The sequence below is a fragment of the Solenopsis invicta genome, chromosome 6, assembly GCF_016802725.1.
Source record: "Solenopsis invicta isolate M01_SB chromosome 6, UNIL_Sinv_3.0, whole genome shotgun sequence".
Classification (NCBI taxonomy): Eukaryota; Metazoa; Arthropoda; class Insecta; order Hymenoptera; family Formicidae; genus Solenopsis; species Solenopsis invicta.
This window is the reverse complement of record NC_052669.1, coordinates 14,196,044-15,239,481: the sequence shown is the minus strand read 5'-3', so window position 1 is coordinate 15,239,481 and position 1,043,438 is coordinate 14,196,044. Positions and strand designations below refer to the sequence as shown.

At 37.8% G+C, this 1,043,438-nt stretch overlaps 22 protein-coding genes, 1 long non-coding RNA gene and 1 pseudogene across 52 annotated transcripts; 8 read left to right on the top strand and 16 right to left on the bottom strand.

Moving 5' to 3' along the window:
- The first annotated feature begins 10,211 nt into the window (after positions 1-10,211).
- LOC105201048 lies at positions 10,212-20,507 on the top strand. 2 transcript variants are annotated; one of them, XM_011168899.3, is made up of 8 exons: positions 10,212-10,492; positions 10,646-10,729; positions 10,816-11,048; positions 11,339-11,580; positions 18,688-19,502; positions 19,690-19,834; positions 19,929-20,088; positions 20,197-20,507. In XM_011168899.3, exons 5-8 carry the CDS (start codon positions 19,063-19,065, stop codon positions 20,478-20,480), a joined length of 1,029 nt encoding a protein of 342 aa, XP_011167201.1. In that variant the 5' UTR covers positions 10,212-10,492; positions 10,646-10,729; positions 10,816-11,048; positions 11,339-11,580; positions 18,688-19,062; the 3' UTR covers positions 20,481-20,507. The 2 variants fall into 2 exon arrangements, with proteins under 2 accessions (XP_011167201.1, XP_025996882.1); XM_026141097.2 differs by adding an exon at positions 15,668-18,110 and having other exon boundaries at positions 10,646-11,048.
- Positions 20,508-30,280: 9,773 nt separating this feature from the next.
- LOC120358100 (zinc finger MYM-type protein 1-like) lies at positions 30,281-32,494 on the bottom strand. The gene has a single exon (XM_039450818.1). It carries the CDS (start codon positions 32,492-32,494, stop codon positions 30,281-30,283), a length of 2,214 nt encoding a protein of 737 aa, XP_039306752.1.
- A 29,227-nt stretch (positions 32,495-61,721) lies between these two features.
- On the bottom strand, positions 61,722-68,743 carry LOC113005636 (39S ribosomal protein L54, mitochondrial). Its single transcript, XM_039450532.1, has 2 exons — positions 68,481-68,743; positions 61,722-62,363 (listed from the first exon to the last, which is right to left on the bottom strand). Exons 1-2 carry the CDS (start codon positions 68,587-68,589, stop codon positions 62,059-62,061), a joined length of 414 nt encoding a protein of 137 aa, XP_039306466.1. The 5' UTR covers positions 68,590-68,743; the 3' UTR covers positions 61,722-62,058.
- Positions 68,744-73,398: 4,655 nt separating this feature from the next.
- On the bottom strand, positions 73,399-91,775 carry LOC120358069. Of its 3 annotated transcripts, XM_039450756.1 has the most exons (3): positions 91,150-91,760; positions 85,968-86,691; positions 73,399-73,445 (listed from the first exon to the last, which is right to left on the bottom strand). In XM_039450756.1, the coding sequence occupies exons 2-3, from the start codon at positions 86,177-86,179 to the stop codon at positions 73,430-73,432; spliced, it is 228 nt and encodes a 75-aa protein (XP_039306690.1). In that variant the 5' UTR covers positions 86,180-86,691; positions 91,150-91,760; the 3' UTR covers positions 73,399-73,429. The 3 variants fall into 3 exon arrangements, 2 of the variants coding, with proteins under 2 accessions (XP_039306690.1, XP_039306689.1); XR_005575043.1 differs by lacking the exon at positions 91,150-91,760 and having other exon boundaries at positions 85,968-87,101; XM_039450755.1 differs by lacking the exon at positions 73,399-73,445 and having other exon boundaries at positions 82,255-86,691; positions 91,150-91,775.
- A 4,801-nt stretch (positions 91,776-96,576) lies between these two features.
- LOC120358099 lies at positions 96,577-99,225 on the top strand. Its single transcript, XM_039450817.1, has 3 exons — positions 96,577-96,955; positions 97,063-98,336; positions 98,862-99,225. The coding sequence occupies exons 1-3, from the start codon at positions 96,577-96,579 to the stop codon at positions 99,189-99,191; spliced, it is 1,983 nt and encodes a 660-aa protein (XP_039306751.1). The 3' UTR covers positions 99,192-99,225.
- Positions 99,226-122,803: 23,578 nt separating this feature from the next.
- Positions 122,804-124,703, top strand: LOC113005171. The gene is made up of 4 exons (XM_039450761.1): positions 122,804-122,896; positions 123,046-123,092; positions 123,745-123,816; positions 124,083-124,703. Exons 1-4 carry the CDS (start codon positions 122,894-122,896, stop codon positions 124,564-124,566), a joined length of 606 nt encoding a protein of 201 aa, XP_039306695.1. The 5' UTR covers positions 122,804-122,893; the 3' UTR covers positions 124,567-124,703.
- A 6,227-nt stretch (positions 124,704-130,930) lies between these two features.
- LOC105206000 lies at positions 130,931-131,953 on the bottom strand. The gene has a single exon (XM_011175530.2). It carries the CDS (start codon positions 131,951-131,953, stop codon positions 130,931-130,933), a length of 1,023 nt encoding a protein of 340 aa, XP_011173832.1.
- Positions 131,954-147,391: 15,438 nt separating this feature from the next.
- Positions 147,392-148,312, bottom strand: LOC120358098. Its single transcript, XM_039450816.1, has one exon. The coding sequence runs from the start codon at positions 148,310-148,312 to the stop codon at positions 147,392-147,394; it is 921 nt and encodes a 306-aa protein (XP_039306750.1).
- A 19,920-nt stretch (positions 148,313-168,232) lies between these two features.
- Positions 168,233-227,480, bottom strand: LOC105203211 (angiogenic factor with G patch and FHA domains 1). Its single transcript, XM_026140869.2, has 8 exons — positions 227,104-227,480; positions 226,708-226,941; positions 226,303-226,461; positions 225,927-226,083; positions 196,091-196,251; positions 193,971-194,413; positions 193,774-193,873; positions 168,233-168,769 (listed from the first exon to the last, which is right to left on the bottom strand). The coding sequence occupies exons 1-8, from the start codon at positions 227,266-227,268 to the stop codon at positions 168,626-168,628; spliced, it is 1,563 nt and encodes a 520-aa protein (XP_025996654.1). The 5' UTR covers positions 227,269-227,480; the 3' UTR covers positions 168,233-168,625.
- A 14,652-nt stretch (positions 227,481-242,132) lies between these two features.
- On the top strand, positions 242,133-243,368 carry LOC120358041. The gene is made up of 2 exons (XR_005575004.1): positions 242,133-242,671; positions 243,332-243,368. It is a non-coding gene; the product is annotated as an uncharacterized LOC120358041 (long non-coding RNA).
- A 4,157-nt stretch (positions 243,369-247,525) lies between these two features.
- Positions 247,526-254,093, bottom strand: LOC113004589. 6 transcript variants are annotated; one of them, XM_039450523.1, is made up of 10 exons: positions 253,668-254,093; positions 253,020-253,238; positions 252,498-252,531; positions 252,353-252,428; positions 251,934-252,172; positions 251,696-251,865; positions 250,873-251,035; positions 250,614-250,780; positions 250,378-250,524; positions 247,526-248,332 (listed from the first exon to the last, which is right to left on the bottom strand). In XM_039450523.1, the coding sequence occupies exons 1-10, from the start codon at positions 253,695-253,697 to the stop codon at positions 247,733-247,735; spliced, it is 1,845 nt and encodes a 614-aa protein (XP_039306457.1). In that variant the 5' UTR covers positions 253,698-254,093; the 3' UTR covers positions 247,526-247,732. The 6 variants fall into 6 exon arrangements, with proteins under 6 accessions (XP_039306457.1, XP_039306458.1, XP_039306455.1 ...); XM_039450524.1 differs by having other exon boundaries at positions 253,044-253,238; XM_039450521.1 differs by having other exon boundaries at positions 252,353-252,531.
- Positions 254,094-271,710: 17,617 nt separating this feature from the next.
- LOC113004316 lies at positions 271,711-275,703 on the bottom strand. Its single transcript, XM_039450815.1, has 4 exons — positions 275,694-275,703; positions 275,518-275,601; positions 273,361-273,662; positions 271,711-272,084 (listed from the first exon to the last, which is right to left on the bottom strand). Exons 1-4 carry the CDS (start codon positions 275,701-275,703, stop codon positions 271,728-271,730), a joined length of 753 nt encoding a protein of 250 aa, XP_039306749.1. The 3' UTR covers positions 271,711-271,727.
- Positions 274,174-288,674, bottom strand: LOC105203604 (probable ATP-dependent RNA helicase ddx42). 14 transcript variants are annotated; one of them, XM_039450391.1, is made up of 13 exons: positions 288,223-288,647; positions 287,795-288,000; positions 287,003-287,050; positions 284,824-284,858; positions 284,517-284,732; positions 284,174-284,330; positions 283,751-283,861; positions 283,296-283,655; positions 281,596-281,652; positions 278,103-278,171; positions 277,783-278,015; positions 275,694-275,858; positions 274,961-275,601 (listed from the first exon to the last, which is right to left on the bottom strand). In XM_039450391.1, exons 6-12 carry the CDS (start codon positions 284,241-284,243, stop codon positions 275,793-275,795), a joined length of 966 nt encoding a protein of 321 aa, XP_039306325.1. In that variant the 5' UTR covers positions 284,244-284,330; positions 284,517-284,732; positions 284,824-284,858; positions 287,003-287,050; positions 287,795-288,000; positions 288,223-288,647; the 3' UTR covers positions 274,961-275,601; positions 275,694-275,792. The 14 variants fall into 14 exon arrangements, with proteins under 14 accessions (XP_039306323.1, XP_039306324.1, XP_039306325.1 ...); XM_039450389.1 differs by lacking the exon at positions 287,003-287,050 and having other exon boundaries at positions 274,174-275,601; positions 275,681-275,858; XM_039450390.1 differs by lacking the exon at positions 287,003-287,050 and having other exon boundaries at positions 274,174-275,601; positions 275,690-275,858.
- LOC120358014 (DNA endonuclease RBBP8-like) lies at positions 281,696-282,874 on the bottom strand. Of its 2 annotated transcripts, XM_039450399.1 has the most exons (4): positions 282,440-282,870; positions 282,276-282,372; positions 282,030-282,129; positions 281,696-281,953 (listed from the first exon to the last, which is right to left on the bottom strand). In XM_039450399.1, the coding sequence occupies exons 1-4, from the start codon at positions 282,493-282,495 to the stop codon at positions 281,910-281,912; spliced, it is 297 nt and encodes a 98-aa protein (XP_039306333.1). In that variant the 5' UTR covers positions 282,496-282,870; the 3' UTR covers positions 281,696-281,909. The 2 variants fall into 2 exon arrangements, with proteins under 2 accessions (XP_039306333.1, XP_039306332.1); XM_039450398.1 differs by lacking the exon at positions 281,696-281,953 and having other exon boundaries at positions 281,960-282,129; positions 282,440-282,874.
- Positions 288,675-293,081: 4,407 nt separating the features above from the next.
- LOC120358013 lies at positions 293,082-307,049 on the top strand. The gene is made up of 8 exons (XM_039450397.1): positions 293,082-293,841; positions 294,056-294,193; positions 297,854-298,002; positions 298,663-298,746; positions 298,850-298,933; positions 299,129-299,230; positions 306,468-306,705; positions 306,849-307,049. Exons 2-8 carry the CDS (start codon positions 294,130-294,132, stop codon positions 306,959-306,961), a joined length of 834 nt encoding a protein of 277 aa, XP_039306331.1. The 5' UTR covers positions 293,082-293,841; positions 294,056-294,129; the 3' UTR covers positions 306,962-307,049.
- Positions 307,050-348,253: 41,204 nt separating this feature from the next.
- LOC113005149 lies at positions 348,254-349,225 on the bottom strand. Its single transcript, XM_026140292.2, has 2 exons — positions 349,094-349,225; positions 348,254-348,853 (listed from the first exon to the last, which is right to left on the bottom strand). Exons 1-2 carry the CDS (start codon positions 349,223-349,225, stop codon positions 348,254-348,256), a joined length of 732 nt encoding a protein of 243 aa, XP_025996077.2.
- A 37,711-nt stretch (positions 349,226-386,936) lies between these two features.
- LOC105198089 (follistatin) lies at positions 386,937-1,008,217 on the top strand. Of its 8 annotated transcripts, XM_039451097.1 has the most exons (10): positions 386,937-387,387; positions 517,982-518,170; positions 519,105-519,326; positions 595,177-595,413; positions 693,790-693,949; positions 701,890-702,035; positions 702,208-702,414; positions 825,745-826,053; positions 909,097-909,247; positions 1,007,929-1,008,217. In XM_039451097.1, exons 1-5 carry the CDS (start codon positions 387,159-387,161, stop codon positions 693,819-693,821), a joined length of 909 nt encoding a protein of 302 aa, XP_039307031.1. In that variant the 5' UTR covers positions 386,937-387,158; the 3' UTR covers positions 693,822-693,949; positions 701,890-702,035; positions 702,208-702,414; positions 825,745-826,053; positions 909,097-909,247; positions 1,007,929-1,008,217. The 8 variants fall into 8 exon arrangements, with proteins under 8 accessions (XP_039307031.1, XP_039307032.1, XP_039307033.1 ...); XM_039451098.1 differs by lacking the exon at positions 909,097-909,247; XM_039451099.1 differs by lacking the exons at positions 909,097-909,247; positions 1,007,929-1,008,217 and adding an exon at positions 852,428-852,580.
- Positions 400,382-401,088, top strand: LOC113005152. Its single transcript, XM_026140293.2, has 3 exons — positions 400,382-400,636; positions 400,730-400,852; positions 400,941-401,088. The coding sequence occupies exons 1-3, from the start codon at positions 400,414-400,416 to the stop codon at positions 401,006-401,008; spliced, it is 414 nt and encodes a 137-aa protein (XP_025996078.1). The 5' UTR covers positions 400,382-400,413; the 3' UTR covers positions 401,009-401,088.
- Positions 485,616-489,003, bottom strand: LOC120358159. Its single transcript, XM_039451094.1, has 3 exons — positions 488,454-489,003; positions 488,064-488,381; positions 485,616-486,657 (listed from the first exon to the last, which is right to left on the bottom strand). The coding sequence occupies exons 1-3, from the start codon at positions 488,986-488,988 to the stop codon at positions 486,395-486,397; spliced, it is 1,116 nt and encodes a 371-aa protein (XP_039307028.1). The 5' UTR covers positions 488,989-489,003; the 3' UTR covers positions 485,616-486,394.
- Positions 489,490-492,677, bottom strand: LOC120358160. Its single transcript, XM_039451103.1, has 4 exons — positions 492,232-492,677; positions 491,742-491,874; positions 491,158-491,666; positions 489,490-490,119 (listed from the first exon to the last, which is right to left on the bottom strand). Exons 2-4 carry the CDS (start codon positions 491,863-491,865, stop codon positions 489,835-489,837), a joined length of 918 nt encoding a protein of 305 aa, XP_039307037.1. The 5' UTR covers positions 491,866-491,874; positions 492,232-492,677; the 3' UTR covers positions 489,490-489,834.
- LOC120358097 lies at positions 719,276-726,594 on the bottom strand. Its single transcript, XM_039450814.1, has 3 exons — positions 724,999-726,594; positions 720,176-724,927; positions 719,276-720,055 (listed from the first exon to the last, which is right to left on the bottom strand). The coding sequence occupies exons 1-3, from the start codon at positions 726,592-726,594 to the stop codon at positions 719,276-719,278; spliced, it is 7,128 nt and encodes a 2,375-aa protein (XP_039306748.1).
- On the bottom strand, positions 803,671-805,887 carry LOC120358096 (annotated as a pseudogene).
- LOC120358095 lies at positions 915,349-916,473 on the bottom strand. The gene has a single exon (XM_039450813.1). It carries the CDS (start codon positions 916,471-916,473, stop codon positions 915,349-915,351), a length of 1,125 nt encoding a protein of 374 aa, XP_039306747.1.
- Positions 1,008,218-1,023,117: 14,900 nt separating the features above from the next.
- Positions 1,023,118-1,024,681, top strand: LOC120358120. The gene is made up of 2 exons (XM_039450856.1): positions 1,023,118-1,023,421; positions 1,023,530-1,024,681. Exons 1-2 carry the CDS (start codon positions 1,023,282-1,023,284, stop codon positions 1,024,029-1,024,031), a joined length of 642 nt encoding a protein of 213 aa, XP_039306790.1. The 5' UTR covers positions 1,023,118-1,023,281; the 3' UTR covers positions 1,024,032-1,024,681.
- The last annotated feature ends 18,757 nt before the right edge of the window (positions 1,024,682-1,043,438 follow it).

Sequence of the window (1,043,438 nt, the reverse complement as noted above, 5' to 3'; positions counted from 1 at the left end):
TTATAGGCTTGTTTTCTATTCCTGCACTAGACTGCACTGGAACGTTCCTTCTTGCTTTCACTAACTTTGAAACATCTATCTATTTCATTTTAAGTGTACACTTATTTAGAGAGTTCAGGAACAGAAAACAAACGGTATGTATGAATAATGCGCGGAAATTTAGTTTGAGTTCCGAAATTCACCATTAGAGGCTCTGTCATTGCAACTATCAAGCGATCGTGAAAAAGGTTTCTATCTGCTTTTACAGTATAACTTTTACTGTAAAAATTTTGTTATATAAAAAAAAATTGTAAAAAAAATATTCATAAATAAATAGCAATATTTCTTATATTGCATAAACTTAATTTACAAATATAATATATATTACATTTATTTTTAATGATCTGTATATTGTAACAACTATTTTATTATGTAGTAATCTAATACTCAAAATTACATTGTAATTTAATTCAAACATTGTTTTTCAAAATTAATTTTAATTAGTTTTTTATGTGTGCAAATTTTAAAGTAAATTAATTTCATTAGTCATTAAATTTAACTTTGTTTAATTAAAAAATATTGAATAATTTAGAATATGGACCTTGATCAAAACTGAATTCTCCGCTCACACATATATTTTCCAAATTTATAAGTTATAAACACTTACATGATAGATTAATATTCTATTTCACAAGACGCACCTTTCTTATATCATTGAATATCAAAACGCGTTTAAAGTATATTTTTATCTAAATTTGCATTTGATGAAACCACATTCTATATAATTATCAAAATATCAATTTGTCAAATATAAATATCAAACTTAATTACATCACAAAAGCATTATTTTTATTTATGTATGTATTACTTTATCCTATCAACGCAATGCAATACCAAAAAGGTTAACCTCTTCAATAATACCTCTTCAAATTGTTACCACACTGTTACCACACTTTCATTCTTATTTCAAAATACATACAATTTATTAATTCCCTAAATTTTCACCTTTTCGCCATCACGGCTGATGGCGAAAAAGTTCACGTGAAAAAGTTCATATTTCCGCTCATGATCGTGCAGTTCACGTGAAACTTTTCACTTTTCACGTTTCCGCCCTAGGGGAAATGTTACATGGGCTGCGTTCCGAAATTCACTGCCAGTACTGAAAATCTATAGTATACGTAACATGAACTATAGATTTTCAGTACTTGCAGTGTATATCGGAACGCAGCCATGATAGACCCCCAGGGCTGCGTTCAGATTCCCCACCCGAGTGCACCCAGGCACCTAAAGAGCGTTCAGATTCCTTTAGAGTGCCCCTACTGGACATTAGGTGGGTCGTTCACTTTATCACTCTGTCTATCCCGAGAGAGTGGAAAAACCACATGGGTCCTTGAGCCGGGTGAAACGGGTAGGTGACGTAAAGGTGCGTTCCAAAATGTATCGCTATAAAAATTTCTATATATTTGTGATAAAGCTCGTATATTTAAAACAAATTTAAAATAAAAAAATAAATTTAATTTAAAATATTATAGTAAATAAAAATTAAAATGTATAAATATAATAAAGAAAAACGTTAATAACCAAGTAAAGTTTAAACGTTTTGTTTATTATTCTGTTTATGTAATTACAGATTAATAAATATTAATCTTTTATTCTATTAACGTAAGGTTTCTTGGTCTACAGTCTCACAAAACTGTTATATAAATATTTATATTTGAGATTAGTATGTTAAAGATTTTTAGTATTATTAAATATTTTCTGATACTAATAAAATATACTGTTTGTTTTCTGTTCCTGAACTCCCTGAATTAGTGTGCACTTAAAGTGAAATAGATATATATTTGAAAGTTAGTGAAAACAAGAAGGAACGTTCCAGTGCAGTCTAGTGCAGGAATAGAAAACAAGCCTATACATATAATAGATGATATGCGCAATATATATCTTCATCTAATTTGTTAAAATAAAAATTTATTTTCATTGTTTAAATTGATTCGTCCTATTCTACTAACATTTAATTTTCATCTACTTTAGTTATATTGATAAAAATATTCATAGTAAAATATTTATGTATTATCTTTATCGTTTATCTTAATTTATTATGTAATTTATTCTGAATCTGATATTTATGTTACTATTTCTCAGCGTTATTTGCTAAACACACCCAATGTTTGAGAGTGCGTTCAGATTCCATAAACCACTAGGGAGCTTTTCATTAGCTCCGCCCATTTACCCAGTCACCCAGAGATCACTCACCGGGTGGAGAATTTGAACCCAGGGGGTCGATTGCGTATTCCAAAACCTAGTGAAAATGGTAAAAGTGAGCTCTCACTCGATTGGCTACTTTTCACCATAGTGGAAATGCGACATTTCTCACGTGACATTGCTCGGTAAGTATTTTGATGTCGAGTTCAATCAAACTGTGTCGAATTTGGTCGAGTTTGCGGAGTCTTGTATCGTTTCAAAATGGAGTACCTTTTACTTTTTATCGATCAAGAGGAAAATGCGAATTAGAAAAAGAATTAGAAAAAGAAATTTAAATTTATTAAGAAAGAGACTGAGAGATACTAAGGATACATTCGATATTCTAGATAATATATTCTAGATAATACATTGTAAAATTGTATAAAGTATATAAATAAATTAATAATTATATAAGTATATAAATAATAAATAACAATAAATAAATAATAAGATATAAATAATATAAGTATATATTGTAAATCAATTATGCAATATTTACGCACCGTTTTTTTTAAATTGATATCTTACTCGGAACACGCGTCGTCAGTCGTCAACAGGAGGGACTTTGAGATTATTGGAGATTAACTCAGAGGCGATGCACCGTTTTTTAAAGGTTATGTGAAGTTTTCTACCATTTCTCGCACTCGCATTTGTGATTTTCACTCACGTGAGCATAGGGATATCGCATTTTCACTATGCTCATAGCCAATCGCGCGTATTTTTTCATGTGAGATGAAAATACGAGAAGTGAGAAAAGTCGACAAAGTTACACAATCGACCCCCTGAACGCTCTTTAGGTGCCTGGGTGCACTCGGGTGGGGAATCTGAACGCAGCCCTGAAACGATACAAGACTCCGCAAACTCGACCAAATTCGACACAGTTTGATTGAACTCGACATCAAAATACTTGCCGAGCAATGTCACATGAGAAATGTCGCATTTCCACTATGATGAAAAGTAGCCAATCGAGTGAGAGCTCACTTTTACCATTTTCACTAGGCTTTGGAATACGCAATCGACCCCCTGAAGGCAAAAAAATTAAAACAAGTGAAAAAAATAAAAACGATGGAAACCAAAAAGCGTGTAAGTTGGGAAACCGAGGAAACTTGATATTTTCTTCAATTAATGAGAGAACGGAAAGTTATAAAAAGTTTGTAAATAATTTGTAAATTATCACATCTCACTCGACGAATAAATATTTAATGATTTTTTAATTTATATTGTAACCTAAAAATTTACTTCGTTAATTTCAGACTATATTTCTACCACAAGCTTCTAATTTTTTGTTATTTTATGTTGGTATTAATGGAAATCTTTGGCTCACTTCACTCGAAAGTTCTTAAGCTGCTTCAGCATGGTGGGAATAAGATAAGCCTGAACGTATAAACGCACCTCACTTTAAGTAGGAATTATAACATTAACGTTACTAAATCAAAGTTAGAAGCCGTGTAAACGTAGTCACTGTGTTTCACAGTGTTACCAGTGTCTCTTGTTGGAAAGCACCCCAAGAGTGTATTCCAAAAGTTCTATTAAAGTCTTTTTAATCATAAAGTTGGTAGCACTATAACTTAGGTTGTGTTCCGATATTAAAGGGCCTCGCACATGAAATGCATAACGTAACATAAGCACAACATAAGAGCGACGGACCAATGAAAATGCTATGTAAATCAATATGGCGACTTTATGTTAGATGCTCATTGGCCCATCGGTCTTATGTTGTGCATATGTTATGTTATGCATTTCATGTGCGAGGCCCTTAACTGCCAGTACTGAAAATGTATAGTATATGTGACGTGAACTATAAATTTTCAGTACTGCCAGTAAAAACGGAACACAGCTTTACTACGCTGTGTTCTTGTAATGTAAAGCATGATGTAAGAAGAAAGGTGAAACAAGTAACCAGATGCGCAGTAGACCATACTGTAGACTGTAGACCAATCAGAACTAGGTCCAAATTTTGAGATTCAATATGGCTACGGCTCCGATACTGGGACATATTTATATTTGTATTTATACGTGAATCGAAGATAATCGGTGAATTGGAGAAATTCAAAGCTACTTAAAAAAAGAAGAACGTAAAGGTAAGGTTGAGACTTTGTACATTAATAAAAATTGTGATAATTATTATTTCAAATTTTTTAAACTTGGATTAGAAGAAATTTGGAAAGTTATAAAAATGAGCTTATGTGTATGGCTAAATTGTTGTATTTTATGTTTATAACAACAGTGTTTATTGCAACAGTGATTTGTGTTAAAGATAATAAATTTCAAGTATTTTTACATTTTTATATTTATTTTTGTTAACAACTACATTTTAAATACGTGTGATTACATATGATTGTTTTGTATTTAAATTGCGCGGATATATTTGGACCCAAATTTCATTGGCTCATCACATCGAGCCACGGTCGGACATCACCAATCACGTAATCTAATCTAATCCAACCAACAGAAATACTCTAGGCATCGGCTGCTATAATTGGTGGTGTCCAATTGGGTCTGTGCGCATCTGGGACCCTCCCGTATCAAACTACGCATTGGAGATTGAGATTAAGGATTGAAGAATGTTCAATCACATTACGATATTACAATTAATAATATGACTACGTTCAGAAAATAATTCAGTTCAGTGAGATCTTAAGGTGCCTTTACAACGCTGAAACGCTCAACGCTTGTTTTGTTTATGTTCACTCTATGTAATTTTATCTATGGTTGACGCTAAAATGTTCGTTCCTAACCAACTTTCCAGCGTCCAGCGTCGGCAGTAGTTGACGGAGTTATTGGAGATCCCTCGATTGATATAAATTCAATTTGATATAAATTCATTTGTGCAATTTTTTAGATGAAAATTTTTGTTTGCTCCGGTTTCATCGTGCACAGCAAAGAAAGGGAGGTAAATTATTAAACATGAAGTAATACTTTGAATATCTGTTTAATACAATATGAGAATGCATGTAAAATTTTTGAGGTTGTACATGATTGAATTAATAATTTTAGAATTTTCTCGTAAAATGTGGATATTGTAAGAAAACATGTATAAATAATGAAGCTGCTCTTATGTATCTTGTAAATATGAGGACCAATAATATTCAAAAGTTCTTTGAATTGAGTTGAAGACATTCTAAAATAATTTTTAAAATCGTAAATCTTCAAGTTGTAACACAGTAAATATCTTATTATAAAATCCATGTAAATTTTTTTCTCTAAAAATAAGGTTCAATCCAGTATCGTTTTGGAGTATACGATCTCTTTTTCTTTTTTTTCATTAGTGCTACTATTACTGATAAAATAACTGCATGAGTTACGTTCCTTTCCCGATTTCCTTTTCGAATTAAATTTGCACATTCTGTCAACCATGCATGATATTTATAATTATACATGATGAACTTTAGTGATACACAGTGATACACAGCAAAGATATATCTAATATTGTTTCCTCGCACGGACTAAGTTAGGTTATTTCTTGACGCTGGAAAATGAGCGTTTCAGCGTCGCATGAAAAGGAACCTTTAGTGATTCTTAGCATGATTGGTTCTTTTCTGGATCTAAGTTTAAAAACCAATCATAATAAAGAATAATGAAGGGGAGGGTCCCAGTTGCGTACAGACCCAATTGGACACCACCAATTATAGCGGCCGATGCCTAGAGTATTTCCATTGGTTGGGTTAGATTAGATTACGTGATTGGTGGTGTCCGATCGGGTCTGTGCGCATCTGGGACCCTCCCTAATGGAGCTGTTTTGCTGAACACATCAAAATATCAAGAAATAACTATAATCTGCCATACTTAAGTCCGTATCAGACTACACATTGAAAATTGAAGATTGAAGATTAAAGATTGAGCTTTGGCCAATCAAAATAAAAGGAGTTAAAATTTCCTTGTTTTGATTGATCAATTTCAATTTTTAATCTTCAATCTCCCACTTAACCTTTTTTCTGCATGTCTCTTGCTGTCACATTGTATCACATGACCAAAGAATCGTCAAGTTATTGGCTAACATTGCGATTAAAGATTGAGAAAATAGACTGAGCTCTATTTCCAATTTGTAATCTCAATCTTTACTTTCTGTATTCTGATTGGTCGAAATCCAATCTCCAATACCCAATCTCAATGCAATCCCAATCTCCAATACGTAGTCTGATACGGGCTTAATGCGGGGTCTACAATGCAATCGTTAAGAGCAGGTTTCACAACCATCGGTTAATTTAATCGGCTGATTATTCTATCGGAATTGACCAATTGTATTTGTCGTTAAGTAGAATTGACCAGAAATAACCAATCACGGTTGACACTTAACCAGTCAGTTAAGTTAATCGGTAGTTGTGAAACTGGCCCTAAGATGTTACGACTCTGCGACTGACCAATCACAGAAGAAAAAATGATATATTTTCTTCTTTGATTGGTCCGTCGCAACATCGTAACATCGTAACGACTGTATTGTAGACGACACATAAGTTGAATTTGTGATTATCGTTGGCTTGCAAATATCAGCAGAAAGATTGGTTTAATTTTTTGTATTTTAATTATTTATAAAATAAGACAATCGTCTGTTCTAATTGAACGATTCCGGCAAATGATAAATCTGGGTTAAAGCCACTCCAGTCGAAAACACTATTAGTTTAATTTCCTTTACTCCAATTTTAATAAATTTAAGTTTAATCGACGCGTTTTTGCACAAAACGAACAAATCTGGCAAAAAAGTGTCGCTCTACTTTGCGAATGTCAAACCAAAATGTCAAACGTTAAAGTGGATGACTATTGAGGTTAAGTACCTGTCATACCAACGAGATGTAACAACATAGGCTGTATACCGCTTTTACTGGCAATGCAGTAAATGTGACGTCATAAGTTGGCTATCGAACTAATACCCATACAGCACAGAGAGATTGCAGAAACATTGCAGAATGATTTCATTGAAACATTGTATAATTGCATTTTGATTGCGAAACATTGCTGCAACATTGCTGGAAGATTGCAGCAACATTAAGATGTCCGCTTTTTGAAATATTGCATTGAAACATCCCATTTTTCCAAAATATTCACAAATATTATTACATCACATAACTTCAATAAACAAAACAATATTTGTATAACATTTTAAAAAACATTTTCTGCAAAAAAAATCTTGGGAATATTTTTTCGGAAATTTCCAAGCGGTCACTTATCCAAGTCGCAACTCCGGTGAACGTTGCTTGACTTCCGTGATCGCTGCGAACTGATTTCTGACCTGTGATGACCTGTGAACACTTTGTGCTCATACGTGTATATAACTGGTAGATCAAGTAAATATACGTTATCGAAAAAATGGAATATGTATAATTAAAGCACATTATTTATATAAACAAATATAAAATTATAAGTTTTTTACTAATTTCACAAATGCGGAATAGTATCTGGAATAACTTTTCTGTTATTTGTTTAAGTAAGAATGAAATTAAAAAATATATGTCAATATAATACAAATTAAATATAAAAAATTTTTGTAAAAAATTTTTATAAAAAAAAATTTTTTTAAACAATTGAAAAATATTGTTTGCTTATTGGAATGTAGATTGAGGTTTTTTCATTTATGGACCTATTTCGTTTATTGATAATATTTACAATACAATTATTGACTCGTAACATTGGTAGCACATTAATATTTCTTTTATAACCAATATTTGCTTTAGATTTGGAAATCTTGATCAATAATGCGCTTCCAATATAAATGCAATATTGTACAATTGTTAACTCGTAACATTGGCAGCACATTACCGTTTTTTTAAAAAACAATATTCGTTTTTGATTGGCAAATATTGGCCAATGCACTTCTAATGTAAGTGCAATATTGTACAATTGTTGACTCGTAATATTGGCAGTACATTACCGTTTCTTCAATAAACAATATTTGCTTTACATTGGCAAATCTTGGCCAATGCACCTCCAATGTAAGTGTAATATTGTACAATTGTTGACTCGTAATATTGGCAGTACGTTACCGTTTCTTCAATAAACAATATTCGCTTTACATTGGCAAATCTTGGCTAATGCACCTTCAATGTAAGAGCAATATTGTAAAATTGTTGACTCGTAATATTGGCAGTACATTACCATTTCTTTAATAACAATATTCGCTTTACATTGGCAAATCTTGGCCAATGCACCTCCAATATAAATGCAATATTGTTTATTAATTGGCGAGCAATATTACAAGTACACCCAAGGACTTTGATTCTGTCCATGGGGAAATTTTCCAAACTAAGAAGTCGCTATCTTTCTACATATTTACAGTTTATGATTAACGTAACGACCAATAAGCTTTAGTTGTTTCATTAATCATGAACTGCAAATATGTAGAAAGTGGTGACTTCTCAGTTTGAAAAATTTCCCCATGGACAGAATCAAAGCCCTTGGGTGTACATGCGCAATTGATTCTATGACCAATATTGGCTCTTTATTGGGAAATATTGGCCAATGTACTCTCAACATAACCAATGTTTCGCCAATGTTAACCAATGTAAAGCCAATGTACTGTGCTACTAGGGGGATTAGTGAGTGTCCGCGCGATACTCAATACATAAGTTTCTTTCTGTTTAAATCAGCTTTAATTCAAATATAACTTTTTATTAACGATATCACAAGTGTGATTAGCTCAGTGTTAGCGTATTAGATTATTGTCCTGAAATCTTAGGTTCGAATCCCGCCGACGCCAATATGCGTTTTTAAAAATTGTAAAATAATGCGTAATCGTAATTAGTAAAATAAAATATATGCGAATTAGATTAACCTATAATAACAATAAGAATAATAAGATTTGCAAGAAAAAAAAATCTTTTTTATAATAAAAATCTTTTGTATACGCGTTTGCATATAGAAACGGACAGGATGCGTATACGTACCCAGATAGCAATGCATTCTTAGCACAAAAAGAGAAATACTTGCTTCTCACAAGTTTCCCTTCGGTTGCAATCACTTTGTTATATCGTAGACGCTAATCCCTTTGTATAAGACTATTTGAAAGCAACTGGAAAGAAACTGTTTCTCAGGCAACTGTAGGACAATAGTTTGCGGAACTTATTAGTATAAAATTTCCAATAACTTTTTATAAGTTGTTTTCGACAATTCTTTATTTTAATTTTTCCTCCAAATATAAGGAAATGTGTGTTAACATCATAATTGATTGAAATTATACTTTTAATTCATTCTCTTTTGATAATGTGATTTCCATATGTTGATAACGACCAAGTAAACCCGAAACGTACATGTAAAAACTCTTCGTTACAATTACATCTCTACATCAACATTTGTAAATTATCGCTCTTTTCTAATCTCTTAACAAATTGACATTAAATATTTAAGTTGTTTAATATTAAATGAATAAAAAGTAAGTCATTTTTAAATTAGTTTTTAAATAAATAAATATAACAAAGATATTTTGAATGAATGTTACTTAAATGTGTTTTTTAAAATAAATTTTAAAATAAATTTTAAAATAAATAATATATTAAAAAATAAATAGTTTAAATGTGAAATAAACACTAAATAAATACAATTTACAGATAAATAATAAGTCATACAAAAATTAACATTAAATAAATTTAAAAAATGTTTACTGAGAAAATTTTCTCACATGCAAAATTTTTCACAAAAAATAAATACTTAAAAAATATTAAATAAATCTTAAAAAGATATTAAGTATACGTTATATAAACGTTTACCGAAATTATTTTTTCAATTGAATATTTAATAGCAAATAAATATTTACATCATGTTAAATAAACGTTAAAAAAATGTTTTCTATAGTTATTTTCTCAAATTAATAATTAATGACAAGTAAATATTTACAAAATGATAAATTAATGTTTAAAAAATGTTTACTTAAATCATTTGATTAATTAAATGATTTATGAAAAATAAATATTTAAATAATATTAAATTAACATTTAACAAACATTTTTAAGAAATCATTATTTTAAATAAACGTTTAATAAAAAAAATAAATGTTAAATAAATATATTTTCCTAGGTTAACGAAATAAATAAAAAATAAACATTTAAAAAACATTTTAGTTTCATATGGCGTCACGCTTATCGCTATTTTTGCGAACTCCACGCATGCATGTGTGAGACCAGTGAGACAAATCAGACAAATTTGCATGGCAACACTTAAGTTGTCTTTTGTTCTTTCGTTGTATGATCGCATACGCCGGTCGCGGAATACGCAGTTCAGTTCGTGATGCAGTGTGGGGTCGTCTTGTGTTCGAACGTTTTCTGAAAAAAAAAGGATCTACTTGGTAAGTACAGTTAAATATCTACTTTCGAAACTTGCCTTCCTTGAACTTTTTACAAAATATTCTCTCCTTTTTGTAAAAAATGACTTTGATATAGTCTATAGTGCCTATATACTCAGCAATCTTTTACAATTTGTACACATTCTTCTGTTCTAGATTTTCATCATTGGACATATCACGTTGCATATCGCTTCGTGTCAGTAGACCTATTCTCTAACTCGCTAGCGACAATCCGGTATTGTTAGTGTCGTTGCGCATTTTTTTTTACTATGGCATGTATAATATCTGCGCAACGACGCTGTAACGATATTGAATTGTCGCTAAAGAGTTACAGAATAGGCCTACAAGAGCCACTGCCGGGACTCTTATGGACTGCAAAGGCCAGTAATAAAATAATCATTGCAAAAACACACACTAATAAAGTATTCAGATACCACGAGCGGCTGTGTATGTGTGTCTATGTGTGCGTGTACAAAAAGGAGACGGGGGATTGACCCTTGAAACTGACAAAGAGGAAGGGCATGTCAGAGCATTACGTCGCGTGCGAGAAGGAGAGAAGGTATATATGTATATATAACTCATTATGTATGTATATTTAATATTAGTAGTATTGGGGATTTTCTTTCTTTATTGTATTAATAAAACGGGATTTATTTCATTAATAAAACGTTTTTTAAAGGTTTTTTAAAGATTTTTATTGCAATGAAAGAAAAACGTTTAATAAATTTTTATAAAACGTTAGTCTGTTTCAGATCATGTACTATTTTGTGATAGCTATATATAGTCTAAGGGGGCCGTCTAGCCAGCAATTTTTTACAATTTCTATACATTCTTCTTTTCTACTTCCAGATTTTTGTCATTGGATATATCATTGCATGTCGCTTCGTGTCCCATCACGCTAGTGTGCAGGAGCCATTGGATTCTTACAGACTGCAAGGGCTAGTGATAAAGTAATCACACACACTATTAAAGTATTCGGATTTCACGAGCGGCTGTGTGTATGCGTGTACGAAAAGGAGTCGAGGGATCGACCCTCGAAATAACCAATTTTTCTAAGGAAAAATTTTTTATTGCACCATGTCATCGCATCAGTAAGTATATCGTATATGTTGTGTTCGTACCTTATATTATGATTAAAATTTGGAATGCAATTATAGATTATAATACGTTAGATATTATTTTAAATTAGGTGGTCCATTCAGAATTGTTGCGAATTGCGCATCTAATGTTTCAAAGTTATGTTTTTTTGAATCTAACAAATGCAATGATGCACCAATCGCTTCATACGCACAATTTGTGACTCATTCATTTATTATATTTTTCTGCCAACATATTTTATTCTTTATCGAAAATGTTATGTAATGTTGAATCTTTCAATACAAACAATTATTAATGAAATGTGTCATTAATCAGTAAGGCAATTTATTTGTAAGATGTCGTATAATTTTCTACTTTTGAAGATATATAGGAAAATTTAAAACGAAATCAGAGTTTTGAGACAATATGCTCTAAAAATTATTTCAAAAATTATAAGTAATAAATTCGCAGATTCAAATAATTCATAAATTTGTAGTCATTTTCATATAAATTCCGAGATTGTCATAAGATTTCTCTAAACTTCTTAGTATTTTCTTGCATGTTTCAGAATTTTTCACTTTCGAAATATTTCAGAGAAATCATTTAAACAGAAATTTCAAAATAAAAATTTTTTTGCCGTTTCAATATTTGTACATTAAAAATTATGTCATAATAATTACGATTAAACTTTTGTAATTATTATTAAAAATATTGTATATTCCTTTTTTTTGTTGGGACTATATTCGTATAGTATTTCCGAAACAGCAATGTTAAAAATTCCACAGTGACGACGCATACTTTCAATTGCTATTTTAGAAACGTTGTACAAGTGCATTTCCAAGGTAAAACGCTAATTCAATGTTCCCTGGAAAGTTAAATGATTTTATTTGTCCAGAGACTTTCACACTTCATAATCAAAATTCTGAAAATCTATGAATGTCTTAGAAATTTTTGAAATACATATAAACATGAAAGAATCTGTCGAAATAATCATTGATTAGAGCAATACAAATTAATTAAATGAAACAAATCCATAAATAATAATAATAAATAATTTTATGAATGTTCGGACAATAATATTTGGTGTCTAATTTAATTTAATTAATTCAGAATATTATTGAATTGTTTAAAGAAATTAAATGAGTACCTTAATTATTATAAGATTTATTTTATTATTAATTGAATATTACAACACATGTCTCGAATTTCAATATAATTTTTTATCAATTACATATTTTTTACATAATAAAGTTTATTTTATGTATTATATATTACAATATTTTAGAAATTAATATTATACAAAAAATAGCTTGGTGTATACAATATACATATATTTTATGATAATGCACGTATTGCATTATATAATGAAAAGTGACAACTGCAAATTTAGATAGAAAATGTAAGTTTTAACGTTATACACTAGAAAAGAAAGAGATAAAAGAAATAACGATAATAAAAAAAATTGATTTGCGGATAATTTTTATCTATTGATTTTTCACTTATCAATCGCTATGTGTTCAATGCATTTAAATTAAATTTTTTATAACATTTATTATTCATTCTATAAAATAGTTCTTTTATCATCCGCATTATTATTATTAATATCATTTATTTTGGTAATTCACTAAACGGAAACCAGTTTCAATCACCTTGACCCTGAGATACGTTGTCAGCCATTCTTGACCTTGAAAAGGTTTTAGCTGTTGCTCGTTATTTATTAAAGTGTTTAACAAAAAAATTTATGGCATAAACAGTTAATGTATAGTTTTATTCAGCCAATCCCAGCTTATGACTGATGTTGAGTAACATCAATCTTTAAGGAGTTCAAGGTCACTAAATTTTATCTACTGTTCTATATGGAATATGATTTTCTACACGAAGCGACACCATCCCACAATTCCTTCTGTCTACAGGGCAAAATGAGATCTTTAATACTGTACCACATAAATTTTAAACTTTCCATGCGAAATGTGAGGTCATTTTACTGATCAGGAAAGGTTTAGTCATTATCATCACATCTCGCGTGAAAAATTGAAAACTCATGTAAAAAAGTACATTATAAACGTCGTTGCACCTATAAGGAGCCTACAGGCAGAGAAAGGTTTGCAATGGACCTCGTTTCGCATGGAAAGTTGAAATTTTTGGAAATATTGCCAACGTTCTATTGTTATTTTAATAATAATGTTATAAGAAATAGTGATAATTAATAAAATTATAGACATACATTTATAATATCACTTTATTTGTTAATTTTTTAACAAACAATGAGCTTTAATTAAAACTTGACTTGCAGATCACTCAAAGTTATGATCTTAACGATATATGTCAAGGTCAAAGTGATCGAGCTTATTTGTTATAGTGCATAATTACTTATAGTGAATACTTTATTTCTATTATTTAATTCGCAGTTCATTTACAAATGTAATTATTCAACAATGATGCGATTTCAAATATACACTGAAAAATCGCGCTTATACAAGCCTCTTCATGCGGTATCAAAAGGCAACAGAGTTCGTGAATAGCACGTCAGAAACAAGCATTAAAGAAAGCAGTTACTGTTACACAATCACTTTCGATAGATGTTAATTTGGTTACACATGTGAACACTTTACAAGAAAGCGAATCAACCAATACTATCGTCCCTGACAATTTTATTGTTTCAAATGTAAATTACTTCAAAGAAGAGAGACTAAAATCAGTTGTACAGGCTTCATCTAATAGTCAAACTCCTCATTTATTTGATAGTGGATTAAAATTTTGTAATAAATGTGATGAAGTCACTTTTCAAAGAAACTTAGCATCGGTTCTGGTTGACGCAAATCACGTTCTTGGTAATCGCATTTTAAATGTTTTAAGAACTTATCATTGTCTGACATTTTTGCCTAAAGATATTCGAACGTTGCTTTCTACACCACTCTGTTCCCCAGTTTTATATAAAATAGAACCGGGTGAATATTTGCACATTGGGATACAAACATGTTTAGTCCAAAGCCTTAAAAAAGTAGTTTTTTTTACAATTCCTGAAGTTCTCGAAATTGATTTTAGCACGGATGGCGCTCAATTATATCGAAGTGGTCGACACGATATTTGGCCAATTCAGTGTAAAATTGCTAATATTGATACATCTACTCCAGAAATTGTAGGATTGTATAAAGGTCCAAAAAAACCGCACGGAAAAGTTTTTTAAGTATGTTGTTTCCGATTTTCATGAAATTTTTAACAAGAGCGGTATCATCTATAAAAATAAAAAATTTTCAGTACGCTTGCGATGCTTTATAGCAGATGCGCCAGCAAGAGCTTTCATTTTAGGGCATAAGAGTCACCGTTCTTTTTCTCCATGTTCTAAATGTAAAGTAACTGGATCAACTGTAACAACGCATGCAGATAGCATACGTTATTCCCGGTGAACACCAGCCGGAGGCCGCTGGCTTTAAAAAACAGAAGGCGCTCGTGCCTACCTAAACGCTGCCACAGTAAAGGTGCGAATTCATACAGCGATAAATCGCTGGCGACTTTCCCCTTCTACCTCGATTTTCCCCTTCTACACATACTTGTGCCGAATCCGTCGACAAATCGTCAGAAGTTCAACTTGGTTGAACTTCAGCGACAAGTCGACACAATCGTGAGCAGTATGGAATCTTCAAATACTAGTTTAGGAACGGACACGTGAAAAAAGCTATGATCCTGACGGTCTTTTAAGTATGGAGCTACCTAATACTGCTTCTTTTTGTAATGCCGTTTCTTTTGTGTTTTTTGCAATTCCAACATTATAGCAGTTGTAATCACTATTCGTCGCTTTTTAATTGCTCTTGCTACTGCTGTTCCCAAAATATTTACGCATTCAGCAGAATACACCTTATTTGAACGTATTGTCACTTTCATTTTTTTTCACTTTTCAATTCCTATTAAAAATAATACTTATTACTCTGTAATTATTAACTAATAATTTACTGAGTTGATTGCGCCTATTGACACTAAAACGCCTATTGCGCTTTTTGCAGTTAATAATTACAGATTAATAAGTATTATTTTTAATAAAAATAATACTTATTTTATTTTATACTTTTTTAATACTTTTTTTTATATTTATTGTATTTTTAGTCGCTAGCGATTTGTCGCCACATGAATATATACTGGGAGAAAAGCGACAGATACTTGACGCTGGCGTTACTTTTCCCCCACTTCTTCCAAGTCGCCAGCGATTTATCGCTGCATGAATTCGCAGCTTGAGGCAGACCCGTGCACAATACAAGATCACGCGCACGCGTAACACCGACCAGCCGCAGGAAGAAATTCCCGCGGGAAGCGCGTCTGTACTAGCAGCCGCGGAGGAATAAACTCCCGAGATAAAATCTTGAAGAAGAGCGAACGCACACGGAAACGGCCAAGCGCGCGAGCCAGGAGGTATAAAAGGCCTCCGCTCGCGTACTCAGCATCCATTCCGCCACCTCGATTCCGATCCGAAACTCCTCTGGCCGAACAAGCGGTAAAGGTTCTTTGCCGCTGTCGAGATACTCGACAGAGCCGACGTTCGAAAGAACGTAGTTTCCGTCTGCAAACCACCCCGGAGACCAAACGGCGGTAAAGGTTCTTTGCCGCCACCAAGGTACTTCGTGCTCCGGGCGATCCCAACCAGAACAAGTCCCGCGACTTCGCGCCGGCCATTAAGCCGAGAAACGAAAGACCGCACTCCGAGCACGAATTGCCAGGCATTTAAAAGCGCCGTACTAAGCTAGCTCACGCGTTCGCGCCGTCGGCGCGCCTCGCGCCCCGCCGCATACCAGCGCAACTGCGCTTCGAAGCTCGATCAACCGAAGTTCGCGGTAAGCCGACCCCGCTTCTAAGAATCACAAGATTCCCGCTTGGCTCCACGGCCAAGGCCGTTTGTAAATCGACTGTAATCCGCCGTTCCAAGCTATTGTACTCTTTTCCGCACGTCGTTTCAATAATACCGCAATCTCTATCTGTACCTAAACGTAAATGTGCCGTGTCACACTGTCATTGTATTATCGCGAATTACACTTGTACCGAAGTATAAATCCATCGATCCGCGCTCGTCGTCGTTTCTCTCGATCACGGCAGCGCAGCTCAAATTGTATCGCGTACACGACTTCGCAATAAACTCACACGCAGACTGACAAACCAACGTTTATTTTCTCTCTTTCGCCTCGAACCTATTGCATTAGCCGAACTGCGAGCTAAACCCGCGCACAGCAAAAACGGAATAACGGTTGTTTCACAACAATTGGAAAGTACATGGTTCTTAAAGGAATTATTCATGTTCCTCGAAAAAATGAAGATTATATACGACAAACTGACGATGAGCATCATGTTTGTTCTAGTTCTTTATCTCAATTACCGTTTAATTTGGTTACTAATGTTATTTTCGGTTCTATGCATATGTGTTACCTGGAAATAATGAAAAAATTACTTTTGACGTGGTTACGTGGTTCTTATACAAAAAACACAAAACTATCAGGTGTTGAAATGAATGTAATTTCAACTAGATTAAAGGTTTTCTTGAAGTACTGTCCACGCGAATTTGCACGACGCATCGAATCGCTTGATGGCTGTGATCAATTCAAAGCTACTCAATGGCGTCAAATATTGTTATATGTTGGAATAGTTTGTTTCAAAGACGTTGTAAAAGATTATATTTATTATCATTTTTTTACTTTTTCATGTTTCTATGCGTATTTTAGTATCTAGTGTTTATAACTCTAATAATAATCTTATTTTTTGCGAAATGAGTATAAAACAATTTGTCTTACTTTCTGAAGACATTTATGGATCAACTTTTTTTATCGTATAATATACATGGCATTCTTCATTTAATTGAAGATGTATACCGATTTGGCCCTTGCGATAGTTATTATTTCCACACGAAAACAACATGATAGCTTTTAGAAAAATGTGTCGAAAACCACACCTTTCCTTGCAGCAAGTCGCTGCAAGGCGTGCAGAAGAAGAATATTGCAGACAACAAAATAAATTACCCAATGATTATATCAAAGTATGGAAAAAACATGAACAAGGGCCATCATTAAATGCTGACAATGCTTTTGAAACTGTACTCAATATAAGTTTTTACAAATTTCACGTATAACCATTGGTTGTTGTTTGCGTGACGACTGCTGTATTTTGTCTGATTGAACTATATGTTGTGTACAGAATATTTTACGTAGAGGAAATAATTATTATATTATTGTAAAAAAATTTCTTCAAGTAGAAGATTTGTATTCTATTGGAATTTGTTCATCATTAGTTGATATTTACAAGTGTTCTGAGTTATCTAATGATTGTTCCTTTGAAAAGTATAAAATCTAAATGTTATAAAATGCCTTATTGGACTTGTCTCTCTAACGATGAAGTAATGCAATATGATTTAATCAAAGATAAGTGTGTCGTTGCAATTATGGAATAATATATTTTTAAAAATAAAGTGTAACTGAATTGCTGTCAAAAGTGTTTCTATTGATGATTATATCAATTTCTATCACCAAAACTTATACGGATAACATATTTTCACATCAAACAATAAACGGTTAGTAACTGTAAGAAACATAATTTTACACTGCATGCAAAAGAAATATGTGTGTATTATGCAAATGTGGAACGCATATTAGAATTGAAAGTAATGGAAATATGCTTTTTACTCCAAAATATTATTTTAAATTTTAAATTTAAATTTTAAGCATGATTTCTTGCTCTTTTATTATTTTTGTGTGACAAGTATCTCTTTCTTTATTCACTCTGCATGTTGTTTACTATTAGTAAAAACTTACATTTCGAAAATATGGCAATGCTGTGCTTAAATAAAATCGAGACATACAATATTGCATTATTGAACCTTTGTGAGAATTGAGATTTGAGTGAAGATCTCTTTGTAACTTTACAATAAAAATAGAATATATGGAGCATTGAACAAAAAAAGCTTTTTTTGAATCTTTCTCCGTTTTCTTTGCAACCTCATAAAATTATTTTTTGATGGAGTAATGGGTTTTCATATTTGGAAAATATTTGTACTACAACATGAGTGATTTAATTACTTTTTAACTGGATTAACTATAAATATATTTATTTATCTTTTTGATTTTTTAAGTGTTTTCAATTATTTTTAGATCCACGGACAGGCCAAAAAGATTAGCGAATAAGCCACGTAGATATAAAACTACTTCAAGTGAAGACAAAATAAAAAAGAAAAAACCTAAACCTCTTGATGAATTGAAGACTAAAAAGAAAGTGTTTTAAAGTATACAAAATATTTCTGATAATTTGAAGTTACACAATACGACATGTGCGTCAATTTGTGTTAATGGAAATGCTACCATTACAAAACCACGTATAATTGAGGTACTTACAGTTCTGGAGATGCTCTACAAATTACATACAATCAGGAAAAGAATAAATCATCATATACTCCAATACCACTTAATGGACCAAAATTTTACAATTAAGATATATATAATATACAAAATAAGCAAAATTATGAAAAAATGCAACCAAAAAGTGTTACGATCGATAATTCATGCCATATACAGAAGGAAAATATGCAACAATTATTGAACCCTTACGAAAATAATTTGGAACGTATATTCATACGTGAAGCTTGTAAAACTGCATCCGAAACTCACATTACACACACAAGTAGAGAAAATTTAGAACCACATAATGAAATGTATACATTTACAAATGATCAATTTCTTCAACGTAATAACTCAAATGATATTCAAGAATTAGTTATTCCATCATCATTTCCACCATCAGTTATTCCACGGCCAATTGATCCGCCTCAAATACAATCTTCAAATACTGCAGAGCTATCAATTAATCCACGACCGATTGAATCAGTCCAAATACTTCCAAATATAGCATCAGCAATAGAACAAAATGTCCAGTTATATGATTTACTCAACAAAGTAAAACATGAAATACAGTAAGTAATCAAAATATTAAATAACAAATAAAAACATGTATATTGCATATTCAAATTCATTCTCTTTAACGCAATGAATGATTTCATAATGTAAAAGACATATGATATTGGCACACACACGCATACACACACACATGAAGATTTGAAATATATATATTAACGATAATGTTGAATTAATTAATTTCAGATCAATAAATGAACGATTGAATACTATTGAACATAAAATAGAGTTAAACGTTTTAAATGCAATGCCAATAAAACCGCTACTTCTTCCTTTTTCTACAATAGAAGCAATACAAATGTTTCAGAAAGATACCGTCTATCAGGATGTCGTAAGTATTTTGTCAAATTATTTTGGTACAAACAATGAAGGATTAATACTTTTACAGATTATATATTATATTACGATTTTTATTTTTCTGGTAGGTTCATTATTTCAAGTTTTTAAATTGTATTACACTGAAAGACAGTTTTCATCAGTGTATAAAAGATGCGTTAACAACTGAATTGGCGGACTTTACATGGTGGGAAAAAAAGGATAAAAAATTTCCCTTTTACAATACAGTTTTATCCCAAGCAATTTATCGTAAGTATACATTTCTTATTCCATTCTCAACATTATACAATATTAATTGTTTAACTAATTGCAAATTTGTTACCGTTTTGTGCATTTATTTTCTTTTTGTTTTTAAAGAAGCTGTAGCGACAAATCGATATTATCCAAAGCCAACAAGAGAAAAATTTCAAAGAGAGGTTGTCGGGTCGTTAAAAATAGCCAAACAACGAATTATAAATTCCAGGAGTAGACATCCAGGATTACCAGGAAAGTTAGAAGAAGCTGCAAATGCATTGTACAATGAAGGTGCTAATCATGATTTGCAAGCCAATAGGTTACTACAAAACAATAATAAACGCGAAATGAAGGACTCAAGCGATGACAGCGATAATTCTTCATCGTCAAATCTTGTTAAAGAATAATAATTCTCTCCTCTCCTCATCACTGTATCTTTCTCCACTTCTCATCTATCCTCTGAAAGTCATTTTTTTCATATATTTATAGAGATAGACTTTATATCACTGTTTTAGTTTATACGTTTACGTACTTCTACGTTTTTATGGTCCTTAATTCCACTAACGATAAACATTTGATACTCTAATAAGTTAAATTAATAAGTTTGCGCTCAATGACAAAAGTTTAACACAGTATTCCTGTAAAGCTGAATTTTTATTGAATGTTTTATTCATTAAATAGATTATGCAATAAATTATATTTCAGATATGTAGATTGATATATATATATATATATATATATATATATATATAGTATATATATATATATATATATATATATATGGGGCATTCTCCGTCAAAAAGGCCACCCCTGCTGCCCATTTCAATTTTTGAGATAAAATGTTCGAAAAGGGCTTAAAATTTTCGTTGAAATGTCTATTTTTCGATGCCGTTTGGCCTTTTGGAAAATTCAAAATGGCGGACCTAATATCACGGCTAGAATGAAAAAAGCCTTTGAAAAAATACATAACGTGAATAAATGTGCAAGATATGACGTAGCAGAGGTCTAATCCTTATGTGTAAGTGTGTGAGTGTGTGTGAGTGTGTGTGTGTGTGGGGGGGAGGTGGGGGGAGGGGGGATACGCGCGCTCATACGCGTGCGTGTATAAATGAATCACGTAAAAATCCTTGCTCAACATGGTCTGGCTATCAAGACATTTGCATACAAAATTTCGAATCATTTCATTATCCTTGTTCTGAAAAAGTACGTCACAAAAAACCTACGGTACAGAAAATATTGTTCTTTAAAAAACATTTTCTCCACAGAATAATAGTAAGATTACTTAAAATTACTTTGAAACTTATACTATACTTATATTCCTTTTTTTGAGATAGTTGATCTATATTAGTCATTTTAACTCTTATGTTTGAAATGCTTGATTTACGCGAATCCCTTAGCCTCTCACATTCGGGATGCTTGATTTACGTGAGTCCCCTTGGCTCTCACATTCGAGGTGCTTGATTTAAGTGAGTCCCCTTGCCTCTCACATTTGGGGTGCTTGATTTACGTGAGTCCCCTTGCCTCTCACATTCGAGGTGCTTGATTTACGTGAGTCCCCTTGCCTCTCACATTTGGGGTGCTTGATTTACGTGAGTTCCCTTGCCTCTCACGTGTGTACGTGTGTGCGTGTATGTGTATGTGTGTCTGTATATGTAGATAGATGTTTCATGAAATATTTTTTTATTTTTATCCTATATTTCTTACTTTTGTTCTCATAACTGCCATAGTATTCCATTTGTATCATTGGAATACCTTTTGATTAGTACTTTATTCTCGTCCACAACTATAAACCCATGATTTTTAAGAATTTGCGGTACAGGCGGTGCAGTTTCAAATCTCTTCTTAAGTTTTCTTTTTACCTTCTCATGATCAGTTTTTTTTAAATAAAAAATCTTTATGTTCTTGAAATGTTTTTTAGCCCAATTAAAAAGAACTTGAGATGTTAGTATTGCATCCTGTGGTTTAGCAACAAGACTTGCTTTATATGCCTCTCTTTTGAAAGTAGCACCAATGCCATCATAAGCACTTTTACCGTGAGCAGTCGCACTGTAATGCCATTCTGCTTGAATATTGAAATCATGTTTATGATGCACTAAGTTAGTAATCTGAAATTTATTTTTAAAATGCTGTTTCGCCCCATCCGTCATGTATAATACTCTTTTAAGATTTTTGACATTTTTTAAAATCTCTGGAATTAATAATGTTTGTACAGTGTAAACGGCAGCGGTATCGTGTTTCAAACTCTTTAATAAAAATACATTACTCTTGTGCTTCAATTCAGAATTTTCTTTATAATAGTAAATAACAGGAAACACAGTACACTGATCATTGTTGAAGTGAAATGCTTGTGAGGCATTTTGACAAACATATGAATAGTTTTCAGAAAAATCAAACATGACAATTACTTCATCTTCACAAAAATTCTCTTTTTTTTCTGAAATGAAAAGCATTTGTTGTTTGGCGATAAATGAATGAGATTTCAGAATTTGTAATTTGTTGCATAACTCGTTTATGAACTCATCAACTTTTAACTGTTGCGTTAATAGAGTTGATCGATCAGTTCCGGTCCATAAAGAACATTGAACATGGGAAATGCATGAATCGTCCAATAGTTTAGAAAGCTTTGTAGAAAGCTCGGTAGTACCTGGGCATTGATCACATTTATCAAGATAGCAATCAGGATTCGATTCCTTACATATAATTTCATTCAAACAATCTTTATAATTGGAAAGTGGCTTGTCTATATTTTCTATTAGTTTCCGTACATCAATTGCATCAATCATTAACTTGACATTTTCATGAATTGTGCAAACACAAACGGAATGTGTTCCAGAAGCCCCAGGGAGTATGCAATTTCTAGGTCTAAGTTTAGCAAATGTACTAAAGCTAACATCATATTTTGGGTTGGATTCTTTAAATAAGGCATGCAGTTCTTTTAAATTTAATAGTAAAAAACGTTTTTGCACTATTATCCGTTTATTATTATTTATTAAGGAAATGACATTCTTCATTCCAGGCATTATCCTGCTGTTTATATCACTATTATAAAACTCAATTACTTTTTCAACAGTAGTTTGCGGTAAAACTTTCCCAACTCTTTTAGTAGTATCAGCTAATACGCCATGGTTAAATTTCAATTCCTTAGATTTTTTTGCTAAATATCGTGATGCACCAAATTCTTTTACTATTTTTCTCACACTCCAAGACGACGGAGCTATAGTGAGAATTCGCACCCTTAAAGGATCATTGTGTTTCAAGGTGGAAAATTTTTGTTTAAGACCATCAAGCATTTCTTCCAGTTCAATTTCTCTAGGTGATCGAATGTTATCTTCATTATAAGAAATTTCTGAGTTATCAATATCCATTGTTAATGAGCTTCCATCACATTCCATATTTGTGACACAATCATTAGATTCGTCTAAAGACATATCAACATATTCAGTCCTACTTTTTTTCCTACATGCACAACAAATTTTAGAATTAGTCGGTATCTCAGGAAATTTGTCCCGAATGAATTTTGGTATCACTCGTAAATCTTTACCACAATGTCCTTTTTCACCAAGTTTCTTGAACGGATTCATATATCTATCTGTACGAGATTTAGCCGACATTTTTTATTTTGGATGTGGTACAGGTAAGAGATAATTGGAATAATTGTAGAAAAAGTAAAAGTCGATAAAGAAGAGACAAAAACGTGAGTTGAATATTCTATTTAACATAAAAAAACTTATTGATTGACTGAATTGCAAACTATAATTAATTAACTCGATAAATTCTGTGACTAATAAATGTATTATGATGAGGTTCTCTAATCCAAAACAAGACGAGAAAATTTGAAAAATGAAAAAATATTGCTGTGCCTTTTATTCCATATGTGTAGTTTTTTATGTACGAGATATAAGCACTGCCACATCCATCTAGCGGCGAGACCGCGTACTACTCGCAGATGTACGACTTTAAAGATAGATCTTTTGGGTTCATGCAGTGAATATGTCGTCAATATATTCGATTGACTTGTTCGCTATCGACTGTCAATCTTATGTATTTTGATCAACAGATGCTGCTGCATTTTTACGTGATGTTTGCTAACACTATTTGCAATAAAAAAACTGCTTGGCGTTTGTTAACAGTCTGTCATCAATATGTTCGACATTTGCTTACTGTTAACCACTCTGTCATATATTTTACCAAGATTATTGCATATTAACAAAAGTGTGCTACCATAATTGACTATAACAAAGTATGTTTTCTGTTGACGGTTTTTCTACTAACTAATCTGTTGCCAACATTTGCAATTGTAAAAAATGTTATGAGGGATAATATAGTAAGTTTCAAAGTAATTTTAAGTAATCTTACTATTATTCTGTGGAGAAAATGTTTTTTAAAGAACAGCAATATTTTCTGTACCGTAGGTTTTTTGTGACGTACTTTTTCAGGACAAGGATCATGAAATGATTCGAAATTTTGTATGCAAATGTCTTAATAGCCAGACCATGTTGAGCAAGGATTTTTACGTGATTCATTTATACACGCACGCGTATGAGCGCGCGTATCCCCCCTCCCCCCACTTCCCCCCACACACACACACTCACACACTTACACATAAGGATTAGACCTCTGCTACGTCATATCTTGCACATTTATTCACGTTATTATGTATTTTTTCAAAGGCTTTTTTCATTCTAGCCGTGATATTAGGTCCGCCATTTTGAATTTTCCAAAAGGCCAAACGGCATCGAAAAATAGACATTTCAACGAAAATTTTAAGCCCTTTTCGAACATTTTATCTCAAAAATTGAAATGGGCAGCAGGGGTGGCCTTTTTGACGGAGAATGCCCCATATATATATATATATATATATATATATATATATATACAGGGTGTCCCAGAAAGCTCGCATCCTATTTTAATAGCGGATTTTTTAGAAAATTCTAAGAAAAAAATCCTAATACAAAAATGTCGAGGGTATAATGGTTTTTAACTTATTCGCGATTAAAATTTACGAATCACTGAGCTGACATTTCGCGCGCTCAGGCATGGTGACATGACAAAGGTACCACAAGGGTACCTCTTGACATTGAGGTTGTCATATAAATACGCAATGACATTTATATTAAGAAATTACTACTATAGGAAACATATTTGTACATTACATATGCACAATTAATGTTTTCAACAAAATATCAATTTAATAACAAGATGTTACGATAGCCGTTGGGTCAGCTGTTAAAATAAGTTCATGTTCATATGATAAGAACTTTTATAGTAACATATCGATAATGGTAACATATCGATAATTTATTTACATTTTTAACTATTAAAAATGTAAATCGATAATTTAATTGATATAAACGCGATAATGTCAAATAGACATAATTTGATATGTCTGAATTCTACTTTATCAACATATTCAATCTTTTTCATATTATCACATAAATTATCGATATTATCGATATGTTACCATAAAAGTTCTTATCACATGAACATGGTAATGAATTATTTTGACAGCTGACCCAACGGCTATCGTAACATCTTGTTATTAAATTGATATTTTGTTGAAAACATTAATTGTGCATATGTAATGTACACCCAAGGACTTTGATTCTGTCCATGGGGAAATTTTCCAAACTGAGAAGTCGCTATCTTTCTACATACTTAAGTTCATAATTAACGTAACGACCAATAAGCTCTAGTCGTTTTATTAATCATGAACTGCGAGTATGTAGAAAGTGGTGACTTCTCAGTTTGAAAAATTTCCCCATGGACCGAATCAAAGTCCTTGGGTGTACAAATATGTTTCCTATAGTAGTAATTTCTTAATATAAATGTCATTGCGTATTTATATGACAACCTCAATGTCAAGAGGTACCCTTGTGGTACCTTTGTCATGTCACCATGCCTGAGCGCGCGAAATGTCAGCTCAGTGATTCGTAAATTTTAATCGCGAATAATTTAAAAACCGTTATACCCTCGACACTTTTGTATTAGGATTTTTTTCTTAGAATTTTCTAAAGAATCCGTTATCAAAATGGGATGCGAGCTTTCTGGGACACTCTGTATATACAGGGTGATTCAGAATAACCCGTTGTCTTTTAAGGGACGTAATCCTGGTCGAATTCTAAGACGATTTTTCCTTTGCCAAAAATTTGTCAGACGCTTAGATTTTGAAATATCACCCGATTAAGTTAGCGTATCACGGGTCGAATACAGATGGTACGCAGGGGCGGCACATTCACCGTTACGTGCGAGTGTGTCGTGAGGTGCCTGCTGCGCTCAGCTAATACAACACACAAGTCTTTCTCCCCTCTCACTCTCTCTCTCTCTCTGTCTCTCTCTCTCTCTCTCTCTCTCTCTCTCTCTCTCTCTCTCTCTGTCACATCACAATGCTAGCTTTAACTTAAAAATGTAATTAATTTTCTACTTAATTTTAATGATTTTAATAAGAGAAGTGCCAGGAAATTCTTTATACAGTCGAAGAATCGAACAAAGAATTGCACGAAATCTAGATATTTAATTACATTTAATAAATTTATGTCATTGCAAGTATTCAAACAAATATTTAGTAAAATTTAATAACTTTTTTTCTCAGTGTAGAATCTCTTGATATAAAAAAATAATTTTAATAAAATAAATAGAAAAATATTTTTCAATAAATTTTATTGTTAAAAACAATATTAATCACTACTTTACTTTTAAATTGCCGCATTTTAACTTCTGTTCGACCAATCATGCATTCATATTCGATCATAACGTATCCCATAAAATCAGTCGGCTCTTTCCTGTTGTCGAGTAAACACGTGTTGTCTGTCGCGCGTAAACACGGGTTTTATCGAGCTACATATTTTCGCACGTCGAATAACTAATAATTATTTACAGTGATCGTTACTCGAAGTGATTGTTAATTAGTTACTCAAGTTTTATTGATCAAGTGAATAAATTATGTATTATGATATTAAAGTGATAATTTACGAGAGGATCAAGGAAACTTTGGTCTGTCTTATTGTGGAGACAACTAATTGATCGCTGTACAGAATAATACGTAAGTAAATGCATGTCCAAACTTGTTCACGCAAGCACGCGCGCACGTGCGCGCGTGCGTTTGCTTTCTCTCTCTTTCTCCCTCCCCCCCTCTCTCTATAACAAAAAAAGTACTACTGTTTCTAAAAACTCGAGATGTAAATACTTTTGTAGATTTCGTGCAATTCTTTGTTCAATTCTTTGACTGTACAAAGAATTTCCTGGCACTTCTCTTATTAAAATCATTAAAATTAAGATAAAAATTAATTACATTTTTAAGTTAAAGCTAGCATTATGATGTGATAGAGAGAGAGAGAGAGAGAGAGAGAAAGTGAGAAAGGAGAAATACTTGTGTTATATCAGTTGAGCGCAGCAGGCACCTCACGACACACTCGCACGTAACGGTGAATGTACCGCCCCTGCGTACCATCTGTATTCGACCCTTGATACGCTAACTTAATCGGCTGATATTTTAAAATCTAAGCGTCTGACAAATTTTTGGCAAAGGAAAAATCGTTTTAGAATTCGACCAGGAATACGTCCCTTAAAAGACAACGGGTTATTCTGAATCACCCTGTATATATATATATATATATACAGGGTGATTCAGAACGACCCATGTGTCCCTGTAAAGACGTGTTCTTGGATAAATTCTGAGACGATTTTTCCTGTACTAAAATTTTGTCCGACGCTTACTTTTTGAATAATAAGAGGATAAAGTTAGCAAATCACGAGCCGTGTACACATGGTAGACAAAGGCGGCGGAACTCACCATCCGATATGGGTAAGCGCCCGCGTCGGACGGTGAGTTGCGCCGCCTTTGTCTACCATGTGTACACGGCCCGTGATTTGCTAACTTTATCCTCTTATTATTCAAAAAGTAAGCGTCGGACAAAATTTTCGTACAGGAAAAATCGTCTCAGAATTTATCCAAGAACACGTCTTTACAGGGACACATGGGTCGTTCTGAATCACCCTGTATATTGTATATGCATACAATATATATATATATATATATATATATATTGTACATATTTTGTAAAAAATATTGCACACATCCAGGAGTGAACCCGGATCTTACGATTGTGAAGCAAGCACCTAACGCACGGAGCCGACTGCACTGATTGGGAAAACACTTACCGGGAAGGCTCATATGGCGCGCCGCGATATGGCCAATTTTCACAAATTTATTATTTCGAAACTAAGGCCTATTCGATCAAACGCCGGGAGACGTAAACTTTTTTTTTCGTCTCCAGAGTAACTAAAAAAATTGGGATCAAAATCCCAGGGTGATTTACCTGATCCTCCCCTTGTAAGATTAGAGGTTAACTCTTTTTACTGATAGTTTCTTTTATATTGCTATCAGATTGCTAGCAAATTTGGTTTTATGTGGAAAGTGTTTCTATCATATTGCCGTATGATTGTCTTAAGTTATAAAACAGAAGAAGGAAATTGTTTCCCTCCGGTTGCGCACAGTCGTTTCTGGCATACATTGCCGGCAAAATCATAAGCAAAAGCGGAAGCCGCTTTCCTCAATAAAGACGGAAACTTAGGCAATGAAATTTTTAGCAAATTGATCGCAACATGAAGGAAACTTGCTATCTGGGTATTTACAGACAAAAACGGACAGGGTGCGTGTGTGTTCAATTGCAGATAGAAATGGATAGGATGCATATACGCATTTGCAGACAGAAACGGATAAAATTTGGAGTTGTCTATCCGTTTTTACAGACAGAAACCGATAAATTGCGAAACACATTCTATTGGTTTCTGTCTGTAATTACGGATTAAGAAACGCATAGTAAAGCAGACAAATACGGATAGGATACGTTTCCTGTCCGTTTCTATCCGTAATTTTTACCAGGGATTATACATACGAAATCAAAGACTGGATTTTTAGGCTTTATTATAAATATGGAAAATGTGAAAGTATATACAGCGTATGTTACCACTAATAAATTGAATTATATTCTATCATACAAATTCTCACAGGATTATTTGGAATTATTTTTCTCATATATTAGATCTATGAGCGGATTTAATAATAATCCAATAGCCGATCAATTTTCAACAGCATATAAAAAATTATTGCATCATAACAAAGTAAAATCAACTGCCGAAGCAAACTGTTTGAAATTGGAAAGGGTTAATATATTAACTGTATCTTCAAGACGCAAAAATAAAGAAAAAGATGATAAAGAAGATGAAAGACCTTTAAATATTGATGATATTAATACAGATAATGACATTCCGTTAAACTATGTTGATTCAATAGCTGATCATGTCATAAAATATATAGCCGGATTTGTCAAAAGAAGTGTATATAAAAAATTGAAGAGTGAAGAATGCATAAGGATTTTTTTACAATTACCAAAAGAAGAAGCTTCTTTTATTGCACGCAAATCGAAAGAATTTTTAATACACCCTAATCAAGACACATAAAATAACGGCGGGTTCCGATAGCGCACATCCCGATAGCACACAAACCACTCACAATGGCAGATGCCTAGAGATTTTCCGTAGGTTGGGTTAGGTAAGTCAAGATGATTGGTTGGTGGGCTATCGGGATATGCGCTATCGGAACCCTTCCATAAAATAATATGCACAGCCAGGGACGGATTTCAGTTTCTGCCGCCTCTAGGCTGAATCAAATTTGCCGCCCCTTAATGACAGTGGAGCAAGGGGGAATTTTTTTATTATTTAAAGACAAATAGATAATAAAATAGGAAACAAGTATCTTATATATAGGATTTTTTGAATAATAATAAATAACACACTACATTGATTTTTAAAATTCTTTTTTGGAATATAAAATAATCAGCTTAAATCTTAAACTTAACTTAAACTAATCTTGAACTAATCTTTGGAAATCAGGAACTATATTAACAAAACAATTTTCTTGTTAAAAAAAGTATATCAAAGTTTAAACAAAATGTCGCCTCGCTTTTATTTTAGCAAACGAATGAATAATGTCATCAAAAGATATTCTTGACATTATTTCGGACTCAATTGACAGAAGTGCCAACGCGTTTAATCTATCTTCTGACATTGCAGATCGCAAATAATTTTTTATTCGTCGCAAGCACGAAAATGAACGTTCAGCCGTACAGTTTGAGGATGCTTTAGTTCTAAATATTCTTGCTGCAATATTCACATTCGGATACATATCGCATAAATCATGTTTACTCATCTATGTGCATATATCTTGCACTGACACGGATATATTTTCTGGCAAGAGTAATTGTTCACGCAAATGTAACAATTCTTCAACAATACTGAGTTCAATATCATCGGGAAAGCCTTCACAGACGCGGATAGCATGTTCTCTTATTTCTACTGAACTCAACTCTCTTAATTTGATGAGCACAATGAATCTATCATGTATAAGTTCATACCCAGAACACCGTTTTTCTAATTCAGTTCGTAAACTATCTAAAATTACAAGAAATGTTTCAATTCGAAAACGATCTCTGCTGCAGAACGTTTCATCAGCATCGCCATCTCGTGATTCGTCAAGTTGCAATTTTCTTTTCTTTATTCGGGATTTACATCTTTCGTATTTCTGCTCATTTGACAATAATTTCGCTTTGTTCTCAAATTCATCAAAGTCGTTTCTAATCCTTTGGACGAAATTAATAAGAGACTTATACAATTCTAAAACAATGGAGATATCAATATCTATACTTTGTAGTTTCTTACTTGATGCGTTTAATCTTGAAAGCAAAGTACCCCAAAATATAGCCATAAACGCGGTTTCTAATCGTTCTAAACGAATTCGCAATCCCTTTGCTTCACTTCTGGTTATATTTTTTTCTGCTGCGTTATTTTCAATGAAGGACAAAGCTTCAATAATCTCCAACCAAGATTCATTCAAACTTCGGCAAGCGTCATCTCTAGCAGACCACCGTGTTGTTGATAGTCGCTTCAGTGTTAGTTTGGCTTTCATATATGATTGTAATATTTCCCACCGGTGTGTGGATGCCGAGAAAAAATTAAAAAGTTCCTGGAGGACACCGAAAAAATTTGTTGCTTCAGTACAACAACTTGCGGCACAGGTTCCTACGAGATTTAACGAATGGGCAGCACATGGCACATACTCAGCTAAAGGATTTAGTTCTTTGATTCTCATCTGAAGTCCCGAATAAGCACCAGACATATTAGCAGCATTATCATAAGATTGGCCTCTACAACTAGATATGTCAATATCCAAATCAATAAGTGTTTTGCTGACGGTTTCTGCTAATTCCTGTGATTTATGTCCTGTATTTGGAAGAAATGTAATAAAACGTTCTACTGGTGAACCACATTCTTGAACATATCTTATAATAAAAGACAACTGATCGATATGAGATATATCGGGTGTCGAGTCTATTATCACAGAATAATATTTCGCTTTTTTAATTTCCGCAAGAATAGTCTCTTGTGTCTGCTTGGCCATTAGCTGAATTAATTCTTCATAAATCGTTGCAGATAAATAATTAGTGTGCCCACTACCTGGATTACCATATCTTTTAATATGTTCGGCCAAAAAAGGGTCAAATTGTGAGATTAATTCTAGTGCCATAAGAAAGTTTCCATTTTTGGGTGATCCAAACTTTTCTTCGTGACCTCTCAATGGAAGTGCACGGGAAGAAAGTGACCTCACAACAGCTACTACTCTTTCTAACACTTTTCTCCAATAAGATATTTCTTCATCTAATTGCTTTATCAACGTTTTATCAACTTGTCCTATTTTATTTCCTCTTATTTTTAAAGTTAATATAGATGATTTATGAAAATTGGAATTTTCGTGACATTCTATAGATTTGATCATATTTTTCCAGTCATTGAAACCTTCTTTTGCAAAATAATTATCCACATTTAATAATCGACATGGTCCACAAAATACACGATTTGTACTTTCAGAATATATAAGCCATGTTCTTGAACATTTTTCACCATTTAATAATTTACGTTGAAATAAACTCGATGAAAAATAGCGTGCTTGATCAGAATATTCTCGTTTCGATAATTTAAAATCAGCATCTTTATTTTGTATAAATCTGTTGACAGCAAAATAATCGCGAGTTGATTCATTTAATATCCATTTAGCCGGGTCTTTATCGCATGTACTGACGATCTCGTTTATTGTTGTTGTCTCTTTTTCTACGTCTTTTATTATTATGTCATTTTCTTCCTTGCAAACTGCAGTCGTGGACTGATTTAAGATACTATCACGTTTAACTGCTTCTGTTTCACTATTATTATTTCTTGTACTAGCACAAGCAACACTAGTACTGTTAGACTTTGAAAAAAATAATTCTAGTGTAGCAGTTTGTTTTAATACTTTTTCTTCTTTCTCCCTTTTTTCTTTAGCATTTTTTCTGAATTGATAACCGCTTAATCGTTTTCTTCCGTCACTCATCGTTGAACTTTGTAAAAAATAGTTCTATAAAAATTTATAAATATATATCACTTTCTAATAATCGCACAAAAAATACTTTAAAAAAATTAACTTTTTCAGATTAAAAAAAATGTTCTAAATTTTTTCTGATTTATTATACATACCTAAAACACTTCTGGAACTATTTACTTGAACGTAATTTGCACAATAATACCATACATTTATGCTATTGAATGTACTGAGGAAATAAGGCACAGAAATAAGGTTGATTCTTAAAAATGTATTTCGTCGCTGAATATTCACTGTTTGCAATGACAATCGAGTCACGAGTCGCTCGCTCCTTCTGTACATTAATGCGCCAGCATCTCGTCTATCCCTATTCTTTGATTTTCTACTGTTTTTCGAGTTCGAGCAACGGCGCCAACAAATGAAACTCACATGCATATGCACATTCTCTCTCGCGCGCGCACGTTTCCAGCTTTTCTTCTCCACTTCTCAACCGATTTTGTTGACATTTTTTTCTATGATATTTAATGTTACTCCGAACATATAAACCCAGAAATGTAAAGAATGTAAAATTAATTTTACTATTAAAAAAACTCAAAGAAAAAATTTCAGCAAAATCGGTTGAGAATTGGAGGAGAAAAACGGGAAATAATTTTTGCCGAAAACGCCGGAAAAAATAGCACTTTATACGATCTTTAACAATAATGATCACGAACATATTTATATTATGATATAAATCTATCAATATCTTTTGATGAAAATCAGAATGTATTTCAAATATAAATCGAGTGTTAATAAATTTTTTTTAATTCAAAAGTTGAAAATTTGCCGCCCCTAAAATTTGCCGCCCTAGGCTATAGCCTATCCAGCCTAGTGGGAAATCCGCCCCTGTGCACAGCAGAGAAAGTTTTTAATTTTAATAGACTAAACAATACATTACATAAAAAACCTATTTTGACCCTTAATTTTGCAAACTATTAAAAATCTTGATACATCTAATATTTTTCTTCAATTTGAAGAACATACGAAAGCATGCAAAATTATGGAAAATCATATTTATTTTTTAATCAAATTAATCATTGAGATATTTTTAATAGTTAAACTTCATTATTATAGTAAAACGTTTAATCTAAACTTACATTCATCGTTTGTAAGACATACACTAACAAAAACTGTTCATTTCAAAGGTCAATAAAACAATATACATATAATTACACTGTCCAAAATTTAACCTTTTTTGCAACTAAATGTAAATAGTCATTTCTAACGTATTTTTACTTGTTGACCATAACCGTTATCAAAATTTGATTATTGTCACAATTTTTACTGATGTTAAAAGAGCTAAAAATAAATATGTGACGATGCACCCTGTACCAAGCATCGTCCCGGCGAACATCAGCCGGAAAGGCCGCCGGGCCATAACCGGGGGTACCTCAGGTACCCATTTTTAAGACTCAAAACACCGAAATACTGCCTGACGGCAAGCGCCGAGTGATCGCACGCGCTGAGTCGGCGCGCACACGCACTCGGAAGACACGCGGTCTTCCCTACCCCGACGACTCCGCCGTCGAGCGCCGAAAAGATAACGAAGGCGAGCGGAGTTGCTCGGTATAAATAGGGAGGGTTCCGATAGCGCACATCCCGATAGCCCACCAACTAATCATCTTGACTTATCTAACCCAGGGTGTCCACTCAAAATTTACAAATCAATTCCATGAAAATCCAGGATTTTCCAGGAGTTTTTATCAAAATTCCAGGTAAGATTAGAGAATTTTTGAATATAACTTTGAAATAAATTGATTTTTATTTCACACTTTTTAACATACTTTTTAACATACTTTAAATATGTATTATATAATTACAAAAAATATGTAACATAAATCTCTTTCAGACAAAAATAGTTCAAAAACTATATAAACATAAACTTATTAAAAATTGTAATAACAAACGTAATATATCTAATAAAAAAAAATAATATTTGTATATAATTAAATAATTGAATATTTAGTAAGCACAAAATAGATACATACATATATACATATATTTATGTTTTTAAAGTTTCAATTTGTTCTTTAAGTGCATTTGCTTCTTTCTGAGCATTTTCTAGAATTTTTAAACGTTTGTTCTCCAATTCTGTTACTTTTAAAGTTTTTTTCCTTTTCATAGACGCTTCTTGTTCTACAACAGAGGCTTGCTGTCGACGTCGATTAAGATCTTCTATGTAACGGAAATGAGCATTTCGAACAATAAGCAAAAGAGCTTTAGGTATTTGTAAAACATCAATACCTTCATGTAATACGGCATCATATATTTGACGACGCACTATAGATTCTTCCCGCATATTTTTAAAGACATTCAGCATTTACTGAAAAACCTTGTTCTACATTTGCATTGCCATGTGAAAAGCAACAAATCATTTTTATTACATTCATGAATTCCTTAAAATCTTGGCCTACAATATTTTGCCAAAATTGATCTAAGCGTTTTTCATTACGATTATAAGATTTTATGGTATCCATGATGTACGGTCGCGATGTAAGGTCTCGAAACTGTCGAATTACGATATCAGCTATTGATCCAGCTAAACGATTGTTTTCATTAATACTACATAAATTGTGTAAACGTCTCTTGGCTAAATTTAAATTTAAAGTTATAAGACTTGGATCTAAGCAAGTAACAGCTTTTGTCAAAGTATATGTTAACGGAGATCGTGTCATTAATTTGGAAACAAATTTCTGGAGACACTTCTTACAATCTTGTCAAAATTGAAGAAAATCTACATTCTTAATGTCGACTTTTTTTATTGCTTTTAGAGTATCAAATCCTAATATAATATTTTTTGCTAAAAGTAGATTTTCCTGTGTCTGAACATCTTTTAATGAGATTGATGACATATTGTCTATTATTTCGGGTTTCATAAAACGTTCTAATACGTTTTTCAACATTAAACAAAGAGCACTATGTAAAAAAGGAACCAAAGGTGCGTTTGACTGGAATTCTCTTAAAAAAGGTTCTGTATCGGAAGCAAGAGATTTGGAGAAAACAAGCTTTGCACATAATAAAGAATCTTGAATGCATTTTAGAATTATCTTATAACTTTCACACGTTGGTTCAATTTTGTCTCGTTGTAAACCTTCTACAAATTTTTTAATGCATTGTGTGACATCAATTGCTTTTTGAGCTACTGCACAATTTTTCAACCATCTTATGGAGCAAAATTTAAGTGGAAAATTATCAGAACCAGAATAATGAATGTATAAAGCTCTACGAGTTGGCACATCTTTAAAGAGATTATACAATGCTCTCAAGTATGAGATAATGTTTCAATCTGTAGCACATACGAGGTGTGTTCAAAAAGTATCGCGAATTTTGTGTTTTTTCAAAAATTATTTATTTATTCATGAATATCTATTTTGTCCCCTTCAAAGTAATCCCCATGAGATATTATACACTTGTGCCAACGGTTTTTCCAATCTTCGAAGCACTTCAAAAAATCATTTTTTTTTATCTTGTTCAGCTCCTCCTTCGATGCCGTCTTTATCTCGTCAAGCGTAGCGTAACGTCGTCCTTTCATGGGCCTCTTCAGTTTAGGGAACAAGAAAAAGTCACAGGGGGCCAGATCTGGGGAATACGGTGGCTGCGGCATCATTAGTGTGTTGTTTTTGGCCAAAAAGTCGCGCACAAGCAACGATGTGTGAGCAGGGGCATTATCGTGGTGCAAAAGCCAATTTTTGTTCTTCCACAAATCCGGGCGTTTCTGGCGGATTGCTTCGCGCAAATTGCGCATAACTTGCAGGTAATATTCCTTATTGACCGTTCTACCCTGTGGCAAGAACTCATGATGCACCACGCCCCTGCAATCGAAGAAAACTGTCAGCAAAACTTTCACATTCGACCGAACTTGGCGCGCTTTTTTCGGTCTTGGTTCGTGCGGCAGCTTCCATTGAGATGATTGAGCTTTGGTTTCCACGTCATAACCATAAACCCACGATTCGTCACCAGTTATGACCCTCTGGAGCAAATTTGGGTCGTCGCGGACAGAGTCCAACATCTCATTAGCAATGTTCATGCGATGCTGTTTTTGGTCGCAATTGAGCAATTTTGGTACGAATTTCGCGGCGACCCGTCTCATGCCCAAATCATTGATAAAAATCGAATGGCACGAGCCAATCGATATGTTTAGGTCCTCAGCAACTTCTCTAACGGTGATTCGACGATTGGCCAATACCATTTTCTCCACTTCATTAATTTTTTCGTCTGTTGTTGAAGTGCTCGGGCGTCCGGCACGCTCTTCGTCGTTCACATCTTCTCGGCCTTCTGAGAACATTTTGTACCACCGATAAACGTTGCTTCGGTCCAAGGTAGCTTCTCCGTATGCCACAGTCAACATTCGGAATGCATCCGCGCACTTAATTTCGTTTTTCACACAAAATTTGATACAGGTTCTTTGATCCATTTTTTTGAATAGGTAAAAATCGAAGACGATCCAAAACACGTGCAAGCAAAGCAGCTGTCAACAATTAAGTGAACATTCAAAATGGCCGAGCTTGTCGGCATAAGTGAGAGACATGAGTACCAACATAACGCCACAAAAAGATCGAAATTCGAATATACGTAACCCGCGAAAATTCAAAATTCGCGATACTTTTTGAACACACCTCGTATACCGGATTTGAATGCACAATGCAAAGAATGGAGACCGCAACTTCCAATATCAAGTAATTTGTTGTTTGAGAATTCCAATTTATATTATTTTAAGAAAGCCTAATTTACGTTTGGTCCATCCATAGATACTTGCAGCAATTTTTTTGTCAAATTTCCAATATCTTCTTTAAATGCTTCAAGAAGATCCGTTGCTCTTGCGTCAAAGAAAACGTTATCGTGTTCCTACTTCTTCTTTTTTTTCATCTTACCAAAATCTTACATTTATATCAATTTGTTGACGTTTTATAACTTTGTTGAGAGATTCGTGAAAGCCAACAGCAATAAAAGTTGCACGGTTTACATTTTCTATTAATTTCTTATTAAAGAAAGGAGCGATGCCGTACATAATAATATATCCAACTTTGGTTCTCATCAGTTGCATTTTTTGAGCAATGTAATTATCCGTAAACACTTTCTTAAGGACACGTGCGTCTTTTTCTGAATCACGCAATGATTTGTGAGTCATTACAGTTTCTATGCACCATAGTACTTCAGCTTTTATAATATCATCTTTCAACAAAAATGTTTCAATACCATGTTGCATCGATTGATTAGGTAAAAATTGATTAGTATAGAAACACGTACACAAAGATTCAGCAATAAGATCAGGAAGATTCAGGATTTACTTGAGCTGATTCAGAGGAAGAAATAGAAGAAACAGCTGAAACAGAATCGTGAGCTGTAGCTAAAAAATGTCTTAATGATATGGAATTACATTAAGTGTCAATGTGTTTCTTGCTCTTCATGTGACTTACAAAAGCTGACTTTCCCATATTACTCAAAAAAATATTGCAATAACATAAAATGCAATGAGCATAATTTGGCTTCTCAGTTATAGACTGTAGCCAGTTTTGAAATTTAGAATTTTTAAACCAGATTTCTTGAAATTTTATTAATTTTGACATCATAAAAGCCGTCAATCTGTACATAATAATCAAATAATATTAGGAGTATAAATAAGTTTCCGTCGTTTCACAAAAAATGGCGCCACTGGTATGTTATGGTTGAAATTGTCTGTTGTAAAACGTTATATCGTAAGGTTGGACAACTGGCAACAACATAACCTTAAAATATTAGCGATTTTGTATCAGCATCATATATCTTTTTCCGTGCGAAAATGTCGAGTTTTGAGCCAAATAAGCGTTATTTGCGGAAGCTTTTGATTTACTTCTTTAATTTGAAGAAATCTGCAGCCGAGGCGCATCGATTGCTTGTAGAAGCATATGGTGAGGCTGCCTTAAGTGAGAGAAGTTGCCGTGAGTGGTTTCACAAGTTTAAGAACGGTGAATTTGACGTCGAAGACAAAGAACGTAGCGGAAGGCCGAAAGTGTACGAAGACGCGGAATTGGAAACATTAATAGATGAAGATTCGTGCCAAACGCAAGAAGCACTTGCATTTACATTAGGAATGACTCAACCAGCAATTTCACATCGCTTAAAATCATTGGGAATGATTCAAAAACAAGGAAACTGGGTTCTATATGAACTGAAGCCGAGAAACGTTGAACGCCGATTTTTCACATGTGAAATGCTGCTTGCCAAGCATAAACGAAAGGGTTTTTTGCATCGTATAGTCACTGGTGATGAAAAATGGATCCACTACGATAACCTAAAGAAGAAGAAATCATGGGGACCACCTGGCCATGCTTCAACATCGACAGCCAAGCCGAACATTCATGGAAAAAAGCTCATGTTGTGTATTTGGTGGGATCAGCTTGGTGTCGTGTATTATGAGTTGCTCAAACCGAATGAAACCATGACTGGGGCTCTGTACCGAACACAATTGATGAGATTGAGCCGAGTACTCAAGGTAAAACGTGCCCACTACTACTCCAGACACGACAAAGTTATTCTTCTGCATGATAATGCTCGTCCACATGTTGCGGCGCCGGTCAAAACCTACCTGGAAACACTTAATTGGGAAGTTTTACCCCACCCGCCGTATTCACCAGACATTGCTCCTTCTGATTACTACCTGTTTCGATCGATGGCGCATGGCCTGTCTGAGCAACACTTCACATCATATGAAGATACAAAAAATTGGGTCGATTTGTAGATAGCTTCAAAAGATGAAGCATTCTTCCGACGCGGTAACCGTATGCTGCCAGAAAGATGGGAAAAAGTAGTGGCTAGCGATGGACAATACTTCGAATAAAACATTAGGTACCGTTCTTTCACAATAAATGCCCAATTGTTGATAAAAAACGGTGGAAACTTATTTATACTCCTAATAACTTTATTATTGAATAAAAATTAACAATGTAGAAGTTTTGATTCTATAATTTGGATCATCTTCAGTACAAAAGTTAAAGTGATAGTATTAATAATTACGGTGACTATTACAATTCCTATGACGGGCGCATTCGAGGAAATTATAATAGTCACCGTAATTGTTAATACTGTTACTTTAATTTTTGTATTTTTGTTACTGAAAATAATCCAAACCATAGGAACGAAATTTCTACATTGAATAATTATACGGGCCTTACCTCTAACTACGATAAAATTAAACTTTTTGCTCAAAATGAAAGAAGATGACAGAAATAATTGCTCTGCCCCCCCCCGAAGTGAAATATAAATTGTTAAAGAATTGACGAATTTAGATTAGGAAACCTGTCAGTTATATACCTATAGCGCGATATAAAGATGCGCCATGACAACATGCGCATGCTCTATGAGTAGTAGAGAGAGGCGGTTTCTGGACCACTTAGTGGTGGGGGAAAGGGGAGGTGTGTGACGTCACGGGGGGGGTGTCCCCCCCTCTTTAATTAATTTAATTGATATCAAGCAATTAATTAAAATAATTTTTATATCAAGCAATTAATTAAAATAATAATTTTTATATCAAACAATTAATTAAAATAATTTTTATATCAAGATATTAATTAAAATAATAATTTTTATACCAAGCAATTAATTAAAATTATTTTTATATCAAGGTATTAATTAAAATAATAATTTTTATATCAGACTATTAATTAAAATAATAATTATTATTTTTTTTTTATTTTTTTTTTATCACGCTGTTAATATAATTTATATATTATATTATTAATTAAAATAAGTTTTATATTAATTTTATATCAATTTATTAAAAATTTTAAATAGGAAAATAAAATAACAATTGTTGGAGAAATCCCCACCACCGTAACCATAAGTCCCCCGAATAATTCTCTCTCTCTCTCTCTCTCTCTCTCTCTCTCTCTCTCTCTCTCCACAATAACGTATATTCCTAAATAATTGTTATTAAAAATTAATTTAACAAATATCAATTATTTAGGAATAAACGTATTGCTTTCTCTCTCTTTCTCTCTGTCTCCCTCCCTCCTGCGCGCTGTCGCTCGCACACGTTAAGGCTATTGTACATGGTTTTCTCTTTCTTGTCCACACACATTATGTTCTCGGTCGCATAGAATGACTAACGCTTTATTTTTTAAGGGAACAGTGGTTAAGAGTAGGAAAAGATAATATTGAAGACATTGTTTTAAAATTGCATTTTTCTTATTTATTTGTCATGTAATGCGTCATGTACAATGCTATCTAAAGCGTAAGCTAACATTTCACAATCTAAAAGCGAGGTTTTATCATATTTTTCTCCCAAGAGTTTTGCTGCATCACATTTATTATTAACATAATTTTGGCGTAAAAGGGTTACAAAATGTTTATATTTTTCGCTCACTGTATATGTATATTGATATAAAGAAAAATATATATGCTCAACACAATGTTCAAGCTCAAAAAGAAAAAGTACAGTTTTTGGTTTCAAATACATGCAAGTATCGCGTAATGTTAGTTTAACAATATTTTCATTACGCAGTTTAATGAGTTCTACAATGAGATCTTGAATTTGTAATGCTGAGGAAGGCGAAGTCGACTGCACGAGTCGCTCAATGTCCATACGTTTCTGGAACAGTGCTGTCCACGTTGCATGAGGCAAGATTATTTGATTGCCTCGGTTGTCACCAATAAGTATCTCCACAAACGATGTAGGTCCCACACTAATTCCAATGTCGAGATATTTATACGCGGTGAATGTCAATGCCAATCTCCTTCCCAAAATGCGAGGTGTATACCGTGGTGATGTTCAGGGGAAAAAAAAATAAAAAAATAAAAAAAAAAGAAAAAAAAGTAAGTTAGTTGTAAAAAAAAAATTAATTAATTAATAAAAAATAAAAAAAAATTTATAAAAATTATAGATACTTACAGTTTTTCACACGTTTCATCTTGTTGAAGCGGAACATAGTACTCCATTTTTTTTTCTCGTATATATATATTTTTTCTTTCTGAGTTTTCGACTGTTCACTGATCGACTGATGCGACAGCGTTTTCTGGCCTCCTTTTTATTATGTAATCCCCTCCTTTATTTAGTAATCTCCCTCCCATATATCCAATGAAATAAATTTTCTACATCACTTGTTCGTATTTAATACAGATTATAACTTAACGGAGGTCCACTCGTGAAATTTCATTATATCAGAAAGCTTATCACGAATCACATGGTTTCATGTAAAAAGCTTTGAGATCGTCTCGTGATCACAGTTACCGTTATAATTTGATACATCTGTAAATGTATAATAATGATATCTACCATGTAGGGAACAGTGAAACAATCTGTTCTCATAATCGTTGTAGTCTCAGTGTTCCTAATTTATAGAGCTAGCAGTATCATATCGTACATTCTGGAAAATTCTTAGAGTGATATCATTCAAATCTAGAAATTTCTCATAGATATTACGTATTGAAAAGAAAATCTTCAAAAGAAGTTTTATTCAACTTAATCATAGGAAGAAAAAATAATGGAAAATCTATTGTAATGTTTTATCTTGACATAGAAAATCCGCTTTTTTAAAAATTGATATGATTTATCTTTATGGGGTGCTTTATATTAATTTATCAAAAAATTAGTTTAGCAAATAACAATTATTTAGGAATAAACGTATTGCTTTCTCTCTTTTTCTCTCTGTCTCCCTCCCTCCTGCGCGCTCTCGCTCGCACACGTTAAGGCTATTGTGGTTTTTTCTCTCTTGCCCACACACATTAAGTTCTCGGTCGCATAGTATGACTAACGCTTTATCTTCTATGACAATTATATATACTCAAACATTAATTGAACATCAATTGAACCACGTTGTTCTATGATCGAACGTCTATTGAACCACATTGATCAATAATTGAACATCAATTGAACGTCTATCGAACCACATTGTTCCATGATCGAACGTCTATCGAACCGCGTTGTTCTATGATCGAACGTCTATCGAACCACATTGTTCCATGATCGAACGTCTATCGAACCGCGTTGTTCTATAATCGAACGTCTATTGAACCACATTGATCAATAATTGAACATCAATTGAACGTCTATCGAATCATATTGTTCCATGATCGAAGGTCTATTGAACCGCGTTGTTCCATAATCGAACGTCTATCGAACCACATTGTTCCATGATCGAACATCAATTGAACCACGTTGTTCTATGATCAAACGTCTATTGAACCACATTGATCAATAATTGAACATCAATTGAACGTCTATCGAACCACATTGTTTCATGATCGAACGTCTATCGAACCGCGTTGTTTCATAATCGTACTACTATTGAATCATTATTATACCACTATTGATTCTTAACTATCGGGATAGGGAAAGAAAAAAATATATATATTTATGTATTTTATATTTTCATTTTTTTAAATAATACAATTTTTCTTTTGGCGTTGTGACCACCAATTATACATTTTAAATACATTTTGTTATGAGCAATTCTTAACATGTTTTCCACATTGTATAGTGTTAGTAGCATCTAATTTATTCAAAGATTCCATGTCTTCATAATCAGCATCTATGGTCTTGATGACTACATTATCTCTCGCATCAGCATCCAGCATATCCTTCAACCACTCTTGTTTCTCATGCCCCTTAACATATACAAGATCTTCATCGTCATTACCACCGATGTCATCATTCTTTATGCAATGTTTCATCACCCCAATGGCTATAGAGGAGAAGAGAGTATTGCGTAATATTAATTTTTGTAAGAATAATGTTTCTGTAAACATTTATTATATCATCATTTATTCTGGTACATGCTATGTATTGCAAAATATGCAAAATTAGAGGCTTCCTACAGCAGCTTGTAAATTTATAATTGGTTTTAAACGTCAAAATCTGCAAAGATATAAAATATGCAAAGTGTGGACGACACTATTGAATGAGGTTATTACACAAGTTGTTCCATCATACAATGTTTCATCACCCCAATGGCTATAGAGGAAGAGAGGGTAATACAACATCTATTTAGATTTTATCGAATAACTTTGTTTATTGTAATTAATATTTTCTATTGAAACTTGAACGCTTACATTCATCAAAGTATTGTTTGACAGATTCAAAACTAAAAATAATGAAATACTTATTATTTGGGACGTGATTTATAAAAATCTAATGCACTGTATAATTGCTGGAAGAAGAAAAGTGGTTATAAAATGGCTATTCGTAAAAAATAATTTTTAAAAATTAGTTTAGTTTAAAAAAAAACGCAGTACTTTGTTACCAAATTATATATTTTTTACTTTCCATTGTTCAGAATTTTCCTGATTTAGAATTTTTCTGTGTTCAGAAACTTTAGAAATACCATTAAAAAGTTCATTAGAAATATTACTTTATCCCTGTTTAACATTAAGAGGATGCTATAGTGACCGAAGAACTTCTTCGACGTTAGCACTGCAGATTATTTTTCGAGAGAGGCCAGGCTATCGCTCTTTGTCCAACGCATAGTTCTGTCTTTGTTTTTCGATTATTTTGTCATCTGCAAAAAGACCTATCAACTACAGTCACTCCTCTGCTTGTCATCGTTTACGTGCGCTAAACAAAATTTGTACACGTACAGCTGTTTACATGTTAAATCTTTTTGTTAGGCTTTTGACTGGAATGACACATAGTCAGTGTTGTTTGTTAGAGTTTTCTGAAGTCTGGGCTGGTCTCATTTCATACATACGAGCTACAGAACATCAGTAAATGACAAAAGTTAATCTCAGTTGACAAATTCACGAGCCAAAAATAAATAAATTTTTAACTTTTTGTTCTACTTTCTCGTAAAATTTACCACCCCAGACTTTGTTTTGGTGCGTACTCTTATTCTGCAAAAGGATTTTGTGATCTGTAGAGCCAATTCAAAAATTAATAAACACTGTAATTCCCATCAGTATATCATTTCTTAAACAACAAACATAAAATGATGTCTCTAATGTTTCTAAACACCGCCCTGTAGAATGATAATCAATTTATCGAAGAAATATTTCAATATAAAAATTTTGCTTAAAAATCCATATTAACAAATTTCCATGTTATTGTTTTAACTTTTTATAACTCAAAATGTATACGGCTGAATAAAAGTTAAATAATAAATAAACATTCAAGTGTATGTACCTTCGTGTGATAATACACCCAAGTTCAACAATAATGAGGAAATGTACATAATTAAACGTTAAAAGTGTATCTTGAAAAAAGTTTAAAAATGCTCAAATGTCAAAATGCCTTATAACAATTGTAAGTCATTATGTATTGAAATATTAGCTTCACTAAAAAATGGCGAGCTACTAAACGAATAACTCCATAAGCAATTGTTAGAATACGTCACCTAATAACGGAAATAATAAGAATAGCCATATTACCGACAGTAGCCATAATACCCTCTTCTGCTCTCCTAAAGTATTTTTGAAAAATGTTCTTATTTCTCTATAAAACAACTGAATTTCCGCGTATGCCAGAGCTGTTATCATTGAGCTGTATTACACGAGATGTTAACGTACAGCTATTGTTAATACAAAAATCTGTAGCGTTTCGAACGGCTCGACTAACTCTCGCAAATCTATATCTATATTGAAAATCATATATTATACATATCAATAAGACAGTCACGCACGCACAGGCACACGCACACGCACAAGCACGCACGCACACGCACAAGCACGCACGCACACGCACAAGCACACACACACACAAGCGCGCGCGCGCGGGCGCTCACTTGCACGCACAAAGTCTGAAAGCACTTTATCCAACTACATTAGAGGATTCAAACCTTCTAAAGATTATCGTACAGTGCTTGATATCTCTCGATGGTGAGCGTTAAATCATGCAAAAAACAGTGGTTTTCTCATAATATTAAATGTTATGGTTTTCTCGCTTTATTTTGATCGTGCAGACTACATTATACCATGATAGAACATTTCCTATATCACGATCTCTTGTACTATCTACGTATCATTTAACAAGCATTTATTATACGTCTATCGAACCGCAATGTATCATAGTTGAACGTCTAGCGTACGTTCGTCGAACCGCTATGAGTTCATTATCAAACCACACTGTACCGTTATTGAATCGCTATCAGTTTACTATTGAAGTGTTTGTTAAAGACAGAGAAAATAACCAGAGGTTTAATTTTAATTTATGCACATTTTATTATTTTATAGCTTTTATATTACATAATTATAATATTTTATAACTTTTTACATTTATTTACAATGTAATGCATCACAATATACAAGCCTTGGTTAAAACACTTTACAATACGTAAAGCGGACTGATTTATTAAAAATTTTAATTTTTGTAATCAATTTTCTCGTGAATAGTTTCACCAATGGGAACCAAGTGCTATTACAAACACGGCGCAAGTACAGTGAGCGTGGTATATCATAACACAGCTGTACTTTAAATATGATTTCTTGGAGGTTCATTTTTAATACTATTCTTTGCATCATGTACTACAGCTCTCACTGTACTAAATATATATTGCAAAAAAATATTCTTAACTGAATTATATGATTTCATTACCATCATCTAATTTAGCGGATTTCTAGTCGTCAGTTTTTGATGACACGACGTCACAGACATCTCCGGAACTATTAATATAAAGTTTCATACATTTTTCATACAACTAAATTAACACTATTAATATCTGATATTAGAAATATGTAATTTTAAATATATAATTATAAATATTATACATATTACATACTTTTTTATGTATTTGTTTACGTTTATTTTATAAAGTTGTTGTGGATAAGTAAATCAGTATTATTGTCACGTAATATTATTATTGCAGATTTTAATAACTTCCGATAATAAATTCTAAGCCTATACTAGTTTATTTTAAAATTAGAGTAAAGCATTTTTTATCTTTAGATGTATTTGCGGTAACAAAGGAATTCACATTTTATCATGTACCAACCGCTAAATCTTAGTTGAATCATTTATGTATCTCTATATACAATAATCATACATCTATCAAACTAGGGTTGAACGTGTATCGTACTGATATTGACTTGCTAACTAACCCGTTAACGGACATCTATCGAACCATGAATCATTTATCGTACCACAAAACAGCAAAGAAGACATACATGTACCATAATCAAACATCATAATCAAACCACTTGCGTACTACGATCGAACATGTATAGTATATCTATCGTACTGCATTATATCACTATTGAACGTCTTCTGTACCATAATCAAATATTTCTTGTACCATTTACATACCACCATCGAACATCCATCATACATCTATCACACTACTCTCGAACAATGAATGATCATTTATCGTACCACAAAACAACAAAAAAAAAAAACATACATGTACCATAATCAAACAGCATAATCGAACCACTTGCGTACTACAATCGAACATGTATAGTACATCTATCGTACTGTATTGTACTATTATCAAACGTTTCCAGTACTATGACTAAACATCTTTTGTACCATCTACATACTACTATTGAACATCCATCGCACGTCTATCAAACCACTTTCGAACCATGCATGATCATTTATCATACCACAAAACAAGAAGAAAAAACATACATGTACGTCTTTTTACGTTGTTTTGTGGTATGATAAATGATCATGCATGGTTCGAAAGTGGTTTGATAGACGTGCGATGGATGTTCAATAGTAGTATGTAGATGGTACAAAAGATGTTTAGTCATAGTACAGGAAACGTTTGATAATAGTACAATACAGTACGATAGATGTACTATACATGTTCGATTGTAGTACGCAAGTGGTTCGATTATGCTGTTTGATTATGGTACATGTATGTTTTTTTTTTTTTTGTTGTTTTGTGGTACGATAAATGATCATTCATTGTTCGAGAGTAGTGTGATAGATGTATGATGGATGTTCGATGGTGGTATGTAAATGGTACAAGAAATATTTGATTATGGTACAGAAGACGTTCAATAGTGGTATAATGCAGTACGATAGATATACTATACATGTTCGATCGTAGTACGCAAGTGGTTTGCTTATGATGTTTGATTATGGTACATGTATGTCTTCTTTGCTGTTTTGTGGTACGATAAACGATTCATGGTTCGATAGATGTCCGTTAACGGGTTGGTTAGCAAGTCAATATCAGTACGATACACGTTCAACCCCAAAGTTTGATAGATGTATGATTATTGTATATAGAGATACATAAATGATTCAACTAAGATTTAGCGGTTGGTACATGATAAAATGTGAATTCCTTTGTTACCGGAAATACATCTAAAGATAAAAAATGCTTTACTCTAATTTTAAAATAAACTAGTATAGGCTTGGAATTTATTATCGGAAGTTATTAAAATCTGCAATAATAATATTACGTGACAATAATACTGATTTACTTATCCACAACAACTTTATAAAATAAACGTAAACAAATACATAAAAAAGTATGTAATATGTATAATATTTATAATTATATATTTAAAATTACACATTTCTAATATCAGATATTAATAGTGTTAATTTAGTTGTATGAAAAATGTATGAAACTTTATATTAATAGTTCCGGAGATGTCTGTGACGTCGTGTCATCAAAAACTGACGAGTAGAAATCCGCTAAATTAGATGATGGTAATGTAATCATATAATTCAGTTAAGAATATTTTTTTGCAATATATATTTAGTACAGTGAGAGCTGTAGTACATGATGCAAAGAATAGTATTAAAAATGAACCTCCAAGAAATCATATTTAAAGTACAGCTGTGTTATGATATACCACGCTCACTGTACTTGCGCCGTGTTTGTAATAGCACTTGGTTCCCATTGGTGAAACTATTCACGAGAAATTTGATTACAAAAATTAAAATTTTTAATAAATCAGTCCGCTTTACGTATTGTAAAGTGTTTTAACCAAGGCTTGTATATTGTGATGCATTACATTGTAAATAAATGTAAAAAGTTATAAAATATTATAATTACGTAATATAAAAGCTATAAAATAATAAAATGTGTATAAATTAAAATTAAACCTCTGGTTATTTTTTCTGTCTTTAACAAACACTTCAATAGTAAACTGATAGCGATTCAATAACGGTACAGTGTGGTTTGATAATGAACTCATAGCGGTTCGACGAACGTACGCTAGACGTTCAACTATGATACAATGCGGTTCGAAAGACGTATAATAAATGCTTGTTAAATGATACGTAGACAGTACAAGAGATCGTGATATAGGAAATGTTCTATCATGGTATAATGTAGGCTGCACGATCAAAATAAAGCGAGAAAACCATAACATTTAATATTATGAGAAAACCACTGTTTTTTGCATGATTTAACGCTCACCATCGAGAGATATCAAGCACTGTACGATAATCTTTAGAAGGTTTGAATCCTCTAATGTAGTTGGATAAAGTGCTTTCAGACTTTGTGCGTGCGAGTGAGCGCCCGCGCGCGCGCGCTTGTGTGTGTGTGTGTGTGTGCTTGTGCGTGTGCGTGCGTGCTTGTGCGTGTGCGTGTGCGTGTGCGTGCGTGACTGTCTTATTGATATGTATAATATATGATTTTCAATATAGATATAGATTTGCGAGAGTTAGTCGAGCCGTTCGAAACGCTACAGATTTTTGTATTAACAATAGCTGTACGTTAACATCTCGTGTAATACAGCTCAATGATAACAGCTCTGGCATACGCGGAAATTCAGTTGTTTTATAGAGAAATAAGAACATTTTTCAAAAATACTTTAGGAGAGCAGAAGAGGGTATTATGGCTACTGTCGGTAATATGGCTATTCTTATTATTTCCGTTATTAGGTGACGTATTCTAACAATTGCTTATGGAGTTATTCGTTTAGTAGCTCGCCATTTTTTAGTGAAGCTAATATTTCAATACATAATGACTTACAATTGTTATAAGGCATTTTGACATTTGAGCATTTTTAAACTTTTTTCAAGATACACTTTTAACGTTTAATTATGTACATTTCCTCATTATTGTTGAACTTGGGTGTATTATCACACGAAGGTACATACACTTGAATGTTTATTTATTATTTAACTTTTATTCAGCCGTATACATTTTGAGTTATAAAAAGTTAAAACAGTAACATGGAAATTTGTTAATATGGATTTTTAAGCAAAATTTTTATATTGAAATATTTCTTCGATAAATTGATTATCATTCTACAGGGCGGTGTTTAGAAACATTAGAGACATCATTTTATGTTTGTTGTTTAAGAAATGATATACTGATGGGAATTACAGTGTTTATTAATTTTTGAATTGGCTCTACAGATCACAAAATCCTTTTGCAGAATAAGAGTACGCACCAAAACAAAGTCTGGGGTGGTAAATTTTACGAGAAAGTAGAACAAAAAGTTAAAAATTTATTTATTTTTGGCTCGTGAATTTGTCAACTGAGATTAACTTTTGTCATTTACTGATGTTCTGTAGCTCGTATGTATGAAATGAGACCAGCCCAGACTTCAGAAAACTCTAACAAACAACACTGACTATGTGTCATTCCAGTCAAAAGCCTAACAAAAAGATTTAACATGTAAACAGCTGTACGTGTACAAATTTTGTTTAGCGCACGTAAACGATGACAAGCAGAGGAGTGACTGTAGTTGATAGGTCTTTTTGCAGATGACAAAATAATCGAAAAACAAAGACAGAACTATGCGTTGGACAAAGAGCGATAGCCTGGCCTCTCTCGAAAAATAATCTGCAGTGCTAACGTCGAAGAAGTTCTTCGGTCACTATAGCATCCTCTTAATGTTAAACAGGGATAAAGTAATATTTCTAATGAACTTTTTAATGGTATTTCTAAAGTTTCTGAACACAGAAAAATTCTAAATCAGGAAAATTCTGAACAATGGAAAGTAAAAAATATATAATTTGGTAACAAAGTACTGCGTTTTTTTTTAAACTAAACTAATTTTTAAAAATTATTTTTTACGAATAGCCATTTTATAACCACTTTTCTTCTTCCAGCAATTATACAGTGCATTAGATTTTTATAAATCACGTCCCAAATAATAAGTATTTCATTATTTTTAGTTTTGAATCTGTCAAACAATACTTTGATGAATGTAAGCGTTCAAGTTTCAATAGAAAATATTAATTACAATAAACAAAGTTATTCGATAAAATCTAAATAGATGTTGTATTACCCTCTCTTCCTCTATAGCCATTGGGGTGATGAAACATTGTATGATGGAACAACTTGTGTAATAACCTCATTCAATAGTGTCGTCCACACTTTGCATATTTTATATCTTTGCAGATTTTGACGTTTAAAACCAATTATAAATTTACAAGCTGCTGTAGGAAGCTTCTAATTTTGCATATTTTGCAATACATAGCATGTACCAGAATAAATGATGATATAATAAATGTTTACAGAAACGTTATTCTTACAAAAATTAATATTACGCAATACTCTCTTCTCCTCTATAGCCATTGGGGTGATGAAACATTGCATAAAGAATGATGACATCGGTGGTGACGACGATGAAGATCTTGTATATGTTAAGGGGCATGAGAAACAAGAGTGGTTGAAGGATATGCTGGATGCTGATGCGAGAGATAATGTAGTCATCAAGACTATAGATGCTGATTATGAAGACATGGAATCTTTGAATAAATTAGATGCTACTAACACTATACAATGTGGAAAACATGTTAAGAATTGTTCATAACAAAATGTATTTAAAATGTATAATTGGTGGTCACAACGCCAAAAGAAAAATTGTATTATTTGAAAAAATGAAAATATAAAATACATAATTATATATATTTTTTTCTTTCCCTATCCCGATAGTTAAGAATCAATAGTGGTATAATAATGATTCAATAGTAGTACGATTATGAAACAACGCGGTTCGATAGACGTTCGATCATGAAACAATGTGGTTCGATAGACGTTCAATTGATGTTCAATTATTGATCAATGTGGTTCAATAGACGTTTGATCATAGAACAACGTGGTTCAATTGATGTTCGATCATGGAACAATGTGGTTCGATAGACGTTCGATTATGGAACAACGCGGTTCAATAGACCTTCGATCATGGAACAATATGATTCGATAGACGTTCAATTGATGTTCAATTATTGATCAATGTGGTTCAATAGACGTTCGATCATAGAACAACGCGGTTCGATAGACGTTCGATCATGGAACAATGTGGTTCGATAGACGTTCGATCATAGAACAACGCGGTTCGATAGACGTTCGATCATGGAACAATGTGGTTCGATAGACGTTCAATTGATGTTCAATTATTGATCAATGTGGTTCAATAGACGTTCGATCATAGAACAACGTGGTTCAATTGATGTTCAATTAATGTTTGAGTATATATAATTGTCATAGAAGATAAAGCGTTAGTCATACTATGCGACCGAGAACTTAATGTGTGTGGGCAAGAGAGAGAAAACCACAATAGCCTTAACGTGTGCGAGCGAGAGCGCGCAGGAGGAAGGGAGACAGAGAGAAAAAGAGAGAAAGGAATACGTTTATTCCTAAATAATTGTTATTTGCTAAACTAATTTTTTAATAAATTAATATAAAGCACTCCATAAAGATAAATCATATCAATTTTTAAAAAAGCGGATTTTCTATGTCAAGATAAAACATTACAATAGATTTTCCATTATTTTTTCTTCCTATGATTAAGTTGAATAAAACTTCTTTTGAAGATTTTCTTTTCAATACGTAATATCTATGAGAAATTTCTAGATTTGAATGATATCACTCTAAGAATTTTCCAGAATGTACGATATGATACTGCTAGCTCTATAAATTAGGAACACTGAGACTACAACGATTATGAGAACAGATTGTTTCACTGTTCCCTACATGGTAGATATCATTATTATACATTTACAGATGTATCAAATTATAACGGTAACTGTGATCACGAGACGATCTCAAAGCTTTTTACATGAAACCATGTGATTCGTGATAAGCTTTCTGACATAATGAAATTTCACGAGTGGACCTCCGTTAAGTTATAATCTGTATTAAATACGTGATTAAACAAGTGATGTAGAAAATTTATTTTATTGGATATATGGGAGGGAGATTACAAAATATAGGAGGGGATTACATAATAAAAAGGAGACCAGAAAACGCTGTCGCATCAGTCGATCAGTGAACAGTCGAAAACTCAGAAAGAAAAAATATATATATACGAGAAAAAAAAATGGAGTACTATGTTCCGCTTCAACAAGATGAAACGTGTGAAAAACTGTAAGTATCTATAATTTTTATAAATTTTTTTTTATTTTTTATTAATTAATTTTTTTTTTTTACAACTTACTTTTTTTTCTTTTTTTTTATTTCTTTATTTTTTTTTCCCCTGAACATCACCACGGTATACACCTCGCATTTTGGGAAGGAGATTGGCATTGACATTCACCGCGTATAAATATCTCGACATTGGAATTAGTGTGGGACCTACATCGTTTGTGGAGATACTTATTGGTGACAACCGAGGCAATCAAATAATCTTGCCTCATGCAACGTGGACAGCACTGTTCCAGAAACGTATGGACATTGAGCGACTCGTGCAGTCGACTTCGCCTTCCTCAGCATTACAAATTCAAGATCTCATTGTAGAACTCATTAAACTGCGTAATGAAAATATTGTTAAACTAACATTACGCGATACTTGCATGTATTTGAAACCAAAAACTGTACTTTTTCTTTTTGAGCTTGAACATTGTGTTGAGCATATATATTTTTCTTTATATCAATATACATATACAGTGAGCGAAAAATATAAACATTTTGTAACCCTTTTACGCCAAAATTATGTTAATAATAAATGTGATGCAGCAAAACTCTTGCGAGAAAAATATGATAAAACCTCGCTTTTAGATTGTGAAATGTTAGCTTACGCTTTAGATAGCATTGTACATGACGCATTACATGACAAATAAATAAGAAAAATGCAATTTTAAAACAATGTCTTCAATATTATCTTTTCCTACTCTTAACCATTGTTCCCTTAAAAGATAAAGCGTTAGTCATACTATGCGACCGAGAACATAATGTGTGTGGACAAGAGAGAGAAAACCATGTACAATAGCCTTAACGTGTGCGAGCGAGAGCGCGCAGGAAGGAGGGAGACAGAGAGAAAGAGAGAGAAAGCAATACGTTTATTCCTAAATAATTGATATTTGTTAAATTAATTTTTAATAACAATTATTTAGGAATATACGTTATTGTGGAGAGAGAGAGAGAGAGAGAGAGAGAGAGAGAGAGAGAGAGAGAGAGAATTATTCGGGGGACTTATGGTTACGGTGGTGGGGATTTCTCCAACAATTGTTATTTTATTTTCCTATTTAAAATTTTTAATAAATTGATATAAAATTAATATAAAAATTATTTTAATTAATAATATAATATATAAATTATATTAACAGCGTGATAAAAAAAAAAAAAAATAATTATTATTTTAATTAATAGTCTGATATAAAAATTATTATTTTAATTAATACCTTGATATAAAAATAATTTTAATTAATTGCTTGGTATAAAAATTATTATTTTAATTAATATCTTGATATAAAAATTATTTTAATTAATTGTTTGATATAGAAATTATTATTTTAATTAATTGCTTGATATAAAAATTATTTTAATTAATTGCTTGATATCAATTAAATTAATTAAAGAGGGGGGAACACCCCCCCCCCGTGACGTCACACACCTCCCCTTTCCCCCACCACTAAGTGTTCCAGAAACCGCCTCTCTCTACTACTTCTATGGTATATGAAAAGTGCGCAAATTTGAAAGATATAATGTAATATTTGTAATTTCAATGAACTAAATTTAAAAAATGTAAGAAATTATTTTGTCAAAAAGATATAAAATTTTAGAAATAAAACTTCAAAAAATTCCAGGACTAATGATCAAATTGATCAAATTTCCAGGAAAATCCAGGATTCCAAGCATAATGTGAAATCCATGACTTTCCATGACTTTACAGGTTTTTCCAGGTAGTGGACACCCTGTAACCCAACCTACGGAAAATCAATAGGCATCTGCCATTGTGAGTGGTTTGTGTGCTATCGGGATGTGCGCTATCGGGACCCGCCGGTATAGGCTTTGTTTATACCGAATGCTTGATACGCGTAATATTTAGTAACTTTCTATTCAATTATCTTAATTTTGGTAATAAATTTAATGAATAGTATATTAAGCTGGTACAATATGAATCAAGATAATTAATTAAATATACATAGATATCACGTATACATTTACACGTATTGTCGAAATTAAAATAATTTAATAGAAAGTTACTTGTTAGTATGCGTGTCAAGTGTTCGGTGTAAACTAAGTCATAAATAGGACCGTCACGCCGAGAAACAACGACTCCGTCACCGACTAGCTTTCCGACAACGATTCGCTGCGTCTGTGACATCCCGCTCCCGAAGTCGGAACCCCGGTCGAAGAGTGCTTGGCCTCGGCGAGAGGGTACTCCGCCTCCGACGCCGATCCTTCCTGAGCACACAGTCCTCCGAAGGCTGAGACCTGCTGAGAACCAAGAGTCTTGGTCAGCGAGCCGGTCCCCGGCGACCCGGAGGCTGCCCTCCTCGCCTCGCGACACCTACCAAAACCGCGACCGCCGTGTTCGGGGTCCCGGGTTAAGTTACTTGGGATGCCGCGCGTCTAGCCCACCTGCGACGATCCCGTCGCGACCGCCATATCGCGCGAGAATTCGACCTGCCCGCGAGAACCGCGACACGACGGCTAGCCCGCGGATCGTACCGTGAGACCACGCCTACCGCGTCACAAAACACGGCATGCGCCCGCGCAAAACCACGCCGGTATACCATTGTACGATCTAGCGTCGAAGCGCATCGATACGTGTATATATATATATATATATATATATATATATATATATACAGGGTGTCAGGTAACTACCGCCCGTGGTTTCGTGGATTGATAGATCAAGTGAAACTGAGCAGAAAAGTCCTTTACCATTTTCTAATATTTGCCACAGTTAACAAAAAAAAAAAATTAATAAAGTCTGCGAATAAGCGCGTATCACCGCGAGCAAGGACCGCCCACCGGTCGCCGAGACGTAGGCAGCCGCGGCTGTAGGCGCGGTGCTGTGCAGTGAGGAGGGAAAAGCAGCAGTAGCTGCGGCCTGCGAGCGGAGCGGCAAGGAGGGAAAAGTAGCAATGGGTACTCGCGAGCGGCAAGTGGTGCTAGATCGTCGTATACACACATACATGCATGAACAACGCGTGACAGATACGCGCAATTTAAGAAGTAATGAAAAAAGATACATTTCCATATTTAAATATTGTATTAAAAAATTTCATTTTTATAAGAAAACGAGGGAACGAGCAGCTCAGAGCGACGATTTAGCACCGCTCGCCGCTCGCGGGTACCCATTGCTACTATCTATATATATATGTATTGTGACGTGGCAGTTTTATCTGCCTCGCCACTTCGTCCTCCGCCTAAGCGTAGCGCGAGGAGGCGCGAACGACCGGGCCGGGCACTCAACGAGAGAGCGAAATCTCCGGCGGGACTGCGTTGCGTGTTATTTTATTTATTCATTCGCGGCTTATTACATGTAACCGCGGGCACCTCGACAAACGCCGCCGAAGGACCAGCAGCGGCGAGGGAGACGGACCGCGACAGGAAAGGGAGAGGGCGATCGTCCAGGGCCGGCGCACAGGAGAACACCGACGGAGAGGAGGACGAGACTAGACGTGGCGACAGATAAGCGCCACGCAAAGGAGGCTCGCGAGTGTCACAGCTGATGGACAGGCTGGGGCGGACGAACGGCCAGGACGAGGGCCGTCGAATGCCGGCTGTCCATCGAGGAGGGTAGCGGCGAGGAGTCGCCGCTGGAAAAATTCTGCTGCTGTTGTCGTCCGCGAGGACGACGAGAACGACAAGGATGTTGGATGCTAACGGGGACCGCACGACACCTGCGGAGACCCGACACTGCGCTGCCGTGACGTCACGGCTAGATAAGGGCGGCCGCTGATAGGCCGCGCTGCTAGGCGCAAGGATATCGCGCACCCTGTGGGAGGGGTAGCGCTCATCGATCGCGATCCTCTCGGCTTTTGCGTGCGACCCGGCGATCCCTGCGGTGCGAAGCGTGAGCGAGCGTGCGAGATATCGGCTGGAGATATCGGGAGCGGCTATCGTCGAGGGTGCCAGGCCTGGACAAGCCCCGCGGATCGAGGAGCGGAGGAAGAACCGTGCGGAAGTCGAGGTGACCCGTCTAACCGCTGTGTGAAGCCACGAGCTGTCGGTGTCGACCGGCTCGCGTTCTGAGGTGGAGCCATTAGGTTAGTGTGCGATTGCGTCCGCCGTGTGGCGATTGAACGCACCTTGCTTCTTAGTGTTTGGCTGGCTCTCCACCTCAAGCCCGAGACCTCGTCGAGGCACCCAGCTGTCGGCTGCCGCGTGTGTTTGAGCCGTCCCGCCGTAAAAGCTCGCGAACGACCGGCTTCTCGGGAAGCCGCAAAGCCCTCGCGCACGTGCGTGAGTCGTGTTACGGCCGTCCGAGATATCGGTGACTTGGTGTATCGTGCGTGGTCTATTAATTTTGTAATGCGGTTCCGGCGACTGCGTTGTCGTCGGCGCGAATCTTTTACTGTACGCACTTCCGTCTCAGAATTGCGTTGCTCGCCTTAGCGGAGGCTCTGCATTCGTGTTCTTCCCGCGCCGGTCAGAGCGCGCGTGACTGGCTGCCGCGCTTCGCGCGGGACCAGTCGTCGTGATCGGCGCGTGTAGCGTAATTACGGTCTGAGTTGAAATAGTTCCCGCGTCTGGATTATTAATTCCTTTGGTCAACGCCTTATCGCTGTGTCTTTCTTTCGTACGTTAACCGCTTTTCTTTTTTTTTCTCTTATTTTATTGTATGCTGTTTCTATTATCTGCAATATATGTGATCTCTGTTACATCGGCCTGACGTTATTTAGTTTCTCGCCTACCCGTCGTCTTCCGTAAGAGAGCCGCTTCGTCCCTGTCTCCGCTACCCCGCCCCTCTTCCGGTTAGAGGAGCTAGCTGGCCGCGTGCGAGCGACGATTTCGCGTTTCGGCATGACGCATTCTCGCGTGTTGTGAATCCGTGTTTAGAGTGGAAAAGTGAACCCGGAGACGCGACCGGTATCATCGCGTCTGGCGCCCAATCTCGCAATTTGGTGCGAGCATTTGGTGTTTCTCAGTTAGTTCGTCGCTCCCGCGCGTGTTTCGCGAGTCATTCCATTGTTTGATCGCGTATTTCGCCGTTGCTCTCCGGCGTCAGGAAAAGTACATGACAATATATATATATATATATATATATATATATATATATATAGGGGAGACCGGGGCAAATCGTTAGACCTTTTTTTCTTTTGTGTCTCCTGAGTCCTATATTAATTAAAAAAAAAACATGAGCCGGTTTAAAAGGTTGAACCTTTCCCTTCACAATGCCGATATAAATAGAACATGCAAATGTACTTGCTTTAAAGTACATATAAAAATGTCGACCAATGTCAAGAATTAAGAATAGCCCCAAGCTCGGGGTAATTCGTAACTGGTCCGGGAATATTCTGAAATTTGTATTTTAAGTTGAAAGTCTGTAAAAAAACTGTTGTTAAGACTTTCTTTTATTTAAAAAAAGATGTAGGTATACAAAAAACAACGCGCCGACCGCACCAACACTGACGCTCCTCCGACCGCCACGACTCCCCTTACAACGCGCGACCCCCACTGACTCTAGCGGATCTCCAGATGGACCCACCCCCGCAAAAATCATGAACCAAATGCGGAAATGGGGGGTGCAGTTCGACGGAAAGGACCCGTGGGGTTTTCTGGAGCGGGTCGAGGAACTGCGTGTCGGCTACGACTTTACGGACCATCAGATCATGCTGGGATTACCGGAATTATTAAGAAGGAACGCACTCCTGTGGTACAGGAACTCGCGGGACGCGTGGGACGAATGGCGCGATTTCGTCAGAGATTTCAAAGCGACCTACTTGCCACCGCGCTACCGAAGCCATCTACTACGCGAAATACGCGACCGCGTTCACAAGCCGGGCGAACCATACCCCAAGTACGCGACAGCGATTCTATCCTTGATGCGACGAGCGGAGAACTCCTCTGCCGACGATAAAGTCGACCAGTTGTACGACAATATGCGTCCCGAATTCCAGTTACACGTGCAACGAGCCGACATCCGCACCCCCACCGAGCTGTTCCAGCGCGTCGTCGAGATCGAGCGGGTCCAGGAGCGCTGCCGAGCACTTCCCTCCAACCAAGCGCGGGAACGCGAGACCCCCACCGTCGCCGCAATGTACGACCGGAGCGAGTGCTGCTGGTGATGTAAGCGGGGACACACACGTTTTGAATGCCGCCGGTTGCCGCGCAAATTTTGCTCGCAGTGCGGCAAAGACGGCGTGCTGACCCGCGACTGCCATCCGCCCGCGGGAAACGACGCCAGGACCGGCGACACCTCGGCCAACCCTCGGTCCTCCGATATAGTATATATATTAGAATAAAGTTCACACCCCGGCTGCATCTAACCGTGCGTTTACGCGACCCAGGACGTCACGGCGCTTCTCGATACCGGGTCCGAGATGTCGTTCATTAATCTCGCCACCGCCCGCCGCGCCGAAGCATGCGGCTTTAAAGTTCGGCGCGAGAATAGTATCGTACAGCTGGCCGACGGACAGTCGGTGGAATTGCCCGGCCATGTACAGTCGTGAGCTTAAAGGTTGCAACACATTTTCTTCGATGGTTTTTGGAATGTAGACTTGCTCATTGATCAGTGAACGTAATTGGTTGGATCCACAGGTAAGAATCAATTATGTTCGCCGTTTGATGAGCAAGTCTACATTTCAAAAACAATCGAAGAAAATGTGTTGCAATCTTTTAGCTCACGACTATACACCCATGGAATTTGATTCTGTCCATGGGGAAATTTTCTAAACTGAGAAGTCAACACTTTCTACATACTTGCAGTTTATGATTAATGGCCTAGTTTACACCGAGCACTTGATACGCGTACTAACTCGTAACTTTTTATTAAATTATCTTACTTTAGAATGCGTGTATACATGATACATATATTTAATTACCTCGATTCATATTGTACCAGCTTAATATAGTATTCTTTAAATTTATTGTCGAAATTAATAAATTACTAGTAGATAATTTAATAAAAAATTACTAGTTAGTTCGTATATCAAGTATTCGGTGTAAACTAGGCCTATGAAACGATGTAGAAAGTGGCGACTTCTCAATTTAGAAAATTTCTTCAGGGACAAAATTAAATTCATTGAATGTACTGCTCTACATTTAAGGTTGGTTTATGCAAGCCGTAACCGCTAACTTATGCCGGAATCTGTAAGAAATTGACCAATCATAACGCTCGCACGCACGCACAAGCGCGCATACACACACGCACGCACACACACACACACACACACACGCGAGATACAAGGGGGTTGACCGTAGGTAGCGGACCTCGCTTTACAACTATTATATTTACAGATCCTTGCATCCCTCTCCCCTTTGCGCCGCATGTACTAATCATGATGTAAAAAACAAGGTGAAACAACGTGCATCGTCGGCGGCTCGATGCGCGGTAAAAGGCGTAGCTCGATGTGATGAGTCAATAAAATTTGGATCTAAATATATCCGGGGAATTCAAATACTAAACAATCATATGTAATCACACGTACTTAAAATGTAGATTTTGTTTAAAAAAATAAATATAAAAATGTAAAAATACTTGAAATTTATTATCTTTAACACAAATCACTGTTGCAATAAACACTGTTGTTATAAACATAAAATACAACAATTTAGCCATACACATAAGCTCATTCTTATAACTTTCCAAATTTTTTCTAATCCAAGTTTAAAAAATTTGAAATAACAATTATCACAATTTTCATTAATGTACAGTTTGTGCCAGGTATGCCTGGGGTCCTATTCTAGGGTCCATGTTTTGTTCTTAGTTGTTTTTACGTTTATGACTATTATAAGCGAATGCTGCGTCAACGATCATGAATGTATTGTAGTGTTAGTAAATTATGTTTTGACAGCCGGCCGATGTAACCTCAGTTTTGATCGGTGAAATCTCCCAAATATTCCAAAGCTTAATTGAAAAGAAACGGATCGAAGCCTTTGATATATCAGATAAGTTGTAGTTTTGAAAATAAAAAATGTTATTATTTGACAATAAGAAAATATACTTTGTGAGCTGTTTTTCTGACGATTACAGGTAATAATAAAACTTGGTGCGAGACATTACCGTATTCTTTAATAAATGTAAGGATAGTCAACAGTGTTTGTAACGATAATTATCAAAGGCTTTGATCCGCTTCTTTTTAATTAAGCTTTGGAATATTTCTGAGATTTCACCAATCAAAACTGAGATTACATCGGCCGGCTGTCAAAACATAATTTACTAACATTACGATACATTCATGATCGCTAACGCAGCATCCGCTTATAATAGTCATAAACGTAAAAACAACTAAGAACAAAACGTGGACCCTAGAATCTGATCCCAGGCATACCTGGCACAAACTGTACAAAGTCTCAACCTTATCTTCACGTTCTTCTTTTTTTTTAAGTAGCTTTGAATTTCTCCGATTCACCGATTATCTCCGATTCACGTATAAATACAAGTATAAATACCCACTCCGTCCCAGTATCGGAGCCGTAGCCATATTAAATCTCAAAATTTGGATCTAGTTCTGATTGGTCTAGAGTATGGTTTACTGCGCACCTGGTTACTTGTTTCACCTTTCTTTTTACATCATGGTGTTAACGTGACTACAGCGCATGCTCAGTTCGTTACATTTCATCGGTATGATAAATATCTTAGGGCCTGTGCACAATAAAAGAATATTAGATATTAAGAATAGGAATTAAAATTTTAAGATCAGTTTCCTCAATAAATACTACAGATAAATAATAAGTTATGTTGTATCTTGTACGGCCAATTTGTCTTACGTTTTATTCGTATCCATTGTACGTTATATTTAATATTCATTGAGAAAATTAATACTTAACCTATAATTTTTATTTCTAATATCTTTATATTTCTATATTGTGCGCAGGCCCTTAATCTCAATAGTCGTCCAATTTAACATTCGATATTTCGATTCGTGGGGCAGCGCGACTTTTTTCTGCCAGATTCGTTCGTTTCGTGCAAAAACGTGTCGATAAGCCTAAATTTATCAAAATCAGAGTGGAGTCTAAACTAAATAATTACCAAAACATTTGTAGCTTTAATCATTTTTCAAATATATTATTTTAAATCTTATTTCTTACAATTAGTCTTTGCTCACTATGGTGATAAGTAATGCTTAATGTAATAATGTTTACGATTAGTCGAAAATATTATTTCTCAAAATAAGTATATATATATAAGTACGAATAACGACGGCGTACTATCTCATCTATTTTATTTTTTATTTTCATTAATTTTTATATAAATCTATAAAGTACAAATAATTTTTAACACTTTACAAAAATTTCAAATACGTTAAACCTACGCCTACGCGATGCTACATGTGTACAGGTGTGATTTTATGCAAATATTATTATAAGAGTAAATTAAAACTTTCTAGTTGCTCTTTCTTTTTTAGTTTTTCTTAGTCCGAGCAACCGTAATCTTCTCCAATACTGTTTCGTATTTGGATCCATCTCTTCCAAAGGTGGCGGAGGACCAGTTCTAATGTTCCACAACCAATTAGGATATTCGGAATCTGGCTTTAACTCAATATCTTCTCCTCCCTCTTTATAGATATTTGTACCGCATACATGAGTCAACAATTTGTTAACATTCGTTTCAACAGGTAATACTTTTTTTTCCACAGCGACTAACGTTTTCTTTGATTTCTTCACTCCTGATCGAATCGCTACAAAAAAAAATATTATTACATTAAATATTTAGCTTATTGTAAGTAGTTGACACCATTTTGGACACAGCACGATTGGACATCAACCAATCATCTTGACTTATCTAATCCAATCAACAGAAAAAACTCTAGGCATCAGCCGCTATAAGTGATGTCCAATCGTGCGCACCCCATTGTAAGTTACGTGTAAGTTATATGTAAATTTTTTATTTCGATGTGTTTTAATATGATTAACAACATAGGCGGATCCCGATAACACACCACCATTCACAGCGGCAGATGCCTAGAGTTTTTCCATTGGTTGGGTTAAAGTCAAGATGATTAGTTAATAGGCTATCGCACCGTGCGCTATCGGATCCCGTCCAACCCAATAAAGAGGTCAACTTAATAATGATCCTATAAAATATCAATTTTTTTTTAAAATTAATAAACGTTTTTGGTGAAATTCGGCCAGAAAAATACTATTTTGGGTTATAGTTTAATTTACGTACTACTTTACTCTTTCAATAATTATAAAATATCCATCAAGGTCTGAGCAAGCCTTAACTTTCTTATTATGCATCGTTTTCGTAAATATGCTATCACACCATATACTGAGATAATTTACTTGAGTAAATTTATTTACCTTTATAAAACTTTTTACTCTTTTTTTATATTACTAAGATATTAATAAATCCAATAATTTTATCTTAGTAATATGAATCACACTCTTCGTGGTGATAATATCAATCTCTATTTCTACACATTATAATAATTTATTAACAAGTGGGACGGGATCCAATAGCGCACGGTGTGATAACCCACCAACCAATCATCTTGACTTATCTAACCCAAATAATGGAAAAACTCATCGGCCGCTGTGAGTGGTGTGCTATCTGTCTTGTGTGCTATCGGAATCCGCCCGTCCAAATTAAATGTTTACGTAAAAAGAATCACAAAATTGTCATAATAAAAAGGGGCGGATCCCGATAGCACACCTCCACTCACAGCGGCCGATGTCTAGAGTTTTTCCGTTGGTTGGATTAGATAAGTCAAGATGATTGGTTGGTGGGCTATCGCACCGTGCGCTATTGGATCCCGACCAACAAAAAAAGCAAAATTTATTAAAAAGTTAATTGCGAATGTATGAATGATAATTATTTTGTCACATTGCTTAAATTTCTAAATCGATTATTTTTTTCTACGAGACATAGATAATCAGACTATGTAATAAATATGTTCATTAAGAATGCTGTGATTGCGTTTTTAATTTTCTGCATTTAGTAAATAGAATAATGCATTTAATAATTAAAACAAAATAAAAATGCAATCAAAGCTAAAAAAAATGTTTCAAATATATAGTATATAAAATATTCAGTATTATCACATTTTGATAAACAATATAATATTAACAATTATTTTACCTATATAATCATAAAAACAATAAAGTTTTGTTTTCAATGCTGAAATCATTATCACGAGCTTGCTAATTCATAAAATAACGAATCAATTCTATGATAATTATAAAGTATAATTAAAAAAAATTATATATATTTTTCCCCAAAAATGTATGAAATCTTTAATTATGCCAATTATAAACAGAATATGTATATGAATAAATTCTTTAAAATAACTGCGGTACTACTTTTTACAAGTAAAATACAAGTTATAGTATTTTTATTTTTTAAATAAAATCCAAGTGGCGGTATCTTTAATTTCTTTTTAAATAAAATTCAAGTGATATTATCCATGTAAATTTATTAAAAAATTTTTCTGTTCTAACTTAAGTGGATGTACTTAATTTAAAAAAGTTTCAATGGAATATATAACAATTAATCTTGGAGAATTAAAGAAGAAACAGAAATGAAAAAGTTTTATTAAAATAAAAAATTTTTAAACTACAAAAACTTGGTGCTGTTATAATGCTGTAAATGAAAACCATATACATTGTAAATAAAAACCATATGTTTGTTTGAGAGAAAAATACACAAGTTTTGGACATCGAAAAAATTTTTTACAAAAGACTCATTTCTGAAACAATACATATAAAACAACAAAAAAAAAAAACAGCATAAATTTAATAAGACCAAATTGTTTAACGGCGCTTATTTTGATATCTTAAAAGAACTGTCCGTTTAACTCCTTCTCATAATATTTACTTTACTTGGTACTTCCATTTTTAACATTATATCGTCGAGCCTAGTGTTGGAGAGCACATCAGTCTTACGCCAGAGCTCACACAGTTAAGTTGTATATTAGAACAAGTAGACCAAAATTTTAACACATTCACGAAGTATTTAAACGAGGTAATTTACTTATCAGATTTGACTGTTAATTTGTTAAACCGATATAGACGAATACACTGTGTATGAATATAGATATCAATCGCTTTAAAACATTTGTGGTAAAACTCTCATATATGCCTCTTGAATACATTCTCGCTTCCAAACGAATAATCTAAAGACGTAGTACAACGGCCATGTTCCTCTATCTGACGGATTGCAAAAAATCGATTCATCACTACGAATTAGAAACAGATCGAATTATTGTATTAATTGACTAAAATGTATTAATTGATGTGATGTATTAATTGATATGTAAAACGCGGTCATCATTTATTATTATACAATTAAAAAAAGCTAAGTATAGCCGAAACGTTTCATAAAAACATAAGACTTGTTCGAGGACTTGTTCTATGTAAGAATAGTTATAATACATACATTCCCAATTTGCTCGGCTTTTGACCTTATTACTATTATAATTTGCGTTGAGTACATATGAGCCTATTTCATTATATTGATTACAATAAATATGGCATAAAAGCAGCTGTCAAACAAGCATTTGGAATATAGGATAAAACCCGTAGGTGGAAACTTTGGCGTAATGAAATCGAATATGTAAAAAAAATGACTTATCAAGAATGGATGAACACGAAAGACAGGAAGAAATATTTACAAGGTAACTGTCACGGGTGTCCAGCGCCGATTTGATTCTCCTTGAAATATGTTGTTAAACACGAAAATCTAAGAGACCTGTATTTTTTATATTGGCGGAATCTCATGTTTAGGGGATGAAACACTCTTTGAAAGAAAACGGTTTCTCTTTCGGGATGAATATCGTCGAAAGTAGGAGACAAAAAAAATTTTTTTAAGAATAATTATACGTTTAAAGAGTACTTTAAAGTTGTAGAGAAAATTTTTTTGTTTTGTTTAACAAAATACCTCCACCATCCAAAGTTTTTTTTTCAAATTTTTACAACTTTAAAGTACTCTTTACCTCGAAAGAGAAATACCGTTTTCTTTCAAAAGGCGTTTTACTCCCTAAATATGAGATTCCGCCGATATAAAAAAATACGTGTCTCTTAGATTTTCTTGTTTAACAACATATTTCAAGGAGAATCAAATCGGCGCCGGATACCCGTGACAGTTTCCTTGTTAGAAATAAAGAGGAAAATAAGGCAAATAACAACAAGAGTTAAAAGAAATGTAAGATAAAAAGTGCCAAAAAATAAACATATATTTAGGTGGAAGAAAGTGATCAAAAACATAGAAATTCTTAAAAAAAGTAAGGACAGTTGAAAAAGGAAGCGCAAACATAAAATTGATAACAACAGAAAAATGGATAAACTATGAAAAGTTACTAACAGAAGACAGGGAACATAAAACAGATACAACAGAAATATCAATTCAAGGTGAGTTGATTGGCATCGATGAGGAAATGGTTAGAGCAGGTACAGCAACTCAAAAGTAGACAAGCTGCAGTACCAAAAGAAATTTCAGTAAAATTAATTAAATGCGAAACAAGTGAACTGTATGAAAGAGTTGCTTGGTGTATGAATATTTAAATAATGTCTTAGTACCAAAAAATTAGAAGACGGCACATTCATATATCAATATACATATAAAAAAAGAAACAAATTAGATTGCTCAAATTACAGAAGAATATCAGTAACCAACATGCTAAGTTGCTTATATACCCCCCTCCTAAAAAAATCTTTGTATTAGCTAAATCCTCTAAATATTAAAGGATTTTATTCTTATATATGGCTTTAAGAGGAATACTTTAAAACTAAAAGAAAAATAGTCTAAGCACAATACTTTTATAGTTAGAGTAATTTCATCTTGCATCTGCAATTGCAAATCTTATTCTTAATATCAATTACAATTGTTCTTAATATTAATTACAACTTGTAATGTTGTAAGATATAATCAGTCACCATTATTAATTTAAAGTATGTTTCACCATTTGTACAATTTCTGTTTTATTAGATAATTCTAAAATCTAAAAATTTTTAATTAAATACTTTTACAGTTAGAGTAATTTCATTTTGCATCTGCAGTTGCAAAGCTTAATGTTCTTAATATTAATTACAATTTAATATTGTAAGATATAATCAGTCACCATTATTAATTTAAAGAGTGATTCACCATTTGAACAACTTCTACCTGTTTTATTAAATAATTCTAAGATCTAAAAATTTTTAATTCTGTCTTCAACCTAATAGCAAAACCTAATAAGACTAGCAAGTTTAATATATGCATATCTTTGATATGCATATAGACTCAAATGTCTATATGCATATCAAAGATTCAAGCACACTGTAAATTGGTCTTATAATTATCTAGTTTACACCAAGTACTTCCATATGTGTACTAAGACTAAGTTTCAAAATTCATTCCCAACACTGAGAATTTATAGTGTAAGTTGTAAGACATTGATAAGCAAGGAAAAAATAGGCTGGGTAGGATTTGAACTTGTGGATTCTGAAATCTTCTGTTCCATTTGTTAGCACTCTCACTGTTATTCCAAATGCCCCATTGCTCTCTAAATGTTTCCTGTTTATTTATCAAACAACTTTTCACTTCAGAGTTCTTACAATAGTACATGTAACGTAATCTGCAGATTTTTAGTTCTGACAATGAATTTTGAAACATAGCCTAAATACTATACCAAACATACCAAATCGCTTACTATCCTCGTTTACAAACATATCAGCAATTTGATACTGATATAGATCTAGTTTATACTTTACACTTGATACGCGTACTAACTTGTAACTTTTTATTAAATTATCTTACTTTTGACAATGCGTGTATGCATGATACATATATTTAATTATCTTGATTCATATTGTACCAACTTAATATACTATTCTTTACATTGCCGAAATTAAGCCGTTTGTTTTGTTCCTGAACTCCCTGAATGAGTGTACACTTAAAATGAAATAAATGTTTGAAAGTTAGCAAAAGCAAAAAGGAACGTTCCAGTACAATCTAGTGCAGGAATAGAAAATAAGTCTAAGATAATTTAATAGAAAATTACTAGTTAGTACGCATGTCAAGTGCTTGGTGTAAACTAGGCCATAGTACTTAGTACATGTATGGCTTTATTTACACCGAATATTTGATACGCGTAATATTTAGTAACTTTCTATTCAATTATCTTAATTTCGGTAATAAATTTAATGAATAGTATATTAAGCTGGTACAATATGAATCAAGATAATTAATTAAATATAGATATCATATATACATTTACACGTGTTGTCGAAATTAAAACAATTTAATAGAAAGTTACTTGTTAGTAGCCTAGTTTACACCAAGCACTTGATACGCGTACTAACTCGTAACTTTCTATTAATTTATTTTACTTTTGACAATGCGTGTATACATAATACATATATTTAATTATCTCGATTCATATCATACCAACTTAATATACTATTTTTTAAATTTATTTCCAAAATTAAGATAATTTAATAGAAAATTACTAGTTAGTACGCGTATCAAGTGCTCGGTGTAAACTAGCCGAGTATGCGTGTCAAGTGTTCGGTGTAAACTAGGTCTATCACAGTACTTGCTATAGACTATTACATCATTTGTACAATGGCCTAGGTTACACCAAGTACTTGATACACGTACTAACTAGTAATTTTCTATTAAATTATCTCTATTACAGCAATAAATTTAAAGAATGGTATACTAAGCTGGTACAATATGAATCAAGATAATTAAATATATGTATTATGTATACACGCATTGTCGACAGTAAGATAAATTAATAGAAAGTTACGAGTTAGTACGCGTATTAAGTGCTCGGTATAAAATAGGCCGATGATAACTTTTCAGATCCTCTTACCTGCTCCAGCATATTCTTTCATATGTATCGTGTATCGAGTCGGTATTAAAAAGTTTCTTGGAAAATGAGAAAGGCGATAAACAAAAGCGAGACTCATTGTGCGTAACATAACCAATGTATACAGAAACCAATTACTAGCAATGTTTTGGATGTCAACCAGATTTTACCCACTTTACCGATGCGAAAATATACGAAAATACTATAGGCTGTGTTCCGATATTAACTGCCAGTACTGAAAATGTATAGTATATGTGACGTGAACTATAAATTTTCAGTACTGCCAGTAAAAACGGAACACAGCCATAGTATGTATGTACATACATACAACGTTACAAATATATAGTTCCCTAGTATTTTTGTATGTGATATTTTTCGAGAATAGGCCCCCAGACGGCACAGACTAAAGGGCCTCGCACATGAAATGCATAACATAACATAAGCATAACATAAGACTGACGGACCAATGAAAATGTTATGTAAATCAATATGGCCACTTTATGCTGGATGCTCATTGGCCCATCGGTCTTATGTTGTGCTTGTGTTACTCCCCTTAAGCCTGTTCTACAAAAGCAGTAAACACAAGGCATAAGGGTGTAACGTAAGAAATGAAAATTTTTCATTCGCTTACGAGCTCTTAAAACCACGCCTTACAACCTTACGGTCTTGTGTTTATGCTATTGTAGAACAGGCTTTAAGGACCTCGCACATGAAATGCATAACATAACATAAGCACAACATAAGACCGATGGACCAATGAGCATCCAGCATAAAGTTGCCATATTGATTTATATAAAATTCCCATTGGTCCAGAGACCTTACGCTACGCTTATGCTCTGTTATGCATTTCATGTATGTACACCCAAGTACTTTGATTTTGTCCATGGGGAAATTTTCCAAACTGAGAAGTCGCTATCTTTCTAAATACTTACAGTTTATGATTAACGTAACGACCAATAAGCTCTAGTCGTTTTATTAATCATGAACTGCAAGTATGTAGAAAGTGGTGACTTCTCAGTTTGGAAAATTTCCCCATGGACAGAATCAAAGTCCTTGGGTGTAAAGTCGTGAGCTAAAAGATTGCAACACATTTTCTTCGATGGTTTTTGGAATGTAGACTTGCTTATCGATCGGCAAACGTAATTGGTTGGATCCATAGGTAAGATCCAATTATGTTCGCCGTTCGATGAACAAGTCTACATTCCAAAAACCATCGAAGAAAATGTGTTGCAACCTTTAAGCTCACGGCTGTACGAGGGCCTCGCACATGAAATGCATAACATAACATAAGACCTCTGGACCAATGGGAATCTTATGTAAATCAATATGGTGACTTTGTGCTAGATGCTCATTGGTCCATCGGTCTTATGTTGTGCTTATGTTATGTTATGCATTTCATGTGCGAGGCCCTTTAAGCCTGTTCTACAATAGCATAAACACAAGACCGTAAGGTTGTAAGGCATGGTTTTAAGAGCTCGTAAGCGAATGAAAAATTTTCATTTCTTACGTTACAACCTTACGGTCTTGTGTTTACTGCTATTGTAGAACAGGCTTTAAAGGCCGCGACATAGGCTTCTGCATAGCTGCATAACCGTATGCATAAAGAAATTGATTAGACCATTTCTTTATGCATGTGCGAACGGACCAATCAACTTCCTTATGCATAGGGTTATGCAGCTATACAAAAGTCTGTGCTGCGGCCTTGAGAGCCTTGCACATGAAATGCGTAACACAACATAAACACAACATTAGATTATGTAGTGGGGACACCCCCACTACATGATTTTAGCACAGACTTAAAACATTTTTATTGACAGTGTCGCAAAATGGATGTGATTATTAGTTCATATTCCGGCTTAAATCCCATACAGCACAGAAAATTCCAGCAACATTGCAGCAACGTTGCAATGTTGCAGATTGCAATGCAATATTACGGAGACATTGCAGAAACATAAATTAACAATATGCCTGCAACATCGCATGGCATATGCCAGTAATATTCCAGAAACATTGCAATATCATAATTTTTTTAATAAAGTAGTGGCAATAAAGAGCCAAAGCAAAATATTTGCTTATAATAATATATTAATTTAACTCATCCATAATTATTCATCCGCATTTAGCAAACTAAGGTCGGGCGACGTTACTAAATTTTCTGCTGAATCTCTACATTTCCTAAAAATACAACCGTCCATATATCGACTGTAAGTCAACTCATCCAAGTCAGGCTTTCAAAGTTGACTGCAAATCGACTTTGTATAGACGTCTGCAGACATCCTTCAAATGTTGACTCTAAGACGTCTAGAAAAAGGCATGCGATTTCGTGGTGCTGTGTGCATCATAGTATTGTTAAGAAACATAAATATTTATATCAATAGATGAAGTAGGTCCATATATGAAGTAACCTCAATCTACAGCCCAATAAACAAACAATATTTTTTAATTGTTTTTTTAATAAAAATTTTTTTATATTTAATTTAATTTTTGTATTATATTGATATATATTTTCTAATTGCATCTTATTTAAACAAATAACAAAAAGTTATTCCAGATGCTATTCTGCATTTGCAAAATTAGTAAAAAAACTATAATTTTATATTTGTTTATATAAATATTGTGCTTTAATTATACATATTTCATTTTTTTGATAATGTATATTGACCTGATCTACCAGTTATATACACATATCAGCATAAAGTGTTCACAGGTCATCATGAGGAATCAGTTCGCAGCGATCACGGAGGTCAAGCAACCCTGCCTGCACCAAACGTAACAAGCACGTCGCTGTGACGTGCTAACTCGTCGCATGTTACGTCTCAGCGACGTCTCAACTGGTGTTCGAAACGTAATTGAGACGTCGCTGAGACGTAACTAACATCCCCATTTCTGGTGACAGCGACGTTGTAATGACGTGTATTTTGTGATTTATGCACTAATTGTGACCTGAAAATTATCGACCAATTTTGAAAAATTAAGATTGGATTTTACTGCATTATGTACGTAAAATACTTGCTAGATAAAATGTATAATAGTTTTACACTGAGAGAAGAGAATGATTGCAATTACCATAATTCAACTGTAATTTATAGTGGTTTTTGGTGCGATCTATAAATTATAGTAATTCTGAATTATAATATTCTACTTTTTATGTATAGTTACATTTATTATGTTTATATGGTTCCAAATATTGGAAGTTTAAAAAGGTTAGTTTTAATCATATAGTAAATTAAAACATCTTCCACTTGATTTCATTTTCAAGGAAATTCATCACAAAAATTATTCTACTCTAATAGAACATCGGTAAAAAATCTTATAATGCTCCGCCTTTTATACCATTTACGTGTTTTCTTTCTTACGAGAAAACGCCATAACAGCCATCTAGTGACGGTTTCGTGTACTACTATACGCAGAGAAAAAAGTATTTGTGACTACAATTGCATGGTTAAGGAAATTATTATGAGAGATGCATCGGATAGTGATTTTTACCGGATAGCCGGATACCGCGATAGTATTTTCCAACTGTACATTACTCTACATAACGTTTTCACAATTACGTGTTAAATTTAATTACATTAAATGAAAAACTGAAATTTCATTTTTAAAAAGTGAAATGTTATTTATCTTTAAAATATAAGTCATAATACAAAAGAAAATTCAACAAACAGCTAACTAATTAAAACATTCAAATTATTTAGTTACGTCGCAGCGACGTGCACAAGACGTATCATATTTTCTGCGACTTTGTGATCAAAACAGCACGTCTCTGTTACGTCCGGTGCAGGCAGGGAATGTTCACCGGAGTCGCGACTTGGATAGGTGACCGTTTGGAAATTTCTGAAAAAATATTCCCGAGATTTCTTTTTGCGGAAAATGTTTTTAAAATGTTACACAAATATTGTTTTGTTTATTGGAATTATGTGATGTAATAATATTTATGTGAATATTTTGGAAAAATGGAATGTTTCAATGCAATATTTCAAAAAGCGGACATCTTAATGTTGCTGCAATCTTCCAACAATGTTTCGCAATCAAAAGGCAATATTACAATGTTTCAATGAAATCATTCTGCAATGTTCCTGCAATCTCTCTGTGCTGTATGGGATGAATGTGCGTCGCGATCGTTAGTAGTTTAGTGCGCCGAAAATTTTAGCGTTATAAAAAAAGGGCCGCCGTTGCACCTCTTAGGTTCTTCTGCCGGTGTAGAACCAAATTGACCTGAAAAAATTTTGCGGATAAACGTCCAGCAAATCACACCAAAAGGGATTCCTACAATGCAAGCAAAACCTTATCCAACTGCGTCGTCATAGTGCTAGCAAAACACTGGCACACTTTGTGCGCAATTTCAATGAACGATATGCACGCAAAACGCTAGCACACTTTGCGTGCGATCTCAACAAGCAATATGCACGCAAAATGCTAATACACTTTGCGCGCGATCTCAATAAGCGATACCCTGCTATTAAAACCGATTTAAAAATAGGTAATCCGATCGGGATTTCTGCACCGAAAATACGGTATTAAGACCGATTGAAAAATAAGATCCGAATCCAAATAGATTTATTAAAACAGAATACATGTAAACGTAATAAATGTTTAGTTTATAAAAAAAATATTTCTTGTATTCTTTTTGTTAAAAAAAATTTAAAAAGAGATTAAATTTAAATTAAATATTTAATTTATGTACAAGATTAAATAACAATACAAATTGTTATTTACATGTAAAAATATAAAATTTTATGTGGAACAGCGTTTCACACACACGCCATGTTTCAAAAAAATGAGAGCGAGTATTTGTCTCGAGGTTACAAAAAGCAGCTCCTAAAAGTGTCACTAAAGTATGAGCTGACGAGTCCGCGGCGGTGGCGCCTAGATATAACGCCTGTGGCCGCACTCAACTCACGAGAAAATCTCCTGCGGCGTGGCCGCCTAGCGGTGGCGTTAGCACTCACTTGTTAAATCCATTTTAATCTGAAATTACAGAATTTCAACTTGCGGGCAAAACTCACGCAAACCGCGCACACAGTTTACATGCATAAGACGCGCAAACTTTGCGCGCAAAAAATGTTATCTGGGGAGCAAACGACTAGCAACATGTTAGCCATCTGCATGTAATTTGCCAGTACATGGGACAATACATGAGCTAGCCACTTGTAAGCAATATACACGATGTAACACGTTCTACGAACAAAACGCATGCAAATCTGTTACAAAGTTCGCATGCACATCGCGCGCAAAACTTGCCAGCAAGAAATGTTATCTGGGTGAAGTCGATGGAAACATGTCGGATTGAGCTCAGGGGCCTTATTCTTGAAACTATGCGATATATATCCTGGACGATAATTTTTGCATGATAAATATCATATAGTACCGCTGATTTCTATTCTTGAAATTTATGAATCGATAATTTTCGTATGCGATTCTCTGGCCTAATTTAAACCGAATACTTGATACGCGCACTAACTAGTAATTTCCTATTAAATTAAGAAACGCGGTAACGTCTCGCGTTAAGTATATATTAAAAAAAAATTTTTTTTTAACCAAGTAAATAAAAGACGCTACCGTGTATCATTTATAGTAAGGAACTCAGTTTTTCACAAATCCCATACAGCACAGAGAGATTGCAGGAACATTGCAGAATAATTTCATTGAAACATTGTAATATTGCATTTTGATTGCGAAACATTGCTGCAACATTGCTGGAAGATTGCAGCAACATTAAGATGACCACTTTTTGAAATATTGCATTAAAACATCCCATTTTTTAAAAATATTTACATAAATATTATTACACCACATAATTCCAATGAACAAAACAATATTTGTGTAACATTTTAAAAAACATTTTTTGCAAAAAAAAATTTTGGGAATATTTTTTCGGAAATTTCCAAGCGGTCACCCATCCAAGTTGCGACTCCGGTGAACGTTGCTTAACCTCCGTGATCGCTGCAAACTGATCCCTCATGATGACCTGTGCACCCTTTATGCTGATATATGTATATAACTTGTAGATCAGGTCAATATACGTTATCAAAAAAATGAAATATGTATAATTAAAGCACAATATTTATATAAATAAATATAAAATTATAATTTTTTTACTAATTTTGCAAATGCAGAATAGCATCTGGAATAACTTTTTTGTTATTTGTTTAAATGAGATGCAATTAAAAAATATATATCAATATAATACAATAATTAAATTAAATATGAAAAAATTTTTATTAAAAAAACAATTAAAAAATATTGTTTGTTTATTGGGCTGTAGATCGAGGTTTCTTCATATATGGACTTATTTCGTCTATTGATATAAATATTTATGTTTCTTACCAATACTATGATGCACACAGCACCACGGGACCATTCCTTTTTCTAGACATGTTAGAGTCAACATTTGAAGGATGTCTGTAGACGTCTATGCAAGGTCGATTTGCAGTCAACTTTGAAAGCTTGACTTGGATGAGTCGACTTACAGTCGATATACAGTTGTCGATATACAGTCGATGGACGGTTGTACTGTTAGGGAATGTAGAGATTCAGCGGAAAATTTAGTAATGTCGCCCGATCTTTGCTAAATGCGGATGAATAATTATGGATGAATTAAATTAATATATTATTATACGCGAATATTTTGTTTTGGCTTTTTATTGCTACTACTTTATTAAAAAATTATGATATTGCAATGTTTCCGGAATATTACTGGCATATGCAATGCAATGTTGCAGGCATATTATTAATTTATATTTCTGCAATGTTTCCGTAATATTGCATTGCAATCTGCAACATTGCAACATTGCTGCAATATTGCTGGAATTTTCTGTGCTGTGTGGGATAAATGGTTGTCCTTTTTAAACAAATTAATGTTATTAAATAATAACATTATTTAATAAGTATCGATGGGTAAGTATCGATTTTTCCGAGCATAATAACACAAGAATGATGTCCGTACGTGCATTTGATTCTGAGATATGAATTATGCATGTATTTTTTAGCCCGATTTATGTCATTCAGATACATCGTCGTCGTCGTCTTCCTCTTCTCAAAATTTCAGAATTGTCCCCTTTGGCGGTAATTTTGAAAGGAGGATCCCAGTTGCGCACAGACCCAATTGGACACCACCAATTATAGCGGCCGATGCTTAAAATATTTCCGTTGGTTAAGTTAGATTAGATTACGTGATTGGTGGTATCCAATCAGGTCTGTGCGCATCTGGGACCCTCCCATTTTGAAAAGCTATATAAATATATATAAAAAATATTTCAAAAACTTGGACTCTCTCTCTGTTTCCCACTTTCTCATTTGCTTGCTCTAGTTCTTCGTCTCTCTCTCTCTCTCTCTCTCTCCCACCCTCTCTCTCTCTCTCTTCCATTCTCTCGATCTGTACCGTTCTTCTTTGCTCTCTACCGTTCTTCTACGCTTTTTCTCTCGCTCTCCCATACTTTCTCTCGTTGTCTATCCTTTTATCTTACTCTCTCTCGCTCTTCTTCGTTCGTTTTTACCATTCTTTCTCTCATTCTCTACCGCTCTCCCTTGTTCTCTACTAGAGTCCCTAGAAGTAGAGAGTCTGGACGTCTCGGGGTTCCACGTGATTGGATGCACGTAATTGTGCACCTAAAATGGCAGCACCAATTCGGATCCCTATTTAATCCTCTTTAGCTAATGCAATAACAGCATACAACACGTTCAAGTGCACACAATGATAAACATACACACACACAAAGCTCACGTACATACGAGGGACTCTATTCTCTACCGTTCTTCTTCGCCATCTACCGCTCTCTCTCGCCTTCTATTGCTCTCCCTCGCTTTCCTCCGTTTACATTTGCTTTCTTTTGCTCTCCCCCGTCCTCTCGCGTTTTCTACCGCTCTCCTTCGCCCTCCCTCACTCTTCCTCCCTCTCTATCGCTTTCCTACGCTCTCTACCGCTGTCCTTCGACCTCTACCGCTCTCTCTCTCCCCTTCTACTGCTCTCCCTCACTTTCTACCGGTCGCCTTTGCTTTCTTTCGCTTTCCCCCACTCTCTCTCGTTTTCTACCACTCTTCTTCGCCCTCCCTCGCTCTCCTTCACTCTCCCTCTAACTCTATCGTTTTCCTATGCTCTCCTACGTTTTTTACCGCTCTTCCTCGCTCTCTGCCGCTCTCCTTCGCCTTTAACCGCTCTCTCTCGCCCTCTACTGCTCTTCCTCGCTTTCGACCGTTCGCCCTTGCTTTCTTTTGCTCTTCCCCGCTCTTTTTCGTTCTCTACCGTTTTCCTTCGCAGTCTCTCACTTTTCCTCCCTCTCTATCGTTTTCCTACGCTCTCTATCACTGTTCTTCGCCATCTATTGCTCTCTTTTTCGCCCTCTACTGCTCTCTTTCGCTTTCTACCGTTCATCTTTGCTTTCTTTCGCTCTCCCCCGCTCTCTCTCGTTCTCTATCGTTCTCCTTCGCCCTCCTCCGCTCTCCTTCACTTTCCGTCCTTCTCTATCGCTTTCCTACGCTCTCTACCGCTCTTCCTCGCTCTCTACCGCTCTTCTTCGCCCTCTAACGCTCTTTTTCGCCCTCTACTGCTTTCCCTCGCTTTCTACCGTTCGCTTTTATTTTTTTTCGTCTTCCCCCGTTCTCTCTCGTTTTCTACCACTTTTTCTTGCCCTCCCTCGCTTTCCTTCACTCTCCCTTTCTCACTATCGTTTTCTTACGCTCTTCTACGCTTTCTACCGCTTTTCCTCACTCTCTACCGCTTTCCTTCGCTCTCTCTCTCTCTCGCCCTCTACTGCTTTCCCTCGCTTTCTACCGTTCGCCCTTGCTTTCTTTTGCTCTCCCTCGCTCTTTCTTGTTCTTTGCCGTTTTTCTTCCCCCACCCTCGCTCTCCTTTACTCTCCCTCCCTGTTTATCGCTTTCCTACGCTCTCTACTGCTTTTCTTCGCTCTTTCTCGTTCTTCATCGCTCTCCGCTCTTCCACGCCCTCATCCCTTGCACTTTATCACTCTCCCTTGCTTTCTTTTTCGCTGTCTACTTTTCTTTGCTCTCTATTACTCTCCCTCGCTTTCTACCGCACTCTTTTGTTTTTTCTTTTTCCTTGTGTTCAGATAATTACTTTTGCGACTGTTTACAAAACATATACATTTTCTTTTGTGTCTATATAACCTTACTATGATATATTATTACTGTAACAAAATATTTATCAAAAATTCGTGAAATATCACATACCGTTTTATGATTATTTTATGATTTCTTAAAATAGACCAATAGAGGTATCTCTACTACATGATTTTAGCATAGACTTCCAAGCATGTAAGATTATTAGATTTCAATAACAACTAAACCGATCAAGTTTAAGTAATCTGAAACAATAACTTGGATAAAATGGCATTATAAAAGTGTTCTTAATTTTTCTTTTTGTACCGTACGTGTAGTTTTTATTTATACAGATAGAAAAACTCACTTAAAAAAATATTAAAAATGTAAAAGACCCCTAAGTATGTTTTTTTGTAATATTATTAATGTAACAAAATTCTTGGCAAAAATTTGTGAAATCCACCTAAAAAAACATTAAAAATTAAAAAAAAGCGTTAAGTATATTTTTTTGCAATATATTATTGAAGTAACAAAGTTTTTTCCAAAAATTCGTGAAATCCGCCTAAAAAAGACAATAAAAATGTAAGAAAAGCATTAAGTATATTTTTTTGCAATATATTATTAAGGTAACAAAATTCTTTGCAAAAATTCGCGAAATCCGCTTAAAAAAAAACATTAAAAATGTAAAAAAAGCGTCAAGTATATTTTTTTTAAATAAAAAACCAAACTTAACCAAACCAAAATTGCAATGAATGAAATCAAATATAATACCATCAAAAAGAAGTGAAATCAAAAATATTGAAAGTATATTTATTACCGATGGGGTGGGAATCGTTTGACCACGTTGCGATTGACCACCAGCCACTTACAGTGTTAAACAGTGGAAAAACTCTAGGCTCCGGTCGCTCTAAATGACTGTAATCAATCGCAACGTGGTCTAACGGGACACTCAGGTACCAATGAGCAGGAAATTATGTGACAGATAAAATTAAAGATGGGCAAAATCTCTAGCAGTAGCATACTTAACGCGCCCGTTTTTTTTATATAACTATAATACCGTTAAAGTTATCTTTTATAACGATTTAGTAATAACGTTATAATTTTTTATAACAATAATAATTATTTAGCACTTAACAAGTACAGTTTTATTATTTTTTGTAATGCTCTAGTAAATCACGAGAATTTTAAATTACATTATTTGACGATTAATATTAAATGTAATGATAAATATTGTAAAAATTTAAACTAAACTATTCTGTACATTTAATAAGCTTATCTTTATGTTAAACTTACCTAATAATTTTTCTAATAATTTTTTAGCATACTGCATTTTATAACGTCATTTTTACCAGAATTTGGATTAATTTTGTTAAATATAAATGTTATTATTAGAACTATGTTCCAATCAATGCCAGTACTGAAAATTGATTTAATCATTATTTAACAAGTCTTGTAAATAATGATTAAAGAGTAGGTTATATTTTAAATTAATATGTATATATGTATGTGCACATGCGTGTGATGTAAGTCAACATACACGCACACATACACAAACAGCTCATTTTACTATTGTTACTCCTTAAATAACAAGGAAAATAAAATGACCATCATTTTATGTCTAAATTGAAAACATATTCTTAAACTTTATTATGATAACAATAGAAATTATTATTTGACATAACATTTCTATTTTTTAAGTGGATTATATTGTTTTATACAAAATACAAAATTTCGTATTGAATACAAAGTTTAAATAATATAAATTTTACTGAATAAAGCATGAAGAAGCAATGTGTAAACAATTTGCTTATTATAAAATTTCTTCTTTTATAAAATAAATTTTATTACAAGTATAAACATAATATTTCAAAAAGATTTTGTTAAATAAATTTTAGGTTTACAATGAATCTTAATTTGAATAAATATTTAATAAGTTTGCTAGTGTATTTAAATGAACTTTATATGACATTTTCTGCACTAATAATCTTAGTAAAGATTATCGTTATTTTATAATTATTATTATTGTAATGAAAAATTATTATTTGTCGTAAAACGTTATTACTAAATCGTTATAAAAGATAATTTTAACGGTATTAATTATATAAAAAGAAAACGGGCGCGTTAAGTATGCTGCTGCTAGAGATTTTGCCCATCTTTGATTTTATCTGTTACATAATTTGCTGCTCATTGGTACGTGCCCCGTTAGACCACGTTGCAATTGATCACAGTCATTTAGAGCGACCGATGCCTAGAGTTTTTCCACTGTTTAACACTGTAAGTGGCTGGTGGTCAATCGCAACGTGGTCAAAAGATTCCCACCCCATCGGTAATAAATATACTTTCAATATTTTTGATTTCACTTCTTTTTGATGATATTATATTTGATTTCATTCATTGCAATTTTGGTTTGGTTTAGTTTGATTTTTTATTAAAAAAAATATACTTAACGCTTTTTTTACATTTTTAATGTTTTTTTAGGCGGATTATCTTAATTTCGGCAATAAATTTAAAAAATAGTATATTAAGTTGGTACAATATGAATCAAGATAATTAAATATATGAATCATGTATACACGCATTGTCAAAAGTAAAATAATTTAATAGAAAGTTACGACACAGTATATACAGTAGCGACAGTGCGAGAAAAGTATGGGTCAAATTTCTTCTGCGCATGCGTTGGCTATACAATCAAGAATATGGCGGAGTGTAATAACAATCCGTTTGTTTTCTGTTCCTGAACTCCCTGAATTAGTGTGCACTTAAAATAAAATAGATATATATTTGAAATTTAGTAAAAGCAAGAAGGAACGTTCCATTGCAGTCTAGTGCAGGAATAGGAAACAAGCCTAATAATATCATATGATATCACATATGTAGTCAAGCTGCACTAAACTGCGACGATATACCGGCAAATAAAATAAGTGTAAAAATTAGTAAAGCTGAAAAAAATTTTATATTATAATTATAATTTTATTATTATTATTTAAAATGAATGCAAGAGAAGGCTATTCTTGTGTTTTTGCTACATGCAAAAATATTTTTGGACGGACAGAAAATAATTCATAATCTTACTACAATTTCTATTGTACTTTACTTCTTATTTTTTCATTTATTCTGCTTTCAAATTTCTATTAATTAATTAATTTATTTCTGGGTTTTAACTGATATACGAGGTGTGTTCAAAAAGTATCGCGAATTTTGTGTTTTTTCAAAAATTATTTATTTATTCATGAATATCTATTTTGTCCCCTTCAAAGTAATCCCCATGAGATATTATACACTTGTGCCAACGGTTTTTCCAATCTTCGAAGCACTTCAAAAAATCATTTTTTTTTATCTTGTTCAGCTCCTCCTTCGATGCCGTCTTTATCTCGTCAAGCGTAGCGTAACGTCGTCCTTTCATGGGCCTCTTCAGTTTAGGGAACAAGAAAAAGTCACAGGGGGCCAGATCTGGGGAATACGGTGGCTGCGGCATCATTAGTGTGTTGTTTTTGGCCAAAAAGTCGCGCACAAGCAACGATGTGTGAGCAGGGGCATTATCGTGGTGCAAAAGCCAATTTTTGTTCTTCCACAAATCCGGGCGTTTCTGGCGGATTGCTTCGCGCAAATTGCGCATAACTTGCAGGTAATATTCCTTATTGACCGTTCTACCCTGTGGCAAGAACTCATGATGCACCACGCCCCTGCAATCGAAGAAAACTGTCAGCAAAACTTTCACATTCGACCGAACTTGGCGCGCTTTTTTCGGTCTTGGTTCGTGCGGCAGCTTCCATTGAGATGATTGAGCTTTGGTTTCCACGTCATAACCATAAACCCACGATTCGTCACCAGTTATGACCCTCTGGAGCAAATTTGGGTCGTCGCGGACAGAGTCCAACATCTCATTAGCAATGTTCATGCGATGCTGTTTTTGGTCGCAATTGAGCAATTTTGGTACGAATTTCGCGGCGACCCGTCTCATGCCCAAATCATTGATAAAAATCGAATGGCACGAGCCAATCGATATGTTTAGGTCCTCAGCAACTTCTCTAACGGTGATTCGACGATTGGCCAATACCATTTTCTCCACTTCATTAATTTTTTCGTCTGTTGTTGAAGTGCTCGGGCGTCCGGCACGCTCTTCGTCGTTCACATCTTCTCGGCCTTCTGAGAACATTTTGTACCACCGATAAACGTTGCTTCGGTCCAAGGTAGCTTCTCCGTATGCCACAGTCAACATTCGGAATGCATCCGCGCACTTAATTTCGTTTTTCACACAAAATTTGATACAGGTTCTTTGATCCATTTTTTTGAATAGGTAAAAATCGAAGACGATCCAAAACACGTGCAAGCAAAGCAGCTGTCAACAATTAAGTGAACATTCAAAATGGCCGAGCTTGTCGGCATAAGTGAGAGACATGAGTACCAACATAACGCCACAAAAAGATCGAAATTCGAATATACGTAACCCGCGAAAATTCAAAATTCGCGATACTTTTTGAACACACCTCGTATGTCAACTGCTAACCCCATTTGCAACATCCTACGCTTCCGTGCAATGGGAACTAAATGTTTATTATCAACAATTATTAATTATGATTAATTTATTTAATATTTTTTTAAAATAACACCAAATATCTTGGAATCTTTCAAGATACGTAGAATCTTTCAAGATACGTATTATCTATTGCGATGAAAATGCTGCTACATACTGCAAGAGTCAATTTGTAAATAATTTCATACAAAAAAATGTGAAAAATATAATATTGGATTTTTTATTACTTTGTAAGTGGGAATTATTTAGACTTTAGGATATTAATGATAATTAAACAATTTTTATCGTTATTTTATTATTTTCCCTGTTCTTATTCTAATACCAAATAGCATAAATTTGTATACACATCTAAAATTGAGATATAAAACATCTTACAGACTACTTAAGTTATGATGTTTTAAAAATGCCTTATATTTCGATTTTAAACTTGTATTGCCTGAGATTGCCATTAAATTGCTAACTTACAATTATCACACTTCATATACTGTGTTATAATGTTATTAATTTATTCCAGAAATACATTGACATTAAAAAAATAAATCTATTTTAGTATATATAGTTGTATATTGAAAATCATATATAGGATTTATCTGAATTGTAAAAGTAGTTTGCAAAATATTGTAACGTCTTTTGTTGTCGTTTAAATTCAGCCCTCCTATACAATCCTCAAAATGGCTGACAGTCACGTGATCGAGGACCATTGACATCAAAGAAGCCGACAGCTACTGTCGCTACTGTATATACTGTGGTTACGATTATCGAGTTAGTACGCGTATCAAGTGATCGGTGTAAACTAGGCCTCTTTCAGTGGGTGTATTCCACGGACTTAGGAATAGAGGGACGGTGCATAACCTACAGGGGCGCGGCACTTTCGCAGCGGGGGGGGGGGCATATTGGTTTCAAAGATCGCACACATTAAAACATGTACAGTGTATGTGTGAAATAAACATTATAATTACAGAATAATAAAATTTAAAATTTTGTTAATCTTTTACATTAAATTTTTCTTTAATTATTTAATAACATATAATACATTTAACAATGTAATAAGCTAGTATAACAAACATATTAAATAATATTTTGCATATAAAAACAAACTAAAAAATAAACTATGATAAAATAAGAAATAATTTAAAATAATTTTTTTCTTTTTTCCTTTAAATAAATAAAGTATCAACAAGCACATACATCAATTGTATCAACAAAGAAAATATTTTTTTATATTAATAAAAATAAAATATTAGGTACGTATTAATAAGATTATAATTTTTTACCTGTGGAAACAAATTTTTATTTGTTCCAATACTTTCTGAAATTTATTTTTATATCTGTCTAAAGAATTTGTCGTGAAACATCCTGGTACTATGCATTTTACCATTTTTATTTTTAAAGAGTGAATTAACGTTGATGAATAAGACGAATGAGTTCGAGTATCTAACCTAACTTTATAGCTGTAACACAGTGCTGTCACACTAACACAGCGCAAACAGGATGTCACTGACACATATCTATGTATAAGTTTTTTGAAACCAAGGTGGCGGAGAACGGTTCCCCCTGCATGCCTGAGAGAACACCCCCTCTTGCCTAAAGTAAGACTTTATGCTCCGTCCCTCTATTCCTAAGTTACTGTTGCCAAGTTTAAGATGAACACTTGCACAAATCAGAATTCTGGAAATATAACTTTAATTATGTTATTGTTAATGTAACATAAATTAGTTGTTGACCCAGCAAACGAAAAATAATTGAAAAATATTTAGGATTATTAAATGGAACGAAATTAAATCTAGTTTTTGGATTTTTTGAATTGATTTTCTATCCGTAATCCATTTGAATCAATAATTACGGATTGGCTATTTGCTTTCTGTATCTTATTCAATATACATAAAAGTAAAACGTGCGACCTATTCATTTGAATCCGTAATTGTGGATTAGTTATTTGTTTTTGATATTCAATATTTAATGCAATGAACGTGAGTCTATTCGTTTGAATCCGTAATTGTGGATTGGCCATTTGCTTTTGGTATCATATTCAATGTACAATGCAATGAATTATATTTAACTACCCTAACATACCCTATACTGTAAATCGACTTTTCTAAGTCAGGCTTTCGGAGTTGACTACAAGTTGACTTAAAAATGTTCGTAAGTTGCTCAACGTAGCTTATCGGCAGAGCTTTAAGGATACGATAATCTATTTGATCAATTTCCGGAGCGGACTTTGTTTTCATAGATTTTAAGGCCAAGCTGACCTCCTGAAGAGTGATATGGTGATCCAGCAAAGGTTTGTGGACTGCATGTCCTCTTAAATCATAGTCGAGAGCGATAAGTTGCCATTCGAGGTGCAGGCAGGAAGACATAATTTGCTGACAACAACTTCCTGTGAGGAAACAGTAGCCGCAGAATCGAGCGTAGAGGTTTGCGTGCAAAGGTTACTTTTTTTGAAAAGTTTGCGAGTGCTCACACCCTAGGAGTGGGCGTCTTGTCATTGAATGAGTTGCACAAAAACTTCCAGCCCTTTCTTTTTTCCTTCTTGAGTAAAGTGGAGCAACTTTTCTTAGCTTTTCGGTATTTCCGAAGGTTCTCAACTGTGGAAGAGCGGCGAAAAACAGCGAGAGCCTCTCTTCTGTGACTAATCGCGTTTTGACAGTTAACATTCCACCACGGTGGGGCGGCTTTATGATTACGAGATTTGATAGTCCTGGGGACGCTTTTGTCATGCGGGATAAATTCATCAATGACCTTTTTGATGTGCAAAAAGAACTGATGATACGCCGACACCGGGTCCAAGTGAGAAGAAGAATCCTCGAAGCCGTGGGCGAGCTGCTCCGAAGAGCTGCAGAACGCACTAAAGGCCCTAAGTTGCTTAAGTAGGAGCTTGTATATAAATCTGCCTGCTGATTCAGCCTCCCAGTCAACCTGCATGAAAACTGAGAAGTGATCGCTGCCCCAGCAGTCGTCATCAACACACAAAGAGCACAGGAGAGATAGAGGCCGGGATGCAAGGCTGAGGTCGATAACGTTCACACCCCGAGAAAGATAGTGTTCGGAGGAAGTGAGAAAAGTGGAATTGGTCTCGTTCAGCAATGTAAAGTCGGCGTTCTCGATAGCAAATGCTAGGTATTCTGCCTGCGCTATCCTCAAAGTCGCAGTGCTAGTAGCCATGATAGGCGTTAACGGTCCCGAGTACAAGCATGTACGGAAACTTTTGCCGTAAGCTGAAGATTCTCGACCAAGCGCAGAGAGGTGTTATTTGAGAGGGATGCTTATAAATGTTAACAATGAAAACTTCTTTATGTTGAAATTTAATAGTAACTCTGATTAATTCCAAAGAGGAGTGAGAGAAGCTCGTGAGATCTATAAGTGAGCAAAATATGTAGTTGCGTTTTAGAGTACAGACACCACTGTCGCCGTGGGCAAAAATGTCCTTTCTGAAGATTTGAAAGTCTTTACACCAAAATTTGGTGTGTTCTCTGAGGAGAGATTCCTGAATGCACAGGAGGTCAACCTTTCCAAGATGCGGAAGTATGACCGGTAATTTGTCCCTGATACCTCGACCGTTCCAGTAAATGATCCCAAAGCCCATAATAAACTATAAGATTAAAATAAAATGTGAATTAAGATAACTTGAGCTATATGACAAAAATGCAGTAACGAAAGAGAAAAGAAATGGGAGATAATTAGATAAGAATGGGGCGATAGAGAGCCATTTATTCAAAGTTATGTGTGTTAAATTGGCTGACAAGATTTGTAAAATTGGCAGAGTCAAGATTTTTGATGTTAATGGAAAATAAGTTTTGGCACACAAATATTAAAAGGGATTTAAGAGCGCCCGCTAGGTCACCCCCAAGCAGCATGAGTAAGGTGTCAGATGCAACGTAATAAGATTCTTGATGAACACTGACGTGCTGTCTTGAGTATGATCGTGAGTTTTCTTGTCTGTGTAGTCACGCTCTGGTATACTGTGTAGAGCCGCGCCGTTTTTGGAGATGCTGGGTGTGCGCCCGTTGGGGGACGTTAAGGCCTCGGCATGAGCAAGGTGGAGTTGATGTCCAGATTTAAAAGCTACGGAGACGTCTTTGTGTTCCTTGTGTTGGCCCTGGCGCGGGCTCTCCATATCCTGTATGTGACGGTCCACCAAGCGCACGCTTCGAGTGTGCAGAGAGCTCCGCACAGAAGCACTTTCTTGGCCAAGAGCTTAGGCGTAGGCTCGTGTTGAGTGGGGAGTCAGAATCTCCATAGCCTAAAACGTTATATAGATTATGGCTGTGAAAGTTATTTAAAATGTTGTGAGACAAGGAGCTAGAGTCAGAGCAAGACAGTATTGGAAAATCTTTGTAGCTAAGATCCTCGCGAGTGGAGAATTTGGAGAGTGATGAAGAGGCGTTGGCCTTCAGCTTGTCCCGGGCTTCGACCATAGAGATATTTTCTGTAGCTGCAAGCGCAGTAACTCTTCTCTGAAAGTTCACCACAGGACATTTGGGTGAAGTAGCCAAGTGGGCACCCCCGCAGTTGATGCAGCGAGCTAGACAATTACTTTTCCCGCATTGTTCTGCTTCGTTGTGTTTGTTCTCACCGCACTGCAGACAGCGAGCCAAGCCTTTACAAGCCTTACTGACATGTCCGACTCTAAAACAATTATAGCAAATGTTAGTACAAGGTATAAAGGGCGTGACCTTGAATCTAACATAAAATAAAGCGATGCAGTTTGGAAGAGTCTTTCGTTCAAAGACAATTCGTATGGCATTTAAAGACCTATGTGAACCTGGCATCTGACTTAAAAAAAAAATTTTTTTAAAATATGCATTTAATTAAGATTGTATCCGTTTGTACCACATTTCTTTCCGTTTGCACCTCAAAAGGTTAAAAAATATAGAAAGTTCAAAAAATGCTAGCACCCCACATTATGATATTTGAAATCCGCAAGGAAAGGCTGTTTTAGAATCGTTTGTACCTAAGTGTACCACCGCACGTTTCGTTTGTATCCTTAAGAGAGTGATTATACTACAATTTCAAAATAAGGGTAAAAGCAAACTTCGCCATTTTTTAAAATATTCGAAATCCGCAAGCGGGTGCTGTTTCAAAATCGTTTGTACCCAATTGTACCACCGCGTGTTTCGATTGTACCCCTAAGGGGGTGATTGTATCGCAATTTCAAAATAGAGGTTAGAGCAAACTTTGCCATTTTTCAAGATATTCGAAATCCGCAAGTGGGTGCTGTTTCGAAATCGTTTGTACTCAATTGTACCACTGCGCGTTTTGTTTGTACCCTTAAGGGGGTGATTGTATCGCAATTTCAAAATAGGTGTAATAGCAAATTTTGCCATTTTTCAAGATATTCAAAGTCTGCAAGCGGGTACTGTTTTAAAATTGTTTGTACCCGATTGTATCACTGCGCGTTTTGTTTGTATCCCTAAAGGGATGATTGTACCGCAATTTCAAAATAGGTGTAAGAGCAAACTTTGCCATTTTTCAAAATATTCGAAATTTGCAAGCTGGTGCTGTATCGGAATCGTTTATACCCAATAGTACTACTGCGCGTTTTGTTTGTACTCCTAAGGGGGTGATTGTATCGCAATTTCAAAAAAGCGGTAAGAACAAATAATTAAAATACTACTTTCAATTTACACAAAATTAAAAAAAAAATTTATAATAAAAAAACGTAAATAAAAACACAAATTAAAAAAAAATTTAAATAATAACAAAAATAACACAATAAAAAATAAGTATGATAATATGCACGAACTACAAAACTCGATGCAACTTCCTCATATAATACATTTAAATATTAGTTTTATCAACATAATAAAATATTTCTTTAAACTTTAGTACAATCACCCCCTTGAAAGTACAAACAAAACGGGTGGTGATACTATCAAGTATAAACGATTTTGAATCAGCACCCGCTTGGGGATTTTAAATATCTTAAAAAATGGCGAAGTTTGCTCTTACTCTTATTTTGAAACTGCGGTACAATCACCCCCTTAGAAGTACAAACAAAACACGCGGTGGTATAATCAAGTACAAACGATTGCAAAACAGCATCCGCTTGCGGATTTCGAATATCTTAAAAAATGGCGAAGTCTGCTCTTACCCCTGTTTTGAAATTGCGGTACAATCACCTCCTTAGGGGTACAAACAAAACGCACGGTGGTACAATCGAGTACAAACAATCTCAAAACAGCATCCGCTTGCGGATTTCAAATATCTTAAAAAATGGAGAAGTTGGTTCTTACCCCTATTTTGAAATTGCGGTACAATCACTCCCTTAGAGGTACAAACAAAACGCGGGGTGGTACGATTAAGTAAAAACAATTCTGAAACAGCATCCGCTTGCGGATTTCAAATATCTTCAAAAATGGCAAAGTTTTCTCTTACCCCTATTTTGAAATTGCGGTACGATTACCTCTTTAGAGGTACAAACAAAACGCACGGTGGTACAATCGGGTACAAACGATTCTGAAACAGCTCCCGCTTGCGGATTTTAAATATCATAATATGGGGCGCTAACATTTTTTGAACCCTCTATATTTTTCAACCCTTTGTGGTACAAATAAAAAGAAATGTGGTACAAACGGGTACAATCCAAGCTTAATTAAATGCAAATTAAAAAAAATTTTTTTCTTAAAGTCGGGTGCCAGGTTCACATGAGTGATTAAGTGGCATGATTAATTTGCTAATAGCCGATGATAGAACAAAAATTAATAAATAGAACGTGCAGTTTCTAGAGTTGTGTGGAGTGAAGCAGTTGACGTAACTCAATGAGGTAAAAAGCGCGTAAAAGTTCGAATTTTTTAAAATGCAATTTTGCGGAACTTGATACGATAATTTTTCGCTAAGTTATCCTAATTTGAAGAAAAGTTGTTTTTTTATGAAATAATAATGAATTATGAATTGTAATGTCGCCGTTATCAATGCAAATTATTACAATTCTGTCCAAGACATGTTGTTGGTTTAAAAACATATCTGTGTGTGTGTGTGTGTGTGTGTGTTTGTATATCACAAGGATAAGGACCCCGTGGTTTGTCAATTCCACAGTATTTAAAGACTCCAAACCCTCCTTGTGGAGTGTGTGTGTGTGTATTTGCGTACCACAAGGATAAGAACCCGTGGTTCATTAACTCTTCTGTCGTCGGTGTCCCGAATTCGTATTAAATTGTGTTCAGATACTGTCTCAAGCGGTTGTTCGGGACACCGCCGACAGAGGGCCGAGCAAAGGAGCTCTCTCGTAAAAAAAACATACAATGCAATAAATGTAATTAAGGCATCCGCGAAAAGTCTAGCAGATTTTTGACTGTGCCAAAATCTTTAAAGGAAATCTTTATAAACTTGTGCTGTCTCGGGAAATTTTTTTGCTTGATTTTTTCCTTTCAAGACGTTTAGTGCGACTTTAATTCAAATTATAATTAATTTTTTCGCTTTCAAATTACTGATTAATTATGACGACGATAAATCCTGAAAAAGCTGCCCAAGTTGTTGCTTTAATTGAAGATGGCATAAATCGAAAATATGTTGCTGAAGCACTTGATTTGTCAGTGTCAACTGTGCAACCTGCTTAAGCTAGGTACTTAGACACCAATTCTTTCCAGAGAAGGTCTGGTTTGGGACGACCTCGAGACAATGATAATCGATTCAGTGTTTTAAATTCATTAAGAGATAGACATCAAACAGCTGTCCAAATTCGAAATAATTTAAGGGATGTCCGCAACACAAATGTATCCGTTAACACTGTTCGGAGAAAATTAACGGAACAAAATCTGTTTTCGCGTAAGCCAGCGACTGTACCTTTGCTTACACGTCGTCATTCTGTAGCTCGACTCAATTTTGCACATAAGCATAGAGACTGGACTTACACAGACTGGAGCAAAGTACTCTTTAGCGATGAAAGTCGTTTTTGTCTTTATTCTCCAGATGGACGAAAACAAATTTATCGTCGCAGTAAAGAACGTATTGCAGATTGCACTGTAAGTTAGAGGCGTAGCTACAATGGAGGCGGTGTAATGATTTGGGCAGGAATTTCAGCAAATGCTCATACAGATCTGCATTTCTTTGACAGGAACGCAGGTGTATACGTGGAAAAAGTACTCATTTCATACGTTGTTCCCTACGCACCCTTCATTGGAGATAATTTCTTGTTTATGCAAGACAATGATCGACCTTGCGAGAAGAGTGCTTGATTTCTTGGATGAAGTTGGCATAAACCGACTCGATTGGCCAGCAAATAGTCCAGATTTAAATCCCATAGAACACTTATGAGACAACCTTGGTAGGAAAGTACAAAATCACGTATCTACTCTTCAAATACTGCGAGAATTTTAAAGAGTTCTTAAAAACGTGTGGAATACAATAACGCAGGATAAAATTAAAAGACTAATAAGAAGTATGCCTCATTGTATGAATGAAGTAATACGCGCACAAGGAAGTCATACTCATTATTAGTGCACATATGCGCGCACGCACACACACACATGCCACAAAAAGGGTTTGGAGTCTTTACATACTGTGCAGTTGACGAACCATAGGGTCCTTATCCTTGTGGTATGCAAACACACACACACACACACACACACACGCGCGCGCGCGCGCGCGCGCAAGCACGCACCCACGCACGCACGCACGCACGCACACACACTGATATGTTTTTAAACCAACATGTCTTGGACAAAATTGTAGTGATTTGCATTGATAAAGGCGACATTGCAATTCATAATTCATTATTATCTCATAAAAAACAACTTTTCTTCAAATTGTTATAACTTAGCGAAAAATTATCGTATCAAGTTCCGCAAAATCGCATTTTGAAGGAAAAAATTCAAACTTTTACACGCTTTTTACCTCATTGAGTTACGTCAACTGCTTCACTCCACACAACTCCAGAGACTGCACGTTCTATTTATCAATTCTGCAAGTTTTCGTTCTATCATCAGCTATTAGCAAATTAATCATGCCATTTAATTGGCATTAAAAGTTTCTCAAAGTACTGGTTTCAAACTTTAATTCCTTTTTTCAAACACCCCTGTATCACAAATATTTCCTGTTTTACAAGCGTTTAAAGTTTGGTAAATTTTTCTTAAATTTTTAGTGTACCTCTTTTTTTGGTGGGCAGTGTATATTTATTTCACACATTCAAAAAATAACATAAAGTATATAATTTTCCTCGATCGTCACAATAATAAATCACGTTCGCGTTAGATTTATTAATCCCGCACGTAATTTAATGTATTTACCGCGTCGCGCAATGTTACACGGGCTGATGCAATTGTTGCATCATCTAACCTATGTCCGCTGACATAGGTCTTTCTTCTAGCTCGGTCTGTAACCGACTGACTCTATAGGAGCTTTGCTTCCTATTCTCACATGCATACGCATGCGTACACCCACACAACACATGGACGTCCTTCGGACATCCTATTTATGTCCTCAAATGTCCTGTTTATGTCGCTGTATTTCGGACATCCGCAGGATGTCCGAAGAACGTATTCTGGACGTCCCGTTATATATGACTGCGATCTTTTAATTGCAGACTCAATAAAGAGAATAATACAATAATACATTAATGCATTTATCATAATTGCATTCGGGGACATATCCAGAAATTATGTTGATTTAATTTCTGCATGTGTCTCTTTATGTCCAGAGGACGTCCGTTGTATATCCAGAGGACATTTTTTCTATATGTCCCGATTTTATTATTTCATGTGTAATTGTTTTCCCAGATGGCATAAAATATTTATAAAATATGTACTAAATATTTATAATATTTATTTTTATATTTTATAAACATTTATCATAACATTTAATAAATGTTTTTATGGTTTTAGATTTGATAGATCATAAATATTTATCATAAACATTTTTCATAAATATTATAGAAATATTTCCTACGTATTTTATATACATGATGGAGAAAGATTATAAAACTCTTTATTCAAAATATTGTTAAAATATTTATTACATATTTTTTAAAATATTTATTAAATATTTTTTAAAATATTTATGATAAATATTTATTAATATTTATTATAAATATTGTGTGCTATCTTGGGATATTATATATATATATATATATATATATATATATATATGTATATATATACGAGGTGTGTTCAAAAAGTATCGCGAATTTTGTGTTTTTTCAAAAATTATTTATTTATTCATGAATATCTATTTTGTCCCCTTCAAAGTAATCCCCATGAGATATTATACACTTGTGCCAACGGTTTTTCCAATCTTCGAAGCACTTCAAAAAATCATTTTTTTTTATCTTGTTCAGCTCCTCCTTCGATGCCGTCTTTATCTCGTCAAGCGTAGCGTAACGTCGTCCTTTCATGGGCCTCTTCAGTTTAGGGAACAAGAAAAAGTCACAGGGGGCCAGATCTGGGGAATACGGTGGCTGCGGCATCATTAGTGTGTTGTTTTTGGCCAAAAAGTCGCGCACAAGCAACGATGTGTGAGCAGGGGCGTTTGGTACGAATTTCGCGGCGACCCGTCTCATGCCCAAATCATTGATAAAAATCGAATGGCACGAGCCAATCGATATGTTTAGGTCCTCAGCAACTTCTCTAACGGTGATTCGACGATTGGCCAATACCATTTTCTCCACTTTATTAATTTTTTCGTCTGTTGTTGAAGTGCTCGGGCGTCCGGCACGCTCTTCGTCGTTCACATCTTCTCGGCCTTCTGAGAACATTTTGTACCACCGATAAACGTTGCTTCGGTCCAAGGTAGCTTCTCCGTATGCCACAGTCAACATTCGGAATGCATCCGCGCACTTAATTTCGTTTTTCACACAAAATTTGATCCATTTTTTTGAATAGGTAAAAATCGAAGACGATCCAAAACACGTGCAAGCAAAGCAGCTGTCAACAATTAAGTGAACATTCAAAATGGCCGAGCTTGTCGGCATAAGTGAGAGACATGAGTACCAACATAACGCCACAAAAAGATCGAAATTCGAATATACGTAACCCGCGAAAATTCAAAATTCGCGATACTTTTTGAACACACCTCGTATATATATATATATATTTATTATATATTTTTATATTACAATAATTTTTTTATATATTCTTTAAATAATCATTATAATAAATAATAAATTCAATTTTGTCCACATTGCGTTATAATTGTGTGAATATTATTACAATGTTGAGCGAGACCGTACTATACTTTAATTCTAAGGTCGCTATTATAGAGAGTATAGATTGTGCGCCGGGGGAACGACAATGACGCAACGATGCGCTCGAGTTCCCCCACGTGATCACTATAAGCTACACGAAGCATGGTCGTTTCTCCGTGAACACTGTATGTTTACTCGTTTACCTCTGCAACGTTCTTGCGGCGCGTGGCTTATTTTAGGCCTTTATTCGATCGTTATTGAGTGTGTTGAGTATTAAATTTGTGTTCGGTACGGCTTCTATACAGTGGCTTTCCTTATTTTTCTTGACTTGTCCTGTCGTATATATGCTGTGCCAGTTTTATAAACAGAGAAACGAGGATATTAACCTCTCGCAGCAAAGAATATATCGTACCCAGATAACATTTTTTGCTAGCAAGTTTTGCGCGCGATGTGCATGCGAACTTTGTAACAGATTTGCATGCGTTTTGTTCGTAGAACGTGTTACATCGTGTATATTGCTTACAAGTGGCTAGCTCATGTATTGTCCGATACACCAGCATATCACATGCAAATGGATACCATTTTGCATGTGATTTGCTGGTGTATTGGATAATTATATTTGCTCGTAAGTTGCTTGCACCCAGATAACATCTTTTGCGCGCAAAGTTTGCGCGTCTTATGCATGTAAACTGTGTACGCGATTTGCGTGAGTTTTGCCAGCAAGTTGAAATTCTGTAATTTCAGATTGAAATGGGTTTAACAAGTGAGTGCTAACGCCACCGCTAGGCGGCCACGCCGCAGGAGATTTTCTCGTGAGTTGAGTGCGGCCACAGGCATTATATCTAGGCGCCACCGCCGCTAACTCGTCAGCTCATATACTTTAGTGACACTTTGAGGAGCTGCTTTTTGTAACCTCGAGACGAACATTCGCTCTCATTCTTTTCAAACATAGCGTATGTGTGAAAACGCTGTTCCACATAAAATTTTATATTTTTACAAGTAAATAACAATTTGTATTGTTATTTAATCTTGTACATAAATTAAATGTTTAATTCAAATTTAATCTTTTTTTAAATCTTTTTTAACAAAAAGAATACAAGAAATATTTTTTTTGTAAACTAAACATTTATTACGTTTACATTAATGTATTCTGTTTTAATAAATCTATCTGGGTTTGCATCTTATTTTTCAATCGGTCTTAATACTATATTTTTGATGCGGAAATTCCGATCAATTCAGATTAACTTTTTTTAAATTGGTTTTAATAGCACATTTTCGTCAGGGTATAGCTTATTGAGATCGCGCGCAAAATGTGCTAGCGTTTTGCGTGCATATCGCTTATTGAGATCGCGCGCAAAGTGTGCTAGCGTTTTGCGTGCATATCGCTTATTGAAATTGCGCACAAAGTGTGCTAGTGTTTTGCTAGCGCTATGACAACGCAGTTGGATAAGGTTTTGCTTGCGTTGTAGGAATCCCTTTTGCGCGTGATTTGCTGAACGTTTACCCGCAAAATGTTTTCTGGGTAGGTAAGACAAAAAATCGTAATTGTAAATCGCATCCCATAGCACAGACCTCCTAAGAATGTTCGTAGAACATCCTTTGGATAAAGTGTGCTGTTTGGAATGTACATAATACAACCTAACCTATATTGAACCCACGTTAATTTTCACGTGCATATGTTGGCGATGGCAATTTACTGTACACATGTTATTATGGTGTTTGGAAAAATGACCTTTTTACTAAAGAAAAGTTGAGTTTAATCAAAAGGATAGAAATTATTTATTTTTAAACTAAACAGAATTAGCTGTTTAAACCAAAATGTGTGAATGTAGTGCAGGGAAAGTAATCACCTGTAAAAGTTTAATAATAAATTATTGTTACCTTTTTGTTTAAATTCAACCACTATTACGTAAATAACTCAGTTATACAAATTATGTTTGAAAACTATCCTTATAATTATTAATGCTTAGGAGTGAAAAATTTTCATATCAACTGCTTGCGATTAAAAATGTATTTTCTGTCTTAATTTCTTATTCTTCTCTTTTGTTAAGCCTCGACACAAATTTCTATTTCTTTTTACACTTCCCAGGTAGCACAGAGAATTCAAAAAGAATTTTTAAGAAATTCAGGTTTATGTCATCAATTCTGAGTTTATTTTGAGATGCAAAAAGAATTCTTTCTCTGAAAAGTCAGAAAAATAATTCTTTTTGCATCTTAAAACAAATTCATAATTGATGACATAAATCTGAATTCTTTTTCAATTCTGTATGCTATTAGGGTTAACTTTTATTGTTACATATTGAATATTATTATGCTTGCATCCATAATTGTATTTATAATGTTACAATTGTAAATTGGAAAAAAATTAAAGTTTATGCATATTATACACTCGGTGATTCAGATCATCTGTATGAGCCAGCATATGCAAATAATCATAAACCTTTAAGACAATTTGTCTTTTACGATAAATAAAGTACACTATATATTGGATGACCTGAACAAATTATGAGTAGTTCCTATAATTATCTAAAAAAATTTGTCCTATACGAAAATGAACTTTAAAGCATCATTGTCATGAAAGAAAAAGAAATTAAAATAAACTTATAATGGATTTTCATTATCAATTAATTCGAGTCAGTAAACTTTAATATATTGAAAATATTTATGATTCGAATTGACCAATACTGAAATTCAACAATAATTTTCCTCTACACGAATTAAAACCAAACTGTTCATTTCTTAAAGTTTTAAATTATAGTATTCTTAGTAGTTTTTTAATTACAGCATATGCATTTATTTCTCTAAAATTATATCTTGAAGCATATTTTTATAACTTATTCTGATCAAAAGTTATTTCAATGAAGTAAATATTTTTTAACAGAATTGCATTCGATATTTTAATTGAAATAATTTTGTCATCCATCAAAGAAATATAGATTTATTTGAAGTAATAATTTATTTAATGTTAATTTATTTAATGTAAATTTTTTATTCTTAAATATTTAGATTTAAATAAATGTTTAGAAGATACTATTGGAATAAATTATTTACATTATTTAAATATATTCAAATATATATTCCTAAGTAATTTTTTCTCAATTATATTATGAAATCAAATTAAATATATACGAAACGTTTAACTTAAAGATTTATTAATATACAATTACTTTTACGATTAAAAAATATACTTCAATTTTTAAATTGGCAGGTTTTACAGACGGCAAGTTCTTCATACGCAAACGTTATATTGACTGTCACGTTCACAAAAACGTTATTTGAATTGAAATAGATTTTGTCACCAATTATTTTCTTCTGAAGTAAAATACGGAATCATGCCTAAATTAAAGAAACAAAAATTTTATAGTCGTCGGCACCGAGGCCGACTTATAAAAGAAATGTTACAGGACATTGAACTTGGTGGTAACTATAAAGAATCAGAAAATTTATCTGAAACGAGAATGTCAGAGTGTGACAATAATAGTAATGATAGACAGTTGCAAATAAACGAAGACATTCCGTTCAATTACAATAAAGCTTGTAACCGGTCAATACAAGAGGAAGTAGAACAAGAAATAGAAGAAGAGCAACAAGAAGTAAAAGAAGAGCAACAAGAAGTAGAAGAAGAGCAGGATATGAAACAAGAAGAAGAAACAATCTTACCGAACGAATACGATAGCGAAGATTCAATGGAATCGGAACGCGATGTTGATAACAAAATAAATATTGGTAGATTGCAGACAAATCTAGTGCAATGGAGTCATGCAAACAATATATGTATATCTGCCGTAACTAATCTTTTACACGTATTAAGAACCGAAAATTGTATGAAGAGCCTTCCACAAAATGGTCGAACACTTTTAAAAACACCTAAAAAACGGGAGTTATTCAAATGGAACATGGACTGTACTGTCATTTTGGAATAGAAAAGGGCTTGCAGCATATAATTGAACTCAATGATGGCCTCAGGTGTCTACCAGAAGAAGTACATTTATCTGTTAATATAGATGGACTACCTCTTGCTAAAAGTTCCAAGAGCCAACTATGGCCTATTCTTGGGAGTTTTAGAAATTTTATAAATAAGAGACCATTTTTAATTGGAGCCTTTCACGGGTATGGGAAACCACCAGGCATTGAATTATATTTACGAATGTTTATCGAAGAAGCTGAAAACCTAATTCAAAATGGCTTTACTTATGCTGGCAAGAACATTCCATTCATAATTGATTGCTTCATATGTGACGCTCCTGCGAGAGCTTATGTTTGCTCTATAAAAAGTCATAGCGGATTTTATGGGTGTCCAAAATGTGAGACTAAAGGTATCTATCAAGGAAAAGTAGTATTTCCAGAAATGAATGCTTCGTTGCGTACCAAAGAATCATTTATCAATCAAACCCAAATTGAACACCATACTGGAGTAAGTCCCTTGTTAAAACTTAACATAGATTTCCCAATTCCCCCACGATTATATGCATTTGGTACTACTGGGACAAGTGAAAAAATGCTGAAATTAATGACCGGAAAATTAAATCCAATGAAACTGGGAACACAACAAGTTCTCGAGATTTCACGTAGACAACTTGCATTAAGAACACACATTCCATTAGAATTTGCTCGAAAACCCAGAGCATTAGATGAGCTTGATCGAATGAAGGCAACCGAATATAGAGAATTTCTCTTGTATACTGGACTAATAGTTCTTCGTAAAGTCGTAAGACAGGACATATATGAGCATTTTCTTAAATTATCAATAGCTATACGTATCTTAGCAACTCCTGAAATAGATGTAGAACAAAACAGGTACGCAAAAAATTTATTACAAGAGTATTTTACCGACTTTTTATTATTGTATGGAATAAACAATGCTACATATAATACACATGGATTGTTACATCTGGCTGATGATGCTTTACAATGGGGAGCATTAGACAAATTTTCCGCATTTATTTTCGAAAACTACTTGCAAGAAATCAAGAAAATTGTGAGAAAAAGTGATAAACCTCTTCAGCAAATAAGTAACAGAGTTTCTGAATTAAGAAGAAATTGTGTTACCGTTGAAATTATCGATCGCATTAATACCTATAAATTAAGGAGAGAATGTTACAATGGACTCTTGATAAATGATTGCAGACCGCCGATGTACTACTGTGTCCAAAAAGTAAGGTGACATTGCATTTATTTCGAAAATTCTTTATTTATTCTTGCAAATCAATTTCGTCCCCTTCAAAGTAATCCCCCCCTGATATAATACACTTATTCCAACGGATTTTCCAATCTTCGAAACAGTTGTAATAATCGATTTCAGGAATGGCCTTTAGCTCCTTCTTCGCAGCGAAACGGTGTCCCCGGAGCGGCCGCTTGAGTTTGCTGAATAGCCAGAAGTCGCATGGAGCCAAATCAGGTGAATACGGTGGTTGTGGAACGATATTAGTCGAGTTTTTGGTTAAAAAATCACGAATCACCGTTTCGAGTCGATAGAAGAGATTCAAGCCGCTGCGAAGAAGGAGCTAAAGGCCATTCCTGAAATCGATTATTACAACTGTTTCGAAGATTGGAAAATCCGTTGGAATAAATGTATTATATCAGGGGGGGATTACTTTGAAGGGGACGAAATTGATTTGCAAGAATAAATAAAGAATTTTCGAAATAAATGCAATGTCACCTTACTTTTTGGACACAGTAGTATACAAAGATTCAATTCCAACATTTTACAATTACTACAAAAGCTCCTAATAACTGCTGCATAATGAAAGATGATAGTATTGTTATGGTAGAAAATATTTGCCATCGTAATAATAGTATTGTCATTATTGGCAAACTTGCGAAAAATGGAAAATCGTTTTTTAATTCTCCAGCACCATCGACTTGCTTCGGAATAGTACAATTTCCTGGCGAATACAGTTCTTTGAGATCGTTTCCAATTGAAAATATAAAAAATAAAGGCGTCGTTCTTCCTATTTTTGAACATCGCCACAACAATATCGTAATATTTCCATTGATACACAGTCAGTAATTATCTATTAATTATTTAAATATTTCACTATATACATAGATGTCTTCACGATTTTGCATTGTCCATTTTATGGAAGAAAACACTGTAGAAGTTGTGCCAGATTTTTGGATTTGTACATCAATGATACATGTTGCTGGCCCAATACTACTTTCCCCAAGAAAAATGTTGTTCGTAGAACACTTCCCAATAAACATTGGAAGATCTACAAGTGCAGAGTCCTCAGCACGTTTGGTACGCAATACAAAATATAACGAAGAATATTTTAAATTAAGTATATAATTAATAAAATTAAATGATAAGTTTGAAATATATTACATATTCATTAAAGATTCTATTTCAATTTATATTAAATCATGACTTTAAAAAGCCGATAATTGACTGGATTTTAACATAAAACCAATTTTTTAGACGATTTCGATACAGCTCAGTCAAATTTGAAAGACGCCGAAATTTCATCGGATTTTCAATCAAAAAATGTAAAAGCTTTGGGAAAACGATTATCTAAACGTAATCGCAAATATTATAGTAACAGCAATTCATCAGATGAAACAGAGAGCTGTACAAAGAAAAAGGCAACATTCCTGCACAATGCATCGAAGCCAAACTTCACAAGTACAAGTGCTACAAGTAATTCGTCAAACGATGAAGAAGAAAAGGAAAATACGCTTCCGAAAAAACCAAACGTACAGTTACCTAAAGCCTTCGCAGTTACCAACGAAAAAGTTGTAAATGCAAATTGTGAGGCTCCTAGAAAAAAGATTACTTTTTCAGCCACGAAGTCACCACAAAACTACCGCAATAGCGTTACAGGTAAACATATTAATTTATTACTAAAATTATCAGTTAAAGTAATATTTTAACTTAAATATAAATAATAAAAAATTGTATAAGAACAAAAAATAATAAAAAATTGAAAATTGCTATAAAAATCAGATAATTATTTATAAAATATTTACGTTTTATAAAATGTACAATCGAGCAAAAATTCTAGGATAGTAAATATCTTTAAAATAGGCTTTACAAAAAAATTGAAAAAAAATTGTTTAAGACATTAAAAAAATGTATTGACTGGTGATGAGATTGAACTTGGAATTCATGTAAATAGACACGTTATGATTAGCTTTCTTTCTAATCTTAAGTGAAAAGGAATAAAACATGAGAAAAGTGTTTAACATTTTCAAGTATTTTAAAACTCACAGTTTAATATTTTCAAGTATTTTAAAACAACTCGAAATGTGTTATCAACTGACATGATGAGTTAATACATTTTGTAATGTCCAATAACGTTTATTTGAATCTTTTTTAAATATTTTTGAGATATTTTCCCGTCTCAAATTCTAATCTTTCGAACTGTTAAAGCGCAGATAATTACTTAATATATGTTTCCTCGTTAGATGATGCACAACCAGGATGCAGCAAGAATATGTATCAAGAAGAACAAAGAATAATATCCTCAATTCCTCGCAAAGAAACATTACTAACAACATCAAACTATATCGGTGAAAGTGGTAAACTATTTAATTATTCTGATCCTACATAGAGAACATACTTATTATGAGTTTATAATTAATTTACAATTTCTTACAGAATTCGAAAAACTAGTAATACGTGACTTAATCAAAATAAAATTTGATGTTAAAGAAATACGGGACGTTTTAGTGCCAATAGTACAAGATATTTTAAATAATCCTCAAGAAAACTTTCGCGAAAGGAACATCAGGCACGCAAGACAGGAAGAAGAATTGGAAAATATTCTGCCTACATTTCCATTCACAATTATGCAGGATTGGTATGATCTAGAAACGTTGTTGTCTAATAACACGGTCGCGTGTGAACAACTTGTAAGTGTTCATAAAAAAAAATAAAAATCATAAAAGTATACACAAATGTTAAATTTTAATTATATTTTTCTTGATTCTTTAAGGAAAAAATGTTTTCCACTCGAGGTGGAAAAGATGGCAACGATATGATAAGACGAATACTTGGAGCTGTGTTTTCTCCACAACTTTCAGCGATAATTTCCTGGCAAGGAAGAAAAAATAATATAAAACTGCAAGGAACTATTGTTGCACGTACGATATTTGGTAAATATCCATATTTTTAATAGTTGATAACAAAAGTCGACGATTAATATTATAGAAAACTTACCTTTTCATTTACAGTTATCGTGAAAAAGAAGTTTAAAATGGATGACCGACAGATAGAGCTTACTGTGATAAATTGGTTCCGCCGTTCATCGAAAGGATTAAAAAAAATCCAGAAATTAATAATGCTGATTAAAAGTTTCCTCTTCTGGACTAATATTTTATGAGTCTGTTACATGTCAACAGCCATCCGGATGGTCTGATATATATAAAAGTAGTACCGAATTAAAAAAAAAACAAGTTTTAGTTTGACCGAAGAAAACTAGATTTGAAAATGAAATTTGGAAATTCCTTCCAAATCTTGTTTTCTTCGGTCAAACTAAAACTTGTTATTAATTGGTATTAAGATGAAAAGTTTAAGACTCTGTCTTATTCGCAATATTTGATTGGGCTTACTTTTTTTTTAGAATAAGAATTTTTTTTAGATAAAAATGTGATTTATTAAGTATGTATTAAGATGAAAAGTTTAAGACTCTGTCTTATTCGCAATATTTGATTGGACTGTTTTACTTTTTTTTTAGAATAAGATTTTTTTTTAGATAAAAATGTGATTTATTAAGTATGTATTAAGATGAAAAGTTTAAGACTCTGTCTTATTCACAATATTTGATTGGACTGTTTTACTTTTTTTTTAGAATAAGATTTTTTTTTTAGATAAAAATGTGATTTATTAAGTATGTATTAAGATGAAAAGTTTAAGACTCTGTCTTATTCGCAATATTTGATTGGACTGTTTTACTTTTTTTTTAGAATAAGATTTTTTTTTAGATAAAAATGTGATTTATTAAGTATGTATTAAGATGAAAAGTTTAAGACTCTGTCTTATTCGCAATATTTGATTGGACTGTTTTAATTTTTTTTTAGAATAAGATTTTTTTTAGATAAGAATGTGATTTAACTAAGTGAACGTGAAAAATAGCACGTCGATAATAAGTAAAATGTTACTATTGTTAATTTATTGCTTTGCAATAAAAAAATTAAGATTTTTGAACAAGAACAAATAATATGTTAAATATTGCAGTATTAAGAGTGTATCGGACGTACAGTGCAAAGTTAATTAAATTTCAAAATGTATTTAAATATTTACACTTTAAATAAACTATATACATATAAAAGTTAAATAGATAAGATTATATTTTTATTTAATAACACATTTTTATAATTATATTTATTCTATTTGTTATTAAAAACACAACTATTTGTTACAATATTAGAGAAATCTAATTTTTTGTACAAGTACTTTAAGTATTCAAGATGATTTTATACAAAGTTTTGTTGTCTGTTTAGTTTTCTGTAAATAAATTTTGTTTATTTACAGAATTGATCCCCCATAGCAAAAACTTGTCACTGTGATATTACATAGACGTTGCTATGTGACAAGCAATTAGTCACAATGATATTACAGTGATGTCATAGTGACATATATGCGATTGTCCGCACAATTTACTTGTGACTTTGTGAGCCTATTGTGATAGGTCACTATATTTTTTGCTATGGGGGATCTATGCATTGTAATAAAGCTTTACATAAATTATCTTTAATATTTAAAATACTTAAATACAAAAAATTTATATTTTTCCATTATTTTTTAATTATGTCCTAACTGTGTCCGTGTTATGTCCGGTGTGAACATTTTAAGTACGTCCTTAGAACGTACTTAAGGTGGGACATGGGACATCCCTAGTACATCCATCGGATGTACACAGGACATCCGATAGTCGTTCTCAGAACGTCCTCAAGTCTTGTACCGGACGTTTGATTTGCGTCCTTCTTACGTACATGTGTTGTGTGGGCAGCTCCTTCCATGTATCCCTACGCGGTGGAATCCACAAAATACTGTAATAATCTATAATTCCATAACGTGGGAAATTGTGGTATCCACAATTAATAAGCGCGGGAATCTAATACCGCTGTGGACATCCACAAATCCGTAGCGCGAAAACTTGTGGACATTGTGATACCCACATTACGTATTTGTAGTCTATCACCCTTTGTGGTGACAGTGTTAAACTTTGTGGGTCGCTATATTAAGTTAATACTAGTTATTTTAATTATAATAAAATATATAAAAGATATTAAACCTATGATTCTCACGGTTTTTAAGTTAAATTGTAAGACTGTTTTTCTTGTTAATTGTAAATAAAATATCTTTGTTATGTTTGTAACGATAGCAGGTAAATTATATCTCTTTCTTGCTCGCACGCCAGATTATAACATATTGTTCCGTCTCTTTTACTTGCACACCCGATCACGTGACGTCAGTACTCTCCGTCTCGCTCACTCGCACACGCGGCCACTTGACGTCGGTTTTGTTCTCCATCTCGCTCGCTCTTGCGCCCGGTCGCGTGACGTCACGAGTAGCATCGCGCGGGCACGTGCGCGTATGTGCACGCCGAAAAGTGGGGAAAATACGTGGTTCCGACTGCGTGGGCGGCTGGAGGGTATAAATACGGAGCCACACCAGGAAGGAGAACCAGTCGGTTCCAAATCACCGGTACCGACACTCCGGGAGTACTCGGAGTTCCTTGGCTGGGTGTTCTCGGCTTCCTTATACCGGGTGTACTCGGTTTCCTGAAAGCCCTTGACACCGGGTGTTTTCGGTTATCCGCTTTCCTGACACCGGGCGTTCTCGGTTATCCGCACTCCTGTGCCGAGCGTTCTCGGCTTCCTGACACAGGCCGTTTACGGCCTCCGTGATACCGGGCGTACTCGGTTATTCCGTACCGCACTCCTGCGTCGGGTGCTCTCGACTTTCTGATATCGGGCGTACTCGGTTACCCGTTTCTTTATCTGTTACCTGTCCTGTAATTTCAATTCTTAATTTTCGTTTTATTTTCAGAGCAAATTTAGAATAATTTCACTCGGTCGGCGACGACGCGTTTACCCGGAGTTACAACTTCCTCGCCGGATTTTCCTTGGATATCCTCCGTCCCGAGCGTTCCGTCCGAACAAGCGCCCTCCTAGCAAAGCGAGCATATCTTGACCCTTTCCTCAGGCGAGCGTTAGTTAATAAGTTGCGTTAGCATTAAGTCCGCGTTTCTTGTAATATTTTCCGAGCGTTAGTTTGTAAGATCCGCGTTTCGTATTTAGACTTAAGATTTCAATCAACACCGCGAGCGTTATAATTTAGTTTAAGTTTTTTATGTGTTCTCTATGCGTGTACGTTATAATTAGTTTTAAGTTCTTTCTGCGTGTGAACGAACGTTCCGGGGAACACGAGTTCCGAAGGTGTTAACTTCCTCTCTTCCTAATAAATTTTTATTTTTTTGTATCACGGAGTGTGAGAAGATTCTGATTTAAAGTAAATATTTTGTTAACTTTTTTTTTCAAATCGGAGTTCTTTTCTCGACCCTGGCACCGGCGAGCTAATCCGCGACCGCGAGAAAAGTCGTACTGTTACATGTTTAATAGTAAAATTAATATTTCTTTGATTAATCTAACTCTTTTCATTATTGCCCGGATGCCATCACAGTCTTGTGACTTATACAATATGTTGAAACAAAATAATAAAATAAAAGATTAATGGAAAATAGCTTAAATATTACTTAATTTACTCATTGAACTCCGCAGTTTTTTGGCTGATCCTCGGCTTTGTCTGAAGCATCAATATCAAGTTGTGGATCTACCTGGTGTTTCTCGGTGCTGAATACGTCCTGCTGCTGCGAGCTAGTCGTCTGATTGTTGATCCCAATGTAAAGCTACGGTTCATCCGCTATTTCCTCCGTTTTCACCATTAAGACGTCTTCCGGAGCTTTTAACGGATTTGAATCACCGTCTTCTCGGTGCGTCATGATCGTAACCTCGCTTTTTATAGAAGGCTTGATTCCTCTCAGCCGCCTTTGTAGCGTAACTACGGTAATATTTTCCCGCGATTGCAGGGAGACTTTTCTCTCAGCGAGCCAAGGGACGAGCCGGCGTCTCTTGGAGCCGTGGCTCCGGCCTCGCCTGCTGGGAGAGATTCAATTTTGCTCCCTGTCGATCTTTGCAGAGAGGGAGATAGTCTAGCGGATGGAGGTGCGGCCGGGTCTCCGTTGCCCCGTATTTCAATTTATTTGCGGAGAATACTCCGACCCGTCCCCGAGGGAGACTTACGAGGTGTGTTCAAAAAGTATCGCGAATTTTGTGTTTTTTCAAAAATTATTTATTTATTCATGAATATCTATTTTGTCCCCTTCAAAGTAATCCCCATGAGATATTATACACTTGTGCCAACGGTTTTTCCAATCTTCGAAGCACTTCAAAAAATCATTTTTTTTTATCTTGTTCAGCTCCTCCTTCGATGCCGTCTTTATCTCGTCAAGCGTAGCGTAACGTCGTCCTTTCATGGGCCTCTTCAGTTTAGGGAACAAGAAAAAGTCACAGGGGGCCAGATCTGGGGAATACGGTGGCTGCGGCATCATTAGTGTGTTGTTTTTGGCCAAAAAGTCGCGCACAAGCAACGATGTGTGAGCAGGGGCGTTATCGTGGTGCAAAAGCCAATTTTTGTTCTTCCACAAATCCGGGCGTTTCTGGCGGATTGCTTCGCGCAAATTGCGCATAACTTGCAGGTAATATTCCTTATTGACCGTTCTACCCTGTGGCAAGAACTCATGATGCACCACGCCCCTGCAATCGAAGAAAACTGTCAGCAAAACTTTCACATTCGACCAAACTTGGCGCGCTTTTTTCGGTCTTGGTTCGTGCGGCAGCTTCCATTGAGATGATTGAGCTTTGGTTTCCACGTCATAACCATAAACCCACGATTCGTCACCAGTTATGACCCTCTGGAGCAAATTTGGGTCGTCGCGGACAGAGTCCAACATCTCATTAGCAATGTTCATGCGATGCTGTTTTTGGTCGCAATTGAGCAATTTTGGTACGAATTTCGCGGCGACCCGTCTCATGCCCAAATCATTGATAAAAATCGAATGGCACGAGCCAATCGATATGTTTAGGTCCTCAGCAACTTCTCTAACGGTGATTCGACGATTGGCCAATACCATTTTCTCCACTTCATTAATTTTTTCGTCTGTTGTTGAAGTGCTCGGGCGTCCGGCACGCTCTTCGTCGTTCACATCTTCTCGGCCTTCTGAGAACATTTTGTACCACCGATAAACGTTGCTTCGGTCCAAGGTAGCTTCTCCGTATGCCACAGTCAACATTCGGAATGCATCCGCGCACTTAATTTCGTTTTTCACACAAAATTTGATACAGGTTCTTTGATCCATTTTTTTGAATAGGTAAAAATCGAAGACGATCCAAAACACGTGCAAGCAAAGCAGCTGTCAACAATTAAGTGAACATTCAAAATGGCCGAGCTTGTCGGCATAAGTGAGAGACATGAGTACCAACATAACGCCACAAAAAGATCGAAATTCGAATATACGTAACCCGCGAAAATTCAAAATTCGCGATACTTTTTGAACACACCTCGTAGATGAGAAGGATTTGAACGATCTGGTCCCCCGACCAAAGCGTCTCGGCCTTTCCCATTACCGGACCGAGCCCATGGAGACAGATCAGGATGAGGGGTATTAGGAGAGGACCAGAAGTCCTTCAGGGCAACCGATCGTCAGTTCAACTGGAGCGAGGGATCGAGCATCGGGCCCAGCACATCAGTACTGAGTGCGTCGTTTGGTCGCTCGTCCCAGGGAGGAAGGGGGCGAAGTCGCGGCTGTCCCCGTCTGTGTGGGAGTAGACTCTTCAGGTTCCCTTCCCCTCTCTCGGGCGGGGCGGACGTGATTGACAGACTTCAGGGGGCGCCATTGGAAAGATTTAGAGCCCGCCGGCTCAGAGCTAATGTTATCTGGAGCTCTAGATCAGAAGCAAAATTAAAGGATAAAAAGAGGGTCAAGTGTGGAGAAGGTCCTGACGCGGAGCCTAGGCGTTGCGTTAGGATCTTCCCTTCTTCTTTACATCTGCCCAGCGCCAAAAAGTAGACCGGCAGCTGGGCATCATTTCCCGCAGTACAACAGCGGACCTCGCGGTCTCTTTGATGGTTGGCTGAAAGAGATAGAGAATGCGAGAAAAGCGGCCAGCAACTCCCTGATGGGAGAGGTGTCTGGCCGCATAAAGCGATGCAGCCACCTCGCCCGGGAGGCCCTCATGGCGCTGAGGTGTCGCGCCATGGGGCGTCTTGAGCGAGTGGACGAGGGAGCGGGTATTGGGGCCGCCACCTTGGCCTCAGCACTAGGGTTACTGATTTGCTTCAAAGGCTTCAACATTCATACTTCAAAGCTTCGAAGATTCGAAACTTCGGTATAAAAATCTTCGAAGTTCGAAGTTAACATACATTTGTGCCCCGCGAATTGAGATATTACTGTTGACGAATATTCATTACCGTAAACACGAGTTCTCAACTGCGGGTAACATTGTTTCGCCACAATGGAACTGTTTTGTTTTTAAAAATGTTTCGACAAATGTTTTTATTTTTCAAAATAAGTTTTTATTAGAGTAAAAGCATGTATATTCATTAAATATAGTTTCAATAAATAAATATTTTTGCTTACAAATATGTTATTGGACCGATAGTATAACAACACAATGATAGTAAAAAAGCCTTGTTCGGTCGTAGCTAGGTCTTAGTGATTATATTTATTTATGTGATTTTATTTACTTTTCTAAATTCAACCAAATATTTTTGCGTTTATTTTATTTCTGGAAAAATATTTTTTCACCATTCCCGAATCTTTTTTCAATGTTACAATGCAATTGAAAACAAGATAAAAGATATTTTTTTAAAGAATATACGTTATAATGCAACTTTTTAAAACATGCTATAATATATTGTAATTGTACTAATCTTTTAATTTGCACAAACGTATTTTTTGAAACTTTGAAGCTTCGAAAACGCCTTAAATTTGAAAAGATCAAAGTTAACTTTGAAGTAAGTCAAAAGTAACAGCTCTCAGCACGGGAGGAGGAAATTGCTTTTCTCCGCGCAAAAATAGAGCAGCTGCGTAAGCAACTGGGCCAGACGGGCTCTCCAGCAGCAGAATGGGCCCTCGTCGGCTGTGCAGCCGGCGGGGGAGAACCTACCCACATCCCGTAATCGGCGTCAGACGTTTGCTCCTGCTCTCACGCCCTCCTTTTAAGGAGAGGGTGCTGGAGCGGTGTCGGGCTCCGTCGAGGCAATGAAAAGGCGCCTGGCGCGTGTGGAGGCTGTTTCGGCTGCTGCCTCCGCCGGCGCCGGGGGCAAAAGAGGAAAGAGGGGGAAGCGAGGAGCGGAGGCTCCGCAGGAGGTGCCTCCTGCTTCTCTTCCCAAGCCGGTAGCCACGCCCGGCCCCGGTACGTCCACGGACGATCAAAGTTGGGTCGAGGTTGTCGACAGTAAGAAAAATAAACGGGCTGGGGAAAATCGGAAGTCGGCTCCTTTCCAGCTTCTTACGGGGGGTGCTCCCCCCATCAAATAAAGAAAAGAGGGCTGGACCATCGGGGGTAGCTGCTTTTAGTGGCCCTCCGGTGGCCAAGCCTAAAAAGAAAAAGAGGAAGAAAAAGAAGATGCCGCCGCAAAGCAAGACCTTCGCGGCGAGAAAAGTTAAAAGGCGGGTCCCCAATTTATCCGCGGTATTGGTGACGATGACCGGGGAATGACGCCTCGTACGTGAGTGTCATGAAGCGGACAAAAAATTAGTCCTGGGGGACATAGTGCCACAGGGAGGTCTCGGATTTCGCGTCCACCGCGCCCAGACTGGGAGGCTCCTGTTGGAGATCCCTGGAGAAAATAGCAGGCCGGTCGCCAAACGACCGGCCGGGTTTGATGAATCTATTACCCTGGAGAAGGTGGCGACGGCTGTCGCCGACTCCGGGGGCTGTTTCGTGGCGGACCTCAAGGTTGGTCTGGTGGCACGTAGCAGGCGGAGATTGGGCTAATAGTGCAGTGCCCGGTCACTGCGACTGCAAAAATTGTTCGACAGAGGAGTTTGGCCCTGGGCTAGGCGGCGGCCCGTGTGGAAGTGCTCAAGGAGCCTCCTCAGCGGTGTTTCCGGTGCCTGGCCCAGGGCTATACGCAGCACCAATACCCTGGAATGGACAGAGCTCGGTGCTGCTACAACTGTGGGGGTGAAAGGTACACTCAGGGTTATTTTGCATAAAGCGCGGAAACGCGGAAATAACTAGATTCCGCGTGTTTAAACAGAAAAGCGGAATCCAACGGAATCGTACTGGTGTGTGTGCTGATGTGCACGTGTAAAATAATTCGAGTTTCTAATGGACGGCCCTCTAAGTATAATTTCAATAATTATTAATACTCAATAAACATAATAGTTCTATTATTTTGACAGAAAAATTTTTGTAATTTCTTACTTCTTTCGACATAGATATAATTAACACGTAGAACATAACCTAAAATCTTAGATTTTGTACACGAATTAAATATGTAAATTTTTGTAAAAAGAATTGTTGTGCTGATATTAATTATACAAATACACGTCAATTTACATAAACAAAGTTTGATTATATATTCGACATACGTTTTCGACTTCCAAGTTGATCATCTATAGTAAACATAACAAAAATTATTATAAAGTCGAACAGCACAAATGTTTAAAATTAACGATTGGTACTCAATGTCTTAACTAAAAAAATAATTGTATTTTTCTTCACAGGCAACAAAATGTGGCTACTGCGATTTAATTCTACGGGGATCATGTGGAACAATTCTAGATCACCACTGTTTCTCTGCATAAAAAGAAATTTTGACATCATAAATGTTGATGAAAATGCCGTGGTCACTATGAGTATGTTCTTTTGAATAATCATAGTTGCATAAAAAGCTATTATATTTATTTATTTACTTATGTAATGTAATTCTTGGGAATTTATCCGTTATAAATTTGTTTCGTTAAATTCCTGATAAACAATTTAACCATTATGTCATCGCCAAGACGTTATGCTAACAACATTTCAGCGACATAATGGTTAAAATATTGATCAGGTTTGTTCATGATCAATATAAATGGCCACGTAGGCAGATCCAAATAATATATTTTTACAACATTTTGATGCTTAGTGCACATTTTTATCAGTGTATACACACACAAACACACGCACACGCACGCGCACGCGCACGCGCACACCCACACGTACACGCACACGCACGCACGCACGCACGCACGCACGCACGCACGCACGCACGCACGCACACATATATTGTGACGGTGCAACTCGTTTCTGTTGTCCCGTCACAAGGGCCGTAGGGCCTGACCGCAAAGCGCGACACGGATGCTGCCTCCTTCCGGCTCGGGAGCGGGCGCGATTCCGTTGGCGCGATCGTATAAGTATGTGTGTACGTCTCGCCCACCCAGAAGCACCGGGACGGAAGCAAGGATCTAGGAACATCACCGAACGATTTACGCAGCACCCCGAGACGCGGGGGCTCGCAGGTTGTACCGCTCACACTGTCTCTCCCGGTTACCGCCGAACAAGAGACCCTGTCTGTCAGGAGTTAATTTTTCAGGAACGGCAGAAGTTACGATTTTACAGGCGGGAGTTGCACGAAGCTAACAGGCAAAAACGAAAACGAGGCGAAATCGAGAGCCGAGCAGAGGAGGCATCACGGGCCTGAGACGGCGGCCAGCCGCCTCCGGAGACGAGACCGGCCGATATTAGTTCCCGGGAAAGCCGAGAATTGCCTGTCGAATTTGGGCCTCGCGCGCTATCGACGTCAGAAGGCCAGAACGATAGAATAATGCGCGCACCGCCAGGATCTAGCCGTCTGATAACAGTCAATGCGGAAGTGGCAGCGGCGATAAGTGGGGCGCGACAGCGCGAGCCTCCCGCAGGATCGAGGATCGATGCTCACTTGTGCTGTGAGCGTGCCCCGAGCCGGAAACTGGTGCCGAAGACTCTAAGGTCAACTTCCGGAGAAGACGCAGAGAGAGGTTCCGTGCCGCGCCAAAGGATGAGACGAGCGTCACAAACGATTGTAAAGTCACCGATTTCGCGATCGAAGGTGGGTGACGTCGCGACTGACAGAATTAAGTGGAGTTCGATCCGTAACTGTCTCGTATTCGCGTGCGATGTTGTAACGCCGTTAACGCACTCGTTGTTACAGCCGCGACGTCGCTCGCCCGATCGCGCCGCATTAACGCAGTTTCTTTAGTTCCGGTATTCGCGCTTGTATCGCCAAGCCGTCGTTGTATCGTAAGTAATTGTGCGTGTGTGAGTTTGTCTGATTTTGCGGGTTGAACGTAGCTTAGTTATGATAGTAGCGGTGAGAGAAATCACGAGATCCTTCGACTAGCGTGTGCACCTTCTCCCGCGACAATCGCCTCGCCGAGGCGATTACATCGTTACGCTGACGACCGTCGTATGATACTGTCCGTTTACCGAGCCGCGTCAAGTAACCTTCCGCGAATTTGTAACGCATTCCGCACGCTGGTAAACCGCGTGCAAAGTTTTGTATTCCACTAACCCGAGGATTCTAAATATACGTTGTTATTCCTTCTGTTAATTCTCGTCTCATTATTCGGCGATTCTCCGTCGCTCTCTCAATCACCACCTGCCCGCACCGACACCCCCCCGCGACTCTACCGACTTAGCGAGAAGCTGTCGGACGGTCGTATCGTCCCCGCTCATGGCAATTAGCGTTAACCTAACTTTGAGAAATTAGTAAACCAAAAGAGAAGCACGCTCTCTCGTGCCTGGCGCCCAATTCCGTACGCTAAGAATTATTTGAGGGAAATAAAGATCGCGGTCCTGAGATTCGCCGCGAGTGGTCGACTGAGTCTTGTGTCAAGTGCGTAAAACACCGTCACAATATATATATATATATATATATATATATATATATATATATATATTGTCACGTGTTTTATTTTATGTCGGAGAGCAATGGCGAAACACGCGATCAAACAAGATAGCAAAGACTATACATGAAGCGCGAGCGAGAGAGACGAAAGTACTGATGACAGCGTGCACACCAAATCACGAAATTAGGCGCCAGACGCGATTATACCGGTCACGTCGCCGGGTACACTCTCTAACACCAAACGCGGATTTACACCACGTGATAGCTCGTCATAGCGCGAAATCGTCGCTCGCACGCAACTCCTCTAACCGGTAGAGGGGCGGGGTAGCGGAGACAGGGACGAAGTGGCTCTCTTACGGGAGGAGACGGGTAGGCGAGAAATTAAGCGAAGCTAGGCCGTAATAGATGGAGATCACATATATTATAGTGCATAATAGAGACGGCATACAGCAGAATAAGGAAAAATTATAAGCCAACGTAAAGAAGAAAAACAAAAGAGATAAGGCGTTGGTCATAAAGAATAATGAGCAGGACGCGGGAATTATCTTAACTCGTACGACAATTATGCTAAACGCGCTGACGACAACGCAGTCATTAAAACCGTATTACAAAATTCTTCCAATGCGCACGAGACGACAACGCACCGATAGCTCGGGCGGCCGTGCGATTACGGCCGTAACACAGCTCGCGCTCGTGCGCGAGGGCTTCGCAGCTTTCAGGGAAGCCGGTCGTCCGCGAGTTTCTACGGCGGGACAGCGACAGCACACGCGGCAGCCGACAGCTAGGTGCCTCGACAAGGTTTCACGCTTGAAGTGGAGAACCAGCCAAACACAAAAAAGGTGCGTTCAATCGCTACGCGGCGGACGCACACGCACACTAACCTAATGGCTTCACCTCAGAGCGCGAGCGAATCGGCACCGGCAACTCGTGGCTTCACAAAATGTTTAGAGGGTTACTCGACGACGTCGCAGTCCTCCTCCTCGTCCCGGGACCCACGGGTAGAGATCGCCAGGCCGGGCACCATCGATAACCGCTCGCCGATATCAGGACGATAGCTCTCTCGCCCGCTTCCGATAACACGCGCTCTCGTCACCGGGTCGCACGCAAAAGCCTAGAGGATCGCGCTCAATGCGCGATTGATGGGCGCTACCCCTCCCACAGGGTGCGCGATATCCTTGCGCCTAGCGGCGCCCTTATCTAGCCGTGACGTCACGGCAGCGCAGTGTCGGGTCTCCGCAGGTGTCGTGCGGTCCCCATCGGTATCCGCTATTCTTGTCTCTCTCGCCGTCTTCGCGGACAATAGCAGCTTTTCTTCAAAGTGACGTTCCTTCGTCGCTCTTATTCCGGATGGACAGTCGGCATCCAACGGCCCTTGGCATGGCCTTCGGCCGCTCTAGCCTGTCCATCCCTCGAGCCCTCCGCGCGTGGCGCTCACTCGTCGTCGCGTCGTCTCGTCCTCCTCTCCGTCGGCGGTTTCCCGTGCACCGGCCCTAAACGATCGTCCTCTCCCTTTCTGGCCGCCGTCAGCATCCCTCGTCGCTGTTGCTCCTTCGGCGACGTTTGTCAAGGCGCCCAAGTTTACATAGAAATTAAGCCGCGAATAAATAAAAGAAATTAATAACGCAGTCCCGCCGGAGATTTCGCTCTTTTGCTCAGTGCCCGGCCCGGTCATATGCCCCTCCGCGCTTTGCTTTGGCGGAGAGGAAAGTGGCGAGGCAGGTAAAACTGCCACGTCACTATATATATACCCTATGATCAGAAAGTACCGGGAATTTTTTATTTAAAAGTACCGCGCATGCGGGAACCGGTTTATTTTTTTTTCTTATGTTGGTACGACCTTAAGACGCACATCTGTCAGGTTTTAGTGCCATCCGATTATTAGTGTCTGCCTGGCGTTTGTTTACATCAGTCAACTTTTTTCATTTTGCCGCATTTTACCATGAATAATTTTGTTGAACAAAGAGTTTGTTTGAAATTTTGTGTTGCGAACGAAATTTCGTGTGCCGATGCACTGAAAATGTTGCAAAAAGCATTTTGCGAATCTGCTCTATCAAAAACAAGAGCATACGAGTGGTATAAAGACTTTAAAAGTGGTCGTACAGTGGTGGAAGATTTCCCTCGTTCCGGACGTCCATCGACGTCGAACACCGATGAAAACGTGAAGAAAGTGAAAGAAATGGTGCTTGAAAATCGTCATACCAGCTTAAGAGAGATGTCTAGTGAACTTGGCATTGCATATGGAACGGCACTGCATATTGTGGTTGATGTTTTGGGTATGAGACGCGTGGCAGCCAGGCTCGTTCCGAAGGATCTGAATTTCTTGCAAAAACACCACCGAAAGACAGTTGCTGAAGAGATGATTTCTGAAGCCCAAAGTGATCCAACCTTCATGAAACGGATAATTACGGGCAACGAGACATGGGTCTATGAATTTGACATGGAAACAAAGCAACAATCGTCCGAGTGGCGCTTCGAAGACGAGCCGAAACCGAAAAAACCGCGTCAAAGCCGCTCAAAAGTGAAGGTGATGTTGACTGTTTACTTTGATTGCCAAGGCGTTGTGCACTATGAGTACCTTCCACCGGGCCAGACAGTCAACAAAGAATATTATTTATCCGTTTTGAAGCGTTTGAGAGATGCTGTACGTCGCAAACGGCCGGAAATGTGGGCCGACAATTCTTGGATTTTGCACGATGATAACGCACCATCGCACCGAGCCCGAATTGTACTGAATTATTTGACCAAACATCAAGTAAATACTATCAAGCAAGCACCGTATTCACCTGATATGGCCCCGTGCAACTTTTTTTTGTTCCCCAAGTTGAAGTTGCCACTTCGTGGAAAGAGATTTCAGTCGATCGAGGAGATCAAAGAGAATGCGACGAAGGAACTAAAGGCCATCCCTTCGTCGGCCTACCAGGGATGCATGGAGGACTGGGTCAAGCGTTGGCACATGTGTGTTGCTTCAGATGGATCATATTTTGAAGGAGATAAAATAAATTTGCCTGAAATTTAACTCTATTTCGTTTTATTTAAAAATTCCCGGTATTTTCTGATCATAGGGTATATATATATATATGCACTAATATTACATGTTAAGATCTTCAAATGAGACATAATAACTTTGCAAAATGATATAATTAGTCAAATGTATTATTATTAATCACAAGTACACAATAATATGTAGTTTTAAGAATGTATATTTTGTACATGAAGTTGTACGACTTATATATTACTGATTTATCAAAACGATCAGTTGAGTTATTTCGCGGTAATTTAAGTAATTGTTTATTTATTTATTTTAAAGAAAAAAATACATAAAACTGAAGATATGCAACATCAGGAGAAAGGAACTGTATTGTCAGCACAATCTACACTCACACAAGATGAGTTACTAATTGAATTAATTCAAACGCGAAAGGCTTTGTGGGACCATTCCATTCCGCTCAAAGATAGAACAAGAATGAAAAAAAATAGTTTATAGCAAGAGATTTTAAACGTAATTGATGATATAATCGTTTTTTAATTACTTATATAAAGTATATCATCGGCCTGTAAAAATAAATAAAGAATTCTGTTTACAATCATAGGATCCTTGTCTATGGAAGCAGTAAAGCAGAAATGGAAACACTTTCAAGATTCATATATAAAAGCTCGGAAAAAATGCGAGGATACGTACGAAGTAGATCGGGAGCGGAATCTAGTCATCCATTGAAAAGTTCGTTTGCTCATTACGAGCAAATAAGATATCTCGACGATACCGAAAAGACAACACCGTAAGTATTTATCCTGTTTTTTAAGAGATTTTACAAACATTCAAATTGTATGCAATTGAATTTAATCATTTGTAAAATTGTTTTTATTTCAGAAGTGTCAGCTCTATCCAATCCCTTTTCGAACCAAATTTATCTCACACTGACGTGGATGACATGCAAGTAGACATGACTGCAGACAACTTCACCGATGATGATTCCGTATTGGATTCTGCATCCAAAATTCATCCAGAATCATAAAAAAAAAATCGTCCTGTTTGTCACAAGGCTAAAAAAGCAAAAAATCGATAAAAGTAAGAAGCAACTTGTGACGATGCACTCCGTATAAAGCATCGTCCCGGCGAACATCGGCCGGAAAGGCCGCCGGGCCATAATCGGGGGTACTTCGGGTATCCGTTTTTAAGACTCCGAATACCGCGATACCGCCTGGCGACAAACACCGCCAGAGGAGACGCGCCGAGCCATCGCACGCGCTGAGTCGGCGCGCACGCGCACTCGGAGGACACGCGGTCCTCTCTACCCCGACGACTCCGCCGTCAAGCGCCGGAAAGATAACGGAGGCGAGCGAAGTCGCTCGGTATAAATAGGGCCGTCACGACGTGAAACGGCGACTCCGTCACCGACCAGCTTTCCGATCACAATCCGCTGCGTCTGTGATATCCCGCTCCCGAAGTCGGAACCCCGGTCGAAGAGTGCTTGGCCGCGGCGAGAGGGTATTCCGCCTCCGACGACAAGTCATTCCAAATACACCAGCCTCCAAGAGCCAAGACTCGCTCAAGTACCAAGAGTCTTGGTCAGCGAGCCGGTCCCCGGCGACCCGGAGGGGTTCCGCGTCAAGATACTTGACAGGGTGCCGCGCGTCCAGCCTACCTGCGACGATCCCGTTGCGACCGCCATATCGCGCGAAAAGTCGACCCGCCCACGAGAACCGCGACACGACGGCTAGCCCGCGGACCGTACCGCAAAACCACGCCTACCGCGTCACGAAACACGGCACGCCGGCCGTAGACCGCGCCCGCGCAAAGATTCCGCCGGTATACTAATGTACGATCTGGCGACAAAGCACATCGACTCTTGTATATATGTAGATATATTACCGTGTATATATTTTCCGTCCCACTAGCCAAATATACGTCAATTTAAACCATATCTCGCGTGTAGTGTCTTAAACCGCCCCGCCGGCCTTCTTTTCTGCCGCGTTGAACCATTTTCGTGGTCTAGCACCGAAAACTCGACGAGCTGATCCGTGTGCGGAAAGTCGGTAAATTACATGGCGCCCGAATAGGGACAAGACCGGAAGAAAGGAAGGGCCGCCGGCCTAAAAAGCTAGATCTACGATCTACATAAAGACGTTCTACTCGAGGAGATGGGTACTCGGGCTAGATGCAGAGGGAAACCTCGATACCTTGCGGCAACGCATGAGCCAGTATGTAGAGAAAAATCCGGACCTGTTCCGCGCAATCACACTCCCTCCTCCGACCAAACCAGCGACAACTCGACCAATGACGCTAACGTCAACCTCCGCCGCACCGACCGCACCGATGCTGACGCTCCTCCGACCGCCGCGACTCACCTTACACCGCGCAACCCCCACCGACGCTAGCGGACCCCCGGACGGGTCCATCCCCACTAAAGTCATGAATCAAATGCGGAAATGGGGGGTACATTTCGACGGGAAAGACCCGTGGGGTTTCCTGGAGCGGGTCGAGGAACCGCCGGCTACAATTTTTCGGATCACCAGATCTTGCTGGGGTTACCGGAATTATTGAAAGGGGATGCCCTCTTGTGGTACAGAAACTCGCGGGACGCATGGGACTAATGGCGCGACTTTGATAACGACTTCAAGGCGACCTATCTGCCGCCGCGTTACCGAAGCTATCTACTACGCGAGATATGCGACCGCGTTCAAAAACCAGGCGAGCCGTATCTCAAGTACGCGATGACGGTTCTCTCCTTAATGCGAAGGGCAGAGAATTTCTCCACCGAAGAAAAAGTCGACCAGCTGTACGATAATATGCGCCCCGAATTCTAACTGCACGTACGACAAGTCGACATCCGCACCCCCACCGAGCTGTTCCAACGCGTCGTCGAGATCAAACGAGTCCAGGAGCGTTGCCGAGCGCTCCCCTCCAACCAGGCGCAGGAACGCAAAAACCTCACCGTCGTTGCGACGTACGATCGGAGCAAATGTTGCTGGCGATGTAAGCAGCGGGGGCACACACGCTTTGAATGCTGCCGGTTGCCGCGCTAATTCTGCTTGCAATGCGGCAAAGACGTCGTGCTGACCCGCGACTGCCATTCGCCTGCGGGAAACGACGCCAGGACCGACGACACTTCGGCCGATCCCCGGTTCTCCGAATAAAATTCACGCCCCGGTAGCATCTAACCGTGCGTTTGCGCGACCAGGACATCACGGCACTTCTCGATACCGGGGCAGAGGTGTCGTTTATTAACCTCGCCACCGCCCGCCGCGCCGAGGCAAGCGGCTTTAAAATCCAGCGCGAGGGTAATACCGTACTGCTGGCCGACGGTCAGTCGGTGGAATTGCCCGGCCACGTACGCCTGACCGTGACAATCGGACGCCAACGCATTCGGCACAAATTCCGCATAATGCCAAGCATGAAAACCGCCATGCTCCTCGGTATAGACGCATGGGCAAAAGTAGGCGCGCCCATACCTATTCCCCCCGCCGGACTACGGGGCTGCGAGGAAAATCCCGCCGTGACCAACATATTCAAACTGCTCACGCCCATCAAATCAGCCAAGCTGAACCGCTTCCTCGCAATTGAACTCGCACGGTTCGAGAGCGTAACCGGCCCGACGACAGCAACGCAGCACGTCATCCGGTTGAAACCCGGCCGCGAACCAATAAAACAGCGATATCGACCGCGAAATCTCGCTATGCAGGCCGTCATCGACGCCGAAGTCACAGCGATGCTCAACGACGACGTCATAGAACGGTCGCGAAGCCCGTGGAGCTCCCCCGTCGTAATAGTACGAAAAAAAGACGGCAAATTCCGATTTTGCATCGATTTCCGTCGCGTTAACGATGCGACTGAACCGGACGCATACCCGCTCCCCTAGATACCCGCCACGCTCGACAAGCTACGCGGCGCTAGGTTCCTGTCCACTTAAAAAGCGGCTACTGGCAAGTGCCGCTATCCCCCGCGAGCCGACCAATCACCGCGTTCACAGTACCCGGCAAGGGTCTGTTTCAGTTTAACGTCAAGCCGTTCGGCCTACACTCCGCGCCCGCCACCTTTCAGCGTCTGCTCAATTCCGTAGGACCCGATCTCGAATCACGCGTGCTGGTCTACCTCGACGACATCATCATCGTCAGCTCCACGTTCGAGGAACATCTGCAGACGCTACGCGAAGTCTTTCACCAGCTTCGCAAGGCCAAGTTATGAATCAACCCGGAAAAATGCCGGTTCTGTGTGGAACGACTCAAGTACCTCGGCCACATCGTCGACCGAGACGGTATCCGCACCGACCCCGACAAAGTCAAAGCCGTCACCGACTGGCCGACGCCCGCTACCGTTAAGCAGGTCCGACAGTTCCTCGGCGTCGCCTCGTGGTACCGCTGTTTCATTCAGGACTTCGCCACCGTGGCCGCGCCGCTAACCGCGCTAACAAGAAAACACGCAAGATGAAGATGGGAGGCCGAGGAACAAGCCGCGTTTCAAGCACTAAAGCATATCCTCACCTCTGCCCCCGTGCTGACATGCCCCGACTTCTCCAGGCGATTCGTACTGCAAACCGACGCGAGCAACACCGGTCTCGGAGTCGTGTTGACGCAATTCTTTCCCGAAGGTGAGCGCGTGATCGCATACGCGAGCCGGACGCTAAATCAGGCCGAACGGAATTACAGCACCACCAAGCTCGAGTGCTTGGCCGTGATCTGGAGGATACGCCGAATGCACGAATACCTCGAGGGGTACCCCTTCACCGTCGTCACGGACCACTAGTCGTTACGGTGGCTACAGAAACTCGACACGCCCACTGGGCGACTGGGACAATGGGCGAGCTACAGCAGTACGATGTCGAAGTCAAGTATCGAAAAGGAGCGTTGAACCGCGTCGCAGACGCCTTGTCACGGCAACCAGCGAGCGCCGCGGCAAATCTCATCCCACCGGACAGTTGGTACAGGCGCGCGCTACGCGCTGCACGTGAAACTCCCGTGCAACCCGACTTCGCGATCCGCGAGGGGAGATTGTACCGCCACGTCCTGCATAGCCTGGACTTTAACGAGTCACCGGCCAAGAAACAATGGAAGCGTTGCGTACCGCGCGACGAGCGACCGGAAATCCTCCGCCAGAATCACGACGACGCTGCCGCGGGCCACCTCGGCGTGGCCAAGATAATCGCACGAATCGCTCAGGCGTACTATTGGCCGGGCATGTTCCGAGAAATCACCGCGTACGTTCGAAAATGCGAAAACTGCCTACAACACAAAGTAGAGCAGCGCAGACCGGCCGGCAACATGCACGCGACGAATGTCACGTGGCTCTGGCAGCAGGTCACTCTGGACCTCGTAGGACCTCTCGCCCGCTCCAGGAAAGGCCACACGTGGCTGCTGGTCATGCAAAACCGATTCTCGAAATGGACGGAACTATGACCCCTCCGACAAGCGACAGCTCCCACCGTAACACGCAGCATCGCGGAACAGGTGCTACGTCACGGATGCCCGGAGAGCATAATCTCCGACAACGGGACGCAGCTAAAATCGAGGCATTTAAGAGAACTCCTACACGCTTATCGCATCCGACATGTGTGCACGCCGACACACGCGCCGCATTGCAACCCAGTAGAACGAACGAACCGCGTGATCAAGACGATGACTTGATCAAGACGATGACGCAATACGTGGACCGCGATCACCGCAACTGGGACGAAAGAATCCCCGAACTACAACTGGCTTACAATACGGCGCGACACGAGGCAACCGGTTACACACCGGCGTTCCTGAATCTCGGGCGGGAGATATTCACCACTGCGCGTATCGGCGAGGCAACGCCCCCTCCCTCCCCGCCGCCAGACAACACGCGACGCTACCTCGAGGCCTATGAACTAGTACGCATATACCTCGCACGCGCATTTCAACGGCAACAAAAATATTACAACCTCCGCCGTCGCCCATAGCAATCGGAAATAGGCGATTGGATGTGGAAACGAGAACACTCTTTGTCCAATAAAGCCGCCGCGTTCAACGCCAAACTGGCACCGAAGTTCCGAGGACCCCTCGAGGTACGCAACAAAATCTCGCCCGTGATTTTCGACCTACGTGACAGGTGCGGACGATGGACTTGGCACGTACACGTACAAGATTTAAATCCGGCGCCGCGCGAGACCGACGAGAGGGAAGACACCGATAACGAAGTATCCGATTCCGGAAAGGAGACCGAGAACGAGCAACCAAACAATAATAACGAAGATGACTCGAGTGAAGAGGCATAAACAAAGGTTAACCGTGACGACAGGCAAAGTCAAAATTACACAGTAACCGTCACTTGCGAGAGGATCGCTCGACGAGATGGATCGCACCGAGCAAGAGATCATTGTCGAGATCAATCAACTCCTAGCGGAATACGAAGAGTACGACCCGGCGAACCCAGGGATCGATCCGGCCTGGAGCCAGCTAAGGCTTCGTCAACCGACTCCGCCACCGCAAGCAGCAGCAGCGGAAATTCCGCGCAGCATCGCGATCGCCGGCCAGAAGGAAGGACGTCTCGTCTAGCCCTCCGATCGACGAAACGGGGCAAAGATGGAGTGGCTGCTCAATCCACCCACCGCACGACCAAAATCCCGTTGACAGCCTGCGGCAACACCACCACCGCACCCATCGAACCAGCGTGAGTGATGGGACCACTACCGCCTCCACCGATTGAAGTAGAGGTCGAGCCAGGGCACAGAATCAGCGTGCCACACTTCGCTGCCCACCGTGCACGAGAATGGAAGACTCGCTCGGGAGGAAAGCGGTGGCACGTACGCGACGGAAGCGTGCGCCGCATACGAGAAAATCCGCCAAAATAACAAAAAAAAAAAAAATAAATGGATGTCTTGTGCCTCAAATTCAGGTACTTTCTGAGGGGGGAGAGGGGGGGGGGTGATGTGACAATGTACCCCGTATAAAGCATCGTCCCGGCGAACATCGGTCGGAAAGGCCGCCGGGCCATAATCGGGGGTACCTCGGGTACCCGTTTTTAAGACTCCGAATACCGCAATATCGCCTGGCGACAAACACCGTCAGAGGAGATGCACCGAGCCATCGCACGCGCTGAGTCGGCGCGCACGCGCACTCGGAGGACACGCGGTCCTCCCTACCCCGACGACTCCGCCGTCAAGCGGCGAAAAGATAACGGAGGCGAGCAAAGTCGCTCGGTATAAATAGGGCCGTCACGACGAGAAACGGCGACTCCGTCACCGACCAGCTTTCCGATCACGATCCGTTGCGTCTGTGATATCTCGCTCCCGAAGTCGGAACCCCGGTCGAAGAGTGCTTGGCCGTGGCGAGAGGGTACTCCGCCTCCGACGCCAAGTCATCCCAAACATGGTGGAAATAACAAGGTGAAGCGTTGCGGTGGATGCGCTGTCGTTCATGTCACGTGATGTCACGAACCAATCAGCTTGTGGTATAAAATATGAGTCTATCCTTGTCTATCACGTAGTTTCATATCATATGTTCTGTGAGAGTGAAACAGTTTCACTGAAACTGCGTACCTGTGCGTATCGTATGTTACACGTGGTTACGTATACACTATGCTATACAGTTTGCTTTTTATCGAAGAAGTTCATTTTATTGCAGCACTTACGGTAAGCAATAAATACTAAATAAAAATATAGAACTTAAAAATTGGCAATTAAATCAAATTTTATATTATAACTACAGAAACTAAAGCATCATGCGGCAGTGCTGTGTGCATCATTGCAGAGTAAGATCGAGTGGAGTATCAAAAGCTAAAAATACAAAATTTTTTTTGTTTTCGAAGGAAGAAACTTTAAAAAAAGCATGGCTGCAAGCTATCAATCGAAAAGAAGAGGAGTTGAATATGAAATATGGTAAATTTCTTTAAAAAAAATGTATAATGTTTAGTTTAGAAAACTATTATAAAATATAAATCAGAGATCATTTGCAAATGAAATCGAATTCTTATAAGGGTAATAGTTGTTTATAACAGTTTTTATATGTATGGAACTTGTATTTTTAGCAAAAGTATGTCAACATCATTTTTCACCCGACTGTATGGAGGAAAGGTGGACGAAACCTCAAAACAAAAATGTTGAACCAAGAATTATTGTTCGATTGAAGGCTGGTTCAATTCCAACACTTTTATTAGATGTACAAAGTCCACCACGAAATCAGAGAAATACAGTCAAAAGGTGTTGTCATGAAACAAAAAGGTCGAACAAGAAATGTTGGTAAGTTTTAATGCAATAGTATTTTCTAAAAAGAATATATTTATGGTATTGTAATCAAATCTCCACATAACAAATCTTACGACTATGTTCAAAAGAAATTGTTTATGCACATACAAGAAATACCGATTATATACATTTATTTCATAATGAAATATTAAAAAAGAAGTTTCTTTGGATAGTTAACTTTGGATAAGGCACTTAAGAGGATTCTTAACCTGAAAATAATATATTGTTACAAATATGTTAAGAAGAGATTAAGAAAAATGTTCTTAAGAATAGGTTTTTTTTTGTAGTCGGATGAGCTTTTTATCTTTTTTTACCATTTACTTTATATATTACAGTTACATTGTCCCAACGTACGAAGAACTCGTTGCTTACTCAAAAAATGTTCCTACCACTTCTAATGAGCAGAATATATCTTCTGATAATCTGACTACTATGAAATGTGCAATAGAAGAATCACAGTCTAATGTGCAGAATATATCTTCTGATAATCTGACCACTATGGAATGTGCAATAGATGAATCACAGTCGGAACAACACCAAATACTAACACCAACATAAGTACCTTTTATAAATGCAAACATATTTACGAAATTATCATTGCATTGAGAATGCTAGTGCTTTAATACATTTTTATTGTTTCATTAAAATAGATTTTTTATTACAATTGTACGCATAAAATAAATTAATAAGTAAAATATATTAAAAAATTGATCAAAATAAATAAATTCATTGAAAAATTCAACGAATTAAATGAAATTCTTAAAAATGAATAAATCTGAAAAAGTAAAGTGTTGTTCTAATGCAATTTTATATATTACAGAAATGAACCAGAAACAGAAATCGAAAAATTGAAGCGCCTGCTGAACGAATCACAGGAAAAAGTGAAACAAATGGAATCGAAATGTGGGCAGCTGGAGCAATTATTAAAAGTAAAAACCAATGATTTAGACGTAAAAACCAAGGATTTAGAAGCTATGAAAAAGATAAATAAAGCAAATTTAGAAGATATAGACAAGAATAGAAGAGCAGAACAAAGAACTGCAACAATATTAAATTCAATCTTTACACCAGGGCAAATAACAAAGCTGTTTGCAGAAAATAGAAAAAGAATTACTTGGTCAGCCGAGGATATATCTTCTGCAATTGCTCTCCGATCATTGAGTGGTAGAACGTATAAATACTTGCGAGAAGTAAAACAAATGCCATTGCCTTGCGAATCCACACTACGAAATTGGGCTGCATGGGCTGTTGAAGGATGTTTTAAAGATAATGCACTCAAAGGGAGAAAACTTAACCGCTGTTGATAAGATTGCCGTTCTATGCTTCGATGAAATATATGTGTCGAATTTATTAGATATCGAACGAAGAGAGCAACGAGTTTATGGATCGCATAAAACTTGCCAAGTTGTCATGGGCCTTTTCTCTAAGTGGAAGCAGCCTATCTACTACAAATTTTCGCAGCCAATGACTAAATAAATATTATTTCAAATAATATCAGCGCTGTATAAAATAAATTATACAGTAGTCGCGATAACCAGCGATTTAGGACCGCAAAACATGGGACTGTGGTCAGAATTAAATATCGATTGCCGATCCGACAAAGTAGAATCGACATGTTTCTTTCAACATCCACAAAATCACGCCTTAAAGATTTTTGTTTTCGCAGATGTGCCACATTTAATTAAGTTATTGCGAAACCATTTTTTTGATTCGGGCTTTGAAATCAATGGCCAATTATACACAAAGCGATTGCTGGAGGAACTTTTGGCTCTCAATTCTCGCGATTTAAAAATTGCATTTAATTTGACGCAAAAACATCTTGATGTTCGAAATCAGCAGCAGCAATCAGTGAAATTGGCAGCCCAAATTTTCTCACGTCGGAATGCATTAGCAATTAAATATTGTGGCGAACATGGTTTCTTCAGTGAAGATCAAACATGGGATGAACTGTCAAAAATGCTATTATTAATAAATGATTGGTTTGATGTGTGTAATAGCCAAGGAAAATATGGTCAACACGGTACTGAAGCTTATGGAGTCGACTTAAAGAACCAAGATGAAATTTTTGATAAAATGAGTCGATTCGTTTTGAACTTAAGAGTAAAACGAAAAAGTCATCTGCTTCCTTTTCAAAAGGGTATATTGCTGATGAATGCTTCTTTAAAGGGATTGTTGCAATATTTAAAAGAAACATATTCTTTCGATATCTTCAAGCCTGAATATATTATCACTAGACGACTGTGCCAAGATGTACTCGAGAATTTCTTTTCGTACATTAGAGCAATGGGAGCCGGCTATGATCATCCAACACCTGTCGGAATTCAATACAGATTGAAATCCTTCATCCTCGTGAAACATTCAGATGTGGGATTATCCATTGCACAAAATACCGAAGATGATCCAGATACGCATTCTTTCATGGATTTAAATGACGTGCATGCGGACGAATTATTGTGCACAAGCGAATGTTTCGAAGACGATAATATAGATGAAGATGATCTGGAAACTGCATTGTCACATAACATCGAAAAATTACATTCGTCTGAAATAGCAGAAATAAATAATCACGTAAATGAAGAAAGTGATGATCCAGGTGATTTAATTGATTTGAAGTTACTACTTTTAAATGCTTACCGATATTAAAGCGGCTGAATTGTACAGTATATCTAAAATTGTAGATTATTATAATTAAAAAAGTTGTATAACTGATAAAATTATTGCATATTGTATATAGTTATATATACTATATGCAATATTGTATAGATATTAGTTAGATATACTATATACTAATATTGTATATATTAGTTATATATAAGCATTGTATGCATATAAGTATATGAATAAAGTATGCGTATAAGTAAGTATATGAATAAAGTATGCATATAAGTATATAAATATTGTAAAGCCGAAGTGACTAATAATAATAAATTATAATGTGTACATTTTTTAGAATTTTTTTGCTTTTTTTACAACAGTTCTGCAAAACTACCTGGCGACGAATGACGAGCTGCAGTTGCTGGAGAATTTTGAACAAGAAATGTTCAAAGATATTGTGGAAAACGAGGGCCTAATTTATATAGTCGGTTATGTCGCGCATAGATTTCGACATACGCACCCAAATCTTGGGGATCCAACAAGATCGGTTCAAATCAGAAACGATTGGCTGTCGCTTATATCTAAAGGAGGATGTATATATCGTACAAACGAATTTATTGAAATTGGAAAAAAAATGAACATTGCGTTTACTAAGTTTCATGGCAATGACTTGTCGAGGGAACCATATATTTTTGACAAACTCACAGACATAGTCCTCGATGAAATAAAAAGTGATTTTCCAAGAAAAGTCATAGCATGTCTCGTTCGAACACGAACGTATATAAGACTGAAAAGTTTAAATATTAGAATTAAAAATAATAATACGGTTCATAAGAAATCTAAAAAAACTTATCATTTAAGTAGTAAAATTTATGTTTAAATTTGTTTTTAACACTTTTACTTATATTATGTGGAGCATAAAATTCGTGTTCGAACAAGGCATGCTATGACTTTTATTTCCTAGTTGAAGATCAGTAAACGCAACGTTCACTTATTCGTTACTTTTTAGTCACAATGTAAAGACTGAAAGAAAATATATTTTTATTGATAAAATATGATTTATAATTTTGATTTGTGATTTATGATTTTTTATTTATGATTTTTAATTTTGATTTGTGATTTATGATTTTTTATTTATGATTTATAATTTTTGACATATTGATAATATATTTTTATTGATAAATATATATATTTATTGATTTTTACATTTTTTGTACAACTTTTTTCATCATGCTTTCTCCTAAGTCCATTATTACATATTTAAAAAAGTTATTTTTATTCGCAATTCGCAATGTTAAAAAAGATGTTGTCGGTATGATACGATTTTCTAACCTGAATAGTCGTCAACTTTAACGATTAATATATAACTCGATTCGCGGGGAAAAGCGATACTTTTTTCTGCCAGATTCCTTTGTTTTATGTAAAAACGCGTCGAATAAGCCTAATTTCATTGATTTTCAAGGCGGCATACCTATTTTGTATTATTATCTTATTTTCTATAACCAATTCAGATTTTAAATGTGCGCCTATAAATTGTACCACGCTCTGATTGGTTTACCACTTCACGCTGTCGCCATTATGCGCAATGCTTCACCTTGTTATTTCCACCATGATCCCAAATACACCAGCCTCCAAGAGCCAAGACCCGCTCAAGCACCAAGAGTCTTGGTCAGCGAGCCGGTCCCCGACGACCCGGAGGCTACCCTCCTCACCTCGCGACACCCACCAAAACCGTGACCGCCGTGTTCGGGGTCCCGGGTCAAGTTACTTGATAGGGTGCCGCGCGACCAGCCTACCTGCGACAATACCGTTGCGACCGCCATACTGCGCGTGAAGTTGACCCGCCCGCGAGAACCACGACACGACGGCTAGCCCGCGGACCGTACCGCGAAACCACGCCTACTGCGTCACGAAACACGGCACGCTGTAGACCGTGCCCGCGCAAAGATTCCGCCGGTATACCATTGTACGATCTCGCGACAAAGCACATCGACTCTTGTATATATGTAGATATATTACCGTGTATATATTGTCCGTCCCACTAGCCAAATATACGTCAATTTAAACCATATCTCGCGTGTAGTGTCTTAAACCGCCCCGCCGGTCTTCCTTTCTCCCGCGTTGAACCATTTTCGCGGTCTAGCATCGAAAACTCGACGAGCTGATCTTTTTTTTTTTGTTTACGGAGAGGAAATGCGTTAGCGCATACCCCAGGCCTCAGGGGAGGCCTGGCGGTTATGTGGGGCTCTTTCCCGCCGACGACGTGTCGATGAGGACATACCCACTAAAACTTCTCCGGGTGTCCTGCCCTGGTCTATAACTGGGGGGCTTCGGGAACGCGTGCAGCATACTTCCGGAGCCCCCCGGACCCAGTCGGCCAGTTGCGGCCGACTCCTCTCGTCAGGGGCGCCTCAGCGGTAGGCACCCCTGGCAGGGCTTTAGGGCCTAGTCTGCCCTAGGTCGGGGGAAAGGGACACCGTCCCTCCCCCGCCTCTTACCCTGTTGGTGTTGGGGGTACAGGCCCAGGGGTCCGGCCCCCGCCGGATGGTTCGCGGGCCTAGCTGCGCCATTTGGCGCGAGCTCCCTGACGCTCGTGGGGGGAGGGAGCACTTGCCCCGCTCCCCTCACCCCGGCGAGGCTGGGAGGGAGGGTTATCTCCCCTGTCTAGGAAGGGACCCACCCCTCAATGTCACTGGGAGTTAGCCTCGCCGGGAGCCGTAATTGATGTGAGCTGCCTCGCCCTGCTTCGGGTCCCGTATGCTGGGCCTTCGGCAGAGGAGGCAGAAGGGTCGTCTTCCCCGTTGTTGTTGGGGGAATCGCCGTCGCTCTCCCCCTCTTCCTCGATGGTTTGGAGGGAGGGGGGTTGTGCGCCGGTGATTCTTCTCCGCTTCCTGCGGGGACCCCCGCCATCGGGAGGGCCCGGTCGGTCTCTCGGAGGGCGGGGATCCCAGCTTCCACCATTTCCCCGGGGATTGGGTCGGCGACGTCGTCGCCTTCCGCCCCCACCGGGTCTTCCTCCCCTAAGCCTTTCTCTGGCCGTCTCGGCCGCCTCCTTCTGCGACATAACCTGTTCGCAGAAGGAGGCGACTGCCTTCCAGCAACTCTCCCTGAGGACCATCTCGGCAACGACAGTCCTCAGGGAGAGGTCTTCCCCGACTTCGTCGATGAGGACTCTGCGCAGCTCGTCTCACGCTGGACAATGCTCCAGCGTGTGCTGCGCAGAGTTCACCTCCGCCTCACAGTGGTGGCAACGCGCGGTCGGCTCTTTTTGGATTCAACACAGATACTCCCCGAAACAACCATGTCCGGTGAGCACCTGCGTCATCCTGTATGATAGATCGCCCCATGGGCGGTCTACCCACTCCTCCAGGTGGGGGAGGACGGCCTCCAGTACCCGGGTGCCCACTGTCGGCGGGTTTTCGACGAGGTGGTTGCGCCATTCCTCGATCGTCCGTCAACGGGCTCTCTCTCTCCACGACGCCATGGTCCCTCGAGGCAATGTCGTTGCCCCGTAGGCGGGAGGCCTTGACCCGAGCATAGAGGGTTGCTCGGGCCGTTGCCAGGAACTTCGCTGGCGGCACTCCCGCCAGGACCATTAAGGCGTCGTTTGGAGAGGCGCGCATGCGCGCGCAATGCGTAGGGCCAGCAGCCTTTGCACATCGTGCAAGTGTTTTCTAATCTTGCTGCTGGCCCCCATCGCCCCGCACCAGACCGGAGCGCCGTATAGCGCCCCGGACATGACAGCGTGCATGTACGCGCATCTCGCACCTATACCCGAGCCCCGGAGGTTGGGCATAAGACCTCTGAGAGTATTGGCCCTCTTGCCCAACCGTGGGGCTAGGTCGTCGAAGTGCTCGACGAAGTCCCACCGGCCGTCCAGGGTCAACCCCAGGTATTTAAGGGTTGTCCCCACCTGGATTTGTGTCCGTCCCACGAGGACCGAGGCCTGTGGGGGTGGCCTCCGGGAGCCATCGTGAAAGAAGATGGCTTCCGTTTTATGTGGAGCCACCCTCAGCCCCAGGTCCTCGATTGCGCCGACCGCGCATGCCACCGCCCAATTGGCTCTCGCGACCGCTTGCTCTCAGGAGGTTCCCCCGGCTACCACTAACGTGTCATCGGCGTAGCACACCGTGTGGCAGCCGAGGGGAAGGCCCGTGCGGAGGACGACGTCGTAAGCGGCGTTCCATAGCAGGGGACCGAGGACCGACCCCTGCGGAACGCCGCACGTCATGTCCCTCTGCTGCTGGAGTCCATCCTTGTCAATGTACACCAGCGTTCTATCCCGGAAATAGTCCCTCACCGTCTCGACAAGGTAGGGCGGCAGGCCGTAGTGTTCGATCAGGGCCGCCACTACCCTGCTCCACGGGACGGTGTTGAAGGCGTTGGCGATGTCCAACGACACCGCCAACGCCACTCTTCCCTCCCCCGTCATGGACTTCACGAGGGCGCGAAAGTGCTGGATAGCGTCTATCGTTGAGCGCCCCTCGCGGAATCCGAACTGACCGGGGGATAGATCGGGACCTATCCGGTACATATGCCGGATGATGCGGTTGGCAATTACACGTTCGTGGATCTTGCCCGCATCATCCGGCATGCAGAGAGGCCTGTACGCGGAGGGATCCTCCGCTGGCTTGCCCACTTTCCTCAGTAGGACAAGCCGGGCCCTCTTCCACCTCCTGGGAAAAACACCTTCCTTGAAACATTGGATGAGGACCCTTTTGAGGTCTTCACCCATCACCGGCGCGGCCCGGACCCAGACTTTGCCAAAGACTCTGGGCCGGGCGCGCGGGCTCTGCCCTTGTTTCTAATTCGGGCGAAGGCCTCCTTGAGCTCGTGGCTTTTGACCCCCAGTTCCTCCGACCAGCCCGGGGGGGGGGGACCCGACCTGGCCGGTATATCCTTCTCGCGGGTGGGGAACAACTGGTCCACCACCCGCTTCAGGAACCGGGGGTCCAACGACTCTGTGAGGGGGGGAGCCCATGGGCGAAGTTTACCGACGGCCATTTTATATGGCCTTCCCCATGGGTCCCTCGTGAGGCCCGAGATGAACTCATCCCAGGCCTCAGCCTTCGCCTAGCGAATAGCGACCCTCAACGCCTTCCTGGCGTCTTTGAGGGCCGCCCTCGTTTCTTCTATTTCTGCCTCCCCGCCCCGGCGCTGGGCGCGCGTAAATGCCCTCCAGGTGGTCACCGTCGCCCGCCTTAGCTGGGCGAGCTCCTCGGACCACCAGTAGGTAGCGCGCTGCGCCCTTGGGCGGCTGCGGGGCATGGAGGCATCGCACGCACGCGACATGGCGTCGCAGAGCCACTCGGCTTCTGTATCGGCCCCGCCATCTTGCCCCCGGTCAGCCCATGTTGAAGCGGTGAGGCTGACCTCGACGGCGTCCTGGTCGAGTTTTCTGAGGACCCATCTCCTCTCCGCCCTTTGGCGGCGGGTTCCCGCTCGCATCTCCGCGGGTGTGGAGGCCACCTCCATCTCGATCAGTCTGTGATCCGTTAGCTCCCCGAGGGGAGCGGCCTCCACTCTCCAGGCACTGACCCTATCGAGGGCGCCTGGAGAGGCCCAAGTGAGATCCACGATGGATTCACCGCGGCCACCCACGAAGGTGCTGACCCGACCTCGATTTAGCAACGCGAGGTCGAGTCCCGCCGCCCACTCTAGGGTGAGACGACCTCTGAAGTTCGTGGTCGGGGACCCCCACGCGACTGCATGGGCGTTGAAATCTCCTCCCACAATGATTGGCCTGGGAGAGCGCCTGAAAATGGCTTCTCCCGCCCGCTCCAGGGCCGCCTCGTACTCCCCCCGACTGAGACTCGGGGGGAAGTAAACCCCGAGGACGTCGATGGGTCCCCACTCGACCAGGAAGAAGCCCTCGCCTGACTCCACCGGGAGCATCGGCGGGGCGTCGCGTGCGTGCTGGCTGACTATCGCTACCCTGCCCAAGGTATCCTCGGCCCAATGAGGGTGATCGTCGGGAATCCTATATGGGTCGGCAGCGATAGCCAGCCCTCCTCCTCTCTCCGCCAGGCACTGCATCAGGATATCCTGAGCAGCCCTGGCGTGATTGAGGTTCGTCTGGAGGAGCTTATGGGTCATTGCTCGTTGACGGCCGAGGCTCCTCCACCTCCATCGCTGTATTGGGTGTCGGCAACACCATCATTTCTTGGCACTCTTTCTCGGCTGGGAAGGGGCCCCCAGGGGCGGTCGAGGTTTGGTTCGTGACCATTACCCTGGGCTCGCCCACCCCACTAAGAGTGGGGAGGTCCTTAGGAGGGGGGCTAGTTTTTGCCGCCCCCTCTTCTCCTTCTTAGAGGACGAGACCGTTGTCGCGGTGGGAGGGGGCGGAGAGCTGGAGGGGGGCTGTCTGCCCGTACCCTCCTTTCCCCCTTCCTTTACTGCCACTTTTTGCTGTGGGCTTTTGTCCGCAGGTTGCGGCACTTTAGCCCGTGGCGCTCCTCCTCCTTTCTTGCCAGTGGTGTGGCAGGAGTTGCTGCCCACCCGGTGATCCGCCGGTTTGCCCCTTTCGAGGCATACCGGGCAATACGCTTTGTTCGCGCAGGTGCTGGCCTGGTGACCTATGCAACCACACCTGTAGCAGCAGCCGGTTCTGTCGACCTGGCTGCTGCAATTCGCTTGCGTGTGCCCGGCGGCCAGGCACCTAAAGCATTGCAGCCCCCGCGGAGGGAGGAGTGCGGCCCTGCAGCTTGACCATCCCACTCTAAAGCGTGGGGCGGCCCGAACCGCTTTGCCGGCTCCCGCGGGGCACCGCAACCAACATGTGCCGACGCCGTTAAAGGCCCGGCGGATCTCACCTACCTTTTTTTCTTTGTTGTCGGAGGAGAAATGCGTTACCGCATACCCCAGGCCCCGGGGGAGGCCTGGCGGTTATGTGGGGCTCTCCCCCGCCGTCAACGTGACGACGGGGGCATACCCACTAAAACCCCTCCGGGTGTCCGGCTCTGGTCCTTGACTGGGGGACTCCGGGAACGCGTGCAGCATGCTTCCGTAGCACCCCGGACCGGTCGGCCGAGGCCGACTCAGCACGCCGGGGGCACCCTGGTACGGGTCCCCCGGCAGGGCCGTGAGGCCAAGCCGGACTCAGGTCGGGGGAGAGGGACACCAGCCCTCCCCCGCCTCTTCCCCTTCAGGTGTTTACGGGGGTAAAGCCAGGGAGTCCGGCCCCCCGGCCGGATGTCCCGGGCCCCTACGCGCCGGACAAGTCCGGCGCGGCGGCTTCTCCTTCTCAGTGTTGGGGGAGAGGAGGTAGGAAGAAGTTCCTTCCACTCCCCCACCAGCACCCCGGCGAGGTGCTAGAGGGGGAGCGATGGCGCGTAGTAGCGCGCGCGATCGCTCCCCCGGACCGTTAGGTCAGATCTGCCTCGCCGGGCTCACTAGCGCGGGGGGCCCTCCTCCCGCGGCTGCGCGTCACGAAAGCTGGGCCGGCAGCCGTAGGGGAGGAGGGTCGCTCCCTTTCTTCATTCCCGTGGCGGTTGCCGTCGTCCCTCTTCTCCACGATAGTGGGGAGGGAGGGGGCGATCGCCACGGCTCTTCTGCCCCGTCGCCGCCCGGTGGAACTCTGGGGACGGGGGGGGGACACTTCTTCTCCGAAGAATTGTGACCCCCGTCTCCGCCGCCCCTTCTGTTCCTCGCATCGCCTGGGGGCATAAGACCCCCAGGCTGACGCTCCCGCACCTTTTCGGCCTCCTCCTTCTGCAGCATGACTCGCTCGCAAAAGGAGGAGACCGCCTTCCAGGCGCTCTCCTTGCCGACCATCTGACTAATGATGGCCGGCAGGGAGAGGTCATTTCCAACTTCAGCCCTCAGGACTCCGCGCAGCTCTTCCCACGCTGGACACTCTTCCAGCGTGTGCCGCGCGGAGTCCCGGGCGGCGCCACAGTGATGGCACATTGTCGTCGGCTCCTTCCTTATTCTGCACAGGTACTCACCGAAGCAGCCATGCCGGTGAGCACCTGTGTCGTCCTGTAGGACAAGCCGCCGAACGGGCGGCCCACCCACTCGTCCAGGTGTGGTAGGACGGCCTCCAAGATCTGAGATCCGGCCGCCGGCGGGTTTTCGATGAGGTTCCTCTTCCATGACCTCATCACCCGCCGACGGGCCCTCTCCCGTAGCAACGCGGCGGCTCTGGGGGTAACTACCCCCCCCTCAAGGCGGATGGTTTTTGCCCTGGCGTAAGTCCACGCCAGGGCATCGGCCGTGTACTCCGCCGGGGGGAGCCCCGCCAGGGCCATGATTGCCGCGTTGGGAGCGGTGCTAAATGCGCGCGTTATACTTCGCGCCAGCCGACGCTGCACGTCGTGCAGCACCTTCTTGATGCGGCGGCTGGCCAACGCCTCGCGGAACCACACCGGGGCTCCGTACAGAGCCCCGGACATGACCGCGAGGGCGTACGCGCGTCTAGCACCCACCCTCGGATCCCGGAGGTTGGGCATCAACCCATTGAGGGCATTCACCCTCCTGCCCAACCGCTGGGCCAGCTGGTCAAAGTGATCAGCGAAGGCCCAGCGACCGTCCAGGTGCAACCCAAGGTACTTCAGGGTTGCACCCACCTGAACACGGGTGTTGTCCACCAGGACAAAGGCCTGGGGCGGTACCCCGGAGGAGCCATCGTGAAGGAAGATGGCTTCTGTCTTCTCCGGGGCCACCCTCAGGCCCAGGCCTTTGATGACGCCGACGACACAGGCTACGGCCCAGTCGCCATTTGCGACTGCTCTACCCCAGGAGGTCCCCCCCGCTACTATGAACGTGTCGTCGGCGTAGCCGACTACGTAGCAGCGGGGGGGTGGGCCGTACGGAGCACTTTGTCATATGCGGCGTTCCATAGCAGGGCGCCCAAAACAGACCCCTACGGAACGCCGCATGACACGTCCCTCCGCTGCTGGAGTCCGTCTTTGTCGCGGAACTCCAGCTCCCTCTCCCGGAAATAGTCCTGAACAATGGCGACGACGTAGGGCGGCAGGCGAAAGTGCTCGCTCAGCGCCGCCACCACCTCGCCCCAGGGGAGACTATTAAGGATATCGCCAACGCCACCATCCCGTCCCCCGTTAGGGACTCCGAGAGGGACTGAACCTGGCGTATCGCGTCAATTGTCGATCGCGCTTCTCGGAACCCGCACTGTTCGGGGGACAGTTCAGGACCGTTTCGGGCCATATGCCGGATGATGCGGTTAGCGATTATTCGCTCAAAAATCTTGCCCGCATCATCCAGCATACAGAGGGGCCTGTACGCGGAGGGACTCTCCGCGGGCTTGCCCTCCTTTTTAAAGAGGACAAGCCGGGCCCTCTTCCACCTCCTGGGGAAGGTACCTTCTCGGAGGCACTTCGTGTACATGGCACGAAGTGCCTCCCCTACGATAGGCGATGCCCGGGCCCAGATCTTGGCATGGATGCCGTCTGGCCCAGGCGCCTTCGCCTTCTTGCCTCTAATGCGGGCGAAGGCCGCGACCATTTCGTGCCTGGACACCTCCAGTTCCTCCGCCCATCCTGGGGGAGGGCCGGACTTTTCCGGGATATCCCTCCCCTAGGTGGGGAACAGTGTGTTCACCACCCTTTGGAGGAACTGGTGGTCCAGCGTCTCCGAGACTGGAGGCGCCCATGGGCGAAGCCTTTTCATCACTATGCGGTATGGCTTGCCCCATGTGTCGCGATCCAGCTCGGAGAGCATATCTTCCCAGGCCGCGGCCTTCGCCCGGGCTATGGCGGTCCTCAGGGCCTTTCTGACGTCCCTGAGGACCGCTGTGGCGTTTATCAACGCTTCCTCCATGCCCCGCCGCCTGGCACGCGTGTGCGCCCGCCTGGCGGCCACGGTGGCTCGCCTGAGTTCAGCAAGCTCCGCGGACCACCAATAGGCGGCGCGACGCGCCATCGGTCGGCTGCGGGGCATGGAGGCGTCGCAAGCGCGCGACATTATCTCGCATAAGCGCTCCGCCTCCTCCTCGGCTCCGAGGTCAGCCTCTCCTCCCGGTCAGGTAGATGCCAGAAGGCTGACCTCGAGGGCTTTCGGGTCGAGCTTCCTCAAGACCCATCGACGTCCATCACGTTTGCGGCGGCGTAACTCGCGCACCTCCGCGGGGGGGGAGACGAGCTCCATGGAGATCAGTCTATGGTCAAACAATTCTCCCAAGGAGCCCGCCTCCACACGCCATCCCTTCACCCTGTTAAGGGCGTTGGGGGAAGCCCACGTTATGTCAACGATGGACTCCCCCCCGGCCCCCACGTAGGTGCTGACCTGGCCCCTGTTCAACAGGACCAGGCCGAGCCCCGCCGCAAAATCCATGGCGAGGCGGCCCCTAAGGTCTGTGCGGGGGGAACCCCAAAGCCACACCGTGGGCATTGAGGTCTTCCCCCACGACGACCGGCCTAGGAGAGCGAGCAATAATCTCGATCTCCATGGCATCTAGGGCCGCCTCGTACTCCCCCCATTAAGGCTAGGGGGGAAGTAACACCCCACGACGTCGATAGGTCCATATTCGACCATCACGAAGCCCTCTCCGGCCGATATCGGGATCATCGTCGGAGCGCTCGGCACATGATGGCTGACCATCGCCACCTTCCCCGAGGGATCTCCAACCCAGTTGGGGTTGCCCTCAGGGATCCTATACGGATCGGCGACGATGGCCAGCCCGCCACCCCCTTCCGCCAGGCACTGCGCAAGTATATCTTGCGCAGCCCTGGCGTGGTTGAGGTTGGCCTGGAGGAGCCTAAGGGGCATTTTCGGTTGTCTCCTGAGGCTCCTCCACCTCCATCTCGGTTTCGCGGGTTTCCGCATTCACCGTTCTTATGCTCCTCTCCCTTTGCGGGAGAGGAGCTTCCTCCTCAACTACTACCATGGTGACCGGAGCAGGGGGCGGGGTTGGGACTGGAATTGTAGATGGCCCCGCCTCCCACCGGCCCTCGGTGCTCAGGGGTGCCCGTTGCGGCTTGTTCGCCAGGCACCCCTTTGCGCCAATCCTATGCTCGGCGGGCTTGCCCGCGTCTCGGTAGACCGGGCAGCCCGCCTTTGCTGTGCATGCCTTGGCCAGATGGCCAAGGCCTCCACACCTGTAGCAGCAGCCGGATCTGTCGATCCGGCTGCTGCATCTGGTCTGGACGTGGCCTTGGGCCAGACACTTGTGGCACTACAACCCCCGAGGGGGAAGCAGCACCACTCGGCAGCTCGATCAGCCCCCCCTGACGCAGGGGGCGGCCAGAGCTGCCTTACCGGCCTTGGCTGGGATTCGGACCCAGCAAGTGCCTAGCCCGTTGGGAGCCATTCGAATCTCCCCCACCTTGATATCGTGGGGGGAGCATCCTCCTATGGCTCCCAAGGCCTCGGCCACCTCACTCGAGGTGATCGAATCGTCCAGGCCACTCAACCGTAGCTTGACCGTCTTGCACGGTCGAGCTACTTTCACATCGTCTCTAACTCCGAGGGCCTCCCTGATCCCTTCGGCCAGGGCGTCGGCCTTGGTGCCGTTTTCTACGCCCCTGATCTCTAGGATCAGGGCCCCCATGACGCCTTGTCTTGGGCGCAGGTCCTCAATCCCGAGGGAGGAGAGATTTACCTTCTCCCTCGCGGTCTTGAGGACCTGCGCGCATGCTGCTGGGTCCGCGCAGGTCACCGTCACTGCCGCCGTTGTCGGCAGCCTAATTTTGGTTGCCCTGGCTGGACCCAGGGAGCTGGCGCCACCCGGGGTTTGCCCACCTGGACCCCCTGGCCGCCTCCACGTCCACCCCTCTTCTTTTTCTCCTTCTTCGAAGAAGGTTGTTGGGGGGGGTTTTTCGGGGGCGGGATCGGGAGGACCCTTGTCGACCTCGCCACCGGGGGTGGGGCCGTCTTCGTCGCCCTCTCGGCGGCTTTGGCGGTCTTCTTCTTAGTCTTTTTGGAGACCACCTCCGTCCATAGCTCTAGTATGGACGGGGTGGTCTCCTTCTGCGTCGGAGCGGGCCTCGCGGCCGCTGCGACCGCGTTGCCCGCTCCTTTCTGGGGGGCAGCCCCGGGCTGACTGGCAATCTTGCCCGCAGTCGGGGGTGCCCTGGGCCTCTCCGCCACCCTGGGGGCGGGGAGAAGCCCCATCTCGGCGAGGACGGCCGGGAGGACTCTGGCAAGGGCCTCCTTAAGGCCGTCCTCAGTCAGGGCTTTCGCCCTCTTCTTCTCCTTCCTCCCGTTCTCCCCGATGTCTCCAGAGGACTGGAGGGAGGGGGAAGGGCAGGGAAGGAGGATATGGAGGCGGTAGCCACTCTAATGTCCGCCGCGTTTAACAGGGGGTTTATCTGCTTGCGAACCCCCTTTAGCGGCGGAAGTATGGTTCTTTAAGTACTTCCGTGGAGACCACTACCGGCAACTTCCTGTGCCGGGTGGTCTCTGTGTGGGCAGGGGGCTCCTCAACGGGGGGCTCCTCCCTGTCCATGTCTTCCGGCGGTCCCTGTGGACGGGTTCCTCCGGTCAGGGCATCTAGTACCGTGTCGTCGAGGTCCAGGTCTGTCTGGACCTCGACATCGGTGCCACACTCCCTGGGGGCTTGGATCGAGGAGGCTTTCTCGATTAGGGCAATGCGGACCCGCATTTGCCCCATCTCGGCTTTGAGCCTCCTCTTTTCCGCAACCCACTTGGCCTTGGCCTTGGCCATGGCCCCTCTTTCTTCTCTGTGCGCCAGTTCTGCGGGGGTCTCCTCCTGCCTTGCCAGGATGGTGGTCAAGCCCGCCGTGAGGTCCGAATATGCATTCCAGAGGTCCTTCCTAATGGGACCCTGGATGTTTGTGGACCTCTCTACGGATTTGGCCAGCATCCCGAGACTTTTCGTCATTATTGCAGCTACCGCCTGTATCGGCTGTTGCTCCAATTCCTCGACTCTTTCTAGAGCCATTTCCTGTGCCTTGGCCGCTCTGGCTGAGGAAGGTTGGACGTCAGGGTTGATGATGTCCCTGTAGTCCTTTTTTATCTTCCTTGCCTTGTCGGCTTCGGCCTTCCTGGCGAGGGCCTCCGCAGTGAATTGTCCGGCGTGGGAGGGGTCCTTGGCCGGCCTTCCTCGTCCCTTCTTCGTCGGCCCTTCGACTCCGAAGAGGACGATATGTAGTAGGAGGGCGATCTCCTACTATAGGCCCTCTTTTTCCCCCGGCTCACCGACTCTACGTCGGAGTCCACGTCCATACCTGTGGACCCCACGGCAGGGATCGGGGAGGGTGGCAGGGAGGGTCTTGCCTTATTTCCCAGGCCGGATGGTCCGGGAATTCTACTCGGCTCGGGGCGGGATTCGTCCGACCCGCAGCCATCAGGTTTAACGCCCTTGCTGCAAGCCGGACCCGGCCTCGAGCCAACGGGACGTATTTTCCCCCCCTTGGGAAGGAAGTCATCCAATGTGACTTGGAGTCTCCTCGTCTCTTTTTTAAGGGGGTTCCCTGGTGAGCTGGACGGGCTGAAAAGCTCCAGCCTGCCAGCCCCCACGGGTCGTCTTACGTGCTTGGTGGCATCCCTACCTTCTGCGGGAGAGATGTCCCCTTTCGTTAGATTGGGAGAGGACAAGGATCTTGTTCCTCCCAATCCATCACCCGAGCGGGCGCCCTTAGGCGTGCCGCTTTTTCCAGTCCCGTTATTGTTAGATATACTCGTTTTTTGTTAAATCCCACTCCCCGTGTCAACTGGACCGACCGGCGTATCTCCCACCCCGCCGAAACATGACCGGTACGGGTGCCCCCGGTACTCCGGGGGGGTCGGCTTATGGCGCAGGCCCTGGGGATGTGACATCCAGGGCACGGGCCTCCAGCCCCCTACACACCCATACGGAGGAGCCATCAAGGACTCGTCCCGTATGGGCTTTCAGGGGTCCCCCGCCTCCGACAGCGGGGGCACCGTCACGGGTGGCGCCACCCGGGGGGCCCCACGGACGGGTCGGGCAACGGAAGCGACGCCCCTTCCGCACCCTAGCCGCCGTGGCGACCAGCACGTCCACCCAGGGGGGTGACAACTCCCCTGGGGGGACAAGACTCCGGCCCGGCACCCGCTTCGGAAGGGACGCCGTCGCGGAATGCCGGGCCAGCCAACACCGCCCCGGGCCCCGCCTCGGAATATTTCCGAGCGGCCCCAGGGGCCAGTCCAGCCCGTAACCTCGGGGAGAGTTTCCCGCGAGGAACGCGCTGGATTGTCCTCCACCGCTCCGACCCTGCCCCGGAATATTTCCGGGCGGCCCGGAGACGGCCCAGCCCGCTGGGTCCGGTAAAACCGGGGTCCCAGCGGCCCGTCTCGTCCGATTGGGAGCGTCGAGGAGCTCCGTTCCAGGACGAATCCTTTCACGGAAACCCCTCTCCGCCATCCGCACGCGCCCTCGGCCCTGCCTCGGAAAAATCCGAGCGCCCCGAGGGCCGCCCCGACCCGATGCATCGGGGAGAGTTTCCCACGATGCACGCGCCGGGACACCCTCGCCGCTCCGACCCTGCCCTGGGATAAGTCCAGGCGGCCCGGAGCGGCCCAGCCCGACGGGATTGGCAGCGCCAAACCCGCCGGCCCGTCCTTCCCGGAGGGGCTGCTTTTCCCCGTGCCAGGACGCGAGCCGTGAAAACGGCACCGTCCCCAGACACAGGGATCGCCAGCCCCTCTTCTCCTCGTGCCCGCCGCGCCCGGAGGCGCCTTAGGCAAGGCATTCGCCTTCGGTCTGAAGACAATGCCTTGCAGGTGACCTCTTGGCCCCCATCCCCGAAAACATTCGGGGATGGAGTTCACCCTCTCACCACGATGAGGTGGGTCACATCGAGAGGGTGAGTCATCGAGACCTGATAGTCTCAGTTCAACCGTCTTGGAGGGGCGAGCAATTCTGACGTCATCCCTATGGGCTAGGACTTCTCTGAGCTCATTTGTCAGAGCGTCGGCCTTCTCCGCGTTTCCGCTGCCACAAATCTCTAGGATCATGGCGCCAGTTACTGCCTTCCTGGGCCGAAGGTCGCCTATTCCGAGGGATTCCAGACTTATCTCGTCCCGCGCCATTTTCATAACCTCGCTATAGGCGCCCTTTTCGGTGCAGGTTATTGATACAGCCGCCGTATTTGGCTGCTTTATCTTTTTTAACCCTGATTTTTGTTGGGTGGGCTCCGTCCTTTTTTGAGGTGGGGCGTCAGCCTTCTTCTTCCCCCCTTTGCTTTGGGGGTTTCCAGCTTTCTGAGACGCCGGGTTTGTTTTGAGAGGGAGTACCTTTCCCGAGGAGGCTTTTCCCTCGTTATTTCCCGCGTCCTTTTTGGCCGCCTTTCTCTTCTTTGACTTGGCTACGACCTGAGTCCAAGGTTGCTCCCCATATTTTGCCCTTCGCAATGAGAGTTCTGCACTCTTTTCTACGGCATCGGCCGTCTGTCTCACCTGTAGGGCCTCGGGTTAGGGGATTGTTCTCTCGAGAGAGGCCGTCGCGAGGAGTCAACCTCTATAAAAATCAAGGTGGCGGCGTCTGAGATGTCGCGTTTCGCGCCTCAGACGCCATGGTGGTGAGTTCTTTGTTCAGTGTACGGTGTTCGTCGCGGCGGGGGGTCGGGTCGTCTTCTCCTTGCAGAATCCTGGAGCGATCTTCTGGTCGATGGTTAAATCCCGCGCGTTGACGCTGGTTGTCGATGTCTCCGGCTAGCCTGGGTGCATCGGCGCCGGGACCCTTGGACCTAGGATTAGCCCGTATACCGGTGCGACTGGTGCTTCCTCTCGGGGATGTTCCTCGTTAGCACGGGGGCATCGTCGTGGGGGTGTTAGTTCTTGCCGAGGCCTCAAGTCGGGGGATCGCTCTGGGTGCCTGTCGGGATTGGGGGTCCCGACTGCCCGCCGCAGTCCATTGTCTGGCGCGCGTCGATCGTGGGTCATCCCGGGTGTGCGCTTAACCGCGTGCACTTAGGTTTTGTTCTATGTTCTTCCCTGGTCGATGGGTGTGATGTGTGTGCCGTGTATTAGAGTCGCCTTAGGCCGGTGGTCCCCGGACTCCGGCCTGTAATATCCCTCGGGGCGTGGGTGGGGTTCCCCTCGTAAAATAATACCCCATTTATGAATCACATGGTTAACGATAGGGATACACTACCGCGCAGGGGGGGTCGGATACCCCAGGGCCGGCAAGGGGGGACTAGTGTCCCGGGTGCCCCCTCGTCGTTATCTTTCGACGGGCGGCCGCGCGGAGTGCCCACACGCTCCGCCGGCTATCGGGCTAGTTTGGTGATTAATGTTCGTGTTCGTCCCTGCGCTAGGCGGATAGGCCAAAGGTCTTGTCCAGTTCACTGGAGGGACTCGAGGTCTGAAGCCTACCAGTGCTTCCTGTGGCGCCGACGTATGGATAGGGCTTCGACATCCTATTGTAGCTTTACGAGCTTATCCTCGTGGAGCCTCGTCGGCGTGGAGTCTGTGGAGGAGGCTTCCTCCTCCTCGAGTGACGGGGGGGTTGCCTCCCTTGACGGGAGGGGTGGAGTCGAGTCGTCCCCAGTGGACGAGGCCTCTGCCCTGACCGGCGAGGGGGACACGATCCTGCTGGTCGGCGACTGCCGTAAGGCAGTCTCCGACCGGCAGGATGACAACGCGACCGGGTCAATGAAGACCCGATTTTTTGATATGGTGGGACACCCAACACCACTGCAAGGCGACGGAGGTAGAACGCCGATCCGCGTCCGTGGGGGAGGCTCGAGCGGGGAGGACCTCGCCGACCCGCCTCGTAGGAGGCGGCAGGGGCTCTCTCAGCTCGCGCATACGCCTACGCGGCCATGGCCGGGGCCCTGTACGGGGCCCCGGTCTGGTTTCGCGAGGCGTTGGCCAGCCGCCGCATAAGGGATGTGCTGCACGTCGTGCAGCGGCGGCTGGCGCGGAGAATCGTGCGCGCCTATCGCACCGCCCCTAGCGCGGCGACCTTAGTACTGGCGGGACTCCCCCGCGGGAATTCACGGCCGACGCCCTGGCATGGTCATATGCCAGGGCGAAGGCCGTCCGCCTGCAGGGGGGAGTGGTTACCTCCAGGGCCGCCGCGCTACTGCGAGAAAGGGCTCGCCGGCGGGCCATGAGGTCTTGGCGGGAGAGTCTCGCCAATGACCTGCCGGCGGCGGGATCTCGGATCTTGGAGGCCGTCCTACCCCACTTGGACGAATGGATGGGCCGCCCCTGGGGCGGCTTGTCCTACCGGACGACACAGGTGCTCACCGGGCATGGCTGCTTCGGTGAGTACCTGTGCAGGATAAGGAAGGAGGCGACGCCGCAGTGCCACCACTGCGAGGCCGACAGAGACTCCGCGCAGCACACGCTGGAACACTGTCCAGCGTGGGATGAGCTGCGCGGAGTCCTTAGAAGAGAAGTTGGAGACGACCTCTCCCTGCGGGCCATCATTAGCCAGATGGTCCACAGGGAGAGCGCCTGGGTCGCGGTCTCCTCCTTCTGCGAGCAAGTTATGCGGCAGAAGGAGGAGGCCGAGACCATCAGAGAGAGGAGGCCGGGGGGACGCATGCCCCCCGGCGACAACAACGACGACAGGGATGGCGGGGACGGGGGCCATGACCCACCTTGGCTCCCCTCCCCCGGTCGCTTCGAAGAAGAAGAAGGCCCGCCCTTCGGGCCGCAGTGGCCCGTCAGCCAAAAGGCGGCGGGGGTGCGGGCGATCAGCTGCCGTCGCCCCCTCCCTTCCCACAATTAGGGAGGAGGAAGAGAGCGACGGCGCAAACACTGTGAGGGGGCGAACCTCCTCCCCTGCGGTTGCTGGCCCCGCTTTCGGGACGCGCAGCCGGGCGTGGAGGGGGGCCCCTCGATACAATGGAGAACCCGGCGAGGCAGACCCGACCTGACGGTCCGGGGGGGACGACTCTGCGATGTAACGCGGAGCCGTACCCCCCTTCTGCCTCGCCGGGGAAGGGGGCGAGGGAAGTTTCTCTCTCCCTCCCCCCCAGTGCAGTTAGGTGGACCGCACCGCCGCCAGCGCGGCGCGCGAAGAGGCCCGGGGCTACGGCGAGGGCCGGATACCCCGGGCTTTACCCCTAAACGATCAGGGGAAGAGGCGGGGGGGCTGGTGTCCCCCTCCCCCGACCTAGGGCAGATCAGGCCCAGCCCTGCCGGGTGTGCCCACGTTAGGGTGCACTCGGCGTGACGAATCGGCCTATGGCCGACTGGGTCCGGGGGGCTCCGTAAGTATGCTGCACGCGTTCCCGGAGCCCCCCAGTCATGGACCAGGGCAGGACACCCGGAGAGGTTTTAGTGGGTATGTGTAGCGACTTAATGTATAAATCACTAGATTTATTCGAGATTGAAAGATATTTATTATAAACGTGTTCATTCCTTGACAGACAATATATTAATAATGAAGTAAATGTTTTTAACAAAAGATGTTTAGTGTGTTGCTAAGTAACAAGTGTAGAAAGTGTAAGTGTAAGAATAAATAGTGTAAGTGAAAGAGTGTAAGAACGCCACAGTACTCCCCCCTAAGCGACGACTACGTTGCGAAATGAACTTTCTTCTTAGCCGGGTAAGTTCTTAAAGGTCTTGAAACAGGAACAGAAATAGAAGCGGGAACATCCAAACTGGTTACAGGTTCCGTAGAAGAAGAGCAAGGTAAGGAAGTAGAAACTGCAGAAAAATCTTCTCTAGGAAGAAAAGCTGGTTTAAGCCGTTCCGTAGAAACATTAACAATATTACCTGAAACGTTTATAGAGAACAAATAATCAGAAATACGTTTGACAACAAGAAAAGGCCCAGAATAAGGAGGTTGAAGAGATTTCTTGACAGCATCATCACGAATCCAAACGTGAGTACAATCACAAAGATTTTTATGTACAAAAGGAGATTTCTTGATGTGATGACTGGTTGGTGAAGATCTAACATTCCTCATATGAATTCTGTGTTTTTCTAAAAAGATTTCAGGATCCGCAGGAAAATCCTCTTCAATAAAAAATTCTCCAGGAATCCGAAGAGTGGTTCCATAGAGTAGTTCCGCAGGTGAAGCTTTTAAATCTTCTTTAAAACATGAACGAAGACCCAGAAGAACTGAAGGAAGAGACTCTAGCCAATTCTTCGTCTGATGACACATAATGGCAGTCTTGACAGTCCTATGCCACCTTTCCAAAATGCCATTTGAAGCAGGATGATAAGCCGAAGTTCTTTTCCTGTCACAACCAATCAAATTGGTTAAAGCCTTGAAAAGAGATGCTTCAAACTGCGATCCTTGATCCGTGGTGATGGTTAAGGGAGAACCGTATCTAGCTACCCAATGAGTATAAAAAGCTGTAGAAACAGTGTCAGCAGAGATTTCCTTAAGAGGGATAGCTTCAGGCCAACGTGAAAAACGATCAATAATCGTGAGGCAATAACGAAAATCTTGACAAGATGGAAGAGGACCAATCAAGTCTAAGTGGACATGTTGAAAACGTTGATCCGGAATCGCGATTCTAACAGGAACATTCTTCGTGTGTCTTGAAATCTTGGAACGTTGGCAAGGCAGACACGTACGAGTCCATTCTTTAACATCCTTTTTTAAAGATGGCCAAATAAATTTATGCAAAAGTTGTTTAGCTGTTGATCTACCACTGGGATGAGCAAGACCATGAACAACATCGAAAATCCTCTTGCGAAGAGATTTAGGCACATAAGGACGAATTAGTTCAGAGGAACAATCACAATAAATAGGAGAAGTTGAACCAGAAAGAATAAGTTTCCTTAACTGAAGAGAAGAGTTCGAAGAAAGTAAGTCTTGAAGTTCTTCATCTTCTTTTTGATAATCAGCTAACTCATCAAGAGAAACTATAATTGGCATTGAAACTGATTCAATTCTTGAAAGAGCATCGGCTACAGAATTTAACTTGCCTGAAATATAAACAATATCAGTAGAAAATTGGGCTATAAAATCCAATTGTCTGATCTGTCTAGGAGATGCTTTATCAAGTTTCTGCCGAAAAGCATAAATCAAAGGCTTGTGATCTGTTCTAATAATCAGTTGACGTCCTTCAAGTAAATATTTAAAGTGCTTAATAGCTAAATAAATACTAAGTAGTTCTCGATCATAGGTGCTATAATTCTTCTGAGTTTGATCAAGTTTTTTAGAAAAGAATGCAATAGGTTTACTAACATTATCAATGGTTTGTTCTAGAGACGCTCCAACAGCAAAATTAGAAGCATCACAAGTTAAAATCAAAGGAACATGTGGAGCAGGATGAGAAAGAGTAGTAACTCGGAGAAGTTCTTCTTTACAATTTTGAAAGGCTGTTTCAGTTTCATTATTCCAAGGGATAACTCTTCTATCTCTCTTGCGACTATCCTTTAAAAATTCAGTAAGTAAAGCTTGATGTTCGGCTGCATTTTTAAGACAGCGACGATAATAATTGATAATGCCAATAAATCTGCGCATATCATGAATTGTCTTAGGTTTAGGAAAATCAATAATAGATTTTACTTTTTCTGTTGTAGGTTTAATACCTTGATCTGAAACTAGGTATCCAAGGAAAGAAAGTTCTTTTTGTCCAAAAAGACATTTGGATACATTAATTGACATTCCGGCTTGTAATAAACGATTAAAAATAATGCGCAAATGGGCAATATGTTCTTGTTCATTTTTGGAAGCTATAAGAATGTCGTCAAGATAGCAAAAAACAAAATCTAAATCACTGAGCAGTGAGTTCATTAATCTTTGAAAAGTTTGAGCTGCGTTACGAAGACCAAAAGGCATGACTAAAAATTCAAAAAGTCCAAAAGGTGTGGTAACGGCGGTCTTGTGAATATCCTCTTTGGCGACGGGTACTTGATAGTACGCTTTTACTAAGTCAATCTTGGAGAAGATATTCTTACCATAAAGCCCAGAAGTAAAATCTTGAATATGAGGCAGTGGGTAACGATCAGGAATGGTAGCCGAATTTAATGCACGATAATCACCACAAAGTCTCCAAACATTTTCCGATTTGGGAACCATATGTAAAGGGGCTGCCCAAGTACTACTCGAAGGTCTACAAATTCCTTGTTCCATCATAAACTTGAATTCCTCCTTGGCAAACTTGAGTTTTTCCGGAGAAAGTCTTCTGGGAACTGAAAATTTAGGAGATCCTTCCGTGATGATACGATGTTCAATTCCATAAGACTTCACCGAAGAAAGAGGAGCAAATCGAGTAAGTCCAGGAAATTCCGCTAAAATCCTGTGATAAGGAGAGTCAGGAGACATGGTACATATGGATAATTGTGAAACTTCTTGGATCTTTCCAAAATGTTTAAGGCCAGTAACAGAGTCGACCAAGCGTTTGTTTTTAATGTCAACTAGGAGATTAAAATATCCAAGGAAATCTGCACCTAAAATGGGACGTTGAATATCCGCGATGCAAAATTTCCAACGGAAATTTCTCCTGAGGCCAAGATCCAAAGAAAGAGTTTTAGAACCATAAGTATGAATTTGAGTACCATTGGCAGCAAAAAGTTTAAAATTAGCTGGTAATGGTTTAAACAAAACTCTCTTAGGTATTAAGGAAATATCAGCACCAGTATCAACAAGAAAATGTAAATTAGTTGATTTGTCAAAAATTACGAGGCGATGGCAAGGTAAACCGTTGTAAGCAGCCTCAATCTTCAACGGCGCTTCTAGTTTTCCTGAGAGTCGGTAAGAGTTTTTGACATCAAGCAAGGAATGGTACATCTCTTTGCCTTATTACCAAATTTTTTGTGATAAAAACAAATTGACTGATCTTTAGAATTAGATCTTTTATTTCGTGAATTTGATCTGAATTTTGATCTGCTTCTAGATCGGCTAAAAGATCTGCCACGACGATGAGATACTTCAAGCGCAGCGATTCTTTGTTCCAAATCAGCAAAATCAGATTGTTTAGAGGTTGATTGCGTATTAACTTCCGCGACTTGAAAACCAGTATCACGTTCAACTATTTTATCCGCGAGTTCCGAGAGCTTGACTAAAGGTACGTTTTCAACCACTGCAAGAGTCGCTTGAACTTTATATGGTAAACGTTGTAGCCAAATCGAATGTAAAATGTTATCTGCTAAAGAACCACCGGATAATTGACGGATTTCACGTAAAAGTTCTGAAGGCTTCTTGTCATTTAACTCAATACCAGCTAATAATTGTCTCAAACGTTTTTCTTCAGAATCCGTGAAACGATGAATGAGTGCTTTCTTTAACTGATTATATTTATCAATTTCAGGCGGATTTTCAACAATCTCCGAAATCGCGACTAACGCTTGTTCATCAAGATGACGAATAACTGAACTATATTTAATATCCTCAGAACGGATACGGTATACAGTAAATTCACTCTCAATCTGAGCAAACCACAGCTTAGGTTGTTTATGCCAAAAGGTTGGAAGTTTCAAAAGGCGAAATTCATTTGAATGGATCTGAGTGGACTCACCCGATGACTGATGTTCAAAACCAGAAGATAAATTTAAAATCTCTGTTCCGACCTGTTCTTGTAGGCTTACGGTTGACGCTGAAGTAGTAGAAGTTGACGGAGTTGACTCAGATTTAACAGGAGTTCTGTCCACAGGCATTTTATTAAACTGATGCTTCCAGAGAAGAACCAAGACGATCCAGAAATCAAAATTCGAAGATTCTTGTAGACACCAAATGGCACTTCGGAAATCAAACTTCCCGCGTCAAGAGATATTTCAGCTCACACCGTGATCACGTCGGGGTCACCAAAAATGTAGCGACTTAATGTATAAATCACTAGATTTATTCGAGATTGAAAGATATTTATTATAAACGTGTTCATTCCTTGACAGACAATATATTAATAAAGAAGTAAATGTTTTTAACAAAAGATGTTTAGTGTGTTGCTAAGTAACAAGTGTAGAAAGTGTAAGTGTAAGAATAAATAGTGTAAGTGAAAGAGTGTAAGAACGCCACATATGTCCCCGCCGACACGTCGTCGGCGGGGAAGAGCCCCACATAACCACCAGGCCTCCCCCGGGGCCTGGGGTATGCGGTAACGCATTTCCTCTCCGCAAACAAAAAAAAAAAAGGGGGCTCTCTCAGCTCAGTGCTGAGCCCATGGATGTCGATCGACGTGACGAGGAGGAGGAAGCGGTGGCGGGAACCCTTTGGAGCCGGTCATCGATTTGGACGAGTCGGAGGGCCGTGTCCGAATCCCGGATGTTCCGGGAGACGAAACCGACCTTCCGACTCACGTTAGAAGCAGGCGCGCTCGCGGCCGACCCCGTTTGGACGGGAGTGGACCCTTCTGGTCCCCTTCCCCATTGTCCGACGGGGCGGACACGGAGGACCGGCTCCACGGGGTTCCCCTGGAGCAATTTCGGGCCCGCCGACTCCGAGCTAACGTCATACGTAGCTCGGGGTCGGAGGAGGAGAGAACGGGGGCGAATGATGCGCGGCCTCGGCAGCGCATCAAAATCCCCCCGACCCTGTTCACGCCAGACCAGCGGCGTTATGTGGAGCGCCAACTGGGAGTGATCTCCCGGAGTTCGACCACCGATCTGGCCGGATTGGCAGATGGGTGGCTCCGGGAGGTCGAGGGGGCGAGAAATAAGGCCTCCACAGGTTGCCCACTGTCGGGTAACCTGTCGGAGAGGATGAAACTGAACACCCATCTCGCCCGGGAGGCGCTCATGACGCTGGCATACCGCGCCATGGGCCGTCTCGGGCGAGAGGATGGGCAGGAGGAGGTGACGACCGCGGCCCGGGAGGAGAAGGTTCGCTCCCTCCGGGCCGAGGTCGCCGAGTTGAGGGGGCAGTTGGGGGTCGCGAAGAGGGTCCTCATGCTGCAAAGCGGTCCCTCCTCGTCCACGGCTGCCTCACAGCCAACGAGGAGAAGATCTCCTTTCCCTCCGCCGCCCCCGTCGGCCGCTTCTGCCCCCGACTCTTCTCCTTTCGAGGAGCGAGTGCTGGGGACGTTGCAGCGACTGACGGCGACAGTGGAGGGCCTGGAGAGGCGCCTGGCGCGGGTGGAAACGGGGGCTGTTCCGGCCGCCGTCCCCACCGACGCCAGGGGCAAGAAGAAGACGAAGGGGAAGGGGGAAAAGGGGAGTGCGGGAGCTCCGCGGGAGGAGCCTCCCGTGCCCCCCGTCGTGCCAGCGGCAGCGCCCGGCCCTGCCGGCGATATGCCTGCGAGCGATCGGAGCTGGATCGAGGTCGTCGGCACCCGGAAAAGGAGGAGGGTGGGCAAAGGGGGCCATAGAGTCCCCCCCACTCGCCCCACGGGGGTCAGTGGTTGGGGGGTGTTCCCCCCGGAGTTTGGTGAAGCTTCGGGTCGGCCATCGGGTGTAGCGGCATCTGCCGCCCCCCTCCCGGCGGCCGAGCCGGGGAAGAAAAAGAAACAGGGTGGAGGTCCGCCGCGAAGCGAAGCGCTCGCGGCGAAGAGGATTGGGAGGCGCGTCCCCAAGTCATCGGCGATTCTGGTGACGTTGACTGGGGACGATGCCTCCTACGCAGGGGTGATGCGGAGGGCCCGTGAGGCTATTGTCCTCGGGGACATCCTGCCGGGGGGACGCAGTGGGCTGCGGGTTCGCCGAGCCCAAACCGGGGGTCTCCTCCTGGAGATCCCCGGTGAAGACAACAGGCCAGCTGCGGAAAGGCTGGCCTCGGAGATACGCCGCGTCGCGGGGGGCCCGGACGTGCGGATCTCCTGCCCTCTGCGGAGGGTGGGGATCCGCATCTCCGGGTTTGACGAATCTGTGACTCCGGAGGAGGTGGCCACGGCGGTCGCCGACTCCGGGTCATGCTTCGTGGCGGACGTAAGAGTGGGTCGGGTGGCGCGCGGTCGGCGGGGGCTGGGCTCTGTGATAGTGCAGTGCCCGTTCGCCGCTGCTGCCGCGAAGATCGCCCGGGCGGGGTGGCGGCTCGCGTGGAGGTGCTCACGGCACCTTCGCAGCGATGCTTCCGGTGCTTGGCCCAGGGACATACGCAGCACCGGTGTCCTGGCGGTGTCGACAGGGCCCGGTGCTGCTTCAACTGCGGGGGGGAGGGGCACACCCAGGCAGAATGTGCGAACAGGCCATTCTGCCCGGAGTGTGCCTCCAAAGGCAAACCGCACAATCACCGCCCCGGCGGTGAGAGGTGCGCGCGAGTTCCCCCGGCGGTGCGACCGGGAAAGAAGGCTCCCTCTCCTCCACGGCGGGAGGAGGGCGGAGACTCCGATGAGGATCGGCCGCCGACCCCTCCGCCTCCCACCCCGCCCGGCGCTCAGGCCGTGGATGGTGGTGTGTCGGAGGGGCCAATGGCCGATATTGACATGGAGGAGACCCCTCCTCTGATGGAGGCCTCTGTCGGTGAGGCCGTCATCACGGGGGTAATAGAGATATCGTCGGAGTCGTCCGGAGCATCTGGGCTCCGGACGAGTCCGCCGACTAAAAAGAGGTGCGAGGCACTCGATAGTCCGAGTGCCGCGCACCTCCCCCAGGGGAAAGTAGTGCTCGAGCCCCTCCCTCTCCCGCAAAAGGAGAAGCGAGTGGGACGATAAAAAAAAATAAAAAAACTCGAGCACCCCTCTCAAGAAGGCGTTGAGACCCCGGGCGGAGAAGGCGTTGACGCCTTCTCCCCCGGGGTCGCCTATCCTCGGAGGAGATAGGGCCGCGGAGTGACTCCCCTGGGGGGGGGGGGGTCATTACGTGACCTTGGGCCTCGTTTCCGGCTGCCCCTGCGCTCGGGGATGCCCAGGAGACGAGGACCCTGGCTGTTGGGCCGCCCGATGAGTAGAGGTCTCCGCTCATCCGGTGCGCCGGCCACGCGAGGATAGGAGGTAGGCCCGGTCGGTTCCTCGGGACCACTGGACCTTGGGTAGGGGGTTGGCGCGGAACGGGTAAGTTCGGCGCTCGCCTCCTGCCCTAAAGGAGCGCGGGGGGGCGTGTGGTGTTTTTTACGGCGCTACCCCGGGGTGGACAAGGCGACAGCTGACGTATCTCGGCTGCCGCCCTGGCACGTCCTCTCCCAACCTGACGAACTGGCGCGTCGGGGGGCTCACGCTCCGCCCCCGGGGGGAAGGCTACCGAAGGAATGACGTATTGTCAGCCGGGGCCTTCCTTTATCCGGGGCGAGGTGGCTCGGTGAAGTTTTTAGTTGGTAGGCGGGTTAGGGCGAGCCTGGTCGCTGAAATTACGTGGCCGGGTTAGTACCGCCTTGACTCTAGTCCAACACTACCATGGTTTAGCCAACCTGGTGTGCCATGAGCATTTCCCTCATCGTACCAAAAAAAAAGAAGAGGAGGATGCCACGTTTCTGGAAAAGCAAAACGCACAATAGAAATACTTTTTTTATATAAATTTCTTATTTTATATATATCATAGTGTCACAAAAAGTGATATTTTATTTATTATATTATATTTTATACAAAATTTTAATTATAATTACAATGTATTAAATTGAAAATATATAATGTTTAAAAATTGTCAGTTAAAACTTTTTCCCACTGTAAAGGATTGACATGCTCGAAATGATGAGCCAAGTTGTCTCGAATTTTTACTGCTGCAGATCTTCGCGAAGAGTTTCTATTATTTAAAACTATAAGTCCATTACTTGTAACCAGAAGCTTGCGTTTCTTTTCTTGTATAATACAGTATTTTTTTTCTGCAAGTCCACTTCTGTAAGTCCACTTCTTTATTTATAATAAAATTATGCAAGATAACCGTTGCCTGTACAGCTTTTATGGCAGTAGATATGCCTACAATAATAGGTTGACGATATATTCTCCATCTTGCAATCAAAATCCCGAAAGTACATTCAACTGTTCTTCTTGCTCGACTCAGACAACAGTTGAAAATTTTTTTGTTGATATTTAGCTGTCGACTTCGAAGGTATGGTCGCATCATAAAAGTGCTCAGAGGAAAGGTCTCATCTCCTACTAAATCGTATGGAAAATCCAAATCCAAATAAGTGAAGGAACATGAAGAGCATTTGTCTCAAGTAAATGCGGTAATCCGCTGTTTTCAAAAACACCTCCGTCGCTTTGTCTTCCTTCAGCTCCAATATCGAAAATAATGAAGTGGTTCTTAGCATCACTTACGGTAAGTAGGTTTATGCTAAAGTTTCTTTTATAGTTGTGGTAGCGCAAACCACTACAAGGCGGTGCCTGCAATTGAAAGCCATCATTGTGATAAACACATTCCAAACTTTACTCAAAAAATATTCATACCAAACATCATTGAATTATAAATATGTAATATATTGAATCTGAATTAATATTAATAAATTGTTAATATCCAAACCTGAATTATAACATGCTTTCCATCAATAGCGCCTATGCAGTTTGGAAATTGGCATATTGTCTCTAAGTCTTTTGCAATCGTACTCTAATTTTCTTCAGTTAGATCAATTATAACTTTATCCTTTAGAGAGATCCAAATTGCTTCACAAGTTTCCGGAATAATTTGCGATAGATACATTAGGCAATGCGATAAGCATGTGATAGCGATGTCATGCTGTCATCAGATGCTAACCATCGTACAGTGGGAAGGTCCCGTTAGCGCACAGTGCGATAGTGCACATCCCGATAGCACACCTAAAATTTAAAGTAATTCCTGATAGCGCACAACACAGAAAGGCGCGTTGTCCCGATAACGCACAACATAAAAGGCGCATTGTCCCAATAGCACACAATGCTAAAAGCGCATTATTCTGATAGCGCACATTCCAGTAGTTCACATCCCGTTTGCACGTGACTATGTGCGTTATCGGGAAAAAGATGTTTTAATTCCCGATAGCGCACATCCCGGTAGCACGCGACTATGTGCGCTATCAGAAAAAAGATGTTTTAATTCCCGATATCGCACATCGCGGTAGCACGCGACTATGTGCTCTATCAGGAAAAAGACGCGTGTGTTTCCCTTAGAACACATATAATACTATGTGACGTATACCGTATACAACGTGATTCAGTATAATGTAGCCTACAAAAACATTAAAAATGTAAAAAAAAGCGCCAAGTATATTTTTTTAAATGAAAAACCAAACTAAACCAAACCAAAATTGCAATGAATGAAATCAAATATAATAGCATCAGAAAAAAGTGAAATTAAAAATATTGAAAATATATTTATTACCGATGGGGTGGGAATCTTTTGACCACGTTGCGATTGACAGAAAAAAGATGTTTTAATTCCCGATATCGCACATCCCAGTAGCACGCAACTATGTGCGTTATTGGGAAAAAGATGTTTTAACTTCCGATAGCGCACATCCAGGCAGTAGGCGACAATGTGCGCTATCGGGAAAAAGATATTTTAATTCCCGTTAGCATACATCTCGGTAGCATGTAACTATGTGTGCTATAAGGACAAAGATGCCTGTGTTTTTGTTACACATATAATATTGTTTCTGGTACACATATAATACTATGTGACGTGTACCATGTACAATGTGATTCATCATAATTTATTAGTCGGGCGGGTTCCGATAGCGCACAGGATCGATAGCACACAAGATCGATAGCACACAGGATCGATAGCAAACAACCACTCACAGCGTCAGATGCCTAATGTTTTTCTCCGTAGGTTAAGTTAGATAAGTCAAGATGATTGGTTGGTGGGTTATCACACCGTGCGTTATCGGAACCCGTACGGAGATATCGCTGACTTGTATGGTTCAAAGTCCTCGAAGTAACTTACAGTTACTGAGTTTTTCGCTCTCGTATGGCACATTTCTTTAAATATATAAATTTTTAACTTGAGAAAAATGGTAATAAATAAAAGTATAAAAATAATTGTTTGAAGTTAAAAATAAAGGTAATTATTCACTTCAGAGAATCTAATCCCGATGACTTCAGCCTTGACATATGTTGTCATAAGCATGGCCTTTTTTTTACATGGGAAAATTCTCATAGGATACCCCTCCCTTCCGGGGGGAAGAGAGGCGGTTATGCCGGACTTTTACCGGCTAAAACCCCATGGCGGTCCACCTTTACATGAGACGTGGGGGGGGGCGGGCTTGCGAAGGCATTCTCCAACGGGCACCCCCCGAGCCCCTTCCCCTCTCCTATTAAGCCTGGGAGAGGGCCGTCCTAACTGGAGACCGTTGCGGGACCATCACGCAACGGTCTCCTCTGCCGTGGAGCTGCGTGCAATGGGACAGGGTGCCCCCGCACCCGATCCCTGCAGCTCCCAGCAGTCTTGGGCTGGAGGGCCAGGCACATCTCGCCCGTTCCTCCCTCCAGCCCGTGACTGTTTTTGGAGATTCAGGAGACCCGGGCGTATGCCCGGGCCCTTCTCCCCGGTCTCTTTTTTTGGCAGGAAGCGGCGTTCGAGAACAACTCCCTCCTTCTCTCGTCGCTCTTCTTCTGTGAGATGACACTCACAGAAGGAGAGTGCGGCTGCCCAATTCTCCTCCCCTTCGAGCATGGCCCTTACCATATTCTCCAGGGAGACGTCTGCCTGGGTAATGTCCAGGGCCCGGAGTAAGACCCGACGATCATCATCCCATGTTGGACAATCCAGTAGGGTGTGATCCGCCGAGTCCACCCCGAGCCCTGGAGTGGTAGCACATCCTGGTGGGTTCTCTACCTATTCGGTGTAGGTACTCACCAAAGCAACCATGCCCGGTGAACACCTGCCCCAACCTGTAAGTAAAGGGTCCGAAACGCCGCCGGCCCATCCATTCCATCAGAACAGGCCCGATGGCACCGAGGGCACGCGAGCCCGGCCCATCTAGGGACAGACTCTCGTCCCAATCCTCGACAGCACGCCTCGCTTGGAGGCGCCACACTTCCTGCTCTTTGAGTGTCCAGGGAGCCCCGGGAACGCAAAGGCGCGCGCGCTTCTCTGCATACGCATTTGCGTACACTCGCGCCTCGAGCACCCACGAGTGTGCCCCCCCCCCCACTAGCATCGCCGCCACAGTAACGATGGTCCGGTAACCCCGTGCGGCACGGACGACCAGCCCCCGCTGGGCGCTCTGCAAAAGCGTTCTTAAGCGACGGCTGGCCACCACATCGGGTCATAAGCATGGCCCTTTTTTTTTTATTTTAACATGGGGAAATCCTCATGGATACCTCTCCCTTCCGGGGGGAAGGGAGGCGGTTATGCCGGACTCTTACCGGCTAAAACCCCATGGTGGTCCACGTTCACATGGGACATGGGGGGGGGCGCCCCGGGATAGCTGAGGCATACTCCAACGGGCGCCCCCCCCCGAGCCCCTTCCCTCTCCCACTAGGGAGAGGATCGTCCTAACTGGAGACCGTTGCGGGATCACCACGCAACGGTCTCCCCTACCGAGGAGCTGCGTGCAATGGGATAGGGTGCCCCCGCACCCCATCCCTGCAGCTCCCAGCAGCCACGGGCTGGAGGGCCAGGCTGATTCGCCCGTGCCTCCCTCCAGCCCGTGATTGTTAGTGGGGGAGAGGGTTATAAAACCCGGCAAAGGCCCGAGCCCTTCTCCCCGGTCTTTTCCTTCTGCAGGGGTCGGCGTTCGGGGCCGACTCCCTCCGTCGTTCTTCGGTCTCCTTCTGCGAGATTACGGACTCGCAGAAGGAGAGCGCGGCTGCCCAGGTCTCCTCCCCTTTGAGCATGGCACTCACCATGCTCTCCAGGGAGAAGTCAGCCTGGTTGATGTTTAGGGCCCGTAGTAAAACCCGTCGGTCACCGTCCTATGCCGGACATTCCAGCAGGGTGTGATCCGCCGAGTCCACCCGAGCCCCGCAGTGGTGGCACATACTGGTGGGTTCACGGCCTATGCGGTGCAGGAACTCACCGAAGCAACCATGCCCGGTGAGCACCTGCCCCAGCCTGCAAGTAAGCAATCCGAAGCGTCGCCGGCCCATCCATTCCATCAGAACGGGTCCAATGGCGCCGACGACGCGAGAGCCCGGCCCATCTAAGGGCAGGCTTTCGTCCCAGTCCTTGACAGCGCGCCTCCTCGCTTGGAGGCGCCACACTTCCTGCTCTTGCGGTGTCCAGGGAACCCCGGGGGCCCGAAGACGCGCACGCTTTTCCTCGTAGGCAAGAGCGTATATGCGCGCCTCGAGCGCCCACGGGAGCTCTCCGGCCACCAGCATCGCCGCCCTGTTGGCGATGGTCCGGTAACCCCGTGCGGCATGGACAACCAATCCACGCTGGGATCTCTGTAGGAGATCCCTCGAGCGATGGTTGGCCACCATATCTGTGTACCACACGGGGGCGCCATATAGCGCCATGGACCGGACCACGCCAAGGTACAGGCGGCGAGCTCCTCCTCCAGGTCCCCCGAGATTGGGCATTAGTCTGCCAAGGCTGGCAGACACTACCCTCACCCGGGGGACCAATCGCAGGAAGTGCGGCACGAAACTCCATCTGCTGTCGAGGATGAGACCCAGATACTTCATCTGGGTCCCAATTGGGACTCGAACCCCCTCTACGGTAAGCTGGGCCCCGCGCATTGGTCCCCTCACCCGAGGTCCGGCGAACCAGACGACCTCGGTCTTTTGGGGAGCCACGCGTAGGCCCAGCCTCCGTATTCGACCCACCAGTTGTGCCACGCCAACCTCGGAGAGGCGAATAGTGATCCTCCAATCTTTCCCCCAGACCAGGAGTAGTGTGTCATCGGCGTAACACACCACCCCCAGCCCACGAAGGAGGGCGCCCCGGAGGACCCAGTTGTATCCGAGGGCTCACAGGAGTGGTCCAAGGACCGATCCCTGCGGGACACCCCGGTGGATTCCCCGTTTGTAACGTCGCCCGTACCGCCCCACGTAGCATATGCCCCTGTCCCGAAGGTAATCCCCGATTACCTTCTGCATATACGCCGGCACCCGATGGAATCGGAGTGCCTGACGTATACACTCCCACGGGAGAGTATTGAAGGCGTTGGCTATGTCTAATGAGACCGCCAACACCTTCTTCCCGCGAGAGACAGCCTCATCCGAGAGGGCACGGACCCGTCGAACAGCATCGACGGTTGATCTGCCCTTTCGGAATCCGAACTGGCAGTCGGCCAGATCGGGGCCCTCCCGGGACAGGTGCTCTCGGAGGCGAGCAGCCAGAACGCGTTCCAGCATCTTGCTCGCCTCAGGCAAATGGGGCAGTAAGCCGAGGGCGATCCCTCGGGCTTGCCCTCCTTCCGGAGGAGCACCAATTTCGCCTCCTTCCACGCGGTGGGGAACCGCCCAGCCTCCAGACACTTCCCGAACAAGTGCTGGAGGCCGTCCATCAACTTTCCTGACACCAAGGCCAGGACCTTAGCGGGGATGCCGTCCGGGCCCGGGGCTGTCTTTTTCGCCCTGAGCCGTTTGGCAACCCCCATTATCTCGTCCCTCGAGACCTCGCGCGCTTCCCCCCACCGGTCAGGCACCGGCGGAGGGGGCACGCCAAGATGAGTCACCTCCCCTGGCCCCTCAGGGAACAGGGTGGTGACCACGGTCTCGAGGAACTGCTGGTCGAGACTCTCCGTTAGGGGTGCGCCCGCCGCCCTGAATTTGTTACGAACAAGTTTATATGGGCGCCCCCACGGGTCACGGTCGACCGTCTCGACCAGCTCTTCCCAGGCCCTGGCCTTGGATTCTCCGATGGCTCGCTGGAGGGACCTTTTGGCATCGCGCCGCTGGTCCCTCAGCGAGACCATCACCTTCGGGTCCTTTACGCGCTTGCGCGCATAATGGGTGCACCGGTGGATCGCCCGATTGCACTCGCGCCTGAGCTGCGCGATCTCGGGCGTCCACCAGTACACCCACTTCTTGCGGGGGGGGGGGCTTTCGGATGCGGGGCATTGCGGCATCACAGATGTCTGTGAGCGCACCCCGCAGCCGTGCCGCATCATAAGCATGGCCTTGAATAACCTCCAACAAGTTTTAGCCGTCGCTAAAACCCTTCATTAAAAAATTATAATCATAAAAAGAATGGATAATTATTTACTATTTTTCTTAATTATTTCAGAAAATGTTTATTTTACAAAAAAAGTGTCAAACAGAAAATGAAGTTTGTAATAATCTCTATAAAGGTCATATACACGTTTCCCCCAAAGTGAATAATTACCAAAATTAATTCATTTAAATTTAAATTAAACATTAACTTTTTTTTAATTGTTAAGTTTTCAACTGGTTACTACTCAACCCTAATAATGGTGTATATTTATTTGAATAAGGAAAAACAATAGACATCACATATTCATTATTTCAAAATTTATTTATAAAAGTAAATCAAAAAAGCTTAATTAATAATAACTTTTATTTAGTTACTACATAATATTATTCTTTAAATTGCTACGTAAGTAACATTCTTTAACATTTTTTATATATCACAAGCATTAATATCTTCGTAAATTTTTTGGAATTAGTATTTAAAGTACATTAAAAAAGTATTTAAAATAAAGTACAATATAAAAATGTATTTGTATTAGGCTGTATAAGTACTTCTATCTATAAATGAATTTTATATCAGTACTAATCATGACTCGTCTAAAGTTTATTCTTTTTATAAACTTTTTTAAAAGAGAAATAAAAAAATAAATTCAATTTATTTCAAATTTTACATTTTGAAACAATAAAAAATAAATTTAATTAAAAACTTAAATTTTTAAATAGATTTTTAAAATCAGAAAAATTCTATTTAATGAAGGTTTTTACAGGTCTTCTTAAAATTATATTTTTCATGTTTTTTATGGAATTATAACTTTTAGAAATAAGATACATTATAATCAATGTTATAAACAGGATCTCTTTTTGATTGCAATTTCAAAAGCAATCCATATAGCAACATAACTGACTTAAAAGATAAATCATCTGCTTTTACTATTAAGTAAATAAATTTTAGTCGTTACATTAATTATGAACTGGAAGTATGTAGAAAGAAGGTAATTCCTCTGTTTAGAAAATTTTCCGATGTAAAGAATCAATGACGCTAGGTGTACATTCATTTTACAATAATGTTGCGCATATATGTGGAACCTATGTGCGTGCACTTGAAGATCTCACGGTCATCCTGGTATTTGACGACTGGATGACAGAGATTGATATTAGACAAGTTAAATAGAGCATAATTAAAGTGGAAGAGAGAAAACAAAAGTTTAAATGTGAAAGTGTTGTCCGTGTTCTGTTGTGTCATCTGAGTGCAACAGGCGCCTCACGGAAATACCCGCATGTAACAATGAGTTGCGCCTCACCTGTATACCACTACTATCCGACTCGTCATACGCTAACTATTTCTTTTTACAACTTAACAACTAAGCTCGGAACAGATATTTTTCTAAAAGAAAAATCGTCTCAGAGTTCAATTACAAATATGTAAATAAAATGACCAATACATTATACTGAACCACATTGTATACGGTACACGTCACATAGTATTATATGTGTTCTAAGGAGAACACACTCGTCTTTTCCCAATAGCGCACATAATCGCGTGCTACCGGGATGTGCGATAACGCACCGTGCGCTAACGGCACCCACTCCGTACAGTTACCTCTAATCTTGTTCTGGCTGGTATTAGATTTCGAACAACATTTTGTTTCTCGATCAGTGGTTCAACAATATTGAATAACTCGTTGAAGATTGTTGGTGACATTCAAAGGTAGTTGAAATATTTTTGCGAATCTGCTAATCGCATTTCCACAAGTAAATTGTCGCTATCATCTTGCAGAAGTCTTCTTCTCTCAGTAAAAATAGGCCATACCCATATACTACGGTCCTTTCTGGTTTTTTTGCAATTTTTTGTAATGCAAGTACAAATAAAACGTTGAAATAACTTTTTTCTTAGTTATCTCTGCATATCTTATCGGTTCATCTAGTGCTTGCATGAGATACTTCATAATAATCATCAACATGAAGTTTGGATCTGTATTATATACACTATTAAAACATTAAAATAATTGGAGTATGTAGAAATATACTTTGTTCTTCAATCGGCTCCGGATGAAATACTACAGCCGTTGGAGTCGCATTGACAACGGATTTTGGTGTTCGTTTTACAAATTTTTCCTCCTTGTATTATATAGAGTACGATTTGTGCGGAAAAGCGAAACGGAATGGTGAAAACTAGACATTTGTATTCGTTTCTTAAAATAATATTCACTTAATTCATTACAATTTTTATTAATATACTTACCTTTTCAGCTTATTTATTGAATACAATCATATAAATTAATTAACACTGTTAAAAATTAATATTTTATAATTCCCCGTTCCGCTTTTCAAAATATGCTCCCCCGCTCCCCTCAAAATATGCTTCATGTAATACAAGGCATCCAAAACAGACGAAACAGAACGCGCGAAAATGCGGGAATCTTAATAAGTCTAGTTATTTTTGTCTTCCGCGTTTCCGCGCTTCATGTAAAATCACCCTCAGGCTATTTGCGCGAATAGACCAAATTGTTTTAAATATGCCAACAAAGAGAAGGCACACAATTACCGCTCCGGCGGTGAGAAGTGCGCCAAAGTTCCCACGGCACTAAAGTCGGCGAAGAGGGCTCCCCCTCCTCCGCAACAAGAGGGAAGAGACCTGAAGGAAGAAAATCGACCTCTTTCCCCGCCACCTCCCACCTCGACCGGCGCTTAGGCCGGAGGTGATGAAATACTGGCGGGGTCGGAGGCCGACATGGACATGGAGAAAACCCTTCTCGTGACAAAGGCCTCCATGGGAAAAATCTTTGTCACGGGTGTAATTAAGTTGTTGGACTCGTCGAAGGCGTCAGAGCCCCGGGTGAGTCCGCCAACTAAGAAAAGATGTGGGAGCCTGGGAAGCCTCGCGAGCGTAGCGAGTTTCCCTGAAGCTCGGGTAATACTGGAAACCGTCCCTCTCCCGCAGCGGGTGAGGAAAATTGGGATTAACTCCAGTACCCCAGCAAAGATGGAAGAGAGGCCTCGGAAGGAGAGGACGCTGTCATCTTCCTCGCCAAGGTCGCTTATACTTAGAGGAGACAGGTCCGAGGGGTGATTTGGTTCACCTCTTATTCCCAAGCTTCGCCTCTGGTTGCCTGCGCTCGGGAATGCTTCGTGGGGCGAGAACTCCCTGGTTACGGGCCGCCTGATAAGAGGAAATCTTCGCTCATCTGGTGGAGCGGTCACTCAAGGATAGGAGGTAGGCCCGGGCGGTCTCCGTGTCGTTAGACCTTGGGCAGAGGATTGGCGCGGAACGGGTAAGTTCGGCGTTCGGTCTGGCCTTAAAGAGCGCAAGGGGCGTGTCGGTGTTTGCACGGCTCCACCCAGGAGATCCGTTTCCCTTGCGCGCCCACTCCCAACCTGACAAACTGGCACGTCGGGGAGCTCAATCTCCGACCCTGGGGGAAGGCTACTGAAAAAATGACGTATTGTCGGCCGGGGCTTTCCTTCGCTGGGTTGAGATAGCTCGGTGAGGTTTTTAGTTGGTAGGCGGGGGAAGAAGAACCCGGTCGCTGAAACTATGTAGCCGGAATTGCAACGTTCTGATTCGAATTCAACACTACCATGGTCTAGACAGCCTAGTGTGCCATGAGCATTTTCCTCATCGTATCCAAAAAAAAGGACCATAAAAGCTATTTACTGATCTTATCAATTTGACCTTGGATGGCGTCGCCAAGATCACATTAAAATTACATTAACTTTAACATTCCATTGTTTATTCCAAAATCTAGTAGCTGATGTCGAGAGCTTTCCAAAACCATGTAAGAAAGTTTATTTTCGTTGAGTACTTTCCGAGTTGTTGTTACAGCGTACTGTAACTTATAAACGTCACAACTCAGAAAGTATTTAACGAAAATAAACTTTCTTGTAGGGTTTTGGAAAGCTCTCGAAATCGACTACAAAAAAATGCAAAAAAAATTAGAATGTTAAATCAATAGTTCCCTAATTAAAAGGTATCGGTACTTCCTTAACATTCTATATTTTTTATTGCACTTTTCTTGTAGTCGATTTCGAGAGCTTTCCAAAACCCTACAAGAAAGTTTATTTTTGTTAAGTACTTTCCGAGTTATGACGCTTGAAGATTACAGTACACTGTAGCTTTCAAGCCTCACAACTCGGGAAGTACTCAACGAAAATAAACTTTCTTGAAAGGCTTTGGAAAGTTCTTGATACCAACTATTAAATTTTTTAATCAAAAATAGGGTATTTTATTTAAAAAAGTTAATGTGATTTTGATGTGACCTTGGCGACGCCATCCAAGGTTAAACCTATAAAATCAGTAAATAGCTTTCATGATCCTATATAACCTCTCCAAATTTCAACTTGCTATCTAGATTCGTTCAAAAATTATTTAATGTCCTTGAACTTTTAACGGACACTGTATGGCACGTCCCACGTCAAGTGGGACAAGCGTTTAACCCTTAAACACGTAAGTGGGTCTAAGAGACCCCATATGAAGTTTCGAACGCTTGCTGTGTGAAGACGGAATGAGATAGGAGGTTCGGACCAAGACGTAAAAAAAGTTTGAAATCTCCTCTTTCGATTGATATGGTTGATCAACTTTTTGGTCAACTAAAACTCAAACGGCACCACAGCAAAGTTTTGTTAGGGTGCGACCCATATAGTGTGTAAGTAAAATTTTTTTTGTGAGTATTTTACATAAAAAAGCTGGACAAAATACGTTCAAACAGGTCGGTTTGCGGATGTTACTCAAATATACTCTGTCTAAAGTTGGAATATTATAAAATGTTGTAGAAAAAAAAGTTTTTCCAAAATATATCATGAAACACATCAATTTTCAATTTTAGACAGGATTTAATCAAAAATACCTCATATTCGCTTTGTTACATAAGTACATTTTTTAATAGAAATGACAATGATATAATTTTTTTTGAAAGTATAAAGCTTTAGCTTTAAAACGGCGTATTGTAAAGTTCTTTAAAGTTTTTTGTTGCAAAGATACGATTTTTTTTTTAACTGGATTTTTAGATGCCCAAAAATACCTCATATTCTCTATGTTACATATACTTTTTAAAAAGAATGATTTTGCCAAATTTTATTTTGAAAGTGTGACTCTTTAGCTTTATAACGTCGTATTTGAAAGTCCTTAAACGTTTTTTGTTGCGAAGATATGATTTTTTGAAGGAAAAGTGGATTTTTGACCAATTTCTCGTTTTTGCTTAATGGTTTTTCTTTTATAACTTCACAATAAATTATTTTTCGGCAATGTGCAGTCACACTCCTAAGATTCTGAACTTTCGATAAAAAAAAAAAAAAAAAATCGTAGAAAAATATTGATTGTAATCAAAGTTATAGCTTCTCAAAGTTGAAAAAGTCTCCCAGACCCAAAAATGTGTTTTCGTATTTTACAGGATCGGTGTGTTTAAGGGTTAAGAAAAATCCATGAAGTCAAAATAAGGTGTTTGTGAGCTTGTAATTTTCTTTCTTATATGTTTAAGAAAAGAACGTAACCTTTTGAAATGTTTGAAATGGCTGCTCTAATATGGCGCCTGAAGTGTATGAAGTACTTATTAAAAACATTTAATTCATGGATAAGATAGTCTAAAATTCATTCGAATCGGTATCTGGGGACTTTTTGGCTCACTCATGAACAATCCATAATCAATAAAATTTCTAAGATTAGAAATAACGAATCCAATATGGCGGCTGTATTGAATGAAAAACTGACGGAAACACTTCTTAATTGTGTGAGTCAAAATTCTATTTTTTCCCATAAAAATAGATATGTGAGAGCTTTCTAGAATGTATTTTTCAAGATTTATGGATAATGAAAAAGAAATTTAGAAACAATCGGAAAATACATTTTCTCCAAGATCATAAACTTTCACAAATCTTTATTCCAAAAATTAGTTTTCAGGAAAATAATGATAACAGAACAGTCTGCGATACTGTCGAAAAATCACTTAACACATACTTTTTGGCTCCATTTGCGAATTAATATTCTTGTTGTGCTTGACTCCCTGTTCTTACAATATCGTTTAACGTAATTCATCATTTGCAAAAATATGAATACCGTGTTGTAGCCTAAGCTACCACCCGAGCGTATAGCAACAAGAAGCAATTTCGTTGCTATGTGTTTAGGCAAACACTCGCGCTTCAGAATTTACCAAACGCGAGAGCAATGGAAGACGCAGATAATCTTTCAAAACTGTCGGATAAAACGCGAAATAACGGAAGACGCGGATAGTCTTTCAAACGTCCGTTCAAAAGACCATCGCAAAAGCTGAACCGCCACTGAATTCAGATTGCAATCGATTTGCAAACTTGCATATGTAAGCATTAGAAGCCTTCAAATCGGGAAACGACGGAGACTAACTTAGACAGCCGTCAGAGCACAATCACGAGTCGTGCGTGTATTACACGTCAAGCTGTGACGTGACACAAGAGGTAAAGCGTACCGCAGCTCAATTTAACGGAGCACTTAATTATAAATACTACGTGTACGAGGCAATACCAATAAAATTCAACATTATAAGTTGTGATAAAAGTATTTATCTCTAACTCGTTAAAGCGACCGTCCCGCGAGTCCCTACTCTTTGGGCGAGCAAATCTCAAAACATATACACGGTTGTTGTGCTAAAGGGCATAACAACCGTGCATTTGATAAAAACATGATTTTTAAAGTTATTAGGAGTATAAATAAGTTTCCGCCGTTTCACAAAAAATGGCGCCACTAGTATGTTATGGTTGAAATTGTCTGTTGTAAAACGTTATATCGTAAGGTTGGACATCTGGCAACAATATAACCTTAAAATATTAGCAATTTTGTATCAGCATCATATATCTTTTTTCGTGCGAAAATGTCGAGTTTTGAGCCGAATAAGCGTCATTTGCGGGAGCTTTTGATTTACTTCTTTAATTTGAAGAAATCTGCAGCCGAAGCGCATCAATTGCTTGTAGAAGCATATGGTGAGGCTGCCTTAAGTGAAAGAAGTTGCCGTGAGTAGTTTCACAAGTTTAAGAACGGTGAATTTGACGTCGAAGGCAAAGAACGTAGCGGAAGGCCGAAAGTGTACGAAGACGTGGAATTGGAAACATTATTAGATGAAGATTCGTGCCAAACGCAAGAAGCACTTGCACTTACATTAGGAGTGACTCAACCAGCCATTTCACATCGCTTAAAATCATTGAGAATGATTCAAAAATAAGGAAACTGGGTTCCATATAAACTGAAGCCGAGAAACGTTGAACGCCGATTTTTCACATGTGAAATGCTGCTTGCCAGACATAAACAAAAGGATTTTTTGCATCGTATAGTCACTGGTGATGAAAAATGGATCCACTACAATAACCCAAAGAAGAAGAAATCATGGGGACCACCTGGCCATGCTTCAACATTGACAGCCAAGTCGAACATTCATGGAAAAAAGCTCATGTTGTGTATTTGGTGGGATCAGCTTGGTATCGTGTATTATGAGTTGTTCAAACCGAATGAAACCATGACTGGGGCTCTGTACCGAACACAATTGATGAGATTGAGCCGAGTACTCAAGGAAAAACGTGCCCACTACTACTCCAGACACGACAAAGTTATTCTTCTGCATGATAATGCTTGTCCACATGTTGCGGCGCCGGTCAAAACCTACCTGGAAATACTCAATTGGGAAGTTTTACCCCACCCGCCGTATTCACCAGACATTGCTCCTTCTGATTACTACCTGTTTCGATTGATGGCGCATGGCCTGTCTGAGCAACACTTCACATCATATGAAGATACAAAAAATTGGGTCGATTTGTAGATAGCTTCAAAAGATGAAGCATTCTTCCGACGCGGTATCCGTATGCTGCCAGAAAGATGGGAAAAAGTAGTGGCTAGCGATGGACAATACTTCGAATAAAACATTAGGTACCGTTCTTTCACAATAAATGCCCAATTTTTGATAAAAAACGGCGGAAACTTATTTATACTCCTAATATTAATAATTCTTAATTTAATAATTTTATGACTATTAATAATACTTTAATACTTTTATATGCAAAATAATTACAATTGTGTGTACGTCATAGCCCTGTTAAAAAGGTCTTATTTATTTACATTAAGTTATATAATTTCATTGCCAAAACATATTTCATTAATTTTTATCTTAAAATCCAATTATGCAAACCTAAATTTCGAAAACTTGACTTCAAGGAATCCTTTCATGAAATAGAATCCTCTTGTTTCAAAACATATTTGTGTCAAAATAAGAATAAAAATGTTACATTTTTTATGCCTTAATGTATGGTTTTTATTTACAAAAAACTTCGTTCTGCCGCGTCCATTTGTTGATGGTATCGCATACTGTTCGCGGGTAATAATTTCCTATTGTCAATACTTTGTTAGCAACAAGCTATAATTAAAAAACTTCAAAAATTTTCAGCAAGTATTTTACAACCTGTGTACAACATTAAATATTATATCGTACGTGTCATCAATTTGCTATTACGTTGCAGGCACGATATTATAAATAAAATGCAAGCTCTTCGCGTGTTGTTACGTAACTTCACAACAACTCGTGCAGTTCATTAGTTTACTTAATGTGGTAAATCACGCTTGGCTAGTTGGGGAAGTTTTAATCAGTTTTTCATGCAGTGCAGCCATATTGCATCTGCCGATTCGAATTTTGGAAATCTAACTATAGATTGTTTATGAATAAGCAGAAAAATCGCCAACCGATTTTCATGGAAATCGAATGAATTTTGGCTTACCTGTTCCATGAAAAAAACATTTTCTATCAGTTTTTCATCTACTCCAAGTGGCATATTGGAGCTGCCATTTCTACTTTTTTAACGGGGGAACCTCATGTAAACGGCCGTTTTTTCTCAATTTAAAAGAAAAAAATGACAAAATTTATTAAATCTAAACAAAATACATGATAATATTCACTATTTAAGTTAATTAAAAACTTTTTGGTGTTAAAAAATTTCAAAATAGTAGCACAGCAGCTGCTTAAAGTTGGCTCCTCAAATTTGCGCCGTGCAACGGCACAAAATTAATGTGACCTTGGTGACAACAATTTCAAGAAAATTTGGTTAGTTTATGTAAAAACGCACAGCATATACTTAAATAATTAATAAAGTTCCTAAAATTGCAAAAATGGCAACATAAACAAAAAAACATCACTTTTTTTTAAACAATTATTATTTAAAGCAAAATATTAATGATCGGATAAGTATATGCTGAGGTCAGATAGTTGAAGAATAAGCATGTAAAATTTGAAGATGATTGCTCAAGTAGTTTTTGAGTTACATTGCACAGCGCACAAAATTTAGTTTTGAGAAAAAAAAAACGTTTAAAATTTTTGTAAAAAAAAAAATCGTGAAAAATTGTAATAGATTTAAAACGTCGATTTTTGATCAATCAGCAATTCCAGGGCCGTATAGCAGGTCTTCCTCTTCCTGAAATTCCTGGAAATGCGCTATTTTTTTTCCTTTACGAGCAGTACAAGTTTCTTTTGTCGGCAGATATTTGTATACCTACGCGCTTCGGCCGCTGAGGCCTTTCTTTGAAATTAACATAAAAGGAAGTTTCTTATAACTTTCTAATGTTCTTTTCCATATTTTTGAGATGATTTCCTAATTTAAACAAGAAATAGAAAACGTACAAAAAATCGATTTTACACAAGGTTCCCTCCTTTAAAAGCCACGTTTTTTCTCAAACTTAATACATAGAAAACAAAAATTTCTAACTCAAATATTTTATTTCAACTTTATAAATTTTGACCAGACATTTGTCCACTTAAAGTGGAAAATTGTGCGTGTGCGTGTGTATGCGCGCGTGTGCGTGTACAAAATAAGATTATTACAATAATCAATCAAAAACTTTCTTCGATTTAAACGTGCACATTTAATTGTATATTTATTATAAAGTCCTTTATATAAATTTTCAAATTACTATCGTGTTCTGAAAAGTGACTGTCGTTTTCGACATTTACCATTTAACATAAAACAATAAACAAAAAATGTTTGTTTAATTAAAAAAGTTAACCTCATTATTTCAAAAATCTACTATGATATGCGACTAGGTTGCATTAAACTAATTCTATTACCTTAAATTAATTAATTCATTAAAAAATTAATCTATTATTTCTTTATAACGGTTTTGTGTTTTCCGCCAAACTGCTTGCTTCTTTTCCACGTTGGAATCTAACTCAATGTTAAGGGCATCCGTTCTCATTGATCCAAGACCAACTTTATTGTGATTGCACGCAATAGGTAACTGTAACAGAAATAATTTTTTATTACAAAATATAATCTATTTATTAAAATATTTATAGTCTTTAACTTGTACAAATAATTGTCATAAATTTGTACAAATAAATTTGTACAAATAAATTCCGAAAAAAAGTAATATGTAAATGTACCGAAATTTTTTGAAAAAATTTCCTAAAAATACCAGGATTTTCTAAAAATTTTACTCAAAAGATCAGATAAAATTAGAGAATCTTTTATTGCAGATTGAAGATTCATTTCATTATATGCGCATTTTAATGTTCCTTAAAGGGATCTTAAAACAAAAATCGAACTTCTTCGATGATGGCAATACAAACATTTCGAGCAAAAGTCGAGCGGCACGTGGTAGCGCGCGGGTGAATAATAAGGGCAACAACACTAAGAGCAGGCGAGCAGGCTAGCGTTCTTTGTCCAGCGTATTTATAAATACATCTGTTCTTGCTTTTCGATTTCAGCAATAACACACAAAATCCGGCACTTATTACAAAACGCAATAGATAAAGACGAGGCAAGACGGGATAGTTAAGGTTTAATGATAAATAAAAGCTAGGTTTTAATTAATAAATTATCTTTATTTGTTAAATATTCTTTGGATCTTAATCTTTGAATCTTTTTTCTCTTCTATATAACTATCGTTAAATAAAATCTTCGAATTATAAACTTTATAAACAAAATGCTTTATAACTAGACTTTAACACTGATATTTAATGTGTGATTTTACATATACAACCTTCTCAAGGTCTTGAAACTGCGCGTCAAATAAATTTTTCAGTTTTCAAACACAGTTCTAAATTAAACAAGAAATAGTAATGTTAAAAATAATATCACAGTAGCAGCATCTCATCATATTACTATTTCTTGTTCAATTTAGAACTGTGTTTTTAAGACCAATTGTGTAATCACACAATAAATATAAGCACTGAGATGTAACTATAATCTTTAAGGCATTTCGTTCATATTGTATTTTCACATTTCAGTCAAAGTAAATTAGTTCTCTAATTATAGTTAACCGAGAGGGTTTCCGGATAGATGTCACGTGCGTGTTGGGCACTTTGCCGACGTTTCGCAAACATTGCAGCTTGCATCATCAGGGCCGAGAGCTCCGATATTGAGCTCCCTTGGGTTGTGGTAGTCTTTATACAGGGTGTTCAAAAGTCAAGTAAATCCTATTTGGCATACCGTTTCCCCGGGTTTTTTAATTGACCGGCCGGTCAATCAAAACGCTCCGTTTGGCTGACCAAGTCAAACTCCCCACCCCAACCCCCACCGGGCACAACGGGGATATACAGGGTGTTCAAAAAGTCCCGGACCGGCGAAATATCTCAAAAACTAAGCATTTTAGAAAAAAATGTTTCAGATAAAAATTGTAGGGTTTCAAAAGATCTATTTACTGATCTTATTAGTTTGACCTTGGATGGCGTCGCAAAGGTCAGATCGAAATCACATTAACTTTTCTAAATGGAACTGCCTACTTTTTATTGCATATTCTTGTAGCTTATCTCAAGACCTTTCCAAAACACTATAAACAAATGTATTTTCGTTAAGTATTTTTCGAGTTGTGAAGCTTGAAAGTTACAGTACATTACAGCTTTCAAGCCTCACAACTCGGAAAATACTCAACGAAAATAAACTTTCTTGTAGTATTTTAGAAAAGTCTCGAAATCGATTACAAGAAAATGCAATAAAAAATATGCAGGGTGTTCAAAAAGTCCGGGACATTCAACCGGTCCGGAACTTGTTGAACACCTTGTATATTTTTTATTGAATTTTCTTGTAGTCGATTTCGAGACCTTTATAAAACACTACAAGAAAGTTTATTTTCGTTGAGTATTTTCCAAGTTGTGAGGCTTGAAAGCTGTAATGTACTGTAACTTTCAAGCTTCACAACTCAAAAAATACTTAACGAAAATACATTTGTTTATAGTGTTTTAGAAAGGTCTTGAGATAAGCTACAAGAATATGCAATAAAAAGTAGGCAGTTCCATTTAGAAAAGTTAATGTGATTTCGATCTGACCTTTGCGACGCCATCCAAGGTCAAACTAATAAGATCAGTAAATAGATCTTTTGAAACCCTACAATTTTTATCTGAAACATTTTTTTCTAAAATGCTTAGTTTTTGAGATATTTCGCCGGTCCGGGACTTTTTGAACACCCTGTATATCCCCGTTGTGCCCGGTGGGGGTTGGGGTGGGGAGTTTGACTTGGTCAGCCAAACGGAGCGTTTTGATTGACCGGCCGGTCAATTAAAAAACCCGGGGAAACGGTATGCCAAATAGGATTTACTTGAAGGCCTTTGTCGCGGTTGAGGTTGTCAGGATGTTTTAAGATTTCCAGACCTTCCCGATATTTTTTGGCGAAGTAGCCTTGTGACGGGGCTAACATAGTAGACTTATCATACTGTACGGCATGTCCAGTCTCCAGCCAATGTTCCGCCAAGGCTGATTGTGAAAAGTGGGTATTTGGCACACCTCTGGTGTTCCTTGATCCGTGTACTGATCTTTCTCCCGGTTTCTCCTATGTACACTTTTCTGCAGACGCAAGGTATCTTGTACACACCTGGGGTTTCCAGGCTTGGTCTTTGATCCTTGGGGTTAGGGAGTAATTGAGCAATTTTCTTCTGGGGTTTGAAGATTACTCTGATGTTGTGCTTACTCAAAAGTCTGCCTATGCGATCTGTTGTACCTTGAAGATACGGAAAGACAGCCGTCATTTTCTTTTCTCTTTCTTCATCCAGATTTTCGGTGTCGTTGGGACTGGAGATCTTGTTCTTCAATCTCTTAGTTATCTGATTAATATTCTTGCTGTTGTACCCATTCCTAGTCAAGGTCTGATTAAGATGCTGTAACTCTTCATCCAGGAACGTTGGTTCAGAAACTGTGAGGGCTCTGTATACCAATGAGCTGATAACTGAATTCTTTTGTAAAGGATGGTGAAGGGAGGTTGCGTGAAGATATCGGTCAGTGTGGGTTGGTTTTCGGTAAACCCGATGGCCTAAGGTACCATCTCTGTTTCTTCGAACCAACACGTCTAGGAAGGGAATTTGGTTTTCCTGTTCTACCTCCATTGTAAACTTAATGTTTGGGTGTTGGGCGTTGAGAAAAGCGAGGAAAGGAGGGAGAGTTTCTTTGCCGTGGCTCCATATAACAAATGTGTCATCTACGTATCGGAACCATGTGGAAGGTTTGAGGGGTGCGTTTTTCAGAATTTTGCCTTCGAGATGTTCCATGAAAATGTTCGCAATAATGAGTGAAACAGGGGATCCCATTGCTGCTCCAGATGTTTGTTCAAAGAACTCTCCTTGAAATTGGAAATAGGTCGAGGTTAGGCAATGTTCTATTAGTGAGACGAAGTTGGCCGGCAGTTTGTCAGACTTTTTGATAATGTCCAACGTATCCTGGACCGGGACATTTGTGAACAATGAAACCACATCAAAACTTACCAGTATGTCATTGGGTTTTGTTTTGATCTTTGTAATTTTGTTCACAAAATCAATAGAATTCTTGATGTAAAATCCATTGTGACCAGAAAATTTTTGAAGTGGTTTGGCGAGGTAGCGGGCCAACTAGTAGGAGGGTCCCCCGATATTGCTAACGATAGGGCGAAGGGAGACCGATTCCTTGTGAATCTTGGGGAGGCCGTAGAATCTGGGAGCCGACAATTCCCGGGGGGTGAGGTATTTGATAATTTCAGGAGGAAAGCCTGAATTCTTGAGCAAAACGGATGATTTTTTCTCTATAGTGGATGTTGGGTTCCGTTTCAGTTTTTTATAAACGCTGCAATCCGAGAGCATAACATTGATCTTATTACAGTAATCTTCTTTGTCCATTACTACTGTGGCATTTCCTTTATCCGCCGGTAGAATTAGAATGTTGTTGTTCTGTCTTAAATTCTGGAGTGCCAAGCGTTCTTCTCTGCTGATGTTTTGGTTGGGTGGTTTAGCCTTGCGGAGGATGTTGACTGCTCGTTGTCTAATGTCGTTGCTTGCCTCGGGTGGGAGGCGGAAGATAGCTGTCTCAACTTGGCTGATAATTTCTTCCGTAAGAATGCTTGTGGGGGTGACAACAAAATTGTGTCCTTTTGAAAGTACAGACACTTCGGATGGGGACAGGACGTGACTGCTGAGGTTCTTCACTGTGTGTGTTGGAAGTGGGGATCCAGCCTGTGGAGAGATCTTCTTGTATTTCTCCTCCTGTTTTTGTTTTCTCACCTCGGCAGAACGGACGGCCTGTTCGTATGTAATACGGTCCAGTGTTTGCGACAGCTCTGGCTTTAGTGAGTCAGCAAGCAAGAGATGTAATCCAAGAAGCTTTTGGGAGGTGCTGGCTATACTTCTTTTGGTTGCCGAGATCCTTTCCTTGACTAACTGTAGAGATGCTTGTCGAAGGATAACTTTTGCCTGGATGGAGATAGGCAAAGGGTTTTTTAATTGAAAGCATTTAGGTACCACTCAATGGTCACGGCTTCTCTAATTATAAATTTTATTTTAAAAAAATTGGAAAAGAACATTTATCTCCATTTTGCCTCACGGGTGATGTGAGACGGGGTATCCCTGGGTAAAATAAGATATACTTTAATACCAAAACAAGTATAAAGTAGAAAGGGTCTTCTATCAGGTAATATAGCAGTTTTTATAACATTGTTACTTATTTTATAATAATTAATGTTTTTGCAACATACCCTAAAAAACTATTACATTGGATACCTTCCAAATTTGCGTATCAAACGCACAGATCATTTATCCATGTTTAACGTTTGTTGAGCAACAAAGACATATTATTCCTATTAAATTTTGTCTCATAAACACATCTATTTACAAGAAAACTATTAGGGTCAGTCAAATGAAAACGAGACAGACTGTATAACAAACATGGCGCGGACGTTGGTAACCCTTCTCTGTGTGTTTATGGACATGACCTCTATTGGGAAAGAACGATGCGAATGTTTACCGCTGTGTTATTTACAATATTTGTTAGATGTACTCGAAGTGAGGTCAGCGCGTCGTGTGTATGCCCGATATCACTATGGAGGCCGGGAAAAAAGAACGCGGTGTAGTGCGGTTTTTGACTGCGGTAGGGGTGTCAGGAAGTGCAATTCATGCCCAAATGTCTGTTGTGTATGACGAATACAGTATGTCACGTGCGCATGTGTTGCGTGAAATAACCAAATTCGAGAAAATCGTTTATTCCACGCAAATACACACGCACGTGACATACTGTGTTCGCCATACACAGTAGACATTTGGACATGAATTGTACTTCCTGACACTCTTTCCGCAGTTAAAAACCGCACTATACCTCGCTGTTCTTCTTTTCCGGCCTCCATAGTGATGTCGGATGTACACACAACGCGCTGACCTCACTTCAAATACGTCTAACAAATATTGTAAATAACACAGCGGTAAACATTCGCATCGTTCTTCCCCAATAGAGGTCATGTCCATAAACACATAGAAAAAGGTTACCAACGTTCGAGCCATGCTCGTTATACAGTCTGTCTCGTTTTCATTTAACTAACCCTAATATTATAATTTAATACTAATGTCACAAATAAATAAATAAGATAAATTCATAATAAAATCGCAAAAAATGAGTTATGGCTAAACTCAATAAGGCAGCTTTGCTGAGTTGTAAATTGTTTTTAAAAACTGAGGCGTCATATCTAATGTGTATGCTCGATTGTGATTCCTGCATTCGCGTGATACAGAGGATACCTCGTCTCGTACTGCCATCTTTTCTTGTCTCATCTTCCCCTATTGCTCCTTTTTATCATTCTGCATCTCAACTTTATAAACTTCATTTAAGCTATTCTTTATTTTACACTCCTAATCTTACAAGGAAAGCCCTCAACAAACCATTTACCGATTAAAAATTTTATGGGTGTGTAGTATTCATTCACACTGTACTAAAGTAATTCGTTGCAGATATTAAACATTTTCGAGAAAATAACGATTAAATATTTCCAACACCTATAGTACCGTTACAGAAAAGTATTTGTCGAGTTTGTAGCGTAATGTGGGGTGTTAGGACATATACTGCTTCGCTAAAACTCCCAGGTTTAATTCCCGAAAATAAGACCATTTTTTATTTAAATCTTATATTTTTAAATTGTTATATACAAATTTTAAACCGTTTTTAATTATTTAATGTAAAATGTCATTTTTTTTTAAATCAAGGAACTTAGAAATGCTCTTCTATTATTATTAATTAAATCAAAATTTCTCATGAACACAAACAGTATATAACACAAAAATAAAAGGCTTAAAAAATAAAAACAAAAAATATACTTCCAATAAAAATTTACAATAACTGTATTATAATAAGTTTACAGCTTTTACTTATCATAAAAACAATTAAAACATAATGGTTTATTGCACCATGCACACCATAAAATCATTGACATTTCATGTGCATTTCCAGTCTGGAGACACCTGTAACTCCCATCGTGCGCGTCCTTAGGTGGCGGATTAGTAAACGTTCGTCATAGCTTGCTATGAAGAGCAGGAGGAAAATAAAATAACTTCCACGGACCAACGAGGTTGTACCTCCTAACTCCCAAGGTGTATGTTTAATGCCAAAGTGTGAATGGCTGCGGGAGTATAAACAGTGCAGTTTTAAACAATCCTTAAGGGAGAAGATGCGCCTTTTTTAGTATCACCCGGCAGCACCTTCCGAAGCTTCGCGAGGACATAAGTGCACTGCCCGGAGCAACAGTATAGACCTACTATACTCGGGAGATTAACATAAATAAATACTTAAACAATTTTACACAGTAGCTCTAATAATGACAACAGGTAAGTAAATAAAGAACTCGATTCATATGTAACGCAAAATAGAAAAGACCGGAGCTATTCGTAAAACTTTTTTTTCTTTTGCGTCTTCTGAGTTCTATATTCATTAAAAAAAAATATGAGACGGCTTAAAAAGTTGAACCTTTCCCTTCACAGTGCCGGTATAGATAGAACATGGACATGTACTGTGCTTTGAAGTACATATAAAAATGTCGACCAATGCAAAATATTTCAAATAGCCCCAAGCCCGGGGTAATTCGAAAATAGTCTGGGAATATTCTAAAATTTGTTTTAAAATTTAAAAAAAATGTAAAAAAACTGTTGTGAAGATTTTCTTTTATTAAGAAAAGGATACATAGTGTTATAAAGAAATGTTATATACAACAACAAAAATACAAACATACAATAGAGAAATTTATTACTTTAACGTTTTCGAAACAAGTCAGAGACTATTCGTATTTTGTGTAATTACATTCATTAAGTATTAAATTGTGTATTTTGGTACATAAAACGCAAACATGAAAAAAAAATCATCCAAACGACGATTCAACATTTGGTTTTTTGAATTGCCCCGACGTCAACTGTGCGCATTACGTATGATCTACAAAAATAGACACAGCAATAAGTAAACACGAAATGTTTCAAATACATTTAACACAATATATTCAAAGTTTTCAAAAAGAATCTTATTTATCTTACTTAAAATTTGAAGAAATGCTGGTTATCAAAAATTACTTTGACTGTTGCAAAACACATTTTTCACTACTACGACTTCAATATGACGCCATTGCCAACAAAACTTTGTTAGCAACATCGTTATATTAGGTTTATAGTATTCAAAATAAATTTTTAATATGTACCCATGAAAAGATATTTCCATTTTTCGAATTACCCTGGTCTCCCCTATTGTAAAGCAATCACCTAGGAACAGGCTCAGATCACACTCCGTGATTGGAATCGTAAATGTATCTAAAGCTAGCAATCCTATTCCAGCAAACAACACACCAACTTCTGTAAGAGTTCCTCTACAAAGAATTAAGGAGCAAGGCTGAACAACTATTAGCGCGTAATTGCACTCGAACGCAGAGACACGCAAGGTAAATGATTAAAAAAAGTCATAATTACTCGTATAGTTGTACAAAAAAATGTTTAATAAAGAAAATTTATACTACACTATATACAAGAAAGTTTGACTTAATAAAAAATTATACTTTATCTCGGCAAGAAATTTGGCGCAAACTTGAAGCGATACTAAATGTCGTATGATTCAAATTAGCGGTAGATTTTAAAACTCTGGCCAAAAGCGCGGAAAAGAGCGCTTATATCAGTTAGGTTGGCCACTAGAAAAAAAGCGCGCCAATTCTCCGGATAATAACATTACGCCTCCCTTGTTTGGCAGTGTTGCTAGGCGGCAATTATATCTACATCAACATCAAATAGGTTTGATATACTAAACCAAGATATAAAAGATAATGTAAATAAATCTGCTCAAATAAGATAATGACAACCTAAACCTTCGCCAATCTTCATAACTGGCATAGATAATATTCAACCTTTTGTCCAAGTATTAGAAAATATAACTAAACATGAATATGATCTTAAAAAGCTAAAAAACAAACAGGTTAAAATTCAACCGAAAATTTCTAACAATTACACAACCATAGTTAAGGCACTACATGTTAGAAAAACAGAATTCTATACATATAAATTAAAAGAAACTTTAAGGTTGTTCTAAAAAATATGGACACATCAACTAATGTAAAGAAATTAAAAAATAAATTAAAGGAACTTGGCCATTAAGCAACAAACATATGAAACATAAAACAAAGAATTATTAAAAGTTCCTATGTTTTTGTAGAGCTCAAGATAAATGAAGAAATAAAGAACATAAAATGTTTTCTTTATTGTAAAATACAATTTGAGCTATCACAGCTAAGACGCAAAATCCTGCAGTGCGCTAATTGCCAAAGATATGGTCATACAAAAAAATTTTGTCACCAAACGGTTAGATGTGTCAAATGTGTAGGTGCCATCCTATAGCAAATTGCCTCAGAAAAGAAAGATCCAATCATGTAAAAAACGTTTTTGCAAAGAAAATCATCCGGTAAATTATAAAAGTATGCATGGTAAATGTAAAGAATTACAAAAAGAATATATTTGCCAAAGATAAAAAAAAAGAACACACAAGATATTTGTTCAGAAATCAATAATAAAAGCCCTACTTATTCATCTTCAACTCACTTCACAAACCCTAATATCACATTCGCTTAAAGAGTACAAGAATTTATAAACATCTATATGAGAACTATACTAAGGATCTTCCCGACATCAACATACAAAAATCTGAAGCAAATCAAAATAGCGACATCCATGATCTAAAAATTATGATGAAGGAACTCGTGGACAAGATTTTATGTTAAATATACCAACGACACTCATCACCAAATTAAAATAATGATATTCATATATAAAACTACTATTTGGAATGCTAATGGGCTAACACACCACATTCAGGACTTAAAAATTTTCTTGACTATAAACAATATAGATATAATAACTATCTCAGAAAACCATTTCATTCACAGAAGTTATTTTAATATTCCCATGTATGTACTTATTTTACCATACAATGCACCCAGATGGCTCTACTCATGATGGATCGACAATTATTATAAAAAATAATATTAGGCATCACGTCGTAGAGGAATTTAGAGAAAACTATCTACAGGTCACAAACGTTGTCATAGAAGATTAGATTGGAACAGTTACAATCTCCGCCATATACTATAGTCCACCAAAACATGTCATTAAAATGGAGTAATGTACCCATTTCTTCAGCACGCTTGGAAGCAGATTTATTGTCACCAATGACTTCAATGCAAAACACCACTATTGGGGCTTAAGGATAATCCAAATAAAAAATAGAGAACTATATAACTACCTCGTTGAATCTAGGGATAGTAGATCGAGCCCACTTAATGGCCCACCGACACAAATAAAATTCCCGATCTATTAAACTTTGGCATTTTCAAGGGAATACTCAACTTTAATCTTACCATATCATGTCCGGATTTATCTTCGGACCACTCCCCAGTTATTCTAGACTTATGTAGTCACATAATTAACAAGGATAAACCATGTACACTACACAACTCAAAAATGGACTGGGAATATTTTAGGACCGACATTATAAACAATCTAGAAACATCGAAACCTCTTAAAACCGAAGATTTATTTAACCCTTAAACACGTAAGTGGGTCTGAGAGACTCCATATAAAGTTTCGAATGCTTCCTGTGTGAAGACGGAATGAGATAGGAGGTTCGGACCAAAACGTAATAAAAATTTGTAATCTCCTCTTTCGATTGATATGGTTTATCAACATTTTTGGTCAATTAAAATTCGAACGGCACGGCAGCAAAGTTTTGTTAGGATCAATGCGCCCCATATAGTGTGTAAGTGAAACTTTTTATGTGAATATTTTACATAAAAAAGCTGGACAAAATACGTTCAAACAGGTCGGTTCGCGGATGTTACTCGCATATACTCTGTCTAAAGTTGGAATACTATAAAATGTTATAGAAAAGGGAGTTTTTCCAAAATATATTATGAAACACAACAATTTTCAATTTTAGACACAATTTAATCAAAAATACCTCATATTCGCCTTGTTACATAAGTACATTTTTTAATAGAATCGACAATGATATTATTTTTTTTTGAAAGTATGAATCTTTAGCTTTAAAACGCCGTATTGTAAAGTCTGTAAAAGTTATTTGTTGCAGAAATATGACTAAAAAAAAAGTAGATTTTTAGATGCCCAAAAATACTTCATATTCTCCATGTTACATAATTATACTTTTTAAAAAGAATGACTTTGCCAAATTTTATTTTGAAAATGTGACTCTTTAGCTGTAAAACGCCGTATATGAAAATCCTTAAAAGTTTTTTGTTGCAAAGATATAATTTTTTTAAGGAAAAGTGGATTTTTGACCAATTTCTCATTTTTGGTTAATGGTTTTTCCTATATAACGTCACAATAAATTATTTTTTGGCAATGCCGATTGTGCAGTCACCCTCCTGAGATTCTACACTTTCATTAACAAAAAAAACTGTAGAAAAACATTATAATCAAAGTTATAGCTTCTCAAAGTTGAAAAAGTCTCCCAGACCAGAAAATGTGTTTCCGTATTTTACAAGATCGGTGTGTTTAATGATTAACGCTGTAGAGCACGTTAATCATTGTATACAGCAAGCTATCTAGAACACCACTTCTACGGCTAAGGTATCTCTTAATGTCAATATATATAACCTATCAATAAGAAAAAAGTTAGCCAAATTACAAAAAATCTTTGCATAAAAATTAAACTCAATAGATCCATTAAAAAATTAATAGAACACTGCTGCAAACTAAGAAACAACGGTATATAGAAGTATCTGCGTAACTTCGATGCTACTAAAGCGTTTGGATACTCACACTGGAAAGCAACGAGAAAATTGAAACAGCCGCAAAGATGCCTCCTTCCACTACGCAAAACGGACGGAAATTGGGCTAGAAATATGGAAAAAGCAAACAAAGCTACTCTTTTGATTAAGGTTTTTACCTCTAACCCAGACTCAACTAAAGCAAATATAGAAAACGAGATAAATCCAATATTCAGCATAAAATCCTGCAACTCATCACCAAATATTTCCATAAACAAAAAAAAGTAGCAACAATCAAAAAACTAAACCAGAAAAAGGCACTTGGTTTTCGACCTTATTACGGCTCATACACTTCATGAAATTCCAGACAAGGAAATAACATACGGAACACCGGGTTATATACTCAGTCATATAGTCACTCTCAATTCATCTTGTTTGTTTCAGAAGCATTATTTTAAGGTTACTTAAATTAAATTCATAGAGTTTAAGTTTTTTTTCTAAAATATGCCACGAGGAAAGCCAATCGGTATTGAAACACGATCCAGGATTGTTACCCTTCACGAAGAAGGCTATTCTATCCGGCAAATCAGTCAAAAAGTTAGAATTCCAAAGTCAACGGTTACAGATACTATTCATCATTTTGAATATACAGGAAGTTTAGAGGATCGCAATCGCCCAGGACCATCGAGAAGCACTTCTCATGCTGAAGATTAACATATTAAGTTAATAAGCAAACGTAATCGCAAGTTAACAGCACCAGAAATAGCTGCTGAATTCAATCGCGGACATGATAAAGGACTTTCTGTAAGCACTGTAAAACGCCGATTACAAGAAGCTGGCTTACACGGGCGCGTTGCTGTGCGAAAACCCCTTTTGCGAAGAGGTAATAGACTAAAGCGTCTCGTCTGGGCATGAACGCATCGAGAATGGACGGTGGAAAACTGGAAGAAAGTGCTTTGGACAGATGAATCCAAATTTGAAATATTTGGACAGAAGAGACGAATTTTCGTAAGAAGATCCAAAGACGAAAAATTCATGCGGGATTGTGTTTTACCAACTGTGAAGCATGGTGGCGGTTCTGTTCAAGTTTGGGGATGTTTTTCTTACGCAGGCACAGGAGATTTAGTTAAAATCGATGGAATTATGAGAAAAGAGCAGTATCGTAATATTCTTGAGCAACATGCAGTTCCATCAGGAGTAAAGTTAATTGATAACAATTTCATTTTTATGCACGACAATGACCCAAAGCATATATCAGGATTGTGCACAAATTATCTAGAAGGTCTTCAACGAGATAACATTTTGACGTTAATGTCATGGCCTCCTCAAAGTCCTGATCTAAACCCTATAGAACTTTTGTGGGACGAACTTGATCGGCGAGTAAGAAGAGAAGCTCCAACATCTCAACAACATCTCTGGGACATCTTACAGAGAGAATGGAACAATCTTGAACGCGAAACGCTTATAAAATTAATTGAAAGAATGCCACGCATTGTCCGTGCAGTATTAAGTGCTAAAGGGGGATATTTTGATGAAAAGAAAGTTTAACTGTTATTTCGTATAATGTTTATTTATCCATTACTAGTTTATTTATTCATGTTTCCAAAATAATAAATATTATAATGCATTCTGATTTGCTTGTATTTTCTTTTATTTTACAGTATTTTCAGCCTTTTTTCGAAAATAAAAGAGGTGTCCGAACTTCCATGAGCGGCAGTGTATATGTTAAGAAAAGAACAGCAAAGGGACAAGCTTAGGACTAGGGTAGAAAAGAGGACAATGGGTTTTAAAAGGTTAGCGGAAGGAAAGGGAAGTGAAATTACAAGAAAGTGTTGGAGAAAGATGAAAGAAAGGAAGGGAAAATGTAAGGTCAAATCGCAATGGGAAACAGATGCAGTTATTTCAAGGAAAGAGGATTAAAAATAGGAAGGATTGAGAAAAATATGAAGAGAGAGGGAGTGGATCAGAAAGAGATAGAAAGAATAAGCAGAAGAAAGCAAAGGGAAAAAAGCTGGGAAAGGATCAGCAACTCGAGATACAACAATTGCTACAAGCAAGTCAAAGGGTCAAGTATCCGGGTTATTTAAAAAAAAAGGTGGTCGAAAAAGAGATAGTCGAGGTTCGCAAAGTTTAGACTAGGAAAGTGTGAGAACGGGGTGGTACTGAAAAGAGGAAGAAAAGAGGAAATGCAAAATGTATGGAAACAAGCTCTTGGCAACATGCATGGGAGGAGTGCGGGAGGTGGAGGATAGAGGGATGCTGGCAAGATAGGATAAGGGAAGTGCTGGGAGAAGAGGTGGAGGGGGAGAAATGGTAAGTTAGAAGAATTTAGGAAGGTGGAATGGAAGGCTCATAGAGAGAAGAGAGGAGGAGAAAAAATTGAAGGAGAAATTGGAGGAGCATAATTGAGGGAGTTTGAAAGACGGAGAATATGTGAGTATGCGTGGGGAGTGAGGAAGAGTATGAAAAGAGTATGAAAATAAGAGGGAAAAAAAGATGCTACCATAAAGGGTTGTGGGCGCATACGAGGTGTGTTCAAAAAGTATCGCGAATTTTGAATTTTCGCGGGTTACGTATATTCGAATTTCGATCTTTTTGTGGCGTTATGTTGACTCATGTCTCTCACTTATGCCGACAAGCTCGGCCATTTTGAATGTTCACTTAATTGTTGACAGCTGCTTTGCTTGCACGTGTTTTGGATCGTCTACGATTTTTACCTATTCAAAAAAATGGATCAAAGAACCTGTATCAAATTTTGTGTGAAAAACGAAATTAAGTGCGCGGATGCATTCCGAATGTTGACTGTGGCATACGGAGAAGCTACCTTGGACCGAAGCAACGTTTATCGGTGGTACAAAATGTTCTCAGAAGGCCGAGAAGATGTGAACGACGAAGAGCGTGCCGGACGCCCGAGCACTTCAACAACAGACGAAAAAATTAATGAAGTGGAGAAAATGGTATTGGCCAATCGTCGAATCACCGTTAGAGAAGTTGCTGAGGACCTAAACATATCGATTGGCTCGTGCCATTCGATTTTTATCAATGATTTGGGCATGAGACGGGTCGCCGCGAAATTCGTACCAAAATTGCTCAATTGCGACCAAAAACAGCATCGCATGAACATTGCTAATGAGATGTTGGACTCTGTCCGCGACGACCCAAATTTGCTCCAGAGGGTCATAACTGGGTTATGATCGACGAATCGTGGGTTTATGGTTATGACGTGGAAACCAAAGCTCAATCATCTCAATGGAAGCTGCCGCACGAACCAAGACCGAAAAAAGCGCGCCAAGTTCGGTCGAATGTGAAAGTTTTGCTGACAGTTTTCTTCGATTGCAGGGGCGTGGTGCATCATGAGTTCTTGCCACAGGGTAGAACGGTCAATAAGGAATATTACCTGCAAGTTATGCGCAATTTGCGCGAAGCAATCCGCCAGAAACGCCCGGATTTGTGGAAGAACAAAAATTGGCTTTTGCACCACGATAACGCCCCTGCTCACACATCGTTGCTTGTGCGCGACTTTTTGGCCAAAAACAACACACTAATGATGCCGCAGCCACCGTATTCCCCAGATCTGGCCCCCTGTGACTTTTTCTTGTTCCCTAAACTGAAGAGGCCCATGAAAGGACGACGTTACGCTACGCTTGACGAGATAAAGACGGCATCGAAGGAGGAGCTGAACAAGATAAAAAAAAATGATTTTTTGAAGTGCTTCGAAGATTGGAAAAACCGTTGGCACAAGTGTATAATATCTCATGGGGATTACTTTGAAGGGGACAAAATAGATATTCATGAATAAATAAATAATTTTTGAAAAAACACAAAATTCGCGATACTTTTTGAACACACCTCGTATATGTGATGGGAGCGAGGTTCGGCACGGCAGAGAGAGGGAAAAGGAGGAGGAGAAGGAAAGAGGAAGAGAGGGAGGAAGGAAGGGAGGAAAGAAGGGAGAAAGGAAGGGAGGGAAGAAGGGAGAGAGAGAGGGAGGGGAAAGAGGAGGAAGAAAGGGAGGGGAAAGAAGAGGGAGAAAGGAGGAGAGAGAGGTGAGAGAGAGAGGAGGGCGGATAAGTAGATTTAAGATTGCGTAATGGCTTGCGAAGTGGAAGTTAAGCCTATACGGAGACGAGATTGTTGCGTGGTTCTTGGCGGTATATAATTTTGATCTTAATGTAAAGTTTATTTGTAAATCTTACAAATAAACTTTACATTAAGCGTAATTTACTTTTGTTATTATTGCTTTGTTTTGTTTTTATATAACGTTAGTTAAATGTATGGTTATGAGACTTGTAAAATTGTAACCCTACGGGGAACAATAAAGTTTATTATTATTACTACTACCACTACCATTACTACTACTATTACGTTTTAATAAATCCTGAAAGAAGAACAATATTTGAATTTCTGTATAAACTATCATCTGTGTGCGTACGTGCGTGTGTGTGCGTGTGTGTGCGTGTGTAAGTGTATTAGTATGTCACAACTGTGATTGTTAAATATTGTTTTTTTTTTGAGGATTTATTGAAATGTATTTGTTAAACCTGCCGCAATTTAAATCAAGCGGGCTGGCAAAATGTGAACTTGGCGCACTTCACGTAAAATGCGTATGCCAGACAAGGAGCGCTTAGTAAGTTCTAGTAATGATTACAATCTGTATCCGTGTATATATTGCAAAATATATTTTTTTGTTGCAAAAATAGACAATGACGCGTAAAGTAAAAGGCTTAAATCCTTAAATAAAATTCAGATTCGATATACACGTACCAACATTTTCTGTATTATTCTGTATAACCGCCACCGCTCCTGCCATTATTATGGTTTGAACAATCGTTCAAGTTAGTTTGACTTATTAGTTATTAATACTGTTTGAATTCTAACATGTAAGAGAGTCAGTATCAAATGCAAAAAAAAATTGAGCAAATTCTGTTATTCCAGAATAATTTAGATCATTTTCCAATACAATTGCCATGATTTTTGGGGAGATTTTCTGATGTAACATCAGATATTCATAATATTGATTTTTTAAATAAAACAGCAACACCACCACATTAAACAAATCCATTTGAGCTAAAATTATTTAAATTGAATATAATTTATCTCAAGATATAGTTTTTCATAAGCTTAAACAAAATTTAAAGGGGGATAAAAGCGATCCAAATTGCAACTCCTTTATCTTACGATTTGGTTTCACCGAGTTATTTCAATTTCAAATAAACCATGCATTTTCGACACTTTCTATAACAAATTTATTTATTTTAAACATTAAATGATTAAATTATTTGAAAGTCGTACTGCAAATAGGTGGACTTACATCATAATCATTTGCGCGTGTGCAACGGATCAAGACACGCACGCACGCACGCGCGCACACACACACACACACTCACACGTGTAACTGAAAGAATTTAGAATCAGAGAATATTGGTGGCATGATGAAGACCAAAATTCAGATCTTCGTTGCACACATACACGCAGGCACGTACGCATGGGATCAGATTCCTGCTACGCTGTTGATCCTGGATAATGATGAGAGCAGGATCCACGCGCTTGTATGTACGCACATAAGCAAACGCACACAAGAAGTGTGAGTTGTAAATTCTATAGTGTAACACATTTGTACTACATCCCTCGAATAACTTAATCAATTAATGCCTAAGGTATATAAATTTTTCAGAGAAAGTGATGAAAATATATGATTCACTGAAAAATAGAATAACTTGGTGAAAACAAATCGTAGGCTAAATTTCTATATACAAATTTGAAAGAGAGACTTTAAATGTTAAGATAATTGTAATGAATGTTTTTTACAACATTGTGTTACGTCCATGCTCGAGTTCTAAATTCAGTGACTTTTTAAATTTTTCCACGTTTATGTGTAAAGCGCCATCTATTAAAGAGGTATATACATCTAGGAGGCAAAAAAATGGCAATTTTCTGGAATTATTTTTATTTTGGAAACTGTTGGAGTTATCGAAATGGGGTTTCTTTTTGGATAAAAATATACATTTTGAAGAAACTTCATGATTTTTTTTATTAAGAAATTGCGCAAAATGACAGAGATATGGTGTCGTGAAAAGATAGTCCTAAAAAAATCGCCCAAAACGGTACCAAGTGTACCTTTGCCAAAAATCAACTGAAACAAAAAATGTTTATAGAATCTTAAAATATGTAATATCTTTAGCGTATTAAAGCTGATTTCAAAAATATCAATTTTTGACAAACTGGCGGGCGTTTAAACTTAAAGTTTCAATTTTTAAAACAAAATTCGTTTGTTTTCTCGGTCCCTTAAAAAAACTATGAGGTCTAAAAAAACCAATACGTGATAATGTGTAGAATAGTCAGTATAAATTTCAAGCAAATCGGTTCAGTGGTGATGATGGTTGTTGAAGATATTTCTGGTACCAATGTGAAAAATGTCATTTCGAGAAAAACCCGTTGAATATTCAAAAAATGTTTTTGTTATTAAAACATAAAATTTTTATAACTTACACAAAATCGTCAATTCCAGGGCCATAATACAAGTCTTCTGCAACAGATACGATGCACATATCGTCTAAATTTTGTTGTCGGTATTCGCGCTTCTTTCGTCTGTTTCTGCACGCGTACTTCGGCTTGCGCGCGTACTCCGGCTATGCAGCGATTATCTTCGCGCGCAGCATATTAGTGTGCATTCGGTCCAAGAGAAATGCCCATAATGCTCATTATTCGTAATATTGAAATTATACCATCGTTGAATATGCAAACAGTTATGTCTGCAGCCATTTCTACTGTAATAGCATCGCTGTGCATTGTTTTTGAGGCTATTTTCCGAATTATAGTGTTAACTTACTTTTATTGCTATTCTGAGTATAGCCACTAACACAGCACTCCAATAATGCGTTTTTACTGAGGTATTAGACACAAAATCAAAGGGACGGGCCAACTAGGATATCTTAGCGGCGCGCGGTGCGGTGCGGAGCGGCGCGCCAATGTGCTATCAAGACTATAACTCCGTCATTTTTCCAAATTTTGACTTGAAATTTTCACCAGACATTCTCGAAATATTAAACATTATAAATATGTAATAATAAAAAAATCGATTTTTTTGCCTTCCTAGGTGTAGATGCCCCTTTAAAGAAAAATGGTTTGCAGCTCAAACGGTTCAATGTATCTTATAGCTAAGGTTTTGCCTTCCAAAATGTTTTTTTAAAAAACAAAATTACTTTCTGACCAGCCCAATATGATTGGAAAACATCTAATTATATAAATTGTCATTAATTTTTTTCTTTTTAATAAAATTTTTATTTTATACTATCGCATTGCTTGTTTTTCTCAATATACTAAAAAAAAATACAATAAAGTTTTTTAAAATTCTATTTAAAAGTCAATAAAATTATAAGTGTCCGATTTAGATCAGTGGGTCCGATTTCGAACCAGTGGTTTCAAATCGAACTGGAAAAAGCGTTTTTACATTTTCCATTATCGTTCAACACAGATAACAAAATAGTTTAAAGCAAAAATGAAAGGAATTAAATCATCTTTCCACCTTCGGTTTTACAATCGAACTTTATTTACGACTTATAGAAAGCAAAAACTGCAAATAGGTTCGCTTTACCCCTAAACACATTGGTGCCCATTTTTTAGCGGTGCTGGCCGAGTTTGAGAACAACTAGCTGCGGAAAAAACAAATTATCAATTTTTGAACAGAAGGAGCGCATTCTCGCTCGACGTTCTGTCTTAGGACGAGGAATTGTCAAGTTTGATGTTACGTCCGTTACATTTGTGATTTTGCTGTAATTTGGAGTTCTATCACTAAAGTTAGAGTTCTTTCTTAAGAAATGTTGGGTTGTTTTTTTCGTTCGCGTCGCGAAAACGAGTTTTCTTACACGGGCGTTCTTCGTACTTTTCTAACGAGTGCATTTTTGAAAATTCGTCCGGGATCAAAAATAGATTTTTCTCACAATTTGACAGCGGCGACTTGTTCGAATACAGAGGGACGTGCTCTGAGAAAGAGAATGCAAATTAAGATGTCTAATAGATTTTTTCAATTCTTTCCCTAGGCAGATTCTCTTCGGACAGTCGCCGTTGAGCTATATTACCTACGTGCAGAAAAGCAGAGACAGCGACAACGAAAAAAAAAAACGATGCGAGCGCTGCTGTAGGAACGTGAGGAGAAGCTGCAACATCTGAAAGAACGACTGTATTTTACAAGTAGTCATTTCCAATTATTTCTTCTAATGCTCCGTCCGTGAAAGTTCTCTCCCGGGAACGCAAAACTCGGCGTTAAAGACCGATTCGTACAACAGGAGTATTCCGCTTCAAGAGTATTTAACGCAATTCGAATTAATCACGCGGGCGTGTAATTGGAAAAATGTAATGGGAAAAATATGACGAAGGCGGTTGTGTTAACAGCGAGGAAAAGCTCGTTCAATTTTGGACGGAGTTACAAAATTAGAAAATTTAAATTGTGAAGAAATTAAATCTAAGCTTAAGCTGCACTTTGGAGAAAGACACGATTTTTCAAACTTTTCACGCGCTATTTTCTAACTAAAAACAGAAATTCGAAGAAGATTTAGCTTCATTAAAGATTGAATTAGAACAACTTACACGTTTAGCATATCTGGAGTGTTCTCATGAGGTACGTATTAAAATTGTTCGCACCCAGTTTATCGTCGTAATCTCTAACAGATTTCTGAGACGCACTTTTTAACTTGGAGGAATCATTTTCCTGCGTTCCGCAGTGGAGAGGGCAAAGGCCATTAGGGCAATTATACAGGAAAGTATTCTTCGCGCTTCGTTGAATCAAAAAGAAAAAGGAAAAAATAAATTTTATTCAAAAGAAAAGAAGTTCTTAATTAAAAAAAAGGGGAAAAGAAGAGGAAACTTCCTCGAAAAATGCTGAAGAAATAGATTTAAATAAGTGGTGGTAGTGTGGCACAAAATGGCACTTCAGATCAAAGTATTTTGTGGTTTCCTCTAAAGCAAAGGAAAACTAGGATCAAGCTTAACGGGATCGGTTCAACTTTTCATAATAAGACCCAGACGTTTTCAGAAATTAAGAATTGTAGAAAAATTAAGTTTAACAACTATTTTTGTTATCCTGGTACTTATTGCAGAGCTTTTATTGGAGTTTTAAAGCATTTTCTCGGGAGAGATTGTCGCTGGAAATTGTGGAATCATTATATATTGTATTCAAACAGAAAATTGTTCTTTTAGTAAGCAAATTCCTCATTGAGTTTTGTTTTGGATAAACAAAAAAGTTGATAATATCATTGAGAAGATGGATGCAGTAGGGTGTAATTTAATAATAGAGCAGTTCGTGAATCGCTCCTACGGTATTAGTCAAGACAAAGGCCGGTTCAATTAGACTTTGTGTAGATTACAGGAAATTAAATAATGTCACTCTCAAAGACTCCTACCCCTAGGATTGATGACTTGTTAGACCATTTGTCAGAATACTCCTAGTTCTTCACCCTTGATCTTAAGAGTGGTTATTATTAAGTTAGGATTCGTTCTGAAGATAGAGAAAAAAACTGCTTTTTCAATTAGAAAAAAATTAAAAGTTTTCGGTAAAGTTTTCTGGAATATGTAACGTACCTACTATTTTCGAACATTTTACGAAAAATACACTACTCAAAAAAAAATAGGGAACACTTTCCAGACACCAAAAATTAGGCTATTTTCAAATGACTGTAACTCGGTGAAAAATCATCGTAGATAAAAAATAAAAAAAGCATTTTGAAGCTTGAAGATCGAGCTTTAACGTTCTGTCAGCAGATTTTCAAAATTCTTTTAACTTCCTTGTCTTATGCAGTAAAAAAGCACACCTTGTTTTGTTCGTTAAAATTTCGTATTTTTGACACTTTGCAGATCGACCAACAAATGTTTTTCGAATAATTCAAGTAAAATTTCATAAACTACAACATTTTACCTACAAAATGCTTTTTTAAAAATTTCTTTACGATTTTTTTTAACCGAGTTACGCAACTTTGAAGCTAAACCTGCATTTTTTACAAATGATATCCGTACTCCGTGAAAAATAATTGTAGACAAAAAATCAAAAAACCATTCTAGAGCTCGAAGTTTCAGCTTTAACATGCTATTAACGGTTTTCAAAAATTTTCTCAATTTCTTAGTTCTATGCCCCAAAAAGGATACACTGTTTTTTCCTTAAAATAACGTATTTTTAACAGCCTGTAACTCAATAAAAAATTTTTTCTCGACAAATCCAATGCAACTGCCACAAAGTATAAAATTTTTTCTACAAAATGCTTTTTTTAAAATTTTTTCTACGATTTTTTTTGATCGAGTTACAAGACTTTGAAGATATACATTTTTTACAGTACATTTTTCCGAAAAATGACGTCTACCGCCGACATTAGCATTACCCAATGTGCACCACGTGGAGGTTGCCGGTCGGATTTTTGCACATCGTGTGTGTGTATGTGTGTGTGTGTGTGTGTGGGTGCGCGCGCGCTCGCGCGCGCGTGCGTGTGTGCGTTTGTGCGCGTGCGTGAGTGCGTGCGTGCGTGTGTGTGTGTGTGTGTGTGTGTGTGTGTATGTATCACAGCAGAGATAAGGAGCCCGCAGTTCGTCACTTCTGCAGTATTTAACGACTCCAAATCTTCTTTACTGTGTATGTGTGTGTGTGTGTGTGTGTGTGTGTGTATCACAGCAGAGATAAGAACCCCGCAGTTTGTCACTTCTGCAGTATTTAATGACTCCAAACCCTCTCTGCTGTGTGTGTATGCGCTCGCGCGCATGAGAGTTCAATAGTGTGTATTTCCTCCTCTCTGATCAATTACTGCTTGCAAGCGTTCTCGCATATTTATACATCTTGCAATACAATCTTGCGGAAAGTTGTGCCAAATTTCCGTTAAAATTTCTCCCAATTTTTCTAAATTTCGCGGCTGTTCCTTGCGACGCCTTAATCGTCGTTCCATTTCATCCCAAATGTGCTCGATTGGATTTAAGTCCGGGCTATTGGTGGGATGATTTAACAGTCTAATTGCGTGTCGTTGAAAAAAAAACGTCGCGTTATATTCGCCGTATGAGGTCGAGCGTTGTCCTGCATGAAAATAAAGTTCCGACAGGTTCGATTTAATAGCAAAATGTGTGGTCGTAGAATATCGTTGATATAACGAACACACACGAAATACACGCCATTGAACACTCATGCGCGCGCGCGCGCATACACACACACGGCAGAGAGGGTTTGGAGTCATTAAATACTGCAAAAGTGACAAACTGCGGGGTCCTTATCTCTGCTGTGATACACACACACACACACACACGCACACACACATACACACAGGAAAGAAAGTTTGGAGTCGTTAAATAGTGCAGAAGTGACGAACTGTGGGCTCCTTATCTCTGCTGTGACACATACACACACTCACACACACACACACACACACACGCACACGCACACACACACGCACACACACACACACACACACACACGATGTGCAAAAATCCGACTGGCAACCTCCACGTGGTGCACATTGGGTAATGCTAAATTCGGCGGTAGACGTCATTTTTCGGAAAAATGTACTGTAAAATGTATATCTTCGAAGTCTTGTAACTCGATCAAAAAAAATCGTAGAAAAAATTTTAAAAAAAGCATTTTGTAGAGAAAATGTCATACTTTATGGCACTTGTATTGGATTTGTCGAGAAAAATTTTGTTATTGAGCTACAGGCTGTTAAAAATACGTTATTTTAAGGAAAAAACAGTGTATCTTTTTTGGGGCATAGTACTAAGAAATTGAAAAAATTTTTGAAAACCATTAATAGCATGTTAAAGCTGAAACTTCGAGCTTTAAAATGGTTTTTAGATTTTTTGTCTACGATGATTTTTCACGGAGTACGGATATCATTTGTAAAAAATGCAGGTTTAGCTTCAAAGTTGCGTAACTCGGTCAAAAAAAATCGTAGAGAAATTTTTAAAAAAGGATTTTGTAGGTAAAATGTTGTAGTTTATGAAATTTTACTTGAATTATTCGAAAAAAATTTGTTGGTCGATCTGCAAAGTGTCAAAAATACAAAATTTTAACGAACAAAACAAGGTGTGCCTTTTTACTGCGTAAGACAAGGAAGTTAAAAGAATTTTGAAAATCTGCTAGTAGAACGTTAAAGCTCGATCTTCAAGCTTCAAAATGCTTTTTTTATTTTTTACCTACGATGATTTTTCACCGAGTTACAGTCATTTGAAAATAGCCTAATTTTTGGTGTCTGGAAAGTGTTCCCTATTTTTTTTTGAGTAGTGTATTTCAGCAGTTACTTTTTAAGATTGGTATGGTTTATCTTGACGATGTGATTATTTTTAGAAAATTGTTTAAAAAAGCTATTAACTAACACAGTTTTCTTGTCTTTACGAGTGGCAAATCTTAAACTTAATACAAAAAAAAAAGTACTTTCTTTGGAAAGGATTTAGATCACGTCGTTTCAAAGAAGAAAATCATCATAGACCTTGAAAAGATTACTGTAGTTAGAAATTGACAGATTCCTCAAAATGTGAAGCAAGTTCGAAGTTTCTTGAGCTCTTGCTCAAATTATCAAAATTTCGTTAAAGCATTTTCTCTTATTGCTAAACCTTTATTCATGTTAGCTAAAAATTTAATTAAATTCAGATGGAATAATGCTTGTCAAAAGATTTTTAAGTTGTTAAAGCAGTTTTACTTACTTCGTTAATTTTATCATTCCCTACGGAAGAACGGGAATTTATTCTAGACAAAGATTTTCACATCATAATATAGGAACGGTCTTATCTCAAATTCAGAAAGATGTGGAGAGGATGATTACTTACTATAAATAAGTTTGAAAGAAATTATTGTGATTCGACGTTAATTGTTAGCAATTATAGAGAGTTATTGACATCTTTCCATCATTATTTGTATAGACAAAGTTATAAATAAAGTAAAAACAAATTATACTTTTTTTAAGTTTGTTGCTTTTGTTTAAGGATGTTAAGGGACAGTTGACCCATTGGTTAGAGCGTCTGCAACAGTCTAATTTTGTAATAAAACATCAAGAAGGAACATTATATGGAAACAAAACTAATTTTGAAAATTGGAGAAGCTTTCAGAATAAAGATTCTTCTTTGTCTATTTTCCTAAAAAAAGGAGCTTGGAAAACGACCGAGTTGGCAGGACATTGTCTTTGAAGATAAGTCTACTAAAGTTTATTATTGATCTATGTGGGATTCTGTCATTATGAGGAATGGAATGATGCTTAGGAGATAGGAATTCCCAGATTCAAAATGTCACATTTTTCAAATGATTGTTCCATAAAGTCAGGTTCAAGAATACAGTTCGGTCTTTCGACCTAACAGGTCATTGCGCAAAAGTATTGTATAATCGTTATAAGTCAAGTAATTCGTGTAATTCAAGTGGACTAAATGTGACGGCTTTTTGTCAATTTGCGGACTCCTCTGTAGCCGGAAATTAATCATCCCATGAAAATTGTTTGTGGGTCCTAACCGGTAAATTGCCCAGCCGAGAAATATCTCGCAATAGTAAACGTATGTAACTGCGTTCAAGAGAAAAGAAAATGTAGCTGAAGATGCCTCAAAACAGAGTCGAAACGTCCGTTTTTAAATTAATAAAATTGTTAATTCTATGCATCAATAACCGCGGTTACTCTTATTGTCCTATTAATACTTGATTATTCTGTTTTATCTTTAAGAACGCGCGCAAAGAGATTTAAATTTTTTATAATTATTGCACATTTACATATTGCAATAATTGGATTAAATCTAATATACATATAACAATTAAAAAAAAAAAAAAAAAAACTTACGGGTTCCGTCCTTCCATTTCCATTCTTGCCCAAAGAACGACCTTCAGACCAACCCATTTTCGAAAGCAATTTAAACCCTTTATTGTCCTTTGTTATTGATCTATAATTAAATAAATAATCTTATTAAGACTTAATTTATCGAATTGTAATACGTGCGTGCACCGTCTTTTACATTTAGTAGAACGAGCGATACTTACGTGTGAACAGAACTCTGTTGCGTCTTAGCATGTGGATCCGAGGAACCTACATATTGTCGTCTGGCTTGTGCTCTATCTTGATAACCTGAGGCTAATTGACTACCAGATACAATATTATCTTTTTCAATTCCAAATTTATGTTTCAGACGTCGCAACTCCTCCTTATGAAGTTTCATCTTTGAAGTTTTATTTTCATTGAGATTGACGTTTTGTTGAATGAGACCTGGTTCGCAATGACCACATGTTTCACTTCCATGATGAATATGGCACAGTAATTTTGTCCCGCCAATTTTTATAACTGACCCATGCGTTATTTCATGAGGCTCAGATTCTTGCTTAGCTACTGATAATCTTTTGCCATTTAGAAATGTACCATTTCTTGAACCAGAATCTATCACTTGATACTGCTTCTTAATTTCGTCGTATACAAAACGTGCATGATACTGTAAGTACATACTATAAATACAATATGAATAACGTAAGTGTAGGAATGACGCCACTGTATAAATATAAATTAATTTCTGCAAAGTTAATTAAAGAAATACTTGTACTTTAAAAAAATAAAATAATATTAGATAAAACTATAAAATATAATTAATCTATACACATGCTTACAAAATTTTATCCTTCAATTATAATGTAAAAATATTGAAATATAGAATACATTGACATAATTATAAATAAGACAAATATACTTTAATAAGACTCTCAAGATTTAAACAAATAAAAAATGATGTAAAGGCTAATGAAAGCGCTGTTGACAATGCACATAAAGATTAAATTTTACAATAATTTTGTTTATTCTATACAAGTTTGTTATACAAGTTTGAACGTTTCGACTCTCTTTAGAGTCATTCTCAACAAAAAACAAATTTCAAGTAGCATAGTATGTACAGTAAGAGCAAATAATTGGCCATCATCAATTCGATATTTGGCTAAATCTTAGCAAATTTAATCTTTGTACGCATTGTAAACAGCACTGACTCTCATTACCCTTTGCATCATTTTTTATTTGTTTAAACCATAAATAGTCAAATAGTTGAAATAGAGAAAATAGAGTGGTCATGAGATATGTGTGGGAGTGTGGTATGAGATACTATGATATCTCGTATAATTCGCGTTGAATTCTAAGAGCAATCATTAAAAATACTTTGTTAGTCTATTTTGACATTGTAAGATAGTTACTGATCATTAATCATTAAAGTTCATAGTGTTTTTATAAAAGCTAAATTCCAGTTTTCCAGATAGCAGCAAAATTGACTATTCTTTATATACTTTTGAGAAATATGTCAGATATTAATTTTTTACTTTTATCTAACTTGAAGGCCTTGAATGTGACTTTCAAATAATGCGAATGAATTTAATGTATACCGCAATGTGTATTTGGTATATAAAGTTATATCACGTAGTGAAAGAGGCCGTGAACCATTTGCATTATACACGTAAGATCGCTCTTGCGATTTTATAATATAGCATGGATTTCGCATAATACTTACTAGCACCAAAGAAATTATTAAAAAACTTTTTTCAAATAAAATATATTTTGTAAAATGTAAATAAAATCTTGTTTGAAAGTTAATAGTAAGATCAAAAAGAATCATTTTGACTTGTTATAATTAAAAATGCTTTTGGTAACATTAATTGTTAGTATTCCACGACCTCCCTGCTATTTCACAAATGCATCATTACAAAAATAAACTAGTGGAAAGTCAAAAATCACTCTTAGTATCTATTACTATCAAAAATCACATCGTAATTACATTCCATTTAAGTCATATAACGTCATTTTCACTAAAATCACGTCTTCTTTACGTCATTTCAATGTTGTTTTGTTAGCTGGGTTAAGAAGCTTAGTTGCGAATAGTCAAAAGTAACAGATTGTCGATATAGGTTTTAAAACTACTTTCATGAAAAATCATATTATATTTTCGTATATTTACTTATATATTGGTGAAGCCATTTATACAACTGCCTGTCGCTAATTTTTAGATACTCAATCAGCTCTATTTTTTAATATTATGCGCTTTATTATACGTTTTATTATTAAAACAAATTAAGGTGACGTCATTCCGTACATTTATCTTACTTTGAAAAAAGACGGATTTTTCTCATTGATATACCTTGCTAATATTTATGTCTGGTATTAACACTGAATGATCTCCCTCTCGACCTAGCGAACCTCCTGTACATGTTACGAGAAAAAGGGAACCCAATTTCAATTTTGCTAAATCTGTTTCCTTAACAATAATTCTCATACATGGTGGATAACTTTTCGCTAACTCTGAAATCAAAACAATATATAAGAATCATCTTATGTTAAGGAAGAGACAGAAAACAATTGAAGAGATTTCTACAAAAATCAAATCCATTTTCTGGCATCAAATTATTCTCAATTAATCTAATTATTCACTAATATCAAATCGTAAACCATTGTTTTCAAAGAATCAAATAGAAATGAAAAATATAAATATAAATAGCAAATATTAAATTTTCGCAAGAACCAAATCAAAAAATTTTTTATTTTTCTTTTAAATGATACTCAAAATAATTTTAAATGTTCCTTCTTTGAAAGAATACTCAAAATATTAATCAAAACCTAAAAAATTTGTTTTTTTTACCTATTATATGTTTAAAGAGAAATTATTATATTATACATATATTTATGGAAAGACAAATACAAAGAAATTGATATGATAAAAGTTTATGATAAGGGGGGGGGGAAGAGTTAATATAGATGCTAGTAAGCATCAAGTATTATTAAATTAATTTTAATTTAATAAAGGTGATATTACTAACTCTTATTCGATCATAACTGTGTTATATGACCGAAAGTAACGGCGCGCAGTTTGGTTGAGTCTGAGAAAGTATATAAAATCACACGTATATATAAAAGCACTAAGATCTAGCTATGACCGAATAGGCCTTCTTATTTGAAATTTTATGATAAGAATAATTTGAAAACTTTAAAAATAAAAAATAAAAAATATTATTACTTTATATTTCTACTAAATATTTCCTTCTTTACTTTCATCATTATTAATGTTATAAAAAAAGTAGATGTAAATATTATAGAATAAATAATAAATATGTAAAATTTAAATAAATATAAATACATAATAAATATTTTAAATTTAAAATTTAATCTATTTATTATATATTTATATTTACTTAAATTTTTATTTCCTCCTTTACTTTTATCATTACACAGGTCTACAAAATTGGGAGAGGGGTGTGTTTTAAACTTTGAATGACGTTTCTATAAGATTTTGATGCGGTGAAAACGACTACGTTGTCCGTTTTTTCCATCACCTTTCATTTTTTAAATAATCGCAAAAACAGCTTTTCTCAAACTTGACTTTTTTATGAATTTTTTCTGATTAAAAAAAAATGATAGTGAGGTTAGCTCACAACATTTTACGCAAAAATGTTCCCACAATAGAGAAATTATTTTTTCGCAACTTATAAAAATGTTTTATGCAAACCATAAACAAAAATCTTTAAAAAAATCGTGAAAAAACGTAAAAAAATGATAAATTTTGAAATACTCATGTACTTGAAAGATACATCTATTGCCAACAAAAAAAGGTACACGTCATTTGTCTGCAGTGTAAACAACTATTATTTTTATTGCATTGAAAATGTTGAATTTTGTAACGGAAAAACGCCATTTGCGGGAAGTTTTACTTCATTATTTTTTTCTAAAGAAAAGTGCAACTGAAAGTCATCGTTTACTTGAGGAAACTTACAAAGAACATGCTCCATCAGTAAGCATGTGTGAAAAATGGTTTAAACGATTCAGAAGCAATAATTTTGATTTGGATGATAAAGAGCATGGAAAGCCACCTAAAAAATTTGAAGATGCACAATTAGAAGCCTTACTTGACGAAGATGCATGTCAAACAGAAAAAGAATTGGCAACCTCATTAAATGTTACCCAATGCATTTCCTTACGTCTGCATGCATTAGGAATGGTGCAAAAGCAAGGAAGTGCCACACCAATTAAAGGAAAGAGACATTGAAAAAAGAAAAACCATATGCAAATTGTTGCTGCAACGACAAAAAAGAAAGGGTTTTTTACATAGAATTATTACTAGCAATAAAAAATGGATCTACTATGACAATTCTAAACGCAAACCAGCATAGGTTAAGCCCAGTGAACCAGGTCCACTAATGCCAAAGCGAGACATTCATGGCAGCAAGGTTATGCTGTGTATCTGGTGGGACATAAAGGGTGTAGTGTAATATGAGCTATTGCAACCATCTGAAACTATTACTGGTGAACGGCACCGACTACAATACGTTTGAACCGAGCTCTAAAGGAAAAACGATCGGAATGGGCGAATAGACATGACAAGATAATTTTATAGCATGACAACGCTAGATCACATGTTCATGGATCCGTCAAGAATTATCTAGGAGTGAATTGGGAGATTCTACCTCATCCGCCGTATTCACCGGACATTGCTCCCTCAGATTACCATTTGTTCCGGTCAATGGCGTCGGCCCTTTCTGGAGAGCGATTCAGTTCTTATAAAGAAATTAAAAATTGGCTTGATAACTTGATCGCTTTAAAACAACCAGACTTCTATCAGCGTAGAATCAAGTTATTGCTTGAAAAATGGGCCAAGGTTCTAGCTTCCGATAAAGCATATTTGGAATAAAGTAATAATTATTTTTATGTTTCAAATCAATGCGTTTTTTTAATCAAATAATCCGTAAAGTCATACTTGTACACCCATAAGCTCAAATAATTAAAAAACAAAAAATCTTTGACTTTTTGAGCAAACCAGCTCTATGTTTCTAGTTTAATTCTTTTTTTGAAAAATTAATTTCCGACTATTTGTTAAAAAGTTATTAAATTTAAACCATAAATGCATCCCGCGAGCATTACCTACAGTGTGCAACATTCTCTCGCGTCTGACGGACTGCCATCAAATAAAGTTCAAAAAATTATAAAATTATACGAGATCATGTTGTGTATAGTTTTTTTAGTAACTAATTTCAAAAATAAACAAATCAAAATAGCGGATTCAATAAGAATTTAAAAATAACACGACAAGAATAAATAACACAAACATCAATATTTAATGGTTTTGTAAGTCTCTAATTACTGCTGTATAATTACAATTGTTTAATTAAAATGATGGATGTAATATGGCGACACATAAGTTTCAAAAATTAATCGCAATAACTTAAAATTGTATTATTTATACTGTATGACAAAGCAAAGAAAAACATATTATTCTTCCTTTAATAATTTTATTGTAATTTTCTTGTTTCACAAAGAATAAATCTTTATTTACTTTTTGTGACAATAGAAAATGTATATACAGAAAGGCGATTTTGCGTTATCCATCTTGTAGAGGTATCATCTTATTACAAGACATGGCCCCCTATGTCAGGAACATATTTACACTATGTACAATCCTTTTTCTTCACTATTTATAACATTACTATTTACATTATTATAATATTTACATTATACTACATAACAATTGATCTTAATACTAAATTTACGTTTAATTGCATATTTAAATGTGGAATATAATTTTCTAATTTAATAAATATCCTCCACGTGGTACAGGATAAGTAATGCAAAATCGCCTTTCTGTATACACATTTTCTATTGTCACAAAAAGTAAGTAAAGATTTTGAAACAGTAAAACTACACTAAAATCATTAAAGGAAGCATATGTTTTTCTTTGTTTTGTCATACAGTATAAAGAATACAATTTTGAGTTATTACAACGAATTTTTGAAACTTATGTATCGCCATATTAGATCCGTCATTTTCAATTAAACAATTGTAATTATACAGCAGTAATTAAAGACTTACAAAACCATTAGATATTGATGTACGTGTTATTCATTTATACGCATTTTTTAAATTCTTGTTTTCCATATTGAATCCGCCATTTTAATTTGTTTATTTTTGAAATTAGTCATCAAAAAAACTATACACAACATAATCTCGTATAATTTTATAACTTCTTGAACTTTATTCGATGGCTGTCCGTCAGAAGCGAGAGAATGTCGCGCACTGTAAGTAACGCTCGCAAGATGCATTTACGGTTTAAATTCAATAACTTTTTAACAAATGGTCAAAAATTAATTTTTCAAAAAAAAAAAAAAATTATAACTAGAAACATAGAGTTGATTTGCTTAAAAAGTCAAAGAATTTTTGTTTTTTAATTATTTGATCTTATATTTCAAAATTTATCATTTTTTTACGTTTTTTCACAATTTTTTTAAAGTTTTTTGTTTACAGTGTTATGTCTGGTGCCCAAAATTTTTCTTTAACTTTACACACCATCTGTATGTATTCATTAACGTAAATTTTAATCTTCTGAAAAAACCTACAGAAACAAATTTTGACATAATATAACATAAACAACCACTTCAAATCTAATTGTAAAATTATAATAGCTACGCATAACCACCCAAATTTTGTAACACTTTTCAGTAAAAATAATAATAAAATAATAAACCTGTGATCGCGTGATGATTGCGTGTACTGGGTGCCATCGCACCGTACATGCAAACCTAAGATCACTATTTAAAATATAAATTGTATTAAATTAAGAATAATGCGCGGAATGTGATTTACAACGCTCGCGCGCGGTTTTCCCGTGCCTCGCGGCTCTCGCCTGCGTCTCCAAGCTCGCGCGGCCCAATCTTAACTATTCTCCCAAACGCGAAGGAAAATAGTTTTGCCCAGAAGCAACTACAAATTCGAAAATTTTCAACCTAGTAACATGTTGTGTGTACTTAGCTATTATACTGCGTTTATCGCATTTAAATATCTTAAAAACTTCAACGGGTAAAAAATCAAAGATCAACGCGTCACGCAGCACTCGCTCGCGTGACTGCCCCGCACCTCTCGACTTCCGCGAATGTCGCCAAACGCCCGCACGCGCCAAGTCTTAAGATTTATTCAGGCACAAAAAAAATAGTTTCCTCATAGTAGAAATAATAAAATTGCAAACTTCAACATGCACTTTTGTAGAACGCCTACTCTATTATCCTACTGTGCATGCGGAATTAGAAAAACAAGAAAACTGAGAGCGTTATAGACGTTCCAAGTATAAAAATCGCTTTCACCCAGAAGCAATGTTAAAATTCAAACTTTTCGGTGACATAATGATGCGGAAAAATCGACACTACCATCCTATCAAATCAGAGTTAAGATAACTCAAGAATTATAACCTACATAAATATTTAAAAGATCTCAGAATAAACTTTGTCGCGGCACCGGTGCTTCTCGCGACTCTCGTGATAATTCCGTCTATCTTCACGGGATAATTAAAAATAGTAGCATTAGTAAACTTATGGGTTTCAATCTAAAAATCTATTACACTCGCTCTCAGCTTGCGCTCTGTGCTCACCTTATTAAAATCCCATAAAAATTAAAACCGCTAAGGTCTTCCAAGGATTCAGGACCGATAAAAAAATAGTTTGCACTAAAAAATTCTAACTTTTTCGCTATGTATCAATTCAGAAAAATCAGCACTGCAGTTCTGCGCAATCAAATTAAAAATCCTTTAAAAATTACATTTTGTATTAAATTTAAAGTATCAAAATTAATTCTCGATCTCATACGCGATTCCCCCTTAACTCGCGAGCCGCGCGGCACGCGGAAGGCGCGTGATCGTTAAAAGGCTTACCTATATTGGAAATCTAACAGAAATTGGGAACCTCTCCTCCCTGGTACCCCTCGTCTACAACCAGATGATATTGAAAGTCTGTTCTTTCGAATTTCGATTTCGCGCCCGGATCGCTCCCTTCTATACGAGACGACCGCGCTACTCACGACGACGACGACACGGCGGCGGACACCCCGCACTCGCGCTACTCCGGTTCGCGAGCGAGACCGCGTGCTCCACTGCCAAGATGGCAAGCCGGCTCCCTCCCGTTATCGGATGCTCGGGAAAAGGGACAGGCAACTGAACGACACACATTTCGGAATCACTCCCGTTTATTCGGACGAGATCTTACAAACGTTACGCTTACAGACTTAATATCACGACCCTCGACTCGACAGGACTCTCGCGAAAGGAGCGTGTTGCTCCAACGCCGACGGAACTAAGAGTGCTCGCCGCTGTTCGTTGCTCCGGGATTTCGGAGCAAGGTGGTCGACCAATCAATCAGATTGGTCGATATACGCGGTGACGAAGACATGACGTATTGAGCGGCGTACGCACATCGCAATCGCGCGGGAACCTCGCGATCGTCTCCGCGAACTGGCGCCATCGGGCGACCGTCATGTTTCGCCGCTTACAGCTCGGCCATCCTGCACACGCTTGGTCCTCCAAGTCTTCACTCCCCGATCCGTCTCGGCGCCATTACTACACGGACACTGAAAACTTATTCCACGTTCACACTTTTGACAGATCTACAACTAATTTACCTTAACCTAACTTAAACTATGACTCTCGAACAACTTATATTCTATGAAAAGTTTACATTTTTAAGCGCTTAGGTTTTCTCTCTTCCCATCGGAGGTGGCGTCCTGATCCACGGTTTAAGACGGTCCGATGAGAGGATCGTATCTAATGCACGAGGAGCGAGATTGAATCCAGGGATGTCAGTGATAACGTAACGGTTGTTACCTAGATCTTTTGTCACTCGATATGGACCTTTATAGCTCGGTTTAATTTTGCCGCTGGTCCCTGGCTTCACCCTCGTGTCTCGTATGGAGACTAAATCTCCGACTTGGTATACCGATGGTCGTCGCCGACGGCGATCTCGGTATGTCTTATTGTAGTTTCTTAATTTTTCAGTTGCCTGAAGGGCAACGGCGGCTTTGGTTCGGTCGTTTGCTATATCGTCGTCGACGGACGCCCATATCCGGGTAAACTGCGCGAGCGGATAATCGAGATGATTCCGCTGATCGTACCCGAGAACTAACTTTGCTGGCGTCGTTCCGATACCGGAATGTCGGGTATTGTTAATTATGTACTGTAAGTCGACGATCTTATTATGCCAGTCGTTCGGCTCGCTTAGGATTTTGGTCAGAGTGCTTTTAATAAACCGATTGACCCTCTCGGCTAACCCGTTAGCCCACGGTGCCGCGACGGCAACTTTTCGATGCTTGATTCGACCACGCTCGACGAACTCAGCAAACTCGCGGGACGTAAAAGCAGTCCCCCTGTCCGATACAATTTCGCTCGGGTTACCAAACGTTGAAAAGATATGGCGTAAAATTTTCACCGTTTCACTCGTGGCAGTCGTCTTGGTCGGCGTCACCCACGTGAAACGCGAAAAGGAGTCGATTACAACGAGGATATGTTTGCTGCCATCCGCCGCTTCCGTGAGTGACCCGAAATGATCTCAATCTCAAGTAATCAATATTTGTTTCGCGAACGATCGACTCTGCCGTCTCTGTCGTGACCTCGGGCTCTATTTGACAAAGTTCGGCTATAATGTTTGCTGAATCTGTTTTCGCCGTTCAGTATTTCAATGACAAGCTTTCTCCGGCGACGAAGTCACGACCGAGAAGCATGCTAGGCAAACACGCGCTATCGTCGACGACAAAGAAATCCACGGTGAAGCTCTTGTCCCCCAGTGTTTCTAGCATGATCGGCGCGCTTGTTTTCCCAAGGACCGTGAGGCGGTCATTGGTAATACCACGCAGCCGTTTCCCGGTGGGCAAAAGCTTCACATTTCCCGGTAACAAAAATTCTTTATATATTTCGAATCTCATGATCGACACCGGGCTACCCGTGTCGATCAGGGCCGGTAAATCACAACTTAGCTGGTTGACGGACGTGACCGTCGCGCAGGGCCCGCTCAGCTCCAACCGTTTGCCGCTCGTCACGTTAACGGCTGCGACCACGTCGTCCTCCTCCGTCTCCTCCTCGACCGCTGCCGCTGTGAGTGCCCGGTGCTTCGGCTGCGCCGGGTTGGATGATGTCTTCTTTTTCAGCACTGGGCAGTCGAACTGCCGATGCCCCCGCTCCTTGCAGTAAAAGCAGCTGGGCTCGGCTCTGCAGTCTTTATGACTGTGGCCCTTCTTGCCGCAATTCCGACAATGTCTTTCTTTCGAGATCTGAGCGCTGGCGGGAGCGCTCGGTTTCTTGTCTATCTCCACTGCGCCCTCCACCAGGCAGCGCATTTTCACCAAGAATCGACTCACCGAGTCGTCAGGCAGGGTCAACGCTGCCGATTTCACTGAGCCGATGCCGATTCCCCCGATGAGGTGAATCTTCTCTTTGGTGGATAAGTCGAGGCGGTTCATCAAGGCCAGTTTGGCTATTGCGTAGTCGTGAAATGACTCTTTCGCGTGTTGCCACTTCTTCCCCTGGACTGTTTGGAGTTGCTTATAGGCAAATTCGTTGCTCTCGAACATGAGCAACAATTCGTTTTTCAGAGCGTGCCATGACTCTAGCGCCTCTCCTTCCACAGAGTCGTACCAATTCTTGACCCCGCTTCTAAACCGGCTGGAGGCTGCTAACAGCAGGACTCCGTCCGTGGCTCCGTGGATTCGTCCGACGTGATCCACGCGCCTGATCCAGGCGGCGAAGTTTTCTTCCCGGGAGCCGGCGAACTCCGGTATTTGAGTCGCCAGGCACTGGACCACGTTGCCTCGGGGGAGGCGGTCCAAGCGATCGCCCTCTTCTCTTCTTGGGGTCTCCGTGGAGGACCCGAACGACGACTGCTCGCGCTCCGGCGGCAGTACGGACCACACGCCGCTGGGCGCAGCAGTATACTGACCCGGCCCTTCTGCTGGGCTCAGGCGCTACAGCACGAGCGCCATGAATTGCTGCTGCTGCTGCAGCATGTCGCGGTGCTGCTGTTTCATAGTTTCGGCCAGCAGCTCGACCGATTGGCGCAGCTGCTCCGTTATTGCCATCTCCCTCGACTACTGCTCCGCGGCTCGTTTCTCCTCCGTTAGCGGCGGAGCCGTGCCTCTCCCTGTGAGAGAGTATTGCCTCGATCAAAGCCGCGCGGTCCGGCGTGAAGGGGATGCCCGCGGCTATGGCCTCCTTCTGTAGCGCCTCCATTGGCGCTATTTCCAGCTGGTCCCGATTCATTGTAGCACTGCCCGAAAGTCTCCGCCACCGACACTATCGACACGACGAAATAAGCGTTGGTCACGGGTAACCGCGACCGGCCGACACACTCTTCGACTCGACTTCTGTAGTCCGCCGTGCCGGCGATCACGCAGCGCACACGTGTCGCCCCGGCAAAAAATGCGCGCGCGCTCGCGAAACGTGCTCCTCTCGGCCACTTTTCCGGAGCGCCGCGCTTGAACGACTCGACGACGGCTTACTGACCGACCTCCGTCTGCTCCAAAGAACGTCTAGGTCGCTTTTCCCGCCACCGGTATCAATTCCTTCTCGGAGCAGCACCTCGCGAAATGTCTTCACTCGACTCCGACACGCGGGCGTTATCCCACTTCTGAGGCTGAAAGTCTGTTCTTTCGAATTTCGATTTCGCGCCCGGATCGCTCCCCTCTATACGAGACGACCGCGCTACTCACGACGACGACGACACGGCGGCGGACACCCCGCACTCGCGCTACTCTGGTTCGCGAGCGAGACCGCGTGCTCCACTGCCAAGATGGCAAGCCGGCTCCCTCCTGTTATCGGATGCTCGGGAAAAGGGACAGGCAACTGAACGACACACACTTCGGAATCATTCCGTTTATTCGGACGAGATCTTACAAACGTTACGCTTACAGACTTAATATCACGACCCTCGACTCGACAGGACTCTCGCGAAAGGAGCGTGTTGCTCCAACACCGACGGAACTAAGAGTGCTCGCCGCTGTTCATTGCTCCGGGATTTCGGAGCAAGGTGGTCGACCAATCAATCAGATTGGTCGATATGCGAGGTGACGAAGACATGACGTATTGAGCGGCGTACGCACATCGCAATCGCGCGGGAACCTCGCGATCGTCTCCGCGAACTGGCGCCATCGGGCGGCCGTCATGTTTCGCCGCTTACAATATAAATACGACGCAAAATCGGAAATCAGATCACTTATATCAAGTTAACGATCGGTGAATGCGCAAACCAGGGCAGCCTCCCAAACTGCAGATCGCTGACAAGATAACGGGTGGGTCAATAATTAACTATAAACTTCCATTGAGAATTACTCAGATGTCTCTCCTCTTGTCTCCACCTTTCCGCAAAACACTTAAAAATCCTCTCAGCATCAATGTCATATACAGCGGCCATTGTGCGCTGAATGAACCATCATTCAAATAACGCCTCCTTAAGCCCTGTTCAAGACAGAAACAAAATTCTATCATAAGAAACCTAACAAGACACGAATGCGCGCTCCTGAGCCACCGCTCAAATAGCGCCTTCACCGCCTCGATCCTATGAATTCACATTCCTCCCAAAAATATTAATTTTCTCAAAAATAAAAGACAGAGGCTGAGCGTCTCCGGTTTTCAATGGAACTAACATAAAGAAATCTTTCCTTATAAAACCCTTTTTTTTCTTTTCTTTTTTAATTACCCCCCTTTTTTTTTCTTTCTAGAAAAATCATATTACATCTGGTCTCTACCTCCAATTACGAGTACGCATACACCCACACGCTCTCTCGCTCTCTCTCTTTTCCTCTCTAACGCAGGAAAAAAAAGGGAACGGTAAAAAGTACAAATCTTAAAATTACTATTGGCAAGTCTTCAAACCTAACAAAAAAATTATGTTGCTCAACAAGGAATTATGGGACGAAAAACCCACAAGGAAAAAAGAGCTGGCCAATGCGCTTTCCTAAAGGAGTTAAAAAATGAATTAACTTCTTTCGGGACTATCGATCCCTTCCCTATTTTCATCGAGAGAACAAGAGCAGCAGTCAAACTCCCTTGTAGAAATACCGACTACTCCTCGGCAAGGACGCCAGGAACCAGAATCCCACCCCTGCTTCCTCCTAGAACGCGCAGCGTAAACGATACAAAGCATAGCAAACTTTCAAAAAAGAGCAGCCAAGCAAGCCCCTCTCAAATTTTGTGCCGCTAAGAAAGTCTACGAGACCCCTCCCCCTCAAACTTCTTGCAAAAAACGACATTTGCCCATAGACAGCTCCCCAACTAACCAGGGAAAATCACTTATAAGAAAGATAGAAAAAGTGGTTTGCTCTTTGAAAGTTCTGCCGTCCGGCATGGCGATCTTAAAATCACCTCAGGATTATTTAAAATCATCAAAAAACCTGAAGAACCGTAACAATTACTTATTCAAGTCCACTTTTCTCTTTTTATTTACTTTTTTTTCCTCTTTTCCTATTTTTCCGACTAAGTTTCTTTTCCTTCTTTCGCGATTATCCCATTTATTTCTTTTTGTAACGCGTACATTAGTGCTAAAGCAAATTATGTATTAGAAACAACACGGATTTATAACTAATAAAAAGTTGTAAATTAAAATAAATTCAAACACTTTCTTCTTCACCTCCTGTTCCACGCACCCTCTTCCACGTAACGTAAAAATGCCACTTTTAAATTAAACACCCCTTCAAACAAAATTCTTTTATAAGAAAAAATAATTTAACAATAAAATAATTGTTGTCATGAGAATGGGCATATCATCCATAATCATAACAACTGGTGACAGCGGCCGAAATTAATTCAATTACGACACCAGTTTACAAACCGGCGGACGTGACAACGGTTTGCATAAAATATTTTTATAAGTTACAAAAAAATAATTTCTCTATTGTGGGAACATTTTTGCGTAAAATGTCGTAAAACTGACTTCACTATCATTTTTTCTTTAAGCAGAAAAAATTCATAAAAAAGTCAAGTTCGAAAAAAGCTGTTTTTGCGATTATTTAAAAAATGAAGAGTGATGGAAAAAAATGGACCACGTAGTCGCTTCAATACATTAAAATCCTATAGAAACGTCATTCAAAGTTCAATGCACAAAACTCCCCCCCCCCAATTTTGTAGACCTGTGTATTAATGCTACAAAAAGTAAATGTAAAATATTGAAATAGAACGAAATAAAATAGAATATAAAAATAAAATGAATTAATAATAAATAGATAGCAAATATATAAAATTGAAATAAATATTAATAGATAATATTTATAAATAAATAATAAATAGTAAATATGTAAAATCATAAGAATCAAACAAATTTAGAGGTTTCTTTTATGGGTTCTAAAAATATTAATCAAAGCTTACAACTTTGTTATGTGTACGTAAAAAAATTACTATATTTATATAATAAAAAGAAAAAATTTCATGTTTTTTAAACATTTAACTTTTTAAACTTATAAAAATGGTATTGTAAAAATTAAAAATTATTATTCGCGATTAACAAAGAACGTTTGGCAACCCGCATATTCAAAAAATTCTGAAACTTCATGTACAAATAGAGGAGTTCTTCCGTAACACACAAAACATTTTTTTAAAGTAGCAGAAAGATGTTGTATTTTGACCGTTACTGTATCAATACAAATTGAAAAAAAATGCCTTCTATGGTCGCAGCTAGGTCTTCGTCCTTGTATTGTTTGTGTGATTTTATATACTTTCCTCAATTTCAATAAACTGCGTGCCGAATTATTGGGTGTACAACTTAATTCGGTCCGTTCTCCAAAGATGGCTCTAGGTGCTATAAATGGTTGACGACAATAACTGATTTTTGTTGTACGAGGTGTGTTCAAAAAGTATCGCGAATTTTGTGTTTTTTCAAAAATTATTTATTTATTCATGAATATCTATTTTGTCCCCTTCAAAGTAATCCCCATGAGATATTATACACTTGTGCCAACGGTTTTTCCAATCTTTGAAGCACTTCAAAAAATCATTTTTTTTTATCTTGTTCAGCTCCTCCTTCGATGCCGTCTTTATCTCGTCAAGCGTAGCGTAACGTCGTCCTTTCATGGGCCTCTTCAGTTTAAGGAACAAGAAAAAGTCACAGGGGGCCAGATCTGGGGAATACGGTGGCTGCGGCATCATTAGTGTGTTGTTTTTGGCCAAAAAGTCGCGCACAAGCAACGATGTGTGAGCAAGGGCGTTATCGTGGTGCAAAAGCCAATTTTTGTTCTTCCACAAATCCGGGCGTTTCTGGCGGATTGCTTCGCGCAAATTGCGCATAACTTGCAGGTAATATTCCTTATTGACCGTTCTACCCTGTGGCAAGAACTCATGATGCACCACGCCCCTGCAATCGAAGAAAACTGTCAGCAAAACTTTCACATTCGACCGAACTTGGCGCGCTTTTTTCGGTCTTGGTTCGTGCGGCAGCTTCCATTGAGATGATTGAGCTTTGGTTTCCACGTCATAACCATAAACCCACGATTCGTCACCAGTTATGACCCTCTGGAGCAAATTTGGGTCGTCGCGGACAGAGTCCAACATCTCATTAGCAATGTTCATGCGATGCTGTTTTTGGTCGCAATTGAGCAATTTTGGTACGAATTTCGCGGCGACCCGTCTCATGCCCAAATCATTGATAAAAATCGAATGGCACGAGCCAATCGATATGTTTAGGTCCTCAGCAACTTCTCTAACGGTGATTCGACGATTGGCCAATACCATTTTCTCCACTTCATTAATTTTTTCGTCTGTTGTTGAAGTGCTCGGGCGTCCGGCACGCTCTTCGTCGTTCACATCTTCTCGGCCTTCTGAGAACATTTTGTACCACCGATAAACGTTGCTTCGGTCCAAGGTAGCTTCTCCGTATGCCACAGTCAACATTCGGAATGCATCCGCGCACTTAATTTCGTTTTTCACACAAAATTTGATACAGGTTCTTTGATCCATTTTTTTGAATAGGTAAAAATCGAAGACGATCCAAAACACGTGCAAGCAAAGCAGCTGTCAACAATTAAGTGAACATTCAAAATGGCCGAGCTTGTCGGCATAAGTGAGAGACATGAGTACCAACATAACGCCACAAAAAGATCGAAATTCGAATATACGTAACCCGCGAAAATTCAAAATTCGCGATACTTTTTGAACACACCTCGTATTATTAAATAATTCGTCCTCAAAATGCGAATCAAACTTTTCTATTTCTGCTAAAATTCGTAAAATATTCTTATTTTTCGCCGCATGTAACAAATTTAAAAAATCCTCTTTAATAGCAGTACCCTATACATGGTCAAGTGGAATTTATAATATATCAAAAGAATAAATAGTATACAGGAAAATTGCGACAAATATTTTGGGATGTCATTTGGGACCCCCAAAAAAGGAAAAAAAGCTATATAAACATAAGTCCAAAAATAAGTCGTTTCCGAGTTATAGCCACTTTTATATTTAAAAAAAATCGTATTTAGTCGTATTTAGCCACTTTTATATTTAAAAAAAATCGTAAATAGTCCACGTGGCATCTCTTCTTACATTTTCTTATTAAATTCCTGGGGCAGGCCTTCGAGCTTGGATTCAAGCTATTATTTACAAACATGCGCCCAATAATATTGCTGACTTAAGACAAAGAATAATTCGTGGATTCCAAAAAATAAGGATGGATCCAAATGTTTTTCACAGAGTTCAAAATTCCTTTGATAGGAGAATAAAGGCCTGCATTCATGCTAAAGATGGTCATTTTGAAAACCTTATTTAATTCAATTTAAAAATAATGTATTAAAAATAATATGTTAAAAAATAATGTATTTACAAATATCAAAAATTTAAAAAGTAAAAAATAAAATTATTAATTAAAAAAATAAAAAATAAAATAAAAAAATTAAAAATTTAATAAAAAAAATTTAAGAAGGAATGCCACGCGGACTATAAAATACGATTCTTTTTAACATAAAAGTGGTTATAATTCGGAAACGACTTATTTTCAGATCTATGTTTACACAGCTTTTTTCCTTCTTTTAGGGTCCCAAAATAACGTCCCAAAATATTCGTCGCAATTTTCCAGATACCCTGTATATTATGCGACCGCACTCACGAGCTCGCAGACATTGTTCGACTCTAAAGCACAATAATTAAACAGCACATTGGGCGCCAGACACAAGTAAGCGTGCCGCTCTTATATGACAAGGTTACCTGAAATTCCTCACTAAACGCGGAAATATTTTATTGCGTCACGGACAATGACAGACTCTCTTAACCGGTAGCTTAGCCACGAAATTGACAGAGGGGGTGGTTTGTTGCGGGCGGGAAGATAGAAAAGAGCAAGGGAGCTTAAAGAGAACACATCAAGTATTTGAACATTAACAAATATATTTCTGCCGATTTCGGACATTAAATCACAGGGCTCTGTAACAATTTCTCGCAACCCGGTGCAGCCGGAAAATACTACGCGGTCGTCGGTACGAGCTTACCGAACGGAGAGTCAGGATTCAATCCTAATTACGGCGGACAATATACGCCGTGCACACTCACAACTCTCTACACGCACACTCTCATTCCGCACAAGATTACATTCGGCTCGAAATACGCAATCGAAACTACGCGATCGCCAAACAGAGACACGTCTAAACGCGACTGCAAACAACACACAAGACTATTACAATTAACGTGGCGTTTTAATCTCAACTTGGTTGTGGCGTCGGCGACGCTCTCAGTAAACGGAATCAACGAAAATTAAAGCGCGACTTGATCGGATGAGGCGCACGACGGTAGAGCACGCGGACAGCACGCGATTACCTGCTCCACTTTCAGCAAAAAATCTTACAGTAACGCGGACTCTAATTACGACTACCGCGCGCACGACCCATCCGCTAGGCGAAACCGATGGCTTTACAATAGTCTCGTTCGTCTCACCACGACGTTAGCCTTGCTCAAAAGATCGTCTTCACAGGAAAAGCGCTCAGGTCGTCCCGGCTCGTGATGGCACTCGCAACGATCCACAGCAAAGTGATCAATAGCGCGAAGAAATTCGGCAGGCGGCACGCAGGATCTCTCGCCCCACGCATGGGGCTTATTGCGCTGCGCTATTGGTTCTGCCTTATTACGTGGTCCTCGTGACCCTCAAATCAGGCTGCGGCGCGCAATTCGAGGTAAGTCAATGTCTTCGGGCAGCTCGCAACTCTTTCCGTGGTTTTTCCCAGACTGGACGGCTATCCCTATGTACTTTTCAATATCCGCTACCTCCACGCTCAGGACTAAATCAGGAACATCTTCTCACAGCTCCTCGCTCGGGGTCTCCCACGCAATGATCTGTGTGGAGTGTCAACGTCCCCTTCGTCTGACTTTCCCTCTTTGCATCCTGCAATATACAGCGGCCTTACTGTTGCATACGAGCGACGATAAAAAATAACGTAATTAATTAAATTGAGATCAACTGTCGTGCGCGCTACTGCAATCTTGCGCACGATCCGTAAAGTTCCGGGTGACGGTACGTCCTCCTTCTTGAAGTCTTCTTGGCGGGTGAGACCCCGTCGGCACAAAATTGATATTTGCTAGCCGCGAAACGTCGCTAAAATTGAACGACGAACACACGCACACAAAACAAAGCAAAATTATTAGCGCGCGCGCCGACACGTCTGTCTCCGAGCCGAGAGGACGTAGAGCCACAGTGCGCACTCCCCGGTCGGATCTTACGATCCCTATGACGGACAGCCGAACAGGATGTCACGTCACAATTATTAGTAATACTTGAATATTGCGTCGTGCCATTTATTCATGAATTAGTGGAGAATAAATATTAATATAATTAATATAAATATAATATTAAAGTTAAGAAAAATTAGCAAATATTTTATTCTCCTTTTGTGAGTAAAAGAACGTATAAATAACGTATTGTCACTCATCAACTAAAAAATGAGTATTAAAAACGGACAATCCACTTAGTCTTCCCTCTTGTAAGTAAAAGTGAAACGTATTAACGTATTGTCACTTATCAAGTAAAAAATGAATATTGAAAACGGATAATCCACTCAAAAATACTCGTAAGCATATTCGTGTATACTCGTCATCTTCCTTCGCAATAAACTACGAGTTCCTAAAAATGATAAAACCGGCTAAAAACGACCTAAAAACGGTCCATATGAGGTGTAAAAACGGTAAATTATTTTTGTAAGAGAGAGTATCAAAAATTGATTCGATTCATTCTTGGTTTCAAAAGATGAACGCTTCTTCGGCGACAAAATCCATAAATTGCCAAAAAGATAAGAAAAAGGTAGCGGCTAGCGATGGACAATACTTTAAATAAGGTATTAATTCATTTTATCGTTCAAATGCGTTTTGCAAGCAAAAAAAAAAAACGGATCAAATTAATTAATACACCCAATAATTTTCAGTCATAACACAGTTCTAAATTGAACAAGATTAAGTAATATCACGTATTATTAAAATTGAAATTAATATTAACTCTTTTCCCCCCTGACAAAACTGGAAAGAAATTATTATGAAAAATATCACCTCAGCCAGGGACTCACTCAAACCTGGGACCTGCCAAATCTCTGGTACGGGTGTCTTAGCCAAATCGATCACTGAGGCTGTAATATTTCTCGCAATATTCGACTATGAGTTAAAATGCTTTCACAAGGCAGCGTAACTTTTAAAGTAGCAGAGAAATATTTTGACCGTTACTGTATCAATACAAATTGAACAAGAATGCCTTTTACGGTCGCAGCTAAGTTTTCGTGCTTGTATTGTTTGTGTGATTTTATATACTTTTCTCAATTTTTAGGGGAGAAAAGGGTTAATATTTAATCATACGTAATATTACTTAATCTTGTTCAATTTAGAACTGTGTTATGACTGAAAATTAATTCAGCACGAAGTTCATTAAAATTGAGAAAAGTATATAAAATCACACAAACAATACAGGCACGAAGACCTAGCTGCGATCGTAGAAGGTATTCTTATTCAAACATTTTTTGTTCATGCTCGTTTTCAGTTTTAGCGGGTAAAACACCTTTTAAAAAAAATCAGTTTTTTCTTTCTAAGAAAACATTGTCGAAACTATAAGAGATAGAAAAAAAATGTTCTGAATAAAAATTGAATGGTTCAAAGAGCTTTATAACAATAATTAAAAAAGTTTTTAAAATAATAATTAATAATAAAAAATTGATCCCCGGATTTTAACACGTAGTGTATCTTTTGCAATTTTATAAAATAATAAAATCTTACTTTTTATTTCAAATGTATTTATAACAGTTGCTTCTATAATAGATTACAATAATTATAATTTTTGTCAAGTAAAAAAAACTTTATATGTAATAGTACTTGCATAAATTCCGATGTTGTATGATATTATTAAAGCGATTCTGGAGTCGTCCATATACGCGAATATTTTTGGATCAGCTGTTTTTATTGAAAACACGGTTTGAAAAATTTGTTTACAAAATTAAAGTAGAAACAATAAGAAAGGGTGCAGGCTACAATTTGATATAAAAAACAAAAAAAAAATTATGAAAATATAGTTTTGTTAATCAATATTTGCTACGCATAAAAATTTGAGACTTTGTACACATAAAATAAGCATAGTACACCCTTAGAAATACAACAAAAAACAATACTGTTCTTCTAGAAATTTTAGTATAAGAAAAAATCTGTTTTGAAAATTTTGTGTGTTGACGTGCGGAAAGTTTAAAAAGTAACAGAACAGTAATTGTGTAGCGTGGTAGTTGAGAAATCTTGCATCAGATGGTACTGAAGTCGAAAACAAGAACAGATAATGGTTCACAAGTACGTTTGACAAAGAGCGTTAGCCTGTTCGCATGGCCTTAGCATTATTCCCCTTACTCTTTGCTCTGCGTGTAATCGCGAGTCGCTCAACTTTCCCTCAAAAAAATTTGCAATACTGACGTCGAGTGAGTTCCATCGTTATTCCAGCATCGCGTTAAAGTGAATTACTGTGCCATATTTCCTATAAATGCATAAGTATATTTATGATAAATATATTTTTTATAGCAATATACTCGTACTTATTATAAGTATTTAAAACTAAAACTGTAAATCTCACTATTAATACTAACACCATTTCTATTAAAAAATATTCACAATTATAAAATCCTTCAATACAATAATCTCGATATTATAAAAAAAATATATGTAAACCATCTTGATATCATATAAGAATTCAGGAAAATGCTGTCACATGTAAAGACTTTCTTATTTAAGAAAAAATTATAATTATTATAAACTGTAGAAACATTATAAATACATTTAAAAAAAAAAGATTTCATTATTTTATATTTTATAATATTGCGAAAGATATTTGTTTCTATAAAAAAAAATAAATAAATTTTAATCTACAAATAAATTTTCTAAATATATTATTTTAATATAAATATCTTAATATATACGCGTCGGCTCAAATTAATCCTTAAGTAAGTGGGTCTGAGAGACCCCACATGAAGTTTTGAACGTTTGCTATGTGAAAACGGAATGAGATAGGAAGTTCGGACCAAGTATGTAAAAAAAGTATGAAATCTCTTCTTTCGATTGATATAGTTGAACTTTTTTGGTCGATTAATATAGTTCAACTTTTTTGGTCAACTAAAATTTGAACGGCACTGCAGCAAAGTTTTGTCAATGCGACCCATACAGTGTGTTCGTGAAACTTTTTTTGTATTTTACATAAAAAAATTGGACAAAATACATTCAAACAGGTCGGTTTGCAGATGTTACTCGCACATACTCTGTCTAAAGTAGGAATACTATAAAATGTTGTAAAAAAAAAGTTTTTCCGAAATATATTATGAAACAATTTTCAATTTTAGACACGATTTAATCAAAAATATCTCATATTCACCTTGTTACATGAGTACATTTTTTAATAGAAATGACAATAATATAATTCTTTTTTGAAAGTATGAATCTTTAACTTTAAAACGCCGTATTGTAAAGTTCTTCAAAATTTTTTGTTGCAAAGATAAGATTTTTTTTGAAAAGTAAATTTTTAGATGCGCAAAAATACCTCATATTCTCCATGTTACATAATTATATTTTTTAAAAGAAATGACTTTCCTAAATTTTATTTTGAAAATGTGACTCTTTAGCTTTAAAACGCCGTATTTGAAAGTCCTTAAACGTTTTTTGTTGCAAAAATATTAGGAGTATAAATTGAAAACCGCCGTTTTCCAGTAGATGGCGCCAGCGGTAAATGCTGGCGCCAAACGTTAAATCAAAAATTTTAAATGTAAGGTTGGGCATCTGGCAACAATTCCTTATCATTGCAGTTGTGAATTTTTATCGGCGTTCTATATTTTTTTGTGATCGAAAATGTCGAAATTTGTGCCCAATAAGCGTCATTTGCGGGAAGTTTTGCTTTTTGCCTTCAATTCGAAAAAATCTGCGGCTGAGGCGCGTCAAATGATTGTAAAAACTTATGGTGAGGCTTCCATTAGTGAAAGAACGTGTCGAGAATGGTTCCAACGCTTCAAAAGTAGTGATTTCGGCGTAGAAGACAAGGAGCGTCCCGGACAAGTGAAAAAGTTTGAAGACGCACAATTGGAAACATTACTGAATGAAGATTCATCTCAAACGCAACAGGAGCTTGCAGATTCATTGGGCGTGACTCAACAAGCTATTTCACATCGTTTGAAAACCATGGGAATGATCCAAAAGCATGGACACTGGGTGCCATACGAATTAAAGCCGAGAGACGTCGAACGGCGTTTTTTCGCGTGCGAACAGCTGCTCCAACGGCAAAAACGGAAGGGTTTTCTGCATCGTATTGTAACCGGCGATGAAAAGTGGATCCATTATGATAATCCAAAGCGAAAAAAATCGTGGGGCTACCGCGGCTATGCATCAACATCGACGGCCAAGCCAAACATCCATGGCTCGAAGCTCATGCTGTGTATTTGGTGGGACCAGCTCGGCGTGATTTATTATGAGCTGTTGCAATCGGGTGAAACCATCACAGGAGCTCGCTACCGAACACAACTAATGCGTTTGAGCCGAGCATTGCAAGAAAAACGGCCACAATACGAGCAAAGACACGAAAAAGTGATGTTGCTGCACGACAACGCTCGGCCACATGTTGCTCAGGTCGTTAAAACCTATCTGGAAACATTGAAATGGGACGTCTTACCTCATCCGTCGTATTCTCCTGACATCGCCCCTTCAGATTACCACTTGTTCCGATCAATGGCGCATGGCCTGGCTGAGCAGCACTTCCATTATTACGAAGAGGCCAAAAACTGGGTCGATTCGTGGATCGCCGCAAAAGACGAGCAGTTTTTTCGACGCGGGATTCGTATGCTGCCCGAAAGGTGGGAGAAAGTAGTGGCCAGCGATGGACAATACTTTCAAGAATAAGTATGTAACCATTTTTCAACAATCAATCCTCAAATTTTGACAAAAAACGGCGGTTTTCAATTTGTACTCCTAATATGATTTTTTGAAGGAAAAGTGGATTTTTAACCAATTTCTCATTTTTGCTTAATGGTTTTGCTTTTATAACTTCACAATAAATTATTTTTCGCCAATGCCGATTGTGCAGACACACTTCTGATATTTTGAACTTTTGTTTTTTTAAAAAAAATCGTAAAAAAATATTGATTGTAATCAAAGTTATATTTTCTCAAATTTGAAAGTCTCACAGACCCAAAAATGTGTTTCCGTATTTTATAGGATCGATGTGTTTAAGGGTTAACGCTCATTTAACATACTCAAACATTGCATTTATATTGTCAAGAGCCTGGAAGATCAAACTGACTAAGACACTTGGAATGTAGGGGATCCAGGATCCAGTTAAAAATTCGTTAATTTTGAGGATAAGAGAGGATAATAGAAATGCTTGTAAGCATCAAAATTATTAAATTGATTAGCAATTTAATTTATAATATTACACTTCTGGGTTTTATTTAAAAGCTGTGTTTTAAGTTCAGCAAGTATGCGGTGCGCATTTCAAGAGTTTTTATAAATGTCTGTAAATTCATCACAAAATTATTATTAACCACTATGATTTGCTTACAACCGGTATAGCAAAATTCTTGTAATTTGAAATATTATTTTACATATTATATTTTCAATTAAAAAAAAAAGAAATCAGCATTTCAAACAATACATACGTACATTAAAAAATAAGATATTAAGCTAATTGGAAAAATTACTATTAAAAAAACATTATGCTATCTATCATTAGATTGTATAGAAATTATAACATTTTGTCATCTTCGTGAAAAGATGAAAAAAAATATTAATGTAAATATTAACAGATATGTGCATATACAACAAAGAGTAAGACCAAAAAGACCCGTTTTTTAGCCCATTTCTTGGACCTCAAATTTCAAACTTTTTTTTATGTCAAATAGTACTCTATAATAAAACATTAATCTCAGAGAAATTTTAAGATGACCATAAGCGCGTTTCCGGAGATGTAAAGGGTTGAAAGTGATGGTTTTTCATAACACTGGGCGCCGTTTTTAGACTACTCTTCTGTTTGAATAAAAGTTATCATTTCCCATGTATTTTTGCGCGCTGAACACAAATCTGGTAAGCAAATTGCTCTATCACGTAAGATTTTTTAAAAGTGTCAAAAATGACCATTTTTACTTTATCATGGCGTTAAAAAAATCTATTTCTATCTATCTAAAAATCCATCACTTACATTAAAAAAGCACCCTAATCTGTGAGAGGCAAGGAAACTCTTACAAGAAAAGGATCAGGCGAGTCACCCTGGGATTTCGATCCTAATTTTTTTAGTTATTATGGAGACAAAAAAAGAGTTTACGGTTCCCAGTGCTTGATCAAATAGTTTCAAAATAATAAATTTAGAAAAATTGCCTATACCGCGGCACGCCCTATGAGCCTTCCTAGTAACTGCTGTCCCAATCAGTGCAGTTGGCTCCGTGCGTTAGATGCTTGCTTCACAATTGTAAGATCCGGGTTCGCTCCTGGAGATGAGCAATAATTTTTTTTTTAATAAGTGTGTATTTTGATGATAATGATATAGTATGCAAATTTCTAAAATGGAAAATTTTATTTAATATCACATTCTAAACATTAATTTAAATTTAATTTAAAGGGAATTTTAATTTTAATAATATTTAAAATAATAAATAAGTAATAATAATAATAATAATAATAATAATATATGTCATTTGAAATGGATAACATATAAAGACAACGTATCTAAATTTTTAAATTGTTTAAATTTAAAATTTAATTGAAAATAGTATCAACAAAATTTTAAAATTCTAGTTTTCAAAATAATTAATCGTAGAAAAAGAAGAATAAATAAACATCTGATTGTGAATGTGAATACTTTTATCACAAAATTCGGTTATTCAAGCATTGCGGATTTATTACAAAATTAAATTATTTCAATGCAGAACAATTACTTGGATGATAAACAACATAAAAACATTTAAAGCATATAAATTTTCTACAGTTTGCTCAATGAATAAATGAAGAAGTATTACATATACATTTATTTTTTTGTCAACAAAATATGTTTCCGGCGGGAAACATATTTCGTTGACGTTTCGAAACACATTCCTTTCAGAAATTAATTTTGATGCAAACCAAGCGTACTTTATCATATCTGTAAAAGCTCTCGCTGATAATTGTGAATAAATTAAAAAATAAATCTTAAATAAAAATTTCATTCAAATTAAATTTAAATTAATGTTTAGAATGTTATATTAAATTAAATTTTCTATTTAAGAAATTTGCCTACTATATCAATATTATCAAAATAAATACACTTATTAAAACAAAAAAAATTATTGTTTACCTCCGGAAGCAAACCCGGATCTTTCGATTGTGAAGCAAGCACCTAACGCATAGAGCCAACTGCACTGGTTGCGACAGCAGTTACCGGGCGCGCCGCGGTATAGCCAATTTTCACAAATTTATTACTATGAAACTAAAGTCTATTCAATTAAACGCCGGGAGACGTAAACTTTTTCTTCGTCTTCAGAATAACTAAAAAAATTGGGATTAAAATCCCAGAGTAACTCACCCAATCCTCCTCTTGTTAGTAGAAAAGCATCTCGATCCGAAAGGCGGTGTCACGTGTTACTTCAACTTCATCTATCTCGCTAAGTCATACTAGACAAAAACTAAGATCATATTTTAATCCGGGATAAAAATCCATAAGAAATAATGTTTCACTTCGTTATATATTTACAGGGTGTCCCATTTTAAATAATCCAGCCAAATATCTCGAAAACTAAACCCAGTAGACAAAAATGTTTCAGACAAAAGTTGTATGATTTCGAGAGGGACATAAGATGGTGTCATTAATTTGACCTTGAATAGTTGCTTGAAGGTCACGTAAAGGTCACCTTCAATTTTTTTATTAGAATTGCCTATTTTTTATTGCATATTCTTGTAGCTTATCTCGAGATCTTTCCAAAACACTATTTTTTTTTTTATCGTTAAGTATTTTTCGAGTTAGAAGACTTGAAAGTCATAATACCGCCGGCATTAGCGTTATTCGAGATGTACCACATGGAGGTTGCCACGGTCAGATGTACATCCCGTGTGTGTGTGTGTGTGTGTGTGTGTGTGTCGCGATTGATCCGGCCGATTAAAGCAAGATCCGGACTGATCCGGCCGATTAAAGCAAGATCGGGACTGATCCGACCAATTAAAGCAAGATCGAAACTGATCCAGCCGATTAAAGCAAGATCGTGACTGATCCGGCCGATTAAAGCAAGATTAGGACTGATCCGGCCAATTCATATCAGAATCTAGTTTTCATGGAAAAGAATTATGATCTTAATAAATGCTCGAGTATCTGTCCATTATTATCCACACATAATTGGACTCGACGTTCAAAACTGTCAACTGTCAATAAAAGTATATTTCTTGGAATGCTACGGCAGGCAAGAGTTATACGCTCCATCATATTTTCTCTTGTTGTGGGTGTTTTTGAATATATTACGTTTTTCAAGTATCCTCATAAAAACAAATCTAGACTTGACAAGAATGGAAATCTAGGACACCATGACACTGGTCTACCGCGTCCTATCCATCTATCCGGAAATGTGAGATTTAAATGGTTTCTAACTCTTCTATTCCAGTGCGCAGGCGCACCATCCTGTTGAAAGAACATACGTTGTCTTGTAGTCCGGGAGGTAATGACACAAATTTTCGACTAATATCGACAAAGCTGATTTTCATTTATACAGTTATTTTCTTGTTACAAATAAATATAATAAAATAACCGTCAGTCCGCGATCCCGGGACAGGGGGCTTTCACAGTGTCTTAACATTGTAAAAAAAAAGAAAGTGTTAATATTAACAAAAAGTTAATATCGACAAAGCTGAAAATTCTTATACTTATTATTGACAACATAAAATGTCAAAAAGATACCGTCAGCCGCGGCAACTGCGGAACATCGCGCGTCAGTCATTCATACTAATATGAGAAAAAAAAAACAGGATAATTATGCAGTATAGACTCAGTTCCAATCATGTTGACCTTGATACATGTTATAAAGACAAGGATACTAAACAACTTTTCCTTATAAATTAATTGACGCTCTCGTACAGTTTTCAAGATATACTTAGAGAAAACAAAAACAGTTTTTTTTAATTATTTCCAAAAATATTCATTTTACAAAAAAAAGAGTCAAACAAACAATAAAGCTCGTGATAAGTTCTACAATAAAGATTATAAACATATTTTACCTAACTTCAATACTTTAGTCGTTATAATAAAAAAATTATTTGAAGACACTGTGGGAGCCCCCCGTCCCGCGGAATCGTGAGCTGACAATCATTTTATTCATTTGTAACACAAAAACAACTGTACAAATGAAAATCAGCTTTGTCAATATTGGTCAAAAATTTGTGTCATTACCTCCCGGACTATTGTATCCAGATCGCTATCTTCAAGCAATGCCCACAATCTTTGTTGTAGAAAGTGTAAATATTTATTACCATTAACATTTTCGTCAAAGAAATAAGGGCCGATAAGATTTCCATTTAATATGCCACATCATACAATGAGGCTCTAGCGATATTGATGATTAACTTCTCTATAACAACGTAGATTTTCAACAGACCAATAATGAGAATTATGTCGATTTAATTGTTCAGTGTTGTGAAAAATTGCTTCGTCACTAAATAAAATAAATCCAAAAAACATTCACGATTTAACATTATTTGTGCCCATTTACAAAATTTTAGTCTTTGTTGAAAATCATTGAGTGTTAATTGTTGTGTAAGAGTGATATGGTAAGGATGAAAGTTATAAGTGGTCAAGATCCTGTGACTTATTGATTTCGGGATACCTAATTCTTTCGCCTCGGGAAACCCAATTTCATTTGCCTCGTTGACACGCGTAGATTAATAGCTAGCATTCCAATTACGATGTGGCAATATGTAGAGTATACGACGCAAAAGAGATCAAGTAGCAATATCTGTAGAAAACAAGAATAGTAAAATTCAAATAAACAAAAAAAGAAAAAGGAAGATAGAGAAGAAATAAGGAGTAGAGAGCGCGCCGAATACGAGAAGGAAAGGCGCAAGAAGGCAAAAGAAAGTAAGCAGCAAGAAGGGAGACAAGTAAAATGGCCGTGGTGGCCTCTGCATAAGATATCGGACTCGTGGCACCGGAGAGAGGAACTTGTGATCGGCGTCCAGGTGTGGGCCTGAGGGCAAATCGCAGAACGGTAAGGATTGTGACTATCCAACTCCAACAGGGAGTGATGCCGAAAAGGTGCGCCGTGGCTGCGGAGCACGCTGCCACCACGACGTCTGTCGTATCGCGCCGGAGCAATTAGGTGCCGCAACGCTGACGAACACCCGGAAAGACCAGAGTGCCCAAACTGTCTCTATCTCCCTCGCACCACCAAAAGAAACGGTTTGCAACTTACAGGTCGTATCTCATCTTCGAAGTATTGCGCGGAACGACTCCTTATCCGCATCGCCTGTGATGCTGCGCATTCGTTAATCGTGTATCTTATTTGTATAGAATAATGTCGCTATATATTTCATTGAATCGAGAAGCTTTGCCTGTCTCTCTTTCTCTCTCTCTCTCTCTCTAAAGTCCGTAATATTTTGTGAGATAATGTAGTTTCCGCTTAATTGTTGCTGGAATATTTTAATAATAATCGGATTTGGAATTTATATATTGAATGTCGTTGCTTGGTCCAACATTCCGGGATACACGTTACAACGACAAGTACTGTTAGATCATCCCTTTCTGGTACGTTAATACGACATCTTTGTCGTTTTTGATGTTGATGTTGACGTTGATGCAATATAAATCTAGAAATCGTACAATAATTTGGATGTCGCCCTATAAGGAAATCGATTACGGTACAATACCGCTGCTTGTCAATAATTATTATGGCATTCTCCAAGTACCAGAACAATATCAATAATTTTTTTCAAAATATAATCCGGCATTTTGCGTACATTAAGTTACAAAATAAAGTAAGAGACAATAGATTTATTATCCTGGTTAATATTGGACGACTAAGGCAAACTTACGCATTTACTGATCAAATTTTGCCATCAGCCAATATAGATCAATCCCGGTTGGATGAATTAAAATACGGTATCTTAGACTGCGTTCAAAAACACATACTAGTGTGCCACTAATGCACACTAGCCATTCGGAAACACCTGTGAGTACTCGGTGTGCGTTCCGGCAAACTCATTCAAAAACGCATAGTGTCACACCGTGTGCCACCAAAACATTCAACGAAAAAACAGAAGTCCGTGTAAATCGGTGGCGCATGCACAAAACGCGGAAACAAGCAGTGTCAGCGTCTGGATCAGTCCCGATCTTGCTTTAATCGGCCGGATCAGTCACCACGCGCGCGCGCGCGCACAAAGTGTTCATTAATGGTTGTTTCTACGGTTTACCATAGCACGCATTTGTGATTTCTAATATTATAATATGTTAGAAATACATATCTGTCAGTAAATCATGCTCCTGTAATAAAAAATGGGTACAACCATTAATGAACACCCTGTATACACATATACAAGGTGTGCAAAAAGTGGAAACCCCTAAAGATTTTCATTTCCTTGCATTTTACAAGAAAATGTTTCAAACAAAAGTTGTAGTGTTTCAAAAGATCTATTTATTAATCTTATCAATTTGACCTTGGATAGCGTCGCCAAAGTCAGATCAAAATTACATTACCTTTTTTAAATAGCACATCCTATTTTTGATTCTAGAATCTAATAGCTGGTGTCAAGACCTTTCCAAAACACATCAAGAAAGTTTATTTTCGTTGAGTACTTTCCAAGTTGTGAGGCTTGAAAGCTACGGTGTACTACTGTAACTTTCAAGCGTCACAACTCGGAAAGTACTTAACAAAAATAAACTTTCTTGTAATGTTTTGGAAAAGTCTCGAAATAAGCTACAAGAATATGCAATAACCGATACAATATTAGAGTATCGGTAGTTTCCTAATTAAAGGGTATCGGTACTTTCCTAACATTCTATATTCTTTATTGCATTTTCTTGTAGTCGTTCAAGAGCTTTTCAAAACAATATAAATAAGTTTATTTTCGTTAAGGGAAAAACTTCCTTTATCGGGTCAAAAAAATCGATATTTTGGAAATAGTTTTAATCAATTGTTAAAATATTCAAGATATTCCCTGAAAATTTCAAGTCAATATCTGCAGTATTTACAAAGTTATGAACTGTAAATGGCGCAAGGCTGAGGCAGCAAGTTGTGCAGCGTCATTTAAACATCCCCCTCCTCTTCACCCAAATGTTGAGAAACATTTGCAACCGATCTTCGACAATCTTTCGAATGACAGTCTTTTAGGCGGTTACACACAGAATGCAAATGAAAGTTTCAATTCTACCGTTTGGCGTTTATCGCCTAAACACATTCACACTAGAGCAAAAATCGTCTGTATTGCTGCGTATATTGCTGCATCGATATTTAACGAAGGCTACAATGCAGTGTTAATAATAATGAACAAATTGGATATCAAAATTGGGATCCAGGCACACAATTTTGCCATAACAAAGGACGAGAAGCGAATAAACAGACAAAACCGCCAAAGCTATAGCAGCTCAAAAGAGGCAAGAACGGCTCGTAGGATGGAGATGATGGCTCAAAACAATTTCTACGAAGAAGCGGAGAGGCTACTTTATGCAGCTGGAATCGCTGATTAGCGTGAGACTGCCGTAAGTTGTGAATATGTAGTATTTTTATGCATCTAAAACTTTAAACGCGTTTTTCTCGAAACACGTTTTTTTGATTTTGTGTACACGATTAAGAGAAATCTACTAAATCGATTTGGCTTTATGACCTCTTATTTTAAAGATAATTAAATTCTCTTCGATGTGACATTGTTTTTTGAAAAAAAATTTTTTTCGTATTTTAAAGTCGATTTTTTAACGAAAAACGCACTTTCAATTTTAAACTGTGTAAAAACATGCAACTTCGACTTTTTCTTTAAAAAATCAAAATGTCACATAGAAGCTAGTATCATAAACATTACAAAAAATTTTGGTTTTTTTGTTTTAGATCAAAATTAAGGACGCTGCAGTGTACACAGCGGAGACGCTCCATAAGCAAAGCAATATTAATATGGCATCCGTTTTTATAGTAGACATCTTTCTTTTTATTGAAAAATTTCTGTGTACTCTTCGATTATGTATTAAATTGTCATTAAAATTTCAAAACGTTTCAAGTTATTATACCCGAGAAAAAAATTTGTGAAAATCATGTATTTTTCGACCGAGTAAAAAAGGTTTCCCCCTTAAGGACTTTCTGAGTTATAACGCTTGAAAGTTACAGTACACCGTAGCTTACAAGCCTCACAACTCGAAAAGTACTCAATGAAAATAAACTTTCTTGTAATGTTTTAGACAAGGTTTTGATACCAGCTATTAGAGTCTGGAATTAAAAATAGGGTATTTCCTTTAAAAAAGTTAATGTGATTTCGATTTGATCTTGGCACGCCATCCAAGGTCAAATAGATAAGCTCAGTAAATAAATTTTTTTAAACACTACAACTTTTGTCTGAAACATTTTCTTGTGAAATGCAAGGAAACGGAAATATTTAGATTTCCACACTTTTTGCACACCTTGTATATAGACATGCTCCTTTTTGCAAAAAAAAAAAAAAAAATTAAGAAACCTTACAATCTCAATATCTCACATTTAAAATACATAAATATATTAAGAAAAAATTCAATATAAGAAAAACCAACCTTGTTCTTCATCATCACTGTCGCTATTTGTAGATACATCAAGAATAATTTCATCAGAAATGCCCTCATTTTCACTTCCTGAGCATTCACCCTCTTCTGGTACTTTATCTTCTGAATTTTCTTCTTCACTTATAAATTTTCTCTTTTTTACATCATCCTACAAGCGAGACATATATATATATATATATATATATATATACTAAAAGCATGAGATAGTCACCATCATTAGATAGATATTTGTCACCTAAAGTTTATTGCATGTATTTTTTATTATATTTAAAATCAGTAATTTGAGATAAAATATTTCAAAAATATTTCTTGACTAAGTTAAATACACAGATGTATATATAATTATTTTGTAAATTATAATTGGCACCTTATACATTTTCCCAGTTCCTTCTTCTTTCTTTTGTAAAGTTGCAAGGTGTGTAGTAGTTTCATTTATATGGACTTGACTGTGAAATTGGTAGGTTTTACTAATCTCATCATAGTAGTAATATGTTCCAGTGTTTCCATCATAATATAAACCTTGATTCTAAAACAATAATAAAACTGCATATACTTATAAGTTTTTTAAATTCATTGACTGATCAATCACATTATACACAAATACAGCCTTTACAGGCCAAAGTTGCATTTATGTATAATGCAATTGATCAATCAATTAATTAAAACTCATCTGTATTCATATAAAAAATATATATATGTTATAAAGCAATATTCATCAATCTATATATATATATATATATATATATATATATATGCATACATATACACATACTGTATCATAATAATATCCAGTTTTATAATCATAATACATTCCTGATGTCTGTTCATAAACAAAACCAGTCTGTAATAAAGCTGATTCTGCTACTTGCTTTACTTGATCTACTATACTCAGTGATTTAACATTATGAACATCCCAACCCTGTGATAATGGTTCATTAAAATCTAAAGAATTCGTCTGAGTTCCACAATGAACATATGTTTTGGTACATAGTAAATTTTGCTGTTTCTGTAAAAAACAAAATGTCTCAATTAATAAAACTTAAAAAAGAAAACAAAGATGAACAAGAGAAAAAATTACACAGATACATAAATACAGAATTAACTAAGAGATGCAAGAAACATATGGAAATTTTACTGAAAAGATATAGGAAAATGTATATAGAAATACCTTCTGATTAAATTTCTTTTGTAATTTATCAATTTTCTTTCGTTGTTTTGTTATATGATCATGTAGTTTATGTATGAATTTTAAAACATGAGGTAAACTACGTAATTCCTCTTCAAAATCTTCAAAGTCTGATACAATTTCTCCTTCTTCACTTTCACTGTACATTTCGTGATTTAATTATCACAATATAAAATAAAATTAAATCATATAACAAATATTTAGTCTAATTTGCTCATTTCGAATTTTGATAAAAGTACAGAAATTTTATGTTCTTTACGAAAAAATAATATAAAAGGTTAATGTAAACTGATATAAACTACGGCGATGCTGGGTTGGGAGACGGATCACTTTTTTGCGCGTGCGCAACATTTTGGTAACGAATCCAACGGCACATAAGGCCGAAATCACATGATGCGTAAAGCTTGTTTTACAATGACTGCGTTCAGCAGACTCAACATGTTGAGATATTCTTCTAGATCATCCAATCAAACTTTTAGATTTAGAAGAATATACCAATAACAGCAAGCGCTCACTAAACTGTTGAGTCTGCTGAACGCAGCCAATAATCGTTAACACGTTAACAGGGCCTCGCACATGAAATGCATAACGTAACATAAACATAACATAAGACCAATGGGCCAATGAGCATCCAGCATAAAGTCGCCATATTAATTTACATAAGATTCCCATTGGTCCAGAAACCTTATGCTACGCTTATGCTCTGTTATGCATTTCATGTGCGAGGCTTTTTAGTTTGGCTTATTTTTTTTTCTAAAAATTGGTAACCATGTAACGAAACGGAGAAGTGTTTTGCACTCATTAGGCTGAAATCACACGATGCGTAATAGAGCTGCGGAATAGAGAATGCGTCATTGAAGCGACCAATCAGCGTTATTCCGCTCTTTGAGCTTGCGTGATAGAAAAGAGCGGAATAGAGTGTGCGTTGATGCACGTCATAGCGGTTATAGCGTTCTATTACGTCCTAACCCGTCGTATTTCAAGGTTAGATTATTGTTAATTAAATAATGGATATGACAGAGACGAATAAAGAATATGTTGAGACGAATAAAACAGATTCTAATGTAAGTACTTCCTTTCGATACTTCATCATTGAAGTTTTCAAGTATATTTGCAATAAATGTGTAATAGATTCAGTCACCATTTTTAACTTTTTATCCATAATAAAAATTAATTATAAACTTGTGGATACTAACTAATAATTAAATAAAAATGTGCGAGTACAGCTGTCAAGATAAAGTTTTGAAGTAATGACGCAATACGCATTATTTCAGTGTGCACTGTTCACATGATGCGGAAAAATGACCATAAATGCGTGAAAGCAGTCAAAAAATCATTTTTAATTTATAAGTATTTATTACAAAATATTAAACCCTGCCTGCACCGGACGTAACAGAGACGTGCTGTTTTGATCACGAAGTCGCAGAAAATATGATACGTCTTGTGCACGTCGCTGCGACGTAACTAAATAATTTGAATGTTTTAATTAATTAGCTGTTTGTTGAATTTTCTTTTGTATTATAACTTATATTTTAAAGATAAATAACATTTCATTTTTTTTAAATGATGTTTTTTATTTAATGTAATTAAATTTACGTAATTGTGAAAACGTTACGTTGAGTAATGTACAGTTGGGAAATACTATCGCGGTATCCGGCTATCCGGTAAAAATCACTATCCAATGCATCTCTCATAATAATTTCCTTAACCATGCAATTATAGTCACAAATACTTTTTTCTCTGCGTATAGTAGTACACGAAACCGTCACTAGATGGTTGTTATGGCGTTTTCTCCTAAAGTCACTAGATTAATAAAGTACCGCAATTCATAAGACTCAATGTATAAGGATTTGGAGCCAAAATGGCGTCGGAAAGTGTAAAGAGTGCACACTTTCATAATGTACGTATCTACACATTAAGTGCAATTATTCACCGTGAGATGCGTTAGATCTGTTGTGTTATTGTTGTACTCTGAGAAATTAAACGTTTAAAAACATGCCTAATTTTAAATAAATTAAAACCTTTAGACTTTATTGAAGTGTTTTTAAATAATTGTTGTACAGACTTTGTGCCATCATGCCACAATATTGTTGTTAAACTTATCAAAACATTTATTATAGGACGCATCCATTTTACCTTAAAAAAGATACCTTAATATTAACACATATAGAATACGCATATATAATATTAACGTATATTGAACACATATAGTAGTAAAAGCGTTGCATTAATGTCATATGTGAATAAGAACCATTGTAAATAAAATTAATTTATATAGTTTATGATTTTCTTTCTTATTTAAATACATTTATACTCATATGCACGTTTTAAATGTGCCGCATGTTGGAGCCAAAATGGCGGAAAGATTGCGGTACTTTATAAATCTAGTGACTTTATTTTCTCCTAAGAAAGAAAACACGTAAATAAAAGGCGGAGCATTATGAGATTTTTCACCAATGTTCTATTATAGTAGAATAATTTTTCTGATGAATTCCCTTAAAAATGAAATCAAGTGGAAGACGTTTTAATTTAATTACTATATGATTAAAACTAACTTTTTTAAACTTCTAATATTTGGAACCATATAAACATAATAGATGTAACTATACATAAAAAGTAGAATATTATAATTCAGAATTACTATAATTTATAGATCGCACAAAAAACCACTATAAATTACAGTTGAATTATGGTAATTGCAATCATTTTCTTCTCTCAGTGTAAAACTATTATACATCTTATCTACCAAGTATTTTACGTACATAATGCAGTAAAAACCAATCTTAATTTTTCAAAATTGGTCGATAATTTTCACAATTAGTGCATAAATCACAATTAGTGCATAAATCACAAAATACGTCATTACAACGTCGCTGTCACTAGAAATGTGGATATTAGTTACGTTTAGCGACGTCTCAATTATGTTTCGAACACCAGTTGAGCTGTCGCTGAGATGTAACATGCGGCGAGTTAGCACGTCACAGCGACGTGCTTGTTACGTTTGGTGCAGGCAGGGTATCATATACTAATTAAACGTTTCTTAAATATATGTTTATGATTTGTAAAAGTTGTCCTTTTAAATAACGTATCAAAAATAGGATTATCCAGGTATACTTCAAAAGGATTAAATAAAGATTATGATATACTTTTTAAATATGTTAATAAAAGTTTAAGCGTAAATTATATTTATACGTTTTTATTGCAGCAATATTTAAACGAATAATAAACGTATTTTATACATATTTGGTAGCTAATTAAAAGTATAGCTAATTAAAGGTTTATTGAAAACGTATATTATTTATGAAATAAAAAACATTTATAAATCATTTCAGAAATACCGAATACGGTTAAAATCCAAGACATTCAATTATTAATAGTTATTTTACACGTAAAAACATATTACGGTGCTTTCAAAAATCGAGCGATTTGCTTTGGTTTTGAGTCTCAAACATAGACTTTGTACTATGTTTATGGTCTCAAAGCTTTTTCGCAACGCCAGTCTTCGCGCCTTCGCGGCTTGCGCGGCTTCCACTAGGTGGCCATGCCGCGGGAGATTTTCTCGTGAGTCGAGTGCGGCCACAGGCATTATATCTAGGCGCCACGGTGACTATCATTCTAAATCGCACTTCAGTGAAACTTTTGGGAACTAGTTGTTGTAACCTCGAGACAAATTTCGCTCTCGTTTTTTTCAAATGTGATGTATATGTGGTTTGCTGTTCCACATAAAATTTTATATTTTTATATGTAAAAAAAACAATTTGTATTGTTATTAGATCTTGTACATAAATGTTCAATTCAAATTTAATCTTTATTTAATCCTTTTGAACGAAAAAGAAATATTTTTTTTTGGAAACTATAATTTATTACGTTTAATTTATTGATTTATCAATACATATTTTATATGACTATATAAATTGTAGTAACTAATTAGGCTCAAATAATTTTTTAATAGTTCTGTGTAATAATAGTTCGTCCCAATAATCCGCGAAAAAACTATGATGAATAATCCAATAATTTTATTAATAGCTTTACTAATAGTTACAATAGTCCATTTCTGTAAGGAATGTGCTCGATTTCTGCTGAAATTAAATGCCAACAGTTTCTGTCCAATTTCTGACAGCAGTTCCCATACAGCACAGAAAATTCCAGCAACATTGCAGCAACGTTGCAATGTTGCAGATTGCAATGCAATATTATGAAGACATTGCAAAAACATAAATTAACAATATGCCTGTGTTACGTCCAGGGTTGAGGGTAGGTAAGATATGGAGGGAGAAAGGAGGGACGTAACAACTTGAGAACGTGCACACAAGACACAAACAGACCGCGTTGATAACCCAGAATATATGGGTCAATGGGACCACAGCGGGGACTCAATGACAAATATCCGGGAGTTCCGCGTCCCTCGGTCCTGTTTTGAGGCAACAAATCTAATTGTTTTACCTCGGGATCGGACCAAGTGCTTATCTTAAGAGTGAGGAATGGTGGTCGTGGTTGAGAAATCAGGACAAATTAATTGTTATACATGGTTTTATACATTTTAATTAATAATAATAAAGAATACAATGTCGTTTGACTTACTGAATAATTTAACATTTTATTCTCATAATTACTTATTTAAACAAACAGATTCGATTAACGTTGGTTTCCCCCTTTTTTTTATTATATCGTTTAAATTAAAAGGTAAACCTAAATTGGATTCAAATTGTTTAATACAGAGTAGATTTGTGATGTAATTATATTGTTTAAACTAAGAGTTGAATGTTATATCGATTAAATAAGAGGAATTTAAACTATATTATTTAAATTAACAATTACAATGTGAGATACAATTAGTTTGGACTTATAACGGATAATACAATAATACTATTTCCTTATAATAGTTACAATTTACAATTTTTCCTAAAAATATACATATATGTATAGGTGTACTCGTATGTATGTGTGGCTATGTTGGGACTTCATTTAACAGTAAGTGGGGCGAAAGTGGTTTAGAAATATTAATTTGGGGGATCAAATAGTATTTCGGGTATATATGGGGGTGATACGCGGGGACAGGTGCATCGGGGGGAGACCGAGAAAGGAAGGCACGGACCGCTTCAAGGTTGAATTCTTCGGGCCCAATCGAGAGGGGAAACTCTCCAGGAGGGAGTGGGACAGAGGACGTCGGAAGTACTGATAGAATTGACTCTAGTGATTGAAGAGGACCAGGAGCAAAATAACAACGCGGGGGAAGTGGAGGTAGCTCCTCTACAAATTCTATGCTAAGCGCGGGGCTAGGGGAACGATTCACGTCCTCGAGATCATGCGATCCGAGGATCGGAGGGGTTGAGCAAGGTTCCTCCTCCTCTTCGTGGGCCCCTACGTTGGGAGAATCCGCAGGAGGTTGCTTTTCCTCCAAATCATGAATTTGAGAGATCGGAGATCCCGGAGAAGAGAGTGAAACGGGAGAGTCCGGGAAGATTCTATAGGTTATTTGAGAATCGGGAAAATCGGCGCGAGGAGAATTATCTACGGGGGAATCGGGGGGAAATGCGAACGGGGGAAGTCGCTCTTCTTTCAGTGCGACAGGGGAGTACGAAACAGGGGGGCAAATTTGATTAACTTGGGCGGCGATCCTGTTTATTTTCTTTTTAATAGCTTTGAGGCGGCGGGTTCGGCGATTGCGGCGATTCCGGCGGAGCTTCGCGGCTGCTTCGAACTGGTTTTTGTGAACTTTGGGGACTTTATTCACTAAAATAAAAAAACTCCGTTTCTCTCCGTTTGGCGAAAGGTTAGAATTTAGACACTCTCTCGAGTTAACTCGAACAGGGTTTGAGTGAAACCGAAGAAAGAGATCGGAAGTTTAAGAAGTTTGACAGAATCTAAGGGGAGAGAAGGAAACAAAAAATTCTTTCGAGTGAATCCCAAGAAAAAGAAGAAATTCTTTCGGATTAACTCTTCCAGGAAAGAGAAGAAATAAAGAAATTCTTTCGAGTGAATCCCAAGAAAGAAAAGAATTTAAAATAAAGAGATTCTTTCGGATTAACTCTTACGAGTGAATCCCAAGAAAGAAAAGAATTAAAAATAAAGAGATTCTTTCGGATTAACTCTTGCGAGTGAATCCCAAGAAAGAAAAGAATTAAAAATAAAGAGATTCTTTTGGATTAATTGTTACGAGTGATTCCCAAGAAAGAAAAGAATGTTGTAGAGAGAGAGGGCCGGAGAGGGGGAGAAGGAGAGAAAGGGGGAGGGAGAGGGGTGGAGATAGGGAGGGGAGAGGGGGAGGGGGGTGGAGAAGGGCGTGATGGGGGTAGGGAGGGGGGAGAGTGGGAGGGAGCGAGGGTGTGTGTGGGAGGCAGCGAGGGGGAGGGAGGGAGGGAGGGAGGGAGAGGGAGGGAGAGGAGAGGGGAGAGAGAGAGAGAGAGAGAGAGAGAGAGAGAGAGAGAGAGAGAGAGAGAGAGAGAGAGAGAGTATGGAGAGGAGTATGGGAAAGGACGAGTAATAAACTTAATAAATATGTTACGTTTATATTAAAGTCTTTTGCACTAGAGAAAGGGTGCTCGAAAAACAAGAGCGAAACAAAACGATTGATTCAGGACTTACTGCTTGCAGATTGTAGTGTGAGCGTTGATGTAGGTGAATGTAATTCTCTCGGAGCTGCAGGCCTTCAAACGGGTCGCACTCGGCGGGAGATGATAGGTCCGGTCGGAGGTGTTCCGGGTGCGATGCACAATGGTCTGCAAATCCCAATCAGGGACGTTTCAACTGACACTTTTTCCTCTCAACCGAGACTTGCGCTCCGTACAAGTTTAAAGACCGCGATACGAGAGTCATAGAACTCGGACATACAAGATGTCACCGAACTGTGATTCGGATGGACCAAACATCAAGACTAGACTACTGGCTCCGCTAGGAGACGCACCTATTTATACTATTTTTCATCTATGATTTCCTTTGTCCCATCGAGGGCCGTGTGCACCACTTTATTCATTAATACACCCACGTGCAATATTTGTTTTTACGACTTTTTTAAATTTCTTGGTAATTGTTATCCGAGAAAGCGGCAGGTTTGACAATTGAACTCCCGGAAGCATTAAATATTAAAATTCTTCGATTTATTGCTATGCGGGTGTCGGACATTCAGAACTCGAAGGGGTGCACACGTGCGTCTTCCAGTTCCCTGATTTTACTATCTTTGGTGTTTCCGGCGTCGAGTAACGGTGTCACCTCAGATTTCCATAATTGTTGAATTTATAACTACTTAATTCGTGACATCTGATTATTGCCGTGAGAGTCACCGTATTCTTGGAATCGTGGTGAGATCACCGCCGCTTGGCCCGGTAATTAGAATATCCGCTGGTTGCAAAGAAAAGAATCGTTACTCCGCAGGACGTAACACCTGCAACATCGCATGGCATATGCCAGTAATATTCCGGAAACATTGCATTATCATAATTTTTTAATAAAGTAGTGGCAATATAGAGCCAAAGCAGAATATTCGCGTATAATAATACATTAATTTAACTCATCCATAATTATTCATCCGCATTTAGCAAACTAAGGTCGGACGACGTTACTAAATTTTCCGCTGAATCTCTACATTCCCTAACAGTACAACCGTCCATATATCGACTGTAAGTCGACTCATCCAAGTTAGGCTTTCAAAGTTGACTGCAAATCGACTTTGCATAAACATCTGCAGACATCCTTCAAATGTTGACTCTAACATGTCTAGAAAAAGGAATGCGATTCCGTGGTGCTGTGTGCATCATAGTATTGTTAAGAAACATAAATATTTATATCAATAGATGAAATAGGTCCACATATGAAGAAACCTCGATCTACAGCCCAATGAACAAACAATATTTTTTAATTGTTTTTTTAATAAAAATTTTTTTATATTTAATTTAATTATTGTATTATATTGATATATATTTTCTAATTGCATCTTATTTAAATAAATAACAGAAAAGTTATTTCAGATGTTATTCTGCATTTGCAAAAAAAATTATAATTTTATATTTGTTTATATAAATATTGTGCTTTAATTATACATATTTCATTTTTTCGATAACGTATATTGACCTGATCTATCAGTTATACGAGTATACACATATCAGCATAAAGTGTTTACAGGTCATCATGAGGAATCAGTTCGCAGCGATCACGGAGGTCAAGCAACGTTCACCGGAGTTGCGACTTGGATGGGTGATCGCTTGGAAATTTCCAAAAAAATATTCCCGAGATTTTTTTTGCGAAAAATGTTTTTTTAAATGTTATACAAATATTGTTTTGTTTATTGGAATTACGTGGTGCAATAATATTTATGTAAATATTAAAAAAAAATGGGATGTTTCAATGAAATATTTCAAAAAGCGGACATCTTAATGTTTCTACAATCTTCCAGTAATGTTGCAGCAATGTTTTGCAATCAAAATGCAATATTACAATGTTTTAATGAAATCATTCTGCAATGTTCCCTCTGTGTGCTGTATGGGGTATAATCCTTTTACAGATAAACAATTTTTATTAAATTTATTGAACAAGCAATCTATGCGTTCTATTAATGTAGACATTCTGAATAATATTGTTATGTTGCTCCTGACTGCTTTTTCAGAAGATATTCACCTTTTTTCCGATCCACGACCTTTCGATCCCGACCAGAAAAATGTTAAATTATGACATTCTCAAAGTTTGGAGAAATGAGATTAAAGAACAGAAGTTGACAGCTGTATATAAATATATTCTGGATGTCCTTAATTTTCATAACTTTTCAAAAAATATTTAAAAAGCATTTTGAAATCTGCAAGATTGCTTTGCCTTGAAATTTAAAGAAAATGGGATAAATGCAATAGATCCTATAACAAATTTTTAGAAAAGCACAAAGCTTGGCTTAATAAAAGTAACAAATTAGACACAAACTGTTTTAAAGATTTTCAAAATAATCAAGCGGAGTCTAGCAAAAAGCAACGTGGAAGACCCCAGAAATCTTTTGAGGAAGCAATTGTAATAACAAAAAAGCAAAAGGTAGCAGATTTAATTACAATAAGAACATGCAAGGAATTAGCATTTGCTGCTTAATTGTCTTTTAAACAAAGTAAAAGAGATTTATGCAAAGATAAAAAATCTGTATCAGAATTACGCGCTTCAACATTATATTTAGATTTAGGTCTTACTTTTAGAAAATCCTATCTAAAAAAGTCCATGTTAAATTGATAGTCGCATCTCTCGAAGTTTATTGTTGACGCTTTTCCGTAATGCTGATTGGTTCTTCCGCTGCACTTACTGTATGTGCTACTGTCATTGCGGAGATTTTGACAATTATATGTATAAAGGGTTAATGTGTGTATCGAGTAAAGTAATTTGTAAATTATAAATCACAAATACTTTTTGCTCTGCGTATAGTAGTACACAAAACCGTCACTAGATGGCTGTTATGGCGTTTTCTCATAAGAAAGGAAACACGTACATGGTATAAAAGGCGGAGCATTATGAGATTTTTCACCAATGTTCTATTATAGTAGAATAATTTTTCTGATGAATTCCCTTAAAAATGAAATCAAGTGGAAGACGTTTTAATTTAATTACTATATGATTAAAACTTTTTTAAACTTCTAATATTTGGAACCATATAAACATAATAGATGTAACTATACATAAAATGCAGAATATTATAATTCAGAATTACTATAATTTATAGTTTGCACCGAAAACCACTATAAATTAAAGTTGAATTATGGTAATTGCAATCATTCTCTTCTCTCAGTGTAAAACTATTATACATTTTATCTAGCAAGTATTTCACGTACATAATGCAGTAAAAACCAATCTTAATTTTTCAAAATTGGTCGATAATTTTTACAATTAGTGCATAAGTCACAAAATACACGTCATTACAACGTCGCTGTCACCAGAAATGGGGATGTTAGTTACGTCTCAGCGACGTCTCAATTACGTTTCGAACACTAGTTGAGACGTCGCTGAGACGTAACATGCGACGAGTTAGCACGTCACAGCGACGTGCTTGTTACGTTTGGTGCAGGCAGGGTACCTTTTTATTTATCACCATCATATACATTAACAGATGCATAAATTAACATAAACTTATGTAACAACATAAACTTGAGTAACAACATAAACTTAAAAAACATAGAACATTTTCACAAATTATTATTCCATGTTACTTACAGTAAAAGCTGTAAAAAGATTTTTTTTGCCAAAGTACCACTTTTTCCACCTTTCGTGGTACGATCCTCGAATCCAACACGCTATTTCTACATTTGGTTTACAAATAAATAAATATTTAAATATTCGGGTAAAAACACCGAACTCTACGAAAATACATGAAAAGTCAGGTTAGGCTAACTATTACAAATGGCGCTCATCCGTAAGAAGTCATCATGGTGGCAAACACGGAGCGAGCGGCGATGTTATCTCTACGGATACCTTCCTCTCCACTCCCCTCTCGCCAATCTCGTTTTCCGCGCTACGTTTTGGCCGTAAAATTCAGAGAGAGGATTTCGGACGATTTCTGGACAGGGACGTAGAGAGGCCAGAAAGCGCCCACTTTTTATACATGTCTTATATTTTGTTATAATGGCATATGCGTACAATTCTTACACAAAATAATTGTAATCATAATGAATCAAACAAGTTTATACATTATATATGTACATATATATATATATATATTTTTTTTTTTTTCATTTAAAAAAACTTATACATTTTCCTTTAGGTATCCATTGCTTTAAAAATTCATTTTCTGTGAATTGCTGTCTATTTAAGATAAAACTATGTAAAAATGTATACATCTAGAAACGTAAGAATATCACGAATAATTTCACTTTGAACAAATTATTCATAAGTCTTACATTTTCACATATGTAAAAATATTTAATTTTATTTATATGATATACGCAGTAATTTTTTGGAAATGTTTTTTTAAGGCAAATGATAACAAATATATATAAACCCGTGTGATTTTTACAATTATTTTATGTAAAGTTGCACATTTTGATTTGAAAAAAAAGAATTCATTGACTTCGTCGTCCAAGTGATGACGTATTTTGTCTATCTTTTCGTACGACGACAGGTGAAAAATCATCAGCTTTGATCACCGCGTGGTCTCTCCTTGTCAGTACTCGCAGTGTACAATATGTAATGTAATTAAAAAATTATTTTTATTATAATCATATGTATACACACGCGCGCGCGCGCGCGCGTGTGTGTGTGTGTGTGTCTATGTGGCCAGAATCCAGTGTCATCTCTTCATAATCACGATACAGCAAGACAGAGAGTAAACGAAAAAGGATAGACGCTAACGTGCCTGAATTGGAAGCTCTATGCTTTTTTGTTTACTTTCCGTCACGCTACCGCGGCGACGGACAAGTGCTTTGACTCGCGAGCATTATACACGTACAAGTTTGCCAGGTTTTCGGCAAGCTTTTGTGTGTATAATGTTTGCGGTTGTTCCTGTAATTTAAAAATCTGAATTGTTATACTAATCTACTTAGAAAACAATAAAAAATTTATTTTAAAAATATAATATTTATTTTATTACGTTGTACTTTACATAAAATTATAGAATAAAAGATAGGATGTAAGGTGTAGGTTGTACATAAGCGTATAGAATAAAATAGAATATAGAATACAGAATACAGAATACAGAATAGATATAAGTACAAATAGATATCTAAGTATAGAGCTAAAAGTGTTAGAAATAAAAATAAATAAATAAGTTCCTTTCTACATATATTTATTTTTTATTGTAACGTTTATTTTTACATAATTTTAATCTCTTTCTCTTCAAAAATGTTTCTTTTTTTCTTTTTAAAAGTAAAGTTACAATTCATCTTGAATTTGCAATTATAAATATTCATGTTTTTATTTATACTCGCTCATTATCATTAGTATACACACCATTAGTATACGCACCTTGTATACAAAGTATAAAGTACATATTAACATGCAATAAAATATATATAGAAAATATTCTTTTACATTCATCTTTAAAAAAAAAATTCTTTGTGTCACACACAGCACACACACATACACACAAACACACGGCACGTGTATGATGCACAAATTGAAATTAATATAGTTACGATTTAATTGTAATAATATTCATTTAATTGTAATAATTTACATAATTCGTCATAAAACTGATATACACACATGCGAATTAAATTATGTTTGCATCATACTCGTACATGAGAATCTTAGCAGCTTAAATAGCTGAACCCCTTCACCACGTCAAGGTGATTCTCATGAAGGGGAAAAAATGGGAAGCAACATCAGCTAGAAATTAAATTTGTATTTTCTTTAAAATATAAAAATAGAGAAAAAAGACGTAAGAAGTTAGAAAGAGCGTACCCCTCTCTTGGTTTGTCAAATATAACCTATATATCTATTTTCAACGTAGAACGCATGTTTACAGAAATACGAATTTCTTTAAAATCATAAAATTCTACTTAATATTGGTATTTTTGTTATTAAGCATGTTATAAAGATCGCAATCACAATTGAAATAATTGCATAAATCTTAGATTAGCAGATGTTATCACAGGACAAATAAAAGATTAATGTGATCATGCTACGAAATTGTAAAATCATACATTTACTTATTACTAATGATGTAATGCAAGACGCAAAGTAAAAAAGAATGAAAGGAAATACATTAAATACATTCTATGTTGGTAATAAATTATACATACAAGTACATACATATGTTAATATGTTGATATGTATGTATTACGTATATACATATATTATATACCGTGATTTTTACAAATCACAGTATTTAATAATAAGATACAAAAATATTTTAATACACATGTGTATTAAATATACAAAATATTTCAGAAAAACAAACACAAAAAACTGATATATTTATCAGTTATTTCAAAGAAGTTTACATAGTAAACTTCTCTGTGATAACATCTGCTAATCTAAGATTTATGCAATTATTTCAATTGTGATTGCGATCTTTATAACATGCTTAATAACAAAAATACCAACATTAAGTAGAATTTTATGATTTTAAAGAAATTCGTATTTCTGTAAACATGCGTTCTACGTTGAAAATAGATATATAGGTTATATTTGACAAACCAAGAGAGGGGTACGCTCTTTCTAACTTCTTACGTCTTTTTTCTCTATTTTTATATTTTAAAGAAAATACAAATTTAATTTCTAGCTGATGTTGCTTCCCATTTTTTCCCCTTCATGAGAATCACCTTGACGTGGTGAAGGGGCTCAGCTATTTAAGCTGCTAAGATTCTCATGTACGAGTATGATGCAAACATAATTTAATTCGCATGTGTGTATATCAGTTTTATGACGAATTATGTAAATTATTACAATTAAATGAATATTATTACAATTAAATCGTAACTATATTAATTTCAATTTGTGCATCATACACGTGCCGTGTGTTTGTGTGTATGTGTGTGTGCTGTGTGTGACACAAAGAATTTTTTTTTTAAAGATGAATGTAAAAGAATATTTTCTATATATATTTTATTGCATGTTAATATGTACTTTATACTTTGTATACAAGGTGCGTATACTAATGGTGTGTATACTATGGTATACTAATGATAATGAGCGAGTATAAATAAAAACATGAATATTTATAATTGCAAATTCAAGATGAATTGTAACTTTACTTTTAAAAAGAAAAAAAGAAACATTTTTGAAGAGAAAGAGATTAAAATTATGTAAAAATAAACGTTACAATAAAAAATAAATATATGTAGAAAGGAACTTATTTATTTATTTTTATTTCTAACACTTTTAGCTCTATACTTAGATATCTATTTGTACTTATATCTATTCTGTATTCTGTATTCTGTATTCTATATTCTATTTTATTCTATACGCTTATGTACAACCTACACCTTACATCCTATCTTTTATTCTATAATTTTATGTAAAGTACAACGTAATAAAATAAATATTATATTTTTAAAATAAATTTTTTATTGTTTTCTAAGTAGATTAGTATAACAATTCAGATTTTTAAATTACAGGAACAACCGCAAACATTATACACACAAAAGCTTGCCGAAAACCTGGCAAACTTGTACGTGTATAATGCTCGCGAGTCAAAGCACTTGTCCGTCGCCGCGGTAGCGTGACGGAAAGTAAACAAAAAAGCATAGAGCTTCCAATTCAGGCACGTTAGCGTCTATCCTTTTTCGTTTACTCTCTGTCTTGCTGTATCGTGATTATGAAGAGATGACACTGGATTCTGGCCACATACACACACACACACACACACACACGCGCGCGCGCGCGCGTGTGTATACATATGATTATAATAAAAATAATTTTTTAATTACATTACATATTGTACACTGCGGGTACTGACAAGGAGAGACCACGCGGTGATCAAAGCTGATGATTTTTCACCTGTCGTCGTACGAAAAGATAGACAAAATACGTCATCACTTGGACGACGAAGTCAATGAATTTTTTTTTTTCAAATCAAAATGTGCAACTTTACATAAAATAATTGTAAAAATCACACGGGTTTATATATATTTGTTATCATTTGCCTTAAAAAAACATTTCCAAAAAATTACTGCGTATATCATATAAATAAAATTAAATATTTTTACATATGTGAAAATGTAAGACTTATGAATAATTTGTTCAAAGTGAAATTATTCGTGATATTCTTACGTTTCTAGATGTATACATTTTTACATAGTTTTATCTTAAATAGACAGCAATTCACAGAAAATGAATTTTTAAAGCAATGGATACCTAAAGGAAAATGTATAAGTTTTTTTAAATGAAAAAAAAAAAAAAATATATATATATATATGTACATATATAATGTATAAACTTGTTTGATTCATTATGATTACAATTATTTTGTGTAAGAATTGTACGCATATGCCATTATAACAAAATATAAGACATGTATAAAAAGTGGGCGCTTTCTGGCCTCTCTACGTCCCTGTCCAGAAATCGTCCGAAATCCTCTCTCTGAATTTTACGGCCAAAACGTAGCGCGGAAAACGAGATTGGCGAGAGGGGAGTGGAGAGGAAGGTATCCGTAGAGATAACATCGCCGCTCGCTCCGTGTTTGCCACCATGATGCTTTCTCTCTCGAACCGATGGTCTAAACAGACGACGGACAGAGACCGATTGTCCGTCTTTATCTAACTAACGCATCTCTCACTCCTGCACATAGCACGGAGGGGAACCGTAATATCGACATAGCGCTGCTGAGAACCACGAAAACGTAGACATTACCGACGTGGAAAATGGACCTTGGCTACTTAGTTCAAGGTCCATTTTTCGTGAATCACAGAGGCCCTCTCAAAATAAAGTCGCACCTAAAATCGAAGCATGACCGCTCTCAGGTTCCTCTCTGTCCTTGTGTTGCGTGAGAAGCCGGAAGAAAAACAAAAGTGTGCATAAACATAAACTATAAAATAGACTCGACAGGGTCCGGCGTGGCGTACGCACGTACTACAGTCATAGAACAAAAGATAAAAGAAATACGTAGACACGCAGATAACATTAAAAGAAACATTAACAGAATGATAAATTAAAAGTAACATTTGTAACAATATTCACATAAATATTATTACACTACATAATTCCAATGAACAAAACAATATTTGTGTAACATTTTAAAAGACATTTTTTGCAAAAAAAATCTCGGGAATATTTTTTTGAAAATTTCCAAGCGGGCACCCATCCAAGTCGCGACTCCGGTGAACGTTGTTTGACCTCCGTGATTGCTGCGAACTGATTCCTCATGATGACCTGTAAACATCTTATGCTGATATGTATATATTACTGGTAGATCAGGTCAATATACGTTATTGAAAAAATGAAATATGTATAATTAAAGCACAGTATTTATATAAACAAATATAAAATTATAGTTTTTTTTACTAATTTTGCAAATGCAGAATAGCATCTAGAATTACTTTTCTGTTATTTGTTTACATAAAATGCAATTAGAAAATATATATCAATATAATACAATAATTAAATTAAATATGAAAAAATTTTTATTAAGAAAACAATTAAAGACTATTGTTTGTTCATTGGGATGTAGATCGAATTTTTTTCATATATGGACTTATTTCGTCTATTAATATGAATATTCATGTTTCTCAATAATACTACAACTACCCAGATAAACAAACTAAATTCAACACATCGGGCAAATTAATACATTGCATGTATTATTGTAAATTTGCAGGCAATTTGTTGGCTACAGAATTTAACGTAAAACTGAGTCAGCAACAGGAGAGAAAAAACCTAACACCAGTTAATGAAATGTTAAGAGCAAACGTTTATTAATAATAATATATCATGTTGACAGCAAACTGTCGGCTCGTCATGAGTTTGCATTCGTATATGTCATAATAACAGCAATATGTCAACAAAATGATGGCACGTATATCAAAAGTTTGGTAATTGTGCATAATAGGGGACCCATCTCCAATCATGTTGACATTGATATATGTTATAGAGGCAAGGATACGGAACAACTTTTTTAATAAACTAATTGGCGCCTTCGTCTAGTTTTCGAGATATACTTAAAGAAAGAAAAAACAGTTTTTCTTAATTACTTCAGAAAATATTCATTTTATAAAAAAACGTGATAAACAAAGAATTAATCTTGTGATAAGCTTTATAAATAAGGTTTTATACATATTTTACTTAACTCCAATACTTTGGGAGTTATAATCAAAGAAGCATTTTAAAAAAACTCTGACAAATTCAAATTTTTACATGTCGTACAGAGAACGCGTGGGCTCCGCCCCTCCCCCTGCCACCCCTCCTCGTATTTTTTCTAACCTAACTCACCCCGTGGGACCGTCTCAGTCGGTCTACTAATGACGTGGTGGGTGCGGGAGAGGGTGAGCTATAATTTCAAATCTAATATCGCAGCATGATCAATTAGATATCCTTGGCCAAATTACAACTAAAATAGTATTAGGTTAGGCTAGGTTAGAAAAAATACGGGGAAGGGGTGCGGGGGAGGGGCGGAGACCCTCCCCTGCCCAAACATTTACATTTTACGCAAAACTACTCAAAATAAAAAAAAATTATTTTAAAACAGTTTTTCTACTATAACAACTACAGTATTAAAGTTAGGTAAAATATGTATATAACCTTTTTTATGGAACTTATTACAAGCTTCATTTTTTGTTTGACACATATTTTTGTAAAATAAATATTTTCTAAAATAATTAAGAAAAACTGTTTTTTCTTTCTCTAAGTATATCGAAGAAAACTAGACAAGAGCGCCAATTAGTTTACAAGGAAAAGTTGTTCAGTATCCTTGCCTCTATAACATATGTCAAGGTCAATATGATTGGAGGTGGGTCCCTTATTGTGCACAATTACCAAAAGTTTAATATAAAAAGTAGAATATTTGATAAATATTGTTAAAAATTTTAAATTGCAGCTTATTATCGACAATTTGGTGACATGACAGTGTGTAAGACCCCACGCGAACAAGTGAGTGCTGGAGCCACTGCTAGGAGGCCTCGCCGCGGAGATCTTCTCGTGAGTCAAGTGCGGCCACAGGCATTATATTTAGGCGCCACCGCGGCCGACTCCCCGATTCATACCAAGGTTCATACTTTAGTGAGTCTTTAAGAGCTACATGTTGTAACATCGAGGAAAATACTCTCTTTTTTTCTTTTAAAACATGACGTGTGTATGGAACACTGTTCCACATAAAATTTTATATTTTTGGTGCAGAAATTCTGATTGATTTGGATTACTTTTCTTTTAATCGGTTTTAATCGCCTATTTTCGACAGGAAAGCATCTTAAGACTATATTAATATTCTAGTGAAAGAATTTTGCAAATATTGCAACAGATATATACAAATTTCTTGCAAGAATTTAACTGCAAAATAATCTTTCAGAAGAATTGAGTATAATGAGAAAGCAGATCATAACGTTCTGTTGGCAGAATCTTTCAAGAATCTGCTGCAAGATTTACTGCAGTCTTGCAGAAAATTAGTGAAAACCTACTAAGGTAGTAATCAAATTGCCGACAACAAAGCTTCACGTGTAGATATCATGTATGATGATGACTTGCTGACATTTTGATATCAAATACATCAGTTGAATGTAGTGCACGCATGATAACAATTTGCTGGTAATTTGTTGAATTTAAATAAAGATTTTAATGACGTCAGAACAATAGACAGTTTGTAGAAACACCTTGGTTCTAATGTGATGAAATTGAATGCGGAATAAGTGACAGCAAAATGTCATCTAATTACGGTCATTTGTCTATCAGGGTGTACTTAATTCTTGCCGCTTGCATTGGATTCTAAATAACTGGTATTAATGTATTAATATAAAAATCATATTAATTTTTATATTAGTATTATATTTATGTTATGTTTATGATTAAAAAATTAAAATATTATATATTCATGTTAAAATAATGATATATAAGAATACAATTCAATAACTTGTCCTATTTACAAGAATATTTTATTTTTTAATGTTATATAATTATGTTTAGTATGTCTATTAAAATAAAATTAAGTAATGTATATATAAATATGTTGTTATAGCCTAGCAATAACGTAAGGCATGGCAACCGAATAAGGTTACCAGGCCACATAAATGTTAAAATTAAGAAATACGCAAAGCATGACAACCAAATGAGGTTATCAGGCCACGAATGTAAAGCATTTTCGCAACACGGAGCCCAAAATCCCGAAAACCCGTGGACTACTTGGACTAACCGTCACGAAAATGTTGACGAACGATTGCGCCAAGCAACGGCTTAACGCAATCATCCTTGTACAAAAGGAGCGCGCAAACGACCAAACGACGGAGAATAATCTGTGAAGTCGTGCGAGCAACCGGGTGTCGCGTCGTATCCGCAACTACATTAAGTGTACCTACGTTGTGATCGACTGTGAGTGCAAATACATCTATTATCTGAAGCCAAGTAGACTCTATCATTCTGAACTTCTTCCACCGGACTTCGAATTTCCTGGTGTCCGCGAGCTTAGGCTCGCCTCGTATGTTAGCCGTACAACAATGTAGTATTTAAGTTAATATATTAAATAAAAAAGTAAAATAAACTTTTGTTGCATTACATTTCAAGTTTAATTTTTGAATGCCTGTTTTTCGAGATAATTTCGTGTAACAACGTGGCTAAATCATAAAGAGGGCTGTCGATAGATGAGATTATTCTATGTGGCACACCAGGTTTGTGAACTTTCAAGAGACCATACGCCCTCGGGAGATTGCCATCGCTGCAAAACACCTTTTTATAAGTAGACTCTGTGATGTATTTTTTGTTCTTGAAAAATTGAAAACAAGAATCATTGAACATCGTAACCATATTAAGTGGAATACCAACAGTCACTACGTAATCAGCGAACACAGACTGAATTTTAACCATGACTTTGATTAGGAGAACATAAAAATCTTAGATGAGCGTTTTTTGGACAGGCGACTAACATCAGAAATGTTACACATATAATCACAAAATAACAGCCTTAATTTGCAAACAGATACTGATTGTTTACATCATGCATATCTCTCATTACTTAACAAATTGTAACAGAATTAATAATTTATAATATTAGACTCTTCCCTGCTTAAAATGTCAGATAGAAAACGAAAGAAAAATTTCTTTTCCTTTTTAATCGTGTTTCTGATTCCTGATTTTCATAAGTGGCTTAATATTTTAACGGTAGAAATTCAATGTAATATTGCTAGAATATTTCACATATCGTACAAATAAAAATCTATGAGACTGTTACAAATAATTGTGCATTATGTTTTATGAGAACTTTATTAATAATAGGATTTCATATCTTATAATAATGTTTCAACAAGACTCTATGGAAAACTATCCGAAATTAAAGAATTAAAAAGCTCTTGTATTTAAAAAGATTCTTATCCATTTCAATCGTTTTTTTGATTCCTGATTTTCATAAGTGGCTTAATGTTTCAACGGTAGAAATTCAATGTAATATTGCTAGAATATTTCACATATCGTAGAAATAAAAATCTATAAGACTGTTACAAATAATTGTGAATTACACGCAGAAAATTTTTCTCGAAAATACAAGCATACACGAAGAAAGTAAATACCATACTAATCTTGCACGGCTAGGATATAGTCATAATATGCAAAAGATTTCAAGAAAGTATAGGAAATTTAGAGAGCAAAGAATAAAACTATACGCAGAAATATATATTTCTATCAAGTATGGGACTTTTTCGAGAGCGCGTTTTACCATACGTAGAATGCACGTAAAAGAAAAATTACCATACTAAATATGTCTTCTCTCCATACTATGTTGCAATATGTATAATTGCCTTAATGGCAATAAAAATACTGAGGATAATTAAATTATATATATATAAATACTTATATATATATAAATATAAATACACACTTTTCAATGATAATTTCATTTATTTGGTATTTCTTTAAAACCATTTTTTAACAATATAAATTTCGCTTTCACTAAGCCTAACGCAATGTGTTACAACAGAATTAAATAAATTCTTCTTAGTTAAATAAACCCACTCAAAACAAGTATTATCATAAATTTTGTAGGATTGTACATGTTCATCTAGATAGCACTGTAACATTCTTTTAGTTAAAATAACAAATTTTGTTCTTTATTAATAATAATAGTGTGCACAAAATAAAAATCTACTCCTTCTTCGTTGAATGTAACGATAATGGCTCTTTTGTTAATAATATTATTGTTGTAACATATCCACTTAGCAATTAATATGTTAAATTCTACTTGAAAAGGTGTAATACGAGTACAATTATTAACAAAAGGTATTTCGCGTACATTCTTTTGGGCAACTGGTCCAAGAGTTAACAAATGGCAGGATGAAATATTATATTGCAACCTGTAGTTTAAAAGCAGTTGGTGTTTTATAGCTATTGTTGAAATATTTGCTCGACTATTTGTAGCTTGGGATGTTTTTTTTCCTTCTTTATGTTTACCTTCGTATCGCATACAATTAGTTTTCCATAATACACCGACAAGCTTCATTATTCGAGCATAATGAATTAAAAAGTGATGTTTCGGTTTTATCTTGCCTGGGAATTGGTTATTTAATAAAGTTAAATATTCATTAATAATAGTGTCTAATAAATGATACGTTTCACAATGAACTCTTGAACTAGTTGTAATGTCGATTATTTGCTTTAAAAGAATAACAAGCTGCCAACATTCGTCTTCCTGTGGAATAAAAGAGCCGATAATTAAACAAAAATGCCTTACTAATAACAACATTTCGGCAGAACTCATTATGATTGCTTTATTTTTTAAGTTTTGTTCTGTGATTTCCACAGGTTTATTAATATTATGTTTGTGACTGTATCGAAATGATCTTATTCTAGTATTAACATCTATTAAAGTTAAGTATTTCTTAGCAATAAAATAATTTAGAAATAACGCCAAATCGTATCTGCATACACCTTCTAAAATGTCATGCATAACATCTACACCTAAATTTTTTGTAACGTGAAAATAATCTAAATCATTGAACACACACTGACTAACTATACCAGATTTACTCACATCCTTTAATGCCAAAAGTGAAGTATAATTATCTACATTACAGAGAATGCACATACGTTCATTTAAGAAATCACAAATACATTTTCTATTAATTAGACAGAATCGACAAAAAAATGTAGCATTGAAACTTTCCACGAAACCAAAAATAGAATGAACACCCAAATTGTCTCCCACGACTAAAGAAAAAACAAAATATACTTGCTTGTTTCCATCTTTATGTTTAATTGTTATACCTTCTGTTTGTAGGTAATGCAACTCGTCAATTGCTTTTTGAAAAACACTTCTATTGCCAAACATTTGTCAATCAAGTGAGTTAAATAAAAGGAACAGAAAGATATTCTCTAACTTTGATTGCATGTAAGGAGGTAAACATGGTATAGTTACATAAACTGCGCCACACTTAGATAAGCCTCTATGAGAGCCTAACACATTATTATTCTCATAATCATCAAAAAATAAAAAAATAGGATAAACAATCTTTCCTATGAAATGCGAACTTATCTTTTCCCAAAGAGATCCCTGAACAAAATTTTCTATAATATTGTTATTTGATCTCAGCGATTGGTAATATCTTAATGTTTCGTCAAAAAGATTTGGGATTTCAAATATTTTTTGAAAAACTTTGCGAAGAGGAATAAACTGTGCATACACTGAAATACTTTGAATAATATTTACGCCATTCTTTTCTCAGAATTCTTCTCTTTCTCCGATTAAATATTGTTCAGGAAGTATAAATGTATCATAGCATTTTAACAATTTAAAAAAACGCCATTCGCTTTTACAATCCGTGAAAGGATCACTAAAATCTGCGAATACTTCTTTAATAGCAGATATTGAATCTAAACTTAAATTAAAAGTTTCAAGTCGATTTAATAAATGTTTTTCTAGTAAAAGTAAATAATTGTCGATGAGATTTCCTGTACTTCTCACAATATCATTTATCCTAACACGAGGTACGTCTAAATAAGTGTATAATTTACTTGTGAAATTAATAATTTCTTTATGTTCCTCAAATTTTACGTTTGTCGCTTCACTAGTGTGGCCATCGTTTTGTGGAATGTCGAAAAATAAATCGTCTTCTAAATCAGTTTCAATATCAGAATCAGACTTAATTTGTATGGGATCTATTATATACTCCACATTTTCACATTTTTTATCTTCATAATGTTGTATACGTTGATTTGTTCCCACCGTTAAGACTTTATCTATTGCATCTATAAAATCCGCGTTTTGATCATATTGTTTTATAGTTTGGTTATTATATGTAATATTAGTCTCTGATAAATGTTTGTTATATCTATGTTTCTTAAAAGAATCAAATATAGCAAAAGATCTGCTGCAATTATTATCGTTACATCTATATATTTTTAATAAAGGATGGAATTCTTTGTAATGATTTAGAAGCGACTTATTATCGAAACATAAAAATGTACTACAAATATAGCACCGAAACATCTTATTAACGATTGCACATGAAATGATATTTATGTTCGGAAAAATTATGTTGCAACTAAACGCTCCATTTCTGCGTTAACGCGACCTAACAAAACGTTTAATGAGTTGTTACATTTCTCTTGTAAGTGAATATCGAAACCAGATTTTTGTAAAAATATCCAAAACGTTTCTGCATATGTTGGATACTTGCAATCAACAGCAAAGAATATCTTGAAAGTTAATTCAATAGCTTGCAAACATGAATCCACCTTAAACTTTTGGTCGTTTACAATCACGTATGATGATTCGATGTTTACTAAAGGTCCAACTATAAGAGGTGTCGGTTGAAAAGTATCTTTGTTTCTTTGCAGTCTTCTCTTCAAATCATATAAAGCACGATCCAAATCAGCAACAGTCTATATAAAGTAGTAATTCGAACTAAAATACTATTCATACTCATAAAAGATTTAATATTTATATATATTTTATTTTTTTATTTAAATACCTGCACATGTAACATAAACGCATCTCTACATTCTTGTAACGTTAACTTTCTGATGCTGTTTTCACTATCCTGCTCACAGTTCGTATTTCTTTTCCTTTTATAACCTCCTGCTCTACGAGATTCGATAAGAATCGGAAGTAAATAAAAAATTACCGCATCTTGTTTATCTATTAAAAAAAGAAAAATTTATAACTAATCCACTAATTAAACACGAACATTTTAATAATACAATTTTAATGCAATGGTAAAATGTCTATACTAGAAGATATTGCTGGTAAAATAGATATAAGAGCTGTATCTGAAACACTGAGGCGTTTATTCAATTGCTGTAGTTGGTCAATAATAACTTTTTTAATAATATTCCACCTTTTAGGAAATATCGATTCTTTTTCGGGATACTGTCTGTTAAAGTCTTCTACGAGCTAGAAATTTTGTAATAAGGTTATTAGCGCGTATGTATGTGCGTGCGTGCGTGCGTGTGCGTGCGTGCGTGCGTGCAAATGTAACAGATAGAAAGAAAGAGAGTCAAGTAACAAATATACGTGTCTCAAAATGAAGTTAATTATAATAATATAATCGCAAAAAAATAATTTTACAGAATTATATAACAAAAATAGTTTTATAGATAACGTTTTGCTCTATATCGATACTTTAACGTAGGCCTATGGCCGAGTTGCTCATTTTTGTCCATTTCAGCGACGACCATCCCCATTCCTTTCATTTCTCCTCATTTTGTAGCATCTAGACTCCTCTCGGAGACATACGCGTGATATGAGGGATGTTAAAGTCACAAATTGCATGTCAATTTGGCGCATGTCGCCACGTGTGCTGCTCACTGTTAGAAATGTTTTATTATTAATAATATTGATAATAATGATGACAATAATACATTTCTAACACTGAACAGTATGCGTGGTGACATTGGCATGCAATTTGTAACTTTAACATCCCTCATATCACGCGTATGTCTCCGAGAGAAGTCTAGATGCTACAAAATGAGGAAAAATTAAAGAAGTGGTTATAACCGTCGCAAAACTGGACGAAAATGGGCAACTCGGCCATAACCCTGTTTTAACTCTTACCAGATGTTGTCCTTTGCTTAATTGAAGACAAGGAAACTTATTAAAATATTCAAGTACATTTAGTTTGTCTTGCATTAATAACTTGTTCCTAGCCCTATATGTATTATTCCAATATTCACACACTTGCTCCCACGGTTCTGTGTGGTGGAATAACCATTGCAGTTTGTCTTCTGTAGTATAAAAATTATATACAGTCACGTGTAAAATGGTCAATGTCATATTAATATTAGGATAGTACCATCTATTTCAGTCTGTGCATATGTCTCTTGTATGGATTTGGAAATTGATCGCTGAAGGAGTATTCCTTGTTTTCTTAAATCTCCTTTTATATAATTATAATGTTCCCAGAGCTTACCACTTGCCTGTATACGAACACCATTCTTACATGTAAACGGCGTATAATATGTGTAACAAGACTCTCCTTTAAATATTTTAACAATGTCTCCTGCTAATTTTTGAAACCGAGAAGTTGTTATACTGCAAGTAAAAAAATAATTGTGAAATAGCTCAGGGAAACTTTGTTTTGAAGAAACAAAATATATTTAACACATATATACATACATACATATATATATATATATATATATATATATATATGTATATATATATATATCATATAATATTATTGTATAAGAAGTATTAATATAAGATACTAACACAAAATTAGTTAATTTGTCTGCTACTGAGATTTTTGATAATATTCTGTCTTTCTCTCCTTTGATAATGAGTCGTACTAATCGAGAACGCAGTACAGAATTAAGGGTTTTATTGTTATTATAGTATGCAGATAATATAATTTTACCTTCGCTGGTTTCTTGCAAGTACCTTTTCAAATTCTGTAATTAATATAAATTAATATTATTACAATATAACATTATATAGTAATTGTGCATATATACAGAAAAATATCCATTGTAAAGCCAAGAAAAACAAATTACTTGGTTTGTTTATTTGTTTTAAGCAATAGTTTTAGAATTGTTTATTAATTTGAATATAACAACAGCTTTTGTGATATACGAAAAAATTCGCAAGTATATAATATGGTCATCGTAAGTATCACATTTATTTAAAATAAAGTCTACTACGTATATCAAGGTATTGTTCTAAACATGTATAGCTAATGTTATATATATTTGAATGTATGTTGAAATTAAGAAAATATTCTTCGTTGAACAAGACTATTACTTAAAACAAATATATGAATCATGTTCTTTGTTTTTCTTTGCTGCACGATGGATATTTTTCTGTGTGTACATATATATTAATGTGTGTGTGTGTGCATGCGTGCGTGCGTGCGTGCGTGTGTGTGTGTAAATATACGTACCGATTCACTGTTCTCATTACTAACTTGTACATTTTTTTCGGTCAACTCACTACTATCACTACTTGAGATACTTGCATCCTCTAATAGTATGCATGTTGTGGGTTGGGGTCGTTGGAGTTGACTATCATTGCAAAGGTATGAAGATGAAAGCTTCGATGGAAAAATAAAGCCTTGTGCATTACTACAAGATGCAGTATCTAAATTGACTACTTCTGGTAGCTATAAATAAAAATTATATGTATTTTACTTATTTCAAAATAACAAAAAACTATACATAAATAGTAGAAAAAATATATATTAAGATACACGGTAGTTGCTCGCGCCAAGTGTAAGTGCAACGCGATATTCTTACACAGCACTAACCTCCAAAGAACGTTTACGTCATAAGGGTATTCCAAGAGCGTTTGGAAGTTAGTGCTATGTGAATTCTTGTAACATATAATCTTCTTAAAAATAATTTTAATTATACAGCGTTCGGCAATGCAAATCCGAGGCGTCGAAAGTGCTTTTAACCTCGAAAATCGTTCGGCAATTCACATCTCGGTTCTTTGATTGGTTAAGGATTACGTGATTCAAGCTCTCTCTGCTAGCTCGCATCTAAGATTTGCAATGCCGAACGCAACAAATATTGGATGAGACTTTTCTTACCTCGTACTTATCGCTGGTATCGTTATACATTGCGCTCCTCACTTCACACTTCACATACACGAGATTAACGATCGTGCGCAGTCCGCGTGTCCGCGGTTACTATCGCATTTCTATGAAGAACATAGATTATTGCCAGATACACAACGAATATTTCTATACAGCTCACAGTAGGTACCACTCTAGATTATTTTTTTTTCTTATACTGTCTTAAGAAACAACGCGCAATTCAAGCTACAACGTCGAATATACACATATTAGTATGGGACTTTTTTACTTTCTTCATATTTCCTTGTTAGTATGGCAAATTTATTTACCTTTAGGTTACAAGATGTATCTAACCAAACTATTACTTTTCTATTGTCATATATTAATTTCCGGTTGAATACGCGTATATCCTACCGGTGCGATGCAAATCTAGTAAATTTTATTATGAGCATTGTACATTATTCGAGAAAAATTTTCTGCGTGTATGTTTTATGAGAACTTTACTAAGATTTCATAAGATTTCATATCTTATAATAATGTTTCAACAAGACTTTATGCAATGCTATCTTAAATTAAAGAATTAAAAAGCGCTTATAGTAAAAAATATTCTTTTACATTTTTATCGTGTTTCTGATTGTTCATTTTCGTAGATGAGTTAATATATTAACGATAAAAATGTAATGTAACGTCACTAAAAGATTTCACATACGAAACAAATAAAAAACTGTAAGATTATTACGAATAATTATATATCATATTTTATGAGAATTTTACGAATAAGATTGCGTATCTTATAATAAATGTTTAAAGAAAACTTTATGCAATGCTATCTAAAATTTCTTTTGTTTTTAATATAATCACTAATTGAATGAAAAATTGTATATTATTCTATCAAGTTCTATCTGCTCGTCCAATATACCTATCGTTTTCTATACAAACTTTCTTATTTTTTTCAATATAATCTTGTTCTGAATAAAAAAGAGTAAGTGATCCTATCATATGTTTATCGTATTCTATCTGTCCGTTCAAAATGTATACCTATCGTTTTCTATCCAAAATTTCTAATTTTTTCAATGTAATCCTTTTTTAACTGAAAAAGAGTAAACGCTCCTATCATATTTGTTGAGAATAGGCGGGGGACCAGGCAACTGAGACGACGAGATACAGATCTTAGGACGTTAGCTTTATTATCGTGTGCGCGTACAAGTACGTGTAGCGAGAGTAGCAGAGTGTGGTTTATGTATATAAGAGAGCGTAAGGCTTAGAGGGCGAACAGCATGGTTCGCCGTTCAGGTGCTACGGTCGCCTGGTGATAAAAACGCGGGATGAAATCCTAACACTCCCCCTCGAATGTAGCGCCGTTCTTATCTTTCGCCATCCTCCTCATTCCGATCAGTTTCAAGCACCGGTAATGTTTGTCTCCGGGTAGCCCCTTAGTGAGGAAGTCTGCCGGCATCTTATCTGTGGGTAGGTGCTCGATCTGCAATTGGCCTTCACGAACTGCGTCCCTTACAAAGTGGTGCCTGACATCGATGTGTTTTGATCTGGCATGGAAGGTATGACTTCGTGCCAAGAGTTGCGCACCTCGATTGTCGTTCATTACTCGGATCGTTTCAGAGTTGAGTAGTCAAAGTTCCAATACAAATCTTTGCAGATATAAAGCCTCCCTTGTAGCCTTAGTTAACGCCATATACTCCGCTTCTGTAGATGAGAGAGCAACGGTACGTTGTTTTCTGGACTCCCAGCTCACTGCAGCGTTGTTTAGAGTAAATACGAATCCGGTGTAGGATTTACGATCTACTGGACACCCGGCCCAGTCTGCGTCCACGAATCCCTCCAGAGTTCCTATGCCTTTAGTGTAGGTGATTGTGAAGTCCATGGTCCCCTTTAGATAGCGTAGGACGCGTTTCGCTGCCCTCCAGTGCTGTTCAGTGTGGCATTGAATTGGCCGAGACTGTTGACGACGTGGGATATGTCCGGTCTCGTTGCGATAGCCAGGTAGTTTAAAGCACCAATAAGTTCCTGGTAAGGCCTCGCTTCCGGGGTCTCGTTTGGGGACTCGCCAGCGGATTTGTCGAGTTTTACGCCTATTTCGATAGGAGTCTGGACGGGGTTGCAGTTCTTCATTCCGAAGCGTGAGAGAAGTTCTCGGATGTAACCTGACTGGGAAATTGCGATGTAGTCGTCACCTCTGGTAATCTCGATTCCCAGACAACAGCGTGCATTCCCCAGATCTCTAACCTTGAAATCCTGTAACAAACCTTTTTGAACAATGTTAAAGTCCTTATCTTTACGATAGAATATCAAAATGTCGTCTACATAGACTAAGACCAACACAGGGTTTCCCCCTCGTTTGAGGTAATAGACGCACGGATCTGCGTTCGTTGGCGTAAAGCCTAGAGAGTTAAGTTTTTTGTCTAATTTCTTGTGCCACTGACGACCGGCCTGCTTCAAACTGTAGAGGGCTCTTTGCAGTCGACAAATTTTGTCTCCTCCTTTGATTTGATCCAGCATCTTCTTCGCTCTATTTCCTGTGGTGTTTTTGCTTCCCCTGCGAAGAACGATCTCCTTCAGACTTTCTGTAAGTCGGTTGGGCAGCTCCATATAAATTTCCTCATCGATGGTGCCGTTTAAGTAGGTAGTCGTGATGTCAAGCTGATGTACTTTCAGGTTGTGCCTGATTGCAAGAGCGAGCAATAGGCGCATGGATCCCAGACGAGCGACAGGAGCGAAAGTGTCTTGATAATCAAATCCGGGTCGCCGCGTAAATCCTTTTGCGACGAGCCGTGCTTTCCTCCTTTCGATACATCCGTCTGTACCGTACTTGTTTCTTAGAACCATTCTACATCCGATGATGTGATGATTCTTGGGTTGTTCGACTATTCGCCATGTGTCGTTTTTTATTAAGCTTTCAGTTTCGTTGATGATGGCGTTCTCCAATTCTTCCTTGTTTGGTCCACTCATCGCCTGCTGATAGAGAATTTCTGATGATATGCTTGTCAAGTTTGCCTCCGGTATGTCTGTGTCGACTATTTCCTCAGAATCCGAAGCGCAATTGGTGTCTCCCTCTCCGCTAGTTCCTGGTTGGTTTTCTTCCTGTAGGAGTTGATAAAGCTTTCGCGGGCGACCTGGTCTTTCTGTAAGAAGCTTTTTGGGTCTTCCCGGGCCTCTCTGAAGTGTACTCGTGGGAGTTCCATAATTTTCGTTGTTTTCCTCAGCCGTGGCGAGTTCTTGTTGTCCGTCTCCTGACTCTTCATCACTTTCAGGATCTATGTGAAATTCACAGTGTACGGGTGTCTTCTTCGGAGTATCAACTGTTTCTCGGTCATGGTCTGATAATTCCGTGGGGTTTCCGGATTCTTTTACAGTTTGATTTTCATCAAGGAACTTCACTTCGCGCGTTATGACCACTTCTGTTTATTTGGGATCCACACTCGATAGCTCCTGGATAGTTCGTCGTATCCGAGAAAGTTGCACCTTACTCCTCGCATGTCGAGTTTTCCTTTCCCGGGAACCTTGTCGAGTGCGTAGCCTATTTCCCCGAAAGTCCGTCTGCTTTACGTTTGGACGTTTTCCGCGCCATAGTTCAAAAGGCGTTTTTCCATCTATCGCCTTCGTGATGCATCTATTTCTAATGTAGCACGCCGTGGCTACGGCCTCGGCCCAAAAAGATATGGGGAATTCTGATTGCGTCATTAAGCAGCGCGCCATTTCCATGAGAGTGCGGTTTTTTTTTTCGGCCACCCCGTTTAATTGGGGCGTGTATGGCGTTGTGAGTCTTCGCGCGATCCCCTCCTTCTTTAAAAATTTATCAAAGTTCTCGTTACAGAATTCACGTCCGTTGTCTGATTGGAGACTTTTTATCTTTTGTCCGGTCTGTTTTTCAACAAGGGCCTTAAATTCTCTGAAAGCTTGTAATGCTTCGCTCTTCTTGTGTAAAAAACGTATTTCTGTCCAACGGGAATAATCATCAATAATAAAGGTGAGAACGTATTTGGCTCTTTCCCTGGATTCGTTTCGCATCGGTCCGCATAAGTTGGCATGAACAATGTCCAACATTTAACTGCTTCTCTGCGATTGTTTACCGAATGACGTCGCTGTTAACTTGGCCTCTGCACAGATTTCGCAAGTAGTTACTATCTTGTTATTTCCCAGGCAGATTCCGGATACCAGTCCTCTTCTGTTCATTTCCAGGATATCAATCCAGTTGAGGTGACCTAGTCTCTCATGCCATATAGTCATCTGTAATTTATGTGCATTGGTCGAAGCGTAGGTCGACTGCTTTTCAGATTCGCGAAGGAAGTATAGGTCTCCTTTCCGATCTGCAATAAGGATCGTCGTTCCCTTTCCATTCTTTATTGTAGCTGCCTCTTTCGTGAATATTACGCGATTTCCGGCATCTGTAATCTTTGCCACTGAAATGAGATTGTTCCTTAAATCTGGCACATGCAGTGTGTTTTCAAGATGCACGGCCCTAGTCGTATTTCCATCTGTGGCAGCGACCTTCACGGTGCCTTTCGCCTTTATATCAGTGGAGCCGTGATTCGCTAGATTGAGCTTCGTGTCTTCGGAGATTGATATCTCTTCAAACTTCTCTTCGTCACGGCACAGATGAGACGTGCATCCGCTATCGATGCACCAAGCATCGTCCTTCCACGTATTTCCTGTTGAACATGAAGTGACATTCGCTACAGAGGTTAGGAAAGAAACGTCCTCGCCGACGGCGGCTTTCTCCTTGTTTTCACGGCGTTTCATATGCTGTTCGTCTTTCTCGGGACAATCGATGGCTTTGTGACCAATTTTGCGACATCGGTGGCATCTAAATTTAAATGTAGTATCAGGATCTTCCGTTTTATCGACCGATTTATTTGTTGCTCTACGAGTGTTCCTTTTTACGTTTGACTTTCCTTTTCGGACGAACATGGCGTGATCATCGGCTTGACCTCGCTGTCTTCTCGTAGTATTTTCATCGAGGATTTTGATTTTCCGGAGTGGGTAGCTCGTCCCTCGATTCGATTGCGCATCTAAAATTCTCAAAGCTTTTGGGTAGGCTATGTAACAACATAATAGATTGTAATTCGGCACTAACCTGAACAGACAATACCGATAACTTGTCAACTATGTCGAAGAATTCGTCGACGTGCTGTTGTACGTCGCCGTTTTCGCTGAGTCGGTGACCTGTCAATCGTTTCCATAACGATACTTTCTTCGCGGGTCGTTTTGACTCGAAGATCGCTTCCAGCTTTAGCCAAATTTCCCGGGCCGTTGTGCAATACCTGATCTGCTTGACCTCAGTGTCACCGACTGCAAGATACAAATCGGCTTTAGCTTTTTCGTCCTCTTCTTTCCACGCTTGCAGTGCTTCGGCTGCTTGCGGTGCGGGTTTTCCTCCACTTGCATAGGCCCACGTTTTGTTTTTTGTCATCAAAGCCTGAATTCTTAGCTTCCAAGTATCGTAGTTATCTCTAGATAACAATGGTATGCGTGTTATATTCGCTCCTTGTCCGTCCATGATTGTCGCGTGGTGAGGTTATATTTTCACGTGTATTCCGCGACGATTTCTCGTCTCGTCGTTATTCCTATAGACTGCTTAGCACTTAACTGACTGAGTGATTTGAGCGATCGATTAAGACTGGGCCCATAACCTGTTGAGAATAGGCGGGGGACGAGGCAACTGAGACGACGAGATACAGATCTTAGGACGTTAGCTTTATTATCGTGTGCGCGTACAAGTAAGTGTAGCGAGAGTAGCAGAGCGTGGTTCATGTATATAAGAGAGCGTAAGGCTTAGAGGGCGAACAGCATGGTTCGCCGTTCAGGCGCTACGGTCGCCTGGTGATAAAAACGCGGGATGAAATCCTAACAATATTTCATCGTATTCTGTCTGCCCAAAATATGCACTTATCGTTTTCTATCCGAATTTTATTTTTTCAATGCAAGATTCTTTTCTGAATGAAAAACAGCAAGTGATCTTATCATGTGCTTACCATATTCTATCTGTCTGTCTAAAATGTACCCCTATCGTTTTTTATCCAAAAATTTTTATTTTTTCAATGTAAACTTTTTTTGAATAAGAAAGAGTAAATAATCCTATCATATTCCATCGTATTCTATGTGTCCATCCAAAATGTGCACCTATCGTTTTCTATCCAAATTTTATTTTTTCAATGTATGATCTTTATCTGAATGACAAATAGCAAGCGATCCTATCATGTGTCTATCATATTCTATCTGTTGGTCCAAAATGTACACCTATCGTTTTCTATCAAATTTTGTTTTTTTTCAATGTAATTCTTTTCTGAACGACAAAAAGTTAGCGATCCTACCATATGTCTATCATATTCGATCCGAAATTTCGTTATTTTCCAGTATTATTGCTGATCTATAAAGATCCAGAGTAATTATTATACATATATAATTATATACAATTATGTATGGTTGTATAAAATTAAATATATTTATATATAGAAATCATGCATAATAAAAACCTTTTTAAAAAAAAAAAATATAGTAAGAAAAGTAAAAATCCAAATCTATTTTATTATTTTTTCAAATAATTTAAAATTTCATAAAACAAACTTAAAATGACTAAAATGACCGAGATCATATTATTTGATAAAATGTATAAAACGTAATATTTAAAGCAATCCGGTAAAATACGTCAAGTTTTTTATGATCCTGTTGGTTATTTTAGACACTTCAAGATTATTTTATGAAGTTTAATTATTTGAAAAGATACAATTACGTAATTTGGCATCTAAGGTAATCTAATGATTAATTTACATCGTAACTCTTTTTATAGGACCAATCAAAGAAGCTTTAAGGATAATATCGAATTAAAATTGATTACAACAGTAAAAAATGGACTTTATTTTTTACATGAAACAATATCATAAAATACACTACTCAAAAGAAAATAGGGAACACTTTCCAGACAACAAAAATTAGGCTATTTTCAAATGACTGTAACTCGGTGAAAAATCATCGTAGATAAAAAATAAAAAAAGCATTTTGAAGCTTGAAGATCGAGCTTTAACGTTCTACCAGCAGATTTTCAAAATTCTTTTAACTTCCTTGTCTTATGCAGTAAAAAAGTACACCTTGTTCGTTAAAATTTCGTATTTTTGACACTTTGCAGATCGACCAACAAATTTTTTTCAAATAATTCAAGTAAAATTTCATAAACTACAACATTTTGCCTACAAAATGCTTTTTTTAAAATTTCTCTACGATTTTTTTTGACCGAGTTACGCTACTTTGAAGCTAAACCTGCATTTTTTACAAATGATATCCGTACTCCGTGAAAAATCATCGTAGACAAAAAATCGAAAAACCATTTTAAAGCTCGAAGTTCCAGCTTTAACATGCTGTTAATGGTTTTCAAAAATTTTCTCAATTTCTTAGTACTATGCCCCAAAAAAGATACACTGTTTTTTCCTTAAAATAACGTATCTTTAACAGCCTGTAGCTCAATAAAAAAATTTTTCTCGACAAATCCAATGCAAGTGCCATAAAGTATGACATTTTCTCTACAAAATGCTTTTTTTAAAGTTTTCTCTACGATTTTTTTTGACCGAGTTACAAGACTTTGAAGATATACATTTTTTACAGTACATTTTTCCGAAAAATGACGTCTACCGCCGACATTAGCATTACCCAATGTGCACCACGTGGAGGTTGTCGGTCGGATTTTTGCACATCGTGTGTGTGTGTGTGTGAGGTGTGTGTGTGTGTGTGTGTGTGTGTGTGTGTGTGTGTGTGTGTGTGTGTGTGTATGTATCACAGCAGAGATAAGGACCCCGCAGTTCGTCACTTCTGCAGTATTTAATGACTCCAAACCCTCTCTGCTGTGTGTGTATGCGCTCGCGCGTATGAGAGTTCAATAGTGTGTATTTCCTCCTCTCTGATCAATTACTGCTTGCAAGCGTTCTCGCATATTTATACATCTTGCAATACGATCTTGCGGAATGTTGTGCCAAATTTCCGTTAAAATTTCTCCCAATTCTTCTAAATTTCGCGGCTGTTCCTCGCGACGCCTTAATCGTCGTTCCATTTCATCCCAAATGTGCTCGATTGGATTTAAGTCCGGGCTATTGGCGGGATGATTTAACAGTCTAATTGCGTGTCGTTGAAAAAAACGTCGCGTTATATTCGCCGTATGAGGTCGAGCGTTGTCCTGCATAAAAATAAAGTTCCGACAGGTTCGATTTAATAGCAAAACGTGTGGTCGTAGAATATCGTTGATATAACGAACACCCGTCATTGCCGGAGGTGGCAGGATCACTAGATCACTTCGTCTTGTAAGTGATATACACCCCCACACCATCACGGAACCGCCGTTGTAGGATCGTATTGGCATAACGCAACGTCGATCATAGCGTTCATTTCGTCGATGCCAAGTACGTATACGAGCATCATTGCCATAAAGGCAAAAACGTGATTCGTCGGAGAAATATACATTTCTCCAATCCCTAGCGGTCCAATTTATGTGATCGCGCGCAAATTGATAACGTACTTGGCGATGTACGAGTGTGAGTCTTGGTACTTGTGCACGAACACGAGAACGAAGACCGGCTTCTCTCAAACGGTTGCGAATTGTTTGTTCGCACACATGGCGCAAATGAATGTCATTACGAATGTTTCTTGCGGTAATTATTCGTCTTTCTAATGCATAACGAACAATGGCTCGATCTTGTCTATTTGTCGTTAATCGAGAACGACCACTACCTTCACGTCTCGTGTAATTTCCCGTGTCTTGATATCGTAACCAAGCTCTACTCACTACGGACACAGATGCACCAATATCTTGCGCCACATAACGCATACTATAACCTTGTTGCAAAAGCGCAATTATGCGTGCAACTTCTACGGCCGATAAATGTCTACGCGGCATTTTGAAAATTCCGTGTCGCTTATCACACTGCGAGAATCGCCGGCGTACTAAACAAAATTTTATTGTATTGAGCATGCAATGTTTACATATGGTCATCTTTGTCTAAAAAGAAATTTTTTTTAGACTAAGACGGCTATATGTTTACAGTTCACAGGATTGGAGAAATGTATATTTCTCCGACGAATCATGGTTTTGCCTTTATGGCAATGATGCTCGTATACGTACTTGGCATCGACGAAATGAACGCTATGATCGACGTTGCGTTATGCCAATACGATCCTACAACGGCGGTTCCGTGATGGTGTGGGGATGTATATCACTTACAAGACGAAGTGATCTAGTGATCCTGCCACCTCCGGCAATGACGGGTGTTCGTTATATCAACGATATTCTACGACCACACGTTTTGCTATTAAATCGAACCTGTCGGAACTTTATTTTTATGCAGGACAACGCTCGACCTCATACGGCGAATATAACGCGACGTTTTTTTCAACGACACGCAATTAGACTGTTAAATCATCCCGCCAATAGCCCGGACTTAAATCCAATCGAGCACATTTGGGATGAAATGGAACGACGATTAAGGCGTCGCGAGGAACAGCCGCGAAATTTAGAAGAATTGGGAGAAATTTTAACGGAAATTTGGCACAACATTCCGCAAGATCGTATTGCAAGATGTATAAATATGCGAGAACGCTTGCAAGCAGTAATTGATCAGAGAGGAGGAAATACACACTATTGAACTCTCATGCGCGCGAGCGCATACACACACAGCAGAGAGGGTTTGGAGTCATTAAATACTGCAGAAGTGACGAACTGCGGGGTCCTTATCTCTGCTGTGATACACAACACACACACACACACACACACACACACACACACACACACACACACACACACACACACACTCACACACACACACACACGATGTGCAAAAATCCGACCGACAACCTCCACGTGGTGCACATTGGGTAATGCTAATGTCGGCGGTAGACGTCATTTTTCGGAAAAATGTACTGTAAAAAATGTATATCTTCAAAGTCTTGTAACTCGGTCAAAAAAAATCGTAGAGAAAACTTTAAAAAAAGCATTTTGTAGAGAAAATGTCATACTTTATGGCACTTGCATTGGATTTGTCGAGAAAAATTTTTTTATTGAGCTACAGGCTGTTAAAAATACGTTATTTTAAGGAAAAAACAGTGTATCTTTTTTGGGGCATAGTACTAAGAAATTGAGAAAATTTTTGAAAACCATTAACAGCATGTTAAAGCTGGAACTTCGAGCTTTAAAATGGTTTTTTGATTTTTGTCTACGATGATTTTTCACGGAGTACGGATATCATTTGTAAAAAATGCAGGTTTAGCTTCAAAGTAGCGTAACTCGGTCAAAAAAAATCGTAGAGAAATTTTAAAAAAAGCATTTTGTAGGCAAAATGTTGTAGTTTATGAAGCTTTACTTGAATTGTTCGAAAAAAATTTGTTGGTCGAGCTGCAAAGTGTCAAAAATACGAAATTTTAAGGAACAAAACAGGGTGTGCTTTTTTACTGCATAAGACAAGGAAGTTAAAAGAATTTTGAAAATCTGCTGATAGAGCGTTAAAGTTGGATCTTCAAGCTTCAAAATGCTTTTTTTGTTTTTTATCTACGATGATTTTTCACCGAGTTACAGTCATTTGAAAATAGCCTAATTTTTGGTGTCTGGAAAGTGTTCCCTATTTTCTTTTGAGTAGTGTATATTAATATATTTTCTTAACTTAATATTATACATGTTAGCATACAGAAAGTACTTACGTAATATGGATATTTTAAATGGAAAATACTACTTTTATATGACACAGCGGATATAGCCTATACATAACGGACCACTCATCTAAATACTGAATTGCATGTGATAATCAATGAATACTGAAAGTCATGGTTTTACAAAATAAAATGTCAGTATCTTCAACAAAACGTCTTAAACTTATTTCACCGTGTTTTAAATCATAACAGACATTGCGAAAGATAAATAAATATTGAATACTGCAGTGTAAATGAAGCTACATTATCATTAAAAATGCTTGAGATGTGGCGTATTATCACAATCATGAATATGCTATTTGCATACCGTCAAGTATGCACAAAATAACTGTTAATTCATACCAACTTAACGGCTATGTTGGATGTTGCTTGTGCTATACAAATGGTGAGTACGTTTATGGTTCTATGCTATATCCTTTCACAGAAAATGACTTAGAACGGGACCATGTAAAATATTTAAAAGACGTTCAAGAAGTTAAACGCACGCAAAGACCAATTAATGGTATTAAAGGTTCTTCAATTTTAACAGAATTGAAATATTTTGATTGCGTATGGGGATTCCCCGTTGAATACATGCACGGTGTATTGTTGGGCGTTGTACGCCAAATGTGGGCTGAGTGGAACTCTTCTAGTTCTCCATTTTATTTATCGCGAAAACAAAGAGATACCATTGAGAAGAGATTATATAATATTAAGCCTCCAAAAGAAATACATCGTTTACCGCGCTCGATTAGAGATGGAAAACTTAAGGCGAGTGAATGGCGGTCATGGACATTATTTTATAGTGTGCCATGTCTCTCAGGTATTTTAGATGATAATGCATTAAATTCGTTTAAACTTTTAGTCCGAAGTATTAATCTCCTTCTTTCTCAAACTATTCCAGAACAAGATTTAAAACAATGTGAAATTGACTTATTGCGTTTTGTTGGTGAAACTGAAATGTTATATGGTAAAAGCGCTATGACTTTCAATATTCACTCATTCCTACATGTAACTCAAAGTGTTCGCATGAGTGGTCCACTATGGGCTACTTCTGCATTTCCGTATGAAAATGGTATTTTCCATTTAAAACAAAATATATCCATGGACTATAGTTTCAAATTGCTACAAAAACACTTTGCAAAGAAGTAAATTTCAAAATATAACGGTACATAATGATAATAATGATACGTGTGAAGTTTATTGTAAAGACGTATATTAGTCCACAAAAATTAGTAGTGCAACATAATTCTACTGAATGCGGTGCTGTCTTAATAGGGGAAAATGTCGTTTTAGAAGATTTAAAGATTTTGTTAAAAAATCTCTTAGTTTTGAAAATGATCAAGATATCGTTCAAGTATTTGATAGATGTTTATATAAAAATATGATTTTGCACAGCACTTTATATAAACAAGCAAAAAGAAGTAATAATACCGTATTCAATTGCAATTAAATCATATAGTTCATATATCTAGTTTTATTTAATTCAAAAATAAATGTTATATTATAGTCACGGAATATGAAATAGAGTCGATTTTTAATGTTACTTATATTATGCGTATACGGAATACATTACGAAATGTGAAGAAAATTGTGCCTTTGGATACAATTAAATGTAAAGTATTAGGAGTACAAATTGAAAACCGCCGTTTTTTGTCAAAATTTGAGGATTGATTGTTGAAAAATGGTTACATACTTATTCTTGAAAGTATTGTCCATCGCTGGCCACTACTTTCTTCCACCTTTCGGGCAGCATACGAATCCAGCGTCGAAAAAACTGCTCGTCTTTTGCGGCGATCCACGAATCGACCCAGTTTTTGGCCTCTTCGTAATAATGGAAGTGCTGCTCAGCCAGGCCATGCGCCATTGATCGGAACAAGTGGTAATCTGAAGGGGCGATGTCAGGAGAATACAGCGGATGAGGTAAGACGTTCCATTTCAATGTTTCCAGATAGGTTTTAACGACCTGAGCAACATGTGGCCGAGCGTTGTCGCAGCAAAATTACTTTTTCGTGTATTTGCTCGTATTGTGACCGTTTTTCCTGCAATGCTCGGCTCAAACGCATTAGTTGTGTTCGGTAGCGAGCTCCTGTGATGGTTTCACCCGGTTGCAACAGCTCATAATAAATCACGCCGAGCTGGTCCCACCAAATACACAGCATGAGCTTCGAGCCATGGATGTTTGGCTTGACCGTCGATGTTGATGCATGGCCGCGGTAGCCCCACGATTTTTTTCGCTTTGGATTATCATAATGGATCCACTTTTCATCGCCGGTTACAATACGATGCAGAAAACCCTTCCGTTTTTGCCGTTGGAGCAGCTGTTCGCACGCGAAAAAACGCCGTTCGACGTCTCTCGGCTTTAATTCGTATGGCACCCAGTGTCCATGCTTTTGGATCCCCATGGTTTTCAAACGATGTGAAATAGCTTGTTGAGTCACGCCCAATGAATCTGCAAGCTCCTGTTGCGTTTGAGATGAATCTTCATTCAGTAATGTTTCTAATTGTGCGTCTTCAAACTTTTTCACTTGTCCGGGACGCTCCTTGTCTTCTACGCCGAAATCACCACTTTTGAAGCGTTGGAACCATTCTCGACACGTTCTTTCACTAATGGAACTCACCATAAGTTTTTACAATCATTCGACGCGCCTCAGCCGCAGATTTTTTCGAATTGAAGGCAAAAAGCAAAACTTCCCGCAAATGACGGTTATTGGGCACAAATTTCGACATTTTCGATCACAAAAAAATATATAACACCGATAAAAATTCACAACTGCAATGATAAGGAATTGTTGCCAGATGCCCAACCTTACATTTAAAATTTTTGATCTAACGTTTGGCGCCAGCATTTACCGCTGGCGTCATCTACTGGAAAACGGCAGTTTTCAATTTGTACTCCTAATAGTTTACATCAATGTAAAAGATAACATTTACGTGTGGATACCCTCCAAATATAATTGAAATTCAATAAACTTTATTTTCTCCTTTCCTCTTTCTTCCCTTTCCTCTTGTTTCTTTGTGGATTAAATAAAAATAATAATTAATACTTCTTATTGATGTACTCAACAACAGTGTCGACTTCGTACTTTCTGCATAAGAAACGATAGCATTTCTGTTCATCAGTGTACATAGACTCTGATTGAGCCAGGTACGCAGGTTTCCTATTCAGACGTTCGACATGTGTATGGTAAATCTCACATAAGATGTGATAGGTTCTATCGTGAAATGTCGAATGAAATACATAGATGTCAATGTTCGGCTAAAGTCTGATAAAATATTATACATACTCTTTCTATAGTCTATTAACAGATTCTACTTCGCATTTTTTGGACAGATAAAGATAAAGCCCCATGGTACTATAAAACTTAATATTATAAGTATTGAAATTTAGTATATAGAATTATAGGTTTTCTATTATTTTATTTACATTAAAAAATTTTATTATAAGATTACATTTGTTACTATAAAGTTTCTTTAACGGAAAAAATGGTCTCACATAGGCCTAGTTTACACCGAGCACTTGATACGCGTACTAACTCGTAACTTTCTATTAAATTATCTTACTTTCGACGATGCAAGTATACATGATACATATATTTAATTATCTCGATTTATATTGTATCAGCTTAGTATATTATTCTTTAAATTTATTGCCGAAATTAAGATAATTTAATAGAAAATTACTAGTTAGTATGTGTATCAAGTACTCGGTGTAAACTAGGCTATAGACCGCATAGAAATCCATACAATTTTTCCAAAATCTCTATGAATTTTATTCGTTTTCTATCTAACTTTTTAAGCAGGGTTGTTATTTATTTATTTTTATGCATTATGACAAGCTGTGAACTCTTTTATTTTCTTATATTATCTTATAGACCGTATTTATGTATTTATTTTGATCTGTATATCCCTGACTGCTTGTCTTTGCGCGCGAAGTTGACAAGACTTTGGAAACCGAACACACAGTCAGTATACATTCTGACTTGTGATAGTGAGCATGTTCCGTCGTTGAGTGTATACTGTGACAAGAGAATCGTAATTATTCTTACAAAACTAAATCTTATCCGAGGCTTCAGTTGTCCTCATCAGTCAAGAATGAGTGAGTCAAGCAAATATAACCAATTTAAATATTATCTTTGTAAAAAAACGTTTGATTATTAGATAGAGAAGTGTCATTTTTTTCGACACAATCACGGAGAAAATGCCATTGCGGATTTGGCAAACCGCCAGTGACGCGACGTCCTCCCGTTTTTTGTTAACTGATGAGGATGAGATTCTGTATATATTGCGCTGAAGATGACTTAAAATGAGTCGAAACGTCCGTAGTTATTGTAATTCGATATGAAAGTAACATGTTGAAATTGTTTGTTGACAAGAAATAAACATTTGCGCACTTATACCCGCGCTGACCCTTACGGAAATGAACTATTGGAAAGCCAATAATCACTATTGGCTTACAATAGTGATTATTCATTCTCTAATAGTGATTATGTACCATCCAATAATTGGATTATTCACAGTAATCATTCCCTAATAGTTTTTAAATGAGTGATTATTGGTTACATATTGAGATTATTTGCAATAATCATCCCCCAATAGTTCTTTCATGGAATGATTATTGATTTCATAATCAGGTTATTTGCAATAATCACTGCTCAATAGTTTTTAACTGTAGTGATTATTAATTCCAAATCAGATTGTTTGCAATAATCATTCCCCAATAGTTCTCTTATAAAATGATTATTGATTCCATTAATCAAATTATTTTCAATAATCACTACAGCACACTACTTTTAATAGTTATATAAATGATTATTAGTCGACTATCCACAATAAAGGATAGTACTGAATATTCCACATATCATTGCTGATTTTGGTATGACAAAGGAAATATATAGACAATATAAGTATAAATGTGATCAATAAAAATATGTGGTCATAAAAAAAAATTTATTAACAAATTATTAGGAACTTTTTAACATTGCAAAGTAATTAACACCAAATTTCTAATTTCTTTTTATTTGAATCTCGTGTCAGCCAAGTGGGACGGACGCTGTGAGCGCATTAATTTTCAGTATTTTGTCTACTTGTATTATCACTCTTCACAAAATTATATATTAATACAAAATACATTATATATTAATACAAAATACAATATTTTTCGTTATCATTCTTATAGATTAACAAATATTAAATCCATAATTCTTTTGAACTCGCCAATAATCCCAAGAATTAATGAAATTAATCGGGGGTTATATACTTAATTTTTAAAATATGCACAATATACAATTTCTTTGCAGTAAAAGTATATAATGACTATAATATAGTACTTGCTTCCTGACTAGCATGTGTTTAAGTGACTTTCTATTTTACATATTTGATTCTTAAGACGAAATATTAAAATTAATTATCAATTCAAAATATAAATTTAACATTATTTCATGTATATGTATATTAATGACCCACAAATGCAATCGTGTACAAAATCTGTAAAAAAAGAAAGGAAAATAGAAACTCACTCACGCAACAGATAAATTTATATATGATAAAAATATATATTTTAATCAGTCTCTATACAATTTACTAAAGGTATAATACATCTACGATCTCCGGCATAAGGTAAATTTACACATTTTTTAAGAATCATTTCAGGTAAACAACGAATTATATCACTTGTAGGAATAACTATATAAAAATAATTAGAAGAAGAAAAGTTACCGACCTTGCACAATGTCTCATTAATTTTGTCTAGACGAAGACCGAAAATGACGCATTTTTGTTCAGCCAATCTAACAGTTTTTACAATGGCAATACTTATGATTAATAATAAAGATCCATCGATCATTTGTATTGTACAGTTATTTCGTTTTACTAATCTCTTGTATGTTGAAGTATGATATAAAACATTTTTAAAGATGAAACGTTTATATGTAGTAACTGTAGGTACTACTTCTTCGTGTAAATTTTCTTCAATTAATACTTTTTCAGTTATTGTTAATGTCACAACTTCTGATGTACCAAAAAGTCTTAAAAACTCACTAAGTTCTACACATTTTTTAACATTACATTTATTAAAAAAACTTTGCATTATTTCTCGTCCTTGAATGCTACAATTCCGTTTTTTAAATACACTATTAGTTGAATTTTGGATAGATTTAAATCTTAAATAAGATTTACAAATTTGTTGTGGAACACTTTGTGAATTTTTAAACATGTTTCTTAGGATACCATTATAGTGTTCGTAAGGAAAGGCAGACCATGCCTATAAAGCTCCAAATTTCTTTACAAACTGTGGTACATGAAGTAATATATGAACATTATAAGTCATAAATTCTTGACCATATAAACTTTCGACATTGAGGACAAATTTTTGTAAGGCATATTGTGCTGCGTCGAATTCCTGTTGACTTATTTTTTTTTTTAAGGAATACATATGTGCTAAAAACTAATAGAAACCAATGTTTTACATAATTCTTCCTTAGAAAGCCGGTTATGCAGATCATTGAATAATATAACAAAAAATTTTTCCATTCGGATGCTTTCCAATGTTTTATATCATGAATGGATCGCGGAGTTCTAGAAATTTCTGTAGGAGGTTGAATGATATTAAGTGTTCGATCAATTTCAATACTGTGTCTACGTAGACACCACACTTTTGCATTGTATATTGGATTAAACCATGCACTAACATTCGTGTAACGCCTAACATTATATTATGCATATACTCAGGTGGAAATGAAGACACAATACTGAAAACTGGTAGTATCATCAATATACTAGGACGTTTCACTCCTCGAACTGGTTTCATAACGTTTACTGCTTCTTCAGCATCCATTCTATGCTGTCTTTTACTTCTAGTTAGTCCTTGTTCCCCAGGGTAAATTCGCGCGTGTCCCCTTCCAACGGAAATACGTTTACCTTCATGCAGGCAATATGTACAGCCAAACTTTCCATTGAATTGAGTTAATTCCTGAAGAGCTGATCTAGCTGGTGCATCGACAGAAGCAAGAAGAGTATGAACTTTTATAGTTACACATTGTAGGTTTTCTATTGATCCTCTATAAAGTATTCCTTCTTCATGTAGATTTCGCAACTCGTCAACAAATGGTTTCAGGAAGATGTTCATTATGGGTTTTTTTGTACCATACCACAAACCACATAATAGCATGTTCTCTTTTCTCAAACGATAAGGTAATTCATTGACACACGCTTGAATCGGCCACATAGAAATTTTCGACGACTTAAAGACTTGAACACCATCAGTATTCCATTGAATCGTGATGTCATTTTCATTGATAACTCCTTTTTGCCGTAATTTAGAATACACGTCTGAACTGACAACATCGCTTTCAGTATCGGTCGTTCTTCGTATTTGATGAAAATGTTTATTAATCACATCTATCAGTTGTTTTTTGATTGGAAAATGAAAAAAAAGTTACCCTTTTGTTTCAATTCGGATTTCTCGAATAGAGTTTCACAATCATTACATTGTACTTCTAATTCATATTCATTATGTCGTAGAAGTTCATTACAATTTGGACAATAGTAATAAATCGTGCCATTTCCAGTAGACACCGAGAGACGATTTAATATACGAAATTTCGATATATGTACTGGACGTGGAAGGTGACAATCAATCACTTGAATTATATCTTCTAATGTGGCATCTGTGATGTGATGCCTTATAGACAATCCGAGAATCAATAGTTCACTCTCTTCTCTTGTTAAAGGACAATCTTCGTAAAGAGGATCCCTTACCTATATTTACAAAAAAAGTAATAATCAAAAATAGCTTTAACTTATAAGGAGAGACCGCACCTTTAACATCACAGATTTTGCTAAACTTGAAATATGTTGTAGTATATCCCTCACACCATTACACAATATAACTCTTCCTAATGCGCAATAGTTTACAAGAAATTATTGTTTCAAGTGCCTATTATATAAATAGAGATCATTATCTCTTAATAGAGATGTGTTTTACATGTTTTATGTATTTTAGATGATTTACGATGAATGTCATTCAAAAATATATAAAAATGCAGAACTAATTACTTCCGAGTAATTTAATACTTTTTTGTTAATTTTGTATAATTTATTTTTAGTATTTATTTTTATTTTCTTGTATTAAATATAAATATTTTATTAATGAATTTTATTATGTGTTTTATAAATAATTGTTTTATTTTTTACTTACATCTCCAGTAAAAATCTAAATGTTTTTAATACGTATTGGTTGAAAATAAAAAAATGTTATTTAAGAAATAATATTTTTTGTCGAATAATTTTTTTTATATTTTAAATAACGATTTATTTGATTTGATTGCATATTAAAAAAATTGCGAAAAAATAGTTTATACACAAAATCTAAACTGGAAACTTCTAGTATCGTACGTAAAAAAAGTAAATTTCTTCTGATAATCGATTCTAGTATTGTACACCTTAGTCGCTCGGCTCTGAAATTTATTGCCAATACTAAAAATATATAGCATACGTAACGTAGATTATAGATTTTTAGTACTAACAGTGAATTTCGGAACGTATACTATGTTTAATGTACGATAATGACCTCGAACGGCTCGGTATAATAAGCACACGGTAAACTTTAAATGATAATTTCTTGTAAACTGTTGCGCATTGGCAAGAGTTATTATAATGTGTAACAGTGTGAGGGGGATTTTTACAACATATTTGAAATTTGGCATAATGTGTGATGTCAAAAGATCTCCCCCTAGGTTTATACTTTCTTTAACATATAATTGTATGAATTAACATTAAACTGTATTAAACAAACACATTTGCAATTAAAAAATTTATTTTTTTGTACTATCCTATCCTAACTGTTCAGCACCTACAAAAAGTATAACTTTTGTATAATGTAATATTATTTTTAATTTATTTGTATATTGACCATTTTCCACTGGTCTTAGAATTAATGTTTTCTTAGATATTACCAAAAGTCACACCTGTCTCATAATTGATCTGTTACAATATCTATAGTGTATGTATAGATATATAAAGTATACAAATTTACCTCCATTTGTGGTTGCTGGATAATGTGTCTATTATCTAGATTCAATTCTAATGCTTCGTCGACTTCCATATTATTTTCATTATCGATATCTTCTAGCGATGAATTATTTTCGTTTTCATTGGATTCTGATGCATCACAGTTGTGTTCGACGTCTCCAGTGTTTTCTTGTACAGCATCGTAATCATCTGTGTTGTCTAATTCGGAGTTACTATAATGAGTATTTTGTTCAGCATCGTAATCATTTGTGTTGTCTAATTCGGAGTTATCATAATGGGTCTTTTGTTCAGCATCGTAATCATTTCCTAGCAAACACAGATATATAACGATTATACTGCCACTATATAACGAAATGTAACACGCAATATAACAATTATGTACACGTTAGTTGTAATTTCGCATTCATGGATTATTGCAGTTATATAACATAGATATAAGCGATGTTATATAACATTTATATAGAAGTAATATAATTTAAAGCATTATTGTAATATAACTGCAGTGTAATCGTTATCGTATATTTTATTGTATATTAATTAATTTATAATTTGCCTTTTGTACATACTAATTTCAGAAAAGGTTTTTAAATTAATTTTAAGCAAAAACAAACTGTTTTATTTGCTTTTGCTCGAAATTAATTTGAAAACCTTTTCTGGAATTAATATGTGCAAAAGACATATGTTTTTGCGTAGGAAAGGGACAAATATAAATATTGAGTAATCATATTTTATTAGATATATTTTGCACTCAAAACATGTAGAAAATATATATTATATTTTTATACATATATTATATTAATATATAACATTTTTCTTATTTGGTTAATGAACATTTTTGGTTAATCATAGCTTTTTATCACAATACATATTGATCCAGTCAAGGATCATTCAAGGATTCCTCACATATAAAATCTTTGGTATATATCGCATATATTCCAAAATCTAAATTTCATATTGGCTGGTGGCTTCCACATTCTTCAATTTAAACAGATCTATTGTTGTTGTATAATTAAATATAGGCTGTAATTGCACATATGTATATGCTATTATAAGCATCAGACATGAATCTGTTTTTGTTGCGGAGTCCACCAGCCAATTCTCTATAAAAAGTAAAACTAGTCAATTGTACAATCTTTGATTTTCAATCACAACTTTGTAAAAAGAAAATCAAATTGCGTTCGTAAGAAAAGAAAAAATTTTACTAGCGGTTTAATGAACATAAGACATTTTGAATACCGACAATGTGATTCAAATTTCAGAATTGTATGACAAATAATATTGATACTTATAATTAACTTATATAACTTATACTATCCCTCACTTTATCATAACGCGTAAAACTAGTCAATTGTACAATCTCTGATTTTCAATCACAACTTTGTAAAAAGAAAATCAAATTGCGTTCGTAAAAAAAGAAAAAGTTTTACCCTCGGTTTAATGAACATAAGATATTTTGAACACCGACAATGTGATTCAAATTTCAGAATTGTATGACAAGTAATATTGATACTTATAATTAACTTATAATATATAACTTATACTATCCCTCACTTTATCAAAACGCGTTTATCGGATTTATACCTGTAGTTTAATAATCTCTTCTGAATCATTTTACGAGCATGCTTGTCTAGTGGACATCAAAAGGAGATGTATTCGTGTTCCTCTAGAAGATTTATAGGCTAGGCTATTCCTAAAAGGAACAGTTCCAGCACCCACTGGTCAAAGCTGGATCAAGGACATCGACCAATGCGGACTTTGTCCTCGACAGAGGACAGTCCCAGCATCCATTGGTCCAAACGAGGAGTGCTGGCACTATCTCCTTGTAGAAATATTCCGCACAACAAACAAACAAACAATGCCGATTGTTCAATCATTTCAAAAACAAAAAAAGATCGAAACGCCGTGCGCTCGGAGTGAAAATCGAGTTTCAAATGCATTTCAGTGATACAAGCGAAAACGCGATACGACGCGAGTCAGCTATTCGAATTTCTCTTTAAAATATCAGACATTGTTTATGAATTAAACACGTTGACTATCAATGATAGTCGATGATCGGCTTACTCTCCGAGCATGGATTGACGCTACCGCACCACTTGGTCTCCTTCAACGGCTCCTTAAGTTTTGTTCTCCTTATCCTTCTCTTTTTCTTTTCTTATCTTACGCTGTTTTGCGAAGCGGATCCATTCAGCCGCGATGTTTTCAAATTCGGACTCTGTGAGCGTCATATGGTGCGAAGTAATATGTCCTAAAAACAAAAATAAAAATATGAGCAATATAAATAGATATTACAAAAAATATATTTTTAATGTATAGGATTTACCAACATTTTTTACATACGTCTTATCATTTTTATGAAATGTAAATTGTCCAGCCGGAAATTTTTTCGTACACCCTTCCAAGAGCAGTTTACAGCACACTCGTTGGTAAATATCTTTTTTAGAATACGATGTATATTATTTCCTCCCTCGGATTATTTCCTCCAATTTTTAATAAAAATTGTTTCTGTAAAAAATAGAATTCCAAATTTGGCGTATTAATAATAATATATAAAGATTTAAAATAAATAATAGTAACTTCACAATATGAAGTAGTTACAAATCTATCAGTGTAACAATACGCCCCTCCACCGTGCCGCCACTCCAGACCGACCAACCGTCGAACGCACCGTGGCCGAGCACGTGTGTCTTGCGTAAGACCACGCGCGTGCAATCGGCTTACGTAAGACCACCGCATGCTACCGCGCGCGACCGACGCGCTACGCGCCGCGTTCCGAAAGCGCTCCCACTCTAGCCGGCCCGTCCGCGCGCGCTGATTGGTCCGTTCAGCCGCGCGGAACGATATATAAGCCGGCAGCGGGCAGCGTAAAGAGAGATCCGTCCGAACATCCGATCTCATCGGATCCTTTCCAGCGCTGGGCATACTCGGCGCCTCCTAGCTCGGGGATTCTCGAGCACCTCCTCGGGAACGGGCATTCTCGTTCCAACCTTCCCGCGACGGGTAAAACCGTCGTCCCCGAGGCCGGGTATGCTCGGCCAATCCGATCCGCTCAGCCGCGCGACGGGCATTCTCGTCGCGCAGGCCATCCAATCCGAAAGCCGTGTGACGGGCATCCTCGTCACGCGGCCAATCCGGACCGTCCGGCCGGACAACGGGCATTCCCGTACGTTCGGCTAAATCCGATCCGAATCCGTTGCGCCGTGCGGCGGGTATTATACCCGCACGGCAATTCCGGTTCCGTTCGGCTGGACGACGGGCATTCTCGTCGTCCGGCCACTCCGACCAGACCGTTCCGAGTGTCCCCGGGAATTCTCGGGGACCGTCCGCGCCGACACCGATCCAGTGTCCGCCACCGTACCTCCCGGGCTAACCCCGCGAGATGAGGCCGAACCGGCCGCCCCCGTCGACAGCCCGCGCACAGCGCGAGGGCGTCGAAACCGAGACCGTAACCGGTCAACCGCACGGGCCAATCGGGCCCCGAGCACGGCATTAGAGTGGACCGCCGCGCGGCCACTCTAACAAACGGATCCCGTACGCATAAAGCGTAGACCGAAGCCGTCCGTAGATCACACGACTCATCCGAGCCGTTACACTGCGATAACCGCGAATCCGTTCCGACAATCGCACGTTCCGCCGCGAACGATGTAAATAGATATATGTTTAAAACCGAGCAACCCCGTTTGCTACTGCCGCGCGCAAAGCGCCTAGTCACCGTCCGTCCGTTTCCGAATTGTTCAAGTCCTTCCGTTTAGATATTAAATACCGCGCAAATACGTTGCGACTGTTCTCTTAAATTCACGCGGGCCGACGGCCGCGCAGTTAAGTGCCGCGACGCTATTCGAATATCACGTGATCGTTCTCTTGATTTCCCGCGGGCCGACGACCGCGCAATTAAGGGCCGTAATGTTGTACAAGGAGCTCAGTATTATCCGATAACGATATCGGAACTGTATAATTTCATTTTTGTACTAAAGTATCGCTAAATATATTTAACCTCTTTCATTTTCACTACCAAAATACGGCGTTATCATTTCGACACGAACCCGGACATCCGGCGAGCACATCCGAGCATCCTGTCCTGAATCCAAAATCCCGTAACCGACACCGAGAAAGTACCAGCGTTACATCAGTATTGTGGAAAAGTAGCAACAATTAAAAGTTATAATATATTATATATATATTCTTTAATTAATAAGAAAAATATTGCGTATCTGTATTATGTTTGGATCGCAGAATAACATATAAAATAATAGATAGAATCAACTCATTTTTATCTTTTTATTAATTTATAAAAGAGTCAGAAATGTTTTAGAAAAAAGAAAGCATCACACTTTTGCAGTTGTAATAATATAATAATTGCATCTATAAATTTAGTGGAAGTTTTAATAAAACGCATTTATAAAATAAAGAAATAAATGTATAAACTTACAAATTGCGTCACTGCTTCGTTTGAAGTTTTTAATAAAAAATCAAATTCTTTCATATTATTTATTGTGGCCAACGGTAATAATTCCACAATCAAACTGTCATCACTATCCAATGGTTTTAATCCAATGGGTGTAATGCTTTTGATAACATTTTCTAGTTTTATTTGTCGTTGTTTTATGTCCTTGAGAGTTAAATTTGATGCTGCTTGCATTTGTAAGAGTTGCTGTAGGCAGCCTGCAACATCATCAACAATATTCCATTTATATAAAAGTACTTAAAATGAGTGCTACATAAAATATAAATAGTGCAAGAATTATTTACGTTTTATATGAGAAATATCGTCATTCTTCTGCTGTAGAGCTTGTTGAGCACGCAATGGAGACACAAAATCTGAAATATTTCAATAAATTTATTATATCCAGTAATTATATACATTTACAAGTAATTAATCTTTCTTATAAATACACTACTCAAAAGAAAATAGGGAACACTTTCCAGACACCAAAAATTAGGCTATTTTCAAATGACTGTAACTCGGTAAAAAATCATCGTAGATAAAAAATAAAAAAAGCATTTTGAAGCTTGAAGATCCAACTTTAACGCTCTATCAGCAGATTTTCAAAATTCTTTTAACTTCCTTGTCTTATGCAGTAAAAAAGCACACCCTGTTTTGTTCCTTAAAATTTCGTATATTTGACACTTTGCAGCTCGACCAACAAATTTTTTTCGAACAATTCAAGTAAAGCTTCATAAACTACAACATTTTGCCTACAAAATGCTTTTTTTAAAATTTCTCTACGATTTTTTTTGACCGAGTTACGCTACTTTGAAGCTAAACCTGCATTTTTTACAAATGATATCCGTACTCCGTGAAAAATCATCGTAGACAAAAAATCAAAAAACCATTTTAAAGCTCGAAGTTCCAGCTTTAACATGCTGTTAATGGTTTTCAAAAATTTTCTCAATTTCTTAGTACTATGCCCCAAAAAAGATACACTGTTTTTTCCTTAAAATAACGTATTTTTAACAGCTTGTAGCTCAATAAAAAAATTTTTCTCGACAAATCCAATGCAAGTGCCATAAAGTATGACATTTTCTCTACAAAATGCTTTTTTTAAAGTTTTCTCTACGATTTTTTTGACCGAGTTACAAGACTTTGAAGATATACATTTTTTACAGTACATTTTTCCGAAAAATGACGTCTACCGCCGACATTAGCATTACCCAATGTGCACCACGTGGAGGTTGTCGGTCGGATTTTTGCACATCGTGTGTGTGTGTGTGTGTGTGTGTGTGTGTGTGTGTGTGTGTGTGTGTGTGTGTGTGTGTGTGTGTGTGATGTATGTATCACAGCAGAGATAAGGATCCCGCAGTTCGTCACTTCTGCATTATTTAATGACTCCAAACCCTCTTTGCTGTGTGTGTATGCGCTCGCGCGCATGAGAGTTCAATAGTGTGTATTTCCTCCTCTCTGATCAATTACTGCTTGCAAGCGTTCTCGCATATTTATACATCTTGCAATACGATCTTGCGGAATGTTGTGCCAAATTTCCGTTAAAATTTCTCCCAATTCTTCTAAATTTCGCGGCTGTTCCTCGCGACGCCTTAATCGTCGTTCCATTTCATCCCAAATGTGCTCGATTGGATTTAAGTCCGGGCTATTGGCGGGATGATTTAACAGTCTAATTGCGTGTCGTTGAAAAAAACGTCGCGTTATATTCGCCGTATGAGGTCGAGCGTTGTCCTGCATAAAAATAAAGTTCCGACAGGTTCGATTTAATAGCAAAACGTGTGGTCGTAGAATATCGTTGATATAACGAACACCCGTCATTGCCGGAGGTGGCAGGATCACTAGATCACTTCGTCTTGTAAGTGATATACACCCCCACACCATCACGGAACCGCCGTTGTAGGATCGTATTGGCATAACGCAACGTCGATCATAGCGTTCATTTCGTCGACGCCAAGTACGTATACGAGCATCATTGCCATAAAGGCAAAAACGTGATTCGTCGGAGAAATATACATTTCTCCAATCCCTAGCGGTCCAATTTATGTGATCGCGCGCAAATTGATAACGTACTTGGCGATGTACGAGTGTGAGTCTTGGTACTTGTGCACGAACACGAGAACGAAGACCGGCTTCTCTCAAACGGTTGCGAATTGTTTGTTCGCTCACATGGCGCAAATGAATGTCATTACGAATGTTTCTTGCGGTAATAATATTTCTCCGACGAATCACGTTTTTGCCTTTATGGCAATGATGCTCGTATACGTACTTGGCGTCGACGAAATGAACGCTATGATCGACGTTGCGTTATGCCAATACGATCCTACAACGGCGGTTCCGTGATGGTGTGGGGGTGTATATCACTTACAAGACGAAGTGATCTAGTGATCCTGCCACCTCCGGCAATGACGGGTGTTCGTTATATCAACGATATTCTACGACCACACGTTTTGCTATTAAATCGAACCTGTCGGAACTTTATTTTTATGCAGGACAACGCTCGACCTCATACGGCGAATATAACGCGACGTTTTTTTCAACGACACGCAATTAGACTGTTAAATCATCCCGCCAATAGCCCGGACTTAAATCCAATCGAGCACATTTGGGATGAAATGGAACGACGATTAAGGCGTCGCGAGGAACAGCCGCGAAATTTAGAAGAATTGGGAGAAATTTTAACGGAAATTTGGCACAACATTCCGCAAGATCGTATTGCAAGATGTATAAATATGCGAGAACGCTTGCAAGCAGTAATTGATCAGAGAGGAGGAAATACACACTATTGAACTCTCATGCGCGCGAGCGCATACACACACAGCAGAGAGGGTTTGGAGTCATTAAATACTGCAGAAGTGACGAACTGCGGGGTCCTTATCTCTGCTGTGATACATACACACACACACACACACACACACACACACACACACACACACACACACACACACACACACACACACACACACACACACCACACACACACACACGATGTGCAAAAATCCGACCGACAACCTCCACGTGGTGCACATTGGGTAATGCTAATGTCGGCGGTAGACGTCATTTTTCGGAAAAATGTACTGTAAAAAATGTATATCTTCAAAGTCTTGTAACTCGGTCAAAAAAATCGTAGAGAAAACTTTAAAAAAAGCATTTTGTAGAGAAAATGTCATACTTTATGGCACTTGCATTGGATTTGTCGAGAAAAATTTTTTTATTGAGCTACAGGCTGTTAAAAATACGTTATTTTAAGGAAAAAACAGTGTATCTTTTTTGGGGCATAGTACTAAGAAATTGAGAAAATTTTTGAAAACCATTAACAGCATGTTAAAGCTGGAACTTCGAGCTTTAAAATGGTTTTTTGATTTTTTGTCTACGATGATTTTTCACGGAGTACGGATATCATTTGTAAAAAATGCAGGTTTAGCTTCAAAGTAGCGTAACTCGGTCAAAAAAAATCGTAGAGAAATTTTAAGAAAAGCATTTTGTAGGCAAAATGTTGTAGTTTATGAAGCTTTACTTGAATTGTTCGAAAAAAATTTGTTGGTCGAGCTGCAAAGTGTCAAAAATACGAAATTTTAAGGAACAAAACAGGGTGTGCTTTTTTACTGCATAAGACAAGGAAGTTAAAAGAATTTTGAAAATCTGCTAATAGAGCGTTAAAGTTGGATCTTCAAGCTTCAAAATGCTTTTTTTATTTTTTATCTACGATGATTTTTCACCGAGTTACAGTCATTTGAAAATAGCCTAATTTTTGGTGTCTGGAAAGTGTTCCCTATTTTCTTTTGAGTAGTGTATATGTCGTACTTATTACGGGTACATCTTGCCAAGTTTCCTTAAATCCTGAAGATTGATTGTCTTGTTCTGAAAATGTATACATCAATATCTTATTTTTAGTTTTTTAATACATATATTGCTTGTAAATAGTAAGAAATAAAAAGTTTTAATTATGCATGTGTACATGAACGCATCCCAGTGAAAACAACGTGGTAAAAATAATGTCAAAGTGACATGAAATTGATGAGGAGTATGATGTGAAAATGAGTTATCAAAATGAAGACATGCTTCTGTACCACGTGTCACAATTTCGAATCACGAAACATTTCACCTTTTATTAGCTATCAATAAGTGCCAAATGTCTCAGAAAATTCCGGATCCCGAAAACCTTTAAAAAGATTATATTTATTGCACATATGTATATGTATGACCTAAAAGAATGATAATAAAATAAACTATTACACCTTCTGGTGTCTTTGGTCGCTCAAATCTGTCCCGATGTCGCGAGCATTGATTCTTCCGCTTTTGCAATTCTTCTTTAGACAATTTCAAAATCTGATAATACTAAAAATCAAATGTCATGAATTACTTTTTTATGAAAATATTTATATTTATTTATTTATATTTATTTTTTGATTTATATTTATAATCATTTATATTTATTTATTTATTCATATCTCATAACTATATTGTTATTAATATTGCATTACTTCTCTGCATTCCCAGCAATCCGAGCCTTTTAATTTTGCTCTATCAGCTTTACATCGCATGTTAAGCTGCTTTGAAACGTCCTTTCTGTTTGACCTTCTGTAAATAACGTTTTTATTAAATATAAAAGCAACTTACATTAACACAATTATTAAATGATATTTACACATTAAACTTTTCCAATATCGTTTTTTTTTTCTTGTGGCTTGTTTTCTGTGTCATCCAAATTGAAATTATTTATTTTATTCGTTAATGGTTGATCTTCATTTTGGACTTTAATAAATTTTTTAATTTGAATATCGGTCTTCTTATGCACTTTTATTGGTGAAAGATAACTTATGTTAACTTTATCTTTTAATGTATTAACATTTTCCATTTGCGTAGAAATATATTTAGGCGAAGGATATAATGAAAAATCTAAACGTTTTACAGGAATTTTCCTCTTCAATTTCAAACACTGTTTGACTTTAGATGCAACACTTCTTTGCATAGGACTGGCTTCTATCACTTCATCTTCATCGGTTTCAGTAATGTTGTTGACTAGTGTTGTATCACTATTTTTAGCAACAGTTGCATTTGCATTATTCTTGACTGAATGAAATGCAAGTCGAGATCTCTTCCTTAAATATCGTCTACAGTCTAGCATTGATGGACTTTTATTTTCGTCAGTATTTTTGTACAAAGATTCGCATCTGATGCAATTTCCGTATCGGAAGCAAATTCTAATAATGGGCTACTATTGCTTTCTTGTATATTACCGTTATTTAACTGTGATATCGTTTCATCCTTTGTTTTTTTACAAGGTGTATTAACTATAATTTAGAGTAAAAAATTGCTACGAAATCACATATACATATATATAATGATTAAGAGATAAATTAAAATATTTTCAACGTAGATTAGTATTAATGAATTTACACATAAAACGGTTAAATGACGGTTTTGACATCATTTTGAGTACGCTGTTTTCATTGGGATATACGCATAACACACACAAAATGTACGTAATATTGTTAATATACCTTGTGACGTTGGAATTTCATCGTTATTATGTTCCTCGTTAGTAGATTCATCGTTATTATAGTCGTCGCTATTATATTCATCGTTATTATGTTCATCGTTATTAGATTCATCGTTATTGTATTCATCGTTATTATAGTCGTCGCTATTATATTCATCGTTATATTCTACATCAGAAGGTTCGCGGTCATCAAACAACAATGGTGACTTATTCCTACAGACAATAGTGCTCGTATTGGCGTTTCTATCCCCTTGTGACATTTTATTACGTTCATCGTTTGATCCTTTATTAAATGATTTCGAGCTCTCAGGATGTGATAGTGGTTTAGCAACACCAGTGTTGTTCGTTTTCAGTTGTTTTGCTACAAAAAATTAAAACATAAATTATATGTATAAATTATATGACACACATGTATATAATTTATTACATATAATTAATGTTATATTGATAACATACCTTGTTGTGACGTTGTAACTTGTCTATATTCGCGGTTTGCTCCTTTTTCAGATAAGCCAAAATTTTCAGGACACGATGGTGGCCTAGAAGTAACAATGTCGACTTGTTTTTCTGCAAAAATTAATACATTTCATATAGGTAACTGCGTTACAAATAAAAATAAAAACATAATGAGTACTACTAACAATTTAAATTAATATTTTTAGTTACAATAAGTTATTATTCAGCACAAATGGTATACATATTTAGCTTAGCATAAATGGTATACAAATACACGAATCGCGAAAACGCACATAATGTAGCGACAGCCTAACGAGATCAGGACATTGACAAATACTTGTGCAGTATTTAAAACAAAGACAAAAACATTTATAATGTAAACGTGATATGTAGTAAAGATATATTATTGATACAAATACGTACTTTTTACATACTTTCGGTTTGTTTGTTGAGCACTCTTCTGCGTCACTACTGAAACGATTATATGGAACATGTGGCCTTTGTCCTCTTCCTAACCGGTCTTCATCGGTCGTCTGATATTGTGAATCTGCTGCATGTTTTCGTGCTGATTCAAGAGATGCTAAAGAATAAAAGAAAAAGTCTGTATAATGACACACATATAAAATCGAGAGACACAATATGATAAATATAGCGCGAGACAACCCCGTATATCTATACGCGAACCGGCCACTCACGAGTATCTAAAGAACTTATTAATAACGACTGAACCGATCAAGTTCTAAGTATTAGGCTCCACTATACTTACTGCACAATTTTACGACGTTTATTTTATAAGTGGCCCATGTTTTATAATCCGGACTTTCACAGTTTGCAATCATCTGCGGACAGTTTGATGTTCTAGGCGGCCACCAGCACTGCGAGTCATCTTCTTTAAGCCATGTTATTGGTATTTCTGAATATGTTTGGTCTGCGGGGAACTGTACAACCGCATAATTGTAATTCGACATTCTTGCCTTGCGATCTGTAAAAAGGATTATAATGTTTACATTAATATACATAACATCCTCCCAAAATTAAGGTTTTACTAAACACTTTTACACCGAAATACCAACCTTTTGATAACCTTCAGAATCCAAGATATCAAAATCTGCACGGTATTTAACATAGAAAACGAAAGTTCAAATTAAAGTACAAAATTGTTACGAAGTTATAACATTAAAACATATTACAATAAACTTGTACTGCACCTAATCATTAGTAAGAGGAAGCGGTATTGTAACATAAGAATCAACTTCATCAAGATATTTCACTTTAAAACATTTCATTTGTATTCGTGTTACTGGAATTGTTATAATGTCAAATGTAGTAGTGTTTGATAATAGAAATATGCCAAGCTTTCTCGAATCGCACGGTGCAGTAAAAAACGATTTTGGATTTATAAAACGTTTTACACGGGTACATAACACCCGATTTTGTTGAAATATATCAAAAATAAAAACCACCGAGTTATCATCGAGAAAAGCACAATTGTCACTTTTATTTATTCCAATCTTGAAACATTTAAATTGTAAATAAGAAATGTCCTTATTATCTGATTGATGTTTATAAACTACAATTGGATATTGCATCGTGTGATTGAGCGGCTGGATTGGTACTTGTAATTCTTCAAAGATTCGATTTGATAATTCTTGTAATGGTTTTCCAGATTGCTGTAACTTCTTTTTAATTTTTTGCATACGATTTTCAAATTTAAAGCAGCTAAAATTGTCTAAACAACCAAAAGTTTTTACATCGTTGGCAAGATGAACGAGATTATGAACATTGTATGACAAATATTCATTACCATGAATATTTCCATAATTGGAAACAAACCATACTAATAGAGAATTTGCATAAGCATTAAATGATATACATAATTGCGGATCGCTTAATATCCTTATAGCAACACTAAGAGAGACAAAATGATCGTAAAGTATCGGTCGCATTATTGATTTCATAATAACAATTCCAGTATACATTAAGAATTGACGAAACTCTGTAGCTTTCCATCTGTCCAGATCATGTAAACTTCTTGGTTTTCTGGCAAATTCAGATGGAATACAGGACTTAATCGCAATTAGATAATTCGAAACTGAATTTACACCTTCTGCTGACAATCTAATATTTTTGTTGCCTTTAACCCATAATTGCAGCAATCTTTTCATGACACCTAAACAAACTAAATGCATATAATCCAGTGGAATTTGTAAAACCATATCAATTAATAATTTTTCTAATATAGAATTACCTATGTGATGTTCAATGTGAATTCGATTTCTAAATGTTTCGTTTGTACGTAAAGTACAATCAATTTCAGGAAAAATGACTCTATTGTTGAAAAAATCGCCTTCTTGTACACATCTAGAACATGAAAAATATCCAGTATGACTTTTGGTATATTTAATAAATGATCTAGCCGGAGCGTCACATACTATTGCATTAATAACAACCGTATATGTTTCATTGCAAACAGTTATACCACGTTGAGAAAGTTCAATAAATTCATTTACAAAATCAGAAAGAAATTCATTAGCATCACTAGGCTTGCGCATACCATGATATACTCCAATTATGAAAGGCACTGTATAAACATCAATTTCCTCAATGGATGCCATAATAGGCCAAAATTGGCTGCCAGAACTCTTGGACATTGGCAAACCGTCTACATTTACATTTAATTTTATTTCTTTTGCTTTCAAAAATTTGTGACATATTTTTATGGATCGCTCCAGAGCAAAATAAAGGCCAAAGTGTATATAGTGACCATTATCTATAACTTTAAAATTTACAGACGCATTTCGTGGGGTTTGAAGTAAAAGTCTAACATCACTAGGTAATTCTACATGACCGTGTTTTCTTAGAATCAGAAATAATTTGTTAGCACTGTTATGTGAAATATTATCTTCTATTATTAATCTGTGTAAATCTGTTCGTAAAGTCGTTTCATCCATACAATCTGTGACATCTTCCAATGTCACAGGAGTGTCATTTTGTGATTCAATATGTTCTTCATATTCGCTTTCTACATGAGACTGTGATTCTAATGCATCTAATCCGTTTTGATCTGTCGGCAATGTATCATTTCTATAAGATATACAACCAATATTTACTGCTTCATCTACCGATTCATCTACCGCTTCATCTACTGCTTCAAGTGCTATGTTCCGAATAATTGATTGCAACAAAGGAGGATCTTCATGACAATGTAATTGATAATTTATTAACTGCTCCTTTCGTCGCCTAGATAAATACCGTATATCCTTTGGCATGATGCAGTTGGGGTCACTCACAGATAAAATGCTAAACAAATATTACATTACGTTCAAAAAAAAGAAAAAAACAGTTTAAAATAATTATAATGTTTAAATTCATAATTTTTCAATTTAAGATTAAAGAATCACACAATTACTATCAATTTCATAGTATAATAAAATTATTTAAAAATTACTTTTAACAAGTTATATTGTATAGACAGCATTAATCATACAAAAATTATAAGAATCATATATAATAATACATGTCGCTCGTATTTTCATAAACGTTAGTAACAAGAGAACGGGCCAATAACGAGCAATAAATAAGGTTGTTTAAATTACATCTATTTTCATATTACAAGTAATGATTATAAAAACTATACGAATTTTGACGCAGATATACGATGGATAGGCAAATACAATACAAAGATCTTCGTCACGAACAACGGATACTAGCATACATTTATGAGATAAGGAAATAATAGTTGCGACAATATTATAAAAACGCTTTTTCGACTCGATGTAAAACTTTAACTCCGTAGTTAATTTATGTATTTATAATTAGAGCGGCAGAAGAAGGCCTATAGTGAAGCAGAAACTAGTTCCGCGTTACTTATTTACTTGTAATATGAAAATAGATGTAATTTGAACAACCTTATTTATTGCTCGTTATTGGCCCGTTCTCTTGTTACTAACGTTTATAAGAATCATATTTCATATTATTTTTAAGTATTTTTTACTGTTTATACATGTATAAATTTTATATTTATACATGTATAAATAATCTTACCTTTAAGTTATCTAGCTCTCGTACGAGAGCGAATCAAAGCCACGTCCTCGACTCTCTTGCCGGCGTCGCGTCCTTTCACGAGCGACGAGACGTTGCGCGCACGAGACACCCGCGAACGTGATACACACGATCTTTCACGGACGGGCGCGGTCTTCTAAACGTCGCGATCACGTCGCACGATCGTGACACGATGTCACTAGCGGGAGCTGCGAAAGCAGAAAGAGATTTAGGACCGGTCTACAATCAGTCGGAGGATATTTTCCGTTTCAGGCATGATGCGCATAATGCATCGTTTATCCTTGTTTATTAACACTCGATGAATAACAAGGATAAACGATGCATTATGCGCATCGTGCGTGAAACGGAAAGTACTTCTGTATTATAAATATGTGCACAACGTGTTCTAACCTATAATAGCGAATACATACCTTTAAGTTATCTAGCTCTCGTACGAGAGCGAATCAAAGCCACGTCCTCGACTCTCTTGCCGGCGTCGCGTCCTTTCACGAGCGACGGGACGTTGCGCGCACGAGACACCCGCGAACACGGTTCACGATCACGATCTCCCACGGACGAGCGCGGGTCTTCAATCAGTAATCGTGGCACGAATATAATAGCACTAGCGGAAGCGGAAATAAGAAACCGCGAACTTGCGCGCGCCGCTATGACGCATGCTATCGAAGTTATATAATTCCGGCGGTAATTGAAATTATGTTATATAATATTTATATAATATCAACGCAACCGTTGTTGTATAACACGCATATATAACAGTTGTATTAATGTGCATTTATTATAACATATAAATAACGGAGCAACATAATAGTTTTATAACCTAGTTATATTATAATAATAAAGTAAAGTTATATAATTGTTATACTCTAGTATAACACCTGTTATATTATCTGTTACTCCCAGGTTATATAACAATTATATTTGGTGTTTGCTGGGTTGTGTTATCTAATTCGGAGTTACTATAATGAGTATTTTGTTTATCTTGATTTTCAACAGCATTTGCATCAATCTATAATATAAATTGTGTATTTAAAATAATATAAACAACATACACTAGCTTAACTGGTTTTGTATAACTGCAATTGATTTGTAACTCTAAAACCATATTATTTCATGTTAACATTACCAATAATGTCACTTATAACGTTCTTTACGTAGTCATAATTTACAGAGACTGTTAAATACGCACTAGATATATTGTATCTTTAATTGAGCAAACTATGTTTACTTGACATATGAAATCTTAGAACTAACCTCAATATGCTCTGGAGCAGCCGGATGATCAAATGCACTATCATTTTGAAATAACCGGGCAACACGACTTCTTTTCGTAGATTCGGGAACATTAATATCGTGCTCTTCGAGCCACTTTTTATAATATCCTCTTCTCAAACTTTACGCTGGAAACTTCCGTGTTTTTGAACGCGCTTTCTTTTTCTCTCTCTGTTCTTCTTCTTCGTCTTCGACCACTATTTGTTTTTTATCCAACGCTTGTTCTATGTAACGACGCGATACACTTTTCATGGTGCCCAAAAGAGACATCGCCGATGCTCTCACACGAGGTGATAAATCGCCCATAAGACTGCAAATTTGTGAAAAAGCACAGTCCACCATATGTACATCCTCTTCATCAGACTCAATAACAATGCTGTAATAAGTGTAATATATACAAGGAAAATTGCCGCCATGCGCGCGGCCAACCGGCAACCGGCAAATACCTTCTCTCTCTCTCTCTCTCTCTCTCTAGGACGTAGCTAGGAGAGCCTTCCTCCGCCTCCCCTCTCCCTCGAGGAGGGAAACTTTTCGAGTGCTCCGCAACCAAGCCAAGGCCTCTATTAAGTCCGCCAAAAATACCTACTTGACCAAAAGGCTTGGCTCGACCTCCAGCGCAGCACGATTATGGTCCGACTTGCGCTCTCTGGGCCTCGCTAGCGCTGGGACCCAGTGTCCGCATCTAAATGTCTCCCTAGAAATCCTGAACTCCTTCTTCTCCTTAGCTCACCTCGCCTCACCCGACCCCCCTATCCCGCCGCCTGGCTTTCTTCAAATCTCTCCCTCTAGCCCACCTTACTCCCTCTCTCCCCTTCCTTGCTTCTCTGTCTCTTCCTCGCCTCTGGCTGACCCTTCCACCTTTTACTTCCTTCATATTACACCCGACGCTCTGTTGCGTGCTCTGCGCCACAGCACCTCCAACTCTTCCGGACCCGACGACATCAATCGTCGCCTCATCTTAATGTGTCTTCCGTGCATCCTTACCTTCATCCTTGATATCTTTAACCGATCCTTCACCACTTCCTCCTTTCCCTCCTCCTGGAAACTCTCTCACATTATTCCACTTCCCAAATCCAAGCATCCCTCCGAACCTTCCCATTTCCGCCCTATATCCTTGCTTTGCTTCCTGTCCAAAGTGCTCGAACGCGTTGCCTTCGAGCAACTTTCCTCCCACCTATTGACCTACAACCTTCTTGATCCTCTCCAAACCGGCTTCCGTAGGGGGCATAGCACACAAACGGCTCTACTGAAGCTGCTCGACGATGTGAGACTGGCCGTCGACAAAAGGAAGGTCACTTTGCTCGTTCTGTTCGACTTTACAAAGGCCTTCGACACGGTCTCTCACGAGCTCCTTCTTCGTAAGCTGTGCTCTTTCCACCTGTCTCCCTCCGCCTGCCAATGGGTGCGGTCCTATCTTACGGGGCGTCACCAGCGCGTGCGTGGCCCGGACGGCTCCTTTTCGTCTTGGATGCCTGTTCTCGCCGGGGTCCCCCAGGGCTCGGTTCTCGGCCCCCTGCTCTTTTCACTCTTCATTAACGATCTCAGATCCGTCCTAAAACATTGCAACCACATCCTGTACGCGGACGACCTTCAAATTTACATTCACTTTCCACCTGCTGAAATTGACACCGCTCTCGCTAAGGTCAGAGCGGACATTGCCGCAATCGAGTCCTGGGCCCTGACCAACTTTCTCACTCTTAACGCTCGCAAAACCAAATCCATGCTCCTGGGGTCCTCCAAATTCATCAATAGCATCCCCTCCTCTCGTATCCAACTTCACCTCAACGGTGCACCAATTGAAACAACCGACAAGGTCACTAATCTCGGCATCTGTCTATCCAGCTCTCTCAGCTGGTCGGAACAAGTTCGCGGCACCTCGAGCCGCGTCAACGGCATCCTTTGGCGGCTAAAAGCTTTCTCCGGCTGCCTCTCCTTGCGCCTCCGTACTCAGCTCGTCACGGCTCTCATCTTCCCCGTCTTTGACTACTGCGCGGCCCTCTTTACAGATTTAACAGGGCAACAAAAATTAAAGCTAAGACGCCTAATGAATTCATGCGTTCGGTTCATTTTCAATCTTCGCAAGGATGAGCACATTTCGGGGTACTACGAGAGGCTGGGGTGGCTCAGCTCTGACGACAGGAGGGAGTATCTCACATGTTGCCTCCTATTTTCAATCATCCTTAATTCGTCTCCCTCCTATCTCTCAGAAAATTTCCGTCCTCTTCACCGCCCTCTCTCACACTTGCGCTCCTCCCCCTCCTCATCCCTCGATCTCGCCATCCCCTTCTGCCGCACCTCCACCTACCAACGTTCCTTTCATTCGACCGCATGCTCTCTTTGGAACAATCTCCCTCCTGCCGTCAGGGAGACTGCCTCAGCTAGCGCCTTTAAGCGCTCGCTCTTCGGCTATTTATTGAGCCGCGGTCGCGCTATAATCCCTCCCCCCCTCCCCCGCCTGGCACATAGCGCTCCTCAGCTTCACTCACTACAAACAATACAATCACCGTTATGTTATCTCATTTGTTTTGTTTGTTATTATAGAATTATTATATAGTTTAGTTATCTCAGTTATATCTACTTCTTCTTTGCAGCTTAGTTTTCTCCTGCAATTTCGTTTGTTCTTAGTTCGTAAGTGATATTATTGTTACTCTCTACGTTTCTCTGTACTTCTGTGCGTCCTTAGAGGGCTTGCCCTAGGACAGAATAAATGCTTATTCATTCATTCATTCATTCTCTCTCTCTCTCTCTCTCTACGGCTACGCAGCCGCTTTCTTCTATTTTACAGGAACACGCATGCGTAGTTTTCACGACAACGTTGATGGCTAGCAAGATCACGAGAAACACGCGTGTAGGAAAATAAAAGCGCGTATTTCTAATAATGGAGTCTGCATCGCTAATAAGTGATTCTCAGTGCATATTGGTCGCATTTGTAAACGAAAGCAATAAAATTGCTGTCGGATTTCGACCATGGTGCACCTATCACGAGTTTTTAAGCAACGATGAAGTCGTGAATCGTGTTATTGAAAATCGCGAAAAAGTATCGGTGAAATGGCCAAATCGTGATGTTCAGCCCGCTGCTATAATGAGAAGAAAATTGAGCTCTTTCAAAACACATGTAGTAAGAGTCTGTGCTCATGGCGGTAAGTATATATATATATCTACAAATTTTGGCAATAACTTCTTGTGTAAAAGGTTATAATAAGCTAAAGAACAAATCTTCTTGACACGCACACACATACGCCGATACACACACACACACACACACACACACACACACACACGCGCGCGCGCGCGCGCGCGCCAACACACACACACACACACACAAAATATCACTGCAGATTACATCCCAGATAGCCAAATGATTGTCGCCAATTTGTCATAAATATAATAGCGGTATATAAGTTTCCAACAACATATCGGCAATTAATATACTCGTGAATGAGAATCGTTGCTCACATGAATTAATTGCTACCAGATTGCCATAAATATTGGTTGCAACAATTGGAACCATCGTTGCTTGATAACAGAACTTAGCATATTGATACTAAATTAATAAAAATTTTTGTTGCGTTAAATTAAAAGCAATGTAACAGTAATTTACGAACAACTTAATTTCTGCAGTTATTTGTTTTAGATTGCATTTTCACGTTTGACTATCTGGGATGTACAATATATATATATATATATATATATATATATATATATATATATATATATTTATTATATATATATATATATATATTTATATATATATATATATATATCATATACATATATGCATACTAAAATTATTTTTGAAATCGTATGATAAATATAATTATAGAATGGACAAAAATGTGCGAGCTGCGGGCAAATTTGGAAAATTATAATCTTACATCCTGAGAAAAAAGAAAGAAAAATTCTAAAAAAGAAATGCCCTTCCAGTGATAGTGATACCAAAGATGAAAACAAGAGAAAGCAGAATACAACACGAACATTAAAAAAGGTAAATGAACAAATATTATTGAAAATTCTATAAGAAATAAAGTAAAATTTGATTTATATTCATTTTATCATCTATCAAGTTATCGAAACTAATTCTTTTCATAATTTAAAAAATAAATAAATTTGTATTTTGTTAATAAACTCACTATTTATTTTCGTACAGCATATAACATATTGCAATATTATTGCGATATTGTAATATTGGTGCAATATTGTTGCAATATTACATACTGTGTGGGTCATGTGTGTAAACAAGAACAATTCGCAAAAAATTAGCCTTATTCATAAATAAAATATAAAAAAATGTAAACGTTTGACTATTTTTTATTAGTCAATAGCCAAAATTTTCTACGATGAAGTTTTTATTAAAGAAATGTAAAATTTGAATTACACGTGACTTAATAACTGCAAAATTTTGTGGGAACCTATTAGACTATAATAACGATAAATAAATAGTTAAATGTTAACATACCTTGACGTTCTACTTATGAAACAAGTCAATTCTCTGAATTACTTCTTTTACACATAATTATATGAGTTAATGTCATACAGTTTTTATTTTAATTTTTTCATACTATTCTGCCTAATGTCATTAATTATTTAAAATGTTACTATTTTGTTATTGCTGTATGCGAAGGTGTGAAATACACTGTATTCGTGGTATAAATACACTGAAATTTCACATATCATTATAGAATGATAGTAAAGCTCAAAAGAAAGAAGACGCAATGAGCAAGAAAATATTATCAGCTGTTAAAAAATCAAAAGATTATGAAGTAAATATTTAATTTCTCTTCTAAAATTCTTCCTGGGAAACATTTTTTTATATACAACTATAGATAATTAAATCTCAAATATGTCCGTATACTGAAATATATCTGTATATTTTAAAGTTTTTGTAATTACATATATCTTATATATAATTATATATAAAAAATATTTTCCCGGGTTATGCAAAATGATAAATATAAATACATTAAATTTTTATAGATTGACAGTAGTGATTCAAGCTTAAATGCTCTAAATCTAAGAGTGACTTACTTACAAAAATATCCATTTTAGAAATGGATGTGAAAAAGTTACGGCTAGACAATGCACGTTTGCGAGTATTGCGAAGCGTAAGCGAAGGTACTACAGTTATTCTTTTATTCTTTTATATTGCGATATGAAACAGTATTGTTATGTGTTAAATATTAAAATTATATTTTTTTCTAAATTTGTGGTACACTCAGCAAAATTAAAACATTATCTTTATTTTGTAGCCCAAAAATAGGTAAAGTTCAAGAAAGTATAACTTCGCCAAGACTGATGGTGACAAAATTTTTTTAAAAACATCTTATGCGAGGTTTACAATGCAGTCGTTAAGGGGGTTTCCCCGTTTGAACACCGACTTTTAACGCGATTTTTACGAATTTAAATAGAGGTAACTAGAAGCTTGACACATGTGGCGTTTTACATATGTGTTGAAGTATATTTAAAGTAATAAAAAAAATTTTTTGTAGACGTTTTTATTAATAATAAATCCCAGTTAAAGCTGACGATGCAAGCCTTCTTTGAAAAATTTTGTTTAGTCGGGCGCACCTGTAGCGGCTGTCTCCGTCGTCTGAAATTAAAAAACCAAAGATCATTTTCATTGTTAAATGTGTGGCTATGATCGGTGCCACGATCATCAAAAAAACACTGAAATTTACAAAATGGCGGCACTTGAAACAAAAATTCCGGTTTTTTCAGAAAAATTTTAGCCTTTTCTGGTCCGAAAAAATTATTTTTTTGCAGCGTAAAACAAAGTTAGAGGCACCGATCATAGCCAGTCATATACTGAACAAGTGTGCAAAACTTGTGCCCGATTAGCCTAGTAGTTTCCGAGAAATTACTGCGCCCGTCTTAAAAAATGTCATTTCGAGAAAAACGCTTTTAAAGTTTACGATTAGATAATGATTGATTTTTCATTGTTACTTACTAATCAGCTATGCCAGTACCATACAATATGCCTTCCTCAGCTTCGAAATAATCGTTTTGAGCAGCTTGTTCTTGTCTGCGAGCAATTCTAGCCTCTTTAGACTCCTGCCACGCCTTCTTCTCGGAATGGTATATGCGGCAGTTGTCTCTCATTGCAGCGAATGTTTTTGAAACGTTTCCAATTTTAATTCCCATCATATTCAGCATGTGTAATATGCTATTAAAACCTTCATTAAAGATGCACACAGCTAAATAAGTGGCGATTTCTACAGTTTTTTTGCCGCTGTGCATATGCTTTGGAGCGAATGTTCAAATTAGCGAATTCAGACTCTCGTTGTTGTTTTGTGTAAAACATCCAACGCATCGCTCTAATAAATTATCTGCTGTTAGATCTTCGTAAATAGGCTTAATAACTTTTAGCACTTCATCGCTTAATGGTGGTTTAGTATGCTTGAATGTACTAAGTTGTCCTTCAGCTTCCGCTTTACGCCAAGCGCACCAGCTAGTAGCGCCTTCGGGGCAGCGCGTGTGGTGTGGATTTGCATCGGTCGATCTGTTATGATCATAGGTGGCCCATATAGCTTCTTTCATTTTTTCCAATGAATCCGGGTTTCTCCTTATTGCCAAGCCATAATAAGTAGTTAGTTCATTTATTACTTTATCTGTCAATTTCCCTGATCCTTTTCCGCCGATGCCTTTATACTTTTTCTTCGCATTGCGTAAACGTGTACCCATACGTTTTTGCACATGACCGACGCATTCCTTTTTTTTTACCGGATGATCTTCACCGTACACCATTGCTTCTGACACAGTTTTGAAAGTCTTGCTGTCGCCATCTCCAACATAAGTAATATATTTAACATTATACTGGGCCTCCGATCGTGAAAACATTTCTTTTACTGCATCAACCTCCATCTTGCCTGCCGAACCATTATGATTAGATGTGCATTCTTCCTCATGAATACTTTTCCAATTGTCGTACTCCGGAGTGCCGATCTTTTTTTCCCACGTAGAGCATGCCTTACAAAAACTCGATTTTATAATTACATCTATGACTTTGTTGCTGTAAATGTCAATGAGCGTCATGACACCAAACAACGAGCTAAAGCCACGTTTTTTCCATGTACCATCGCCAGATACAATTAATTCTGAAGGTGGATTTCCTTTATTTATATTCTTTGTATTTTCTTCCTCAACAGCTGTTTTCGTCACGATATTAAAAACTGCTTGACTCGCATGATAAATATTCTCAAGACAACAATAATATGTATTCCAAGCGAGTCCTTGTCCAATATCCATGATTCCACAAAATAAATTAAGTCCATTTTTGCCAATGCCTAAAAGTCGCATGGCAAATACTATTCTGCGATTAATTTCAAACGCATGCTGAATTTGAGGGCAGGAATCAATATATGTAGTACCACAACTGCACTGAACGGCTATTTTAAAGCCTAAACCACGACTGTTTGTTTCCAAAAACGATATATCTTTTCCACATTTTTTACAAACAACAAGAGCACTTATAGCAGAAAAAACAGTAAAGAAATTTAAAATGCAGTAACCGTGTTCTTTGTGAATAGGAATTTCTGCATTCCCTGATTTCTTCAATTTTTCTGCAGATGTACTTGCAAAGCTTGTCTCCTGTTCAGCAGTATGTTGATTGTAAAAAAATTTCCGTTTTTTTGCCACTAATCTGCGCCCGTGACCACCACGTTGTCCTTTTTTATCCATATTCACTCCGAAAATACACGTGTTTCGCTTCGATGTCGAGAGCAGAATGAGAGATCCTAACGGTCGTTTGCCTCAAATTTTCAATATGGACGCTTTTCAATATGGACAAAGACTTCCTCCAAGGCAGATACAAGACCTTCAGACGGTAATGTACGGCCTTACCTGACTAGAATCTCATCCGTCTCCTGCGCGGCAATCTGAGCCGGCGAGCCGCACGGGAGGCGGGACTTTTGAACCTCTATATCTTTGGCAATTTTGCGAATTTCGTAAAATGGCTTTGCACACATATTTTTAGGATCATAAACTATAAAAAAATGCAAAAAAAAATTCGATTTTTTCAAACCGTCAAACGGGGAAACCCCCTTAAGATGTTATGACTCTGCGACGAACCAATCAAAGAAGAAAAAAAATCATATATTCTCTTCTTTGATTGGTCCGTCGCAACGTCGTAACATTGTAACGACTCGTATTGTAGACGACGCTTTAAAAGACTTACTTTTTAGACCAATACTTTAGAAAATGATTTATTGATTGTTACAAAGCTGTACTGATATAAATGAAGACGCCTCAATCTTAAAATTTTTTGTCAAATTTGCAAAGTTCCATAGTGTGAGTTAGAAATCATACGCAAATGTGCAGGTTTACAGATTTCGAAAGCGTGAATCTTGAAACAAAAAAGACCAATGCTTCAATGTTGAATAACGGTGAAAAAATATCAAACAATGCTCTATGCTAATTAAAGTTAAAAAGTCACGCTTTCAAAAAACCGCATTTGTCTACGATTTTTAATTAACGCCATAAAACCTCGCAAACTTCGTAAAAATTTTGTGATTTGACGCATCTCCATTTATATCTTTGCAGTTTTGTAAACAATTAGTGAATTGTTTTTTAACGTACTGATAACTAAAAAGTACAAACTTCGAGGTGTATATGCTTTATGAAAAAGTTCATTATCATTATTTTTTGCGAAATACACTTTTTTGAAATTTTCTTATTTTTGGTTTGTAGAATATACACACGTGATGCTTTAATTTTCTTGTTGAATTACAATAATAATACTATAGTATAATGCTAATTATATAATATAACTTATTATAGAACTTCCGAAAGTGACAGAAAAAATGCGAAGTTTAGAAAAGACTGCAGAGCGAATTCAGAAAATATTATCTGAACAATTAAAGCAACTTAGTGTGTTACATGTCCATGAGCAAGAGAAAACTGACGATTATACTAAGACTATTACGAAGATTTGTAGTGTAGCACCGCGTAAATATGTAATATTCAGGTATAGGAAGTAAGTTGCAATAAGTAACGCTGTTATTCGTTACTTTTTTATAATTTGGTTATGTTATAATCTTCAATAATAGTAATAGTAAGGCTATGTCACACGGAAAAACTTTAGACGTAAGACTTAAGCAGTAAGCGAATTAGCCAGTGACAGTCCAGAATATATACCAGTAGCAAATCCAACGCGTTGATTTTCTTACTACATACGTTTTACTGCTTAAGTTTTTCTGTCGGGTCCTTTAGAATAGTCACTTTTGACAAACAGCTCATTATCATTATGCATAACTCATTGAAAAATATCTACTTGTAACTTTACTCGTTATGTAACAAGTCAAAATAACGCGTTATTTTTGCATTACTTTTGTTCGTTACATGAGTGAACTAACTTTTTTCAATGAATAATGCATGACAACAAATTGCTTTTGTTAAAATTGATTGTCTCCAAGCATCCTAGCGTTATTATTACCATTATGAAAATTTATAACGTTATTCCTAAATTGTTATAAAAAAATAAAAGTAATGATAAAATAACGACTCCCTATCCCTTGTAATATTTCTAAAATATTTAATATTTTAAAAGTTATCAATTTAATAAAATCACTTTAATCAAATATTTACAGAATAGCAATCCACTTGATGATAATGATACATCAACAGAATGCTCTGCGATGATAACTGATACAAAAAGTTTAAGCGTATTAAAGGTAAACATGATTACTTATTTGTTATTTCTGTGTTGTAATAAATCATTACATTGAAATGCTCATTACTTAATAATCAATATATCATTAGAAAATTTATTTTTAGAACAATAGTGAGAACAAAAAAGTTGAACAAAAATCGTATGCATCATTCATTCAGGGTGCAACTGATGAATGTATGATATTACAGGTAAATGTGTTGTAGTGCGTACGTACATATAATATGTATTTTATTTCATTAGAATAGAATATAATATAGAATTGAATATAATCTCTAAAACAAAATATAATTTATTATAAAATACAACAGAATATAGTATAGAATATTCAGATATATTGATTGTCGATGCATTACACATATTTGTCTCTGTTCATGCATTTACAGATTAAATCTGAAAGACGAGAGTCAAATGATAATGATAATAAAGAGAGCATATTCACGCCTAATAATTGCAGCGTCAACTGTACTCAAAGTACAAATTCAAAGGTAATAGACTGATGTACATTTATTATTATTATTTGTATTATATTATATGCAAAAATAATTAACAATATATTAAATTATACAAATAACTAATGCAGAGTCAAATAAAATTGCGCGTCGAGCATAGTCGGACTTGAAATGCAAACAAACTTAATCTAAATAAATATAAAAAAGTGTTTATTGATCGTCAATTTAATGATAATGCTACAAGTATCTTTAGAAACTATGTAAAAATTGATGAGTCGCATTGCGACCCAGGCACGGCAAGTTTTTGCTTCATTATGATCTTGTTGGTTATTTCACTCACTTTATATCTGTTTTGTGCAATTTAGAATTTTAATGGACAATAAATGTGTTAAACTTTTGCTACACATATTTTTAGTTGTTAAACTTTTTACTGTATGTATCTTTAAATGCATTATTTATTGTGTATAATTTTTTTATAATTGCCTTACTTATCCATTTTATCCAAATAATTTCTGGTTAAGTTCTTATGTCTTTTCGAAGTCTTCTTTGTTAGATAATTTGACTAATTGTATTGACCTTATATTCTTAATAATTTTTTTTTTATTTTAGAAAGTAGATTTGTTTTGTAAAGAAATCTTTTTTGTAAGAATATACTTGGCTAATATTATTGATCTTATATCTTTTTTGAACAGTTAAATTTGAATAACATTTTTTTTATTAGATACACTTTATACACTTTTTGGTTTTTTTGATAGGATTTTATCCCTTTCTATTTTCTTGGTTTCATTAAAGTTTAATTTACAAACGTTTACATATGTTTGTGAATGGATACTTGAACTCGTTACAAATATAAATGCTTTATTAAGAATTAGTATAATATTACACGCGCACTAGCGGAGCGCTCCGTCGTCCAAAAAACGTACGACCACTACTTTCGAGTTCCGGTCTCGCCGAAATCACCAAAGAACTCAGAGTATATAAAGTCAAGAAAGGAGCCCTTATAGAGTCCTTGAGACATAAATTAAAAGACGCATGCGCATGAACGCGATATGATAAGCGAGACACTATGGATACAGACGCAACATACCGCCCACCAAGATTAATCATAATCTTCCTCCTTATCTTTAATAGGCAATTTACATAGTTTATTAATTGCACGCTTGGTTAAACCGCTCGCAGTTCGAATAGTCACGACACGGACACAATTATCTTGACCGCGATGCAATTCGGTAACTCTACCTAATTTCCATTGGTAAGAAGGAGTATGGTCTTCTCTTATAATAACTAAGTCGCCGATTTGAAGATCTTGTTGCGTTTTTTGCCATTTGAAACGGCCTTGTAAAGAACTAACGTATTCTGCCGCCCACCGTTTCCAAAAATCTTGACAAGATCTTTGTACTAACTGCCATCGATTAAGACGATGGATATTTATATCCTGAAGGTTAATTTCGGGCAAAGAAGTAAGTGGACCTCCTACGAGGAAATGCCCTGGAGTAAGGGGTTCTAGATCAGAGGGATCGTTAGATAAAGCGTATAAAGGACGTGAGTTTAAACAGCTCTCCACCTGTATGAGGGCAGTGCACAACTCTTCAAAGGTGAAATTAGAATTTCCCAATACAGTTCTTAGAAGATTTTTGCAGGACTTCACACCTGCTTCCCAAAGTCCGCCCCAATGAGGAGAATACGGCGGAATAAAGATCCATTGAAGACCTTCTTCGAGTAGCTTCTTATGTAATGATCCCTTTACTTGCTGCTGAAGAAACGTGTACATTTCACTGATTTCACGCTGTGCACCTTTAAAATTAGTAGCGTTGTCGCTATATATTTTCTGCGGACAGCCTCGACGTCCTATGAAGCGTTTTAATGTAGCTAAGAAGGCTTCTGTGCTTAGATCACTGACGGCTTCCAGATGAATAGCCTTTGTAGCGAAACATACGAATAGAGCGAGGTAGCTTTTCGTAGTTTTTCGACCTCGTCCCTTGCTTAATAGAGTGATAAAAGGACCTGCAAAATCCACACCGCAATTATAAAATGGTCTGCTAGGTGTAACACGGTCAGCTGGCAAGTTACCCATCAGTTGTGAAGAGGCGTGAGGTTGGCGACGTGAACACCAGACACACGAATGATAAACCTTACGAACAATATCTCTTCCACGTAGGGGCCAATATTTTCGTCGAATAGCAGCCAATAAAGCTTGAGGACCAGCATGTAGAAGTCGCTTGTGTTCGCGCTCAATGACAATTCTGGTTAATTTGTGATTAGCGGGCAATAAAATAGGATGCTTTTGCGAAAAGGACAAGGGTGCGTTTCGTAAACGACCCCCCACTCTAAGTAATCCTTGATCATCCAGGAAAGGATGTAATGATAGCAATTTACTGGAGTGCTTTATTTGTTTTGCTTGTCGAAGAACTAATATTTCCTCTTGAAAACCTTCTGCTTGCGCGTTCTTGACGAGGTGAGATCTAGCTGTCTCAATTTCCGCTATAGTCAATTGTTCGCTTGATTCCTTGGAACCTGCCTTGCAACGTGAAATAAATCGCAGGCAATATGCTAGAACTCGTTCCAATTTATTTAGATCTGAAATGCGCGAATATAAATGTTGAAAAATAGCGTCTTGCATCCTGGTATGATGACTAACTACTTTAGATCGTCTCTCTTCGGACTTGATTTCCTCCGTTTCGACAGCCTGTGCTTCAGACGTATATCCTTGAGACTGAAAATCGTCTGAGTTACTCGATATCCAGGGAGGGCCTTCCCACCATAGATTACAGGTTTGAAGTATTGTAGGATATGCTCCTCTAGATAACACATCCGCAGGGTTATCTTCACTTCGCACGTGAGCCCATATTTCTACTGGTAATAGATCTGTTAGCTCAGAGATCCTATTTGCAACAAATGGCTTCCATCGTGACAAGTCGCCTCGTATCCAATATAATGTAACTAACGAATCCGTGAAAGCGAATACTCTTGAAAACTCAAACTTGCAAGCTTGCTTGATTTGATTGATCAGACGTGCCAGTAGCATTGCGCTGCATAACTCCAAACGTGGAATTGATATAGTTTTAAGTGGAGCAACACGCGACTTTGAGCACAATAACTGGGCTACATGTTCGTCCTTGCCGCAATTTTTAACGTAAACGCATGCCCCATACGCGTCCTGAGAGGCATCGCAGAATCCGTATAAAATTAAATTTTGTGATATATGCTGGCTAGAAATCCTGCGTGGAATCCGAAGAATAGGTGAATTTGATAATTCGCTTTGAAGCTTCTCCCATTTGCTAAGTGTGCTAGCTGGTAGCTCGGAGTCCCAATTGATTTCTATCTTCCAGGTCTCTTGCATTAATAACTTCGCTAGAGTTATAACGGGACCTAACAATCCTAGTGGATCAAATAATTTACTGATCTCAGAAAGTAATTCTCTTTTAGAGCGAACTTGTTTGTTAAAACTGATTGTAAATAAGAAAACATCAGTACTTGGTTCCCAAACCAAACCTAGAGTCCTGACGACGTCGTTGAGTTTCAAATCTACCGTTGCTTGATTCTCGTTCTTGCTTAGATTGTGCACTGCTCCCGTAACATTGGAGTGCCACTTGTGGACCTTGAAACAGCCCTTACTCATTAACTCGATTAATTGCCTTTGCAATTCCTTGGCTTCGTCTATAGTTTGAGCTCCGCCGATAATATCGTCAACATACATGTCATTTAACACGCATTTAGCAGCTAAAGGAAAAGAGCCTTCATATTCCTCAGCTAATTGGCGCACGCTTCTGATAGCCAAATATGAGGCGCTAGCCTGACCATAGGTAACAGTATTTAGTCTGTACTCCTTGATTGGCTCGTCCATGGAAAAACGCCACAAGATCCTCTGATAATCTCTATCACAATCTCGCACTGAGACTTGCCTGTACATTTTTTCCAAATCTCCTGTAACAGCTATATTATAAAACCTAAAACGTAATAATATCGGTATTAAATTATCTTGCAAAATCGGACCAGTCATTAAGATATCGTTAAGCGAACGACCAGTGCTACCTTTACTGGAAGCATCAAATACTACACGCAATTTTGTTGTAGAACTCGTTTCCTTCACCACGCCATGGTGAGGCAAATAAACAACACGCTTGTTGTCATTGACGTTGAAAGATTCGACTAGAGACATATGCTGTAACTCGTAATATTCACGCATAAATTGTAAATATCGCTCGTAATATAATTTATCGTTTTTGAACCGTCGCTCGATCTGATTTAAACGTTTGAGTGCTGTATTTCTAGTTTCTCCAATTGTTGTATCCTCGGATTTAAATGGTAAGCTTACCACGAACCGACCGTGATCATCTCGCGTAGTAGTGTCCTTATATATTTGCTCGCATCTCGTTTCTTCGTTAGACCATTTAGATTTAGTACAGTTAGCATAGTTTTCTATTTCCCAAAACTGTTTAATAGTTTTATCTAAGTTCTCATCTTCGGCTAAGGAACAATGAAAAATATTTATCATTTGCACGTTATTAGTATCTTTGCGCTCGTTACTGGGCATGGTACCTGCTATCACCCAACCTAGCTTTGTATTTTGTAAGAAAAGCTTACTTTGGCATAACTCGATTTTCCCGTTTTCTAGTAAGTCAAAGAAAAATTCTGCTCCAATGAGCAAATCTATGGAATGACGCTTACTGAATTCTGAATCAGCCAATCTTAAATTACACGGAATATTCAATGCGTTTTTGTCTATTTTCTTAGAAGGTAAAGCGCTAGATATTTTTGGAACAATAAAACATTGCGCGTTGACTTGAAAATTGGAATGTTTCGATTTTATAGTAACATTAGTGACTTGACGTACTTGACATGTAGCATCATTTATACCCGACACGATTTCTGACGTTGCGTTTCGTTTTAAATTTAATCGATTACATATATTGTGCGTTATGAAATTCGCTTCGCTACCACTGTCCAATAACACGCGAACCGGTATACGATACCCTTCCGAATTTGATGCGTCGACTATTGCTGTAGCCATGAATACGTTTTTCCTCGTTGCGCCCATAGAGTGACAAGCTGTCTTAGCGCTGTTGTCAGCATTGGAAGTATCAGCCGCCTCAATAGTATTCTGCTGCTTTGCTGTCGTAGATCTATGTAACAGGGTATTATGCCTGCCCGAACACTCTCGACAAGATCCGTGCTTGCAGCTTCTTGTAAAGTGATCGTTTCTCAGGCAATTGATGCATAACCTGAGACGTCGAGCTTCTCGTTCACGTTCCTCCGGAATCATGGTGAGAAACTTGTCGCAATTGTACAATAGATGTGCCTCTTGACATAGAAAACATGCCCCTGCTGTTATCGAACTAGCCAGCGATGTAACCTTGTCTGTCACGTTGCTCTTAGGTTGATAACTCTTCGCAGGGCCCTTGAATTGCGCTTGTTTCTTGAAATTTCCCTTGTCACCGCTGGAGATCTCCTTAACCTTGCTGCTCTCGATGCGCTCTAATGCATGACATCGTTGAATAAGAAAGTCTATTAACGCATTGAAATTGGATTCACCGTTGACGACCTCGTCATCGTGTGACGTGACGTTGTGAATACTAGCCCTTTCTTCCCATGCTCGTAGAGTTACTCGATCTAACTTGCTTTCGACCAGGTGCAATAGTAGATCGCCCCATGAATCGGTCGGCGCACCTAACCTCTTTAGAACTCTTGTGTGTTTGTTAACGTGGTCCACTAAATGCATAATGGCACTGGCTGACTCTTTCTCGACTAGCGGCATTTCGAACAAACATTGAACATGCCTTCGTTTAATAACGCCTGAATCCTCGAATCGCTTCTTTAGTTGTTCCCAGGCCACCGTATAATTGTCATCGGACAGCTCGATATCTTCGATTGCCCTTGCGGCCGCACCTGAGACGCACGATCGCAAATAGATAAATTTCTGAATGTTAGGCAATATTTGGTTGCTATGTATTGTCTTTATGAACGCGTCATAGAATTTTGTCCATTCTTCGATCTTTCCATCGAACGATGGTAGTTTGATCGTTGGTAACTTGACTCGACTGCCTCTGACAACGCCATCTGTCGCGCCATCTGAGAGACGCTGTAGTATCTCGGTTTGCGCTCGTAGCAAATTCCCTAGATGACCGTCGTCTTCCGACCCTTGTGTCGTTGGTGATCGTGAAGCGCCACCTGTCTCGTATCTCTCCATCATCGTCATTTGCCGTTGTAATAATTGCGTGAGCACGGTGTCGTGTTCCGTTGTACTTGCGTTTGCATTCCTAGCGCCATTGATAATGCGTCGTAATGTTGCTTGTACGGCTAGGCTTCTTTCCTCGAATTCCGCCTCTGCCTCGACGTCCGCTTGTGTTGGCTCGCCGATTTCCTCGATGATCTGCCGTTGAACCTCTTGAAACTCGTTAATCACTTGATCGAGTCGCTCTAGTCGAACCTCTGCGTCCTCCTTGTCGAGCGTAGCCGCTTGGTTCTGCACTTGTGCTAGAGCGTTTTCTAGTCTCGTTAGCTTGCCCTTGACATAGCCCCTTTGCTTCCTCAATTTGTCGAGATCGGCCATGTTGTCCTCGTGCGTTGCACACGAACCTCGTTTTCCGTTGATTCTTGTTTCGATATGTCTAATTCATTCACAGATGTGCTCTGTGAATCCGGCTCGAAGGACCAATTTGTTTGTGAATGGATACTTGAACTCGTTACAAATATAAATGCTTTATTAAGAATTAGTATAATATTACACGCGCACTAGCGGAGCGCTCCGTCGTCCAAAAAACGTACGACCACTACTTTCGAGTTCCGGTCTCGCCGAAATCACCAAAGAACTCAGAGTATATAAAGTCAAGAAAGGAGCCCTTATAGAGTCCTTGAGACATAAATTAAAAGACGCATGCGCATGAACGCGATATGATAAGCGAGACACTATGGATACAGACGCAACAACATACATCTTCCATGTGGGTGCGTGCGTGCGTGTGTGTGCGTGTGCGTGCGCGCGCGCGCGCGCGCGTGTGTGTGTGTGTGTGTGTGTATAAGCTTTTCTGCGAATACAACAAGATATAAATTTGCATTTTGCTCTGTCATATTGAATTAGATATATTTTAATATTAGATTAAAAATTTGTTAATATTGGAATTGTGACTGTAGATTCGTCATCAGCGATCAAAAAGCTTATATAGTCATACGGCCTTTATTCATGCGTGGCTCATCAATTTTTTTTATGTACTTGGCGTTGCGACAATATCGCGATACTTAACGTAACTAATTTATGTTATGTATTGTTGATTAGGTTAATGATGACATAAGCATCGACATTGGAGGAGTGCTCGTAGATTTTACACGCTACAGCAGATGCAGTAGAGAAAACTTCAGAAAGTTTACTAGCGACTTACTTGGCGCGGTATTTTCAAGAGAAATCTTGGCGACTTCCAGTTTAACTGGAAAAATCTCGAATATTCAAAAGGCCGCTGATCCAAATTATAAAAGAAAAGCCAAATTAGATACGAAAAAGTTAGAAGCAATAAAAGGTGAATTATATATATATTATATATTATATATATATTATATTTTTATTTTATATGTATTACTTTTATCTGTATTTAAAAAATTTAATTTATTAATATAAATGAAATAATTATTAAAGTATATATGTTTTCTATTTTATTTTTAGCTCATGCAATATCAATTTTTGGATATTTAAATGATGTGGATAAAATTTTCGAGAAAATAGTCCGTGCCAAGTGCAACAATGCTTCTCGTGATAACAAGAACCAACTAAAATAAATAAAATATTAAAATTAATAAGACGTTCCTAAACAAAATATTCAGAATAATAAGATGTTTTTAAATAAAATATTTCTATAAATAAGTATATTTGCGGTATATTCCTATGATGTATTAACTCTTATATATATAAAGGTACTTTATTCCTTGCGGAGTACACTGCGGACCTCCGCTCCGCTTACAAAATTTAAACTTCGCAATTTTATTCCTCGCATCCCATCCAACACCTGAGAGAGAGAGAAAGATCATTCATCCATCCATACATCCACACTCATTCTCCGGACCTCCGTTTCCGCCGCATTTTCCTCTCTTCCTTCCACACTCTCATTCACACCCAACCACCCTCCTCCCTCCCTCATCTCCTCTAATCTCCTCATCCAAATCTCTCCCTCCCCATCTTCTCCCAAAACTTCATCCACCATCTCCTGCCATCCTTTTTCAACCCCCCAATTCGTGCATTCCTCCCATACGTGCTCCCAAGTTTCCATTCCCCCTCCACATATCCTACACTTCCTTTCTTCATCCCCTTCCCAATATCTATTCCCCATCATCCCGTCTCCTAACCTAAACTTCGCCACTCTCTGCCATCTTTGTTCCTTCCATCCCTTCTTTAGGTACTCTGGCACCCCCTTACCTTTCACCCTACCATACCATAAGTTATATCTCGAGCCCCTAATTTTCTCCCATCTTTCCTCCTCCTGCCACCTTCTCTCTCTTGCCACTACCTCTTCCCCCCTCAGCTCTCCCCCCTCTCTCATCTTTTCTATCTCAGTTAGGTTCCAGCTCTTCTCCTCGTAAAAGTCTCTCCTTTCCTCTTCCCATTTACCCACTACTTTTCCTACCTTCGCCCTGTCTCTCATTTCCTCCAAACACAACCTCGCCAGCTCTCCTCCTCCTCCTTCTCCCAGTTTCTTTTCATAGCTCCATGCCCTCAACCCTGCCCTCCCCCTTAACTTTTCCCTCTGCATTTCCTCCCTCACCATGTACCCCGGCGTGTACCTCCCAACCCCCACAATCCACTTCAAGAACCTGTCCTGTATCCTCTCTACCTTTTCCCTTTCTTTCCACCCCCAAATTTCTGCCCCATAGCTAACCACCGTCCATACCAACCTATCAAATAACCACATCCTTCTAGCCCAGTTCTTTCCAAATATCCTCTTTCCTATTCCCCATACTTCTCTCATCACCACTGCTCCCTTGTTAACTCTCTCCTCTATATGTTCTTTCTGACCCCCATTTGCCATCATTACATACCCTAGGTATTTGTATTTTCTCACCTCTTCTATCTCTCTTCCTTTCCATTTCCACACCATCTTTTTCTGTCTTCCGCTTCCCCTTCTACACCTCATTATTTTCGTCTTTTCTACATTGACCTCTAGTCCCTTCCGTTCTATGTATCTTTCTAATGCCTTAATCATCCCTTTCATCCCTGTCTCCTCCTCTGCAACCACTGCCACATCATCTGCATACGCTAGCGAGTATATTTTCCTTCCCTTTACCCTTACTCCTCCCCATCCCTCCCTCTCTAACTCCTCATCCAAATCCGCCAGCAGTATCGTGAATAAGCATGGGCTCAGAGGGCACCCCTGTCTCACCCCTTTCCCCGTCCAAAAGTTTTCCCCTACCTTTTCCCCCACCCTCACTCTACTTAGGGTCTCCTCCAGTACCTCCTCGCACCTCACGACCAAGCTTTCTCTAACTCCCCTGTCCCTCATCATCTGTATGAGGATTTCCCTATCCACCGAGTCAAACGCGGCTTTCAGGTCTATATATAGCACTACCATCTTGCCTTTCCTTACTGCCACCCTCTTGTTTATCATATAATTCAGCACGTAGATCTGATCAATTGTGCCTACCCCTCTCCTAAACCCCGTTTGACTCGGTGGGAGTATCTCTTTCCTCTCCACCTCCTCCCTCAATCTCTCCGCAAGTACCGCTGCGTACACCTTGTATGCCGTCTGCGTTAGCGTGATCCCTCTATATTCTTCAACCCTCTCCCCTTCCCCCTTTTTCACTATCGGCACTACCACCCCCTCCCTCCACTCCTCCGGCAACCCCTCTCCTCTCCACACTCTGTCACATATTTCCCATAGCCATTCCTTTATTTCTTTTCCCCCATATTTCCATACTTCATTTACAATACCATCCCCTCCCGCCGCTTTTCCCTCCTTCAGTTTACTTACAGCCCTTGCTATTTCTTCCCTACTGATATCATCTTCCACTCCTTCTCTTCCCCTCACCTCCCCTCTCACCCTCCACTCTACTCCCCCCAACACCTTTCTAAAATGTCCCTCCCATTCCCTCATTTCGATCCCTTCCGTGACTCTCTCTTTCTCCTCCCCCTATTTACTACCCTCCAAACATCCCCTTCCGTTTTTACACTTTCCAATTCTTTCTCCCATCTTTCTCTTTCCCTTCTTTTCCTTTCCTTACAATGTTCTCTATATCCCTTCCTCATCTCCTTATATTTCTCCCCATTCCCTCCTCTTTTCTTCCACTTTTTAAACTCTTCCCTTACTTCTCTTTTCATATTCCTACATTCTATATCCCACCATCCTCTCCGCACCTTTTTCTCTTCTCTCTCTACTCTTTCCAATGCTCCTTCCACTCTCTTTTTCAATTTCCTCCAATCCTCCTCAATCACCTCCGAAACATTATCCCTCTTGCCCATGTATTCCTCAAATTTCTTCCTTCCCTCTTCCGTCCACACCCCTCTTCTTTCTCTTCCTTTTCTTTTCCCAATCCTTTCTTCCCCCCTTCCTCCCCTCTTCACGTACACCGTTAATGGCTGATGATCCGAGTCCACCCAGTCTTCCACCTTCATCTTTACCACTTTACCTCTCGTATCCTCATTTCCGATTACATAGTCAATTACAGTCCCCCCTTCCCTCCAGTATATGTCCATTCTCCCTCCTCATCTCCCTTTATACATCCGTTCAGAATTGACCATCCTAATTCCTTTAGAAAACCACACAATTTCTTTCCCTCTCCATTCATCTTCCCATCTTTTGAATTTCTCTCTCTTTCCCCTACCCCTCCTTCTTCCTCCTCTCCTATACCTCCCCCCTCTCTACCCGTTCTCGCATTAAAATCCCCCCCTATTAATATACTTACCCCCTCTTCTCTCTCCTCCATCCACTCTCTTAATTGTCTCGTTTTTTCCTCTAAATCCCCATTCACGTATACACCCACTAGTTTCCACCATTCTCCCCCTAATTTGACTTTACTCACCTGTAAACCCACCTCTCTCCTTTTCCTATTCTCTTTTCCTCTTTCTATCCCATCCCTAATCCCTACAATCATCCCCCCCATTGCCCTCCCTTTTTTGCTCTTTCTTCCCGCTTCTTGCACCTCCCAAATGTATCCCTTCGGTAACCATCTTTTCACCCTCTCCCATCCTTTCTTCTGTAACCATGTCTCACTCAAAAACATCACATCCCATTTCTTCAATTTCTCCCTAAAGTCCTCCTCTTTATTTTCCATGCCTGCTACATTCCAAAATCCTATTTTATATTCTTTACTGTCCCTCCTTTTTCTATTCCTCTTTTTATCATATTTTCCATTTCCCTCATTCCCATCCTTCCCCCTCTCTCCCACCCCACCCCCCCTTTTAAAAAACCTCTTTCCCTTTCTCCTCCTTTCCCCCTCTCTCCACCACTCTTGCATCTCTTCCCCTCCATTCCCTTAATTGATCTTTGATCTCATCCCATATCCACAATTTATCCTCAATCCACATTTTCATATATCCTACTCTTACCTTCTTTCCTTTTCTTCTATTCCTTTCTGCTTCCCTCTTTATCCACCACTCTACCCTTCTCTCTTTTTCCGTCAGGTCGTCCACGATCCACTCCTTCCTATCCCTCAGCTTCATCTTTCCCTTCATCACATCAATTTTCTCCCTCACACTCGCTAATCTCACCCATACCATGATCCCTCCCCCCTTATCTTTATCTTTATCTTTATCCCTATCCTCCTCACCCCTTCCACTCTCGCTACCACCCCCGTTGCCTCTACTATCTTTTCAATCTCTCTTTTTAATTCCTCCTTTCCCTCCTCCTTTACTCTTACCCCCTTTATAATTATATTCCTTTTCCTCTTCTCCCTTTCCCCCTTTTCCCTTTCTAATTCTAGTCTCCTCATCCTTTCTTCTAGTTCCTTCGTTTCACTCTTTCCTCTTATCTGCATCTGCTCTATCTCTTCTACTTTATCCTTCTCCCTTCCTCCCGTCACCTTCTCCGCCCTTCCCCTACCTTTCTCTATATCCTCCACTCTTCTCTCCAAATTGTCTACTCTTTTCCTCATTTCCTCCATCCATTCCCTCATCTCCTCTCTACCGTCCCTCAATTCTCTCAATTCACTTTTCATTTCTTTAAAACCTTCCCTCACCTCCCGTAACATCTCCCTTAGCCCTCCTTCTTCTTGTCTTACCGGCGATCTCTTTACCATATTGCTCCTCTTAAAGATTTCTCCCTCCTCTACTCTAGTCTCCTCCCCCTGTTCACCCTTCCTTTTCTCTCCTCTCTTCAACAATTCTAGCAATGGCACTATTTGATCTTTCCCTCATAAGACTTTCTGCCTTGCTCGGCCTTCCTACTCTTCTCTTTTCCTCTCCGTTCCCCTCTACTTCCTTTTCCCTCTCTTTCCCTCCCTTCTTTCCTTCCTCCATCTCGTCTTTCTTCTAACCTGCCAATTTTCCTATTTAAAATATTTACTAGAATGACTTTTTTATATTTAAGATTATCACTTTTAATCTAAGAAAACAAATCAATTAAGTTTAGGAAGTGTAAAAATACCAAATTATATGTTAAGATATTATATTGGATACTCAGTAGATTACACCAATTCAAAATTTCCCGCGACTGCACTAACTCTCTCCTGCTATGCTTCTCACTTCTACCGCCCGATGTCGCTACCCTCCCTCTTTTCTGCTTCCTCTCTTTTCTCTATACCTACTATCCCTTCTAACCTCTAAATCCCGTCCCAACCCTACTATCACTCCTGTATCCCTATTCCTTTACCGCTGTCCTATCCCTTATTCTCCCAACTCCACCTGCTACTTCTCCGTCCTCTCACCCCCTCACACTCCAATCCTGCCCTTCTTCTTCTCAAAAACACACTCTCACCAAACACTCTTACAAACACACGACTGTCACTCTCGCTACCGGAAACGGAAGTCTATTAACTCTTATATATAGTCCATTGTATGTATACTTTACTATATATTTCTATGTATCACATAAAATAAAAATAAAAGTAAAGTTTGTTAGGCAAAATAACATATTCATGTAATAATATGTATTATTTATAATTTTGGGTTCAATAATATCACGATTACAAAGTGATTATTGATTTTCAATAATCACTACACCATTACAAAAATAATAGTGCAGTCGTAATCGTAGTGACTATTGGGCTCAAATAATCTTTCAATAGTTCTGTGCAATAGTTCGTCCCAATAATCCGCGAAGAAACTATGACGAATAATCCAATAGTTTTATTAATAGCTTTACTAATAATTACAATAGTTCATTTCCGTAAGGGGACTCTCATTGGCCTTTTTGACAAGATTTAATTATTTGAAATTTCGAGAGTCCTTCATTAACTCCAATTTTTATTAACGATATTACAAGTATACGATATTACAAGTACGATTCGTTCAGTGTTAGCGTATTAGGTTATTGTCCCAAAGATCGTAGGTTCGAATCCCACCGACGCCGATGCGTTTTCAAAAATTATAAAATAATGCGTAATTGTAATTAGCGAAATTAGGAATCTTATATGCAAAACAATAACAGATTAAGCTATAATATTTGTTAAAAAACTAAAAAAATTTTTATATTACACTTTATTTGTATATTAAGTAACACATATCCAGTAGATATGTCATGGATGTCTGATGGATATTCAACAGATATCTAGTACATATGTTATGAATGTTTAGTGGATATTGCGTTAGATATCCAGTAGATATTCAACAGTTCTCTTTTAGCAGATATTTGAATATCCAAAGCATGTCTAGTGGCTGTCATTTTGTTATTCATGGATTCTTTAATATCCAGCAAGAACATCCAGTAAATCTAATAGATATTATGTTCTGTGTGGGATGGAATTTTGAATAAAGGGAAAAGGTGAAAAAGATACAAGAAAAATACAAACAGTTGGATATTAGGGCTGGATTAGAGAACACCAGAGTATATGCTAAAAGAGAAAGTTAATTCGAATGAACTAGTGAGAAGATGTCTACTGAAGAAAAGGAAAGAAAGGGGAAAAATCAAAGTGGGAAAGAAAAAGAAAAAGATTTTGAGGAAATAGGATTTGTGGCATAAAAGGTAGAGATAAAAAGAGAAAGAGGGGCAGAGGTAACGGAAGAATTAGGGGAAAGAGATAAAGCAATATAGATGCAAGAAAGAGCGAGTCAAAAATAAGAGAATTCAATTCAATAGGATATATGTATAAAAAAATAAATGTGGAAAATAGCAAGATATTTGAAGAAAAAAGGAAAAAAAGCAAAAATGGTAAGAATAGCAATATTTAAGATGGGGAACAATAATAAGAGAAGGAAGATACTGAGAAAGAGAAAAAAAATACAGAGGATGCGGAGAACTCGAATCGTAGAAGTATTTATTGCAAGTAGTACCATTTTGTACTTTGTATGTGGTACTATCTTTGTATTTTTACAAAAAATTTTTCTATGCTAACCCATGTAGTAATTACTTATAAGTTTAATTCTATAAAACCCAAGTAGTACCACTTCCCATACAACATAGAAATATTGCAGGAACATTGCAAAATGATTTCATTGAAACATTTTAATATTGCATTTTAATTGCGAAACATTGCTGCAACATTGCTGAAAGATTGCAGCAACATTAAGATATCCGCTTTTTGAAATATTGCATTGAAACATTCCGTTTTTCCAAAATATTTACATAAATATTATTACATCACATAATTTCAATGAACAAAATAATATTTGTGTAACATTTTAAAAAACATTTTTTGCAAAAAAAAATCTCGGAAATATTTTTTCGGAAATTTCCAAGCGGTCACCCATCCAAGTCGCAACTCTGGTGAACGTTGCTTGACCTTAGTGATCGCTGCAAATTGATCTCTCATGATGACCTGTGAACACTTTATGCTGATATGTGTATATAACTGATAGATCAGGTCAATGTACGTTATCGAAAAAATGAAATATGTATAATTAAAGCACAGTATTTATATAAACATATATAAAATTATAGTTTTTTTTACTAGTTTTGCAAATGCAGAACAGCATTTAGAATAACTTTTTTATTATTTGTTTAAATAAGAATGTAATTAAAAAATATATATCAATATAATATAATAATTAAATTAAATATGAAAAAATTTTTATTAAAAGACAATTAAAAAATATTGTTCGTTTATTAGGCTGTAGATCGAGGTTTCTTCATATATGGATCTATTTTGTCTATTGATATGAATATTCATGTTTCTCAACAATACTATGATGGTACAGCACCACGGGACCGCATGCTTTTTTCTAGACGTATTAAAGTCAACATTTGGAGGATGTCTGCAGACGTCTATGTAAAGTTGATTTGCAGTCAACTTTGAAAGCTTGACTTGGATGAGTCGACTTACAGTCGGTATATGGACGGTTGTAACGTTAGGGAATGTAGAGATTCAGCGGAAAATTTAGTAATTTCGCCCAACATTAGTTTGCTAAATGCGGATGAATAATTATGGATGAGTTAAATTAATATATTATTATACGCGAATATTCTGCTTTGGCTCTTTATTGCTACTACTTTATTAAAAAATTATGATATTGCAATGTTTCCGGAATATTACTGTCATATGCCATGCGATGTTGCAGGCATATTGTTAATTTATGTTTCTGCAATGTCTCCGTAATATTGTATTGCAATCTGCAACATTGCAACGTTGCTGTAATGTTGCTGGAATTTTCTGTGCTGTATGGGTTTGTACTTTGTATGTTCATTAAAAAATTTTCTTATTCTAACCCAATTGACCTGTATTTGATTCCATAAAACTTAAGTGATAGTGTATCTTTAATTTTCTGTCAAACTTAAACGATACTATTTCTGTACTGTTATTGAAAAATCTTATTTCAACCCAAATGATATGTATTAGAATTTTCTACAAAATCTCTTATTCTAATCTAAGTGGTAATTACTTAAAATAATTCTCTTGAAATTGTGTAATCTAATAAAAATGATATGCGTTTGTTCAAGAAAATGTATGAAATCTTTAAAGTACGCCTGTTATAAAAAAAAATATACTTTTCCTACAAAACTCAAGTGATAGTATTTGTATTCCGCAAAATCTCTTATTTCAAACTAAGTGGTATTTATTTAAAATAAATATCTTGAAATTGTGTAATCTAATAAAAATGATACGCATTTATTAAAAAAAAATCAAAGTGTACTATCTTTGAATTTCCATTGAAAAATCTTTTAGTTTTAACCCAAGTTGTTGTATTTAATTTCAATAAGTTTCAATGGAATATATTACATTTAATTTAAGGAGGAAATAGTACAAAATGAGAACATTTTATTAAAATAAACAAGTTATAATGTACAAATGGCGTTGCTAAATAGGAAAAGCAGAAAAAACATAAGAAAGAATAAAATAAATGTAACACTTGTAAAGTATGTGTTATAAAAGCAATTTGCGAAATAAGCTTTAGTTTTTTTAACATTTAAGTAACATCGTAAGTTAAACTTAAGATATCACTACTTGGATTTTATTAAAAAAGTAAAGATTTGTAACAAATCGCCTTTCCGCGCCCCCCTCGGACCATCCACCGTTCCAGGCTGTCCGGCCGAACAACCGCCGGACAGCGGGAAACTAGAGTCTCTAGAAGTAGAGAGTCTGGACATCTCGGGGTTCCACGTGATTGGATGCACGTGATTGTGCACCTAAAATGGCAGCACCAATACGGATCCCTGTTTAGTCCTCTTTAGCCAATGCGATAACAGCATACAACACGTTCAAGTGCACACAATGATAAACATACACACACATAAAGCTCACGTACACCTATGGAATTTGATTCTGTTCATGGGGATTCTGTTCTGAAATTTTTTAAATTGAGAAGTCACCACTTTCTACATACTTGCAGTTTATGATTAATGTAACGACCAGATTTTATTAATCGTTACGTTAATCATGAACTGTAAGTATGTAGAAAGATAGCGATTTCTCAGTTTGGAAAATTTCCCCATGGACAGAATCAAAATCCTTGGGTGTACAGTCGTGTTCATTATATTTGCGACACTTTTTCTTCGATGGTTTTTGGAATGTAGCCTTTCTCATCGAACGGCGAACGTAATTGGTTAGATCCACAAGTAAGAACCAATCACGCAACTATAACGCAGGCAACTGTACAGTCGTGTTCATTATAGTTGCGACACTTTTTCTTCGATGCGTTTCTGAACGCGCAACTATAACGAGAGCTGAGAACATGATTGGTTCTTACTTATGGATCCAACCAATTACGTTTGCCGCTCGATGAGCAAGGCTACATTCCAAAAACCATCAAAGAAAAAGTGTCGCAACTATAATGAACATGACTGTACATACGAGGTGTGATCAAAAAGTAAGGTGACTTTTCATTTTTATAAAAAAAATATTCATTTATTCATCCAAAATTATGTTATTCCCTTCAAAATAATCCCTCTCTGATACAATGCATTTGTGCCAGTGCTTTTTCCAGTCGTCAAAACATTTCTGAAATGCACTTTTGGGTATTGCCTTGAGCTCCTTCAGCGATGCAGCCTTAAGCTGCGAATTCATGCAGCGATAAATCGCTGGCGACTTGGAAGAAGTGGGGGAAAAGTAACGCCAGCGTCAAGTATTTGTCGCTTTTCTCCCAGTACATATTCATGTGGCGACAAATCGCTAGCGACTAAAAATACAATAAATATAAAAAAAAGTATTAAAAAAGTATAAAATAAAATAAGTATTATTTTTATTAAAAATAATACTTATTAATCTGTAATTATTAACTAATAATTTACTGAGTTGATTGCAAAAGGCGCAATAGGCGTTTAGTGTCAATAGGCGCAATCAACTCAGTAAATTATTAGTTAATAATTACAGAGTAATAAGTATTATTTTTAATAGAAATTGAAAAGTGAAGAAAAATAAAAGTGACAATACGTTCAAATAAGGTATATTCTGCTGAATGCACAAATATTTTAGGAACAGCAGTAGCAAGAGCAATTAAAAAGCGACGAATAGTGATTACAACTGCTATAATGTTGGAATTGCAAAAAACACAAGAGAAACGGCATTACAAAAAGAAGCAATATTGGGTAGCTCCATACTTAAAAGACCGTCAGGATCACAGCTTTTTTCACGTATCCGTTTTTAAACTAGTATTTGAAGATTCCATACTGCTCACGATTGTGTCTACTTGTCGCTGAAGTTCAACCAAGTTGAACTTCTGACGATTTGTCGAGGGATTCGGCACAAGTATGTGTAGAAGGGGAAAATCGAGGTAGAAGGGAAAAGTCGCCAGCGATTTATCGCTGTATGAATTCGCACCTTTAATCTCCTCAATCGTTGCAAATCTTCGTCCTTTCATAGGCCTTTTCAATTTTGGGAAGAGGAAAAAGCATGGTGGAAGGATAACATGGTGTGTGCAGTTCGCGCGTGTCTCTCTCTAAAAATTTGCCCTCTTTGTCTATCGGTGGGTTATAGTTGACCAGACAGCCAACTGTGAAAAGCAAAATTATTTAGCGTCAGCCTATTGGTATGCCGAGTCATCTGTCTTTGTTTCATGCACTTATTCAAGTATCTGCTTCTCTTTCTATCAGGAACAGTGATGCACATGAAGTGTTACACTAATTTTTGACCGAAGATTCGGTTCATTCGGTTAGTTTCCTCCATTTCCTCTTCATCGCGAGAACACGTGTGAAAGAAATAGGAAACAGCGTAAGAGTGTGCAAGAAATTGACAAGCCTTTAATATGTTGTAAGATAAAAATATGGGACACGTATTTTTATATGTTTAACAGCCCATATGATTGTCAAGAGGATGAAACACGCTCTTGAAATAAATTGATTTTTTAATTTCTGAAGTAATACCGGCAAAATGGTAAAAAATATAAAAAAAAGTTTCAAATAAAAGTTTTATATATTTCTACGTATTTTATAACACTTTGTTTAGATTTTTTTTAATGTCATTTTTTCGAAATTCTCCTTCTCTTCTAAATTTCTGAAAAATTAAAAATTTACTTTATATCAAAACTTATAGCATATTTAACAACAAATTCAAACATGTATGATAAAGTTATAGTTCAAAGACACATTTTTCAGAAATAAACTAAAAATATCTATATCGCTATACACGCGCCTCATCCATATCTACTTTATGGCGTCTATTGTTAATATATATTTAATTTTTTAATGACTACAAGACTTTTTGTATTATTATATTTTTATGTTTTTTAGGTTTAATTTTATTGTCTTTTTATTTGTTTATTTATTTACTAATTTATTTTTTATTGCTAAAAATCTATACAATAATGAGGACGCTCAGAATTTAATTGAGCAAAAATAACTGTATTTGCTTGTCTTATTGTTAAGCCTTTCCAATTTAATATTTAATTTTGATATAACAACAAACTTGTTTAATTGTAAAATATTAAAAAATATCACTTACATGCAAATCACACCTTCCTTCTGACGTATGTAAATCAAGCCATGGAAATATACATACAAGGATAGAAAGAGAAACTAACATGTGTGAAACAAAGAAGGTAGATCCAGCATACCAACAGGCTGACACTAAATAATTTTACTTTTCACAGTTGGCTGTCTGGTCAACTGTAGCCCTTGCAGAGCAAAAGTGGGCGTGGTTTAGCCGAACTGCACACACCATGCTATCCCTTCCACCATGGGAAAAAGTCGCAGGGAGCCAAGTCTGGTGAATACGGTGGCTGAGGCATGATGATAGTATTGTTTTTGGCAAAAAAAGTACTCACTAGTAACGACGAATTTCGCTGACACACGTGTCATACCCAAAACTTCCGTTAAAATTGATTGGCATGAGCCAAACGATATGTTAAGATCATTAGCTATTTCTCTAATCGCGATTCGACGATTTTTCAACACAATTTCTTTCACTTCCTGAACGTTTTCGTCGGTTTTTGACGTGCTGGAGCGTCCAGAGCGAGGTTCATCGTTAACATTTTCTCGGCCCTCTTGGAATAACTTATACCATTTATAAACATTTTTTTTGCTCAAAGTTGACTCACCGTACGCCACTGTCAACATTTCAAGAGTTTTTGAACACTTAATACCATTTTTTACACAAAAATTAATACAAACTCTCTGCTCCATTATTTTCAATAGCAAAAAATCGCCGAGTACGGAAACACGAGTCTAACCTTTATGCCTCTCACATAAAAACAACACATGCTGTATAGTTAAAACTGTGAACATATGATCGTGACGAGTGTACCAACACACAAAAAAAAATTTTGAAATTAGAGTGTACAGAGCGCGCGAAATTCAAAAAGTCACCTTACTTTTTGATCACATCTCGTACACTGACATATTCATCACCGACATTTTAGGGGCAGATATCCAGACTCTCTACTTTTAAGGACTCTACGAGAAACCGGCGCACAGCGCCAACAAAACTTTCAAAACCGGCGTAGCGCGCGTATACGCATCCGCGCGTCGAGAGATTTCCGCGCGCACGCGCTCCGTATAGCGAAGTGGCGGTCGCTGCCGATCTCGAGCGGGGATTCCCCTTCCGTAACCGCACCGTTCCGTACCCTCGTACCGTCCCTGCCCTCGAGATTCGGCTATATAAGCGGCGCCGCTTCGATAGCAGAGTTGCCGCTGATGCGCCGATTTGCAGCACACCGCTGCCAGAAAGAACAGCACTCGCTAGCACCCGTTAGCACTTTCTCCCCACTCATCGGCCTGCGTCGAGCAGCCGAGGCGCCGAGTGGGGACTCCTTCTGTCTCTCTCTCTCTCTCGAGCGGTCTCTCTCCTTCTCGACCTAGCGGTCTCTCTCCTTCTCGACCTAGCAAGAGCTGTGCCTGTAATATAAGAGAAAGAGAACGTTCGAGTCAGAAGAGGATAGGTCGAGAAGAAGAGAGACCGCTCGAGAGAGAGAAAGAGACAGAAGAAATCCCCACTCGGCGCACAGTGGATCGAAGTATAGCGAAACCCGGACATAGAACTCTAATTGTTGTAAAACTATTTTTTTTGCCCAATGAAAATGCAAAAAACTGTGAATCTTATAGATTTTGATCTGCTGAACACGATAGTGCTTTAGTTTTCATTAAAAATGTGGGGAACATTGTTATTTTTTAGGTTTGAATCCTATTTTTTACCCTCTCCGTAATATATGATTTATTACTTAATACAAATGAGTTATTTTATGTGAATTTAATATGCGCAGGTTTCTAATATTGTTGAACAAAAATTTGATAGATAAGATAAATTTAAAATAAAAGATACAAAATGGCGGACATTATTTGGCCATTTTTTGTCACCAACTTTTTATAAACCACTCTCTGCCGAACTCAGGGACAACAAACATGAACGTGGTGGTTTTCTATCCCCTTTTTTATTTTTTTGTGTTTTATATATTTTTTAATTTTTTTGTTTTATGTATTTTTAATTTTTTTTGTTTTATGTTTTTAATTTTTTATTTTTAAATGTTTATGTATGTTTGGTATTTTTGTCCAACCTTTTAGTATTTTCATAATTTATAATTCATTTATAATTTATTTAATTTTTTTTTCAATATTTTTTACATTTTTTATTTTATTATCAGTCTTCTATTGTAAGTCATTTTCAGCATTAAGTTCTGTGGAAACATCGTTATCTGTCGGTAGTATGGAAGATACTAATAAATCATCTACTTCAGGGAAAAAAGTTTTTTTATAAGATTTTGACAATTTTGGTCTCAATGATGTTATGTAAGGATCTGAAGTTATAAGTAAATATTGTAAAATATCTTCATTCGTCATTTGACGATTTGATTTTCTCGTATGTTGTTCACGGGTTTTTCTGAATTCCTTGTTACGCGCTTCTGCAGCTTCTTCTGATAACTGGCCAATAGGCAATACAGCATTTTCAATAATAGCAGAACCATGTAAAAGAATTTTATGGATTGATACTGGCATGTAGTACCAGCCATATAACTCAACAAATAACGAAGCCGTTTCTTTAGCAAAATTATCAAATTTTTTAGGTTCAATCTGTTCACCTGATGCAATAGCTTGTAAAATTATGGCAAATCTCCTGATTAAGGAACCATTTAACCCAATAATTTCCGCTGTTTTAACTGGATTTTCAAAAAATTTCCTAGCCGTATTGCCATCATTGATATTTCCCGATCCTTCTTTAACAACATCTACTAATATTCCCAATTCTCTTCGTAATTGTTCTTGTATTTTTCTTTTTCTTGTTAATTTGCTTGCTTTATCTTCAGGTGTTCGCGCTGACCATTTCTTAAAATCTAAATTATATGCTACATGCAATAAAAATTCTAAAGAACGTATCCATGCATGGAGACTCGACAATCCATATTTTAAATGTTCTTCTATAACAATTTTATTCGCTACTTTTTACAAATCGTTCATCTCAGAACATTTAGCTCCACAAATATAGCACACTGTAGAAGATGTATCAGAAAGAGTTGAACAGATTTTTCCATCAATCATAGTGAACAGTAATTGATGCTCAACCGTCATGTTTTGAATTTTTGTTGGTATTAATTTATCAATTTCGTTTTGCATCCTATTTTTTTCAATATTTATTATTTTCGCTGTTTCTTTTGTAAATTCGAATCTAATCGGCCGACAGTAGCGAGTTGACGATGGTTGTTTGTTTTGCCAAATGATTGTTGAGTCATTAAATAATTTTAGTGGCACAATACTGGTCATAAAAATACTAGAATCGGATTTTTCCTGAAAGTCGCTATTTCCAAAAGTTTGTTTGTATAAACTTTGATTGGATGCACCATCAAAACCCCATTTATATATAAATTGTAAAGTTTGTGGTTCATCATAATTTTTACAAGTTTTAAGTATCCTCTGAACAGTTAAGTCTAAGAGAGATTGTAATTGTATACACGCTGAAACATCTGTGATTGTAATACAAAATTTTGGGGGATAACATTCTTCTTTTGCTAATTTTAGTTGATAATAGGAAGGATAAATATTCATATCCTCTTCAGCGGAAATTTCTCGTAATGAAATATACTTTGATTTTGATAAATTTAAATTAACAAAGAGAGACAAAGCCTTATCTCTACACATTTGTTTTGGTGAAACTGTGCAGTTGTTTTCACAAAACTCCCTCACTTTTTTAATGCTAGTAGGACTTTTTTCTAAAAAATCTAAAACTTTAACTAAATCTATATTTCCTTCAGTATAAGCCTTTGCTTTTAAAGCATACAACAATTCATCACTTCCTGTTTCTCTCAAGGTTTCTGTTCTTCTTCTTTTTTGCCTATCAGAGAGTTCAATCCATTCTTTGCGAGATGTTTTGAAAGAAGGTGAAATTGATGTTGAAGAAGTAGATGTTAAAAGAAATTCATTATTTAACCAACTATCATAGTTTTTAAGAAAACGATCAATAGTACGATTAGATTTCTCCCATCTGTCAGATAAATGTTTACAAAATATTTGTAATTTAGATTTTAGATCTTTTTCTTTATTTTCGTAAAAATTGGATATATTAAATAGATTTTTTGTTAGAACCAATTCCCATACCTTATTGAAATCCCTGAAGTTTATTTTAGAATCTCTCAAAATAGAGAATAAATCGCGATTTGTTAACGTATTCATTATGATGTAAATAAATTAAATGAGAAAGAAGTAAATAAAATAGATTTTTGAATAAAGGTATGCGATTCAAACTTCGGATCTTATTGACAGCCTTCTCAGCTACCTATATATTCTTTAGAATTCTTTAACAGCCGAATGTGAAACATCGGGCATCGAGTACCGGGCAGTCATCAACTCACAGCCACAGTACTATCCCCTCCACGACTAGACGCCGCACGGCGGCTAGGCGCCGCGCAGCGCAAGCGCCATGGGTAGGCGCCATTAGTGGAGGGGATGTTGCTGTGGCAACTGAAATAAATATCAAGAAGAAAATTGACTTCTCGAGTAAATACATTTTCTTAAAATATAATTTATAAATTTAAAGAAGTAATTACTTTGTGTGTGTGCGTGCGTGTGTGCGTGAATGTACGTGTGTGTATTACAATTAAATTATATTGCAAGAAAATGTATACACTAAAGACAAGTAATTTTTTTTGTGTAGATATTTGCGTTTTTATTTTATATTTTCTTTGCATTTATTATGTTAATTATTAGTAACTTTTAATTTGAAAATTTTTGAGAAATACTATTTTCAATTAGCAATCAAGTAAGAATCACGTCCTGAATGCGGTTTCTTTCACGATTCATCTAAATATTTTTTAAATTTGTTCATCCATTATTATAAATTCAGTTTTCCGGCATTTTAAATTCGAAATTGTTAGAGGATCTTATATTTAAGGATTAGTAACTCTAAAAATTTTCAGTTTCCGCTTTTAAGTGAGAAAAACATAGTTTTAAAATTATTAAACTCCTATATCCGGGCTTTGGTCAACTGCGCAAAATCAAGTTACGCAATTTTCACAAACAAAAATACATTTTTTAAAAAAAAGGGCAAAAGGGGGCAAAAAAATAATGAACAGATAATTTTCTGTAAAGTTCCTCTACATTCTGAAACAAGAAATTTCTTGGAATTTTTTGGAACTTTTTTTATATACCTCATTTTTGGTTGGATTTTATGCTTCAAAAATGCATTAAAATGCATTAAGTTTTTTTAATTTTAATGAAACAAATTTTGAATGTTAATAATTGTTTCTAATAGTTTTATTTAAGGACAAATGCAATAAAAAAGAAACATTGCTAATAATAAAAGCATTTATATATAGCAATGCTTTGAGTAGATGATATGAATATATTTCAATTCTCAGAAAATTCCAAGTCTATACATTTTTAATGTTTATAACAACAATAAACATTCTTTGTTTCCTTTATACTTCAAATTAAGTTGAAATAATCTTTGAACAATAATTAGAGATAGGTTTTAAGTCTTTTGCCGTGAAAAAAAAATTTTACTCTATGTCCGGGTTTTGATAGGTTTCGGCCCACTGTGCGGCGCCTCGGCTGCTCGACGCAGGCCGATAAGTGGGGAGAAAGTGCCAACGGGTGCTAGGCTAGCGAGTGCTGTTCTTTCTAGGGATGTTCGATCTTGTCAAAAGAATCGATTTTTTGAATCGAACTGAATCGTAACTAAAAGTATCGATCCGTCTAAAAATCGAATGTCAAAGAATCGATTTCGCAAAAATCGATCTTTTTTTATTCTTTTAATTTTATACAAAATTATGCCGTACAATTCAAGATTACATCTGTACTTATTATTTACGTATTGTTTAAATTTAAATAATTTTTGATTAAATTTTTTTTATATAGACAATACAAACAATGTAAATTATTGGATAATATAATACTAAAAAATTAAAAAAGATAAATAAATAATTAAATTGTTAATATATCTGATTTTAATATTGACAAAATAAAATTATTAAAAATTCAAAAATAAAATATAATTTACGTTATTTCTGTATATTGGTAAAAATAAAAGCAGTACGCCTTAAATAAAATATTTTATATTTCTTTTATATTTATCATTATACATACTATTTACATAATTATATACGCGTTAAGGATTTTTGTAAGATAATTGTGTCTTACAGCGTGAGTATTAGTATTTGAGTGGAAGTTCATACACGGGAAGACTCATTTCAGTGTCCGGATAATTACGGAAAGTGGAAAATTATTGTCTCTCTCATTAATTTGTATGTATAACAAAATATTTATTATTTGTTCTCGATTTTAATAATAACGTAGTTTTTCTATTTACATTATAAGCTTTTCTTACTTTCTAATTAGTAATGCATATAAAAAATTAATTTGTACTTTAATAACTTATACATACACTCATGTGCTCGTATTGATTAGCAATTATCAGATAACACTTGTAGCACTACTCGCATTTGTTATCCTATTCTTTTAATGTATTTATTAACACCAACGCTAATTTCTTTTAGCAACTTTTAATCGATTTACAGAAGAATAATCGACTATGATTGGTCACTTTCTTACAGATTCCGACATAAGTTAGCAGTTATGACCTGCATAAACCAACCTTTATAGGCTTTCTACAATAAAGGCGCAAGTTCACGCAGCGAATAAAAGCTGGCGTTTTACCCCCTCTCCATCAATTTGGCAAATCCAGCAAATAAACGCTCAAAGTTCGACACAGTTCAACTTTTAGCGACTAAACGCTGGCGTTTACCCATTCTCTATCAATTTTCATCAATTTAGCAAATTCAGAGGATAAACGCTCAAAGTTCGATACAGTCCAACTTTTAGCAAAACGACGCTGAAATTTAAATATTACATTCCAAATTAATTACCTTCCAAAAGTAAATATATAAGAAAAAAATTATGACTGAAAGGTTAAATCAATCGACATCATCTGAAAATACAAACAAATTTAATATACACTACTCAAAAAAAAATAAGGAACACTTTCCAGACACCAAAAATTAGGCTATATTCAAATGACTTTAACTCGGTGAAAAATTATCGTAGGTAAAAAATAAAAAAAGCATTTTAAAGCTTGAAGATCGAGCTTTAATGTTCTACCAGCAGATTTTCAAAATTCTTTTAACTTCCTTGTCTTATGTAATAAAAAAGCACATCTTGTTTTGTTCGTTAAAATTTGATATTTTTGACACTTTGCAGATCGACCAACAAATTTTTTTCGAACAACTCAAGTAAAATTTCATAAACTACAACATTTTACCTACAAAATGCTTTTTTAAAAATTTCTCAACGATTTTTTTTGACCGAGTTACGCAACTTTGAAGCTAAACCTGCATTTTTTACAAATGATATCCGTACTCCGTGAAAAATCATCGTAGACAAAAAATCAAAAAACCATTTTAAAGCTCGAAGTTTCAGCTTTAGCATGCTATTAATGGTTTTCAAAAATTTTCTCAATTTCTTAGTACTATGCCCCAAAAAATATACACTGTTTTTTTCTTAAAATAACGTATTTTTAACAGCCTGTAGCTCAATAAAAAAATTTTTCTCGACAAATCCAATGCAAGTGCCATAAAGTATGACATTTTCTCTACAAAATGGTTTTTTTTTTAATTTTTTCTACAATTTTTTTTGACCGAGTTACAAGACTTCGAAGATGTACATTTTTTACAGTACATTTTTCCGAAAAATGACGTCTACCGCCGACATTAGCATTATCCAATGTGCACCACGTGGAGGTTGCCGGTCGGATTTTTGCACATCGTGTGTGTGTGTGTGTGTGTCACAGCAGAGATAAGGAGCCCACAGTTCGTTACTTCTGCACTATTTAACGACTCCAAACCCTCTTTACTGTGTATATGTGTGTGTGTGTGTGTGTGTGTATCACAGCAGAGATAAGGACCCCGCAGTTTGTCACTTTCGCAGTATTTAATGACTCCAAACCCTCTCTGCTGTGTGTGTGTATGCGCGCGCGCGCATGAGTGTTCAATGGTGTGTATTTCGTGTGTTTTCGTTATATCAACGATATTCTACGACCACATGTTTTGCTATTAAATTGAACCAGAACTTTATTTTCATGCAGGACAACGCTCGACCTCATATGGCAAATATAACGCGACATTTTTTTCAACGACACGCAATTAGACTGTTAAATCCCACCAATAGCCCGGACTTAAATCCAATCGAGCACATTTGGGATGAAATGGAACGACGATTAAGGCGTCGCAAGGAACAGCCGCGAAATTTAGAAAAATTGGAAGAAATTTTAACGGAAATTTGGCACAACATTCCGCAAGATTGTATTGCAAGATGTATAAATATGCAAGAACGCTTGCAAGCAGTAATTGATCAGTGAAGAGGAAATACACACTATTGAACTCTTATGCGCGCGAGTGCATACACACACAGCAGAGAGGGTTTGGAGTCATTAAATACTGCAGAAGTGACAAACTTCGGGGTTCTTATCTGTGCTGTGATACACACACACACACACACACACACACATACACAGTAAAGAAGGTTTGGAGTCGTTAAATACTGTAGAAGTGACCAACTGTGGGCTCCTTATCTCTGCTGTGACACACACACACACATACACAGTAAAGAAGGTTTGGAGTCGTTAAATACTGCAGAAGTGACGAACTGTGGGCTCTTTATCTCTGCTGTGACACACACACACACACACACACACACACACACACACACACACACACACATACACAGTAAAGAAGGTTTGGAGTCGTTAAATACTGCAGAAGCGACGAACTGTGGGCTCCTTATCTCTGCTGTGACACATACACACCCACACACCCACACACACACACACACACACACACACACACACACACACACACACACACACACACACACACACACACACACGATGTGCAAAAATTCGACCGGCAACCTCCACGTGGTGCACATTGGATAATGCTAATGTCGGCGGTAGACGTCGTTTTTCGGAAAAATGTACTGTAAAAAATGTATATCTTCGAAGTCTTGTAACTCGGTCAAAAAAAATCGTAGAAAAAATTTAAAAAAAGCCATTTTGTAGAGAAAATGTCATACTTTATGGCACTTGCATTGGATTTGTCGAGAAAAATTTTTTTATTGAGCTACAGGCTGTTAAAAATACGTTATTTTAAGAAAAAGACAGTGTATCTTTTTTGGGGCATAGTACTAAAAAATTGAGAAAATTTTTGAAAACCATTAATAGCATGTTAAAGCTGAAACTTCGAGCTTTAAAATGGTTTTTTGATTTTTTGTCTACGATGATTTTTCACGGAGTACGGATATCATTTGTAAAAAATACAGGTTTAGCTTCAAAGTTGCGTAACTCGGTCAAAAAAAATCGTAGAGAAATTTTTAGAAAAGCATTTAGTAGGTAAAATGTTGTAGTTTATGAAATTTTACTTGAATTATTTGAAAAAAATTTGTTGGTCGATCTACAAAGTGTCAAAAATACAAAATTTTAACGAACAAAACAAGGTGTGCTTTTTTACTGCATAAGACAAGGAAGTTAAAAGAATTTTGAAAATCTGCTGGTAGATCGTTAAAGCTCGATCTTCAAGCTTCAAAATGCTTTTTTTATTTTTTATCTACGATGATTTTTCACCGAATTACAGTCATTTGAAAATAGCCTAATTTTTGGTGTCTGGAAAGTGTTCCCTATTTTTTTGAGTAGTGTATATTATACGAGATACATATAGTAAGCATACTTTCAGGCAAGGTTGCTTTTTGTTTTTTATTTATGTTAGATAGCTTTATTTGTTATATTGTGTTAATAACTGTGTTTTTTTATATTGTAGGAAATTCTGTTATACCCTCATATACTTGTGGTGTGTGCAAAACAATTGTTTGTACCATACAAGAAAGTGAAGAAATATATCGGCACTCTTGTATGGAGGGATATAATGAATGTTACATAGATAAAAATTCATATTATTTTTATCCTAAAAGCGGTAAATACATTAGTAACAATTTTGGCCAGATGCAAAAAAGAAACTGTGCTCATTACGATTTACAAAAATCGGAGCTACCAAAAACTTTTCTTTTATCTATTTCTTTTTCTTTTTTTAACAAATACATTGCAGCAATTGCAGCAGCTATACGTCGTCTTCTAATTTCAGCTATAACCGCCACTGTATGTTTTTAATATTTTACAAACTCGATATATTGATTATAATATTCCAACTCTATTTTTGTGGTTATGTCAGATTATGTACTGAGCAATTGCCGCTTTTAACGCTGCTTTGCGATGCGGTAGAGTTGGATGGAGTAAGAGTAAAACGCCAGCTTTTATTCGCTACATGAAAAGGATAGAGGCGATAGCGTTTAGCTTTTTAACGCTGCTTTGCGTTGCGATTGAGTGGGGGTAAAACGCCAGCTTTTACTCGCTGCGTGAAATTGCACCTTAAGCTATTATGGCTCTGGCAGACCAGCGCGATTTGCGACACGCGACGCGCGATTATCCAATAGGCGTTTACAATTTTTTGAAAAGACGTATTATGTACGCCTATTGGATAATCGCGCGTCGCGTGTCGCAAATCGTGCTGGTCTGCCAGAGCCATTAGTCGGTATCATAAATCATAAGCCATAAAAATTGATCACAGTCAAATGTGAAAAGAATATTCGATGTGATTGATCAATGCTTATGGCTTATGACTTATGATATCGACTAAAGGGCCTCGCACATGAAATGCATAACGGAGCATAAACATAGCATAAGATCTCTGGACCAATGAGAATGTTATGTAAATCAATATGGCGACTTTATGCTGGATGCTCATTGGTCCATCGGTCTTATGTTGTGCTTATGTTATGTTATGCATTTCATGTGCGAGGTCCTTAATAGCTTATTGTAGAAAGCCTATAAAGGCTATAACACACACCTTCCATAACCGTAACCATAAGACGTACCGTAAGAATTAGCCAATCACAGTCGAGAATTCAGAAATAAGAATTTGAATTCTCGACTGTGATTGGCTAATTCTTACGGTACGGAAAGTGTGTGTTATAGCCTTTATGGGTGCGAATCCATGCAACGGAATAGCGTAATGGAACGAGAGCGAAACCAATCACGAGCGTTCAACAGTTTTCGGAAACTGTTTAAAAAACTAAGAAACGCTCGTGATTGGTTCGCACCCTGAGAATCGAGACCCCGATCTTGGGCCTTGAGAATCGATTCGTCCATTAAATCGGAACTAAAGAATCGATCTAAAAAATCGAGAATTGATAGAAAAAGAATCGATTTTCTAAAAGATCGATTCAAGATCGAACATCCCTAGTTCTTTCTGGCAGCGGTGTGCTGCAAATCGGCGCATCAGCGGCAACTCTGTAATCGATAGTCAGGGCTTCTTTTCCGTCCGCCTTCCGTCCGAGAAAGAAGTACATCTTGAGCGCTAGGAGTTAAGAGAACTTAGCTTCCGTCAAGTGATCTTGACAACTAGCCATCCGCTTCCCAGACCGCCGGTTCACGGACTCAAGTTTATCTTGGGCTCCACCAGGAGATCCTGGTAGTCGGCACTTTCCCGATCCACTGCCCTGCCACGGCATCGACTCACGACTCGGGGTGTGGAGTTCCGCGCCTCCACCAAGTGATCTTGGCGTGAGTCGATTGTCACCGCCGTATAACATCGCGGTACTAACCGCAACGCGTCGCGATTCGAGGCCAAGTACAGCTGTACCGCCTTCGGCAAGGCCACGGCACCAGCGCGTCAACAGGGATTCCGAATCCCGAGAAACTCGGCTCGGAGTCCCTCACTTGTAAATAAACACCGCCTGTAAATAACGCGTTTAAATCCGACCGTTCCGATCACCGCGTTCAACTTTCCGTCTTTGTTCGTCCGCGCGTACTGATTTTCCGTTTGTCCGTCCGCGCGTAAATATAAGCCTTCGTTACGTCCGTCCGAGCATCATCGTCATTCGTCCGTCCACGCGCCGCGTCCAGAACGCTACTATCTTGTACCGCACCGTCTACGCAAAATAAAGTGTATTTTATCTACCATCCACGACGTCTAGTTCTCTTGGTGACCTCATCCGCGTCCTCGTCCGCCGTACTCACGCCGCCCCGTGCGCGGAAAAATCAGGTAGTTACAGATTATTAAAAATTATTTATTTCAATATAATTTTCTCATTTCTGTTAAAATATAAATTATTTAGGTTAAATTATATTACGAAATTTTAATATATTATTTATTTTCAATTAAATATCACTTGGGTTGGAAGATTTTTAATGACAATAAAGAAATAGTAGCAATTAGGTTTTGTATAGAAATTATTCAATTTTTCTTATTGCTTTTCCTATCTAGCAACGCCACGTTTTTGTACATTAAAATTTTTTTATTTTACTAAAATTTTCTCATTTTATACTGCTTCCTCTTTAATTCTTTTAAATTAAATATTATATATTTCATTAAAACTTATTGAAATTAAATACAACCGCTTGGGTTAAAACTGAAAGATTTTCCAATGGAAATACAAAAATAGTACACTTTGATTTTTTTTTTAACAAACGCATATCATTTTTATTAGATTACACAATTCAAGATATTTATTTTAAGTAAATATCACTTAGGTTGAAATAAAAGATTTTGTAGAATACAAATACTATCACTTGGGTTTTGTAGAAAAAGTATATTTTCTTTATAATAGGCGTACTTTAAAGATTTCATACATTTTTTTGAACAAACGCAAATCATTTTTATTAGATTATACAATTTCAAGATATTTATTTTAAGTAAATACCATTTGGGTTTGAATAAGAGATTTTGTAAAAAATAAATTAATATCAGTCTGACTAAAAAAAATAAAAATTTTTAGGCGCGCATGCACACATAGACACTTTTTTTACCTTTTTTTGAAAAGGTAATTTTGTAACTAAAACCCGTCCCTGTTCATAGCCAGACCAGTAAAAATAGTAAAAAAATAACAATTGAAAATAGGACTGGAGCATGAAAAAATATTGACGTAAAAGCACGTTGTAAAAATTAATTTCACAACTAATTGTTATAAGCAATTTATTAAAAATTGACTATAGAGAAAAACTGAGCGCAAATTGATTCTATGGAAAAAATTATTATAGAAAAGTATATGATTTTTATACATTATTCATATTTTATGCAAAAAAATAATAAAACCCGTTCCTGTCCATGACCAGGCCATTAAAGATAGTTAAAAAAGAAAATATTTATTGATATAAATATCACGTTACAAAAATCAATTTTGCAACTAATTATTTTAAAAGATTTTATTAAAAATTGACTGTAGAGGAAAACTGATTGTACTAATCGATTCTATGAAGAAACATATATGATTCTTTCTTAAATATTATAATTGTTATAATTATTATAAACAAATTGGTCTGACCATGGGAAGAAACAAGATTTATAATTATTTATATTGTTTTTTATTTTTTTGCGTAAAATATAAATAAAGAAAATGTAAGAAAAAATTATATTTGTTTCTTGAGTAATTTTTTCCGTAGAATCAATTAATGCTATCAGTTTTTCTCTACATTAAATTTTTAATAATTTGTTTATAAAAATTAGTTATAAAATTAAGTTTAAAAAAATACATTTTATACCAATAATGTTTTTTCATGCTCTAGTCCTATTTCCAATTGTTATTATTTTGCTATTTTTACTGGTGTGGCAATGAGCTTTAATGGGTTAATTGGTTTCAAATAAACATTTTGTTATGGATATAGAAATAAATCATTTTTTTTTTAATCCGGTAGAATCTTTTTATCATAAATATTTTTTTGTTGTAGCTGTAATGTCCATAGTAGCCATAATAATCCCTTCTTCTCTATATTGTACTTAAACAGAACTAAGTCGAGAAATACAAAATATCTACCTTAACATAGTAAGTATTCAGTTTAAGAGCCTCACCTTTAATATTGATGAATTTATGATCAATCGACGTGTTTTTGCACGCATCCGATAGAAAAGTGTTGCCTGCCTTACAAACCGAGATATTAATCCTTAAAGTTGATGACCATAGTTTAATATACTCATGTTGCTGCATCTCGTCAATATGACGGTTTTCTAACCTGTATAGTCCTCAACTTGCAAAAACGCGTCGATTAAGCTAAATACATTAATATTGAAGGTGAACCCCTAAACTGAATAATTACCTTTTCGCTTGTTTGCATTTACACATTGAAAAAGAATATCCCAAATTTAAAAAAAATTATTTTATTTAAAAACATAATTTCATTAAATACTTGCAAAGAGATTTTTTATTTAAGTCAAATATCAAATATATTTAAATTAAAAAAATATACCGTAAAAGTAGAGACGTGATTTTGTTTGCAAATAATAAATTATATTTAATTAAAACAAATGTTTTTTTAATTGAACATCCTTTATAATTACTAAGAAACAAACAGATTTTTTGAAAAGATACATTATATTTATAAAAAAATAATTATTTTTTAAGTAAAAAAATAACTTTCTACACAGAAAGAACGATTTCTTCAAACTTAATAAATTTCATTATATCCAAACAAATCATTTGTTTAAAAATAACAAAATATGTACTTGAATTTAATTAAACATTAAATATTTTAAAAAATTTTTTAACTGATTTTATTATTTATATAGCTTAATCTGTATTCACTGTTTTGCATATAAGATTCTATTTTACTAATTACAATTACGCATTATTTCACAATTTTTGAAAACGCATCGGCGTAATTTGAATCTAAAATCTTCGGAACAATAACCTAATACGCTAACACTGAGCTAATCGTACACTTGTGATACCGTTTATAAAAAGTTATATTTAAAGTAAAACTGATTTCAACAGGAAGGAACAGGACTTGCGTCTTGAGTACTGCACAAACACTCTCACTATCCCTTTGATTATTTGTACAGCTTTAGATATTTGTATCATATTTTATATAAAAAGATAAACTATAAATAATTTAAAATTTTTAATGAAATATTTATTACATGTAATTCATGCAATTTTTACAAAATAGTATAATATTTTTAAATAAATTAAAAAATTGATTAAATAAATTAAAAAATATTTAGAAAAAACTTTCTTTAGAAAAAACTATTTATTAATTTTATAACTTTGAAAAACTAAATTTAACCAAATATTTATTAAAACGTTACTTTCAAAATCAAAAAAATCTGGATTTAATATATTAAAAATTTATTTACTAGATTTCAACAAATATTTTATCGTAATTTATTATTATTAATTATTTTTCAGGTTTAAATAAATAATTATTTAAAATCAATCTTGTTTCAATTTTTGATTGTTAGAAGGAAACAGGTTTCTTTCACTTCAATACATCGTATTTTAATTTTAAATATACAAATATTTAATATCAAATGTTTTCTGAATTTTTGTCTGTTTGCTTTAAGAAAACTGATTTCTTTTATTTTAATAAATTATTTTTCAATTGTCAAAAAATTATTCATTAATATTACGTTTTTCTTTTAACTTTCGATTGCTCGTTTAAAAGAAACAGTTTTTTTTTATTATATTAAATTATTTTTTTTCTTTGAACAAATAATTTAATTACAAACCTATTTTTTCAATTTTGGGTTGCTTGTTTTATGGAAACTGTTTCTTTTATTTTAATAAAAGATTTTTTATCATAAATTAAACAATTATTTAATATCAACCTTTATTTATTTTTGTTTGCTTGTTTTAAGAAAATAGGTTTCTTTTATTTTATTAAATAATTTCCGACGATTAAATAAACTGTTATTTAATATCAATATATACAGTAATTAAATTTAAAAATGATAACTTTGTTACATGCAAAAAATTGTTTATTTAAGATAACAAAATGTTTTTGGAAACAAGGTAAACATTTAATAAAATTTGAAAAATCAAATTTAAAAAAATCGTTTTATTACATTAAACAAAATTTTTTTTTCAGTGTATACTTTTCAAAGCAATTATTGATCGAGTTTTATTATGTCGCTCATTTTTGCACATACAAACGCAACGATCTTTTATATTAATCTCAGAAACTCACAGGCTCGTATAATACATCGGTTCGCGCAAGTTTCTTAAATAAAAACAACCGTGAACTTTATTGCTGCCACCGCCCGCTGGGTCACCTGACATCGTGACACGTGCAAATTATATGCTGTCACGTTGCATTGTTTCGCTACACGCGGTACGGTTAATGATACGATTGTATTCTAGCGTCACTCTATATCGAAAAAGTAAACTGGACAAATTTTTTTAAACAATGACGACGATGATAACGTATCTTACATAAAATAAAAATTTCAAGGTTTGGACTTTGCGATATCTCCGCTTGTTTAGGGCACGGAGAGAAGAATAGAAATGTTTTTATTATACAGGTACAATTTGTACTCAAGCTATCGTTTGAATTGAAACTACTCAGAACTTAATTGGTTCAACTGTTACTAAAATCCGATAATCTCAGGTGCTCGGAAGTCGTTGGCTTCCGTAAAGAGATGCGGTTTCTCTTGCTGCGCGTTCACTGGATGCGAGACACTACCATGTCTCTTGATTTTATGAATTCTATTTTATGTATAAAACCTATAAAAGAGCTTTTTCTTTTTATTTAAAGGGATTTTTCTTATGTATCTTTATTTTGTAATAACTTATTTGTATATTATTTCCGAAGACTGCAGACTATAGTTAGTTGCTTAAATTCTACTTTGGTGATGATCGTTAGATGTGTATGATCGTTGTATTATATTATTCATCACTGACAACGATACTTATATAAGCTATGGGTTCTTGATCGAAGAGGGCGAGAAAGATGAATGGAGAAATGCGTCCTCTCAACTTGGAGATCCTGAATAGTAATGATTATAGCAAATTGCTCCTGCTTGCCTAATTGCCACTCAGTGGAGTTGTTGAAACCACTCGTTCCTTCATTCAATCTTTAATACCTCTACCTCCTGAATCAGCCCTTTAAAACTTGATTGTTTCTACCCTACTCTGCAACGCGGGTAGATCTCTGAAGTTCGTTTTTCTTGATTGTTCTTGATATAACTTATCAATATATACATTTCTTTTCTCACAATGTATTAAATAATAAGTCTTGTATGTCGATTATTTTAAAAAAATTTTTATTTTCTTTTATATTATTTTCATATTTAAATGCGTTGTATTATAAATATAAAATTATAAATATAAAATCTGTTATGTTTAATTATGTAGTATTAAGGAATATTTATATTCAGTTTTAACATTTACTAGCCAATATAATTTTTTGTTCCTCATTAGCCAACGTAAGGCCACTCGCGTTTTACGCTTCTATTAAAGGATACACCATAATGAGATGGTTTTCAACTGTAATTTTACTTAGTTTTAATCTTTTAGTATACAATTAAAAAATGAAATAGAAATAACAATTGATGAAACTATATAATTTTGGCAAATATGTTTACAAAGTTACAATAAATGTAGAGTAATCTTTGAAAAATCATAACTTTCTTAAAAATGATCTTAGAGAATTAATTCAAAAAAGGAATTAAAGCTAAAGGAACATATTTTTATAGCAAAAATGTTTTATTGGTTTGGATCTCTAATTTAATATTATTTTGCAACATGAAGAATGTTTATTTTTATGTTATAAAATTAGCTAATAATATGGGATTTTCAATAAATGTAGCTTTAGTTCTGTGAGTTTAATGAATTTTAATATAAATTTAGTATGAAAAGTAAAAATTACATTTTTATATTTATATATTTCTTAAAACTATATACAGGGTGATTCAGAACGATCCATGTGTCTCTGTAAAGACGTGTTCTTGGATAAATTCTGAGACGGGTAAGCGCCCGCGTCGGACGGTGAGTTGCGCCGCTTTTGTCTACCATGTGTATACGGCCCGTGATTCGCTAATTTTATTCTCTTATAATTTAAAAAGTAAGCGTCGGACAAAATTTTCATACAGAAAAAATCGTCTTAGAATTTATTCAAGAACACATCTTTACACAGATACATGGGTCGTTCTGATCACCCTGTATATACATATTGTTGCACTCGGCAAAACAAATACGCGACACTCGCACGAGAAGGATCAGACGCGCGACAAATCAACACTCTCTTTTAAAAAGAAAACACTGACTTTAATGTTAACACTCGGTACAATTAATTTGTAACGACCTGACTTTTCCGCGCACGGGGCGGCGTGATTTCGTGCGGACGAGGACGAGGATAGGTCGCCAAGAGAACTAGACGCAAGTTTGGTGGTGAACAAAAGCGTGTTTTTATTGATAGTTTGGCGAGTACAGGAAATAGCGGTTCTGGAACGCGGCGCGCGGACGGACAAATGGCGGTGACGCTCGGACGGACGTGACGATGACTTACTTCTACGCGCGGACGGACTAATGAACGGATAATGCGCGGACGGACGAAACAGAGATAGAACGCGCAGACGGACGAAGACGAAAATTATCGTGCTCGGACGGACGGTATTTACAAGTCGCTTTTATATACACGCGAGGGATCCCGAGCCGAGTTTCTCAGAATTCGGAATTCCTGTTTACGTATCAGTGCCGTGGCCTTGCCGAAGGCCGCGGTCACAGCCACAGGCGCGTGGGCCTAGTAACAAAGACGTCGCGCGCGCGGTACAGGTGTACTCTCAGATCGGATGGTTGCGACGCGCTGCGCTTAATACCGCGAAGTTGTGCGGCGGTGGCAATCGACTCACGCTAAGATCACTTGGTGGAGGAACTCCACACCCCGAGTCCGTGAGTCGATGCCGAGACGGGAAAGCGGATCAGGAATGCTCCGACTATCAGGATCTCCTCGTGGAGCCCAAGATTCACTTGAGCCCGTGAATCGGCGGTCTAGAAGGCGGACGGCTAGTCGCCAAAATCTCTTGGCAAAAGCTAAGATCGCTTAACTTCAGGCTAGCGCTAGGAGACACTTCTTATGCGGACGGAAATTGGACGGAAAAGAAGCCCTGACTGTAGAACCGGCGATGCTTATATAGTCGAGTCTCGAGGGCAGGGACGGTGTGGGGGTACGGAACAGTGCGGTAACGGAGGGGAAATCCCTGCCGCTCGAGATCGGCAGCGATCGCCACTTTGGTCGCTTTGCAATCGCGTGCGCGCGGAGATCTCCTCGACGCGCGGATGCGTATTCGTGCGCTACGCCGATTCGAAACGTCTTATAGGCGCTGTGTGCCGGTTTTCTGCTATCCGGTGGTTGTTCGGCCGAACAGCCTGGAACGGTGGACGGTCCGAGGAGGGAGCGGAAAGGCGGTTTGTTACAAATTCGTTCATAGAGATACCACAGTCTCAACTGGCGGCTTCGCCACAGTACTCGTATATACAGTAGTGCAACTTTCCTAATTTTATGTTGGCCAAAATAAATAGCGTTTCTTATTTTGTTGTATTCATTCGCGGCTTGGTTTTATGTAAAATCGAGCGCCTCGACTAACGTCATCGAAGGAGCAGCGGCGACGAAAGATGTCGACACCAGCTAGACGAGAACGATCGTTCAGGGCCGGCGCACGGAAAACTGGCGACGGAGAAGAGGACGGGGCGAGACGCGGCGACGACTAAGCGCCGCGCGGGAGAGGCTCGCGCAAGGCGCTAAGGATGGACAGGCTAGAGAGGACGAACGGCCAGGACAAGGGCCGTCGGATGCTGGCTGTCCATCCAAAATGATAGCGACGGAGGAACGTCGCCTCGAGAGAAAACAGCTGTCATCCGCGAGGACGGTGAGAACGACGAGGACATCGAATGCCGACGGGGACCGCACGACACTGGCGGAGACTCGGCACTGCGCTACCGTGACGACTAGATAAGGGCGGCCGCTGAGAGGCCGCGCCGCTAGGCGCAAGGATACCGCGCACCCTGTGGGAGGGATAGCGCCCATCGATCGCGCATGGAGCGCGATCCTCGCGGCTTTTTGCTTGCGACCTGTGGAACCGCGTGCGTGCAACGAAAACTCGAGCAAGCGATATCGGCTGTCTGGTTATCGGCCTTTGACTGTTGGCGTGCTATCGGGAGGAGTGCCCGGCCTTGACGTGCCTTGCCTGGACGAGGACAAGCCCTGAGGAACTGCGAGGCAGAGGAGGATCAGAGTCGTCGTCGAGATGACCCTCCTAAGTGCTGTGCGAAGCCACGAGCTGCCAGCTCCGGAAGCATGCTGCACGCATTCCCGGAGCCCCCCAGTCATGGACCAGGGCAGGACACCCGGAGAGGCTTTAGTGGGTATGTCCCCGTCGACATGTCGTCGGCGGGGAAGAGCCCCACATAACTACCAGGCCTCCCCCGGGGCCTGGGGTATGCGGTAACGCATTTCCTCTTCGTTAAAAAAAAAAAAAAACCACAAGCTGCCCTCACCGATTCGCTCGTGTTCTGGGGTGGAGCCATTAGTGTGAGTGCGTCCGCCGCGGGGCAATTGACGGCACTCTTTTGGGTAATTAGCGGGCCATCTACCTCAAGCGCGGGACGCTGTCGTGTTACTCAGCTGTCGGTTGCCGCGTGTTACATTAGCCGTTCCGCCGTAAAAGCTCGCGGACGACCGGCTTCCCGGGAAGCCACAAAGCACTCGCGCACGTGCGCAAGTCGTGTCACGGCCGTGATCGCACGGCCACTCGGTACTTCGATGCGTCGTTGCATAGTGTTGCGTTCATTGACGTGTGTAATAATTTTGGATCTTGGTGGCGGCGACTGTGTTGTCGTTGGTGCACGTATTTTCTAGCGTTTATTGTAAATTGGACCAATTTCTCTCGCGGAAGTGATTATTGTGTCCATGCCGCGCCACTCAAAACGCGTGCGATTGGCTGTTGTATCCCGCGCGTGAGTAGCCGCTGTAGTTTTCGTTTTTGCGTAGCTGTTGTAGCCGTTAGGCTAATTATCACGTTCGTTATTTTTCCGCCAACTTCTTAGCTATTTCGGTTGCTTTTTTTCTTTGCTTTTGCCTAATTTTTTTTGTGCTGTATGTTATTTCTATCTTTTCTCACAATATATTATATTCTACTTGTTACATTGGTCCGACTACGCTTAATCTCTCGCCTACCCGTTTCCTCCCGCAGAAGAGTCGCCCGTCCCTGTCTCCGCTGCCCGCCCCTCTACCGTTTAGAGGAGCTATCTGACCGCGTGCGAGTGACGATTTCGCGTTCTTGTCTGACTGCCTATTGTGTGGTACGTCTTAGCGCTTAGTGTTAAAAATTAATTCCGGCGACGCGACCGGCATAATCGCATCTGGCGTCTAACTTTGTGATCTAGCGAAACTTTGAATGTTGTAGCTCTCCCTTGCTCCCGCGCGTGTTTGCTTTAAACATCTTCCGTCTTTTTTAATCGCGTATTTCGCCGCAGCTCTCCGGCAACTTAAAGAAAATACGTAGTAAAATTTGGCGTCCAACGTGAGGCGCGCCAGTACAAAGTTCTTTTCTATGGCCTTCGTGAGACACAGGCGTGACAAATGAAATTTTTTTTTGCGCGTGTTATCGGAGGAATTTCGGGCCGGCGAAAGATTCTATGTTGAGTGTGAGTTAATGTTTTTTGTCTTTCCTGAGCAAATGTTGTGTGTGTCCTGAGTTTGTGTAATTTTCTGTTTTCGCTGAAATTTTGATAACCTCTTGCAAGCGACTTTTAAATTTCAATTATTCCGCATTGCTAACATTTTAAAAATAGTACCAAGTTTTCTCGAGACCCTCTTAATCGTCTTTTATTACTAATATTATTACGCTTTTGGTACCATCTTGATTCTTGTGTGTGAATATTATTTTTCAGATTGTGAGTTGCGATTTTGTGAATTTACGATTGAAGTTATTATTTAAGATTTTGTGACTTGATATTGGCAAACAGTGCCGCGAACATCTCGTTGTGTTTAATCTTTGAATATTTGTGAATATTATTTCGCGACGGCAGAATTTGCCGCTCAGTGCCGATTATAGTGCTTGTCGTAAAAGTAAATACGCCGAGGAATTTAGGGAGAAGGCGCGCTGCCGGAGTGTCGTGCCGTGTTTACGCGTTCGGGTATCACGAATATTTTGAATCTTAGAATACGCTTTGAGTGACCGTTTATTTTCGCTTTTGCTATCGTTATCGTTTTTGTGAAATTTCGCCGTGCAATTACGCGCGTAGAAATTGGTTGGTCGCGCGAGGGAATAACATCGCTTAAAAATGAGTTCGACTAAGTACATCGATGAATGGATTTTTACCGCCACCCTCGAGCAATTAATTGCCACGCTTGAAGAGCAGGGGCTCTCAACCGAGGGTTCTCAATACGCGCTCGCGTTAAGATTATTGTGCCACATGCGAACGACGCATGTAGGCAAATCGTTTGGTGGCGCGGACAGCGCGCAAGGGTTGTCGGACTCCGGACATTTAGATCTCCCCGAGGAGAAGGTACCGCGACCGGACAGTCCTTTCAAGGCTGCGATGAGGCCGGTGGCGAGCGTACACGCGTCCGGGGGAGGCAAAGGACGTCGACCACTGGAGACGAAAGACGCGGCCGCCGCTTACAACATCATGCGGTATTAGAACTTAAAGTTTTCCGGTGCGCGAGGAGAGGCCGCAAAGATCTTTTTATTACGAATCGAGGAGAGCCATGAGTTGATACCGGTCGACAACGCGGACATGTTGCGATGCCTACCGTTTTTCCTATTGAGTGTCGCGCTTCATTGGTTCTGCGTTAAGCGCGCAAAATTAACGACCTGGGTTACGTTTAAAGCGGCGTAGCGTGCGCGATTCGGAGATCCCGATTTCCAATTCGCCTTGCGCGATGAAATAGTGCGGCGCACACAGGAGGAACGCAAGACGGTGGTACACTATTTGACATGTTTGAATGCGCTCTTTGACCATCTCTTACCCCCGTGGAGCGAGGAAGAGAAAATCTGTTACGCGCACCGCCACATGTTACCGCACTTGCAAACAATGGTGCCGCGCAATTCGGTCACCGATTTAGAGTCGCTCGAATTATTGGCAGCGCGCGCGGAAAGTTGTTGTCGGGCAGTCTTAAGTTATCGAGCGCCTGCACCGCCAAAATGCTCGCTATTCCCCGATCTGGCATATCATCCTTCAAAGGAGGGGAGGCGCGGCAAAAAATTGAATGATACTCTCGCTGCATTAGAGATATCGGGTACAAGCGAGAATGAGGAAACGGTGCGCGCAGGGAAAGGGAAAAAGACGAAGGTTCACGGTGACGGCTCCAGCAGCGTTCGCGTCGATCACCGCCGTGGCTAGTACCTCGACTGCCATCCCGGCTACAAGCGTGCCCCGTAGCAATCCCGGCAAGTGCTGGAATTGTGATCAGACTGGCCACTTTGCGCGGGACTGTAAATCCGCTCCGCGCACTCACTGCTATCGGTGCGGCAAGACGGGAGTGACGTTGCGTACCTGCCCCGATTGTGCGGGAAACGTCTAAAAGAGTCGGGGAAAGGGGAAAACACGATTACTACCAATGCATTCCCCGATAATTTAATAATGTCGGTACGCGCAGATTTCGTTTGTAAGTCGTTCGGGGCGAGAGAATCGAGCCTCTCCTTCATTCGCGTTAAGATATCGGGTAATTAGGTTCGCTCTTTGTTAGATTCCGAGTCGAGTCGTATGTTTTAAGGTCCGGCCGCTTTTGAGTTAGTGCAATCGTTAGGATATCGGTTTCGTCGGGTTAGGGACCGCCGCGTGATGACTGCGACCAGTCAGATGACGCGGATGAGGGGGGAGGCGATGTTTAAATAATTCTGCTACGAATTAATTGTACACAGTCATTTAATTAAAGTCAGTGTTTCTTTTTATAAAAGAGTGTTTAATCATTTCGTGTTGTGCGTTCGTTCTTCCCTTCGCGAGTGTTTTGTGTGCTCGTCTCGTCGAGTACAATAATATATATTACTTTGTCACTGATGTATTGTAGATAGCTGCAATGGAAACGAGCATGTGGAAGGTTGGATTTAAAACCTAAAGAATACGCTCATCAAAATTGTCGTTTGTGCTACCCAGCCAAACGTGAACAAACAGATTATTCGGAGAGTCTGCTATTAATTTCTGTTGTTAGAAAGGTAACAGATTTCACACAGACTTTGCAATATCTGCAGTGTCAGCAAACTGCTGTCAGAAATAAGACAGAAACTGTTGGCGTTTAATTTCAGCAGAAATTGAGCACGGAGTGTTGACAGGACTGTTGTCAGATTGGGGGCAGAAATCAAGCATAATTTGCGCAACACAATCTGACGCCAGACTAGCAGTAGAAATCGAGCATCGTGTGCTGACAAGACCTGACGTCAGATTGGCGGCAAAAAACGAGCAGGATCTACGCGACAATCTGACAGCAGACTGGCAGCACTACGCGAACACGCGTGCTGCCAGCATCTAATCTCAGATAGGCGACAAAAATAGAGCAAAACCTGCACAACACAATCTAACAGCAGATTGTTAGCACAAATTGAGCACCCCCGTGCTAACAGGATCTGACGTCACGCTGGCAGCAGAAATCAAGCAAACCGTGCTGTTTTGCATATTTTTAAATTGTGGCTTCACTTTTCATGAATTTATTAAGGGTCTATTCAGACAAACTTGCATAATTGCATGCATAAATAGCATTTGCATCAAGAAAGTGATTGATCCATTTTCTTATGCATTTGCTTAATTATTGGATCAATCAATTTCTTTATGCATATCTTTATGCATATGTCTGTTTCTGTTTGCATTCTATACGCCGCAATTTCTGTCTGCACCTGTTCGTGATTGCGTATAGAAATCCTATTCGTATCTATCCGCATGTATTTGTCCAGATTTCTATCTGCATCTGCCCGCATATATAAATAATTAAAACCCGTTCCTGGCCATGGTCTGACTAACAAAAATATTAAAAAAAATTAGAATCGGAAATAGGACTAAAGTATGAAAAAACATTACTGATGTAAAAAAAACTTTTCAAAACTCAATTTTGCAACTAATTGGTATAAACAAATTATTAAAAATTTACGTTAAAAGAGAACTGATTGCGCCAATCGATTCTACGGGAAAAATTACTAAAGAAACGTTGCAAAAATAAATTTTGCAATTAATTTGTTTATAACAATTAAAAAAGTGTTATACATGTTTCTTGAGTCATTTTTCCCGGAGAATCGATTGGAGTAATTAATTTTTTTCTACAGTCAATTTTTAGTAATTTGTTTATAACAATTAGTAGCAAAATTGATTTTTGCCAGCATGCTTTTTACGTCAATAATATTTTTTCATGCTCCGGTACTATTTTCAATTGTTGTTTTCTTGACTATATTAGTCTGGAATGGGTTTTAATTATTTATATAGTTTATATTTTTAAAATATTTAAGGTTAAATAATCAAAGGGCTAGTGAAAATGTTTGCGCGATACTCAACACGTAACTGTAAGTTTTTTCCTGTTCAAATCAGCTTTACTTCAAATATAACTTTTTATTAATAATATCATAAGTGTACGATTAGCTCAGTGTTAGCGTATTATGTTATTGTCCCAAAATCTTAGGTTGGAATCCCGCCGGCGCCAATGCGTTTTTAAAAATTGTAAAATAATGTGTAACCGTAATTAGTAAAATAAAGTATCTGCAAATTAGATTAACCTTTAATAAAAATAAGAATAAAATCTGCAAGAAAACTACAACAAATTTTTTTATAATAAAAATTTTTGAAATTTTTAAATAAAGATGCTTGATTTTTGCTGCCAGCGTGACGTTAGAACTTGTCAGCACGGCGTGCTTGATTTGTGCTAGCAGTCTGCCGTCAGATTGTGTTGCGCATGTCATGTTTAAATTCTGCCGCCTATCTGGCGTCATGTGCTGGCAGCACGGCGTGCTCGCCTGGTGCTGTCATTCTGCTGACATAAAATATCAACAGGTTCTGTCAACAGAACGTAAGAATTTGTGATCAGTTGAGTTCAGCCTGTCAACACGTCTTGATCGAATCTGCCGCCAGCCTGCCGACACAGTGCTAACATTTTGCTGACTGGGATCTTGTATCTTTAAGGGTTGGTTTATAATAGCCGTTGCCGTAAGAAATTGGCCAATCAGTGTCGTTTTATAAAAGAATAGTTGACTATGATTGGTGAGTTTCTTACCGTAACGGCCTAACCAACCCTAAGACTGGATCTTCATACAGACACTGGCGCTTTGACACCAAGTGCTGATTGGTGAAAAACTAATAAAGCTAGTGCTATTTATCCTCAACACCTATTTTTCACCAATCAACGCTCGGTGTCAAAGCGCCGATGTCTGCATGAGGATCCAGGCTAAGGCTGGATACTTATACATACACTTATACATTTCCATTTGTGTCTTTGTTGCAATTGCGTTACATATTCTTTTGACCACCTGATCCAAAAATGCTGTCCTATTTGTTCAAGAAGCTGATAACGTATTAATCGTATGATGGGTAGTTCCTTAAGATCTTGTTATGGAATTGTGTTTATAGCTTCTCCTATGATAAAATGTCCAGGGATTAATGATTGTAAATCAGTCGGGTCGTTAGATAATTGTGTAAATGGTCGCGAGTTTAAAACTGCTTCGATTTGTGTAAATATTGTATATAACTTCTCAAAGCTTAACGCAGTAGTTCCTACAATTTTCCGCAAATGAGTTTTTGCCGACTTGACCGCCGCTTCCCATATCCCTCCCATATGGGGAGAATATGGAGGTATAAATTTCTAATCAATAAATTGCTCCGTACAATATTCTTTAATTTGATTCTGTGTTTCTTGTTTTGTTAAATATTGCTTCAGATTTGAGAGTTGATTGTTTGCACCCACGAAAGTGGGTTCCGTTATCAGAATACAAGGTCACACATTTACCTCTGCGAGCAATAAATCTTTTTAATACGTTAAGAAATGACGTTGCGTTCAAGTCTGACATTAACTCTGGGTGTACTGCTTTACTTACTAAACAGATGAAAATGCACAAATAACATTTACTTGTTTTATTGCGCGATATTTTAATAGAAAACGGACCCGCATAATCCAGTCCTGTATGTACAAAAGTTCGCGCTTGCGTCACTCTCACAGCCGGTAAATCATCCATTAACTGCTTTGTGCTCATAAATTTTGTGCGAAAGCATGTTATGCAGTGTCTTAACACGCTGCGAATTGCATTCTTTACTGCAATCGGCCAATAATTATTACGCATTATATTCAAAATCGCTTGCGGTCCGGCATGTAAATTTTTATGATGAATATCTCAAATAACTTAGTGAATTGATGTTTACTCGGTAGGATCACTGGAAATTTTTGTGAGTATTCTAAAGAAGCGTTACGCAACCTTTCCCCCACACGAATGACGCCCTTTTCATCTAAAAATGGATGCAAACTTATTAACTTACTTTTGGAGTGCAATCCTATTTTATTTTTTAAATTGTGTAGTTCTTGAGGAAAACTGTTTGCTTGGCGACCCTTGATGAAGATTTTTAAAGCCTGCTCTATTTCCTGAACAGTCAGAGATTCCGTTTTTCGATCCATACGCTTTAAGCTTGTAACGACCTGACTTTTTCCGCGCACGGGGCGGCGTGAATTCGGCGGACTAGGACGCGGATTGAGGTCGCCAAAAGAACTAGACTTGCAGTTTGTTGGATGGTGTGAAAGCAGCGAATTGTATTTCGTGTAATGTAGCGTACACTGGAATAGCGTGGCGTTTTAGCCACGACGCGCGGACGGACGGATGGTGGTGACGCTCGGACGTAACATAACTTAGATATTACGCGCGGACGGACAGACGGAAATCGGAGCGCACGGACGGACGAACGGTATTTACACGCGAGTTTCTTGACGCGGTATTGTACACGAATCTATTTACAATGCTTCGCGGGATTTCCGAGCCGAGATTTCTTGGAACTCGGAATCTTTGTTGACGCGCGGGTACCGTGCCCTTGCCGAAGGCCGCGGCCACGGCCGTAGACGACGCGCGCGCGGTACAGCTGTACTGGGTCCCGATTCCGGCGCGAGGCAGTTAATACCGCGATGTTCGGCGGTGGTGATCGACTCACGCCAAGAGCTCTTGGTAGAGGCGCGGAACTCCACACCCCAGGTCGTGAGTCGATACCTAAATGGGACGGCGGATCGGGAAGTGCCGACTACCAGGATCTCCTGGTGGAGCCCAAGATGGACTTGAGCCCGTGAACCGGCGGTCTAGGAAGGCGGATGGCTCTTGTCAAGATTACTTGACGGAAACTAAGGCGCTTAACTCTGTGTGAGCACTCGGGAGGCTTTCTTCTGCGGATGGGAGATCGGACGGAGAAGAAGAGAGCCTCGACTCTCGGAGCGGCGGCGCTTATATACCCGAATCTCGAGGGCAGGGATGGTGCGGGGGTACGGAACGGTACGGAATCGGTGGGGGTCTCCCCGCCGCTCGAGATCGGTCCAGCGGTCGCCACTCCGGTCGAGCGCGTGCGCGCGGAGGTCTGTCACGAAGATCTCACGTGCCGATGCGTCAACGCGCGCTACGCCGGTGTTATGTGTCTTATTGGCGCTTCGCGCCGTGTTTTCGCTGTCCGGCGGTTGTTCGGCCGGACAGCCCGGAACGGTGGACGGTCCGAGGGGGGAGCGGAAAGGCGGTTTGTTACAAGTTATTATTCTTGAAACGTAAACAATATGCAATCCCATGAGTTAATCGCAATAGTAACGAAAATTTTTTTATTAAGTCTGAATGAAATTTATTATCTTCTTCATATATCATTAAGCATGTCGTCCGTTGTTTTGGCACGTCTTCGTTAGTATTCTTGATGCTGAACGGTACCGGAGTCGTGTTCTCATGTAAGAATTGAGGACTTTTCCACCAAATTTTATGAGTCTTTAATTTATTGGTGTTTATTCCTCTCGATAACATATCCGCTGGGTTTTCTTGTGACTTAACATGATGCCACTGTATGTTTTCGGCTTCATGATGTATAGTGGCTACTCTATTAGCCACAAAACTTTTCCAACGGCTCGGATCTCCTGCAATCCACGATAACACTATTATTGAATCGCACCAGTAGTACATTTTAATTTGAATCGTCAGCGATTGCAATACAATTTTACCCAATTTAGCCAATAACACGGCTCTACACAGTTCCAATTTGGGAAGTGACAGTGTTGTTATGGGGGCCATTCGAAACTTAGCACGTACTAGTCTTACCGTATATTGTTTACGTGATGTAATACTTCGGACGTATAAGCAGGCGCCGTATGCTTGTTCCGACGCGTCGCAAAATCCATGTATTTCTATCCTTTCAGGTGCATCACTCAGAAATCTTCTTGGGATTTGTAACTGTTTGACACTATTTATGTTTGATTCCCATTAGACCCATCGATTTTTAATTTCAGTAATGATGTTTTCGTCCCAATTTGTCTTTAATTTCCATAATTGTTGAAGTATCATTTTTGCTTCAACAACTATGGGTCCTAGCAATCCGAGCGGATCGTAGACCTGTGCTACACTGGCTAAAATATTGCGTTTTGTTATTTTATTTTTCTTGTCTGATAACTTTACCTTGTATTGTAGCCCGTCTTCCATATGTTCTATCAGAGTCCTAGAATTTTTGTGGATTCACTTAATTGAACTGTTTTTTTGTTTTTATTTCCTTTGCAGATCTGAAGCGCGTTTGAGACCCATTTTCCTAATTCGAATTTAGCAGACGAGAGTATTTGACTAACTTTATTTTTGAGCTATATGAGCTTTTCTGCGAAGTCAGCTCCTGTTAATAAATCGTCGATGTAGAAGTCGCGTCATATAATTTCGCTTGTTTGATGGTATTTGTCATTATTTTGTTGAGCTATTTTCTTCAAGCATCTAATTTCTAGAAATGGCAAGCACGACATTCCATATGTCACGGTATTAAGTTCAAATACTCGAATGGGCTCTTCTTTATTCCACCGCCATAATATCCTTTGTATCTTGAGATCCACTGTTCTCACCTTGATTTGACAGTACATTTGAATTATGTCTCCGCTCATTGCGTATTTATACTGCCTCAACCGAACAATTTCAAAGAGACTTTCTTGAATGATGGGTCCAACTATGAGCAAATCATTGAATGACTTTCCAGTGGCCGTTTTGCACAACGCGTCGAATACAACTCTTAATTTTGACGCTCCTCTGTCTTCCTTTACTACAGCATGATGAGGGATGTAGTATGCTGTATCACTCGATTCGTTTTTTAGTTGAATTTTACTCATATGACCCAATGTACAATATTTCTTTAGGAACTCGTGATACCATGTCTTCAACTCTGGTTGTTTTTCTAATTTACGTTCTAACGCTTTTAATCGTTTTGTCGCTATTTGAAATGAGTCTCCTAACTCTTCAATTTTTTCTTTTAACGGCAACTGTATCACGAAGTGGCCTTCGTAATCTCTTTTTTATGTAGATTGAAATTGATTTTCACATAGTATCTCTTCTTCCAAACAATGCCTCGGTTGATCTATTTCCTCAACCTTCCAGAAATTTTCCAATTGCTTGTTAAAAAGCACGTTAGTGGACATCCTGCAATATGTGTTGCTGCACTGTCTTTTCTGACTTAATAAGGTGCCTGAGATAATCTATCCCAACAATATTTCTTGGCGTACAGGTCCATGCTTGTTATGTCGGATCCTCTTGGTACCCATGATATCCCAGAAAATGGAAGCTCCCAACAACACATCAATGTTACTTGGTATAAAGTAATTGGGGTCTGCCAGCTGTAAATTAGCTGGCACCATTAGATTATTTTTATCTATTAAATTTATTGGCAAACGTTCTGTTATTTTTTCAATTATCAAAAAGGGACTCAAAAGAAGTGATTCTAGATTTAATTATTGTGCGAGTCTTTTGAAGTGCGCTTACAGGAGCATGATTTATGCCCATAATCGTAGTATTAATAGACTCTTGTTTTAAATTTAATCGTTTATTTAAATTCTTTGTAATAAAGTTGGATTGCGATCTACTGCCAAGTAACGCGCGACATTCGTGTGCAATTTCGTTGTGATCACAAATATAGATAATAGCAGTTGCTAGGAGTACTTGCGGGTCTCCTTTTATACCGCAGTGATTGAGTACTGTAGTTGTGTTGTCACTGTTCAAAGCAATGGGTTGCTGAGGCGACTGTTTGTTGTTCACAGAATTCTGATCCTCTCTTTTATTTTATTTCTCATTACTAGCGGAGTCGGTTCTATGTACTAGCGTATTATGATAACCTTTACAAATTTTGCAATTTAACGCTTTACAATTTCGTTCGTAAAAACCTTTAAGACATTTTATGCACAAAGGTTTACCTTTTACTTCTGCTGTCCTATCTGATATTGACATTTCCAGAAAGCGTTTACACTCGTGCAATTTATGATCGCCAGAGCATGTCACACATGGACTATTTGCCGCGACATAAGCTTGAGTTACATTTTTTTGATGGCCTGTGTTCAGCTTCCCATTGTTTCGAGTTTAACTCCCAGAAACGCTTTGTGAATTCTGGTTTGCTCTATTCACTGCTTCTAAAAACGCACTACGATTAAAAATGAAATCTATAAATTCAGCTAATGTAGGAAACTCTTTTATTTCCCCTCGCTTTGATTCTCACTCCCTTTTTTTTTTTTTTTTTTTTTAACGGGGGGAAAATACTCATGTACCCCGGGTTGGCTAAACCACGGGAGTGTGGGACTCGGGACGCGGTACCCCTCGCCGGCACAGACCGCTTGCGCGGCAGAAAGTTGGCGAGGCCCGGCCCGCCTACCCACTAAAAACCCACCGAGCCCATCTCGCCCCGTTGCGTGGAGGGACCGGGATTGATGAAACACACGCCAACGTCCCTCCACTGGGGATCGGAGCATGAAGCTCCCCGACGCGCCAGTTCGTCGGGTTGGGAGTCGGGCTTTGCTGGCCCAGCCGAGATACGTCAGCCAGTAGGGCCTAGCCCGACCCCGGGGATGCGGAGCGAGGCATCACGCACCCCCGCGCCCATTTAGGGCCATGGAGCCGCTCCCGACATAACGCCGGTGCGAGCCCCACGCCCAGGGACGAGCGGTCGCCGCCGCCCGCCCCACCACCTCCCGTCCACGGCGCTCGCGTGGCCGGGCCGGACACCAGGGGAGATCCCGCCTAGTGTCGGGCCCCATCGGCCTGGGCCCCGTCCCGTCGCATCCCCCGAGCGCTAGGGGCAGCTAGGGACGGGCACCCGAGGAGCGGCACTATCGCCGCTTCCCCTTGCCGAGGACGGGCGGCCCCGGGGAGGGCGCACTGGGCGCGCCTCCCTTGGGCCTCGCCTCCCTCGTGGCCTTACTCCCCCTCCGCTCCCTCTGCGGGAGGATTCTCACTCCCTCTGAGAACCTTTGTTGAGCTTGGGTAAAATAATGTGAATAATTATAGTATTCCAGGTTTTTATTGGTTGGCCGAGTTTTAACAACGATTGTGTGTATTGCGAAACATTGTCTACCAATTGTCTAAGTTCTATACTATATATGATTCTATGGGAATGGCTGGCAAGTCAATCAACAGTTGAATAAGATACTGCACAGTCAGTCTTTTATTTTCATACCTTTTTTTTAATAAGTTCTATGCTACTATATAGTTATCATTAGTAATTTCTAATGAACTGATTATTTTGGCCGCCTCCCCTGATAACGCGGAGCGTAAATAATGTAATTTTTATACATTAGGTAAGTTATTATTAGATGCAATCAATGACTCAAACAAATCTCGAAAAGGTATCTATTGTTTATAATTTCCCTCAAATTTTGGCAGATCAGTGTTTGGCAATTTCACATTCAACCGTACTACAACTTGCCTTTGTTGAAACACAAGTTGTGCATTTAAGGTTGCATTTTGAGAGTTAAGTGATTGACTTGTTATACATGCTCTACGAGCCTTAGTAATTATTGCGTGAAATGTATCTTCAAAATTAACTTTTTATAGTTGTTGCTCTACTGAGTCTTCAATATCATCAATTTTATTTTGTATTAAGTCAAATTCTGTCCATAATTGTTCAGCTTTCTCTAATTTACTGGGAAGTTCTGCTAGGTTTTCAGGTTTCTCCTTAGCTCTCAAAAGGAAATTATTGAAAATAGTGAGTTTGGCCTTGACTCGACCTCTCTGTTTGACTAATTGCGCGACGTAGTTTCTCTATTTTACAGAACGTAGAATGTTATTCAAATGACTCGATTGATTTACTCTAACTTAACCTAATTTCCACTTATCTGTATACGACAGATTTTCGATGCGTCTACGTTGTATAATTTCTTGTCCTACTCAAGATTCGGCAATGGAACATCCTCGGATAGTCGTTGGAATTCTGCCTCAGTCAGCTTATAGATACTACGTTGATCACTGCTTGGCGCTGCGTAGCCTCGTTGTCAGTAAAATATCACGTCTTGTGCCAATTGAAAAGAGTTGTTCATAGACAAAATCCGACGATGTCTCTCGTGATACGAGAGAGAAGGGGAGAAAGGCTGCGTGTGTTCTTCGTCCAGGACAATAATGCTTCTCGTGTTGCTAACGGTGAGCTCGCGGAGTGCGAAAGAGAAGTCGCACGACGATCCTCTGGTGGCCCGCCGTGCCTCGCGTCGTGCGAGAGAGAGGGCACACGACAATCCTTAAACAGACGCCGCTGTGCCTCGCGGAGTGCAAGAGAAAAGTCGCACGACAATTCTCTGGTGGCCCGCCGTGTCTCGCGTCGTGCGAGAGAGAAGGCGCACTACGATCCTTTGGTGGCCCGCCGTGCCTCGCGTCGTGCGAGAGAGATGCCACACGACGATCTTTACGCAGAAACAATTGATCTTGCGCCGTGCAAAAGAGATGCCACACGACGATCTTTCTAGTGCCTCTCGTCATGCGAGAGAGAAAGAGATACTGTTCTGAGATTTTAAGATCGAAACAGTGATATTCCGCAACGTGCAAAAAAGACTGCCTCAATTTCTTAACAGTAGGCCGGTTGTGTCTCGCATATTGTGCGAGGGGGGGCTATACCCGTCTCACTGAGCAAATGGCAATGAGTTACCTGTAGATTCTTTGTAATGGCGTTCCGGCAGTGTCTGTCGGCAATGGCCGATTTTTTTTATTTCGGCACCTTACGTGTTTGCCTTATTCAGTTCAAAGGACCAATGTGCGTGCCATAATGGACGTTCCTGCGTGCATCGTCGGTTTGGGTCTTAATATAAATAACGAGGATTCTTTGACGGAACACAATATATATTTTCTCGGAGATTACAATGTTTGGCTACGTTTGCTTTTCAAAGCTAGTTTTTCAGTCGCTAATGGCGGCAATAATGGTCTTCTTCTTTTTTCTCACTGTTGCCAACTCAACCCTTTTTACTAGATTAAGATCGATAAAGCCAACCGTATGTAGATTAACGCACGCAAGGAACTAGCGCTAAGCGCCATTTATGGAATTGTACAGTGAGACTGTACACATACGTATATATATATATACACGCACGCACGCACGCACGCACGCACGCACGCACGCACGCACGCACGCACGCACGCACGCACGCACGCACGCACGCACGCACGCACGCACGCACGCACGCACGCACGCACGCACGCACGCACGCACGCACGCACGCACGCACGCACGCACGCACGCACGCACGCACGCACGCACGCACGCACGCACGCACGCACGCACGCACGCACGCACGCACGCACGCACGCACGCACGCACGCACGCACGCACGCACGCACGCACGCACGCACGCACGCACGCACGCACGCACGCACGCACGCACGCACGCACGCACGCACGCACGCACGCACGCACGCACGCACGCACGCACGCACGCACGCACGCACGCACGCACGCACGCACGCACGCACGCACGCACGCACGTACAGCACAAAAATATTGCTGTAACATTGCAGAAATATTTTATTGCAAGATTGTAATATTGCAGAAATGTTGCAAAATATTGCTGCAATGTTTCAACAATATTGCAGCAACGGTAAAATGTCCGCTTTAACAATATTGCTGAAACATTGCACGTAATGTTGCAGCAACATTGTAACATAACGTTTATGCAATATTATGCTCTGCGTACAATGGAGGAGTACTTGCAACAATATTGCAGCAAAACGTTACACAGTGTACAGCAATGGAGGAATACCTGCAGCAATATTGCAACAACATTGCTGTAACGTTGGAATGCTAATTACTGCAAACTTATGTATTGTATGGATTAAATATTAGACATATATAAAATTAGAAATAAATATTAAACAAAACGCACAATAGATACAAATAAGGCATAAAATATTATATTCACTGTGCGTTTTACATTTAAGAAAGGAAAGTCATGTAATCGGCGGAAAAAAGTTGACTTTCATAAATTTTTTTGCGGCACAAGAATTTTAATAAACTGTCCATAACTTTCTCACATATTTCTTATAATTCTACACCTACGAATTATAAGAAAAAATATGGACAATTCATTAAAAATCTTATGTCGCAAAAAAATTTATAAAAATCAACTTCTTTTTTACTTTTTCTTGATCTTCCCTCGTTAATGCAAGACCTTACTCATGAATTATATAGAACTTGACATAATATTCTTAAATAATAAAAATCTTAGGAAAACGCTAGGATTTTGAATAAACACAGAGTATAATATTAGAACGGTCAAATTAACGAGCACAATTAAATAAGCAATTTGATTACAATTTGAGTTACAATAATATAATTAATTAAGTAATATAATTAATTAGGGACGACGTTTCGGCTTTACTTAGCCTTCATCAGCCTATAAAGTACATATATGTAGTAATTAAAAGTTCATTTTGTTTCAATTATCTGAAGATGACAGTTTTCCCTAAATTCTCCTTTTTATATATATATAAAAAAAAAAAAAAACATATCGTGTGTCGCATACCGTCTGTGATTCTTTAGATGGCGAACGAGCAATCGTGCATCCGATGTTGTGTGTGTGTGTGTGTGTGCGCGCGCGCGCGCGCGTGTGTCTTTCCAAGTGTTGAATCCTCTCAGCAGTACTGACTTTTTCTCCTCCCTTTGCATGATGGGAACTCACAACATGATAAACATTCACTCGCGGCTCCATATGCAAGTTATTTTTCACGTAGTATTTGCCGCGTTTGTTCTCTATATGACGATGGAGTTTATTGTTTTATATGAATCGAAAATTTTTTTCCGTAGGTAAATTAAAGCAAACTTACTTGGAAAAGTATTTGGACGGTAATTGTATAAACGTTCGCCATCGTCGACGGTCTTGTTGTTGAGACAGACGGAGCACAAGTGAGGCAGAATCGTTAAAGCAGGAGTCAGTAACGTTTCTTCGTATTATCTTTAAGCAAGTCGAATAAACAAAAATAGGAATCATGAAGAAGATCTGTGTCATTCTGTGAGTTTAGGTCGTTTGTTTGTTGTTTTATATGTATCATTTCGGAAATTAATCTTTTTTGGTAATTTTCTTCGGTGTCAAGAATTTTTATTTCCTTCCAATTGAAGGAATGGTCAAAAAATATTCTATGGTTTGTTATGACTGAGTGTTTTGAAGGATCAAGTTTTATATTATTAATATGCTCTTTTGTTCTAGTCCTCAATTGTCTCTTCGTCTGTCCCACATATGTGGCATTGCAGTCATTACAAAAAATCTTATAAACGACATTGCTACTGCAGTCCCCCTCCATTTTGTCTTTACGTATTTTTATGAAATTGTTGATTTTATTTATGCATCTGTAGCCAACTGTAAATGTATTTTTGTCTAACAGAGATGTTGTTTTTTCAGAAATATTTCGAATGTAAGGGACGACAATAGATTTTTTTGTGTTCTCATCTTTTTTTGTTTGGTCTTGATCATTTGTGTCTTTGATGATGGTGGGTGCCAGTTTTGTATTGAATAAATTTTTTATTCTTGTTCTAATGTATTTGAAAATGAATTCCAGAGGGTATTCGTTTTTTTATAAAAGTAAGTAATCCAAAAAGAAGTAATCCAATAATTAGTTCCAAGTTTTTTTGTTGGAAAATGGAGTGAGAAAGCATTAGCGCTCTGTCCACCATACTATAAATTGTTCCAATTTTGTGGCATATAGGGTGGTGAGTAAAAAACGATAAATAGCGACCAGACAAAGTTTTTTTATGGAACCAATCAATAATGATTGTATTGTCAAGTATTTTTAATGAAAGGTCCAAAAAACTTAGGCTACGGTCCTGTTCTAACTCAATGCAATCTGTTATGAAAACTGTTGAACGTCTTAAGAATAAAATTAAGTGAGTTCGTAGGTGCTGCCATAACAATGTCGTCGACGTAACGATAGTAGAACGGTGTTTCTAAATTTATTGACTTTAACGCTTTTTTTTCTAAATCCAGCAACACAATATTCGCTATAATATGGTGATAGGGGTGATCCCATTGGTGTGCCAAAAGTCTGTTTGTAAAAAACTGTATTAAAAGTAAGAGTAGAAAAACGTAGAAGACAGTATAAATTTTAAGGCAAATACGAATTCATCTAATGGAATCTTTGTATTATTCTCTATTAACGACCATCTCTTGCGAATACCGTCTATTGCCAAATCCAAAGGAATATTTGTAAACAGGGATTTCGCATCTAAAGATATTAAACAATATTCTTCACTAATTTTCATTCCCGATAGAGACCTCGCGATATCGAAACTGTTATAGACTTGTCTCGAATCAATAGGTAAACTAATATTGATGATCTTATGTAAGAATTTTGCAATCGGATAAAGAGCCGTGTTTACCGAGGAGACGATAATTCTGAAGGAAAAATTCTCTTTGTGTACCTTAGGAAGGCAATAAGCTTTTGGAATTGTGGAATCACTTGAGTGGAGAGAGAAATATGATTGTTTAGAGATAAATTCTTTGTCATACCACCTTTTTAATGTAGTATTTAGATCTTCTTTTACTTTTTTTATGAGATTATTTTTGATTATCGAATATGTTTCTTTGTCATGGAGAAGTTGTTCCATATTGTTAATGTAATCTAGTCTGTCCATTGCTACCGTGATATTACCTTTACACCTTTGTCTGCACGTGTAAATATAACATTCGGATTCAATTTACAAAATTCTCATGTGGCTCTTTTCATGCGTAGTAGTTCCTTTTCTACCTCATCTAAACTGGAATTGTTGTGTAGAAAATTATGTAGCAACAGAATGACTGAGTTGCGAATTTCTCTTCTTTCTTTCTGAATGCATCTATTGCTCTCAATGTCTTTTATGAACTCAGTTATGCTTGTTTTTTTGTTGGGAGGAAGGCAAAAATTACCGCCAAGTTGTAACAGGTTCAAGACACTCGGGGGAATTTCCGTCTTTGAAATATCCGTCTTCGAGACACACGCACGCACGCACGCACGCACGCACGCACGCACGCACACATATAGATATATCTTTAAATACAGTAGTTAAATTTTATGTAAAGTAACTGTTTTTATTTTACAAAATGCCAAGACGAAAGATAGAACGTACTTTAGAAGAAGAACAACAATTTCGACAACGACGTCTTGAAAGAAATGCAGAAAATCGACGTCATCGTCGTAAGAATGCGAATACAATAGTTACTAACAACAATTTGTCAGAAACACTTAATGAAACATGTTACAACAGCATTGGTACAATAATTGGTGATCAAATAATAAATATGAGTAATGTTGGAGAAAATTTTAAACCATCATACCATCAACGTACAGAATATTAGACTTATTACAGATCACAAAGGATAAATCATCTTTATTTAAATATTAATAGTGCAACATTAATTAATGAAGTAAATGAATATTATATTGGCCCTATGAATATATCTTGCGTTCATCGTAATGCAAAACATTTTGCGGCTGAAAAAATATCTAATAAAGGAAATTCATTTCATGATTATTGTAATCATGGTGCAATTTATTTAGATTCATTACCTCAACCCCCACAATTTCTTTGTAATTTATTTGATGGTAGTCATATAAAATCTAATAACTTTTTTAAACATATTTATAGTTATGATAGTTCATTTTCATTTGCATCATTTAATGTTAACTTAATTAATTTTCCAAATAGGCCATCTGGTCCATATTGTTTCAAAATACAAAGACAAATTTATTACCAAATAAATGCACCACTGTATGTTCAAAATGAAAGTCCAACTTACGGCCAGCTTTTTATTACAGATTCTAATGAAGCGATAAATTATCGTCTTACTGTAAGTTCAGAGTTAGATTTAGAAATCACACAAAATCTTGAATATATAATGCGAGAATCTAATGTATTTGCTCAATCTTTTTAATTAATGGGTGAAGAATTAAAAAATCTACGACAATTAGAAATAGAATCTGGAGAATTGTTTCCAGAATTGCAATTATTATTTACGTTAAGACCAGGTATGGATTAACGGTGATATAATGCTCAAAGAACTAATGAAGTTGCAGCTGTTTTTCGAACCACTGCTGATGAAGGAATTCCAGAATCATATGTAACAATATGTAATAAAAATACCAAAACTTTGCAAAATGTTAGTAGCTTTGTAACAAACCGCTTTTCCACTCCTCCCTCGGACCGTCCACCGTTCCAGACTGTCCGGCCGAACAACCGCCTGACAGCGAAAAACTAGAGTCCCTAGAAGTAGAGAGTCTGGACATCTCGGGGTTCCACGTAATTGGATGCACGTGATTGTGCACCTAAAATGGCAGCATCAATACGGATCCCTGTTTAATTTTCTTTAGCCAATGCGATAACAGCATACAACACGTTCAAGTGCACACAATGATAAACATACACACACATAAAGCTCACGTACGTACACTGACATATTCATCACCGACATTTTAGGGGCAGATGTCCAGACCCAGACTCTCTACTTCTAGGGACTCTACGAAAATACGGCGCACAGCGCCTATAAGACTTTCAAACCGGCGTAGCGCGCAAACACGCATCTGCGCGTCGAGGAGATCTCCGCGCGCACGCGCTCGAGAAGCGACCGAAGTGGCTTTCGCTGCCGATCTCGAGCGGCAGGGATTCCCCCTCCGTTCCGTACCCCCGCACTGTCCCTGCCCTCGAGACTCGACTATATAAGCGCCGCCGTTTCTACAGTTGAGGCTTCTTTCCGTCCAAATTTCCGTCCGCAAAGAAGTGCCTCCTAGAGCTAGCCTGAAGTTAAGCGATCTTAGTTTCTGCCAAGAGATCTTGACGACTAGCCGTCCGCTTCCTAGACCGCCGACTTACATACGGGTTCAAGTAAATCTTGGGCTCCACCGGGAGATCCTGGTAGTCGGAGCATTCCCGATCCGCTCTTCCTGCTCGGCATCGACTCACGCCTCGGGGTGTGGAGTTCCGCGCCTCTACTAAGTGATCTTGGCGTGAGTGCCACCGCCGCACAACATCGCGGTATTAACCGCAGCGCGTCGCGACCGTTTTTGAGTTAGAGTGCAGCTGTACCTCGCGCGCGACATCTTCTGCCGTGACCGCGGCCTTCAGCAAGGCCACGACACCGACGCGTAAACAGGGATTCCGAATTCCGAGAAACTCGGCTCGGAATCCCTCGCTTGTACATAACGCCGCAACTTGTAAATACCGCGTTCAATAATTTCCGTTTTCGGCATCCGGGTTCTATTTTCCGTTTCCGTCCGTCCGCACGTTCTGTTTCCGCTCGTCCGTCCGCGCGTTATAATTTCGTTGTCCGTCTGCGCGTAGAAATAAGTTCTCGTTGCGTCCGTCCGAGCGTCACCGCTATTTGTCCGTTCGCGCGTCGCGTCCAGAACGCTACTGCTTTGTGTTATACCAAACTCGAAATAAATCACGCTTTGTTCACCATCAACAAACGTCTAGGCGACCTCTCCGTGTCCTCATCCGCCGAAGTCACGCCGTGCGCGGAAAAGTCAGGTCGTTACAGCATGATCTAAATGTTGAACCATGGATATATTTATTATTTTATCCATATGGCACTCAAGGATGGCATTGTAATTTAACAAAGTTAAATAGTAATAAACGAATAACTAGAGGTTAATATATTAAATATTGTATAGCCATTCGTGATGAATTTAATGTTTTTATTTTAGGACATCGTTTATTTCAACAGTGACTTGTAGACAGTTATGTAAAAATTGAAAAAGACAGAATAAATTATTGTAGAAAGAATTACGCACTGAAACTTATAAAGTTTAAGAGATTATATACGAAATATGGCGAACAATTTAAATGGACGTATCGAAAAAATGGTTATACTTCCTTCTACGTTTGTTGGATCACCGCGTAATATGTTATAAAATTACCAAGATGCAATGGAAATTGTTGGTGAATTTGGTAAACCGGACCTCTTTATAACTATGACTTGTAATCCAAAATGGCGTAAAATCGAAGTAAACCTTTTACATGGTCAACAAGCCTCTGATAGACCTGATATTTGTGCACAATATTAAAAAAGATTATTTAATTAATTTGATTGTAAAACAAAAATTTTTTAAAGAAGTAACAGCCTATGTGTATGTAATTGAATTTTGAAAACGCGGTTTACCACATATACGTATGTTAGTTACTATAAAATATAATTTTAAAATAACAACACCACATATTGTTAATAAGTTTATTTCTGTTGAAATTCCTGATCCAAGTGAAAATAATGTTTTACAAAATGTAGTTATGAAATACATGATTCATAGACCTTGTGGCGATTGGTGTTTGATAAATGGAAAATATTCAAAACATTATCCTAAACCATATCAAGAAGAAACCAGAATGGATAAAGATACTTATCCTTATTATTGTCGAAGAAACAATGGCAAGAGTTTTAAACGCCCTGGTGGATATGTAGTAGATAATTGTTATGTAGTTCCGTATTGTCCTATTTTATCGATTATTTTCAATTGCCATATAATTGTTGAAGTAGTTTTAAGTATCAAATCGGTTAAGTATATTTATAAGTATATTTACAAAGGACACGATGCCGCTGCTATAACAATTGAGCCTGAAACAAATAATGTAATTATTGATCATGATGAAATACGTAATTTTATTGAAACTCGTTATGTTGAACCGGTAGAAGCCTGTTAGCGTATTCTTGAAAAAAATCTACAAGATAAAAGTCATGCTATATTTCGTTTGCTAGTTTATCTTCCTAATGAACAAAATGTTATAATTGAAAATAAAGCCATTGAAGAAGCAATGACTTCTGCTTTAAATCAAGTTACTATGTCAATTTATTATTTCTCCTTAAATTATCGCAATGAAGAAGCAAGACAATACTTGTATGTAAAAATTCTACGCTATTATAAAAAAGAGAAAATTAATGGAAGAAATGTATCATATTGGGTCAAACGCAAAAGTCATTATAATTGTATAGAATGAATGTATTCCGTTAGTCCAACACAAACAGAATTATTTCAGTTACGACTATTACTATTTACTGTAAAGGGAGCTACAAGTTTTGATAATTTAAGAACTGTAAATGGAGAAATATGTCAATAGTTTACAATGGCATGTTTAGGTTTAATTGAAGATGATGATGAGTGGAAACGAGCTATGAACGAAGCTGTTGGATAGATGATGCCCCAACAACTACGTAAATTATTTGTACGTATATTATTACATTGTCTACCAATACATCCTGAAGAACTTTGGGAAAATTTTAAATTAGCTCTGTCAGAAGATTATATTCGATACTTTGGATTATTACAAGGACAAAGGAAAGCATATAACCAAATTAATATTATGCTCTGTGCTGAAGGTAAAAGTTTTGCCGATTTTCCACAAATGGAACAATTAACAGAAAACGATATAGAGAATGATTATATGACACTTGAAGAAGCTATGGAAGTTGGTAACAGACAATATGAATAGTTAAATGATAAGCAACAAGATATAGTAGATCTTGTATTAAACAAATTAGATGTTAATAATCGTGATAATAATTGTATTTATATCGATGGTCCAGATGGTTTAGGTAAAACATTTATATATACAACTATATATTATTTAGTCAAAATTCGAAATAAACATATATGAACAATGGCTTTTACAGGCATTGTAGCGACGTTATTACCAGTAGAAAAAAACAGTTTATAAAACGTTTGAATTACCGGTTCCATTATTTGCCGATTCATCATCCAACATTAAAATTCAATGTAAGGAAGTTCATTATTTGAAAGAAATAGATTTTTATTTGGGATAAAGCACCAATGGCCCCACGGTATGCTCTAGAGATTATGGATCGAACGTTACGTGATATCATGAATAATGATCTACTTTTTGGTGGAAAAATTTTGTGTTAGGTGGTGATTTCATATAACTTCTTCGTATTAAAGTATGGTACTCGAAATGAAATCGTGAATTTTTCAATCAAATTTAGTTCTATTTGGAAACAGTTTATAAATTTTTCTTTAACGAAGGGTTCTTCCCGAGGAAATTGGATTTGCAAAGTTTGGATATGGGAGATGGCATTGTAACGCTAGTGGATTTCGTGCGGTTCTGGTAGGTGTCAGGATACGGTTGCGGATAAGCTCGCCAGATTGGTCGGGTTCGGTATAATAATCGCACTCGGTATTTAGCTGATAAACATATTAGATCTTTATTTGGATGTGATATTTACAAGTAGCCTCATAGCTGATTGCGTCTAACGCCTCGTGACAAGTGGACCCAGCCTTAGCGGGGACGCGATTGGCTCGCGGCGGTCGCGACGACCAATTGCCGCTGAGCGGTCGGATTTGCGAGCGGTGGTAACGATAAGCGCACGGTGACGCGTGGACTAACGAGCACGCTAGGCGAGGGCCAAGACTGAAGTTCAAAACAAGAATTTTAATAACCGCGAGAGTACAGATGAATCGGTAAAGTGACAAAAGATAATTCTAACTTATAATGAGACATAATAAGAACTGAAGTACTAGAACTACGAAATCATAAGAATACAAATAACTCTAACTTAAATTAAATCGCGTGGTTTAAAACGGACTCGGTGTCCGGGGTGGTCGGGGAGCCGCGGAACGCGGGATCGGAGCGACGGCGACGATTCCGCATCTCGCCCGAGCCGCTTCGTGCAAAAAGAGGCGAAGTTCTCGTCAGGACGCGGATGCCCTGACGAGGCTTTAGGTTACAAGAGACTCTTCTCTGAGGGAGAGGACGGATGGGATTGGCTAGGGATACCCAGCCTGCGGACTCGACGAGGATGCTCGTCGTGGGCGGTGATTCGCCGAGGATACTCGGCTACGGAGCACGGCGAGGATGCTCGCCGTGATTGGCTGTGTACGGTATTCGGTATGACAGGATTAGCCGAGGATACTCGGCTAGCCGAAACAACGAGGATGCTCGTCGAGGGTAGTCAGGATGAGGCGAGTATTCTCGTCCTCTTGGGAGTCGGAGTGCGGTCGAGGATTCTCGACCTGTCGGATTCGGCGGACCGGGAAGATCTGTCTCGGCGTTCTCACTGCTGGCTTATATATCCGAACGCACGGTTGGGCGGACCAATCCGTGCGTTCGGTCGGCTGGCCCGGAGTGGGAGCGTTGCCGAACGCCACGGGCGGCGCGCGTGCTGCCGCGTGATCGCGACGGCAGGTTGGCTCGGTGCGTGCACGTGGCGTTCTGCCGGTGTATTGCTCGGGTGGACGGAGCGGAGTGGCAGTGCGCGCGAGGTGGAGGGACGTTTTGTTACAGCATATTAAATGATTCTAACGATAATATACAACTTTCTGATTGTTGTATTGTAATGCAATAAAAGATATCCATTAATGCCGTTTGTACAATATGTATATTGTGATTTGATACAAAATAAAGAATTTAATAAAATGGACATGTGTGCAATACTTTCTGTGAGAAACGCCGATGTTGATAAAATTAATAAACAAGTTGTCGAATTATTACATACAGTCGAAGAACGAATTTACACAAGTAAGATAGTATAGACAGTACTGAAAACTGCGATAATAATGGTGGCATTAGTGAAATTTTGTTACCAGAATATTTAAATACTTTATTTCCATCATCTCTTTCACCTTATGCATTACGTTTAAAACCGAATTGTATCGTTATGTTGATTAGGAATCTCAGTATCAATGAAGGTCTTTGTAACAAAACTAGATTAATAATTATTGAACTGATCATTTACTAAAATGCAAAAACCTTAACAGGTGATAAAGTAAGAGATATTGTTTTTCTGAATTGTATAACATTGTATTGCAAAAATGTATATCTTTTTACTTTTAAAAGAAGACAATTTCCAATAAAATTAGCTTTTGCTATGACAATTAATAAATCACAAGGACAAACATTTGACAGTGTTGGAATAGACCTTCGTAAAGATGTATTTAATCATAAGCAACTTTATGTTGCTTTTTCAAGAGTACATTCTTGGCAAGCATTAAAAGTTTATCTTGGTAACCAGCGCGATAATAAACAAGTTAAAAATTATGTTTACAAAGAAATTTATATTTGATTGCTTTTTTTTTAAATTTATAAAAATATTTTTTAACAAATTATGTAACATATTATTTACAGAGTGTAGATATTTTACATTTACTTATTCTGTTCTAAGTTACTTTCTCTCTAAATTTTTGAAAACAAATTTTCACATAATATACTACTGTGTCCAAAAAGTAAGGTGACATTGCATTTATTTCGAAAATTCTTTATTTATTCTTGCAAATCAATTTCGTCCCCTTCAAAGTAATCCCCCCCCTGATATAATACACTTATTTCAACGGATTTTCCAATCTTCGAAACAGTTGTAATAATCGATTTCAGGAATGGCCTTTAGCTCCTTCTTCGCAGCGGCTTGAATCTCTTCTATCGACTCGAAACGGTGATTCGTGATTTTTTAACCAAAAACTCGACTAATATCGTTCCACAACCACCGTATTCACCTGATTTGGCTCCATGCGACTTCTGGCTATTCAGCAAACTCAAGCGGCCGCTCCGGGGACACCGTTTCGCTGCGAAGAAGGAGCTAAAGGCCATTCCTGAAATCGATTATTACAACTGTTCCGAAGATTGGAAAATCCGTTGGAATAAGTGTATTATATCAGGGGGGGATTACTTTGAAGGGGACGAAATTGATTTGCAAGAATAAATAAAGAATTTTCGAAATAAATGCAATGTCACCTTACTTTTTGGACACAGTAGTATATATACATAATTATAAAATATTTAACTTATTCATAGTGTTTTGGAAAACTTTCAAAATCGACTACAAGAAAATACAATAAAAGATATAATGTTAGAGTATCGGTAGTTTCCTAATTAAAGGGTATCGGTACTTCTTTAATATTCTATATTTTTTGTTGCATTTTCTATATTTTTTGTAGTCGACTTCAAAAGCTTTCCAAAACACTATAAGAAAGTTTATTTTTGTTAAGTACTTTCCGAGTTATGAGGCTTGAAAGTTACAGCACTGTAGCTGGAAAATTCTTGACACAAGTTATTAGATTTTAGAATCAAAAGTAGGGTGTTTCATTTAAAAAAATTAATGTGATTTTGATATGATCTTGGCGACGCCATCCAAGGTCAAACTGATAAGATCAGTAAATAGATCTTTTGAAACCCTACAATGCTTTTATCTGAAACTCTTTTGTAAAATGCTTTTCAGCAAACACAAAATATAGCTGCAACATTGCATTGGATTAACACGTGAGGTAACAGATGTTATTTCACAATCATGTAAAAGCAATATAAAATATTATTGGAGTACAATATAACTATTTCATGCAACTGTTACATTTTTTTGTTATTTTCTTGTAATACTAAAATAACAGCAACATAACAAAACTTATACAGGGTGTCCCAGACCACCTGTCTCACCCGATTTTTTCGTAAACGCGACATTTTAAAGAAAAATGTTTCAGACAAAAGTTTTGTGACTTCGAGGGGGACATAAGATGGTGTCATTGGTTTGACCTTGGATAGTCGTTTAAATATCACTTGAAAATCACCTTTAATTTGTTAAATGGAAACCCCCATTTTTCAATGCATATTTTTGTAGCTTACCTCGAGAGCTTTCAAAAACGCTACTAACTATAATAAAACGTTTTTTTAATCAGTACTTTTTGAGTTATGAAGGTTGAAAGTTACGGTACTGCCGGCATTAGCATTACCCAAGGTGTACCGCGTGGAGGTTGCACGGTCGGATTTACACCTCTGGTGTGTGTGTGTGTGTTTATGTTTGTTTGTGTGTGTGTGTTTTTGTGTGTGAATATATGTGTGTCAACAGAGATAAGGACCCCAGGTTCGTCACTCCCGTAGTATTTATCGACTCCAAACCGTCTCTGCTGTACGCGTGCGCGCGCGCGCGCGTGTGTGTGTGTGTGTACATGTGGCTAATTATTAGGCCTGGTGTTCTAAATGTCCACCGTCTGCTTCAATGCAAGCAAGTACTTTTTTCTCGAAATTATTTGTTGCATGAAGAATTTCATCAACATGTAGAGAACAAATAGCGAGACGTATTCTACGAATCATATCATCTTTTGTCGTAGGGCGTTCGCGGTATACTAGATCTTTTAGTTTTCTCCACAAATAGTAATCGAGAACAGTGAGGTCCGGTGATCGTGGTGGCCAATGATGTGGCCCATATTTGCCTATCCATTTATCTGGAAACATTTCGTTCAACCGTTCATGGGCAACTCTAGATGTATGCACTGGACATCCATCTTCCTGGAAAAACATGTTTAGGCGCAATTGTAGATTAATATTTTCAAGCAAGGGCGGAAGATCATTTTCAAGGAAATTGACGTACCGAATACCGTTTAGATTCATTTCAAAGATATGCGGTCCACATGTTTTTCAATAATTCCGCACCAAATATTGATTTTCCAAACATGTTGATAGTCAATTTCTCGGAACCAATAAGGATTTTCTTGTGCCCAATATCGACAGTTCCATGTATTTATAGAGCCGTCACTTAAAAATGTACATTCATCAGAAAATAATATTTTCTGATGAAAGTTGCGCTATTGTTGACGAATCCAATTGCAAAATTCGAATCTGTATCTAAAATCGTCAATCGTCAATGCTTGGTGAAGAGACATTTTGTACGGACATTCTGCAGCTTGTTTTCATGGAAAATTCACCAGATCGTGCTGCAACTAATTCCAGAATCTCTTTCTGTACGTCTTAATGAATGGCAGGAATGCAATTAAGCAGATGCAAGAATCTCCGGCATCCTTTCATCTCTAACTTGTCGTCAAATTCGTCTACCTTTATTGTGATCCGGTTGAATAATACCTTTATTGGTAATTCGGTTAGCTAAGCGAGAAAAAACTTTGTACGAATGAGGAGCGCGATCTGGGTATCGTTCTCGCCACAATCTTGCGGCTGTTCTAAATTGACCATCACATTCACCTAAAATAAGCATCATATTACAAGCTTCCACGTTTGAATACGACATGGCTGGTAAATGAGAATTTTGTTACACCTTACGTGACAGTATCAGACATGAAAAACGTATATAACAAGACAAGACGTTTTTAATCGATTCAAGGCTGATGTTGTTTGGAATGAATTTTTGCGGTTGTTCGTACGTAAGAAATGCTCGTGGATAGTTTTTTCGTTACTACTGACGAAATTACTGAACTAAAAGAAACAAAAGAAAGAAAATGTGCATGTGTACGTGTTTTAGACTAAAGACTAAACTAAACGGGAGACAAATATTTGGTCCTCGGTTTAATTAACGCAGTGCGTAAAATCGGACATTTCCGACAAAATTTACTTTCTTTCCGCCATTGCTTGAAAATATTCTTCTACAATTGCGCATAAACATGTTTTTCCAGCAAGATGGATGTCCAGCGCATACATCTAGAGTTGCCTGTGAACGGGCAAACACAAACACACAAAACACACACAAATACCAGAGGTGTAAATCCGACCATGCAACCTTCACGCGGTACATCTTGGGTAATGCTAATGCCGGCGGTACTGTAAATTTCAACCCTCATAACTCGAAAAGTACTGATTAAAAAAACGTTTTATTATAGCATTTTGGAAAGCTCTCGAGGTAAGCTACACGAATATGCATTGAAAAATGGGGGTTTCTATTTAAGAAATTAAAGGTGACCTTCACGTGATCTTCAAACGACTATCCAAAGTCAAACCAATGACACCATCTTATGTCCCCCTCGAAGTCACAAAACTTTTGTCTAAAACATTTTTCTTTAGAATGTCGCGTTTACGAAAAAATCGAGTGAGACTGGTGGTCTGGGACACCCTGTATACGAGGTGTGATCAAAAAGTAAGGTGACTTTTTGAATTTCGCGCGCTCTGTACACTCTAATTTCAAAATTTTTTTTTTGTGTTGGTACACTCGTCACGATCATATGTTCACAGTTTTGACTATATAGCATGTGTTGTTTTTATGTGAAAGGCATAAAGGTTAGACTCGTGTTTGCGTGCTCGGCAATTTTTTGCTGTTGAAAATAATGGAGCAGAGAGTTTGTATTAATTTTTGTGTAAAAAATGGTATTAAGTGTTCAAAAACTCTTGAAATGTTGACAGTGGCGTACGGTGAGTCAACTTTGAGCAAAAAATATTTATAAATGGTATAAGTTATTCCAAGAGGGCCGAGAAAATGTTAACGATGAACCTCGCTCTGGACACCCCAGCACGTCAAAAACCGACAAAAATGTTCAAGAAGTGAAAGAAATTGTGTTGAAAAATCGTCGAATCACGATTAGAGAAATAGCTGATAATCTTAACATATCGTTTGGCTCATGCCAATCAATTTTAACGGATGTTTTGGGTATGACACGTGTGTTAGCGAAATTCGTTCCAAAACTGCTTAATTTTGATCAGAAGCAGCGTCGCATGTACATCGCCCAAGACATGTTGAACGACGTCAATGATGATCCTGATCTGCTCAAAAGGGTTATAACTGGTGACGAAACATGGGTATATAGTTATGACGTCGAAACCAAAGCCCAATCATCCCAGTGGAAGAGCCCAGGAGAGCTAAGACCGAAAAAGGCACGCCAAGTTCGTTCGAATGTGAAGGTTTTGCTCACAGTTTTCTTTGATTACCATGGCGTTGTGCATCAAGAATTCCTACCACAAGGTCGTACGGTAAACAAGGAGTATTACCTTGAGGTTATGCGGCGTTTGCGTGAATCAATAAGAAAAAAACGTCCGGAAGTGTGGAAAGAAAATTCATGGATTCTGCACCATGATAATGCACCTGCGCACACATCGTTACTAGTGAGTACTTTTTTGGCCAAAAACAATACTATCATCATGCCTCAGCCACCGTATTCACCAGACTTGGCTCCCTGCAACTTTTTCCTCTTCCCAAAATTGAAAAGGCCTATGAAAGGACGAAGATTTGCGACGATTGAGGAGATTAAGGCTGCATCGCTGGAGGAGCTCAAGGCAATACCCAAAAGTGCATTTCAGAAATGTTTTGACGACTGGAAAAAGCGCTGGTACAAATGCATTGTATCAGAGGGGAATTATTTTGAAGGGGATAACATAATTTTGGATGAATAAATGAATATTTTTTTATAAAAATGAAAAGTTACCTTACTTTTTGATTACACCTCGTATACTACTGTGTCCAAAAAGTAAGGTGACATTGCATTTATTTCGAAAATTCTTTATTTATTCTTGCAAATCAATTTCGTCCCCTTCAAAGTAATCCCCCCCTGATATAATACACTTATTCCAACGGATTTTCCAATCTTCGAAACAGTTGTAATAATCGATTTCAGGAATGGCCTTTAGCTCCTTCTTCGCAGCGGCTTGAATCTCTTCTATCGACTCGAAACGGTGATTCGTGATTTTTTAACCAAAAACTCGACTAATATCGTTCCACAACCACCGTATTCACCTGATTTGGCTCCATGCGACTTCTGGCTATTCAGCAAACTCAAGCGGCCGCTCCGGGGACACCGTTTCGCTGCGAAGAAGGAGCTAAAGGCCATTCCTGAAATCGATTATTACAACTGTTTCGAAGATTGGAAAATCCGTTGGAATAAGTGTATTATATCAGGGGGGGATTACTTTGAAGGGGACGAAATTGATTTGCAAGAATAAATAAAGAATTTTCGAAATAAATGCAATGTCACCTTACTTTTTGGACACAGTAGTATGTATGTATAGTTACCTCCGCCGGTTTAGAAACTGACAATGTAATTAGTTTATTTATATTTTTTGGCCGCCGTCACTAGTTGTCACTTAAATAGAAGATCTCCCTCATTTTATTAAGAACAAATTTCAAGAGAAATGTGAATTGGAATTATTTTTAAGCGAAGGTTGAATTTGAGGAGTTTTCTTTTTTTTTATATTTATTTTCGTGTGGAAGGATGCGTGTATAAGAGCGTTGCGAGGGTGTGTTTGTTTGTGTGCATGGGTGCGTGGGTGCGTGCGTGCGCGCGTGCGTGCGTGTGTGTGTAATGAAAGTGCTCGTATTTAATGCCTTTAACTCATTAATATATTTACTAGATACCAAAAATACATGAGATCTCTTACATTTACATTATGAAGTTATAAAGTGCCCGGCAGCCGTTTTACTGATTTTAAAATGCACCGTTATATCGTGTTTAATCGTTAATTTTGCGGGAAGTGTCTGTGTGGGCTTCCGCGTTTCCTCTTTTCTTTGTAGTTCATTTTATAAAAAAAGTGATTAATAGGCTTGTCACGAGAATATTAGAACAGTTGCCTAATTTTGCCTAATGTGCTTACTGATTTCTTAGTACAGAACCTAATGCTCAAAATGAAAAGTAGGAGGCAATAGTAATAAGTTTTTTTGGTGATAGAAATAAAATTGCAGAGAGAGAGAGAGAGAGAGAGAGAGAGAGAGAGAGAGAGAGAAACAAGAAATTTTTAATATAAGCAAGCTGATAAGTTATATATTTTTGAATGTACTTATATAAGTGTGATTTTAATGGATCTTTGTCGAGACCAATGTAAGCAAGTTAGACTGGAATAGTGAGCTAGGCTTGTAATATTCAAAGTTTTACATTAAACGAGATTTTATCCTTCAGAAATAAATTCGAATTTTGGAAGAAAGATGCTCAGGGTTTCGCCACCTAGCGACAGCCAGGAAGCATTTGTTCTGATTTTACGTTTTTGGAAGGAAGAGTAGAAATTGGAGTAGAGATTTTAATTATCTCAAAAAAATAAATCTCGATCAATTAAGGTTTCTTGAATTTAGAAAGAAGGTAATTTCTAAAGAAGCCAGATTCAAAAATAGAAAATAATTTTAAGCCGAAACTGAATTTTTAAGAAAATAAATTTATCATAACATAAATTTTTTAAAATAGAAAAATAACTTCCGGCAAGCCAATCGGTCTCGGAAAAGCTCCATAGTCTTTAAACTAGATATCCCGCCCGTAATCTGGCAAGATGATCTTGCATTTGAAAATTGCCCTGGGTACGCGACTTACTAATCATCTACCAGATCTATAATGACGCAAAAATCCAAGTTCGTCCCGAATTTATACCTCAGGTTATGGGTGAGGTGTATTGAAAGGAAGGGGTTTCACACGTTCTGCCTATTTCTCTATATGGTTTAGGCCCTTTAACTACCACGCGCTTTCCGCGTGCCGCGCGGCTCGCCGAAGCGTGAAGGCATGAAAATTGAGGGAAGCGGTGAGACGCGTGCGGTCTCAAAGTTACATTTTGATACTTTTAAACCTTTATATAAAATACAATTTTTAAGAGATTTTAATTTTGAGTATGCAAAACTGTAATATTAATTTTTCTGAATTGCTACGTAGAAAAAGGGTTAGAATTTTTCAATGCAAACTATTTTTTTATCAGTCCTGAATCTTCAGACGACTTTAGCGGCTCTAATTTTTATGGGATATTAATGCGGTAAGCATAGCACGACAGCTAAGTGCATGGGCAATAAGGTATCAGGTTGAAACTCGTGATTTTGTCATCGCAACTATTTTTAATTGTCCTGTGAAGGTCGACGGAATTATCATACGAGAGTTACGAGGAGCGCGCGCACACACAGGTGCCGCGACAAAGTTTATTCCCGAGATCTTTAAATATTTTTATAGGCTCCAATTTTCAAGTTATTTTAATCAGTACAAAATTACCTTTTCAAAAAAAAGGTAAAAAAAAGCGCCAAGTTGCGTGTGTGCGCGCGCCTCAAATCTTTATTTTTTCTACAAAACCCAAGTGGTATTATTTTTGTATTGTCATTGAAAAATCTTATTCTAACTCATATGATACGTATTAATATTTTCTATAAAATCTCTTATTCCAACCTAAGTGATAATTACTTAAAATAAATGTCTTAAAATTGTATAATTTAATTCAATATAAATGATATGCATTTTTTCAAAAAAATGTATGAAATCTTTAAATTGCGCCAATTATAAAGAGAATATACTTTTTCTACAAAACCCAAGTAGTACTATATCTGTTTTGACATTGAAAGATCTTCCTATTTTAATCAAAACCCAAATTGTAGTATATTTAATTCTCATAATCTTATTCCAACCCAGTTATTTATTTAAATAAATAATAGTGGTATTAATACCAGTGGTATTTATTTAAATAAATGATATTTTAAAATTATGTTATCTAATTCAACCTAAATGCATTTAAAAAAAAAAGGTATAAAATCTTTAAATTGCGCTAATTGTAAAGAGAATGTTTTGCTCTTTGAAATAACTTTATTATTTTGACAAATAAAAAAGTTCTAATTTGTTTTAATCAAAGTGAGTATATTTCATAAAAAAGTTTTTAATGAAATATAACATTTCATTACAAAGAGTTAAAGAAGAAATAGTACAAAATCAGAAAACTTTATGAAAACATTTTTTCATAAAATCCAAGTAATAAAACCGAGATATTTTTTTTAACAAATTTCAAGTAGTACTATCTTTGTATTTCTATTGAAAAATCTTTCTGATTTTACCAAGTAGATGTATTTAATATTAAAGTTTTAATGGAATATGTAAAATTAATTCTCAAGGAATTAAAGATGAAGCAGTACAAAATGAGAAAATTTTATTGAAATAAAAAATTTTTTGTATACAAAAATTTGGCGCTGCTAGATGTTTAAATATAATAAAATTGTAAAAGGCAATAGTGGTATAATTTATAAAATTATGACTTACAGTGTTACTTAAATATAGAATAATCTCATAGCTACTTCGTATAATCGTTTTTACATATCTTATAATTCCAAACTTATCCTACTCTTAATTCTAATCGCAATTACAACATTTTTAACGCAACATAAATATAAACTTATCTTATATTTATTATTAATCCGCATATCTATCCTAATCATTCACGTACGCACACGTTACATTTATGTAAACCTGTCAAATACTTAATACTGAGCCGCATATACCTTTACCCGAATTGCATAAGCTGTTTGTAACATTTAGAACATTTACGCACTTTTTCTTATTTCAATTCTTTTTGTTGCTTTCCTTATCTAGCAGCGTCAAGTTTTTGTACATAAAAAATTTATTATTTCAATAAAATTTTCTCATTTTGTACTGCTTTCTCTTTAATTTCTTGAGATTTAACTTTACATATTCCGTTAAAACTTTAATATTAAATACATCCACTTGGTAAATACAGAAAGATTTTTCAATGGAAATACAAAGATAGTACTACTTGGAATTTGTTAAAAAAAATATTTTGTATACTATGTGTCGCTCGTGTATTCATAAACTTAAGTATAAAAAAACAGGCCAATGACGAGCAGTAATTTTAGTTGTTAAAAATTAAATTACCTATATTTTCTCAATTAACATTCGAAATAAATAACGCGAGACTAGTTTCTGCCTTACTAAGGCCTTCTTCAACCGTTATATACAACATATTCTGATGTTGACAAGTGAATTACATATTAATTCAAATATTACATAAGTTAACTGAATATTCTAAATTTTGGAGTCAAAGTTTATACATAAAACCGCATTTCACGTCCTGTGTTGTTTTTTTGTGTTATTACTACGTATTTGGTTCCATTATTCGTGGAGATCTTTATTTATTGTATCTAGCTGTCATCATGTAAGTGTGTCTATGTCGAATTTGTACAATTTTTCTTAGTGTATATTGTTACTCTTGATTGTTATTCTAATTAAAGACGAGCTACATACCAATTTGAGATTTTGGCGAAATTGACGTACATTTTCTTGGCGAGAGGAAAGACACAGGTGTGCTTGTCGACAGATTGTGATCGACTGAACTTCGAGATTCCGCTAACGATTTTTCGCAAGGTCGTATCGGTGTTGATCATAACATCATTTATTCATCGTGTATCTCGAAAGTTACTGTTTTCGATTCTGTCTAATAAATCAAAATAAGATACATCGAGATACTCAGTATCACTGTTCAAATTGATGCTGTTCTTTTGAGCTTTTATGTGAATCATTTCAGAGATTAATCTTTTGTAATAATTTTGTTCATAATCTAAAATTTCCGGATTGTCCCAATCGAAACTATGATTGTATTCTATTCTATGTTCTGTGATTACTGAGTATCCCGATGCATCCCTATTAATGTTCTTTCTGTGTTCGTTCACTCTCGTTCTTAGTTTTCTTTTGGTTTGGCCTACGTAAGTTGCATCACAATCTTTGCAGTTAATTTTATATTTAACATTATTATAGTCATCTATTGGGTCCCTGTCCTTGTGTCTTTTTATAATACTGTTAAGTCTGTTAAGGCATTTATAGCCTATGGTAAACTGATTTTTGTCTATTGCCGATGCTACCGTTTCAGAAACATTTTTTATGTACGGTAATATAATGATTTTTTTCGTTATTTCTTCTGAGACAGGCCTCTCACCTCCTTTAATTTCGTAGAACAATTTTTTCAGTCTCAATCGCATCTTGTTAAAAATTAGATCAATGGGATAACCGTTGGTTACAAGTATGTCAATTATAAATTCTAAGTTCTTTTGGTAGAACGAAGGATGAGATAATAATATAGCTCTATCAATTAGACCATATATTGTACCGATTTTGTGGTGTATTGAGTGGCCCGAAAGGAAGGACAAATATCTTCTCGAGTATGTTGGTTTTTGATACCAATTTAAAATTAAAATATCATTGTGTACACTGATTGAATATCTCGAAAGCTAATGTTGCGATCTTTTTCTGTCTCTATGGTAAATTGTAATCTCTTATTTATGTTATTAAAGGTATCTAAAATTATGTTTGCTCAATTTTTCGGTAAGGCTAACAAAATGTCGTCTACATAATGGAAATAGAATTTTAAGTCAATTCCGATATTATTCAGAGCAATGCTCTCTAAGTCCTGTATGACGATATCTGTTATAATTGGTGAGAGTGGCGATCCCATCGGTGTGCCATAAGTTTGCTGATAAATTATGTTGTTAAATGTGAAATAAGTGGAGGACAGTACAAATTGTACAACCAAGATAAATTCATCCTCTGGTAAGCTAGTGTTGTTTTTAATTAATTTTCATCTCTTTTTAATGCCTTCTATTGCAAGGTCCCGAGGAACATTCGTGAATAACGAAACGACATCTAATGAGATTAAAATCTCATCACTAAATAATCTTTTGTTAGCCAATTGTTCATAAAAATCAAAGCTGTTTTTTACATAACTCTTAGAATTTGATAAATTGTCATTTAATATAGTATGTAAATAAGATGCAAAAGAGTATAGAGTAGTGTTTCTCGAAAAAACTATTATTCTGAGAGGCGTGTCTTTTTTATGTAATAACACAAGAAAACACAGGACGTGGAATGCGGTTTTATGTATAAACTTTGACTCCGAAATTTAGAATATTTAGTTAACTTATGTAATATTTGAATTAATATGTAATTAACTTGTCAACATCAGAATATGTTGTATATAGCGGTTGAAGAAGGCCTTAGTAAGGCAGAAAAGTCCCGCGTTATTTATTTCGAATGTTAATTGAGAAAATATATGTAATTTAATTTTTAACAACTAAAATTACTGCTCGTCATTGATCTGTTTTTTCACACTTAAAAAAAATATTTTGGTTTTATTACTTGGATTTTATGAAAAAATGTTTTCATAAAGCTTTCTGATTTTGTACTATTTCTTCTTTAACTCTTTGTAATGAAATGTTATATTTTATTGAAAATTTTTTTATGAAATATATTCACTTTAATTAAAACAAATTAGAACTTTTTTATTTGTTAAAATAATAAAGTTATTTCAAAGAGCAAAACATTCTCTTTATAATTGGCGCAATTTAAAGATTTTATACATTTTTTTGAAATTAAATATACTACAACTTAGGTTTTGATTAAAATAGAAAGATCTTTCAATGTCAATACAGAGATAGTAATACTTGGGTTTTGTAGAAAAAGTATATTCTCTTTATAATTGGCGCAATTTAAAGATTTCATACATTAAAAAAAGAAATGCATATCATTTATATTAAATTAAATTACACAATTTTAAGACATTTATTTTAAGTAATTATCATTTAGGTTGGAATAAGAGATTTTGTAGGAAATATTAATACATATCATATGAGTTAGAATAAGATTTTTCAATGACAATACAAAGATAATACCACTTTGATTTTGTAGAAAAAATAAAGATTTAAGGCGCACACACACACGCAACTTGGCGCCTTTTCTTACCTTTTTTTGAAAGGTAATTTTGTACTAATATCACACGTTTTGTAGTGTTAAGCATTTTTTAATATTTAATAAAAAACATGATTTCAACTTAGTAAGATTATGAAGAAGGGATGAACAGATTAACATGTTATGTATAAAAATAATGAAAAATTTTATTAAAAATGTATTTATTATATATATATGTGTGTGCGCGCGCGCGCGCGCGTGTGTGTGTGTGTGTGTGTGTGTGTGTGTATACAGGGTGTAACAAAATAAAGGGACTTGGAGTATACCATGAGTTAGAAGACACGAATCCAAGTCGAAAAGTCCTGAGTCATTTTTTTATTTGAGTCTTCTGTTCCATGCTATATTATGTTAAGGGGGTTTCCCCGTTTGAACACCGACTTTTAACGCGATTTTTACGAATTTAAATAGAGGTAACTAGAAGCTTGACACATGTGGCGTTTTACATATGTGTTGAAGTATATTTAAAGTAATAAAAAAAATTTTTTGTAGACGTTTTTATTAATAATAAATCCCAGTTAAAGCTGACGATGCAAGCCTTCTTTGAAAAATTTTGTTTAGTCGGGCGCACCTGTAGCGGCTGTCTCCGTCGTCTGAAATTAAAAAACCAAAGATCATTTTCATTGTTAAATGTGTGGCTATGATCGGTGCCACGGTCATCAAAAAAACACTGAAATTTACAAAATGGCGGCACTTGAAACAAAAATTCCGGTTTTTTCAGAAAAATTTTAGCCTTTTCTGGTCCGAAAAAATTATTTTTTTGTAGCGTAAAACAAAGTTAGAGGCACCGATCATAGCCAGTCATATACTGAACAAGTGTGCAAAACTTGTGCCCGATTAGCCTAGTAGTTTCCGAGAAATTACTGCGCCCGTCTTAAAAAATGTCATTTCGAGAAAAACGCTTTTAAAGTTTACGATTAGATAATGATTGATTTTTCATTGTTACTTACTAATCAGCTATGCCAGTACCATACAATATGCCTTCCTTAGCTTCAAAATAATCGTTTTGAGCAGCTTGTTCTTGTCTGCGAGCAATTCTAGCCTCTTTAGACTCCTGCCACGCCTTCTTCTCGGAATGGTATATGCGGCAGTTGTCTCTCATTGCAGCGAATGTTTTTGAAACGTTTCCAATTTTAATTCCCATCACATTCAGCATGTGTAATATGCTATTAAAACCTTCATTAAAGATGCACACAGCTAAATAAGTGGCGATTTCTACAGTTTTTTTGCCGCTGTGCATATGCTTTGGAGCGAATGTTCAAATTAGCGAATTCAGACTCTCGTTGTTGTTTTGTGTAAAACATCCAACGCATCGCTCTAATAAATTATCTGCTGTTAGATCTTCGTAAATAGGCTTAATAACTTTTAGCACTTCATCGCTTAATGGTGGTTTAGTATGCTTGAATGTACTAAGTTGTCCTTCAGCTTCCGCTTTACGCCAAGCGCACCAGCTAGTAGCGCCTTCGGGGCAGCGCGTGTGGTGTGGATTTGCATCGGTCGATCTGTTATGATCATAGGTGGCCCATATAGCTTCTTTCATTTTTTCCAATGAATCCGGGTTTCTCCTTATTGCCAAGCCATAATAAGTAGTTAGTTCATTTATTACTTTATCTGTCAATTTCCCTGATCCTTTTCCGCCGATGCCTTTATACTTTTTCTTCGCATTGCGTAAACGTGTACCCACACGTTTTTGCACATGACCGACGCATTCCTTTTTTTTTACCGGATGATCTTCACCGTACAGACGGTAATGTACGGCCTTACCTGACTAGAATCTCATCCGTCTCCTGCGCGACAATCTGAGCCGGCGAGCCGCACGGGAGGCGGGACTTTTGAACCTCTATATTTTTGGCAATTTTGCGAATTTCGTAAAATGGCTTTGCACACATATTTTTAGGATCATAAACTATAAAAAAATGCAAAAAAAAAAATTCGATTTTTTCAAACCGTCAAACGGGGAAACCCCCTTAAAGTTAGCGAATGAGCGCCCGTCTATAAAAAGAAAGCAGTGACGGACAATAGATGGGCGGAGCGGAGCTGACAAACTACGCGGCGGGAGAACAACGATGAGCAGCGAAACGGCTGTAATCAAACACACACACACACACACACACACACACACACACACACACACACACACACACACACACACGCACACGCACACGCACACGCGCGCGCGCGCGCACACACACACACACACACACACACACACACACACAATCTCTCTCTCTCTCTCTCTCTCTCTCTCTCTCTCCCCCTCTCTTTACTTTGTTTAAAAAAAACCTTAAAGATCCTAAGGTGCATAACTAAAATAAACATTTCGGTGTTATTGTAATTTATCAATTCAACGTAAATTAATTATTTATTTTTTTATAATTATAATAAATAACTCGATAACTCCGTGGCCTGCTCGATCTCCGGATTACAATCCGTCTAAATTTTTTCTTTAGGAAGCAATAAAAAAAAAATATTTATACACACCAACATCGAGACAGCTGACGAGATGACGAAATTAGTATTCCGCACTATTGAAGGCGGAATTAGTAATATTTAAGTTTGAATAGCTACGCAAAATGTACAGAAAAAAGTAAGAACGTGTATCGAAATAAGAGGAGCACACTTCGAACATTTATTATAATTATAAGAAAATAAATAATTAATTTACGTTGAATTGATAAATTACAATAACACCGAAACGTTTATTTTACTTATGCACCTTAGGATCTTTAAGGTTTTTTTTAAACAAGGTGGAGAGAGGAGGAGAGAGAGAGAGAGAGAGAGAGAGAGAGAGAGAGAGAGAGAGAGAAAGAGAGAGAAAGTGTGTGCGTGCGTGCGTGCGTGCGTGTGTGTGTGTGTGTTTTTGATTACAGCCGTTTCGCTGCTCATCGTTGTTCTCCCGCCGCGTAGTTTGTCAGCTCCGCTCCGCCCGTCTATTGTCCGTTACTGCTTTCTTTCTATAGACGGCGCTCATTCGCTAACTTTAACATCATATAGCATGGGATAGAAGGCTCAAATCAAAAAATGACTTAGAACTTTTCGACTTGGATTCGTGTCTTCTAACTCATGGTATACTCCAGGTCCCTTTGTTTTGTTACACCCTGTATATATGTTACTGTAAAAGCCCGAACTACGGTAAATCCTAAGATTTTCCAGTAAAACCTAAGATCTACCAACTCTCAATGGTAAAAGTCCGAACAGTTCTATGATCATCGTTGATTTCGAACTTTTACCACCATTCACTTGGTAAATCTTAGGATTTACCTCAAAGGCACGGTAAATGTTGAAAAAGACATGTCATAACGTGTTCGGAGCATCGTCTCGTACTCGTGGGCAGTCTGCAAGCGTTATGTTTGTAAGAAGATAATTTTATTTGTGTTATTTTTCACTATTCTAGAAGTATTTTAAAAATGTTTTAAAATGACTAGTTACTAAAAATTAATAAATAAAAATACCAAATGAAGATAATTTAAAATAGGTAAGGATTTGACTGATTAGTAATATAAATGATTAATAATTACTCTCATATCATACTCTCATATGATAAAAATGTGTAAGATTTTGACTGATAGTTAATTGAAATAAATAATTAAGATAATACTCATTGTTTTATTCCAAAAACCAACATTTACCAGCCATCACTGGTAAAACCTAGCATGTACTAAATTCTAATAATAAAACCCAAAAAAATCGTCCCTTTTTTATAAATCCTTATATTTACCAACTCATATTGGTAAATCCTAAGATTTACCAAGTGAATGGTAGTAAAAGTTCGAAATGAACAATGATCACAGAACTGTTCGGACTTTTACCATTAAGAGTTGGTAAATCTTAGGTTTTACTGGAAAATCTTAGGATTTACCGTAGTTCGGGCTTTTACAGTAACATTATATAAACAGTAAAAGTATATTTTATTGGGAAATATTGATACATTTGAAAATGTTTAAAATAATAATCATGATAGATGAAAATTATGCATTAATTTTAATTAAATCTTGAAATTTTACAAATTACAACATCTTTACAATATATGATTTGCACGTTTTAATCGAAAAGATTACCTTATGTCGATGAAAGAATTATTTCCTCTGTATATATTATTGAATTGTATTAAAATCAAGTACCTAATCGACTATAAAAAAGTGCTATGGCAGCATTTCCGCATTCAGAAATGTAATATATCTAAAAACTTATCGAAAAATTGCAACAATTGGGATCTCCGAATATTTTCCAAATACATAATCTGTTCTAATTGTGAATTATAATTTCCGTCGAAATAGGCAAAACGACACAGTCTGTCAAGTAATTTCTTACTTATTTTAAAAATATTAAATATAATATTAAATATAATTGAAATAAAAATAAAAACATTTTATGTATTCATATTCATATTTTACATTTTTATTGCGAAATGTTTCTAAAGATTATAAAAAAATATACAAATGATTAATATTAAAGACTTCTTTTTCTAAAATTAATATATTAAAGAGACTTCACACATGTATAAAACATCTAGATGTGAAACTCAATTAGCAAAACAAAATTATTTTATTTATCATTTTTACAACACAAAAAAATAATAAGAATCTTGTTATTAAAATAAGTGATTAATTTAAAAAACAGATCAAATTTGTATGTTCAATTTAATACATAGAAAATTATAAATAATTTTATTTACATTATATGTATCCTTCGTGTATTACTTATATATAAAACTACGGCTGTGTTCCATTTAATGCTATAAATATTTCGAAGCATCTGTAGCGTTATTAAGTAAAAATCATGGCCTTTGTTAAGAAAAATTGAATTTTTCTATGTACCTACCATAAAGATTAGCTTTGACGTAGAATACAAATTAGATTACCTTTGAATATAGAATACAAATCCTTTGAAAAATGCGTTGATTGCAGCCATAAAAGATCTTTGATAAACTTCTTTATTCTCGTGATGTTGAAACGTTTTTTTTTTATCTTAGCCTCCATTTATAATTTCTTCTTTAGAAAGAGCAGAAGTAAATAAAATTACAACTTCATCCGATAAACTAAACATTCTTGCTCGCTGTTGAGATTACATTGTTTTGACAATTGATCATCTCTTTTGGCTTTACGTAGCTCTACTGATAATGCATTCCTTCTCAATTGTGCCTGCTAACATACCTATTTACCAAATACACAAAATACATGCACATTTTAAGAAAAGTTACAAAATTAACACACAAAAGCATATACAAGGTGTTTTTATACAGAAAAGCTGCCTGCACCGGACGTAACAGAGACGTGCTGTTTTGATCACAAAGTCGCAGAAAATATGATACGTCTTGTGCACGTCGCTGCGACGTAACTAAATAATTTGAATGTTTTAATTAATTAGCTGTTTGTTGAATTTTCTTTTGTATTATGACTTATATTTTAAAGATAAATAACATTTCACTTTTTAAAAATAATGTTTTTCATTTAATGTAATTAAATTTAATACGTAATTGTGAAAACGTTACGTAGAGTAATATACAGTTAGGAAATACTATCGCGGTATCCGGCTATCCGGTAAAAATCACTATCCGATGCATCTCTCATAATAATTTACTTAACCATGCAATTAAAGTCACAAATACTTTTTTCTCTGCTTATAGTAGTACACGAAACCGTCACTAGATGGGCGTTTTCTCGTAAGAAAGAAAACACGTAAATGGTATAAAAGGCGGAGCATTATAAGATTTTTCACCGATGTTCTATTAGAGTAGAATAATTTTTCTGATGAATTCCCTTGAAAATGAAATCAAGTGGAAGATGTTTTAATTTACTATGTAATTAAAAGTAACCTTTTTAAACTTCCAATATTTGGAACCATATAAACATAATAGATGTAACTATACATAAAAAGTAGAATATTATAATTCAGAATTACTATAATTTATAGATCGCACCAAAAACCACTATAAATTAAAGTTGAATTATGGTAATTGCAATCATTTTCTTCTCTCAGTGTAAAACTATTATACATTTTATCTAGCAAGTATTTTACGTACATAATGCAGTAAAAACCAATCTTAATTTTTCAAAATTGGTCGATAATTTTCAGGTCACAATTAGTGCATAAGTCACAAAATACACGTCATTATAACGTCGCTGTCACCAGAAATGGGGATGTTAGTTACGTCTCAGCGACGTCTCAATTACGTTTCGAACACCAGTTGAAACGTCGCTGAGACGTAACATGCGACGAGTTAGCACGTCACAGCGACGTGCTTGTTACGTTTGGTGCAGGCAGGGAAAGTAACATTTTAAAATAGAATTCAAATAAAAATAATTGCAAACTTCATAAAATGTAATGTTTAATGTTTAATGAAGGCAATTGTAGCGTAATCTTTAAATGATGAGTAGTGAGTAATTTCATTATTTTATTAAATTTAACTCTCTCTTTCTCTCTCACACACAAAATTTCTTACAACATATTATACGAGAAATAAAGTAAGCAATGTGTAGTTTTATTATAAACAATTGTTGATGTGTAATTCGATATTGATGAATTTAAGCTGATTTTTATAAAATCAACCAAATCTGGCACCCATGTGTCGCTATTTTGACGAGTCACGAGGACGATGTCCTCTTCGAGGACGCAGAACAACTTTTCGAGGATGCAGGACAATGACGCCGTCGTCGTCGTCGTTGCCACGCGTCGTTTCCATCGTCGATCACTACTCGCACCACTGACACACCACGTGTGCTATCCTCGAAAGCGTCGTAGTGAGATCGGGAGAACGTCCCGTCAACCGACACTAACTCATGCACCGCGCTTTTTGCGAAAATAGTAAATCGAAACGAGAGAGAGAGAGACACGAGCGTGCACGGTTGTCTACGCAAGTCACGCGACGTACTTCTGCTTCGCGAACTTCGTGAAAACCCAAATATATTATTTTATTGTTGATAAAACTTAAACCTGTCACCTTAACCTAACCTAACCTGCACTACATAGTAGACACATAATAATACTCCATGATGCTCGTGGGAACGGCATGATGCTGCATAATGATGCATCACATGCACAGATATCTATCTAACAACGATATCTGTGATCACATGACACACAGAACGGCTCATGTGCGCCACTTTCACTCTGTGTTGAAAATGTATTGGACAAGATTTGCTTGATGATGATAATGACTTATTTTTAAAAAATGCCAAGATTTAGATTTTGCGTCGCGATATCTCCGCACTTAGAGCACGGAGAGAAAAAATAAAAACACTTTTATTATGCCATTTTATCTAAGCTATCGTTTGAGACTAATCGATAAAATAAAAACACTTTTATCATGCCATTTTATCCAAGCCATCGTTTGAGAACTTGATCGGTTCATCCGTTATTACTGTAGAATAATCTCGCAAGCTTGGAAGTCGCCTACTCGCGTAAAAGAGGGTCGGTCGGTCTCGTTAAAGCGTGGACTTGGCGCGAAACGCGACCGCGCCTCTTGATTCTGATTGGATAGGATGGTGTTGATTTTTCCAAATCATTACATCGTCGAAAAGTTTGAATTTTAATATTGCTTCTAAGTGAAAACAATTTTTATACTTTGAACGTCTTTAGCGCTCTCAATTTTCTTGTTATTTTAATTCCGTGTACACAGTAAGATAGTGGAGTAGGCGCTCTACAAGATTGCATGTTGTAATTTGCAATTTTATTATTTCTACTAGGAAAAAACTATTTTTCTTTGTGCCTGAATAAACTTTAAGAATCGGTGCGTGCCGGCGCCTCGAGGCTCTGGAAGTTGAGAGGCGCGTCGTGCAAGCGATTGCCGCGAGACGAATTGATCTTCTGCGATTTTTATCAGCTATAGTTTTTAAGATATTTAAATGGGGCAAGCGCAATATGATAGCTGAATGTACGCGCAACATGTTTCTAGGTTGAAAATTATGAATTTATAGTTGCTACTGGGTAAAAACTATTTTTCTTCGCGTCTGAGAAAATAGTTAAGATCGGACCGCGTGAGCTTCAAGGTGCAGGCGGAAACTGCGAGGCACAGGGCGCGTGCAAGCGCTGTAAGTCGCATTCTTTAGATTCCGCGTGTAATATTTGATTCAAAATAACTTATATTTTAAATAGTAATTTCAGGTTTACGTGTACGGTGCGATAGCACTCCGTACACTTAATCATCATGCAATCACGGGTCTATTATTTTATTATTATTTATATTTTTAAATATAGTAAAAATTATCATACAAAAATGAATGGGTACGCGTAGCTATAATTCTGATTTGAAGTAGTTGTTTATGTTATATTATTTTTATATGTCAAATTTCTTGTTATAATTCGTTTCTGTCGTGTTTTAGAAAATTCAACTGTAAATTGAGAAATATATTAATAAATGTATGCGGATGGCGCAAAAAATTAAAAAAAAATTTTGGCGTCAGACGTAACAATATATACATACCTACACACACACACACACACACACATACACGCGCGCGCACGCGCGCGCTCGCGCACACACAGCATGTAAGATATGTAAGCTTCACGATCAAACCACTTTTTTCGCACATACAGTCAGTGAAATCTTTGCTATAAGTTTTCACGTAAAGAATAAAAGAAAATACACAAAAAAATTAGTATGAAATTAATAATTTATTAAATAAAATAAAGTTAACAGGACTCACGAACGTTTCAACCCGATTTTGGGTTATCTTTAGCAAAATTACAAATTTAACCGAGAAAGCTCAACCTTATCACAATGTAATAGAATAGAGTTATTGCATTCGTCACGTGATAAGGTTGAGCTTTCTCCGTTAATTTTGCTGAAGATGACCCAAAATCGGGTTGAAATCGGGTTCGTTTCTTTCTAAACTAGATATTAATGTTAGAATAAATTAGTTCTATATATACGCACCAACAACCGGATAGACTCTCATTGCATATTTTTATTTCGAGTTTAACAATTTATTGTTTCATATATAAGCAAGAATATAAACTCTTGGAAGAATTTATAATTTCAAACAGACATAATTTGCTAACATGGAGAAAAAAATGTTCTTCAGTAAGTAAATTATGTCTGTTTAAGATTGTAAATTTTTCCAAGAAAATTTTATATTCTTGCTTATATAAAAAACAATGAATTCTTGAATTAGTACTAATTTTTGTGATGTAAGAGCAGCTATAAAAAGATGTAGATAGATTTTGTATCGCACAGGTAAAATGGAAGAATAAAAAATACATAGATGCAAAAAGAGAAATGTAAATATTATGGTATACGACAGAAGTAGAATGAGATAAAAAATAAGAGAAGGATGAGAAGGCAGAAGAAGAGAAGAAAAAAAAATAACAGAAAGAGGAGCTGTAGTAAAAGAAGGAAATAAACAGGTATGCATGCAGAAAGGCAGGAGTATAGGCATACAGACAGATAGTCGCCGTCGTGATCGCCATCGCCGCCATCGTTGCTGGTTTTACCTCCGCTATCACTTCCACCACCACCTCCATCACCACCACTACCGCCACCCCCACCGCCATTGCCACCGCTGCCGCTGCAATCGCGCGTTCGAAAAAAGGAAGTGGGGACGATACAAGTACGGTATAGCGCGGCTGCGTGTAAGGACGACTTTGGCAGAGCTCCGCTCAGCACACTGTGAAACGTATCGTCTTGTGCTGCTGCTATTGCTACTGCTGTTGCTTCTGCTAGTTGTCGACTATCAACTGTCGACTGCTTTTTTTAGTCTGTTTGGTGGTTTTTTGCACGTATAGTTTCGACTGACAAATTTGTGCGTCGCGCCACGAAGTAAAACTTTATCGTGAATCTGATGTACATCTCATAAAAAATTATAGATAGTTAAGAAAGAATTTATCACCGCTGAGGATACTGAGATAAATCATACGAAATCGAGCTGTGTACTCTCGGAAAATTTACGGAAATTGTCTGCAAAGAAAAACACAGACGAGGAAAGTGCACCGATGATTAAATCATGTTTATCAAAAACACGAGGATTCTTCGGAAAATCGCTGCTTGTGCAATGTGCATTTTGTTTCGTATTTGTAAGGCGCGCGTACACCACGTGCCGCGATAATTCGCAACTGGTGACTTCAAGTTTCGTGCTTCGATCAATGAATAAAACAGAAAAATAAATGTTTGTAGAAAAATTAAAGAGTTACTGTAATACGCAAACGACATTATGTTTAACGGAAAACTCACCCATCCATAGGTGTTTTAATCGATCCATTATCACGTGTCTTCGTGTGGACATTACGATAGGTAGTGATCACAATCCAAGAATTGCGTGGAATTTTACATAAATCAATGAGATTTGATATGTAAAGAAAAATAATTAAATCGCCTGAATGATCTCATTATTTGTACATGTATAAGTAACGACATGTCAATCTTGAAATAATAAAAAAGATTTGCACGAGATTATAAACAGGAATCATAAAGTTTATGTGACGTTTTTATCACATTTTATAATAAATAAAAAAGGAAAGTTGCGCATATTAATCACAGGCAAAAATATTAAATTTAAATATTCAAATAAAATATCGTGATATTTTAATAATATTATTGACAAACGCGTATTTTACAGTAATTAATATAAATTCATTTTTGTTACACAATTAATTCCTGGTCAAAAAACATTAAAACAGAATACTGTTAATATTAATTTAGGAAGTATGCAAACGTATGTACAACTTATTAAAACATAAGTCGCGATATAAATTGATACATATTGTAATTTATTTTAATTTTTGTAATTATTTTATTTTAAATAAATATTTGGATTAAAAAAATAAATTTTATGTTTAAAATGATAAAGTTTGTTTGATAGAGCATGTGCAGCTATATAAAATGACAACATAACAACGTGACAAAATTCAAACTTTTATATATATATATATATATATATATATATATATCAAGAGAGAGAGAGAGAGAGAGAGAGAGAGAGAGAGAGAGAGAGAGAGAGAGAGAGAGAGAGAGAGGGGGGAGAGGGAGGGAGGGAGAACTTGACTTAAAAACATAATTTCCAATGTTAAACATTGAATGCAAATATGTTCTGATAAAGATATATGCATGATATAAAAAATAAAATGTATAACTTGAATCTGGTAAATAACCAAAGAAAACAGTGAGTGAATATTAACACGTATAATCCACGATTTTCTACTACTTTTACGTGATAAAGATCAAGATTTGAAGTGAATAAGAATTAGCATAAGCAGATGAAATGTAAAGAACAAAGTCGGTACGTTACAGACTTGACGAGAACGAAGGCGGAAGTTAAGAAAGCTGAGGTGGGATTCACCGCAGGGATAGCGGCTCGTCGGAAGAGCACCTGGCGCGGGCCGTCTGAGATGACGACCTTGCGAAAGGATATCACGGTGTCTCCGTATAAAACTTTCTTCTTGGTATCATTAATCGGACTACTGCTCCAAATCCATTCAACAACGGGTAAGTGTTTTTATTGATAATATTTTTACACTTTATATTTTGCCTTCTAGTGAATTAATGAGAAAAAGTTTTTAATCTAATTACATTTTGTTGTAAGAAATGATGATATAAGACATTGTTATTTGTTGCTTTGCGATTTATCATTGCTTATAAATCTCCAAATAACTTTCTTTTCATCCGTCATGTTTTTCCAGTAATCAAATACACGAGTTGCTCTCTCTCTCTCTTTCTCTGTATACACACACACACACACACACACACACACACGCGCGCGCGCGCGCGCGCGCAGCGCGCACACGCACGCACGCACGCACGCACGCACGCACGCACGCACGCACGCGCACACGCACACGCACACGCACACGCACACGCACACGCACACGCACACGCACGCACACGCACACGCACGCACACGCACACACACACACACACACACACACACACACACACACACACACACACACACATATATATATAAACTATTGTTTCTTAATAAATTAATAATTAAACTATGCTTTTAATTAATAATAAAACAAATTTTTCCCGGCTTAAAAGTTTGACACAATTAAGTAAATAAATTTGTATATTATGTGGTTTGAATTTATTTTTGTTTTTATATTTTTACTGATATATATGTATATATAGTGGAAGTCATGATTACAGAGCCATTAACAATTAATCAAAGGAAACAATTAGTGATAAAAAGTAAATATAGTTTAAATTTATACTAAATTTATTTTATCATGTTATTTATTTCAAACATAAGGAACTAAAAACTAATTTTATTTTATTGCAATTTATATTAAAAAAAAAAGAAACTATATAAATACATCAAATATAAATGCATCAAATATGTTAGTCATAAAAATAGAGCCATGATAACAAAATAATACTGAAACATTTAAAACTAAAAGTTGATACAGAATTTCGGTATTAAATCAGTTCTGTATATTTAATATTTTGTGTACCACGATTTTTAATTACTGCCTCACAGCGCCTTGACTTATACTTAACAAGATTGCGACATCGTTCATCGGGTATAGACATTCATTCTCTTTGTACTTTTTCCCACAGTTTATTTTGATTTCAAATTTTGTATTTAGAAATAATCTTTGAGCCTCTACATAAAATTATCAATCGGATTGAGATTCGGTGATTGAGAAGGACATAGTATCACAAATACATTATGATGCTTAAAAAATTTGTTTGCCTTTTTAGAAGTGTGTTTTGGGATTGTTGTTATTTTGAAATTTCCATATAAGTGGCATGTCCTCCTTAGCAAAAGGTAGTATATTTTCAAGAATATATACATATTTATTTTGATTCATAGTATTTTAATCCGATTGATAATTTTGGTATTATGATAAATTGGACCAACTCCGTACCATGAAAATGTTCTCCACAACTTTATATTGCCACCGCCATATTTTACAGTTTTTATAGTATATTTTAGCAATTCTTGATTTGGTGGCCTTCTTACATAATATCTTCAGATCCCATCAGATTTATTTTAGATATTTCTCTAGTTTTTAATTCCTTCTGGACTATTTTATTCCATATAACCTTTTGCAAATTGTAATCTGCATTTCACATTCTTCGAACTTAAATATGGAACTTTCCTAGCAGCTCTACCATTTAAATAACATTCTTGGAGTCTTCGTCAAATTGTACATGCACTTATAGAAAGATTCAATTTATTTTTAATTTCATTTGATGACTTGAATGGATATATCTTAGAAGCATATACAATTTTACGATCAATTCTAAGTGTAGTTTTTTGTTTTACATCTCGAGTTTCTTTGTTATTTTTCTGTCTTAATACTTTTTCTATCATTTTTCTAGAGCGACCAAAATATAAGTATTGAAGAAAAATATAAGTATTGCAAAAAAGTTTTTTTTTTAGTGTTTATTTATTAATTCTTTAACAATTTTTTAAACAATCGGGAAGAGAATGAAAAAATCTGGAAAAATAATTTTTACACATTTTAAGTTCTTCTACAACTTAGAAAAAAACTTCAAAAGAGTATTTTGCCTCGTTTTCGAGAAAAAAATTTTTTAAGTTATTGATGCGAGGAAATCTCGATTCTCAGCACGGCGGACGCGCGCGGCGTGGTATTGTGTTGTTACCGGATACAAATAGAGTGTAGAATTTAACAAAGTTTTTCATTTGCTATTAACAGTTATTATTAATAACTTGCAAATTTTGCATTATTTAATATATATTATATATACCTCAATTATTAATTAACGAAAAATAGTACGTATAAATATTAAGTATCAAGTATTACAAATATAATAATATAAAATCATTTATAACATTAAAAATATTATTTTGTTGCAAAAGATTATCACATAATTCTGTGTGTAACACATTGATTTGAGAATGAAACAATTTTGTATTCTATCATGTTTTTTGAAATAAGTAAGATAGAGAGAAAACATTAAATTGTCAAGTACCTTTATTCGCCACGACTTTTTGAAAACGACATTCTAATTCCTTATATTCCTTTTCATATTTTTTTATAGAACAATAGTTAAAAATCATAGTCTTTAACGAACTAATAGCTTATTCATATAATTGTACTGCAGTTTGAATATGGTCTGTTGGTTGTTGAAGGCTTGCACGTGCCGCAAATTTTTTTATTGTGCCATCAATACTGTCGCATGAACTTTTACCATGGAAGTTCGCAAAAAAATGTTATTCTACCTCAATATTGAAATCTTCATAGTAACTTGTAATATTTATAAAATTATTTCTATAATTATATTGTACAGAGGTACCATCTGTAAAATAAATTAATCTTTTTACTTTGTTGTTAATTTTTTCTTTTAATCGTATTATAATTTTTTTTTATGAAGGTGAACTTCAACTGCATTATGATGTAAATCTTCTGATATGATGTAAATCTTCTGTTGGTAGCACAGTGAAAAGATTTGCGGCACGTGCAAACCTTCAGCGACCAATTGGAAACCACATTCTAATTGCAATACAATTATATAAGTGGGCCGTTAGTTCGTTAAAAATTATGATTTTTGATTATTGTTCTACAGAAGAATATGAGAAGGAAAATGTCGTTTTCGAAAAGCCATGACGATTGATGGTAATCGACAATTTCATACCTTCTCTCTCTTACCCGTTTCAAAAAACACGATAAAAAATAGCCCACTTATATAATTGTATTGCAGTTAGAATATGGTCTCCAGTTGGTTGCTGAAGGTTTGCACGTGCCACAAATCCCTTCACTGTGCCACCAGCACCATATCAGAAAATTTACATCATAATACAGTTGCAGTTCATCTTTTTTTTAAAGAAAACTTATAATACGGTTAAAAGAAAAATTTGGCGACAAAATAAAAAAATTAATTTATTTTACAGATGGTGCCGCTATAAAGTTGTTTCATTTTTGGATCCATCGTCCTTGTAGAAAAATACTATTGAGCACTACTAGTGCACAATAGTATTTTTCTACAAGGGCAATGTGTTACACGCAAAATTATTCGATAATCTTTTATATATATTATATACAGGCTGATTATTAATGACTGTTTTCGTGTTTTACCAAAGGAGCATGATTTACCGACGGATACGTATTTCTAACATATTATTATATTAGATATTACAAATGCGTGCTCCTATGGTAAAAAGTGGGAACAGTCATTAATCATCATCCTGTATATAATATATATTATATATATAATATATATAATATATATTAACTAATGGAAAATTTGCAAGTTATTATTAATAACTATTAACAGAATTTAGCAAAAGAAAAATTTTGCTAAATTCTACACGCTGTCGTTTGTTTTGTGTCTGGTAACAACGCTACGTCGCGCGCGTCCGTCGTACTGAAACTCGAAATTTACACGCGCATCGATAAAAAAATTTTTTCTCATAAACGAGGCAAAACACTCCTTTGAAACTTTTTTAAGCTGTAGGAAAACTTAAGGTATATAAAAATTATTTTTTCAGATTTTTTTATTCTCTCACCGATTGTTTAAAAAATTGTTAAAAGGTTTATTGTTAAATAAACAATAAAAAAAATTTTTTTTAAATATTTGTTGTATACTTTTTTCATAAACTGGAACATTTTCGGCGGAAATTTAAAAAAAAAACTTAGCTATTGTTATTTATTATATTTATAACAACAGAGTTATAAATTTTTAAACAAAATGCTAATCAAATTTATAATTTCTTATATCTTGATTAATTTTGCAATTAACAAAAAAATCTTTAGCATAAAATTTTATCTCCCGGAGTACTACAAATGTGCAAAATTTAAAAAATTTCTGAGAAATAACTGATACATTTCATGTGGAATAGCCCATATGCATGGTTATAAAAATTTAAATTAAGATACATTAAAACATTGTAAAAATTTCTTCTTACTTATTGTCTGCGTTATATCAAGATTTTTATTCCAAGGAAAATTCACTTCATTATTAACTAAAAACACAACCCAATTTAATTAAAAATTGACAGAAAAGATATTAAAAATAAATGAAAGGAGATTGTCAAAATAAACATAAACAGCGGCTGAGAGTAAGGCGTAGTTGTTTTGGCGCAGATTTGGTTAATATAATTTAAAAATCTTTCTTCCTTTGAATCTTTATTTCTTATTAATTGAACATTTCGGCACCATTTTATACTATCTACTGCATAGATAAAAATACAAAACGTGGATCTTAGTCTTTATCGCGAAGAGCAGTCAAAATATCTGATAAATATCCGCCTTGTTACATTGATACTTGATTTGACATTTGTTGTCACTAGAATGTTACGCTTTGTATTTTTATCTATACTGAGGATGGCATAAAATGGTGCTGAAACGTTCAATCAATAAAAAATAAAAATTCAAAGGAAGGAAGAAAGATTTTTAACCTTATAACTATACTCGGGTGTTCTTCGACCCAAACGCTTTTTAAACATTTTCGTAGTATAAGAGTATTATTAATAAATGGTTAAACCTTTGCGATTTTTCTTTATATCTACAATATTTTGACACATTTTAGTGAATAGAGTAATTATTACAATAAGCAAAAATGTAACGATATTTTAATATTATGAAAATTTTCCAAAAATGTTTAGTTCCCGAAAAAAACCGAACACGGATAGAAGATTAAATTATGTTAACAAAATCTGCGCCCTAATAATTGTGTCTTACTCTCATTAGCCGCTAATTGGTTATTTTTATTTTGAAATATTATTTTACGATGACATTAAACTGAAAAAGCTTCTCTTGATCTCAAACTGCGTATGTCATTGGGTACAGCATTTTTTTGCGGTCTGAAGGTTGTTTTTACCATGAGTAATTTACAACATTGTGATATCTTAGTATACAATTTGTAATTTGGGATATCACAGAACGATAATTTTTAAGGTCGCAATTTGCTGTTGCGGGCATCGCGGCTTAGCTGTTACATATTCGTTGATTTAGCGCTTTGTTAATAGTGAACAATTCATAAATCGAGCAAAACAAAACACGACTTTGTTTAAATATTTGTATATATACTTACATATCGTAATTTTCCATTAGTACTTAATATTTTTAACACATCTATTTTTATACATTTTTTTTATTTTGCTTTTAGTAATCAATGGAAAAAATGAGATGCTGGATAAAGACACAGCGACAATATTTAATTTTCTACAGTAATAACTTCTGTTATTTTTTTCGCTTTTTTGCGTTTTAATATGAACCTATTATTGTGAAATGCATTCCCTGTACATCCTGAGCAAATATATTACATTCTGATTTAATATACTTTATGTATTTACTCTTTGTTGAATTAAATTTGTGTCTGTATCAATATCGACAACGAATATCTCGATAATAACAGCTAATTATATACTAAGCAAATTTAATTGTCTTATCGATATTGTTGATTATTTTGATGGAGAAATGTACAAAACAATGGACCGATGACAAAATGCAAATTAATTCAGCATTAATTCAACATTTGTACGACAGCGACATTTATTAACTGCACAAACAACCGACCGAGTTTAATAAAACTTTGAAATTTTAATGGCATTTAAACTGATAATTTTACAAAAGTGTTTACCGATTATAAATTAGGAGATAAAAATAAATCTAAGCAATGTTTCTTTCAGAAAGAGGAATACATACATTGACTAAGTTATATGTAGTTCAGTTTAATGTAAATTATAGCTCATTCTTCATTTCTATTAATTAAAGTACTTTGCAAATTAATCTTAACAGTACAATAAATCGTGTAAAGTAATTTTACAAGCAATTTAAAAAAAGTCATCAAAATAATAAATTATAATAGATTGATTAAAAATATGTTTTAAAAACTACAGATAATACAGCAATGCCTGCTATAATCTTCTCTTGCCGAATCTTTGACTCTTGAAGGTCGATCATTTTACACAGGAGGGGAAGAGGCTTTACCGAGTCTGATATAGATGAGACGAAATTAAGTAAAAGGGACACGTTGATCTATAAAGAAAGAGAGAAAGAGGAAGAAATACACGCACACACGCACGCCTTCAATCACGCCCGCACGCACGCCCGTATGCACGCACGCACGCACGCACGCACGCACGCACGCCCGCACTCATGTGCCGCACGCACTCATGCGCATGCACGCACGCACATAGAGACACATATGCCAACAGGAAATAGAAAAGAAAGAGGAATAAAGATGGAAAAGGAAGGCATATACGAAGTGGGGAGACAAAGAGAAAGAAGAAAAGATGAAGTGAGAGAAAAGGGAGAGAGGGAAGAAAGCCTGGTGTAATGGAGGAACCAGTTTGCGGGTCAGTGCTCCGCATCAACGAGAGGCGCTTCAGCCTCTAGACACGCGGACGATGCCATCGAGTGAAAGAAGGATGCGAAGACAAGAGACTCTATAGGTCCCGTCCCGTGAAGGATGTGAAAAAGGAAGAGCACGCTTGTGATACAAAAATTGAAAAATGCTGCGACTTTGATCAAATTAGTCTTCGTTCATACTGCGCTAACACTTCTTCATAACAAAAAATAATAAGAAACGTTTTAATTTGGAAAGAAATTACACACACACACACACACACACACACACACACACACACACACACACATACGTGTGCGCGCGCACACACATGCGCGCGTACACACGTACGCACGCACTTGTAAATAAACGTCTAAAAAAATATAAACTGTCACTTTTTATTAAAATATTCAATTATCATATTGTTATTCCAAATATTCAAATATTATACCACACAATTATAAGCTCCTTATGATATAAAATTATATAAAAATATAGAGATATGAAATATTAATATAATATTAGTTTTTGACATATTCATATATCCCAATCTTGAAAAGAAAAGATAACGCAGTAAAAATAAATATCGTGTAAGAAAAAGAAAAAAAAAATTCGACATTTTTCGAAAATACGCTAGTTTTCAGTACATATAAAACTGGTTTTATTAGCTGGACATGTATAGATGCATCAGATTAACACCTCGGATCCGTATCCATTGGCATGGGTAAAGCATGGTAAAAACAGTTCGATGAGCACGAAGCAAAGGCGTAGTCATGGAAGATGGTGAGCTCGTGATAAAACACTCGAGTTATGCCCGCGCGCGTGCGGTTGGCTTCATATTCCATACGAAAAATGTTAATATTTGAAAACCTGTAAAATGTGCGCGCGACATAGCACTAACACATTAATTCACTTCATTTGTTGCAGTCCTCGAATTAACAAAATGTGATTAATCAAATTTTTCAAAACTCATCTAATTGAAGATAAAGTATGAATTATCGACGATGGAATGAAGTGCGTTTACGATCAAAAGATATATTTTATAATTTAATTAACTTGAAGACAATAAAATATTTTATTGACAACCTGTAAAATTAGAAAGAAAATGAATAACGTTTTATTATTTCCATAGTTGCATCACTTATGAACAATAATATCAAAATCGAATATTCATCTGAAAAAATATCTACAATTATTCATAATTTTAAGCAATAATTTAAGCTGACACGTACAGTTTATATGTATACTCACGAATTGATATAGAAATACTCATGTGGATTCGACTACATAATTAGCGAATTCAGAATTCCTTTTTATATATCATTTTTGCTACTAGCCACGGATTTTGAGCAATCAAAACGATTTAAAATGTTTATACGTGTTTGAGAAATAATGTCACAAATGACATACATTTTCTAATAAATTTTTGAGGATTAAAAGTAGTGGAAAAAAAAAGAACCGAAAGGGGATTCTTGTATTTTGGTCAATCGGTCCACAGAGTAGACAAAGAATGCTGATTATGTGGCATAAAATCAAAATATTCTTTAAAATTAATTCATGGCACACACCGTTCTCAAGAAGACTTAATTTCTTACATTTAGTTTTATATCTGTATATTATAGTTATATTATCTATAAGTCATAACAATCACATTCTCATAATTTAGTGAGCAAATCTGTTAATGATAAATAAATGAACAACTTCATTTTTCCAGTGTTTACAAACGTAAATGTAATTAGTTATTTTCAGTAATAAAATATTTCATTAGCATATTGTAAATTGTAGTAAAATAGAAAATAGATATATAAAAGTTTGTTATGCTATAATTGAATTTATTATAATAGTTAATTTGGAAAAAAGTCTGTGAATGAGTTTTAGCACGTTGACAGCTCCGTTCGAATAAAGTATGAGAATGTAATGGTTACTATAATTTATAAATGAAACTTAAGATAGAAAATCGGAGAAGTTTCACGCTTGTACATGATGTGTGTACTATAAATTGATTTCGAAAAAATATTTTGATTTTCATAATTTTATGCCACATAATCAGCGTTCTTCGCTTACTGTGCGGAGTTGCCGTGTACGTGGGGACAATCTCTGAGACTTGATGACTAACACACCGCGTGCCCGTCTTGTCTGAGCAAGAACTCGTCTCCCCTACGGCACGTCGCGAATACCTGCCCAGTGCTTGCTTCAGCAAGCACCGATCCTTTTACCACCTGCTGTTGCCGCACGATCTCACGACATCCCGTGTTGTTTTGTCACTATATACCAGAGCAGCATAAAACGATTAAAGTTTGCGTACGAGACGATTTATGACAAACAGACAGAATTATGTATCTACATATACATCATAACCATAATCTGATTTAATGATTTTATGTTTTTTTATATTTATATTACTTCTTATATTTTATATATTTTACATTTTATCACTTTTTATATTCTATATATTTTAGATTTTTATTATTTTAAAGGAATAATGCGTACCTTTTAATTTTTTCAACTAAACGCTATTTTCAGAAATATACTGTTAAAAATGTCACGAAATTCAATGTATTTTTAATTTACACATTAACTTTAATGTATCTATAACTGAAAAGTATGTGCATGAAATTTGGAGGACTTTTGACAATATTAAATTTACATTAAATACACTGGTCTACAAAATTTAGGGGAGGGGGGAGTCTTGTGCTTGGAAAAATTATTTTTAGGATTTTGATATGCTGAAAACGACTACGTCATCCGTTTTTTTCTATTACCCTTCATTTTTTAAATAACTGCAAAAACAATTTCTTTTGAACTTGATTTTTTTATAAATTTTTTCTGGCTAAAGAAAAAAACGATAGCGAAGTCAGCTTTACAGCATTTAAAGCATTTTACGCAAAACTGTTTCTAAAATACAAAAAATATTTTTTTGCAATTTATAAAAACGTTTTATGCAAAATGTAAAAAGAACTTGCAAAAAATCGTAACAAAATGATAAATTTTAAAATATAAAACTAAGTACTTTATTCGAAAGAAAACAATTTTTTTTTAATATTTGATAATTTCGGCTTATAGCTGTATGTTTTTAGTTTAAATCTTTTTTTGAAAAATTAATTTTTGATTATTTGTTAAAAAGTGATTAATTTTAAAGCATAAATGCATCCCTCGCGCGGCGTCACCTTTATAGTCTACGAAATTTAGGAGAGGTCTTGTATTTTAAACTTTGAAGAATGTTTTTATAGGATTTTGATGCGCTGAAAACGACTCGTTGTCCGTTTTTTTTTCCATCAATTTCCATTGGCTAGCATGGTGAGCACATCGGGAATGAATACACTTTTAATATATATTGTATGATCAAACATACTTAAACATTTTAAAATACACACACGCGCACATGCATGCATGTGTAAATGTAAGTACGTATGCATTACTATGAATATGTATGTGTATATAATAGACAGATAAAAAAAAATTTATTTTAATACTAGTAAGGAAATAAAAATATCAAGATAATTTATGAAAATTAAATATTTTATTAACATATTTATTTATAAAATAAATTACATTTTTTAATTTAAATTTTTAACAAATATTTAAAAATGCAATAATAAAACACTAAAACTGTGAACATTTATTTGTTATACGTAAATAGAAACGAAATTATATGAATTATTTTTAAAATAATAAAAACTTGCAAATTGCTTTATTTTAGTTTACTTTTAAAGTTTGAACTAAATAGAAAATATATTTTATATTTTCAATTATGAATCAACGTGTTTCAAAATATTCATAGGCGGGGCACAAGATAAGCATCACTGTTTTAGAATATTAAACAAATATTCACGAATTGACACAATATAGGTTTTGTAATTTTCGATTACTATCAAAATTGAAAAAGTTATATGCAATTTATAAGATAAAACAAAATTTTCAAAACCTTATATTTATAGGGTCACTGCACCAGTCGCTGAATAGTCACCAATAAATGACTATTCTAGAAATATATTAAAATAACAAAACTTCAGAATAATAAATTATAAATTAATTGATATTTTTTAAATCTAATTTTTATTCAGATTTGATTAAAACATCATTTTTTATTTAAATATGTAATAATATTAAGTAAAACTGGAAAATATGTACTTTACTTCAAAAATGTATCTATAACAGAAATTTACTATAAGCAAAGTCGAATGTATGTATTACAAGAAAACATTTTTATATTTAATATTTATTATCAAAGAACTTAAAATCGATTGTTTTAGGATCGCATAATACTAAAATTTTATTTATTGTCTATTTATTATTGTATTTTATTTGTTTTTATTTATATTTTCTGTAGGTCAAATATTGGTGCATTCCTTTCTTGTTTGTACCAATAAACGCTATATCAGTCATCATTAACTAGCAAACCGAACGCGAAACGTACCAGTGAACGATCAGTTATGTTCAAGTGATATCTGCCAAACAGATATCATCAAATTAAAGATTATTTTATATATTTACGTACATAGAGGTAAATATTAGTTTTTTTAATTGTTATTATATATTAGTATAATTTAAAAATTTAGTTATGATTATAAAGCTATTAAGTATATGGTTAAAACGAAAGATTAATTATAAATATAAACAAAGTGATAGTGAGGTTAACTTCCTTTTGTCACCATATTTCTTTTTAGATTCTTGAATACAATGTCGAATAATCAGGCAAAAAATAGAAAGAAAAAATATTGTAGGTTTACTTATTCACAAGAAGCATTGCAAGATGCTATTAACAGTGTACGTATTGATGTGATAAGCATAAATAAAGCATCGCAGCTATATAAGATACCAAAAGGTACCTTTTTTTAATAAGTTACACGATAAAGTACCTATTGAAAGAAAAATAGGGCCTTCGCCTGTTCTTTATCCAAAAGAAGAAGAACGAATTAAAACGTGGATTATTCACAAAGCAAAGTTAGGATTCCCAATGCATACAAGTGACGTACAGGATGCAGTGCAATCCGTTTTAGAAAAAAGTAAACAAGAAAATCCATTTGTAAACAACAGACCAGGTAGAAAATAGATGAATTTATGTTTGAAAAGACATCTTGAAATTAGTTTAAGAAATACTGAAGTATTATCAAAAGCTAGAGCATCTGTTACAGAAGAAAGCATACATGAATGGTTTACTTGTTTAAGGCAGTATTTGACTGAAGAAGATGCATATGATATTTTAGAAAATTCTTCAAGAATTTTTAATATGGATGAAACAGGAATGTCATTATGTCCTAAACTTGGCAAAATTCTTACAAAGAAAAGAGAAAAGAATCAGTATATATTAGCATCAGGTCAAGAAAAACAATGCATGAGTGTATTATGTACAGTTTCTGCTAATGGGGAATCTATTAATCCTTTAATAATATATCCCTATAAAAGATTTCCACGTGATGTCATGGAATCTGTACCGGATGGAGTAGCTGCAGGAAAAAGTGATTTAAGATGGATGATTAATCCAACTTTCTTTGAATATATTGCAAATGTATTTTATCCAAAACTTGTAGAAAAGAATATTAACTTTTCAGTGCTTGTGCTGCTTGATGGTCATAAATCTCACATAAATTTAGAGTTGCATGATTTTTGTAACAAAAAAAAATTTTATTATTCTGTTTCTTACCTAATGCAACTCACATCTTGCAACCATGTGATGTAGGAGTATTTCGCCCTTTAAAAATTGAATGGAAGAAAGTTGTTCAAAACTATATGCAAACTTAAAAAAAATTGATCACTAAAGTTAATTTTGCTTCAACCTTTCATAAGGCTTATTTAAGTGCTTTAAAGCCTCAAACGATAAAAAATTTATTTGAAGCATGTGGTTTTTATCCCTTTAATCCTGATAGAGTAGATTATTCTAAATGTATGTTAACTCGACATAAGCAACTGCAGCAAATTAAAGACATTGAAACCGATACAAATATGATTTCTATAAATGAAGTATTAATTGATCTTGAAAGAAATATACCTACTGAAGTAGTACAAGCATTTGAAAATGCGTATAAATGTAACCAAAAACCACCGACGGAAGAAATCTTATTTTCTGTATGGAAAAAATATAAAACTCAAATTGATAAAGAAAATGAACAGAATTCTATTCCTTTGAATGATGAAATTCATACTTTGTCTTACGAGAAACAAATATTAACACAAATGCAGGTATTTGATAATCATTTTCACAATTTTGTTAGCAATAAGTATAAGTCTATTTTTATGCTTTTATAAAAAATTATGTTTCTAGATGTGGCAGTGAATCAACCTATTGCAAATAACTTAATTAATACAAGTGAGGTATTAACAATTTATGTGTCTGAATTTAATGAAGACAATAGAGTAGAACTAAATCTAAATGAAATGAATGTATTTCATTATGAGAATGATAATAATGAGAATGATTTACTTGTGCTCAATCCTTCCGACAATATTTTAAGCATTGATGAAAAAGTACAAACAAGTAAAATTTAATATTATTTTATTAATTCTTTATCTAAATAATATAAATACTCGTATTCTTTTCATACATTTTATTTTCGTATTTATTTTTTAGATACTGAAACATGCTCTGATGTAACAGAAATTAATAATATTGAATCTTCAAAAACATTATCTGCTGACGTAGGGGCTAAGTGCCAAATTAATTCTGTGCAATTATGTTCTGATGTTTTGAAAGGTATTTTTTATAAAAAGTTTATGACTTTCAAATTAATCTCTTTACATAGATTTTTATATATGTATAATATTGATTATAAATATTACAGAAACTACAAATAAAATAGTTTTTAATCTAATTATAAAAGAAAAAAATATTGAATATGAAGCACTATAGAAATTTACATTTTCCTAGTCAAGAAAATGTAGGAAAAAAACGAAAAGCGATACAAAACAAATAAGAAAATATTTTTGCTATTACATCAAAGAAAAAGAAAGATATGGAAGTTGCAAAAAGGAAAACTATTGAACAACAAGAAGTTGAGAAAGAAAAAAAGAAAAAGCAGCGATTGATAAAACAAAAATTAAAAGAAGAAGAGCAAATTGAAAAGAAAAAGCAGCGATTGGCAAAACGAAAATTAAAAGAAAAAGAGCAAATAGAAAAGAAAAAGCAGCGATTGGCAAAACAAAAATTAATCGAAAATATAAGAAAAAGAACATAAAAATAAATACTAAGAAGGTAAAAGATTCTATAAAAAATTAAAAAGCAAAAGGCTTTACTTTAACAATGTTAACATTTACTTTATCCAGTTGAGGTTTATAAATATTCCTACAATTTTGCAAAGTTAATCAAAATTCAATATTCAGTATATTAATTCTTTTAGCGGTGTAGTTTCGCGCATATTATCTAATCAATTTCTGAAAATTAAAAAATTTTTTTGTGCCGAAAATTTATTCCTAAAAATAATTAATTGATTTATTAGAAAGGTTAAATGACATAACTTAATTTAATACCAAAGAATATTGTTCTTGTAATATTTTTTGTGCAATCTGTTATGTGCAATTTTTTACGTGTAATATTAAATAAAAAGTTTTAATTAATTAAATATGTACTTTTATTTCATAAAAAAATATTTCTTTTATTTTAAAAAGAAAATTTGTACATTGGTCGTTCACTAGTACGCATCGGTCATTAATTGATGCTTGACAGTCATTCACTGGTGTTTTTTACGTTTTTTCACTTTTTAAATCAAAACTATTATTCCCTTCTTATTTTTTAAAGATAATATATGATATTTTTAAAGAATAAATAAGTAGCTTTTAGTATTCAATGGTTGGATATCTTTTTCTCTTTTATGTGTGTACTATAATTCACAAAATATATGGTGAATTTTTTATTTGTTCATTGACTGGTGTAATGACCCTAAAACAGATCAAGAATATTCAAATCTTCACATATGAATTTTTAATACTTCAAATATGTGAGATAATGATTGTTTAACTGCATCAATGGCTAGCACATCGTGAATGAATACACTTTTAATATATATTGTATGATCTAACATACTTAAAGTCTATTAACTAGAGCAGGGTTTCGCACAAATTACACGTTTTATCTAATTTTCAGCTTAATGCTTTCTCCTTATTTTATTCCCATTCCAAATATTGATTGATTTCCGGACTGCCCGCGAGTTTATGAAATATAAATATTTTTTAATAAAAAAACATTTCCGACTGCTGCCAAAAGTTTATTTAATAATAAAAATGAAAATAATTGCTTCGAAAAGTTTGAAATAAAAATTAAACTAATTATTGAATTAAATAAATAAAACTATAAACTAAATCAAATACAAATACTTGGCAGTTAAAATTATTTTATTTTTTATTATCTAATAATAAATTAGACTTAACTAGCAGTCGGAAGAAGCCACACTCAATGTTATAACTATTCAGGACAATATTATATCTGTCATTCAGCGTGGCGTCTCCCGATTGCTTTTAAGTTAAGTCTAATTTATTATTAGATAATAAAAAATAAAACAATTTTAAATGTCAAGTATTTGTATTTGATTTAGTTTATAGTTTTATTTGTTTAATTCAATAATTAGTTTAATTTTTATTTCAAATTTTTAAAAGCTGAATAATCTTGTAATACTGTGTACAAATAGTATATAAGCATATATGCTCATATGTGTTATATGTATGTATGTATACATATTTATACTTATATAAACCTGTACCTGTATAATAGACGCTCTTTGCTTTATAATACAAATAAAAAATATGTTTATCAGGTCATTTGTTCAAATAATTAATGTAATATAATCATCCATATGCGAATGGCATATCAAAATCACAGTAAGATTCATATTTGTAAAAGCGACAGTCGTTGTCACTATAATAAAAATGACATTGCAAACTAGGGTGATCAGGGAAGGAAGAGCAAGTTCATTAACGATAATCCGGCGCTAGAAATAACTTTTAGTCATCCAGTCGCAAATGGAGTATTATTTTATAAGGTATATAGATATAAAGTCTGTTACGATGAGTTTTGTTGAAACTAAAAACTCATTATAACTTATAAAATAATGCTCCATATGCCAACAAATGACTTAAAAGCAGGCTTGGGTAGTAACTAGTTAAAAAGTTAAAAGTTAAGCAAAAAGTTAAAAAGTTAATAACTTTAACTTAATTAATATTAACTGCATTAATTTTTAACTTTAACTAGTTGTTTTTAAACATAATTAACTTATTAACTTTTTTCTACATTAATTTTTTTTATCTGTTTTATAATGATAGTATAATACATCAGTACCATTCTCAGTACTCGTAAAATAAATGTTTAGTGCAGGTGATTTGTTATTTGATGTCTTACTACAAAGTAAATTGTTATTTTTAAATAACGCTCTTATTTAATTTAATAATCACTTTAATAATAATAAATTTTAATATTTTAATTTAAAATATTTATATTTTATTGATATATTATATGTAAGGTTATATTTTATACGTATTTTTAATAATTTAATTACAAAATGTAAGAAAATTGTAAAAGGATATATATCTATTATTAAAAACAATATTTCTTCTTTACTTCATATAAACTTAAATTATAAATTAAAAAAAAATTTATTTGATAATTTATACTATAATTGTTTGTTATTTAGAATAATGCAATTTTATAAATTAGAATATTCTAATTTTATGTAAATAATAATTTTAAAAATTAACTTTTATTTAAATTACGTTAATTTAATCTTAATGTAACTTTAACTGAGTTAATTTTTTATTCGTATAACTTTTAACGTAACTAAATTAATATTATGTGCCATCAAATTTAACTTAATTTAGTTACAAAAATTTATTAATTTACCCAACCCTGGTTAAAAGTTATTTTTAGCGCCGGTTTATCGTTAATTTTACCCCGCAAACCGAGATTATTATTGACGAATAACATATGTTAACGGTTCGTAATTATTAAAATAATATAAGCATATATGTGTCATATGTATGTATGTATGTATACGTGTGTATACTTATATATGTGTTATTAAACACAAATATTATTGTTGTATTTCTTTATTTTATTATTGGTTTTTAACCTAATTTATTAAACGTTAAACAAATATAAACATAAACGCAAAACGCTTTATATAATAATAAAATATAAAGAAAATAGTTAATTGTTATAAATTGTTAAATTATATAAAACTAATATTTTATAAACTTAAATACAAAATGCTTTATATAATAATATAATTATTAATAACGAAATATTTCAAATTTTGCGCACATTTCTATCACAGTACATGCTCAGTTCGTTACATTACGCCGATGATTGGTTTTCTAACCTGTACAATCGCTAACTTTAGCGATTGATATCTTGGTTCGCGGGGCAGTCTGGCACTTTTCTGTCAGATTTGTTCATTTCGAGCAAAAACGCGTCGAATAAGCCTAATTTCGTCAAAATCGGTCTACTGTTTGGGTGGTTTCCAGCTAGGACACAAGTCGATTCTGTGTAACACACAGTGTCCATTAGTGTGAGTAAGACAACTAAAATTTTCTTTTTTACTAAAATTATTTTTTCAATTAAATAATTCATGATATTTACTTAAACAATATTAAATAAAAGTTTTAAAAACTTTTATTTAAAAAAAATTAAAATAAATGTTAAATAAATATTAAATTAATGTTCAATAAATGTTAAAATTGAATAAATGTTAAATTAATGTTTTTAAAAAATGTTTTTTCAAATGAAAAGTTAATGTTAAATAAATATTTTCTCTAAACCATTATTTTAAATATTTAATTAATATTAAATAAATATTTTCTCTAAATCATTATTTTAAATATTTAATTTATATTAAATAAATATCTTCTCTAAATCATTATTTTAACCCTTAAACACGTAAGTGGGTCTGAGAGACCCCATATGAAGTTTTGAACGCTTGCTATGTGAAGACGGAATGAGATAGGAGGTTTGGACCAAGACGTAAGAAAAGTTTGAAATCTCTTTTTTCGATTGATATGGTTGATCAACTTTTTTAGTCAACTAGAATTCGAACGGCACGGCAGCAAAGTTTTGTTAGGGTCAATGCGACCCATATAGTGTGTAAATGAAACTCTTTTTGTGAGTATTTTATATAAAAAAACTGGACAAAATACGTTCGAACAGGTCGATTTGCGGATGTTACTCGCATATACTCTGTTTAAAGTTGGAATACTATAAAATGCTGTAGAAAAAGGAGTTTTTCCAAAATATATCATGAAACACATTAATTTTCAATTTTAGACACGATTTAATCAAAAATATCTCATATTTGCTTTGTTACACAAGTACAATTTTAATAGAAATAACAATGATATAATTTTTTTTTTGAAAGTATGAATCTTTATCTTTAAAATGCCGTATTGTAAAGTTCTTCAAAGTTTTTTGTTCCAAAGATATGATTTTTTTTTTTAAATAGATTTTTAGATGTCCAAAAATACCTTATACGAAGTACATAATTATACTTTTTAAAAGGAATGACTTTGCCAAATTTTATTTTGAAAGTGTGACTCTTTAGCTTTAAAATGCCGTATTTGAAAGTCCTTAAACGTTTTTTGTTGCGAAGATATGATTTTTTGAAGGAAAAGTGGATTTTTGACCAATTTCTCATTTTTGCTTAATGGTTTTTCTTTTATAACTTCACAATAAATTATTTTTCGGCAATGCCGAGTGTGCAGTCACACTCTTGAGATTTTAAAGTTTTGTTTAAAAAAAAAAGAAAAATATTGATTGTAATCAAAGTTATAGCTTCTCAAAGTTGAAAAAGTCTCTCAGACCCAAAAATGTGTTTCCGTATTTTAAAGGATCGGTGTGTTTAAGGATTAATTATGTTTGTAAATAAGCGAGCTTGTCCTCTACATTTCGTTATTGTTAAAGTGTTATTTAAACCTAATTTAATCTATTGAAATATTATTTTTATAGCATAATCATTATTTAAGAGTAATCTTATTACAAAATCTTGGTTTTTTGTTAAAAAGTTAGATCAAAAATGCTATTTGATTGTACTTTTCATATATTTTATATTAGGACCTTAACTTAGTTTCCGCCAGAAAAAGGCTGAGAAAAAGCATCTAATGGAAAAAATTTGTACAAATTATTTCAATGAAAGTATTTTCCATCATTTTCTACATCTTTTTTCTATCTTTTTGGCAACTGGGCGATACTATCTTGATAATAAACAATGTCGGTTTCAAAGCAATCCATTCGTCCACCCATTCTCGCACTTCTTCAACATTTCGGAAGCGTATACCACTCAAACCGTGCTGCATCGATTTGAACAAGTGGCGCTAATCAGAAGCGCTATGTCTTGTGAGTACGTTGGGTGAGGAAAAGTTTTCCATTCGAGCTGCGTCAGTGTTTCTTTGACGGTTTTTCCAGTGTGTGGCGAGCGTTATTGTGAAGGAGAATAACTTTGCGCCTGTTACTCTTTATTGCTGGTCTTTTTCGTAACAGCTCATCATTCAATTTGTTCAATTGACATTTGTAGACATCGGCAGTAACAGTTTCGTTCGGTTTCAGCAGCTCGTAGTACAGCATTCCTTGTTGATTCCGCCAATTTTCCTGAACTCATCCATTTTTCACAAAGTAAAAAAAAATTGTTTACGCAAATAATTGTGTATGCTGACTGAATGTTATCGAGAAATGTTAAAACTAAGAAAAACGTACCATATGCGTTAATGACTACTAAAACTGTTTACATTGCCATGTAATATTTGCGGACAGAAACTAAGTAAAGGTTCTAATTAGAGATGTGCACGAGACGAGGCAAGACGAGATTTCTGCGATCTCGATCTCGATCTCGAAAAATCTCGAAATATAAATCTCGATCTCGAATTTTCGAAAATATCGTATACAAGGTGATTCAGAATAACCTTATGTCCTTGAAGAGACATATTCCTGAGGTTATTTTGAAACAACTTTTTATTTGGCAAAAATTTGTCCGAAGCTTAGTTTTTAAATTATAAAAAGAAATAGTTATTCAATAACCGGGCGCGTATAGCGGTGAGACAAGGCCGGTATAATTCACTGTTTGTTATAGGCGATTACGTGAGGCGATTGCAATGATCAGCTGACAGCTCGAACACTGCTTTCCCTCCCTCCCATCCCTCTCTCTCTCATTCTCTCTCTCTCTCTCTCTCTCTCTCTCTCTCTCTCTCTCTCTCAAAACCTCTATCCGATTCTCATTATCATTTTTTTTCTTATTTATTTATCAATTTATGCACTGACACTAAAATAATGCTAGAATTAAAAACGATATTTAATTATTTAACGTCTTTCTTTTACTAATTTTTCGCGGACGAAGATTTCACGGTCATCCCGGACGAGCCAAACGTTGCACGGCTCATGTTTCTCGAGCGACTGATTCTTGTCTCATATCAAACTCAGTCTTTCGGCCGTCAAAAATCGGAATGACCTTGAAATCTTGGAGATCAAGGTCACATGCACGTGTTTCATTTTTTGAGTAATTCTCACGCGTGATTAATAGAGACTATTAATAATTGACGATAGTGATTTGTATAAAGTGATGCGTTAGTATTTTTTGATCAAAAGAATGATTGCAGTGAATGTGACAAATGATGTAATTTAAGAAGAAAAGAGAAAAATCTCGAGTTTAATATGGATAATTTGTCTTCGTGAAGATAAAGGCTGATTGCGGTGTAGAACGATAAGTGAGTATACACGTTCAAATTTGATCGAACTCATCTCTCTCTCTCTCTCTCTCTCTTTCTCTTTCACTCTGCATTTTTATTTTTCAATCACGCATTTTAAATATGCTATTTTTGACTAAAAGAAAATATTTTTTACACAGAATTATTAAAAGCAAGACGTCAAATAATTAAACATTGTTTTTAATTATAGCATTATTTTAGTGTTAGTGTATGAATTGATAAATAAATAAGAAAGAATGAGAATGAGAATGGGATAGAGGCTTTGAAAGAGCGGGAGAGAGAGAGAGAGTGAGAGAGAGAGGCGGAAGGGAGGAAAAGCAGTGTTCTAGCTGTCAGCTTATCACTGCGATCGCCTCACGCAATCGCCCGTATCGAACGGTGAATTGCGCCGGCCCTGCCTTACTGCTACACGCGCCCGGTTATTGGATAACTATTTCCTTTTATTATTTAAAAACTTCGGACAAATTTTTGCAAAAGGAAAAGTTGTTTCAGAATAACCTCAAAAATATGTTTCTTTAAGGACATAAGGTTATTCTGAATCACTCTGTATATAATCTAGATCTCGATCTCGAATCTTGACGAGATCTTGACGAGATTGGCGAATGCTAAAAATAGTTCAAAAAAATGCAAAAATAGTTTTGCTGAATATAAATGAATATATTTGTTAAAATTTTACATGAAATTGATTATTAAAATATTGTTCAATGAACTTGCACTCATTATTATAAATTAAATGTTTAACTTATAATAATGAATACAAGTTTAACGTATTATCATGAATTTAAACATATAAATGACTTGGCCGATTCATCAGTTAGTTGGTTACGATGTTTGCGAATAATTAGTCCAGTTTTCAAAAAGAATTGTTCCGCTGGAACAGACGTAGCTGGCGTTCCTAAGAAATCTTGGGCCATTTCTGCTAAACATGGATATTCTTTTGAATGAATTGACTACCATTTCAATATGTCTACATATTTTTCTGCTTTTCTTGTATTGTATTATTTTGTTAACTTGTTTCTTTAATCTGAATTGTTAACAGATTTTCTTTTATTGGCAATTGTTTGCCACACCCGTATAGTGTCGCGTGTTGGACGCTATAGATAAGAATACATGAGTTTCCGATCGTTGCTTGACCACCGATTTCCGCGGTGCTCTGCCGCTCTGTGGCCGCTATTCAATTGTAATCCATTGACATCTCGACGAGATCTCGACGAGAATTTTAAACAATCTCGATCTCGATATGTAAAATCTTGATATTGATCTCGACTGTTACAAGCAATCTCGATCTCGAATCTCGTCTCGGAATCGAGACGAGATTCGAGATCAAGACGAGATCGAGATTTATCTCGTCTCGTGCGCATCTCTAGTCCTAATAGAATATTCGAACACTCATAATAAATATTTATAGAGCATTCATACAATATTGCGTGCTATTTGTGTGAATACAATTGTAAGATTATTACTAACAAGAGACATATTAGGGCAAGTGTCCGACGACGATTTGATTGTTTTTGAAATACGTTGTTAAACACGAGAATTTAAGAGATTTGTATTTTTTTATATGTGCGGAACCTCAAATTTAGTGAGCGAAACACCCCTTTGAAAAAAAAAACGAAATTTCTCTTTCGGGACGAATATCATCGAAAGTATAAGAGATAGAAAAAAGGTTTTTTAACAAAAACTGTACGGATTAAAAAGTACTCTAAAGTTGTAAAAAAAATTTTTTTTATTTTGTTTAACATGTAATTTACCGACTTTCCGCGCGCGGATCAGCTCGTCGGACTCCCGGTGCGAGACCGCGGAAATGGTTCGACGCGGGAAAGGAAGGTCGTCGGGGCGGCTTTGAATGATTCGTCGCGAGGTTTGAGTTCGAATGCAGTTTACACAAATATATTTCCTAAATGCTATGTACACGTTTGCGTTATTTACATATAGATACAGGTGCTTCTCGGCGTTAGCCTACACGGAGCGTATCGGCGCGATTCCGGGGGGTGCGGTCCCCGCGGTCTGTGTGTCGTGCTCCGGCGACGCGGTAGGCGTGGCCTACGGTACGGTTCGCGGGCTAGCCGGTGTGACGCGATCGCCTTGGGCGGATCGGATTCCCGCGTGGTATGGCGGTTTCGCGACGGGATCGTCGCAGGCAGGTCGGACGCGCGACACCCTGTCAAGTATCTTGACCCGGGACCCCGAACACAGCGGTCGCGGTTTTGGTGGGTGTCGCGGGGAGAGGAGGGCAGCCTCTGGGTCGCCGGGGACCGGCTCGTGGACCGAGACCCGTGGTCTTCGGTTCGCGGAGGCTGTTGTCTATGGAAAGGATTTGCGTCGGAGGCGGAGTACCCTCTCGCCGCGGCCAAGCACTCTTCGACCGGGTTTTCCGACTTCAGGAGCAGGATATCGCCGACGCAGCGGACCGTGATCGGGAAGCTGGTCGGTGGTAGAGTGTCGTTTCTCGTCGCGGTGGCCCTATTTATACCGAGCGACTCCGCTCGTCCAGAGGCGTAGCGATGGGGGGGGCAGATGGGGGCACGTGTCCCCGGGCGCCGATGATGAGGGGGCGCCAAATGGTCCTTTAGAATTGATGACAAATTTTGGGACACGCGGGGAGTCGACGCCAGTGTGCCGACTGAACGGGGCGCCGGGCCCGGGGCTACGGGTGAAAGTAGAGTGGGGATAACTTGTAGAGGCGCACGGCGCGGCCTGCGCCTCTGCGAATTACCCCCACTCTACTCTACTCCCACCCATAGCCCCGGCGCTTCAACCTGCAGTCGCGTGGGAGTTAAGGGACATAAGAACGTCAGTCTGGACAATCAGCGCATCTCCACTCCCCACTTCTGCGAGATCGCGTTCTTTTGCTACCTACGCGAGATAGAAAAAATATAGAGGCGCGCCAAAAGGGTAGATACCTCTGATGAGGATACGAGATTATATAAATATACGATATATGGTACATAATTTAACTTAAAAAAAGTATTATTTTTTAATAATTATATAATAATGTCGGGAAAGAAACTTAGTGGCTTTCAGCGTCGGAAAAGAAAGGTAGAATATGAAAAAGAAGATACGAAATCCAGAAAATTAATGGCTGGATTTTTAAAAACAAATCAGTCGATAGCATATAAGGAAGTAGATTCGGATGCAGAGGCAAGAGATGACTGTATTAATAATTATCAGAATGAGCCTAATATTTCAGGTGTGCAGAACGCCCAATTAAATAAAAATAATGAGGACCAAGATGATGATGCGAATCAATCAAATATTTCAGAGGAAATAAATACTGATGAAACCAAAAACGTAAAAGAAAACAATGACGAAGATCAGTTTGAAAAATCTAGTTATTCCGATGAATTAGAACAATCAGATCTATCGAAAGTAATTCTTGATATATTTAAATACCACGATATTGCATATTTAGAATTTGACGAAACATCGCACTTGCCAAAAATATCGCAGCAGCTTCGTACTGAGATGATTATTCGAGGCTCAGAATATTTCCAGAACAAATCTGGTCCATTTGTACCGTCAGGTGGACGGTCAATGACTGTGTCATGGTTTAAACGGCGACTTGCTAATCAAAAAGGAAATGAAGTAAATAGATCGTGGCTACTTTATTCACCATCGAAAAAGGCGGCTTATTGTTTTTCTTGCTTATTATTTCCTTCGTCCAAGCCCAATACGAGATCATCTTTTGAATTGGCTACTGGATTTAGTAACTGGAAGAAGCCAGAAAAATTGTCAGCGCATGAAAATAGTCCTAGTCACCGTAAATCGTTTACTAGTTGGAAAGAAACGGAACGAAGATTAATTAAAGGAAAAATACTTGATGCTGAACTAGAAGCTCAGATTGCATCTGAGAAACAACGATGGCGAGATGTGTTAGATAGATTACTTGCTTGCATAAAGTATTTTGCCACTCAAAATTTGCCATTGCGTGGCCATTCAGAAAGCTTAAGTCATGACGATGGTAAAAATTTGGGAAACTTCCTATCTCTTCTAAAACTAATAGCTCGGTACGACCCACTTTTAAAAAACCATCTCAACTATGCTATCGAGAATCCACACTCTACATCCTACTTATCTCCGCAAATTCAGAATGAATTTATTCATCTTCTTTCCTCTGCTGTCAGGAACAAATTGGTAAACGACATAAAAAAAAATAAATATTATGGCATTTTGCTTGACTCGACTCCAGATCTCGCACATCGAGAGCAACTGTCTGAAGTTATCAGATACGTAGATATCGATTTTGTTAATAAAACAGTTGTCATTAAAGAATCCTTTTTAGGATTTATAGAGTTGCACGCTAAAAATGCAGCTTCTATAGAAAAAGTGATTGTGGAGAAATTGAATTCTGACAACATATCTTTAGATAATTGCAGGTCACAATGCTATGATAACGCGGCTGTGATGGCTGGATATATATCTGGAGTTCAACAAAGGATCTGTGAGAGAAATCATCGAGCTTTGTTTGTTAATTGTGATAACCACAGTTTAAATTTAGTAGGTGTACATTCAGCTAAGCAAGATCCACTTGTCGTTACATTTTTTGGTAAATTGGAGAATATTTATTTGTTTTTTTCGCGATCGACTTTGCGATGGGAAGAATTAAAGAAAGCCGTGAAGAAAACAGTAAAGCGTGAATCCGAAACCCGATGGAGTGCGAGGTATGAAGCTGTTAATGCTCTTTTTGATGGGCTCGATGCACTAGTGAACCTATTGGAGAAAATGTCAGGTGACTCGAATAATACAAATGAGACAAGAAGTGAGGCAGAATGTTTACTAGAAAATATTTTAAATTTCAACTTCTTAGTTCTGTTGCATTTCTGGAATAACATCCTAAGACGATTTGATCGCGTACAGAAACGTCTTCAAGATCACACGATGAACTTCTGGGATGCAGCTTGTGATTTGAAATCCCTAAAAATTGACATCAACAATTTGAGAGATGAATTTTGTCAAGATGCTGTTGAATATGGGAAGATGAAATGTGAAAGTTGGGATATAGATATTGAACGACGCATAAGAAGACGGCGAAAGATGCCTGGGGAAGTAACAACAGATGTAGGATTATCAGCAAGTGAAGAGATAATGCGCGTTATGAAAAGCGTTTTAGATCGGCTTCAACAAGAAATAATCACGAGATTTACTCGCCTGGAAGATTTAAATTCAAAATTTGGGTTTTTACTTAATGTTACAGAGTTACTTCATGAAAAAAACACGGATAATCTTCGTCAACATTGTTCTAATTTCGGTGAATTTTATAACATAGATGTTGACGGAAATGAACTCTATAGTGAGATCTGTGACGCCAAGATGTTACTTCATACTCGCGGCGATACATTACCAGATACTCCGATGAAGCTTCTTTCATTTATAATATCATACGGTGATGACGTGTTTCCCAACTTGTGCGTTGCCTTGCAAATTCTTCTCACAATTGCTGTTTCAATTGCCAGTTGTGAACGCTCTTTCAGCAAATTAAAATTAATTCTTTCGTATCTACGTACATCAATGGGACAAAATCGCCTAAGTGATCTTGCTCTACTCAGCATAGAGAAAGAAACATTAGATCTGGTGGATTTCAATGAAGTAATTGATAAATTTGCGATTACGAAGGCCAGAAAAATTAATATTTAATATTTCGAGAAAGCTCGCTTCTATAAAAATAAAAAAAATGCAAAAAAAACTTAAAAAAGAAAAACACAAAAAAATTAAAAAAAGAAAAATGCAAAAAAAACTTAAAAAAAGAAAAATACAAAAAACGAAAAATGGAGTCGATAACCGCCACGTCCTCGATTCGTGACTCTGGGTTTAGCTGAGAGCGGTTATATTGTATATTGTTCAATAATTGAAAGTAATATTATGTATTAACTGTAAAACATACTAAGATGAAAAAGTTTAGCACGAGAGTACGCAGCTTTTTTTAATTTATTGGATGTACCAATTGATTTTGATAGATTTTTTCATTTCATCTTTCTGGACACATTTAAGTTAGAATATCTCGGGAACCTGATAATGGTAATGGAGCGATTTAGGTCACGGTTGGACTTGAATTCAGCGAATCAGCATGCCAAAAATCTTTGGAATTAGCTATAGAGGTCTAACGGATAGAGGGCGCAAATAACATTACATTGAAATGTCCCCGGGCGCCACACTCTCTCGCTACGCCTCTGCCGCTCGTCTCCGTTATCTTTCTCGGCGCTTGACGGCGGAGTCGTCGGGGTAGGGAGGATCGCGTGTCCTCCGAGAGCGCGTGCGCGCCGACTCAGCGCGTGCGATGGCTCGGCGCGTTTCTTCTGGCGATGTTTGTCGCCAGGCGGTATCGCGGTTTTGGATCATTAAAAGTGGGTGCCCACGGCACCCCCGGTTATGGCCCGGCGGCCTTTTCGGCTGATGTTTGCCGTGGCGATGCTTTTTATACGGGGTGCATCGTCACATCACCCCCTCTCTTAGGAAGTGCCTGAATTTGAGGCACGAGACATATGCGTCCTCTTGTTACTTCGGCGGAATTTCTCGGACGCGGCGTACGCTTCCGTCGTGGTTGAAACGTACGTGCCACCGCTTTCCTCCTGAGCGGGTCTTCCACTCCCGTGCGCGGTGGGCAGCTAAGTGTGGCACGCTGATGCGGTGCCCTGGTTCGACCTCCACTTTAATCGGCGGAGGTGGCAGTGGCCCCATGACTCGCGCCGGTTCGAGCGACGGATGCGGCGGTGGTGTTGCCGCAGGCTGTCGGGGGGATTTCGGCCGTGCGGTGGGTGGATTGGTTAGCCACTCCATTTTGGCCCGGTTCCGTCGATCGGAGGGCTGGACGAGACGTCCTCCCTTCTGGCCGGCAATCGCGATGCTGCGCGGGATCTCTGCTGCCGCTGTCTGCGGTGGCGGGGTCGGTTGACGGAGCCGGAGCTGGCTCCAGGCCGGATCGATCCCTGGATTCGCCGGATCGTACTCCTCGTACTCCGCCAGGAGTTGATTGATTTCGCCTATGATTTCTTGCTCGGTGCGATCCATCTGGTCGAGCGGTCGTCTCGCAAGTGACGGTTGCCGGGGGATTTTTGACTTTGGCGGTCGTCACGGTTAGCCTTTGTTTATGCCTCTCCGCCAGAGTCATCTCCGTTATTATTGTTTGGCTGCTCGTCCTCGGTCTCCTCTCCGGGGTCGGTTGACGGAGCCGGAGCTGGCTCCAGGCCGGATCGATCCCTGGATTCGCCGGATCGTACTCCTGAACAAAATACTTCCACCACTCAAAACTTTTTTTAATATTTTTCAAATTTTTTTAACCAAATTAAAGATTACTTTTTTCCAAATTCAACCATATATAATAAAATCTTACAAAATACTATTTTTGAGAATTAATTATAAACGCTTTCTTATACGCTGTCCGTGCTCATATGCGAAGTAATTACTTTGAATTTAATTTTATGCAATAATTATATTATAAGAGATGGATTTGTAATAAAATTGTCTTTAACTTTTATTTATGGAAGAAATTACTAGGTGTACAAATATGACATGCGGATTCTTTTTCCAAAAAAAAACACGTTAAATTTGGAGAATGATAAAAAGTTGTAACGATACGACTTTTCTCGCGGTCACAGATTAGCTCGCCGATGCCAGAGTTGAGAAAAAAAGGAACTCCGACTTGTACAGAAATAAAGAAAATATTTATTTAATAGAGTCTCTGTACACTCTGTGTTATATATATAATATACAAATAAAAATTTATTATGAAAAGTGGAAGTTGACACCTTCGGAACTCGTGCTCCCCGGTACGTTTATTCACACGCGGAGAGAACTTAAAAACTAAATTATAACGCACACGCGTAGAGAACTTAAACTAAATTATAACGCTCGTGGTGTAATTTGAAATTTTAGATACTAATATGTTGGAAAACTTGAACTTAAATACGAAATGCGGATCTTACAAACTAACGCTTGGATACAAAAATATTATAAGAAAACGCGGACTTAATATTAACGCAACTTAATATTTAACGCTCGCCTGAGGAAGGGACAAAGCTACGCTTGCTACGCTAAGAGGGCGTTCGGTCGGACGAGGAATGCTCGGGACAATGTACACCCTTTTACATAATTACTCTAATTAAATTAAATCTAATTTTAATTTACACTATTATCATCATATGCTCTATCTTACCTCCTTATTTAATACTTAACCTAACTAATTTTAAAATACTTCTCTCACACTCCTCTATTAACCAATCAGGATGAATAATATTTATAATCTATTTTAAAATTTTCATCTGACTTAAATATTTTATCTTCTACTCTTTTATTACACTAAGTTTATTCAACCTAATTTATTACTTTAAAATATTTTTTTATAATAATTTCCTCCCTCATAATTATTACCAAATATGTCTAAATTTCTTACCCTTAATTTTTATATTCAATATAGCAGGACTCCTACCTTTTTCCTTTTTTCTTATAAAATGATATAGAATTTTTTTATTTTCCTACTCCTCTAATTATTTAATTATTTTAATTATACTTATACTTAGATCCCTAATTATACTTTATATTTATACTAATATAATAATTTCTTCCATCTTTTTCTTTCAATTTAAATCTAAATTAAATAACTTTAAATTTTTTATTAGACTCCCTCAATCTTCAATTATCTATAGAACTTTATTTATATCATCAATTTTATTTTTATTTTAAAATTTTAAGTTAAACTAAACTATAAGCCTTCAAAGTTTAATATATATATTATAATAATATATAAATTTTATATATTAATAAAAAATTTTATAACTTTAAATTTGCAATTTAATATTTTATTTAAACTATAATATATAAATATAACGTTAGAAAAAATTTTTTTTCTTAAATAAATTTACAATTTATTACTTTAATCAGACATAACATTTTATTTTTAATTTAACTGTTAAAGATCGTAAGAAATATATCCGATAATTCTATTTAATATCACGCGAACGTTCGTCCCTTCAGTTTCTCGCATTCTATAAATTTCATATTTGGCCACGACTTTCGTTCGTGGCATTGTATCTCAGCTTAAGACACGGTTTCAACAACTCGTATTTGCGTGTTTGCTCAAATTCCGCGTTCGCATACCGAAAACTAGGAAGCGATCTCGCCTGATATTGTAAAGCTAACGATTGCCCCATCATCGAATAGGCAAATTCGGGCGCGGATAAGAATTCCTGCCGAACCTAGAAGCCAGAAGCGAGTTAGCAAGCGCGCGGTTGAGACGTATCATTATAATTGCGATAGAAAAGATTTAGCCAAATTTCCGTGGTTACGCGAAAACCCTTGTGCAAACTAAGGAGCGTCGTACATTTTACGAACGTGATTACAGTGTACACGACTTCATTAAAACCGAATTATCAGTTTAAAATTGTGTAAAACCATTTAACTAATTCGTTTGTCACTCGATAATCGGAGTGTACCCTCATCTAGTAGTATAAGTGAGTGCGGCGCGAATCGGCGTCTCTGTAAACTACAACTTAAATTTAAAATTGTATCTGACGATTAACAACAAACTGTTTTTAAAATATATAAACTTTGTGTGACTGTGAAATCATTAACGGTGTTGCTTGATCCACTATCACCTCATTTGCTTATCTTATTCCTTCCTTCTCTATCGCTTTTTCCACTTACTCAGTCTAGAACCGCTCTTGCATTCTCTCGCTTTCTCACACTCCCGCATTCTACTCGCATACTCTCTCGCTTGCTCTCCTGCTTGCGCTTGCTACGGCGCTTGCTCTCCGTTCAACCACGCTTCGAAGCCGTGCTCCTCGTCTCGCGCCAACTCCCCGCGTTCTTGCGGGACGGAACCAGCCGTTTGTTCCGCCGAACTCGAGCGAACGGAGCTCAGTTCGCGAACGTAATTTTGGTCCTTCGAGCCGGATCGGGGTGGTTCTGTGTGAATCTGTTCGATGGCCCCTCCACTACAGTGTGGTGACGAAAGTCTCTATCGGAGCAAGGGTAATTCAAGGCAAACATCAACATGACCGAGCATATGGCGCGACAGATCACAATGCTGCAAACGATCGAGCAAGCTCTTGCCAACTTCAAAAAGATTGGTCGAAATAATTATATGCCCGCTACAATTTAGCAACGGATGACGACGTTGAAGGAGTTCTGGGCGGAATGCCGGGAAAACCACGCCATCCTCATACAGACAATTCCGGAAGAGAAGCGTGTCAACATCAGTTACTTCAAGGACGCCAAATTCAACCTACATCAGGAAGTCTAAACGCTGGACTACATGGCCGGCTGCCTTGAGGAATTGGAACCTGCACCGTTAGCGTCGTCGTCTCCGCTGCAATCGATAAGTAGCGTCGATCGATCTTCATTTTCGCTCACGCATTTACCGCCGATTAAACTTCCGCCCTTTTCCGGAACCCTAGACGAGTTGGAAAATTTTCGAGATTGTTTCAACTCTCTTATTATTCAAAATAAAAATCTCATTCAATTTTCGCGTATTCATTTTTTGGTATCAAGCCTCACTGGTCGCGCGTTAGACACAATTAAATCCATTCCGATTACCGCGGCCAATTTCGAGATAGCGTGGAAGACACTCGTTTCGCGCTACGACAATAAGCGCCGTTTAGTCGAGGTGCATGTATCCGCCTTATTCGATCTTCCGACGGCGACGCGCGAGTCCGCGATCGAACTCAACGAACTCCGCGATAAGGCGAATCGATCGATCGCATCATTGAAAGCGCTGAATCGTTCACCTGAGGAAATGCTCAGTCACATTCTCGTTCACTGTGTAACTAAAAGGCTGGATCATGCAACTCGAAAGGCATGGCGTCTGAAAACCGGTGAGGATCCGCAAATTCCGCAATATGAGGCTCTCGATCGGTTCCTGGAAATGCGAGTTTGTGCACTCGAAGAATTGGCGCCGACGAAAACGGAAAAAATGCGTTTGCAAGCGCAAATCCCAAACGCTTCAGCGACCGTATCCAAACTAGTGTGTCCCTTGTGTCAAGCAGCTCATTTTATGAGTAAATGTCCACAATTCGTAAAGAAGACGCCGAGTCAGCGGTCTGAAATAGTTAAAGCGGCAAATCGCTGCGCCAATTGCTTAAGTTCAAAACACGCAGTAAACGCGTGTCCGAGCAAATACTCATGCAGATTCTGTCAAAATAAACACCATTCGATGTTACATTCTGACTCGACCTCTTCTTCTCCTAGCAATTCAAACTCAGCGATTGCGTGAACGTGACGTTAGAAAAAAGGGAAAGCAACTTGATGACTACGTTGTGTTCGACGGCAGCGGCAAAAATGTATTACTCGCTACAGCTCGCGTTACCGTTCTTTCGCCGTCGGGTCGCACACTCAACGTGCGAGCGCTTCTCAATCAAGGTTCAGAAATCACCTTTGTCACACAGCGTCTCGCACAAAATTTAAGATTGCCACGGTTTTGAATGCCACTCTCGATTTCGGCCGTTGGCGCTGAATATGCGGGCACTTGTCATTTTGCCACTCCACTCAGGATCGCTCCGATCAATCACAATAATACTCCGGTAATAACGACAGCCGCGTCGATTCTCTCCGCTTTAACGAAATACTTGCCATTACCGGCACCCCCTCAGTGCGATTTAAGCTATCTTCAGGGTCTTGATCTCGCGGATTTGATTGCCGTTAGTGCCGAACCAATTGAGCTCATACTCGGTGCGGATCTTTATCCCGAATTGTTTCTCGACGGAGTACGACGGGAAAAGAGCGGATAACCGATCGCCCAGGAGACGATCTTCGGGTGGGTCCTCACAGGTCCCACGTCAAATTCCGGTTCGCCGCATCGATCGACTACCGTGCAGCATTGCGCGAGCGCGGACAATCTCGATCGAGAACTCAGATTATTCTAGGAAGTCGAAGAAGTGTCGCGCCGAGCACTTCTCAGCCCAGAAAAACAACAGTGTGAAAATCACTTCTTAACTACGCATTCGCGCGAGGCCGACGGTCGTTACGTCGTGCGTTTGCCATTCAGGCGCGGACCACCAATCGACATTGGGGAGTCGCGTGCCGTCGCTGAGCGTTTTCTGTCCGGTCTTCACCGGCGCTTGCGTTCAAATTCCGCTCTCGCTTCGGAGTACGATGATTTCTTGCGCGAATACGAGGCGCTCGGCCATATGCGTAAAGTTACAGACTCGACGAACTCCGCTCAACACGTTTATATTCCGCATCATCCGGTCATCCGAGATACTAGTGTCACCACGCGATTGAAAGTTTGTTTTCAATGCATCCAGTCGCTCGACAAATTCGACTTCTTTGAATGATCATTTGCTAGCAGGGCCGAAACTCTAAACGGAATTGCCTGCTGTAATCTTGCGATGGCGACAATTCCGGTATGTATACGCAGCGGACATTGCGAAAATGTACCGCCAAATCCGTGTTGATTTGCGTGACATCGACTTCCAACGAATATTATGGAGTGCCAGCAACTCCAATCCCGTGCAGGCTTATCAGTTGACCACTGTCACTTACGGGACCGCTTGCGCGCCTTTTTTCGCTCTTCGGGTTCTTAAGCAACTCGTACAGGATGAGGGCAGCTCGTTTCCTCTTGCCACGCCGATCTTGCAGGAAAACATCTACGTCGATGATGTTCTTTTCGGCGCCGACGACATTCCGCTACTCAGACAAACTCGCGAACAAGTCTGCGCCTTGCTCGGTCGGGGGCGGTTCGAGTTGAGAAAATGGTCTAGCAATTCAGCTTCGTTTCTAACTGATATCGATAATCATGGTCTCGCATGCAATCGTACTCTGCACGTTGACGAAAGCCTTAAAATTCTGGGCATTGGAGCCCCTTCTCCGATACGTTCAAATTTACCATAACTCCCCCTCCATCTGTGTCGAGCACTAAGCGTTTTATCCTTTCATACGTCGCGAAATTTTTCGATCTCATAGGGTGGTGTACTCCAGTCACGATTGCAGCCAAAATCTTTTTGCAACGGTTGTGGCAATTAAAACTCGACTGGGACGATGTTTTTCCAACTGACGTCCTACAACATTGGGAAACCATTCAAGGTTTCCTTACCGAACTCCATGACCTCCAATTGAGTCGATGAATTTAACGAGGATCCGACACCGTCCGCTGCGATTGTACGGATTTTCCGACGCGTCCACTCATGCATACGCTGCGGCCGTGTATCTTCGCCTTATCTCTCACTCTGGTGACGTGTCTGTGCACTTGCTAATTGGCAAATCAAAGGTCGCTCTAATTAAGTCTTTCAGTATTCCTTGGCTGGAGCTATGCGCAGCCGTGCTGCTGGCTCGGTCACTCGAATTCGTGCGAACCGTTCTTGGTCTCGCTGCTTCTCCGTGCTATTGTTGGACAGACTCTACTGTCATTTTAGCCTGGATTATTCAACTATCTGCTAAGTGGAAAACATTTGTGGCGAATCGCGTTTCAGAAGTACAATCGCGCATTTCGCACGCCGTGTGGAACCACATTCCCACTGACAAAAATCCCGCCGATTGCGCATCTCGCGGAATCGCCGGGTCCCTTCTTCGATCTCACCCGCTCTAGTGGTGCGGCCCTTTGTGGCTACGCAGTTCAACGTTCGACGAGATGTCTATTTCTCTTTCGAATGCCTTCGATACTCAGATCGAACAAAGGGAACTCATTCATACTCATTTGGCAGCGACGGAGTTCGATTGCGATTTCACGACGCGTTTCTCATCTTGGCCGCGCTTAATCCGCACAACAGCGTACATAATGCGCTTTATTCGCAAAATTCGAAGGCAACCAGGTCCAGTCGGTCACCTCAATAAAAACACAGTGGCATTACCAGCTCGCGAATGTCAATTTGCAAAAGAATTCTTACTAAGGCGGATTCAAACGGAGCTTTTTCCTTGCGAGCTTGCTGCGTTCAAAAATAAACAAGCAATCTCTTCAAAAAGCTCTATTTTATCGCTCAATCCGTTCCTTGGCGAGGATAAATTAATCCGTGTTGGCGGGCGGCTTTCGCATGCGCCGCTTTCCTTTTCTGCCAAACACCCGATTATTCTAGCCCCGCACCCATTGATCGCATTACTTTTGCGTCACGTTCATGTAAAATCTCTCCATGCGGGATTACAATTAACGCTCGCTACTCTGCGGCGCGAATACTGGATACTGCGCGCTCGCAATCTCGTGAAGCAAACGATCTTTCGCTGCGTAAGTTGCACGCGCGAAAAGGCCGCGTTTCCCTCTCAGCTCATGGGAGACTTGCCTCGCGTGCGAGTAACTCCCCCGGCACGCGCTTTTCTCAACTGCGGACTAGATTACGCGAATCCAGTATTTGTTTGACCTTTGTCCGGTCGCGGCATTACCTCGCGAAAAGCCTACATTGCGATCTTCATTTGTATGGCGACGCGCGCCATCCATTTATAGCTCGTTGAGAGTTCTTCGACTCCAGCCTTTATTGGCGCCTTTTCTCGATTTTGTGCCCGACGCGGCTTACCTGCGTCTATGTATTCGGACAACGGAACAAATTTCGTTGGCGCCGATCGTGCATAACATGGCATTTTATGTCGTCTTCTGCTCCACATTTCGGCGGATTATGGGAGACTGGTGTACGGAGTGTGAAACACCACCTCCGGTGCGTTGTCGGTGCTCATAACCTCACATTTGAGGAGTTCTCAACTGTTTTTTGCAACGTTGAAGCCTGTTTGAACTCGCGACCGCTTAGTGCGCTCAACGATTCGGACGATGATTATGAGCTGCTTACGCCTGGGCATTTTTTGATAGGCTCGGCTTTGACGGCCATTCCCGAACCCTCCGTTCTTGACATACGCGAAAATCGATTGTCCCGCTGGCAACTCGTATGCCAAATCTTTGAAAGATTCTGGAAATTATGGCATAACGACTATGTCAATACATTGCAACAACGCGTCAAGTGGAAGCGATCTGCCAAAATGGAGATCCGCGTTGGTCAACTAGTATTGTTGCGCAACCCTCTGCTTCCCCCATGCAAATGGGAACTTGCGCGCGTAATTTGATGTCACCCGGGTCAAGACGAATTGAATCGCGTTGTCACGGTGAAGACTGCGGCGTCCGAATATAAGCGACCTCTAACTAAGTTGTGTCTTCTTCCCATCGATATCGAGAGCCTGAAACCTACGGCATAAATTGTCTTCATGCTCCCGATTTCATGGAAGTCATACGTCTACTCGACATTCCGATCGCCTCAGTAAACCACTCAAAATGCTTTCCTGTCTCTTCATCAATAGCATATCTTTCGAAACGATGGTTTCGAGGCGAGCGGTATATTAAAGATCGTAAGAAATATATCTGATAATTCTATTTAATATCACGCAAACGTTCGTCCCTTCAGTTTCTCGCATTCTATAAATTTCATATTTGGCCACGACTTTTGTTCGTGGCATTATATCTCAGCTTAAGACACGGTTTCAACAACAACTCGTATTTACGTGTTTGCTCAAATTCCGCGTTTGCATACCGAAAACTAGGAAGCGATCTCGCCTGATATTGTAAAGCTAACGGTTGCTCCACCATCGAATAGGCAAATTCGGGCGCGGATAAGAATTCCTGCCGAACCCAGAGGCCAGAAGCGAGTTAGCAAGCGCGCGGTTGAGACGTATCATTATAATTGCGACAGAAAAGACTTAGCCGAATTTTCGTGGTTACGCGAAAACCCTTGTGCGAAATAAGGAGCGTCGTACATTTTACGAACGTGATTACAGTGTACACGACTTCATTAAAACCGAATTATCAGTTTAAAATTGTGTAAAACTATTTAACTAATTCGTTTGTCACTCGATAATCGGAGTGTAGCCTCATCTAGTAGTGTGAGTGAGTAGTGTGCAAATCGGCGTCTCTGTAAACTACAACTTAAATTTAAAATTGTATCTGACGATTAACAACAAACTGTTTTTAAAAAATATAAACTTTGTGTGACTGTGATATCATTAACGGTATTGCTTGATCCACTATCACCTCATTCGCTTATCTTATTCCTTCCTTCTCTATCGCTTTTTCCACTTACTCAGTCTAGAACCGCTCTTGCATTCTCTCGCTTTCTCACACTCCCGCATTCTACTCGCATACTCTCTCGCTCGCTCTCCTGCTTGTGCTTGCTACGGCGCTTGCTTTCCGTTCAACCATGCTTCGAAGCCGTGCTCCTCGTCTCGCGCCAACACCCCGCGTTCTCGCGGAACGGAACCAGCCGTTCGTTCCGCCGAACTCGAGCGAACGGAGCTTAGTTCGCGAAGACTCACAATTATAATATTTATTATCTGAGAGGCACTTTCTTCTAAACGAAAAATTATTAATATATTTTTTTTAAATTCTTCTTTAGAATGACAAAACTTCTATCCACCCCTTAATCACAGATATAATGAAATTCCATCAATTTATTTAATATGGCAGATTAGTGCAATGGATTTAAATTCCTTAAATAAAGAAACCAACTCTTTTATTAAAAATAAATACCTGATTAATTGCTCTTCAAAATTCTAATTCCCCCATCTATGATATAATAATTTTCTTCCATGATTTTACTATAATCATTCTACTCTTCATTACCATCTTAATTCTTTTTATTATAATTTTAATAATTAACAATAAATTTATTAACCGCTATCTTCTTCACGGACACTCTATTGAATTAATTTGAACAATTTTACCTATATTTATCCTTATTTTTATTGCTATACCATCAATTAAAATTTTATATTTAACTGATGAAATCCATAATAATAAACTTTCAATTAAATCTATTGGACATCAATGATATTGAAGATATGAATACTCTGATTTCCCCTCTATTGAATTTGATTCATTTATAATTCCCTCTGATCAATTAATGGACAATGAATTTCGCCTACTCGATGTTGATAACCGATGTATTCTACCTTTTAACTTCCCTATTCGTATTCTAACCACCTCTATGGATGTAATCCATGCATGAACTTTATCTGCATTAGGAATTAAAATAGACTTTACTCCAGGCCGTCTTAATCAAACTTCAATATTTATTAACCGCCCAGGAATCTATTTTGGACAATGTTCTGAAATCTGTGGTATTAATCATAGATTTATACCCATTGCAGTGGAATCAACTAACTTCCCCAACTTTAAAAACTGATTACTAAATATAATTAACAATAACTAACCCCCTGCCCCCTCATTAAATGACTGAATATGTAAGTATTGATTTTTTAAATCAATGTATAATAGAATTAACTATCTATTTTTAATGGACAAATTACAATTAAAGAATTAGTTAATCTTTATAACCTTAAAATGTCAATTTAAAATAATTTAATATTTATTAAATATTCTTTAATACCTCAAATAATACCTTTATTTTGACTTATGATAATCATATTTACTATTATTCTCCTTATTATCTGTACAACTTATCTTTACTTCCTCTATCTTCCTACCCTATTTTTTAATAAACCCCTAACCCTGCCTTTCTCCCATTGAAATTGAAAATGATCATAAATATTTTTTCTATTTTTGACCCAACAACCTCAGTAAACTTTTCTTTAAATTGATTTAGATTATTATTACTCTTTTTATTTCTCCCCTTAAAATTTTGACTAATCCCATCACGTCTAACCTTTTCTTGATCTATCTTAATTAACTATATATTTAATGAATTTAAAATCTTAATTCACTACTCATACTCTAATATTATTTTATTCATAAGACTCCTCTTATTAATTTTCTTTAACAATTTTCTAGGATTATTCCCCTATATTTTTACTGCATCAAGACATAAATTTTTATCATTATCTCTTACCCTCTGACTCTCAATAATAACTTACGGGATCCTTAATTATCTTAATGATTTATTTACACACCTAACTCCAGGGTACACCATTTATTTTAACATCATTTATAACTATTATTGAAACTATTAGTGTAATTATTCGACCTTTCACATTAGCAATTCGTTTAACTGCTAATATAATTGCCGGACATCTTTTACTTTCCCTGCTAGGATTCTCTGGTCAATCTATTAACAATATTATTATATTAAGAATTATAATTTTTTCTCAAATTTTACTTTACTCCCTAGAAATTGCTGTATCTATAATCCAAGCATACGTATTCTCCATCCTATCAACCCTTTACAGAAGAGAAATTTAATTTTAATATGACTAAACAAAATCACCCATTTCATCTTGTATCGCCCAGACCTTGACCACTAATTATCTCTTTTAGACTATTCAACAACCTAATCTGTACAATCAGATGATTCCACAAAATAAATTATTTTACCCTTCTAACCATCCCATGCACTCTCCTTTGTATATACCAATGATGACGAGATGTAATCCGAGAATCCACTTTCCAAGGTTGACACACTATTAATGTATACCACGGTATACGATTAGGAATAATCTTATTTATTATCTCTGAAGTACTTTTTTTCTTCTCCTCTTTTGAGCTTATTTTCACTCCTCCCTCTCCCAAAACATAGAAATTGGCCAATTATGACCTTCTCTGGGGATTAAACCTTTTTTTAATTCCTTTGATATTCCCCTAATAAATACAATCATCCTAATTTCCTCAGGCCTTACTATCACTTGATCCCACCATGCCATACTTAACATAAACTTTTCCGAAAGAAAAAAAAGATTATTTTTAACAATTATTCTTGGAATTTACTTTACCCTCCTTCAATTAATTGAATACATTGAGTCCCCCTTTACTCTAGCAGATTCAATTTATGGGTCTACCTTCTTCATCGCAACGGGATTTCATGGACTCCACGTAATCATTGGGACTTTATTTTTACTTACTTGTTTTATACGTATAAAATATTCCCATTTTTCTAATCACCACCACTTTGGATTTGAGGCAGCTGCATGATATTGACATTTTGTAGATGTAGTATGATTATTCTTATATATTTCCATCTACTGATGAAGATACTAAACTATTAACTATTATTTATATAGTATAAATCTATTACATTTAACTTCCAATTAAAATATTTAAATATTCATATTTAATATAAATAATAACCCAAATAATTTATATTTTAATCATTCTTCTCTCAATTTCTATAATTTTAATTATATTAAATTTTTTAATTTCAAAAAAATCTTTTCAGGATCGAGAAAAAATTTCACCTTTTGAATGTGGATTTGACCCAATCTCTAAGAATCGTCTCCCTTTTAGTATTCAATTTTTTCTAATTAGACTAATCTTTCTAATTTTTGATATTGAAATCACCCTATTAATCCCTTTAATTTTTTTATTCAAATTTTTTAACATCCCAATAATCCTATCCACGTTATTAATTCTTATTATACTACTTCTTGGCCTATACTTTGAATATTCAGAAAAATCTATTGATTGAAAAATGTAATTATACCCAGAATATTAGTTAAAATTATAACATTTAAATTGCATTTAAAAATTATATTCTATTTATATATATTTTAATCACCTTTATTTTAATTCCTCTTTTCAAATTACTTCGCTTACTTTCTTAAAGTAAAACTTTACATTTAATTTCGACTTAAAAATTGATTAAATCTATAATCTAAGAAATACATTAACTAAAACCAAAAAGAGGTAAATTATTGTTAATAATTTAATTGAAATTTAAAAAATCTAGTTGAAGTAACCTAGTATGAACTTCTAATTCATAAATTATGATTTAAACTCATATTACTTCTTTTAAATGTAGTTTAACTAAAACATTATATTTTCATTATAAAAATAATTTCTTTGAATTTATTTAATAATTAATATAATTTTCTTAATATCTTCAATATTATGCTTTACTTATAAGCTATTTAAATTAAATTAATAATTTTATTATTAAACTAAAATAGATAAGTACAAAGCCAAATATATAAATTTTATCATTAAACCTAAATTTTTTATACTAAACAATATAAAAAATTATATTCTTCCTTATAAATTCAACTTAAACTTTATCGACATAATACGCCCCCACACCTAATTTATTCACTGGTTTATATCCCTACATATACATATAATTTAAAAATCATATTGATCTTAAAAAATAAACTAAACTAAAGCCCTTAATTAAATATTTTCTAACTACCCTAATTATTAACTCCAAAAAAATTCCCATAATACAAACAACTAAGGTAATAATTTTAACTCTAAAATCTAAATGAACAATAAATTAATAAATGAACAATAAAAAAATGTTTAATTTAATAAAGACCTAATTAAAATTCTTACTATTACTAACCTAACTATAGACATATTTATTATTTTCCCCTCCCTAAAATTATAATACCTATAAAACTTAAAATTATTAAAAAATAAATAATAAAATAATCGAAATGAATAAGAAACTGTAAATATTAAAGAAACTACAATTAATACTAATATCAACACATTAACTTTATGTCTATAAATTAACTCTATAATCAAATCCTTAGAATAAAACCCCGAAATAAAAGGCATGCCACATAAAGCTAAATTAGAAATGTAAAATCTTATTATAGTAAAAGGAATAATTTCATTTAAATTACCCAATAAACGAATATCTTGATTATTTATCATAGAATGAATTATAATCCCTGCACATATAAACAATAAAGATTTAAAAATAGCATGTGTTAATAAATGATAAAAAGCTACTATTCTATTAGGAGTACAAATTGAAAACCGCCGTTTTCCAGTAGATGGCGCCAGCGGTAAATGCTGGCGCCAAACGTTAGATCAAAAATTTTAAATGTAAGGTTGGGCATCTGGCAACAATTCCTTATCATTGCAGTTGTGAATTTTTATCGGCGTTATATATTTTTTTGTGATCAAAAATGTCGAAATTTGTGCCCAATAAGCGTCCTTTGCGGGAAATTTTGCTTTTTGCCTTCAATTCGAAAAAATCTGCGGCTGAGGCGCTTCGAATGATTGTAAAAACTTATGGTGAGTTCCATTAGTGAAAGAACGTGTCGAGAATGGTTCCAACGCTTCAAAAGTGGTGATTTCGGCGTAGAAGACAAGGAGCGTCCCGGACAGGTGAAAAAGTTTGAAGACGCACAATTGGAAACATTACTGAATGAAGATTCATTTCAAACGCAACAGGAGCTTGCAGATTCATTGGGCGTGACTCAACAAGCTATTTCACATCGTTTGAAAACCATGGGAATGATCCAAAAGCATGGACACTGGGTGCCATACGAATTAAAGCCGAGAGACGTCGAACGGCGTTTTTTTGCGTGCGAACAGCTGCTCCAACGGCAAAAACGGAAGGGTTTTCTGCATCGTATTGTAACCGGCGATGAAAAGTGGATCCATTATGATAATCCAAAGCGAAAAAAATCGTGGGGCTACCGCGGCCATGCATCAACATCGACGGCCAAGCCAAACATCCATGGCTCGAAGGTCATGCTGTGTATTTGGTGGGACCAGCTCGGCGTGATTTATTATGAGCTGTTGCAACCGGGTGAAACCATCACAGGAGCTCGCTACCGAACACAACTAATGCGTTTGAGCCGAGCATTGCAGGAAAAACGGCCACAATACGAACAAAGACACGAAAAAGTGATGTTGCTGCACGACAACGCTCGGCCACATGTTGCTCAGGTCGTTAAAACCTATCTGGAAACATTGAAATGGGACGTCTTACCTCATCCGCCGTATTCTCCTGACATCGCCCCTTCAGATTACCACTTGTTCCGATCAATGGCGCATGGCCTGGCTGAGCAGCACTTCCATTATTACAAAGAGGCTAAAAACTGGGTCGATTCGTGGATCGCCGCAAAAGACGAGCAGTTTTTTCGACGCGGGATTCGTATGCTGCCCCAAAAGGTGGGAGAAAGTAGTGGCCAGCGATGGACAATACTCTCAAGAATAAGTATGTAATCATTTTTCAACAATCAATCCTCAAATTTTGACAAAAAACGGCGGTTTTCAATTTGTACTCCTAATAAATCCTAAACTCAAAATTATTATTATTAATCCCAACTGTCTTAGAGTTGACAAAGCAATAAATTTTTTCAAATCATTCTCCACATTAGCTATAACCCCAGCTATTAATATTGTCAATACTGATAAAAAAAAAAAATAAACTCCTACCCTGCTCCCTAGCAAAAATTTATTAAAACGAATCATTAAATAAACTTCGGCAGTTACTAATGTTGAAGAATGAACTAAGGCGGATACTGGGGTAAGGGGCTGCTATTGCTATCGGTAATCAAGTTGAAAAAGGAATTTGAGCCCTCTTTCTAATTGCCGCTAATAATATTATAAATAACAATAATTTCCCCATTATTAATGATCAAATATTTCATCTCCCTCTAACTAATATTAACCCAATATTAAAATCCCCACATCCCCTACCCGATTACATAAAACCGTTACTATATCTGAATTATAAGATATATAATTCTGATAATAAATTACTAAGCAATAAGAAATTAATCCTAATCCGTCCCACCCGAATAAAATCCTAACAATATTAGGCCTAATAATTATTAAAATTATTAAAAAATAAATGATACAACTAAATGAATAAATCGCCTTAAAAACTTCTCCCCTTCTATATATCCTACCCTATAAATCATTTATACTATCCGAGGAAATTTTCCGAGGAAGGTCCGGCGAGAAAATCGGGACTCCTGGGGAAAAGCGTCATCGCCGACCTGGGGTATTATTAATTCGCTCTGAAAACAAAATTAAAGTTAAGAGTCAGAAATATAAAATACAAAACAGGTAACGGGTAAAGGAGCGGGTAACCGGGTACGCCCGGTATCAGGAGGCCAAGAACGCCCGGTACAGGAAACCGAGAACGGCTGGTTTCAGGAAGCCGAGAACACCCAGTGCAGGAGTATGGAATAATCGAGAACGCCCGGTATCAGGAGGCCACGGACGGCCTGTATCAGGAAGCCGAGAATACCCGGCACAGGAGTGCGGATAAGCGAGAACGTTCGGTATCAGGAGTGTTCAGGAAATCGAGTACGCCCGGGATAAGAAAGCCGAGAACACCCAGCCAAGGAGCTCCGAGTACTCCCGGAGTGTCGGTACCGGTAATTTGGAACCGACTGATTGCTTCGACCTAGTGTGGCTCCGTATTTATATGCTCGGGACGCCCACGCAGTTGAACCAACGTGGCTACCCCACTTTTTGGCGCGTACCCACGCGCACGTGCTCGCGCGATGCTATGCGTGATGTCACACGACCGGGCGCGAGAGCGAGTAAAACGGAGAACAATACTGACGTCACGTGGCCGGGTGCAAGAGCGAAAGAGACAGAACGATATTTCGTAATCGGGCGTGCGAACAAGAAAGAAATATAATTTACCTGCGTAACGATGCTATCGTCACAAAGTAACTTATTCAAAATATGCTCCATTGCTAGTTATATATTTTTACAATCTTTTGGGTAATTTATGAATATCACGCCAGTAAAAATCTTCTCTTTTTGCCACGAGCTATTCATCGAGACATTTTTTCACATCTTTGTACGAATCAAAACGCTGCTCAACAAGTGCGTGACCCATCGATGCAAACAAGTGATAATCAGAAGGAGCCAAGTTTGGTGAGTAAGCCGCATGGGCTAGCACTTCCCAGCTGAGTGCTTCCAACGTGTCGCGAACCGGTTTTGCCGTATGTAATGGAGCATTGTCAAAGAGAAAAATGACCTTGTGTTACCTTTTTCGATATTCTGGTCGTTTTTCGAGTAGCAAACGATCAATTTGGTATTAACCATTTCACCAGGCTTTAACAACTCATAATAAAGTACACCCTTCTGGTCCCACCAAACGCAGAGCATCATCTTCTTACTAAACCAATTCGGTCTTGCGGCAGATGTGGATAGTGCGCCTGGGTCTATCCATGATTTTTTGCGCTTGAAAATTTTAAAATATATTCACTTTTCATCTTCAATAACGATACGATGCAAAAACGATTTTTTTTTGTATCGATCGAGTCAAATTTCACATGTGTTTTTACGCCTCTTCATTAGCCGACCTTCTGAATCTTTCCCATCTATCGTAAGCGAGTGGAAACAGCTTGTTGACTAACGATCAATTGCTCTGCGAGTTGTTTTTGTGTTTGTGAATCGTCTTTATCCAACAATGTTTCTACATCTTCGTATTTTTTTAGTGGTTTTCCGTGTTCCTTATCTGCAAAATTGAAATCATCACTTTTGAAACTTCAAAACCATCGTTTACACGTATCTTGCGATGGAGTATATTCACCATAAACTTTTCGAAATAATCGATATGATCAGCAGAAGTTCTCTTCAAATAAAAATAAGAAACTCACACTGTTTGCGAATGCTTTTTATTTGGCACAAATTTCAACATATTGAACACAGCAAAACAATACTATGCAAATACTTTTCCAATTTATCACTTGTGCGAAATGACTCTTGTTGATGGCACAACAAAATGGCATATACGTCAAATCTTTATACAACATACTGCATAGCACCGTCTGTTGTTTTAAATCCGCATTTCATACTTGTATACCTGGTAAATGTGAAAGAAATAATAGGGTTAATCTAAATATAACATATGTGTATATGTATACATATATAAACATGTGTATATGTGTATGCGAGGTCTGGCTATTAAATAACGAGACTGCGCGCGCCGAAGGCGTCCTAGAGGGGTGGGGTGGAAAACAAATGCAGCGTTGGATAGCTGGAAGTGTCTGCTATTCCAGTACAAAAACACGTTTTTGTCGCTGCAGTAGTATTTTTTTCTATAGAGTTTAAAAACGAACGTGTTTTTTTCTCGTGCCGATAACAATGTGTGTCGAAAAACACGAGCAACGGATCAATATGAAATTTCTCGTTAAACTAAAAAAAACTCCAACTGAGTGCTATAAGTTGTTGAAAGAAGCCTATGGTGAGAATTCTCTATCTCATGTGTTTTCGAATGGTATAAACGGTTTTCTGAAGGCCGAGAGAGCACCAAAGATGACCAACGTCCAGGTCGACCTGTCTCTGTTTCAACTCCGCAAACGGTGACCAAAATCAATGAAATTGTGCGTGGAGATGGTCGTATGAGCATTCGAATGATTGCTGAGACTGTAAACGCCGATAAAGAAACTGTCAGAAAAATTTTACATGACGGATTAAACATGAAGAAAATCTGTGCGAAGTTGGTCCCAAAAATTTGACCCCTGACCAAAAACTCGTCCGTCAACAGATCTGCTCAGATTTTCTTGAGAGGTTAGATGAAGAGCCTGAATTGATAGAAAACATCATCACTTGCGATGAAACCTGGATATTCTAATACGATGTTGAAACTAAGCGGCAATCCATGCACTGGAAAACTCCTGCATCGCCAAGAATGAAAAAAGCAAGGAAGTCGAAATCAAAATTTAAAGCCATGCTAATCGTTTTTTTCGACATCAACGGCATCGTGATGACTGAATGGGTTCCAGAGGGTCAAACTGTAAATCAAACTTACTATTTGAAAGTTTTGGCAACACTGCGAGAGAGAGTTCGTAAGAAACGGCCGGAGTGGTGGAAAAACAAATCGTGGATCTTGCACCAGGACAACACACCTGCCCATAACGCGCTGTCTGTGAAGCGTTATTTAGTCCCTAGAGGCACTCCAGTGCTCGAACACGCGCCGTACTCGCCTGATTTAGCACCCTGTGACTTTTTCCTGTTTCTGAAGATTAAATCTGCCTAAAAAGGAACCCGGTTCGAATCAATGAAAGAAGTGAAGCAAAAATCGGCGGAGCTCCTAAATGCTCTTACAAAAAAAGACTTCCAGCATTGCTTTGACCAATGGAAAAAACGAATGGAACGGTGTGTGGCGAGGGGAGGGGAGTACATTGAAGGGGAGCATTCGATTGTAGAATAATTTTTAAAATAAAACTCTTTTTCATAAGCAGTCTTGTTATTTAATAGCCGGTTCTCGTATGCATACATACATATATATATATATATATATGTGTGTGTGTGTGTGTATATGTATATGTATATGTATATATATATATATGTATATATGTATATGTATATATATATGTATATGTATATATATATGTATATGTATATATGTGTGTGTGTGTGTGCGTGTGTGTGTGTGTGTGTGTGTGTGTGTGTGTGTATATATATACAATATACGAGGTTTGTTCAAAAAGTAACGGAAATTTTTAAATTTTGCGGGTTTGGAGAGTCCGACAGTGAAATTTTTGTTTTGTTTATGTTGGTATACATACCCCTGAAGTATGTTGAAATGTTGAGCTGTATTCATTGTTTACTTTGTCTGTGGCAGCCGCTAAGGTTACACGTGTTTTTATGAGCTCGGCGATTTTCGTTTCTGAAAAAAAATGGATCAAAGAATTTGTATCAAATTTTGCGTAAAAAATAACATAAAGTGTAACAAAGTGTGTGAAATGTTAACAAAGGCCTATGGTGAGTCTGCTATGAGTAAAACAAGAGTTTACTAGTGGTATAATCGTTTCCAAGATGGCCCTGAAGACGTTGAAGATGACGAACGCCAAGGACGCCCCAACACATCAAGAACCGATGAAAACGTCGAAAAAGTGAAAGAAATGGTTATGAACAATTGCCGAATCACAATCAGAGAAGTCGCTGATGATGTTGGCATATCAATTGGCACAAGTTCAACGCCGTTTACGTGAAGCGATCCGAAAAAAACGCCCGAATTTATGGAAAAACAATTCATGGCTTTTGCACCACGATAATGCACCTGCTCACACTTCATTGCTTGTTCGTGAATTTTTGGCCAAAAACAATACTGTAATGATGCCCCAGCCTCCATATTCGCCAGACATGGCTCTGTGTGACTTTTTCCTATTTCCAAAAATAAAGAGAACCTTAAAGGGCCGTCATTTTACAAGCATAGATGACATTAAAAGCGCATCGCTGAAAGAGCTAAATGCTATCCCAAAGATCGAGTTTGAGAAGTGTTTCGGGGATTGGAAGAAGCGCTGGCATAAGTGCATAATATCTAATGGTGACTATTTTGAAGGCGACAACATTAATGTAGACGAATAAATAAATATTTTTTTCAAAAAACGAAAATTTCCGGTATTTTTTGAACACACTTCGTATATATATATATATATATATATATATATATATATATATACAGGGTGTTTCAGACCACCCGTACACCCCTTTTCTCTTCGCAGGATTAGGACCAATCAAAAATATGTTCAGACGAAAGTTGTAGGGTTTCAAAAGATCTATTCAATGATCTTATCAGTTTGACCTTGGATGGCGTCGCCAAGGTCAGATCGAAATCACATTAAGTTTTTTAAATGAAACACCCTATTTTTGATTCCAGAATCTAATAGCTGATGTCAAGACCTTTCCAAAACACTACAAGAAAGTTTATTTTCGTTGACTACTTTCCAAGTTGTGCGGCTTGAAAGTTACACTACCGCCAACACCATGTAAATAACAATATAAAATCACGCGTTACGCAGAAAGCCGTGCAGCCGACACAAAGAAAGTAAACACGCGAGCCGGGCCAACAAAAACAGATCATGAAAAATCGTGAAAGTTAGCTGTCGCAACCGTAGATAGTCACATACATATGTATGTCATAATATTATGTAATTACATTATTACTTTAACGGTAGCACACGAGCAATAACGAGCGCGGCTTTCTGCGTAACGATGTCTAACTCGTGATTTTATACATATTGTTATTTGCATAGGATGTAGTAGAGATGTATTCACCACAACGCTATTATGACTCAACTCAACACGAGTGACAATAACTCTCTCAAACTTGTCACCTACGTCTTCAATAACCGTCATATCAGTATCAATCGCGCAACAAAAATCCGACCCTCTTTATTAGTCTAGGTTTATTTAGCCATGTCCTATTCCAATGAAGAAGCATATGATATGCTGCTAATTTTAGGTGAGTGTCGAGGTACATTCATTGCAGCGGAAAGATTGTGGCGGGAACGTTATCCTGATCGGACTCCTCACTCGCGAAATGTTTTTTCACGTTTGGCTAAACGAATCAAAATTAAAGGTGTCGTTCAGCCTCAACATAACAAAGGTACACAAATTCGTCGTCCGATTATGGATGAAAGAACAGTGGAAATTCTTGCATCGACAGAATTGAACCCTTATGATTCTTTAAGACGACGAGAACAAGATTCTGGTGTTAGTAAAATCAGTGTTTGGCGCATTCTAAAAAATAACAAATTTCACCCTTACAGAATGTCTGTTCATCAAGCGTTGAATTATAACGATATTAGACAGAGACTTGTATTTTGCAACTTTATAAGACAGCAACCACTTGATTTCCACTTGAAAATTTTATTTTCTGACGAATGTACACTTAAAAGTGATGGATCTGTTAATACTTGGAACTCTCGTTATTGGGCACAAAATAATCCTCACTGGTTGAGAGAAGTAGATCATCAAACCATTTGGAAAGTCAATGTTTGGTGTGGAATTATTGGAAGTCAAATCATAGGTCCTGTTTTCTTTGACGAAAATCTAAACGGTGATAGATATTCCGCCTTGATAATGACAGATCTTCCTGTCTTACTAGAAAATATTCCTCTGTAATTGCGCCTGAACATGTGGTTCCAACAAGATGCATGTCCGTCTCATACATCGAGAGTTGCTCGTGCGGCATTAAATACTATGTTCCCCGACAAGTGGATAGGCAAATACGGTCCAATCAATTATCCACCCCGATCACCAGATCTCACCGTCCTTGATTATTATTTCTGGGGAAGGATAAAAAACTTGGTCTATCATGAACGTCCGACTACGAGGGATAATATGATTCGTAGAATGAGTGAAGCAATTCGATCCTTACGTGCCGAGGAAATTCTTCGAGCAACCAATGATTTTCAAAATAGAGTTGATGCTTGCATCGCAGAGAATGGTGCTCACTTTGAACATTTAGTCGCTTAACAAAACATACACTCATTCATTCCCGAACGTGAGAGGCAAGGGAACTCACGTGAATCAAGCACCCCAAACGTGAGAGGCAAGGGGACTCACGTGAATCAAGCACCCCAAACGTGAGAGGCAAGGGGACTCACGTGAATCAAGCACCCCAAACGTGAGAGGCAAGGGGACTCACGTGAATCAAGCACCCCAATGGGATGAAATTCTCGTCACGTCCACGTCGTTCATTCTGGATAATGCTAAGCACGGGAAAATGCATACAGTCAATCTGGACATGATTGATCATCAAACATAATCAATCCAGTTAATAAACAAAAGCAGAGTACATAAAACTTTGACTCCCCTTTTCCTCCCCCATACACATACGCATGCACGTATGCACACACCCACAAGATTAAATCCGACTAAGTAACCACCACATGGTACATCTTGAGTAATGCTGATGCTGGCGGTAGTGTAACTTTCAAGCCGCACAACTCGGAAAGTAGTCAACGAAAATAAACATTCTTATAGTGTTTTGGAAAGGTCTTGACACCAGCTATTAGATTCTGGAATCAAAAATAGGGTGTTCCATTTAAAAAACTTAATGTGATTTCGATCTGACCTTGGCGACGCCATCCAAGGTCAAACTGATAAGATCATTGAATAGATCTTTTGAAACCCTACAACTTTCGTCTGAACATATTTTTGATTGGTCCTAATCCTGCGAAGAGAAAAGGGGTGTACGGGTGGTCTGAAACACCCTGTATATATATATATATACAGGGTGTCCCAAAATTCGCGCATTTGGAATACAAGATGTGATACTTTATGATAAAAGAAACAACTTTTTCCTTTAGCAAAATTGCGTGCGACAAGTAGTTTTTGCAAGGGAGCATGTTAAAGTTAACGAATAAGCGTTCTTCTCTCTGCGGCGCTCAGGGGCGGCGCGCGCGTTCCTCACTCACTTGTACCTAGTCATTGGTTGTAAATAATGTCTTAAGATGCTGATACAATTCTGTTATAATTAGTTACGACATTTTAAGACTGTAGAATCAATGAATATCGGCCGTTAACCTCTTCCGTGTTGCTTAAAATATGAAAAATTAATAAATTAATTATTGATTTTATTCCTTACGTAAGAAATGAATAAAAAGTTATCTGATTCCGTAGGTTTATTTGAAAATAAAGATTAAAAAAAAACAAAGAATTTGTTTAAAATGATTAATTTTTTAATGTTATAATTATTACATAATTATATAAAATTAGTAATAGTAATAGAATCGTACCAGCATCTTAAGACATTACTTACAACCATTAGCCAACGACTAAGTACAAGTGAATAAGAAGCGCGCACGCCGGCCCTGAGCGCCGCAGAGCCAAGAACGCTTATTCGTTAACTTTAACGTGCTTTCCAAAAACTACTTGTCGCAATTTTGCTAAAGGAAAAAGTTGCTTCTTTTATCGTAAAGTATCACATTTTCTACTCGGATTGCGCGAATTTTGGGACACCCTGTATATATATACAGGGTGCGAGAAAAGTTCCGGGACGGCGAAATATCTCGAAAACTAAGCATTTTAGGAAAAAGTGTTTCAGACAAAAGTTATAGGGTTTAAAAAGATCTATTTACTGATCTTATCAGTTTGACCTTGGATGGCGTCGCCAAGGTCAGATCGAAATTACATTAACTTTTTTAAATGGAACACCTAACTTTTTATTGCATATTCTTGTAGCTTATCTCGAGACCTTTCCAAAACATTACAAGAAAGTTTATTTTCGTTGAGTACTTTCCGAGTTGTGAGGCTTGAAAGCTACAGTGTACTGTAGTGTGGGTCCAGCCACTCTTGCCTTAACTGGCCGGACACACGCCACACTTGCCTTAACTGGCCGGACACACGCCACACTTGCCTTAACTGGCCGGACCCACGCGCCACTCTTGCCTTAACTGGCTGGACCCACACTACAGTACACTGTAGCTTTCAAGCCTCACAACTCGGAAAGTACTCAACGAAAATAAACTTTGTTGTAATGTTTTGGAAAGGTCTCGAGATAAGCTACAAGAATATGCAATAAAAAGTTAGGTGTTCCATTTAAAAAAGTTAATGTAATTTCGATCTGACCTTGGCGACGCCATCCAAGGTCAAACTGATAAGATCAGTAAATAGATCTTTTTAAACCCTACAACTTTTGTCTGAAACACTTTTTCCTAAAATGCTTAGTTTTCGAGATATTTCGCCGTCCCGGAACTTTTCTGGCACCCTGTATATATATATATACAGGGTGACCCATTTTAACTTAGGCAGCCAAATAACTTGAAAAATAAACACACTACGAAAAAATGTTTAGAATCAAAATTTTGTCATTTTGAGAGGGACGTACAATGACGTTAAAATCAGCCCCCCTCACCCCTTTCCCGGCGGTGAGGGTGGGCAAGTTTGAAATCTTAAATGGGAACCCCTATTTTTTATTGCATATTCGGAATCTTTGGCTAAAAACACATACAATTTGTCTGAAACATTTTTCTCGATTCATGATAGATGGCGCTGTAATCGACGAAATTCAATTTCTTCGATTTCTCTTACTGAGAACCCATGCTTACGATTCTGCAATAAATTAACAATAAAAATACCACGTTTTCATTGTTAATACTCAAAATCAGTCTTAAAACAAACTTCTCATTATTTTTTATTACTCATTGATTACTTCTCAAGAAACTGCTTTTAGCGTAACCCGTAGCTAAAAGCAGTTTCTTGAGAAGTAATTAATGAGTAATAAAAAATAATGAGAAGTTTGTTTTAAGACTAATTTCGAGTATTAACAATAAAAACGTGGTATTTTTATTGTTAATTTATTGCAAAATCGTAAGCATGGGTTCTCAGTAAGAGAAATCGAAGAAATTGAATTTCGTCGATTACAGCGCCATCTATCATGAATCGAGAAAAATGTTTCAGACAAATTGTATGTGTTTTTAGTCAAAGATTCCGAATATGCAATAAAAAATAGGGGTTCCCATTTAAGATTTCAAACTTGCCGCCCTCACCGTCCAGGGAGAGGGGTGGAAAGGACTGATTTTAACGTCATTGTACGCCCCCCTCGAAATAACGAAATTTTGATTCTAAACATTTTTTCGTAGTGTGCTTATTTTTCAAGTTATTTGGCTGCCTATGTTAAAATGGGTCACCCTGTATATTGTAACATTTTATCTGCCTCCCTACTTCGTCCTCCACCTAAGCATAGCGCAAAGAGGCGCGTGTGACCGGGTCGGACACTCAGCGAGAGAGCGAAATTTCCGGCGGGACTGCGTAGCGTATTATTTTCATTTACTTATTCGCGGCCTATTTCATGTAACCGCGGACACCTTGACAAATGTCGCCTAAGGACTAGCAGCGGCGAGGGAGACGGACAGCGGCAAGAAAAGGAGAAGGCAATCGTCCAAGGCCGGCGCACGGGAAGCCGCCAACGGAAAGGAGGACGAGACAAGACGTGGCGACAGATAAGCGCCACGCAAAAGAAGCTTGCAAGTGGCACAGCTGATGGACAGGCTGGGGCGAACAAACCGCCAGGACGAGGGCCGTCGAATGCCGGCTGTCCATCGAGGAGGGAAGCGGCGAAGAATCGTCGCAGGAAAATGCTGCTGCTGTCATCCGCGAGGACGACGAGAGCGACGAGGATGTTGGATGCCGACGGGGACCGCAAGACATCTGCGGAGACCAGACACTGTACTGCCGTGATGTCATGGCTAGATAAGGGCGGCCGCTGATAGGCCGCGCCGCTTGGCGCAATGATATCGCGCACCCCGTGGGAGGGGTAGCGCTTATCGATCGCGCGTCGAGCGCGATCCTCTCGGTTTTTGCGTGCGACCCGGTGACGAGAGCGCGTGCTATCGGAAAAATGCTATGAGAAAAATATTGTCCTGTGCTACCGGAAGTGGCTATCGGATGCCCGGCCTGGCGATCTCTGCCTGGGGTCCTGGAGACGAGGAAGAGGACCGTGCCGAGAGTCGAGGTAACCCGTCTAAACGCTGTGTAAAGCCACGAGCTGTCGGTGTCGACCGGCTCGCGCTCTGAGGTGGAGCCATTAGGTTAGTGTGCGAGTGCGTCCGCCGTGTGGGGATTGAACGCACTTTCTTAGTGTTTGGCTGGCTCTCCACCTCAAGCCCGAGACCTTGTCGACGCACCCAGTTGTCGGCTGCCGCGTGTACTTTAGCTGTCCCGCCGTAGAAGCTCGCAAACGATCGGCTTCCCGGGAAGCCGCAAAGCCCTCGCGCACGTGCGCGAGTCGTGTTCCGGCCGCGATTGCACGGCCGCCCCCGTTATCGGTGCGTTGTCGTATCGCGCGTTTTAGGACGAATTTTGTAACTTGGCCGCGACGACGGCGTTGTTGTCAGCGGGTATTTTTGGTTGTGCTACGTTTAAATTAATTAATGCTTGTTAGCGAAAGTTCGGCTAGTGTGTTCTCGTCGCGCTGTTCAGAACGCGCGTGATTGGCTATCGAGTTTTGCGCGGGACCAGCCGTGGTTCGCGCCGTTAGCGTAATTGTTGTAGGATTTAATAGAATTTTCGCGTTCTGCCTATTCGTTTTTGCCAACTCTTCATCTTTTTCGTTCTTTTCTTGCTTTGACTTATATTTTCTTCGTGTTTGGCTGTACTCCGTCTCTATCATACGTTATAATATATGTTATTTCTACTTGTTATATCGGCCTGATTTTACTTGGTTTCTCGCCTATCTATCTCCACCCGTAAGAGAGCTACGTAAGAGAGCCGCTCCGTCCCTGTCTCCGCTACCCCACCCCTCTACCGGTTAGAGGAGTTACCTAGACGCGTGTGAGCGACGATTTCGCGTTTTCGTCTGGCGATCTATCGCGTGTTGTGGATCCGCGTTTAGCGTTGAAAAGTAAACCCGGAGACGCTACCGGTATCATTGCGTCTGGTGCTCAATTTCGCAATTTGGTGTGAACATATCTCGGTTTGTTCGTCGCTCACGCGCGTGTTTTGCACGTAATTCCGGTTCCTTTGTTTGATCGCGTATGTCGTCGCTGCTATCCGACGTCAAGAAAATACGTGACAATATATATGTACACACACGCACGCACGCACGCACACATATACGCCTGTGCGCGCGGGCGCGTGTGTATGTGTTAACAGGGGATAGAAAGCAATATATATTGAGAAAAATTTGATATTCTGATATTTCGTCGATGATAGTACAACTTAGAGGGAAAAGATTCAAAAAGGCGTTCTTGGGGACGAGGTGAAAATTAGGATAAGTGGAGGGAAGAGAGACTGGAATCGTGGCTTTGGGTGGGAGTCTTGGAAGAACGGAGCAAAACTCTTCAAAGATAAAATCATGAGGGCCGAGGTCATACGCGCCTTTGAGGAGAGAGGATGGAGCGACAAGATATGATGTAACTAATGATTCCAACGTCTGGTGAGGACCGGGGGTGAAATAAAATCGAGGAGAGGGAGGTTCGTATGGGATTAGTTCCAGTATTACTATACTGTGGGCGGGGGAGGGGAAAGAAGAGCAGAGACAAATAACTTTATTCAGGAATTCCACGCTAGTGGTGGAACTCGCTGGAGAAGCGGGGCTGCTTGAGATTAGCGAATAGGGGGACTGGGAAACGAGAAGGGAGGAGTATCAGGGGCAATTCTGTATGTGAGTGTTGAGGAGATTGAGAGAGTTGAAGGGGGTTAGTGTTCGTAAGGAGATTCTTGTTGTTTGAGAAGGGGAGGTGACGGAGACTGAAAATGTTGCGGAGACTGTTCAAGTTCCTGAGCGTTTCTATTTGTGGTTTGAAAGAAATCCCCGTAGGCCCGGTTGAGGAAGCATCGTGCCCCGGCGAGGGGCTTTGGACGGGAACGCTTCGTGGACCGTTCAATCTGGTTATGACGTGAGTTTCTCATTTGAGATAACTTAAAATTAAAAAAAAGAAGAAAATAAAAGGGGGAAGGAACGGAGGGAATAGCGAGTGACTTACTGTTTTAGAGATCCTTGAGCCAACTCTGTACTCGAACTCGTATAATATAAGTCAGAAAATTCCTGGCTCGGACCCGTGGAAATTCTGTTTGCAATAACAGGATGGATCCGCGACAGCTCTCTATGGTGGTGGTCGGCAAGCACGGTAGCAGATGTAATATGTATATAAGTTCTCACTCGCGGGAGAATTACTTATGGATTTTTACTGTAAGGTTCGGCACTTCACTGGCAGAACTTGTTGCCACACAATGACTTGGTACTGATGAGGAATCGACCGCACAGACTTGAGCATTCAAGATGCCACGGACTGTGCGACAAACAGGATCGGGATGGTAATGTCCGCTCCGCTGGAAAATTCTCTATTTTATACTATTGTTTCCTTTGTTCTAAGAGGGCCGTGTGCATCGATTTTTATTGTCTAAAACGCCTACGCGCGGTTTAACCTTTTGCCTACGGGATACGTGTTCGGCATCGAATTACGCCGTCCACTCAACTGGTCTCGTCACTTCTTTTCCATACTTCCCGGTAATTAATGTTATGAGAACGTGCGTGATCCGTCATCTAATTACTAAGAATCTTAACAGATTTTGATTTAATGTGTTACGGGCGCTGAGTTTCCGAAAGCCGAAAGTGGTGTATACTCGTGCCTTTCGACTTCCTGATTTGCCACAAGAGTTTATACCTTTCCGGGGTTGAGCTACGGTGTTACCTCAAAGGGCTCCCATAAATTACTTTTTGTGTCAACGAGTTTATTTGTCTAGCTAATATGACGATTTGCGATGACGTTATTATTTGACATTTTTTTGTAATTTATGGTGCTTCGATTTGTGACATTTCTTTTATGATTTATGATGTTTTAATTTTGTGACATTTTTATTATAATTTATGTTTTGATTTTTGTGACATTTATCTTATAATTTATGGTGTTTGGATTTTTGTGACATTTCTGATTTGCCTCAGTAGCGTATTTTATGTCTCGCTGTATTCCAGGAAATAGAAGTGAGATTAAGTGGGTCATCGTTGCTCGGCCTCCGCCCTATAGTGTATCCGTCGTCGAAAGAAAAGAATCGTTACGTTGCTGGACGTAACACCTTCCTACATGCACTTGTATCCACTTGTGTTCGCAAAGGAAAGTCCGAAGAGTCTTTCTCACATCCTCGTCGTGAACCCTACGCGAAATCTTAACGTTTTAATAATCATAACTGTACGAAAAAAAATTGTCCTTGGCGACATCGTGTTGTTCTCGTCTCAAAAAATCCTTTCAAACAAACCCTCACACGACCTCACATTGCATTTAAGATTTTTTCGCCCCACCCCCCGCTCCCACTCTTTTCTTCGCTCCCCCCCCAGGGATGGCAAAATGGGTGATTTTGGTGTTATGTGTAGATTGTGTGATACCATTGTAATCCTATAAATTTCAATCAGATGTTATTTTTCATTAAGTACTTTCCGAGTTATGACGCTTAAAAGTTACAGTACATTGTAGCTTTCAAGCCTCACAAATCGTAAAGTAGTCAACGAAAATAAACTCCCTCCTAGAGTTTTGGAAAAGTTTCGACACCAGTTATTAGATTCTGAAATCAAAAATAGGGTGTTCTATTTAAAAAAGTTTTATGATAGCCAAGTGACCGTAATCAGCTGACATTTTGTTGTCACTTATTCCGCATTCAATTTCATCAAACTAGAACAAAGGTGTTTTTACAAACTGTCTATTGTCCTGACATCATTAAAGTCTTCATTTAAATTCAGCAAATTCCCAGTAAATTGTTATTATGCGTGCACTACATTCAACTGATGTGTTTGATATCAAAATGTCAGTAAGTCATTATCACACATGATATTTACACGTGAAGCTTTGTTGTTCAATTTGATTACTACCCTAATAGTAATTTTCTGCAACACTGCAGTAAATTTTGCAGCAGATTCTTGAAGGTTCTGCCAACAGGACATTATGATCTGCTTCCTCATTATACTCAAGTCTTCTGAAAGATTCTGCAGTCAAATTCTTGCAAGAAATTTGTATATATTAGCTGCAATATTTGCAAAATTCTTTCATCAGAATATTAATATAGTCTCAAGATGCTTCCCTACCGAAAATGTAGAATTAAAACCGATTAAAAAAAAAGTAATCCGAATTGATCGGGATTTTTGCACCAAAAATATAAAATTTTATGTTGAACAGCGTTCCATACATCATGTTTCAAAAAAAAAGAGAGCGAGTATTTGCCTCGATATCACAACATGTAGCTCTTAAAAAGCTCACTGAAGTATGAACCTTGGTATGAATTGGAGAGTCGGCCGCGGTGGCTCCTAGATATAATGTCTGTGACCGCACTTGACTTACGAGTAATCTCCCGTGGCGTGGCCGCTTAGCGGTGGCTCAAGCACTCACTTGTTTGCGTGGGGTCTTACATACGGCGGGACCGAATATTGTCATGTCACCAAATTGTCGCTAATAAGCTGCAATTTAGAATCTTTAACAATATTCATCAAATATTCTACTTCTTATATTAAACTTTTGGTATCATACGTGCCATCATTTTGTTGACATATTGCTATCATTATGACATATACCAATGCAAACTCATGACGAGCAGACAGTTTGCTGTCAACATGATATGTTATTATTAATAAAGATTTGCTCTTAACATTTCATTAACTGATGTTGTGTTTTTGCTCTCCTGTTGCTGATTCAGTTTTACGTTAAATTCTCTAGCCAGCAAATTGCCTGCAAATTCACAACCACACATGCAATGCATTATTTTGTCCGATGTGTTGAATCTAGCTTGGTTATCTGGGTTAATGTGATTTCGATTTGACCTTGATGACGCCATCCAAGGTCAAACTGATATTATTAGTAAATAGATCTTTTGAAACTCTATAAGTTTTGAAACACTTTTATGTAAAATGCTTAGTTTTTGAGATATTTTGTTGTTTTGGTACTTTTCTTCCACACTGTGTGCGTGCGTGCGTGCGTGCGCGCGTGCATGCGTGCGTGCGTGTGTGCGTGCGTGTGCGTGCGTGTGTTTGTGTGTGCGTGTGCGTGCGTGAGTGCGTGCGTGTGCGTGTGTGCGTGTGCGTGTGTGCGTGTGTGTGAGTTAGCAGGGGATTGGAAGCAATATGTCGAGAAAAATTTATTATTCTAATATTTCGTTGATGACAGCGGAGCTTGGGGGGAAAGATTTAAAAACGCGTTCTTGGGGACGAGGTAAAAATTTGGATAGGTAGAGGGGAGAGAGACTGGAATCGTGGCTTCAGGTGGAAGCTTCGGAAGAACGGAGCGAAGTTCTTCAAAAACAAATTCATGAAGGCCGAGGGCATACATGCCTTCGGGGAGAGGGGATGGAGCACCAGGATATGACAGAATATAACTAATGACTCTAACGTCTGGTGAGGACCGGGAGTGAAATAAAATCGAGGAGGCGAAGGTTCGTATGGAATTTCTTCCAGTATTTTTATACTGGGAGTGGGGGAGGAGGAAGGAGAGCAGAGACAAATAACTTTGTTCAGAAATTCCACGCTAGCGGTGGAACTCGCTGGAAAAGCAGGGCTGCTTGAGATTGGCGAATATGAGGGACTGGGAAACGAGGAGAAAGGAGTATCAGGGGCAATTCTGTATGTGAGTGCTGAGGAGATTGATAGAGTGAAGGGGTTGGTGTTCGTAAAGAGATTCTTGTTGTTTGAGAAGGGGAGGTGATGGAGACTGAAAATGTTGCGGAGCCTGTTCAAGTTCCTGAGCGTTTCTATTTGCGGTTTGAAAGAAATTCCCGTAGGCCCGGTTGAGGAAGCATCGCGCCCCGGCGAGGGGCTCTGGACGGGAACGCTTCGTGGACCGTTCGATCGGATTATGACGCGAGTTTCTCACTTGAGAATAATTAAAATTAAAAAAAAAAAATAAATAAAAGGGGGAGGGACGGAGTGAATGTTAAGTGACTTACTGTTTTGGGGATCCTTGAGCCAACTCTGTACTGGAACTCGTTTAGTGGTCAGGAAATTTCTGGATCTGGCCCGTGAAAGATCTGCTCGCAGTCACTGAATAGATCCGCGACAGTCGTCTACGGTGGTACGCGCCAAGAACGGTTGCAGATGCAATATGATGTTCTCACTCGCGAGAGAATTAATTATGGATTTTTACTAAATTTTTCGTTCGGTACTTTACACTGGCAGAACTTGTTGCCACAAATAACTAAGTATTGATGAAGGTTTGACCGCACAAACTCGAGCATTCAAGATACCACGGACTATGCGACGAACAGGATCGGGATGGTAATGATCGCTCCGCTGGAAAATTCTCTATTTTATACTATTGCTTCCTTTGTTCTAAGGGGGCCGTGTGCACCAATTTTTGTTATCTAAACGCCTACGCACGGTTTAACCCTTTGCCTACGGGACACGTGTTCGGCATCGAATTACGCCGTCCATTCAACGGGTCTCGTCACTTCTTTTCCATATTTCCCGATAATTATTGTTATGAGAACGTGCGTGACCTGTCATCTAATTACTAAGAATCGTGACAGATTTTGATTTAGTGTTCTATGGACGCTGAGTTTCCGGAAGCCGAAAATGATGTATACTTGTGCCTTTCGGCTTCCTGGTTTTAATGTTTGCCGATGGAGTTTTATACGTTTCCGGGATCGAGCAACGTGTTTCCTTAAGGGGATGCTAAAGTCGTCCTTTTTTACCGACCGAACGTTAATTTTTGGGCAAGCCGTTCTTCTAATTGCATTTACAGATTTAAAAATCCTTTTCCACGATTAAAGTATACATGTAGACAGTAATGTATAATGGACGCTATATAAGGATAATGAAAACAAAAAAAATTGGAAAATTATTCTCAATTTTTTTTGTTTTCCTTTAGCATCACCTTAAAGGGCTCTCATAAATTACTTTTTGTCAACGATTTTATTTGTTTAGCTAATATGACGATTTCCGATGACGTTATTATTTGACATTTCTTTATAATTTATGGTGCTTTGATTTGTGACATTTCTTTTATAATTTATGTTATTTTGATTTTTGTAACACTTCTCTTATAATTTATGGTGTTTTGATTTTTGTGACATTTCTCTTATAATTTATGGTGTTTTGATTTTTGTGGCATTTCTCATTCGCCTCAGTAGCGTATTTTATGTTTCACTGTATTTCCGGAAATCGAAGTGATATTAAGTGGGTCATCGTTGCTCGGCCTCCGTCTTATAGTGTATCCGTCATCAAAAGAAAAAAATCCTTACGTCGCTGGACGTAATAGTTGAATAGCTTCAAGAGTACTTTATAACAGTAATAAAAGAAAATTAAAAAAATTTTTTTTCTTTTTTTCACTACTTACCTGTTTTTTAAAATTTTTATTTCTTTTCATAGGCACAATAAAGCTTATTTTATTACGAATTCAGCGGTATAATAAAGTTATGTTCCGACATTCCCATTTTCTAAAAATAATTAAAAACCTCTCTATACGCATGGTACATGCACCTGTCCGTGCGCTACGGAAGTGTCTTGCTCCGATTTTAACGAGCCTTTAATATGCTATAGTACAGATCAACATAAAAGACATGTATTTTTTTTATACATGCCCGTTTTCACTTGTAGAGGGCGAAACACCCCTTTGAAAAAAATCGCTTTTTTCTTGTAAAAATTATATTGTCAAAACTATAAGGGTTGGTTTATAATAGCCGTTACCGTAAGAAAATCACCAATCATAGTCGATTATTCTTCTATAAATCGACTATGAGTTGCCGATTTCTTACAGTTACGGCTATTATAAACCAACTTTAAGAAATAAAAATATACATTCTGATTGAAAATTAAATGGTTTGGAGAGCACTTTTATGACGGTGATAACACAAATTTTTTTTTTTTTATTTTTTTAATACTTTTGTCTACCACTTTTAACTTCTTTTCTCCGTTCTTTTTTCATAACGGGAAAAGGGTGTTGAATCCTTAGCTACGCATAGCATCAGGAAATTATTTTGTTGCTATGTATACTCGCACTTTAAAAATTTTCAAAATGCAAAAATAAGCGGAACAACAGGAAGTTTGACAGACTATCAGCGTTAGCAAATTCTGTATTGCCTCCCGATTTGTATTGCGACCGATTTGTAGAACTATAATTCTGCACAATTTGTCAATAAATAAAATCCGTAAATCGAGAAGCGGCAGAGTACTATTAAGACCGCGTCGTCCGTATTCTAATTCGAGTATCCCAAAAATCTTAGAGTGCTGCCCATCAACGGACGCAACAGTATTAATTGCCACGAATTTGTAAATATAATAGTATTTTAAATATTTTTAACTATTAAAAATTATTATATATTATCTTCATTTGATATATGTTTGTTATAACTTTGCAGAGAAATATCTTGTGGAACTTTTCAATCTAACGAAGTTAATTTATTAAAATAACAAATATGGCAATACCAGAATTAATTTAATCTAACGAATTTTTCTTTTCTGACAAAAAAAAATTCCACAGTATGTACTCGTACAATATTTACGATATGCTTAATTACTTTAAGAATGTAAATTAACTATTAATTTTTAATATAAATAATAGGATAAATATTATTAACAAAATTTTTTAAAAACAAGGTAATGGTGGGAAAAAATTTTTTTTTAATTTTCCTTTATTACTGTTATAAAGTACTCTTGAAGCCATTTAACTTTTAATTAGAACATTTTTCTCTATTTCTTATAGTTTCGACGATATACTATACGTTCACAAGTAAAAAACAGATTTTCTTTCAAGGGGTGTTTCATCTTCTAAAATTGAGTATTGAATCGTATAAAAAAATACGTTTCCCTTATTTTTATCTGTATTACAACGTATCAAAGACTCGTCAAAATTAAAGAGGGACACTTCCATAGTACACGGACGGGTGCGCGTATCATGCGTTATGGGATAGTTTCTAATTATTTTTGGAAAATGGAAATGTCGGATCATAACTTTGTCATATACCGTTGAATTCGTAATAAAACAAGCTTTATTTTGCTAATAATAAAAAATAAAAATTTTGAAAAAAATGGGTAAAGGAGAAAATATAAACAATTAAAAAAAGTTTTTTTAACATTGTTATAAAGTACTCTTCAAACCATTTAATTTTCTAATTGAACATTTTTCTCTATCTCTCATAGTTTCGATGATATACCATTCACAAGAAAAAAACCGATTTTTTTGCAAGAAGTGTTTTATCTCCTAATAGTGAAAACGGGCACGTATAAAAAAATATGTGTCCCTTATTTTTATCTGTACTACAACATATTAAAGACTCGTCAAAATCGGAGAGGGACACCTCTGTCGCTTTACTTGTAAGTTGAGAAATAGAGACTCATTTTTGTTTCCTTGGCAATTTAAGTTGTTATTTTATTGCACAGCAATCTGCTTATCTTTAATCTGCCTATCAATTTTCAATTGTTCTATCAAATAAAATCGATTTAATAAACTAGATAAAATATGTCTCTGAATAATAATAATAATAATAATAATAATAATAATAATAATAATAATAATAATTGTTCTTATATTCTTTGTATTACTTATTTAAATTTTAAGTTAAACTTTAGTTAATCTTTTTTGTTATAATTTTATTTTAAAACATTTGTTTAAAAAATATTAAGCAAAAGCAAAGTGTCAGTATTGGTGACTTTCCTCCAATAAAAGAAAATAGATCAAACTGGATTTGTGTTTTAAGGAAATGTATTAATTTGTACATTAATACATTGTGTGTTTAAAAAATGTACAAATTAATACATTTTCTTTATACATAAATCTAGTTTGATCTATAATTTTTTATTGGAGGAAAGTCATCAAATTTGGCACTTTGTTTTTACTTAATGATTTTTAATCAAATGTTAAAAGTAAGACTCAAATTTAATACATTTTGTACATAACACAATATAAGTGTAAAAATGTTTTTATATTTGGTTCAATGATTTTTTTATAACAAATAATATAATAATTAGTTTTAACAATTTCTAAAAAAAATAATACTTTACATTGAATAATTTTGTAATTACCATTAAATAATGATCAATAAATATATCTCGAAAATTTAAATACACAATATATAATTTTCTAATCACAAAAAAGATGAAATTGTTTCTTATAAAATTATTAATGATATACCTATTAAGGTAGGAGGCTTTGGCAAGGATTTGTAATTGCATTCCTCATCTTCTTCTGAAAAAGAAAAAGTCTGTCTTTTTATAATTTTTCTTTTTTTTCTGTTTACCAACTGAAACTTCCGAGTTTAAATCTGATGTATCTTCAGCTTTTTTGCATTTTGCTTTTTCTCTTACTGTTTGATAATGCAGAACTTGTGCGTTGGTTGTAAGCCGACGCGTTCTTGCCCCAACGTTTTATTGCTAACAGGATGCACCGTGAGAGTCGTGGGACAGGTAATCGACGCGTGGAGTCTACCGGTCGAAATAATATGTTCGGTTCCTTGTACCAGGATTTATTGCGACAGTTCCAAACTTTGACCGCTCGTCAAAAATACAATGTCGTACAGATAATGTTGTACCGGTCTTTTACGGCAGCAACGGAGTGTTTATGTAATTTGCAAGGAGAAAATGAGCGAACTTCATTTCGAAAAGCTCACTCTATTTATATCGTCGGGTTTTCCTCCACGTCTTTGTCTTAACAAATCATGTAGGACATGCTCTCGACAGAAAGATCATGCTTCTCGATTGGCTGTCGCCAAATAGTCGTTTTAAGTGCAAAACACTCGCTATCATGTAATTCTCTAAAAAATGTTAAAATAAATATTTAGTTTATAATAGTATACATTATACTAATTGCGAAACCATTGTTTAGACACTATACTATTTTATTACTAATTTCTTTAAATTGTTATTTGAATGTGATGATTTTACATATGCATTATATGACACTTTTTGCATATGTAAACTACTAATTGTTATATTATCAGTGCCACAATAAGTTTTAGTACGTGGAACTAATTTTTAGCACTCGGACAATAATTTGAATAAATTATCTATATAATGATTAACTTTATAAACAATCATTTTCATGACTATAATAATTAAATATAAATCATTCTGTATAACATAAAACACTTTCTATTAAATAAAATATCTTGAATAATAAGAGAACAGAAATAATAATACACGTAAAATATTTTAAACGTTAATTAAAATTATAATTATGATACGAAATAAATTAAATTGCGACTTTATTCTAGCTAAAAACAAAAAATCTTATATTTCATATTGTATGATTACCATAGGTCCTGTTTCGGAAAATGTTAATGTTATATGAAACCAATGTGTTTGGCTCTTCATTTTTTCGAATAGCTGCAATCACTTTATTGCGCTGAAAAGGTGACCAATAATATTTATTGTTGAAAATCTACAAAGTTGATACAGATTCTATTAAATTTTTCTCATTAAATTTGACTACAGTCTACGATCATCTTATCATTTTTATTTCTAAACAACGAGAACAGTATCAAGTGTATTGAGAGAGATAGAGAGATAGAGATAGAGAGAGAGAGAGAGAGAGAGAGAGAGAGAGAGAGAGAGAGATTGATTGATTGATTTGCCGTTTATTAATATTCTAGGGCATAGTCCTCTAAGAATATAACATAAGAAATAGAGGTACATACATAGAATTTATGGCGCAAAGTATATAACAAAAATAAAAATAAACCTAAAATAAAACAACTAGAAAACAAAAGAAGATAGCAAATAAGAATGTAAATAGGACACGTGCGCAAAGATAATAAAAACTAAAGGAAAAAGAGAGAAAACAAATTATTTAAGTTAAGGATTACGAATAGAATTTATTTCTTACAGAACAGTTAAGTGACTAAAAAGAGAATAGAAATAAGTTGTATTTGAAAAAAAGCCATGTGTAAGAGCCGCAAAGATAAAAGTGACGTAGCGGACCAAGGAAAGACTAAGCTCGAGCCGAGAGTGGAAGCGCCGCAGCGCGACCGCCGTTCTACAGGTAACTAAAGAGCAAGCGCTTGAATTTACCAGTCGAGGTGGCTCCCCTGACGGCAGGAGAGAGATTATTCCATAAGGAGCACGCTGTCGTATGAAAGGAAGTTGGTAGGTAGAGGTGTGACAGAAGGGGACGGCAAGGTCAAGGGAAAAGGAGGGTGAAGAGCCCAGGTGTGAGAGGGGACGGTGAACTCATACAGCACAGAAGGCTGCAGAACTATTGTTGCAACATTGCTGCAACGTTGCAACAATATTGTTGCAAGTTTTGTGCTGTATGGGAAGAGAACGGAAATTTTTGGAGAGGTAGGGGGGAGTCGAGCTAAGGATGATGGAGAATAAGAGAGAATATGTAAATCGAAATAATTGATAAATAGACCATTAAAATATTGATTATGAAGTTCGTTACAAATTGTTATCAATCTTTTATCTAGAGGCGCGGTCGCGACTCGCGCCTGTGTAGGAGAAGACCCTCTTTTACGCGAGTCAGCGAGTTCCAAGCATGCGAGATTATCAGATCTCAGTAATGGCTGAACCGATCAAGTTCTGAGTAGTCTCAAACGATAGCTTGGCCCCGACTTGTGTAATAAAAGGGTTTTTATTTTTCCTCCCCGTGCCCTACGAACGGAGATATCGCAACGCAAAGTCCAAATCTCAATTTTTACATTTAAGAAACGTCATCGTCGCCAAGATTTTCTTGTCCAGTACATATTTTCGACACAAAGAGGCGTTCGCTATTATATTATATTAGCTATATTCAATCAATCATGTCATGCACCTTCATTTAACCTGAATAGTAGTTGTCACCTAACGCAACTGACCATTCCGTCACGGCAATTCCGGTGCGAACAATCCTTCAATCCGTTTTCCGCCCGGTTAAGAATAATCAGTACAAAATTACCGTTTCAAAAAAAAAAAAGATAAGAAAAGGCACCAAGTGTATGTGCGCGCACCTAAAAACCTTTTTTTTTCTGCAACTGGTACTATCTCTGTGTTAAATGAAAAACTTACTATGCCAGCCCATGTCGTAATATCTTGAACTTTAATATACCTTTGTAAATTACAATATTACATTTTATTCCATTTTTTTTTCTTACAATTTTGCCAAGTTGAAATCATATCTTTTATTACAAAAAAATACAAATTGCTTGACACTGCAAAACGCATGATATCAGTATAAAATTACCTTTTCAAAAAAAAGGTAAAGAAAAGCACCAAGTATGCGTGTGCGTGCACTTTATCTTTATTTTTTTTCTAAACCCAAGTGATATTATTTTTGTATTTTAACAGAAAAAATTTTTTATGCTAATTTAATTTTATAAAATCCAAGTAGTACTACTTCGTACTTTATATTTTCATTGAAAAATTTTCCTATTCTAACCCAATTGGTATGTATTTGATTCGCTAAAACCTAAGTAACAGTGTAAATCGTGTCTTATTACAGAAAAAAAAAAGAAATTACATATTGCTTAACACTACAAAACGTGTGATATCAGTACAAAATTACCTTTTCAAAAAAAAAGATAAAAAAAGCGCCTATGTGTGTTGCGCGCAACTTATTTTGAAATTGTGTAATTTAATAAAAATGATATACGTTTATTAAAAAAAAAATGTGTAACGTTGCCGATTTCCTCTCGCGCGGACTAGCTCGTCGGAGCGGTGCGATTGAAAGGGCTCGTGCGGGAAGCGGAGGAAAGAGTCGGACGTGCGTAAATAATGAGTCGGCGGTATGTGCGTGTGCTAGAGTTTTACATGTCCTTTTTATTTTGCGACGTTCGAATGGGTACAGCCGCTTGTTTTGCGCGCGGACGGACAGAATACAAGAATTTAGAACGGCGCGCGGACGGACAGGTTTCGGTGAACTCGGCTATTTACAGTTTTCCGTATGTACAGGTGCTTCGCGAGGTGTCGCCAGGCGACGGGACGCGAGTGACGCTTGGATGCGGGCGCGGCTTTCCCGCGGTGTCGCGATGTGTGTAGGGCGGAGCTTCGCGGTTTGAGGTGGCAACGCGCGAATCGGTAGGGCTACCGCGGCCGCGCGCGGGCCGATGATGATGGCGGCTGGGATGCCACGAAACACGCCGAGTACCTCGGCCGAAACCCCGTGTCGGCGATTCCGCTTGGTTGCGTTTCGTGGCGGAGCGGAATGTAACCGCGGCTCGGGAGCTGATCGGGGGTCCTCCTCTCGCCAAGGACCTTGACGAGAGTTGGACGCTCGGGCTCGAGAGAATGCGGAGGATGAGGAACGGTGCGGAAATCTGCGGAGTACCTCCGCCGTGGCCAAGCAACCTTCGACCACTTCTATTCCCGGGAGTGTCAGGCGCAGCGGATCATCGGGTGATGCTGGCTGACGGGAAACAGGTCCCTTTTCCCGGAGCACGCGGCCCTATGTATACCCGGCGACTCCGTTTGCCTCCGTCATTTTCGGCGCTTGACGGCGGGGTCGCCGGAGTGGGGCGAACGCGCGCTCCCTCGCATGCGCGTGCGCGCCGACTTGACGCGCGCGATGGACCGACACGATCTTAGCGCGCGAAGTTTCTGTTGACTTTTATATTTGGGTGCCCGAGGCACCCCCGGTTATAGCCCGGCGGCTCTCTTTCTCCGGCTGTCGGTGGCCGGGGACGATGCATCGTATTTTCGGGGGTGTGCATCGTTACAAATGTGTGAAATCTTTTAAAATGCACCTATTATAAAGAGAATATACTTTTTCTACAAAATTATAGTAGTCGTTTGTAATTTTGTATTTGTAATTTATTTGAAAAACATTCCTATTCTAACCCAACTGGTAGTATCTTCAATTTTTATACAAAACCCACGTGGTACTATCTCTGTATTGTTATTGAAAAATCTTCGTATTTTAAAAATTCAAGTGATAGCATCTTTAATTCTCATTGAAAAATTTTATTCTAACCCAAGTAGCATCTTCCTTAAATATTGTGTAATTTAATTCAACCTAAATGCATTTTTCCAAAAAATCTTTTAAACAATCAAAGTACTATTTTTGTATTTTTATTGAAAAATCTTTCAATTTTAACCCAAGTGGTTGTATTTAATTTTAATAAGTTTCAATGGAATATTTAATTTAAAAGTTTAAAGAGGAAACGGTACAAAATGAGAAAATTTTATTAAAATAAAAAATTTTTGATGTACAAAAACATGGCGCTGCTAGATAGGAAAAGCAATGAGAAGAATTGAATAATTTCTGTACAAAACCTAATTGCTACTATCTCTGTATTGTCATTGAAAATCTTCCAAACCAAGTAGAATTTCTTATGTCTTTTCTGCTTTTCCTATCTAGCGCCATGTTTTTGTACATCAAAAATTTTTCATTTTTATAAAATTTTCTCATTTTGTACCGTTTCCTCTTTAATCTTTTAAATTAAATGTTAAATATTCCATTGAAACTTATTAAAATTAAATACAACCACTTGGGTTAAAATTGAAAGATTTTTCAATAAAAATACAAAAATAGTACTTTGATTGTTTAAAAGATTTTTTGGAAAAATGCATTTAGGTTGAATTAAATTACACAATATTTAAGGAAATACTACTTGGGTTAGAATAAAATTTTTCAATGAGAATTAAAGATGCTATCACTTGAATTTTTAAAATACGAAGATTTTTCAATAACAATACAGAGATAGTACCACGTGGGTTTTGTATAAAAATTGAAGATACTACCAGTTGGGTTAAAATAGGAATGTTCTTCAAATAAATTACAAATACAAAATTACAAACGACTACTTTAATTTTGTAGAAAAAGTATATTCTCTTTATAATAGGTGCATTTTAAAAGATTTCACACATTTTTTTTTTTAATAAACGTATATCATTTTTATTAAATTACACAATTTCAAAATCAGTTGCGCGCAACACATATAGGCGCTTTTTTTACCTTTTTTTTTGAAAAGGTAATTTTGTCATTATTAACACAGCAATTTTGTTCACTTCTTCGACAAACAATTTGTTCCAGTATTTTAACATTTTTACGTATCATTTTTAATATAGTTTGCAAATAATTTTCAAATGGAAAAGCACTAAATTCCTGTAGAGTTCCAAATGTTACTGTATTGTCATGTAAGTGTAATAAATAATGAATGTTGATTGAAGCATTTTTTTTGCCATACAGAATAATAAAAGTATTAAAAAATATTTTAATAATGATTTAACATAATCCGAATAATAATTTATATGCTTTAAATTTGACAAAATTGATACTGCTACGTGCAAAATTAGAAAATTTATATATTTATCATAAGTAATAACAGATTTTAAAGCAATGCTTCTAGTACACATCAAAAGTGTCCTGAATTTAGTTGCTTTCCATTTTTTATATTCAAATATTGATCGTGGTTTACGATTAATTTGGTATAGTATGTTATTCTTCTGAGCTTTTAATAATTTCCATAATTTTGACATTTCATTAAATAATAATTTAGATCGAAGTTTTCCAAAACACCATAATTTGACAATCAATTTCCAAACAATTCTTACATAAAGCAAATGCATTGGATCTAACGGAAAATATTTTATCATGTCTATGTTGGGAATAGATTCCAGGATTGAAGTACCTGTATGATATTCTGATTGTAATTTTATTTTAAAATCGTTATTTGTTCTTAAAGGAAAGTTATTTAAATAAGAATAGCTCACTCGATCATGAATGTATTCACTTTTTGCTGTACATTTCGTACATGAATAATAACCGGAATAACCTTTTGTAAAAGTATTAAAAAATTTAGCAAGTGTGTCACATATAAAAGCGTTAATTTTAAATGGATAGGTTTGATCATTAATTCTTATTCCATGTGTAGTTAAAGTTATTACTTCTTCTGTAAAATCTGCCAAAAATATGTTTGCATCTGCAGATTTTTCATTCCTGTAATAAATTCCGACAATATTAACATCATTATAATTTTCAACTAAATTGCACAAAATAGGATCAAAAGGCGCGGTCGCGTTTCGCGTCTATGTTTTCTTTTTCTCTGAATGAACGAAGAGAGAGAAGACCGAGCCTCTTTTACGCGAGTCGGTGAGTTCAAGCATAACGAGATTATCCGATCTCAATAACGGCTAAATCGATCAAGTTCTGAGTAGTCTCAATCGATAGCTTGGTGACGAATTGCATAATAAAAGTGTTTTATTTTTTCTCTCCGGCCCTACGAGCGGAGATATCGCAATGCAAAGTTCTAAGTCTTGACATTTTTATTTAAGATACGTCGTCGTCGTCGCACTTCAGGAATTCTCCTTTTTACATTTTTGACACAGAGTGGCATTGGCATACATTAGTCAGTCGTATGCGACCTTGTAGTACCTATATCAGCCGTATGCGACCTTATGTACTTGTGATGTATACGCACCGGCATACCGTATGCGATATCGTGTACTAGTGGTGTACACGCACCGGCAGATACATTAGTCAGCCGTATGCGACCTTGTGATGTATACCAGCAGTATATGGGATTTCACAGTTGGTCGCGCACTGTTTTAATTTTTAATTGCATAAAGAAATTTACTTGGATACGAAGATTTTTTTGAAAAATAATGTAAATAAAATTACGATTTTTAATAATAAATTAAAATTATGTCATCACGGCAAAATAGCTTCCATTCATGATACTCTTATGTCGAGATATAATTTTAATTAATTAATGAAACTTGTAAATCTCTTTAAATAATAACTTTTTAAAATAATCTGTATTAAAAAATAATTTCAATTTGAATAATTTATAGAAATGTTAAAATTATCTATGATAAACCAGTTTATTCTGTGAAATATATATATATATATATATATATATATATATAAGGCATTCTCCGTCAAAAAGGCTACCCCTGTTGCCCAATTTTTGAGATAAAATGTTCTATAAGGGCTTAAAATTTTCGTTGAAATGTCTAGTTCTGGATGCCGTTGAGATTTTTGGAAAATTCAAAATGGCGGACTCAATATCACGACTAGAATGGAAAAAGTCTTTGAAAAAATGCATAATAACGTGAATAAATGTGCAAAATGTCACGTAGCGGTGGTCTGATCCCTATGTATACGAGGTCTGTTAGAAAAGTATCCGACCTTATTTTTTTTTGCGAGAACCTGATGGATTTGAATCAAGCGCGCTTGCACGAGCCGACCTTTAACCTTCGTAGACATTAGTGAATTTTTTCGCACCTGTTGATAACGTCAGTCGCTGGCAAGCAGCGTTTGAGTGAGATTATGTGTAGTGCTCTCGTCGCAGTGTCGGTTTTTAGGTCTCGATGCAATTGCGAAGGCTACTTGATCTCAGATATCTTTTCAGGTGCGACTACAGCTAACGTACATAAAAAAACGTCGGATACTTTTCTAACAGATCTCGTAAGTGTGTGAGTGTGGTTGGGGAGGGGGGTAAGGGGGGGGGGTTACGCTTGCGTGTGCACTCGTGTGCGTGTATAAATGAATCACGTAAAATTCAATCCTTGCTCAACATGGTCTGGCTATCAAGACATTTGCAAAATTTTGGATTATTTTATCATCCTCGTTTTGAAAAAGTACGTCACAAAAAACCTACGGTACAGAAAATATTGTTCATTAAAAAACATTTTCTCCACAGAATAATAGTAAGATTACTTAAAATTACTTCGAAAATTATATTATCCTTTATAACATTTTCTGCAATTGCAAATGTTCGTAACAGATTAGTTAGTAGAAAAACCGCAAATGGGAAACATACTTTGTTAAAGTCAATTTCGTTAGCATACTTTTTGTAGAGGAGATCTGATCCTTGTATATATGTGTGCACCCCCACGCTTTTTTTATGAGGTAGTTGATCTATATTAGTCACTTTGACTCTTACGCTGCTTGATTTACGCGAATCCCCTGGCCTCTCACATTTGGGGTGCTTGATTTACGTAGGTCCCCTTGCCTTTCACATTCGAGGTACTTGATTTACATGGGTTTCCTTGCTTTTCACATTTGGGGTTCTTGATTTACATGAATCCCTTTGCCTCTCACATTCGGGGTACTTGATTTAAGTGAGTCCGCTTGCTTCTCGCATTTGGGGTGTTTGATTTACTTAAGTCTCCTTGCCTCTCACATTTTGGGTGCTTGATTTACGTGAATCCTCTTGCCTCTCACGTATGTACGTATGTATGTGTGTGTATACAAGGTGATTAAAAATAACATATTGGTCCCGAGCTGGCATATTCGTAATCGAATTTTGAGACAATTCTTTCTTTTGTAAAAATTTGTCCGGAGTTTAGTTTTTAAGTTACAAGAAGAATTAGTTAACGTATGACGGGTCGGATACAAGTGGTAGACAGGGGCGGCGCGACTCACTGTTACACGCGGGTGTTTCCCTGAGGCGCCTCCTGCGCTCAAATGACTGACAAAAGTACACGGACAGCACATTCCTATTGAAACTTTCTCTCTTTCTCTCTCTCTGTCACTTTAATTATGCTACATTTAACTTGTCAAATTTCGATATTTGTCATCCGGCCGTCAAATATTGGGATGACCGTGAAATCTTCAAATAAGTTTACATTATTATAATGATTGTACGCTCGAAAATAATAACATTTAATACAAATGAGATTACTTCAATATCATTTGCAGGTTAAAAGTAGCACTTTTAAAATGCACAAGAAGGGAAGGGTTGATGTAAATCGTATTAATCAATATTTTTATTTTGAATTGCCGCGGCTTTAACCAATTGTTCGACACTCTTATAACGACATAACCAATAACATCCAGTCGACTGTTTGATATCGTCCAGTGAACACGTGTTGTGTGATCGTAATGTAAACATGTATTTCTTCGAGTAATTTTAACGCATCTAATGATTGTAGTAACCAGAGTAGTGATTAATAGTAATTAATAAAGTCGATCGATAGGTTCGTCGCGTAATTCCGCGTTTATCAATCAAGTGCAGAGTAAATAGTGTAAATGTGGTGAAATGTAAAACAACTTCAAGGAACAGATCTGGATAAAAGACAAATTTACATTGAACTGTCGCATCGTGGAAACAATAAGCTGATTGCTGTGTGCGTGAGTAAACGTGTTTAAATTTGTTCAAAGCCTTCTCCCGTCTCACACTCTCACTCACTCTCTCTCTCTCTCTCTCTCTCTCTAATTCCTTTCTTTATTGTGCATTTTAAAAGTGCTACTTTTAACTTACAAATGATATTGAAGTAATCTCATTTGTATTAAATTATATTATTCGTGGGCGTACATTTATTATAATAATGTGAACTTACATAAAGATTTCACGGTCATTCCGATATTTGACGGCCGGATAACAGAGATTAAAATTTGACAAGTTAAATGTAGCGCATAGTTAAAGTGACAGAGAGAGAGAGAGAGAGAGAGAGAGAGAGACTGACTGACTGACTGACTAACTGACTGTGCTTTTATTATATTCTAGGGCTCAGCCCTCTAAGAATATTACAACGACAAGGTTATTTGGACAGTATACTGCCAAATACTGCCCAAGTATAACTGTGATAGTGCATAACATTAAGATAACAAAAGAAAATATAACTAAATAAAAATAAAAATAAAAGTAGAAAATAACAATAAAAATAAAGTAGAAATTCAACTTAATGTAAACAAAACGAACTAACATAATAAAAAAAAATTATTCAAGTATGTACATGGGAAGACGCAGAAAGAAAAATGAAAAAAGGAATATACATATATATATATATATATATATATATATTTAAAGTGTGCAAATAAGTGCAAGAAATTGAGTAGAAATGTAAAGTTTAAAGACTAAAGATCATGGGGTCAGTTCCCACCCCTCTGCTGCAGATGACCGAAGAAAAAGTCCTTGAATGATTTTAACGAGTTTGCCTCTTTTACGCGAGGTGGGAGAGCATTCCATATAGCACCACCTGGGAGGAGGAAAGAATGTTGATAGATAAAGGTGCGACAGGACGGGACCGCCAAGTCCCAAGGAGAAGGAGGAGAGCGGAGATGGGAGAGGGATCTAAAAGCAGGTTGGAAGTTCCTTGTAAGAAACGGAGAAAACCGGAATGGATTATCAAAAATATGAGGCAGCAAATTAGGTATTCTCTTCGGTCATCTGCTGTCAACCATCCCAGCTTCTCGCATCACGGGGACACATGCTCATTCCGACGGAGATTGTAAATGAACCGTACGCATGCGTTCATGAGACGTTTGAGCTTCAATTGCTGTTGTCCTATAAGGTGGGTGAGCACTCTAGCACAGTAGTCGAAAAGCGGGAAGGCGAGCGACGTAATTAGCCGCACTCTTAGGGCCACCGAAAGACCGTCCCTGCAGCACTTGAGTCTATAAAGTTCCCCGTTCACCCAACATGATATATCCAAACTTGATCGTTTTAGTTCAGATTGATTGTCATTTGGAGTCCCAGGTTACGAACGGAATCCGTTAGTTTTATTGAACTGTTGTTAAGATAAAGTTTTATGCTCAAAAGAGAGATAGCATTCACAAATCTTGCGCTGCCCAAGAGTACGGCCTTTGTTTTATTTACATTGGGTCTGAGTCAATTGCTCCCAATCCAACGTTTAACCGCAGTTATGTCCTCATTGATCAGCACGACAGCTCTGGTAAGATCATGTAAGGGAAAATGAAAGTAGATCTGAAAATCATTAGCATAAAGTAGTTGACGGCAATGACGAAGTGAGCGCCTCAGATTATTAATAAAAATAGAGAACAGTAATGGGGCCCAGAACGGAACCTTGAGGGACCCTTTTTTTTGTTCACGGAGAAGAAATGCGTTACCGCATACCCCAGGCCTCTGTGGAGGGCTGGTGGTTATGTGGGGCTCTCCCCCGCCGGCGACGTGCCAGCGAGGGCTATCCACTAAAACCTCTCCGGGTGTCCTGCCCTGGTCCATGACTGGGGGGCTCCGGGAACGCGTGCAGCATGCTTCCGGAGCCCCCCGGACCCAGTCGGCCTCTGGCGGCCGACTCGTCTCGCCAGGGGCGCTTTAGTGATAGACGCCCCTGGCAGGGCTTAAAGACTTAGTCTACCCTAGGTCGGGGGAGAGGGACACCGTCCCTCCCCCGCCTCTTCCCCTGTTGAAGTTGAGGATATAGGCTCGGGGATCCGGCCCCCGCCGGATGGTTCACGGGCCTCTTCGCGCCGCGCTGACGGCGGCGCGGCCCTACTTTCTGCCCTGGGGGGAGAAGACCCTTCCCTCTCCCCCCACCTCGGCGAGGCAGCGGGGGGAGCGGCTCCGCGTTATGCCGCAGAGTCGCTCCCTTCGAACCATCAAGTCAGATCTGCCTCGCCGGGCTCACCGGTGTGAGGAGCCCTCCTCCCGCGGCTGCGTGTCCCAAAGGCGGGGCTGGTAGCCGCAGGGAAGGAGGGTCGTCTCCTCCTTTACATATTGGCGCTGTCGCTCCCCTCCTCCTCAATTGTGCGGAGGGAGGGGGCGACAGCTGCTGATCTGCTGGCCCTCCGCCGTCTTTTTGCAGACGGGCCGCGTAAGCCCGGGGGGCGGGGGGCAGGCCTTTTTTTTCTTCGGGGCGGCCGGGGAGGGAGCCAAGATGGGTCGTGGCCCCAGTCCCCGCCACCCCTACTATCGTTACCTTCGCCGGGGGGCATGCGTCCCCCCCGGCCTCCTCTCTCTTCTCGTTTAAGCCTCCTCCTTCTGCCGCATTACTTGCTCGCAGAAGGAGGAGACCGCGACCCATGCCCTCTCCCTGCTGATCATCTGGCTAATGATGGCCCGCAGGGAGAGGTCGTTGCCGATTTCTTCTCGCAGGACTTCGCGCAGCTCCTCCCACGCTGGACAGTGTTCCAGCGTGTGCTACGCGGAGTTTCGGTCCGCCTCGCAGTGGTCGCACTGCGTCGTCGGCTCCTTGCGTATCCTGCACAGGTACTCACCGAAGCAGCCATGCCCGGTGAACACCTGTGTCGTCCGGTAGGACAGACCGCCCCAAAGGCGGCCCATCTTCGTCCAAGTGGGGTAGGACGGCCTCCAAGATCCGAGATCCTGTCGCCGGCGGGTCGTTGGCGAGGCTCTCTCGCCAAGCTCTCATGGCCCGCCGGCGTGCCCTCTCACATAGTAGCGTGGCAACCCTGGGGGTAACCACTCCCCCCTGCAGGCGGACAGCCTTCGCTCTGGCGTATGACCATGCCAAAGCATCGGCCGTGAATTCCACCGGGGGGAGCCCCGCCAGTACCAAAGTCGCGCCAGGGGCGGTGCGGTACGCGCGCACAATCCTTCGCGCCAGCCGCCGCTGCACACCTTGAGGGACCCCGGCCCTAACCGGCGACCAGGATGGAAGAGAGCCATCAGGCCCCTTGACCCGTTGGAATCTTCCGGAAAGGTATGACTGAAGCCACGCTAGGGCAGATGAAGAAATAAGGAGGTTTTTAATTTTTTGATCAAGATGCGGTAAGAGACAGAGTCAAAAGCCTTATTTAGGTCAAATAAAACAAGCAAAGTGACCATACGCTTGTCCATAGCCAGTCTAACGTCATCCGCAAGTTTTATTAAGGCAGTCTGCGTGCTGTGTCCTTTCCTGAAGTCGGTCTGATAGGGGTCTAGGAGATTATGTGTTGATATATAGTTCGCCAGAGAGTCTAATGCAATCCTCGCAAAAAGCTTGAAAAAAAGCTGAGAAGGGAGATAGGACGATAATTGGACGGAGCAGAGGAATGGTTTGTCATAGGAAGGGGAAAGACAGGATGTTTTTCGGGAAGAGGAAAAGGTGGAGAAGTTGAAAGAGGAGTTGAACAGGTTGAGAATGACTGGGAAGATTACAGGAAGACATAGAAAGATGAGGCGATGGTTCAGACCATCCGGCCCGGTGGAGTTAGAGGAGCTTTGTCTGAGTGCCCCTAGTAGACTTTCTGGTAGAATGTAAGGAAAAAAAATGTTTCAAAATCTGAGAATGGAGCTATGGGACCAGAGGAGAGGGAAAGAGAGAGGGAAAAGTTTGAGAGAGAGGCAGGAAGGGACTGGTGGTCCAAGGGAGAGAGAAGATGCAAGGAGGTAAAGAATATGTTGAGGTCCTCGAGAGGAATATTAAGATGAGTGTTAGAAGATCTGCATTTTGCGAGACCGAGTGAGTGCAGTTTAGACCAAAGTTTCGCTGGGCTCTTGTTAGCTCCAAGACGATCGAGCAAATATCGGCCTCTGGCCGCGTCGATATGCAATTTAGCCAAGTTCCTCAGGGCTCGATACGTTCACCTCCTTTAGGTGAAGGGCGACGAAGAAAAGATCTCCTGGCGGCGTCTCTTTGGCTTAATAGGGCTCTAGTGTTTTGAGTTAGTCAGGAGGCAAGGAGCTTATTAGCCACAAATTTTTTCAGGGGAGATGAGCTTCAATGGAATCATTGATAAAGCGATAAAAGAGAATAATTTTTTGATCGATGTTTCCCATGGTGTTAATGACGTGTCAATTATGAGAGAGCAAGGAAGCTAGGAAGGCGTCATGATCGAATCAAGCGAAGTCTCTGATCCTAATGACCTGAGGCGGAATTCGGTTAATCAGAAGATCAAACGTGACCTCAATCAGGTCGTGATTAGACAGAAAAGGGAGTGGCTGCTGTTGAAAAGTGTCCACGAGGTTCTTGTCACTAACAAGGTAGTGATTCATTTGCTAGTGTGACACAAGAGTATGATGGGTGTCAGCAAATGGTACTATATAGAGACGATTAGAACGCTGAAATCCTATAGAATCTGCGTCATGCGAGACTTGATTGAGGTCAACATTGAAGTTCCCGATGATTATGGCGGCAGAGAAGGACGGGTGAAGTCGCTCAAAGTCAGATTGGATAATTGAGAGATGTCCAAGTTTGGGAGGACAATAAACGATACCGAGTAGAAGAGGTCGACATCTAGTCGTGCAAACCCTGAGGAGCAGATACTCCGGTTGATCGCAATAAGGTAACATCCCAAGCACCAAAGTCTCAATGCCACGTAAATGTCAACCCCTCCACCCCTACCCTCTCTATCTCTGCAGATTAAATAACAGCCCGGAAGCTGTACAAAATTATCCGGTACATGCGGTTTAAGATAGGTCTCCGATAATGCTATCAAGTCGAAAGTTTCCCGGCCGAAAAAGTCAGCAAATTCGGAATAATGGGGGAGAAGGGACTGACAGTTGACGTGGCACACTCGCAGCCACACCACCCTCCCAGAGAGGGGGAGGGGGCGCCGATTCTTACTTATTACGCTTTGTTGAAGTCTTGGGGATGGCCTCGCGACTTGCGTCACGATTAAGGGACCCGTTGCAACGGCTTCAACCCTTGCCCCAACCAATGCGAGGGCGGTCCGCGAGGTATCGCGCACAATAATATGCGGAATACGCGATAAGTGCCCAACCTACGACGCAAGGGGAGGCCCAGCTCCGACCAGCGAGGTCAGCTGTTCCTGGCCACGCAATCTGACCGGTGATACGTCCTGTTGCCTCCTGACATAGACATACCCATCCCGCACCCAGGCACGGTGTAGACGGCCATCCCTCACGGCTCCCCTCGCTTCCGCGAACAACGCTCGAGTTGAGGGGGAAGCCTTTCGTTGATATCAAAAGTCCCGGCCTGGATGTCAGGCACCATCGATCCATCAAGCAACCCCTTCGTCTTTTTATCAGCCAAAAATCGATTTCAAACCTCCCGCAAAAATAATTTAACAATCAAAGGACAGGGGCGGACCCCCTTAGCAGGAATGCGGAAACACTCGATAATGTGATCGAGGCTCACCTCGACGCCCAGTGCTCTCTTTGACAAGTTAAATGTAGCATAATTAAAGTGATAGAGAAAGAGAGAGAGAGGGGGAAGAGGGGGGGGGGAAAGAAAGAGATTGATTTTGATTAATTGACCTTTATTTAGTTTTCACAGCTATTTCTTGTACATAATTATTATATATACATTAACCCTTAAACACACCGATCCTGTAAAATACGGAAACACATTTTTGGGTTTGGGAGACTTTTTCAACTTTGAGAAGCTATAACTTTGATTACAATCAATATTTTTCTATGATTTTTTTTTAAACGAAAGTTTAAAATCTCAGGAGTGTGACTGCACAATTGGCATTGCCGAAAAATAATTTATTGTAAACTATTAAAAAAACTATTAAGCAAAAATGAGAAATTGGTCAAAAATCCACTTTTCCTTCAAAAAATCATATCTTTGCAACAAAAAACGTTTAAGGATTTTCAAATACGGCGTTTTAAAGCTAAAGAGTCACACTTTTAAAATAAAATTTGGCAAAGTCATTCCTTTTAAAAAGTATAATTATGTAACATGGAGAATATGCGGTATTTTTGGGCATCTAAAAATTTACTTAAAAAAAAAATCACCTTTGCAACAAAAAACTTTGAAGAACTTTACAATACGGCGTTTTAAAGCTAAAGATACTTAAAAAAAAAATATTTTATTGTAATTTCTATTAAAAAATTAATGCATATTTATGTAACAAGGCGAATATGAGATATTTTTGATTAAATCGTGTCTAAAATTAAAAATTGATGTGTTTCATAATATATTTCGGGAAAACTCTCTTTTCTATAGCATTTTGTAGTATTCCTACTTTAAACAGAGTATATCCGCAGTAACATTCGCAAACCGACCTGTTCGAACGTATTTTGTCCAGCTTGTTTATGTAAAATGCTCACAAAAAAGTTTCACTTACACACTATATGGGTCACATTAACCCTAACAGAACTTTGCTGCCATGCCGTTCGATTTCTAGATGACCAAAACAGTTGATCAACCATATTAATCAAAAGAGGAGATTTCAAACTTTTTTTACGTCTTGGTCCGAACCTCCTATCTCATTCCGTCTTCACATAGCAAGCGTTCAAAACTTTATATGGAGTCTCTCAGACCCACTTAAGTGTTTAAGGGTTAACTATATGTTAATATTAACTGATATGTATTCTTTTAACAGTCTCTTGAACGCTAATTCTCCACATTGCTTAATCACAGTGGGTAACGAATTATACATTTTTATACCTTCATAAAGAAGGCTTTTATGAGCACTTCTAGTTCTACGGAAAGTTACTGCTAAGTTTCCTGTCTGCCTCGTTTGTCTATCGCATTCTTCACCCACCATCTCTATTTTATTGTTTAACGCCTCTTAATCCATGCTATTTAATATTTTAAAGATAAATACATTAACGTTATAACATAATCGTTGCCTTGCAGACATGAACTGTAAGGCGTGTAGCATGTGTTCAATTTTGGTAAATCTATTGCATTGTAGAATTACTATTGTGGCATGGTTTTGAGCTATCTGAAGTTTGAGTCTTGAGACTTTCATGGTCATTGATATTGTTAACCAAGAGGGTTTCCGGATGGATGCCACGTGCGTGTTGGGCACTTTGCCGACGTTTCGCAAACATTGCAGTTTGCACGTGGCATCCGTCCGGAAACCCTCTCGGTTAACGATATCTGACGTTTATTCAATTGCGTTTCCCAACTAATAGAGTGGCACAGTACTCGAAATGAGGTGCTATGATGGACTTATACACAATACATCTAGTATATACTGATACAAAGTTACCTATTCTATTTAAAAAGTCTAGTCTTTTTCCTTATTTTCTTAAATATATAATTGCAATGGTCTTGAAATCTGAGTCTATCGTCTAGCATTATACCTAAATATTTCATGGTTGCTACTCGTTCTATTTCAATTCCATCCAGACACTTCATGACAGTATTACCTTTTAATTCTTTTTTAATACTTCTAACTATCATATATTCTGTTTTATCTGCGTTCATTTTTAACTTATTTATATTCATCCAATGTTTGATTACATTAAAAGCCATATTCATTTTTACTTCTACATCCGCACTACTTTCTCCACTTACATATATAAGCGTGTCATCTGCAAACATTTTTACATTGCACCCTTCTGGACAGACTTCAATTATATCATTTATATATAATATAAATAGCAAAGGTCCTACTACTGAACCTTGTGGTATTCCATATTCTGTAGGCAATAATTTAGACCATATCTGATTGAATCGCACCTGTTGTTCCCTATTATTTAAGTATGATTTGAATCACTCTAAGGTCATTCCTCTAATTCCGTATTGATACATTTTTTTAAACAATCTTTCTCTATCTATTGTTTCAAACGCTCTCTTAAGGTCCATGAAGAAAACACCTATCATTTTTCCCTCGCTCACTATTAATTTTCATTCGTCTATGACGGATTGAATCGCTGTTTCATACGAATAATATTTTCTAAATCCCGCCCGATGTTCTGATATAATACCGTTTGTTTCCAAATATGTTTCAATTTGTTCTTTTATTACTAATTCTAGCACTTTTTCATATATTGGTAACATTAATAGGCCTATATTCGCTCGTTTTCTTGGCTTTATCTATCTTTGGGATTGGTATTATAGTAGAGGTTTTCCAACCTAGAGAGAGAGAGAGAGAGAGAGAATGAATGAATGAATGAATGAATAGGCGTTTATTACTGTGCTAGGGCAAGCCCTCTAAGGACAGGCAGATACATAGCAAGAACAGATAAAGAAGAAAAGTGTCGACTTAAGACTAAATTATAAACATAAAAAATAAAAAAAATAAAATAAAAATAAAACAACTAAAGTAGAATAACGATGCATAGAATACAGATAAAGTATCGCAATAACAAAAATAAAGATAAAGACTAAGAAATGCTCAGAAACGAAAATACATAACTATACGAAGATTGAATAGCAAGGAACAAACAATAAGTGAAAGAAAATAAATATGTATAATGCCGCAAAAGAAGAAAAAACAAATGAAAGTAATGATTAGGGAATATGCGTGGAACAAGAGAGAACAAAATAAGGTAGAGTAGCATGAGAATTAAGGCGGAGGCTGGGACTGAGACACACCACGCTGCTGCAAAAAATCGAAGAGGCCACGTCTGAAGGAGCGAGTAGACTCAGCGCTGCGAACAGCAATGGGGAGAGAGTTCCAGAAAGAGGGAGCGGTAAAGGCGAAGGAACGCTGGAATGTAGAGGTGCGGCAGGAGGGGATCGCTAGGTCCAGTGGGGAAGCTCTGGAGGCCGCTCTGGGTCTTGGACAGGGCAAGAGCAAGGAGGCTAAGTAGGGAGGGATGCCGGTACGGAGGATGGCAAAGATGAAGCAGCCGAAGAGGTAAAGTCTCCTGTCATCCGCCCGCAGCCAGCCAAGCTGAGAATAAAAATGTGAGACGTGATCATCCCAGCGGAGGTCGCAGATGAAGCGTACGCAGGTGTTCATCAGACGCCTGAGCTGAAGGCGATGCGACCCGGTGAGGTCTGTCAAGACGGCAGAGCAATAGTCAAAGATAGGGAAAATCAGAGAGGACACGAGGCGAACGCGCAGGGGACGTGAGAGGCAGTGCCGGTAATACTTGAGGCGCCAGAGTACGCCATTCACGCGCTGGGACACAGACCTGACCTGCTCGTTCCAGGTAAGAGTGCTGGTGAAGATCAAACCAAGATTGACCACCCGATCGGTGACCTCGATAGGAGTGCCGTTAATTTCCAAAACGATGTTGTTATTAGCAAGAATATTATTGACATAGCGAGCACTACCTAGGAGGATGGCCTTAGTTTTCATGGCGTTCAGGGTGAGTCGGTTGTTGCGAGCCCATTGCTCTATCGCGGAGATGTCCTCTCTGATCCTCCCAAGCGCGTATTCGAGATCGGCAGGAGAGAAGTCCAGGTAGATCTGCAGATCGTCCGCGTAGAGTAGATGTCGGCTGTGGCGAATCACTGTCCTCAGGTCATTAATAAATAGAGCAAAAAGCAGGGGGCCGATAACGGAGCCCTGAGGAACGCCTGCTTGGATAAGACTCCAAGAAGAGAAGCCGTCGTGACCGCGGACGCGCTGGGACCTGCCAGAGAGGTAAGACTCGAACCAGCGAAGGACGGGGCGGGAGATGTGGAAGTGCGGAAGCTTACGCAGAAGCAGCTCGTGGCTGACGGAGTCGAAGGCCTTCGAGAAGTCGAATAGGATGAGGAGGGTGACCTTTCTCTGATCAACGGCCCGTCTAACGTCGTCCGCCAGCTTGACGAGCGCACTCTGTGTGCTGTAACCGCAGCGGAAGCCGGATTGGAGAGGATCGAGGAGATGGAGAGAGGAGAGATGGAAAGAGAGCTGATTGAAAACGATGCGCTCGAGGATCTTGGAGAGAAAACAGAGGAGAGAAATAGGGTGGTAGTCGGAAGGAGAGGAGGGAGTTTTGACCTTGGGAAGAGGGATAATGTGGGAGCGCTTCCAAGAGGAAGGAAAAGTGGAGGAGTTCAATGATAAGTTCAGGAGATCGAGGATAATATGGAAGATGAAGGGGTGACAATCAAGAATGAAGCGGCGACTCAAGTTGTCAGGACCTGCGGCATTAGAGGAGCATCTGCTGAGCGCCCTATGGAGGACAATGGGCGTGATATGTAGAAAGTAAAATGAAGAGGGATCGGATAAGGAGATAGATGAAGATGGGGAAGAGCTAAGAGGAGAGAGAGGGACCGACAGAGGGGAGGAGGCAAGAGGATGAGGGGAGAGAGGAGAGAGATGAGCGGAGCAGAAAAAGGAGTTGAGTTGGTCGAGAGAGAGGTCAAGTGTCGAAGAGGAGGAGCGAGATTTGGCAAGACCCAGTGATCGTAGCTCAGACCACAGCCGAGCGGGCGATGCTGCAGAATCCAAGCGTCGACCGAGATAGCCACTTCTGGCAGTGTCCAGAAGGATATTCACCCTGTTACGCAGGGATCGGAAGGTGGCCAACCTAGCAAGAGTGGGACACCGACGAAGAGCTCTCCTGGCCGAGTCCCTTTCGTTCATGAGTTCGCGAATGTTCCTGTCAATCCAAGGAGCTGGAGGCCTCCTAGCGCGAAAGGTGCGGAGTGGAGCAACGGCGTCGAGAGCGGTCTGAAGAAGGGCAGTGAAGGCATCAACCTTGTCGTCCAATGCAGTGGACTGGTGAAGGGAATCCCAGTCAAGGGAGACAAGACAATGAGAGAGCGTCTCAAGGTTGATACCAGAGAGATTGCGAGCAGAGATGACGCGAGGCGCAAGTCTGTTAAAGTTACAGTTGAGGGTTACCTCGATGAGGTCGTGGCAAGACAGGAAGGAAAGGGCGTGTTGATGGTGAGACAACGCGAAGGACTGATTGCTGACTAAGCAGTGGTCTATGCGGGAGTGAGATGTAGCGGTATGGTGGGTGTCGGAGAACGGAATAATGTGCAGACGATTGCTCTGACAGAAGTCGCGTAGGGAGGCGGCGTCATGAGACTGGCGGTTTAAGTCAATGTTAAAGTCGCCTATTACGACCGCCGCTGGGAAGGAGGGGAGAAGTCCCTCGAACTCCTGCTGAAAAGTGACTAGATAACCCAGCTTGGGTGGCCGATAGACGACAGCCAAAAGGAACGGCCTCTGACCAGCTGCAGAGATGCGCACGATCATGTACTCGGGTTGGCCGCAGTAGCGCGCGGGCGAGGTAGCAAGCACGCTCGCGGACAGCCCGTCGCACACGTAGACACCAATACCCCCTCCCCCCCGACCCACACGGTCAACCCGCAAGAGCGAGTAACCAGGGAGGCGAGCCAGATTGTCAGTAGCAGGGGGCTTAAGCTACGTCTCGGACATAGCGATGATGTCGAAGCGGTTGCGAGAAAAATAGTCGCGAAACTCGATGAAATGGGGGAGGAGGGATTGGCAGTTGACATGGCAGAGACGGAGGAACCCAGCAGCAGCAGAGTCGACAATCGAGGTGCGTCAGGTCCTACGCGCGGACGAGGGCGGGACGACAGCCGCACAGCCGGCCCCAGGCGCGCCACCGGACGCCGCCGAGGGCACACGAGGCTGACAGCCGGCGCCCGCGGAAGGCGAGGCGCCGAGGACGAGGTCGCCAAAGTGGAGGCGGCAGAAGAAGTCGACGAACCTCCGGGGTCCCCGGCGGCAGCGGGGGGCGGAGGGCCGGCTGTGAGGCTGTCGAGATGTCCAAGATGGCGAACTCTGATGGGTGATGTGTCCGAGTGTCGCCGGATGAATACAAGGCCGTTGCGGATCCAGGCGCGGTGCAGCCTACCGCCGCGCACTGCACGCCTAGCCTCGCCGAAGATAGTCCTCGCTGACGATGTGAGTCTCTCGTTGACGTCAACTCGAGAGCTCAGCCGACACCTCGGCACCCTCGAGGACGCCCTTGGCTCTCTTTCCGTCTATCCATCGGTTTCGCGCCTCACTGGAGGACAGCCTGACGATGATCGGTCGCGGTCGGTTCCCCTTGGATGGAATACGAGTGGCAGAAATCAGATCGGGAGAGGCCTCTATCCCGAGTGCGGAAGCCACGCCAATCGCGACGGCGCGAGAGTCCTCGGAAGGGAGCTCTTTAACGCCAAACAAGATGAGCTCATTGTTTAGTTTGGCGCGCTCGAGCGCCTCCAGACGCTCCTCGAAGTCGCCAGGTGACATGCCCGGGCCGCCGGAAGGTCGCGCCTCCAGGGCGCGAACACGGGCATCCAGAGCAGCCTGCCCCGCATCGACCCGGCACACAGATGCCGCCAACTCCTCAGTTCTGGCCTCGATGGTACCGAGAGACTGTTGGACGCCTCTCTCGAGGGAAGCCAGCTGCGTCCTCATGGCGGGAAGCTCTCGCAGCTGATCCCTCATGGCCGGAAGATCCTGCAGACTGCGCTCAATGCCCTCCACCTTGGCCAGCACAGTGGCGATAAGATCCCTGAGATCCGAGGGAGGAAGAGCAGATGACGTGGCTCCGCCACTCGCAGGCATCGGGCCACGGAAATCAGACAGGCCCCCAACGAGACCCAAATCACGGCAAGCAGGGCATGGAAGCACCTGGGAATCGGACCGCGACGCACGATCCAGCAGGCTTGACGCACACACTTCATGATAGATGTGCTTGGGATTTCGGTCGCAGCACAAGGCATCAGTGATGGAGATATAGCGCTTACAAACCGTGCACGCAAGCGTCATGGCGACGAAGGATAAGCTGATTGGCTGGAAAGAGAGGCTGACTGACCAGTGAGAGAAACCGATTGGCTGGCGACTTACGAACGTACTCGAGCTCGGCGCGTGCAGCGGTCCGCAAATCAGCATGCACGAACAGACTCGTCCGGATGACGGCGCGCGCGACCACCGGTGAAAGTGAGGTTATGCCGTAGCAGTAGATTAAAAACCGTGAAAGGAGAGCGAAAACGGCGGAGGTACTCTCACCCAGGAGGCAGGCGCCAAGCAAAAAAGCTCTTGACAGGAGAGACTTGTAACAAGCAGCCCCGGAGGGCAAAAAGCGGCAGCAAAGCTTCGAAAGCGACAGAGCAGAAAAGGCACGTCAAAGCGATACTCACACACACAAGAGAGAGAGAGAGAGAGAGAGAGAGAGAGAGAGAGAGAGAGAGAGAGAATGAATGAATGAATGAATAAATAAGCTTTTATTGCTGCCCTAGGGCTAGCCCTCTAAGGGTAGGTAAGTACAGAGTAGGTACAAGAAGAGGTACAGATGCACTCATACTAACTGATAACAAAAATGAAAATAAAAAGTAATACATGCGGAAGAATATCACTGACAGGCGAATTTACAACTAATAACAAAATAAAATAAAAATAAAAATAAAAATAAAAGTAACAGAGAAAGAATATATTATAAACAAAAAAAAAAAAAGATGCAAACAGAGGACATTATCCAGGCGCAAGCTAACATAATATAAAATAAAGTAAGTGATGTGAAAATAAAGTGAGCAAGCAGTAAGATAATAATATGTACGGAAAAGTAGGAGCAAAAATGAAAATATGAGTATGCGTATACATGTATATATGCGTAATTATTAGGAGTATAAATAAGTTTCCGCTCTTTCACAAAAAATGGCGCCACTAGTATGTTATGGTTGAAATTTTCTGTTGTAAAACGTTATATCGTAAGGTTGGACATCTGGCAACAATAACCTTAAAATATTAGTGATTTTGTATCAGCATCATATATCTTTTTTCGTGCGAATATGTCGAGTTTTGAGCCGAATAAGCGTCATTTGCGGGAGCTTTTGATTTACTTCTTTAATTTGAAGAAATCTGCAGCCGAGGCGCATCGATTGCTTGTAGAAGCATATAGTGAGGCTGCCTTAAGTGAGAGAAGTTGCCATGAGTGGTTCCACAAGTTTAAGAACGGTGAATTTGACGTCGAAGACAAAGAACGTAGCGGAAGGCCGAAAGTGTACGAAGACGCGAAATTGGAAACATTATTAGATGAAGATTCGTGCCAAACGCAAGAAGCACTTGTACTTACATTAGGAGTGACTCAACCAGCAATTTCACATCGCTTAAAATCATTGGGAATGATTCAAAAACAAGGAAACTGGGTTCCATATGAACTGAAGCCGAGAAACGTTGAACGCCGATTTTTCACATGTGAAATGCTGCTTGCCAGGCATAAACAAAAGGGTTTTTTGCATCGTATAGTCACTGGTGATGAAAAATGGATCCACTACGATAACCCAAAGAAGAAGAAATCATGGGGATCACCTGGCCATGCTTCAATATCGACAGCCAAGCCGAACATTCATGGAAAAAAGCTCATGTTGTGTATTTGGTGGGATCAGCTTGGTGTCATGTATTATGAGTTGCTCAAACCGAATGAAACCATTACTGGGGCTCTCTACCGAACACAATTGATGAGATTGAGCCGAGTACACAAGGAAAAACGTGCCCATTACTACTCCAGACACGACAAAGTTATTCTTCTGCATGATAATGCTCGTCCACATATTGCGGCGCCGGTCAAAACCTACCTGGAAACACTCAATTGGGAAGTTTTACCCCACCCGCCGTATTCATCAGACATTGCTCCTTCTGACTACTACCTGTTTCGATCGATGGCGCATGGCCTGTCTGAGCAACACTTCACATCATATGAAGATACAAAAAATTGGGTCGATTTGTGGATAGCTTCAAATGATGAAGCATTTTTCCGACGCGGTATCCGTATGCTGTCAGAAAGATGGGAAAAAGTAGTGGATAGCGATGGACAATACTTTGAATAAAATATTAGGCACCGTTCTTTCACAATAAATGCCCAATTTTTGATAAAAAATGGCGGAAACTTATTTATACTCTTAATAAAATAACATAACATAGACATAGAAGATTTAGCAAAAAGAGCGATAGAGAAAAAAAAATAAAGAAAAGATGAGCGAGAACAGATACATACATGTATAAGAATATATTCTAAGGAAGGAAAATGTAAATAAATAATTTATCCCAGGGGCTGAGGAGCCGCTCGTTGCTGTAAAAAGCGGAAAAGATCCCGCTTGAAAGAGTCGAGCAAATCAGCGCCACGTATACGGGTAGGAAGAGAGTTCCAGAAGATGAGTGCTGGTGCGGTAAAGGAACGCTGGAAGATAGAGGTGCGACAAGTAGGTACGCCGAGAACCAGAGGAGAGGCTCTTGTGGTAGCCCTGGGCTTGTGACACGGCAATAACTTACAGGCAAGATAGGAAGGTATGCCGGTGTGAAGGAGAAAGATAAAGCAGCCGAGAAGATAAGATCTTCTGTCGTCCGCTTGTAGCCAGCCTAGCTGAGAGTAATAAGGAGAGAGTGGGTGCCGATAGCGCACATCCCGATAGCCCACCAACCAATCATATTGACTTATCTAACCCAACCTACGGAAAATCTCTAGGCATCTATTATTGTGAGTGGTTTGTGTGCTATCGGGATGTGTGCTATCGGGACCCACCCATAAGGAGAGACGTGGTCATCCCAGCGGAGGTCATAGATGAAACGCACGCAGGCGTTCATCAGCTGCCTGAGTTTAATGCAAAACTGTCCCTTGATGTCGGTCATGACAACAAAGCAGTAATCGAAGTAGAGAAAAATCAGAGAGGACACAAGGCAAGCACGCAGAAAACGCGACAGGCAGTGTTTGTAATACTTTAGACGCAACAAGACGCCGTTTACTCGCTGAGACACGGATTTAACTTGCGCGTTCCAATTAAGCGTGCTGGTAAGGGTCAGACCAAAATTGACCACCTGATCGGTGACCTCGATAGAAATACCGTCGAGCTCGAGAGCAATATCGTTGTTCGCTTGGATGGTATTAATATAGCGAGCACTACCCAGAAGTATAGCCTTGGTTTTCCCAGCGTTCAAGGTCAGGCGATTTGCACGAGCCCATCGCTCAATCGCCGAGATATTCTCCCTGATCCTTCCCACCGCCTGCTCAAGGTCCGCTGGATGAAAGTCGAGGTAGATCTGCAGATTGTCCGCATACAGAAGATGTTGACTGCAGCGAACGACTGTCCGCAGATCGTCAATAAAGAGGGCGAAGAGCAAGGGACCAAGGACGGAATCTTGAGGGACGCCAGCTTGGATAAAAGACCAGGAGGAAAAGCTGTCAAGACCGCGGACGCGCTGAGACCTACAGGATAGGACTCGAACCAGCAAAGGAGGGGATGAGAGATGCCAAAGAGCGGAAGCTTACGCAAGAGCAACTCGTGACTGTCAGAGTCGAAAGTCTTTGAAAAATCGAATAAGATGAGAAAAGTGACCTTCCTGTGATCGACAGCCTGCCTAATGTCATCCGCCAGCTTCACGAATGCCATTTGCGTGCTGCATCCGTGACGAAAACCGGACTGGAGAGGATCGAGGAGATGGAAATAGGACAGGTCGGAGGACAGTTGGTCGAAAACGATGCGCTCGAGGACCTTGGAAAGGAAGCAGAGAAGAGAGATGGGACGATGGTCGGAAGGAGAGGAGGGAGACTTGACCTTGGGAAGAGGGATGATGTGGGAGCGCTTCCACGGAGAAGGAAAGGTAGAGGAGTTCAATGATAGGTTAAGGAGTTCGAGGATAAGGTGAAACGTGACAGGAAATTTGTCGAGAATGAAAGGCCGACCAAGGTTGTCAGGTCCAGCAACGTTGGACGAGCGCCGAGTGAGCGCCTTGTGAAGGACGTCGGGAGTAATGTGGAGAAAGTAGAAGGAAGACGGATCAGATAGCGTGGCCGATGGAGAAGGACAAGGGGTAGGCAGCGGGGAAGGAAGGGGTGGGCGAGAGAGGAAAGAAAGATGAGCAGTGAAGAAGAAGGTGTTGAGTTGGCCAAGAGAGTGGTCAGGGGGCAAAGTGGAGGACTGTGATTTGGCTAGGCCCAGTGATCGGAGCTCAGACCACAAACGCGCAGGAAAGGGTGCAGTGTTAAGGCGCCGACTGAGGTAGTCATTTCTGGCAGCATCCAAAAGAACATTTACTCGATTACGTAAGAGACGAAAAGCTGACAGATTGGCAGGAGAAGGACACCGGCGGTATGCTCTCCTGGCCGAGTCTCTGTCACGCATGATGAGATGGATGCTTCGGTCGATCCAGGGTGCGGGAGGTCTTCTGGCACGGATAGAGCGAATCGGAGCCAGAGTATCAAGAGCCAGATTAAGAGACTCGGTGAGAATCGCGACCTTGTCGTCTAATTCATTGGATAGGTAGAAAGAGGTCCAATCAAGCGAGGTCAGAAAGTGCAGTGTCTCGGGATTGAGGTTGGAGAAATCGCACATAGAAAAAGTACAAGGCGGATTTCGGTTGAAATGTCAGTCAAGGGTTACCCCGATGAGATCGTGGCAAGAGAGAAAGGAGACAGCGTGTTGGTGGTGCGACAGCACAAAAGACCGGTTACTGACAAAGCAGTGGTTTATCCGAGAGTACGACGTGCCGGTGTGATGAGTGTCGGTGAACGGAACGATGTAAAGATCGTTGCTCTCGCAGTAATCATTTAGTGAGGTAACGTCAAAGGTTAATTTGTTAAGGTCAGTGTTAAAATCGCCGATCACGACCGCAGCAGGGAAGGAAGGAAGAAGCCTTTTGAATTCGCTCTGAAAATTAACAAGGTATCCCAGTTTTAGTGGACGGTACACAACTGATAAGAGAAACGGCCTCTGCCCGACGGCAGAGATGCGCACGAGTATGTACTCGGGTTGACATCCTACTGAGGACAGGACGCACGTGACGCAGCTACGGAAGAGGGTACCAGAGTCCCAGCGCTCGACAAGGCATCAGGGGGCATGGGGCCGACCATGAGACTGACAAGATGCTCACGGTGGCGGACACGCACAGGCGGGGTATCAGAGTGTCGTTTTATGTATATGAGGCCGTTGCAAACCAAGGCGCGATGCAGTTTGCATTCTCGGACGGTCGTTTTCGCCTCGTTGAAGAGCGATCTTGCGGACGAAGAGAGTCTCTCATTTATGTCAATCCTGGAACCGGCAAACTCCGCAGACACCTCCACGCCCTCCAGGACACCTTTGGACCTCTTCCCATTGATCCATTAGTTGCGGGCATCATTCGAAGACAGCTTAACAATGATTGGCCTCGGGCGATCGCTCCTCGACGGAATGCGTTTGCAGACAGGATCTCGCCGGGAAGTACAGCAACTTCCAGCGCCGAGGCGACCCCGGTCGCAACGGCTTGAGTGTCCTTAGTAGGATGTTCCCTCACTCCGAAAAGGATGAACTCAGAGCTGAGCTTAGCACGTTCAAGCGCATCAAGTCACTCCTCAAGGTCACCCGCAGAAGCGCCACCGCCCGAAGGCCGCGCCTTCAAGGCGCGGACACGGGCATCCAGGTCAGACTGCCCAGCGTCGAGTCGACGCACCGCGGACGCCAATTCCTCGGTTTTGGCCCCAATAGCGCCCAGAAACTGCTGAACACTGAGCTCCAGCGAGGTAAGCTGCGCCTTCATCACTGGGAGATCCAGCAGCTACTCTTTCAGCGCAGGAAGATCTTGTAAGCTACGCTCGATGCCTTCAATCTTGGCCAGAACAGTGGCAAGAAGGTCCTTGACTGGATCAGACTGAGCAGCGGAAGTTGGAGCACTTGACGCCGAAATACCACCCACCGACACAGGACCCCGAGAATCGGATAGTCTTCCGGGAAGACTCTGAGCTCGACAGGTGGGACAGGAGAGCACTGTAGAATCAGAAAACTCCGATGTAGCGCCCAGTTGGTTGTAAGCGCAATCCTCATGGAAAATGTGCTGTGTTTGGATTGCGATCACAGCAGAGAGCGTTGGTCGCAGAGATAAAGCGCTTGCAGATAGCACAGGCTAGAGGCGGCATGGTTAGACAGACGACCTGATTGACCAGCGACTCACGAACAGACCCAGGCTCGGCGAAGCGATCAGCACTCGAACAGACTCGGTCGGCAACACGAGCACGGAGCGACGGCGTGACAGGCAGAGGTTAGGCCGAAGAGACGACACAGTAAAATCGCAAAAAGAAAGCAGAAGCGGCTCAACTACACCCACCTGAGAGACAGATGTCGAGCAGGAAAAGCCCTCGACAAGACTATCTGCAACAAGCGGCCCCGCAGGGCAAAAAGCAGCAGCAAAGCACGAAAGAATAGAAGAGCAAGTTAAGGCACCTCTGTGCAATACTCACCGAGCAGAGAGAGAGAGAGAGAGAGAGAGAGAGAGAAAGTTTCAATAGGAATGTGCTGTCCATGTACTTATGTCAGTCATTTGAGCGCAAGAGTCGCCTCACGGAAACACCCGCCTGTAACAGTGAATCGCGCCGCCCCTGTCTACCACTTGTCCGGCTCGTCATACGTTAACTAATTCTTCTTGTAACTTGAAAACTAAGCTCCGGACAAATTTTTGCAAAAGGAAAAATTGTCTCAGAATTTGATTACGAATATGCCAGCTTTGGGACCAATATGTTATTTTTAATCACTCTATACTCGTATACACATACACGCACACGTACACACGCGAGAGGCAAGAGGATTCACGTAAATCAAGCACCCCAAATGTGAGAGGCAAGAGGACTTATTTAAATCAAGTACCCCAAATGTGAGAGGCAAGGGAACTTACGTAAATCAAGCACCCTGAATGTAAGAAGCAAGCGGACTCACTTAAATCAAATACCCTGAATGTGAGAAGCAAAGGGGTTCATGTAAATCCCGAATGTGAAAGGCAAGGGAACCCATGTAAATCAAGAACCTCGAATGTGAAAGGCAAGGGGACTTACGTAAATCAAGTATTTCAAACGTAAGAGTGACTAATATAGATCAACTACCTCAAAAAAGGAGCGTGGGGGTCTTTTTAGCAATTTAAAATAATGTACAATATTGTTTCATTCCATTTTGTTTCAATGTCAAAAAGATAAAAGATAAAAAATAAAATAAATCATTAAAAAAATAGACAGATGCAGAGATCTGTTGTTGTAAATAGTCCGGATTAAATCTTCGAACGCCTGTAAATAGTTCCACGAATTGTCTGTCCGTTTTTCATCCGTTGTTTTTCCGCCTGCTATTATTTTCTGTTACATTGCGTTTACTATTTTCTTTCTTTTATATCACGCTTATTAATTTCTTAATTTTTTATGTATTACGTCATCATTTTTCTTCATCTATTGTTTCTTTTGATTTATGTTACAATAAATCTCACATATTCTTGTTAACTCAAAACATCGAGTACGTAATTAATTCTCTCTCTGCAATTTCTTGCGCTCTCACCGCCGTTACCATCGCCTGTGCGCAAAGCGGGATCGTTTCAAATTTCTGTATATGTATTATCACAGCCTTTTTCAATCGTGTAAAACAGTCGATTGATTTATTGCAAAACACTGAAATTGTTTTTAGTGTTGTTTTTCGACGAACCAGTCCAAGTATTGTGAGTACTGTTCTATCAAATAATTTTTCAATTAACATATAAACCGCACGTTTTCCTCCGAATCCGCAATAAGCAACATGCTTTATATTAACGTGATTATAAAAACGTTAATTACAAAAATAATTATATAATTATGAAATTAAAATTAATAGCAAAATGAGCTTACATACCATTTTTTTATCCAGTAACATTTTTTTCAAAATTTTCTAATGCTTTAATACTTTTAATTTGCAAAGTAAACATATCTTCTTTTTTGTTCTTATTAGTAGGGTTTGCTGAAATTTGATTATTTAAGAATTGAAACTGTTGTTGGTTTTGAATAAGATCAAGTATGTCATTTATTTGGGATAACATTAATATTCACTACGTGGTTACGTATATCAAAATTTATAAAAAAAAAAAATTTTACACATCTTGATGGTTTAATTTGCATATATTTAACGACGCAATGTGATACTAATTAACTGTTTATTACGGAAAATGTCTAGGGGTGATTTGTAAGGTGAGTCTGTAATACGCTTGTGTTGTGGCAACGCTTGGGGATCGATTGTATACTCTGAGCCGGATGGAGAATGTCGTATCTACACGTACACAAATTGCTTAGAAACGTTCCAACTGCCGTAACAATTACGGAACAAAAAAAATGTGTGTGTGTTAATGAGCGATCCTTGCGATAGTTCTTGCAGTCTACAAAAATCTCACCACTTCGCCGTCAGCAAATCTCACCACTTCGCCGTCAGCAAAATTACAAATATTATTAGAGGTGGTAACAGATCCCTTTTCCATCGTAAATTTCAAATATTTTTAGACGAAGTTAATGCTAGTTATCCAGATCTGTTAATGAATTCCGAAATCAGATGGCTAAATGCAGGAAAATGTTTGCAACGTTTTTTTGCGCTTCGGAAAGAAATTCCAGACTTTTTGGAACGTTATGTTCTAAAAAACTTATTAGAGTTGCAAAATAAATTCAAAAGTACCGATTTTTCAAAAAAATTAACTTTTTTAACACATATGACTAATCATTTAAATATTTTAAATTTACAACTTCAACAAAAATGCTATCAAACCATTTCTGATTTAATAAGCAATATTAATGGATTTCGCAATAAAATAAATCTATTTTTAATTGTAATATCTAAAAACGAATTACACCATTTTCCTTGTTGTAAAGAAATTATAAAAGATCTAGATGAATTGGAAGAAGTCGACGAAAAATCGGATTTTAGTATAGTTTTGGAAACATTGAAATATATTGCTGATCAATTCGAAATTTGCTTCAAAGATTTCGATGTAATAAAAGAAGAATTACGTATCTTCAATAATCCCATGAAAGTCAAAATTCATGACCAAATAAAATATAGACAAGAATTATGTGATTTACAAGTAGATGAATTTATGATTTCCAGGACTGAAGTAGGATTAGAATTTTTTAAGATCTTATCAAAAGATAAATATCCAAATCTTAGAGACCTTGGACTTAGAATTTGTTCTATGTTCGGATCTACATATAACTGTGAAAGTGCATTTTCAATCATAAAACATATTAAGTCTTTGAGGCGTACTTCACTAACAGATTCATCATTGATACATTCAATGCGAATTGCTGTTACTCCGATAAATATTAATATCTCAGCTCTTGTAGGAAATGCAAAAGATTCGCAAGTGTCACATTGACGTTAGAAATATAATTATTCATTTTGTACTTTTTCCTTTTTTTATTTTTAAGAAATAAGTAATACAATTACAAATTTAAGAAAACAAATAATAAAAGAATAATAAAAGAAACATAAAAATTAAATAAAAAATATAAAAATATAATTTAATATAATACAAATAATAAATTAAAAAGTTTAAAAAAATAATAAAAAATAAAAATGTTAAAAAAAAAAGAAAAAGAGAACTAGCACCAGCCATGTCCACGTCGTTGATTCTAGGCAAGACAGAGAGCGGGATTTCTATTTTAAACCGAAACTTCAAACTGACATAACTTATATATGTAAAATAATTTTGTTATATCGTACATTGTTATACTTGTTTAAAAATATATTAGAACTTTTTATTAAAAACTTTTATTAAAAAACGCACTTTACTGTTTAAAAATTATGTCTTTTTATTCTTTAACATGTATTATTTTTCTAAGTGATCACTGTTTTTACAATAAACTTAATTCAAACTATTTAATACTATTTTGAAATAATACTATTTGAAATAATACTTTTGAATAAGTCTCTGTTAGTTTATGAAATAAGAAGAGGTAGCCATTTATGGAGACACCCTGTATAATAGCTATCACAATTTTGAAAACAATGATATTAAAAATATAACGGATTGCAATTTTTAGCATGTTTATTTTTTAATTTCGGTAGCATCGAGAAATAAACAACTATCTGATCCCATTTAGATTAGGATTATTAATCTAATCATTAATTTTTTTGGCACAATTTCTCTAAATTGATATAAAGTACATTTTGAGAGAAATTAAACTTGACAGAAACAACTGCAATTGTTGTTAAGAATAAAAAATTAATTTTTAAATCTTTATTTGATGTTCTCTTGTTAATGTGTCTTCGGACAAATTACAAATTTGCTTACGCCGGCCCTGAGAGCGCGCGTTATGAAGAGTAGAAAGCAGTCAAGAGAGGGGGTAACTTCAGGCGGGGAACGCTTACCTACGAGATCTTGGTAGGGAAACAGTCACGTGACCGATTGGAAGGCTCTGGCTTATGACTTCAAGTCGCACCGCTTTGATTGCTATGCGCAAAAATATGCCTGTGTAGACCTTGAATCGCATGCGATTCTTGTATTTTCTTTCTTTAATGTACAATAAAATGTCCAGCAAAAATCGATGTTGGTGAAGGATATCGTTTGTTGCACATACGCGTAAAATAGGGAGATTTTCCATTTTAGACAATGAATCAAAAGCAACGTATACACGAACATATAATTTTCACTTAACTCTTCCCACACAGAACAAAATATGCAATAGATATTTAATGGATATCTACATATCTATGAAACACGCGTATCTGTTATAGATATCTAGTAGGTGTGTAATGAATTGCCCATATATCCTTATCCATCGAATATCTACAGAAAATATCCGTCTGGATATGTGGACAACACGTGGATATCCAATGGATATTCTTTATAGTTACTCGGTGGAGTCGGTACATATCCACCGAATGTTTACGGAAGATATTCCAGGGAGTACAGACTCCCCTCTTGGAAACAGAGGGGACGACTTCTTCAACGCCGCCTGGCTCTGGACCCGGAGACAGTGAACTAAAATGGGTCACGTGACCAATAGTGGGGAGTAGCCGCCATATAGAAATCTATGCGCGCGCGCGCACATAGCTATATGCATATAGCATATACTAAAACCTAAATTCTTGAGTGATTGTATTAAATTTTGTTGTTATTAATATTATTTAAATTGCATTGAGAAACACCCTATACAAAAGTGTTCAGACTTAATAAGGAGCCAGAAAACACTTTTGTAAGTTATTTTTCTGCACAATTTTAAATAATGAAAATAATAACAGAAATTATTAACATCACTCAAGAATGTACAACATTAACATATTTTTCTTTGTATACCCCGTTGATTGGGTATATTAAAAAAATGCAATGCAACATATTTTCCCGTCCCACTTAGCAGACTGCGGACTGTCGGATATAGAAATATTAAATATCCGGTGTGGTTAAAAAATATGATGCAAAGCACTTTAAGTGCACCACGGCATCAATCTCATACATCACCATTCACGCATAACAAAAAATAATTAATACAAATAATGTTTAACATACATTGACATACGTACATACATACATACATACATACATTGAACAATACTTAACAATTAATATCAAATCTTATACATCACCATTCACGTATAACAAAAAATAATTAATACAAATAAAACATATACATGACATACATCGACATACATACATACATACAATAACATACATTGAACAATATTTGACAATGCATTAAAAAAAAAAAAAATATATATATATATATATATATATATATATATGCATACATACACACACATACAACTTAAAAATACTTTACAATACATTTAAAAACATACATACTATTTTTCACTCATAAAACAAATATAATATTTTGATACAACGCAATTCATTGCAGGGTAATCTAACTCCACCGAGGAAGATATTCTCAGTTCGAATAATACCTCACCTCTTAGGGCAAAAGTAGATTTTCATCATACACACTCCTAAATTTTTTCTCAGATGCGACTTGTCTCTCTTTCGATAAGACGCCGATCTTTCTTCTGATCTCATCTCCACCTCCTCCGACCTGAAGGCATGTCTTCCTTTTGAGAAAACATGACTTCTTCAGGACAGATGATCCAGAATAGAAGAATCCTACCTACACCATTCATTAAACTGTCCATTCACACTTCACACTTACAGTAACAATCTTTTATACATAATACATTATTTTTTTTTTTTTTACCTAAATGTCTCTTCTTTAATATATATTTTTTTTTATACTTATATATTTCGCGCGCTTTCCTTATTTCCATAATACCCTTGACATGTAATTCAGAATCCAAATCGTTGTTTGATATCAATGAATTTTTTTTTTACATCACCATATTAATGTTTTAATTGAAATTACGCGTACTGTGACTTTAAATATATTATAATGATGCTCTATACACATATGCCAATTTGTATCTACATTCCAAGTTTCAAAATGCTCTAATAATACTTTTAAAATATTACGACGATGAGATCGCGTGTCTAACAATTTAATAATCCTTCTTACTATTTGTTTTGCAAATACTGAAAATTCATTACTTTTTAAACTATCATTACATTCTTCACAATAATTAAGTTCTTTGACAATGACGGTAATAACTTCATCTAAATAATTTGGTAAAAATTCCGTACTTGATTCTTCGCTAACAACAACAGTAGTAAACATTTCATGTGGTTCGTTATCATCACTAACTTCAACATTTGAAAGATTATCTTCCAAATACTCTTCCAGGGAAAATAACATAAAGGAATCTTGGCTAGCTTCACAATTACCGCCAACAATAGATACCGATTTCATGTTACTCACTAGAAGTGTAATGAAAGAATCTTCAAATTGTTTAGGTGTTGGATTTGTATTACGAACCGCATGACTTCTAATTTGACCGAAAAAGTTCTCAATTGGATCCTGATTACAATAACGCGTTTTAAAAGATGTAAATTCGTACTTAGAATGAATTATTTTCCAAATTTTTTCGAAACCGTCTATAGTTAATAACTAATTTTTTAAACTAGGCACTGATTTTATAAGTTCGCGTGTTACTTTGTCAACGTAAGACAAATTTCTGAGCATACCTTTTGCATTCGTCCAAAACACATGATGTACACTGTCCTCTACCACTGGAGATCGCAAATCGTTGTCTTTTACCTCACTACTGTTCACGGAGTCAAATAAATCATTAAAAAAATTCACTACCTCTGCTGTTGCGATTCCTTCTTCCATATCAATTTTTACCTCATTATTATCAATCTGCACGGCACCTACAAAAAACAAATTATTGATGTGAACAGATTCATCTTATTATGATGTTTAAGATATACGAGGTGTGTTCAAAAAGTATCGCGAATTTTGAATTTTCGCGGGTTACGTATATTCGAATTTCGATCTTTTTGTGGAGTTATGTTGGTACTCATGTCTCTCACTTATGCCGACAAGCTCGGCCATTTTGAATGTTCACTTAATTGTTGACAGCTGCTTTGCTTGCACGTGTTTTGGATCGTCTTCGATTTTTACCTATTCAAAAAAATGGATCAAAGAACCTGTATCAAATTTTGTGTGAAAAACGAAATTAAGTGCGCGGATGCATTCCGAATGTTGACTGTGGCATACGGAGAAGCTACCTTGGACCGAAGCAACGTTTATCGGTGGTACAAAATGTTCTCAGAAGGCCGAGAAGATGTGAACGACGAAGAGCGTGCCGGACGCCCGAGCACTTCAACAACAGACGAAAAAATTAATGAAGTGGAGAAAATGGTATTGGCCAATCGTCGAATCACCGTTAGAGAAGTTGCTGAGGACCTAAACATATCGATTGGCTCGTGCCATTCGATTTTTATCAATGATTTGGGCATGAGACGGGTCGCCGCGAAATTCGTACCAAAATTGCTCAATTGCGACCAAAAACAGCATCGCATGAACATTGCTAATGAGATGTTGGACTCTGTCCGCGACGACCCAAATTTGCTCCAGAGGGTCATAACTGGTGACGAATCGTGGGTTTATGGTTATGACGTGGAAACCAAAGCTCAATCATCTCAATGGAAGCTGCCGCACGAACCAAGACCGAAAAAAGCGCGCCAAGTTCGGTCGAATGTGAAAGTTTTGCTGACAGTTTTCTTCGATTGCAGGGGCGTGGTGCATCATGAGTTCTTGCCACAGGGTAGAACGGTCAATAAGGAATATTACCTGCAAGTTATGCGCAATTTGCGCGAAGCAATCCGCCAGAAACGCCCGGATTTGTGGAAGAACAAAAATTGGCTTTTGCACCACGATAACGCCCCTGCTCACACATCGTTGCTTGTGCGCGACTTTTTGGCCAAAAACAACACACTAATGATGCCGCAGCCACCGTATTCCCCAGATCTGGCCCCCTGTGACTTTTTCTTGTTCCCTAAACTGAAGAGGCCCATGAAAGGACGACGTTACGCTACGCTTGACGAGATAAAGACGGCATCGAAGGAGGAGCTGAACAAGATAAAAAAAAATGATTTTTTGAAGTGCTTCGAAGATTGGAAAAACCGTTGGCACAAGTGTATAATATCTCATGGGGATTACTTTGAAGGGGACAAAATAGATATTCATGAATAAATAAATAATTTTTGAAAAAACACAAAATTCGCGATACTTTTTGAACACACCTCGTATATCTATATTAAATAAAACTTACATCTTGATCTTGTAAGTGTCTCAATGCAGCTCGCAACCGTTCCACTCAGCACTTGCGTTGCATACTTAACACGCATTTTTTTAATTTTGTCCTCAATAATATGTTCTTGCGTTATTTTTTTTAACTGTGGACGTATTATATTTATCTTCTTATCTATTATCCATGCTGTCTTCACGATATCCCACGATGCTACACGTTGAAAACTGTTGCAGCTAATCGCTAGATCTTTGGTTAAGAAATTGTTTCTTATTCCTTTAATAAGATGAGGAGGATCGTATAAAGGAACAATCTCTACATTTCCAACTTCAAAAGTTTGAGCTGTAAATAATAATTTAAAAAATATATTTATACGTAATGTGCATAGAAATACCATTAATATAAATTATTTACCTTGTGTTCTTTTTTCTAAATTCCGTTTCATATCTGTTTGTAATAATAAGTGTTTAATAGCGGCTGTATTTGTAGCTCCTTGGTCACAGACTGTTGCAATTATGTGGAAACCTGCTTTGCTTATTTTATGTACGTGTTCTTTGATACATCTAATTAGTTGGGCTGTATTTGTCGTTTTCGAGCAAAAGTTGTAGGATATTGGCATTTTCCACCCCGTATTTAATCCACGCAACATAAATAGAAAAGCATGATCTGCGACTTTGCTTGTGCGATTGTTGCCCCAATCTTCATAGCCATATATAATATCCCTTCGCACATCGTACATGACATTAGATTGTATAGATACTTCGTCCCATATTAAGATACAAACTTTATCCTTAATTGTCATTTTTTTGGATATATTTTGCAAATGTCGCAAAATCAAAGAGTTTAATCCAGGAGCTAAAGGAATCTTTTGAAGTACCAACTGTAATGTTTGTATTGACGGGATGTGTTGAAAAACATTTCGTAAGCAATTATAGCCACGCTTTCCCATCGTTTTGTATAAAGTTAGAGCTAAAGCTTTTTCTTTATTTTCGTATCGACGTTCCTAGAATATATTGTAAAGTAAAAATATATGCATGAACACAAATATTAGAAAAATATTTGTCTTCTATAAATGTAATACACATTATACACATGCATAACATTTCTGCCAAATTGTGTTAACCAAAAATGTGTATATATCATGATTAGTATAATCTAATGCAATAAATGTATAAAATAACAAGAAGCATATTATTTCATGCAAAACCATACCAGAGGCAAAATACTGATTAATACATGAATGTACAACAACAAAAATTATTTCAAGCAGTATATGACATGAAAAAGTTTATTTCAATAAATAGATTAGCAAAAAGCATTCTATGAAAGTAAGACAAAATACAACATTACGTACAATTAACTAATCAAAAATAAGAATGTGTGTGTGTGTGTGTGTGTGGTGTGTATACACACATATATATATATATATTATATAAATAAAATTCCAAAGTTTCAGTTTTCGGTATATCTTTATATTAACAAATTATAATTAGCAATCAGATGTGGTTTCTTCTACACTAAAAATATTAATATTCGTGCATGCGTAGACAGAATTTTCTCAAAAAAATGTGCTGAAAAATCACGCAAAGAAATAAAAGGTTATAATTACATAATGGAATATTGTGTTAACATATTATAAAATTAAAATATTTCATATTTGTAATATTTATTTTTTCTAATTTTATCTCCACTCAAGCATGAATGTATTATTTGAACAAATTTCAAAGTTAATAAATTGTGCCAGCAAAAGGCATATCAAAATTTCATGCAAGGTATTATATAAGATGACGGAATATCACAAATATATAACAAAATTTGTTAACATGAAAACAGATTGACAATAGAAATCGAGCAGATACAAAACACCGATAGCAAGAAAAAAAAACCAAGTTACAGTTACAGTGAAACTCACTTCTTCTAGCATAACGGATTTCTGAATGTCGCCCATCCGTACCGTTTGCATTTCTTCCACAAAGTAATTATTACTTTTTTTGTTATCACATTTGTCATTCAATGATATTAATATTGATGGGACAAATGAGAACCTTGCTTTCCTAGAGGCATTGAGAGCCTTATTTTCCTAAAAATAAAAGCATAAATAAAAGAAATTTGTTGTATTATCAAATACAACAAATCTTCTTTTATTCTTTTTAAATACATTCTATATGTACAGAATCCTTCAAAATTCTGGAATATTACCTGAAATAATACTTACAATATACTTAGTATGTGATGTACTTAATGATAGATGAATCACTTAATTACATTGCTTACTAAATTGCTAAAGAAAAATTTATAAGCACATATAAGCATGCATGCAGTGTACTACAATAAATTTTATACATGTAAATAAACATGCCGGAATAAAATTTTCACTATTACAAGTATATACTAAAAAAATATAATTTGATTATATTATTGTATCTATTTTTATATTTCTTGCGGGGATAAATGGCTCCTACATATATATTCATAACGTTAAACATGTTATGAATATATAACAAATATACGAATACATTTAAAAAAAATATATTTATAAATATTTATCTAAAAATTATAAATTATAAATATATAAAGCAACTACTATATGTAAAATACTGTTATACATATATAAAGCACTACTTTAAGCATATATATTAAACAAATATATTATAAATAACATTTAAAAATAAAACTAATTTATATAAAAAGATATATATGTACGAAAAATACTACCTTTTTAACCTCTTGTATAACCCGGAAAAAAATTTTTTAATATATATGGGCAAATGTTATATCTAATCATATATTATTATATATTAATATAATATATAATTATAGATATAACATTTGCCCATATATATTAAAATAATTAATTATATATATTTCCTATTTAATTATATGCCCAGATAGTACAGAGAATTAAAAAAGAATTTAAGCTTATGCCATCAATTTAGAATTTATTTTGAGATACAAAAAAAAACAAAAAAAATTTTTGTTTGCATCTCAGAATAAATTCTGAATTGATATCAGAATTCTTTCTTTTTATTTCTTTTTAAATCTCTATGCTATCTGTGCATAATCATGTAAATAAAAAAATTTTTCCCAGGAATAACTTTTTATTAATTAATGAGCATACCTCTGGTGCATGAGAAAAATTACGAGAAATCATCTCAAAGAATGTTTTTTGAACGCCGGACAAATTCGCAGTAACATCTTTCCAAGTTCTGCGACGACGTATATCCTTTCCCTTTTCTTTAAATTTGGAAATGGTTTTGTTCCTTTTGGACAGCAGTTTTCTATAGCGTCGTACTTTGGCTCGAAGCTGGGTGATTCTTCTTGGAACAATGTCTTTAGTGATGTTCGTGTATTCTATTTTATTAATAAATTGTACTTCTTCGGCTGTTGACGTTGATGCTACTGGCACAAAATCAGAATTGTCTTCAACATCATCCAAAGGTTGCAATGTAGCAATAGTACCATTATCAGTAAAACTGATATTGGCACCATCTGCCACATTTGCATTTAAAAACAATATTGGCATTGCATTGTCTTTGAGACATCGCTTCTGCCCATATGGTTTTATCATCTCTTCGGGGAAATGTAAAGTACAAATTCTTAATTTAGCTGTAACATTTTTCGGTGCATCTGTAACATAAAAAATTGTTTAAATTTTTAAATACAAAAAAATATTTAACATAATTTATTCAAGCAATTACTTACTTATCAAGTTGTCTAATCCGATTGTTTTTAACCAAGCCTGCATTTTAATATGTTGGGTGGGAAGCTTATGACTCGGGACTCTTGCTGATGAAGTGCATCCCGGCACGCAACATTTCCACACCATTTTTGTTAACTGTAAGAAAATTTAATATATTTTATTAATAAACTAATCATGTAACCATTAACATGCAAAATATGCAACTTAAATATATATAAGTATATACTAATATTATTATTATATGTTAATTATAGATCTATTATAATTAAATTAGTTATAATTATAAAGATATAAAACAAATTATAAGTAGATATAACATAAATAGAAGATAAATATTTAGTTAAATATCAAAGAAAATAGTCAAAGAAAATAGAGATAAACTAGGTTAGATTGAGCACTAAATTAATATACTATTATTGCTTCTACTGTTATTATTATTGTTATTAGTACCCGTTAGTGATAAAAATGATAAATAATTAGATTGATAATTACCCTTGTTTTTATTGCCTGTTCTTGCTCACTCTCACTCACTTGGGTTTGTTTAGACTTGATGAGACTTGCTCAGTTGGCGCCAAAAAATAAGGAGATATTCTTTGGATTGGTGCCAAAAAATGATAGATAATTATATTGATAATTACCCTTGTTTTTATTGCTCGTTCTTGCTCACTCTCACTCACTTGGGTTTACTTTGACTTGCTGAGACTTGCTCGGTTGGCGTCAAAAAATAATGAGATATTCTTTGGGTTGGCGCGTACTCCCACTCCGTATCACGTGATCTATTTTAGTTCAACTACATCCGAGTCCAGAGACAGATGGCACTACTGTATACATGTCTCCTATCTAGAATAGGAGTTTGTACCCCCTGGGATATTTACGTGTTATCCACATATCCATGTCCATGGAATAACCAAGATATCCACGTATTGTGGAGGATATACACTAGATATCCACGTATTGTATTTATGTCCACCAAATAACAACGAAGGATATCCACGTGTTGTCCTCATATCTATGTCTATCGAGTAACTACGGAGGATATCCATTGGATATCCACGTGTTGTGCACATATCCATGTTCATCGTATAACAACCAAGAATATCCACTGAATATCCACGTGTTGTCCACATATTCATGTCTACCAAATTTTTTTGAGATTTTGATCCGCCATTTTAAATCGGTTACTTTGATTTTTAAAAATCTGTCTTCAAATTCGTAATCAGCGACTTAAACAACCCTCAGATACAAATTTGAAAACAATCAGTTCGATACTAATAAATGTGACAAAAGGTTAAAAAATATAAAAAATTTAATTTGCTCTACTTCAGCGAAAAAAAGTCGGACCATAGCATTCAAATATGTGTTAGAAAAGTTAAGAATAACACTTTAATGTGACATCCAGCTGGATGCTGAAAAAAATTGTTAGACGTTTTATAAATCGTGGAAAATGGCCAAAAATCTCATTTTTTTGCATTTTTAAATTAGAATATCTCAAAAACTTGACGTGATACGACATTTTTGCGGCAAAATTCGTAATCAATGCATCAAAATCTTTCAGAAATGACTTGTTTACTTTAAAGCCAAAAAGATTGTAAATTTTTGTCGAGTGTTATTTATATAATTTATATTACAAATATCTAAGGCTGAATAATCAAAGGGCTAGCGAAAGTGTTCGCGCGGGTATGGATTCCGATAGCACATGGGACCGATAGCACACCACCACTCACAGCGGTCAATGCCTAGATTTTTTCCGTTGGTCAGGTTAGATAAGTCATGATGATTGGTTGGTGAGCTATCGCACCATGCGCTATCGGATCCCGTCTGTTCGCGCGATATTCAAGATACAAGTTCCTTCCTGTTCAAATCAGTTTTACTTTAAATATAACTTTTTATTAATGATATCACAAGTGTACGATTGTTAGTGGTAGCGTATTAGGTTATTGTCCTGAAGATCTTAAGTTCGAATCCAGTCGACAGCGATACGTTTTTAAAAAATGTAAAATAATGTGTAATTGTAATTAGCTAAATTAGGAATCTTATATGCGAAACAGTAAATAACAGATTAAGCTATAATATTTGTTAAGAAACTAAAAAACGTTTTTTAATATTACCTTTATTTGTATATTAAGTAACACATATCCTGTAGTTATGTCATGGATGTTTGGTGGATACTCGTATATACGAGGTGTGATCAAAAAGTAAGGTGACTTTTTGAATTTCACGCGCTCTGTACACTCTAATTTCAAAATTTTTTTTTTGTGTTGGTACACTCGTCACGATCATATGTTCACAGTTTTGACTATATAGCATGTGTTGTTTTTATGTGAGAGGCATAAAGGTTAGACTCGTGTTTGCGTGCTCGGCGATTTTTTGCTGTTGAAAATAATGGAGCAGAGAGTTTGTATTAATTTTTGTGTAAAAAATGGTATTAAGTGTTCAAAAACTCTTGAAATGTTGACAGTGGCGTACGGTGAGTCAACTTGAAGCAAAAAAAATGTTTATAAACGGTATAAGTTATTCCAAGAGGGCCGAGAAAATGTTGACGATGAACCTCGCTCTGGACGCCCCAGCACGTCAAAAACCGACGAAAATGTTCAGGAAGTGAAAGAAATTGTGTTGAAAAATCGTCGAATCACAATTAGAGAAATAGCTGATGATCTTAACATATCGTTTGGCTCATGCCAATCAATTTTAACGGATGTTTTGGGTATGACACGTGTGTCAGCGAAATTTGTTCCAAAATTGCTTAATTTTGATCAGAAGCAGCGTCGCATGATGAACGAGTCAAGAACGAGTCATGAACGAAACCAAGACATGTTGAACGATGTCAATGATGATCTTGATCTGCTCAAAAGGGTTATAACTGGTGACGAAACATGGGTATATGGTTATGACGTCGAAAACAAAGCCCAATCATCCCAGTGGAAGAGCCCAGGAGAGCCAAGACCGAAAAAGACACGCCAAGTTCGTTTGAATGTGAAGGTTTTGCTCACAGTTTTCTTTGATTACCATGGCGTTGTGCATCAAGAATTCCTACCACAAGGTCGTACGGTAAACAAGGAGTATTACCTTGAGGTTATGCGGCGTTTGCGTGAATCAATAAGAAAAAAACGTCCGGAAGTGTGGAAAGAAAATTCATGGATTCTGCACCATGATAATGCACTTGCGCACACATCGTTACTAGTGAGTACTTTTTTGGCCAAAAACAATACTATCATCATGCCTCAGCCACCGTATTCACCAGACTTGGCCCCCTGCAACTTTTTCCTCTTCCCAAAATTGAAAAGGCCTATGAAAGGACGAAGATTTGCGACGATTGAGGAGATTAAGGCTGCATCGCTGGAGGAGCTCAAGGCAATACCCAAAAGTGCATTTCAGAAATGTTTTGACGACTGGAAAAAGCGCTGGCACAAATGCATTGTATCAGAGGGGGATTATTTTGAAGGGGATAACATAATTTTGGATGAATAAATGAATATTTTTTTATGAAAATGAAAAGTCACCTTACTTTTTGATCACACCTCGTATTGCGTTAGATATCTAGTAGATATTCAACGGCTCTCTTTTGGCGGACATTTGGATATCTAAAGCATGTCTAGTGGCTGTCATTTTGATATTCATAGATATCCTTAATATATCATATTATACTCCTACGAGTGCTACGTATAAAATTTTTCAAGTGTCATAAGATATGATTTACAAAGTGCACATGAATATGATAACGAAACGAGGTTAATTAGATCGGATGCACCTTATTAAATCTATTTTTATCTTTCTATCTTTTTCCAATGCATATTTTTACCTTTCTCAGCAAAAATGTGGTTCGCTTTCTCAGGTCTGATTCTAAGTCATACTTTTTTAATTCTAGCTTTAATGTAAATGTATATTTTTAACATTTGAAACAAGTGTCAAATAATTGAATAGAGATATAAAAATATGAGCACTTTAAAGATTTCATACATTTTTTTGAACAAACGCATATCATTTTTATTAGCTTACACAATTTTAAGATATTTATTTTAAGTAAATACTACTTCGTTTTAAATAAGAGATTTTGTAGAAAATTTAATCATTTTGATTAAAAAAATACTTTTAGGCGCACGCACACAAAAACAGGCGCCTTTTTTTTTACCTTTTTTTGGAAAGGTAATTTTGTACTGATACTACATAACTGTAAAGTTTCATCAAAATCGGTGACCCGGGTTACGTGTGTTGCCCTTATAAGCAGATTTGTATCAAACGCAGATTAAATCTCTCATCAGATATAATAAAAAATGACGTCAAATACAAACCAAATTTGTCTTTAGAAACGAAAACAGATCAATAACAAGTCTTTTTATTAACTTTTACAATTAAGACAGAATCAATTACCGTGCGTGGATATACATAGAAGGTAAATATATCCGCTATATATTATCCATCCGCGCATATTATACCTCTTACTTGTATTACTACCGTGCGTATGTTTCTTTTGTAATTTACTTAGAATAAATCTTGTGTTTATTATAATAGTTCTATTAATCCGCGTCGTTACTAACCAAACGTCTTTCCTTCCTCTCGCTCGAACCATTTCCGCTGCGCCGGCAGAGTTAATCCGCACACGGAAAGTCGGTTTATTTCAAGTCCAACGTGGTATCTAGAGTTATCAACGAATGCCAATATTTGCTTCAAATAAATATTTGACGGTCTTTTTCTACGAAACAGATATTGTAAGGTTCAGATCACATGCAAAAACAATGTAGAATTTCCGAAATTCGACTTAGAAGTTAATATAAAAGATAAACGTGCTTGAAAATTTGTACATGCAATGAAGATGTACCGTGGTAAACAGAACAGCAATCATGTGACACAGATTTTGCATTAGATAGCACTGAAATTGAAGAATAAAGACACATAATATATTCATGTGTGCATTGAATAAAAAGCATCAGCCTGCTCATCCGGTCTTAGCAATATTCCCCTTATCCTTCACCCCGCGTACCACTCAACTTTTGCTCAAAAAAAGAATCTGTAATACCGATGTCGAGAAAGTTCGACCTTAAATTTAGCTTTTCTTTAAAACAAGACCTTCTGTTCTATTATGTTTTTTACTTATTTTATAAGATTTTTTATCAATTGATAGTAGAGAATTTCAAAAATCTTGAAAAATATTTTAAAAATTTCCAATAGCTCAACCGGCGATATGTCACCACTGGTTAAAATTCAGTCGCCAAGTCAATATGTCAATAGCCTAATTTGCAACATGTAGCTCAATCTGCCGGCAACCCCGTAGGCAATGGCCTTATGAGCCATGCAAACTCTTCTCTTAACTTAGAATTATATTTCAAGATCAACAAATATATCTTGCGCAGTTTGGTGAACTTCCCAGATAGCACATGGACTTTGTTGTACGGCTAGCGTATAGAATTAGGCCTAGGCCCGATGGACTCTAGGAAGAGGTAACGACCTACAAAATTGTTGACCAAAAAAAGGAGTCCGAACGTTTTATAAAAGCGTATATTTATGAACGTTTGATAATGCTCACGAGTGGCGGCTCGTGTTACACTTGTAATATCTCGTGTGATACAAGTATATGTGGCTAACGGTGTGACTGAGTTTTTTTGTAGCTCTTTCGTAAGTGTAGCTGACGTCTTGACGGAAGATGTGCTTTGTATTGTTGCTTGGGTAGTTCTCCGCCGCTTGAGTGTCAAGCGGCGGTTTATATAGATCGCTACTGCGAAAGGCTATTGCCGATCGCAATTGCGATGTTTGGGTTTTCTGCATGCTCAATTTGTGTAAACATTGTTCCTATTATTTTGGGCAATCGCCGTTAGGTTTTAGGGTTCCTGGGTTATCCGTGTTACGACAATGCTTTTAGATTTCTTATATGCTTATTATGCTTTTATGATTTCTTCCCGGTATATAGTAACTAGAGACCGGTTGCCATGCGCCAGGTCGTTATCGCTTGACTATAACAACATCCACAAAATGTCCAATGAACGTCCGACATTGGGAAATTCATAGGACATCCGAATAAAATATTTACTTAGAACATATAATACTGGAAAGACCATAGCCTCGTTTGTTTGTTTGAAAATAGATTGACAAGGATGGAGAGATGAAATGATCCTAACTTGTAATACGCATGCTCCATATAAACAGATACGTACAGTCGTGAGCTAAAAGGTTGCAACACATTTTCTTCGATGTCATTAATCGGCAAGCCTAATTGGTTGGATCCACAGGTAAGAACCAATTACATTTGCCGTTCGATGAGCAAGTCTACATTCCAAAAACTATCGAAGAAAATGTGTTGCAACCTTTTAGCTCACGACTGTACGTAGTGGACGTTCAAGCTCTTCTGAGCATGCGCATTACAAGTAAAGATCATTTCATCTCTCCATCCTTGTTAATCTACTCGCCGACGCTTTCAAGAGACTATGCGTTCCTTCCAATATTATATGTTTTACGGGTCTATAGGACGTCCTATAGACCGTTTTGCACAATTTCGGATGTCAATTAAATATCCAAAAAGGATCTAAATGGACATAATTTTTAGTACCCTTCCGAAAAAAATTTATTTATAAATATTTATTTTAATATTGTAAAAAAAGTTTTCTTAATGTGTGTTGAATAAAATAAAAATATTACTTAAAGTAAAAAAAATTGGGAATCTTTTTCAAGAATTCTTTTTTTAAATTTTCAAGTGGCTACCCACCCAAGTCGTAATCTTGCCGAACGTTGCTGGATTTCTGTAATTACTGCGAACTGATGCGTGATGATTTGTGAACACTTTGTGTTAAAACACATACTTATATCAAGTCAATACCTATACGTTATTGAAAAGATGAAACATATAATTAAAGCATATATTATTTATATAAACATATATAAAATTATAAATTTCACAATTATGACTTGGATGAGTAACGGTTTGGAAATTTCTGGAAAAAATTAAAAAAAAATTCTCGATTTTTTTTACTTTAAAGAATACTTTATTTTATTCAATGTCAAAAAATGTTTTTTATAATGTTACGTCTGGCGAGAAAATTTTCATTTTTCCGCGCCATCCGTACTAATAATAACCTAATCAGACTCCGGAAACATCCTCCGATCAATTAGATAAATCCCGCATCAGTCGATATCGCTCGATTTCAAATTTCATACGGCTTGGCTACCTCGTGCCGCCCCCTCGACGCGCAACACCCGCGAGCGTCCATCGGCGCGAGACAAACATCGTGCGCGCCGACCCCTCGGCTCGCGGCCCCCTCTGATACCGACAAGCTCCGCGCGTTGGAATTCTATTCATCTTTCCAATTTAATACGAAATATTAAGAATGGCAAATTTATTATTATCTAAGCGTGATCCACTCATGGACGCCTCCCACTGCTGTGCCATGCAACTCAGATCGAAACAACTTTAAAATCACGGCCAATAAAAATGCCAAATAATTTTGAATCAATCAATCTCCTACGAACGATAATTAAACCTTAACTTTTTATACATAAAACTATTGCATGTGCTTGGCGCTATCGCCTCGCACACTCTCAATATAAATTCTATTAAATTCTATTAATTTCCTGGGCACTGGATTTCGCGTCGGGGCTTGGTATGCGGTGCCCCCGCGAGTCGCGATCCCCGGAGAAGTCTACAAGCGCTCGCGCGATATAGGCGCAAGCCGCGCGGTCGCGGAACGGGGCGGGCTTCTAAGGGCCACACGTTACGAAAAACTATCGCTCCGAATTTTCCGCGAACCTGAGGAATCGTCCCGCGACACCTCTTGCCCATATCCTTGCCTATATAAGGAGCGAAATCGGAGCTCGAAAAGCAGATCAGTCTTGTTGGTCGAGTGAGATTCGCTGCCATCGGCGACCACCAACATTCAGACCTCCAGGTACGATCTCAGCGACGGGAGGGTTTTACTCCTGACGAAGACGTTGGTCTTCGGGGTGGCCCCGGTCGGATCGCCTCTTTTCCTCTCCCTCCTTTCCGCCAGAGATCCTGAGGGTTGAACCTCACCTAGCACCAGCTAGAGTGTGGCCTCACTCGTTTCTCTGCCTCCCTCCCTCTCCTCCGGCGTCGAAGAAGACTCGCTAACGCGACTCTTCGACGTCTCCTCTCTCTCTCTCTCTCTCTTTCCTGCGGCGTCGAAGAAGACTCGCTAACGCGACTCTTTGACACCGTCCTTCTTCTATTCCCAACCCGTCGAGGAAGATTCGCTAGCGCGACTCCTCGACGCTCTCACCGTCCCCTCTTCTTCCATATAATTTCCACCTTTAAGGGAGGCGTTCTAACGGGTAACCACTCCGACCCAGCGGATTCGTCACTCGTTACTTATACTCGATCACTAATCTATTTCACTAAATTTCGTAGATCTTCTATACCGAGCTCTCTCTCTCTCTCTCTCTCTCTCTCTCTCGCGTTAAGGTCGGTAAGTTACCTGTTCATATACGCATTAACGTGGCAATCCTTCACCCGTCTTAAATTTACCATGTCTCGCTCGAAGCACGTATGGGCAAACGCAGGGCACACCGCGCGTACGCCGGCGGCAGAAAGCGCTTCTTTCGCAAGATGACGTTTTACCCGCAGCCCCCATATGTAACCATCTACTATTCCGTAATCACGAAAATACATATACATATTCAGTTTAATCATTACACGCTCTGTCATTCATTTAATCCCACGCCAAGCTCGAGCACGCACGCTACTACTCCAGTAGCGTTAATAAAACGCTACTACATTTCCTAAACCTACTCATAAATCACCTAATAATATATCTCCCTACAATACCTCCTACTTCCCATACAAGGAATTTGTCGCGTATCCGGCCGTGTTATCACACGATTCGGAGCCGCGACTGGTGACAGCTGCCTTAAAACCAAAACTAACCAACGAACCAGACCTACGTCCCGGGATCGCAACCCTCGCGAATCCGCGGACGCAACAATAATATTAAAATTTATATTTATAAATAAATATTTTTTCGTAAAAAAATTGTCAAGTCAATGAAAGCAACACGGCGCGAGCAGCCTTACAACATTTTTTAAATAAGATTGACATTTTAAAAATGTCCAAATGTCAATATATTTAATTTGTATTTGCGGTAAAATACACATAAAATATTATGCCTGCACGGTAATAGCGCGCTTCCTAATTGACATCAAAATCCTATGCACGTCCAAAAATGGGCCATTAATAGGCGTCCAAAATCAAACATACGTTGGACATTCATTTAATGTCCTTGGACATGCGGACGTAAAATAGACCTAAAACGGATGTCCATAAAATGTCCTGTGCTATCTGGGTTAAAAATGCATATACAATCGCACAAGAAATATTAGTACCAACATGGAAACCGTACGAAGTTGATACACAAATTATGTGAAAAAGTATCCGCGTTTAGGTCTACTTAAACTGAAATACATATGTGACAGCTATGTCATTGTATCGATTTACGAAAAAGATGGCGCCATTCCAAAAACAATATATCGGTTTTTGACTAAAAAAACATAAGAAATTTTTTCCGTACTTGAGTTTTATATTATAACATATTTAAAAAAAAAATTTTAATAGCATTTGCAGCAAAACATTTAATAAAAATGACAGTTATAAGTATGTAACAATGCATGCATATTACATGCATTATTTCCGGCAAATACCAACTAAAGGCCGCTGTTCGGCTTTAAATAACAGAAGGCGCGCTTGCGCCTACCTAAACGCTTCAATTGACGATAACACCGCTAACGGCTGAAGGCAGTCGTTAGCACGAGGCAGACCTGGGCACGTATTATGCAGTTGTTTGGAATCATTCCGATCGGAATTATTCCGTTTTCCCTAGAAAACACAACAGAAATTTAGGGAAAAACGGAATAATTCCGATCAGAATCGATTCCGAACAAATGCGTAATACGTGCCCTGTACGCGATAGAAGGCCGCGCGCACGCGAATCACCGGCTAGTCTCAAGAAGAAATTTCCGCGAAAACTCGCCTGTACCAGCGGCCGTGGAGGAACGGGAATCCCGAGATAAAATCTCGAAAGAAAACAAAATCACGCGAAAACTGCCGAGCGCGCGAGCCAAGGGGTATAAAAAAGCCTTCGCTCGCACGCTCGGTATCCATTCACCGATCCCGATCCCGATCCCAATCCGCAACTCCTCTTCGATAAGAATAAGCGGTAAAGGTTCTTTGTCGCTGTCGAGGGACTCGACGAGCCGAAATTCGAGAGAGCACGTTTCTCTTTTCTTCATAATCACCCCGCAGACTAAGGCGGTAAAGGTTCTTTGCCGTTACCAAAATACTTGGTAGTTTCGGGTGTTCCTGATGAAATCCGGTGATTCCGCGCCAGCCAGAATTACTCCGACGGCTATTAAGCCAGACGCATCGCGAGAACGATTGATTGGGCGTACAAATGTACCGGGCTAACCCGCGTATTCGCGCCGTTAACGCGCCGTACAACGCGCCTTGCCGAAGATAAACACGACCGCGATCAGAAACTTGGCTAGCCAAGATACTCGGAAAAACCAACACCGATTCCACAAACTACGGGATTCCCTCGCAGCTTCGCGGTCAAGGCCGCTTATAAATAATCTGTAAATAACGCACCCTAATTGTTTTTTCAATATCGTTGTTTGTTCGAAATATTAGATTGTACCGAATTATATTTTCTACTCTGTCTTTTTTTTCTTTTCTGTCACTTTCTTGTAACCTGCCGCAAACGCACTGTTCACGGTTCGGCTTGAAAATATATAACTCGTATTGTTAAAAATGTTTCATTAGAAATAAATGTTATAATCTCATCAATCATATCACAGTACCGCGTACCGATTTACGAGGGCAGTCCAATAAGTACTTAGTCTACAAAAGAAAAACGAAAATTTTGGAAAAGTGGCGATTTATTTCTCAACATAGTCTCCTTTTAGCTCGATACATTTGACCCAGCGATGCTCCAACTTCTTTAATCCATCTGAAAAATACATTTTCTCGAGGTCTGCAAAGTAGGCCTCCGTGGCGACGATGACCTCCTCATTCGACTCAAATTTCTGCCCGGCGAGTGACTTTTTCAAGTTTGGAAACAAAAAAAAGTTGCACGGGGCCAAATATGGAAAATACGATGGATGGGGCAGCAGTTTCGTAGTGCAATTCGACCAATTTTGTCGTAGCGACGGCGGAGGTGTGAGTCGGTGCGTTGTCATAGTGGAAGAGCACTTTTTTCTTCGCCAAATAAGGCCGTTTTTTCTGCAATTCGGCGTCGAATCGGCCCAATAATTCGGCATAGTAGAGCCCTGTGACCGTTTTGCCCTTCTCCAGGTAGTCGATACAGATCACACCTTGTGAATCCCAGAAAACGGTGGCCATCACCTTTCCGGCCGATAGGACAGTCTTCGCCTTCTTCTGAGCACGTTTGCCGGGTGAAGTCCACTGTTTCGACTGTTCCTTGGTCTCTGGTGTGTACCAGTGGATCCATATTTCGTCGACGGTCACGAAACGACGCAGAAACTCCTTCGGATTGCGCTTAAACAGCGTCAAACACTGCTTTGAAAGGGTCTCACGGTTGCGCTTGTTGTCCGGAGTGAGTAAACGCGGCACCCATCTCGCCGACAGCTTTTTCATGCCCAAAATTTCATGCAGGATATGACCCACGCGCTTTTTTGAGATGCCTACTGTTTCAGCTATCTCGCGCACCTTCAATCGGCGGTCTGCCAATACGAGATCGTGGATTTTTGTCACGTTATCCTCCGTGGTAGCCATTTTCGGGGCACCTGGGCGTGGCTCATCAAAAACCGACATGCGACCACGTTGAAACTTGTTAAACCAATTTTTGACGGTCGCCATCGAAGGAGAAGAGTCACCGTACATAGGATCCAAGCGCTCTTTGATTTCGCTACGCGATTTTCCTTCCAAAAACAAGAATCGAATCACCGACCGATATTGCTCTTTTTCAATTTTTCTAAAATTTGGAGACGCCTTCCACACGCGGTCAAAACAAAACTACGAGTCCGATTCGGCTGAAATTTTGACAGTAGCCGTCTACGAGAATGTACTACACGATAGTAAATCTCTCTTGCGATACTGGCACCATCGGGCGGTGAGGCTAAGTACTTATTGGACCGCCCTCGTATTTTCTCTCTTCCGCTTTGAACCTATTCCGTTAATTTAACCGTGAGCTAATTCCGCGCATTAACGAATATCGGTTGTTTCAAGTAACATTATTATACAGAAATTTAGGATATTGTAAAATAATAAAAAAAACTGAACAAAATTGTAGCAATTTATTTCGTCATAAATATGGAAGTGCACCTACACAAATACAAAATACGCAATAAAACTCACTTAAATCGTCAAAAGCCGATACTATATATCAACTTCCGGTCTCTTACCGGAGTTAAATTTATCAACATAAAAATATATATAATTTTATTTTTTATTATGATAAAATTAAATCATTTTTGTCTAATTTAAAACACATATGATTTATCTTATCTTTTTCTAAACTTTAAGTTATCTAAAAACTTTGCATATAATAATACAGATCTACAAAATTTAAGGGAGAAGGTGGGGGGGGGGGAGTCTTGTGCTTTGAACTTTGATAAAATTTCTATAGGATTTCGATGCGCTGAAAACGACTACGTTGCCCGTTTTTCTTCAACACCTTCCATTTTTTAAGTAATCGCAAGAAAAGTTATTTTTCGAATTTGATTTCTTTATGATTTTTTTCTGGTTAAAGAAAAAATGATAGCGGGGTCAGTTTTACGGCATTTTACATAGAAATGTTCCCATAATACTAAAAATATTTATTTGCAACTTATAAATATGTTTTATGTAAACTGTAAACAAAAAGCTTTGAATAAAATTGTGAAAAAATGATAAAAAAATTCATTTTTGAAATATAAAACCAAGTAGTTCAAAAGAAAAAAATTTTTTTTAATATTACTATAAAAGGGTTTCCGCCGTTTTTTATCAAAAATTGGGCATTTATTGTGAAAGAACGGTACCCAATGTTTTATTCGAAGTATTGTCCATCGCTAGCCATTACTTTTTCCCATCTTTCTGGCAGCATACGGATACCGCGTCAGAAGAATGCTTCATCTTTTGAAGCTATCCACAAATCGATCCAATTTTTTATATCTTCATATGATGTGAAGTGTTGCTCAGACAGGCCATGCGCCATCGATCGAAACAGATAGTAATCAGAAGGAGCAATGTCTGGTGAATACGGCGGGTGGGGTAAAACTTTCCAATTGAGTGTTTCCAGGTAGGTTTTGACCGGCGCCGCAACATGTGGACGAGCATTATCATGCAGAAGAATAACTTTGTCGTGTCTGGAGTAGTAATGGGCACGTTTTTCCTTGAGTACTCGGCTCAATCTCATCAATTGTGTTTGGTAGAGAGCCCCAGTAATGGTTTCATTCGGTTTGAGCAACTCATAATACACGACACCAAGCTGATCCCACCAAATACACAACATGAGCTTCTTTCCATGAATTTTCGGCTTTGTTGTCGATGTTGAAGCATGGCCAGGTGGTCCCCATGATTTCTTCTTCTTTGGGTTATCGTAGTGGATCCATTTTTCATCACCAGTGACTATACGATGCAAAAAACCCTTTCGTTTACGCCTGGCAAGCAGCATTTCACATGTGAAAAATCGGCGTTCAACGTTTCTTGGCTTCAGTTCATATGGAACCCAGTTTTCTTGTTTTTGAATCATTCTCAATGATTTTAAGCGATGTGAAATTGCTAGTTAAGTCACTCCTAATGTAAGTGCAAGTGCTTCTTGCGTTTGGCACGAATCTTCATCTAATAATGTTTCTAATTCCGCGTCTTCGTACACTTTCGGCCTTCCGCTACGTTCTTTGTCTTCGACGTCAAATTCACCGTTCTTAAACTTGTGAAACCACTCACGGCAACTTCTCTCACTTAAGGCAGCCTCACCATATGCTTCTACAAGCAATCGACGCGCCTCGGCTGCAGATTTCTTCAAATTAAAGAAGTAAATCAAAAGCTTCCGCAAATGATGTTTATTCGGCTCAAAACTCGAGATTTTCGCACGAAAAGATATATGATGCTGATACAAAATCGCTAATATTTTAAGGCTATGTTGTTGCTAGATGTCCAACCTTACGATATAACGTTTTACAACAGACAATTTCAACCATAACATACTAGTGTCGCCATTTTTTGTAAAACGGCGGAAACTTATTTATACTCCTAATAAAATCGTTATTGATCAAGTTGTAAAGCAATAATTAAATTGATAGATTACATAGAAAAGCTTACATTAGTTTATATATACAGTGTAAGGGATAAATTAACAAGGGGAGGACCAGGTGAGTCACCCTAGAATTTTGATCCCAATTTTTTTAGTTATTCTGGAGACAAAAAAAAAGTTTACGTCTCCTGGCGTTTCATCGAATAGGTCTTAGTTTCGAAATAATAAATTTGTGAAAATTGCCCATACCGCGACGCACCATATGAGCCTTCCCGGTGACTGTTCTCGCAACCAGTGCAGTCGGCTCCGTGCGTTAGGTGCTTGTTTCACAATCGTAAGATCCAGGTTCGCTCCCGGATGTGTGTGCAATATTTTTTTTCTTTTTTTTTTTAATAAATGTATTTATTTATCTTGATGATATTAATATAGTATGCAAATTTCTAAAATAGAAAATTTAATTTAATATTATTTTCTAAACTTCAATTTAAATTTAATTTGAAGAAAATTTGAATTCAAGTAATAATATATTTTACAGATATGATAAAGTACGCTTGGTTTGCATCCAAATTAATTCCTGAAAGAAATGTGTTTCGAAACGTCAACGAAATATGCTCCCCTCCGGACTTACGAAAAAATAAATGTATATGTAATACTCCTTCATTTATTCATTATGCAAACTGTAGAAAATTTATATGCTTTAAATGTTTTTATGATGTTTATCATCCAAGTAATTGTTCCCCATCGAAATAATTTAATTGTGTAATAAATCTGCAATACTTAAATAATTAACTTTTGTAATAAAAGTATTTACATTCACATTTACAATCAGATGTTTGTTTATTATTCTTCTTTTACGATTAATTATTTTAAAAACTAGAAATTTAAAATACTGTTAATATTATTTCCAATTAAATTTTAAATTAAACAATTTGAAAATTTAGATACGTTGCCTTTATATGTTATACATTTCAAATAACTTATATATTATTATTATTATTACCTATTTATTATTTCAAATATTAAACTAATAATACTAAACTAATAATTTATTATTAGTTTAGTATTATTAGTTTAATATTAAACTAATATTAAACTAATAATACTAAACTAATAATAAAGTAAATTAATTCTTTTTCTTAACTTTCACTTTTATTCCACGAAAGGGCAAAAACATTATTATTTTATTTGTAAGTTGATTTCTTCTATAGGATACTAAAATTACCAAGAATATTATGGATAATGAAAATATCAAAATTAATCAAAGAGATAGTGACGTTACATAAGATGTAATAGAAACGTCATTTGAAATTACCTTGTTCTTTGGGATTAAATATTGCAACAATATATTGCAATGATATCACTGGAATATTTTAATGTTATTATCACTGTGTAATATTACAGTAATATTTTTGTGATATTTTTGTGATATCACTAGAATATTTCAATGTCATTATCACTGTGTAATATCACAGTAATATTTCTGTGATATTTCAATATTTCACAGTAATATGTAATATTTCTGTGATATTGCAATATTTCTGTGATATCACAGAAATATTACGTGCTATGTGGGAAAATAATACCTCCACATGGTACAAGAGACGTAACATGAAAATCACCTTTCTGTATGTACATTTCCTATTATCATAAAAAATAAATAAAGAATTTGAAACAACAAAAAAACTATACTAAAATCGTTAAAGAAAGCATATTACGTCTTTCTTTGTTTTATAATATAGTATAAATAATATAATTTTAAGAGAATGCTATATTGACGGAAATTACCGGAAAACACATTACAGTGTTCATTAATTTGTAAATTGGCTCACACATCACAAAATTTTTTTGCAGAATAAAAGTACGATCCAAAACAAATTTTGCGCTGGTAAATTTTTCGAGAAAATCGAACAAAAAGTTAGAAATTTATTTATCTTTGGCACGTAAATCAGTCAACCAAGGTTAACTTTTGTCATTTATTGACGTTCTATAGCTTATATGTATGAAATGAGATTAGCGCGGGCTTCAGAAATCTTTAACAAACAACACAGACTTTGTGTCATTTCAGTCAATAACCTAATAAAAAAGTTTAATAGATAAATGGCTGTACGTGTACAAATTTCGCTTAGCGCACGTATACGATGGCAAGTAGAGCAATGACTGCATTGAATTGTAGTTGATAGGTCATTTTGCAGATGGCGTTATAATCGGAGCAAGTGCGTTCGGTAAAATCGTGGGTTGCTCGTCTGAGGATTTGTGAATTTGATAATGTTCACCGCTTGATGAGTAAAAATGAGTTTTTCCATCGATTGATCAGTTTTCAACTTGCCTCAAGCTATTTCAATTATTTTTAAAAGAATTTTTGTATGCGATATTTTTTAACAAAAAACCTTGGATTCTTTTTTCCATAAATATCACATACAAAAAATAAACGCATACTAACGCATCTCGAGTCTCACAGGCGTAAAAGATATGTATGTGTGTGCGTGTGCACGCACGCGCATGTGCTAAGCGAAATTTGTACACGTACAGCTGTTAACGTATTAAACTTTTTTGTTAGGTTTTGGATTCGAATGACACATAGTTAGTGTTGTTTGTTAGAGTTTTCTGAAGCCCACAGCGGTCTCATTTCATACATACAAGCTACAAAACGTCAGTAAATGACAAAAGTTAACCTTGGTTGATAGATCCACAAACCGAAAATAAATAAATGATTTTGTTTTACATACAAAATCAAAACATTGCGTGTTTGTATTATATATATGTATGTATGTATGCGTGCGTGCGTGCGTGCGTGCATGCGTGCGTGCGTGCGTGCGTGTGTAATTATTAATATATCAAAAGTTGTTCAATGTACACATACACACACACACACACACACACACACACACACACACGGTATGTCCCAAAAGTTCGGCCAAATATCTTAAAAACTAAGTATTTTAGAAAAATATGTTTCAAACAAAAGTTGTAGGGTTTTAAAAGATTTATTTATTGATCTTATCAGTTTGACCTTGGATGGCATCGCCAAGATCAAATCAAAATCACATTAATTTTTTTGAATAGAACACCTTATTTTTGATTCCAGAATCTAATAACTGGTATCAAGACCTTTTCAAAAAGCTACAAGAAAGTTTATTTTCGTTGTGTACTTTCCGAGTTGTAAGCTACGGTGTACTGTAACTTTGAAGTGTCACAACTCGAAAAGCACTTAACAAAAATAAATTTTCTTGTAGTTTTGGAAAAGTCTCAAAATGAGCTACAAGAATATGCAGTAAAAAATATAGAATGTTAGGGAAGTACCGATACCCTTTAATTAAAGAATTACCAATACTCTAATATTGTATCTTTTATTGCATTTAACTTTCAAGTAATAAAATATTAAAGTCGGACATAAGATAAGAGCGCGCGAAGAGACAAGCGGTCGCTCGGCTGAGTCATAAGACCGTCCACTGTGGCCCGACTGTAGGCGACGCCGCGACGGTAAGTGGCGCGTGGCGAGGGAAAGAATAGCTTGGCACCGCACCGCTCCCCGAGTCATGCCCCCGCACCACACCGTGGTACGCGTCAACGCTATACACTCGCGATCACGATTACTAAGTATTTTGTTCTTTGTAATATTTATAGCATTTTTTACAACAAAAAACCAAACGTTAAATAATGTAACTTTGCGGATATAGTATGCTGACACCTTTCATTCTAAAGCACAAGAATACAATAAATATTACAAGTTTTAACAACAATACGAATTAATTATATTTGACTCCCACCATTATGTGTAATTTCAAAAATAAGTATAAACTGTTACTTTTTTTATACTTTTAAATACGGCACGATAATCAGAGAAAGTGCTGCTGATTATTTATCGCAGTTCTAATAGAATATTTCGCTCTACGATGATCAATTTAAGCATAGTTACAGCAGCAACATGCTTTTTAATGTTAGATTTTATATTTTTTTCTTATAATAATGTACTAAATTACATTTAATGACATTACTTATATTTACAATAACAATCTGTTATATTATTACGTAAATATTTCTAATGAAAACTGTTGCTAGAATTAAGATAAATTATAATCAACATGATACTATTTATCCGAGTGTGTCTTACCGTGCTTAATATGAAAAGTGTAAAGAAATGGTAATAGTTTAAATTTTTTATTTTAAATTACACATAATGGTGAGATTCAAGTAGTATTAATTAAAACTGTTTAAGGAGATAATATTTATTGTGTACTGTATACATCGCTTTGAGACACCCTGTGTGTGTGTGTGTGTGTGTGTGTGTGTGTGTGCGCGCGCGCGCGTGTGTGTGTGTGTGTGTGTGTGTGTGTGTGTGTGTGTGTGTGTGTGTACATAGGGTGTCTGGGAACTAGGAAACTTACCGCTTTGAGAACATAGAAGAGATGAAATGGGACAAAAAAGTCTTATACCATTTTGCGATCTTCACTATAATTATCAAGTTATAAAATAAAACGTATGAACCAATGTGCGGTAACACCACACCGTCGCGCCTAGCTCGTAGGCAATAATGTGCGGCGGGATAGGTGACGCGTCATTGTTTGAATTTGCACGACACGACGATCTGAATTCGCTGCAGCGCGTGTATATACGCTGCAAAAGTCACATGTGTTATTTATCAAATGTGTAAGAAGACGCTTTAGCTAAAATAACACATTTGTTTTTTGCAGTGTATGTATACGCGGTACGGCGAATTCAGACCGTCGCGCCGTGCAAATTTAAACAACGACGCGTCACCTGTCCCGTCGCATGCTCTTGCTTACGAGCAAGGCGCGATGGCGCGGCGTCACCGCATGGGCTCATACGTTTTATTCTATAATTTGATAATTATAGCAAATATTGCAAAATGGTATAAGACTTTTTTGTCCTTTTTCATCTTCTCTATGTTGTCAAAACGGTAAGTTCCCTAGTTTCCGGACACCCTGTATATATTGCGACCGCACTCGCGAGCGTAGTGCAACTACGTGATCGCCCATGACGATAAACCGACATGAAAGTTAGCTCGCAGACATTATTCGACTTTGAAGCGCAATAATTAAACAGCAGATTGGGCGCCAGGCACAAGCGAGCGTAACGCTCTTATCCGACAAAATTATCGGTCGCTGAAATTTCTTGCTAGCAAACACGGAATTATTTTATTGCGTTACAGGCAATAACGGACTCTCTTAACCGGTAGCTCAGCCACGGAATTGGCAGAGGGGGCGGTTTGTTGCGGGCAGGGGAATGGAAGAGAGTGAGGGCACTTAGAGAGAACACCTCCGTTTAATGGCAACATTAATAATATATTTCGGCCGATATCTAATATCACTCACAAAGATCTACAACGATGTCTCGCGACCCGGGTGCGGTCGGAAAATGCCACGCGATCGTCGGTACGAGCTCACGGAACGGAGAGAGAGTCAGGATTCAACTCCGGTTAACGGCAAACAACAAGCCGTGCACACTCAAAATTTTACACGCGCACTCTCATTCCACGCAAAATTATCAGACGATTCGGTACGAGATACGCGATAGCTAGACAGACACACATACGAACGCTACGACGGACGACACACACGAATATTACAATAAGTAACGCGACTTGGCTGTGGTGTCGGCGACGCTCTTAATAAACGGAACCGAAGAAGTTGAGACGCGACTTGATCGGATGAGGCATACGGCGGCTCAGCACGCAGACAGCACGCGATCACATGCGTGCTCCAATTTCGGCGGAAGATCTTATAGCAAACTTGAACTCTAATTGCAATTACCACGCGCGCGACTCATCCAATCGGCGAAATCGGCGGCTTTACAAAATTTTCGTTCGTCTCACCACAACGCTGGCTTGGCTCGAATAAAAGGTCGTCCTCGAACTGTAGCGGCTTCGGTTGTCCCAGCTCGTGACGGTCCGGCTGACGATCCACAACGAAGTGATCGATAGCGCGAGGAAATTCGGCAGGCGGTACACAGGATCTCTCGCCCCATACACGGGGCTTGTCGCGCCCCGCTATTGGTTCCGCTTCATTACGCGGTCCTCGCGACCCTCTAATCAGGCTGTCGCGCTGCGGCGCGCAATTTGAGGTAGGTCGGTGTTTTCAGGCTGCTTGCGATTTTCTCCGTGGTTTTTCCGAGGCCGGACGGCTGTCCCTGCGGACTCTTCGGTGTCCTCTGCCTCCGCGCTCAGGACCAAAACCGGGTACATCCTCTCACAGCTCCTTGTTCGGGGTCTCCCACGCGATGTCCCGTGTCGACGTCTTCTACGTACGACCTTCCTTCTGTGCGTCCTGCAATATTTAGCAGCCTTATTGTTGCGTACGGGCAAGTAAATATTCAAATTGAGATCACCTGACGTGCGCGCTACCGCAATCCTGCGCCGATCCGCGAAGTTTCGAAGTGACGGTCCTCTTTCTTGCAGCCTTCTTGTTGGGTGGGACCTCGTCGTTACAAAATCGGTATTTGCTAGCCGCCGATCCGCAAAACGTCGCTAAAATTTTAGGGACGAACACACGCACACAAAACAAGGACGCGAAATTAGTAGCGGACGCGCCGACACATCCGTCTCCGAGGACGTAGAGCCGCAGCGTGCGCTCCCCGGCCGGATCTTACGATCCCTGTGACGGACAGCCAAATAGGATGTCACGTCACTATATATACATATATACATATATATATATATATATATATATATATATATATATATATATATATATACAGGGTGATTCAGAACGACCCATGTGTCCCTGTAAAGACGTGTTCTTGAATAAATTCTGAGACGATTTTTCCTGTACAAAAAATTTGTCCGACACTTACTTTTTGAATAATAAGAGGATAAAGTTAGCGAATCACGGGCCGTGTACACATGGTAGACAAAGGCGGCGCAACTCACCGTCCGACACAGATAAGCGCCCGCGTCGGACGGTGAGTTGCACCGCCTTTGTCTACCATGTGTACACGGCCCGTGATTCGCTAACTTTATCCTCTTATTATTCAAAAAGTAAGTGTCGGACAAATTTTTTGTACAGGAAAAATCGTCTCAGAATTTATTCAAGAACACGTCTTTACAGGGACACATGGGTCGTTCTGAATCACCCTGATATATATATATATATATATATATATATATATATATATATATATACATGACAATTTACATCAGTTATTGTTACTGTGGGATTTCGGAATAAAACACGATGTGTTGCTCTGTAATGAGAGTTTTTTAGGTTTTATCATAGGTACAATATTTACAGTTCATGGATACAATATAATCACAGATAAAATATTTACAGTTTTATCTGTAATGAGAGAAACGACAATCGATATTATTTTTCCACTTTTTATTAAGACTTTATCTATTCCACTTATACTGTGGAAGCATTAGCACACGTGCTTCTTACGTCCTCTCCTTAACCTCTTCTATCAAAGTCTCTCAAGACTATAGCCGCGAACTCTCACGTTTCAGGGATCCAATTATGCGTTCAGCGCGGCAAATCCAAGTGAAGAAAATATATTTTCTTTATATATATGTATAAACGTGTAGGACATGTGTGATATTTCATTATTTTCTATGATTGAGGTCGACATACATTTTTGATCGATTTTTATCTCTAGTTAATATTTCAAGGGCAAGGGAAATGCTTGCAAATTGCCGGACCGCCCGTGTCTCCTCACAAGTCGGAGAAGACTTTTCTATTTCCTTCTCTCTCAAGCGGGCGGATCCCAATAGCGCACGAGACCGATAGCACACTACCACTCACCGCGGCCGATGCCTAGAGTTTTTCCGTTGGTTGGGTTAGATAAGTCAAGATGATTGGTTAGTGGGCTATCGCACCGTGCGCTATTGGATCCCGTCCCTCTCAAGCATTCTCTTTCTCTCTACAACTATCTTTTACGCTGTCTGCTTTTCTGTCATTACAGCTTTAGATACATGATTTCCGATTTCGTTTTGCCGACCATGCGACGAAAAGTTTGTAGCATTGCGTCAACTAGTGGAACTCGTTTATAGTCATAGATTTGATAAATTTGATTGAACAAGAATTTTTTTTTCGTAAAGTCTAGTATTAAAAAAAAAATCAAGAAATTTACAAATGCTCTTCGACAATTAAATTTAAATTGGACACAAAACATATGTAAAAATTGTAACACTTTTTTAACACTCTTTGTAAATTTTCATAGTAAATATATTTTTTGTGTTCTTGAAAAAATTTTATTTAATTGATAATAGAAGAGCATTTTTAAACTTCCTAATATTTTTTTTAATTATTATATATAATTGGTACATCATTTGTAATTATTTATACTAAGTACGTTATTATACAAAAATATTAGGAAATTAAAAAATGGTCTTTTATCAAATGAATAAAATTTTTTGAAGAACACAAAAAATATATTTGCCATGAAAATTTACAATAAGTGTTAAAAAAGTGTTACAATTTTTACATATGTTTTGTGTCCAATTTAAATTTAATTTAATTGTCAAAGACTATTTGTAAATTTTTTTTATTTTTTTTTAATACTAGACTTTACAAAAAAAATTCTTGTTCTGAAATACTGAATCTAAAACCTTCAGCATAATAGCCAAGAATCACGACCATCCAGCCAAAGAGATCAATTGACAATTCTCCTTCCGTAACTATATTGTAGGTGCTAAAAGTATTTTATCATTTTCTCAAGAATGCTTGAATAGCGGGTTCTACCGCAGTGAATAAATAAATATTACAATTCTATCAAATTTATCAAATTTATGACTAATAAACCGAGTTCCATTTGTTGACCCAATACTACAAAACTTTCGTCGCATAGTTGATAAAACGAAATCGGAAATCGTGTTTCTAAAGCTAAACGAAAGAAAAGCAGACAGCGTAAAAAATAGTTGGAGGGAGAAAGAGAACGCTTGAGATAAAAATTGATCAAAAATGTATGTCGACCTCGATCATAGAAAATAATAAAACATCAAATATTTTCTACACGTTTATACATATACAAGGTGGGGAAAAAGTACTGGAACAGCAAAATATCTCGAAAACTAGGCATTTTAGAAAAGTATTTTAGATAAAAGTTGTAAGGTTTCAAAAGATCTATTTACTAATATTATTAGTTTGACCTTGGATGGCGTCGCCAAGGTCAGATAGAAATCACATTAACTTTTTTAAATGGAACACCCTATTTTTGATTCCATCTAATAGCTGGTGTCAAAACCTTTCCAAAACCTTACATGAAAGTTTATTTTCGTTGAGTACTTTTCGAATTGTGAGGCTTGAAAGCTACGATGTACTGTCCCTGACGAAAAACCCGATAAAAAACGATAGAAAGTGCCAGAAACCTGATTCAAAAACAATAGGATTTTATCGTTTTGATAGAATTCTATTGTTTTTGAATCAGACTTCTGGCACTTTCTATTGTTATTTAACGGTTTTTTTTATCAGGAGTAATTTTCAAGCATCATAACTCGGAAAATACTTAATGAAAAATAACTTCTAATTGAAATTTATAGGGTTAAAATGGTATCACACAATCTAACACTTATAAATTTCAATCAGAAGTTATTCTTCATTAAGTACTTTCCAAATTATGACGCTTGAAAGTTACAGTACACTGTAGCTTTCAAGCCTCACAATTCAGAAAGTACTCAACGAAAATAAACTTTCTTGTAAGGTTTTGAAAAAGTCTTGACAACAGCTATTAGATTGTGGAATCAAAAGTAGGGTGTTTTATTTAAAAAATTTAATTTTGATTTAATTTTGATCTGACCTTGACGACGCCATCCAAGATTAAATTAATAATATTAGGAAATAGATCTTTTAAAACCCTACAACTTTTATCTGAAACACTTTTTTCTAAAATACGTAGTTTTTGAGATATTTTGCTGTTCCGGTACTTTTACTTTACCCTGTATATAGAAATCTGTCGCAGACTCGGAGATGTGTCAGAAAGTCGGAGCCGTTCTCTAACGCAAAAAGAGATTTGACAACATGGTCATAAAATCTTTGATAAGGATATATATGTTTACGTTTTACATAGTACTAATGAAGTAAAAAATTACTCATGAGTGCAAGCGAGCGCAAACAATAGAGTCTTGTTGTACACTCCGCGACGTTGGTTGCGGGCGAACAAAGTTGATAGAACGTTTTGCATACTTCACGACCGCGAGTGCGAGCGAGCGCGAACGATAGAGTCTTGTTGCACACTCCGCAAGGTTCATTGCGAGCAAGCGAGATAGATAGAACGTTCCGCACACTTCGCGACACTTGCGTGTTTACTTGTATTATCTAAACCCAGGGGAAAGTGGGGTTACTGTACGCATTGGGTAATTGTACGTTTTGTGGTTTGGCATCTTCTCGATGAATAGGGATTATATCACGACATTATTTGTAGACTGAAGGTATTTTTTTAATATATAACCATACGTTATATCATTTAAAAACGTAGTGAAAAAGTAAGAAAAAGTAAAATCATGATTTTTGTTGCGATTTTGGTATTCAGAAAATAAGGCAATAAATTTGTATTTTTACTTTATTCATTTAATCTTGTTATACCTAACAGAAGTACGTTTGTTCCTGCGTTCTTTGAGCTATTGTTTATTAAATTTAATTAAATAGTCATCAAGTAATTGTTTTTTTATCAAATCAAGTCCGCCGTGGACAATTTTACGCATCCATGTTGAAAGGCGTGAGACCAACTAGTGCTACTAGTACAGTGTAGTGCAGTGTAGTGCAGTGTAGTGCAGTGTAGTGCAGTGTAGTGCAGCTAAAAGAATGGACTATAACCTCATTTTTCCTTTGCGTATATTTATCCAACCGCGCGTACAATTACCCAAGGCGCGAGAAATTTTTTTGTTTATCCACTTGCCTCTTTTTGCTGAATATAGCATTATCAAATGAAAAATTGTTTAATATGACAATACATAATAATAAAAAAAGGTTTAAAGTTTTTATTTCTGTATTCGTATCGATTTCAACTTCAAAAATCACTTCACTGTGATAAATTTCCCTTAGGTGCGTGCAATTTATCTACTTTCCCTTGTAGTACCGTATGAAATTAAAAATGTCGACAATTTAACATTTGAGAAATTATCGACATTTTTAATTCCACGTAAATGGCAGCACCTTCACGTTGGAGTTCAAGCTTCACTATAGCATCCTCTTAAGTTATTGCAATAAATTTTTGAAACTTATGTCGCAATATTAGATTTGCCATTTTTAATTGAACAATTGTAATTACACAACAATAATCAGAGACTTACAAAATGACCAAATATCGAGTTTCATGTTATTTATACGCATTTTTAACATTCTATATTGTATTCGCTATTTTGATTTGTTTATTTTTGAAATTGGTGACCAAAAAACTATACACAATCTATTGCTCTCATATAATTTTATAACTTCTTAAATTTTATTCGATGATAGTCCGTCAGACTTGGGAAAATACCGCGACCGTAAGTGATGCGCGCGGGATGCATTTATGCTTTAAATTTAATAACTTTTTAACAAATGGGAATTAATTATTTAAAAAAAGATTTAAACTAGAAACATACAACTATAAGCCTAAATAGTCAAATATTTTCCAAGATTTCTTTTTTTTAGTTACTTGATTTCATATTTCGACATTTATCATTTTTTTACCATTTTTTTACAATTTTATTAAAGTTTTTCTGCTTACGGTTTGCATAAAACATTTTTAACTGAGAAAAAATATTTTTAGTATTGTGGAAACATTTCCGTGTAAAATGCCGTAAAGCTGGCCTCGCTATTGTTTTTTCTTTAGCCAGATAACAATCATAAAGTAATCAAATTTGAAAAAACTGTTTTTGCAATTATTTAGAAAATGGAGGGTGATGGGGGAAAAAAAGGATAACGTCGTTGTTTTCAGAGCATCAAAATTTTATCGAAATATTCTTCAAATTTTAAAGCACAAGATTCCCCCTCCCCTAAATTTCGTAGACCTGTATAATTTTTAAAATCTATTTATAATATTTCCATTATTTTCTTTTATCTAAAAAAAATGAGAATCTTATATGTATCTTATAGAATCTTATATTTACTTAAATTAATTTGTGTTAGGTGGTATATGCTGGTCATCTATCAGTAACGGCCGTTGTAAGGAACTTTTATCGCAAGGTACTACGAAAGAAAATTGTTGCGCATCTAACGCAGCAGCAGCAACTGCTTATTCTGATGAAGATCTAGATAGTGGAAGTCTTTTTTTCTGGAGAGTTCTTGGTGGAGGTGTGCAATGTCATCCTTGTCGAGGTACATAAACAAGCTATGCTTCTACTCTCCATAATATTCGAATAACAATTAAAATTGAAATTAGAGAATAATGTAGGAAGTGCAAGTCAAATGCGGTAGTTGGTGCGTCAATAATAATAGTACATTTATTTCGCTTTTAGTACTAAATATCACTTGTGTTTGTACCGTAGACGAGGAAACATCGACTAACTTTGTGCTATTATTTATTGTATTTATTATATTTATTTGGTTTTATGTCGGATTTATAATGACGTTTACATTTGAAGATCTATGTTATTTATTATTTTACATATTTCATGTCAATTTAAAGACCTTGATTTTAGCAATCGCTGATTACGACATGATTGTTCGTTTTGTCCATCTTGATTGTCAACATTGATGGATCACTATTTTCAATTTTTCAACATGGGAAAGCGACGTTACGGCTTGTCAATTTCTTACTTTTAAGTCGGAGACAACATGCTGAATAGTAGAAGTTCTCTTTTTTTCCTGTCAGTCAACGCGATCACTATTCTACACAGCTCTTAATACAACGTTAATTTTGAATCGTTGAAAATGACTTTAAGGGAAATCGAAACGCGTCCGATATTTGTATGCATATTTATGTACTAAAAGCGAAATACATGTACTATTATTATTGACGCATCAACTATCGCGTTTGACTCGCATTTCCTACGTTATTCTCTAATTTTAATATTGCCGAGTCTATCTTAAATATTTTGAATTAAAATTGATTTCACTCTCATGTGTTTTCATCTGAAATTAGCGCATATGTACATGCGTATGAGCGCAAAATTTCAGTTATTCAAGGAAAAGAAATCTAATATCTTTATCAATTCTATTATTTCTACTTATTTGACTAGTAACAATTGCATTATCTTCAATATTTGTTATACATAAACTTACACAGGCACAAATTGTTTTCATTCGACAGAGAGTTGCACGGAAGTAAGATGCGAAGAAGGAAAAAAGTGTGTGGTACGTAAAGGAAGACCGCGATGCGTATGCAGTCCAGAGTGTAAAGCACCGCGTGGTGGTGGTGGACCGGTCTGCGGAACAGACGGCAAGAGTTATAAAAGCTTGTGTAGGCTCAAAAAGCGAGCTTGCAAAAAGAGCAGTCACGAACTCGCGGTTGCCTACAACGGCCACTGCCAAAGTGAGTATGTATAAATAAGTTGATGATTGCCTCAGTATTATCGTAAAAACGTTTTGCTTTAATTTCCGAAAAATTTCCGAATCGAAATTTTAGTTCTATTTTCGATTTCAATTCGAACTTTTATGCCTATTCTGATACTATAAATCTTCAAATAGACTTTTTTTGATATCTTTTCAACCTATTGAAGTTATTACAGTTTTTGTAGAGGGTTTAAAAAGGTTTTAGGAGAACAAATATAAACCTCTTTTGAACTTTAATGAGAAAAATTTTCCAATAACTGCCATTTTGAGACTCAAGATAGAAGCTCAATAGATATAGGACTAAAATTTCGACTCAAACACTTTATTTTTATTAATTGTCAAAAGTATTTTATTTACGTAGTTATTCTTGTTTTCAAAGAATTAACGAAAATTGAAAAAAGATTATTTAAAATTTAAACACAATAAAATTGAAAAGAATATCTGGAGAGATTAGAGATAAAAAAAGTATTTTTTATCTTGGATTAAAAAACCAAATAAAAACCAGCTTTTTGTGGAAGAAAAACTTTTTTTTTACCTAGGTAGTAAAAGAAAATATATAAAATTTATGTTCGAGATCCACAAACGAGGCTAAGAGCATGTTCAAAAGCATCGCGCTGTCTTTACTGTAACAATGCACCCCCAAAAAGAATATGCATCGTCCCCGGTCTCCAACAACCAGAAAAAAGTCGCCGAGCTATAACTGGGGGCACCTCGGGCGCTCAATTTTAAAACACCGCAGATTACGCGTGGCAAAATCGTGCCGAGCCATCACACGCGCAAAGTCGGCGCGTACGCGTAAACGAAAGAACGTACGTTCGTCCCACTCCGGCGACTCCGCCGTCAAGCGTCGAAAATGACGGAGTCGCCGGGTATAAATAAGGCCGCGTGCTCCGATAAAGCCCCGTTTTTCCCGTCAGCCAGCATCACCGCCTGATCCGCTGCGCCTGACATCTCGGAAAAACAAAGTAGTCGAAGGTTCTTGGCTACGGTACTTTGCCTTTTCCTCCCTCTTTCCTCTCCCGCATCCTCGCGAGCGCGAGTACCCGACTCTCGTTAAGGCGAGAGAAAGGCTCTCGACCAGCTCCCGAAGGGCGGGCATCTCCGCTCCCGCTCCTCCGCAGAACGCAAGACAACGGAATTGCCGTCTCGGTGTTTTGGTCGAGGTACTCGATGCGTTCTGCGGCCTCCAGACCGCCATCGCTCCCTGCACGCAGGCTGCTGTCCTACCAATTTGCATACCGCAAACATCATGCCGCGAGCTCCGCCCACCGCGTTACGCTAGTCGTCGAAAACCGCGCCCGCATAAAAACGTTATTCGCGTTGTGGGCTATTATGTAGCCCGGGAAATATGTCAGGTCGTAATTAATTTGGTACGCGTTGTACTGTTAACCAGATTGACGAATGTATTATTACAACTTATAGAAGTTATACAGCGAGAATTACAAGAGTGATGCAATACAACTAGACGCACTGATTATACCGACACGCGGGCATGTGTGCGGGCACATGGATGTAACTCGACGACGTACAGAGTACGAATGCTTACGCAGCGCTGCTCGGCAGAACCCGGCTTCGACCATAGACTAAGAATAGCGTAGAGGGAACTCGCCGGTCGCCACACACTCCCCGCCGAGTGTAAACGAAAGGAGAATTACATGTGTTTCGAAGAAAATGCTAACTACGTTTAACAATATAGTTGGAAATTAAATTAACCTACTAATATTGAAAACTAATGCTAGACTTAAGAGCTACGCTGACAATATGGACTTAAAAACTAACGCTGAGAAACGCTAGGGATACAAAATGAGTTATAAAGAATACCAAGTAATAGTTATTTACTAAGGTCGAAACGTACTTTCTTTTTTTGCGGCGGGTAAGTTTTAACTTGTTTAGGGCGCGATTCAGACAACACAGGGTGTTCGTCATTATTCATTGACGAGGAAGTAAGAACGTCTGGGGGAGACGACCGTTAATGTCTTCCAGAAGAAAATGCGCCGGTTTTAAACGCTCCGTGGAAACGCTAATTGGTCGGTTATTGACGTCTAACGTAAATACTTTATCGGAATCGCGTTTAATGATCCTGAAGGGACCAGAGTATGGTCGCTCGAGAGGTTTTTTAACCGCGTCGGTGCGAAGGAATACGTGAGAGCCTTTAAGTTGCGTTAAGTTCCTTAAAGAAAAATGCACGTTTTTTGTGATGATGAGTTACAGGTACGGGTTTAATTTGACGGATGAATTCGCGAAAATCGCTAATGAAAATCTGCGGATCAGGGATAAAATCATCCTGTAGAAAAAATTCTCCAGGAACGCGGAGCACAGTGCCGTATACAAATTCGGCTGGAGAAGCCATGGTGTCTAAGCGAACGTGGGTACGTAATCCGAGAAGAACGGTTGGGAGGGTATTGACCCAATTTTCCGTACCGTGGCACATTAATGCTGCCTTTAACGAGCGGTGCCAGCGCTCTATCGTCCCATTTGACGCGGGATGGTAAGCAGTTGTGCGAACGCGTTTACAGCCTACGAGCGAGAGTAAAGCCGCAAAAAGCTGTGACTCGAATTGAGTTCCCTGATCGGTAGTCAGAGTTTGCGGTGCGCCAAACCGTGTGATCCAATGATCATGAAAGGCTTTAGCCACTGTTTTGGCCGAGATATCGGCTAAAGGAATTGCTTCTGGCCAACGCGAAAATCTGTCGATCAGTGTCAAACAATATCTATAGCCGTTATTTAACGGTAAGGGACCAATAATGTCCATATGGACGTGGTCGAAACGCCCATCAGGAGCGGTAAAATGAGAAGGTATCTGTTTAATGCGGGATACCTTTGATTGCTGACAGTCGATACAGTTATTTGCCCATAAGGCGACATCGCGATGCAGGTTAGGCCAAATATATCGTTGACGAATTATACGATCAGTGATTTTTGCGCTAGGATGCGCGGGGTTATGAAACAGATCAAATATCTGCCTCCGAAGAGATACTGGAATATAGGAGCGAATAGCTTCCCTTGATAATTCACAGTAGAGCTCGGAATTTGATGAACCCCAAACAAATTTTTTAAGTTTAAGAGAAGACTTATCGGAAGCTAACAAGTGTTTAAGCTCCTCGTCTTCTTTCTGCCGAGAGGCGAGATCATTAAGCTCAAATTCGGTCGGTAGGCGGAGTGCCTCAATGCGTGACAGACTGTCGGCAACCAAATTATCGGGACCTGGAAGATATCCAATATTTGTAGAGAATTGAGCGATGAATGACAATTGTCGTAACTGCCTAGGTGAGGCTTTATCAGAGCGTTGTTTAAACGCCTAAACCAGAGGTTTATGATCCGTTAGGATATGGAAATTGCGACTTTCAAGGAAGTGTCGAAAGAATTTAATGGATTCGTAGATCGCGGTTAACTCGCGATCATATGCGCTGTAGTTTTTTTGGGATGGGGTGAACTTCTTGGAAAAGAAAGACAAAGGTCTCCAAGAATCCGAGAACTTTTGTTCGAGAACAGCTCCCATCGAGAAGTTAGAGGCATCCGTAACTATGCGCGTTTCCGAATCATTGGACGGATGAGCTAATAAGGCCGCGTTAGCTAAGCTAGATTTTGCTTTAACAAACGCGTCTCCGGCATCAGGTGTCCATGGAATTTCGCGTTTATCATTTTTACGCGAATCTGTCAAAAAGGAATGAAGCGGAGCTTGTATGCGAGCTGCCTGTTTGATGCTGCGCCTATAAAAATTAAGGGCGCCTAAAAATCGTCAGAGATCGGCAATTGTACGAGGTTTAGGCCAATTTTGTATAGCAGCAACGCGTTCGGGAATTGGTTTGATATCGTCCCGACTGACTACGTGGCCTAAGAAGGTAACCTCTTGTGCACCAAGAGTGCATTTAGTTGGGTTAATGAATAAACCGTGTTTTTTGAGTCTTTGAAAGACGATACGCAAATGATTCTTATGCTCCTCTTCTGAGGAGGATGCAATAAGAATGTCATCGATGTATACAAAAACGAAATCTAGATCCTGAAGAGCGCGATGTATGTAACGCTGAAACGATTGAGCGGCGTTACGTAACCCGAAAGTCATGTAGACAAATTCGAATAAGCCGAAAGGGGTAATGACGGCCGTTTTGGGCACGTCCTCTTTAGCCACCGGGATTTGGTGGTACACTTTATAGAGATCTAGAACCGAAAAAATGGTTTTCCCTGCCAGATTGGCAGTGAAATCGTGCAGGTGAGGTATCGGATACTTATCCGGAATAGTTATCGCGTTGAGACGACGATAATCACCGCAAATACGCCATTCGCCGTTTTTTTTACGGACTAAGTGTATGGGACTAGCCCAGGAGCTATTTGAAGGCCTAAAAATGCCTAAACTCATAAGCCGTTTAAATTCGACTTTTGTCGCCGTTAATTTGTCAGGCGCTAAACGACGAGGACGTTCGGCAACGGGCGGGCCTGAGGTCGCGATATGATGCTCGACATCACAAGTTCCTGAAGGAATCATTTGATCCACCCCCGTTATATCCGGAAACTCTGACAGGATGTCCGCGAATTTAGATCCGCGATTTACTGAAAAAACTTTAGTATTTGATACCACTCGAATTTCGCCGACGGCGGAAAGTTTGGTTTTCGAGTCAATGAGCCGGCGCTTGTGTAAGTCTACCACTAGTTGATAGAACTTTAAACAATCTGCGCCAATAATGGCGTGGGAAACGGCAGCAACGCGGAAATTCCACGCGATAGGTCGCCGAAGACCCAGGTCTAGTGTAAGGCGACGCTCGCCGTAAGTATCAATTACTGTGTTATTAGCCGCGAATAATTTGTGCTCGGTCGGCTGTTTTTTATCGCAAGGCGTTGCGGGAAGAATAGAAATCTCTGCGCCCGTGTCTACAAGGAATTGACGACCGGTAATGCGATCATATATGTGAAGACGGCTTTGAGACGCCCCATATCTCCCGACCGTCTCTGTGCGAGGAGGGGGTTTTAGTTTTCCGTCGCGTTTTTGTTTTTCCACGAACAGGGCTTGCGACAAGATGTCGCTTTTTCTCCATATTTACGATGGATGAAGCAAAGTCCTAACTGTTTGTCAGTTTTTTTAGCGTCGCTCGGGGGACCGGGAGAACGACCTCGAGACGAAGATCTCCTGCGACGCGATTTGAATACCTCCTTGTTTAATGCGGCAAGCTGTTTTGAGATAGAGTTCAATTTCTTGTCAATATCTGACGAAGGTACCATGTCTTTTTGTTTAGACGCGGATGCGACAAAAGGTACCATGGAGGTGTTAGGATTGCTAATTTCCGTTATTCTATCCACAATTATCGCTAATTTTTGTAGATCCTGCTCATTTATCGCCGCTCTATGAGAGTCAGGAAGCTGCTCGATAAATAGAGACCGAAGAACTTGTGGACTGCATTGTCCATTGTTAAGGTTTTTCATTCGGTTTAATAAATGCGAGGGTTTTTGATCCCCTAAGACTTGACCTTTCAATAGGGTCCGCAAGCGCGACTCAGGAGAAATCGCATAGACGGATAGAATACGCTCTTTGAGGCTATTAAATAAATTATCGATCAGAGGATCGGCTTTGAGTAAATCCGCGATATGCGCGATCACTTCGCTGTCAAGGCCGGTGAGGAGATAATCCGCCTTGGTTCGGTCAACGGTAATTGCCGCGACTCGTAATGACGCCTCTACTTGTAGAATCCACGCCTCGGGTTCGCTTTTCCAAAACGGCGGGATCTTAGGAGCGCGATAAGCTTCAACGCGCGGCGGTTCGTCAGTCATAGTGACAATGGTATGAGTCGAGTAACAAAAACGACTGTTACTACCTGAACGCAAAAATTGGCGTAACAACTAGCGCCAAACCGCGCGAACAGTTATTGAAGACAGCGCACGATTAAAATGTGAACAGACAGAGCGTACGCGACAGAGACGCGAAACGACTGCTAAATCATTGAATTAACACTAACGCGTAACGTTGAGTTAAGTCGCCGGCAACACGACGATGTTGCTATTCGATGAGTTCAGAGGAACCTCGAAACAAAATGACTTCGAAAAGAAGGACGTGAGAAGTCGGTACACAATAGTAATGGTACGGGCGTAACGTTACGACCCGAATGACGCCACGATAGAAACGCATATATCCTGTGCGAATGCTAAAGCGACGTAGCTAGACGCTTAACAGAAAGTCGGCCTGCGATATTTTAATATCTGCCATAAATGGGCGTACGAAACGAGAAAGAAAGTGACAATGTCGTTGTGCGGTAGCCGCTGTTCGAAATACACCAATGGCGTGCGAGCGTGATACAGCGCTGTTGCTACGCGCGAGGATTCTCGATTTGAAATGCCGGGTCAAACACTTGACGCGGACGCGTACACTGGCACAGGCAAATAAGAGAGATAGTACATTACGAGGACGAAGGTCTCGGTGATCCTGAAGAGACGGAATGCACCGTCGAGATTTGCGATGAGCCGCGAAGATCGGCGATGTCCTGATGTACGCCTCAATGTCGGATGATGCGTCGCAAAATATTGCGTAACGCCACGTCGGTTACTGAGAGCTGCAACGGGCTGCGACGAGCTGCGAATAGTCGCAATATGCTGCGCAGAGCCGCTGAAGAAGAGGTAGCTAGCCGATGCGTCAGAAATAGCCTCGCCGGGGATGGAAATCCGTCGAACAGGCCACCCGTTGAAACGCGATGGCTGAGACGTTCTCGTCGAATAACGTGTCTCTCTACCGATGTCGCCCAATGGCGTGTCGTTGAGCCAACGGCTTTGCCGGCCGGCACGAAGGCACTTCCCTTTTCAGGAAAATCTGCGTCGTTCGCCAAGAATGCTGAGCAAAGAGGTTCTGGAACAGAGAAAAATGCCGTCGCGTGTCCCCCGGGAAGCCAGTGGACTACGCACGGGCCTTGACGAGACAATTTCTCGAAGCGCGCACCGAAACGACCTATCACGTTGGGGTCACCAATGTGGGCTATTATGTAGCCCGAGAAATATGTCAGGTCGTAATTAATTTGGTATGCGTTGTACTGTTAACCAGATTGACGAATGTATTATTACATCTTATAGAAGTTATACAGCGAGAATTACAAGAGTGATGCAATACAACTAGACGCACTGATTATACCGACACGCGGGCATGTGTGCGGGCACATGGATGTAACTCGACGACGTACAGAGTACGAATGCTTACGCAGCGCTGCTCGGCAGAACCCGGCTTCGACCATAGACTAAGAATAGCGTAAAGGGAACTCGCCGGTCGCCACAGCGTTTCGTCGCCTAGCGACGACTCGCGGACACCTGTACATAAAACCGTGTGTATACTCGCGTTTTGAATTTGTCCGTCCGCGCGTTACCTTTTAATCATTCGTTTTGTCCGTCCGCGCGCACATCTTAGTTGTAATCTTTTCTGTTCAGCATGTAAAAAAAATAAATGTATATTTGTTAGACATCATACACCGCCGCGTAATCATTTCCGAGCCCGACGTCTTTCCTCTCTTTCCGTTTGAGCCTTTTCTCTCGCACCGTTCCGGCGAGCTGATTCGCGCGGAGAAAAACGGTACATTACATTACATTAACCCAATAAGCGGGCAATATTTTTAAAATGCTCTTTAATGTTTTTGTAATAAAATTTTATTTAAAATACATTAAAAAACGTTTTAAAAATATTGTCTGCTCATTGGAAACGCTGAGCGTGTCGTGCTTAACTGACGATATTTTGCGCCAATTCTGGCTGCCAGAACATCACACGGGACTAATGGCATGCCGTTTGCAGTAGAAAAATCGAATCGGCTAAAACAATTATACAACATGATCTTAACGATCTTTCTGGAAAGATTGCTTAATAGAAAAACCGTTTTTCGGTCATAGATGCTCGCAATCTTTTGAAAAGGATCTTCGTCTATTTAACGGTGCGCAGAAGGCAAACAGACGCACTGTTCAGCATACTTCACCTGTAACATTCAGAGCATCCTCGTCGTTCTTTCATAAGTGGTTTTGAGTCGCACGATTATGCAGTAATAAAGTAAAATTATAACATTACGGTAATATATTATAGCTTTAATTTGTGGGACTATTACTTTATATCGAGACATAATTTTAATTAATTAATGATACTTGTAAATTTCTTTAAACAATTATTTGTTAAAATTATTAGAAATAATTTTAATTCGATAAATTTATAAAAATGTTAACATTATCTGGCAAGTCAGTTTACTTTGTAATTGACGTAAAACAATACTCTGAGTGAGGACCCAAATAAACGTCTGATTCTGATTTTTAGATTTTTTACAGTTATTTGAAACGTCAAAAAATAAAGAAGTTTGTCATTTCTCAAAGTATTGGTTTACGCCAATTACAAAATGAACTGGATTATCACAGATAATATTAACATTTTTATAAATTAATTGAATTAAAATTATTTTTTATTACAGATTATTTTAAAAAGTAATTGTTTAAAGAGATTTACAAGTTTCATTAATTAATTAAAATTATGTCTTAACATAAAGTAACAGTCCTATGAATTGAAGCTATATTGCCGTGATGGCATAATTTTAATTTATTATTAAGAATCGTAATTCTATTAATATTATTTTTCAAACAAATTTTCGTATCCAAGTAAATTTCTTTATGCAAATAACAATTAAAACAGCGCGCGATCAATCGTAGTATCCCATATACCGCTGGTATAAGCGCATAGCAGAGGACACCGAAGTTTCTCCATAACAACACCTCGTTTCATGTCTTCTCTCTCGACCCAGCGCCAAGTAAGGAGGATGCACTATTGAAAGGTCCCCCACCGCTTTCTACTCACACCTTGACCGCCGCGCTTCCACGAAACACGTACATACGCGTCGTGTGCGGTAACCGAGCGCCACTGCCAGAGAACATTTCTGCTGGTGCATGTCTCTTAAAAACGCTGCAGTGATCGGGAAGCGGGTAGTGGTGAGGCGCGCTACAATAATGCATTCTGGAGAAAGCATGATACGACGTGGTCAACTGCGGTGTCCTGGTCAACCTACCCCTGTCCAAAAGAAAGTTGGAGGTTAGAATGAAGAGGCACTGGTGTAGAATTCCTATAACAAGACAATGTAATATCAAAAGATTTCTGTCGCCACGCGATAGACTCTATAGCGGTAAGCTGTGAATTATAATCATATTTTTAATTACTGCCAGAGGCATTTACCGTGAGCTGGCTATTTTTAATTAATAGTCAAAAGCGTTTACTGTGTGCTAACCATCTTTAATTAATTATCAGAGACATTTACCGTGTGCTAACTATCTTTAATTAATAATTAGAGGCGTTTACCGTGTGCTGACTATCTTTAATTAATTGTCAGAGTCGTTTACCGTGTACTGATTAGCTTTAAATAATAGTCAGAGGCATTTACCGTGTGCTGACTACTTTAAATTTGTATTTGCCCATCTTATAGACAAACATAAGCAAAAGAAAATGGAGAAACTATGAAAAATTTTTGCGTTTCATGGAAATAGACAATGGGAATGAAGGATTTATTCTACACTACTCAAAAGAAAATAGGGAACACTTTCCAGACACCAAAAATTAGGCTATTTTCAAATGAATGTAACTCGGTGAAAAATCATCGTAGATAAAAAATAAAAAAAGCATTTTGAAGCTTGAAGATCCAACTTTAACGCACTATCAGCAGATTTTCAAAATTCTTTTAACTTCCTTGTCTTATGCAGTAAAAAAGCACACCCTGTTTTGTTCCTTAAAATTTCGTATTTTTGACACTTTGCAGCTCGACCAACAAATTTTTTTCGAACAATTCAAGTAAAGCTTCATAAACTACAACATTTTGCCTACAAAATGCTTTTTTTAAAATTTCTCTACGATTTCTTTGACCGAGTTACGCTACTTTGAAGCTAAACCTGCATTTTTTACAAATGATATCCGTACTCCGTGAAAAATCATCGTAGACAAAAAATCAAAAAACCATTTTAAAGCTCGAAGTTCCAGCTTTAACATGCTGTTAATGGTTTTCAAAAATTTTCTCAATTTCTTAGTACTATGCCCCAAAAAAGATACACTGTTTTTTCCTTAAAATAACGTATTTTTAACAGCTTGTAGCTCAATAAAAAAATTTTTCTCGACAAATCCAATGCAAGTGCCATAAAGTATGACATTTTCTCTACAAAATGCTTTTTTTAAAGTTTTCTCTACGATTTTTTTTGACCGAGTTACAAGACTTTGAAGATATACATTTTTTACAGTACATTTTTCCGAAAAATGACGTCTACCGCCGACATTAGCATTACCCAATGTGCACCACGTGGAGGTTGTCGGTCGGATTTTTGCACATCGTGTGTGTGTGTGTGTGTGAGTGTGTGTGTGTGTGTGTGTGTGTGTGTGTGTGTGTGTGTGTGTGGTGTGTGTGTGTGTGTGTGTGTGTGTGTGTGTGTGTGTGTATGTATCACAGCAGAGATAAGGACCCCGCAGTTCGTCACTTCTGCAGTATTTAATGACTCCAAACCCTCTCTGCTGTGTGTGTATGCGCTCGCGCGTATGAGAGTTCAATAGTGTGTATTTCCTCCTCTCTGATCAATTACTGCTTGCAAGCGTTCTCGCATATTTATACATCTTGCAATACGATCTTGCGGAATGTTGTGCCAAATTTCCGTTAAAATTTCTCCCAATTCTTCTAAATTTCGCGGCTGTTCCTCGCGACGCCTTAATCGTCGTTCCATTTCATCCCAAATGTGCTCGATTGGATTTAAGTCCGGGCTATTGGCGGGATGATTTAACAGTCTAATTGCGTGTCGTTGAAAAAAACGTCGCGTTATATTCGCCGTATGAGGTCGAGCGTTGTCCTGCATAAAAATAAAGTTCCGACAGGTTCGATTTAATAGCAAAACGTGTGGTCGTAGAATATCGTTGATATAACGAACACCCGTCATTGCCGGAGGTGGCAGGATCACTAGATCACTTCGTCTTGTAAGTGATATACATCCCCACACCATCACGGAACCGCCGTTGTAGGATCGTATTGGCATAACGCAACGTCGATCATAGCGTTCATTTCGTCGATGCCAAGTACGTATACGAGCATCATTGCCATAAAGGCAAAAATATGATTCGTCGGAGAAATATACATTTCTCCAATCCTGTAAACATATAGTCGTCTTAGTCTAAAAAAAATCTCTTTTTAGACAAAGATGACCATATGTAAACATTGCATGCTCAATACAATAAAATTTTGTTTAGTACGCCGGCGATTCTCGCAGTGTGATAAGCGACACGGAATTTTCAAAATGCCGCGTAGACATTTATCGGCCGTAGAAGTTGCACGCATAATTGCGCTTTTGCAACAAGGTTATAGTATGCGTTATGTGGCGCAAGATATTGGTGCATCTGTGTCCGTAGTGAGTAGAGCTTGGTTACGATATCAAGACACGGGAAATTACACGAGACGTGAAGGTAGTGGTCGTTCTCGATTAACGACAAATAGACAAGATCGAGCCATTGTTCGTTATGCATTAGAAAGACGAATAATTACCGCAAGAAACATTCGTAATGACATTCATTTGCGCCATGTGTGCGAACAAACAATTCGCAACCGTTTGAGAGAAGCCGGTCTTCGTTCTCGTGTTCGTGCACAAGTACCAAGACTCACACTCGTACATCGCCAAGTACGTTATCAATTTGCGCGCGATCACATAAATTGGACCGCTAGGGATTGGAGAAATGTATATTTCTCCGACGAATCACGTTTTTGCCTTTATGGCAATGATGCTCGTATACGTACTTGGCATCGACGAAATGAACGCTATGATCGACGTTGCGTTATGCCAATACGATCCTACAACGGCGGTTCCGTGATGGTGTGGGGGTGTATATCACTTACAAGACGAAGTGATCTAGTGATCCTGCCACCTCCGGCAATGACGGGTGTTCGTTATATCAACGATATTCTACGACCACACGTTTTGCTATTAAATCGAACCTGTCGGAACTTTATTTTTATGCAGGACAACGCTCGACCTCATACGGCGAATATAACGCGACGTTTTTTTCAACGACACGCAATTAGACTGTTAAATCATCCCGCCAATAGCCCGGACTTAAATCCAATCGAGCACATTTGGGATGAAATGGAACGACGATTAAGGCGTCACGAGGAACAGCCGCGAAATTTAGAAGAATTGGGAGAAATTTTAACGGAAATTTGGCACAACATTCCGCAAGATCGTATTGCAAGATGTATAAATATGCGAGAACGCTTGCAAGCAGTAATTGATCAGAGAGGAGGAAATACACACTATTGAACTCTCATACGCGCGAGCGCATACACACACAGCAGAGAGGGTTTGGAGTCATTAAATACTGCAGAAGTGACGAACTGCGGGGTCCTTATCTCTGCTGTGATACATACATACACACACACACACACACACACACACACACACACACACACACACACACACACACACACACACACACACACACACGATGTGCAAAAATCCGACCGACAACCTCCACGTGGTGCACATTGGGTAATGCTAATGTCGGCGGTAGACGTCATTTTTCGGAAAAATGTACTGTAAAAAATGTATATCTTCAAAGTCTTGTAACTCGGTCAAAAAAAATCGTAGAGAAAACTTTGAAAAAAGCATTTTGTAGAGAAAATGTCATACTTTATGGCACTTGCATTGGATTTGTCGAGAAAAATTTTTTTATTGAGCTACAGGCTGTTAAAAATACGTTATTTTAAGGAAAAAACAGTGTATCTTTTTTGGGGCATAGTACTAAGAAATTGAGAAAATTTTTGAAAACCATTAACAGCATGTTAAAGCTGGAACTTCGAGCTTTAAAATGGTTTTTCGATTTTTTGTCTACGATGATTTTTCACGGAGTACGGATATCATTTGTAAAAAATGCAGGTTTAGCTTCAAAGTAGCGTAACTCGGTCAAAAAAAAATCGTAGAGAAATTTTAAAAAAAGCATTTTGTAGGCAAAATGTTGTAGTTTATGAAGCTTTACTTGAATTGTTCGAAAAAAATTTGTTGGTCGAGCTGCAAAGTGTCAAAGATACGAAATTTTAAGGAACAAAACAGGGTGTGCCTTTTTACTGCATAAGACAAGGAAGTTAAAAGAATTTTGAAAATCTGCTGATAGAGCGTTAAAGTTGGATCTTCAAGCTTCAAAATGCTTTTTTTATTTTTTATCTACGATCATTTTTCACCGAGTTACAGTCATTTGAAAATAGCCTAATTTTTGGTGTCTGGAAAGTGTTCCCTATTTTCTTTTGAGTAGTGTATATAGCTTACAAAATATTGCCATATTCATGTTCAACATGAAAATATAATTTTAGTATTATGTATTATCTATTTTCGAATGAAATGGCAATAAATGTGCTAAACATTTAGTCTGATTAACGTCAATCTCTTTTTGTTACATGCAGCAAAAAGAGCGTAGTGTCAAAGTGCAATGTATATTTTCAACACATTACGTCCTTATTCAACAGCAGAAACCCAATAGGACAGACGAAAAATTGTTTCGTGCAAACTCATCCGCCTACAAGACGGCCCGAGCATGCCTGTCAAAGTATACGGTACTGAGTTGAGCGGTTTCGTTTGTTGAAAAGACAAGGATGAATGCAGAGCTCAAATGATAATGGAATTAAAAGTATCGATATTATCGACATTTTTAGTGTTATTTAGTAGATGATGTAGGACCGTCGGAGTTCTGCCGTCACTCCAGCATTGCCTTAAGAAATAATAAAAAAGACTCAACAAAGTGTACGGAACTTCTTCCCGAGGTATATCTTCTTATTCTCGATCGAATTTCCCCTCCTTAAGTGCTTCATCCCTCTTTCTTCCAATCCTCGTGCGACCCGACGAAACTTTCTCGTTCGATCAGTATTATTTGTTTTGAAACTGTCAAGATGTAACATCTCCTCTTACAATGCTAAGGCATAGTTTTGCAACTTAGAGGTAATATGTTACTAATTTTATTTTTTTTTTACATTTTTATTCTTATTTTAATTTATTTTTATTTTTTTTACAATTTTATAATTCGTAACTTGTACAGCTCAATATCATACTCTTTTTGTTAATTTATTTCTTTTTGTTTATTATTAGAATTTTTTAATTTTGATTTGTACAGCTTAATATTTATTTATACCGGGTGTCCCAGACCACCCGTCCCACCCGATTTTTTCGTAAACGCGACATTTTAAAGAAAAATGTTTCAGACAAAAGTTGTAGGGTTTTAAAAGATCTATTTACTGATTTTATCAGTTTGACCTTGGATGGCGTCGCCAAGGTCAGATCAAAATAACATTAACTTTTTTAAATAGGACACCTCATTTTTGGTTCCAGAATCTAATAGCTGGTGTCAAGACCTTTCCAAAACACTATCAGGAAGTTTATTTTTGTTGAGTACTTTCCGAGTTGTGAGGCTTGAAAGTTACGGTGTACTGTTACCTTCAAGCGTCATAACTCGGAAAGTCCTTAACCAAAATAAACTTATTTATAGTGTTTTGGAAAGCTCTCGAAATCGACTACAAGAAAATGCAATGAAAAATATACCTGTTTCAGACCACCCGTCCCACCCTTTTAAAACGTAGGGATGTGCTTGTACAAAAAAATGGCTCAGACAAAATTTGCATGATTTCGAGGGATCAACCTGATGATGATCTTGAATTCGACCTTGAGATCGATCTTGGGCATAAAGGTATAAGTCAAAGTAACATTTTTAAAATGTAAAAACGAAATAATCGGTGCCGCCTGTAGGTATTAGCGTTACCTAAGGTGTACCACGTGTAGGTAACAAGATCGTACTTACACCTTATCGGGGTGCTTTTTTAAGGTGGTTCCCCTCGCCGTCACCTTTGTCGGGGTGCTTTCATAAGGTGATTCCCCTTGCCGTCACCTTTGTCGGGGTGCTTTCATAAGGTGGTTCCCCTTGCCGTCACCTTTGTCGGGGTGCTTTCATAAGGTGGTTCCCCTTGCCGTCACCTTTGTCGGGGTGCTTTTTTAAGGTGGTTCCCCTTGCCGTCACCTTTGTCGGGGTGCTTTTTTAAGGTGGTTCCCCTCGCCGTCACCTTTGTCGGGGTGCTTTCATAAGGTGGTTCCCCTTGCCGTCACCTTTGTCGGGGTGCTTTCATAAGGTGGTTCCCCTTGCCGTCACCTTTGTCGGGGTGCTTTTTTAAGGTGGTTCCCCTCGCCGTCACCTTTGTCGGGGTGCTTTCATAAGGTGGTTCCCCTTGCCGTCACCTTTGTGCATACGCATGTTGTTCAGTCTCGATGTTCAAAATGTCCACCACGTGCATTTATACAGGCTGTTACCCTACTTTGGAAATCATCCGTCGCCCGACGAATTTCGTCAGTATCTAGAGACTGAATGACTTGTCGAATTCTGTTTTTCATATCTTCTGCAGTCGTAGGTCGTTCGCGGTATACAAGGTCTTTTATTCGTCCCCACAAATAATAATCTAAAATTGTAAGGTCCGGTGATCGTGGTGGCCAATTATGTGGACCATGTTTACCTATCCATCGGCCGCGAAATATGCGGTTCAGTTGATGACGAGCAATGACAGACGTGTGGGCGGGACATCCATCCTGTTGAAACCACATATTTAGACGTAATTGGAGTGGAATATCTTCAAGTAAACGTGGAAGTTCGTTTTCGAGTAAATCGGCGTATAAAAAACGGTTTAAATTCTCTTGAAAGAAAAATGATCCCACGATATGCGTATCAACAATTCCGCACCAAACATTGACTTTCCAGATACGTTGATGATCCATTTCTCGATACCAATGTGGATTCTCTTGTGCCCAATAACGAAAATTATGTGTGTTTATTTCGCCGTCACTTTTAAAGGTGCACTCATCAGAAAATAAAATACTTCTATGGAAATTAGGTAATTGTTGAGTAATCCAATTACAGAATATCAGTCTTTGTCTATGATCGTTCAATGTCATGGCCTGGTGAAGTGACATTCGATATGGATGGAATGAATTTTCACGAAAAATTCGGCTGATCGTGCTTCGACTTATTCCACTATCTCTTGCTCGTCGCTTTAAAGAATCATTCGGGGTTACAAAGGCAGTTGCAATTACATCAGGTGCTCTTACTGAACGAACTGATCGATGAATTTGCCTTCCCTTATTATGATCCGGCTGAACAATACCTTTTACAATTATTCGACGTTGTAAGCGACTGAAAACTTTGCGCGAATGTGGTGTATGATCGGGATATTCATTTCGCCACATTATTTCAGCTGCTCGAAAACTTCCAGCTCTACCCAAAACTGACATCATTAACGCAGCTTCTTCGTTCGGGTAAGGCATAACTACAAATTACGCTTACGACCGGGTTGCTTATTAGAAAACGTGAATTGGTGACGAGTTGCGTAATATTATGAATTCTAAGCAATGACTTTTAGGAGTGGTATGTAAGGGTGCTTTTTCGTGAAAATTACTTTATTGCTACAATAATCAACATTAAATGAAGATTAATATTAATAAATCAAGAATAAACGGCATCATAGAGCTGTACCGAATGTTAGAGATCTCGGTAATTAGGTATCTTCAAAACTCTACGCGTAGGACTATAGGTACACGCACCGGCAGAAATGGTGTCTCTCGACGCTAGCGCTCGGCTGCCGCACACACGCGGAGCCGCGCTCGTACGTGTGTCTAGGCTGCGCGGCGACGATCGGGGTGCGGGCGGAAAGTGGTGGGGGGCTTTACGATAGTGCATCCTCCTCGCTCGACGCTGGGTCGAGAGAGAAAGCATTATTCGACGTGATACCATGGGCGAAGTCGGTGTCCTCTGCTTATATTTTTCATTGCATTTTCTTGTAGTCGATTTCGAGAGCTTTCCAAAACACTATAAATAAGTTTATTTTGGTTAAGGACTTTCCGAGTTATGACGCTTGAAGGTAACAGTACACCGTAACTTTCAAGCCTCACAACTCGGAAAGTACTCAACAAAAATAAACTTTCTTATAGTGTTTTGGAAAGGTCTTGACACCAGCTATTAGATTCTGGAACCAAAAATGAGGTGTCCTATTTAAAAAAGTTAATGTTATTTTGATCTGACCTTGGCGACGCCATCCAAGGTCAAACTGATAAAATCAGTAAATAGATCTTTTAAAATCCTACAACTTTTGTCTGAAACATTTTTCTTTAAAATGTCGCGTTTACGAAAAAATCGGGTGGGACGGGTGGTCTGGGACACCCGGTATATTTTCCTGCTAATTTTTGTGTTTACAATTTACTTGTTAGCAATCAATTCCAATCGATGTTCCGAAACTAGTGTCTTTCACACGTTCTTTGAGATCGCTCTAATATATTAAGGCGCTCGTGAGATTGATGAAGATGAAAATCACGGTATTTCATAGTCTTTATTTATCTGGTAAACTTTATTTAATTTTGGTCTTTTGTTTTGTTTATTTCGATGTATGTAAATTGTAATCGGGCGAATATTATGTTATGGTTTTACAGATAGTTAAACTGTTGCATATACACTGAAAAAGACCGTCATTAAAAGGTCAAAATGTTTGAATTTATTTACTAATGTGTTTTGATTTTCGCAACATCCAGCGTGGCTCTGCAGCTCAGTAATTTTTGTCAATTTGTATTATTATTTATATGAATTTGTAATTATTTGTATTTAAAAACTTAAAAAAATCCTTGCATTTTTGTCGTATAAAAAAAGTGGTGGGATTTATGACTACTTATGTGTAAGATATAAGGCACATCGATAATTTATAAATAACATTTCTAAATATGATATAAAATAACATAATGATTTACAAAATTTGTTTACAAAGTTTATTAGGGAATAAGAACAGTAAATATACAAAGTAATAACAATGCAATATTAAAGAAATTAATATGCACAGACTTCAACAGAGTGCAGATATGTGTACAATGTATTCTCAGTATATAGAGGCAAGTGCTATTTTCCAATCACGCAGCATCTGTATTACGGCATAAATCCCGATCACTGAAAATGTTGTATATTCTAAACAAGTGAGATATACAAGGTATTAAACTAAACAAAAAGTACAAGAGCTACGCACTTGTATCTTGCTTGTATACCATCTTTTCCTATAGCTTTATATTTAATAATAATAATAATAATAATAATAGAACTGAGGAGGCGGTTCTTGGGTCGAAGATCCGCCTACGGCACGCAGACTCTTGTCCATTGTGTCTCCCTCCAGTCGTTCGTCACTTACGGGAGCCTTGATTCCTCCCAAAAGAGACTCAGGTCTCTCATAGGTAGCCAGCTAATCTGCCCTGGCTGGGGGAATGCCGAGCAGTTTTAGTCTCAACCCCGCATAGGCCGGTCAATCACAAAGAATGTGGACACTTGTCTCTTCTTCTTCCTCACAAGCCCTACACTCGGCCGTATCAGATCGGCCCAGCCTGTGCATGTGGTAATTGAGGGCTCAATGGCCAGTCAGTATTTGCACTACTAGCCTGGCGTCTCTTCTGCTCAAGGACTTTATGTCCTTGACCAGGCCCTCACTAGGTGTTTCTCCTAGTAGAGCCCCGGCCTGTCGACACTTGGTCCTCAGCTCATTTTTTCAAAACTCGAGGTGCTCGCTCCGTAACCAGGCCCAAATCCTCCTCCTGCCTAGACAGAAAGGGACCCCCAGCACCGGTCCCGGCCCGAACACCTCCATTCCTGATGCCGCCCTAGCGAGCCGATTGGCCTTCTCATTGCCTTCGATCCCCGAGTGACTGGGGACCCAGGTCACGATAACTTCTTTATCTCTTACCAGCTTATCCAGTGCATTTCTGCAGTCCCAGACCAGCTGCGAGGTGCAAATCGGAGCCTCAAGTGCCATGACAGCAGCTTGACTGTCCAAAAATATTTTCACGCGCCCACCTGTCTCCTTCCCTTCCAGGACCAGTTGGGCACATCTTAGGATTGCCACGATCTCCGTTTGGAAAACTGTGGCGTACCCATCCAGGGGCAGGCTTTCCGCCAGCATCCTTTGTCGGCAAACAATGCCCGCGCCGGAGCTCGTATACAATACCCGTCTTGGAGCCATCTGTAAACCAGACGTCCCCGTCACAGGCTTCAACCAGTGCCCCGGGTTTTTTCCAATCCACGAGTCCTGTGACCTGCACTTTAAAGCGCCTGTCCAGGGCGCTTTAAAGTCCGAAATGCTGGCATCCTATCTTGCCTCATTCCAAAGATGGAATCGGTCAGCACGCCGTTAGGGAACCTAGTGTGCGCAGTCCTCTCCTTCCACTTCAATTCGCAGGCTAGTCGGTGTGCAGCGATCGCTGCCGTCCCCACCACCACCTGGTGAAGTAGTTCAATCCCGAGCAAAATGCCCATGGCTGCCACCGGCGTGGTTTGTATTGCACCTAGGGCCCCTCTTAAAATCAAAGCCCTAACGTGCTCGAGCGCTACCACTGCCGCTTTTTTCCGCGTCCTAGGCCACCACACAACTGCTGCATAAGTAAGCTTGGGTCGAAGTATTGTAGTATAGATCCAACAGACCATCCTGGGCTTCAACCCCCACGTCTGGCCCACGATTCTCCTGCACATCCAGAAGTAAGAGCACAGACTCTTACAGCGGCTTTTAAGATGTTCCCTCCACGACAGCTTCTTATCTAGGATCACTCCCAGATATTTTATTGATTCAGCTGGGGCTAGTCTTGTACTTTCAAAGATGGGCCCTATTATAGTGCCCACTTTATATTTACAAGTGAAAACAACGAGCCCCGTTTTCAGCGGATTCATTGACAAATCGGTCCCCCTGCACCACCGCTCTACTGTTCCCAGTGCGTTCTGCATGAGCTCCAAGAGAGGCCCGAGAAAGGGTCCTTGCACTAGCAGAGCCACGTCATCAGCCCTGCACAAAGAAGCCCCTCTCACTCAGCCTCTCGAGCAGCCCATCCACCACCAGGCACCATAACAGTGGAGAGAGCACCCCACCCTGGAGGTACCCTCTCTCCACCCATCCACTGATCTTCGTTGTTCCCAACAAAGCTACAACTCGTCGCCCTAGCATGCCCCGGATCCACTCCACGAGTTTCTCCGGCACACCCCTGTGCAACGCTTCTTCACATACCACTTTGTGCGGGGTGTTGTTGAAAGCACCCTCTATATCTAAGAAGGTGCCCCACCGCATAGCCGCCCCTCTCCAGTTGCCCCTCAATAAACGACATAGTCGCATGAAGAGCCGTCTCCGTTGAGTAGCCCATGCGGTATGCGTGCTGTGCGTGGTGCAAGGGGCGCCGCGGGAGGACAACGTCCCTTACATACGCGTCGACCAATTTCTCCAGAGTCTTCAGGAGAAACGAAGTCAGACTTATCGGTCTGAAGTCTTTAGCAGAAGAGTAGCTTGCTCTTCCTACCTTCGGGATGAATGCCACTCTCGCTAGTTTTCATGCACTAGGCGTATGGCCCAGAGCCAAAACATGCCCTCAAAGTCCTTGTCTGAGGTCCCACGACCAACTCCAGCCCCTCCTGTAGAAGACCCGGAAAGACTTGATCTGGTCCCGTCGACTTAAAGGGTTTGAAGGTGTTTATCGCCTATTTCACTTTTTCGGGCTTGACAATGCTGGCAGCTAATCCCCAGTCCGCCTTACAGGCCCTGCGCGAGCCCACCGCATCGTTGGCGAACAGTTCTCCGTGCTCCCTACGAAAGCCCGGAAAGGTGGCCTCCAGCAAGTGCACCAGGCACCGCTCCCCGGTCACCATTGTCACGGAGACTAATGGAGTCCAAGACGGCGTCTGGGTTCCTGGCTAGAATCCTGCATAGTCTTGCGGTTTTGGGCACGCCCTCTACCGACTCGCAGAACTCTCTCCAGCTTCTTTTCTTGGCTTTCACCACAGAGTCTCTGTAGTCTTTCTGGGCCCTTCTATGAAGTTCCCAGTCCGACTGGCGGCCCGTGTTCCTGGCCCTATTCCAGGCCCTCCGAGCCGCATTTCTGAGCTCCTGCAGCTTAGGACTCTACTAGGAGTTGCCTCTGGAGTTTTTAACCGCCCTCTCCGGGCAGTTCTTTTCGTTGCTTTCCACCAGAGCTCTCTGCAGGTGATCTACGCAGAGCTCCAGTTCCTCCTCGGTCCTGTGCCTCCTTGCCTGGGAAGACCTCGAGATAGCATTTCAAGTCCACCCGATAGGAGTCCCAATCGGTCCTCCTGGGATCCCTGAACATCGCCACTTCTCCTCTGGCCTAAGCCAGCTTGATGGTGATTTGCGTATGGTCCGACAGTGAAGGTTCGCGCGAGACCCTCCATCCGACTACGTCCCTCGATATACACCTAAAACAGACAATAAGATCGAGAACCTCTCTCCTCATCAACGTGCAAAAGGTGGGCTTGTCACCTTTGTTAAGAATCTCCAGGTCCGTCGACGCTAGAAATTCCAATAGCCTTCTACCTCTATCGTTGGTATCCGTGCTTTTCCAGATCGTGTGGTGCAAGTTAGCATCGCACCCCACTGTTAGGGAAAGCCGCTCACTCTGGCAGTACTCTACCAATCTGGTCATCGGTTCCGGCGGCGGCGGAGCCCCCTCATCGTGAGGAAAATACGCGGAGCACACCACCACCCTCCTCCTGCTTCCCAAGGAATCGGCGACATCAAGCTTGACCGCTACCACATCTTTGGAACATAAAATTATGGGGGAATTAGTCAGGCGTCAATGCCCTTCACCGCTACGCAGGCTCTGGGCTTTTTGGCTGTCGGAGACTTAAAAATTCTCCCGCATGCTGCCACACCACTGATACAGCCCCGGACGAGCCAAGGCTCTTGTATCAGTGAAATGGCTGTGTGCACGACAGCCTGCTTCCTCAACAGAATCACTTAGGCCCCTTTGCTCTGGTGCAAGTTATTTAGAGTTAATGTTAAATTTATACAATATTTAAAAAAAATTATTTTCGGATAAAATACTTTTGTGTTCTATGTCAAATACTTGAGTAATTGTATGATCTAATATTTTTGAATAACATCAATTAAAAATTGTTTTTGGTTAGAAATATAACAAAATACTGCCAATACGAATCCGTTCCATATAGCTAAAATTGTACTGAAGATGATTTCATAATAAGTTGAAACGTTTGCTTCTATTTTTATATAATCAAGAACGAATTACGATTGAATTTATGTAGATATTTATTTTAACAAATTTGAACACGTTATTCCGTTTTTGCTGTGCGCGGATTTACCTAGCGGTTCGGATAACGCAATAGGTTCGAGGCAAGAGAGAGAAAATAAACGTTGTTTTGACAATATGCGTGTGAGTTTATTGTAAAGTCGTGTACTCGATATAAGTTTCTGCCTCGCTACTGCGATCGAGAGAAACGAGATGAGCGCGGATTGACAGATTTACGCTTTGGTACAAGTGTAGTTCGCGGTAATATAACTAAGCGGTAATATGACTAAGTGCGAAACAGAACATTTACATTTAAGTACGAGTATAGATCACGGTAATACTGAAAACGGGGCGCGGAAAAGAATACAATGACTTTGAACGGGGGATTATTTACACTCTATTTATAAAGTGTAAATAATCCCTTGGCCGTGGAGCCGAGCGGGAATCTCGTGATTCCCAGAAGCGGGGTTGGTTTTTCGAGAACTTCGGTCGGTCGAGCTTCGCGACGCGGTTGCGCTGGTATGCGGCGGGGCGCGAGGCGCGTCGACGGCGCGAACGCGCGGGTTAGCTCAGTGGGGCGTTTAAATGGCCGGTAATTTGTGCTCGGGGCGCGGTTTTCTTTTCTCGGCTTAAGGGGTAACACCACCTTTGAGATTTGAAAAAATCGATTTTTTTTTTGCTTAAATCATTAGTTTATACTTATTAAAATATGCTGTAAGTAGTTTTAGAACAAAATTCAAACTGTATTATAGTGTTTGAGCTGATTAAATGAATCGTCTCTATGCGCCTACTGAGCAGCTGCAAGCGATTTGGATCGGCCCCGTCTTCTCTATGCTTCGTAGTTATTTGGGCTTCATTTATATACCAAAAATAGACTTTTGTCTAACACAATATAGATGTTATTACTTGTACTATATTAGTAAATAGTTTTGAAAGCGTCGGTTTCTGTGTTTATGCGACGCCATTAGTTTTTCTGTGTTTATGCAACAAACTTGGTTGTTATTATAATGATGGCTATAACAGTTTAATAAAAATTTTGTAAATGTAAAACCTCATGGTGGGCACTATTGTGGAAAGACAGCTTTATGGGGCAGGCATCGCAGATTAGAGATAAATTAAAAATTTTTAACTTTATACACAAAAAATCAGTTATCAAAACTTTATACGCGTTTTTCTCAAAACACAGTTTTTCAAATTTGCGTGTAAGGTTACTCTTACAATTTTTATCCGATTGACTTGAAATTTTAACACTATTCTTGTAACTATTCTACAGGGAAGTATGTAGGCTTTTTGCGATATGTTGAAAACTTTTTGTAATTAGCATTTTTTAAACAAATTTTTGGGTGAAAAATCCACTTTTTTCTACAAATAGCTGCCATTTTGATAAAAATTAATATTTTTAAAAATCCCTACGTACTTCCTTAGTTTTGAATATGTAGATAATGAAGAGTTTTTCTGTTTGGTTCCAACATAAACCATGTCGCAGAAAACTTGCACACAAAAATTCATCTTTCAGAAAAGACGATTTCGTAAATGGGCTAGTACGCCGCCATTTTGTGCATAAAAAAAAATTAAAAAATATTTTTTTACTTGTCAATATATGTACAATAAATCCCTCTAAGCTTTTTTTATATAAAGTTATTCATTTGCCGACAATAAATTCCCAAACTTAGATATCATTTTAGGGCCTCAAAGATGGTGTTACCCCTTAATAGCCGCCGCGAAGTCGTGGGGCTTGTTCTGGTCGGGATCGCCCGGAGCCACCAAGTACCTTGGTGGCGGCAAAGAACCTTTACCGCCTTTTGGTATCCGGGGTGGTTGTAGACGGAAGCTACGTTCTTTCAAATGTCGGCTCTGTCGCGTACCTCGACAGCGGCAAAGAACCTTTACCGCTCGTTCGGTCAGAGGAGTTTCGGGTCGGAATCGAGGTGGCGGAATGGATCCTGAGTGTGCGAGCGGAGGCCTTTTATACCTCCTGGCTCGCGCGCTCGGTCGTTTCCGTGCGCTTTCGCTCTTCTTCGAGATTTTATCTCGGGATTTCGTTCCTCCGCGGTTGCTGGTACAGACGCGTTCCTCGCGGAGATTTCTTTCTGCGGTGCTGTGCGTGCGCGCGGTCTTGTATCACGCACGGGTCTGCCTCGTCCTAACGGCCATCCTCGGCCGTTAGCGGCGACGTCTCTGTGGCAGCGTTTAGGTAGGCGCGAGGGCGCCTTCTGTTTTTTAAAGCCGAACAGCGGCCTCCGGCTGGTGTTCACCGGGAATAACGGATGCTATCTGCATGCGTTGTTACAAATTTAATGTATCTTTTACACGCCGTGATTACAAAAAAAAAAATAAATTTTATTAATAATGAAGGGGAGATCTTTGGGACACGCGTCCCCCGGCATGCTTTTTACTCGCAGGAAAACTTAAAAAAAATATAAATCTTGGTTATAATAATTACGGCATCGCATAAATCCTATTAAACTGCTGATCTTACAAACTAAACGCTACTTAATCTAAATGCTCGCCTAAGGAGGGGAAAAGGGTACGCAGGGGACGGTCGGTGGGACTGAACAGAGCGGGACAAAGTTCGGAAGCCGAGAATATCCTGAAGTGGATCCAACAAATGAGAGCGGGACTCCTGGAGAAGACGGTTGTCGTCCGTAATCCGAGAACAGTCGATATCTCTTCCTAGAATCAAAACATGGATTAACGGCTCGGAATGTTAGAACAGACAGGAAAGAGTGGGACAGGATACGTGTACGCCCAATTTAGGAAGCTGAGAACACCCAGCAGACGAGTTCCGAATACATCCTGAGTGTCGGCATTGGAAAGAAGGAGCCGACTGGAATGCTCCGGCATCGCGCGGCGCCGTATTTATACCTGCTTTCTTACCACGCGGCTGTTTTCACGTAGGTTTCTCCATTACTTGGATTTACCTGCGTTCACCGATATCACGCTGATACCGCGTGACTGGGCGGGCAAGAGAAAGACAAAAAAACTTTACTTTCGTAACAAGGAAATCATTACAATTTGTTTATTTACTTTGTATATTAATTTTTATTTTTACTTCATTTCATGTTAAGAAAACACTTTTCACAATATTAAAATAAATATTTTTTTTTAATGTTTAAAGAGCATACTTATTTTTATTTTATATAATATTAAAGAAACATTTTTAGTAATATTAAAATAAATATTTTTTTTATGTAAAAAGAGAAACTATCTCAATTTTATAGAAAACAGTTAAAAAGAGATAAAAAGAACACGAAATTAAAAGAACACGTCATTAATATTAGACTTGATCCATCTAAACATTCCGTAGTTATTAACCTTAGAATAAATACTAATCATTCTTTTATTGGGAGAAAATTGAAATTCTCAACACTGAACACGAATTTCCAAAAGAGACTAATTTCGGAAACGATATACAATCATGTACGTCAAACCACAAACAAATGGATTGAATTCACATAATGACGCAGAACTTCTATTATTCTTATTTTTATTTACTTGACTTGTTCACATACAGTTAAAAACACACAGTAACGATTTGTTTAAACGCTCTACCTCAGTCATGCTTTATTTGTCCTGACAATAAGATTGTCATTCGATGGTGAAAGCTTACATAATTTTCTTTTCATCAATTTTTACATGTTGACATGTTGCACAAGTAAATTAATTTATCGTGGAATAAAAATATTTTTGTGTATTAGTTACGTAATAGATTTATCATTAATGTACAGATAACAAACGAAGCAAAAATTGCACTTTTTGAGTTACATGAAACCACAGGGATTTTGTTGGCTCATTATGTAAAATTGAAGTCTGAATTTCTCTTTACACTACCAAAAAACGGGAAAATTGATAACTAACGCATTAAGAAAGTATTCTAGTGTGACGTTTTCAAGACGGTTTGTAAGAATTAGTTTTAAGTACATTAGTGATTAGACCTACAAATTTAATGTTTTATGCTTACATTTATTCATCCAAAGATGAATTTTGAAGGAGTATCTCAAATTTTTCCAAAGTTTTTTATTAAAAATTATACCAAATACTAATTATTGAAAAAAGTATAATTTTACAGTTCTCCTCCATCGGGCGCCACAATTGCTACCGTCCTGCTCATTTAAAATACATAACTTTTTTTATTTTGTTCCTAATAAAAGTGGCCATCTCAATAAGATTACTTCACATTACACTGTGTTCACACTACACTCTCATATTTGAATTAACAAAATTCTTTTATGTTCTTATTAATTGTTCTCCAATTACTGTATGCTACATGTATGAATATACAGTATTAAAATATTTTTTGAGCAATATGAATTAGACAAAATGTTTTATTCGTTATAGATTAATATTCCTTTTAAGCTTCATATCAAACTATTTTATTTCTAAAATTTCTCAAAGTAATTAGTAATAATTTTACCATAATTTACCAAGTAAGTTACCGTCAAATTGAGTCATCTTCATTTCTGTAAGAAAACATTTCTAGACTCTTTAAACATCTCTAGACTCACCTACTTTGATTTGATAACACATCGTATCTCTTAAGACGTTTGTAAATCAGTGTATGTTTTTTTAGTTCTTATTTTTGCTTCTTCTATCGTAGAAATCAAATTTTCATATGCATTTGCATCCTCTATTAAAGAAGAATTGATACGTAGTTTTAAAGATTTTCATTTTTCTTCGAACTTTTGACGCATTTCATCTGTAGCCGACTTTATATTCGAGTTTGTATCCGAGTTTGTATCCGAGTTTGTATCTGAGTTTGTATCACACATTATGTACAAGTAACAAATACAATTTCATTCAAAACTTTAAAGACAAGGTATAATTCCATGCAAAATATTCAACAATTTCTCGCTGTCATGAGCTGTATATTAGTGTAAACGCATAACACAATACTAAATCACTTTGCGCTCACAATCAGTGCCTACCATTACATTCTGCGTCACTTCCGTGATCTGTAACGCGCATCGACATATAGAATTGACTGTTGATGACCGTGATGGGGGTAAAAAGGCAGATAAAGTAAGAAGCAAACAATAAGAAGAATGTTCGTACTTTGGGGGGGCCCAGCAACCAATCGGGCTTACAAAGAAACACAGGGAAGTGTCCGCCTCAGATTAAAACGAGCTTTTAATATGTTGTAGTACAGATAAAAATAAGAGACACGTATTTTTTTATACGTGCCCATACGCACTTTAAGGGGGTGGAACACTTGAAGAAAATCGTTTTTTTTTTTCGAAGCGTATACCGTCGAAATTATAAGAAATAGAAAAAAATGTTTTAAATAAAAATTGAATGGCTCAAAGAGTAATTTATAACAGCAAAAGAAATTAAAAAAAAATTTTTTTTATTATTTTCCCCCACCTCTTACTTATATTTTTTTTTAATTTTTATTTTTTTATAAGCAAAATAAAGCTTATTTTATTACAAATTCAATGGTATATGATAAAGTTACGATACAACATTTTCTAAAAATAATTAAAAACCTCTCTATATGCACGGTACGCGCACCGTCCGCACGTTTGTGCACTACGGAAGTGACTCCCTCCGATTTCGACGTGCCTTGTAACATGTTGTACAGATTAAAATAAGGGACACCTATTTTTTTACACGTGCCCTAAAACACTTTTAAGGGTAAAATACCCGTTTGAAGAAAATCGGGTTTTTTCTTTCAAAGCGTGTATCGTCGAAATTATAAGAAATAGAGAAAAATGTTTTAAAAGTTGAATGCATGTTTTTCTCGCATAAGATGACAAAAACATTTCGAGGACAGTTTGTGTCTAACGGGCGGATTCTGATAGCATAAGGGACCGATAGCACACCACCACTCACAGCGGTCGATGACTAGAGTTTTTCCGTTGGTTGGGTTAGATAAGTCAAGATGATTAGTTGGTGGGCTATTGCAACGTGCGCTATCGGATCTTGTAGGTGTCTAACATGAAAACGCAGACATCGAAAAAAACATTAACGTAATTCTTGAATTTATACATGTCAATACTGCCGAGACATAAACATTCTATTTCAAGATAAGAAATGATCTAAAGTGCACGCGATAAGAAAATTGACTTTAATAATTTTTCTACATTCGCTTGACAAATTGAATTCAGTATATACTGAATTGACTAAAACATTTTTTTCGCATTAAATAAAAGACAATGTAATAGCAATTAACACATACACACACACAGACACACACACACACACACACACACACACACACACACACACACACACACACATACACGCACGCACGCACGCACACGCACACGCACACGCACACGCACACGCACACGCGCACGCACACGCACACGCACACACACGCATTAATCATAATTAGTTCCAATCCTGATGTTCTGACTTGCATTCGAATATAATGAACACATTCAATTGTTATTTAAATGTGCAGTTTCCTCGAAATTGCGTTATAGAGGAAAATATTTTCACGACTAGACATATCAGTATATAAATAGAATCTGTAATGCCGAGACATATCAATAGTGTCGAAACGTGGAAGATTAAACTCAAAAGTATAATTTTCTATCTTGAAATAGAATGTTTACGTCTCGGCAGTATTGACATGTATAGATTCAAGAGTTACGTATGTAAGGAAATGACGCAAAATGCACGCGCCAGTAGCGTGGTTATGCATATTTCTACACTAATTGAATTTAATAAATACATTAATTGAATTGTATAATTGCAGTTTAAAAGATGAAATTTCTAACTAATTTTTTAATTAGTTTCATGTTAGTTCTCTTGTTGTTAGTTGGTGAGCTGGCGTTAGATAGTGCAGGTATGGAATGTGTGAGTAATAATGTTTTGTAATCCACATCTCCTTATCTGTAAAATGTTGAAGAGAACAAATATTTTAGTTGAATCATGTAGACCAGTAAATAAATGTTTAACTTATATTAATTACATATTATTTTCTAAACAAGAAATTAATGTGTTACAACACCGTAATTGTTGTTATTCTTCAGTGTAGTGTCGTTTTATTTTGTAGTAAATGTTTTTCTTGATGTCTGCGTTTTCATGTTAGACACAGATTGTCCTCGAAATGTTTTTGTTATCTTATGCGAGAAAAACATGTATTTAACTTTTATTGAGAACATTTTTCTCTATCTCTTATAATTTCGACGATACACGTTTCGAAAGAAAAAAACCCGATTTTCTTCAAAGGGGTGTTTTACCCTTAAAAGTGTTTTAGGGCACGTGTAAAAAAATAGATGTCCCTTATTTTAATCTGTACAACATGTTAAAGGCACGTCGAAATCGGAGGGAGTCACTTCCATAGCACACAAACGCGCGGACGGTGCGCGTACCATGCGTATAGAGAGGTTTTTAATTATTTTTAGACAATGGGAACGTTGTATCGTAACTTTATCATATACCATTGAATTTGTAATAAAATAAGCTTTATTTTGCTTATAAAAAAATAAAAATTTTGAAAAAATAAGTAAGAGGTGGGGGAAAGAAATAAAAAAAATTAAAAATAAATTTTTTTTGCTGTTATAAATTACTCTTTGAGCCATTCAACTTTCATTTAAAACATTTTTTCCTATCTTTTATAATTTCGACGGTATATGCTTCAAAAGAAAAAAAAACAATTTTTTTTCAAAGGGGTGTTTCACCCCTTTAAAGTGCGTATGGCCACGTATAAAAAAAGACGTGTCTTCTATTTTTATCTGTACTACAACATATTAAAAGCTCGTTTTAATCTGAGGCGGTCACTTCTCTGTGCTTCCTTGTTAGTAGACAAAACAAATGTTCTCTTTATTGTTTGCCTCTTTATCAGCCTTTCTACCCCCGTCGCGATCATCAGCAGTCCATTCTGTAAATTGATAGTAATGTGACTATGTGGTGCGGTGGCATTATGACTGTCTTAAGTGCTTCTACGCTGGAAGTGGCTCACGCGCTCTAACAAGGAGATGACGCCAATTGGAAAATCGCTTTTCCAACGAGTCATAATGCGTTTGATAGCTTACATGTAGCTAATAAAAACCCTAAAAGTGTTTGTGCCAATGGGCCTTTGTTTAGGAGAAATTACAAAACAAAGTTAGGGTCACGCAACTATGTCTCATGTAAAGAAGAACATTGGAATCTTTTTTGAGTAAGCGGCGTAGCTGAGACAACTAAGGTTCTCGTCCATACATTTTTACGCCGACGGCGTGCGTTCGAGTCCCGCCGACAACTGCTTCGCTTTTTTTTCAATTTTGGATATATAAAGGACACTACATTAATCATTATTTATTTTTTTTTTAATTTATTTTGTTTTTTTATGTAAAAATAAGGACATTTCGGGATGTTTGAACGCAATACAAAATAAAAAACAGTTTTAAAGTCATGAACTGATTATATTTCTCATGCAATGTACATGTGTTACTTTGTCAAGAATATTTTGTACAATATAAACTTTCTTTTATAATTATATATTTATTTACATACGATAAAAGGTTTCCATCGCTTCGCAATGTTGTGGATGAAAATTGATGTAAAAATAAACATCTCATATCAATGTACATCTTGGCGGTATAAATTATAAATTATATTTTGGTTTATTATTTTTGTTGTGGAATTTTTTATTTGTAGAATAAAAGTGTGAAATATTATAAAAAGATGAGACTCGCAAAAGGACAAGCAGGTATATTCGTCAGTGTTTACTTGTAAGAAAGGACCTTTGTTAGGTAGAGTTCCCCCTTCCTTTCGACCTTTTTAATGGTTTTCACAGAGGGACTCTCACAGGTTGTAACAGTCTGACGAGTTTCGTGGTAGCATTTGTAAAGAGAGCGTGGTACAAAACATCAGTAAAAATGGATACAACATTTATTGTACAAAATATTCTTGACAAAATAACACATGTACATTGCATGAGAAATATAATCAGTACATGACTTTAAAACTGTTTTTTATTTCGTATTGCGTTCAAACATCCCGAAATGTCCTTATTTTTACATAGAAAAACAAAATAAATTAAAAAAAATAAATAATGATTAATGTAGTGTCTTTTATATATCCAAAATTGAAAAAAAAGCAAAGCAGTCGTCGGCGGGACTCGAACGCACGCCGTCGGCGCAAAAATGTATGGACGGGAGCCTTAGTCGTCTCAGCTACGCCGCTTACTCGAAAAAGATTCTAATGTTTTTCTTTACATGGGACGTAGTTGCGTGACCCTAACTTTGTTTTGTAATTTCTCCTAAACGAAAGCCCATTGGCACAAACGCCTTTAGGGTTTTTATTAGCTACATGTAAGCTATCGAACGCACTATGACTCGTTGGAAAAGCGATTTTCTAATTGGCGTCATCTCCTTGTAAGCACAAAATGAAAAAGTTTAACGGTATTCTACAAACGAGTTCAACGAGCCGATTAAGCGGTTATTTTTTATTTTTATACTTAAAAAATTATTAGCGTTTATTAAAATTTTGCGTTTTTTAAAATCTTGCACCTTATACTGGAGCGTATGTTGCGTACCGTACATCTCAACGCCTCCGGTGTTGTGTTCCTGTGACTCCAGATTGGCGTTTTTCGACTACTCTGCCTACAGAGATTTGACAGTGTCGACATTGCCCACTTGAAACAAAGTCAGCAATGAAATAATATTTGCTGTACAAATAAGTTTTGAGGGTCTTTTTTGTAACTTTGAAGCTTTATTCAGAGAAATTTGTACAATGCATTTTATTCAAAGCACTATCCATCGTTAGTTACAACTTTCCCCATCTTTCAAGCAGCATATGGATTCTGCGTTGAAAAAATTTCTCGTCTTTTAAGGTAATCCAAGAATCAACGGAATTTTTGGCTTTTTTGTAAGAAGTGAAGTGCTGCTCGGCCAGGCCATGAGTCATCGACCGGAAGTGGTAGTCGGAAGCAATATCTGATGAATACGGGTAGGACATCCCATTGAAGCGCCTCTAAAGTGTTTTTGATGACTTTTGTAACATGTCGCCAAGCGTTGTCGTGCAGAAAGATCACTTTAAAAAGTTTTTTTGGCATATTGGGGGCGTTTGAGCTTCAATGCTCGGCTTAATTGCATTAATTGGCGTTGGTAACGTTCCCCGGTGATGGTTTTGTTAGGCTGGAGTAACTCATAGTAGATCACTGGCCTCCCTTCGTATTCTTTGTCGCTGGTGTTAAAATTACCCCTTTAAAAACTTCGGAACCAGTATTCACATGTTTTTATTGATGGAGCATGTTCCCCATATGCTTCTCACAGCATTCGATGTTCATCAGCTGCACTTTTCCTCAAATTAAAACAAAAAAACAGCGCTTCCCGCAAATGATGTTTTGCTGGCACAAAGGTTGACATGATTAAAGCATAAAGAAAGTATGTTGTTTACAGCAACATATTGATTTTTAGCTGAAAATGATAACGCTTCAACTTGGATATAATTACAAGTTGATCCTTTGCGAGTTAATGCTGGTTGCGCCATCTGATGTAAATCCCTCAAAACTTATTTGTATACCCAATAGTTGCTGACATTGCCCACCCAGCGATGGGCAGTGTTAAGTTTGCTCACATTAAATCGCCATGTCTGCTAATAAAGCATTTTAAACGACTTTGCCGAATCGCGTTGTGCAAAGTTGACGCTGCCCAGGCAATATCGACACTGCACACTATGCGGACTTTGCCCATAACATAAACATATATAAAATTATTGTCAAGTATTATATTAAATTAATTAATTTAATATAAATAGTGATATTACTAATTCTTATTTGACATGCTGTGTTATGACCGAAAATTAATTCGGCGCACATTCTGGTTGGGTTCGGAGAAGTATATAAAATCACATAAATAAAAATAAAAACACTAAGACCTAGCTACGACCGATGAAGGCTTTCTTACTATCATTGTGTTGTTACACTATCGGTCTAATAACATATTTGTAAAATTATTGTTTTTTATTGATTTTCACAAATGCGGAATAGCATCTGGAATAACTTTTCTGTTATTTGTATAAATAAGAATACAATTAGAGAAAAGTTTTTTTACAATTTTTTTTCTTAAAACATTTAAAAAGCATTTAAAAAATATTGTCTAATTGAAATGCAAATCAAAGTTTTTTTTGTTATCCATAGACCTATTTCGTATATTGATAATATTTTTGTTTTTGGATTTACACTTTTTTATTTTTGTTCATTTTTCACAACATAAAAGAAATAATGATAATAATTTGCTCAATGTTGTTGCAACGTTACAACAACATTAACAGTTAATGTAAAAAAATCAATATCGATTCAATATTGAAAAAACATTCACAATTCAACAATCAACATTGCAATATTTCTACAATGTCCACAATATTGCATTGCAATTAGTTTCATTGCAACATTGCTACAATGTTCTGTGCTATATGAGTTCCTATATTCTGACTGCTAGGCTCTCTATGGAGTGACTTTAACGGAAAACAGAAAACTAAACCGTAGGTCTTATAAATATGGACTGGTAATACAAGTAAAATTGTTTGTATTTCTCTTTCTATAAGTGTCCAAAAGTACGTTTCACATATTTTACATTGATGTATTCTGATTAGTGCATACATTTCCACTGATATGCGCAATGCATATTTATAAGACACTTTGAGAAAGAAAAGCTACTAAAAAGTACATTTCTATCTCTAATCTACGGACACATTGCAGAAACTATAGTAATTGCCAGTCCATATTTGTAGTATTCTCGTGGTGCAAGTTCAAGGGAAATACAATGGAAAACACGTAGCACTAGAAGTTACAACAAAACCGGTATATTTTTTAGCAGAGTACAACGTTACTTGACGCATGCGTCTCAGAAACAATAGTGCAACATAGAGACCCTCTAATAAGAGTTGCGACACGAGGGAGCTACTTTTGATTAGTCTGACATGTTTCAGCAGTTTCCACCTATATTTGAATATCCATATATGTCCAATGTCAGGCAAACGTGTCGACCTTTAATGACGGTCTTCGTCAGTAATAATACAAATCTATAAAACAACAATTGCACTAATTAAGATATGAATTTATCACAATAAACAAATAAAGAACAGAAATAAGAAATGAAAACAAGTTACCGAATAGATAGAGATTGTGAGAGTTACCGAATAGATAGAAAACCGCGGTGTACATCTTACTACAATGTCTTAGAATAATAATATTATGAAAGACCTCACAGAGCGTGTACCGAGACAAGAGTTTTGTGAAACCACTTAGTTGGCTGCTAACAAATAAATAAATAAATAAGAGAAAGATATTAGAATAATGACTTTAAAACTTGTGGCAAACAATCATAAAAATTAAATAATTAAAAAAGGTGAATAAACGGAAAATCAATAAAAAATTAAATAAATAAATAAAAAAGAATGGAAGCTGTACATGTCATTAGATATAAAATTGTAAAAAAACGCCATATATAAATAAATGTAAATTCAAAAAAAGGGGGAAAAAAAGGAAATAAGCTGAGAGCCACCGAGGCTATCTCGTTTCGGTCCTTATTATTTGTATCTATTCTCACCGAGATGTAACATCTCATCTCAAAATTGTGACACAAGTTTTAGTGCTTAGAGGTATGTAACAAACCGCCTTTCCGCTCCCCCCTCGGACCGTCCATCGTTCCGGGCTGTCCGGCCGAACAACCGCCGGACAGCAGAAACCTGGCGCATAGCGCTGAAAATATACTCCGACACCGGCGTAGCGCGCGTTGACGCATCCGCACGTGAGATCTGCGTGACAGATCTCCGCGCGCACGCGCTCGACCGGAGTGGCGACCGCCGGACCGATCTCGAGCAGCGGGGAGACCCCCACCGACTCCGTACCGTTCCGTACCCCCGCACCGTCCCTGCTCTCGAGATTCGGGTATATAAGCGCCGCCGCTCCGAGAGTCGAGCGGTCTTCTTCTACGTCCACTCTCCGATCCAGAAGAAGCCCATCCTAGCGCTCACTTGGGAGTTAAGAGCCTTAGCTTCCGCCAAGCAGTCTTGACAAGAGCCTTCCGCTACTCCCGATACCGCCGATAGAAACGGGCTCAAGTACATCTTGGGCTCCACCAGGAGATCCTGGTCGGCAATTCCCGATCCGCCGTCCTCACTACGGTATCGACTCACGACCTGGGGTGTGGAGTTCCGCGCCTCTACCAAGGGCTCTTGGCGTGAGTCGATCACCACCGCCGAACATCGCGGTATTAACCGCTCGCGACGAGAATCCCCGATCCGCGTACATCCGCACCGAGCGCGCGTCACTTACGGCCGTGGCCACGGCCTTCAGCAAGGCCACGGTCTGCGCGCTTCAACACCGGCTTCGAGTTCTCGGAAAACTCGAGGCCGGAATTCCGCGAACTCAGCCGCGACAATAGCGCGATTCAGATACCGCGGCAAAACAACCATTGTAAATACCGTTCGTTCCGTCCGCGCGTTCCGTTTTCTCGTCCGTCCGTCCGCGCGTAGTCGTTAAGTTTTGTTGCGTCCGTCCGAGCGTCACCGCCATCCGTCCGTCCGCGCGTCGTGGCCAAGCCACTCCCCTTGTATATAACCAACGCGAAATAAACGTACTATTATATTCAACACCTAAAGCAACCAAGTCTAGTTCTCTTGGCGACCTCCCTCCTCGTCCTGGTCCGTCCGCACTCACGCACCGCCCCGTGCGCGGAAAAAGACGGGTCGTTACAGGTATTTTGTATATAATTTTCGCTTCTTCTTATTTCCTTTTTCCCCCTTTTTTTGAATTTACATTAATTTATATATGGCGTTTTTTTTACAATTTTATATCTAATGACTTGTACAGCTTCCATTTTTATTCTTTTTTATTTATTTATTTAATTTTTTATTGATTTTCCGTTTATTCACCTTTTTTAATTATTTAATTTTTATGGTTGTTTGCCACAAGTTTTAAAGTCATCATTCTAATATCTTTCTCTTATTTATTTATTTATTTGTTAGCAACCAACTATGAGGTTTTACAAAACTCTTGTCTTGGTACACGCTCTGTGAGGTCTTTCATAATATTATTATTCTAAGATGTTGTAGTAAGATGTACACCGCGGTTTTGCACAATCTCTATCTATTCGGTAAATTGTTTTCATTTCTTATTTCTGTTCTTTATTTGTTTATTGGGATAAATTCATATCTTAATTAGTGCAATTGTTGTTTTATAGATTTGTATTATCACTGAGGAAGACCGTCATTAAAGGTCGAAACGTTTGCCTGACATTGAAGATTTTTGTTATTTATTTGCATCCGACATCCTGCTGCGTGGCTCTTGAGCTGACTTTTCTCTAATTTAATTTAATTATACGAGCCTTAACTTTTATTTTGTTTTGTTTGTTATCTATATATGTGTTTCTTCTAAATTTCAACAACATAATTAAAACTATATATTGTAAAAATTAACTATATTTCGTATATTAAAAAATATTGCATATGAGAAAAATTGTTTAGTTTTACATATTTATTATTTTTAAATCTTTATTCTATCCCTCAACATCTTTCATCAACATTTTTAGCCCACAGAACACGTCGTTCTGTATTTTAGAGAAATGCTTTCATGACATAGCCTTTGGTTGTTGAATTATTACAAAATAGTGCTGCGCAGCTAATAATCATTGTTAATAATTTTTTAACACTATGTGTATATACGCGTGTTTTGATTCCGTCGACTTAGATTTAGGTTTAAATTAGAGATGTGTATTAGACAGAGAGAATGTATTTCTCTCTCTGTCATGGATTTTAATGAAACTACTACCTTGCCTACAAAAGTTAGCTCGTGTCGTGATACTTATTAGAGGGTATCTAAAGCAACCGTTGTCAGGATGTTGTGGTTGTTAAGGTATCGGCTAACATTATGCCGTGTTCCCACTATCTTACGGCAATGGATGGTAATAACATACAAGGATTAAGATGGATTAAGATTACGTGTTTATTTCAGTTGAGCCGCCACACAACCGTACAATACAAAATTTCCGACAAGAATGAACGGGTTATAATACTATGCTATTGAGATCGGGTTAAGATGTTGATGGGCAAGTTCTTATGCTCCAATGGTCGCGCTATTGCTATTACATCATTACTAAATTTTGTCCAGCGCCTTACTATTGATGGAGGTGATCTCCACAATATTCTCCCTCCCCGAGATTTTAACGAGAAAAATAAAATTATTTAATGATAATAAATTAAATTGCAATATAAGAAAATTAAATGATAATATAAGAAAATTAAATGATAATATATGTGGGGTATTTCTGACGAAACACCATGCTTTTGTTGAATGCTTTTAAACTGCTTTATTGTTGGTATGGTTACAAACGTTCCTGATTCAACGGTTGGCCGAAGAAAAAGTGTGACTGCTTCAACAAACGGTCGTAGAAAGAGGAAGGAGCCTTGATGAGCTCCCGTACGTGCTATAATAATGCGCCGCTGTTAATTTGATGCGCCGCCGCTACATTAGCTTTGATTAGAGTCCCTAGAAGTAGAGAGTCTGGACATCTCGGGGTTCCACGTGATTAGATGCACGTGATTGTGCACCTAAAATGGCAGCACCAATACGGATCCTTGTTTAATCCTCTTTAGCCAATGCGATAACAGCATACACAAGTGCACACAATGATGAACACACACGCTCACGTACATACACTGACATATTCATCACCGACATTTTAGGGGCAGATGTCCAGACTCTCTACTTCTAGGGACTCTAGCTTTGACAGTCCTATTGTGCCATCTCTTGGCTTACAATAGACTTAATTGATAAGTAGTGACTCCTTATGACTAATTGATACGCGCTGACGCATTACGATACCTGACCCAATAGGTGCTGACATCTTATAATATTCGGTCCGCGCTGACAATACTATACATCCCCCCCCCCCCTTGACAAAACATCTTCTAACGAAAGAAAATACAAGACAACGGAGTAACGAGTATAAAATGAATAGTGGTATGACTTATACTAACCAAACTGCATGCTATAGTTTTGTTGACTTTATGCTTATGATAATATTGTTTGTAACGATTATATGATAAAATGCTGAACTACTGTTAATGCTATACTAACTGATTGATAAGCTCAAGTGTAAATAATGCAAATCAGCAAAAAGAGAGTGAGTTCAATAAACATGTTACTTCTTTACTCCTTATAAGGGAGTGCACATATTTTCTTTACGGCTCGTTTGTAAGTTCCTGATTGTGTTCTTATTGTTACTACTCTGACGATACCATCTTGACCTGGATGTATTTTCTCTACACGTCCCATCTTCAATTGAAGGAGTGGTAAATTATTCTTCGATTACAAAGACCAAGTCCCTGACTTTAACTGCATTTTCAGCTTCTGTCCAGGTGGTTCTGGCTTGAAGTTGCTGCAAGTACTCTTTTTGCCATCTTTGTCAAAAGTGTTGGCATAATTTCTGAATATGCTGCCATCTTAATAGATGATTATTCTTAATATCTAAATAATTCCACTCGAGTGGCATCTATATGATAGATCCGATAAGGAAATGCGCTGGTGTGATTAGAAGGAGATCGCTTGGATTTGCTGACAAGGCTTCAATGGTCTGCTGTTTAGAATGCCTTCAATCTCGATTACAAGTGTATAATACTCTTCGAAAGTATAACGCGAATTTTTCATGGTTATCTGAATGTGTCTCTTTGCGCTTTTCACTGCAGCCTCCCATAAACCGTCAAAATGTAGCGATCTGGGCGATATGAAATGCCACTGTATGTGTTGTGAGGCTAGTTCTGTTGAAATGCATTGTTCCTTTTTTTTGAAAAATTCATAGACTTCTTCGAATTTATTTGCTGCTCCTACTTTATTGGTGCCATTATCTGAGTAAATGTGTGCGCATGTTCCTCTTCTAGCGCAAAATCGTTTAAATGCTGCCATAAATGCCTCAGTAGACAAATTGCTTACCAATTTGAGATGAACTGCCTTTGTTTTAAAGTCTATGAATAATGCTACGTATGCTTTGCTGGTTGGTATGTTACCTTTTCTCTTGCTTTCTTGAATGATGAATGGACTAACATAATTTATACCGCAAATTGCAAACGGTCTGTTAATTGTCACCTTGGATTCTAGTAGATCTGCCATCCTCAATTCTGGAATGTTAGGCCGATATCTAAAACACGGTGCATTTTTTTACTACTTTTCCTGTTTCTCTCCTTCCCGAAATGGGCCAAAAACGTGTTCTGATAGTAGATGTTGAAGACCGTAATGCTGTAATTTAATGTGGTCTTGTCTTAATATAATCTTTGTAATATGATGTCTCGTTGGCAAGACAACCGGATGCTTCTGACTATATGAAAGGTAAGCATGTTTCAATCTGCCACCAACTCTGATTATTCCTGTTTCGTCGATGAATGGATTGAGAGCGGCCAATGGATTGTTGGCCTGGACTCTTTCTTTCTGCTGCAAATTTTGTAGCTTCCGCGAGAAGCTTTCTGATTGAACCATACGGTTTATGGCTATTTCTGCTTTATTGAGCTCCTCTGATGTCAGAGATGTGGATCTGCGCTGTCCTAGCTAGTTATCTTTAACTCGCAAACAATATGCTATAATTCTTTTGAATTTGCTGAATGATGAATATTTTCGGAAAAGATCTTGTTGAACTACTGATGCCGCAAGCACTATCTCTTCGCGCATTCCTATAATGCTTGTTGGTTTAATATGTGCTCTGAGCTATTGTTCCTTGTATGGAAGCCATGATGGATCATGCCACTACAACTTGTTTGCTATCAAATCCTTGACTGTCGTACTTCTTGATAAAATATTTGCTGGATTTTATGTTGAAGGCACATGCGACCATTTAGTTTCAAGCACTAAATTATGTATCTCTGTGATCCGTTTAGCGTAGTAAGTGTGCAGTCTGTGTAGTGCAGTATCAATCCAACAAAGAACTATGGTTGAATCACTCTAAATATGGCTGTCTTTGATAGGATGCTTTATAGCGCCGACCATTGCTGCTACTAGTCGGGCTAATAAAAATGCTCCACACAGCTTTAGTTTCGGTAATAATATAATTTTCAAAGGTGCAATGCTTTTGCTTTAAAACATACAAAAAATAATTTCTGTTTTTCTTGCTCTGTTTCATATACGCAATAAATACAAGCTCCGTACGCCTTTTCTGAAGTGTCCGCAAAGACATGAATGATGATTGCTCTCTTGCTATGTGGGTTGAAGATTTTTGGTACCCTGATTTGAATAAGCATGGTAAGCGAATGGTAATAGTTATTCCATGTCTCACTGAATTCTTCTGGTACTGTGTCGTCCCAGTCTATGTTTAATTTTCAAAGACCTTGCATAATCATTTTTGCATTGATGAGTATTGGCCCGATCAATCCTAACGGGTCGTAAATCCTTACAATCTGTGATAGAACGCTACGTTTAGTAGTTTTGCTGTTTTTGGTCAAGTACACCGAGTATTGCAAGATGTCTTCGCGTGAGTTCCTACCGTCTTCAGAGGTTCCTCAGCATCTAAGACTAATAAAAAGAACTAGTAAACTATCTTCTTTTCTATCTTGCAAGAGATTTTATAAGATTTGTTGATTGTTTGCTCTCCATTTTCTGAGTTGAAAGCCTGCTACTGCTAGTAATTCTGATAATTCTTTTCTTAAGTTGATTGCTTGTTTTAACGTACGAGTGCCTGTCAATACTTCATTCATATAAAAATTGTTGCGTAATACTTCTGCTGCTGTCTCTGCTTTTCTGCTTCTGGTTGCGTTGCTAAATGTTTCAAACGCATTGCTAAATAAGATGCACAATTAGTGCCATACGTCACTGTGTATAACGTATAGGCCAATGCTGTTTCTGAAGAGTCGACCTCCAGATGATTTTTTGAAGATCTCTATCTTCCTCTACTACCCAGATCTGTCGGAACACATTTTGATGTCCGCTGTCATCACATATTGATGTGCTCTGATCATGGTTTCCCATAAATCTTTCTGTAGATTGGGTCCACTTAAAAGCTTTTGATTTAATAATATGCTTGTTGACGTTTTTGCTGAACCGTCAAAAACAACTCTTAACTTTGTTGAAAAACTTTTTCTTAATTACTGGTTAATGTGATAAATAGAAATATTATTTGTCTAGTGAACAACTTTGTTGCTTTACCAAGGTCAAATGCTCTAGCGTGTTATAGTCTCTAATGAATTTGTGGAAGTCTCCTTTTAGTTCTGATTGCTAACTTAGCTTTTTCTCGATGGGTAAAAATTTTTGTACTGCTAAGTTTTTTGATTTTCCAAGATTGACCAATTTGTCTTTTGGTAGACAAACAATGTAGTTTTCGCTGACATCTCTCTTCACAGTTTGTAAAAAGAAATCCTTGGCTTGTTGCTCCTATGGCGTGTAAAATAACACCTGTTTCTTTAATGGTGATTCTTCTATGTTCCAAAATTTTACTAATTGATCGTTCAATGTTGCGATATGACACATTTGCTTGTTGCTTGTTTGTTTGTTGCTTGCTGCTGTTGAGTCTATTAACTTTCCGCCAACCTATCCATCCTAATCGTATATCATGTAGCCTAAGTAATGTCATCTAGCTCCTGTTGTAACAAACGGCCAGAAAAGGCTGCTATCTATGAAAAGATCTATTGCTCCCGGCACGTTGAATCCTGGATCTGTCAGCTCTAGATCCTTCGGGATCTTCCATGATTGTGTGTTAACTTTGATTTGCGGCAACCTTTCTGTTATGGTTGACATGATTAAACAATCTAATTTTGCTGAACATTTGTTGTACATTGATTTTATTTGACTACTACTGATTCTTTAGCTGTGGTTTGCATTTAATTAATGCCACTGACTGACTACCATCCCCTTGTTGCTTTTCAAATTGAATTTTCTTGCTATCTCTTTGGTAATAATGTTGCTCTGCAAACCGGGGTCCATGGCTCTGCAGACTCATCAATTGCCGTTGCTATCCATTATAAGCACTTTGGCTGTGGCTATGAAAACTACGGATTCTGTAATTCGAGTGGTATTCACAATAACCGTTGTTTCTTTGTTTGCTACTGTTGAATGATAGTTAACTTGCTTTGATTCTGGTACATTGGCTGATTTGAGTTGGTTTTTATTATCTGATGCTGTTGGTTGCCTTTTCATGTGCTTGCTGTCTGAATGTTCTTTCTTGTCTAAATGTAGAATGGTACTATGTTTTTTTGAACACAACCTACTAGTTGATGCCGTACATTCTTGCACGTAATGACTTTCGCGTAGACAATTGAAATATAATTATCTCTTTCGTACTTCCTCTTTTTTCTCTGAAATGGATAATCTGTGAAACTTTTCACAACAAGAGATGTGATGTGATCCCTCACAATATGCGCAACCTAACTGTGTGGTGGCTACAACATTTAATCTTTTGTTCAGTTTTCTAAGTGTTATCGCTAATTTGTTTTTTGTACCTTCTACTAGTTCTAACGTGTGCGCTCTGTCCCTTAAAAATTTTAATAACGTTTCTAGAGAAGGCATGCTCTCGGAATTTGTTTTCGCTACTTCTAATTCCTAATCTTTTTTTGTTGTGTAATCTAGCTTTTTGTTTAACCAAAAGAATAAGAAGTGTATTCCAATGCGTAACCGGTTGTCTTAAAGCTTCTAACGCTGACGTGTGTACGAACAGAATCTACAAAATTTCGCAATGCTACGTGACTACTTTTATTTACAGGTTGCAAATCATGAAGTTTTTTTATGTGCGTGTTAATGATAAGTTTCTTATTTTTGTATCTCTACTTAATTAGATGCCATGCTATTTCGTAGTTTTAATTTGTTGTTTCTAACGTATGTATGACTTGTATCGTTTCATCTGTTAGTGAACTACGCAAATACTGAAATTTTTGTATGTTTGTTAACCTAGCGTTTAAAGCTATAACCATGTAAACGTGTTAAACGTGTTAAACGCGTTAAACATTAACCATTGATCGTAGCTACCGCTAAATTTAGGAAGCTGAAGTGTCGACAAATTGACATTATGACCTGTTACCTGTTATTCCGGCGCTGGCGCTATGTTAATTACCGTTTCTGCTTTTATAAGCCGTTTTACTCTCACAAGATAATCGAAATAGATGCCCTCGACTGATGACCGCTTGCTCGCCAGTTCTGCTCCCAACGTCCTAATCTCTTCCTGCGTTGGTGCTGGAGTCTTCGTGGATAACGCTTTGATCTTCAATTCTATTATCTGCGTCTGTGTCTCATTGTATGACCTATAGAGTTCCTCGGTGCGCTATATTTTGCCTGGTAGCTGCGTCCTCAGTGCCTCGCCTTCATCTCTTACGAATTTGGCAAATTGCTTGAGCTGTCCTTTGATGTTAGTTCTCTTTGTTCGCAGTTTGTTAATGTCCTCCATTGCTATTTCCTATTTTTAAACACTGACATGTAATGGTTGCCCGTGACGGAAAATAGCTACTCAAGACAGAAGGCTTCTCAAAGTTTCCTAACGTTGCTTGCTTGCGTCTTGGCTCTCAACGCAACGCTTCACTACTGCTCTGTTTTGCGACTGCTGTCGCGAATGCTTTTAACCTTACTTGCTTGCGTTTTGGCTCTTAATGCGATGCTTTGCGACTGCTGCTACGTGGTCTGATCTGTTTGGCGACTGTTGTCGTTAATGCTCTGCACTGTTTCGCGACTGCTGTCACGAATGCACTGATTTGTTCACTAACTCACTAACCGAATTCGTAGGCTCCGGTGATCTGGCAATCCTCGAACCCTGCAACTGTTGTCGCGAATGATCTGCATAGTTCTACGAGTGCTGTCGCAAATGCTCTTCTTTGCTTGATAACTCACACCCGAATTTGGAGATCCGGCTCGAAAGACCAATAATTATATGGGGTATTTCTGACAAAACACCATGTTTTTGTTGAATGCTTTTAAACTGCTTTGTTGCTGGTATGGTTACAAACGTATTACTGATTCAACGGATGGCCACAAAAAATGTGTTACTGCTTCAACGGACGGCCGTAAAAAGAGGAAGAAGCCTCGACGAGCTCCCGTACGTGCTATAATAAGGCGCCGCTGTTAATTTGATGCGCTGCCACTACATTAGCTTTGACAGTCTTATTGTGCCATTTCTCGGCTTACAATAGTCTTAATTGATAAGTACTGACTCCTTATGAATAATTGATACGCGCCGACGCATACAATACCTGACCCGATACGTACTGACATCTTACAATATTCGGTCCGCGCTGACAAAACTATACAATATAAGAACATTATGCAAAATACGACTCAAAGAAAAAAATAAAATGTAAACAAATTTTAATATATGAATATTTAATACTATTTTCAGGAACTTGTTATTTTTGAAAACTCATTATTTTTGGAAACTTATTGTCTTTAGAAACTTATTCTCTTTGAAACTTATTATCTTTGAAACATATTATCTTTGGAAACTCACAGTCTTTTTACTTTATAACTGCGGTGCACTAGGATAAGTCTTTAGAATTGAATAAGTTTTCCTTGATGAAAATGGTTCCATCAACGGTTGCATTGTAACAGGTTCGTTAACTGGAGTAGAGTACTCTTCTTGATGTGCGGTAAAGTATGCTGGCTTTAAGCGTTTCACCAAAACGTTGAGTCTCCTTCCGTCGACTTCTATTGCAAAATTACGTTCGGAGATTCTTCTAGCGATGCGATGAGGACCTGTGTAAGGTTGCTTCAGCAGTCGTCTGGCTAAATCATCTCTGAGGAAAACGTGTCCACAAGTGTATAAATCTTTGAATATAAATGGCTTGTTGTGTATACAATGTGGAGCGGTTGTTGGTCTAATTTGCTGCATATTATAATATAAGTTTTCAAAACAGATCCACAAAAGGTTGCGGATCGTTAGGCATGTTTTCGTGGTCAAAGAATTCTCCTGAGATTCAAAGTGTTTTTCCGTATAGAAACTTTGCTGTTGACGCACAAATGTCTTCTTTATAACAGATACAGAGTCCGATGAGCACTATTGGTAATGCATCGACCTATTCTGTGTTTGCTTGACACATGATTGCTGCTTTTAGAGATCTGTGCCAGCGTTTGTCCAGCCTATTCAATTCTGAGTGCTATGCAGTAGTCTTGGTGCGTTTGGCGTCTACGAGTTTAGTTCATGCTTCGAATAAGTTTGATTTAAACTGTGGACCTTGGTCGATATGATGGCGACGAGATAGGGCGGCACGAGATAGTAGTCAGTGAGCGCCGCCACTACCACGCCCCAGGTGCTCAGCGGATACTATTAAAGGCGTTAGCGATATCCAGTGATATCGCCAACGCTACCTCCCCGTCCCCCGTGATGGACTCCGAGAGGGATCGGACCTGCCTGATGGCATCGATGGTCAATCTTTCCTCTCGGAATCCATATTGGCCGGGAGATAAATCGGGACCCTTCCGGGACATATGCTGGATGATGCGGTTAACAATAATACGCTCAAGGATTTCGTCCGCATCATCCAGCATACATAAGGGCCTATACGCGAAGGGACTCTCCGTAGGCTTGCCCTCCTTTTTGAGAAAGACAAGCCTGGCCCTCTTCCACCTTCTGGGGAACGTACCTTCTTGGAGGCACTTTGTGTAGGTGGCACGAAGTGCCTCTCCAACGATCAAAGACGCCCGGGCCCAGACTTTCGCGTGGATTCCGTCTGGCACGGGCGCCTTGGCCTTTCTTTTAACGTGGGAAAGGCCGCGGCCATCTTGTTATTGGACACCTCCAGTTCTTCGGTCCATCCCGGGGGAGGGCCGGTCTTCTCCGGAATGTCCCTCCCTCTGGTGGGGAACAAGGTGTCCGCCACCGTACCGAGGAACTGGGGGTCCAGCGTCTCCGAGACTGGAAACGCCCATGGGCTCCCTCTTCGTCACTATCTGATAAGGTCTCCCCCACGGGTCGCGATCCAGCTCGGAGAGCAATTCGTTCCATGCCGCGGCCTTCGCCCGTGCTATGGCAGTCCTCAGGGCTTTTTGGCTTCTCTGAGAATTGCCGCAGCGCTATTCAGCGCTTCCTCCATGTCCCGCCGCTTGGCGCGCGTGTGCGCCTGCCTGGCGGCCACGGCACCATAGGTCTGCTGCGAGGCATGGAGGCGTTGCATGCGAACGACATCTTTTTACACAGGCGCTCCGCTTCCTCCTCGGCTCCGAGGTCAGCCCCTCCCTCTGGTAAAGTGGAGGCGAGGAGGCTGACTTTGAGGGCGTTGGGCCCATTGTTTTTCATCTCGTCTGCGGCGGCGTTGCTCACGCACCTCCGGGGGGGGGGGGACCAGTTCCATGGAGATGAGTCTGTGATCAGACGTCTCTCCCAGGGAGCTGGTCTCCACTCTCCATCCCTTTACCCTGTTTATGGCACTGGGGGAAGCCCATGTGACATCCACTATGGACTCCCCCCCCACCCCCCACAAAGGTGCTGGCCCGGTCCCGGTTTAAGAATATAAGGCCGAGCCTCGCCGCCTGGGCCAAAGTCCCGGGCCAGGCGGCCCCTGGGGTCGGTGCGAGGGCAGCCCCAATCCACAGTGTGGGCATTGAGGTCTCCCCCCACAACGACTGGCCTAGAAGAGCGACTAAGAACGTCGTTCTTTATGCCATCCAGGGCCGCCTCGAACTCCCTCCTATCCAAGCTAAGGGGGAGGTAACAGTCCAGGACATCGATGGATCCGTACTCGACCATTACGAAGCCCTCTCCTGCCGATATTAGGAGCATCGGTGGAGCGTCCGCAACATGTTGGCTGACCATCGCCATCTTCCCCGAGGAGTCCCCAACCCAGTTGGGGTTGTCTTCGGGGATCCTGTACGGATCGGCGACGATGGCCAGCCGGCCACCCACCTCCGTCAGGCACTGCACAAGTATGTTTTGTGCAGCCCTGGCGTGGTTAAGGTTGGCTTGGAGGAGCCTAAGGGTCATTTTCTGATTGCTCCTGAGGCTTCTCTACCTCCCTCATCTCCACGCAGTTGGCTGCGAGCTCGTTCCTTACATTCCTCTTGCTTTGCGGGAAAGAAGTGTCTTCTTTGGGGGCCGAAGTCTGGGGTAGGGTCGACGTTGTAGTCGATCCTCCCTCTTTACGGCCCCCCGTGCTTTGGGGTGCCTTTTGAACTTTGTTTGCAAGGCACCTCTTTGCATCAATCCGATGTTTGACAAGCTTGCTCGCGTCTTTGTACACCAGGCAGCCCGCCTTTTTTTTGCATGCATTGGCCAGATGGCCAATGCCGCCGCACTTATAGCAGCAGCCGGATCTGTCGATCCGGCTGCTGCATTTAGCTTGGACGTGTCTAGAGGCCAGGCACCTGTGGCACTGAAGTCCCTGTGGGGGAACAGTACCGCCCGGCAGCTTGATCACCCCACCCTGAGTCGGAAGGTGGCCAACACTGCCTTGCCCGCCTTCACGGGGCAGCGCACCCAGCAGGTGCCCAGGCCGTTGAGAGCCATTCGGATCTTCCCCACTTTAATGTCGTGGGGGGAGCATCTTCCAGTGGCTCCCAGGACCTCGGCCACTTCACTTAAGGTGACCGAGTCGTCCAGGCCCGTTATTCTTAGCTCGACCGTCTTCGGTCGAGTCACCCTCACGTCATTGCGGTTACCAATGACCGCCCTAATGTCCTCTGCGAGGGCGTCGGCCTTGGTGCCGTTGTCGACGCCCCTTACCTCAAAGATCAGGGCTCCTGTAACGGCCCTCCGTGGGCGCAGGTCTTCAATCCCGAGAGAGGAAAGGCTAACTTTCTCCCTCGCGGTCTTGAGGACCCGCGAATACGAGTCCAGGTCGGCGCAAGTCACCGTCACGGCTGCCGGCGGCTTGATCTTTGGTGCCTTTGCCGGTTTCTAGGCGCTAGATCCGCCGGTGGTCGTAGCAGCGGATCTACCCTTTCCTCCTTTTTGACCGCCCTTCCTCCTCTTCTTGGAGGAGGAGGTGGTCTCAGCCGAGGGAGGAGGGTTTTTCTTGGAGAAGAGAGCTTTCGCTGCTTGTTTTGCGGCCTGCGCGGCCTTCCTCTTTGTCTTCTTGAAGATTACCTCTGTCCACAGCTCCAGGATGGAGGGTGCGGACTGTTTTTCCACAGGAGGGCTGGCTACAACCCTCCTGTTGGCAGCCGCACCCGTGCCACCCTGGGCTGTGGATCCGGCCCGGGGAGTGTTCTTAACCCCGACCGGAGCCGTCTTTTTGGTCTGTCCTGCGACCTGGCTCGCAGGGAGAAACCCATTTCCCGGAGGACGGCCGGGAGGACCCTGTTCAGGACCTCCCTTATGCCGTCCTCCATTAAGGGCCTTCCATTCCTCCTCTCCCCGGCCTGTCCTGTCCTTCCAGTAGGGCGTTGTGAAACAGGGGGGGGGGGAGGAGGAGGAGAGAAGCGGGAAGTGGGAGCCAACCTTGTATCAGCCGCTCTTGAAAGGGGGTTCAGCTGTTTGCGGATCCCCTTAAGCGGTGGATGGAAGATCGGCTCCCTTAGCCTCTCCATACTGACCACAACCAGTTTTCCTTTTTTTTTCCGGGCGGTCTTCACTCTTAGCGGAGGAAACTCCTTGATGGAGGGTTCCGCCTCCGTTCTGACCTGTGGGGTCGACTGGTGGAGAGTCTCCGTCAGACAGTCCATAACCTCCATCATGTCGAGGTCTAGATCAGTTTGGACCTCAACATCAATATTTCCATCCCCGGCTCGGGTAGAGAAGTTTTCCTCCAGTAACGCGACTTGGACGCGCAACTGTTCGAGCTCTGCCTCTAACCTTTACTTCTCCGAGGCCCATTTGACCCTAGCTTTGGCTAGGGCCGCTTTTTTCACGGCGCTGTCGCACCTCATCGCCCTCCTCTTGTCTGGCCATGATGGTGGTCAGGCCGGCCGTTAACTCCGTGTAGGCCAGCCACAGGATCTTTTCTTATTGGACCCTGTATGTTCCCAGACCTTTCCACCGACTTGGCCAGTATACCGAGGCCCTGAGTCATTACTGCGGCTACTGCCGCAGTCGACTGCTGCTCGAATTTTTCTGCGCGTTTGAGGGCCTCGTTGTTAGCCCTTGTAGCGCGCTCGGAGAAGGGATCTAGGATCGCTCTATGATACCGCTTCATTTTCTTGGCCTTCTCGGCCTCGGCTTTTTGGGCCAGGGCCTCTGCCGTGAATTTTCCCTCATGAGAGGGGTTTTTGTGGGCCTCTCGCGTCTCTTTTTAGGAAGTCCCTCCTCGGAATCTGACGAAGAAATAATGGGGTTTCTCGTCGTCTTCCGTCGCGATCGTTTCCTACTCTGTTCCCTAGTCTCCGCCTCCGCAGCCTCGACGTCCATGAAGACGTCTTTGTCTGAGGGCAACGGGGTTATGGAGCGTAGGGACATTGAGGAATTTTTTCTCCTTAGACTAGACGGTCCGGGTTCTGACTCGGTGTTGGTCGCACCCACCCTGCAGCTTCCAGGCTTCTTGCCCTTGCTGCAGGCCGGGCCCGGTTTTGCGCCAGAAACGGCCGCCGCGTGTCTTTAATAGAGAGGGTGAGGTCCCGTTCATCAGATAGGGGCGCCGACTTCTCTAGACCCGCATCCTGTGCGCTGGCCGAGCTGAACAGCTCCAGCCCGCTAGCGCCAGTGTTGGGTCCTCTCTTATATTTGAAGGCGTCTCTCCCCTTAACAAGTGAGACATCCCCCTTAAGATTTGGGAGGGACGAAGCCTTCGTCCCTCCCAGGCCACCACGCGAGCGAGAGCTCGTCTCTACATCACCCCGGTGTAGGGTGATTCTCGGCACTTTTTTGGTAGGAAAATCAGTCATTTTTAAATAATCCCACTCCCCGTGACGGCTACACCGACCGGCGTATCTTCCACTCCGCCCCAATACGAATATTGAGGAGGAGTGCCCCGGGTACTCCCGGGGGTCCGCTTATGGCGCGGGCACCGGGAATGAAAACATTCGGTGCGCAGGCCTCCAGCCCCTTACACATCCATACGGAGGAGCCATCCAGGGCTTGCCCCGTATGGGCTTTCAGGGGTCCCCCACCTCCGACAACGGGGGCACCGTCACGGGTGGCGTCACCCGGGGGGCCTCAACCGACGGGTCGGGTAACGGAAGCGGCGCCCCTTCCGCACCCTAACCGCCGTGGCAACCGGTACGTCCAACCAGGGTAACGCGTTACCCCGGAGGGACCAGAACTCTAGCCCGGCGCCCGCTTCGGAAAGGACGCCGTCGCGGAGTGCCGGGCCAGACCAGCACCGCCCCGGGCCCCGCCTCGGAATACTTTTGAGCGGCCCCAGGACTAGTCCAGCCCGTAGCTTCGGGGAGTTTCCCGCGAGGCACGCGCTGAACCGTCCTCCACCGCTCCGACCCAGCCCCGGAATAATTCCGGGCGGCTTAGAGACGGCCTAACCCGCTGGGTCCGGTAAACCGGGGTCCCAGCGGCCCGTCTCGTCTGATTGAGAACGGCGAGGTGCTCCGTTCCGGGACGAGTTCCTTCACAGAAACTCCTCGCCGTTTCACATGCACGCTCTCGACCCTGTTTTGGAAAAGTCCGAGCGGCCCAAAGGCCGTTCCGGCCCGTTGAACCGGGGAGGGTTTCCCACGATGCAAGCGCCGGGACATTCCCCGCCGCTCGGACCCTGCCCTGGAATACGTCCAGGCGGCCCGGAGACGGCCCAGCCCAACGGTTTCGGTAGCACCGAGATCCCACCGGCCCGTCCTATCCTTTGAAGAGTCAGCTCTCCCCGTGCCAGGACGCGAGTCGTGAAAACGACACCGTCCCCAGACACGGGGATCACTAGCCCCTTCGTCTCTCGTGCCTGCCGCGCCAAAGGCGCCTTGGGCACCGCATTTGCCTTTTGTGAGAAGGCAAATGCCTTCCCGGTGATTTCTTGGACTTTCCATCTTTCCTCGCCCAAAAGTGACTCGAGGAAGAGGGAGCCCCCTCACGACAACAAGGTGGGTCACCATCAAAGGCGTGAGTGCTACCTTTGCGTTGTATGCATTATTGTGAGTTTACCGTCCGCCATCGACAGCAGTCGGTAGTTGCGACGGTATGTGAGAACAGCAATGACAATTTTGCATATTTTTGAGAATTTCAATTTTTTATCTGCTGCGTTTAAATCTATTGCCATGATTTTAAAATCTTTCTTTCAAATTTAACGTTCATGTTTAATTGTTATTAAAATCATTAAATCTCTTGTTCCAGTTCGACATACTAATCTTTGGTAAAAAAATTTACGTTATTGGCTGAAGAAGGCTAAGTTTATTCGATTCACGTATCACTTGATTGTAATTATAATATTATTTGAATTAAAGATTTTAGTTACATCTATAATTATTTGGCTCGTAAATTTGACCGGTTATTAAATTATAGTGTTTTACAACAATACAAGCATTTTTCAAGTTCAAAACTATTTAATCAAATTTTCTATTATATATCCCTATTTTTAATAAAATAAAATCTTGAGAAAAGTTTTTTTTACATTCTTTGATCTTAAAACACAAATTTCCTTATAATTCCGTACTCGTTCCGAATTTCCCCGGGCTCGGGGCTATTTAAAACACTTTACACTGTCCGACATTTTCATATATTGTTCAAAAGAAGTACAATTCCGTGTTTTATCTATTGTATAACAGCATTAAAAGGTAAAGTTCAATCTTTCAAACTGTCCAACATATATATTTTTATATAAATAGAGGACTCAGGAGGCGCAAGAAAAATGTTCCAAATAGCCTCGGTCTCCCCTGCCGATAGTGGCGAAAGCAACCACTGACAAAACATCGTAAAATAAAATAGTTTGCGCCACCGGTATCAGTAATACTGGCATTGTAACACGGTAACTAATACCGGGATCGCCGAACGGCAAGGCCGGATCGGCTAGATCTCCAATAAGTAGAGAGCCGATGGCAGACGCTGCAGACTCAAATTGAAGCACGTGATAGTACCGCGTTGCGTTTGGTGCTAGTTTATCTACTTCAAATAAAAGACAGTGTAAATCTAAATCGAATAAAGAACTTTATTCTCAAGAACACTACGAGTGATTAATTTGTGAACTTCCAACACGGCGGGCTCTACCCAACTCTCCAGAAGAAACCCTCATAACACCTCTCTATAAGTAATCTCATAAAATATGAGGAATATCAACGGAAATAAATCTCTGAATGATAAATAAATAAATTTAAATAATTTTTTAAAAAATTGGCATGATCTGATGGTAATTACATTTTGTCCGAAAGCTTCATACAACTTTCGATAAATCTGACGAGGGAAATGTGCGAAGTGTTAATCGCAAATGTGTACGAATTATATATCGTTAGAAAGGTCGTACCGAGCAGAGTTTAGCTGTGTAATATTTCGCTTGAATGGCGTCTCTAAAGGGCGATAGAAGTTAAAATTATATAGCATTTTTTAAAAGTCTGAAAACGTTAAAATATTTAAAAAATTATCGATTATAGCGAAAAATATGTAAGAAACAAAGTAGAGCTTAAAAGGTTTGCTTATGATAACAAAAGTTGATTTTAGATGAAGTTTTCAAATTCATATTAGAAGAAATAAACTAGCATCTAATATATTTTTAGTGATAGGTTATTTCTTTGTTAATAGCGCTTGCATTGCTCTTTCAGAACAACGTGATTGGTCCACGTATCACGTGACGAGAGGCAAGATAGAGATTCGCTGCGAGCCTACATCTTGCATGCGATTGGTTAGATCTCGCGACAGTAGTGCGCCCGTGCGTTTGCGTTTGTTATCTCACGGGAAGAAGCGTTCTCCCGCCTAACACTCTGTATTGTAACGTGGAGGCATCCACCGCCATGCCGCTGCTGTGTGGTACAAAAGAAATAAAGTACCAGTAAAACCGATCATATTTGCATTGTGATATCTCTGTCCTTTTCGTTCTTATCCTGAAAACTTTCTTTCAATGTAAGGATCAAGTTGAATTCTTTTAATGGATCCTTCTATTTCTTTGAAGATTATTTTAACTAATATCAAAACGTGTTTGAAACAATGGTTACAAACATTTTTTTGATGACTACTTTTTGAATTATGAACCCTCAAATGTAACAAGTATCATCAATATTAGCATGTGTATGTGTGTTCACGCTCGCATGTGGAGGCGGACCTCACGGCTCATCACTTCCGCAGTATTTTTTGATTCCAAACCGCTTTCCGTTCGCACATTTTACAAAAATTACTGTTTGATGCTATATTTAATAAAACATAATGTGTTTATTTCATTTTAAAAGCAAAACTAAGAACAGAGAGAAGAAAAAAGAAAAGAAAGGAATTATGATAATGGTAACATTCGAAAAAACAATCAGACATAGTTTGTAAAGCGAGGATCCTCTACCGACGGGGTGGGTGCCGTAGGTCCACTCTCTCAACGCCCCCCCCCTAACGCGCGCGCGCGAGTCTATATGTAGTTTTTTTATTAGGTGCGCAACTAAGTTCCCGCTGTTTGTCAATAGATGGCTCCAGCACTAAGTGCTGGTCGATTTAGACATATCCAAAACGCCATAAACCAAGCTTAGACATATAGTAAACAAACCGCGTTGACACGTTAGTGATTTTGTTTTGGCGTCATATACTTTTGATTGTGTGAAAATGTCTGATTTTGTGCCAAATAATCGTCATTTGCGGGAAGTGTTGATTTTCTTACTTTATTCAAAGAAAACGGCGGCTAAAACGCATCAAGAACTCCATAAAGTTTATGGAGATGCTGCTCTAAGTGAGCAGGGTTTACGTGCCGTGATTGGTTCCGTCGCTTCGGTAATTTTGATGTTAACGACCGTCCGCGTGAAGAAAGGCCAAAAACATTTGAAGACGAATTGGAGGCATTGCTCAATTAGGGTCCGTGCCAAACCCAAGAACAGCTTGCTTCAGCATTAGGAGTTATCCGCCAAGCCATTTCCAAGCGATTGCATGCGTTGGAAATGATTCAAAAGTAAGGAATTTGGGAAGTTCCTTATGATTTGAAGCCAAGGGACGTTGAGCGTCGTTTTTTTACCTGTGAACAATTGCTCCAGCGGCAAAAAAGGAAGGATTTTCTTTATCGCATCGTGACGGGTGATGAAAAATGGATTTATTACAGGAACCCAAAGAAAAGAAAGTTATGGGGACTGCCCGGTCATGCTTCTACGTTGTCGGTTCGGCCGAATATCCACGCTGCGAAGGTTATGCTGTGTATTTGGTGGGACCAGGTCGGTGTTATTTATTATGAGCTGTTGAAACCGAACGAAACCATCACCGGGAAACGGAATCGACTTCAATTGATGCAACTGAGCTGAGCACTGCGCGAAAAACGGCCACAATACGAGCAGAGGCACGAAAAAATGATTCTACTGCATGACAACGCTTGACCTCATGTTGCCAAACACGTTAAAACCTACGTGGAAACGCTCAAACAGGAAGTTTTATCCCACCATATTCTCCAGATATTGCACTGTTCGATTATTACTTGTTCCGTTCGATGGCACATGGTGTGGCTGATTAGCAGTTTCGCTCATATGAAGACATCAAAAAATGGCTTGATTCATGGATAGTTTCAAAAGACGAACACTTTTATCGTAACGGTATTCGAGCTCTGCCAGAAAGATAGGCAAAATTGTAGCTAGCGATGGGCAATACTTTGAATGATCCATTTTTTCACAATAAAATTGCATTTTCATAAAAAAAAAACCAGCAAAAATTTAATTGCGCACTTAATAGTATTTTCAAGATGACGATTGAAATATGGCTAATTACCAAATTTAAATAAAAAATTCGTTTTCAGGAGCCAAAAATACATTAAAAAACTGCAGGTTTATTTAAATTTTGGCTTCTGTAGCTTTTCCACAATTTTACCAAAAAAAAACTTATTTTGAAACAGTTTATTTACTATAACGACTAAAGTATTGAAGTTAGATAAAATATGTATAAAACTTTTTTTGTAGAGTTTTCTATAAGTTTTATTTTTTTATTTAAAACAATTTTTTTGTAAAATAAATATTTTTTGAAATAATTAAGAACTGTTTCTTCTTTCACCAAGTATATCTCGAAAACTGTACGATAGCGCCGATTATTTATAAGGAAAAGTTGACCAGGACCCTTTCCTTAATAACATATGTTAAAGTCAAGGTCGTCAGAGACTACTCCCCTGTTATGCACTTTTACCCGACAACTTGATTTTTATATGAATTTGGAAACATCATCCAAAGTCAATTTTTGTTATCGTTAGGCAACTTTTTAAGTTTTACTTTCTTTCTTATATATTTTTTGCTATAATTGATTATTTTCGAGATATTTTTGGACATTGTCGGACTTTTATAAGATGCTATATAATTTTAACTTCTATTGCGCACATCGCCCTTTAGATGCGCCATTCAAGCAAAATCTTACACTGCTAAACTGTACTTAGTAAGACCTTTCTAACGATATATAATTCGTACCCCTTCGCGATTAACACTTTGCGCACTTCCCTTGTGAGACATTCGTGCCTCTTTTATGTTCATATAACAAAGTTGGCCTAATTTGCTGCTGTGAAAGTTCCATTTTGCAGTTTTATTGCAAACTCACAATAATTCATAGGAGCTCTTTGTTTGCAACAGTTTGTGCGGCAAAGTTGGGTAAATTATTATAAAACAATCGCGTTTTCCTGCCCTCTTGTGGATTACTTCTAATGCAAATGTTCCAACGATAGCGATTCAACATATGGAAATATTTCTGTTTAACCTGAAAATAATAAAAACATTTATTAATATTTTCAGTTATTTTTTTGCAATATTTAAAAAAAAAAATGTACAATCGAGACAAACATGTACTTATAAAATAAAGATACTATAATATTACTGGAACTTCCCTACTTTCCGGGGCAAGTGTCTTATTGTTAAATATAAAAAATAATGAGACTTGTAAAAATGTAAAAGTAAAGGTATATATAAGTGGCAAGTTCCGAGTCAAGCGCGGAAACGGTGCGCAAAAGAAATTAACAAAAAGTCGGGAGATTCCAGATTCAATCCCTAACCGAGGTGTTATTTTTTACAATAAATTCTTTACAGTCTTTTGTAGAGGAGAAAAAGTTCTCACACACATGTAGATACGTGTTGGCATTAATTATTATTAAATTGATTTTTATTTTAATATTAACTAATGCTAACAAGTACGTGATACTATTATTTCTTGTTCAACTTAGAACTATTTAAGACCAAAATATCATTCAGTTTGTAGTTTTGTGAACTTGACAATGTATGTAAAATCACACAATATTAATACCAAGATTTAACTTTAATTTATAAAACTTCGTTTAATATTTTTATTTAATTTGTAACAACCTGTGTTTTGTCCGAGCGCGGACGAGCTCAGGGAAGCCAGGGCTCGAAGGAAGGTTGCCGGGTTAATTAATTCCGAGATCGGACGTGCGTTTAATGAGAAACTACTTTATTTGAGATATAATACTGACAATATGCGCACGTAGTTCGGGGATACACGAGGTGTATCCGCGACGGTACGGTGACGCGATTTCACAATAATAAGACGCGGTATTTACAGAACGGGGATCTATTTACATGCTCTCGGTCGCTCGCACTCGGCCTGCGGCCGGTATGAGAGAGCGCACGATAGCGCGGTCTCGCTCGCTTGGTTCGGTGTCGTCGCGAGGGTTCCACTGTGTTAACGTCGTCGCCGGCTTTGTCGATCCGCGACGCGCGCGGGTCGGGACGCCCTACGTTGGAAGCCGCGCCGGTGTTCCGCGAATTCGCGACAGGTGCGCGGCGGGATTCCCTTAGTAGGGAATCCCCGACGTGAGTCGGTGCCGGCTGCCTCGAGATCTCTCGATGGAGGCAGAGATCTCTCTACCCCCTTGGTGGCAGTCGTTACCGCGGACTCTCGGACGGAGATGGGTTTGAGGGAATCGTTAAGATCTCTCAACGGTGGCAGAGCTCGCTCTACCACTCGGATTCCCTAGGTGCCGGGAAAGCGGGATCGGAAATTGCCGAGATCTCTCGGCGGTGACAGAGCTCGCTCTACCACGCGGATTTCCTGGGTCTGGCTCGGAGGCTGGACCGGAGAAGAGTCGATCTCTCTGTGAGATCGTCCGCCTTTTATACCCCGATCTCGGAGAGTCGGGGATGTTCGAGTGGAGTGGTTCTTCTCGGAATACAGCATCCCCGCTGCTCCGAGATCGGTCCGGTATCGCGCTCTCGCTTGAGCGTACGCCTCTCTGTCGCTCCAACGCCAGGAGCATGCGAATCCGTGCGCGTGCGCGCGGACTTCGGGCGTTTAACGGCGCGCTTGTCGGACCGTTCGCGCGCGCGTGTGTGAGGCGATTATCGGCGCGTAGCGCCTGTTCGTCTGTCCGGCGGGTGTTCGGCCGGACAGGGGAGCGGTTCGTGGCCCCAGGGGGAACGATGCGGAGGTGCATCGTTACAAATTATAATTTATATATAAATACAAATTGACTCCCCAAGTGACCATCTACATCATAAAAAATCAGGCGCCTGCTTTAATAGGCAACTTCTAGATCTTCTTCGCATACAAAATGTTTAGTCTAGATAGAGATCACCTGCACATAAACACACACTTGAACGTACACACACACCGAGCACGAGCTTTCCAGGAAAAAAATTGTCATATATGAACATGTAAGATCATGCATAATCATACATGAACGGTCCACATCCAATTAGGCATCATCATGTATGGATTTTGTCTCTGAATAATCACATCTGTTTATATATAATTGCATATTATTATGTATAATTATATACCCGATGAGAACAGATACGTGGTTCATCCAAATGGAATCTATGTGAGCAAAACAATCATTAACATACAATAAAGTCCAATACAACGAGTAAGAATTAAGATATTGTTATAAAGTATTTATACATTTGTGATTCAAACTTGGTCACAAATGTTTTGATTCTACAGAGTCTTCATTGTGATATTAAAATTTCTACATCAACAGCGTATTTATATCAGTGTTCATTTCTATGAAACGCAAACAATAAGCAATTCACGATCAATAGAAAGCATGGGATCGGTAGAAGTCAAGAATCTTACATGCTCATGGATATTCAAACATTATCCAAACACGACATTCGTCCAGTAGCTCGAAAACCGCTCGCTTCTCGGTGTACGCCTGTAACCCGCTTAGATTCCGATCTTGACAGCTTTAATTTTTCACGATAACGTTAGTTAACTGTATGTAACAAACAATCGTTTCCTGTCAAACTATTACAAAAATCGAACTTACAGATCGTCGCTGGGGTCCTTATTCAGAATATACATATGGTCAACTTACAACTTAATACAAAGCAATAGAATAATAATCTTTACTGGTCTACGTGACAAGAAAAACTGTTGAAATTAAGCGCTATAGCGCGCGTATGACCTACGTTTCAGTGTTTACTATAATAGTTTCCGTTTTTGTGTTTTTAAGCATTAGCAAGTCTGTTGAAGATGGGTATATAACAATCGTCTAGAAGATCCGTATCGTTTTTAAATTTATCCTGTTTTGTTGTTTGTTTATATGTAACACTTCTGATATTAATTTTTTATTATAATTCGGTTTAAAATCGAGGATCTCAACGTTCTTCCAATTAAACATATGATTTTGTTGTAGCCTGTGTTTACTGATTACAGAAAGTTTTGGTATGTCAAGTTTAAAATTGTTCATAGGTTCTTTGATTTGCGTTTTTAACTTTCTTTTCATTTGACCTACATAAGAGGCGTTACAATCCTTGCATTTCAGCTTGTGAATAACAATATTGCATTTAGTGTTTTTATTCATGTTTTTGTGTACCTTCATAAACTTGTCGAGCTTATTCAAGCATCTAAAGCCTTACATATAATCATTTTTGTTTAGGGACGCAGATATTTTTTCTGATACGTTTTTAATGTAAGGAAAGACTGAGAGTTTCTTTATTTTGTCCGTGGGCGCGTTTGGGACGTCGATAAGGTCAAGATTTTTGTTACTCAATTTTGTGCTGATCAGTTCTTTTATTCTTATGTTAATTTTTTTGCGGGCGCGAATTTGAGTGTTTCGCAATAACCGCGGACACCGGCTTCGCTTAGAGAAAGCGCGAAGGAAACTGTGTTTGTGGTTTGTTGAGCGACAAGTCGAGATCTAGCCGAGTGGTATGTTCAGAAGGACCGTGATGTAAGTAAAGCACGGCCGCGTTCGGCTTTGCACGGTCGTATCAAAGCGAGCACTGGTTTTTTTCGTCTAGCCTCAGTATCCGCGAGGGCAGAAAGAGCGGTTGACGAGAAATAAACTTCACTTTTGTGAGATTAAGTAATAATTAAATTTATTTAGCGTCTTGGATCACAAACTTCTCACATAACCCACTTTTCTGACACGACGTGTCACCGTGGCGATTAAGCGTCGAGCCGTCGCGCTCAGTCTCAGATGAGATGCGTTAATCTCTCAAAACGTTATCACGAGTTTTCGGTGTCGCTTGTTTGACTGTGTCTCGGTGAATTTGACGAAGCTTCGTCAAATACCGTTGAATTCGTAATAAAATAAGCTTTATTTTGCTTATAAAAAAAAATAAAAATTTTGAAAAAAAATAGGTAGGTGGTGGGGGAAAGTATTAAAAAAAATAAAAAAAAAATTTTCTTTATCACTGTTATAAAGTACTCTTGCAGCCATTCAACTTTTATTCAGAACATTTTTCTCTATCTCTTATAGTTTCGACGATATTTGCTTGGAAAGAAAAAATCCGATTTTTTTCAAAGGGATGTTTCACCCCCTTAAACTGAAATTGGGCACCAACAAAAAATATTTTTGTGTTACGGATGAACTCCTCTATGTGTACACCAAATTTCAGAATTTTTTGAATTTTCGGGTTGCCAAACGTTCCTTGTCAGTTGTGCTCAAAACTCGGCTTGAACAGATTCCTTTGGAGGGGACTAGATTCTTGGCGCAAAATCTTATCCAGTGGTCAATATTGTTTTCCCGATGTCGTGAAAGCCGAAATCACGTGGAAAACGACTGATCGCACATACAGAATAATACGGCTGATTGTTTTCCTGACCTCGGTATCGATGAACTAACAAGATATTTTGAAACTAAACGCGCTCGACACATCGGGTTATTAAATCTAATGTTCAATTTTACAAACTAATCTAACAAAGATAAGCAACAATAAATAATAATTAATAAACAATTAATAAAATTAATTGCCTGTTTCTCAACAATTTTACTAAAAATTAAAACCAGTGGGTAGTCGTTGTCAATTAAAATGTTAATACACGTTACAATATTTTTTTTATTGTATTGTGGGTGCAAAAGTAAAATTGCTCGATCTACCAGACTGTAAATGGTTCCTATTTTCTGACAAATCGCTTGATGTGAAAAATAAGACAAATACTTTTTTGAGAAGGTGTCTTTGTGGAACCAATCAATATTTATTGCATTATCTACAATATTAATTGATGTGTCTAAAAAAACTGTCAATTTAAAAAAAACTTATAAAAACTACATATACCCTTGCACGTTTTCTTCCGACATATATTTGGAACGGAATCGTTGCTCATTTTTCGTGTCGTATAATAGATATAACACAAAAATTTATACGGCACACAAAAAAAAATTGGACAACTTAAAAACCAAAGATTTACTTAACAAAAACAGAAAATTAAAACCAATTAATTTTTATTGTTACTACCAAAAGAAACTGAAATAAATGGTTTTAATTATTCTTCAACCAAACCTAACTGTTAATAATACTGAAATGTGGATTGAGACTAACGCGTTTATAAAATTATATAAGTTTAATCCTTCAAATCAACAAATGGTTTAGAAACGTTTCTAAAGCTGCAATTCCAATTACAGTATCTAGCCTGTTGCACCTTGGAAGTAATTTTTGATTGCCTTACACAAAAAATAATAAGAAACAACATATGAAGTTATAAAGGATATTAAGGGCATTACCACCCAATTCAGTGCACTACATAAAGCTGATATCCGGAACATTACGGTCCAATATTTGCAACGGTTCTTAAATTTACGAATAAACAATAACCATATTGATAAGAATTTAATCACCATGTTTTAACACACTTCTCAATTTTTAAAACAAAATGATAACTTAATGGTCACCTGAGCGGACAAGGAAAATGTCGTGGTTGTGATGGATAAAGAGGATTACTCATAAAAAATGCGTTACCTACTTAATGATAAAGATACATACTCTGTAGTAATGAAAGACCCATCAATTAAATTAAAGAAAACCGTTAATAATCTTGTTAAAAAATGACATGTAAACGGATATATTTCCAAACAAAAATTTTTCTCACTACGGGGAAGCGATTGTTTGTTACCAAAAGCTTATGGTTTACCAAAAATACACAAACCTAATAATCCGTTAAGAATAATTGTGTCTTCGGTAGGAACAAGCCTTATCCATTAGCAGCCTATTTGCAAAATATAATATCGAACAGCATTTCGTAGGAATTTATCTCAGAAAATACCAAAATCCCAAAAGATGAGTATTGCTGCGGTACAATTTGTCTTATGGTCAAAATTCTTTACCTTTAATAATAACACATATAAGCAAACTTATGGGATTGCCACGGGATCACTACTGTCATCAGTGATAGCGGATATAGTGATGCAGGATTTAGAATCTAAAGTTTTGCATAACTTAAATATTGATTTTCTGTTTTATGTGCGATATGTTGACAACATTGCCTTAACGGAACTTGCTGAAGCAATAGAAAAAATTTTTTTATGAATTCAACTGATACCATAACCGACTACAATTTACAATTGAGTTAAAAAAGGAGTCGCTGGAAAACCCAGTCTTAATTTTTTAGACATATCAACTAATATTGTAGATAATGCAATAAATATTGATTGATTCCACAAAAACACCTTTCCAGGAAGGTACTTGTCTTATTTTTCACATCACCCGATTTTGTCAGAAAATAAGAACCATTTACAATATGGTAGATCGAAAAATTTTATTTTTGCACCACAATATCATAAGAAAATATTATAACGTGTATTAACATTTTAATTGACAACGGCTGTCCACTGGTTTTAATTTTCAGTAAAATTAACATAAGAATAATAAAACTGATCAACACAAAATTGAGTAACAGAGATCATGACCTTATTGACGTGCCAAACACGCCCACGGACAAAGTGAAAAAACTCTTAATCTTTCCTTACATTAAAAACGTATAAAAAAAAATATCTTCATCCCTAAACAAAAATGATATGTTAGGCTTTACACGCTTGAATAAGCTCGACAAGTTTGTGAAGGTACACAAAGACATGAATAAAAAAACCGAATGCAATAACGTCGTTTACAAGCTGAAATGCAAGGATTGTAACGCCTCTTACGTTGGCCAAACAAAAAGAAAATTAAAAATTCGAATCAAAAAACATATGAACAATATTAAACTCAATACACCAAAACTTTCTGTAATCAGTGAACACAGGCTACAAAAAAATCATACGTTTGATTGGAAGAACGTTGAGATCCTCGTATTATAATAAAAGATTGATATCAGAAATGTTAAACATAAACGAACAACAAAACGGGATAAATTTAAAAACGGATACGGATTCAATAGACGATTGTTATATACCCATCTTCAACAGACTTGCTAATGCTTAGAAACACAAAAACAAAAACTATTATTATAAATGCTGAAACATAGGTCATACCCGCGCTACAGCGCTTAATTTCAACAGTTTTCTTTGTCACGTAGACCAGTAAAGATCATTATTCTACTGCTTTGTATTAAGTTGTAAGTTGACCGTACGGATATGCTGATTAAGAACCCCAGCGACAATCTGTAAGTTGAATTTTTGTAATAGTTTGACAGGAAATGATTTTTTGTTATCTACAGTTAACTAACGTTGTCGTGAAAAATTGAAGCTGTCAAGATAAGAATCTAAACAGGTTACACGCGGCGTACACCAAGAAGAAAGTGGTTTTCGAACTAGTGGACGAATGTCGTTTGCGTTTGGAAAACGAATGAATATCCATGAGCACGTCAGATTCTCGACTTCTACCGACCCCATTCTATTGATCGTGAATTGCTTATTGTGTGCGTTTCATCAAAATGAATACTGATATAAATGTGCTGTTAATGTAGAAATTTTAATATTACACTGAAGAAGACTCTGTATAATCGAAACGTTTGTGACCAGGTTTGAATAACAAATGTATAAATACTTTATAGCAACATCTTAATTTTTAGAGAATAAAACGTAGGAAATGCTAGTCAAACGCCGTAGTTGGTGCGTCAATAATACTAGTACATGTATTTCGCTTTTAGTACATAAATATGCATACAAATATTGGACGCATTTCGACTTCACTTGAAGATACGTCCAAAAAAAATGTGGTTTACAAAATATCATGTAAAGATTGCAATGCTTCCTATGTGGGCCAGACAGAAAGACAATTAAACACAAAATTTCTGAACACCGTCAACATATCCGCAAAAACACAACAATTAATTCTGTTTTCACGGATCACAGGTTGCATTGCGGTCATGATTTTGATTGGGACAGTGTACGAGTTCTTGATGTTAAAAAGAACATTTTCAAACGATTTATTTCAGAAACGTTACACATCAAATCTCAGAGAGAGCGCTTGAATTTACAAACAGATACAGATTTTCTCGATCATGCCTATTCCGCAATCTTAGAGAAGTTATAATTGTTTTGTGACCTTTCATATACATATTGACTATGATCTCTTTCTCACTTGTGTTTGTACCGTTAACGAGGAAACATCGACTATCTTTGTGCTATTGTTTATTATATTTATTATATTTATTTGATTTTATTTCCGACTTATAATGATGTTCACATTTGGAGATCTGTGCTATTTATTATCTTACATATTTGACGTCAATTTAAAGGCCTTGATTTTGGCAGTCGTTGATGAGTTTTTTGATAATCTTATTTTATAACTTCCGATGATTCATTACCACTGCTCACCACAGTTTACGACATGATCGTTCGTTATGTCCATCTTGGTTGTCAACATTGGATCACTATTTTCAATTTTTGTACATGTGGAAGCGACGTTACGGCTCGTCAATTTCTTACTTTTAAGTCGGAGACAACATGCTGAATAGTAGAAGTTTTTTCCCGTCAGTCAACGCGATCACTACTCTACACAGCTCTTAATACAACGTTAATTTTGAATCGTTGAGAATGACTTCAAGGGAAGTCGAAACGTGTCTGATATTTGTATGTATATTTATGTACTAATAGCGAAATACATGTACTATTATTATTGACGCACCAACTACCGCGTTTGAATCGCATTTCCTACGTTTTATTCTCTAATTTTAATATTGCCAAGTCTATCTTAAATATTTTGATCTTAATTTTTGCTTGTTTTATTAGCCTTTATTGTATGTTAATAATTGCTCAAATTTAATTAATAGAAGTAGCTTGTATGATTGTTAAACTCATACGAGCTACTTCTATTAATTAAATTTAAGCAAAACGTATTTTTGTAATATTTTAAAAAACATTTTTTGTAATAAAAAAAAATTTCTTTCTAGAAAACTTGTTTTCGGAAATTTTCAAGCCACCAAGTCACCGGTGAACGATGTTTAACCTCTGCGACTGCTGCAAACTGATCCTTCGTGATAATCTGTAAACACTTTGTACTAATATGTGTATATAACTGATAGATCAAGTCAATATATGTTATCGAAAAGATGAAACACTTATAATTAAAGCATATTATTTATATAAACATATATGAAGTAAAATTAAAGTTTTTTTAATATTTTAACAAATGCAGAATAGCATCTAACTTTTTTATTATTCTAACGTTTAAATAAGAATGCAACTAAAAGAATGTTAATATAATACAATAATTAAATTAAATATGAAAACATTTTTATTAGAAAAACATTTAAAAAAATATTGTTTATTCTTTAGGACATAGATTAAGGTTTCTTTATTCATTGATCTATTTCGTCTATTGATAATTATTGATGATTACTATTAATTACATGTGACTATGGATATTTACATATGCAATCACACATAATCACGTATGACTGTATATGGCAACGAAACAAAATCTATTCACGCAAAATCATACATGGTTTTATATCACCATGTATACCTCCAGGTGCGATCATACATCTTCACGCATTTTTATACATGACAACTAGACAGAGGATTCCAAATTATGCAAAATCATACATGATTTCATAGGACCATGCATATCTCCATGTACTTACAATCATTCATAATCACGCATGGCTATATATGATAACAAACATTTTCGAATTCATACAAAATTATGTACAATTACTGATATATATTGAGTCATTTAAAAAGTGTCCGCGGTTTCTTGTCACTAAATGATGTTGATGGTCATATATCGGACAACACTAATCCGATTGTATTAAACAAACGCGCGTTTGAAAGATAACATTTTAGGTTATATTTTTTGTAAACAAAGTTTGGTAATTTATCAATCGTGTCAAAAGATATATTGGTTTAAAAATGAGTGAAATTTTTGAAGAAATACGTTATGTGATGTTTTTTTATTACAAAAAAGGCAAAAACGCAGCACAAACAGAAAAATTTGTGAAGTTTACGGCGCTGATGCTGTAAGTGAACGCAGGACGCAGGAGTGGTTTGTTCGATTTCGTTCTGGGAATTTTGATGTCAAAGGTCATTCTTGTTCTGGTCGACCAGTCACTGAAAAAGTCGATGAAATTTTGCAACTGGTCGAGCAAGACCGGCATGCAAGCTGTCAAGACATAACCAATGCACTAAGAATCAATCATGTGATAGTTTGGAATCATTTGAAAAAGGCTGGCTACGTAAAGAAACTCGATGTTTGGGTGCAACATGAATTAACGCAAAGATATGTGATTGACCGAATTTCCATCAGCGAAATACTACTAAAACGCAACGAAATCGATTCATTTCTGAAGCAAATCATCACGGACGATAAAAAATGGGTAAAATATAAGAATATTGTTCGTAGAAGATCATGGCGTAAGCGTGGCGAACCATCACAAACCATTTAAAGCCTGATTTGATGACAAATAAGGTGGTGCTGTGTGTATGGTGGAATTGGAAGGGAGTCGTCCATTATGAGATGTTACCACATGACCTAACGATTAATTCAGAGCTTTACTGTTCACAACTGGATAGATTATAGGAAGCGATTAAGGAAAAACGACTAGTATTGATTAACAGAAAAGGTGTTGTCTTTCATCATGACAATGCCAGACCACACACATCTTTGATGACGCGCCAAAAATTGAGGGAGCTTGGTTGGGAAGTTTTAATGCATCCACCGTATAGCCCGGACCTTGCACCGTTTGACTACCGTTTGTTTTGGTCTTTGCAGAACTCTCTTAATGGAAAGACATTGGCCAACAAAAGAGCTGCCAAAAATCACATGAAAAAATTTTTTGCCGTGTCAGATATACTTAAAGGACTTGGAATGATAACTATTGTGTAATCACTAGATCTATTTATTGCTGATTATAGTTTTAGGTTAACTCGGTGTGTGTGATGTCAGCGTCGCTGAGCTGTTTGGGGGCGGCGCGCGCAGCGTCGCGCTGCTGCTGCCAATCCGGATATGACACGCCGATAAACCACAAAAGTTCTACACGGAAGGAATTATGAAATTACCCAAAAAATAGCAAAAGGTTATAAATAATAATGGCCAATATATACTTAATTAAAATTGATTTTCAATAAAGAAAAATTTCATTAAAAAATTAAACAAAAAATCGCGGATACTTTTTAAATGACCCAATATATTTAAGAATTATTTAAAAGTATATATATTGGGAGTTATGTGCCGTGAAGCAAACGAGCCTAATCGTAACACCTCTCGGCGCTCTTGTTTAACTTATTGTGAATATCGGCGAAAGCTGGGCTTTTACCGAATTACCGTTTTCCTCGTATCGAGAGACTGGAAAAGGCACACGTAGCGAGCGTATGCTCCATATTCTTTCCCATTGCTCCAATTTACACTTATTGTGTTATCTAATAAAAGTGTTAAATGCTAACGGTTCGATCATAAGTTCTGATTCTCCCATTCATCCTATTGAAGATATCAAAATATATAACAGCTGGCGACGAGGATGGCAAATTAGTAAAACGTAGTTGAAATCAGTCACGTGAAAACTGCGTGGCAAGTTTTTTTTGGAGCCGAATGTGCGACAAATTTCAAGAAACTACGTAGTAGACAAAGTGGATTGCCAAATTGGAGAAAATTAAGAGAGGATGCCGACCACAGTTTCAAGCTCAGGAACGCAGAGTCCGATGCCAGGGCAAAATCCACCGTCGAAGGTAGCTACCGCAAATCCGTTCCAAGTTGATGTTTTCGACCCCCAGCGGTAGTCATTAATTTGTTGGCTGCAGCGGCTTGAAGGTGTCTTTCGAGATTTTCTAATATTGGAAACACAAAACGTGTTGCTTACTTACTACACTTCGTAGACGTGGAACCGTTCGGAATTTTGTGTGACAGACTGGATCCTGTTAATCCATATACACAAACGTATAATACATTAATCAGAAAATTAAAAAAATTTTACCTGGACCACTGGAGGTAGTCGAAATTTATATATATCGAAAACGTATGCAACGTACAGAAGAGACGGTCCAAAAATATATGATTGCTCTCCAGAAACTATCACTTCATTGTAAATTTGGTGAATATTTGCTAACGGAATTACTAAATTCGTATTTGGCTTAAGAAATTAACAAATTTAATCAAAACTGCAAATCTCATAAAGGACTCAGTGTTAAAATTGCATGCGGAATGGAGCTGGCGGAAAAGTGAGTTAATAAACTAAAAGAGAAAAATCCGTCGGAAACAATCGTGGACTACATAGGAGCCGGAGCCAAGCAGAAGAAGACAAAAGGTCGTGAAGATCAAAAAGGAAAGAGGACAAATCAATAACACGGATCAAGAAAGGACGCGCCAACATCGAATCGTTTCAATGTCACCAAATATAATAAGTATTTAAATAACAAGGGTTCGCATTTGAAACCTAACGATATTATATCTTATAGGTGTGGTCAGGCACATTTGACGCCAAGCTGTACCCTTCTTTGGAACGTGAAATGCCGTGAGTGCGGAGGTTTTGGACACCTCCAAAAAATGTGTAAGAAAAAAAGGCAAGCTCACATGCTAGAAGAGATGAATGACAGAAAGCATTTCGAGCACAGGGCAAAATTTACGGTGCCGCTTCAAATAGGAAATAAGCAAGTAAAATTTGACATAGATCGCTGCTCAGCGGTCACATTGATGAGCGATATATGGCGTAAAAGAACGTTTCCAAATTTAAAAGTGTATAGGACGCGTTTGAAATTACGTTCCTACTGTAAACAAAATTTCGTGCCTCTTGGATTTATCAAAGTTAAAGTCAATGATGTAAATGAAAGTAAAACATTAAATATGTACGTGGTTAAATATGATCGAGATTGTTGGGCCGAGAATGGATTAATCAGTTGAAAACTTTAGAAAAAATCGAAAATAGTCTAACAGAAGTATTGTAGAAAACGTATATACTCCAGACGGGTGCGGGCAAGAACGATTGAAAAATTTATTAGAAAAATATAAAAGCGTGTTAAGTGAAGAATTTGCCCATATTAAAAAATTTCAAGTCCATTTAAAATTAAAGCCTAACGCAAAACCAGTGTTCATCAAAAATTGTACAGTACCACTTAAAGCATTAGAAAAAGTTGAAAAAGAATTAGAAAATATGATAAAAGCCGGAATTTTAGAAAAAGTAGAATCTTCAAATTGGGCAACGCCAATTGTACCGATTTTGAAAAAGAATAGCGGAGTTAGAATTTGCGTTAATTTTAGTGTAACAGTTAACCCGTCTTTAATTATTGCCCACAATGGAAGAATTGTTTGCATTGATGTCGAGTGGCATGATTTTTTCGAAAATAGATCTCAAGCATATTTGCAGTTACCGGTCGCGGAATTTGATAGCTAGATTTTAATGTTAAGCACACATAACGGTTTATTTAGATGCAACCGATTAATGTACGGAATGGCATCTGCGCCCGCGATATAGCAAAGAACAATGGAAAGCATACTGTGTGAAATACCTAGGGTAGCAGTATTTTTAAACGATATTAGAATTGTAGGAAAAGACATAAAATAGCATTTCGAGAGATTAGAACTTGTATTAAAAAGACTATCAGAATATAATATATGCATAAATGTAGAGAAATGTGCTTTCTTTAAAGATCAGATGTCCTATTGCTGATATATAATAAGTAAAAATAGAATTTTGAAAGAACCTAAAAAAATCGAAGCAGTTCTAAAGGTGCCAAGGCCAACTAACATTACGCAACTTCGAGCTTTTATTGGATTAGTAAACTATTACGGACACTTCATTAAAAATTTGAGTGATAAATTATATCAGTTAAATAACTTGTTAAAGAAAAACGCGATTTTTAAGTGTTTGAAAGAATGTGAGACGGCATTTAATAAAATTAAATTAGAATTTGGAAGCAAAAAAGTCTTAGTGCCTTTTAACCCTAAGCTGCCGTTGATACTCGCAGTGGATGCCAGTCCGTACGGAGTAGGAGATGTCCTTTCACACATGTACTCCGATGGTACGGAACGCGTAATTGAGTACGCATCAAATACTTTGAATGAGACACAAAAGAAATATGCGCAAATTGATAAGGAAGCATTTGCAATTGTTTTTGGCATTAAAAAGTTTCATCAATTCTTGTATGGAAACCGTTTTACATTATTGACTAATAATAAGACTTTGGCACTAATTTTAAACCCTAAAAAGGGCCTTCCGGCATAGAAAACATAGAAGCAATGCCGAGAAGCATTAGAGAAAAACTTATAAAGATACATTGTTATTAAAAATTAGACAAGCTTTAATTAAAGGTAAAAGTTTGGTTCCGCTAGGCTATAATGATGGCGAGTTTGCTTTGCAGCATGGTATCATTTTTAGAAAAGAAAGAGTAGTTATCCCAAAAAATTTAAGAAATATATTATTAAAAAAATTGCACGCAAGGCATTTTGAAACTGTCAGAATGAAACAAATTAGTAAAAACCATTAGTTGGTGGTCAAAGATAGATAAAGACATAAAAGAGATAACAAAAAATTGTAAGGCATGTGTTATGTTTTTAAATAACCCAAGAAGTAAAGTTAAACACGCTTGGGAAACTGCATCAAAACCATTTGAACGCGTACACATAGATTTTGTCCGTTTATGAGCTATACTTTTCTAGTATTAGTTGTCGCTTATGCAAAATGGCCTGAAGTGCATATTGTAAAAAACACGTCTGTACAAAACATCATAGAGAAATATAGAGAAATTTTTGCAGAATTTGGTTTACCATAAGTTTTAGTGTCGGATAATGATAGTTTTATAGCTGAAAAATTTAAAAATTTTCTTAGAAATAACAGAATATATCATAAGTGCACAGCACTTTACCATCCTGCCACAAATGGTCTAGCGGAACGCTTTGTACAAACTCTAAAACAATCATTACGGAAACTAAACTAGCAATGGTAACATTAAAACCAATCTGCAGAAATTTTTCTTCCACTACAGATTAACGCTTCATTCAAAACATAATAAATTTCCAGCAGAAGCCATGTATAATCGCGAAAATTAAGAAGTAGATTAGATTTAATATTCCCAAAAACTAGTACAGAAATCGAAATTGAAAATATCACAGAAGTAAGAAATTTTAAAGAGCGCGAAAGAGTCGCCGTGCGAAAATACCTAAATAAAAATATAAAATAGGGTTTTCGAATTGTAATATCAAAGCTAGGAAAATTATATTATACAATTAAATTAGATGACGGAAAAATTTGGAAATTGTGATCAAATCAAAAAAATAGGAAGACAAATTAATACCCCGATGAACGGGGTGGTTAAGCGATCGCAAGCAAGCGAAACCTAGGCACAAAAGTTCTGACCTTGCCAGCTCGAAATGGTTCCCTAAAAATCCTGAGACAACCAAATCCGAGGAAAAGGAAATTGCGAGAGCCGATGTTCCACACATGTCTAATTCAAAAATAAGTTTTGAACAGCGTATGAACGCAAACAATGAGGATCGACTTCAACACAACAGAAAACCCCCGGATAGATACGAGAATTATTTATTGCCAGTTTAAAAGGTGTATTCATGAGCAATACATTCAATGTTAGTTTTAAGTAAAATTGTATTTGCAAGATTCGTTATAAGTTTTGATGTTAATTTTAAGTAAAATTGTAGTTGCAAAATTTATTATAAATTTGTGAAAATAATTAGTTTAATATTACAGGGGAAAGAACTGATAGATATACACACACATCCACACATACACGCGCGCGCGCGCACACACACACGCCCACACACACGCACACACATTGCCCACGAAAAAAGCGGAACCATAAAAATTTAGGAAATATTTAACAAACTTTAAACGCTTGTAAAACAGGAAATATTTAACATACAGGGGTGTTTCAAAAAAAGTAACTAAAGCTTGAAACCGGTACTTTGAGAAACTTTTAATGCCGATTAAGTGGCATGATTAATTTGCTAATAGCCGATGATAGAATGAAAACTTGCAAAATCGATAAATAGAACGCGCAGTTTCTAGAGTTGTGTGGAGTGAAGCAGTAGACGTAACTCATTGAGGTAAAATGCGCGTAAAAGTTCGAATTTTTCCCTTCAAAATGCGATTTCGCGGAATTCGATACAATAATTTTTTGCTAAGTTGGGTGGGTGGGTGGGTGGGTGGGTGTGTATGTGTGTGTGTTTGCACCACAAGGATAAGGACCCCGTGGTTCGTCAATTCCACAGTATTTAAAGACTCCAAACTCTTCTTGTGGTATGTGTGTGTGCGTGCGCGCACATGTGCACTAATAATGAGTGTGACCTTCTCGTGCGCGTATTACTTTATTCATATGATAAGGCATACTTATTATTAGTCCTTTAATTTCATCTTGCGTTATCGTATTCCACTTTTCAAGAACTTTTTGAAGTTCTCACAGTTTTTAAGGAGCAGGTACGTGATTTCGTACTTTCCTACCAAGGTTGTCTCATAAGTGTTCTATGGGATTTAAATCTGAATTATTTGCTGGCCAATTAAGTCGATTTATGCCAACTTCATCCAAGAAATCAAGCACTCTTCTCGCAATGTGTGGTCGAGCATTGTCTTGCTCGACCACACATTGCGAGAAGAGTGCTTGATTTCTTGGATGAAGTTGGCATAAATCGCTAAACAAGAAATTATCTTCAATGAAGGGTGCGTACGGAACAACGTATGGAATGAGTACTTCTTCCACGTATACATCTCCGTTCATGTTTCTGTCAAAGAAATGCAGATTATAAATATTTCTTGTTTGACAAACGTTTAAAGTTTGGTAAATTTTTCCTAAATTTTTAGTGTACCACTTTTTTTGGTGGGCAGTGTATACACACACACGCACGCACGCACGCACGCACGCACGCACGCACGCACGCACGCACGCACGCACGCACGCACGCACGCACGCACGCACGCACGCACGCACGCACGCACGCACGCACGCACGCACGCACGCACGCACGCACGCACGCACGCACGCACACGCACGCACGCACGCACGCACGCACGCACGCACGCACGCACGCACGCACGCACGCACGCACGCACGCACGCACGCACGCACGCACGCACGCACGCACGCACGCACGCACGCACGCACGCACGCACGCACGCACGCACGCACGCACGCACGCACGCACGCACGCACGCACGCACGCACGCACGCACGCACGCACGCACGCACGCACGCACGCACGCACGCACGCACGCACGCACGCACGCACGCACGCACGCACGCACGCACGCACGCACGCACGCACGCACGCACGCACGCACGCACGCACGCACGCACGCACGCACGCACGCACGCACGCACGCACGCACGCACGCACGCACGCACGCACGCACGCACGCACGCACGCACGCACGCACGCACGCACGCACACACACACACACACACACACACACACACACATATATATGAGGTATGTTTGGAAAGTAAGGTTACGACAAATATTTCAAATCGAAAAATGTGAATTTATTTATGAAACTTACATGGAATATTACGTAGGTATATAACTATTTTTCAACATAGTCACCATTCAGTTCCTGGCGGAAAACGAGTGCAACGAGGGCATAAAAAAATTGATCCCGCGGCTCTCTAAATGTAAGGAACTGAATAGTGACTATGTTGAAAAATAGTTATATACCTACGAAACATTCCATGTAAGTTTCATAAATAAATTCACATTTTTCGATTTGTAATATTTGTCGTAACCTTACTTTCTAAATATACCTTGTATGTATATATATATATATGATATATATATATATATATATATATATATATATATATATATATATATATATATATTTATTTATTTATTAGGGTCAGTCAAATGAAAGCGAGACTGTATAACGAGCATGGCGCGGATGTTGGTAACCCTTTTCTGTGTGTTTATGGACGTGATTTTTATTGGGAATTAGGGAAGAACAATGCGAATGTTCACCGCTGTGTCATTTGTTTGTTAGACGTAATCGAAGTGAGATCAGCGCATCGTGTATACGTTCGACATCACTGGAAGCTGGGAAAGAAGAACAGCGAGGTGTAATGCGATTTTTGACCATCAGGAAGTACAATTTATGTCCAAATGCTGTGGCAAACACTGTATGTCACGTGCGCGTGTGTTTGCGTGAAATAAACGATTTTCTCGAATTTGTTTATTCCACGCAAAAACACGCGCACGTGACATACTGTGTTCGCCATAAACACACAAAAAGGGTTACCAACATCCGCGCCATGTTTCTTATGCAGTCTGTTTCGTTGTTATTAGACTGACCCTAATATTTAAGAATTATTCAAAAGTATATATATTGGGAGTTACGCACCATGAAGCAAACGAGCCTAATCGTGACATATTTCGGCGCTCTTGTTTAGTTTATTGTAAAAGAAAAATTTTTTACAACAAACTTCTTGAAAATTACGCTACTAGCGTTTTTTTACTTATTGTTAGCGACGCTCCTGAGGCAGAGCGTCTGTCGCGTGTTGCGAATTCGATCTTCGAGCGGCGAGCGGTAGTGGGCAAAGCAGTAGGCGTCGCTTCAAGAATCGACCCAAAATGTACAACTCGTTGCAAGCACTGATATAACAATTATATATACAATTATGTACCATTTCGTACAAGTTGTTACATAACTATACATGATTATGCGTGATTATACATAATCTTGCATAACCTTTTCAAAATCCAAACATGATTATTTATAATCAAATAGAACCGTATATTATTCTGTATGAGCATTTTTTCCCAGGTTAATATATTTTTGTTACCGGAAATAACAAAAATAGTACGATTTATGCGGACTAAAAGATTTTTGCTCGTCAAATCTCAGATAGCAAGTTTCCCATCTGTTGCCTTCAATTTGATAAAAATGTGTTGTTGTCATCTTTTTTTTTTTAGAAAAGTGGCTTCTGATTTTGCTTAAGATATTACTGGCAACGCATGCCGCGTATGCGACTTTATAACATGTTACAGGAAATTTTATATTAAATAAGTTCTATTCGTTATTGTTCTTCAGTTGCCCTGGAAACAGTTTCCTTCCTATTGCCTTTAAGTTGCTCTGTACGAAAAGACTAGCATCTCTATTATAGCAACGTGATTGCAAACAAAGAAAAATTTGTAGTTGTAAATATTCCTCTTTTTATACCAGGAATGCGTTGCTATCTGAGATATCGCTAAAAAACTTTGAAAATTTTTGTATAAAATGGACATTTTTAAAATATTTAAATGTAAACAGTTTTAAAATAGCTTAAGTACCTATATAGAGTGTCCCAGTATAAGTGGTCACCCCCTTTTATCTCGTAAACTAAGAAAGATAAACCCAATAAATATATCATCAAATTAAATGATTTAAACTAAACATTATTGTGAGCACAGTGGTTACTTACAGAAATTATCTATGTTAAAAAACGAAAAGACATGCACAATTTTTGCATGGTAAAGTGAATATTTTTATATGATAAGAGTTGTAGCGTTTTTTCTAATAAATACAATGATGTATGATTTATCAAAATTATTTTACAAATTATAGAAGTTATGTCGGTTTAAAGTTTTGCGGGCAACTAATACCATTTCAGTTTTGCCCCTGCGGTGTGGCTAACTTTCGACTCCCGTTTTAGCGATTGACGAGTAACGTGTTGACATCTGATTATAATATTCAATGTACGTAAAATGTAAGTAATAAGAACACGAAAATCTACAGGTTTATAAAATTATTATACCAAATATTATAATCAGATATCAACATGTTACACGCCAAAACGGTCCATCGCCAAAACGGAAGTCAGAAGTTAGCCACACCGCAGAGGCGAAACTGAAATGGTATTAGTCGCCCGCCTTTAAACTGACTTCTATAATTTGTAAAATAATTTTGATAAATCATACATCACTGTATTCATTAAAAAAAAACGCTACAACTTTTATCATTTAAAAATATTCACTTTACCATGCAGAAGTTGGGCATGTGTTTTCGTTCTTTAACATAGATAATTTCTTTAAGTAACCACTGTGCTCACAATAAAGTTTAGTTCAAACTATTTAATTTGATATTATATTTATTGGGTCTATCTGTTAGTTTACGAAATAAAGGGGGGTAGCCACTTATATTGGGACACCCTGTGTGTGTGTGTGTGTGTGTGTGCGTGTGCGCGCGCGCGCGTGCGTGTGCGCGTGCGCGTGCGTGTGCGTGCGTGTGTGTGTGTGTGTGTGTGTGTATAACTAAACGAATGAGACACAACTAAATAAACAGTCTCATGCAATTATTATTAAGAAATAAAACAACTAGTCACTGAGAATAAAAATAAGAAAGGCAAAACGTCTTTTACGGAGGTTTACGTATGTACGTAATAACGTGCAAAGTGTTGAGCAGGTTCGTGCGCACGGGTTCGGTGCGGCCAAGGTCGGAGTTGTTTGCTGGATCAAAATCTAAGCCCTCACTGTGTGAAGTGCACACGCAGCTGCCCTCAAACACTTCCGCGTCAAGTCGCAAGCTCACGCCCCGTCTGCGGAGCCGACGGAAACACCTACAAGAGTGCCTGCCACCTGCGACTCGCCGCTTGTCGCGCAGGTCGAGCCATTCCTGTTGCTTATAAAGGTCATTGTAAACGTAAGTTCCTCTCCTTCTCACTCATTTTCTCACTCACTCATTCACTCACTTGCACGGATGCACGCAAGCATGTACACATTATAGACTTAATTGTTCTCTTATTCAATGAGACTTTAATACTTCGGATTTCTACACTTATGAGCATTAAAGGAGTTATCATCATTATATAAAATATAATAGCAAAAGGTCTAAAAAAACGTAAAAAAAAATTTGATACTGCAGAGATTCGAACCCGGTCCGCCACGAAGGAAAAAATATAACGCTAGCACCTAGCCTTCTCAGCCACAATGCTCTCTTGGATAGTGATTCAAGATTCTAGTAATTAACGTGCAAATGTCCAAATGTTAAACTTTAATTGCAATTTTCTTAAAAAGTAAGGCCTATTCATGCTAACCTTTTTACTCTTTTAATATACTTGTTCGCCCTTTTCAAATGAGCTATGCTTCATCTCATTTGGCATATTAAAATTCTTGCCTACTCCTTGTTAGTATCGTAACTATGGCTCCGCTATCTACTTCAAAACGCAAAGGTTTGCCATCTACTACAAGTGTTTTGAAAAACTTGTTTCAGTAATCGAATATGTTTTTTGATCCACAAAATTTGAGAATTGTTTATGTAACTAACCAACAGTCATATACTTCACGTTAAGAATTGTCGGTCCCGGGTCTTCGATATTGTCGAAGAGCGTTTCAAGTGGTGTCTTTGCCGTTTTACAACTTTCGACGATCATCACCCGATGCTTAACATAGCTACTTAGCTACGTCGCCGAAAAGCATGGCTCTCACAAACGAAACAATAATATATTAAGAAAGGTTTTGACCAACGGGCGGATCCCGATAGCACACAGGACCGATAGCACACCAACTCTTACAGTGGCCGATGCCTAAAGTTTTTCCGTTGGTTGGATTAGATAAGTTAAAATAATTGGTTGGTGGGCATTTGCATCGTGCGCTATCGGATCTCGTCCTTGACCAACTTGGAAGTGGGTATCCAGACAGCACGTGGACATCCATCGGACATTCATCAAACGCTCGTCTGTGGACATTAAAACGTCCAATAGACGTCCAATTAGGTTCCGATAAATGTCCGATGGACGTTCATTCGAGGTACATTTGCAAATTTGTTCCATAGAACGTCCATGTTGGACGTCCGTCGAACGTCCGGCGGATTATAATCGGACGTTTATTGGATGTTTCAATGTCCACAAACAGGCGTTCGATGGAAAATTGAATCTGCGCAACAGCGCTTTTCAATAAATGGCTAAAAGCGCGCAACAACCCAGTAAATACAGTAATATAACATATACATTTTATATACATAACAGTAAGTATCACTAGGTAACGAGTTATGTAGCAAGTAACATATGTACGTTACATGTACTATTAAATGTCAGCAACAAAATTACGTCACTGATCTATTTCAGATATGTAGCAGAACACTTTAAATGTTATATCTATAATATATAACCGTGCCAATACTGCGATGTTTTTTATTTGTCTTTAAAACATATATGTTACATCAAAGTAATGGTAAGTTTTTGTTCTCTTTGCTGCTCTTTTATTTAATGTTTACATGATGCAAATTATATTCCGATATACACTGCCGATACATTGAAAAAGGAGAATGGTTGCAATTACCATAATTCAATTTTATGTTTATACGATTGTAATATTGAAAGTTTAAAAATGTTAGTTTTAATCATTAGTAAATCAAAACATCTTCCACTTGATTTCATTTTCAAGGGGACTCATCAGAAAAATTATTTTACTATAACAACACCGATATTCTTATCGGTGAAAAATCTCATAAAGCTCTGCCTTTTATACCATTTATGTGATTCCTTTCTTAGGAGAAATAGAACGCTATAGCAGCCATCTAGTGATGGTTTTGTGTACTATCATTTGCAGAGAAAAAAGTATGTGATATTTGTGACTATAACTGCATGGTTAAGAAAATAATTATATTCATTATGATTATAGTTGCGTTAACAATATAAAAATAGTTATTTTAATTTTCATACATATTTTGATATTTTACTATATTAATAGTAGTATTATCATAATTTAAGTAAAATATTTTCACAATTGACACAACTATACATATAAGATTGTTTGTAATAACAATAACTATAAAAATAGTTCTTTTAACCATAATTTTCCAACTATGCAATTATAGTCACAAATACCACGTACATTTTTCTGTGTGTACTAAAAATCTATATATGAACTACAGATTTTCAGTACCAACATTATTTATCAAAAAACACTCAACACATAGCTGTATAATTCTAATATAATTAAACTCATATGGAGAATCACAAAAGATGTTTAATTCTCTTGTTCACTTAAGCATATTTTTTAGCAAAAAATTAAGCAAAAAATTTTTTCATCGTTTGCATATATTTTATGAGATTACATTTTTACATTATGTTATGAGTTATATACGTAACAAAGAAATTTAATTTTGTTCTTTTAGAGTGCTCTCAAATTTATATAATATTTACGTCTCATCCACATAACAGTGATATATAACATTATTCTTTTCATGTGCTCTCTCAGTTATGTAACAGTTATGTGTTGGTTTACTGGGAATTACTTATATAGCACATGGACGTCCTTTAAACGCCCCTACCCAAAAAGGACCTAAAATGGACATAATTTTCAGTATCCTTCCGAAAATAAAATTTATTTATAAATTTCATTTATTTCAATATTGTAAAAAACCGTTTTTTAATGTTAAATAAAATAACAGTGTTACTTAAAATCAAAAAAATTAGGAATCTTTTACAAGAATCTTTTTTGGAAATTTTCAAGAGGGCACCCATCCTAATTATAATCTCGCCGAACATTGCTGGACCTCTGCAATTGCTGCGAACTAGTGCCTGGTGATGATCTGTGAACACTTTGTGTTAACACATGTATATGAAATTAATATATGTTATTAAAAATATGAAACATATAATTAAACATATTATTTATATATAAGCATATATAAAATTATATTTTTTTACAGTGACAACTTGGATGGGAGATCGCTTGGAAATTTCAGAAAAAAATTCTTGAGAAAGATTCTTGATTTTTTTTACTTTGAAAAACATTTTTATCTTATTTAATGTTAAGAAAACGGTTTAGTACAATATTAAAATAAATATTTACAAATAAATGTTTTTTCCGTAAAAAAAATTTTCAAGTTAGCGAAAACAACACGTCGCAAACAGATTTAGAAAATTTTTTAAATAAGATGGACATTTTTAAAATGTTCAAATCTATAAATACTTTGTATTTGCGACAAAAGACGCATGAAACATTATACCTGCGCGGTAATAGCGCTCTTCCCGATTGACATACGAATATCTTACAGAGGTCGAAAAATTGGCCATTAAGAGGATGCTAAAGTAACAGAAGAACTTCCTCGACGTCGGTACTGCAGATTATTTTTCGAGCAAGACTAAGCTATTGCTTTTTGTTCAATACATGGATCTGTGTTTTTCTATTATTTCGCTATCTGCGAAAAGACTTAGTAATTACTTTTGAACACCATTATTGCTCCGTTCATGACAGTTCAGCTTTGCTGAGCAAAATATGCATGCTGTAAAAATACATTAGCATTTCTTTTTTGTTAGGCGATTAGTTGTAATTTCATACGGTCAGTGTTATTTGCACGTATTTTGTGAAGGATGCTCTACTATCATTTTGTACGTACGAGCTACACAACGTATAGGGTAAAGTTAACCTCAGGTGATGGCTATACGAGTGAATTTTCAATGATTTATTAATTTTTTGTTTAATTTTCTTGTGAAATTTACCTGAAATTTACCTCTTCTTTTTACGCATTTTTTAATTCTATAAAAAGTTTTTGTGATTTGGTAATACCAATTCGAAGATATTTAGAAGCTGTCAATGTCAATAATTCGCGATACTTTAGCATTTTCTTAATAGACGTCCAAAATCGGACATACGATGGATATCCATTTCATGTCCATGAACGTGTGGACCTAAAACGAAGGTCCATAAGATTAGAGTCCTATATAAATAGAGAAGCGACATTGATGTCCGAAGCTCTGATTGGTAATCTGATTGATACTTGATTGGCTAAGCGAGCAGCCATATTGTGAACACAGCTGCTTACAGAATGATATGAATAGTGTTTGATGACGTTAGAGCGGTCCCAAAATGGCGGTGGAGGATTCAATTGGATACTGAAGGTTGTGATGGGGGTTCGATGTCGCTTCTCTCTTTATATAGGACTCTACATAAGATGTCTTATGCTATCTGGGATTATATTGTATGATCAAACGAACTTACCAAGTGAAGTTTGATCATAATTATACAAAGGCTTCTTTCGAGTAGATAATGTAATTATGTTCCATGTTACTCTTAGCCAACAAGTGTTTTAAAGTCCGCACCAAAACCAAAATCTTCAAGACACAGAAACGCCTTGACAACGCCGCATTCTTGAGCACGCGCGTCGTATCTTCATACTTTAAAGTCCGTCACAAATCGAATTGGGAAAGGAATATGTAGTATCTTTTTGGTAAAGGAGGGAAAATCTACTCGGACGAAGCCTTTGCATAATTATGATCGAACTTCACTAGTAAGTTTGTTTGATCATACAATTATTTTCTGTTTTGTCCAAGTAGATAATGTAGCTGTTTAAAGCCGATGATTTATGATTGACTGGTCTTCTCGTATGTATAACACAAGCAAAAGAAGTTATATTCATGCATGCGACCTTTCAACTACATGGTGACTCGTTACCATGTTACAGGATCTCCATAAATAACTATCCATATATACATTGCTAAAAATTAGCAGCAGAATTTAATGAAATATAACGGTATCAAATTTTACGCAGTTACATTAGGAAACATTTAATGTACATTTAATGAAATTCAGTGTTGTCGAAAGTGTACTAAAAGCGCACTAATTTCATGTACAAGATTTTTATTTATTAATACATTAAATTTAATGTACATTAAATTTAATGTATTAATAAATAATAATGTATTAATTTAATGTACATTAAATTTAATGCGTAACTTATAAATATATTAAAGTTTATGACACTTTTAGCAGTATAATAATTTAAAAAGTGTGTCGGCAATGCCTTAATATGAAAAATTTGCCGAGATGTAAATCGTAGGAAGATTAAAGAAAGTAAAATAAAGCTTCAATGGTTAAAAATGATTGCTCGTGTAACATCCGTCGATGGGATAACGAGCCTATTGTGAAATTTCACAAAAATAGACGGTTTTTTGAGCCAGCCTGGCGTCTACCAAATATGTTCAATATTAATACATTCACGAGCCGTTGCTGAAGATTTGGCATGGTGAGTTGTACGTATAGAAAAGGTCAATATCTCTTTCAAAGAGGGTTGATTCGATCTATCGGCTCCAAAATTAAGTAGAAGTTTCCCTTATGAATCTTTTAAAATAAGAAATAAAGTTGAAGAGGGATCTGGCAAGTATTTCTTAATTCTATCCATATATAAACGTAGAAGCAAAAAGATGGATAAAGCAGGTTGGTTTTCAAAATAAGGAAAAATCATAATAGGTTGATATTGATTTTGCCTAAGATTTATATCCGGTCCAGAATCTTAATCACGACGGTATTTTAAGAAATTAAATTTTACGTCGTTGTATTAGAAATAATGTTTGCACTCTTTTGCACTGATGCTAAGATTAATAAAGTAACTAACTTACACGTAAGCCTCTCTAAGCTTAAACTCCCATGTGCCCATAAGAAGATCAAGCATGTGATAACAGATGACGGATTCCACATCAACGCATATTGTAGTTTAGGTTTTCGAACTGACACTCCTTCGAAAACGTCTAATCTTTCCATCAGAATCCTATTTGCTGCTAGTTATTAACGATAATGCTGAGCGATATGGATTGAAGATTCTGTCAGAGGCGATATTATAAAATTGTGACTATTTTTATTGAATTTCCCGGAAAGCTCTTTTGGTAAAACGTCTGGATGACAATTTCTCTGTACCTAGGGAAATGTTATGTCACATCGGATGCCGACTCCTGAAGGTAGAGGATAAAAGATTAGAATCTGTCACGAGAAAGATTAAATTCAACATACATAATTTGTAAGTTAAAAACCATGCCTGGGCCGGCGTGGTTTTTAACTTACAAATCAGGAAACGACTAAGATTCCTCCTGCTCTGTTATTTATTATTTTCCTTGAGACTAGTAATTATTAAAAAGAATGTAAAAGTATAGACATAAAATTTGTTCTAATTTAATATAAATGCGTCAAGCGCCATTGCCAACGAATCAGAAGACCAAGACCTAAATATCTTGGGTTGATATGCAATGCAAAAAGGATCTACATTAAATTGCCCAAACGTTTCAGAATCTTAGCGAAGTGTTGAAAGATTAGTTTTTTTTTTACTGTCAGAAATTCGTTATCTACAACAACTCTATCAGTAGGTATAAACAGTAAGGCTATGTAAATCTCGAGATTTACACCATTGTCTTGATTTCACGAAAACTGAAAATCCTTGGAAAAGTGAAGAACCGCCTTTGTTAATATAGGCAATAGCCATATTATCTATTTAAAATAATGTAAATTTGAAAGCATAAATTACACAAAAACAATTTAAAAGCATGTTCTACAGCTTCTATTCCAAAAAACTTTTATGTTCATTTTTATCTTGATCTGACCACCAACTGTGTGACTGTTTCCTATCATAAGTGCATCTTAACTTGTGGATGAAGCAATCGAAGATCACCTAGACAAATTTCGGTTTTTATAAAGATCTTGAGAATGTATATGTAGCTTGTTTAAAATCACTAAATCTGCTCGCAGCAACGAAAGAAACATTATACGTGCAATATAATCCTTGTTAAATTTTATATTATCAAGAAATATTTGTTTACAGGTGTATACCGACCCGCAAGGTACCATTTGGCAAATAAAATTTAATGTTTCTATTAAATTTGCAAATTTTCTATTTTTGCAAGCTTTCTTATTTGAGTTTCCTTATTCTTTTGTTTCCTGATTATGGCTATTCTACTTTTCTTTGGTGAGATATATCCATTTGGAACAAGTTTGAAATAAAGTCTAAATGTTCCTTCCTTTCCTGATTCGGAATAAGACTGCATTTGTGCTGACTGACAAGGAAACACAGGGAAGTGTCCGCCTCAGATTAAAACGAGTTTTTAATATGTTGTAGTACAGATAAAAATAAGGGACACGTATTTTTTTATACGTGCCCATACGCACTTTAAGGGGGTAAAACACCCCTTTGAAGAAAATCGGTTTTTTTCTTTCGAAGCGTATGCCGTCGAAACTATAAGAGATAGAAAAAAATGTTTTAAATAAAAGTTGAATGGCTTGAAGAGTAATTTATAACAGCGAAAAAAAATTAAAAAAAAAATTTTTTTAAATACTTTCCCCCACCACTTACCTATTTTTTTTATTTTTTTTTATAAGCAAAATAAAGCTTATTTTATTATAAATTTAACGGTATATGATAAAGTTACGATACAACATTCCCATTTTCCACAAATAATTAAAAACCTCTCTATACGCACGGTACGGGCACCCGTCCGCGCGTTCGTGCGCTACGGAAATGACTCCCTCCAATTTCGACGTGCCTTTAATATGTTGTACAGATTAAAATAAGAGACACGTATTTTTTACACGTGTCCTAATATACTTTTAAGGGTGAAACACCCCTTTGAAGAAAATCGGGTTTTTTCTTTCGAAGCGTGTATCGTCGAAACTATAAGAGATAAAGAAAAATGTTCTCAATGAAAGTTGAATGCATGTTTTTCTCGCATAAAATGACAAAAACATTTCGAGGACAGTTTATGTTTAACATGGAAACGCAGACATTCAGAAAAACGTTTACTACAAAATAAAACGACACTACACTAAAGAATAACAACAATTACGGTGTTGTAACACATTAATTTCTTGTTTAGAAATTAATATGTAATTAATATAAGTTAAACATTTATTTACTGGTCTACATGATTCGACTAGAATAGTTGTTTTCTTCAACATTTTACAGATAAGGAGACTTAGATTACAAAAAATTATTACTCACACATTCCATATTTTTACTATCTAACGACAGCTCATCAACTAACAACAAGAAAACTAACATAAAACTAATTAAAAAATTAGTTAGAAATTTCATCTTTTATACTGCATTTATACAGTTCAATTAAAGTGTTTATTAAATTCCTTTAGTGTAGAAATATGCATAACCACGCTACTGGTGCGTGCACTTAGGATCATTTCTTATCTTGAAATAGAATGTTTACGTCTCGGCAGTATTGACATGTATAAAGTCAAGAGTTACGTACAGGTATGTAAGGAAATTCCTGTCCTGGAAGGACTGTCCTCGAAATGTTTTTGTCATCTTATGCGAGAAAAACATGCATTCAACTTTCATTGAGAACATTTTTCTTTATCTCTTATAGTTTCGACGATACACGCTTCGAAAGAAAAAACCCGATTTTTTTCAAAGGGGTGTTTCACCCTTAAAACTGTATTAGGACACGTATAAAAAATACGTGTCCCTTATTTTAATCTGTACAATATATTAAAGGCACGTCGAAATAGGAGGGAGTCACTTCCGTAGCGCACGAACTCGCGGACGGGTGCGCGTAGTGTGCGTATAGAGAGGTTTTTAATTATTTTTGGAAAATGGGAATGTTGTATCGTAACTTTATCATATACCGTTGAATTCGTAATAAAATAAGCTTTATTTTGCTTATAAAAAAAATAAAAATTTTGAAAAAAAAATAGGTAAGTGGTGAGGGAAAGTATTAAAGAAATTAAAAAAAAATTTTTTTTCCGCTGTTATAAATTACTCTTCGAGCCATTCAAATTTCATTTAAAACACTTTCTTCTATCTCTTATAGTTTTGACGGCATACGCTTCGAAAGAAAAAAACCGATTTTCTTCAAAGGGGTATTTCACCCCCTTAAAGTGCGTATGGGAACGTATAAAAAAATACGTGTCCCTTATTTTTATCTGTACCACAACATATTAAAAACTCGTTTTAATCTGAGGCGGACACTTCCCTGTGTTTCCTTGTGAGTACAAATCCTAAGTTGTCCAGTGATAGGATTATCTCTGCAATATTTAAGTTGCAATTTTGAAAGATGCCAAAATTAAAAGTCATCCAGTACACTATCGAGAACACATTTCCATGACTTAATAATGCAACCGCAGGACTCATTAATATTATAAATGTGTATGGAGCCAATGCAAGGCTAAATAACACTGCAGAAATTTGAAGATCTATCCTTGAAGGAAGAATGTAAGTATTTCTAGTATGAAAAATGGACTGGACCAAAATTTCAGAATTCTCCAAATTAATTGTTCTTATCAAGAGGTATTAGAAAAATAATTGTTGTTGCATCCTCTATTTTAAATGAGGTTTAATAAACACACACTCACACTCACACACACACACACACACACACACACACACACACACACACACACACACACACTCACGCACACTCACACACACTCACGCACTCTCACACACACTTACGCACACTCACGCGCACACCACACACACACACACACACACACACACACACACACCACGCACACTCGTGCGCGCGCGCACACACACACATTGTTACGCCGTTCCCGCGTGACTGGCGCAATCAAATAAAGGCTAAGGTTATAAATTACTTATAGTTTCCGCTCGCCCAAAATTATTTCGCGTCGTCCAGACGGTTGATCTTGATATCGCGACAATTAGTTAACGCTAACATGGGTAAGTTGGGCGATAGACGTGCTCTTCGACACGTCAATTCACTAATTAATCACTTACAAAAATGAATCTATGCAATCACAGCCATCTAAACGCTCAAGAATTGGCTAACTCTATCGAATAGTAGAGGAGCAAGGTGATCCGTTTATTCTAGCTTCGCGAGTAGGTTGGAAGACAGGCAAGAATTTCGACGCAGATTAGTAACAGAAATAACATTTATTTAAGAATCAGTACATCATAAGACCGGCGTGAATTAAATTACGCGAAATTAATAGCTCGGCGACAATCCGCTCACCGGGAATCAAACGCTCGAGTGTCCTCGGAAAATGCCCATACGGAGAAAGGAATGAAACCGGGCTTACCAGGAAAATTAGCACGAATGCAAACTTTTGGTAGCGCTACTTCACCGATGTTCACCAAATATGCTTTGCGGCGCTCTGTTTCACTCTCGCTATAAGGGCGACAACACGTACAAGTTACTTTACGCACGCGATGCAGAGGTCCATACAGAATTCTGCACTAATTTCGGCAGCTGACAAGACATCCGTTTCCAGGAGATTACCCCCCCCCCTGCAAGTCGCAAAAATTCCCAATAAGTTCGCCACGAGGTCCGCGGAAAGTCCCTCACACTTGCCGTCGATCGTTCTTTTTCTCTCTTTCTACACCACGCAAATGGCGCCCTGCGCCCACTAAATGTGACCGGCGACAGAATGCGAGCGCGATTTCCGCCTCACTCGCACGCGGCTTTACAAAGTTGAGGTTATCGCAACCTCGACACGCGGGGCACGCTCACCGATACGAACCGCTCTCCCTAGGCGTCGTCCCGTCCTGCTTGTTTGCACCGTTGGTCACCGTGCTCTCTCGGTGCTTCGTGTCTCAATCTCAATCTCCTCATCCAGGACCGGGAATCGCACCTCTACATTGTCGTTTCACTTACTGCGCCGAATGTGAAGAATCGCGCTCGATAACGGATCGATTTTGCGCATCCTTCTTTCTTGCCTGGCGTGCGCGCGACGCTTGTGCGTGGTGACAGCCAATCCGCGCTTTCTCGCGGTTGCTGCTGTGCCGACGTCGTAATTTGGCCTGTCGCCGGAGAGCGTTTGCAGGACCCTGGCCTGACCCTTGTAACCCATAAATTTTCATCAGAAGTTATTTTTCATTAAGTATTTTCCAAGTTTTGACGCTTGAAAATTACAGTACACTGTAGCTTTCAAGCTTCACAACTCGGAAAGTATTCAACAAAAATAAACTTTCTTGTAAGGTTTTGGAAAAGTCTTGACACCAGCTATTAGATTTTGGAATCAAAAATAAGGTGTTTCATTTAAAAAAGTTAATATGATTTTGATCTGACCTTGGCGACGCCATCCAATTCAAGCTGATAATAATAGTAAATAAATCTTTTGAAACCCTACAACTTTTATCTGAAACACTTTTTTCTAAAATTCTTAGTTTTTGAGATATTTTGCTGTTTCGGTACTTCCCCCCCACCCACTCTGTATAAAGGGTATGTAAAAAGTGTTGAAACCCCTAAATATTTCGGTTCCCTAGCATTTCACAAGAAAATGTTTTAGACAAAGTTGTAATGTTTCAAAAGATTCATTTACTGATTTTATCAATTTGACCTTGGATAACGTCGCCAAAGTCAGATTGAAATCACATTAACTTTTTTAAATGGAATATCTTATTTTTCATTCCAGAATCTAATAGTTGGTGTCAAGAATTTTCCAAAACACTACAAGAAAGTTTATTTTTGTTGAGTACTTTTTGAGTTGTGAGGCTTGAAAGCTACAGTGTACTGTAACTTTCAAGCGTCATAACTCGGAAAGTCATTAACAAAAATAAACTTACTTATAGTGTTTTGGAAAGCTCTCGAATTTGACTACAAGAAAATGCAATAAAAGATATATAATGTAGAGAAGTACCGATACCCTTTAATTAATGAATTACCGATACTCTAATATTGTATCTTATATACAAATATATATATATATATATATATATATATATATATATATATATATATTGTGACGTCCAGCCCAAATAATAGATGAATAGAAAGTGGTTGAGAAAGGGAAGGACGCAACGATTAGAGAATGTGCACGCTTGGTTAGCCCAAGCGACACAACGGAGCGCGTTGATAATCCGGGATATATGGATCAGAGGCTCACAGCGGGTGTCCAATGACAAAATATCCGAGCGTTCCGCCTCCCTCGGTCCTGTTTTGAGGCAGCACATCTAATTACTTTACCTCAAAATTGGAGGTAAAGCAGGAGGAATCTCCAGTGCTTACTTTGTTAAGAGTGAGGGATGGTGGTCGTGTTTGAGAAATTAGCGGGTAATTGTCATAGATAGTTTATTTTAAAATAGTGACAATAAAAGATAGTATTATAGTTTGTTTGAATAATAGTCGACATTGCAAATATATTATAAATTTCAATTGATATAATGTTTTTTGATGGGTTTGAAGGCAACGAAGTATGTTACAAGGAATACTTGCGGTTACAATATTGTTTAAATTTATGCATAATTTAACTTTTTATTCTTACAAATTATGTTATTTAAAATAGGGAAAACAAAGAATTAAACATTTCTATAATATTGTTTAACAGATTGAATTAACGTTTCTTTTGTCACAATTACATTATTTAAGTTAAAGAAAAGAAGGAATTATATTGTTTAACAAAGAAAAGAATAGATTAAACAAATGTTCCTATTGTTATAACTATATTATTTAAAATAATAATTACAGAGGTTAATATGTTAGTTTATATTTGTGACGAGTAATACTATTTTTTTATATCAATGGTTCGGATTACAATTCTAATTGTTCGTAAGTGTATCTGCGTGTGTTTAAGTGGGAATTTCATTTAAAACGGCAGAGTTGGGGTGAAAGTGATTTAAAAATATTAATTTGGGGACTAAACAGTAATTCGGATATGTTTGGAGAAGGTATACAAGGATTGGTGCGTCAGAGGCAGAATGAGAGAGAAAAGCACGAACTACCTCGAAATCAAATTCTGGGCTGATTGAGAACGGCCCAGGAGGCAAAGGGTTGGAGGATAATGGAAGCACTGACAATACTAAATCTAAAAACTGAAGAAGACCTTAGGCAAAATAGCAACAAGGGGAAGATGGTGGTAATTTATCTAAATTGTATACTAGGGCGCGGGAGAAGGAGAAGGATGCTCATTCTCGAGATTATGCGACCCTAAGATTGCGGAATCTAGAGGAAGATGATCTTCCTCTAAATCGTGGATCTCAGAGGTCGGAAATCTGGGAGGAGAGAGAGAGAGAGAGAGACAGGGAGTCTGGAAAGATCTTATATGTAAGTTGACTAGCTACAGAGTCCGACGAATTGGCGCGAGGCAAATTAACACGAAGTTCAAAGGGGGACGGAAACTCTTTCTCTTCGTAAATAACCGGCGAGTATGAGGAAGATGTGTGAATTATGTTGAGTTCTGCGGCAACCGTTTCGATCCTTTTTACAATAGATCCATGCAACGCTTGGAGCCTGCGGATTCTTCTGTTTCTGCTGTTCCAACGACGCTTTGCGGCTGCTCGGGACTTATTTTTATAGATTTTAGGAACTTTGGAGTTGTCCACTAAAATAAAAACAACTCCGTTTCTCTCTGGTTTTGCAAAAAATTAATTTAAAATTAAAAGGTTGTTTCAGATTAACTCGAACAGGGTTCAAGTAAATCCAGAGAAAGAAAAAGAAATAAATGAAAGATTCCTTCAGATTAAATCGAACGGAGTTCAATTGAATTCAGAGAAAAAAAGGAAATAAAATGAAAAATGAAAAGTTCTTTCGGATTAACTCGAATAGAGTTCGAGTGAATCCAGAGATAGGAAAAGAATTAAATGAAAGATTTCTTTGGATTAAATTGAACGAAATTTAATTGAATCCAGACAAAGAAGAAAAGAGTTAAGAGATTCTTTCGGATTAATTCTAACGGACAAGCAAAAACAGGAGGAGAGAATGAAATAAGAAATTCCTTCGGATTAACTCGAGCAGAGTACGAATGAATCCAGAGAAAAAAAAGAGAATGACATGAGAAAAATGAAAGATTCTTTCAAATTAACTCGAACAGAGTTCGAGTGACTCCAGAGAAAGGAAGAGAATTAAATGAAAGATTCCTTTGGATTAAATCAAACAAAGTTTGATTGAATCCAGAGAAAGAAGAAAAGAGTTAAGAGATTCTTTCGGATTAACTCTAACAAACGAGTGAATTCAAAGAAAGGAGAGAATGAAATAAGAGATTCCTTCTGATTAACTCGAGCAGAGTACGAGTGAATCCAGAGAAAGGAAGAGAGAACGAAGTAAGAGATATTTTTTTGAATTAACTCTAACGGACGAGTAAATCCAAAGAAAGAAGAAGAGAATGAAATAAGAGATTCCTTCGGATTAACTCAAACAGAGTACGAGTAAATCCAAAGAAAGGAGGAGAGAATGAAATAAGAGATTCCTTTGGATTAACTTGAGCAGAGTACGAGTGAATCTAGAGAAAGGAGGAGAGAATGAAATAAGAGATATTTTTTTTGGATTAACTCTAACGGACGAGTAAATCCAAAGAAAGAAGAAGAAAATGAAATAAGAGATTCCTTCGGATTAACTCAAGCAGAGTGCGAGTAAATCCAGAGAAAGGAGGAGAGAATGAAATAAGAGATTCCTTTGGATTAACTCGAGCAGAGTACGAGTGAATCCGGAGAAAGAAGGAGAGAATGAAGTAAGAGATTTTCTTCTTTTGGATTAACTCGAACGGAGTTCGATTGAAGCCAGAGAAGGATAAAAGATTGGTGAGAAGAGGTATTGATACATTTTTTCCAACAATCTTTCTCTATCTATTATTTCAAACGCTCTCTTAAGATCCATAAAGATAATTCCTACCATTTTTCTTTCGCCCACTATTAATTTCCATTCGTCTATGACAGATTGAATAGCTGTTTTACACGAATAATATTTTCTAAATCCCGCTTGATGTTTGTTTGCAAGTATGTTTCAAGTTCTTCTTTTACTACTAATTCTAGCATTTTTTCATATATTGGTAACATATTAATAGACCTATATTCGCTCGTTTTTTTAGCTTTATCTATCTTTGGGATCAGTATTATAGTAGAGCTTTTCTAATCTTCCGGACAGTGACCTTCTCTTAAAGAATTATTTACTAAATCGTAAATTCTTCTTTTATTACAGGAAAAACTACCTTCAATATATCACTAGTTATTCCCTCTTTCGTACCTTTCTTTGTTGGTAATCTTTTTTGGTAACTATTTCTTCTGCTCTAGTGTAACAACCTCAAAACTTTCTATAATTTTTTTGTTCTCGATAGTATAAATAGTTTTCTTATTTATATTCATCCAAAATTCAATTATATTGCTGCTGGATCTATCTATCTTTATAGAGTTTACTATACTATTAATACTTTGTATATAATTGTAAATTAAATTTATCGGCTATGTTGCACTCTTCGGTATCGCCTAAGATCTCAAAATCTATATTTCCTATTTCCTTTATACCTACTGTCTTGCCCTTAATTACTTTTTTCAAGGTTTTCCACATAGTCGTAGGAATTTCTTTAGATCTATCATATTTTCGTGATATTCGTTTTTTCCTTAATTAATTTTACTACTCCATTTCTTTCAATTTTGTACTGTGATCAATTTTGTTTTACCGTGCTGTGACCAATTGTAATACAGTGCTTTCCTATATGCCTTATCCTTCCTATTCGCAGTCTCTGTTATCTCATCTGAAAACCATTTTTTCCCCTCCCATATTTTTGGAATTCTAAATTTTTTTTTTTTGGTGCCATTACATATAACGCATCTACTATATTTTTAACAAATTTTTTTCGTTTTCTTACTCACACTCATACATTCACATTGCCATCCCTGACTTTTCTGTAATTTGTTTTTTACTAATATAACAAATTCATCTGTTATAGCTAAGCAATAACGCGAGGCACGGCAACCGAATGAGGTTACCATGTCACAAAAATGTTATAATTAAGCAATACGCGAGGCATGACAACTAAATAAGATTATAATGCCACGAATGTAAAGCATTCCGCAACACGGAGCACAAAATCCCGAAAACCCGCGGACTACTTGGACTAACCGTGTCACGAAAATGCTGACGAATGATTGCACCAACGACTTAGCGCAATCAGCCCTGTACAAAAGCATCGCCGAAGAAATCAAGCGACGGATAGTAATCAGTGAAGTCGTGTGAACAACAGTGTGTCCCGTCGTACTCAAAGCTACGTCTGAGTGTAACTACGCTGTAACCAAGTGTGAGACAATTACATTTATTATTTTGAAACTATTCAGACTCCTTCTTTTCTCAAACTTCTCCGCCGGACTTCGAGATCCCTGGTGTTCGCGTGCTTTGGCTTGCCTCATGCGTTCGCCGCACAACAAAATTGGTGTCAGAAGTGGGATCTATATCCCGACATCACGGAAAAAAGGTAACCCTGAAAGACAAGGAAGATAAAGGGCAAGCCAAGGTAAGATACCCCTGCCAGAACCCAAGGAAATCCACCCACGCATCGAGCCATAAGGTTACAAAGCCATTGAGCCATAAGGTCACAAAGCCATCGAACCATTGAACCGAAGAGCTACAGAGCCACAATGCCATCAAGCCATTGAGCCACAGAGCCATCGAGCCACAAGGCCACAAAGCCACTGAGCCACGAACCATCGAGTCGTAGATCCATCAATCAACGAGTCACTGAGCCGCCAGCCACCGAGCCATCAAGCCGTCGTGCCGCTAAAACGCTGAGTCAACGAGCCAACGACCTGCAGAGACGACGAGGCTAACGCTGACTTACTGACCTGCTGATAAACCGCCGAGCACCAGATTACGCAGCGCAGAATGAGGCGACAATATGCGGTCATTCTCACCGTACTGTAAGTCACTATCACTTTTCTTTTCCCGCACATGTCAGATGGGAAAAGCGACTCACTGACCGCGAAGGGAACCGAACTATCCGAGTCACCTAACAGTGAAGTAAAAGAAAACGCGCCTAGACAAACGCATCGCGACGTAGATAAAACGCTAACTGACTCCAAGTACGACTCGACCCGAGTGATTAGCAAACGCTATTTTAAAATCCGATTGCTCGACTTCAGCCTAATGGACAACGACACTACTAACGCAACGGAAGCGGAACTACCGTTCAATGCCAACTCCCGATTGGCACGCTCCCCCGTCAGAACGGCCGCGGGATCGAGTAATTCTGGCTTGTCAAATGCCGCAACAACTCGTGAAACTCAACAAATGCAGGATTCCCTGGGCGCCGATCCAGAGGCAAACTTAATACTACAAGGTGTCATGCGCGAGATACAAAGATTACAAACACGGATAGATAAAAATGAGGCTCATGCTCGCATTTCGCGAAATACTACGGCCCGCCGATTAAGTTTCCACGAACACGCATTCGACAATTCGCACGACCGGTATCCATAGGATATCAGGAACCAACGAGAGTCCACGGTCATCTTTTTGCCGCTTAAAGACGCTAGAAACATGTTACCCGAGATAGACGGTACCAAGTGAAACCGCGTAAAAGAATTTATAAACGCGAGCACTTACGCCATGAAAAATATACATCCCGCCGAGGAGCATAGAATATACGAGCATACTAGAAACCATTTTATGCACAAAGTTCAAAGATAAAGCAATGACCGACTTCCAAACGCGTAAAATTCACAGCTTCGATCAACTAAAACAAGAATTCAAACAAAAATATCTCGGAAAACGGAGTACAGTCCACCTCCAAATCGAATTCAATTCGCTAAAGCAACGGCACAATGAAAGCGCTCAGGATTTCGGTCGTCGCGTGGACCAATTAACAATGGAGCTATTTGAGTCTATGGAAGAAGGGAAAGATCATACCGTTGATCAAAAACAGGCAATACTAGAAAATATTAAAGAGCTGGCCCTTCACAATTACCAGACGGGTTTATACGAGGACATTAAGTTACTCGTACGCTCCCAGAGCTATACGTCCTTAACAGAGGCAATAACAAGCGCCATAGCAGAAGAAAAAGTTAGAAGACCCAATTACTTGCCACAACCCATTTACGGGAAAAAATAAATACGAGCCGCCGAAACGCACCTCCTATCAGCCTGCGATATAATGTAAAAAATGTAGGAAAACTGGGCATTACGGTTAAGACTGCCGAAGCAGTCGCTACGCAAATCGTTTCTCTCTGCCAAAATCAGAAAAATGATCACGCGTGAAAACAGTGAAAAACTACTGCAATCACTGCAGAAAACAAGGGCATACCAGACAAGAATGTTGGTCTTTAAATGGGCGACCAGAAAAAGCAGAGAACTTAGCACGCTGAGCCCGAAAAAATATAAGAAATAATAAAAGGGAAAATAATCCAGAGAAACGGCGAGCGAAAGCCGCCGATGCGCCAAGTAGCGAAGACGAGGAAAGAGACAAAAATCCGCAGCATAAGCAAATCGCCGCATAGCCACGCACCGAGAATGGGCGAGACCTAATCTCACTACCCGTACAGGAAGCCGCAAGGAACAAAATAGAATTTCTATTTGACACCGGGGCGACAATCTCATTAATTAAGCTGAACACTCTGGCCGATGAAACAGAGATGATGGAAGAAGAAATTCAACTTACAGGAATATCGGGTCGCTCTATCAGCACGATTGGAAAAGCGTACATCCATATAATAATAGATAATAAGCTTAGAAAGCACCCTGTCTATGTTACACGAGACGAAGTGCCGTTTGCCTATGAAGGCATCCTTGGAGTCAACTTTATCCGAAAAAATAAAGCGACATGTAACTACGACACGAAGCAGGTGACAATAAGCAATACGCAATTTAAACTATACCCATACAAGAAAGTAACATTAAGACCGCGCAGCGAAACACTGGTCCAAATAATTACAAATACTAACGAAACGGGGATAACAAGGATAAAAGAGACTACGCCAGGAGTGTATATAGGCGAATGCTTAATAATCCCACACAACTATACGGGCGTAGTAAGCATGATAAACACAACGGACGTGTTGGTAGAGATAACGACGCCGCACGCGACACTCGATATGATTGAGGAGGAAAACAGCCAAGAAATAAACGCCGTGCATCAGCAAGAAAATGAAAACGCCGCGCCACAAAAAGATAGACAAGATAGATTATGAAAATTACTGCGTACAGAACGCATATTAGTTAAACGTTGAACAACAAAAAACTCTAACAGAAATTTGTGAAGAATTTTCCGACATTTTTTTTCTCGAAAAGGACACACTCTCGTGTACCCTAGCCGTAACGCACGAGATAAATACGCGAATAGATAGCCCACTCATAAATATAAGACCTTACCGCCTGCCGGAGAAACTGAAGTAAATAAACAAGAAAACTGAAGTAAATAAACAAGAAAAAATGCTGAGAGATGGAATTATTCGACCTAGTTAATGGAAGCAAGTTAATGGAACGCGCCGATACTAGTGGTGCCCAAAAAAGCCGACGCGTCCGGAAAACGGAAAATGAGAATTGTAGTAGACTTTAGACGATTAAACAACCTAATTATAGGCGATTCATTCCCACTACCAAACATAACGGACATATTAGATAAACTGGGAAGTGCCAAATACTTCACAACGCTAGACTTAGCGTCAGGGTATCACCAAATACCCATGGCAAAAAAAAAAAATAAAAGAAAAACAGCATTTTCCACACCATACGGGCATTACGAGTATAACAGAATGTCATTCGGATTGAAAAACGCACCGGCAACATTCCAGCGGCTAATGAACTTAGTGCTCGCAGGCATTCAAGGTATCAGATGTCTCGTATATTTAGATGACATCGTCATATACGGGCCAAGCCTACAGAAACATAATCGCCGTCTTACAGAAATATTCCAACGATTAAGACAACATAACCTAAAGCTTCAGATAGACAAATGCAAATTTCTAAGAAAAGAAGTTAACTATTTAGGGCACGTAATTACTGAGGAAGGAATAAGATTAGGTCCAAATAAAATGACGGCAATAAAAAATTTTCCGACACTGAATAAAATCAAAGACATTCAAGCATTCCTAGGACTAGCAAGATACTGTAGGAAATTTATAGTAAACTTTTTGAAAATAGCGAAACCGTGCTAACACAGAAAGATAAGAAATTTGCGCGGACGGTAACGCAAGAGCACGCATTTGAGTCGCTAAAAAATAGCTGACAACAGCACCGGTGTTAAATTACCCGGACTTTAAAGAGACATTTATAGTGACAACCGACGCATCCATCTACGCGATAGGAGTTATACTATCACAAGGGCCGATAGGACAAGATCACCCAATCGTATACGCTAGCCGAATTCTAAGCAAAGCGGAACAGAACTATAATACAACAGAAAAAGAAATACTAGTCATCGTATGGGCAGTAAAATACTTTCGGCCATATTTATATGGAACTCACTTTAAAATCATTATAGACCATAAACCGCTGACAAGGCTTTTCAGCGTGAACGACCCAGGTTCACAATTAATACGGTGGAGACTCAAATTAGAAGAATACGACTATGAGATCATCCACCGAGCAGGAAAGAGAAACACAAATGCCGACGCTCTGAATAGAAATCCAAGCACAGGTCAAGTGAACAGTATCGAGTAGAAAGAAGAAGAATACACAGAAAAAGAAAAAAGGCAGCTCCTATACGAATATCACGACGCCCCCACGGGAGAGCACCAAGGAGTAGAACGCACTCTAAATCGTCTGAAGACGAAACATAAGTAGAAAGGCATGACAAAAGACGTTGAAAATTACATCGCAAAATGCGAAAAATGTCAAAAAAATAAACTATCAAGAAAACAAAAAGCGCCGTTGATAATTACAGACACGCCGGAGAAACCATTTCAGAAATGCGCCGTAGACACAGTAGGACCGCTAACAATGACAATCTCAGGCAACAAATACTTATTAACATTTCAAGAAAATTTAACGAATTTTGGGAAAGGTATACCAATACCGAACCAAGAAGCGAAAACAATCGCCAAAAAGTTTACAAATAATACTAGAATGCGGAATACCGGAGACAGTACTCACGGACCAAGGAAAAAATTTCATAAACGACTTATTTAAAAACGTATGCAAGATATTACAGATAAAATAGGTGCAGACAACGGCGTATCATCCTGAAAGCAAAGGAAGTCTAGAGCGTTCTCATCGAATGCTGGCGGAATATCTGCGCCACTATATCAACGAAGAGCAGACCGATTGCGACAAATGGATCCCTTACGCAATGTTCGCGTTTAATACGACACCGCACACAGCCATCGGATACACTTCGTTTGAGCTAGTGTACGGGAAGAAAACCACGTTATCCAAGGCACTATCAAAGACGCCGGGAACAACGTACAACTACGACAATTACGCACAAGAGTTAAAAGAAAGAATAAGAGCCGCAAATCAGATAGCACGAGAAAACCTCAAAGAGAAAAAAACTTAGGCGAATGAATACTACGATAGGAAAACAAAGGAAACCACCTACAAAATCGGAGATAAAGTTTTACTTCACGACGAGACTCTAAGAAAAGGAAGATCAAAAAAATTAGAAACACTATGGGTCGGATCATATGTAATACTAGAAAAACACGACGATATAAACTATACAATCAAGAAAAGAAGCACAAAAATAAGAGTACATATAAACAGAATAAAGCAATTTATAGATAATTAAAAGAAAAAAAAAACACAAAATAACAAGGCATGACCACACAAAAAATTCTTTTCCTTCCCTCCCACTTTCCCCTACCGAAAACGCACTACAAAGAAATCGCTTAAGAAAGCATACGCCCACACACACAGACACACAGGCTCCACAAATAAAATAAAAGCGAAAAGAATGCCATAAAAAAGAGACAAACACACTAAGCGACAATATAACGGGCAAACAGAAAGTAAGCACACAAATAAACAAATAAAACAAAAAAAATAAAATAAAAAAATTTATATTTATTTATTTTTTGTTAACGGAGAAAAATCCTCATAGGATACCTCTCCCCCTCCTAGAGGAGAAGGTTATGCCGGATTCTTACCGGCTAAAAAACCTCGACGGTCAAAGTAAAATCTAACAATCAGCAAAAGCCACAACACTACAATAAAAGTACTAAACACTACGATTACAACTAAAAAAGATGAACAAAAAATACAGTCACTACTCCCCCTCGAGCCCATCCCTCGAATTGTTACTAAAATCGGACACAAAAAATTTGTCCAAAAGAGCCTTGACGTCACCAGGCGGAATCGGAACATCAGGTAACTACACATCCAAATCATCGGCATCACTAAACTGCTCCTCGTCCTCGTCGATCTCCATATCATCATCCGGCTCGGAGTCCGAATCCGGAAAACCTCCAATAAATTCATCGTCGTCACCAAGGACCTCCACGTCCTCAGCCGCGCCAAATTGAAGATCCAAAAGCTCCGGATCCACCTCATCCTGCCCAGACCCGACAGACGCGTCCTCTAGGCAACTCGGCCTGCAAAACTGGCACAAAAAAAAATGCATTTTTCAAAAAGAAAAAAGCACCGTACAACTCAAGAGACAGCCAGACAAAGACTGAAAAACCGCGAAGAAGAAACAATAAAAAAGCTGACAAAGCCAAAATAAGAGGTTATCTTACCCGACACCGGGTAAGAAAAAACCTGAGTACAAAATTAGAAACCCGCAAGAAGATAGCAATACACTCATCAAGAAAACGAGAAACTGCCAGAGAATCCCCACGAGGAACAGTAGCAGTGGACTGAAAAGAGTGATCGGAAGCTGCATCCGAATCACTATCCACGCAAAATATCATTCAACCTTGGGAACATATACATGGGCACATCAGCGACAACACCAGGAGAAGAATAAAAAACGTCCAAAAAGTCGGTCGGATCACCCTTAAAACCGACCGAACTCTCCCGGAAATCATCCGGATCATCCTTATCACTCTCCCAGACAGAGTTAAAGAAACGCAGAGGAACGTAACATAACATGACTAAAAAGACCGAACGATAACCCACAAAAGACAAAAATGACACAAAAAGACAGTCATAAACCCACAATAAAAAAGACCGATCAAATAACAAAAGCTGAATAATGATAAATAAAACCAATTACATTGCAGACTCATGGCCACGTAGACTCTACCGGAGAAAGTAAAAACGAAGCCGTCGTACGAAGTGCAGGAATTCTAGCAGGAACCCCAGGAATATACTTTGAGAAAATAGGAACGCTACAACGGGTAGAGGAATCATGGAAGTTAACAATAAAAATAGACGTGACAGCAATAGAAGTACGCGTCTAGCAACTACAGCACTACCTACAAAACACTGAGGAAATGTGCAATCTAACCATAGGAGACACAAACAGAAACTGCAAAAATACATTACAAATATTGAATAAAGAGAACGAAAAAGTAACGACAGCTACAGAGAGACTACAAATAATTTACAAGAAGCAAACAACAAAACAAGGATTAATAGACGCAATAGGAACAATTTCCAAAACACTATTTGGAACAATGGACGCAAACAATGCAGTGATTATAGGCGAACAAATGGCAATGATACAGAAACGCCAACAAACAGAGGAACACGTAGCAAAAAACCAATTAAAAATAGTAAATGCAACAATAGGACACATCCAGGCACTAGAACAAGTAATAAACCGCAACAAAAAAATAATCGCTAACATGAAGTAAGAAACAAGGTGAAACAACGCGCATTGTCGGCGGCTCGATGCGCGGTAAGAGGCGTGGCTCGATGTGGTGAACCAATGAAATTTGGGTCCAAATATATCCGTGCAATTTGAATACGAAACAATTATATGTAGTCACACGTACTTTAATTGTAGATGTTGTTAAAAAAAATAAATATAAAAATGTAAAAATACTTGAAATTTGTTATCTTTAACACAAATTACTGTTTCAATAAACACTGTTGTTATAAACATGAAATACAACAATTTAGCCATAGACATAAGCTCATTCTTATAATTTTCCAAATTTCTTCTAATCCAAGTTTAAAAAATTTGAAATAACAATTATCACAATTTTCATTAATGTACAAAGTCTCAACTTTACCTTCACGTTCTTCCTTTTTTAGTAGCTTTGAATTTCTCCGATTCACCGATTATTTCCAATTCACGTATAAATACAAGTATAAATACGTCTCAGTACCGGAGCCGTAGCCATATTGAATCTTAAAATTTGGACCCACTTCTGATTGGTCTAGAGTATGGTCTACTGCGCATCTGGTTACTTGTTTCACCTTTCTTCTTACATCATGATCGCTAATATAACAAAAAATTACAAGTACAAACAGCACAAGTAATAAAAAACAAAGAAATAGACGAGCACCTCATAACAATTATTGCCGTGCTCACAGACTTGTACGAAAACATCAAGGACGTTACGGACTACTTAATAGCAAAACAAGACGGAGCAGTAGAAACAAGACTACTGTCAATCAACGAAATAGTAAAGGACCTACAAGAAGCCACGGTCCACCTGCCAAACGGACTACACTTCCCCTTCAGACTACTCATAAATTTCCTAATAATAACGTACCCCGTGTACAAAATAATAAAAGTAATACCACTACCAATACACGACTACGACAATGTATTCGCATTAGTCAAAATAACACAGCCACTAATAGCCATAAATAAACTAAGCTACAATTTCCTCCGATTAGAAGCACAAGACCTAAACAAATGAATAAAAATAGATAACACATACACGTACAAAGAAAATCTACCGATATACCATCTGCAAGCCAACGCACCATGCAAAGTACAGATATACACAGGAGCCACCAGGTACAAGAAGAGCTGCAAGAAGAAACATATCGTAGCCAACAGCACATTATGAATCACACTCACAGAACCACAAGCATGGCTATACTCCACGTTGACGGAAGAAAAAACAACAATAGATTACGACAGCTAGGGCAGAACGCAAATTACAATAAAAAGAACAGGAAAGGTAAAAATAAACGACCATTGTAAATTCACGACAAACAATATAATATTAATAAAAAACGAAATAGGCACATGTACAATAGAGGCACACCTCCCGGAAACTAACCTAACACTAATGCAAAACAAAAATAAAATAACCGCAATCCCAGAACCTAACCTAAAACAAATTATAAGCGACTCTGCAGAATTAATAGAAGACAAAAAAAAACTAAGCAAAATATCCAAAGAAATTAACAGCGAAAGCATTCTAACATCCGACAAATTTGTATACAGCACAGGAACACTAGCAACAATCACAACAATAGCAGCAATAGCAGAAATAAGCGTATAAATATATAAGCATAAAAAGAAACAGAGCAATAACAAAATAACAGAAATGCTAAAAAGAAAAAGATTCGAAATAACCGCTGAACAAAAAGTATAAACACGCCAAGCGCATGCAACAACGATAGCAATAGCCAGCAAAAATAGATAACAGGAAATCTCAGCCCCTTCAATTTCCTTTTTTCAAGGGGAGAAGGATGTTATAGCTAAGCAATATGCGAAGCATGACAACTAAATGAGGTTATCATGCCACGAATGTAAAGCATTTTTGCAACACGGAGCCCGAAATCCTAAAAACCCGCGGACTACTTGGACTAACCATGTCACAAAAATGCTGACGAACGATTGCGCCAAGCAACGGCTTAGCGCAATCAGCCCTGTACAAAAGCATCGCCGAAGCGATCAAGCAACGGAGAGTAATCAGTGAAGTCGTGTTAACAACAGTGTGTCTCGTCGTACCCGAAGCTACATCTGAGTGTAACTAAGCTGTAACCGACCGTGAGACAATTACATTTATTATTTGAAATCATTCGGACTCCTTCTTTTTTCAACCTTCTCCGTCGGACCTCGAGATCTCTGGTGTCCGCGAGCTTAGGCTTGCCTTGTGCATCCGCTGCATAACATATCTTCATCAAACTCTTTGTAATTTCTAGTGCTGAATTCACTGTATTTACTTTGATTTTTACTCACACTCAACTCTACTTTCAGCCACGCATGTTCCATAATCTTAGGTTCATCAATTACTTGTACTATTTTATTATTATTAGAGAAAATTAAATCTATGATTGTTTAACTCTCGTCAGTTCGTTCACATATTGTTTCATGCCCAAGCTTAAAATTGTCTGTTGTAATTTCTTCGCATAAAACGAGTTCGTCATAAGATCTTTATTAAAATCTCTCTCTCTTTCTCTCTCTCTGCGGCCAACCCGAATACTTGCTGGTGCGCATCTCCGCTGCGGGACAGCGCCCATTCTTGTTAGCGATCGTCTATCGGCCGCCTAAGCTAGGCTATATTGTCAACTTTCGGCAAGATTTTAAAAGATTTCTTCCATCTTTCCCAGCCGCGGTCGTGATTGGTGACTTCAACATAGACCTAAACCGACGTTGTTTTGATGCTGACCTGCATGACTTCTGCAAAAACAATCTCCTTTTCATTGTTCCATACGCCGCTTCTCATCATACTGCTACATCGCACACACGGATAGACCATTGCTTTCTTAGCAATCGGTCTTTCGTGTTGTCGCTTTCAGTATGCCCTCTCCTTTCTGTCTTGTCACGACTTGATTGGAGTCACCCTGGACTGCAACTTTAATAGATTCCCGCCTCGTGTTATGTTGGTTTGCGATCTCTCAAAACTGAATTTTGAGACGTTACTTGGCTTTCTGGGCGCCCTCGACTTGGCCTCTTTCTATCAGTCCAATGAGCTGGACGATATGACTGCCACTTTTACTAGTTTTCTTAACACTGCTCTCGACACCTTTGCTCCGCTTTACTCCATCCGCATTAGAAGACTTCCGGCCCCCTGGATTGATCAGAGCATTTGGCTTCTGATGCGTGCCAAGAACTCTGCCAGCATACCGCCGGCATCCCTCTCCCACCAATCTCGCTAATTTTTGCTCCTTGCGTAATAGAGTGAGCGCTCTCTCGGACGCCGCCAGAAACACTTATCTCGGCCGGCGCTTGGACGCCGCAGCTTCTCCTACACGGTTATGGTCTGAGTTCCGTTCGCTCGGGCTGGCCAGGCCGCGGTCCTCCGCCTTGCCTCTCGACCTCTCCTTCGATCAGCTTAATTCCTTCTTTTCTTCTTTCTGCCTCCCTCCTATCCCTTCTCTTACCCCCTGCCGTCCCCCTCCCTCTTTTCTGTCGGTCCCTCCCCCTTCTCCCCCTGGTCCTTTTCCTTCTTCATCTGCCGTTTTATCCGATCCGTCTTCCTTTTATTTCCTACACATCACTTCTGTCACCCTCCGAAGGGCGCTCACCCGGTGCTTCACCAATGCCGCCGGATAATCTTAGTCGGCATTTCATCCTCGACTCTCTCCCCATCACTTTCGACCCTATCCTCAAACTCCTAAATCTTTTACTCAATTCCTCCACTTTCCCCTCTTCGTGGAAGCGCTCTCATATCATTCATCTTCTCAAAGTCACTGCTCCTTCCTCCCTCTCTGACTATCGGCCTATTTCCCTTCTATGTTTCCTTTCCAAGGTCCTGAAGCGCATTGTCTTTCACCAGCTGTTCTTCCATCTTTCCTCTCTCCATCTCCTTGATCCTCTTCAGTCCGGCTTCCGTCGCGGTTGTAGCACTCAAACTGCCTTGGTTAAACTGGCGGATGATGTTAGGCAGGCGGTCGACCTTAGAAGAGTAACTCTTTTTATCTTATTTGACTTTTCTAAGGCCTTTGACTCCGTTAGTCATGATCTACTCCTGCGTAAACTCTTGCATTTCTGTATCTCTCCACCGGTCATCCGCTGGTTTGAATCTTACCTCATCGGCAGAAGTCAGCGCGTTTGTGGACACGACGGTTTCTCCTCTTGGTCCTCTATCCAGGTCGGCATTCTTCAGGGCTCTGTTCTTGAGCCCCTATTCTTTGCTCTCTACATCAATGACTTGAGATCCCTTATTCGCCACAGTCGACATATCCTTTACGCCGACGATCTGCAAATCTATGTCAATTTCTCTTCTACAGACTTCGAGCACGCGCTCGAATCAGGGAGGACATCTCTGCGATTGAGCGGTGGGCGCGCGTTAACTGTCTCACACTAAATGCCAAAGAAACCGTGGTCATTCTCTTGGACAGCGCTCCCTATGTTAACAACATCCGTGCAAATAACGAGATAGTTCTTGAACTCAATGATACCCCTATTAAAGTGTGACTAGGTGGTCAATTTTGGCCTGACCTTCACCAGCTCGCTCAGCTGGAACGATCATGTTAAATCCATATCCCAGCGTGTAAACGGCGTCCTCTGGTGTCTTAAATATTATAGGCACTGTCTCTCGCGCCCCCTGCGCGTTCGTCTTGTGTCCTGTCTGATCTTCCCCTTTTTCGACTACTGCGCTGCCGTTCTGACTGACCTCACCGGGCAGCTTCGTCTCAAACTCAGGCGAACGCTTGCGTACGATTCATCTTTGACCGTCGCTGGGACGATCATGTCTCCCCCTATTATTCCCAGCTTGGCTGGCTGCAGGCGACCGATAGACAATCTTACCTATTCGGCTGCTTTATCTATTCTATCATCCGTAGTGACATCCCGTCTTACTTGGCCTCCAAGCTCTTCCCCTGCTCTAGACCCAGAGCTACCTCTAGAGCTTTCCCTGGACCTGGTCATTCCTTCATGTCGTACCTCCACTTATCAACGGTCCTTCGCTGTGGCTGCGCCCACATTCTGGAACTCATTCCCCGTCTCCATTCGCAACGCCGAGACCATACACACTTTCAGACGCGGTCTCCTCCTCTTCCTGCGGCAGCGGGGTGCTTCTCTGTCCCTGGCCCAGAGAGGGCGCATATTTTCTTTCCTTTATTATTATGTATTTTGCGTTATCTGTATTTTTTTTTTTCTTTTTGCACGCTACTTATTCATTCTCATTTTTAGTTCTTTTATTCTCTCTTACATTTTTTATCTTGCGTTAATTCTATTTACTCATGTTATGCGTTATACTCACACTCTGTTATTTGCATTATCTGAGTTTTCCTTTTTTTTCCGTTACCTTTATTTTTATTCCTACTCTGATATTGCGTCAGTAATTGCTTACTTGCGTTATTGTTATGTTTATTTTATTTTATTTTGTACTCACATTTGCAATTTGTTTATTTTTTATTTTACTTTTATTTTTCGTTGTCTCTATTCAATTTAGTTTCTATCTTGTTACTAGTCTATTTTTTTTAGTTTGTAAGAGCTTTTTTCTTTTTTTTCTGCTGTACACTTGTGTGTCCTTAGAGGGCTTGTCCTAGGGCTAATAAAACGCATTCATTCATTCATTCTCTTTCGCTCTCTTTCTCTCTCTCTCCTATTACCATGTATTCTCTTTTTATTATTAACTTCTCTACTATATCCTCAAAAAATCTCATAAAATCCCCGTGCGGTGCGCTTGGTGAGTAATATATTACCATTATCACTACTTTATAAAGTTTTTCTTTCATTTCTATCGCAGCACACCAGCAATTTGATTCTATCTTTTTTATTAATACTATTTTATATCTAATATCGTCTATTATATTCATAATAACTTCTATTTTTGCCATCACATTTAATTACAGTGTAACCTGGCACATTTACTTCACTGTCCATCTTACTAATCAGCCTGGTCTCCGACATTGCTATCATCATAGGATTTATCCTCTTAATAACGTGATGGTGGAGTTCGTCTGTAATGGACTGGTAAGCTCTGCGCATTTGTATACATAATTATTTCTTTTTTCTTTGGTAGTTGCTATTTTATATCCTCCCAACCTATTCTCTTTTTCGCTTTCTGTAACGCTCTTTCAAAAGCTGGACATTTTCGACTGATGGCTTCATGTTCGTCATTTATCTTTAGATTGTATGTTCTATTTTTGAACATACAATTCACACATTTGCTCTCTGTCGCAGTGCAAACACGCGAGCTATGATTCCCTGTGCATTTGCAGCATGTTTCTTTTCTCGTACAATTTTTAACAATGTGAAAGTACCTTTAGCATTTAAAACATCTTTTGACACTGACGTGATTAAATACAGGACATTTTTTCCATCCTATATTTAGTTTTGTTTTCTTCAATATCAGCTCGTGCGTCTCTTCATTTACTTCTATTATTATTTATTCTTCTTTATTTCCTCTTCTTTGATTGTTACTCTTTTCTTTAACCATTTTCTTCACAATTTGCACATTTACTGTATCTATTTTATTCTGTTTCTTAATCGTATTTATAAATTCATTATCATCTAAGTTCATCTCTTCTAAATTTATGTTAACAATTTTTACTTTTGGTTTTGATTGAGACGACTCCAGCACTTTATAATTCTCTCCCAGCTTAGCCTGTACAGTCTCTTTTAATTTTTTCATTTTTTTCAGCATAAGCGATCCGTCACCTGTGATTCTTACACACGTCAGCACTACTGCGTCCACGTATAATGTCTACTGTCTTGTGAGGCTTCGATGTCCCAAACAATAATTTTACTGCTCCCACTCACAGATCGCCATATCCCGGCTGGATAACTTTCACAGCTATCCCCGGTCTATAGCGGCGTAAGTCAAACAACTTATTTTACGTCTTTTCTCACTTTAAACCACTCAAAAATTATTACATTTACGGAGCGACTCTTAACACGTCTTCTCCTCGCAAGAGAGTGAAAGAGCGAGGGAGAAGGAGAGGACGAGGGGGAGGGAGAGGGTGAAAAGGGGTGGGAGAGGGAGGGGGAAGAGAGAGAGAGGGAGGGAGAGAAATCATCATTTATTGAGCGCTCTAGGTAGTTAGCCTCTCAAGCGCTGAGACCAAAATACATGAAAATACGCAATAGAGCTATAACGTGCTAAGAACGCAATGACAATTAATGTACCTTAAAAATACAGAAATAAAAAAGTATAATTGTGAATTTACAGAATAGGAAAGAATATATGAAATATAAGTATGAGTAATAAATAGTGAATAATGAATATAAGTTTGACGCAAGAAGTATATGTATGAATAATGAATGACGGGTGATGAGTATAAGTTTGACGCAAAAAAGAAAAAAAGCTGTAGAACAAATAACATAAGACTAAAAGGATAATTACAGTCGAGTTGTGTGGTAACGCATTGCGCAGGGGATATGAGGCCTCAATGGTTACAATCCATTAGATGTGCTAATAATTTACTTTTAAATTCTGTCAATGATACTGACCCACAAATGTTAGTACAAATATTGTTCCAGAACAAAATCGCTGTGCAACAAAACGACTGTTTATAGGAGTCTGTACGACATATTGTTAGAGCCAAAACATCACCGCGAGTTCTCGTTGTGCATATGGAGATATCACTCTTAAGTTAAATTTATTGTACAATGTTGTGGGTGTTCTTGATTGCAAGATTTTAAAAGTGAGACAATCGATGAAATACATCCGTCGTGCATGAACCTTAAGCCATTTCAGCCTGTTATAGTACTTCGTGATATGTGCGTCTTGCCTGATTTCAAAAATGTACCGAATGCAAGCATTAAAAGCTCTGTGTAGAAAGATCCTGCTCTCTTGTCATATTAGTGAAGACAGCAGCAACAGTAATTCAATATCGGTTGAACGAGCGATGACACCAACCTGACTCTGAGAGGCCTGGTTATCAGCTGTTTAAATAGCTTTAACTAATATAGCACAATGCGCACTTTGGAGGACATCGCGATGACTTGATTACTCCACGAGAGAGTGTTAGAAATACGAAGACCTAGACACACTACAGATTCGCGGTACGGAATAGGAGTATTATCGACTACTATACTCGGAGTCTCCTCTGACACGAGCCAATTTATATATCTTGCAGTGTCCATAATCATAGCGGATGTTTTTTTTGGGTTAATCATCAGATTATTGTCAGTACATGACGCTCCTGATGCCCTCATTCAGTTGCTGAACGCCCTCACGCAGGTTGCTCAGATCAACATGAGCATAAATAAGGAGGTCGTTTGCATAAAAGTTATATTTACAACTCCTCAGTGTGTGCCCGAAGTCACTCAAGTACAGAATAAAAAGCAGTTTCAAAAGAGATCCTTGGAGCATACCTCTATTAATGTGGAACCCCCATGCCCGAAATCGGATCACGAACGGACTGTCTCCTGCGGTCTAGATAGGAGCATATCCAACGCAGAGTAGCACATGAGAAGTTGATGTCACTTGGTTTGCTTATGACGGTGTGATGATTTACGCAATCAAAGGCCTTGGTGAAGTCGAAAAACACCATGATGGTCACTTTACGCTCGTCCGCTGCACCCCTGACGTCATCCAACATCCTGAGGAGAGCCGTTTGAGTGGAGGCGCCCGTCCTGTACGCTGATTGATAAGGGTTGAGCAGATCCACATTATTAATAAAGGTGGAGATTTGAGCCGCAACCACACGTTCAAGAACCTTTGAAATAGAACACAACAATGAAATAGGACGGTAGTGAGCAAGCTATGACGCACATCTGACCTTTGGAATAGGACAGTCAATTGGCGATTTCCAGAGCTGCGGAAATACGCCGTTGACTAGACTAAAATTAAATATATGAGAAATGACAGGTAATACACACGGTAAAGCCTTTGCAATAAGTTTGACAGAGAGACCATCACATCCAATAGCTGTAGATTTGTCTTTGCGAAGAGTACTAAGCATGTTTCTTGACAGTATATCTTTTCAGTAAAATTTGGTGTCGTTGTAAGTCGCATCCACTAGATATATAACACCCAACCGCTCGGGCCCAACGTCCGATCCCGCACACGCAGAGAAAAATTCATTTAGTTCCCCCACCAAGAAGAGTAAGCTGCCAGTCGAGGCCCTCTGTCTAACAAGTTCCAGATGTCTCAGTTCCTTCCAAACTGAACCTAGTTCCTTGAGGTTGTCAAAGGTCGCGTTGTAGTAATTGATTTTGGCAGTTTGCACCATTACGTGAACTTTCTTTTTGAGTAATTTGTACGCCTTATAATTAGAGACAGACCTATGCCTTCTCCAGACTCTTCTGGTCTTGTTCCTGTTTCTCATTTCCGCTTTAATGTCCGGTGTTAACCAAGGCACCGGCGTGCGCTTCGGCCGAATTACCTTAAACAGTGCGTGCCTATCATAGGAATCCAGTAGAAATTTATTAAAAATTTCTACCTTTACATCAATATCGTTGTTGAGGTACAAGGAATTCCAGTTCAAGGTTTCAAGCTCGTGAAGAAATACTTTTTCGTTGAAAAAACTGAAGTCTCTGACTCTCTTAATTCCGTCAAAATGCCAAGCAATTTTAACGTCATAATTAATCTCGGTGAGGTCGTGCGCTGAAAGAAAAAAGGCATTCTTCTGCGGGAAAGAGATAAGCTCCTGCTTGTCGTCGATGATACAACAAGTCCCTCCAACGAGGTGGATGACGTCCTGGTGTGATAGGTGAGACCGTATGGCACTCGATATAAACCAAAAGAAATAATAAATGATTTGATCTGCTTAGAGTCAAAGGTGTTGGAACCCAGATTTGCATTGAAGTCTCCGAACATTACAGTGTGCTTGTAGGAGTCTGAGAGATCGGGGAAAACCTCGAAAACCTGGGAAAGAAAGTCGCAGTGAGGGGACCTGTAGACCACCGCAATCAGGAGTTTGAAAGACTTAGTAAAAACCTCAACCATGAGATACTCAGGTTGGCCGCAATACTGTTCTTCCGACTGATGCAAAACTCAAGTTTAAAGAAGGTTTGAGGCATATATTGCAACGTCTCCACCCCTCCCCCCTCTGCCTATCCTGTCTTGCCTCAAAAGATAGTACCCCTCTAGTAAAACAATCCAATCCAAGATGCATGGTTTAAGCTAGGTTTCAGAGAGACGTATGATGTGGTAACCCAATTTCTCAAAAAACAGGCGGAATTCATCGAGGTGCGCCACGAGCGACTGGTTATTCACATGGCACATTTGCAGATCTTTTACACTAGTCATTGCTATGTATTCAAGTCTCACAGTTTATAATTTATATTTTTGACACGGGCGGACACCCTCCTCCGCAAGATAGGGCAGCTTTTGCTATCAAGTGCAGAGTAAGATCGCTCCTCATTAGGGAGCCATTGCTTACAGTTGCCACAAACCGGAACTCTCCCCCTCACGGCACAATTCCTGAATTCATGCTCGTCCGCACCATGACCGCAAAGAGGTCAAAACTTGCAGTGTTTTGCAAAGTGACTAAAAGCCAAACATCTGTAGCATTGCATAACCTTTACGTAATCTGCGATTCTATAAACTGAATAATTTACAAATATAAGCTCGTCCTTAAGCAATTAGGTGCGAATGGCAGGTGATATCTCAATAACACAACTGGTAAACCTACGTTGTTTTCTCGGCGGAAAAATAGAGATCCCCTGATGTCTGGAGATTCTAAATTCTTCAGATTTAGTGAGATAATTTTTTCTTTAATTTCTTTCCTCTTTAAACCGCAGGGAACCCTGTACTATAAGCCAGGGGGTTGATCTTTGTTTCCTACTCCAACCGAAGGCCGACCTTATCCAGCACATTCGACTCCTTTAATTTAGCCAAATCCACTGACTGAGCCTCGATTCGTATGCCGTTTCTTTTACCAACGAGATTCGGCGTATTTTTAAATCGTACTCAGAGGGCCTGAGAATCCTCTCCAGAGCATCTCTTGTTTCATAAGAAGTAGCAAAGCCGACCAATTCATCCTTGGGTATCACAATTAAATTAGTAGTTTTAGGAATGTCCAAAATTGGACCGCGAGATACGCGAATCACCGGCCGAGCAGAGCAAACGGATGCATAAGTTTTTGCATTGATTACAGAGAGTTTGTTACGAACACCAGTCGCGCTGTCAACACCGATTCGCGCCTGGAAGGAATCAAAAGCGTCAGTTACAGCCTTATTTATGTGGTTTTTGAGATCCTCAGATAACGGAGGAGCGGATACTTTACTATCTAGAACACTGAGATAGGCTGATGACAATTCAAGAAACGCGTCCTTGCAAACGTAAAAAGCAGACTCAATCTGCCTCCGCTTCTCTAAAGACTCCTTGCTATTTAAAAGAATCTTAGCTACCTTGTCACTGTGTCGATTAACGGTTTGACACAGGGCATGAATACGAAAAGCATTTACAATTGACATATTCGGCGCGAGAGTCACATTAGTCAGTGAAATCCTTTTCTTAAGTCCACTGCTCTTGTTTTTCTCGCGCGCTGCGTCAACATTTTTCTCATTGGCCATGGCAAGACCACGATATTGTGCTCCTGAGAGCCAATCAGAGCGCTACGCGTTGTCCGTTGACGTTGTCTGTGCCGTTACAGCAAAGATCCGCCAGACAAATCACAATGAAAAATCTAAAAATCCTAGAGAAGCACAGCATCAAAAGCGGCGGAGAAAAAACCGGGGGCAAGCAAAAATAGCCCAGAAAATTCAGCACTGCGACAGAGATGTCCCGCAAGGCAGGAAACAATAGAAAAGGCGTTTAATATACGGAACGATAATAGCACGTCTATAGGTACTTACATGTCACGAGCGAGAGAGGGGGGGCAGGGGGGGAAGAAGGGAGTGAGGGAGGGTGGCAGAAAGAGTGGGGGGAAAAAGAGGAAAGAAGCGGGGGAGGGAGGGAGGAGAGAGACTGACTGACTGACTTAGTGTTTATTATTATTCTAGGGCGTAGCCCTCTAAGAATAAAATACAGGAAAATAATTTCAAGATAGAGTACAATGCAGGTAACAAAAATAAACAAACTGAAAAGAAAAGAAGAAACAATAAAAGTAGAGGTATAAATAAACTTAAAATAAACAAAACTTAAAGTAAAGATATAAAAGTAAAAATATGAAATAAAATAAAATAACAAACATAAGGAAATCGCACTTACAAAAGGTAGCATCTTTACGCAAGGACGGAAGAAAAACGCAATAAAAATAAGAGCATAAGAAGAGAATTAAAAATAAAATAGAAAATTGAGATAGTAGAGTTGAGTGCAAAGGAAAGGAAGAGAAAGTCGGATAAGGTGAGCATGAGGAGTAGTGCGAGAGATTAAAGTGTGGCACGGCAGGGTGTGCCGATAGTAGGAAGGACATCGGAGTTCGATGTCGCTCCGGGTAAGTTAGAAAGAGGGCAAGAGAAAAAGAGTTAAGAGTGAAGAACGTGAGGTCGGACCCCATCCCTCCGCCACAGATGACCGAAGAGAAGGTTCTTAAACGATGCTGGGGAGAGAGAGAGAGAGAGAGAGAGAGAGAGAGAGAGAGAGAGAGAGAGAGAGAGAGAGAGAGAATGAATGAATGAATGAATGAGTTTTTATTGATATTTTAGGGCAGAGCTCTCTAAGAATATATACAGTATAGGTTAACAAACGTGTTAGTATAGCAAAAGAAATGAACATATAAAACAGTAACAACTAAAAACAAAATAATCAGAGTAATAGTGTTACATGTGAAAAAAAGATCATAGTATGAAACGCTAGTAAAAAATCATGAAAAGTAGAAACGCAAAATAGATTAAGTTAACGCCAAGTTATAAAATTACAAAAAAACGTAGCAACATTAAAATCTAGTAGATATCTAAGTTTAAAGATTTAAGGACAATTGTATTTTTTTAGATAAAATTGGAAACAATGTAGGCGTCTACGTTAGAGTAGAACATAAATTAACAATAACGTAGAGTGCCAATAAGGCAACGATTCTGCTGTCGTTTTAAAATTCCGACATGAAGTTAAGATTTAGAGTGCGCATTCTGAGAGCTACCGCCAGTCCAAGCATGGTTCACATTCGCTGTCATCGTATTAAAACTTTAATGTGTGACTCGGTGCTTCCAGTTAGATATTTACATACTATTAGATTAGACGACAGGTTTCGAAATGGAATGATCCTGATTTTTGCGTGTGATAGTCAGGTTAGAGTATAAATAAAGATGAGAGAGGAGAGGACAAACATAAAAATAAGGAAAATATTAAGGCAGTAAAAAGGTCGAAATGAGAAAAAGAAGAAGTATAAAGGTACAGAACTAAGATAAAAATCAAGCCTGACCCAACCTCCCCTTCACGCTAGTTATGGAGGCAATTCAGCCCTCCTCAGCCGGTGATGATCGTAGAGGAGTTGTTTGAAAGCTTTCAGCCTCGCTGCTTCCTTTACACGTGGTGGAAGAGAGTTCCACCACATGCAGCCAACACATGTGAAGGAGCGCTGAAATGTGGAAGTACGACTGGACGGGATAGCAAAGTCCAGAGGAAAAAAAGAGGAACGGAGGTGGGACTGAGATCTGTAGGAGGGTTGAAAATTACAAGCCAGGAACGCAGGAGGACGGGAGTGGATTATGGAATAGATCTGACTGCATGTGAGATACTCTCTTTAATCATCAGAAGAAAGCCAACCAAGCCGTTCATAGAAAGGGGAAACGTGTTCATCTTAAGAGTCTAAGTTTGTCTAAGATTAAATATGAACCGGACGCAGGCGTTTATCAAGCGCTTCAGTTTCAGTCTTTGCTGCCCCGTCAGGTCGGTCAGCACTGCAGCACGGTAATCAAAAATTGGAAAAGCTAGGGATGTTACTAGCCGTGCTTTCAGTAGTCTGGATAAACAGTTTTTATGGTACTTAAGGCACCAGAGGACCCCATTAATCCGATTAGAAGTACCTCGGATTTGCTCCGCCTAGTTTAGACTATTAGAGAGACTCAGTCCGAGGTTTTGAACTTGATCCGTTCATTGCCAAGAAATAGAGCAATATCTGAGGTCTGGACAGTGTTTACATACCTCGCACTGCCCAAAAGTATGGCCTTTGTCTTGGCGGCATTGAGCTTTAGGCAGTTAGTTACTGTTCAGCGTTTTACAGCAGCGATGTCCTCCGAGTTCAGACCAACAGATCTTGCAATGTCATGAGGAGAAAATTGGATGTAAATCTGAAGGTCATCCGCGTAGAGTAGATAGTTGCTTGATCGAGTGCCGTAAGTCGTCGATGAAGATGGAGAACGGTAGTGGACCCAGAACCGATCCCTGTGGTACCCCCCGCGAATTGGTAACAATGCAAAGAGGAACCGATCCAAACCTCGCACCCTCTGGTGTCTCCCGTCAAGTAAAATTTGAACCAGGCTAGGGCCAAGTGCGATATTTGAAAATTGCGCATTTTTTGGAGTAGGATTGGGTGTGATACGAAATCGAACGCTTTCGAGAGGTCGAACATGATCAAGATTGTGACCATTCTTTTATCGATTCCAAACCACATATCATCCACCAGCTTGAAAAAGGCCGTTTGCGTATTATGACCCTTACGAAAATCTATTTGATACGGATCAAGAAGGTTGTGTCTGGATAGATGATTTGATAGGCTATCGTAGGCGATCCGCTCCAACAGCTTTGCCATGCAACAGAGTTGAGAAATAGGACGATAGTCCTAGGAGGGGAAGAAGGATTATAGGAGGGAAAGAAGGATTATTATTTTTAGGAAGGGGAAGAACATGGAAGAGCTTTCAGAATGAAGGGAAATTAAATGAGCAAAATGAGGCGTTGAATAGGTCGAAAACGATAAGAAAGATGACTGGGAGGCAGAGATGTAAAAGGCGGCGAGTTATATCATCTGGGCCAGCTGAGTTAAAGGAACGAGATCTAATAACCCTCAGCAGCGTATCCGGTAAGATGTATGGGAGGTAGAACATCTCCGGCCCAGAGGACCCGTCTGTAGGATCCGAGAGGAGAGAGAGGGGAGAGGAGGAGGAAAAGGCGGGGAGAGGGAGAGGCAGCGGGAGGGACTGAGGAGCTGGAAAGGCAGAGGTAAAAAAGGAGTTAAGGTCGTCAAGTGGAACACTCAGGTATTGATCTGAGGATTTAGGCTTGGCCAATCCGAGAAAACAAAGCTCAGACCAGAGCCTCGCAGGTGAGACACAAGAGCCTACTCTGCCCTGCAGATACCGATTTCGGGCATTCTTGATTTGGAGTTTAGCTTCATTTCTGAGCGCCCGAAAAAGCTTCCAGCGCTCGGGTAAAGAGCGCCGCAGGTACGCCCTCCTCACAGCGTCCCTCCGACGCAATAGGGCTCTGATTGGTTGGTCGAGCCAGGCAGCGGGAGACTTGTTCGCAACAAAGATCCAATTGAGTAGAGAGAGAGAGAGAGAGAGAGAGAGAGAGAGAGAGAGAGAGAGAGAGAGAGAGAGAGTTAGGAGAAAAAGAGCAATGAATTTAATAGGTATGTACATATATTTTTAACAAAGTAGTTCGCAAGAGAGAAAATGTGGTCAGAAAACAAGAGCAAAAATAAGAAATAAATGGGAAATTCAGGACTTACTACTTGATGGTTGTAGTATTAGTGTTGATGATATTGGTGTAGGCAATGTAGGACTCTCGGAGCCGCAGGGGCCTCCAAACTGAGCCGAACTCAGCGGGAGTCGATAAATCCTGTCGAAGGGATTCCTCGTGCAATGCACACAATTGAGAGATCTCAAGTAGGCCCGTTTTACAGTGGTACTCTTTTGACCGATAACTTGCGACTCGAACGAGTTTAAACCGCGGATCCGAGAGATCCACAGAACTCGGACATGCAAGATGTCACGGAACTGTGGTTCGGATTGAACAGAAATCAAGATTGTGAGCTCCGTTAGGAAGCTCGGCTATTTATACCGTTTTTGTCTATGATTTTCTTTGTTCTATGAAAGGCCGTGTGCACCAATTTACTTATTAATGCGTCCACATGCAATATTTAGTTTTACGATTTTTTTATGTTCCTTGGTAATTATTATCCCGAGAAAGCGGTTGGTTTGACAATGAACTCCGATAGAGCATTACATATCAAAATTTTATCAATTTATTGCTATGTGGGCGCCGTGTACTAAGAGCCCAAAGGGGTGTACACGTATGTCTTTCAACTCCCTGATTTTATAGCGTTTTGCTTATCGTCCCGACGGCATCTATGAGTCTTCGTTTTAGTACTGGTCTTTTATATATTAGCTGTAGTTTCTCTGCTGCTACTATTATTTTTTCATTTTCTCGATGCAGTAATTGCAGTGAATTTTTGCAATATTTTTTGCTTTTTTTTTACTTGTCTGCAGATTTTTTCTGATTGTTCTAGGTATTTTTGCAAATATGAGACTTGTAGGTCTATGGTTGCTACGTCTGTTTTCATTGCTAGTTTCTACGTTACTTTCACCTGCTGTAGAGTCCCTAGTCTTTCAAAATATATCCCGCGCTCCTGGTTGAATTCTTCTACTTCGTATGCTGCTGACGATTTCATATTCGTTTCCTCTGGGCGGCTTTGCTTTACCAGTAGTTTGCAATTTTATGATTTTATTTAGTCAGCTTTTGTTATATGATCTGCTCTAAATATCCGCAGTTATACATCTTTCGCGCAGCAGTCTGGTATCGGTTATCAGTCGATTCTCATGCGCTATGTTTTTTACCGTACTTGTTCGTGATTGGGAGAGTGACGGGGGTGATTCTTTTAATGATTCTTTGATTGACGATTTTTTGGAGATGGAGCTTGCTTCTGATTCTGAAGGCTCAAATATTTTGTTCCATTCCGCCTCTACTCTTCCGTGTGTTTGTATGGCGGATGTCCATTCTTCCCGTAAGTATTTTCTAGTTATATTTTTCTCTTATTTGGTGCGGCTCTAATTTATTTCTTAAATTTTTTCTCACCTGAGTTATTTTTCTTGGTGGCTTATTATTTTTTGCTGTGTCAGCTTTGAATTTTTTTTGTCCGCCGTCTTCTATTGTTGCTTAGTTTTTTGCGGGCTGTTTGCTTGTACACTTGTTTTAGTTTTTGGAGATTAATACAAAAAAATATGCGTTTTCTAGTGTCTGACGCGCTCGATGAGATGCCCTTGGAGGGTGAACTCGATGATGTCGGAGACGGTAGGGTTAATTTTGAGTTCATGAAACTTGATTGTGAGGTGGGTGTCGGATTCCTCGACTTTGTGGACATTGTTGAGGCGGATCTTGTTGACATACATCATTCTTCTGAGAATAACTTAGACATGGACATGTCTAAGGTCTCCAGTGATGAGGGAGGCTTGAAGGTAGAGGATGATCCTATCCTCCCCGAAGATGTTGAAGAGCTTCTAATGGAGTTTAATTTGGACAATAATGAAGGTTTCGACAACCTGTTGGGTGGACCTCCTGTCCCCGTAGATGTGTCCTCCTCTAGTGAGGAAGAAGACTAGTCTTTGTACTGTGCCTTTTAGTACGTAGTCGTAGTGACATTAGCAGTAGTGTAGTGGTAGTATTTCTTAGTGTGTAGTGACTTTTGTACTTTTTGTGCTTTTTTGAGCTGTTTTACTGCCTGCCCTCTTTTTGGTTTAGCTGTTTGGAGCCTCTTTTGATAAGTTTATTTTTAATTTTTTATTTCTTATTTTATTGTCACTTGTTACATTATGACGTACGGCATGCGTGCAAGCGTGTGTGTCTGTATGATTGCCTCACTTATTATTGGCTTAAGTTTCGCGCACGTTGTCTTTTTATTGTTTTGTATTTCTTTTCTCGCGTCTTTGCTTCCATTTAATTGTTTTAAGGGATTATTATACCTTTCTTTTGCCTTTTTTGTTTCTTTGCGTTTTTGTTTATGCGCTCTTTTGTTTCCGTTTTTTTTTTAATGTACTATAAATACTTTTATTCTATTTGCGTGGACTCGTAGTTTTTGTCGGCTCATTTTCATGGTGTAATTTACGTTTTCCGAGTTTTTCTCTAGTATTATGTAGAGTCCGATCTACAGTGAGTCTAGTTTTTTAGATCGTCCTCTTCTTAGAGATTTATCATATATTTGTCTTCTGGTTTGAAAATAATTTCTTTTGCCTTTCGGTCGTAATGTTCTTTTACCTTTGTTTTTCTTGTCTGAGGTTCTCTTTAGCTATTTGATTAGCTGCTCGTATTTGTTCCTTTAATTCTTGTGCGTAGTCATCGTAGGTATACGTGGTTCTTGGTTTTGTTAGTAATGCGGAAGGTAGCGTCGCCTTGTTTCTGTACTCGAGCTCAAACGGAGTGTATCCGGTGGCCGTGTGGGGTGTCGGGTTGAATGTAAACATTGCGTACAGAATCCATTCATCCCAGTTCGTCTGATCTTCATTTATAAAGTGAGTATTCTGCTATGAGAACGCTTTAAGTTCTTGTTGCTTTTGAGGTAATAGGATGTAGTGTGTATTTTGTTTACTTCCAGCAGTTTACAAACGTTCTTGAATAGCTCATTTACAAAGTTGATACTTTGATCTGTTAGTACCGTTTCTGGGATTCCGTAATATTCTAATATTATTTTTGTTGTAAATTTCTTTGCAATTGTCGCTGTTTCCTGATTCGGAATGGGTATCTTTTTTTCAAATTTTGTAAGGTTATCTTAGAATGTTAGTAGATATTTGTTGTCTAGGGTCGTTTTTTCTTGTTAACGGCCCTACAATATCTAGTGCACATTTTTGAAATGGCTTTTCCGGCGTGTCCGTTATTATTAACGGTGCCTTTGTTTTTTGTTTCAATTTGTTCTTTTGGCATAGTTTGCATTTCTGTATGTATTTTTTGACGTCTTTGGCCATTTCCGGCCATTTGTGTTCCATTTTGAGGCGGTTCAGGGTGCGTTCCACCCTTTGATGTCTTCCTGTAGGAGCATTGTAAAATTCGTAAAAAAGTTGTTGCTTCTCTTCTTCGGTGTATTCTTCTTCTTTTTGTTCCTCAGTGTTAATTTGATCTGTGCTCGAATTTCGACTCAGAGCATCTGCGTTCGCGTTTCTTTTCCCGGCTCGGTTTATTTTGTAGTCATACTCTTCTAGCTTGAGTCTCCACCTAATTAAACAAGAACCTGCGTTGATTACACTAAATAGCCATGTTAGCGGCTTGTGATCCGTGACGATCTCAAAATGTGTGCCGTATATATACGGTCTGAAGTATTTTACTGCCCATACGATGGCTAATTCTTTTTTTGTCGTGTTATAATTTTGCTCAGCCTTGTTTAAGATTCTGCTGGCGTAAGCTATAGGGCAGTCTTGTCCTACCGGCCCTTGCAATAGTATTGCTCCTATCGCAAAATCTGAAGCATCTGATGCTGTTATAAATGTCTTTGTAAAATTCCGATAATTTAATACTGGAGCTGTCGTCAATTTTTTTTTTTTTTTGAGTGTTTTGAATGCATGCTGCCGGGCTGTTGACCATGCAAATCTTTTGTCTTTTTGTGTCAATAAAGTTAGTGACTTGGCTATTTTTAGAAAATTGTCGATGAATCTTCGATATCCGGCTAGTTTCAAGAACGCCTGTATATCTTTTATTTTGCTCGGCGTTGGGAAATTTTTTACCCTTGTTATCTTTGCTAGATCGGATTATATTCCGTTTTTGGTGATCACGTGTCCAAGTAGTTGACCTCTTTTCTTAGAAATTTGTATTTCTCTTTTTGCAATTTGAGGTTCTTTTCTCCTAATTGCTTGAATACCTCTATGAGGCGGCAATTGTGTTCTTGTAGGCTTGGCGCATATATTACAATATCATTTAAATATATTAGACACTTGATACCTTGCACGCCGGCAAGCACTGAGTTCATTAGCCATTGGAAGGTCGCCGGTACATTCTTTAGTCCAAAAGGCATTCTATTGTATTTGTAGTAGCCGTACGGTGTAGAAAATGTTGTCTTGCATTTATCTTCTTTGGCTATCGGTATTTGGTGATAGCCCGACGCTAGATCTAGCGTGGAGAAATATTTGGCACTCCCGAGTTGGTCTAATATGTCTGTAATATTTGGTAATGTGAAAGAATCGCCTATTGTTAGGTCGTTAAGTTTTTTGAAATCAACTACTATGCGTAGTTTTCTTTCTCCTGATGCGTCGGTTTTCTTTGGTACCCCAGTATCGGGGCGTTCCATTAACTCCCACTGGGCCTTATTATTTCATTTTCTAACATTTTGTTAATTTGCTTGTTCACTTCTGCCTTGTGTTTGTCTGGTATGGTCATATGTTTACAGGCGCGCTATCAATTCGCGTGTTAATTTTGTGTTCGACAACTGGAACATGTCAGTTGATCTCTTTCTAGAAAAAAAATATTGCAGAATTCACTGCATATTTCTTGTATCGTTTTCTTTTTTTCTGGGTTTAGGTACTTGGTGCGCAGTAATTGTCACAATTTCTCTTGTCGTTCTATAATCGTGAGTTCTTCTTTTGTTCTTTTCTCTCACATTGCATGCACTTCGACGGCGTCGTCTTCTTCCACCGCGTCTAAAGTTACATGTGGTGTCGTTATTTCTACTTCGTTCTCCGTCGTGTTTATTATGCTGGCTACGCAGGTAAAGTCGCGTGGTTTCACCATGCATTTGCCGAACGGCATCCGATAGCGCACGATGTGATAATTTACCAAGCAATCATCTTGACTTATCTAACCCAACCAACGGAAAAAGTCTAGGCATCAACCGCTGTAAGTGGTGGTGGGCTATCGGTCTTGTGAACTATCAGGATCCGCCCGCATTTGCCTATGTATATTTCAGGCATTTTTTCTTCTTTGCGCGTGATGCCTATCGTGTTTATATCGGTGACAATTTTTACTATCGTTTCGCTTCGTGGCTTTAATGTTATTTGTTTATACGGGTAAAATTTAAATCGAGTCTCTCCGATTATGATCTGTTTTGTGGCATAGTTGCATGAAGCTCGGGCTTGGCGTATAAAATCGTTTCCGAGTATCCCGTCATAATCTACCGGCACGTCGTCTCACGATTACGTATACGGAATGTTTCTGTGCTTTTGTGTTTAGCAACACATGGATGAACGCTTTTCCCAACGTGGAGATCGAGTGTCAAGAGATGCCTATTAATTTGATTTTTTCATCGATTATCTCGGTGTCCGCCAGTGTCTTCATTTTTACCAAGGAAATTGTTGCCCCGGTGTAAAATAAGAATTCAATTTTCTTTTGTGCGACCTCTTATACGGAGAGCAAAATAAGATCCAATTCGTTATCGGTGCGTGGCTCGGGACGGATGTGAGCGATACAGTACGACGCGGCTATTTCTTTGAGTGATGAGCTTCTATTTTTATCTTTGTCATTGCTGCTTGGTGCATCAGCGGCTATTATTGATTTCCTTTACTCAAGTGGCTTTTCTTGCTTATAGTTTTGCGTGCTTCTGTTTGTTTTGGCTATCCGCGAAAAGGTATCTTTTGTGTTTGATTGGCTATTTAGCGATCAACACTATTGTCGGCTGTGTCCCTCTTGGCAATAATTACAGTATTTATCGATTGTATTCATCCGAGGTTTTCCTTCGGGCTTTGGTAATGAAAAGCGGTTTGCGTAGCGACTGCTTTGACAGTCCTGGCCGTAGTGTTCTGTCTTCCCACACTTCCAGCATTGTGGCGCGCCATGGGTGGGGGACCGTTTTCGGGCGTTGTACTTATTCTTTTAATGATTCGTGTTACGATAGCTAAGGCCATTAACCTTTTCCTCAGCTGTTGCACCGGCTATGGCTTCCGCTAATGAGGCGTATCGTTGCGATCTTACCAATAGCTATATATTATCGTGCAGCCCGTTCTGGTAATTATGAAGAGCGAGTTTCTTTATATTATTCAGAATACCGCGCTGCTGCTCAGGGGTGTGTTCCTCCCACTCTTCCATGGCCTCGTATAATTTAAGCGCTAATAAATTGTTCCGCTGCCCGAATTCTTGTGCGCTTTCGCCCGTTTTCTGCTTTAGGAAATTAAATTGCAACTGCAGGTGCAAGGTGCTCCGCTTTCCCAGATACTCATTTTCGAGTATCGTTTTAACTGTTCAAAGTTTCGTATGTCTCTTGTTTAGAAGTCAGTCATTGCCTTTTCTTTCATTTTAGTGCACAAAATAGCCTCGAATAGAGTGTGCTCCTCAGCCGGATGAATATTCTTCATGGCATATGTACTCGCGTTCAAAAATTCTTTAACGTGGTTTTGAGACGTTCCATCCAGTATCATGTTTTGTGTATTTTTTAGCGGTAGAAAGCATGGAGCCCCGTTGATTTCGTATTCGGTCAATTGCAAGTGCGGTGTTCGATATGTCCTCGTCGATAGCGTTGTGTCGGCGTTGTTGCAACTAATTCGGGCAATTACCGTTGGGTTTTAAAGTTTCTGGGTTTGTCTGCGTTGTGACAGCGCTTTAGACAATAAGTTTAATTTTTTTCCGGTGCATGGTAACTTGAGATTGATTGCCATGCGTCGGGTCGTTATGCTCGGTTATAACACATAAAATACCTCAAAAACAGATTTCTGTGTCAGTTATCGCTGGTGAATCTCTGCTTTCTATGTCCTGTGACTCGTGCGTGATGTTGTCCGACATGATCGGCATAAAGGTCTTTCTGTTGTCCTACTCAAATTGCCTCAGATTGCGTTAGTGGCAGACGGTTTAATGACCATGATTATTAGAGCGTAAGTGTTTTAACCTCAAGGGTTTATATTCTCGATTCTCTTTGTCGAATCGTAATTTCGTAAATAATACTCACGAAAGTGCTCTCGCGAACGCTTTCGAGATTTTGTTTACTCCTATTAACCCCAAAAAAATGATCACGCCCGGATACGATGCTGTCGTCGAGAAAACAAGAAATACAATGAAGATACGACGTGCTCGCTCGAAGATGCGGTGCCGCCAAGGCGCTTGGACGAAGCAAGCATAATTAAAACTGTTTATTAAAGAAATATTTTTGGTTTTAGATAAAATACTAACAAAATTATATGTTTAATTAAATACTTGGCTAATTGTATGATCTAATATTTGTTTTTTGATAATTTTAATTTAAAAAAAGTGTTTTTGTTTAGGTTTTTTTTCCAAAGGTTTTCTTAGGGATCGCATTACAATAGAATTTTTTTAACTTTGGCTCTTTATAATCTTTGCATTTTTTTTCACACGTATTTTTACAAACATTAATATCATACCTCTTCCTTTTATAAAATACCCTCACTACCAGTGTTTCCACTAGAATGGTTTAGAATTTCCCTTCTCCTCTTTCCAAATTTCCCCTTTTTCCTACATTCTACTTTGAATTTTTCCCGTATTTTTCCCTACATAAAAAATGTTAGAGATTTTATCATTTGAGAGTAGCTTGCGTCTAAATTCTTTATTTTAATAAAAAATTTATGAAATCATTTAAATCATTTATTTTGTTTCTTCATAATTGTTCATAATTTCTTTCTATTTTTCTTTGTCATTTTCAGGCGTCAGGTTAAACTTAAGTTAATGCTTTTAATCCAGAAAAAGCAAATAAGTTATGTGTATTTTTAATCAAATTGATTAAAAATGTATTTTAATAATAAAAAGAATAAATGAAAAAGATAAACAAATATCTTTTAAAAATAAAAATTTATAAATTTTTTAATATTTGATAACGAAACAACACAAAATCACAGATATCTAATAAGATTGCCAACTTCTTAAGCTCAATCCATCAAGTCCCTCAGTTGTAGAGTGAGGAAATACAGGAATTATAACAACCTCAGCCAATCAGACAGTGCTATCGACTCTTAATTGACTGTTTTTAATTTCTATATCAGTTACACACAAAAAGGGATTTATTAAAAAGGATAATTATATGTTCTTTATTATTTTCTCAATTTTGCTCAATTTTTCCTCATTTTTCCCTTTTCCCTCTTCTTCCCTCAAAAATTCTCCGAAATGGGAAATTTTCCATCAGAGTGGAAACACTGCTTACCACAGCACGAACCTACCAATCACTGTGTGCTCTGTTCGATAATTGGTAGACGCGTGCTATGATGAGGATATTCTATAACTTTGGCATTCCGCTCTTATCGCCCCATAGAGTCAAAGTTAAAGAAACTTTACTGTACTTAGCACATATTTTATTAAAAAATATATTTGTTTTAAAAAGATAGTAACAGATATTTTTTTATATATTTTGCGTAAATATCTTTCTTTTTTTTATGTTTTTGTTAGGAATTTTATTATTTTTTATATAGTCTTATTTTATAAAAAAACTATATGTTTCTTTATTTAGGAGATTGTAATAACATAACATGCTTTTTTTATGTAGTTGGCGTAAATAGTTTTTTTTCCTTTAAAGAATTTTCTTTAGGAAAATCTTTACTTTTTGGTATATTTTTTTATTACAAAATGTTTTTGATTTAGGAAAACTATTATATGACATTTGATATTCCTTGTACAGGGTGATTCAAAATAACATATTGGTCCCGTTATTGGCATATTCGTAATTGAATTCTAAGTAAACGTGCTAAAACTTGTTCAAACGCCCCCTTTCTCTCTTTCCTTCTTTCCGTTCTTGTGCGTTTTAAATGTGCTACTTTTAACTTGCCAATGACATTTAAGTAATTCCATTTGCATGAAATTTTATTATTTGCGGCCGTACATTCATTATAATAGTGTTGCGCCTATGTATCACACCTGTGACCGTAAACTTGAAGATTTCACTGTCATTCCGATATTTGACGGCCAGATGATAAAGTTCAATATTTGACAAGTTAAATATAGCAAATTAAAGTGAAAGAGAGAGAGAGAAAGAGAAAGAAAGTTTAAATGGGAATGCGTTGTTCGTGTACTATTGTCAGTTATTTGAGCGCAGGCGCCTCACGGAAACACTCGCGTGTAACAATGAGTCGCGCCGCCCCTGTCTATCACATCTGACCCGTCATACGCTAACTATTCCTTCTTATAATTTAAAAACTAAGCTCCGGACAAATTTTTGCTACAGGAAAAATCGTCTTAAAATTCGATTACGAATACGCCAGTAACGGGATCAATATGTTATTCTGAATCACCCTGTATATGAAAAAATTGTCTTTTTTTAAAAAAATGGTTTTTGTTAGGATATTTTTTCTCACAAAATATATACTCAAAGAAAAATTCAAAAAACAATAAAATTGTTCACATTTCTCTGACAAAACGCCATTATGAGACAAACTGTCAACAATTGTCAAACATATTACCAAACTCATGATGTCATCGAATGCCAATTCGTGCGCTATAAAGTAGCAATACTAATTATCTTAAATATTCTTTGAATGCTGTTCCATTAGTCTGCGAGCCAGTGAGCATTTTATCATACGATTTTAGCAAAATTGATTTATCAATATAAACAGATAGCCATATCGATCATAGGTAAATCCTAATGCTAATATTTATTGTATAATTTTACATATCTTTTGAAATTTATACGTACCGAATTAAATTGAAAGTCAATTTAATATCAACTGATAAATAAACGCATTCAAATGTGTATGCGTATGCGTGCGTGCGTGTGTGAGTGAAAACTCTTTCCTCCATAAAAAAACTGTTAAGAATTTTGTAACGCTGGTGGTTTTCGTGCGGTTCGGGTAGGTGTCAGGATACGGTTGCGGATGAGCTCGCCGGATTGGTCGGGTTCGGTATAATAATCGCACTCGGTATTTAGCTGACAAACATAGGAGATCTTTATTTAGCTGCAATATTTACACATAGCCTTATGGCTTATTGAGTCTAGCGCCTCGTGGCGAGTGGACCTAGCCTAAGCGGGGACGCGATTGGCTCGCGGTAGTCGCGGCGGCCAATCGCCGTTGAGCTGTCGGAATCGCTAGTTTGGGTGACGGTGCACGGACGACGACGCGCTTGCTTAATGAAAACGTTAAGCGAGAGCCGGGATTACATTTACACTAAAAGAATCAAATTGTGATGTCCGTAATAACACGGGTGAAATGGTAAAGCGACACGTAATAAATCTACTTACAAAAGATACATAATAAGAACTTAACTAAACGCGGTGTTTTTAAACGGACACGGTGTCCGGGGTGGTCGGGGAGTCGCGGAACGCGGGATTGGAGCGTCGGCGACGATTCCGCGTCTCGCCCGAGCCGCCTCGTGCAAAAAGAGGCGAAGTTCTCGTCAGGACGCGGATGCCCTGACGAGGCTTTAGGTTACGAGAGACTCTTCCCTGAGGGAGAGGACGGATGGGATTGGCTAGGGATACCCAGCCTGCGGACTCGACGAGGATGCTCGTCGTGGGCGGTGATTCGCCGAGGATACTCGGCTACGGAGCACGGCGAGGATGCTCGCCGTGATTGGCTGTGTACGGTGTTCGGTAGGACAGGATTAGCCGAGGATACTCGGCTACGGCGAGGATGCTCGCCGTGATTGGCGGTATTCGGTATGACAGGATTAGCCGAGGATACTCGGCTAGCCGGAACGACGAGGATGCTCGTCGAGGGGAATCAGGATGAGGCGAGTATTCTCGTCCTCTTGGGAGTCGGAGTGCGGTCGAGGATACTCGACCTGTCGGATTCGGCGGACCGGGAAGATCTGATCTCGGCGTTCCCACTGCCGGCTTATATATCCGAACGCACGGTTGGGCGGACCAATCCGTGCGTTCGGTCGGCTGGCCCGGAGTGGGAGCGTTGCCGAACGCCACGGGCGGCGCGCGTGCTGCTGCGTGATCGCAACGATAGGTTAGCCCTGTGCGCGCACGTGGCGTTCTGCCGGTGTTTTGCTCGGGTGGACGGAGCGGAGTGGCAGTGCGCGCGAGGTGGAGGGGCGTTTCGTTACAATTTGTTGCAAAAAATAACACATCAGCTAGAGATCAAATCTGAAACTTCTCGACTTTCGAGGATGGTTGTGCAATGATGGTGTGCGCGTAGAATTTCTCACTACTGTGACGTGACTCTTTGCCAGCGCCGCCCTGGATAGCGATAAGGCGATAAAGAGTACTCTAGGTTACGCCTCCCTCTCCCAGGGAGGGATAATTGAAACGCGAATATGCCAATTTTAAGTACCACTTAAAAACTACCGCACCTTACCGCTCTTTAAATGTATATTTTTGTGTAAAACTACCGAGAGCGTTGAGAGGTGAAAGAATAGCTTAAGCCCAAGCAGTTGGTAGCAGGAAATATGTATAAGGCAACCATCCGGAAGCAAGACTTCGAGGGAGAAGCCGCAGGAGCCGCATCGACGCTGATAACGCGCCGGAAAGTTAAGTTGTGGTTCTGCCTATTTCTCTTGTCTACATTCTTGAACGCTCCACATACTACCGCTGATCCTTATTGCAGAGAACGCCATTGGAGAACCTTCCACGGCCAAACCGCAGGCCGCAAAGATACAATTCTGGTCAAAGTTGGTCAAGACCTGGCTAGTCCGACGATCTCAGGAGTGGATGCCATATAAAATTAGAACACGAACCCCGGGACAATTCTGGCAAACCTCGTCTTGCCCCACTTGCCCACTGTTAGACGGGCGAAGCTCACATCGGCAACATGGCAAGGGCACGGAACCTCGCGGAAAAGCAAGAGCACACAGTAGTGCGTCCTTCCAATAGTGCAGTAGCAAGTATAGACGCGATAAAGAAAGACATTCGAAGGAATACTGAGCCTATCGCCAGAAAAAACAGGCGAAGAAAGAAATTGTAACGTCACGAGCCTACCGATGTCACGGGGCATGCGAAAATTTGACGGAACCCAGCGGTTCATCACTGGCTCATGACTATCATTTACGCTAAATCCGAGGAAGGTTTAATCTGGGAGCCGACAAGTGCCGCCTATTGTTATCCTGTAAGTCGCCGCTCTGGTAACCTTAGTTTTAAGCATCCGAGTGAAGGCCGATCTCCGATAATTCCGTCAAGTACTGCGTACTGCGTAATTAAACAGGGTGGCGGAAAAGTACCGGAACAGCAAAATATCCCGAAAACTAAGCATTTTAGAAAAAAGTATTTCAAATAAAAGTTGTAGAGTTTAAAAAATCTATTTAATAATGTTATCAGTTTTACCTTGGATGGCGTCGTCAAGGTCAAATCAAAATCACATTAACATTTTTAAATGAAACACCCTATTTTTGATTCCAGAATCTAATAGCTAATGTCAAGACCTTTCTAAAATCCTACAAGAAAGTTTATTTTTGTTGAGTACTTTCCGAATTGTGAGGCTTGAAAGCTACAGTGTACTGTAACTTTCAAGTGTCATAATTCGAAAAATACTTAATGAAAAGTAACTTCTGATTAAAATTTATAAGGTTACAATGGTATCTCACAATCTATACATTACATCAAAAACGTCCATTTTGCCATCTCTGGGGAGGGGGGGAGGGGCGAAGAAAGAGAAGGGCGAAAAAATCTTAAATGCAATGCGAGCACGGATCATTAGAGGGTGGATGCCGCTCCTTGAATTACGCGAACCGCGACAATTACTCTCGATATGCATTGCAAGTACAAAACAGTTTGATTTTAATCTTAGATCGTACCCAAGTTCTATTCCATTTTTGCTTCTCGAGTTAATTTATTGAACATTTGTTATAGTTTACTGTATCACGTGATTTTTTCTTCGCTATCTTTCCAATAACTTTTAATACTTGCGTATTCAAGTATTAGTTTATTTAGTTGGAGCCATTTTTACCCCTTTGATAAATGATGTTACGTCTTTCTGAACGAGAACGCATATCTCTTTTGATGATTAGAGGATGGGGCGATCGAAGATCATATAATGATATGAGACAGTTTTTTAATGAAACTTTATGCAATGAAGATCCTGCCATTTTAATATCTACAATTCATAGAACAATTAAGCGTTTCAACGAAATTGGAAGTGTTAAAAGTGTAATAAACCGCCTTTCCGCTTCCCCCTCGGATCGTCCACCGTTCCGTGCTATTCGGCCGAACACCCGCCGGCAAATAACAGGCGCATAGCGCCAATAAGAATTTCAAATCGGCGTATCGCGCGAACACGCATCCGCGCGTCGAGATAATCTCCGCGCCATACAAGTAAACAAAGTGGCGGTTGCTGCCGATCTCGAGTGGCGGGAATCCCTTCTCCGATACCGTACAATTCGCGCAATAATTGCCTTCCCAAATGGCGATGCCACGTTCATTGATGAGTCACCGCGTTTATTTTCTCGGTTGTTTTCACGTTCATGACCGTAGAGAACTTGCGCATTTACGGCCAATCCAGTCTGTTCAATTATAGCCACGAACGTGAAAACGACCTAGAAGGCAATACCTGTACGTAATATCAAAACAGTATTAGAAGGCATTTATTGCGCAAATTTTATTGCCCGCTTTCTGCACAACCCCTCCTCTCGAGATTTGGCTATATAAGCGCAGCCAGTTCTACGAACAGGGCTTCTTCTTTTCCGAACCGCCTGTCCGTAAAGAAAACGCATACCTTTCCGCTCCGTCCCGAAATCAAGCGAGCTTGGTTTCTGCCGAGAGATTTCAGCGACGAATTTTCCCCCCGCCGCTTCTACGGGCTCAAGTGCCTTAGGCTTAACCGAGTAATCTCGGTGGACTGGAAAAACCGGAGAATCCTATCCTATTCCGCGCGTCCACCAAGAGATCTTGGCGTGAGTCGTTGCCACCGCTGCAATAACAACGCTGTATTAACCGCTGCTCGTTGCGATCGCCGAATCACCGTACCGTACAGCTGTACCGCGCGCGCGAGCTCTATTGCCAGCTCGGGCCTACGCGCCTGTGGCTATGACCGTGGCCGCGACCTTCGGCAAGATCGCGCCACTTGTTAACAGGGATTCCGAGTTCGGAGAAATTTTTCTCAGAATCACCTGCGTTGTAAATAGCCGCGATCGTCTATTCCGCAATTATTCTCCGTCCGTCCGCGCGTTACTCCTCCGTTCTGTTCGTCTGCGCGCCGCTTATGCGACTATCACTCTATATGCTTTTTTGCTTCTAATAAACGGATTTATTTGTCATCTGGAAATACGCGTCTAGTTCTCTCGGCGACCTACCTCCGTCCTCGTGCACCGATACAACATCGCCCGTGGGCGAAGTCAAGTCGTTACAAAAGTACACTGTAGCTTTCAAGCCTCACAATTCAGAAAGTCCTCAATGAAAATAAACTTTCTTGTAGGATTTTGGAAAGGTCTTGATCAATCAGAAATAGTGTATTCTATTAAAAAAAATTAATGTAATTTTGATTTGATCTTGACGGCGCCATCCAAGGTCAAATTGATAATATTATTAAATAGATCTTTTAAAACCCTTTTATCTGAAACACTTTTTTCTAAAATGCTTAATTTTCGAGATATTTTGCTGTTCCGTTATTTTTCCCCCCACCCTATATATATATTAGATAACCGCAATTAAGAAATAGGGCTGACATAACGACCTTTCTAGAGATAACCGTAGCCCGAATGTCGCAAATTCCTCTCGGGGAGCGCGGCTATAGGCAGTCAATTGTACCGTCTCGAAACTGTTAGAATTTGTCGTTTCGTATCAAATTTGTATGAAAATTTATCGTAACAAAATTGCGAAAATTTGTCATATCAAAATTGTGTGAGTTAGTTAGAATACCGCGTACGAAGATTGGACCACGGCTTAGGCGTGACCGTCGTTTTTCACCGTGAATTATTGTGCCATGTCGCCCAGGGAACAATCCGTGGAATCGGAAATATAGCTGTGCGTGGAATTTGCACGGTTCGATCTCCGCGAGGCTTGATACCGAGCAGCCTCGGCGAGATTTGTTAGCCCGTGAAATTACCGCGTGGAGCACCGGCTACCGTACTCCTGTAAAATCTTTATCGAATGTATTTATTTGCGAGTTGCTAATCATTTGCAGGCGTCACACCCGCGTACATTCCATCGCATACCTAATTATGTGATACGTTAAGGATAGTCTGATCGCAAATATATTATCGTCCGTGCCGCGTTACATGTATTGCACCGCACTTATTTCACTGCGTACACCGTCATTAACTCCGCTGCAAACGTGTTATTAGTCTCCGTAACTTTACTGTTTCTCAGTATGATACCTCGCTCGTATGATACCCACCGGTCTTTCGATTTAAATGTTATTATAATATTCACTTACATCAGACTTCATTATATTATTATCTATCCGTCTTTTTTATAAAAATTGTTATATTATTTCTCTGTCTTTTTAGAATTGTTCACATTATTAAATGTGAAACTTGGAATAGTGATTGCAGTCCCTTCTCTTCCTCTCTGCTAACCTAAAGAACCACGCTCTTCTGCCATACAGTGAGCTGCGAGTGAATCGTAAGAGATATTGCGTATCGCTGTTATTACGCATTTCCTGATTCTTAGTGGCGCGAGAGATCACGCCTGGCGCCCAAATTATTTCCGGTTGTCGTTAAATATTGCTTCCCTTCCCTTATTAATTGAACATACTCCTCTACGCTTGGCGAGCGTAGAAAAAATACGTTGTACTATACCGGTTGTATAATACCGGTTGTTCTGAAGAATATCACCACTTAGCTCCGTGATCGAGTTGGTTAAAACACTCGCCCTGAAAAATTGGAATATTCTAGATTGGATCCCTGGATGAAGTATTACTTTTTGCAACAAATTTTTTACGGTTCTTTTAGGGACAAAGGGTTCTTACATTTAAATGTTTGTTGGCATCAATTATTGTTGGCAGAGACTTTTAGGGTAAGAAGTAACTATATACCAGGATTGAATTAAGAGATAATTATATTTTATTGTATATATAAAGCCGTGAATGAGAACGCATGTTAACAACGTGTCTAAGAGTCAGTGAGTGAGTGAGTGTGCGTGTGTGTTGAAAAGTGACAAACGGTTACAATTAGATGGCGTCATTGTAGCTTTTTGGCTCCTAATTTAAACACTCCTCCTCAATGACGTTTCTCATCACTAGAAAATGCCTATAGTCCAGTTTCCTTTGATAATTTGCGTAGCCTCACGTGATGTATTGCCTTTGTAAGCATATCTGCAAGCATATCTTTACTCGTACAGTATTCAAACAAAATTATGTTACCTTTACTTAGATCCCTCACAAAATAGTATTTTGTGTCGACATGCTTTGATTTTTTTACTGGCCTATTTTTGGTTATTGGCCAACTTAATGCAGCTTTGGTTGTCTTCGTAAATGTTCACCGGTAGTTTTACATCTTCTTGAAAGTCCTTTAACAATTTTGTTAGCCATAACATTTCTTGACATCTATCCCTCAGTGAGATATATTCTGCTTTAGCAAACAATAGTGCTACATAAGATTGCCTTTTGCAGGCCCAACTGACTGTGCTTTCATAATATTTGAATAATTATCCGCTATTTGATTTTCTGTCGTCTTTAGATTTGGCTCAATTTGCATCTGCATAGCCTATAGTTCTTCCTTTCGTTTGTTACTTCCAAGTTTAAGTTTATAATCTGTGTGTTTGAAGTATCTTGCAATTTTTTTGCTTCTATCCAGTCTGTTTCCGTTGGATTATTTAATTTTCTGCTTAGTATTTCAACAGCAGTTTTGATGTCGGCTGGTGTACATGTAGCTATATATAGCAAGCTTCCAATTAAACTTTGAAAATTTTGGTTATCTTGCAGTATTTTATGATCCTCAAAATTTTCGTATCCTATACTTAGTAGTACATTTGGTCCTTCGACATCCTTCAATCCATAGGTTTCTAAAATGTTACGTATGTGCTTCCTTTGATGTATGTAATAAACTTTTTTATCTGTTTTTATCTGTATTCCTGAGTATTCTTTAATTTTTTCAAGTTTTGTTAATGCGTACGAATTCGATAATGTCTATTCCATATTCATTATGTCTTTTGTATTGTTAGGCGCATTTATTATATTGTCTACGTAAATTGCCATGTAATTTTTAATATCCTTATCATGTGATATACTGTGAGATTGAGACATGCCTTAGTATAACAAACATATATCAGATTTTATATCAACATTTAGCCATAAAAATAATTTATTCGCGTTGGATTCCGCATAATTTTAAGCGATTGTCAAATCGTTTAAGAAAAAGCTCGTGTTGATTGGTGCAAAAGTGTTATAAAAATTGGTTCAAACGTATGCAATAGTGTATCGATCATCGCGAAGAATATTTTGAAAAACAATAAAATCATTTATAATAATAAATATTTGTTTTTGTTTATTATTTTGGATACATAAATAACAATCCTCGTACACCTGGCCATTTCAATCAAGTACTTGTTTTTTCTTTCGGTCTTGCCATTCTACTGTAGTGAAAAAGGTGCCGTAAGTTCTATTCGGATACCCTCCTCCTAAGATAATCAGTTAGCTGTTTGTTAACGTATTCCTTGCCACAATCTGATCTTAATATTTGGGGCTTTCTGTTGAATTTATTGTTGACTGCTTCAATATACTCTTTGATGTATCTCAAAACCTCCAATTTGTGTGCTAGTAAGAATACTTCCGTATAATTGCTATAGTCATCGATCATGGTTAATACGTACCTTATGCCACTCGGCGTGATGGTTTGCGTAGGACCGCAAACATCACTATGTATGATCTCTACAATATCTTTTGTTTGCCTGTTTGATACTTTTGGGAAAAGCTTTCTACTTAATTTTTCTTGAATACAATTTTCATATACATTCTTAATTTTGCAGTCTTGTAATACCGTATGCCATATATTCTTTGACTAATTTCCTGACTGCATCCGAATCTCTATGTCCTAACTTTCTGTGCCATGCGTGAATACACTTATTTGAATGCATCTTTGTTGACGATAAAGCTTTTACATTAAGCCTATACAGATTTCCTGCGCTTTTTGCCGTAATAATTACCTCCTTATTCTTTAATATATTGCATGTTTTTTCTTTAAATTTTATTGTAAATTCATTTTCCGCAATTTTCTTCATTGATAATAAGTTACTGTGTAAGCCTGGTATGTATAGGACATTCTTTAACGTTGTTATACCCAGTACAACCGCGTTAAGAACCCGCAACACGAAATCAAACGCGATTTCGATCACTATGCATAATCGCAATGGGATTCAAATTTTCTATATGCAAGGATATCGAAAACGCGGATAGCCTTTCGGGCTTCCTGCCCGAAATATTATCACTCTGCGTAAACAATAGCTGAGTCGCCTTCTGCTATTCATATTACGGCTAAGCGTGGAAGCTGTATTTTGCGCGAACATAATTGGTCGAAGTAAGTAACAAATTGTGAATAAATAGATCAATAAAAGCGGGAAGCGACGGAGAGTCAATTGATCATCTGTCCGGAACGTTACTCGCCGTGCGTGCCTTACACGTCAAACCGATAACGTAATCCGGAGATAACGCTAAGAGACCTATATACCGTCCGAAGAAACCAAATATACGAGTGACATATATAATTATACGTCAAGTGTTAAAGGGCAATTTAAAAATATACATATATATATATATACGATTAAAATTAAAATTTACGAATACGTAATTAATTAAATTCTCAATTGTCACTTTCATCTTTTCGTTACACAGTAAACAATTTTTTGTAAAATTTAACATACATATTTTATTATGTACCAAACAGTAGATTTGAAATGTAAATTCTAAGCTACATTAATAAAAGGCACGTGTCGACATTATTAATGTTAATTTTACTGAAGAAATGTGTTTCCACAATTTGTTTCCAAATTATGTCATTGCTATATTTATTTTATGTTAATTTTTTATATAATATTTGTGTTACTTTTTAACATATGTATGTATCGTGAATTCAATTAACAAAAAAAAATTAGGTTAACTGTTTGGTACATAATAAAATATGTACGTTAAATCTTATAAAACATTGTTTACTATGTAACGAAAAGATGAAAGTAACAATTGAGAATTTAATTAATTACGTATTCGTAAATTTTAATTGTACGTTTAATTTTAATTGTACGTTTATAACGTGATCGAATTGTAAAAAAAAAGGTAGAATTGTATGTTACACGTCAATATTAAGATGCTAACAAAAAATAATCAAAATAAATTGTTTACAAGCAATTTGTTAAACAGTTTCTCTTCTAACAAATTAAACAGTTTTTTATAAATCTAATTTTAAATAAAAACGGAATAGCTTTATCGGTTTCTATAACAATAAAACAAAATAATCATGCGTGATACATGTCAAAACATTTTTTTGAAGAATATGTTTAACAAACTATTTATTATACAATTTATTTTGTTAATGTTTTTTTCCAATAATCTTCTTTTATACCCATGACAAACATCTTGTAGTTAATTTTTCCCCATCGCTACGAGGTCAGCCATGGAAATTAAGTAACTTAATGAACAAATGGATTAAATAATTGAATTAAGCAAACGAATAAATAAATAAATAATAAAAAAAATCAAAAATATTCAAAAATTAGATAAATTTTCAATTGCAATTTATTTTTACTCATTTATCTATTTATTTAATTATTCACTTACCTATTTATTGATTTATTGATTTATTTATTGATTTATTTATTTATTAATATGAAGAATTAGAATAACATTTTAATCGGGAGAATGTTTACAGTAAGCGCGAGGAGCCCCACGGCACGCTACGCTTCTGGGCGCTTCGGCTGAGCGCAATCTGATTGATCAACTTTAACCGTTAATAAGTCGGTAAATAATGATCTGAGCCAAAATGGGCAAAGAAACTTTCAGTTCAAAATTTCATCCTCTTTCAATCCCTGAAATATTTATGAAGCATTACGGGACACCCTGTATATATATATATATATATATATATATATATATATATATATATATATATATATATATATATGCGTTGTAATCAGGACTGTCTACCATCTCTGACTCATCAACGCGGCCCTTCTTCGAGTCCTAACTCCTTGGGCGCAGCAACGATTCCGAATATACTCTGGTGACGTGCCAGGGCACAACAACGTGATTGTTTTCTCAATATTTCCGTTGTAACAACTAATTCTTCCTGATTCTATACTCATTACCTTGGCTTTCTGTCCGTTTGCAATGGTGACTTTATCTTCTATAATTGTAAATGTTTCGTCGAAAAATTCTCTGCTATTTATCATGTGACTTGTGGCATCCGAATCTACGTATCACGATTCTCTTAAATTGTCTTTACTGTCTATATTAAAGCAAAGATTATCCTTATCCGTAGTTACTTTATTTACCGTTTCAGTTTTTTTTTCCACGCTTTATGTTTCCTGCAGTCCTTTTTCATGCGGCCTTTCTTCTTGCAGAAAAAATATTCCATAAGATCCTGTCTTGATTTTGTGTGTTTTCTACTATCTCTTATCTTTAAAATCTTGTCTTTTATTCATTACAACTGTGTTGTTCGTTCTCCTGCGGTATTTGTCGATGAGCTTTCCTTTTACCAAATACCTAATAGTTAAGTCCTTTTCCGGCCTGCTCTCAAGCGCATTTATCAAGCTGTTATAAAAATTGAAAGATTACCGAGTAACATTGCAATAAACAATTCTTCTTTAATATTCGCTCCAATGACTTCTAATTTATCTTTAATTATTAACATATTTATAATATGTTCCTCAACATTACTATTTTCTGCAAGTTTCATGCCGCATAAATTATTTAGTAGAATAATCTTACTTGATAATGAAACCTTCTGATAATAATCTCGTAATGCTTTCCATGTTACTGCCACCGTTGTCTTATTACAAATGTGTATGAGTTGATTATCTTACACTAGAAATCCGATCGCTGCCTCTTGCTTCTGTGTCTTTGTTTAACCACGCATCCGGCTGTGCATCCGGTTGTTCTTTATGCACAACATCCCATAGGCCTTTTTTTATGAGCAACAACTTTATCTTATACTTCCATGACTCGCAGTTGTCGTTGTTCAACTTTGTGATTATCACGCGAGGTGTTTCCGCCATTTCCGCGCTCTCTCCTTATAGCGCCTTAACCTGTACTTTATACTACCTTATCTTAATCAATCCTGATTCTGGGCCCATAACCTGTTGGCATGTTATAGGTCGCCGCTTGCTAGTTGCCAGTGCAACTTCACACTGCCGACACCATACAATAACTTTATGCGTCGTAATGATGCAAAAAATTTTATTTTACATTAAAAATCAAAAGACACGGTCGCGTCTCGCGCCTATGTTTTTTTTCTCTGAATAAACGAAGCGAAAGAAGACCGAGCCTCTTTTATGCAAGCGAGTTCAAGCATAACGAGATTATCAGATCTCAGTAACAGCTGAACCAATCAAGTTTTGAGTAGTCTCAATCGATAGCTTGGGGAAAATTGCATAATTAAAGTGTTTTTATTTTTCTCTCCGTGTCCTACGAGCGTAGATATCGCAATGCAAAGTCTAAATCTCTACATTTTTATATTAAGATACGTTTTATTTGTCGTCGTCGTTGTTGTCTTTCAGGAATTCTTTCTTTCATATTTTCAACACAGAGTGGTGCTGGCATACATTAGTCAGTTGTATGCAACCTTGTGGTATATCAGCCGTATGCGACTTTATGTACTTGTGATGTATACGCACCGGCATACCGTATGCGATTTCGTGTACTAGTGGTGTACACGCACCGGCAGATACATTAGTCAGCCGTATGTGACCCTGTGATGCATATCAGCCCTGCTTAAAATAATGGATAGAATATGATAGAAAATTTTGTCTATCATTTCCTATGGTGATTTTGTCTCCCTTATTTCGTAAATGACTTAAGAAGTTTCATATAGACAGATTTGTATCGTAGTTTATCATATCCCATGTAAATATTTTTCATATTTTATAATTTTCTTTGTTTTGGTATATTCTATAATACACTGATTTACCTATTTTAATGTTATTTAATGTTATTTAATGTTATTTTAATTATTTTTGTACATTAATCAATATGTTTCTATCAGAGTTACAAAAGCATCTGTCTATCCTTTTTTATCCTTATAATATCCTATAATATTCTATAATATACTATAATATCCTATATTTTATAATATCCTATAATATTCTATAATATGATTTTGTTTCCCTTATTTCACAAATGACTTAAGAAATGTCGTATAAACAGATTTGTACACCAAAAAAATTTTTATTATAAAACAAATTTTTTTTTAGTTTTCTTGCAGATTTTATTTTTACTTTTATTATAGGTTAATCTAATTCGCATATATTCTATTTTATTAATTATGATTATTTTACAATTTTTGAAAACGCATTTGGCGCCATCGACATACAGAATGGACTGCTGATGACCGTGGTGGGGGTAGAAAGACAAATAGAGTGAGAAGCAGACAATACGAAGAACGTTCGTTTTCTGTCTACTAAGTCTGATTGGTTGTTGGGTCCCCAGCAACCAATCAGACTTAGTAGACAGAGAACGAACGTCCTTCGTATTGTCTGCCTTTCACTCTATGTGTCTTTCTACCCCCACCACGGTCATGAGCAGTCCATTCCCAGCAAACGAGAAATGATTAGATTGGATAAATCCATATGAATCATGTTTCTGAATCCGCGAAAAAGTATTGAATTTTATAGAAACTGAACACATTGAATCCGTTTCTTATACCTCTAATTAAATATAATTCATTGCATTTTTTTTACGTAAATCATTCAAATAGAACCTACGTGAGTAAAACAATATTTTTGTAATATTTTCAAAAACAATTTTTGTAAAAAGAAATCAATTTCTTAGGAATTTTTTTCGGAAATTTTCAAGCGGTCACCCATCCAAGTCGCAACTCCGGTGAACGTTGTTTGACCTCCGTGATCGCTGCGAACTGATCTCTCATGATGACCTGTGAACACTTTATACTGATATGTGTATATAATTGTTAGATCAGGTCAATATTCGTTATCGAAAAAATGATATATGTATAATTAAAGCATATTATTTATATAAACAAATATAAAATTATATTTTTTTTACTAATTTCGCAAATGTAAAATAGCATCTGGAATAACTTTTCTGTTATTTGTTCAAAAAAGAAAGCAATTAGAAAATATATATCAATATAATACAATAATTAAATCAAATATGAAAAAATTTTTATTAAAAACCCAATTAAAAAATATTGTTTGCTCATTGGGATGTAGATCAAGGTTACTTCATATATGGACCTATTTTGTCTATTGATATGAGTATTTATGTTTCTCAACAATACATGATGCACACAGGACTACAGGACCGCATGCCTTTTTCTAGACGTCGTGAAGTCAATATTTGAAGGACGTCTGCAGACGTCTATGCAAAGTCGACTTGCAGTCAACTCCGAAAGCCTGACTTAGAAAAGTCGATTTACAATTGACATATGGATGGTTGTGCTGTTAGGGTAGTTAAATATAATTCATTGCATTGTACATTGAATATGATACCAAAAGCAAATGGCCAATCCACAATTACGGATTCAAACGAATAGACTCACGTTCATTGCATTGAATATTGAATATGATATCAAAAGCAGATAACCAATCCACAATTACGGATTCAAATAAATAAGTCGCACGTTTTATGTATATTGTATACTTGAATAAGATACAGAAAGCAAATAGCCAATCCGTAATTATTGATTCAAATAGATTACGGATAGAAAACGGATTCAAAAAATCCAAAAACTGGATTTGATTTTGTTCTATTTAATAATCCTAAACATTTTTCAATTATTTCTCGTTTGCTGAGTTCTGTATGTCGATAGCGCCGGCGGGATTTGAACCTAAGATTTACGGGACAATAACCTAATACGCTAACACTGAGGTAATCGTACACTTGTGATAACGTTAATAAAAAATTATATTTGAAGTAAAGCTGATTTGAACAGGTAAAATATGAAAATTTATACAATGAGTCAATCCTTTTCAATGATAAAAAATAATATTATGCATTTAATATTTTATGATACATTTCTCATAATATATTTTCATAACGAACTTTGAAAGCTATAAAATTTTGTAAAAGCTATACATTCTATAATATCTTATAATATTCTACATCATATAATATACTGTAATATCTTATAATACCTTGTATTTTATAATATCCTATACATATTTTATAATATTCTATACAATTTAATAATGTAAAACATAAAAATTTGTACAATATATCAATCCTCTTTAATGATAATCAATGATATACATTTATTATTTTACGATTTTTCATAATGTTGTTATGACAAACATTGAAAGCTGTAATATTTTACACAAGCTATATTTCCTAAATATCATATAATATTCTGTAATTTCCTATATTTTATAATATCCTATAATATTCTATAATATCCCATATTTTATAATATTTTATAATATTCTATAATATCTTATTCCTTACAAAACTTGTGCATGTGTGAGTACGTGTGTCTATACATATTAGGGTGGGCCAAAAAAATCGACTTTTTTTTTCACTTTGTACTCCGAAAACTTGGTTGGTAGAGACCTCAAAAACATTCTCTCCAAGTATGAGCTCTTAATTTTATTAGGAAGGTCCTCCGCCTCTCAGTTTTCTATTTTTTTCTTATTGTGAGGAAGAAAAATATATATCTCGGTATCTACTATTTGAAAAAAAATATTTCGTCTCATATTTTCGTAGGAAATTGAATTCTCTACAAAAAAGATCTCTTACAATGTTTTCGTATACCTCAGCGTTCAGAAGTTATTAAAGGTTAAAGTTTGATCATTTTAAGGTAGATTTCTTTCTTTTTATGAATTTTATAACTCCTTAACAAAAAATCATTATGATACGCGCAACTCATGGTTTTGTCGGAAATTCACTGCTCTACAATAATGGTATTTTATGATTAGTCGATTAAATTAACTGTTCAAAAGATATTCACCGTCAAACTTCAATGCACACTATTTTTAACAGTTTTTGATTAATAATTCACACAATTTCAATTTAATTCATGAGTTTCGGGGAAATTTTTACAAATTTCAGTTTCTATGAACATGAAAATGTTTTATACTTTTTTTCTAGTTTATTTTTTTAGTCCCAAGCATGTTTGAGTACATTGAGTACATTGGTTAATAACCAATGCTTGACGAGAAATGAAGAACAATTTCAATATTTATTGCAAGCTATAAAAGAACATTGCAAAAAATACCCGAACTGCAATAAAGAAAATTTTTTACAGTAGAAATGTACGATTATGTTAAAAATGTTGATAATTATACCTCAGCTGACAATTAAATAAAAAAAACTTTTTTAAAACAAATTGAGAATTTTTTTTTCTTCTATCAATACTTTTTATATTAAATGTGACACAAAAAAGATATTTACTCGAAATTTAATGAATCATTGACTCTAAGTTAGAAAAAATGCAATAATTTTTTGTTTCAATGTACTCAAACATGCTTGGGATTAAAAAAAAACTAGAAAAAAGGTTTAAAACATTTTCATGTTCATAGAAACTGAAATTCGTAAACATTTCCCCGAAACTCATGAATTAAATTGAAATTGTTTGAATTATTAATCAAAAACTGTTAAAAATAGTGTGCATTGAAGTTTGACGGTGAATATCTTTTGAACAGTTAATTTAATCGACTAATCATAAGAGATTATTATTGTAGAGCAGTGAATTTCCGACAAAACCATGAGTTGCGCGTATCATAATGATTTTTTGTTAAGGAGTTATAAAATTCATAAAAAAAAAGAAATCTACCTTAAAATGATCAAACTTTAACCTTTAATAACTTCTGAACGCTGAGGTATACGAAAACATTGTAAGAGATCTTTTTTGTAGAGAATTCAATTTCCTACGAAAATATGAGAAGAAATATTTTTTTTCAAATAGTAGATACCGAGATACATATTTTTCTTCCTCACAATAAGAAAAAAATAGAAAACTGAGAGGCGGAGGACCTTCCTAATAAAATTAAGAGCTCATACTTGGAGAGAATGTTTTTGAGGTCTCTACCAACCAAGTTTTCGGAGTACAAAGTGAAAAAAAAAATAGTCGATTTTTTTGGCCCACCCTAATATATATAAAAAACGTACATAGAAGATTTACATATATTATACGTATATATATATATATATATATATATATATATATATATCTGCTTAAAATAATGGATAGAATATGATAGAAAATTTTGCCTATCGTTTTCTATGATGATTTTGTCTCCCTTATTTCGTAAGTGACTTAAGAAGTTTCGTATAGACAGATTTGTATCGTAGTTTATCATATCCCATGTAAATATCTTTCATATTTTATAATTTTCTTAATTATACTATATTCTCTAATACACTGATTCACCTATGTTATTTAATGTTATTTTAATTATTTTTGTACATTAATCAATATGTTTCTATCAGAGTTACAAAAGCATCTGCCTATCCTCTTTTATGCTTATAATATCCTATAATATTCTATAATATCCTGTACTTTATAATATTCTATAATATCTTATATTTTATAATATCTTATAATATTCTGTAATATTCTATATTTCATAATATCCTATAATATTCTATAATATGATTATATTCTATATTATGACAGATTTGTACACAAAAATTTTATTATAAAAATTTTTTTTTTAGTTTTCTTGCAGATTTTATTCTTATTTTTATTATAAGTTATTTTAATTTGCATATATTCTAATTTACTAATTATGATTACGCATTATTTTATAATTTTTAAAAATGCATTGGCGCCGGCAGGATTCAAACCTAAGATTTTCGGGACAATAACCTAATACGCTAACACTGAGCTAATCGTATACTTGTGATATCGTTACTAAAAAATTATATTTGAAATAAAGTCGATTTGAACAGTTAAAATATGAAAATTTATACAATGAGTCAATCCTTTTCAATGATAAATAATGATATTATTCATTTAATATTTTATGATAAATTTCTCACAATATCTTTTCACGCACAAGTTTTGTAAGGAATAAGATATTATAGAATATTATAGGATATTATAAAATATAGGATATTATAGAATATTATAGAATATTATAAAATATAGAATATTATATGACATAGAAAATATTGCTTGTATAAAATTTTATATATTTCAAAGTTCGTCATAAAAGCATTATGAAAAATGTATCATAAAATGCATATCACTGATTATCATTAAGAAAGATTGACACATTGTACAAATTTTTATGTTTTACATTATTAAGTTTGTATAGAATATTATAAGATATTATAAGATATTATAGAATATTATAGGATGTAGAATACTATTATAAGATATTATAGGATATTATAAAAAGTATAGCTTTTACAAAATTTTATAGCTTTCAAAGTTTGTTATGAAAATATATTATGAGAAATGTATCATAAAATACTAAATGCATAATATCATTGTTTATCATTGGAAAGGATTGACTCATTATATAAGTTTTCATATTTTACTTTATTAAGTTTATATAAAATATTATAGGATACTGTAACGACCTGACTTTTCCGCGCACGGGGCGACGTGAATTCGGCGAACGAGGACACGGAGGAGGTTGCCAAGAGAACTAGACGTCGTGGATGGTGAACAAAATATAATTTATTTCGCGTTGGTACGATACAAAAACAGTAGCGTTCTGGACGCGACGCGCGGACGGACAAATGACGGTGACGCTCGGACGGACGTGATGATAACTTATTTCTACGTGCGGACGGACTAACGAACGGGTAACGCGCGGACAAACGGAACAGAGCTAGCACGCGCGGACGGACGAAGACGGGAATTATCGCGCTCGGACGGACAGTATTTACAAGTCGCGGTGTTATGTACAAGCGAGGGATTCCAAGCTGAGTTTCTCGGAATTCGGAATCCCTGTTTACGTGCCGGTGTCGTGGTCTTGCCAAAAACCGCGGCCACGGTCGAAGACGTCGCGCGCGCGGTACAGCTGTACGCGATTCGGAACGGTCGCGACACGCGGTGGTTAATAGCGCGATGTTGTGCGGCGGTGGCGATCGACTCACGCTAAGATCACTTGGTGGAGGCGCGGAACTCCACACCTCGAGTCGTGAGTCGATGCCGAGTAAGAAGAGCGGATCGGAGATGTACCAGGATCTCCCGGTAGAGCCCAAGATTAACTTGAGCCCGTAAGTCGATCGGTCTAGGATGCGGACGGCTAGTCGCCAAGATCTCTTGACAGAAGCTAAGCTCTCTTAACTTCCGGCTAGCACTAGGAGACACTTCTTTGCAGACGGTCGGAAAAGAAGCCCTGACTGTAGAAGCGGCGGCGCTTATATAGCCGAGTCTCGATGGCAGGGACGATGCGGGGGTACGGAACGGTGCGGTAACGGAGGAGGAATCCCTGCCGCTCGAGATCGGCCAGCGACTGCCAGCGCCACTTCGGTTGAGTCGAGCGCGTGCGCACGGAGATCTCCTTGACGCGCGGATGCGTGTTCGCGCGCTACGCCAGTTTAAAAGTCTTATTGGCGCTGTGCGCCAGTTTCTCGCTGTTCGGCGGTTGTTCGGCCGGACAACCTAGAACGGTGGGACGGTCCGAGGGGGAGGGAGCGGAAAGGCGGTTTGTTACAATACTATAAGATATTGTAGAATACACATTATAGAATATTATAAGAACTGCAGCTTTTATAGTTTCCGAGGGTTGTTATGGAAATATATTATATATTATAAAATATATATTATAAAAAATGTATTATAAAATAATAAAAGTGTAATATTATTGTTTATAATTGAAGAAGATTGATCTATTATACAAATTTTCATGTTTAACGTTATTGACTTCTTATAGATTATTATAGGAAATTTAGCTTTTATAGAATATTATAACTTTCAAAGTTTGTTTTGAAAATATATTTTAAGAAATATATTATAAAATAGTAACAAATGCGTAATATTATTGTTTATGATTGAGAAACATCAAAGGGATTTATGGATTTCTTTATGTAACTTTATGAAAAAGAACTGTAACATAAAAAATTATTGAATTTGATAGAAATCCTATGTACTGTGACATTGATAAATAATTCGTTATATAAGTTAATATTGATATTCTTTCCATTTCTATAAGATCTGTTCAACCTCTATCTGTCATTTTAAGCAGGGAGCGGTATACAGGATTCCACGGTTGGTCGCGCGCTGTTTTAATTTTTAATTGTATAAAGAAATTTACTCGGATACGAAGATTTGTTTGAAAAATAATGTAAATAGAATTACGATTCCTAATAATAAATTAAAAGTAATGTCATCACGGTAATATAGCTTCAATTCATGGGACTGTGACTTTATGTCGAGACATAATTTTAATTAATTAATGAAACTTGTAAATTTCTTTAAACAATTACTTTTTACAATAATCTGTAATAAAAAATAATTTCAATTCAATTAATTTATAAAAATGTTAATATTAGTTATGATAAGTCAGTTTATTTTGTAACACACACACACACACACATACACACACACACACACACACACACACACACACACGCGCGCGCACACGCACACGCACACATAAAATTATTTGGTCAATGTCTACTACTCATTTTATGAATAAATCATTTTCTATTTCTTTGTACTTTAAACACTGTGTATGATTATTGCAAACGCCTGACCAACCAACGAGCCTTATTCGGACCGATTCCGAAATTCCCCCACTGCATCGTTGAAGCACACGAAACTGCGCACCGTTACATGACGTCCGAACAGGAACACAAACTCTGGACCCTTCAGTTTGCATACAACACCGCCCGGCATGATGCCATCGGGTACTCGCCCACTTACTTAAACTGCGGTTACAAACTGGAGGAGCCAACCGCGATCTGCAAAATATACCGGCAGCAGCACCAGCCGCCAATCAGCATCGTTTACAAAAGGCTTACAAAGTGGTGCGTACGAACCTCGCACGCGCCTTCAACTGGCAGGAATGACATTACAATCTAAAAAGACGCGTATGGAAGCCGTCCCCGGGAGACATTGTATCAAAACGGGAGCATTTTTTGTCGAACAAGGGCAAGAGATTTAACGCCAAACTGACCCCGAAATACGCCGGACCGTTCAAAGTCCGCAAGGTACATTCCCCCGTAATGGTGGACATCCGAGATCAGCGAGGCAAGTGGCACCGACAAGTCCACGTACAGAATCTTAAGCCCGGTTCACGGGAAGCCACTACCGAACAGACCGACCCCGAGGACAACGAGGACGAGCAAAACGATCGCACTGAGGAAGCAGACGACATCACAGAAGCAGACGCTGCAAGAGCGGACGACGAAGCAGACGATGCCCACAGCGACGATGAGGCGGCAGAAACCGATGCCGCTGACCCCACCAGAAGTTGACCGCGTGAGGATCACGCCCTAGAAACATGCCGTCCCGAGGGAAGAAGTACCCTCTGCCAGACCCGGAGAGGTATATAAAGCAGACTGGTAAACCATGAAGATTTGCAGAAAGTTATCCCTGAAAATGGAGCAACTTGACGCACTGCTTACCAAGCCGGCCAACGACGAGGAGTTCGAGGCGCTATGGTCCCAAGTCATGACCATAGCACCTCTTCGTTCCGACCTATTTCCGACGTCGGCCGACCATCCGCCAACCGGAACCGCACCACTGCCTGCTATTGGGCCGGACAGCAGGATTATCCTCCTGGGCGGAAGGCCTCCGACAACCAGGCGCCTGAAATTCGAGGCACCAGTGTGCGAATACCTCCGTGCACACTCATCGAGGAAGCCAAAATAACAAGCTCCCGTCAGTGCCTCGTCCGAACCGCACCAGCACCTAAAAAAGACGCCCAGGTGATAAGGGTACGGATCCAGCGGTCCTCTGCCACTAACGCGAGGAAATTCATCGCACTCCTGGAGGAACCGCCATCATGACCACCTGCGGGCAAGGAAACGACGACACCGGCAAAGCCAACATCGCCGGCCCTCACCCTGACTGCACCGCCAGTCAACACGACCGCTCCGAAACAACCAAAGCAGCGGTTGGACCACGTCAAGACAAAGACCAGCTTAATGGAGATATTCGGGGACATGTTCTCCGACTTAGGAGACAAGGACGCCGTACGACCGGCAAGACCTACCCGCACCGAGGCGACCATACCGGTGACAGCCGCCACGATGCAGCCAGCTCCGACGGAGTCAGTCGTTGCACCGAGAGACACCACTGCGAGCATTAGGAAGCGCCGCACCAGACGGAACAGCCAACACAGACACCAACACCTGTCACGCCAGGGGACGTGCCTCTGACCGCAGCCAACGGACCCGCGATCACCGCTTACCGAGCCCTCCCGTCCGTGTCGGTGCGAGTGCGTGACGATTTAGTTATATACGTGCCGTACCACGCCGCAAGAGTGTCGCGGGTGTATAAAGTGCGGTTGGCGACACGCCGTTATATGCTGCGCTTCAATCGCGCCGGCCATTGCCACTACGGGAATTCCCGGCGTAGTGGGTAAAGTTCGCCACTTAAACGGGGAGGGGTGATGTAACGATACACCCCTCCATCGTCCGCGCGCCTTCGTTCCGTCCACCGAACACCAAGCGTGGCGATAAGCCACGTGCGCGCACAGCCTAATCTCGCGGCGCGATCACGCGACGACACGCGCGCCGACTATGGCGTTCCGCAACGCTTCCACTCCGGCTTGGCTGACCGAGCGTGCGGATTGGTCCACCCAATCGCGCGTTCGGATATATAAGCTGGCAATGGAAACGCACAGAGTAGATCCGTCCGATTCTCTGACCCGTCCGCTGACCGAGCATTCTCGTCGCTTCCTAGTTCCTCGACGGGCTTTCCCGTCGCCATCCTCGGCCGAGTATTCTCGACCAGTCAACTCCGAGATCCTCGACAAGCATTCTCGTCGTTATCACTGACCGAGCATTCTCGACCAATCACCATTGTCCTCGAGTACCTCGACGCCAGAAAAACCGGGTTGCTTTTGAAACCTCAAAATTGGCAGGGCATCCGCGCCCTGTCGATTCTCTGCCTCTCTGCATAGGAGCGCGCTCGGGAACACCGCGGAGACAAACCGACCGGCCGTGCACCGCGCTTGCACCGTCCACGAATGTGTACGCACTTGCGACAAACATGCCACGTTCCGCGGCTCTCCCGACCGTACGGACCAAAGGTCCGCGTAACCTATCGATCAGTATTACGTGAATTATTCTATTTCCGCCAAGACTAAGCATCTAAGTAAATTCTTTTGTTTAATTACGTATTTTGAACAAACCTTTAGTTTTTGTTCGCGCGTTATTCCGAAGTAATTCTGTTGCGCATTACTATTCAGCTTGCAATCCAATTACCAGTTATTGGCTGGACCCCGGCAAGCCGTTCTCTTTTGTTTCTTTTCTGTTAACTCCTTCTGTTTTGTTTTATTTTGCGCTTATTATTTAGTCAACGTCTACCGCTTATTTTATGAATAAATCATTTTTTCCAGTCTTGAGGCTTTCGTGGCCATTGATATCATTAACCGAGATGGTTTCCGGATGGATGCCACGTGCGTGTTGGGCATTTTGCCGACGTTTTGCAAACATTGCAGCTTGCATCATCAGGGCTGAGAGCTCCGATACTGAGCTCCCTTCGGTTGTGGTGGTCTTTATATATCCCGGTTGCGACCGGTGGGGTTTGGGGTGAAGGGGGGGTGATTTGGTCAGCCAACAGGAGCGTTTTGATTGACCGGCCGGTCAATTAAAAAATTCGGGAGAACGGTATGCCAAATAGAATTTACTTGAAGACCTTTGTCGCGGTTGAGGTTGTCAGTATGTTTCAAGATTTCCAGACTTTCCCGATATTTTCTGGCGAAGTAGCTTTGTAACGGGGCCAACATGGTAAACTTATCATACTGTACGGCATGTCCAGTCTCCATCCAATGTTCCGCCAAGGCTGATTGCAAAAAGTGGCTGTATTTGACACACTTCTGGTGTTCCTTGATCCGTGTCCTGATCTTTCTCCTGGTTTCTCCTATGTACACTTTTCCGCAGACGCAAGGTATCTTGTACACACCGGTGTTTCCAGGTTTGGTCTTTGATCCTTGGGGTTAGGGAGTAATTGAGCAATTCTCTTCTGAAGTTTGAAGATTACTCTGATGTTATGCTTACTCAAAATTCTGCCTATGCGCTCTGTTGTACCTTGAAGATACAGAAAGACAGCCGTCATTTTCCTTTCTCTTTCTTCATCCAGAGTTTCGGTGTCGTTGGGACTGGAGATCTTGTTTTTCAATCTCTTGATTATCTGATTAATATTCTTGCTGTTGTACCCATTCCTAGTCAAGGTCTGATTAAGATGTTGTAACTCCTTATCCAGGAACGTTGGTTCAGAAACTGTGAGGGCTCTGTATACCAATGAGCTGATAACTGAATTCTTTTGTGACGACTGAATTCTTTTGTCACAGCGAACACCCTGTGTGTAACAAGTGACGATCGCGTGACAAACGCCACTTGTATACATCAACATTCCCGCGCTTAACAAGGATTGTGCTCAAGGTTGACCACTAAATCCTCTCACGTGTGTCCGTTTGGTTTCTGTCCTGACAAGCACGCGCCGACGTGGTAATATCTTATTATTAAATTTTTGTTTATTAACGTATAGGTACCACTATGTATTCATACAATTTGCTCATCTGATTAAACTGTTAAACCGTCATTGATCTTCGTGTTAGAAATTATTGGACTTCGTATGATTGTATTTCGTCAGCCAATAAAAGAAAGCTTAAAATATCATTACACTTTTAAATCCTTTTACCAATAGCATTGTTTGGGGACAATATTTAAATTGTATAAACTGTGTATGCACTCGAGAACGTTCTCAAATTAACCGTCTGTTCTGGAATTTTAAAATCATATGTTCCGTGTGTCAGTAAAAAGGTTTTATCTAAATCCATCTAGATATATTTCACACAGTTGGAGTTTTTTAACCGTGGCTCCTTGTACGAAAAAAATGAGTATTCATGTTACTATCTTTAATCAGTGACAAAGATTTAGTTTCATTCAGCATATACATTGAAATCATTTCGATCATTACGGAGATTGCTTTCTTACTATGGAGAAAAGAAGGACCTATGCAATTAATCAAAAATTTTTTCGAGACATGTCCCCAAAGTATTGAAATGTCCCCGAAGTATGCGTTGACCCAGGCAAATGTTTTCATTAAATACTTTAGACATATATAATTGATTCCAGGCAGATTTCCGATGAAAGCTAACACGCTATGAGATACGTTCACCCTCTCCCACTCCAAGCATCTATATTTCCGTGGAAACTTTTTTTCAAATGGCCAGACACTGCTCGAATTTCTATTGTCGCACATAACAGACAATTTCCCCCGTACCGCGGACAGCGGACGGTCATCTCTAGCAGCGCGTATACAATTGACGAGAATCCTGGTTAAGTCGCTGATTTTACTTACAAACGTCGCTAAATTTTAAAAACATTGTAATATGATAAAGGATATTTCTGCTTATTTTGTGTGTCATCCCAAGAGAGGTGGAACTCTTTTTAGCGAACACCCTGTATGTAACAAGCGACGATCGCGTGACAAACGCGACTTGTATACATCAACATTTACGCGCTTAACAAGGAGTGTGCTCAAGGTTGACCAATAAATTTTCTCACGAGTGTCCGTTTAGTTTCTGTCATAACAGGCACGGACCGACGTGGCAATATCTTATTGTTAAATTTTTGTTTACTGACGTATTGGTACCACTATGTATTCATACAATTTGCTCATCTGATTAATCTGTTAAAACCGTCATTGATCTTCATGTTAGAAGATATTGTATGATTTTATTTTCTCAGCCAATAAAATATAACTTAATATATCATTACACTTTTAAATTCTTCCACCAAAAGCATTGTTTGGGGACAATCTTTAAATTGTACAAACTATGTATGCATTCAAGGACATTCTCAAATTAACTGTTTTCTGGAATTTTAGAGGCACATATTCCGTGTGTCAGTAAAAATGTTTTTTCCAAATCTTTCTCGATATACTTCAAAGAGAGAGTTGGAATTTTTTAACCGTTGGTCCTTGTACGAAAAAAATAAATATATATATTCATATCATTAATCAGTGACAAAGATTTAGTTTCATTTGCCATATACATTGAAATCATTTCGATCATTACAGAAATTGCTTTCTTTCTATGGAGGAAAGAAAGACCAATGCAATTAATCAAAAATTTCTTTGAGACATGTCCCCAAATTATTGAAATGTCCCCGAAGTATGCGTTGACCCAAGCAAATGTCTTCATTAAATGTTTTAAACATATATAATCGATTCCAGGCACTTTTCCGATTTAAGCTAACACGCTATGAGATACGTTCACCCCCTCCCATTCCAAGCATCTATATTTGCGTGGAAATTGTTCTTCAAATGGCCAGACACCGCTCGAATTTCTATTGTGGCACATAACAAACAATTTTCCCCGTACCGTAAACAGCGGACGGTCATCTCTAGCAGCGCGTATAGAATTGGCGGAAAACCGGGTTAAGTCGTTGATTTTAATTACAAATGTCGCTAAATTTTGCGAACTTTGTAATATGATAAATGATATTTCTGCTTATTTTGTATGTCATCCTAAGAGAGGGGAAACTCTTTTTAGCGAACACCCTGTATGTAACAAACGACGATCGCGTGACAAACGCGACTTGTTTACATCAACATTCCCGCGCTTAACAAGGAGTGTGCTCAAGGTTGACCGCTAAATCCTCTCCACGAGTGTCCGATTGGTTTCTGTCCTAACAGGCACGGGCCGACGTGACAATATTTTATTGTTAAATTTTTGTTTACTGACGTATAGGTATCACTATGTATGCATACAATTTGCTCATCTGATTAATCTGTTAAAACCGTCATTGATCTTCATGTTAGAAATTATTGGATATCTTATGTTTTCATTTTCTCAGCCAATAAAATATACCTTAATATATCATTACACTTTTAAATCCTTTCGCCAAAAGCATTGTTTGGGGACAATCTTTAAATTGTACAAACTATGTATGCACGTCGAGAACGTTATCAAATTAACCATGTGTTCTGGAATTTTAAAGGCATATGTTCCGTGGTGTCTGTAAAAAGGTTTCATCCAAATCTTTCTAGATATGTTTTATACAGTTGAAATTTTTTAACCGTTGGTTCTTGAAATAAATATTATTTGAGTTATGTACAACTCGAAAAACGTTGTTATAAAACCCTTATGTCTGAACTTAATGTTTGTTTTGAAATTATCAGGGTAGATGTTAGTTTGAGAACGTTTTCATCAGGGTATTATATCTATTGTATAATTTGCAGACAGTTTTCCATCAATGTTTTCATTAAAATATTTTATAATACATAAATATAAACTTGTATGCTTTTTTTCCTTGGAAATAAAATTTTTAGTTACATATTAAGATTATTAGTTATTTTATTACTATTTATCTAATACTGACGTAATGATACTAGAATTGACTAACAATACAATAATTAGTTACTATTAATCTTTTAATATGTTTTTACGTTCCTCTTAAAAGGAATACATGTAAAATATGCATTATATGATTTAATGTAGTGAAAGTATTGTTTAAGGACATGCTTCTAGGTGGCGCCATTCTATAGCAAGAATCATATAAAATTTTTGCCCCAAAGTATGCGTTAAATATAGAAATATATAAGTCCCCAATGTATGCGATAGAACTCAAATTTTTTTTGAGACCAGTCCCCAAAGTATCGAAATGTCCCAACAGTATGCCTTGGCCCCTTGAAAGTGTCCTCATAGGATGCTCCTGAGATATATATATATATATATATATATATATATATATATATATATATATATAGGGTGATCCAAAAAAACCGACTGTTTTTTTCTTCATGGCATTCACCGGAAATTGAAAGTATATATGTTGCAAAAGTAATTTTGCTTTTTTTTCAGATTTATCAAAAATGTTTTAGAGGTCTCTGAAGTCGTTTAAACACGAAAATCGACATAATGCTATTTTAATTTTTTTAAAACATATAGAAGCATATCCTGTTGAGTTGATCATTGAGATATTATTGCTAGGAATTAAATATATAAGCTTGAATTTTTGTAGCTAAAAATACTGACAATAAGTCATTTATTTAATCCTTCAAAACTCGAATTTTCATAAAAATGGATATTTAAAGGCTTAAAAAACCTATTTTGACAAGTCGCAGTCGAAAATTGTTTGTGATATCGATTTCCTTGTTCAATGGAGAATATATTACGATATACAGAAACTTCAACATTTATTGATAGACAACGCTGCAATCATAAAATGCTTAAAAAGATACGAATTTTCTTAAGCTTGGCCCTCATACCAACACCAGATTTAATTTTCGTAACAATTTTTTGGTAAAGAAAAATATTTTTATAAAAAATATATTTTATAAATGTTTTCATAAAAAATATTTTTTTAAAATTTTTATAAAAAATATTTTATAAATGAAATTTGTCTGAAAGGAATATAAAAAATAAAAGACAAACGTTGGAATGTATGATTTATTCAATTCAAAATTGTGATAAATAAAAAAAATCTTTTGCACTTCATTCAATTTCTCATTGCTCAAACGAACATAATAAAATGTAACTTCTTCGTTGTAAGTCCAATAAAAGAAAAGTAACAAAACATCACAATAATAAAAAGCAACTTAAATTTCTTAAACTTTTAATTAATTTTATTATAACATTAATTACAGTTGGTTAATTAATACGTTTTTAGAACAATTTGGAAAGTTTTTAATGTGTTGCTTAACACTTTGGTATAGGTACTGTTTCTGAGTTTCATTAAATGTCAATGTACTATTGTATTTTTCAGCAAGCGCTATACCTCGCTCAGCAACATTATTAACCACTTTTAATGTCTTCACAATTTGAAATGCTTGCTTGTAGTCATTATCGTTTTCCCAACTTGAAGGATCAGCGTTTAAAAAATTGAGAGATATGTCATACCGAACAAAAAATTTCTTTGTATTTACATTTATACATTCGGTTATTTTCTAAGTTTGTACATTCTTTTTAAGTATAAATATTTTCTTACTTTATTTGGACTGCACTCAATTTTCAAAACTTTAACCATTAATTTTTTCTTCTCAATAGCGATTCTATCATCAGAAAAAGCTAAACCAGCTAAGCTCTCGTGTCAATACCAAAGGTGTCTCGAGAAAGTCTTAAAAGTTGCAGTAGAAATAGAAGCGTTAATTTTATCGAATTCACAAAGTTCTTTTAATAACTGAAGATCATTGAGTGGACATAAATTAGCGTATTCGCATTGATACTAATATTTCAAATAAACTTTGACTACAAAAGTGTTGAATTGCTGCAGGGATGATAATCTGTCTGTCTGAGTAAGCTTTAACTGTCCTCTGAACAAATACATTTTCAAACAAAAAATTAATTTCGCCAACCGACGAGCTTTATGACACCACCTGGAGGATAAATCTTTATTTTTTTTTCAAGATTTTCTCCTAAAAATAGCAGTGACATTTGCAATAACTCTCTATAATCTTCTCTCGCATGATTTTTTTGCAATTGCTTTTTGATAAATTTTTCGGTGCTTACTTTTATTGGAATTATTATGTTGCAAATTTTTTTTATCAACAATAGCTAATTCGTATCGGTCTTGATTAATTGAATTCCAAGAATTTCGTAAACGCTGGAATATTTTGATGTTGGGCCCAGAGGAAACTTCAAATAACGTATTAAAAACCGCTGAAACGAGCAATTCGTGAATGTGATGTCGACAAGCGAAATAATAAAGTTCCCTTTTCATTTTTTTCTCTAAATGAACGCAAGCTCCTTCATGCATTCTTGTGTTACTAGACGTAGTGTCAAAACACATGCTATTTATGTAATTCGATAAATTCCACTCGGTAATTAAATTATATATGGTTTCTGCAACTGCCTGTCTTGTGCCTGACGATAACTGTGGAATTCCTGTGGAACAGTTGCTCGGTATCATTACCCGTAACAATCACTGCTCAGCGTTCAGATTTATCACTTAAAATATCTTTTTTGATTTTCCATCCCAATGAATTGTTAAATGTCCACTGAATTTACATGAATTTTTTACCGATAATAATAAATCCTTCCTAGCTCTTTCTCGGACACGCTTAATCGAACTTCTTGAACATGGAGGTTTACGAGTATTTATACTTGTATCAAGTGCAGAACATACTGATGCCAAAATATATGTTGCATTCCTATCTGTTAAGTTAACTCGATCTAGAGCGCAACACAGTTTTTTGTTACTGTTACGTCCCGACCGAGCGCGATGCCGAGTCGGCAAAAAGCGCGGGGCCGGCTGTTTTCGAAGCACGAGCTTCAGGGACCCCACAGCCCAGGGGCGGATCGCGTGGCCGGATTTACCGGTGGACGGGCCCGATTTCTCTGCAATAGGGGATCGAGAGGGAAATTTTATACCGCCTTAGAATAAATGCCGCGAGAGTGCCAAAATGGTTGCATCGGAGTCATTCCACGGCTTTTTCCTGAATTAAGTGTGCGACGAACTCCTCTAGCTCGCGAGGATAACGATGACAATCGAGAATGTGACGCCGAGCAGCTACTGGTGCGCGACAAGAATCGCACCTTTCAGGGCTATATACGAATCCGAGATAAATGTAGTGGGTGATTACCCCGGAGTAATCACTTTTTGTAATGCTCGAGTGCTTACTTTTGCACTCGAGACACACTATTGCCGTTTTGCGATTGTAAAAATATAGCGAGGTCACGCACCGCGCGCAGCGTAACCATGCCCCAAATACACGATCTGGCTCGCGCTGGGTGGAATTCGATTTAATGCTACGCGCAAGCGAGGGCACATGTTCCGATTTACTCCTCAGGGAGAGGGCACGCGTAAGTTGCCTCGATTTCAATGACTGTGGCCTCGGACTTAAGATATGGTTTATTCTCCGTTATATATATTTGACGCGCGAGATTGTTTAGTGCTTCGTAGCACTCGACGCAGTCAACCGCGGTCTCCGGAAATGAGATTAAAGTATTGCAGGACGAACACCGTATGGCTTCTTCGTCCCCGCCGACAATTAAATAGTGACGCGTGATCGAGTCGTAATATATGCGGTCGCAAGGGGGTAAGTTAACTTGGCACCTGTCGCAAACGATGGTGCGGTTAATCTGGTGCTGGTGGAAGGTGGCTAGGTTACACAGCGCAGAGTTAAGCCAGCTGAAGTAAGAGGTCCGGGTTGAGAAGTATGGGTTGTTTATCATGCTTGTTTTAATGGGGCGTCGTGACTTATCTTTTGGTGACGCTTGTGGGGATCGCGATGGGGCCCTGAAGCTGTTGCCTTGGTTGCAGACTGCGCCGGTCAGGTGATGGATGCCCCGTCCCTCTTGGCTGTCCCGTTGTTCTCAGGTCTCGGTCGTAGTGCCTCTGATTGTTTACTACACTCGCGATGTTGCATACATGGAAGCGGGGGAGGTTAGGTGTGGAAACTGTGCGAAAGCGTTTGTGTGTAACTACCCTTTATTAATATAAGCACAAAAGAATGACACAATTTAAAACTACGACTACATTAAAATTAAGTTTAAAGTGGATTTTGAACTAGGATTAAGATTAAATTGGATCTCGGGTTAGGTTTAGAATTAGAATTAGAATGGATCTTGAATTAGAATTTGAGTTAGAATGAATCTCGAGTTAGAGTTAGAATCGAAATTAGAGTGGACTTGGAAATAGAATGACTCGCTTGAATTGATTATCGCGTACTAGTAGCTCGGGGAGAACTTGGTCGCTACAATTTTGACACGGAACTGTCCCGGCTACTCTAGCCTTGATCTCAACTGTCAAGTTCGAACTGCCCGGAGTCGCGGGCTGCATCCCTATTTATACGAGTTTTAGACACAGCTCTGAGAAAAGCGCGGCAAGTCGGTACTCTTAGTGGGGGTTGCTGCTGATGCAACCACCACTCGGATTTCTTAAATAAGGAAACTTAAATTTATGGATCTTAAGTGCCGTGCGAGCGAACTTCTCCGTCGCGACCATCCGGCATTGAAAAATGTCAAGAAAATCTCAATTCACGATTTTATGACTTTAACGGTCGCGCGACAGATTTCTCTGTCGCGGTAGCTTTCAAGTGTCGTGTGAGCGGACTTCTCCGCCACAACCATCCGGCGCTGGAAAATGTTGGATTGAAATTTTATTATTTTTTGAGTGTCGTGGGCGCAGCTTTTCTCTAGTGACCCTCCGTCACTGGAAAATGTTAAATACGATTTTACGACTTACTGGCCGTGCGTGCAGATCACTTTGCCGCGACTATTCGGCGCTTGAAAATGTTAAGAACAGGACGCAAACTGACAGTTGAATTTGTTAGTGAATGCCGACTTGCCAGTCTGCTCAATATCGGTGTCGAAAAATTATACCCGCAGCGTCGCGGACGTGACATTACCAATAATATTTCTTGAAAAACGTCTTTTTTTAGGATTCGGCGGTTCATAACAATCATCCGCTGATTCAGAAGAATCAGATAATTCCGAGAGATAAATTAATTTCTGATCACTATGTTCGGTATAAGGATTGTCTTTAATTGTCTCTATTTTTTTTCAATAACACATTCATTACGAAACAAGGATGTAAAACTATTTGCAAATTTACACCGTTTTCCTTCTTTCACGCACATGTAATAACACAATAGCTGTTTTGCTTCAGTTTATTACTAATATTGACATGTGCAATATCAAATATTTTATTCATATTTTGAATAAAATTTTCTTTCTTTGACAAATTAAAATTTTTATTTTTCTTTAAATTGATCCAGACTAAACGTAATTTTTTTAATTTAGTTACAATGTTATCATGCTCAACTGTGGGTATTCCAAGCTTATACCACATATTTGATGTTGCCTTTACAGTTGTAACGACCGTACTTCGCGCACGGACGGTCGACGGTATGGGAACGGGCGCGAAAGGTCGCCTGAAGAGATTAAAAAGCGTTTTGGTTGGTGTGATAAAACAGCGTTTATTGTGAATGCGGCGAGGCTAGCATACGCCTCGTGAAAATATACAGGTCTTTTATAATCCGGTTGGCGGTGCAGTTATAACAAACGTGCAAAGACACGATCGGCCGGTGACAAATCGCGGAACTTAGTCTAACGCGCGGGCGGACGTTATTTCGCGGACAGAAACAAGGAAATCTATGTACAAACTTATTTACATGACGCACCTGCTACCCGAGACGCGTTTCGTGGAACGCTGTCGCGATATTTTCCTGGAAGCCAAGCGGTCTTGTTATGATGGCCGTGAAACTGGTGCGCGACGCGGTGCGTGGTGCGGTAAGACGGGGCGCGTACACACGCACGGATCCGTGCGGTCGGTGTCGGTGTTTCGCGCGGATCGTTGCGAGGCGGTTAATACCGCTGTCGAGATCGCCGGAGGACACTACCTCACGCCAAGTGCGCTTGGTGGAGGCACGGAGCACCGTATCCCTTTACGCGAGGCAGCGTCGAGCTTGGGCGGCGGAGAGGATCGTGCTGTCGTCAAGTATCTTGATAGGGCCCAAGTTTCACTTGAGTCCAGGCAGCGGGTCGGAAAGCGAAAGCGGAATTTGGAGCGGAGTTGGCTGCGAGCCAAGTGTCTCAGCAGAGACCGAGGCGCTCGATCTCGGTCGCAACTGGGGAGCTTCTGGTCGGTAGGCCGGCCAGGAGCGGACAAGGTGCTCGCCTCCGGCGAACGTCGCCTTATATACCCGAGGATCGAGGCACGGGGATGCGTGACGTGTCACGGCGGAGCGGTCCGGCGGCAGCATCCCCGCCACTCGATCTCGGGTCTTCCGTTTCGGGCCACGCGCACAGAGCTGCGGACGGCGCGGGAACGAGAGCGCGTGCGCGCGGAGATGCGAGCGCGGGAGCGATCGTGTATTTGCTCCGTTATCAGAGTATTTATTAGGCGCTATGCGCCGTTACTTGCCGTCCGGCGGATGTTCGGCCGGACGGTTCGGACGGTTCGGCGGTCCGAGGGAGGGGGGGTCGGAAGGCGGTTTGTTACACAGTTCTTTTTGCACTTTCCGCTATATTCTTCTTTTTACACATATGGAAAAACAAAAAATGTTTTAGCACATGACTGTTTGTAGGCAATTCTGTTAAGCCCGTATAACTTTCAAGTAGTGTTCCAAGTAGCCATAAATCGACAAGAACCATTTTCGCACAATTATTTTTATCCAAATAAAAAATATATATTATAGACTAATCAGTAATTCGGAACAAAATGTTACACTGTAGGAAAGTACAACACACTTCGACAGCGTACCTGTTACTGACGAATCTAACGATCCAAGTAAACAAACGTCCGAGCGCCTATTCGCGGAAACCTGAAGGTTATTACTTAGCGCGAATTACCTCAGTGTTTTGTTTTTATCATTGTGATGTTTTGTTACTTTTCTTTCATTGTTCTTACAACGAAAAAGTTACATGTTTTATTATGTTCATAAATATTTCTATAAAAATTTTTATAAACATACTTTTTCATAAAATCTTTTATAAAATATATTAAAAAAATATATATTTTATATAAAAATATTTTTCTTTAACGAAAAATTGTCACGAAAATTAAATCTGGTGTTGGTATGAGGGCTAAGCTTAAGAAAATTTGCATCTTTTTAAGCATTTTATGACTGCAGCGCTGTCTATCAATAAATGTTGAAGTTTCTGTATATCATAATATATTCTCCATTAAACAAGGAGGATACCACAAACAATTTTCGACTGCGACTTGTCAAAATAGGCTTTATAAGCCTTTAAATATCCATTTTTGTGAAAATTCGAGTTTTGAGGGATTAAATAAATGACTTACTGTCAGTATTTTTAGCTACAAAAATTCAAGCTTATATATTTGATTCCTAGCAACAATATCTCAATGATTAACTCAACAGGATATGCCTCTATATGATTTAAAAAAATTAAAATAGCATGTTACGTCGATTTTCGTGTTTAAACGATTTTAGCGACCTCTAAAACATTTTTGATAAATCTGAAAAAAAAGCAAAATTACTTTTGCAATATATACTTTCAATTTCCGGTGAATGTCATGAAGAAAAAAAAAGTCGGTTTTTTTGGACCACCCTAATATATATATATATATATATATATATATATATATATACATATACACTACTCAAAAGAAAATAGGGAACACTTTCCAGACACCAAAAATTAGGCTATTTTCAAATGACTGTAACTCGGTGAAAAATCATCGTAGATAAAAAATAAAAAAAGCATTTTGAAGCTTGAAGATCCAACTTTAACGCTCTATCAGCAGATTTTCAAAATTCTTTTAACTTCCTTGTCTTATGCAGTAAAAAAGCACACCCTGTTTTGTTCCTTAAAATTTCGTATTTTTGACACTTTGCAGCTCGACCAACAAATTTTTTTCGAACAATTCAAGTAAAGCTTCATAAACTACAACATTTTGCCTACAAAATGCTTTTTTTAAAATTTCTCTACGATTTTTTTTGACCGAGTTACGCTACTTTGAAGCTAAACCTGCATTTTTTACAAATGATATCCGTACTCCGTGAAAAATCATCGTAGACAAAAAATCAAAAAACCATTTTAAAGCTCGAAGTTCCAGCTTTAACATGCTGTTAATGGTTTTCAAAAATTTTCTCAATTTCTTTTAGTACTATGCCCCAAAAAAGATACACTGTTTTTTCCTTAAAATAACGTATTTTTAACAGCCTGTAGCTCAATAAAAAAATTTTTCTCGACAAATCCAATGCAAGTGCCATAAGGTATGACATTTTCTCTACAAAATGCTTTTTTTAAAGTTTTCTCTACGATTTTTTTTGACCGAGTTACAAGACTTTGAAGATATACATTTTTTACAGTACATTTTTCCGAAAAATGTCGTCTACCGCCGACATTAGCATTACCCAATGTGCACCACGTGGAGGTTGTCGGTCGGATTTTTGCACATCGTGTGTGTGTGTGTGTGTGTGTGTGTGTGTGTGTGTGTGTGTGTGTGTGTGTGTGTGTGTGTGTGTGTGTGTGTGTGTGTGTGTATGTATGTATCACAGCAGAGATAAGGACCCCGCAGTTCGTCACTTCTGCAGTATTTAATGACTCCAAACCCTCTCTGCTGTGTGTGTATGCGCTCGCGCGCATGAGAGTTCAATAGTGTGTATTTCCTCCTCTCTGATCAATTACTGCTTGCAAGCGTTCTCGCATATTTATACATCTTGCAATACGATCTTGCGGAATGTTGTGCCAAATTTCCGTTAAAATTTCTCCCAATTCTTCTAAATTTCGCGGCTGTTCCTCGCGACGCCTTAATCGTCGTTCCATTTCATCCCAAATGTGCTCGATTGGATTTAAGTTCGGGCTATTGGCGGGATGATTTAACAGTCTAATTGCGTGTCGTTGAAAGAAACGTCGCGTTATATTCGCCGTATGAGGTCGAGCGTTGTCCTGCATAAAAATAAAGTTCCGACAGGTTCGATTTAATAGCAAAACGTGTGGTCGTAGAATATCGTTGATATAACGAACACCCGTCATTGCCGGAGGTGGCAGGATCACTAGATCACTTCGTCTTGTAAGTGATATACACCCCCACACCATCACGGAACCGCCGTTGTAGGATCGTATTGGCATAACGCAACGTCGATCATAGCGTTCATTTCGTCGACGCCAAGTACGTATACGAGCATCATTGCCATAAAGGCTAAAATTTTTGTAGCTAAAATTTAACGAAAAATTGAAATCTTTAAAATTAAGTATAAATTCGTTTTTAATAGAAAATTCAGACGCATACGAAAATTTAATTTGTGCAGTAGAAGAAGCAAAAATCAGAAATAAAAAAACATACACTGATTATAGACGCCTAAAAAGATACGATGTATTATCAGTAGGTGAGTCTAGAGATGTCTAAGAATCTAGAAATGTTTTCATACAGAAATGAAGATGACTCAATTTGACGGTAACTTACTTGATAAACTATGGAAAAATTATTTCTAAATAATTACTTCGAGAAATTTCAGAAATAAAATAGGTTGATATGAAGCTTAAAAGGAATATTTAGACTGTAACGAATAAAACATTTTATCTAATTCATATTGCTCAGAAAATATTTTAATACTGTATATTCATACATGTAGCATGCTACATGTAATATACAGTAATTAGAGCACAATTAATAAGAACATAAAAGAATTTTGTTAAACTTATGGATTAGTGTGGACAATGATTACTACCTAAACTATTAGCGTATAAAGCTATCAGACACAATAAATTTTATCAAAATTACCAATAAATTACCATCTTATCGTACCATAATTATCATATTGAATAATTGTCATAGAGAATCTGATTAATTTTACATCTTTAGGTGAGTCTAAGAAACTTATTCAGCCTGTGTTGGAACATGAGAAGAAGATTAAGTATTACGTACATAACGAACAAGTTTTTGACATTATTCATATGGCACATCTGGAAACTGGACATGGTGGAAAACATAAGTTGGAAAACAATATTAAAACAAAGTACGTAAATATAACAAGAGAAGTGATTCATATCTATCTTGAGCTTTGTCTCATCTATAAAAAAAAGAAAACCCATCTCAAAAAAGGTGTTGTAGTAAAGCCTTTGATATTTAAAGAAATTAATCACCGAGCACAAGTAGACCTAATCGACATGCAAACGAGCAAGGACGGAGAATATAAATTTATTTTAAATTATCAAGAACACTTAACTAAATTTGTGTGTCTTCGCCCGCTAAAGACCAAGACTGCTGTAGAGGTCGCTTATAATCTTGTAGACATATTTTGCATTATTGGTTGTCCATCCGTCTTACAATCAGACAATGGAAGAGAGTTTTGTAATAGCGTTATCGAAGAATTAAAAAGTATGTGGCCTGATCTTAAAATAGTGCACGGTAAACCGAGACATTCTGAGAGTCAGGGTAGTGTTGAACGTGCAAACCGAGATGTACAAGACATACTTATTGCCTGGATGGAGGAAAACAATTTGACTAAATGGTCTCAAGGATTACGTTTCTGTCAATGGAAAAAGAATACCAGTTGGCATTCTGCAATCAAACAAACACCATATGAGGCAATGTTTGGTAGAAAGGCTCACGTTGGTCTTCGATCATCTCATTTACCATTGTCCGTAATAAATGATATAGTAACAGAAGAAGAATTAGAACGCATAATTGATTCAACTGAAATACATGACAACGGATCATCTGAGACTACCAATAATACACCTATTACTGAAGAAGTTCGCGAAAACATTGATTTTTTTGAAAATGTAAATTCTGCGTCGGTTGTTCTAATATGTTCTATTTGTGAGAAAGGAGATGGCGACATATATCACTGCACAGAATGCAAGGTGCCTGTTCATAATTTTTGCTGTGAGTTACCAACAGAGAACTCTAACGTTTTATGTCATAATTGCACAGTCAAACGCGATCTCATTTCTAACAAAAACAAAGCGATAGACGGTATTCAGGAACAAGCTAAAAGAATGTTGCGCATGAGCGAGAAAAAATTTCCATCTGCTGAAGTTGGTACATCTGTAACCATTCCACTACCAAGTGTTGATCGTAATAAAGGTGATCCGAAAAATATTATAGGAGTCATATTAGAAGTGACAGAAGATGGATTGTACAAAATCGGCACCAAGAGTGGCATTTTATCTTCTCTTTATTCTCGAAATCAGTTCGGTATTTGTAACGAAATGTTTCTATCTTCAACAGATATACCACAGTGTGAAATGTCACTACGTAGTATCAATGCTGATCAATTAGCGTTTGGATCTCAGGGCTATATTAAATGTAGCTGCAAAATTATATGCACAACAAACCGTTGTAAGTGTAGAAAAGCAAACATTTTATGTAATTCAAAATGTCACAACTCATTGCCATGTCAAAATAAATAATTATCTAAATCGGTATATGATTCAAAAATCATATATAGTTTCAACAATGAGTTAATGTTCTTATGTTTGCAATATTCTAATTAAATCAATAAGGGTTAATTTTTTTGTGTTTGCAATATTCTAAATAAATCAATAAGTGTTTACTTTATTTTAAAAGAAAACTATAACTGAGTTTTGGATTTATATTTTAATAAATATATGTATTTTAATATATACTCTGTTATATATAATCTAATACTGTTAATGTACTCTACTGATATATTGTCTAATAAATATTGTTAAAATTGTTATTTTATTACATAAATATTAACCCTCAAAAATTAAGAAACTTGCAGGTATTAATTCCGTTCATCTAGCGCAGCTTAGCCCACAGAGATTTGACAATGTCGACATTGCCCACTTGAAACCGGGCAAAGTCAGCAATGAAATAACAGTTGCTGACATTGCCACCGCTGGATGGGCAGTGTTGACTTTGCCCACATCAAATCGGGCAATGTCCGCTAATAAAGCATTTTAAACAACTTTGCCCAGTTCCGTTGTGCAAAGCTGACTTTGCCCGGGCAATGTCGACACTGCACACCATGCGGACTTTGCCCGTAACATATATATATATATATATATATATATATATATATATATATATATATATATATATTATATATATGAGAAGTGGTTATCGCTTCTGAATTGATTAAAAATCGATTTAGTATTATATTGTACTGAGTGGATTTGAATCTTAATCTTTGTTACGGAAAACAAATTCGCAATTTAATTCTTATTCCTCATCGCCACATATAATAACCATGTAATAAAAATATTAGATTTTATACCTTTTGACATTGTTAATAACTTTCCTTACTTTTCTTCGACATACTCTGCGAAATTAAACGTTGTCTCCATTGTTATTGTGTTTTCCGCTTATCCTCATTTTGAAGCCTCGCCTCTAAATGACAGAGTCATAATCCTCCGTTGGACTTTTCCATGATCAGCATCCAGCATATTCTATGCAGTCTAAAAAACTTTCTCCATTTTAATTTTTTCAAAAATGAATATATTGCGTCGTATTCATGGAAAAATTATTTTTTAGTTATATTATTTTTAAGTTATATAACGAAAAAATTGAAAATAATGAAATATAAAGTTCTAGTAAAAATTAAAACTGGAGAAAAAATTAACTTGTTATATATGTACAATTAGAATTTAATTTATTAAACGCTTTTTAAATTTAATAGAATGGATAGTTACAAAAATGATGTGTAGGTCCAAAAAGAGGTTACTTCCAACTTTTTTTTAATAACACTTTTTTATTGTATTTTTATGATCTGATTACGAACATGCCGATTGGCGACAAGGTTATTTTCACAGCCAAAACTAAAAAATTATCATTTTTCTTGCATTATTTTTTTAACCTCAGCTGACGCACTAGGTTTTGTACACTTAGATTGTTTGAATGCTTGACATTCATAAACCGTAAAGATTGGAGAGACAGAAGTCGGGGAATATTTCAATCGATGTCTTCATTACTGATTTCCTTTGATAGAAAGTCGACTGGAAATTTTACATATTTGTTTTTTCAAGCTTTTTCAAGTACGGGTGCACTTTATCAAGTGTTTCAGAAACGCATGTACCGTCAATAAAAAAATTAGATTTATTGTTAACAAGCGAAAATAAGTTGATTAATAGCATTTTGTATAATTTTGGACTCTATTTTTCTATTGTGACCAATGAAAGACTATTTGTCTCTGCGTATGCTGTAAATAGGAGACGGCATAGCGAGCGAGTGCAGAGAAACTGGGAAAAATGTTCCAATTAAATAAATGATAAAAAGTGTATTTTTTTATATTTTACGTTTCTTCAAGTTTTATACTCATAAACAAATGATTTCTTCTATTAATTAAATTCTTTTTATACTAAAAAACCTTTTAACTTCACCTTGTAGAATAAATATTGTACTTTTTGAAAATAATTAAAATAACAATATTTTTTTCTTAATGTACATTTGATTATTTTTTAAAAGCCATTGAAAAAATCTTTCTTAAGTTTTCCTTTCAAAACTACGAATTTAAAGAGATTGTTTTCTTTTGCGAGTTTGTTTTCTTCTCTTTTGAATATTTTCAATATATTCAACTTTGCAAATTTTGAACTTATTCATTATTTTTCTTAACTGTCTGGCGTTTTGTTTAAAAAAAAATTGTTCAAATTCTTTGTATTACATACCGAGACATACAGAATTGATCGGGTGATGTACACTCATGTATGACAAAATATTGAATCCGATATAACGTATCAATTGAGGGTTAAATGCATGGAGATAAGAATATCTGGAAGAAGCATGTAAAGAGAATCATAGGCAAAGGGCATGATTCCAAATACGGAAGGGAAATCATTAGTCGTCATCTTGGATAGGAACACTTATTAATTGGTTATTACTAGAAAAGTGATAGTTGCTTAGTAACACTAATGCATTCAAATATAAAACAAAAAATAATCGGAAATAAAACCGAAAAAAAATGAAAATGTGTTCTTAAGCAAGATGGCCGTGACTGAATCCCCCTTACGTCTTAGGAAGCATGGTTTGTTTTTATGCTCCCTCCAGATATTCTTACCTCCATGGTTAAATATCAATGTAATAATTTCAAACAAAAGTTATAGCTTTGGAAAAAATATATTATTTATGTCCTGTGCATTCTTTGCATAAAATCAATATTTTACGAAAAAATAAAGAGTAATGTTTTGAAAACTGTGTGCCTTTGATTTTGGTATTTTCTGTTTACAAGGTGAAACAAGATTTATAATTGTTCAAATAAGGTAAGACGAGCTTTAGAACCGTGCTGGGTGTTGTGCGCCAAAAACAAAAACAAAGTACTAAAATAAATAAAGTAAACGTTTCGACTTTTAATCAACAAGTCATCTTCAGTACAATCTTAGAATCTATAACAACAGACCAATTAAATAGAAGCTATCAAAAATTTATTCAATCTAATAAATTTATTAAGAAGAAAGCATGTTTAAATATCAAAATAGATTCTAATACATGCTTTTTTCTTAATAAATTTATTAGACTGACTAAATCTTTGATAGCATCTATTTTATTGGTCTGTTGTTATAGATTCTAAGATTGTACTGAAGATGATTTGTTGATTAAAAGTCGAAACGTTTACTCCATTTATTTTGGTACTTTGTTTTTGGCGTATAACACCCAGCACGGCTCTTAAGCTCGTCTTACCTTATTTGAATTGTTATTCATAAAAGTCTCGAAATTTGTATTTGTTTTTAATTATTTGTAATTGTATTATTTCATGCGTTTGCGACTTTCTATGCGAAACGGGACCCACATCCCCTTCTACTTACATGACAAAACGTTTATATTATCCATATGGGTTTACAACTTTCCACGTGAAGCAAGGTCCATTATGCACCTCTCCTTGCTTACGAGTCAAAACGAGATTAACACTGTCCACTGATTTTAAAACAGTTTTTCGATTTAAATATTGGAATTAGGTAAAATATGTACAGAACCTTATTTGTAGTTTTCTTAAGAGTTTAATTTTTTGTTTAAGTTTTTCTCATAAAATACATATTTTTTGAAATAATTAATAAAAACTACTTTTCTTTTTTGAGGGAAGACAAGGAGTGAAAAGGATATTTGAACCAAAAGTTTATTAGGGAATATTAAATACCACGTACAATAAATATTTATGTTGAAACTCAGCCATGTCGGAGGTAATCGTTTTTCGGAATTTTAACACAAAAATATGTATATTAAAACATAGACACATGTTTCTTTATTTATTTGTTAATATATGCATTTAAAAATATTTCTTAATCGTTCACATAAATTTTCGCGTTTAAATATTGTTATGCAGTACTTACTGAAAATTATTTTTATTAATTGTAAATTACGTAGTGGTCTTTTCTATAACGGTTTTTCTAATTATACTTCTCCCCCAATTTATTAAAAAATAACTTAAATAATGTCTTCTTTACAATATTAGTGACGTTAATTTCGAAGAATTTTATAAATGCGCGCTATGAATTAAATAACATTATAATAAATTTTGTTCTGTAGTAATATATTTTTCTTAACAATTCTGGAACTATTATTTTTGACTATTATTAGTAACCTCAGCAATTATTGATTTTTTAAGCAAAAGATAAAGAGAACAATTTTTGTTATACTTAATTAATTATTTTAATTGAAGTCATTCAAAATAAGAGGTAAAATAATTCCTATAAATATCTGATAAATAATTCGAGTTAAGGATTTAATAGGTTTTATTTCGACTTAAGGCCGTGACACAAGCTGCATAACCGTATGCATAAAGAAATTAATTAGTCCATTTCCTCATGCATGTGCTAACGGACAAATCAATTTCCTTATGTATATGGTTATGCAGTATGCAAAAGCCTGTGCCGCGACCTTACAGAGCACTTATTTCGTAGCAGAGCGGAAGAGAATAAACTAATTTTTTTCGTCATATTGAAATTGAATAAATAATTTTTGTTTTATAGAGATTTTCCAGTTATAGAGGTTTGAGTTATTGAGGTTCGATTGTAACACATATCTCATTATGTATATAAAATTTTTCTCAATAACAAAATTTAAACGCAATATGCAATATACAATATATTATAAATTATAAATAGGCGGTGCTTCTTAACGATATTACTGCAAATTTTCTTTGTTGTTATTCTTTGTATATGGTAATTTTACAAATTTTTTACTAACTTTGTGCAAAGGCCAAATTTAAAGAGCAGATAACTGTTTGACTGTAAATATATTCAAATGGATAAAACTGCATCGATAATTATAAAGTTCCTTAACAATTTTAAATTTACGATCTATTAATGTAATTGCTTTAATTTGATGTTGCAATATTTTTTGAACAAACGATATCATTCTCTATGGGACAACAACTATCAGAAGATTTAATTAAAATACAATAATAAAATGAAGAAATTCAATCTTTAAAAATTATGGACTCAAACAATTTGATATCAATGATCTTTCTTCGTCAGGAAATTTTTTTTACGTCAATTTTTGAAATATTTATATATTTCAGAATTTATTTTATAAAAATTTATTTCAATTTTTAACAATTTTTAATTTGTTTTAATAACTTATCCAATTTTTTAAAAATAGATAGATCAATCCTATTATAAAATTTTTAAACGAAAAAGCACTAAAAGTATTTTAATGGTTTAAATAGTTTTACGCAATCAATTATATGTAAAAGACCGTGAATGTTATGGGACGCAAATTCAGCTCCGTAAATTTTAATAATGGAGTTAACAAAATGTTTTAATAATTTATCACTACATTCAATATATTCGACTGTACTTTTGTGGCATAAAATGCAAACATAATAAAAAGGAACACTGTAAGAGAGGACAGTAATTCAGAGTAAAAGAAAACAACGACTTCTAGATATTTTTAGTACAATAGACTTGCTCACATCATGTTTCTCAAGTAGCTTTATCGTATTTGTTGTCCGCTTTGAGAACAGCATATCCTACTTATTTAATTTCCCAAAATGTCTTTGAAGATTTTGAGAAATTAGAAAAAGTAGGATACGCTGTTCTCAAGCTGGAGAACAAATCCGATATAGTTGCATGAAAAATACGATATGTGCAAGCCTATTGTACTAAAAATGTCTTGAAGTCGTTGTTTTCTTTTACTCTGAATTACTGTCTTCTCTTACAGTGTTTCTTTTTATTGTCTTCTATTATTATATACACTACAATCTTCCGTTATTACTGAAATATTGTAATTCAGGCACAATATTGTTATTTTGGTTTTGATTGTAGCATTCTCCAATTTCTATTTAGAAGCAAGAATATGATTTTATTATCTATTCAGATTCAAGTTGGTATTGATGGTTTACATCAGTGCTGTCAGCTACTTGCAACTTTCGGCCGGATTTTTCGACGCACGCCTATTGCTCCCCTCCCGCCGCTCGCGCCTTAGCAACGGCGCCGTCGGACGGCGTAACTAAGGAGCGCGACACATCGTCTCAGGACCGTGCGTAATATAAAAGTTATAAGATCATAAAACAGTCTAATTATTTAATGTCTTATAATTCTACAAAAGTTATTGAAATTTTTTTTACATTTTAATAATTACATTAAGTAATATTTTATTATTACATAATTAAATAATAATTATTATACTATTATTACGTATATTATAACGTATGTGTACTGTAAAATTTGTGCAATTTATTTATTATTTAAAATTCAATGTTTTTCAAGTACCTTTTCAATTATATTGGTTTATTTAAAATCATTATATGTATATAAAACTAATTATAATATATAATTATACTAAACTAAATAATAGGTGTCCGTATCACTCTATTATTAAAATATACAAAAACGGACAAGTGTTCTTGCTTAAACGACGTTTTATTACCTTCGCTGATGCGAACCTCGACTTCTAATATTTCCGTTGATGTTTCATCTCTCGTAAATTCATGTAAACGATTTAGAAAATAGAATTAATTAATTTTTTATTTTTGCAAATATTCTTTGTTTAATCAATATTTGAATTTTTACTTTCTTTATGCGAATTATTTTCGTATTTCTTATTAGTAGAATAGCTTTACTGGGGAAACCACTTAAAGAAAAACGCATCTTTAATAGTACCTCATGAGTGATGCGGAAACCTATTATTTTTTAATAAAATTATATAATTATAATTTTATATACATATAATGATTTTAAATAAACCAACATGATTGAGAAGGTACTTTAAAAACTTTGAATTTTAAATAATAAATAAATTGCACAAATTTTTAATTTTACAGTACACATACGTTATAATATAAGTAATAATAATATAATAATAATTATTTAATTATGTAATAATAAAATATTACTTAAATGTAATTATTAAAATATCAAAAAAAAAAAAAAAATTTCAATAACTTTTGTAGAATTATAAGACATTAAATAATTAGACTGTTTTATGACTCATGATCTTATAACTTTTGTATTACGCACGGTCCTGAGACGATATGTCGCACTCCTTAGTTACGCCGTCCGGCGGCGCCATTGCTAAGGCGCGAGCGGTGAGAGGGGAGCAATAGGCGTGCATCGAAAAATCCGACCGAAAGTTGCAAGTAGCTGACAGCACTGGTTTACATTTTACATATTTCTCGATTGAGCTTTGATTTCATCAATCCTCAATCAATTATGGCTCATTTTAGGATGAATCATACCTGACGGCGAAGTTTCTTGTCAATTGTTATTTTGCTAATACTAAATCAGCGGATGCAAATAAATTTTTAAAAATTTGTAAAATATATCATTAATTTAATCAATAAATCTTTAATTCATTGTTTTCTTTTATTATGAATTACTATCCTTTCGTACAGTAGTTTTTTCATATCGTCTTCTCAAAGATTTATTACTTATAGAAACATCAGATGCAGAAATATTCTTTATAATAGTTATATTCGTAATATTTGTTAATTTGGAAATGGTAAATTTATTGTACTTTGTTCAGTTTCATCAAAAATGGCGTAATTAAAATCGACTACCTCGTTATGATCTTAGATTTTTCATTAAATTGATCAAGTAATTTATCGCTTTCTTCTCAAATTAATTTACGACGGTAACTCGTTAAAATATGCGATAAAAAAATGCTTTGATGTAGCTAATTGTTAATTATTTCCATGTAACTATTTATGTAAAAATATTTACCTAAATATATAATAAATTCAAATAAAAATTTGTGGAATAAAGAAATACCTGCTCAATATAATTTTTCACATTGTTACAATAAACATCCTTCGGCAAACGCGTTTTTTTTCGTTACCACTTGATTGTCAAACAATGTATCAATGCAACTGAATGCCCCTAACTGCTATTTGCTATGGAGACATAAAAGATTCACATTTTTTTGTACTTAATATGCTAAAAACGACTTGAAATGGTGCCGAAACGTTCAAGATCATTTTAAATTTGAAATAAACTGGTAATTTGAATAGAAGAAACTTACGCACTGAGTACCGCGCAAACACTCTCACTAGCCGTTTGATTATTTATCCTTGACAATTTTTAAAACCTAACATTATTTATTAAATTATTTTATTCATATTTACAGTGAATCATTTTAAGAGAAAACGACTATAAAATATTATATAGAGAACATTTTGAAAAATTGTGATTTCCAATATAATAGTGCAATAATAAGTTAATGCAATAATAAGTTATATTATAAATATAATATAAAAATTTTAGCAAAAGAGAGTCATGTAAAATAATTTTCTGACAATTAAATATATATACACCCTTGACCCAAAATAATAGACACCTTACATTTTAAACATTTAATAATTGAAAGAATTTAAATATTTTTTAACTGAAAGAATTTAAGCAGAAAAATTAAAATGTAAATTATCCTTAAAAACCTGTTAATCTTATGTATAATACCAATAATACCAATACGATATAATACAGATAAAAGAATAATGAACAAAAAAATATAGGTGCCTAATAATTTTGATCAAGGCTATAATTACTATCAAATACATTAGGCAATAAAATTATCGCAACACGCATTTATACCAAAATTTTGCACAATTTCAAATAATCATAATTTTGTTAAAAATTATCGTACTTGAAAGTTCTTTTTTATTTTAAAGTATAAAAACTCTATTTTAAGGTGCATTAGGTCAATTTTGAATTTCTGTTTTTTTCTTTTTGCTGTTTTTTTTTTAAATAGGGACGTGTTTTGTTTCCAAACATTTCCATAATTTGATGCACTCCACGGGAAAGGATAAATTTTTTTTGCAAATGTTACGATAACCATCGTAAAATTTTCAGTTTTATCTGCAAATTGAAAAACAAATCAGTTTTGCACAATTTTTTTTTGAGGAGTTAGGATGTATCAAAATTATGTATGCATTTTTGTCAGTTACCACCATCATTACCCAGATTTTGATTTGTCTCATTGATGATGAAGCGATCTTCTCTAGCTGACGCTATTTGTCTTTGACCTTGTCCTCTTCTTCAATGAAATTCGCTTGTTTCTTGATAACGAGCCCAAACTCAAGAGATAGAGGATCGATGAACATTTATTCTCCTTGCAACATAATTTTGATTCAATCTTTCCAAAAGATCAATGATTTGTCCACATTGAATTTTGTTCAAACTAGGCATTGTTACGACTTTATCGTTTGCTTCTTGAGTAATATAGTAAAGAATAAGTTTATGCTTATATAGAGTTTTGGCGTTTACAGTTTTTATGGGAATTAATGTAAATCGCTACGTTTCACAGCGTTTCTCTAAATCATGCAAAAACTATAAATATCAAAATTCTACATAAACGTAAACTTATCACTGTATCAATATTACTGTATCACTCAAGAAGCAAACGATAAAGTCGTAACAATGCCTAGTTTGAACAAAATTTAATATGGGCAAATCATAGCTCTTTTGGAAGAATTGAATCAAAGTTATGTTGCAAGGAGAATAGGTATTTATCGATTCTCTATCTTTTGAGTTTGGGGTCGTTATAAAAAAACAGGCGGATTTCGTCGAAGAAAATGACAAGGTTGAAGACAAATAACGTTAGCTAGAGAAGATCGCTTCGTCACCAATGAGACAAATCAAAATCTGGGTATTGCTGGCGGTAATTAGCAAAAGTGCATACATAACTTTAATACATCCTAACTCTTCGAAAAAAAATTGTACAAACCTGATGTTTTTTTCAATTTGCAGAAAAAACTCCAAATTTTACAATGGCTATTGCAAAAAAAATTTATCCTACCTCGTGGAGTGTGTCAAACTATACAAATGTTTGGAAACAAAACACGTCCTTACTTTTAAAAAGACAGTGGAAAGAGGAAAGCAGAAATTTAAAATTGACCAAATGCAGCTTAAAACAGAGACTTTAAGCTTCAAAATAAAAAAAAAAACTTTTAATTATGATAATTTTTAACAAAGTTATGATTATTTGAAATTGTGCAAAATTTTTGTATAAATGAGTGTTGCGATAATTTTGTTGCCTAGTGTATAATTAAGTGCATTGTATTATCAATTTTTAGTAAAATTATTTGCAATAAAATTACGATACGCTTTATAAATTTTTATTTTATTTTTATGTTGAATGACTTCAATCAAAACAATTAACTAACAAGGTAAACCTCAGAAGTGATACTCGTGTTTTTTGATGCTAAATTTTTTGGTGAATCTTAAAATGAAAAAAATTAATATACGTGTCGCATTGTTTATCAACATGCGGCTTTGTTTTCAAGTTATAAATTTTTTTCAAAATTTAATTTTTGAAAATTTGAACGATTGTTTTGGCAAATCGAGTTCGCATTTGCAGTATGACACTTTTTTTCTCTTTAATTGTAATTTTTTTTATTCCATATACTCGTAAACGCTATAACGCAATGATAAATATATTGTCTATATTAAAATACGTACTTATAAACGTTGGAAAATTAAAAATACCTTATAAAATCATAAACGTTCCAAATTTATAATGATCGAACATTAAAATCTGCTTGCAAATAATTTTTTCACATTTTTAATTATATTTTTTTATTTATTGATTTTTTGTAGAGCAATGGCTTGGATGATACACGTCGTAAAAGCACGGAAAACATAGTTTGCTACAATTTGCACATCAATATCATTTTCACAGTTCTCATTAAATGTTTTCAAAGACGTGATTGAATACGTATGCGTTAAAATTAATTCCGAAAAAGTACATTTTTTCAAATGTGAACCGAATATGTTTTCCGCAAGAAATAAAAAATAACAAATGTGCGGTATTATCTATTCGATGTGCATATTGTTATAAATTTCTGTTTTCCGTGTTTTTACAATATGTATCATCAGAGTCATTGCTCGATATAAATAATCATTAAATAAAGAAACATGATACAAAATTTTTTACGAACAGATTTTAATGTTGAATCACTGTAGATTTGGACGGTATACATACATTGCAATATTAGCAAATGTAATATTTGTTCTCATTGTATTATAGCGTTTAAATGAAATAAAAAATTATAAAACATATTAAAAAAAAGAAAAATACCGAATTGCAAATGCAAATTTCATTATCCAGATTGCTCAATTCTTTGAATTGTTAAAAATTTATAATTTGAAAACAAGAATCACCAAAAAAATTGGCATCGAAAAGGATGGGTATCACTTCTAGGATTCCGCAAGTATTAAGAAAACTGTTCTCTTTATATTTTGCTTAAAAGATTAATAATCGTTGAGATTACTAATATTAGTCAAGGATAATGATTCCAAAATTGTTAAGAAAAATATGTTACCTCATTTTCAATACAAAATTTAATATAATATCATTTATTTCATAGGGCACATACATCAAATCCAACGGAGGAACTAACGTCACTGATACCGTAAAGAGGACATTGTCTAAGTTATTCTCTAATAAATTGGCGAAGAAATATAATTGAGAAGGCCGTTACGGAATGGAACCACTACGTAATTTGCAAACAATAAAAATGATTTTCAGTAAGTACTGCACAGTAATATTTAAACGCGAAAATTTTTGTCAACAATTAAAAAATATTTTCAAATATACATATTAACAAATAAATAAAAAAATATATACCTATGTTATTTTAATATACACATTTTTGTAATATTCCGAAAAGCGGTTACCACCGATTTGGCTAATTTTCAACATAAACACTCATTGTACGTAGTAAATAAGCTTCTCAATTGGATTTTTGGCGCAAATGTCTTTTTTGTTCCCTCTCCTGCCTTCAAAAGGAAAAACAGTTTTTATTAAAACAAAACAATAAGGCCTCTTGAAATTTTAAAATTGCAAAAATAAGAAACGACAATTAAGAGGCAAGCGCAGGTGCTAGTGTGCAAATTACATTTAATTTATAAAAGCAGATACATGCCTTCAATTAACGAACAATGTTTCGGCTACATTTTAAGTCATTTTCAGCATTAAACGCATAAATAAGACTAATCGAAAGGTTAACAAGATGTACGACAAGAAAGGTAATTCACATTTATTGTTCAGCCAACAAAGTAAAAATCAAATTAGCAAAATTTGGAAACCAACCAGTTGACTGTAAGGCGAGATAATAAAAAGCCACAGTATCATCCGAACAAAGAACAGGAATTAATTTGTCAAAATCTTAATAATAATAAAATAATTACAAGATTGTCAGACAACGCACAGCGGAATAATGTTACAACACAAAAGTGTGTTTGAGATGAAATGAGAAAATTGTTATTAATTATTTCAGAAAATATTTATTTTACAAAAAAAAAATTAAACAAAAAATAAAGCTCATAAACAATTCAAAAAAGTTCCCATACATATTTTATCTTACTCTAATATTTTATTTATTATAATCGAAAAACTATTTTAAAATCAGCTAGTGGATAGTACAAAGGTAAATCTCGTTTTGCCTCGTAAGCAAAAAATGTAATGAGGTAAATCACGCTTTGCGTGGTTCGAAAACTTATTGAAATAGTACAATTATAAACCTCGTTTTGCTTTGTAAGCGGAGAATATCGAAATCAGAGGTGCATAGTTTTCAAAACGTTACCCTTCGTTTCTTTTTAAATATTTTAATTTTATTCAAAGAATGCACAAGACATAAATAATATATTTTTTCAATAGCTATAACTTTTGAACAAACTTTCTTTTTATCGAAGCTTTTTATCGAAAACGGTTAGTCTCCGATTTCGATAAAAAGCTTTGTGAAAAACTTCATTTAGATTTAAAATAAAAGTCCTTAAAGAAATTTTTGATAACTCCAATAATAAAGCTATTTTTAATGTGAAATAATTAAAATGCTTGTAAACATTTCCTTTCATAATGTCAGCCTTAAAGGGTTCAACTTGATTCTAACGTCGATCTTCGGAAAAGTCAACATCATTAACTCTTTTCAACGTTTATTGTTTATTAAAAAGTTATTAAAGAAATAATTTTCATAAACTTAATGATAAAAACTATTTTACTTAACAAAACCTATGTAAAACAATACAATTAAAGCCCGTTCACACCATACAATTTTGACCGTTATTTTGCCGGATCGATTATTTTGCCGTGTCCTGCCAGTGGCAATACATTTTATTATATATGTGCGCATTTATATGATACGGTTGCTAACCGTATGGCAAAATCACTGATTTTTGTCAAAAATGACATTCGGTTTTGTCACTGAAAACCGTATGCCGTATTCAGTAAAATTGTCGGATCGGTCATTATTGGCGCGTATATTATAATGTGCGCGTTCAAACAATAAAGTAGAAAAACTGTATCGCCTGCACAGTATCGTAGACTCTACCGTAGAGCAACGAATACGGCAAAACTATCGAAAATGGTGAAACTTGTAAATCGTGTGAACACAGCAGTCTGGTTGCACTAATCCGACAAAACAATCGATTGTAAAAATACCGTAAGTGTAAACGGGCTTTTACAGACTTCGTTTTGTCTCGTAAGCAGAGGGTGGGCTGGGATAGACTTCGCTTTGAAAAATCGAAAAAGCATGTGGAACAGTACAATTACAGACCTCATATTGCCCCGTAAGCAGGGGATAGAATGGACTCGCTTTGCATTGTTCCATAAGAAAACTTAATAGGGGAGACCAGGACTAAACGCCCCATATTTTAGAATTTCAAAGCTACAATTTCTCAGACAATTAATTGTTGTAATTGCTTATACAAACGTGATAGAGGTAACCTTTCTCTATATGTATATTAATGTCTTATATGATCCTGTTGATCATACGTTTTATTTTATAATAACCAAAATAAAAACGTGCAACAACGTGGCCATTTTACCCCAATACCGAGGTCAGTTGGTTAATAGGGCCTAGGCTCGGTTTTTCATTATCTAATTAACTGATGGTTAAATTTTACTTGATATTTTATCCAATAGATTTCATCTATGATGATGTCATAGGTAAAGCTTATTGGCTAAAATTTTAATTGAATTTAATCATAAGTTAACTAGAAAATGAAAAACCGGGCTTTAGTAGCATGGGACAAAAAAGCTCCGTATGAAATGCACGTAATCTGCACGTATAATAGTCAATGCTATGGTGCACGATACCTATTGTTATACTCGACGAGACGAGCACACAAAACACTCGCGAAGGGAATAACAAACGTACAACACGAAATGATTAGACACTCTTTTATAAAAAAGAACACTGACTTTAATCAAATGACTATGTACAATTAATTTGTAACGGAATTATTAGGAGTACAAATTGAAAACCGCCGTTTTTTGTCAAAATTTGAGGATTGATTGTTGAAAAATGGTTACATACTTATTCTTGAAAGTATTGTCCATCGCTGGCCATTACTTTCTCCCACCTTTCGGGCAGCATACAAATCCCGCGTCGAAAAAACTGTTCGTCTTTTGCGGCGATCCACGAATCGACCCAGTCTTTGGCCTCTTCGTAATAATAGAAGTGCTGCTCAGCCAGGCCATGCGCCACGGAACAAGTGGTAATCTGAAGGGGCGATGTCAGGAGAATACGGCGGATGAGGTAAGACGTCCCATTTCAATGTTTCCAGATAGGTTTTAACGACCTGAGCAACATGTGGCCGAGCGTTGTCGTGCAGCAACATCACTTTTTCGTGTCTTTGCTCGTATTGTGGCCGTTTTTCCTGCAATGCTCGGCTCAAACGCATTAGTTGTGTTCGGTAGCGAGCTCCTGTGATGGTTTCACCCGGTTGCAACAGCTCATAATAAATCACGCCAAGCTGGTCCCACCAAATACACAGCATGAGCTTCGAGCCATGGATGTTTGGCTTGACCGTCGATGTTGATGCATGGTCGCGGTAGCCCCACGATTTTTTTCGCTTTGGATTATCATAATGGATCCACTTTTCATCGCCGGTTACAATACGATGCAGAAAACCCTTCCGTTTCTGCCGTTGGAGCAGCTGTTCGCATGCGAAAAAACGCCGTTCGACGTCTCTCGGCTTTAATTCGTATGGCATCCAGTGTCCATGCTTTTGGATCATTCCCATGGTTTTTAAACGATGTGAAATAGCTTGTTGAGTCACGCCCAATGAATCTGCAAGCTCCTGTTGCGTTTGAGATGAATCTTCATTCAGTAATGTTTCCAATTGTGCGTCTTCAAACTTTTTCACCTGTCCGGGACGCTCCTTGTCTTCTACGCCGAAATCACCACTTTTGAAGCGTTGGAACCATTCTCGACACGTTCTTTCACTAATGGAAGTCTCACCATAAGTTTTTACAATCATTCGACGCGCCTCAGCCGCAGATTTTTTCGAATTGAAGGCAAAAAGCAAAACTTCCCGCAAATGACGCTTATTGGGCACAAATTTCGACATTTTCGATCACAAAAAGATATATAACCCCGATAAAAATTCACAACTGCAATGATAAGGAATTGTTGCCAGATGCCCAACCTTACATTTAAAATTTTTGATCTAACGTTTGGCGGCAGCATTTACCGCTGGCGCCATCTACTGGAAAACGGCGGTTTTCAATGTGTACTCCTAATATTTAAATATCGCTTGACAGTTCTGCGTTCCAAAACAGAACAAAAGTCGGTCGCGTTTTTTCTGTCTAATCGTTGTTCCTTCGGCCAGCTTCTCAAGCTCAGACAAAGAACGAGCATAACACTGCCCCCCTTTTTTAAAATTTGTCGTCCTGGCAAGCACAAAGTCTTCTCATGTCTCCAGACCTCCTGTCGTCCAGGACCCATTTGAGTGTTACTGCTCTCCTTCTTGAGCTGCTGCTACAAGATTCCGAGCCACTCTTCCTTAAATCCAAACAACACTACTGGAATTTTTGCTAATTGAAGAAATCCTTCTCTCTCAAAAAATAACCTGTTCAAAAAAATCCTTCAAAGAATTTTTCTAAGGAATTTTCTTTCTTTAAAAAAACTTTGAGCAAGGTGGGGGCATCTACCGTGGACCCAACGTCTCAAAAGACTCACCAAGCTCCTGCCTCGGCATTTGCCTTCAGTCCCACGGGGAAAATCACGGCTCAAAAACCCGGGCAGAGGCAGTCTTCTTTAAAAGAAGTACTATAGTGATCCTCTACATGAAAAAATCGTCTCAAAAGATTCTTATAACTGAAACGAAAAAAACAAAATCCGACGAGTACTCAATTCTAAATAACAGAGCCTTGCAAAGAAAAACTTTAAAATCAATAATTCTTTTCCCCTATATCTTAAACAAAATTCTAAGATAAAATTTTTCCGCAAAAGACTGAAATCTGACGACTTTCTGCTGTACCCTGGGTTCTTGTCTCAGGTCCGTCCTCTGCGATTCAGAAGAAAAAGAATCAAAGTTTACTCTCAGCTTCTGACAAAAGAAGAATCTTTAGAACTCATCTCCCAAGTCGAGGATTTCTAGGGAAGCTCGACGACTTCCTGCTCTGCCCCGGGCTCCTACCACGAGTTACCAAGCGTCACTCCCAAACCAACAGCTTTCTGGGAGAATAAGAAATCTTAGATTCTTTTGTTCCATTCCCAGCTTTTGCTTCGGGTAACTGAGCATCGACCTCCACGATTCAGACGACGTACTGCTCTAACCTGAGCTCCTGCTACAGGTTACCGAGCGTCATCCGCGTCTGCAATCACAATCCACTCGATGACCTTTTGCACTACCCTGGGCTTCTGTCAGCTTACCAAGCGTCGTCTCGAGCAATATCAAACAAAAATGACGATTTTCTGCTCTCACCCGGGCCTCTGCTTTGGGAAACTGAATATAGTTTGTTGCAAATCTATTCTCTTGTGCCAATCCAAGAAATTCTAAAAAAAGCATCAAAACTCATTCTTAGTTTCTAAAGAAAGAACAATTTTCCGAACCCATCCTCTAAAGCGTGGACTTCCAGGAAAGCACGACGACTTCCTGCTCTACCCCGAGCTTCTGCCACGGGTTACTGAGCGTCGCCTGTGTCATTCTCAATCCAATGCCCTCCAGGAAGAAAAAGGAACGAGAGAACGTCTCCCCCCCCTCCCCCTGAGACAAAATTTCAATTTTGAAAAAAAGAAATCCTAAACCTAAAACCGTAACCTTCTCTCACATCTTCTATTTACTCAAGAAAATTTTAAGAAGAAACGATACGCCAATTAAAACGATGCGTCAATTAAAATGATAAAAATCAATAGATGTAGATACAAGCGTAAAATGCGTTTGACAAGAATATTTTCTTTCTCAATCAAAGACGTGTCAAAACAACGCAAACGCAACGCGTTTTCCCGTTCATTCAATGCGAAACTCCTCGCGCACAAGCAACGCGGACACAACGCTTTTCTAACATTCTAAGCAAAACCTCCTACACGTAAATAAACATTTTTGGAAGGACTTAGCTGTGTCTTCCGAAGACGTTGTAACTCCCCATCGCGTTAACGAAATAACGTCGCTAACTCCTTCCGACGTTGTAGACAAATGGATCGCTCCTCACGCATCTTCCTCAGCATCTCTAAAGTTGAACGAAGGACAGCTTCCGTCTCCACGCGAGGGCTCTGGCACTTCACCAAACACGTACAAATTTGCTTTTTCGATTCTGCCATGGCTCGTTTTTATATCCTTAAAAACAGTCCGAGAACGGTCAGACAAGCCCCCAAAATGTTATACTCGATGAGATGAGCACACGAAACACTCGCAAAGGGAAGAACGAACGCACAACACAAAATAATTAGACACTCTTTTATAAAAAAAAAACAATGACTTTAATCAAATGACTACGTACAATTAATTCGTAGCGGAATTATTTAAATACCGCTTGAAAGCTCTGCGTCCCGAAACAAAACAAAAGCCGGTCGCGTTTCTTCTGTCTAATTGATGTTTCTTTGGCCAGCTTCTCAAGCTCAGCCGAAGAACGGGCATAACACTATCATTAAATATGAACCAACTGACCCCGAACGGACATCTGCTTTATTTCAATCATTTTATGAATAAAAATTGCGTTTACTACCCAAAATAGTATATACGTTTGCCAATTTAGCAGTAGCAAAGTAAATTTTTGAGACTACTGAAATTTTATATTAATATTTTTTAGTATCAATGTATAAAGTTATGTAACGTGTTACTAATTAGAGTGAAGTTTCATATCAAACTTTACTCTAATTAGTAACACGTTATTCAACTTTATACACTGTTGCTAAAAAATATTAATATAAAATTTCGGGAGTCTCAAAAATTTACTTTGCTACTGTTAAATTGTTTTTTTATTTTTTTAAAATGTAATATTATTTCGATTTTAATGAAACTTAGAGAAAAGTATCTATATTTTAAAAGAATGTTTCGTGATTTTTTATTTGCTGTTTGTTTCAAAATAAATACTAAAAAAAGAAAAAAAAAATCCAACAAGCCCCTGGTGTCATTTAGCCCCGGTCTCCCTTATAAACCTCTTTGATCAATTCTTAAAAGACATTAAAATTTATCCAGAGAGCAATTAAAATATATTATAAAATATTATACTATGCACTGTATCTACAATATATTATAAACATAATTTATAAAAATAAAATTATTTAATAAAAACAATATATATTTTTATCACTTTATCTTAAAAAATTAAATTCCACAAAATATTTATAAAAATTATTTTGGTAATAACTTTTTAATGAACAACGACTGATGGAAAAGGCCAATTATCTTAATTCCATTTCGAAGGTTAAGGTTAACATTAGATTCCATTTGAATTAATTTGAGGTTAACTGTATGTAAGAAAACGTTTACATTTTCATATTAAAAAATGGTTTTATCATACAAATCGTCGAAAATCCCTTTATTTCAACCCTAAATGAAGCTTTGAAATCGAAATCGAAGGTTATCCATTTTCGGAAATTTACCCCAACTTTTATTGGAAACATCTTTGTTACATTAATATTAACCCTTAAACACATAAGTGGATCTGGAAGACCTTCCCAAAAAAACTTTACTTTTGTGCTATTTTATTTTAAGTTAAGCAATGAAGTTGGTCAATTGTAGCAGTCGATAGAGGAGACTTCAAACTTTTTTTCCACCTAGCCCGAATTTTACTCAATCTGTCTTCACACAATAAGCGATCAAAAAAAGGAATTTTTAATATGTGTTTAAGGGTTAAAAAAGTAATACAAAAAATGAAATTTTTTAAATTTTGATTGTGAAAATAATCTTGTCACCAATCGGCATGGTCATATTTATAATTAGTACACAAATACAATAAGAAATTTTTATTTAAAAAAAATTGGAAGTAAGTATCGCTTTAGAACTACAATTCATTTTTGTGATTACTCACTCCATCAAATTTAAAAAGTTTTTAATTATTTAATTCCAGTTATACATATATAATATGTTAATTTGTTTTAAGTTTTAATTTTTAATGATGAACTTTATACTTCAATATTTTTAATTTTTACGTTATATAACGTAAAAGAAATTTTTTAATAAAGTATGACGCAATATATTTATATTTGAGAAAGTTAAAATGGAGAAAATGTTTTTAGACTGCGTAGAATATTCAAGATACTGATCATGGCAAAATCCATCGGAGAATTATAGAAAGGTTCCGACATTCAAAGGCGAGATATTCAAATGAAAAAAAGCGCAAAATACAAGATGACAACGCTTCTGCAGAGCAAGTCAAAAGAAAGTAAGGATAAGTATTAAGAATGTCAAAAGGTATGGAGTTTAATAATATTATATGTGGTTATTATATGTGACGACGTGGCATAAGAACTTGCGAGTTTGTTCTCGGTAAAAAAGATAGAGTTTCAAATCCACCTAGAACAATCTAACATTAAATCGATTTTTAATTGATTCAGAAATGATCACCACTTCTCAGAAGATATAAGCAGATAACAGAGAGTAATTCTACGCAGGAAAGTCTCTTCTAATAAATCTTTCGGAAACAAAAACGTTAAAACTGTAGGTTTTATATACCTATGGATGTATATGGAAAGATTGCTTACACGCTGACAAGTATATAACACGCAAAGAAGAATTATAAGGAAACAAGACAGGATAGTGAGGTAAAAAGAGATATCTCCTGTATCACGCGATTTGAATGCAGAAATAGCAATTGAGCATACGCGTTAGATGTGGCCTCTTGGTCGTTGAATATTATCTACGAACCAGCAAAACAAACAACTGTTATTAAATCAGGGTTGGGAAAGTTACTTTGTAAAAATATTTAGTGCAGTTACTACTTCTTTCTTCCAAAAAAGAACTAGTTACATGTTACTGACTTTAAAAAATAACTCGCTATGGTTACAGTTATTCAAAAAGTAACAAAAAGTTACATTTTAGTTACTTTTCTGTTTTGCTTGTAACATTTTAAAACATTGCTAATTTAAATATTATATTCTTATATTTCTAACATTATTTAATTATTTTATTTATGTTGGAACATGTCAAATTTAGAGACGCTATTGTTTGAAATTCAGTGAGAAACAAAAATAAAAGTTACACCTGTATTGATTTACGTAATTTACCTCACGTATTATATCATTAATTTGCAAGATGCATATGATATGTCTTTATTAAATATATGTACGTACTTATATGTACGTACACATAAAAGGTATGTGAACTGTATTCTAAATTCGAATTTCTCTCTAGGATAAGATTAGATATAGAACTTAAATTCAAAGGCATTTTGATCGAGTTACATCGATCAAAACATAAACTGATCTTTTTTTTTGATGATCAGAAAACTCACTAAAGAAAACGATTAATTTACATTTAGAGGAGAAGAGGGTATTATGGCTACTGTCGACAATATGGCTACCTCTATTATTTCCGTTATTAAGTGACGTATTATAACAATTGCTTATGAAGTTGTTCGTTTAGTAGCCCGTCATTTTTTTAGTAATGCTAATATGCCAATACATAATGACTGACAATTGTTATAAGACATTTTTACTTTTGAACTCTTCTAAAGTTTTTCAAGGTACACTTTTAATCTTTCATTACATACACTTCCTCATTATTCTTAAACTTGAGTATTATCACATGAAGATACATACACACAAGTTTTTTTGTTATTTAACTTTTTATTCGGCCGTATACATTTTGAATTATACAAAGTTAAAACAATAACATGGAATTTTGTTAATATAGCTTTTTTGAGCAAAATTTTTATATCGAAATATTTCTTCGATAAATTGATTGTCATTTTAAAGAGTGATGTTTAAAAACATTAGGGACATTATTTTATGTTTGTTGTTTAATGTTAAACAAAGATAAAATGATATTTTTAATGAGAGAAATTTCTAAAGCTTCTGAAAATCGCAGGAAAATTCTAAATCAGGAAAATTCTAAACAATGGAAAATTAAAAATATATAATTTTGTAACAAGGTACTGTATTTCTCTTAAACTAAACTGATTTTTTAAAATTATTTTTATGGATAGCCATATTACAAACATTTTTTTTCTTCTACCATTTATGCAGTGCATTAGATTTTTATAAATCATGTCTTAAATAATAAATATTTCATTACTTTGAGTCTAAAATCTGTCAAACAACACTCTGACGAATGTAATCGTTCAAGTTTTAACAGAAAATATTAATTATAAACAAAGTTATTCAATAAAATGAAAATAGGTGCCATATTACTCTCTTCTCCTCTATATATTATACAATTTTATTTGAAAAAAAAGTACCTCAATGATAGACAATGTATGAAGTGAATCAAATACAGCACAAAAAGGAAAAGACAATATATGTATATAATCCTGTAACGCTACAGAGAAGGAATACAATTTTAAACTTTTATTAAAATTTTTATTTCTTTTTTAATTGATATTTAATTATGTCATCATGAAGATGATTTCTTTCTCTGTACGTGGTGTTATTACAGAACTATCGATGTTAAACATTTGTTTAATTGCACTTGGTTACCAATAATAAGTGGTTAAGTAGCATGATTATGATTCATTCTTACCTTTAGACGTAATCAATCAAATTAAAGCTATATTGGAAATATTCGAGTAACCTCATATACCATTTTATGCTTGTTCACTGAATGTTAAACAGAGATATAATAAAATGATGGCACTCAAGTGATATTTTCGAGTGCAGCCTAAATTGACAAACAAATGAAATATATAAAGTAACTGTAACAGTAACTATTAATTTAGTTACTAGTTACTAAAGAAAACATATCTAAGTTAAGTTTATAGTTACAGATGAAAAAAGGTATCTAAGTTAAGTTATAGTTACCAAAAAAAGTAACTCTGCCTGTAACTTTGTTATAAGTAAGTTACTTCCCATCTATGTATTAAAGTACAATTTATATTATTTTGCTATTTCCTTATAATTGTATCTCATTTTTTCACCTGTGATATTAATATTAAATTATAGTACCCAGGTAGCATGAAACATTGCGGCAATATCGCAGCAATGTTGCAACGTTGCTGCAATATTGCCGCAATGTTTCACACTACCTTGGTAGTTTCCTTGCAAATGCATGTGTTTCTGAAACAAATCTTAATAGGCTACAAAGTAAGAATATTATTTTCTACTTTCGCAAACACTGTTTAGAAAATTATTAATATCAAGAAACAAAGAGATAGAGAAAAGTAAAGTAACTGTGCAGCAAGATTGTACATGTCCCGTTTGATAATTGACTACAGTCACTCACAGCATACTTTTTCTTTTTGGAGAACCAATTAGCGACGTGGACAATTAAGTTTCCCACAACAGCTCTATGCTTGATATTCTCACGTATGATAATTTTTAATATTACTCCGATTGATAAATAGATTAAAAAGAAAGCTTGTCTGTTAAAGGAAATTCAGTACCAGAGGAAAGAAGGTGATTGTAGAATACCATTTCGTTTTTTGACAATAACTTGCAAGAAAAGTCATGGAAGTGTCCATCTCAGATTTAAACGAGCTTTTAATATGTTGTAGTACAGATAAAAATAACGGACACGTATTTTTTTATACATACCTGTTTGCATTTTTCGAGGGTGAAACATCTCTTTGAGGGAAATTGCTTCTTTTTTCTTTCAAAGCGTATATCGTCAAAACTACCTTTATAACGTTTTTTGCAATTGCAAAGGTTGGTAACAGATTTTGGACTACATATGGTTTGCCTATATTGGTATTTCCGGTATTGTTATCAGATTTGTACCAAATATATTAGGGTTAGTCAAATAAAAACGAAACAGACTGTATAACGAGCATGGCGCGGACATTGGTAACTCTTTTCTGTGTGTTCATGGACGTGACCTCTGTTGGGAATTAGGGGAGAACGGCGCGAATCTCCACCGCTGTGTCATTTGTTTGTTAGACATGCTTGAAGTGAGGTCAGCGCGTCGTGTGTGCGTTTGACATCACTATGGAGATCGCACATGCTCGTTATACAGTCTGGCTCGTTTTCATTCGACTAACCCTAATACTACAATCTTATTGGCAAAATATATAACAAATTAAAAGTGAAAAGCAAGCAAATTTATTGAAAGTTTTAACGACAAATTTATAACAAATAGAAAAACAAGTTTGTCATTGCAAAAATGTTAGCACTTGTCACGCAAAAATGCAAAATTATCCCTTTGCCAAAATATACGACAGATTAGAAGTTGATAGCAGACAGATCTGTTATATGTATGATTGACAAATTGATGGCAAATTGTAAGCAAGTTTGCTATTACGAAAATATCAGCATTTATCACACAAGAATGCAACATTGCTTGAGTTCTGTAAAGGGCATATGCGCATGATATAATTCTTGTTGTTTACGAAAAGTTAAACAAGAATAGAATGTTACATTACGCACATTATGCGCTTTCCCTTTTCGGAATTTGGCCATTATCTTTTTATCAAAACAATTATGCAACTAATTTGTTTATAACAATTATAAAGCTATAACAATTAAGAAAGCGTCATATACGTTTCTTTAATAATTTTTCCCGGTGAATCAATTGGCGCAATCAGTTTTTTTTTTACAGTCATTTTTAACAATTGATTTATAACAAATACCCACGCAACACAAGAACGTCCTTTGTCGTCCAATGGACGTCGCGATCCGACATGTCTTGACGTCCAGTTACATACCAATTGTGCCTTGCACACGTCTAGGAGACGTCCTTCGGACGTACAATGTACCGCCTTTGGACGCCAAATAGACGTCATTAGGACGTCTTGGCAGAACGGAAAAAGGACTTTTATGGACGTTGTTTGGACATTATTGTATATTGCGCGATTAGGACTTTATTTAGTAAAAAATGATATTTGTTAGTAAAAGTAGTATTAACCTTGCCGAAAATGTGCGATTAAAACCGATTAAAAAAAAAAGTAATCCGAATCGGGATTTCTGCACCAAAAATACGGTGTTAAGACAGATTGAAAATAAAATCGGAACTCAGATAGATTTATTAAAACAGAATATATTAATGTAAAACGTAATAAACGTTTAATTTACAAAAAAGTATTTCTTGTATCCCTTTTGTTAAAAAAAAATTAAAAAAAGAAATTAAATTTGAATTAAATATTTTATTGTTGTACAAGATTAAATAATAATACAAATTGTTATTTACATGTAAAAATTATAAAAATTTAAGTGGAACAGCGTTCCACACACATGTCACATTTGAAAAAAATGAGAGCGAGTATTCGTCTCGAGGTTACAACAAGCAGCTCCTAAAAGTCTCACTGTAGTTATAAGCTGGAGAGTCGGCCGCGGTGGCGCCTAGATATAACGCGGGTGACACTCTTTTGGACACAGCACGATTGGACACCAACCAATCATCTTGACTTATCTAACCAAACCAACGGCAAAACTCTAGGCATCGGCCGCTGTGAGTGGTGGTGTCCAATCGTGCGGTGTCCAATCGTGCGCACCCCATATAACGCCTGTGGCCGCATTCGATTCACGAGAAGATCTCCCGCGGCATGGCTGCCTAGCGGTGGTGCCAGCACTCACTTCTTAAGTTCATTTCAATTCAAAATTACAGGATTTCATAAATTATAATTAAATCAAATTTTAATGTGTACATGTATTCGATTCACAGAATCATGTAAACAGATATGATTCTGTAAATCAAATATATATATATATATATATATATATATATATATATATATATATATATACCTTGATGTATAATTACTTTTTTTATATTTTAAGTTTACGTTCCAAAACGTTTTTTCCGAGAAAAATTTTACTTAATATAATATACGTTATTATTTATTCATATTTTGAGTAGAATTTTCCTCACAAATAAAATGGCCATTAAATAGCATATTAAATTAATCGTTATAGTATTATACATATGTATTAAATATTATATATAATGAAATATTAAATATTAACAAATAATATATTTTATTAAAAAGCTATATACTGTATATTAAAACTTATCATATTATCAAAATTTATAGTTTATGTTTATATATGGTTAAATATATCTTTTGTTAAATATTTTTTAACACAAAAAATTATCTTTATAATTTATAAAATCCTTGTGTAATAATAATAATGATAATGATGATAATAATAAAAATACATAACTTTGTTGACATATATGTATATAGGGACCTTTTCGGAACGTACCACCGATATCTTCTGGACATTTAATGGACGTCCTTAGAACATCTCCAAAATGTTTTATTTAATATAAAAAAACAACGCTCGCAATTTTCGAGTGCATATTTATTATGTAAGTCGGGAACATGTTTAATATACATCCCTGCCTGCATCAAACGTAACACGCACATCGCTGTGACGTGCTAACTCGTCGCATGTTACGTTTCAGCGACGTCTCAACTGGTGTTCGAAACGTAATTGAGACGTCGCTAAGACATAACTAACATCCCCATTTCTGGTGACGTTGTAATGGCCTGTATTTTGTGACTTATGCACTAATTGTGACCTGAAAATTATCGACCAATTTTGAAAAATTAAGATTGGTTTTTACTGCATTATGTACGTAAAATACTTGCTAAATAAAATGTATAATAGTTTTACACTGAGAGAAGAGAATGATTGCAATTACCATAATTCAACTGTAATTTATAGTGGTTTTTGGTTAGTTTTGGTGCGCACATTTTGGTGCAAACTATAAATTATAGTAATTCTGAATTATAATATTCCACTTTTTATGTATAGTTACATCTAACATGTTTATATAGTTCCAAATATTGGAAGTTTAAAAAAGATAGTTTTAATCATATAGTAAATTAAAACATCTTCCACTTGATTTCATTTTCAAGGGGATTTATCAGAAAAATTGATACAACTATAATAGAACATCGGTGAAAAATCTCATAATGCTCCGCCTTTATAACATTTACGTGTTTCCTTTCTTATGAAAAAACACCATAACAGCCATCTAATGATGGTTTTGTGTACTACTATACGCAAAGAAAAAAGTATTTGTGACTATAATTGCATGGTTAAGGAAATAATTATGAGAGATGCATCGGATAATGATTTTTACCATATAGCCGGATACCGCGATAGTATTTCCCAACTGTACGTTACTCTACGTAACGTCATCTTCACAATTACGTGTTAAATTTAATTACATTAAATAAAAAACATCATTTTTAAAAAGTGAAATATTATTTATCTTTAAAATATAAATCATAATACAAATGAAAATTCAACAAACAGCTAATTAATTGAAACATTCAAATTATTTAGTTACGTCGCAGCGACGTGCACAAGACGTATCATATTTTCTGCGACTTTGTGATTAAAACAGCATGTCTCTGTTACGTCCGGTGCAGGCAGGGATAATAAGTTAGATACGAATCATCCCAAATATGTTCTGCGGACGTCCTACAAACGTCATACTGCAGCAATGATAAACCAGGATGTCCTTTTGGACGTCCTTGGAACGTCCTGTGGACGTACGAAATACTGGGACATTACAAGGACTTTTGTGGAAATGTATCGGACGTCCGGGGACGTCCATGTGTTGTGTGGGTAATTGCAAAATTGACTTTTGCAACATGCTCTTTACGTCAATAATGTTTTATTACGCTTCAATACTACTTCTAATTGTTATTTTTTGACTGGTATGGTCATGGGCAGAAAAAGGTAATAATTATTTATATAGTTTATATTAAAAATATGTAAGGTTAAATAATCAAAGGGTTAGTGAGAGTGTTTGCGCAATATTCAAGATGCAAAATTTCTTCCGGTTCAAATCAGCTGTACTTCAAATATAACGTTTTATTAACAATATCACAAGTGTACGAGTACCTCAGTGTTAGCGTGTTAAGTTGTTGTTCCGAAATCTTTGAATTCTGCCGGCGCCGACATGCATTTTCAAAAATTTATACAATAATGCGTAATTGTAATAAGTGAATTAAAATGGTATATGTAAAACAGTGAATACAGATTAAACTATAAGAATAATAAAATTTGTTTAAAAAAAAAAAAATTTTTTTGTTCTCGGAAACATCAGATTTGATCTTGTTACGTCCAGGGTTAAAGAAGGGTAGATGAGATATAGAGGGAGAAGGGAGGGACGTAACAATTCGAGAATGTGCACGTGCGGCACGGGAGAGCGCGTCGACAACCCGGGATATAGGTCAGTGGGGCCCGCAGCGGGGGGCCCCAATGGCAAGATATCCGGGATGCTCCGCGTCCCTTGGTCCTATTTTGAGGCAACAAACTTAATTGCTTTACCTCGGGATTGGACCTAGTGCTTATCTTGTAAGAGCAAGGGATGGTGGTCGTGGTTATGAAATTAGCACCAATTAATTATGTACCTGGTTTATTTCAATCAGTAGTAAATGAGAATACAAATTTGTTTATCTTACAGGATGATTTATATTCACAAAAAAAACTGTTTAAATAAAGCCTCTATAATTTTTTTTAGTGAACAATTACAATGTCGAATATAACTGGGGCTATGATATAATTATAATGTTAGACTAAGAGAAGGGTAAAATCAAATATTATATCCATATAGAATCGGTTTTAACTGAGTGTTCTAATATTTTTAAGCTAACAATTACAATGATATAATTATAATGTTAAACTAAGAGAAGGGTAAAATCAAATATTATATCCATATAAAATCGGTTTTAACTAGGCGTTCTATAATTTTTAAGCTAAACAATTACAATGTGGAGTATACTATACAACTGATTTATTCCTATATCGGATAATTACTACTTATAATTTTCTTAACTATATAAATACATATGTATATATATATACGTGTATGTATATGTGGATGTAGGTGTGCGATTTACATTGGAAGTTCTTTTAATACAGCGGTGTTGGGGCGGAAATGATTTAAGAATATTAGTTTGGGGACTAAATAATAACTTGGGTATGTATGGGGAAGATACACCGGAATGAGCGAGTCGGGGGGAGAACGGCAAAGGAAGGCACGGACCGCTTCAAGATCAAATTCTTCGGGCCCGAGCGAGAACGCGCCAGGAGGGAGTGGGGCAGAGGACATTGGAAGTACCGACAAAACAGATTCCAATGACTGAAGGGGACCAGGGGCAAAGTAGCAGCGTGGGGGAAGGGGTGGTAGCTCCTCTACGAACTCTATGCTAAGCGCAGGGCTAGGCGAACGATTCTCGTCCTCGAGATCGTGAGATCCGAGGATCGGAGGGGTTGAATAAGTTTCCTCCTCCTCCTCGAGATCGCGGGGCCCTTCGTTAGGAGAGTCCGCAGGAGGTTGGTCTTCCACCAGGTCATGGGCAACAGGGATCGGAGATCCAAGAGGAGAGAGTGAAACAGGAGAGTCCGGGAAGATCCTATAAGTTAACTGAGAGTCGGGGGAATCGGGGCGAGGAGAGTTATCTATGGGGGAATTGGGGGGAAATTCAAACGGGGGAAGTCGCTCTTCCTCCGGCGCTACCGGGGAGTACGAGATCGGGGGGCAAAGTAAGTTAACTTGGGCGGCGATGTCGTTTATCTCTTCCTCGATAGCTTTGAGGCGGCGGATTCGGCGATTGTGACGATTCCGGTGGTGCTTCGCGGCTGCTCGGGACTTGTACTTGTGGATTTTAGGGGTTTTATTGTTATTCACTAAAAAAAAGCAAAACTCCGTTTCTCTCTGTGTTTATCGAAAGGTTAGATTTTAAACCCTCCTTCGGGTTAACTCGAACAGCGTTCGAGTGAAACTAGAGAAAGAGATTGAAGTTTAAAAAGGTTCGAGTGAGTCTAGGAAGAAAGAAATTCTTACGAGTGAAACAGAAGTAATAAAGAGATTCTTCCGGATCTCCTCTTGTGAGTAAATCCCAAGAGGAAGGAAAAGTTAGTAATAAAAAGATTCTTCCGGATCTCCTCTTGTGAGTAAATCCCAAGAAGAAGGAAAATTAGTAAAAAAAGATTCTTCCGGATCTCCTCTTGTGAGTAAATCCCAAGAAGAAGGAAAAATTAGTAATAAAAAGATTCTTCCGGATCTCCTCTTGTGAGTAAATCCCAAGAAGAAGGAAATTTAGTGAAAAAGATTCTTCCGGATCTCCTCTTGTGAGTAAATCCCAAGAAGAAGGAAAAATTAGTAATAAAAAGATTCTTCCGGATCTTCTCTTGTGAGTAAATCCCAAGAAGAAGGAAATTTAGTGAAAAAGATTCTTCCGGATCTCCTCTTGTGAGTAAATCCCAAGAAGAAGGAAAAATTAGTAATAAAAAGATTCTTCCGGATCTCCTCTTGTGAGTAAATCCCAAGAAGAAGGAAAAATTAGTAAAAAAAAGATTCTTCCGGATCTCCTCTTGTGAGTAAATCCCAAGAAGAAGGAAATTTAGTGAAAAAGATTCTTCCGGATCTCCTCTTGTGAGTAAATCCCAAGAAGAAGGAAAAATTAGTAATAAAAAGATTCTTCCGGATCTCCTCTTGTGAGTAAATCCCAAGAAGAAGGAAATTTAGTGAAAAAGATTCTTCCGGATCTCCTCTTGTGAGTAAATCCCAAGAAGAAGGAAAAATTAGTAATAAAAAGATTCTTCCGGATCTCCTCTTGTGAGTAAATCCCAAGAAGAAGGAAAATTAGTAAAAAAAAGATTCTTCCGGATCTCCTCTTGTGAGTAAATCCCAAGAAGAAGGAAAATGTTGCAAAGAGAAAAGAAGAGAGAGAGAGAGAGAGAGAGAGAGAGAAGAGAGAGAGAGAGAGAGAGAGAGAGAGAGAGAGAGAGAGAGAGAGAGAGAGAGTATGAGAGGGGAGAGTAATAAGTTTAATGAATATATTATATTTATTACAAAAATCCTTCGCAAAGAGAGAAAAGGTGTTCAAAAAAAAATCAAGGGCGGAAATAAACTAGGTGATTAATTCTGGACTTACTACTTGCTGAATGTGTGAGTGTCGGTGATAGTGAATGGGATACTCTCGGAGCCGCAGGCCTCCAAACTGGGCCGCACTCAGCGGGAGATGACAGGTCCGGTCGGAGGGATTGCGCGTGCGATGGACAGTGGTCTGCAGATCCCAACCAGGGACGTTTCGAATGGCACCTTTTTCTTTCGACCGAGACTTGCACTCCGTACGAGTTTAAAGGCCGCGATCCGAGAGTCGCAGAACTCGAACATACAAGATGCCACGGAACTGCGATTCGGAATGATCAAGACTAGACTGCGCGCTCCGCTGGAAAACGCGCCTATTTATACAAATTTTCGTCTATGATTCCCTTTGTCCCATCGAGGGCCGTGTGCACCACTTTATTCATTAATACACCCACGTGCAATATTTACTTTTACGACTTTTTAATATTCCTCGGTAATTGTTATCCGAGAAAGCGGCAGGTTTGACAATTGAACTCTCAGAAGCATTAAATGTCAAAAAATTCTTTGATTTGTTGCTATGCGGGTGTCGGGCATCAGAACTCAAAGGGATGCACACGTGCGTCTTCCAGATCCCTGATTTTACTATCTTGAGTGTTTCCGGTATCGAGCAACGGTGTCACCTCAGATCTCCTCAATTGATGAATTTATAACTACTTAATTTCCGACATCCGGTTATTGCCGTGAGAGTCACCGAATTCTTGGGATCGGGGTGAGATCACCGTCGCTCGCCCGTTAATTAGAATATCCGTTGGTTGCGAAGGAAAGAATCGTTACTCCGCAGGACGTAACACCCCCCGGCTTAGACAAATGTTGGGGATGTACAACATTTGCAAAGAGATTTGATTCCTTTCCTTCGACAACTATTAATTCTTATATTGAAGAGGGAAGATCTATATCTAAATGCGCTCAGGTGTGCGTTGTGAGTTATATAGAAATAGGAAAGAAAAGGGCGACCTCCAGATCCCCTTCCCTTTTTTTCTTTCGTATTCCTGGTTATTTATTTGTTTAGTGTTATTTACTTAACTACCAGCGCCGCGTTTATAATATAAAAATTCTTATTTTCGGTAAGGTTTTACATAATTCCCTGATAGATGCAAGGCATATATATATATTCTTATAAAAATATTTGCATAATATATAATAAAGGTTTCCCCTCTTTTTTTTTTTAATAATAATAATATTTTTTATAAGGATTTTTTTTTTTTTTGCATTTCTTACATATTTATATATTTATCCCTTTATTCTTCTCTATATATGTGGATGAAAACAGGAAGGACAAAGAATCTTTTCTATTTCCTTCGTGTTCCCAAACACTTATTTATTTATTAGCACTCGTTTAATTATCTAAACGTTTAAGGTACTTACACAAGGTTAGAGTTCTATTATTTCAATGGAAGATATACGAGTATATATATAAATATGTGTTTTACAATTACACACTCTGTAAAGAAAAATCAATAAATTTTTTTTTTTTTTTTGTTATTAATTTATATAATTTGTTGATAGAAGTATATATATATATATATATATATATATATATATATATATATATACCTTTCATACATAATTTTCTTCTTCATTTTTTCACTTTTATTCTACTATATGCGTTTAAATATATATATATGTATACTTATATATACGTATGCGTATCCTACGTGTGAGTAATGACGGAAAGAAAAGGCAAATTTAAATCTCTTTTCTTTTCTTCGTGTGATATACCTATTGGTCTATCGAATACTTATTGGTCTATCGCTAGCTGCTTAATTGTTTATTGTTAGTTATCTTAGTATTTAAGATGCTTATACAGAATTAAGGTCCCTACGTTATTTTGAGTAGAATATATATATTAAAACGATTTTTTTTCTTTTTATATATATATATTATTGTTTTATGAATATGTATATTTATAATTATGCATATACTCTTCTCTTTATTCCTAATTGTAAAGACATGGAAGAAAAGGTAAATTTTTATTATTATTTTTTTCTTCTATGCTTCTGATTGCTTATTTGTCCCCTATTAATTATCTAAACTACCGAGGTTACGCCTGCGGTGCTAGGTGTTATGTTATCTTTTGGTAAAATATACGTTTATAGTTATCTTTGGCACAAGGTTTACCTATTTCTCTCTTTCTTTCTTGTACTGATATGTGGAACACTACTTGATCGCGGTTAACAGCAGGGGAGAATCATTCATCTGGTCTAACCGGGTCTATGATACCTTTGTTGACCAATAGAGGGGTACCCCCATCCCATTTTCAGGCCCACGATGTCTGCGTATTCGAATGTATTGAGGCACTCCTGACATTCTTCAATATCCCTGTATCTCAGCATTACCTGCAGGCAGCGGGTGCATTTGTCCTGGTTGTGGAGAAAATCCATGTGAGCCAGGAGGTGTGCTGAGACAGCCGCGTATTTTCTTTGTTGGTCGAATGTCATCGCCAGGTAGCAACCTTCACATATTTTTTTATAACTGATGAATCGTTGATATATCGGGCGTCCTCTCAATGTAGTGACGCATCGGAGTTTTCCCATGAGTATGACAGTGCTCAGACAACGTGATGAAAATTTTTCTTCTTCTTCTCGTCCCTTTTTTCCCCAGCAGAAGTTGCGAATTGCAGACATCATTTGCGTATACGTATGCTGCAATCGATCAAGTAGTGAATAGATGTATACAGATAAAAGGAACAGAGGAAGATTTTTCCTCGTTTTACCTTATGCTCAAATACAGGTGACGATCAGTTCAGTAATTTTTTGAGATTTTTTTTTTTTTTTTTTGCAATCTTATTTTCCCTTAGTATTATACGTAACACTACGCTTGCGTAATCTTAAGTTTCCCTTGAGGAAATGGCTACAGGTATGCCGTGGCCGGCATTTAGGAGTGTTCTGTCGGCGTGGTCGAATCGTTCTAGACAATCTTGACAAGATTTGGCCATTCTAACCATTACCATTATTTCGTGACATATAGCGCAACGGTTTTGATGCACGGCGTTTACATGGATTAGATGGTGCCTAAATAGACGAGTATATCTGAGTTTCACGACGGGTGTCAGAACTACGTAGCATTTGCTGCAAATTTTTGAATAATCATCAAGTTGTTGAAATACTCTCAAGTTTCCTAAGCTGGTAACACACCGGAGATCGCTCAGATATAGATAGTCTTCCCAGAACAACTCGGCCCAGTGGAGGCTGAAGGACTCCCGCATGTTACATGCTGTAATTGAAAATTCATCGATTGAGTTATATATTTAACTACTACTACATATATATATACATATATATATATTTTTTTTTGTTTTATTATTATTATTATTCGGGGATAAGGTATTCGATGAATTTCCTTAATTGGGAGGTTCTTCCCCCTCCCTGAGTATTTAGTTCTGTTGTACTATCTTTGACATAGTTGATGGACATTAATTTTTTGCTACTGTTCCTGATGGTATAAAGAAATATGTAGTTGCTTATAATGTTAACGCGGTATTAAAAATTTGTAGATGTCTCGCCCTCTCGTTGGTTGCTGGAGTTCTCTTGATGATTGTTGTAGTCCTCAGGTGTGATTGCGATGGCTATTCCCCATCCTTGGTCTAAGCGTTTTTTGAAGGCACGTTGATATCCCGTAGTGCATCCTTTACAGCTGCTTGTCGGTCTGATGTTTATCATCCTTCCTTTGCAAATTGTGCATTTGTCTCTGTGCTCTACTGATCTCCTATGGACCAAGTTGTGCGGGAACAGCGGTGTATATTTTGATTTTTGATCAGCCGCCATTTTCTGGTAACAGTCGCTGCAGAACAGTTGTAAGTTGTCGAGGCTCATATAGATTGGTCGTCCTTCTAACAGGGTGATGCATCGAAGTTCCTCTCTCAGGTATTGATTATTTCGTGAATTGTGGCTTACGGTCTGGCTCCACGTGGTGATCCATGGATCTTCGCGACTCATTGGTACTTCGACCGCTGGGACGGATCGAATATCGTCGCAATGTTCACCATGTCCTAGCAATATCATTATTTCCTTAATTTTGATTTCACCTTTGTTTTCACCCCTTAATCGTAGTTCAACAAGGGCTACTTCATCCCTTAGAGTTCCCAATATGTTGATCCATCCTTCTTGCTTTCCGATTATTGCTTTGATTGCCTTTTTTGCTCTTGGTGACCATGGTCCTCCAGAGGTTGATTTTAGGTAAGCCAGTCCGCAAGGTACACCTTGCCATGGTAGTGTTTTGAATCTATTTTCTAGCGTGTAGATTTCTGTGGGTCGTCTTCGGACGATGCGTCCCCAATCTAACAGGGCTACAGTTACTTTACCATTTTCTTCGATTCCATCTGTAATGATTCCTCTTTTCCATTTTTGTCCTTCTCGTGTAACTACTGGTTCTCCGCTTATTGCGTAATCAATTATAGGTTGTAATAACTGTGCCTTTCGGCTCGTCTTTTTATTTAAGTCTCTTTGCATTTTTTTAAAATCCTTCCGCATGTCCTTCAGATGTATCCAGAATCGAGTGGGTGAGTCTACCTTTACCACTTCGACCGCTTGTGGGTTCTCAGTCAGCAGTCTTGGGTTAGTGCGTTCGATTTGCATATCTATAAGAGAATGGTAGCAGACCTTTTAGCCTTAAGAATGCACATATTAATTGCAAGATATGTATATACGTGTATATATTTTTATTATGTGAGTAAATATTGGTGAGTATTTTATAAGATAGTTACTTGATTATTATTAGATTATTGGTTTTCTACCTAACCAACTTTATTATTATTACATCTATGCTTTAGATCGAGGGGTATACTTTTTCCAAAATATTCTCGGTGTCCCGAGCATGCCCTAATTTCAAAAGAATGTCTTTGATGTCGAGCATTTCGCTCCCGCAGTCGTTTCTTGTTTCTAGTTTTACAAGCGCTGCTTCTTCTTCCACATCGCCCATGATGCTGATCCAACCTTCTCTTTGTTCAACTAGGAACTTTAAGAGCTCTCTGGCTCGTCGGGGCCATATCCTTTTTATTGGACAGGGCCCTACGTGAGCTATTGCGCAAGGAATTGCCCGCCATTCAAAGTCGCGAAATCTGTCCTCAAGCTGGTAAATGTCGCAGAAGAGCCGTTCGACGACGCGAGCCCAATCCCTGAGAAGAATAGTGGCTGTCCCATCTTCGTGGGTGTCAAGAATAATTCCGCGCTGCCATCTGTGCCTGTCGTGGACAGCAACAATTTCGTCTGGTTTAATGTCTTCGGGTGGGTAGTGCAAAAATCGACTTCGCCGTGCCATTCTGCGTTGGAGTTCCTCTAGTAGCTCTTCGAAGTCGTCAGCAGAGTTTTGCAGATGTACCCAGATTAGAGTGGGCGCGTCTGCTTTTATTATTTTCACTCTCAATGGGCTCCTTGTCAGAAGTCTTATGTTCGTGTGGCCAATATCCATAGTCATCTATAACAATAGAATGGGAACTGGGAAGTAAAGGATTGGTTTAGTTTTTTAATTCAAGGGTGTAGGTAGTGGCTTCCCGCGGGGAAAGCAAGGGATAGGTATGTCTTTCTTGCGTAGGATCGTCTTGTAGTTCAGAAAGTTTTACTTCTTCTAGTTCGGACTCAGCAGGAGCTGAGGGTGATGATTTTTTTAATTTGTATTTTTCTTTTCCTAAATGTAGCAGGAGTTGGGTGATAGAATCCCATATTGCTCCCACTAAATATACTGACCATCCGTACACGGTATGTAAGGCGTACCCGTGTACAAAGGTATCTATTATTAGTTTAACGACTCTTGCCGACATATAGATTCCAATTATGCCGGCGCTGACATTTCCAAAAATTAAGAATCGATTCCAAAAATTTTCCCATGCTGTCGCGGCTATTTTTTGTATGGAGGCTTCGTCCAAGAGGTTAGAAATAGATCCCCCATTTATAGAGCTTGATTGGCCCATCATTCCTTGAGCCACCGTATTGAGTAACGCGGGTCGTTCAGCAGGAAACATTATGTGATCTCGAAGTGTTTCGAGGTCATTATCTGTATATATTCCGCTCGTGGCGAGTGAGCCGGGACTAATATACTTCCATGTCGATTTGGTCATGGGTTTCATAATTATTGGAGGAAGTGATTCGACTGGTCTAGGTGTAAACTTATACCATGAATCTTCGAGAAGGTACATGGCAGGTGCAAGTGAGTTGCACGTAACTTCTGTTCCTTGGCGTAACAAAATGTGAGTTTGCGGAGTTAAAAACAGACTTTCATTATTTCGTAATACCGGCAGTTGATCGTAACATTTCTCAGTACGAGCGATCTTTACTTCAACGGGTACGCATTTCACTATGTGTATCACTTCTCCAGCTAGCAGGGCCATATATCCTGGCCCTTGCATTATGTGATAAGCGAAAGCGTCTGGGGCGTGAGTGGCGAGAGCCAATGCATTTTTTAATACTTTCTGTTCGAGAATACATTGTTGCTGGAGAACATCTCGATATAACTGGTTTACTTGGGTGCGCACATGTTTTTCTACGTACAAAAATTTAGAGTTTATATAGGTAAAAATATCGAGGTTTTGTGGGCGGTATTGTTTACCAAATATCGAATTTCCGAAGGTTGTTTCGTAAATCAATAGTTTCGGATGTTCGGTTCTTATGAGTGTATACCCACAATGTGTATACTTTCCCCTCATTGTTAATGCGAAAATTGTTGAGATTTTACAGTGTAGACTATCTGGGATTCCTTCCCGGTATCATCTATTAACACGTCTGCGAATCCGTCATAGAGGGATGCGTAATTGGAGAGTGCACATTGATCCGCAGGAAGCGGGTCCCAGAATGTGTTTCCTCCTTCTAAATCTATACAATGAGTAGCCTTGAAATCGCAAGTCACTCCTGAGCGGAGCATTAAGCGATTAGAGTTTAGTTGGACTGTTGCTTCGTAATCTTGAAGTGTGATTTTAACAGTGGCGAGCACGATCACGTTAGGCCAACTCCCGAAAGTATCGGAATAACTACCTCCGTGACACCCTCCTTCATCTATGTGTCCTGCTAAAATCAACGGCCGGGAGATTGATTGATTAGCCTTTAATTCGGATATAACAGTGATTCCATGTCGATAGACTCCGATCCATTGCATTCGCATACAGGATTCACGAGATGTTTCCTCTATGTACGAATATTTGCCATTAAGTACATCGCTGGTGTGGGAAAACATTCCGCATGTTTTCACTATTCTATCGATCTCGACCTTGCATTGCCTGACTCTTACGGTTTTAAATTCATTAATCTGTATGAGTTGTATGTAGGTTTTGGTTTGGTTCACGCGTTGAGGGGGTATATCGCATTCTTCGGTATTGAGTAGAGACATTGTAGTTATATTAGCCATTGGTGATCCACAATCGTAGCCTATTATTCCATTCGTTTTGCGCGTCCATGCTATTATCAACATTATAGCAATAAGCCGGGAATCCATCTGAAATTTGGATTATTGTTGTTACTATTTATTTAAATTGTTAGAGGCAGGTTTTATATAGGAAATTCTCAATCGGTTTGGATGCACAATTCGGCTATTTTTCTTTATTTTGATTTTTACATCATTTTTGTTCAGTATTTCTAAGACTTCGTGTGGCCCAGTGTAATGAACCCCAAATTTACCGGGTTTAGGCCCTTTTAATAAGAACACTTGATCCCCAGGCCTAAATGTTTGCGGATTGATTTTTTTATCATAATGTTTTTTGGATTTAATTTTTGCCTCAACTACATTTTCTCGGGCATTAGTTTGGATAGCATGGAGCTGAGTGGCTAAGTTTATTAAGTAATCGTCGTAGCTTGTTAGTTTATCCTCAGGCCCGAATAATTCGCCTGAGGGAATTCTTGCTATTTTACCAAAAACTAACTCATAAGGTGTATGCTTGGTGGCTTCATGGACACCAATATTATAATTGAACATTGCCAATCCGATCCATCGATCCCATTCTTTTTGATTATTTGCGTACTGTTTCAAATATTCACCTAACGCGTGATGTGATCTTTCTAGAGATCCGTTGGATTGCGGGTGAAAGGCAGTTGTCCGAAACTTACGAATTCTGAACAGCTTTGCGATCTTTTTCATTAGTTCGCTAATAAAATTTCGTCCTTGATCTGTTAGTATCGCCTTAGGCGCTCCCAACACACAAATAAATCTATCAACAAAGGCTTCTGCGATTGTCTCAGATGTTTGATCTGGAAGGGGTATTCCCATGCAAAATTTAGTTAATTGATCTTGCAATGTTAAAATATATTCACTTCCTCTTTTAGTTCTTGGCAAAGGTCCTACAATATCCATAGCTACTTTATCGAAAGAGGAACCAGGCGTGTCAGTAATTATCATGGGTTGTTTAGTTTTGACTCGCACCAACTTTTTTAATTGACATTGTAAGCATTGTTGTATGTATTGTTGGATATCGGACTTCAAATTTTCCCAATAATAATGGTGTTTTATTCTACTATACGTTTTCGTAACTCCACGGTGTCCACCTGTGGGTGAGCAATGTATCTCTCCGATTATAATTGGCCGAAGATCCTTGGGGGGATATTTAATTAACCCATTACATATTATTAATTTTGAAGTTGAATTTATAAAGGTTGATTGAAGTAAAGGCTTAATGTTACTCCATGGGACGTTGTTCACAAAGTCTGATTTTGCGATGCTTACTGTTTCCAGTTTTAAATTTTCAATAATATTGCGTAGGTCTCTGATGACTGTTGTGATTTGAATTAAAGTCATAGTTGGTCCTTCGCGCTGTCTTTCGCTAATAGGCAAAGCTATATGATAATGTTTCTTATATTTTACTGCCTTAGCTTCACCCAGGGTTAGAGCTCCTAAATTTGGTATTTCATTTCGCTCGAATAATTTTTGCGAGCCCAAATCTAACGGACTTCCATCAGTGTCAACAAAATATGCAATATTATCTTTTCGTAAAAATAATAATTCGCGAGAATCGATTGTGTTAGCCTTAATTATTCGATGTTCAATAATAATGGGTTTTGATTTATGTTTCTTTCTCCTTATTTCCTCTTCTCTTCCTTCTTCTTGGCTCTCTTCTTCGTCATTCCTATCGTTGTTACCTTTGTCCGGTGGATCGTTTCTTTCTTCTATTTGCTCTATTTCATCTATATGTTCATGCGAATCTTGAAGTGATATTTTTTGTTGGATATCTTTATTTCTGGTCTGGTTTCGAGTTTGCATTCCATTGGAGCGGGGTGGTTCATGAATTAATACCTCTTCTGTGGTTTGTAATTGCTGCGATTTATTCTGCTCCTTGCACATGGAAGGTATCGGATCGGAGTTTTCTTCGGGTAGATTCTCATCGAGTAGCAGGTCTTCGATTTCCTCATTGTCCGAAAGGTAAAGTTTGAAATCGTCATCTTCTCCTTCTTCATCTTCAGATTCTTCTAATATTCTAGAAATGATTTTCGCGTCTTCTGGGTCATCGGGGTTAAGAATTTTATTCCGAGTGATAACGTTGCAATCATCTTCTTCCATATTTACAGGGTTTCGAGACAAGGCATCCGCGTTTACATTGGTTTTTCCTGCTTTATATACAACGTCGTATTCGTATTCCGATAATTTTAATCTCCAGCGAAGTATCCTCATATTTGCATCTTGGGCGTTTTTAAACCAAAGCAGAGGTTTATGATCGGTTACCAATGTAAATTTTCGTCCGTATAAATAAGCTCGAAAATGTTTTACACAATATACGATAGCTAAAGCTTCTTTTTCGTAAGTGTCATATTTAACTTCGTTATCCGTTAGAGTTCTCGACGCGTATGCTATTGGTCTATCTTTATTCACTTCACCCTGTGATAAGATACCTCCTACTGCTATACCAGATGCATCGGTGGTTAAAATGAATGGTTTGGAAAAGTCAGGATATTGAAGCACCGGTTCTTTGCATAATTGCTCCTTTAATGTTTCAAAGGAATCTTCTTGATCCGATGTCCATTCAAAACGAACATCATTCTTTAATAGATTTGTTAATGGCTTGGCCAATTTTGAAAAATTTGATATGAATCGCCTATAATACCCTGCCAATCCTAGAAATTGTTTAATATTCTTCGGTGTCTTGGGTCTGGGGAACTGTCGGACGGCTTCCAGTTTCTTGGGATCAGGTTTAATGCCATTTCGGCTTATTATGTGCCCCAGATAGGTTACCTGTGTTTTTAAAAATTCGCATTTATCGGGTTGTAGTTTTAAGTTGGCTTTTCGGAGTCGATCTATTAACAGATTGTATTTTCTTTCGTGTTCTTCCAATGAGGTAGCGTAAATAACAATGTCGTCCATATAAACAAACAATTCCTTGCCTTGTAATCCAGATAACACTAAATCCATGAGGCGTTGAAAGGTGGCTGGAGCGTTTTTTAAACCGAAGGGCATTCGTTCAAATTCGTAGTGGCCAAAGGGTATCGTGAATGCAGTCTTGTGGCTATCAACAGGATCCATTTTAATCTGGTGAAATCCTGAGGCTAAATCACACACTGAAAAATATTGCGCTCCACCTAACTGATCAATGATATCAACAATATTGGGTAATGGATAAGCGTCGCCAATAGTTTTTTCGTTCAAAGCTCGGAAATCTAGAACCATTCTCCAACGCTTATTTCCCTTCGAGTCTTCTTTCTTAGGTACTATCCATATGGGTGTGTTGTAAGGTGACTGAGATAATTTTACTATGCCTCCTTCTAATAATTCTTCGACTTGTCTATTTATTTCTTCCTTATGGATTTGTGGGAACCGATACTGCCTAGTATTAATGGGTCGATCATCTGTTGTCGGTATCTGATGTTGCAACACATGAGTTGCCGTTAAATTTTCTCCGGGAATATGGAATCTATCTTGACTATAAGATATGAGATTCGTTACGCTATCTTTCTCCTGCGTATCTAAATGCTCTAGTCGCAATAATTCTATAATATCCGCGAGTCTGGTTTGCTCTATCTTTTCGGAGATTTTTAAGCATTCGTGGGATATTTCACTCTGCATCTTTCGCTCCTCTGTGCTTGTTGGAGTTTGTTTATCCTCGGATTTTTCAATTATTTGTTGAAATGAGGCAATATTTTCTGAGGATGATTCGCTTTCTTCAGAATAGCATAAGTTATTTAATTCTTTTGCTGGTCTTTTAATGATGGAACGAGAGAGGTCATCACTTCCTATAAACATTCCCCTTTTTGGAACATTTATTTTTTCAGGGAGAATTAAAGAGCTCTTTTCTTTTAGCTCTCTTGGAACAAAAACCGCATCGCTCGAGGTTTGGTAACTTCCCTTTTCACGATCGGCAGGAGTGGAGGGCATTGGAGGAGGGGTTTGGAAATTTTCCCCTCTAATAAATTTGAGATCCTTGGACAATTCAAGGGGGGTTTGGTAACTTCCCTCCTCATGAATTTTTGGATCGAAGGATATTTTGGAAGAGGTTTGAAAACCTCTCTCTCCATAATTTCGAGAATTAGAATTCTCACTTAATATTTTGTTCTCCCTTTGAATCTTATGTTCAATTTTTTCTTTAATTTTTGCCTCGTTTTTGGGTTGATTATCTTTATTTTTTATCTCTTCATTTTTATTTTTGCCATTCTCTCTCGTTTTTATTTTTCCATGTTTATTTACGATTTCACTTTTATCATTAATTAATTTTACATCTCCGTAATCCGTATTATTTCTTCTTTCGTCATTAGTTTTTCCTTCTGTTTCTCCTTTATTTTTTCCTAGTTTATCTTCATCTTTTAACTTATAATCGTCGAACATATCATCCAAGGGTTTAAGATACAATGTGGGTACCTGAACTTCTGCCTCTTCGTCCAAAGTACTTATTACGTTAAGATATGCTTTACCGTCGATATTTTCTGCTATGGTCTCTCTCGAATAAATCCCATGAGCGATTTTCTGTTTAGGAATGTATCCGATTTTTATTTCAGGGTTCCCTATTCTTACATAAAACAGTGACTCAGACCGGGGAGCTGCTGTAATAATTTCTGGGGAAAAGAAAGGAATATTAGTGCCCGATACATTTAAATAGCCTTTAGCATAGTCTATTTTTGAAGAGGTTTGTTTGAAGAAATCATTACCTAATATACCGGACTGTGATATCGGAAAATTGCTTGACACAATGTGGAAGGTTATGTCCTTCTCAAAAAGGGGCAGAATAATTTCTCCGATAGTATAAACAGGGTACTCATTTATTCCGCTTAATTTCAAAATATTGTTATAATTGATAATTTTATTTTCGGGTACAAAGCGCTCTTTAATTATATTGGGTCCACTGCCTGTGTCTAATAAAAAGGTAGTCTGCGGAATTGACTCACAAAGTTTTACCTGGATGGTAGGTACACGACTATGCTTATCGAGATTTATGGTTACCTGACGGGCGGTCAATGCATGGTTACTCGTCTGGTTTCTTGGGCTTCCGGCGGGTGTGAGATCCTTCCGGACCCCTGCTGCACACCCGACGTCGAGGGCCCGTTCGCATTTCCCGAACCGTTAGCTTTCCTTCGATTATTACTTGCAATTCGCAGTTCGCAATTCTCAAGGAGATGCCCCTGCTCTTTGCAATAACGACACGTTACTGCGTCTTTAGGTGCTACACTTGCCCTTGCGTTAGATCGACAATCTCTCGCGATATGCCCAAAATTATTGCAATTTTGACAGGTTGGTCTGGGCTTATTTTCTGTGTTACGCTGTTCATTCTGTTTTTTCCAGCAGTTATCCGCCGTATGCCCTAGTCTATCGCACCATTGACAAATTACCGAAGGCTTATTTTGACTACCAGTTTTGTTAGTTCGACAGGATTTGGCATTATGACCGAGTTTGGAACACAACTGGCAAATAATATTAGTTTGTTGTATTAATTTGACGGATTGTCGATTCTGAGGATCGCGGAATCGACATTTGTCAGCAGAATGTCCGCGTTTTTTACAAATTTGGCAGATTAGAATTTCTGTTCCTAGATTAATTTTATCGAGAATCTGAACAGTTTGAGTCAACTTCCTACACTTAGAGGCAGAGTGTCCCTCCTTGTAGCAGATTTGACAGGTTTCACGCGATTGATTGATAACTGATAGTTGCCCTGAGGTGTTATTTTTGCCCTGTCGTAGATCGGTTATTGAACGTAATTCTCTTTCTATTCGTAACGCGTCGGATACTGTCTCCTGGACACTTAAATTTCTCGCGATTCTTTGTTCGATTTCGGGTTTTAATCCTCTAATGAAGCATTTGCTCATATCCCTCTCTAATGATGCTTTAATATTTTGGTCGGGAGCAGCATTTCCCCAGGACTTATACGCTTCCAATATTTGTTTGCCCAATAATTTCACTCTATTCGCATAAGTAACTACATCTTCCTCATTTTTTTGATATATGCAACCTAATTCTCCTTGCAACTGGTATAAGGTTTTAGATGGGCCGTAAACTTGTTTCAAAAACGCGGTTAATTGAGCAATGCTGTCAAAATTTTGGTCTTGTATCGTTCTACGAGCCTCGCCTACAATTCGCGTTCTAATAATCCGGGCGAATTGAGATTCGGTCTCACCGGGTAACATAGATTTTGCCTCTTCGCATCCTTCAATAAAATATGATAGCGGGATATTCTGCCCGTCGAAGAACGGGACGGCTTCTACAGCGTATTTTAAAGTATTCAAAGTTAAAGGATGCGTCATTTTTCTACGCTTTGATTTACGCTTAAGGGTAGGTTCGGTATCGCGCTCTTTCACAGTATTGTCTGCGGAATCGCCAGAACCGTCGGAATCGCCAGAATCGTCGGAACCGCCGGAACCGGGCACAAGCGTCTTGTCGTTATCTTTTAATGAACCTTCTGAATCGTAATAGGTAAAATTAATTGATTTAGGAGTGATTCTAGGGGGTAGGACAGGAGTTGATGTGTGTATTATCGTGTTTTTTGAACGTCCAGGAATACCCTGATTCTCAATAGCACTTTTGTAAGTACCTTCAACTTCTTCTTTATTCGATCCGGACCTAGTATTCATCCCTGCTCTTTAAGATTGCACTTGTCATCCCGGACGAGCCCCCAAAAATTCTCATATGTTACGTCCAGGGTTAAAGAAGGGTAGATGAGATATAGAGGGAGAAGGGAAGGACGTAACAATTCGAGAATGTGCACGTGCGGCACGGGAGAGCGCGTCGACAACCCGGGATATAGGTCAGTGGGGCCCGCAGCGGGGGGCCCCAATGGCAAGATATCCGGGATGCTCCGCGTCCCTTGGTCCTATTTTGAGGCAACAAACTTAATTGCTTTACCTCGGGATTGGACCTAGTGCTTATCTTGTAAGAGCAAGGGATGGTGGTCGTGGTTATGAAATTAGCACCAATTAATTATGTGCCTGGTTTATTTCAATCAGTAGTAAATGAGAATACAAATTTGTTTATCTTAAAGGATGATTTATATTCACAAAAAAAACTGTTTAAATAAAGCCTCTATAATTTTTTTTAGTGAACAATTACAATGTCGAATACAACTGGGGCTATGATATAATTATAATGTTAGACTAAGAGAAGGGTAAAATCAAATATTATATCCATATAGAATCGGTTTTAACTGAGTGTTCTAATATTTTTAAGCTAACAATTACAATGATATAATTATAATGTTAAACTAAGAGAAGGGTAAAATCAAATATTATATCCATATAAAATCGGTTTTAACTAGGCGTTCTATAATTTTTAAGCTAAACAATTACAATGTGGAGTATACTATACAACTGATTTATTCCTATATCGGATAATTACTACTTATAATTTTCTTAACTATATAAATACATATGTATATATATATACGTGTATGTATATGTGGATGTAGGTGTGCGATTTACATTGGAAGTTCTTTTAATACAGCGGTGTTGGGGCGGAAATGATTTAAGAATATTAGTTTGGGGACTAAATAATAACTTGGGTATGTATGGGGAAGATACACCGGAATGAGCGAGTCGGGGGGAGAACGGCAAAGGAAGGCACGGACCGCTTCAAGATCAAATTCTTCGGGCCCGAGCGAGAACGCGCCAGGAGGGAGTGGGGCAGAGGACATTGGAAGTACCGACAAAACAGATTCCAATGACTGAAGGGGACCAGGGGCAAAGTAGCAGCGTGGGGGAAGGGGTGGTAGCTCCTCTACGAACTCTATGCTAAGCGCAGGGCTAGGCGAACGATTCTCGTCCTCGAGATCGTGAGATCCGAGGATCGGAGGGGTTGAATAAGTTTCCTCCTCCTCCTCGAGATCGCGGGGCCCTTCGTTAGGAGAGTCCGCAGGAGGTTGGTCTTCCACCAGGTCATGGGCAACAGGGATCGGAGATCCAAGAGGAGAGAGTGAAACAGGAGAGTCCGGGAAGATCCTATAAGTTAACTGAGAGTCGGGGGAATCGGGGCGAGGAGAGTTATCTATGGGGGAATTGGGGGGAAATTCAAACGGGGGAAGTCGCTCTTCCTCCGGCGCTACCGGGGAGTACGAGATCGGGGGGCAAAGTAAGTTAACTTGGGCGGCGATGTCGTTTATCTCTTCCTCGATAGCTTTGAGGCGGCGGATTCGGCGATTGTGACGATTCCGGTGGTGCTTCGCGGCTGCTCGGGACTTGTACTTGTGGATTTTAGGGGTTTTATTGTTATTCACTAAAAAAAAGCAAAACTCCGTTTCTCTCTGTGTTTATCGAAAGGTTAGATTTTAAACCCTCCTTCGGGTTAACTCGAACAGCGTTCGAGTGAAACTAGAGAAAGAGATTGAAGTTTAAAAAGGTTCGAGTGAGTCTAGGAAGAAAGAAATTCTTACGAGTGAAACAGAAGTAATAAAGAGATTCTTCCGGATCTCCTCTTGTGAGTAAATCCCAAGAGGAAGGAAAAGTTAGTAATAAAAAGATTCTTCCGGATCTCCTCTTGTGAGTAAATCCCAAGAAGAAGGAAAATTAGTAAAAAAAGGATTCTTCCGGATCTCCTCTTGTGAGTAAATCCCAAGAAGAAGGAAAAATTAGTAATAAAAAGATTCTTCCGGATCTCCTCTTGTGAGTAAATCCCAAGAAGAAGGAAATTTAGTGAAAAAGATTCTTCCGGATCTCCTCTTGTGAGTAAATCCCAAGAAGAAGGAAAAATTAGTAATAAAAAGATTCTTCCGGATCTCCTCTTGTGAGTAAATCCCAAGAAGAAGGAAATTTAGTGAAAAAGATTCTTCCGGATCTCCTCTTGTGAGTAAATCCCAAGAAGAAGGAAAAATTAGTAATAAAAAGATTCTTCCGGATCTCCTCTTGTGAGTAAATCCCAAGAAGAAGGAAAATTAGTAAAAAAAAAAAGATTCTTCCGGATCTCCTCTTGTGAGTAAATCCCAAGAAGAAGGAAATTTAGTGAAAAAGATTCTTCCGGATCTCCTCTTGTGAGTAAATCCCAAGAAGAAGGAAAAATTAGTAATAAAAAGATTCTTCCGGATCTCCTCTTGTGAGTAAATCCCAAGAAGAAGGAAATTTAGTGAAAAAGATTCTTCCGGATCTCCTCTTGTGAGTAAATCCCAAGAAGAAGGAAAAATTAGTAATAAAAAGATTCTTCCGGATCTCCTCTTGTGAGTAAATCCCAAGAAGAAGGAGAATTAGTAAAAAAAAAAGATTCTTCCGGATCTCCTCTTGTGAGTAAATCCCAAGAAGAAGGAAAATGTTGCAAAGAGAAAAGAAGAGAGAGAGAGAGAGAAAGAGAGAGAGAGAGAGAGAGAGAGAGAGAGAGAGAGAGAGAGAGAGAGAGAGAGAGAGAGAGAGAGTATGAGAGGGGAGAGTAATAAGTTTAATGAATATATTATATTTATTACAAAAATCCTTCGCAAAGAGAGAAAAGGTGTTCAAAAAAAAATCAAGGGCGGAAATAAACTAGGTGATTAATTCTGGACTTACTACTTGCTGAATGTGTGAGTGTCGGTGATAGTGAATGGGATACTCTCGGAGCCGCAGGCCTCCAAACTGGGCCGCACTCAGCGGGAGATGACAGGTCCGGTCGGAGGGATTGCGCGTGCGATGGACAGTGGTCTGCAGATCCCAACCAGGGACGTTTCGAATGGCACCTTTTTCTTTCGACCGAGACTTGCACTCCGTACGAGTTTAAAGGCCGCGATCCGAGAGTCGCAGAACTCGAGCATACAAGATGCCACGGAACTGCGATTCGGAATGATCAAGACTAGACTGCGCGCTCCGCTGGAAAACGCGCCTATTTATACAAATTTTCGTCTATGATTCCCTTTGTCCCATCGAGGGCCGTGTGCACCACTTTATTCATTAATACACCCACGTGCAATATTTACTTTTACGACTTTTTAATATTCCTCGGTAATTGTTATCCGAGAAAGCGGCAGGGTTGACAATTGAACTCTCAGAAGCATTAAATGTCAAAAAATTCTTTGATTTGTTGCTATGCGGGTGTCGGGCATCAGAACTCAAAGGGATGCACACGTGCGTCTTCCAGATCCCTGATTTTACTATCTTGAGTGTTTCCGGTATCGAGCAACGGTGTCACCTCAGATCTCCTCAATTGATGAATTTACTACTTAATTTCTGACATCCGGTTATTGCCGTGAGAGTCACCGAATTCTTGGGATCGGGGTGAGATCACCGTCGCTCGCCCGTTAATTAGAATATCCGTTGGTTGCGAAGGAAAGAATCGTTACTCCGCAGGACGTAACAATCTATATTTGGTGTCTTTCTGTTAGCACGTTTGAAAACAGATTTGATTTGTGTTTGACATTATTTTGTCGATGCATTTGATAACAGATTTGGTCTTTGATGCCATTTTGTCATCACATTGTTGTTATCAAATTTGTACTGGTATTGGTTTCAATTTGACTTCAGATATGTTCGTCAGATTTGGTTTACATTGGGCGTCCTAATGCGGATGCCCAATAAGAGTAAAATACGGTTTTGGTACAAAATTCCGCTGGAATTTGATGCCAATTTGATATTTTTTTGCGTACAAAATGTGTGCTGGGTATAAAAAATAGAGAAAAATGTTTTAAATAAAAGTTGAACTCGAAGAGTACTTCCTAACAGCAAAAAAAAATTTTTTTACTATTTTTTATACTTTCCCACACCATTTAAATATTTTTTCAAAACTTTATTTTTCTTTATAAGCAAAATAAAGCTTATTTTATTACAAATTTAATAGTATATAACAAGGTTATGATGCGACGTTTCCATTTTCCAAAAAAGGTTGTTTTATCCCCTAAATTTGAGGTTTTAATCGTATAAAAAAATACGGGTTTTTTAAATTTTTGTGTTTAACAATATATTTCAAAGAGAATCGAATCGGCACCAGACACTTGTGATATTTGTAAGTATTTTTGTCTTTTGTAAGTATCTTTCCAGTCTATCTATTATCGATCTCATATCTTTCTCCTCCTCCGCCAACAATACTACATCATCTGCATAGGCCAGGCTATACACTTCCACCCCTTTGAATCTCACCTATCTCCATCCTCCCCTTTTCAAGGCTTCCTCTAGATCCGTCAACATTGTCAGACTCAGGTCCGGTTTTTCATTATCCGGTTAACTTGTGGTTAAACTTAACCTGATGTTTTATCCAATGAGCTTCACTCATGATAATGCCATAGGTGAAGCTTATTGGTTGAAACATCAGGTTAAGTTTAACAAGTTAACCAAATAATGAAAAACCGGGCCTCAGAGGACCTAACCTTGCCCCCCCCCCTCCCATCCTTCCCTGTCTCCTCATTTTAACTACGCATCTCGTTTCCCTTAGAATGATGTTATAATTATACGAAATATTATTGTAAATATTGTAATTCATTAAATATAAAATTATGTAATATTTGAAGGCTTGTAGCACGCGCGTAGCGTGTGCCTGTTCTGTCTAATAAAATATTAATAGTACTCAAATTACATTCAACTCGATTTATATAACGGAAATCTTGAAACGTATCTCTGTCGTTAATGAAGAGTATCTATACTGTATGTATTATACAGGGTATGTAAAAAGTGTGGAAACCCCTAAATATTTCCGTTCCCTTGCATTTTACAAGAAAATGCTTTAGGCAAAAGTTATAGTGTTTCAAAAGATCTATTTATTTTATCAGTTTGACCTTGATGGCGTCGCTAAGGTAATACATTTAAAAAAAAATTATCATATTGCCATTCCTTTTAAAAAGTTTAATTATATAATAAAGCGAATTTGAGGTATTTTTGGGTGTCTCAAAATCCATTTTTTATAAAAAAAAATCATATTTTTGCAATAAAAAAACTTTTAAAAACTTTATGATACGGCGTTTTAAAGCAAAAGAATTATACTTTAAAAAAAAAAATTATGTCATTGCCATTTCTATAATATTAAAAAATATATGTAACAAAGCGAATATGAGGTATTTTTGATAAACTCAAGGTGTCTAAAATTGAAAATTGATGTGTTTCATAATATATTTTGGACCCTAAATAGATGTCCTCTTCTTCAGTCCTCTTCTTCGGCACTATAGTATTTTAACTTCAGACAGAGTAACATTTGCGAACGGACCTGTTGAATGTGTTTTGTTCAATTTTTTTACATAAGATAACTCACAAAAAATTTCACTCACACACTATATGAGTCGCATTGACTATAACAAAACCTTGCTGCCGTGCCGTTCGAATTCTAGTTGACCACAAAAGTTGATCAATCATATCAATCAAAAGAGGAGATTTCAAACTTTTTTTACGTCCTGGTTCGAATCTCCTATCTTTTTTTGTCTTCACACAGCAAGCATTCGAAACTTCATACGGAGTCTTTTAGACCCACTTATGTATTTAAGGGTTAATAATTAGGGCCAGTGCTGTATACATTGGTTTTAATTGTCTAAGGGGCGGTTGTTTGATCAACTATGTAGTAAATTATTTACTGGATAATCTTATCCATTATATGGTTGTAAATGAACATAAATATTTATTCGTTAAATAAAATAGTTTGTCACATAAGTAGTTTATTCAAAGATGGAATAACTGGCATTAATTTATATATTTACTTTTGATAGTTGTTCTATACCATTTAAAAATATCTTGAATAATTCTTTCAATAAAAGATTATTTCTGTGACGTTACTTGTTATGAATTTTCTATTATTAAGGACAATAATACCCGATGCTATTTTTTGTACTAACCTCATGCAATTTAGTAAATTATTAGAAATATTCTACGTAATGTGTCAAAATTATAATAATTTACTCAACCGCTTGCGATCTAGAACAATTGTATAATGTGCATTTGGCTTATTTGATTATACTAATAAAAAGTTTACTTACTTTTGAAAATTTTTCAAAATAAAAGTACTATTAACGTTTTTTTACGTTTTTACACACTTAATTGTACATATTTGGTAAATACCTACATATTTTGGCCAAGTGTTTATTAATTTTCATGTACATTGAAAACAAATACATATTTTTAAATTGGCTAACATGATAGTAGAATGTATAGGCAAATTCTAATCCAGGGATTTTAGGGAAGTACGGGGAAGGGGGGATTTTTTCGGGTTGCGCGTGGGGGACCTAACCGGTGATGAGGTCACGCAGATGGACCAAACCGGGTGGGGGTGAAGTTTGGGGGGAGAAAAGGAAATTTAAACGGGGACAAGCGGGTGAACCTAATCGGGGGAAAGGGTGGTATCCGGTGTAGTTCTGCGTAATCAATGTTTAAATAAACAATGATAACAAGGGGGGAATTTTTTGGGTATCGCGAGGAAGGGGGAGGTTTAACCGAAGACGATGTCACGCGGGTGGACTAAACCGGGTGAGGTAGGGCGGGAGGGGGATTTAAATGGGGACACGTGTATGAACCTAATCGGAGGAGGGGTGGTATCCGGTGTAGTTCTGCGTAATCAATGTTTAAATAAACAGTGATGACGCAGAGTTAGCGACGATCATCGCCAATGTTTAAATAAACAAGGACCATGTTCTTGATCAAAACCCGACACCTTTGAAATTTGCCGCGTGGAGGCAACTGACCATTTAATGTAAACATGGACTATGTACTTGTCCTTTTGTTTACATAAACATAATAAATCACACCGCGGGAGGGGGGGTATGACTGTACTTTTGAAATTGGAGATGTCTGTCATCACGAAGGGGGGGGGGAGGGAGATAAGTGATACTATGGCAAATATTTTGTGGGGTGTGCGCGGCTATTTCCGCGGGACCCGCCGCCGCCGCCACCGCTCGCTATCCTCTAATAATTTTTGGTCAAGGTGGATGCAAGAGAGAAAGAGAGAGAAGCGTCAAACAGCTCCTTCGGCTGTGGTAATAACGCGTTGAAGTAACGTTTAGATTTGTTTATGTTACGTGAGCTCTCTTTCGTGCGCGGTTATCGCCTAGTGGCATGTCGAATCTTGCAAGATATCTCTCTCTCTCTCTCTCTCTCTCTTAATAAAGAAAAGCGTCAATAGTCTGGTTTCTAATGACACGTTGAAATGATATTTAGATTTGTTTACGTAAGCTCTCTTTCGTACACGGTTGCCGCCAAGTGGCATGTCTAATCTTGTGAGGTATCTTTCTTAGTAAAGATAAACGCCGATAGTCCGGCTGCTGCTGATTTAAACTGCACGTTGAAACAATATTTAGATGATGCAAGAGGGAAGCGTTAATATTTCGATCGATTAAACAAAATTCATGTTTCGGTTACAAGTTTGGCGAATGTATTATACGATCAGTTTCGATGTGGATACGGTATCAGTCGCAATAAGTTTCTAAAAGATGGTTGATCGTATTGAGAATGATGATAATACGTGCAAGTGCTCCGAAAGCGTGTAATATGTACTAAAAACTGAAAAATGGAAAATAGTGAGCGAGTGGAACGCGAACTGCTCGAGCAATGCTTGCAGATCGCAAATTTAGATGAATGTTCCGAGTGGTTGCAACGATGCGATGAGTGTCTCGTGCAGCTCGAAGAATATTGTAGTGCCAAACGTCCTCAACTGGGAAAAAGACAATCATTTATGACAAGAATCGCGCGACTCAAAGGTGAAAAAGCGCAGTTAAAAAGACATTTCGTGCACGTTGATTGCAATTATGCAAGTACTAGCGCTGGTGACAAAAAATCGCTCGTATGGTGCGAGATTGAGGCCGCGTTCAAGAATCGCATTGTGACTGGCGCTGTTATTAACATTAATTATATCAAGCCGCGATATTTTTTGGAGGACGCCAGTGATCTGGTGATCAAGCGAGCGCAAGACGTTTTCGCAAAACATGATAGTGTAAAGGTGAACACCGTATTCAATGGTGAATATGTTAACAATCATGATGAACGCAATATTAAAAATATCGCTACGAAGAACAATGAACTTTATTGATCGTCAAATTTGCGCTAATGGTATGAGCAGAGTGTCATCGATGTCACATTGGCGATGCTCAATGAGTTTCAAGAACGCAATGGCGGTTGGGCTGTTACGCGAATACTGAATTTAACGGTAAACATTAATAAGCATAATCCCATACACGCGGGATGTTGCATCGAATTGCATCGGGGAATAAAGAATAAACGTGCCGTAATTAATGTGCAATCGAAAAACAATGCGTGTTTCGCGTAGTCGGTAGTGGCCGCCCTGCACCCCGCCGAAAGACATGCAACCCGGGAGTCGTCATATCCGCATTACGCGGAAGTCTTGAATTTTGATGACATAACATTTCCAATGAATATAAAAGACATTGAAAAATTTGAACGTTTGAACGACGTGTCGGTGAATATATATACAACTGAATATAAAGAAAGATTCTACGCGTATTCCCGATAAGGCTCATCAAGGATAAGAAGGAGAAGCATGTCAATCTACTGTACTTGGAAGATGAACGTGATAACAACCTCGGCCACTTCGTATGTATAAACAACCTGTTACGACTAATCAGTTCACAGCTGAACAATAATAAAAGAAAAAAAAACATTTGTGATCGGTAAGAATAATAAAATATGTTTAAAAAATATTTTTCACTTATAAAAATTGTTTAATTCAAAAATCGTCTTCTATTTTTTTTTATAGTTGTCTGCGTTACTTCAGCTCAGAAGAAAAGTTGCAGTTGCACGAAGTGGACTGTCAGCAATTAAACGACTGCGCCGTTCTACTACCGAGCGAGGATAACAATTGGTTTGAATTCGATAATTACAACAACAAGGAGCGTGTACCCTTCGTTGTTTATTCAGATTTGGAGTGCGTACTACGAAAGATTGAGTCAGGAACAGAGAACACTTCGAATTTTTCGTATCAGCATCATGAGGTATTTAGTTTAGCGTATTATGTTAAGTGCTCATACAACGACGCTTTGTCAGAGTATAACTTTCGTCGCGATAACAATTGCGTCGTGTGGTTCGCGAAAGAACTCAAAAACCTGGCGCATAGCGTGAAAGCCAAAATATCCACCAATGTTTCTATGGAATCATTAACTAAAGAGCCGCAAGAGGCATACAGTAACGCGACGCATTGTCATATTTGTGAAAAACCGTTTGCATCGAATGGTATACGTATGCGTGATCATTGCCAGGATCTTACCGTTCAGCTCATTCAAATTGTAATTTACAAAAATTTATACGTTATTTTAATTGTATTTCATAATTTACAATGCACATTTCATCATAAAAGAACTTGCCACTACGTTTGAAGGCAAAATCGATTTACTATCGATAAACAAAGAAAAATATATATCTTTTACCAAATACGTCGAAAATACTTGTGAAAGACATAATTTTCAAAAATGTACGAAATTGTATACGGCTACGGTTCATCAATTTGTACAAGTTTTTAAGTTCAAGTCTTGACAAATTGGCATCGTTTTTAAGTCTTGATAAATTAAAAATTTCTCATTTGGAATTTTCCTCGTTATCAAACAAAGACTTTGAATTGTTGATACACAAAGGTGTCTTTGCATACGAATACGTGGCTAATGTTGACAAACTGTATGAAACGTAACTGCTACCGCGTGAATCATTTTATAGTTCTCTTACCAAGCAGACAGTATCACAGACAGATTATGCTGATGCCCAGAAAGTTTGGCAGCGGTTCTCAATCAAAACCCTGGGCGAATACAGCAATCTATATCTCAAGACCGATGTCTTATTATTGGCTGATATTTTTCAAAACTTCCGCGAAAGTAGCATTAATAGTTATGGTCTCGACCCCGCGCATTATTACACATTGCCAGGCTACACTTGGGATGCAATGTTAAAACTAACACGCGTAAGATTTGAGTTGCTCACCGATATAGACATGATCTTATAGAACGCGGTGTACGCGGTGGTTTGAGTCAATGCTCCGGTAGATATGCTAAAGCCAATAATAAGTATATGCGTTCGTATGATCCATCGAAACCATCGTCTTATTTAATGTATTTTGACCTAAACAATATGTACGGTTTTGCGATGTGTCAACCATTACCATACGGTGAGTTTCAATGAGTCGAAAACGTTGACAATTTTGACGTGAACGCGATCGCTTCGGATTCGCCCACTGGGTATGTGCTGGAAGTCGATCTCACATTTCCACAACATCTGCACGACTGACACGCTGATTTATCTTTCTGTCCTACACACGATAAGCCGCCAGGGTCACGGTAGAAAAATCTTCTCGCGACGTTGTACGATAAAAAGCGATATGTGATACATTACTGTTATTTGCAACAATGCACGCGCAATGGGCTTCGGGTAACAAAAATTTATCGCGTATTACAGTTTGCACTTTGCGATTATATAGAATTGAACACAAAATTGAGCGAGACACAGAATGAGCGCAAAAAATGATTTCGAAAAGAATTTGTTTAAATTGATGAACAACGCTGTGTTTGGAAAAATTATGGAAAACGTACGTAATCACGTAGACATAAACTTATTGACGAAATAGGAAGGACGTTACGGTGCGGAGGCAATAATCGCTAAGCCAAATTTTCACAGCCGCAGCGTCTTTGCGAAAAGCTTAGTTGCCGTCAAAACTGCGTAAACTTGAGGTGAAATTTAACAAGCAAAATTTATGTGCATACTTGACATATCAAAAATCTGCTTGTACAAATTTCATCACGAATATATGTTTTTGTTATATAAAGACAAGTGCAAATTGTTACATTTAAATACTGATAGTCTTGTTTATTTTTTCGAGTGCGAGGATATTTATTCAACAATAAAACGTGATATAGCGAGATATGACACGAGCGATTATCCTGCGGACAACCCGTATGGTATGCCTCTCGCGAATAAAAAAGTCCTCGGTCTAATGAAAGATGAAAACAAAGGTGCGATCATGACCGAATTCGTAGGGCTTAGAGCAAAGATGTACGCGATCAAAGTAGATGATAAAAAGGATATCAAAAAAGCGAAAGGTGTGAAAAACAATGTAATAGCGCGAACTATTACTTTTGAAGATTATATGTGATGTTTGAACGATGAAATAGAATTAACTCGTAGCCAATCGTGTATACGTTCGAACTGCATCAAGTGTTTACGGTTTCAGAATCCAAAGTGGCGCTCTTGCCATATGATGATAAAAGATACCTTGTTTCATCATCATTAACAAATACATTACCATGGGACATTGGCAGATACAGTTATAATATATTGCATAGTATGTTCTCACATTTTTTACAAATATTGTGCATTTATTCTTTTATTTGTAATATATTTTTTTATATTTCTTACACGTTTAATATGCAAATAATATTTTATATAAGTACGTTATTCATACTTTATACGTTGTATACGTTTTATATTCTGTATGCTTCTTTTTATACATCTCATGTATTGTTTCATATATGCTACACGCTTAATATGTATTTGACATTTTATGAATAAGATATTTTCAAATTTTTTTCAAATTTTAGATATACATTTTTTTTAATAAAAATTTTTATGACATTTTGTATTAATAAGGATAAAAGAAGAATAAAGACCAAAAAATTGTTTGTATTCATTATATATATTTTTGTAAATGCTTATATGATATATAAAATATATATATGTTTAATTGAAATAAATCAAATAACATCTTTTTTATTTATCCATGAGTTGTGCGAATCATCGAATCCCAGCCACTTGACGTAACCTTGTTTCCTTTTTTCTTTATTATCTCCTCTACCAGGTATACATTCGGATGAGTCGCGCGATGCAACTTGTACTCATAAAAGGCACCCGCTATTTGTTTACTGCGATAATCTTCCAGGAGATAAGTTACGGGATTAGTGCGCTGTACTTTAACGATCTTAAACACCTCGGTGGTTCAATTGGGGGTGTACCCCTTAGAGAATGTCGTTTTGTGCTTGCTCACGCGTACCGAATCGTTTATTTTGAATTTTGCCGGCCCCATGATTTTTATGTGAGAGTATACAGTGCCCAGAAGTTTTTCAGTTACTTCCGAATTAACATTGACTGGTCGCATGCCGATAGTACAATGCCTGCGGTTGTTGTAATCCGACACCAGACGCGGCAGCTCGTTGACCCTCTTGTGCGACCCGTTAAGTGTAATGCCACATATCGTTTTCAAGTGTGCGATTCCACCTCTCTATTATCGATGTTTTTAAAACCGAATATGTAGAATAATGATTAATGTCGTGTGTTTTTAAAACTTTCTGCACATCGACGTTGTAAAATTCTTTTCCCATATCCGTTTGCAAATTTTTCGGACATCTTCTACTCTCTCGAATTATCTTGGAGATTGCGTCAGCCGTCTCGCGCCCGGCCTTGCTCTTGAGCCGTACTGCCCAGGCCATTTACTCAACGCATCGATGACGATAAGTATGTAATTATGACCTCTATTATACTTTGAATACGGACGCATCTTGACGATATCAACTTACCACAGATCGTCAAATCCTTTGATTATAACACGTCTTCTAGGAAAATTGCGTCTAGCTAGCGCGTGCAATTCTTCGACGATTCGTCGCCTCTCGGAGCTTATTGTTTTTTTTTTTGAAAGACTCATATTTTGGCGCGTAAACAAATTGTATTACGACTGACTCGTTTAGCGGTTACGCGATGTAATTTATAATGCCGGCATTTCAAAGTTCCTCTACTTTGTTTAAAAAAACGTTAAGTGTCATAAACGTTATTTTTTTCTCCGTTTATCAGTATTTTCTGTCTTTCTTTAATAACCATTGTTTGTCTTCCGGTTTCTGTCAATTAGGTAATTTTTCATACTCATTTTTGACTCGGTCTACGGCCATTCGATAACCATCCTTCACTTGTTCTTGTGTCTTTTCATAGCGATCCTGAGCCGATCGATAATTGTCTGACAACCGTTCTTGAATCGTCCGATTTTTATTTAAGAATCGTGCAGTCATGCGTTAGACGTTCGTAACCGTCTTTTCGACGTTCATTGCCGCTCATTTTGTCGTTTATTGGAATGCTCGCACGTTCTTCTCAAACAAAGTCAATTTCTTGTCTGACTCGTTTCGTGGGTATGCGATTTAATTCATAATTATGCCGGCTTCACAAAGTTCTTCCACGATGGACAACATCTCGTTGCCGTGAGCGTCGTTGCTCGATGTGAAGTGTTTAGCAATCGTAGACGATCTACTAATTCGTTGGGATCGTCTCAGTGCACGTAATCAATCGCGTTGTCGTTTAGTATCATAGCGCGAGGTAATCCCTTTCCGTATTTATTCGTTCTCTTCGGTGTAGATTCGATTGATATTAATGGCGCAATCACGTATCTATACTTGTATCCTTTGTTGCTTCGTAGTCGACTCTCCGCGGTGTAATTACGTCTATGTACGTTTATAGTCAACAATATGCTCTTGTACTTTTGCAAATCGTCCTTCTTATAGTGAAAATTATCAGGGAGTCTTTTAAAAATCAACTCGTAAAGACCGGGTGTGCCAGCGTATCGTACGCCATCAATAATTATGTTATCATTGATGTCCATGTCAAACTTTTTATTACCAAGCATTATTCCGTCCTTGTCGAGACAAACACCATACAGGGCGTCTATAATTTTCTCTTTTCTGCCACCGCTGAGGAAATCTCCAATGTACTTTTGACTGAGCGCGCCTAAATGCTCAGACAACATTTTTTGACCTTCCAACGTTTACATCTGATGTTGAACAGACGTTCCGAACGAATCGTCTGTGGTTTCGAAAACGTTCTCGAGAGCCTTGTTCATTAATTTTGCAGGACCGATCATCGTACACGATGTTGACATGTTATCGCTGGTGAATCCATCGCGTCGTACGTTTGTTCAAAACGTTTTTTTTTTTTGCTTGATGTTGCTTTCGATAATTTGTAAGATGCGCCATCGTGGTCGTCGTCGTCATCGCTCAGTCTTTTCTTAATTATTCTTTCTTCCTTGATTTCTTTTTCTCTTTTAATTGGCTGAGATTCCTCGATAATCTGTTTCAGAGGTGCGACAATGAGCTTGAAACATCTCTCTATCGCAATTTTCTCCTTGATTATGCCGGCTTTTAAAGCGCGATGTTTCTTGCGGATCGCATCGCTCGTTTTTTCAATCTCCCTTGCGAGTTGCTCACGCTTGCTATATCTCTCTCCACCATGTTAACGTTCGTCATCCAACGTTGACGTATCGATAATGACTAATCGTTTTGCGGTACCTCAAACTCGTAAAATTTTTTTCTGTATTGTCCGTTATTAAGCGCGCTGTCTTTGTCTATCACTAGAAATCCATATTTTTGTTGCCAACAAGCACGGCACAAAGCACAAAATTCATCGTACGACATGTCGGTGTTTACGTGATCGTTATAAACGTGTTTGAGGTTAGTACCATCTTGGTTAAACAGGATTAGGAGACTGGCGTTATTGCGTATCAGATGTTTAGGTATCTTCGCGTACGTTTGACAAAGATAAAAGCAGTCGACATTCGAGTGGCGGCCCATTGAAAAGTATTCTCTCACCGTATTCTGCTTATCTCACGCAACGTCGTCGAAGACAAAGATTGTATTCGGAAGCACCTTGCTTGGTGAAACGTCGTTGTTATTGGAGAATGTAAAGTAGCCAATTTCGTCGATCGATGTCAAAAGATTTTCGAGATATTGATACTTAGGCTGCTGCAGCGACTTGGAATAAATATAAACATTCTCGAAACGTACACCGTGCGGACTTTCCAACAAGCTTATGAAAACATTAGTTTTGCCGCACGAAGATGGCCCCGCAATTGTTGCGCGGATGGTACTCGGCAGCATTTCACCGTGGTTCCGCAACTGCGCGTTGTTCCCCATCATTCGCAATTTCTTGTCGCAGTTCGTGACGCGTATCGTCAGCGACTGACGTACGAATTTTATGTTTCACACTAAACTCGCGTGACACGTCGAGCGCCTATTTATAGATGTGCGAAACCTTGAGTCGCTCAGTATCAAAAATGTTTCTCGCGCTGTCACATTCCAGCAATATTCTGGACCTAAGAACTGAGCAGTTGCAATATATACCTAAAGTCGTACTATTACGCGTGCACGGTAACTACATCAACCTCGTGTGGAAAAAGCTTCCAAAACATATACAGATGGACGCGGAAGTTCGAACCTATCGTCGCTGCAACGAGCATTATAATCAATCTTGGCAGCGTACGCACATCGACGGTCCTGCACCAAGGATAAAAAATTGCAGCAAAAGTCAGCATTGAGCAAAACCGGAAGTTTGCTGAATCGAGCGATAAACGCGCTTTCTTTCGAGTTCCCCAGCTACCAGTTTTGCGGTCCGGGCACTCGGCTGAAGAAACGATTAGTCAGAGGCGACACGGGCATAAATCCATTGAACGCAGCGTGCCGTAAACACGATATTGCGTATTCTAAAAGTAACAAACTCGTCGATAGACACGCTGCTGACAGTATACTCGCAGCGTCAGCATGGAAACGCATTACCGCGAGAGACTCGATTTTGGGCAAGAGAGCCGCCGCTGCAGCCACCTGGGCAACGATGAAGGCCAAGACCAAGATCGGCACGGATATGAAGGCAAAAACGAGAAAAAAAAAACGACGACGACAAAAAAAACGAATACTTTCGTCGGCGAAACGAGGTGGCATATTACCGATTCTGCCAATGTTAGGCGTTCTTGTATCTTTGATCGGTGGAGCAGCAAATGTAGCAAAAGCGGTAAGCGCCCGCAAAGATGCGCAATGTCAACTTGAAGAACTGCAACGTCACAATCGCGCGATGGAACAAGGTTGCGGTCTATATTTGGCACCTTATAAATACGGACGAGGAATTTATCTCGGACTGTGTAAACGCGGACAGGGCGTATCACCAAAAAAAAAAAAAAAAAACGCCAAAAAGACAATAAAAATACCCGCGGGCGTGACCACCGACGTGCAATTTAACCAGTTGGACGTATGCGCATATCATATTTTAAAGGCGTGTACATGCGTAATAATTTACCGACGAGTGGAGTACGTCGAAACGAGAGCGGTATCGTTAATTTGGACGATACCACGGGCCCTGGCACGCACTGGATGGCTTACGCACAAAGGAATAACTGCGCTGTGTATTTTGACAGCTTTGGCAATCTTCGACCGCTTCAAGAATTAATGCAATATTTCGGAAGCAATGTTACAATAGAGTACAACCAAACGTCCTATCAGACGTACGATCAAAATTTCTGCGGACAAATGTGCCTGAGATTTTTATAAAGTATTGATTTTTAAAAAGATCGATGAGGTGTCGAAAAGTCTCAATATTTGTCGAGCGCTTTTTGCATGATGTCGTTTACGCTAACGCTGAGCGGAAAGAGCAGTGTTCTCGCTGCGAATTACTTTCCGGCGATAGATTTGACCAATGCCGAATACAAACTCGATTTAACACTCTTTGAAACTTATAACACGATACCAAACGTAAATGCCTCAAACATTAAATTTTATTTCGGCAAAGACAATGTGGAGATTACGATACCCGAGGGATCATACGAGCTGCAAGCCATTAACGAGTTTTTGAAACGCGCAATTTTGCAGAAACGTCCACGACGCAACGCACCCGATGCCATGCTAGTTGTCCGCGCGATATCGGCGTGTTCAATGATGACAGCGAGAAAGGAGAGTTGCCGATAGTGATTCAAGTTAATCATAACATGATGAAGTTTGAAATTAGACGCACCTACAAAATAAACTTTAACAACAGTATTGGATTGCTACTGGGGTTCTTGAAGCGTATACTGCAGCCACGTAGATGGCACGAATCAGACAAGTCAATTAATGTTATGAACGTAAATATTATCCGCGTCGAATGTAGTATCACCGCAGGTGCATACAATAACGGTGCGCGTGTGCATACGATCCACGAATTTTCGCCGAGCGTGCCTTCAGGATACAAGCTCAGTGAAAGGCCTGCAACAATCATTTACTTGCCAATGATCACACAAAGCGTTACGGATCTTACCATACGCATTGTCGATTAAAACGGACGATTGCTGGATTTTTGAGGGGAGGAAATTACTATTAGGTTGCACGTTCAAAAACGATAACGCGACTGTGACACATGAGATGCTTGTGTTGAGCGGAGCTGAGCGAGCAAAAAAAGATGACACATTCTTTACAAAAACGGTAACATCATCATTGATTGATATTCCTACTCGATCAATTGAGAAGAAGAAGAAGCTCAGTGCATCAAACGTTAAATTTTTACAATTACTGGGATTCGCGGTACGACAATCTTGAGAAAAAAAGTGACTGATATTCTAAGTATCGGAGACAAGCCAATCTTTGACAATTGAATCGTCAAGATTGAGACTCATGCTTATTCGCCGTATGTAAACACAACGTACGGACACAGTGACGAGATAAGAATACCCATACAGCAACAAGATTTGTATACATTGCCGTACGAGAGCTTCTTATATGTCGAAGGGAGGCTAAAATAAAAGAAGAAATCTGAGGAAATCGGCGGTGACATGGTATTGGGAAATAATTGTGTTGCGTTTATGTTTGAAGAGATAAGATATGAGCTTGACGGTGTCGAGATCGATCGTAATAGAAACGTGGGTATAACTAGCTCACTCAAAAACTATGTAACACTGTCATCCGACAAAAGCGTGATTCTGCGAAATGCTGGCTGGGAAGAACAGTTGACTATCGCTGATGGCTACTTCAACTTTTGCGTTCCTCTACGTGCGGTTGGGATTCTTCAAGGATTACCGTTGAGTAGTGATCAACGCTCGTCACGAGTTGATCTTGAAACGAGCGCGCAATGATAAAAATTGCCTGAAGAGCAATTCAGCGGTAGAGCCTGTGATAGAATTGTTAAAGATTTAGTGGCGAATGCCGCACGTGATACTGAATGAGATAAATAAATTTTCAATGCGGCGCACATTGGAGAGCGGACGATACCTCAGCATAGTTTTTTGCTCGTGGGATCTTTACGAATATCCGCTTTTGCAACGTACGACCAAGCACTCGTGGGTTATTAAGACCGCTACTCAACTCGAGAAGCCGCGATACGTCATCTTTGCTCTGCAAACCGGTCGAAAAAACATAATGTCCGAGAATACGAACCGATTCGACCATTGTAATTTAATCAACGTGAAACTGTACTTGAACTTTGATAATTATTCTTATGAAGATATGAATTTAGATATTAGTAAAAGTAGATGGGCTATTCTGTACGACATGTATGCCCGATTCTGCAAAACCTATCTTGGATACGAGTATCGCGAGCCAAATCTCACCGTGACGAACTTCATACGTCACGATCTTTTCATAATAATAGATTATAGTCGACAAATTAAATCAATCAAGAGCGCAACCGTTGACGTGCGATTGGAATTTGAGACAAAGAATAACGTGCTAGAAAATACTAATGCCTATTGCTTGATAATACACGATCGCGTGATTCAGTACAACCCGTTGACAAACTGTGTGCGCAAAATCACTTAATTCCACGCATATAAATTATACGATACATCTACGTAGACCACAGTCTTTGTTTCGACCGCGACATGTCCGTGCCAACGTTCGTGGATCTGCAAGGTTTCTCCCTTGGACGATTAAGTGATTTTGTTGTAAAAGAATTCGCTACTCTTAGAAGGGGAAACGTTCTTGCGCATTATATCTTTGACAGTCCCCAGCCATGGGATTGGCTGATGAAATCCAAAAGATCCTGTGCCTCCTGGCTCACTGCCTGTCATCATGGGTTAAGATGAGGCACCGACGGGATGGTTCCGTATCGGAAAGCGAGACAAGTGATTACAACTGCAGTATTGGATACTGAAAATTCTGACAACAAGGAGATTGTATACGTCAAAGGGCACAAGAAACAAGAATGGCTGGGAGAATTGATTCTGGACAGTTGGCGAGAATATGTATACATCGAGAGCCTGGATGTAGATTACGAAGACGTGGACAATCTGAATAATCTAGATGATGCTAATACTTTTTAATGTGGACAACGTCGTACGAATAAACATTGTGCTTTACAAAATGTATTCAAACGTTTCAATTAATAGACACGATTACATTAATAAACATACGTAATATACGAGATACGTTTTTTTTTATTCCTTTCCCCTCCATTACATCGACGTTTCTCCAACGTTATTTTATGTTTTTCATGTTTAGTTGAATGTTTTTTCATGTTTAGTTGAATGTTTTTCATGTTTCGTTTAATGTTTTTCATGTTTTGTTTAACGTTATTTATACGTTTTCACGTTTAGTTTAACGTTTTTCATGTTTCATTTAACGTTTTTTTCATGTTTCACGTTTCATGTATGTCATGTTTCATGTACGTCATGTTTTATGTACGTTATTTTTTAACGTTCCTGTATAGTCGTGAGCTAAAAGGTAGCAACACATTTTTTTTGATGGTAGATGATTTGATACTTAATTGGTTGGATCCACAGGTAAGAACCAATGACGTTCGCCGTTTGATGAGCAAGTCTACATTTCAAAAACAATCGAAGAAAATGTGTTGCAACCTTTTAGCTCACAACTATACAGCGTTGCCAGACCGAAAAACGTGTCGTGACACGTTCGAGCGATAACAATAATGGTAAAATTGTTGGATAGAGGGGGGGGTGGGGGGGAGTTTCCTCTCTCCTTTAAATTTCCTAAACATTAATCCTCCTACAAACGTCGCAATTTATAAACAGTTTTGAATCAGTCGCTCGTTCGAACCGTTCTGAAAATGCATCTCTTGATATAAACAATGGCAAACTATTACGTTCCGATCAAGACTGAAGCGTGTGAGAGATCGTAAGTATCTATACATTTAAATTACGTTTTATACATTTATTGTACGTTTTACTCATCTCTCCGTTTCTTTTTCAGCACAACTTCGGAATCGCGGTATACGCCACGCATTTTGAGCACAAGGTTCCTGCTAACATCCTACAAATTGATTGATATAGCTATCATAGTGGAACTTGTTTTCTGCTTTGTGGAAATGTTAATTGGTGATACGCGCGGCAATCGGATCGTTCTACCTTATAAAACATGGAAAGCTCTAATCGAGAGACGTGTGGATATTGAACGACTCGCCCAGTCAACAAAGGCATCATTGTTAATGATTCACAAACTTTACGTGCAACTCGTAAAACTGCGTGATAAAAATATTGTTAAATTAACGTTGCGCGATGTTTGTATTTACCAAAGGCTGCAACTGTGCTATTTATATTCAACCTGAAACATTGTGTCGAGCACATGTACTGTACGCTACATCAAAACACGATTACTGCCACTGAAAAACATAAATATTTAGTAAATTTATTACGCATGAACTGTATCATGAATAAACGCGAAGCGATACGTATATTGCATAGATCTTACAATACAAATTCACAAATCGAGTGCGAATTAATAGCTTGCGCTATTGATACTATTGTGAACAAAACATTACATGAACAATAAAAAAGAATTTTAAAATGTATGCACTTTAAAATGTATTTGAAAATCTATCCTTATCCATCGTTTCCTATTTTTTAGTAAATGATGCGCGAGATAGTAGACATAAAGGAAGCGCGAAAGAAACGAACGGGCGGGTGGGGAAACTAAACGCGCAAGTACGCGCTTGACCGCGTACGGGAAAAGCGAGCGAGCAAGCGAGCAAGGGAGGACGGGGGAGCGCATGCGTGAGCACCAGCGGATTGGAGGTGGGTGGCAGCGGGTGGCAGCAGACCTCGCGCCAAATCGCGCGCATCCCTCCCTGCACAGCAAAATTCGGCCATGGTATTTTCTCAAAAGAGAGAAGCGTACGGGAAGAGCGAGAGCAGGGCAAAAAGAGATAGACGATTGCGTCACTGATGGCAGCGGTGGAAGTGGACTCTAACACCTCCTTGCACCACGAAAATTTGGCTGCGTTATTTTCTTGAAAGTGAAGCGTATGCAACAGAGACATAAGTTTTGTTTAATTAATGGAAATATTAACGCTTCCCTCTTGCATCATCTAAATATTGTCTCACCGTGCAGTTTAAATCAGCAGCAGCCGGACTATCGGCGCTTTTCTTTACTAAGAGAGAGAGATGTCTTGCAAGATTCGACATGCCACTAGACGACAACCGCACACGAAAGAGAGCTCACGTAACGTAAACAAATCTAAACATTATCTTAACGCGTCATTAGCACAGCTGAAGGAGCAGTTCAACGCTTCTCTCTCTTTCTCTCTTTCTCTTTCATTCACCTTGACCAAAAATTATTAGAAGATAGCGAGCGGTGGCGGCGGGGGTGGGGGCGTCGTCGGCGGCAGTGGCGGGCCCCACAGAAACAGTCGCGCACACCCCACAAAATATTTGCCATCGTATCATTTATCTCTCCCTCCCCCCTTTCGCGATGACAGACATTTTCGATTTCAAAAGTACAGTCATACCCCCCTCTCGCGGTGTGATTTTTTATGTTTATGTAAATAGAAGGACAACTACATGGTTCATGTTTACATTAAATGGTCAGTTGCCTCAACGCGGCACATTTCAAAGGTGTCGGGTTTCGGTCAAGAACACGGTCCTTGTTTATTTAAACATTGGCAATGATCGTCGCTAACTCTGCGTTATCACTGTTTATTTAAACATTGATTACGCAGAACTACACCGGATACCACCCCTCCCCCGGTTAAGTTCATACACGTGTCCCCTTTAAATCCCCCCTCGCCCCACCCCCACCCGGTTTAGTCTACCCGCGTGACATCGTCTCCGGTTAGACTCCCTCCCCCGCAATACCCGAAAAATTCCCCCCTCGTTATCAGTGTTTATTTAAACATTGATTACGCAGAACTACACCGGATACCACCTCTTCTCCCGATTAGGTTCACCCGCGTGTCCCCGTTTAAATCCCCCCTTTCACCCCACCCCCCATCCGGTCTGGTCCATCTGCGTGACTTCATCACCGGTTAAGTCCCCCCCGCGCAACCCAAAAAATCCCCCCCCCTTTCCCCGCACTCCCCTGAGATCACTGGATTATAATCCGCCTATACATTCTATTCATGATTTCGCGACAACTAAAGTAATCGATTTTAACTTTGGTATTACGACTGCACTCACGAGCGTAGTGCAACTACGTTAATTGTTCGTGACGCTAGTTAGGTAGCAAAGATGTTCGCAAGGCCGCTCACCCCAAATGTACGAAATTAGACGGGCGCCGTACGATTGGGCGCCAGGCACGAGCGAGCGTGCCACTCTTGGGTCAAAACGTTACCGATTTCCCAATTCATGCCGGAAAAGGAAACGCGAAAATACTGTACTTCGTCACGGGCAGTAACGGGTTTTCTTAACCGGTAGCTCGGCCACGGAATTGGCAAAGGGGGTAGTTTGCTGCGGGCGGGATGGTAGAGGAGAGCGAGAGAGCTTAAAGAGAACACATCAATTTAATAGAGAAGTTAACAATGTATTTCGGCCGAGATCTAACACTACTCACAAGGTTCTGCGACGATGTCTCGCGACCCGGGCGCGGTTGGGAAATACCACGCGATCGTCGGTACGAGCTCACAAAAACGGAGAGAGTCAAGATTCCATTCTAATTAGCGGCGGACAAAACACGCCGTGCACATTCGAAACTCTACACACACACTCTCAGTTCACGCAAAATTAGGTGGCGATTCGGTACGAAATATGCGATCGGAAATACGCGATTGCCAAACAGAAACACATACAAACGCAACTACAAACGACACACAAGAATGTTACACAATTAGCGCGACTTAGCTGTGGTGTCGGCGACGCTCTCAATAAACGGAATCGAAAAGAATCAAGACGCGACTTGATCGGATGAGGCGTACGGCGGCTGAGCACGCGGACAGCACGCGATCACAGACGTGTTCCCATTCCGGCGGAAGATTTTACGTCACACGTGAACTATAAGTGCAAATACCGCACGCGCGACTCATCCGACCGGCGAAATCGGCGGCTTTACAGTAGTTTCATTCGTCTCACCACTACGCTGGCTTGACTTGAACAAGAGGGGTCGCCCTCGAACTGTAGCGGCTCCAGTCGTCCCAGCTCGTGACGATCCGGCTGATGATCCACAGCGAAGTGATCGATAGCGCGAGAAAAGTCGGCAGGCGGCACGCAGAATCTCTCGCCCCACGCACGGGGGTTCGTCGCGCCGTGCTATTGGTTTCGCCTTATTACGCGGTCCTCGCGACTCTCTAATCCGGTTGTCGCGCTGCGGCGCGCAATTCGAGGTAGGTCAGTGTCTTCGGGCAGCTCGCGATTTTTCCCGTGGTTTTCCCGAGGCCGGGCGACTCTTCCTACGGACTCTTCGGTGTTCGCTGCCCCCGCGCTCGGGACCAAAGCGTGAACATCCTCTTGCAGCTCCTCGTATGGGGTCTCCCACGGGATGATCTGTGTAGAGTGTCGACGTCCCCTACGTCTGACCTTCCCTCTTTGGGTCCTGTAATTTCAGCGGTCTTAGTGTTGCGTGTAAGCGCGACGATAAGAGGTAACGTAATTAAATGAAGAGAGATCACCTGTCGTGCGCGCTACTGCGATTCTGCGCGCGATCCGTAAGATTCCGAAAGGCGGTAGGTCTTCCTTCTAGCAGTATTCTAGCCGGGTGAGACTTCGTCGGTACATAATTAAGATTGGCTCTTAGCCGATCCGCAAAATGTCGCTACAATTAACAGACGAACACAAGCACGCAAAACAAAAACGCGGAATTATTAGTGCACGCGCCGACACGCCCGTCTCCGAGCCGAGAGAGCGTAGAGCCGCAGCGTGCGCTCCCCGGCCGGATCTTACAATCCCTGTGACGGACAGCCAAACAGGATGTCATGTCACAGTATATATGTAAATTACATAAGTAAAATCTGGTTTTACTTAACTGTCAAATAAGATAAATAAAAGATATTTCAAATTAATAACAGACAGCGATTACTACAAAGAAGTATCAATTTTTTAACAAAATCAATTTAATTTAATATGAAGAAATTTGTAAGTTTCACAATAATTTTATTTATCGTCTTGAAAAATGCGCTTGTTATTGAATTACACATTTATTAAATATATATAAAAAGTTGTGTAAAAGCATAGAAGGATATGTGTAACAATTTTTTTCAAAAATACTTTTTCGCATTTTAAACTAGAACTTTCGTAAACATTGATATGCGTGACAGAATTAAATGTCAAACATAACAAACAGAATAAGAAAGAGATCAATATGTTAAATAAGAAGTATCATAGAAAACTTTCCTTATCCAACGTATTAAACTGTTTCTTATTCCGTCCATCGTGTCAGGACCATTATAAAAATACGTTATTGTAACAAATTTCAAATATGTTTCAGATTTTCTTTCTTTCTCGACAACCAGTGGATTACTAAGACTGGTATTCATAGTCTGTTTTTAATTTAAGATAGTCTTAACCACAAACTTAAAAATCTAATACGTTTATCTACACTAGGCAACAATATTATTACAGCACTCATTTATACCAAAATTTTGCACAACTTCAAATAATCATAACTTTGTTAAAAATTATCGTACGTGAAAGATTTTTTTTATTTTAAAGTTTAAAGTCTCTACTTTGAGATGCATTTTGCTAATTTTGAATTTCTGCTTTCCTCCTTCCGCCGTTTCTTTAAAAGTAAAGATGTGTTTGGTTTCCAAACTTTTGCATAGTTTGACGCACTCCACGGGATAAATTTTATCGCAAATGTCACAATAGCCATCGTAAAATTTGGAGTTTTTCCTGCAAATTGAAAAACACATCAAGTTGGTATAATTTTTTTTTGAGGAGTTAGTATCAAAATTATGTATGCATTTTTGTCTATTACCACTAGCATTATCCGGATTTTGATTTATCTCATTGATGATGAGGCAATTTTTCTCTAGCTGACGTTATTCATCTTTGACCTTGTCTTCTTCTTTGACGAAATCCACTTGTTTCTTGATAACGAGCACAAACTCGAGAGATAGAGGATCGATGAACACCTACTTTGGTAAAAATTACAAACAGAAACAGACATGATTTTTATCTGTTTTTAACTGTAAGCTATCCGTTCTATCTGCAAATACAATATGTGGATAGAAAATCCGCATATGTAGAAGTAGATCCTATCCATTTCCGTCTGTATCTTGTCCGTAATCACATTTCACCTGTATCTGTCCGTAATTGCGTACAGAAGTTCTGTCTGTTTCTGTCTGCATCCTATACGCCGCGATTTCTATCTGCACATGTCCACAATTATGTACAGAAATCTTGGCCGTTACTATCCGCATTGTATCCGTCGCAATTTCTGTCTGCTTCTGTCCCTGATTACGTACAGAAATCTTGTCCGTTTCTATCCGCATCTTGTCCGTAATCACATTTTATCTGTATCTGTCTGTAATTGCGTCAGAAGTTCCGTTTAATTCTGTTAATATCCTGTACGCTGCAATTTCTATTTGCATTTGTCCGCAATTACGTATAGGAATCCTATCCGTATCTATTTGCATTATATTTGTTGAAAATTTTATCTGCATCTGTCCGCACATATAAATAATTAAAACTCGTTCCTGCGCATGGTCTGACTAACAAAAATAGTCAAAAAAATTGAAATTGGAAATAGGACAGAAGCATGAAAAAACATTATTGATATAAAAAGAACTTTTCAAAACTCAATTTTGTAACCAATTGGTATAAAAAAATTATTAAGAATTTACTTTAAAAGAGAACTGATTGCGCCAATTGATTCTATGGAAAAATTACTAAAGAAATGTTGCAAAAATCAATTTTGCAACTAATTTGTTTATAACAGTTAAAAAAACATTACATGTGTTTCTTGAGTCATTTTTCCCGTAGAATCGATTGGCGTAATTAATTTTCCTTTGCAGTCAATTTTTAATAATTTGTTTATAACAATTGCAAAATTGATTTTTGCAAGCGTACTTTTTACGTCAATAATGTTTTTTCATGCTCCGTATTGTTTCCAATTGTTGTTTTTTGATTATATTAGTCTGACCATGGGCAGGAACAGGTTTTAATTATTTATATAGTTTATTTTTAAAATATTTAAGGCTAAATAATCAAAGAGCTAGTCAGAGTGTTTGCGCGATACTCAACACGTAGGTTTCTTTCTGTTCAAATCAGCTTTACCTTAAATATAACTTTTTATTAACGATATCACAAGTGTATGTATGATTAGCTTAGTATTAACGTATTAGGTTATTGTCCCGAAATCTTAGGTTCGAATCCCGCTGACGCCAATGCGTTTTCAAAAGTTGTGAAATAATGCGTAATCGTTATTAGTAAAATAAAATATATGCAAATTAAATTAACCTATAATAAAAATAAAAATAAGATCTGCAAGAAAACTAAAAAAAAAACCTTTTTATAAAATTTTTTTTGTGTACGCATTTACAGACAAAAACGGACAAAATGCGTATGTATCCAATTGCAGCTAGAAACGGACAGGATGCATATACGCATTTGCAAACAGAAACGGATAGAATTTGCAGTTGTCTATCCGTATTTACAAATAGAAACCGATAGATTACAAAACACATTCTATCGGTTTCTGTCTGTAATTACGGATTAAAAAACACATAGTAAAGCAGACAGATACGGATAGAATACGTTTCCTGTCCGTTTCTATCTGTAATTTTTACCAGGGTATTTTCCTTGCAACATAACTTTAATTCAATCCTTTTTTCAAAAGAGCAATGATTTGCACTTTGAATTTCGTTCAAACGAGGTATTGTTACGACTTCATCACTTGCTTTTTGAGTGATACAGTAAAGAATAAGTTTACCCTTATATAAAGTTTTGATGTTTTGAGTTTTTATGGGAATCGATATAAATCACTATATTTGGGTTAGTCAAATAAAAACGAGACAGACTGTATAACGATCATGGCGCGAACCCTTTTCTGCATGTTTATGGGCGTGACCTCTATTGGTAATTAGGGGAGAACGGTGCGAATATTCACCGCTGTGTCATTTGTTTGTTAGACGTCCTTAAAGTGAGGTCAGCGCGTCGTGTGTGCGTCCTATATCACTATGGAGGTTGGGAAAGAAGAACTGCAAAGTGAAGTGCGGTTTTCGACTGTGGAAGGGGTGTCAGGATTGCAATTCATGCCCAAATGTCTGGTGTGTATGGCGAACACAGTATGTCACGTGCGCGTGTGTTTGCGTGAAATAAATAAGTTCGAATAAATCGGTTACTCCATGCAAACACACGCGCACGTGGCATACATAGCAGACATTTGGGCTTAAATTGCACTTGCTGACACCCCTTCCGTCAAAAACCGCACTACACCTCGCTGTTCTTCTTTCCCGACTTCCATAGTGATAGCGGACGAATACACGACGCACTGACCTCACTTCGAGCACGTCTAACAAACAAATGACACAGCGGTGAACATTCGCGCCGTTCTCCCCTAATTCCCAATAGAGGTTACATCCATAAACACACAGAAAAGGTTACCAACGCATGCTTGTTATACAGTTTGTCTCGTTTTTATTTGACTGACCCTAATATTTCACAGCATTTGTCTGAACCATGCAAAACTTTTAAAAGAAGGATTGAATCAAAGTTATGTTGCCAGGAGAATAGATGTTCATCGATCCTCTATCTCTCAAGTTCGGGCTTGTTATCATAAAACAGGCGGATTTCGTCGAAGAAAAAGATAAGGTCAAATATGAATAACATCAGCTAGAGAAGATGGCCTCATCATCAATGAGTTAAATCGAAATCTGGGTAATGCTGGCGGTAACTGACAAAAATGCATACATACTTTTGATACTAACTCCTAAAAAAAAATCGTACAAATCTGTTTTTTTTTTAATTTGCAGGGAAAACTCCAAATTTTACGATGGCTATCGTAACATTCGCAAAAAAAGTTCATCTTACCCCGTGGAATACGTCAAACTATGCAAATGTTTGGAAACAGAACACGTCTTTACTTTCAAAGAAACGGCGGAAGAAGAAAAGCAGAAATTCCATATTGGCCAAATGCATCTTAAAATAAAGACTTAAACTTTAAAATAAAAAAAACTTTTAAGTACAATAATTTTTAATGAAGTTATGATTATTTGAAGTTGTGCAAAGTTTTGCTATACATGAATGTTGATAATTTTGTTGCTTATAGTGTATTTGACTAACGTATGAAAATTTTATGTACTTATAAAACGATCTAATTAAGACCACACTGTAAATATCAGTTGTAACATAATTTTTCAAAATTTTACATTCATAAATTCTTTGTGTATAAAGATTGTTGTAGCAGACAGTCGAACACGCATCTATGTTAACATAAATTTCTGTATAAAATTTTGCATTTGCACAGATGCGTATATATATTATCAATCATCGCAAAATATAAAGAAATTAGTTTTTTCAAATATTAAATTATAATGTTTATTTTGTGACAGTTTAATAAATATACAAAATTCTTTGCAATCTTAAATTTGTGATACTTTTATTTTCAATTATATCCTTTATTTATCCATATTCTATCTTTTATTAGTCTACATAAATTCGATTAATCATTTGAAGCTCTATGAACTTTCTACTACTGATCCATGCAATATTGATTAGTCATCCATCAAATCTTCATGAATCATTTATTAGTATTCCATATAATGTTAATTAAATGTTTATCATGGCTTCATAAACTGTTTATTAATCATTTACATAACGTTGGTTTATTGTACACTAAAGTTCCACGAAACTTCTGTTAATGAGCCACGTCACATCTGTTGGACATCTATGAAAATTTTTAATGGAGGTCTAACAGACGGGCGCAAAGCGGAACTGTGAATTTCTAGTGGCTCTCTAATGGAGGTTTAATGGACGTTCAGTATACGGAAGATCTGAAATTCCATGAATGATGTTTAATGGATGTCCATTGACGGTTTTTGTTCTATGTTGGATCATTAATATTTTTACAAAATACATTTTGTTCAGCAGCTGTACGAAAACTGTAACAGAAGAGTGTAATTTGCAATGATGACAAGGCTTGGTGATAATATAATCTGTTTTTTTAACTTGATCTGATAAAGCAACATTTGATTTAAGCGGTTCTATGAATCGACAAATTATGAGGTATTGAACAGATTAAAATCCGCATTGCATGAGTGAGTGAGAGAGAGAGAGAGAGAGAGAGAGAGAAGGGGGGGGGGAGAAAGAGAGATGGAAAGAGGGAGAGAGAGAGTAAGAGAGTCACACACAGCATTCTCATAATGATAACGTTACAGTGGTGATAATGCCTAATCGTTTGAAGGATTGTTTTTCATTGAAGGTAACATTACTTTAGAGAATTATTTGAAGTTGCTAAGAAATTAAGTGATACCGGCTGTTAAAGATATTGCTGGAAAAGCTTTTCACAATGTCTGTTTCCCAGGGCTGAGTAACATTTGAAATAGTTCTATTTTAACCCTTAAACACATATTAAAAATTCTTCTAGATTTTTTATGGCTTACTGTGTAAAGACGGAATGAGAAAAAAAATTTGGGCTAGGTGGAAAAAAGTTTGAAGTCTCCTCTACGGACTGTTACAATTGACTAACTTCATTGCTTAACTAAAATAAAATGGCACTAAAGTAAAGTTTTTCCAGGAAGGTCTCTCAGACCCACTTATATGTTTAAGGGTTAAATATGAACTTAAATTACAATAATAATAAAAAAGCCTTTTTTGGTCGTAGTTAGATCTTAGTGCCTACATTTATTTGAGTGACTTTATATACTTCTTCAAATTCAACCAGAAAGTGCACCGAATTATTTTTCCAGTCGTAATACAGCATGTCAAATAAGAATTAGTAATATCACGATTTTTATTAAATTAATTAATTTAATATAATAATTGATGCTACGACGAAGAAGGCTTTCTTATTATTATTGTGTTATTACATTATCGGTCCAAAAAAACATATCTCTACTTTAAATCGCGCGCCTCAAATGCGTTGTCATTCACATACGAATATTGCAGAAAGTATCACTGTTCTCCAGTAGTCGAAGTGATAAGACGCCGGGACCGGAGATTCCGGAGGTGCCACGTTCGAACCCTGGGTAGGGTGTTATTTTTTGTAATAAATTTCTTTACAGTTTTTTTAGAGGGTAATGGGTATATAGATGCAAATTAGCATCAATTATTATATGAAATTAATTAATTTAATAAAAATCGTGATATTACTAATTCTTATTCGACATGCTGTGTTATGACCAAAAAAACGCTTCGGCACACATTCTGGTTGAATTCGAAGAAATATATAAAATTACACGAATAAATATAGGCACTATGATTTAGCTACGACCAAAGAAGGCTTTCTTATTATTATTGTGTTGTTACATTATCGGTCCAAAAAAGCATATCTTTACTTTAAAATAAAAATGGCATTTTTTTTCCATTTTAAGTGCTTTTTGGAAAACTATTTCTATTTTACATTTGAAACAGAAATATCTATACATTTAAACATTTGTAAAATAAATAAATGATTTTTCTAAGTGCTCAAAATTTAAATTTTTTTTAACGTTATACTGATTAGTTGTCAATCGTTTCGCGATAATCGCGTCTCTAACGAGATGTTTGCGACATTTTGTAAACCGTCCATAAATGTAGTGAACATAACCTCATTGCATCGGTTGTGTGGTCAGTCTAGTGCAGTCTTCCGAGTTGTTACTGTATCGAAAAAGATTTGGAAAGGATATTTACAGAAGTCAATCAGCGCCGAGCGCGGTGCTAATTGCATACGGACATGGTGCCTATCTGTTTTTCTTTGTATGAATGATGTGGCAACGACTTAGACCTGAAAACTATTTTTGGCGTAATGTTGTGTGTCCGTAGTTTTGTATAGTAGTTAAAACTGACAAGGAATCAAAAAGATAATGACATCGGTGATAACAAAAATGTAAATAACATGAACGTTAATTTATGCAATAAAACAGTACCCCCTTAGATGGGACATTTTTCAAAATTATTCGGACCGAATCTGAAAACGTACCAGGAGAATATGCAATATGTAAGCGTAGAATAAAAGGTCAAATTGACTCAATCACGAATTTATTATATCACTTGAAGGTAGGCATTTTTGTATCACTTTATTGATATTATATAGATATCAAGAGGCGCGGTCGCGTTTAGCGCCTATATTTTTCTTCTCTGAATGAACGAAGCGAGAGAAGACCAAGCCTCTTTTACGCGAGTCACCAAATCAATGAGTTCAAGCATAAGGAAATTATCAGATCTCAGTAACGGCTGAACCGATCAAGTTCTGAATAGTCTCAATCGATAGCTTAGGAAAAATAGCGTCATTAAGGTGTTTTTATTTTTTTTCTCCGTGCCCTACGAGCGGAAATATCGCAATGCAAAATCTAAATCTCTACATTTTCATATTAAGATGCGTCTTGTTCATCGTCGTCGTCGTTGCCCTTCAGGATTTCTTCCTTTTACATTTTTTAGACAGAGTGGCGCTGGCATACATTAGTCACTCGTACGTCACCTTGTGTACTTGTGGTGAATACGCACCGGCAGACCATATGCAACCTCGTGTACTTCTGGTGTACACGCATCGGTAGATATATTAGTCCGCCGTATGCAACTTTGTGATGTATACCAGCGGTATTCCAGGGTTAGTCGCGCGCTGTTTTAATTTTTAATTACATAAAGAAATTTATTCGGATACAAAGATTTGTTTAAAAAATAATGTAAATAGAATAATTGCATAAAGAAATTTACTCGGATACGAAGATTTGTTTAAAAAATAATGTAAATAGAATTACGACTCTTAATAAGAAATTAAAATTATGTAATTATGGCAATATAGCTTCAATTCATGTGACTGTTACTTTATGTCAAGACATAATTTTAATTAATGAAACTTGTAAACCTCTTTAAACAATTACTTTTTAAAATAATTTATTAAAAAATAATTTCAATTTGATTAATTTATAGAAATATTAATATTATTTATGATAAGCCAGTTTATTTTGTTATGTATATATGTTATGTTATGTATATATATGTTATATGTGTGTGTGTGTGTGTGTGTGTGTGTGTGTGTGTGTTTTATTTATATGTGTATATATATATATATACACATGGTGTCCCAGACCACCCGTCCCACCCGATTTTTTCGTAAACGCGACATTTTAAAGAAAAATGTTTCAGACAAAAGTTGTAGGGTTTTAAAAGATCTATTTACTGATTTTATCAGTTTGACCTTGGATGGCGTCGCCAAGGTCAGATCAAAATAACATTAACTTTTTTAAATAGGACACCTTATTTTTGGTTCCAGAATCTAATAGCTGGTGTCAAGACCTTTCCAAAACACTATCAGAAAGTTTATTTTTGTTGAGTACTTTCCGAGTTGTGAGGCTTGAAAGTTACGGTGTACTGTTACCTTCAAGCGTCATAACTCGGAAAGTCCTTAACCAAAATAAACTTATTTATAGTGTTTTGGAAAGCTCTCGAAATCGACTACAAGAAAATGCAATGAAAAATATACCTGTTTCAGACCACCCGTCCCACCCTTTTAAAACGTAGGGATGTGCTTGTACAAAAAAATGGCTCAGACAAAATTTGCATGATTTCGAGGGATCAACCTGATGATGATCTTGAATTCGACCTTGAGATCGATCTTGGGCATAAAGGTATAAGTCAAAGTAACATTTTTAAAATGTAAAAACGAAATAATCGGTGCCGCCTGTAGGTATTAGCGTTACCTAAGGTGTACCACGTGTAGGTAACAAGATCGTACTTACACCTTATCGGGGTGCTTTTTTAAGGTGGTTCCCCTCGCCGTCACCTTTGTCGGGGTGCTTTCATAAGGTGGTTCCCCTTGCCGTCACCTTTGTCGGGGTGCTTTCATAAGGTGGTTCCCCTTGCCGTCACCTTTGTCGGGGTGCTTTCATAAGGTGGTTCCCCTTGCCGTCACCTTTGTCGGGGTGCTTTTTTAAGGTGGTTCCCCTTGCCGTCACCTTTGTCGGGGTGCTTTTTTAAGGTGGTTCCCCTCGCCGTCACCTTTGTCGGGGTGCTTTCATAAGGTGGTTCCCCTTGCCGTCACCTTTGTCGGGGTGCTTTCATAAGGTGGTTCCCCTTGCCGTCACCTTTGTCGGGGTGCTTTTTTAAGGTGGTTCCCCTCGCCGTCACCTTTGTCGGGGTGCTTTCATAAGGTGGTTCCCCTTGCCGTCACCTTTGTGCATACGCATGTTGTTCAGTCTCGATGTTCAAAATGTCCACCACGTGCATTTATACAGGCTGTTACCCTACTTTGGAAATCATCCGTCGCCCGACGAATTTCGTCAGTATCTAGAGACTGAATGACTTGTCGAATTCTGTTTTTCATATCTTCTGCAGTCGTAGGTCGTTCGCGGTATACAAGGTCTTTTATTCGTCCCCACAAATAATAATTTAAAATTGTAAGGTCCGGTGATCGTGGTGGCCAATTATGTGGACCATGTTTACCTATCCATCGGCCGCGAAATATGCGGTTCAGTTGATGACGAGCAATGACAGACGTGTGGGCGGGACATCCATCCTGTTGAAACCACATATTTAGACGTAATTGGAGTGGAATATCTTCAAGTAAACGTGGAAGTTCGTTTTCGAGTAAATCGGCGTATAAAAAACGGTTTAAATTCTCTTGAAAGAAAAATGATCCCACGATATGCGTATCAACAATTCCGCACCAAACATTGACTTTCCAGATACGTTGATGATCCATTTCTCGATACCAATGTGGATTCTCTTGTGCCCAATAACGAAAATTATGTGTGTTTATTTCGCCGTCACTTTTAAAGGTGCACTCATCAGAAAATAAAATACTTCTATGGAAATTAGGTAATTGTTGAGTAATCCAATTACAGAATATCAGTCTTTGTCTATGATCGTTCAATGTCATGGCCTGGTGAAGTGACATTCGATATGGATGGAATGAATTTTCACGAAAAATTCGACTGATCGTGCTTCGACTTATTCCACTATCTCTTGCTCGTCGCTTTAAAGAATCATTCGGGGTTACAAAGGCAGTTGCAATTACATCAGGTGCTCTTACTGAACGAACTGATCGATGAATTTGCCTTCCCTTATTATGATCCGGCTGAACAATACCTTTTACAATTATTCGACGTTGTAAGCGACTGAAAACTTTGCGCGAATGTGGTGTATGATCGGGATATTCATTTCGCCACATTATTTCAGCTGCTCGAAAACTTCCAGCTCTACCCAAAACTGACATCATTAACGCAGCTTCTTCGTTCGGGTAAGGCATAACTACAAATTACGCTTACGACCGGGTTGCTTATTAGAAAACGTGAATTGGTGACGAGTTGCGTAATATTATGAATTCTAAGCAATGACTTTTAGGAGTGGTATGTAAGGGTGCTTTTTCGTGAAAATTACTTTATTGCTACAATAATCAACATTAAATGAAGATTAATATTAATAAATCAAGAATAAACGGCATCATAGAGCTGTACCGAATGTTAGAGATCTCGGTAATTAGGTATCTTCAAAACTCTACGCGTAGGACTATAGGTACACGCACCGGCAGAAATGGTGTCTCTCGACGCTAGCGCTCGGCTGCCGCACACACGCGGAGCCGCGCTCGTACGTGTGTCTAGGCTGCGCGGCGACGATCGGGGTGCGGGCGGAAAGTGGTGGGGGGCTTTACGATAGTGCATCCTCCTCGCTCGACGCTGGGTCGAGAGAGAAAGCATTATTCGACGTGATACCATGGGCGAAGTCGGTGTCCTCTGCTTATATTTTTCATTGCATTTTCTTGTAGTCGATTTCGAGAGCTTTCCAAAACACTATAAATAAGTTTATTTTGGTTAAGGACTTTCCGAGTTATGACGCTTGAAGGTAACAGTACACCGTAACTTTCAAGCCTCACAACTCGGAAAGTACTCAACAAAAATAAACTTTCTTATAGTGTTTTGGAAAGGTCTTGACACCAGCTATTAGATTCTGGAACCAAAAATGAGGTGTCCTATTTAAAAAAGTTAATGTTATTTTGATCTGACCTTGGCGACGCCATCCAAGGTCAAACTGATAAAATCAGTAAATAGATCTTTTAAAATCCTACAACTTTTGTCTGAAACATTTTTCTTTAAAATGTCGCGTTTACGAAAAAATCGGGTGGGACGGGTGGTCTGGGACACCCGGTATATATATATGTATGTATGTATACGAGGTGTGTTCAAAAAGTATCGCGAATTTTGAATTTTCGCGGGTTACGTATATTCGAATTTCGATCTTTTTGTGGCGTTATGTTGGTACTCATGTCTCTCACTTATGCCGACAAGCTCGGCCATTTTGAATGTTCACTTAATTGTTGACAGCTGCTTTGCTTGCACGTGTTTTGGATCGTCTTCGATTTTTACCTATTCAAAAAAATGGATCAAAGAACCTGTATCAAATTTTGTGTGAAAAACGAAATTAAGTGCGCGGATGCATTCCGAATGTTGACTGTGGCATACGGAGAAGCTACCTTGGACCGAAGCAACGTTTATCGGTGGTACAAAATGTTCTCAGAAGGCCGAGAAGATGTGAACGACGAAGAGCGTGCCGGACGCCCGAGCACTTCAACAACAGACGAAAAAATTAATGAAGTGTAGAAAATGGTATTGGCCAATCGTCGAATCACCGTTAGAGAAGTTGCTGAGGACCTAAACATATCGATTGGCTCGTGCCATTCGATTTTTATCAATGATTTGGGCATGAGACGGTTCGCCGCGAAATTCGTACCAAAATTGCTCAATTGCGACCAAAAACAGCATCGCATGAACATTGCTAATGAGATGTTGGACTCTGTCCGCGACGACCCAAATTTGCTCCAGAGGATCATAACTGGTGACGAATCGTGGGTTTATGGTTATGACGTGGAAACCATAGCTCAATCATCTCAATGGAAGCTGCCGCACGAACCAAGACCGAAAAAAGCGCGCCAAGTTCGGTCGAATGTGAAAGTTTTGCTGACAGTTTTCTTCGATTGCAGGGGCGTGGTGCATCATGAGTTCTTGCCACAGGGTAGAACGGTCAATAAGGAATATTACCTGCAAGTTATGCGCAATTTGCGCGAAGCAATCCGCCAGAAACGCCCGGATTTGTGGAAGAACAAAAATTGGCTTTTGCACCACGATAACGCCCCTGCTCACACATCGTTGCTTGTGCGCGACTTTTTGGCCAAAAACAACACACTAATGATGCCGCAGCCACCGTATTCCCCAGATCTGGCCCCCTGTGACTTTTTCTTGTTCCCTAAACTGAAGAGGCCCATGAAAGGACGACGTTACGCTACGCTTGACGAGATAAAGACGGCATCGAAGGAGGAGCTGAACAAGATAAAAAAAAATGATTTTTTGAAGTGCTTCGAAGATTGGAAAAACCGTTGGCACAAGTGTATAATATCTCATGGGGATTACTTTGTAGGGGACAAAATAGATATTCATGAATAAATAAATAATTTTTGAAAAAACACAAAATTCGCGATACTTTTTGAACACACCTCGTATATACAGGATGTCAGGTAACTACCGCCCCTGGTTTCGTGGATTGATAGATCAAGTAAAACTAAGCAGAAAAGTCCTTTACCATTTTTTAATATTAGCCATAGTTGACGAAATAAAAATTAATAAAATCTGCGAATAAGCGCCCGGTCACCGAGACGTAGGCAGCCGCGGCTGTAGGCGTGGCGCGGTGCGGTGAGGAGGGAAAAACAGCAGTAGCTCCGGCCTGCGAGCGGCGCGGCAAGAAGGGTGAAGGCTGACTCGGCTGCCTACGTTTCAGCAACCGGTGGGCGGTCCTTGCGCGCGGTCATACGCGCTTATTTGCAGACTTTATTAATTTTTATTTCGTTAACTATGGCAAATATTAAAAAATGGTAAAGGACTTTTCTGCTCAGTTTTACTTGATCTATCAATCCACGAAACCAAGGGCGGTAATTACCTGACACCCTGTATATATACTACTGTGTCCAAAAAGTAAGGTGACATGGCATTTATTTCAAAAATTCTTTATTTATTCTTGCAAATCAATTTCGTCCCCTTCAAAGTAATCCCCCCCTGATATAATACACTTATTCCAACGGATTTTCCAATCTTCGAAACAGTTGTAATAATCGATTTCAGGAATGGCCTTTAGCTCCTTCTTCGCAGCGGCTTGAATCTCTTCTATCGACTCGAAACGGTGATTCGTGATTTTTTAACCAAAAACTCGACTAATATCGTTCCACAACCACCGTATTCACCTGATTTGGCTCCATGCGACTTCTGGCTATTCAGCAAACTCAAGCAAGTCGATAGAAGAGATTCAAGCCGCTGCGAAGAAGGAGCTAAAGGCCATTCCTGAAATCGATTATTACAACTGTTTCGAAGATTGGAAAATCCGTTGGAATAAGTGTATTATATCAGGGGGGGATTACTTTGAAGGGGACGAAATTGATTTGCAAGAATAAATAAAGAATTTTCGAAATAAATGCAATGTCACCTTACTTTTTGGACACAGTAGTATATATATATATATATATATATATATATATATATATATACAGGGTGTCCGGGAACTAGAGAACCTACCGTTTTGAGAATATAGAAGAGATAAAAAGGGACAAAAAAGTCTTATACCATTTTGCGATATTCGCTATAATTATTGAGTTATAAAATAAAACATCTAAGCCAATGCCACGTCATCGCGCCTAGCTTATAAACAATGGCGCGCTGCGGGAAAGGTGACGCGTTGTTGTCTGAATTGGCACAGCGCGACGGTCTGAATTTGCCTCAACGCGTGTAGATACACTGCAAAAATCAAATGTGTTATTTTAGCTGAAACTTCTCCTTATACATTTGATAAATAACACTTTTGATTTTTGCAGTGTATGTACACGTGGTGCGGCTGATTCAGACCGTCGCGCCGTGCAAATTAAAACAACGACGCGTTAACTGTCCCCTCGCGCGCCGTTGCTTACAAGCTAGGCACAATAGCACCGTACATTGGCTTAGACGTTTCATTTTATAACTCGATAGTTATTGCATATATCGCAAAATGGCATAAAACTTTTTTGTCCCTCTTCATCTCCTCTATATTCTTAAAGTGGTAGGTTCCCTAGTTCCCGGACACCCGTATGTGTGTGTGTGTGTGTGTGTGTGTGTGTGTGTGTGTGTGTGTGTGTGTGTGTGTGTGTGGGTGTGTGTGTGTGTGTGTGCGCGTGCGTGCGTGCGTGCGTGCGTGCGTGCGTGCGTACGTGCGTGCGTGCGTACGTGCGCGCGTGTACACACACACACACACACACACACACACACCCCCACACACATTAATTCTCCCGAACAACCATAAGAAAAATGTAGTTTACAACAGAGCAACGATCTGCACATTTCGGGCTGATTCCTGAAGCGACGCCCACTTCTTCTCCCACTACCGCTCGCCGCTCGAAAGTCGAGCTTACGAACACGCGGACGGCGCTCTGCCTCAGGAGCGTACCTAAGTAAAAATACGCTAGTAGCGTACTTTTTGAGAAAAAAATTTTTTTTAACTTAATTTTTATAATAACAATAATGTACGGTAATTAGAATTTAGACAATAGCTTTCCACATCAGCCACGAGGTACTATTATAGATGCGTTTTTTTTTATGTGGTTTCTCCAGTAGGCTTAGTCCACTAAAAAATCAAAGAAAATAAAATATATAACTCAGGATTAAAATATTTTATACCGTAAAACACTTGAGTAAATACAAACAAAGGACAGTAGAATATTTTTTTAAATATTTAACTGCGTAAAATGCAGAATAGATATTTTAATAAACTACTGCGCATAGCGCAAAATGTTTTTTTACATTTAACTGCGTTAAAACGCAGAATACATAATTGAACAATTTACTGCGCACAGCGCAGAATGTATTTTTACATTTAACTGCGTTAAAACGCAGAATACATAATTGAACGATTTACTGCGCATAGCGCAGAATGTATTTTTACATTTAACTGCGTTAAAACGCAGAATACATAATTGAACGATTTACTGCGCACAGCGCAGAATGTATTTTTACATTTAACTGCGTTAAAACGCAGAATACATAATTGAACAATTTACTGCGCACAGCGCAGAATGTATTTTTACATTTAACTGCGTTAAAACGCAGAATACATAATTGAACGATTTATTGCGCACAGCGCAGAATGTATTTTTACATTTAACTGCGTTAAAACGCAGAATACATAATTGAACGATTTACTGCGCACAGCGCAGAATGTATTTTTACATTTAACTGCGTTAAAACGCAGAATACATAATTGAACGATTTACTGCGCACAGCGCAGAATGTATTTTTACATTTAACTGCGTTAAAAAGCAGAATACATAATTGAACAATTTATTGCGCACAGCGCAGAATGTATTTTTACATTTCACTGCGTCAAAACGCAGAAAAGATTTTTTAACAATTTAGTAACTTTCTTTTTTGTGCCGTTTGAACGATTGCACTAAAACTGGTATATCAACCGAGATATTGGAAGAACTAGTTCGCATTAATGAGGATAATGATGCATCGCTTAAAGATGAACGCTTCTCATTTTTTATTAATTTCATTTTAGAAAACGAGCTTTCGCATAAATATGTCGAGCCAAACATGGAGAAAATTCGAAGACCGAAATTCTTGAGGGAAGGATAATGCGATGCATTTAAAATTTAAAAAAAATCTGCTCCCCTTTCTGGTCGCGTTTTTAAAGAAAGGTCACATTGCAAATCGCAAAGTTCTGCCTGAAGATCTAAGCTTTGTTCCTCGATTTGCGCAGTGAGAGGATTTTCAAAAAGAATTAAATTTCTTCTGAGGCTATTAAAATTTTTAAACCGGGAATCAAATTGCTCTATTTGAGACTCTATTATATAAAAATATTTTTGAAAGTTACAATTTGTGCCGTGTTCTTCGAAAAGAATTAAACAAGAAGGATAAAACTGAAGAATGTTATTTTCAATATGACTCTTAAATAATATTAATTTTCTTCGAAATGAATCCACATGCGAAACTAACTGCAAAATAGTTTGGTTGGTCTTTTGCAGCTTTAGATTTAAATTATTTAAATGATTTGTTAAACCTGTAATAAGAGCAAGCTCGCAAAGCGAGTTTGTATCTTGAAGAAAATCTTTAAATTCGTCATATTTTGGATCAGACATGTCTTGTAAGAAAAGGAAGATCTCTTTTCTTATAGCAAAACACTTTTCTAAGCATTTTCCTGCACTGAGCCACCAAACTTCGCAATATAGAGGCATATCTGTATAAATTGCGTTATGTTCTTGGAGAAAGTGTTGAAAGTTCCTATGCGTAAGAAATTTGTGACTGCCTTTAATTGCATTAAACATTTTTGTTACAACTTGCATTGCACTAGACAGTTTAACAACTTTTCCACATAACGCTTCTTGATGAATTATACAATGTATAATAGTAAACTTTAACTTTCGCTGCTTTATTTGACCAAGAAATCCAATTTTCAATCCTGTCATTGATCTTGCGCCATCCGTTGCAATTGCTGAACATCTTGAAAAATCAGTACCAAATTTTTCAAGAGTTTTGTTTACAGCTTGGAAAATGTCATTCCCGGTAGTTGTTCCATGCAACGAAACAAAATCTAAAAGCTCCTCGACACATGAAAAATTGTTTTGCACGATTCGAGCAAAAATACTCAATTGACTCACGTGTCGATTATCGGTGCTTTCATCGAGACATAACGAAAAAAACGAACAAGATTCTAATAAATATTTTAATTTTTCTTCTAAAGAAGAAGCAATAGAATTTACGCGAGATTTCACAATATTAGCTCTTAAAGGAATGCTAGCAGCTTCTTGAAGAGTTAATGAATCGCCAAATGATTGTACTGCTGCGATGAGGCATTCCTTTACAAATGGACCCTCCGTAAACGATTTCGAATGTTTAGCGATAAGATTTGATATTGCATAAGATGCAGTAACGGTTTTTGTCGCAGGTGTAACTTTATCAATATGAGAAATCGAACTACCTTCTTGATAGACTGATTTTAATCCCTCAATTACATTGTATTTCTCCTGGCTCGTATATGTAGAATATATATCTGAATGATTACTATTGTAATGTCTATAAAGGACAAATTTTTTTACAGTAAAAGGTTGATAATTACACAAAAGACAGGTTGTTCTATTATCTACAAAAGCGAAAAAAATTTCCTCCCACGTTGGATCAAAAAATCGCTCATACCTTTGTGTATTTTCCATCCTTCCACTCATCTTCCCATCCATCTTTCCATCCATTCTTCAAGTGATCCCTATCACTATCACACAAACAACACTTTCTGTTTTTATACACTGGAACTTCTCAATTCTATAACTTTTGCAGAACGTTCCACGTACACGTAACGCCAACAATATGCCGTTGAGAAACAGCAGCAAAGATAAACAATTGCCTGTTAACGCGCGGGCAAGAGTACACGCATAAAATAAAACCACGAGATTAGAATTTTGGAAATCCATATTATAAAGATAGAAAATGCTACTTGCGTAATAGTGATAGTACTATATGCGCAGTAAATTGTTCATTTATGTATTCTGCGTTTTAACGCAGTGAAATGTATAAATACATTCTATGCTGTGCGCAGTAAATTGTTCAATTATGTATTCTGCGTTTTAACGCAGTGAAATGTAAAAAAAAACATTCTGCGCTATACGCAGTAATTTATTAAAGAATCTATTCTGCGTTTTACACAGTTAAATATTTAAGGAAATATTCCACTCTCCTTTGTTTATATTTGATCAAGTGTTTTACAGTATAAAATATTTTAATTCTGAGCCATATATTTTATTTTCTTTGATTTTTTAGTGGACTAGGCCTACTGGTGAAACCACATAAAAAAAAAACGCATCAATAATAGTACCTCATGGGTGATGTGGAAAGCTATGTACAGTAATTATAATTTAGATAATAGCTTTCCACATTACCCTTGAGGTACTTTAGTAGAAGGGCACATATTCAACATATTTCTGAGATGGGGACGACCCTGAGGCCAGAGCGCTCGACGCGCGATCGACAGCTCGCGGGCGGTCTCGAGCGGTAGTGGGGAGGCCAGTGGGCGTCGCTTCAGGAATCGGCCCGAAATGTGCAGATCGTTGCGAGCTCTGGTTTACAAGATTATGTGTAAGAATTGCGATGCGTCATACGTAGGACAAACGGGCCAAAAATTGAAAACAAGAATCACTGAACATTGTAACCATATTAAGCATAGACTTAGGAAACTATAGACCGAGCGTAAACTGCTATCTTAGACAAGAGAGGGTGTGATAATCGACGTAAGGGGAAAAACACACGCTAGTTTATGGGCCAGAGGACAAATAAAGGATAACTTCGGTTATACTCGGAAATATTCGGCACGTTTACGTATACGTGAAGCCGAGTTTATCCTCTATTTCCCCTTACCGCGTTTATCACCCCCCCCGCAAGAGTACGCTCGGGGTGTGATATTAAGTGGAATACAAACATTACAAAAACGTTCGATCATTCGTAATCACCGAACACAGATTGAATTTTAACCATGACTTTGACTGGGAGAACATAAAAATACTAAACAATGAGCGTTTTTTGGGCAGGCGACTAACATCAGAAATGCTACACATACAATCACAGAATAATAGCCTTAATTTGCAAACGGATACTGTTTGTTTACATCATGCATATCTCTCATTACTTAACAAATTGTAACAAAATTAATAATTTATAACTTCAGACTCTTGTTATTTATTTATTTTTATGCATTATGACAAGCTGTGAACGACTCTTCTATTTGCTTATATTATCTTATAGACCGTATTTATGTATTTATTTTGATTTGTATACTCCCGACTGCGTGTCTTTGCGTACGAAGTTGAAACAAGATTTCGAAACCGAACACACAGTCAATATACATTCTGACTTGTGATAGAGAGCATGATCTGTCGTTGAGTGTATACTGTGACAAGAGAATCATAATTATTCTTACTAAATCTTATCCAAGGCTTCAGTTGTCCTCATTAGTCAAGAATAGGAGAGTCAAGCAATTATAATCAATTTAAATAAGATCTTTATAAAAAAACGTTCGATCATTGAATAGAGAAGTGTCATTTCTTTCGACACTGTCACGGGGAAGATATCACAGCGGATTTGGCAAATCGCCGGTTTGATGCAATGTCCTCCAGTTTTTTGCTGACTGATGAGGATGAGATTTTATATATATTGCGCTGAAGATGACTCAAAATGAGTCGAAACGTCCGTAATTATTGTAATTAGATATGAAAGTAACACGTTGAAAATTGTTTGTTGACAAGAAATAAACATTTGCGCACTTATACCCGCGCTGACTCTCATTAGTCTTTTTGACGAGATTAAATTATTTGAAATTTCGAGAGTCCTTCATTAACTCCAATCTTAATATTTTTTACAAATCTCTTATTTAAACCTAAGTGGTGTTTAGTTAAAATAAATATCATGAAATTGTGTAATCTAATAAAAATTATATGCGTTTTTTCAAAAAAATGTATGAAATTTTTAAAGTGCGCCTATTATAAAGAGAATGTACTTTTTCTACAAAACTCAAGTAGTAGTATTTGTATTTTACAAAATCTCTTATTTCAACCTAAATGGTATTTACTTAAAATAAATGTCTTGAAATTGTATAATCTAATAAAAATGTATTTTCATTGAAAAATTTTTCATCAATTTTAACCCAAGTGATTGTATTTAATTTCAATGAGTTTCAATGAAATATATAACATTTCCTAATAAACACAGATCAGTATACTATAAGATACGTATAATAACCATTATAACCATACGTATTTTATGGTATAAAAACGTATGAGATAAACGTATATAACGCGTGGACATGTCCGCAACCCATCCCATTTTTTTAACGTATTTATATATACGTAAAAAAAATGTATATATGTAAATGTATTATAAACATATTTATAAATACGTTTATAATATATAATGTATATACATATAATAATTATTATAACTATACGTATGATACGGTATAAGAAACATATGAGATAAATGTATAATACACTTATAATACACGTATAATAAATCACTTACTTTTTAATTTTCTTAAAAAAATATATATATATTTTTTTAGTTTTTTACCAGATCTTATTATTCTTATAGCTTGATCTGTATTCACTGTTTTGCATATAAGATTTTTAAATCATTAAATACTATTACGCATTATTTTATAACTTTGAAAACGCATTGGCGGGATTCGAACCTAAGATCTCGGAACAGTAACTTAATACCCTAACACTGAGCTAATCGTACACTTGAAATATTGTTAATAAAAAGTTATATTTGAAGTAAAGATTTGAAAAGGAAGAAACTTGCGTGTTGAGTACCTCGTGAACACTCACTAAGCTTTTGATTATTTAAATTTAAATATTTTTATGATAAACTTTGTAAATAATTAAAGCTATTCCTGTCCATAATCAAACCAGTAAAAATAGTAAAAAAAAAATAACAATTGGAAATAGTACTGGAGCATAAAAAATTATTGACGTAAAAAACACGTTACAGAAATTAATTTTGCAACTAATTGTTATAAATAAATTATTAAAAATTTACTGTAGAGGAAAATTGATTGCGCCAATCAATTCTACGGGAAAAATTAGTAAGGAAATATATATGACTCATTCTTAAATCATTCATATTTTATGCAAAAGAATAAACTATATAAATAATTAAAATCCGTTTCTGCTTATGGCCAGACTGACAAAAGTAGCCAAAAACAATTAAATGTAGGACCTGAGTATGAAAAAACATTATTAATGTAAAGAATACGTTGCAAAAGTCAATTTTGCAAATTAATTGTTATAGACAAATTATTAAAAATTGATTGTACTGAAAAACTGCGCCAATCGATTCAACGGGAAAAATTACTAAAGAAACATATATGATGCTTTCTTAATTGTTATAGTTGTTATAAACAACATCAGTTGCAAAATTATTTTTGTAATTATACTAACAGGATTTTGTACTTATACTAACAGGAAACGTTAAAACAACGTAAATTTATTACAATTTTTAAACGTGTATTGATACACGTTATAAGATTCGTTTATTATCATATTTATACCAACAGGAAACGTTAAAATAACGTAAACTTATTACAACTTTTAAACGTATAATATTATACGATATAACATTCGTTTTTTATTATATTTATACCAATTAAAAACGTTTAAAAATTGTATATCTATTACCATTTTTTAACGTATATTATTATATGGTATAAAAAATGTTTATTATTTACACCTATACCATTTATATACCATTGATACGTATATTATATCACATTTATACCAATGAGTGTTTATTGGGCTAATTTAAAAGAATTAAAGAGGAAACAGTACAAAATAAGAAAATTTTATTAAAATTTTATAAAAAATTTTTAATGCACAGAAACATGGCACTGCTAGATAGGAAAAGTAGAAAAGACATAAAAAAGAATACAATGAATGTAACACTTGTAAAGTATGGGTTATAAAAGCAATTTGCGAAATAAACTTTAGTTTCTATAACATTTAAGTAACACCGTAAATTAAACTTAAGATACTACCACTTAAATTTTATTAAAAAAATTCAGATTATTAAAAATTATTTATTTCAATAAAGTTTTCTTATTTCTGTTAAAATATAAAATTATTTAGATTGAATTATATTACAAAATTTTTATATATTACTTATTTTCAATTAAATATCACTTGGGTTGAAAGATTTTTAGTGACAATAGAGAGTTAGTAGCATTTAGGTTTTGTATAGAAATTATTCAATTTTTCTCATTGCTTTTCCTATCTAGCAGCACCATGTTTTTTTGCATTAAAAATTTTTTATTTCAATAAAATTTTCTCATTTTGTACTGTTTTCTCTTTAATTCTTTTAAATTAAATGTTATATATTTCATTAAAATTTATTAAAATTAAATAAAATCACTTGGGTTAAAACTGATGCAAGATTTTTTAATGAAATATCCCAAGAAGCACATGTTACGTCCAGAATTCTCGAAATAAGTCTCTCGGGTCGATTGGTAGGTAGAAACTTATGGAAATAATTTGAGTGAGATAGAAAGAACGGAACAGGCCTAATCTCGCGCACACATGTTTCCGGGCGAGTGCGACGAGTCGAATGCGTCAGGTGAGTCAGAATGTAGGTCAGGTGTCGAGAATGACGGCCTATGACTCTCATTCAAACACTTGCATTTGTGTAGTCCTTATTTTGCGTAAACGAATTAAATCGCTTTTACGCGGACCAAGTGCAATTTTATCGGAGCGGGAATTAGAGGTGGTAGAAATAAACGAAAATGGTTAAAATTAAAGATTACAATTTATTTTAACATAATAAAGGAAATAAACGATTACAATGATAGGTGGTGATTATTAAAATAATAATAATTAATTCGTGAATAACATTTTTTGTTTGCAGAGAACATGTGTGAATAAAGAAAGAAAATCTTGTGATCGATTTAAAAAAATCTTAACAAAAATATAATTATAAACTTAAGTTCTAATTGGTTACATTTGTGCTTAACGGAATTTATATAAATGTACGTGTATGAGTGTGTATATTGTGGTCAGGGAATTTTTGGTTATTCAGGTAGTTCTTGAACCGAGTCGAAGATTTTTTCCAATTCGTTGGCTACTTCTTCGATTCGCTCTATTGGGATTTCGTTTACGATATTTTCTATTTCTTCGGGAGTAAATAGTGAGGAGGAACGATGATATTCTACGTGAAGTTCAGGGGGAGTAAGAGGGGGAAGGATGACAACAGGGGGAAGGAGAGAATGATTCGGCGGACGGATTTGAGACTGGTGGAGATGAATCGGTCGGTTCGTCGGAAATTCTTAAATTAGTTAAAGCGCTAGGCAAAACAGAATGTTCTCCTCGCAGATTATTTAATTTTTCGGAGAGCGATAACAATGCGGCAAGGTTCCGGACCTTCCTGTTTTGACGATTCCGACAGTTCTTAATGGCTCTTCGAGACTTATGTTCAGGGAGTCGCTTACGCACTAGAATGAATTTGAGGTTTAAGGCTACGTTCTCTCTTTCTAATAAAGGAAAATAAAATCTAGATTGTAACTACTTGAAAGAAAGAAAAGGAAAGAGTTTGAATTAATAAAAGGAAAGGAATTCTTCGTTCCGATGGAAGCAAAGAAAGCTGCGGATTCAATCTAAAGAGCTCGATTGTATCCTGCAGAAAGAAAAAGGCGAGTGGCGGACTCAATCGAAAGAGAGTTTGATTGTATCCTGCAGAAAGTAAAAAGAGAGTTGCGGACCCAATCGAAAGAGAGTTTGATTGTATCCTGCAGAAAGTAAAAAAGTTGCGGACCCAATCGAAAGAGAGTTCGATTGTATTCTGCAGAAACTAAAGAGAGTTGCGGACCCAATCGAAAGAGAGTTCGATTGTATTCTTCGGAAAGTAAAAGAGAGTTGCGGACTCAATCGAAAGAGAGTCCGATTGCATCCTGCAGAAAGTAAAGAGAGTTGTGGACCCAATCGAAAGAAAGTTCGATTGCATCCTGCAGGAAGTAAAGAGAGTTGCGGACCCAATCGAAAGAGAGTCCGATTGTATCCTGCGGAAAGTAAAGAGTAATAGAGGGAGGACAGGAAGGGTAGTGAAATAATACTGGGTATATAAGTATTTTGAAAAATATAATAAAAATCTTACTAGAGAGAGAAGGTAGTCTTATGGAGAGTAAAAATAATGGATGGCTAAGACTTACTGTTGGTTGAAATTTATGAAGGTGCAAACAATTTGGTGTTTGGCGGAGCGGATTCAGCTTACAACGGCGGACGGCTGGTCAACGGTTGGTACTCAGAGTGTTCGGAAGTTGCAAAAGATCTTGTTGACTAAATTCTCACAATGCCGTGTTAAATTTAAGTGTGACATATACGAATCCGAACGTCACAAACTCGGACATATAATGTCACGGAATGTGCGACGGATCGAACTGGAGTGAACTATGAATCGCGAGTGACAGTAACAATGGCGAAAATGAGCAAATGAGCAGAATGAAAAAAGGTGCTGTACGTAAGTGAGTAAGTAAGTACTGTGAGTCCGAGCTCCGGAGCTCCTTCCTTTTATACCTGATTTTGCCTATGATTCCTATGGGATTTTAATCCGCAGGTGTACTGTCTTTTATTGTTGCTCACGCGCTCTCAGAACGTTTGGTTTTTAACCTGTTTTTTCCTCTGGGTAATCCATCCTATCGGTTAGGTTGCTTAGAAGATCGTTACCTAATAATTGCGCGACAAGTGTTTCTTGTCGATGGGATCAATCATCCGCGTTTCAACGCTTGCTTCCCCCAAAATCGGCACGTGTCAATCGTAGACCAACTCGACCGGACAATTTTAACGTATCTGCGCGGTTAAGATAGACTATCTGTTTGCGATTTTCGATTGCTTGGCTGCATCGATTTCGAAAGAAAAGAATTGTTACTCCGCAGGACGTAACATACATATACGTTTCAAAAACGTTTTATTATCGATTTTTAGAAACGTTTCTCATGCGTTAAAATGTCCATTCAGTTAAACGTTAACTGAAACGTTTTTTTGCCGATAAAATAATGTTTAAGAAACCATTATAGAAACGTTTTTTTACGGATAAAGAAATTTTTAAATTCTTACTATTTTAGAATTTTTAATTAATTGTCAAAAACAGTTTTTTTAATGTTAAATGAAATAAAAATGTTATTTAAAGTAAAAAAATTGGGAATCTTTCTCAAGAATTTTTTCTGGGAATTTTTACAAGAGGCCACCCATCCAAGTCGTAATCTTGCCGAACGTTGCTTGACCTGTAAGACCGCTGCAAACTGATACCTGGTAATGATCTGTGAACACTTTCTGTTAACACATTTATATCGATTCAATACATGTTATTGAAAAGATGAAACATATAATTAAAACGTATTATTTATATAAACATATATAAAATTATACTTTTTTTACGATTACGACTTGAATGGGTGACCGCTTGAAAATTTCCGGAAAAAATTCTTGAGAAAGATTCTTAATTTTTTTTACTTTAAAAACATTTTTATTTTATTTAATGTTAAAAAAATGGTTTTTTACAATATTAAAATAAATATTTAAAACAAATATATATATATTTTTTGTAAAATAGTTAAAGAAATTAAAAATATCTGCAATTAAAAGTACAATAGAATATTCTATTACTTTCAACTAAAAAAACAAAAAATAATTAAATTTTATAGAATTATAACGAACTACAACTAATTATATAATTTTTCTATATAAAATATCATATTGGTTTTAAATACGTTTTTTGAACGTATACATAGTTTCATAACCGTAAAGAACCTTTGAAAAACGATTAAGCAGAAACGTTTTTAAAATCATAGTTTAAGAAACGTATTTGTTACGTTTCTACAGTTAAGAAAAAACGTAAAAAATACGTTTCTTAAATTGTGGTTTCAAAAACGTTTCTGTTTGAACGTTTTTCACAGGTTTTTTACGGTTATAAAACTATGGATAGGTTTTAAAAACGTATTTGAAACCAATATGTGCTACGTGGGACATTTTTATTATATTACAATTTCAAGAGATTTATTTTAAGTAAATGCCACTTAGGTTGAAATAAGAGATTTTGTAGAATACAAATACTATTACTTTGGTTTTGTAGAAAAAGTATATATTCTTTATAACAGGCGCACTTTAAAGATTTCATACATTTTCTTGCAGAAACGCATACGATTTTTATTAGATTATACAATTTCAAAATATTTATTTTAAGTAAATACCAGTTAGGTTTAAATAAGAGATTTTGTAAAAAATATTAATACATATTTTGATTTAAAAAAATAAAGATTTTTAGGCGGGCACACACACATAGGCGCTTTTTTTTACCTTTTATTAAAAAGGTAATTTTGTACTGATATATATACAAGACGTTGGGTATCAACTATACCACCTCTCGTGGGCAGGCAGAGCAGGTAAAACTGCGAAGAAAAAATGTCTCGTACTGTTACGTAATTTTCACGATAGTTAACATTGTTAACGATTTATTAATTATTAAAGGTAGCCGAATTTTCTCGGTCTACTGACAAAAGCAAGCACGTGATAAGATACGCTCATCTAGCGATCATCATTACTAGCAATTGTTTAGTTTAAAAGCCGCTCGTTTGTCTTGCTAATTGTTTTGTAACAAACAATTTTTTGCTTGCCTCGATAACTCCCCTAATCTCGGCCGCTGGGCGATTCTATAACTACATATTAAAATTTACTGCCAGTACTGAATATTTGTAGAATACATAACGTAAACTAAAGCTTTTCAGTATTAATAATGAATTTTAGAACGCAACCTTTCGCCACGCATTTACATTTGACAGTAGGGCGCGGCGGAAAAATTCTTTAATAATAAATGATTTGTTAAATACTGCAAAATAATATAAGATTTTTTGACTCATAATATTCTATTCTATCTTTACGCAAACATTACGTAAAAAATTATTGGATACCCAGCAAACACTGAATATAACATAGATATAACGCTATATAACACACACACACACACACACACACACACACACACACACGCGCGCGCGCGCACGCACGCACGCACACGCACGCACGCACACACACATATGCGTCATACTCGGAAAGTACTTAATGAAAAATAATTTCTGATTAAAATTTATAATGGTATCACACAATCTACACATAATACTAAAACCACCTATTTTGCCATCTCTGGGGGGGGCAAGGAAAAGGGGGGGGGGCGAGAAAGTCTTAAATGCAATGTGGGGTCGTGTGAGGATTCGTTTGAAAAGATTTTTTGAGACGAGAACAACGCGATGTCGGCGAGGTCTCTACAATTTTTTTTCGTAGAATTATGATTATTTAAACATTGAGATGTCGCAGTAGCCTAGGGTCTATGACGAGGACTTGAAAAAGACGCTCCGGACTTTCCTTTGCGGACACGTGTGGATAAAAGTGCATGTAAGAAAGCATGTTCAATGTGCGTATTTGTGCAGTAGTTAACTCCCAACCCCGTCTGCTGTGCGTGTGTGCAAATGTATTACACAGGAGAGTGAGGGACCCCGTGGTTCGTCAATTCCACAGGAGTTAACGACTTCAAACCTCCTTTGCTGTGTGTGTGTGTGCGCGCGCGTGTGCGTGCGTGTGTGTGTGTGCGTATGCGTGTGCGTGCATGTGTGTGTGCGTGTGCTTGTGCTTGTGTGCGTGTGTGTGTGTGTGTGTGGAGGGGGGCGTGTGTGCGTGCGTGCGTATGTGTGTGCGCGCGCGCGCATGTGTGTGTACGTGTGTACGTGTGTGCAAATGTGTTTCACAGGAGAGACAGGGACCCCGCGGTTCAATTTCACAGTGGGTAACGACTCTGAACCCCCTTTCTTGTGTGTACGTGCATGCGTGCAAGAGCGGGGGTGCATGTAACCAACTAAGGAAAGTGTCGGAAGGTTTATACAATTAATTGTTTAAAATGTGCATTGTTAACTGTTGGACAACAGGCTATCCGATGATAAAAAGATAAAACGGCATTTTGAATATAATCATGAGGGACAAGAGCAGCTTCCTGAAGAATCCGGTTTCGTAATTCATCCAGATTTTGTGGTTTTGTTTTGTAAACTCTTTTTTTGAGGTAATCCCACAGAAAGTAGTCGAGAGGTGATAGATAAGGCGATCTAGAAAACCATTCAATATCTTTTCTCCTACCTATCCATCGCAAAGGAAATATTGTGCTAAGATAATGACAAACATTCCTTCCGTAATGCGGCGCAGCACGCATCTTGTTGAAACCATGTATCCTCAAAGTTGTCCTTCACAATTACCTGTATTGATAGAATTATTTCATGTCTTATCATATCTTTGTACTTCGCAGCTGTTAAATTTCCATCGATGAAAAATAAATCAACAAGGTTATTATTAAAAATGCCTGCCCACACATTTAATTTTTGCTTATACTGTGTATGTGTTTCTTCAATCCAGTGAGAATTTACGTTAGACCATAATCTACAATTGTGCCGATTGACATTGCCATTTATTTGAAAAGTTGCTTCATCTAAAAAACTATGTTTGATAGAAAGTTAGGATCCTTGTCTATTCTTTCCATCATTAACTCACAAAATTTAATGCGCTTATCAAAATCATCTTCATTTAGCTCTTGCACAATATGAGCTTTTTAGTGATAAACTTTATTATTTTTTAATATTTTAAGAACAGACCATTTATTAATATTATACTGCAGAGCTACTTTATGGCTTGAATCATGCGGGAAGGATGAAGGATTGTAGAACGTATAATGATTTTTCTGGATTTGTTGCTGATTTTGGTGTACCTAATACTGGATGATTTTTAACGCTTCCAATTTCGTTAAAACGTCTAATTGTTCTATGAACTGTAGATGTTGAAATGGCAGTATCTTTGTAACAATGTCTGCATATTGCATGCATTATTCCCGGCAAACACCAGCCGGAGGCCGCTGTTCGGTTTTAAACAACAGTCGCACTTGCACCTACCTAAACGCTTCCACGACAATAACATCGCTAACGGCCGAAGGCGACCGTTAGCACGAGGCGAACTTGTGCACGGTAGAAGGCCGCGTACTACCGATTGGTCGCAAGAAGAAACCCCCGCGAAAGCGCGTCTGTACTAGCAACCATGGAGAAATGGGAATCCCGAGATGAAATCTCGAAAGAAAACGAGAGCACGCAAAAACGACCGAATGCGTGAGCTGGGGGGTATAAAAGGCCTCCGCTCGTACGCTTGGTATCCATTTACCGTTCCCGATCCCGATCCGCAACTCCTCTCCGGCGAGAATAAGCGGTAAAAGCCGCTGTCGAGGTACTTGACAAGCCAAAGCTCGAGAAAGCACATTTTTCTTCCTCATAGTCACCCCGGAGACCAAGGCGGTAAAAGTCCTTTGCCACCACGAAGGTACTTGGTAGCTCTTGGTGTTCGTGGCGAAATCCGGCGACTCCACGCCAGCCAGAATTACTGTACTGGTTATTAAGCCAAACGCGTTGCGGGAACGATTGATTCGGCGCACAAACACGATACAAACGCACTGAGCTAACCTGCATATTCGCGTCGTCAGCGCGCCGTACATCACGCCCTGCTGAACGACCGCGTCCAGAAACTTGGTTAGCCGGAATACTAAAGAAACCGACACCGATTCCGAGAAACGCGAGATTTCCCTCGCAGCTTCGCGGTAAAGGCCACCTGTAAATAAATTGTAAATAGCCTACCGTATTTGTTTCTCCGTAATCGCTGTCCGTCCAAGAAATTAGATTCTAACGAATTATATTTCTACCACGTCCTTTTATTTCTTCTTTCTTTCTTCTTTTTATTGTTATGAAAATATATATGCGTTGTATTAAAACGTGGCGTTAGAAATAAAAATCATAGTCACGTCAATCATATCTCAATATCACGTGCCGATTTATTTTCTCTCTTCCGTTTCGAACCTATTCTGTTAATCTAACCGCGAGCTAAATGCTCGCATTAACGAATATCGGTTGTTTCATCTTTATTATAAAAAATTTCATTGAAAAGCTGTCTCACATCATTGTATGATCTCAATCAATCACCCCACCCTCTAATCATCAAAAGTGATATGCGTTCTCGTTCAGAAAGATGTAACATCATTGACTGAAGAGGTAAAAATGGATCAAACTAAATAAACTAATACTTGAATACTCAAATGTTAAAAGTTATTGAAAAGACAGCAAAGAAAAAATCACGTGATACAGTGTTATGTCCAGCCTTGAGGGAAAGGTAGGAAGGATAGGCTACCTGAGGTACGGACAAGGCGGGGTAGGACGCAATAGACGTTAAAACTCATGGCTGTACTTATCGGACGTACGGCACGAGGACGAACGCACTGATATGGCTCAGAAATATGGGTCAGCGTGCCGTGACACGCTTTAACACTTATTCTTGAGCCGTGCGGTCGTCGGTCCCGATTAGAGTTAGGGAACTTAATCCCTTTAACTCGGGATCGGATCTAGCGTGATCTTTTTAGTCGAAAGGAGGTATGACGGGTCTCGATTAAATAAATTGGTTAGATAAAAAAATTTTACATATATTTTAAAAATTTAAGTCTTACGTACATTATCGACAAACATAATTATAAAGTTAAGTGGTAGCGATTATACATTGAAATTGCCGCAAGTAACTGCTTACTAAATTACAATGGCGTTTATTGAATGGAAAATTTGAAATTTGCGAATTTATTACAATTTAAGTGTGAAAGTAATTGTAAAAAAGTGTGCGTGCGTGTGTGCGTGCGTGCGTGCGTGCGTGCGTGCGTGCGTGCGTGCGTGCGTGTGTGTGTGTGTGTGTGTGTGTGTGTGTGTGTTGGGTGGAAGATGAATCGTCGCGCTCGGTGAAGGTGATGGTCTCCTCCAGGAATTCCACGTTGGACGTGAAACTCGCAGGTGAAGGAAGGGATGAGATTTTCCTTATGAATTCCACGCTGGACATGGAATTCGCAAGAGATAGCGGATAGGAGATTTCCTCTATGAATTCTACGCTGGACGTAGAATTCGAGGGGAAAGGAGGGTTGACGAAATCTGGAGGAATAGGAGAATATGAAGGGCTTGAAACGAAGGACGGAAGAGAGTCGGGAAATATTCTATATGTCAGCTGGGATGAGATGGAATGAGCGGGGGACGGAATGCGTAAATTATGTACAAATTCTTCTTCTTCTTGATGAGAAGGAGAAGACGGATCTTCGCGAATAAGTAGCCATCGAGGAAGCTGTCGTGACTCTAAAGGGTCCGGCCTGCTCTCTTCACGACGTAGGCGATTTGTGGGATGATTGCGCTCTCCGAGATTGTTCACTGACAATCAACGCGTTAGTTAGTAAAACGGAAACACAAAAATCGGAGGACGAAGGGGTAAAATATTGATAACTTACTTCTCTTTTTTTATAGTCAGAGCCTTCTCAGGAGTGTCTGTGGTGGCTGGAGGGCCCCGCAGGTGTTGGTGGTGGCTTGAAGTAGAATTTGACGACGCGCACTGCTTCGATTTTTAAGTTTAAAGTAGAAGTGACTCTGAATTCAGTGATGCAGAGCTTGTAACTCGTAAAATTTGGAAAACTCGAAGAAAGACTGGTGATTATTGCTGATTGATGACTTACTCCCGATTGATGATTGATTCGAAGGCGAGAAAGTTGGACAGTTTATAGGAAATGAAAAGGGGCGTAGAGTTGATCGAGCGGATGGAATGGAGATTTGATTGGTGGGAGATTTGGGATAGTTATAAACTTTATCTTATTTTCTAACATTTCGACTTGTCGTTGGCTGGTTTGCTGACGGCCCTTTCAAATCGTCTTTTCAGACGATGTATGATTGGTAAACCCCTTATCTTTTTTCGAGTTTTTTTAATTCTAAGAGGGGCTGATTACTGAGTTACCCAATCGCTCGAAAGATTCTCTATCAATTTTGTTTAAATTTATAACCCGTATTCTCCTATCGCTAATTTGCCGATTAGCTACTGTGAGTGATCCGTGATGAGTCATGCGCATGAACAAACAGATCCAGATCCTTTATAATTTCTAGTTTGATAATTTCTGTATGACGTCCGGACTCATTTTTATCTCGGCTTAGATAAAGATAATTTTCTCTCTTGGATCCTGGTTTTACCCATTCCTACAAGACAGATATTGCTTTCAATCTTGTCAGGTGAACAAACAAGCCAGGGTTATAAATTATGATTTCAAAATTATTGAATCGTTATTCCGGCTTAAATTTATCTTTCTCAAATAATTCCTTTGGATCCTGGTCCTGTCCGTTCTCACGAATTGTTGCGTCAGGTTGAGTAATTTGTTCCCAATTCTGTTAGTACATGATTCTTTCTGTATTTTTATGTTATCTTTTGAATCCTATATTTACTAATTCTATTTTCTTTCGGAACAAATTTCTCACGCCATCACGTTTCTCTTATGATAACGCGAGTGATACTAACTATCGGCGAAAAAGGAAATCGTGGAGTCCCCCGAACGTAACAACAAGGAGCGGCATCCACCCTCTGATGATCCGTGCTCGCTTAATTGGTCAACCGGTAAATCAAAGCATGAAATATTCCCAAAGCTTTAGCATTGCCGTTTATCGATAGCGCATTTGCTCTCAGTTTTTCGTTTCCAGGCTTGAAGGTTGCATTACGAATACGGTTGAAATTTATTTCAATGCCCCCACATTGTGAAATTGATTTTACACGACCCCACATTGCATTTAAGAATTTTTCGCTCCCCCTTCCCCCGCCCACCCCAGGAATGGCAAAATAGGCGTTTTTGATGTTATTTTGATGTAGATTGTGTGATACCATTGTAACCCTATAAATTTCAATCAGAAGTTATATTTCATTAAGTACTTTCCGAGTTATGACGCTTGAAAGTTACAGTACCACTGTAGCTTTCAAGCCTCACAATTTGGAAAGTACTCAACGAAAAGAATCTTTCTTGTAGGATTTTTGAAAGTTTTTGACACCAACTATAAGTTTTTGGAATCAAAAATAGGGTGTTGCTTTTAAAAAAATTAATGTGATTTTGATTTGATCTTGGCGACGCCATCTAAGGTCAAACTGATAATATTATTAAATAGATCTTTTGAAACCCTACAAGTTTTATCTAAAACAATTTTTTCTAACATGCTTAGTTTTCTAGATATTTTGCTGTCCTAGTACTTTTCTCCCCACTCTGTGTGTGCGTGTGTGTGCGTGCGTGTGTGCGTGCGTGTGTACGTGCGTGCGTGCGTGCGTGCGTGCGTGCGTGTGTGTGTGTATAAAACACACATATATATGTTATATAACATTACATCTGTTATATTTAGTGTTTACTGGGTACTTTGTATATATGTTAGTAAAATGTATACATATATCTATTTAGATTTAGATTATAGGCCAACCAGTTTTTTATATTGATTTAATACAAAATGTGTACTAATCTGCGAGTCTATTAATTATTAAAAGTAAAAACAAAGTTTCTTCTTTATATGCAGACAAAGGGTCACTCCATTGAGCATTATAAGGAATATAAAAATAAACAATCCAAGAATCCACGAAAAAAGCCTTATAAGGTCGATAATATTGGATCAGTGCAAAAATTCGTGTCCGATTTATAAATAAAAATCAAGCAGTTGTTATTTTTATAAAACCGTCTTTATTAGTCAATAATGTATTCGCCACTGTTTTCGACAATTATTTTCCAACGTTTAACCAATGCATGGATACCACGTTTGAAAAAATTGCGTGGTCTTGCGTCAAAAAACGCGGTGATGTGATTTTTGACAGCCTCCACAGAATCAAAATTCTTGCCATTTAAATCGTTTTGTAATGATTGAAACAAATGGTAATCGGAAGGTGCGATGTCCGAAGAATATGGTGGATGCAATAAGATTTCCGATTTTAATTGTTTCAATTTGTCTAGAGTCATTTTCGATGTGTGTGGTCTGGCATTGTCATGGTGGAAAATGATGCCTACGATTAAACAAGCTCGGGTGTTTTTCTTTGATTGCTGCATCTAATTTGGTTAGTTGTTGGCAGTACTTGATTGAATCAATCGTTTGACCAGCAGAAAGCAGCTTAAAATATATAACACCTTGGCAATCCCACCAAACGGACAGCAAGACCTTCTTTGGATGCAACTCAGCTTCGGCGACTGAATCTGCTGGTTTATTTGCTTTCTTCCAAGTACGCCTGCGTTTGACGTTGGTATACAACAACTATTTTTTATCATCAGTCACCAAACGATCCAAAAAACCTCTTTTTTCAATCGTCCGAGCAAAGAAACGGCTGTGGAGATGCAGTCCAACTTGTTCTTTTCAGACAACGAATGCAGTATTCAAGTGTCGAGCTTTAAAGTAAGTCCATTTTCTTTAAACGCCGAATTAGAGGTTGATCCATCAATATTCAAGGCCTCAGCAATCTCTTCCGTCGAAATGCGTGCGTTATTTTCTTTAATGCGCGTAGAACTCGTCATTGATGTCGGAAGGATGCCCAGAACGAGGTTCGTCTTTGAAGTTAAAATCACAAAATTTTGCAAACCACTTCTTCATCGTTCAAAGGGCTGATGAACGGTACAAATAAATTTTTTGAATGTTTTTTATTGCAGCACCAACAGTTATTCCTTTCCAAAACTCGTAAAGCATTATATATCGAAAATGCAATTTTTCCTTGTCTATCTTCAATAATTTTTTCACGACTTAAATTCAATCAAACCAAACAATTTCTGATGCTCAAATGACACCTATAACTGTTATTTTTCCAATAATATATAATATACACATGTAACAACAGAGTTGCTATACTACTTCACTAGCTCTATCTGTACAAATCGGCCACGAACTTTTGCACTGATTTAATAATAATGGACAGTGTGGGGCATTAATTCGTGCGGTTAAACAAACAATTCTAGCATATATAGTATATGCTAGACTTATTTATTTAACCGCACGAATTAATACTTTACACTGTATAATCTGAAGTATCTGGCATTACAACACAAAAGAAGTAACGGTTTTTGAGCGTAATCGGCGCGTAATAGTCAACAAGTTGCAGACGACCTCATCATTTCCTTCGTTGTAGAAACAATGTCTTCAATGAATATCGTAGAACGTTTAAAGCGTTTAAAAACCTTACATGTGGTAATATAACATTTAACCTGATTATTCCTTACTTATTAATGCAATTGACATTCACTTGTTCATTTTTCATTAATGAATTAATCTAATTTATGTTGTTTTTGGAATATATTATTTTTATTAATATTGTTGTTGAATTAATCTCTTAGGTATCAATAAGTTAACAAATTCTGTCACCATAATGACAAGAAAGACGTAACGGTCAAAGATAGATATCAAGTACACAGCCATGCTACAGCATTTGACAGAAATTTTGGAACGAATCAAGTATGTTTGTACTATAACTGATGTTTGGTCGTCGTCAAAAAGAAGTTTTCTTGGTATAACTGCTCACTGGGTAAAGTTTATACCTGTTATCATTACCTATAATAATGCATAATACAAATTAAAAGCTACGTTTGATATGTTATGTTAAAAGTAACAGTTATTTTATAAAGTTTTATGAAATTTGTTGTATTAATAGCTTTTTGATAATACTTTGATCTGTTATATTCACATTTTAACTAAAGATGAAGTGCTAGAAATAATATTTATTATTTGCTAAATATGCATAACAGGGGAGTAGCCTTTGACGACCTTGCTTGGACATATGTTATCAAAGAAAAGGTACTGAGTGATTTACAAAAAGGTTTAAAGTAATGCTCACTTCTTATTAAAAAAATATCATTAGAGAAAAAAAAACAGTTTTTCTTAATTATTTCAAAAAATATTTATTTTACAAAAAAATATGTCAAATAAAAAATGAATCTTGAAATTGTCTACAATAAAGCTTCTATGCATAATTTTCGTAATCGCAACGGTATACTGCATGGGCTGAAAAGACCCGGGATTTTTCAGTAGATGGCCTCACCAGAAAATGAACATGATTTATTTCGAGAGGTTCATCTGTCACTAGTTTATGTGTGAAGTTTCATGATATTTCGTTTATTCGCTTACAAGCTACAGTTGTTTAAGTGTCGCTACCTTCGCCTTCGTAAAAAAAATGGAAAAATAGGAATATCGCATATTGATCAAACATTGCTTTTTAATGGGAAAAACTCCTCAATAATCAATGAAATGGTTGAAGAAATGTTATCCCGCATCTACTCCTTTGAGAACAATAGTTTATCGATGGTTTCGCAATGGTATACTACATGGGTTGAAAAGTCCCGAGATTTTTCAGTAGGTGGCCCCACTAGAAAATAAACATGATTTATTTCGAGAGGTTCATCTGTTACCAGTTTATGTGTGAAGTTTTATGACATTTCGTTTATTCGTTTACAAGCTACAGTTGTTTAAGTGTCGCTACCTTCGCTTTCATAAAAAAAAATGGAAAAATAGGAATATTGCATATTGATCAAACATTGTTTTTTGACGGGAAAAACTTCTCAACAATCAATGAAATGGTTGAAGAAATGTTATCCCGCATCTACTCCTTCGAGAACAACAGTTTATCGATGGTTTAGTGAATTTAAAATGGGTCGTACAAGCATCGAAAACGCACCTCGCTCTGGAAAACCAAAAGAGGCTACGAATCCGGAAATCATAAAGGAAGTGCATCGAATCGTTTTGAGTAATCGTAAAGTAAAGTTGTGCGAGTTAGTTGAGGCCGTTGGCATCTCAAAAGAACGGGTGGGATACATTTTGCATGATGTTTTGGATATGAAAAAGCTATCTGCGCGATGGGTGCCGCGTTTGCAGACCGTCGACCAAAAACAGCAACGCGTTGATGATTCAACAGCCGATTTGTCGTTGCTGCAGCGTAATCGAGTTTTTTTTTACTTTTTGTGACGATGGATGAAACGTGGATCCATTATCACACGCCTGAGTTCAATAGGCAGTCTGCAGAGTAGCTGAAATGCCACGAAAGCCGACCAAAACGGCCAAAAGACCAACGCTCGACCAGAAAAGTTTTGGCCTCCGTTTTTTGGGATGCGCATGGCATAATTTTTATCGATTACCTGCAGAAGGAAAGAACAGTTACAGGAGAGTAATATGCAGCGTTATTGGACAAACTGAACGACAAAGTAAAGAAAAAACGGCTCCATATGGCAAAGAAAGAAGTTCTGTACCATCATGATAACCCACCGTCACACACGTTCTTGAAAGCAATGGTCAAATTAGACCAATTACGATTTGAATTAGTTGCTCACTCGCCGTATTCTCCAGACTTGGCCCCCAGCGACTATTATCTGTTTCCAAACCTCAAGCGGTGGCTCCAGGGAAAGAGATTCACATCAAATGAGGAAGTTATTGCGGAAACCGAGGCGTATTTCGAAGGCTTGGACGTTTCGTACTACAGAAAGGGCATCGAAATGTTAGAAAATCGCTATATCGCACTTGAAGGCAACTATGTTGAGGAATAAATATAACTTTGCAAAAAAAACGCTTGTTTTCATTAAAAATCCCGGGACTTTTCAGCTTATGTAGTACACGTAATCATATTTTTAAGTAGCGCATGCTTGTAATTGTGCAAAATAAAGCATATAAATGGATAAATATGTTATATTTACACACACACGCACGCACGCACGCACGCACGCACGCACGCACGCACGCACGCACGCACGCACGCACGCACGCACGCACGCACGCACGCACGCACGCACGCACGCACGCACGCACGCACGCACGCACGCACGCACGCACGCACGCACGCACGCACGCACGCACGCACGCACGCACGCACGCACGCACGCACGCACGCACGCACGCACGCACGGAGGGGGGAATATGTATATGAGCTTTTTTATAAAGTTTATTGCAAGCTTCAGTTTTTGTAAAATAAATTTTTTCTGAAATAATTAAGAAAAACTGTTCTTCTTTCATTAATAATACTTTTTTAGTAAGAAGTGAGCGTGACTTAAAAGCTCATTCAGTACCTTCTCCTTAATAACATATATCAAGGTCAAAGAGGCTGCTCCCCTATTATGCACATTTACCCAAACAATTTCTTACTAGTGTTTGCAATGCACTTGAACTGCCAAGATTCAAGGACACTAACTTGGAATTCTTAGCAGAATACGTCAAACCAATCATGAAAGCTTTAGATAGGCTATAAGGCGAGAAAAAGTGCTTTTATGATGAACTTTTACCAATTCTTCTACAAACGCAAAAAAAAACCTACAACTCCGGCATTTAAAATACTGTGCGAAATTAGTAATCGTGTTGTTACAAGGCTTAAATAAAAGATTTAGTGATTATTTTGATTTTTTTCTCTTAAGTAAACGATGCTATTTTAGCAGCTGTCAGTCACTTGTTCTTTAAGTTACCAAAGATGAGTACCAAAAGAAAAAAGAAATAATGTTAAAAATTTGCTTGTTATCCACTCGTAATGAAAACTTTTTTTTGTTTTTGAAAGAGGATTATCTTCAGATGAAAGTATTATTAACACTTCCGATAAAAGTATGATTGCACTACAATGTTTGCAATACTTGCAAAGTGAAGATACATGTTTGGATTTGCTTAAGGAATTTCCTATAATACGAGGGACCTTCTTATTAAAAAAACGGATTTATTTTTTAAATAAGATTCGGTTTTTAATAAGAAGAAAAATACTGTAAATATTATTAAAATATATTTTTTTCCATATTCTACATACTTTTACCTACTTTTCTACATAATTGCCATTTTTGTTCAAACATTTGTCATACCGCTCAACAAGTTTTTGAATTCCGACATCAAAAAAATCTGCCGCCTGTGAAGAAGCCCAATCCATGACAGCAGTTTTTACTTCTTTGTCGTTGTTGAACCGTTGACCACCAAAGAACTCCTTTAAGTACAGAAACAAGTGAAAATCGCTGAGTGCAAGATCTGGACTGTAAGGTGGATGATCCAGTTGCTCCCATCCAAAAGACATGATTACGATATGCACTCTAACCTGCTCGTCCTTAAACATTCTCACACACTTTCGAACTTTACTGTCACTCATAGCATTATTTCTGTAAACTTCACAAATCTAACGGTGAATTTCCGCTGTTGTCAAGAATTTTCTTGAATTCAAGAATCGAATTAGATCGTATCTCACAGTTGGCGGGTAACTCAATTTTTTTAAACATTATAAATTTCTACAGTTCAGCACACAAACGGACGATACAACTGCAAATAGCGTTTAAAAGCGTGCAAAGCATGCTGGGAACAAACGCCCATGAGCCCTGCAGCAATCGCGCATTATTCTCACTCTCATTTACAAACAGAACTTATTTAAAAAATACCTCTTGTAGAAGTTTATATAAAATATAATACTGCACTTCCGTCATCTGTGTCAATAAAATGCCTATTTTCATACGGAGGAATGATTAGGCACCCTAATCGTCGAAGCATACACAATGATACCTTCGAAAAATATTTATTGCTCAAAGTAAACAGCGCGCTTATCAAAAATTTATAAAGTTCATAAACTAATTTTTAATTAACTGACGTTTCCTTTTATAAAAACTTAAAGTAAACTACATATACTAGAAAACCATTTTGCATTTGAAAATCATTTAAAATATCTATTTATTCACTTTATATTTAAAATGAGTTTAAAAAATCCATTTTATATTTTACATTTTAAATACATTATTTAAAAGTATTTTACATTTAGTATTTTAAGTGTAACACAAAAAGCATTTTACCCAGCCCTGCTGATTCCAACAGAATAAAACTCCTATTCATTTTTCTGTGGAGATTTGAAATTTTCTCAACGCCATTTTATCCAGCCCTGCTGATTTCAACAGAATAAAACTCCTATTCATTTTTCTGTGGAGATTTGAAATTTTCTCAACGGTGTATTTACCGTAAAAGAGGCGTATTAGAATGGCTATCAAAGTCATCAAATCTGAGTTCACTCTTTTTACTGAAGGTATTTTGAAAAACAAGTTTTATGAGATTATGTCCGCAAATTTACAATTAGAAGAGTTGAAAAACTAGTGAACATTTTGAATTACACTTGAATTTATAACTATCGATATCGATATGTTTTACGTATAGGACATTGTCAAATTGTCAAAAGACATCAATTCAAACATTTGATAAAATAATTAATGTTTTTATTTTATCATATACATCAATGTTTCCACACACACACACACATGTGTACATAACAGAAAAGGTTTGGGGTTGTTAAATACCGTGAGAATGATGAACCGTGGAATATTGTGGTTTTCAGATTGGATAAAAATGACAGATTAAGACTATGCTAGACCGGTTTCTGTTTATTTTTGTACTCAGATATCTCTTAATTGGCTTTACAGATCGCAAAATTCTTTTACACTGTTGTACCGCTGGGTGCAACAAGATAAAATATTCGGAATTTGGTCCGTCTTAAGGGTTGGAACTCACGAGGATGACACTTGGAAGAGAACGCGCGGGTAGCAAATAAAACTCTCACTTTCTTATTAACACTTTTATTCCCCAAACGTTATTATAATTGATTTCCCTTTTTAATATAATCAAATCGCGGTGAATGGATCACGTGTTATCGTGCACTCGGCCGTTGAGTGTATTGCGGGGTATCGGGTGACTGACTTATTGCGGAGCGCGTATGTGCCGCTCGTACTTTACAATAATAGCAATTTGGGCTGGGGCACACCGGTTGCACATTTCAGATGTTGGTGCAGCTTTTGTGTTTGGCTAGTCAAATAATGCAGTCTCTCAGTGATGCCGCGTGTTCGTCTGGGTTCGATACACCTCATAAATGCATATTGGGTGTACACAAAGTGGACCTGAGAAAATATTCGGGGCCAGTTTGTGTGCCATCGATAAGGTGGCACACCGATGTGCCCCAGCCGAAACCGCTAAAAGAATCTTCCGCTGCCCATAATTAGACAGCCTGACTTATAGTATCGGTATTTCCGATATGGTGGAACATTAGGCCTTCACGATGACTATACTTGGTCATACTCGTGTCAATCGTGCGATGTTTACGTTGCTCGCACGGTTGCAAATTCCGCAATCTTTCATTTCCGATGCAACGAGAGCTCATGGCGTGATCGTTGCTAAGCGAATATTCAAGACGATTTAAGTAGCTAATGGGACTACAACACCCCTCCTCCGTTGGAAAAAGAAAAACGGAGGAACGAAGTTTTTCTGTAACGAGAAAAAAAAATTGATTTAGAAACGTGTACTATGTTTATCTCTTTTAAGAATTGGTCTTGGTAGCCGGAATTCATCGTCAGCGTCTTCTACTGTTACACGTTTCTTGGATTGATTCTACTTCTTTTTTTGTGTGATATATATATATATATATATATATATATATATATATATATATATATATATATATACAGGGTGTCCGTCCATAAATGTCCGAGCAAATATCTCGTAACTAGTTGAAGTTAGAAGAAAGTTTAATAAGGAAAATTTACATGGTTTTTAGTCGGCTACAAAATGCACGTAAAGAAATTTTTTTTACTCGTCACCTTTTTGAGTTATGAAGGTCAATGTAGGTTTTTTAAATGGGTACCTATAATTTTTTTTGCATATTTATATAGTAGAGGTAATTTTCAATCAAAATTATATTAGGAAAAAAATTGCTACGACGCATCGTTTACGAGATAATCGGCATGCAAAGTATTAAAGTAATAATTTGGATCGAGTATTGTTGAACAAATTTGGAATATCAAATAGGTTGAGAAAGTAAACATTGTTTTTTCATGAAATATTTATTAACAAATTAATTAAGAAATGGTTCGAAATTGTTACCATCATGATCGATACAGCATTCAACGCGTTTTATAATGTTTCTTATTGTTAACTGCAGCATTTCTGTTGTAATACTTTCAACAGCTCTAGTGATTTTATGTCGTAAATCTTCTTCATTTTCAGGAATAGTTGCATAAACAATATCCTTAATATACCCCCAACTTCTGTTGTAATACCACATCTCGAGCATATCACACTTTTCCGTAATTGTAAACATTGTTCTCATGCGCTCGTATGAAGTCTGTTATATCGAACAGGATCGCTGACCTTCAACTTTTCAAAATACACGACTGTTTGATTTGTAAATAAAGTATTTGTATAGCACGTAATATGAATTACAGGGTAGTATGAGTCTGTTAGTCAATCGTCTACATACGAGCGCGTGAGAACAATGTTTACAATTACGGAAAAGTGTGATATGCTCGAGATCTGGTATTTAAGTATGCGTAATGAAAATGAAGCACGATTACTTTATCAACAAAAATATCCAGAAGAATACCAAATAATCGTACATTTCGACGAATTGAAGATCAATTGCGTCAAACAGGATCGCTAACAAGACAACGACGTACAATCCAAACAGATGAAGAAAAAGAGACAAGTGTGCTATTAAGTTTTATTGAAAACAGACGTACATCCATAAGAACAGTAGCACGTAATTTAGAATTATCGAAAAGTTACGTACACGCTGTACTAAAAAAATTCAAATTCAAACCGTTTCGTGATAATTTAGTACAAGCTTTACATGAAGGAGATGCAGATCGCCGATTAATGTTCTGCCACTGGCTTCGAGTTAATTATCGCACTGACTTTGATTTTCTTAATAAAATATTATGGTCTGATGAATCTTGTTTTTCCAATTGTGGTATGGAAAATCGACATAACGTGCATACTTGGTCCGATGTGAATCCACATGCGAAAAGAGATAAAGGTTTCCAACGCAGATTTTCGGTTGTAGGTATGGTGCGGAATCATCGGAACAAAAATTATTGGACCTTTCTTTTTCCATGGTCATCTTAATGGTGACAAATACTTGGAATTCTTGCAAACAAGAATCACTTTCTCAGATTATTTACGCGATCTTCCATTATCAGTTTTTCGAAATATTATTTTTCAACAAGATGGTGCTCCAGCACACAATACACGTGCTGTAATTAACTTTTTAAATAATAGATTTCCTAATTGTTGGATGGATTCTAATGGTCCTGTACGATGGCCACCGAGATCTCCGGACTTGACACCTTGCGATTTTTTCCTTTGGGGGTATATTAAGGATATTGTTTATGCAACTATTCCTGAAAATGAAGAAGATTTACGACATAAAATCACTAGAGCTGTTGAAAGTATTACAACAGAAATGCTGCAGTTAACAATAAGAAACATTATAAAACGCGTTGAATGCTGTATCGATCATGATGGTAACAATTTCGAACCATTTCTTAATTAATTTGTTAATAAATATTTCATGAAAAAACAATGTTTACTTTCTCAACCTATTTGATATTCCAAATTTGTTCAACAATACTCGATCCAAATTATTACTTTAATACTTTGCATGCCGATTATCTCGTAAACGATGCGTCGTAGCAATTTTTTTCCTAATATAATTTTGATTGAAAATTACCTCTACTATGTAAATATGCAAAAAAAATTATAGGTACCCATTTAAAAAACCTACATTGACCTTCATAACTCAAAAAGGTGACGAGTAAAAAAAATTTCTTTACGTGCATTTTGTAGCCGACTAAAAACCATGTAAATTTTCCTTATTAAACTTTCTTCTAACTTCAACCAGTTACGAGATATTTGCTCGGACATTTATGGACGGACACCCTGTATATTATTACTCCTATGGCGATTATTATAATTAACGATATAGTTGGTCCGCTGGTTGCCATAATGTAAATATAAAGTCTGATTGAAAATACAAGTATTGTCGAGTTTACTGTTTATTTTTTTGAATTTTGTCTTTAAGTTTCTTAATTTTGAAGGATCTTGAATGATCTTTTCTATTTCTATTTGTTGAGACATGTTTGTTTTCTTTTATTTTGTAGTAATGAGATATTATATTCAGGTAGAAATTATTTTAATTTTGTCTCATTTAATATTTTTAACGTTATTTCGTGAGTTATTAGTTCACAATTATTTTGTTATGAGATTTTTCCTGTATTTTCAATCGTGTTCTTTACTTGCCCGTGGTATTTACATTTAATAATTCTCAATTGCTTTATTGGTGATGAGTGCAACCACGAGTGTATATCTTGTAACGGTATCCAAAAGGTACTATTAGATTTGACATATTTAATATTACAATCTTTACATTGCGACTTACTTTTGTTGTGCCCGTATGGTGAGCACAGCACTAAATATATATTATTTCGGGATTCTCTTTTGCCCAAAGAGTTAGAACTCACGGGACAGTAGCAAGCTCAGACGGATTGCTAATCAAGATACACCTTTTTTATCACAATATAATGTTGATTTATTCTTAAATGCTCTTGTCGTTCATGTAGTATTTATTCTTAAGTGTTCCGTTATATCCCGTGCGCGTTATTTCGTATCGCGTTACGGCTTGACGTATATGTTACGCACGGCTGTGATGTTACTCTGACGGTTGTTCAAATTAGTCTCCATTGTTTTCCGTTTCGGAGGCCCTTTTTATCCTCCAATATTACTGATACTGAATTGCAGATCAGCTGCACGCTAAATCGGCGGCGGTACGACATCCGGCGAAAGACTATCTGTGTCTTCCGTTGTCGCGTTTTCTGCACGTCTTTTGAAAAAAAGTTTCGAAAGACAATGAATGATTAAACGAACTTACCTAAGTGAAGTTCAATCATGATTGTATGAGCGCCTCTTCCGAAGAGATCATAGATGTAGTACCCCCCGCTTTCTCAGTGTCACCACAAGCTTTAAAGCCAAAACAGAAAAAACCTCCCTAGCTTCTCCGACTGTCGCGCCTCCGCGCAGCCATCTTCATTCTTCAAAGCCGAACCGTAACTTTATTTGGGTATCTTTATAGAGAGAAACGGGAGGGAGGGACTGATTTCTTCGGAAGAGGCGCTCATACAATCATGATTGAACTTCACTTAGGTAAGTTCGTTTAATCATTCATTGTATTTCGCGCCTCTTCCTCGAAATCATAGATGTAGGTGTTTAAAGATAGTTACGTTCGATGTGCCATAAAAGGAAAAACATGTTAGATATAGTCAGGATCGGGAACTAAATCACTCAGTTCGGTTAATATTCACGTGAAATGATATGTTTATTATTTCCGGCACTACTCGTAGTTAACATAATAACCGACAAGGCTTGCAAATACAAACAGACACATCAACGTGTGCGGTAGGAACCGGAACAAGGCAGAAGAAGAACATAGAGTATATAATACTAGAAAGATAAACCTACTCTGTAAACTATCGCTCTAGGGAATATCCCTAACAACTGAATCTTGTGCACTAGTACGCGTAGATCACACATATTCCAACACCCCCTCTATCGATGTGTACTATGCAGTCGCAAATCTAGCCCTTTTTTAATCTAACCGTAACATATAAATGCGATCAAGATGCTTAGTTTTCGATAAAAATTTCGTTAAAATGTCTGCAATCATTAATTCTGTTCTTAAATATTTAATAATTATCACCTTTTTCTCTACCAACTCTCTAGTAAAATGAAAACTGATATCTATATGTTTACTGCGCTTATGGAACACCGCATTTTTAGATAATTCAATCGCGCTTTGGTTGTCGCAATATACGTTAATAGAATCCTTCACAAGTCTCTCAAAACCCATGTAAGTCAAAAGTCTTTTCACATATACCACTTCACGAGATATTTCAGCAAGCGCCGCATATTCTGCTTCCATCGTAGAGAGAGCCACAGAAGTTTGCTTTCTGGATTTCCAGCTAATTGGACCATCAGCTAATATGATAACGTTTCCTGTGCATTACCTCCTGTCATCCTCATCTCCAGCCCAATCGGAGTCTGTATAGGTCGTAAGCTTATTCTTGTTTTTGACGTACTTGATGCTATAATGTGACGTTCCTTTCAAGTATCTTAATATCCGTTTCGCATAAGACCAATGCGCTTCTCCGGGATCACTGAGAATCGACTCAAAGTACCAGCTGCGAAAGCAATATCTGGTCGTGTGGCGTTGGCCAAATATATGAGGCTACCCACCAGTTCTCTGTATGGTCTGTTGCTCATTTCTGATCGTTCCTCTTCGGATCTAGGACTCATCTCCTTTGTGACCTTTGCGTTAATTTTTATCGGCGTTGACACCGTCTTTGAGTTTTCCATATTGAACTTTGCTATTAGTTCTTCTGTATATTTTCTTTGTGAAAGTCGAATGCTTCCTATTAATCCTTGTCGCTCGACATTTATTGACAGAATATCGTGTATTGGTCCAAGATCCACCATCTTGAATGCCGTCTTTAACTTAGATTTTATTTTTTTAATTTCTTCGATCTTCTTTGATGCTAGTATTACATCATCGACGTAAATTAACATGATGACTTGGTTGTCACCTTTGCCAAATACGTACAGACATGGTTCAGCCATCGTTCGTTTGCCTCCATTATTTGTTACATATTTATCAAACGTTTTGTACCACTCACGACCCGATTGTTTTAGGCCGTATAGAGGTTTCATTAACTTACAGACTTTGGATTCCTCTCCTTTCTGAACGTACATCTCAGGCTGCTTCATATACACTTCGTCTGAAAGCTCCCCTTGTGTATAGGCTGACACAACGTCCATCTGGTGAACGTACATTTCCTCGCTTACAGCTGCGGCAAGCAAAGTTCTAATAGTCTCATACCTCGAGACTGGGGCAAATACTTCTTCGTAGTATATCCCTTCTCGCTGCGTATGCCCTCGTACAACCAGCCTAGCCTTGAATTTCTCAATTTCTCCTCTCTGATTGACTTTAGTTTTAAAGACCCAACGATTTGATAGGATTTTTTTATTCTTTGGTCTAGGCACTAAAATCCAAGTCTTATTTTCCATTAAACTTTTGTGCTCACTCTCCATAGCGGCTAGTCATGCTTCGCAGTTATCGCGATTTAGTGCTTCCGAAACAGATTCTGGATCCGGAGTTTTTGAACTACGTATCTGATACATTTTCTTCGGTCTACCTGGTTTACCAGTCTTCATTAATTTCGGGCGTCCTCTTCCATGGCAAACTTCATTTTCGTTTTTATTAGACGTATCTTGCTGTATAACTTCAGTTGTAGATTCTTCTTCGTCTGTACCCTCGTCACTTTCTTCGTCGCTTTGATGTTCCTTATGTTCCTCTTGCGATTCTGATTCTTCGAATGGAATGTAACATGTTGTACTTGCTTCTTTATCGTCCGATGTGACTAAAGGATCTTTCATCGTTGTGTTAGTTGAATCTTGACTTTCAAAGAATTTGACATCTCGCGCTTTTATTACAGTTTTCGTTCCGGGTTTCCATAGCCGATATGCTTTAGACTCCTCCGAGTATCCAACTAGAACGTATTCATCACCTTTCGGTTGAAACTTTCCTCTTCCTTGCGTTTTATTTAGCACGATCGTTTTAGATCCAATAATTCTAAAGAAACCAACATAAGGCTTTTGCTTTGACCACACCTCAAAAGCCGTATTTCCGTTCAAGGATTTTGTTGCGCATCTATTACGAATATACGTAGCTGCATTGACAGCTTCTGCCCACAATGATTGAGGGAAGTTACCTTGCAACATTATACATCTTGCCATCTCGACAAGTGTTCGATTTTTGCGTTCCGCAACTCCATTTTGTTGCGGTGTGTATTCGACGCTCAACTGATGTAAGATTCCTTTGCTTCTCAAAAAATCCTTGAACGCATTCAATAGATACTCTTTTCCGTTGTCCGTGCATAACTTCTTGATTCGTTGACCTGTTTGTTTTTCGGCCTTCAGCTTATAGTTTTTGAACGCCTCCAAAACGTTCGACCGATTACGCAACATTGTGGTTTCAGTGTAACGTGTGCAATCATCTGTAAAAGTTACAAAATATTTAGCACCTCCTAGTGATTCAGTGCTGATTGGCCCGCAAATATCCGAATGCACTAGCCCCAGAACGTTTTCCTCGCGATGTGTAGAATTTCCAAATGGCTTAACGTATATTTTACTGTTAGCGCATATGTCACAATTAATTTGATTTTGGTTTGTTGTAAAATTCAAGCCAATAACTGTTTCTTTCTTTTTCATTTTCATGAGATCATTAACATTGATGTGTCCATACCTTTGATGCCACCTTAATAGATTTTTACTCACGTCGTTCTCCGCCGACATTGCTTGGTCTAACCTCTCATCGATGACGTATAGTTGATTTCGTTTTGTAGCGGTTAGCATCGTTGAACCGTCCTTCCTCTTGACGAACGCTCGATTTTTCTGAAATATATCTGAAAGACCTTTATCTGTAATACTTGGTACCGATAATAAATTGTGTCGCAATTTTGGTACACATAACGCGCTTTGTATCTTTATTGGATTATTTTCTGCTCGTTTATTCGTTCTTAAGTTTAAATCTATATCACCCGATCCGACTGATTCGATAAAATGTTCCGATGCTGTGTACACTCGCGTCTTTATTAAGTGCACCGAACTTTTGTCTGTTGTTACACATGTGTCTGGTTGCGCCGCTGTCGAGGCATCACACTCCCGATTCCGTAGTAAGTTCTGCATTGCACGCGATCGAGGTTAACGCATTGTCCGAGTTGCTTGTTTTATTTTATTTAGGTTTCATGCGGCAATCGCGACTTCTGTGTCCGACTTTATCGCAATTGAAACACTTTCCTTCAAACTTCGGTGTGTTCATTTTTGCACTGCCATCTTTTGGGTTTGCAGATGGATTCCTCCATGAATGTCTCCCGCGATGAGCGCCACCTTTAACCATCAACGCGTCGCTCTTGTCGCCCGTCTCGATCGTTCTGTCTCGCTTCTTCTTCTTTTAGCTTCGCCTTAAGGATTTCTAGCGCCGGAATTTCGTCACGTGATTCTATGGCTACGCTGAAATTTTCATACTCTTCCGGCAAGGAATTTAGCAGCATTATAGACAATAATTCGTCCGGAATTTCGATGCCTGCTTCCTCTAATTGTCCTGCCTTGCTCGTGAAATCATTCACATGTTGCGTTATTATCACGTTTGCCTTCTTTTTCATTCGCAGCAGTTGCTTGTACAGCGTGGCTTTTCGTACAGGACCTTTGGATTCGAAGATCCCTTTGAGGCCATCCCAGGCTCCTTTAGCAGTCTCTGCTTTCTTTACGTAGTTTAATTGACTTTGTGAAATACTTAAATTTATTAATGCTAGAGCCTTTGAATCTTTCTTCGTCCATTCGTCTGCATTTTCACGCGGTTTTACCTCCGTGCCGTCGACATACTGCCATAAATTGTTGTACACAAGTACACTCTTCATATGTACCTTCCACAGCTCATAGTTATTTACGGTCAGCTTTTCGATGTTCGACAAACCGCTCGCCGATGCCATCTTGAAATGTCGATTTCACTTTTATTTACACGCGCAGTCGACAAAGCACCCTGGGCCCATAACCTGTTAGATATAGTCAGGATCGGGAACGAAATCACTCAGTTCGGTTAATATTCACATTATGAAATGATATGTTTATTATTTCCGGCACTACTCGTAGTTAACATAATAACCGACAAGGCTTGCAAATACAAACAGACACATCAGCGTGTGCGGTAGGAACCGGAACAAGGCAGAACATAGAGTATATAATACTAGAAAGATAAATCTACTCTGTAAACTATCGCTCTAGGGAATATCCCTAACAACTGAATCTTGTGCACTAGTACGCATAGATCACACATATACCAACAAAACAAAAAGTTCTTTTTTTTTTTAAGTTTGACCATACATATTGCTTCGGCAAATTGGGCGTCTTCCGAAACTAACTCCCGTTCATAAAAACGCGCAAAAGTTGCAGAATCCTTTGTCCAACCCGCCGTTTTTCGTATTACCTCTACACTAACGCCCTGACGTTTTGCGGCTGAAGTTGCCGCGTGTCGTGTGCTGTAAGCTGTAAACTCTTCAACATTTATGCCGCTCTGGGACAAGACTGTCTTGAGCCATCGTTTGAGTTGACACCGCCTTATATGGTTTCTTAAACGATATAAATAAGCTTACAATAGGCGAATCTTGAGTTCTACTTAAGTATGATTGTAACGCTGTAGCTACGCAAATAGACTTATTTTGGACGAAAAACGGTAATCTCAACACTGGCTGTTTTCTATTTGGACCGGATGTTTTAATCGTATCAGGAATTTTTATTTCTAAATGATTTCCGTTCCTTTGACGAATATTCCTAATATCTATCAGGTACAAGATCTGTATGCGATGTCCTGTAGCCAGGGCTAACAAGGCCACTAGCTTGTGAGAAAGTCGTTCGAAGCTTATATCCTCATTTGGATATGCTCTTGATAGATAACTTAAAACTACTTGGGGGTCCCAGGTTAAATTATATCTGGGCTCTGCTGGTCTCAATTTAGACACCCCTCGAAAGAATCGTTGGATTAAATGATTTTGCCCTAATTCAGGGCAGAATTAACGCTACTGCTGACCTGTAGCCGTTTAATGAACTGTAGGATGTGTTCTTCTCAAACTCATTAGTAAGAAACGTTAATACGTCCGCCGGCGTTCCGGAAAAAAGGTCAATTCCGTTATTGTTGCAAAAATTCCACCATTTTCTTAGTCCACAATCATATTATCGACACGACGACTCCGATATGGATGCGACCATTATATCCACTGATCCCAACGGAACTGCTTTCCGGGCGAAGGCTTCCCGGACAACTTCGCGGCAACCAGCGTAAGCTGTTGCCATAACGGGTGCGTCTCTCCGCTGGAAGAACAAATCAAATTGGTATTAGGTTGAAAAATGATAGGTTCAGCATCGAGTAATGATAAAAAAAAGTGGAAACCATGACTGAGCTTCCCAGTAGGGAACTACCACTATGCCAGTCAAACCCTCGCGTTCGATTTTTTGTAACATTTTTAAAATAACCGAGAAGGGAGGGAACGCGTAAAAAAACCACTTCTTCCATCTTAATGTGAAAGCATCGATGTCCATTGCATCGGGGTCTTTTTGCTAAGAAATATATCGATCGCATTTTGGGTTTGCCCTAGAGGCAAATAAATCGATCACCGGACGGTTAAAAACCCTGACGATAGTTTGGAATGCGTTGTCTGAAAGCTCGAATTCCGTTTCCGGTTGTAACTTCCGCGATTCGTTATCTGCTTCAACGTTGTCACAAGAACGAATATACGACGCCGAGATCCAAATGTTTCTCTGTTCACACCATAGCCATAGCTCCCTGGTAAGAGTGCTAAGGCTTTCGAAGTGGCTGTTTCTCATACGATTAATGTATGCGATCGCTGTCGTATTGTCTATCCGGAGTAAAATATTACTGCCTTGTTTGTCATTCGCAAAGCATTTTAGTCCGAAGAATGCTGCCATTAATTCTAATGAATTAATATGCAAGTTTAGATCATTTAAATTCCAGTGACCATGGCTGCGACGACCTTTACAAAACACGCCCCAACCCGTACGCGACGCATCAGAGAAAATTTGAAGATCGTACACGGGCTCGTTCATCGGCGCGCTAGCGGTACGAATGTGCACCATGTAAAATCCGCGTTTAAATTTCGAGAGATAGTCATAATTGCATCGAAATTATTATTATGTTCTTCCAACGCATGAGTGCGTTCTTCCTCAAATCGACGTGCATGGATCATCCCGTATTTTAAAGCAGGGCAACGCGAAACTAGTGTCCTCACGAATGCTGCAAATTCTCTTATCGTGCAACTCGACATCTTATTGAATTTATTTAAAAATATTATGGTCCTTTGCACCTTGTCCTCCGGTAACTCTATCGACATCGTTTGCGAGTCAAAAATAAGACCTAAAAATTTACAACGCTGAGTGGGCACGGTAACGCTCTTTTTTTTTATTAATGAGAAAGCCAAGCTCTTGTATAAGTTTTTTTGTTTCGCGAACATTTTCCGCGCATGTATCGTGGGATTTGAGAAACATGCCATGAGAAACATGTCATCCAAATAGAAAACAGACAGGAAGCCGCGTTTTCTTAAATACGCTGCAATCGGTTTTAAGATTTTCGTAAACACGTACGGGGCCACATTTAGCCCGAAAGGTAAACAGATGAATTCATATAATTCTCCTTTGTTTGTGAATCTTAAAAATTTTCTGTCGGTTTTTACTATTGGTACGAGATAGTAGGCGTCCTTTAAGTCTAAGGTAGCCATAAAAAAATTTTTCTTAACTAATCTTTTAGCTATCTTCCAATCTTCTGTTTTAAAATGATCTGTCATAATAAATTCGTTTAACTTTTTAAGATTTATTATTAATCGTGACGTTCTATCCGGCTTCGGTACGATAAAAATGGATGATATAAATTGATCCGATAACGGGGCACATTTCTCGATCGCCCCCGTACGAAGTAGTTTATCTAATTGCTTTTCAATCTCCGCGCTCTCAGAACTGGACCATGCAGTGTCGCTAGGTATATATTCCTGTCTGGGTTTCCATATAAACGGAATTTCGAAACCCCTGATCCACTTCCGAATGATCGGATCATTAGTGATCTTTGACCACGCCTCGCTAAACAATTGTAGTCTACCGGCTATTGTACCTACGTCACTTGACCTAACTATCGCCGTTTCCGAAGATGATGCGACGATTCCTTCCGTTGCGACGTTTTCTTTACATTGGAGGCGCTGGACGATTGTCGATATCTGCCCGACGTCGACGGTTGACCCTTGTATGGAGGCCAACGCGTCGGGCCCTTCCAGTTTTTTGTGCTCCTTTGCTGTCTTGGTTTTCCCGGAGGCTTGAGTGCTTTCGACGCCTGTTCTATAATCTTTGCTATCTTGATGACTCCTTCCAAGTTGCCGCTAAACAGCCATTCATCTATTGACGTTTTCGAAAGTGTCTCTTTCAGACCTGTGTTGAGATTGGCCAAAAGTAAGCTTTTTCTGGCCATTGATTCTTCGCGATGCACGGAAGCGATGAGTCGACTTGCGTCGCTCAGTCTTTCGAGCAACATAATCCTCTGAGTTCCTTCAATCTTGAGCGCGATCGTGATTGCCTTTCCTAAAGCTCCAAGACTCGCTGCGATGCGCTCTTGTTTCTCTGCTATTCGCTTGTCTCGTTTTATTGCTGTTTCCTGCACGGCTGAAATAATTTCAGCGTTTAATTTTGGAACAGCAATAATCGTGCAATTTTGCGGAGACGAATACTTCTCCAGCAGCTTCTTGACTTCCTCTGCCGGAAGTCCATTCCTTAGAATCTCCGCCCAGCAAAGCGCTACGTTTTTGTGTATAGCATCCGCTAGTTTATTATCTGACTCGAGACGAGAACCGATCACCTCAAGGACTTCCTGTTGTAAGTCAATCTCGTGATCTGGAATGATCGATGGGGGCTCCTCTGTTCGTGTCCCTGCCTCTGCCGCTTGTGTCAACTCCTTGTCTTCTAGCACGACATTGATATTTTTAGGAACGATAGGGACAGCTTCTATCGGAGATAGCACCCTTTGATCCGGTTGCTGATCATCTGCAGCTAAAAGCTGGCTCGGCGTAAGACGGCCTGACGTAATTTGTCCCGAGGAAGAGCAATTCGACGAATCTCGTACCTTACTATAACGCCCTGGTGAGGGTCGTCCTGACGAAGCGCGCCTCGACCTTGATCGTCTTGTCCCGGATGACGAAGATCGTCTCGACGAAGAGCGTGAATACCTCTTCGGTAACGGCTTATGCGACAAAGCATAACCTGAAAATGAAGACCGATAGCGTGATAAGGCGAGCGCATCGAGTCAACTCGAATCATCGTGGTCTTGTACTGTTTGCCTCTGTCAAACAAAGGCGTACGTTTCGGTAAAGACGGAATCACTACGTGTATGTAAAATCATTCCCGGGATCGGACTTGCGCCGTGGCGTGATGAGGCGTCGAGTCAAACTCGAGTCGCCGTGGCCCCGTCCTGCCTGCCTTTGTCAAACAAAGGCGTGCGTTCCGGTAAAACCGGAAGCACCACGTGTAATGGAAATCATTCATGGGATCGGATTTATACCGTGACGTGGGAAGGCGTCGAGGTAAACTCGAGTTGTCGTAGCTGCGTACTGCTTGCTTCTGTCAAACAAAGGCGTGCGTTTCGGTAAAACCGGAAGCACCATGTGGAATGAAAATCATTGACACATCCACTATCCGTAGTTTAGTACGTGGTGGTGGAACCCCAAAGCTCAAGTACCGGGAAAAGATCAAGCCCTTGGCGATATTGTTCCCGAGGGCCGAATGAGGTTAGAATGTTCGCTACTCACGCTTTTCTCTTTCACCAGAGGTTCCCAAACTTTTTTTTCTCGTAGACCACTTTCAAAATTTTACTGGTTTCGGTGGACCCCCTGCTGCTATATTTCTACCATATTTTCAAAACTCGTCAAAAAATGTAAAGATTAGGTCTAACGATGGAAATTTGCGTCGCGGCTGAGTTCAAACCCTAAATTCGGAGTGATAAAAATAAAAAGAAAAATATTATATTTTCTTGTGTTCTATTTATTAAAATAATATGATTACAGACTTAATAGAATTAAAATTAAACATTAATAACGTAACGTAACTTCAACAATGCAAATCAACGATTAAAAAAAATAGTCATAATTTTAATGGGAGGGATGTACTTGATGGATTGACAGCAAATTATCAATATTTGGCTTCAGTTTTGTGAGGAATAACCGCAAATCTCCCCGTTCTGTGATGTTCAATCTGCTCCTTTTTTTTGTTAATAGGTTTGTAACGACACTAAAACTTTTTTCGACAAGGTATGACGAGGGAAACGCTATCAAAAGTTTTCTCGCAATTTCCCATAGCCCAGGATATTTTTCGGGTATTTCTGCCTGCAGCCAAAATGTTTGATAGCCTTTTTTAAATTTCACCTTCAGCTCCTCATTGGTGCTAAGCTCGAGTAGCTCCTCTTGTAATACCACATTCGCCACTTCCGTTTCATCAAATGGATTTATGATCCATGGTGGTATTTCCATCGTCAGAATATCTTCAAATCTATTTTTGAAGTCATTATGCAGGGCATTTAAATGTTGAACGTATGTCTGTATATCCTCATCAAGACATTCTGCCTGTGACAAGTTTGGAAACTGGGAGAATTCGCGCCGACTAATATTTTGCTTAATAAATTTCAATTTTTCAAGAAAAGCCGAAATTACACCCTTTGTTTTTATTAAATTTAGGCTGTCCCCTTGTAACTGTAAGTTAATGTCATTAAATTTTTTGAACAAATCTGTCAAATACGCGATGTCTGCTTTCAATTTGATCAGGTTTTCTTTTAAATCTGGATCTTTACTTTCCAGAAACTCTAAAACTGATTCAAAAAGTTAGTAAAATCTTGTTAAACATGCACCTTTCGACAACCAGCGTACTTCAGTATGTAAGAGCAATCGTTGGAAGTCTTCATCATTTTCGTCGCACAATTGTGCAAATAAACGAGTATTTAATGCATTGCTTCTTATTTTGTTAACTGCTTTAATCACAAATTGAAGCGATTGGTGCAATCTATCACTCAAATTTTTCGCTACCAGGTGTTGTCGGTGGATGACACAGTGAATTGCAGTTACTCTTGGTATAATTCTTTTAAGATGGCTTATAAACCCACGATATCGCCCGAACATGGCAAGAGCTCCATCTGCTGCCACCGAAATAATGTTTATTTATATTGGTGAAGAATCAAACAAGTTCATGCAAGATTGCAAACACAGCACAAGTCGTATTTTGTCCCTTTGCACGCCTGAACAAAAGCGTTGCGGACGGGTGGGCGGACGGGTGGGTGGGTAAGCGGGTCGCAGGCGACGCTTTGCAAGTCTCGATACGCGTCGTACTGAATATCGAATATGTTTTTACAAGTAACAGTCGCTGACCTTCTTAAAATACACTACTCAAAAAAATTAAGGGAGGTTTTAAAAAAAGGAAATTAAAGCTAAATAAACAGGCTATCTGATCCATATGCCGGCCTAACTAAAAAAATTTTTTTCAAGCCCGTGGACCAAAAAAAGCAAAAAATTTGCAAAATTATTTTTTCGCGCTATCAGTTAGGATTGCATGAGAACCGTAGCTCCTAAAAATTTTTAGCCAAAAAATCTAAAAATTAGAATTTTAAAGCTTCAAAATGCTTTTTTAAAGTCTCAATACGACCATTTTTCACCGAAATACAGCCTGTCAAAAATCACCGAAAAATTAGGAATTTTTTTTGCTCCCTTTTTTTGAGTAGTGTATTATTTGCCTACATTGATAGGTAAAGCTAAGCCAACATTTTTGTTCTTTATTATCGAAACCAGATAAATTTTCGTGGACCCCCACTTACAACTTGTGAACCCCCATTTTTTTTTCACGCCAACGTAGACCCCCGTCGAGTCTCCCGTGGACCCCTGGGGGTCCACCTGGACCACTTTGGGAATCACTGTCTTTCACGTTCCAACTTTTTTTCCAATCGTCGAATCTTTCGTTCAATTCTCTCTCTCCTATCTTCCTCTGACGTTGAATTCCTCCTCCTTTTTCCCATTTCGTTCTGCGAAATCTTTCGTAAGAATTGTGTGTGATGACACTGGCACAAAGCGAAAGAATGAAGATGGCTGCGCGGAGGCGCGCGAGTCGGAGAATCTAGGGAGGTTTTTTCTGTTTTGGCTTTAAAGTTTGTGGTGACACTGGGAAAGCGGGGGGTACTACATCTATGATCTCGAGGAAGAGGCGCGAAATACAATCCGCTCTTTCCGTTGTTCTTGCGTTTTGGTCGATTGCAAAGCGCAAATATTCGTTTAAAATTAATATGCATAGGAACGAAATCGCTTTTTGATGCTATGCATTAATGTTAGCTTAGGCTACAACACTTTTTACATAGATATCTGTTTCACAAATTGAGTTAATGTTTACGTGACGTATTGAAAATTTTCACTCGCATACGAGGTGTGTTCAAAAAGTATCGCGAATTTTGTGTTTTTTCAAAAATTATTTATTTATTCATGAATATCTATTTTGTCCCCTTCAAAGTAATCCCCATGAGATATTATACACTTGTGCCAACGGTTTTTCCAATCTTCGAAGCACTTCAAAAAATCATTTTTTTTTATCTTGTTCAGCTCCTCCTTCGATGCCGTCTTTATCTCGTCAAGCGTAGCGTAACGTCGTCCTTTCATGGGCCTCTTCAGTTTAGGGAACAAGAAAAAGTCACAGGGAGCCAGATCTGGGGAATACGGTGGCTGCGGCATCATTAGTGTGTTGTTTTTGGCCAAAAAGTCGCGCACAAGCAACGATGTGTGAGCAGGGGCGTTATCGTGGTGCAAAAGCCAATTTTTGTTCTTCCACAAATCCGGGCGTTTCTGGCGGATTGCTTCGCGCAAATTGCGCATAACTTGCAGGTAATATTCCTTATTGACCGTTCTACCCTGTGGCAAGAACTCATGATGCACCACGCCCCTGCAATCGAAGAAAACTGTCAGCAAAACTTTCACATTCGACCGAACTTGGCGCGCTTTTTTCGGTCTTGGTTCGTGCGGCAGCTTCCATTGAGATGATTGAGCTTTGGTTTCCACGTCATAACCATAAACCCACGATTCGTCACCAGTTATGACCCTCTGGAGCAAATTTGGGTCGTCGCGGACAGAGTCCAACATCTCATTAGCAATGTTCATGCGATGCTGTTTTTGGTCGCAATTGAGCAATTTTGGTACGAATTTCGCGGCGACCCGTCTCATGCCCAAATCATTGATAAAAATCGAATGGCACGAGCCAATCGATATGTTTAGGTCCTCAGCAACTTCTCTAACGGTGATTCGACGATTGGCCAATACCATTTTCTCCACTTCATTAATTTTTTCGTCTGTTGTTGAAGTGCTCGGGCGTCCGGCACGCTCTTCGTCGTTCACATCTTCTCGGCCTTCTGAGAACATTTTGTACCACCGATAAACGTTGCTTCGGTCCAAGGTAGCTTCTCCGTATGCCACAGTCAACATTCGGAATGCATCCGCGCACTTAATTTCGTTTTTCACACAAAATTTGATACAGGTTCTTTGATCCATTTTTTTGAATAGGTAAAAATCGAAGACGATCCAAAACACGTGCAAGCAAAGCAGCTGTCAACAATTAAGTGAACATTCAAAATGGCCGAGCTTGTCGGCATAAGTGAGAGACATGAGTACCAACATAACGCCACAAAAAGATCGAAATTCGAATATACGTAACCCGCGAAAATTCAAAATTCGCGATACTTTTTGAACACACCTCGTATATATTTTCTACTGATTTTTTTACATGATCGCAGACTGTCTTTTAATAATATTATATATAAACGCAATTCTGTATTTATAGCTACTAGGAGATTTTTTTAAAATTATAGTAAACAGCTTTCCGTGGTTTGGCACGGGTAACGGAACTACATTTAACATTTCGTATTGCGTATGCGATATTAAAGGAAATCTTAATACGGTAAATATATTCTCGTTGTTATAATGCGCGTTGATTGTTGTAAACTTTTCAATTTTAGACCATGTATTTTCTTTGATTCTGAATGGAAAGTATAATTTTTCTGGTAATTGAGTGCTCGCGTCTTTTAGATTTTGTATTATATTCGCAATTGGTACTAGTTGTGGAAGCGTTATTCCCTGCTTTATTAGAACTAAATAATCTAAGATATCTTTTGTATCGCGTGTTAGGTCTGCTAATATTATATTATTATAATAAAATACTTATTATACTAAAATGTTTGTGTTTCATGTAAATGTTTCATGTAAAAGCTGTTTGGCGCCTGTTCGCTGATATTTGTTCTTTTAATTTTTTCGTAATATTCGCGAGAAAGTATTCATTTTTTTTCTATTGTCTTTTTGGTATTGTCAATATGTCCTAACGTTTCTTCTAGTATTTTGATTTGATTTTTAAAGGCGTGTCGTGTCGTCTGTTGTTCGTTATATATTTGTGTCAACTATAATCAATTTTTCATTGTTAGCGTCTGTTGTACCAAATAATTTTGCAATGCCTAGTCCGTCTATCAGTTCTTTTTTCCGAATCTTCAACGTTTGGTACAGCAAATTTATTTTTATTATTTTGTTATTTGTTTTTTTTATAACTCTCTTGTATTACTTAGTCAACACTTTGACACATACTTTCGTGTATAAGTGGGATGATTTGGCACATGTTTTCTGTTTTTTGTATGTAAATTTTTATTTGTTTTGATCTTCTTGTTAGTGATGTAACGTTTATTTGGATTACTATTTTCCATGATGATGGCGATGGGTGAAAGCTTCCGATTTTTTTGTAATATACTCCTGGATGATGATTAAAGCTTTTGATTTTGTACAGTCCGCTAATTCGCAGATCTTCTGTTCGGCTTAGCGCTATCTTTAGCGTTGCTCTGTAATATAATCATATATAATAATGGCATTAGTCCATGGTAGTGTTTGTCTGCACATATGCTTGTCTATGTCGAGCAGTTTTAATTTTGTATTCTTATCATCTTTTATTTCGTATAAAGTGTCTTGTCAGCATCTTCTTCAGAGTTTTTTGGGACTCGTTGTTGCTTCGTCTTTTAGTTTTGTTTCTTCCTTTGAGCGGTACTTTTAAAACAGCAGTTTGCGTGCGATTAAATTTAAAAAAGAATCATGGGTTACGGTCCGTGTATTCCCATCCTAGACTCGTTTCCGGAGATCGAATCAGGCTTGGTGGCTCCTGAGCCTGTTTCTCGCGAGCCTCATGTCGGTCCCCGCGAGTTAGCGCAGCGTTTTCGAGCTTTTGCTGCTCGTCATGATGTGCGGATTCCCGATCGTGCCGAACGTGCCGGGGTGTTTCCTCTGCCATTTGATGTGTTGGTTGTTCGTGGTCGCACCGTGGTATTTTTTCCACGACTTGTTGATAACGATCTTGGCAAGACAATGGACAATTAAATTTTGGTCAAAGACGAGGTCGAGACCGTCTTATGGATGATGGCGATTTGGCCCTTGGTACTACGTCTCGAGGTGCGGCGTGCTCGATGCCCTGTGTCGTGGCATTGCCGAGGGCCGGATTCAACTTGTTCAGGCTGAACTTTTGCAAATGGAGAATCCTGCTCGCGAAAATCCTGAACGCGTTTCTCCATTTCCGGAATTTTTTTAGATTTTTTTTTGTAGTGTAGTGTAATTTTAGTTATTAGAATTTTATATAGTGTTTTATGTGTAAGAACTTATTATGGACATGTTATTATGCTACATATATTGACTGTATTTTTATAAGTAAACTTTTCCAATGTAACGGGATTTTTTCTGGAAACTTTCTCATCATCAGTATTTCTTTTTTAATGATCTATATAAGCTTTAAGTCGGTTGACGTGTGTTAGGAATTTTCTCCGCCCCATTTTTATCGCATAGTAAACATCGGAATTTTTTTCTAAAATTGTATACGGTCCCGTCCATAACGAGTCTAGCTTCTTTGATCGTCTGCACCGGAGCGTTTTGTCACAAAGGCGAAGAAAATAAATTTTAAAGTAGGAGACAATACCTTGTTTCGTACTTTAAAATTTATTTTTTTTTTTACCTTTTTATCCTGATATTCTTTCGTCTTCTGCTGTCCCTCCTTCAAGGTTTCTTTCGCAATTTGGTTTGTCGCTCGTAGTCGGTCTCTTAATTCTTTGGTGTAATTTTCATAAGAATACGTAAGTTTTGGGGGGATACTCAGCGTTGACGGTAGCTTGACATCCGTAGATTAATTCAGACGGCGTGTATCTTGTCGTTGTGTGTGAAGTGGTATTAAATGCAAAAATTGTGTAAGGTATTTACTTATTCCAATCTGTCTGGTCTTTGTTAATATAATGGCGTAAATATTCTTTAAGAGTTTGACGAGTATGTTCTAATGTTCCGTTGTTTTCTGGCTGTGATAGGTTGTCATTTGAATCTTCTCAATTTTTAATAGTCGACATATATTTTTAAATATTTTGCTGATGAAGTTAGTTCCCTAATCTGTTAATATTTTCTCAGGTATTCTATGTTCAAGCACTATTTTTAATATAAATTCTTTCGCGATATTAGCCTCTTGATTCGGTATGATTTTACTAAATTTCGTTAGGCAATCTTGGAATGTTAATAAATATTTATTGTTGTTGTCTGTCATAGCGGTCCAATATCGAGAGCACATTTTTCAAAAGGGGCCTCTGGTGTATCTGTGATTATTAGATGTTCCTTTTTTCTATTTTTTAATTTGTTCTTTTAGTATAATTTGCATTTAGAAATATATTTTTCAACGTTTGCGGTTATTCCTGGCCACGTGTATCGCATTCAAATTTTCTTCAAAGTGCGATTTATTCCTTGATACCCTCCTATAGGTGAATCGTGGTATTTGTATAGGATTTTCTTTCTCTGTTCTTTATTATCAATTTTTATCGGAACGTTCGTATTCTTTTCTTTTTCTTCTCTCTCTCTCTTCGTTCGTGACGTTGACGTGGCGATTACATTTCGGCTCAGCGCGTCTGCGTTCGCGTTAGCCCTACCTGATTTATGTAGTATGACGTAATCGTATTCTTCTAATTTTAATCTCCATCGGATTAATCGCGATCCAGGATCGTTTACGCTAAATAACCATGTTAATAGTTTATAGTCTGTAATTATTTTGAATTTTGTTCCTTAAAGATGGACTAAAATGTTTCACGGCTTATACAATTGCTAATAATATTTTTTCAGTTGTACTTCTGTAATTCTTTTCGGCGCGTGATAATACACGGCTCATATACGCAATCAGACGGTCTTGCCCTACCTCGCCTTGTGATAATATCTCTCCAACGGCGTAATCCGATGCGTCTGTTCTTACTATGAATTCCTGCTTGAAGTCGAGATATTTCAAGACGCGGTAGTTAATTTAATTTTTAATGTATTGAACGCGTTTTACTGTTCAGTCGTCCATGCCAATTTTTCTTTCTTTTTTGTTAACTTTGTTAGAGGTCGTGCAATTTTTGAAAAATTGTCAATAAATTTGCGGTAATATTCGGTTAGACCTATAAAAGATTGTATATCTTTAACGTTTTTTGGTACAGAAAATTTATTTACTGCATCTAATTTCGTTGGCTCGGGCAAAATTCCATTTTTTGTTATAATATGCCCTAAATAAATTACTTCTTTGCATAAAAATTTGCTTTTATCTGGTTATAACTTTAATTTATTTTTCCGTAATCTATCGAATACTTCTTTCATTCTTTTGTTGTGTTCTTTTAAGCTGGATGCGTATATTACGATGTCATTTAAATATACTAGGCATTGCAGACCTTACATGCCTGCTAGTATTGTATTCATTAATCGCTGAAATGTTGCTAGTGCATTTTTAAGTCCAAACGCCATACGGTTAAACTCATAGTGTCCATAGGTGTAGAGAATGCAGTTTTATGCTTATTTTTCTTGGCTGTCTAGTGATAACCAGATGTAAGATCTAGTGTAGTAAAATATTTTGCGCTTCCTAATTGATCTAATATATCCGTTATGTTTAGTATAGGGAACGAATATCTTATCATTTGGTCGTTTAATTTCCTGAAATTTACAACAATGCAAAGTTTTGATTTACGTAATGCGTCCGCTTTTTTGTATACTACTAATAAAGGTGCGTTCCACTGAGTGCTGCTGGGACGTATAACTTTTTGTTTCAACATTTTGCTAATTTGTTTATTTACTTCTTGTTTATGTTTCTCGGGGAGTCGGTACGGGCGTACGTTTCTGCTTGTGGTATCAGTTTGCGTCGTTATCTCGTGCGCTATTCCGCTTTCGCATGACAGTGGTTCTCCGTCGAAATGAAATATGACACTGTATTCTTTGCATAATGCAACTAACGCTTTCTTTTTTTTTTGGCTATTGAGACGAGTAACTCTTAAGAGGTTGCGAATCTTTTCTTGACGACAGATTTTCGTTTCTTCTTTTTTTCTTATTATATTCATAGGCTCCTTGATAGACTTTATTAATTTTTCGACTTCAACATGTGGAACTTTTATTCTTATTTCGCTCTCAGTTGTATTTAATATGCTCACAGGGCATTTAAATTCGTGGGGCTCTACTAAGCAGTTCCCAATAAAAACACCGGGTGACGGCTCTTCTGTTTGCGTTACACTTATCACGTTTCATTCGACTGTGACCTGCACAATTGTTTTACTTCTGGGCTTTAAAGTGATTTTTTTATGCGGATGCAGTTTAAAATAATTATTCTCAATTTTAATCTGTTTAGAATAATAATCGCATGCATCTACGTATTTTTGAATGAAATCTGCTCCTAGAATTCCGTCATATTCGAGCGATGAGTCGTCTCGTGTTATATAAAACGGGTGGGTTATTTCGCTATCTTTCAATATAATAGTAGCATAGGCCCTTCCTATTGTTGACATGGCGTGTCCTTTAATTCCAGTCAATTTTATTTTTTTTTCGTACAATAAAACGGTTTCTTTAAAATTCTTCATTTTTATCATTGAGATAGCCGCTCCTGTATCGTAAAGTAAATCAACTTTATTTAGCTCTATCTTGCAAATCGGTAATGTAACTCAATCTAATACAGTGTCAGCTAGTTTCTTTCGCTTCATATGGGAAATTTTATTTTTAGATATAGGACGTACTTGTCGTGCATCTTCTTCTTTTTCGTTATTACTCTCATCTTTTTCTGATTTATCTTTTTGCTTGTACTTTTCTACGGCTAAGTTTTTATCATAGTATTTGCGTCGTGCTGTTTGATTAACACTCGCTTCTCTTTGTCTTGCATTTTCTCTATTGGGTCGGCCGTGCAATGACCAGTATTCGTCGCTCATGTGTCCAGATTTTTTGCAATATCGGCAGAATTTACTCACAACATTTACTCGAGGGTTTCCTTCCGCTCTCGGTAATACAAATTTACTGCGACAATCTCGTGCATAGTGCCCCATCTTTATGCATCTTTGGCATTGGTGATTCAAATTTTTTATTTGTCGGGCATTAGTCGCTCTCAACTTATTTTGATAATGATTTCAATAATTCGGCCCTTTCACTTTCTCTTCCGCACTGGCTCATGCGATCGCTTCTTGTAGTGTATTATATTTTTGCAAGCGTACAATTAATCTTATCTCTTCATTTAAGCCATGTTAATAATTACGCAACGCTTGCAATTTTATAATTTTTAAAATAGCTTTCTGGTGCTCGGGGCCATGCGTTCTTTCTTCTATTATGGGTTTGTAATGCTCCATGGTTAACGTGTCGATTCTTCTGTCAAAATCTTGGGCATTTTTTCTATGTTTTTGTTTTAATAAATTAAACTCAATATGCAAATGGCTTGTACTTTGTTTACTAAGGTATTCCTTTTCGAGGGCTTCTTTCAATAGTTCTTGAATATCGCGAGTTTGAAAATCGAGCATTGCTCTACTTTTAAGTTTTGTGCATAGAATTGCTTCTAATAAAGTACTCTTGTTGATAGGATCAATATTTTTTATCACGTAGCTGTTTGCATTTAAAAATTCTCGGATTCGGTTTCTTGAGGTACCGTTTCACGCGTTTCTTTTAATCGGAGGTAATTCTGTGGTATTTGAGCGCAAACATCTGCAGGTATGCACGAGGCTTGCTCGATGTCGTTCCATCGGGTACGCGAATTGTGCCTGGATGCGTTCTAACACACGATCTTGCCAATTTTGGTAATACGTTATGTCAAGTAGGAGTTCTGTTAACGCGGAGAATTCTCTTAATTCAAGTAAAATGTCTATACTGTATCCCCGTTTTCAGATCTCAGCTGGTCCAGGACGTTCAGTAAATTTGTCATAATTGTTATCTGGATTTTCTCCGTTTCGTTAAATTTCTTGTTGCGTTTTACTTCCACTGGAGGCCATTCTGTTGGCTTGTTCTCAATAGATTTCTTCGGGATTAAAAAGATCGCTCTTGTAAAACGTTAAAGAGAATTCACGTCTAAGACTCTGGTTACTAGGTGTTCTGCTGACGTATGATATAATTCGTCTGTTAGTCGGTTGAGCGTCGTTTACGTCTGTCTCTAATAAGCTTGGGTCTAAATTGTCGAATAGAAATTCGCGTTCTGTCACTACATTTACCGGAGAAGTATCTCTACTACGGCTTAACTCGCGTAAGGTTAATATCCTAATTACTTGCGCTATTATTTTTTCTAAAGCGTCGGTCACGATTTGCACAGGAGTTTGCGGGCTTTGATTAAGCGTGCGTCGCGCCGTTTCACTTGATAACCACGATTGATTCGGAGAGTGTGTAGCCGATTGATCAGACATTCGCTTTACAAATTATTACACTATAATTTTGACTTACAGTATTGCTAAGACTTGCATGTTGCTCTCGCTCGGAGATCTCTTGACTCGTTCTTGCTGGCGGTAACTGCTGTTGTTGTCGTTTTGTTTTCCTTATAGGCTCGTTGGCTTGTTAACTCGTTGGCTCGTCAGCTTGTTGGCTCGTCGGCTCGGTTAGTTGATCGGCTCGTTGGCTTGTAAGCTCGTAGGCTCGTTGGCCGTTATCTCTGGCCCCTGCAGTTCTTCTGCGTCGGTGATTCCTGGTGTTGATCACTGGATGGGTAACTGCCCTCACGTGTGATTTTTTGCTCATCAGCACTAGTTGTGTTGTCTGGTTGCGGAGTTTCTTTCTTTTTCCCTTGAGAGATTATTATGGAGAATATTCTTCTGCCTTTTAGCTGTGATTCTCTCAATCTTACGGTATCTCCTCTGACGGTGAAGATTGATCGTCTCCGGACTCCACTCAGGATATGTTGGCAATAATTAGCTTTGCTTCATTCCAATTCTGATACCAATTTTGTTGTACTGCTGGGTGCAACAAGATAAAATATTCGGGATTCAATCCGTCTTAAGGGTTGGAACTCACGAAGAGGACACTTGGAGGAGGTGGCAAATAACACTCTCACTTTCTTATTAACATTTTTATTCCCTAAACGTTATTATAATTGATTTTCCTTTTTAATATAATTGAATCGCGGTGAACGGATCACGTGTTATTGCGGACTCGGCCGCTGGTGTTGCGGAGTGTCAAGTGACCGACTTATCGCGAAGCGCGTACATTATCGCCCGTACTTTACATTAAGAATCTCCCGCTGCCCATAATTAGGAAGCCTAATTTATAGTTTCGGTATTTCCGATATGATGGGGCATTAGGCCCTCGCAATGACCATATTTGCGTAAATTGTGCGATGCTTACGCTGCTCGCACAATTGCAAATTCCGCAATTTTGCATTTCCGATGCAACAAAAGCTTGTGACGTGATTATTATTAAACGGATATGCAAGACGATTTAAGTAGCTAAAGGGGCTACAACAACACAATTAAAGTAGTGACAAAAACACATCTCGCTAGCTATAACTTAATACAAAAAACAAAACCAGATTAAAAAATTGTAGTTTAATTATCTGCTTCTGCAGCCAACTCGTGACAACATGTGCCCATATAAAAATTTTTGATATTGTGTGTATGAAATAAGTATCTAGCAAGATATGAATTAAATAAAAGAACAATACAACTCTTGCAAAATTATCTTAAAAGCTTTAGTGTAAAAGATATAAATGTATGAAAATTGTTTATATAATTTTCACGTGTATTGATGCAAAGAACAGAAATTGTGTTCATTGTAGTTCAAAGATCTTGCATTAGAGGCGCTAAAGTCAAAAGATAGATGAGTACGTTTGACAAAGAGCGCTAGCCTATTCTCCTTACTCTTCGCCTCATGCGCGACCCACAGTTCGTCGAAAAAAACGGACGGGATCCGATAGCGTACGGTGCAATAGCCCAATAACCAATCATCTTGACTTATCTAACCAACGGAAAAACTTTAGGCATCGGTCGCTGTGAGTGGTGGTGTGCTATCGGTCCCGTGTGCTATCAGGATCGGCCCGAAAAAAACTCTACGGCAATATGCAGTACCGACGTTGAGTGAGTTTCACTGTCACTTCAGCATCACCTTAAGTGGGTAACTCACTCAATTATGATTAATCCCATCTCGTAAAAGTGCAAAATGTTTTGTGTAAATGAGCTCGATCGACACAAAATTTCATGTCGAAAATATGAAATGAAGCAAACGTAACAAACAGAAACAATTTATTTTTTATCAGGTTACGTTTGGAAACATTATTTGTTAATAAATGCCCTCCCTCTAAGTACAATTTACCTTTGTTTAATATTTGATGAACAACAAAAGAACGAAAAAACATGAAAGTACCCGAGAGTGATGTTTCCGAACACAGCCTTATTACTCCACTAAACATTAAGACGTTCTATGTATGTATGAACAATGAAGTGTATTAATGAGGTCCTTTTTCGGTGTAGATAAAGTGTAGATGAGCGCGCAATCTGTGGGTAGTTGTCACACTTACTATCCAAGTCAGCGTCAAAAACCGAAATCACCTACACCTTATCTACACCGAAAAAGGACCTCATTAATGCACCTCATTGTACATACATAAAATACATTGCAATATGCCCCATGTATATATTACAAATGTACACACAAAGAATTTAATTCTGTCGCTAGGGGAATTTTCCAAACTGAAAAATCACTATCTTTCTACATACTTACTGTTTATAATGTAACGACCAATAAACTCTAGTCTTTACATTAATCATAAACTGTGAGTATGCAGTGATGGGATATGGAAAGATCTTTCTCGCGCACGCGCATTCAAGCAATGCTACATACCCTCATCGACGTACAGTTTTAGTGGTACTATAAGGGCCCTTATATTGGTAAAAGGAAGAAATATTAAGTAAATTGTAGAAAAAGTTTTTATTCAATTTTTTTATTTAAATAAAATGCTGCTTAAAAAATAATATGAATAAATACAAATACATAATACAAATATATTGCAACAATTTTTTTTTTTTTTTTTTTTTTTACGGAGGAGGAAAAAATCTTCGCAAGGTCCCTTTAGAAGCGATAATCTTCTGATCCTCACTCCAAAAGGGACAAGACGCGGTATAAACGCGGGAAAACTCGTAAACATAGTAGTAAGCGGTCTTGTGCGCATGACAGAGCTCCCTGTAGGTACCCCATGTTGCTCCCAAATCCGTCACTGAAAATTACTATCTACGTCATCTCACGCATGCGCACAAAAATTCCCTTCTTAGTGAATATCTTTCCATATCCCATCACTGTGAGTATGTAGAAAGTGGTGACTTCTCAGTTTGGAAAATTTTCTCAGGGATAGAATTAAACTTCTTGGGTGTACTGTAACGCTTGTGGTTTTCGTGCGGTTGCGGGAGGTGTCAGGATACGGTTGCGGATAAACTCGCCGGATTGGTCGGGTTCGGTATAATAATCGCACTCGGTATTTAGCTGATAAACATACTAAATCTTTATTTGGATGTGATATTTACAAGTAGCCTCATAGCTTATTGCGTCTAACGCCTCGTGACAAGTGGACCCAGCCTAAGCGGGGACGCGATTGGCTCGCGGCGGTCGCGACGACCAATCGCCGCTGAGCGGTCGGAATTGCGAGCGTTGGTAACGATAAGCGCACGGTGACGCGTGGACTAACGAGAACGCTAGGCGAGAGCCAAGACTGAATTACAAGACAAGAATTTTAATAACCGCGAGAGTACGGATGAAACGGTAAAGTGACAAATGATAATTCTAACTTAAAAGGGAGACATAATAAGAACTGAAGTACTAGAACTACAAGAATACTGACGAGATCATAAGAATACAAATAAATCCAACTTAAACTAATCGCGTGGTTTGAAACGGACACGGTGTCCGGGGTGGTCGGGGAGCCGCGGAACGCGGGATCGGAGCGACGGCGACGATTCCGCGCCTCGCCCGAACCGCCTCGTGCAAAATGAGGCGAAGTCCTCGTCAGGACGCGGATGCCCTGACGAGGCTTTAGGTTACAAGAGATTCTTCCCTGAGGGAGAGGACGGATGGGATTGGCTAAGGATACCCAGCCTGTGGACTCGACGAGGATGCTCGTCGTGGACGGTGATTCGCCGAGGATACTCGGCTACGGAGCACGGCGACGATGCTCGCCGTGATTGGCTGTGTACGGTATTCGGTATGACAGGATTAGCCGAGGATACTCGGCTAGCCGGAACGACGAGGATGCTCGTCGAGGGGAGTCTGGATGAGGCGAGTATTCTCGTCCTCTTGGGGGTCGGAGTGCGGTCGAGGATACTCGACCTGTCGGATTCGGCGGACCGGGAAGATCTGACTCGGCGTTCCCACTGCCGGCTTATATATCCGAACGCACGGTTGGGCGGACCAATCCGCGCGCTCGGTCTGCTGGTCCGGAGCGGGAACGTTGCCGAACGCCACGGGCGGCGCGCGTGCTGCCGCGTGATCGTCACGACAGGTTAGCTCGGTGCGCGCACGTGGCGTTCCGCCGGTGTATTGCTCGGGTGGACGGAGTGGAGTGGCAGTGCGCGCGAGGTGGAGGGGCGTTTTGTTACACACTTTATATTGTTAAAATACACTTATAAAGGGACAAAACAGTCTTATACCATTTTGCAATATTCGCTATAATTATCGAATTATAAAATAAAATGTATGAGCCAATGTGCGGTGACGCCGCGCCATCGCGTCTAGCTCGTAGGCAAGAGCGCGCGGCGGGACAGATGACACGTCGTTGTTTGAATTTGCACGGCGCGACGGTCTGAATTCGCCGCACCGCGTGTACATACACTGCAAAAAACAAATGTGTTATTTTAGCTAAAACGTCTTCGTACACATTTGATAAATAACACATTTCATTTTTGCAACGTATGTACACGCGTTGCGGCGAATTCAGATCGTCGCGCCGTGCAAATTCAAACAACGCCGCGTCATCTGTCCCGCCGCGCGCTCTTGCCTACGAGCTAGGCGCAATGGCGCGGCGTCACCGCACATTTGCTCATACGTTTTATTTTATAAATTGATAATTATAGCGAATATCGCAAAATGGTATAAGACTTTTTTGTCCCTTTTTATCTCCTTTAAGTTGTCAAAGCGGTAAGTTTCCTAGTTCCCGGACACCCTGTATATTTATTACTTCAACTTACAAAAAGCCTTGAAGGAACTTAGTTTACAATCTTTATCCCTAACCCATGCATCCGTCCATACCTTGTTCCGTTTCATATTAGCTTATCTCTGTTTTTACTCTAGTCTATTTTATACGCATTTCTCTCCTATTTTCTTGCGCCGGCAATCGTAATTATATCTCTCTAAATTTATTCTTTTACCTATCCTTGGTAAAGCACGACGCAACAATTCGCCCAAACAAACACCGCAACATATACAGCAAATCTGTCCACCCGAACAAATCTCCGCACCGCACCGCACTTATGCCTATATCTATGCCTATGTCTATGCCTTATTCTCTTTCCATCTTATTTCCTAATTTACATTCTTCTTTCATGTATCCTTATAATTCTTCTTTCTTTCTGTGCATCTCCATTCCTTGGTTCCTCCCTTTCTTCTTCTGGATTCTTCTTTTACTTTCCTTTTCTCTACTTTCTCTTCTCTTTCCTGCTTCTTATTCCAAACACTTTTATTAACCTTTTTAGCCTTTTTTTCACCAGCCTTCCAAAAATTACTTACATGGAGTAGGCAAGAACTGTAAAATGCCAAATGAGCCAATTCATAGCTCATTCGAAAGGGAAGAACAAGTATATTATAAGTCTAAAAGGGTTAGCGTGAATGGGCCTTACTTTTTAAGAAAATTGCAATTAAAGTTTAACATTGGGACTTTTGTACGATAAGTACTAGAATTTTGAACACTATCAAAAGAGCTTAGTGGCTGAGAAAGCTAGGTGCTAGCGTTACATTTTTCTTTCCGCGGCGGACCGGGTTCGAATCTCTGCAGCATCAAATTATTTTTCTAAGTCTTTTGCTATTATAATTAATAACTGTATTATTTTTAATATTTTTTAAATTAATAATAATGTACTTACATATAATAATAAAATTAAGTAACTTTTTATTAATAAAAAATTAATGAAAATATTTATGAAATTATTTATTATAATAAAATTGTTATAAAGGTAAATAATTTTATTATATTTAATTTATTAAATATTTTTATTAATTTTTTATTAATAAAAAGTTATTTTATTTTATTATTATATGTAAGTACATTATTATTAATTTAAAAAATAATGCAATTATTAATTATAATAGCAAAAGACTTAAAAAAAAATTTGATTATCGAAGCACTGAAATTCATATTTACATCGACTTTCTTCACATTTGATGGAAAGATTTACAAACAACTGTTCGGCACTCCGATGGGCTCACCATTGTCTCCAATCATTGCTAATATAGTCATGCAAGATTTGGAAGACAACTTAATAGACTCATCTGATTTAAACATCTCCATCTACTTTAGATAAGTCGATGACATTTTCCTTATCGCTCCAGAAACAAATATAGAAAAAATTTTTGAAACTTTTAACAAATTACATGATCGCATAAAATTCACATGCAAAAAAGAAACTAACCGCTCTCTCAGTTTTTTAGACCTACTATTACAAATTCAAAACAATTGCATCATAATCGACTGGTTCCAAAAGAATACTTTCTCAGGACGTACACTCTCTTTCTTTTCAAATCACCCGCTTTGCCAAAAAATAGAAGTAATTTATGACTTAATCGACCGCGCATTACTTCTATCACATCCTATACATCATAAGAAAAATCTTGAGAAATGTCTTCAAATCCTAACTGACAATGGATACCCTCTTGATACCATCTTTATCGAAATTAACCGTAGAATCAAAAAATTGATCAACAATGGGATACATAGCGCAAGTAATGAAATAGATGACAATCCCAATGATGATAAAAAAACAACTATTTCTCGTTTAATTTTTCCTTACATACCGTACACTACAGATGCGATAACTAATGAACTAGGTCATAATCATTCGATAGGTTACCGCTGTCTCAACAAATTAAACAACATTGTAAAAGTTCATAAAGATAATATCCCGCTTACTAAAAACAACAACATAGTTCATAAAATATCTTGTAAAAATTGCGACGCCACATATGTCGATCAGTCTAAGAGATAATTAAAAACACGTATAAAAGAATATCGGAAGAATATCAATTTAGACCCCGACAAACATTCTGTGGTTTCCGAACACATAATTGCATGTAATCACACTTTCGATTGGAAACACGTAAGGATTTTAGACAGAGAAATTAATCATCACAAACGACTTGTCTCCGAGATGATACATATAAAAGAGCAAAAGAATAGCATTAACTTAATAAAAGATACTGAATTTCTAGATAAATCTTATTCTAACGTTCTCGTAAAGTTTGCACAATAAGAATAATAACCTCTCAATACTACAACAATCTATTCGAAAGTCACATACACACTTCAATACATTTACAAGATTCTGAAACCGATACTTAAACTCATTTCTGCTATATCTCTCCTCGGAGACGGTTCGTTTGTCATGTGCTCCGTAAATTTGAAAAACTTTGACCATGGATAAGACATCTTATTATATACACACATATCTCATGTAAGTTCTTACTTTTTTCTTCTTTAATCGGATCGCGTTTTTTCTTTAAGTTTTTATTTTTTTTACTAAATCTATGTTAATTAGGATAACGATATATGTAACCGTCTTTACGAAGCTCTCGTTCTCATCCAACTATTAGAGATGACATTATACGGACGACATCACACCAACTATTGCGTTCTCATTCGCACCGCGAATGTTTTAATTATGTAAATAATTTTATGTTGATAAGGAGCATGTTAGCCCAAAACGTCCAGCGTTTTTTATTTATGTAAATATCTAATTATAGAATTTTATTGACATCTTATCTATTCTCGCTCTTATTGGACCTTTTAATGATTAATGATTGTTTTTACACAAAAGAGCACGAACTAATTTATGAAATGATTTGATGTTGCGGAGATTCGAACCCGGTCCGCCGCAAAAGGAAAAATGTAACGCTAGCACCTAGCTTTCTTAACCACAACGCTCTTTTGGATAGTGGTTCAAAATTTTAGTACCTAACGTACAAAAATCCCAATGTTAAATTTTAGTTGCAATTTTCTTAAAAAGTAAGGCCCATTCACGCTAGCCCTTTAAAATTTTTAATATACTTGTTCTTCCCTTTCGAATGAGCTATGAATCATCTCATTTGGCATTTTACAGTTCTTGCCTACTCCTTGTTAGTATCCCCATGCAGGAATGCAAAAATTACGCACCTTATAAAATCATTCTAATACAACGTGACAAGATTTACCCACAATGTGAACTTGTTGCTGCAAAGGAGATCCATGCCGCACTCCCGTCCTTTCTGCAATCACTTCTGCTGTCTTGTTCCATACAATCTTTTTCCAACTTCTGTAAGTTCAGTTTCCAAAAGCAAAAGATTTAATTCCGTTTCTCCTTTTTTAACAATCAGCAGTATTCTTTTCTTCCAATTCTCACTAAAATTCCTCTTTCCTTTCTGTTTACACCTCTGTTGCCTCCTTGTCCTATTTGTTTATTCTATTTCCTTTTTCTTCCTGTACTTTTTTCTCCATCCTTTATGCTTCATAACCTCCATCTCCTATACCTCTTCCTCCATCCTTTATGCTTCACAACCTCAATTTCCAGCGGCCGGTGATCTGAGTTTTCTCGGTCTCCTTTTTCATATACCAAACCACCCAAGATCCTTAATTAACAAATTACTTATACATTTATCTACACCTTTACATTTCCATTACCTTTACGTTTATTTTTACAATATCTATATCTATACTTATATCTATACCTGGTCCTAACTCCTACCTTACATTCTAATTGTCTTTTGCTATTTCTTTCCTTTACATATCACTTTTCTCACCGTTTCCGTACTTCTATACATTCTTTCTAATCTCTTTTTATTCATTCATTCTCTCATTTACGATATACCAATCTTTCTCCATAAACCATTCTGCTTGATTTCGTGCATTACTTGTCGCATTTTCCTAGGTGTTTTTGCATTTATTTCTACCGCTTTATGGTTTTATTCCTCTAACCTATTCTCCTAACACTCTTTCTCTTTGCCTTTTTTGTTTAATTCCTTACCGGCTCTTCCGGATTCTCCCGCCTCATTGTCCGCCCTAACTTATTCCTGTTCCTTCCACCCATATCTTTCAATATCTCCGCAAATCCGTTTCCCCTACATCCAATTACCCCTGCATCCAATTACCCGTTTTCTCCACCTTTTTATCTCTCTAATTCATACCTCTTTACTTTTTAATACATTCCTAATGTACTACAACACTCATACTTAGCCTCACTTTATCTCCATCCACATCCACACGCCATCGCGCCACTTAACCAAGTCCTTGTGTCTTTTATTATAATTTTGTTCTTCTCTCCTTTCTATTTCTTTCCACTCTCAAACCTTCTCCAACTTTCCTATCTTTTCCTTTAATTCATCCCCATTTGCCTTACTTCTTTTTCATTATCCCTCTTTTTCCTGCTCTCTGTTCTTCTCTTTTTCTTTCTTCCCTTTCTTCAGTATTGAGTTTCTCCATTTTCCTCTCCAGTTCTTTTAACTTATCATCCATCCCTTCTCTTTTTTCCTACCTTCTTTCTCTCTCCTTTAATCCCTCTCTTGGTACTAGGTCCCCTACTATTTTCCCTTTTCATAAATAATCTCAAATTCACTTTAAAGCACTGCAACCACTTCCTTTATGCCAACGACCTGCAAATTTACATTCATCTGCCGATCTTGATGCTGCTCTGATAATGATCAAAGAGAACATCGCCGCAGTAGAGTCCTAGGCCTCGAGCAATCTCCTCATCTTAAATGGGCAAAAAACAAAGATATCGTGCAAAATATCTTATCCACGGGGATCAAACCTGGGACCCGACGCGTACCAGTCGATGTCCCCATGCTACATCGCTAACTCAACAATCGTTCTTCTGTAGCAGTATTATAATAAATGCTGGAAATATTTAATCGTCATTTTCTCAAGAATGCCTTATTTTTGTAATGAATGACTTTACTGCAGTAAAGGTGTGAGTAAATACTACACACCAATAAAATTTTATAAAAATCGGTGATTCATTTGTCGCGGACTCTCCTTGTAAGATCTAGCTATGAGCGATTTGTAGACATTTCAATTATTTATATTAAAACTACATTATGTTTAATAAACTAAACCAATTTTTAAAATTTATTTTTGAATTTATATTATCACCATTTTTCCTCTTTCATCGATTATGCAGTGTGTTACATTTTTATACATCACGTCCTAGATAACAAATATTTTATTATTTTGAATCTAGAATCTGTTAAACAACACATTGACAAATATAATCGCTTAAGTTTCAATATAAAATATTTATTATTAACAAAGTTATTCAATAAAATGTAAATAGGTGCTATATTACACCCATCTCCTCTGAAAATTTTCTTGAATCAAAATAGAATCTTCTTAGGAGATACTATGTGTGCACAAGTACATTTACTGTATTGAAATAAATTAATAGTTGCAATACACACGGTAACTTTCAAAATGCTTATAAGTGAATATATTTTATTCGATTTTATCATTAAGAATTTCAAAGTCATTTTATTGTTTAATTTTAACAGAAACCGCAGACTGTACTAAGATACGCTGTAAAGAGGGACAAACTTGTTTATCTGAAATGAAGTCTGGACGTCCACGTTGCGTAACCTGTACCTATCGTTGCTCTCGGAAACGAGAACGCATTCGGCATAACGTGCATCATGATAAAGATCGAGATCCAGATCCATCGACGACCATGTTATGTGCAACAAACAACATCACCTATCCTAGCTGGTGTCACATTGTCAAAGATGCCTGCGTTACTGGCTTTGTTCTTGAAACCCGGCACGCGGGCCCCTGTAACGCTTACGACACAGCTCCTCTTTATATTGGTGAGTTAATAGTTATTGACAAAACTTTGCGTGATGTCATGTGCGACAATTTAATAAAGCGCTAAGATAATTGGGTTTGTAAACAGTCAAAGAATAATAAAAAATAGAGCATTGCCAAAAATTGAACCTTAAAAATTTCAAAGGGTTGAAAAGATTGGTACAGCAATAATAAAAAATAGACAAATTGATTATAATTATAATCTAGAATTGGATAAATTAATATATTTTTTAAACTAAACGAACAAGGGAACTTGCTAAATGAGAATTTAATAAAACTTAGCATAAATATAAAGGAAGTATATGCATAAATTAACCCCTTGTCGTACTTTAACGAGTTTGACTCGTGATACAAATTTTGTACCAAACTTAAATATTACTCTGGCCTGTTTAGCGCCCGTCTCCTACCGCTTAGGCCCGGATTTTGTCAAGTTAAATGGTACGCCAAGAGGTTAAGAAATTTTTAGTTGCAAAAATGGTTCAAAGAAGTGCAACTACGCCTTAATGCCTCAACAAATTCTCTTTTTTTCAATATAAGGTGATTTAGAACAATCCATGTGTCCCTGTAAAGGCGTGTTCTTGACTAAATTCTGGGACAATTTTTTATATACGAAAATTTTGTTTGACGCTTAATTTTTGAATTATAAGAGAATAAAGTTAGCAAATCACGGGCCGTATAGACATGGTAGACAAAAACGGCGTAACTCACCGTCCGACGTAGGCGCTTACGCGGGGCGCTTTACTCTTACAATCAACTGTCTGACAATGAGAATTATTCTATTGCATAAAAGCATAAAACGATTTTACTGTTGCAATTTGAATGAATTTCACAATTGTGGAAAATTAATATAAAGACCTCTCACGTTCCTATATAACAAATTAACGTAAAAAAATACACCAACTTTGATTCTCTCTTAAAAATTGTATCACAAAGCTTGTAACACTTTCACGGATTTACTCACACACTTGATGAATAGCGCAAGACCGATTTACGAACGATTCTATTACTTTATTATTGATTAGTATTAACAGTTAATTACTTAACTTAAAATCACTTGAAATAAGAAAGCGTAACATACATAACTCGACGCGAAGACTATTGGTTCCTGCATACTGGATGTGGAAACGCTTGCCACGTCGCATTTTGTCGCGCGGCAAGCGTTTCCGTCGAATCTGTATAAGGTAAGTAACAGAGAGAGAGAGAGAGAGAGAGAGAGATGTGTGTTTATGTTTGCGCGCGTATGCGTATGTGTTTTATGCTTTTATGCGATAGAATAATTCTCATTATCAGGCAGTTGATCGCAAGGACGCCTCGCGTAAGCATCCGCGACGGATGATAAGTTGCGCCGCCTCTGTCTACCATGTCTGCCCGGCTCGTGATTCGCTAAACTTATCCTCTTATAATTCACAAAGTAAGTGTCGGACAAAATTTTTGTATAGGAAAAATTGTCTCAGAATTTACTCACAAATACATCTTTACAGGGACACATGAACTACCTTGTATATTTCGTAAACTAAACAAAATTGTTTGCCTTATAACCACACTGCTACACTGCAATTTGTCAATTAGACAATAATCAGCACAAACGTCTGAACAATGGTTCTGCTTTATGGTTTGATACTGGTTAGAATTACAGTCCTATATTCATTTAATGGATCCTAGAAGTTCTAGAATAACCTATTTGCTAGTTCTAGCGTGTTTGTTCTCTTCAATTTTTTGAAATTAGTGTTTCTAGTATCAAGCAATTTTAAAGCCAAGTTGTTAAGACGTTCAGCAAGTTGCATCACGTATTTAGCGCTGTATTTAGTTATCTCAGAGCGCACTGGGTCTATCTTCAGATTATAGTAGATAAATTTATTATTGACTAGCTGTGCCCCGCCACGCGTTGCTGTGGCTCTGTCTGGTTAAATGGAAAAGTAAGAAAAAAGGAAGCGCATATACACTACTCAAAAAAAAAATAGGGAACACTTTCCAGACACCAAAAATTAGGCAATTTTCAAATGACTGTAACTCGGTGAAAAATCATCGTAGGTAAAAAATAAAAAAAGCATTTTGAAGCTTGAAGATCGAGCTTTAACGTTCTACTAGCAGATTTTTAAAATTCTTTTAACTTCCTTGTCTTACGCAGTAAAAAAACACACCTTGTTTTGTTCTTCAAAATTTTGTATTTTTGACACCTTGCAGATCGACCAACAAATTTTTTTCGAACAATTCAAGTAAAATTTCATAAACTACAATATTTTACCTACAAAATGCTTTTTTAAAAATTTCACTACGATTTTTTTTGACCGAGTTACGCAACTTTGAAGCTAAACCTGCATTTTTTACAAATGATATCCGTACTCCGTGAAAAATCATCGTAGACAAAAAATCAAAAAACCACTTTAAAGCTCGAAGTTTCAGCTTTAACATGCTATTAATGGTTTTCATAAATTTTCTCAATTTCTTAGTACTATGCCCCAAAAAGGATACACTGTTTTTTCCTTAAAATAACGTATATTTCGTAACAGCCTGTAGCTCAATAAAAAAATTTTTCTCGACAAATCCAATGCAAGTGCCATAAAGTATGACATTTTCTCTACAAAATGCTTTTGTTAAAGTTTTTTCTACGATTTTTTTTGACCGAGTTACAAGACTTTGAAAATATACATTTTTTACAGTACATTTTTCCGAAAAATGACGTCGACCGCCGACATTAGCATTACCCAATGTGCACCACGTGGAGGTTGTCGATCGGATTTTTGCACATCGTGTGTGTGTGTGAGTGTGTGTGTGTGTGTGTGTGTGTGTGTGTGTGTGTGTGTGTGTGTGTGTGTGTATCACAGCAGAGATAAGGACCCCGCAGTTCGTCACTTCTGCAGTATTTAATGACTCCAAACCCTCTCTGCTCTGTGTGTGTGTGTGTGTGTGTGTGTGTGTATGCGTGCGCGCGCATGAGTGTTCAATAGTGTGTATTTCCTCCTCTCTGATCAATTACTGCTTGCAAGCGTTCTCGCATATTTATACATCTTGCAATACGATCTTGCGGAATGTTGTGCCAAATTTCCGTTAAAATTTCTCCCAATTCTTCTAAATTTTGCGGCTGTTCCTCGCGACGCCTTAATCGTCGTTCCATTTCATCCCAAATGTGCTCGATTGGATTTAAGTCCGGGCTATTGGCGGGATGATTTAACAGTCTAATTGCGTGTCATTGAAAAAAACGTCGCGTTATATTCGCCGTATGAGGTCGAGCGTTGTCCTGCATAAAAATAAAGTTCCGACAGGTTTGATTTAATAGCAAAACGTGTGGTCGTAGAATATCGTTGATATAACGAACACCCGTCATTGCCGCAGGTGGCAGGATCATTAGATCACTTCGTCTTGTAAGTGATATACACCCCCACACCATCACGGAACCGCCGTTGTAGGATCGTATTGGCATAACGCAACGTCGATCATAGCGTTCATTTCGTCGACGCCAAGTACGTATACGAGCATCATTGCCATAAAGGCAAAAACGTGATTCGTCGGAGAAATATACATTTCTCCAATCTCTAGCGGTCCAATTTATGTGATCGCGCGCAAATTGATAACGTATTTGGCGATGTATGAGTGTGAGTCTTGGTACTTGTGCACGAACACGAGAACGAAGACCTGCTTCTCTCAAACGGTTGCGAATTGTTTGTTCGCACACATGGCGCAAACGAATGTCATCGCGAATGTTTCTTGCGGTAATTATTCGTCTTTCTAATGCATAACGAACAATGGCTCGATCTTGTCTATTTGTCGTTAATCGAGAACGACCACTACCTTCACATCTCGTGTAATTTCCCATGTCTTGATATCGTAACCAAGCTCTACTCACTACGGACACGGATGCACCAATATCTTGCGCCACATAACGCATACTAAAACCTTGTTGCAAAAGCGCAATTATGCGTGCAACTTCTACGGCCGATAAATGTCTACGCGGCATTTTGAAAATTCCGTGTCGCTTATCACACTGCGAGAATCGCCGGCGTACTAAACAAAATTTTATTGTATTGAGCATGCAATGTTTAATACGGTCATCTTTGTCTAAAAAGAGATTTTCTTTAGACTGTAAACATATAGTCGTCTTAGTCTAAAAAAAATCTCTTTTTAGACAAAGATGACCATATGTAAACATTGCATGCTCAATACAATAAAATTTTGTTTAGTACGCCGGCGATTCTCGCAGTGTGATAAGCGACATGGAATTTTCAAAATGCCGCGGAGACATTTATCGGCCGTAGAAGTTGCACGCATAATTGCGCTTTTGCAACAAGGTTTTAGTATGCGTTATGTGGCGCAAGATATTGGTGCATCCATGTCCGTAGTGAGTAGAGCTTGGTTACGATATCAAGACACGGGAAATTACATGAGACGTGAAGGTAGTGGTCGTTCTCGATTAACGACAAATAGACAAGATCGAGCCATTGTTCGTTATGCATTAGAAAGACGAATAATTACCGCAAGAAACATTCACGATGACATTCGTTTGCGCCATGTGTGCGAACAAACAATTCGCAACCGTTTGAGAGAAGCAGGTCTTCGTTCTCGTGTTCGTGCACAAGTACCAAGACTCACACTCATACATCGCCAAGTACGTTATCAATTTGCGCGCGATCACATAAATTGGACCGCTAGGGATTGGAGAAATGTATATTTCTCCGACGAATCACGTTTTTGCCTTTATGGCAATGATGCTCGTATACGTACTTGGCGTCGACGAAATGAACGCTATGATCGACGTTGCGTTATGCCAATACGATCCTACAACGGCGGTTCCGTGATGGTGTGGGGGTGTATATCACTTACAAGACGAAGTGATCTAGTGATCCTGCCACCTGCGGCAATGACGGGTGTTCGTTATATCAACGATATTCTACGACCACACGTTTTGCTATTAAATCGAACCTGTCGGAACTTTATTTTTATGCAGGACAACGCTCGATCTCATACGGCGAATATAACGCGACTTTTTTTTCAACGACACGCAATTAGACTGTTAAATCATCCCGCCAATAGCCCGGACTTAAATCCAATCGAGCACATTTGGGATGAAATGGAACGACGATTAAGGCGTCGCGAGGAACAGCCGCAAAATTTAGAAGAATTGGGAGAAATTTTAACGGAAATGTGGCACAACATTCCGCAAGATCGTATTGCAAGATGTATAAATATGCGAGAACGCTTGCAAGCAGTAATTGATCAGAGAGGAGGAAATACACACTATTGAACACTCATGCGCGCGACGCATACACACACACACACACACAGAGCAGAGAGGGTTTGGAGTCATTAAATACTGCAGAAGTGACGAACTGCGGGGTCCTTATCTCTGCTGTGATACATACACACACACACACACACACACACACACACACACACACACACACACACACACACACGATGTGCAAAAATCCGATCGACAACCTCCACGTGGTGCACATTGGGTAATGCTAATGTCGGCGGTAGACGTCATTTTTCGGAAAAATGTACTGTAAAAAATGTATATTTTCAAAGTCTTGTAACTCGGTCAAAAAAAATCGTAGAAAAAACTTTAAAAAAAGCATTTTGTAGAGAAAATGTCATACTTTATGGCACTTGCATTGGATTTGTCGAGAAAAATTTTTTTATTGAGCTACAGGCTGTTAAATATACGTTATTTTAAGGAAAAAACAGTGTTTCCTTTTTGGGGCATAGTACTAAGAAATTGATAAAATTTTTGAAAACCATTAATAGCATGTTAAAGCTGAAACTTCGAGCTTTAAAATGGTTTTTTGATTTTTTGTCTACGATGATTTTTCACGGAGTACGGATATCATTTGTAAAAAATGCAGGTTTAGCTACAAAGTTGCGTAACTCGGTCAAAAAAAATCGTAGAGAAATTTTTAAGAAAGCATTTTGTAGGTAAAATGTTGTAGTTTATGAAATTTTACTTGAATTATTCGAAAAAAATTTGTTGGTCGATCTGCAAAGTGTCAAATATACAAAATGTTAACGAACAAAACAAGGTGTGCTTTTTTACTGGTAAGACAAGGAAGTTAAAAGAATTTTGAAAATCTGCTAGTAGGACATTAAAGCTCGATCTTCGAGCTTCAAAATGCTTTTTTTATTTTTTACCTACGATAATTTTTCACCGAGTTATAGTCATTTGAAAATAGCCTAGTTTTTGTTGTCTGGAAAGTGTTCCCTATTTTTTTTTTAGTAGTGTATAATTCTTGTGAGTACACAATTTTTATATAAAAACACGCACGTATTTGAGTGCAACGTTGTGTCAAAATTTCAAAGCATTCATTGAAGAACTTTCGGAGATTTAAGATTTTGAACAAACAAACATTTACATTGTTCTTTATATAGATAGATAGATGTAAAAATGTAATAGGGAATATTTAGCATACTTTGTAATATTTTCGTTTGGAAGTGTTCAATAATGTCTATGTTATTTTCTTGGCAGTTCCCCATAACTAGATACCATAAGTCCAAACCGGTTTTAGTATGGACTTGTATATAGCAATCTTTCATTCGAGGAAATGTTTTGAGTGCCTATCAGGTACCCAATACATGTTATGTAGTTGTGTGTTTAATTGTTTGTGTTTGGTTTATATATGCTTCCTACAGGTTAGGTGTCAAGGTACGTACCAAGATAATTTGTTTCTTTATCTTGTGATATTGGATTCTGGTTTATACGGATCTGATGATGCGCAAAGTATATATCACGTGTGTAGATTTGGCTTTATTTACTATCTTCTTAGCTATATTTCTATATTTCTATTTTCTTCAAATTCTCTTGTATATTTTTAGTAGCTATTTTAAAGTTCGAGTCAGTGGATAACAACGTCATATTATCAGCAAATGTGCTCGTGTGTACTTTTGGGTGCGTAGAAAGGTCAGCAATATAATATAAAGAAGTGGCCCAAGGATACTTCCTTGAGGTATTGAGGTTTTTATAGTTTTAAGTTTTAATAAGGAATCTTGGTACCTGATTTTGAAACAACTATTTTCTAGGTATGATTTTAATAATAAATAATATTGTTTAGGTAGGTTTTTTTAAATTTTGAATAAGAGTCCTGTGTGCCAGACTTTATCAAATGTCTGGCTTATGTCAAAGAACATTATTCTTTTTTCACAAAAACTTTATTCATTTTATTGACTACCCAGTAAACATTTTGTACGCAAAAGGATATCAAATTGGCACCAAATTCTAGCGGAATTTTGTACCAAAACCGTGTCCTACTGTGTCCGCATTAGGATGCCCAATGTAAACCAAATCTGACAAACATATCTGAAGTCAAATTGAAACCAATAAACAGAGAAAACAAATTTGATAATAATAATGTGATGACAAAATGGCATCAAACACAAACCAAATCTATTATCAAATGCGTTGACAAAATAATGCCAAATAAAAACCAAATCTGTTTTCAAACATGCTGACAGAATGACTCCAAATACAGATCACATCTGATGTTTCCGAGACCAACTAAAAAATTTATTTCTTTTTTTGACAAATTTTATTATTTTTATAGCTTAATCTGTATCCACTGTTTTCATATAACATTTTAATTCACTTATTACAATTACGCATTATTTTATAAATTTTTGAAAACGCATGTCGGCGCCGGCGGGATTCAAACCTAAGATTTCAGAATAACAATCTAACACGCTAACACTGAGCTAATTGTACGCATGTGATATCGTTAATAAAAAATTATATTTGAAGTAAAGCTAAATTAAACCGAAACTTGCGTTTTGAATATCACGCGAACATTATCACTAACCCTATGATTATTTTGCCTTAGATATTTTTAATATAAACTATATGAGTAATTAAAATCTTTTCCTGGCCGGATCAGTCAAAAAATAACAATTAGAAGTAGTATCAAAGCATAATAAAACATTATTGACGTAAAGAGCACGTTGCAAAAGTCATTTTGCAATTAATTGTTATAAACAAATTATTAGAAATGACTATAGAGGAAAACTGATTGCACCAATCAATTCATCGGAAAAATTACTATAGAAACATGTATGATGCTTTCTTAATTGTTATAGTTGTTATAATTATTATAAACGAATTAGTTGCATAATTTTTTTGATAAAAAGATAGCCGAATTTCGTAAAGAGAGCATGATATGCGTAATGTAACATTTTATCCTTGTTTAACTTTTGATGATCTACAAGGATTATGTCATGCGCATTATGTACTTTACGGAACTCAACTAATGTTGCATTCTTGTGTGATAAAAGCTGACATTTTCATAATAGCAAGCTTATTTACTATCTGCCTTCAATTTGCCAATCATACAAACAACAGATCTGTCTGCTATCAACTTCCAATCTGTCGTGTATTTTTGACAAATTATATTGCATTCCTGCGTAAAAATTGCTAACATTTGTGCAATAGTAAAATTGTTTAATATTTGTTATAAATTTGTCATCAAAACTTTCAACAGATTTGCTTGTTTTTCAACGCCAATTTGTCATATACTCTGCCAACAAGGAAGTAGTATATTTGGTACAAATCTGCTAACAGTATCGGAAATACCAATGTATGCGGACCATATGCGGACCAAAATCTGTTACCAACTTTTGCAGTTGCAGAAATGGTTATAAGGATATTCTATAAACTTGCTCGATCATTATGTTTTTTTTAAATCCAAATTGGTGCAGAGAGAAGTAGTCTTTGTAGAGGTTTGGTTCTTTTCAAAACAAATTTTTCAAACATTTTTGAGGTTTGTGGTAAGAGGCTAATTGGGCAGCAAAATAATGCCTTATTTAAGTTCTTTGGGTGCTTGGAAATTATGATAATTTGTACGATTTTCCATTATGCAAGGTAATATTTTGTACTGAGGAATCCATTGAATATAGCAGTCATAAGAGCTATTCCTTTCTTTGATAGTTGTTTGAGTATTTCTGCCGTTATAAAATCGTAGGGCATTTTTTATTCTTGAATTTATTAACAGCATTTCGTGACTCTTTTGAAAAAATACTATAGATAGAGGCATTGATAATAGTGCGGCAAAAAAGTCCGTGATTGTTTCGTCGTTTTCTTCTTGTGTCGTGAGTTGTTCAAAAACTTTTGTAAATGTTTGACGAAGTATTTTGCTTTTTTTAGCTACCTCTTGCCCATTTGTTTTCCATCCTAATAGGAGAATTATGTTATATAGGTTTTTTAACTTTAAAACATTTGATTTTTTTTTCATATTTTGTAGAACTTTGATTTGGTTTATAATTTTGGATTTGATTGACAATTATTAGCTATATGCACGAATGTACCACACCTATTACAATTACCTTTGTAACATTTTTTATCTATTTTGTTACTTACTTTAACTGTTAATGCATTTTGTGCTGGAATCGATATTTTAGCATGTTCAGCCAATAACTTTTTACATATCAGATCCGTCGTCAAAGTTGTTTTGCTATGTTCCAATGTCATCGTCAGTGGTCAAAAGTGTATAGGTAGATTTGTTAAAATATTCGCTGTTACAACTTGATCCGGGTATTTTGGGAGTATTTGTCTCATCTTGCAACTTATCGTTTTCATTTTTTCAAGGTATTCAGTCTCGACAATTTTTGTAACAAATGGCAAACATTTCTTGTTTTAATAAGATTTGAACTTTTATCTTCATATAGCTTGGATAGACGATCACACATTTTTTTTGCTGTTTCATATTCTTGCATATTTTTAATTATGTGATAAGTCACGTTGTTAACCAAGACCGATCTCGCTTTCCGGTCTTTAATTGAGTTATCTTCAGTTCCTATGCAGACATCATAAAGTTCTCTGTCCTCCAGATGATATCTTATTGTAAACTTCCATTTGTTAAAGTTAGATCTGCTTTGAAGTTTATCAAAATTTACTGAAACAACGTTTGAAAGAATAGTGGTCAAAGTTGCCATGTTTTGTATAACTTCAGTGCTTTCAATGCTTTTACTGTTAAAATAATTATTCTAATGGCACATTAACGCTCATGTATCACAATTTTTACATGAATAGAAGGCTCATAAACTGAGCTTAAGTACCCAGCAAACATTTTGTGATGTTAAAAGATATCAAATAGGCGAATTCCAGCGGAATTTTGTATTAAAACCGTATCCTACTATGTCCGCAATAGAATGTCTAATGTAAACCAAATCTAAAGAACATATTAGAAGTTGAAATTAGAAATTGAAACTAATTCCAGAACAGATTTGATAACAACAATGTGATGACAAAATGGCATCAAACATAGACTAAATCTGTTGTCAAATGCGTTGACAAAATTAATGCTAAACATAAACCAAATCTGTTATCGTACATGCTAACAGAATGACTCCAAATACAGATCAAATCTGATGTTTCCAAGAATAACAAAAAAATTTTTTTTACACATTTATTATTCTTATAACTTAATCTGTATTTATTTTTTCATATATAACATTTCAATTCACTAATTACAATTACACATTATTTTACAAATTTTTTAAAATGTATGTCGGCGCCGGCGGGATTTGAACCTATGATTTCGGAACAACAACCTAATACGCTAATATTGAACTGATTAATCATACACTTGTGACATCGTTAATAAAAAGTTATATTTAAAGTAAAGCTGATTTGAACCGGAAGAAACTTAAATATTGCGCGAACACTCTCATTAACTCTTTGATTATTTAGCCTTAGATATTTTTAATATGAACTATACATATAAATAATTAAAACCATTTCATGCCCATGACCATAACAGTCAAAAAATAACAATTAGAAATAGTATCGAAACGTAAAAAAACATTATTGGCGCAAAGAGCACATTGCAAAAGTCAATTTTGCAATTAATTGTTATAAACAAATTATTAAAAATGACTGTAACAAAAAACTGATTGCGCCAATCGATTTACCAGGAAAAATTATTAAAGAAACATATATGACGCTTTTTTAATTATTATAGTTATTATAATTGTTATAAACAAATTAGTTGCTTAATTGTTTTGATAAAGAGATAATGGCTAAATTCTGTGAAGAGAGCGTATGATGTGCGTAATGTAACATTTTGTCTTTGTTGATCAACTTTGACGCATTTTTACGGTGGCGCTGCCCATGTCAAATGTAGTGTTCAAATGCTCAAACGTCATTTTGACACACACACACACACACACACACACACACACACACACACACACACACACACACACACACACACACACACACACACACACACACACACACACACACACACACACACACACACACACACACACACACACACACACACACACACACAGGGTGTTTCCGAAATAGGTGGCCAAACTATAAGAGCATATTCTACTCATTGTAAGGATGAAAAGAAGTCATATAAACATGGGTCCGGAAATGCTTCCTTTATAAGTTATAAACATTTTTTATTGATTTTACAAAAATTGCTGGAAATGATTTCCTTCCGCATCAATGCATGCTTTGCACCGACGTCGCATAGATTGTTGAAGACGTTCAAAAATTCCCGGAGTATTTCGTATTTTTTCACAGGCAGCGATAATACGATTTTGGAGTACTTCCACATTAGCAACAGGAGTATCATACACGAGAATAGACACGAGTCTTAAGATGTCCCCATAAGTAAAAATCCAATGGGTTCAAATCGGGAGAACGTGCAGGCCAAGCGATGGGTCCTCTTCTATTGGTGTAATCCATCTATTGGTGTAATTAATATTCAGAAACTCTCAAGCAATGCGGCTGAAATGTGCTAGAGCTCCATCTTGCATGAACCACATTTAATTGCGTATCTGTAGAAGAACGTCTTTTTAATAATATAGGGAGTTGCGTTTCCAGAAATTGTGTGTAGTTGTTACCATTAAGTGTAGGTGGAAGAAAAATCGATCCAAGTAGGAAATCTCCAATAATGCCAGCCCATACATTGCACGAAAACTTATGTTGATGCCAAGATTCAATAATATGCGGATTTTCGTATGACAATAGGTGATTGTTATGATGATTTATTATAGCATGGTGTGAAAAATTTGCTTCGTCTGTGAAAAGTATGGACACTTCAAAATTTAGAAAAATACACTGTTGCAAATACCACTGAGCAAAAATTACTCGTAATGGATAATCCGCTGGTAAGAGAGCTTGTACTCATTGTATGTACTAGGGATACAAAAGATCTTTGTTTAATATCTTCCACACTGTTGAGGGAGAAACGTTTTGCATTTCTAATGCGATCTGTCTCGTGCTAAGTCTTGGATTTTCTGTGATTCGTCTAATCATTTGCTCTTCGATTGCAGGTGTTCTTATGTTTCTGTTTCGTCCTCGATTAACTGTATTGGGTAAGAAAGATCCTGTTTCCCTAAGTCGGCGATGGACCGCACTAAAGGTATTTTTACTAGCACATCGCCTTTGAGGAAAGATTTGTTGATAGAAACGTTGAGCTTTTCTGCAGTTTCCATTAGCCCGCCCATACATGTAATGGATATCTGCCCATTTGATGTTAGAATAAGCTGCCATGTTGATGAATACTACCTTCATTTGTAAATGCTCAAATAAAGACTTCCAAATCCATACAGACCTATCTAAAAACCTTTTGTTTACTTTAGAAGGTGAATGTCGAAGCAAGGCACGTCGTCCGACGTAAATACGTACAATGTAAATAAGATATGTTTATAACTAGGAAAGAAAGCATGCATTGATACGGAAGGAAATCATTTCAAGCAATTTTTGTAAAATCAATAAAAAATGTTTATAACTTGTAAAGAAAGCATTTTCGGACCCATGTTTATATCACTTTTTTTCATCCTTAGAATGAGTAAAATATGCTCTTACAGTTTGGCCATCTATTTTGGAAACACCCTGTATATATGTATATAAGAGAAAAAGATAATATGGTACCCATTTTTATTTTTTAAATGACTTTGTTAATAATTAATATTTTATATTGAAACTTAAACGATTATATTTATTTAAGTATTATATTGTGTATTGATTTTATTCTGCCGAAAATGTACGATTAAAACCGATTAAAGAAAGTAATCCGAATCGATCGGAATTTCTGCCTCGAAAATACGGTATTAAGACCAATTGAAAATAAGATCGGAACCCAGATAGATTTGTTAAAACAGAATACATTAATGTAAACTTAATAAATGTTTAGTTTACAAAAAAAATATTTTTTTTATCCTTGCGTTAAAAAGGATTAAAAAAAGATTAACTTTGAATTAAACATTTAATTTATGTACAAGATTAAATAACAGTACAAATTGTTATTTATAAGTAAAAATATAAAGTTTTATGAGGAACAGCGTTCCACACACACGTCACGTATGAAAAGAATGAGAGCGAGTATTTGTCACGAGGTTACAGCAAGCAACTCCTAAAAGTCTCATTGAAGTATGAGCTGGGGAATCAGCCGCGGTGACATCTAGATATAACGCCTAGACTCATGAGAAGATCCCGCGCGGCGTGGCCACCTAGTGATGGAGCCAGCACTCACTTGTTAAATCCATTTTAATCTGAAATTATAAAATTTCATAAATTACAATAAAATTGAATTTTAATGCGATGTGACACGCTAAGACGCTGACAATTCTTGTGTCATTTTTAAATAAAGAGATATTTTGATGACACCACTACAAATCACGTTAACAAATTTGTAAAATTGTCCAAAAACTAATGCTTTTTTGGCAGTTAATAAACAACCGTTAAGAAAAAAAACAATTTTTGAACAATTTTACAAATTAATTAAAATGAGTTACAATGTTATTTTGTCAAAATAGCTTCTTACTTAAAAATAGCACGCAAAAATTCTTAGCGTCTCAGCGTATCATTTTTTGCTACTAATGTCAGGATTCTTAAACGTCGTTGCTGAAAGAATTGAGGAGGCTTAATGCGACTAAATTAAAATTTTTTAAAATTTTTATATTTGCATTACACTAAAAAAATGTATAAAATTAAAAAAATAAAATCTATCGAACTTTCTTGACCGTTTGGAAATTTTTAACAGCATAAAAGTACATTAAATTTAAAAAAAGAAATATATATATATATATATATATATATATATATATATATAACTACAGGGTGATTATTAATGAATGTCTCCACTTTTTACCATAGGAGCACGCATTTGTGATTTCTAATGTAATAATACGTTAGAAATACGTATCCATCGGTAAATCATGCTCGTATGGTAAAAAGTGGGTCATTCAGTAATAATAACCGTGTATATATATATATATATATATATATATATATATATATATATAATATACAGGGTGTTTCAGACCACCCGTACACCCCTTTTCTCTTCGCAGGATTAGGACCAATCAAAAATATGTTCAGACGAAAGTTGTAGGGTTTCAAAAGATCTATTCAATGATCTTATCAGTTTGACCTTGGATGGCGTCGCCAAGGTCAGATCGAAATCACATTAAGTTTTTTAAATGAAACACCCTATTTTTGATTCCAGAATCTAATAGCTGATGTCAAGACCTTTCCAAAACACTACAAGAAAGTTTATTTTCGTTGACTACTTTCCAAGTTGTGCGGCTTGAAAGTTACACTACCGCCAACACCATGTAAATAACAATATAAAATCACGCGTTACGCAGAAAGCCGTGCAGCCGACACAAAGAAAGTAAACACGCGAGCCGGGCCAACAAAAACAGATCATGAAAAATCGTGAAAGTTAGCTGTCGCAACCGTAGATAGTCACATACATATGTATGTCATAATATTATGTAATTACATTATTACTTTAACGGTAGCACACGAGCAATAACGAGCGCGGCTTTCTGCGTAACGATGTCTAACTCGTGATTTTATACATATTGTTATTTGCATAGGATGTAGTAGAGATGTATTCACCACAACGCTATTATGACTCAACTCAACACGAGTGACAATAACTCTCTCAAACTTGTCACCTACGTCTTCAATAACCGTCATATCAGTATCAATCGCGCAACAAAAATCCGACCCTCTTTATTAGTCTAGGTTTATTTAGCCATGTCCTATTCCAATGAAGAAGCATATGATATGCTGCTAATTTTAGGTGAGTGTCGAGGTACATTCATTGCAGCGGAAAGATTGTGGCGGGAACGTTATCCTGATCGGACTCCTCACTCGCGAAATGTTTTTTCACGTTTGGCTAAACGAATCAAAATTAAAGGTGTCGTTCAGCCTCAACATAACAAAGGTACACAAATTCGTCGTCCGATTATGGATGAAAGAACAGTGGAAATTCTTGCATCGACAGAATTGAACCCTTATGATTCTTTAAGACGACGAGAACAAGATTCTGGTGTTAGTAAAATCAGTGTTTGGCGCATTCTAAAAAATAACAAATTTCACCCTTACAGAATGTCTGTTCATCAAGCGTTGAATTATAACGATATTAGACAGAGACTTGTATTTTGCAACTTTATAAGACAGCAACCACTTGATTTCCACTTGAAAATTTTATTTTCTGACGAATGTACACTTAAAAGTGATGGATCTGTTAATACTTGGAACTCTCGTTATTGGGCACAAAATAATCCTCACTGGTTGAGAGAAGTAGATCATCAAACCATTTGGAAAGTCAATGTTTGGTGTGGAATTATTGGAAGTCAAATCATAGGTCCTGTTTTCTTTGACGAAAATCTAAACGGTGATAGATATTCCGCCTTGATAATGACAGATCTTCCTGTCTTACTAGAAAATATTCCTCTGTAATTGCGCCTGAACATGTGGTTCCAACAAGATGCATGTCCGTCTCATACATCGAGAGTTGCTCGTGCGGCATTAAATACTATGTTCCCCGACAAGTGGATAGGCAAATACGGTCCAATCAATTATCCACCCCGATCACCAGATCTCACCGTCCTTGATTATTATTTCTGGGGAAGGATAAAAAACTTGGTCTATCATGAACGTCCGACTACGAGGGATAATATGATTCGTAGAATGAGTGAAGCAATTCGATCCTTACGTGCCGAGGAAATTCTTCGAGCAACCAATGATTTTCAAAATAGAGTTGATGCTTGCATCGCAGAGAATGGTGCTCACTTTGAACATTTAGTCGCTTAACAAAACATACACTCATTCATTCCCGAACGTGAGAGGCAAGGGAACTCACGTGAATCAAGCACCCCAAACGTGAGAGGCAAGGGGACTCACGTGAATCAAGCACCCCAAACGTGAGAGGCAAGGGGACTCACGTGAATCAAGCACCCCAATGGGATGAAATTCTCGTCACGTCCACGTCGTTCATTCTGGATAATGCTAAGCACGGGAAAATGCATACAGTCAATCTGGACATGATTGATCATCAAACATAATCAATCCAGTTAATAAACAAAAGCAGAGTACATAAAACTTTGACTCCCCTTTTCCTCCCCCATACACATACGCATGCACGTATGCACACACCCACACACAAGATTAAATCCGACTAAGTAACCACCACATGGTACATCTTGAGTAATGCTGATGCTGGCGGTAGTGTAACTTTCAAGCCGCACAACTCGGAAAGTAGTCAACGAAAATAAACATTCTTATAGTGTTTTGGAAAGGTCTTGACACCAGCTATTAGATTCTGGAATCAAAAATAGGGTGTTCCATTTAAAAAACTTAATGTGATTTCGATCTGACCTTGGCGACGCCATCCAAGGTCAAACTGATAAGATCATTGAATAGATCTTTTGAAACCCTACAACTTTCGTCTGAACATATTTTTGATTGGTCCTAATCCTGCGAAGAGAAAAGGGGTGTACGGGTGGTCTGAAACACCCTGTATATAGGAGAGACCGGAGCAAATCGTTAGACGGGGTAATTCGATAATTGGAAATATCTTTTTATGGGTATGTTACGTTCAGCCTAGTGGTAAAATGGGTTTATCGTGATTACAAAAGAAAGGGAGGTAGGCAAGGAGGAACGTAACAAACAATACTCGTACGCGCGTGTTAAAGAGGGCGGGTACGAGCCAAGGGCGTGAAGAATTCAGATATGGGTCAGTATGTCGAGAGACCCTACGACCGATATCCTATTTCAGGCCCTAGTCAGTCCCTTTTTGAGCCAACGAATCTAATTATTTAGCTCGGGATAGGACTAAATGCAATCTTTTTGTTCGGAGCGAGAGATGACGGTCAGTGAATAAATGAGATGGTTATTAAATGAACATTGATTTTATTCTAACACTTCCCAAAAGGATTAAAATAGTGTTGATTACATTTATTTGATCTTATAGCTATACAATTATTATTGTATATAAAGACAACGTATATAATGCTAACAAAAATAGAGGTTTCTTATTACTCGAAATACAATTTTTATCGTGTTATTCTATTAGAGCACAACTTAAGTTTTAATATATACATATATATATATATTTTTTATATATATATATATATTAAAACTTAAGTTGTACTCTAATAGAATAACACGATAAAAATTGTATTATATATATATACACACGCACGCACGCACGCACGCACGCACATATATATATATATATATATATATATATATATATATATATATATATATATATATATATATATATATATATATATATATATATATATATATATATATATATATATATATACATTTAACTTAATATTTACAAACATATATCATTTTTTGAAACGGCGAAAACTTATTTATACACCTAATATATATATATATATATATATATATATATATATATATATAAGAAGTATAAATAAGTTTTCGCCGTTTCACAAAAATGGCGCCACTAGTATGTTATGGTTAAAATTGTCTGTTGTAAAACGTTATATCGTAAGGTTGGACATCTGGCAACAACATAACCTTAAAATATTAGCGATTTTGTATCAACATTATATATCTTTTTTCGTGCGAAAATGTCGAGTTTTGAGCCGAATAAGCGTCATTTGCGGAAGCTTTTGATTTACTTCTTTAATTTGAAGAAATCTGCGCATCGATTGCTTGTACAAGCATATGGTGAGGCTGCCTTAAGTGAGAGAAGTTGCCGTGAGTGGTTTCACAAGTTTAAGAACGGCGAATTTGACGTCGAAGACAAAGAACGTAGCGGAAGGCTAAAAGTGTACGAAGACGCGGAATTGGAAACATTATTAGATGAAGATTCGTGCCAAACGCAAGAACCACTTGCACTTACATTAGGAGTGACTCAACCAGCAATTTCACATCGCTTAAAATCATTGGGAATGATTCAAAAACAAGGAAACTGGGTTCCATATGAACTGAAGCCGAGAAACGTTGAACGCCGATTTTTCACATGTGAAATGCTGCTTGCCAGGCATAAACAAAAGGGTTTTTTGCATCGTATAGTCACTGGTGATGAAAAATGGATCCACTACGATAACCCAAAGAAGAAGAAATCATGGGGACCACCTGGTCATGCTTCAACATCGACAGCCAAGCCAAACATTCATGGAAAAAAGCTCATGTTGTGTATTTGGTGGGATCAGCTTGGTGTCGTGTATTATGAGTTGCTCAAACCGAATGAAACCATTACTGGAGCTCTCTACCGAACACAATTGATGAGATTGAGCCGAGTACTCAAGGAAAAACGTGCCCACTACTACTCCAGACACGACAAAGTTATTCTTCTGCATGATAATGCTCGTCCACATGTTGCGGCGCCGGTCAAAACCTACCTGGAAACACTCAATTGGGAAGTTTTACCCCACCCGCCGTATTCACCAGACATTGCTTCTTTTGATTACTACCTGTTTCGATCGATGGCGCATGGCCTGTCTGAGCAACACTTCACATCATATGAAGATACAAAAAATTGGTCGATTTGTGGATAGCTTCAAAAGATGAAGCATTCTTCCGACGCGGTATCCGTATGCTGCCAGAAAGATGGGAAAATGTAGTGGCTAGTAGTGGACAATACTTCGAATAAAACATTAGGTATCGTTCTTTCACAATAAATGCCCAATTTTTGATAAAAAACGGCGAAAACTTATTTATACTCCTAATATATATATATATATATATAATATATATATATATATATATATATATGTATATTGTGACGTGACAGTTTTATCTGCCTCGCTACTTCGTCCTCCACCTAAGCATAGCGCAAGAAGGCGCGTATGACCGGGTCGGGCACTCAGCGAGAGAGCAAAATCTTCGGCAGGACTGCGTAGCGTATTATTTTCATTTACTTATTCGCGGCTTATTTCATGTAACCGCGGGCACCTCGACAAACGTCGCCTAAGGACCAGCAGCGGCGAGGGAGACGGACAGCGGCAAGAAAAGGAGAAGGCGATCGTCCAGGGCCGGCGCATGGAAAGCCGCCGACGGAAAAAAGGACGAGACAAGACGTGGCGACAGATAAGCGCCACGCAAAAGAGGCTCGCAAGTGGCACAGCTGATGGACAGGCTGGGGCAGACGAACGGTCAGAACGAGGGCCGTCGAATGCCGGCTGTCCATCGAGGAGGGTAACGGCGAAGAATCGTCGCAGGAAAATGCTGCTGCTGTCGTCCGCGAGGACGACGAGAGCGACGAGGATGTCGGATGCCGATGGGGACCGCACGACACCTGCGGAGACCCGACACTGTGCTGCCGTGACGTCACGGCTAGATAAGGGCGGCCGCTGATAGGCCGCGCTGCTTGGCGCAATGATATCGCGCACCCCGTGGGAGGGGTAGCGCTCATCAATCGCGATCCTCTCGGCTTTTGCGTGCGACCCGGTGACGAGAGCGCATGCTATCGGAAGCGAGCGAGGAGGATATCGTCCTGAGCTACCAGAAAGCGGCTATTGGGTGCCCGGCCTGGCTATCTCTGCCTGGGGTCTCGGAGACAAGGAAGAAGACCGTGTCGAGAGTCGAGATGACCCGTCTAACCTCTGTGTAAAGCCACGAGCTGTCGGTGTCGACCGGCTCGCGCTCTGAGGTGGAGCCATTAGGTTAGTGTGCGAGTGCGTCTGCCGCGTGGCAATTAAACGCACCTTCTTAGTGTTTGGCTGGCTCTCCACCTCAAGCCCGAGACCTTGTCGGCGCATCCAATTGTCGGCTGCCGCGTGTACTTTAGCTGTCCCGCCGTAGAAGCTCGCGAACGATCGGCTTCCCGGGAAGCTGCAAAGGCCTCGTGCACGTGCGCGAGTCGTGTTCCGGCCGCGATCGCACGGCCGCCCGCGTTATCGGCGTTATCATTGTCGTATCGCGTGTTTTAGGACGAATTTTGTAACTTGGCCGCGACAACGGCGTTGTCGACAGCGGGTATCTTTGGTTGTGCAACGTTGTGAATTAATTAATGCCTGTTAGCGAAAGTTCGGCAAGTGTGTTCTCGCCGCGCTGTTCAGAACGCGCGTGACTAGCCGCCGTGGTTGGCGCCGTTAGTGTAATTGTTGTAGGATTTAAGAAAATTCTCGCGTTCTGCCTATTCGTTTTCGCCAACTCTCTATCTTTTTCGTTCTTTTCTCATTTTGACTTATGTTTTCTGCGTGGTTGGCTGTACTCCGTCTCTATTATACGCTATAATATATATTATTTCTACCTATTATATCGGTCTGATTTTACTTGGTTTCTCGTCTACCCGTCTCCTCCCCTAAGAGAACCGCTTCGTCTGTCTCCGCTACCCAGTCCCTCTATCGGTTAGAGGAGCTAGCTGGCCGCGTGCGAATGATAATTTCGCGCTATGGAATGACGAGCTATCGCGTGGTGTAAATCCGCGTTTGGTGTTAGAGAGTGTACCCGGCGACGCGACCGGTATAATCGCGTCTGGCGCCCAATTTCGTGATTTTTGTGTGAACATATTTATCGGTTCGTTCGTCGCTCGCGCGCGTGTTTCGCGCGTAATTCCGGTTCCTTTGTTTGATCGCGTATTTCGCCGCTGCTCTCCGACATCAAGAAAATACGTGACAATATATATATTTATTTTTACAGGGTGTCAGGTAACTACCGCCCCTGGTTTCGTGGATTGATAGATAAAGTACAACTGAGCAGAAAAGTTCTTTATCATTTTTTAATATTTGCCATAGTTAATAAAATAAAAATTAATAAAGGGCTACGCCCCAAAGCTACTGCTGCTTTTCCCTCCTCTCCGCGCCACGCCAACAGCCGCGGCTACCTACGTCACGGCGACCGGCGGGCGATCCTTGTGCGCAGTGATACGCGCTTATCCGCAGACTTTTTTAATTTCTATTTTGTTAACTATGGCAAATATTAAAAAATGGTAAAAAAATTTACTGCTCAGTTTTACTTGATCTATCAATCCACAAAACAAGGGGCGGTAGTTACCTAACATTCTGTAAATATACATATATATATATATATATATATGTGTGTGTGTGTGTGCGTGCGTGCGTGCGTGCGTGCGTGGGTGCGTGCGTGCGTGCGTGCGTGCGTGCGTGCGTGCGTGCGTGCGTGCGTGCGTGCGTGCGTGTGCGTGCGTGCGTGCGTGCGTGCGTGCGTGCGTGCGTGCGTGCGTGTGTGTGTGTGTAAGATTATAATATAAAATATTATAAAATAAATGAAACTTCTGTTTTTCACCTAAAATTAAGCGGATTATTTTGGATTATAATATCCATGTAATTATTCAAATTTATTTGGATTGAGTATGGATTAAAATAATTATTTTGGATCAGAAATAATTTGCAAAAGCAATATTAAAATCAATTACTATTCGTATATAATTAAAACCTATTAATTTTTAATCTGCTCATGGATTAAATCAATTAAAACTGCTCAAAACTTATTTAAAAGGATTCCGTTTTAATCGTTTTTAATCGCACATTTTTTGCAGGCTAGATTTAAAGTAATGAAATTTTTATTACTTAGAACGTGATTTATAAAAATATGACGTACTTTATAATTGCTGAAAGAGGAAAAGTGGTGGTAATACGGCTAGCTCAAAAATAAATTCAAAAAATCGTTTTTATTTTATTTTAAATACATAGCATTTTGTTACATGATCATATATTTTGTTAAAATAAACTTTTAAAATATTTACAATATGGTAGTGCAAAGTTTTAAGACAAATAAATGCTGACTTTGATTATAAGATCACAGATGTGCCTAATGCCTACAATGTAATACCGCCAAAACAAATAACTGCTGACTTTTGTTATAAAATTACAATTGTAATGCCTATAATGTAATACCATGATAATACCAAGTTTTAAGTCAAATAAATGTTAATTAATTTTGATTATAAGAACTGCGTTTAAAAACATTGTGAAGTGTCTCCGTAAATCATTTTATACTTATTTAACATTCGGTAAAAAAAGATAAAATAATACACGGGGTTATTTGAGTGATGTTTCTGTACGAAGTCAAAATCACGATGTGTCACGGCGGACAGATATAAGCACGTACGAACCGGCAAATAAGCGCAAACAGGCAGACAGGTCTGTATTGCAAATTATACTGCGGTAGAGACATCGTGCAAAGATGATGTACATCATCTCTGCACAAATGCACCGAATGCATTTTATCCTTGTTTAACAATCGCTAAACGACAAAGATAAAATGATACCTCTGATGTTCCCGAATACAGCTCTCAATCAATTTATTAATGAAATATTTTGATATGAAAATTTCGATAGTAGGTCGTTTAGATAGCTGCATATCGAAACCCTGATATCCAAATCGGACGGGAGCACAAATTGCTAATTTATGATTTACATTATCTTAGCAAAACTCAGGCAGAAACCAAGCATAATTTGCTGTTTCAGCTAATATTAGCAGAAAAACAGCAAAATCCGAGCGGGCACTTCGTCATGACATGTTAAAGGAAGGACATGTATCAAAAAATGCAGCAAAACTTATCGACATAAAAGAAACAGAAATCGAATATACCGTGTCGTCATAACATGACGGCAGAAACGCGACAGATATAGAACACGGTCTGTTTTATGAGCTCTTAACGGCAAAATCGCAGCAGAAGTCGAGTACAATGTGTCGTCATGACATAACAGTAAAAACGCGACAAGTATAAAACGTGATTTTATTAATCAGTTATTTGATGGCAAAATCGCAGCACAGTTATTTGATGGCATTATTGAACATAATTTCTTACGGGTTGCATAAACCACGCTTAACTCTTTTAATGCGTGCTTTTTCTAAATGCGTGCGCATTTATCAATCTTATCAATCCTGTGTTTATCGATCTTATCTTATTATTATATCTTATTATAATATATTCTATATTAGCCCTAATGCGTGTTTGTGCGTATTTGTGTCTGTTGCGTGTCGCGTATCGACTGTCGACTTTCAGTCGTTCAACAATCGTTGAAATTTTACTCAAGACAACGGACGCGACAGTGCCAGTGCTAGATTTCTGTAGTTTTCCTTGCTCTTTGCAAACAATTCTCGCAGGATCGAAGTGGACACCACGGAAAAGAGAGTCCGTGTGAAACCGCCTACATGTTCAGACACTTTCCGTAGCAAGCAACCACGGAAAAGACCGGCGAGAAAGTTAGAAAGAAAGACAGAGAGAGAGAGAGAGAGAAAGAGAGAGAGAGAGAGACCGCGGCTAGAAACATAAACATGGATAAAAAACCGGTAAGTATGCATGTAATATTTCTTCCTATTTGTTTTTCGTACAGTTTCGCACGCTTGTAACTTGTGACTTATTGAAATAAATTGATATACTAAATCTACTGAAAATAGTATGGAAAATGGAGTATATCACGTTTTGATATAAAAATACAGAATATTTTATAAAAATACTGTATTTACATATATGATAATATCGCAACGATCCTGTGCTTGTACGAGCGTCTAGAGGACGTGATTGGAAAAAGCGTACTACTCACACAATACAAGGATGTCCTTTGGACGCCCAAGGGATGTCGCGATCCAACATGTTTTGACGTCCAGATGACATACCAATTGTATTTTGTAGACGTCTAGAAAACGCCCTTTGGACGTACAATGTACCCCCCTTACGACGTCAGATTTATTCACGTTATTAGGACGTCTTGGCAGGACATAAAAAAAACTTTTATCAACGTTGTTTGGACATTATTTTATGTTGGCGAGATGTAAAGCGTACGTTTTAATGTTTCGGAAGTTTTCAATGGTTTCGCAGTTTATCCAGTATAATTCTTGTCACCAGAATCAAGGAATGGATGCTGCTATTCCATGATAGTTCTTGACTGCCGATTTATAACTCTGAATTGTGCCTTTATTTAGGTTGTCCAATGTTCTGAGCTCGAGGTAAGCGGTATCTATTCCAAATATGTGTTCGAGACTGAGACTAATTATTATCTGAATACGTTTCGCAAAGCAACGAATCTCTCAGCCTCCTGTCTAATAGGAGAGGGAAACGCGGAGAGTCCGAAGCTTCCCAAAAGTTACCGATCTTATCGATACCGTTAGATGTGGAGATCAAATACGAACACGAGCAATTTTTTAAAAATATAAAATAATAATAAATACGAAACGGACTTATAAGAATAAGACTAAATACGAAACGTATAAAAATGCTAATAAATACAAAACACCGCCCGCCTTGTAAGACCATGTCTTACATTTGTATATCTATAACAACAATTTTGTCATCATTAAATCCAAATTATACATTAATTATTACTTTTAAATAGTATCCTATGATTCAGTCAAATAAGTATAATATAGATTGGATACTTCGTTAATTTAAATTATGCTACAATTAATAGATAAATAAATCCGTGATGCAATTATTACTTGAGTTAAATGTTACAATTTAGTCAAATATGTGATAAAATGAGTTAAAATTTACTTAACATAAATCAAAATAGATTAATAAATTATAAATAAAACAATACTTTACATAAATAAATAAATAGATTACATGAATTAAGTAAAATAAAATTAAACACGTTAAGTTAAATTCTTAAAACAAAAAAAATTTTTAAATGTCAGTCATTTAATAGCAATATTACTAGTTTTAACGAGGATCTCAAGACATCTCCTTTCGACGTGGTTACTAATGCTGACTGGACCACGTTATCTGCTCCTAGGTTAATGTTCTTCACACGTTCATGAGTCAGTGAAATAGAGGAAGTCCTTGCTGTTTTACTAGAACGACTTGACCTTTAGTTAGTTGACCCTTGTTGACTGACCACTTATGCAGCTGCTGCAACTGATTTAAATATTCACAACTCCAGCGGCTCTAAAAGTGTTGACGGAATTGTTCCGCCAACACAGCATTCGATTTTGGTTAACGTCACTTAGATCACGGCAAAGAAAACTACTCAATGGTTTGCCAACCAAAAAATGCCTAGGAGTAAGATATATCAAGTCATTCGAATCTGAATTTAGCGTAGTCAACGATCGCGAATTAAGTATTGTTTTAATCTTGCACAACACAGTGTATAGGTCAAAGGCGAGATGAGCGGTACCCACAATGCGTTGCTGCAGGTGATATTTCATCGATTTCACGGCGGCCTCCCAAAGTCCACCAAAGTGTGGAGCATTGGGAGGGATAAAAAACCACGATATCTGCCTGTCGCGACAGAAATATTTTATACCATTTTGCTTTTTTTCGCCTTTTAAAATTTATAAAATTCGTCTAATTGACGCAACCCTCCCTTGAAATTGGCACAAATGTCATTGTCAGAATGAATATTGACAGGGCTTTCCTTACGCGAGATAAAACGTTTTAATGTAGCGAGAAATAACTCAGAAGATAAGTCGGTTAATTCTAAATGTATTGCTTTTGGGGCAAAGCAAACAAATAGGCAAATATAAGCTTTAGTATTTTGAGCGTTTTGCTGTTTGCCCTTCTGCAAGACACTAGGACCCGCATAATTGACTCCGCAATTTGAAAATGGCGGTGTCACCCTGGGCGATGGTAACATTCCCATCTTCGCTTAAGAAAACGATAGTTTACATCTAAAACAAATGATGCATTGTCTAATGATTTTTTGCGTTATCGAGCAAGTTGAAATTGACCAGAAATTTTGTCTGACTGCAGCGATAGTGCCCTAAAAACCGGCACGCTAATTGCGTACATGTTCCTGTTGAATAATGAGATGCGTTAGTCGATGATCTTTTCGTAACAAAATCGGATGACACGTGCTATACGGCAACTAAGAATTCTTTAACTTTCCCCCAACTCGAATTAGCTGTTGATCATCTAAAAAAGGCGATAATGAAATTATAGAGCTAAAAGAGTTGAGTGATGTTCCTGTTTTTAATTGTTTAATTTCGTTTGCAAATCTATTTAGCTGCACACATTTGCATAGCACAACCAATGCGTTCAAAACTTCGATATGTTAAATTTGAATATCCGTCTTATTGGATAGCTGCGAGCATCATCGATCAAATCGGAGGCAATAAGCCACAATTTGACATATCTTGTCTAAATTTAAGAATTTACTGATTAATTCTGCAAATGGATTGATGATTGCTGCATGCACAGCAAACGCAACAACTCTCCGTAATTCAAGCATTTCAGACTCTACTAATTACAGATTTTTTGTCGGCCAAGCATCGGAGCAATTGTTCAAAAACTCAGGACCCTGCCACATAGCGATGAGTCTACAATATTGCCCGCAAGGACACCACGAAACAACAAATCTACAGGATTTTCCAAGGACGGCACATAGCGCTAGCTGGATTGATCTGTGAGTCGCTGTATCTCCACGACACGATTTGCAACAAAAACCAACCAATTACGTAAACAGGATGATATCCAATGCAATGTAATAGTAGAGTCCGACAATAAGAAGACATCAATTGTTGATAAATTAATGGATGATTGCACTTTGTCTAATAATTGTACTAACAGTACCGCTGCACAAATCTCAATTTGCGGGATCGAAGTAGCTTCAAGAGGAGCGACTCTAGTTGCATACAGAAGCTTAACATGAAATTTCTCATCAGATATTTGACTTCAAATATATATGCATGCGCCGTGTGATTGTTGGCTAGCATCTCAAAATCCATGCAGTTGAAAATTTTAATGATTATTATGGACCTGGCACAACATGGTATCTTGAGATTGTTTAGTTCACCTAATTGATTTCGGAAAGTCGACCATCTCGCATAAATATCCACCGGAATAGTTGTATCCCAATCTATTTTTAATTGCCAAATTTCTTGTACTATCATTTTTGAAATTACGATTACCGGACCAATCAATCCCAATGGATCAAACAATCTTGAAATTTCCGATAAGATAGTATACTTAGAAACTATACGAGGAAATGCTTGTAATTCTACGGAAAATCGAAAGACATCAATAATCGAATTCCACAACATGCCAAGAATGCGAGAAGATAAATCTTTATCGGACGTCTGTAGAATTTTTATCGTTAATGTCGTTTAATAATATTGAATTATTTGACAATCATTTATTCAATTAAAATAAACCGCGATTCAAAATTTTAATGATTTCGTCACGGACCGTCAATGTATCTTCAATCGTATTTGTTCCCATTAACAAATTATCTACATAGAAATCACGCATCACATGCTTTGCACTGATGAGAAATTCCCCGGCATATATTTTGGCTAAATGTTTGACCGTTCTTGTTGCTAAAAAGGAAGCAGATAAAGTGCCGTACGTTACAATATTTAATTAGTATGTTTGTATTAAACTGCGACGTTATATTGTCCCGCCACAAGATTCTTTGCAATCGATTCTGTGAGAGATAAACCCATATTTGCCGATACATCTTTGTAATGTCGGTGGTAAAAACAAATTTGAACGTCCTAAAACGTAAAATAATTGAGAACAAATCTTGTTGAACAATAGGACCGACTATTAAAACGTCATTCAAAGAAATTCTCGCAGCACTTCTGTAAGAAGCGTCAAATACGACTCTTAATTTGGTCGTTTTACTTAATGGTTTAAGTACACAATGATGCGGCAAATAATACGTCGGCAACTCACCATTATCCATGCAATTATCTTTGACTAATTTCATATGACCAAGCGATAAATATTCTTGTATAAATTGTGTATACTGCGTTTTTAAAGCTAAATCGCGAGCCAATCGTTTCTTTAAATTATAAAAACGTCTTTTCGCAATATCGCGATTATTACTGAGTTTACTGAGCAACTTGTATTTGTTAACTGGAAGTTTTACTATAAATCACCTTGATCATCTTTGGTTATGTTGTTGACAAAATGTTGTTTACAAAATTGCTCAATAATCAAATTATTTTTGTGCTTGCAAAATCCTTTCTCCACCTGCCAAAATTTTGGTTTTGCAAATCTGTATTACTTGTATTATTTATTGTGAGATGAAAGGTCTTTAATTTTTTAGTGCTCGCGCGCGGAACATTGTTATCTAAACGTCTTGTAATAATTCAACCCAAGTGCGTGTTTTGCAATCTCGGATAATCTTTGCAAGAATTTACACGGCCAATGCACATTAATTCCCAAAAAAGCTCAACACCTATTAAGACGTTAATGTCTGCACATTTATGAAATTCTGGGTCGGCCAATTTAATATTGTGTGGTATTATTCGGATATTTTTGCGATTAATTGGCGATGTAGGTAAACGTTCAGTAATTTGCTCCGTTAGTATACAATCTATGACCGACGAAAATCCGTTCAATTGCGACTGTAATTTTACTCTTACAATATCGTTCACGCTACTTGCCGATCCATTGATACCGGTAATTTTAATATTATTTGAATGAGATTTTAACTAGAGGCGAATAACACATGCTCGTGTTATAAGGTTAGCTTGCGATTCACTATCTAATAAAACGTGGTATAATTATCGATTTCCGTTGACGTCTATTATGTATAACACAGCCGTCGAAAGCAATAAATACAAATCGTACAAGGTCAATTAAGCCGTGACCGTTACTTTTTCTGTTAGCGTTTGAGCTGCTATGTTGTCTGATTCTGTTTTCATCGAATCTTTGTCCGATTTTAAAGAACTTTCACCGGTTTTTGATGAAAAATGAAGTAGCGAATTGTGTTTGTTTCCACATAGCTTACATGTACTCGATTTACATTTATTAGCCAAATATATATTTGACCTCAAGCAATTTAAAAATAGTCTACGTTTACGAATCTCTGCCAACCGTTGAGAGATCGATAATTTTAAGAAATTGCAGCAGTAATAAATTAAATGATCGCCGCTACTATAATTGCATGGATAATTAACAGTTGCAACATTTACCGACGCACGTTTATTGTTAGCTTGAATCACCACCTTTATTAATTGATTCGAGTAACTGACACCTCCGAATTAAGAATTCAGTAAATTACTCGAAGGTGGGCAATTCTAATCTTTCTAACAACTTCCACTCTCTAAGCGTAATTGGATGCAGTTTAGATACGAGTAGATATATCAATAAATTGTTCCATTTATCGGTAAAACAGCGCAAAGCGCTTAAAGCTTGTATATGTTTAGTGCAAGCATGGCCCACAAACTATAGCTTGAGCTTCTCCGCTTTTCCTTCCACACCGAGTAGCGAGTAGCGTGCACATACTGTAGTATAGTAGGGAGCGAGAGCGGCCGTATGGGAGGGGATAGGTAGATTGCGGAGCCAGAAAGGAAAGACGGAAAGAAGCAGCCGAGGAAGCATGTTTTCCTCCTCACGTACTCCGTGGGTGCCCACGGGACTATGCCTGATTTAGGAATTCCGTCCGACAATTTACCCAATTTGACCGCGTTCTCTTTAAAAAGCGTTGGTAATTCAAACAAAACCCGCAAATAAACTTCGACAATGACATGTTTATTGTCATATCGCTGCCTTGACAAATTCCAAGCCACTTGATAATTTTGCTCAGACAATTCTAATGATTTGATTATGTTGGCGGCATCACCCGTTATCCATGCCTTTAAATATTAAAATTTATGAAAATTGCTCAAAAATCGATTATCATTTGTGGCTGCATTGAACATCTTATAGAACGGAAACCAATCCTCATATTTGCCAGAGAATTTTGGCAAATCTAATTTTGGTAGACAAATGTTCAACGCGGAGTTAACTTCCGCCGCGACAGGAGATACCGATTGCGCTGTCTCTACGGTCTGAACAGAATGCCGCAGATTGAAATCTAAAATTATGCGTTTAATTGATGCGATCAACTCAAAATACGTTTCTTCGAAAAACTCACGATCGTTCCCCTCGTCATCGATTAACATCTCTAGCTAGAATTGCACACCGTTATATTCCGTGCTAGCCAATTTATTTTTACGCACTTCTACATTTGCTATTACTTTGGCCGTTACTTCTTTGATTGACTCGATATATCTCTGCGCGCGCGTACACGCCGCCTTTATTAACGCGCTCTTTCTTCTTAGATTCAAAATTTGCGCCGCTTGAGCTATATTGTATTGAATGAATTAATAGAAGAATATTTGGTTGACCCTCAATGAGCAGAATTCACTTACCGCGATTGACCGTGGAGTGGATGTCGCCGCTCCCGACTCAGCAGTTTCGCAGGTTTTTCCAGCCTCGTCTTGAATCTCCCGCTTTTCTCGTGCCCGCCGATTAACCGTGAAGTATCCTTGTTGCAACTTCCGGCTCAGCAGTCCAGCAGAAGTTATCCGACTACGTCCCCGTGATCGCCGATTCTCCGTAGAGTGGAGTTTGCCACTCCCGTCTCAACAATTTAGCACGGATCCCCTGGATCTGTTCTTGTACCTCGAGATTCTTTCCTCGCAAGAATCATGTAACATCGCTCTTCGCAATTGACACAGCAGCAGCCGAAGGACAATGCCACAATTTGCCAAACTTCAATTATTGCAACGTACCCAGCGTTAACCAGAAGCGCCTCTCAAAATCCTGGCGAGCACTTCTGTTCTCACCGACTTGTCTCTCGTTTGAAACATCGCATGGAGCATCCGGTTCAAAAGATCAAAAAATAATATTGGCGAGATGTTATGGCACATTTTAATGTTTCGGATGTTTCTAATGGCTTCGCAGTTTATCCAGTATAATTCTTGTCGCCATGCTCGAGGAACGAATGCAGCTATTCAATGATAGTTCTCGACTGCCGATTTATAACTCTGAATTGTACCTTTATTTAGGTTGTCCAACGTTCTGAGCTCGAGGTGAACGGTGTCTTTTCCAAATATGTGTTCGAGATCGAGGCTAATTGTTATCTGAATACGCTCTGCAAAACAAGACTCTCAGCCTCCTGTCTAATAGGAGAGGAAAACGCGGAGAGTCCCAAACTTCCAAAAGTTATCGATACCGTTAGACGTGGAAATCAAATACGAACACAAGCAGTTCTCTACAAATATAAAATAATAATAAATACAAAACGGACGAAGTGTAACACTAAATACGAAACGTATGAAAATGCTAACAAATATGAAACATTTTATATTGCGCGATTAGGATTTTATTTAGTAAAAAATGATATTTGTTAGTAAAAGTAGTATTAATATTCTTAAATAATGTAATACAACAGCATTAAAATATAAATATTAATACTAATTTTACATAGAATATCATTTTTTACTAAACAAATTTTGAATGCATTTTATACATAGTAAAAAAATACACAAAAATATTTTTACAAACAGTAGTTTTCCTGCCGAAAATGTGCGATTAAAACCGATTTTAAAAAATGTAATGCGAATCGATCGGGATTTCTGCACCGAAAATATTAAGACCGATTGAAAATAAGATCGAAATCCAGATAGATTTATTAAAACATAATACATTAATGTAAACGTAATAAATGTTTAGTTTACAAAAAAATATTTCATGTATCCTTTTTATTAAAAAAGATTAAAAAAGATTAAATTTGAATTGAACATTTAATTTACAAGATTAAATAACAAATACAAATTGTTATTTACATGTAAAAGTATAAAATTTTACAGCATTCCACACACACGTTACATTTGAAAAGAATGAGAGCGAGTACTCGTTTCGACGTTACAACAATCAGCTTCTAAAAGTCTCACTGAAGTATGAGCTGGGGAGTCGACCGAGATGGCGCCAAATATAACGCTTGTGGCTGCACTCAACTCACGAAAAGATCCCCCGCGGCGTGGTAGCCTAGCGGCGGTGCCAGCACTCACATGTTAAATCCATTTCAATTCAAAATTACAAGCTCTTATAAATTATAATTAAATCGAATTTTAATGCAATGTGACACACTGAGATGCTGATAATTCTTGCCATTTTTTAATAAAGAGATATTATGATAAAAACACTATAAATTACGTTAACAATTTTGTAAAATTGTCCAAAAGCTACACTTTTAGTTGGTAGTTAATAAACAACAACAAATAAGAAAGAAAATAGTTTTCAAATTATTTTACAAGTTAAAATGGTTTACAATGTTATTTTATTAAAATAGTTTTTTACTTAAAAATAGCACGCAAGAATTCTTAGCGTCTCAGTGTATCATTTCTCGTTACTATTATAATGTCAGGATTCCTAAACGTGGTCGCTGAGAGTATTTAGGAGTTTTAATGCAACTAAGTTAAAATTTTATATAATTTTGATATTGTGCATTACACTTAAACAATTCATACAATTAGAAAATTAAAATCTTTCAAATTTTCTTGAATGTTTGGAAATTTTTAACAACATAGAGGTATATTAAATTTAAATAAAAAAATATGTATTAATATATATATATATATATATATATATATATATATATACAAGGTGAATCATTCTATGGACCCGAATATCTTCCAAATAACGGTATCTACAAAAGAATGGTTTAGATAAAAGTTGACCATGACAAAGGGGGTCATTTAATTGTACCATTGGTTTTGACCTTGAGGTCAATTTTGAAGGTTATTTCAAGGTCAAGATGGTTTTTTTAAATGGGATACCCTATTTTTGACTGCGGATTTCGAAAGAGCCGAAAATTTTACATCAAATTTGTTTTATGAAAAAATTGTTTTTGCGACATTGGAAAGGTCAAAAATGAAGGTGAAATGCCTGAAAAACGATCTGGTGTACTTTTTCTGAAATGACGTGGTTTTCTGGATAACACAAATGTGCATAATGCTTAAACAAAATCAATGAATTGTAAAAGTGTTAATCACTTTGACTAGCTTGACCTTGAGGTCAATTTTCAAGGTTGTTTGAGGTTCAAGCATTTTTTGATTAGTAAACCCTATTTTTGACCGCAGAACCTGTTTCTTGACAATGGGCTCTTAAACAATGGCACTTTCTACATGAGCATAGGGATTTTTTAGTTTTTCGACCTGACCTTTTGAAGGTCATATCAAGGTCATATCAAGGTCAAAAGAACTTTCATCTTACTTTTAGCGTTACCCGGAAACAACGACGTGGACGTAGTAAGTTCTGTTTCCTTCAGGGTGCTTGATTATCGTGAGCCCCTTGCCTCTCATGTCGGGGTGCTTGATTATCGTGAGTCCCCCTAACTAAGGAGCACGATACATTGTCTCAGGACCGTGCGTTACGCCGTCCGTCGGCGCCGTTGCTAAGGCGCGAGCGGAGGGAGGGGAGCAATAGGCGTGCGTCGAAGAATCCGGCCGAAAGTTGCAAGTAGTAATGTTTAAGCACTATGCACATTTGTGTTATCCAGAAAACCACGTCATTTCAGAAAAAGTACACCAGATCGTTTTTCAGGCATTTCACCTTCATTTTTGACCTTTCCAAGGTCGCAAAAACAATTTTTTCATAAGACAAGTTTGATGTAAAATTTTCCGCTCTTTCGAAATCCGCAGTCAAAAATAGGGTGTCCCATTTAAAAAAACCATCGTGACCTTGAAATAACCTTCAAAATTGACCTCAAGGTCAAAACCAATGGTACAATTGAATGACCCCCTCTGTCCTGGTCAACTTTTATCTAAACCATTTTTTTGTTGATACCGTTATTTGGAAGATATTCGGGTCCATAGACTAAAATGACTCACCCTGTATATATATATATATATATATATATATATATATATATATATATATATATACTGTGACGGTGGTTTTTACGCACCTGACACAAAATTCAGTCGACCGCTCACGGCGAACCTCAGGATCTCTCTCTTTTATCTTCCTCAAATAATTATTAGCAAACGGAACTGGGCGCCAGGCACAAGAGAGCATGCCTCTCTTTCGGTTTACTAATTTCTCAAAGTTATGTTAACGCTAATTGCCGTGAGCGGGGCGATACGACCGTCCGGCAGCTTCCTGCTAAGTCGGTAGAGGCGGGGAGGGGGGTGTCGGTGGGGGCAGGTGGTGATAGAGAGAGCGAAGGAAAATCGCAGAATAATGAAGTGAGAATTAACAAAGGAAATAACAACGTGTATTTCGAATTGTCTGGTTAGTAGACTACAAGACCTCGCACGCGGTTCGCCCGCGCGCGGAATGCGGCACAAATTCAGGGAATGTTACTCGAGGCGACTCAGTACTCGCACGACATCGCGGGACAGTCTCCAGCGTAACGTGTAATCTCTTTGGCGAGGTGATCGCCACGGGAGAAGGTGCACACGCTAGTCGAAGGGTCTCGTGAGGTCTCTCACTGCTACTACCGTGACCAAGCTACGCTCAATCCGCGAAATCAGACAAGACTCACACACGCACATTTACACGAACTTACGATACAACGACGGCTTAGCTGTGGCGATACAGGCGCGAATACCAGAACTAGAGAAACTGCATTAATACGGCGGGATTGGGTGAGCGACGTCGCGGCTGCGACAACGAATGCGTTAATGGCGTTACAACATCACACGCGAATACGAGACAATTACGGAGCGAAGTCCACTTAATTCTGTCAGTCGCGACGTCACTCGCCTTTGATCGCGAAATCGGTGACTTTACAATTCGTTCGTGATGCTTGTCTCACCTTTTGGCGCGGCACGGAACTTCTCTCTGCGTCCTCTCCGAGAGTTGGCCGTAGAGTCTTCGGCACCAGTTTCCGGCTCGGGGCACGCTCACAACACAAGTGAGCATCGATCCTCGATCCTGCGGGAGGTTCACGGTGTCGCGCCGCACTTATCGCCGCTGCCGCTTCCGCATTGGCTGTTATCAGGCGGCTAGATCCTGGCGGTGCGCGCCTTATTCTATCGTTCTGCGGTTCTGACGTCGATAGCGCGCGAGGCCCGAATTCGGCAGGCAATTCTCGGCTTTCCCGGAAACTGATATCGGCCGACCTCGTTTCCAGTAGCGGCTAGCCGCCGCCTCAGGCCCGTGATGCCTCCTCTGCTCGACTCTCGATCTTGCCTCGTTTTCGTTTCTGCTGTTAGCTTCGCGCAACTTCCGCCTGCGGAACCATAACTCTGCCGTTCCTGAAAAATTAACTCCTGACAAACAGGGTCTCTTGTACGGTGGTAAACGGAAGGAACAGTGGGAGTGGTACAACCTGTGAGCCCCCGCGTCTCGGGGTGCTCCGTAAATCCTTCGGTGACGTCCTGGATTCTAGTTTCTTTCTCGACCTCTGGATGGACGAGACGTTTTACCTGTAGAAGGTGTTTTTCACGCAGTCACCGTCTCTCTCCTCGATGGGCCTATCGTTCACCTGAAATTAGCAGCGCACGCCGGGACAGCACAGAGACGAACACACACACTAAAACGGTCGCGCCAACGGAACCGCGTCTGCTCCCGAGCCGGAAAGACGCAGCATCCGTGTCGCGCCTCGCGGTCCCGGCCATACGGCCCTTGTGATGGACGCAAGTGGCACCGTTACAACTCCCTCTTCCCCGGGGAGGACCGAGGAGGTCTTGGCTATGGACGAGCGTCAATAGCCACCAATCTCGCTTTCCGCCTTTCGTACACGATTGCCGCGAGGGTTCGAGGTTGCAATCGCCCTTCACTCTTACATGACTTGCTGACGTGGCGTCCGTAAACCGCGTCCGGCCGACGGTTCTGTCTTATTTGCGAAACTCCGAATACGGGAGTCGGCCCGGCGCGGGGAACCCGCCTCGTACTTGCGGGGGTCGGATCCACACCGCAGCTCGCGGTGGCGGTTCTCCCGGACCACCACATTCCTCCATAAATAACAAAAGAAAAACGAAACGAACTAGATGGAAAAAGGCATCTTCTTTTCCGGTGACTGATCTCCCTTCCTCCCTCCGGCGCTCGCCACAGGATCATCCCTTTTACTACTTACAAAACGGACCGTGTACAGTCCTCTTTTCGCCGCCGTTACCGCTCAGCCTTTCTCTCCCTTCACTCGGGTACTATCGCAGGACAACCAATTCCGTTCCAGGGTATAGACGAAGTACTCTCTTTATTGGGTTAACTTTTTATTGAGTGGGCCTCTTTGGGAATGGCCCCCGTTAATTGCCGGTAGCGCACACAAAAGTTACACATACAAATAGGACGGAGGGCCCATTAGCGACAGAGAGGGGACGTGGCAACAAAAAAAAAAAAAAAACAACATAATACAAAAATAGAAACAAAATAAGGAAAAATAAAAAAAAATAAAAAAAATAAAGAAAGTGCTCTGTGGATGAATATTTTTACCCCCTACTCCGTGTCCCCTTCAAACAAAACCAGCAGGAAAGAAAAAGGAAAAAAAAAGAAAAAAACACAAGGACGAGGAAACCAAGTTCTCCCCCCCCCCCTTTCATCGGCGTCCCTTAGCGGGGTCTCGAGGCCTCCACGGAAGCCAGTGTCCTTCGGGGTGACCTCGACGTTAGTCCCTCTTGTTGGACTTCGGTCTCTGCTCCTTCCTTCCCGCTCGCCACATCTTTCCGCACCTCGGGCACTCCCTTAGAGTGCGCCCTCCTTGTCCACACCCATAACAGAAGCGGCCCCGGCGTCAAGGGCAGCTCGAATAGCGGTGTCCATCCCTGCCACAGTTCCAGCAGTCGATGCCGGGCGCTTCTTGGGCGAGCGGCTCCCCTCGTTCCCGCTCCGCTGGCTCTCCCACGCCTCTGTCCTCCGCGTGCTGTGGCTCCGACTCTGAGCTTGTTTGAGTGCCGGCGTCTCGTCTGGTCCCCCATTCCTGTAGCCAGATGTCAACGGCTGTCCGCACTAGGGCGGCCGTGTGTGGGGTATCGTGCGGATCATCCGGAGAAGGTCGGTGAATGCGGTGGCTACCCGCTCCTTTTGCAGCTGAGCCGCCATCTTACTCTTCTAGCCGTTCGGCCGTTCTTTTCTTGGGTTCGGAACGACGGATGGATCTAATAAGTCGAGGGCGGCAGGGGGGTTAGTCGGGGTCCACGAAATGGTAGGATTTAAGGTTTTTAATGTGCACCTTCTCCATCAACGTACCGTCTAAGTTCACGAGCTCATACACGACTGGTGACAAAATTCTGGCGATTCGGAAGGGTCCCTGGAATCTGGGTGAAAGTTTCGCGGCGATATTATGAGCCGCGGGCAATAAGGTGTGTTGTTTCTTCAGTACGAGTTTCCCCTCCCCAAAAGATCTATCTCGCCGGCGCATATTATAATAAGTTGCTTGTTTTCGGTAAGCCTGCTCCAAATTTTCAAACACCCACACGTGCAGTTCTTGCAAGTCTTTCATTCTTTTTGCCCACTCCCCCGCCTCGCGTGGTTGTACCTCAGTAGTCTCCTCGCGTCGACGGCGCAACGAATGTATCGGCTCTAACTCGCGGCCTAAATTCAAAAACGCGGGCGAAGTTCCTATGGACGAATGATGCGCGGTATTGTAGGCGAAACGGAAATCATGTAGATGTACGTCCCATTCACGGTGGTCGCGGTCTAAAAAAGCGATAATCATAGTTTTTAATACGCGGTTTACTGTCTCCACGGGGTTAGCTTGCGGATGATACGGCGGAACCGTGGTGTGCGTTATTCCATGTTCCTGGACAAACGCTCGCAACGTCTGGTTAATAAACTCCATACCGTTGTCCGTAATTAAAAATCTTGGCGTCCCCTACCGTGACAGAATTAGATCCTCTAAAGTCACTCAAATTTTTTTCCCGTTCGCGGCTCTTAAAGCGCGGCACTCAACCTATTTCGTAAATAAGTCCTGAATGACCAAAATGTACGCGAAACCGGATTTACTTCTGGGCAACGGACCCATTATGTCGGCGGCTACCACCGTCCACGGCGCCTCCACCACGCGGTGGCCCATCAGTCCCGCGGGACTTGCCTGCTCGACTTTGGTACGCTGGCACGTCTCGCATTCGCCCACGTATTTCGCGACGTCGCGGAAAAGGTTCGGCCAGTAATAATCGATCGTAATAAGTTTTTGGTTATAAGTTTTCTCCCTCCCGAAATGGCCGGCTTGAGGGTCATCATGCGATTCGCGCAGGGCCTCCTCTCTTCGCTCCGATGATAAGACCAGCTTCAACCGATTTAAGTCCTCTACGACCGCGGATGTAGTGGCGCACGGGCGGCAGTAGTACAGTTCCCCATCAACAATTTTCCAATCGGTAAACCTCTACGGGCTTTCAGCTACCTCCTGGAAACGTTTAATATACCACGAGTCTCGGGTATCCTCGGCCATTTCTATCCTGCCCGTGACGGCCACTAGAGCCTCGGTGTCACTTTCAAACGTACGCGATAGAGCATCTGGTACATGGTGAAGGGCGCCCTTCCGATGTACGATCTTGTAATCGTACTCGAGAAGTTCGAGCGCCCATCGAACTAATCTGCCTGTGGGATTCTTAAGATTGTGTAACCAACGCAAGCTACTATGGTCCGTTACGACGGTAAATCTATATCGCTCCAAATACGGTCTGAATTTCTGTATCGTCAACACTACCGCTAGGCATTCTTGCTCCGTAACAGAATATTTCTTCTCGGGGTCAAATAGCGCTCGACTCGGAAAAGCAATAATATTTTCGACACGGTCAATCTCCTGTATAAGCACGGCCCCGAGGCCGACAGAACTCGCGTCTGTTTGCAAAATAAACGGAACGCCAAAGTCCGGGCATGACAAGGTCGGAGCCGATATCAACCGCGCGCGGATCTGTTCGAACGCCTGCTGTTGTTCGCTTCCCCAATCCCAGCGTTTATCCTTCTTTAATAAGCGCGTGAGAGGCTCACTGACGGTCGCAAATTGCGGTACAAAACGACGATACCACGATGACATTCCGAGAAATCGTTGCAATTGTTTAATATTTCGCGGCGCCGGATATTCTAAGATCGGTTGAACTTTATCGGGATCGACGGTTAGGCCGTCCCGCTGCAAGATGAATCCCAGGTATCGAACCTGTGAACGGCAAAATTCACACTTTTCGGGATTAATCGTAAGGCAGCCGTAATTTTACTCAAAACCCGCTCGAGCCACTCCAAATGTTCCGTCGTTCGCATATCTAGACAATATCGTGGTCGTAACGCCGTCGAAGGTCAGCGTTACGACCACGATATTGTCTAGATATGCGAAAGCATGAGGTTCCATCTCCGGCCCGATCAGTTTATCCAATAGACGTTGAAAAGTCGCGGGAACTCTGGTTAGTCCGTACGGCATTCGCATAAAGTGCGAATACAGCCTTTTTCCCGGGACGCTGAACGCAGTCATCTCGCGACTCCTTCGCCAAGGGTATTTGAAGGTACGCCTGGCTCAGATCAATCGTCGAGATATAATGTGCAGACCTCAACTTGTCTAGGATGCCGCTCATATTCGGCAACGGATACGCGTCCTTTTTTGAAACGCCGTTAACCTTCCGGAAATCTAAGCAAAACCGATATTTACCACTCGGCTTCTTAACCATCACAACCGGATTTGACCACTCGCTGAAAGACGGCTCGATAATCCCTGCCGCGAGCATTCTATCGACTTCCTCGCGGATCGCCTGCACCTTCGGCGAGACTAGGTAGCAACGCTGTTTGATCGGCGGGTGATTCCCTACATTTATTTTGTGCTCTGTTAGCGAGGTGACACCGAGATTCGCGACAGGCACGGGAATTTTATCCTCTAAAAATTTTTCCAAGCGAGTCTGCTGCTCGGGGGTGAGTTTGGAAAGACCACAGCAAGCAAAGTAAGCATTTGGATCGGAAACCTCAAAAGAGCGCCTCTGCCACGGTCGGGTTGCAAAGTACCACCCACGAGACGCGAAATCCAAACCGATACCAAACGCGCACAAAAAATCCATCCCGACGATACACGAAACGGCGAGATTCGGTAACAAACAGACGGTGATACTTCGCTGAACACCCTCCAAGGTCAGGAGGAGCGATAACTCTTCTGCGATCTCCGCGATCTGTCCGTTCGCGGTGCGAATTCGAAAGCCGCGCGTACTTTCGGTCGGCAGTTTTAATCGTCGCACGATCTTAATGCCTTCGTCCCCAAAAATTGTTCGGCTGGACCCTGAGTTGACAAGTGCCATTAACGGGTAATTCCGAACAAGGATGCGAAATACCGCAACACAGAGACGTGGAAAACCTGTAAGTAAGCTAGATTGTCAACGGCGCGGGTCTCGCCCGATTCCGCGGGAGTCGCTTCAACCCGCTCTAGCGACTCGCGGACGCGTTTCCCGAACACGACGGGCACGTCTTTACTGTCACGCCCGATTTGCCGCATCGATAACAGTACATGCGACAATTTTCGCTGCATTCCCGCGCGATATGCCCGATTTTCTCGCAATTCCAACACTTGGCGGTCGACACTCGCGCCGGATTAGCGGTCGCGGTGGCCGGCGTTGCTGCAGCGGTCACCGGAGTGCTCGCCAGGGCGGCCGGCGCGGTCGCTTTTACTCGCGCATTTGTCGGGCGCATCGACTCCGAGGCGGCGATACTTGCCGCTGCGATGGCGGGCGCGCGGGGGGCCTTTTTCGGCGGGCGGTACGCCAATTCCGGGAATAAAGACTTCTCGGGGGCGGGAGGAGCACGGTATCGCGACTCCGCCTCGTGGCTCATCTCCACGCGGGAAGCCAATAATTCCAGCGTGGCAAAATTAAAAAATTCATTGCGACAAACAGCAATCTGCAACCGCGGCAGCATATTGCGGTGCGCGTAATTTAACTGCTCACTAAGCGTCCACGGTGGACTGAGATGCTCAAAAAAGGCTAACATACACGTGAGATAGTCCGCGACTCATGCTCGCCCTGCGTACGACGTAAGATCTCGTCACGGAGCGCGAACTGGAAAACCGGATTACCGAAGCGCACACGTCACGCGGCACGAAACCCTCCCAATCCCGCCACTCCGCGCGTCGTTTTCTGAACCAATACAACGCCGTTCCCGTTAAGAAAAGAGGCAGGCATTTGAATAAGCCCTCGTCGTCGACCGGAAACAGGGCGCGACATTCCTTGATCCAGTTCAAAAAAGCCTCCGCGTCACTGCTACGCGTACCCGAGAACGATAAATTCCCCTTTCGTAACGCGTTATAAATATCCACCGCTGTATTGCGCGAGGGAGGTGGCGGAGGGCCACGGCCTCCATAACGTAGGGGAGGAGGGGACAGAACGCGCACCGGCTCCCTGGCCTCCCCGCCATCGGCTTGTCCCGGACTATCTGGTCGCATTTCTTCCGGCGAGGGAGGCCGCATGAGCGCGGACGTACCCTCGCCCGTGCTCGTGGCCCGTGACGGAGGTTGTACCGGCAGATCCAATCGCTCGCTAATTTCGTGGCGTAATAATCGCTTGCGCAAAACCGCGATATCTCCCTCCGTGTATTTTCCCCGCTGTTATAGCTCCTTCTTTAGCTTAGCCTCCCCCAACTGATATATCCACGCAAATCTCGCGTGGCCCTCCGACATCCTACAAATTTAAATCAAGACCGCAATATTCTCGCAACGGCGATCGCGGACGTAAACGCGGGTGCCAGCTGTAGGCTCTCCCTCCGCTCCCACTCCGCGCTGTAGATGCAATACCACGGAGCTAAACTCACCGCAATCAAAACCCCCGTACGAAAATCTTGGACACCCTATATCAAAGATAATACTTCACTGAGTATTCTCACGCAGAAAGTTTCCCTAATACAGCGCGCTCGAAACGTAAACACGCTCCGGAACGTCAAGGACGCAGCGCGCTCGGCGGGAAAGATGGGGGAGGTACGCGCGCGGGCGTGTTTACCCCCCGCGTACACTCTAACGCAGCGTGCGTCGCGATCGCAGATACGCAAAAATTCCTCAATTCGCTAATGCGACGTGATGCCGAGATTCCAGGACCCCTCGCAAGCCAATCGCGATAATCGCAGAAGTTACCACCCGTACTAGAAATTCGCGCGCACGCGAAAATTTCGCGCACTCACTGCTGAAAGAAACGGATTAACACAGGGAAATAATCACGACAACATGTAAAAGACATGACAATAAATCACACAAAGCATGCACATTCGGTAATTCTCTCTCGCTCTCTACTGTCAAAAAAAAGAAAAAATTCTCTACTTTCAAGATTATATTTTTACTTAGAACAAATGCTATTACTTTTCACTCGGCCCCGCACGTTGGGCGCCAAATTTGTGACGGTGGTTTTTACGCACCTGACACAAGATTCAGCCGACCGCTCACGGCGAACCTCAGGATCTCTCTCTTTTATCTTCCTCAAATAATTCTTAGCGAACGGAACTGGGCGCCAGGCACGAGAGAGCGTGCCTCTCTTTCGGTTTACTAATTTCTCAAAGTTATGTTAACGCTAATTGCCGTGAGCGGGGCGATACGACCGTCCGGCAGCTTCCTGCTAAGTCGGTAGAGGCAGGGAGGGGGGTGTCGGTGGGGGCAGGTGGTGATAGAGAGAGCGAAGAAAAATCGCAGAATAATGAAGCGAGAATTAACAAAAAAAATAACAACGTGTATTTCGAATTGTCGGGTTAGTAGACTACAAGACCTCGCACGCGGTTCGCCCGCGCGCGGAATGCGGCACAAATTCACGGAATGTTACTCGAGGCGACTCAGTACTCGCACGGCATCGCGGGACAGTCTCCAGCGTAACGTGTAATCTCTTTGACGAGGTGATCGCCACGGGAGAAGGTGCACACGCTAGTCGAAGGGTCTCGTGATGTCTCTCACTGCTACTACCGTGACCAAGCTACACTCAATCCGCGAAATCAGACAAGACTCACACACGTACACTTACACGAACTTACGATACAACGACGGCTTGGCTGTGGCGATACAGGCGCGAATACCGGAACTACAGAAACTGCATTAATGCGGCGGGATTGGGTGAGCGACGTCGCGGCTGCGACAACGAATGCGTTAACGGCGTTACAACATCACACGCGAATACGAGACAATTACGGAGCGAAGTCCACTTAATTCTATGAGTCGCGACGTTACCCGCCTTCGATCGCGAAATCGGTGACTTTACAATTCGTTCGTGACGCTTGTCTCACTCTTTGGCGCGGCACGGAACTTCTCTCTGCGTCCTCTCCGGGAGTTGGCCGTAGAGTCTTCGGCACCAGTTTCCGGCTCGGGGCACGCTCACAACACAAGTGAGCATCGATCCTCGATCCTGCGGGAGGTTCGCGGTGTCGCGCCGCACTTATCGCCGCTGCCGCTTCCGCATTGGCTGTTATCAGGCGGCTAGATCCTGGCGGTGCGCGCCTTCTATCGTTCTGCGGTTCTGACGTCGACAGCGCGCGAGACCCGAATTCGGCAGGCAATTCTCGGCTTTCCCAGAAACTGATATCGGCCGACCTCGTTTCCAGTAGCGGCTAGCCGCCGCCTCAGGCCCGTGATGCCTCCTCTGCTCGACTCTCGATCTTGCCTCGTTTTCGTTTCTGCTGTTAGCTTCGCGCAACTTCCGCCTGCGGAACCATAACTCTGCCGTTCCTGAAAAATTAACTCCTGACAAACAGGGTCTCTTGTGCGGTGGTAAACGGAAGGGACAGTAGGAGCGGTACAACTTGCGAGCCCCCGCGTCTCGGGGTGCTCCGTAAATCCCTCGGTGAGGTCCTGTTCTAGTTTCTTTCTCGACCTCTGGGTGGACGAGATGTTTTGCCCGTACAAGATGTTTTTTCCGCAGTTACCGTCTCTCTCCTCGATGGGCCTATCGCTCACCTGAAATTAGCAGCGGACGCCGGGACAGCACAGAGACGAACACACACTAAAACGGTCGCGCCAACGGAACCGCGTCTGCTCCCAAGCCGGAAAGACGCAGCATCCGTGTCGCGCCTTGCGGTCCGGCCATACGGCCCTTGTGACGGACAATGAACGCATTTGCACCGTCACAATATATATATATATATATATATATATATATATATATATATATATATATATATTGCAACCGCATTCACGAGCGTGGTGCAACTACGTTAATTGCTCGTGACGATAGTTAGATAGCAAAGCTGTTCGCGAAGTCGCTCACACCAAATGCACGAAATTAGACGGTACTATTGGGCGCCAGGCACGAGCGAGTATGCCACTCTTATAGCGTTTTCAATTGGGAAAAAGTTAGTGCGCACCAGTGCGCACTCAGTTCACGCCAACACTGGACAAGTTCCATGAGTTGCACTGAATAGTGCAAATGCAAAAAAACACGCCCAAATTTTCAGTGCAAGTGTCACTTGAGTTAATTATAATAGATCACGCGAAAAAAAAAGTAACCTCGAAAAAGTAATCTCGTGCTCAGTAAGTAATGATTTTTACTATATGTAATTAAATAGTATTTATATAATCATTAAAAAAATGCTATTATATTACATCAAGTAATTAATTATATTTTAAAAAAGGTATAAAATTGATGTACTTGTATAAAAGATATAACACTTACGGTGTCATTATCCATTTTTTTTCACACATGCTACATAATTTACAGTTTTTGGAATTATTCTTCTAGGGCTTTGTTTACACCGAATACTTGATACGCGTAATATTTAGTAACTTTCTATTCAATTATCTTAATTTCGGTAATAAATTTAATGAATAGTATATTAAGCTGGTGCAATATGATTCAAGATAATTAATTAAATATAGATATCACGTATACATTTACACGTATTGTCGAAATTAAGACAATTTAATAGAAAATTACTTGTTAGTATGCGTGTCAAGTGTTCGGTGTAAACTAGGTCTAGTTCGGAAGATTGCAATTATTTCTTCTTCCTCGCTTGAACTAGAAGAAGATTCCAAAAATGTCTCCAAAATATTAAAAAGATCCAAATCCGGATTGCTCATTCTTTCAAATTTGAAACTTTGTTCGTTATTGCTTATAATAATGCACTGATGCTTGCATGCATCCAGTGCACTGAACTGGCACGGTCAAAATATCTCGTACTACTTAGTGCGCACTGAGTGCGCACTATGAGAGTGTCGTGCGTTCAAACAAACTCGTGACACTAGCCAAGTGCACATTGGCACTGCCAATCGAACACGCGCCTGACACTGCGTGCAGCTAGTGCATCCCAGTCGAAAACGCTATTAGATCAAGACGTTACCGATTTCCAGATTCATGCAGGAGAAAATGCGTATAATTTAATAAAGTTGTCTTTAGGAAAGTTTTTGTTGTAAATGCCTATGTTCGTTATGGAGGAGGATTGTTTACTCGAAGACGATTTCCTTTTTAAGACTGGTTTCTCGGAATTTTTCGATGCATTTTCGAAGGTCAAAGACAATATCCTTCTCAGCTTATCTGTTCTCGTATGGAGGTAATTCCGAAACGAATTCCTTTCTTTCTTGAAGAAATATTTTTAAAATGTATGGAAAAACTTGATGTTTCTTCTCAAAAGGAAGATTTTTTTGAATTTTTAACGGATTTTCAGGATGTGTTTTCAGAAAATATTGTTGCTGAAAATTGTGATGTTGTTGAACATCGTGTAAATTTAAGTGATCCTTGCCTTATTAATAAAGAGTAGGCAAGAACTGTAAAATGCCAAATGAGAAGAGTCATAGTCATTCGAAAGGGGGAAACAAGTATATTAACAGTGTAAAAGAGTTAGCGTGAATGGGCCTTACTTTTTAAGAAAATCGCAATTAAAGTTTAACATTGGAACATTTGTACGTTAAGTACTAGAATCTTAAACCACCATCCAAGATAGTGTCGTGGCTGAGAAAGCTAGATGCTAGCGTTACTAATTTCACTCTGCGGCGGACCGAATTCGAATCTCCGAAGTACCATTTTTTTTTTAAGTCTTTTGCTATTATATTTTACAATTACATTTTTTAAATTATTTTTCAAATTAATCTTGACGCGGTCAAAGATGTTTATATGTACAATAAAATTTTCCGAGATGACAAAAATAAGCCGACGTATTTACAAATTATATCGTATAAAGGAATTCCGATTTGTCAGCCTTATTTATAATTTAAATGCTTTTACATTGATTTTCACCCACAATATTGTACAACAATGTGCGAGTTTTATAACAAATAATTTTATTAATATAAATAATTTTAATTACAAGATAGTCATAGTAATTTCAACTTGTTAATTTATTATTTCAATTGTTTTAACTTACGCACATAGATATCATTATATTTATTAAGTATTTTTTTTATTATTTATTTCTTTATTATTTATATCTTTTTTATTTATTTACTTATTTACTTTCATACGTTTGTTTGCGTGTTTATCTCAAAATTTGGGTTAAAGGCTTGTCAATTAGGATTTCTGTAATTCATGATACTCGAGATATCAACATGAAAAATGTTAGATATATTAATGTAGTTATCTAATAATTTATTGAAAAGTATTAGTTTTTAATAAGTTCACTGATGAAAGCTCTGTAGCATGAAACATGTTCGACAAATTAGATGTTCTTCAAAGTGTATTATTTACTCATAACTAATTTATTATGGTCTTATAACTTATAATATTGTAGAAACTCTTAAAGTGTATTATTTTTCGAAATAGATCTGTTCGTTAAGGCCTCTTGTAAATAATTTTACTATAATAAATAATTTATAAAATATTTGTAATAATTTTTAATTAATACAAGTTTTATTATTATATGTAATTACATTATTAATTAATTAAAAAATAACAAAAATAATCTAATTGTAAAATATAATAGCAAATGACTTTAAAAAAAAAAGATGCTTCAGAGATTCCGGTTTGCCGCGGAGAAAAATTAATAACGCTGGCATCTAGCCTTCTCAGCCACGACGCTATTTTGGATGATAGTTTGAGATTCTAGTACTTAACGTACAAACGTCCCAATGTTAAATTTTAATTGCGATTTCCTTAAAAAGTAAGGCCCATTCACGCTAACCCTTTTACACTGTTAATATACTTATTCCCTCTTTTCGAATGAGCTATGACTCATCTCATTTGGCATTTTACAGTTCTTGCCTACTTTTTGTAAGCAAGCTCCACGACGCATTCCTCAAGTTATGCGTGGGAAAATGGAAAAATTATTGCAGAAATGAGATTGCAAGGAGTAATTGAAGAATCTCACACCTCTTGGGTTTCTCCGGCGGTTATGATTAAAAAAAATGGTTTCATTCGTTTTTGTGTGGATTATAAAAAGTTGAATGCTGTTACGATCAAAGATTCTTTTCCTCTTCCTTGAATTGATGACATTTTAGGTCAATTCGCAGGGAATATATGGTTTACAACTTTGGATCGTAAGAGTGGATATTAGCAGGTGAAAATTTCTTCTAAAGAAAACACAGCTTTTTCTATTGGAAATGGACTTTGGCAGGTTACTGTCATGCCTTTTGGATTACGTAATGCTCTTGCGACATTTGAGCGTTTAACGGAAAAAGTTCTAAAAAGTTTAATTTCTAAAATCTGTTTTGTATATTTAGATGATGTTATTGTTTTTGGAAAATCTTTTGAAAAAATGATTTCAAATCTAAGGGAAATTTTTTTTTCATTTACAAGAAGCAAATTTAAAAGTTAATCCAATAAAATGTATCTTTTTGTAACAAAACGCCCCTCCACCTCGCGCGCACTGCCACTCCACCCGAGCAAAGCACCGGCAAACACCACGTGCGCGCACCGAGCTAACCTACCGTCGCGATCACGCGGCAGCACGCGCGTCGTCCGTGGCGTTCGGCAACATTCCCACTCCAGGCCAGCCGACCGAACGCGCGGATTGGTCCGCCCAACCGCGCGTTCGGATATATAAGCCGGCAGTGGGAACGCAGAGTTAGATCTTCCCGGTCCACCAAACCCAACAGGTCGAGAATCCTCGACCGCAACTCTGACTCCCAAGAGGACGAGAATACTCGCCTCCTCCAGACCCCTCGACGAGAATCCTCGTCGTCTCGACTAGCTGAGGATCCTCGGCTAACACCGATATCCCGAACACCGCTCCGCAACCAATCACGGCGAGCATCCTCGCCGCGCTTCGTAGCCAAGTATCCTCGGCGAATCACCGTCCACGACGAGCATCCTCGTCGAGTCCACAGGCTAGGTGTCCCTGGCCAATCACCTCCGTCCTCACCCTCAAGGAAGACTCACCAGTAACCTAAAGCATTGTCAGGGCATCCGCGCTCTGACGATATCTCCGCCTCACTTTGCACGAGGCGGCTCGGGCGAGGCGCGGAATCGCCACCGTCGCTCCGATTCCGCGTTCCGCGGCTCCCCGATCACCCCGGACATCGTGTCCGTTTAAAACCACGCGATTAGTTTAAGTTAGATTATTTGTAGCTTTATCATTCCGTCAGTATTATCGCGGTTATAATGATTGATTCTTATTGTGTTTTCTTTTTGGTTCTCACTTAACCTTTTTGTTATTCCGAGCGGCGCCGTACATTTTTCCGTTACCAGAGCTAGCGTTTTGGACCGCTCAGAGGCGATTCGTCGTCGCGACCACCGAGACCCAATCGCGTCCCCGCTTAGGCTAAGTCCACTTGTCGCGAGGCATTCAAATCAACAGACTATCTATTTACATGTAGCTATCAAGTTGTGAATAAAGATCTAGTGTTTTTATCATCTAATTCCGAATGCGATTACTCTACTGAACCCGGCTAATCCGGCGAGCTTATCCGTAACCGTATCCTGACTCCTACCGCACCGCACGAAAACCATCAGCGTTACATTTTTGAGTAAAGAAGTTAAATATTTAGGACATATAGTTTCTGCAGAAAATGTAGCTACAAATTTTGAAAAAATTTCTTCTATTAAGAAATGGCTTGTTCCTTTAAATAGAAAACAGGTTTGGAGTTTTCTGGGATTTTGTTTGTATTATCGAAGGTTTGTTAAAGAATTTTCTTTTGTAGCAAATCTTTATATCCTTTAACGGAAAATTCTATTAAATTTCTTTGGGATAAGTGTTGACAATCAGCGTTCAAAAAATTAAAGCAATTGTTAGTTTCTTTGCCTATTTTATCTTTTCCGATTAAGCGAGAAAACTTTATCCTTGATACTGATGCTTCGAATCGTGGTATTGGAGCAGTTTTCTCAAAAACAGGCTGGAGTAGAAAAAGTAATCGCTTACTCTTCTCGAGTTCTTAACAAAACGGAAAGAAATTACTGTGTGACTCAACGGCAGCTTTTAGCTGTGGTTGATCCTATTAAGTCATTTCATCAGTATTTATATGGGCGGAAGTTTTTAGTTAGAACGGATTATATTTCACTTCGTTGGCTTATGTCTTTTAAGAAATTGGAAGGGTAATTGGCACGTTGGTTAGAACACTTTCAGCAGTATGATTTTAAAGTGTTACATCGAAAGAAAATTACGCATGAAAATGCAAACGGTCTATCTAGAAAACCTTGCGCGGAAAATAAATGCAATTATTGCTTTAAAGTGGAATTAAAAGAAAATAAAGATCCTTCTGATGTAGTTTGTCGGATCCCTGGTAAAAATTACGGATAGAAACGGATAGAAGACGTATTTGTCTGCTTTACTATGCGTTTCTTAATCCGTAATTACAGACAGAAACCGGTAGAATGTGTTTCGTAATTTATCGATTTCTGTCTGTAAAAATGGATAGACAACTCCGAATTCTATCCGTTTCTGTTTCCAAATGCGTATATGCATCCTATCCATTTTAGTCTGCAATTGGATACATACGCACCCTGTCCGTTTCTGTCTGCAAATACGTACATCCTGTCCGTTTCTATATGCAAACGCGTATACAAAAGATTTTTATTATAAAAAAGATTTCTTTTGTTTTCTTGCAGATCTTATTATTCTTATTTTTATTTTAGGTTAATCTAATTAGTATATATTCTATTTTACTAATTACGATTACGCATTATTTTACAATTTTTAAAAACGCATTGGCGTCGGCGGAATTCAAACCTAAGATTTCGGGACAATAACCTAAAACGCTAACACTGAGCTAATTGTACATTTGTGATATCGTTAATAAAAAGTTATATTTGAAGTAAAGTTGATTTGAACACTAAAAAACTTACGTGTTGAGTATCGCGAAAACACTCTCACTAACCCTTTGATTATTTAGACTTAGATATTTTTAAAATAAACTAGATTAGTTATATAAATAATTAAAACCTATTTCTTTTCTTTCTACATTCTATATGACAGGATTTCTGTCCGCATTTATCTGTAATTATGTATCAGAATCCTATCTGTTTTTATCTGCATTGTATCCGGCGCGTTCTTTATATGCACTTGTCTGTGATTACGTACAGCAATCCTGTCCGTTTCTATCCGCATCTTGTCCGTAATCACATTTTATCTGTATCTGACTGCAATTGCGTACAGAAAATCTGTCCGTTTCTATCTGCATTTTATACGGTGCTATTTCTGTCCGTTTTTATCCGCATTGTATCCGGCGCGTTTTTTATCTGCACCTGTCTGCGATTACGGACAGCGATCTTGTCCGTTTCTACCCGGATCTTGTCCGTAATCACATTTCACCTGTATCTGTCTGCAATTGCATACAGAAGTACTGTCTGTTTCTGTTTTCATTCTAAACGCCGCGATTTTTGTCCGCATCTTTCTGCAATTACGTACAGGAATCATATCCGTATCTTTCCGTATTGTATCCATTGATGATTCTATCTATTATCTGCCCGCATATATAAGTAATTTAAATCCAATCCTGCCCATGGTCCGACCAGCAAAAATAGCAGCAAGAATTTAAATTAAAAATAGGACCAAAACATGAAAAAACATTATTGACGTAAAAAGAATTTGTCAAAACTCAATTTTGCAACAAATTGTTATAAATAAATTACTAAAAATTGATTGTAGAGGAAAACTGATTACGAATCGATTCTACGTGAAAAATGACTCGATAAACATACATACTAATGCTTTTTTAATTGGTATAGTTGTTAGAATTATTATAAACAAATTAGTTTTAAAATTGTTTTTTGCAATGTGCTCTTTATGTTTATTACAATTTGTTTATAATAATTATAATTGTTCCTTTTTGCAATATGCTTTTTATGTTTATAACAATTTATTTATAATAATTAACACATCGTTCAATAAGTCCCGAGACTAACCCAGAGATAACGCTAGTAGTACCAAGCTGGCCACGTTTCCCTAGAATGCGAACCTTCACATGAAACGTGTACAAATTTCACGTCGATCGGACCACAAACAGCTGAGTTATTGAGGTTAGAGCAAAGTCACTTTGTAATTTGTTTGAAAAATGGAAAGAAGTGAGTTTCGCGTGTTGATAAAGCATTGTTTTTTAATGGGTAAAAACACCGTAGAAGCCCAGCAATGGCTTGAGAAATGTTATCCGGACTCCTTTCCATCTAAATCAACGATTTGTCGTTGGTATGCTGAGTTTAAACGTGGTCGTACGGACACAAACGATGCGGAACGTTCGGGTAGGCCATTGGAAGCCGTTGTACCGGAAAATGTGAGTGAAGTGTTAAAAATCGTAATGAACAATCGCAAAGTGAAGGTCCGTGACATTGCAGAAATGACACAGATATCATCTGGAAGCGTATTTACAATCCTTCATAAAAAATTGAGCCTGAAAAAGGTTTTTTCCAAGTGGGTGCCGCGATTGCTTTCAATGGAACAAAAACAGCAACGAATCGACGATTCAGAGAGCTGTTTATCGCTATTTACTCGCAATAAAAAGGATTTCCTGCGTCGATACGTAACCATGGATGAAACATGGATTCATCATTTCACTCCGGAGTCGCATCGGCAATCATCTGAGTGGCGCGCGGCTGGCGAAAGTCGCCCAAAGCGTCCAAAAACGCAGCAGTCTGCTGGCAAAGTCATGGCGTCTGTTTTTTGGGATACACATGGCGTGATTTTCATTGATTACCTGGAAAAAGGTAAATCGATCAACAGTGATTATTATATTGACTTGTTGGTACGTTTGAAGGAGGAGATCGCAGCAAAACGACCGCACATGAAGAAGAAAAAAATCCTTTTTCATCAAGACAATGCACCATGCCACAAGTTCATGAAAACAATGGTAAAATTCAACGAGTTGGGCTTTGATTTGCTTCCCCACCCTCCGTATTCGCCAGATTTAGCCCCCAGCGACTACTGGCTCTTTGCTGATCTCAAAAAAATGCTCCAGGGAAAAAAATTTGGCTCGAATGAGGAGGTCATTGCCGAAACTGAAGCCTATTTTGAAGCAAAGGATAAATCCTTCTATAAACATGGTATAGAAAAGTTGGAGAGGCGTTGGAAAGATTGTATCACTCTAAAAGGAGATTATATTGATGAATAAAAATGATTTTTGAAAAAAAATGTTGTTTTCGTTGTTAGTCTCGGGACTTATTGAACGATGTGTTATAATTGGTTATAACAATTATAATTGTTATAAACAAATTGTTATAAACATAAAAAACACATTGCAAAAAGCAATTTTTCAACTAAATTGTTTATAACAATTATAATATTTATTATAATACCAGTTAAGAAAGCGTTATATATGTTTATTGAGTCATTTTTCACGTGGGATCGTAATCAGTTTCATCTACAATCAATTTTTAATAATTTGTTTATAACAATTGATTGCAAAATTGAGTTTTGACTGTAACGGTACGACTTTTCTCGCGGTCGCGGATTAGCTCGCCGGTACCAGGGTCAAGAAAAGAAGAAACTCCGATTTGAAAAGAAAGTAACAAAAATATTTATTTTAAATAAGTATCTCCTCACACTCTGTGATACAAAAATAAAAATTTATTATGAAGGAAGGAAGTTGACACCTTCGGAACTCGTGTTCCCCGGAACGTTTGTTCACACGCGGAGAGAACTTAAAACTAATTATAACATACACGCGTAGAAAACATGTAGAGAACTTAAACTAAATTATAGCGCTTGCGGTGTCAATTGAAATCTTAAGTCTAAATACAAAACGCGAATCTTACAAACTAACGCACGGAAAAGATTACAAGAAACGCGGACTTAATGCTAACGCAACTTAATAACTAACGCTCGCCTGAGGAAGGGATCAAGATTCGCTCGCTTCGCTAGAAAGGCGCTTGTTCGGATGGGACGCTCGGAACGGAGGATATCCAAGGAAAGTCCGGCAAGGAAGTTGGAACTCCGGTTAACACGTCGTCGCCGACTGAGTGAAATTATTATAAATTCGCTCTGAAAATAAAATAAAAATCAAGAGTCAACGATACAGGGCAGGTAGGTAACGAAACGGGTAACCGAGTACGCCCGGTATCAGGAAGCTGAGAACGTCCGGCACAGGAAGCCAGAGATGGCTGATTTTAGGAAGCCGAGAACACCCGGCACAGGAGTGCGATACAGAATAACCGAGTACGCCCGGTGTCAGGAGGCCGTGAACGGCCTGTGTCAGGAAGCCGAGAACGCCCGGCACAGGATTGCGGATAACCGAGAACGCCCGGTGTTAGGGGATTTCAGGAAACCGATTACACCCGGTTTAAGACAGCCGAGAACACCCAGCCAAGGAGCTTCAAGTACTCCCGGAGTGTCGGTACCGATGATTTGGAACCGACTGGTCGCTCCTTCCTGGTGTAGTTCCTTATTTATACCCTCTGACCGCCCACGCAGTCGGAACCACATGTTTACCCCACTTTTCGGCGCGCACCTACGCGCACGTGCTCGCACGATGCTACGCGTGACGTCACGCGACCGGGTGCGAGAGCGAGCGAGATGAAAAACGGAACCGACGTCACGTGGCCGCGCGCGCGAGTGAGCGAGACGGAGAGTACTGACGTCACGTGGTCGGACGTGCGAGTGAAAGAGACGGAACGATATGTTGCAATCGGATGTGCGAGCGAGAAAGAGATATAACTTACCTGCGTAACAATGCTATCGTTACATAACAAATTTTTACGTCAGTAATTTTTTTTCATGCTTGGTTCTATTTCCAATTCAAATTCTTGTTGCTATTTTTGCTGGTTGGACTATTGGCAGGATCGGGTTTTAATTATTTATATATACGGGCAGATGCAGATAGAAATCTTGACAAATACAATGCGAATACATACGGATCGATTTTCTGTACGCAATTGCAGATAGATACAGATAAAATGTGATTACGGACAAGATGCAAATAGAAACGGATAAGACTGTTGTTCGTAATCGCGGAAAGATGCAAATGAAATTGCAACGGATACAATGCGGATAGACACGGATAGGATTCTGATATGTAATTGAAAACAGATGCGGACAGAAATCGCGACGGATACAATGTGGATGCAAACGGATAGGATTCGTTCACATAATCGCGGATAGGAGCAGACAGAAATCTCGATGGATACAATGCGGATAGTAACGGAGAAATCTTTTGTACGTAATCGCGGACAGGAGCAAACAGAAATCACGACGGATACAATGCGGATAAAAACGGACAGAATTCCGGCACGTAATTGCGGGCATGTGTAGATAGAAATCGCGGCGTATAGGATGCAGACAGAAACAGACAGAACTTCTGTACGCAATTACGGATAGATACAAGTGAAGTGTGATTACGGACAAGATGCAGACGGAGACGAGTAGGATTTACTACTGCAAATGCGGATTTTCTATCCGCATTTTGTATTTGCAGATAGAACGGACAGCTTGCAGTTAGAAACAGATAGAAATTCTGTCTGTTTCTGTCAGTTTCTGTCTGTAATTTTTACCAGGGATAGTTTTTGAAGAAAGTGATTTTAAGGAACTACGTGAGCAACAATTGAATGATCAGGGTATTGCGATCATTTCACAAGATAAAGAAATTGAGAGGCGTCTTTCTTTACAAGAAATTTCTTATTTAGAGAGTTCAGCAAAAATTTATTGGGCGCAATGGGATGCTCTTGTTGTTAAAAATAAAATTCATTACAAAAAATGACAAAAAATGGTTGGCTCCAAATTTGAAAACTGAAGAGTTTTAGATTGTTGTTCCGCAAGGGGAAATTAAACGGATTTTAGAAGAGGCACATGATTCTCCTACTGGAGGACATTTCGGCATCAATAAAGCTTTAGAGAAAATAAGGAAAAGATTTTATTGGGCTACTTGTAAAGGAGATGTGAAAAATTGGTGTAGATTGTGTAAAATCTGTGTAGGAAAAAAGGGGCCTTCTTATCAAGGAAAATCTTTTTTACAAATTTGTAATGTTGGAGCTCTTTTCGAGAGAGTCCAGATGGATATCCTTGGACCACTTCCTCTAACTTTTTAAGGAAACAAATATTTGTTGGTGATAGTGGATCGTTTTTCAAAGTGGCCGGAGGCCATTCCTCTGAGGAATAAAAGGGCTTCTTCTGTTACAAAAGCTTTTGTAGAACAAGTAGTTTCAAGACGTGATGTTTCTTTAGAGATTCATACCGATCAGGGAAGGAATTTTGAATCACAATTATTTAAGGAAATCCTTTTTCTTTTAAGAGCTAAGAAAACTAAAACAACACCTTTACATCCGCAATTTGATAGTCAGGTAGAAAGACAGCTCTTGACCATTTTGAATTATTTAGCTAAATTTATTTCCAAAAACTCAAAAAGATTGGAATTAATGAATTTCTTTGTTTCTTTTATCATATTGTTCTTCTAAATAGGAGGTTACTGGATTTTCTCCTTCCAAAATGTATTTAAGCGTGAACTTCTTTTACTTTTAAATTTTCTTTGTGGTGGCCCTTTTCGTGAAAAAGAAGAAATTTTGAAAAATTCTACTCGTAATTTAAAGGAAAAGTTGTACAAAATTTATGCTCAGGCACGGCTTTGTGTAAATGATAGAGCTGAAGCAGCTAAATGTCGTTATGACAGGAAAGCTAGAAATACTCAATTTGAGGAAGGTCAGAAGGTTTGGTTGTACAATCCGCAAAGAAGGTTAGGAAAAGCTCCTAAGTTGCAAAGTCATTGGGAGGAGCCTTTCGTGATTGTTAAAAAATTGAGTAATGTTGTTTTCTGTATTAGGAAATCTTCCAGACATAGGAATAGAATAATCCATTTGGATGAGTTAGCTTCCTTTTACGAGAGGGAACAAATTTAACTTGTGGCTGGTTAAAAGAGTTCGGGCCCGTAGAGATCTGAGACTTTTTTTTCTCTCAAAAGAGATTAGTTATTTTTTTTTTTAATGGAATCGACGACGCTCGGTAACCTGTGGCAAGAGCCCAGGGTAGAGCAAGAGATTGTTTGATTAAAATCTTTTACTAAAGTTTTTCTCTTGCGGGGTTTTTGTTATTTTGAATTGAGTACTCGGACTTTTGTTTTCTTTTTCAGTTTTGAAACCTATTCGTGACGATGTACTTCTTGTAGAAGATCACCTTACTTTTTTAAGAAGACCGTTCCGCCCCGGTTTTTGATCCAAGGTTTTCCTCTAAGCCATAGGGCAAATGCCGAGACGGGGACTTGGAGAGCCTTTTTGGCAATAGGTCCTTGGAAAGTCTATTCCCCCCCCCGTGCAACAAACAAAGTAACAAGCGCACAAGACACAAAATGAAGACCTTTTTGAAAACCCTCGGAGTTAGTTGTCGAGACGACAACTTTAAAGAAGGAAAGCAGTGTTACGGTATTGAAGGTCCGGCGCGTGAACGGAGCTGCGTTGTTTGATGATCGGATATTGTTGTGTTCTGTTTCTATTCGTTCGTTTTGGATCTAGTTTTGATCTTGTGACATGTTTCAAATGAAAGAAGAATTCTTTTAGAAACGAGTCGACTAATTTCTTAGTGCGTGTGTAAATAAAAGTGCGCGAGTGAACCGCATCGCGGACTTGTTTTTGGCGGATGCAACAATATGTATACATTGCTCTGGGACACCATACACACACGCACGCACGCACACACGCACGCACGCACGCACGCACACACGCACGCACGCACACGCGCGCGCGCGCGAACACACACACACTGCCCACAAAAAAGCGGTACACTAAAAATTTAGGAAAAATTTATTAAACTTTAAACGCTTGTAAAACAGGAAATATTTATGATACAGGGGTGTTTCAAAAAAGGAATTAAAGCTTGAAACCAGTACTTGAGAAACTTTAAATGCCGATTAAGTGACATAATTAATTTACTAATAGTTGATGATAGAATGAAAACTAGCAAACTTGATAATAAGAACGTGCAGTTTTTAAAGTTGGGTGGAGTAAAGCAGTTGACGTAACTCAATAAGGTATAAAGCACATGAAAGTTTGAATTTTTTCCTTCAAAATGCGATTTTGCAAAATTTGATACAATAGATTTTCGCTAAGTTATGCCAATTTGAAGAAAAGTTGTTTTTTACGAGATAATAATAAATTATGAATTACAATGTTGCCGTTATCAATGCAAATCACTACAATTCTGTCCAAGACATGTTGTTGGTTTAAAAACATATCCGTGTGTCTGTGTGTGTGTGTGTGTGTGTGTGTGTGTGTGTGTGTGTGTGTGGGTGTGTGTGTGTGTGTGTAGTGTGTATGTGCGTGTGCATGTGCGTGTGTGTGTGTTTGCATACCACAAGGATAAGGACCACGTGGTTCGTCAATTCCACAGTATTTAAAGACTCCAAACCCTCCTTGTGGAATGTGTGTGTGTGTGTGTGTGCGCGCGCGCGTGTGTGGTGTGTATGTGTTTGTGTATGTATTTGCATACCACAAGGATAAGGACCCCGTAGTTCGTCAATTCCACAGTACTTAAAAACTCCAAACTTTCCTTGTAGTGTGTGTGTGTGTGTGTGTGTGCGCGCGCGCGCGCGTGCGTGGTGTGTATGTGTTTGTGTGTGTATTTGCATACCACAAGGATAAGGATCCGTGGTGGTTCGTCAATTCCACAGTACTAAAAAACTTTAAACCCTATTTGTAGAGAGAGAGAGAGAGAGAGAGTGTGTGTGTGTGTGTGTGTGTGTGTGTGTGTGTGTGTGTGTGTGAGTGTGTGTGTGTTTGCATACTACAAGGATTTTAGGGACTACGTTTTGTTCTTAGTTGTTTTATGACTATTATAACCGGATGCTGCGTCAGTAATCATGAATGTATCGTAGTGTTAGTAAATTATGTTTTGACAACCGGCCGATGTAACCTCAATTTTGATCGGTGAAATCTCAGAAATGTTCCAAAGCTTAATTAAAAGGAAGCGGATCAAAGCTTCTGATAATTATCGTCACAAACACTCCCTTGTTGACTATCCTTACATTTATTAAGGAATACGATAATGTCTTGCACCAAGTTTTATTATTGCCTGTAATTGTGAGAAAAACAGCGCACAAAGTATATTTTCTTATTGCCAAATAATAGCACTTTTTATTTTCAAAACTACAACTTATCTGATATATCAAAGGCTTCGATCCGCTTTCTTTCAATTAAGTTTTGGAATATTTCTGAGATTTCACCGATCAAAACTAAGGTTACATCGGCCGGCTGTCAAAACATAATTTACTAACACTACAATACATTCATGATCGCTGATACACCATCCGGTTATAATAGTCATGAACGTAAAAACAACTAAGAACAAAACGTGGACCCTAGAATCGGACCCCAAGCATACCTGGCACAAATTGTACATGATTTCGAACTTTCCTATCAATGTTGTCCCATAAGTGTTCTATGGGATTTAAATCTGGACTATTTGCTGGCCAATCAAGTCGGTTTATGCCAACTTCATCCAAGAAATCAAGCACTCTTCTCGTAATGTGTGGTCAAGCATTGTCTTGCATAAACAAAAAATTATCTCTAATGAAGGGCGCGCACGGAACAACGTATGGAATGAGTACTTCTTCCACGTATACATCTGCGTTCATGTTCCTGTCAAAGAACTGCAGATCTGTATGAACATTTGCTAAAATTCCTGCTCAAATCATTACACCGTCTCCATTGCAGCTACGCCTCTGATTTACAGTACAATCTGCAATACGTTCTCCACTGCGACGATAAATTCGTTTTCGTTCCATCTGGAGAATAAAGACAAAAACGACTTTCATCACTGAAGAGTACTTTGCTCTAGTCTGCGTAAGTCCAGTCTCTATGCTCATGTGCAAAATTGAGTTGAGCTACACGATGACGACGTGTAAGCAAAGGTACAGTCGCTGGTTTACGCGAAAACAGATTTTGTTTCGCTAATCTTCTCCAAACAGTGTTAACGGATACATTCGTGATGCGGACATCCCTTAAATTATTTCAAATTTGAACAGTTGTTCGATGCCTATCGCTTAATGAATTTAAAACAATGAATCGATCATCATTGTCTGTGGTTCATCGAGGTCGTCTCGAACCAGACCTTCTCTGGAAAGAAGTGATGTCTAAATACCTAGCGTAAGCACGTTGCACAGTTGATACTGACAAATCAAGTTCTTCAGCAATATATCTTTGACTTCTGCCATCTTCAATTAAAGCAAAAACTTAGGCAGCTTTTTTAGGATTTATCGTCATTATATATAATTAATAATTCAAAACCAAAAAAATTAATTATAATTTAAATTAAAGTTGCAAAAAACGTCTCAAAAGGAAAAAATCAAAGAAAAAAATTTCCCGAGACAGCACAAGTTTATGAAGATTTTTTTAAAAATTTTAGCACAGTAAACAATCTGCTAGACTTTCCGCGGATGCATTAATTACATTTATAGCATTATGTGCGAATTTTTCTTAAAAAAGAACTTCTTTGCTCGGCCCTCTGTCGGCGGTGTCCGAACAACCGCTTGAGACAGTAGCTAAACACAGTGTAATACGAATTCGGGACACCGCCGACAAAGGAGTTAACGAACCACAGAGTTCTTATCTTTGTGATATGCAAACACACACACGCACACGCACACGCACATGCACACGCACACGCACATGTACACGCACACGCACACACACACACGCACACACACACACACACGCACGCACGCACGCACGCACGCACGCACACACACACACACACACACACACACACACACATATTATGACGTGGCAGTTTTACCTGCCTCGCCACTTTGCTCTCCGCCAAAGCGCAGAGAGGCGCGTATAACCGGGCCGGGCACTGAGCAAGAGAGCGAAATCTCCGGCGGGACTGCGTAGCGTTATTAATTTCCTTTATTTATTCGCGGTTTAATTTTTATGTAAACTTGGGCGCCTCGACAAACGTCGCCGAAGGAGCAACAGCGACAAGGGATGTTGACGGCGGCCAGAAAGGGAGCGGACGATTGTTCAGGGCCGGTGCACAAGGAGCCGCCGACAGAGAGGAGGACGAGGCGACGTAGCGACGAGTGAGCGCCGCGCGCGGAGGGCTCGCGCGAGACTCGAGGGACAGGCTAGAGCGGACAAATGGCCAGGCTAAGAGCTGTCGGATGTCGGCTGTCCGCCCGAAATAAGAGCGACGGAGGAACGTCGTCTCAAGGAAAATCTGTTATCGTCCACGAGGACGGTGAGAGAGACAAGAATATCGGATGCCGACGGGGACCGCGCGACACCTGCGGAGACCCGATACTGCGCTGCCGTGACGTCACGGCTAGATAAGGGCAGCCGCTGATAGGCCGCGCCGCGAGGCGCAAGGATATCGCGCACCCTGTGGGAGGGGTAGCGCCCATCGATCGCGCATCAAGCGCGATCCTCGCGGCTTTTGCGTGCGACCCGGCGATCCGTATATGTGCGAAGCGTGAGCGAGCGTATCCTGGATATCGGTTGGAAATATCGGAAGCGGATATCGAAAAACGTGCCAGGCCCGGATGAGTCCCCGCTGATCGAGAAGCGGAAGAAGAGCGGTGCCGTAGTCAAGGTGACTCTCCAAACATTGTGTGAACCACGAGCTGTCGGTGTCGACCGGCTCGCGCTCTGAGGTGGAGCCATTGGGTTAGTGTGCGAGTGCATCCGCCGCGTGGCGATTGAACGCACCTTCTTAGTGTTTGGCTGGCTCTCCACCTCAAGCCCGAGACCTTGTCGACGCACCCAGTTGTCGGCGGTACCCGATGTACACCGCGAGAAGGTAGCACGGTCGGATTTTGTACATCATGTAGCCCTTAAAAGGGCTGATGTTATAATTGATCTTTTTAAGCAATAAGGTGCTCAAAAGTGGCACCGTTAACCTGTTGACAAAGCTGGATTCGGCGTTGAAAATGAGTAACAGTATGCAGAAGTACTCAGAAGTTAGGAGCAGACTTCAAATTAATAACACCAACTTATGTCCCCCTCGAAACCATATAACTTTTGTCTGAAACATTTTTTGCTGAAAATGCTTAGTTTTCGAAATATTCTAGGGGATACTTTAAAATGGGTCACCCGGTATATATATACAGGGTGTCTAAAAAAAAAGAGTTACATATTTTGATAGCAGGTAGTATTGATCAAAACAAGAAGAATAGGGGAACTAGAGAACCTACCGCTTTGAAAATATAAAGGAGATAAAAAGGGACAAAAAGTCTTATAATATTTTGCGATATTTGTTATAATTATTGAAGTATAAAATAAAACGTCTAAGCCAATGTGCAGTGATGCCACGCCATCACGCCTAGCTCGTAGGCAACGGCGCGCGGCGAAAAAGGTGACACGTTGTTGTTTGAATTGGCACGGTGCGACGGTCTGAATTTGACTTACCGCGTGTATATACACTGTAAAAATCAAATGTGCTATTTTAGCTGAAGCTTCTCCTTACACATTTGATAAATAACATTTGGTTTTTCTAGTGTATAGTATGTACACGCGGTGCGGCGAATTCAGACTGTCGCATCGTGCAAATTCAAACAATGACGCGTTACCTGTCTCGGCGTGCGCCATTGCTTACGAGCTAGGCGCGATAGCGCGGTGTCACCGCACATTGGCTTAAACGTTTTATTTTATAACGCAATAGTTATTGCGAATATCGCAATATGGTATAAGACTTTTTTGTTTCTTTTCATCTTCTCTAAATTCTTAAAGCCGTAGGTTCCCTAGTTCCCGGATACTCTGTATATACAGGGTGTTCATTAATGGTTGTTCCCACGTTTTACCGTAGGAGTTGACTTATCGACTTGCACTTGTAGCGTTCACTAAACGCTCCATAGCTGTCAGATGCTTGGTTACAGGACCGAGTTACACGTACAGGCCCCTGGTGAAAATATTTCTCAGATTCTTTTTGTATCATTTTTCGGAACATCTATATAATTTTTTGTAAAACGTTATATAATCTAAAAAGTTAAAGAAGTATTTTTTAAAAATTGTGAAATGAAAAATCTCAGAATATTTCAAAATTCAAATGTATGAAAATTTCTAAGAAAAAATGTAGACATTTTATTAGGAATACAAATTGAAAACCGCCGTTTTTTGTCAAAATTTGAGTATTGATTACTGAAAAATGGTTACATACTTATTCTTGAAAGTATTGTCCATCGCTGGCCACTACCTTCTCCCACCTTTCGGGCAGCATACGAATCCCGCGTCGAAAAAACTGCTCGTCTTGTGCGGCGATCCACGAATCGACCCAGTTTTTGGCCTCTTCGTAATAATGGAAGTGCTGCTCAGTTAGGCCATGCGCCATTGATCGGAACAAGTGGTAATCTGAAGGGGCGATGTCAGGAGAATACGGCGGATGAGGTAAGACGTCCCATTTCAATGTTTCCAGATAGGTTTTAACGACCTGAGCAACATGTGGCCGAGCGTTGTCGTGCAGCAACATCACTTTTTCGTGTCTTTGCTCGTATTGTGGCCGTTTTTCCTGCAATGCTCGGCTCAAACGCATTAGTTGTGTTCGGTAGCGAGCTCCTGTGATGGTTTCACCCGGTTGCAACAGCTCATAATAAATCACGCCGAGCTGGTCCCACCAAATACACAGCATGAGCTTCGAGCCATGGATGTTTGGCTTGGCCGTCGATGTTGATGCATGGCCGCGGTAGCCCCACGATTTTTTTCGCTTTGGATTATCATAATGGATCCACTTTTCATCGCCGGTTACAATACGATGCAGAAAACCCTTCCGTTTTTGCCGTTGGAGCAGCTGTTCGCACGCGAAAAAACGCCGTTCGACGTCTCTCGGCTTTAATTCGTATGGCAGTGTCCATGCTTTTGGATCATTCCCATGGTTTTCAAACGATGTGAAATAGCTTGTTGAGTCACGCCCAATGAATCTGCAAGCTCCTATTGCGTTTGAGATGAATCTTCATTCAGTAATGTTTCCAATTGTGCGTCTTCAAACTTTTTCACCTGTCCGGGACGCTCCTTGTCTTCTACGCCGAAATCACCACTTTTGAAGCGTTGGAACCATTCTCGACACGTTCTTTCACTAATGGAAGCCTCACCATAAGTTTTTACAATTATTCGACGCGCCTCAGCCGCAGATTTTTTCGAATTGAAGGCAAAAAGCAAAACTTCCCGCAAATGACGCTTATTGGGCACAAATTTCAACATTTTCGATCACAAAAAAATACGCCGATAAAAATTCACAACTGCAATGATGAGGAATTGTTGCCAGATGTCCAACCTTACATTTAAAATTTTTGATCTAACTTTTGACGCCAGCATTTACCGCTGGCGCCATCTACTGGAAAACGGCGGTTTTCAATTTGTATTCCTAATAAGTATTTCTAATTGTAAGTATTTCCGAAAAATGTTCCAACTTGTATAAAAATTTTATGAGGACAACTTTAACCAGAGAAATTTCGAGAAAAATATGATAAAATATGAAAATATCTTCTCAAAATTATGAAATCGTTCTAAGAAGTTATAAATTGTTTAGTTTTCGTTAGAAAAAATGTAAGAAATCATTAGACAATCTGAAAAATTTCATATAACTTTACATGGGAGCAGTCTGAGAAATTATGAAATATCTTATTTCATATTTTTTAGAAAAAGTGTAAAAAAATATTAGATAATCTAAAAAATTCATAAATTATAATAAGGTCGTTCTAATCGACACATTATCTCTTATGTCTTGGTAAAACATTACTTTTCTTAAGAAATGTGAAATAAAAAATTTCATAATTTCTCAGAATGTTTGCTTGTAAAATTATGTAAAATTCTTCATTCTTTAATGTTTTCTTATATTTTTTCAACGAAAAATAAAAAATTTATAACTTCTTAGAACGTTTTTATAATTATAAAAAATTTTTTATATTTTATCATATTTTTCTCAAAATTTCCCTGGTTAAAGTTTTGCTCAAAAAAAATTTTTATACGAACATTGGAACATTTTTCAAAAATACCGCAAATGCGATTGGTCAATTCTAATAAAAAAATCAGCCGATTAATTTAATCGGCGTTGGTGCAAGTAGCCTTTAAAATGTTTACATTTTCTCTTAGAACTTTTCATACATTTGAATTCTGATATATTCTGAGATTTTTCATTTTACAATTTTAAAAAATACTTCTTTAATTTTTTAGAGTTTATAACGTTTCATAAAAAATTATATAGATGTTCCAAAAAATGATACATAAAAAATCTGAGAAAAATTTTTTCCAAGGTTCTGTACGTGTAACTCGGTCCTGTAACCAAGTATCTGACATCTGTGGAGCATTTAGTAAACTACAAGTGCAAGTTGGTAAGTCAACTCTTACGGTAAAACGTAGGGACAACCATTAATGAACACCCTGTATATTTATATTTATATGTACATATGTATATATGTTTATATACCAGGTTTAGAAATATGAAACCGGAATTTCCCTATAGATGGTGCTAGCCATCAGTTTAGGGATCGTAAGATCGCTTCTGCAGTGCCATCATCTCCCTCTAACAACTGACGAAGATTTTCAACACACAAAGCTCAAGTTCCATACACCGGTATATTTTTCTATAACCTTAAACATGTCGAGTTTTGTGCCTACAAACTACGATTTGCGGACAGCATTGGTTTTCTGTTATCATTTGAAGAAAACTGCTGCAGAATCGCATCAAATGTTTGTCCAAGCTTACGGTGAACATGCTCTTGGTAAAACACAGTGTTTTGAGTGGTTCAAAAAATTCAAAAGTGGTGATTTTAATGTGAGAAACAAAGAGCGTAAGAAACAACCGAAAAAGTTCGCAGACAACGAATTGCAAGCCTTATTGGATGGAGACAGTGTTGCGCTTAGATAACTTAAAATTATATAGTTAAAGATAAGATAAATTACATTTAAAGTTATCTTAGATAAGATAAAGATGATTTAAATTCAATTTGTCTAGATAGAAGATAAATTTATACATTGTTTTATCTAGATAATTTTAAGATAATTTAACTGTTAAAGAAGAACATAGGATACAGAAAAATTTTTATAAAAATTCTATTTATTGGTTGAACATTGAACATTTATTGGTTAAAATAATTAATAAATGAAAAGGAAATTATAAATCATTATTTCTTAAAAATAATAGTTTTTCATATAATTTGTCCGATAATCGATTTCTACGAGGTACAAATATCTGCTGTCCGCAACTGAAAAGGCGCTCTACTGCTGCCGATGATGGCAATGATGTATTATATTTTTAAAAAAATTGTTTGACATGTGGGTACAATGAAAAAGATTCTAATTCTTTGGATTTAGATTCTAAATATAAAAGTACTTCAATACTGCTACTAATCACTGAATTTGCCGAGTTACAAATGGCAATTTTTTTGTTCATTTCACGAAAAAAATCATCGTCTCCACTACTACTAGACAATAATTTATCTTGAGAGAGAGAGTTACAGTTTTACAATAGAAGTTATCTGCTTCTTTCAAAAAAGTTCTTTACATATGTTTATGTAACATTCTGGCGCCCAATTTAATTTAAATCTAGGCAAACTGACAGCAGATATTATAAACTGTTTATTATCATCTGATTCAAAATCAAAAATGTATTTAAATCTTTTTTCTAGAGCTTGTATTATTCCAGTAACTAATGGATTGCAGTAGGATGAATGAATACATTTTGTAAGTTTGTCTTTCGATATAATAATTGTAGGTGCTACTAAACTTAAAAAAAACACATTTTTTCTCCTTGTAAAATATCAAGACTTATTACTAAGGGAGACATTATCATGATTAATTCTTCTAAAAATTCAATTTTATTTGTTTTTAATTTTTGTAATTTTAATTTTTCAAAAAGTAAGTTAAGTTTATTTTTATGAGCAAGAATTTTCTTTACGGAGGCGTACTGAGAATTCCATCGTGTAATAACAGGCATAGGAAATTTACAGTTGCGTTTTTTGTGACAAATATCAGAAGCCACTGTACTACGGCTAAGTAAGTTCCAAAAAGTATTAAGTTTTGCAAAAGCAGAACGATAAATTTTTTTTAATGAAGCATTACCACGACTATCCAAAATTTTTTTACAATCTGTTGTAGCAACAAGATTTAAAGTATAGAAACAACATGACAATTGAGGAGGTAACATTATTTCGTTTCTCAGTTCATTCGTAAGATTTTCATGCTCAACATAATTAAGTGTATTACTATATAATATTTTTCCAGTTTCAATGATTTCAATATCAAAATCCGATTCGTCCGTATCGTCGTTTAAAATGTCTTCATTTATCTGTGACATGAACTGATTTTGATTAGATTTTTCAAGTTTAGTAACACCAAAACGTCTAAAAGCTTTGCCAAAATTTGTGGCATTATCGGTCACTACGTGAGTAATCTTAGATACATATAAATTGAATTCGATCAATATATGATGCATAGTTAACGCAATATTTTTGTAATCATGGTTATAAAGTATTCTTTTACAAGCCAATGTATAGAATTTTCTTTAAAATGAATCTGAAATATAAAGAACTGTCATTGTCTAAATAACTTTTGTTGCGACAAGACCAAATGTCAGCAGTTAAACAAACATAAGTTTGCTTTTCTAATAATTCTTTCAGTATTATTTATTTTTTTTTTTTGTAAGAGTTATTAATGTCAGTGGCTACAGCGCTTTATCTAGGTATAATTTTTTCAGGTTTATTGCTACCTACTAATTCACAGATTAAATTTCTGAATGAAGGTTTGTAAATAGTGCTCAGGAGACGCATTTCTTTAATTAAATAAGTTACAATTAAATTGTGTATCTGTAATAAAAGAAAAATATTTGAAGAATTTTATATTAAATTTTTATATACGTGTTAGTAAATTAATGTATAAAAATACTTCTTTTTAAATATATAAAATAATATTTACCTTATTTGTTGCAATAGACTGTTTGTTTTTTGTCATTGACATAATATTTTGCTGTTTTATGTCCGTTTTGCACTTATTTTTGTTTTCTAATTTTTTAAATTTTATTTGTTTTATTAGGTAAAGATGTATCTTTAAAAAAAAAGCCAAAAAATAATAGCAATGAAAAACAAAAAATCGTTTCTCTTGATTTGGATTAATTTGCAAATAAAAATCAAAGTTAATAAAAAAATTAAATATTAAAGAAAGAGGCTTGTGTTAGTTGACAGCGATTCTTAATACTGATTTTTTTTCCGTAAATTATTAAGATTTAATGAAAAAAACAAAAGAAATGTACAACTTACATTATAGTGACTAACGAAGTTTCCTGTGGAAGTTCTTGAACCACTTATAGTTTTAGGACAATGTTTACGTTGCGCCATTATTTTCTGATCTGTGTCATCTTTTGTTAAAACCTCGAAAAATTCCCCAGTTACAAGATAGGGTAATTTGGAAGTTGAAGCTAAGGACGATAATTCATTCTCGTTGTTATCTATATCGATTGTAAAGCTTAAGGTTTCTTGTTCCATATCTTGAAATATAATCGTTCCATAATTGAAATATAAACTTTATAAAACATAATTATTTAATACAATAATAAAGTTAACAATTAAGTTTAACCTATTTACCTGTTAAATGCAGCATCATGCAGCAATATTTTTTTACCAATTTTTGCTTTTGAGGAACTTATAATTTTATCTATCAGGCACGCTACGAATCGAATTTTTATCAACTCTCAGGTTAACAAATAATCCACTATTATTGTACATATATGTTGAACAGACAACTCGTACCGAAAGATCAAGCAAGATTCGTATTTTACGCACAGAAAAGTTTTTTTCCGTTAAATTCACTGCGACGCTGTGGTGTGCGTACGTGAAAAACAACGAATGACGCAATAGCGCTGATAGCACGCTCCCCACTCCCCATACGTCTAACATTAAAGCTAGGTCTACAATGTGCAGAAATCTCAAATCGCTACGCATAAGGCAACAGCCAATTAGAACGGACGATTCCGGCAAATGGCGTCAAATCTGACCCGGGTTCGCCTTCAATCGAAAACGCTATTGATTATAATAGTTGTTGCGACAGCGTGAGATTGACTTGTGGTTTTTGTAGATTTAATTTTTGTAATCTTACTACACGTCATCTTAGATAATTTGATAAAGATAACACTTTTTTAAATCTAAGATAAGATAGAGATAATTTATATTTTGATCATCTAAATAAAGATAAGATAAAGCCATTTTTTATCTAGATAATTTTCTAGATAATTTTATATAAATAACAGCAAACACTGGATGGAGATGATACTCAAACTCAATAAGAACTTGCGTATGAATTGAGTGTGACACAGAAAGCCGTCTCCATTCGTTTGAAAGCTATGGGAAAGATTCAGAAAGTGGGAAAATGAGTTCCGCTTGAACTAAATGAAAGACAGCAAGAAAATCGAAAAACCACTTGTGAAATGCTGCTCAACAGATACAAAAGAAAATCATTCCTCCATCGAATCGTGACAGGTGATAAAAAATGGATATATTTTGAGAATTTTAAGCGTCGTAAATCATGGGTAAATCCAGGCGAACCATCGACGTCCACTGCAAGACCAAATCGTTTTGAAAAGAAAACAATGCTCTGTGTTTGGTGGGATCAGAAGGGTGTAATCTATTATGAGCTGCTAAAATCTGGTGAAACCGTTAACATTGATTGCTACTGACAGCAAATGATCGACTTAAATTAAGTATTACGCAAAAAACGACCAGAAAATGGAAAAAAGCAACACAAAGTTATTTTGCTCCATGATAATGCCCCATCACACACAGAAAAACGGATCAGGAAAAGGATCGAGGCGTTCAGTTGAGAAATACTAGCGCACGCGGCTTATTCTCCAAACTTAGCTCCGTTCGATTATCATCTATTTGCATTACTGGGACACGCTCTCTCTGAACAACGCTTCAATTCGTATGAAAATGTACGAAAATGACTCGATAACTGGTTCGCTTCAAAAGAACTGTTTTTTTGGCGTGGCATTCATAAACTGCCGGAGAAGTGGGAAAAATGTATAAATAGCAATGGAGATTATTTTGAATAAAATATTTTTTATCATTTTCAAACAACAGACGTGTAATTTTTACAAAAAAATTTCGGTTTCATCCTTTTAACCCTGGTACACACACACACACACACACACACGCACGCACACACACGCACGCACGCACGCACGCACGCACGCACGCACGCACGCACGCACGCACGCACGCACGCACGCACGCACGCACGCACGCACGCACATACACACACACGCACACACGCACACAAATGCCTTGACACACATATATATATATATATATATATATATATATATATATACATATACATATACATATACATATACATATACATATACATATACATATACGTATACATATACATATACATATACGTATACGTATACGTATGTATGTATGTATGTATGTATGTATACGTATACATATACCATACGTATACGTATACGTATACGTATACGTATGGTATATGTATACGTGTACATACATACATCATACATACATACATACATACATACATACATACATACGTACATACGTACATACGTACATACATACATACATACATACATACATACATACATACATACATATATACATATATATATATATATACACACATATATATATATATGTGTGTATATATATATATACATATATATATATACATATATATACATATATATACATATATATATATATATATATATATATATATATATATATATGGTATACAGGGTTCAAAATAACATAGTGGTCCCGAAGCTGGCATATTTGTAATGGAATTCTGAGACAATTTTTCCGTTTGCAAAAATTTACCTAGACCTTAGTTTTCATTAACTTAAAATACTAACTAAACAGAATGGTATAAAACAATAGTGTAAATGCATAGAAAATAATGGAAATTTTTAACTATAACGCAATTAATAAACTTGAATAAAAATAAAACATAACAAAACAATAATATAAGCAATAATTGAAAAGAACAGAATACAGAACTAAAGAATAGAGAATAATACAAAATTAAACAAGATGACGTTATTGAAGAGAAGATTAATAATATACAAAATAAAGATTTAAGACAACGTAACATTGAGAGGAAAATTGTGAGCAGCATTGTTAGTTCCTAAAAGTAACTGCATCTTTACTTAATTAAGTTGCATTTGAGTTTGAGGTTGGCCCGCGCCTCTCCTCCACAGATGATCAAAGAGAAAGAGCCTGAATGATTTTAGTGAGTTTGCCTTCATCACACTAGGTGGAAGTAAGTTCCACCACTTACAGCTGGTTTAAATGAATGAATGTTGAATAGTAGAGGTACGGCAGGAAGGTAAAGCAAAATCCATGTGAGAGGCAGTGGAGCAAAGGTGGGAACGGAGGGAGGGCTGAAAATGCTTGCTGGCGAGGAAAGGAGGAGATCCCGTGTGGATAATGGTGCAAACTAGAATACAGGTCAACTATTCATTCTGGTCAATAGCGGTAAGACATCTGAGACGCTTGTAGAACGAGGACACATGCTTGTCCCGACGGAGGTCAAAAATGAAACAAACACATTCGTTAGGCGTTTGAGTTTAAGTTTTTGTTGTACGGTAAGATCAGTTAACATGATCAGAAACAACTTTGATTATTGCGGCGGCGCAATAATCAAAGAAAAGGAAAGCGAGCGATTTGATGAGCCGTACTTTTAGAGGACGCAAAAAACTATTTTTGTAATACTTTAGGCGTCAGAGAACCCCGTTTACACTGCGTAAGGTAAAGCGGACTTGGTTGGACCAGTTGAGATTGCTGGTGATGTTTAGCCCTAAGTTGCGAACAGAGTCCGCAAACTCAATTTGGGTGTTGTGTAAGTGGAGTACAATATTCGCGGTTGGGATACGTTAACGTATCTGGCACTGCCAAGAAGCATGGCCTTGGTTTTCTTTGCATTAAGCCAAAGGTGGTTCAAGGCTGCCCACCGTTCAATTGCGTCGATATCCTCCTTGATCATTCTGGTTGCCCTTTTGAGATTGTGAGGGGGAAATTGAATGTAGATTTGTAGATTATTTGCATATAGCAGATGATTGCAATGCCGAAGCAAGCGCCTAAGATGATGAACATCGAAAATAGTAGAGGATCGAGTACAGAACCCTGAGGTACCCCAGCTCAAATGCGCGACTAGGAGGAGAATGTTCCGTCGGACGCTCGCACACGTTGAAATCTCCCCGATAAGTAGGAGCTGAACCAGGCTAATACAAATAGCAAAATGTAAAAATAGCACATTTTGTGCAACAGAAGTGCATGTGAGACCGATTCAAAGGCCTTAGTAAGGTCAAACATGACAAGAAGAGTAACCTTTCGCTTATCGATACCTAGTCAAATGTCATCTACCAGTTTTAAGAGAGCGGTTTGCGTGCTGTGGTTTCTCCTAAAGCTTGTTTGAAAAGGAGATTATGTAGAGATAGATGTTTAGACAGATGATCAAACGCGATTCGCTCAAGAATCTTGGACAAAACACAGAGCATAGAGATAGGATGGAAATCAAGAGGGAAAGTAGGATTGTTAGTTTTCGGGAGAGAAAAAACGTGAGACCGTTTCCAGGATGAGAAGAAAGTGGAGGAGCTAAAAGAAGTGTTGAAGAGATCTAGGACTATCGGGAAGATTACGGGGAGACACAGATTGATGAGACGACGGTTCAAACCATCTGGACCGGTAGAGTTTGATGTGCTTGATCTCAAAGCCTTTAGCAGCATTTCCGGTAAAATGTACGGAAAGTAAAACAGTGTGGTGGCAGGACTCGCACCAGTGGGGAGAGACGAGGGAGAGAAAGCTGTGGAAAGACGGGAGGGAAATTCAAGATGGGTCGTGGAATCCAGAGAAAGAGGAGGATAAATAAAGAATGCGTTGAGTTCGTCTAGGGGAATGTTGAAGAGCGAATTGGTAGATCTTTGCTTGGCCAGGCCGAGTTAGCAATGTTCCGACCAAAGTCTAGCACGGCTCATCCTGCCACCTAGCCGGTTTTGTAAGTAGAGACTTCTGCTAACCTCGATACGCGACTTTGTCTTGTTTCTTAACACCCGAAAAGTCTTCCTTTGTTCGGGAGAAGGACGCCAAAAAAAATTCTTCTTGCGGCATCCTTACGACGTAACACAGCTTTCATAGAATGGTTAAGCCAGGGGACAGGGGGCTTGTTAACGACGAAGACTTTAAACAGTAGGGAAGATTCAATGGATAAATTTAAGAAGAGGTAGAAAAGATCGATTTTATGATCAAGGACATTGATGCGGTCTAAGGCAGGCCAGTCGTGAGCTAGCAGAGAAGAAAAGAAACGGTCCTGATCGAAGTTAGACTCGTCTCTTATGCGGATAGTGCGGGGTGGGATTCTATTGACAAGAAAATTGAGAGTCACCTCTATCAGGTCGTGGTTTGAAAGAAACGGAACTGCCTGCTAATACCAAGATTTGACGAGGTTTGCGTCACTGATAAGACAGTGGTCAAGCTTAGAATGTGATAGCGGAGTGTGATACGTTTCTGTATAAGGTACTAAGTGGAGGTGATTAGAGGCAATGAAGTTAAACAAGAAGTCGGTATAGGCGTGGACCGGTTGAGATTGATATTGAGATCGCCGAATATAGCGGCAGCTGCGAAGGGTAGGTGCAGTCTTTTGAATTTGGTTCTGAATATCGAGAAGTGGCCTAGTTTAGGAGGCCAATAAACTACTGCAAGAAAAAGAGGCCTGCACCTTGTCGGGGAGATTTTTAATAATAAGTACTCTGGCTGACCGCAGTACCCAGCTGGAGACGATGAGAGGATCACGGCTCCGATCCCGTGACGCACGAACACGCCCACGCCACCCCCCCTTCTTTCCCCTCTCTGTCCTTTCTAATAATTCGATATTCTGGAAGTTGAACCATAATATCGGAAATGTGAGGCTTGAGCCATGTTTTGGATAGTACAATAATGTCAAAAGTTTTGCGACAAAAAAGTTAATAAATTCAGAGAAGTGGGGAAGGAGAGACTGGCAGTTGACGTGTTCAATGCGAAGAGCTTAGTTGGAGCAGGATGGGGCGACGGCCAAACCTCATTTGTGACGCTTCAAGGAAACCTTGGGGAAGGCCCCACGGTTGACCAGGCAATCTTCGGTTGAACAGCTATCAATCGAATTCGTAGCGAAAGCGGTGCCCCTGGTAGCCTGCCTCCACCCCCCCCCCTTGTATGCGAGAGGACTACGGTTTGCGCGGTGTTACGCGATGTTTTCTGCGCGTGAACGGACGATTGTCCAAGAAAGACTGCCGGGCGTGAGGGAGGAGCGGTTAGGGTAGAGAGATGCTTACTATCGCGTAGGGGTAGCCTCGAATGGGCGAGATGTCGGAGTGTCTTCTGACGAAGACATGTCTGCTCCGAATCCAGGCCCGGCTCAAACGTCCCTCTCTAACCGCACCCCTCGCCGCTGCAAAAACTTTGCGGGAAGAAAACGGCAGACATTCATTAATTTTGATGGTTCCGGGCTGCAAACCCGGAACCGACGATCCGTCGAGGACACCGTTTGCGCGCTTTCCCCCAGCAGGTAATTCCTGAACTTCATTGAGGAGAACTTGACTATTAAATGGCGGGAACGGTCTCCCTTGGGAGGAATTCCAAAGTACGCAACTATATGATCGAATCCGACCTTGATGCCCAAAACGCGCGCTATCTTTATAATAATGTCTTTTAAGTTTTCGGAGGAACTCTTCTTTATTCCAAATAAAATCAATTCCGAGCTGCGTTTATCGCGCTCTAGAGCCTCGATATGGAACGCGAGTTTCCTCAGCTCGATTTCCGCATTTCCAGATTTAGGTCCCGACTCAAGGGCAGCGACACGCCTGTCAAGCGCGTCATGTTGTCTTCTTAGCTCTGTCAGGGACGAGATAAACTCCTCCAATGTAGCAATCAACTTAGACTCAAGTGCCGCCAGCTGCGAAAGAATTGCTAAGAGATCCTGTAGTTGCATTTTAATTGTGGGAAGATCCCGCAGTTGAGCTTCAATGGAGGACATTTTCCCCAGTAGGTTGGCCACCATTTCTTTAACGGACTCTGCCTCAGACGTTACAGGCGCCGCTGTTTCCTCGGAGAAATCGCACCAGCCGTCTGCTTCAGGAAGGCGTTTTCCTTGCACATCACACAGTGCAAGACACCGAGAGCTGCCGGCGTGAGCGGAGACGTACTCCTCGTAAAAATAGTGCTTAATGGTCCCGTCGCACTGCAGCGAATCGGTAGCCGAGATGAAGTGCTTACAAATCCCACACGAAAGCGTCATGACTCAGATCGGGATGTCTAATAGAGATAGAGAGCATGCAATCGGCACGCCAGAAACGCACGGCGCCAAATCAGCAGCGAGGCGATAGCCGCTGGGATTCGGGAACGTGCGTCTGGTAACGACTAGTTGCGCGTGCGCGCGGGCCGACGGCTGTTTGTCTTTTGAGAAGATTCTATCGAATTTGATAGCAGAAACTGTGATAAGTACCTTAAAGGGACGGCGTGTGCCCTCGCCCAAACAACGCAGCATCAAGTTATAAGGCCCTTGACAGGAATCTTGAAAAAAATTTACCCCAAAGGGCAGAAAGCGACAGAAAATGCGATCGAAATACGGAGCAGCAAAAGAACACGTCAATTGATACTCACGTGATCCAGAAAAGGAGAGAGACAGACAGACAGACAGACAAAGCGTTTATTGGCGTTCTAGGGCAGGCCCTCTAAGAACGCAAAAGAAGTAGATACGAGGTGTGTTCAAAAAGTATCGCGAATTTTGAATTTTCGCGGGTTACGTATATTCGAATTTCGATCTCTTTGTGGCGTTATGTTGGTACTCATGTCTCTCACTTATGCCGACAAGCTCGGCCATTTTGAATGTTCACTTAATTGTTGACAGCTGCTTTGCTTGCACGTGTTTTGGATCGTCTTCGATTTTTATCTATTCAAAAAAATGGATCAAAGAACCTGTATCAAATTTTGTGTGAAAAACGAAATTAAGTGCGCGGATGCATTCCGAATGTTGACTGTGGCATACGGAGAAGCTACCTTGGACCGAAGCAACGTTTATCGGTGGTACAAAATGTTCTCAGAAGGCCGAGAAGATGTGAACGACGAAGAGCGTGCCGGACGCCCGAGCACTTCAACAACAGACGAAAAAATTAATGAAGTGGAGAAAATGGTATTGGCCAATCGTCGAATCACCGTTAGAGAAGTTGCTGAGGACCTAAACATATCGATTGGCTCGTGCCATTCGATTTTTATCAATGATTTGGGCATGAGACGGGTCGCCGCGAAATTCGTACCAAAATTGCTCAATTGCAACCAAAAACAGCATCGCATGAACATTGCTAATGAGATGTTGGACTCTGTCCGCGACGACCCAAATTTGCTCCAGAGGGTCATAACTGGTGACGAATCGTGGGTTTATGGTTATGACGTGGAAACCAAAGCTCAATCATCTCAATGGAAGCTGCCGCACGAACCAAGACCGAAAAAAGCGCGCCAAGTTCGGTCGAATGTGAAAGTTTTGCTGACAGTTTTCTTCGATTGCAGGGGCGTGGTGCATCATGAGTTCTTGCCACAGGGTAGAACGGTCAATAAGGAATATTACCTGCAAGTTATGCGCAATTTGCGCGAAGCAATCCGCCAGAAACGCCCGGATTTGTGGAAGAACAAAAATTGGCTTTTGCACCACGATAACGCCCCTGCTCACACATCGTTGCTTGTGCGCGACTTTTTGGCCAAAAACAACACACTAATGATGCCGCAGCCACCGTATTCCCCAGATCTGGCCCCCTGTGACTTTTTCTTGTTCCCTAAACTGAAGAGGCCCATGAAAGGACGACGTTACGCTACGCTTGACGAGATAAAGACGGCATCGAAGGAGGAGCTGAACAAGATAAAAAGAAATGATTTTTTGAAGTGCTTCGAAGATTGGAAAAACCGTTGGCACAAGTGTATAATATCTCATGGGGATTACTTTGAAGGGGACAAAATAGATATTCATGAATAAATAAATAATTTTTGAAAAAACACAAAATTCGCGATACTTTTTGAACACACCTCGTACATTGCAGTACAGGATGAGAGAATAAAGTGTCGTATAATAAAGTTGCAGACAATGGTTAGCGCAGGATAAGAAAAAATGATGACAAAAGTGCTAGAAGAATAAAGGTAACGACGAGAGTAGATATAAATATATAAATAAAATAAAATAAAAATGAAAAAAATAAAATAAAAATAATAATAATATAATATAATATCTCTCTGAGTACGCGAAGCGGTTGTAATATTAATATTAATAATATATATCATTAATATAAGGTAGCAGATGATAAGTTATTAGCGTAAAGTAAACTAAATATGAAACTAACAGAGGCGCTAGAAGAATAAGGGAGAAAGCGAAATTAACAAAATAAAGGCGGTACGAAAATAAGAATATATGACTAGATAGGAGAAGAGACGTAGACGTGTGAACGTAGAAAGTGGGAACGGCGGCACGGCGCACCCGAGTATGGAAGAGGCAAGCAGTCCACATCCACGCTCCCCCGCAGGACGCAGGACTGTTAAGCCCGCCTCAGATGAACGAAGAGTTCCTGTTTGAATGAGGTAATGGTGGGTGATGATCTGATGTTGTCGGGAAGGGATTTCCAGAAGGAAGCAGCAGAGTAGAGAAAGGACCGATGGAAGGTTGATGTCCGGCAGAAGGGCAGGTCGAGATCCAGCGGAGAGGCGCGAGATGCGCCGCGAGCCCTGCTGATAAAACGGAGGTCGGTAGGAAGGAGAGCCAGAGGAGAGGATGTTGAAGAGTAGGGTACAAGTGAGATAAGTTCTTCGGTCATCCGAGGCGAGCCAATCCAGCGTATCGTACAAGTGAGAGACATGGTCGTCCCTCCGCAGATTGAATATGAACCGTACGCAGGAGTTCATAAGGCGCCTGAGAGAGAGAGAGAGAGAGAATCATCATTTATTACGCGCTCTGGGATTAAATCTCCTCAAGCGCATTATCAAATACATCTTTAAGATAGACATGAGAGATCAAAAATCGCAGAAATATAGATACTATTATACAGTTACAATATAATTCGAAATTAAAAAAATATTTAAAAAATATTTAAAGAATATTAAAAATTAGAAATTAATATAAGTAGAAATTAATATAAATATGGATTAGAAAATTAGTCAGTCGCTATATCGAGACCGATGTTTCGATTGTTCGGGTCAAAGGCGAAACGGATTTTGGCCTATCAACGGTTCGTTCCGAACAGAAAATCGTAAAGTCCAGATTTAAAGATGTCTAGCAATCTCTTAGCGATTTGGCACATTTAATGTCAGATTGGAGGCTGTTCCATAACTCGATGGAAGCGCACCTCCTATGTAACTCGGTTATACAGTACGGCACGGTTAACATGTCACTCGCGGCCCTTGTGTTGCGGACTATTACGTTGCTTCTGTAAGTATAACCCTTGTAGATTGCAATAAGTTTTTTTGTACGCATTATACGAAAAGTGAGGCTTCCTATTAAGTAACTTCTCCTGGAATGAGTCTTTAACCATCTTAGTTTATCAAAATAAGGGGTGATATGTTCGTCCCTCCTTGCTTGGTAGATGAACCTAACATAGGTTCAAGGACCTCTGCAGCCTGAGGTTCTGCTCTTGAGAGATGTCCGTAAGGGCGATTGAACAGTAGTCCAGAATTGGAAAAATTAATGTTCTTACCAACTTTTCCCTGAAAGAGATAGGCGAGAGATTTTTGCATAACTTCAATTGATGTAGCCTGCTTCTCCCACGATAAGTTGTTAGAAATAGTCAGTCCAAGGTAATTGACTGAGTCCACAAATGGTATGTTAAAATTGTTAACCCTTATGCAGGGAAGCTCGTTCAGGGCAAGGTTATTCACGTACCTGGCTGTACCCATTACCTGTTGCTGTTGTTTTGGAAAGGTTTAGTATAAGACAATTATTAGTGGCCCAGTCTGTGATGCTCCTGATATCTTCGTTGACTAAAGATATGCTGTCGTGCAAATATCGAGGCTCTGCGTGAAAGTATATAAGCAGAAAAACTATAATTGCAGGCTTTTAAAATGTCCCTGAAATTCAAAAGATAAAAAACGAACAGCAGAGACCCCAGAACAGAGTCCTGTGGTACTCCCAAGGTGATGCTTTTGACCTCTGACAGCCCACGCGTGATTGGATCTCTAACTGCTTGTTTCCTAAAAAAAAGATAGGCACAAACCCAGTGTAATATAAAAAGCCTGTATTCCTCAACTTTTCTATTAATGTGCAATGGCAGACGTAGTCAAACGCCTTTGTGAAATTAAAGAAGACGCACACTGTGACTCTTTTAGAATCCGCCGCCTGAGAGAGAGAGAGAAAGAGGGGGGGAGGGGTGGAAAGTTTAAATAGGAATGTGCTGTCTGTGTACTTTTGTCAGTCATTTGAGCGCAGAAGGCGCCTCACGGAAACACGCGTGTGTATCAATGAGTCGCGCCGTCCATGTCTACCACTTGTATCCGACCTGTTATACGCTAAGTAATTTTTTTTGTAACTTGAAACTAAGCTCCTAAGAAATTTTTCAAAAAAAAAAATGTCTCAGAATTTGATTACAAATATGCTAGCTTTGGAACCAATATGTTATTTTGAATCACCCTTTATATACAGGGTGTCCCATTTTAAATGATCTAGCCAAATATCTTAAAAACTAAACCCAGTAGACAAAATGTTTCAGACAAAAGTTGTATGATTTCAAGGGGGACATAAGATGGTGTTATTAATTTGACCTTGAATAGTTGCTTGAAGGTTACGTGAAAATCATCTTCAATTTTTTAAATAAGATTGCCTACGCTTTAATACATATTTTTATAGCTTGTTTCGAGACCTTTACAAAACCCTATAAAAAAATTTATTTTTGTTGAGTACTTTTTGAATTGTAAGGCTTAAAGGTTACAGTGTATTGTAATTTTCAAGCGTCATAATTTGAAAAGTACTTAATGAAAAATAACTTCTGATTGAAATTTATAGGATTATAATTGTATCACACAATCTACACATAACATCAAAAATGCCTATTTTGCCATCCTGGGGAGGGGGGTGAAGGGGGGGCAAAAAAATCTTAAATGCAATGTGGGGTCATTAAAATGAATTTCAACCGTATTCGTAAACCAAACTTCATCCAAGAACTTGAAAACGAAGAACTGAGATCACGTGCATTATCGATAAACGGCAGTGCTAAGGTTTTGAAAATAATTCATGCTTTGATTTATCGATTGACCAATTAAGCGAGCACGGATCATCAGAGGGTGGATGCCGGTCCTTGAATTACGCGGACCGCGACAACTACTCTCGATACGCATCGCAAATACGAGACAGTTTGATTTCAATCTTAGATCGTACCCAAGTTCTATTCCATTTTTGCTTTTCGAGTTAATTTATTGAACATTTTGTTACAGTTTATTGTATCACGTGATTTTTTCTTCGCTGTCTTTTCAATAACTTTTAACACTTGAGTATTTAAGTTTTAGTTTATTTAGTTTGACCCATTTTTAGTCAATGATATTACGTCTTTCTGAACGAGTACGTATCTCACTTTTGATGATTAGAGGGTGGGGCGATTGATTGAGATCATACAATGATGTGAGACAGCTTTTCAATGAAACTTTTCGCTATAAAGATGAAACAACGATACAACGATACAATAATGTTTTCTGACATTCCTGTCCTCTTTTCTTCTATTGTTACTTTTTAACTATCTTTGCTGGCATGGCAATGGGTTTTATTAGTTCTAATCTTATGTTATTAATAATCGAAATCAATACAATTATATTAATACAACTAGTCCGATTATTACATTATAATTAGTATTTGATCGTACAAATAAAAGTACAACTAATAATTAAAATGCCAAAATATTGTTTATTTTTTTCCGTAAGGGTTAATACATTAAAATATAACAATAATAAAGTTAAAAGTCATTTCATTTAAGATTAATGTAATCAACTTACAAGTTATAAATTCTTTAACTTTCTATATTTCCACTATCTAATCTTGCATATTTAGTAATGTACTAACTATACATATAAAATATACTATAAAAAATTGCAATTCTAACTCACGTTGGTCATTAAGAAAAAAAATATTACGTGCGAGCCCTATTTTACTCACGTGGACTTATATGAACCTGAATCGTCGTCGACTTGCTCCGTTTAAGCGAGAAGCAAACAGACAATTGTTTATGTTACACACACACACACACACACACACACACGCGCGCGCGCGCGCACATGCACGCACGCGCACATGCACGCACGCGCGTATACACATGCATACACGCAGAGAAAAGATTAATCAACAAAGCTAAAATTTAGTTGTAGCAACTAAGATGTGTCTTTAAAATAGGGACAGCTAATATTGTTGCTGCCGGAGCTAAATTTATTAAAATTAGCAGTTACAGCAAGAAATATTTGCTGCCAGAATCAAATAATGTTTAGCAAATGCGTATATAGTTTCACGCTCCTAAGTCTCGATCTATAATAGGTGTAGTAAGCCTTAAGTCGTAAGAAATTGACCAATCATAGTTGAATATGAGGAGAATAATCGACCATGGTCAATTTTTACGATTTAAGGTTTGCAACATTAATTGTAGACCAGGACTAAGATATTGAGGAATAGTTGCCACTTTATTAGCTACACGTGTTAAAACACACATTTTATTTTAGCTAATAAAACTGTATTTTGCAGCAAATATATTTTATTTTTAATAATCAATTTTTAGCACTGATAGAAAATATCGAACTAGCTACTGATATTTAGTTACTACTTCTAAGTCATTTTTTTCCGTGTGTATGGTACACGCGCGCGTACATACGAGTACACACATACTTTATTAAATATAATTCAATAATAAATTGTATTTAATATAATATATGTATAGTATTATTTGCTTTAGATTACTATTGGCTGCATAAAAAGGAAAGAATGAAAGCACTGAAGCATTTTATTTTACGAAAACGTGTACATAAATTAAGCCTAAGACAACGCAAAAGAGTTGTTGGAAATTAGAAATAATTTTCGATCTGAAGAAATTTCAATAAATCTTGTAAGACAATCTGATACAATTGGGATTTTAACTCTTGTTCAATATGGCCGCCTCAATAAGATTATTTCACGTCTGTGTTTACACTACACTCTCATATTTGAGTGTGTAGTGTGAACATAGACGTGAAAAAATCTTATTGAGGTGGCCATATTGGATAAGAGTTAAAATCCCAATAAATAATATTCAAGACGTAATGAATGTCTTACATGCAAGATGTAATTTGTCTACAAGCAATGCAAATGGAAAATAATGTTTGTAATACTATACTTGTTGAAAATGTTGAGAATGCTAAAAATAATATTTCTATTTTTTCTTCTGATAGTGATGTTGCTTCTTCTTTTCTCAGTACCTTTTTGAATGAGTTATCAAACGAGTTATTATTTTCTCTATGTTTAACATTAAACAACAAGCATAAAATGGTGTCTCTAATATTTCAAAACACCGCTTTTTAGAATGACAATCTATCGAATTACAATTTATCGAAGAAATATTTCAATATAAAAATTTCGCTTAAGAAACCATATTAACAAAATTCCATGTTATTGTTTTAACTTTGTATAACTCGAAATGTATGCGGCCAAATAAAAAGTTAAATAACAAAAAGCACTCAAGTGTATGTATCTTCGTGTGATAATACACTCAAGTTTAAGAATAATGAGAAAGTGTATCTATGTAATTAAAGGTTAAAAGTGTATCTTGAAAAAGTTCAGAAATGCTCAAAAGTAAAAATGCCTTAACAATTGTCAGTTATTATGTATTAGCATATTACCATCATTAAAAAACGGCGAGCTGTTAAACAAATAACTCTATAAGCAATTGTTAGAATATGTCACCTAATAACGGAAATAATAGGTGTAGCCATATTGTCGACAGTAACCATAATATCCTCTTCTCCTCTATTATTGATATATTTTCATTTTCTAATTGTTAAATAAACATTACAAATTTTATTTCAGACAATTTTTACTTGATTTTTTAGCAAATTTGGCCAAAAATCATCGTATACCATTTTACCCCACATTTTTTTGAGATGACCAAAAATTCACTTTTTGGAAAATCCAAACAAAAATATAATAAAAAATATAATTTTGAAATTCCGTGAGCATAGAAAATTAGCTAATGAAATTCTCTATTGAATGGACATCTAAAGTTTATAAAATTATGATTTGTTTTAATTTTTTTACGGAAAAATAAAAACGTTCCAATCATCGTGTCCCACTTTACCCCACATTCCCCTACAGATGCTTTCAAGCACTTCTGCTGAGAGTCTATAGATGCCTCAAAATACTTCTACTTAGAATATACAGATGTTTCCAAGCACTTCTACTCTGAATGTACAAACGCTTCCAATTACTTCTATTCCGAATCTACATACGCTTACAACCACTTCTATTTAGAGTGTACCGACGCTTCCATCAACATCTATTCATACAGTGCCGTAAACTGATCCATCATAGCACAACGGTTCTTAGAACCTTTATCGATGCGAGTTTTAAAAATAGAAATTACAATAAAAACATTCATATAGATTTTTGAACTCCTATCCGAAATAATGAAATAAAATATATCGAGCAGGAATTACAATGTCAAAGTGATACAAATAATCCGTAAGTGAGATAATTGTAATTCTGTAAATTATTTAATTATTGAATTGCAAATTATTAAATTATTTTATTTAAAATATTCTACACAAATGTATGTATGTGCATGTGTGTGTATGTTTATACAATACACACGCCACAAATAACAGAATAACTGATAAATAAATAATAAAATAAATAGTAATTAAATTAAAAAAAACAAACAAATAATAATAAATATATAATTAACATTTACACAAATTTTGAGATATATACATGAAAAGTTCCTTTTCATCAAAATCAAATTAAAGTAAGCCTGATATATTAATATTAGTTTTGTATTATTTAACATACATTGCGTGTGCATTTATATTTATTAATTTACATTATTTATTTACAGAAAAATAAATAACACGTTGGAATGTATTATCAAATATATACAAAATCAGAACCGTCGCAGAGTGCTACAGAAACCAGATCTTTTACTAATTAGTACAGAGGCAGATATTTTAGCTTTCGAAGATGTGGATGACAAAATATATGAAGAAGTGGTAAGTTGTAGCAAAAACAATTTGCATCCATTTATATGTAAATAGCTTTTTGTGAAAATTTATAACTTTATATAGCTTATTCACGTAATACATAATATATTTCCTAATCCTACATCTTTCCTATAATCTTATTGTACTATACAGGTGGCTTATTTTTAACATGTGGGTGGTTTCATGACTAAAAAAGTTATTAATCTTTCTTTCAAGAAAACAATAAAAAATAATTTAACTACAAAATTTACATAGCTTGGCTGTGAAGAAAGTGATTTGCAACCTCTGTATAATACATGCATTATAATGGTAATTTTTGGTACGTAATATTTTTCATCATGGTTTATGGTAAATCTTTCATCTGGACTGCATTCAGATTTGGTTGCCCAAGCATGTATAACAAATAGTACATATTTTACATATTTTCAGACACCGTTTCCAACAATTGAAACTTCTGCAAGCCAACCCGAGCAGAATTTTAATTTTTGGTTAAAGAGGCTTTGCGGTCTGCAAAACAGCGATATCGGACAGGTCTTCGTGTAAACAATCGAAACCATCAGATAATAACAGAAATCCATAGAAAGTTCTGAAAGAACAAGAAAGGAACAGAAATTGAAGGAAAAAATAAAGAACTTAATAAATATATTAAATATAATCTGGTGTACACTGACAAGTGTACTTGTGAGAAGCAAAAAGTTTGCAACACTTTTTCGATGAGTTATGGAACTTAGCCTTGATAGAGCTCAATCCCAAAACATTCCGAAACTCATAAAAAAAAAGTTGCAATCTTTTTGTTTCAAGTAAAAAGGTATTTGTAAATCAAATGTTTCAAATAAAATGTTTGTAAGATATAAAAGATACCTTATTCTTAAAAAAATAAAATTGCTTCAGGATTCCACACAAACCTTATAGAAAATGGGTCCCTGTAGATTTGACTAAAATTTTGAAAATTTGTAAACAGTTTACATGGTCCTGATGAAAAACTCTCATTGCCCCAATTTGATGTTTAAGCCGTTTGGGCTCTAAGGACAGTTGAAAGTAGGAAATAGGCAACTGCGTGTAGGAAATCACCTGATAATGCCTCCCTTTTCTATTCTCTTCTAACTTCTCTTTCTCTCCTTTTCACTCCCCCTCTTTCTCAGTGCGTGTGTGCGTGTGCGTGTGCGGGCGCACGTTACAGCAGAGATAAGGACCCTGAGATTTGTCACTTCTGCAGTATTTTATGACTCCAAATCCTCTCTGCTGTGTGCGTGTAAATGTGTGTGCATGTGTGTGTGGGGAGAAGATAAAACATTGAACTAATGTTTAAACATTAATAACAGTAGTATATGGGGCGTCAAAATAAATGACGTCACAGGGGGGAGGGGGGAAAACTAGCGCCAGTCTTATCAGTGAAGTGGTGGGGGTTGGGGAACGCGCTAGCAGTAAAAGGGCCAAGTGGAGGGAGGGCCTGACGAAATTTGTAGCGGGGCGGGGAGGACCTGACGATATCAGGACCGGGGACGAGGAAGACCTGACGATATCAGGAGCGTTTTTATTGGGAAGTAAAGGGGATGGCTCCGGGAGGAATTAGAGTGCTTATTAGTTTCCCCCACGGCTGCCCCAGGAACGGATTGATTGAAAAACAGGTATTTTGGGAAAAATTTAGCAGCAAAGTGGGGAACGGGTAAAAGAGGCCTGAGAAGTCAAAAGGTCTTATCTGGAAATTACGATAGAAAGGACGGAAACGCCTTTTACGATATACATATGCTTTCAAAGGAATGGTTACTACGTACAGGAGATAGAGTCTTGGCATTAGGCAGGTCGTGTGAAAAAATAATTCGATTTTAAAAGTTACAAAAGAGTATTTATTGAAACATTCAACTTTTTTTTCATACATCTACGAGTATATTCTTACATTTTTAAGTTACATGATTGAATGGGGTATCATACAGATGATTTCATTACGCATTTTCTTTTATTATAAAGAAAAAATTTGTGAAATAATTCTGCGATTAGTCGGTCGTTGTATGTGTGTTCGACAGAAAATAAATTGAGAAATTGATTAAGATTATAGCCGTTACACATGAAATATAAAAAAACACAGCAGTATTGCCCGCAAGTTTGGATAAGCGCTCCTTGTAACTGTGTGGTGTTCCATTGATGCGTGATAGAGTTTCGTCGCAATCGCAGGAGAAATCTAGAATCCGAGGGAGGTAATCCGTAGCTATCAAAATATATTCCATTTCCAAGTTTGTCGATATAAAAGGCGACCCAATGTTGGCCAGGTTGATTGTGATCATCCGTGTTGGCAACGATGGCGGTCGACCTCGTCCACACCTTCGGTAGCTTGTCGGCTGGATAGACTCCTGTGTATCCTGCGTTCAATTGGCGCAGCGCATGTAAAATTTCAAGTGAATTCATACGACGGCAGTGGGATTATTTTCTCGTCTTCGGCTATAGCCGACGCTGTTTTGTATGTTATTTCTTCTTCCTCTTCTTCTTCTTCTTCTTCTTTGCTGTCGTTTTCGTCGGAAGGAAGACTGCTGCGGCTCGAGCTACTACTATTTTGTTCGATTAACCAGCGTTTCAATTTGTAAGCATTGCGCAACGCGCAGTGAAAATTTGCTTTTGCGCGAAATCCGTGATAGGTGCATCGATGACCACTCTCCTCGACATTGGGTAAATTTTTGAAGGCTGGAAAAATGCCTTCCAGATTATATACGTTTCTGGATAGCAGATTGTGTAAGTAACGCGCCTTTTCATGTCCCCTGCTATAGATGTAGCGTGCTTGTCGAGTAATTTCTCGTAGATGTTGCTTGAAATATTTGAGATTAACTTCGCCGTCGAATCACTCTATGCCGTGATAATTGCGCGTAAGCCAGTTGTTTTCACGTCTCGAATTTACAGGCAACTCGTCAAATGGGCAAGGTCGTATTATAATCCATTGTCCGATGATTGGAGTGTTAACAGCGACAACCGCGACTTCTTTCGGAATAAATTGTTCCTCAGCATCGCAAAAACCTTGAATGTCGATGACTATGTCCATAGTTTTATACTTTACGCAAGCTTTCTTAATCGAACCGGCTACGTCCGAGTCTCGTTCCAAACTGAATTTTCTTTTAGGCATACGGTAGTTTAATGATGGTGGTGACGATAAAGATGATGGGGGTGAACATTTTACAATGTTCTTGTTGTTGATCCATCTGCGTTATAAGAGACTATCCAGAAAAATCGACTATGACTTGCCGAGATGAATCGATTTCTAGAACATTATTGAACTTGGCATACACGATGCAATTAACGGTCGCGGTAAGTGCCTTTTCGAATCTCACTTCTAGTCATAAGCTTCCATCTTTCACGAGATTCCAATGCCCACCACAATTAGCCGATAGATCGGGTGTAAGATCAAAAGCGAAGAGGCAATATCCGTTAGAGTAATCGTCTCTGCTTATAGAATTTTCCTCGTTCAAAAAATGTACGCCTGTTCCGGAAAAGAGGGTGTGATACGCTTCGATGTAGAGCGGTTCGTCTTTCTTAAAGCTCGGCTGTAACGGTCTACTTGGAATCTGCATTCCGTCAGCATAGAGCGAAAGGAAATTTATGCCGTAATTCTTAAAGTTAAACGGGTTTAATTTTCTGTCGCCGTTAAACGCTTTGTTATCAACAAAGCCAACTATTATTCGTTAGCTGTCCAAGTATTACATTGTCTAACGATTCTTCCACGAGACCAGAGTGTATCGTGAACGTTTTAACTTCAACTCTCGTAAGGGGATACTTGGCAGTGGTTTTACTCAGCATTCTCGCATGCGCTAGTAATACTCCGGGAGTTATTTTTGTTCTTCTTACAAGTAGGCTAGCGTCTAGAATGCAGATTTTCGACGTGGAATTTGTTTCCATTAGACAAAACGAATCTTTGGAACGTACGAGTCTCATTCTAACTTTCACCCCGTTAATTAAGAATTTATCTTGATTAAAAACGTCGCAGTGAAGATGTCTTATGAGATCCAACGCGCGTCCTCCTTGAATGTAACGAGCGTGTCTTACGAGAGCCTGATTCGTTGGCAAATCTACCGGATCGTTCATGAAACCGGGAGTATCCGTGTCCCACAGACAAGAGGTGAGATGGGAAGTTTTTGCGGGTGAAGCATAATTTAATAACGTCTCGATGTATACGCGGTAAGCGTAAGCGTTGTTTGGAGGTGACACGAGTTTTTGATTGAAATGCACGTCGATTTGATTGAACATGGAATGCAGCAGTTGATTTATAGGGCCTACTTTGGGCGCCGCGGGGCCGCGGCGGCGGCAGCGCGGCGGGCCCGGGGCGCGGCGGCGGCGGCGGCGGTGGCGGTATTTGTTCCCGTTTCTACACGTATACGGAGACTTAGCATAGTGTGCGTGAGATCCAGGTAGTCTTCTCCATGACCGGGTATAACAAATTCTATTGGTGCGTCGTCTGCGAGCGATGTTACGGGCTTGTAATAAATCCATTGAGCACTCTCGATACTAATCTGGGTAGGTGGTAAAGCGAAGAGATCGAGTTCATTCTTCAAACACTCGCTCGAATGGGTATGAAGGAAGGACATACTTATCACGACGCACTATGGATCATGCTAATTCGTGCGAGGATTACGAGAATATGTCGGATACACTGCGCTTCTTGCTGTTGCGGCGTTTCGTGCCGGATGACTTTTTAGTTTTTCGAGTTGTTCCGTGACTTTTCTTCTTCTTCGATTTTTTAGCGCCTTTTCTGCGTACACTTTTTTTCAATTTTCTTTTGACTGAACAATTACGTTTACAAAGCGACGTTCTCTTAGCGATGCGAGGATCGTGGTAACCGTGAGGAAACTGAAGCATCGGAGTTGTTACGGATACTTTATATCCCGATCCTTTCATCAAGTCTTTTATTTTTTCTGTGGCTTTTCTTTTGAGGTTTTTCCCCGATTCCGCGAAGCGATTTTTGAATGCCTCATTCAACGGGGTATGGTTCTCGACATCCTCCATTACGTTGATGCCCGCGCGTAAAGCCTCCTTACCGACAGCCCGCGCACCCCTCTTTAGATAAGGTAAAATTTTTTTAAATAATCCACCGAGAAAACTTCCGATACCATGTCCACCTTGATAGGGCGAGCCGACAAAAATCCGCGGAATTCCCCCACCCCTTCCGCCGGCACCTCCGCTTTGCGCCTCGTAATATTCCTCATAGTCCATGGTGAAATGATTTTCTCTCTTTTGTTTATCGCAGACTTATGTTTATTTCAACCGTATTCTAATGTAAATTATCGAGCACGTCCGAAGTTCAATGTCACCGTCAAGATTCCCGATTCAAATAGTATTTTTTTTCCGAGCTGATCTCTTATATCTATTTCGATTCTGCGGAAACGCGTTGTCGCAACGGAATATAAAATGAAAAAGAGAAATGTTTCACCTGATTCGTCCCGTACGCGTAATTACTTTCGCGTGACTCGACCGAGACTATTCGGAGAAGCGGGGTTTGTACATCACCGGTTATATAAGATTCACAAATATCACAATAAACAAACAGCTTATCTGGAATACCACGCCACAGGCTACAGGGCTCTTTACTCTGATAATAATAAATTCAATTACCGTTTTCCATTTTAAATCCGAGTTTGAGAAAAGTCATGCATTCACCGGAATCGTTTATCATAATCTTACGAAAGTATAAATTATCATTTATGCCTAATTCCGTTTCGCATCCTAATATTCAAAAAAGATTATCGGAAAAGTTAATATAATGATTAACACGACATTTTTCCACGTCGCAGCTAAGTCCTATTTTGAGTTTACCACCCTCTTTCTGTATTTCGAAAACAAAATGCGAATCTCGGCACGCTTCATTAATCTCACCGATAAGATTCTCGATAGTCTCGTAAATACCATTCTGTATTATTCTATGATGCAACACATATGATCCATTGCGTATCTCGTATATATCTTCTGTGGAAAAGAAATATTTGAGCTCATTTTCGGGAAACTGACGTACATGAAAAAAACAGGGAAATTGAATCTCGCTTAGTGCAACTTCCCATTCTCCATGCAATTCTACAGTTTGAGGTAACTCCGTGATGAAGGAGGAAGTAGTATTTTCCGGAAAATACTGCATACTGCTATTGCTTGGAAGAATCATGTGAAATTGGTCCGTTATCGTCATCTCGGAGATTCGATAAACTCGAAGCTGGGATCCAAGAGTCGAATTTGCTAGGATATCCACGCCAGCTAACTAGTAGTTGCTTATTAGCACCACGTCCTTTACTCCTTACCACGCGATCCACAATAAATTCTTCCTCCTGCAGGTTTTTCTCGATTCGAGCTAATTCTTGTTTGTAAAAGATCCCGTCTATGACCTCCCCCGTTAAATCGCTTAATTCGTACACACGAGGTTTTCGCCATTCAAGAACACGATGAATTCGAAATATCTCCTCGGTCCAGTTCGCCTCGTATCCTTTCTCGAAGGTGCCTTTCGCTCTACTGACGCGGACGAGATCGCCAGCATGGTATTTAGCATTCTTAATTTTGTTAACGTCTTTCCACCGTCGAGTTATATTTTCACGCACGATACGAGCATTTTCTCTCGTTACAACCGCGGGTTGCATTTTGGTGACCGAATGACGAGTGTGATTGTACGCACGCACAATATCCTGCAAAACATCGATATATTGACGCGTATTTTTATGCGTAAAATACCGCCACATTCGTTCCTTTAACGTTCTGTTAAAGCGTTCGACGACGGCTGCTTTGATGTCGAGATTGCGCGTTACTCTAAAACGAATATCGTTTTCTTCCAAAAACTTTTGCGTTGCACGGCCGACAAATTCTTTACCCTTGTCAGTTTGCAAGTATATAGGTATTCGTCCTTTGCTTCTCGCGAGCACACGTTGAAAAGCTTTTGTCACGCATACGCTCGTTTTGTCACGTAATGGTTCCACCCAAGCGAATTTACTGAGTACATCGATAATCACGAGAATATAAGAATATCCGTCATTATAACTTTTAAGATTTCGCAGCTCAATCAAATCGCCCTCCCACACATCGTCGATATTCGTTACGTTGTAATGCAGTCGAGGAAACTTTCGGCGCAGTGGACGGTGCAGCGAGTATGCATCTTGCGGTTCCAGCCAGCGAGCGACATTGTTACGTGTGAAATTCGGCTTAGCGGCACGTGTCAGATTTTCCACTGCTGAGAAGCCGGCGTAATGCGCGGGATCGTAATATAATTTTTCAAGTTCCGACATTATCGATTATTTCTTCAGTGTATTTCAATCTAGCAAACGCCTTTTTCGCGCAGGAAGCGAATCCCCTTTTCATAAAAGTTGTAGATGGATAGGCTTTACGAAAGTAAGGAGACAGATACAATGCGTAATCAGGGGCTTTTTCTTCTTCTTCTCGTTCCTGCTTCTTGCGTTTTTCCGATTGACGTTTTGTCGATCTCGTTGAATATGTTTTCGTTGCAATCGGCATGAAACTTGACGAAGGCCGATATTTCACATTAATCGGGGAAGAAAAAGCGAGGGTGCCATTTAACAGTCGCTTATTCCCTACCAGTGCTGAACGCGTGTTTAAGCTGCGTAGTAATCGAGCAAACTGAAATCTTCCTACTGGTGGTTCTACGGTTTTTCTTTCTTGCATCATGTCGTTCATCAGCTCGCTGATATTCGAATCTTTTACAATGTTGCCATCTATAGTTACGACTCCATTTTCGTTCCAATTAATTCTGTCAGGCACCGCTTTATCGAGCAAATGTTTCATCAGTAAGCGAGCTTGAGCGCGATACAATTTCGGGACAGTTTCTACTATTTTTCCGGCACTTTTCAGCAATCGAAGGCTATGTTCTCTTCTTATCACAGTATCGTTGATATCGGATAAATGAGAAAGATTAGCAGAAATTTGCGATTTTCGGGGGATATCGTGAGAAACGAGCGTCGATTTGCCGTCGCTATTGTTGCCGATCTCCTTCGGAAGTCGTGTTTCGTTATCGACAATTTCGGTTACGTTGGTTGCATTTTGTTTTCGCGCTTTTTGGATATAGTAAAGATACCGCCAAAGTACCTCTCTATACATTTTCCATCTCTCATTCTTGTTACGCAGGTAAGGTGAATTAAGAATACGACTCATTTCCGCATCGAGTCGTGTCAGAAGGGTTCCAGGAGTTTGTACGGAATTATTATTATCGTTTTCACCGTTCTCCGTCGTGATATTTTCCTTCGGCTCTACAGCAATCGATTTATTCTGTTGTTGCTGCTGTTGCTGCATTCTCTCAAGATTTTCTGTAGAAATTAAAACCATCTTTTTTGCCCTTTCCATTGCGATTTATTCTTATGATTCCGTGCCTTTGATGATTTGTGTTAATAAAGCCAACAATATGGGTCCTATGATATAGGGTAAAAATCCGCTTCGTTGTACCAAAAGTCTCTTATCCTTCCAATTTTCGCGTTTTGTCGCAATACGTCGCAGTGTCGATTTGTATTTACTCAGTCGATCTTTTTCACGTCGTTTGAGCGGGACGTTGCCTTTAAGTGTATTAAAAACGCACTAGCAAATACAATGAATAAATTTATCGTCCGCGATTCGAAGAAAGATCATTCGCTGCTTATTGTTCAGATGACACAGCGCCTCGAGAAAACAAGCGTTTCTTTTTCCGATTGAACGTGTGGCGATTTTCGTCACGCTGTCCGAACTCATGTTGTCCTCTTTCGTCGCGAGAGAGAATAGCGCGACTGGTCTTCACGAGCCGCGTTACGCGATTTTTATGAAATGGAAAACGATCTACGCGGTACGTAAGCATAATGTCTAGTATCATCAGGAAAGACGCACGTACGAAATCGATATTCGTCCGGAGTCGATTGTTTCAGATCGAGCAACAAGTATCCGTGAGGTCTCGAAGTAGCGTCGTAATAAGCCTCTTTTAGAAATTTTGGATCATCGGGATAGACTTGTCGCGTTAAATGACGAATTTGAGCGCGATCGCGAGGATTTTTGAAAACCACGATGTAATTCGCGTTGAGAGATATGTCGCATTGTCTGCGTTCCTGATGGAAAAGATTCTGCAAGATAAAAATGACACTGAGATTCTTATAATGACTACTTTTGGTAAAAAGATCCACGATCGCGTTGCTCGACGACGATTCTCTTATAAGGTCATCGATTATCACGAGTTTCGGGGTAAGCGGATCGTTCGAATAATCTTCTGGGCGAGGTAATCCCTTGCGAAATTCGATTATATTTTTCTTCCTCATTGTTGTCGTCGCCACTTTAACGTCGTATCCCCGTGCTGACTCTTCTGCCTTGCTTACACTCACGTCGTATTTTAATTGTCGATAAGCTTCTTGCCACTCCGCGTAATAAAATAAAACTCTCTCGAAACTCACGTCGGACATGCTCGATAGATATTTGATAAAAGACTTTACAAAGATCGTTTTCCCACACCCGGTGGGACCGCATATTGTTAGAGATAACCTTTTTTGTGTTCCTCGTGTTATATACTCCACATATATATGTATGTATATTGGGAGACTCTCTTTTGTATTGCTACACGTGGCTCTGGCCCATAAACACTTTTTTTCTTTTCAATAGCGTTGAGCCTGAGAACCGGCGACGCGCAGTCAGTTCGCCTCGAGCGCTGTACCAGTCCACACGTTCTAATAAATACTTGATACACATTGTTACTTGTGATTTCTGCGCCTATCCCAACACATGTAATCGATGTCCAGGGATGTTTCCAACGCACATCCATTTTGCGAAATGATTGACTCGATTCCGGTGCGCTGCTTCAAAAACAAAAAAGAAAAAATGACGGTCGATGCTAATAATACTAATCGTTGACAATATCGATATTAATAATTCGCGGAGTCAAATTTTTGAAGGCAGAGATAAGCGCATCAACGTGGCGGCGGCGGCGGCGTTTGCGCGCTCGCGTGAGCGTACTCCCCCGCCGGTACGTTAGCCAACCGCGGCCAACAACGAGCTGATCCGTGCCGCGGCGCGGGATGCATACAGGCTTATCCCACTCACTTAGCGCTTAGGTCGGCATCGTTTTAATGAGCTGATAGACGATGCCGCTGGGGAGGAGGAAAATAATTCACGAAAAAGAAACAAGGGAAAAAGTACACGGGAAACAGAACAGGATTCGGATTGGAAATGTATAATAAAATTTTTTATGAAAAAATAATTAAAACATTTTTTTATTTTAGCACGTTTTTGTCCTAATTATATATTGTAAAAATATTTACATTTTATATTTTACAATGCTAAAACTAATGAATGACTTATGATTAATACGTTTTTATAGAATTTTTACAATGATGCTTATGCGCTGCGGACGGAAAAATTGACGACTCGAAACTTAAATTTAAGCGAGAACAAAGCTCGAGTAAGAAAAGATGATTATTCGACAAAACCGTATGGAAGCGAATAACGATTATTAATAAATCTGCGCTTTACCAATACCGCCGAACATGTTTTCCTCTCTTCTCTTGTTACAATTTCGTGAAAAGCATTGCGACGAATTGCATTAAAGCGCAAATTTATCACGGGTTTCCTTCCACGGTTTTCTTCATCTTCTCCTTCCTCTTGCCTTTCTCTTTCTAATATTAAATTTCTTATACTACGGAAATTTACAAATCTAGAATTATTATAATTTAAAGTTATTCCTTTCACTTTACAAGTTTCACGAGTGATTCCATCCGCTGTACGAACCACATACGCATAAAATTTTGGGCCTTCCGACACAAACGACTTGATGTAGCTACCGTTGCCGTAGCTTTCGAGTTCGTCCGTCATGTCGCCCAGAAAATTTCCAGTACGTGGTTCGTACTCGTTTGGATTACAACTACTCAAATATATAACAGAATCGGTATCGCAATATAATACACGTCTATTTAACTTTTCTAAATAATCATACAATTTTAACCTAGCTTGTGCCGTCGTATATGCCGCGATCACGACGTTGGTAATCGGAGAAGCTACGATTGCCTCTTCTCGCAGTCGCCACGAGACATACAATACCTCGTCATTATGGTATATGTCAGTTATTTCGTGCTCAGGGCTAGTGAGCAAAGTTGCGAAACGCTGAAGCGATTCTATGATCTCGGTACTAGGAAGATTTGTTGGCCGAATTTTCCACAGAAGGAATTTAAACAGAGCTTCGCGACCGAACGCAAGCCAGGATTACGAGAGATGTTGTTTCTATCGAGTGTAATACCTTCGATTTCCTTATATTCACGAAGGTATCGTGCTTTACTCTCGCCATCTACACATTTGCTCGGCCATCCACTAGCTTCCTGCTTTAATTGCAAAAAGGAATTTATATATCCGGTGAACAATCCACCCTGCCGCGTATCGCGATCTTGGCGAGCAACTTTGTATTGCCAAATTTCATTTACTTGCCTCACAAGATAATCTTTCTCGATGTCTTTACGTAATTCGCATGATACCCAAGTACCCTCGAATTCACGTTTGTCAGGATGTTCGTGAGTGCACGCGGACCGCGAGAACATTTCGCAGCAACTCCGGCACAACGCAAACAGCAATTTTCCGCGCACACGATACGGGAGTACCGGGTGAAAGAGATTGCGCGGTGGGAGTACTCGACAACGTACGAGACCTTCGACCGGGTCGAAATTATACCCTGGTCCGTCGCCGATTAACGACGAGCATTTCGCTCCGATATAGATTACAGGGTGGCCGATCGGAAAAACGCCCTTCTTTAATACGTAAGGATACATAGAACACACGTCCACGTAACGTATTTTCTCCGCGTACCCCGCTACTTCAAGTCGAGTTACGATATTTTCCGTGCGGCCACCAAAAAACGCGTCACGCGGATCGAGAGGCGCAGATTTTAGTATAAGGTGATGTTCGAGAAAATTACGCATCTCGTTATTTGCCCTCATTTCTCGGTCGAAAGCGCACTCCCATTTTTCAATCAACTGATATCCTTGCCGGCGAAGACGCCATGTCGTTGCGATAGTTCGTTCGTAACGCGTTTCTATCGTATCGTCGCGGTTAGCAGTTGAAAGCTTTCTGTCACGATTCACTTGGAAGCAAGTAAGGCATCCGTGCCAGAAGCACCCGTGAAATTGGAGAACGAAACGCTGAGTTTCAGTCCCCAATTTTGTCTCGTAATATCCGTCTACGTGGCTACCGCCGATTAAACGCTCGCGACCTCACCCGGCATGATTTATGGGATGTCCGAGCTCACGCTCCTTCCACACTAACCATTGTAAAGCTTTGCGCGATTGTCTATCGGCGTTTCTGTATCCGCCCGACGGGATGATTCCTATTTTTCCCTCGCAAAGAAAGTTTTTTCGAAAAACTTTCATACACGTGGAAGCGATAGTCGTGCATTCTTCGAAAGGACACACACCGCCGCGCTCTAAAAATATTTTTTGGAAAGCTACACAAGCACGTCGTAAAATATCTACGTCATTTCGACAATAACGTACGATCTCGCGCTCGAAGTCGAAGATGACATTTTTATTTGTCATTTCCGTATGCCATGCAAGAAATCGCTCGCGCTCATCAGGTTTCATTTGATCGGGAGAATAAAATCGAGCCTCGGGTAATGGACCAACATACGATTGATTCTCACAGTGTTAAATAAATGCGGAAAAATGCCTTTATCTGCCGTATCCCTTAGACCGAAAGCTTTAGGTAGATCAGATAATCGCATCGGCATATAATTAACGCTGTCGATGAATTTTGTATGACCGATCGTCATCACGATAATCTTCGTTCCGTTCAGAATTATCTGTGGCTTTTCTGTTATTAACGATTTTTCGACTAGATATTTTAAAATAAATTGCGCGTCGAACGCCTTTGCGTTGTGAGCGATACAAATAATACTTTTAAAATGTTTTGTCGGTCGTGTCAACTCTATAAATTGCTTTACCGGGTCGATATTAAATACAAATTCGCGCGTTCCGCACCAACGACATCGCACCGTCATGTCGACTATCGCCACGCAAGCAGCGCAAATTTGCTGTGCTACGCAGAGAGTCGGAACGTGTAACTTTACGTTCTCGGTTCTTTCGTACGTCTCGTCCTGCCGCGTTTCAAAATCGTAAAACACGAATGCGACAGCTCCCTTGACTTCATTGACGTTCTTACCCTCGAGGTCATTAGCGTTTCTTTGTGCCTCTTCACGTATCGCCGCAGCACTCGTACCCTCTCCAGGGTCTTCAGCTTCGACTCTGCGTCGAAGAGGTTGCATAAAACACGAATGATTCACGGGTTGCTAAGAATGACATATCCTACAATAGGCGCTATTACATTCGTGCCGCGAGTTTGATTTTATAAATCGCCCACAATTGTTACAAATTTTAACCGAATGGCAAACAGTTGATTTTCCTTCATAAGATTTTTCGGTACGATGACGCTCGAAACATGAATTTCCGAAGAACGTACGATTACACGTATTGCACCTGACTTTCTCCGCGTTGTGATGTTCACACGAGGGTATAGCGTAGCAGCGTGGGCATCTTTTAAAGCAACGATGCCCTCTGATGGGGCGATAACCAACGTTACACGCTACGCAATATCCACCTTGTGAACCCGCAGCGGCTTTTAAATTTAAAATGGTATTATAATGGCGTCTACCCTCATAATACATAATATTTAAGCAATGAATCGGTTCGTGTCCTAGTGAGGCGAGCATCGTACGCCCGTCGTAGATTAAGTTCCCGCCACGTCCGAAATCTTTAAAACCATAAACCATTATTGCCAGATTTTCAGCGGCGAGATACCGTTGGAATTGCTGGATTTCGTAAATCCCACATCCCTCCTCCGGTATCACGATACCGGCGTTCATCGTTAATTTTAACGCTAAATCGTGTTGTAGCGAGGAGCGTCGGAATCTTACGGCTTCCCACATTTCGTGACGCGGCCCCGTTCGAAGATTTCCACGTTCGCAGTGGATTCGCGCGACTAGAAGTGAACGAGGAAAGCATAAATTATCGTCATTTACTATTTCCAATATCGATCGTTTGACGACATCCTCACGCGTCAATGGATTCGATACCCTTGCACGTCCCACCGGTACTGCGACATTGAAAACCCTGATGTTAAAAGTTTCCGTGACTTCAATTCCACCGTTGCTTTGCGCTACCGAACTTACGAGTTCCCATATGTCCTTGTAAGTCAAGTCGCGCGCCGGACAAAACGACAATCCCGCCGATCCAAGCGTCAAACTTTCGGAATTGAAAGATAGTTCTACGTAATCCGTCGGTTCACTTAAGCTTATCGCGTACGCATGGATTTTGCGGAACGCGTTTTCTAGCCAAGGCATGGTATCGGCACCCTGTGGCACTGGACGTATCGCGAAACTCGCCTCTCTCTCGAGTATAGCAAAATTCCTAAATCTACGCGCGTTTTCCGTCTGCAGCTCTGTATAATTAAATCTATCACCAGCCCGATGTTGTTGCCGCTGCGACTGCTGCTGCTGCGATTGCGGGTCTTGCTCCTGTTGCTGAGAATGTTGCGACTGTGGTTGCTGTGACCGATGTTGCTGCTGGAGGCCTTTGGTCGGCTACATTCTCCGCAGCATTGTGGAGAAATTCTTCCCCACTAGCGTTTCCTCCAATTACAGCTACAGCAAGTCCAGCGTCAGTTTGAACTGAAAGATGAAATATTTTTATTAATCATTGCTGTCTTATATTCTGTTTTATTTTTTCTTTTCTTTTTTACTAATACACAAAAACGCCGACAAAAGATATAATATACTAACTAACTCACCAAGTTACCCCGATATTTCCCCGCCCAGTGATATTAATTATGCCCTCCATGGTAAGGTATTGGCATAATGTATATCATCTAAAATTATTTTGTTTTATATTACTTCGAAATAAAATAATTTAATAATAATATTAATAATAGTTACCATCATACTTTGGAGAAGCAACTCTGACTTCTCTTTCCTCGGCGTCATTTTCTACTTCCGTCCCCTCTTCATTATCCTCCACTTCAGCGCCTTCATCCGATTCCTCTTCATCTCCTTCTTCCGCATCTTCCATCGCTTCCTGCTGCTCTTCTTCTTCTTCTTCTTCTTCTTCTTCTATTTCATTTTACTCTTCCTCTTGATCTTCTCCTCTTCCTCATCTTCATCTATATCCTTCTCCTCATCTTCTTTTAATGCTTCTTCTTCGGTTTTCTCCTCTTCCTTCTCCTGCGTCGCTCTTTCCTCTCTTTCTTCTTCGTCCTCCGTCTCGTTTGCTTACACTAAATAATATTTTTTTTGTTATTAATTATGCTAAATAACTATATGTTAGTTTCTCCAACTCTATTTTTTAAAACTTACCTGAAGTAAATATAGCCTCATCGGCTGAGGATGGAACTCTGTCAAAATTACCTCGAGTATCGTCGTCGTCATCTAAATATATAATAATAATTGTTATTATTATTACTATTATTACAATAACTTTATAACATGATATTTTTAAATTTACCTGATGATTCACCGACGGGGATGTATCGAGATGATGGTGCCTCCGCAACTAAGTCCGCGATTTCAATTCGCTTCCTAGAAAATTTTCTATATTTAATATTTGATAAAACTTTGAATATTTAATTTTCTCCACGAGACGCGTGTCTCATGCTTACTGTACGTAGAGTTACTTACGGGCTGCTACGGTATCTTGAAGCTCCTCTTCTGCACGTCGTCGTCTCGCCCCGTAGTTTCGCTTAAGAGGCGCCGCGCGACGAGGCGGTAACGGCTCAACCCTGGCTACGTGTCTTACAACTGTAAAAATAAATATAATTAAATAATATCTAAAAACACTTACATTAATACGCTCAATTTTAAATTTACATCAAATTTACTTGCCTTCTCTTTGACGCAAGAAGTCAGCTATATGACCCCCCGCATCATTTTCGAAAAACATTTTGTTCTGTCGTCGCTTTTCAACGTGACGTCGAATTATATTTTCCAACGTCACGTTGCCATTACAGTGCCCTAGCCTGTGCATAACGCAATGTGCTGGAGCACTCCTTAGCGAACTTCTCGAACAATGCGTAGTTCGACGCGTCATTGTCACGCGCTACCTTCTTAAAATAGTGACCCACTATTTTATTATTAAAATTACACGCGACGATAAAAAATTTAACAATATCGTCGCGCAACATTTTCACTATTTAAACTTCACTATTTTCACTTTTTCACTCGCAATAAAAATTGCACTTGCAACAACGTTTGTCGTAGTACAACGAAAAACTCTCGACTTATAACTGGAGAGTACGAAAGCCGAACTAACGCTAAGTTTTCGTGAAACTTAACATTTATACGTTGCATCTTCCAAATATTTCAAAAGCGAGGAAAAAGAAAATGGATTTATCTCGACAACTCCGCCTTCTTTCGACTCTGATTTCTCTTGTTAGTCCTATCTAGTGTTCTTTTTTGTTGCTAGACAAAACCTCGTTTCGTAGATTAATCTTATAGTAGATAATGTTCCCTATTCTTCGAATAGAAAAATACTCTCGTCAAAAGTTCACATTTGAAAAATCAGGCTACAGCCAAACCTTAAATTCTTTTAACAAAAACATATGTTGACATTCTTTCCTGTCGATAAAATGAAAGGCTCAATAAAAGTTTAATCTTTGACTTCCCATACTAGAAAAATCACACTCTCCGCAAAGGATGATATTTTTGATATCGGAAGTGAAGGAAGTCATTTATCTGGAAAAAGTCAGGAAGTGCAAGTTATCACATGTCCGAACAACTTATCGTATGTGCGCATGCTCACGTCTTTGTCGTATTAGACATATCCTCGTGATATTTTAAATCATATCGCTGTAAGATTATTTCTGTTAGAAAATTTAGAAAAATTTAAAAATGTTTTTAATTTCTTAGCTGCGCGCGCAGACTCGTGTCTATATTGTTGCAACGTCGCAAACAGAGTGGTCAACAATACCCCGTACTGAAAATCATTCAAGTCTCCTCGTTCGAAGTGTTAACTTCGTTAGAGAGTAACCTTGTGTTTTTATTACTGTTAGTCTTGTTACTTTTTATCAGTTTCGCCGTTTGATAGAACAAAGTAAGAAAAAGAAGAAGATGGCTAATCAGCAAGCTAGTAATAACTCTGCAAAGCGAACAGAAATTTCCGATATCAGCGAGATGCATAACAACGAGAGGAGAAGCGAACACTTTCCCATGTTACTGACAACAACGTATGGACTCAACAATTCACATACGAAAAGGATACTCGTGGGACTGCAAACTACTAAAAAGGGAATCTTTGAGCCTGTAGTGAAATTAAGCGGGAGCAACGCTGACGGAGTATATTTTGATGCGGAATCGTAGCTGCAATTTCAAGAAAACATGGGACTTATGAGCGACTACTTGAACGCGAATAACAAATTCAAACCGGAACCTGTAGTAATACAAAATATCTCAGTCATCTTTACCTCATCCTACGGGTCAAAGTCGCTATTGCTGACGTACAAGGAGAAAGAAAAGTCAGATTATGCGGAAAATACCAACGAGGAGGGCGAAGATTCAGTACCACCGATGAAGAAACGGAAACTCTATGCCGTAGCAATCGTGATGCAGAAAACTACCTTCCTGGGCCTGGAGAACGTAATGAAGTGCGTGGATGCTTATTTGGAACATTTAAAAACTTTAAGCAATATCGTCAACAAGTGCGCTCACTATTTAATCAAAGAAACAGAATTGAAACTTCCGAAAAGTTACGTAGATCGCGATATTATAAAACTAACGTTAAAAGGAAACTATAGTGAAATCGAACGCGATGTACGTACTCAAATTAAGGATTTAACTTTTCTTGATATGTACTTTAATATAATATTTTTAGAAATAACTTCACTGCGCTTCGACGAAATCGTTCATATAATTCTGTCAAATCACGGGTCATAATTTGTACAATTTCATGATATAAATGCACTCTTTTGTAGCGTCTTATCTTAATATTTAATCATGCATTTTTTAAAAGTATAAATCTTCGTATGATTAATGTAAGAATAATAATAAATAGTTTGTAAGATTAATGTAACAATAATAATAGTTTTTACAAATTTTTTCTTTATAATAAAAGAAAATGCGTGATGAAATTATCTGTATGCTACCCCATTCAATCATGTAACTTAAAAATGTAAGAATATACTCGTAGATGTATGAAAAAAAGTTGAATGTTTCAATAAATACTCTGTTGTAACTTTTAAAACCGAATTATTTTTTCACACGACCTGCCTAATGCCAAGACTCTATCTCCTGTACGTAGTAACCATTCCTTTGAAAACATATATATATCGTAAAAGGCGTTTCCGTCCTTTCTATCGTAATTTCCACATAAGACCTTTCGACTTCTCAGGCCTCTTTTACCCGTTCCCCACTTTGCTGCTAAATTTTTCCCAAAATACCTGTTTTTCAACCAATCCGCTCCTGGGGCAGCCGTGGGGGAAACCAATAAGCACACTCTAATTCCTCCCGGAGCCATCCCCTTTACTTCCCAATAAAAAGGCTCCTGATATCGTCAGGTCTTCCTCGCCCCCCGGTCTTGATATCGTCAGGTCCTCCCCGCCCCGCTCCAAATTTCGTCAGGCCCTCCCTCCACTTGGCCCTTTTACTGCTAGCGCGTTCCACAACCCCCACCACTTCATTGATAAGACTGGCGCCAGTTTTCCCCCCTTCCCCTCTGTGACGTCATTTGTTTTGACGCCCCATGGCTAACCATATACTATTAATAACATTTGGTATATTATTAAGATTTTCTTGCGGTGGCCTAGTTGCCGTATCGCGAATAGTATAAATGAGTCTCGATGAAAAGTATCGAACATATTTGTGTCGTCCGTATCCAATAATCCATAAAACACTCGTTATGTATGCACATGTACCCAGAGTTTGAGCACCGCATCTTAGTGTTGGCATCTACGAAATCCGTTTAGCATCATCATATGTACAAAATAAGTTACAAGGAAAGAAATCGGAAGAATTCCAGATTGAAATGTTGAGAAACGTACAGAGGATACCACAACCTGGTTTAATAAGAGTTAAAGTGTATTCTCGATTTTGCAATGCAGCAAAATACCAATTATGGATATCATATTGACCGACAAATGGTCATGATATAGATAATGAAATAGATGTTCAGGACGGTCCTCACATCTAAAGTTACTACTGCACTTGCAAATCCAGTGCTCGAATTCTGGGTACCTGTGCACACATAGCGAGTATTTTATGGTTTATTAGATACGCACGACACGAACATGTTCAATACCCTTCATCGAGATTTTTTTATACTGTTTGCAATGCAGCGAATGGACCACCTCAAAAAATTCTGATAATATACCAAATGCTATTGATGTTTAAACATTAGTTCATTGTTCTATCCCCCTCCCACCATCTCTTCCCCATTCCGCAAACATACACACATTTACACGCAAAGCGCGTTTAGAGTTATAAAATACTGCGGAAGTGACAAACCGTAAAGTTCGTCCTCATTTCTGCTGTAACGCGCGCGTGCACACGTACACGCACGGAAAAGGGAAAAAGAGAGAAAAAGAGGTGTGGAGAGAGGATAGAAGAGGGAGGTATTATCAGGTAATTTCCTACACACAGTCGCCTATTTTCTACTTTCAACTGTCCTTAGAGCTTAAACGGCTCAATGCATCAAGTTGGAGCAATGAGAGTTTTTCAGCAGAACCATATAAACTACAAAGAGCCTAGTAGAAAAAATATTGTGAAAGTGCCCCCACGGCATTTTAAGTTGGCCTTTTTTTCTAAGATAACTTATATGAAAAGAGACTTACATAGCAAATTTTAGATTTCTATATGGAGACGTGACCAAGATAGAGCAAAAAAACGATTCTTTTCATTTTAGTGATTTTCATGATTCTCACCCTGGGATTTTTTTAATTATTTTGAAGATGAAAAAAGTTTACGTCTCCCGGCGTTTGATTGAATAGGCTTTAGTTTCAAAGTAATAAATTTATGAAAATTAGCCATATTCGAAGCGCGCCATATGAGCCTTCCCGGTAACTGTACTTCCAAACAGTGCAGTTGGCTCCGTGAGTTAGGGAGAGCCGCAGCAGCTACCGCCGCCACTGCACGTGAATCCTTTAAGTCCCGTGAATTTAGCAGTGATTATCCCCCGAAAATAGTGGGAAAATTAACAAATATCACCAAGAAAGATAAAATACTCATCAGAGAGATGATAAACAACCAAACTACAGTAAAAGAAGCCGACTGAAACCAAGTAACGGAAAAAAGCGGCAAGCCAAAGATCATAACCTCAAAGGAAAGCAAAAACCGACATGGAAAAAAGTTGGAGGACAACACTCTACATAACATACGAAATTAAACGATCCAAAAAGATGTAGTCACTTCTCTAGATATAAGCTCTAAGCACTACAAAATAAATCCTATACCAAATCTTACTGTGGCAAAAAAACAGTAAGAAAATGACAGAGAAGGATAAACAACCTGTACTCTCATTGTTGGGACATAAGAAGAGCCACAATATTTCAAACACAACAGAGATAATAAATAGCAAAAAACGCATGGCTAAAGACAGAAATATAGACTAAAAGAAAAGATAGAAGGATACAAAAGAAATAAAGAGAGTACGTATAATGTATCAACGCAAAAGAGATTCTAGGCGTTGCATGGAGAAAACTCATTCGACCGGCCGGAGGAAATGGACTATCAGGAAGTTAAGGAACCAACGGAATTCTTAACGTACCTGAAAAGAAAAAATCAGCAAGAAGTGAAAGATTAAAAGAAACCAAAGCGTCCAAATGGAGACGACGAAGAAGAGAAAAGTCATCCTAATGGACAAGGAAAGAGCCACACATCGCTCCTCCAAACAAGAAGAAAGGATAAACCACCGCCAATAAATATCTTTCAAGACCCTAAGAACACAAGACTGCTAGAAACAAACATGACGAACATGAAAGATTTTTATATTAAAAGAATAAATAACGGTAAGCACACACTAGAAAATTTTAATTAACTTAAAGAATTACTACTGAATTGTAATACTAAATTTTACACATACCTAAGATAGATAAGCCAATAACACTATTATTATAAGTTTTAAATAATACGTATGAAGAAGAAGAAATCCTAAATGAATTGATGTCTCTGGGCACTGTAAATTTAAAATTCATAAAAATAGTTAGATTTTCAACAAATAAATCTAAATATAAAAAAAGAATATTGCCAATATTCTTGTACAAATAGCACCATTAAGCGAAATAAATAACTTAAAAAAAAGTACCTTCACCATCAACAAATACGCTGGGAAAAAATAATGCGCAGAGACTCAATTCAATGTAAAAAATGCCAACGTATAAGTCATACAACAACTAACTGTAACTTACCCTACAGATGCGTTAAATGCGATACTAAACACGATCCGGGGAAATGCAATTGTCCGCCGCATACAGGTTGAGAGAATAAAACTTTTTTGCGTGAATTGCAATGAGTATAGACATCCTGCATCATACAGAGGGTGCCCCAAAATAGTAAAAAATAAAAAAAGATTAATACAAAACCTAAGCAATAGCAAAATAAATGTAGCTAGGAAAACATTAAATCCGAATATAAACAAAGCATTATTTAACCTTAGATGCATGCAAAGGTCGTTAAAAATATAAAATACACAAGCAGAACAATAAGTTACAAAGACTCAGAACAAAACGCAAAAATCTTAAAGGAAAGTATAAAAAACAACAGTAGAGACAACCTAATAAACAATTCAATAACTAATCTAAAGAACAGCTTGCTAAAATTAGAAAAAATTGTAGAAAATATATCCATAAGAATAAATACAATAGCGTCGTTACTAAAATATTTTTTAATCATTATGAATAATACAAATAAAGAACAAACAGACATAAATAAAATAATTTAAAGAAAAAATAATATCAAAAAACGTAAATTTAATAATAAAAAATCAGAGGAGAGCATCCCTACTAAATATTATAAACTAACAAAATCCTGATATAATACTCTTCAATAAAACTTAACTGAATAATAAGCACGTAATAACATTTGAAAACTATAATATAATACGAACCAACAAAAACAACAGGAGCCACATAGGAGGAGGCACAGCCATAGTAATAAAAAAAAAAATATGAACAAATAAAAAACGTGATAACAAAGATAAAATATTTGAACATACAATAATTAAAATTAAAACAAAAACTAACAAAAAACTGTACATAATAGTAACATACGCGAAATGTAAAAGTCAAAAAGTATTTATACCAAATATCAATCAATTATTTCTATCATTTAAGCTAGATAAATTAGATAATTACTATATAAGAGCAGGAGACCTAAATGCAAAACATACCGAGTGAAAAAACACAAATAATAATCCTAGAGAAATAGTACTCAAAATCTGGTTAAAAAACAATCACATAACATACAAAACCAAATTGCTTAGCACAAAATATCCATTGTACCCAAACGGTAATTCCTTCTTAGACATTGTGATAGCAAACGACAGAATAGCATTCCATAACTTAAGGGGTAACACCACCTTTGAGGCCCTAAAATGATACCTAAGTTTGGAAATTTATTGTAGGCAAATGAATAACTTTAATAAAAAAAGCTTAGAGGGCTTTATTGTACATATATTGACGAGTAAAAAAAATTTTTTAATTTTCTTTTATGCACAAAATGGCAGCGTACTAGCCTATTTACGAAATCGTCTTTTCTTAAAGATGAATTTTTGCGTGCAAGTTTTCTGCGACATGGTTTATGTTGGAACCAAACAAAAAAAATCTTCATTATCTACATATTCAAAGGAAGTACGTAGAGATTTTTAAAAATATTAATTTTTATTAAAATGGCAGCTATTTATAGAAAAAAGCGGATTTTTCACCCAAAAATTTATTTAAAAAATGCTGATTACAAAAAAAGTTTTCAACATTTAGCAAAAAGCCTACATACTTCCTTGTATAATAGTTACAAGAAGATTGTGTTAAAATTTTTAGTCAATCGGATAAAAATTGTAAGAGTAACCTTGCACGCAAATTTGAAAAACTGTGTTTTGAGAAAAACGCGTTTAAAGTTTTAGTTGATATTTAATTGATTTTTTTAACTGAAGTTTTAGTTGAGTTTTAACTGATTTTTTGTGTATAAAGTTAAAAATTTTTAATTTATTTCTAATCTGCGATGCCTGCCCCATAAAGCGGTCCTTCCACAAGTTCAACAGCCTTGTTATATTCCTTTCTTGTTGCTAATAATGATATTCTGGTCTTTTTTGCTTCTTGGGTGAGACTGCGCTCGGCAAGTACGACGCGCCGCGCATTCAATTTTTGGCAATAATAATGACAAGTAGTGCCCACCATGAGGTTCTAGACTTGCAAAATTTTCATTAGACTGTTATAGCCATCATTATAACAACAAACAGCCAAATTTATTGCATAAACACAGAAAAACTAATGGCGTCGCATAAACACAGAAACTGACGCTTTCAAAACTATTTACTGATGTAGTACAAGTAATAACATCTATATTGTGTTAGTCAAAGGTCTATTTTCGGTATATAAATAAGGCCCAAATAACTACAAAGCATAGAGAAGACGGAGCCGCTCCAAATCGCTTGCAGTTGCTCGGTAGGTGCATAGAGACGATTCATTTAATTAGCTCAAACACTATAATACAGTTTGAATTTTGTTCTAAAACTACTTACAGCATATTTTTATAAGTATAAACTAATGATTTAAGCAAAAAAAAAATCGATTTTTTCAAATCTCAAAAGTGGTGTTACCCTTTAAACAATGACCAAAGCTTAGACAATATACCGTACGACAGCGACCATAACGCAGTACAATTCTATATCCCCGAATGTAGAAAACGGACTGGAACTGGAACCGGAAAACAAAAACATAAATACAACTTTAGGAAAGTAAATTGGAAAAAATTTAATGAATTTCTAAAGAACGCAACCACGTTTGTAATACCAAATAACAGAAATTTAACCCTACAGGTAATAAAAGAATACCTGCAAAATATTAATAACGAAATCCTGGAAGCAATTGAAAAAGTGTACCCAAATTCAAAGATAAAGATTCTGTAAATATATAAACGGGACGAGATCCGTTGGTGATAGCCCACCAACTAATCATCTTGACTTATCTAACTCAACCAACGGAAAAACTCTAGACATTACTGTGAGTGGTGGTGTGCTGTCGGTCCCGTGTGCTATCGGGATCCGGCCACATAAACAAAAAAATAAAAAAGTTACCAAAACAAAAAAACAAAATATTCACAAAAATGCATCACGCAGAAAATGGCCGACAGTAAACAAGAAAGAAAATCTAAAAACACAATTAAACAACATTAAAGAGAATTTAAAATTAGAATTTATAACCTCCATCAATAGCTATTGGAAAAATAATATTACAGAAATATCAACAAGAAACTCAACAAACATGTTCCCAAAATAAAAAAAAATATTTAGGAAAAAAGAGATAGCTCAAATGAGCACAATGATAATTCCTCCAAACTCGGTCATTCTAAATCACACAGAATTAAACATAAATCAAATAGAAAAAGATAAAAACGAAAACTTTATTATTAACTCGATAACTGATAAACTAAATGTAATGGGGGCGTACTTTTGCAGCATAAATAACAACAAGATGGACAATAAGGAATCACGCCTAAACAAAATCATTAATAAGGAAACTAACATATTTAAACAAAAAACAGAAATAGAAAAAATTAACAACATAACAATATGTACATTTAATGACGAGAGTACAGCCGATAATCCAAACCCAGATGAAGAATATGCAAATTATTTTATCAACACATATATGGTTAATAAAAAATTAAAAAAATTAAATAACAAAAGATTCTTCGGCTTTGATAAAATACCAAACACAGTTTAATAATTTACTAAATTACTCAATATTTCCAGTAAAATGGAAAACAGCTAAAGTAGTTGCTATCCTAAAAAAAAGAAAAATAAAACATCCCCAATAAGTTACAGACCCATAAATCTTTTGCCTAACATCAGTAAAGTATAGGAGTCTGTTATTAACGACAAAATCTCGTATTTCTGTAGAAATAATTCTACCAGAATGTTAATTCGGATTCCAACGCAAGCACTCCACTATCCACCCGATTAACAAACTAACCTCACATATAACTTGGGCACTCAATGCAAAGCAATGTGTTGGGGCATGCCTAATAGATTTAGAAAAAGCCTTCGACACAGTTTAGCTTAACGGGCTTTTATATAAATTAATAAAAAAAAATTTTCCTAACTACCTAGTCAAATTAATCTAGAGTATGATCTCAGAGAGATCTCTGCTAATGATAAATGGAGATATATACTCTTCAATTACCTACAAACTCAAGAACGGCTTTCAACAAAGCACAGTAAATTCACCTATTCTATTTAACATTTACATAGGCAAAATGCTAAAACTATTCGGATTAAGGCTCCTGACTCTTCAGCCAAGAAATCCGCGTTGACGGTAGCGATATTCCGTCGAGAACAAAATTAGATCTAATACACGCAGAGAAAAGATTAGCCAACAAAGCTAAAATTTAGTTGTAGCAACTAAAATGTATCTTTAAAATAGAAACAGCTAATATTGATACTGCCGGAGCTAAATTTATTAGTTATTAAAATTAGCAGTTACAGCAAGAAATATTCGCTGCCAGAATCAAATAATGTTTAGCAAATGCGTATATAATTTCAGGCTCCTAAGTTCCGGTCTACAATAGGTGTAGTAAGCCTTAAGAAATTGACCAATCATAGTTGAATATGAGGAGAATAATAGACTATGGTCAATTTTTACAATTTAAGGCTTGCAACATTAATTGTAGTCCGGGACTAAGATATTGAGGAATAGCTGCCACTTTTTTAGCTACACGTGTTAAAATACACATTTTACTTTAGCTAATAAAATTGCTGTATTTTGCAGCAAATATATTTTATTTTTAATAGTCAATTTTTAGCACTGATAGAAAATATAAAATTAGCTACTGATATTTAGTTACCACTTCTAAGTCATTTTTTTCCGTGTAAACGTAAAACGTGACAGATTGACGATGGGATGTTGTCATGCATGTCATTTTGTTATTATGTGTTTCATTGTGTAACGTTACTCCCTTCCGCCGCACCGCCACTCCGATCTAAACGCCGAACACAACGCGTAAGACCGAGCACGTGCACGTGCTCGGCTAAGTTTGCCGCGATCACACGCTACCATGCGTGCCGCGCGCCGCGCGCCGCGTTTGGCAAGCGTTCCCACTCCGGCCGGCCCAACCGCGCGTGCTGATTGGTACGTCCGACCGCGCGGACCGCTATATAAGCCGGCAGCGGGCAGCCGAAATCAGATCGCTCTGAGCCACCGATCTCGCACCTACACGGAAAAAAATGACTTAGAAGTGGTAACTAAATATCAGTAGCTAGTTCGATATTTTCTATCAGTGCTAAAAATTGACTATTAAAGAAAAAGTATATTTGCTGCGAAATACAGTTTTATTAGCTAAAATAAAATGTGTAGTAAACATGTGTAGTAAAAGTCGCAACTAAAAAAGTGGCAGCTATTCTTCAATATCTTAGTCCCAAACTACAATTAATGTTGCAAGCCTTAAATTGTAAAAATTGACTATGATCGATTATTCTCTTCACTATGATTGGTCAATTTCTTACGGCTTAAGGCTTACTACACCTGTTGTAGACCGGGACTTAGGAGCGCGAAACTATATATGCATTTGCTAAACATTATTTGATTCTGACAGCGAATATTTATTGCTGTAACTGCTAATTTTAATAACTAATAAATTTAGCTCCGGCAGCAACGATATTAGCTGTCCCTATTTTAAAGACACATCTTGGTTGCTACAACAAAATTTTAGCTTTGTTGGCTAATCTTTTCTCTGCGTGTACTCCGCTCCTGCGCCGGGTATCCTCGGCGCTCCTTAGCTTGGGTATTCTCAAGTACTTCCTTGGGAACGGGCATTCTCGTTCCAACTATCTCACGACGGACATACTCGTCGGTCCTAACGGCTGGGAATACTCGGCCGATTCCATCCTCCGTCCGCGACAGGAATACTCGTCGTTTCCGCGACTGGGTGTTCTCGGCCAGTAGGAACCGTCCGTCCCGCAAGTCCGTTCTCGGGGATTCTTGAGACCAACACCGTCGTCGGGAATACTCGACGCCGTTCTTCGGCTCAATCCGTAAACCTGCTCCTCACGGGGTGACAACACCCCGCGGGGTAAGACCACTTAGATCTCTAACGTCGACCGCTCTCACAGATCGTGAAACCGTCCACTGCACTGCGCGCTGCCGATTCCGCGATCGCGACCGTCCGTCGCGCGGGCCAATCACGGCCCGTTTAACCGCACTTTAAGTTAGCCGCCTCACGGCGACTCCGATTATTACCTCCGAGAGCATAGCGCATAATACCAGTCGTTTTTTTAGTTATCCGAATCCGTTCTTTGATTTAAATATATTTTGTTCGTTCCTTTATTTTGAGCGGGTCCGATTATTGTTCAGCCAAGCACTTCGGTGCCTTATTATTACTTGTGTATTTCAATTAAATCTGATAAATATATTGTTACGTTTGCATTATTGTACTCAACACGGAGTTCTCATTACTAGCGAAAAACCCTGGCATCTGGCGAGCACATCCGAGCAACCGATCACGATATCCCAACGCACTGAAAGATATCCCGATACTCCCGCCGCATTGGAAAAGTACCAGCGTTACAATTGTAAAAATATGACTTTTTTCGTATTTACTAAATTGGTAAAAATAGGTAAAGTTTCTTTGAATTTTATACGTAAAAGTACATTTTTCACTCCTTTCAATAGCTATCCGTGTGTTTTCCTGTCTAACAAGGGGACAACGCAATGTTCGGGTCACCGATTTGAAGAAGAATTTTTTATAGTATAGTACTCTATCAGAAGATTACCTGAGTAAAAAGACAGGATGCGCCTTTTAACCGTTTTCGTACAAAATTATTGTAAAAAATATGGCGTTCCTTATATATCAGTTCTGTTACATCACTCGGCAAGAAGATAACGTAGCTCAGCGTTTAAGCACGCGACTACCGCGCTGCCGATCCAAGTTCAATTCCTGGCATTCTTTTTTTTTATGCAATCTAATAATGAAATTTATTTATATAAAGTAAAGTTAATTTAAGCAACAATTTTGTTTTGTATACTTTTAAATTTACATTTACAATTTCGTTGTTTTATCTCATGAAATTTTAGGCCACTATTTAAACATAATTATAATTTAATATAAAAGTACAAACAAATGCGTAATAATGAGCTAACATTTTTATTTATCGTCATTATCACTATCAACGTCTTGTACAAATTGTTTACAATTATTTGGATGATACTTGTCATAGAAGCACGCGAAACAAAGATTTTGCTCACACCATGCACACTTTATAAATGATATATCACAACACGCACAATTCTTTTTCAAAAGTGCTAGAGGAAAACAGACGTCGTTTACATTTAAAAAAACTGATTTATCCTGTATTAATTTTGCAGCAAACCAAGCATACTTTAACATGGGAGAAAAGACGGGAGCGCTTAATTGATAGTGAACCAATGAATGTATTTTTATGGCATCTTCGCGCGATGCTATTTCTCGCTGATCTTTTAATAACGCAGAATTATTTTGTAAACGTTTTATCAAAATTTTAACCGATAAAAATATACGTCATACGGTTGACAAAGAGGCGTACATTTAGGAGGAATGAATTTTAATGTACAAGTCGCTTCTCCAGAATCATTTTCAAAAATATTATCATGTAAACTGCAATCTGTTTGCCCTTCCCAAGAATCAATAATTAATAGAAATTTTTCATTTTTTACGTATGGCACGAGAATACTTTTTAGAAATTCTTCATATAAATATTTTGTTAATTTTCCTGATTTAGAACAAGTAATTACAACGTTTTTTAATTCTGCTTGTAATTTCTCTATAGTTTTTGAAACTATAGGGCCAAACTTATTTGTGGGCTCTTGTAGGTACAAAAAGACTCGGGGAAGCAACTTGCCTAACGCAGTTATACTGTACTGTGCGGTGTATGAATGAGTTATCTTATTCAAACTTTGCTTTTTCACTAATACGGTTTTAACTCCTTGATAGTCCAATGATCTGTTATATGTTATTTGATATTGGCAACCTGTTTGATCTGTGTTGATCACAAGATCCAAATCAAATTTAAAAATTAGTTTTCTCGTTTGTCTCTGAAATTTTTCTGCAGCTTCTACTGTTTCCTCCATGGTAGCGATGTCTTTTTTACTCACATATTTTGTAATTTTTTGCTGCTTTATTTTATGCTTTTGCTTGAAAACTGTTACCCATGTAGAACTAGCTTCAAACCGAAAGTCATCCGAAAGGAAAGGGAAAGCTGCTCTCATTGCCCATTGTTGCAATGTCCTAATAGTAATCTATAAATATTTTATTTACATAAAAAAATACGCTACGTAGAGCAAATGTAATAGCAGAATGTGAAATAATATTTTTAAAAATAACAAAAAAAGTTTATTGCGATAAATTTGTTGCTTTTTACCTACTCCAAAGAGCGTCTTGCTTCGATGAAACGGTGGTAAGTTTCAGAATCTATTGCTCTTAATTTATCAATTCGCGTTCCACCTTTTTTAACGTCTTCCTTCCACCGCTTAAGGTAATCCTTTCTTTTCAATCGATGAGCACCCTTTTTTTGGAGATTGGCCAAACTCCATTTTGGATGTGCTTCGGCAAGAGCCACAACTTTCTGCTTATATTCCAACGGAATATATTCACATGAAGGTTCTTCAAAATCTTTTAGATTATAATCAGGATCGACCGTTGGATCATATGTACACTAAAAAAAATGAAAAAGTTGTGCTTTTGCAATTATCAGGAAATTTAATAAAATATCATTGCAATTGTAAAAGAAACAATAAAACACACCTCCTCAAAATCTTCTTCACCATCGTCTTCACTGAACAAAATCAGTTCTTCTTCCATTACAATTACACCTTCATTGAGCACATTTATTGTTGCTTTACTTATTTCATTTGCCATAGCCAAAGAGACAGAGCTCATTTTTTCAGGAGGATTGTTTGTTAACAGATTCTGTTTTTCGTAAATAAATCTGGCAGCAAGAAGAGCGTTCGTAAAGTCTCCCTTAAAATTTTCATCCAGCAATGATCTTTCTCCAAAATTCATGTCAAGTTTCTGACTGATTGGAGGTCCTGTATATTTTTCCATTTTTTAATCTTTGAACTATCGTATATTTTGTAAAATACGCTTTTATAAATCACTCTTTGCAAATTAAAGAAATTGACTCTTCGAGCGATAACGTAGATCTGATGCGTTCGTGTGTTTTTACTTGGCAAGGTCAAATCAAAGTCAGAAATCACGAATCTCGTTTGTTTCTGAAATTTTTCTGCAGGTTCTATTGTTTTCTTCCGGATAGCAACGTCTTTCTTTGCTTGCGGCATTTAGCACAGTACGATAAACAAATGCAATGCTAAATGCCGCGAGCAAAAGAGACGTTGCTACCCGGCGTCAAATCCACGTTATCGCTCGAAGAGTCAATTTTTTTAATTTGCAAAGAGTGATTTATAAAAGCGTATTTTACAAAATATACGATAGTTCAAAGATTAAAAAATGGAAAAATATACAGGACCTCCAATCAGAAACTTGACATGAATTTTGGAGAAAGATCATTGCTGGATGGAGTAGCAGACAAATGAGTTTCTCAAATTCAAACATTTACAAGAAATATTTCAGAATTAGAAAGCTACTACACAACATGGAAATTGAAAATAAATATAAATAAATGCGAAACAATATTATTTAAATCTTCATTAACAGATGCAAACTATAATGTTAGAAAAAATTACAAAACTTTCAAAATTGAAAACGCTTCAAAAAACAATGCCAAAGAAACAGTTAAACATAAAAGTATAGTTAAATACAAGGGAGACTTCTTGTGTGACGGGCCGTTTTCAATGCAATTTTTAAGAATTAATTTAAAAAAAATGGTTAGACCTACAGATTTAATGTTTTATACTTAAACTTATTCATCTTTTAAAAGGTACCTCAATTTTTTTCAAACTTTTTTACTCAAAATTATGGAAAATACAAATTATTTAAAAAAGTAAGTTTTAAAATTCTCCTCCATCGGGCGCCACGATTGATACGGTCCTGGTCATCTGAAATACATAATTTTTTTTTTATTTTTTTCGTAATGAATGTGGCTATCGTGTGAACCAAAAGAAATTAATTTGAAAAAAAATTGACAAAATGGCGGCACTTAAAGTGTAATGGTCTGATTTTTACTATAAAATTCTAACATTTCACAGTCCAAAAAAATAGTAATTTTAAAGATATCGAAAATATTTTGGTTCACACCATAGCTACATATGTGCACAACATTTCTGTAAAATTTGAAATCGATCGGCCAAGTAGTTTTTGAAAAATCATGGCGCCCGATTTGCAAAATGTCGTTTTGAGAAAAACGCGTTTAAAGTTTTGCAGGCCCTTTTGAGGTAGATAATGAATAATTTCTGTAACTTACCCTTAGTCAGCTATGCCAGGGCCACATAAGAGACCTTCCTCAACTTCAAAAAATTCGTGTTGATCTGTTTTTGCCTGTCTCTTGGTAATTCTGGCCTTCTTTGCCTCATGTGATGTGTGCTGCTCCGAACGTTTGACGCGCTCGTTGTCTCTATTATCGACGAAAGTTTTGGCATTTTGGCCGATTTTTAATCCCATTATGTTCATGATTTTTAAAATTGAATTAAAACTTTTATTAAAAATACATACTGCCAAAAAAGTAGCAATTTCCACCGTTTTGGTCCCGCAGTGCAAATGTTTTGGTGCAATTTTCCAAATTAACCAATTCAGACTTTCATTATGACTTTCATTTTTTCTCTTGTAACAGAAATTTTAAACGATATTCCCCTAAGGGATCACAAAGAATCGTCCTAAGCACCATCTGACTAGGTGTGAGAACACTACCTGATATGCAACGATGTGCTCGCCGCATGGAAAACTCGGTCGGCGCGCCATATGGAGGCTGCGTCCTTTATAACTTCGTCAATTTAATGAATTTCGTCTCAATATTTTAAAGATGTCATTTTTGAGATGTCAAACTATAAAAATATGAAAAAAAAAATTTTTCGATTTTTTTGACCCGTCACACAAGAAGTCTCCCTTAAGAATAAACCTCAATGAGAGATTGCACTATAAGAAACATGTGAGCATCTAATCCAAAAGAGTAAATAACCCTTTCACATTTCTCAAAAGACTAATATTTTAAATTTCTAAAATCAAAAGTAAAAATAATCTGCTACCAACTATTAGTAAAACTACAAGTTACATACGGTTGCGCTATATGGTACAATATAAATGCATCTTTCATGGAGAAATTGAGAATCTTCGAAATAAAATGCTTAAGGGCATGTTTAAATATGAATAGAATCGGATTACATAAAATATATTAAAAACCAAAAACTATATAACAAAGCGAATATTCCTAGAATCGATAACTTTATAATAAATCTAATTCACAATCATTACCTACAAGCGAGTAAGATAAGACGAAAACAGTCTTATCTTTGGAGCACTATACCCAAATCTGATGTACTATGAAAAAACAATCACAACTGAATTTATACCACCGATAACATTTCTGTACCTAGACCAAAAGAGATATGTACAAGACTGTAATAATGTACCTCTGATACACCATTACCCTAGATATAACAATGCTAAGAAATTAAGTTATCCTCCGTTCTCAAAGAGCAACGACAAACAAATTGTATGGCGCTGTGATATGACGAATACTAATGAAAAAAACTTAAGATAAAAGAAAGAAAAAAATAAATAATTAACCGATAAGTAACAAAGCACGCAAACATAACTACACATCACACCCACTATTACAACACACATTCACACATTATACTCTAGCATATCATACTCTTACGCACACCTGCGATAGTAGGATAGCACTCTCATGTAATTACAATATCTAAGTTTTTAAGCATTAAGTCTTAAGTTTTAAGCATTATTTAAATAATCTTCTAAGTATCGTATTAAATAAGAAATTACCATAAGTTATTACTAATACTATGCTAAATTATAATTGTCAGTAGGTACAATGTACCTTTTTTCTTTATTACAAAGGGGAAATGCGTTACCGCATACTCCAAGCCCCGGGGGAGGCCTGGTGCTTATGTGGGGCTTTCCCCCGCCGACGACGTGCCGGCGGGGGCCTACTGAAACCTCTCCGGGTGTTTTGCCCTGGTCCTTAGTTGGAGGACTCCGGGAACGCGTACAGCATACTCCCGGAGCTCCCCAGAGATACAAAGTACCTAAGTATTATTTATTGACCCTTTGTAGTATATTCTAACCCAAGACCCAATACAAAATTCAGTTCTTTAAGATTAAGACTTCTTTTTTTACTAATATACTAAGTTAAGCTAATAAGAATAGCAAATTTACCTACCCGGTAATTAGTCACGTCTCATATTCGAATATAACAACAAGCTTTCCATTATAACTGCAACAGAATCAAATCCAAGAAACAGCAAGTAACGGCGAGAGTTGAAATACCGTACCGTTCAAATCAAAACGACAAAAATAAATATTTTTTTCTAGTTTATTTGAAACATTGTAAAAATAAAAAAACATTGTAATAAAGTCCTGTAAATAAACTATATACATACTCCGTGAGTTAGGTACTTGCTTTATAATCGTAAGATCCGGGTTCGCTCCCGGAGGTGAGTAATATTTTTTTTTTAATGAGAATTTTTATTTATTTTAATATTGATATAGTACGTAAATTTTTTAAATATTTAGAAAATTTAATTTAATATCACATTCTATACATTAATTTAAATTTGATTTTAAGAGAATTTTAATTTAAATAATAATATTTGAAATAATAAATAAGTAATAATAATAATAATAATAATAATAATAATAATAATAATAATATATGTTAGAGAATAAAACGTAGGAAATGCGAGTCAAATGTGGTAGTTGGTGCGTCAATAATAACATATATTTCGCTGTCAGTACCTAAATATGAATACAAATAACGGACGCGTTTCGACTTTCCTTGAAGTCATTCTCAACGATAATTCTAAATTAACAAAATCATATATGCTAATAATTGTGTAACGTAGTAGTCGCGTTGAACGAAAGAAAAACGTCTCATATTTAGCGTACGTTGTCTGCAACTCGAGAGCGAAGAATTGACACGCCGTGTAGTCGCTTCTACGTGTTCAAAAATTCTAAACGAATTTTCACATAATGATCCATCAATGTTGACCATCACGATGGACATATGAGCAATTATGTCTTAATCAGCACTGTCAATTCAATTCATTTTGTAAGGTGTTGACGTCACATCGTAATAAATTACCACAGATTTTTTTTTATTAAAAAAAGACGTCATTAAATCGGAAATAATAAAATCAATAAATATAATACGAGGTGTGTTCAAAAAGTATCGCGAATTTTGAATTTTCGCGGGTTACGTATATTCGAATTTCGATCTTTTTGTGGCGTTATGTTGGTACTCATGTCTCTCACTTATGCCGACAAGCTCGGCCATTTTGAATGTTCACTTAATTGTTGACAGCTGCTTTGCTTGCACGTGTTTTGGATCGTCTTCGATTTTTACCTATTCAAAAAAATGGATCAAAGAACCTGTATCAAATTTTGTGTGAAAAACGAAATTAAGTGCGCGGATGCATTCCGAATGTTGACTGTGGCATACGGAGAAGCTACCTTGGACCGAAGCAACGTTTATCGGTGGTACAAAATGTTCTCAGAAGGCCGAGAAGATGTGAACGACGAAGAGCGTGCCGGACGCCCGAGCACTTCAACAACAGACGAAAAAATTAATGAAGTGGAGAAAATGGTATTGGCCAATCGTCGAATCACCGTTAGAGAAGTTGCTGAGGACCTAAACATATCGATTGGCTCGTGCCATTCGATTTTTATCAATGATTTGGGCATGAGACGGGTCGCCGCGAAATTCGTACCAAAATTGCTCAATTGCGACCAAAAACAGCATCGCATGAACATTGCTAATGAGATGTTGGACTCTGTCCGCGACGACCCAAATTTGCTCCAGAGGGTCATAACTGGTGACGAATCGTGGGTTTATGGTTATGACGTGGAAACCATAGCTCAATCATCTCAATGGAAGCTGCCGCACGAACCAAGACCGAAAAAAGCGCGCCAAGTTCGGTCGAATGTGAAAGTTTTGCTGACAGTTTTCTTCGATTGCAGGGGCGTGGTGCATCATGAGTTCTTGCCACAGGGTAGAACGGTCAATAAGGAATATTACCTGCAAGTTATGCGCAATTTGCGCGAAGCAATCCGCCAGAAACGCCCGGATTTGTGGAAGAACAAAAATTGGCTTTTGCACCACGATAACGCCCCTGCTCACACATCGTTGCTTGTGCGCGACTTTTTGGCCAAAAACAACACACTAATGATGCCGCAGCCACCGTATTCCCCAGATCTGGCCCCCTGTGACTTTTTCTTGTTCCCTAAACTGAAGAGGCCCATGAAAGGACGACGTTACGCTACGCTTGACGAGATAAAGACGGCATCGAAGGAGGAGCTGAACAAGATAAAAAAAAATGATTTTTTGAAGTGCTTCGAAGATTGGAAAAACCGTTGGCACAAGTGTATAATATCTCATGGGGATTACTTTGTAGGGAACAAAATAGATATTCATGAATAAATAAATAATTTTTGAAAAAACACAAAATTCGCGATACTTTTTGAACACACCTCGTAAATAGAGTGGCACAAAAATAGTCAGTGTTTCCTCGTCAAACGCACGAACACAAAAGTATATGTTATTTGTAATTACTATAATATATGTTATTTGTAATGGATAACAAGGCAACGTATCTAAATTTTCAAATTGCTTGAATTTAAAATTTAATTGGGAGTAATATTAACAATATTTTAAATTTCTTGTTTTTAAAATAATTAATCGTAGAAGAAGAAGAAGAATAAAAGAACATTTAAATGTAAATGTGAATATTTTTATTACAAAATTCAATTATTTCGATGCGGAATATTTTGCTTGCATGATAAACATCATAAAAAAATTTGAAGCATATAAATTTTCTACAGTTTGCACAATGAATAAATGAAGAAGTATCGCATACACATTTATTTTTCCATAAGTTCGGGATTAAACAAATTTCGTTGACGTTTCGAAACACATTTCTTTCAGGAATTAATTTCGACGTAAATCAAGCGTACTTGAAAAGTCCCCGCTGATAATTGTGAATAAATTAAAGAATGAGTCTTTATTGTGTGTTTTCGCAAAGAAAGCTACCGATTTTGTTGTAAAACTTCAAGAGAATTTTGGATTCTTCAAATGAAATTTTTCACTTGTCAAAAAAAATACACATGAAAGAATTTCAGCTTTATAACTGAATACATACCTGCAAGGAGATTAAAAACCTCTCGTGCAATTTGTATCCGCTTCTTTTACCGGTTCTAAAAAACAATTTAAAAATTTAGACGTTGCCTTTATATTTAATTATCCATTACAAATAACATATTATTATTACTTATTTATTATTTAAAATATTATTACTTGAATTAAAATTCCCTTAAAATTAAATTTAAATTAATGTTTAGAATATGATATTAAATTAAATTTTCTATTTAAAAAATTTACGTACTGTATCAATATTGTTATGTTTAGGTAACTGTCAATTTTTCCGAACACTCGCGGAACCGCGTTTACGCTCGCGCACAAAATAACAAGACAAACTTTATAAAAATGTTTGCATTTAATCTCACAATCAGAAAGTCTTACAACCACAAGCGAAACAAAACAAAAACAACAACACGAACACTGTCACTCATTGACAGAAGATATTTACAACTTTATTCACGCTTATATCGGGCATCACAATATCATCAAAATAAATAATAATAAATAAAAATTCTTATTAAAAAAAAATTATTGTTTACCTCCGGGAGCGAACCCGGATCTTACAATTACGAAGCAAGCACTTAACTCACGAAGCCAACTGCACTGGTTGGAAGTTATCGGGAAGGCTCATATGGTGCGCTTCGGATATGGTCAATTTTCACAAATTTATTACTCTGAAACTCAAGCCTATTCAATCAAACGCCGGGAGACGTAAACTTTTTTTTGTCTTCAAAATAATTGAAAAAGTTGGAGTTAAAATCCCAGGATGAGTCACCCTGGTCTTTCCCTTGTTAGTAACAAATTAAACAAAATTTTGAAAAAATTCTGAAACATCAATTACACTTAAACATTAATAAAAATATTTCTTACATTTGTTTTCAATGCGTATTTTAAATATAAAAAATAAAAATAACTTTTAAACATTTTTTCCACCCTGATTGCGTTGATTGACTATCTTGAAAAAATTGCATGTAATCTCTGTTCTTAACACCTACAAAATATATTTTTTTCAGATTTCTTTAAAAAGTGCGCTATAATGAAAAAAAAAAAAAAAATATCATTTTTTTGTTAATCTTTTTCAAGAAATGAGCAGGTAAATCGTTTTTATTAGCTCTTTAACGTTTTATTTATCTATAAAATTTTATAGTGAAATGTTTTGCTGATCACAAATTGAAATTAGTCACAGCTAAATTATTTTTCAATTTTTATAATTTTATAACATAAGGTTTTTATTTCATAAATCACTGGATCGGAAAGCAGTTACGTTGATCCACAATAAAAAAATTAACATTAAATTTTTTTGTTAATTTGAAAAAAATGGGCATATAAATGAGCGTTTTGAGTGAGTCCCAGTTGCGCACAAAATAAATTAGACACAGCAAGTTAAACACCTCCGATTTTGATAAAATTAGATTCATTCGACGCGTTTTTGCACAAAACAAACAAATCTGGCAGAAAAAAGTGTCGGCTGCCCCGCAAACCAAAATATCAAACACTGAAGTTGACGACTATTAAGGTTCGGATACCTGTTGTACCGACGTAATTCATGTAATGTAGCGACTTAAGAAAGTAAATGCTTGGAAGGAGAAGGGGCCTTGCCCCTTCTTCGCCCCCGAGCAAATTCCTAACCTAGCCCAACCCAAATCTAATTGTCAAAAATTCGCGATATATTCAACTCCTCTAGTAGAACAGTACATTAGCTCTATATTGGTTAACATTGGCTAAACATTGGTTATGTTTGGAGTGCATTGGCCAATATTTCCCAATGAAAAGCAATATTGGTTATAGAACTAATTGCATATGTACTTGTAATATTGCTCGTCAATTAATAGAGGAGAAGAGGGCAGTATGACACTCATTTTTATTTTATTAAATAACTTTGTTTATAACTAATATTTTTATTGAAACTTGAACGATTACATTCGTCAGAGTGTTGTTTGACAGATTCTAGACTCAAACTAATGAAATATTTATTATTTAGGATATGATTTATAAAAATTCAATGCACTGCATAATTGGTGGAAGAAAGAAATTGATTGTAATATGGCTTATATTCATAAAAATAATTTAAAAAGGATAGTTTAATTTAAAAAGAACACAGTATCTTGTTACAAATTTATATATTTTTAATTTTCCTGATTTAGAATTTTTCTGCGTTCAAAAACTTTAGAAATACCATTAAAAATTTTATTACAAATATCATTTTATCCCTGTTTCACATTAAACAACAAGCATAAAATGATGTCTCTAATGTTTCTAAACATCGCTCTTTAAAATGACAATTAATTTATCGAAGAAATATTTCGATATAAAAATTTTGTTTAAAAAATCATTAACAAAATTCCATGGTATTGTTTTAATTTTGTATAACTCAAGATGTATACGGCCGAATAAAAAGTTAAATAACAAAAAAAAAAGATTTGTTTATGTACAGTCGTGAGCTAAAAGGTTGCAACACATTTTCTTCGATGGTTTTTGGAATGTAGACTTGCTCATCGATCGGCGAACGTAATTGGTTGGATCCACAGGTAAGAACCAATTACGTTCGCCGATCGATGAGCAAGTCTACATTCCAAAAACCATTGAAGAAAATGTGTTGCAACCTTTTAGCTCACAACTGTACATTCGTGTGATAATACACTCAAGTTTAAGAATAATGAGAAAGTGTATGTAATTAAAGGTTAAAAGTATACTTTGAAAAAGTTTAGAAGTGCTCAAAAGTAAAAATGCCTTATAACAATTGTTAGTCATTATGTATTGGCATATTAGCATCACTAAAAAACGGCGGGTTACTAAATGAATAAGCAATTATTAGAATACGTCACCTAATAACGGAAGTAATAGGAGTAGCCACATTATCGACAGTAGCCATAATACTCTCTTCTCCTGTATACAATATTGGATTTACATTGAAAGTGCATTAGTCAAGGTTTCCCAGTCTAAAGCGAATATTAGTTATGAAAGAAACATTGATGTGCTGCCAATGTTACGAGTCAATAGTTGTACAATATTGCACTTACATTGGAAGTGCATTGGCCAAGATTTTACAATCTAAAGCGAATATTGGTTATAATAATTACGTTAATATGCTGCCAACGTTACGAGTCAATAGTTGTACGATATTGCACTTACATTGGAAGTGCATTGGCCAAGATTTCCCAATCTAAAGCGAATATTGTTTTTATTAATAATAATAAAAAGAACGTTAATAAAATAAACGTTATGTAATAAAAAGAACGTTAACATGCTGTTAATGTTACGAGTCAATAATTGTACAATATTGCATTTACATTGGAAGTGCATTAGCCAAGATTTCCCAAACTAAAGCGCATATTGATTATAAAGAAATGTTGATGTGCTGCCCATGTTACGAGTCAATAATTGTACGATGTTGCACTTATATACTTAGTAGCAATTTTCTGCAAGATTGTTGTAAATTTTGCAGCAGATTCTTGACAGATTTTGCCAACAGGACGTTATGATCTGCTTCCTCATCTACTCAATTCTTCTGAAAAATTCTGCCGTCAAAGAAATTTGTATATGTACATCTGCTGCAAGATTTGCAAAATTTGTTTACCAGAATATTAATATAGTTTCAAGATACTTTCCTTCCGAAAATGTGCGATTAAAACCGATTTAAAAAAAAAGTAATTTGAATAAATCAGGATTTCTGCACCAAAAATACGGTATTAAGACCGATTAAAAATAAGATTGAAACCCAGATAGATTTATTAAAGAATATATTAATGTAAACGTAATAAATGTTTAGTTTAAAAAATATATATTTCTTGTATCCTTTTCGTTAAAAAAGGTTAAAAAAAGAGTAAATTTAAATTAAACATTTAATTTATGTACAAGATTAAATAACAATATAAATTGTTATTTACATGTAAAAATATTGAATTTTATGTGGAACAGCGTTTCGCACACACGTCATGTTTGAAAAAAATGAGAGTAAGTATTTGTCTTGGGCGGATTGCGATAGCACACGGAACCGATAGCACACCACTACTCACAGTGACCAATGCCTAGAGTTTTTCTGTTGGTTGGATTAGATAAGTAAAGATGATTGGTTGGTTTGCTATCGCACCGTGCGCTATCGGATCCCGTCCATTTGTCTCAAGGTTACAACATGTAGCTCCTAAAGCTCACTAAAGTATGAACTGGGGAGTCGGCCGCAGTGGCGCCTAGATATAACGTCTGTGGCCCCACTTGACTCACAAGAAGAATCCCGCGGCATGGCCGCCTAGTAGTGGCGCCATCACTCACTTGTTAAATCCATTTCAATCCAAAATTGTTATAAACTTTGCAGCGGATTTTTCTGCGGTTGAATGAGCAGAATCTGTACAATATCTGCAGAAGATCTGCGTGCCATTTTTTTTTGTAAGAAACTTACAGAAATCTGCAGATCATATTTGAACAAGATCTATAAAATATCTGTACGCTATTTCTGTTGAAAAAAATCTTATGTCATTTTGCTCAAAAACTAGAATGTTTACACACTAATTACAAGAAGAATCTGCTTCAGATAGCTCAAGTTTTGTACCCAGTTTCTGCAATAGTTCATTTACGAGTATAGTGCACGAATCTTGAAGCAGTCTGCTAGCAATCTGCCAGCATGGCTATATTAGAAATAATCTTCTGCACATGTGACTCAATTCTACTGCAATTAACTGCACACAGATTCTGTCCTGAAAATGCTACTAGGGTTGGAAGTGCTTGGCCAAGTTTTCTAAATCTAAATCTAAAGCGAATATTGGTTATAAAGAAACGTTGATGTGCTGCCAATGTTACAAGTCAATAGTTGTATTGTACATATTATCAAAAGACAAAATAAGTCCATAAATGAAGAAACCTCGATCTACGTTCCAATAAGCAAACAATGTTTTTTAATTGTTTAAAAAAGTTTTTTTAATAAAAATTTTTTCATAATTAATTTAATTATTGTATTATATTGACATATATTTTTTAATTGCATTCTTAGATAAACAAATAACAGAAAAGTTATTCCAGATACTATTCCGCATTTGTGAAATTAATAAAAAAATTATAATTTTATATTTGTTTATATAAATAATGTACTTTAATTATACGTATACCATTTTTTTATAACGTATATGATCTGATCTACCAGTTACATACACGTATCAGCATAAAGTGTTCACAGGTCATCACGTTGGATCAATTTGCAACGATCACACAGGTCAAGTAACGTTCACTGGAGTCGCGACTTGGATGAGTGACCGCTTGGGTCCGAAAAAAATTCGATTAATATTGCAACTCTAATATTGGTTAAATAAGATAAATTGTCAACCTTTTAATATTGGGCCAATGTTGAAAACCCAATGCACAACTAATATATAATATCGTATTTATATTTTTTTTTAATATTAGACCAATATTACAACTCCAATATTGGTTAAATAAGAGTCGACGTTTTAACCCTTAAACACGTAAGGTGGGTCTGAGAGACCCCATATAAAGTTTTGAACGCTTGCTATGTGAAGACGGAATGAGATAGGAGGTTCGGACCAAGACATAAAAAAAATTTGAAATTTCCTCTTTTGATTAATATGGTCGATCAACTTTTTTGGTCAACTAGAATTTGAACGGCACGGCAACAAAGTTTTGTTAGAGTCAATGCGACTCATATAGTATGTAAGTGAAACTTTTTTTGTGAGTATTTTACATAAAAAAGCTGGAAAATACGTTCGAACAGGTCAGTTTGCGGATGTTACTCGCATATACTCTGTCTAAAGTTGGAATACTATAAAATGCTGTAGAAAAGGGAGTTTTTCCGAAATATACCATGAAACACATCAATTTTCAATTTTAGACACGATTTAATCAAAAATACTTCGTATTCGCCTTGTTACATAAGTACATTTTTTAGTAGAAATGACAATGATATAATTTTTTTGAAAGTATGAAGCTTTAGCTTTAAAACGCTGTATTGTAAAGTTTTTCAAAGTTTTTTGTTGCAAAGATATGATTTTTTTTAAAGTGGATTTTTAGATGCCCAAAAATACCTCATATTCTCCTTGTTACATAATTATACTTTTTAAAAGGAATGACTTTGCCAAATTTTATTTTGAAAGTGTGACTTTTTAGCTTTAAAACGCCTTATTTGAAAGTTCTTAAACGTTTTTTGTTGCAAAGATATGATTTTTTGAAGAAAAAGTGGATTTTTAACCAATTTCTCATTTTTGCTTAATGGTTTTACTTTTATAACTTCACAATAAATTATTTTTTGGCAATGCCAATTGTGCAGTCACATTCTTGAAATTTGAATTTTTGTTTAAAAAAAAATCGTAGAAAAATATTGATTAATCAAAATTATAGCTTTTCAAATTTGAAAAAGTCTCCGAGACCCAAAAATGTGTTTCCGTATTTTACAGGATCGGTGTGTTTAAGTGTTAATATTGGACCAATATTGAAAATCAATTCACACCCAATATATAATGTTAGGTTTACGTGAATTTTTAATATTGGACCAATATTTTGTGCCACTAGGGTCGCTAAAACTGTGTCCGATTTAGGGCCTTTTTTATCAATCTCGTTTAGAACCTTTGAGTATACAGGGTGTCCGTCCATAAATGTCCGAGCAAATATCTCGTAACTGGTTGAAGTTAGAAGAAAGTTTAATAAGGAAAATTTACATGGTTTTTAGTCGGCTACAAAATGCACGTAAAGAAATTTTTTTTACTCGTCACCTTTTTGAGTTATGAAGGTCAATGTAGGTTTTTTAAATGGGTACCTATAATTTTTTTTGCATATTTACATAGTAGAGGTAATTTTCAATCAAAATTATATTAGGAAAAAAATTGCTACGACGCATTGTTTACGAGATAATCGGCATGCAAAGTATTAAAGTAATAATTTGGATCGAGTATTGTTGAACAAATTTGGAATATCAAATAGGTTGAGAAAGTAAACATTGTTTTTTCATGAAATATTTATTAACAAATTAATTAAGAAATGGTTCGAAATTGTTACCATCATGATCGATACAGCATTCAACGCGTTTTATAATGTTTCTTATTGTTAACTGCAGCATTTCTGTTGTAATACTTTCAACAGCTCTAGTGATTTTATGTCGTAAATCTTCTTCATTTTCAGGAATAGTTGCATAAACAATATCCTTAATATACCCCCAACTTCTGTTGTAATACCACATCTCGAGCATATCACACTTTTCCGTAATTGTAAACATTGTTCTCACGCGCTCGTATGAAGTCTGTTATATTGAACAGGATCGCTGACCTTCAACTTTTCAAAATACACGACTGTTTGATTTGTAAATAAAGTATTTGTATAGCACGTAATATGAATTACAGGGTAGTATGAGTCTGTTAGTCAATCGTCTACATACGAGCGCGTGAGAACAATGTTTACAATTACGGAAAAGTGTGATATGCTCGAGATCTGGTATTTAAGTATGCGTAATGAAAATGAAGCACGATTACTTTATCAACAAAAATATCCAGAACGAAGAATACCAAATAATCGTACATTTCGACGAATTGAAGATCAATTGCGTCAAACAGGATCGCTAACAAGACAACGACGTACAATCAAAACAGATGAAGAAAAAGAGACAAGTGTGCTATTAAGTTTTATTGAAAACAGACGTACATCCATAAGAACAGTAGCACGTAATTTAGAATTATCGAAAAGTTACGTACACGCTGTACTAAAAAAATTCAAATTCAAACCGTTTCGTGATAATTTAGTACAAGCTTTACATGACGGAGATGCAGATCGCCGATTAATGTTCTGCCACTGGCTTCGAGTTAATTATCGCACTGACTTTGGTTTTCTTAATAAAATATTATGGTCTGATGAATCTTGTTTTTCCAATTGTGGTATGGAAAATCGACATAACGTGCATACTTGGTCCGATGTGAATCCACATGCGAAAACAGATAAAGGTTTCCAACGCAGATTTTCGGTGAACGTATGGTGCGGAATCATCGGAACAAAAATTATTGGACCTTTCTTTTTCCATGGTCATCTTAATGGTGACAAATACTTGGAATTCTTGCAAACAACTTTCTCAGATTATTTACGCGATCTTCCATTATCAGTTTTTCGAAATATTATTTTTCAACAAGATGGTGCTCCAGCACATAATACACGTGCTGTAATTAACTTTTTAAATAATAGATTTCCTAATTGTTGGATGGGTTCTAATGGTCCTGTACGATGGCCACCGAGATCTCCGGACTTGACACCTTGCGATTTTTTCCTTTGGGGGTATATTAAGGATATTGTTTATGCAACTATTCCTGAAAATGAAGAAGATTTACGACATAAAATCACTAGAGCTGTTGAAAGTATTACAACAGAAATGCTGCAGTTAACAATAAGAAACATTATAAAACGCGTTGAATGCTGTATCGATCATGATGGTAACAATTTCGAACCATTTCTTAATTAATTTCTTAATAAATATTTCATGAAAAAACAATGTTTACTTTCTCAACCTATTTGATATTCCAAATTTGTTCAACAATACTCGATCCAAATTATTACTTTAATACTTTGCATGCCGATTATCTCGTAAACGATGCGTCGTAGCAATTTTTTTCCTAATATAATTTTGATTGAAAATTACCTCTACTATGTAAATATGCAAAAAAAATTATAGATACCCATTTAAAAAACCTACATTGACCTTCATAACTCAAAAAGGTGACGAGTAAAAAAACTTTCTTTACGTGCATTTTGTAGCCGACTAAAAACCATGTAAATTTTCCTTATTAAACTTTCTTCTAACTTCAACCAGTTACGAGATATTTGCTCGGACATTTATGGACGGACACCCTGTATAGACATGGAGGAGGAATTGTATTGTTTCCCATAGGCCGTAAGTGTGTTCCATTTGTGTAAGAGAGAAAGATATACAAGCTATATTTACTCTCTCTGCGCATGTGTCGACTTCATTGCGTTTGCACCACTAGTTCGACACACTGTTCGACACTTTGACAGATGTATATTGTATTTTGTGCAGCAATTGCAAGAAATTGATTTCCTATTATGCGTAAGTGAATATAAGTATATTATTTGTATCTTACGTTAAGCATAAGATATAGTAAAATGTAGATTAAGTTTTGTGTAAGCAACGCATGCGTAGAGAGAACGTACATAAATTATATACTTTCCTCTCTTGCACAGATCTTGGACACACTTTTCGTGCTATCATTCCCCCTTCATGTCTATATGCTCATAGGTTAGAACTAACTGAGAGATTAGTCCATTGGAATTGACTAATTGCATTGCCTATACCATATTGTGTAAAATAACAAATGCGATTGGTTAATTCCAATGAACTGACCGATCGGTTAAATTGGTGAAAGAGGCCTTTAGTCTGTGTGCAACTGGGATTTCTCCTAAGAATCGACTATGAATACCGACCGTAGAGTGGCGCTACAAACGTCGTGTATTTTCTTTATATTTTTATTATTCTCTTTGTTTGTCTTTGATGTTTGATCTGATAGTTTACTTCCCTTACGAAAAAGAATCACTGGCTGGATATTGTAATCTATGTAATTACTGTAATTCCGCCCAAAATTATTACATATTAGGAATCACATACATGTAGTTACCGTATTACAAATATTACAGTTGTCAAATTTTTATACTATTCTCCACGACGAAATTGAACTGACGCGAAAGCAAACTTGTATACGATCAAAGTTGCACGAGGTGTATACAATATCGGAAACAAAAGTTGCTCTAAGTCCATACGACGATAAGCGGTATATCGTGCCCGATTCCACCAATACACTACCATGGGGAGATTATCAAATACCATTGTAAATACGTTCTATAATATAAATTTTGTATTTTACATTTAATATTTCTTATAACCTTTTCTGTAACTGGAAAGGTTTTCTGTAACTGGTTGGTAACAGATTTTGGTCCCCATATGGTCCGCATACATTGGTATTTCCGGTACTGTTAGCAGATTTATACCAAATATACTACAATCTTGTTGGCAAAGTATATGACAAATTGGCGTTGAAAAACAAGCAAATTTGTTGAAAGTTTTGACGACAAATTTATAACAAGTATTAAACAAGTTTGCTATTGCAAAAATGTTAGCAATTTTCACGCAAGAATGCAATATTATCCCTTTGACAAAATACACGACAGATTGGAAGTTGATAGCAGACAGATCTGTTGTATGTATGATTGACAAATTGATAGCAGATAGTAAGCAAGCTATTACAAAAATGTCAGCATTTATCAGACAAGAAAGCAACATTAGTTGAGTTCCGTAAAGCGCATAATGCGCATGACATAATCCTTGTTGATCACCAAAAGTTAAACAAGGATAAAATGTTACATTACGCACATCATGTTCTTTTTATGAAATTCGGTCATTATCTCTTTGTCAAAACAATTATGCAATTAATTTGCATAATTGTTTATAATAATTATAACAACTATAACAACTAAGAAAGCGTTATAAATGTATCTACTAATTTTTCCCAGTGAATTGATTGGTGCAATCAATTTTCTTCTACAGTCATTTTTAACAATTTGTTTATAACAATTAATTGCAAAATTGACTTTTGCAACGTGCTCTTTACGTCAATAATGTTTTATTATGCTTCGATACTACTTCTAATTGTTATTTTTTGACTAATCTGGCTATGGGCAGGAAAAGATTTTAATTATTTATATAGTTTATATTAAAAATATCTAAGGCTAAATAATTATAGGGTTAGTGATAGCGTTCGCGCAATATTCAAAACGCAAGTTTCTTTTGGTTCGATTCAGCTTTATTTTAAATATAAATTTTATTAACGATATTACATGTGTACGGTTAGCTCAGTGTCAGCGTGTTAGGTTGTTACTCCGAAATCTTAGGTTCGAATCCCGCCGGTGCCGACATGCGTTTTCAAATATTTATAAAATAATACGTAATTGTAATAAATAAATTAAAATGCTATTATATATGTGAAACAGTGGATACAGATTAAGCTATAAGAATAATAAAATTGGTTTAAAAGAAATAAATATTTTGTTGGTTTCGGAAATATCAGATTTGATCTGTATTTGGTGTTACTCTGTCAGCACGTTTGAAAACAGATTTGATTTTTATTTGGCATTATTTTTTCGACGCATTTGGTAACAGATTTGGTTTGTGTTTGATGCCATTTTGTCATCACATTATTATCAAATTTGTTCTGGTATTGGATTCAATTTGACTTCAGATATGTTCGTCAGATTTGGTTTACATTGAGCATCCTAATTCGGACACAGTAGGATACGTTTTGGTTACATTATTCTGTTGGAATTTGGTGCCAATTTGATATCCTTTTGCGTACAAAATGTTTGCTGGGATTTTTTATGCATCTTATAGGTTGCATTTCATGTATTGTGTGCGATATATTTTACATTGTATATACATTTTAAATACACTATTTTATATTAAATAAATACTTATATAAAGTTTATATGTAATGTGAATAAATGTAAAGGTAATGATAATAAAACGAATTTTTGAATACATTTATATATTCTGTATTTTAATATGATTACATTAAATAAAAAAAATAAATAAATAAAAATAAAAATTATATATATATATATATATATATATATTTAATCAAATTACATCGTCTTTATTTATCCATGAATTATATGATTTATCGAATCCTAGCCACTTTACATAAACCTCATTCTCTCTTTTGCGCAACATTTCTTCTACAAAATATACGTTCGTGTGAGTTGCGCAACGCAACTCGTATTTATAGAATCCTCCGGCAACAGGCTTTTCACGGTAATCTTCCAGGAGATACGTCACAGCATTTGTTTTTTGCATTCTGATGATTCTAAACACCTCCGTCGTCCAATTTAGTGTGTAACCTTTCTCAAAAGTTGTTTTGAATTTAATCACGCGTACCAAATCACTCACTTTGAATCGCGCTGGTTTGGCAATCTTAACGTGACTGTACATCGTGGTTAAAGATTTTTCAGCATTTGTGGGAGTAATATCGATGGGTCGCATACCGATAATTCGATGCTTTCTCATGTTGTACTTTGATAAGAGACGTGGCAACAAATCGACCCATTTATAGCTTCCATTGAGTGTAAACTGTTTTCACATGTTATTCTTCAACGTACAGTTGAACTGTTCGACTACCGACGTCTTTATTACAGAGTACCTAGAATAGTGATTAATATCATGTTTTTTTTTGAAAAGTTCTTACACGTTTGCGTTATAAAATTCTTTTCCCATGTCGGTTTGCAAATTTTTTCGAACATCTTCCATCGCCTGCCACAATCATCGTATCCATAAACTATGACGTGTCTTCGTGGAAAATTTTAACTCACAGGCGCATGCAGTTCTTTTATCAGCTGCTGCTTCTCGGAGCTTTATTTCTTACAAGGAACATGTCAGAAGTGTCCGGCGCCGATTTGATTCTCCTTGAAATATGTTGTTAAACACGAAAATTTAAGAGACCCGTATTTTTTTTTGTGCGGAAACTCAAATTTAGGGGGTCAAACAGCCTTTCAAAAAAAAATAGAATTTCTTTTTTAGGGCGAATATCATCAAAAGTATAAGATAGAAAAAAATTTTTTTAAATTTTGTTTAATATAATACCCCCACCACCCAAAGTTTTTTTATATGAAAAAATTTTTTTTCAACCAAATTAAAGGTTATTTTTTCTAAATTCAACCATATAATAAAAGTATCTTATGGAATACCATTTTTGAGAATTAATTATAAACGCCTCCGTGTTCTCTATTTGTGTTCATATGCGAGAAAATTGTTGCGATTGATATATCCAACAATACAGATTATAAATAATATTAAAAATTACAGTTTTTATTATTTTTCTTTAGTAAAATTTTTATTGTTTATTTATCTCTGTATATTATTTCCTTACAATATCTTAAGATTATCTTTTTAAAAATATTTTTTACGGTTTTACATCTTATTAATTTGTGATTTACATAATAATTTTTTGATGTACTTAATAGTAAAATGATTTTTAAGTGTTTATATAATTTTATATTTTGTAATCATTCACTCATTATACTTATTAGAGTAATGGTACTCGACGAAGAAATGTTTTAAACATAATGACATCTTGCACCATGAACATCTTACTACAGCTATATTATTGCAACCTTCGATATTACATGTTGTTGAAGTTTTATCAAAATTAAATTCTACAGGATTTAAATTCTTCTGGTCTTTCGTTTGTATAACCACTTTTAAACCACGAATATTTAAATAAGTTGTGATATTATGGGGATTACAATTGGTTGTGTATCAAAGATTGCAATTTTATTATACTATTTCGTTCATGCAAATTTATATTACTTTTCAATAGTAAAACAGTATCCAAAAATCTTTTAGCAAAATTCTTTCAAATTCGAAATCCGTAAACATTTAATGGTTGTATTTTCCCTGTAGTGCCTTTAGGTTTAATCATAGTAGTAATATGTTTTCCTGGAGGTGTTAAATTTAAAACAATATCGGGATAATGTTTGATTCATGAATCGATATGAAGAATGCTATTAGAACCAATGTTTGGGAAATAAGCTTTTTCTAACCACATTTTAAAATGATCTGTAAGAAATATAAATATTATTTGAATAACTTCTTTTACAGCTATTATTAGATTATTAAATAAAATATAAAATATTATAAAGATAATAAATGACAATTAAGGATTGCTATTTTATTATATAATTTATAAAATTATTTTTTAATAGAGAGTATAACACTATCTGAAAATCGGGACTTCCGTTTCCGGTAGCAAGAATGATTGACGTGTGTGTGGAGAATGCGATTGATAAGCAGGTATTAAGAGATAAGGTGAGACGTGATGGAGTGCGAGGATGTGAAGGAAAAGGGAGGAGGCTGGTGATGGAGGGTCAATAAGGGTAAAGGGCGGTGGTAAGGGAGTGGAGAGATAAAAAGGAAGTAGGTGGATAGGAGTTGGAGGTTAGGTGAGCAGGAGGTAGAGCAGGCCACGAACGTAGTTAGTGGAGAGAGCACTAAGCAGAAGAAAAGACAGAGATAGCGGCGCCGTCGTGGCAGAAGTGAGAAGCGCAAAGGAAGAGATCAGGCGGAGATGCGGAAAATTTGAAAGGGAAGAGATAGTAAGATAGGAGAACAACGGAATGGAGGAAGGAAAAAGGGGTGGAGAGGAAGGAAAGCAAGAAGAGGGGAAAGGGGAGGAGAAGAGGAAGATGGGAAGGCCGAGCAAAGCAGAAAGTTTGATGAGGGATAGAGTATACAGTCTGTCGCTGATACGTTTAAGAGAGGAAGGAGATAGATGCATTACAGGCAGATATTTTTAAGAAAAGTTTAAAGGTATTGAGATCGCCGGAAAAACAGCAGGAAAAATAACCGGAAAAGCAGCCAGAAAAGCAACCGAAAAAGCAGGAAGAAGGGGGGTTGAGTGATATATTAAGGGAGGTGAGGGATGGTTTTAAGGAAATTAAAGGGAAATTAAGAGAGGTGAAAGAGGGGAAAGCAGAGATGAGGGAGTGGACGGAAGATATGAGGAAAAGATTAGACAGTTTAGAGAAAAGAATGGAAGAGATTGAGAAAGGGAGGGAAAAGAAAGAGGAAGCGTGTGAAGAAGGGAAGGAAGAGGAAAAGGTAAAGTAGATAGAGAGGAGAAAGGACGAGATAAAGGAATTAAAAGAAAGGATGAAGAGAATAGAGTTAGAGAGAAAAAAAAGAAAAAGGGAAGAGAGGAAGAGAAATATAATTATAAAAGGAGTGAAAGCAAAGAAGAAAGGGATAGAGGGGTTAAGAAAAGAGATGGAGAAGATAGTGGGGGCGATGAGGGCGACAGCAAGAGTGGAAGAGATAAAGAGTATAGGAAAGAAAAATAAAGAGGGAAGGGAAATGGTATGGGTAAGATTAACGAGTGTAGAAGAGAAAATTGAAGTGATAAAAGGAAAAGCGAAGCTGAGAGAAAGAAGGGAGTGGATAGTAAATGATCTGACAGAAAAGGAGAGAAGGATAGAGTGGTGGATAAGGAAAGAAGCGGAAAGGATAAGGAGGGAAGGTAGGAAAGTAAGAGTAGGATATATGAAAATATGGATTGAAGAGAAAGTATGGGTATGGGATGAGATTAAGGATGAGTTAAAGGAATGGCACGGAAAAAAAGTAAGAGAATGAAAGGGAGGATAGAGGAGGGTAGAGGAGTAGAAAAAAAGAAAGGTGATTTTTAGTAGGGTGATGGACGGTGGCAGAGGGAGAGGGGGAAAAAAGGAAATATAAAAAATGAGAAGCATAGAAGAAAGAAAAGGAATAAGAAAGAAGAAGATTTTGAAAAGTATAAGATAGGCTTTTGGAATGTGGCAGGCATGGAAAACAAAGAAAAGGATTTCAGGGAGAGACTAAAAGAATGGAATGTGATGTTCCTGAGTGAGACTTGGTTACAGAAGAAGGAATAGGAAAGAGTTTGAAAATGGCTGCCAAAAGTATACGTGTGGGAAGTGCAAGAAGCGGCAAGAAAGAGTAAGAAAGGAAGGGCAATGGGGAAAATGATTATGGGGATAAGGAAAGGGATAGGGAGAGAAAAGGATGATAAGAAAAGAAAAGAGGAGCGATTACAAGCAGTAAGAGTAAATTTAGGGGGAGAGTGGTAGAAGGTAATAGGAGTGTATGTGAATGGAGATTTAGAGGAAATAATGGGGCAGCTGAGAAAGTGGATAGAGGATAGAGAGGAAGAGGTGAGGGTGTTAATAGGGGGGATTCCAATGCTAGGACGGGGAGAGAAAGGGAAAGAGTAGGTGAGGATAAAGAGGGAGGGTTCGAACAGGGAAAGAGGAGCTCAAAGGATGCAAAAGTGAATAGAGAGGGAAAGAAACTATGTGGTTATATAGGAGAATTGGGATGGTCGATATTGAATGGAAGCGTAAAGGGGGATGAAAAGGGGGAATGGACGTATATAGGAGGAAAGGGAGAAACCGTAAATAGATTACGTGATCAGGAATGAGGAGACAAAAAGGAAGATAGAAAAAATGAAGGTAGAGGATTGGGTGGATTTCGACCATCAGCCGATAACGGTATGGGTGGTGGGAGGAGGGCGGAGGGAAGAGACGACCGGAAAAGGGAAAGGGAGAGGAAAAAAGGGGGTTTGGACAGAAAAGGGAAGAAAGGAATTTGAGGAATACTATGGAAAAAGGGATAGTGATGGTGAGAGGGTAAGGGAGGTTTGGAGGAAAATGAAGAAAAGAGTAGAAGTGGCAATAAAGAAAGTAGAGAAGGAAGAAAAGAAGAAACGGAGATGATGGTGGGATGAGGAATGTAAGGATAGGAAAAGAGAGGTTATGGAGGAATTAAAGAGGAAGAGAGGGGTAGAGGGGATAAAATATAAGGAAATGAGGAGGAGGTTTTTTTCCACATTTATCTCTAATCTTTTCTGTTTTACATATGCTTCTAATGTTTGTAACGACCTGTCTTTTTCCGCGCACGGGGCGGCGTGAATTCGGCGGACAAGGACGCGGACTGAAGTCGCCAAGAGAACTAGACTGGTGTTGTTGGATAAATAAGTGAATCTTTATTTCGCGTACGGTCGGTACAATACAGAAGCGTGGCGTTCTGGCCACGGCGCGCGGACGGACGGATGGCGGTAACGCTCGGACGGACGTAACAAAACTTAGAATTTACACGCGGACGGACGGACGGTATGTATACGTGAGATTTTGAACGGTCGGATTTTAAATGCGGTATCTTACAACGATGTTTATTTACAGGTGCGCGGGATTCTGAGCCGAGATTCTCGGAATTCGGAATCCTTGTTGACGCGTTGGTACCGTGGCCTTGCCAAAAGGCCGCGGCCACGGCCGTAGACGACGCGCGCGCGGTACAGCTATACTTCGGCCCTATTGCGACGCGCTGCGGTTAATACCGCGATGTTCGGCGGTGGTAATCGACTCACGCCAAGATCTCTTGGTGGAGGCGCAGAACTCCACACCCCAAGTCGTGAGTCGATACCGAGACAGGACGGTGGATCGGGGAAGTGCCGACTACCAGGATCTCCTGGTGGAGCCCAAGATGGACTTGAGCCCGTGAACCGGCGGTCTAGGAAAGCGGATGGCTCGTGTCAAGATCGCTTGACTGAAGCTAAGACACTTAACTCTGTTGAGCGCTCGGGATAGACTTCCCTCTCGGACGGGAGATCGGATGGAGAAGAAGAAGCCTCGACTCTAGGAGCGGCGGCGCTTATATACCCGAGTCTCGAGGGCAGGGACGGTGCGGGGGTACGGAACGGTACGGAATCGGTGGGGGACTCCCCGCCGCTCGAGATCGGTCCAGCAGCCGCTACTCCGGTTGAGCGCGTGCGCGCGGAGATTTGTCGACGCGTGGATGCGTAAACGCGCGCTACGCCAGTGTTATGATTCTTATTGGCGCTGTGCGCCGCTTTTTTGCTGTCCGACGGTTGTTCGGCCGGACAGCCTGGAACGGTGGACGGTCCGAGGGACTAGCGGAAAGGCGGTTTGTTACACATTTTATCAACTTTTTCATCTCTACTTCATCCTCTGCTACCACCGCCACACCATCCACATACGAATAGATTTTTTTTCTTTTTACCTTTACTTTCCCGCATCCTCCCTTTTCTAACTCCTCATCCTAATCCGCTAGCAGTAGTGTGAACATGCATGGGCTCAACGGACATCCCTGTCTCACTCCTCTACGTGTCCAAAAGTTTTTTCCCTCCCTTTCCCCCACCCTTACTCTAATTATTGTTTCCTTCAAAACTTTCTCACACCTCACCACCAGACTCTCTCTCACTCCCTTTTTCTTCATTGTCTGTATCAGTATCTCTCTATCCACCGAGTTAAACGCTGCTTTCATATCTACAAACATAACTACTATTTTGCCTTTTGGTGAACATTATGAGAGATGAAGAAAAGGGAGAAGGAAAGATGAGAGAGGGAAATAGAAGGAATTAAATCCGAAAGAATGTGTGGAAAGTAGAGAATAAAGGAAGGAGGAAGAGAAAAAGAGTTAGGGAAGAGATTGTAACGGGGAAGTAAGAAAAACACTTTAGAAGGGTACGGGGGAGAGTAGAGTGGAGGATAAGAGGGGTGATAATGGGGAGAGGGGTAGAGGAGGAAGAAGATATTAGTAGAGAAGAAATTAGTATGGCGATAATGAAATTAAAAAAGAGAAAAGCGACAAGAGTGGATGGAATTATGAATGAAGTATGGAAATACGGGGGAAAAGAAATAAAGGAATGGCTTTGGGAAATATGCAATAGAGTGTGGAAGGGAGAGAGATGGCCGCAAGAATGAAGAGAGGAGATAGTGGTACCGATAGTAAAAGGGGGGGAGGGGGAAAAGGTAGAAGACTATAAAGGGGTTACGCTTACGCGAACGGCGTATAAAGTGTCCCCGGCAGTTTTGGCGGAAAAATTGAAGGAAGAAGTGGAGAATAAAAGGATATTACCACCGAGTCAAACGGGGTTAAGGAAAGGGGTAGGAACGATAGACCACATAAACGTGTTAAACTATTTAATAAATAAGAAAATAGCGGAAACGAAAAGCAAAATGGTAGTTACGTTTGTGGATGTAAAAGCAGCGTTTGACTCGGTAGATAGGGAGATACTGATACAGACAATAACGAGAAAGAGAGTGAGAGAGAGTCTTGTGGTGAAGTGTGAGGAAGTTTTGGAGGAGACGATAAGTAGAGTAAAGGTGGGAGAAAGGGAGGGGGAAAACTTTTGGACAGGCAGAGGAGTGAGATAGGAATGTTCGTTGAGCCCATGCATATTCACACTACTACTAACGGATTTGGATGAAGAGTTAGAAAAGGGGTGATAGGGGTGAGTAAAGGTGAAGGGAAGAAAAACCTATTCCTTGGAGTATGCGGATGAAGTGACGGTGGTGGCAAAGGATAAAGCAGTGATGAAAGGGCTGATAAAAACATTAGAAGAATATGTAGAACAGAAATGATTAAATGTAAATGTGGAGAAAACAAAAGTGATGAGATGTAGAAGAGGGGATGAGAGACAGAAAAGGATAATATGGAAATGGAAAGGAAATAAAATAGAGGAAGTGAAAAGTTATAAATATCTGAGGTACATGATGATGATAAATGGGGGACAGAAAGAGCATATAGAGGAGAGACTCAAAAAGGAGCGGTAGTGATGAGAGAGATTTGGGGAATAGGAAAGAGGAAATTCGGAAAGGATTGGTCTAGAAGAATGTGGTTATTTGATAAGTTAGTGTGGACGATAGTTAGCTATGGTGGAAAAATTTGGGGGTGGAAAAAAAAGGAAAGGGTAGAAAGGATACAGGACATGTATTTGAAATAGGTAATAAGGGTGGAAAGGTACACACCGTGGTACATGGTAAGGAAGGAGATGCAGAGGGAAAAATTAAGGGAAAGGCAGGAATGAATGCATGGATTTATGAAAAAAAACTGGGAGAATGAGGACAGGAGGAGCCGGCAAGGTTGCGTTGGGAGGAGATAAGAGGTAGAACGAAAGAGGGAAATGTGATGGGAAAATGGGAGAAAGAAAAAAGTGGTTTCTATGAAGAAAAGAACTGGAATATCAAAGAGATAGAAAAGTTGAGAAAAGAGGGAGGGTTAAGGGAGGAAGAGGTGGTAGCAAGAGAGAGGAGGCGGCAGGAAGAGGAATGGTGGAAAAGAATTAGAAGCTCAAAGTTCAACAGATGCTATAACAGAGTGAAGAAGAAGGGAGTGTCGGAGTACTTGAAGAGGGATTGGAAAGAGGAAAGATAGAAAAGGATTGCGAGGTTTAGGTTAGGAGACGGTATAAGAGGAGGTAGATACTGGGAAGAGAAAAAAGAAAGAAAGTGTAGGATATATGGATGGGAGGAGGAAACATGGGAACATATGTAGGAGGAATGCACGGATTTGGGGAAAGAAAAGGGTTGGTAAGAGACGGTAGAAGAGGTTTTCAGGTGAGAGGGGAGAGAGAGAGGTTTGGAGGAAAAGACTGGAGGAGATGAGGGAGGGTAGAGATTGGCTTGGAATAAATGGAAGTATGGAAGGAAGGAAGGAAAATGCGATGGAAACGAAGGTCCAAAGTATGAATGTAGAATGATGTATAGATGGATGAGTGTGTATTTCGTTCTCTCTTCTCTCTCGTGCGGAATGAAAAGATGCGAGAAGCATAGGTATTTTGTAAGCGGAGCGGAGGTCCGCAGAGTATCCCGCAAAGGAAATAAAACACTACTACTACTACTGCTACTATTACTACTACTACTACATTATCTGAAAATACGAGGTGTGTTCAAAAAGTATCGCGAATTTTGTGTTTTTTCAAAAATTATTTATTTATTCATGAATATCTATTTTGTCCCCTTCAAAGTAATCCCCATGAGATATTATACACTTGTGCCAACGGTTTTTCCAATCTTCGAAGCACTTCAAAAAATCATTTTTTTTTATCTTGTTCAGCTCCTCCTTCGATGCCGTCTTTATCTCGTCAAGCGTAGCGTAACGTCGTCCTTTCATGGGCCTCTTCAGTTTAGGGAACAAGAAAAAGTCACAGGGGGCCAGATCTGGGGAATACGGTGGCTGCGGCATCATTAGTGTGTTGTTTTTGGCCAAAAAGTTGCGCACAAGCAACGATGTGTGAGCAGGGGCGTTATCGTGGTGCAAAAGCCAATTTTTGTTCTTCCACAAATCCGGGCGTTTCTGGCGGATTGCTTCGCGCAAATTGCGCATAACTTGCAGGTAATATTCCTTATTGACCGTTCTACCCTGTGGCAAGAACTCATGATGCACCACGCCCCTGCAATCGAAGAAAACTGTCAGCAAAACTTTCACATTCGACCGAACTTGGCGCGCTTTTTTCGGTCTTGGTTCATGCGGCAGCTTCCATTGAGATGATTGAGCTTTGGTTTCCACGTCATAACCATAAACCCACGATTCGTCACCAGTTATGACCCTCTGGAGCAAATTTGGGTCGTCGCGGACAGAGTCCAACATCTCATTAGCAATGTTCATGCGATGCTGTTTTTGGTTGCAATTGAGCAATTTTGGTACGAATTTCGCGGCGACCCGTCTCATGCCCAAATCATTGATAAAAATCGAATGGCACGAGCCAATCGATATGTTTAGGTCTTCAGCAACTTCTCTAACGGTGATTCGACGATTGGCCAATACCATTTTCTCCACTTCATTAATTTTTTCGTCTGTTGTTGAAGTGCTCGGGCGTCCGGCACGCTCTTCGTCGTTCACATCTTCTCGGCCTTCTGAGAACATTTTGTACCACCGATAAACGTTGCTTCGGTCCAAGGTAGCTTCTCCGTATGCCACAGTCAACATTCGGAATGCATCCGCGCACTTAATTTCGTTTTTCACACAAAATTTGATACAGGTTCTTTGATCCATTTTTTTGAATAGGTAAAAATCGAAGACGATCCAAAACACGTGCAAGCAAAGCAGCTGTCAACAATTAAGTGAACATTCAAAATGGCCGAGCTTGTCGGCATAAGTGAGAGACATGAGTACCAACATAACGCCACAAAAAGATCGAAATTCGAATATACGTAACCCGCGAAAATTCAAAATTCGCGATACTTTTTGAACACACCTCGTATGTTATACATGAAAAATTTAATTATCTGATGTTATTTTATTAGATTTTGATGCTTTTACAATAACATTTGTTGGTTTAAATAAGGTTTTTTTTTATTCTTGATCCAAATCTGCCATCAACTTCTTTTAATACAATAAACAAAGGTGACAGTAATTTGCCATTACACGATATTATTGGTTGTATTATGAAAGAATGAGTTGTCAATGGTATACATTGCACAACACGCTCTACTTTTTTTACTCCTTGATAAGATAATGATCTTTTAAAATAAATTTTTAATTGAAATCCACTCTGATCTGAATTATAAATATTTTCAGATCCAAACTGTCCAATAAGTGGTTTTACTGTTTTCACAAAATTATCAGCTGTTTCTTGTAAATTAACAGAATCTTCTATTGTTCTTTTAGTGATAAATTTTGTAACTTTTCTTGAAACAATTCGGTGAGATTTCTTGAATTTTGCTACCCAACTAGGACATGCTTTAAATATAAGATTTAAATTTCTTATTTCTTCTTGAGCTTGTAAAACCTTTTTAAATCGATATTATGAATCCTGATTTAACAGCTGCAGTAAATTTATCATGTGTAAATTTGGAGATGTAAGAGAATTTTTCACTACAATTTCCACCTGATTGTAATTGTTCATCTCACCGTCTTAACTGATGTTTGAATGAAACTTTTCTAAATTTAATTTGCACTGATTGTAGAGAACAATACTTTTTTTTGTTGTCACTTTTTTTATTAGTGTCCCAATTTTGCTAATACTCAACAGTTCGTCTTCTATAAGAACTGTCAAAATCTACATTATCGTTTGAACATTAAGCATGAGAATTTAAATAATTTTTACTTCATGCTTCTTTGTCATCTTCAATTATTTTATAACTATGTAATTTATAAGGTTCTTTATAATCGAGATAGATTTTTTCCGTTACTTCCAACCCATTATAATGAAAAATGCTATCCAGCAATTTTGTATATTTTCTTTTAATTCTATTTCTGCTTCAATTACTGATGTTTTTGTTAGATATATTAAACTTATAGACACTAATAAAAGTCTAATAACATTAAGCGGATTAATCATTTACAAAAATGTTAAAATTCTTTTTGTAATATAAAAACAATTTAACAAATTGCACAGACATGATTATAACAGAACTCTGCACTGACTAAACATAACGTATCCACATGAATATATTTGTACTATCTACTTATCTTGACTGTTTATTTATTTTAAATGTACACGTAAATTAATTTAATCACGTCATTATATGTTATATCTTACGTTATCATTTATTTTAAAAATATTGTACTTTTCTAAAGTATAATGTATTATTGAAAATGTCACATCTGTTCACTTATCTTGAATGTACACGTAAATTAATTTAATTATGTCATTATATGTTATAGTTTACATTATTATTTATTTTAAAAATATTGTATTTTTCTAAAGGATAATGTATTGTTGAAAATGTCACGTCTGTTCATTTATCCTGAATGTACACGTAAATTAATTTAATCATTCCATTGTATGTTATATTTTACATTATCACTTATTTTAAAAATATTAGACTTTTCTAAAGTATAATAGATTGTTAAAAATGTCAAGAATTTATGTATTGATAAAAAAATTTTTTTCTAGAAGTCACATATGTTATATCAGAATTGTGTCATATTTTTTAAACATATTATTGTTGAACAACATAATTAACTTTTAAGATATAGTATTTTTCTATGCGACACAGAGTGTTTTATTGTTTATTTTTCAAGTATTCAATTTTATACAATAATTATAAAAGAATAGATTTGTCTTTAATTTATATTTAAGGAAGAAATTAAATGTAAAAGAAATAACAGGATTGATGTATGTTTTAAATATTATTACATTTTTATAAAATTTGAATTAAGGGTAACACCACTCTAGAATTTTCAAAAAATTGATTATTTGCTTAAAATATGCTTTAATGTCATAGAAATAAGGTACAAGTGGTTTTATAGGGAGGAAAAGTTTCTAAGACCCTATAAAAAAGATTTTGCCAGTACATCTGCTAAAAAAACTAAAAATATCTGATGATGCGAGTGACGTAAACATTAATCCTACGTACAATTATCGCATATTAAACTTAACAACTGTTTTGTTAGCCATTTTGGAAGTTGTTGTTTGTAAAACGTGCAAGTCAAGAGTGAAATTCACCGAGAATGGTATATGCGTGGTTTAGGTTTCAAAATCGTTATTTTTTGTAAAAATTGTGATGAAACCTACATTAATAGCTGCCCATTGATTGATAAGAGATATGAAATAAATCGCAGAATCATTCTTTCCATGCGATTATTAGGTATTGGGTTGAATTTTTGTGTGGAGACCAACAAGCGCCACATCAAGTTTTCAGAGCGCTCGCTTACTAATGCTGCAAAAGAGGTTTGACTTACAATTACATCGACCAGAAAAGAAGAAGAGGAGGAGATTTTTAACATAGAAGACCAAATGTATAATGCTGGTATCGCATACTGAAGGTAAATTGAAAACTTCTTTCTCCGAACACTAATCAAACTTTAAATGCGTTTTTCTCAAAACTGCATTTTTCAAATTGGTTGGACTCATAACTTTAACAGATCATAAAATCACTTGAAATTTTAACTCTAGCTTCAGGATAACATTTCTCAGAGAAGTACATACGGATTTTTAATTTCATTGCAAACTTTTTATTTTAAAAACAATTTTTCACCCAATTTTTTCCCTAAAAAAAACTCTTTCTTTAAACTCGCATCATTTAAAAAAAAAACAGGATTTTAAAATTTTTTTATATATTTCTCTAGCTAATCATATCTAGATTTAAAAATTTTTTGGTTTCTTATTCTAGGTCAAAAATTGTAGGAGAAATCGATCCGCCCGTGCAACGTTTTTCAAAAATGATATCTGCGGTTACGGAGCTCTAGCGCCACCATTTTTTATTGTAAAATTAAAAAAATGTTTTTATACACTTAAATATATGACTTGTAAAGCCCTTAATTTTAATATGCCTGTTTTATGTATATGTTCTTTAAAAAAATTTTTTTAATTCAGATTTTTTTATATGCTCTAGAGTGGTGTTACCCTTTAAGTGTATATACAGGTAGTACACACACACAAACACACATGCACACACACGCACACGCACACACACACGCTGCGCACAGGCACACGCATACACACTAGCACACGCACACGCGCGCGCGCGTATATACACATATGTGTATACATGTAGAGTCTACATGTAGACATGTACACATATGTATATACGAAAGGTATTTTTTAAATAAGGTTCGTTTGTAAATGAGAATAACGCGCGATTGCCGCAGTGCTCATGGGCGTTTGTTCCCATCATGATTTGTACGCGTTTAAATATTTGCAGTCGTATCGTCCTTCTGTGTGATGAGCTGTAGAAACTATAATGTTTAAAAAAATTGAGTCGCAGCCAACTGTGAGATACAATCTGTAATTCAATTCTTGAATGCAAGAAACTTGACAGCAGCGGAAATTCACCGTTAGATTTGTGAAGTTTACGGAGATAATGCTATAAGTGACAGTAAAATTCAAAAGTGAGTGAGAATGTTTAAGGACGGGCGGGTTAATGTGCATATCGTTATCATGTCTTTTGGATGGGAGCAACTGGATCATCCAACTTACAGTCCAGACCTTGCATCCAGCGATTTTCACTTGTTTTGGTACTTAAAGGAGTTCCTTGGTGATCAACGGTTCAACAACGACGAAGAAGTGAAAACTGCTGTCATGGATTGGACTTCCTCACAGGCGGCAGATTTGTTTGACGTCGGAATTCAAAAAATTGTTAAGCGATATAACAAATGTTTGAACAAAAATGGCAATTATGTAGAAAAGTAAGTAAAAGAATGTAGAATATAGGAAAAAATAAATTTTAATAATATTTACAGTATTCTTTTTTTTATTAAAAAACGGACCTTATTTAAAAAATACCCTTCGTACATATACTCAAACCCTAATATTTCTTTCAAATTTAATTTTTTTCATGAGTAAAGTTAAAGAAAATTTTATTACAAATTTATCTTTTATAATATAATTATTGCATAAAATTAAATTCAAAGTAACTACATACGCATATGAGCACAGATAGCGTATAAGGAGGCGTTTATAATTAATTCTCAAAAATGGTCTTTTGTAAAATATTAGGAGTATAAATAAGTTTCCGCTGTTGTTTTATCAAAAATTGGGCATTTATTGTGAAAGAACGGTACCTAATGTTTTATTCGAAGTATTGTCCATCGCTAGCCATTACTTTTTCCCATCTTTCTGGCAGCATACGGATACCGCGTCGGAAGAATGCTTCATCTTTTGAAGTTATCCACAAATCGACCCAATTTTTTGTATCTTCATATGATGTGAAGTGTTGCTCAGACAGGCCATGCGCCATCGATCGAAACAGATAGTAATCAGAGGAGCAATGTCTGGTGAATACGGCGGGTGGGGTAAAACTTCCCAATTAAGTGTTCCCAGGTAGGTTTTGACCGGCGGCTCAACATGTGGACGAGCATTATCATGCAGAAGAATAACTTTGTCGTGTCTGGAGTAGTAGTGAGCACGTTTTTCCTTGAGTACTCGGCTTAATCTCATCAATTATGTTCGGTAGAGAGCCTCAGTAATGGTTTCATTCGGTTTGAGCAACTCATAATACACGACACCAAGCTGATCCTACCAAATACACAACATGAACTTTTTTCCATGAATGTTCGGCTTGGCTGTCGATGTTGAAGCATGGCCGGGTGGTCCCCATGATTTCTTCTTCTTTGGGTTATCGTAGTGGATCCATTTTTTATCACCAGTGACTATACGATGTAAAAAACCCTTTTGTTTATGCCTGGCAAGCAGCATTTCACATGTGAAAAATCGGCGTTCAACGTTTCTCGGCTTCAGTTCATATGGAACCCAGTTTCCTTGTTTTTTAATCATTCCCAATGATTTTAAGCGATGTGAAATTGCTGGTTGAGTCACTCTTAATGTAAGTGCAAGTGCTTCTTGCGTTTGGCACGAATCTTCATCTAATAATGTTTCCCATTCCGCGTCTTCGTACACTTTCGGCCTTCCGCTACGTTCTTTGTCTTCGACGTCAAATTCACCGTTCTTAAACTTGTGAAACTCACTCACGGCAACTTCTCTCACTTAAGGCAGCCTCACCATATGCTTCTACAAGCAATCGATGCGCCTCGGCTGCAGATTTCTTCAAATTAAAGAAGTAAATCAAAAGCTCCCGCAAATGACGCTTATTCGGCTCAAAACTCGACATTTTCGCACGAAAAAAGATATATGATGCTGATACAAAATCGCTAATATTTTAAGATTATGTTGTTGCCAGATGTCCAACCTTACGATATAACGTTTTACAACAGACAATTTCAACCATAACATACTAGTGGCGCCATTTTTTGTAAAACGGCGGAAACTTATTTATACTCCTAATACTTTTATTATACAGAGTGGGGGGAAAAGTACCGGAAAAGCAAAATATCTCGAAAACTAAGCATTTTAAAAAAAAGTGTTTTAAATAAAAGTTTTAGGGTTTCAAAAGATCTATTTACCAATGTTATCAGTTTGACCATGGATGGTGTCGCCAAGGTCAGATCGAAATTACATTAACTTTTTTACATGGAACACCCTATTATTGATTCCAGAATCTAATAGCTGGTGTCAAGACTTTTCCAAAATCCTATAAGAAAGTTTATTTTCGTTGAGTACTTTCCAAATTGATAGGCTTGAAAGCTACAGTGTACTGTAACTTTCAAGCGTCATAACTCGAAAAGTACTTAATGAAAAACAACTTCTGATTGAAATTTATAAGATTACAATAGTATCACACAATCTACACATAACATCAAAAACGCCCATTTTGCCATTCCTGGGAGAAAGGGGGGAGGGGGGGGGGGCAAAAAAATCTTAAATGCAATGTGGAATCGTGTAAAATCAATTTCACAATGTGGGAGTATTGAAATAAATTTCAACCGTATTTGTGATCCAAACTTCAAGCAAGAACCTAGAAACAAAAAACTGAGAGCACGTGCACTATCTATAAACGGCTAAGGTTTTGGGAATAATTCATGCTTTGATTTATCGGTTGACCAAATAAGCAAGCACAGATTATCAGAGGGTGGATGCCGCTCCTTGAATTACGCGACAACTACTCTCGATACACATTGCAAGTACAAGACAGTTTGATTTCAATCTTAAATCGTACCAAAATTTTATTCCATTTTTGCTTCTCGAGTTAATTTATTGAACATTTGTTACAGTTAACTGTATCACGTGATTTTTTTCTTTGTTGTCTTTTCAATAACATTTAACACTTGAGTATTCCAGTATTAGTTTATTTAGTGTGACCCATTTTTACCCCTTTAGTCAATGATATTACGTCTTTCTGAATGAAAACGTACATTTCTTTTGATGATTAGAAGGTGAGGCGATTGATTGAGATCATACAATAATGTGAAATAGCTTTTTAATGAAACTTTTTGCAATGAAGATACTGCCATTTTAATATCTACAATTCATAGAACGATTAGACGTATCAACAAAATTGGAAGTGTTAAAAATCGTGCAGTATTAGGTAGGCCAAAGTTAGCAACAAATCCAGAAAAATTATTAGACGTTCTACAATTTTTTATCGAAAATCCGCTTGATTCAAGCCGTAAAGTAATATTGATAAATGGTCTGTTCTTAAAATGGACGAGATCTGATAGCGCACGGTGCGATAGCCCACCAACAAATTATCTTGACTTATCTAATTCAACCAACGGAAAAACTCTAGGCATTGGCCGCTGTGAGTGGTGGTGTGCTATCGGGATCAGCCCTCTTAAAATATTAAAAGATAATAAATTTTATCTCTGTAGAGCCCATCTTGTGCAAGAGCTAAATAAAAATAACTTTGATAGGCGCATTGAATTTTGTGAGTTAATGACGAAAAGCATAGACGAGGATCCTAACTTTCTATCAAACATAGTTTTCTCAGATAAAGCAACATTTCAGATACATAGCAACGTCAATCAGCACAATTGTGGATTCCGGTCTAATGTAAATTCTCACTGGATTGAAGAAACACACACACATACACACACACACACACACAGTATCCGCAAAAATTAAATATGTGAGCAGGCATTCTCAATAATGCTCTTATTGGTCTATTTTTCATTGATGAAAATTTAACAGCTGCAAAGTACGAGGGTATGGTAAGACATAAAATAATTCTAGCAATACAAGTAATCGTGAAAAACAATTTTGAGGATTTATGGTTTCAACAAGATGGTGCTGCGCCGCATTACGGAAGAAATGTCAGTCATTATTTTAGCACAATGTTTCCTGAGCAATGAATAGGTAAGGGAGGAGCTATCGAATGACCTCCTAGATCGCCTAACCTATCACTTCTCGACTACTTTCTTTGGGGTTACCTCAAAGAAAAAATGTACAAAACAAAACCACAAAATCTGGATAAATTACGAAATTGGATTCTTCAGGAAACTACTTTTATCCCTCAAGATTATATTCAAAATGCCGTTTTACTTTTTATCATCAAAATCCTGTTGTCACACAGTTAACAGTGCACCTTTTGAACCAATGATTGTATAAACCTTCCAACACTTGCCTTAGTTGGTTACACGCACCCCCGGTTTTGCACACACGCACGCACACACAGTAGAGAGGGTTCGGAATCGTTAACTACTGTGGAATTGATAAACCACGGGTTCTCTGTCTCTTCTGCGAAACACATTTGCGCGCGCGCGCGCACGCACGCACGCACGCACACACACACACACACACACACACACATACATACACACTCACTTACTCTCACACTCTCACACACACACACACTCTTACACTCACACACTCTTACACTCCCACACTCTCACGCTTTCACACTCACTCTCACACACATACACACACACGCATGCATGCGCACGCACGCGCGCGCACACACACACACACACACACACACACACACACACAGCAGCAGAGGGGGTTTGGAGTCGTTAACTACTGTGGAATTGACGAACCACGGGGTCCCTGTTTCTCCTGTGAAACACATTTGCACACACGTACACACACATGTACACACACACAGCAGAGAGAGTTTGGAATTGTTAAGTACTACACAAGCACGCACATCACATTTGCCTTCCTACATGCACTTTTATCCATACGTGTCCGTAAAAGAAAGCCCGGAGAGTCTTTTTCACGTCCTCATCGTGGACCCTACGTTACTGCGAAATCTCAATGTTTAAATAATCATAACTACAAAAAAAAATTGTTGAAACCTTGGTTACATGGCGTTGTTCTTGTACCAAAAAGCCCTTTCAAACAAACCCTCACACGACCCCATATTGCATATCAGATTTTTTCGCCCCCCTCCTTTTTCCTCGCTCCCCAGGGATGGCAAAATGAGTGTTTTTGGTGTTATGTGTAGTTTGTGTTGTAACTCTATAAATTTCAATCAAAATTTATTTTTTATTAAGTACTTTCCGAGTTACAGCGCTTGAAAGTTACAGTACATATAGCTTTCAAGCCTCACAACTTGGAAAGTACATAATAGAAATAGACTTTCTTGCAGGGTTTTGGAAAGGTCTTGACGCCAACTATTTGATTCAAAAATAAAAAGTAGGATGTTCCACTTAAAGAAGTTAATATGATTTTGATCTGACTTTGGCAACGCTATCCAATGTTAAACTAATAATATTACTAAATAGATCTTTTGAAACCCTACAACTTTTATCTGAAACACTTTTTTCTAAAATGCTTAGTTTTTGAGATATTTTGCTGTTCCTGTACTTTTCACTCATCCTGTATATGATTGAATTTGGAAAAAAAATAACCTTTAATTTGGCTGAAAAAGAAATTTTTTTTAATATAAAAAGAACTTTGGGTGGTAGGGGTATTCTGTTAAACAAAATTAAAAAATTTGTTTTTTACTGCAACTTTAGAGTACTCTTTAAACTGTATAACTTTTGTTAAAAAAATTTTTTTCTTACTTTTGTACTTACCATATTTTTCTTTATATTTATTTTCATTCTCATGTTACCATATTTGTTTACCATATTTATTTCTGTATTCATCGGTTCGACCTGCAGCAACCATATTTTTGCTTAGTATATCTTTGACTCTCGCATACACTGGACGTGCTCACCGCTCGAACAGATTATGTCTTTATATATCTATTGTGATAAGAATCTCATTAATACCATGGATTACTTATATTTGCGACAATTGCCAATTTTGAAGTGAGCTACTTTCTCTTAGTTATTTCCATCCAGTGGTTTACACTTTTTATTTCGCTGTTTGAGCCATGCCGGTTACTCTCGTGCCGAATAACTCGATTGTTTCTCGACAACTCTCTAACGAGGAAGCATTTCGTCTTATTATCGGTTGCTTTACTGAAGAGATTGTACGCTGAAGATGCCTCAAAACAAGAGCCAAAACGTTCAAAATTAAATTATGTCTCTTTACTTGTGAACCAGTGATTATTATTTTCTGCGTACTATTACCCGCGCCCGACTTGTATTTGCCTTTTTATTCTATTTTTTGTTTTTTTTTCTCTTTTATACTTTTGATGACTTTTGCCCCAAAAGAGAAATTCCGTTTTTTTTTGAAGGGGTGTTTCACTAATCTAAATTTGAAGTTCCGCACATATAAAAAAATACGGGTCTCTTAAATTTTCGTGTTTAACAACATATTTCAAGGAAAATCAAATCGGCGCCAGACACTTGTGACATGTGCCATGTTAGACACGTTTGATCACGATGTATAACACACAAATGACGCAGAGATATGACGTTTACTCTCTCTTCTATTTTGTCTTATTAGAGAAAGACGTCATTATTTCAAGCTTATGTAGCGCAGTTTGTATGCTATTTTAGAACTCTACTATCTTCTTTCCGAATTCTTTCTGTTGATTTTTAAAATTTGTATTTTGACCTTTTTGCATGTATCGTTCATTGCAACATCGTCCACTGGCAGAACTACACATTGAATCTTGCGCGACCTTGCGTCAAAGTCGGCTGCGACCACGCAAAGAACATTGTCACGCACGTAATTTCTGAGTAATTCATTTCATTGGTAGTATGGCTTCGCTCCACTTTTTCCGAGTGATATTCCAAACTATTTTATTGACATTTCGACGTTGACTAAATAATTTGTATCGTACGGTTTTAATTTATAATAAGGCCGACCTCGCAAAGTTCTTCGATAATTGACAGAATCTTATTATTATGAGCGTTGTTGCCAGCTCGACGGGAAACGTCGAGCAATCGAAGGCGGTCCACTAGTTCGTTAGGATCGTCTCAATGAACGTAAGCGATCTCGTTATCAGTCAATCTCATAGTGGATAATATCACGCCTCTACTCTTTTTTTACTCATGAGTGATGATTTAGTTATATTTGTATGCCTTGTTACCCATGATGGGATTATTGGCGTTCCAACTACGTCTATGAGCATACGATTTTAACAGTATACTTTTATACGTTTGTTCGTCATCCTCCGTAATAATAACTTTATTGGGAAGTTTCTTGAAAATCAACTCGTATAATCCTGGCGTACCATTGTACTTCACTTTACCTATGATTAATTTGTCATCTTTGTTGATGTCAAATCGTTTGTCTCCAAATCTTTACCAAAAAATACACCGTACACATAATCTAACTTATTTTGTTTGTCATTAGCAAAGAGCAGGTCCATGTACTTTTGTTCCAATGGTCCCAGCTGACTATACAACACATTACGCTCTTCTAGCAGTTGCAAAGCCTCTCTGACAGACATTTCAAATGTAGATTTTATTTTGACATCTTCTTTCTCCGGTATGAATGGTAGTGGTCGTGGTTTGTGCGGTTTTATCGGTGTAGATTCAAACGTTGGTTCAAAACTGAATGTTGATGACTCCAAGGTCCTTGTCGTCATCGTCATCGTCGGCATTCAGTTGTATCTTGCCTTGTTTTCTTGGAGGTGGTGTTAATTCAAACAATCTATTACCGTTATATTCGTGTTTTCTTTTAATGATTTTATTTGCAACATTTGTTTTTTTCGTGATATTTTTCGCAATATTAGCTTCTTTGACAATTTTCACTTCAATATTGGCTTCTTTCTTGATTTTTTTCTCACAGTATTAATGACTTTTTACTTAATCGGCTGAGTCCTTGATGTCCTCGACAAAATTGACATTTTTCTTAATCAGCTGAGATTTCTCAATATTTTCAACAATCTGTTTTAGAGGTTTGACGATGGGTTTAAACTGTTTCTCTAATGCTATATTTTTCTCTACTTTACCAGTTTTTCAAAGCACGATATTTTTTACAAATCAAATCGATTGTTTTTGCAATCTGCTATTTGCTTTACTATTCCCTCACGATTCTCGATGCTGTTGTTGTTGTTCATATTGGAAGAGAAACGTTGCTTACATAACGTATCGTCAACAACTAACCATGTTACGGTACTGTAATCGTTAAATCTTTTTCTGTATTGCCCGTTGTTAAAAGCACTATCCTTGTCTATTACTAAGCATCCATACTTTTGTTTTCAACAAGTACTAAACAATTCACAAAAATTTTCGTACAACATGTCGGTGTTTACATGATCGTTGTATACATGTTTAAGTTTGGTACCATCTTGTTTGAATAAGAGTAACAGATTCGCATTGTCACGTATAAGATGTTTCAGTATCTTTGCATACGTCTGACAGAGATAGAAGCTGTCGACGTCCATGTGATAACTCCATTGCAAAATACTTTTTTATAACATCTTGTTTGTCGCATGCCACGTCATCAAAGATAAAAATGGAATTTGGAAGCCCCTTGTTTGGTGAAACGACGTCGTTGTTATTGAAAAATGTAAAATAACCAATTTCATCTATCGGTCTCAGTAAATTCTCCAAGTATTAATATTTTGGTTGTTGCAGCGATTTTGAGTACACGTACAGGTTCTCGAAACGCACACTGTGTAGACTTTCTATCAAACTTATCAACACGTTTGTCTTGCCGCAGTTTGATGGACCGTAGATGATATCGCGTATAGAAATCGGTAACAAGTTTCCATGCTTGCGCATCTCTTTCTCAGACATTAACTGTATTTTATCATCAAAATTAATCACCTCAATCACCTGCAATTGTCGTACAAACCGCATATTTGTTCTCTCTCTTTATAACAATAAAAAGAAAATGAAAAACGATACCAAGAGCTGGCCTATTTATAAAAGCGCGAAGGAGTTTAGTATACAAAATGTTTTGTGTTGGATAACTGCTACATACTCAGTTTAACCATTGATAAAGAATTGTGTTGAATGTCGACGCAAAGTAAGGGTTGTGGCTTATTGAACAGCGCGATAAATGCACTTCCTTTTGAATTGCATATCGCCGGATATCAGTTTTGCGGTCCAGGATTTAGAAAAGCTATTGGCTAGAGGCGATCGAGGTATTAATTTGTTGGATGCGGCGTGTTTCGAGCACGACACAGCCTATTCGCAAAGCAAGGATCTCGCTAAACGACACGTAGCCGACGATATATTTGCAGCAAAAACGCATTACTGCGAAAGATTCGACTCTCGGGGATAGAGCTGCTGCTGCAACCGTTTGGGCGGCTATGAAGGCTAAGACAAAACTCTACATGGGTTTGAAAACAAAAATGAAAAAGAAAAAGAAGGCAACGATGAAAAGACAAATACTTCCGTTGGCAAAACGCGGTGGTTTCTTACCAATTCTACCGTTGTTGGGAGTTTTCGGTTCAATGACTGGTGGAGCGGCGGGAATTGCGATAGTGGTCAACGATAATAAAGCGGCACAGCGTCAACTGGAAGAACTGAAACGCCATAATCGTGTCATGGAAGGTGGTGGAGTTTATCTTGCTCCATACAAGTACGGACAAGGAATTTCGAGAAAAAAAAAACGTCAAAAAAGAAGCATTAAAAATGCCAAAGGGCGCGACTATCAATGTACAACTGCAACAACTGGCAAACCGTATGCGCATTCCATATTTCAGAGGTGTTTTTATGCGTACTACCTTACCAACAAATAGAGTATATAGAAACGAGAGCGGTATTGTGAATTTGGACAATGCTGAGAAACCTGGCACTCATTGGGTGGCGTATGCAAAGGGAATTGCGTTATATATTTTGACAGTTTTAGCAACCTTCGTCCATCAACAGAATTAATGCGATATCTAAACGTAACACAGATTAAGTGCAATTACAAAGCTTATCAACGTTACAGTCAAAGCAATTGTGGACAACTCTGTCTGCAATTTTTACAAACCGCTAAAAATCAGTTTAAAAACTGACATTGCACTGCTTAAAACTCAGTACTCGTTCAGACATGTCACTGACGATTGACAAGCAAAAGTAGCGTAAGCTACTCGTGGTAAACTATTTTCCACCCGTAGATTTGAACGACGACGATTACAAGCTCGGCTTGATAGATTTTGAAACCTACTACACAATACCTAATGTAAACTCATCGAATAATAAATTTTACTATGACAAAAACGATAAAGGAATTATCATTCCCGAAGGATCGTATAAACTGCGCGACATAAGCAAGTATCTGAAACGTGCAATTTTAAATCCCATCATCTCGATGGTATTTCGATTGCAACGCCGGTTGTCCGCGGTAATATGATGATCGATAATGGTGAGAAAAAAGAGTTTCCGATAATGATCCGCGCGAATAACAATACGATGCAGAGTAAGATTAATTGCGCCTATAAAATATATTTCACCAAACCTAATAACATTGGCTCGCTGCTGGGATTTTCATCGAATCGTACACTAGAGCCTCAATAGTGGCATGAATTAGATGCACCAATAAATATTATCAACTTAAATATCATTCGCATAGAATGCAACATAACCACGGGGGCGTACAGTAACGACAAGTGCGTGCACACGATACACAAGTTTTCACCGAGGCCACTAAGATATAAAATATCAGAAACGCCATCACAGATAATTTACCTTCCTGTCATCGCATCGAGCATTTCAGACTTAACGATTTGCATTGTGGATCAAGACGGTCGATTGCTCAATTTTCGCAGAAAAGAGATCACTGTTAGACTGCACGTACGGAGATAGAGACAACAACGCGACATCCTTATGTTCAACAAATAGGTGAAACAATCAAGAGACACAATTTATAACAAAGAGACGACAACGACGACAACGGCGCCAATCAAGAATATTCAAAAATATTTGCCTGGCAAAAGGAAACTCACTGAATCAAACATTCAATTTTTGAAATCATTGGGATTCACTGTACGAAATGGTTGATATCTTGAACATTAAAAGTAAACCGATTTTTTATGATCGTATCATCAAGATGGAAACTCACACGTATAATCCATATGCCAACACAACATTTGGAAATAGCGATGAGATTAGGATACCAATACACAGCAAGATTTGTATACGTTACCGTATGAAAGTTTTCTTTACATCGACGAAGATTGATGACAAAGAATGCAAATACGCCAGTGCTTGGTTTTAATCGTGTGAGGTACATGTTTGATGAAATTCGATATGAACTCAGTGTGGAGGTTGATCACTCTAGAAACGTTGGCATGACTAGTATGATGAAAACTTATGTATCAATGTCGAAGTTAAATATAAGGAATCTATTACATGTTGGATTTCCATATGGGGATAGAATATAAATATTTGATGGATATTTTAATTTTTCCGTACCGCTCAACGTATTTTGTGAAGATTACAAACGTGTAATAGTTAATGTTTGTCATGAATTAATTTTGATACAAGCGCGCAATGATAACAATTGTCTTATAGGAGATCCAGCGATGAAACCAAAACTTGAATTATTTAAAGTGCAATGGCGTATGCCTTATATTATGTTGAATGAAGTCAACAAACTATCCATGTGGTGAACTTTGCAGAGTGGGCGGTACCTGAGTGTGAGGTTTCGTTCGTGGAATCTATATGAGTGTCCCCTATTGCCAAGTACGACGAAGCATTCCTAGGCAGTCAAGACTGTAACTCAGCTAGAAAAACTACGATATGTGATTTTTGCTCTGCAGACTAATAGAAAAAATATGAGAGCTGACAAGCCATACCTCGATACCAGTAAAACAACCAATGTAAAACTTTACCTAAACTCTGAATTTTATTTTTACGATGATCTGAATCTAGCCTTTGGTAAAGGCAAATACGCTCTCTTGTATGACATGTATGTTTTTGTCCGTCTTATTATCAATATGATAAATGTTTGGAACCGATGTTTGACGTAGCAACATTTAAATCTTATGTTATAGCTGTCATTGACTGCTCGCGACAAAACAAGTTTATTAGGAGCTCTACTGTTGATGTGAAATTGGAATTTGAATTGAAAGAGAAAGCACCTGCAAATACTACCACCTACTGTTTCATTATACACGATCGCGTGATTGAATATTTCCCATTGACCAATGTAGTGCGCAAGATCATATAAATACTGGCATATAAAAACCAAGATGTTTTGAAATAAAACGCAGTCTCAAAAAATTACTCGTTATGGTCGTGCCAACATTTGTAGACCTGCAAGGTTTCATTATTAAAAGAAGATTTGTCGTGATGGAAATGGGTAACGAGACAGAAAAACGTTCTCTCACATTACATTTTTACAAATTCTATACTATGGGACGCATTGCTAAAATCCAAAAAGTCTTGTTTTCTGATTGACTGCTTATCATCATGGATTGTAATGGCACGATGGGATAGTTTCGTATTGAATGGCGAAAGATCTGATTACGAGAGCTGTGTATGGAATGATGAAGAATGATAACAACGATGGCGTCGATGGCGGTGACAATAATGAAGGTTTTGTATATGTTAAAGGGTATGAAAAACGAGAATGGTTGAAGAATATGCTAGATGCTGATGCGAGAGATAATGTAATCATCAATACCATGGATGCTAATTATGAAAACATAGAATCTTTGACTAAATTAGATGCTACTAACACTATACGATGTTAAGAGTTGCGCATTATAAAATTTAAAATGTGTAATTGGTGGTTACAACGCCAAAAGAAAAATTGCATGACTTAAAAAAATAAAAGTATAAAATACATAAATATAATTTTTATTTTTTTCTTTTTCCCTATAGTTAAGAATCAATAGTGGCATATAATAATGGTTCAATAGTAGTACGATAATGGTTCAATAGACGTTTGATAGAAGAATGTGGTTCGATAGACATTCAATTGATGTTTAATTATTGAACAATGTTGTTTGATAGACGTTTGATCATAGAACAACGTGTTTCAATTGATGTTTAATTTATGTTTAATCATTGTTTGATTGTATGTCTATTATTTCCATAGAAAATAAAGCGTTAGTCATACTATGCATGCGAGAACATAACGTGTGTAGGTGAGAGAAAAAATCATGTACAATAGCCATAATGTGTGTGTGGGTGTGTGTGCGCGCGCGCGCGCGCGCGCGTGTGTGTGTGTGTGTGTGTGTGTGTGAGCGAGCGAAAGCGCACAAGAGGGAAGGAGACAAAGAGAGAGAGCAATACGTTTATTCCAAATTGTTATTTGCTAAACTAATTTTCAATAAGTTAATATAAAATTTATATTAAATTGATATTAGGTTAATATTAACCTAATATAAACATAAAAAAAATTCATATTAGTTTATTAAAAATTAAGTTAGCAAATAACAATTTGGTAAAAACGTTATTGGAGAGGGAGAGAGAGATAGAGAGAGAGAGAGAGAGAGAGAGAGAGAAAGAGAGAGAAAGAGAGAGAGAGAACTATTCGGGGGACTTGTGGTAACGATAATGGGGTGATTTCTCCGAAAATTGTTATTTTATTTTCCTATTTTAAATTTTTAATAAATTGATATAAAATTAATATAAAAAATTATTTTAATTAATAGTATAATGTAAAAATTATGTTAATAGATTAATATACAATTATTTTAATTAATATTTTGATATAAAAATTATTTTAATTAATAGCTTAATATAAAAATTATTTTAATTAATAACTTGATGTAAAAATTATTTTAATTAATAGGTCGGTACAAAAATTATTTTAATTAATAGCTTGATATAAAAATTATATATATATATATATATGTATATATACAAAGGTACTTTATTCCTTGTGGAGTACACTGCGAACCTCCGCTCCGCTTACATAGTTTCAACATTTTACTCCTCGCATCTTTTACAACGCACGAGAGAGAGAGAAAGATCACTCATCCATTCATACCTCCACACTCATTTTCTGGACCTCCGTTTCCGCCGCATTTACCGCTCTTCCTTCCACATTCTTATTCAGACCCAGCCACTCTCCTCCCTCCCTCAACTCTTCCAGTTTCTTCATCCAAACCTCTCCCTCCCCCCTCTCACCTAAAACCTCTCCTGCCATCCCTTTTCCGTTTCCCTATCCGTGCATTCCTCCCATACATGTTCCCACGTTTTCTCTCCCCATCCACATATCCTACACTTCCTTTCCTCTTTCCCTTCCCAGTATCTACCTCCTCTCATACCGTTTTCTAACCTAAACCTCGCAATCCTTTTCCATCTTTCCTCCTTTGAATCCCTCTTCAAGTACTCCGGCACTCCCTTTCCCTTCCTGTTGTACCATCTGTTGAACCTCGAGCTCCTAATTCTTTCCCAGCTTTCCTCTTCCTGCCGCCTCCTCTATCTTGCTACCACCTTTTCCCCCCTTAATCCTCCCTCTTCTCTCAACTTTTCTACCTCCTTGATATTCCAACTCTTTTTTTCGTAGAAACATTTTCTTCCTTCCTCCCATTTTCCCATCACCTTTTCCTCCTTCGCTCTACCTTTTATCTCCTCTCAACACAACCTTGCCAACTCCTCCTCCTTCACCCAGTTATTTTTCATAACTCCATGCCCTCATTCCTGCCCTTCCCCTGAATTTTTTCCTCTGCATCTCCTCCCTAACCATATACACCGATGTGTACCTTTCCACCCTTATTACCTATTTCAAATACCTGTCCTGTATCCTCTCTACCCCTTCCCTTTCTTTCCACCCACAAATTTCTGCACTATAGCTAACCACCGTCCACACCAACCTCCTTTAAATAACCACATCCTTCTAGCACAGTCCTTTACAAATTACCTCTTTCCTATTCGCCATACCTCTCTCATCACCACTGTTCCTGTTTTAATTGTTTCCTCTATATGCACTTTCTGTCCCCCGTTTGCCATCATCATGTATCCCAGATATTTATACCTTTTCACTTCCTCTATTTCATTTCCTTTCCATTTCCATATTAACTTTTTCTGTTTACCACGTCCTTTTCTACACCTCATCACTTTTGTTTTCTCCACATTTACCTCTAACCTTTTCTGTTCTATATATCCTTCTAATGTTTTTATTAACCCTTTCATCCCTGCTTCATCCTTTGCCACCACCGCCACATCATCCGCATACGCCAGGAAATAGATTTTTCTTCCCTTCACCTTTACTCCTCCCCCCATCACCCCTTTTCTAACTCCTCATCCAAATCCGCTAGCAGTAGTGTAAACACGCATGGGCTCAACGGACATGCCTGTTTCACTCTTCTACCTGTCCAAAGGTATCCCCCCTCCCTTTTTCGAACCCTTAGTATACTTATTGTCTCCTCCAAAACTTCTTCACACCTCACCACCAGACTCTCTCTCACTCCCTTCCTCTTCATTGCCTGTACCAGTATCTCCCTATTCACCAAGTCAAACGATCCTTTCATATCAACAAACATAACTACCACTTTGCCTTTTGTTTCCGCTATTTTCTTATTTATTAGATAATTTAACACGTATATGTGGTCTATTGTTCCTACCCCTCTCCTCAACTCCGTTTGACTTGGTGGTAATATCCCTTTATTCTTCACTTCTTCCTTCAATCTCTCCGCCAAAACCGCCGCGTACACTTTATATGCCGTTTGCGTAAGCGTAATTCCCCTTATAGTCTTCTACCTTTTTCTCCTCCCCTCTTTTCACTATTGGTACCCCTATCCCCTCTCTGTGTTCTTCCGGCCATCCCTCTCCCTTCCACACTCTATTGTACATCTTTCAAAGCCATTCCCTTATTTCTTTTCCCCCGTATATACATACATCATTCATAATCCCATCCCCTCCTGCCGCTTTTCTCTCCTTGAATTACATTATCGCCCTACCAATTTCCTATCTACTAATCTCTTCTTCCTCTTCTACCCCTCTCCCCATTACCTTCCTTCTTATCCTCCACTCCACTCCCCTTAGTATCCCTTTAAAGTGTTTTTTCCACTCCCCCATTTCAATCCCTTTCCTGACTCTCTTTCTCTTCCTCCTTCCTTTATTCACTACCTTCCACACATCCTTTTCGGATCGTATTTGTTCTATTTCCTTCTTCCATCTTTCCTTCTCCCTTTTCTTCTTCTCCTCACAATGTTCCTTGTACCTCCTTCTCATTTCTTTATAATTTTTTCCCTCTTTCCCTCTCGCCGTCCACCTCTTTAATTCTTCCATTACCTCTCTTTTTCTATCCCTACATTTTTCATCCCACCATCCTCTCCGTTCTTTTTTCTCTTCCTTTTCTACTCTCTCTAATGCCACTTCTATTCTTCTCTTCATTTTTCTCCAAACTTCCCCTACCCTCTCACCATCGCTATCCCTCTTTCCAAAGTATTCCTCAAATTTCTTTTTTCTCTTTTCTGTCCAAACCCCTCTTCTTTCTTTCCCTTTCTTTTTTCCGGTCCTCTCTTTCCTCCGCCCTTCTCTCTCCACCCCCCATACCGTTATCGGCTGATTGTCGGAGTCCACCCAATCTTCTACCTTCATCTTTTCCACTTTCCTTCTTGTCTACTCGTTCCCGATCACGTAATCTATTACGGTCCCTCTCTTCTGTATACGTCCATTCCCCCTTCTCATCTCCTTTTACGCTTCTATTCAATATCGACCATCCTAATTCTCCTATATAACCACATAGTTTCTTTCCTTCTCTATTCACTTTTCCATCCTTTGAGCTTCTTTTTCCCTGTTCTACCCCTCCCTCTTCATCCTCACCTATTCTTCCCTCTTCTCTCTTCGTCCTAGCATTGAAATTCGTCCCTATTAACACCCTCACCCCTTCCTCTCTATCCTTCATCTACTCTCTCAGCTGCCCCATTTTTTCCTCCAAATCTCCGTTCACATACACTCCTATTAGCCTTTACCACTCTCCCCCTAAATTTACTTTTACTGCTTGTAATCCCCCCTCTTTTCTTTCTTTATCATCCTTTTCTCTCCCTATCCCTTCCCTTATCCCCATAATCATTCCTCCCATTGCCCTCCCTTTCTTACTCTTCCTTGCCTCCTCTTGCACTTCCCATACGTATTCTTTTGGCAGCTATTTTTGAACTCTTTCCCATCCCTTCTTCTGTAACTAAGTCTCACTTTGAAACATCACATCCCATTCTTTTAGTCTCTCCATGAAATCCTTTTCTTTGTTTTTCATGCCTGCCACCTTCCAAAAGCCTATCTTATACTTTCTAGCATCTCCTTTTTTTCTTATTTCTCCTCTTTTTCCTATGCTTTCCATTTTCCATGTTTCCTTCTTTTTCCCCCTCTTCTCCCTCTCCCACCTTCCACCAACCTACCAAAATCCCCTCTCTCTTTTTCCATCCCTCTACCCTCTTCTATCCTCCCTTTCCATTCTCTTACTTCTTTTCCGTTCCATTCTCTTGACTCATCCTTAATCTCATCCCATACCCATAATTTCTCCTCAATCCATATTTTCATATTGATATAAAAATTATTTTAATTAATAACCTGATATTAACCCTTAAACACACCGATCTTGTAAAATACGGAAACACATTTTTGGATCTGGGAGACTTTTTCAACTTTAAGAAGCTATAACTTTGATTACAATCAATATTTTTCTACGATTTTTTTTTAAACAAAAGTTCAAAATCTCAGGAGTGTGACTGCACAATCGGCATTGGCGAAAAATAATTTATTGTAAAGTTATAAAAAAAAACCGTTAAGCAAAAATGAGAAATTGGTAAAAAATCCACTTTTCCTTCAAAAAATCATATCTTCGCAACAAAAAACTTTTAAGGACTTTCAAATAAAGCGTTTTAAAGCTGAAGATTCACATTTTCAAAATAAAATTTGGCAAAGTCATTCTTTTCAAAAAGTATAATGTAACATGGAGAATATGAGGTATTTTTGGCCATCTAAAAATCCACTTAAAAAAAAAATCATTTCTTTGCAACAAAAAACTGTGAAGAACTTTACAATACGGCGTTTTAAAGCTAAAGATTCATACTTTAAAAAAAAAATTATATTATTGTTACTTCTATTAAAAAATGTACTTATGTAACAAGGCAAATATGAGGTATTTTTGATTAAATCGTGTCTAAAATTGAAAATTGATGTGTTTCATAATATATTTAGGAAAAACTCCCTTTTCTACAGCATTTTATAGTATTCCAACTTTAGACAGAGTATATGCGAATAACATCCGCAAACCGACCTGTTCGAACGTATTTTGTCCAGTTTTTTTATGTAAAATACTCACAAAAAGGTTTCACTTTCACACTATATGAGTCGCATCGACCCTAACAAAACTTTGCTGCCGTGCCGTTCGAATTTTAATTGACCAAAAAAGTTAATCAACCATATCAATCGAAAGAGGAGATTTCAAACTTTTTTTACGTCTTGGTCCATACCTCCTATCTCATTCCGTCTTCACATAGCAAGCGTTCCAAATTTCATATGGGGTCTCTCAGACCCACTTACGTGTTCAAAGATTAATTTAATTAATTAAAGAGGGGGACTTGCCCCTCCCCCGTGACGTCACACACTTCCCCTTTCCCCCATCCCAAAGTGGATTAAAAAAAGTGGATTTCTATATCTATTTATGTCACTATGTACTAATTCTAAAATACGAGTTAATTGTCCCTTTTTATATTTTGAATAGAACAATCATACCTGTTTGTCCATGACGCATGACTCCCAAAACTTCGTTTCTGTTTTAATATTTACTCGTTCAAGTCCGTCTGTTATTTTCCGATCGATTAGTTTCTTAATATCATTTACATTTAAATGTCATAAGCAAAAATGCCATAAATTATTTGCCTTTTTTTCGTTTGCCAAACCTGCAAATTCTTGATTGAGTTGAAACGTTGCTTCGTAGAATTTTCCATTTGTGCGTGCAACAAATCGCCGTTGAATGACACATATACATGGTCGTCCTTGAATGTAATCTGGTATCCTTTTCTTGTCAAACGCAGAATTGACATTAAATTGTACTTTAGATCCTTGACAAACAGAACGTTTTGAATGATTCTGGATTCTCCGTTGCCATCATGTAACATCTTCACTCTAATGTTACCTTTTTGTGTAGCCCTTAATTTCTCGTCCTTCTTGGTCACTGCAATATTAATTTCTTCAACGTTTGTTAATTTCTCAAAACAAGATGAATTGTTAACCATATATTCTGATGCTCCTGAGTCCAAAATAAACTTTATTTGTGTCGTGTTACTTTGTTTCACACCTCCTTTGTCTTTATCCACAGAAGTATGTGCATGTGCTATATTATACTCATCGCTATTTTCTTTGAGCGCTGCACATAATGTAAATTCCTCGGCGTTATTTGCAGCAGCATTTTTTGTATCTTTTTTTAAAGTAAACTCGACATTTTTTTTATTAGTACCTTCCTCAACATATAGTTATTTTTTTTTTTTTTTTTTTTTGAATCTGCATTGCAATTTTATGTGGCTAGCTTTTCCACACCAAAAACATGTGATATTGTCATTTATTGCATGCGCACCGCTGCTTTTAGTATTCGATTTACCTGCCTTCCGCTTGTTCGTTTCATCTAACAAGCGTCTTTTTACGTATTCTTATGTAAATTTTGTCGGATCCATCGATTCAATTAATACAATCAAATTATCGTAACTATCCGGCATTGTAAGCAACAGATGACAGATAATGTCGAACTTCTGCAAGAGTTCCACCAGCATCCTTAATCTGTCAAATTGTCAACTCAAATTGCATGAAATGATCACATATTGCGTCAGTTACGTTGTACATTAGAAGTTCTTTCCGTAGGAATATGTGACTAGAAACACTTTTCGTTGAAATATGCCAGCAAATGTGTCGATCATTTCTTTAGCTGTGTGCTTATCTTGGATACACTCGAGTTAACTATCATGCGTACTCTTAACGATAGTAGACTTACATTTCTTTTCATCTGTCCGCAGCTTGTTTTTTGCATCTTCTCCAACGATTTTTCCAACAACTTAAAGCTTCTTTGATGAATTTTATCAAGTCCTTCTCGTCCAGATATGTCCCCAAACGGTAATATCAATTGTTGTAGTTTGTGCCGTCGAATAACAGAATTCCCGTATGGATCGTACTTTTGTGAATAGCCATGTTTAATCAAAAAAGCAATTACTAATTTACAAGTCTAAACTTATATTCCAAATCAAAATTCTTCCTGAGCCTATAATCTAATGGGGTTTGCAAAAACAGAGCACACAGTATTTGTATAGAATGCAAAAATGTAAACAAATAGAATAGAAGTTAGAGCAAATATAAAGGATAGGTTGGAAAATGCAAAATATGATGAGTCAACTAAACAAGACGCAACCATGGAATTGAAGTACAGATGATAGTAATATCATGCAGAAAAAATATGTAGTGATAGAAAGGGAATTAAAATTGATGAAAGATATAGAAAAAAGTACTTATGACAACTTGATTAAAACAATTAATCATAGATTTAATAAATTTTTTAAAGGAGAATGTAAAATTAAATGCAGGATATTGCAGGGTTTTTATGCTTTCAACAAAGGTAAAAATAGTATTAAGATATCTATGCGATTGCACTATGGTGCAATCAAAATCTAGTCCGTCCGATTAGCATAAATATGTTAAAATTCTACATCGCAATATTAACTTTTAAAAATGCAATAAAGGCAAATGATTGTCTAGATAAGCTCGAGAAGCAGCCTAATAAGTGTCTGCAAGGCTTTATTAAATTTTCAGCTTCTTTTAGCAGGAGTGTTATCACCGATTGGCCATACGATATCCCAGAGTTATGGAATAACATCTTGGAAAAAAAGGATATCTTCAAAATTTAAAAAATGAAGAGGAGAGTCTGAGAAAAAGATATTAAAAAATTTCGGCTACAATTTACTAACAATTTTCTAATTACGATGAAAAGCAGCAAAATTAAAGACAGGATCAAGATTTTTAACAATTTGAATATTGGTTTGAGAATCAGACGTTATGTGGCACGGGCGGGTCCGATAGCGCACGGTGCGATATCACACCGTGCTTGGTGAGCGACAGCTCACCAACCAATCATTTTGACTTATCTAACCCAACCAACGGAAAAACTCTAGGCATCAGCCACTGTGAGTGGTGGTGTGCTATCGGTTCCGTGCGCTATCGAGATCCGCCCATGTGGCACCGGTGACTTAATGTTTCAAGTATTTCAAGCTTGGCCACGTTAAAGACCAATGTAAAAATGAAGCTAGATGCATAGCGTGCGGAGATCCTATGCATGGTGAATGCACTTAACATGTAGAAATTGTAGAAGTGCTCATTGCTCTACTAAGAACTACCCCATCGCTCTTAAAAACAAAGAAATAAAGACAATTATGGCACATAATAACATATCGTTTTTCGAAGCAGAAAGGTTGTTAGAAGATAATTTCCCAAATCAAGAAACAACAAGGTATGATAGATATACTAATCCTTTGGCGTGGCCTAAATTTAGCGAGTAATAACAAAGAGAGAGGGAAAGAGACTAAAAGAAAACCAACTGACTTCTTACGCAACGTACACAATTAAAACTATTAAAACTAAAGAAAATAGACTTATTTAAACTTATTAAAACTATAGAAAATAGAAAAATAATAAATTACCAAGTAAATTACTAGAACCTTATTAGAGAGAGAAAAATAGAAAGAGAGCAAAGAAGAAGACAGCAGAGAATAGAAAGAGTGGAAGTAGAAAAACATAAACAAGAGAGAAGAGAAAGAGAGAGAGAAACAGGAGAAAGAAGGAAACAAGAATACATAAATTATTACATACAGATCAACAATAAAGGTATGGAGAAAGAGAAAAGAGGGATGGCTTTTTGTCAAGCGAGAGATATAGAGACAAATTCGAATTGTGTTAGTAATATAGAAGCTAAGAAAGTAGCAAAAGATTGCACATCGAGATTTGACTAGTCGTTGCAAGTAGCAAGAGACATATGCAGAGCATCTCGTAAATTTCGTAGAGATTTTTTGGAATTACTGAGAAAACACGGTTCTAACCTTCCACTTAAAGGAGTAAAACATGAAGAGGAATATAGACAATTGGGGTGTAATTTACAAGATATTGATAAAAATAGGGAGTTTTGGTGAAGACACCAAGAAGAATTTAATAGAATTAAAAGACTAAGTATAGATGCTGATAGAGGATTTCGGGGGCGTGATAGAGAAAGAGATTTAGATTTATATTTTAAAAAATGACAAATATTTTAATGTGGAATTGGAGGATATTATTAATAAGAAGGCGAAGTTTGCTAAAAATGTGCCAAAATATGATATAGCGGTAATAACAAAAACAAAGTTGGTGATAAACCATTTTATATTTCAGGATTTAAAACGTATAAAAGTCAGAACATTAATAATATTGGAGGGGTTGCTAATCTGATTAAAAATAACATTGAATTTAAAGTAATCGAAGAATGGGCCATTAACTCAATTAATATAGAAGCAATTGGGGTTAAAATAAAAGGTATTGCAAGACTTTATAACTTAATAGCAGTTTATAGGAAACCGTATGTCTATAAACCTATGTCGGCGTGGTATGACTTGCTTAAATTCAAAGGAGCAAATAAAGAAGACTCTATTATAGTTAGTAACTTCAATGCTCATAATAATGCATGGAACTGTACAAATACGGATAAAAATAATGAGAGATTATACATGGCTATGTTTCAAAGAGGATTCATCAATGTCAATTACGATACTAAAACCAGAATGAATTATTACAACTAAGTTGCATCGAACATAGATTTGATTTTTGCAAACAGAAACCTAATCAATAAAATTAAGTATTAATAGCAATTAGATGCATGGGGTTTGAAACACTAGCCGGTGAACATATATGTGGACGTGAGTTTTCTACCCTACAAGAAAATTACCAACAGGATTTTGAATAAAAATGCCGATTAGAAAGCATATCAGAATAAAATTGAAGCCGAAATAGATAAAATGCAAATCACCATTAACAATATAAAAGAAGGAAAAAACTACACAAACTATATTCCTGGTTAGGTATAGTAAAGGATAATATGATGAGAGGTACTCTAGTTGCATCAGGGAAGGATCCGGATAAAATTGATAAAGTTAGAGTTATAAAAGTTAAAAGAGCAAATCAGCATAATAAAAGACAAGAAATTAGATGGTGGGACGACGAATGTGCTAAAGTGATAAGAGCTAAAGGTAATAAATTAAAAATATGGAGACGTACCGGTAGAATGGAAAACTTTGTGCAATATAAAAAATGCCGAGCTATATCGGGGAAAACCATTAACAAAAAGAAAAAGGAAGATTTTAGAAGATTTTGTAATGGTATCAACAGATTTAAGAGCCTTTCATATGTTTGGAACTATGAGAACTTTAAAAAACGCCAAAAATAAAGTAAATTGGAATACATGGCAACACAAAAATAAAGAAAAGAAAATTAAAAGTTGTATAGCAACCTTAGCTCCACCGTGGGTAGAAGAAACGAGAGACAAAGGGAATGAGATGGAGGAATATTCCATGAGTGAGAAATGAAGAATTTTCCATTGACAAACTATCTAGGATCATACACATGATTAGAAAGGTTCAGCTACGGAGCTGAATAACGTTAATTACCCGATGTTGAAAAACTTACCCTTAAAAGGTAAATAACTTCTGTTGAATATTTATAATATTATATAGATTGAGAAACACATTCCTTCAGAATGGAGTAAGTATCAGGTCATTTTCATTGACAAGGTGGGTAAAGATAAAGTGAGACCGATTGCATTATCATCATGTATCTGTGAGTTAATGGAAAGATTTATATGGTGGCTCAAAAGAAATAATAAATTGGATCCTATGCAAAAGGAATTTCAAAGAAGAAGATCATGTATAGAAAATCTTACAAAAATGATAGCGGATATAAGAGTGCCAATTTGTCTGGTGATTATACTCTTGCAGCTTTTTTAGATGTAACGCCTATGATAATGTAGATTTTAAGGTAATGATCAAGAAACTGACAAGAAGATGCTACGAATTGTAAAACACGGAATCAGATAACCCTTAGTTTATTCGAAAGGGGGGTATAAAAAGTATCAGAGCGTTTGAGTAGAATTCCTCAAATAAAAGTTAAGAATGGTATGAGTATACGGTTCATGCGCTTGACCTGCTCGTTTGCTCTCGGTACTCCGGTTGTACTCAAAATGTGTTATATGTTCTCGCTTAAACAATATTCAGAAAAGTCTTTAGAGGTAAAGGCAGTGCCTCTATCAGAAATTATTCTATGCGGATTTCCAAAAATAGACGCCTGTTTACGAAGTTTATCTAAGATTTCACTCGTATTTATAGTTTTAGTTGCATAAAGCCATACAAATTTAAAGAACGCATCTACTACAACAAAATTGTGTTTATAATTTTCTTCGTAAAAGGAAGAGGCTTTAAATGATCCACGTGATACGAATCGAGAAGAACCTCTCCTTTCGCGATTGGACTTAAGAATCCCTTTTGTCTACCGTGATTTTTCCTCCGCTAAGATATACGCGACGTAATTTCTTATTATTTCTTCAATTTTTACTTTTGCATTTGGTACCCAATAATCGTTACGCAATATTGTCTCAGTTTTTGCTACAGAAAAATGTCCTACTTCGTGTGCTTGTTTAATGATTTGTGACTGTATATTTTTCGGTACTACCACTAATAATTCACCGTTATTCTCGCAAAAAAGTAATCCACCCCTGACAACATAGTCAGTCGTTATATTTGATTCTGTTAACTCAAATATTTTTTTGATGTCAATGTCCTCCAATTGTGCCTTTTTTAACCGTATTGTTAGACTATCTCTTTCTCTATTTATTAAGTTACATTCCGGTAACGACTCAGTAACGACAACATTTACATGTTTCATACTCTTTCTTGAATAATGCTAGACGCGGTATTGAAATTCTTCAAGCAACAATGCCCATCTGGCAATTCATACACATAAGTCTTTTTTATTCATTGTCGCTACACAGGCATGGTAATTAGTTACGATGGTGAATGGAATCCCTAATAAATAAGGTCTAAATTTTTTTAGTGCTTTTACTATCGCTAATACCTTTAATTCGTTGGATACTTTTGTTCTGCAGACGTTGTTTTATGACTACTGTAATAAACAGGATGCAATGCATTGTCGACTTCATCTCTCTGCAACATCGCGCTGAATTCATGCATAGACGCATCTGTATGCAATTCCGTCTCATTACCTATCTTATATATTTTTAATAAAGGCTTTGTATATAATATTTTCTTTAAGTAAAGAAACGCTTGTCTTTCTTATTCTCCGAATTTAAATTTAGCATTCGCTTTCAAAAGATCACTTAATCGCGCGATGAATGAATATTGCGATATAAATTTACGGAAATATCTACTAGGATCCAAAAAACTTTGTACTCGCTTAATACTCGTGAGCTCAGTAAAATTTTTAACCGCTTCAATTTTATGCTCATTCGGAGATACATATCCGTTCTCAATGACGTGTCTGAGAAATTCGACACGCTTTTTAAAAAAACTACACTTTTTCCAGTTAATTATTAAGCCTCGCTTGCAACTTGCAAAACTTTTTCCAAATTTTGTATTCCACTTTTGTAATCAACTGTTGGCACAATTAAATCATCTAAATATGTTAATACAATTTTTCCTTGAATAAGATCTTTGAAAACAACGTTAATAAATCTTTGAAAAATAGTCGGAGAATTACACAACCCGAAAGAAACACGCAAAAATTTGTAGTGCCCATCAGGAGTGATAAAAACAGTGTATTTACGACTCTGTTCATCGACTCTGACATGAAAAAAACCGTTTGTTAAATCAAGAGTACTGTAAAAGTTTACTCTTTGCAGCGTGGCAATTTGATCATCTATTAATGGCAACGGATATCTATCTTTTATTATCTTTTTGTTTAACTGTCAATAGTCTACAAAACAGTCTTGTGAAACCGTTTTGCTTTTTCACTAATACAATTAGACAAGCATAATCCAAAAGCGATGGTTAAATTATACCGTCACGCATCCACTCGCTCATTTGTTTTTTTACTGTCTCTCTCTCTCAGACATCGCTAGACGTCTCGCTCGTTGATAGACAGGTTCGTCATCTTTTAGTGTTATCGACATCTTTAAATCTATGTCTCGCGTTTTATTCGGTTTATAATTACGCACGAGTTTCGCAATTTTATCTCGCAATGCTTCAGTTCCGGGACGTGGGATAAATCAATATCGTTATCATCGACATCTAGATCAATCTTTAAGATCTCTGGCAAATTTTCGACACACTTTGTTCCCAGTAACGGATTAATAACAATTTTTCCCGGTTTTATCGTTAACTCTACTGAATTCAAAAAGTCATTGGCGACAAGCAAATTTTGGTTTAACAACGTATCTTGCATGACGCGCACAAGAATGGGATATTTGTGCTCGTCTATTATTATTTCCGTATCGAACTCGCTCATCGTTGAATTTCCGGTCGCACCCACGCCACAAAATTGAATCTCTTTTAACTTTAATTTCGGACAGCCTAATCAAACATATGCACTAGCTCGCATTAAACAAATGTCGCTTTCCGTATCTATGAGAGCAATAAACATGCACCCGCCTACGCTAACATTTTTTTCACATTTTTTTTACTCACGGTTATCTCGTCGCTTTGCACAACATTTTATTTCTTAGTGCATTTTGCGGCAATGTGTCCTCGTTCACCACATTGAAAACATTTCGGACCCTGCGCTTTTGTAGGACAATCTGCAGCCGTGTGTTCTCGCTGACTACAGTTAAAGCACCGTCTCTCCATCTCGTTGCTCGCCGCCTCCTTTTCACTCTTGGTTTTTTCGTCTGCCTGCCGATGTTGATCTCCGTCGTTTCGTCGTCGCCGCTCCGCACTGTCACCGGTATTGCTGACTGAGACCTTATCCTTTAGAGTCACGCTCGAACGCCCTCAGCAACGCTGCCCTTGTCAAAATCTGCCCAATACGCGCCTGATCTCGTATATTTGTCTCTGGTATTCCGTCTATAAGGTATTCCATCACCTCGTCTTCTGGGATAGGTACTTAGTTGGCTAGTATAACCTTTTCGTGGACGTATTGATGGAATGTTTTACTTAATTTCCACACACGCTCCTCAAATCGCTTGCGCAATTTTATTCTACTGGGACAATGATTGTACATCCCGCAAAGCTCTTCAAGAAAATCATCAAGAGATATCTCGATATGCTTGGGTTTTGACCAAAGCCATTTGGCAGCTTTTCCCTTTAAGCGCATGCCTATCAGAATCCTGACGTAGTCGTCAGAAAGACAATACGTTTTCTTTAGCATCTTGAGTTGTAGCTCCTAATTTTCATAATCACCAGTGCTACTATCAAAATGACTTAATAAATCTGCTATGGCTGAAATGCTTGCCTTTGCGATATTACGGGAAACGGTTTCTTCTTCTGCTATTTGTCTTCGATCCGGGCGCTGCTGCGCTTCTCTCAATGATTCTATCTCTTTCCTCATTATTTGCATTTCTTGTTCAGTTAACTCTTTTTCTTTGCGATACATTTCAATTTCCTGTTCACGCATTGCCAATACTCGCGTTTCACTATTAGTGCTATATTGATCTTCTCGGGCACTTGTACTCGGCCCTGGTATTTCAACATCTTCTTCCAGCTATCCGCCAGTTGGGTCCGCCTCGTGCAGACGTTTCAGCAACTCGATCTTGTTTCCGGTAATTGCCAAATCCATCTCTTGCAGTCTCTCCTTAAGCTGTCATATAATTTTTGGGCGGTTGGAAACTCATCTTGATGCACTAGGGATTGACCATCTCTCACATACACGGATAATATTATGCTTTGATCTTCTCTCACAATTTTCTCGATTTTGATTGCGCTTTCTGCAATGGTTTGTGTTGTTCAAGGACGAGTCCTCAAAGTTTATAAAAAATAAAATTATTTAATAAGAATTCAGAAAATGCGCATCGAAATCAGAACTTTAGTTTCACAAAATTCACACTCACGATATTTATTATAAAAAAAAAATCGCACAAGACAATGCAAGAAAACACAACACGAGAGCCAAAAGTCACACACAATATATCATTGCTAACAACCAGTTCAAGACGCGTTGCTCCGATTTTTCTCGGTGCCATCTCAGACATTCGTGCCTGTTCACACACTACACGCACACGCTCGTAATCAGTAAACCATCACACAATATTGATACCTATAAGCAATAATATTTTTAATAAATAAGATCTGTATTTATAAATATTGATATTTTAAATAAAATAATTGTAACTGTGAGAAAAATATAATTTTATCTAAAAAATTATAAGGCGTTCCAAATTTTTAAACAGTAATGCATACGTCAAATTAACATATCTAATAAATGTAAAGAAATGTTTGTCTCTGTATATTTTTATATTGAATTCTATTTGATAGAAAAATATTAAAAGTTACTTTTGTTTCAGAATTAATCAATAAGATTGTTAACACATAAATTGCATGAAAAAGAATAATCTGAAATGTTAAATTTATGCGCAAGCTTTAGTGCTAAAACGGATGACACAAAATGTGCAAATTAAGCTGTGCTGTTTCAGAGAACAGGAAATCGACAAAAAGTTGTGCAAAATGATGATGAATCATTTAATTATAGTGTTACGTCCAGCCTAGTGGTTTATTGTGACTATAAAGAAAAAGGGGGGTAGGCAAGGAAGAACGTAACAAACAATACTCGTACGCGCGTGTTAAGGAGGGCGGATACGAGCCAAGGCGTAAAGAATTTAGATATGGGTCAGTATGTCGAAGAGACCCTAAGACCGATATCCTATTTCACGCCTTAGTCAATCCCTTTTTGAGCCAACAAATCTAATCGTTTTAGCTCGGGATAGGACTAAGTGCAATCTTTTTGTTTAGAGCGAGAGATAATAGAAAGTCAATGAATAAATAAGATAGTTATTGAATAAACGTTGATTTTATTTTAACACATCAAAGAAAGATTAGAAAATTAATGATTACATTTGTTCTAGCTTATAGTTATACAATTATTACGTTGTATAAACATAACGTTTATAATGCTAATAAAATAGAAGTGTTTTATTATACCGATCGCTTGAAATACAATTTTTATCATATTATTCTATTAAAATACAACTTAATTTTTAATTTATATATTCATATATATAATATATATATGTATATGTGCGTATGTGTGTTAACAGGGGATAGGAAGCAATATATTGAGAAAAATTTGTTATTCTGATATTTCGTCGATGACAACGGAGCTTGGGCGGAAAAGATTCAAAAAGGCGTTCTTGGGGACAAGGTGAAAATTAAGATAGGTGGAGAGAGATTGGAATCGTGGCTTCAGGTGGGAGCCTCAGAAGAACGGAGCGAAGCTCTTCAAAGACAAAATCATGAGGGCCGAGGGCATACGTGCCTTCGGGGAGAGGAAATGGAGCGACAGGACATGATGTAACTAATAACTCCAACGTCCGGTGAAGACAGGAAGTGAAATAAAATTGAGGAGAGAAAGGTTCGTCTTATAGTAGGATTTCTTCTAGTATTACTATACTGGAAGTGGGGGAGAGGGAAGGAGAGCAGAGACAAACAACTTCATTCAGGAATTCCACGCTAGCGGTGAAACTCACTGGAGAAGCGGGGCTGCTTGAGATTGTCATCAATATGAGGGACTGGGAAACGAGGACGGAGGAGTATCAGGGGCAATTCTGTATGTGAGTGCTGAGGAGATTGAGAGAGTGGGTGAAGGGGATTGGTGTTCGTAAGGAGATTCTGGTTGTTCGAGAAAAGGAGGTGACGGAAACTGAAAATGTTGCGGAGCCTGTTCAGGTTCCTGAGCGTTTCAATTTGTAGTCTTCGCCCAAGCGAGTGGCTCTGGACGGGAACGCTTTGTGGATCGTTCAATCGGGTTATGACGTGAGTTTCTTATTTAAAATAAATAAAATTTAAAATAAAATAAAATAAAAGAGGGAAGGAACGGAGTGAATAGCGAGTGACTTATTGTTTTGCGTATAGTTGGGAGATTCTTGAGCCAAGTTTGTACTCGAATTTGTTTAATATTGTTTAATATTGGTCAGGAAATTCCTGGGTCGGACCCGTGGAAGATCTGCTCGCAATAACAGGATGGGTCTACGACAGTTGTCTATAGTGGTGGTCGACGAGCACGGTTGCAGGTGTAATATACATATATATATATATATATATATATATATATATATATATATATGTTCTCACTCGCAAGAGAATTACTTATGGATTTTTACTGTATAATTCGGCACTTTACACTGGCAGAACTTGTTACCACAAAATGACTGAGTACTGATGAAAATTCTCTATTTTATACAATTGCTTCCTTTGTTCTAAGAAGGCCGTGTGTACCGATTTTTATTATCTAAAACGCCTACGCGCGGTTTAATCCTTTGCCTACGAGATACGTGTCCGGCATCGAATTACGCCGTCCATTCAACAAATCTTTGTCACTTTTTTTTCATACTTCCCGCTAATTATTATTATAAGAACGTGCGTGACATGTCATCTAATTACTAAGAATTGTGACAGATTTTGATTTAATGTTCTATGGGTGCTGTGTTTCCGGAAGCCAAAAGTGGTGTATACTCGTGCCTTTTGGCTTCCTGATTTTAATGTTTACCAATGGAGTTTATACATTTTCGGAGTTGAGCAACGGTGTTACCTCGAAGGGCTCCTACAAATTACTTTTTGTGTCAACGAGTTTATTCGTCCAGCTAATATGACAATTTGCGATGACGTTATTGTTTGACACTTCTTTATAATTTATGGTGCTTTGATTTGTGACATTTCTTTGATGATTTATGATGTTATAATTTTGTGACATTTTTTAAATAATTTATGGTGTTTTTTGATTTTTGCGACATTCCTCACTCGCCTCAGTAGCGTATTTTATGTTTCGCTGTATTCCAGGAAGTTGAAGTGAGATTAAGTGGGTCATCGTTACTCGGCCTCCGTCTTATAGTGTATCCGTCATTAAAAAGAAAGAATCGTTATGTCGCTGGACGTAACAATAGCAATAAGATCAGAAAGCCTATACAAATTGGTGACACTTTGTGTGCTCGATGTCGACTAATTGTTTATAGGGAGAAAACGAAAAATAAAGAGGATGATATACAATCTCCATCAACATCAACAGTTCTTCAACCATCCAAATGTGTTTGAATTTCCGGAAGCTGACAATAAAGAAGCTACTAAATGTTTGTCAATTCAAAAAATACAATCTGAAACTTCATCACTTTTATTACAATCAGCTTACAATCATTGTCTATTGTTAGATCACAGTCATCTAGTAATGATCCAACATTTGTTCCTCGATTGAATGAAAAAGAAAATGAAACTCTAGAAATACTTTTTCAGCAAGTTGTAGCGTCGCAGAAAAAGAATTTTTTCCTACGGAAAATCGGTGTTGTTCTACACACATCATAAAGAAAAAATTTTTTGAAGACGAATTAAATAATATAAAAATACATTCAGACTTCAGTAGAATAAAAGCATCAGACCTCATGAATTTCGTCAACCAGTTGTCTGACAACTGTAATGAGTTAAAAAATATAATTAGATATGGTTTTTTATCTGATATATGCTTAAAAACATTTACTGGTGTTACGTGGAAAAATCTTAATAAATTATGTGACATGATGACATCAATGAGAAATTCAAAAACTTAAACTGTTTTGCAAGCTTTAGTAGTTTCTTTATTCAAATTAAAAACTGGTAGTTCAAATAATGTGATTACAGCTGTTCTTGGACTCGATTATACACAAGTTTCTGATTACTGTGAATAAATCATGAATTCATTTAAAAAAGACGTTTTGCCAAATCATTTCGGTTATTTCAGTTTATCTCGCAAAAAACTCATTAATAATCAAACATCCGAGATAACTAAAAAACTATATGAGCTAAATGATCAATTGGTACTAATATTTGATGGCACACATTAGGAGTATAAATAAGTTTCCACCATTTTTTTATCAAAAATTGGACATTTATTGTGAAAGAACGGTACCTAATGTTTTATTCGAAGTATTGTCCATCGCTAGCCACTACTTTTTCCCATCTTTCTGGCAGTATACGGATACCGCGTCGGAAGAATGCTTCATCTTTTGAAGCTATCCACAAATCGACCCAATTATTTGTATCTTTATATGAAGTGAAGTGTTGCTTAAACAGGCCATGCGCCATCGATCGAAATAGGTAGTAATCAGAAGGAGCAATGTCTGGTGAATACGGCGGGTGGGGTAAAACTTCCCAATTGAGTGTTTCCAGGTAGGTTTTGACCGGTGCCGCAACATGTGGACGAGCATTATCATGCAGAAGAATAACTTTGTCGTGTCTGGAGTAGTAGTGAGCACGTTTTTCCTTGAGTACTCGGCTTAATCTCATCAATTATGTTCGGTAGAGAGCCTCAGTAATGGTTTCATTTTGAGCAACTCATAATACACGACACCAAGCTGATCCTACCAAATACACAACATGAACTTTTTTCCATGAATGTTCGGCTTGGCTGTCGATGTTGAAGCATGGCCAGGTGGTCCCCATGATTTCTTCTTCTTTGGGTTATCGTAGTGGATCCATTTTTTATCACCAGTGACTATACGATGTAAAAAACCCTTTTGTTTATGCCTGGCAAGCAGCATTTCACATGTGAAAAATCGGCGTTCAACGTTTCTCGGCTTCAGTTCATATGGAACCCAGTTTCCTTGTTTTTTAATCATTCCCAATGATTTTAAGCGATGTGAAATTGCTGGTTGAGTCACTCTTAATGTAAGTGCAAGTGCTTCTTGCGTTTGGCACGAATCTTCATCTAATAATGTTTCCCATTCCGCGTCTTCGTACACTTTCGGCCTTCCGCTACGTTCTTTGTCTTGTCGACGTCAAATTCACCGTTCTTAAACTTGTGAAACTCACTCACGGCAACTTCTCTCACTTAAGGCAGCCTCACCATATGCTTCTACAAGCAATCGATGCGCCTCGGCTGCAGATTTCTTCAAATTAAAGAAGTAAATCAAAAGCTCCCGCAAATGACGCTTATTCGGCTCAAAACTCGACATTTTCGCACGAAAAAAGATATATGATGCTGATACAAAATCGCTAATATTTTAAGGTTATGTTGTTGCCAGATGTCCAACCTTACAATATAACGTTTTACAACAGACAATTTCAACCATAACATACTAGTGGCGCCATTTTTTGTGAAACGGCGGAAACTTATTTATACTCCTAATATATTTGTCATAAAAAAGTACCAACAATAACTACCAACGAAAATCATACTCTAAACAGAAAAAATTACTATTGTGTAAAGCATTTACTATTTGCACAACAAATGGTTATATTGTTGAAATGGAAGGACTTTTTATTCAACTCAAAACGATGCGGAAATACTCATAATACTTCTAAATAATACCAATGGTCTTTAACAAATTATGAAAGCAGGTGATATTTGCTGATAGAGGGTTTCTAGATGTTGTGAAACACCCAGAAGAACGGAAATATAAAGTGTTTATGCCAGCTTTAAAAAAAAAACTGAAGAATCAGACAACTCTCGGTGGGTTACTAAAATCCGTTGGGTTGTTGAAGGAATTCTCGGACAAAAATACTAACTTCTCCACCACACTTTGGATAATAAACTCCTTCCAAAAATTTGGCTATTCTTCAAAATCGCTTTTTTTTTAAACAATACTTTCGGCACGAGACTACAATCTGATTTTGAAGTTTTGAATGAAATCATTCAGCAAATAAGTCTCGACGAAATGTAGAAAATTTGTTAAGTGAAAAAGTAGAAAAACAACATTGGAACCGTCAAAAAACTCAATTTCAATTAACAATTAACATCAACCGATTTACTGGATTTTCCTGAAATAACGGAAAGAGATTTGAAAATTCTTTTCGTTGAATTATACCAATTATCACAAGCTGTATCCTATTTAGTAGAAATGATGAATGAGTCAGAAAAAATCATTTTGCATTATCTGAAAGCATTAGAAAATCAAAATGACTTAATAATAAAAATCCTTGTAAAACCCAGGCATAAAATCGGCTGATGTTAAATGTTGAAATTGAGTTTTTCGTCGGTTCCAATATTGTGTTTCTACATCTTCAGCCAACAAATTTTCTACATTTCATCGAGACTTAATTTGCTTAATAATTTTATTCGAAACTTCAAAATCAGATAGTAGTCTCTTGCCAAAAGTATTGTTTAAAAAACAAGCGATTCTGAAGAACAGCCAAATTTTTGGAAGGGGTTTATTATCCAAATAGCAAAACTTGTTACTTACATCGATTACATCTGTCATTCTGTAAACTACTCTGTATACAACGTTATGTATGTGATTATCCTAATGGTAGACGCACAGTTGGATCTTGTTTTCACAATGCTGCAGTGATATACTATTTATCTCACGCTCGCTATTTATCGAAAATAATAAGACCTAGCAAAATTCTATCTAATATGTTCACTGAAGAAGAAGTTTATCCAGTAATTAATGAAGATAGCGATAAAGATTAAATGTATTTCTTTGTTTTTCAAAGTGTTTTTCAAAATAAATAAATGTGATTAATTTCAACTTGTGATTAAAATATTCCAATATGAAATTTTATACACAAATAAAATGTTAGAGAACTAATAAAACGATTTACTTGCTCATTTCTTTGAAAAAAAAATTAACAAAAAAAGATATTTTAATTTTTTTCATTGTGGCGCACTTTTTAAAAAAAATCTGAAAAAATATATTTTGTTGGTGTTGGGAACAGAGATTACATATAATTTTTTCAAGGTGGTCAATCAACGCAATCAGGATAGAAAAAAATGTTTAAACGTTATTTTCATATTTTTATTACTTTATTTACTTTCTGATTATTACATTTTGTTACATGTAACGAATAATGTAACGAATAAATATATCGAATAGGGGAGGCTGCCCCGATGACCTTGACCTTGGCATATGTTGTCAAGGTCATGACCCTGAGTAACGTCCAACAAGTTTTAGCCGTCGTTCGCCCTTCGTTAAAAAGTTATAATCATAAAAATTTATGAAAATTAAAAGCGATAACTACACATATACTCACATATACACATAAAAATGTGGTACATAAAACGCATGGGCGGGGGAGGGGCTCCGCCCCTCCCCCTGCACCCTCACCCCGTATTTTTTCTAACCTAACCTATCCCTATTTTGTCGAAATGTGTAATGATATTAGATTTGAAATTATGGGTTGGATTAGGAAAAATTTTTACGTGTGGTACAAAGAACCTTTCCTTGCAACCCGTTCCCGTATTTTTCCTAAGCCAACCTAATTTCTAATTCTATTTTAGTTTAATTTTAAATCTAATATTGCAACGTGGTCAATTGGATATCCTTGGCCAAATTACAACTAAAATAGGGATAGGTTAGGTTAGAAAAAATACGGGAGGGGTGCAGGGAGAGGGGCCAAGCCCCTCCTCGCCCATGCGTTCTCTGTATGTGAATATTTGAGTTTTTTTGAGTTTTTTTACCAATTTTTGTTTTATACACGTATTGAATATCCGACTACAACTAAACACAAGAAATATTGTCAAAATACAAATGAAACGGGCCATCAAAGTTCCACGCGGAATGAGACTAATCTTATAAGCTATTAGTACTGTTCCGCGCAGTGTGCGTGTGCGTGTGCATGTGCGCGCGTAACCTAACCCATAATTTCAAATCTAATATTGTTACAAATTTCGACAAAAATAAGGGTAGGTTAGGTTAGAAAAGAGAAGGGGGTGCAGGAAAAGGGGCAGAATTTTTCCCCCGCCCACGCGTTCTCTGTACCATATTTTTATGTGTATATGTTAGTATAGGTGTAATTATCGCTTTTAATTTTCATAAACTTTTTATGATTATAACTTTTTAACGAAGGGCGAGCGACGGTTAAAACTTGTAGGACGTTACTCAGGATCATAACCTTGACAACATATGTCAAGGTCAAGGTCATCGGGGCTGCCTCCCCTATTCGATATATTTACCGAAAAATTGGTACTGTGAGGTTTCGAACACCTCTTTTCACGCAGCCGCCAAGAGCAAAATAGAAGGTGCGCCTTAATCTCCTCAGCCATCGCGCTTCATGCTTTAAACCTACCGCGCAATCGCACTTAATGCACCGCGCGGCGAATGCCAAACTTCACATGCAAATTTATCGGAAATGAAGGTACATGCACTCAAACGCTCTGGCATTTTTGATACCCTCAACCTTCTCCCCCCCCCCCCTTTCAAATGAACTGAGGCTCATCTGATTCAGTATTTCACACTTCGTAGCATCTCCTTGTTAGCGTTATTGATTCTGTCCCTCGGAAAATTTTTCAAACTATGAAGCTATTTTTCTACATACTTATAATTAACTTAACGACCAATAAGCTCTAGTCGTTACATCAATCATAAATTGAGAGTATGTAGAAAGTAGTGACTTCCTAGTTTGGAAAGTTTTCCGAGGAACAAAATCAATAACGCTGGGTGTACAGTACTTTCATTTATTTTTGCGTATTTTATGCTATCACATTGTAACAGCACATCGTGTTCGATTTTTGCTATGTTTCTACCGCTAATGCCTGACGTTACAGGGGGTGTTTTTATAATATTTCTGATATTATGGCATGACAGCACATCGTGCTCAATTTACGCTGCGTTTCTGCCGTTAATCTCTCATATGACAGGCAATGTTTTATTCTTGTCATATTTCTGATGTCATGTCATGACGGCACATCGTGCTCGATTTCTGTCGTGTTTCTGCCGTTAATATCTGATATGACAGGCGATATTCTATTCTTGCCGTATTTCTGCCCTTATATCATAATAGCAAGGTGCTTCAGTCCTGCTATGATGAGTTGTTATGTTATGCTAGCCTATCGTAACGGCAAAAACTAAACTAAGCTAAATACTACACAGTAGATAGGAATCTGTTCTGTACTCATGATTGAATTTGCTGGCATACTGTCTAACATTTTGCTATCTGTAAAATGCTACAGTATTGAATAATTTTGCATAGCTCAAAGTGTACGCAACCAAATAAAAAGTTAAATAATGAAAAAACACTTAAGTGTACATATTATATGTATATTTGTGTGATAATACGATCTCAAGTTTAAAAAGAATGAGAAAGTATGTGTTATTAAGTATTGAAGTATACTTTGTCAAAGGTTTCAAAATGCTCAAAAGTAAAAATACCTTATAATAATTATTAGCTGTATATTGGCATGTTAGTGCCATTAAAAAACAGCGTACTACTAAACGAATAATTCTATAAGCAATTGTTAGAATTTATCATCTAATAACGGAGATAATAAAGGTAGCTGTATTGTCCGCAGCAGCCATAATACCCTCTTCCCCTCTATGTATACACATATTTATATCTATATATACACGTATAAATGTTTTTTTTTTACAGAAGAGGACAATACTTCGAGCAATTACGGGGTTGATCTAGCAGACAATACAAAAGTGAGTGATGATTACGCCAAATCTCCTTATAGCCTCCATTCTGTGCCATTCTCATAGCTTTAACGTTTTTATAGTTCGAAATACGACAATCAACAAAAAACGACGGTTAACAGTAACGGGATTCTGTTCTTTAGTTTAGAAATTTAATACATGCTCTTGCTCGCGACGCACAATGTCGCGATTCATGTCGACCTGAAGAAATGGCAAAGCCAATAAATTTAAAAGTTTGATATTAATATATGATGCAACATTATTTCTTATTTCTGATAAATAGATTAAAAGAATCTTACAGATACAGCTCACAATAGTAACAAAATAATTTAGCAAAATCACATATTCTAGTTACTTCCATTAAAAGCAAAATGATAAGGAAAAAAATCATATAAAAATATTTTAATAAAAACATTCGGTATTGTTTAAAAAACACTAACATTTATGTAAAAAGCAGTTGGAAAGCAATTCTTATATGATGTAAACAATGTATTTATTTGACGTAAAAGATGTATTTATTTTAACTTTTAAGCTCCTTTAAGATTTATATTATAATTTAACTCGCGATATATCAATGGCCTAGTTTATGCTAAGCGCTTAGTTCGCCACCTATACCCTATATTAGGTCCAAATGCGATAAGTCACGACGATGTAAACGGTTTAGTACTTGTTTGGATCAGGTAACTTCTTTGCAAACCCTCATCTATCTTGGGTGCTCTCAGACTGTCCGACATAGCGCGTGTAAACGGAGATAGATTAAAGTGGCGCAAAATAATACAGTAAATCTTGATAGATTGCTCTGCTTTATGCAGGACTATACAATATTTGCGCCATAAGCTTGTCAAGGTCTTGTTCAACAAATGGCATTAACTTGATGGGTAAAGCTACCTATATTAGGGCCAATGGTATCCATAAGTCTAAACGTTCTAAACGTCTCAATAGTGACCTATTTTAGGTCAGCGTGTAGGTTAGTGCATAGGTCAGGTCATGGCGTAAACTAGGCTATTCATTGTTTTCTGAACAGAAATAGTTGGCGTAGACAAAGATCTCGCATTACTCTGTACAAGTTAAGTGATTAATTCTCATAAAACAATACGATATTATCAATACATCAATAATTATATTGGCAATGTTAATATGTATTCTATTGATTATCTTGAATTAATAATGGCTGTTTTCCAGCTAGACACACTGATCCTTACATTGTGTTCCAAGAGTTATTTCACTTGCACACCGTTCACTTACCCACAAACACTCACACGTTTGACCAGTGAAAAATCTCTAGGCATTGGCCGCTGTGAATGATGGTGTGCAAGTAAACCGCTCCCGTGTTCCACTGTGTAATGTTTTTGTTGGAACATAAGAACTCTAGACTTAATTTCTAATATATTAATAATTAAACAATAATTTTTTTAATTTATACACAATATACAATAGATTATGTCCATATCCCAGGAAGAAACGCGAAATCGGATAGACGTCTAATAAACGTCTATTCATCCGTCTAAAGTAAGTCTATAGACGCATCTAGATAAACGTCGAAATGTTATTTTTTAAATCTCTAATATATAAGTCTAATAGACGTGTCTATTAGATGTCTACAAGATGTCTAATAAACGTGTGCACTGAAAAATAAACGTATATTTCATGTATTTGTCATATATATTTAATTAATTGAGTGCATTCAGTACTACTGCTCAAAACATTTTTGCAATAAAAAAAATTCTAGGAATTTTTGGGGGAAATTTCCAAGTGGTCACCCATCCAAGTCATGACGCCTGTAAACAATGCTTAAGTCTCTGCGACTGCTGTGAACTGATCCCTTGCGTTGACCTGTAAACACTTTGTGCTGATACGTGTATATAACTGATAGATCAAATCAATACGTGTTATCAAAAAAATAAAATTTAAAGTATATTATTTATATAAACATATATAAAATTATAGTGTGTTACTATTTTTACAAATGCGGAATAGCATCTAGAATAATTTTTCTGTTACATGTTTAAATATAGGAATGCAACTAGAAAGTATATGTCAATATAATACAATAATTGAATTAAATATAAACAAATCTTTTAATATAAAAAACATTTAAAAAACGTTTAAAAAATATTGTCTGCTTGTTGGGATGTTAGATGCGACTTCTCGGTCATTAAAATTGTAACAAACCGCCTTTCCGCTTCCCCCCCCCTCGGACCGTCCACCATTCCGGGCTGTCCGGCCGAACAACCGCCGGACAGCAAAAACGCGGCGCATAGCGCCAATAAGACACGCAAACACCGGCGTAACGCGCGTTGACGCATCCGCACGGGAGATCTCCGTGGCAGATCTCCGCGCGCACGCGCTCGACCGGAGTGGCGACCACCGGACCGATCTCGAGCGGCGGGGAGACCCCCCCACCGACTCCGTACCGTTCCGTACCCCCGTCCCTGCCCTCGAGATTCGGGTATATAAGCGCCGCCGCTCCGAGAGTCGAGCGGTCTTCTTCTCCGTCCGCTCTCCTGTCCGCAGAAGAAACCCTCCTAGTGCTCACAGGGAGTTAAGCGCCTTAGCTTCCGTCAAGAAGTCTTGACAAGAGCCGTCCGCCTTCCTGAAACCGCCGGTTCACGGGCTCAAGTCCACCTTGGGCTCCACCAGGGACTCCTGGTAGTCGGCAATTCCCGATCCGCCGTCCCCGCTTGGGTATCGACTCACGACCTGGGGTGTGGAGTTCCGCGCCTCTACCAAGAGCTCTTGGCGTGAGTCGATCACCACCGCCGAACATCGCGGTATTAACCGCTTCGCGTCGGGAATCGCGATCTGCGTACAGCCGCACCGCGCGCGCGTCATCTACGGCCGTGGCCGCGGCCTTCGGCAAGGCCACGGTCTGCGCGCGTCAACAGACGGTTTCCGAGTTCCCGGAAGCCTCGGCGCAGGAATTCTGCGAACCGCGCCGTGTACATAGCTCCGTATCCGATACCGCGTCAAATACGTTTGTAAATACCGTTCGTCCGTCCGCGCGCTCCGTTTTTCGTCTGTCCGTCCGCGCGTAGGCTTTAAGTTCTGTTGCGTCCGTCCGAGCGTCACCGCCATCCGTCCGTCCGCGCGTCGTGGCTAAGCCACTCCGTTACTCGTCATCTGTACATATCTTACGCGAAATAAACTCGCTACTTTGATACCATCCAAACCGAAAAGTCTAGTTCTCTTGGCGACCTCAATCCGCGTCCTAGTCCGCCGCGCTCGCGCCGCCCCGTGCGCGGAAAAAGACGGGTCGTTACAAAATTACCCACGAATCAACGAAATAGACAGTTGCATTATTAAAATAGAACATAATTTAGACTTTTATGCGATTTTCTTATAACTACAAGAAGATATTACAGCGAGAAAACAGACAAAGATGAAAAAAGAAAAGAAGAGAGCAAAAAAAGTGTAAAATAAAATTATATTAGGTGCGCAACTATGTTCTCGCTGTTTTTTTTTTATAAAAATGCAACTTTATTGTGAAAAAATGGTTACAAATGAATCATTCAAAGTATTGCTCATCGTTAGCTACAACTTTTGCCTATCTTTCTGGCAGAGCTCGAATATCGTTACGATAAAAGTGTTCGTCTTTTGAGACTATGCACAAATCAAGCCATTTTTTGATGTTTGATATGAGCGGAACTGTTGATCAGCCAAACCATGTGCCATTGAACGGAACAAGTAATAATCGGACGGCGCAATATCTGGGGAATATGGCGGGTGGGGTAGAACTTCCCATTTGAGCGTTTCCACGTAGGTTTTAACAGGTTTGGCAACATGAGGCCGAGCGTTGTCATGCAGTAAAATCACTTTGTCGTGCCTCTGCTCGTATTGTGGTCGTTTTTCACATAGTGTTCGACTCAGTCGCATCAATTGAAGTCGATACCGTTTCCCAGTGATGGTTTCGTCCCGTTTCAACAGCTCATAATAAATAACATCGACCTGGTCCCACCAAATACACAGCATAACCTTCGCAGCCTGGATATTCGACCGAGCCGACGACGTAGAAGCATGACCGGGCAGTCCCCATGACTTTCTTTTCTTTGAGTTCCTGTAATGAATTCATTTTTTATCACCCGTCACGATGCGATAAAGAAAACCCTTCCTTTTTTGCCGCTGGAGCAATTGTTCACAGGTAAAAAAACGACGTTCAACGTCCCTTGGCTTCAAATTATAAGGAATCCAAGTTCCTTGCTTTTGAATCATTTCCAATGCATGCAATCGCTTGGAAATGGCTTGGCGGGTAACTCTTATGCTGAATCAAGCTGTTCTTGCGTTTGGCACGGATTCTAATCAAACAATGCCTCCAATTCAGCGTCTTCGAATGTTTTTGGCCTTCCTTTACGCGGACGGTCGTTAACATCAAAATCACCGTCTTTGAAGCGACGGAACCAATCACGGCACTTGTTTTATTTAGAGCAGCATCTCCGTTTGGAAACTTTTTGGAGCTCTCGATGCGCTTCAGCCGTTGTTTTCTTCGAATAAAGTAAGAAAATCAACACTTCCCGCAAATGACGATTATTTGGCACAAATTCAAACATTTTCACACAATCAAAAGTATGTGACGCTAAAACAAAATCACTAACGTGTCAACGCGGTTTGTTTACCATATGTCTAAGCTTGGTTCATGACGTTTTAGATATGTCTAAATCTACCAGCACTTACTGCTGGAGCCATCTATTGACAAACAGCGGGAACTTAGTTATGCACCTAATATAAGAACCAAAGAAACATATGAAAAAAATTGATCTAAAAACGCATAAGTATACTACCTTGCCCGTGTGAATACCCATCTTACCCTACCCGTTGGGCAAGATGGGAAGAAATGCTTCTTTTTTTTTTTATTAAATAAAGTTTATAATACTTAAAAATTTTATTTTAGTGATAAATATATTGAAAGACAAGTGTCCAAAGAGTATTATAAAAATAAAGATAACTTGTTAAATATGAAAACCTAGCTTTTATTTATTCTCAAAGCTTAACTACCCCTGTCTTACCCCATCTTCCCCTATTTATATTTCTCAACAATGTGTTCAAGAAAGAAATCTTAGACTTTAAAATCAAACGAGCACAAGCATAAGTTGCAAATAATCATTTCGACTTTGAATCAACCATGAATCAACATGCTTAGATAAGAAGCGGTTATATTGCAGGAATATCGACTTTTTTATCGACTCAACCAATTGTCAACTATATCGACGTCAAATCAATCTTGAATTAAGGTTACTGTTCTGACTATGTCTAGACTAAAAATTAAAAATTAAACAATAAACATTTTTTATATTTAATTTAATTATTGTACCATATTGATTTCTTTCTAGAATTGAATTCTTATTTAAATAAATATCAGAAAAGTTATTGTAGATGCTATTTATTTGTGAAAATCTATAAAAAAACTATAATTTTATATATTGTTATGTCCTTCTCTCTCGATACTCGCGTAATAATAACACGGATTTTTTTAAAAAAGAGCTTTAATGCAAAACTAAGAACACAGTTAAACAGGGTATGGTATACAGTAATTCGCCCAGAAAACGGGGATCGCTTGCACAAACGTCAATACCGTTTAAGCGCCCGAATCAGACTCAGATGACAAACTATTTACATCTTCTCCTAGAGACGATCTTTTTTTTCCGTCAATCACTTCATATCGATTGACTTAAGCGAAACGTAAAAATAAAACCAAAGGACATGATGTTATCCCCCGCTCTTCAAGATTGTTGTCCCGACAATCTAACGGGGTATAATTTATTGCACCTTACCAACTAATTTTTTTTCTTTGAAAATCAGGCAAGACTTCTTACTCTACCCTGGAACAGTTTTTTTTTTTCAGGTTACCGAGCTGCTAGCCTTCAAATTGTTAGCATAGGATTCTGGTTTTCTTCAAGTTCTCGACGCTACATTCTAGCTGGTCTTCGTGTGGTGAATATTCAGACAAGGGGGGGAATTAGCTCTTGAGAACCCAATGCCTTTAAGGCTCCCTATGTCTCTGCCTCGGCATTTGCCCTTGGACTCACGGGAAAACTTTGATTCAAAAACTGGGGCGAGGTGGTCATCTTTAGAAAGTTGAAGAAATCAAATTTTGCCAAAGATGAAATTCTTCTAATTTCTACTACGTTTCTGGTAGATTTCTTGATTAACCTTTCAACGTAACAGCTTTTTTTGTCTCATATTTAACAACCACGCTAACACACGTCATCTTCCGTTGTGAAAAAAAATGAAAGTTTTTTTTTTTTTTAATATACAGAGTGTTCCAGACCAATGTATAAAGATTATCACGATGAGGTAGAAGGAATCAAGATAAATGAAAAAGTCTAATACTATTTTGCGATATTTGCAATAATTTTTGAGTAATAAAATATTAAGGTCAGCCGAATAAGAGCGCGCAGAGAGACAAGCGGTCGCTCGTCTGAGCCGTAGGTCCGCCTACTGCGGCCCGATTGTAGGTGACGGTAAGTGGCGCGCGGCGAGGGAAAGGATAGCTTGGCACCGCACCGCGTCGAAACAGGTGGTCTTACAGCTCAGGCGACTAACCGTTTGCCTCTCCGCGCGCTCTTATTCGACTGACTTTAATATTTTATTACACGAAAATTATTGCAAATATCGCAAACTGTTATTAGACTTTTTGATTTATTTCGATCCCTTCTACCTCATCGTAGTAATCTTTATACATTAGTTTGGGACATCCTGTATATAGACACGGTTCTCTTTATAAAAAGAACATTTTACCCGCTAATCTGTCTCTCTATAAAAGGAGCTAACCTATCAACATGAACAACCTTACATTTATGCCTGCTAGTTTTCCGAATTTGAAAAACTACCTCACTTAATTTTTTAACTATTTTATAAGGCCCTTCCCAATTTCTTTGCAATTTCGGAGTTCTCCCTTTTATCCTTTGAAGATTAAACAACCGAACAATCTGACCAACACCAAAATTAATTTGCCTAGCTCTTTGACCATAGTAATTTTTAACTCGAGAAGATTGTAAAACGTTGTCTAGCATTATGATGGATGATGTTTAACTTTTCTCTTAAACTCTGAACACTATTTTTTTTAGAATTTTTTCTACCAATCGGGGGACTTTCTCTCAACAAATCTAAAGGAAGACGAAGATCACAAGCAAAGTATAATTCAGCTGGAGTTGCCCCCGTGGCTTCATGTTTAGAAGAACGACAAGCCAAAAGATACAAAGGAATCCAATAATCCCAATCTTTTTGATTTTCCGAAATAAATTTTGATAGATAATTAAGAATCGTTTGATGCTGGCGTTCAACTTAACCATGGATTGCGGATGTAAAAGAGTAGTCCTTGTTTTTTTAAATTTTCAATAAATGAGCTAATTCTTTGAAAATTTTGGACTCAAAGTTTTTACCTTGATCAGTGTGAATTTCCAAAGGTACACCATGACGAGAAACAAATTGATTAACAAAAACTTCTGCAATGATTTCAGCTCTGCAGTTTTTAAGAGGAAAAGCTTCTACCTATTTTGTAAAACAGTCGATGATAACTAAAAGAAAACGATTTACAGAAGAAGACATTGGAAGTGGACCAAGTATATCCATTTGAACTCTATTGAAAGGAGAGCCAGTATTATAAATTTGCAAAGGCAACTTCCTTGCAAGTCCTACACCAATCTTCTATACGAGGTGTGTTCAAAAAGTATCGCGAATTTTGTGTTTTTTCAAAAATTATTTATTTATTCATGAATATCTATTTTGTCCCCTTCAAAGTAATCCCCATGAGATATTATACACTTGTGCCAACGGTTTTTCCAATCTTCGAAGCACTTCAAAAAATCATTTTTTTTTATCTTGTTCAGCTCCTCCTTCGATGCCGTCTTTATCTCGTCAAGCGTAGCGTAACGTCGTCCTTTCATGGGCCTCTTCAGTTTAGGGAACAAGAAAAAGTCACAGGGGGCCAGATCTGGGGAATACGGTGGCTGCGGCATCATTAGTGTGTTGTTTTTGGCCAAAAAGTCGCGCACAAGCAACGATGTGTGAGCAGGGGCGTTATCGTGGTGCAAAAGCCAATTTTTGTTCTTCCACAAATCCGGGCGTTTCTGGCGGATTGCTTCGCGCAAATTGCGCATAACTTGCAGGTAATATTCCTTATTGACCGTTCTACCCTGTGGCAAGAACTCATGATGCACCACGCCCCTGCAATCGAAGAAAACTGTCAGCAAAACTTTCACATTCGACCGAACTTGGCGCGCTTTTTTCGGTCTTGGTTCGTGCGGCAGCTTCCATTGAGATGATTGAGCTTTGGTTTCCACGTCATAACCATAAACCCACGATTCGTCACCAGTTATGACCCTCTGGAGCAAATTTGGGTCGTCGCGGACAGAGTCCAACATCTCATTAGCAATGTTCATGCGATGCTGTTTTTGGTCGCAATTGAGCAATTTTGGTACGAATTTCGCGGCGACCCGTCTCATGCCCAAATCATTGATAAAAATCGAATGGCACGAGCCAATCGATATGTTTAGGTCCTCAGCAACTTCTCTAACGGTGATTCGACGATTGGCCAATACCATTTTCTCCACTTCATTAATTTTTTCGTCTGTTGTTGAAGTGCTCGGGCGTCCGGCACGCTCTTCGTCGTTCACATCTTCTCGGCCTTCTGAGAACATTTTGTACCACCGATAAACGTTGCTTCGGTCCAAGGTAGCTTCTCCGTATGCCACAGTCAACATTCGGAATGCATCCGCGCACTTAATTTTGTTTTTCACACAAAATTTGATACAGGTTCTTTGATCCATTTTTTTGAATAGGTAAAAATCGAAGACGATCCAAAACACGTGCAAGCAAAGCAGCTGTCAACAATTAAGTGAACATTCAAAATGGCCGAGCTTGTCGGCATAAGTGAGAGACATGAGTACCAACATAACGCCACAAAAAGATCGAAATTCGAATATACGTAACCCGCGAAAATTCAAAATTCGCGATACTTTTTGAACACACCTCGTATCCTGCTTACACAAAGCCCAATAAAAAATCCCCGTTTACGGATTTTATCAAGAGTTTTGTTGACCCCAACATGTCCACCAGAAGGAGAATCGTGAGCAATTTGCAAAATTTGTTTAACACGTTTACGAGGAACAACGACCTGAAAAATTTTCAATTTAGAATTAGGAGATTCCTACTTTTTGAAAAAAAAACACTATTTTTAATTAATAAAGCGTCCCAATAAGAGAAATAAATTCTAGCTGAAGTATCCAACAAAGAAATTTCTTGTCTGAGAGGACGCCTTTCTAACTCTTTTTCTTTTAAAAACAAAAAGACTATCGAATCTTCCAATTAATCCTTTCGCCAGTTCACGGAAGTGTCTTTTTCTAAAACAATTCGAGCTACTGTATTTTTTTCTAAAAAAGCTTTTTTGGACTCAATTCTAGTGCAATAGCCACATTCAAACATGGGCGTCTCAATAAACTATTAGCATTACCATGAAACTAACTCTTTCAATAAATAATCTCAAATTCATATTGTTGAAGCCTCTCCAACCAATAAACTAATTGCCCTTCCAACTCCTTAAAAGATATAAGCCAGCGAAGAGAAATATGATCTGTACGAATTAAAAATTTACGACCATATAAATAATGACGAAAAGATTTCAAAGAACTAACAATTGCTAATAACTCCCGTCGAGTTACACAATAATTGCGTTCAGATTTATTCAATACCCGACTAAAATAAGCGACGACTTTCTTTTGGTCATTCTGTTTTTGAGGTAAAACTGCACCGACTCCATGATTTGACGCATTTGTATCAAGAATAAATTGCCTCTTTTCAGAAGGAAAAGCGAGTATTGGTGAAGAAATTAAAGTCTGCTTAAGAGTGGTAAAAGCTTCTTGACAAGATTCAGTCCAGACAAACTTAGTATGATTTTTCGTTAATTTAAACAAGGGTTTAGCAAGCGAAGAAAAACCTTTAACGAACTTACGATAGTAAGAACAAAAACCTAAGAAACTACGCACTTGTTTCTTATTCTTGGGAACTGGCCAGTTTTCAACGGCCAAAGTTTTTTCAGCATCCGTAGCGAGTCCTTCCTCAAAAACGATATGACCAAGATATCTAATCTTTCTACTAAATAAAAAACATTTTTTTGGATTAAGTTTTAAATTATCTGAGCTCAAACAAAGGAGAACTTCACATAAATTATCTAACATTCCTTCAAAAGTTTTACTATAAACGATAACATCATCTAAATATACTAAGCAGATTTTATGTAAAATATGACCTAAAATTTTTTCCATCAACCGCTCGAAGATAGCTGGTGCATTACACAAACCAAAAGGCATAACTTTAAATTGCCAAAATCCATTTCCAATGGAAACTGCAGTTCTTTCTCTATCTTCAGAACGAATTCCTATTTGCTAATAACCATTTTTAAGATTGAAGGTGGTAAACGAGGAATTTCCACACAGATAATCCAAAGTAACGTCCATCCTAGGCAAAGGATAACTATTTTTAATTGTGACCGCATTCAACTTTCTATAATCTACGCAAAATTTAAGTAAACCATATTTTTTTCTAACCATGACTGCAGGAGACAGCCAAGAACTTTGCGATTCTTCGATAACTCCCTGACGTTTCATATCACTAATAATAGATTCCACTTCCTGACGTAAATGAATGGGAATCCGCCTCGGGATCTGTTTGATTGGCCTAGGGTCTGAAACATTGATACAATGTTCTAGGATTTTACCATTTCCCGTAAAAATGTCTTCCGTGAAAACATCCTGAAATTTTGATTAAAAAAAAACGAAACTTTCCTTTGTTTCATTGAACTCAACTGAGCTTTGTTGAAAAAGCTCAATTAAAAATTCAGGGATCTTTTCATGCGAAACGCGAGAACAAATAAATGCTTCATTATTCAAATCATTTTCACTATTAAATTCTGATTCGAAAATTTCAGCCAAATTTACTTTTTTTAGGAAATCCACCCATAAAATGCAATCGTCAGAAATTTCTGCAACCAAAAATGGGAATTCTAAACAGAATTTTCCTACTACGATTCTAGCAATTACTTTAAATTCAATAGTGACCTCTTCCCCAGTCGGATATCTTAAATTACAATTCTCTAACGGAAAACGTTGTTTCGAGAAATCGACTAACTTCTTATTTAATATGGAAACATCAGAACCCGTGTCCACTTTAAAGAAACACATTTCACCATCAATAGTTCCTTTATAACAAAAAGAATTTTTTTTTAAATAATCCTTCCAATTCTATTATTTACCTTAGAGGCACACTTTTTAGTCGAACTTGCCCCGACCAGCTCAACTAAGCCTAGTTTTCCTGTTCCTCTTTTTTAAAAGATGGACAATCTGAACGGAAGTGGCCTTTTGCTTCACATTGCCAACATTCAACATTATTTTTAAATTTTGGTCTAAAATTTTGAAATTTCTTTTTTTGTCCTTTTGTTTCATCCTTGTTCTCATTTTCTTCTTTGTCATTTTCTCTTTTACAAAATTAAATTTTCCTTTATAATTAATACCATTTTTCTGAATAAAACTATTTTTTTGAATAACTTTAATCGCGATTCCTCTTTATACCGCTAATTTTAAAGAATTTATTCCTTCTAATTGTAAAGTTTGCTTTACAAATCCGTCAGACAACGCTGAAATAAATTGCGCACACGCGATCTTACCTTGTACTTCGTGAGAACATTCAGGATAGGCCAAACGCGCTAATCGCTTTAAATCTGAACCTAAAGCAGCTAATTCCTTTCCGTACTACTGTTTTCGAATAGTAAACTGTAAATAATAAGATTGTGCCAAAAACTCCTCTCCAAAACGTAACTCCAATTTCGCCTTTAAATCTAAAAACGTCAAAGATTTTATCTCCGCGATTCCATCAAGAACAGAACGCGCCTTTCCCCGTAAACTCGACGCAAGAGCCACGGTTTTTGCCAAATTAGACCAATCATTAGAGCGCGATATTAAGTTAAATTGATTCAAATACTCACGTAAAGGAACACTCCCATCATAAACGTCAGGCTTCAATTTGTAACCTAACTCATAATGCGGATTTTCCAAAAGAGAGACGCCGTTAGCGAGAGGAATATTATTAGAACGACTTAGCTGTGATAATTGTTCGAAGCGAAGTAACGCGTCATCTCTTTGCTGCAAACGAGTAAGAAGCTCTGCCTTTCGTTCCTGCTGTAATCTTCTGTCCTCCGGAAGTGTAAAAAGCTCGTCGCGAAGAACTCGTAACGTTTCATTTTCGTTGAGTTGTACCGGCGTTGCAGGACGAGGCCTCTTTCTGAGCTGAATTCCTTCTGTGCACGATGAGGTTGCCAAAGTCATCATTTAATAATCTGTCCGTCAACGATCGGACGAGCCCCCAAAATGTTATGTCCGTCTCTCTCGGCACTCGCGTAATAATAACACGGATTTTTTTAAAAAAGAGTTTTAATGCAAAACTAAGAACACAGTTAAACAGGGTATGGTATACGGTAATTCGCCCAGGAAACGGGGATCGCTCGCACAAACGTCAATATCGTTCAAGCGCCCGAATCGGACTCTGATGTCAAATTATTTACATTTCCAACCTAGAGACGACCTTCTTTTTCCGTCGATCACTTTATATCGATCGACTCAAGCGAAACGTAAGAACAAGACCGAAGGACATGACAATGTGTTCATGTAAATAATATGATTTAATTATATGTTTATTGTTCGATAATATATTTTGACCTAATCTATCAGTGAAATACATGTGTTAACACAAAGTGTTGACAGATCATTAGCCTTAGTGATTCTCAAAACGGAACTATAATCGACCCTCTGTCCTATATTGTGTGAATATTAAGTTCTTTGATGTCTTTAATAACACAATAATACAAAATCACATGCTGTCTAAATTTCATCTTTCTAAACGTTATTTTAGAAGTCTAAATTTAATATTTTTAAATGTTGTTTTAGACGTAGATACCTCCGACGCCTAATAGACGTCTATCCGATCTCATGTTTCTCCCTGGGATTATAAATGATAATTAACGCATGTTAAACATAAAATATTTTGAAAAGTTGCACATTTCGAAAAGTAACACATATTTTACATGCTTATACTTAGCTTTTTACAGTGTCAAAAAATGTAATACTGTGTCATTGGTGTACCTTGTTGAAAACTAACTCATAGTTTGAAAATATGAATTGTGTAAACACGTATGTGTATGCGTGTGTGTAATCATGTAGATGCGTGTGCATATATGCATGTGCGCATTGTATAACGTACTATATCCTTTACGAAGATCGACTGCCGAAGTATTACTGGCCGCTGCATAAAATGATGAAATTAAAAGAAACTATTGAAAATATTACTAAGAATTACATAAACGTATTATTGACAATTACATAGAAGTATCATTGCCGTATGCAATTTTTCGCACTACTAAAATGTATTGCAGCCTAAATATCACTGCTAATAGTATGTGCACAATAGTACTTAAATATAAATTTTTCTAGATTCAATAACTGCACAAGATTGAAATTATGGTTTTTAATCCTACTCAAATTCGCTTAAATTTGGAAAAATTCTAAAGATTTGGTATAATATTACGCATGTTACTGATAGTACTACTTAAGGGGTAACACCACCTTTGAGGTTTGAAAAAATCAATTTTTTTTGTTTAAATTATTAGTTTATACTTATAAAAATATGCTGTAAGTAATTTTCAAACAAAATTCAAACTGTATTATAGTGTTTGAGCTGATTAAATAAATCGTTTCTATGCACTTACCGAGCAGCTGCAAGCGATTTGGAGCGGCCCCATTTTCTCTATGCTTTGTAGGTATTTGGGCCTTATTTATGTACCCAAAATAGACCTTTGACTAACACAATATAGATGTTATTACTTGTACTACATCAGTAAATAGTTTTAAAAGCGTCGGTTTCTGTGTTTATGCAGCGCCATTAGTTTTTCTGTGTTTATGCAACAAACTTGGCTGTTTGCTATTACAATGATGGCTATAACACTCTAATGAAAACTTTGCAAGTCTGAAACCTTATGGTGGGCACTACTTGTCATTATTGCCAAAAATTGGATGCGCGGCGCGTCGTACTTGTCGAACGCAGTTTCACCGAAAAAGCAAAAGATACAAAAATATCATTATTAGCAACAAGAAAGGAATATAATAAGGCTGTTGAACTCGTGGAAGGACAGCTTTATGAGGCAGGCATCGCAAATTAGAGATAAATTAAAAATTTTCAACTTTATACACAAATAATCAGTTACCAAAACTTTAAACGCGTTTTTCTCAAAACACAGTTTTTCAAATTTGCGTGCAACGTCACTCTTACAATTTTTATCCGATTGACTTGAAATTTTAACACAATCTTCTTGTAACTATTCTACAAGGAAGTACGTAGGCTTCTTGCGAAATGTTGAAAACTCTTTTTGTAATCAGCATTTTTTAAACAAATTTTTGGGTGAAAAATGCACTTTTTCTATAAATAGTTGCCATTTTGATAAAAATTAATATTTTTAAAAATCCCTACGTACTTCTTTAGTTTTGAATATGTAGATAATGTAGATTTTTTTTGTTTGGTTCCAACTTAAACTATGTCGCAGAAAATTTGCACGCAAAAATTCATCTTTAAGAAAAGACGATTTCGTAAATAGGCCAGTACGCCGCCATTTTGTGCATAAAAAGAAAATTAAAAAATATTTTTTTACTCGTCAATATATGTACAATAAAGCCCTCTAAACTTTTTTTTATATAAAGTTATTCATTTGCCGATAATAAATTCCCAAACTTAGGTATCATTTTAGGGCCTCAAAAATGGTGTTATCCCTTAAGTAGTATTATATTAACTACATAAATATTATTGTCAGTATTACATGCTCAGTAATATAAAAAATTTGTGGAATTTTTCCAACTGTTCAATATTTCACACTTAGGCGGATTATTTGATCAGGATTAAAAACTGCAATTCACATTTGATCAAATATGGTTATTAAATCGACAAAAACCCCTTTAATTTTGGATTGTTTACAATGTTTTTAAATTAACAATAATTATATAATTTTGAAAAATTTAATACATTAAACATATTATTATATTTAATATTTCTGTAGTATAAATACATATCTAATACAGTATTATAAATACTATTAATATCTCTTTAACGCATATATAACACCGTGTATATAGTACAGGGTGACCAATGGGAATATGTTGAAAGTAAACGGTTATATATCCCCTCCTCGATTTCGGTAACTGTTTTACCGACTAGGGTCCGCTACCTAAGACCCGTCAATTTCATTTGAACCGTCGTATAAACCGATTTGCGAGTTATAGGATGGACGCGCTAAGCATCGAAGAAAAAGTGTTTCTCATCGAGTGCTTCTATAGTAGAGGCAAAAACTATAGTCAAGCGTATCGTGGATTCCGTAGTAAATATGGATCTAAAAAAGTTTCAAGCGAAACAATACTCAGAAGGTATGTTTTTGATACTTTTTACCCACGCTCCCTCTCCCTGGAATCGCGTCATCATTCCAATGTTGGTTAGGTGAGATTTTATTTTTATTTGTCGATATTTTTTGGCAGGATTATTGATAATTTTGGTATGTATGGCACTTTGAACGATCGTAGACATGATTTACCTGGTCCATCTCGTACCGTTACAACGGACGAAACAATTGATGACGTTAGAAATTATTTTGACAAAAATCCAAACACCTCGATTAGGAAAGCTGCTCAGGTTTTGGATTTAAAGCGAGAAACTCTCCGAAAAATAATGAGAAACGTCATTAAACTGCATCCCTACAAAATCACTACACATCAATTGCTGACGGAGAAAGCGATGGAAAAACGAGTTGAGTTTTGTAAGGTGGTAACCAATATGTTTGAAAGTGAGGAACTCGATGAAAAACAAATAATATTTACGGATGAAGCTCACTTTTGGTTAAACGGATATGTCAACAAACAAAATTATCGGTTTTGGGGACAGGAAAATCCAAACGTGTCTATTGCCATTCCTCTTCATCCTCAAAAGGTTTTCGCGTGGGCTGCAATTTCTGTAAAAGGGGGTCTACCTGCAATTTTTTGAAGGAACTGTGACTAGTCAAAGTTATAAAGAATTATTGGAGACTAAATTCTTTCCCCATGCAAAGAAACGCGGATTAGTAAAAAACTTCCATTTTATGCAGGATGGCGCGACCCCACATCGTACACGCGAAGTCTTTGAATCGATACATGAAGTGTGTGGCAACAGAAAAATTGGATTAGGATACCCGAAATTTGCTCATGGAGGTCTGGAATGGCCTCCTTATTCACCTAATTTGAACCCGTGTGATTTTTTTCTTTGGGGTTACCTCAAAGACAAATGTTACGCCGTACAACCTCAAAACACCGCAGAGCTGATAAATAGTATTAAAAAATGCACTCGCAGCATTCCTACATCTATGTTAGATAATGTATTTCAAAGTTTTTGCAAACGATTGCAGTTCTGTGCTAATTCTAATGGACAACACTTTGAAAACATATACCATTAATTCATATGCGCAAGCAAAATTTTTCTTTTTTTTAATATTGTGTATTTCAATTGTTAAATTATTATATTTCTCTTTCATATATATGGTAATAAAATTGACAAGTTTTCTCTACAAAATGGCGTTTAATTCATTTTATTCGGCCTATTTGTTACGAAGTAATAACTATTTACTTTCAACACATTCCCATTGGTCACCCTGTATTTATCTTGTTGTACACCAGCAATAGCTTCTATACGATAGCACCGACAAAAGACTATTAAAGACCGTTAACCTTATGGAAGTTTGTGTGACTGTTAAAAGTGATGAATAGATAATGTAGTACTAATTTTATGATTTATTGTATACCCTTATGTTTCATAAACATGTTTTTGTATTTGTAATCCAAAAATTCTCGATTTTTATTAAAAACTGCAATTTTAATGTTAACATCCAAGTTTGATTATCAGAGATAATAACTAATCGAAAAGAATGAAAATTTGAAAGTATATATATGATGTTACTGCATTATAAGCATTCATACTTGTTTATAAAGTATTTATATAATACAAAAATCAAAATTTTAATAATGTATTAGTCAAATGTGTTAACAATCATACATTTCTACATGTAGTCGATAACGTCATCGCTCTTCAATTACCGTCGAGCTCGTGGGGCCCCCGTGACAGTCACAAAAATTTATACAGGATTGATGGTCTCTCGTCGGTGATAATAGTAATATCCACATGGATAACCAGAAGTGTGTAATAATTGCTGTATAATCTGATGACAGTAATTATTACACAAATAGTAATACTCCCAGTGATAATCACAAGAACGTAATATCTAAGGCTGTAACAACCAGTGGTAATTACCCAGATAGCCAAACCTGATAGGAGCATGAATTGACAATTTATGATACACATTATGCTGGCAAAAATCAAGCAGCAGCCAGGCATGATTTGTTGTTTCAGTTAATGTTAGCAGAAAACAGCAAAGTCCGAGTTGAGACTGCGTCATAATGTGTTTAAAAAAAATGCAACAAAAAATATAACAAAACTTAATGATATAAAAAAAAAGAAATTGAGCTTTGTGTGTTGGCACAATAAAACGACAAAAATAAGCAAAACTTACACATACTAAATAGCGTCACAATCAGTAGGCAAAATGTAGTTAAAAATTTATAATAATAGAGCTGTCACATTATGACAACAGAAACGTGGCAAAGATGCAACTCGATCTGTCTCATTAAGTACTGACAGCAAAAATGTAGCACGGCGTGCCGTCATGGCGTGACGGCAAAAACACGGCAAGTATGAAACGCGATCTGCTTTATCAGCTATTGATGGCAAAACCAACAGCAAAAATCAAGCACAGTGTGTCGTCTTGACATGACAGCTAAAATGCGGCAAATATAGAACACGAATTGATTAATCGTACTCAGCAAACGAGAAATAATTGAAAAATATTTAGGATTATTAAATGGAACAAAATTAAATCCCGTTTTTGGATTTTTTGAATCCGTTTTCTATCCGTAATCCATTTGAATCAATAATTACGGATTGGCTATTTGCTTTCTGTATCTTATTCAATATACATAAAAGTAAAACGTGCGACCTATTCATTTGAATCTGTAATTGTGGATTAGCCATTTGCTTTTGGTATCATATTCAATGTACAATGCAATGAATTATATTGAACTACCCTAACAACACAACCATCTATATGTCAACTGTAAATCGACTTTTCTAAGTCAGGCTTTCGGAGTTGCAAGTCGACTTTGCATAAACGTCTGCAGACGTTCTTCAAATATTGACTTTACGACGTTTAGACAAAGGCATGCGGTCCTGTAGTCCTGTGTGCATCATGTATTGTTGAGAAACATAAATATTCATATCAATAGACAAAATAGGTCCATATATGAAGAAACCTCGATCTACAGCTCAATGAACAAACAGTATTTTTTAATAAAAATTTTTTTATATTTAATTTAATTATTGTATTATATTGATATATATTTTCTGATTGCATCTTATTTAAACAAATAACAGAAAAGTTATTCCAGATATTTTACATTTGCAAAATTAGTAAAAGAACTATAATTTTATATTTGTTTATATAAATAATATGCTTTAATTATACATATTTCATTTTTTTCGATAACGTATATTGACCTGATCTAACAATTATATGCACATATCAGTATAAAGTATTCACAGGTCATCATGAGGGATTAGGTCGCAGCGATCACGGAGGTCAAGCAACGTTCATCGGAGTCGCTACTTGGATGGATGACCGCTGAAAATTTCCGGAAAAAATTCCAAAGAAATTGATTTCTTTTTTGCAAAAATTGTTTTTGAAACTATTACAAAAATGTTGTTTTGCTCACTTAGATTCCATTTGAATGATTTACGTAAAAAAAATGCAATGAATTATATTTAATTAGGAATATAGGAAACGGATTCAATGTGTTCAGTTTCTATAAAATTCAATATTTTTTTGCAAATTCAGAAACATGATTCATATGGATTTATCCAATCTAATCATTTCTCGTTTGCTGGGTAATTTTGGATTGAAATGGATTTAACCAATGAGTACTGGCGCCACCGCTAGGCGGTCACGCCGCGGGAATCTTCTCATAAGTTGAGTGCGGCCACATACGTTATATCTAGACGCCACCGCGGCGGACTTCCCAGCTCATACTTCAGTGAGAAATACTTTTAGGAGCTGCTTGTTGTAACCTCGAGAAGAATTCTCGCTTATTCTTTTCAAACGTGACGTGTGTGTGGAATGCTGTTCCACATAAAATTTTACATTTTTACATGTAAATAACAATTTGTATTATTTCATCTTGTACATAACTTAAATATATAATCAAATTTAATCTTTTTTAAATCTCTTTTAACGAAAAGAAACAAGAAATATTTTTTTTGTAAACTAAACTTTTATTACGTTTACATTAATGTATTCTGTTTTATTAAATCTACTGATTGTGAGTTTCGATCTTATTTTCAATCGGTCTTAATACCGTATTTTTGGTGCAGAAATCCTGATGGATTCGGATTACTTTTTTTTTTTATCAGTTTTAATCGCATATTTTCGGCAGGACTATATCTGCCGCATTTTAGCTGTCATGTCGTGACGGCACACTGTGCTCAATTTCTGCAGCAATTTTGCCGTCAACAACTGATAAAGCAGATCGCGTTTTATATCTGCCGCGTTTTCGCTGTCACGCCGTGTTTGATTTTTGCTGTATTTTTGCTCTCAGTACTTAATGAGACCTATCGTGCTGCATTTTTTCCGCGGTTCTGCTTTTATAAAGTGGCAATATTTAATACTGTATTTCTGTTGTCTTTTTACTGTCAGTTCCTGATATTGCAGACTGTGCTCGATATTTGCTATGTATTTGTTGTATCACGACGTTGCAGCAGATAATGCTCGATTATTGCTGTGTTTCTATCATCGTTTTATGTTGACAAATTGTGCTGTTAGAAACTATGCTTAATGAGGAAGCAACAACTTGAAATCTGTTGTTAATTCGTGATCAAGTTTGCTGATAAACTGACGGCAAGCAGCTGGCATTTTGCTATCTGGATATTATATGGGCAATACTCCCAGTAATAACTACATACCCTGATAGCCAAACCTGACGGGAGCACAAATTAAAAATATATGATTCACATTATGTTAGCAAAAGTCAGGCCAAACCCAGGCACGATTTATTGTTTCAGCTAATATTAGCAGAAAAACAGCAAAATCCGAGCAAGCACTGCGTCATGACATGTTAAAAGAAATGCAACAGAACTTATTGACATATAGGAAACAGAAATTGAATATACCTTGTCGTCCTAACATGACGGTAGAAACGCGGCAAATATAGAACATGGTCTGCTTCAACATCTTTTGACGACAAAATTGCAGCAGAAATTGAGCACAGCGTGTCGTCATGACATAACAGCAAAAACGCGGCAGATATAAAACACGAGTTGATTAATCAGTGATTTGATAAAATCGCAACAAATATTGAATACAAGATGTCGTCAAATGTAAAATGTAGTCAAGTTGGCTAAAATACCTTAACGGAGGTCCCAGATTTGAATCTTGGCTGAGGTGATATTTTTCGTAATAAATTCTTTACAATTTTTTCAGGTAGGAAAGGGTTCTAATATTTAAATACTAATTAGCATCATTTATTACACAGGCACATAAAAAAATGTGTCAATGTGTCATGTCTGAGAGACTACACTTATGCATTCTTGTTTTTTGATGGATGGGATCCGATAGTGCACGGTGCGATAGCCCACCAACCAATCATCTTGATTTATCTAACCCAACCAATGGAAAAACTCTAGGCATCGGCCGCTGTGTGTGCTATCGGTCCCGTGTGTTATCAGGATCCGTCCTATTTTGACGCACTGGAAATCGAATATGATCTCAGAATTCTTCCATCAGGTCAGAATTTCTTTTTTTACACTCAAAAAATGGCCAATGTTCCTTAAAATTATACCGCCTAGTAAAAAATCCTGATGTGGCGCAATTCTGAGGTTATATTCGGTTTCAGAGCGTCAAAATACATAGGGATACATAGGTGTAGTCTCTCGGACATGACACTTTTTTTCTTTTTGTGTGCCTGTGTTATCAAATTGATTTCAATTTAACAAATGTATAATAAAAAATTAATGTGAAATAAATATTAAATAAACGTTAAATATATATTTTCCCAAAACTTTATTTTAAATATTTAATTAATGTTAAATAAATATTTAATAAATGTTCAGGAAATACTTTTGTTATAATAAATTGTACAATGAAGAATTAATATTAAATAAATATTACAAAAACATTTATAAAATATTGTGTGCTGGCTGGGCCCGCAGAAGAGGAGGCATCCAAAGAGGTAGAGTCACCCATAGAAAGCACTGATGCTTGGTCTCTGCGTTTAAGTTTAAAGCACTCGTCTTTATTGTGTCCACGCAGCTTGCAATAAGTACATGCAATAAGTACGTGTTGTTTTTACTTCTCTCTGGAGACACAGGTTTCTTCCTAAAGCTGTCCTTGGAATCTTTGAGATCCTTGTTTTTCCTCGCCGGGGTAAGTGATGAGCGTTTAACCGAACAAACGCTTGTAATGTTGTACGGTCGAAGAACTCGTTAACGCTGTTGATCTGAAGCGCGGCAGCAGCGCTCTTGATTCATAAGTTATCAATGCCGCTAATGAGCATACTGATGCAGGTATCCTGAGGTAATTGCAACAGATGGAGAAGCTTCAGTGGCTTTAGCCATTGCGTACTCTTGATAGCTTTCTTTTCCAGCATTCCATCACCGACAATCACCGGTCTTTTGTAACGCCAAATTGAATAGAATATGGCAACGGAAATGTCCCGTAATGGCACCTTTCAACGATTCCCATGGACCGTAAATAATTTTTGGATCAAAGTCATACCAATCTATGGCATGTTTGGCTATCTTGGAAATGGCAGCAAGAAATTTCACCGAGTTTGTAATGCTGTGGGACGCAGCGACGTCATCTACTCTTTTCACCGAGACTGCAACATCTTCATCCTCTCGACCACCGAAAGTTGGGATCTGAAAGGCGAGCAGGTTAACTGCCTGTGCTATCGGTATCGTAGCCAGACAACTGCTCGAGATTTTAACGTAGCATAGTGTCTCGTCTCGACCGAGTGATTACCATCACACACACACACACACACACACGCGCGCGCGCGTGCGCGCGCGCGCTCGCGCGAAGCCGAAACCGAAACGGCGAAGAAGAAAAATCGTTACAAGAATGACGGGTTGAAACGTGTCGGTCGAAATGGCGGTTGAACACGACGGGTGGATCCCGATAGCACACGGGACCGATAGCACACCACCACTCACAGCGGCCGATGCCTAGAGTTTTTTCGTTGATTGGGTTAGATAAGTCAAAATGATTAGTTGGTAGGCTATCGCACCGTGCGTTATCGAATTCCGTGCAAACACAACGAACTGGCGACGTTCGGTGACAAACAACGCAACAACAAATTTACTAAAGACGGGCGCGCGAGAACTACTTCCGTTTCCGCGAAATGTATCCCATAGTAGCGCAGTCAGTATTCCACTTCTGAGAACTGTAAGAGCGGACTACTAGGATTTCAAAATCCCGCCTCACAAAGTAGAGGAGAACGTGCGAGTCAGAAAATACTAGGAAAGGGAATATTTCGACATGGTCTCTCGTGTATCAGGAGCCGGAAGTATCGACGGAAAGGAGGGTAACGGGAATTAACTACGCACCATGAATACAATTGCAGAAACTTTATTCACCGGTTGTGTACAGAAAAACATGGCGGTCCTGCCACACTTGGTAAGATCTTCGACGCATAGAACATATGTAAAACATATATTACATACCTTATACACTAATATATACATATATACTATATGTCGCATATATCTCGCTTATTTATTTACGCATATCACAGCATTGCATAAATAGTTGGCAGATCCGTCCATGGAATAAACCATTCAACACGTACAGATGATTTTGTGCAACTCCTGAAGAAACATGAAAGCCGTTACAATTTACAATATAATAAAAATGATAACATAAGAATAGAAATACATTTGAATAATTATTAGCACTATTGCTCAATTACTAATATGGTAAATATTTAGAAAAGTAATAAATACAGTTGTAAATATAACTGCATTTATAAGAATTAAACGACCTAATCTCCAAAATATAGATACACATTCCCAAGGATACACAATATCATAAATTATAGAATATTTATAACGTACAAATATTTTCTCTTCTACAATACCATAATAATTACAAATTTATACTTACAAAAGTATATCTGTAATCATGATGAATTATGATGAATTGTATGTACTGTTTGGTCTGACTTTAGTAAAAAATTTTATCTCGAATGATTTGGCTTCCTACAGAGCTCAGTCAAAAGCTTAGCCCAAAGTTTGTTTGTTTTGGATAGGAAAAAAAATCGGATAATCAAAATCTTAATTGTGTAAAATATGTATTGCAAACAAAAAATTGCATTAACAATCCTAACCACGTGCTTTCTACACAACTACACTCAAAATGGCGACTAAAAAATAGTATAGTAGAAATAGCCGTAGTGGGAATAGTCCCACCACTGCATGACGTCATGCGCGCGCATGCACTTATCCCTGCTTTTCCGTGCACGTATCTGTTTCCACTTTTCATATGTAGGTTTCACTCTCTTACTTCGACGAGTCTGAGGCCCGTTGTCATAGTCGTGACTTATTTTCAAGATTGTCTTAAGTACGGTCTTAAGTTGCCCTCTTGATTCATAGTCATGAATCAAGCAAATGCTTGAGTAAAATCTCAAGTCGAGACTTGTCCAAGACGATCTTGTTTGGAAACGTCTTTGACCTAGTTTACATCGTACGCAATTTTAATAGGCGAATCAAGTTAATACGTATCAAGCATTAAATTTGCATGTGTTTACACCAAACAATATCAAGTGAAAAGTACGAACCATTAAGAATCCAATAAAGTACCCGTCAAATAATATAATATCTTTCTGCTAACAGTTGTTTCAGTTTCATAGAAAGAATAAATTTACATAAAAATTAAATTCTACAACAATGAATAATATACAAGAGGTTACATCTTTATTTATTGCATTATTTGCAATAAATAGACTTTAACAAGATTGTCGGAAAAAACAATTACAACAATTGTTTTCCCGTAGACGACGTGCATTAAAGACAAAGTTTGAAAGGTTATGTTTTCAAGAAAGAACAGAGTTGTTATTAAGGCGGAAACAAATTAATAGTATAAAACAAATAGAATTAATTGCAGAAGGTATACGATATCGAAGGATTTGGCAACTTGAGAGAAGTCCAGATTTTTAGGAAAGGATCGTGAATTGTCATTATACTGAATGAGAAAACAATGGATTGAAAGTTTTCGTATGTCTAAGGAGAGTTTTATAGAATTATGTGATATGCTCAGAGATGAATTAGAACCAGAACCACAATTTTTAATGCCAAAGAAACCTATATCTGTAGAAAAACAAGTAACTGTGGCCTTATATAAATTAGCAGAATATAGAGTTATTGGCAATGCAATTGGAATACATAAATCGTCTGTAAAGAAATGTTTATACAGAGTAATAAAAGCTATCAATAAAGTAATGCTTCCAAATTATATAAATATGCCGGATGAAAATGAAGCCAACTTAATAGCTACAAATTTTGAAAAAAGAGAAACAGTTTTATTCCACAAATTATTGGTAGTATCGATGGTACGCACATAGAAATTATTCCACCAAAAGATGGATATAGAGATTTTATAAATAGAAAAAGTTGGCTTTCATATAATGTACTTGCAATTGTTGATCATAACGGAAAGTAATTTTTTATATTTCAAACAGTATGTAAAAATAAAATTTTATATTATATATAAATTTAAATTACAGATTTAGAACTATTGTAATAAAATATCCAAGGAGTTGTCACAACGCAGCTGTGTTAAAAGAAAGTATGTTATATAAAAATGATGATACTCTAATACCTAAGGTATCTGGACTTATTTTAAATTTAAAATATTGCATAAACTATTAATTATATTTATTTTTATATAGAGAATAATTATATTTATTTTTATATAGAGAATAAAAAATATACACACGTATAACTATTTAGTTGATATTTTTATATAGAGAATAATTATATTTATTTTTATATAGAGAATAAAAAATATACACACGTATAACTATTTAGTTGATATAATTTGATAACTGTTCGATAAATAGTTATGATAATTTGATAAAACAATTTGGGAATATTTTATATAACAAATATAATATAATATTCCTAAAATTTTCCTAATATTTCTATAATATTCTTTTATTGGCACAAGTTCTTAAACTTATAGATATTATATGGACGGTGTTCTAATATTCACTGTTAGTACTAAAAATCTATAGTGTACGTAATATTAACTATAACTTTTTAGTACTGGTAATGAATATTGAAACATGATCATAGTGAACACCTAATTGTACTGATTGAATAAATATACATGATAAATATATATGTGATATGAAATTTATTTTCTAAACTTATATTATAAATGTTCAGAAAACTCGTAACATAAATGAAATGGAAATACCGTTTATAATTGTGGGTGATCCTGCCTACCCACTGTTATTATGGCTCATAAAAAGATTTTCTGGTTCATTATCATGAGAAGAAGAATCTTTCAATCTATTTTAATTCTGCTCGAGTATCTATAGAAATGGCGTTTGGTAGACTGAAAGCTAGATGGAGAATTTTAAGATTAATTGCAATTACAATTTTGCACTAGAAATTATTGCAGCTTGTTTTGTATTACACAATTTTGTTGAAAAAAACAAAGATAGGTTTTACATACAATGCTTACAAGAAATTGAAAAATTAGAACTTGTAATACCATAACCAAGAACTGTAACGATTACTGATACAGATTCTATAGATGGTACAAATGTTCGTAATCATCTAAAACAATATTTATCTGACAATTTTCCATTAAGAAAAGCCTTGGTACGACCATAAAAGTATTTTGCATTAAAATAATTGCAGTTTGTAATAATAAAAGTAATTGAAATAAAGTTATCGATTTAGAAAATTGAACTTAAGTAATATTATATCTTTTATATGTATTATATATATATATATATATATACCCAGATAGCACATGGACATTCAGTGGATGTCCATCGGATGTCTGTGTTTGGACATTGGACATCCTTTTTTGGTACAAAAGAGGTCCGTTGGACGTCTGATGTACATCCATAGGTTGTACATTTGACACAAGTTTGGACGTAATTCATAAATAACACGTGGACGTCCAGTGGATGTCCTTCGGACGTCTATTTTTGGACATCCTTTTTGGTACAAAAGAAGTCCGTTGGACGTCTGATGTACATCCATAGGTTATACATTTAAGGCAAGTTTGGAAATTTATTAGAAAGTTTGTAACGGTTCGACTTTTCTCGCGATCACGGATTAGCTCGCCGGTGCCAGGGTCGAGAAAAGAAGGAACTCCGATTTGAAAAGAAATTAACAAAATATTTATTTAAATCAATTTCTCCTCACACTCCGTGATACAAAAAAAAAATAAAATAAAATTTATTAGGAAGAGAGGAAGTTAACACCTTCGGAACTCGTGTTCCCCGGAACGTTTGATCACACACGGAAAGAACCAAAAACTAATTATAAGGTACTCGCATAGAGAACACATAGAAAACTTAAACTAAATTAAGCGCTCGCGGCGTCGATTGAGACGCGGATCTTACAAACTAACGCTCGGAAAATATTACAAGTAACGCGACTTAATGCTAACGCGACTTAATAGCTATCGCTCGCCTGAGGAAGGGGTCAAGATACGCTCGCTTTGTTAGGAAGGCGCTTGTTCGGGCAAAACGCTCGGGACAGAGGATATCCAAGGAAAAAAAAATAAATCCGGCGAGGAAGTTGTAACTCCGGGTAAACGCGTCGTCGCCGACCGAGTGAAATTATTCTAAATCTGCTCTGAAAATAAAACAAAAATTAAAAATCGAAATTATAGGACAGGTAACAGGTAAAGAAACGGGTAACCGAGTAAGCCCGGTATCAGGAGGCCGTAAACGGCCTGTGTCAGGAAGCCGAGAACGCCCGGCACAGAAGTGCGGGTAACCGAGAACGCCCGGTGTCAGGAAGGCCGTAACCGGCCTATGTCAGGAAGCCGAGAACGCCCGGCACAGGAGTGCGGATAACCGAGAACGCCCGGTGTCAGGGGTTTTCAGGAAACCGAGTACACCCGGTATAAGGAAGCCGAGAACACCCAGCCAAGGAGCTCCGAGTACACCCGGAGTGTCGGTACCGGTGATTTGGAACCGACTGGTTGTTCCTTCCTGGGTGTGGCTCCGTATTTATACCCTCCAGCCGCCCACGCAGTCGGAACCACGTGTTTACCCCACTTTTCGGCGTATACCTACGCGCACGTGCCCGCGCGATGCTACGTGTGACGTCACGCGACCGGGCGCAAGAGCGAGCGAGATGGAAGACGGAACCGACGTCACGTGGCCGCGCGTTCGAGTGAGCGAGACGGAGAGTACTGACGTCACGTGATCGGGTGTGCGAGTAAAAGAGACGGAACGTTACGTTATAATCCGGCGTGCGAGCGAGAAAGAGATATAACTTACCTTCGTAACGATGCTATCGTTACATCATCCCCCTCCTCAGGCTGGTGGCGCGGAGATTTTTAATTTCCTCGACGGCAAGTCGTTAATTGGCCCCGATGGTTAAATCGCATGATCCATCGGTCTCCCAAAAGTCGTAACTTGTACTTGCGGCTTTTATGCACCGCGTAGTATGGTATATCGACCATTCTTCCGGTTGGTAAAAGGATTTTATCCGGCGGCGGAGGGGGCGGTGTTACATTAATGTCCTCTATATTAAGCGGTGGTAATTCCTCCTGTATGGGTATCGGCGTTTTCCATTCTGTCTGTTCTTTCATGCGTGAACTCTTCTGAACAACGTTCTCGGAAATAGCAGCTCTGGAGGCGGTTTCTGGAAATGATATTTTGACGACTTCTGCCGGCCGAGTTACTGCCGCGGCGGTGGGCATGATTTTTGATTGTTCACTGTCCGTAACTTTGCGGCTCACCCGTGGAACAAATATTTGTTTTCTTGCTCTAGATTGTGTTCTTGATCGATATTGCTGTGGTACTGGTGGCGTTGAAAGAAAAATTGCCTTCTTTGCCGCGTTTTCTCGGTCGCCCCTTTGTATTGCTGTGCCGACGCTGGGTATTTTGCGAGGCAGCACGGAAGTCGACGGCGGAGGTGGTTCCTCATCGGATAGATCGGAGATATTTCCAAATAGTTCTTGAAAAATTTCTTCTTTGGTTGCCATCTTTATCTCAAAGGCTGAAGACGAGCGTGTTACTCCTTCGAGTTTTCGCAAGCGACTGTGGTGATGTGTGTGGTACTTGACCTTATTAGGCTGGTGCGCTTTTACAATGGTTTTTGGGTAATTTTTGAATTGCGCTCGTAGAGATGTGGCAACGTGGGGGCGCGAATTCTTCTGGAAGTGTAATGCAGGGGCGTCGCAAGTCGGGGGCACGGTTTTACTTATAAAATTACAAATTGAAATTTCGCTTTCTTCCGGAGCGGTTTTTAAGTCTTGGACATGCACATGTCGGTGCCAGCGTCCTCGCGTGTCTCGCAAATCCACAATTACCGGGGAAATAATGCGTCTTACTTCTAACGGTCCAATGTATCGCGGGCAAGTTTTGCGTTGAATCCGGCAGCTTTATTTGATAGCTGGTACTCACGTTTCCAAACTTTGTCGCCGATTTGCGGTCTCCAATTTCTTCGGCGGAGATTGTAGTGCGTTTCTTGCTTTTGGAAAGCTCGGGCTTGATTGATGCGGACTACCTCGAATGCTTCTTCTAAACGACGGCGCGTAATATGCGGTGTCGTGTTTTCGGCATATCGGCGATCCTGCGGATGCGGAAAAGTCAATTCGCGGCCGTGATTTAAATAGGCGGGGGTATAACCCGTGGCTTCGTGCCTTGCAGTATTATATGCGAATTGCAAGGGTAGTAAATATTCATCCCAACGTCTATGATTTTTCCCCACGAATTGAGAAATCATAGTTTTAATGGTTTTATTTGTTCGCTCGACAGGATTACAGTGAGGCGCTCTTACCGGTGTGGTGCGATGCTTGATTTGAAAGGCGCGCAAGAGTTCGGCCAGCTGTACTAATTTTAATTGTGTTCCGTTGTCGGAAATGATTTGATCGGGACATCCGTGACGGTGTATAATTTTTTCGGCGATTGCTCGGGTGACGACTGGGGCCGTGGCGCGACGGAGTGGCTTTAACTCTATCCATTTACTAAAACGGTCTTGCATGACCAGAAGCCATATATGTCCGTTCACTGACCTCGGCAATGGACCGACTAAATCCAAAGTCACTTGTTTCCACGGCGCGGTCACTGGAGTCGTGTGTAAATTGCCAGCTGGTTTCATTGATGGTATCTTGTGTGCTAAGCAAGTCGGGCATTGTCGTACGTATTTCGTGATGTCCTGGAACATACCTGGCCAATAATATAATCTGGCCATCCGAGCAATAGTCTTTGCTACTCCGAGATGACCGGCTGTAGGCTCATCGTGGTGCCGCTGAAGTATGGTCATGCGTTCTTCCTTAGGAACACATTGTTTCCATTGCTCGGCAGGATCGCTTTCACGAAAATCTAATTCGTGCATGATGTGCCGATAAAGTCGTCCTTGTTGCACACGGAAGTCCGGGTAATCCGCTGGTTTATTTTTAACTCCTGTTAATACCCGGCGGTACCAGTTGCATTTCGGAGTTGTTTGCGTACTGCAAACTTCTGGTTGCCTGGAAAGAGCGTCGGCTACTCGATTAAGGCTGCCTTTGCGATATTGAATGTCAAAATCGTATTGCTGTAACTCCATAAAGAGCCAGCGTCCTAAGCGTCCGGTCGGTTCCTCCAGTTTCTGCAGCCATCGTAATGATTGATGGTCAGTTATTACGGTAAAGGCGTAGCCTTCTAAATACCCTCGCATTTTTTTTATGCCCCAGGCGACTGCTAGGCACTCCAATTCCGTGGCGCTATAATTTTTCTCTGCGCCATTTAACGTGCGACTGGCGTAAGCTATTACTCGTTCGCCGCTTTCTTGATGTTGAGTCAAGACAGCTCCGAGGCCGTACGAACTGGCGTCGGTCTGAAGGATAAAGCGCTTGCTAAAATCCGGACAGGCTAGGACTGGTGCGCTTACTAATGCCTCCTTTAGTTGCTGGAAAGCTTTTTCTTGTTCCTCGGTCCAGGTCCATTTGACATTCTTTCCAGTTAACTTAGTTATAGGTGTGGCGATACTTGAAAAATTCGGTACGAATCGGCGATACCAAGAAGCCATCCCCAGGAATTGTCGTACCTTGCGTATCGTGGTCGGAGCGGGCCAGTTCGCCACGGCGCTTACTTTCTCAGGATCTGTCCGGATGCCCTGGCGATTTATTATGTGGCCCAAATACTTTAATTGCTCCCTGCAGAAATGGCATTTCGCGGGATTAACTCGTAGCTTAGCCTCTCGTAGTCGTCGGAACACTTCACGAAGATGTTGAAGATGTTCTTCGAAGGTCTGACTAATGATGATGATGTCGTCTAGGTATACCAGCACATTAGGTTCAAGTTCTGGACCTAGCACTTCATCTAAGAGACGTTGAAAAGTGGCTGGCGCCGAATGGAGGCCAAAAGGCATCACGCGGAACTGCATCAATCCTCTTCCAGGCACCGTAAAAGCCGTAACAGGTCGACTCTCTGGATGTAGCGGAACTTGCCAATATCCGCTTACGAGGTCGAGCGTAGACAGGTATCGGGCTCCTCGTAATTTGTTAAGAGTAGCGGTTACATGAGGAAGCGGATAGGCGTCCTTTTCTGTAACCTCGTTTACCTTTCTAAAATCGATGCAAAAGCGATGAGTTCCGTCTTTCTTCTTTACAACCACAATGGGTGAACTCCAGGCACTGCGGGACGGTTCGATGATGCCATCAATAATCATTTTTTCGACTTCTTGGTCGATTACGGCTTGCATTGCCGGATTTCGCGGTCTATACCTTTGCTTAATCGGTTGGTCAGTTTTCAAACGGATGCGATGCTGTGTTCGATCGGTCGGACCCTGAACTTTCTCGAATTTTCGCAACTCATATTCTAGAAATTCTTTTAATCTCTGCTCTTCTTCTGGAGTTTGAGTGCTCAGTCCTTCTACCGTTACTTTCGTTGTAGATGCCACGTCTCTTAAGTAGGCTTTAGGCGGTGGCCTTAGCATTGATCCAAGCTTGGCCCATAAATCCACGCCAATCAGCATCGCACTCTTAAGAGAGGGCATTATAAGAAAATTGTGTACATGTTGTCTGCCCCCGATTTGAACTGGTAGATCCACGGTCCCAGGGATTTCAATGGCCGTATCGTCTGCCATTCGTACGATGCTAGCCTGGTGTTCTGTATTGAAGCCAAGCGATTGTGCGTATTGGGCGGTTTTACTATTAATAAAAGATAGTTCGGATCCGGAGTCGATTAGAGCGCTTATCACTTTATTTTGAATCTGTACAAGTATGTGCGGCCGCGGCTGGTAACTCACTGGGATTTTTGCGAGGACCGGTCGGTGGCGGCATCTCCTCCGGTCCGGTCGGCGTTTCCCGTCGGGGGGTGACAATCTTTCGTGAATATTCCGTCTTTGCCACATCTGGAGCAAAATTTCTTCGGAGGTCGTTTGCAATCAAAGCGTGTGTGGCCTCGCTGTTTACAACGCCAACAGCATTCTTCTCTACTGTACGCTGTCGTAACGGTACTTCCGGAGGTAGTTTTCTTTTCTGTGCGTAATTCTCGCCGTTGCTTTTCAATAGCTTCGAATTCGGCCGCTCTATCACTGAGATCGCTAAGACTAGTGAGATCGTCCAAGCGAATGTATAACTTATATTCCGGATTCATATTTTCGTATAGCCGGTCAAGTTGTTCTTCCGGAGAAAATTTTCCTGCTCGACGCATATTGGTGAGCATGGCCGTGGCGTATTTGTGGAAAGGCTCATCTGCTCGTTGCAATCGACCTTGAATTTCTCGCACTAATTGCGTACGATACCGGCGGGGTAAGAATTGCCTTTTAAAATCGTCGCAGAAATCGTCCCAGGTAGTCCAAGAACTCTTACAGTTCCGATACCACAGCAAAGAATCACCTCTCAGCATTTCAGGTAGTCCCATCAACATTTGATCGCCCGTGTATCCATAGCCTTGTCGCAATTCATCTAATCGCTCCAAAAAGGAGATAGCGTCTTTGCCATCGAAATGGCAGCCCCATTTCCGCATCTGATTCATCACCTTTGCCGAATCCAGACGGTCGTTGTTTTCATCGGCCGGTGGATTGATAACAAGTTGAGGAGGACCTTCCCCTTGTTGATCGTCGTTGTCCATATTTAGAGTTTCTAACTGCTCTGGATTTCTCAGGAAATATTTCAGGAGCCGCTGTCGGAGTGCTATGTACGTGCCGGTACTCTCTAAGCCGAGCCGGTCTAACTGTTCGATTAACTGGGTTTTATTATAATAATATATATCACTTCGTGTAGGAGACATTTATAACAAATCGGAGCTCGACGGATCAGGTCCCTGTTCGGGCGCCATGTAACGGTTCGACTTTTCTCGCGATCACGGATTAGCTCGCCGGTGCCAGGGTCGAGAAAAGAAGGAACTCCGATTTGAAAAGAAATTAACAAAATATTTATTTAAATCAATTTCTCCTCACACTCCGTGATACAAAAAAAAAATAAAATAAAATTTATTAGGAAGAGAGGAAGTTAACACCTTCGGAACTCGTGTTCCCCGGAACGTTTGATCACACACGGAAAGAACCAAAAACTAATTATAACGTACTCGCATAGAGAACACATAGAAAACTTAAACTAAATTAAGCGCTCGCGGCGTCGATTGAGACGCGGATCTTACAAACTAACGCTCGGAAAATATTACAAGTAACGCGACTTAATGCTAACGCGACTTAATAGCTATCGCTCGCCTGAGGAAGGGGTCAAGATACGCTCGCTTTGTTAGGAGGGCGCTTGTTCGGGCGAAACGCTCGGGACAGAGGATATCCAAGGAAAAAAAAATAAATCCGGCGAGGAAGTTGTAACTCCGGGTAAACGCGTCGTCGCCGACCGAGTGAAATTATTCTAAATCTGCTCTGAAAATAAAACAAAAATTAAGAATCGAAATTATAGGACAGGTAACAGGTAAAGAAACGGGTAACCGAGTAAGCCCGGTATCAGGAGGCCGTAAACGGCCTGTGTCAGGAAGCCGAGAACGCCCGGCACAGGAGTGCGGATAACCGAGAACGCCCGGTGTCAAGGGTTTTCAGGAAACCGAGTACACCCGGTATAAGGAAGCCGAGAACACCCAGCCAAGGAGCTCCGAGTACACCCGGAGTGTCGGTACCGGTGATTTGGAACCGACTGGTTGTTCCTTCCTGGTGTGGCTCCGTATTTATACCCTCCAGCCGCCCACGCAGTCGGAACCACGTGTTTACCCCACTTTTCGGCGTATACCTACGCGCACGTGCCCGCGCGATGCTACGTGTGACGTCACGCGACCGGGCGCAAGAGCGAGCGAGATGGAAGACGGAACCGACGTCACGTGGCCGCGCGTTCGAGTGAGCGAGACGGAGAGTACTGACGTCACGTGATCGGGTGTGCGAGTAAAAGAGACGGAACGTTACGTTATAATCCGGCGTGCGAGCGAGAAAGAGATATAAGTTACCTTCGTAACGATGCTATCGTTACAAGTTCTATATAAAATCATTCTCGTACTCCTTTAATTTGTAATTAAGATGAGTAACTATTTAAAAATAATAAAACAATGAATTTTTGTTTAAATCTAATCATTTATTAATTAATCTTAAATTTGAAATTAAATCTTTGAATAATAATATCACATACAATTATATTAATATCACATATAATTATATCAAACATATGCAAACATATTCATAAACTTTAGCCATTAAATATAAAAAACGGAAATACTTTGTAACGGTACGCGGTTTCGGTCGGTTCGGTGCGGTGCGGGAACTTCGGGATCGGACCGGATAAGGCTCGTCGGTTAGTCAGGTGTCCGTAATGATCATACCCAATGTTTTACGTAGCAAAAGATAGAGAATGATTTATTAAAGATATAATAATTACAAAAGAGTTGACAGAATGAATATGAGAGAAAAATAAAAGAGATAATGAAAATAAAAGAGATATCAAAAATAAAGAGATTACAAAGATACGGAGATATCAAAAAATGAAGAGATAACAAAGATAAAGAGAGCTCGTCGGCGTCCAGCCAATCGCCGGTATCGGATTGCGGCGGAATGACTTTAGAAAACTATGGTCTTATTCACGCGGTTTACGAGGTGTGTTCAAAAAGTATCGCAAATTTTGTGTTTTTTCAAAAATTATTTATTTATTCATGAATATCTATTTTGTCCCCTTCAAAGTAATCCCCATGAGATATTATACACTTGTGCCAACGGTTTTTCCAATCTTTGAAGCACTTCAAAAAATCATTTTTTTTTATCTTGTTCAGCTCCTCCTTCGATGCCGTCTTTATCTCGTCAAGCGTAGCGTAACGTCGTCCTTTCATGGGCCTCTTCAGTTTAGGAAACAAGAAAAAGTCACAGGGGGCCAGATCTGGGGAATACGGTGGCTGCGGCATCATTAGTGTGTTGTTTTTGGCCAAAAAGTCGCGCACAAGCAACGATGTGTGAGCAGGGGCGTTTGGTACGAATTTCGCGGCGACCCGTCTCATGCCCAAATCATTGATAAAAATCGAATGGCACGAGCCAATCGATATGTTTAGGTCCTCAGCAACTTCTCTAACGGTGATTCGACGATTGGCCAATACCATTTTCTCCACTTCATTAATTTTTTCGTCTGTTGTTGAAGTGCTCGGGCGTCCGGCACGCTCTTCGTCGTTCATATCTTCTCGGCCTTCTGAGAACATTTTGTACCACCGATAAACGTTGCTTCGGTCCAAGGTAGCTTCTCCGTATGCCACAGTCAACATTCGGAATGCATCCGCGCACTTAATTTCGTTTTTCACACAAAATTTGATACAGGTTCTTTGATCCATTTTTTTGAATAGGTAAAAATCGAAGACGATCCAAAACACGTGCAAGCAAAGCAGCTGTCAACAATTAAGTGAACATTCAAAATGGCCGAGCTTGTCGGCATAAGTGAGAGACATGAGTACCAACATAACGCCACAAAAAGATCGAAATTCGAATATACGTAACCCGCGAAAATTCAAAATTCGCGATACTTTTTGAACACACCTCGTACATTTAGACGACAGAAAGTAACTATCCACATAGAACTAAAACCTCCAATGGACGTCTTATGGACGTCTGCCGTGGAAGTTCGGACCTTCCAGTGGACGTCCCATG

Coding starts and splice junctions, on each gene's coding strand:
- LOC105201048 (XM_011168899.3), top strand. CDS start 19,063: ATGCAACCAAAAAGTGTTACGATCGATAATTCATGCCATATACAGAAG. Junction 19,835..19,928: donor ATACCGTCTATCAGGATGTC/GTAAGTATTTTG, acceptor TTTTTCTGGTAG/GTTCATTATTTCAAGTTTTT. Junction 20,089..20,196: donor TTTATCCCAAGCAATTTATC/GTAAGTATACAT, acceptor TTGTTTTTAAAG/AAGCTGTAGCGACAAATCGA.
- LOC120358100 (XM_039450818.1), bottom strand. CDS start 32,494: ATGAGTGACGGAAGAAAACGATTAAGCGGTTATCAATTCAGAAAAAAT.
- LOC113005636 (XM_039450532.1), bottom strand. CDS start 68,589: ATGTTACGCACAATGAGTCTCGCTTTTGTTTATCGCCTTTCTCATTTT. Junction 62,364..68,480: donor GAAAGAATATGCTGGAGCAG/GTAAGAGGATCT, acceptor TTTTTTTTGTAG/CGATTCGATCAGGAGTGAAG.
- LOC120358069 (XM_039450755.1), bottom strand. CDS start 85,227: ATGGCTACTAGCACTGCGACTTTGAGGATAGCGCAGGCAGAATACCTA.
- LOC120358099 (XM_039450817.1), top strand. CDS start 96,577: ATGTTACAGGACATTGAACTTGGTGGTAACTATAAAGAATCAGAAAAT. Junction 96,956..97,062: donor GAGTCATGCAAACAATATAT/GTATATCTGCCG, acceptor AAAAAACGGGAG/TTATTCAAATGGAACATGGA. Junction 98,337..98,861: donor TGTACTACTGTGTCCAAAAA/GTAAGGTGACAT, acceptor TGGACACAGTAG/TATACAAAGATTCAATTCCA.
- LOC113005171 (XM_039450761.1), top strand. Junction 123,093..123,744: donor CCGACTGTATGGAGGAAAGG/TGGACGAAACCT, acceptor GAATATATCTTC/TGATAATCTGACCACTATGG. Junction 123,817..124,082: donor CACCAAATACTAACACCAAC/ATAAGTACCTTT, acceptor TATATATTACAG/AAATGAACCAGAAACAGAAA.
- LOC105206000 (XM_011175530.2), bottom strand. CDS start 131,953: ATGACCCATAAGCTCCTCCAGACGAACCTCAATCACGCCAGGGCTGCT.
- LOC120358098 (XM_039450816.1), bottom strand. CDS start 148,312: ATGCCTGTGGACAGAACTCCTGTTAAATCTGAGTCAACTCCGTCAACT.
- LOC105203211 (XM_026140869.2), bottom strand. CDS start 227,268: ATGTACAGTGAAAGTGAAGAAGGAGAAATTGTATCAGACTTTGAAGAT. Junction 226,462..226,707: donor CTGGATATTATTATGATACA/GTATGTGTATAT, acceptor TTATTGTTTTAG/AATCAAGGTTTATATTATGA. Junction 194,414..196,090: donor CAGACATAAATATTAGCAAG/GTATATCAATGA, acceptor ATGTACTTACAG/TATCATGCACGTTTTGTATA.
- LOC113004589 (XM_039450521.1), bottom strand. CDS start 253,697: ATGTATAACGATACCAGCGATAAGTACGAG. Junction 252,532..253,019: donor GTAATGAGAACAGTGAATCG/GTACGTATATTT, acceptor TATTAATTACAG/AATTTGAAAAGGTACTTGCA. Junction 252,173..252,352: donor GACAAATTAACTAATTTTGT/GTTAGTATCTTA, acceptor TTTTACTTGCAG/TATAACAACTTCTCGGTTTC.
- LOC113004316 (XM_039450815.1), bottom strand. Junction 273,663..275,517: donor GATCCGCTTCGCAAAACAGC/GTAAGATAAGAA, acceptor TGTGTTTGCTAG/GAAATGATTACGATGCTGAA. Junction 272,085..273,360: donor TCCAGCAACCACAAATGGAG/GTAAATTTGTAT, acceptor TTGTAAATATAG/GTAAGGGATCCTCTTTACGA.
- LOC120358014 (XM_039450398.1), bottom strand. CDS start 282,495: ATGACACAGAAAACAAGCCACAAGAAAAAAAAAACGATATTGGAAAAG. Junction 282,373..282,439: donor ATATTGGAAAAGTTTAATGT/GTAAATATCATT, acceptor CGTTATTTACAG/AAGGTCAAACAGAAAGGACG. Junction 282,130..282,275: donor ATTGCTGGGAATGCAGAGAA/GTAATGCAATAT, acceptor TTTGATTTTTAG/TATTATCAGATTTTGAAATT.
- LOC120358013 (XM_039450397.1), top strand. CDS start 294,130: ATGGATGTGAAAAAGTTACGGCTAGACAATGCACGTTTGCGAGTATTG. Junction 294,194..297,853: donor ATTGCGAAGCGTAAGCGAAG/GTACTACAGTTA, acceptor AACTTATTATAG/AACTTCCGAAAGTGACAGAA. Junction 306,706..306,848: donor AAAGTTAGAAGCAATAAAAG/GTGAATTATATA, acceptor TTTTATTTTTAG/CTCATGCAATATCAATTTTT.
- LOC113005149 (XM_026140292.2), bottom strand. CDS start 349,225: ATGGTGCCAGCTAATTTACAGCTGGCAGACCCCAATTACTTTATACCA. Junction 348,854..349,093: donor GACATAACAAGCATGGACCT/GTACGCCAAGAA, acceptor TTCGTGATACAG/TTGCCGTTAAAAGAAAAAAT.
- LOC105198089 (XM_039451095.1), top strand. CDS start 387,159: ATGAAATGTAAAGAACAAAGTCGGTACGTTACAGACTTGACGAGAACG. Junction 518,171..519,104: donor GCAATGTCATCCTTGTCGAG/GTACATAAACAA, acceptor TTCATTCGACAG/AGAGTTGCACGGAAGTAAGA. Junction 519,327..595,176: donor CTACAACGGCCACTGCCAAA/GTGAGTATGTAT, acceptor AGTGTTGAGCAG/GTTCGTGCGCACGGGTTCGG.
- LOC113005152 (XM_026140293.2), top strand. CDS start 400,414: ATGTTTCTAGATGTGGCAGTGAATCAACCTATTGCAAATAACTTAATT. Junction 400,637..400,729: donor TGATGAAAAAGTACAAACAA/GTAAAATTTAAT, acceptor TTTATTTTTTAG/ATACTGAAACATGCTCTGAT. Junction 400,853..400,940: donor ATGTTCTGATGTTTTGAAAG/GTATTTTTTATA, acceptor TAAATATTACAG/AAACTACAAATAAAATAGTT.
- LOC120358159 (XM_039451094.1), bottom strand. CDS start 488,988: ATGGGAAAGCGTGGCTATAATTGCTTACGAAATGTTTTTCAACACATC. Junction 488,382..488,453: donor TTTAGAAAAAAGAACACAAG/GTAAATAATTTA, acceptor TATTATTTACAG/CTCAAACTTTTGAAGTTGGA. Junction 486,658..488,063: donor GACACTTACAAGATCAAGAT/GTAAGTTTTATT, acceptor TGTTTTTTGTAG/GTGCCGTGCAGATTGATAAT.
- LOC120358160 (XM_039451103.1), bottom strand. CDS start 491,865: ATGGTGTGGAAATGTTGCGTGCCGGGATGCACTTCATCAGCAAGAGTC. Junction 491,667..491,741: donor CGGATTAGACAACTTGATAA/GTAAGTAATTGC, acceptor TTTATGTTACAG/ATGCACCGAAAAATGTTACA. Junction 490,120..491,157: donor ATTTTTCTCATGCACCAGAG/GTATGCTCATTA, acceptor TTTTATTTTTAG/GAAAATAAGGCTCTCAATGC.
- LOC120358097 (XM_039450814.1), bottom strand. CDS start 726,594: ATGAATACTAGGTCCGGATCGAATAAAGAAGAAGTTGAAGGTACTTAC. Junction 724,928..724,998: donor AAGCCCAAGAAACCAGACGA/GTAACCATGCAT, acceptor CCTACCATCCAG/GTAAAACTTTGTGAGTCAAT. Junction 720,056..720,175: donor AAATACTGAACAAAAATGAT/GTAAAAATCAAA, acceptor TCCAAATTTCAG/ATGGATTCCCGGCTTATTGC.
- LOC120358095 (XM_039450813.1), bottom strand. CDS start 916,473: ATGTCGGAACTTGAAAAATTATATTACGATCCCGCGCATTACGCCGGC.
- LOC120358120 (XM_039450856.1), top strand. CDS start 1,023,282: ATGGACGCGCTAAGCATCGAAGAAAAAGTGTTTCTCATCGAGTGCTTC. Junction 1,023,422..1,023,529: donor AGCGAAACAATACTCAGAAG/GTATGTTTTTGA, acceptor ATTTTTTGGCAG/GATTATTGATAATTTTGGTA.